We start from the raw sequence: 1,153,433 nt of genomic DNA, 5'->3' as shown, positions 1-1,153,433 counted from the left end.
TTTAGAGGAGTTGAAAGCTAAAGAAAAATATTTTCTTTGCAATAATAAATGGGATTCTTGCTATTTTAAATGGTAAAGTTAAAGAATTATTTTTGAGAATTTTGAAGTCAATCTTTTTTGTAATAATCTTAAATAAAAATCATGTCATTATTCCAACAACAATTATCCCTATTTTATTTGGGTAATTTTTTTTCTTGAAAGCATTTTCAAAAATATATTCATCTGTAATATTCTTATAAGGTCTCGTGATTTTGAAATGTGGCATATTATTCAGCTTTGGGTCTTTGATGTGTGTTTTCCACTCAATCCATGCTCCAACAATTCTGTCATACAGAGAACTGAAAATTAAGTTATTCTCACCAGCAATACTCCCCCACAAAGAATCTATCAAACCATAGATATAAACCTCAGAACAATTCCTGCCAGGTTTCTCATGCAAATGCTGCAGAAAAACTTACAAGAGCACTTTAAGATATTGAGAACCCTTCAATACAACCCAGTATAATAACTTTTACTTGCTAATTTCTATGGGTCAGTTGCAAAGGAATAGACCTGTCAATCAGTTTCAGATGTAGCAGAATTTGTCTGTCTACAAACAGGGATACTTTGTCGTTGCCATAGAGACTAATCCTCCACTTTCCTTCTGTTGACACAGCTAGTCACAGTCTAAACTACCTGATCACACTTTTAATAGGCAGCCGACTGGAGTACCATAAAATGCTCACATCAACTTTGCAACACTTGAGGCACACACTGTTGCTTTTTAAAAAAATATTATAATTTAAACCTTGTCATATATTGAGAGTCTTATTTGTTCCTTTACGTAGCCAGGATACAGAGAAATAGTTAACTATTGCTTTGCTAAATGTCAAATTAAATACTAAATTCCAACAAAATGCACCAGAAATAAATATGAACAAAATATAGCTCCTAAGGGTTAGAATACTTACTATTCTATCCTCACAGCTTAATAAGTAGGATAGATATCTTTGTTCTTCCATACTGTCCTTCAAATATATATTCATGTTATCTGGCTGTCCAACAATCTTAGACATTAAAATGAAGGAACAGAGTCTTTGAAATTATTATCAAGAATACGATCACATTTTAAAATTCAAAATTGACCAATTTTATTCAGTTTTTCAGATTTATATAAAACTATAACCATAGTGTATGCTTTCTTTTCAACTAATCTCACTATATTCTTCAGTCAATTTTATTAATACCAAAATATTTATTATTTTCTGTGAGTAAAAGGCTTTATTTTCAGAAACTGTAAACAGTTAATCGTTAGTTACTAGCCAAGCTGTAGCTGGATTCCTAAGTTATTTAAGACAGTTGTCCAAATCTCTATAAAATCTTCCCAGGCAATTTTAACATGTTGCTTATAACTCCGTTTCCTATGTTTGTTTCTTTGAAAGTTGTTACATTATAAAGTTCCACTCAAGATTTCCAAAGGTTATTGAAATACAACAGCATGCCCTTTCAACATATTTAATGAAAAGTTTGTAGTGACTCCTTCAATTAAGAAGGAAAATTGATGTGTATCATTAATTACGTCAGTAGAAATCATAAATCATCACTGAGTGCTGCAATTAATTATTTTTAAATCATGTGAAGAAAAATGACAGACACAAGATAAATCCATAGGCTCTTCAGAGGAGAGGGATGTGGGAGGAAAAATATGAAGAAGAAAGGATACTACAAATTAAAAGCAATTCATAAATAAATAGCCACCTTATTTTTTTTCTATCGATCAGTATGAAAAATGATATTGGGACTACTTGAAACATGAACATTATACATCTTTGTTAATCCAGTAACACTTGAGTTTCAAGAGTTGATTATTTATCCATTTTATTAATTCACATCACACTGGTACAAAGTAAAATAAAAATTCTCAGTCCAGATGCAATTTTTTTTTTTGGAATAACTGTAAGAAATGGTTAAGCATGTGTTTCATTTAGATTGAATAAATACTTTTTTTTCAGCAGTTTTTGTCCTTATTTAATTCAAAAACACACATTTTTTAAACATACACAACTTGTTGAAAAGTCAATTTTAAAATTAATAAATATAAAACTGCATTGCTAATTTTCAGAGTTACTTGTTTAACAAAGTAGCTAACTGGTTTTTACATTATATACACTTAATGGATTCCACCATAAATCCCTTTGATTTCCTGACTTTTGCATTGTCAAACACCTCTCCTGTAGGAGAGAGATATATAGGACATCATAAATTGCTCATCCTACAAATCTATATTTGTCTGTATTAGGATTAAAAAGACAGTATGTTGAGGTGGAAATTGCAGCTATAATACATCCAAACAATTACTGTTTTTAAAGTTTCATAAATAATTTAAAGAATTCATTTATATTTAACCTTAATGTTAAAGGGAATAATTGGAGGTAGTTCTTAGTACAGTATTCAAGACTCACCCACCCTCCTTCCATCACTTTCCCTCCCTCCTCCATCCCTTGCCCTCCCTCCCTGTCTCTCCCTTCCTCTCTCTCTCTCTCTTTCACACACACACACACACACACACACACACACACACACACACAGGCATGCACACCATTCTATTCTTTGGGCTCAATTATCACCTATAACATTTGACTCACACACATGTAGTTACAACACCAAGCTGTCTCCAGATTTCCCAGTCTCAATTTCCCACTTCCTCCTGGGCAAAATAACCTGGGAACTCTACCAGAACTCCAAAACTATCTTATGTCTGAAAAAAAGCTCATTGTCTTTCCAAGCTTATTTCTGTTTTTTATTTCTATCAAAAGGCCTGTATGTACTAAGACTTTCCTAGTAATAGACTCAAAACTCTAACTTACCAGAGACATCCCATTCCCTGTCTATGACATCCCATCCTTGCCAAGTTTGGTTGCATCCTTCACTTCGCCTGTACTCCTAAAATCTCTATTCTTTATCCAGTCCATTATTTTCTCTTGTCTGCTTTATTTCAGTTTCTTCCTAATTGGTCCCCACTCTCCTCCATTTCCATCCTAACATTTTACCTTTTCATTTTTGCCCAACAGATTTGTATATAGTACAGCTCTAGTCTCTATTCAGAGTTTAAAAAAAACTTTCAAAGACCCATGTTGACAACAGAATAAACCTCCAACTAACAAATGCTTTTTTGTAATTTCAACCTTTTATTTAAATTCTAATTACTTAACATACAGTGCAATATTAGTGTCAGGTGTAAAATTTAGTGATTCATCACTTAACATACAACACTAGGTGTTCATCATGAGTGCACTCCTTAATCCGCATCACCATTTTAGCCCATCCACCCACCCACCCACCTCCCTTCCAGCAACCCTCAGTGTGTTCTCTCTAGGTAAGAGTATGTTTTACGGTTTGCCTCTCTCTTTTTCCTTCCCCTATGTTTTCTTTCTTAAAGTCCACATAAGAGTGAAATCATATGATATTTCTCTTTCTCTGACTGACTTATTTCACTTAGCATAATACCCACTAGTTCCATCCACATCATTGCAAATGGCAAGATTTCATTCTTTTTATGGATGAGTAATATTCCATTGTGTGTATTATATATACATACCATATCTTCTTCATCCTATTCATCAATCAATTAACATATTTTTTAAGTGGTCAAACAGAAATAAACCAAAGACAAAAATTACTGAATGATGCCCCAACTCCTCAGCCTAATGTTTAAATCTGCCCACATTCTCAAATCTGGCTACAACATTATTTTCTAATAGGATTTTCATTCCCCTCTGCCTTCTCAAGGGAGTGTGATGTTGTACAAATAGCATGATGGAGCAATTTAAAAGTATTTTAAATGGAGCAAATACTACCAAATGTGGAAGGTGGGTTTTTACTATTAAGTGAAATTCACTTTTAAAAGGTTATTTTTTCACACATAATACATACTCAGTAGTTCATTCTTTTTCTCTTTTCCATTCCACTCATTCTTTTTTTTTATTTTAAATATTTTATTAGTTGACATTTTTTTCAAACTACAAACTTAATATGTACCTACTTATAACAAATAAAGCAGCACAACAAAAGATAAAAAAGACAAAGCTCATCATTCCCCCTTATTTGCCCTCAATCCTCACTCAACCACACAGATGCCCAAACCAATTTTAACAGGGTGGTGTGCATGTTTTCCTTCATTCATACAGACATATGCAAGCACACGTTCTCATATGAAGAAGACACTATGATTTGTTTTGTATTTACCTAAATGGAATCATACCATATAGCTTTGTTTCCATTTTCTTTTTTTTTTTTTTTTTTTCTGCATGGAGCACTGGGTGTTATGCACAAACAATGAATCATGGAACACTACATCTAAAACTAATGGTGTAATGTATGGGGATTAACATAAGAATAAAAAAATAAAAAAAAAAGAAATACAATAAAAAATACATACACCATTCCACTCATTCTTTAACTAAATTAAAATCTCCTCTAATATGTATACCTTTTGCTCATTCAGATGGCTCTGCCTGGCATACCCATTCTTCCTATTCTAGTGTAGCCAAATCCTACCTGCTCTTCAAGAATGAATTCAAATGACACCTCTTTTATACTTTTGTTCCCAATTCCTACTGGTCAATAATGACCTTCCTAGTGACACTCTGTCTACTCTGGGGCATTTACTTAATCTTCATCGTTATAGTCTAAGAGTAATGGCAAATTCATATCTGGCTCATTTTTTTTTAATTCTTATGTTAATCCCCATACATTACATCATTAGTTTTAGATGAAGTGTTCCATGATTCATTGTTTGTGCATAACACCCAGTGCTCCATGCAGAATGTGCCCTCCTCAATACCCACCACCAGGCTAACCCATCCTCTCATCTCCCTCCCCTCTAGAACCCTGTTTGTTTTTCAGAGTCCATCGTCTCTCATGGTTCGTCTACCCCTCCGATTTCCACCGCTTCATTCTTCCCCTCCGGCTACCTTCTTCTTCTTCTTTTTTTTTTTTTCTTAACATATATTGCATTATTTGTTTCAGAGGTACAGATCTGAGATTCAACAGTCTTGCACAATTCACAGCGCTTACCAGAGCACATAGCCTCCCCAGTGTCTATCACCCAGTCACCCCATCCCTCCCACCCCCCCCACTCCAGCAACCCTCAGTTTGTTTCCTGAGATTAAGAATTCCTCATATCAGTGAGATCATATGATACATGTCTTTCTCTGTTTGACTTATTTCACTCACATAATACCCTCCAGTTCCATCCACGTCGTTGCAAATGGCAAGATCTCATTCCTTTTGATGGCTGCATAATATTCCATTGTATATATATACCACTTCTTCTTTATCCATTCATCTGTCAATGGACATCTTGGCTCTTTCCACAGTTTGGCTATTGTGGACATTGATGCTATAAACATCGGGGTGCACGTACCCCTTCGGATCCCTACTTTTGTATCTTTGGGGTAAATACCCAGTAGTGCAATTGCTGGATCATAGGGTAGCTCTATTTTCAACTTTTTGAGGAACCTCCATACAGTTTTCCAGAGTGGCTGCACCAGCTTGCATTCCCACCAACAGTGTAGGAGGGTTCCCCTTTCTCCGCATCCCCGCCAACATCTGTCCTTTCCTGACTTGTTAATTTTAGTCTGGCTCATTTTTTAATGACTCCTTTTTCCCTAACATCTAACATGGTACCAAACACAAGAGTACTTAATAAGTAAATACAGGTTATCTGAACATAACTTATTGTTAGCCAAAAAATCAGAACCATAGAAATTATTGAAAAGTCACAAGTCCAAGAGTTAACATAGGGTGGCAACCGAACTTGAGCCCTGTTTTGCTGCATCCTAGGACCTTAGAACCTACATTATGCTAATTCTCATTATGAAGGGAGCATAGATTTTCCCATTTTCTTAGATTTGAAATATAGCCCCAGTTCCTAAGGCAAAATCTAAAAAGGCTGAAGGTTCTTTACTTTGGATATGTACTAGTTGTTTCTATAGTCCAAATAGAAGCAATTAAAAATAACATGCTTGAAAAAAATATATAGCAAGCTTGGACTCCCAAGTCAATGACTCTTTTGGACCCATCAAGGAACTAAAATTGTAGTGAAAACTGTCATTCCAAAATCCAGAAAGAGAGGAGAATCCAGCGAGTTATAAAAGATCTGCCTTCTTGTGACAGAACTACTAGAGTATAAACTGGTGAGGACACTCAAATGGTAATTTGGACAAAGTACTAGAGCCTGAGTGTGGACTAGCGTAAAAGTGAGAAACTCCTAGGGGGCCTCAGTCTGAAGGGAGCCCCCAGAGTCTCATGAATTTTGTGGACCCCACTAGGTTCTTATGGTGAAAATCCAAGAAAAATCTTCCCATAGTTGTGGCAGAGGGAGAGATGAGTAATTACTGTGAAATATGCCCAAAGCATTCTATATAACAACAATCTCCTTTCTAAGAGAAAAGACTTCGCTTGAGCTTATCTCAGCAGAGTGGAAGGATACTAGTCCCATTTCAGCCCCCTCTAGTGTTCCTGTCTCGCCTATAAAGGTAACAAAAAGCTATACTTCAAGATAAAAACCCTCAACAAACTAGGAAGAGAAGGGAATTTCTTCAACTTGTTAAAGAGCATCTATAATTAATCTACAGCTAACATCATACTTAATGGTGACAAATGAGATGTTTCCTTCTAAGGTCAGAAGAAAGGCAAGGATGCGACTACTACCACTCTATTTAATATTGTATTGGAAACAATATTATTAATATGTCAGTTCTTTCCAACTTGATATATAGGCTCAACACAATTCCAAGCAAAATCCAATAAAGGGATCCTGGGGTCCTTGAAAAAATGGCTATTTCTAGAACTGAGGCAAGAAATACACAAGATAAACCTAGAGTTCCCAGTGTCCAAGTTGGAACAATTTAAGCACCATAATAAGTAAAGATTGGATTATAAGACAAAGAATTTAAAAATACTCATATAAGTAAATGATTTAATTAATAAATAGGGGAGAATAGACAAAGCTCCAATGCAGAAAATTCCAAATTATTTACGTAGATACTTCACTATGAAAAAGGTGGGGCATAACTTTGCTATTTAAGTGTGGGTTGTGCATAGTAGCTTCTTTCTAAAGGAGAGGAAAGATAGTTTACAATGGAGAATTCTAACAATCACCACCTTAGCTGAGTGAGTGAAGTTAACTTCAACAATAACTCATATTTTAGTAGTATCAAGAACTCTTGATAAGATGTGATGAAAACAGATGATCTTCCTCCCCAAAATTCATACCAGTCTAATCATGAGAGAAACAGACAACTATCAGTTGTGGAGCACCTGGGTGTCTCAGTCAGTTAAACCTCTGACTCTTGATTTCGGCTCAGGTCATGATCTCTAGGTCCCAAGTCAGGCTCCACACTGGATATGGAGCCTGCTCAAGATTCTCTCTCTCCCTCTCCCTCTGACTCTGCCCCTCCCTGCTTGCTCACTTGTGCTCTCTTGCTCTCGAAAGAAAGAAAAAGAAAGAAAGAAGAAAGAAAGAAAGAAAGAAAGAAAGAAAGAAAGAAAGAAAGAAAGAAAGAAAGAAAAGAAAGAAAAAAGAAAACTATTAGTTGAGAGACATTCCACAAACTATCTAACTAGCACTCCTCAAAGCTGTCAAAATCATCAAGAACTAGGAAGAGAAACTATCCCAGCCAAGAAGAGAGGAGAGTAGGAAACATGGGAATTAAGGAGAGTGGTAATGTCCCAAATGAGATCCTGAAAACAAAGGAAATCTGAATGGAGTATGCACTTTAATTAATGATAATGTATCAAACTTAGCTTATTAACTATAACAAATGTAACATGCTCAAGTAAGAAGTTAATAGGGAAACTTGGGTACTGGTTATAGGAGGATTCTCTGCACTACTTTCATAATTTCTCAATGAATCTAAAACTGTCCAAAAATAAAAGGATTATTCAAAAGAATGGTAGGCTTAGAAATAGATAAGATTATGTCATAAACTTTGTCAAGCAGCACATTTCCTTAAGAGTGTCCTGTTGAACAATGGAAGCAAGGGCCTTGCCCCAGCATCCTATTGTTCCAACTGGCTTCAAGGTTGCGGCCCTTAATAGGAGAAAAGGTCAAGATTATCAGGTTTAAGATTCCATCTAGGCAAGATCTTTAGAGGTATATTTTCACAGGTAAAAACACCCTGAATTTCTACCACAGTTTGTCGGGAACCAAACTATTAAGCTAGCAGAGAACTGCCCGTCACCACGCACTCTGCAATGGAACCCCCAGCCTCCACAGGTGTGCCAGTGGGAGGAGCGGTGCGCAACTACCAATGGGACGCGCTCTCCAAAGCCCCGATCAGATGTGGCCGTCATGACGTGGGGATGATAGCTTCTCACAGAGAAAAAGCAACATCAGGAGCTTTTAGGACAGGAAGCCCCATTGCTGTCATTGAGCATGATTACTATAAAACATGTGAGACTCGGTCATTGCTATAAAACATGTGACTCAGTCATTGCTATAAAACATGTGACTGCCATAGGTTTCCCTTCTCCCCTTTCCAAATGAGACTTTTTCATTGTAGTAACTGTGAGCTGACCTGAACCAACAGGGTTATCCACAGTTATGAGATTCTTTTTCCTAAGGATTGGCTTCAAAAAGGTATAGGTAAATATAACCTAAATGTTCACTTCCTACAAACTTGCAAGACTGAAACCAAATTCTGCCACACGTGTCTTTTATTGTGTGACTATATAATGTTTTCTATAAATGCAATGAAGTTTCAGTTCCTGTTCCTTCTAGTCACTCTGACCATAGCATGCATGGAAGAATCACTGGAGACTAGCCACAGGATTCAGCTTATGGAGTTGGATTAACTCAAAGAGCCTCTCCATACATGTCCAAATACACACCTAGACAAAATCCTAGACCTAGAGTGCCATTCGCAGAGAAATGGAAACAAATAGAAAGGAAAGGCTATAGAAGTCACTAGATTCTCAGACCCTGTTCATGCAAGGGCAGAGATGAATGTGTAACATTTCTAGACAGTACATGTATCTTGAACATCACTTATTTCACGAATGAGTAATCATTTCTAAGGTCTATTATCTTAATTAATAAATCCTTTATTGGTGGTGAGATAAAGATAATTGAAGCTCTGGTCATAGCCGCAAGGGTGGGCTGAGCTCTAGCACATGCAGTACCAACTCAAGTGCTTCATATGTTAACCAATCACTCAAAAGGATATATAGACTAAAGCTCACACCCACACAAATATAGCACTGTTCTTTAAAGTATTTTCAATCAAATTTCAAATCTGCTTTTTCTCCATCCTTGTGCACTGGATATATAGGGAGCAGATAAGTTTTGGCTTTTAGTAGCTCAATCATGGAAAATCTTACAGTGATCAATGAAGAGAACTGCTCATCACCTGGAAATTTTAGACTTTCAGTTGGTTGCAGTAAGGAGATGATATTCAAGGATGGTCTCCCGTGGAGAAAAGGGGAGTTCTCTAGTCTCCTGGCATTATGCACTTCTTTAATAGGAAAATAAAACTATAGTCCAGATTCTGTCTTCCATCTCAATAATCTGCAGCCATCCAGTTGAATGACAAAGATGCTACTTTTCTCAAAAAAATTAACCAATTACCTCTAAATTCTCTGGGCATCAGTAAAAGGACAAAGGAGCCCAAAGAACACACACACACACACACACACACACAAAGTACAGTTAAAAAATTATTAGAATTGGGCTGACAGCAAGACACTTCAATACTGATATCAATAAACAGCTACATAATGCCAAGTAAACAACAGACCGCCTACACTGACTTATAAAATACATTTTACAGGACAAATCATTCTAAAATTTGATTTTCTAGCTAACCTCTTTCCTCTTTACTCAAATGACACCATCTCATTTAGGCCTTCCTTGGTTACCATATCTAAAACTGACCATCCTAAATATTTCCTCAGCCCCTTTCCTTCCTTATTTTCTTAGCTCTCTTTCTGTGTACCATACTATATGTTTTGCTTATCAGTATTACTTATGTCATATAAATTTTCTTGAGGGCAGGACTTCTTGTCTATTTGGGTCACGATTATATTGCCAGTGCCAGATCCATACCTAAAATATAGTAGTAACTGCTCAGTTGTTGAATTAATTAAAATTAATACTTTTTTCTTGTGGGTGAAATGACAGATCATCATTGTGATATGTTGCTTGTTTATTTAGGTGGTAAAATTAGAAGAAAATAATGTAACAATATTTTTTTAATTAAAAAAATCAGTACCTTGAAAATATATTTAAATAAACAAGGTCTAAGCAAGTATACTCAGGTTTAAAAGTACTAGTTTTCACTGTAGATCCATTACTTTTCCTACCTTTATCTTGAAAGCATATATCATTATTCAAACCAAATTAGTTCACTGGTATACATTATTATATTTAAAAAATCATTTTAAGTTTTTTTAAGAAAACCAAAATAAATGTCAAATTAACATATTAGCATTCTGTAATGAAATATCTCCCATTATTTGGAAGTACACTATCAAAAATCCACTAGTGATTATTCATTTAGCTACTTTCTAATAAGATACAGACTGAAAGCTGAGAGTGATACAGAGAAAACATTTCTAATAAAGAAAAGATAAACTGCAGTCATGACCAAAAGCCTAAGTAAGCAAACATGTTCCAAACTGAGAAATGGAAAAGTTCTTCAACCCTGTTTCCCAGTAACTTTTTCACTACTAGATGCAGAATTAGAAAACATAAAGCATAAACATAAACTCTTAGTATGAAATGAACATACATCTTGATCATACAAAGTGAAGAGAAGCCAGTATAGTGTGACTAAGGTTGTAATTTTTCTAGAATTCTATCCTGAGTTTCTCACTTATCAACTTTGGGTTCGTGGGAAAGTTGCTTAACATTTTTGAACTAGAGCCTTAGTTTGTCCCTCTACAAATGGAGTAAAGAGCATGGAGTTAATACTTTCCCCTCCAGGTTATTGTAAAAATGAATGGTATCATTTCCATTGAGTGTTTGACATATTGTCTGCATTGTGGCTTAACTTATCCGATCTGCAACTGGACCACAAATCCCTACATCAATGCATAGCCTTTGCTGTACTGAAGACATGGGTTAATTAGGAAGTACTAGAGTTGAGGTGCCTGGATGGCTCAGTCAGTTAAGCAGCTGCCTTCGGCTCAGGTCATGGTCCCAGGGTCCTGGGATCGAGTCCCACGTCAGGCTCCTTTGTCAGCGGGGAGTCTGCTTCTCCCTCTTACTCTGCCTGCTGCTCTGCCTACTTGTGTTCTTTATCTTTGTCAAATAAATAAAATCTTAAAAAAAAAGGAAGTACTAGAGTTATAGTCAAAAGACTCCCATATATTTTTATGAAATTATTTATGAAAACTTTTTTTAAGATTTCTAGAATGATCCGGGATATTCCATTAATAGCCAGTGGTACATTCTCAAGGGAAGAAAAATGTTCATTCTAAATAAGATATAAATGAAAACAGAGTGTAATAAAATATAAATTGCATAGGAAACAGATGATAAAATGTTAATACCATCATACAGAAATAGGCACACTTAACATGGGTCAAAGTACAAACACCAGGATAAAGTACTAGTGTAAATTCATTTTCTTAAAGGTAGATCCATATAAAGATGTCCTATAAGTTATCTGACGCTTCACATGCAATCTAGGTTTCTACATCAAATTTCTCATTTGTATTTTCTCACTCTGCTTTTCGAAATTAATATTAGACAGTATGCCTGATATTAGAATTTCATCCTAGAAGATTTAATCCCCAACTAAATAATCGACTTTGCAGGTGGAACCCCAAGGCAAATGATGTAATGATGTAATATAATGATGTTTGGTCATATAAGACTGAGTTCATTAAAAGAAAGTTTTCTTTTGTTTCAAAAGCTTTAAAATACAGAGCCCTGTCTACACTATTCTCCAAGTAGTAAACGTATAAAATAGGGATGCTTCTGCCTTTTTTTGTTTTCCAGCCTTTACTTACACAGCAAAATTGGCTGATTAGAGATCTACACCTCTCTAGCTCCAAATCCTTTATGTTCCTTCTTGCAGAGAGAAAAGTGTTTCTTGTGACAGTTATCACTTGCAAAAAGGAAAACAAGGGATTCTGAGATCAAAGGCTATTGATCACCATTCCAAAGTCAATGTCACATTTCTCATCCCATACACCAAAGAACACTGGTTAATCTGCAAGCAAGCAGACCAGACCCCAGGCCAAGCCATGACCACCATTGAAACTGGTGTCTAGCATCAACAATAATCCACCAAGGATCCATTACTACTGATGAACAATTAACTCACCCCAGCAAACACCAAGAATGCCTTAAGAAGTACAGCTTACTTTAAAACTGTATTTATGACAACAAATTCCACTAGAGCCACCTTCATTTTTAACCTATATTTTATTTTTTGTTAGTAGTAAGCTATTATTCCTACAGTGAGTATCTTTACAAAGAGACTTCACTTGACTAAGACTTAATATTGACTCTTGATAAAACTAGCTCAGAATGATGAAGGTATTTTAAAAAGAAAAAAAAAGTCTCAATGTCATAGCTGCACATTTAAAATAGGTTTAATGCTCTGGGGCTCCCTTTGTCTGGTTTGTTTGAAGTTTCATGGCCCCTTCAGAAATGCTGAGATATATACAAACATTCAGTTTCTGAGAATGGAATTCAAATATACTGATAAACCTACTCCTCCTTCCTCTCACAGAGTGAAAGCCTAGTGGGAGAGATGGAAATCAGTTAGAATCAAACATAGGGTTCCTCTCAGTGGATACAATAACAACTCAAGTGGATGAGAGTTCCATTTGAAAATGAGGTTAAAATTTCTATCCAACAAATGGACTGCCCAAACACATCTTAAAGGTGGTCTCTCACACAAAATCCCAGGATTTTTTTTTTCTACTTAAGGTTTTTTTGAACATGTTGTTAAGCATCAGATATTTCTTTGCATTGAGTATGTTGTGGTAATTTCTTTGCCAGGAACTGTTTCACATTCCTTATCACTTATACTCAGGACAATAATAAATCCCAGAAGTATTTTCTGGAATAGATACTATAAATTAGGAAGGACATTACACCACATTAATTCTAAATAGATAATGTTATTACCTAACTTAATAATATTTGGTAACCTGATTTGAGAATCATGACCATTCTAAAAAGTCATAAAAGAAATCTTTTTACTGAACCAGAAAATAAATGGAATCAAACAACATTAAATGGAATAGCTTGAACACTGGAGGAATAGAAGAATAGTTCTTTGCTATAGTCAGTCACAGGTTCTTTTAACAGGCAAGACTTTAAAAGTTCTCTTTTCATTCTCCTCTATCAGATGTCATTCCTTACATTATGGGATAAAACTTTTTCCCTTAATAAGAACTATAGTTGATTATTGTACAATCTGCTCTTTTAAAAAAAAATCCTATTAGAACCACTGTTTTGATTCCTGCATGATCAACTAACCTTACTAAACCCACCTGGAGATAATGGTGAAGATACTCATCAGTCTTTATTTGCAGCCAACTAGATCATTTTTATACCCAACCAGAAGGTATTTTTTATGACAACCCTTATAATAAAATTGGGAAAAAAAAAGAATCTAGAGAAAATGTGAAAGAAACCAAGATTTTTTACAAATATTTGCTTATTTAGCCACACTTTTTTATTATTGCTAATATCCTAATAGAATTAGGATAATATGTGAAAGGAGCCCATGATTGTAAACATTAATTCTTAAACAGAGCTATACTGTTGAATTAAAGCTGCTTGTGTGTGTGTGTATGTGTATATTTTCACATAAAAATGTGCACCGTGAAAAATGGCAAGTATTTCATAGTGTTGCCGGCTAGATAGATGTGCTAATAATCTGGGTCAGAACACATGCCCCTATTCTGCAGCTCTGGGTGCACTGTGATGATTAGGAATGCTATTTTGAAAGGTGGAGCAAGAGGTCTGCCCTTGCATACACAAAAGTACAGTCCTAAGCAACTAGATGATAATTACCCACTCCCATTACCATTCTTTATAAAAGAATAAGCTATTAGTTGTAGAAAAATTATATGCATGCATGGAATGTACTGGGAGAAATGACTGAGGACCATAAATATTACTAAATACTTAGACAACCCTAGTGTCATGAAATTACAAATGTATATAGTGAAAACTTAGCATCTGAAATCAACTCTTCCCACATAAGACACTTAAAATGGTTTATATTTTTATGTCTTTTGGTATCTTGCTACCTACGTGTTGTGTATAAAGCTTAACCTCATATATCAAGTCCACAGATCCTAAGTGACTTGGGAGGGGTTGGGATGGAGAGCAAGACTGATGACATCCTATACTAGATCTCATGCCCATATTCTCCTGGTGTTCTCCTTCTTTCTGCCGACCAGTTTTTCACATCCTGTGGCCCCTTGTTTTCTATCCCTGTGGTAGGTCTTCACCTATCGTAGTTCTGTATCTCAGGCAGGGAGCATCATCTGCCAGTTATCCAGGAAATTAATAAAGGGACTCTCAATTAACATGTGTGTAGCCTAAGTGAAAAACTGCATCAATGAATTAAAATCTACCCTTGTGAAATTGTTTTAAAAATAAATTTAGAGGAGCGCCTGGGTGGCTCAGTCAGTTAAGCCGCTGCCTTCGGCTCAGGTCATGATCCCGGGGTCCTGGGATCAAGCCCCGCATCGGGCTCCCTGCTTAGCGGGAAGCCTGCTTCTCCCTCTCCCTGCCTCTCTGCCTACTTGTTCTCTCTCTCTCTCTCTGTCAAATAAATGAATAAAATCTTTAAAAATCCTTTAAAAAAAATAAAAAATAAAATAAAAATAAAAATAAAAATAAATTTAGAATAAATGAATTTGGGGGGAGAAAAGAGAAAAGCCTTTTCAAGCTGTGGAGATGTTCTAAAAAGATTCCCTAAAGGTCATCATTGACAACAGAGTGCACACCGTCATTATTTTCTTTTATCTCGCTCTATAGTGGTTGAGGGGACACATTTTTCTTTTCTTCTTTTAAAGACATTTAAAAGCAGTATTCCAGTTTCACAGCCAGCATCTTCACACCATTCGAAAGATATACAGTCAATCATAAGCCCAAAGAGGAAGCAGAGGATTAGTTTTCACTTAAGTTTAGTGAAAAGCCAACAGATCAGTGTGATTATGGCTAGATCAATGATGCATAGTTCTGAAAGGTTTTACACAAGCAGCAGTCTTAGAATGCAGCTGTAAGGAGCAGGTAGGTCAGAAAAAACATAAACTCAATGCCCAGCACATGTACCTCCCTTTGGGTCCATAAAGAATCTGACCAGATTGTCTAACGGGAAGCCATTCTTACCACAGGGGCAGGGTTGAAGTGCTTCCCTTTCCGATGGCTGCATTTCAGCCTTGAGTATGTCAGGTAAGGTTTTCTGCTGGTCAAAGTCACAAAAATTCTGGTCGATATCTTTTATGAGGAATGACAAATGTAAAAAGATAAACTCAGCTATGTCAGATAAACTATATGGGCTTTTACTAGATCCCAAGCAAAGATTTAACAATGTGTAGTCAATTTCAAAGTCTTCTGCTAATTCAAGGAAACAAAAGACCCTCATTACAAAGATTTCAACCAGGCTGGAGACTATTATGTTCAGGCCATGGAAACCTTGAGCACTGTCCTTTTTAGATAGGAACTGTTGCAAAGAACTTTTTTTTTTTTTTTGAAAAGTTTCTTTTGACTGATCAGATAAATGGGAATCACGTCAAAGTTTTTCTTCAGAAGAGATCAATTTTGAATAATCTATCTGTGGCAGAATACTTTTGGAGTTCTACTACCTCAACTTTTCAAAAGCCCCCGCAGGGACTTCAGTTTTTAATGTAGAAACAATACATTTCACGAATGACCATCCTCAATCTCTCCTCTGTACAGTACAAAGATTCATTTTTCACTTTTACCTACATGTGTTCTAAACTATCTCTAGATTATCTCTAAAAACAGAGATGGGGGATTTCATCTGGTAGAAATTTTGAGAACCTACTTACTTTATTGAGCTTTAAAAAATTACAAACTCCTTACCCCTGTTAGCATAAGCACATGAGGTTCCTCTCTCATGTTTTTTAATCTGTAGGGCTGTGCTAGGAATGTTTTCCTCTTTTTCTTCTTCTCCTTCCTCTCCTTCTCTTTCTCCATCTCCCTTCTTCTTCCAATTCTAAATATGGAATTCCAGTATTTGTCATAATAAATTATAACTATTTATCATTTTATTCTATCTCACCAACCTCATTTAAAATAACTTCCATCTGGAAGTCGCATATAGACACCAAAAGATCACGAAAGGGCCGGCAGTACGTGCTGTGTGGATTCTAATCACAGCTCTGTCACCACCTGCCATGTGACCTTGGCACAGCCCCTGCTGATGGTGCCTAAAATGTCACAAAATTACCTTATTCACTAGCATGCACAGCAGAATTAAAAAAAATTTTTTTTTTTAAACTCTATTTGGTACTTCAAAGCAACAAATTCTAGTTCAATGTTTCATTCACTATAACTTTAAAAATGTCAGTATTTGTAAACAATTGCCTTTATACGCTTTGGCATGCACAAGACAAGTTGATACTGTATTATTACAGTCAACTAAATTGTACCTAGGTACCCCCAAGTGTCAAAGTAAATGCCAAGGTTCTTGTGTCCATATAGCATACCTGTGCTCCAGATCAGAGTGAAATAAAAGTGACTTCTATACGGATGTCCTTAGTAATAAAAAAAAAAAAAGGAATATATAATACATAACCAAAATAGTGTTTAAATTCAATGTTGTTCACATTTTTCCAAGCTTCAGTAGCTTTTAAAGAAAGAGTTCAGGGGCTACATATCCCATAGAAAGCATCAGATCAAAAGGATTGACCATTAAGTTGAGCAGCATGATTCATTTTATCAACTTCCTGCAGCCTTCTAATACTCCTTTTCAAAAATCGTGCAAACCGTGTGAGACTGTGCGTGTATTAAATTACACCATTATGTCCTTAGAGGAAGTATTTTCTATTATTCAGGCAAGGAAAGATCTTTGCTCAACCATGACAGGTTCACAACTAGCTGATCTAGAATTTCTGGTTGGTGCTCCACACAATCCAGTCAAACCCTTAGTAATGAAAACAATTATTCTAAGGAGTTTTACTGAGGCAATATCCTTGGTCCAAAATAATATGAAATCTTGGAGAGACCTTCTCTAAGGTAGTTGTTTATGTTGCTTCCTGCAATAAAATAATTCCAGTTATAGAAGCACACAACAACTATTTACATTTAAAATAAAAATGACTTTCTCATTTGTGGCTGAAATTTTTTGAATTTAATTGTAGTTACATGAGTTGAATTGATTTATCAGTCAGTAATGCATGTTCTCTTTCTGGATAAAGTAGATCTACTCAGGAGCTGTCCAACTGCTGTCAATAGATAGGCACAGGCAATGGTTCAAAAGACAACTAGCTTTAGACTCCGTACAAAATACCTTTCATTGTTCTCTTTATGCTCGTAGGTATTACTACACTCTCTTCCAAAGCTTTTGCTTTCACCTGAGAAATTTATTTAACTGTAAGATTTATCTTTCCCTAATAAAATAAATTATAAATCCAAAGGATGTCCTTTCATCACAATTTCTTCCAATGTGGAGGTCTAGAAAATTCAACATCTGCAAAAACAGTGATAAAGCCCAAGAATTTTAGAAAAATTGTGTATTTTACTAACACAGACAAATCAATTGCCTAAACAATGATTCCTAAGGCAAGAAATAAAATAAAACAAATTGCTCCTTCAAAAAGATATTGAAGTCAGGAAACAATTCATGCTTAGACCTGAAATATTAGTCACAGCACTGTGACCTCTCACCTTCAGTGATAAAATACACAGGTCAGAATTGACAATACATACTCATGGCTGATCATGGCTGCTAGTTATTGATCAAAGGAGAAAAAAAGTACTTTGCAGGAAAAACATTGCTCTGAATTACAAACATCCATTCTCTTGAGACTCAGCAACTCTCTGGGCTTCTCCCTTTGGAACTGGAAGCAAGAAGTGAGTTCAGCCAGTATTTAATATCAAGTGAATGTGGTGTTTAATCAATAGTCTTCTGCTTTGTTCCTCGATGTGGAAAGCAGTGTCTATTCATTCAGCAAAGGTTAATGCCAAGGGTCAAGTGATTTCACACTCTCAGTAGGATCCACAACATTGCAGTAGTTCAGATGCCCTAGACAATGATGACTCAGTTGGACTGATTTATTGCCACTCAAAGGCCCTGCTTAATACTAAAGTGCTCTCTTATGATAATACCTCAGAAAATAGCACTGATAAAAGAGGAGGCAATAATTACCTACATTTTGAGGTAATGTCTTCATTTCTAACATCCTATAAAGATGTAAGGTCCATTTTAAATGATCTGCTTCTAGTATTAGCAAGCCATTTAAATGGGATCTTATCAGCATCTTCTCTTTTATGAAATACACCACAGAAGAAATTCAGTAACCCTATGATACAAATGTAAATTTTAAGTAATACATGATTTAACATATGTTTTAGGTAATCCTTTTTAAATATTTACTTATTGTAATATTTTTCATATCAGATAAGAAGAAAGAAAAAATATTTGCTGATGGGAGGAAAAATATAACTGAATATAGTTAATTCCATTAAACAAGGGAGACACAGTTTGCAATTTGATTTCATTCTTTTTGACCAACTCTACCACACGACAGGCAGGCTAAAAAAGACCTTCCTGTATATTCTTTCTAAATGTGGTTCACTTAAAGCAGCATTAGTCGAGGTCACTGTTTTAAACCAGAACACATTTGACTATGTCAGGGGTCCAATCTTTAACATGTTAGCATCCATGATTATTATTCGGCAATGTCTCATTCCAGATGTGTTTTATATAATGAAAGAAGTTCAAATGTCACCAGGAAAACAGTGTGAGAAGAATTAATTGGAAAGCTTATCATAGGACAGTGATTTAGAACCCAGCTTTCACTAATATATCTCTGGATGATGAATATACCAATCAATTAGTAAAATAAAATAAATTCTGTAAAATTATCTAAAGACATCCTATCATTACAAGTGGAAGAACATTTGAAATAGTTTATTATATCCCATTCCAGATGATTAGTATGTAAAGCACTCTAATATAAATGTTCTGCCTTCTACTCCCTCTTTTCACAGGAAATATGGGATTTAAAACTCTAATCCAAACTACTTAAAACAATGATTAATTCAGAAATCCTACTTCAAACTATTTTAAACTATTTAAAAATATATGTGAAGTGTTATAGATGAGTTAAAAATACATGTTTTATTCATTTAATTCAAGAACACATTTTTAATTCTCAATGACAGTTTGCCTTAAAAACACACAAAATGGGTAACAGTCAGTACTTCTGATGTGAACAACAATTTCATTGTGTAGTGATTACTTATATGATGTCCAGAGGCCTAAATTTACCTTTTAATCGAGCTTATCCTCAAAGGATGATGAATTGTCTGTAATTCTTTCCCAATGAGAATGATTTTATAGGTCATATATTTCAAGACCTGTAATGGGGAAAGAAGGAAGAATAATTTAATAAAGCTTTTGAAAATAAGAAGAATAACGAAACAAACTAAATGCAGTGGGTTTTTCTTGGCAAAAATAGCATTTGTGACCTAAATACCCTATAGAAGAGACTGTGAGTCGACAAGATTGAATGTTTCAAGGATATTCCAAAAGTGTTTTTCCACAGTAACTTTCCCATACTCTAGGCTTCAGGCTAAAGATATTTAGTGGGAAATACAGTTCAGTTAATTCATATGGGAATAAAACAAGTAGCCTAAAAAGAATGTGCATGTCTAATTTTGCACTTCAAATACTACTAAATAAATTATAAATAATGTCATCATTTTGAATGGCAAATAAAATATTTGCATTCTTTGAGTTTTGCAGTTGTATCTACCATACATATAATGGCCAGAATAAAATGTGTTATGTAACTATTATGCCTGTAGTCACAATAAGTATGAAATATAAATAATTGTTCATGGTTCAGTGTGACTGAGAAAATACATTTTCAAGACTGCACTTTTTATTTCAGTAGTAATTATTTCTTCAAATCCTGCCAAAGTATTTTTTAAAAAATACATGTGGTCACTCTTTTGTATTCTTCTTTTGTGTCTTCATATGTGTAAAAAAAAAGATACATATGAATCTCTGTTAATGCAGCCCTTCTCTCAGAAATTTAAAATCTCAGTATAAACCAAACCAAACCAAAACTATTTAGAACTTTAAAAAAAAATATCTCCTTTCAGCCATGCACATTAATCAGCTGTAATTCAAAACCCTTTAATGCTGATTTCAGTACCTTATGTGGGAATTATCTTGAAGGCCATACTTCTCTCAATAAAAACATCACTTAGGTTAGGACAGCAGGCTTAATGGGCTGATGTTTTGACGTATATTGTACAACATATCTGTAGCTAAGTCACTTCAAAATACCAATTTCAAAATATTTAAGTAGGATAAAGCAAAAAACATCATTTCCCTTATGTTTTCTAAACCATGACTTAAAAGTTTTCATGAAAGCTTTATTTAAAGGTTCAAACTATTACTGTAATAAAGTTGTCAGATATTCTAATGAAATAAATTTTCTTTAACAATGTTCTCTGATAGGTCACAAAATAATAATAAAACAAACTACCTTTTACTCAATACAAAGACAACACACTGTTCATCTCACAAAATTAAGAAAATTCAGTACAGCATGGTGACTATAGTAAACAAGACTGTATTACATACCTGAATGTTATGAAGAGAATAGACCTTACATGTTCTCACCACAAAGCAGCGGTAATTATGTGAGGTTGTAGTATTAACTACCACTACTGTGATAATCATTTAGCAATATATGTGTATCAAATCATGTTGTACACCTTAAACTTATACAATATGTCTATTATATCTCAATAAAGCTGGAAAAATATTTTTAAATTAAAAAAAGGAAATTCAAGGGGGTGGAGCAAGATGGCGGAGGAGTAGGAGACCTGGATTTTGTCTCCTATCAGGAATTCAGCTGGATAGGGATCAAACCATTCTGAACACCTACAAACTCAACAGGAGATTGAAGAAAAGAATAGCAATAGCTCTCTGAACAGAAAAGCGACCACTTTCTGGAAGGTAGGACATGCGGAGAAGTGAATCAGAGGCGATATTCGGGAGGAGAGACGGTGGGGGAGGGGCCTCCGTCAGCCACTTCTGGCAAGTGATAGAGCCGCGAAGCACAAAATCGGAACTTTTAAAAGTCTGCTCCGCTGAGGGACGTCACTCTGGTGGCTAAGCAGGGGGTGGAACCCTCGCGGAACAGTGTGGTCTCAGGACCCTCGGGGTCACAGCAAGACCGGGGGTGCCTGAGTGTGGCAGAGCTCCCAGGTAACGGAGCAGGGAAGCCGGCTGCGGAGGCGGAGCCCAGGCGCGGGCTCTTAGCTCGGGGTTGTCATAAACCGTGATCCGCGGCACAGTTGGGCCACTGCTCCACCAGCAAGGACCCAACAAGCAGCAGATCCAGGGAGACTCACCTTCCTCCCCCGGAGGAGCCATGCGGGAGTGCACTGCAGGGATCTGCTGGGTTTGCAGACTCCACCTGGGGTGGGGTGCCAGAGATAGAAACGCGCGGTCACAGGCCAGGTGAGCACGGAGTGCAGCCGGAGACCGGGGAGCTGGGAGTGACTGACTGCTTTCCTCTGGGGGCTCACTGAGGAGCGGGGCCCCGAGTTCTTGGCTCCTCTGGGCTGGAGATTGGGAGGCTGCCATTTTCACTCTCCGCCTCCAAAGCTGTATGGAAAGCTCACAGGGAACAAAAGCTCTGGAGAGCAACCTGAGCAGATTACATAGCCCGGACCCCGGCAAGGGCGGGGCAATTCCGCCTCCAGCAAAGACATTTGGAAACCATGGCAACAGGCCCCGCCCCCAGAAGATCAGCAAGAACAGCCAGCCAAGACCAAGTTTACCAATCAATGAGAAAGGCAGAACTCCAGCACTAGGGGAATACTACACATAGAATTCATGGCTTTTTACCATGATTCTTTAGTCTTTCAAAGTTAATTTTTTTTTTAACTGTCTTTTTTTCTTTTTCTTTTTCTTTTTTTTTTTGAATTTTTCTTTTTCGCTTTTTCAACCAACATCTTATCAATCCCTTTTTTAAAAAACATTTTTATTTTTCATTTTTAGAGTCATATTCTATCCCTTCATAGTAGTTACCTGTATTTTTGGCATATATATAGAAGTTGTTCTCTCTTTAAAATTTTGAGATAGTTTCTTCTAACAGATCAAAATACACCCTAAATCTCTAGTATATGGTTTTTTTCTACTCCCCTGCCTGATCACATTCTCTCCCTTTTTTTTTTTCTTTTTTCTTTTTTTAAATCCTCTTCTTTCTTTTTTCAAACAACTTCTTATCAATTCCTTTATAAAATTTTTTATAATTTCCATCTTTACAGTCATATTCCATCCCTTCATCATATCAACCCTTATTTTTGTACATATATAAGTTTTTCTTTCTTTGAAATTTTGGGAGGCACTTTCTTCTAACAGACCAAAATACACCCAAAATCTAGTGTGTGGCACTGATCTATATAACAGCCTGATCATATTTGATCACATTCTGGTTTGTTGTTGTTGTTGTTCTGTTTTGCTCTGTTTTTGTTTGTTTTTATCTTTATCTTTTTCTTTTTTTTTTCTTTTTCTTTTTTCTCTCCCTTTCTTTTCCCACTGTTTCAGGGCTTTTCTGATTTGTTTAGAGTATATTTTCTGAGGACGTTGTTACTCTGCTAGCATTTTGTTCCCTCATTAATCTATTCTCCTCTGCACAAAATGACAAGACGGAAAAAATCACCTCAACAAAAAGAACAAGAGGTAGTACCGACTGCCAGGGACCTACTCAATACGGACATTAGTATGATGTCAGATCTAGAGTTCAGAATCATCACTTTAAAGATACTAGCTGGGCTTGAGAAAAGCATGGAAGTTATTAGAGAAACCCTTTCTGGAGAAGTAAAAGAACTAAAATCTAACCAAGTCAAAATCAAAAAGGCTATTAATGATGTGCAATCAAATATGGGGGCACTAACTGTTAGGATAAATGAGGCAGAAGATAGAATCAGTGATATAGAAGACCAAATGATGGAAAATAAAGAAGCTGAGAAAAAGAGAGATAAACAACTACTGGATCACAAGGGCAGAATTCAAGAGATAAGCGATACCATAAGACGAAACAAATTTAGAATAATTGGGATCCCAGAAGAAGAAGAAAGAGAGAGAGGGCAGAAGGTATAATGGAGCAAATGATAGCAGAGAACTTCCCTAATTTGGGGAAGAAAACAGGCATCAAAATCCAGGAAGCACAGAGAACCCCCCTCAAAATCAATAAAAATAGGTCAACACCCCAACATCTAATAGTAAAACTTACGAGTCTCATAGACAAAGAGAAAATCCTGAAAGCAGCTCGGGAGAAGAGATATGTAACCTACAATGGTAGAAACATTAGATTGGCAACAGACCGATCCACAGAGACCTGGCAGGCCAGAAAGGACTGGCAGGATATATTCAGAGCACTAAATGAGAAAAATATGCAGCCAAGAATACTATATCCAGCTAGGCTGTCATTGAAAATTGAAGGAGAGATAAAAAGCTTCCAGGACAAACAAAAACTAAAGGAATTTGCAAACACAAAACCAGCCCTACAGGAAATCTTGAAAGGGGTCCTCTAAGCAAAGAGAGAGCCTAAAAGCAACATAGACCAGAAAGAAACACAGACAATATACAGTAACAGTCACCTTACAGGCAATACAATGGCACTAAATTCCTATCTTTCAATAGTTACCCTGAATGTAAATGGGCTAAATGCCCCAATCAAAAGACACAGGCTATCAGACTGGATTAAAAAACAAGACCCATCGATATGCTGTCTGCAAGAGACTCATTTTAGAACCAAGACACCCCCAGACTGAAAGTGAGGGGGTGGAAAACCATTCACCATGCTAATGGACACCAAAAGAAAGCTGGGGTGGCAATCCTTATATCAGACAAATTAGATTTTAAACCAAAGACTGTACTAAGAGATGAGGAAGGACACTATATCCTACTTCAAGGGTCTATCCAACAAGAAGATCCAGCAATTATAAATATCTATGCCCCTAACATGGGAGCAGCCAATTATATAAGGCAATTAATAACAAAAGCAAAGAAACACATCAACAACAATACAATAATAGTGGGGGACTTTAACACCCCCCTCACTGAAATGGACAGATCATCTAAGCAAAAGATCAACAAGGAAATAAAGACTTTAAATGACACACTGGACCAAATGGACTTCACAGACATATTCAGAACATTCCATCCCAAAGCAACGGAATACACATTCTTCTCTAGTGCCCATGAAACATTCTGTAGAATAGATCACATCCTAGGTCATAAATCAGATTTCAACCGGTACCAAAAGATTGGGATCATTCCCTGTGTATTTTCGGACCACAATGCTTTGAAACTAGAACTCAATCACAGAGGAAAGTTGGAAATAACTCAAATACATGGAGGCTAAAGAGCATCCTACTGAAGAATGAATGGGTCAACCAGGAAATTAAAGAAGAATTTAAAAAATTCATGGAAACCAATGATAATGAAAACACAACTATTCAAAATCTTTGGGATGCAGCAAAGGCAGTCCTAAGAGGAAAGTATATAGCAATACAAGCCTTTCTCAAGAAACAAGAAAGGTCTCAAGTACACAACCTAACCCTACACCTAAAGGAGCTGGAGAAAGAACAGCAAATAAAGCCTAAACCCAGCAGGAGAAGAGAAATAATAAAGATCAGAGCAGAAATCAATGAAATAGAAACCAAAAGAACAGTAGAACAGATCAACGAAACTAGGAGCTGGTTCTTTGAAAGAATTAACAAGATTGATAAACCCCTGGCCAGACGTATCAAAAAGAAAAGAGAAATGACCCAAATCAACAAAATCATGAATGAAAGAGGAGAGATCACAACCAATACCAAAGAAATACAAACAATTATAAGAACATATTATGAGCAACTCTATGCCAGCAAATTAGAAAACTTGGAAGAAATGGATGCATTCCTAGAGATGTATCAACTACCAAAACTGAACCAGGAAGAAATAGAAAACCTGAACAGACCTATAACCACTAAGGAAATTGAAGCAGTCATCAAAAATCTCCCAAAAAACAAAAGCCCAGGGCCAGATGGCTTCCCAGGGGAATTCTACCAAACATTTCAAGAAGAATTAATACCTATTCTTCTGAAACTGTTCCAAAAAAAATAGAAATGGAAGGAAAACTTCCAAAGTCATTTTATGAGGCCAGCATTACCTTGATCCCAAAACCAGACAAAGACCCCATCAAAAAGGAGAACTACAAACCAATATCCCTGATGAACATGGATGCAAAAATTCTCACCAAAATACTAGTCAATAGGATCCAACAGTACATTAAAAGGATTATTCACCACGACCAAGTGGGATTTATCCCTGGGCTGCAAGGTTGGTTCAACATCCGCAAATCAATCAATGTGATACAACACATTAACAAAAGAAAGAACAAGAATCATATGATCCTCTCAATAGATGCAGAAAAAGCTTTTGATAAAGTACAGCATCCTTTCCTGATCAAAACTCTTCAGAGTATAGGCATAGAGGGTACATACCTCAATATCATAAAAGCCATCTATGAAAAACCTACAGCGAATATCATTCTCAATGGGGAAAAACTGAGAGCATTCCCCCTAAGGTCAGGAACATGGCAGGGATTTCCACTATCACCACTGCTATTCAACATAGTATTGGAAGTCCTAGCCACAGCAATCAGACAACAAAAAGAAATAAAAGGCATCCAAATCAGCAAAGAAGAAGTCAAACTCTCACTCTTTGCAGATGATATGATACTTTATGTGGAAAACCCCAAAGACTCCACCCCAAAACTGCTAGAATTCATACAGGAATTCAGTAAAGTGGCAGGATATAAAATCAATGCACAGAAATCAGTGGCATTCCTATACACCAACAACAAGACAGAAGAAAGAGAAATTAAGGAGTCGATCCCATTTACAATTGCACCCAAAACCATAAGATACCTAGGAATAAATCTAACCAGAGAGGCAAAGGATCTGTACTCAGAAAACTATAGAATACTCATGAAAGAAATTGAGGAAGACACAAAGAAATGGAAAAACATTCCATGCTCATGGATTGGAAGAACAAATATTGTGAAGATGTCAATGCTACCTAGAGCAATCTACACATTCAGTGCAATCCCCATCAAAATACCATCCACTTTTTTCAAAGAAATGGAACAAATAATCCTAAAATTTGTATGGAACCAGAAAAGACCCCGCGTAGCCAGAGGAATGTTGAAAAAGAAAAGCAAAGCTGGCGGCATCACAATTCCGGACTTCCAGCTCTATTACAAAGCTGTCATCATCAAGACAGTATGGTACTGGCACAAAAACAGATGCACAGATCAATGGAACAGAATAGAGAGCCCAGAAATGGACCCTCAACTCTATGTCAACTCATCTTCGACAAAGCAGGAAAGAATGTCCAATGGAACAAAGACAGTCTCTTCAACAAATGGTGTTGGGAAAATTGGCTAGCCACATGCAGAAGAATGAAACTGGACCATTTCCTTACACCACACACAAAAATAGACTCCAAATGGTTGAAAGACCTCAATGTGAGACAGGAGTCCATCAAAATCCTAAAGGAGAACACAGGCAGCAACCTCTTCGACCTCAGCCGAAGCAACTTCTTCCTAGAAACATCACCAAAGGCAAGGGAAGCAAGGGCAAAAATGAACTCTTGGGACTTCATCAAGATAAATAGCTTTTGCAAAGCAAAGGAAACAGTCAACAAAACCAAAAGACAACCGACAGAATGGGAGAAGATATTTGCAAATGACATAGCAGATAAAGGACTGGTATCCAAAATCTAAAAGAACTCATCAAACTCAACACCCAAAGAACAAAGAATCCAGTCAAGAAATGGGCAGAAGACATGAACAGACATTTTTCCAAAGAAGACCTCCAAATGGCCAACAGACACATGAAAAAGTGCTCAATATCGCTCGGCATCAGGAAAATCCAAATCAAAACCTCAATGAGATACCACCTCACACCAGTCAGAATGGCTAAAATTAACAAGTCAGGAAATGACAGATGTTGGCGGGGATGCGGAGAAAGGGGAACCCTCCTACACTGTTGGTGGGAATGCAAGCTGGTGCAGCCACTCTGGAAAACAGTATGGAGGCTCCTCAAAAAGTTGAAAATAGAGCTACCATATGATCCAGCAATTGCACTACTGGGTTGCTGAAGTGGGGGGTGGGGTGGGAGGGATGGGGTGACTGGGTGATAGACACTGGGGAGGCTATGTGCTCTGGTAAGCGCTGTGAAGTGTGCAAGACTGTTGAATCTCAGATCTCTACCTCTGAAACAAATAATGCAATATATGTTAAGAAAAAAAAAAGAAGAAGAAGAAGGTGGTAGCGGGAGGGGAAGAATGAAGCGGGGGAAATCGGAGGGGTAGACGAACCATGAGAGACGATGGACTCTGAAAAACAAACTGAGGGTTCTAGAGGGGAGGGGGGTGAGAGGATGGGTTAGCCTGGTGATGGGTATTGAGGAGGGCACATTCTGCATGGAGCACTGGGTGTTATGCACAAACAATGAATCATGGAACACTACATCTAAAATTAATGATGTAATGTATGGGGATTAACATAAGAATAAAAAAAGATTTAAAAAAAAGGAAATTCAAATAACAAAAAAATAAAATTAAAAAGATCTTTAGTCTCTCCTCCTATTTATTCATGCATCCAGTCTTTTGTACATGCATGTACACAGATATAGACATGCATATACTGTATGTATGCATATGTAAAAAGAAAACTAACATAAAATGTATTTATAATAGGATCAGAGTCATCCATACTATTTTTAACTTAATTTTTACTAGCAATATACTGCAAATACCTTTGCATATCTTCATGTATACTTTTGTATCATATTAATGATTATATCAAATTTCACTTACCACAATAATCTAATTAGTCATTTTTCCTTTTAAGCATTAAAATCATTTTCCTCTTATTTCTATTATAAATGAGGATGTACCAAATCTATTTTTAACAAAATTTATTTAGAAAAAATATCTTAAATAAAATCTTTATTAAAAAACAAAGGAAAAAAAGAGAAAATGTCTTAGAAAAAAATCAGAGACTCAAAGCATACAAAAAGTCATAAAACTTTGGGCAGGTTAGAAGAATAATCACTCAAAATATGGAAATGTCTTGTTAACTTTGTAGAGCAAATAGAGAACTGAAACATTTTTGACCATTTTAACCACATAACTTCCCAGATACTGTAATACACTTCATTGTAGGCTTTATATGTTCTAATACTTTTTTTTAAGTTAATAACTGTTAAGTTTCCACTCACTTTTCTGCTCAAAAAGTTATTTTTAATGGGCAATACTGTATATAACCATCCCAACCACCTAATGGGAATTTATGAGAGAGTCATCAGTTTTAAGAAGTTGAATATAGTATAACAAAGATGTAATCTTATAGAATGTTCTAGATTCTTAATTTGGTAGCCATTTTAAAGATATAGCTTGACTTTATTATTGAGATCATGGTTTATTCAGATGTACAATATAGAGTAATAAAATGAATAAGTACCAAACCACAAATCTTATTTAGATGTATTAAAGTCAGCCTGGTTAAAAAATTCAACATAAAAAAAACTCATTATTTCCAAATCTCAATATAAACCAAACTCCAATTAAAGGTTTTTTGCTATAATTTACTTTCCAAACAATTGTCCACTATGACATTTAAAGAACAGATTTAAGTATTTGCATATTGCCCTTTGCTTATTCAGTATTCATTAATTAAAAATTCACTCTAAATTTTTATTATTTTATATGTGCAGATTAATGTTGTCCTTTATTCCAAAGATATTTTAAAAAAAGAACTCAAATATTCTCACATGAGCCCATCAGTAGTTAGCTAACATTTATTATTCATTTCCTACATCTTTACAGATGACAGGTTTAAAAATAATTGTGTTAAACTGAGATTTAAAAATCAGAGCCCAGGGGCACCTGGGTGGCTCAGTCGTTAAGCGTCTGCCTTCGGCTCAGGTCATGATCCCGGAGTCCCGGGATCGAGTCCCACATCGGGCTCCCTGCTTGGCAGGCAGCCTGCTTCTCCCTCTCCCATTCCCCCTGCTTGTGTTCCTGCTCTCGCTCTCTCTCTCTCTGTCAAAAAAAAAAAAAAGATCAGAGCCCAAACCAAGAGACTAGTAGTTTTTAAATATTACTACTCCTGAAAATTTTTAATTAGAATTGTTAATATCAATAAATACTATATAATAAAAGTATGAAAAGGTTAAAGTCGACAGAATTTACCGTGAAGTAAATTTTATTTATATCTCAACATAATGTTGCTCATGAGTTGTATTTTTAGGGCCAAAACTGTTTTAAGATCAGTAATTATCCAAATTATCCAAGTATATCAAAAATTCTATTAAGTATACCAATGAAAAAAATGAGATTTGTCATTCTGTTCTTTGACCCAGTATTACAAATTAGACATGCCATTCACACAATTAGGTAAACCACAGTCTTGCTGGGGTTTAGGAAGAGTTATAAAGTTTTAAGGTACTCTTTTGTTGGTTAATTAAAAATAAAAAATTGTCACAGCATATGCTTAAATAAAAAATTTAAGCATAACTTAAATTTTAGTCTATAGGCTACTATTTTTATATATAAACTTAAAAATCATGAAAAATTGGGATACTCTACCAAATTTTGTTCTATGGAGCCAAAATGGCTTTGAATATATATTTTAAAAATGTTCCTTTCTCTTTGCTTACTTTTCAGGTATTGCATTCAAGAAGAAAACATATTTATAATAACTTACAGAGTAGGATAGGCAAGACTATTTAGTGGAAGTGAACAATACCCAACTATTAGTACCCAAATTGTCTTTCTAACTTACCACCTGGTCAACAGGTGGATAAGAGGTTCTATTTACTGTAGAAACCCAGGGACTCAGGTTGACAATTATCTCTACACAGGTTTCCATGGCCAGAGTGCCAGAGAGAAGACAATGTAACATATCACACACTTCTCACAAGCCATTTGCCAAATCTATACTTTATATACCTAACTTTAAGGAGGCAGAACTGAAAGTACTGGTGACTGGCTCTAATTCTAACACAAAAGCTTAACAAGTTTAGCAGGTGATGAAAATGCATTTTATTTGATAAATAAAGTCATTGAAAAAGCAGTGTATACCATAAAAAGGGAAATGGTTAAAAAAAAAAAACTTTCAATATATTTGTGTACTACTGAGTTATCGGCATAAAATAACCCTGATTAACTGTTGGAGAATTAATGAATGAGTGAATCAATGAATGAGTTAGTGAACAAATAATCACAAAACTTTCTCCCTGAGAAAAAGACAATGACATCATGAAGGTAGTTCTGTTACTGTTTGAGAAATTGGCCAGGCAGGAAATGTAATGGAAGATCCAAAATTATGTATTTACCAGCCCAATAAATTAATTTTTTGGCATTATGTGGATTGAGCATGAGGAAATATTTTCCTTACTTTCTTTTTAAGATAATTGACCATTCAATTAAACAAGTTTTCCCCTCAGTACCACACAAATGCACTATAGATTTTTTATTGTGCCAAAATAATAAAAAAATTAAAAGTATAATGCCATACTTAGACATGCCCCAGCATTAGAGGACTTTCAGTCAGGACAGGAGACAAGCATGGAAACATCTGACTATAATATAAGGCAGAATAAGGTAAGTGCAATAACACAGATCTGAACTGGCCCCAAAACATGAGTATTTTATGCCACAGACATTTTAATTCATCATTCTTCAGTACAAAATTTTCACAGCTCAAATATTTCTGCTAATTATATAAGAAAAAATAATCCCTAGTGGTATCCTTTAACAATAATACAGCCTTAATATTCCCTATGTAAACCTGTAGAAAGTTTTCTCAGTTTATAAGAAAAAAATCAGAAATGTTGACATAGTTTTATGATTATGTTCAGTGGTCTTTTTTAAGAGTCTTCAAGATACCTTTTCATATATATGTGTGTACACAAAAAGACACATATATACACAATTTCTTTGATAGTTAATAATTCATATAGGGAGTAACTTCACTAATTTAAATGTGATGGACACTGGCAAATACAGTAATTTTTCCATGTGGCAAATGACCCTCATCAACTGTTCAAACAAATTACCCCCTTTTTGAAGTCATTTCACATTCAGGTTTTTAGTTTTCCTGTCTGCATTAACTAAAAAAAAAAAAAAAAAAAATTTAATGTTATCATTTGTACACGTAAGATGTGATGATACTTACTCTAAAGAACGCATTTGTTAATCACCTCCCAACTATGAATAACCTGTTCACAAAACTGTGAATCATCCTTAATCATTTTTAGAAAAAAGATGAGGTTGGTGCTGTTTCAAACATCCAACGCTTTGCATGATACTCAGGCCGCAGATAAGACCATGTGCCCTTCTAGCCATCTTGGCAGGACAGCTGAAATCTCATTCTGTGGATTTCATAAGGCTCGTTCCTACTATGATTCCATGAACTATGCTGAATACGACCGCGAAGAAAAAGTTATTCTCCACCTTAGGCAATTGCAGGCAAGGATTATATCAAAAAGAAAGGAAGCAGAGAATGCTGTAAACACAATGCAATATTTAATTCTGGGGGAGGGGACTAGCTGGACTTTAAGACATATATAAGGAAACTCATTTCTGAGACCACACTGAAACATTCCGTTTAAATCCATATGCATGTTTGAATCAGGCTCAAATTCAGTAATGAAGCTATTATTGATTCTGTGGAACATGACTTCAAATCTGAGCAAATACTGAACAAACTACGAGGAGCTCCTAAACTCTGGACGTATGTACCTAGACATCTCAATTTAACAACCAGACATACATTAAACAGCATTAATAGCCAGGCACTTAATGGATCAATTCCCACTGTTTGTGTAATGTGGAAATAAAAAAGTCTTATTAAATGACAAGCTTTCCCTCGTTTGTGCTAATTAATTATACACTGCATCTGACTGCTAATTTAGTGGGAAAATGCAGCCCCAAACCACGGTTTCAGCTTGAACTTTGCCTCAGCATCACCCAGTTCAGCACAGAGTGCTGCAGCAGCCCGCCTCTGAACGACACCAGTATTAAATTAGAGCACAAGGCCATCAATTTAATAAGTGCTGTAGCAGGTAATTTGAATAAGGACATATTAGTATTCTACCAGTGCACAACTAAAAGCAGCTGACCTTTCAGACCAAAGAAGATCCTTGAACACATTCAGCTGAATCTGAGAACACAGTAATAATCTGACAGTGTAAGAGTGCCAAGAGAGACGTTTACGATCCTGGACCCATTACTATACATCAGGCTCTCTGTGGTATTATGCGAACAGTTTATATACCTCTGCCTCTCCTTTTGCTCTGGCTCCCTACCACGAAAGAAAAGAATCGGACTAGAGCTTGTAAAAAAAAAAAAAAATTCTTATTTTCAATGGCATGTTTTGGAACTCTTCTTATTTTTTGGATCTGTGGTACAAAGAACACAAAACTAATCGATGTACATGTAAATCAGAGCTAGAAGACACATAAGAAATCATCAATCTCCTAAGATATGAGGCAAACCTAACATTAACAAAAATAAACTTGCATCTATTAGAGAAACCACTGCTGTGAAAGCATGAGGAACCACAGCCCCCTGTGACAGGGATCAGAGTGTGGACCCGTGAGTCACAGGAGAACTGGGTTTGAATCCCTGGTCTGTCACACGCTCGCCATCAAACCTGCAGGAACTGAATTCAATGAATTCAGCTCAACAGATGTTTGTCGAGTCTATCACATACAGTGTTGTAAGCCCTAAGGTTATAAAGATGAAAAGACTTGGTCCCTGCTTTCAAGGAGATCAAAATCGAGCAACGGTGACGGAAACATGCACTGTTAATCACAATACAGATTGAGAAGCGCCTTGGAGCACAGAGAACAGTGATGAATTCTGCCCGGCTGTTTCCAGGAAAGGTTGGCAGACATAGCAATAGCGGTGCTGGGCATGGTGAACATGTCCCCAGCACAGAGGAAGGGACGCTATCTGAGGGGAAGTACTCATCACACAGAAAAACTATTGCATTGGACTAGGAAGAGACACTGGTTTAGGCTGAAGGTGCGAGTAGTTATAATCATAGGAGGCTGTGTGCTTGAAAACGGTTTCTGTGTATGTATAAATCTGATGTATTAGTGGATTTAAGAGCAAGATTTGGAGGGAGAGGCTAGAATACTTACTTTGTTGGCCTCACAAGAAGGCTGTAGGCCAAAAATACACCTGGGGTTCCACCCAGAGTAAGGGATACACAACTCAGCTGACAGTGTGTAATCACCACACTTTGGTAATGGGGTTGCCCTCCCGAGGCTCTCTTTCTCTGCTACTTAGATAGTACATTGTAGGGGAAGAGAATAGGAAAGATGTTATTACAGATCTTAAACCTACTTTATTTTTTTTAACTGTAAACTTTGACACTGGGTACCTACTATCACTTACAAAATACTTCTTTCACATTCTATGCCCAGCAAGGATACTTACATAATATGTACTGGTGCAGCCTTACTGCTTGTTTACAGCTGCATCTGTTTTAATTAGTTGTTGCCCTTGGCTTACAAGTTATTGAGTATTTTGAGTATCACCTACATTAGCCACAGTCCCAGCAGAAAACAGATGACCCACTCGAATAAGGTAACTGAAGGGAAGAACTATTTAGAAAGTGCAGGTGGGAGTAAAAGAAACCACTGAGGTATGGCACAGTGCCTTTTGGCTAGTAATTGTGGGGCTGCAACCACCCCTGTGGCCGAAGAGGCAGAAGAGGGGCCATAGGAGAGAAACAGCCAATACTTTGGCAATGTGGCAGGGCCAAATCTGATGAATAAAAACCTGACCTCACTGAGCTGTCACCTTTTGATCTTCTGCAGTATCTCTCATTGGCCATGCCCAACCAGAAGCTAAAGTCTAAGAAAATCCACTGATGCAGAACTAAAGGTGCTTTGTACGTATAGGGCACAAAGCAGAGAGTGGTGGAGAGTGGCTCTGGAAGGGTGAAGGAAACACATCTGACATCTATCTGGCTCCTGCTCATATTAACTGAGTTGTACACCAGCATGTTGAAACTCACAAGGAGAAAGTCCTCCTAGGTCCAAGTCAGTCTTCTAGGTTTCTAGGGTCCCAGACAGTGTATGCTCCAGCAATCCCATTTCTAATCTTGCCTCTGTCTGGAAATAGCCTATTGTCAACAGCTTTCTGAAAATCTGAGTTGCCTATTAAAACATGCTATTCCTCTAGACTACTTTCTTTGTAAATGATAGCTAAAGCTAAAAGTGGTTTTGTACCAATGGCTGCTGATATTCATGTGGGCTCTTTTCAGTTAACTTTTGAAAATTGCCTTCTTTGTGATGCAAAGCTAAACCAAAAGAAATATCAGTAACGAGTCTTTTTGAAACCTACAAAATCATGTAGCAGCCTTCTGTTGCAGCCAATAAAAGTAAAATGAGAAGCCATGCAGGCTCGGACTAGGATAGTGGCATGGAGAGGTGATGGAGAGGAGATGACATATTCACAAGATGAGACTTCATGACATGAATTTGGAGGATGAGCTAAAAGTCATGAATAAGTGGTTTGAGTGACTGATTCATTGCATAAAAATTCAATTAGTCAAGATGAAGAACAAAGGGAAATGTGTAGGCTTTATAAACTTCATGAACCAAGCTTATTTTTACTTATTTACTAAAATACAACAATAAGAAAACAATTAAATTTTCAATGATTTTTCAGTAGTGCATTTCAGCAGAATTGCAGGAGGGAAACAAGTAATATTTGGGAGTCTCTCGAGAAAATTCTACACTTTTTGAGTGATGTAAGACCAGAATAAATCTACCCCAAAATAAGTGACCTAAAGCCTCTTTACAACATTCTGAATATAAGGTTATCATAGTACGAACACTGAGAAATCTTAAATAACTGCCATTGTCATCCTTAGTGATATGTTATAAGGTGAGGAAGACAAAACCCTCACTTGAGTATTAATTTTTAGTAATACACAAGGCAATGAAGGACAAAACATAAACACAGTTGAAGTAGCATAGATAAATATATTCAACATCACACTCATATTTTTAAACCCATCTTAGTAACACTCATGTCATAAAGGTACTTAATTATAGACAGGGGAAAACAACTCTAAGCATAAAATAAAATTATTAAATCTGAAACTAATGATGTACTATAAGTTGGCTAACTGAATTCAAATTAAAAAAAGAAAAAAAATGATTAAAATAGCAGGTTTACCGGGTGATTGGGTATTAAGGAGGGCATGTGTTGTGATGAGCACTGGGTGTTATACACAACTAATGAATCGTTGAACACTACAACAGAAACTTATGATGTACTGTATGTTGGCTAACTGAATATAATGAAAAATAAAAAAAATTAAAAGTTTAAAAAAATAGCAAGTTATAGGGCATAGGATGGAAAGCTCTGCAAAAGCCTCCAGATACAACACTTACCCATTTGAAACAGGGAGTAAGAACTTGAGTCAGTGTTGCAGTTGGCAGTGAGAACTAGCCCCTAGGGAAGAAGCATTCCAATCATCCCTGCTCCTCTTCTTCAGTGCCAGCATTGGTCTCTATTAGCAGCAACCTTCAGCATGGACAGTAAAAGAAAATGTAGAAACTTGAGAAGAACATCACTTACATTCTAACAATAGCAAGACAGATTACCTATAAAATCACAGATGTTTTTATGTCCATTAGTGTGCTGAGAATGCATCAAGTCCAATGAGCTATAATCCAGAAAATACTGACCCTCCTTGACTGCTTGCATCTTTGGCGAAGATATGGGAGTAGGAGGGAAGCCCCACCTTAGACACAGGTGAGAAGAAAACAGCTGAAATTTTAACTAAACTTTAAACACCAAGTAGGGGATAGCATGAGACTTTAGAATCCCTGGGAGAACTAAACAAAAAGAATCTGCACCTTTTCCACAGATCTTCATCAAATGTCCATGAGTCCCATCTGGGAATAAATCCAAAGGAAACAGATACACAAACTTGAAAAGATACCAGCATGCCCATGTTCACTGCAGCATTATTTACAACAGCCAAGGTATGAAAAAAATCTAAGTGTCCACCAATAGATCAACAGATAAAGAAAATGTGGTGTGTATATATACAAGGTAATATTAGCTATAAAAAAATGAAGAAATCCTACCATTTGCAACAACATGGATTCTGAAAGGCATTATGCTAAGTGAAATAAGTTAGAGAAAGACAAGCACTTGGGTGGCTCAGATGGTTAGGCATCTGCCTTTGGCTCAGGTCATCATCTCCAGGTCCTGGGATCGAGCCCCATGTTGGTCTCCCAACTCAGCAGGAAGCCTGCTTCTCCCTCTGCCTCTCCCCCTGCTTGTGCTCTCTCTCTCTCTCAAATGAATAAATAAAATCTTTTTTAAAATAAAGAAAGACAAACACTGTATGACCTCACTTATAAATGGAATCTTTAAAAAAAATCATAGAAAAAGAGATCAGATTTGTGGAAGAAGTCAGAACAGTGGGGATTGGAGAAAAGTGATCAGAAGGTACACACTTCCAGTTATAAGATAAGTACATACTAGGGATGTAATGTACAACATGATAACTATAGCTAACAACTGCTATATGATATAGTGGAAAGTTGCTAAGAGAGTAAATACTAGGAGTTCTCAAGGAAAAAAATTGTTTTCTTTTCCTTTTCTTCTTTCTTTTTATCTATATGAGATGATGGATAACTATTGGGGTAATTATTCTACAACACATGTAAATCAAACCATCATACTTTATACCTTGGAATTATACAGTGATATATGTCAATTATTTCTTTTTTTGTAGTTTAATTCTTTTTTTTTAAAGATTTAATTTATTTATTTGACACAGAGAGAGAGAGAGAGAGGAATCACAAGTAGGCAGAGTGGCACGGAACGGCAGAGGGAGAAGCAGGCTCCCCGCTGAGCAAGGAGCCTGATGTGGGACTTGATCCCAGGACCCCAGGATCATGACCTGAGCTGAAGGCAGACGCTCAATGACTGAGCCACCCAGGTGCCCCTGTAGTTTAATTCTTAATAAAGGATGTGTAATGTATGGTGATTAACATAATAAAATAAAATTTAAAAAAAGAATATTTATAGCAACTATAGTCACAATAGCAAACAAATTGAAAAAACTCAAATATTATTCAAAGAAGAGTGGAAAAATTATAGTATATTCATACAAATATTACTTACACATTAAAGGAATGAACTACTGATACACATAATAATACAATGAATTTCATAACCATAATGCCCAACACAAACATATATATACTATATATAATCTCACTTATATGATATTCTAGAACAGGAAAACTACTCTAAAGTGGAATATATTAAAAGAGTGGTTACCTCTTAGCAGGTTGGGGATTGCTACAGAAGCCACCTGAAATAAATTTTTGGAGACACGAAAATGTTCTGTATCATGTAACTGTGGATTACGCTACAGCATTACAACAGTATTACAGTATTACATTTAACGACATAGATGAATGTCATAAATGTAATGTTGAATAAAATAAGTCAGGTAAAAATTATACTTAGTGCATGATTACATTTATATAAAGTTTAAAAACATGCAACTTTAAGTTATAGTATTTAGAAATATATGCTTAAGTGGAACAAGAAAGAAAAGCAAGAAATTGATCACCATCAAATCAGGGCAGTGGTTATATATGTAAGGAGGGCAGACACAGTGATTGGGATGAAGTATGAATAAGTGTTAAAGGGTGTTGGCAATATTCTATTTCTTGTTCTGGAAGTGGTTAAATGAGTGGTTTGCTTTGTAATAAAATACTGAGTTATAGGGGCGCCTGGGTGGCTCAGTTGGTTACGCGACTGCCTTCGGCTCAGGTCATGATCCTGGAGTCCCGGGATCGAGTCCCGCATCGGGCTCTCTGCTTGGCAGGGGGTCTGCTTCTCCCTCTGACCCTCCCCCCTCTCATGTGCTCTCTGTCTCTCATTCTCTCTCTCAAATAGATAAAATCTTTAAAAAAAAAAAAAATACTGAGTTATACAAAATAAAAAAATAAATAAAGGCTGTGTTTAAAAACTGCTTGCAAAATTCCTGAAAATTCAACAATTAGTTTGCAAAAGCTCATACAGCCATATATCATACCACTTATTTACTCCAACTGTCAATTATTTCTTAATAAAACTGGAAAAATTTGTTAATGAGGGATATTAGGAGAAAAGCAGAAGATATGAGACAGACCCACCTCACTCTGAGGCACAGGTGTACAGGGCCTGCAGAAGTCTGGGGGCATGGCAGAGGAGGAGAACTGAGAGAAATGCTCTAAGCACTCTGGGCCCCACATTCACCAATACTGGGAATTAAAGATGAGATATTACAGATTCTAGTGACATTAAAGAATAATAATGAGATATCATGAACAATCTTACACAAATAAATCTCATGACAGGTGAAATGAACAAATTCTTTGAAAAAATTACATAAGCTCACACAACAAATAAAAAAATGGAATAGCATTATACATACCCATTGAAGAAAATTAGTTCATAATTCAAAAATATCCTATAGGACCTCATTCCTGACCATGATAGAGTAACAGGGCCCAACCCTACCCCTCTCTACCTGCAGAAGAGTAGATAATTCTCTGAGACTGTACAGGTCTGGGAAATGTTTGTGTTCCCATCAGTCAGAGTAGAAAGACATCATAATTCTAGTAAGATAAATTAAAATCTTCAGAAGGGTATCTCCCAGAAATGAAACTAATTTAGGCCTGGACTAAACGATGCCCTGGACCAGAGATACAATGTATGGTATTGAGAATATATTGGTTAATAATATGTAACAACTTCATATGGTGACAGAAGCTAGATTTATGGTAGTGATCACATCATAATGCATATAAATGTTGTCACTATGCTGTACACCTGAAATTAATATAATGTATGTCAACTACACTTCAATTTAAAAAAAGAAAAAAAGAATATAGAGAAAAACATGGGCATAATGAGGAGAGACATAACAGATATTATCAAAATTAAACAAAAATAAATGAAACTCCTAGAGATGAAAACTACACTGTCCTAGATGAGATTAAAAATATACTAGATGAAGGGCGCCTGGGTGGCTCAGTCATTAAGCATCTGCCTTCAGCTCAGGTCATGATCCCAGCGTCCTGGGATCGAGCCCTGCATCGGGCTCCCTGCTCAGCAGGAGGCCTGCTTCTCCCTCTCCCACTCCCCCTGCTTGTATTCCCTCTCTTGCTGTCTCTCTGTCAGATAAATAAATAAAATCTTTTAAAAAAAAAATGCTAGATGAGATTAACAGATGATACAGTGAAGAAAAGATCTGTGAACCTGAAGACACAGCATGAGAAATTATTACATATGAAGCAAAGAAAGGAAAAGATAGCAAAGAAACAGAGATCAATGACTTGTGGGACAATAGCAAGTGGTCTAATAATTTGCAATCTCAGTCTCACAAAGAAGGGGAAAAGAAAGAACAGATTTAAAGAAAGAGTAACCACACATTTTCCAAATTTGATAAAAATTATAAAAGCAGGCCAAAGAGTGTCAATGTAGCCCAAAGTAATAAACAGAAAGAAATATATAACCAGGCACATCATAATTTAATTGCTAAAAACCTGTGATGAAGAGATGATCTTAAAAGCATTTAGGGATGGGGGAAGAACATGACCTAAAGAGTAACAAAAACAAGAATATTAAGCATATTTCTCATTAGAAACTCTCCAAGCTAGAAGTAAAGAGAGTAACATGTTTAAAATACTGAAAGAAAACTAGAATTCTATACCCAGTGACACTATCTTCCAAAATGAAGGTAAATTAATGAAGATGTGTAAACAAACAAAAGTTGGGAGACTCAATTGCCATTAGATCTGGACTATTAGAATTCTTGAAGGAAGTTATTCAGAAAGAAGGAAAGTGATGCTAGATGAAAATATGGAAACACAAAGGAATAAAGAGCACCAGATCTGTGACTATAGGGACAGATACACAGGCTATTTTTCTTGCTTTTTCAATCTCTTTAAAGAATAATTTACTCTTTAGAGAAAAAAATAACATATCATATAGAGTTCATAAAATGTTGAAATAAAATATATGACAAAAATTGCACAAAGGATAGAACCAAAGAAAATGTCCTATTATAAAGTTCTTTCACTATACATGAAGAGGTATAATATTATTTGAAGGTACTCCATTATACATTAAAGATTAATATTTTAAACCCTAGAGCAACCACTAAGATAACACAGAGACATAGAGCTTACAATCCAATAACACAGATGAAATTAGTTAACTTTTGAGTTAACTCAAAAAAATGTAGAAAAAAGAAAACATGGAACAAAGAATAAATAAAAAAGAGACCTTACACCTTCCACAAAAAATAACTCATCACGGATCATGGACCTAAATGCAAAACACAAAACTATAAAACTACTGAGGAAAACAGAAGAAAAACTAATGACTTTTTAAATATATGGCAATGACATTAAATAAAACATAAAAGGCACAAAGGCACAACCCCTGGAAGTAATAATAATTTGGACCTCATTAAATTTTAAAACTTCTGCTCTGCAAAAGACACAGTCAAGAGAACAAGAAGACAAGTTACAAACTGGGAGAAAATATTTGCAAAGACCTATCTGATAAAGGACTATTATCCAAAATATACAAACTTTTAAAACTCAACAGCAAACAAAAAATAGGTTCAAGACCTGAACAGACACCTCACCAAGGAAGATATACAGATAACAAACATATGAAAAGATGTTCCACATTATATGTCATGAGAGAAATACAAATTAAAACAACAGTGAGATATCACTGCACATCCATTAGAATGGCCAAAATCCAGAACACTGACAACACCAAATGCTAGCAAGGCTGTGGAGCAACAAGAATTCTCATTCACTGATGGTGAAAATGCAAAATTGCACAGTCCCTCTGGAAGACAGTTTGGCAGCTACTTACAAAACTAAACATACTCTTACCATATGATCCAGTCATCATGCATATTGGTATTTAGCCAAAGGAGCTGAAAACTTATGTCCGTACAAAAACCTGCACACTGATGTTTATAGTAGCTTTATTCATAATTGCCAAAACTTGGAAGCAACCAAGATGTCCTTCAGTAGGTGAACAGATAAGTAAACTGTGGTACATCCAGACAAAGGAATCTTATTCAGCACTAAAAAGAAATGAGCCAACAAGTCATGAAATGACATGGGGGAACCTTAAATAGATTTTACTAAGTGAAAAGGCTACATACTGTATGATTACAACTATTTGACATTCTGAAAAAAGCATAACTGTAGAGAGAGATGATGAGAGAATCAGTGGTTACCATGGAGTGGGAGAGAGGAAAAGATGAGTGTGCAGAGAAAAGAGGAGTTTTAGGGCAGTAAAACTATTCTATAATATACTGTAATAGTGGATATGTGTCATTGTACATTTGTCCAAGCCCATAAACTCTATAGCACCGGGAGTGACTCCAGTATAAACGATGGACTTTGGGTAATAATGATGTGTCAGGATAAGTTCATCAACTGTAGTAAACACACCATTCTGGTGTGGGATGTTGATAGTGGGGGAGGCTGGGGTGAAGATGCCAAAGGTATGTAGATTCTGTAGTTTCTGCTCCATTTTGTTAGGAATCTAAAACTGCTCTTAAAAAAAGTAAGTCTACGGGGTGCCTGGGTGGCTCAGATGGTTGGACATCTGCCTTCGGCTCAGGTCATGATCCCAGGGTCCTGGGATCAAGTCCCGCATCAGGCTCCCTTCTCCTTGGGGATCCTGCTTCTCCCTCTGCCTCTGCCTCTCTCTGTGTGTGTCTCTCATGACTAAATAAATAAAATATTAAAAAAAAAAAAAAAAAAGTAAGTCTACCTTGAAATTTAACAATACATTTCAATGTGATCATATAGAAAATTCTATTAAATACAAATGGCCTAAAAGCCTAAATTTAAAGGCAGAGTTGTCAAATTATATATATTTTTTTTTTAAGATTTATTTATCTGAGAGAGAGAGAGAGAGAACGTGTGGGGAGGGGCAGAGGGAGAGAATCTTCAAGCAGACTCCCCATTGAGTGCAGAGCCAAATGGGGGGCTCAATCCCACGACCCATGAGATCATGACCTGAGCAAAAACCAAGAGTCAGATGCTTAACCAACTGAGCCACCCAGGCACCCCTCAAATTATATGTTTTAAAAAGACAAACCAACTATATACTCCATACAAGAAATCCACTTTAAATATAATGACACAGATAAAATAACATGATGGAAACCAATCATAAGAAAGCTAGAGCTTATTTCCAAACAAAGTAGTTTTCAGAACAAGATATATTACCAGATATAAAGAAGAATATTTCATAATGGCAAAATGGTTAATTCACCAAGAGAACATGATAATCCTAAATACCTATGTACCTAAAAATGGAGTTTCAAAGTATATGAAGCAAAAGCTGGTTTAACTAAAAGTGGAAATAGAGAATTCTCAATTTCAGTTGGAAATGTCAACACTCCTCTCTTGGTAATTAACAAATAGAAAAGTCAGTAAGGATATATTCTACTTGATCTAATTGATCCTCCAGCTCAATAAAACAGAAAACACATTCTTTTCAAGTACACATGGAGCACTCAACAAGATCCACCATATTTCTGGCCATAAAACAAATCTCAAAAATTTTTAAGGATTGAAATCACCCAAAGTATGTTTTCTCAGTGTGACAGGCAGAACAATGGACCCGTAAAGATGTGTACTAACTCCCGAAGCCTGTAAATACATTAGGTTACATGGAAGATAGGAATTGGGGTCACCAATGAAATTAAGACTGCTAATTTAGTGACCTTAAAATACAGACAGTACCTGGATTTTTCAAATGAACCCAATGTTATCTACAAGGTCCTTAAAAGTCGGAGAAGATAGAAGAGGGAGAACCAGAAGGATAGCAACATGAGGACTCAACACAACATTGCTGATTCTGAAGATGGAGGAAGAGACCCATGAGCCAAGGATTATGGGGAGCCTCTAAAAGCTGGAAAGAGCAAGGAAATGGATTCTCCCCTAGAGACGCCAGAAAAAAATATAGCTTTACTGTCATCTTGATTTTTTTTTTTTTGAAACAACAGTGTGTATAATGCATCTTTCCAGTAATATTTCCTTTCATCAAGATATAAGTGTTGGTAAATTTATGTGTAGAAGCATATCGGACAAGCCATGAGCTTAACCACTTGAAACTACACTGTGTATAAACCATCCCTCAAGTAATATCTTCTTTAAGATGTAAGTGTTTTTAAACTTATATGTAGAAACATAGGGAAAAAGTCATGTGCCTCCCTCCCCACCAGCTGCCTTTCTAGTATGATGCCCTTTTTCATCCACATTTGTGTTTCAGGTGTAAAGAGAAGAGAGTGAAGAGGGAGCAGAGCTTTTGTCTATTGGTCTCCCTGGACTTAAGAGAGGGAAGATGCAAAGCCAAGAATGTTATGATTCTCAAAATGGTTTATTACCCAGAACTCTCTGGGTCAGTCAAGAACCATTTCCAAATAAGGAAATGGAGGGAAGGCTTCCTAAGGGAAGACTTCCTGTCCCCAAGGAAGTGAACCTCAAGAAGGGTGATGAGACTGAGGCTGATTCCCTGACTCCAGTTGGCAGCAATGAACTCCATTCCCCAGGCATCTGTCACCTCTACTCTTTTTAACTGTAACACCTCCATTTGTATTACATATGGTGTATGGGTATTGATGAGGTCATGGTATCATCTATGGGATTTTTTTCGGTGTAAATCAAGTATAAGAAGAAACTATGGGACTCTGAGCTTTGCTTTTGAGAATTTACAGTGGGCAAATAGGTATCATCAAACCAGTTTTTACTCTTTCTGACCCAGGTGAAAATGCTCAGAATTTTACACTATGAATTCACATTTATAACCCTTACAGGTGGGCCTTCAGGCCTGGTTCTTGACAACGATGTCTTCCACAACTCAAACTCCCTCTGCTCTCACATAAGTGGCCCACTCCTGCATTTTCACTCACACAGGTTCTTGCAGAAGCTGAAAACTGAGAGTCCCCATTCTTTTTTTCATTTAGATGTGACCAGCCTAGTAATTTATGTTCATCAATTGTCTGTATATCTGTATTTTATGAAAGCATCTGAGTAGGGATACAAATATTACACCTTTCCCAAAAATTAAGTTGGAAAAAATGTCTTTGTAATTTTTTTAAAAAAAGCAGAGCCCTCTTTTTCAGCAGTTTTGATCAGCAAGGTGTAGATTTTACATTTTTGTCCTTGCTCCCAATGAAATGGATAAACAAAAATAAAACCAGAGAATACCATCTACTCATGGATTGCTGTTGTGTTAGCCAGTCTGAAAGTTCACATCAATTTTTATGTAACTGTCTTTTAGCTCTTCCTTTGACAGAGCAGGCTTTGTTCTGCCCTGTTCCTCTTCTGACTGTTTCTTGTGCATTTTCCTCCTCCTCCCTCCTTTGTTAGAATAGGTATATCAGCTGTATAAGTAAAGGAAGAAAACAGTAAGTACTTCGAATCTTTGGCATTTATGTAGAGCTGCAGTCGAACACCACTGAAAATGCAGGCTTTTCTAAGAGTGTGATCTTTACTGATGCACTCACAAGTACCCAATTTATTTTAGCTATTTTAATAGTATTTGCTCAATAAATATGCAAGCTGTAAAAAAAAAAAAAAAGAAAAAAAGTCATGTGCTTAAGCTTGAAACTACACTGTGTATAAACCTTCTTTCAAGTAACATATTTCATCACAATATAAGTAGTTTGGCTTTTTTTTTATTTCTTTATTAATTTTTTATTTCAATCCCAGTGTAGTTAACATAAAGTGTAATATTACTTTCAGGTATACAATATAGTGATTCAACACTTCCATACATCACTCAGGGCTCATCACAAGGGCACTCCTTAATCCCCATCATCTATTTAAACTATCCCCCCACCCACCCACTTCCCCTCTGGTAGCCATCAGTTTATTCTCTATTGTTAAGAGTCTGTTTCTTGATTTGTCTTTTTTTTCCCCTCCTTTGCTCATTTGTTTTGCTTCCTAAATTATACATATGAATGAAATCATATAGTATTTGTCTTTCTCTGACTCATTTCACTTAGCATTATACTCTCTAGCTCCATGAAGGTCATTGCAAAGGCCAAGATTTCACTCTTTTTATGGATTAAAAATATTCATCCATGATATATATATATATATATATATATATATATATATATATATATATATATATATCACACCTTCATCCATGTATGGATAATATAATATAATATGATATAATATAATATAATATTCATCCATATATATTCATCCATAATATATATATTATATATATCTCACATCTTCATCCATTCATCCATTTTCACCCTGTGAGACCTATTTTATAATTCTCAAATACTGAACTGAAAGATAATAAACTTATGGTGTTTTCAGCCATTAAGTTTGTTTTAATTTATTACATAGCAACCATAGGAAACTAATACAACCATGATATAATTAAACCAAAAATAAGGAACAGAAATTTATCAGAAATAATCCCTAAATATTTTCAAATTAAGCAACACACTTCTAAATAACCCACAGGTCAAAGAAGAAAATTCCAGGAAAATTTAAAAATATCCAGGTTCAAATACACAGGTGAACTTTATCTCTCTGTAATACGCACATTGAAATCTAGAAAAATGCTATATATATTAATTTTTTCTTCAAGTTGAGAGTGAACACTAATATAAACTATAGTCTTTAGGTAATGATAATGTGTCAACACAGGTTCAGCAAAGGTAACAAATGCACCGCTCTGATGGGGGTTGTTGATAAAGGGGGAAGCTATGCATGTGTGGAAGCAGGGTATACATGGAAAATCTCTACACCCTCCCCTCAGTTTTTCTGTGAAACAAACCTTCTCTAAATAATAAAATCTATTTAGAATTAAAATTAAAAATTAACTTTTATTTTAAAATAAATAAAGGTGTTATATTAAAAAATAAAGCTGAATAAAGTTGTCATATTAAAATAAATTGAATGCTGCTTTCCCAGCATGGGAAGAGCTTAAAAATTTTACTATACAGATATAGACACCACCTAATATTGGAGCTTGCCCTTTTCATATTGTAGGTTCTTAAAAGATGCACATTACTTGATTTTTCTATAAAACTTGCATGCACTTCATGAAAAAGAAACATGAGTAGGGCATGACTTATTCATGAATGGCACCCTTAGCCTGATATGGGGCAGCAAGTATGCTGTCATAGGCATAACTTACTGCTACAAAGGGATAAAATTTCCTTTGCTGCAATTATTAAAATTTGTTCTTCTCTAACTTCCAAGTCAACTTGATTCCAAGCATTAAGAATTTTCCCAAATTTCAGCAAATATTTCATAATTAAAACATAAAATACATTTGCTAAAAAGATAAGTACAATTACAGTTTATTTTTAAAAGGCAGACAATTTCAGGAACTACTATTATTTAGAATATAAGCACCTAGTTTATAATATAGTACTACATGATGCTCTACCTGCCAATCCTGAATGAATAGAGTCAGAGACAGTAGGGACAGAATGCATGGTATCATTGAAGGCAAAAATACATACATATCAAACTCAAATATGTGAAATATCAATTTACAGTTACAGAATAAGAAAGATCCGTATTTTTACATAAAATGTGACACCTATTTAAGATGGAATAAGTTCTTCTTAATAAAAAGAAGCTTCCTGACACGCACTTATGTTCTTAAATCAGTAATATTTTAGGACCTTCTCCCTTTACTATATACTTTCTCTTTGCCATGTCAATCTTTCAACAACACTGACTTGCTCTTGGTAAGTTTACCAAAAAATTATTATTGAAATAAGTTAATTCAACTTTAGTGTAAAAATTTATGTATAAAATATATATATGTATGTGTATTTGTCATTATTTGCTTTATAGTAATAAGCAGATTTGAAATTTCCTTGTCAGAATTTCATTGCTTTTTAGATACTGTGGTAATTCAACATTCATCTTGTACCCTAAAGAGCACAATATGGGCCTGACAAGATCTAATGTGATCTCAAGGACTCAAAGCTAAGTATCTCTAAACTTCAAAAACCAGTAATAAAAACAGAAAGGTAATAATATACTTTGAACTAGAGTTCTACGATATCCGATGGACCCCATGGCAAAGTACAAACAAGAGAATTTTTTCCTCAGAACATCTGGATAGCAGGCTCAAGAAGAGAAAAGGTTTTAAGTTTCGTCCCTATTTCTTTTTACTTTCAATCCATGAAGTCACTATTTGTTTTTTTGTTTTTTGTTTTTTTGTGGTTTGGGGGGGGGTTGTTTTTTAAAGATTTTATTTATTTGACAGAGAGAGAGAGCACACAAGTAGGCAGAACAGCAGGGAGAGGGAGAGGAAGAAGCAGGCTCTCCACCGAGCAGGGAGCCCGACGTGGGGCTTGATCCCAGGACCCTGGGATCATGACCTGAGCCGAAGGCAGCCGCTTAACCAACTGAGCCACCCAGGCACCCCGAAGTCACTATTTGTTAATGGTTATTATATATGGCCCTGCACAAGCTATTATGATTGCTACAGAAGCTCCTCAAGAGAGAAACTTATTGTATCAATATGTACAACAACATGAAGCAACTGATGCTAAGAAATTAAGTTAATCTAGGGAGCCATTCCTGAGAACTGAGTCCGCTTCATAGTGCTACAAGCTGAGACACACTGCCATGTATTTTATTTTAGTATCTCTAAAAAAAATACGTAAGCTGATGTGGAAAATCATTACTACTTCCACTATTAACTTTGTTACTTGTATGGGAATACATCAATGCATTACAGTGAAATTTAACGTGTAATGTTTGGAAGGAAAAGGAAGGAAAGGGAAGGAGAGGAGACAAAGAAAAGAAAGACAGGGAAAAAAGTGAGCATTCTAGAGACATTATCTCCACTGACTCTTGTAAGACATGAGGAAGAGGGGTGCCTGGGTGGCTCAGTCATTAAGCATCTGCCTTCGGCTCAGGTCATGATCCCAGGATCCTGGGATCAAGCCCCACATCGGGCTCCCTGCTCTGCGGGAAGCCTGCTTCTCCCTCTCCCACTCCCCCTGCTTGTGTTCCCTCTCTCACTGTCTCTCTCTCTGTCAAATAAATAAATAAAATCTTTAAAAAAAAAAAAAAAGACATGAGGAAGAAATATATGAAAAAACCTAGCATGGAATTATTACCTTTCCCAAAGTAAATATATAACAAAACTAGTATTTAAACACAGGTCTTTGCTGAACCTAAAATCATGCTCTTTCCTCATTCCAGGATACCCTCTCCTGCCACCTACTTTTTGGTTTAAGAAATAATATCAACTCACGCTTGAAACCAAGTTCTGTCCAGTGGGGATGTGTACCCAACCATTCAACAAATATCTTTTCCTTCTCTGACCACAGTAAATGACAGGGAGATTTCTCATCTTCTAGTTAGTATCCATTAGCAAGCAACACTCTGGAAGCCTAGTCCTCAAAAAACCACAATGCAACAAATGTGTTGAAGATAATGCACAGCAGTACTGTAGAATGCCTCACCTCCTGCTTTTTTCTCCCTCTAGGTTTGTCACCCACCATTATTTATTATTTATATAGTATCATAAATGTACAACTCTGTTGATGGGAGGAAAGACTGTGCCAGAAAGGTCATAGATTTAGTTCACTTCCTGTTCTTTAAACAGTTCTTTGATATATTAGCTTTTAAAAAAAAAAATTTAATCAGTACATTTTTTTGAGTGCCTAACTGCAGGAAAACCCATCAACCTTTAATGACTTGTTGGAACATTTTCAAATGTGTAAGAAATATATAAACATAATTAATATTTTGCTAAAATAATAAACTTTAACATTTTTTAAAGATTTATTTATTTATTAGGAGGGACAGAGGGAGAGAGAGAATCTTAAGCAGACTCCCCACTGAGCACAGAGCCCAATGTGGGGCTTGATCTTACTGACCTGAGATCATGGCCTGAGCCAAAATCAAGAATCAGACACTTAACTGAGTGAGCCACCCAGCTGCTCCTAAACTTTCACACTTTCAATGAACTTTTGCCTAAAAAAGAGGTCAAGTCTCTTTTGAAAGATGAGTCACAAAGTGTCACTGAGTGTCACAAACCTCAACAGCAAAAGCAAAATTAAATTAATTGTTCCATATTTTGAGTTTGATCTGGATAAAACACATATTACTAAAAAAATAACACTATTACCTACCCCTAATTTGGGGCCCATAACCCAGACTGAAACTCTTTTCCTAGCAGACACACTAAAACATGGAGGTAAGTAGTTGTTGTAGTATCCAGGAGTGGAAAAGTGGGGATGGACCTGGGGTGCTATGTGCATTTAGTCGCAGGGGGTTGGGGGAGTGCACAATGATAACCATCTTGAAATATGTAGGACATTCTTTATAAGGAAGAATTGCCCACCAAAATGTCAACAGCACCCTATTAAAAACCCCACATGGGCTTTAAAAAATAAAAATAGAACAATCTTAGCCCAGTCTATAAAGCTTTATTCAACTGTCAGAGTGTTTTAAAATAAACTTCAATGGAGTATGTGTGCTCCAAGATGACAGACATAGCCATACTATCTTCTTCAACCTATCTTTGTGACTCAGTTGCCTGTCACCTAGAGACACTTAAAGAAAGCTGAAAACCTCTAAATCCTGAGCACTCTACACCCACATAAATGGGTGGCTCCATTCAGTTTAGGTAAATGGTACATTCTCTAAAATTCTTTTAGTTCTGGACATATATTTCAATCACAGATCCTGAAGTCTTGAACAGGCCTTTTTCTGCATTAGTACTCAGGAAGAGTAACAGATAGGTAATATATTCTTAAATAATATGAAAATTTAATAGTTTTTAAAAAATGAGTCTTTCTATAGATAATTTTGTGTTAGTTCAGTCTCCAAAGTCCATAGGCAAGAGATCTACAACTGTACTAGAAATGTTGGTATTGGCTTTCTCCTTGTGATATCTCAAGATGAAGTGAGCAGCCCCTAAGTCTCCCTCATTGGAGAGAGAGAGAACATGTATTCATTTTCTTCTGTGTCAATTCAGATTTACTATTTATACATATGAAACTATTTGTTTTCTTATTTAAACTTCTAATTTAAGAATCATTTGTTAGTGTCCAGTTTTATTGCAAATTCTCAATTACATGCTGTAATTCCTTATCAAGATTATAAAATAATTTCTCAAATCTATGATAATTGCTAAACTCTTTGGCTTAACCTTATTTTATCTTTTTAAATGGACATCAGATTTTACTTCTGACTCATGCACTCTGAGGCAAGCAAAATGATAAATACAAAAATGTTTGAAGACAAAGCTAAACAACATCCTGTTCCAACAATGCCCATTTCCCCATTAATTCCTTCATTCCCCCTTATCATAACAAGTGACTGGCACTAAGAGTGTGGCAACTTTCACAGACACACATAAATAGATAAGTACATATACCAGCATATACATGATGCTAGGAGTTTTGATTCCTTTTTGTTTTCATTATTTATACTAAAATAGAATCATTAAGTACCCCAAACATGCACGATTTCGTTCATAATATATCCTGAAGTCAGTAAATATAGATCTCCTACATATCCTACAAGTCAGTAAATATAGATCTCTTAATATATTTAATTGAAATGAATGGGAAGGAATGAAAATTATCAGACTTCTTGGATATTATGGGACAGAACCACAGAGCTGTTCAGCTGCAAATAGGCACAATTCTTCAAAACAAAGGAAGAATGACCCTGAAGGAGATTCAGAGATCAGGGCTGCCTCATCAGTTAGAAAAGCAAGGACCATCATCTCACTTTCCACAGGCCAAATGACCTCTGCCCAAAGCCATGAGGACAGGGCCCGACCCAAAGTAGTGGAGCAGAGCTGCTCAGCAGAGGCCAAGGAACCCTGCCTGAAGTATGCTGGGGCAGGACAGTCACCACAGCAGGCCCAAAAAGCAGGACTGCTACCCTAGTGGATCTTGAAGGCAAAGCATCAAGTCAAAGGGGATGATTCTCAGGAAAGGAAAAGATGGTGGAGGAGTAGGGGACCGTATTCCAACCAGTCCCCGGAATTGAGCTGGATATCTACAAGACCACTCTCAACACCCATGAAATCAGCCTGAGATGTAAGAAGATAGATCAGGATCTCTACAAACAAAATATCGCAGGCAGTTGGTTTCAAGGTGTGAATTGGGGAGCCATGATTCCGAGGACAGATATCAGAGGATAAACAGCAGGGGGAGGGAGCCTGGCCACTGGAATCCTACACCACAGGTAAGCGAAAGCCTCCCGTGCTAGGGATGGGGCACAGACTTGCAGACCGGTAACTGTGAAGAAAGGACTATGGGGCAGCCCCCCAGATGGAAACCCTGAGAGGAGGGGCCACATGTCCAAACTAGGGGGGCTGGCGGTTTTAGAAGCACAAAGGGCAGAGACGTGCCCTGACCTGGAGGTGAGGACTGGGAGTGCTGCTGAGGGGCGCACAACCCAGGACGCTGCAGTTTATAGCAGCACAGACAGAAACGGATATAATGTGGCTTGGAGAGCTCATTGAAGAACAGACTGTAATCTCTCTGCTCTGAGGCAAAAGGTTGGAAATGGTCTTTTCTCTTCTGACTCTTGGAAGAGACACAGAAAGCCACCAGGGAAAGCCCCAGAGAACAAAAGTCCCCAAAAATGGGTTTCACTGAGCCCATCCCCTGCCACAGGGGGCAGGGCAACTCTGCCCAAACAGGGTTGCCTGAGTAAGAGTGCGGCAGGCCCCTCCCCCAGAAGACAGGCTAGGAAAACAAGAGGCCAGCAACCTTAAGGTCCCTAGAAAACAGGTGCATCTTGCTTGGGTTGTGGTCAATAATTTTGACTCTATACATTCCCTCAACCACCCCTCAACAGAATGACTAGGAGGAGGAACCCCCAAAATAGGAAAGACTCAGAGACTGTGACTCCTTCTGCCACAGATTTACAAATGGACACAGATATAACCAAGATGTCAGAGATGGAATTCAGGGTAGCAATTGTGAAGGCAATACCTAGAATGGAGAAATCGATTAATAGCAACATGGAAGCTCTAAGGGCAGAAATGACAGTTAAATTGGCAGAACTTAAAAATGCTATCAATGAGATCCAATCTAATCTAGATAATCTAACACCTAGGGTAAACAAGGCAGAAGAGCGAATTAGTGATCTAGAAGACCAATTAATAGACAAGAAGGAAAAAGAGGAGGCCAGGGAAAAACAACTCAAAATCCATGAAAATAGAATCAGAGAAATAAGTGACACGATGAAACATTCCAATGTCAGAATTTTTGGAATCCCTGAGGGGGTGGAAAGAGAGAGAAGACTAGAAGATATATTTGAGCAAATTGTAGCTGAGAACTTCCCTAATCTGGGGAATGAAACAAACATTCGTGTCCTAGAGGCAGAGAGGACCCTTCCCAAGATCAAGGAAAACAGGCCACCACCCCAGCATGTAATAGTAAAACTCGCAAATCTTAGAACCAAGGAAAAGCATCTTAAGGGCAGTGAGGGGGAAGAGATTCATTACGTACAGAAAGAGGAACATCAGAATAATGTCAGACCTATCCACAGAGACCTGGCAAGCCAGAAAAGCCTGGCAAGATACATTCAGCGTACTAAATGAGAAGAACAGGCAGCCAAGAATACTCTAGCCAGGAAGGCGGTCATTTAGAATGGGTGGAGAGGGCGCCTGGGTGGCTCAGTTGGTTAAGCGACTGCCTTCGGCTCAGGTCATAACCCTGGAGTCCCGGGATCGAGTCCCGCATCGGGCTCCCTGCTCTGCAGGGAGTCTGCTTCTCCCTCTGACCCTCCTCCCTCTCATGCTCTCTGTCTCTCATTCTGTCTCAAATAAATAAAAATAAAAATCTTTAGAATGGGTGGAGAGATGCAGAGCTTCCAAGACCAGCATAAACTGAAAGAATATATGACCACTAAGCCAGCCCTACAAGAAATATTAAGGGGGATTCTATAAAAGGAGAAAGACCCCAAGAGCGATATAGAACAGAAATTTACAGGGACAAACTATTAAAAAAAGGTCTTCACAGGCAACATGATGACAATAAATTCATATCTTTCAATAATCACTCTCAACGTGAATGGCCTAAATGCTCCCATAAAACGGTACAAGGTTGCAGATTGGATCAAAAGACAGGACCCATCCATATGCTGTCTACAAGAGACTCATTTTGAACCTAAAGATACATCCAGACTGAAAGTGAAGGGATGGAGATCCATCTTCCATGCCAACGGACCTCAAAAGAAAGCTGGGGTAGCAATTCTTACACCAAACTAGACTTTAAGCTAAATACTGTAGTTAGAGACACAGAAGGACACTATATCATTCTTAAAGGATCTATCCAACAAGAAGATCTAACAATTGTAAATATCTATGCCCCCAACATGGGAGCAGCCATCTACCTAAGCCAACTGTTAACCAAAATAAAGAGTCATATTGACAGCAATACATTAATTGTAGGAGACCTCAATACTCCACTCTCAGCAATAGACAGATCACCTAAGCAGAAAATCAACAAAGAAACAAGAGCTTTGAATGACACACTGGACCAGATGGACCTCATAGAGATATACAGAGCATTCCACCCTAAAACAACAGAATACTCATTCTTCTTGAGCACACATGGAACTTTCTCCAGAATAGCCCACACCTGGTCACAAATCAGGTCTCAACCGATACCAAAAGATTGAGATTATTCCCTGCATATTCTCAGACCTTAATGCTTTAAAACCGGAACTCAATCACAAGAAAAAATTTGGAAACAATTCAAACACTTGGAAGCTAAAGACCACTCTGCTCAAGAATGTTTGGGTCAACCAGGAAATCAAGGAAGAACTTAAACAATTCATGGAAGCCAATGAGAACAAAAATACATCGGTCCAAAACCTACAGGCTACTGCAAAAGTAGTCCTAAGGGGGAAATACATAGCCATCCAAGACTCACTCAAAAAAATAGAAAAATCCCAAATTCACCAACTAACTGTACACCTTACAGAACTAGAGAAAAAGCAACAAATGGTGCCTAAGCCACGCATTAGAAGAGAAATAATTAAGATTAGAGCAGAGATCAATGAATTAGAAACCAGAAACACAGAAGATCAGATCAACAAAACTAGAAGCTGCTTCTTTGAAAGAATTAAAAAGATCGATAAACCATTGGCCAGATTTATCCAAAAGAAAAGAGTAAGGACACAAATTTAAAAAATTATGAATGAAAGGGGAGAGATCACGACTAACACCAAGGAAATAGAAACAATTATTAGAAATTATTATCAACAACTATATGCCAAATTGAGAAACCTGGAAGAAATTGATGCCTTCCTGGAAACCTATGAACTCCCAAGACTACCTTAATCCCAAGGAATACCTTAATTCCCAAACCAGGCAAAGACCCCATCAAAAAGGAGAATTTCAGACAGATATACCTGATGAATATGGATTCCAAAATTCTCAACAAAATCCTAACTAATAGTATCCAACAGTACATTAAAAGGATTCTCCAAGACCAAGTGGGATTTATCCCCAGGATGGTAGGGTGGTTCAACATTCCCAAATCAATCAATGTGATAGAACACATTAATAGGAGAGAGAAGAACCATATGGTCCTCTCAATTGATGCAGAAAAAGCATTTCACAAAATATAGCATCCTTTCCTGATTGAAACTCTTCAGAGTATAGGGATGGAGGGAACATTCCTCAAGTTCATAAAATCCGTCTGTGAAAAACCCACAGCAAATAACATCTTCAATGGAAAAAAGCTGAAAGCATTTCCCTTAAGATCCAAAACATGACAAGAATGCCTACTTTCGCCACTATTGTTCAACATAGTACTGGAAGTCCTAGCAACAGCAATCTGACAACAAAAAGAAATAAAATGTATTCAAACTGGTAAAGAAGAAGTCAAACTCTCTCTTTTCACAGACGACATGATACTTCATGTGGAAAACCCAAAAGACTCCACCCCCAAATTACTAGAACTCATATAGCAATTCAGTAATGTGGCAGGATACAAAATCACTGCACAGAAATCAGTTGCTTTCTTATACACTAACAATGCAACTGTAGAAAGAGAAATTAGAGAAACAATTCCATTTACAATAGCACCAAAAACCCTAAGATACCTCGGAATAAACCTAACCAAAGAGGTATAGGATCTATACTCGAGGAACTACAGAACACTCATGAAAGAAATTGAAGAGGACACAAAAAGATGGAAAAACATTCCATGCTCATGGATCAGAAGAAAACATTGTTAAAATGTCTATGCTACCCAGAGCAATCTACACCTTCAATGCCATCCTGATCAAAATTCCAATGACATTTTTCAAAGTGCTGGAACAAACAATCCTAAAATTGTATGGAATCAGAAATGACACTGAATCACAAGAAAATGTTGAAAAAGGAAAACAAAACTGGGGGCATCACGTTGCCTGATTTCAAGCTATATTACAAAGCAGTGATCACCAAAACAGCATGGAACTGGCACAAAAACAGAAATATAGACCAATGGAACAGAATACAGAGCCCAGATATGGACCCTCAACTCTATGGTCAAATAATCTTCGACAAAGCAGGAAATAATATTCAATGGAAAAAAGACAGACTCTTCAATAAATCGTGCTGGGAAAATTGGACAGCTAAATACAGAAGAATGAAACTGGACCATTCTCTAACACCATACACAAAGATAAACTCAAAATGGATGAAAGACCTCAATGTGAGACAGGAATCCATCAAAATCCTAGAGGAGAACATAGGCAGTAAGCTCTTTGACATCGCCACAGCAACTTCTTTTGTGATACATCTCCAGAGGCTAATGAAACAAAAGCAAAAATGAACTTTTGGGACTTCATCAAGAGAAAGAGCTTCTGAACAGCAAAGGAAACAGTCAACAAAACAAAGAGGCAACCAACAGAATGGGAGAAGATATTTGCAAATGACACTACAGATAAAGGGCTGGTATCCAAGATCTATAAAGAACTTCTCAAACTCAACACCCAGAAAACAAATAATCCAGTCAAAAAAATGGGCAGAAGACATGAACAGACACTTCTCTGAAGATGACATACAAATGGCTAACAGACACATGAAAAAATGTTCATCATCATTAGCCATCAGGGAAATTCAAATCAAAACCACCTGAGATACCACCTTACACCAGTTAGAATGGCCAAAATGGACAGGGAAAGAAACAACAAATGTTGGAGAGGTTGTTGAGAAAGGGGAACCCTCTTACACTGTTGGTGGGAATGCAAGTTGGTACAGCCACTTTGGAAAACAGTGTGGAGGTGCCTCAAAAATTAAAAATAGAGCTATCCTATGACCCAGCAATTACATTACTGGGTATTTACTCCAAAGACACAGATGTAGTGAAAAGAAGAGCCATATGCACCCCAATGTTCATAGCAGCAATGTCCGCAATAGCCAAACTGTGGAAAGAGCCGAGATGCCCTTCAACAGATGAATGGATAAAGAAGATGTGGTCCATATATACAATGGAATATTACTCATACATCAGAAAGGATGAATACTGAACTTCTTTTACAACATGGATGGGACTGGAGGAGCTTATGCTAAGTGAAATAAGTCAAGCAGAGAAAGTCAATTATCATATGATTTCACTTATTTCTGGAACATAAGGAACAGCATGGAGGACATTAGGAGAAAGAAGGGAAAAATGAAGGGGGGGGATCGGAGGGAGAGATGAACCATGAGAGACTATGGACTCTGAGAAACAAACTGAGGGTTTTAGAGGGGAGAGGGGTGGGAGGATGGGTCAGCCCAGTGATGGGTATTAAGGAGGGCATGTACTGCATGGAGCACTGGGTTCTATATGAAAACATATGAATCGTGGATCGTGGATCACAACATCAAAAACTAATGATGTATTGTATGGTGACTAACATAACATAATAAAATTAAATTAAATTTTAAAAAAACAAAGGTGATTATTCTCAAGCCTTAAAATCTCCTGGAGCTTGTTTTGTCAGCTTTGGGACTTGCTTGGGACCCATCACTCCTTCCTTCTTTCCTACTTCTCCTTCTTGGAATGGAATTGTCTATCCTATGCCTGGCCCACCACTGTGTTTGGAAGCATGTAACATGTTTGATTTCTCAGGTTCACTGCTGGAAAGCAATTTGCTTCAAGATGAATCATACCTCAAGTCTCATTCATATCTGATTTAGATATGTAAATGACTTTGGATATTACACTTTAGAGTTGATGCTGGTATGAGTTAAGATTTTGGAGCTGCTGGGATGGAATATGTGTATTTGGCACTGAGGACACAAATGAAGGAGGCACACAGGGGCAAAATGCAATGAGTTGAATACTGGTGTTCCCCCAAAATTCATATATTGCAACCCTAATCCCAATGCAATGGTACTTGAAAGTGGAATCTTTGAGATGTAATTATATCATGAAAGTGGAGTCCTTGGGGATTGGCACCCTTATAATAAGAGGCCAGAGAGCTAGCTAGGTCTCTTTCTACCATGTGAGGATACAACAAGATGGCTGTCTATAAACCAGCCTTATCCAAAACCCTAATCTACTGGCACCCTGATCCTAGACTTCCAGCCTCCAGAACCATGAGAAAGAAATGTTTGTTGTTTAAGCCACCCGGTTTATAGTATTTTGTTAGAGCAGCCCAAGCTAACTAAGACAGACTCATTCTCATCAGACTTTGGTCCCCATTCTATCCTCTAAAATTGTTCTCATCTAGGTTACCAAGGACATCCACATCATTACCTCAATAATCAATTCTCAGTCCCTAACCTACTTAACCTGTCAATGGCATTTAATCCTATTTATCAATTCCTTCTCCTTGTTAGATTTTCTTCATTTTTTTTCCCAAGTTTTCCTTCTTCTTCACTTGGTTTGGTTTTCCCTTCTACTTCACAGGTTGCTCTTATTCAGTCTCCTTTGCTGGTTCCTACACTTCTCCCCATATTCTCAATATCTGAGTACTCCAAGAGCAATTCCAGTAACCAGTTGTCCAGATGGTCTCACTCCACTGGCACCACTGTCCAGTCTCATGACTCATGTCATCTTTTACTCTGATGCTTAATGTATCTCCTAGTCCTCTCCTCTTTGTTCCTGACACAAAACCCATCAGAGATGTTTCTTCCTCAGGGCATTTGCTCTACTTGATCCCTCTGTCTGGAATATTTTTTGAACAATCCCTTCTGATTCTTTGTTAAAATGTCACCTTCTCAAATAGGCCATCATAAGATGCGAAATTGTCCACCTGCATCACTACTGTCTCATTTAATCATACTATACACCTACTTAAGTCACACTATAGGATTTCTTAGGTTTTTCTCCTCCATCCTATAATGTAAGCTCCACTCTCAACTGTTTGTACACTAACATATTCCAAGTATCTAAAGTAGTTCTTGGCACAGAGTTAGTGCTTAAGATTTATTGGATTATTTAAACTATTTTCCTATCAAAGGCATTCAACTTTTCTCTAGATTTTTGTCACTATAAATAATGCTATGCCAGTAGGTCCTTACATAATGAAGCTTTCATTTCTATGGGCTAGAGCATTGTAAATGGGGACTACTATTCAAAGGTATACATATTTTTCTTTTAATAGATTTCACATTGCTTTCAAGACATCTGTAACAATATCAATTTCCACCAGTATGGGAGATGACTATATACATTCTCATATTCCAGTCAGCAATAGATTTTGTTTTAAACAATTCCCTCAATTGTGAACATACAGTATCATCTTATAGTCAAAAGGGTTTGCATGTCTATAACTACTAACTGATTTGAATATCAGGAGACAATGTCTTGAAAGAAAGTCAGAAAGATTATTTAGGTTGACTTATTTAAGTTCCCTGTCCTCAAGTTCCTCATCTATGAAATTAGTATTTGAAATAAGATGACCCCTTCTGCAAATCTAAAAATATATGAATCAATTCAAGAAGATCTATTTTAGAATTTTATCACAAGACCAGAAATTGTACCTGGAACATCTTAGTATCTTCACATGAGCTAATTTATCATCTCAGTTACAGAGAGAAGGTTTCTGAGGAAGTAAAACCACAGGTAATTGGGGGAATGGGTTCAAAACATGGGTCACAAGTCTGGCTTATCTACACATTCAGTAGTTAGGACATTGGGCTCCTAGTTCCTAGAAAAGTGTAGAGGGAGGAGGGTGGAAATGAACCTGTTTCTCAATATTTCTAGGATTAACCCCAGTCTCTGGCATTTATTTTAATAAATCAAATACTATGATGTGGGAAAAGGAATAAGGGCAAGATCATCTTAATAATAAGCCTACTTGATTTCTGCAAGCTCTACTTACAAATACTTATTTCTTGTCAAATCAAATCAAAAGAATTATTTGGAAATTTATACACCCTCACTCTATCGGGCTTCACTGGCCCCCTTTAATAGAAATTTACCACTGTCTTTACAATTTACCACTGTCTTTACAATTATAGATCTTTTATGCCTTCCTCTTAGGGAAGACTCACATTAACACAAATTGAGAACTAAAATTCCCACTAGCATCATAAATATCTACACCAAATACAACATCCTAAACACAAAAAGAAATGAATACATGCTTTGTGATCAGAACAACAAAAAAATAACCATCTCCAGTGAATTTTTATGGAAAAATTCTGTCTCAACCAATCTGAATTTTAAATTAGTCTATATAACTCCTTCAAAATATCTTTTAATACCACTGAGTCATTTGTGCTGACAATTTTGGTAAATTGAAATAATACAATTATTAAAGCCATCATGAGTACATGGTATGTTTGAGGGAAGATTTACATTTATAATTAAATGTTTAAAAACCATTCATGATTACAGTAGAATATACTATCTTCTATTTGTGACATCTCAATAAAAAATATTTATCTCATCATTACTGTCTATCTTTTGCATTCTACCATGAATAGTATTATTCTTATCACTTTAAATTATAGTGATTAACCAGATTCCTCTTGTAAGCAGTGTAGTCAGATTTTTTGTGGGGACAGTCAGAGTGGGTGGGAATGGGGTGATTGTGATTGTTTTTCATTAACTAATAACTACATCTCTACTGTTCCTCATGGAATCACAGAATCTAAGAATTGGAAAGGACACCAAATGTCATATAGTCCAGCCTCTAATTAAGTAATAACTCTCTCCATAACATCACTCACTGCTAGTAATCTAAATAATGTCTTACTATTTCCAGCAGGGGCACTTAACCACCACACTGAGATTACTCCTCACAGTTTGATGCTTCTAATTTCAAGAAAAACTTCCTCATACTGGATCAAAATTATTCTACCTTAAACTTTCACCAATGTGTCTAATTACTTTTTCTTAGCAGAAGAAAAAATTAATGCCTCTTCTACATAACCTTCACAAAATATTTGAAAGTAGCTATTATGTACCCATTCATTCTCTCTTCTTCAGGCTGAACATTTTTACTTTCTCTGGTTTTCCCACTTAAGAGATGCTATCCTTTCTAATCAACCTTCTCTGGCTTCCACTTCCTTGTGCCTAACCTCTTGCACCCTTTCCACTCAAGTTTCCTGGTAGTTTACAGGGCTTTTTAAGCAGAGCATTGCAGCTTGCTCCTCAGCTTTACATTTCCAGATTTTTCTGGTACATGCCCTAAAGATAGGATCCACATGACATCTCCATAATCTTTACCTACACATCACCACAAGTAAACAAGTGTATGGAAAAAGTTCAACAAAAGCTGTAGGAGTGGGTTTCAGGATGTCCCACTGAACACGTAAAAGATCCAAACTGTGCCTGCTGTCTCTAGGTAAACAAAAAAGATGACATAGAGACTAAAGAGATGAGAATCCTTGACAGATTTCTGATGAGGAAGACAATTCTCATGTTAAGGTGCAAAGGAAAATAGGAGGAACAAATAAAAGGATTAGAAAATGTATGTGACTTTATAAATGGTTTATAATTCCTCTTTTCTAATAAAAAAAAAACTAGAAAATTCAAAGAAATTCATAACAGCATGCACAGCAAAGTAAAATGACCGCATCACAAATGTTGAAAAAAAAAAAATCTCAAAAAACAACAAAATAATGACACTTACAAGGGCATCACTTTCAATACTCGTGGAATCACTGGGTGTTATATGCAACTAATGAATCATTGAACACTGCAACAAAAATTAATGATGTACTATATGTTGGCTAACTGAAAATAAAAAATGCTTGTGAAATCTTTAAACCAGTTTTTTTAAATATATTCTATTTTTTTTAAGATTCTATTTATTTATTTATTTTCGAGAGAGAGAGCGTGCAAGCACAAGCAGGGGGGGAAGGGCAGAGGGAGAAGTAGACTCCCTGCTGAGCAGGGAGCCCCATGTAGGATTCCATCCCGGGATCCTGGGATCATGACCTGAGCCAAAGGCAGATGCTTAACTGACTGAGCTACCCAGGCGCCCTAAATCAACTTTGAATAAAAATACCAGGGTTATAAAGCAGTGATACCATAACACTGGATTGTTCTAAGTGAAGTTTAGTTTTACAGTCACCACTTGGATAAGTTCCAAATTTATTGTTTGCATTATTATTTAATCTAATTGATCATAGACCGTGGTTGGTGGCCCAGCTATTCAGAAATATTGACTTGTTTTTCAGAAGGAAGTGTATGTTCTGAGATACTGATAAGATTATAGTCACTCAGCTCAACATTGCTCGGCATCAGGGAAATCCAAATCAAAACCTCAGTGAGATATCACCTCACACCAGTCAGAATGGCTAAAATTAACAAGTTAGGAAACAACAGATGTTGGCGGGGATGCAGAGAAAGGGGAACCCTCCTACACTGTTGGTGGGAACGCAAGCTGTTGCAGCCACTCTGGAAAACTGTATGGAGGTTCCTCAAAAAGTTGAAAATAGAGCTACCATATGATCCAGCAATTGCACTACTGGGTATTTACCCCAAAGATACAAATGTAGGGATCCGAAGGGGTACGTGCACCCTGATGTTTATAGCAATAATGTCCACAATAGCCGAACTGTGGAAAGAGCCAAGATGTCCATCAACAGATGAATGGATAAAGAAGATGTGGTATATATATATGTATGTATATTCAATGGAATATTATGCAGCCATCAAAAGGAATGAGATCTTGCCATTTGCAACGACGTGGATAGAACTGGAGAGTGTTATGCTGAGTGAAATAAGTCAAACAGAGAAAGACATGTATCCTATGACCTCACTGATATGAGGAATTAACCTCAGGAAACAAACTGACAGTTGCTGGAGTGGTGGGGGGTGGGAGGGATGGGGCGGCTGGGTGATAGACATTGGGGAGGGTATGTGCTGTGGTGAGTGCTGTGAAGTGTGCAAGACTGTTGAATCACAAATCTGTACCTCTGAAACAAATAATACATTATATGTTTAAAAAAAGAAGAAGAAGAAGATAGGAGGGGAAGAATGAAGGGGGGGAAATCAGAGGGGGAGATGAACCATGAGAGACGATAGACTCTGAAAAACAAACTGAGGGTTCTAGAGGGGAGGGGGATGGGGGATGGGTTAGCCTGGTGATGGGTATTAAAGAGGACACGTTCTGCATGGAGCACTGAGTGTTATACGCAAATAATGAATCATGGAACACTACATCAAAAACTAATGATGTAATGTATGGTGATTAACATAACATAATAAAAAAAAAGATTACAGTCACTCAGGCAATTAACTGGAGTTTAAATGAAGTGTCACATACATATAGAAGGTACACTACTTACAAATAAAAACACTTATATTACCAGCACATATCAAGAAATAAAATATTAACAACACCCAGAAAGTCCCCTCATGCCCTTTATATCCACAGTCCCCCAGGAAAGATAATCACTATTCAGCCTTCTAACAGGGTATAAGTCAATTCTGCTCGTTTTGAACTTATAAAAAGGTATAATACAGCACATACTAATTTCAACCTGGATTCTTTTAATCAATACTGTGATATTGAGATTTCTCCGCATTGCCAGGAAATCAACTTTTAATCAATACTAAAGCAGTCCCATGTCCACTTGCATTATGATCATGCAAGGATGCTTCATTTTTTTAAAAGGCTGGGTCCCAGGCCCCACCCTAGACCTAAAGAATCTGAAGCTCTGGAAGGAGGGAGGAAACTAAGCCAAAATCTCAAATTTCTATAAACTCATTCAGTAATTATTTTGCCTACCAAAGCTTCAGACTCTACACTAAAAATTTCATGCCTCTATTCACTTGCTTAATTCTTACCAAAAGAACTTTTTAGAAGAGGCATGCTTTTTCTGGCATCATACCAATTTTAACAGTACTTCAGATCCTGAAACTGATTAGTTGCATTTTTAATAGTTTTAATAACCTCAAAAAATCTATTAACAATTCTTTCCTATTTCAGTATTTTAGCATCATGTATTCTATAAGAGTATCATTCTGTAGGCTTAGAAATTACAATATCAATTTTGGGTGTGTTTTTAATTTTTTCTAAAATCCCTTGCCTTTCATTATACAGTAACTAAGTGCTTGAAATCTAACAGAGCCAAATTAATTTTGATGGTTTTCCTAAACCCACATATAATGACAGTTTTACTATTTAAGGACCATCACTTCTAGTAAAATTAGGATCAAAAAACTGTGGGGAAATACACAATGAACCAGTGATGAACCCTATCTGGGGCTAATTGGTATGAATGTGTTTTCTTCTTCCTAAAAATAAGAGGAGTGGCAAGAGAAACTGTATTTCAAATGTCCCTTGATGATTCAAAAGATGTAGGAACTTGCTGATATATCATGGTCACTCACTTGTGACTCAGATTAGAATTGTTAAATCACTATTAGACTTAACACATATAATCAGGCTAGAGGAGTCTCTAATAACTTCCAATAAAAATGCTTTCTCAGTAAGATCTTGTACAAATACCTCTCTGATGACACCATAGTCATGCTGAGTATGAGTGAATTTCAGAAGCTAATAGCTGCTTCTTCAAGTTAACTAGTACTTGCTGAATGACATGAGCTTTTCAAAGAAATCTGTTTCTTTGTATAGATGCTTCCATTTTTTTTTTCCTTAAGGAGACTCTTCAACATATCTAAACCGAAATATGATTCTTTGAGAATATAAATATCAGCACTACTGTTGGGTAAAATGGTTTCTAGTTTACATTCAAAGGCCAATGGTTCTCGATTGGAGGAGTTCAAGAGTTTTAAATTTAAATACTGAAATAGGGTTGCTAACATTCAAAGAAAATAAAACAATTTTAGAAATTCTAGATTATTCAGACAGTACAAATTTTTCTCTCTTGGAAGCCACTTAAAATAGCAAAGATAATAAGCAATTACAGTGTTTATATTACACTTGTAAATCTCAACACAATATTGTACAATCTTAGCATCACTGGGCAGAAAAAATTCTCAAAGGATTCCCCAACTCATCCCTTTGCCTTGAGGCAGTATGAGGACTTTCCTATTTTTAAGGTCTTCAGGGACAAAAGCCCACAGTTCCTGGTTATAATATTTTTAAAGAGTCATTCCTTTCCCTCTAAGATTTATGTTTAAAGACATGCCATTCTGTATTCCATTTTCTAGATATGGAAGTTAAGTACTTGATTCTAGAATTTAGAGACATTGTTATGGTGAAGAACCCTTCTCTTTCCTCATGTCTTCACCTTGGATCTCAGAGAAGAGAATGCTATCCGGGTCTTCTACCCTCAAGGGAGGAAGCTTCTGTCCTTGTCTCTATCTTGCTACAGACTGAATGCTTGTAGTTCCCCTGCCCCACCTGTCCCAAAATTCATATGCTAAATCTTAACACCTAGTGTGATAGTATTTGAAGGTGAGAGTTTGGAAAGTGATTGGGTCTTGAAGGTGGAGCCCTCATGAATGGGATTAGTGCCCTTACAAAGAGACTCTCCAGAGAATATCCTTGCACTCTCCAAAATGTAAGGACATAGAGAGAATATGACATCTATGAACCAGGAATCAGGTCTTCACCAGACTCCAAGTAGGCCAGCATCTTGATCTTGGACTTCCCAGCCTCTATTGGAAACAAACAAATTTCTATTATTTATAAGCCACCTAGTTTATATTATTATGTCAAAACTGCTGAATAGGGTGCCTGGGTGGCTCAGCCTTTAAGCGTCTGCCTTTGGCTCAGGTCATGATCCCAGGGTCCTGGGATTGAGTCCCATACTGGGCTCCCTGCTTGGCAGGAAGCCTGCTTCTCCCTCTTCCACTCCTCCTGCTTGTGTTCCTGCTCTTGCTATCTCTCTCTCTCTGTCAAACAAATAAATAAAATCTTTAAAAAAAAAAAAAACTGCTGAAGAGATTAAAACACACCTCTTATCTCTTTTCACCAAGGAGAAAGTAGCTATGAAGCCTGGATGTCCTATTAGACATGTCCTATGAATTAGAGGTGAGGTTACTTAGTCTCAAGAGCAGGTTAACAAGTTCTATTATTTTGCCCTTTCTCTACTCAGCAATTTCACTAAGACCTTATGATTAAAAGGCCATGAAACAAATGACCTTGCTAGACCAGCCAAATCTCTGTCCTCACTCTTACAATATCTCTACCTGCCACTATGTTTGTAAGTCACTGGAATCTTCTGCAGAGGGGTTCATTGTCTTCAAAGTAGTAGGATGCCTTAAAAATGTTGACCTCAAGTCTTAGACTTCTTAATTACAAATATGGAGATAATAACTCCTCAGATAAGTTGTATAGAATAAATGAGATGATATAAAGTGCTATGGAAATAAAGCACTCTATGAATGCATGCCACCAAGTTTAATTTCCTTCATCTATACAATAATGGGGTTGCCCAGTGCCTCAAAATGTGACCTTATTTGGAAACAGGGTAACTGCAGATGTGATTAGGCAAGATGAGGTCATGCTAGAGTAGGGTGAGTCCTTAATCCAATATGACTGGTATCCTTATAAGAGGAGAGAGATGCAGACAGGGTTGTACCACATGAAAATATAAAAACACAAAGGGAGAGAAGAGCCATATAAAGACAGTGACAGAGACTGGAGTTTGCTGGTATAAGCCAAGGAATTCCTGAGGACACCAGAAGCTGGGAAAGGCAAAAAAGCCTACTTGTCTCCAGGTTTTAGAGGGAGCATGGCTCTGGTGACACCTGGATTTTAGACTTATAGCCTCCACAACTGTAAAATAATAAATTTCTTTTGCTTTAAGCCAAAAAACAAAAAATTAAAATGGGGATGGACAAAATATTTCTAAGGATCCATTAAATTCTAACATTATCTCCAGCCCAGGTCTATCTTCTGAATCTCAGAACCTTAATCCAACTGCCTAATTATGGACACACATTGGATAACTTGGCTATTTCATAGGTCCAAATTCAATATATCTAAAAATAAACTCATTATCTTTTCTCCAGTTTTTTGCCAGTGTTCCCTATTTTGGTGAAGTATCATGTCATCTACCCAATGACAAAACTCAAAAACCAGGAAATTATCTTTGACTCTTAATCTCACCCTCAAAAATACAATTAATCACAAGATGTTGATAATTCTTTCTCCTAAAGATCTTTGAAACTGGTCCTCAGGTCTCCATGTACACTGCCATCAGCCAGTACAAGTCCCTATCATCTCTCAGCCGGACTACCGACCTCACTTCCCAACTAGACTCCATGAGTTGTTCCCCTTCTCTAGATCCTTCACCTTACTGGAGACAGAGTGAGCACTTTAAATTATTAATCTCTTTCTGTCAATCTACTTAAAAGCACACAGTATCCTGTTACTGCTAATATACAGCTCAATTCCTCAACATACCTTAGGAAGCCTCTGCTTCATCCAATGCTTATCTCCTTCTGCAGCCTCTCCTTATACCCTCATAATGCATTATTTCTGTTCTATCTTCTACCTTCCTGATTCCTTGCATGTCCCATGTCCACTTCCTTTACTCACTTACCTTGATAGGCCATATTCATTCTTCAGTTCTCAACTGCCATGTTACTTTCTCATAGGAGACTTCTTTTGTTATCCCAACCCTCTTTTTTATCTGGAATCCCTCATACTATGTTCACTTAATACTATGTAATCCTATATAGTACATATCACATATAATCAGTCAATTATGGGGTTATTTTCTTAATGATAAACTCAGTCTCTGTAGGCAGAAAATGTGCTTGCCTCAAAATGGCTGTATCCCCATCATCCTGTGCTTGCCTGGCATACTTAAATGGAAGGAAAGAAATTTTGCACATACTGCTGAATATGAACAAAACATTACAATCCAAACACAACAACAACAATGAAGATACCAGCATGCTTCTCATGGTGTCTGAGATTTTTTTTGTTTTTTTTTCTCTTTAGGAGTCAATGTGTACAATAAAAATAAAGACTTATGACTTTTGTTTCTATACAATTTTAAAGTCCCATTACATATAAAGGATTTCCTGATTGTTATGGTCACCTACTAATAACAGAGTCCCTACTAATAATAACTGCTTGTGTCATTGCAATAAAGCCCTTCATACATTTTTTTAGAGAGAGACGGAGTGGCAGTGAGAGAGGGAGAGAGAGAATCTTAAGTGGGCCTCAGTCTATAAACCCTGAGATCATGACCTGAGCCAAAAGCAAGAGTTGGACGCCTAACTAACTGAGCCACCCAGACACCATAATTTTCTTTAAAAAAAATATAAGGATATCTTTTCAAGGCTATGTACAGTTTTGATGGATTAGAAATAGCATACTAAAAATTATGAAAGGATCATCAAGAAATTCTTTGTTTCCAGTTATATTAGTTAAGGTAATACCAGCTACAGTAACAAACTCAAAAATGCAGGATGGCTCAAACACAATAGTTTATTTCTTGTTCATATAAAGTCCAACTTTTTTTTTCCAAGCAGCAAGGATTTTCATCTAAACAGCAAAGCAGGGGGTTAGAATCCTTCCTTTCTGTGACTCCATATATCCAAAATGTGGTTTCCAAGGCCACTGGGCTGAGCTGTGCCAAGATGATGTAAGAAGAGGTTAGAGGACTGTGTCAGAGTTCTGCAAGTCAAACCTGGAAATGGAGCTTGTCACTTTTACTCTCATGACAATGGATAGATCTCCAATGCTCAGGCTATAGCTGAGTGCAACAGAAACTGGGAAATGGGGTTTAACTGTGTGGTCAAGAAGAGGAAGTATGGTTTGGTTAACAGCTCATCAGTCTCTACCATACTACTACCTCTCCAGTAAGAGTCCTCATTGATCTGCTCTCTACCCATTTCCTTTAATTCATTTTTCCTCAAAGGTTACTCTTATGAACTGACAATTCTGACCAATAATAGAAGATTTAAAGTATAATAACATAATTACTATGTACTGCATGCTATCTCAACATTACAATACTTGTATAGTAATTTTTCCCTTAACAATAATTTCATGCAAATGAATGCACATCCTTCCCATTGTTAACTCTCTACTTATAATTCTTCCTTTCTAAAAGATAGGAAAGGGAAATAATCTTCATAGGTATATTTATAAAGAAGTGTAAAAACAAAGTTAGCAAGAGAATGACTTTAGCTTAAGAACTATTCATTTTATAACAATTATATAAAGAAACTTGAACAACACAACTTAATTTATGCAAATGCTAAATCTGAATAATAAAGTTAACATTCAGTGACTGTCAGCTACACTTATCTGTATAGTAATATTCATTTGCATGAATTGAGAATCATTCTTCATTATTGATAGGAGAAAAAAGTAAAACAAAAAAAAAGAAGATAAAGAGATTAATAAGTGTGTCAGAGTGACTATAATGGAGGAAACACGGATATTCAAGAAAGGCTTGATGCATCCACCTTACTTTTAAGCCAACTCTGTATGTGAACACTGAAACTTGCTTCAAGGAAACTGTCAAACCATTGTTTTGACCCCTTTTTCACATGGCCTACACAAAACCCAGAAACACTTCCAAAGTCCTGAAATATTTGGAGGCACCTTGAAATGTGATGTTTATGATAGTGCATGAGGATAATGATAAAGTATTTCCCTATTCAAGAATTAGATCATAATCTGAAAGATATACTATTAAAATATTAAGTATTTACCTACAAACCTGTAAACCTACACTGTCACAAATGCACAGAGTAGAAATGGTTATTCAAATGCAAGAGTAAATCAAAATAATAACTCAGATGAGATACTGTCTGTGATATATGACTACAGAGTTTGGTACATAAACACAGCAATTAAGGCAGGCATGACACAAGCAAGACAAGTTGTGTCAACTTGAAGCATAACGAATTATACAGTAGTCTAAAAAAGACTGTGGAAATAGAATGTACAGAGGTGGTAAATTTTGAACCACAGGTAAAAGCAGCTTAAATACCAGAGACCGGTTTTTGAACAAGCATCACAGAGAGAGGGTGTCCTCAACCATTGATTTGTGCACTCGGCACAAATAGTGTCTTCTGATTATAGTTTCCCATGTAGCTCTGCCTAAAATAAGAGAATGTTTACTTGTGCCAACATGAACAGGTTAGTCCATTTGACAGTCATACTTCTCATTGTTCATTAACAATTTGGTCCTAGATCCTTGGTTAACATAACTCTGATCCTCAGAAATTAATGTACTCTCCATGTCCAAAAACAGTGCCTTTCTAATCCTAAAGAGCAAGTAAAAAAAAAAAACAAACCCAGATTGTGATTAATAAAAACACAGTAAATTCCATCTTGACATCCTCAGGACAGCCTGTCAGTCATGTGATCAATATCATTTCTCAAACACTGGATTTTCATGTAAATTCTAACAGTGTTTGGGACTTGTGAGGCAACACACCACTATACCCAAAGAGCGGTGTCCCCAAACACACAAACTCAACAATAATAAAAGTATAAAACTTCTAATCTACACCTCCACTTTGACAGAGTGAATCCAGATTAAACTTGTAATAACATTTATTTTCCAGGTTCTCCTTCCTGCCTTTTGATTAGTCCTTCTCTCTGGTCCCATATATATGCCTATTTTCAGTGGGGCCCTGAAACAAGTCTTTCTTTATACAATGACTTGTTGGTTTGTTTGTTTTAGAAAAAGCAAACAAGAGTGGGAAGAGGGGCAGAGATGAGGGAGGTTGGTTTGTTTGTTTTAGAAAAAGCAAACAAGAGTGGGAAGAGGGGCAGAGATGAGGGAGAGAGAGAATCCCAAGCAGACTCCACACTCAGCATGGAGCTCAATGTGAGGCTAGATCTCAGGACCCTTAGCCAAAATCAAGAGTTGCACACTTAACTGACTGAGCCACCCAGGTGCCCTGAAAATAGTTTTAATTTTATTTTGAGAAACTAACATGTTATAGGTACATCAGGTTATCTTAGCATCAGTGGTTCTTGATTTTCCTGTGTCTTTCCAACTGACTTTCTTTGCATCCTATGGCAACAAGCCCACAATTTAAACTTCAGGAGACTAGACAAAAAACCAGAACCATGAATGGCTTAGGAGCAAACTGTTAACTTACAGAAAATATAATGGGCATTCTGTCTCAGATCACTTAACCACAAAGAAGCAAATTTTGTACAATATAAGACAAAATGAAAATTAAGACTATTACTTTATATGCTGATTAAGAGAAATTGCTAATTAAACTAGGACACACTACTAATTGCAAGATGCATCTTCATTTCAAGGAATTAAAATATAAACTTAGAATGAATGAAATACAGTATTGGCTTTTATTGCTTTTTACTGAGTTCCAAACTCACTAAGGTTGACATTAAACCCAAGGCACCATTTCTTGAACAGAAGTGATGCAGGGAAAGGATTTCAACAAGCCACAATGAGTCTTACAAAGCTATCCCCGTGTCCTGCCCGGTGTTTTGTTTGTTTGGATCTAACTGCTACAAATTACATAAACTTTCACCCACCAACATTCTTGTCTGGAATTCTTTAACTTCTCTAGAACCAATTTTCTCTTCTAAAGTTTTATTTACATCAATCCCATCTACATGAGCAAACCTGTGAGGGTGATGGCTATGTTTGCTCCCTTGTTTTGGTGATGGCCCAATGGATATGTCTAAACTTATCAGATTGTACACTTTAAGTATATGCATTTTACTGTATGTCAGTTAATCTGTCAAAGCTGTTTTTATTTTGGGGGGGTGTTTTCCCCCCTCTTTTTTTATTATTAACATATAATGTATTATTTGTTTCAGGGGTACATGTTTGTGATTCATGAGTCTTACACAATTCATGTCACTCACCACAACACATACCCCCCCAGTGTCCATCACCCAGCCACCCCATCCCTCCCACCCCCCTCCACTCCAGCAACCCTCAGTTTGTCTCCTGAGATCAAGAGTCTCTTATTGTTTGTCTCCCTCTCTGATTTCGTCTTGTCTCATTTTTTCCTCTCTTCCCCTATGATCATCTGCCTTGTTTTTTTTTAATTCCACATATCAGTGAGATCATATAATTGTCTTTCTCTGACTGACTTATTCCGCTTAGCAAATACCCTCTAGTTCCATCCACGTCATTGCAAATGGCAAGATTTCAAATTTTTTGATGGCTGCATAATATCCCATTGTGTATATATACCACATCTTCTTTATTCATTCATCTGTTGATGGACATCTGGGCTCTTTCCATAGTTTGGCTATTGTAGACATTGCTGCTATAAACATTGGGGTGCAGGTGCCCCTTCAGATCACTATATTTGTATCTTTCAATAGTTACTCTGAATGTAAATGGGCTAAATGCCCCAATCAAAAGACAGAGTAAAAAAACAAGACCCACTGATATGCTGTCTGCAAGAGACTCATTTTAGACCCAAAGACACCTCCAGATTTAAAGCAAGGGGGTAGAAAACCACTTATCATGCTAATGGACATCAAAAGAAAGCTGTGGTGGCAATCCTTATATCAGACAAATTAGATTTTAAACCAAAGACAGTAATAAGAGATGAGGAAGGACACTATATCATATTTAAAGGCTCTATCCAACAAGATCTAACAATTATAAATATTTATGCCCCTACATGGGACCAGCCAATTATATAGGCCAATTAATAACAAAATCAAGGGAACACATTGACAATAATGCAGTAATAGTAGAGGACTTTAACACCCCCTCACTGCAATGGTCAGATCATCTAAGCAAAAGATCAACAAGGAAATAAGGGCTTTAAATAACACACTGGACCAGATGGACCTCACAGATATATTCCATCTGGTGTTTTGTTTGTTTGGATCTAACTGCTACAAATTCCATCCATTTGGGAACATTCCACCCCAAAGCAACAGAATACACATTCTTCTCTAGCGCATTTGGAACATTTTCCAGAATAGATCATACCCTGGGTCACAAATCAGGTCTCAACTGGCACCAAAAGATTGGGATCATTCTCTGCATATTTTTGGACCCCAATGCTTTGGAACTGGAACTCAGTCACAAGAGGGAAGTTGGAAAGAACTCAAATACATGGAGGCTAAAGAGCATCCTATCAAAGAATGAATGGGTCAACCAGGAAATTAAAGAAGAATTTAAAAATTCATGGAAACAAATGGAAATTAAAACACAACTGGTGTTTTGTTCATCCCAAAGGTTTTGAAGAAAATCCAAAGGTTTTGAAACAAGAAACAAGAAAGCGCTCAAATACACAACCTAACCTTATACCTAAAGGAGCTGGAGAAAGAATAGCAAATAAAGCCTAAACCCAGCAGGAGAAGAGAATTAATAAAGATTAGAGCAGAAATCAATGAAATAGAAACAAAAAAAAAAAAAACAGTAGAACAGATCAACGAAACTAGGAGCTGGTTCTTTGAATGAATTAATAAGATTGATAAGTCCCTGGCCATACTTAACAAAAAGAAAAGAGAAAGGACCCAAATAAATAAAATCATGAATGAAAGAGGAGAGTTCACAAACAACACCGAAGAAATACAAACAATTATAAGAACATATTATGAGCAACTATATGCCAACAAATTAGACAATCTGGAAGAAATGGGTGCATTCCTAGAGACGTATAAACTACCAAAACTGAACCAGGAAGAAATAGAAAACCTGAACAGACCCATACCAGCAAGGAAATTAAAGCAGTAATCAAAAAATCTCCCAACAAACAAGAGCCCAGGGCCAGATGGCTTCCCAGGGGAATTCTACCAAACATTTAAAGAATTAATATCCATTCTTCTGAAGCTGTTTCAAAAAACAGAAATGGAAGGAAAACTTCCAAATTATTTTTATGAGGCCACCATTACCTTGATCCCAAAACCAGACAAAGACCTCACCAAAAAGGAGAATTACAGACCAATATCCCTGGTGAACATGGATGTAAAAATTCTCACCAAAATACTAGCCAATAGGATCCAACAGTACACTAAAAGGTTTATTCACCACGACCAAGTAGGATTTATTCCTAGGCAGCAAGGGTGGTTCAACATCACAAATCAATCAATGTGATACACTACATTAATAAAAGAAAGGACAAGAACCATATGATCCTCTCAATAAATGCAGAAAAAGCATTTGACAAAGCATGGCATCCTTTCTTGATTAAAACTCTTCAGAGTGTAGGGATAGAGGGTACATACCTCAATATCATAAAGGCCATCTATGAAAAACCCACAGCAAATATCATTCTCAATAGGGAAAAACTGAGAGCTTTTCCCCTAAGGTCAGGAACATGGCAGGGATGTCCACTATCACCACTGCTATTCAACATAGTATTGGAAGTCCTAGCCTCAGCAATCAGACAACAAAAAGAAATAAAAGGCATCTGATCCAATTAGCAAAGAAGTCAAACTCTCACTCCTTGCATATGATAGGATACTTTATGTGGAAAACCCAAAGACTCCACCTCAAAACTGCTAGAACTCATATAGGAATTCAATAAAGTGGCAGGATATAAAATCAATGCACAGAAATCAGTTGCATTTCTATACACCAACAAGACAGAAGAAAGAGAAATTAAGGAGTCAATCCCATTTACAATTACACCCAAAACCATAAGATATCTAGGAATAAACCTAACCAAAGAGGCAAAGGAACTGTACTCAGAAAACTATAGAATACTCATGAAAGAAATTGAGGAAAACACAAAGAAATGGAAAAATGTTCCATGCTCATGGATTGGAAGAACAAATATTGTTAAAATGTCTATGCTACCTAGAGCAATCTACACATTCAATGCAATCCCTATCAAAATGCCATCAACTTTTTTCACACAGCTGGAACAAATAATCTTAAAATTTGTATGGAACCAGAAAAGATCCCAAATACCCAAAGGAATGTTGAAAAAGAAAAACAAAGATGGTGGCATCACAATGCCAGAATTGAAGCTCTATTACAAGGCTGTAATCATCAAGACAGTATGGTACTGATACAAAACAGACACATGGATTAAGGCAACAGAATAGAGAATTCAGAAATGGACCCTTGGACCCTCAACTCTATGGTCAACTAATCTTTGACAGAGCAGAAAAGAATACCCAATGGAAAAAAGACAGTCTCTTCAACAAATGGTGTTGGGGAAATTGGGCAGCCACATGCAGAAGAATGAAACTGGACCATTTCCTTACACCATACACAAAAATAGACTCAAAATGGATGAAAGACCTCAATGTGAGACAGGAATCCATCAAAATCCTAGAGGAGAACACAGGTAGCAACCTCTTTGACTTCAGCCACAGCAACTTCTTCCTAGAAACATCGCCAAAGGCAAGAGAAACAAAGGCAAAAATGAACTATTGGGACTTCATCAAGATAAAACCAAAAGACAACCAACAGAATGGGAGAAGATATTTGTAAATGTCTTACCAGATAAAGGACTAGTATCCAAAATCTATAAAGAACTTATCAAACTCAACACCCAAAGAACAAAGAATCCAATCAAGAAATGGGCAGGAGATATGAAGAGACATTTCTGCAAAAAAGACATCCAAATGGCCAATAGACACATGAAAAAGTGCTCAACATCACTCGGCATCAGGGAAATCCAAATCAAAACCACAATGAGATACCACCTCACACCAGTCAGAATGGCTAAAATTAACAAGTCAGGAAAGGACAGATGTTGGCAAGGATGCAGAGAAAGGGGAACCCTCTTACACTGTTGGTGGGAATGCAAGCTGGTGCAGCCACTCTGGAAAACAAGTTGGAGGTTGAAAAAGTTGAAAATAGAGCTACCCTATGACCCAGCAATTGCACTACTGGATATTTACCTCAAAGCTGTTTTTAAAGATAAAGAATGTTCAGTCCTGGGGAAAAAAAACACAACCCAGCTAGTCCAGTGAACTTTCGTAGGGGCTGATAGTCAAATAGAGAAGACAATCACATAAACACATGATTACACTACAAAAAGAAATTTGAAAAAGCACTAAGGAGCTTTTTCAGCTGAGGGACAGCTGAGGGACAAACATCTACACTTGGAATTCAAAGATAACATCCTGGAAGAAACAATGCCTCTGATAAGTCCTGAAGTGAGATGACAATTATCTCAAAACACCAAGCAGAAAAAAGGAAGAATGAGCTCTCTCACACTTAACTTTTGTTGGTTGGTTAGCTTGATAGTATCATTAAAAGAAAATTTTTAAAAGATGTTATTTAGGGTTCCTGGGTGGTTCAGCTGGTTGCGTGTCTTTCTTCAGCTCAAGCCATGATCCCAGAGTCCTATTCAAAAGAAATTTTTAATCATATCTGCTCCACAATAGTTTCTGCTTATAAGAAATGTTCAACTACATCTGTCCTATTCATATATATACTTCTTTCCTTTACTCTTTTCAGATTTCAGTTGTAAGTGTTTTTGCTTTATGGATAAAATATACATGATAATGCACAGGCTATATGAAAATAAAACAGAAAATTATTAGTATTTTGCGAACTTAGAAGCAGCAAATTAATAAGATGCATTTAGGCATACTTAGGGGAGACACCTGAGGCCACCTTTAGGGGTTACCTGATGATAATATATTTGGTAGAGATCCTTGGGGAAATTCTTTTGAATTAGGCCTTGGGTCCCTAAAAAAGTACTATTTTATAATAACACAATTCCTTAAATAGTGGAAAGTATATAAAATTTATACATAAACCTAGTAACTTGCTAGAATATTATAGTATGAATTTAGTCATCTATGCTGTATTTGGTATGTAAGTGCATTATTGTCTTATATCTATGTGTTCTAAAAGGACTAGGAGCTCCAACGTCTGTTTACGGGATCATTCCTGACATATCTGTGTATAAAATCATATTAGTTCCCAAGGGCTGCCATGATAAAGTACCACAAACTTGGGTGACTTAAAATAAGAAAAATTTATTCTTTCAAGGTTATGGAGTCTAAAAGTCTAAAATTAAAGTATCAGCAAGGCTAGGCTCCCTCTGAAGACACTAGGGAAGAATTCTTCTTTGCCTCTTCCTGCTTCTGGCAGTTTCCAGGAATCCTTGGCATTCCCTGGCTTACAGATGTTTCCCTCCAATCTCCACGTCCATCTTCACAGGATCTTCTTCTCTATGTGTGTATGTGTATCTATGTCTTTACATGGTCATTTTATAAGAATGCGTCATGGGACTTTGAGTCCATCCTAATTCAGTATGACCCCATCTGTAAAAACCCTATTTCCAAGTAAGATCATATTCTGAGATTCTGGGTGGACATGAATTTGGAGGGACACCATTCAACCCAATATAGGCCACCCCTAGTCCCCCCAAATTTATGTCTATCCTCTAAGCAAAATACACTTACCCCATCTCAACACCTCTAAAGTCTTAAACCATTCTATTATTAACTCTAAATCCAAAATCTCATCTAAATATCAAAACAAAGAACTCCACATCTGCTCATCTATATCATCTGAGTCAGTTACGGGTGAGACTCTGGGTATTGCACATCCTGAAGCAAAATTTCTCTCCATTTGTGAACTGTGAAATGTAAAAATCAAGCTATCCTCTTCCAAAATACAGTGGTGAAACAAACATAGGATAGATATTCCCATTTCAAAATGGAGAAACTGGAAGACACAAAGAGGTCACACCTCCCAAAGAAGTCCTAAATCCAGCAGAGAAAATTCTATTCAGCTTTAAGGCCTGAGAGTAATTCTCTGTTTTGATGCTATGTCCCCTGGACCCTCCAGGGAAACCCTGACCTTTTGATCATTAATTTGGAAATCATTTTTCAATCACAAAGATTAACAATTAGATAATAATTTAAAAATCTGAAAAATAGGACTTCATTTGCATAAAATAAGTATCTGATTTACCTGACCAAAATCAGATCAATGTAATAACCTTTATCTCTATAAAATTTTTGTTACTCAAAAAAAGAAAATTATAAAAACACTTGGGAGGTTGAATTTTCTACACTAATACATAGATTTCTTTTTTTTTTAGGACTGCAAAGAATTTAGAAAAGCCCAAGTGTTCTTAATCTAAGCATCTGGTATCTCTTTTCCAAACACACTTAATAAATTGCAAAAATGCAACAGAACCTTGCTGTCACCTTTCAATACCCTGGGGCTAGAAGTCTAATTCTATCACATAGCACTAAAATAGGAGAACCTTAGATTGTTAAAGGCAAATTTAATGAACTGCAGCATTAATATAAAATAGCACCTAAAATTATGGCATCAAATGAAATGGAAAATAACTTATTTATAGCTCTGCTTAGAGAAACTTGGGTCATAAATAAATAAACATTGATGTACTATATATATTCCCTATAAGGTATATATTAATAATAATATTAGTTGTATATACTTAAGATGGAGACATTAAATATAGTATTTGACTCATTGTTTAAAAGTTTTATACTGCAAAGAAATCAACTTGAGGACTGATGACACTGCACAACTAGAGGGATAGAAGAGGCCACATCGAGGAAGGTAAGAAGTGCAGAGATGTGGTTTGAGGGAGAAACGGTATCAAGAATGCTGGGGAGGGGGGCACCTGGGTGACTCAGTTGGTTAAACATCTGCCTTCAGCTCAAGTAACGATTTCAGGGTCCTGGGATCCAGCCCTCCATCAGGCTCCCTTCTCTCTCTCTCTCCTCTCTGTGCCCTTCCCCCTGCTCATTCTCTCTCTCTCTTCCTCTCTCTCTCTCTCTCATAAATGAATAAAATCTTTTTTAAAAAATGCTTCAGAGGGAGGGAGCCTTGGTTGTGGAGAAAGGCAAGAGAGAAAGAGGAGAGTACAGGGGATCATGCAAGAGCACTCCCCCAAAGCCATTGGCTGAGAAAACCAGAGTGGCTGATTTTCATGAATTTTTGCAACCAACAAGGCTTAAAGACTGAAGTTTTAGAGGTCCGTGGCATGGCTGGGATAGAGCCCTAAGGGTATTCCCCTGCTCCTAGAGAAGAGGTAGGCAAAGTAACCTGGGGGCCAGACAGTACAATCTAAGGATCACCTAACATTCACAAAGAGAGATTGTTCCCTCTTTTTGGAGTGCATCTGGGAGAAGTGGCATTGCCTCTCCAGGGCAAAAGAGCTGATGGGCACCATAACCCTCACCCTCTCACCCCCTCAGCACAGGTGCAGAGACACCTGCTGAGTGCAGCTAGCCAAGACACTGGTTATTTAACCTGCTTTGCTCCAAGCCCCATGCCCCTGCATTCTGACATGACTCCTCTTCTGGGTCAAACCTGCATCAGTCCCAGTGCATGGAGACACTCTCCCAGAAGACCAGCTCAGGTCCTTACCACACCATGTGCCTAAAGTTTGGAGTTTTAAAAGTCAGCCACCTTGGATGCGATAGAGCCTAACGTGTACTGTGCTGCTCCAGGCAGGCAAGCAAACCAAAGACAGACAGTATAAAAACAGTGACCTGAAAAATGCCTAGGATGCATGAGGGGAAATTATTCACTCCTCTGGAAGGGCTTCCCTGAGAGCAACAAGCACAGAATCCACTCTCCAGAGACAAAGGAGATGGCTGGCGCTATTTCCTTCCTCCTCCACTCAGCATAAACTAATTTCAGTAAACAACACAGTGCCAACATTGGCAGCCTAACCTGGCTACACCAAGTCCCACCCCTTGTGCTCTGCTTGTACCGCTTTTTTCAGGCAAGTGTGCATAAGGACCAGCACAGCAGGCCCCAAAAGACCAACACAAACCCCCATATGAGCCATGTCTACTGACCACAGGGTTCTGCAAAGCTTCAATTCTAGTGGAAATAACATCAGGTCTCTTTAAGCAAGCAGACCAAACCACACCCAGTTAAAACTCAACACACTCTGGCCAGAGTCCAAACACTCTCCACTACAGGCAAGGAGAAACTCTGCAGAGGACTGACTTGAGGAACAGAGCAGCCATAACATAGCAGCAGGGCACACACAGCATAGCAGAGACACTTCTTGAAGTGCCAGGTCCTGGACATTACATGACCTCTTCTTCATAAAGCCATTACTCTCAGGAGCAGGAAATACAACAGGCTTTCCTACCACACACACACACACACACACACACACAACAGAGACCTAGACAAAATGCCAAGATGGAGGAATTCTTCCCAAAAGAAAGAAAAAGAAAAGGTCATGGTCAGTATCTAATCAAAACAGATATAAGTAATATGCCTGATCCAGAATTTAAAGCAACAATCATAAGGAACTAGCTGGACTTGAGAAATGCATAGAAGACACCAAGGAGTCCCTTACCAGATAAAAGACCTAAACACCAATCAGGTTGAAATGAAAAATGTAATAACCAAGATTCAAAACCAGTTGGATGTAATAACCACAAGGATGGAAGAAGCAGAGGAACAAATAAGTGATATGCAAGACAGAATTATGGAAAATAAGCTGACAAAAGAGGAAAAGAAAAATCTTAGATCATGAAAATGGACATAGGGAACTCAATGACTCCATCAAGCATAATAACATTTGTATCATAGGAGTCCCAGAAGAGGACAGAAAGGGGTGCCAAAGGTTTATTTGAGGAAATTATAGCTGAAAATGTCCCTAATCTGGGGAAGGAAACAGACATCCAAATCCAGGAGGCACAGATAATTCCCATCAAAATAAAGGCAGGCCAACACCAAGACGTAATATAGTTAAATTTACAAAATACAGAGGTAAAGAAAAAAATCCTAAAAGCAGCAAGACAAAAAAAGTCCCTAAGCTATAAGGGAAGACCAGTAATGTTAGCAGCAGATCTCTCCACAGAAACTTGGCAAGCCAGCAGAAGTGGCATGATAAATTCAATGTGCTGAATGGGGAAAATCTGCAGCCAAGAATCCTCTATTCAGCAAAGCTATATTCAAAACAGAAGGAGAGATAGAGTTTCCCAGACAAACAAAAACTAAAGGAGTTCATAACCACTAAACCAAACCTGCAAGAAATATCAAAGGGGACTCCTTGAGTGGAAAAGACTAAAAGTGACAAAGACTGAAAGGAACAGAGGAAATCTCCAGAAATAATGACAAAACAAGCAACAAAATGGCACGAAATATGTATCAAAAATCACTTTGAATATAAATGGACTAAATGCTCCAATCTAAAGACACAGAGTGTCAAAATGGATTAAAAAACAAGACCCATCATTATGCTGCCTACAAGAAACTCATTTTAGACCTAGGGCACCTCCAGTTTGAAAGTGAGGGGATGGAGAACAACTTATGCTAATGGACATCAAAAGAAAGCTGGAGTAGCCATACTTATATTGGACAAACTAGATTTTAAACCAAAGACTGTAACAAGAGATGAAGAAGGACACTATGTCATAATGAAAGGGACTATCCAAAAAGAAGATGTAACAATTGTAAATATATATGCTTCCAACGTGGGAGCACCCCAATATATAAAACAATAAATAATAAACATAAAGAAACTCATTAATAATAATACAATACTCTATGGGACTTTAAAACCCTACTCACAGCAAAGGACAGATCATCTAAGCAGAAAATAAACAAAGAAACAATGGCTTTGAATGACACACTGGACCTGATGGACTTAACAGATATATTCAGAACATTTCATCCTAAAGCAGCAGAATACACATTCTTTTCAAGTGCACGCGGGATATTCTCCAGAATAGATCACATACTAGGTCACAAATCAGGCCTTAAAAAGTACAAAAAGACTGAGATCATACCATACATATTTTCTGACCACAACACTATGAACCTTGAAGTCAGCTGCAAAAAAAAGTTTGAAAAGACCACAAATACATGGAGGATAAAGAACATCCTACTAAAGAATAATGGGTCAACCAGGAAATTAAAGAAGAAATTTAAAAATACATGGAAACAAATGAAAACAAAAACACCACAGCCTAAAACCTTTGGGATGCAGCAACAGCAGTCCTATGAGGGAAGTATATAGCAATACAGGTCTACCTCAAGAAGCAAGAAAAATCTCAGGTAAGTAACCTAACTTTATACCTAAAGGAGCTAGAAAAAGAACAACAAATGAAGCCTAAAGCCAGCAGAAAGAAGGAAAATAACAGAGTAGAAATAAAAGATATAGAAACAAACAAAAACAAAACAAAACAAAAAAACAGAACAGATCAATGAAACCAGGAGCTGGTTCTTTGAAAAAATTAATAAAACTGATAAACCCTTAGCCAGATTTATGAAAAAGAAAGGATAAAGTACCCAAACTAATAAAGTCACATATGAGAGAGGAGAAATAACAACACCACAGAAATACAAACCATTATAAGAAAATATAATGAAAAATTATGTCAACAAATCAATTTGGAAGAAATGGATCAATTCCTAGAAATATATAAACAACCAAAACTGAAACAGGAAGAAATAGAAAACTTGAACAGACCAATAAACAAAGAATTTGAATCAGTAATCAAAAATCTCCCAAAAAAACAAAAGCCCAGAGCCAGATGGCTTCACAGGGAAATTCTACAAAACATTTATCTTTTTTAAGTAAACACTATAAAACATTTAAGGAAGAGTTAATACCTATTCTTCTCAAAGTATTGCAAAAAAATAGAAATGGAAGGAAAACTTCCAAACTCATTCTATGAGGCTGGCATTACCCTGATTTCAAAATCAGACAGACTCCACTAAAAAAGAGAACTATAGGCCAATATCCCTAAGGAACATGGATACAAAAATCCTCAATAAAATACTAACTAATCAAATCCAATAGTACATTAAAACAATCATTCACCACAATCAAGTAGAATTTATTCCTGGGTTGCAAGAATGATTCAATATTTGCAAATAAAACAATGTGATACACCACACTAATAAAAGAAAGGATAAGAGCCATCTGATCCTTTCAATAGATGCAGAAAATGCATTTGACAAAGTACAACATCCATCCTTGATAAAAACCATTAACAAAGTAGGAAGAGAGAAAACATACCTCAACATCATGAAGGCCATATACAAAAAGCCCACAGATAATATGCCCCTCAAAGGGGAAAAACTGTTAGCTTTTCCTCTATGGTGAGGAAAAAGACAGGGATATCCACTCTCACCACTTTTATCCAACACTACTGGAAGTCCTAGCCTCAGCAATCAGACAACAAAGAGAAATAAAAGGCATCTGAGTCAGCAAGGATGAAGTCAAACTTTCACTATTTGCTGACAACTTGATACTCTATACAGAAAACCCGAAACATTCCACCAAAAAATTTCTAGAACTGATACATAAATTCAGTAAAGTCACAGCATACAAAATCAACATACAGAAATCTGCTACATTTCACCAAATTTCACCAAAAATAATAAGATATATAATAATAAGAGGTATATATATATAAAGCTAACCAAACCAAACAGGTAAAAGATCTGTACTCTGGAAACTATAAAACACTGATGAAAGAAATTGAAGAGGACACAAAGAGTTGGAAAAACATTCCATGCTCATGGATCAAAAGAATATTGTTAAAATGCCTATACCACCCAAAGCAATCTACACATTTAATGGAATCCCTATCAAAACAGCACCAGCATTTTTCACAGAGCTAGAACAAACAATCCCAAAATTTGTATGGAAACACAAAAGACCCCAAATAGCCAAAGCAATCTTGAAAAAGAAAAGCAAAGTGCAGGCACCACAATTCCAGACTTCAAGTTATATTACAAAGCAGTAGTGATCAAGACAGTATGTTCTGGCACAAAAACAGACATATTGACCGATGAAACAGAACAGAAAACCCAAAAATGGACCCACAACTATATGACCAACTAATCTTTGATAAAGCAGGAAAGAACATCCAATGGAAAAAAGACAGTGTCTTCAAGAAATGGTGTTGGGAAAACTGGACAGCAGCATACAGAAGAATGAAACTGGAGGACTTTCTTACACCATGCACAAAAATAAAAGCAAGATAGATGAAAGACCTAAATGTGAGACAGGAAACCATCAAAATCCTGGAGGAAAACATAGGCAGCAACCTCTTTGACATTGGCTATAGCAACTTCCTACTAGATATGTTTCCTGAGGCAAGGGAAACAAAGGAAAAATAAACTATTGGAACTTCATCAATATCAAAAGCTTCTGCACAGTAAAGGAAACAATCAATAAAACTACCAGGCAATCTATGGAATGGGGGAAAATATTTGCAAATGACATATCCAATAAAGGGTTAGTATCCAAAATATATGAAGAACCCATAAAACTTCACACCCAAACAACAAATGATCCAGTTAAGAAATGGGCAGAAGACATGAACAGACATTTTCCAAAGAAGACATCCAGATGGCTAACAGACATGAAAACATGCTCAACATCACTCATTATCAGGGAACTAAAAATCAAAACTACAATCAGGTATCACCTCACACCTGTCAGAAGGGCTAAAATTAACAAATAGGAAACAACAGTTTTGATGTAGGCAAGGAGGCAGAGAAAGGGGAACCCTCTTACACTGTTCGTGGGAATGAAACTGGTGCAGCCACTATGGAAAACTCTGGAAAAAAGTATGGAGTTTCCTCAAAAAATTAAAAATAGAAATACCCTATGACCCAACAATTGCACTACTAGGTATTTGCCTAAGGGATACAAAAATACTGATTCAAAGGGACACATGCATCTTGATGTTTATAACAGCATTATCAACAATAGCCAAATTATAAAAAGAGCCAAAATGTCCATCAACTGAGGAATGAATAAAGAAGAGGTGGTATTTGTTGGGATGAGCACTGGGTGTTGTATGTAAGCGATGAATCACTGAACTCTACTCCAGAAACCAATATCGCATGGTATGTTAACTAAGTAAAATTTAAATTAAAAAAAGAAAGAAAAGGTGGTATACACACACACACACATATACATTCAAACACACATAGAGTGGAATATTACTCAGCCATAAAAAGAATGAAATCTTGACATTTGCAATGACGTGGATGCAGCTAGAGGGTATTATGCTAAGTGAAATAGGTCAGTCAGAGAAAGACAAATACCACATGATTTCATTCATATGTGGAATTTAAGAAATAAGACAGATGAGCATAGGGGGAAAACAAGGGAGGCAAACCATAAAACAGACTCTTAACTATAGAGAACACCCTGAGGGTTGATGGAGGGGAGGTAAATGGGGGCACAAGTCAGATGGGTGATGGGTATTAAGGAAGGCACTTGTGATAAGCACTGGGTGTATGAAAGTGATGAATCACTAAATTCGATACCTGAAACTAACATTATACTGTATGTTAACTAAAATTTAAATAGAAACTTGAAAAAGAAAAAAAAGTTTTATATTGCTTTTATTAGAATTGATTTATTTCATAAATTAACTTTACAGCTACAAAGGAATCATTGTAACTGAAATAGAATATTTTAATGCTTATTTTTTTCTCCAATGCTTTATATTGCTTTGGGAATGCAATATCCATAGCTCAGTACTTGAGTTCTATTCCTATCTATGAAAGTTGATTAGCAGAAGCTTAGAATTTCCTAACACTATGCTATACTACATTGCCATGTAAAGCAATCATTAACTAGTTAGTTCTAGTTATTCCTACCTGACTAGTACACTGGCTTAATAAATGTCATAACATAATGGTTAATTGTATGTGTCAATTTGACTGGGTCACAGGGTGCCCAGATATTTGGTCAAACATTATTCTGAGTGTTTCTATGAGGGTATTTTGGATGATATTAACCAAAGTAGACCTAGTAAATTAGATTGCTCTCCCTAGGGTGGGGGGCCTCATCCAGTCAGTTGAAGGTCGGAATATAAAAAGGGATTGATTTTATTCCCTAAGAAAGAAAGAGTTTTTCTTGCTTGGCTGCCTTCAAACTATGATATGGGCTTCTTCCAGCCTTAAAACTCAATCTGAAATATCAGCTGTTTCTGGGTTGTAAGCCTGCTGGACTTCAGACATCATCAGCTCTCTTGGTTATTGTGCCTTTGAATTCAAAATAGAACTACACCATCAGCTCCTCTGCATCTCCATTTTGCAGACTAATCCTGCAAATCTTGGGACTTGCCAACCCCTGTAATTGTGTGAGCCAACACAATATCATATATCATAATATATATATTATTATAATGGTGCACAAATATATATGAAATTGATTCACACAACACACACACACACACACACACACATCCCATTGGTTCTGCTTTTCTATTTCTGGTTCTGTTTCTCTGGAGAACCCTGACTAATACACATAGACTCCAGCTCATTTCCTCTTCACCTAACCTCTGACTGCAGTCTGATCTAGAGAAAACAAGACCATTGAGAGCTTTATTCATTTTGTGCTGACGGTGTCTACAACAGGTACTATGCTTTTCCCCCAGTGTCTGGATGATACAGGAATTTTCTATGATCATGGCAACTTGAGATATGGAAGTGTGGAAAAATTAAGAACCTTATGGGTAATCTACAACCAATGGAGAACAAGAGTTAATGGATAAATGCATTCACCTCTGGTCTGGAAAGTATTCTGTGTGCTTTCATGGAGGTCCTGGTACAGCCAAGCCTCCATTGCTCATAGCAGTGACATGATTAACACACCCTGGTATTGGCTTGTCCTCCTTCTCATCCTCATTCTTTCCGCTCCTTCACTTCTCCCTAGAATTACCTTCCAAATAAACTATCAGTATACAAGTCTTTATCTCATGCTCTTTCCAGTGAAACCCAAGCTAAAATAAACAGTTTTAATATGGAACACTGTAACAAAAGTAACAAAAGGTGAGGTGTTAAAATAATTCACCCTAAGTGTTCTAGTGACATCAGTAAAAAGAACAAGTATAGACCTCTGAAAAGTCCTCCATAAAGCAATAAAAACACTGGCAAAGATTATCAGATTTAACTTTTTGGGGACTCTGAAAATAACCAAAGGCTTGTAGCAATCTGTGGAGTATTTATTAAAAAATGAAAAGAAAAAGAAAAACAGCTGAATTGGTAAGAGCAGTGAGCTTTCTGACATTTTAACTTGCTTTGTTCTCATTACTTCCTCTGCAGATCCACAGTAGTCTTAAAAATCCAAAACCCACATTCACTGATGACAATTATCAGCCTAGCTGCCACTGCAAGGAGCAAAACATGGCTGGAATGTTATCTAAGTTCCATTCCTAGACAACCAAGAGTTCTAGATCTAATAGATCTATCATTCAAAAACGTGGGAGAAATTAAGACATTCCCAGATAAATAAAATTTGAGAGTATTTATTACCTGTCAACCTAACCTACAAGAAAAACAAAAGAGAGTCCTTCAGGCTGAAATTTAAGGACACAATACAGTAACTCAAATTTGCATGAAGAAATAAAAGACAATGGTAAAGGCAACTACGTAAATATTTTTTAAAAGACAGTATAAATGTATTTTTCATTTATAACTCTAGTTTTCTATATGATTTAAAAGCACAAAGCAATGATTATAAATCCATATCCCTGAGCATATAATTTTTGAAGATGAAATTTGTATGACAAAAACAGCACAAAGGAAGGAGAGGAAATGGAGACACATGGAGCAAATGTTTTATACCATTTTAATTAAATTGGTATTAATTTGAGTTAGATTGTAATAAGTGAAGTGTTAATGGTAAACCTTAGCTACTGAAAAAAAAAGAAAGAAAACTCACAAATACAGTAAAAGAAATAAGGATATTTAAATGATACAGTAGAAAATATCTATTTAATACAAAAACAAGGTAGAAATGGAGGAATAGAGGAACTAACAAAACCTAAGACATATAAAACAAATAGCAAAATGGCAAATGTAACCTAGTAATTACATTAAAGATAAATGGACTAAATTCTCCAATTAAAAGGCAGAGAAGGGCAGAATTAATTTTTAAAAATAATTCAACTAGATATTTTCTATACACCTCAGATTTACAAACACAAAGGCTGAAAATGAAAGGATAGAAAAAGATACACCAGGCAAACAATAACCAAAAAAGAACTAAGATGGCTACACTAATTTCAAACAAAATAGACTTTAACAGAAAAGTTGCTACTAGAGACAAAGAAGGACCTACTATAATGATAGAAGTATCAATGAATCAAGAAGTACACCAGTTAGGGGTGCCTGGGTGGCTCAGTCGTTAAGCGTCTACTTTTGGCTCAGGTCACGATCCGGGGGTCCTGGGATCGAGCCCCGCATCGGGCTCCCTGCTCTGCGGGAAGCCTGCTTCTCCCTCTCCCACTCCCCCTGCTTGTGTTCCCTCTCTCACTGTGTCTCTCTCTGTCAAATAAATAAATAAAATATTTTTTAAAAAAAGAAGTACACCAATTATAAACATGCATGCACCTAACAACAGAACAAGTACATGAAGCAAAAACTGATAGAATAATACCTAGCACACAGCTATACAACATGACACAAAACACAATAGACATGACACAAAATACAGAAACAGCACAAGCTTCAGAAAATTTAAAAGGATTAAAGGCAACAAAGTAGATTTCTCTGACAGTGTGAAATAAACTAAGAATTCAATAACAGATGGAAATTTGGGAAATCCATAAATATGTGGAAATGTTTTTGTTGTTGTTAGAGGGAGGGGCAGGGGGAGAGAGAGAGAGAATCTTAAGCAGGCTCCACGCCCATCATGGGGTTGGCTCTCACAACCCTGAGATCATGACATGAATTGAAATCAAGAGTCAGATGCCCAAGTGACTGAGCCACCCATGTTCCCCAGAAATTGTTTGTTTGTTTGTTTGTTTGTTTGTTTTTTAAGAAAGAGAGAGAGAGAGCACTTTCATGAGCAGTGGGGAAGGTGAGAGGGAGAGAATCTTAAGCAGGCTCCATGCTGGGCCTGGGTGTGGAGCCCAGTGTGGGTCTCTGTCTCACCGCCCTGAGATCATGACCTGAGCCAAAATCAAGAGTTGGAGGTTTAACTGATTGAACCACACAGGTGCCCCTAAAGATGTGGAAATTAAACAACACACTCCTATAGTAATCAAGGAGTCAAAGAAGAAATCATAAGAGAAATTAGAAAATACTTTGAGATGAATAAAAATGAAAACACATAAAAAATGGAAACACAATATACCAAACCTTATGCTATGAATAAGATAAAGCAGTGACTATAGAAGCATTTATGGCTCTATGCACTTATATTAATAAAAAAGAAAAGTCTCAAATCAATAACCAAAACTTCTACCATGAGAAACTAGAAAAAGAGCAAACTGAGCCCAGAGCAAATAATTTAAAAGATAATAACAATTAGAGAGGGAAATAAGTAGAGAATAGAAAAAAATAAGAGAGTCAACAAAACCTAAAGTTGGTTCTCTGAAAAGATTTAAAAAAAAATTGTTAGCTCTGTAGCTAGACTGACCAAGAAAAAATAGAGGTTTTAAATTATTAAAATTGGAATAAAAGATACAACTACCAAAACATACTCAAGAAGTAATGGAAAATCTGAATATACCTATGACAAGTAAAGAGATTGAATCAATCGATTTGTAATCAGAAAAAACTTCCCACCAAGAAAATCTCAGAACAAAATATTTTCATTGTGATTCTACCAAATGTTTAAATAAAAATTAACCAATAACCAATCCTTCACAAATTTTTCCAAAAAAATAAAAATTGAAAATATAAGAGAGAACACTTCTGAATTCATTCTATCAGGCCAAAATTACCCTGATATGAAAAACAGACAAAGACATTATAAGAAAAAAAAAGTATAGACCAATATCCTTCACAAATATAAGCACCAAAATCCTCAACAAAATACTAGCAAATCAAATCTGGCAACTTATAAAAAGGATTAAACAATATCATCAAGTAGGACCTATTTATTTTATATTTTTCAATACATGAAAATTAATATACTATACCATAGATATAGATTAAGGGACAAAAAGTGATCATTTCAGAAAAAGCATCTGACAAATCTAACACCTGTCAGGATAAAAACAGTCAAGAATCTAGGATTGGAATAGAAATTTCTCTATCATTATCTACAAAAAAAAAAAAATCTATAGGTAACATAATATTTCACAGTGAAAAAGTGAACACTTTTCTCCTAAGATCACAAACAAGACAAGGACTTAAGTCACTTTTATTCAACACTGTATGGAGGTTCTAACCAAGGTACCTAGGCAAAAGAAATAAATAAAAGACATTAAGAATGGACAAGAAAAAGATAAACTATATTTGCAGATAGTATGACTCATCATATAGAAAATCCTAACATATCCACTAAAAATCTACTAGAGGTAGTAACTTCAGCAATGTTTCAGGATACAAGGTCAGTACACCACAATCAACTAAATTTCTATATGCTAGCAATAAAGAATCTGAAAATTAAATTATGAAAACAATGCCATTTTACACAGCATAAAAGAACTTAGGAATAAATTTAACAAAAAGTGCATGATATGCACTAAAAACTACAAAACACTATGAAAAAATTAAAGATCTAAATAAATGGAAATATGTATTGTGTCTGTGTCATTCCCCAAATAGATCTACAGATTTAATGCAATCTCTATCAAATTCCCAGCTGGCTTTTTTATGGAAATTGACAAGCTGATCCTAAAGTTCATGTGGAAATGCAAAGGATTCAGTATAGGAGAAAAAAGGTAAATTAGACTTCATCAAAATTTAAGACTTTTATACATCAAAATATATTATCATGACAGCCCATAGAACGGGAGAAAATAAATGCAAACCACATATCTGGATTTAGTATCCAAAATATATAAAGAACTCTTTCAAAGCAACAATTAGTTGACAATTTTAAAATGGGCAAAGGACATGAATAAAAATTTCTCCAAAAAAAAAGATTACAAATAGCCAACATCCCCATGAAAAGATACTCAACATCATCAGTCATTAGAGACATGCAAATAAAAACCACAATGAGATACAACTTCATACACACTAAAATGGCTATAGTCAAAAAACAAGGGTGTGGAATGCCTGGGTGTCTCAGTTGGTTAAGCATCTGCCTTCAGCTCAGGTCATGATCCCAGGGTCCTGGAATCGAGTCCCATATCAGGCTCCTTGCTCAGCAGGGAGCTTGCTTCTCCCTCTGCCTGCCACTCCCCCTGCTTGTTCTCTCTGACAAATAAATAAATAAAATCTTAAAAAAAAAAAGTGTAGATGAAGATATGGAGAAACTAAAACCCTCACACATTGCTGGTAGGAATGTAAAATGGGGTAGCCAGGTTAGAAAACAGTTTGGCAGTTCCTCAAAAAAGCTGAACATACAGTTCCCACATGACCAAACAATTCCACTCTAGGTGAATACCAAAGATAATTAGAAATATTTGCCCACACAAGAACTCGTACAGGTATGTCTCTAATAGCCAATAGGTGAAAACAATCCTAATGTCTATCAACAGATGAATAGACAAAATGTGATATATCCATATAGTGGAATATTATTCAACCATAAAAAAAATCAAGTACTTATCCTTACTACAACATGGAAGAACACTGAAATCATTATGTGAAAGAAGGCAGACACAAAAGACCATATATTATATGGATATTTGTATGAAATGTCCAAAATAGCCACATTCATAAAAACAGAAGGCAGATTAAGGGTTGCCAAGGTTGGGGTGGAGGTGTAGAAAAACGAGAATGTCCACAATGGCATGATGAACACATTCTGGAATTAGATAATGGTGATGTTTGTACAACTTTGTGAATAATACTGAAAAATACTCAATTTTATACTTAAAAGGATAGATTTTATGGTGTGTAATTTTTATCTCAATAAAAGGAACTGAAAGCAAAAATTATGACTTATTGATGCACCAATCACTGTGCACTCTCCTGGTTTGTCTAGATTATCCAGGGGGTTCTCTGACCCAATCTGCAATTGTCCAAATTATATACCTTTCCTCAGTATATGTTTACCTTTTTGCCTTCAAAATCAGACACGAGTATGTTTTGAAAATTCAAGAATTGTTCACTAAACATCCTTGAAATCAGTAAATCAAACTTCTGCTAGCTCTTGGTAAAGTAGGTGTCTGCTAGCTCTTGATAGTCCGTACCAGTGTTCAAGGGTTTACAGTGCATCTCCCTGCAGGTGGTATGTGCACAATTCCTTTCTCCAAAGGTCCTTCAGCTGTTTTCCAACAACTAAGTACGCTTCCAAATCCCTAACCCTCGGAATCAGCACCATACCTGCTCCTGCCACATACGACCTTCTCAGGGCCCCCACATGCACTACTGCCTCTGCCTGGAACACTCTTCCCAATGATACCCCTAAGGCTAGCATCCTCACTTCAAACTGCTCAACTGTCAATCTCCAATTTCTTGACCATCCCTTTTGAAAACAGTACTCCCATTATACTCTGTCCCCTTTTGGTTTTGTTGTATTTTCCTAGCTCTTATCTAGTGACTGAGAACACATATATGTATACATATTTTTTTTTTACTTGCTTACTTTAAGTGATAGAGGGCAAAGTCCTAGTCCTTAGTCTTAGCATCTAGAACTGTACCTGGCATGTAACAAATGCTCAAAAAATATTTGTTGAATGAATGACTGAAAAGTTATCTTAACACAATAGAGAAAATCATTCGTATCACCTATCCATTAATATATTAAGAATTCTATTGATAGACTTCCTTATCCTTCTGAAAAGACATAAGCTAGTGATTAGTTTTAGACTTCCTATCTTTCAACCCTGAGCCCTCCCTTCCTTTAAATGAAGAGTTTGGGAGTTTTGTCTTCTAATAAAAACTTTCCTAATCAAATGATTAGAGGAAAAAACTTAGTAAAGCAACCCCAGGATTTCTAATATAGTGTTACCTACATATATTTATTTAAAAAGCACCAAACACAAGCACAAAGCTTGATAAGCCAAGACAGTATATCTTTGGAGGAAATATCATTTTCAGCAATCTTTCCAAATGTGTGTGTAAAAGATTGGTAAAGCAAACTACTAGTTTGGCTAACCACATGACAATATTCCTAAAAGTGCATCTCTAGAAAATGGAAGATGGACTTTCCTAAAAGAAACATGAGCATTTTACACTAGTATTTTAAACATGGATCTCCCCATATAAGATGAATTCTCAACTTATTAGGGAATTGGATACAAACACATACATTAGGGGAAGCAGAGTAAAATGCACCACTGTATATATAGATTTCCAATCAGAACAGAGGAGTCTCTTATCTCTCAGCAGGAAATGTGTGAGATGAATTTCTCACTTAGCCAATTAATTTACACTTTAGTCACCAGTGCTGGAAGGTAGTTTGGCCGACTTAGTGGTCTAAAACTAAAATGAGTAATAACAATTCACATTTATAAAGGGCTTCAGAATATTAATTATTTAATCCACACTATATTGCTACATGATAATTCAGAATTATTGCTTGTGCTTTTTAGGCTAGAGAAACTGATCTAAATCAATTAAAATCCATGCTAAAAGCAGAGTTCCTGGCCTTCAAGTTGGTGCTCAGTCCATTTTGTCTTGCCACTCAGCCCTTTGGACTCTGTGATGGGTTAATTAACCTCTCTTGCTTTGAATCTGTCCATAAAATGGTGATAATAAGGCTACCCATACAGTAGTATACTGTGCAAATTAATTGATTTTTGAAAAGCACTTCCAGATCTATGGAAGGAAAGTATTAGTTGTAAATATCTCAATTGATTTTAAATGATAAATGATCATTTTTCATATCATTTATCAACAGTGATAGTGACAGAGATATTGAATAATATATAAAATGATGAAAAATTCTTTCCATCACTCAAAGTAAGAGTGCTTGAAACTCCCACCTCTATTCAGCCAGCCATGACTCATTCATTGGGAGAGGCTATGATTCATTCCTTCCACGACTACCCAGGCTAACGTGCATTTTCCAGTACAATGAGAATATTGTCTGTTCCTGACAAAGTGGTTTCTCACTTATGGTTGTATTTTAAATATGTGTACAATATCCCAACTTGCTATGCACTTCTTTCCATGCAGTTTGGAGTGTAAGTTGTCTAAGAAAAGAACACAATTTATTTGATTTATATTTTATAGTGCCCTGACCAGAGCTACAAAACATTTGCACTAATATCTTATTAAGTGTTACTATAAACTAGCTTACTTGTAAACAATTTATGGTTTCAATGAAAATGCTATCAACATTATAGATTTCAAAGAAGAATTATTTTTGTTTTTACTTTCTTAAATGAGTTCTACATAATAATTCTATAAAAAGTATTGAACTTGATTTTGAAAAAAAGTACAGCTAAGTTATTTCATCTTAAAACTACAAATAAATAATTTAAGTACTTTTATTTCAGACATGAACCCAAAGTTGAAGCTCCATAGCCATATAACCTAGAATTATACGGTGATAAAATGTTGGTGCTTAGTACAAGAAATGAAATACTAAACCTTAAAATGTGTCTAACGGATGGTTTGTAGCCATCTTCAATCAAAACTCGATACCCATTGATTTTTTTTTCCCAAAACAGGAAGCCCAGTTCCCCTCTTAGTGGTCTCTCTAATGTAGAACTCTGTCCACACCTAGTCTACACATTTCCCCCAGCCAGAAGTATAGGCTTACAACAGCACAATCTTTAATAAGACAAAAATTCCATTCAAATCCTGGCTTGAAAATGAAAAAGCCATAATTAGAATGTGCCAGATTCTACCTGTCTGTTAGCCTAGCCTCAAAATACCAGTGCATCCTCAGTTGAAGACAAATCCTAAAATCCAAGGTCAACTAGAGTATCCCAGGTTTTGATACCTATGATGATCCCATTTAATCTACCCATATATCCTTTACAATAGCCTCCTGATTACAGAGGTGTGTGTGTGTGTGTGTGTCCTATTTCAACCTGCTTAGCCAACACACATCATCCTACCTGAATAACAACAGAAATGCCCTGAATTATAAGCTATAGTTTTTCATCTCTTACATGCATTTACAAAATTTATTGCTACCCTTATTTTGTACACTAAGATAAAACTACTTATCTGTTTAAGCTTTCACAAATGGTTAAACATCATTTATATGTGCTTTTTGGCATCACCTTGAAGTAAAGGAACTTTCCTATTCAGAGTCAAGGAGATTAACCCAACCACTACATATAATGTAATGATTCAAAAGAAGATTATTCTAAATTATCAACTTTCTAACAGTTTGCTTAAAATTAGTAAATAAAAAATTTTCATTTTCATATGATTACTCAAAGTATCTATTTAACTTAAAAATCTCAAGGTTAGCACCCATTAGAATGGTTATTATTTAAAAGGGGGGGACTGAAAGTGGAGGGAAGAAATATGTTGGCAAGGATGTGGAAAAATTAGAACCTTCATGCATTGCTAGTGGAAATATAAAATGGTGCAGCCACTGTGAAAAACAATTTGCTCCTCAAAAAGTTAAATATAGGATTAATATATGATCCAGCAGTTCTAATCTTAGCTATATACTTAAAAGAATTTCAAAGCAGGGTATCAGATATATGTGCACCAATGTTCACGGCAGCATTGTTCCCAGTGGCCAGAAAGTCTCAATGTCCATGCCAATATCCATCAATAGATGAATGGATAAACAAAATGTGGTATATACATACAATGAAGTATTATTCAGCTATAAAAGAGAATATAATTCTAATATATGGATGAAACCTAAAAACATTATGCTAAGTGAAAAGTTACACTAAATGAAATAAGCCAGACACAAAATGGCAAAAATTGTGTCATTCCACATATATGAGGGCTGTAGAACAGGCAAATTCATAGAGACAGAATGGAGTTATCAGGAGCTGGGCTAAGGGGGAATGTGAAATTATTATTTAATGGGTACAAGTTCTCTGCTTAGGAAGATGAAAGGGTTCTAGAAATAGTGATAATGGATGCACAACACTGTCAGTGTACTTAATGTCACTGAATTATACACTTAAAAATGGCTAAAACAAATTTTATGTTATGTCTATTTTACCACCCACAAAAAAAAAAAAAAAAACACTCAAAGCTGATTAGGAATCATTTTGGTATATTTGTTCAGAATTATTTGTTGTCGCTTGGCCAATTATGTTTTTCATAGAAATCAGGGGTCTTAGTTTGTCCCCAGGACACATAATATAAATGTGTGTGTGTGTGCCTATATAAAATAGCATTTCAGAAAGTGGAAAAAAGTATATGCAGCATTCTGATTTATGAGACAAGGGAGTAAACGTAAAATTTACCTTTGTAATTTTGCTGAAGTTTACAGCAAAATATCCTTCTTGAGGTTTATTAAACTCTAATCATTTTCTTGAAAGATTAGCAGCAATTATCATTAAGGTTTAAGCATTTAACTGTGACTACTGCAATAAATCTTATTAAAATAACTGAAACATACTTTTTTCGCATGTGGCAACCTGTCTCTGAATCACAACCATCTGTAAGTGGTGATTGCCTGGTGCACACAGATGGGAGTAAAACAACGATCAGGCTATACCATTCTTTCATCATCGCTTGGTACCAAACAAACTGAAATCTGAGTCAGACTATTTGCATTTGAAAGATTCTATGATCGCTGTAATTAACAAATACTCGTTGGCTTCCTGATAGAAAATGTGTGATAGGTACCTGACTGAAAATAACACTTGAACTGTGCAGCCTCTCTTTCTAATCTCTAACAGCCTATAAAAAAAATCAGACGTTAACAATAAAGGAACAGGTTTCAAGTTTTTATAGCACACAATTCCTTTACAGATTTAAGATGACAGAAGAAGGGAAGAGTCTAATTTATTCTTCCTGGCTTGTGGCAAAGAATCATGAAGGCTCATGGTCCATAACTTCAGGGCTACACTAAATTCCTGTCAGCCTGAATCAGTTACAAAGGTGAGTATCTGCCCCACCTTGCTTTTCCTTCAAGGCAGGAAAAGACAGACCCGTGTTATCACAAAGCCCGAATCATTCAATAAGAAAAAAAGGAAGCCAAAAATCAAGAAGTTTAATGTCTTTCTAGGTGTCCCGACATTTTGGCTAATAACAATGACTCCAAATGCATTAATAATAAGAAAAGGGAAAGAGATTTCAGTGTTGAGAAATGACACAGAGCAAAGAGTTTGGACTCTTTTGAACAAGCCCTGCCTTCAAGTGTGTGCTAATTATGAAACATTTACTTAGGCCAAATTACTTAAACTTTGATAGCCTCAGTTCCCTCATCAGTAAATTAGAGGAAATAATCTCTCTCTCTCTCTCTCTCTCTCTCTCTCTCTCTCTCTCTCTCTCTCTCTCTCACACACACACACACACACACAGAGTTCCCAGTGGCCAGAAAGGTTTGAGTGGGGAAATCTAAAAAGGTGCTTAGCACATTGGCATAGAAACACTCCACGCTTCTTTGTTAAATGAATAAATACTACGTCAAAGGGTGATGATAAGCCACCATGAGATCTAAGTGAGTAATTCTGTCAGTGAGGTCTTCTTCAATCTTAACTTCAGATTATTTCTTACTTTGCCAAGAGTCCATTTCATTATTAAAACCATGGACCTAGGTAGAGTCAGACTGTCGAGGCCCAAATCCTGCTTCTTCCACTTAACTGCATGACTTTGGCAAGTTACTTGATTTCTCTGTGCTTCACCTTACTCATCTATAAAATAGGTACAATAGTAATCCATTCAAAGTTGTGTTGGGAGGATTAAGTGGGTTAATATATTTAAGTAGTTTAGAACCAGGACAGGCATCTATCACTGTCAATAAATATCAGTTAGCCTCTATTCATATACGAGCAGGTCCCCAGATATATAATAAAGGACACACATAGTCCTTGACCTCATGGAACTTAGAGACTACTAGAAAGAGAGACATTTAAAAAATGCAAGGGTGCCTGGGTGGCTCAGTCGGTTCAGCCTTGGATTCTTGATTTTGGCTCAGGTCATGATCTCAGTGTCATGAGATTGAGCCCCATGTCCTGCTCCACAGTGGGCATGGAGCCTGCTTAAGATCCTCTCTCTCCCTCTCCCTCTGCCCCTCTCCCCTGCAAGTGCCCTTTCTCTCTCTCAAAAAATACATACATACATACATACATACATACATACATACAATACATAACTGCAAGTTGAAAGAAAGAAAGAGGATCTGAGTATGATTAAGGCAGATCTCATAATATTTGAGCTAATTATTTCACGACAGGTTCTTCATCTGAAAGATCTCAAACTGTTAACTACATGGTAGCTATTATAGGAAATACATAAGCATCGTAATGTAAAGGCCCTAATAAAAGGAAAACCTTGGTACATGTCAGTTTCTTTCTTCCCCTTTCTCTAGGATATCTGATCATTTAGATAAATACTTGCTTTTTTCACTGTTTGTCCAAAGATGATGATGATATTATTATTATTATTATTATTATTATTATTATTATTATTATTATTATTGCAAGGAAAAGTTTCTTAACCTCAAATGACCTCATTCTTTGAGACGCCAGATGCTGAAGAATATTAAAATTATATTTAAGACAGTGTTACATTCAAATTAAGATGTATTTTCTGCTAGATTACATTTTTAAAAGACAGTCATCACATATTATATACACTTAGATATCAAATGAGTGCATTTACATTTGAACCAAAATAAAAGATGAAAGTGGTTAATGAAGTTCTAATTCATTGCCTTGAATGTTTTTAGCCTACTACATCCAAATTATTTTTTTTAAATAACTACCACTAGAAAGGCTAATGCAGTGCAGATGACTCCCCAAATATTTGCAATAGGTCACGTGAACGCCGCTGCGGCATCTCAACAATTGACTATAATAGATTTAAGGGAGAATGATAGGCTGCCTTGACATTTAAATAGATAATATTTTCTATTAAATCTTTTTTAAAAAACCTTGATTAACACCAGAAATATTTCTCACTTTACCAAAAGAAACCCTCATTAAGGAAATTTTCACTGAGTTACATACAATATGCTCATCTGTGCACCATGAACTTGTTTTTACTCTATATTCAAAGCTGTATGTTTATTTCTCTGTTCTAGTTCAGTTCTAAAAGCCAAAAATATGAAACAGATGTGGTGACTTTCTGTGTACTGTGAAGCACAATTATGCCTCTTTGAATTGCTTAGGCTAAACAGTTGCCCTCCCTAGAGCATATCGAAACTGCTTGAGATTCTTTACAGCCAAGAATCCAGCTTGCTACCTGTCAGGAACTAGAATTGGCAGGCCACAGCTGGTTGCTTGCAGTGGATGCTCCCTTACTGTCCTCCCAACCAAAGTCTGTGAAACATAAAAAATATATAGGAAAACTGCAGCTAAATCGGTATGCTGTCTTATCCTTAAGAAAAGATGGAGCTGTCTGATAGTGCATACCAAGGTCCACTTTATGTGGACCATTTAACAGCCCTCAAAAAACAGTTTCGTTTGTCCTGCTTCTGAGTTCACAGACAGCATGGGCAATAGCCAGGAGCAAATAAAGAAAAATCTTCCCAATTATTTGTCACAGCCATGATGCCTTTAAACCTGAATCTGCTAGATTAGCCTATGCATCAAAAGTGCAAATGTTGATTTTTCTTTTGCTGAGAATAGTTTAAAAACATGTGGAAATTGCTATAATTGAAGAGAAAGCTTGAAACAAATGGTAATTTTGTTCTCAAAAAGGAAACTTTCTTCAGGCTGTGGGAGGTGAGGAAAGGAAGTCTCCTTTTCTTCTAAAATGAGTGAATGCTGAAAATAATGGCATTCATACAATCTTGCATTGATCTTGTCAGTGTATAACTTCAAAACGGTTTTAAAACAAAAGTTAGCAACAGACATATTCATATAGGAACATTTACAGAGTGCCATGCTCATGGGGATCATAAGTTTGATACAAATAAGCAGATCAGCAATCTTATAAAATGTATGTTTTTCATCACAGGGCACCGTGCATCCCCATTCACACATTCAGTGTTTCTTTATTCAATGGAGACCTGGGATTATGCTACATGCTAAGGATACTGAAATGCAGAGGATGTATGTACTCCAAGATGCTCCTATGGAGAAGGAGGAAAAACAGTTAAAAGACATGTAACAGCAACACCTAAGTGGCTCAGTGGGTTAAACCTCTGACTTTGGCTCAGGTCTTGATCTCAGGGTCCTAGGATAGGGCCCTGTTTGGGGCTCCATGCTCAGCGGGGAGTCTGCTTCTCCCTCTGCCCTTCCCCCCATGTGTGCTCTTGCATGTGCTCTCTCTCTCCCTCTCTCTCTCTGAAATAAATATTTTAAAAATGTTTTAAAAATACAAACAAAAACAAAAAAGTTTTAAAAATAAAAAATAATAATAAAAGACATGTAACAGATATGTAATATTTTTACTGCTAATGAGGACTCCTTTCCCCCTATAGTCAGGCCTCTGGATTTGGGGATAATAGAAATGAAGATATGGAAGGCAAAGATATTTGGCCTGCATCATCTTAGGAGATTTTATTATTGTCCGTACCTTGGAATCAAGCCAGTTTCAGACTAATTCTCAAATTACCATGACTTCTCTTACCAATTCCACCATATTCTGAACATACTGCTCATGTAAAGCCAAGAAAAGTGAGAGAGAACATCATCAGGAGGACTTGCCACCACTGCTCTTTATTCTGAGAATGACCTATCTGGTCATTTTCAGTTTCATTGACATCTTATGATTATTTTCATCCATCTAGAAAAACTGACGGAAAAAACAGTGTTTTTTCCCCCTCAACATCTTTGCTATGATCCAGCACTGTGCAAGCTATGAACCCTGTATCCTAGACTCACCATCCATTCTTGAGATTTTTAGTGTCCTGGGTCACTTACAAGAGGTCACGTGTCCATATTCACTCAAAGAGGGTCAAGCATCTCTCGAGAATAACAAACAGTAAGGCGCAATGCAGTGGTTGCCTCCCATAGCTGAGCAACACCTATCACAATGAGAAGGACAAGTGTCATAATTCCTGGGAACTGGTTTTATATGGCTGTAATTCAAGCAGAGTATGGATTCGTCTGAGTCTTGGCTCTGCACTGGCTCAGCAATTAGCTCTAGTGGGGCCGGGTGCTTTGGGTACAGCCCAGAAAGACCAATTCTGGAGCCTACCACCACTCATCTCACTTAGAATTTGTCTGTCTTAAATCTAAACCAAGGCTTTGACCTTAGCTACAGGTAATTTAATGCATGTGTCCTGTGGTTCTACATCAAGGGATAAAGTAGAATATTCTTGGATGCAAAGTCCTTGAGGTATATGTAAATCAACCGTTAAGTGGTCAATAGATCCAAATCAGTAAAACTGTAAATGTATACTTGTCTAACGTGAGGTTTTTATAAAAGAGTTCTAGTTTTGGAAGTATGCTTATTGCACAAAGTATTCTATTTCCACCAGTTGTAAGCAAAGAAACCATGACTCTTAAGCCAATACTACCCTGGCTTAACATTCAGCAAAATAAGGGTAGGCAAGGTTTGCCTCAGTTCTTAGTCCACTATGTTAATATTACATCTCAACAAATACAAATCCTATCATTGCTGTGATAATAGTGCATAAAACGTACGCCAGGATCCAAGAGGAAAAGATTACTTAGAGCAGTCAATAAAGTCCTTATCTAAGTTGCTACACTTCCATGGAGACTTGAGTCTGCCAGGGACAAAAGCAGGCAGGGAACACTGCAGATTGAGACAACAGCCTGTGCTAAAGCCCAGCAGTGGGAAAACACATGAGAGCATGGGACACGTGAGTAGGACTGGAAACAGGGAACGCCAGAGGTAAGGCATGTCAGCATGCAGGGGTACAGGGACTTAGCTCTCAGACCACGGAGTGGCATTTCCTAATTTTAAGCAGTGGTGTAACATGATCAGACAGTGAGCAGGGGTCGGAAGCATCATTTTCATTCACAAGTGTCACCACAAATACTGCTCTGTGTGTATAAATATATAATCCTGTATGTGCATAATTTGCATCACAAGCTGTTAGGTGCATTTCTCTCAGAGAAGTTTGGAAACAGTAACTCATCAATTGAACAGACAAGGTAGAGAGACCATGGAAATATGCTGAATAGTTTCTACAGAAATCTCCAATTACAATGAACTTTAATTATTCAGGAATAAAATATGTTATTTGAATTCCAGGGATCTGAACTGTAGAACTTTCAATGTCACTGCCACATAAGCTATAAAGGGTAGTGTTTTTAAAACAGAAAGGGAAAGAAGTCTTTCAAATTGTAAAAATGATAATTATTTTACATAATGTTTGCCACCCCCATAATAGTTTCTCCTAAAGTGTGTGGAATAATTTATATATAAATATGTAGATGTATACAAACTGAAATGCCAAACATTGAAAAGAAACTCAAATGAGTGGGTATTTACATATGGAATAGAGCTCATAAGAAACCGTGTTTTTGTGATAATGAGATGTTTTCCAAGTTCTCCTTCATTTCTGGAAATTTACTCAGAGACAAGCCCATATATTCATAAGACAACAAAGAAATTAAAAAGGCAGACTTAGAAGTCTGAAAAGATAAGATCTGACATAAGAAATGGCCATCGTGCCATCTTAAGTTCAGTGATGGTCAAAGAGGGAAATGAAAAGTCCCATGCCACAGAAGGGAGAAAATCCTTCAGCTAACCATCTCTGTAATGATGGAAGGCATAAGCTATTCCAAAGCCAGTGAAACTTTAAATGCATTTAATCACATTTCCCCTATTTGGGTACATTCTGCAAGGATCATTATCAATGTACAATCAGAGGAAATCAACAGAAAAAAAGTTTTCTCCCTAATATTTAGGAAATAGGTGCTGGGACCTATGACCCAAATAGAAAACAAGGTAATGAATTTGTCTTCAAATGTGTCTGAGAACTACTTTGTGTAAAAAATTCAACATGGTGTAATCAACTGCCTTGTTAGCAAGATAGTGTCTTCTCAGAGGGACATCATATTATGTAAGGAAGACAAGAAAAATGGCTTTAAAGCCATATGTTATTTCCAACAAGGAAAGTAAGCATATTAATTACAAAACTATTACACTTCTCATCTAAAAGTTATATTCAAATTACTGACTTAATTAGTCAAGTTTCTTTCAGTTACAGAGGATAAAAACCCAACTCAAACCAGCTTAAAACAAAAAGGGAATCTATTACCTAACATGACAAATGCATGTGGTAAATACAATTACTCTAATAAATGCATCAGAGCACTGTCTCTCTGTCTTCACTCCATCTCCCCCTACGTTGGCTTTATTGTCAAATATGCCTTTCCCAGGCAGCGGGTAAGAATAGCTGCTAACAGCTCCATGAGGACTTTCTATCAGTTTAGTAACCTAAATGGAAAGGGAGTGTCTCTCTTCCAATAGTTTCTGCTAAAGCCTCAAACTAACTTGGGTTGAACCTGAGTGACATGCCCACTTCTCAATTGTTTGTTCTATCCAAGTATGTGATACTGATTGGCAAGACTTGACCCTCTCCTAGAGCCATGGTGAGTTCAATCCTTCTGGTTATACTGACCAAGACTGAAGAATGAATAGTCTCACCAAAGACACACTGAGTGGAAAAAAGCATATTTTTCATTCCACAGATAAAATATCATCATGGATTTCTGAGTTGTTTTGTACATTTATTTTTAATGAAACATTTCATAGTTTCAGTAAATTGCACTATCTGTAAGGACAGCCACTGTACCATGTTTATGCCCTGGCTGATGCTCTAAAGCCAACGGGAAATATGGCAACTTTCATATTGCTGACAAAATCAGGAGCATTTCCTTTTTGGTCAGATCCTTGTCTGGGTTGGGGATCAAGGTAATGTTGGCCTCATAGAATGAGTTTGGAAGTTTTCCTTCCATTTCTATTTTTTGAGACAGCTTCAGAAGAATAAGCATTAATTCTTTAAATGTTTGGTAGAATTCTGCCGGGAGGCCAACTGGTCTTGGACTCTTGTTTGTTGGGAATTTTTGATTACTGCTTCCATTTCCTTGCTGATTATGTGTGTGCTCAGGTTTTCTATTTCGTCAGTTTTGGTACTTTATATGTTCCTAGGAATGCATCCATTTCTTCCAGATTGTGTAATTTGTTGGCATATAGTTGCTCATACTATGTTCTTATAATTCTGTTTCTTTGGTATTGGTTGTGATCACTTCTCTTTCATTCGATATTTTATTTATTTGGGTCCTTTCTCTTTTCTTTTTGATAATTCAGGCTAGGGTCTTACTAATTCTTTCAAAGAACCAGCTTCCAGTTTCATTGATCTAGTCTACTGTTCTTTTGGTTTCTATTTCATTGATTTCTGCTCTAATCTTTATTATTTCTCTTCTCTTATTGGATTTAGGTTTTATTTACTGTTCTTTCTCCAGTTCCTTTAGGTATAAGATTAGGTTGTGAGACTTTTCTTGTTTCTTGAAAAAGGCTTGTATTGCTATATACTTCCCTTTTAGGACTGCTTTTGCTGCATCCCAAAGGTTCAGTAGAGTTATGTTTTCATTTGTTTCCATGAATTTTTAAAATTCTTCTTTAATTTCCTGGTTGACCCATTCGTTCTTTAGACCATACACAAAAATAAACTCAAAATGGATGAAGGACCTAAATGTGAAACAAGAATCCATCAAAATCCTAGAAGAGAACACAGGCAGCAACTTCTTTGACCTCAGCCACAGCACCTTCTTGCTAAGCATGTCTCCAAAGGCAAGGGAAACAATGGCAAAAATGAACTATTGGGACTTCATCAGGATAAAAAGCTTCTACACAGCAAAGGAAACAGTTGACAAAACCAAAAGATAACCAACAGAATGGGAGAAGATATTTGCAAATGTCTTATCAGATAAAGGGCTAGTATCCCAAATCTATGATTTATCAAACTCAACAGCCAAAAACCAAATAATCCAGTCAAGAAATGGGCAGAAGACATGAACGGACATTTCTCCAAAGAAAACATACAAATGGTCAACAGACACATGAAAAAATGCTCAACATTACTCAGCATCAGGAAAATACAAATCAGGGCGCCTGGGTGGCTCAGTCAGTTGGGCATCTGCTTTCAGCTCAAGTCATGATCCCAGGGTCCTGGGATGGAGTCCCACATCAGGCTCCTTGCTCAGCAGGGAGCCTGCTTCTCCCTCTGCCTGCCACTCCTCCTGCTTATTCTCTCTCTCTTTCTTTCTCTCTCTGTCAAATAAATAAATAAAATCTTTGGGGAGGGGGCGGAGCAAGATGGCGGAGGAGTAGGAGACCTGGATTTCGTCTCCTCTCAGGAATTCAGCTGGATAGGGATCAAACCATTCTGAACACCTACAAACTCAACAGGAGATCGAAGAAAAGAATAGCAACAACTCTCTCATCAGAAAAGCGACCACTTTCTGGAAGGTAGGACGAGCGGAGAAGTGAACCTGAAGCGATATTCGGGAGGATAGACGGCGGGGGAGGGGCCTCCATCGGCCGCTTCTGGAAAGTGATAGAATCACGGAGCACAAAATCGGAACTTTTAAAAGTCTGCTCCGCTGAGGGACGTCACTCCGGTGGCTAAGCGGGGGGTGGAACCCTCCGGGACAGTGTGGTCTCAGGACCCCCGGGGTCACAGAAAGACCGGGGGTGCCTGAGTGCGGCAGAGCTCCCAGGTAATGGAGCAGGGAAACCGGCTGCAGAGGCGGAGCCCAGGCGCGGGCTCTCAGCTCGGGGTTGCCATAGACCGTGATTTGCGGCACAGTCGGGCCCCTGCTCCTCCAGCAGGGACCCAACAAGTGGCAGATCCGGGGAGACTCACCTTCCTCCCCCGGGAGGAGCGGTGAGGGAGTGCACTGCAGGGATCTGCTGGGTTTGGAGACTCCACCTGGGTCGGGTGCCAGAGATAGAAACGCACGGTCACAGGCCCGGCGAGCACGGAGTGCGGCCTGAGACCGGGGAGACGGGAGTGACTGACAGCTTTTCTCTGGGGGCTCACTGAGGAGCGGGGCCCCGAGTTCTCGGCTCCTCCCGGGCGGAGATTGGGAGGCCACCATTTTCACTCTCCGCCTAAAAGCTGTACGGAAAGTTCACAGGGAACAAAAGCTCCAGAGAGCAAACCTGAGCAGATTACTTAGCCGAGAGGGGGCAAGGGCGGGGCAAATCCACCTCTGGCAAAAAGACATTTGGAAACCACGGCAACAGGCCCCTCCCCAGAAGATCAGTGAGAACAGTCAGTCAAGACCAAGTTTACCGATCAATGAGAACGGCAGAACTCCAGTGCTAGGGGACTACTGCACATAGAATTCACGGCTTTTTTACCATGATTCTTTAGTCTTTTAAAGTTAATTTTTTTTAACTGTATTTTTTTTTCTTTGAATTTTTCTTTTTCCCTTTTTCAACCAACATCTTATCAATCCCTTTTTTTAAAAAAACATTTTTATTTTTCATTTTTAGAGTCATATTCTATCCCTTCATAGTAGTTACCCGTATTTTTGGCATATATATATAAGTTGTTCTCTCTTTAAAATTTTGAGATAGTTTCTTCTAACAGATTAAAATATACCCTAAATCTCTAGTATATGGTTTTTTCTACTTCCCTGCCTGATCACATTCTCTCCCTTTTTTTTTCTTTTTTCTTTTTTTAAATCCTCTTCTTTCTTTTTTCAAACAACTTCTTATCAATTCCTTTATAAAATTTTTTATAATTTCCATCTTTACAGTCATATTCCATCCCTTCATCATATCAACCCTTATTTTTGTACATATATAAGTTTTTCTTTCTTTAAAATTTTGGAAGGCACTTTCTTCTAAAAGACCAAAATACACCCAAAATCTAGTGTGTGGCACTGATCTATATACCAGCCTGATCATATTTGATCACATTCTGGTTTTTTTTGTTGTTGTTGTTTTGTTTTGTTTTGTTTGTTTTTGTATGTTTTTATCTTTATCTTTTTCTTTTTTTTTCTTTTTCTTTTTTCTCTCTTTCCGTTTCTTTTTCCACTGCTTCAGGTCTTTTCTGATTTGTTTAGAGTATATTTTCTGGGGACATGGTTACTCTGCTAGCATTTTGTTCCCTCATTAATCTATTCTCCTCTGCACAAAATGACAAGACGGAAAAAATCACCTCAACAAAAAGAACAAGAGGTAGTACCGACTGCCAGGGACCTACTCAATACAGACATTAGTACGATGTCAGATCTAGAGTTCAGAATCATCACTTTAAAGATACTAGCTGGGCTTGAAAAAAATATGGAAGTTATTAGAGAAACCCTTTCTGGGGAAGTAAAAGAGCTAAAATCTAACCAAGTAGAAATCAAAAAGGCTATTAATGAGGTGCCATCAAATATGGGGGCATTAACTGCTAGGATAAATGAGGCAGAACAGAGAATCAGTAATATAGAAGACCAAATGATGGAAAATAAAGAAGCTGAGAAAAAGAGAGATAAACAACTACTGGATCATGAGGGCAGAATTCGAGAGATAAGCGATACCATAAGACGAAACAACATTAGAATAATTGGGATCCCAGAACAAGAAGAAAGAGAGAGAGGCAGAAGGTATAATGGAGCAAATTATAGCAGAGAACTTCCCTAATTTGGGGAAGGAAACAGGCATCAAAATCCAGGAAGCACAGAGAACCCCCCTCAAAATCAATAAAAATAGGTCAACACCCCGACATCTAATAGTAAAACTTATGAGTCTCATAGACAAAGAGAAAATCCTGAGAGCAGCTCGGGAGAAGAGATATGTAACCTACAATGGTAGAAACATTAGATTGGCAACAGACCGATCCACAGAGACCTGGCAGGCCAGAAAGGACTGGCAGGGTATATTCAGAGCACTAAATGAGAAAAATATGCAGCCAAGAATACTATATCCAGCTAGGCTGTCATTGAAAATTGAAGGAGAGATAAAAAGCTTCCAGGACAAACAAAAACTAAAGGAATTTGCAAGCACAAAACCAACCCTACAAGAAATCTTGAAAGGGGTCCTCTAAGCAAAGAGAGAGCCTAAAAGCAACATAGACCAGAAAGAAACACAGACAATATACGGTAACAGTCACCTTACAGGCAATACAATGGCACTAAATTCCTATCTTTCAATAGTTACCCTGAATGTAAATGGGCTAAATGCCCCAATCAAAAGACACAGGCTATCAGACTGGATTAAAAAACAAGACCCATCGATATGCTGTCTGCAAGAGACTCATTTTAGACCCAAAGACACCCCCAGATTGAAAGTGAGGGGGTGGAAAACCATTTACCATGCTAATGGACACCAAAAGAAAGCTGGGGTGGCAATCCTTATATCAGACAAATTAGATTTTAAACCAAAGACTGTAATAAGAGATGAGGAAGGACACTATATCCTACTTCAAGGGTCTATCCAACAAGAAGATCTAACAATTGTAAATATCTATGCCCCTAACATGGGAGCAGCCAATTATATAAGGCAATTAATAACAAAAGCAAAGAAACACATCGACAACAATACAATAATAGTGGGGGACTTTAACACCCCCCTCACTGAAATGGACAGATCGTCTAAGCAAAAGATCAACAAGGAAATAAAGACTTTAAATGACACACTGGACCAAATGGACTTCACAGACATATTCAGAACATTCCACCCCAAAGCAACGGAATACACATTCTTCTCTAGTGCCCATGGAACATTCTCCAGAATAGATCACATCCTAGGTCATAAATCAGGTCTCAACAGTACCAAAAGATTGGGATCATTCCCTGTGTATTTTCAGACCACAATGCTTTGAAACTAGAACTCAATCACAAGAGGAAAGTCAGAAATAACTCAAATACATGGAGGCTAAAGAGCATCCTACTGAAGAATGAATGGGTCAACCAGGAAATTAAAGAAGAATTAAAAAAATACATGGAAACCAATGAAAATGAAAACACAACTGTTCAAAATCTTTGGGATGCAGCAAAGGCAGTCCTAAGAGGAAAGTATATAGCAATACAAGCCTTTCTCAAGAAACAAGAAAGGTCTCAAGTACACAACCTAACCCTCCACCTAAAGGAGCTGGAGAAAGAACAACAAATAAAGCCTAAACCCAGCAGGAGAAGAGAAATAATAAAGATCAGAGCAGAAATCAATGAAATAGAAACTAAAAGAACAGTAGAACAGATCAACAAAACTAGGAGCTGGTTCTTTGAAAGAATTAACAAGATTGATAAACCCCTGGCCAGACTTATCAAAAAGAGAAGAGAAATGACCCAAATCAACAAAATCATGAATGAAAGAGGAGAGATCACAACCAACACCAAAGAAATACAAACAATTATAAGAACATATTATGAGCAACTCTATGCCAGCAAATTAAATAACCTGGAAGAAATGGATGCATTCCTAGAGATGTATCAACTACCAAAACTGAACCAGGAAGAAATACAAAACCTGAACAGACCTATAACCACGAAGGAAATTGAAGCAGTCATCAAAAATCTCCCAAAAAACAAAAGCCCAGGGCCAGATGGCTTCCCAGAGGAATTCTACCAAACATTTCAAGAAGAATTAATACCTATTCTTCTGAAACTGTTCCAAAAAAAGAAATGGAAGGAAAACATCCAAACTCATTTTATGAAGCCAGCATTACCTTGATCCCCAAACCAGACAAAGACCCCATCAAAAAGGAGAATTACAGACCAATATCCCTGATGAACATGGATGCAAAAATTCTCACCAAAATATTAGCCAATAGGATCCAACAGTACATTAAAAGGATTATTCACCACGACCAAGTGGGATTTATCCCTGGGCTGCAAGGTTGGTTCAACATCCACAAATCAATCAATGTGATACAATACATTAACAAAAGAAAGAACAAGAATCATATGATCCTCTCAATAGATGCAGAAAAGCATTTGACAAAGTACAGCATCCTTTCTTGATCAAAACTCTTCAGAGTATAGGCATAGAGGGTACATACCTCAATATCATAAAAGCCATCTATGAAAAACCTACAGCAAATATCATTCTCAATGGGGAAAAACTGAGAGCTTTCCCCGTAAGGTCAGGAATGCGGCAGGGATGTCCACTATCACCACTGCTATTCAACATAGTACTAGAAGTCCTAGCCACAGCAATCAGACAACAAAAAGAAATAAAAGGCATCCAAATCGGCAAAGAAGAAGTCAAACTCTCACTGTTTGCAGATGATATGATACTTTATGTGGAAAACCCCAAAGACTCCACCCCAAAACTGCTAGAACTCATACAGGAATTCAGCAACGTAGCAGGATATAAAATCAATGCACAGAAATCAGTGGCATTCCTATACACCAACAACAAGACAGAAGAAAGAGAAATTAAGGAGTCGATCCCATTTACAATTGCACCCAAAACCATAAGATACCTAGGAATAAATCTAACCAGAGAGGCAAAGGATCTGTACTCAGAAAACTATAGAATACTCATGAAAGAAATTGAGGAAGACACAAAGAAATGGAAAAACGTTCCATGCTCATGGATTGGAAGAACAAATATTGTGAAGATGTCAATGCTACCTAGAGCAATCTACACATTCAATGCAATCCCCATCAAAATACCATCCACTTTTTTCAAAGAAATGGAACAAATAATCCTAAAATTTGTATGGAACCAGAAAAGACCCCGCGTAGCCAGAGGAATGTTGAAAAAGAAAAGTAAAGCTGATGGCATCACAATTCCAGCCTTCAAGCTCTATTAAAAGCTGTAGTCATCAAGACAGTATGGTACTGTCACAAAAACAGATGCACAGATCAATGGAACAGAATAGAGAGCCCAGAAATGGACCCTCAACTCTATGGTCAACTCATCTTCGACAAAGCAGGAAAGAATGTCCAATGGAAAAAAGACAGTCTCTTCAACAAATGGTGTTGGGAAAATTGGATAGCCACATGCAGAAGAAAGAAACTGGACCACTTCCTTACACCACACACAAAAATAGACTCCAAATGGTTGAAAGACCTCAATGTGAGACAGGAGTCCATCAAAATCCTAAAGGAGAACACAGGCAGCAACCTCTTCGACCTCAGCCGAAGCAACTTCTTCCTAGAAACATCAAAAATGAACTATTGGGACTTCATCAAGATAAAAAGCTTTTGCAAAGCAAAGGAAACAGTCAACAAAACCAAAAGACAACTGACAGAATGGGAGAAGATACTTGCAAATGACATATCAGATAAAGGGCTAGTATCCAAAATCTATAAAGAACTCATCAAACTCAACACCCAAAGAACAAAGAATCCAATCAAGAAATGGGCAGAAGACATGAACAGACATTTTTCCAAAGAAGACCTCCAAATGGCCAACAGACACATGAAAAGTGCTCAATATCGCTCAGCATCAGGGAAATCCAAATCAAAACCTCAATGAGATACCACCTCACACCAGTCAGAATGGCTAAAATTAACAAGTCAGGAAATGACAGATGTTGGCAGGGATGCAGAGAAAGGGGAACCCTCCTACACTGTTGGTGGGAATGCAAGCTGCTGCAGCCACTCTGGAAAACAGTATGGAGGCTCCTCAAAAAGTTGAAAATAGAGCTACCATATGATCCAGCAATTGCACTACTGGGTATTTACCCCAAAGATACAAAAGTAGGGATCTGAAAGGGTACATGCACCCCGATGTTTATAGCAGCAATGTCCACAATAGCCAAACTGTGGAAAGAGCCAAGATGTCCGTCGACAGATGAATGGATAAAGAAGATGTGGTATATATACACAATGGAATATTATGCAGCCATCAAAAGGAATGAGATCTTGCCATTTGCAACGACGTGGATGGAATTGCAGGGTATTATGTTGAGCGAAATAAGTCAAAAAGAGAAAAACATGTATCATATGACCTCACTGATATGAGGAATTCTTAATCGCAGGAAACAAACTGAGGGTTGCTGGAGTGGGGGGTGGGGTGGGAGGGATGGGGTGACTGGGTGATAGACACTGGGGAGGGTATGTGCTCTGGTAAGCGCTGTGAAGTGTGCAAGACTGTTGAATCTCAGATCTGTACCTCTGAAACAAATAATGCAATATATGTTAAGAAAAAAAAAGAAGAAGAAGGTAGCAGGAGGGGAAGAACGAAGCGGGGGAAATCGGAGAGGTAGACGAACCATGAGAGACGATGAACTCTGAAAAACAAACTGAGGGTTCTGGGGGGGTGGGGGGGGAGGATGGGTTGGCCTGGTGGTGGGTATTGAGGAGGGCACGTTCTGCATGGAGCACTGGGTGTTATGCACATACAATGAATCATGGAACACTACATCTAAAACTAATGATGTAATGTATGGGGATTAACATAAGAATAAAAAAAAATCTTTGGGGTGCCTGGGTGGCTCAGTCACTAAGCCTGCCTTCGGCTCAGGTCATGATCCCAGGATCCTGGAATTGAGCCCCGCATCGGGCTCCCTGCTCCACAGGAAGCTTGCTTCTCCCTCTCCCACACCCCCTGCTTGTGTTCCCTCTCTCGTTGTGTCTCTCTCTGTCAAATAAATAAATAAAATCTTTAAAAATAAATAAATAAAATCTCTAAAAATTTTTTTAAAAAGAAAATACAAATCAAAACCACAACAAGATACCACCTCACGCCTGTAAGAATGGCTAAAATTAACAAGTCAGGAAACAACAGATGTTGGCAAGGATGTGGAGAAAGGAGAACTTTCTTAGACTGCTAGTAGGAATGCAAGCTGGTGCAGCCACTCTGGAAAACAGTATGGAGGTTCCTCAAATACTTAAAAATATAGCTACCCTAAGACCCAGCAATTGCACTGCTAGGTATTTACCATAAGGATACAAACATAGTGATCCAAAGGGGCATCTACACCCCAATATTTATAGCAGCAATGTCCACAAAAGCCAGACTATAGAAAGAGCCCAGATGTCCACCAACAGATGAATGGATAAAGAAGATGTGCTATATATATACAATGGAATATTACTCAGCCATCAGAAAAAATGAAGTTTTACCATTTGCAATGATGTGGTTGGAACTAGAGAGTATTATGCTAAGTGAAATAAGTCAATCAGAGAAAGACAATTATCATATGATTTCACTCATATGTGGAATTTAAGAAACAAAACAGAGGATCATAGGGGAAGCGAGGGAAAATAAAATAAGATGAAATCAGAGAAGAAGACAAACCATAAGAGACTCTTAACTACAGGAAACAAACTGAAGTTTCCTGGAGGCAAGATGGGGTAACTGGGTGATAGGCATTAAGGAAGACACTTGATGTAATGAGCACTGGGTGTTATATGCAACTGATGAATCACTGAACTCTACCTCTGAAACTAATAATATACTATATGTTAATTAATTGAATTTAAATTTTTAAAAAATCAAGAGTGTTCTTGGCCCCAGAATGATTTCATGTACTTCCTTTCTTGCCTTTTATTTAGATCCAATTAGCTTAAAAAATTATTTTCAAGACAGTCTACTGCAGACGGTGTAGAGGGGAGTTATATACAGGTGACTACATAGAGGTATCCTGAAAATTTACACTTTCAGGATGGTCATAAGAGGTCAGGGATAAAGCCCAATAAGCAAAAAACTAAACTGATAACAAAAGTCCCAGGAGGTCAATAAAGTCAGGAAGGTAGGACCAGAGGAGAGGGTCTAGAATCTAGGAATTCAGAGGTTTAATAGGAACCACAGTAAGAAGGAAAAATTGTGGTTTTTAAGGAAGAGGATGTTTTTTGCAGTCTTTTAAAATGGCTGCTTAAAGCTGAATATTAAAAAACAAGTTCTCACCAACTAGAAGTATATTTCCATTCTGGAGTAACGAAAGGGTTCCCCATGTGTGTTTTCATCCTATTTCATCCTATTTTCGAAAAGGAAGAAGGTTAGGGCTTTGTAAGCTTCAAACAGATGAGACTAGGTGACCTTAAAAAATCAATCCTAACCATGAACAATCATGAGATCATTGCCTCAAATTAAAAAAAAAATCTTTTAATATATTCCTATTTCTAGTACACAGAAAGATGTGGCTGAAGGCCACATTGATTGATACTGCTTAAATCATAGGGAATGTAGCATGGTCAGGTTACTGGCAGACCCCCAATTGGCTCAGCTGTGGGTCTTCTCCTAATCACCCTTTCTAGGAGATCATGTGATGTGGGACTGAGTCATAGTTTTACTCTTTAGCACTAAATATTGTTCATTCATATATCATAAATTAGGTGGGGGGAAGTGAGCAAAGCTACAGTATTAAAAACAGAATTCTATTTAATTCTCTGTCTGGAAGCCTTGGGATAGCTATACAATAACTACTAATGATGAGTTCATGCAATGCCAATTTAAGCTGATTGATGAGTTTTGTAAAATTTCACTATCTGTAATGTCCCAGGTACTGTGCTAAATGTTAACATGATACACATTAATAAATAAATTTCCAAATAATGTGATCACTGCTATTCACAAATTCATGAAAAAGGTGACATGCTCATAGGAGAACATATGAGAAATTGTGCCACATTTGAACTAGATATAAGGACGTGTAGGCATTTGTCCACTTGAAAAGGTAAGAGAAGGGCATTGCTGGCAGAACAACATTCATAAAGACACAAAGACATAATATATTTGGTAAAGAGTTCAGTGTTACTAGAGCACAAGTATGAAGTAATAGGTGAGTTGCAATCTGACCTTTATCAGCATCTACAAGGAGCAATGTATACCAAAATAATTTTGTTTGAATTTTAAACTTAGTGAGTCATGAAGTCTTCTCTTTAAAAAAGTAAAGATGATCTCTTCATATTTAATTTTTGAGAACTGTTCCACCAGTGTAGAAGGACGACTGAGGTGAACGGGAGATAGGTAGGAAGCAACTGGCCACACAAGGAATAATGAGATAGCAGTAGAATGGAAAGAAACTGAATTAAAGAGAGAGAATTGGTGGAATTTGGTGACCAATTTCAAGTAATTGTGGAAGGAGTGAAAATAATTGATCATACATCCAATACTTCTAACTTTTGAAACTTAAAAAAAAAAAAGGCAAAACCATTAACTAAGCTTGAGTTTTTAAGAAGTAAAAAGTAGAGCACTGAGTCTGAGACTAGTAACTGTCCACCAAATCCATGCTTTCCTTCTACCTAGGCATGCCAGTGGACTACATTTCCCAAACCTTTTTGCAGTTAGCTGGATCCTAAAACAAGCAGATCTTTTTTGAAGTACCTCTCATATATTAAGGCAGTTAAATATAAAAATTTGGAGCTCAGGAAAAATGTCATGTTTGGAGACAGAACTGGGGATCATCAATATATGACTAATGCCATGAGAATGAGTGGAGAACTCCCTTTAGACCACCACACCAGAACTAACCCTTGACAAGTCACCAATTATAACTTATTTGATATTATCCCTATAACATTATATATAAGATTAAGAACCTTGAAAATATAACTGAATACATAATATTGAAAAACAACAGCAAGGAAAATATAATACTATTGTTTCTCTGTCATCTGTGATCAGATGCAGGAAATACAAATGGCTAGACAGGAAGTAGCTAATGTTATTTTATTCCACCCTATAATCATGTAGCACATATCTACAGCTGATTTTCCCCATTATCAGTACCTAATAAATATAAAGCTCAGATACTGTTATATTTATTTCTTTATATCCCACCACTTTGCAAAACAACTTGAGTCATCCCAAATACTATTTTCTGCAACATATGAAAATTTTACCCAACTGTTGAAGAGCTATATGTGTACCCATGTATAAACATAGGTTAATAGTACATAATTTACTATACTTTTATATTTAAAAATGTTTAGAATATACATTATTCTACTCCTTTGCTCATCTGAGACTTGTGAACAGAATAAGACAAAAATGGGAATATATCAAAATGCAATTTCTAGGGGAAAAATGCCATTTTATTAACATTTAGAAATGCTTTCATTAACTTCTAGGAGGAATTATTAATTATAGGAATTAAAAATTATTATCTTGGGTGCCCGGGTGGCTCAGTTGGTTAAGCGACTGCCTTCGGCTCAGGTCATGATCCTGGAGTCCCGAGATCGAGTCCCACATCAGGCTCCCTGCTCAGCAGGGAGTCTGCTTCTCCCTCTGACTCTCCTCCCTCTCATGTTCTCTGTCTCTCATTCTCTCTCCCTCAAATAAATAAAATCTTAAAAAAAAATTATTATCTTAAATAGTCTGTGTCTAAGCAGCATTATTTTGTAGTATTACTTTGCTCTAAGAACTGAAAAGCCCCACCTGAAAAACTACTACTTTCAGGAAACAGCATTAACACTATATCAGAAATTGCTCCACGAAAATTATAAGAATATAGGGGGGGAAATACAGATACTTTAGCCATCCCTTCCTTCATTCTTTTTTTTTTTTTAAGATTTTATTTATTTATTTATTTGAGAGAGAGAATGAGAGAGAGAGAGCAGGAGAGGGGGGAGGGTCAGAGGGAGAAGCAGACTCCCTGCCGAGCAGGGAGCCCGATGCGGGACTCGATCCTGAGACTCCAGGATCATGACCTGAGCTGAAGGCAGTCGCTTAACCAACTGAGCCACCCAGGCGCCCCCTTTCCTTCATTCTTTATTCGACTATTTCCCATTTAAGTACTGACCAAGTTTGCTTTCATTTAGTTTCAGAGAGCCAGCAGGCAAAAAGTTATAAGGTGTCCGAATTATTTTAAAACTTTAAAGGCATCTGAGGTGTCTCCTATATTTTATAGACTTTGAATGGATCAGTGTCAACTACTAGAAATGTAGGCTCAATGATCCTATAAGCCCAAATGGCCATTCTGTACCCAAATGAAAAATGTCACGTGAGCCCTTTGGCCTTGGAGAATCTAACCCAGAACTGGCTTATTTATGGGAATTATGTGCTTTATTCAATAATAAATCTTACAACCATAATCTATGAAGAAACAGATTTTCTTTATATTAAGTTATGGACGTCAGTGATGGCTGTGAGGTGAGCTGCTCAGAAAGTCTGTAAATCCAACTCTATTAGGTAAGCCTTTTAAGAACATTTTCCTCTTAGCAACAGAAGGAACGGTACTTCGGTTTAGATTTTATTTCCTTATGGAACATATTCTAGTGGTAAAAAATGACTGAATATTTTGTGACTCTGAAATGCATTAATTAAAACATAATCTGTTCCTTAAGAACTCTAAATGCTTCTAAATTTGAGATGTACAACTGGGATATCCCAAACTAAATTGAGACTGCTCAAAGAGTAACTCCAAACATTTCTGCAAAACTGATGCATGCACCTGCAGGATCTGTATGACATGTGAAAATAACCTGAACATAATACCTACCTGCAGGCTCAAACCATTTATATCTTAAAATTTAAAGTGCATTTTGGGGCGCCTGGGTGGCTCAGTTGGTTAAGCGACTGCCTTCAGCTCAGGTCATGATCCTGGAGTCCCTGGATCGAGTCCCGCATCGGGCTCCCTGCTCGGCAGGGAGTCTGCTTCTCCCTCTGACCCTCCCCCCTCTCATGTGCTCTCTCTCTCATTCTCTCTCTCTCAAATAAAAAAAAAAAATTAAAGTGCATTTAAACCCCCAAGAAAAGTCTTAACTTCATGGAAGATAACAATTCGTGTATTGACCTCTTTTTAAAAGTTCACGTTTCTAGTTCAAGATGGCAGACTGTATATATTCACTTCCCCACCTTCCTAGAATTACAACAATAGAAATGAACAAGAGGGACTAGGCTGAATAGTACAGAGACTGGGAGAAGAGCAATCAGGAAACCAGAGAATTTTCACAACTTAGAGGCAAAAATCAGATAAAATAGTGTAAGGCTGAAAAGCCACAGAAGACTGCAGCCGAGGTGGAAGGTACTGTTATGGCAGAGTCCCAGAGAGCTGCCAAATTTGGAATAAATAAGGACAGGAAGCAGCAGAATAGGTAGAGCTGTAATCAAGGAGATGAATGAAAGGACTTTGCATGGACCAGTCAAGTGAGCTCTTCTTTCAAGTCTTTTTCTTCCTTCTCATAAAGTATCAGGCAGCAGCATTTGCCCCAGGATAAAACCATAGAAATGCTATCTAAAGAAAGTGAAGGATCTTCTGGGGTGAGCTAAGACTCTGAGAAAGATATAGAGTAGAGATGGAGGTAAATCCAAACTCTACACCCAACACACATGGAGAGAAGCAACACATGTGAAGAGAAGCTAGACCTTTTGAAAGTAGAGAACTCCTTACTATTGACAGATTTTTAATGCCCATGGAGACTTTTTTGTAGGGTTCACTATTATTTGTGCTTTGTTTGGTGCTTAGCTTATTAAAAATCATCTCTCTAATGTAAAACACTTTGCAAGCCAATTTTTCTTGAGGATTTTGACACTGGATACAAATTTGATTAATTAAAAATACTTTACAAATTTAAACTGCTATTACAAATGTAATATGGCTAAATCTTTTAAACACTTCAAATCCCTTAAACAAAGACAAACTTGCATAAACGCAGTAATTATAAAACATACACCTTTACAATAAAAACAGTTAAAAAACGCTAATGCCATTGGATGTAACTGCTTTCCTCCCCTTATCCTTACACTTCTCTAGGTTTCACTGATTCTACACAATCTTGCTTATTTTGATTCCTAGGTTTTTAATCATTTTTAGACCAGCAGGTGTAGAAATACAATCTTACGAAAACCAAATTGTAGACCTAGGTTGTCAATAGTTGACACTGGAGGTGGAATATAGTGCCTGATGACACAGTTCAAAAAAGCATACCAAAGTCATTGATCACGTGTTTGAACGCCTTTTCCCCATGAAGTTTTTAAGACATTTTGCCTTTCCCAGAAATAAGATGTTCTTGAGGAGTGAAATAACTAACTATATCTGACCAATTTTCCTATAACTATGATCTATGGACTCTGGCTATTGATATTATTAAAAATGTCTGGATCTCTTATCAATATTTTATTATAATTAGCAGGGGCCATAAAAACTAAAAGCATTGTTTTCCAGAGGTAAGTTCTGCATATTTCCTCATTCCTAAGACATTCCTTTTTCTTCCCAACATTTAACACCTTTGAAATTTGGGTACATCTTACAATGAAGGGTATCATCTAGTCCTGGTCAACCAGGAGCAAGTGTGACAGTGTTGTCACTGCTTGCTCTTGCATTTACTTGGTTGTTATCCCAAGAAGTAAGGATACTTTGAGGAAGAAATATGAGACTGGGTTATTGACTGAAAATTTTCCATTGATACCTGCTGTTAAAAACACAAAAACATCAGTAACAAAACTTGTTGAAGGCATGTCATTGGTTTGGAAGAAAATCCCAGAATGAGTGTAGCATACTTCTAGAAAATGCTGTATCACCAAAGCTCTGAATACTAAAAAACGTGAAATTATGTAGAAAAACACAAACACTAATAATTTTGAGCCAATAAGTGGTTCAGAAGACTCAGAAATGTAAAAAAGTTTCACTTATACCTTAACCAATTATTTTGTTTATGTTTTCCTTTTTAGGCATGCACAATATAAAGATTATGTCTAACCAAGTCCAAATATTCTAAATATTAAGAAAGATCTTTGCTAGGGTATAACCGGCAGTGATTTTTTTTTCCTTAGTGGTATAAAAAATGATACATCTTATGCTCAAAGGCACCGTACACTTGGTGACATAGTGTTGCTGTCATTTCAAGAAAATTTAGCTGTTTTAATCATTCCTAAATCACAGTGTTGACTCTCTTTCCAATTGATTAACATGTTTGACATCTGTAATTAATAAACCAAGCTCCTGGTCTACACAGTTATTCTAAACTCTCCTAAACTCTTTGTTATGCTCCTGCTGCAGTCACGTTTCCCCCCATAATTGTGTGGCTCCCTCACCAATGTGATTATTTCCTGATTACAGATAGAAACAACTACATATGATGTTTTATAAACATATGCTTAAAAGAAAAACAAAACATCCATAATTTCCTACTTACTAAAATCCATAAAATTTAAACATAACTTAGTTTGTTCATCCTTCTCTTATATTTTACCTGATTTTACATTAATTGCATAGCCATCTAACCTTTTATTCCTAAATATGAATGGATAATAATATACCATTTCAGAAAAACTGACAGCAAAAAAGAGAAAGATCAAGTTGAACAAATGAGAAAAAGAAAATGACCCATGGTTGAATAGAGAGAACTCTAGAAGAGAAGACACATAACAAAAATTATAATTGGTTTTATCAGAAGATTTGAGGTAGTTACTGTATCCACAAAGCAAGAATAAGCTGGTGTGGGCAAAAGGAGCAATCAAAGAGCAAGAATCCTTATAAACTAAAAGATAAAAATGAAGATAAAATGAATTTAAAAAGAAGAAAATACAATTGATGAAATGAGAAATTGAATAAAATGGTTAAGTAATAGGCAACCTTGAAAAGCAAATGAATGATCTGGAAGAAAAGCTCAAAGAAAGTCTTTGAATATAGAAATAAAAAGTGAAAATAGAAAATATGAGAGAAAAGTTGAGATAGAATAAAAGCATAAAATCTAGTCTCCATCATAAGAATCTGAGAGAGAAACCAAAAAATCATAAGATAAATATATTCTCAAGAAGATATATTTGAGCTGAGGAAAGAAATGAATCTTTAGGCTGATAGACCCTGACAGGATGAATTTAAAATTTATATATAAATAAAATACAAAAACTTCATTCGGCATATGTCAGAGAAATTTCAGAACTTTAAGAAAAAAAAAAACAAAATTTACAGTTTTTCAAAGAAAAAAAGTTACCTAAAGCAAAACCAATATTGGAGTTACACTGTATTACTTTTTGGTTCTGAAAGCTAGGCTAAATGGAAAAAAAAAAAAAAAAGCTCTAAGATTCTGAGGGGAAAACAATGGTTTGAACCTCAGCTCCTTTACAAAACTAATCAAACAACTATGAAAATAGAGAGGAGACTTTTTCAGACATGCAAGGAGTCAAAAGATTAACTTCACATGCAGCCTCCTTAAAGAAACTGCTTAAAAGGTTAGCAAATACCATGAGATATACTGATCCACCATCCATTCTTTCTTTATTAACAGGTATCTATTTTGAGGGTGTCAATGCTGTAGCTAAAATTTAACACACTCACTTATAGTTAGAGGTCCAATGAAATGTTAACAGAGACATCAGATGACACTCCTGAGAAAGTTCCTTAAAAATGGAGAGGCTTAGCTAGCTATAAAGAGCCTTTTTGCCCCTCCCTCCTGTGACTTCGCCTGATCTAAAATGTGGACAGTATGGAGCTTCAGTAAACATCTTAGGGAGGAGACCTTGACAGCAAAAACCATGCCTTATGAATGGTGGAATATAAAGTTAGAATCTCTTTGTGTTCCTAATTATGATGGAGCTATCATATCAGAAATAATCTGCCTACATCTAATATTCATCTTTTAATTGTGAAATATATAGATAAGAAAATGTATGTAAAGTATATGCACAGTCTAATGAATAATAATGAAATGGAAATCCACGTGCCTACTCACCATCCAGTTTAAGAATTAGAAATTTACCATTAGGAATATCTGTATGATGCTCTCTGATCACAACATATTTTTTCCTCCACAGAAATATTCACCATTCTGAATTTATGTCAATTATTTAATTTTCCCTATGTCTTTATCACTTATGTATATCCTTAAAATATATTATCCAGTCTTGTCTTTTTTCACATCATATAGTATACATTCTCTTATGACTTACTTTCAACTGATTGACATATTCTTGAGACTCATTCATGTTGATACATGCAGATTGCAGGTAATTTATTTTTCACTACTTTATAGAATTCCATTGTATAATTCCATGCATTTAGCATTCCATCTTACCCATTTTCCTATTGATATAGACTTCGGTTGTGTCCAGTTGTTTTGTTATCATTGTTGTTGTTGCTGCCTGTTTTGCTATTACAAACGATAGTGCTTTGAATATTCTTGCACATTTATTCTGACGCTGATTTGTAAGATCTCCTTATATATACCTACAGGTGGAACTACTGAGTCATAGGAAATGCACATACTCCTATTAATAATGCTCTTTTCCAAACTGATTGTACTCATTTATACCCATGTCAGCAGTATATGAGAATACTTAGTGTTCTACATCCTCTTCAAAACTTGTATTCTCCAATTTTAATTTCCTTGTCTAGTGATTATAAAGTCATATTTCATTCTAGTTTTACTTTGCCTTTCCTTGATTTTTGTTAAATATTTCATATGTTCATGGTTTATTTCTCTTTTTGCCCCCTGGGAAATATATACTCATGTGTTTTGTCCATTTTTAATTAGGTTATCTGTTTTTTATTCTCCTACATTCTGAAAACTACTTTTGTCAGCGACATAGGTTTCAAATATCTTCTCACAATTTGTAGCCTCTCTTTTGACTCTATAATGTCTTTTGATGATGAAGTATCTTACTAATATAGTTGAATATAGCAACTCCAAGAAGTCAAGTAATCTTAAATTTAGTCTTGCAGGTAATTTTGTAGGGGAAATCATTAAAGTGTGAGAATGGAATGCATTTTTAGCTTGATTAATAATTTTTAAATATTTAAAAATACTACACATGGTCCTCAGTTCAAACTCTCACCTTAGGCCCCGCACATGATAGGAGTGTTTGCCTTCTAGGATGGACCTTTGTGCTCTTCCACCCTGCCTTGAGATTCTACCTCTTTTCCTCCTCAACCAGTGTTAGTAGCTGACAAAGCCATCATGTGGCTGGAAAATCTTAAAAAGGAGAGTTTCATATAGAATAGCTCCAGTATGAACCTGAGATTGTCCACCTTTCCAGAGTTTGTATTTACCCTCTGTGAGGTGCTTTCTATGTCAAGATTTCCAACCACTGTACAAAAGTAGACACACAGCAGCCAAACCAATTCTCTTAAACATAAGAGATGATGGAAATCTCTTGCTGAAAACTTTCCAATGGCTTCCTGTCACACCATACAAATCAAAAGTTCTCTCCCTGGCCTCTAAACCCCACTTGGTTTATCCCCTGATCACATTTCTGGTCTCTCACTTGAAATCCTACTATTCTCCCCTGGACTCACTCCACTCCCGAATGCTGGCCTTTGTGAAATTCCCCAAAAATACTATGTTTCTGCTGAAGGAACTTTGATTTGACATTTCCTCTGCCTGGAATGCTTTTCCTCCTGAAGGCTCAGTTACCAGTTTCATTTTGGTTTCTTTTCAAATTTATCTTTCTGATAAAGGCCTTCCCTGACACTCTAAAATACATCCTGCTGCATATTGTATTTTTATTGGATTTATTGGTATTTCACTCTTTATTATATATTTCTTCTTGTTTAATGACAATATGCCCTATTAAAATGTAAGCTAAATGAGCACAGGTACTTTGTTTAGTTCATATTTATATGTCCTACACCTAGAACATGCCTTTCTAAGGCTTCATGTAACAGGTGTTCTATAAATATTTGTTGAATGAACATTTTATCCACTTACTTCTTAGACACAGATGTGCCCTCAGAGAAGAAAGATCTGGGTAACCGTTTGTTATCTGCATCCATTACCATGGGCACATCTCCAGCTATGATTGTCAGGACCAGGAACATTCTATTGAAAAATCTCAGTATAAGGCTGAGGGTCAAATACCTTGACATCATAAGGCCTTATTGTTAGAGAATAGAGAATCTCTCTTGATTTAATCAAATTCAACTTCAATAAAATAAAAGGAATTCACTTCTGGAGTTGGGGTTGAGGGGGTAAAAAAAACACTTTAAAAAGTACCTCTTAGAATAAGATTAATTATGGCCAATTCAGAGGATGGTACCATTATGAACTACTTCAATTATTTCATCCATGTATATAAATCAACACTGAAACTTAAAAAATACAGTTTACCATAAGATAAAATGTTTTTAATAAACTCTGGGGGAAAAATGCATATTAAACTTGCTAAAACCTACTCCTGCCCCCCGAGTTCCCTCTTATGTGTAAAAGTAGTATCTTGTATCTTTGCCAAAAGGGTTCTAACTTCTGGAAATACCAGGGTTCATTTTTAGTTCACTAAATCTCCCAAGGAAGTTAAAGATTTCTTGTTATGTATCTTCCTTTCTTCTCACTGCAAAATCAAATACTATATATTTATGTACCTGCCTCTACTTTCACACTATGCCTTCATAGATTATCTAAGCAGAAAGTGTAAATGTATCTTCATTGTTAGCTACAATGAGAAAAATTTGAACTAATAATATCTTCCAAGCATCTGACATCTGATACCATGGAACACAAGATTAAAGATTTACCATTAATGAAGGGCTGCTACAAATTCACACTAGGTAATTAACCCAAAAGAAAACAGAATGAGTTAATAATGATTATGAAAATAAACATCTCTTCATGTGAGAGATTATTCATCCCAGTATTTTTAATAAATTTAGTTTTTTAAAAATACTTTATCCCATTTTTGCAAAAAAAGAAATAACATGCATGTGTGTGTTTACATGCAAATGAAGAGAAAGGATAGAAACAATGCTCATGAAATTGTTGACAGTGTTCCCCCTCAGGAGGAAAATGGAGGTAAGGGGAATAATAAAAGGAAGTTTCTACATCTTCCTGACTACAGTAGTATATATAGTTTTTAACAATGAGACATATTTATATTTTGTGTTACGCGTCTGTGTGTGTGTGTGTGTGTGTGTATGAAACCAATGACTAGTATTTTTAGAGGGTCTTAGAATCATTAAAATTAAAATTTCAGAAAAAAGTAAAAGAAATCATTTCAAGGCATTGAGAGCTTGGTATTTAGACAAATACCATTGAAAATATATTCAATATTTTAAAATGAGACATTTTGGGGTGCTGGGTGGCTCAGTCAAGTGTCTGCCTTCGGCTCAGGTCATGATCCCAGGGTCCTGGGATCAAGTCCGCATCAGACTCTGTGCTCAGCAGGAAGCCTGCTTCTCCCTCTCTCTCTACCTGCTGCTTGTGTTCCCTCTCTCACTGTCTCTCTCTGTCAAATAAATAAAATCTTTAAAAAAAATAAAAATAAAAAAATGAAACATTTCTTAAAATGAATTAACAATGGCACTGAGGAGAGCACGTGATATGATGAGCACGGGTACTATACACAACTGATGAATCATTGAACACTACAACTGAAACTAATGATGTACTATATGTTGGCTAATTGAATTTAAATTTAAAAAAAGAAAAAATGAATTAACAATCTTCTAATTTTTGTCTTTATGCCTATATTTCTATATTGATATAGGCTATCCTTAAAGTGTGGTACACCCCTATTCCATTATAAAAATGAACAAAACAAATCTAACTTCTATAATTTTATGGTATTACAATTCTTAATCTATACTCAGTCAAGGAAGTGGGTGGGTGTAGGAGGAGGTAAATAAATGTATGTACTTTTCACCTATTTCTAACATATTCATTTTTTAGGAAAAAGGGGTATTTCTTAATTATCTCTTTTACCTTTTTAAATGGTGGAGAACTTTAAGGAAAATGATAAAAGTGTGTGATTGGTTGCTTTCTTCCAAATCCATGACCTACTTCCTGAAACCCTGCTGATGGGCTCTCATGTGAAACATTTCCCATCAGCAGTTTAAATTACCTTTCAGAACCTCCAACATGTTTCAGAATCTTAGGATGAATAATTAATGCAACTGCACTCACAGACCTTTGTAATGAGCACATATTTTATACGTAAATAACGAATGTCCGATACCAAATGAATACCAATGGAATAGAGACTTCTGAGAAGCAGGCTGGGTGTTTTGTGTGAAACCTGAAGTTGACACTGATAGGCCCATATTCACAAACTTCCACTTCTATTAGTTGGTTTTTAGACCCATTTGCTCAGTATGTCAGCTTAATTCTCATATTGGCAAATGAATGTTGTTTGTGGCTCATGAAAGAGAATGGAATTAGCTAGATCATTTAACCACAGGAAGCCACAAATAATGTTAACTGATCAGCTGGCCATAAATTTATTCTTTTTAACTGTTGAATTATGCATTCAATTCTCTGCACCTGAAAGCAGTTTTCTTCTCCTTTCCTGTATTTCTGTCACTCTTTTCTACTTTGTGAATCATCTCCACATTCATAGATTATATTATGTGAATCAAAAGCTTGCATATATATATATATAATAGTTCAGCCTCATATGCCTGCATGACTTTGAAATATTTTTCCATTTAATATTTTCTTAAAAGCCAGGCTTTATAAAATCTAATTTAAAAGCCCTGCATTGCATTAGAGCACAGAACTAAAAGGTTATTTGTGGAATTGATCACTTTCCTGATAAATAACAAAAAACTATACTTCCCGAATTACATCTATTTTTACAAGTTTAGTTTTCCTGAATCCATAGACTTTTTTCAAGCAAAACTATTTCAAATGATTGTGAGGAGGTTAAAATTTTTTCTGGTCACTTAGGACAGAGTTATGTCTCATTTCCTGTTTGCTTTGAGGGAGTCTCAAGTGAAAAGAAGGAATTCTGACTTGTGTGATAATATTCTATAGTATTTTTATAGAAAATATTCATGAGGTGTATTGGCCTAAGGTGAAGGAAGGCTATTGATTAATGTGGAAATTCTACCAGAAGGACTAAAGTACCTAAACGTAGCATGTTGGGGCCAGCCAGGTCTGAGCTCAGACCTACATGGTTACTGGGACAGCATGGAGAAATAACTTGACTTCTCTGTAAGGCTTTTTCATGTATAATGGGAATAATTATTCTCTCTCTTAACAGTTGTTCTCACAACTAAACAATGCATTTCAAGTGCATGACAGTAAGGCTCAATAAACATCAGCTCCCTCTCCATGCCCTTGCCCTCTCCCTTGTCCAGTTACAACTATAACATCTAAAACTCCCAGGTACCATCTCTCAGAAAGGATTGGGATGAATTCTAGGGTACCAAATCTGATTAGGAAGGCAACCATGTTCCGGTCACCACGTTTTCATATCTGTCCCCTCTGCTAAGCTGTGACTCCATGAGGACCATGACCAACTGTCTTCCCTCACTGCAACCTCAGAACCAAAGCACAGGTACTAGTGTTTAATGTGTACTCACTGAATGAATGAAGGCCCTAGTCTTTTTCTCCAACAAAAACCGCCTTATACCTGAATCACGGATGGCCACTCCAGGCACATTTCATCATGGAAAACAATTAAAAATAAAATTTCCAAGACAATAAAAATCCCACATGAATTTTTACCAATACATAAAATAAAGTTGTACGTTTCCATGTATTCCAGATAGAATGTGTTCAAACGGCTTATTGCATTACATAATATTGTTGGTCACTTCTTTTTTTTTTTTTTTTTTTTTTTTTTTTTTAAAGATTTTTATTTATTTATTTTAGAGACAGAGCACAAGAGGGGGGAGCGGGAGAGGGAGAAGCAGACTCCCTGCCGAGCAGGGAGCCCGATGCGGGACTCGATCCCGGGACTCCAGGATCGTGACCTGAGCCGAAGGCAGTTGCTTAACCAACTGAGCCACCCAGGCGCCCTGTTGGTCACTTCTCAAAAATATACTGATTCTACTTCAATTATTCTACAGCTACTCATGTGTGTAGATTTTGCTGAAAATATCAATTGGCAATGATCTTTCTGTAAGAACATAAACATCACTCCTTAATTTGCTGCCAGAGCAGTAATTTGCAAAGCCGAAAGTTGCTTAAGACTTTATTTTAAACTCAAGTTTTACCTGAAACCTTTACTTTAAAAAAGGGGAAAAAACTTGCTTTCCATTCTGTGAGTTGTCTGCCATGGCCATAACCTAAATTAAACCAATTTTAATCCATTAAAAATAAATTATTTCAAAAATGATTAAGATTTTCTAAAAAAAAAAAAACAAAACAGGAAACAAGTAAAATGAATTTCACAGGGCCCACAGCAATGTGCATTTTATTTTTAATGCATTTTAAGCGGAAATTCTAAAACTGTGAAAGAAACCTTATACTGAGTTAGGTAAGGACAAAATGGCTTGGCAGACTTTGGATACACAGAAAGGAATGACATGGAAAGATGTTTACTGGAAAGCAATGGTGAAAAGTGTTCAGTAAAGGCAATTCACAGCAGCAAGGCTCGCCAGAACTAGACAAGGATGTGAGCACTTGTGATCGGTTTAATCTTAAATATTCCTTAAAGTCTTTTATTTATTAGGTATTTATATTGTGTCAGATACTTTGTTAAGCACTTTATTTTTTTTTCATTCTGTAATGTATGAATAATTATGCTTATTCCGTAGGTCAAGAAATGGAGACCCTGTCAACAAGTAAAATACCTGGAACCTTAAATGCATCTCCTTCCAAAATTTCTGGTTCTTAATCATTATGCTATGCTGACTATACAATCCTATGGGTTAAACAACCCCAAAGTGAAAAGCATTTCAATGGGAAAACAATTGCAAAAGTACAAGTTCAAAAACTTCTGCTTATAAATCAAGCAAATCTGTAATTTAAAAACTCAGCACAGGGAATCTGGCAATCTTAGCAAATCACCCTGACACATCTACTTTCTATGGTCTTACGGGGGTAACTCAATAACCCCTGCAAGTATGCTGGTAGAGACTAAGAGAGGCCTCTAAGTCCCAAGTTCTACTGGATCTCCAAGGAGACTATGACCAGGGCTTTTTTCTCCTAGAGGGAGATAAAAGCCAAAGGGAAGAAAATCACAAAGATAAAGAATGTCTTCTCTTCAAGGCCCAAGACAGAAGCTGAAAATTTTTTGGCTTTCCAAAGGGTTACAGTTAGCAAATGTAAATAGAGCCTATTGATTATTGAGCAGTAAGAGAGTTTCTCCTGGGCACTCGCTACATGGAATCCTTGGGCCAGCAGCACAATCCCACTTACCCCAATTATCTTGGAAGATATCTAGCCACATGAAAAAACTCAACGGCTCGCAGTCTCTGTAACAAGAAGACTGTTCTTGCACCTTAAAAATCTCAGAACAGAGGGGGCGCCTTGCTGGCACAGTCCGTTGAGCAACCGACTCTTCATTTCAGCTCAGGTCATGATCTCGGGGTCGTGGGATTGAGTCCTGTGCTGGGTTCCACACTCTGCAGAGAGTCTGCTTGAGATTCTCTCTCCCTCTCCCTCTGCCCCTCCTGCTTATTCTCTCTCTCTAAAATAAATAAATATATCTTTAAAAAATATCTTAGAGAGTCTTCTTCCTAGTAAATCAGAGGACTGAGAATTGGCCAATCCATTTATTAATAGCTTAGAAGAGTGGAAAGTGCTCCTACAGAATGCTAAAAGATAAAGAGCCAATATCAAACTGGGAGAACTTAGGAAGCACATCCGAATTGTGAACAAATGAAATCGTGTGTGCTCTCACCAATATTCAGGGAAATCAAAATTAAAACAAACATAAGATGCCAAATATTCCTAAAATCAGAAATCCCACTTTGGGAACTATATTTGACAGTAATAAAAGCATTAGAACAAAAACTGAAATCACTTTCAGTTTCATTCACAGGAAGATGATTAAACATACTATAGTATGTTCATCCTATGCAATATACACCATCCAGTGAGAAGAATGTTTTTCAGTAATCTGGAGGTCTATTTTAAAAAAGCAAATTCTAAATCATGTACAGTAATATTTTCTTATTCAAAAACCTGTTTCTGTGTATACATGTTTGATATCTTTATATGAACATGAAGAAAGTTATAGAATGTCATGGCCTGTGCTATAAAAGTGGTTGATTTCAGGAAAGTGAAAATAGGCATAAGGGAATCATTCACTTTTCCTTTACACATCTTTAGATTGTTACATCTGTACCAGTAAGATACTGTTTTAGAAATTCTTTTTTAAAAACTAAAAGGAAAAAAGCATTACATAAAATTACTGTCAATATAGCAAAGATCTGACCTTATGTGAATTTAAATAATTATTCAATGCTATATACCCAAAATGACTGAATTCATAAATACTGCATGCACCACTACAATATATTTCTATCAGGATGATAAAATAATCATGCCCATAGAAACATAATTTCTAGCCACACACTTTATTAAATAAATGCCAGTGTTTAAACTCTATTTTTTCATTGTCATTTTTAATCATCTCCATTTTTAAAAGTTCAATAGTTAAAAGCCAACTAAACAAACAGAAAATAAACCTATGTTAAAACCAGAAAATTTTTGTCTCCTCTAAATTCTCTTACACTGTTTTTCCTATCTTTAGGGGAAATTGAATTAACTATGAAAATAAAGTAGCCCTGCAATCCCTTTTTTACCAAAAGATTTTCTATTTTCTCCTGAACACTCTCTCTAAGAAAAAGCACAGGGTTTCAATTGTTGGAAAGAATTTTTGGATCAATGTTAAGCTTTTGGAGATAATACTGTTTTGAGTTATTTTGAAAAAGCTGAAATAGGAGAGAAATCCTGGAGTATCAAACCAGACACCAGGGTGGACCCTGCAGTTAGAGAACAGTAAGCTTTCTGCATCATGCAACCATTGTGCTTTCATGTATGCAAGTTTCCTGGGTCAGGGGACCTCAGAATATGTGCAAACACATATAAGGGGATCATATCCAATCACCCCCAGTAAGTCTAGAAAAATAAGAAGAGAAACATTCAACATATCTAAGGCTTCACTCATTCTACCCTCCCACCAGCTTCAATTTACTTTAACCTATTGACCCAATTTTCTTTATTTTACTAAGTTGTCTTAATTCCAGTACAGTTAATAGACAGTGTTACATTAGGTTCAGGTGTACAATTTAGTGATTCAACACTTCTATACATTATTCTGTATTCATCATAATTGTACTCTTTAATCCCATCACCTATTTCACCCATTCCCCCACCCACCTTCCCTTTATTAAACACCTATTTGTTCTCTGTAGTTAAGAGTCAGTTTCTTCATTTGTTTCTCATTTTTTCCATCAGCTTCTTTGTTTTGTTTCTTAAATTCCACATATGGTAGGTCTTTCTCTGACTTATTTCCCTTAGCATTATACTCTCTAGCTCTATCCAGGTCATTGCAAAAGGCAAGATTTCCTTCTTTATGGCTGAATAATATTCCTGTGTGTGTGTGTGTGTGTGTGTGTACACACATATATATATACCACCTCTTTATCCATTCATCTATCCACAGACACTTAGGCTGCTTCCATAATTTGGCTATTGTAGATAATGTTGTAATAAATATAAGGGTGCGTAAAGCCCTTCAAATTATTATTTCTATATTCTTTGGGTAAATACCCAGTAGTGCAATTACTAGATCATAGGGCAGTTCTATTTTTAACTTTTTAAGGGATCTCCATCTTGTTTTCAACAGTGGCTGCACAAGTTTGCATTCCCACCAACAGTGCCTGAGCGTTCCTTTTTCTCCACATGCTCACCAACATTTGTGTTTTCTGTGGGTTTTTTTTTTTTTTAATTTTAGCCCTTCTGTCAGGTGTGAAGTGATATCTCATTGTAGTTTTGATTTGCATGTCCCTGATGATGAGTAATGTTGAGCATCTTTCCCTGTGTCTGTTGGCGAATTTGGATGTCTTCTTTGGAGAAGTGTCTGCTCATGTCTTCTGCCCATTTTTAATTGGATTATTTGGTTTTTCAGTGTCATGTTGTAGTGGTTCTTTATATATTTTGGATACTAATCCTTTATCAGATACATCGTTTGCAAATATATTCTCCCATTCAGTAAGTTGTCTTTTAGTTTCATTGACCACTGACCCATTCTAAACAAAGTCTACCCCTTTCACTGTCAGGAAATTATTCCAAATTAGGCTTAAAAAAAATGATTTGTTCTCTGCAGAACAGATTTAAAAAAAAAAAAGCTTCATTTTTCTCCACTCCTAATTACATCTCTCCACCTATCAACTTAATGTTTGGTTCTTGATTTTGTTTTTCTGATAACAACTCCTCCATTCCCAATTGCCTCAGCACCTGTTTTGACACACTTTAACACTGATTCAGAAGCTGCACTCTATGTTGAAATACCAAAGTACAATGCCTCAGTATATTGCAGCTGTTCACACTATTTTACTTTTACATCATAATATACATATATTTCTATAATATTTCCTCACTCATATATGCTCCATTAGGGTAATCCTTCTTCACAAGGTAAATATTATTTCTTTGATATTATAAGCTCTTGGAGGGAAAAATAGTATTTACAGTATAATTCCCCAAATCTACCTGTACTTAAATAAATCTGATGAGGTGTACACACACACACATATTACCTTTTCTTTAAGATTTTATTTATTTATTTATTTGAAAGAGAGACATAGAGCATGGGAATAGGGGCAGGGAGGGGCAGTGGAAGAGGAGAGAAAAAACCCCAAGCAGACTCCTCACTGAGCACAGAGCCCAAAGCAGGCCCTATCCCATGACCCAGAGACCATGACCTGAGCCAAAATCGAGAGTCAGACACTTAACCTAGTGAGCCACCCGGGCACCCCTACATTACATTTTTAAGAATAAAAATGCTACCACTATGCTATAATTGTTGCTATTTCCATACTTTTGGTTTATTAAAACTTAATGATGCCAGAATAGCTATACTCTTAAGAAAGCCCTGTACTAAGCAGCATGTTTAGCCAAAAGAGACTAAATCAACTACCTAATAATCATCTCAAGAAGGTACTACCCATGGTTAGGAGGTTCTTTTTAAAAAGAAATTTGGACAACAGCAAACAGTTCTAATCTATCATTACTGTATATAAGCAGTTACATATGGCCTTTTCTTTGCAATCAAACCAATTATGAGTTCAAAAGTCTACTCTAGAGAACACAGAGGAAATTGCTGGTAAACCTCTCTCACCATTAGCTGTGTGATTTCTGAAAATTTCTCACTATGCTTTAAAGAGTACAGGACTCAATTTTCTCCTTCATAAAACAGAGCTAATAATAATACCTGGTCCAAAGAATTATTGTAAGAATTAAGCATTCAGTAATACCATTATCAGTGCCTGGCACCTAGTAAGTGTTCAATAAATGTTAGCTGTGTTATTATTTCAGTACTCTTGTCTTAAGGATTTCCTAGTACATAAAATGGTAAGAGAATGGAGGAAATAGAGAAGAAAATTCCTTGTCAAGGAACAAGTTATTTTTTTTATTTTATTTTATTATGTTATGTTAGTCACCATACAATACATCCTTAGCTTTTGATGTGGTGATCCACAATTCATTGTTTTTGTATAACATCCAGTGCTCCATGCAGTACATGCCCTCCTTAATACCATCACCAGGCTAACCCATCCCTCCACCCCCTCCCCTCTAAAATCCTGTTTGTTTTTCAGAGTCCATAGTCTCTCATGGTTCATCTCTCCCTCCAATTCCCCCCCCTTCATTTTTCCCTTCCTTTTCCTAATGTTCTCCATGCTATTCCTTATGTTCCAGAAATAAGTGAAACCGTATGATAATTGACTTTCTCTGCTTGACTTATTTCACTTAGCATAAGCTCCTCCAGTCCTATCCATGTTGATGTAAAAGTTGGATATTCATCCTTTCTGATGGCTGAGTAATATTCTATTGTATATACAGACCACATCTTCTTTATCCATTCATCTGTTGAAGGGCATCTCAGCTCTTTCCACAGTTTGGCTATTGTGGACATTGCTGCTATGAACATTGGGGTGCAAATGGCCCTTCTTTTCACTACATCTGTGTCTTTTAGGGTAAATACCCAGGAGTGCAATTGCTGTGTCATAGGATAGCTCTGTATTTAATTTTTTGAGGCACTTCCACACTGTTTTCCAAAGTGGCTGTACCAACTTGCATTCCCACCAACAGTGTAAGAGGGTTCCCCTTTGTCTGCAACCTCTCCAACATTTGTTGTTTCTTGCCCTGTCAATTTTTGCCATTCTAATGGTGTAAGGTGGTATCTCAGGTGGTTTTGATTTGAATTTCCCTGATGGCTAATGATGATGAACATTTTTTCATGTGTCTGTTAGCCATTTGTATGTCATCTTCAGAGAAGTGTCTGTTCATGTCTTCTGCCCATTTTTTTGACTGGATTATTTGTTTTCTGGGTGTTGAGTTTGAGAAGTTCATTATAGATCTTGGATACCAGCCCTTTATCTGTAGTGTCATTTGCAAATATCTTCTCCCATCCTGTGGGCTGCCTCTTTGTTTTGTTGACTGTTTCCTTTGCTGTGCAGAAGCTCTTTATCTTAATGAAGGCCCAAAAGTTCATTTGTGCTTTTTTTCACTAGCTTTTGGAGATGTATCTTGAAAGAAGTTGCTGTGGCCGATGTCAAAGAGGTTACTGCCTATGTTCTCCTCTAGGATTTTGATGGATTCCTGTCTCACATTGAGGTCTTTCATCCATTTTGAGTTTATCTTTGCATACGGTGTTAGAGAATATTCAAGTTTCATTCTTCTGCATGTGGCTGTCCAATTTTCCCAGCACCATTTATTGAAGAGACTGTCTTTTTTCCATTGCATATTATTTCCTGCTTTGTCAAAGATTATTTGACCATAGAGTTGAGGGTCCATATCTGGGCTCTGTATTCTATTCCATTGGTCTGTATGTCTGTTTTTGTGCCAGTTCCATGCTGTTTTGGTGATCACTGCTTTGTAATAATATAGCTTGAAATCAGGCAATGTGATGCCCTCAACTTTTTCTTTTTCAACATTTCCTTGGTGATTTGGGGTCTTTTCTTATTCCATACAAATTTTAGGATTGTTTGTTCCAGCACTTTGAAAAATGTCATTGGAATTTTGATCAGGATGGCATTGAAGGTATAGATTGCTCTGGGTAGCATAGACATTGTAACAATGTTTATTCTTCCGATCCATGAGCATGGAATATTTTTCTATCTTTTTGTGTCTTCTTCAATTTCTTTCATGAGTGTTCTGTAGTTCCTCGAGTATAGATCCTTTACCTCTTTGGTTAGGTTTATTCCGAGGTATCTTATGGGTTTTGGTACTATTGTAAAAGGAATTGTTTCTCTAATTTCTCCTTCTACAGTTGCATTGTTAGTGTATAAGAAAGCAACTGATTTCTGTGCATTGATTTTGTATCCTGCCACATTACTGAATTGCTGTATGAGTTCTAGTAATTTGGGGGTGGAGTCTTTTGGGTTTTCCACATAAAGTATCATGTCATCTGCGAAAAGAGAGAGTTTGACTTCTTTGCCAATTTGAATACATTTTCTTTTTGTTGTCTGATTGCTGTTGCTAGGACTTCCAGTACTATGTTGAACAATAATGGTGAGAGTGGGCATCCTTGACATGTTCCTGATCTTCAGGGAAAGGCTCTCAGCTATTCCCCATTGAGGATGATATTCGCTGTGGGTTTTTCATAGCTGGATTTTATGAACTTGAGGAATGTTCCCTCTATCCCTAAACTCTGAAGAGTTGTAATCAGGAAAGGATGCTGTATTTTGGTTCTTCTCTCTCCTCTTATTAATGTGTTCTATCACATTGATTGATTTGCAAATGTTGAACCACCTTTGCATCCTGGGGGTAAGTCCCACTTGGTCGTGGTGGATGATCCTTTTAATGTATTGTTGGATCCTATTAGCTAGGATTTTGTTGAGGATTTTGGAATCCATATTCATCAGGGATATTGGTCTGAAATTTTCCTTTTAATGGGGTTTTTGCCTGGTTTGGGGATTAAGGTAACGCTGGCCTCTTAGAATGAGTCTGGAAGCTTTCCTTCTGTTTCTATTTTTTGAAACAGCTTCAGGAGGATAGGTATTATTTCTTCTTTGAACGTTGGGTAGAATTCCCCATGGAATCCATCAGGCCCTGGACTCTTGTTTTTTGGGAGGTTTTTGATCACTGCTTCAATCTCGTTACTGGTTATTGGCCTATTCAGGTTGTCTATTTCTTCCTGTGTCAGTCTTGGGAGTTTATACTTTTCCAGGAAGGCATCCATTTCATCCAGATTGCTCAGTTTATTGGCATAGAGTTGTTGATAATACTTTCTAATAATTGTTTCTATTTCCTTGGTGTTAGTCATGATCTCTCCCCTTTCATTCAGAATTTTATTAATTTGGGTCCTTTCTCTCTTCTTTTGGGTAAGTCTGGCCAGTGGTTTGTCAGTCTTGTTAATTCTTTCAAAGAACCAGCTTCTAGTTTTGTTATACAGGGTCAGAAAGGAACATAGTGAAATTTGGTGTAAAAGAAAAATAGATAGTTGAATTTAATGTATCAAATTTGCAGTCTTGAGAAAGAAAAACATTATTGCCTTTTATTCCTATGCTGCTAATAAGAGAGCCATGTCAATTTACAAAATTAGTTATCTTTATAACTCTGGCCATAGACAGTTCCTGGCACATAGTCACCTAAAAATATTGATGCATGAACTGACAAATAAATGTATATATGTATGAACATAGAGCTCTTAAAAGTTTTTAAATATCATGTAGATACAATGAGATTTGCATTTTAAAAGGATAAAATGGTTGGCTTGTTGAAAATGGGCATTAACAAGAGAAAACTGGAATAAGAATAGCAAAGTCATCATTAATTCCGGTGAGAAGTAATGAAGACCTAAATCAAGGCAATACCAGTGGGCACAGAAATAAAAGAATAATGTGAAGGAGGCCCAGAAACTGGCAATCCTTTAATGTGGGTGATGAGAAAGAAGCAAGATCAACAATGACCTCCAAGTTTCTAGGCTATGGAATATGTGGAGATTCTAATAATTAAAATAGCAAAGGAGAGACAGCACATTTGGAAGAGATAAATATAGGAAGCAGAAATTGAACTTGGACTTATTGAGGTGTTGGGAAATAAACTTTGACACCATAAGCAACTAAGTGAGGGATGAAGTTATGGAAGAGAATGGGATTATCCAGGAAGAACACGAAGATTATGAATAAAGGAAAGACCCAATAAGGTAAGACTAAATTGATGATGAAGAAGGTGGTATCAGAAATGTACAAGTTTTACAAAAGAATGGACATGGAAAACCATGCAAGTAAAGAATATTTTTTAAAAGGCAGGGGATGGGGTAGAGGGAGAAGGTCAGCATTGTTAGATGCACAGATGTCAAAGAAAGCAGACAGAAAAATTGTCCATTGGCCCAAACAGTAAATGCATAGGTAGTCTGCATGGGGCTTGACACTTTCACATTCCTTCCAGCAATTTATAAGAATGCTGTCTTCCCCACAAACTTATCAACAGAGTGATACTATCAAGCTTTTGCATTTTTGCAATCTTAGGTGTGAGGAAAATTGCATCTCATTGTAGTTTTTATACTTAGTATGAATGAAGTTGAGTATTTTCATATATAAAGTCACTGCTCTACTTTTTTATAAATTGTTTGGGTATTTTTGCCAATATTTTCTATAAGATTTTTTAGTCCTTCATGACTTTTCAAATTCTTTAGGTTTTAGAAATATTAAAATTTTGACTTTGCTTAGTGTTATTTTTGATACAAAATTTTTCATTTTAGTCAAATTTATCCTTTTTTTTTAATTCTTCTGGATTTGGAATCATATTTAGAAATGCCTTCCCTGAATCCAGATTTTAGTAGGATTCACTGGTTTTCTTCTAGGTCTTATATGAGTTCATTCTTTTAGATTTACAATCCATTTTAAGTTTATTTTTGTTTACTGGTGTAAGTAATAATTTTATCTTTTTCCAGATAACTATTCAGTTGTCTCAACAACATTTACTAAATAATCCATCCTTTGTCCAGTGATATGACTTTCTTTATTTTTTATTTTTTTAGTAATCTCTACACCCAACATGGGCCTCGAACTCATGACCCCAAGATCGAGAGCTGCACTCTCTTCCAACTGAGCCAGCCAGGTGCCCCTCAACAACTTTTTCATATACTAAAATTCACATGTGCTTGGGACTATTTCTAGAATTTTTAATCCATCCACTGCTGTCATGCGCCAAACCCACACTATTTTAATTAGAGAGATTTTATAGGGTGTTTTAAAATATGATAGTACCACCCTCTTCATAGCTTCTATCTTGTCAGTGTCGTTCCAGCTATTCTTGCATGTTATTTTCTATATGAAATTTGCTATCAACTGAATTAACTCCACAAAAGGAAACTTGCTGTTATATTTATTAGGATCAAATTAAATCTATAAATCAACTTAGGGAGCACTGACATTTGATAAGGTTGAAACATCCTATCCAAGAGGGAGGGATGTCTTTCAATTTGTTTAAGTCAGGAATGTTATGTTGTTCCCTTCATGTAGATCTCGCACAATTATTATTGGACTTAATCCTAAGTAGTTTCCTTTTTTTTGTTGACAGAGTTTCTTCTAAGTGAAAATGTCTAATTTTTAAGTTTTTAGCAGAAATGGAGTTTCTGCCCAATGGAGTTCTCATTATATCTTCTAGCAGATTATTATTTGTGTATATTAGGGTCTCTCAACCTTGGCACTGCACAGACATTTGAGACCAGTAATTTTTTTTTTTTTTTTTGGGCTGGAGAGCCTATCTCATACATTTTAAGATATTTAGCAGATCTCTGATGTTTACCCACTAGCCACTAGGTGCTGGTATCACTACCAATCATGAAAACCCACAATGTCTCTAGACATTGTCATATGTCACATGGGGGAGGGGGGCAGCTCAGTTAAGAAACACTGCTGTATATGAAGACTGTTAATTTTTGCATGCAAATCATGTATCTCACAATCTCACTGAATTATTACAGTATCTGCCTGTGTCCTGAAATATTTTGGAAATAAGGCTGGAGTCCAAAATATCTTTACTATTAGTAAAATTATTGAGACAATGTGGCTCCTATTTACAGACCTGTGGGGCTTTCTAATGTTAAACCTTCAAATTAGACATACACTGCTTCCCATGTCCCACCATGTCACAGGTAGAAGAGATAAACCACAGGCTTGCCCAGGTAAGAGAGATCCTCTCCCTGCCTGACAGAGAGAAAAGCAGGATCTGTGCTGCTTGCAGCCAGGCTCTTTCCAAAGATAAAGGGGAGAGAGAGATGTTGGGCATTAATACCCAGTTTTTCCTTTAAAACTCTTCTAACAGATTAAGGGGGAAGAGACAGAGTGGGGGGGAATCAAGAGTAGGGAATAAATGTGCTCTTGAACATAATGGCATTACTCAAAATCTTCCCCAGTAATGTCTAAGAATCACTGAAAGTATCTTGTGGGTTCAGGAACAAGTCAATTCATTTCTGAGCCACCATCTCTGAAACTCACGCCCTCCTTAAGAATGCTCCTCTGTGGGGGCGCCTGGCTGGTTCAGTCCTTAAGTGTCTGCCTTCTGCTCAGGTCATGATCTCAGGGTCCTGGGATCAGCCCCCCATCGGGCTCCCTGCTCGGTGGGGAGTCTGCTTCTCCCTCCCCCACTCCCCCTGTTTGTGTTCCCTCTCTCACTGTCTCTCTTTCTGTCAAATAAATAAATAAAAACCTTTAAAAAAAACAAAAACAAAAAAAAGAATGCTCCTCTGTGGAGGAGAGCGGTCACAGTCATGGCAGCCCAGACCCTGTACTAACTTGCAGTCTAGAGCTCAGAAGTGTGTGGCACCTTGTTTCCCGGGCTCCAAATCAGCCTAACTTTTTCCCAAAGTATCATCACATCTTCATAACATCATTTCTCTTCCACTTCCCTCCATGGGACTCAAACCAGTTCCATAGAGAGTCAGAGAAGCAGGCTTCATTCCGTCACCTCCATTGTCCTCATCAACTTGGTCTCTTCTTAACAAGAATGCATGAACAGTAACACTCCTTTGTCCTCCTTTAATTACAAATCTACCTCCAAAAGCCCTATTAATTTTGCAAATAAACGACCCAAAGAATTATTATACCAATTCCACAGCCAGATTCTGAATCTTGTTTTTACTACTTATGAAACACAATTACTTTCAAAAGTGTGCACTATTTAAAATCTGTCCCTAGTAATTCAACAGTAGTTATGAAGCATTTACTACATGCAGGCATTACGCCAGAGCACTGATGGCAAGACTTACATTGACTTTTATTCCAGGGTGAAAGCCACTCTCTTGTTTATGTCATGACATACAGAAATGGAATGTTTTAGAATTCGTGTATCAAACCATGTGCTTACCCACAATCCTAGAACATGATATCAGTATGTCTGGCCACTTGGCAATTCAGACTCCTTTTTACAGGTCCTACCTCTGGGAAATTTTGAACTTAAATATCTTACTTGCTCAGTTTCAGGCAGACCAAATCACAGGAATAATAAGCAGAATTCTGGATAGTGCCCTATCATCAATTGCCTGAAGAATTAAAGCCAAGATGCCACTTTGAGTTCTGCCCATGGATACCTTTGAGGGATGATGACCTTCTCTTTCCAATCACTTTTAGAAATCATTAGCCAGAAAGCACTCACCAGAAGCTCTATTTGGTAGCTTATAAATGATTTTAATACCATTTCCTTAAAACATATGCCATGTCCATGTTTGTTAAATAATGTGAAACACGCAAATATTTGGCTAATAATGAAATATAAACACGAATTCACATAAAAGGAGAAGAGAATCCACCTTACTGCCAATTTAGGCCATGAGTTTCCTGGCAGTCGCGGAAATAAAAGGAAAGATGATGAATCACTTATCTCTTACTAACCTTGAGGAATTTTCCTGTAAATATTTATGTTAAGAACATTCAATTACATTAAGAATGTACTCGGTCAGTCAGAGCTCTGCGGCAGCATTGTGCCAGGGAGCGAGGAGCAGCAGCGGCCGTGGCGGGGCGGCTGGAGAGGGGAAAAAAACCCAAAATGTGCTCAAGAAACAGTTCTTACAAAAGATGCAGAAATGTTCTTTATAATGCCATTGCTTTAAATGATAAAAGTTAAGAGCTTTATTATTGTGTGTGTTTGATGTAGTCTTATTTTTAAATAATAATAGTGATTAGAGAACCAGAGAAAACAACAATTTAAATAGTCCTGTCTTTTTGAAGTATCCATCATTTCCCCTAGGCTTTTGGCAGGAGTTTGATGGCGATCATTTCAAGGCAGAGCTTTCAGCTTAATGCCCAATGAACAGATGTTCTAATTTAAATTAAAAATTATTACTACATATGGAAGGTATATTGGTGTATCTGGGTGTGTGAGAGATGGAGTGTGTGTGATGGAGACACATACGACTAGATAGAGATATCAGATATAAAATAGTCCCCCCGGATGGGACACAGGGACGGGGTAGATACTCTTTCTGAAATTAATGAGCCTGACTTGTGCTCTCAGCTGGGCAGAAGGGCATTAAAATTTCTGTGAAAGTGGGCCTAAAGGGTATCTATAAAAAGAGTTAAGGACCTTGAGGTAAGGAGATTATCTTGTATTATCCAGGTGGATCCAAAGTAATCACAAGGGGTCCTTTAGAATCAAAAAAAGCTGTGACCACAGAAGGTGAATGATAGAATTACTGGCTTTAAGGATGGAGGGAGAGGCCATGGGTAACAGCCTCAAGAAGCTGGAAAAGCCAAAGGATTCTCCCCTGGAACTTCCAAAAGGAACATAATCCCACATAACTTAATTTTAGCCCCATGAAACCTATTTGGACTTCTGACTTCTAGATTACACGATAATAAATTTGTCAGGCTTTTTTAACTACTAAGTTTGTGATGATTTGTTTGCAAGAGCCATAGGAAACTAATCTAGAATTAAATGGAAAAATACATGTGAGATGTTAGTACAATAGTGGACACATTGAAATACTCAGTAAATGTTGTTAGCATCATAATAGAGGACAATAATGTCTATTTTTCTTCTGATAGTAATTTCCAGAAATTTTGACTATTAGGTTGAATTGTGTGAAACTGCCAATATTTGGTCACTTCTGACCTCTAAAAATGATTGTTTCATATGGTCTAACCTAACATTTTTAAGCCTACTACTGATTCATAGCCTTAAAAAATACAATGCTTATCTCCTCATTCATTCCCTCTTCAATTACAGCAGCCTTGTGAGATTGTTATAAGGATTAAATGAAATAATGTATGTAAAGTAGTAACAAGAGTACTAACAGTAAGCCTAAATACACAGTAGACATTATTATGCTTTTTAAGCTCAGTTCCAAGAGAGCAGGGACTTTCTTTTATCCACTGCCATCACTTGGGCTCACACTAGTGTATTTTTATATAAACTGCCTATTAAAAAATTTTATGCAGTTTCTTGTAGTACCTGGCCATTATGCCTTTTTGTTAGCATGGTCATGCTTTTAAAAAGTTTTTGTGGGATTGAAAACTATTGCTTGGGTCTCACTTGGCCAAGTATTCCGTCTCTCTTTTGTATGACCATGTTTCTCCTTCTGCACGTCACACGTCATTTGTATTTTTTCATAGTGCCTAACCATAGCAGTTTAAGAAAAATTGTTTTCAATGTGTGACTGATACAAGTAACAAGGTATTTTAACAAAGTGGTCTTCTTTCTGCCTCCCTCCTGGATAAATAGAGTAACCCATATCAGCTTCATTCATGCCAAGCAGTGTGGAACTGAACCAGAAATTTAAAGGTACAAAAATATGGCAGGCATATTATTACCCACCTGTATACAGTGCTCCCTCACACTTCCCTGCCCCCGTTATTACATAAGGTCACATGACTCATGGCTATAGCCCATGGTCTATGGAAGGAAACGATATAGGCACCTCCTGGACCAAAGCTTTCCCAAGTCCACATGGGACCCTTCAAACTCTTAAACTTTGTCAAAGAAGCCCCATGCTTCAGATAGTGCAACTACAAGAAGCAGAGCCTCCTTTAGCCTATGATCCTTTGTGACTGTGAGGAGCAAAAGCCCACACACCCACGTTAGACTAGTAGCATAAGCGAGAAATAAGTTTCATGTGTGGTAACCCACTGAGATTTTAAAACTGTTTCTTACCATGGCTCAGCCACTCTTACCTGAATAAAAAGAAATATATGTATATATTTAACAATGGCATGATCCTGATTATAAATCAATTAGTAATTAGGCATCCTTAACCTTAGAAAAATAATAATTTTCAAAATAACTTTAAAGAAAGAAATTTGGAAAGAAGATCGAGGGCATACTGAAAGAGCAGGAAACAAAGCAGCATTGGATAGGATAAGTGAAATAACATCCAATCAAGATAAAGTCAGACAAAAATAGAAATTTATGCCACTGGTTCATAACACACATAGAAAAGCAATATTCTAGGTTTCGTAATACCAGAGAACATACACCCTTGTTCCACATTAATGACTACTGTGTATTATTATGTACTATGATTGTTTGTATTAGAATTCTAGACAGATGTTCACCAGCTGACAACATAACTTTTAAGAACGTCAAATAGAGAGGGACCATCAGATATTAGGCTGTGAAAATGGCAATCTTTATCAGTTGTTCTCAAACTTGAATGTGAGTAGGAATCACCTAGGGATTTGGTGAAAAAATACAGATTCCTAAACCCTGCCTCCAGCTAATTGTATACACTATGTCTAGAGAAATTCCACCCAAATGGCAATTTTAGTCAAAAATCCCAGGTGACTCTGATGTAAGTGGTCCATGTACCATAACTTTGAAAAGTATCATTTACTAGGAGCCCATCAGTAACTGGCTCCAACATAAATGTAAAACATACGCTCCACACATACTCCAATGCTTGCCCTTCCATTTAAATTTGTTTTATCAGAGTTAAATTTAATATTGGAGATTTTTCACTCTTTTTACATGTTAATATATGTTTTCTTAAACTCACACCTACATAATTCTTCCAGTAACTTGAATATTTATTTGATTGAAACAAAAATATTTTTCTAACAAGTATATATTTCTATGAGGATGGGTTTTCATTTTTACTATTAGTGACAGCATATTTTAAAGAGTTTTATTATCGTTCAATGAGAACAATCAATGAGGATTATTATAAGGAGTAAATGAGATATCATATTTAAAAGAATTAGAAGTATGTTTAGAAAATCCCAACCCTGAAGCCTGAATAATACTAGATACTATTATTCACTAGAATATAAGTTTCATGAGAGTAGAAACTTCCTATGTTTTATTCATTTCTTTAACTTCTGCTCCAAGACATAGAGGATACTTGATAAGTATCTGTTGGGTGGATGGATGGAGGGATGGATGAACAGGACTATAAAATTGTTATTATTATCACCTACTTGGGTGGACACCATTCAAAAGTTCAAGGGTTAAAACCTCACACCTGGTGATAGTTTTAGGTTGTTTCACCATCTGTATTCCCTTCCTGGCCCTCCTCACCCTCATCCTCACATTTTCAGCACCCCAGCCAAGACACATAGTACTTTTTGTCCACAGTTCTCACAGGATGGCTTTTCAGAGTTGCCCCCATCTAGACCTCCATGAAGTGGAAAGACTATTTCTTGAACCCAAGACATTGCAGGATCAATGCTCAGCATTGCAGGATCCACACACATGAGGTTAAGAACTAGGGAGGCCAATTCTGCAGCCTCAGGTGTGCTGGGAATCCGTGAGGCTGTCCAGCCCCTGCGTGGAATTAAACAGTCTCTGGTAGTGGACACACAATTGTAAACTTGTAAGTTGGGACACACAGGATGCTCCTTTGACCACGATCGCACAGCAACCTGGCAGAATGATGGGCTGCCACAGCCAAACCTGACATCAGAGAGTGTCATCATTATCTCTGTGTTGGTGAGGGAATAACAAAGTTGTGCAGAAGAGAAAACATTAGCTTAAATCTCTTCGTATCTTCTATAGACACCAGGCAGCTGGATTGAAAGAGATTTTGATTTAAAAAAATGTATAAGCCCTTCCCAAAAACCATATCAAATGCTTACTATCAAACACTGCAACACATCATCTAAAGAAATTCTGACTTGCAGCACAAGTTACAACACATCTGCTAGTAATTATTACAATGCTTTTATTCCCTAATTTTGAATAATGGCTGTGTTCCTACCTTTTAAACCACACAGATATACATTGTACATGACATTAATGTTACATTTGTTTCTCATTATACGTGTTTCTCATTAACAACTAATTAGTCTTGATTTTTCCCCTTAAATTATGTAGTATTAAAAGAAATAGACCTTAAAAAATGTCAACAGCAGTCAGAGTTAAGTCAATATTAAAGAAACAAAGAGTGCTGACCTATAGTTAACCTTGCAGGCAAGAGTAAAAATTCACCAAATTGCATGTTTAAATTAACCAAAAAAGAGTGTGAAAAAAAAAAAAGAAAAACATGTTTCACACTACATTTCCTTTGTGGAGGGAAAAAAAAAAGATTAAATCTGCTACATTTGGGATGAAGCTGGATTATATTAAATTTGGACCACCAAAATGTTTTTATCCCTCTTTCCTGACTTGAAGATCTGAACAGTGTATGTTTCTTTAAAAAAGTAAAAATAAAAATCGCTTTCAGTAAATTATGCCACATTAAAAAAAATTTAATACATAAAGTGTTATTTTAATTTATCTTTTTAATTCAAGTATAACAGTTTTATATTAGTTTCAGGTGTATAATATAATGATTCCATAATTCTATGCATTACTCTTTATGTTATGTTTTTAAAATGTTACTTTTTAAAAGATTTTATTTATTTGAGAGAGAGAGCACAAGGCAGGTAGGGGCAGAGGGAAAGGGAGAAGCAGACTCCCCCACTGAGCAGGGAGCCCAACACGGGGCTCCATTCCAGGACCGTGAGATCATGACCTGAGCCGAAGGCAGACACTTAACCAACTGAGCCACCCAGGTACCCCAGAAATGTTATTTTTTAAACTCTAAAATATCGACGGCCAAACTAAAACATCCTAATAAAGTTACACAATTCTAAGTAACATGTTGGTATAAAACTGGAGAAAAATTTTTTTTCTATTTTTCTGTTATGAATTCTAAAATGTTATGTGTCACCTGTTAAAAATAAAGGTTGTAATATTCATCCCATCTTTAACCCCTACGTCTGACTACACTAAACTTAAAAATATCAGGCGAGCCCAATGATGCCATGTCTAGCCCACTAATAATTTTAAATAAATTTTAAAATTGTCCTAATTATTTGACTAGAAGCAGAATAGCTCTAATTACTTACCCGGCCAACAACACGGCAGCATGGGAAGCAACGTCTATAGTTATATGGCTTCCTGCAGGGTGAGAAGGTACAAGTTCCACACATCCCAGGTTTACCCTCCCCGTCAAGGGTTTATAGTAAAATAGTCCTGACATTGACGTCTCAAAGACCCAACAGCTGAAACCACATTAACAAGGTATTAACACTACAACATGCTCCATAAACTGTTACCAGCTGGAACAGGGGGTGAGCGAGGTGAGGTCTAGGAGCGAGAGACTAAAAAAGAAGTCATTTCACAGGTGGAAGGGACAAGAAACACAATAAGAACTTAAAGAATATTGATTTAGTTGGGGGGAGTTGTATCATTGTTTTATTTGGAGAACGAAGTCTTATACAGAACGATGTTCAAGTAATATATTAGCTACTCAAACCACTTGGAGCTATTTTATATTTTCCCTTTTGATGAATCTCAGTTGGGAGTTGGGAAAAGTTAAAGTTGTGCTCTTTGTTGTTGTTGTTGTCTGAGGGTCTATTTCTCAAAGGGACCCCAGTGACCCTGAGGCTGCTGTTCTGTGGGCCACACTTTGAGCAACAATGACCTAGATTTCCCTGCATGTTGGCAGGAGTTTCTATCAGATGGATTCATTCAAACAAAAATGGGAATTGGTCTGTTTTGCTCTAAGGCACCTAAAGAAGACTTAATGACTGGCTTCATTTTGTGCCTTTTTAATTATTTCTCTTTAGTATACTTTCGGTCATATCCTTCATGTTTCCTAGCTGCATTCCACAGAACCGTGGAGTATTTGATTATTGCTTTCTTTATGTCCCGTATACTCTGCATATTGGTTATTTGATTATTGATAAACATTCAAAACCTATTGCCTACTGTAGAAGAAAGAAGGCAGTCTCAGGCTGAGTGACAGATAATCAGGTAGCAGCCTCACTAACAAGCCATCACTGGCCACACCTGAGAAAAGCAGGATGCCAGGCCAGATGACTTCTCCAGGACTGAGACAATGTATCCTTAGTGGCAGCAATCAGATTTGGGGTGCTGATTCTTGTTCCTGCTAAATAACTCCACAGTAAAAATACTGACAGCAACCAAATGCCAACATTCATTTACTGTGTCCTTAATAAAGAGAAGTTGCATAATTTGTATGTGTCATCTCGATAGAACTTTTGTATATAGAATATATGGAGGAAAGATTTTCAGTGTAGCCTTTCTGCACAAAGTGAAGTTTTCAAAAAAGAGGAAAGGAATTAACCTATATCTAGATCTCGGGTATATTGGTTTCCTCCTCTATCTGCTTGCACAATAGAAAATGCTATTTAATAGACTTGAAAAACAACCTTGAGTGGCAGCTGGGTGGCTCCGTGGGTTAAGTGGCCAACTCTTGGTTTTGCCTCAGGTCGTGATCTCAGGGTCCTGGGATCCAGCCCCGTGTAGGGCTCCAAGCTCAGTGTGGAATCTGCCTGATATTCTCTCTCTCGCTCTCCCTCTGACCCTCCCCCTGCTCTCTGTTCTCTCTAAAAAATGAATAAAATAAATCACTTTTTAAATTTTATCTATTTATTTGTCAGAGAGAGAGAGCACACAAGCAGAGGGAGCGGCAGGCAGAGGGAGAGGGAGAAGCAGTCTTCCTGCCGAGCAGGGAACCCGATGCAGGGCTGGATCCCAGGACCCTGGGATCATGACCTGAGCCGAAGGCAGATGCTTACCCAACTGAGCCACCCAGACGTCAGATATCCTATTCTCATGTCTTTGTGTAATCCCAAAGATTCAGAACTGTAAGGTAGAAACTCCCCTAAAAGCAGTAGGAAATAGCTGGATGAAACAACTAGTGGGTAGTAACAATGAAAAATTGGGAAACTGTGGAAAAATTCCAGTTCCACATGAATCTAAATATCTGGGCTTTTCATTGGGAATAAGTATCAATCCAAGTAAGTGTTTGATCAGAAGTTATAAAAACTAGCAACTGGTCATCTCAATTAATTTGTCAGCCAGTTATTTTGGGGTCACATAATCACAAACATGACATGAAAGCTAAACGGAGGAAATAAACTATTGCTATTTTTATCACTTCTTTATTGTCATCAAAGGTTAATGAAAGATGCTATGAAAGAAAACTGGTAAGAAAAGGATAAGACTACATGACAAACTAAATTTAGAAGAGTGAATAAGGAAAAGGAAGCGCTCACATTAGTGAGCATGGCGAGCCATGAATATAACCGGGAGGCCATTGTGATGGAATTGTTCAGCTAGACAGCCAGAGAGGTGAAAAGCAAAGAATGGCAGTCTAAGGAAGGAAGGAGAGAGCGGATTCATATGCCTGAGCAGGGATGAAACATTATAAAACCACTAACATGTAGGAAATGATGGCAGAAAATATTAACATTCTGAAATATTAAAAAGTGAAAATAGAAATCCAAAATATTGAATATTTTACCCTAAACAAAATCTATGTATTAGTGCAAGGACTACAACAAGGGAGGGGGAAAAAGGACGTTGTATTCCTTTTGAAAAATCATCATCACGTAATTTAGGCAAGGAAAGTCTATGAAATTTAACAAAGCAAGATACCTTTAAGTAAAATGGCATTCATAAAGGTAGCTCAGCTACCTTCAATTAACCTCACTGAGACTGTAGAATCAAAAGAACCTCTCACCAACACCTTATCACTGAAGATACACTGTTTTCATAAATATGGATAGCAGTAGTCACAGGACACTGTCTAACGTCTGCTTTCTTTTTATTAAAACCACAATTTAAAATACCATCAAAATGGACAACCCAAAGTCTAGGTCTAAAACTACAATCCCACTTTTGGGTGAATGAATACATTTTCAAACCAAAATTAATTTAAAATTTTAGCCCTAAGTAGGTACCTACCAGGAGTTACTTTACTTTTCTGTGATATAATGTTCTCCAAAAGTAATGTGGTAGAATAAAATATATATTTAGGATAAATTGTTCACTTTTTTAACAACCCCCCCCCCTTTTTAAATGTATCCCTTCTTAATACATTTTAATCCACTTATTCACTGAAAAATAAATGGGTGGAGGGTGCGGCAGGGGAGCGCCAAGTCAAGTCATTTAATTTTAGTCTTACAGTGACATCTAGTGGTCAACACTAGCTAATCTAGTCCAATTAAGTGTAAAAATAGAAATTGCTGTGTTGAAAATGAGGTTATTTCAATGAGAATTTCCCGTTTCTATGTAAAGGCACAAAGCCCTTACCTGACTCTGTTTCTACCACCTTGTGTGTTCTTTAAGAGACTTAATTTTGTACTGTGTTTAGCAGATTACTGGATCGTCTCTCTTGCCTACATGAGACCAAAAAAATACAAGCTTAAGCCTCGTGTTTGCTCTATTCATGTCCTTTACCCATACCTTATGTTATGAATGTACAATGAGGGTGATTCAAAATAAATATTCAATGTGTGGGCAAATTTTTTAAAACACACATGTGCACCAAACCTGCCTAATGGCAGTCTCTTTTTGCTTTCTCCCTCCTCGTGAGCAACTGAGCAAACCTAAAGACAGATTCCTTAGCCTGTCTCAACCCAGCCTTCCTATCCTTGGCTTCACCACACTGCAAAAGTTGAGAGCATGAAAATTGAAGTCAAGTAGATCTGCATTTTATTGCTAGGTCTTAAATATTATCTATGTGATCAGGAAACATTGCTTAACCTCTACAAGTTTCAACTTCTTCATTGAAGGAATGAGCTAGTCCCTACTGCACCGGGATTAAATTAAATGATATATGAAAAGCACTATAAAGTTTGGTTCATAGGAAGTGTTTAATATGTTTGGTAATTTGCTTTGCTAATTTCTTCCACTAGAATCACAACCAGTCAAATATCCTACCAGTTCCCAAACATTCTGTGCATATTCCAAGCTGTGTAACTTTATTCATGCTGTTCTCTTTGCCTGGAATCCTCTTTCAAGGGCTAACTCAAGTGTATCACCCCTCATGAAGACTCCCTCAGTACTGCCTCTTCTGCTCTAATTTCTCCTTTCTCTGGTTCAGAGCGGTGATTGAGTTCTTGACATGACTCACGCAGTTTCACAAATACCCCTCCCCACTGGATTTTTTTTTTAAGATTTTATTTATTTATTTGACAGAGAGAGACACAGTGAGAGAGGGAACACAAGCAGGGGGAGTGGGAGAGGGAGAAGCAGGCTTCCCGCAGAGCAGGGAGCCCGATGAGGGGCTCGATCCCAGGACCCTGGGATCATGACCTGAGCTGAAGGCAGACACCTAACGACTGAGCCACTCAGGCACCCGTCCCCACTGGATTTTTAAGATACTTTAGGAGAGGGGCGCCTGGGTGGCTCAGTCGTTAAGCGTCTGCCTTGGCTCAGGTCATGATCCCAGGACCCTGGGATCGAGCCCCACATCGGGCTCCCTGCTCCGCGGGGAAGCCTGCTTCTCCCTCTCCTACTCCCCCTGCTTGTGTTCCCTCTCTCGCTATGTCTCTGTCAAATAAATAAATAAAATCTTTAAAAAAAAAAAAAAAAGATACTTTAGGAGAAGGTCCATCCCAGAGTAAAAACACTGAACCATTTCGTATAATAGGCACTCAGTAGCCACTAGGCTTTTATAACCTTCATAATAGTTGGGAAGTGGATAACTTCAGATGTGTAGCATTTCTGGAAGCAAGAGTATAAACGCCAACCTTTACTCCAAAGTCAACCCACAGACCCAATTTTATTTGATGAAAATAGGATTTTCAAATGTTGTAAATAAGTGAAGAATAGATGCTTTCAAGTCATTATTAGTGGAAACTTTTCTCCCTGATTCCTTCTTGTTTTCAGGCAGAGACTCTGGTAGCCTGCCTCACCTCTTGCTCCATTTTCTTTCCACAAATTAGGAGTAACTGACTTGCTTGGTGGGTGGTGTTAATTTATGAAGTTCTATAAAGAATGAAGACCAAGGATTTTTCTTTCCTGATGCCCTGAACCAATGCAAACCAGGGATCCAGGCAAATGGAAATCCTCTAAACACCACAACTTCCCACCCTTGAAGTGTGCTATCCCAAGGGTTATAATCCAATGGGAGAGGGGCAGATGTGGAAAAGTGTCAATGAATCATTTCTAAACCACTTTCCCCAAAAGCTTTATCAGGGGGGCAAAAAAAAAGCAATGTTTTTAAATCTGTATCTACTTAACCAATGTTGAGCTCTCAACTAAATTCAGAAAGAGGAAAGGAGTATCAAATTAGCCTTTTTAAACCCTAACAAGTTGCATCTAGGAATTTTACAACTTCTATTTCCTCCTTGCCCCAGAGATTTTGAACAAAGTACCACAACTTTAAATAAAGACAGGATCTGACCCTGTACTCGTATGACCCTGCCTTGCTCTCCTCATCCTAATCCCAGCCTTTCTGAATTATAAGCCTTCTACACAGGGTGCTTCCTAATAATATGTAAGTGAAAGGCTCAAGGAAGCATGGGCCAGAACTGCCAAATTATAGCGCCCCATCACTCTGGCAAGAGAAGCGTTTTTTATGCCAGCATTTAAGCACAGGGTGTAAGGAAGACCAGAGTCCTTTTTTAGAGCTGGGCTGGCAGAGAGGGGTAGTTACTAAGCTGGGATTGTTAAATCTGGAAGGTAGGACTCTGGGGCAGCCAACAAGCGTCTTCTCCATGATTTGAAAAGGGTTTGCATGTAGAACAAAGCCTACCAGAGACAACAGAGATAAAAGCTCGCTAGAAAAAGAGAGTCCAGAGATACTAAGCCCCCTTCCAGGATGTGAGGTTCTAGTTCTTTTAGCAATTCCTCCTGGCATGTGAGCTATTCCAGCTATAAGAGCCATCACATTTCCTTTCCGCTCAAGGTAATTTGAATTGAACTTTTTTCACGTGTCCAAAAGAATCTTGATCAATTTTAGGATTTCATCATTAAAGGTTCTTTAAGGGGCGCCTGGGTGGCTCAGTAGGTTGTCTGCCTTCAGCTCAGGTCATGATCCCAGGGTCCTGCGAGGAGTTTGCTTCTCGCTCTTTTTCTCCTTCTCCTTCTCCCTCTGCCCCTTCCCCCACTCGTACTCTCTCTCTCTCTCTCTCTCTCAAAAAATAAATAAAATCTTAAAAAGAAATAAAGGTTCTTTAAGGTCTATTATTATCACCAAAAAAAAACCTTTTTCCTGAATTCTTTTAGCTGGTCTAATGCCTAGAACCTTCAGTTCCAGGATAGCATGTGCTCCTACATAGAGAGCTAATTATTGTCCCATGACAAATGGGAAAATATTTAATAGCTTGACATATGTCCTGTGATCCAAGACACCTGAGGAAGTGCTATAAACTATCACAAGTTTCCATATAAAAACAGTGCCAAGTGAAGTTAGGAACAAGATGAAGTTTGTCATTAATGTCCTAAAACTTCTTTCCAAATTCCTCTATGTACTTTTAACCAAGCCTCACAGACATTGTGTCTCCAAACATTCCTTAATATACCTGGTTTTAGGAGAAGCTGTGGAATAATAAAATGACTACAAGGCATCTAGAATTCTTCCCCCAAAGTGTCCAGGAAGCTTAATAAAGCCAGTAGGGGAGAAATCCTACTTTGTGTGAACCCTATCAAGAAAATTTGTCTTCATAAAATATCAGACACCTACTTTCTTCAGGGAAATTAGAACTCAGAGATAATGGGGTTATAGAGAAACTCTTCCTCCAAGGGTTCTTGGCCATGACTGGGTTCTCTTAGTAGCTGATTCTGTAGGCCTACACAGATAATGGGGCACTCAGCCTGGATGCATCACAGAAGAAGCCTCATTTATTTTTTAATTACCATAAAGTAAAATTGCTTGTAATGACTTTTACTTTTTAAAAAGTGAGAGAGAGAGTGCACAGTGGGGAGGGGCTAAGGAAGAGGGAGAAAGAAACCCAAGCAGACTCCCTACGGGGCTTGATCTCAAGACAGTGAGATCAGACCTGAGCCAAAACCAAAAGTGGGAGGGACACTTAACTGACTGCACCACCCAGGCACCCCCCAACTTTTTACTATAACAGTATTTCACACATGACTTGAAAAAAAATATTTTCAACATATGGTATTCTTTCTGTAAGTTATTTTGAAGTTTGGAGAATTTTATGTCACCTAAAAAGTGTTCTAATAATAAAAAGTGTTCTAATCTCTTTGGAAATATTCCACTCCTGATTAGCCTGAAAATTTGAGACTCAAATAGTCAATTAACATTTTAGTCATTCATTGAACCAATATTTAGTGAGCACTTACAATACACTAGGTTCCATGCTAGTTGCTACATGAGATTAAAGGGACATAAAATATCTTCTCCCTAACTATTTAGAAAATGTTGCTTGTAATGATTTTGTCATCTTACATAGCTAGAAATCTGTAAATTTTTATTTAAAAATGCTTAAATTTTGTTTAAAGAGAGGGTAGAGTTTTGCATTGCCACCCATAGATCTCAGCAGAACAGGGTCCAGAGGGTTTACTCTGTGCTCATTGCTAGAGTAGGCCCTAGGGAACTTCGTAAGACACAGATCTCCCTTTGGTAGCTCCGAGTATGGCACAAATAAAGGTTTAAGGGCTTTTAAAGGCTGGAAACGTGGGACTCAGTCTATAGAAACTACAAGTGACAAAGGAGGACTGCTGTGTGCAGGTTGTGCCCTGGTGAGGTGGTGCTGAAATCTGTCCTTTAATTTCTAACCGAACTGATGTCCTGGCACCACTTTCTAATTGTCCCACCCAGTGGAGGATCCCTTTCACAATTTGTCCAGGAAAAAACAGGATATACTAGATGATGCCCTAGAAAAATGACAGACCCGACAACACAAGCAAAGTTGCAGATGGAAGTCATTTACTCATCAGATGACCTTAGAATAGGGATTGTCTCCTGGATTATCACAAAGATCCTTTCAGAAGAGCCCTGGTGAAAAAGAATCCTATAGTTAAAAAGGCAAGCAGAAAAGAGGGAAATAACTTAGATAAGTATAATTAAGGTCATTAAAAACTTACATCTAGAAAATCCCAATTATGACATTTTTAATAAAAAGAAATTAGAAAAACATATGTATTTTCTAATTTGTAAAAACTTCATAGGCATCTGCCAGTTTTGAAGGCTTTTTCCTGTGTTTAAAATTATATATATACATATATTATATATATAATTATATATGATATATATATTAAATCTTACCATATATTAGCATATATATGTATATATCTCAAATCTTGACATATATTAGCCAATTTCTATGGTTAAGAAAAATGGCAAACTTATAAATTAAGTTTTGTTTTCACTGTTTATAAAGAACTAGCATATATTCAATGAAGCACAAAATATATGCTGAACCTGAGTAGTAGAAATCTAAGGTATACGACCTGAACTTAGAGAACTGTATGGATATTTTTCTACACATATAGCCACTAATGTCTTCAATAAGGCTTACAAATTTAGTGAAAACACTGACACCATTATACTACATTATGCTTAGCCTCTTCTAAAACATTTTGTGTCGGGGAGAGCTTAGTTTGTCAACTGTGTCATGGTAGTGTAATGCGGACACATTCCTACCTATCCTGAAGTGATTACAGTAATGCACTGAGGGCTCTGAATTCATTCAGAACAGTTGCTTCCTCCGCCCTTCCCCAGCTCAGCCCTGGCTTGCTATACTATGACGAAAATAATATTCCTATACCCATCTCAGGCCCTTACTTCAGAGAAGGACACCATGGTAGAGGAGAACTAAAAGACTGAAATCATTAAAGATGGGAGGGGCACCTTGGTGGCTCAGTCGGTTAGGTGTCTGACTCTTGGTTTCAGCTCAGGTCATAATCACCTGAGAATGAGCCCTGCATTGGGCTTCCTGCTCAGTGGGGAATCTACTTGAAGATTCTCTCCCTCTGCCCATCCCCCCACTCACACTCTCTCTTTTTCTCTCTCTCTCAAATAAATAAATCTTTTTAAAAATCATTAAAAATGGGAGTGTACAATGATACTTAGGAAAGTATCATTTCCTTTCACTTAGGAAAATGTTTATAAAACTAAACATGTACCTTTGCTACGACCAGCCATTCCACTCTAAAGTATATATGTAAGAGAAATGAAAACATATAGCCACACAAGGACTTGTAGTGATTTAACTCATAATGGTCAAAAGCTAGAAACAGGTGTCCATCAACAAAGGACAAACAAATTATAGTCATTACATTTGAGGTAATACTCAACAATGAAAATACATGAGCTACTGATAGAACAATATGGTATCATGCTCAAAAACATGCTCAGTGAAAATCTTACAAAGAGTGTAGATATGAACGATGCCATTTATAGGAAATTCTAGAAGAGTGCAGCTAATCCTGAAAAAAATCAGAACTGTGGGGTGCAAGTAGGGATTGACTGGGAAGGGGCACAAAGGAAATTTCTGGGTGATGGGAAGTGTTTTGAGTTACATAGGACTATGCATTTGCCAAAATCATCAACTTGAAAACTTCAGAAAAGAATTTAACTGTCTATAATTTTACCTCAAAAAATCAAATACTAAATTCTAGTGTCCATTTTGTTAAAGTGCTTAGTAGGTGAGGGGTGCTAATTGGTATCTGTACCAGAAAATTTATTTTTAAAATGCATCAAAAAATATAGGATGGAATGATGGATGGATACAGCCTCAATTTTTAAAAATCAACAATTAATGGATATCAAACATCCACAATGAAGTAACCAATCAAAGGAGCAATTTTTAGTTAGAATTTCAGGTATTCACCAGTCCTATTTGCCCTTGTACTGCTGATTGTTGGAACTGTGGCAGGTCTCAAATCACAGCCCACCTCTTGTGTGGATACCAACATCCACTCAAGGAGCTTTATACCACATGTAAGTCAGTCTGCCAACACTCAAGAATCACCCCAGGTCAAGGAGGATGAAAATTTTCTAGAGGGGAGGGTGGTGGGGGGATGGGTTAGCCTGGTGATGGGTACTAAAGAGGGCACGTATTGAATGGAGCACTGGGTGTTATACGCAAACAATGAATCATGGAACACTACATCAAAAACTAATGGTGATTAACATAACATAATAAAATTTAAAAAAAATTTACTCAGCTAATGCAGAATGAGAATTTATCAAACTAGAAAGAACCATTCTCAAATTCCAAACTTCTTTTAAGTTAGGATAAGAGAGTCCCCTGAGTCCTTTAGAACTGATTCTTAAAACAAAGGTCTTGCTCATCAAAAATTATGAGGATATTAAGATGATCTTATTTATCTCCTTGGGAGAGCTTAGGACTTCCCTCACAAATGCTAGCCATCCTGAGTACTGGGAGGACATTTTTAAGATCTCCTTTAGCATATACATCTCAACATTTGAAATGTTTTTTGTACTCAGCACATGATCCTAGTTATAGGATCTTCATCTAACCTTTTTTTTTTCTTTATTTCATTTCACACAAATAAGGACTGCAAACTTTTATGACTTTGCCTTCTTTAGGATTTATTTTATTCCAGAATTTAGAGAATGACTACTGTGTCATATAGAATCCAAACAACCCCATCTGGTACAATGAGTAAAATAATTTTATGAATGATTAGAATTTGCACTTGCATATATATGCCCTTCACCTGAAATATTTCCTGCTTCTTCGAGGTAGAGCAGTACGGAAATTGCTGGGGTTTTCTCTTTCAAAACCCAACTCCTTAATAATGTCTCATGAATCATCACAATTCTCAGCAGTCCTTTTGTAGGAGATAGAGACTATAAAATCTTCTTGTCAAAAGGAACCCAATCCTCCAATATAGACCACAATTCAGAATTTGTCCAAAACTAAGGATCTATTTTTATAACTCCTAAGATGAACCCAAGATGCAGATTAGAAATAGAATTATTTCTTTGCTATATGCTATTTTGAAGAATTATTTATTCTGGCTCTGAAGGATTTATCTCAAGGGCAAACAAAACTGAAAGTTAAAATAAATTAGCACAATGAAATACCACCTTACATCGGTCAGAAAGGCTAAAATTAACAACTTAGGAAACAAGAGATGTTGGCAAGGATGCAGAGAAGGGGGAACCCTCTCACATTGTTGGTGGGAATGCAAGCTGGTGCAGCCACTCTGGAAAACAGTATGGAGGTTACTCAAAAATATGAAAATAGAGCTACCCTATGACCCAGCAATTGCATTACTAGGTATTTATCCAAAGGACATAAAAACAGTGATTTGAAGGGGCACATGCACCCCAATGTTCATAGCAGCAATGTCCACAATAGCCAAAATGTGGAAAGAACCCAGATTTCTATCAACAGATGAATGAAGAAGATGTCATATATATATTCAAAGGTGAGACACACAAATGGTAAACTCAGAAGCACAGAGACTCACAAAAGGAAAACAATTAGTAGACTCCATAGGGTTGCCAAAGCCACTACATGCAAAAGCCAACTGTTGAAAGAGCAAAGTCACATGAGAGCAGTAGCCGGAGCAGTAGCTATTATGGAAGCTGAAATAGAAAGTAGTGGAACCATTAGGAAATTAAAACTTTACACACACACACACACACACACAATGGAATATTACTCAGCCATAAAAATAATGAAATCCTGCCATTTGCAGCGACATGGGTGGAACTTGAGGGAAATACGATATGCAAAATAAGTCAGAGAAAGACAAATACTGTATGAGTTCATTCATTTGTGGAATTTAAGAAACAAAACAGATGAACATAAGGGAAGGGAAGGAAAAATAAGATAAGATAAAAATAGAGGGTGGTAAACCATAAGAGACTCTTGACTACAGAGAACAAACTGAGGGTTGCTGGAGGGGAGGAGGGTGGGGGGATGGGGTAACTGTGTGATGGGCATTAAGGAGGGCACTTGATGTAATGAGCACTGGGTGTTACGTGCAATTGATGAATCACTAAATTCTACCCCTGAAACTAAAAATACACTATATGTTAGCTAAATTGAATTTAAATTAAAAAATTTTAAAACAACAACAAAGTGGCAGATAGAACTTTGATAGTTCTTACTGTTCTTTCAGAGGTGGCTAAAATTGAAGAAAGGTCCCTGAATTCAACTAGTTGTTCTCCTTCTATAAAACAGCCTGCTCAACAGATATGTAACATTTCCCAGAGACTTCTTTTAAGATTTGATTTATTCAAAATATGCTTTAGCCTTTGATATTCAAGAAAATGACACTGATACTGAAAGCTCCACGTAAATTATCAGAGGGTCAGAGAACCTAGCTTCATACTCACTTTCCTTATCCTTGAATCAGAAAATGTGCCAAACACAAAACCTTTTTCACTTTTAATCCATGAATCTAAGCAAATGTGCAGACTGAACTGTAAATTAGTTGGATGCTGTCAGTACCCCATTGGCCATGCAATTTTGAACCCCAAATGCTAGCCTTATGCAATGAATTTTCCAGGACCAATTTTGATGTTTTGATATAAAACCTCTTTATCAGCTTACAAGGCTAATAACTCCTTTATTTGAGCACAAGTATGAGAGTGTTATGTGTGGTGTACAGAAGAGAAAGTGTTAACAAAATAGATTAAGAAGAGTCAAATAAAAGTCTTACTTCTTTTTTTTTTTTTTTACCATATCCTTTAACTGTTTAGAATGAACCAACTCTGCAAGCAAATCTAAACTATCAAGTGGCATAAGACTTAGCTGACTCACTATTCAAAAAGCATTTATTGAGGTCCTGCTTTGTACCAGGGCTAGAAGAAACAACTACTGAAGATACGTTTGTAGCCCTAAGAAGTAATGATCACGGATCAGCTGGTAGAGCACAGCAAGGGACTTTGATATTTATCCTCTCTTGCACTGAAATTCTTCATGGTAAAAGTAAACAGGAAAACATTTTGGTCAGACATCTCTAAATTCTCTTGTAGAGCTGAAATTTTGTGGCCTTATAAAGTTATTATATTTTCTCTACTGTGATAGAATTTTTTGAAGTTGGAGGAAAAGTGAGAAGCCCAGTTTAATATAGTTGAAGTTAGTTTGCTGTATGAATTGAAGAATAACAAAAAAATAATCTCAACACCTTTACGGTAGCAACCCAGCCCACTCTTAGTCTTCTGAAATGTCAAGTTTTAATTTCCTAATGGCTCCACTACTTTCTATTTCAGCCTCCGTAATAGCTACTGTTCCGGCAACTGCTCTCACCTGACTCTGCTCTTCTTTCAACAGTTGGCTTTTGCATGTAGTGGCTTTGGCAACCCTATGGAGTCTACTAATTGCTTTCCTTTTGTGAGTCTCTGCTTCTGAGTTGTTTACCATTTATGTGTCTCACCTTTGAATGCTTTAAGGAGATCTAACCAGGTCCAGTCTCCTCTCTCTGCTGCAGAACATCCTGTTTCCTGAGGTTCTCATGCCATGACATGTCACCCACAGATCACTGGCCAGGGCAGTGCTGCCTTTCTCTGATGCAGGTGCTAATCCTCGGTCCAGTCACCTGTGCTCCCAAACAAGGTCTCCCCTATGGCCAGGGTAAGAAACCACTACGCCTGTGTCCTTCGGAAACAAAACATGGAGGTAGGTGGCATTAAAACAATTACCTAATATACCTGGAAACCATAAATTTTCTCAGACTATACCTAGACCATCAGCAACTTAAATCACATCTAGTACATCCATAAGGATAAAATTCAGAAAATTGGGTGGGCCATCTCTATAGCAATGGCAAAATAAGGAAGTCTTCATCTCTAAGTTAGAATACTACCTCGAAAATGTTACGTGTAAAAGCAGAAGTTAAAAGAAAAAAAATTTTTTTAACGCACATATTACCTTTTCAAATTATAAGCTCAAAGTTATTAAGATAATAAAAATATAGACAGAGTTTCTGATGGAAAATCTAAATGTTAAAAAAAATCTAGCCACAAAGATCAGAAACATTTATCAGAGGGGCTTATGTTTCTGATAAATATTAAATGTGTAAGGCAGAACCACTGAGAACAATAAATACTTTATAGCTGGCACTTTGTCAAACCTATAAGTGGCTCTGCCTTAGAATTTTACATCATCACTGAATTTACAGTCATTTGATAAGTGGAACAGGACAAGAATTACTTCTTTCTAAATCTAAACCAGGTAATAAATCTAACATCAGGATTCTTCTTATTGTCTGTTATCATCTGATGACAATGCCTTTTACCTTCATTGTCTTGGCAGAAATATGTTATGTAAAATTATAATGTCATATCACTCATAGTGATTTAACACTATCCAGCCCATACCATTTTAATCAATCAAAATTGTCGCTTTTTAGTGTAATGATTTTGTGGTGAATTCCCTGTGTTTAATATGATATATGGTCCTATCTGCCCATTGATTTACTATTCTCTTCCAAAGTCTAACAGCTCAGGAAGCTGTTCTTGCTTTTGGGCATCTTTGGAATTAGCAAACAAGAATAATTTGTGGTAATAAAAACGCTAATTTCCATGGCACAATGAAAGCTGGAAAAAATATCTTAAGTGATGGTAGCTGCAGCTACTTTTAAGTGCAAATAAAGGATGGTTTTGTGAATTAAAATCACAGAAGACCTACAGACTTCGGCTCTGTATCTACAGATGATCAAGTCATATGTAATACTACAACCACATACCTCAATACTTGATTTTTCCTTTATGCTACCAAGAAAACTCAAGAACATACAAAGTATTCCCCTTTATTAAATGCAGGTATACATTGCACAAATTTCTTTGTTCTTCCAAAAAATTGCAAGATAGTTTAAAGTGATTTTATTAATATTTATAAATCTTTTCAACTAGAGCTAAGCTAATAAAAATCAACCCCAGTTCCTATTCCTCAACTATATCATGCATTTAGGATTGGCTACAATGCAGTAACAATCAACCACCAAATCTCAGTGGCCAAAACTATAATTTCTGGCTCATACTATGTACCCCAAACAGATCCACAGTCATTTAGGGACTCAGTCGCTCAGGGACCCACGCTACAGACTCCACATAGGTCACCAGAGAGTCACTGAGGGAGCCCAGTTTACGCAGGCTCTACCATCTTAGGTCTGCACCATCTGGAATACATAGCCTTCTGAGACACCATAGAAGGGGATGAGAGAGCTGCGGGTCCCGAGCTAGTGATTACATGACTAAATTATAAGTCTCTCATGCTCATAGCTCACTGGCCAGAACTAGTTACATGGCTCTTCCCAAATGCAAGGTTGAGAGAAAACATAATCCTTCTGTGTGCCTGGAAGGAGAAAATAGGATAGGGATGAGCTTAAGAAATCTAAAACTTACATATTTTTAAAGAATGAAAAATTTCCAAGTTTATTATAGGCAACTCTCCTTGATTCTCCTTGTAGAATCTTGAATATCATGTACTTCCTCTGGAATTTATAATGTTATGCATTTACAGAGAAAGTTACCTGTATGACAATAAATAAATGAACAACTGATTCCATTATTTAAGCTGGCATATATATTTAAAAGAGAAAGCAAATATTCTGCCTATAGTTTAAGCTAATGAAAGTACTTATCTTTAAATTTTATAAACCTTACTCCAATTGGCAAAGCAATTAAAATAATTTGAAATAAAATTTTTCATTCTGATGCCCAATCATTCCAATTCTGGCTTGTTGAAGCATAAACACAGATTTTAAGCACAAAAATATTAATAAGAGATCTAACAGGATCTAATATTCCAACATATTAAATTCAATAGCAGCAGAGTGAGTTGAGCTTTTTCAAACTTGTTAAAGCTCCCTACTGTTACTGCTTCCCCCAGTCAGGCCAGGTGCTGTCGCTGCAGGTCCCAGTGGGCAGAATCAAGACCTCCTGGGTTAAGCTGGTTTTCTGAGGCCCACCCTATGCTGATGGGGAGAAGAATATGAGAGTTTATTCATTCATTCAGCAAAAAAAATTATTGAATACCTACGATGCACCAGGTATCTGCCATACTCTGAGAATACAGCAATAATTGAAATAAATCATACCCCCCCCCAAAAAAAACAATTCTTCTTTCTTGGACTTCACATACTAGTGAGAGAGGAGGACAAACAAGATTAAGGGGAGCCATAGAATAAAAAAGCAAATAAATGAGGAGGAAAATTCCAAGTAATGATAAATGCTATTAAAATAAAGTCAAAGGAAAGGATAAAGACAGGAGTGGAATTTGGAGCTACTTTGGAGTGGATGGCCAGAAAAGATCTCTGAGGATCTGACATTTGAGCTGAGAGAAGGAGGGTATGAAGGAGCCAGGACAGAGAACTTTGGGTTGGAAAAAACCTAAAGGCAAAGGTCCTAAGGCAGAAAAAAGCTTGGCATAAGACAGGAAAACTAGGGGCACCTGGGTGACTCAGTTGTTAAGCGTCTGCCTTCGGCTCAGGTCATGATCCCACAGTCCTGGGATCGAGCCCCACATCGGGCTCCCTGCTCAGCGGGAAGCCTGCTACTCCCTCTCCCACTCCCCCTGCTTGTGTTCCTGCTCTCGCTATCTCTCTCTCTCTGTCAAATAAATAAATAAAATCTTTTAAAAAAAACTTAAAAAAAAAAAAGACAGGAAAACTATCAGGGCCACAGGGGTAGGAAATGAAGAAAACTGGTAGATGGGCCAAATTAAGACAGAATCAGAGAAAAATAAGAAAACAATCCCCAGATTTTTCAAACCATTAATGTGGTGTAGAACAGAAAATTTCATGTGGTGATTAATAGTTGTTACTAAACAAGTTCAGTAGGACTGCTAGGACAACAGAGAACATAAAAACTCATCCTCCAATTCCAAAAAGCATTCTATAAGAGGTTTAGGTAGTTAAAATGACTGAGTGATCAGAATAAACTGAAGGGCTGTGAGGGGAGGAATAAGAGATTGAGTCTGTCTTGAGAAATTTACAAGACAATCTGCAAAAAGCAGAGGATATGTCACTTGAGAATGAATCAAGGACTTATAAAAAATTTTTAACTAAGTACAAATAAACATGAGACAAATTATATCTCAAGTACAAAGGAGAGAGTAAGAAACAAGTGAAATACTCAGGAAAAAGAGAGTGAATTTTAGAGTTTTCAAGTAGAGGCCAGATGTAAGATTTGCTTCTGGAATGCTAGAAAAGCATCAAGCAAGGCATTCCATGTGAAGGGAAAGAAGTGTGCTAAGTGTGCAAAAATGATTTGTGTTTTGCTACATAACAAATCATCATAAAATCTAATGGCTTAAGGCAATTTATTGTATTCTCTCACAGTTCTAAGGATTGACTGAGCTCTGCTGGGTGGTGCTTACTTGGGTTCTCCAATGCAGTTGGAGTAAGACAATGGCTAAGGCTCAGCTGAGCTGCTTATCCAAGATGGCAAGTGATGCTGGGTCTTGGAGGGAGCTCAGTTGGGAGCGTTTACCTGGAGTGCCTACAAGTGCCCTTTCCATGTTGCCTGGGCTTCTCCTAGCAGCAGCTCATTTCTAAGACAGGATGTCTCTTAAGGAAGTATTAACAATAGAACAAAGCAGAAGCAGTAAAGCTTATCACCTAGCCTCAGAAGTCCCATATAATCATTTTCACTGCATTCTATTAGTCAAGCAAGTCACTAAGATCAGCCCAGATTCAAAGGGAGGGAAATTAAACTCTATCCTTTGACATGAGTAGGAGCATGTATACTTGTGTAAAGAGGATCAGAATTCAGAAGGGCCATTTTTTACTACCTATTACGGTCTACTCTTGGGCCACCAAAATTCATGCCTCTCCCACTCACTCTCTTAACACTCCCAACATTTTTGTCCCACTGTATCATTGGGCTCCAAGATCTTGTCATTTCAGTCAGGTCCAGGTGCAGATGTGCTGTGTTTCCTTGGGTTTAGTTCCTCAAGTATGGTTTCTACCAATCTGAAGACTGTTAACTAAAGAGACAAATTATCTACCACATACACACCCCACACACTGATGAGAAAACTCAAAATAACCGAAATAGATACTGCCTTTCACAAAAAGACAAAATGGGAAGCACACAGCAGGTCCACAGCAGTTCCAAAATCCATTTGGGTGTGTGTTGCCCGTTTCTTGATAAAGGCATAGTCATGCTTCCTGGGAATGACTCACTGGAACTTTGGCTGCTCCTTCTAAGATGTTGGTTCTCCCTCTGAGTCATCCTTCCCCCATGAGAAAGAATAGACATCCCTGTAATAAGTACTTTTGTTCAGCCTGCCTTCTCCAGGTTAAGGGAACAAAATCTTTTCATTTTATACTATCCTATCTTTGCATACCAAGCTTACATAATTCCTTTAAAGTTCTGTGTGCTTCCTGTGTGCCAAATCATAATCCACTCCATTCAACAAAAGTTACACCCCTATTTTTTTCCAAAAAATTCTTGGCCTAAGCACCAAGGTTCCATGGGATAGTGACCTTAAGATAGGTTGGGCGCCTGGGTGGTTCGGTCGGGTAAGTGTCCAACTCTTGATTTCGGCTCAGGTCATGATCTCAGTGTTGTGAGATCAAGACCCACATCGGGCTCCACACCGGGTGTGGAGCCTGATTAAGATTCTCTCTCTCTCTCTCCCTCCCCCCCGCCCCTCTCCACCTCTAAAAATATATATATATTTTGAAGCCTTGTCTCATTGAAAATATCTAAGAGTCATACACTGAAGGTATGATCTTAAGTAAGATCATAGGGTAAGATCCTTCAGGGTCTTTATTTTCTAGCAGAGAAAGCATACCAGAATATTTTTAGAAGACCTGGTAAGCACACTGTTAAGTTTTCCTTCAGGTCACAACAAAGGGTCTCACAGGCATACTCTAGAAATCTGCATTTGTTACCATCATAGATTTGATCTTTGCTCAGATGTCACCACTGACTGAGAATCTTGTTGGGAGACACTGAAGGTGAGAAACTATTTTTTTTTAATACAGAAAACCGTGACTACTGTATATTTCCCCTAACTTTCCTTAAAAACCATTCCTTAAGTCTCTACAATCTATTCAAAACAATTTCTTCTTGAGTTCTTATCTCTCTTCTCATTTTGTTTTATCACCAGCAAACACACACACACACACACATACACAAAAACCTATTTGCCCATATCTAAATCTATTGAGCCAGATTCCTAAGTTCATTAGGTACATATATCAGAACATAATATCTGCTACTTCATTTTTGCCCCCAAATCTCATTTACATTTCTCTTTTGGCAACTTTATCCCAAAACCACACAGGGAAAAGAACAGTGGGAAAGAAACCAAGCTTAGTTAACACAGTACAAAACCATAATAGTTACAGAAGCACAAGCATTATTTTCCTCCTTTTGTTATAAGCTTGTCCCTCTTTTTCTACAAACACTGTGAAAATTAAAACTTCGTATTCCATAACAAATTCTGATTTTTTAACATGTCAATACTTTTAAGGAAGAAAAAACTATGAACATTTGCTGCAATATGTAGTCACTTAGTATCTTCCTGTGCACCTGTAAGACCCTTCTATTTCCCTCTTCTTATTTCTCAGGTCTGACTGCTCTCTAGTCAGAAATCCTTCAGTAGTTTTTCATCTGCTTATGTAATTATAAATGTTCTTTGTAAATGAATTTTAATCAATATAGAAAAGCAAAATGAAGCAAAAATCATTAGAAATTCTACAACACTTCAACATCCACTATTAATACTTTAGTGCCCATTGCCCATGGTTCTTTTAATGCACACACCCACACACACACACACACACTTTTACATCTTTCAGGGTAATTTTTATTGTGAACTTTTATTAACTCCTTCTTTCTTTACTTATGTGTTTGTTTTTCTTGTCTTCCCTCTACCTTTCTATAAATCATCATATCTCCATCAAGGTAATCAACATTAGAAACCTAGAATATAGTTTTCTGTGGCTTTCACTGTGTGTGTGTGTGTGTGTGTGTGCATGGTCAACCATGATTTATCTTTACTTTTTGAAAATCTCTCCAACTCAGTTCCTCAAAAAATTAAAAATAGAACTACCCTATGATCTAGCAATTGCACTACTAGGTATTTACCCAAAAAATACAAAAATACTAATTCAAAGGGATACATGCACCCCAATGTTTATAGCCACAATATCTACCACAGCCAAATTAAGGAAATAACCCAAGTGGCTATAGACTGATGAATAGATAAAGATGAGATATATATATACAATGGAATATTACTCAGCCATAAAAAAGAATGAAATCTTGCCATTTGCAATGACATGGATGGAGCTAGAAAGTATTATGCTAAGTGAAATAAGTCAATCAGAGAAAGACAAATACCATACGATTTCATTCATATGTGGAATTTAAGAAATGAAACAAAGGAGCAAAGGGGGGAAAAAAAGAGAGGGAGGCAAACCAAGAAGAGACTCTTAACTATAGAGAACAAACTGATGGTTACCAGAGGGGAAATGGGTGGGGGGATGGGTGAAATAGGTGATGGGATTAAGGAAGGCACTTGTTGTGATGAGCACAAGGTGATGTATGGAAGTGTTGAATCACTATATCGAAACTAATATTATACTGTATGTTAACTGGAATTTAAATAAAAACTTGAAAGAAAGAAGAAAAGGAAGGGAAAGAAAGAAAGAAGGAAGGAAGAAAAAGAAAGGAAGAAAGAGAAAGAAAGAAAAGAAAGAAAGAAAGAAAGAAAGAAAGAAAGAAAGAAAGAAAGAAAGAAAGAAAGAAAGAAAGAAAGAAGAAAGAAAGTCTCTCCAACTCAACAGGTAGAAGGTAGAGAGTTAACTTATTTCAATGAACTCATAATATATAAATCTTTATTCCTACTCGGTTTTGTATCTTGTATATGATAAAAGGAATAAAGAGCTCATTTTTACTTTCTTCCAAATGAATAGCCAATTGTATTCACACTGCTCATTACACGAAAAACTTGTTCCCATAAAATTTCCATATATTAAATCCCTTGTATACTAACTTGAACTCTCTATTTTATTTTTCCAGTTTATATTTCTGATACTATACCAATACCAGATTGTTTAATAATAGATTAATATTTTAATATCTAATAAGACCTATTTATTCCAACTGCTCATTTTTTCCTAACTTTTTTGGCTACCCTCTTTGATCATTCTTTTATATTCAAATGGTATCATTTTGTCCAAAGTGTTTTAAAAATATTGAGATTCTAGTTGGAGTTGTAGTAAATGTATGTATGAATCTGGTATTATTGACATTTTATATTATTTAGTCTTCCCAGCCAAAAGCATGGTGTCTTTCAGATTGGTTAATGGACTTCAGTAGATTTTATAGTTTTCTTCATATAGGTATAGTTTCCTTCTTCATAAGTTTATCTTTAACATTTCATAGTTTTCCTACTTAATGTGGTAGAGGAAAGCAAACAAGCCTAAGTCATAAACTTCATTTTTTAACTCTTTGATAACCAGTAGGAGCCATGACCAAGTTCTTAACCAGAATTATATTAAAGACCTGAGCTAGTGCAATCCCTGCATTAACAAAGACAAGATAATTGTCCCAGTTGTTGACCAGTTACAACATCAGGCCAGCAAAAATTATGAGTGAACCATAGCAAATCCATGGTCACTAATAGATACACAGATACAAAAAGAGCACAGTATTTACCCCATTAATTTGATTGGAACATTTTACAAGGAGCCATTTTATTTTAAAAATATATATTACTTTCATGGTTAAATGGTTTAAAATAAAATGCTGACTGGAGGCAAGGGCAGAAAAACCCAATCTGCAAATTTACAGATTTACATTTCACAAAAACTGTCTCTTCAGCAAACTGCCTCTGTCTTAATTAGAAATCACAAGTAACATTAGTAATGAAAGAAAATGTTGGTTCTCTACCTTGGATATCAAGTTCATAATTTTTAAAAATCTCATTCTGAAAAGTCAAAAATGCAATCATTTTCATTTGGAAGACTCTATAATCAAGGACTAACACTAATCTTTTGAGAGACAGTACAAATAGGAAGAACAGTGCATGAATTTTACTGTCTCTTCTTTCTGGTAATTGTAGCTACAACCATTGTGTCCTAATTTCAAGACACATACAAAAAACAGATCAATTGGTTAGCTGAATAGTTTCAATCAAGATGTTTTTGTGTACCCCTGAATACCAACTTATCTTTTGATATTTTATTATAGTACTCTAGGGTTGGGATGAACTTAAGAGTCCTGAATCTTAGATATTTAAGCTCCACTTGATTTTATTAGGTATCTTTCCAATAAAAACATGCCATCCAACCAAAGTTGTATTAAGGGGCAGATAGGCTGGACAGCCAGAATGCCAGGTTGTAATGGACACAAAAATTCTTTAAATAAATTGAAAACATGGTACTAGTCAATAGAAGTTTTATATATGACTCCTTACATAACTGTCAAATTATAAGTGAATCCTTCCGTTTAGTTCCTGGTTTTAAACACATATTTTTTTTTCTGGAATTATATATATTCAAAATATTGTTTCTGTATACATCAATTCAGAAAAATATATACATTATTCATAATCCCTACTGCCTTTTATGGAGAATGAAGCCTTTCAATTGACAGAACTTTCAGTAGCTCTGTTAAAAAAAAAAAAAAAGCTCACTCATTATAATGGCCTCTGACACACTTGAGGAAAATCTTACATGGTAGACAGAGGCCATGGTGAAATTCAAAATATTTACTAACCAGTATAGCAAAGATACCAGCTAACCAATACATCTTTCTCAGGGAAAAAAAAAAAAAAGTAAAGAACACTAACACATCCATCTATGCCTTTCTCTCTCTAGACTAAACATTCTTATGACTTTCAGAACTGACTTCATTATCATGGTTTCAAATCCTCTCCCAATGCTCATTATTCTCTCCCTCTCCCCAAAGACACAGCCCTGACTAGTGAAGACAATCATCCATATGTGCACCCACCAACAGGAAATACAGCAGCACCACCACCTCTCCTTTCTTAATACCATGATTTTTAAATAGTTAAAAATTATACTTCTTTTGGCAGCCTCATCATCCTGTGCCTTATGAGTTATCTTTCTATAAATAATCTTTTAATTTTATCTTATAACATTCACAGTTTGTGTCAAAAAACTTAATTAGAAAAACAGACACCTATCTGATGACTCGAAGAGGGAACCTGCCAAAGTCATTTGTCCTCTATCCCAAAATACATGAGTCAGAATACCCTTATATGTAATATATTTATTCTAACTGCTTAAATTAAAAATTGCTCAAAAGAAGTGTTTTTATACTTGCCAATTTAATTAACATTTCCATGACTGTGAGAAGCATCTTTTATACCAATGTTTAATTCACAGATCAGTAAGCACTAATGATAAGTGTATTACCATATCAACTTCTAGCAGTTAGGTATGTCAGTGACAGGCATCATAAAATTAAATAGATAACTAATATTCAAAGAGACTGCAATAAAAAAATATTGTGGTAATTACCAATGTTGAAAGTGAAGAGTTTTAATCAAATCATTTTTTTGGGTGACCATATTTTCATTAAAATATGACTTTGAGAAATCACAGAGACGGTTGCTGCTTTCAACACCAAATGCAAGTCTAATTAGTGCCTTTTTACTGCAATTAATAACTATTATATTCAGCATTCTTTAAATCAGCATAAATAAGTTCTCTCTGGCTTTTCTCTCTCCATCTCACTCTTTCCCCATTATGTTTCTCACTAAAGTTTGGTAACAGAGAAGAGTGTTGATTTCAGTTGAAAAAATAATTACCATTCCTACTGTCCCAGAGATTTCCTCATGACTAGGCAGAGTAGATATTTTGAAGAGACTTCCAATCCTTCTATTGCTTATGTTGTGGCTTTTAACAATTTCTGAAAGATGCCATCAGTTTTATATGATAGTATCTCCTAGTATAAGCTCATCAAAATCTTGCTTTCCATCAGTGCTCTGTTTATTTGAAAATATAAATTTTTTTTGTCCTCCTATTGAAATTGGATTTTCAGAAACAGTTTTCTTTAAATAGTACTTCATAATTTTCTGTCTACATTTATATCCTCTGGTATTTGCAAGAGGTGGTAATTATGAGCGTTAAATCAATATGTACTAATTCATTGTCTTAACCAAGATGATGAAGAAGAACTTTACTCATGTCCTGATACCATAAAATAGTATAATAAAAAGTATAATAGTAAAATAAAATAGCAATGGACTGGAAATGAGAAGACTTGAACTGGAATCTTGATGCCCCCACTTATTTTACTAGCTGTGGGATCATGTACACATTACTTAAACTCTCTAAGCCTCCTTTTCATTATTTACAAAATGGTGGTGAGTGTTAGAAAAACTGGATGTAGCATGTGAGAGAAAACAGGAGGTCAAGGATGATTAAACAAATTAAAGGATGATTTTGCTATTTACTGAGATAAGGAAGATGGTAGGAAAATAAGGAAAAAAATGGAGTTATTTTGATGTGTTCAATTTCAAATATCTATAATATATCCAAACCAAGATAGCAAGTAGGCAGTTGAATATACAAGTCTAGAGTTCAAGGAAAATATCTGAATTGAAGATACAAACATTACTCAGATATTAATAATAATTACTTCCACCCACTATGCACCAAACAATGCAACGGATGCTGGAGGTAAGTAATTTATTCCTCAAGACAAACTTTTGAGTTCATAATGAGTATTATTATCATTATTATTATTTTCTAACACTTAACACAGAGTCTGGTTATATAAACTACCAAAATTTTTGAGTGAATTTTCAGTTTAGAAACAAAGAAGTCAAGACTCAGAAAAGAAACTTAAACACATCTAGTAAGTAGTAGAACCAGAATTCAAAATTAAATTTGTCTTGGGGTGCCTGGGTGGCTCTCTCCGTTGAGCGTCTGCCTTCAGCTCATGTCATGATCCCAAGGTCCTAGGATCAAGCCCCACATCAGGCTCCCTGCTCAGCGGGGAGTCTGCTTCTCCCTCTCCCTCTGCCTCTCTCCTCAGCTTCTACCCTCTCTCTCTCTCTCAAATAAATAAATAAAATCTTTAAATAAATAAATAAATTTGTCTTGAGTAGAGAGTGGGATGGCCGGCTTGCGAGCAGGCACCTTCATTTCACCCACGATGAAAGAATGACTTAAAAATGGGCGATGTTGAGAAGGCAAGATTTTTGTTCAGACGTGTGCCCAGTGCCATACCATGGAAAAGGGAAATAAGCACAAGACGGGGCCAATTCTCCATGGTTTATTTAGGCAAAAGACAGGTCAGACCCCTGGATTTTCTTACACAGATGCCAACAAGAAAAAAGGCATCACCTGGAGAGAGGAGACATGGAGTATTTGGAGAATCCCAAGAAATACATCCTTGGAACAAAAGTGATCTTTGCTGGCATTAAGGCAGGGGAAAGGGGAGACTTGATAGCTTATCTCGAAAAAGCTAGGACCATAGGGGAAGGGAGGGAAAAATAAAATAAGCTGAAATCAGAGAGTGAGACAAACCATAAGAGATTCTTAACTACAGGAAATAAACTGAGTGTTGCTGGAGAGGTGGGTGGGGGTATGGGGTAACTGGGTGGTGTAATGAGCATTGGGTGATATATGCAACTAATGAATCACTAAACTCTATCTCTGAAACTAATAATATACTACATCTTAATTGAATTTAAATAAAATTGAATTTTTATTTATTTATTTTTAAAATAAGTTATTTTTTTTTTAAGATTTTATTTATTTATTTGACAGAGAGAGGCACAGCAAGAGAGGGAACACAGCAGGGGGAGTGGGAGAGGGAGAAGCAGGCTTCCTGCGGAACAGGGAGCCCAATGTGGGGCTCGATCCCAGGACCCTGGGATCATGACCTGAGCCAAAGGCAGACACTTAACGACTGAGCCACCCAGGCGCCCCAAAATTGAATTTTTAAAAAGGAGCTACTAAGGAGCTAAGGTTGGCCACTGCCTTATTTATTACAAAACAAAAGTATCTCATTACTTCTTTTGTGTGTATCATATTTAAATTGATTTCATACACCAGAATTCAGACCATGAAGGGCTGATAGACTATTTCTTTTGGACAGTCCTGATTTAAATAATATTGGCTTGTGGTGAAATGAATATGATCAGCTTTTGGAACTTTGAAAGTAATTCTGGATCAGCAAGTGCTGCCACTGTTTTCCCTTTCAAAAGACATGACTGGAATTGATTAGTAATGTTCAGCTTTTCACAGAAATGGCAAATGCCAGCTCTAAACCTGGAGGAGATTGGTTTTATATTTAAATTTATATATAACTTGTTATATTAATATACTTAAATACTGAGGAAATCCCTTCACTGTCCAGAGAACAGCAAGACTCCGCTGTGTTTCAAGTCATGTTCGTTAGCCTGTTAAAGGCAAGGGCTGATGATAAGCCGGAAATGTCCACTTTATCTTTTTGGTCTTAACTATGCAGATTTAATTAAAATTCCTTGCATCTAAAATATTGCCTTTTGCTTAATGAAGGACATTTTAGTTTGGTTTATATATAATATTAAATAAAGAATATTTAACACTTCTCACATTTTATAGATGATCTATAAGGTCAGATGCTTTCAAAAGTCAGTATGACAAGATATAGTAGCAAACTTAGTTAATGAATCCTTTACTAAGTCAGACTAAGTTATAATTCAGGATTGTCTTCCAAACAGCTATTCAAAAACACAACTGTAGAATTACCATATATGTATGATTGGTAATGGTGCTTTTGCCAACTCATTAGAAGGATTAAAGTAGAAGAGGTATATCATCAGCATAAATTTGTAAATTATGTGATAAGGCTTAAGATAATTAAAAACAAAATCACAGATCATTAAAAAAAATTTGATTTGAATTCCAAATGATTATTCTTACCTTTACTGCAGAGGTCACATCAGCTACAAAGCAACTTCATATCCATTAGTTTATTTAATCTACACAATAACCATCTCAGGTAGGAGCAGATGAGAGACTAACACTCAGAGAAGCTGAGTGGTTTGACATCATTATGCCATCTGTTCACTATGCCAGGACTCTCTATCATCCATAGCTAAAGATGATCACATGAGCTAACCATGCAAAACCTTCTCATGTAAAGATACTTTCATACACTAACTATAGAAAACCTTCTACAATGGACCTTTTTGAAGACTGGTTTTGCAGCTTTCCTAGACTATTGTCAATCAGACTTCAAAACATTTTTATCATGCATAATGTAACAAGATAATCTATTACAGTTATCATTTGTGTTTTCTTCTTGCTTCTTTGAAGACCCAAAAGAATGAAAGAGATGTTGTTCTCTTCCATCTACTAGACAGCAAATGTACCTTGGACTCCTAGAGGTCTGGAGACTCTTGCCAAAGGGGAAAGTTAACAGGTCTCCATTTGGAAATGCTTCTGCTTACAGAGGCTATAGACTCTGGTGAGGGGCCTAGGGTTGACAGCCCTATCTGAGAGCAAGAGGATAACTTCTCTGAGCCTTGAGGAAATAAAATGTGTTTGAGATGTATGAGGGTAGAGACTGCTTTCTTGTACACAGTGCCCTGGATGAGGGGGAAGGTTTTGGACTGGGCTTTGGGATGTAAGTTAGTGGCTCTTCACTCTACCTACAATATTATTCCCACAAATAGTCACATTTCATCCAAGACTCTAATCACATGTCATGAGCTTCTGAAAGCCTTCCAATCACTCAAAAATATCTACTTCTTACATCCCATCACCTTCTCTCTTCTTATTTTGTCTTTTATTACTTTCCAGTTCTGATCTCAACCTGAAATTGTATAACATATATATTATACCTATCTATTTATATATTTATTTATGTAGAGGTTTAGTGTTCTTCTCCCCCACCAAAATTTACTCCCTTTGAAGGCGGGGATTTTGGTTTTTTCAACATTACATAATACACAGTAAGGAAACAATAAATATTTGTTATGTAATAAGTTTCCCATATTGCTTGAAAGGACATGAAACATGCAAATGGAATTTAGGGACCCCCAAAGTTTAACTTTTTGGAATTTTCAAATTTTTTTAAATACTGTGTCTATGTGTATGTGTGTGTATATATATAACACAATATAGTTATCTAGTGTTTTGCTGTAGGATGTTCAAGTTGTCCCCAATTTTTTTGTTATTACAGACAACAGGGCTATGAAATGCTTGTACACATGTCCCAGCACACATGTTCAAGAGTTGCTCTAATCTATATGCCATAGAGATGAATTTGGAGGTCATGGGGAGTTTTTATATTGAACTTCATAAGACAACACCAAATTATTTTCCAAAGTGGGTGTATGCAGAGCTGGTACACACAGGTATAGATTTACCAGTTTTCAAAATATTGAAATAATTCCACATTTAAGAAATAGTGCTCCCCTGAGTCCCTTGAGGATCCCCGTATATTTTCTATGGCCCTAGGATGACTAAACTATCCTGGTTTGCCTGGAGCTAAGAGAGTTTCTGGGACAAAAGATGTTCAGTTTTAAACCAGAAAAGTTCCCAGCAAACAGGGACAAGTTGGTCACTCTACCCCACAGCCTCCTAGCCATCAAAGACCTTCCCGCAATTCAGAGTAACGTCTGACACTGATTAAATATGACTATTGTTCATTGTTGTACCTGCTTATACTCCCAGTGACAGATTATGTTTTTCATTTATCCCTCTCTTCACCATCACTTGTTATAGTCCTAATATTTCATTTTTATTATCCAGGGGTATAAAATGTATTTTCATTATAATATTTTCATTTTTCTCATGTGATTTATCATGTTTTCATAGGATAATTGGCCACATATGTGTCTTTATGAAAGTGTTTCACCAGGCCAGAGAATGACCAGGCTAAGTAAAATGGCTCCAGGCTATTCAAAAATTTCATTTTCCAATAGTCTTTTAAAAACCAAAGCTTTCGGGTGCCTGGGTGGCTCAGTTGGTTAAGCGACTGCCTTCGGCTCAGGTCATGATCCTGGAGTCCCGGGATCGAGTCCTGCATCGGGCTCCCTGCTCGGCAGGGAGTCTGCTTCTCCCTCTGACCCTCCTCCCTCTCATGCTCTCTGTCTCTCATTCTCTCTGTCTCAAATAAATAAATAAAATCTTTAAAAAATAAAAATAAAAAATAAATAAAAACCGAAGCTTTGGAAAAATTCTCTGTTCCAGCTTTACTTAGACTGAGTGGAGCTCTGCACCTCCAAATTGGCCATCAAAGTTTATACCATGAGCATCAATCACAATGGCAAAAAAAGTAAATTGATAACCAATAGCCCTCTCCTACTTTTTTCAGATTGTGTAGGCCACCTGAGCATCCTGTACCATAGCAAAAAAGAAGACAGTGACAAATGAATTATGACTAATATTGCATATCTAGCCAAACTAAGGTGGATAATTAATACATGGATTTTATTTTACTGAGAAACATATAGCAATATGATACTGTTGCACTTTCATCTTGTGGCCCATTTATACTCCCTGTGCTAGACTCCTCTGACCACCAAACTGAACACAGTATAATCTGCTCTAAATGTGTAATCCATACAAATTATTATATGTCCAAAATCAGGGTGATAATTAGTACAGCCTTGAAATAAAAAGCAAATCTAAAGGTAGTCAGAGACTGAAAATGAAGTGCCATGGTTGGTCCTCTTGTCTTTTAAAGTGTTTTAATTATATCGTGGAGAAAGAGGTAGGCTCAATGAAGGTAACTGAGGAAGGCTTCACATACTAATTGCTGCAACCCATGTGTGATCTCTAAAAACAGTGACATTTTCTGGTTCAAAAAGTTTTTGCCCTAGTTCCTTGGCTGAGAGGAATAAAGCATAATTTTAACCTTGCTAAACAATCTTTCTGTGGCTTTCATATTCGTGTATGATAACAAGTTTTTTGCTTGCTTCCATGATGTTATGTGTGAAAGAGAAAGAATTTCTTTTGCAATGTGTATGGTGCATTATTCACAGTACCATGGTATGCAGATAGTGAGTAAGAGAGTATGCAGAGCTGGAGTAAGAGAATAAGTGGCTCACAAAACTACTGAGAATAAGCTTACTCTTGAGGAACATAAATTAAGAGGTTTGGAAAAGAACCATCCAATCCCAAAATACCTCCGAACTCCTTGTTTCAATGCCCAGAATTCCCTCATCCGACCCTCATTATTAGGCCTTGAAATTTCTCAACAAGAGCACCCTACGTATTTCTTTTTAAAGGCAACTATTTTCAGATTATGTGACTCAAAAATAACATAGTGGATGAGAAGGAAATGGCAGCAAAAACTGCATCAACCAACACAGAAGTAAAGTTCTTATAATTCCTATAAATATTCCATATGCCCCTCCTCAACTGACTGAAGAAGCATGAAGGAAACAAAGGCAAGGCTTATCTTCTTTTTATAGCCCACCCTGATCAATACTACTAATGAGTCATTTCCGCCCCCCCAGCCCCTTTGCCACTTGTCATAGCCAAGTGATGATCTATTCTTCCCTCCTGCATCTTTAAAGATCCCCAGTGGAGCCCAACCAGCATCTGACCATTCATTTACCAAGCCATGAGGATGGAATATCTGGCCTGTTTGTTCTAGTTGGTAAGAAATCTTACACAGCTTCATTTACTAAATACTACAAATGGGTTTTTTTTAACATATTATTATTATTAAAATATAAATAATTTATCCACAAAAATGAAATATAAAGAAACAGTTAAGAATTAGAAAACTACTTTTTTGTTAAAACCTGAATTACTATTCATGCTGAACATCTAAGGAATTTTAATGACTACTATGTAGATCATGTATTATTCTGTCATTTTCATATGCCATATCTTTTCATTTAAAGAGCTAAATCCAAAGTCACTTGGAGCAATAAGAAAAATACAACAAATCTCTACAAACATGGAAACATGTAAACCTATGCCTGGAAATGAAACTCCTTTTCTCTTTAGATGGGCTGATATTTGGAGGTGGGGACTTTGGGAGGTAATTAAGTTTAGATGAGGTCATGAGGGTAGTGCTCTCATAATAGAATTAATGCTCAGGGGCGCCTGGGTGGCTCAGTCATTAAGCGTCTGCCTTTGGCTCGGGTCATGATCCCAGGGTCCTGGGATCGAGCCCCACGTTGGGCTCTCTGCTCAGCGGAAAGCCTGCTTCTCCCTCTCCCACTCCCCCTGCTTGTGTTCTCTCTCTCACTGTGTCTCTGTCTGTCAAAAAATAAATAAAATCTTTAAAAAAAAAATAGAATTAATGCTCATAGAAGAAGAAGAGCTCCCTCTGTGTGTCTTTCCATTTCCACCAAGGAAAGGCCACATAAGGACATTATCAGAAGACAGTCATCTGTAAATAGGAAAGAGGACTCTTACCAGACACTGCATCAGCTGGCACCTTGATCTTGGATTTCTCAGCCTCTAGAACTGTGAGAAATAATGCTTGTCATTTCAGTCATTCAGTCTATGATATCCTGTTACAGCAGCCCAAGGTGCCTAAGACATCATGTTATACAAAGGCAGGAAAAATGTGCAGTTACTAATATATATGGTTATACACACAGAGACACCTACACACACATAGGAAAATAAACATCCCCCCTATTTGAAAGGAAGAGAGAAGTCAAGCATTTTATTTTTTTTTTAATTGAATGAATCAACAAAATCGCATACATAGGATTAACACTGGCAAAAAAAATAAAGGATTTGGCATAAATCTAATTAGTCATATCAGCAGAGAGAGGTACAGGTTGGTCTTAGTAAACACAGGGTGGTTTTTGAGTGCAAAGTAAATAAGTGCACTGAAGTACAATACTAATCACATTTGTTCTAAGATTGACCTTACAATAATTAAAAATTGATGCTTGCAACATAATACAGCTGTGCAATCATATTTAAACCTAATCATTTCATAGAGAGAGGAAAGTTGTACAAAAAGGTCAAAAACACTTTAATTTCATGACAGTAAATTTACTCTTTATTCCCAAAGTGAAAATGTCTAATTTCTAAAAGAGCAAACCAATAATTACTTATTATAAAGCTATTTTAGTCAATACTTAATTTCTCTATATTGATTAGTGTTTAGACATTTAAAATGTACCCTACAGCAAGAATATGTGTTTACAATACTATTCTCTCTACTGATGTTTGTAAGTATTACAGGTATCGATTTAAGACATCTCAAAAATGCCAAACTTAATAGAATCATGTGAAACGGGGTTTGATTCTTTTAAAACTGGAATTTAATTTTTCAATGTTTGAATAATAGTGTCCTTAAAGGTCTCTGTATCATGATCACTATTTCTGCCATTACATATTTTAATGATGAGTGCTCGATTAAACAGTGCATTATAAATTCCGCCCCTCTCCCAAAAGTAATAGAGAAAAAAAATATAAAAATGATCAACTCTAGCACTCACAACTGGAACAAAATATTTTCTCTTTATGTACTTCTGATTATTATTCTCCCCCTTAACTTGCATTCTGTGTAACTTAGAGCTCTTTGCAATAAAACAAAATGATGCTTCATCAGGATGTTACTGGGAGTACCAAGGCAATTTACAAACTTTCTATCATTAAGTATGAGAACATCACTGTGAGGCAGGTATTAATATAACACTTCTCTCTTGAGGAGTTCAATGCACTTTACATAACTTTACTTTATTAACTCTTCCTTGAGCTGGGCAAAAAGGCTAAGTAAGATACTTCGCCAATGTACCTCATATCCAATGATGGCATAAAAATAAAAAAGACTCTATCCAGCCACAAACTTTAAGTTCATTTTTACTTCTAATCTGAAGTTATGACTAAAGACAAGGTCTCACTCAATATATTCGGCTTTTGTTAATACTGATTTTTTTAACAGGTTTCAATTTCATAAATGTGAAGTCAGAACTAAACACCTAAAAGAGTATTGATCCTATTAATTTTTTTTTTTAGGTATTTTATTCTTTTTTTTTCTTTTTTAAATTTTATTTTATTATGTTATGCTAATCACCATACATTACATCATTAGTTTTTGATGTGGTGTTCCATGATTCATTGTTTGCATATAACACCAGTGCCCCATTCAATACATGCCCTCTTTAATACCCATCACCAGGCTAACCCATCCCCCCACCCCCTCCCCTCTAGAGCCCTCAGTTTGTTTCTCAGAGTCCATAATCTCTCATGGTTCGTCTCCCCCTCCAATTTCCCCCCCTTCATTTTTCCCTTCCTACTATCTTCTTCTTTTTTTTTAACATATAAGGTATTATTTGTTTCAGATTCAACAGTCCTACACAATTCACAGTGCTCACCAAAGCACATTAATTCTTAAGCAGTAATTCTTTCTGAAGATGGAAGAAATTCAAGGGTAACAATCAACTTTTCTCTCTATTAAAATACATTAGAAATTATGAAAGCAGAATATGATCCTGCGGACAGGCATCGCAACGTCTTTAAGTAAATCTATGCCTTTCTTAGCAAAAGTGGGACAATGCACAAATGGATACAGCCAGATGAGAGATACAAAGTGAAGGGCATAGAAACACTAATAACATGTAACAGTGCTTACCAAGTGTCAGCCACTACTTTAAGGAACCCACATGTATTAACTCATTGCATTCTCATAACAACTCCCTAAGGCAGGTAATATTATCCCCACTTGATAGATAAGGCACTGAGGCTCAGAGAGCTGAGCCTGCCCCAGGTCACAAAGCTACTAAGTAGCAGAGCTGGGCTACAACCCAGAAAATATGATTCCAGAGTCCAGGTTCTTAGCCAATTTCCTAGAAAGGAAGAAAGCTGTTCCCAGAGGCCTCAATCCATGATATACCGTATCCTAGAGTTCCAAGTCCATAAGCTCTCTCCATCCAATTGCAACATTTCCTGCCTGGCGTCAATCTCACAATCAACAGAGAACAACTGTTCAAGTTTGTGTATTGTGATTTCAACATATGACACTAGTATTTAGAAGAGGGTCACAAGGAGGCAGTATAGTATAATCAGGAGTACGCTACTTTAACAGGCTGCCATTAGGCAAGTTACTTCCATCCAAGCTTCATAAGATAGAGATAACGGAACTTACTTCCTGATGCTGTAGTCAGAATTAAACCGGTTAATATTGTTTAACACAGGGCTCACGTGTAGTAAGCACTCAATAAGTGGTTGCTATTAAGTTAATATAAAGTAAGTTAATATAAAATTATGTGTGCCATTCTCAAAACTCTGAAATTCAGAATTAACAGTGAATTTAGCATATCACAATACTGGTGATAAACTAAATTTAATTGATTCTTTTACCAAATATATGTTCTAGGCATTATGCATGATTTTATTTAATCCTCAGAATAAACCTAGAATTGAAGTGTGGTTATGCCACTTTTAGATAGGAAAATAAGCTTAGAGACTTTACTTGCCCACTATTTTGCCAATAGCAAAATCATGTGATCAATTAACTAGATGTTTCCCACAAAGCAGAATGAAAACCTGTAAGCAGGGAGATTATTTGAAAAATTCTTCTCTCTCAAAATATAATGAACCTGAAAAAGTTCCTGGACTAAAGTTCACCTTGTTTAGCTTTGCTATAATTAGAGTAAAGCTGCACCCAGAGAGTAGTTAGAACAGAGATGATAAAGAGCAAAAATACTGCCCCGAAATATATCCCCCATGCCCAGCACATACCAGGTGCTTCTGCTCCTTCCATCAGAGCCACAAAGGAAAAGAGCAGGAGCCAACATTAGGTAGGAGCTTTCTGAGGGGACAGTGTTAGAGGGAGGCAGGCAAGAACTCTGCACTCAGGGGCTGAAGCCCCAGCCAAAGGGAAGTAAGACTGCGATACTGTAAAGCAGATTTGCCTTGAATCAGCTTCACCTGCACGCAAACATCCTGTAGAGGTCTGCTTTTGGTCTATTCATAGAAATCTGCAGAAAAAGAGAAAATACATTACATTAGTCTTTCTCTGACCTCCCTGAACCTTGACCTACCCCTATTCCCTAAATTGGAAATGTCTTAGTTATGCAAAACAAAAATACCTCCTGCTGAATTAGGACACTATTTCCTCTTTCTCTCTTAATGCAAATAAAAAGGTTTTGTCGTTTCCATGTCCACTGTATATACAAAGAAAATTACCTATCATTCTCCTTTAAAGAATATGATTCAGGACTGATTATAATATATACTTTATTTCTACAATGACTGAAAAAAAGCTTTAAGTGAAAGAATGGAATTTTCACTGGCTAACATACAAGCCAATACGGAGGATGAGGCAGATATAAAGTAATTACATATAAAAAGAGTCACAAGCACAATGATACAGAGTTCTTTCACACAGGTGTGGGAAAAAAGTGAAAAACAATCAACCCATATGTCAGCAAGAAATAGAACTGAAAAAGTATCCATATTATCTCAAGAACTCTAAGAGCTTGTGTTCCATTATCCATTATCAGGCAGCATGCAACCTAACCATTTCTTCCATGTTTAGAATATATGACCTCTCTTGATAACTCATTCAAACTTTTAATAATCATTATATGAAAGTAAACCTTTTCTTACCTAACTCCAATCATTCATATGACATGACTGAAACACCTAGCATGATGCTGACCACATACAAGGTACTCCATAAACCCTTGTTGATGGTATGGTGATTTCAACTATTTTCCTTTTCTCTGACCTCAGTGGAGACAGGAGAAAAGCTTAGACAGAAACAATGGCAAATGGTTAGATATAAGAGAAAGTTGATGAGGGACAAATGCAGAGTAGAAGTGAGGAAAACAATGTGGAATGACTCACTGTGCTCTAGTACAGTATGATCTATTTTGGAAGACAGAGCCAGCCACCAACAAAATATGCACTGCAAAACAAAACTTGCTAAAGCATACACTCAGAAAATTAACTGCTTCACTGCTTTCTCACTCAATTCCATGGAAATAATTCCCAAATTATCAATCTCTTTCTAACCCTGACCTCTCCCAGAATTCCTGTTCCACTGGGGTGGTAAGATGGGATATTCTTTCTCCATGATTCACTCTGTCTTTCCTCCTTGGCTTTGCTGCTAATATGGAAGGTGTCTTTGGTGAGAGAGTGAAGAGAACCATTGTGGGTTGCCATAGTGACCCACTGACATTTTAGTAGGAGTAGTAATCAAAATTAACAAGGAAAAATGTTTACTTGTCTTACAGTTTCTTCAGTCTCTTGAATCTAACAATGTATAGAAAAGACCTGACAACGCTCATGCTAGAAGTTAGAAATTCCTGAGGGAGGGAGTAGAGGCATCACTGGAAAAAGTAAAGTAAGCGATTGGTTAACAGTAGGACTCTGGTAATGGAATGGACTTGCCTGTTATCCCCTGCAATAAAAGATCCAACAAAGGGATTAAATTTGGATACCCTGGAAGCACCTCAAACTTAAAATTTCTAAAATTAAACTTCCCCAAGAACCAGTTTCTGCTGACTTCCTTGTTTGTTAAGGGTACACTTGTTCTCTCAGGCTCCAAATATGAGTCATCCTGTCTCATTCCTCACCCACCCCCACCATATCTAATTAAACACCAACTTGGGTCTGTTTTTCTCCTCAGCACTTTTTTGCAACTTTCTGCTGCTTTCTTTTCCCATTGCTTCATCTCGAATTTGGTTTTGGCCTCACACCTGGCTCCCTGACACTCTTGTTTTGGTGTCAGCTCAGATGCCCTCCATTCCCGTAAGTCTTGCTTCGCCTCCTCACAGATCCCCCATCAGAAGTTTTTCCTGCTATTCTAGAGCCTTCAGTTGTCTTCATTTTACAGGAAAACATACTGCTTCTTATCATACTTATTATATTTATTCAAGGATCTTACTTTCCCCACTGGGCTCTCTGCCCTTGCAAGAAAGAACCATGTCTTACTTGTCTTCTTATATCTCTTAGCGCATGGCATTCTGCCCCTCATATACTGAGCGTTCAGGAGCTATTTTATGTGAACAAATGCAGAAACAAAATGACTTTTCCAGATATTGTTTTCAAACAGTGCTTTTCAATCTTTAGAGTGCTACAGAAATACCTGTGATGTTTATTCAGATATTCTGATTCAAAAGATCTGACCTGAGAACCAAGAATGTATATTTTAAGTGATTCTTTTTTTAAAGATTTTATTTATTTATTTGACAGAGAGAGAGACACAGCGAGAGAGGGAACACAAGCAGGGGGAGTGGGAGAGGGAGAAGCAGGCCTCCCGCCGAGCAGGGAGCCCGATGTGGGACTCGATCCCAGGACCCTGGGATCATGACCTGAGCCGAAGGCAGACGCCCTACGACTGAGCCACCCAGGCGCCCCTATCTTAAGTGATTTTTAAACTAAAATTCCATTAGTTTCCATGGCAAAAAAGGTGCTACCTATGCAATTCATAGTCCGAGATGTTGAGATAGAGCCCACAATATTATTCTAAAAAAAAAAAAAGCTTTAAAAAACTGCACACCTCAAATTAGCAAAATACACAGATATCATTTGGAGTTAATTTATTTTTATTTTAAGGATCATTTACTAGGTCAAATAAATCAAGCAAGATAATATTTCAGTTGATAGTTTCTACTGAAAAAATTTCCATTCCAAGCAAAAAAATCGTTCCTAGAATGCACTAACGACAAGTGCACAAAAATAACAATCTCTTTCTCTACAGAAAGGGTTTTGGTTTGCGACAGAAAGTTTGTTGTTTCCCCAAAATTCAAAAAAAAAGTGACTTTAAGATTGCACAATGGTAAGGGCACCTGGGTAGCTCAGTCAGTTAAGCATCTGCCTTTGGCTCAGGTCATGATCGCAGGGTCCTGGGATCGAGCCCCACGTCTGGCCTCCCTGTTCAATGGGGAGCCTGTTTCTTCCTCTCACCCCAGCTCATGCTCTCTATTTCTCTCTCTCTTTCTCAAATAAATAAATAATATATTTTTAAAAAAAGATTGTACAATGGTAAATGGTAGAAAGTAAAAAAAAAAAATTATTTTCCCTCTCTTTATAATAGAACAGAACTTCTACTTTGTCTATCCATAGTCTGGCCTCATCTTGCTTTTTTGCAACCATTTCCCATCTGTGTCAAGTTTACTTGTACCTTGGAACCCCACCACAGAGTCTGTGTGCTTTAGCATAGTTTGAGTTCTTAGAGATACACAGGTTCTTAGGGAAGACACTTCCCATGCAAGGAGAGTAAGTAAACATAGGGGAAAATGGAATTTTTCCTTAAGAAGTCCATGAATTCAGAGAAAACTATCTTTCCTATAGAATTTGGAGATGGACAGTATAAATTATATCTAACTATAAATTCTAACAATTTACATTTTATTACAAAAATACTTTTACAACTAATATAAAAAAAGAATATTTTTTCTTTAAGGCATTAACTCTAATTCTAAAAAGATAGCCAGGGGGTGCCTGCTTGTCAGTCCGGTAAGTGTCTGCCTTCGGCTCAGGTCATGATCTTGGGGTCCTGGGATCAAGCCCTGTGGGACCGGGCTCCCTGCTCAGCAGGGAGTCGGCTTCCCCCTCTCCCTCTGTCTATCCCTCCCCCAACCTCTCTCTCAAATAAATAAAATCTTTAAAATACACTCACAGAGAAAGAGAGAGCCAAAATAAATAATCTTGCATATAAGAAAAATCTGTGTATAAGGTTTAGTTACATTATTTTTAACAGCAAAGTAACTATAAGTGTCCAAAAGTAAAAGACTGATTAAACATACTATAATTTATTAATAAATTGACATAGTATATAATCACTAAAATGCTGTATAAATCTGTTCAATAAAATAATATTTAAAAATTTTAAGAACCTGATTACAAAGGACTATACAAAATATTATAACATTTTACAAGACACATCAAATCATAGAAAATAAACACTAGAAAGACATTCACCAAAATGTCAATCATGGTTGTTTCTGGCTTTGGGGGTTACTGTTTTTTAATTCTGTTCTTAACATTTTATTTATTTTATACATTATAATAAATGTAATATTTTTGTAACCAGTGCACAAAGAAGGAAAAGTCTGGATTGTAGTGATACCTGGGTCACCTTGAGCAAATTGCTTAAGGTCACTCAACCAGTTAGTTACTTCATCTAAAAAGGTGGGCCAATAATTGTACCAACTTTACAGAGTTGTGTAATAATTAAAATAAATGATATAGGGGCACCTGGATGGCTCATTTGGTTAAGTGTTTGCCTGTGGCTCAGGTCATGATCCTGGGGTCCTGAGATCAAGCCCGGCATTGGACTCCCTGCTCAGCAGGGAGTCTGCTTCTCCCTCTCCCTTTGACCCTCCCCTGCTCATGCTCTCTTCCTCTGCCTCAAATAAATAAAATCTTTTAAAAATATAAAAAATAAAATAAAGGATATAATACATGTAAAATACTTAGCACTGGTACATGAATAAATAGGAGTTTGAAAAGACCAGCTAAAGGGGTTGTATTGGAATTTCAAGTTTCCCCTCTTTTTTATTCTCAATCATTTTAACCATCAAGCCAGTCTACCCTTCAGTTCAAACTCTTCTAAATCAAATAAATGTTTCACTAATATGTGGGGGTTTGTTGATTCAAAGAACGTAACTATGGCTGTGGCCCAAGTTGATATTTTCCACTAGCTGCACTGCACATTGGTGGTTTCGATAAATGGCCATAATAGCCAACAGGGGAAAGAAAAGAATTATCTTTCGAATCCATGCTCTTCAGGAATTCTATGAAGGAAACACGTAATTGCTAGAATTTGGCTGGTGTATTGTCACCTGCTTCTCCCTCTCCCACTCCCCCTGCTTGTGTTCCCTCTCTCACTTTTAAGAAAAGTCATGGGACTTCTAATGGTAGAAAATGGTCCAGACCTCAGGTTTGTATGTCATCAAATAAAAATAAATCCTTTAAGCAAAGTACTCTAATGAAGCCATGTTTTACTTCTGGGTACACTTTATTCATTTTAACTGGAAAAAATATATTGTTATTCGGTATAATTATTATACTTTCATTTTTCTTGGATGTATGTATCACTGTTAATCACGTAATAATCTGACTGAAAACATTCACAAGTTCAGGGATATACTCCTTCCTTCATTCACACAACAAATATTTTTTGGATACTTAGTATGTGCTATTCACAATGTAGACACTAAGGACACAAGGAAGTTCTCTTCTCATGGAGCAGAACATAGTGGGAAAAGATTAAACAAATAATCCCATGAAAAATATGTAATAATAATGTAATTGATGGTACAAAGGAGAGGCAATACAGTACCAGGTGAAGAGTACAGGGTGTTGAATTGGAAGCATCAAGCTGTTAAGATTCTGAGAATTCTCTACCATGTAAAGAGGTTTCTCTTTCACCCCTCCCCTCCATCTCCACCTCTCACTCTCAATCTATGTGTGTGTGCATAGGCGTTGCGTCCTCAATGTCCATCTTGGACTATCTGCACCCATGCTTTAACTCTGTAAGGTGAAAGTGTTAGGGGTGCATATTAGTTTGCTAGGGTTGTCATAGCAAAATACCACAGACTGGGCACCTTAAACACACATTTTGTTTTCACAGTTCCAGAATGCTAAAGTCTAAGATCAAGGTGCCAGCAGGACTGGTTTCCTCTGAGGGCTCTCTCCTTGGCTTGCAGATGGCCAGTCTCTTGCTGCCTCTTCACATGGTTTTCCCTCTGTGCTTGCCACCCCTCATGTCACTGCCACCCTTTATGGGGACACTGGTCAAGTTAGATTAGGGCTCCACCCAAACAGCCTCCTTTTAACTTGATCACCTCTTTAGAAACCTTGTTTCTAAATACCATTATATTCTCAGGTGCTAGGAGTTGGGATGTCAAAATATGAATTTTGCAGGGACATGATTCAGCCCATAGCAGGGTATTAGGGGACAGAGTTGCCACATACGGTAATGCCAATTACACAATGCACAGCTCCAGGATGTGTCGTCCACATCACAATTATCAATTTTTCTCAATTTTTATGGAAAATTTTCTTGCAGAAAGTTTTTTAATTAAAAACTTCCTGGAGAAAGATTTACCTTTTTCTGGCTTTCACAAAGGACCTCTTGGGCTAGCACTGTTGCTCTGTGGTAGGAAACCCTTCCCGGACCCCATTTGCCCTTCCCTCCACTCCTTCCTTGAAGAGTGATTTTGGATGATTGATACAGAAGGAGCTCCATGAAGGTCCTATGTCTACACTCCCATAATAAAGGCAATGTGGGGTAGGATTAAACAGACAACTTCTAGAGTAACATGACCTAGGCTTCAACTCCAGTCCTACCACCGTGTGACCCTAGGCCTTATTTAATGCATGTGTGCCTAAGAATCTTCATGCATAAAATAAATGTACCTACTTTTTAGGGTTAGTGTAAGAATCCAATAAGATTACACCTACTTATAAAATGCTTTGTTTAAATAAACATGCAATAAAAGCTGATGATGATCTGAATGTAGTTTCAAGAGGGCTGCAACTACACTCCAGTACATATCAAATACCTGACAGAACTGGCATGGAGAAGATATTCCAGACTCATTAAATGAATGAGCTTCCTAAAGGAATTAAGGCCAGACTGCAGAATTCCTATCTACAATGGAGAGTGGGGCTCTCCTAAGTCCATACATCCTCTAAACTGCCTAGTATGGGATCTTGTGTCCAAGAGGTTCCAAAATGTTTGCTAGGTTGTCATCAGGTTAAACAAACAGAAAATAGGGACACATGGGTGGCTCAGGTGGTTAAGCATCTGCCTTCGGCTCAGGTCATGATCCCACGGTCCTGGGATCGAGCCCCACATCAAGCCCCACATTAGGCTCCCAGCTCTGCAGGAAGCCTGCTTCTCCCTCTCCCACTCCCCCTGCTTGTGTTCCCTCTCTCACTGTGTCTCTCTGTCAAATAAATAAATAAAATCTTTTTTTTAATTTTTTTTAAAGATTTTATTTATTTATCAGAGAGAGAGAGAGCACAAGCAGGGGGAGTGGCAGAGGCAGAGGGAGAAGCAGATTCCCCACCGAGCAGGGAGCCCAATGTGGGGCTCGATCCCAGGACCCTGGGATCATGACCGGAGCCGAAGGCAGCCGCTTAACCAATTGAGCCACTCAGGTGCCCCAATAAAATCTTTTTAAAAAATAAATAAAAAGAAAATATAATAATATAATTTTTACCATTGGTCTTTTTCTGGGTGATTTTCCCTTACGAGACAAAGAGCTCCTTGATTTATGAGAAGAGCTATGTGATTACAAATGGCTGTGCTGGAGTTCTGGTAGCACAACAGTGTGACTAGTTAATGCCCCTGAACTGGACCCTTCAAAACCGGCCCGAATGGTAACTTTTATGTTATGTATATTTTACCACAACTTTTTTTTAACGTCCACTGTGATTGCATGATGAGAAAAAAGGGAAATTTTTCTACTGAAATATAACATTGTTTTGAGAATCAAGTAAGATACCACAGTGCCCGGCTCATGGCAGAAGCTTGATAAAAGTTAGTTCCCCTTAACTCTAGGAAACAAACTGAGGGTTGCTGGAGGGGAGGGGGGTGGGGGGATGAGGTAACTGGGGGATGGGCATTAAGGAGGGCACGTGGTGTGATGAGCACTGGGTGTTACACACAATTGATGAATTGTTGAATGCTACATCTGACACCAATGATGTACTCTATGTTGGCTAATTGATTTAAATTTAAAAAAAAAATTTGTTCCCCTTTCCATTAGTTCTAGATCACAACTGCCCTTGATGGTGACAGTCACCCAGAATGCCCACTGTAGTTCCTATTGCCAGATAAAAAGTCTCTGAGGGGAAAAAAATCTCCAGCCCTTGTAATGTTTCATGTCTTGATACTGTAGATGGTGGCAACTACCCCTCTGGAAGAAACCCTGCAGCTTGGTCTTTGTTACAGTCAACTTTAATACCATAAGTTGTAAAGTATCATAGGAAGTGCTTGACACTATTAAAAGAAGACATGCCATTTACTGTCCATTTTGGATAGGCATCTGTAACACTTGTTTCAAAGTAACACAGATTTTTTTCAATTACAGCTCTAGTGAATTTATGTGCCTCTTTCTAAAGTAATTCTGTAGGAGTTTAGGGATTAGAAAGTAGAGTCATTAACTCTTTCTTCCGAGAAAAACCACAAGAACCTACAAAGAAGGAATGAAAGATATAAATAAGAATTTCCTATTTAATGCACGGCCAACAGCTTATTTTAAAAGATATATTCCTATTCACCTATTATCATTCTCCTTGAATTTGACTATATTGTTAAAAAAAAAATCAACATATTCTTTCACAGACCTGTACCTCTGAAACAAATAATACATTATATGTTAAAAAAAAAGAAGAAGAAGAAGAAGAAGATAACAGGAGGGGAAGAATGAATGGGGGGAAATTGAGGGGGAGATGAACCATGAGAGACTATAGAAGTACTTTCTGGGCAGAGATGAGGGTTCTAGAGGGGAGGGGGGTGGGGGGTGGGTTAACCTGGTGATGGGTATTAAAGAGGGCACGTACTGCATGGAGCACTGGGTGTTATATGCAAACAGTGAATCATGGATCACTACATCAAAAACTAATGATGTAATGTATGGTGACTAACATAACATAAAAATTAAAAAAAATTAAATTAAATAAATAAAAATAAAATTTAAAAATTTAAAAAATCAACATATTCTTGATTGCCTGAGTTTAAATAAATCATGGCATGATCCTGAGAACTTGGCAAGAATATCAATGATTTTACATCTGGTATCACACACCAGCTGCATGTTGAGGGAATGAAAAGCTTTTCTATTTCTTTACCTTGCTTCATTAGTGAATATGTGGTGATGCATGCATTACCGCGTGTGTGCAGGCTCAGCTCCCCATATGGAGGGGCGTCCAGCAATGTCACAAAACTCATGCATCATTTGCTATGATGCTGAATTTTTGAAAATAATAAGATGATATTTTTACTGAAATCTTTTTATCTGTGAATGGACATATGTTTTTTGTTGATAAAGCTATATACTTAATGTATATTGACAGAACCTGTTGCAAAAATCTCTAATGGAGAAATAACTTTAGCTGTCACAGTTGAACATATGTACAGTATGGTACCCATCTTCAAATCATCATACAGTAAAAAACAATAATTTCCTTGCCAAATCTATGTCCAACACATTTTCTACTTAGTTCTTGACAACTATACTTCTTACTGGAAAAATATCTGCACTGCGAGCTTTGTGGTTATCTAATTAAAGAAATCTTTATCTGTCCTCACTCTCATCACAGTTACTTGCCTTATGTTTGCATATTGTAAGTTTAACAAACACCTCTTCTTATTAGTTATCTATTGCTGGGCAACAAATTACCCCAAAATTTAATGGCTTAAAACAACAACTTATTGTCTTGAGCTTTCTTTGGGTCAAGAAGTTAAGAGTGGCTTGGCTGGGCACTTACGGCTCAGAATTTCTCATGAGGTTGCCGTTTAGGTGCCAGAGCTGCATTTGTCTTAAGGTTTGACTGTGGCTGAAGGATCCACTTCCAAGATGGCTCACTCAGGTGACTGGCAAGTTGTTGTTGACTCTTGTGGCAAGAGACTATCTGTCCTTTTAATGTAGAACTCTCTAGAAAGCTCCTTAAATGTCCTTATTACATGACATCTGAATTTGTCCAGAGTGACTGATCCAAGAGAACAAGGCAGAAGGGGCACCTTCCTTTACAACGATGCCATGAAAATCATGTGCTGGCACTGCCACCGTAGTCTATTATTGGTCACACTACCAACTGGCACAATATAGAAGGGGACTGCATAAGGTCCTAAATATCACAGGTAAAAATCTTTGAGGGCCATCGTGAAGGCTGGCTACCATACTCCTAAATAGTTGTGGTTTTTTTTTCAAATTTATAAGTTTTTACCGTGCATACACTTCTATTTGGTTGAAATCTGATTTTGCACACGTTCCACTTTTCTGTCTTGGCAGAACATTAAAACATCAGCATGAAAGTAAAAATAGAGGTTCTCAACCATAATAACTTATCAATCTAAAAATTATAAGCCCATCCATATTTAAATAAAGAAAAGCATTTTTCTGATCTAACAGCAAAGCTCTTTGTAATCCACTGAAAGCACTTGCCTAATAATAAAACAAAAATCACTTTAAATCATTGGTTAAAATTATATAGATCAGGAAACTAATTACTGGAAGAGATTTCACTGTTTCATCTTATTCAATATTCTGAGGTAATACCGATCATTAATCTCAAAATAAAGTACTTTTTTTAAACAAAATAAAACTTCTGCATATTTCAAGTTTCAAAACTTCTGAAAGCCTTTAATTAATGATATCTTAAAAGAAGAAAATTATTTTTATGGGTTTTTAAAGCAATGAAAAGGAAATATTTATGCAGAACTTATCACTAAGCTATTTACAGAATCTTTAACTTGGTACCTGCTTTATTGATTCAACAAATATATCTCAGCACCTTTTGCTTTGAGATACTCTGGGGATATATCAAAATCTAAGCCAAGGCCATTGCCCTCAAGGAGTTACACCTTGTTAGGCTGACAAGACAGGTTAACACATACTTTAATGCTAAACATTGTACACTAAGTTTCATAAGAGAAGGGAAAAGTGCACTATGAGTTAGAAGAGGGAGAAATCAATTTTAATTGGCAAACCCAGCAAAGCATACGGAAAATAGTCATTTGAAGCAACTCTTGAAGAGTGAGTAGTAGAGTGGTTACTACAATGAAAGGAGCAGCAAAATCAAAGTGTAAGTGGAGGAAATCATGAAGTACATGATTCATACACCACGCCTTCCCCATTGTAGGCACATTCTCCAAATATTCTTCTATTCCACACTCCCACATTCTCCATATTTCAAGATGAGAGTCAAAGTAGATTCTGCTGCTCTGATGACTATGTCCTACTCCTCTTCCATCCTTCATCCAGTGCAACACTGTCATTACCTTCTACTGGCTTTTTGGTTCACATTTTCGGAGTCTGGTTTTCCTGACATTCCATCCATACTATAATTCACACACTATACTTTCAGTAAGTTCTTTTTTTTTTTTTTTTTGCTGTAATTAACCAGTGAGGGTTTCTATATAAGATTTAAAATTTTAACTATTCTGATAACAGCTACTGTGTCAGATTGCATTTTCCAAAATGACCACAAAAATAGCCTGAGCTGAGGTCTTAGCACTAGCCACCTTCTGACTGCCACCAAAAGACTGATCTCTAGTGAGAACTGCCTAGTCGAGCCCAGTCCACCCCAGAACCATCAGAGGTAATAATGAATGCGTTGTTGTTTTTTTAAGCCATAATGCCTTGGAGTGATTTGTTTCAGAACGGTAAATACTGAGGAGAGATTTTGATACCCAGAAGTGGGGCACTGCCATAACACAATCCTACCACAGGTAGCATTACCTATAGGACCAGGTTGCAAGCAGAAAGTGGGATGATATTAAGGAGATTGTTAGTGGAAACCTAAAGAGCCTCCATGAAAGTATTATGGAAGCCTAGAGGGCTTCAGGGGGGCTGTCAGCGAGGGCTCAGGCAAAATAAGGGAAATATCATGGGAAGCAGTAGGAAAGAGCTCCCTTGTTATGTAGAGGGGAAAGTATGGCAGCACTGTAGTCTGTGGTCATGTGGAAAATAGGAAATGTACCTAATGAACTCCAAGATCTAGCTAATGGAGCTTTTCAGGCAGAATACTGAAACTGCCACCTGGCTTCTTCTCAATGCCTATGATAAAATGCAAAAGACAAAGATAAGCTAAAGAATGAACTGTTGAACAGAGGAGCCAAGACTTGCTGGGCTTGAAAGTAAAACTATTTCATATTCTCAGCCTCTCTAAATGGCAAATGATTCTAAAATTAGAAGTACTTTCTGGGCAGAGATGAAATCCAGTACACTATCAGGAAAACAGGGTCGAAAAATGAAACTGAGGACTTGGTGGTAAGTTCTTTATTTAGATTTTTAGAAAGATCTAAGGTGGTACCTCGCAGAACCTTCTAATCAGACCAAAACCTTTTCAAGAACTGTGGGAGTGTTCTCTGCACATCTTCTCAGTAAAATATTGGGCCTTTAAGAATCTTAAAGTATATTGTCCCACAGCAGTGTCATCCTGAGCCCAAGGTAAAGAAGTGCTTAGCTTGAAGAAACAGAATTATAAAGTGATAGATACATTTAAACACACACAAACACACAATGTTTTGTTTTTTTTTTTTTTAAGATTTATTTATTCATTTGAGAGAGCGAGAATGAGAGAGAGTACATGAGAGGGGCGAGGGTCAGAGGGAGAAGCAGACCCCCCGCTGAGCAGGGAGCCCGATGCGGGACTCAATCCCGGGACTCCAGGATCATGACCTGAGCCGAAGGCAGTCGCTTAACCAACTGAGCCACCCAGGCGCCCCAAACACACAATGTTTTTAAGAGAATTATTCTGGTGGAACCACAGCCACGCTGGACTAGATAGGACAAACACTAAATATTAAGTAAAAAGAGGACTTTGAACCTGTACTATTTAGCAGGCAAGAAGCAGGCTGAAAAGGTTATTGCATTGCAAACTCAGGATTTCTTACCGGGAAAAAAAAAAAGGACGACTTTGAGGGCAGAACCAAAGGCCCAGAGGGTAGGACCAATAGCCATGACTAATACCTACCAGGCAAGTGGACGGAGCCCTAATCCAAGCTCTGGACACAGGCTAGTAATCAGTGACTGCTTTACCTCTCTTGTTTTTTGTTTTGTTTTTTTTAAAGATTTTATTTATTTATTCATGAGAGACAGAGAGAGAGAGGCAGAGGGAGAAGCAGGCTCCCAAGGAGCAGGGAGCCCAATGTGGGACTCGATCCCAGGACCCCGGGATCATGACCTGAGCCGAAAGCAGATGCTTAACCATCTGAGCCACCCAGGTGCCCTCTTGTTTTATCCTCAAGAAACTCTGCCACAGTTGTATGTTGGGGTGTGGGAGGAAGATAGGTCTCTTCAGTTCATAGGAGTTCAAATTGAGAGGAATGGGACACAAGAAAGTGTACCCCGACAACCACATTTAAGAAGCTTCACTTGCCCCTGGGCCTGATTTTGATGACAAGATCCTGGACTTTGAGCAAATACCATAATGGAATGAGACTCAATGGAAGGGGAAGGGATAGACCCTCAGATATCATTCATTGGCGAGAGTATATGTCTCCTCCTCCTTGAATCTGGGCAGGCCTATGGTTGCAGCAGAAATGATGTGACTTCAAAAAGATAAGTTATAAGAGGTAATACAGTTTCCACCAGAGCCCCTCGGGACACTTCCTCTTGGAATCAGTCACCATATCCCAAGGAAGAGGGAAGACCTCATTGAGAACCACATGAAGGTGTTCTAGCCAACATCCCCAGCTGAGGTCACAGCCGAGAGCCAGCATCAACCTCCAGACAAGTGAGCGAGTGAGCCTGGGGATGATCCAGCCCCAGCCACTATCTGATTATACCACTGAATATTGATCCCAGGTACAAATTACCTAGCTGAATCCAATTAACCACAGAATCATAAGAAACAAATATAAAATAAGTCCTGTTGCTTTAAGCCACTAAGTTTTAGGACAATTCATTATGTAGTAATAGATAATTAGAACAGTTATCTATTAAAGAAATTATTTATTTTAATCCTTAACAATGCCAAAAGGATTGACAATATTATAAACTAGGTTTTGTTTCTACAAGTATTTTTTAAAGTAATGTTTTTCTCTTATATAAAAGTTTCTTTTAAGGTGATGTCTTTCTTCTTTTATATAAAAGTATGTGAAGTCTCGGGGGCGCTTGGGTGGCTGTCAGTTAAGCGTCCACCTTTGGCTCAGGTCATGATCTTGGGGTCCTGGGATCTAGTCCCACATCGGGCTCCCTGCTCAGCAAGGAGTCTGCTTCTCCCTCTACCCCTCCCCCCTGCTCTCTCTCTCTCTCTCAAATAAATAAAATCTTTAAAAAAAAGAACAGCCTCTTTAAAAAAAAAAAAAAAAAGAAGTATGTGAAGTCCCTTGTAGCTAATGTATGTTATTCTTTGTCTGCACACCCTATCCTCCAGTTCAGATTGGTCCATGAGTGGTTCCCATTATTCAGGGAATACCATTTGGCCCACCATAGTGAGACAATCTATCCATAGAATGAACTAGTTAGGTATAAGGTAAATTGCTATAACAAAGACTCTCCAAAATATAGTTAGAGAGGCTAAGAAGATTATTCACTCTCATTTAACAGTCCAGAAGTGAGCATTTCAGGGCCAGCAAAGGGGCTCTGCTTACAAGTTTACCCAGGGAGGCAGTCTTTTCATGCTGTTCATCTTCCAGAGACCTCCTAGGATTATTTATCTTCATCTGCAGGGTCAACACCACTCCCTAGCACCACATTTACATTGCCATTGGCAGTAAGGAGGAGACAGAGCAGAATGGATGACAAAAAAACTTCTTTATTAAAATAGATTCCAGAACTTCCACCCCCATTATTTCTGCTGTCCTCCCATTGGCCAAAATTTAGAGTCACCCTTAGCTGTAAGGAAGGCTAGGAAATATAAACTGTAGTTGAGCAGCTATCTACTTAGTTTTGGTACAAAGATTCTAAAGAAAGCCCTATGATCCCTGCTTCTTGGTATTCACACCCTTGTATAATCCCCTCCCCTCGAGTGTGAATAGGACCTGTGACTTGCTTCTAACCAGTAGAATATGGTAAAGGTAATGGGATGTACATAATTACATTGCTTAAGACTGTAGTGTCCATTTTAATAGAAGATGCTTTCCCTTGCTGCCTTCCAAGATGCAAGCTGCCATGTTGTAGGTCACATATAGAGAGGGCCATATAGAGAAGGCCACACAACAAGGAAGTGAGGGCAGTGCCTGTCCAACAACCAGCATGGAAGTGAATGCTACCAAAGACCACAAAATCTAATAGGTCAGAAGACAGAGTGGTTCCACCCTTCAACAAGAGAGCAACAACAACATTGGTACCAGAGGGCAAACTTAAGGCATTTAGTGAGAGAGAACAATGACAGGGAACTAACCACTTAGTCAGCCTGGTCAGCCCAAGTCAAAGGTCAAATTTCAATTAGTAGGTGCACCTGCAATCATAAAAAAATTATAGTATAAATCAGATGCTAAAGAATGCCACCGTAACTTACTGTAATGTGACTATTGCACAGTAGGGACAGACAAATCCACAAATCTGACTCCCCAGAACAATGACTGGATAAACAATGTTAACATTTTTTTCCAGTGACTCTCTATTTGTGGAGTAAGCTGACCGACCCCTTTTGATTGGCACATTCTTTTCTATATGTTCTTGCAATCTGAATGTGCCAGGTTAAGGCCACAGTGCAATTATACAGATTGGATGGATTATACAGTGTAGAGTGACTACATATAACTTGACAACATTGACTTTCATGTGGATTTCACATATTTGTATATTTATTATGAAATTTATCTGACCAGATGGAAGTCATGTGTTTTGAGGAAAGGGTACCTTTTAGTAGTAATTCCATAGAACTCTACAGATGGTTTGAGCAGTTGACTGAGGAGAACATTTTCTAAAATGCATTCAAAATTTACTAAATAGACATACTCTATCTGACAAAAAGAAAGGCAAAAAAAAAAGTGTACTTATGACATTAAGAGAGGGGAGTGAGGAAATGCCTTTTGGGAGGTGACCCACTTGGATATTATCTTATTTTATTTCAATCATTTACTTTCTTATGAACCCTCAGCCTCAACTTAGGACCCCACTCTGGTCCAGAGTCTCAGATCCCCTCCTGAAGATTTTCCACCTATCCCCAAATATGAGAAGTCCCATACCACTGTCCTTTCCTGTGCCTTGTGAACTTTGATGCCTCCAGTTTCAGCCTGATTTTAATGCTTTTTTTCTCTGCTCCAGCTTCTGCCTTCCCTGAAAAAGAAGAGTGGTGGACTTTGATCCCATGAGCACAAGGAAGAAAGTAGGTGACACAATTCCATATCAATCTTTCTACAAATAATGGCTGCAATACATTTCCTCCTGAATTATCTAAAGGCAAACACACCACCTCCAACGCCAAGTGTGTTAGTTCCCTAGGGTTTCCATGACAAATTACCACAAACTTGGATGGCTTAAAACAACAGAAATTTATTGTCTCACCTTTCTGGAGGCTAAAAGAAATTAAAATGTCAGCACAACCATGCTCCCTCTGAAAGTTCTAGGGGAGGATCCTTCCTTGCCTCTTCCTAGAGCTCACTCGGATTTCTGCCTCCATAATCACAAGGCATTCTTCTGAGTCTGTGTTCTAGTTCCCTACTTGTCATAAGGACTTTGGTCATTTGATTAGGGCCCACTCTGAGTAGTCTGCCCATAGGTGTTTATTTAGAGGATCAATAGTGCTATAGATTAGAGAGTGCACAGCAACCAGCATATAGTAAGTACTCAATAGCTGAAGCAATGATAGAGAGAAGGTTCATTTGAGACCTCATCCATCGGTTGGTTAAGCGGCTGCCTTCAGCTCAGGTCCTGATCCCAGGGTCCTGGGATCGAGTCCCACATAGGTAGAAAAAAATAATAATACTATTACTACCAACAATAGCTGCCAACCAATTGAAAACTAGTATTTCTAAGGTTTTATACTAAGTGCCTTACTGTTGTCTCAAGTAAATATACCTCTATGAGGTAACTATTATCATTCCCAATTTATAAGTGAGGAAATGGAAGGCTCAGCCAGGTTACTTGATATATGCAAGGTCATACAGCTAATAAAATACAAAACCAAGATTCAATCCAAATCTGTCTGGCTCTAAAGTCGTATTTACCACTCATTACATTATTTCAAAATAGATGATGACACTTCAGAGACATAATACCAAATGGATAATAATTTTCAAGTAAGGTAGAGACACAGATGTCCTCAAGGATAGATATTTACATTTTTCACTTAAATCAAGGAGATACTATTGCTCTTCCTTGATGAGGTCTCATGAAAGAAAGACACCACATGGTTAGATCAGAAGAATATTTGACTTTTGCTGAGCTCCATCCTTGGGAACAAAACCCAAGAAATAAGCGCACTGAGGCTTCCATCCACCACTTTAAAGAGAATTTGAAACTATGGACTAGACATAACTGCTAGGAGAATTTGCAAACTTTGGAACTTTCTCCAGTATATATATTTCATTAAACTCTTTTTTTTTTCCCCAAAATGATTACCTGAAACTCATAAAGAGAAAAGGACTTGGGTGCTTATCTTCATGTATAATAAAGAAAAGAGAGCTACTTTTTTTTTTTAACCAACCACGCCACATGGAGAAAATAGCCAAAGTTAAGTGGCTAAGCTTTGTAGCAAAATAGAAAGAATTTGGGTGACCTGGAGCTGGTTGGAGCCTGTTTCAGCAAACAAAACATTTCACTGTCTCCCCTGGGACACAAAGATGACTGACCAAGGGACAGGCACTCAGAGTTGCACGGTAGGAGTGGTTCTCAAAATGTGGCTCCCAGGCCAAAACTTTACCGTCACCTGGGAACTCATGTGATACACAAATGGTGCAGCCCCATTCCTGACCTACTGAATCAAAACCTCTGGGGATGAGGCCCAACCATCTGTATTTTAACAAGCCTCCAGATGATTCTGATAGACACTAAAGTTTGCAAGCCATTGCACTAGGGAAGAAGATTTGGCTCATTATAGAATTTGACCTCAGGAGGTACTGTTCTCCTGATGCAAGGTAAAAACAAAAACAAGTTGATTAGAAAGTAGCTGTGCTGTGAAAGCTAGAGAAAATGATTCATTTCTTCAATATTCACCAATAGAAAGTATCACCAAAGAAGCAAGGCAAATAATCCATTGAATGATCATGAGTCATCACTCTCCATAGCATCTACCTTCCATGAATATGGCTACACAATCCACATTTGTTTGCTGACAATTTTACTTGCTAACCAAAACCAAGAATAGTTACTATAAATGATATAAAAATAGGACTTAAAATTAGTAAAACTTACCATATCAGTTAGCAATGAATTTGGCTGAAAACAACATATGCCTAAGATAAACACATATTATTCATTCCAGTCAGGCACATTAAAGAGAAAAAAATGAAAATTTAAAAAAAAATCCAGGGCGCCTGGGTGGCTCAGTTGGTTAAGCGACTGCCTTCGGCTCAGGTCATGATCCTGGAGTCCTGGGATCGAGTCCTGCATCAGGCTCCCTGCTCGGCAGGGAGTCTGCTTCTCCCTCTGACCCTCCTCCCTCTCATGCTCTCTGTCTCTCATTCTCTCTGTCTCAAATAAATAAATAAAATCTAAAAAAAAAAAAAAAAAAAATCCAGACTCTAGTTATCAGTGGAATATCAGGCACTGATGTCCTAAAAGGAAAGGTTCATTATTCATATATACTCATGAACTTGTTTAAAATGTGACAAATCCTACTGCTCAATACACTGGGAAATGTTTGTACATTCTAATGAGTTGGAAAAATGAAGAAAAAACAGTATACAAGATCACACCCAAACCCATCTGAAACCATGATGTTTTGCTTCCCAGATTTCAATACATGAATTTTTAAATTTACATTTCTCATAACAAATAACCAATGTCCTTATCATTGTATCATATAGAACCCATTTTCAAACTTTTTCTTCAGAGATTGAGTACATCAAAAAAGGAAGAAATATTTTAAAATAAACCTTTTTATTGAAGAAAAAGAAATGCAAGACCTCTTACCATGAAGATAAATCCCATGAGGCTGCATAAAGAAAGGTAGCTAAGCCATAGATAAAAGCAAATTCCCAGCTGCAAAACATTACACAAATGTCAATGATGCTGGACTGATGCCAAAACTCCTCAGTGAGAGGAACTGAGAACAGGAGTCACATAGGTTTACGCAGTGAGGGAAGGGGAAGCCGTCCAGGAATTCTATCTGCCATAACTATAGTAGGTAACAGCAGACAATCCTTATCTTCAAGTGCTTAAAATTTTTCTCTACTCCAACAATGATAACCCAGAGAAGATACTGATGTTGATGGGGAAGGCAGGAGACGACACGAGAGCAGCAAATTTTTTCAGTTTAGTTCATACAGTTCTCCTTCCAACCTTGCTGTATTCAGAGACACCTAATTAAATTACCATATGTTTTGAAAAGAACATTTTTTCACTGCATCTAAAACAAACATATGGTGAAATATTTTTTTCAGTGTTATCTTTTAAATAAAGTGAAGAAGAATTGACATAGTATATAATACTTCTAATATATAAGAAGTTTGAAGACCTTTGAGATCTAACATCAGAATAGATGGATTAATAATTTTCTTGACATATTTTTGCATGTTTGATTAATTAATTGGTGTCTTGAGACTATGTCATTTTATATCAAGATTTGAATGTACATGGGTTAATTTAGTAATAGATATCATTTTAATTGGATTCAAAATTGGAGTATATGTCTCTGAGGATCTTAACTGGTCAGGGTAGTCAAAAGTATTAATTAATGCACTTCAGAATATTAACTTATTTTCTGAACGCCTTATGGTCCTCCTGAGCTCATAAAGTTTTCCTCTCAACACAAACTCATGCCCATACATTTGGGTGTTATAAAAGATTAGTCAAATGTAAAATTACAAAAGCAAAGCAAAAAAAAAAAAAATTATCATAGGCCTTCTGTTACTGATTTTTAAATTAGTTTACCAAAAATGCACTTGCAGTATCTAGAAAAAATTCCACTGTGTGTTTCTTGGATGCCCACATCTACTTTCTATCAAATAGCAATGCATCAGCCAGTGTTATCAAATTAAGCCATTGAAGCAATGACTTCTGTCAATCTTTTTGGAAATATATGTGTCACAATAACATGGCAAGTAGTTTGGTGGTCAGAAAACATGAGATTAGTTGTGGCTCTTTCAATCACTATTTTTGCAACCCTGACCGAGTTACCTTGTCTTTCTGTATCCAGTGCCCTTATTTGTAAAATGCTGCTCACTCTCACACTGCCATGGCTCATTAGAGTCTGGATCTTTGAAGCCTGCAGAGAGAACAGATTGGACCTATTTGCTAACGCTGTCATGCTCACTGCCCACCAATCACTTACGGACACCAAATGGCAGGTATTGCACGTCCCACCATTTGCAGATGTGAGATTTAGAAAAACTTAGTATTAAAATTCCACCCAAAATAGCAATTTTTTTAGCTGAAGAAAGAAAAGCTTGAAAACAATATTTACAGTTCTGTTTCTGTCCCCAAATTCTTTGCATGTTCTTACATGATTATGGGAATAATATTTTAAAAGGTCAAAAAGGATGCAAACCAAATTCTAACCATGCTTGCCATTCAAGGGGAGAATGGGATGGAGAAAGTTAGAGGGGGGAAAATGTGAAGAGAGATGTTGACTTTTTCCTCTGAATAGTTGTGTATATTGTTAAATTTTTACAATGGGCATATATTCATATATCATGTGCAAGTGTTTTAAAAGATAAGGTTTATAGTTTTTAATACACAGAACACTAACTTGTTGAATGTCAGAAATCTAAGAAACAAATCTCATACACAAAGGATTTCCTTAAGCAATTGTATGGTCTTATCTAAAACACAACCTCCCCAACCACACCCACACCCACCCAAAAAAAAAACTTCAAGAACTATGATAATTTGTTTTTAAAAAGTCACTAAAAAGTAATAAAAGATATAACACAAAATAATTCCTATTTTAAGTTTTACTCTTGGTTTGCTTGACTTGCTGTCGCCTCTGGCTGGGCCTCTCCTGGAACTACAGTATCAAACAATAGCTCTTTCGAGTGATAGATGAAGCATTATGAATTCTCTAAGAACAAAAGAGAGGCTATAATTTGCCAAAGCAAAAAACGATGTTTGTCTTCTGAAGTAAGGGCATATCAGCACCAAGTTCTACGGGGTATATATATATATCCCTAGACATATAGCACGCAAAAATACATATGTATATTAATACAATTTGCACAAGATAATAACCTGACACCTTGGCATCAACACAAATGTTCTAAACTAGGTAAGAATATTTAGCTACCATTGATTGAAGACTATGCTGGCCACTTAAATACATTGTCATTTACCCTAAAACTTAGTAGGTAGGTATTATGGCCTGAACTATAATCCACCCGAAATTTATATGTTGAAGTCCCAACCCCCAGTACCTCAGAATGTGACTCTATTTGAATCTAGGGTCTAAAGTGGTAATTAAGGTAAAAGTGAGTGGGTGGTCCCTAATCCAATATGACTAATGTCCTTATAAAGAGAGGAGATTTAGGACACAGACACATAGAAGCAACAGCTTGTGAAGAATTTGGAGGACAACCATCTAAAAGCCAAGGAGAAAGCCTTAACTTGGATTTCCAAACTCTAGAATTGTGAGGAAAATCAATTCCTGTTCTTTAAGCACCCAGTCTGTGATAGTTTGTTATGGCAGCTTTAGCAAACTAATACAGCAGGTTAGTTAGTTTATCCTACTACCTGATTCTTTTGAGATTTATTCAAGTCCAGGTAGTGTGCCCCAAAGAACTTGTAATGGATATCTGTTTTGGTAACAGTACCCTATTCTTTCTAAGGGTTTCTATTCCATGGAGTTCTGATGGGTCTACAGTAAGGGGTGAGCACATGATAAAGACTATGACATCCTAAGATTCCTTCCCACTGCCACTGGCCCAGGGGGATCTTCTGGCCCATTTTCAATCAGCCTTTCTCTCTCAGGATCTAAAACTTGAGTAGAGTCACACAGGATAGAAGGAATTTTAGGCATAGTGCCCTAAACAGACTCTCCATGAGTTTTTACCATAGAGATCCCTGGGGCCACCCTGGTTGTTGACCTTCCCAAGGCCTTACATTTTCAACCCTTTCTCTGCTGCTGAGTCAATTCATTTCTTTTGCCCTAAGCTCACTAGAGATAGTCTTTGTTCCTTGAAGCTAAAAACACCTCAGTGATACACATATTATTTTGTACAACCAAGTCTCTCACATGGTAGTCTCTTAATAAATGAGTTAATTGTATAGTCCTGGGTCCCTTAAGGAAAAATATTTGAAAATGTCTTGCAAAATAGAACTCTTCATCACACCTATCCAATGTGGGTAGGTGGCAATGCCATTTCACGGGTGAAAAGGGTCAAAGAACAGATAGTAACATACAAACAGACCTTTGCAACATATCAAACAGAACTTACTAAGAAAATTAGGGGCAAGAAGAAAGAGTACATGGAATTCTGCATTGAACTGCAGAAGTATAGAATTTGCTCAACAACCAGGTTGGAATTTGTACCTGTAGCACACTATGACACAGCTAACCAGGAGCTGGAGAGTGAATGAGTGCCAGAGTTTTGCAATGGTAACTTTGCCCTACTGAACCCTCACCCACCAAAATCTGATGGTTTCCACAGAGAATCTACTTCGTTACCAATGTGACTTAATATCGTGATTTGGTAATACAAATTTAAAATCACTTTCAATAGTTGTGTTTCCTGATAACCCTACACAAGTGATATGCAAAAAAATTCTATTTGCCAAAACAATGATTTACCGCAGGGGAAACTCCTTATTCTGCACATATTATTTATATCATTTGCATTTTGTTGGCATAAAGTTGATAAAAAATATATACTCTCCCAATCCCCTATCATTTATAATTTTAAAATTGCCTAGATCCAGATAATACAATTAAATCCCTGAATTAACATAACCCTTTTCTGCTTAAATTTTAAAACATCAATATAGCTTTCATTTACCTTTCCATCCTCCTTCAATATTAGAAATTAAATTTCATTAACTGGCTTTTTTTAAAATACCTGGGAGATTTTTACTTGAGGTCTCTGCTTTTCCTTACCCAAAGAACTACTGCAATAGTTTTCAAAAGCTTTATAAGCCACGATTTAAACTGATTTGATCATTCATGAAACTGGTATCATGCGCACTGCCAGCTCGCTACCTTAGTTAGTATTAGGATGACCTTTTACATTCCAGTGAAGTAAATCACCTCCTGAGGTAGGTTAACAAATGGAATCAGCAGTAGTCTTATCATATCCTACACCTAAGGAAGTTTGTAGATGTCCCCATTAGTAGCCACAGAGCTAATATTTATTTGCCCAACTACAAATCTACAAATCAAAATCTCTCCTTTCCTCTCCCTTCCTGCATCCTTCCCCCCTCTCTCCCCTCTCATAACCGCTCCCCTGCTTTAGTTTCTGAATGTTTCATTTCAATATTCTGGACCAGTCAATCCCAATTTAGCTTCCAAAGAGAGACAAACACAGGAAGAGAAAACAGTTATGACTTACGAGGTGCTAAAAGCCTCCATGGTGCTTTTTCCTTTATGTAACAGTTAACATCGTCCCCAAGTTCCCACACTAATAACCACAGGAGAAGTTCAAGGCCTGGTCTCTCCAGATCAATGCTGTTAAAATATACACAACTGCAGTGCTAAATTAGCACATGAATAGCCATTAACATGGTAGGGGGTCATGTGCTAGGGAAGAATACCCAAACAGTAAGTAGTAATAGACCCAGACATTTAAGCCCTGACACGATCCAGTCAGCAGAAGAACCACAGATTTAAAGACAGGAGTTGGGGTGCCACTGTGGCTCAGTCCTTTAAGTGCCTGCCTTCGGATCCGGTCATGATCCCAGGGTCCTGGGATGGAGCGTAGGGACTCCTGATTCAGCAGGGAGTCTGCTTCTTCCTTTCCCTCAACCCCTCCCCCTCTTCTTGTGCTCTCTCTCTGCCCCCCCCCCCCGTTCTCATGTACTCTCTCTCTCTCAAATAAATAAAATCTTAAAAAAAAAAAAAAGGAGGAGTGAAGAAATTAAATGGTATGATCTGTAAGGAGATAAGGAAGTCAGCACACTATAGTAAACTGTCTCAATGAGATCGATAGGGGCAGATTCACATCTGTGTGGTCTATGGAGTTACAAATTTTTTAAAAATAGGACAAAAGTGAGTATTTAGAATGAGAGAAGAAATAACAATTTACTCAGTTTTAAAAGCTGACAAATATGCAGACTTTTAATACTGTTTTTCAACATTTTTAACCTGCGTACTCATTGACCACTTCTTCAAATGACAACAGTTGGGTCATATTTTCTATAAGGAGAATAGAAAAGTAATTCAATCTTCTAGTATGGGTGGCAGATTTTTTTTTTTTTTAATTAATGATAGATTCTAAAAGTTTCTTTTAATTTCACAATACCTGCTTCTTTTCAATTCAACAAAGCCTCTCATCAAGTCTTTTTCATATATGATTAGTTTCTGGTTCTATACATTTCAAACATTGTTTCTCATCACTGCCTACATACTTTCAGTGCCAAGAACACGTTCACATGGCAACATGCTCCCGGATCTTGCACCTTCAGATCCAGCTGCCACTGTCAGAGGCAAGTTTCTACAAGGGGACAGCGGCTTTGTTTATGAACCCACACTTTCAACGTAGAACACACATCAACAGACTTTGTTACAAAATTTCTCTGCAACCAAGTCATGAGATAAGGAAGCATTTAGAGTATCAGGCAAATCTACACCCACTTTTAATTGTATGTTAAATGGAGTAAATCACATGAATTTGCCGATAATTTCCTCCTCACCAGAGCAGTTGCTTCTTGTGTGATATGGCTTTCTTCCAGCCTTTTTAGATAGCAATGCTGACCAAATTATCCTGTTATTCAGAAAACTCAATGAAACATTAGATCATATTTATTTTCAATAATTAAATTCATACCCAGCTGCTGAACAAGAAAAGCATTCTTTCTAATGCAAACCAAAATCAGTTTTAAAAAGACATTGCTCACAAAGAGTGCATATAATGAACCAGAATATCCTAAATCTACAGCTACACATAGCCATGTAGACAACTATGGATGCATTAATTTGCAGGCAGTAAGGGGAAGTCCTATTCACATTATTTCATTCTTATAAAATGCAATGTTCTACCATAAGCTAAACAGTTTACTAAAGATTTGATAATCATTCCCAAAATGCCTAATATAAAAGCTAGAAACAGTATTTCCATAGATTTAATTGAAAGCATCTATTCACACTATTCTTAGGATGGCTGTGAAATTTCTGATTTGTGTCACAATGACTTTATAAAATTAAAAAGCTATACAGTTTTTTTACTCTGAATTTAATAATTTGCTAAAACATGGAAATCTAACAAAATTTCCTTATCACTCATTTGGTCCTCTAGGAAATTCCCACAGAAAATAAAGGTGAGAAGTCCAAAACAAAATAAATAGGTTTTAAAACTTGCTTTAATTATTAACAACAGTAAAATGTTATTTAAAGGCAACTGTTGTCAATCGTGGATGCATATTAGAATCACCCGGGGAGCTTTTAAAACTCCTGTCCAGATCACACCCCAGATAAATTAGAAATTTCTGTATATAAGATGCAGGCAGCAGTAGTTTTAAAAGTGCCAAGTGATTCTGGTGTGTATTATAAGTTAAGAACAATTGCTTTATAGTATATTCATAATCAGCTGGCAGGCAAGAACAGACAAGAACACATTTAAGGATATTTGCTATGATTTAATTCAGAGGGAAAAGCTGTACAAAGTACCAAAGTCATTTGGTACCCAGCCTTTCCAGACGGCAAGCGATCCTCAAAGCAGGAATAAGAAGGGTAAAGATTACTTCAGTGTGGCCATAAGGCTTTTTGTTAAGACTTCAGAAAAATTACCCCTGTCCACTAGACAAGCAACCTTCCAGGACTAATATGTGCTTTGTCTCACACACCTTGACAGACAGCCAAACAGACAGAGTGCACTGTCTTGTAGAGATCTGTGGGTGTGGCTTTTACCTAATGGAGTGAACCTCAAAAAGATTTACAGAAACTTTTAGGAAAATTGTACTAACAAAAGCCCCACCGGCTTAAACGAAAGGGGACAAAGCAGAAGAGGCCCAAGTGCCACCACTGTTCTACAGAGGGTAGGAAGGCGGCTTAATCTGGCCACTTGGGACATGGACGAGGAGGGATGACACAGAGGACAGAACCAGAGAGTTTGTGCCCAGATAGAATTCAGAATTGCTATTGGTCAGAGGACTTGTCCGACTACTGGTCAGAGGACTCATTTCCTAGCACTACCATAAAAAACTACCACAAATTTGGTGAATAAACACAAATTTATGATCTTACAGTTCTCTAGATCAGAAACCTAGTATGAGCTTTACCAAAAAAAAACAAAAAAACAAAAAACAAGGTTTTGGCAGGGCTTGAAGAGAGAATCTGTTTCCTGCGCATTCTGGTTATTGGCAGAATTCAGTACCCTAAGATTATAAGAACGAATTCCCTATTTTCTTGCTGGTTGTAAATGGAAGGCAGTTTCCAACTTCTAAAGATCATCATATTCCTTGGCTCATGACCTCATTCTCCATCTTAAAAGCCAGCAGCAAACTCTGTCTGGCTCACTTTTTGCCTTCCTCTTCCACTTTTAAGGACTCAGGTGACTAGATTAGGTCCACCTGGACAATCCAGAACAATCTTCCCATCTCAAGGCCTTAACCTTAACACATCTGCAGAGTCCCTTTTGCCATGTAAAGTAACAAGCTCACACATTCTGGTATTTAGGATGGGATCGTTGGGGGTCCTTTTTCCTGCGTACATTGATCACCAAGGGCTATAAGCCTTCTGTTCTCCTGCTTTTTAATGGAAATGTCTACTCTGGTGATCCTATCTCTATCCTACCAGTGTACATGTTAAGGGTGGAGACAGGGAGGGCTGACAGCAGCAAAGAGGGACAGATAACCACTCTTTTTAATTCACAAGTCTTCAGAGCAACTGGATCTGAACTCAAGGAGCTGTACCTAAGCAGCCACACATGAGGAACCTCAGCCACATCTGGATCTGATTCAGATGAAGAGCTCTTTAATTTTGAGCTGATGCTGTAGCAGAATGACATTTTGTAGGACCTTGGAACATTTTGCATGGGAGAGGTATATAAATAATGTGCAACCAGAAGGCAGCCTGTGGTAGACTGAAGACGACATGCTACCGCTCCATCGAGAGGAGGAGGCTGCATCCCCTCCCCTTGAATCTTGTGACTGCTTTGACCATTAGAGTATGACAGAAGTGATGCAGTATGACTTCCTCAGCCCATTATTGTGCCTGTCAATAAAAAGGCTCAAAAAACATGTGTCGAGTGAGTGGATAAATAAAAAGCCTACCCTTTGTAAAAGTCAGGGAAGAAGATTCCCTTAAATACTAACAATTGTGTACAGTCACATAACCACTTATTGGAGACTTACTGTGCGCCAGGCTGTATGCTATGTGCTTTAATCCACGTATTATAATTGTATTACCTGCACTTTATAGATGAGAGTGGAGAGATTAAGCAATATGAATATAATCATATGGTTAGGAAATGACGTCACAGATTTCACACCTGGGTCCCTCTAATGCCAATAGCCTTCTTCCTTTCTTTCTTCCTTCTTTCTTTTCTTTCTAAGTTCCTTTTAAGTTATTCACATAAATGGCAAAAACAAAACCACAAACAGTGCAATAGAGTGTATAGTTGAAAATATGTCTCCCTCTCACCACTGATCCTAGTCTCTGTTCCCCTCCACAAAGAAAAGCACCACTACTGGTTTCCTGTGTATCATCCTAAATATATCCTAGGCATGTTTTTTACACAAATAGTAGTATTTTAAACATGGTAATTCAACTTTTTTCATATAACCATGTCTCAAAGTCCTTAAACTATATACTACATACACACACACACACACACAAACACACACACACAAACTGGGAAATCTCAAAGTAATTTGAGGCAGTCTATTTGTTTAAACTATAAAATAGTTATTTGACCCAAACAAATCAAATATTTTATTCCTCCAGTTTTTTTTTTCAATTAAATCTCTTAAATATCTATTCCATACTTTATAATAGTTTAGGGGCATCAACTATTATGTTCATTAAGCAAATGAAAAAAACGTGATGTAATTAAAGTAGTAATATTAAAGTTTTATTCAAGATATAGACACCTATAGAATCCTGAACAAAGGAAAAATGGAAGAGATTTAGGTCTGACACTACTGATTTTTACTAACCACCAGGGAAATAATATGAGACATATACAAGGAAAACATATGGGCATTTTCCACAGAGTTATGAAATATTTATTCTTAAACATTCTGAGCCTATAGCTAATTATCATATGGAAAAAAATTCTCTTGGCTACCTCTTATGCTGTGTTTGTTTCCATCTATTATTGATGCAAAATAAAATTTGAGTGGAAGTTTTCTAAAGACATAGCAAAAAAGTTTTATTAGTAAAAAAAAGAAAATATAAATTTCACAAAGGAGGAAAGGAAGATTTTACAATATGAAAAATTAATTCAATACTTCAAGAATAACTCTCCTGGAATAGGCATTTGTGTTCAAAAATATGAGAAAATTATCAAACTGCATCTTTCAGGATAAATTTGGCCAATAAATGTCACACAGAATAATACTATCAATTAATAAAACCTGTCTTTCCTTTAGTAGTAAGAAAAAAAAATGGCCCAAATGTTTGGTTATAAATTTTTCATCACACCTGGGTAGCTTATACATCAAAGTGACACCCTACATAATATATATACACAAATAATTCACATTTGTCTCAGTATGGATTTCCCCCAGAAGCATACTCTGCAACAAGGATTCTAGTACAAGCAGCTCATTTGAGAGGAGGTCCCAGGAAAAAATGGTGGGGTGGGAAGTCAGAGAGGGGTGTTTTGTCAAGACAGGTAGCACTATGGGCAACCAGACTTGATACCCCATTTATTTTTTTTTTAAAGATTTTATTTATTTATTTGACAGAGACAGAGATAGCGAGAGCAGGAACACAAGCAGCGGGAGTGGGAGAGGGAGAAGCAGGCTTCCCCTCGAGGAGGGAGCCCGATGTGGGACTCGATCCCAGGACCCTGGGATCATGACCTGAGCCGAAGGCAGACACTTAATGACTGAGCCACCCAGGCACCCGATACCCCATTTAAAAAAAAAAAAATCTGTTGGCCTTGAACATGCCTGATCTACGGGTATTTATCTGCTATCACTGATTGAGGGCTGTTGATTTGTGGACAACTTTGACCTGCTGAGAACACAGGCAAGGGTGCTCAGACACAGAGAAAGCCCTCAGACAGTGACAAGGCATTTGCAATACAGGCGTGGAACCTGAGGGAATATGGGCAGTCTTGGCTATAGTATTTTAAACCAGGGGTAGGCAAATGTTTTCTGTAAAGGTCCAGAAAGTAAATATTTCGGCTTTGCAGGCCATTTGCAGCTGCTCAACTGTGCAGCTGTAGCAAAAAGAAACCATAGGTAACACACAAATGAAGGAGCACGGCTGTGTCTCAAGAAAACTTGATTTATAAGCACTGAAATGTTAATTTCATATCATTTTTCATGTTACAAAATGTCATTTTTTAAATTTTTTTCAACCACTTAAAAATACAAAAACTATTCTTAGTTTGCAGCCATACAAAACAGGTGGTAGGCTATATTTGGCCCACTGGCCATAGTTTGCCAACTCCTGTTTCAGACTACAAAGATATTTACTAAACATTTATAAAATCCCAGGGGAGATAACATTCAGTTTGCAAGAATATCATAAAATAATATTTAATAACCAACCTAATACAAAAACTGCCCTAACGTTTTGAAAATAGTTTATTTCCATTTTAGTTTACTGAACCATGCTGAAGTTACTAATGAGTTATTAAATAAAGTGAACATGTATGTGAAAATCCAAGTGACTTAAATTATCTTAGATTTTTTAAAAGCTGATAGAATTTAATCTCATTCTTTTAAATCAGAATAATCTTATATCTGATGACTGCAAATATATATATATATGAACTACTAGATCACAGAGAGTTTTTCATCAGTCTTAAGTGCACTGTGCTAATCTGCATATTTAAATTAACTGTGAAGTATACATAACATAATCCAAGTAAGCAAGTACAGAATGTCATTTTATAGAAGGAACTTGGGTGAACTGCTTGGAAGGCAGGGCTAATCTTGGGCTATGTTTGTATACAAAGCATGTTACTTTTCTTTAGGTCATAAATTTATTTGGGATTGATTTATAGGATAGAAGGAAGAAACAGTGTAGATTACAGAAGGCTATAAAATCTCCTCCTGAAAGTGGCCCTTTATGTCAACACTACAGCAGGCAAAAGAGTCAGAAAACCTAAGTGCAAACCTTCCACACAAGACACATTTCCTTGAGGAACCCATCTGACCTCTCTGATCATCACTTATTTTGAAAATAGTCATTAAACACCAACTACAATGCAAAAAGCACCTTGCTTGATGCTGGAGTTGGTCAGCAAGGGTATGATAAGGAATCAGACTGAGAGACATATCTGGGTTAAAGTTGGTTGGACTTCACTGATTAGATGTGGGATGAAACAGCAATAGTCTGTGAGGTCTCAAATTGCTAGCAGATTTGGTGGACTAGGTGAATTGCGTTGACACCGATCTAGATATATTATACAGAGAGAAAAGAAATTTGTGGAGAAAATCACAGTTTGGCTTTGAAAAAAGTGTTTCAGTTGCCTGCATTATGCCCAGAATACTCACAGTAATCAAAGCCTAAAATTAAAAGACATGTCTGAGCAAAAGGGTTAGATTTAGGAGTCTCTAATCCATGGAGAGCTGAAAGAGAAAATAGAAGAGGCTGAAGACAAAATTCTGATAGACACAAAAAAGTCCTTGTTTGTAAAATGGATATAATTATGGGCCTCAGAACAAGCTCCTGAAGGCACAGGTATACTTTAAGAGGTTCTGCTGAACATTATCTGTGGACTCAGCCAGTATCTATCATATATCTTCTAGGTACCAAGCCCAGTGCCCAGTCATCACAGATTTGCAGCAACGAACCAGACAGACAAATTCTATGAGTCATGGAACTTAGTCTATGTGAAGACACACTTAACAAGTAAACAAAGAAGTAAAATAAGTCCAGACTGTTCCAAGTAGTAGGAAGAAAATGAACAGAGTACTATGATACAGAGAAGAACAAGGAACCTACTTAGAATTATTTTTTTAATTATGGTTTGTCAAGACCAAATTTCTCTGAGGAGGTTTCATTTAAGCTGAGACCTGAGGGAAACAATGGAGTAAGCATTCTAGGAAGATGGTATCAAGTACAAAATCCTTTTGTAAGAAAGAGTTTGATCTGTTCTCAAAACTGCCAGAATGCCTACATGACTAGCAAATGGGAAGCAAGATAGGTAGAGATGGCGACAGGGCATGGGTCTTATAAGGTCAGGTAAAGCATGAAGCTAAGATTTGAGAGTTAAAAAATAAAACAAAGAAAGGAGGTAAAGATGACTCCCAGTTTTCTGATTTTATTAGCTATATGGATAGTTGTGTAATTTTCAGAGAAAGTAAAGACCCAGAAAAAGACACATTTGGGGCTAAAATCTAGAATTTTATTTGTACATATTAGGTTGAAGTATGTACAGGCTGCCAAGTGGGAATGTCAAAAAGGCATGTGGGTATACAAGTCTAGAGTTCTGAGGAGAGGTTTTGACTGAAGAAATACTTTGGAGCTACGTGTAGCTCCATATTGTAAGGTATGAGAAGAGATGAGATTCTCTGAGAAGAGTGATACATCAGTTAGTAAATGTTTGCTAAATGAGTGACTGAATAAACCATTAAAAATATGTCTTGTAAGACAGACAGATACAGATCTAAATCTTGACTGTGCCACTTGTGAGTTGTGTGACATTGGATAAAAAATTTAACCATGCTGAACACAATTTTCTCATCTGTAAAAATGGAAACAATAATAAAGGGCTCATTTGATAGGCTTTAGGACTAATGAAGTTACAGGTGTAAAGTGCCTAACAATGCATGTCATATAGCAAATTCTGATAAATGTTAACTCTCCACCATCCCACTTCCTCAACACTCCAATGTCATAGGTAGGTGAAACTTACTCTATCTTTACCAAAGCTTTTTATGTGCCAAGCAGCAAATTATCTCTTGTCCCTTCCCACCTTCTTCCCTTTTTTTTCCTTCCTTCTCTCTCCCTCTTTCTGTCCCCTTTTTTCTCTTTTCATTCTTTCTGTTAAAACCCATTGAGCGGGGGCACCTGTGTGGCTCAGTCGTTAAGCGTCTGCCTTCGGCTCAGGTCATGATCCCAGGGTCCTGGGATCGAGTCCCATATCGGGCTCCCTGCTCCGCGGGAAGCCTGCTTCTCCCTCTCCTACTCCCCCTGCTTGTGTTCCTGCTCTCACTATGTCTCTCTCTGTCAAATAAATAAATAAAATCTTTAAAAAAAAAAAAAAAAAACAAAACCATTGAGTGCCTACTGATATTTAGTGCTTCATTTGGTTACTGAAGAGACAGCAATAAACAAAAGTGTAGTAGAAAGAAAACAACTCTGTGTCTTTCATTATCCCCAAAATAGAATTAAATCAAATACCTAATATTCTAACAATGATAAAAACCAGTCACTACAAAAGAAAAAGACTGGAAAAAACCTGTTAAAACAGTTTTCTGGGATAGCTTAATAAATGAGCAATTGCAATCATTCTATTAAAATAAACTTGATTTTCTCCCAAAACATTCACATTTGTGTCCTTAACCTCTTAGTCTTAATTCTTTAACAGTAAAATTGAGTTCACACTACCTAATATGAAGGGTGGTTGTGGGCCTAAGGGAGACCATCTACTTAAAAGATCCTGCACAATGCTGAGTACAAAGCAGACAATTAACAAAGTTATTTCCAGCTCCCCTCCCCTTCTTCTTGCATTTAAAATATAATTTCTAATATTAAACACACACACATGCACACCCCTACCTCAATCTTCTCTAGAAATATGAAAAATTAAATTTTAATGAACATAGACAAATCTGACTTTTTTGGAAATTATCTTTTATATTAAGAAAAAGGTGGCAGTTTTAACTGTGTAAGGCTCTCAAAAATAAATCAAGTATAAATATAAAATACTCAGATTGAAACTCTGTCATATAACTATAGTTTATACTGTACAGAAATATGTCTTTGTTCTTAAAAGTTATTGAAATTGGCATTTGAAATATTTTTACTTTTTATTAGAAAGTGTAAAGTAATTCACAATATCTCTTGAAAAAAAGGTCACAAAGGGAATCTGAAAAGCTGGTATTTGGCCAGCAGATGGCACCAAGATCCCAAATATCTTTGTGCTGGGCAAACAAAAGAGCATTCAAAAGTTAATTTAGAGCTGTAAGATTAGTCAATTGCTTCTGTTGTGCTTTTGTGGTATATGCACAACCATCTTGAAGAATCACGGGAAATTATTTCCTATGGATCAAGACTCCTTTATGGGATCCTATCAGATTCCTGCTTTAGCTGCTCAAATTTTAATCTGTACAGTTTTCAAGATACTTTTCACTGCCAGATCTTTACCACATAAACTCAGTGAAGAATTTATTCATTTAATGTTAGGCCGTTAATGAAGAAAAAATCATAAGTAAAATTACCTACAGATGTCAAATTTTAGTTATTTTAAATCCAAAGTAACATGGTAGAAACTAATTCAAATCAGCTTTCTCAAGATCATTAAGATTTATAGTAGGAGGTGGAATTTCAGGTGTATTAATGAAACTTGGAAATTCCATTCTTGAGGACTACATAGCTGCTTCTCTTCAAAGGAGTTTAACCTTCATATGTGTTTTAGTTTTCAACTTGCCAATTTCAATATTAGGTGTGTTTTTCAAATCTGTCCTACATGTTTCTGCATGTTGCTATGAGCCTTTGAGTCTTTATTGTTGGTCTCACTAAAAAGATTCAGGTTTGGTTTTTAATTCCACTATAATTAACATACAGTGTTATATTCACTTCAGGTGTACAATATAGTAATTCAACAACTCTATATATTATTCAGTGCTCACCAAGATAAGTGTACTCTTAATCCCCTTTACCTATTTCACCCATCCAGCCCCACCTCCCTTCTATTAACCATCTGTTTGTTCTCTACAGTTGGGAATCTGTTTTTTCGGTCTGCCTTTTTTTTTCTTTGTCCATTTGTTTTGTTTCTTAAATTCCACATATGAATGAAATCATACACTATTTGTCTTTCTCTTACTTCGCTTAGCGTTATACTCTCTAGTTCCATCTATGTTGTTGCAAATGGCAAGATTCCATTCTTTTTATGACTGCATAATATTCCATTGCTACACACACACACACACACACACACACACCACCTCTTCTTTATCCATTGATCTATCAATGGACACTTGGCTGCTTCCATAATTTGGCTAATGTAAATAATGCTGCAATTAACATAGGGATGTATGTATCCCTTTGAATTAGTGTTTTTGTATTCTTTGGGTAAATACCCAGTGGAGCAATTCCTGGATCATAGGGTAGCTCTATTTTTAATTTTTTGAGGACCCTCCATGTTGTTTTCCACAGTAGCTGCACCAATTTGCATTCCCACCAACAGTGCACAAAAGTTCCTATTTCTCCACATCCTTGCCAACGCTTGTTTCTTGTGTTTTTGATTTTAGACATTCTGACACGTGTGAGGTGATATCTCATTGTAGCTTTGATTTGCATTTCCCTGATGATGAGTGATGTTGAGCATCTTTTCACGTGTCTGTTGGCCGTCTGGATTTCTTCTTTGGAAAAATGTCTGTTTGTATTTTCTGCCCATTTTCTGATTGTATTATTTGTTTTTTGGGTGTTGAGTTGTATAAGTTTCTTTATATATTTTGGATACTAACTCTTTATCAGATAGGTCATTTGCAAATATCTTCTCACATTCAGTAGGTTTTTTAGTCTTGTTGCTTGTTTACCTTGCTGTGCAGAAGCTTTTCATTTTGATGTAATCCCAACAGTTTATTTTTGCTTTTGTTTCCCTTGACTCAGGAGACATATCTAGAAAGATACTGTTATGGCTGATGTCAGAGAAGTAACTGCCTGTGCTCTCTTCTAGGCTTTTAATGGTTTCAGGCCTCACATTTAGATCTTTAATCCATTTTGAGTTCATTTTTGTGTATGGTGTAAGAAAGTGGTCCAAGTCCATTCTTTTACATGTAGCTGTCCAGTTTTCACAACACTATCTGTTGAAGAGACTGCTGTTTTCCCATCACAGATTCTTGCCTCCTTTATCAAAGATTAACTGACTATATAATTGTGAGTTTGTTTCTGGGCTTTCTATTATGTTCCATTGATCTTTTTGTCTATTTTTGTGCCAGTACCATACTGCTTTGATTACTACATCTTGAAATCTGGGATTGTGATACCTCCAGTTTAGTTCTTCTTCTTCAATATTGCTTTGGCTACTCAGGGTCTTTCATGGTTCCATAGAAATTTTAGAATTGTTCTAGTTCTGTGAAAAATGCTATAGGGATTGGCCAAAACCAGTCACATGCATGTACCTAACACCAGAGATCCGGAAAGCAGAAAGCTGGAAATATGTAGTGAAGAGTCACTATAATTCATAAATATTCAATCATTATACCCATATATATAACATATTCAGGATTACTATAAAATAAAACACTATATATGAATTTTATATCCTTACCACCAAATCCTCTATTAAGGAAATGCAAAAAGTTCTTTCTTTTACAGGCATTAAGACTAGCTAGAGAGAGAGAAAAAAAAAAAACATATTTGAAAAACAAAATTCTTATGCAACTAATGCCAGAGGTTTTAATAAATATTCTCATAAGTGCAAAGGAAGATGGGCAAGGAGGTACAGGTGTTAGATAAAGAAGACTGACTAAAAGAGAGGAGATTTGATCTTGGCATTACAGGAAATGTAGAATTTGTACTAAAGTAGCAGGAGGACATTACACACAACAGGAATGACTATGAGAAAAGACAGAGAAGTGGGGAAAAATATGATTGTTGACTATGAATTATGTAAAACAACTGAAATCATTAAGTTTTCCTGACCTTCAAAAATGTTAAGAGAGAGTGTGTGTGTGTGTGTGTGTGTTTCTACAGTGGGGAGAAGTGGGAGGGGTAGGGAAGTAGGAAGAAGGCAGCCATAAAAGCTACCAACTTGAACTTTTCCCAAGAAAAATCTGTTTTAAAATTCTACCATCAACTATTACTATTTTATGAAGAAAAAAAAATATCAGGAAAAAAATGCTGGCTAACGGAATTTAAATTAAAAAAAAAAACAGAAAAAGCAGAAAAAAAATCTAAAAAGTTTACATTTGAATAACTTTAGCTGTACACAATTCTAACCACATTACCCATATTTTTATCATTTTACTGTGGGCTGGTGAAAACTGTCACAAACCAGATTCTGTGAATACTGGCCTAAAAAATGGAGAGTCCAAATTGAGATTAATGAGAAAGTCAGAAGACCTTCAAAATAAAACTGAGTAATTTCATCTGGTTGGCAAAACTAAAAGGCAGCCTATAGAAAGGGAGAAGATATTTGCAGATGACATATCTGATAAAGGGTTAGTATCCAAAATTTATCAAACTCAATACCAAAACAAATAATCCAGTTAAAAATGGGCAGAAGACATGAATAAACATTTTCCCAAAGAAGACATCCAGATGGCTAATAGGCATATAAAAAGATGCTCTACATCACTCATCAAGGAAATACAAATCAAAACCACAATGAGATACTACCTCACACCTGTCAGAATGGATAAAATTAACAACACAGGAAACAACAGATGTTGGTGAGGGTGAGGAGAAAGGGGAGCCCTGCTACACTGTTGGTGGGAATGCAAACTGGTGCAGCTACTCTGGAAAACAGTAGGGAGGTTCCTCAGAAAGTTAAAAATAGAACTACCCTATGATCCAGCAATCACACTACTAGTTATTTACCCCAAAAATACAGATTTGGGAGGGGGGTACATATACCCTGATGTGTATAGCAGCATTATCAACAATAGCCAAACTGTGGAAAGAGCCCACATGTCCATCAAATGATGAATGGATAAAGAAGATATGGAATATATATACAATGGAATATTACTCAGCCATAAAAAAGAATGAAATCTTGCCATTTGCAATGACATGGATGGAACTAGAGGGTATTATGCTAAGTGAAATAAGTCAGTCAGAGAAAGACAAATACCATATGATTTTACTCATATGTGGAATTTAAGAAACAAAACAGATGAACATAAGGGAAGAAAAAAAAGAGAGGGAAACAAACTAAGAGACTCTTAATGACAGAGAACAAACTTAGGGTTGATGGAGGGAGATGGGTAAAGGATGGGCTAAGTGGGTGGTGGGTATTAAGGGGGGGGCCCTCATTATGACTGACGGTCACTGGGTGTTATATGTAAGTGATGAATCACTAAATTCTACTCCTGAAACCAGTATTACACTATATGTTAACTAACTAGAATTTAAATAAAATTTTTAAAAAATTTCATCTGGTTGGAAAACAATAACTACTATTTGTCTTTAAGTAGAGCACCAACTAAAATTGAGGAGTGGAGTTGGAAAGGGGAGCCTAGAAGACAGAACTTCCAAAATGATCTGCAGTATCCCATAAAGTTACAGGGACCTGGATTAGGATGCAAACAAGGGAAAAGAGGAGGCAATGTTGGGGCGCCTGGGTGGCTCAGTCATTAAGCGTCTGCCTTCGGCTCAGGTCATGATCCCAGGGTTCTGGGATCGAGCCCCACATCGGGCTCCCTACTCAGCGGGAGGCCTGATTCTCCCTCTCCCTCTCCCACTCCCCCATGTGTGTTCCCTCTCTCGCTGTCTCTCTCTCTGTCAAATAAATAAATCTTTAAAAAAAAAAAAAAAAGAAGAAGAAGAGGCAATGTAAATGAGAAACCAAGAAAAAGTCCTAAAAATAAGCTTATTCCCCTAAACCACCACACCCAGAAAAGTTTCATTTTGGGTTTTTTTTTTAATGATTTGTGTAACAGAGTCAAATGTCTAATATGTCAAAATGTTCCATAGATCTTTAAAAAAATGCTATATAAACAAAACTATAACCATGAGAAAGAAGAGTATTTCAACATCCTCCACTGGTGGCGCCTATCACTTAAACCTTCATCTAGCAAACAGTCCCAAGGGAATGCAGCCAACTAATCTTGTTTATGTAATGCTCCTCTCACTTTGCTTTTACTTTCATTGTGAACAATTCAACCACACTGTTATATGAAATGATAATACTTAAGCACTAAATGGTTATTTGTACTTGTCTAACTCAGAAGAAAGAAAGCATTAGACTACAAGTATTTATCAAAAGTTATTGAAACTGAAAGCACATTTTTGTCTTCATGAAGTTTTAACCTAAGTCTAAATCACAGTGTTTTCCTTTGAAGTAAAATAATATTTCATTATTTTTCGGGGGGGGGAGGCTTTTTTGTGTTAACTTTTTTTTTTTAAGATTTATTTATTTGAGAGAGAGAGAAAGCAGGGAGAGGGGCAGAGGGACAGGGAGAAAGAATCCTCAAGCTGACTCCCCACTGAGCCCAAGGCTTCATCCCAGAACCCTGAAATCACAACCCAAGCCAAAATCAAGAGTCAGATGCCCAACCGACTGAGCCACCCAGGCTGCCCCTTGCATTAACTTTTAAAAAAACATATTTCTTTATACAGGACATTCTTCTCCACTCAAATATATCAAAAGATGGCTTAATTTTGTTATTTTGTTTTTATTGGAGTATAGTTGACATACAATGTTACATTAGTTTTAGGTGTGCAACATAGTGGTTAGGCATTTCTATACATTATGCAATGCTTACCCCAATAACAGATGGCTTAATTTTTTAAGATGAATAAAAATCCAACATTCAATCAAATTCATTATAAAACTTGGAAATTCTATAATTTCCTATATATAAAATATATTACATTATGAAATTTGGGGAAATGCCTACTGTCACATGTTTTTAAAAAATAACAATAGTTGGGGCACCTGGGTGGTCAGTCAGTTGAGCATCAGATTCTTGATTTTGGCTCAGGTCATGGTCTCAGGGTCATGGGACTGAGCATTATGTAGGGCTCCACGCTCAGTTCAGAGTCGGCTTGTCCCTCTCCCTTCCCCCTCCCTTGTGCTCTCTCTCTCTAAAATAAATAAAACCTTGTAAAAAAATAAATAACAATAGTGTGGGGCCCCTAACTAGCTCAGTCAGTGGTGCATGCAACCCCCTTTTTTTTTTTTTAAGATTTTATGTATTTATTTGACAGAGAGTGAGCATAAGTAGAGGGAGAAGGAGAAATAGGCTCCCTGTTGAGGAGGGAGCCCGATGCAGGGCTCGAACCCAGGACCCTGAGGTCATGACCTGAGCCAAAGGCAGACACTCAACTAACTGAGCCACCCAGGCACCCCTTGTACATGCAACTCTTGATCTTGGGGTTGTAAGTTCAAGCCCTAAATTGGGTGTAGAGATTACTTAAAAACTAAAATCTTAAAAAAATAACAGTAAATTATTTGTTTTAATTGTAGAATATTTCAGGCCTATTAAAACATACAGAAAGTAACAGCAGAAATACCTAAGTACCCCCCTCCATGAGCTTAAAACATAAAACAAAATTTGTTGTGTACCTCCACATATGCTAATTCCATCCTTTTTCCCATCCCAGAAATAAACACTATCTCAATTTGATGTTTCTCATATGATACTACACAGTTGCTTTATCTTTATTACATATGTAAGCATCTACAATGTACAATATTGTTTAGTACATTTAAAAACTTTTATTTTTAAAGATTTTATTTATTTATTTATTTATTTATTTATTTATTTGACAGAGAGCGAGAGAGCACACAAGCAGGGGGAATAGCAGAGGGAAAGGGAGAAGTAGGCTCCCTGAGGAGTCAACTGAGCCACCCAGGTACCCCCATTTAAAAACTTTATATACATGGTATTCTATTGTACATATCCTTCCCCATTTTGTTACTCAGATTCATGTTGAGATTCAGCCACAGGTTGAAACAAATAACTCTAGGTCATTCATATTCTCCACCACATACTGTTTGCTTGTTCATTCTATTGTTGGACAATTAGATATTTTTCCATACTTCTATTATGAACAATGCTGCCAACAGTCTTCTTTCCCCAATCCTCTCGCATACATATGACCTTCTCTAACCTCCGCATCTTGATGTATACCCTCTCACCAGTAATAGTTCTTTTACCTTCTCCCTCTTAACAAAACTTTTCATGAAATTTTCTGATTTATGCCAATCTGATGGGTGTGAAATGGTGTTGCACTGAGGTTTTAATTTCCTTTTTCCTGATTACAAATAAGATTAAGCATCTTTTTGTGTTACTGGACATCCAGTTTTTCTCATTTGTGAAATGCCTCATTGGAGCTTTGCCTGTTTCTCTACTAGGTTGTTGATCTCTTTATTATTGTGTAAGATTCTTTGTATATTTGGAATATCATTTGAAAGTCAGTAATAAGCATTACAAATATCTTTTCAATTTATAGCTCATATTTTTACTTTTTAATGTTTTCTAATGCACATAAATATTAGGAATATCTACCATGCAGTTTCATCTCTTTTGCTTTATGGTTGTGTTTTTTTATACCTTGCTTTATATCTTTTGTTTGTTGTGTTTTTTATATCTTGTGTCTTGTTTAAAATAACAATCACTAGGGGCACCTGCGTGGCTCAGCCATTAAGTGTCTGCCTTCGGCTCAGGTCATGATCCCAGGGTCCTGGGATCGAGCCCCACATCGGGCTCCCTGCTTGGTGGGAAGCCTGCTTCTCCCTCTCACACTCCCCTTGCTTGTGTTCCTTCTCTCACTGTCTCTCTGTCAAATAAATAAATATCTTTTAAAAAAAATAAATGAAATAACAATCACTATTCTGAAGGCATAAAGATATTTCCTTATGTTTTCTTCTAGAAATTTTAAAGACTTTCTTTCACATTAAAGACTTTAATGCATCTAAATATATTTTCAAATATGATGTTAGGCATGAATCTAATTTTATTTTTCCACATGAGTGAAGAATTGCCTTGGCATTATTTATTGAATAGTGTATCCTTTTCTCCTTGATTTTTTAAATATCTCTGTCATATATTAAGTTTCTATATATGTAAAGATATGTTTCTGAGCTTTCTATTATTTTTAAGCAGCAGGGAACTTTCAAAGAGCAAAGCTTTATCTAATTCCCTACCATCTACTATCTGAATTTTTTTCCATAGATGAATACAAATTATAAGACACTTTACAACTATGTCTTCAAATAGGTTGAGAAATCACCTTTATAAAAGAAGTCTGTATCTTCACAAACTTAGCAGCACAAATTTTAATCTAAGACTGATTCTCTAAGAAATATTTCACATTGTTATAATCATTTCAAGTCAAAACAATCAAGATCTTCCCCTTCCCCTTTCACCTGGGTGGCAGTCAACACAATGAACCATTGTCAACAACGGTACAATTTGCTGAGAAAGAGAGAAGAAAGGAGGGAAGGAGAGGGAAAATAAGGGAGAGGTTGGGGAGGAAAAGCTCTCACACACACACACACACACACACACACACACACACAACACAGTTCAGTACTCACCTTGTTCCTTCTTTCTCTGGTTCATCTGTTGTTTTACTTAGACTCTTTCCCACATGTCTTCTCAAATACAATATCCCATTTGAGACTTAACTGGTGTGATGATAAAAGTGTGGTGCCTCTGTAGCCAGACCACTTTTGCTGAGTCCTGGCTCTGTCACTTTCTAGATATGAGACCTTGGGCTTATGATTTAAGTTCTGTGTATCCCAGTTTCCTCTCTGGTAAAATGTAGCTAAAAATGATTCCTACCTTATAGGGTTGTTGTAAAGAATAAAGGCATATAATTAATATTTCTAAGTCACTTAAGAAGTATCATAAGTACCATTTTTCCTCCTTGTAGGATTTGTTCTTTCTGCCTAAAGTCTTCTACCATTTTCTATTAATGATTACAGTTCAGGGACTTTATCATGACATTCTAACTATGTTTTCCCTCATCTCCCAAACCTAGAACTTGGTGAGATCTTAGAATCTGCAAGCTAATTTCTTTCTTCTGTGAATAGAAAGTAACTTCCATATTTGTTTAATTACTGCCTGACATTTTCCTTCTTCTAGAACTACCATTACTCACATGTTAGACCTCTAGACATAGTTCCTAAGTATCTAACTGCTTCCCTCGGATTCCCATGTCTTTATATTTTCACTCTATCTTTAAGATATGTCTTGGCGTTGATTTCTAGTTGACTACTGCAAATTTCAACAGTGAGCATCCTCTTTCCAAATTCCCCTAATAAATTATTTATTTGAACTTTTTTTGGCCACAGAAAGCCTCTTTTACGGTGCATTTTTATTTCCTTGGGTGCTCTTATTTTTGAGTTCAGGATTTCCTTTCACTCCTCCCAAAAGCTCTATTGCACTGATTATTCTGCCTGGTCGTTCCCTCTCTGGTTTCTGGCCCCCTTTACATAAGATGTTATTTTTCTTTTGGCTTAAAGGGACTCAATTTTACTTGTTAGAGAATGCTGCATGGCAACATCCTGCAGGGTGAAAGGCTAAGTTCTCTCCTAGGCCGAGAAGCAGGCAGATGGCAGTGCCCTACTTGAGACACCTCAAGGAAGCTTCCCTATTATCTGTCCCTGCCAAATCAGCTAGCCTCAAGGTCAGGGAAGACCCAGTTAGCCCATAAAACTCCTTGACTTTTTGGAAGCCAAGGAAACTGAGTTTCTTCCTGCTGAGCCTGTGATGACCCCATCCCCATGGGTCCAAAATCTCCTCTGAATTCACTGCTTTCTGTTCTTAAGCTTCCTGTTCTTCCACTGGGCCTCACTCCTTACCTGCACTCCTCTCTCTGAATCTGGTTAAGAAGCCCATAGACAGGAATTGAGAGTGGAAGTGAAAGAAAAGGTGTTCTGGTCACCATCTTCTTATGCAATTTATAAAAACTAAAAGGAAAAAGGCTAGAAAAAAACACATCACAGAAGTATGCAAGATACAGTTTTTATGGATGGGCCTATTATTTCTATAATTTCCAAATATTGTAAAACAAATATATGTCATTTAATAAGCAAGAAAGTATTATTCATTTTAAAGCCAACTATTGGCCACTCTTATGCCATTTTAGAAGTCTAAGCTTATTATTGACCAAAATGTGTCACATGCTTTAAATGATAAATAAGTTACTATTATGATTTATTTTCACTTGGAGTATATTTCTTTTTTTAATTTTTTAAAGATTTGTTTATTTGTTTATTTTTATTATGTTCAGTTAGTCACTGTATAGTACATCATTAGTCTTCGATGTAGTGTTCAATGATTCATTAGTTGCATATAACACACAGTGCTCATCACAACATGCACCCTCTAATCCAAATTACTGAATTAAAGACTAGGATTACAATGAGATCCAACAAATATTTCACCATAATATGATCCCATAAATTATTACATATCATGATTGACTACATACAACTTTATACAGATGTCACTGTTCAGTCATATATATTAGAATTGCTAAGGATCATTGTTAGCAATAGCTTACTTTCTTTTCTTTTTTTAAATTTTTATTTAAATTCCAGTTAGGGGGCACCTGGCTGGCTCAGTCAGCAGAGTATGTGACTCTTTTTCTCAGCGTTGTAAGTTCAAGCCCCACATTTAGGTCACTAAAAAAATAAATAATAATAATAATAGTAATAATAAAACAATAACAAATTCCAGCTAGTTAACACAGTGTAATATTAGTTTCAGGAATACAATACAGTGATTCAACACTTTCATACATCACCCAGTGCTCATCACAACAAATGCCCTTCTTAATCCCCATCACCTATTTCAACCGTCCCTCTACTCATCTCTCCTCTGGAAACCATCAGTTTGTTCTCTATAATTAAGAGTGTGCCTCTCGATTTGTCTTTTTCCCTTTGCTCATTTGTTTTGTTTCTTAAATTCCATATATAAGTAAGATCATATGGTATTTTCTCTGACTTATTTCACTTAGCATAATACCCTCTAGGTCCATCTACGTCACTGCAAATGGCAAGATCTCATGCTTTTTTTTTTAGCTGAATAATATTCCATAGTGTGTTTGTGTGTGTGTGTGTGTGTGTGTGTATCTCACATCTTCTTTATCCATCTATTGATGGACACTTAGGCTGGTTCCATAATTTGGCTACTGTAAGCAATTGCTCACTTTCATAATTTGCCAATGAAAATTTTCTATTTCAATAGGTGAAATAATATATTGAAAAAAATGTCCAACCAAAGAGATATTAACTTCTATATATCCTTAACTTTGAATTTGTTCTTCTCAATTAAAAACCCCAGATGCATGATGGAAAAATTTAAACAGTACAAAAAGACACACAGTGAAAATTAGACTCATGTCACACCCAGAAGCCCCCATCTCCCTCCCAAGTATTAACAGTTTGAGTGTCACTCCCAAAAAATGTATATACTGATACAGGCATATATGCACTTAAATATCCTTTTAAAAAAGGCAAATGTACAGTACACATGGTCCTGCACCTTATTTTTTTTCAAGCAACAATATATCTTGGAGATCATTCCATATTTTTGATTTTCCATACCATGTCTCATTTAAATGTGTTTTGCATGTCATTGATCACCCATAAAGGTAACTGTTTTTTTTTAAATAACAAGAGTTAAGGGGCACCTGGGTGGCAAGGTCAGTTAAGCGTCCAACTCTTGGTTTAAGTTCAGACCATGATCCCCAGGGTTATGAGATCAAGCCCCCACACTGGGCATAGAGATTGCTTACGATTCTCTCTCTCTCTCCCTCTGCCTTTACCCCCCTCCCTCTCTAAAAAAATAATAAAAAATAAAAATAAGTAACAAGAGTTAATACTTGTATAATACTATCAAACACCTTCTATAAAATACGGATTATTATCTCCATTTATTAGGAACTGGGGTTCAAGTTTCACAGAGGGAAGAGTCAGGATTCAGAAAAGATTTTATATATTAAAATTTTCAATTTTGTACTTCAAGATGCATTTTCTTAAAGATTTATTTATTTTAGAGAGAGTGCACACAAGCAGGGGGAGGGGCAGAGGGAAAGAGAGAGTGAGAGAAGCAGACTCCCCGCTAAGCATACAGCCCAACACATGGCTCCATCCCACCACCCTGAGATCATGACCTGAGCCAAAATCAAGATGCTCAACCAACTGAGCTACCCAGGCACCTCGCAAAATATATTTAATCATTATTATGCTCCTGTGTGGAAAAAAATACCACAAAATGGTTCTTTCTATTTCACCAACTACTACTATTTCTGGCATGATTTAGATTCCGAATGCAGAACTCTCTTCCAATTGCACATGTCCTATCTTGCCTGATCTGTAAACAGCAGGGCACCGGTACTGCCCAAAGAGGGTTGGACTGTGGAAGCTGAGCCTCATAGTCTTCCATCTCCCACGCCATCTCCTCACATGAAATCTTCATTTCCTTTTCTCCAGCTCCAGAAACTCTTTTCCATCTCTTTCCTTTTAACGTAAGGTTAAAACACGAAGGTCTTCTTATAGGGTAGTAGGTACTAGATGAAGTTATTTGACTATAGGTCAAAGCAGATTTGAGTGGCCCGCATCTCTAGGTCCTGTTTTCATTGTGTTCTGCAGCTGCCTTGAGGAGGGAGCAGCAGAGCTATTCCAGTTGGTGGCCTGACAGTGGCTCTAGGGCCAGTGTAGCCTCAGGCAAAACGAAAGCCACCACTCCTTGATCCCCTTCCCAAAGCATACATCACTCATTGATCCCTGCACTTGATGCTGCTGAGACCTATTCAGGATTCACCATCTTTCTCAATACAGCGTTCTAGGCAGGGAGAGTCTGACCATGGGCAACAGTGGAAAGAGCTGGGCTTTGGAATTCATCACTGCTCAGTGTCTTACTAGCTAAGACAAGTTATTAATCCTTAAGTACTTCAGTTTCCTCATCTGTAAGATGGAACTAATATCCCCGAACTTGCAAGGATGAGGTCATAAAGATTAGAAATAGGTTAAAAAAAACTTAAGACAAAACTTTATCGGTTACTTACGAAGTTGTCGTTTCTGATGTCTTTGTTAGAAATGAAGCTGCAAAGACAGTATTTCACAGGCCTGCCTCTCAGAAGTGGCCCCAGCGTTAATTAGCAAGAGGTCTATAGGGAATGGCGGCTCTCCTCTCTAGTTTGGATCCCTGACTCAGGCTCTCAGTCCCAGCAATTGGCTTGTTCCTTCCACGGAGAGACAGGTCTCCCCAGATGCTGACCCTTGGAATGTATACACCAAATATTTCTTTCCATTCTAACCCCCATGTGTCCACTAAGGCTTCCCTGCTGCTCCAGCACCTTCAAGTGCAAATGCTGTCTCTGTACTTTATTCTCTTTGTAGATTTTTCACTACTGAGATTACATTCTAAGCATCTTAGCTAAATTGCTCATTATTTGACCCCACCATTAAAAATACAACTTCCACGAGGGAAGGCAATTTGTCTCTTTCTTCTTACCACTAGATTCTAGATCCTTACCACCAGTGCCTAAAACAGTGGTTGGAACATACAGTGAAGTCAATAAATAGTGTGAAATGAATAAATTATTTAAATAATATTCACTCTGTACAGCTGAACATAAAACTCAGCTCTGATTCAAGAACTACTAAATAATTCACTCACAAAAAAATATTATTGGGCAATGGTGATTTTACTGAAGATTTTGTATGTATGGGAAATGAAGAAAGGATTTATATTGGCACTCTTCATTAAAATTGCTCAACCTCCCTCATAACAACAGCAACAACAAAAATGCAAATTAAAACTTCACCAAGAAGCCTGACTTGTTAGAGCCTATGAAGAGTGAAGAGAACATCTGTAGGAAATGGAGGGAGGGAGGAGGAGAAAGGAAGGTATCTGGCACAAAGCCCAAGAAGATTGAGGAAAGTATTAATGTGGGAGAAGGGCAGTGAAGGGAGATGTGTTACATATAGGGGGAATCATTAAATAAGTAAATATTTAAGGACAATGTGAAATAAGTTTCTCACTGTCACAGAAGGGAATGAAAAATATGGAAAGGGAGGTAACTAAAATGAATCATGGGGTATTAGATAAGAATTGAAGTTAGAGTATCAACCCATAGCTTTTAATAGAGAGAAAGAGAAAAAGGAAGGAAGGAAGGAAGGAAGGAAGGAAGGAAGGAAGGAAGGAAGGAAGGAAGGGAAGGAGGAAGAAAAGAGTGTTTGTTTATTAAGACAGTCCAGGAATAGAGACACCCCAATAACAAGGAACACACCTAGCATCCATATCTTGGCTCCTAAATATCACACTCCACTAAAAGTTTCCTTGAAGAAATGGATGACTCCAGGTCTAGGACAAGCAAAGTACAACATGAGCCTGGAACATTTCTTTGGATCATAAAGCAAGAAGTGCTCACAGATGATGGATAAGTCAAAAGGACAGAGGAGCCAGCTTGAAGGAACACCCTCTGACCACATCTAGGACAACCTGACCATGAAAATAAATAATGATAGTAACAGATTATGACCTATTAAATATAATAGAAACCATGAGTCCACAGTGATATTACTAAAGGAAACAAACTGATACACTGAATCTTAACACTGAAGCTATATACATAGTTTCCAAGTACTTTATAAAACACTTAATCATTACAAAAGGAAAAGACTACATTTACAGTGGAGAATTTTGGCAGCCAACAATTTAATGAAATGATCATAATAAACATCATCAGTAATACAACAAATCAAAATTGTGAGTCATCTGATAGGTTGCAACAAGAAGAACACAACATTATTTCTGCCATATTCCTGCCAAATATGTATAATCTGAATTGAGTCCCAAAACAATGTCAGACAAACCCAAATTAAGAAATATTTTACAAAATCTCTGTCCTATAATCTTCAAAAGTATCCAGATTATAAAAGTGAAAGAAGAGGAAGGAACCATTTCAAATCGATTTCAATCGCTAAAGAGGCCCAGCAGCTAAGCACAATACATGATTCTTGACTATATACTTTTGCTGTAAAGGACATACTAGGGATAATGGGCAAAACATGAATGGAATCTGAGAATTAGATGATATTAATATATCAAAACTAATGCTCTGATATCGATGGTTTTATTTTGGTTATGCAGAAGAATGTCCTTGCTTGTAACATATACACCCTACAGTATTAGGGGTATACAGACATGATGTTGCCAACCTATTCTTAAGTAGTTCAGGGAAGAAAACATTCTCTATACTTGCAACTTTTTCCTACATTTGAGATAGTCTGTATATTTTTTAAAAATTGAATTTAAACAACAACAAAAACTAGGACCAAGATGCCATTTGTCTCCTCTCAGGTTTGTGGAAATGTAAAAGTTTGACAAAACACTGTAGGGGCAAAGCTTTGAGAAAAGGGGTACTTCTCTCTGTTGGGAGTATAAAATAGTACAACTACTTAGGAGGGAAATGTAGTAATGTTTATCAAAATAACAACTGCATATATCTTGTCCAACAATACCACTACTGGAAATTTATTCTGTGAGTATGCATACACTAATGCAAAATAAGGTCTATATGAGTTTACGTGTTGCAATATTATTGTAAATGAAAACAATCAGAAATAACCCAATGTCCATGGATAGGTTAAATTAATTATTGTCCTATACCTTAATTTTTTTTTTCTCTGTACTACATATTTTGGATATCTTTCCTATCACTACATAGGGAGCTTTCTAAATCTTTTTCATTGTTCCACCGAATTCCATTTTATCTATGTACCATAATTAACTTAACATATTTATGGACATTGGGCCCCACAGAATAAGTTCTCAGTAATGGTATTGTTGGATAAGATACATGCAGTTGTTAAAAAAAAAAAAAAAAGATATGTGCAGTTGTAATATTTTTTTTCTTTTTTTAAAAAAAGATTTTATTTATTTATTTGAGAAAGAGCTAGCATACAAGTAGGTGCAAGGGTCAAAGTGGGGAGGGGCAGAGGGAGAGGGAGAAGGAGACCCCCCATTGATCAGGAAGCCGAGATGTGGGGCTCGATTTCAAGATCCTGAGATCATAGCTTGAGCTAAAGGCAGACACTTAACCAACTAAGCTGCCCAGGTGCCCCTCTTTTCTTTTTTTTAAGTTTTATTTTAATTCCAGTTTGTTAACATACAGTGTTGTATTAGTTTCAGGTGTACAATATAGTCATTAAATATTTCCATACATCACCATGTGCTTATCACAAGTGCATTCATTATGCTCTTATTTTTTTCCCTTTGCTCATTTGTTTCTCAAATTCCACGTATGAGTGAGATCATGTGGTATTTGTTTTTCTCTGATTTATTTCGCTTAGCATTATACTCTCTAGCTCCATCCATATCATTGCAAATGGCAAGATTTCATTCTTTTTATGTATATATGTATATATCTATATATACTTTATTCACCAAATGATAGATACTTGGGCTGCTTCCATATCTTGGCTATTGTAAATAATGCTGCTTTAAACATAGGGGTTCATGTATCCCTATGAATTAAGAGTTGTTTATTTAGTTGTTTATTGTTTATGTAAATACCCAATAATGTAATCACTGGATCATAGGGCAGTTCTATTCTTAACTTTCTGAGGAACCTCCATACTGTTTTCCAGAGTGGCTGCACCAGTTTGCATTCCCACTAACAGTGTAAGATGGTTCCTTTTTCTCCACATCCTTGCCAACACCTGTTGTTTCTTGTGTTGTTGATTTTAGCTATTCTGACAGGTGTGATGTGATACCTCATTGTAGTTTTGATTTGCATTTCCCTGATGATAAGTGATGATGAGCATCTTTTCATATGTCTGCTGGCCATCTGGATGTCTTTTTGGATATGCAACTGTAATTCTGATAAACATTCCTACATTTCCCTCCTAAGGAGTTGTATCAATTTATACTCCAAACAGAAATAAATGAAAGTCCCTATTTTCTCAAAGCTTTACCAACACAGTGTATTGTCAAACTACCCCCAAGTAGTTTATCAAAGTATCGTTTCTACATATATACATTCTTTGCCCAAGAGGAACTCTAATGAATGGGATTACTTCCACCTCATGAGGTACTCATTTACTTATTAGTGGTGCCCCTCTGTTCACACACGTACCATTATCTACCCTTGTGACCTTCTCCTGCTCTTTATTTTGGTGGGTCCTGATATGCATGGGCCTCCATCCGTGTTATCTAATGCTGAACTAAGCAGCATCTATCTCTAAATAGGCAAAAGGCTCTGCCCAAATTTGGAGAAACATTTAAAACTAGTCAAAACTGAGGATTTTTGGCTCAAAGTCAAGATGAGAAGAATAAACAAACCCTGCCCAAATGGAATGTAGTTCTGATATATTTTCCTGCCTTTCTAATTAAAGCCAAATGTTCGAATATTTCCTAAATTACCTCTGAAATTCACTGAATTATTTTGCCTTTTAAAAGCAGATAAACTTATATTTACATTAATAAGCTTATTTTAACACATGCTCATTTTTCAGTTTGTCATGGGGTATCATGAATCTCCACTGTGGCCAGCCTGATAAGCTCTATTCTTCGATGGACTGATTGATAAATCTGCTGCCTGGGCCACACATTTACCAAAGAATTATGGGAGCCACAAGTGGTCAGAATACCCTCTCACACAACTTTTTGCCATTATTTTGCTCCCTGACAATGATACAAGGGAGCCAGGGAAAAGGATCCAGGATATTCATCATCAGTTAACATTAAGAGTACAAAAAGTGAAATCTTCTGACTTGACCATATTTCAAAATAATACAATCCCAAACATTTCAGTAGTGTATTTCAGAATCCACTATAGGTATTATTCCATTTGATTTCTATAATTTGAGATGAATATAACTATTCCCATTCTTTAAGTCAGGAAATGAAAACTCAGAGATAATAACTGAATTTCCCCAGATCACACAGCTAGGAAGAAACAAGCCTATAAGGTACCTGAATTAGTCTAATCTTCAGTGATCTCAGAGTAAATCTCCATGATTATTAAGTTTAATAATTCTATCAGTAATGGATATTTCTAAATTCAAATGAGTTTAAAATTTTATGAGGCTATCTAATGCCTCGAGAACAGTGTCTACGAAGGTTGGGAATTCCAGAAAATAGGAGCTAAAAAGGTTAATTTATTCTGACAGAAGGATGATTAATACAAGGTAAGATTACCTATCTCTAATTAACCTAGTCCATTATTGAGTTCTTAACAAGAAGGATATGGATAGCAGAAATGTCACTCAGAAAGAATTCAGCTGAGAAAGTTTGAAGACAGTACTGCTCTGGGAATGATAATCATTATTATTTGTTTGCCATTGGGAATGCTTAAAATCATCTTCATATTTAAGCCAGAACCTAAAATACTTCTATATTCAAATCTCTGTTAAGGGGACTATGAGGCATAAGATTAACAAGTACATTTTAACATCCATTTAAATTTTTTAAAAATCTTTCAAAGGTTTTCTTAAAGGGAAATATGTTTATTGTTTTTAAATCAATGCCAATCCTGCTTATTATATTCAAAGCCTACTAATAAAAACAGTTAAACATTATTACTGAGTTATATTCTTGACTGACCAATGATTTAATAATAGGCCTAACTCCTCTCCCTCACTCTGACACCCATCTTATACCTGCCGTATTCCAACAGGAAATCAGACAAAACAACTATAATATTATTCACTAATAGTACTTCTGATGACCTTGGAAAATCAATGCTGCTCTAAACATACCTAACTTAAAATCTTAGGCACTGAAAAAATTTGGTTCGCCATATCCTGTGGGTTACTTTGTATTTTTTTTTCTTTTCATTACATAAGGCAAAGTCAAGTAAGAATGAAGGGTATCATTTACTTTAGTTTTGTGCTCTAATAATAGAATATTGAATGGGATTTCTCTCTTTGTCTTAGAATTGGTTATTCTGGCTGAAAAATGATGATAAAATAGTATAAGGATTCCATACTTTTAAAGGCCTCTCTAGGCACCTGGGTGGCTCAGTTGGTTAAGCGTCTGCCTTCGGCTCAGGTCATGATCCCAGTGTCCTGGGATCAGCCTGCATCCGGCTTCCTGCTCAGTGGGGAGCCTGCTTCTCCCCCTCCCTCTGCCTGCCGCTCCTCCCTGCTTGTGCTTGCTCGTGCTCTCTCAAATAAATAAAATCTAAAAAAATAAATAAATAAATAAATATAGGCCTCTCCAACCACTGGGGCCAAAAGCCTTCCTGGGGACTTATTCACAGGCAAAGGAACCACCTCTATTCCCAACCAACATGTCAGCCCTAAGTGGGCAGAAAAGTTCATCCCCTCAACCCACCCGAAGCCAAGTGAAGAGGGAGTTCCAGTGAAATACAGAATGTGAGTTCTCGCAAGGCAGACAGACTGACAGCCTACTACTTAGCTAAATATTTACAGTCAGGGACCAAGAGACCAGCTTGAAGCTACCTTCAAAGTGCAGGGAGCCCCATGAGGGACTCTGACAGAGAACCTGACCTATGTCTTTTCTGGAGATTTTGAAGGAGAAGGACATGCTGGCTGAGCCCAGGAGAGAGGGACAAAACGAGACCATGTTATAGGGAATTTAAGAAAAACATGGAGGAAACTTCCAACTTGTTCCCAGTTTCCTGATCTATCAGAAGGTGCAGCGGAGGACCTCTGTGTTTGACTCAATACAAAGGAATATAGAGGACAGAGGGGAAAGTCCAACCCCTAGGGTTATCTGAAAGCTTGCTTCCTATGGGAGGTGGAATGTGGACCAAAGGCAGGACTAAAGGAAGACATGGGTGCCTCCTCTGCCATATCCTCAGAGAGGTACCATATCCTCCAAGGTGAAGCTACACAGTGCTAAAAACTGCAGAAAGTTATGAGGAGACTACCACATCCTCAGTGACCACCAGCCGCAACAGAGTCATGCACTTTCTTATGGGCAGCAGTACTTCCTCCTCTCCAATAAGCAACCCCTGCCATTTCTCATATTCCTCCTCCCCAACAAAGGAGTTAGATGCTAGTAGAGGGAACTGAAAGGATTGTATTTCAATCAGATTTGAGACTGGATTTTTACAATGGAGTGAAATTAGTTTGGTTTTGCTTCTTTTTTTTTTTTTTTAACAACTGAAAGTGATGAGAAAGACATGGAATATGCCCAAGAAATTGTCTTGGGAGATTTCTACAAAGCACTACTGAGAATTGTGACTGGAGAAAAATGAAAGCATTATTGTGTTAATATTTACCAAGTAGAGTCTACTCAATAAAACTGTTTACACTAAAATGCTGACTTTCTAAAGCAGGCTGGGAGGGGCTTGGGGGGATAAAAGGATAAAAATTGCCTCAAAAATAGTGGACAATGAAAAGAACAACAATAACAAAAAAAAAAGCCCATTCTTAAATGTAGGAATTAAGAAAGGAAATTTTAAAAGACTAAAAAAAATTCATATTTGACTTTATTATATAAGTTGAAGACACATACTTATTTACCTGTCTTTGTTAAAAGGAGACATTTTTAGGGGTACCTGGGTGGCTCAGTCAGTTGAGCGTCTGACTCGGTTTTGGCTTCGGTCGTGATCTCTGGGTCCCGATCTGGGGATTGTGGGATCAAGCCCAGGGTGCAACAGTGCTTGGCGTGAAGTCTGCTTGAGATTATTTCCCATTCCCTCTCCTTCTGCTCCTCCCTCCCACCCCCCCCACCCCCGTAAATAAATACATAAATAAAATCCTTAAAAAAGAGAGACATTTTTAGTAAAACAAATCTTGGATTTGTATTAAGACCTTCAAGTTTTCAATGTACTGTTTTGAATTTTACCTTACAAGCAAAAGACCAAATTCTCTTTATTCACTTTCATATCCACAGTGTACACGACAGATCTGAACCATAGAAAATGTTCGTATCATGACTTTCAAATCGTTCTGATTAAGGACAGCTGGAAGAAAGACAGGCAAGGACAAAGGCCCCGCCCTAAGAGGAAACCACCCTTAGGAGGATTTTACACCCACCCTGGACGGAGCCCTCCACCCTTTCCCACCTGATAGATGGATGACAAAAACCTGATTGGATGACAGGCTCCTGGAGAGTTAATCAGATTAAAACAGCCCGCCAACCAGCCCATAAAAACCCCAAGACTTAGAAATTCCAGTGGCAACCCTCTCAGGTCCCCTCCATTTTCAGAAGATTTTTGTGCTATCACTTTTTTTTTTTTAAGATTTTATTTATTTATTTGAGAGAGAGAATGAGAGAGAGAGAGCAGGAGAGGGGGGAGGGTCAGAGGGAGAAGCAGACTCCCTGCCGAGCAGGGAGCCCGATGCGGGACTTGATCCCGGGACTCCAGGATCATGACCTGAGCCGAAGGCAGTCGCTTAACCGACTGAGCCACCCAGGCGCCCTGTGCTATCACTTTACTATCGTTCAATAAGCTTTGCTTTGTTGCTCACCTCTCTGTCTGGTCTACCTCTTCATTCCTCAAAGCAGTGTGACTAAGAACTGTGGGCACCGAAGGAAAAGAAATACTGTAATAATTCGATCACCCACCCACTTCTCCCTTTTGCTGTCTTATTATCACATTCATTGAAGATATGGGGGAGGGGAATAGTTTTAATTATTTTTACATCCTGTAACAATTCTATCACCCACCCACTTCTCCCTTTTGCTGTCTTATTATCACATTCATTGAAGATATGGGGGAGGGGAATAGTTTTAATTATTTTTACAAGGTACATGTATTATTTTTGTAAAAAAAATAAAAGTAAAAAAATGATTAGCATTCTATTCACCTTTCTCTCCATATGAAATTAAGCTTTATCCTACATAAATTTAATACCATACATGCAATCTACCAATGCTGAACATCTCCTGTTTTTGGCACCAAAAGCATCCATTCTTCTCTTAACAGTACGCTTGTTTTCCTTTAGGAATTACTTCTAACCCATTTCATGCCTTCTTGGTAGAACCCTAATCTCCTGGCCAAGGAGGTGAACACAAGACCCAAGCCATTTAAACTAAGTTTTCTTCTTGGTATCTGAATCCTGAGCAGTAACACAAGAACAGATGATAGTAGAGCTTGAACTGATTCATTCCAGTACTGGTCACCTGAAGAGGTTTCCTAATACCCACAACATCAAAGCCACATGCTTCCTGTATTTCTAAGACATGATTGTTCAGCCTGACTTAATTCTGTGAGCTACTCAATATACTCATAACAAATCCTTCCCCTCCCTACCCCTATACAAATACCCTTAAATTAGAGTGGGTTTCTGATTGCTTGGGACCAAGTCACACAAGGACTTCGAGATAGGCCATTGACCCACTTACTATCTTTCTTCCAGACCCCTCCTCTCTTCCTTTCTTTTCTTAATAACTATTCATTTCAGGCACTTGGGTGGCTCAGTCGTTAAGCATCTGCCTTCGGCTCAGGCCATGATCCCAGGGTCCTGGGATCCAGCCCCGCATCGGGTTCCCTACTCTATGGGAAGCCTGCTTCTCCCTCTCCCACTCCCCCTGCTTGTGTTCCTGCTCTTGCTGTCTCTCTCTGTCAAATAAATAAATAAAATCTTTAAAACAAAAATAATAACTACTCATTTCAATATTCAACATTCATTTCCTTCGCATCAACCTCTCTCTACCCAGTATCTTCAGCTTACTTGTGCCATTTAACTGCCTGATAGAAACTGCCTTCTCCACTCCTAGCACTGGTGCTTGCTGGAGAAAACACTGCAACCATTCAGGTGGGAGTCTCAACTCATTCTCAGTTTCAATTCTCAGATCTTCCATAATACTCAGAAATTTGTGTTTGTTCTGTTTTTGCTCATTTCACTTTCACATTCTCTACAGTGATTCAAAACCCTCTCTACTTTCCTCAAACCTCCAACTAAATCACTCCTTCTCAGCAATCTCTGCACAGAGAAACTAAAAGCCGTAAGATAGAAAGTCATTCCTCTTCCAGCCAGGAAATTCTCAAACTAACCTGTATTGAAGCCATTCCTCCTCCCATTCTATTGAAGTGGGAAGTTGGACTTTTCTCACACTTAAAATTAATCCTATCTCTTCTATATCTTTAAATTTGCCCTCAGATTGGCATCTGATCAAAAAAAGTCTTTCCTGAATGAGTGACCTTTTAGCTACCACCCTTTTTTTTCATTCACAACTAAACTGAAATAATCGCATATCTACCCTGCTGTGGAAGGAGTTAGAAGTGGGGAGCCTACCTGATACCGCCTGGGTAGAAATGTCTCCACACAAAGGTCAGTACAGTGGCCAAGCCTGAGTAGGGTGAGGATTTGTTCACACAGAAGAGCAGTCTCGTATGGATGACACAGCCTGTACAGGGCGATAGTGCACCTACAGAGGAGAGAGGATAGCAGTGGAAAGGAGAGGCTGATTACACACAGAAAGATTTGGAAAATAAGTAACCCAATTAGGCCAATGGGAGACAGTTTTTCAGCAGCAAGGAAGGGGGCTACTTATATGGAAAGGGAGAAAATTAGAATAAACCCTGAGGTGCTAGATTAAAACTCATACTATCAGTATACATTCATGGTTTAATAGATGGATAGATGAAATGCAAATATCTGGACATTCATATATACAGGCATATATATCTTAGCTCTCTCCACTGAAAAACTTCAAAGCACCACACTCCAAAAGCAAAGAACACATCTAGTGCCCAGACTTTGTCTTCTAAATGTTATTCTCCATTAAATGTTATTCTCCATTAAATGTTACTCAGGGCTAAAATGGCTAATTCCAGGGCTAGGGTAGAGAAAGTACAAGATGACCTTGTTCATATCTTATGCCAGAAAGAAACAAATAAAAAAGTAATGGGGGGCACCTGAGTGGCTAAGTGGGTTATGCATCTGCCTTAGGCTCGGGTCATGATCCCAGGGTCCTAGAATCGAGCCCCATATCAGGCTCTCAGCAGGGAGCCTGCTTCTCCCTGCTACCCATGCTTGTGCTCTCTGTCAAATAAATAAATAAAATCTTAAAAAAAAAAAAAAGTAATGGAGACGTGTCAAGAGAAAACATAAACCATCTGCAAAGATCTTCCACTAGCTAAATCAGGAACAATCTGAATACCAAGATAAATGACAGTAAAGAATTAAGACCCATATTAATCACTATTACTATAAATAAATAAATGAGTAAATTGGAAGTTTAATGAGAAATGGGCTATTTACAAAGTCTTAGAGAACTTCCCTACAAAATACTTACTAATTACCAACAGAGAACAAAAAAACTAAATAGTTGAGAATCCTAAGAGACACATCCTTAATCAAGTGAGCATTAGTAATGGGACAAATCAAAACTCTGTGTTATCTGATAGGATTCAATGAGGAGAAAACAGCATCACTTTTGAGGTATTCCTCTCAAACTCTATTAATTCAGTCTTTTTCAAATGAACGAAAGAACACAGTGACCATTTTTGCAACTCTCTCAAGAATAGTACATAATTAAAACCATTCCAGGTGTATTGAAAGAAGTTAATTTTTTCATACAACAGATGCCCTAAGATGTTAGAGTCTAACTCTCTGTAGTTGGAAAAGGCCCAGAGGTACATTCTAGAAAATAACTGGTCTGTAATCTTCAAAATGTCAAGGTCACTGAAGACTAGAAAAAAGTTTATTGCTGCCTCCTACTGAAAGAGACTAAAGAGGTATTACAACTATATGCAACAAGTGACTCTTAACTATATCCTTCTGTTTTAAAGGACAGGACTGAGGTAAGTGGCAAACTTGATTGGGATTTGAGAATCAGATAGAAGTAATGTATAACATCATTGATTTTTATGGTTGTATTATAGTTAAGCAGGCAAAATGTCCCTACTGATAGGACATACATAGTAAAGTATTTGGGAGTGGTGGAGCATCATACTGGCAAGTTACTTTCAAATGGTTTTGGAAAAAAAATGGTCTGTGTACTGTGCCTGCAAATTTTCTATACATTTTTTATTGTTTCAAAATTTTAAAAATCAATAAAATTAAAAATGAACAAATATAAAACTGAACAAAAGTAAATTCATCATCATCCTCACTCCTCCCCATATTCTTCATCTCAGTGAATGGCTCCACCATTCACTCAAGTTGTTAATCCAGAAATCCAGTGTCATCCTTGACTTCCCTTCCCTCCACTACAATATACATCCAATTAATATGTCTCCCTCTGTACCCATATCCAATTACACACCAAGTTCTAATGATTCTACATCCTAAATATCACTTGAACTTAAGCCATTTCCCTTTAGTCTAATACTATCCAATTCTGGCCACCATCATCACTATCCGGTGTTACTGAAACAGCCTCTTAAAATAATCTACAGGTTTCCTCCAACCATTTTTCACTATCAGTCTCAGTATTCCAAAACATAAACCTGTTCATGTTATTCCTTATAAAATCCTTCAGTGTTCTTGAAGGCTTCTAGAATGAAGACCAAACTCCTTATACTGCCACACATTCTGGTTTGCCCAGGATGGTTGTTTATTTCTGTTGTACAAACATGGTTATTATTGGCCTCCCTTTCAGGCTCAGTAGTGTCCCAACTAGGACAATGAATCTTATGTTCTGTTTACTTCACTAGATTGATCCTGACTTCCCTCTCATTTCTAGTGAATCTTAACTCTTCTGGGAAGGGTCTGCCTGAGCACTGGATCAGGATTTAATACCTTTGCTAGATGCTTCCTAACACTATGCTAGTCCTATTAGTAACATATATCTATTGCACACATGTCTTCATTGTAACTATTTGCTTATATTCCCCCTTAAACAGTAAACTCTGTAAAAGTAACTTTGCCACTTGGGGTGTGACCTTGAGGAAGCTACAAGACCTAAGCCTCAATTTCCCCATCTTAAGAGAAGATAATTGCTTTATTGTTATGATCAAATGATATAAAGCAAGTAAAGACTTAGCCCACCATATTCATCATTTTATGTTTTAAGAATTTTGTAAATAGTTGAAAGCATTTTTTTTCCTCTAGAGCTCCTTAAAATTGTCTTCTTTTCATAGCCAATCTTCTGATTTTTTTTTTATGTACCCTACTTATCAGAGATAAAGACTGTCTCTTCTTAACACAAATATCACAAGTCTCTTCACAATAATTGTTTTTCATTTTATTTATTTGCTTTTTTAAAAACAAACATGTTCTAACAGAAAGTTATCTTCTGAGAAATGAGATAATACCAGAAACTACTAGCACTGCTCAGGTATGGAATATTTCTTTCCTCTCTGTCCTAGCGAGTAAACATGTATCAGTCCCCACAGCAAATTCTACATATATACTGTATGATAATATAGTATATTTATAAGAAAATATGCTTTTAAAATACTATAAAACAATGAGCGCCAAATACATAAATTTGTGGAAAACAATGTTTCTATCATTTAAATAGTTGTTTATTAATAACTAAACATTGCTTGGGGGAAAAAAAACCCTATTGTAAAAAAGAAAAACAATTTAATTAATGGGCCCTACAATGACAGATTGGACACTGTATACAATACACTTAAAGTTCTTCTGAGCCCCATAATTGTGAAGAAACATATGTGGGTATTTTCCAGCTCTCTTAAAAATTGTCTTTCTTTTCTAAATTTTAAACTAAAAATTCTGGCTGCCAGATGTAAAAATTTAGAATTACGTGATTGTACATTTCTACTCACTGACCACACACTGTCTCTAAATTTAACTATCATATTTTACCTTTGTTAATTGTATTATTTTATCATTGAGCTCCTTTATTTAGTAAAATATCTAAGATAAGACATTAAATACATCCCTAGGAGGAAAATTAATTTACCAGTTGAGAAGTTAAATTTATACAAACAAATTTAATCCACAGCAACTTAAAAAATAAAACAAACAAGCAAAGCGGAAAAAAAAAAAGAGAGAGAGAGAGACAAACCAAGAAACAGACTCTTAACTATAGAGAACAAACTGAGGGTTACCAGAGGGAAGGTGGGGGGATGGGTGAGATAGGTGATGGGGACTAAGGAGTGCACTTCTCATGAGGAGCACCCAGTGATGTATGGAAGTGATGAATCACTATATTGTACATCTGAAACGAATGTATGTTAACCAACAGGAATTTAAATAAAAACTTTAAAAAAATGTAATCCACAGCTTTCTGCTTTCTTGCAAGAATCCAGAACATTTAATCACATTTTCATTCATAAATCCACAAAATTTTGTTTCTCCACAGCAAATATTATAGTATTTTCCATCTAATTATTTTGCTGTTTTTAAAAACAAAAGTATATTTGAAAATATATCCAAATCATTTTTAAATAATATAGATTTTTAGTGACCAGGTTTTCACATACCCAACTGTCAAATTTACCAAATTTATGAATGAAAAAGTGTTTGTCTTCAGAAAATCTTTTAGTGATTTTAATTTCTTTTTTTTAAAGATTTTATTTGTTTATTTGACAGAGAGAGACACAGCAAGAGAGGGAACACAAGTGGAGGAGTGGGAGAGGGAGAAGCAGGCTTCCCGTTGAGCAGGGAGCCCGATGCGGGTCTCCATCCCAGGACCCTGAGATCATGACCTGAGCTGAAGGCAGACGCTTAATGACTCAGCCACCCAGGTGCCCCTAGTGACTTTAATTTCTAAGACAGACATCACCTACATATAATCTCCATATATATACAGCAAATAAAATATTACAAAATCAAGATCTTTGAAAGAAACCTTTCTATGACCTATTTGCAAATCTGTTCAGAATAATTTTATTAAATGTCAGCTGTGTTGGGGCGCCTGGGTGCACCGCTCAGGTGGATCAAGCCCCGCATCCAGAAGGGAGCCTGCTTCTTCCTCTCCCTCTGCCACTCCCCCTGCTTGTGCTCTCTCTCTCTGTCAAATAAATAAATAAAATCTTAAAAATAAATAAATAAATGTCAGCTGTGGAACTATGTTAACAATATAGAAAGCAATATTGCAAGATTCATTTAACTTCCCCAAATTCTTACAGTCAGGTATTTTGCTCTCTGCTATGGGGTACAATAGCATGTTTCCTAAGCAATCAAAATTCGTTCATTAGTTGTAAATAATGTACCAAGTATAAGTACAAAAATGCTGAAAGGGGATATATCTATTTTTAATATGATTATTACTTTAAAACCATAAAACTTTACTTTAGCAAATGCAGTAATCTCTATTTAGTTCAACGGGGATTGGACAATACAGCCTGATGATGACCTTGAGGCAATCAGCACACATTTATAAAATGATGGTTTGAACTTTTATTTTTAATTCATCAGTCTCATGTGCTTTCATGTGGGTATCTGGAAAAATTTCCCATAAGATTCTACAATCTTATAACGGAAAATTGTTTAAAGATCATATTCCTTTATCAATTCATCACATATCAATAAACATTTACTGAGTGTGTATTATGTGCCAGGCACTATGCTAAGTATTGGAGATATAACAATTATTAACACTTGAGCCCTAGATAAGACATAAAGAATACCCCTGAGAGGTTTGGAATATTATGGAAGAGACAGTAAAACAAACCAAATAACATATTGTTAAGAAATAGGGTTTTCAAAAGGTGCTCCGAACAAGGAAGAGAAGCATTTAATCCAAACTAGGGGAGGGAAGCATGGTTACAGAAGCCTTCTTGGAGGCTTATTGATAAATAAGCCTACTGCCTTGCTTTCAGCATGGCCTACTGATTAAGAGCATAGGTTCAAATCCCAGTATCATCTGTTACTAGCTGTATGAGTTTGGGCAAGTTACTTCATCATTCCAAGCTTGTTTCCTTGTTTATAAAATGGATATGACAGCATTTACCTCACAGTGCTGTGAAGAGGACCAAATAAGATAATGAGTAGAAAGCACAATGGCTGCCATAAAATATGCTAGTATTCTGGTTGTTAGAAAGATGACCTCTTTTTCTCTCTCACACACACACACCCCACTTAGCATACAAGCTGGAGGTTTCTGGATTTCTTGGCCAATGTATGTATGTCCTATATACCTGTAAAAGAAACACCTTCTCCATCTCACCAACCCTGCCCCCCCCCCATTTTCTGTTATCAGCCAGGCTTTCTGACCCCCTGAAAAGTCTCCTTGACTAGCTTTTCATTATCAGACATGCCTGTGCCATGTCCACTCTCTGAACATGAGCCTGACCACTGGGAAATCTCTGGACTGCCTACCATAACTCTCCTGTCATCCTTCTCTGCCCCCATATCCATCAGGAGACAGAGCTCTTGCCCTTCACCCTCACACTGCTCTCTGATGGGTCTTTCTTACCAATATTTTGGTGATTTTTCCATAGTTCACTTAACCAGCTTTGTCCTCTAATGACTGGCCACCACTGTCTCCAAGCCAGCAGCCAACACTTCCTTTCATTTCATTTCCTTTGGAGTGAACATCACTGCAGAGACAGACTGAAAAAAACAATGTGATTAGAACACAAAATCATTGAGGTTCATGAAGATGAGAAAGGGTAGCACTAGAAACAAAAAGAGTATGGTCTTGTGTTCTTTCCCACATTATCCTCTTTAGGATCATGACTCTATTTTACAATCCTTCTTTCCCTTCAACAATCTCCCACTGGCCACTTATCTATCAAGTGACTCTCTCTAAAAGGTTCTTCTCTCCTTCCTCTTCATTTCCAGAAAGACCTAAGAGAGGGGGCCAGGCTCAGTTCAATTTCTTCTTATACATTCACCTTTCTGAGGACTTCGACCAGGTTTCACCAAAACAGATCCAAATGAGAGCAAAAGATGAGAATAAATGTAAAATTAAAGTTAAAAGGATTCCCCCTATTCAAGGGGGGGCTCTCTGGTAGAAATAAGGTGTTCCCTTGTATAAGAGCATAAAAGTTTTGATTTAAATATTAAAATTATTATATAAAATGCAATCTACTCTGGCTTCCAAATTTTGCCTTTAACCCATACCTTACAAAATTATTTTGGCTTTATCAAAGCATTATTCCTACTTTCTAAAGACCAAGACAGACTATATTATTTCAATTTGTAAATTATTCATGATTTAATTCTGTTCCTTACTTCAGACACTTGGCTTTGTGCATCTTTATAACAGCATGTGTACCTCATGTCTACAAAATGCTTCATATGTTTCAAAGTCTAAAATATTAAAGCAGTCATACTCTCCACAGCAAAATAATTTCAAATCCATACATGACTACAAAAATCAATTATCAATGGATTATATCAATTACATATCAATTTGGGGCAGAAAATTTCAGTTGCCTCATGTTTCCACTGAAATGTATTGATTTAAGTAGTTTATGCATGAACTAAAAAAAAAATGTTCATGTTGCAAAAACAAAAAATATAAAACCAATTGTAGATTAGCCGCATGTGAATTTACTAAGTCACAGATTAAATGTGTGATTTCAAAGTTTAGCTATCATCTAACCTGTTTCCTGACCCTGAAACAAAAGGTCATTTGAAACTCAGAATTGTGGAGGCAGTGAGTCTCCAGCAAAATTTTAAACTTAAATTGCCTCTCCTTCTTACAGATTTTCCCAACAAACCCTTCTCTCATCATAGCTACTTCTTCAAGCGGTAGCAAGTAAAATTCCTCAACAACAGGAAAAATAGTAACATGAAAACTGAGCTGCTTCAGATGAATGACAAGCAATAATTCTCTTTTACAGTTTTTAAGTTATGATAGCATAAGTATAATAATTAACAACAATAAATAAAACTAACTTTACATAGCAGACCCTTGGAAAATGCTTCCATTAAACAGTATTGAAAAAATAGTGACAGTAAACAACAAGTTTGGGTTTTTTTTGTTTGTTTGCTTTTTAGGGAGAGAGAAGTGGGGCAGAGGGGCAGAGAGAGGGAGACAGAGAATCTTAAACAGGCTCCACACCCAGCACGGAGCCAGATGCTGGGCTCAAACTCACGACCCTCAGATCATGACCTTAGCCAAAATCAAGAGTCAGACACTTAACCGACTGAGCCACCCAGGCACCCCAAGTTTTGGGTTTTATTTTTATTTATTTATTTATTTATTTATTTATTTATTTACCCAAAAAGGCTTTATTACATGGCGGAGGGGGGGGTGGTTCAGTCCTTCTTGGCTGCCGCTTTCCTCATGGCGGCCAGGACATTGCTCAGCTCCTCTCTCTTCCTCTTGGCGCGGATGTGTGTCCCCACCCTTTTCTTGATGAACTTGAGGGCACGCTTGTCCTTGGAGACCTTGAGCAGCTCCATGGCCCGCCGCTTGTAGGGGGCGAAGCCGCACACCTCTCGGATCATGTCCCGCACGAACTTGGTGTGCTTGGTGAGGCGCCCGCGGCGGCGGCTGTGCCTTGGCTTGCTCACGTTCTTAGTCACCTTGCGGCCATTGTTGAGGCCCACGGCCATAGAGTAGCGCAGAGCCATGGCTGCTGCTCCTCAATGGCTCCCGCGGAGGAAAGTATTTATTTTTTTTTTAAATTTTATTATGTTATGTTAGTCACCATACATCATTGGTTTTTGATGTGGTGATCCACGATCCATTGTTTTCGTATAACACCCATTGCTCCATGCAGTATGTGCCCTCCTTAATACCCATCACCGGGCTAACCAATCCCCCCTCCCCCCTGCCCCCTCCCCTCTAAAACCCTCAGTTTGTTTCTCAGAGTCCATAGTCTCTCATGATTCATCTCTCCCTCCAATTCCCTCCTCCCCATTTTTCCCTTCCTTCTCCTAATGTCCCCCATGCTATTCCTTATGTTCCACAAATAAGTGAAACCATATGATAATTGACTTTCTCTGCTTGACTTATTTCACTTAGCATAATCTCCTCCAGTCCCATCCATGTTGATGTAAAAGTTGGATATTCATCCTTTCTGATGGCTGAGTAATATTCCATGTATATATGGACCACATCTTCTTTATCCATTCATCTGTTGAAGGGCATCTCGGCTCTTTCCACAGTTTGGCTATTGCGGACATTGCTGCTATGAACATTGGGGTGCATATGGCCCTTCTTTTCACTACATCTGTGTCTTTGGGGTAAATACCCAGGAGTGCAATTGCTGGGTCATAGGGTAGCTCTATTTTTAAATTTTTGAGGAACCTCCACACTGTTTTCCAAAGTGGCTGTCCCAACTTGCATTCCCACCAACAGTGTAAGAGGGTTCCCCTTTCTCCACAACCTCTCCAACATTTGTTGTTTCTTTCCCTGTCCATTTTGGCCATTCTAACTGGTGTAAGGTGGTATCTCAGTGTGGTTTTGATTTGGATTTCCCTGATGGCTAATGATGATGAACATTTTTTCATGTGTCTGTTAGCCATTTGTATGTCTTCTTCAGAGAAGTGTCTGTTCATCTCTTCTGCCCACTTTTTGACTTATTTGTTTTTTGGGTGTTGAGTTTGAGAAGTTCTTTATAGATCTTGGATACCAGCCCTTTATCTGTAGTGTCATTTACAAATATCTTCTCCCATCCTGTGGGTTGCCTCTTTGTTTTCTTGACTGTTTCCTTTGCTGTGCAGAGGTTTTTATCTTGATGAAGTCCCAAAAGTTCATTTTTGCTTTTGTTTCACTAGCTTTTGGAGATGTATCTTGAAAGTAGTTGCTGGGGGCGATCTCAAAGAGGTTACTGCCTATGTTCTCCTCTAGGATTTTGATGGATTCCTGTCTCACATTGAAGTCTTTCATCCACTTTGAGTTTATCTTTGTGAAGGGCGTTAGAGAATGGTCGAGTTTCATTCTTCTGCATGTGGCTGTCCAATTTTCCCAGCACCATTTATTGAAGAGACTGTCTTTTTTCCTGCTTTGTCAAAGATTATTTGACCACAGAGTTGAGGGTCCATATCTGGGTTCTCTATTCTGTTCCATTGGTCTATATGTCTGTTTTTGTGCCAGTACCATGGTGTCTTGGTGATCACAGCTTTGTAACATAGCTTGAAATCGGGCAACGTGATGCCCCCAGCTTTGTTTTCCTTTTTCAACATTTCCTTGGCGATTCGGGGTCTTTTCTGATTCCATACAAATTTTAGGATTGTTTGTTCCAGCACTTTGAAAAATGTCATTGGAATTTTGATTGGGATGGCACTGAAGGTATAGATTGCTCTGGGTAGCAGAGATTTTAACAATGTTTATTCTTCTGATCCATGAGCATGGAATGTTTTTCCATCTTTTTGTGTCTTCTTCAATTTCTCTCATGAGTGTTTTGTAATTCCTAGAGTATAGATCCTTTACCTCTTTGGTTAGGTTTATTCCGAGGTATCTTGTGGTTTTTGTGCTATTGTAAATGGAATCGTTTCTCTAATTTCTCTTTCTACAGTTGCATTGTTAGTGTATAAGAAAGCAACTGATTTCTGTGCATTGATTTTGTATCCTGCCACTTTACTGAATTGCTGGATGAGTTCTAATAATTTGGGGTGGAGTCTTTTGGGTTTTCCACATAAAGTATCATGTCGTCTGCAAAAAGAGAGAGTTTGACTTCTTCTTTGCCAATTTGAATACCTTTTATTTCTTTTTGTTGTCTGATTGCTGTTGCTAGGACTTCTATTACTATGTTGAACAATAGTGGCGAGAGTGGGCATCCTTGATGTGTTCCTGATCTTAAGAGAAAGGCTCTCAGCTTTTCCCCATTGAGGATGATATTCGCTGTGGGTTTTTCATAGCTGGATTTTGTGAACTTGAGGAATGTTCCCTCTATCCCTATACTCTGAAGAGTTTTAATCAGGAAAGAATGTTGTATTTTGTCAAATGCTTTTCCTGCATCAGTTGAGAGGACCATATGGTTCTTCTCCCTCCTCTTATTAATGTGTTCTATCACATTGATTGATTTGCAAATGTTGAACCACCCTTGCATCCTGGGGATAAATCCCACTTGGACGTGGTGGATGATTCTTTTAATGTATTGTTGGATCCTATTAGCTAGGATTTTGTTTAGGATTTTGGAATCCATATTCATCAGGATATCGGTCTGAAATTCTCCTTTTTGATGGGGTCTATGCCTGGTTTGGGGATTAAGGTAATGCTGGCCTCATAGAATGAGTTTGGAAGTTTTCCTTCTGTTTCTATTTTTTGAAACAGCTTCAGTAGAATAGGTATTATTTCTTCTTTGAATGTTTGGTAGAATTCCCGAGGGAGGACGCCTGGGTGGCTCAGTCGGTTAAGCATCTGCCTTCAGCTCAGGTCATGATCCCAGGGTCCTGGGATCGAGTCCCGCATCGGGCTCCCTGCTCTGTGGGGAGCCTGCTTCTCCCTCTGCCTCTGTCTCTCTCTCTGTCTCTCATGAATAAATAAATAAAACCTTAAAAAAAAAAAAAAAGAAGAATTCCCCAGGGAATCCATCAGGCCCTGGACTCTTGTTTTTTGGGAGGTTTTTGATCACTGCTTCAATCTCTTTACTGGTTATTGGCCTATTCAGGTTGTCAGTTTCTTCCTGTTTCAGTCTTGGCAGCTTACAGGTTTCCAGGAAGGCCTCCATTTCATCCAGATTGCTCAGTTTATTGGCATATAGTTGTTGATAATAATTTCTAATAATTGTTTCTATTTCCTTGGTGTTAGTCGTGATCTCTCCCCTTTCATTCATAATTTTATTAATTTGGGTCCTTTCTCTCTTCTTTTGGATAAGTCTGGCCAGTGGTTTATCAATCTTATTAATTCTTTCAAAGAACCAACTTCTAGTTTCATTGATCTGATCTACTGTGTTTCTGGTTTCTAATTCATTGATTTCTGCTCTAATTTTAATTATTTCTCTTCTAATGCGTGGCTTAGGCGTCGTTTGTTGCTTTTTCTCTAGTTCTTTAAGGTGTAGAGTTAGTTGGTGAATTTGGGATTTTTCTATTTTTTTGAGTGAGGCTTGGATGGCTATGTATTTCCCACTTTGGACTGCCTTTGCAGTATCCCATAGGTTTTGGACCGATGTGTTTTCATTCTCATTGATTTCCATGAATTGTTTAAGTTCTTCTTTGATTTCCTGGTTGACCCAAACATTCTTGAGCAGAGTGGTCTTTAGCTTCCAAGTGTTTGAATTTCTTCCAAATTTTTTCTTGTGATTGAGTTCCAGTTTTAGAGCATTGTGGTCTGAGAATATGCAGAGAATAATCTCAGTTTTTCGGTATCGGTTGAGACCTGATTTGTGACCCAGTGTGTGGTCTATTCTGGAGAAAGTTCCATGTGCATTCGAGAAGAATGAGTATTCTGTTGTTTTAGGGTGGAATGTTCTGTAAATATCTATGAGGTCCATCTGGTCCAATGTATCATTCAAAGCTCTTGTTTCCTTGTTGATTTTCTGCTTAGATGATCTGTCCATTGCTGAGAGTGGAGTATTGAGGTCTCCTACAATTAATGTGTTGTTATCAATATGACTCTTTATTTTGGTTAACAGTTGGCTTATGTAGATGGCTGCTCCCATGTTGGGGGCATAGATATTTACAATTGTTAGATCTTCTTGTTGGATAGATCCTTTAAGAATGATATAGTGTCTTTCTTGTGTATCTAATTACAGACTTTAGTTTAAAATCTAATTTGTCTGATATAAGAATTGCTATCCCAGCTTTCTTTTGAGGTCCGCTGGCATGGAAGATGGATCTCCATCCCTTCACTTTCAGTCTGGATGTATCTTTAGGTTCAAAATGAGTCTCTTGTAGACAGCATATGGATGGGTCCTGTCTTTTTATTCAATCTGCAACCCTGTGCTGTTTTATGGGAGCATTTAGGCCATTCACGTTGAGAGTGATTATTGAAAGATATGCATTAATTGTCATCATGTTGCCTGTGAAGACGTTGTTTTTATAGATTGTCCCTGTAAATTTCTGTTGTAGATCACTCTTGGGGTCTTTCTCCTTTTATAGAACCCCCCCTTAATATTTCTTGCAGGGCCGGCTTAGCAGTCACATATTCTTTCAGTTTCTGCTGGTCGTGGAAGCTCTGCATCTCTCCATCCATTCTAAATGAAAGCCTTGCTGGATAAAGTATTCTTGGCTGCATGTTCTTCTCATTTAGTACCCTGAATATGTCTTGCCAGGCCTTTCTGGTTTGCCAGGTCTCTGTGGATAGGTCTGACGTTATTCTGATGTTCCTCCCTCTGTACGTAAGGAATCTCTTCCCCCTAACTGTCCTTAAGATGGCTTCCTTGGTTCTAAGATTTGCGAGTTTTACTATTACATGCCAGGGTCTTGGCCTGTTTTCCTTGATCTTGGGAGGGGTCCTCTCTGCCTCTAGGATGCGAATGTTTGTTTTATACCCCACATTAGGGAAGTTCTCAGCTATGATTTGCTCAAATACATCTTCTAGTCCTCTCTCTCTCTCCACTCCCTCCGGGATTCCAATTATTCTGACATTGGAACGCCTCATGGTGTCACTTATTTCTCTGATTCTATTTTCATGGATTCTGAGTTGTTTTTCCCTGGCCTCCTCTTTTCCCTTTTTATCTATTATATTGTCCTCCAGGTTGCTTATTGTCTCTTCTGTCTCAGTTACCCTAGCTGTTAGATCATCTAGATTGGATTGGATCTCATTGATAGCATTTTTAAGTTCTGCCAATTCAGCTTTCATTTCTGCCCTTAGAGACTCTATGTTGCCATTAATTGATTTCTCCATTCTAGCCATTGTCTTCACAATTGCTAGCCTGAATTCCATCTCCGACATCTTGGTTATAACTGCATCCATTTGTAAATCTGCAGCATAAGTCATAATCTCTGAGTCTTTTCTGTTTTGGGGGCTCCTCCTCCTAATCATTCTGTTGATGGGTGTTTGAGGGAATGTATAGAGTCCAAATTATTGACCAGAACCCAGGCAAGATGCACCTGTTTTCTTGGGACCTTAGGGTTGCTGGCCTCTTGTTTTCCCAGCCTGTCTTCTGCGGGAGGGGTCTGCCCCGCTGTTACTCAGGCAACCCTGTTTGGGCGGAGTTGCCCTGCCCCCCTGTGGCGGGGGATGGGCTCAGTGGGAATCAGTCTTTGGGGCTTTTGTTCTCTGGCGGCTTTCCCTGGCACCTTCCCGCGTCTCTTCCATGAGTCAGAGCAGAAGAGACCGTTTCCAACCCTCTGCTTCAGAGCAGAGAGACCTCAGTCTGTTCTTCAGTGAGCTCTCCGGGTCACACTGTCTCCGATTCTGTCCGTGCTGCTATAAACTGCAGCGTCCTGGGTTGTGCGCCGCTCCACAGCGCCCCCAGTCATGCCTCCAGGTTGGAGCACATCTCTGCCCTTTGTGCTTCTAAAACCGCCAGCCGCTCCCAGTTCACCCGCGCGACCCTGCCGCTCCGGGTTTCCGCCCCGGGGGCTGCCCTAAAGTCCTTTCCCACCACTACCGGTCTGCGAGTCTGTGCCCAGTCCCCAGCGGGCGAGGCTGTCGCTCACCAGCAGTGTAGATCCCCACGGCCAGGCACCCTCCCGCTGCCGTTTATCCTCCGATATCTGCCCGCAGGATCACGGCTCTCCGCTTCGTACCTCAAAACCAACTGCCTGCGATATTCTGTTTGTAGAGATCAGATCTTCTTACATCTCAGGCTGGTTTCGTGGGTGCTCAGAGCGGTCTGGTAGCTATCCAGCTCAATTCCGGGGACCAGTTGAAATAGGGTCCTCTACTCCTCTGCCATCTTTCCCCCCTCCGAACTGGAATCTGTATTTTCAATCAAGTTTTGGGTTTTAAAAATCACCAATAATAATGATCCTCTTCATCAACAGGAAAAATGTAGATGACCAGAAAAGCAACATTCTCTAAGTAAGATATCAAATATGAAATTCCAGTTAGCAAAATATGAATATGAGGTAAAAAAAAAAAAAAACTGAGAACTGATTGCATTCAATTATACTTTGCCACTAAAACTCAATATCCATCAGAAAATGTTTGTTATTATAATTAGAATTTTTTTTTACCCTCATTACATTGTTGTGCTTGTTCAAAAGTCATAAATAGTTCAGAAAAGAAACTTAGCATTGGGGCACCTTGGTGGCTCAGTCAGTTAAACATCTGCCTTCGGCTTAGGTCATGATCCCAAAATCCTGGGATCAAGCCCCACCTTGGGCTCCCTGCTCAGTGGGGAGTCTGCTTCTCCCACTGTCCCTCCCTGCTGTTTGGGCGCTCTCTCACTCTCTAATAAATAAATAAAATCTTATAAAAAAAAAAAAAAAGGAACTTAGTATTTCCGATCCTTCCCATAGGCCCAATGCCACTCATGGTGGGATGAATAAACTTTATCAAGTTATCTAACTTAGCAGGACCTACGTGTTACAAATTCATTCAAGAGATTTTCCCTTGAAGCCATTAATCAAATCTGTTGTCAAAAATGTTCTAATGATAGGGCGCCTGGGTGGCTCAGTCGGTTAAGCGACTGCCTTCGGCTCAGGTCATGATCCTGGAGTCCCGGGATCGAGTCCCGCATCGGGCTCCCTGCTCGGCGGGGAGTCTGCTTCTCCCTCTGACCCTCCCCCCTCTCAAGTGCTCTCTCTCATTCTCTCTCTCAAATAAATAAATAAAATCTTTTAAAAAAAAAAATGTTCTAATGATATGAAGCATTGTTTTTGCTTCACAGGCAATGCTTTTCTTTACTAGTTGTACACCAAATGCAAATGTAATAAAATGTTAACAGTGGTATCTCTGGGTGGATAGAATTATGGATGACTTTATTTTAATCAAGAAATCAAAAATAAAAGATTAACCAGTGTTCACATAATACATATCATACTATATCTTAATGTGGGAGAACAGAAACAGAAATTTGGCATTGAATTTTATAATGAAATTCACAACACATTTAAATATCCATTAGGTATAAAAAATATAACAAACATAGCATATAATTATCAAATATAAAAAACCTCACTCACTTTACTTATAGCAAATCTTGCCTCCAGTCTCCACACTGAAGTCATTGCTGCATTTTGAAGATATTAGAGTTAAGTCAGAGGTGCCTGAGTGGCTCAGTCCATGAAGCGTCTATCTTCGGCTTCGGTCGTGATCTCCGAGTCCTGAGATCAGGCCCCATGTCGGGCTCCTCACTCAGCAGGAAGCCTGCTTCTCCCTCTCCTTCTCCCCCTGCTCGTGTTCTCTCTCTCAAATAAATTAAAAAAAAAAAAATCTGAAAGAAAAGAGTTAAGTCAGTTACAAAATCTTGAAATACAAAATTAAGACCAAAAAAAACAAAAACAATGCCCCTAGTTCTACAGTATTTAAGCCTATCAAGTGTTAGCTGAAATTAAGATTAACCATGGATTTCATATATTTTTTAAAAGATTGCTGATACGGTTTTTCTTACAACCATACACCAAAATTTTCAGTTGAGATGGCTTGCCTTTTTCTTCTCAATAATAATATTGAGTATTTTGATATGTGAAAAACTCCAGACTTGGCAGTAATTTTTACATACCACATCAATATTAAATATCTTGATAGTGATGATCATTTGTCAGTTTTAGACAGAGTTCTTGAGAATGAGTTTAATCCTTTGTACAATAAGGTGCAACAGCCATTGAATATAAAATCCAAGAAACAAATACCGTAAAGACAGATTTCTATTTGAGCTCTGACAAAACTATAAAAAGGGAAGGGGGAGCTAGTTACTCTGTCTACTTGGAATTTTATTCAGTTGTGCCAACTGAGTCTAGTAGAGGGGTTAGGAAAAGGGAAAGGAGATAACAGCAGTGGGATGTTGTTCTGGGCACAAAAAGCAGCATGTAACTTCACATTGGCAACAGCGAGACAGACTAACAAAGGGGACAGAAGATGTACTTGACAGGAGTACAGAGAGTTAGCAGATGAGCAGGAGGAGATGGCATATGAGACGTAGGCTAGGGTGCAGTAGGAGAGAGCCTTGGTGGTAAAGATGAATAGCTTAAACTTAATGCAAAATACAGTGAGGGCCTAGTGAGACAAGTTCAGAAGACCAAGATAGCAGCTACAGTACATTTCAACTTATCTAAAAGACAGATTTTTAGACATGGAATTTTAAAAAGGGAGGTTACAAAAGTCAGGTGAAAGAAAACATTTAGTCCAAAATTTAGTCCAAGTGGTTTTTTTGTTTGTTTGGTTTTTGTTTTTTCTTTTAGACAGGAAAGCATAGGGGCACTTGGCTGGCTCAGTCAGAAGGGCATGTGACTCTTGATTTCAGGATTGTGAGTTTAAACCCCACGTTGGGTGTAGAGATTACTTAAATAAATAAACTTAAAAAAAAATAAAACATAAACAGGAATTTAAAGGTGCCAGCGTTGTTTGTTTGTTGTTTGTTGTTTCTGGTGTTTCCATAGTTGGAATAAATAGGAGGTAAACAAAAGGAAGCAAGTAGACTCAAGTTTAGACACTTAAAAAATAGTTATGTGACTAAAACCAAAGTGAAGAAAGGTGATAATTAGGATAAGTGAGTATGATCTAAAGTAAAAATGACAGGGGATAAAAATTTCCTGGCAACTTGTCAGTTACCAAAGTGTTTAGGAAGTCATAGTAAAAAGAAAATGAAGAGAAATAGCAAAGTAAATAATAAAGGCAATAACTTATAATATCCTAAAAGCTTCAAAGAGAAGGAATAATGCACTATAATCACAGGAATGAATCATTTAATATGGTAAAACAACTTTCCAAACTACAAGTAAATCTCTTAGGGTTCTTTCTGGTTAAATGCAATTCTAGTTTATTTAAACAGCTGATTCTTAATTTCTCAGAAATAAGTTATGTTCCAACTAGAAAAATTTTACTAAAAATTCTGAAGAATTCAGCTATTGTTCACTAGCCCTTAAGAATTTAAAACAAATTTATTAATGAACACCTAATTGTCTACTGCACTTTTATATCCACTTCTTGTCCAACGTCATTTGAATGCTTAATAAATATTATTTAACCTTAAGGCTGAGAAGAGGACATTTTAGCAAATTCACCATTTTACCACTAGGTGGCGAAAAAACCCAAGCAGTATCTGTTACCAAAGCTAGTACAAGATCCCAAGCACTTGAACAACAAGAATTTCCACCAGGTGTCAACCAAGAGGAGAGAAAAAAAAAAAGACTATTTTTCCCACTCAAATACATAAATTCATAGTTTTAAACATAACCATCTAAACTCTGTTAGAGATAAATGGCCTGCCCATTAACTCTCCAAATACTTCGAATATTTATATATAATGCTGAGTCCAAGATAAATGCCTTGTCAACTAAAATCCAACTAAATAAAATTGTTTCTTCCCCCAAAAGCAAGAAAACAGCAAGACCAATGAGTACAGTCAAAAAATCTTCCAAAGTGTATTTGTTTATGAATATATAGTTCCAGATTCATATTTTTCCTTCTACATTTCCCTCTTAGAAACAGTTCTGCTGATTGCAAAAATCTAGATTTTTTTGCCATTTGTTACCAAAATGTTCACAATAAAGAGATAAATGTACTTGTCTTTAAGATGTATTAGGAGAATTACTATGTTGAACAGTCTCAGGCTATTGGCTTTGTAAAAATTATTAGAACTTTACAAAACATAGCTCTATTATATACCAAATCATGCTTTAAAAAAAAAAAAAAAATCTTCCAGGCTTCACTAATTTCTAACAAAGATTTTTCTATTATGTTGTGAACGTGATGTCAACTAAAACACTGTGTCATGCTGCTTCTTTTAAGGTGGTACTTTTTTAGGCCGAACTCCATTTTTAATCCTCTGGACACAGGAGTTGTAATCATGTCATACACTGCACATCTAGCTGTAGGTGGTGTCTTTAAAAAGTCTCTTTTCTTCCTTCTAGGAAGTGGTCAGGCCTTTTTCCCCCTGGTGTCATCATGCAAACAACTTGGTTGCTTTTCGTTTCTAATTAAGAGATGGAAGAAAAAAACAGTTGAGAAAGCGAAGCCTACTGATTTAAAAAACAAAACAAAACAAAACAAAACTTATATAGTTGCTTCTCTTTCTTGCTCCTTATAGTATTCTCTTGTAAGGTTCCTTTGGCCTCGCCTGAGTTCATCTCCACACTGCCTACAACGCACTGCTCTTTTTAAAAATCCAAGTCAAGAATGCTCTTGTCTATGATCATTATTTCTTGTCTGGTTTTTATTACGTTTTCTTTTGAAATTCGGTAGATTATGCTCAGCAACCCCAGTCGCTTGCTCAACCGGTTTCTTTCACCCCTTTCCCCATCTCTCTTCACACATCACTTATTCCACCTTCCATCCAAGCAGTGGGCAAAACCCTGCAGTGCCGGTAACGCACGCTTCGGCCGGTCACTCAGCAGTTTATCCTCACTTGGCTTTGCAAACACCTTCCCACCCCACTCTTTCATTATCTATTAGAGTGTGCTCGGTAAGGGGCACCAGATAGCACGTCGAGGGTTTACGGTAGCCTGCCTACCAATAGGAGCCCACAATGAAGAGAAGTCAGGTTCAACCTCCCGACAGCCCCACTGTCTTCTTCCCTTAGCCGTACACCTACTGTACCCGCGAGCGAGCGAGCGAGCGAGCGAGGGAGCGAGCCGGGCGCGAGAGGGGACGCGCAGAGAGGGCGGACAGCAGCCGCGGCGTGCGCATGCGCACTGGGGTTGTTTTTCACAAAGCTGCTCTTAAAGTGAGCTGGCAGCCTCCAGCCGCCCGTCTTTGTAAGGAGACCACTGAGACTTGCAGGATCGTGGAGGAGCAGCCTCCCTGCTGCCCTGACTTTTTAAGAAATCTCAATGAACTATTTGTAAAGAATCACTGATCTTGCCTGCAAGCTTTTTGCACGGCAAAGACATCGATCAGTGTTAGGTGAAGATCACATTTTATATGTGATCTTGACTTTTTTGTCTTACATTATATTTTTATAGATTTTGTTATAAACATGGTGCTGGGAAAGGTGAAGAGTTTGACAATAAGCTTTGACTGTCTTAATGACAGCAATGTCCCTGTGTATTCAAGTGGGGATACAGTCTCAGGAAGGGTGAATTTAGAAGTTACTGGGGAAATCAGAGTAAAATCTCTTAAAATTCATGCAAGAGGACATGCGAAAGTACGCTGGACGGAATCAAGAAACGCCGGCTCCAATACTGCCTATACACAGAATTACACTGAAGAAGTAGAATATTTCAACCATAAAGACATCTTAATTGGGCACGAAAGAGGTAAGTTTTTATATATTATTCAGAAGTAACTAGACCTGTTTTTCTTTGGGAAAGTACCTTTTCAATTTGTCTGAATTAATGTAATTCTACTCCTGGCATAACACATAGCAGTTAGATAAAGATTAGCAAAGTTGGAAGATTTGGGTTCTCCTTGACATTCATCGTGGGTTAAGCCGTAATGCATGCAGGCATCTGCAAAGTGACTGCAAACTGCACTTATTCAACTACCTCTATACCCGGCTTGGTCTGTGCCATACGCACTTGCAATACCTTTCTACCTTACTTGTAAATTCTACTTAAATCCCATTCAGTTATTTTACTAATGAATTGCCAAAATCTGCAGTGCAATATTCGATTTTTTCCTTGCACTTTGCAACCCTAGATCTTAGAAGAAATGGAATAACATTTTTAAGTGGGTTAATAGGTGGTTTTCATTTTTAATACTGACACGCAAAATACTTTAAGGAATTCATCATTGTTCTTTGATAAAGGATTTCTGTGGCTTATTTTGACATATGGTATCGACACCCCACGTGTTTTTTCCCTGTTCTCTCCAGATCCTTTATAAATTTACATCAAGCATTCTCTCTCTTAAAGGACAGTATCTATCATTATGATGGGTTTCAAATCAGTCTTAGAAACCATTTCGGGTCAGTCCTCTTCTTTTCCGAGTATGATGCCTAACTTTGGAACGTGCATTCAATGAAACCCGTGCCAGTCAAATGGAATTGAAAAGTATTCGGCACATTGGATTTGATTTTTGGTTAGAAAAGGGAGATAAAGGGTTGTCAAGGGGAGAAGGGGTCCTGAGATTTCCAATCTATTGTTTAAATGGTTACATTGTGGAAATATAGGAGACTCTAAGCTTGTTTTTCCAAGTTTCCACCCTTTGTTAGAAGCGGTTCAATCCTGTTTCGGACCAGTTCTGGGGGGTGGTGAGGAGGGGCGCTTGTTCTGCTCTCAGCAGATTGGTTACACGCGTCAGGTGGTGGCGATGACTTAATTCCTAGCCCAAGAAGAATATAATGTTAAAACTGGTTATGTAATTTTATGCTTCTCCTTTTTAATGCAGTATTTAGTTCAAATGTTGACGATTTTTCAGTTAGTACAGCACATCTTTAACCTTTTTTTATGTTAAAAAATACACATCCCTGAGGAAGTGCTAATTGAACTAAGACAAGTGTCGAAATGAAGGATGCTATGAGTTACGGCATGTAATTCCCTTTTTTTTTTTTTTAAGTATTAAGATGAAATCAGTTCTTTAGTTGGCTTTTCACAATTACACGTAGGTAATCTGCATCCTGAAATAATTTTTAGTTAATCTTTCCAAGCAGTAACACTGGTAAGAAATGTAAATGCCGAATGACAGCCTTGGTATTTGTTGAAAAGCAAACACATATGAGTTTGTGTTTGAACCTTTCTGGACATTGCAGGTTTTTTTATAAAACGGGTAAGAAACAAAGGTTTTGAGGGAGTTGAGGCTTGCAATGGGATAAAAGTAGAATAACGACTTACGGTGACAAACACAATTTCATTAGTTCCTCCATGATTTCATGGTAAAGGAAAACTATGTACCCCGTACCCCACGAGATGCCCCTCAACCCCTGCAAAGCGTGGACGAGCTCTTGGCTGGAATAGTTTCAATGACTTGAAAGTGGGACCTCTCAAACTAGCCTGGTAACTGAGACCCCGCCCCGGGCGCCCGGCGATAGGCGGAGCCGCGTTTGTTAGCCTGTTGCTAAGGCGATGCCAGGCTCTGATTGGATTGGGCGCGGGCGGGTGGGGAGAGTGGGCTCGCGCCGGTTGGGGCGAGGCTTGGAACCGGCGTGCGCCGGTAAAGGTCCCTCCAGAGCGGCTGCCCCCGCCCCTATTCGCGTCCCTCCCGGAGCTTCTGGGGGCGCCGTGACTCGTGTCACAGAATGTTGTCGCCCCTCACCTCGGCCTGCGCTTGGGGCCCCGGAAAGAAGGGATCTGGGGTTTCAGCAGAGTAGATGGGGAGAAGCTCCTGCTGGCCTTACAGGTGCCGAAGGGCCCCTGGGCGTAACTTTAGCTGACAAACCTGGCAGAAGGAACTTGGGTAGGCAGGGTTAGCAGGACCCCATTTTCCTGTTTTTCGGCTGGAAGATGTCAGGTGGTTTCTATAAACGATCATTTCCTCTTAGCTGAAACAAAGCGTGTTCCCCGACCTATGCAGTCACCAGAGCGGCTACCTTGATTGACCTGAGGGGACAGACTACACGTAAAGGCTGTCCAGGAGGGGAAGGAAAAGTGAACATCGAAAGCTGGATGGGGGCCTCGGCGAGTATCCTCTGACCCCTCCCCATTGTTTCCCAGAGACCGTGCAGCCCTGCCCCCACGCACCCCCCGCCCCGTTTCCCTCACCACACTGTAAAGGTGTCAGGGTGGCCCGAGCCAGATCGAACCGGTCACCGGCTGGGGCGTGTATAGCGGAAGCGCCGCGGTGCCGTCGACCCGCCCCCAGTCCAGCAGGCTAGGTTGCGCGAGCGCGAGCGCGAGCGCCGCGCGACGTATGCCGTATGTATAGCGGAGCGCGCGGGCGGCGGCGGCGGCGCGCGGGCGGGCCGGCTGGGATCTGCTCGCGCCGGTTTAGGCCGGTCCTCTCCTGCTCCGGTCTAGTTCTTGATTGACAGCCCGGCACTTGTTTACCACGGCGCGGCCGCCGCCGCTCGCCTCAATGAGACTGCTGAGCTGGCACAAAAAGGGAGCGAGAAGGGAAGAAAAGGAGAGGGAGGCAAACTTTGGGCGCCTTCGAGGGGAGCGAATTTAAATGGCCCCCAACTCACCAGTCAGTTTTCGGTGCTGAAATTCGTTCAGAGGATTTGCAGAAGGGGCGAGGGAAATAGTACTGAGATTAAAGAGAATCATTGTGATTTCTGAATAAAAGTATGCGCATATAGACGCTTTTTCCCCCTTTTCTCTTTTGATGTAAGGGAAGCATCACGTTCTGTAGCTTCAGTACTTTGGTGTGGAAAAGTTAAATGACAATACCAATTTCATCTACTTTCATGGTTAATGTTGGCTTCTACGCTGAAAAACTATATCACTAAGACATTTATCTAATTATACTATCTACTCAGAAGGCTAAAAAAAGAATCCAGAATCCCCTCCCACATTTTCGTTAAATATATATATTTTGGAGAAATTTTAAAAATACTTGGCCTAAAGAAAATGGGTTATAAAATGAAGGCAGTTAGAAACAACTTAGTGTTCATTTTTCAAGGATGTGGAACAGTGTTTCCCGGTAAGCAGGCACCTTTTAAATCTTAAGATATATTTTTTATATATGCAAATTTCTAGCTGTTGCTAGGACAGACTTAGTGTGATCATTTTAGGTTCAATAAAGAATTTTTATTTTTAGCTCTGAAACTGACATTAAAGTCAGTGTTCCTTTTTTCTTTTTAACGTCAACATTTGATGAAGTTTTCTAATGGTTTTAGAATTGTAACATTCATGTCATCTGCATCAAAACTGACAGACCTTAAAGGTTTGCACAATTTTTATTTTATATATAGTCTTAGGATAAATATTTAAGTAAACCATTGGAGACAAAGATAACCCTTAAGTGAGAGATTTGAGCTCTGACTCTTGTTGAACATACACTGTATTAGATACAGATGCTTTACAGTTTGGGTCATTTACCATTAAAAAACTGCCTTTAAGGGTATAAGTATTGATTATCCCCACCTTACAGATGAGGCAACAGAAGAGTTGGGATTTGTAGTTCAAACAGAGGAAGTGACAAAAGTTAGAATTAAGATCTCTCAGACTCCAAAGCTTGTGGCCTTAATTATTATAGGAGTACCTTTAAGTATTGGCACCGGGAGGAGTGTGCAAAGGTTTAATATCGAGTCTTTTGTTTTCTTTTTCTGTTTGTCTTAGATGATGATAATTCAGAAGAAGGCTTCAACACTATTCATTCAGGAAGGCATGAATATGCATTCAGCTTCGAGCTTCCACAGACGTAAGTATTATGAGTAACAGGCATTTTTCATAAACCTCCATTCTTTTAAAGTTAAAATTATTCTAAATTTAAATATTTTTAGTTTAAAAAAAAAAACCCTTTTCATCACTGAATGTTGCTAGAGGAAAACAATACACTACAAAAAGAAGCTGCTTTTTAATGTAGCCTGGCAAAATTATAAAAGGAGAGCTCAATTCTTATTAGTACTCTGTCTCCAAATCTATGAGGTCTTTAAAACTTAAACAGTATTTCCTGTACCCTGAGTATTGGAAGGTGCTAGTCTGAATGTAAGCACTTTCTATTTTATTGTCAGTTGAAATTAGCAGAAGCATAGAACTTACAAGTCTCTTATTCAGTAATTTATAAAAATCCAGTGTTTTATCTTTTCTGCTAATGCTAACCAACAGCAGTAAGGTAAAAAGATAAACATAATTAGGAATATCCTAACTTTAAAAGTGATGTTCTTTTGATACGAATTCAGTAGCTTCTGTGCGAAGAGCTATTGAAAAAGTCACAAACAAGAGTGATACTATGACCTGGACTTAAAAGGAAACACCCATCAGATAACTGAATATGAGGCATGGAATATAGTATGGAAAAAGGAAGGTGGTTTATTCTTAATGTAAAAATAGATCATCAGAAGAGATTATACCCCCCCAATTTTCTTAATAATCTTTGTTAATTCTAGTACTTGAGTTGTTATATGCGGATAGAACTCATAAATGGTATTTTTCAGAGTATTCTATTTACCATATTTACCTAACATCATTCTAAATGTAATGCCCTACTTTTAAGAGAAATACTGTAAGTCTGTGAATATAATGCTTATATTGGGTCTGAATAATTTCTCTATAACCCAAAGTCATTTAAAATAGACTTTGGAAGACTAACATAAATACTGCATTTTACTTTTCTGTGCTATACACGTTAATGTAGAAGTCCAAAATGCAAAAAAAAATTCTGTAAAAACCACTACTTCTCATGTTAATCTAAGTTAGTAAATAACTGGACACTAGGCATTTTTCTAATGAAATTATGAAAAAGAGACTAAACTTAATTGAAATAAAACCTTCCACAATTAATAAAATCTGGGAGAGTTGAAAACCAGTTCCGATTCTTTTGATACATATTAATAGAAATGTTTCTTTCTCTTATTAAGCCTATAAAGTTAGAAAACATGGCCAAAAAGAGAACATGAGAAAACTAGAAATGGAAAAGCAGCTTTTTAGATTTTTAGTAGACTTTATAAAAGGTGAAATTTTTGAAATTAATAACAGCTGTTCCAGGCATTTTCTAGACCTTCTTAGTTACTATAAAAAGAGAGAAAATTCCTAGTCAGTCTGTAGAATTTCTCAGTAGAAATACTAAAACCATTCTTAACTTTGTTTTTAAATTTTCAATCTTTAAAGAATTGATTTCCAAACTTTCATAATTTTGCCACCAGCTTTAAAAGTAGCCTCTTCTTAGTTTAAAGGAATTGTATTCTTCTGGCTTTTTAAAGCAAAATTTCTTTAATACTTTAGTGTTAGCTATTGTTTTTTGGAAAACAGGTTTTTTTTTTTCCCCAATGACTTATCCCTTTGGAAATTAAAAAAATTCTGTTTGATACCTCATTGGTACATAAACAGTGCAATATAGTAACACTTCTATGCTGACCTACTGTATAATTATTAAAAAGAGGTATAAAATTAATATATTGAACTTTATATTCTGCACAGACCACTTGCTACCTCATTCGAAGGCCGACATGGCAGTGTGCGCTATTGGGTGAAAGCCGAATTGCACAGGCCTTGGCTTCTACCAGTAAAATTAAAGAAGGAATTTACAGTCTTTGAGCATATAGATATCAACACTCCTTCATTACTGGTAAGAATTGACTGAATTCTTCATTCTTTGTTTTTGGCATATAAATACTAAAGAATAATCACCTAAACTATGCAATCTGTATAATTTTAAAATAGTGATTTTAAATTCCATAAATATTAATTTATTTTTAAAAATACAGTCAAGAGCACACAAATTAGTGAAGAAAATGCTCATATTTTCTGACATTGTAATAACTTTAAGAAAATTTTAAAAGTAAAAACAGCATATGGTATGAAATAACTCTCACTCGGAAGTTAAAAGAATAACAAAAAATAGATCTATTCCCTGGATAATTTTAGTAGAGGAGGAACGGTAGTATCAATTATTATAAGACAATATCACTTACTATGAAAATATCATAATCTAAAATTTGAACTGCATTGCATATTCCAATATAGGGATAGTTGTCAAATGATGGGGAGATTGTCACTTTCGTGAAAAAAAAGAATTCTATTTTAAAAGAAATCCTTTTTAATTGCATTTTTTCATGAGATCAAATTTGACTTTAAAAACTTTATTTGGTTTAAACAAGTGATAACATCTTTAAGCAAATAAGAATCTTAAAAATGAGAGTTTTCCTTTTTTCACATAATGATTTTTACATTCTCGAAGAAAGATGTTAACATTTGGGATTATAACCAAGTTGCTTTCCAAGCTGCCTTTTTTTTTTTTTTTTTTAAGGCAGTTGAAGTGGAATGTGGAAAGGGTTTTTTTGTTTGATAGGTTGTTTTTAATTACTGTATATGTAAATAATGTGAGCTAAAACTATGTTTATGGCATATGATGTTAAGCCCTTGGATGGAGATTTATATAAAGACAAAAATTATTGTATAATTCAGAAGCCATTGATTAGTTTTTTAAAAAAGTATATTTGAATACACTTGGAAAAAAGCTACATTGCTTGTAATTTTAATTCTCCAAGAATTTAGGGTTTTATTTTAAAACGTTCTGTCACACTGTCCTAATTTGTGCATTGACCTTTTTCTCTAAATTTATTTCTTACAGTCACCCCAAGCAGGCACAAAAGAAAAGACTCTCTGTTGCTGGTTCTGTACCTCAGGCCCAATATCCTTAAGTGCCAAAATTGAAAGGAAGGGCTATACCCCAGGTATGTATGAGATGGATTCCCAATGAAAATGATCTTTCTTCACTTAGCTTTTGTGTATAAATGTATAGTATTTTTACTAAATGCAAACATAATACAGTATCCTTTGGTAAAATAACCCAGTTTTCTTTCATAAATGGGAATGTAGTGTCCATTTTTAAATAGCTACTAGAAATGAATAGTTCATTTTTATAATTCTAAGTTACCTGCCACTTTTGGGACTGTTTTTCATCCATGTAGTCCATTGAACGTTCAGACTTTGGCTTAACAATCTACATTTCTGGAGTTTTGGTTGTTTTTGCTTAACAGTAGATTCATATTCTTTTCCCTCTAGGTGAATCAATTCAGATATTTGCTGAGATTGAGAACTGCTCTTCCCGAATGGTAGTGCCAAAGGCAGCCATTTACCAAACACAGGCCTTCTATGCCAAAGGGAAAATGAAGGAAGTAAAACAGCTTGTGGCTAACTTGCGTGGGGAATCCTTATCATCTGGAAAGACGGATACGTGGAATGGAAAGTTGCTGAAAATTCCACCAGTTTCTCCCTCTATCCTCGACTGTAGCATAATTCGTGTGGAATATTCACTAATGGTAGGTATAGATTTAAGGGTTTGTTGTTTAGTATTAAAGTCATGAGGATATCATTTTTTCTTATTCCAGGATTTGGTTTTTATATTCTATATCTGATATACACAAGTATATGTAAATCTGTGAGTTACAATTACTAATTTATGTCACATGTAAATGTGCCACACAGTATTACATGTAGTGGAGGAATTTTTCTTGTATGTTCTATGTATATATAAGTAAATGAAGGCCTAAGATAACATTAAAATTGGGTTACTAGTTTTTAAAAAAAGAAATAATGCTTGTAATTTTAAACCTACCATCTCCTTTCAATGTTTAGGTATATGTGGATATTCCTGGAGCTATGGATTTATTTCTTAATTTGCCCCTTGTCATTGGTACCATTCCTCTACACCCGTTTGGTAGCAGAACCTCAAGTGTAAGCAGTCAGTGTAGCATGAATATGAACTGGCTTGGTTTATCCCTACGTGAAAGACCTGAAGGTAATTTGATAATGCGTATTTAAGCCTAATTTCTTTATTACTATTTTCAAGAACATAATTTTGCTAATAATATTTTATGACTAGATAAACTTTTGTCTGTATCTGTAGGAAGTAGATGTGTCCCTAATGTCAGATTTAAAACCCATATCCCCCTAGTTTTAATCACAAAACAATTACTATTTTTACCTTGACATTCCTTTTTAATATCTACTATTCTGTGTATTTTGACATGCATAAGAACATGCTGTTCGAATTGCGTGTATCTTTTTCCTTCAGCACCACCCAGCTATGCAGAAGTGGTAACGGAGGAACAAAGGCGTAACAATCTTGCACCAGTGAGTGCTTGTGATGACTTTGAGAGAGCGCTTCAAGGACCACTGTTTGCATATATCCAGGAGTTCCGGTTCTTGCCTCCACCTCTTTATTCAGAAGTAAGCACAACTCCTCAAGTCTGAAATGGGCTGACTCTCCTGGGAAATATAGCATTACAGACTTCTTAAAAAATACATTTAGGTTTTGATTAACATCATATTTAATAGAGAAACATAACCTAGAGCAACAGGATTAAACATTAAATTTAATAAGTAGGATTCTTATATTATTGGGGAAATAGGGAATAATTAATATGTTAAAGCATCAATAGGAGTGGCATTTTGCAATCATGAACTAATTAAGTAGCTAGAATTTATCTTATCATCCTTTTCCAATTTAATTCTTGCACATTTTTACATTCCCAGTCATAGGGAAAAATAACATTTGCAAAAAATATGTTAGACAAACATTTCTACACCATTTATTTTTATTCATCTCATATTGACCACTAAGCATTTACGTGAGTAAAACATGACTCTTACTTGGGAGAAGCTCACAGACTGATGAGAACAAATTTAGAAGCAAAATATTCCGTAACAATGGGATAGGAATGCACACAGTTCATTTGAAGAGCAGTTCATTAGGCCTTGGAAATCAGGAAGGCTTCCCTGGGAAGGTGATTGTTAAGTCGAATCTTCAGAATACATCTTAATATATGTTGTGCAGGGCTTTAAAGTTGGCCTTGATACCTACCCATAATAATGCCAAGTAATTTTGTAAATACACTAGAATCGACCTTATCCTTTTGGTTATCACAGTTTAGCTATTTAACAATGAAATATTAATTCCCAAATAAGACCCGAATGGGATTGCTTCACTCTGCAAGAAATTGCTGCTTTCCCCCCCTTAATATCATGACTAGAAGAGTCCATTTTCCTCCAGAGGTGGTTAATAGAAGATCCACTTTATTCCTTGATTATAGGATATTTAGAATTTGTTCTTGCAAATAATTCATTAGCCATAATTTTTCTATCCCACAATTCCATTTCACAAAGTTTTCCCTTACATGCTAAAAATGTTCTCCCACTTAGTACAGATTTCATTACTACATTTTTATGCCAATGTTGCTATCTTAAGTCAGTAATTCCTGATTTGATCTGAGACTTTCTGGCTGTACAACAGGCATTTTAAAAGAATGGCAATCTCAGTATCCACTTTTAAGCAATTTGTGGCAAAATTCTACTACCTTAAAGTGAACTAAAGATAAGAGAATTAAAAACTTTTAAAATCCTAAATTGATTCAGAATGTGATTCAGTTAATAGTTACATAGAAGGGGGGAAGTTCCAGATTGTATTAAAGTGTTTTTCTCTTAAGTCATTAAAAGTTACTTGCTTTTTTTCCTTCAAAAATATGTTTTACCTAAAGTTTTGTGAGTCACTTTGGATTGTGCCACATTTAAATGCAAATAAAAATGGGTCTTGTCCAAAAGATGTTTCAGTAAAAGAAATGTATTAAAGCCAACTAGTTGCCTTCCTGTGCCCATTCTCTCTGTACCTGAGAAGCAACTGAAATATATTCATTTTGCTTAAATGTATGTGCATATGAAAGTCTCTCTAGTCATAGAGAAGGTGGGCAGACTCTAGAGCATTTTGGGTTCAGCACTGCTATTTCTTGATACAGTTTTCCTAGGCCCTCTCTGGGGTTTTACATTCACAGGTTATTACTTCAAATAAGCTCCAAGAACATTGTTTACACAACTGCATTCTTCCCAAAGCCTAGAAAAGAGATGAATTGACTTTTTTGTAAAAGGATGAAAGGGATACTTTACAAAAGGAGATCATTACTATGAAAATGTTCTCCACTGTGTATTTGAATCTTAAGTACTACTAAATGCTGAGTGAAACACCGTTCCCTGGTAAAATTTTACCATTAGCTTTTGGGAAAGAAAACTATTTGGGCATACCTTTATAAATTTTATTTATCTAGTAATTAAATATCAGACACTTTATAGATAATACTAGTATTCTTTTCTCCCTTCCCCTACATGCTGTGTATGTTCTTTCTGATTCAATTCCTCAGTAATACTTAACAATGTTCGTCATTGCTGCATTTTTACTAGACTTTATCAAATCACTTTGTAATTTTTTTTCACTTTTTTTTTTTAGATTGATCCAAATCCTGATCAGTCAGCAGATGATAGACCATCCTGCCCCTCTCGTTGAAGGAACACTTGGTTAAATCAAGTTGATGTGGGTTCTGAACTGTATCTCTTCCCAGCTGAGGACAGAGAAGTATCTTGGAGACACGTTTTCAGAGGAAGTGGAATTGCTTTTGCCCAGAAAAATGGCAAATACATGAAACAGCCAGTGATCATGCTTTAGAAGCCTACAGCAACATTCTGGGACTGCTCCAACATGCTTGAAGATCTAAGCTTTTCTCCTTTAAAACAGGCACATACTAAGAGCAGTCTTCTTAGCCTATGGTCATACGTGTCAAGACACCACGTTGTAAAGAGGGATGATTTCCTTCTTTTTATTTGAAAATTTGCACATGCTCAATGCTTACATTGTGCAGTTCCGATGTCACTACAGCTTTTTTTTTTTTTCCATTTATGCCAGACTCTTGATACTCTTTAAAAACTTGTTTGTGGTCAGCACAACAAGGAACAAAAGAAAGCTTTGAAAAAACTTTAACATGAAAAAAACGCACTGACTTTTTTTTTTTAATTTAATATAGCCTGGACTTTACCTGCGTATGCACATGCTCAGAAATGTCCTACTAGGCTGACCATGTATCACCTCTTCAGCTTGGATCCTATTGTGGATTTATTTACAAACATCAAATGCCTTCAAGCCAATCCTTCTTGCTGTATGTTTTGCAGCCTACTGTAGTAGATACGCAACAGATATGTGGGAAAAGAGATAAGAGGAGGAAGCTAATAAGAGACTTTGTCAAGATTGTATACCTTCTTGGTTTCTTTTAAGAATTTGTTGCCTTTCTACTATTACAGCAAAGCAGCATTTTGTTACTGACTGCCTAAAATCACTTAATCTCAGGTGAACGCATCACTTGCCAAACTGTTGGAATGCTATTTGTGTTTTGTTGCACTGTTATTTTGTTTGTTTGGTTGGTTGGCTTTTTGGAGAGGGAAATTTGGAAAAGGGACATACACAAAAGTGATACCCCACCCACATTCCCTTTTTATCATTACATGAAGAAACTAGCAGAGCTAAGAATGGAGTAAAGATAGGCAGTATGGCAGGCACCAGCAAAGAGTTAAGGGCTTGTTGCTCTTAAAAATTATTGTTATTTTTATTATTTTAAGAGTATGGAAATTTTCCAGTCACTGGAGAGGAGGAGAAAGTGCATTTATTTTTATAACAGAGTTACTTAATTACCTCCAAAACACATATGTTGGAAATCATTTTTGCTGGTGCAGAGTGTTTTAATGAGCAGGAATATATATATATATTCAGGTTACGATTAGAGAGCTTAATTTATACATTTCCTATCCTGCTCAAGCTTCTCAGAGCTTGAAAACCCAAGTTTATTCTAAAACTGTATAACTTCAAAATTATAAATACTAGAACGTGTGCTGGAATGAGAACTGTTTTCTATTTTTGTGGTTTTTCTAGTGAAAGTATTTTTTCCATTACCTAAAGAACATTTTGCTAAACATGAGAAACCACTCACTTTGAGTATATATAGATAAGAGCAACCACATCAGTAAATTATAGTTTATATTAAAGATAATTTACAGTTGGCTCATAACAAATATACCAGCATTCATGATGACACTTAAAAACCATTTTCCAAGGTACCAAGTGTACTGATGGTCTTATTTTAGAAGGAATTCAGCTCTGATGTTTTTAATGAAAATCAGCATCTGTGATGTTGCAACATACGTGTGAAATGGGTGTTACATCTATCCTGCCATTTAACCCCACAGTTAATAAAGTGGCTGAAAATAGTAACTCTGGCTTGGTGCTTGACCTGGTTAAATACTGTCTTAAAGCTTCATACAAAACAAATAGGCTTTTCCATAAGTGGCCTTTAAGAAAACATGGAAGACAATTCATGTTTGAAAAATGCTGACAGGGTGAAGAAAGCCCAGCGTAAAAACGAATCGCGTTTTAAGTGATTCAGTAAAGGGTTTGGGCTCCCGTAGCAAACTAATACTAGATAATAAGGAAATGGGGGTGAAATATTTTTTTATTGTTGTTAAATCATTTTGTGAATGTCCCCCTCAAAAGAAGCTAATGGAATATTTGGCATAAAGGGCATTTGGTGGTTTTATTTTTGTTTGGGGGGGATTGTCTGAAAATCCCTTTTCTCTCTTATGTCTGACTAGGGAACAATTGTTGATATGCATAGCATTGGAATACTTATCACCATATACTCTTATAAATAACACATGAAGCAAGAATGACCAATATTCTGATAATTGGCACTGGGTCACAAAATAAAATGTGATTAAATTTTAAATATATAAAACTTTATCAAATAAAGTTTTATTTACCCCATTAAAGTATTTCTTTACTTTCTTATTTAGAGGCATTACTTTACTCTTTTCTAAATATTGGTCAATTCCTGACATAAGATGTGAGGTTCACAGTTGTATTCCAGTATTCAAGATAGATTCCTGATTTTGCAATGAGGAAAAGTAAAATCCAAAACATTAGCAAAACAAAGTGCAATATTAAATGTTTGCTTTATAGATTATATTCTATGGCTGTTTGTAATTTCTCTTTTTTTTCCTGTTTTATTTGGTGCTGAATATGTCCTTGTAGGCTCTGTTTTAAGAAAACAATATGTGGGAAATGATTTAATTTTTCCTATTGCTCTTCCTTGTGGAAAATAAAGTGTTTTGTTTTTTTCTTTTTTGTAAAATTGTTTGGAGAGTTATTTGAATCTTGATCATGTCAGTAACTCATCACACATGCAAACACTATTTGGACTACAATTAAACTCTATTGTAAGCCAATCTGGATAAGAATTGGTTCAAGCCACCAAAGAGAATTACTGAAGCCTTAAAGGAATTTTTAATACTAATTTATCAGTGTTTGGCTTAATAATTCATCAAATTATGGATGCTTTTTTTAATAAAACCTATAAGTTCATTATATAAATTCCAGTCCTCTATATGAACCAAACTTAACCAGGTAAAATAGTTTCACTTTCAGGCACCAATTCCCTCTTGCTGTGATATGTCCAAGTTTCTAGTACTTCAAGAGCACATAAATTTAAAAGTTAAATTAACTAATCTTACAAAAATGTTTTTTTCTGAATTTTTAAACAACAGTACTTTTTCTCAATGTGTGGATTTGACAGTGATTTGTAACCAGAAGTACTTTTGGATCACATTTAGAAAATAACATTATTTCAGTGTTTATATATTTATAGATCAGCTATCAAGTTGTACATGTGCCTTACTATATGATTCTCCCATATTCTGAAATGTGTATACACATATAAAGTGTGTTAACAAAAATGTTTAGACAATATAATCAATTTTATGGAAATAAGAGCAATCTACACAATGTCTTTATACAATAAGGAATAAATGACTCAGGAAAGAATTACAGCATGAGAAGGGGAGACATAGGTTTTGGGTTCTGTAACTTCAGATGTAGCCTTAAACAAGATGTGTGAATTTTGATGTCTTCATCTACAAAGTGGAAAAGTAGGTATCCAAAGTCCCCTTCATCAAGAAGGCAGATTATTATACATCTTTAGGTAAATAATTCTCTTAAGTCAATTGTAACATTGGGAATGAACCACATTGCTTCTAAATTTGTATTAGAATATTTCTAGGTCAGTACGTTTCAAGTTATATACGACTCTATACTTACCAAAATCTTTATCACCAGTTAGGATTTAATGAATGGCCAAGCTTAGTATATTTTTCAGGATTAAATGTAACAGAGGGAGAAACTCAGACTAGCTTAAGTAAAAAACTGTATTAACCAGTAATTCCAAGGATGAATTATATTAAGTACATTCAGATCCAGAAATCCAAACAATGCTCTGAGGACACACTCTTGTCTCTCATCTCTGTTCACTTACCCTTTTTCAAATTAGCCTTATTCTTTGATATTAGATGGGCCAGGAAAGATAACCCCAACTTCTACAGCTCCTGGAAGAAAAATCATCTTGACTCTCCAAATCACTTGTTAGGGGAGATTCTGATTGGCCAATATCTAGGTCATGTCTCATGCCACATAGAATGGGTTTCCCAATAGAAATCTATTTCCAGAAGAAGAGAGAAGAAAGGTTACTATATATTCTTGCTATTTCAAGTGTTGTCCAAACCAGCAACAATGGCATCACTTAAGAAGTGCATTAGAAAAGCAGAATATCAAGGTCTATCCCAGAATACTGACCCAATACCTGTTTACATGATTCCCAGGTAATGTATAAGTACAGTAAAATTTAAGAAGCTCTGTAGCACACCAAAGAAAATTAAGAGATGAAGACACAACAGGCAACTTTGTCTTCATGAGTCCCAAACTAACTGAGCTGAGGATTTGGGGTACTTAATAAGTGAAAAATAATCATGCCTATTTTTTTTGAGATTTTATTATTCATTTGAGAGTGTGTGTGTGTGCACGCGCAGGAGCAGGGGGGAGGGGCAGAGGGAGACGGAGAAGCAGGCCTTCCACTGGGAGCCCTACACAGGACTGGATCCCAAGACCCGGGGACCATGACCTGAGCCAAAGGTAGCTGCTTAACCGACTAAGCCCCCCAGGTGCCCCAATCATGCCACTTTAAATCCCAAAACCTGTATATGGCTTGATATTTTTGATATACAACTTTGTAACTACTATAATAATAAATATTATACCTTCAGAATTCCTATAACAACAATCAGCATTTCTCAAAACATGCATGACTGAATGATGAAATATTCTGCCTTTTATTTCTTGATTTCAAAATCAATAGGAGATGCATTTTTCAATTCATGTGAGAAAAATTTATTGACATAAGAAAATTAATTTGACTTTTGAGGAATATAGTCTGCAATTTTTTTAGAAAAAAATTTAGGAAAATGTGGGAAATACATGAATATGGAAATCCAACACATGAATATGTCAAGTTCAAGACAACCAGTAGTTTAAAAATCCAAACGCACAAGCCCAACTGGAAATAGAATCAGTATCACTGTCTTCGTTGAACAGCACGAAGTTAAACATACAAGTAAAAACATATATTTTTTCAAACCAGCTTTACAGACACCAACTTAGGTAAATGAAGTCACGGTATTATAGAGCCAAAAAGAAAAAAAAGTGGCTTTAGAATAGGTCTAGTATTTATATGTATATAAATAGTTATATGTGCGTAAAAGAGTATATAGCCTAATGTGATTAAAGAAAACAAGTGTTTATGACATTAGGAACTTCTGATACATTATAGTTAATTCTAACTGGAAATGGATTTTTGCTACTTCTAAATTGAAGACTTATATAAGTTCTCAACATCGATTTCCAATCTAAACAAAAGGATTATTACCTCTGGCACTGATAGGTCTCTGGGAACATTAATAAAGTTAAAATACTGAGTTAAAACATCTTTGTATAATTTAGAGATCTATTTACTAGTTATACAAAACAGTCTTACCAGTGAACAGAAGGATGTGAAAGACTATATAAACATATTGTCCTAACATAAGTCTGACAGTGTCAATACAATGGATGAAAGCAAATTATTGCACTTTAGATGACATGAATTTTTGCCAAAAGGAGAAGCTATCTGATCCTTACTGAATATAGGAATTTGTACTTATTAGATAATTTTTCTCTAATGAATTAATAGTTTAAATAATGATAGAAATGCAAAAAAAAAAAACTGCTAGAATAAGCAGCCAGTTTCTGCTTTGTTTTTTTTAAGGAAATCAACATTTCTACCTTCAAATGTAAGACACACTTTTATAATCTACACCTCTTGACAGATCTGAATCCCAAAATGTAGTACTCAAGATGTTTAGGACAACAGGAAAATAACAGGAAACTAAGAGACAGCATACGCATCATGTAAACAAGGATGCTGGCAGCCTATAAAAGCATACCTGGAACCCAAACAACAAAATCACACACACATTCTCTTCCAAAACTGTTAATTCCCAAATTACAAAAGCAGAGGAGAAAATACTCTCTCCCCTTACTTTTCCTCCTTCTATTTGCAGAGTCAACTTTAGGAAACCCTTGTGAAGAAAGAGCCATAGGAGTGCATGCTGTGTAAGGGAAGCAGTGGACAAATGCCTCGGGCTGGTGAGTTTCTTTGAGTGCCTTCAGCAGACTGATCAGGAAAAGCCCAATAAATTCCCTCATTACATTGTCCTTGGTATCAGTTTCCTACTGGCTGCCTTAACAAAATACTTCAAACCAGGAGACTTAAAACAACTGAGATTTATTCTCTCACAGTTCTGGGGGCTAGAAGTACAAAATTATGGCATGTTCCTTCTGAAGTCTGTTGAAGCCGACCTTTCCTTGCCTCTTCTTGCTTCTGGTGGCAGCTGGCAACCTTCGGCAGTGCTTGACTTGTGCATCACTGGAATCTCTCCCTTATTTATCTAATGGCCATCTTCTCCCAGTATTATCCATCTCTTCCTATGTATTTTTCCTCTGAGTCTCTCCTCATCTTCTACAGACATAGTCATGCTGGATTAAGGGCCCACCCTACTCCAGGATGACTTTATATTAACTAATTACATCTGCAATGACCCTGTTCCAAATAAAGTCATATTCTGAGATATTGGGGATTAGAGTTTCATTAGACCAAAGAGGTCATTAGACCTCTTTGCTGATTCGGATGCCTTTTATTTCTTTTTGTTGTCTGATTGCTGAGGCTAGGACTTCTAGACACAATTCAACCCATAACAACTTCCTTTCCTCCAAAAAACTAAACAGGGTAACAATGTAGTGCCTATAAGGAAAAGCTACCTACTTAGAGGAAATACGGTTAGCTATTCCTCACTTTATAGAGCAGATTTAGTCCTGAACTGTAAAATCACTATAGATCAGAGGAAACATTCCCTCCCCACCACCCTCTTTTTTCCTGATGAGATACTGTGGGAGGTGAGCACTCATCTGGGAAATAAGAAACCTAAATTCTGGTCCACAGACACTAAGTGGCTGAATGAACTTGAACAAGTCATCTGACTTTTCTGATGTTCCATTTCCTGCTTCCTTTTTTTAAATTGCCTTTGGAGACGTGTCTAGCAAGGAATTGCTGTGGCCAAGGTCACAGACGTTGCTGCCTGTGTTCTCCTCTAGGATTTTGATGGATTCCTGTCTTACATTTAGGTCTTTCATCCATTCTGAGTCTATTTTTGTGTATGGTGTTAGGAAATGATCCAGTTTCATTCCTCTGCATGTGGCTGTCCAATTTTCCCAATACCATTTGTTGAAGAGACTGTCTTTTTTCCATTGGATATTCTTTCCTGCTTTGTCAAAGATTAGTTGACCAAAGAGTTGTGGGTCCATTTCTGGGTTTTCTGTTCCATTGATCTGTGTGTCTGTTTTTGTGCCAGTACCATACTGTCTTGATGATTACAGCTTTGTAATCCAGCTTGAAGTCCGGAATTGTGATGCCACTGGTTTTGTTTTTCTTTTTCAACATTCCCCTGGCCCATTCAGGGTCTTTTCTGGTTCCATACAAATATTAGGATTATTTGTTCCAGCTCTGTGAAAAAAGTTGATGGTATTTTGATAGGGATTGCACTGAATGTGTGGATTGCTCTAGGTAGCATAGACATTTTAACAGTATTTGTTCTTTCAATCCATGAGCATGGAACGTTTTTCCATTTCTTTGTGTCTTCCTCAATTTCATTCATGAGTGTTCTACAGTTTTCTGAGTACAGATCCTTTGCCTCTTTGGTTAGGTTTATTCCTAGGTATCTTATGGTTTTTGGTGCAATTGTAAATGGGATCAACTCCTTAATTTCTCTTTCTTTTGTCTCATTGTTAGCATATAGAAATGCAACTGATTTCTGTGCATTGATTTTATATCCTGCTACGTTGCTGAATTCCTGTATGAGTTCTAGCAATTTTGGGGTGGAGTCTTGGGTTTTCCACATAAAGTATCATGTCATCTGCGAAGAGTGAGTTTGACCTCTTTGCTGATTCGGATGCCTTTTATTTCTTTTTGTTGTCTGATTGCTGAGGCTAGGACTTCTAGTACTATGCTGAACAACAGTGGTGATAGTGGACATCCCTGTCATGTTCCTGACTTTAGGGGAAAAGCTCTCAGTTTTTCCCCATTGAGAATGATATTCACTGTGGGCTTTTCATAGATGGCTTTTATGATATTGAGGTATGTACTCTCTATCCCTACACTGTGAAGAATTTTAATCAAGAAAGGATGCTTACTGGGGCGCCTGGGTGGCTCAGTCGTTAAGCGTCTGCCTTCGGCTCAGGTCATGATCCCAGGGTCCTGGGATCAAGCCCCGCATCGGGCTCCCTGCTTGGCGGGAAGCCTGCTTCTCCCTCTTCCATTCCCCCCTGCTTGTGTTCCGTCTCTCGCTGTCTCTCTCTGTGTCAAAATAAATAAATAAAATCTTTAAAAAAAAAAAAAAGGATGCTTACTTTGTCAGATGCTTTTTCAGCATCAGTTGAGAGGATCATATGGTTCCTGTCCTTTCTTTTATTAATGTAGTGTATCACAGTGATTGATTTGCAGATGTTGAACCGCCTTTGCAGACCAGGAATAAGTTCCACTTGGTCATGGTAAATGATCCTTTCAATGTACTGTTGGATCTTATTGACTAGTATCTTGGTGAGAATTTTTTTACATCCATGTTCATCAGGGATATTGGTCTGTGATTCTCCTTTTTGGTGGGGTCTTTGTCTGGTTTTGGGATCAAGGTAATGCTGGCCTCATAGAAAGAGTTTGGAAGTTTTCTTTCCATTTCTATTTTTTGAAACAGCTTCAGAAGAATAGATATTAATTCTTCTTTAAATGTTTGGTAGAATTCCCCTGGGATGCCATCTGGCCCTGGGCCCTTGTTTGTTGGGAGATATTTGATTACTGCTTCAATTCCCTTCCTGGTTATGGGTCTGTTCAGGTTTTCTATTTCTTCCTATTTCAGTTTTGGTAGTTTATACATCTCTAGGAATGTATCCATTTCTTCCAGATTGCCTAATTTATTGGCATATAGTTGCTCATAATATGTTCTTATAATTGTATTTCTTCAGTGTTGGTTGTGATCTCTTTCATTCATGATTTTATTTATTTATTTATTTTAAAGATTCCATTTATTTATTTGATAGAGACAGCGAGAGAGAGAACACAAGCAGGGGTAAGCGGGAGAGGGAGAAGCAGGCTTCCCACAGAGCAGGGAGCCCAATGGGGGGCTTGATCCCAGGACTCTGGGATCACGACCTGAGCCGAAGGCAGATGCTTAACCGACTGAGCCACCCAGGCGCCCCCATGATTTTATTTATTTGGGGCCTTTCTCTTTTCTTTTTGATAAGTCTGGCCAGGGGTTTATCAATCTATTCTTTCAAAGAACCAGCTCCTAGTTTCGCCAATCTGTTCTACTGTTTTTTTGGTTTCTATTTCATTGATTTCTGCTCTGATCTTTATTATTTTTCCTCTCCTGCTGGGTTTAGGCTTTATTTGCTGTTCTTTCTCCAGGTCCTTTATGTGTAAGGTTAGGTTGTGTATTTAAGACCCTTCTTGTTTCTTGAGAAAGGCTTGTATTGCTATATACGTCCCTCTTAGGACTGCCTTTGCTGCATCGCAAAGGTTTTGAACAGTTTTCATTTTACTTCCATGAATTTTTTAAAATCTTCTTTAATTTCCTGGTTGACCCATTCATTCTTTAGTAGGATGCTCTTTAGCCTCAATGTATTTGAGTTCTTTCCAAATTTCCTCTTGTGATTGAGTTCCAGTTTCCCCAAAGCATTGTGGTCTGAAAATATGCAGGGAATGATCCCAATCTTTTGGTACCAGATGAGACCTGATTTGTGACCCAGTATGTGGTCTATTCTGGAGAATGTCCCATGTGCACTTGAGAAGAATGTGTATTCTGTTGCTCATTTCCTGCTTCCTAATCTACGAGACTCCTTGGGCACCCAGCTGGTCAGTAGGTGGGCCATGCGACTCTTGACCTTGAGGTTGTGAGTTCAAGCCCCACGTTGGGTGTAGAAATTACTTATAAAAAAGTAAAAACCTTTAAAAAAAATGAAACTCCTCTGCCAGCAATACCTTTCTATTCAGAGTAGCAGACATAATTGAATTAAAATACCACAGCCTTGTTTCAGGCTCTGGACTTCAAGATTTTATATTGTTGTAAAATTTATAATTTCCTTATACTTAAACCAATACTACAGCCTAAAACTTACACAATTGAATTTCACTCTAGAAAATAGTATATGGTATTATGTAGGCCACTACTTTATTTGAAAACAGTAAAAGCTCACCATGTTCTTCTATTTTTTAAATTTTTTTTCATCATGTTCTTTTAAAGCTAGCCATGATATCATCCAATAACCATGATATTTTAGAAAGCACACTGTGTCAGGAATCAAGAATCCTTGATCCCAGTCTTCCTCTAGCTAGCTGGTCCCAGTGTAACTACTAGTGAACTCTCTGGACCTCAGTTTCTTCATTCTTAATCAAGAAAAATGAGACTTTCCCACGACTTCTGCAATTTCTTCTAGCCAAATAGTCAACCAGCCCATCTCTTATTCAACAGGGATGAAATTCAGGTGAGACCTTGCTTTCAGAATGCCACATAAACAAGCTATAGGCATACCTTGGAGATCTTGCAAGTCCAGTTACAGACCATTTCAATAAGGTGAATATTGCAATAAAGCTAGTCAAATAAATGTTGTGGTATATAGTGCATATAAAAGTGCATATAGTGCATATAAAAGTTATGTTTACACTATACTGTAATCTATTAAGTGCATTGTGTCTAAAAAAACAATGTGTATATCTTTTTTTTTTTTTTAAAGACTTAATTATTTTAGAGAGAGAAAGCCTGAGCAGCGGGGGTGGAGGTGAGGGGCAGAGGGAGAGAGAGAGAATCTTAAAAGGCTCCATGGCCAGCACAGAGACTGACAAGGGGGCTAGATCTCACGAACCTGAGATTACAACCCAAGCCGAAGTCAGAGTCAGACGTGCCCCAGGCACCCCAACAACATGTATATCTTAATGAAACAATACTTTATTGCCAGAAAAGGTTAACCACCATGTGAGCTTTCAGCAAGTTGTAATCTTTTGACTGGTGGGGGGCTGATGGCTGCTGATCAGGGTTGTGGTTGCTGAGGATTGGGGTGGTTGTTGTAATTTCTTTTTTTTTTTCTTTTAATGTAAACTCTGTGTCCAAAGTGGGGCTCAAACTCACAACCCCAAGATCAAGAGTCACATGCTCTACCAACTGAGCAGCCAGGCACCCTTGGTTGTGGTAATTTCTTAAAATAAGACAACAATGAAGTTTGCCACATCAATTGACTCTTCCTTTCACAAATGATTTCTCTGTAGCATGTGAGGCTGTCTGATAGCATTTTATCTATGGTAGAACTATCAAAATTGAAATCAATCCTCTCAAACCCTGCTGCTATCTTATAAACTCACAAAAGTCACATAATATTCTAAAACTCTTACTGTCATTTCAACAGTCTTCACAGCATCTTCACCAGGAGCAGACTGTATCTCAAGAAACTACTTTCTTTGCTCATCCATAAGAAGCAACTCTTCATCTGTTCAACTTCTATCATGAGGTTGCAGCAATTCAGTCACATCTTCAGGCTCCACTTCTAATTCTAATTCTCTTGCTCTTTCCACCACATCTGCAGTTCCTTCCTCCACTGGAGTTTAAACCCCTCAATGTCATCTATGAGGGATGGAGTAACTTCTTCCAAACTCCTATTCATGTTGATACTTTTACCTCTTTTCATGAATCACAGATGTTCTTAATGGCATCTAAAATGATGAATTCTTTCCAGAAGGTTTTCAACTGACTGTCCAGATCCATCAGAGGAATCACTATCTATGGCAGCTATAGTCTTACAAAATATATTTCTTCCAGGCTTTGTAGTTCCATTTATAGAGCACAGGCAGAATAGATTTAGCATAACTCTTTGGATCCCTGGGATTTTCAGAACGGTAAATGGTAAATGAGCATTGGTGTCAACTTAAAGTCACCAGCTGTATTAGCCCCTAATAAGAGAGTCAGCCTATCCTGTGAAGCTTTGAGGCAAGGCATTGACTTCTCCTCTCCATCTATGAAAGTCCTAGAAGGCCTCTTCTTCCAGTATAAAGCTGTTTCATCTACAATGAAAATCTGTTGTTTAGTGTAGCCACTTTCATTCAGTATCTTAGCTAAACCTTCTAGATAACTTGCTGCCACTTCTCCATCAGCACTTGCTGCTACACCTTGCACTTTTATTGTTGTGGAGATGGCTTCTTTCCCTAAACCTCATGCACCAAACTGCTAGCTTCAAACTTTTCTTCTGCAGTTTCCTTACCTCTCTCAGCCTTCATAGAATTAAAGGATTAGGTTTTGACTTAGAGGAATGTTGTGGCTAATATGGTCTTATATTTAACCACTAAAAATTTCTCCATATTAACAATAGGCTATTTTACTTTCTTATCATTCACATGTTCACTGGAATGGCACTTTTAATTTCCCTCCAGAACTTTTTCTTTGCACTCGTAACTTGGATAACTGTTTAGCACGAGAGGCCAATCTTTTGGCCTATCTCAGCTTTTGACGTGCCTTCCTCACTAAGCTTATTTATTTCCAGCTTTTGATTTAAAATGAGAGACATGTGACTCTTCCTTGAACACTAAGGGCCACTGTAGGGTTACTAATTGGCCTCCTTTCAATATTGTTGTGTCTCAGGGAATAGGGAGGCCCAAGGAGAGAGGGAGAGAGATGGGGAATGGCCCATCAGTGAAGCAGTCGGAACACACACATTTATCATTTAAACTCATGGTCTTACAGGGGTGTGGTTCATGCTGTCTCAAAACAATTTTAATAGCAACATCAAAAATCACTGATCAGGGCGCCTGGGTGGCTCAGTCGGTTAAGCGACTGCCTTCGGCTCAGGTCATGATCCCGGAGTCCCTGGATCGAGTCCCGCATCGGGCTCCCTGCTCGGCGGGGAGCCTGCTTCTCCCTCTGACCCTCCCCCCTCTCATGTGCTCTCTCATTCTCTCTCTCTCAAATAAATAAATAAAATCTTTAAAAAAAAAATCACTGATCAGAGATCACCATAACAAATATAATAATAATGAAAAAGTTTGAAATATGGGGAGAATTACCAAAATGTGACACAGGGACACAAAGTGAGCAAATGCTGTTAGGAAAATGGCCCAGAAAGACTTGCTTGACACAAGATTGCCACCAGCCTTCAATCTGTAAAAAAAAAAAACAAAGTATCCACAAAGTGCAATAAAGCACAGTGCAATAAAATGAAGTGTGCCTAGATGCGATTTGGGATTGGTTTGGTTATTTAGGTAAAAGTCTCTTTCTTGCTTAAGGTAATTAGAATCTTCCCAATTCTAGGGGCGCCTGGGTGGCTCAGTCGTTAAGCCTCTGCCTTTGGCTCAGGTCATGATCCCGGGGTCCTGGGATCGAGCCCCACATTGAGCCCCACATCGAGCCCCACATTGGGCTCTCTGCTCGGCGGGAGGCCTGCTCCTCCCTTTCCCACCCGCCCTGCTTGTGTTCCCTCTCTCGCTGCATCTCTCTCTGTCATATTGGGTGAATAAAATCTGAAAAAAAAAGAATCTTCCCAATTCTAGCACAAAGATGTGTATTTTCACCTATAGCAGTGAACAATTTTAATATATACTCCTAATGCTAAGATATAGATCCAAAACATTTCAGGATGTGACTAGTAAATAAGGAATATATCTGGTTTCTTAAACTTAGGACAACAAACATTAATTCATAGAGTAGTTGAGCCTTGGTTGGTTGGAGTCAGAAGAGAATAAAACTTCTAAAAAGATCTGGCTCTTACTCAAGAGCAGCTGTGAAGTCACCTGCCTGCTTATTTATGGGAAAGATACCACTGACTCTGGCTTACATAAATGGAGGGAGGAAGATGATAGGCAAGTCAAAATGTTCCTTCGAAGGGAAGCTGAATATTTCTCTGTTCGCCTTAATGTTGTTCACTTTAAAGATAATCTCCAATTTAGTGTTAACACTAGATTCTCTCAAGAGTAAAAAGTGAACCTGGGATATTTCCATTTGGGGCAACGCTACTAAGGTACACAATAGAAAAACCTGGAGAAAAACACAGTACAAAATTCAGGCAAATATCCCCTCTTATTACACAGTGAAATTTCTTTCCAAAATACCTTTGGCTTAGTTCTAACGGAATACAACATAATAGAGTTCTGTTACCTCAGGGTATTATCTCCACCATTCTATGCTTCTTTGACAGTTAGCTTTCTTGATTCAATAAAGGAGAAGAAAATTGCTCCAATTTAAGGAAAATCTATTAACTTGTTTAGTTCTCTAAGGTATGATTCTTCAGTACATTGAAGCACTAGCTAACAAAACAACATCATAGAAATCGAAAAGCTCTGACCAGGTAGAACCTGGAGTATATATTCCTACATTAGGGGAAAGATTGTATGTCTGTCTGCCTTAACCTTCTTCTTCATAAGCCCATGCAGGGTGATTTGTGAAGTGGAGCAATGGCACACGTGTATTTTGCTTTGGCCCGTCACACAAAATACCATCCTGTGAAGCTCCTGTGATATGCCAGGTACTGTGCAAGGTCTCTTTATGTTCATCTACCTTGTTTATCCTTACAGCCACTTTCAAAGACAGATGTCACACTTACCTTTAGTTGGGAAAACTGTTGTCAAGAAGGGTAAGCAGCTGTCCCAAATCAGACACCTGTCAAATTAAAGCCTAATGATTCACATCCAAGACTGTCTGGATTTAAAGTCCTAGAATTTTATTATAACACTACACATATTATTAATTAACTCCTCATCTGAACTGAGGTTTTGTCTTCAGAAAGCCCCAAGGTAGAGTAAAATTCATTCTTCCACACCGGGACTCCACAAGAACTAGACACTAGAATGGCAAATACTGCTAGAAGAGAAGAGGTTCGAGGATCTAAAATATCGGGTTCGGTTGGGAGCAGCTCTGAGCTCCAAAGGAAGGAGTAGGAAATTCAAAGGCAGACCACTACGCGTCGTCTTCACAAAGGTAAACCCGGCCATCAGCAGCAGCGGCTCATACAGGGAGAAAGGTCCATGAGAGCAGAACTGCCAAGGGAAGGCTGAGGTAGGCCCAGGAGAAAGGACCTGGTTCCAAGGGGGAAGACGAGGTCACAGCACAGTGCTCTTCCAGGATCCCAGCCCACTGGGAGTGCCTCAGTGAATGTACTTGGACTAGTATGACAGTTGGATGACGCCTCTGAACACCAAGCTAATTAACCCCTTCGTGGGATGGGAGAAACATTTTAGCTCATCCTTTCTTCAGCTTGTAAGTCATAAATAATGATCACAATAATCAATTAAATGGAAGTGGGGAAGCTGCCTGACCTTAAAACAGCTCTGGTGCACAGTAGGCATTTTGGATTTTAAACTTCTAACATTCATCTATTCAGTCATCAAACTGACAAACAAATGTTCATTTTATATAACACTAAGTGCTGTGTATACCCTGAGAGAATCAGAACTAAATCCATTAAATTTTCAATAGTCATACACCATTACGCCATGTGCTATTGCTAGATCCTTCAGGGTCATGATGATTATTAGCTCTTTTCTTTCCATACGTCTCTCTACATACTTTCTCAAAGAGATCATTCATTTCCTTAGCTTCAATTAGCAACCCTATGATAATGATTCAAATATCTATTATCTCCAGTCCTACTTTTTCTCATCTCCTTGCCCTTATGCTCAATGACATCACAGATATTTTACTTAGTAAGTTCTCCAGCTTTTAAAAGCTGTTATTTCTAGGGGCGCCTGGGTGGCTCAGATGGTTGAGCGTCTGCCTTCGGCTCAGGTCATGATCCCGGGGTCCTGGGATCGAGTCCCGCATCGGGCTCCCTGCTCCTTGGGAGCCTGCTTCTCCCTCTGCCTCTCTCTCTCTCTGTCTCTCATGAATAAATAAATAAAATCTTTAAAAAAAAAAAAAAGTAAAAGCTGTTATTTCTAAAAAGAACTCCTCATCTTTCCCCATGTACCTCACCCCACTCCCCATACCTTCCTTCCTTCTGGAATTTCTGATCTCTGTTGAAAGAACCACTCTCCTCACCCATTCATTCCTTGCCTCAGTTATGAAGTCTTCTCCATGCCAGTCAGTTATAAAGTTTTCTCACTCTGTTCTGTAAGACCCTTCTGGTACCTGACCCTTTCCCTCCATCCCCATTGCTACCCTCCTAGTCTGGATTTTTATCCTGTCACATAGTTCTTACTTTCTTTCACCGATTCCAAAATCCTAGCTTAGGCCTCAACTCCTCCATAAAGCTGTTGAGCCATTCTACTCTTCATTGATCCCTGCCACTCTGGAGTTCCCTCAGCATTTGTTCTATCTCATGGTGTCTGTTCTAGTTTATGATTGCCTCCTTGGTATTTCATCCCATCCCACTGCACTCCCAATGATCACAATGCCTGGTCCAACCTGGGTACGAATAGATTCTCAAAAAATACTTGGGCATGGTGACTAACATAACATAATAAAATTTAAATAAATAAATAAATAAAGAGCAGATGATTAAAATAAAAAAAAATACTTGGGCAGTGATTAACATTTGGGCACTGCTATATACTCAGTCTGTCCCCCCTCTAATTAATATGGTGAAGCCCTAATACCCAATGTGACTATCCAAAGTACAGGATCTCTAGAAGTGAATTTAGGGTAAAGAGGTCAAAAGCGTAGTGCCCTAATCTGGTAGGATTAGGGCCTTAGAAGAAGAGGATGGGCGATTTCTCCCTCTGTCTCTCTCTTTCTCTCTCTCTCTGCCATGTGAGGACATAGCAAAAAGCTGGCCATCTGCAAGCCACCAGAACCCAACCACTGGCCTCCTACTCTTGGACTTGCCAGCCCCCAGAACTGTGAGAAAATAAATATCTACAGTTCAAGCTTCCCCGTCTACAGCATTTTGCTATGGCGGCCTGTCAGTATAACCAGTACTTATCCTTTATGATCAATGCTTCATCCTCATGAAAGAAAAGAAAGGCTACCATACAAAGTATTTGTTTTCTATATGTGAGGTAGCAACTGAGAGGATGGTCATAATTAATGAAGCTTCCTCCTGGCTATGGAACTTCTAAAGAAGGTGTCTGTGTCCAGCTTTCTGGACACTGGACTAGTTTTCCCTACTCCACCCACTCAGCCATGAAGTATGGATGAGCTAATAAAGAATAAGCCCCTGGTCAGCTCTGACTGGTTACGTTGGCTACCCTGAATCATTCAAGGATAGGCAAATGACCCAGTGCCGACCAGGGATGGATGTAAGATTTTTGTGAGGATTTCTGGGAAATTTCCTCGTTCTTAGCACCAAGTTACCTATTTATTTACTATATAGGAAGCAAGGCTAAAAATGAAGCAGATACCGAGAGGGGCAGAGTTGACAGACTCAAAAGAGAAGTAGAACTGGAGCCTTGATCTGATTATGCCTGAAACTTGATCTCCCACTGCACTTTTTGACTCTGTGAGCCAGTAAATTTCCTTCATTGCCAATTTGAATCTGGTCTTCAATTACACACAACCAGAAACATCTTTCTTATAGAAGGGAGAGCTAAGCTAAACCCATTACAATGAGGAAATTATTATTCACAGGAGGGAATTCAGAACTTTTCATTCTTTGTGTCTCACTCTGACCCAATTCATACCCCAAATGCTTTTTAAGGACATTTGTAACTACTCTCCAATACTGTATCTCTGTCAATGCTAGTCCATTCCACAGCCTGAGGCACTCTGAGTACACTAAATTGACATTACATTAATTTGTCCTCTCAGAACAACAAACTCGTCTCTGATCAAATAAATAAAACAAGGGGATGAACAGGCAAGGCAGTTATAAAGTTTTCTCACTCTGAATAGGCAAGGCAATGGCACATATTTAGGAAGACCAAAACCCCATTAAGAAGAATTAAGGAATAATCATAAGACAAAAAGTCTGGGTCCCACTGTCTTAGAAGCAGACTCAGAGTCAGCAGTATAAAAACCGAGGAAGACAATTAAGCAGCAGGAGATCCAGAGCCATATATTTTTATCATGGTTGAGATAATAACACTTATACTAAATTCTGTTGCTGGTGCAGAGCCTTTTTTTTTTTTTTTAAATCATTCTCAGTAGGAAAGTCCAAAGAAGATCTAATGACCACAGATTAAGATCCATGAAGAAAAATTTAAAATCAGGATAATATATCTCAGGGATCACAAAATCGAGTGCTCTCAGTGAGCAGGCAAGTACTATGTATGAGCAGACTGTGCAGGGGAGTGGCGAGGACTGAGGCTCGGTGCTCTGTCCACAGGGCATGGACTGTACCCAGCTCCAGGTGATTGCCGCCCTATAGAAATGTTAGCCTCGTGTTGTCAGATTTTCCAGTTTTTTTTCAAGAGAAACTGGAAATGTGTGCATATAGAGTATGTGTGTGTAAAATCAGCTAATCAGAAAAAAAAAAAAATCACCGTTCAGTCCCAAAAAAGGAAAAGAAGAAAAAAAGAAAGTCAGGGAGCTATTTCTCTGAGTTTTTCTGTAGGGAAGTCAACTTAAAGGAACCTGGGGAGCAGATCATTTGAGCATTGTTTTCCAACTACATTCACTTCTCCTCTCCCCCCACATCTTGAGAATACTCTGTGCAGGGCACGTGTAATTAGTCAGAACACAACCAGCATTAGAGCAGGGCTTCTTTACCTTCAGTGAATATACAAGAAATACCTGGGTCTCTTGTTACAATGCAGATTCCCAGGCAGCAGGTCCTAGGGTGGAGCCGGAGTGTATGTTTCTAAGGGGCTCCCAGAGATTGTGATGCTGCTTATTCACTCTTCGAGTAGCAAGATTTTATAGTAGGTTTTTCTAGCTTTTTCTGACCACAACCTAAAATTAAAAATACATTTTACTTGGCAACCTAGAACAAATACACAAAATAAACATATAATTGAAATGGAGACAAAAGTTACTATAAGGGTTATGCTTGATATTTTTTATTTTATTCCATTGCTTTATCTTATCCTATTGTATTATATTTTATCTTTTTAAATGCTGGTTGTGACTCATTAAATAGATTTTATGACCCACTAATAGGCTATGACATAAAGTTCGAAAAACACTTCTATTCCATTTTTATTCCAACCCCTTCTATACATTTTTTTTAAGATTTTATTTATTTATTTGAGAGAGAATGAGATAGAGAGAGAGTATGAGAGGGGGGAGGGTCAGAGGGAGAAGCAGGCTCCCCGCTGAGCAGGGAGCCCGATGCGGGACTCAATCCCAGGACCCTGGGATCATGACCTGAGCCGAAGGCAGTCACTTAACCAACTGAGCCACCCAGGCGCCCTATACATTTTTTAAATGTATCTTTCCGTCTCTTCAAAGAACAAAACAAGAAGACAAAAATCTGTAAATGTTGCCTGAGGAACGTAGGTCAGCACAGATGACAGTCATAGCTCATTGGGGTTGAACACTTACTATTTACCAGGAGCGTGGTTAAGCCCATGTGCTCTGGACCACAAAGCAGGATTCTAATCCCAGCATAGGCACCTACAAGCTGTGAAACCTTAGGCAAGTTACTTAACCACTCTGTGCCCAGTTTCTGCATATGTAAAAAGGAGATAACAATTACACAAATGCCTCATGAGGCTTTTGTGATGATTACTGTATATTTACAGCTCTACATGGATAGGACAATGTAGTGCACACAGCAAGTATCATAGAAGTATTTGCCATTGCGATATTATTACTAAGTACTTCACAGAATTTCTATCACTTAGCTTTCCAATAATCCTAAGGAAGAGTATAACAGAACTGTTCAGTGGGTCAGCGTACAGCTGTTCCCACGTACTTCTCTGTTGACAGAATTGCTCTTTATTCAGGGCATCCATCCCTCACAGGTGACTAAGGAGAGAATCCTAGTTGATAAGTGATGACAATAAACCCTCTCCACTTGCCAGTGATGGGTTAAGAAAGATCATGTGAATTAATTCTAGCCAATGAACCACAAGGCATCTGGGAAATATTTCCTCTCCCTTAAAGGAAAACGGAAGGAAAAAACATCCTATCTTCTTCCACTGAATGCTGTTATGTCTAGAAGTGATACCAGAAACGGCAGCATGCATTCAGCAACGACAAGGGTGGCCGGTAGAGGACAAAGTGAAAGGAATGCTCACTTATACAAGTGACCATGGTTACCACCCCCATTGTGGATGGGGAAGGTGAGGGATAAAACATGGATAGGAAGTTCTCAAAAATCACACTCAGCAAGTCGCCCGTTCTTTATCCACTATGCTACAATAGCCCCATTTTAAAGAACATAATTATTTTTTTAAACACCCTGATGACATGACTTGATAGATATCCAAAGTATTTCCAGAATCAGCCGTCCATTTCAAGACCTTTAAGGCAGTTAACATGGTCATTTGCTGGGGTTAGGTAGGTTGTGATCCTGGTAACATGTACAGCATTGATATATTTTCATTTATGCCATACTCTGCCACTTTGTGCATGTTTATCACTTTGCAACTATTCTCTTCTCATTACATGTCTATAGATTAGTTTCTAACTAGGCTGTCAATTCCAAAATTATTCTGATAAACAACCTTAAGCCAAGGTGTTATTGACTAATAATAGATTAACACACCCCTGTTTCTAGACTGTCTTTGTTTTTAACATGCATCTTCCCTAAAAGAATTTAAATACTCTGGAATTTCAGAGACTCTGGCAGGGATGTAAGACATAGTAGGGAGGAAAGGTGACCACTTTGACCTCTAACAATAACACCCCTTAAGGAGCTGCCTTGGCCTCTGAGTTTTTCTTCAAAAACCTAGCAGATGTAATATTCTCCATGGCAACCTCTCTTATTATTCCAGTGAACACAGGAATACCGAAATTAAAAAGTCTTACACAGGCATGATGTTTAAAATGTACTAAGTCATTTTACAAAGTCACAACAACCTCATTTGTTTTTGTGAATCAATACTTTGATTCTAAGAAACACACTTTGATTTCACATTTTCAAATCTCTGAACTGTTAGTTAGTAGTACCTTGCTATCCTTGTCGGCCAGGCAGGAATCACGATGCACTTGCTGTTGTCGGTGCACAAACTTTTCGTTCTTTCTGGTGGCAACACTGAAAACTCGAAACCCATGTCATTTCAGGACCAGTTGAGTCGCAGCTCTTGTCCAGAAGCCTTCTGATGACACCTTTTGATAAGATTTTTAAAAAGCCACAGCATCAAGACTTGTAAATAGTGTTAGAAGCTTGGCGGGGAGGAATGCATAGTACTTACAGTAAAGCTGTCTTTTTTGAAAATGCTGCATTAACATCCAATATCCAAACACATTGATAAATGTGATTCAAAAGTAAATCTAAAAAGCTGGGCTCCAAGGAAAATTTCAGAATACCTTAACTGATTATTTGGTTTCTATTTTCCTTTTTCGATATACAAGAGTAAAGTGCTGGGGCGCCTGGGTGGTGCAGTCAGTTAACCATCTGACTCTTGGTTTCAGCTCAGGTCGTGATCTCAGGGTAGTCAGATCAAGCCCCATGTAGGGCTCCACGCTGAGCGCAGAGTCTGCTTGAGTTTCTCTCTTCCTCTCCCTCTGCGCCTTCTAACCCTCCTTTCTCTCTCTAAAATAAAAAGAAAATTTTAAAAAGAGTAAAGTATGACAAAAATTTATATCTAACTCTAAAAGAACTTTTTCAAATATTAAAAGCAGAGCTCAGGGTCATGAGTTTAAGTCCCATGTTGGGCGTAGAGCTTACTTAAAAAAAAAAAAAAAAAAAGCTAACTTTAAAAAACCACAAATATCAAAAGTAAGCAATAATTCTAAGTGATAAAAAGAATTATGTCATACTTTAATTGGCATCATTTTTTCCTTTTTTTTTTTTTTTTTTTTAGGTGAGGGTCATGTTTCTTTTTTCCATGTAGATATCCACATCTTCCAAGACCATTTATTTAAAAAAAAAAAAAAAAAAGCTATCCTGCATTGAATTACTTTCTTATCTTTGTAAATAAACAAACAAAAAAATCAATTGATGTTTTGAATGTGGGTCTATTTCTGGACCCTTAATCTTGTCCATTGACCTAGATGTCCACACCTGGTTTTTTTTTAGTTTTTATTTTAATCACCCAGTGCTTATCACGACAAGTGCACTCCTTAATCCCCATTGCCTATTTCACCCATCCCCTCACCCATCATTTTTCTTTCTTAATGATACCTAAAATAATGGTGCATCTTCAAGTCAAAGACATCTTGAAGTGTATGAATATGATGTTATTCACAGAAGAGCTAACAGGATCAGAAAGGCGAAATGACTTACGCACACATGCAAGCACACACACAATTTCCACAGGACTAGAAGACAGGTCTTTTCTACGCACTGCAATATTCTGCCTCTCTTTTGATGAGTATCTGGGCATGAACCAGTTTCCTAAGGCTCCCTCTAATCCAAAAATTCAATTTGGGGACAGTATTTGCCACCCATAGCCTGCTATGTATATTGTTTCTCTAAGACATAGGGCATATGAAATGGAAAATGACAGGGCAGGGGTACTGTTTTCTCTTAAGATAAATCACTATGAGAGAAGAACTTGATTGTCCAGATTGTAGGCCGGGACTGCGATCTGTGAGACACAGATTGTCTATGTTAGAGAAAAAGCCACATGGTGCACACGTGCTCGGTCTACTGTGACACGTATGCTCCATCGGGGCCTCTCGGCCCTTGCAGAAAGTTGTGTGCTTTTGCTAGGCTGACGTGCAAAACACAGAGTGCAAAACGTTCTGATGATCTGACGATTATGTTTCAGAGTTTAGTTTCAGTGATCAATTGTGTAAAGGAAAGATCAAAATCTTCCAAGATTTAAAATGTGAAAGTGCCTAAAGGGAATTCTAGTGTGATCCCACAGTGTTTGTTAGCTCAGATTCTTATAAGCTCCTGCTGGACTTGCAAGTGAACATTTCTCTGAAAGAAAAAATATCCTGGGGGAAAAGCTGGAAACAATATTAAGGGCTCCTGGACTATGTGATGGTGCTGAAGTGCTTGGAGTTTAAGAAATGGGCCTAGCAAAGATTGTATTTTGTAGTCTACATTCAGAATGTATGCTTTAAATTAAAAACAATAAATCTTTCTACACTCCAGTTTTCTGCCAATAATGATTTGGAAACTGAAGCACAGATCACTCAGTTGAACAGATCTATGAAAGGGTAAGGACAAACAAAATCCAAGGGAATTTTTCGTGCCATGAAGCCTTTGAGAGCAGTCTGCCAAAAGGACAGTTTATGGTTATCCTGACTTAGGGAAGCGGGGAGGTCTTGAGGAAGTGGGGGCAGGGACAAGGGAAAGCCTTATGTACTACCAAAAGACTAAAAGATCCACTCTTAATCAGACCAGTAACATTAAAATGCTTATTTTAATTTGACTTTACCTTCTTTAAAGCAAGTTATGAACTATTTAACAAACTTATTTAGGGCTAGATTTTTTGTCCACCTGTGAGCGCCAACAGCTAGTTAAATTTAGGGATTTTTTTTTTTTTTAAGATTTATTTTTAAGTAATCTCTACACTTGATATGGGGCTCAAACCCACAACCCCAAGATCAAGAGTCACATGCTTCACTGACTGAGTCAGCCAGGCAACCCAAATTTAGAGATATTTTTTTTTTTATTTTGTTCTTTTTTCAAATTTAGAGATATTTAGATGGTAATTTACTGAACGCAATTTTTTGCCAGTCCTCAATTATAAAGCATTTAGTGGACTCTTCTAATAGCCTTAAACATGAATTATTTTTTGTGTGAATCTAAAATATCCAGGCCCTGTACCAAAACATCAACTCAAGTTCTTTCATTTGTACTCTTCCTTCAAATAATTTGGTAACTTCCCCAAAATAAATAAAATTTTAAAACAATAAAATAATATAATTCAGGCCCTATGTTCAAGAAGAGGAAAAAATAATCATCAGCCAAAATGCTTCTAAGTTATTGTCAGTATTTGTTTGCAATCTGCCTCCTTCCTCTTAAGGAAATGTTGTGTAAATAATCAGGAGCATATCTCACTTGTTCTGGGAGATTGTGTCAGAGTTAAAAGAAGAAAGCCTTGAGAAATATCTTTTTAAAAAGTTTAGGCAAAAAAGGTTTTCTGGGGGGCGCCTGGCTGTACAGCATGCTACTCTGGACCTCAGAGTTGTGGGCTCAAGCCCCATGTTAGGTGTAGAGATGACTTAAAAATAAGATCTTTAAAATTAAAAAAAAAAGGGGGGGGGTTGTTGTATTTTTCTTTCCTACAGTGATAGAAGGTTTTTAGAAAACTTAGTTTAAAATAATGAAACATAAGATTTGACAACAGACAAAACCCCTTTTCCAAATCAGTGTCCTTTTTTCCTCATTACCCACAAAACTTGAAATTTCAATGGTCCAAAAACATTCAGTTTTGTTGTGCTTTGCATCTCAATTATTTTCAGAGAAGCCAGTCTGGAAATTTTGAACATTCCTCAGATAATTTCAAACAAATGAATATCTATGTTTCATATAGACCAGTTTTCAACAGGGGCGATTTTGCATCTCCCCTACCCTTGCCAAACTCCAGGGGACATTTGGCAATGTCTGGACACAATTTTGGTTGTCATAACCCAGGGAGAAGGGAAGATGCTATGGGCATCTAGTGGGTAGAGATCAGGGAGGCTGAGCCTCCTATAGGATTATAGCCATCCTATAAAACACAGCACAGCCCCTCTAACAAAGAATTGTCCCATCCAAAATGTTCATAGCGCTGAGGTTGAGCAACCTGGAAACAGACATATCTTTGCTTCTCTTTATTTGAAGAATAGGATGTACCACAGGTCCTGTGGGGTGCAATTTAGCACACACAGAGAGAGAACAATGTGACACACACTTTTCCTGCCATGTGCACTGCTGGCCCCCTAGACTATTCCACCATAAATTCTTGCTTGGACTACTCCAACAGCTTCCTCGCTGGCCTCCTGTTTCTACTTCTGCTCTTTCTATTCCCTTCCCTCCTGGAGCAGCCAGGGTGGCTTAAGTGACAGGTATTTTCCCTTGCTATAGACCACATTAAGGTCAATATCATCTGAGACCCTGCAGATCCACCTTCTGCCTCGCTCTCCTCTAAGCCACACTGGTCTCTTAGTTGTTCATTTTGCTCCCTTTATCCCTTCCTATCATTCAGATCTAATCTCAGTTCCAGGAAGCCTTCTTTATCCATCTGCACTAGATGAGCTCAATCTGCTAGAAACCCTCACAGCTCCCTATACTTTTCTCTTAATATTCTTCATAATTTGCAGTATATGTTTGGGTAAATTTTTTTTAAATATCATCTTTCTATGCCAGTTGACCCTAAGTGTGCGAGTACAGAGTCAACTACCTAATTTGCTTCTTGTTACCTCAACAAGGCCCAGCCCAGTACCTGATACAGAGCTCAATTAATGTTATCGAATGAATAAATCCCAGGTTTCGCCTTCTAGAATAGATGGCTGACACAACTGATGCAGTTGGAATGAATGTCTCCTATGTTTACCAATATACCAATATAATGCTTGCTAAGGAAGGGGAAACACTGAAAGACATAGTTTACAAGGCAAAAGTTGAGCTCGAGTTTAAACTGCTTTGCAAGGCAAAAGAAGAATTTACAAGGCTTGGAGACATGGATGACTTGGGAGAGAAGAGAACTGTGGTGTCAAAAATATAACTAGAAGCAATATGTTTGGGAGACCATGGAAACTCTCTATGATAGGAATTAACTGCTAGATTGTAGGAGAGTGACAGTAAGGATTTTGAAGTTGTTTCCTGTACTGTGCAGCTCTGTAACCCTTTACTGTTAATACAAATTCCAATTCTAATAAAGCCTTTGTGCACTTGACCTTGTATCAGTGATGTTTCGTGAAATGGGAGTAAACCAGGCTGTGTCCAATGCTGGGAATAGGATGGGAAAAAAGACACCAGAGAGGGGCAGAGCCTGAGATCTCAAGAGAGAACGGCAAATTGGTAAAGAATGAAGAGAAATGTAAGTAAGCCCCTCAAGGATGACTGAAGATATTGAGATCGATGCTGAGTTTCCCCCATTATTTATAAAAAGGGCTTGAGTTGTTCTTCTGTCGATTTGAAAGGTCTAGTCGCTCCTGAGCAGGCACTACCTGGACACTGTCGTCTGGGTTACATAACAGTGTGGAATGAAGAAAGACTGGGTTAAACTAGATGATATCTAAGGGCTCTTTTTTGAACATTTCCCCTCTTTATTCTAACATAATTAAAGGCTGAAGCATAAATCTGAGAATAATTGCTTTTAATGTTAATATGTGAATATGTGTGTGTTTCCTCCGGCATGTCCCAAGTATTATTTCTTTTGTCCCTCTAACATGCATCCGACAAACAGGCAAAAGAAAATCATACTTAACCTTTATTCTGAAGTTCCCAGAAAGGTTTACAACTTCCTAACTAAAAGTCAGCATGACTCATTATGGCAAGAAATGGGAAAAAGAGTCAAAACTTCTTCACATCTAGCATTTATATAGTACTGTTAGCTAACACATACACGCCTGATTCTGTTTTTCAGTGCTTTCATATATGAATTCACTACATCTTATCAACTCTACAAGGTATCCCTATTTCACAGAAAAAAAGAATTTTTCGACACAGAGAAGTTAAGTAACTTAAAGTCACACAGCTACTAAGTGGAGAGTCAAGATTAGAACCTAGGCAGTCAACCTCTGGAGGCTACACACTTAACCAATGTGTACTATGCCTCAGTGTGATTAACTTCATACTGATTGGCTTTTTTTTTGAGAGATTTATTTATTTGTCATAAAGAGAGAGAGAGAAATAGCAAATGCGCACAAGCAAGGGGGAGCAGCAGGAGAGGGAGAAGCAGGGTCCCTGCCGAGCAGGGAGCCCGATGCGGGGCTCGATCCCAGGACCCTGAGATCATGATCTGAGCCGCAGGCAGATGCTTAACCGACTGAGCCACCCAGGTGTCCCCCGACTGGCTTTTGAAAGTGGCACAGTGCTAGGTGAAACACAAGATGACATCTCAGTTAATGCCATCTCTGTCCTTCATTTGCTCAATCCAGAGACACATCCTTGAATTCTTTCTTACATCCCACATCTAATTTATTAGGAAATTTCTGTGGCTCTGCATTCAGAATATATCCAGACTGCAACTGCTTCTCATCCTCTTCACTGCTACTGACTGCTGTGGTCTACCTAAACTTCGGGACCTCCTCGCTATATTACTGTGCTGACCTCCCAAACATTTTCTCTGCTTCCAGCCTTGCCCTCTAGTAAGCTACTCTCAACACGACAGCTAGAGTGATCTTTCAGAAACAAAAGTGAGATCGAATCACTTCTCTGCTCAAGCCCAGTTAATGGTTCCCTATTTCGTTCATAGTGAAAGCCAAAATTGTTAGAGTGGTGTATGAGGCTTCTTACTCTCAAAACCTCATCGTTCATCATGGTGACTTCCTTCTCCCCGACCTGAGCCATCTGGCCGCACTTCATTGATCATTTGCTCTTCCTCTCCTTGAATATTCCACGCAGGCTCTCTGCCTTTGGGCTTCTGCCCTTGCAAGTCCCTCTGCCTGGAATTCTGCATGGTCATTTGCCTCATTTTCTGAAAGTCTTCATCCAAATGGCAGGCCTACCGTGAAACCCTATGTAAAATTATAAATAGCTACTGCCCTGGGCCTGTGGAATCCTATCTCTCACTCTCTGTATATTTTCCCATGTGTATTTTCCCGTGGGACCTAACAATTTTTGATATAATACATAATGTACTCTTTAATTATTGTACTTGCTGTTTATCTGTCTTCTCTACTGGAACGTAAGCTTATCGGCACTAAATGCACATTAAGTGCCATACAGATTTGTCAATGAAACAAATTTGATGATGAATGAATGAAAAGGTGGTCATAGTTAGTAACCCCAAGGAATGAGTGCAGCTAGTTTTTAACCTCAGGAAGTTGTCCATGGAAGTATATGAAATGTATTACGATTGGGCACATCTGTTTTTTGGCATGTAGATATAAGTATTTAAAATTTTAGGAAGCTAAATTTGCCTTCCCATAAATCACCAGCATTAAAACATAAATTGGAAAGCAATGAGTATTACCACTTTTATTGTGGAATTCTCATGCCAGCACAATACCCACACATCCTTTCTCTTTTGGCCTTCAAGGCCCCCAAAAGGAACAGTATAGAAAAATTATATACAGGCAAATTTTGTTTTCAGAACGCTTCATCCTCCCTGTCTGCTCAGCACATCCTTGAAAATTTTCTTCTCCCAGAGGATCACTCCACCGAAGCCTTGTAACCTTGGGATAACTCAGAGAAATGCATTGAGGTGAGTGGTAGGAAGGACTCTTCCACGGGGGCTGTGCACACCATCAGCACCTAAACTGTTGTCCACGACACCTGCATCAGGATTCCTGGGACTCTAGCCATTCCTAGAATCCCTGGATGTTTGTATTTTAGCTTGTTTCTGGTATGTTTCTTAAATCGCTCTGATTTAAGAACCACTGTTTTAGTTTAGACTTTTCCTGATCTTTCTCCCAGGTTCAAATTTGCCCTTCCCAATTCTCACTTCCTTGTGCCTGATGCTCTGCCAAGGCTAATCTTCTGAGAGATGTTTAGGCAATAATTATGGATAGTATTTTAATGTGTTAACTCCCAAGATCCCCTGTCCATAATTGCATTCAAAACCTTTCCACAAACGTGAAAACTCGCTAACTTGGTAGCCAACTCGAGGGACTGTCTGTCCTCCAGCAGCCTCACAGGGGAGAGGATTTGTGAAAGCTCTCTCCCACTCAAGGCAATTCTTGTTCTTTAATGTCCTGCTCTGGGTGTGAGGCTGAGGGGAAGGATGCTTCTCTCTGTGGGAAATAGTTCTTCTTTCCAGTGTCTTCTCATTTAAGTCATGTATTTAGAAATAAAAACCATGTTCTTGTATATCCTGTTTATATTTTATTTTACCACCTTCCAGTTTGATTGAGACAAAACCAGGAGAACCTTAGTTAGAGCAGCATAAATTAAATTTGAACTTGATCCTTAATATTTGCTGGGTTACATCATATACTGACATGGGTAGGTACTTCTGGTATTTATTAGAATAAAGTGATTCTGAGAATTCCAATAGTCTTATTTATGTAGCATTCCACTAAATACCAGGTGTTTTTAAAGCAAGGCTCCAATATAAATATAGACGATTCTCATTATTCAGGGTAGCTATGTTCTATAAAGTTGCCGTGAACACTGAATTAGTCAACAGTGAAGCATTGCTTCTAGGGAAAATACAAAGTTAGGTTCGGGCAAGCCTTCGGTCACAGTGTTTTCGTCAGCTGATCAATACATTACCTTATTTACATATTTTTCTGTTTAAAGACAACTTATTCAATAATGTCATGGCCGCCCACACTATAATTAATGCCTCCTTGATATATAACACAGAAGACACATCACAGCTTTCCTGCACTTGGGACCAGCACTTGAGAACTATGCTTGGGGGCTGTTTTAAACAGTGAAATTGGGGAAAAAAAAGGCACAAAATGAGAAAAACATGGCACATAACACTTTTCTGAGGATATTTGAAGGATCATTATAATCATAGCAGAACATAAGCTTTACAATTTAGCACTTTTACTGTATCAAAATATTAGATAACATATATGGTTAGTGAAATAGCAAATTAAAAGTTTCACTAATTCCTCTCTGTCACTCCCATAGCACTTTGCACCAATCTCCATTTTACAATATACTACGTGGGACCGTAATGATATGCTCACATGTCCTACTGTCCCACCACAATAGGAGTGCCTCAATGGCTAGGACCCCATGGTACTCACTTTTGCATTGTCTAGTACAGTGCCTGACTCATAGGAGGTACTCAGTGCAAGCTGAATGGATTTGTAAATGAATGGCTGGATAAATGGATTAATGACTGAATGAGGTTTGTCTACCATTATATATATATATATGAGGTCTTAAAGAGTGAGAGTGGGTTGAATGTTTCTTATTTGTACTGTTTGTATATTTAACACGTATCTCTTGAGTAACTGCTCTGAGCCAGCCATTGCACTAGGCAGAGGAGGTAACAAAGTGCAAAAAATTTTAAAAAGTACCTGTCATGGGGCGCCTGGGTGGCTCAGTCGTTAAGCATCTGCCTTCAGCTCAGGTCATGATCTTGGGGTCCTGGGATCGAGCCCTGCATGGGGCTCCCTGCTCCGTGGGAGGCCTGCTTCTTCCTCTCCCACTCCCCCTGCTTGTGCTCCCTCTCTCGCTGTGTCTCTCTCTGTCAAATAAATAAATAAAATCTTTAAAAAAAAAAAGTACCTGTCATATGAAAATTAGTATTTTAATATCTTCAGTGGAGGAGAGGACGCTAAATAACACATAAATGACTTCAAATAGTAAATAGTGTAATGGAGGAAAAAAACCCAACAAGGTCATGTGGGCAGCGTGACTGGGCTGGGGTGAGGGGGTTCCCTGAGTGGGACATTCGAACCAAGACCTGAATCGTGATAGAGAATCTGTCTTGCAAAAATCAGAAGGTCCATTGCCTCAGCCCAGAACTAACAGACCTCACTTACGCTCACACTTCCCGGCTAGTACTGGACACATGGCCTCAACTGACTACAAAGGTGCTAGGTAGTAGTAGAGTCTCCTTTGTGCCCAAGAACAATGGGAAGTCAGGTCACGGTGAACCAGCAATGTCTATCCAGCGGCTCAAAGAAAAGGGAATGGCTAAACAATGGCTTTACTGTCGGAAAAGACAATCAATATTGAGTATTTAGTATGGCTAAAGGAACATTGGTCTAAACAGAGGGATCACAAGTGGTTGCACGTTAAAGGGACAGAAAAGGCTGGTGCATGGCTGGGACATGATGACTGAAATGCAGTGCGGTACGATATGGGAAGCTAGACGATAAAAAGCACAATGTGGGCCAAGCCAGGGAGTATGGATTTTACTCTAAATGCAGTGGGATGCTTTTATCGTTTTAGGTTTTAGGAAGGGGAGACAGGTAATCTGATTAAAATTTTTAAAGTATCTCTTTGGCTGTTGTGTGCAGAATAGATTTTAAAGGGGAGAAGCATAAAGGTGGGAAGACAGTCAGGGGGTTCTGCACTAGGCTAGATGACAGAGGGTGGTTACTAGGCCTTGGAGAGGGCATCAAAGAGGATGAAAGATAGTTAGCTAATGTGGAACAGAGGATGAAAGATAGTTAGCTAATGTGGAACAGATAGAACTTTGTGGTAAACTGGATGTGAGCGGTTAGATATAGATAGTGCTCATTCATAGACAGAGTTGGCCCCTTGCTTTTCTTCCCATTCTTTTTTTCATCCATAAAGATGCCAGAATATATGCAATACTATGCTCTTCATGGCAAAAGTTTTATGAATTGTATGAAATAAAGTAGATGAGACATGATGAGGCAGTAGCAAAGAATTTTAAGCTTGAAAGTGAAATAGTTTGCTAGTCCTGGCCAAGCCAACTGTTATCTTTAAAAAATACAGCATATTCTTGAGTTGGGATTTAAAAATATACCTTGTGATTCAGAGTACACAACTGCAGAGGATGAGTTGGTATTGAAAGTTTTCTAGAAATTAGTTTATGATCGCCTGATGTAGTCCAAGTATTAGAGTAGCAATTAAATTTTATAAATCTCTGCATTCATTGTCAATGCCAATTACATGCTACAAATGCAATTTCCTCGTTCACTACAATCACTGGTGGCTTTGTAATTACATTTTAAGAGCAACGTTCTTAACCTTATTTTTAGAAATGTTAACTGCAGTCTTCTATCCTTTTACATTTTGTACAGAAACATCGAGGTTATTTTTACATAACATTTTTTAAATGTTCAAAGCTTTTAGTGAATGGAGATGTTGGCAAAAATGAAATGTAAGCATTGGCGTTTGAGATATAACGAGGTTTGCATTTGTGTTACGTTCTAGGCAAGAATGAAGCACAACAGAACGGGCTATTTGGCGTCTGAGCCACAAATATTCAAGACTAGACTGAAGTTGAGCTACTGAAATATCTATTCTGTTGTACAATGTGACTGGACATGTTTAATGAGCAAAAGCAGCTGAGTCACGTCTTCCATGAGGTCGAGCACCAGAGCAAAGCAGCTGTATGGTGTGATCACAAGGCAAGGCTCACAAGAAGTGGCAGCTTGTGATATTTTATCTATTTTTCCACATTTTATTTTTTTATTTTTATTTTTTAAAGATATTATTTATTTATTTGAGAGAGAGAGAATGAGAGACAGAGAGCACAAGAGGGAAGAGGGCAGAGGGAGAAGCAGACCCCCTGCTGAGCAGGGAGCCCGATGTGGGACTCGATCCCAGGACTCCAGGATCATGACCTGAGCTGAAGGCAGTCGCTTAACCAACTGAGCCACCCAGGCGCCCTTTCCATATTTTAAACAAGGATTCCTCCAGTTCTAGATCTTTCTATATACATTTTCCTGATGCATATGATGCACAATTTGCAGAAACCACTCCAGGAACATAGAGATGGTCCCAGACTGATCCAGAGACCCACTAACCTGTCTTGCTCTTTGCTTGTGAGACCTGGCTCATTCTTCAAGTGAGCAGGAATCATTCCAGTAAAGGGACATGTTACTGCCCTAGCTGCCTCGCTGGTACTGGTGAGCCTAGGCTGCCTTCAGTAACACTGCCAGTGGGAGAAAAATTTTTTTTTGGGTGGGGGGGAGGATATAGTGAGGATCTAAAGGGATTTACCAAGATAAAAGATACAGTGGCTAGAGAAATGGAATGCCAACAATGAAGAGGAAAAGAAAATTAGGGAAAGGGGACGTTCCAAGTTCGGAGGATTTTGTCTTGGTTCTTTTGAGAAATGATTTTGCAGCTTTGGGTGGGAGATTTTATATCTTGCTCTTTTTTAGATTTGGAATGTGTCTCTCTGTGAGGTAAGGACTTACTGTAAATGCATACATCGATTTCTCCTCTTTTTGCTAAGAAAATTGCCATTAAACGTGCTGTTGCTGGTCCCTTATTTTGAGCCAAGTAAATGTTTAAATATTTTTAAAATAAACACGTTTCAGCTGACTGCTGGATGAGATTCATTCCAGCCAGGAGGAACTCAGTGGGACTGTTCAAGGAGATCTGGTTACTATCCCCATGATTTATGCTTGTGGTGGAAATTGCACTATTTACACGAAGGGCATGGTTTGGGGGGCAACGGCAAGGCCCGACTGAAGTGGGAATTTGCACAGTCAATGCCCACTAATGAAAATAGCTACAGTTCAGTGCCCTTTCCAAAAGCATAATTAGGCCCTTCAAATGACATGTTATTTTCACATTTTTACTCTTACACTGCAAACTTTTTCTTGCCGTCCAATGTCTGCATTATTACTTTGCAAAAATAATTAAGCAACATAACACTAAGCTACTAGGTAACTTCTGAAAAAATGTATCTTGGTTTTTCTTTTGTAAGCTTTACCAATGGGGGAAAATCATATTTTCTTGATAAGTTATATATATATATATATATATATTTTTTTTTTTTAAATGGTCTGTGAGTTATCTGTATAGTGTCTGAGTAACATTGTAGAACCGCCATTTCTTGGTATTCTAAACACTTGAATGATTTCCATGTGGGTGGAGGAGAAAGGACAGACCAAAAATTACACTGAAAATACAGCAGTGTGAAGGTCCTTGTGGGTGTCCTCATCTAAGTGATGAGTGATCCAGTGGGAAATCTCTGACCCTGGGTTTGCTAGGTTTCTACTTGTTCTTTGTTCTTGCCCTCCAAGTTCAAAAGTTCTCTAATTTGTTTGGGAAGCAGAACATCCTGGAAGTCAAGGTACTCTTCATGTCACATGATAAAACACAGATATATTTATTCCAATCCAAAAAACTGATTTAGCACAAATAGACTTATGTATCTGTATCTAGATACAGATAACCAAAGAGAGATATGAATATTTATGTGTTGATTTTATGTATTTTTCAAGAATATGCAGTGTTGGTGTTGTAAGTCACACTCCCTGGATCTTTTACTTATAAATAAAACAAAGCTGCTTCCTGGTTTCCAGTTAGGGCTGTTTCCATCTTTTCCTGTTAGTATTTGTTTGCTACTTGTTTGCTCACTTCTGTCCTAGCAGATAAGATGCAAATGCTGATGTTTTAAGAGAAAGTCATGAGAGAAAAATCCAAAATTTCAAAGATTCTATCCACTTATTTGAGATTTTTCTGAGAGCTGAGAAAATTCCATTATTTGATATTAGCAGTGAAGACACTGGTCCAGCTCAGAGTCCAGCAAAAATAGATTGGAGCATAGCTTGAGAACTGTTCTCCTAATTTGACGTTGAAAACCCACTACAATATCTAACTGCTGCTCAGAAGATGGAGGGTATTATCACAGGCCACGGTTAACTGGAAGGCAGCTTCCTTTTTCAAAAAATCTTTGTGAGTTCTATGTGCCAGGCACTGAATGAAGCCCTTTGCTCGTATTATTTTTAATTTTCAAAACTCTAAGAAGCAGATAATATCATGTATTCATTTATTAATACTTTTATACCAGGCACTATGCTATGCCCTGGGGATAGAACACGAACAAAACAAAGTCCCCGCTCTTGTACCAAGGCATGATTCTTTTTTTTTTTTAAGATTTTATTTATTTGTCAGAGAGAGAGAGCACAAGCTGGGGGAGCGGCAGGCAAAGTGAGAAGCAGGATCCCTGCTGACAGGGGTACAATTCTATGTTTAAATCTCTGCTCACACTTTTACAAGTTCTGTGACCTTGGGCAGATTACATAACTTCTGTGCCACAGCCTCTTTATCTGTAAAGTGCAGATGATAACAGTTCCCACTTTAGGAGGTTGATATGAAGTGATATGATATGAAACTAATGACTTATTAGTTGTAAAGCTCTTAGAACAGTGCCTGGCAGATAGTAAGCATGATGTCGTGCATGTTCATTGTCAGGATCATTGTCGTTGTAAAATGCTTCCTCTGTGTCAGTCACTTTTTAAAACATGCAACACATACATGTAATGGTAATAAATGATATGAAGAAAAACTAGGTAAAAGAAATAGAGAAAGACTAAAAACATTTTTTACAGGTGGATGGAAGAAGCCTCATGGTGACAGTGACATTTGAACAGATACCTGACAGAAGTGAGAGACTAGATCATGGGGACCATGGAGGGAAGGAGTGGTCTGGGTGCAGGGAACTGCATGCACAAAGGACAGAGGTGGGAGTGTGTATCATGCGTTCAAAGAACAGCAAGGAAGGAGCACCAGGGTGGCTCAGTCAGTTAAGCATCTGCCTTCAGCTCAGGTCAAGATCTCAGGGTCTTGGGATCGAGTCCCACATTGGGCTCCCTGCTCAGCAGGCAGTCTGCTTCCACCACCCCACTCCCCACACCCCCGCTTCATCCACCCTCCACCCTGCTCTTTCTCTCTCTCTCAAATAAATAAATAAAATCTTAAAAAAAAAAAAAAACTAGCAAAGAAGCCAACAAAAGGGAGAAAAAAAGAGCGTGATGAGAGATGAGGACAGAAAGAGCAAGGATCATATTGTCACCAGCAAGACCCTCTACACTCAGGTCTAACTATCAGTTTTATTTCTTAGAAACTAACTAATGAATTTCTGGAACAGGAAAAGAAACAAACTCCACCTGGCCTAGATAAATTAAGAGCTTGACCACCAGGGCGATGCTTGCGAAGCTGAGCTATAAAGTGCCCGACTATTACCTCAACTTCATTATAATGTTAAGATCCCTGCCCTGGGAGAGGCATGAGCTTCATTTACATAACATACAGTGTGTGCATAGGCAGGTTGTCTAGGTGCACCTGCGCAAACCTCTGCCCGCCTTTTACATGCAATGACAAAACTCTCCCTCTGAATATTTATCACAAACCCCAAATAAAAGGAACCCCTTTATCCCTGCTCAGGGAAGCACGGCTTTGGAAATTACTCCCCATGATCTCCTTATTTGCTGTAAATAAAGTTGCCTTTGTGTAACAGCTCCATCTGGTGTAGTCCATATCTGCGGCTAAAAAGCGAGCTCACATTAGCTTCGTCACAGTATCAGGAAGAGCCTCGTATGAGACCTGTTTTAATCAGAACTTGACTCTAAATCAAGCTACAAGCCTCGGAACAGACCCCCCAATAACTTGTACCCATCTTCCCGACCAGGTTTTAAATAGCTGGGTGAGATAAAGCAAGACATTTTTATCTGTTTTTTCCTTTCTCCCTCTCTCATGAATCCCAAGCAGGGATAGAGCATTCTCTCAAAACACATGTAATGAATGAATAAAGGAAGAAACTCTGCTCTAAAGTAAAGACGGAAGCCAACACACCAGCTTTATTACCTATTGAGGCAGTTGTTAGATGCTGCTCTGGGTTCTTCAACCCAGTGGACCAGCTAATGTTGAACCCCCGGAGCAGGCAGAAAGAAGCAGTGATCAGTGCATCCATTGGCAGGGCCAAGGCAGCCTGAGGAAGACGGACATGATGGCAGAGCAGGACAGAGCGCCTGCGTTCTGTCGGCTGTCACTCCCAGGGGGCAAAGGGCCGCACCTCGTATTCTGTCCCACACTTATCAACCAGAGAAGTCAATCCATCTTCCCAGGAGCAGAGTATCTAGAGACAGAGAGAAGGTCGGAATGTATTTAGGAATTACTCCCTCCATACAGAAACCAAGAGGAGAAAAAGTCTATCCCACTAATGAATGAGACAGGCATACATTCATTCCAGGATCTGGAGCGGGGTAGGACATTCTCTGATTTACATTTTTTTGTTTGTTTGTTTATTTGTGCTACTATTTGAGCCTTTATTCATTTGGAAGCACATCTTCCCCCTGCCTAAAGGCTTCAGAGGCTCCCACTGCCCTCAAGATAAAGTCCAAACCCTACTGGGTCCTGCATGATCTGTCCCCTGCCTACCTCACTGTCCCCACGAGGATCCCACGCAGGCAGAGCACAGAGGCCCATGAGGGCAGCCGCAGGTGGTCAGGCAGACTGGGCGATGTAGAGCTCCAGTGGATGTCATCATCCCACTCTGATTTACATTTTTAAAGGATTCCTTTGATTTGCCCCTCCAGATCCGCTCTTTACCCTCCTCTGGCTCAGTGCTCCTAGTGAACAGGACTGGACAGAAAGGAGGGCATCAAAGAGCTCACATGGGGTGAAGTCTGGACATCCCCCTTTCTGGACTCTGGTAACTACTTCTCTGCTCTGAGACAGCACATCATTCCTTTTTGATTTCCCTCAAGCCTGTCCTTATCTTTGTAACTTGCTCCTTTATTAAACTCTTCAAATTACCTACTTTGTGTATGCCCTCTGTTTTCTGCCTTGGTTCTGTTATAGAAATACTGTTGCCCTGGCCGTTCTGGGGGAAAGGTCTTATGGGGTTACAGAGTTGGAGTGAGAGGAGGAGGAGGAAAGTTTAAAAGCAGACCAGGAAGAAGGAGTCTGCTGTTTTCACAGGTAGATGGTGGTACTGTGCGCCTGGGGCCGACGACAGAGGTAGTGAGAGATGGCTGGAGTCAGGATGCAATGTGACGGTAAAGCCAACAGGACTTGCTGATGCACTGGGTATGGGCTCTAAGAGAAAAAAGTGTCAGAAAAGACTCCTTATTTTACAACTGCGGAGCAGAATGGTGCTGTTTAGAGGCTGCAATGTTTTCAGAGGTGGGAGGATATGCTCCAAGAATTTGCAAGACTGCATTAGCAAGTTTTTTCCTATTGGTATTTTAATCTCAAAACTGTGATTGCTAGAGCCTGTCCTGTGGCCTTCTGTGGCTTCTCCAAAGATCTCTAGCCCATTGCAGATTTTTCTGCCATAGGGAATGAATTTTTACCCACTTTAATGAAAAAAGCAAACCTGTATATACACCATGCAGCCTTTTTAAGAAAAAGAGGGAAAGGAAATATTTTAAACCAAATTGCCAGTTGTTGTTGCAATTGCAAAACTCTTGATAACTGCTGTCCCACAGAATAAAACCCTAAGTTTCTGAGCACTGAATCTTCTCACTGGACCCACTGGTCATACAAACTTCTGACTACTAGTGCCTTCATATGCTGAGCAAACATGTATAGTGTACTCAGCAATATCTTAATAATACATAGGTGCACGTGCATGTTTATGTGTGTGTGTGATGAAACCGAAACCAAAAAGATAGGAACCAAATTGCTAGAACTGTAGGTAACTTCTTATTTTCTCTTTGTACTTGTCCACATTCAGAGTTTTCTAAAATAATCAAGTCTTAGTTTAAGAAACATTTTCTGTTTTGATATTGAATCTTTATACCGGGCTTTACCTGACCATCTGTCTAAACAGTTTACTCCACCTTACTTTCACACAAATGCATTCACACACTGCTTTACTCTTCTTCACAGCATATATCCCAGTCTGAAATGATATTAATGATATTATCTGCTTGTAGTTCAATTCCATCAAAAAATTTAAGCTGAGAAGGTCTTCGCGTACCTCGTTCACTCTTTCAGTACCCAGATCAGTGCATGGCACTTAGGGCAATGATCAATAAATGTTCGTTAATTCACAGACAGACACACACACGTTTATTTTAAAGGTATTTTGCAGCAGGGATTGTCATGGTGATTCTAAAAAAAAAATCTACACCACTTGTAGGAGTATAAACTGATACAAATTTTTTGAGGAAAATTGTAGCACATAGTAAAAAAAAAAGAAACCTAAGAAAAATCATGACCTCGATTCAGAAACTCTACTTGTAGGACTTAACAGGAGATTCAGACAAATATTTATTTACAAAAGTGTCTTTGGAGCATTTGCATAACAGTGAGAAAAATAAGGAAGCTTAAATGTATTATGAAAAAACCATAAAATAATAAATCATTATAGCAATTAAACTGGTGTAGAAAGAGGTACATCAACTATTATTAAATTTTGAAAATAGATAACAAAGTAACATGTTCAGAATTCCTTAGAGGTGGAAAAACTTGGGAACTCTAGAATATTAATGGTGGTTATTTCTGGGTTGGGAGACTGTAGATGTTGCAGAGTTTCTTCTGTGTGCTTATCTATACATTTTTAAACATCTATAATAAACTCATGAAATGTTTTATTTCATTTTTCAATAATGTTAAAAATCATAAGCAATCCAAAATGGATTTCCTAAGGACTCGTAACTATAGCATAGCTCAAAGTGGAAAAAGTAAAATTTGCAAGTGAATTAGAATCACAAGTATTTCTGAATATTTCCTCCATTTGTTACCCATTTATCTCAAGTAGAACAACATTTCTCTGGGTTCAAAAGGGGACTTCAAGAGTTACCACCGTCTGCCAACAGAAATTATTATTGTAAATAATAATTAGGTTGACAATGAAAACGCTGGGGGGTAAATACGAAGCCACAATTCTCCATTATTCTTGAGTACAAGCTACAGAGGATGGAAGAAAGTGGTGAGGTCCTCTTTCAAATTCAAATTGAATGAATAGTAATAAGCACCACTACCTGTCCTGGGCCCACTGAACTAAGTTCTGAGGAAACAGAATGTGTGATCACATCGCTCACCAGGAACTGTATGTACTGATGCAGCTGAGAGAATTCTCAATGGACAAGCTGTCTGGAGTGCGGGCGTAAGGTGGCAACAAAGGTGAAGCGTGGTGGTGTGGACGGTGTGGGTTACTTCCTTCATCTGAGCCGTGGGTTGCAAAAATGGGATCTGAAGGTTGATAGCAGTCCCGCAGACATGTAAACACCTAGAGTGCTTAAGAATAAAAGTTTTAAATCTTACTTTGTTCTTCTTAGGCAAAACACTTTGCAGCTGGTCCAATTCACAATTTCATTCACGGGCTCCTGCAATTTTTGATCCGTGTATCTGAGCTATTCTTGGATCCCTACTTGAAAGGTGATCAGCATTTGTCAAACAAAAAAATCCAGAGAACACTGCTAGTTCATGAGCAATATACCGTTAAATTTTAATAATGGTAACTTCCCGCAATTCTCAGGAAATAGGCACTAGATAGGATTTCCTCCTAGGCCTCTTTCTTAAAGCTTTGTCCTGCCGCTGTATATCTGCCGGGGATGAAAACAAAGAAACAAAAAGTAGCAAGCCAGTGTTAGGGGAAAACGAGAAACAAAGCATAGTTAGGGTCTATGGTGCCAGGAGAGCAGGTGTAGATCAGTTTCTGCAGGACTTCAGCTGCCAGGATATCAAAATTTGACTTTATCCTGACGAAAATCAGAAGTCCTTGATGGAGAGATAGAATAAAAATTTAAAAGCAGCCTCTAAATTTCAGAAACGCAATCCACGGATAAGAGTCCATTGTCAAGAGTAATCTCCAGGCTTGGGCATGAGATCATGCCTGTCAAACCATTTCTGTCAGTCTCCTGATTAGTGATGGGTGACTTGGCACCCTGGCTGATGAGCTGGCAAGACAGGAGCTATCGTGTGTCATATCAGAGACCGCCACAGACACCCAGGGCAATATGACTTGTCACTTAAAGGAGGAGACAGCCTGAGAGCACCCCATCCTCCGGCTGCTGAGTCATCCTACTCCAGTAGTTATTTAAGCAGAAGCCTCCAGCACACACGCGATCAACACTCCACTCAGACAATGGCCAGACCTCCAGAAGTCATGTCTAGCTTGGACTGCCCACAAGTGCAATTTTCAAAAAACGGTTTCTGTCTTCTTTTCCCTATATTCTCACACTGGGGTTCTGACTTCTGGCTCTTTTCCTCAAAACTGGCCTATCCAGCCAGTCCTCCTATGAGACCTCGGCCCCAGAGGCCATCAACTCCTGTTGAAGTTTTCCCGTGGTCCTTCCGACTTTATTTCTTGTATTTCTTTTATGTCAACAAACACTGGTTGAGCATCTGTTATGGGTTAGGGACTGTGCTCCAGGTAAGGGTTGGTTCAAAAACAAGTAAGACACATTGCTTGCCTTTTAGGAGCTCCCAGTCCAGGGGAAGAGACAGTCAGGGAACCAGGAAACCAGGCACCCACCATATACAAAGTGATGGCTCTAAGGCAGGTGAGTACAAAATGATCTTTCGGACCTTAATTCTGGGGGTGGGGGGGGGGTACAACTCCTCTTCTCCAAAAGCCATCACCCTCTCCGTAGGGCTATGCGGGAGGAATTGAAGGGATGTGGACGGATGGATGTTTTAGAAGGGCATTTCAAATCCACCAGTGTATTCGCATTTCCACCTGTCTACCAGCCTGTTTGACCCGGGCCTGGCGGCTGCTCTGTCTGGCTATGAGTGCTGCCCCCGGTTCTTCTTCCTGCCCATCCTCTAGGTGCTCTCTTCCACGTGTCAGATGAGGACTCCCTTCACATTTGGCTGCCATCTATCAGCCACAACTGTCCTGTCCAGAAGAGCTGGCTTTGGCTTTAAAGCCTGCTTCCTGGCTGGGCATCTCTACCACTCCATTAAGGATACCATTTGATATGACATATGCTGCAGGTGCTGTTGATGAAAGTGCTGAAGGAGCTGGATGGGACTGACGTCTTTGGGGAAGGGTAAGACTCAGCGTGCGCATGCAGCTGTTCTGTCCAAACGCTCTTCTGACCTCCCAATGGAAAGGTATTGTAAATAAAGAGAAAGGGCACTAGCTTATTTTAAACACCAAATATGAGCTAGGAGCTGTTCTCGGCACTAAGTAAAAGCTTTATTTAGTTCTCACAGTAATATTGTTCTTATGCTAGAGTCCCATTTTATAGATGAAGGAAATTATGGCTCAGAGAGGTTAAGAGACTTACCTAAGGTCACAGAGCTGTGCAATTTTTTGTTGAGCTTGAATCTGAACACAGTCTATGTGATTTTGAATGTTGTATTCTTCAAACCACTGGAATAGTTCACAGAAGCAGCTGCAGAATACGAACACGGCAATAATGTTTCCTTTTTTTTTTTTAAGATTTTATTTATTTATTTTATAGAGACAGAGAGTGTGTGGGTGCACACGAGCAGAGTAGAGGAAGCGGGAGAGAGAGAGAATCCCAAACAGACTCTGTGCAGAACGTGGAGTGCAGAGCCCAATGCAGGGCTTGATCTCACGAACCTGAGATCATGACCTGAGCCGGAACCGAGTGGGTTGCTTAACCAATGGCGCCACCCAGGAGCCCCCATGGCAGTAAGATTTTTGATTCCAGTCTGATTATCAGTCTTTGAAGAGTGATATAAATACAGGACATACAGCATGAGTTTCTGAATCTTTGTTTTGAGACACGCAGCCAAACAGAAGGAACTGGGGTAGAAGGAAGCAACAAAGATATAATAAAACCAAGTTTATCAGATGAAAGTATGGATAAAAATGTTTACATTCCCAGAACTATAAATATTGAAAAATTAAAGACACACTGAGAAAATATGTCTGTTTTTATGACTTGTTGATATCCAGGGGGTTTTTCCTTAAGCCTCCAAACAATTTACAGCATTGCCAGCAGCATTCAGTACATTCAGAACAGGATCATTTCACCCACAGCTGAACGAGGGCCATGCTTGGGACAGCACCAGGAGGGCCTTCCAGCAGACAGGCCAGGGAGGAAGCCAGGGTCAGTGAGGGAAGAGCAGAGCAGAGCCATTTAAAGCAACACGGTTTATGTAAGTGTGATCTAATTGCTTCCACTGGAAATGGGTCAGATTCCAGTCGAGAGAACCAGGGGCCTTGATGACCCCAGTGAAATCAGATTGTGGCTTTTCTTTCAATCTCCTTGGAGAATATGGTCCTCTGGTGAAAGAATGATGCTTGGATTCATTTCCATCTGCTGTGTTTCCCAGTCTCTTCTTGCCTCCTCGTAGTTGATTTGCATTTTTTTTCTTTTCTGGTGAAACACGTTAAACTAAACAGGATATGTCATATGACAGACTGTGATAAATTTACTATTGGGAATAGGGAAAAAGTATGGGATAAAGAAATAGGTCTTTTTTGTCTCTCACGACCATGATTCAGTTCTGACTCAAAAGGAAGTGTGCCACCTACTGAATCACGGAAACCACTTCCTGTAGCTGTTTGGCTTATTCTGGAGGGGCATTCGGCCAAGTCCTGCCCTGCCCTGACCCCGACTGGCTCTTCAGAGCCAAAGCGTTCACAACTTGAGGTGGTTTGGCCTCGTACTCTGAGAACATTACATATTAAATTACAACTGTTTCTTTTCCTAGCAAAGAGTCTTTAGCAACATGAAAACGAACATGTGTTATTTGCAAACGGAGTGTCTCATTACTCAACCTGAACATCCATACTTTTTCATAAGGTATGTATCCCAGATGACCACTCTCAGGATCAGAATTCACGCTGCTTCTGTTTTTCCGGAGGGCAGTTTGGGCAGTCTGTAGGGTGGCATTAACCAGATGAGGTTTCAAGTGCACCCTTTCATTAGTGAAGCAATACTAGCCTTGTATTCATTCATGCAACGTATTTTTTGAGCACATGCTTACTGCCACGTCCTGTGCAAGGTGGGGGTAGAGGATATAGTGGCAAATGAGACATGGCTCCTGACCTCATGATGCTTATGATCCACACTGAATGGAAATTAGGTTCTCCTCTCCAGAAGCAAAGATTGTGCTTTGCACACAATTAAAAGGAACATCAACTAAAGGAAAATTTGTTTCCTCTTTGCCCACAGGATATTTCTGACACCAGATGCGTGGGTTTCTCCACACCAAGGAATTCTCCAATTCTCAGCAGCCACTGACTATCCTACAATTTAACTAAATTCTGACAGTAATTGGCCAGAATTAGCACATGACCTCAATTTAAGGGCTCAGTCCCACAAGATTGCACTTCAGACGTCAATCCTAAGACCCAGGTTGTCATCTGCACTTCTGATCAATGGGATGTAAATTGAGCTTTTCCACCATCTCTTCTTTGGGTTTGATAATTAGCCAGAAGGGCTCAAAGAATTCAGAAAAATACTTCATTGACATTTACCGGTTTATTATAAAGGCTAGAACTCTGGAACAGCCAGAGGGAAGAGATACTTAAGGTAAGGTGTGGGTGGAGGGGGGCGTGCAGCTCCCATCCCCATCCCTGGATGTGCCACCCTCCCAGCACCTGGATGTGTTCACTGATGTAGAAGCTCTTAGAACTCCATAACTTAGGGTTTTTATGGAGATTCCATTGACATGATTGATTAAGTCCTTGGCCATTGGTGATTAAGTCATTCTCCAGCCCCTCTCCTCCCTGGAGGTCAAAGGGTGGGACTGAAATCACCTGATTGGATCCTCTGGCAACCAGCCTCCACCTTCTAAGAGTCATCTCATTACCATAAACTCAAGTATGGTTGAAAGGGGCTTATTATGAATAACAAAAGATGCTCCTGTCCCCAGTATTACTCAAGGAATTCCAAGGGTTTTCTGTGCCAGGAACCTGGGAGGAAGACCAAAATATGTATTTCTTATTATACCACCATCATGCAGCCGCAGCGTCTAGCATTGGGCCTTGCAGAAAGGAACCGCTCAATACTTGTTTGAGTAGATACGTGAAAGAAAGAACAAAAGACAAAGAAGAAAGGAAAGAAGGAAGGAGATAGGAAAAGGAGGGAGGAAAAGAAGTCACCTCACAATCATTTCTTACTGTATTTGCAAGGGAAGACGAAAATATCCAGCTATTTGTTTTCTTTCATTGTGTCAATTCCAAATGGACTAAAGGTTTGTGGCCCTAGGTGCATCTGGAGTCTCTAGTGCTTCAGGATACATATGGGCTCTGCATCAGGGAAGTTTGAGAAACAAGGAAGCCCATTCTGATACCAGGTCAACATTAGAAGTTTTGAGAACCCTCTCTGAGAGTAAAAGCCTCTTTATTGTCCACCACAGAATAGGCCAGAATCCTTAATGATAGATGTTTTATTTCCCTGGTGGTCCATGCCCAAAAGATATGTCAAAGAATGGTTACAAATCTGTATAACACTGAGCAAGTAATTTACCCACCTCATAGAACAGTAGTGAGAATTCAATCAGACAAGGGGCACCTGGGTCTTGATGACGGCTCAGGTGTTGATCTCAGGGTCATGAGTTCTAGCCCCACGTTGGACTCCACGATGGACGTGGAGCCTACTTAAAAGAAAAAAAAAAACAACAACAGAATTCAATGAGACAATGTCTAGAATGGTCCTTGGCACACAGGAGGCTCCTTATAAATAGAAGCTTTCAGGACTAACTTCTCTTAATCTCATTACCATTACTACTTCGACTACTGTTACTTAGGTTATATCCCGTAATGCCAGCAGTGTTTCCAGGATCTGACCAGTGGCTTTATGTTTAATAATGGAATTCTACAGTTCGGTGTCACAGCCTTTCTAAACCCATGCTCTCCTTTTGACAATCTTAAACATTTTAAATTGACCTCCAGTTGAAACTCCCTGTCAAGAAGAGATTGTCTAGGGGCGCCTGGGTGGCTCAGTTAAGCGTCTGCCTTCGGCTCAGGTCATGATCCCGGGGTCCTGGGATCGAGCCCCACATCGGGCTCCCTGCTCCGCAGGAAGCCTGCTTCTCCCTCTCCCACTCCCCCTGCTTGCGTTCCCTCTCTTGTTGTGTGTCTGTCAAATAAATAAATAAAATCTTAAAAAAAAAAAAAAAAAGGAAGAGATTGTCTAGATTACTTATGTCTAATATATGAGAGCAATTTTTCCCCAAATGTAAAATTATATAATGTAGAAGAATGTTTTAAAAAATCATATGTAAACCAAATATAACTAGTGTTATAAGATAAATAGAGGCATATTACAAATTTTAGGAGTTTATTTGAGCAACAATTGTACCAAATTGGGCAGCACCAGACCAGAAGTGGTCAGGAGTGCTCCACCAACAGGAGCTAAGAGAAAGACTTCTAGAAACGAGGCAGAAGCAAAGCAAGAGAACTATTTGATTGTCTATAGCTTAAGTGCTTGCCTTATTTGGGGAAAGCCTAACTGACTGTGATTGGTTGTCCTTTGTTTCAATTTTTAACCTTGAGGAATTAGAGGCTTAGGTTTGGGTTTGCTTATGTAGGCTGCTAAGGCATTGGAACCACCTCAGTCTAATGGCCTCCATTCTTTAATTTGACACTAGGTTTTTTTGCCTCTGACCTAAGGGTATTCTCTAGACATTTGACTTACCAGAGGAAGAAGCAAAAAAAAAAGAAAAAGAGGAAGAGAAGTAGGAAGAGACACAAAGAAGGGAAAAAGCCCCACCAGAAATACTGAAGAGAGATGGAGGTTTTCCTGAAGTTTCCTTAAGTACTGCTGAGGTGTTTGTAGGGTACCCCACACCACAAAGATAACCAATATGTCGTTCAAACCTTGACCAGTTTCCCTCAGAGTTCCCCTTCATATAGAAATCCAACATCTCCCTTCACAATAGCTTCTTCCTTACTCAGATGACACTTTTCTTCTCTGTTTCCTCCAAATTATCCCAGAGTCTGCTCCCTATTTAACCTCCTCTGAGCTTCCCTAGTTCCCTCCCCTATCATATCATTTGGCTCAACAAAGAATGGGAAGTTAGACCCTAACTGAAGTTTTCAAAATCAAGGCATTGTAAAAAGCTCTTTAGCCAAGAATCATGATAACAATTACAGCAAACAAATAAATTAGCTCACAAGTCTCAGAAGCCCAACAATATTTTAAACCCTCATCTCTACGTACGGTTATGTTCACGTTTTTGGTCTGTTCATTGATACATCCCAAGTGGTTGTAACAGTACCTGGCAAAAATATTTATTGAATAAATAAATTAGCTTAAGAATTAACATTCCAAATAAAACAAAATGCCATTAGATTATCCTTTCTGCTTTTTCCTCTTAAATATTCTGTGTGAGACCAATAGTCACACATGCATCCATACGAAAGAATACAATTTTCTGACATTAATTTTTTTATTATGTCACTTAAGGTCAAATGTCACAAAAAATTATATTGAACTCTTGACCAATCTATCTATTTTTTCCATTGGAATATTGGCCCAACTAAAAAATAACATCAAGGAAAAATTATTTGTTGGCAGAAAAATATCCTCTCCAAATTCTTGTGTGTTTTGTTTTGATTTTTCCTTAGTGACTAGAGGTCAGTTTCAATCCACTGAAGCACAGATTCCAAATTCTCAATCTGGTTTTCTTGAGTACTGACAGAATGCCAAGAATGAGGCAATGACACAAAATCACTACCAAGACACACACACACACACACACACACACGAGTCTAGGGCATGTTCTGGTGACTTGCAAGCTTCTTCCCCTCTAAAATGTACCCTCAAATTCTTATGAATTTTTTTTTTTTAAATCTAATACACTGGTCAGGGTATTCTAGATCCTAAAAGATATAATAGAATCATCTACTGACCAAAGATTATGTGTCCTCTACTTATCCTTCCTTGTTTCCTTTTTTCTTTTTAAAGATTTATGTATTTGAGAGAGAGAGAGGAAGATTTAGAGAGAGATCACGAGCACGGGCGAGGCAGAAGGAGAAGCAGGCTCCCCATTGAGCAGGGAGCCTGATGCGGGGCTCGATGCCAGGACCCCCCGGGATCATGACCTGAGCTGAAGGCAGACGCCCAACCGACTGAGCCACCCAGGTGCCCCTAAAATTCAAATTTTAAAAGGAAACAAGGGGGGTGCCTGGGTGGCTTAGCTGGTTAAGCAGCTGCCTTCGGCTCAGGTCATGATCCTGGGGTCCTGGGATAAAGTCCTGTGTCGGGCTCCCTGCTTGGTCAATGACTATAAATGTAATTATTGAAAAAGCAATAATTTTGTGTTAGCCTAGTAATAACGGAAACTACATGTTATTTGGCAGCCTTAAAGGAATCACATGTTTGATGTAGTACAGGGACAGTGCCTTAAAAGAAAGGGTGGCATGCTGGACAGCCAAGAGAACAAACATCCACTACAAGTAATACGAGCACCGGGTTTGGATGCAATCCATCTCTGTATGAGACTGGCTGCAATTCACTCCATCTGAGCCGTTTTTTCCAGCTATGACTAGAGATATCAACACCTATCTCCTTATTTCGTGAATCTCTTTACTAAAATTAATCGTAAGCTGTTGTTCTGTGATTCTATAAATCTCAGAATAATCTTTCCCTGTTACAGCCAACTTCTTTATCATGGTCAGAGATACTCACCTGGTTATTTTGGCTTCTCTAATCCTGCTGGTGAAAACACCTCGAAGGGTGCTTTTGGTCAGGAGCTGACAATGGCATTTAAGGTCACTTGTCTTTTGATAAAGAAGGAGAATTTGCAAGGAGACCAATAATATATATATGTATTTTTTTTACTTGGATCTAGTAACTTCCCTGATAAGGATATTTAATTCATACTTGTTACATCCTAATTAATGCCAAGCCCTTTTTATGCATTATGTCATTTAATTCTCACAGGAATCCTTTGAGATAGGTTATCAGCTAGGGGAAAAAAAAATCTCCAACTGACTAAAACAATACAGGGCACTTGTTGGCTCACCTAACTGGTAGTCTAGAGAGAGAGCAGCTTCAGGATTGATGAATCTAGGGGCTTCATTCTGTCACCAGGTTCCTAGATCCTACTGCTGTCCTTACATCCAGCCCTAGTTTCCTCCAAACACCAGTTTTCCTTTGTAGCATGGCCATCAGTAGAAAACCCGCTTCCTTACGGAGATCTAGCAAAGGTGAGAGAGTACTCCACCAACAATGAAAAAAGTGAAAAAATTGCCTTCTCCTTATGATCCACCTTTAGTCTGATGCTTATCTCTTAAATAGTAGCTATTGGGTGTAGAGTTGGGGGGAGGAGAAATACTATGGTATGATTAACTCATCTCGTGATCCAGAGGATTATGATTATCTTGACTGATTTGGATGAATTATAATTTACTCCTGGTGCTGGAGCAATTCTCTGCACCACAATGACTACTACATAGTGAAAAAAGAATAGATCAAATTTGGGAGAGCCAACTATAATGTGCACTACAGGTAAATACTGCTAATTCCCAATTTACAGATGAGAAAACTGACACACAGGGGAAAAGGGTAAGTTAATTTGCTCACGATGATAATTGAACCTGGGCGGTTTATCTCCATTCTAATAGCAATTATCTCCTGCATGCATTTCTTTCTTTTTTTTTTTTTTAAAGATTTTATTTTACTTTTTATTTTAAGTAATCTCTACACCCAACCTGGGGCTCGAATTCACAGCCCTGAGATCAAGAGTTGTATGCTCCACCGACTGAGCCAGTCAGGTGCCCCTCCTGCATGCATTTCTTAAAGCTTATGATGTATACAAGGAATTCCAAGATAAAGAGAAGGTGTGTAAAGGAAAGACCACAGTACTAGGCGTCAAGAGATGAGGTTCCAGTCTTGCCTCTCCCACTTACTAGCTGTGTGACTTCTTGAAAATGAGAATAATAAAACCTACTTACTGGAATAGTAGCAAATACTCAAATAGGAACCCTGCAGAAGAGTGGCATCATTTGGGAACTTGCTTGAAATGGAAATTCTTCACCTCACCCCAGACTCACTTAATCAGAAGGGGGGGGGGGGCAGGTAGCAATAAATACTTTAATAAGCATTCCAACTATTTCTGATGCTTGCTAAAATCTGAGAACGGCTGGCCTCACACATCGCCTGGTGCACAAACTTAGGTTTGTTCTTATGTCCTAAAGACAATGAGCATGTTGACTTCTATCTCCAAGAGCTCACAAGCTAAGGAAACAAAAAGTTCCATATTAAATTCTTTAATACAGGACCATACTGAGTGATAAATGATCAAAAACAAGCTTAATGTGCTTTGAAAGTTTTTAAGGGGTTGAATTTATTTCTAACAAGGCGAATCTCAGAAGGCTTTATAGATAAAAAATAGAAAGGGGTAAAATAGCTATAAACTGTAAAGTAACACAGATAATCAAACTTCCAGAGGTTACTGCAAAGTTGTATCTAGAAAGTTAACTTAATATATATCAGTACAGGGGCACCTGGGTGCCTCAGTTGGTTAAGCATTGGACTCTTAATCTCAGCTCAGGTCTTGAACTCTCATGCGTTCAAGTCCCAAGTTAAAAAATAATAATAATTATATATGTGTGTATATACAAATTAACAGATTAGATACCTCATATTATATGTGAATAAAAGCCCATCCAAAGTCAGAAGAGGAAAATTTTAGTCCTGATATTACATTACCAGCTGTCCCTCAATGTCCTATTTCATAAAAAAAGAAGTTGGTCTGGAACCCTGGTTCTTAATCAAGGGAAAATAAGGTGGGCCCAAGGCATGTGTAGACTTAAAGCTTCCACAGGGGAGTGTGGGCACAGCCTGGTTAAAAAGCACTGTACTAAATTATCTAATCTCTGACTGTAGATTATCAAATGTAAAGTTAAAGCATTAAGGAAGTATGTAAACATTTAAAATCTGTAAGCCAATCTCTGCTTTTTCTTTTTTCCTTTTTTCTTTTTCTTTGCTTAACATCTCTGAAAGTGCTCTAGTACCTGAACACCCAATTAATCAAAGGGAAACATCTGTAATATGTAGCAACTAAAAATCACCTTCACTGTGTAGATCACAAAGTCCTTGGCAATGACTTCCATACCAGACTAGTGAGTATTGTTGTTCTCATTTTCCAGATGGATAAACAGAGGATAAAGGCCTTGTTCAGTGTTACACATTTCTGTCACCAACTGAGACACAATGGATGTCAGTCTTCTCATTCCTTCAACGATAAAGAGCTTTCAAGCTCTTACAGTCAACAAGAACTTCTGGAAAGATTACACTGGCTGAAAGGCATATACATGGATGACATCCACAAATAGGAGGAAATTAACTTGAAGCTGAGTGTCTAACTTCACTGACTCTCAGTGGTAGAGACAGAAGAATAATAAAGTTTTAGCAAAGAAGGGTCTGAAAAGAAAATAAATATAGCTAATTATCGAGTACTGTTTTTACACAGTAAAACAAGTGAAAATTACTCTTCTTTAGGTGGTAATTCCTATCTCTTAACGGAGTCATCCATTCATTCAATAAATACTTACTGATTGCCTTTTATGTGCCAAGCCCTCATTTCTGTACTGGAAATGTAACAATGAGCAGAGCAGATAATAATAGTAATAACGATAATAGCTATTATAGCAGGGACCAATATATTAATAAATAATAACTGTCTGTTGAATAAAATGTCAAAACTCAGTGTGCACTAGCATTCTCTTTGGGGCTGTATCCACTGACTATAACACGGCTAATCTACTTTGAAATTCTCCAGCTTTCAGGCTCTCTATCAAAAAAGCTGTTTTTGAACTTGCCTCTTATGGATGCATCCACCATGAGCATGGACTTACCACTCACTGGCCTGGGAAAGGCAACCAGAATTGAGAGCATTATGATTTCTTCACTGTGAGTTTTAAATTACTAGAACCAGCTCTTCTAACTCTACTTCTTGGTTTCCTACGACTCAAATACTGAAAGAGATCACAAAATATATGCCATCGTAGGGCCACCTTGGTGGCTTAGTCGGTTAAGCGTCTTCCATCATGATCTCAGGGTCCTGGGATTGAGCCCCGCATCAGGCTCCCTGCTTGGTGGGGAGTCTGCTTCTCCCTCCCCCTCCTCCCCTCGCCCTGGCTTGTGCGCTGTCTCAAAATGAATAAATAAACAAATAAATAAACCAACAAATTCGAACTCTCAAATTACTTGGCTTTAAAAAAATGCCATCTTAATACTGTTTTAACACAAAACAAGTGTTCCTTTCAGTTTTGCTTGCAGTGGAATAAAACACAAGCATATTTGAGATTAATTTTCAGTGGTCAATTCATTGCATATATGGTTTGTAAGAGTAAATGCTTTGGGGGGGCTCTAAAAAACATCTCTTCATCTTTTTAAATGTCAGTGTACTCACAGTGATGGTGCTCTCAGTTGTTAGGAAATTTTTTGAGACAAGTGGGAGGGGAATGTGGGGGGGGAAGGGGTAGAGTGATGCAATATTTCTGAGTGTCATGTGATTTCACAATTTGTTTTTCAATCTGTTTGGTTGGACTTCCAAAAAGAAAGACTCTCATATATCAACAAGCATATAAACTGAAGCTTAAAACACTAAAAACAACCACAGAGTTTCAAATATACAACATGTATATATTCCTATTATTTGATGGGATGCTCCTGAGAAATGTGAATTTTTCTCTGACAGATTTACTAACTTGCTTCATCTGAACACATGAACCATAAACAATACCTAATGAGAAAACTTTCTGTGTTCTCCAAGGTCAAAGTTGGAACAAGTGTCGGGAATTTAGTTTTCCTTACTCGACAGTATTCATCATTCTTGTACTCAGTATGCTCATGAAAAATGCAAGCCTCTTACAGTTAGCACAAAGACACAGCAAACTTTCAGGGATAAAATATAAACTGACGAAACTGGGAGGATATAAAAATATAGCTATTAACCTCTTACAGTCCCAGATTTAAAGTTGAAATTCTATGCTCTTCATTGTGAAGAAAACGTCAGTCAATGTAATTGTAAACAAGAAAACCAATCCTTGTTTTCCCCTGTTCCACTAATTTGAGCACCTGTGAGAACTTTTGCTGTTACTTAGCCATTAACCTACTCAGGCCTTCCAAGTTTCTGTGTGTTTTTCCACTTTCTGTTGAGCGTTTCTGGTACAGTATAGATTGCTCAGCGATAATAGGTACATGAGGAGGAAAAAAAAAATTCAAGTTCCAAAATGGGATTAAGAATAGCAGCAATAGGGGCGGCTGGGTGGCTCAGTCGTTAAGCATCTGCCTTCGGCTCAGGTCATGATCCCAGAGTTCTGGGATGGAGCCCCACATCAGGCTTCCTGCTCGGCGGGAAGCCTGCTTCTCCCTCTCCCACTCCCCCTGCTTGTGTTCCCTCTCTCGCTGTGTCTCTCTCTGTCAAATAAATAAATAAAATCTTTAATAAAAAAAAATAGCAGCAATAAAACATAACTGTCTGGAAAGGACAGCCTTGGAGGCAGGTGGGTCAAATAAAATACACACATGGTTTGGATCTGGAAATGTTTCAAATTTGTCTCTATTAAGCATTTATTTGGTAAATAATAAGCCAGTTAACTTTTCTGTGATTCTTGATTTTTAAAAAAGGTTAAAAGCAAATGAAGACATGAGTTTGTTTGTTTACTTATTTATTTTTGTAATCTCTACACCCAACATGGGACTTATACCCATGAGCATGCTCATCCAACTGAGCCAGCCCAGTGCCCCGACATGAGTTTATTTTTTAAAGGAAATTTGACAATTAAATATAAAGTGGCATCAATAGATTATATGGCAATAAAATGTAAATTGTTTTGTTGCCAGATCCAGAAGCCTGAGACAATCTTCACTATCATAACTGTAGAGTGTCTCACTATGTACTCTTCCAATATTCTCAGATTTTTCTCACCTTTACTATACCACATTGTATTCATGGGTACCACAACATGTTTATTTCATTCAAGTCCTAGTCAACTTTTCCATATAGATTAAGAATTATTCTCCTGTAGAGCTGTGGCCTTCTCATAGCATTTTAAGTCCTATGCATTTAACACTTCTGTGTAGAAAAAGAACACACCACACTAGAATTGTGATGATGATATGATGAATCACATGTCAGCAGCAAGTTATTATATAAAGTTCAAAGCTTGTTAGAGCAGAAATGGTACTAAAAATAAAATCCCCCCACCCAAAAAACTCTTCTAAGTCCCAGGGCCATCATTTTAAAATAAATCTTGCATGTATTTCTTCCATATCTTGCTAGTATAAGAGTATTAATATTTACAAAGTGCGCAATTCATTACCAGGTAGTAACTCAAGCAAAGGAAGAAATCTGGCTGGATCAGTGATTTGTCAGCAAGGCCTGAATCACGGGAGGTTGGTCTCTGGTGTATCCTCCTGGTCCAAAAAGTAGGAGGTGGTGGTCCACCGAGCCAGGAATTGCCTGGCAGGAGCAACACCCTGGCTGTTGCGCAGGGTAGGTTGCATTTTTTGGCTTTTGCTCCTGAACCAAAAGTTCAAGTGTGAAAACCAGGACTGAAGCCTCTTCTCGGCTGGAACCAGGACACCCCCAGTTCAGCCAGAAGTTAGTTTGAGGGTGTAGTGGCCCAGCATTCCAGGAGTGGCACACGGCAGCAGGAGGGGTGCCAGGGCTGGGTCCCAGCTGCAGAGCAAGACTGGCCGCACATCCTTCACTTCATTAACATCCTGGATTTCTGGGCACCTGAGCAGACACACTGTTGGGACAGAATCAAGATGTGACTTCCGTGCTGAGTCTATTATCTCCACTGGGGTAGGCATGGATTTGAGAAGAGTCAGACAGTGGCCTGTGGATTGCAGACCTCCTTCTCCACAGTGCACTGGATCCTTTCTCCTTTACACGTCGTTTCATCTTTCTTAAGAGTAAAGAGCTCATGTTTCTCCCTTGCTCCTTTTGCATAACTGAACGCTTCTCCAACAGTGGTTTCCAAAGCTGACTGCATCAGAAGGAAGAAGCACCTTCAGATGTGTGCTTCTGACAGAACCTGTCCCCTCAGAAGGCTAGCTTTGAGGTTTACCTCCATGCAAATCACATTTTTTAAATTACAGTGTAGACAATACTTAAGGGAAAAAAAAAAACCAGGACAGGACAGAGTTGCATAAATTGAAGGAAGAAGTCCACCTCATCACCCTCTGCTAACCCAACTCTCTGAAGGTAATTTCTGTTAACAATTCGATGTGCTTTGGTGGACCTTTCTCTAAACACATGCCAACATATATGTATGTAAGTGTTTCCAAGAGTTTGTGCTTTCTTGGTTTTGTTTTGTTTTTACAAAAATGGTCTCTCGATATTCTCTTTATTCATTAAAAATGTGTGTGCACATGGCAGTTGGAGGGGGTGTAAATGAAACGTGCCTTTCTCTTCTCCCTCCCAGCCTCACTCAGTGAGCTGACTCTGTGTGATCTCATGACGGGAGAGAGCTTTCTGGTGTGGCATCCAGGACCTGGGCCATGCTGCAGAGGCGTGGACCACTGACACACACAACATCTGTCTGGTGTTCAGATAGAAGTCATGCGGCCAACACTCAGGTACTTGTGTTTCGGAACCTAACACAGTCCAGGATCAGACTGATTTTAACCAGCTAGGAGGAAATATGTGAATGAGTTTGTGATACATGATTTAGCTGAAAATGTCAGTGATTTGAATGCAACGAAACTGGTACGAAACTTGCCAGTGGCTAAAATTTTGTGGTTCACTTCTGCCCTGCTTTTAGCACAAAAAACAATTATGATATATGTGCAAAATGGCAGCCTGACCAGTTGTGTTCGCGCGTGCGCGCACACGCACACACACACACACAAGATACAGTGCTTTTCACACATCTTAATTACTTCTCTGTTAAGGAAGGTGTAACTGCAAATCCTCAAAGTGTAGTATCCCCTTACGTGATAGTTCCATTTCATTACCAGGTAATATATATAATGAATACTGTTGAGAAGTGACTAAGACCTATTTATAGGGAAAGTTAAGGTTAAGACACCACTTTCATGGAAGACAATTACAAAGACTTACAGTTCCTACTCCTATATCTCTGTACAGAAATGAGTTACTATTTTAAGATAATGACTGATGTTTTTCTTTCTTGCATTTCTCGTTTGCCCATATCAACCTGTCGGTTAGAGGAAGGGAATGCCTCTGAGTAGGAAGGCTAGAGACTAAAGAAGTAAACTGAAGTACTCAATAACTTTTCAGAAGGCTAAGGTAGGCAGAATTGTCTTGAAAGCCAATATTACAAGAGAAGAAAGCCTGTTTTAAATTTCTTAAGACTTAGAGCCTGAAGGAACCAGAGGATCAGAAAGTTTCTATTTTAAGCCACAGAGTGGGTAAAATGGCTAGTGTTTCTCCAGCTTGAAGAAGGGAGAGATTCAAAGGGAGACCTGGTCAGGGCGTACGTGCTGTCCCTGAGTGAGGGTAAGAGAAACCTCATAAAATTTAGCAAGACTGGAGGTGGAGACTGTGGGGAGTTCTGCCTCTATTCTCAGAGGATAGCCTGAGGAGACTCTAAGCCTTTCAGAGGTTGCATCCAGTATAGCAGACCAGGGAGGAGCTGGGTGCATGGACCCGAGGGGAGCCTCCCCCCACCGTGGAGGGAAGGAGGGTTCCCACTGTTCTGATCTCACAGTTCTCAAGAGGAGCACTGGGGTAGCTGAGAATAGCCAGGGGGTGCAAAGGAGCCTGGGGTAGGACGAGGAGGATAAAGAATGTGAGCATGACATCTACAGATTATGAACTGTGGGCATCAGCAGCAGGGGCCAGCAGATTGGGTTCTACTTCGAGGCCAACAAGGATAGAGGATGACAGAAGACCAAGTGTACCATTCCCACCTGATGTCAGGGTGATACATAGGCCCCACTCTCCTCCTCCTTTGGTTAGCTCATCACTAAAAGAGAGGAGGAGGGGAGAAGACAAAGAGCAATCCTGTGTTAAGTGAGAATTACTAAAAAATAAAATGAGTTTTGAATTAGCAAAGTGCAGTTTTTCATGGGCAGTGGAAACAGGGCTCTTGAGATAGGCTAAGATCAGAGATAGAGAAACAAAGCTACATATGTGCATATCTGAGTCCGTGTCTGGAATTTTCATGCCCACTATCTATACACAGGGCATATAGGCATGACTAAACAAGTATTTGTGTCTGTCTTTTTTTATAGTAGACCTGGGCTTGAATCTCGTATTATCCACTTAGTAGCTGGATGACTTTGAACAAATTTCTTGATCCAAGATTTTGCTTCAGGAAACTAGGAATAATAGTGTCTTATAGGTTTGTTTTAAGGATTAAATGAGATACAAAGGTTACCCTAAGACCTGGCATATGGTAAGCCCTTAATAAATGCTATTTACCATGACCATGATAACAATAATAATTATTATGCATGTGCTCATTTTGACTATAAATCTGAACTTCTGCTTGGCAAGATTTAATTACCTGTTGTATATACAAAGCATAGCACATCCAGCTACTGATACTATAAATGCTTAGAGGCTAAGGGGACATTCATGTACAGGCCTTTAATGGCAGTTTTTAAGGTTAACCCCCTTTTATAGGTTTATTTCTGTTTATTTAATTTTGACTTTGTTCTCAGGGAAGGATGTATGTCTCTAGATTTGAGGAAATCTGAAGTAAATTATTTTTGAGCCGAGACAGAAGTCTAAACCCCCCACCCCTCTCCCCCCTCACTCAGGGGGAAGTAAGTACGGTGGCCCACCCCCTCCCCCTTCACTCAGGGGGAACGGCGGCCCAAAGGTTCAACATCTGTGAGGTGGTAGCAGTATCTTCAGCACCATCTCTGGGGCTTCCCTCTGTTCTGAGAGATTTCACTAGACAAAGCAGCCAAGATGCCTCACCACACCTCTGGCCTAAGCATCCCTACACCTCTTATTCATGGGCGAGTGGGCAACCCTAATTCTACCCAGTAAAGCTGTCAAAGTGCAAAGCCCGCAGAAAACCCTGTCCCTGGTAATAAAGCGACACATGTAATAAAAGAGCACAGCCATACAGGGGCTAGCAGCCCGTGCTGTATTTGGCAGAAGAGGCATAATAAAGTCTTGGCTTGTTTTCTGGGTAGCCTCAAATAAAGCATCTAATCTCTTGACTCAGTCAACTTATCTTTAAGAGGGGGATGATGATACTGTGCCAGTTTGCCTCAAAGGGGTGTTATCTAAAGCTAAAGATTGCACCGTTGCAGCACCAAGTACTATGCGAATGCTGTGATTATCAGTAACCAGCACTGCTTTTATTCATATGGTGAATCCGTTTGTTTACTGTCACCATGATCTGCATTAATACAAACAGTGGATAGCAGCATGTTCACTGTGGGCCTCTAGATTTTAAGACAGACCTATCATTCATTCGCTTTGGTCTCTGAGTTTTTGTCCTAGATCCTGAAACAAACCTTTTCCCGTAGAGAGGAGGTTCTATCCTACCAAGTGTGTAGTTTAGAGGCACAGGCCTGGCCAGGTAAAAGCAGGCAAATACAAGTTGGCCAGACGTCAGCTGAATTTTGGGGCCTCCCCCCACCCACAGATGTTTTACTTCATCTAATTTTATTGTGGAAGAGTCGTATGTATATCAACATTTGGCAAACACTTCATTAGCAGAACTGTGGTTTCTTCTTATTATTAATAAGAATAAATGTCCCTGGGCATATGCACACATTATCAAAGTATCCAGAAGTTCCTGTATTCTTTGGAGCTCAACTAGAAATGTTGAGGACTCATTCTCCAGTCACACTTAGAAAAACACGCGTTGTGTACGCTTGTGGAATAAACACATACAAAGTTGCAAACTGTCACTTCTAACTCTAAAGGCAACTCACTGACATTTGAAGAGACAGGAGAGATTGTTTTTTGCCTATTCCTCAAGTTTCCTCGGGGTCCATTGCTGAGGAGACTTCAAAGCAAGCCCTCGTCTACTGGGACGAGGGCCAGCTTCTGGCTCTGGTCTGGCTGTGGAAAATCCCAGAGTAGATCTAGGAATATCCTGGTTTGGGGAGGGTGTTGAGATCATCACCATCATCATCCTTTTGTGTAGATCCTGCCCTTCATTATCGTTCTTTTCTCACTGAGGACTCTCGGGACGGCCTTCATCATGTTAATGCTGGCCTCACCGAATTCAGACCTGGGAGATAAGAAGGCTGAGTGGGGTCCACGAGTGGCCTCAGAACGCACCCAGCAATATCATTTCATGGGGCGTATTCAAGGGACAGAGCATAGTCAAGGATAGTCAAAGTAAGCCCTAGAATTCCTCTCCTGACTTTGTGTCCTAAAGTACATTGCAAACTCCTTCAAGTGGGGGTCCATGGCTATTCCTTTATGTATTTTGTGGGCTATGCCTTTAGAGATTCTCCTTGCCTGAAGAAAAGCGGGTTGGCTCTGGGATGATTCAAATCACAATATGAATTAGGGCAGGGTGTCATGTTAATTTTTTGGAACTAGAAATGAAGTGAACTGTGTCATTTTTCCACATTGTCAGTCTGATTAAGAAGGAATATACTTTATATTCTTCTACTTTTCCCAGTAAACTGCCTACAAAGACTGGTTCATATAGTCTAACAACTGCCACCTCTCATACCCAGGTGTATTTCCACAATTATGTTACTGGAATCTTTATCAGGTACTTGCCCTCCACCGCTTTTTTTTTTTTTTTTGCCATTTGATTGTTAAACTAATTGTGGTCTCCTAAACTGTAGGTTATTGGTCTTAAATATTGACAGAGTTCAGGACACTCTATCCCAAAATAGGACACCGAGGCATCTTGAATTTCAGAAACAGCACAGATAGAAAGGACTCTCTGACCTTCCCCTAAGGCAGGTCATAAAACCCTTATGTGAGGGATGACCTCCTCATCCCCAGAGGAAAGATGCATCCTTATCTCCAAGATGCTGAGAGGAATTCGAATGAACAGGTCTTGCTGTTTCCCCCAATTCACCACACAAAGCTCATACCCCTTTTTGTCCTATCCCATTTTCCCATGACCTTCCACCCTTTGTCAAACCTAATCTAAAATCACCCAGGTCTAACATCTTCAGGTCTTCATTTCCTTACGAAGGCTCCCAAGTCACATGAAACTTACAATAAATAAATGAGTATGATTTTCTCTTCATCACTCTTTTGTTACAGGAACCCCAGTCAAGAATTTAGAAGTGTAGAAGAAAGAGCTACTTTTCCTCCTTACATCAACAAAGTGGTAAGCAGGTAACAAGCTGTTAACAGTAGCCAAGAATGGGGTAATTTCTAGAGGAGAACAGTAGTCACTCTGGGTTAAGTATTAATTGTCAAGGAGAAGAGTTCGTAGCAGAGAGAGGAGCGGTCCTACTCTCAGAAGTAACCTCTCCCATCTCAGAAGTCTCCCAGCAGTTGCTATTATGCATCAGAATTGGCCCCATGGTGTTTTTTGTTTCTCCTAGGTACGCAAGACCAATATATGTGGAGGTTTTAGAGCACTGTAGCTACAAAGTTTTTAATAACCACTGAGTAATAAGCAAGCTTTAATGAAGCCTTGTATGGGGCACCTGAGGGGCTCAGCTGTTAAGCGTCTGCCTTCGGCTCAGGTCATGATCCCGGGGTCCTGGGATCGAGCCCCGCATCGGGCTCCCTGCTCAGCGAGAAGCCTGCTTCTCCCTCTCCCGCTCCCCCTGCTTGTGTTCCCTCTCTTGCTGTGTCTCTCTCTGTCAAATACATAAATAAAATCTTTAAAAAAAAAAAAAATGAAGCCTTGTATCATCACATTACTGAACACAATGGCAAAGGTTTTCATGCTCTTGTTAGGTTTAATCTTTCTGTATTCAACTTCTAAAGATGCCTACTTTTTTGAAACAGGAAAATTTTTCAAGGTCTGTTACTCTGTGGATTATCACAGATCTCTAAATCAAAGAACTATCTATTAGGAAATGTTCTCTCTCTCCCCACATTCATGGGTAATCTCGCGCTAATTGTTGGCATGGTAAAATAAGGAAGCCATCTGTGGTGTATATGTTGTTGCTGTTGTTGTTTTAGAGATAAGTTGACATATAGTGAGTGTTATATTAGTTTCAGGTGTACAGTATAATGTTTCTACATTTGTTGGTACCTGCCTTTTCACTGACTTCTGCTTAGAACTGATGAAGCACAGAGGTACTTTGCAAAACCTTTCTAAACAAAAAGATAAACTCATTTCCTTTATTCAGGAAACACAACTGACTATATTCATTACTGAATTCTTTCCAGTACCAGTATACTCATTGAAATATGCCAGAACAACCCCATCCTGAATATTCTTTGATAAAAAAGGCACTTACAGCATATCATAAGGAAAAGAGAGCTGGTGTTGGAATCTAGACCTACCTCTACCAATTCCTAGACATCAAGTTCTGGGTAAAATACCTAACTTTTCTCATTCAAGTCCTCTGTACAAATGAAGGGTATAGAAATGTAGCAGGATAGCGATGTGATTAAGATCTCAGGCTTTGCAATGGAACAGGCCTACATTCCAATCCAATTCTATTCTGCCGCTTGTTAGTTGAGTACCCTTGGGCAAGTTACTTAAACTTCTTATATCTTAGTTTCCTTATCTATGAAAAGAGGAATAACACTACCTCATCTCATGAAGTTGTTGTTAGAAAAATTAAATAAAAGGGTATCAACAGTGCTTACTTAGTTCAGTATCTGGTTCTTAACAATATTCAGTAACTCTGGTTTTAAAAAGAAATCCTACAAGAACTTTTGGGATCATGAGGCATAAACTTCTTCATTTTTACATGAGAAATGGAAACCCAGACATTAAGGATCTTGTCCAAGGTCACTGAACCCACATGCGTGTGATGCATATTCCCAAAGCTTTTATGAGTTCTGTGATCTGGTCAGAGTACTATCTCTTTGTGACCTAATCTCCTATTTACTATATATATGGACTATTAAACTAGGTGATCAAGTTACTGTCCGTGTGAAAACGCGAGTAATTACACTGCTGTTTGTCGAGGCCCTTCTATGTTCAGGGCATGCTGCCAGATAGTGTGAGTGTTACAATGGGCATATGAGAATCTGTCTCTGGTCTCAAAAGGGTTTACAGCTGAGTTGGAGAGACATTTATGAGAAATGTAAACTATTGGGATAGCCACATGACATGGCCAAGGTTGAAGTGTTCTAAGAATTAGACATGGGCCATGAATGTATGTTATAAGGTCCTACAGAAAGTGAGCTCCATTTGACCTGGCTGTCGATGGTGGCTTCACAGAGAAAATGGGACTTTTCCTGTGCATTAAGATTAAACTGGATTAGAATACACAGAGAGGAGAGGGAAGGACATTATATGTTCCTTGCAATAGCCTGTATAAAAGTACAGAGGTAGAAAAGAGCACCATTAAGTGTGGGACATTCAACGAAAAGCACTCACTCAATCATTTCTTATATTGACCTTAGTCCTCTCAGCATGTTCTATTTTCACAAGTGGCAGTGGGTGTTTTCACAAGTGTGTGTGTGTGTGTACATATGTTCACACATGAGTTTGAACTCCTGACTTTAAATATTGGCCAGGAAAGCACCGAGTGCTTACGACTCCCCAAAGTTCAAGACCCAGAAAAGTAGAGGTCATCTTTGAGCTCACTGGCTCTTGACTCTCACTCTAATCTAGCAGCTCATTCTGGCTCTTCTACCACCAGCATACTTCTCAGATTCCTCCCCTTCTCTTTCTTTCCACTGCTAGTTACCCGTCCCAAGATCAGCCTACATTACCCATTGTTATACCTATGCTACAGGCAACCCCATTCCATCCCTGTCCCCTGCGAGGCATTCCCCACGCAGCAATCATCTAGCAATGCAAATCTTATCATGGAACCCCTGCTGAAAACCTTTCAATGACTGCCAATTTTACTAAGCATATAATCCAAACTGTTTGTTACTGCCTTCAAGGCTCTGCAGGATGTGGCTTCCTTACCTCTCAGACCTGACGTCATGTTACCCATCCCCTCCCTCGCTTGCTGTTCTTTGAACCAACCAAGGTGCTTCCCAACTCAAGGTCTCTGTGCTTGCTGTGCCCTCTACTTGAAACATTACTCCCCCCGCTTTGTGCAACCTGCTTACCTTTCAAACTTCAGCTTAAATGTTACCTACTCGAGAGAGGCTTTCTTTGATCTAACTATGTAAACAAATTCCCTCTGCTATTCTCTAAGATTGCACCTTATGAATTTTCCTTTCTAGCACTTACCAGTTTCTTTAGAATTGTTGATTCTTAGTGAAATTTGTTCGTTGCTTAACTTTTTAAACATTTGTTTTCCCTACCAGAACATAACCTTTATGATCAGGCCTTGTCTGCCTGGTACATTTTTCAGTTTCCAGAATCTAGTACTGAAAATTTCAGAGATTAGTGAATGGATTTATAAAAGGAAATAAATGGAAAGCCATTATAGCAAATAAGTCTCATAGAAGGCAGCTGCTTTAGTGATGGCATTCACCCTCGATTCTGTAAATAGGAGACTGCAGGTGTTTACAAAGCAGTTGCTGTATTTGGGGGGTAATTCTTTTTTTTTTATTATTGTTATGTTAATCCCCATACATTACATCATTAGTTTTTGATGTAGTGTTCCATGATTCGTTGTTTGTGCATAACACCCAGTGCTCCATGCAGAACGTGCCCTCCTTAATACCCATCACCAGGCTAACCCATCCTCCCACCCCTCTCCCCTCCAGAACCCTCAGTTTGTTTTTCAGAGTCCATCGTCTCTCATGGTTCGTCTACCCCTCCGATTTCCCCCCCTTCATTCTTCTTGGGGGGGTAATTCTAAAAGAAATATTTCATTATTGCCAAAGACTGTTACCTCTTACGAGTAGGGGACTCAGAGCTGCTTGGAGAGGCTGATGGGAGACTAGTCACTAACCTCCATTAGTAGCTAAGCTCATTGGCTTTACATCTGGAAAGACAAATTTCTGTCTCCAAAAACTAACGAATTACTACATGGCAAGGGAACTGTTCTATAATTTAAAGGACAAATATTATATTCTGTCTAGTGACTGCTATCCTCTTGTCAAGTTGCTCTGAGGACAGAAGAAAAGGGCTCTTGCCTGGCTCCTTTACATCACTTACCACTTATCTGGCCAATTGATGATTATAGGCATTCCCTTGATTTCAACTTCCCTTATTTCTCTCCAGCTTTCCTCTCATAATCAAAGGCCATTATATATATACTTGCCCAGAAGTTTTACGGTCTTACCCAAGGATCTTGCCCAAGGTCAGTGAACCAATGTGTCTGTAATATTTATTCTCAAAGCTTTTATTAGTGCTGTGATCTGGACAAAATACTATATCCTTGTGACCTAATCAATCAATCAATCAAGTTCAGTAACAGTGACAACAGGATACAAAATTTCATTTACTGAGGGATTTTTTTCAAATGTGCCTGGCATTATGCTAAACCTTTTATAGGCATCATCTCTTCTAATCCTGCCTCCAAGCCCATGAAATAGTAATTATAATCTCCTTTTCACAGAGGAGGAAACTGAGGCCTAGTGAAGTTAAGAAACTAGCCCAAGTTCACACTGTTGTAAAGTAACTTGGGTTTCAAACTCAACTTTGAACCTGTTAAGTGCCAAAGCAGTATCAATATGGATCAGCTAATAAAGCGAATCAGAATCAAGCACATTTTTTTCAACATCAAATGATGCATACAATTAGTTAAGCTTTTAAATATTTTATACAGGAATAATTTGACATGTCCTTTTTTTTAAAGGGTTGTACATAACTATGCACATTAAGTATGTTTCTGGTTATCAACAGTTCGAGTATATTAGATTCTGTTTCTGGTCCATATAAATTTTCCTTTTCTGGCCTCTCAGCATCTATTTTCATGTTTCCTTATTTTATATTTGATTGGCAGCTTTTCCCTTCTTATAAAAAATTGGGCAGCCATGCTTCTCTGTATTGGTGGGTCAGTGTAACCTCTAATTACTTCAGTCTCCTCCTCTGCAAGAAAAGCTGTCAAAATACAAGAACTCTCGAATGTCTTGTTCAACTCTCTCACACACACACACACACACACAGGGATGAAGAGGGCTAGAATTCTCCCGAAGAAGCAGAACAACTGGCAACAGTTGGCACAACAACTTCTAAAGACCCCGTCTGACTCCGTCTTGAAAGTCAGCCTCAAAATCAGAATTACCCCGCCCATACCAGGACTATCTCACTAGCTAGGCTTCATGACATAATACCTGCTATCACCTTTCAGCAAAGATGTGATCCTTACCATTCATATTTTGTAAGACCAACAAAGCATCCTTTGTACCTCAGGACAACTGGGTATTGGTTAAGGTACAAGGCCCACAAAGACATGGCTCCCCCATTCTTTGGTAACCCACACCACATGATTATCAAACACGTTTCCAGTCTTTAGAATAATCTAGTTATTAGAAAAGGTGATTGGACACAACAGCAAAAATCTAGAGGTTTTGTATTGTTATTAACAACAGGCAATCAGAACAGAGTTAATACGTCTTCCCCCCCCCCCCCCCGTTACCCAGCATTCAAAGCTACAACTGGAGCCACATTATAATAACTTTAGACCCCAAATCAGTGTGACGATTTGATGCATAATTTCCAACACATGTTTTATTAATCCATTCTTCCTGTGCTTCATTTAAAGCACTGGAAACTATAAAAAGATCTGCGTGTCACTCCCCTGCCAGGAAAAAAGAGGAAAGAAAGAAAGAAAAGAAAAGAAAAGAAAGAAAGAAAGAAAGAAAGAAAGAAAGGAGAAAGAAAGAAAAGAAGAAAAAGAAAGAGAAAGAAAAGAAAGAAAAAGAAAAAAGAAAGAAAAGAAGAAAGAAAGAAAAGAAAAGAAAGAAAGAAAGAAAAGAAAGAAAGAAAAGAAGAAAAGAAAGAAAGAAAGAGAAAGAAAAGAAAGAAAAAGAAAAAAGAAAGAAAAGAAGCAAGAAAGAAAAAGAAAAGCCTAACAAACACGAAAAAAAAAAAAAAAAAAAAAAAAGCCAGAGCAACTGGAATCTCAGTTTTGAGGAAACACATGGGATTGAAGCATCCGCCGCAACTCTGCAACGACTGCCACATGTGACCCCTCCTCCCCCCTCTCCCCTGCGCGGAATCCTGGATGTCACCGGGCTGGGCGGAGGAGGCCGTGCTCGCAGGCAAGTGTGCGGCAGCGGGGGCCCTGCGGGGCGGGGCAGCTGACGCCGCTCGCGGCGCGGGGAGGGTCTTCCAGGAAGCCGCGGGCTCGGCTGAGGACGCGGCTGCGGGTCGCGGCCGGGGCCGCGCCGCCCGGACCGGCACGTAGCGCCCAGCGTGACTCAGCGCTGACTCACCGCGCTCGCTGCCAGGGGACTTCCCCGTCAGCCGCTGCCGCTCGCCGGTCCTCGCCGCCGCCTGCTCCGCGAGCCCTTTCCTGCACGCCAGACCAGTCCCGGCGCTTTCAGCAGAGCGGGGCCGACTTTACAGCCTTGGAATCCCGACCGAAGCGGGGAAGTGACCGGCTTTGTTTTCTTGGATTTGAAGAGCTCAATGGCCCACTAATCAAATTCTTTCATCAAAGGCTTGTTGGAACAAATCCCTAACATCGTCCTTCCACGGTGACTTGTAGGTGACCTCCGCTCAGAGTTTGCTTCTGTCGTCCTAGGCCTGCATCTTATTTTTATCCCGCATTTTCTTGGGTTATCTTTTCAATATGTTTGGTAACTAGTCTTGGCACAAACCCACAAGGGCAGTGACGCAAATCAGGTTGGAACTTGGCATGATGTGCGGGCCTGGGTGACTTACTGTAAAAACGGTTCATAAAGACGTTACTATCTGCCATCTCGGTTGCTGATTAGATGCCCTGCTCATTTTCAGTCTGTCACTACCCTCTGAAAGGTCCCGGGACAGAATGTTAAAATGCAGATTCTTGAGCAGTCGTACTTACTTCTTCGTCTCCAGGATTCTACATGGAGAACAATAATACAGCACGGTTTCTCCAACTGCAGCTCACGGACCATTCACTGCATGGAGAGTGGCTGGGGGGATGTGGTCACAGCGCAGGTTCTTAGACCCCGCTCCAAGCCATAGACGCAGAATGTCTTGCGGTGGGGCCTGGAAATCCTTTTTTTTTTTTGGAAGATTTTATTTATGTATTTGTCAGAGAGAGAGACAGAACACAAGCAGGGGGAGAGGAAGGCAGAGGGAGAAGCAGGCGCCCCACTGAGCAAGGAGCCTGATATGGGACTGGGTCCCAGGACCCTGGGATCATGACCTGAGGCAGTCGCTTCACCAACTGAGGCACCCAGGCATCCCTGGAAATGCATCTTAATGAGCGGCCCATCAGAGATGCCTATGTACACTAAAGTTCAAAAACTACTAGCCAGAGGATGACGGTCTTTCTGTGAAGACGCTAGGAAACATTCTCACGATGGAGAACACTTTGTTCTAAAACTGATTTTGAAGTTCTGATAGCAGGCAACCCGATTTCTAAAACTGGTTATATATACAATTTTGTTCAACTGTATATTAATATAGACACATTATTTTTCTTTTTAATTAGACATTCGGCTATGAAGTAAAATGTAGTACGTATAGAGTAAATTTTATTTCAGACCTGTTATTTCCTAAACCTGACTTTGCATCAGAATTAGCTACAGAGCCTTTTAACACTAATTCCTGGACCAGACCTCCCGCCTAAAGAAACATTATCTCTGAAGATGAAACCTAAGAACAGGCAATCCGAAAAGCTCTGAAAGTTAGTCTCTGGACCTTTGCAAATGATCACTCTTCCCAAGTACAAGAGAAACTTCACTAACTTCAAGGTAGTTGGCTTGTAGCATTCTACTATGGTGCCCACTCATCTCTGCATCACAATTGCAATTGTGATGAAATCACAATTGAAAAAATAAAATGAAAAGTGACCACATAAGATACCAACTTAGGGGCGCCTGGGTGGCTCAGTTGGTTAAGCGACTGCCTTCGGCTCAGGTCATGATCCTGGAGTCCCTGGATCGAGCCCTGCAACGGGCTCCCTGCTCAGCAGGGAGTCTGCTTCTCCCTCTGATCCTTCCCCCTCTCATGCTCTCTCTGTCTCATTCTCTCTCTCAAATAAATAAATAAAATCTTTAAAAAAAAAAAAAGATACCAACTTAGTATTATATTGATAAATGTATGTCTTTAGAAAGCAAATTTGAAATCTTTTTTTTTTTTTTTTTTTTTTTTTTTTAGAGGAGCTATTGGGAGAGGTTGGGAGATTGGAGAATAATCTCAGAGTCTATTTTGAAATTTTTTCTATTCTTCCCTGGGATATTTTATTTGTTTACTCATTTTCTTTTCATCTCGCTGGGTAAATTTCCCCCACTTTATCCCTGTTAGCATTGTGGCAAAAAGCCTGGATCTGACACATATCTGACAAGAGAGCTCTCCTTGCTGACTCTTCTCTAAGTGTGGTCTTTGGACCAGCAGCATGGACATCACCTGGAAATCTGTAAGAAATGCAGACTCTCAGGCTCGACCAGAACTACCATATCAGAATCAACACTTTAGCAAGATCTCCAGGTGATTTGTGTGTATAATAAAATATTGGAAGTACTGGTTTGTAGTAATGGTAATAATCTAAGGCCAATGGAATAAAAAAAGAGGAAGTAGGAGGTGGGCGTGAATTAGTTTCCTGGGGCTGCCATAGCAGAGTACCACAAACTGGTTGACTTAAAACAACAGAAATTTATTCTTCCACAGTTCCAGAGGCTAGTAGTCCAAAATCAAGGTATCAGCAGGGACTTGTTCTATCTATGGTATTGGAGAAGACAAAATCCTACCACGAAATTAGTTTGACCATAAAAGTAAGCCCTAAAATAAAGAAAAAAATAATTATAGCTAAAACTATAACCACATTGAGAGGCAAACTGGAAATATCTTAGGATCAGGGCAAGAAAATGAAGGGAATCCTTATAACAGCAGGAAAAGGTAAGAGTAGGAGCACAGGCAGCTCCAAGATAGTAATGTCTTTTTAAAAGCTCTTGACCATTTGTAGTAGGCATCTGTTTCTGTTGGCCCAGCATTGGTTCTCCCTCTTTCCTCTAACTAAGAAAATTCTCATCATCCTCACTAACATTTCAGTGCAAGACATCAACCGGTTTCCCTCCCCCCTTCCTCCCAAGGGTGAAACACATGACTCTTTAATTTCTGTCCTGCACATCTAAATCTGGGTGAGTCCCAAAAATGCAGAGTGGCGAAGCAGAGTCATTTCAGTCGTCATGCTGGAAGACACTAACCAGATGTGTCAGTCTGTCCACTGAGAATACCACAGTAACCCTAGCTGCTGTCCTCCCCAAGTCCCAGTTGTTTAACTTCTTTTGTTCTAAGAGCTACCCAGTGTCTTTCCAAATGTTTTGCATTTGTTTTAACGTCTAACATGTTTAATGTTTATTTTTAACTTATTATTTTAGACTATTTCTTATTATTTTATTATAATTTATCGTTAATTATTTTAATAGGGCCAGGATTTTGCCCCAGTTGGTTTCTATTGCTTACAACAAATGAGCCTAACTAACTGTTATGAAATTATTGGTGGGTAGAACACATATTGCCCACAGCCACCCCACAAAAACAACCTGACTGTAGTCTGCATCCATGACAAATAGGACTCTTGAAATATAAGAAAGATCTTCCCAGTTTTGTTTTGTTTTTTTCCAACTGATTTTACCAGCTATCATTACTGCCCTGTATTTCAAGCTGAGTCATTCTTCCCTTCTGAGCCACCCAAATTGCCAGGGGGCACAAAAGAGAGAATCACTCTTGTTACGCTGCTTGTAGACACCAATAATCTTCTTTATGTTGCCTCCAGTTTCTCATTGTGGTTTTCATGATATTTGCAATATTAAGGAGATTAAAGAAAAGTACTCCAAAGTTTCTAATTAGAACTATTTTCAAAAGAGAATCCCTATTGTGCCAGACTAAATGTGATCTTTTCTTTTCAAGCAAAGATTAGCCTAAAGACTTCATCCTGGCCAACACTAAAATGTGTGTCTTTTGAACTCTACTGATAAAATTTAATTTGATCAAGGTGTATCAGCTTCTCCAAATCCATACTCCTTATTCTCCTCAATCTCCCTTCACATTAATTTCCTTAATTTTATCTTCTGACAGTGGTTGCATGGTGGATATAGTTTCATTTGGCTGGAGTAGGGAGCATATAAGAGTAAACCCCAAAATGTAGCTGTTTTGAAATTATAGTGAATCATGAATGTCATAGTGAGGACTTTGTACTTAAATGGGTTTTTTTTTTTTTTTTTTTTTTTTTTAAGATTTACTTATTTATTTGAGAGAGAAAGAGCGGACCTGCCCAAGCAGACTCCTGGCTAAATGCAGAACGAGAAGGAGGGCTCCATCCCATGACCATGAGATCATGACCTGAGCCGAAATCAAGAGTCTGATGCTTAACTGACTGGGACACCCAGGCGACCCTTAAATGTACTTCTTTAATGTTCTTTTTAAAGATTTATTTATCTGGGAGAGAGAGCTTTGCCCACGTGAGCACAGGGAGGGGATTGTGGGAAGGGGCAGAGGGAGAGGCAGATAAAAGTCTTAAGTAGACTCCATGCTGAGCTGGAGCCTTACTCAGGACTCAGTCTCATGACCCTGAGATCAGAACCTGAGCCAAAACCAAGAGTCCGACGCTCCACCAACTGCACCACCCAGGTGCCCCTCTTTAATGTTTCTGATCAAGATAAAGAAGTGACATTTATCGGGGCGCCTGGGTGGCTCAGTTGGTTAAGCGACTGCCTTCGGCTCAGGTCATGATCCTGGAGTCCCAGGATCGAGTCCCGCATCGGGCTCCCTACTCAGCAGGGAGTCTGCTTCTCCCTCTCCCACTCCCCGTTTGTGTTCCCTCTCTCGCTGTGTCTTTCTCTGTCAAATAAATAAATAAAATCTTTAAAAAAAAAAAAAAAGGAAGTGACATTTATCAACTGCATATTATATGCCTGGAACTATATTATCCATTGATTTCCTGCTTATGATAGGTGAAGATTCAACTCTCTTAAATCCACCTAAGACTTTAAGTAAAATATTTAAGCCTCGGAAGATTTAAGATCAGTGACAGTATGAATATCTACTTTGTTAAAAGGGGATATATGCTCCTTCCCATTCTCCTTGACTTTCTTTCTCTTTGTAGCTATTAAATTCTGTCATAGGAATGTTTCCCTTTTTACCTTATTGCGATTGATAACATTTTTATATATATGTATATATATATTGTTATCTCAACTGTTCTGGGGTTTGTCTAAAGGTTTAACACTGAAATAAAAAAAAAAAACATTGGTATTACTAAGACTATGTGAATATTCTTCATGGCAGCGAATGTAGTATAGTCGTGATTACATGTTTTTTCTGTACTCTTACTGTTTTTCATAAAGTTTTTAATTGTCTTTGTTCCTAACATACTCCCTCCACTCTCCAGTATCTTTTAAAGAGAGAGGACCTGGGAAATAAATGCACTAATTCTTACATTCCTGAAAATGTTTTCATTCTGCTTTTACATTTAATTGATATTTAAGCTGGGTATAGAATTCTTGGTTGAAAATCACTTTCTCGCAAAAGGTTTGACAGCATTCCTCCATTGTCTTCTACCGGTACTGAAGATGAAAAATCAGATAAAAGCCTGAATCTTAATCCTTTATTTCCTTTTCACGCACCTTAAATTTCTTCTCTCTATTCTAAGCTTTCTATACTTTCAGTGTTGTTTCTAGTTGTAGGCATTTTTTTCATTTACTCTATCACTTAGCAGAAACTTTACATCTGAGAACTCAAGGCTTCCTTTAGCTCTCTATATATTTCCTTTCTCCATTTTCTCTGACCTCTCCTTCTGGAAGTGCGATTAATTAGATCCTGGATTTATAGGACAACTCTTTTTCTTATAGCTCTTCTTCTATCTTGTTTTTTTGATTCTTTGCACTATATTTTCAGCAATTTCCTTAATTTTATCTTCTTATCCTTCTATTTATATTTTCATATTGGGAAGTATGTATTCAGCTTCCCAGGATGCTTACTTAGTGTCTGATTATTCTTTCATTATAACATCTTATCTGCTTGAATTTCTCTGATAAACTTATTAGGACTTTTTGTTTAAGAATTCTTTGTTCCCTAAATTATTTGTATTTCCTTATGCCATGCTTATATGTATTTCCTGATACATTTATTTTATTTTGCAGGTTTTCTTCAAATGTCTAGGGATGTTGGTTGTGTTTTTATATTTAGAAAGAGGCATCAGAAAGGCATCTGTTTAGGAGACATAAGCTTCTGAGTCCTTACATTCCAGAATAATTTTGTGTTAGGGCATCAGCAACCCACTGTGCTAGTAGGTTGCCAGTGTTTCCCCCAGGCAGTGTTTTCAGTGCCTCTGGGTAAATATCTTGTTTGTGCTTTTGTTTTGGATTGGGATAAAAGCCTAGCTGTCAGATGTTTTGAACTAGGGGGCCAGAAGGGGGGAAAGAGGAAACATGGCCCACTGTGGCTCGGTATTCTCTGGAGGACCTGGATTTCTTAGCTCCACTTCTCACATTACCCTTCCTTAATCTCTCAGTTTTTTGAGAACAGATGTTATCTAGGTACTGCAATTAGGCAGCTTTCTGCATTTTCCTAGGAAGCTGAAAAAAAATAGGGGACTCAAGTCATTAAGCGTCTGCCTTTGGCTTAGGTCACGATCCCACGGTCCTGGAGCAGGGAGCCTGCTTCCCCCTCTGCCTCTCCCCCCACTTGTGCTCTCTCTCTCAAATAAATAAAATCTTAAAAAAAAAAAAAAAAAGTACAGATCCCTGGATTCTACTTAGGGATTCTGATTCAGCACCTCTAGACTGGGCCTAGATATCAATATTTCTCTTTCTAATACCTTCCTGGCTTATGTACACAACCAGTTTGGAGCACCACCAAGTTACTAATGACTTGGGGAAGAGGTAACTTTATAAGACAAGCAGAGGTAGGAGCCTCATGACCTGGCAAATGCCTGGGTGTGGGGAGAAGGAAGAAGACGGAATCAAAAACAACTACCAGGTTTCAATCCTGAGTGACTCCAAAAGTGATAGTAAAATTAGCATAAATAGGAAAGTGAGGAGTACTTCCTTCTTGATTTCTTCTTCCAGATACTGTACCAAATGCCACCCCTATGAATATTACCAAAGAGCTCCTTACGTAGAAAAATTACTAATAAGGATGTTAGATTACAATAAAATAATGAACAAATAGATGTGTGAATATATTCTCAGGCTGGAGAACTAGTATTTATATGCACAAGCTAAACAATCTATCCACTTTTGACCATTTATGAAGGTATATTAAAAAAATACGCATAGAGCATTCCAAAACTGAATGTTAATAATCTATTAGTAGAGAATTCCTGGCTTTCTTTCAATCAACTGTCTTAATTTCTCAAATGTAAAAGAGCAAAATTCAAATATACAATACCTCTTACGCTTAATATACCTGAACATAAAAGTGCAAAAAAACTCACAATATCTACAACTCTTCATAAGGCTTATATTCTTACTAAAATATTGCTGTTCACACAGTTCAATTTCTATTAACAGTACAGCCTGATGACTCATTTTGTACATTTAGAGTCTAATGAGGATTTTTAGATCTGCAATACCTGTAATGACAAATGGCTCCTTCACATTAAAACACCTATTTTGGACAAACCATGAGAGACGATGGACTCTGAAAAACAAACAGGGTTCTAGAGGGGAGGGGAGTGGGAGGATGGGTTAGCCTGGTGGTGGGTATTGAGGAGGGCACATTCTGCATGGAGCACTGGGTGTTATGCACAAACAATGAATCATGGAACACTTCATCTAAAACTAATGATGTAATAATGTATGGGGATTAACATAAGAATAAAAAAGAACAAACAAAACACAATGGATTATGCAGACTCCTGACAGAACTAAAAAAAAATAAAAATAAAAAAAAATAAAACACCTATTTTGGGGGGAAATAGTTCTATAAAAATACTCAATTTTTAATTTTTTTAAAATTAAGGTATAATTTGGGGTGCCTGGGTGCCTCAGTCATTAAGTGTCTGCCTTCGGCTCAGGTCATGATCCCAGGGTCCTGGGATCGAGCCCCGCATCGGGCTCCCTGCTCGGCCGGAAGTCTGCTTCTCTCACTCCCACTCCCCCTGCTTGTGTTCCCTCTCCTATGTCTCTCTCTCTCTCTCTGTCAAATAAATAAAATCTTTAAAAATAAATAAAATTAAGGTATAATTTATATGCAGTAATTTTTAGTCTTGCCAGTGCAAAATTCTGTAAATTTTGACAAACATATAGTCATATAACCACAATCAAATAAAAGAAATTTCATCACTCCTCAAGTTCCCCACAAACTCATTTGAAGTCAGATCCTAGCTAATAGAAGGACAACTGTTGTCCTTCAGGATCAGTGCCAATGGAAAAAAGTGCCCTGAAATACAGATCTCAGGCCTGACATGATGAAAATCTAATGCCACAGCTGTTGTCTCTCACAACTGTCACTCATCATGGGTTTTTTTTTTTAATGTTTTTTAATTGAAGTACAATGGACATATACACCATTGTATTAATTTCAGGGGTATAGCATAATGGTTCAATATTTGTATATATTATAAAATGATCCCTACAATAGGTCTAGTTACCATCTGTCACCATAGTTACATGGTTTTTTTTTATGATGAGAACCTTCTAGATCTATTCAGCAACTTTCAAGTATGCAATACATTACTGACTACAGTCACAATGCTGTACATTACGTCCCCATGACTTATTAACTAGAAGTTGGTACCTCATGATCTCCTTACCCATTTCGCTCATACCCGTCCCAATCTGTTCTCTGTATCTATGAAGTTTGTTTTTTTGCTTTATTATGTTCCACATGTAAGTGAAATCATATGGTACTGGTCTTTCTCTGACTTATTTCACTTGGCATGATACACTCAAGGTCCATCCATGTTGTCACAAATGGCAAAATTTCATTCTTTTTTATGACTGGGTAGTATTCTACTATATATATATATATATATATATATATACCACATCCTCTTTTATCCATTCATCCACTGACAGACACTTGGGTTGTTTCTATATATTGGCTATTGCAAATAATGCTACAATGAACAGAGGGGTGCAGATATTTTATTGAACTGGTGTTTTTGTTTTTTTTGGATAAATACCCAGAAGTGGAATTACTTGATCATATGGTAGTTCTATTTTTAGTATTTCAAGGAACCTCCATATTGTATTCTATAGCAAATGCAACACTTTACATTTCCATCAAGAGTGCACAAGGGTTCCCTTTTCTCTACATCCTTGCCAACACTTGTTATTTCTTGTCTTTTTAATAATAGCCATTCTGACAGGTGTAATGTATATCTCATTATGGTTCTGATTTGCATTTCTCTGATCAAGAGTGATGTTAAGCATCTTTTCATATGCTTGTCAGCCATCTGTATGTCTTCTTTGGAAAAATGTCTACTCAGATCCTCTACCCATTTTTTAATCAGCCTGTTTGTTTTTTGGTAAGGATATTAACCCTGTATCAGATATATAATTTGCAGATATCTTCCCTCACTTAGGAGGTATCCTTTTCATTTTGTTGATAGTTCCCCTTGCTGTGCAGAAGCTTTTTAGTTTGATGTAGTGCCATTTGTTTATTTTTGCTTTTGTTTCTTTTGCCTTTGGAGTCAGGTCCCAAAAATCATCACCAAGACCAATGTCAAGGAACTTACCCCCTATATTTCTTCTAGGAGTCTCATGGTTTCAGGTCTCACATTTAAGTCTTTGATCTATTTTGAGTTAATTTTTGTGTATGGTGTTAGTGATGTAGTTTTATTCTTTTGCATGTGGTTGTCCAGTTTTCCCAACGCCATTTGTTGAAGAAACTGTCCTCTCCCATGGAACATTTTTGCCTCCTTTGTTATAAACTAATTGACCACATATGCATGGGTTTATTTTGGGGCTCTTTATTCTGTTCCACTGGTTCATGTGTCTATTTTTATGCCAATACCATGCTGTTTTGATTACTACAGCTTTATAACATAATTTGAAATCAGAGTGCATGATGCCTCTTTGTTATTTTTGTCATGATTGCTTTGACTATTTGCAATACTTTGTGTTTCCATACACATTTTAGAATTTAGGGGTTTTTTGTTCTGGTTCTGTGAAAAATGTTGGTATTTTGATAGGGATTTTGTTTAAACTGCAGATTGCTTTGAGTAATATGGACATTTTAACAATATTAATTCTTCCAATCCATGAGCATGGAGTATATTTCCATTTATTTCTCTTTTTTAATTTCTTTCAATGTTTTAGTATACAGTGTACAGGTCTTTCACCTCCTTGATTAAATTTATTCCTAGGTATTTTATTCTTTTTTAATGCAATTATAAATGGGATTATTTTCTTAGCTTCTTTTTTAAAAACTTTATTTTTATTTAAATTCAATTAACATATGATGAATTATTGGTTTCAGAGGTAGAGGTCAGTGATTCATCAGTCTTATATAACACCCAGTGCTTATTACATCACGCGCCCTCCTTAATGCCCATCACCCAGTTACCCCAACCCCCCACCCCTCTCCCCTCCAGCAACCCTCAGTTTGTTTCCTATGCTTAAGAGTCTCTTATGGGGGACGCCTGGGTGGCTCCGTCGGTTAAGCGTCTGCCTTCGGCTCAGGTCATGATCCCAGGGTCCTGGTATCGAGTCCCGCATCAGGCTCCCTGCTCCGCGGGAAGCCTCCTTCTCCCTCTCCCTCTGCCTGCTGCTCCCCCTGCTTGTGTTCTCTCTCTCTCTCTGACAAATAAAAATCTTAAAAAAAAAAAAAAAGCCTCTTATGGTTTGTCTCCCTCCCTGATTTCGTCGTTTTATTTTTTCCTCTCCTCCCCTATGATCCTCTGTTTTGTTTCTTAAATCCCACATATCAGCAAGACTTAATTTCTCTGATAGTTTTAGTATATAAAAATGCAAGAGGTTTTGTATATTGATTTTGTACCCTGAACTTAACTGAATTGATTTATTACTTTTAACCAGAGTTTTGGTGGAGTCTGTAAGGTTTTCAACATATAAAATTGTGTTGCTCATGAATAATGACAGTTTTACTTTTTCCTTTCCAATTTGGATCTTTTATTTCTCTTCCTGCTTAACTGCTCTGGTTAGGACTTCCAGTACTATGTTGAATAAAAGTGGTAACAGTACATATCCCTGTCTTGTTCCTGATCTTAAAAGGTTTTAGGGGCGCCATGGTGGCTCAGTTGGTTAAGCTTCTGACTCCTGATTTTGGCTCAGGTCATGATCTTGGGGTCCTGGGATTGAGCCCCACATTGGGCTCCGCCATGAGCGCAGAGTCTGCTTGTCCTCCCTCCCCCAACTTGTGCTCTAAAATAAATAAATAACATCTTAAAAGAAAAGCTTTTAGCTTTCCACTATTGAGCACAGTGTTAGCTGTGGTCTCCTCATATATGGCCTCTACTGTGCTGAGGTATGTCCCATCTATACCCACTTTGTGAACAGTTTTTTTTTTTAATCTACAAGTATGCTGAATTTTGTCAACGACTTTTTCTGCATCTCTTAAGATCATTTTTATTCCTTCACATTTTTAATGTGGTGTATCATAGTTATTGATTTGCAAATTGTGAACCATCCTAGCATCCCTGGAATAAATCACTCAATCATGGTGAATGATTCTTTCAATGTATTGTTGAATTCAGTTTGCTTGTATTTTGTTGAGGATTTTTTCATCTATGTTCATCAGGAACACTGGTCTGTGGTTTTCTTTTCTGTATTGTCTTTGACGGGTTTTGGCATGAGGGTAATGCTGGCCTTGTAAAATGAGTTCAGAAGTATTCCTTCCTCTTCAAGTTTTTGGAAGAGTTTGAGAAGAATTGGTATTAAAATTTTGGAATGTTTGGTGTCATGAGTGGAGCTGTCTCTTCCTGGATTTCTGTTTGTTGGGATGTTTTTAATTACTGATTCAATCTTGTGGCTGTTTTGTAATTCTTCTTTGTTCCTTTCTTCCCTTGTGCCTTGATGACTTTATATAATATGCTCAGATTCCTTGATCTTTTATGTGTCTACTGTAGGTTTTCTCTTTGTGGCATCATGAAGCTCACATGTAACAGCCTGTTTGTATAGCCATCTATTTTAAGATGATAGCAAGTTAAGTCTGAACACATTTTAAAACTCTGCATTTTTACTGCCCCCACCAATTTTATGTGTTTGATGTCACAGTTTACATTTTTATTCTGTATATCCCTTTATTTATTGTAGTTATAGTTTTTACTATTTTAACCTTCATACTAGCTTTTTAAATGATTAATCCACTATCTCTTCTATATATTTACATTTATCAGTGAGATTTTTACTTTCATATGTCTTCTTATTGCAAATTAGTGCCCTTTCCTTCCAGCTTAAACAATTCCCTTTAACATTTGTTGTAAGGCTGGCTTAGTGGTGACGAACTCCTTTAGCTTTTGCTTGGCTGGGAAACTCTTATCTCTCCTTCAGTTCTGAATGATAACCTTGCTGGGTAAAGTATTCTTGGTTGGAATTTTTTCCTTTCAGCACCTGAATATATCATGCCACTCCCTTTGGACCTTAAAAAGTTTCTGCTGAGAAATTTGCTGATAGCCTTATGAGGAGGGAAGAGGTTCCTTTGTATATAACAAGTTGTTTTTCTCTTGCTGCTTTTAATCACTCATCATGTTTTAATTTCATAGTTTTGATTTAATCTTTTCTAAATACAGCACTGGATAAATACAGAACCAGATAACAAGAGTCCCCAGCAAAGGAGCGAGACTGGTATTAGCACCACCCCCCTTTCACCACCTCCCCAGCCCTTTGGGTTTTATTTTTTGGGGATGATGGCATCTCTAGGACACTACTTTATGTTCATGAAGACCAGAGCTTCTGCACTAGCTCATAAGCTTTACAGAAATCACAGAGTTTTTACTTCATGGTGCCTTCTTAACCTTTCTTATCATACTAACCAGGATGCTTTTACCAGACATTTTGAGTTGTAACACATAGTAGAGTTGGGTCTAAAGAAAACCATCAGATTTTTCAATGGTGTGCCCTAAGATTTCACCCTTCTCTAAGATTTTTCATTTAAAAAACTATTTTCAGGCATGGGTTACATTCTTTTTCTTAAGAAGCCACCTTTTAAAAAACTCTAGGGGTACCTGGGTGGCTCAGTTGGTTGAGTGTCCTACTCTTGGTTTCAACTCAGGTCATGATCTCAGGGTCATGGGATAGAGCCCCACGTCAGGCTCAGCACAGAGTCTGCCTTATATTCTCTCCCTCTCCCTCTGCCCCTTCCTCTGCTCATGGTCTCTAAAATAAATAAATAAAATCTTTGAAAAACCCTATATTCAATTATAGCTTTATACGTAATAAAATGTGCCCATTCTAAGTGTACAATCTTAACAAATGTATAAACTTAGTGAGTATCCCAACACACTCCCCCCAACCAAATCCTCCCCCTAATGCCCTTTTTTAGTCAGTTCTTCCTCTACTCCCAACTTCAGGCAACTGCTCTGCTTTCTATCATGATAGATTAGTTTTACTTTTTCCAGAATATTCTGTAAACAGTATGTATTCTTTTGGGGTCTTTTTTATTTAGTATAAACCTTTTGAGGTTCATCAGTGTTGTATGTATCTATAACTAGTTCTTTCTTTCCTCCTGAGTAGTATTCCATTTTATGGATATAATACCATTTGTTGATCCATTTGCCTGTTGATGGACATTTGGATAGTGTCCATATAGGGGTTGTTATGAGTAAAGCTGCCATGGATATTTCTGAATACATTTCTGTGCAGTATTCATTTCTCCTAGGAAAATATCTAAAGGCAAATGCCTGGGTTGTATAATAAAGTATGTGTTTAGCTTTTAAGAAACTACAAGCTACTTTCCAGAATGGTTGTATCATTTTGAATTCCCACTAGTAATACAGCTGACCCTTGAACAATGTGGGCTTAAAGGCCCCAACCCCAAATGCAGTTGAAAATCTGAGTATAACTTTGACCCCCTCCCGAAACTTAACTACTAATAATAGCCTATGGTTGACCAGATTCCTTACCAATAACATAAACAGTCAACTAATACATATTTTATATGGGTTACATACTATATTCTTTTAATAAACTAGAGAAAAGATTAAGAAAATCATAAGAGAAAATATATTTATAGTACTATATTATACTTACAAAAAAAAAATCCATGTATGAGTGGACTCGCATAGTTTAAACCCATGTTGTTCAACGGTCAACTGTATAATATATTCATTGAACATAAGTGCTACCGAGAAAAGTAATAAAAAAATAAAATAAAAAGGCAAGTAGGTGTTGTTATTTACAGAAGATGGTAAGAAAAGGTTTCCTAAAAAGAAGACATCTGAGCCTGAAGGAAGCCTGAAGGAAGTAAGGGAGAATGACGTGAAAATATCTGGGAGAACAACATTCAGAAGGCAAAAAGAACAGCACGTGCAAAAGGGTATTCCTTGGTGAGTTTGAGGAATTTCAGAGGCCAAGGGATCTGCAATAGAATGAGAGAGAGGGAAAACAGGAAAAGGGGTCAGAAAGGTAGGGAGTTCAGCTCATGTAGGGCCTTATAGGCCAATGAACTTTGTAAGGAATGAAATAGGAAATCACTGGAGGATTTTGAGCATTAAAGGGACACAATTTATCTTATTATTTTAGAAGAACCACTTTGATGTGGGAAACAGACTATAGGAAGCAAGCATGAAAGTAGGTAGACCAGTTAGAACATTATTATAATAGCCCAGATAGAAGACTAGACCAGTATGGTGGCAGTGAAGCTGAGCTGGCAATGTGGCCAATGGACGGAAAGAGTCCTAGTGAAAGAGGAGTCAAACCTAATTAGGTCAATCTAATTACAAATCCATACTTCCTTTTAAGCACAAGAAAAAGAAGAAAAAGGGAGAAAAAAAGAATACAGTTTGTGTGGTTAAAAACTGGCAAGAAACTAAGTTGAAACTCATGGTACTGGCAAAGCCAAACTGTTTTAATCACCCAAAATAGCCTCAATCTAAATAGCTCAATGTGTCTGCCTGAAATAAATTTAATGTTATGGAAAAAAATGTAATATACCGATTATAATGCCAATTATGAACACTTCAGAATTTGGGGCATATAAAAATACTTCTCTCAAGGTTTGGAAAATAACAGTAAAGTAAAACAAGAACCACAGCAATCCTATGAAATGAGATGAACAACTATTAATCCTTCTATTCCATAGGTTATAAATTTTAAGTCCAGATAAAGATATGGCCCCTTTGGGCCAAATCTAATGCACTGGGGACTAGGATCAGTCTGCTGATTCTAAGTCTGGCCCAGATACACTCTTTGATCAATTGCTGATGCTTACTCAGGACTGCCAATCTTTTCTGCCTATTTTAATTAAAGATATCAAATACCAGTACCTTTAATACTCAAGATGTACATCCTAAAACACCTGTAGACGACTCTAAGATATCCTACAAGGTGTTAGCAGTTTTCATAGGCCCACCAAATGATAGCTCAACAAAGCAGAAAGAACTTAGAAGAACCAATTTCTAAGAAAACTTGATGATCTTTATAGGCTACCCTAAATATTTTGAAATATCTCATGCTGCTTTAGCTGTGTGGATTTCCTTTCCCTATATTTTTCTTTTTTATTTTTTTTCCAAAGATTTTATTTATCCATTTCACAGAGAGAGACAGTGAGAGAGGGAATACAAGCAGGGGGAGCGGGAGAGGGAGAAGCAGGTTTCCCACTGAGCTGCGAGCCCGACGCGGGGCTCGATCCCAGTACCCCGGGATCATGAGCTGAGCCAAAGGCAGAGGCTTAACAACTGAGCCACCCAGGTGCCCCTCCATGTATTTTTCAATAGCAAAATCTGTTCAAATATATGTGTGTGTTGCAGGTACGGGGTTGAAAGGGATGGTTTCCAAATTCACAAAGAAAGAATATCTGTAAACACATTTAAACAAAGCAGGTTTGGGAACTGTAATTTTTACTTCTCTGATGCTGACCATATGATAATTACATTTCCCCTAAAATAAAAAATAAAAATAAAAGAGAGGGCTATAGAATTTAACTCTACCAAACATTTGGGCTGTGTGGATTCTTTTATTACACTGTAAATATTTTGCATATGTCTGGAGCAAGCACCAGTAATTAGGCCATAATGGTAACTTGTCACTCTTAAACACAACAGCTGTGTGTATTTGGAAAGATTAAGAACTAGATTGTTCAGTAATTCTGGGAGCCCTGTTTACCAAGCTAAGATGGCTAGCAAGACTCTTACTGTTTACTTGATATGATGTACTTGTTATTTTATTAAATATTTAAGACTGCATAGTTTAAAATTTTATACAGAAAGCTTTTTACCTAATTTTGAAGAGACTTAAAGGAGTATTTCTAAGGCTATAATTTTAATTTAATTCTTTATAGTGCCCAATAACATGCCACATACAACTTGGTGCGTGACATTTCTTTTTGTAATCAATCATGACCCATTACACCTATACACACACATATTTTAGTATTAAAATTTATTTTCTTGGTTATTCCCTGTAATTGTTCAGGAAGTAGTATTTCTGTTTTATAGACAAAGGTATAAATATTCAAGTATGCTGCACAAGCTAAAAATCACATGAGAGTAGAATGAGTAGCAGAACATGATTAATTTTGTATTTACAGATCAGTGAGCCTCAAACATCTTTGTTTCTGGGCTGTTTTTCTGGTGAGATGTTTGCTGTGTTTCCTGATGGAGAGACTCCAAATGCACATTTTATACTAATATAAGTTGAGAGCAGAATAAATTGTTAGTGAGAATGATCACCTCTTCCAAATAAAATCCAGGATTCAAAAACAAACATAACTGAGATTCATTTAATTCTGGAACATCAGGACAGAGTAAACTGATAAAATAATAAGCAAAATAAAGTTTGTTAGTGACTTTTCTGATTTTTGTGGTTCACTGTACGTCATGTTCATTTTGCTAAACAACTTTGGAAAACTTACCAGCAGAAATGTAAAGTACAGATCGTACTCACTGAAGTAACATAAATTAACATTACCCAGATAGTAAATTTTAATAAAACCCATTTTAAATTGGAACAGATAAGCCCATTTGGAAGGTGCTATCAATTACTCAACCAGCAAGGGCACTGAACATCTATTTTATGTTCATCAGTGGTCTAGGCTGATGAAGAGATATGAGAGAGAAAATGAAATGTTCTTTGCTTTCAAAGGATTTATAATCTAGTTCTTAGTGACAATTTTGTTTCACGATGGTGGATAAAAGCTTTAGATGTTCCTGGATATCCTTCTTAAGAGAACCAAAATCTGTCAGAATCACATGACTTTTTGTGAAATACCATGTGTATACTGAAAATATTTGCTGTAAACGGCATCCTTACTGTATTGTATTCAGTGAGTGAAGATTCCATATACCTGTTTGAAACACCTCAGTGTGGAAGAAGCCTTGACCAACTATGTGAGAACTTCTTCACCCTCAGAAAAGAAAAATAATATTGGTTCTGCCTCCTGGTGCTGGCAAGGAACACAAGATAATGAATATGCAAGTGCACACCGAAGATTTCCAGGCCATTTCTAAACAGATTTCCAAACCATCAAAGAGCCAAGCATTTAAATGAAGCAATTAAGCTTTAGGAAAACAACATAAAAATAAAATTTGACTAAAAAAATAAAATTTGAGTAACTATTCAACCTTATTGGGCATTCTACCCAATCATCTTCCTATTTTCTACCCAGTCTAAACTGCTTTCTCTTGATGTTTTGGTTTTATTTTTTTAAGATTTTATTTTTAAGTAATCTCTACACCCAATGAGCCCAAGGCAGACGTTAACTGACTAAGCCACCCCAGGTGTCCCTTAGCAGAGATAATTTCATAAATTCTATAAAGTTGAATTTATATTGTTGTGATGTACTTGAAAGTTGCACTTTTGAATTAGTAATTATCAAGGTAAATAAACTAATATTTTTATCATTGAAAACAGGATACGATCTGTAAGGAAAATACAGTTTTTAGAGCTTGCTCATTGTTTATATGCCATGAAAAAGCAATTTACTAAACACAGAGAAGAAGATCTTGGTGAAAGATATAAAAATAAAGTAGCCTACATTAGTGAAACAATCTTCTATTGAATTCAATATATGGAGAAATTATGTGCAGAATAATTCCATTTTAGGACCTAGAAAATGGGAGGAGAGCTTTTTCTGAGTCAGTTTAAAAACTGCATAAACTGCTATAAAAGTTAATAACAGGTGAGTAAAATAATGAGGGCCAAACAGGAGTTTCCGTAGTTTGCCTAAATCTGCTCAATCTTAACCATTTTAAAAGATATCTATCTTCAGGGGCGCCTGGGTGGCTCAGTCGTTAAGCGTCTGCCTTCGGCTCAGGTCATGATCTCAGGGTCCTGGGATCGAGCCTACATCGGGCTCCCTGCTCAGCGGGAAGCCTGCTTCTCCCCCTCCCGCTCCCCCTGCTTGTGTTCCCTCTTTTGCTGTGTCTCTCTCTGTCAAATAAATAAATAAAATCTTAAAATAAAAAAAAGATAGAGTTTCTACATTAAAAGGGTCTGCCAAGTGCCCAGAGCAAAGATTTCCAAATATTTCAGTGTTTTTTTGGGGGGGGGGCTGGGCGGAAGGATAATTTCGGGCCACATTTTTGGATAATATATTTATATTACTGCTTTTTGAGTCTGCAGAATTAGGCATTATCTACTGACTTCCTAACATGGCAGATTTAGATTCAGTACTGCTTCACCATTACCCCTTCATATCTACCACTCTTCTCATCCTCACATCCACCTTGTATAATTATATTACAATTTTGGTTAAATCAATATTCAATATTTACATTGTTATGACAATGTAAAAACTATTCACAGCTGAACTATGTAATATTTTATAATTTTTTCTTTCCTGCATAACCTTTTGTTTTCCTTAATCTTTCTTTACTTGCAAAATTGCGAAGTTCATGAAAGAGAGATTCAAACAGTCATTAAGAAACAGTCCCCTCCTCTGATCTGCTATCCTTGCTTCTGAGTTACCCTCATTCTCAGCCAAGCACCCCGAGCAAGCAGACTCTAAGCAGCTCTACCTCAAACTAGCAGTGTAGAAAAACCTCAGCAGATAAAGGGAATCTTTTTCTCAACAGCTGCAGTAAGAGAATCAATCTCTTACTCAAGAGGATGTGCTACCCTTTCTGTTCTCCTGAGTCATCATCACTTTAGCTAGGCGTGGAGTCAAGTTTTATCTGAGCCTCAAGGCTTGAGAATAAGGCAAAGAGTCTCAGCAAATAAAGAAAACAGGCTGAGAAAAATTTTATTTTACCTTTACATCTGTAACAAAAGCATAGTTCAAACTCAACAGTTAGTCCTAGAATTTTACAGGCTAGAAAGAACAAGAATAAGTGATTGCCTCTGGGTTGAGGAAACATTATATAAACCAACTTTTCAAAGTTTAAAATTGTCCAGGAGATAATAGCATTATGATTTTAGAGCTAATTGAGGGATTTTGTACTGATACTCAAAAAGCAGAAATGACTATATTAATCAAAATTAAGGCAAAATGAATTTATGGCATCTTTTAATATCACAAACATGTTTTATTTTTGTTTTTAAGTAGGCTCCATGCCCAGTGTGGAGCCCAGTGCAGGGCCTGAACTCACGACCCTGAGATCAAGACCTGGGGTGAGATCAAGAGTCGGATGCTTATCCGACTGAGCCATCCAGGTGCCCCACAAACATGCTTTTATTCAGTTCAGCTGATCTTTTAAATGTTGCATTTAATATTATTTTTGATGACTATTGTGACCTACACAACCTATTCAGTGAGGCAACCAGTGACGTTATGTATTAGTACTTAGGCTACTCTACCACTGTGTGAGACTTTAGCCAAACAATTTTGGTCAATCTCTCTCTCTCTCTCTTTTTTTTTTTCTTTTAGGGGCAGAGGGAGACGGAGAGAGAGAATCTTAAGCAGAGCCTGACCTGGGCTCACTCTCACGACCCTGAGAGCATGACCTGAGCCGAAATCAAAGAGTTGGACGCTCAACTGACTGAGCCATCCACGTGCCCCACAAACAATTTTGGTTCCTAAGGAGGCAAGGCCATCTTTATTTTCCCTTCTTTTTTGGTAATATGTATCTTTTAGCAAATTAAAAGTCCTTAGCTGTACGTCAAATTTTTTGCACTGTAATAGGATCAAGAGGGTTAACTGAAAAAAAAAAAAAAAGTACCAGCAGAATTTCAAAAGTAATGAACAGGTGCTTGCTTCAGCAGCAGATACTAAAATTGGAACAATACAGAGAAGATTAGCATGGCCCCTGCACAAGGATGATACACAAATTCATGAAATGTTCTCTGTATAAATAAAAATAAATAAAATGAATAGATCCATAGTTCAGATATCCTCTTAGTAGTGCCTTCCACCAATCCTTAGTGTTGCCATATTTATATTTGTTTTATGATTCTTTTATTAGTCTCTCTGAGGTATGGCTATATTTATATCTAAGCTTACAACTAAAAATGTTCATTATGCATTTATTTATCAGTGTTAAGAGGACTATGATGACCACTTTTAGTTTATGACAATATGACCTTGCCATTTGCAAATAATGATAATAACAACAGTTAACAGTAATTCTCACAAAAGCTCTACGAGTTAGATACTATCATTATTCCCAGTGTACTGATGAGGACACTGAAAAAGAAGACAGAAACTTACTCAAGGCAATACTACTAGATAGTAAGAGCCCACCTGGTCTGAACCCAAAGCCTACACAAGGTAATAAACTGTAAGACAGCATCCATGGGGATGTGATAGCCTACCTACTTCTAATAATACCTGAAAAAGAAAGACACCAAGATGCATTTGGTACAGCATACGTAACAAGCCAAGAGGTCTATAACTTGACCAAAAAGGTCACGTTGTGATGGTTTGTAAGTGGAAGAGACTACTCCTTGAGTCCATCTGCTTAGTACTGTAAGTATAAAAATGGTAAAATAAGTTGGTAGGAATAAGAGCCCCCCGCCGTGGAGAACACTTCTTACAAATCTGGAGGAAGAGAATGTTCTATTAGTGTGTTGTCACTCATTCTCTTCCGCCATACCACATTCCCTCCCAACCTTTACTCTTTAAAAAGTTTTCTTAAAGTATTTTGTCATAATATGCATGAAGTACACAAAAGGTACAGAGAATAACAGAACATGCATGTACCCATCGTTCAACTCCTAAATTCTAACATTTTGCCCTACTGGCTACTTTTTGGGGTTGTTTAAATTCTGTGATAGGTTAGAGTTTAAATAGTATATAGAACATACCTGTATGGCTTAAAGAATAATAAAATGCATACTTAGATAATCTCCAGCAAACCTGAAAAATAAAGCATTACTCCTACCTTAATAGCCCCTCTGTGTTTGCCTCGCTAATGTTGACAGTTTGACTGAATACAGAGTTCTAAGTTGAAATAACTTTGCCGCAGAATTTTGAAGGCACTGTTCCATTCCTGTTTGGCGTCTAGGATTGCTGTTCAGACATCTGATGCCATTCTGCTTCTCTAGCCTTTGTGTGTTAACCTGCTTTTCACCCTCTATGGAAGCTCTTTGCCCCTGGTGTTTTGAAATTTTACAATGATGCATCTTGTTGTGGGTTTATTTTTATCTGTGTGTTGAGCACTCTGTGAGCCTTTCCAATCTGGAAATTCCTGAACTTCTGCTCTATGAAATACTATTATATTACTTTTTTTGCTGTTTGTCTACATTCCCTACTTGAATTTTGGATATGATGGGATGGTGTCTTAACTTTCTTTTATTTTCTCTTATTTTTTTATCTCTTCGCCTTTTTGCTCTACTTTCTGGGAGATTTTCTTATCTCTGCTTTAAGTTTCTCTAATTTATGTTATGTTTATAATTTTCAGTGGCTCCTGTGAGATAATATATTGGTCTCTGCTCCTGGTTCCTGGCACAGAAGTGCTTAGGAAACTTAGAAGAGCACCAGGAACATCTTTTGTTCTAATGAGGTGACTCTAGGGGGGTTGCTGGATGGGGGTTGGTCGCCAGAGAGACCAAGCCATGATTAGAAGCTTGGAATTTTCAGCCCCACTCCCACTTTCCTAGAGATGGGAGGGAAGCTGAAAATGGAATAACTGATCATGCCTACATGAGGAAGCCTCCATAAAATCCCAATAACATGGGGGTTCAGAGCACTTCCCCGTTGGTGAATACATCCACACCAGGAGGGTGACATACCCCAAAATTACACAGGGACAGAAGCTCTTGCCCTCAAAACCTTCTCAGAACTCCTCCTACGTATCTCTTCATCTATATCCTTTATCATATCCTTTAATAAACTGGTAAACGTAATAAGTGTTTCCCTGAGTTCCAGAAGCTGCTCTAGCAAATTAATCAAACTTGAGGGGAAGTCATGGGAACCTCTGATTTGTAGCCAAATCTGACCAAAATTGTGGGTAACTTGGGAACCCCTATTTGTGATTAGCATCTGAAGTGGGGATCTGTCTTGTGGGCCTGAGCCTGTATCCTGTTGGATCTGATACTCTCTCCAGGTAGATAGTGTCAGAATGGAGTTAAATTGCAGAACACCCAACTGGTGTCGTGGAGAATTGTTCGGTTTGGGGAAAATTCGGCACACATCTAGTGACCAGAAGTCTCAGAAGTGACACAGAGAAGTGCTCTGTGTGAGTAGTCCAGGAGAAAGGCTCAGGAGGGGGAAACTAGTGGTTTTTCTTACACAGCTCCTTTTTCCTGTCCTTTTAATAAAGCATCTTATTTTTTTTTTTTTACAGCTGCACTATGTTATTTATCGCTCTGAATATATAAAATAACTTAAACACGTATTTTTCTCTCCTTTGTGTGGTTTGTTTTCTTAAGAATGCTTTTTTATGTTTCTTTGTTTTAGGTCTGCTTCTGATATTCCTCAATACCTCATAGTGTTCCCTGGCTGCTAGCTGTCATTTAAGAACGGGGTGTTAAAAAAACGTTTGGAGCTCCACGTCCACGCAGGGGGCTTACTGACCACAAGTTTGCTTCCAGGTGTTTTGGTTAAACCATTTCACTGGGGAACGGCTGGCATCTGTGCCTATGGGTGCTTGCGAGGACCCCAGGACAGATTCTTCCTTTCTCCTTCCTTGCCAGGCAAACCTGATTGCTAATGTTTCAGAGCCAAGAGGCGGGTGGAGGAATGGTGGTATCCGCATAGCTACAATGTAAACATTTCATTCAATTGGTTAGGTTTTCATGGTTAGGTTTTCATTGCTCAGCTATGCCCCGAGACCTCCAGTCGAGAAACACTGTGTTCTCTCCTCTGGGGGAGACACCTCCAGTGCTCTGCTGAAGAAGAAAAATAGCAGTCCCCTGGCTCTATGAGTTACAAGGCTTTGGGTATCTTACTAATTCTTCAACATTGAGTAAATCCTCCTTTTTGAGGCCCAACTTTATTCCCACTTCCAAAATTATCAGATACTGCCAGTGCCGGGCTGTTTGTGGGTTTTGAGGTATATGCTGGGTTGCTTTTTCTACTTTCTCTACTGTCATTTTAGAGTAGGAAGCATCTTGAGTTCTGCTAAGTCCATCTAGTTTCAGATTCCTAGTCAGACTTCTCATTCTTTTTGTTCTTGTTTAAAAAAACCTTTATTTTTATTCTTGATGTTCTGCAGTTGATCTGTGACAAGTTTAGGGATGGATTTCACTTCTCTTGCTTGGAGTTCCTTATGTACCTCCACGTGAAGATCTGTATCTTTTACAGTACTAGCATACTTTCAGCTACACTTAAATATATTTGTATCTCCTACTAGCAGTTCTAATGTACGTATCATTGTGCAGAATTCTGGAAAATTTTTTTAATCATCTAGCTTACTTATTCACTCTTCTGTGTCTATAAACTGCTTTTAAATTGTTATGTAGAGATTCCTTTTTTTTTTTTTTTTTTTTTAAGATTTATTTATCTGACAGAGAAAGACAGCGAGAGAGGGAACACATGCAGGGGGAGTGGGAGAGGGAGAAGCAGGCTTTTTGCGGAACTGGATCCCAGGACCCTGGGATCATGACCTGAGCCAAAGGCAGACGCTTACCATCTGAGCCACCCAGGTGCCCCGTATGCAGAGTTTCTAATTTTAATTATTATGTATCTTATTCCTAGAATTTCTATTTAGTTCTTTAAAAATAATTTCTTTAAACATGTTAAACATGCTTGTTATCATATACTCCATAGCCTATAATTTCAACATTTGGCCTTTCATTTTTGTTGCGATGATACTCCGTTTTCTTGTTTTTGTTTCTCCTACTTGTAGTGGCTTGTTCTGTACTATGTTCTGAGATTTTTCATTCTTTACTCCTGTTTCTTGGAAATGTATTTATGAGAACTCTTTGAGACTTGGATTTAAAACATCTGCATTTTTCCATACATTCTACCAGGAACACTGCCAATCCAGGACCACATTAATGTAAATTTTTAGTTTGGGCATTTTGAGCCATATACAGAGTATCAATTCTGACCCTAAACTCGTGTTGACAGCTACCCTGAGGTTAAATATTATCAGGACTTCCTACCCTCATCCGGAGTTAGTGCAAAGGGAGCCAAGTTTCTTTACTATTTCCTTTTTTCTTAGTTATCCCACTGAGAGGTTTTTGCTGTTGTTGAGAAAAGGTCTTAAGTAAGAATTTCTGTACCAAATGGGTCCTCAAGTTTATCTGTTATCACTTATATTAAGCCATTAAATCTGAACCTGTAGACCCTCTAGAATTAGATCATGGTCTGCCATGCACTTCCCCCCTTGAGTGGAGGAAATTAACCAACACCTTGTTCTGCAACATGGCCCTCTTCCGTAGTTCACATTATGGTGAATCAGATCACATGAGTTGTAAGCAAACCAGGGATTATCTCTAACCTTAACAAGCTCTATCTCAAAAAGACATATAAAACATCTAAACACCCACAAAAATACACAAAAAATTACATTTAAGTTTAAATGTATGAATACTTATTAAGCATAAAGGAGAGAAAGATGGAACTGACTTGTGGGAAAGGAATCCTATAGCATGAGGTGAACATACACAGGCAACTATGGCAGTGAACCCAGCCTGGCTGTCCTCATTTAACCCTCAGCTGCACGCTGACGAAACATTCACTTCCCGTTTGGCAGCTGGAACATTTTTAGCAGCCATGGAGTCCAGACATGCACACATTTAGCTCCTCAATGCTGCTCCTGATTGACAGTCCCTAAAATGGAATCTCTGGAAATTTGGTCATTTAGAGTCTAAAGCAAAGTGTATTGTTCCTTTTTCCAGCCAATGTTATTCAACTGCATTCCTCATACAGCCTTAAAATTGCATGGTGCTAAGCATGGATTTTTCCACCGAATGAGGAAATCCTGACTTTAATGTTAGTCTCTTTCTCAATGACCCCAAGTGGTAGGGAACAGGATCACCATCTTTGGAGACATAGTACTGTAGTTAGCTGCCACAGAAAACAACCTTACAGAGAAGTTGAGCTTATTAGAGGAAAAAGGAAATTAGAGGTCAAAAGACCTCAATTTTTTGTTTTTCTTCCCTTTGCCTGATACAACTTAGCAGAGAAACACAAATTTGTAGGTGTGGATCTCTTGGCCACTGTGCTTGACACATACCCCACAAAATCACCCAAACTCTCTTCCTCTTCTCCTTCCCTAGCACACTTTTCTACCTCCCATTCCAATTCTAGTGTGTTTGTGTGTACAACTTGATAAGGTATCATTTACATGAAAATGCAAAAGGCCATTGTAAGACACCGAGAAAAGGTAAGAGTTCTACTAGAAATCAAATATAATGTAAGAAGTGGGAACCTTCAAAACATCAATATTTATGAACAAGATAAAAAAAGAAGAACATTAATGGACATTTCATATTATATGCTAAATTTTGGGAAAGGCTCTAGAAAATAAGATATGAAATATATGCAGTTTTCCAGCAAGTGCTTACAAAATGCTTTGAATTTATAGTGTAAAAAAAAAATCTGCATTTCAGTTCTAACTAGTCACATGTCCCAAGGTTACTTTCTTTCCCTGTGTAAAATGGGGATAATTCTAATAATCCTAGAATCACTAAACATCTTTAAAATGAAAGGTGTCATTATTACTATTAAGCTCAGATCCTTTGAGATAAGACCAATAAGAGTTTTAAACTAGTGACTTTGATGAAAAATTCTGGGTAATCTGTTAGAAAATCATCTAAAAATTTGGGGGGTGATGGGCCAATATAATTAAATGAAGAACTTTTTTCCATTTTTCAGATAATTTTACAGGGGACGTATAGATGGAAATAATATATTAAAGCCTACCTAAAAATGTGATGGAACACTAGATACTGGGTTTTGGTTTACCTCTGATTCATAGTTCAAATACTTAATAGTTTTAAGGAAAACATCTTGTATATTTCTGATAAGTGTGATAATGGCTTAACAAATATTTTCTGAATAGTTTCTTCATTGCCAGCTCAGCACATGCGACACGCTGCTATCAGTGATGCTTACTCAAAGCCCACAATCAAGCATTTCTTCTCTCCCATGCATGTACAGGGGCTACAATTTGAAGGTCATGCATATCTGTGCAATGACAAAAAATTGTGTGATTTCATGTGTAATTTACAAGCATGAAATGGAACTTTAATGTATTATGTAATATTTTGGAAGTTTAAAATGTTACTATTTCTGCTAACACTTGTTACTGGTGATTTTGTATTAATTTCAAAATAGCTCAGTTTGAGTTATCTTCAAGACAAACACACTTTTTCCTTCAACAATGAAAACAACCAATGTCATTATAATTAAATATTGCTATGTTTATAATACTTTTTATGTTAATCATGTGCTGGCCAGCTGATAGTCAACTGGCTAGTATATACATGCAGGGAGGCCAAAAACAAAATTTCATAAAGCCTTTACCTCTCAGTGAAAAATAATAGGGTTTTTGTTTGTTTGTTTGTTTTATCAATTAAGAATGGATGGGGGAGTAGAATTTAAACACCAGGAATCTTTAATTCAAATAAATCTTTAGTTCTTTCCTTTGAGGTATAAAATTATCATTAATAATCATTACTGTTGACACTAAGGAAGACTGCATCTTGGCAGTTGTCTTGTTTATAAACTAGATTCCAGACTCACATATCTTATGTCCAATATTCTCAACTATAACCCAAAAAGCTGCCTGAAACAGTTAAACAAGAGTTTTAACAGGTCAAATTCTATGTGCCTTCCAGTGGATAAAGAGGTATGTTTTGTCAGTGGATGCTAGAGAGCTGGCATAACCCGACTCATGAGAACCAACCATGAGCATGTCTTCGTAACTCCATTTTTTTTTTTTAAAGATTTATTTCTTCATTTGACAGAGAGAGACACAGCGTGAGAGGGAACAGAAGCAGGGGGAGTAGGAGAAGGAGAAGCAGGCTTCCTGCGGAACAGGGAGCCCATTGTGGGGCTCGATCCCAGGACCCTGGGATCATGACCTGAGCTGAAGGCAGACGCTTAACGACTGAGCCACCCAGGCGCCCCCATAACTCCACTTTCAATGATGTCATATTGATAGTTCAAAATCAGCTATGGTAGGAGTACTTATACCACAGAAATGGGAATACACTGTAAGTCGGGTCTTTTTACCCAGAAGGGCCAATTATTAAACCTTTTCCAGCATATCACTATTTAGGGCGGAGGGGAGGAAACACGGATTGTAGAAAGGCAATGGAATTTGGAAATGGAGTTCAGAGTTTGCTAGTCAAATTTAGAATTGGAAAATATTATTCAAAATGTCATGTATTTGAAGAGTATTTTCATCTTTTGTGAGATCAATTAGTTTTGGAAAATTTGGCAGCAGCCTACTAGGAATTTTAAGTTACGGAAGTTCTGAGGAATCTAGTGTATTTATAAAAGGGATATGAAATATAATCAAATGAGTATCTAATCAAGTACCCTGGTTCCAGTCGGCTCCAGGTTATCCTAATTTGAAACAAAAAGAGTCTTCCTTAGAACCTCAGCCAAACTTGATATGAAGGGTCAAAAGACCTTCAAATGTAGGATGTGAGTTGGAAAGTAAATGCATATACACAGGCAAGGACCCGGTTATTATATTCTCTACTTTGTACAGCCAATTTAAGCCAGTTTCCACTACAGAGCAATGGAAACAAAGTTCTAAGATGTTATAATTTGACCCAGTTGAGTTCCACAGTGGAACTTTACAAAGAAAAACTCATTGTTATTATAGCTCATCTTCAATATGTAATTTGATTGATAGGCAAAATATAGAACCAGTTATTTTGAATATTATATGAACCCATAGGGCATCCTACCTATTATAATCATTTACAAGTAATAAACAGATATATATTCAAATATGTGAAGCCACTATGATATCCAGATGATAAGGGGGCCTATTTTTTTTTTTAAAGATTTTATTTATTTATTTGAGACAGAGAGAATGAGAGAGAGAGAGAGAGAGCACATGAGAGGGGGGAGGGTCAGAGGGAGAAGCAGACTCCCTGCCGAGCAGAGAGCCCGATGCGGGACTCGATCCAGGGACTCCAGGATCATGACCTGAGCCGAAGGCAGTCGCTTAACCAACTGAGCCACCCAGGCGCCCAAGGGGGCCTATTCTTACAACTGTCATTTTGTTATTAATCAATATGCCATGTATCACCTTCCTTGGGTTATTTTTTCTCCATGTACTCTATGTCACATGATGTATTTTTCTCACTGTTCTTATACATCTATATCCATCCACTGTGATGTGCAGGCCTATGAGGGCAAGGGCCATTCTGTTTGTTCATGACTTTATCTCCACTGCTATGGCCTATGTCTGTCCTGCACATGAAAGATAATGAATATTTGCTGAATAAATGAATGAACTGATTGGTAGAGAAGATCCAATGATTGAAAGTTTTCAGGATTCACTTGAGATTTTACAGTAACCATTAAAATCGGAAACAGAGACAAGGCACATACAAACCTGGCATTAAAAAAAAGTGTACCTCATTTAATAAGCATTAAAAGTGTTTCAGGTATAACTTAATATAAATAATTAAGAAAATATCTTGCTAGCAGTTTAGCTAATAAGAAATGGTAACTTCCCTCAGAGTGAAATGAGGTTGCCATTAATGAACCTGATTTTAAGGAGTAAACTCAGTCATGCCTAAAAGTTCCAGAGAAGACAACTTTCAACAGTGCAATGAATTAAGATGGTTTTCCTTCCCTGTTCTGGAGATCCACATTTTTACTGAGAATTTCTTTTAAAATATTTAAAAGTGGTCACAGGGAATTTATATTCCCATATAGGTATACTTTTATTTTCAACAACTTCTCATGTTTATTTATTTTTATGGTTACTATATTATAAAAGGAATGTAAGAAATTTTATTTTTTTAATTTATTTTAAAGATTTATTTATTTGAGAGAGAGGGAGAGTGCAAGCTGGGAGACAGGGAGAGGGAGAGAGAGAATCCCAAGCAGACTCCCTGCTGAGTGCGAAGCCCAACGTGGGGCTCAATCCCAGGACCCTAAGATCATGACCTGAACCCAAATCAAGAGTTTGATGCCCAATGACTGAGCCACCCAGGCGCCCCAAGAAATCATTTTAGAGCCACTGTAGAAACAGCTTAAGAGAAAATTCGTACCTATTTAGCAGATATGGGCTGGACAGTAGGAAGATAGCCAACTCAGATGAATTCAATAATCCAGATTCACAGTATACAGTATTAAAAGTCATTAGAAAATAGTCTAGGTTTTTTCATTTGGCTTCAATTATATAAAGACAGTAGTAAATAAAGCTATACTTTTCTTTCTCATATGATATTTTAAAAATTTTGTTATCTTGGGGGGGGCGGTAAATTGCTTTATTATTAACAAAAAGTCTCTATCTGATAGCCTGATAGTGAGTTCCTAGGAGGGCAATGGCTTTGTCATCTGTAACATCTAGCATGAATCTGAGATCATAATCAGTTCTCAATAAATATTTATGGAATGAACATTGCATAACTGATTTAATAATGAAACGTCTTTGCAACTAAGGCTATAAGCTTTGAATTCAGAGTAGACTAGATATTTTGGTCCCTAAAATTCATTTTCTTCATTATCTCCCTTTATTCTTTGTTAGCTCTGAGAGAAATTCCGTATCTGGAGCCAACAAAGGAAATATAAATGTACAAAATAGTATTTTTAATACATAAGTCCATGTGACCTTTAAGAAGAGTCCAAACTCAATTGGCTGAAAAGTTTTCTGTGGGCAAAGCGTTTTTCCAAGGTCAGAAGAGTTCAAAGAACACAGCAAACTTTAAGGAACATGCCAGTGAATTTTGTGAAAGTTGTTTTTGTGTGTGTGCAAAGACACAAGGTTTGGCTGGTCATTCTGGTCTCCAGATGGTCACAGGATGCAGCCAGTAATGACCATGGAACATCCTGAAACAGATTGTTAGTTTAATCAAGCAACATAGTCTCATCTGTCTGCTAGTGAGAGAGAATTGGTTAAAAATGTTGAATGTTCTCTCTCATTTCTATTACCATCCCAGGCTAAGTGACTATTATTTTTCAGCTGAATTACTGTAATGACTTTCTAACTAGCTGCCTCTTTAATAATCTTGCTTCCCTAAAATCTATTTATACTGCAGCCTTAGAGATGACTTTAAAACCTAATTTGGATCTTGCCACTTCCAGCCTTAGAGAAATTCTTGGCTTCCCATGGTAGTTAGGATACAGTGCAAACATTTTTACCATAGCCCTCAAGGCCCTGCCTGATTAAGATTTCACCTTCTTCAATTGTTTTTTATGCCACCATCCCTATGACTTAGTGCTCCGCTACACTGAGCCTTCATGGTCCCTCAAAAGCCCCATGTTCCTTCTTATCTTAGGGCTTTCTTCCCCTGTGTTCTTCCCGCTCCCTACAACATGCTTCTTCACAGTTCAGTACTACACGTACTATTCTAGACATCTCTTTAAGTGTTAGGCAGCAGCCCTCAGTGGTCATGTTTTCTAGGCCAGGCTGGTAATGCTTCACGACCGAGGCAATTCTCAAATTTGAAGATGGGTAAGTATTCCTAGGCAGACAAGTACGACAAAAGTGTAATCTCAAGAGAGGAAAGACAATAGATAAAAAGAGGCAAGAAACCATTTGGCATAGAAACAGCAGTTGACATTTGTTAAAATAAGGAAAAAGAGACTGGGGATGAAGTTTTGAGAGAAGGGATCTCTGCTCAGGACATGTTGAGCTTGCTTGACCTGTGGCTGCAGGATGGAGAGCGTGAAGAGGCAACTGGCTACGTGGTGAAGAATACGGGTACATATATAAGGGAACGGGCCTAGGTGTTATGCATGCATACTCTTTCCTAGGAAAATATTGGAGAGTAATAAAAAAAATAAATAAATACCAGCATTTAAATAGCAGGCACCCACGGGGCGCCTGGGTGGCTCAGTTGGTTAAGCGACTGCCTTCAGCTCAGGTCATGATCCCAGGGTCCTGGGATCGAGTCCCGCATCGGGCTCCCTGCTCTGCGGGGAGCCTGCTTCTCCCTCTCCCACTCCCCCTGCTTGTGTTCCCTCTCTCGCTGTGTCTCTCTCTGTCAAATAAATAAATAAAATCTTTAAAAAAATAAATAAATAAATAAAATAAATAAATAGCAGGCACCCGTAAAGAAGATAAAGAAAGAGTGGTCAGAGAAATTTTCTGGCAACAAGGGAGGTGACAGTGAAGATGGAAGTGTCCATGGCAGAAGCACAACAGATAATTTAAGTAAGGTGAGAACTAAAAAGACCAAGGGATTTGGAAATAGGAAAAGTCTTTGATAAGTTTTACCAGAGAAGTGTGAGAGACTGAGCTAAAAGGAAAGAAGAGAAAATGGGATATAAAGAAAAGTAACCAGAGATTGAAACCCATTCCTTCATGGAGCTCAGCTATGAACAAGAGGGAGGGGTAGAGAAACAGGGCAGCCAGCTGGGAAGGGAGTGTGGAGTTGAGGAAAAGTATTTTAATTGTATTTTTTATAGTAGTGAGATAAAATGTGTTTTATAGGGGGAAGAAAGGTTATACTGAAAGGTAGTTTTCTAAGGAAACAATCGATGACACAAAATATTATTAGAGAGAATAGGGGACCCACTTTTGAACCAAAGAATATAACTTTCAGTGAAGGGGCAAACTCTTGAGATAAGAAAAATGAACCATGAGCTGGCTAAACACCTATTTACTGCAATTATCTGTGAGGTAGGAGACACGGTCACTGCTAAGAGGCCAGGGGATGTGAAAAGTAGCAACTTAATCTCAGTCACTTTACTGGTGTATCTGATGGTGCGAAACCATAGTGGTTTTATATGTCAAGGGTTCCCAGTTAGGAGGACTTGCTCCACACATAAAATACTACGACATTTCTGCAGTTAAGTGCACGTGGTCTGGTCTAGTCTCTCCTGGACCAGAAATAGGGCTGCAAGACGAGAGGAGGAGGTTTGAAAGTCAAGGATGTGAAAGGAGAGGGGACAGCAGGTGAAATCGTCTGGGACAGGAGAGGCCCTCAGAGTGATGGCTCCTTTTTTGATGTGGGCCTTGGCACTGCCTTCTTTTTGCCAGTAGAGTGCATTTTCGGAATCACTAGAATTCTAGGCACCATCTGGTAATGCTTGACTGGACCTCACATTTGAACTTTTAAGCATTTCAAATAACTGTTTAATTTCGAAAAGAGAACTTTTAGGGGAGGGGTGATATACAGAACTTAGTATCATGAAGCAGCCATGCCATCCCTATAGTTCTCACTGGGAAATAACAGTTACAAGTTTTAAAAAATACTATTTATCCAGTATCTTCAGCATACATGATAGACACATCTGGTTTTTTTTTTTTTTTTAAGATTTATTTATTTATTTGAGAGAGCGAGAATGAGAGAGAGTACATGAGAGCGGGGAGGGTCAGAGGGAGAAGCAGACTCCCTGCCAAGCAGGGAGCCCGATGCGGGACTCGATCCCGGGACTCCAGGATCATGACCTGAGCCGAAGGCAGTCGCTTAACCAACTGAGCCACCCAGGCGCCCGACACATCTGGTTTAAATCAATACATTAGAGCTGTACATGATTCCTTACCCATATATCTGTAAACCTTATCTCCTACTTTCAATGGTACGCAAACTTTCTTCAATGCAATAAATTTCTTAAACCTCACTTTTTGTTATTGTGCCTTTTTTTCCCCTTGCCTCTGCCTCTGCTATCCTGCCGAGTTAAGAGTGTTCTGGACACAAAGTCAGCACTGGATAAATATGTGCTGACTGACCCAAATCCCACGGCAAGATGCTTCAGTCATGGGGTCAAACCAGGAAAATGACGTTGCCAATTTAAACCTGTCTCCTGGCTGCTTGAAGTCACCCCCTCTCGACTAAACTGTGTGTGAGCAAAGTGCCTCGTTGCATTGCTCACAGCAGCTATGCCAGCTGGGAGGGGTGTAGAGGGAGAGTTTACTAAAGTACAGGAATCTCTAGCTGCGCTTTGCTTGGTCTCCAGCTGCTAATCCTAATCACACTGTCAACCTAAAGGCATTATAGGTGCACACCGTTTCTTTTCTTTACAAATGCTGCATTACGGCAACAAAAATTCCTGGGACGAGGCCAAAGGGTTAAAGCTAACGACAGGATAAGTTGGTCAAGGCAACTATATTTAAACATCTAGTTTTTTTTTTTTTATAGTCCATTAAGAAGAGTTTTTTAGGTGTTTCTATCATAAATAGTAAGCTGCGGGCTTTCCCTTTCTATGTATTTCTGGCAAAGTCATGCTATGTATTACTCAGCAGTGTTGTATTTTTAGCAAACCGTTTGACTTTAAACGTTACTGATTTTTCCTAGACGGTTATTTCGTTTAATATATAGTTTTTATAACTTTGCCTGTTGCTTCATGTGCAAACTTTTTTTTTTCCCCCAAACTGTTTTGGCCTTTTTAAAACAACATTTGGGGGGCGCCTGGGTGGCTCAGTCGGTTTAGCGTCTGTCTTCGGCTCAGGTCATGATCCCAGGGTCCTGGGATCGAGCCCCACATCTGGCTCCCTACTCAGGAGAGAGCCTGCTTCTCCCTCTCCCACTCCCCCTGCTCCTGCTCTCTCTCACTTTCTCTCTGACATAAATAAATAAAATCTTAAAAAAAAAAAAAAAAAAGGAAGACTAGACTTTTCAATAAGAACATGTCTAGAACACAATGGTACACAAGACAGATTATATTCTTTTTTTTTTTATTATTTATTTACTTGACAGAGAGAGACACAGCGAGACAGGGAACACAAGCAGGGGGAGTGGGAGAGGGAGAAGCAGGCTTCCCGCTGAGCAGGGAGCCTGATGCAGGTCTCGATCCCAGGACCCTGGGATCATGACCCGAGCCGAAGGCAGACACTCAACAACTGAGCCACCCAGGCGCCCCCAGACTATATTCTTGCCCACATGGAGTTCATCTATCAATGGGGAAGATATTTTAAGATTTTATTTATTTATTTATTTATTTGACACAGGGAGGTAGAGAGAAAGGCAGAGAGAGCAAGCACAAGCAGGGGGAGCGGCAGAGGGAGAGGGAGAAGCAGGTTCTCCGCTGAGCAGGGAGCCCGATGCCGGGCTTGATCCCGACCCTGGGATCATGACCTGAGCTGAAGGCAGACCAACTGAGCCACCCAAGTGCCCTTGGGGGGGGGGGGGTAGAGAAGATATTTTAGAAAAACAAGTAAAATAATATGTAATTTTCGATGGGGATAAGCATTATGAAGAAAGCTGTATGATAATGTGATGGAGCATGAGTGGGAGGTACCGAGAGGGTGCTAGAGATCAGAATGAAGCAGGGTGCTGGGCCATGAGGCCTGGGGAAGCTGACTCAAGCAGAAGGAAAGCAAGCGCACAGCCCTTGAAATGGGAAGGCACTGTGCACAGAGTGTTTACAGAACACCAAGAGAGCCAGGGCACCTGGTGCTGAGTGAGTGCGGGAGAAGCTGGTGGCAGGCCAGTTAGGACAAGGTTGGGCTTTTGAAGTAATAGCGCAAACTGCAGTTTGTTCTACATGTCTAAGTGGGGAGCTGTATTAGTCAGCTCAGGCTCCCCTAACAAAATACTACGACCGTATGGCTTCAACAACAGAAATGTAGTTTCTCACAGTTCTGAAGCCTGGCAGTTCCAAGTCAGGATGCTGGCACGGGCATTTTCCGGGGAGGACCCTCTTCCAGGCTTGCAGACAGCTACCTTCCCATTACGTTGTCACAGAGCTTTTCATCAGTTTGTGCTTGCAAACAGGGCAAAGCGAGAGAGCAGGCAAGTGCCAGTACCTTTTTTTTTTCCAGCTTTGAGAATATAATGGACATATGATACTGTGTGAGTTTAAGGTATACAACATGATGATTTGATATACTTACATACTGCAAAATTATTACCAAAATAGGGTTAATTAACACCTCCATTACTTCACATAATTACCACTTATGTGAGTGTGGTGAGAACATTTAAGATCTACTCCCATAGTAATTTTGAAATATGTAATACAGTGTTGTTATCTACAGTCTCTATGCTATACATTAGATCCCCAGAACTTATCTGTCTTCTAACTAGTAGTTTGTACCCTTTGACTGACATCTTCCCATTCTTCACACACCCCGGCCCCTGGAAACTACCATTCTACTCTCTGGTTCTATGCATTCAGTTTTTTTAGATTCCACATATAAATGAGATCACACAGTATTTGTCTTTCTCTGTCTGGTTTATCTCACTTAGCATAACGCCCTCAAGATCCATCCACGTTGTTGCAAACAGCAGGATTTCCTTCCTTCCTGTGGCTGAATAATATCCCATAGTGCACGCGTCTGCGTCTGTGTGCGTGCGTGCACACCCATACCACATCTCTGTCCAATCACCCACAGACAGACACTTAGGTTATTCCTGTATCTCGGCTAATGTGAATGAATAATGCTGCCATGAACATGGGGTTGCAGACATCTCTCTGAGATCCTATTTTCATATCCTCTGGATATATACTCAGAAGTGGAATTACTGGATCACATGATAGTTCTATTTTTAATCTTTGAGGAACCTCCATACTGTTTTCCAGTGGCTGTACAAATTTACATTCCCACCAACAGTGTAGAGGGGTTCCTTTTTCTCTACAACCTCACCAACACTTATTTCTTTTTAACAACAGCTATTCTAAAGGTGTGAGGCAATATCTCATTGTTTTTGATTTGCATTTCCCTGATGATCAGTGATGTTGAATACCTTTTCATATACCTCTTGGCCATTTGTATGTCGTCTTTAGAAAAACATCTATATTCAGATCTTCTATTCATTTTTTATTTGGATTGTTTTTTTTGTTTTTGGTTTTTTGGTGTTTTTGCTGTTGCATTATATGAGTTCCTTATATTCTTTGGATATTAACCCCTTATCAAATTTATGATTTACAAATATTTTCTCTCATTCTGTAGGTTGCCTTTTCACTTCATGATTTCTTTTGCTGTGCAGAAGCTTTTTAGTTTGATGTAGTCCCACTTGTTGATTTTTGCTTTTGTTATCATATCCAAAAAATCATTGCCAAGACAATGTAAAGAAGCTTTTTCCCTGGGTGCCTGGCTGGCTCAGTTGGTTAAGCATCTGCCTTAAGCTCAGGTCATGATTCCAGGGTCCTGGGATCAAGCCCCGCATCTGGCTCTGCTTCTCCCTCTGAGTCTGCTTCTCCCTCTCCCTCTGCCCCTCCCCCCTGCTTGTGCTCTCTTGTGCTCTCTTCAAATAAATAAAATCTTAAAAGAAAAAAAAGATGCCTTTTCCATGTTTTTTTTTTTCTATGAGTTTTCAGTTTCAGGTCTTATAGTTAAGTCTTTAATGCATTTTAAGATAATTTTTGTGACTGATGTAACAGGAGGTTTTATTTCATTCTTTCAAAGTGATTATCCAGTTTTCCAAACACCAGTTTATTGAAGAGACTATCTTCTCCCCATTGAGTATTCTTGGTTCCCTTGTGAAATATTTATTGACTATATATGCAAGGGTTTATTTCTTGGTTCTTGATCCTGTTACATTGGTCTGTGTATCTGTTTTTATGACAGTACCATATTGTTTTGATTACTACAGCTTTCTAATATACTTTGGGATCAGAAAGTATGATGTCTCCAGCTTTGTTCTTTTGCAGGACTGCTTTGGCTATTTTGGGTCTTTTGTGGTTCCATATGGATTTCAGAATTTTCTATTTCTGTGAAAAGTGCCATTGGAATTTTGATAGGGATTGCATTAAATCTATAGGTGGCTTTAGGTAGTATGGACATTTTAACAATATTGTTTCAATTCATGAACACAGGATAGCTTTTCATTTGTGTCCTCTTCAATTTCTTCCATTAAAATCTTAAAGAGTTTTTAGTGCACAGATCTTCCATCCCCTAGGTTAAACTTTTTCCTAATTATTATTTTTGATGCTATTTTAAATGGGATTGTTTTCTCTTTTAGGTATTTTGTTGTTAATGGTATCTTTTTTTTATAAAAATACTAATCACATCAGATCATGGCCCCATCTCGAAAACTTCATTTAAACTTAATTACTCCTCAGAGGCCCATCTTCAGATATAGCCATATGGGATTTTAGAACTTGAACACAGAAATTTTGGGGTGGGGGGGGCGGGGAGGACACAAACATTCAGTCCATAACAGGAATGGTATGGTCTGACTTAAATTTTTTAAACATCACTTTGGCAGCTGTGTGCTGAATAGACCATATGGGAAAAGAGTGAAAAACAGAGAAACTAGTTATAAGTCTAAGGCAATGGTCCAGGTAAGAGATGATGAAGGCTCTGATGAGGTGGAAATTGGGGTGATATGTGGATTCATATCAAATTTTGAAAGCAAGGCTGGAAGGAAGGACTTGCTAGATGTGGGTCTATAAATGATGAGAGAAAGTAAGGAAGTGAAGACCATGGTTTTGGGTCTGAGCAACAGGGAGCATGGTGGCATCATAAACTAACAAAGATGGGGAGGAAAGGTGGAAAATCAAGAGTTATATTTTGGACATGTTAAGAGTCAGATGCCTATCAGATAGCTATTTGGTGCTGGAGTAAGCAATTAGATGAATATTCAATTTGTGGAATGTTGATTCATAACCACCTTACATAAAAGCATCTATTTCAAGGTTACTTATTATTTAGTTATAAGCACTTAAAATACTACTAATTGAAGTAGACAGTACATAGCATATAGGGTAAGTCACTGAATCATTGGGAGAGCTGAAGAACCAGAATTCAGCTTAAGTAACCAAGGAAATCTTCCCAAAACACCCAAACCAGAACTGGCTCTGAGAAACAAAACAAAACAAAACAACAACAACAAAAACACTAAATACATTTTAGGATGATATTGCCCCCTGCTAGACTTGAACTAGCAACATTTAAATTTCCATACTGTCTGGAGACCAGCCAGCCTCCTGGTGGCCTATTGATTATATTGGACTCCTTCTATAATGGAGAGTGCAATTATTTGGGGATAATAATGATTATTAATTATTAATTATTCTGTATTTGTGTTTGCCCACCATGCTTCTGCCAGAATCACCATTTGTAGATCTACCAAATATATTCTCTATATGAAGTATGAAACGATGTAACTTTTTTTAAAGATTTGTTTATTTATTTGAGGGCGAGAAGGAACATGCCGCGAGGGCGAGAAGGAACATGCCGCGTGGGGAAAGAGGCAGAGGGAGAGGGTCTCAAGCAGACTCTGTGCTGAGCGCAGAGCCCGAAGTGGGGCTCAATCTCACGACCTTGAGATCATGACCTGAGCCAAACTAGGAGTCAGACACTTAACTGACTGCACCACCCAGGTGACACAACACAACATACCTTCTGATCAAGAAACGTTTTTATGGTGGAAGAAGAAAATGGATTAATGTTTATGGAATCACTGGCTTTACCATACATTCCCATGATCCAGCAGCAGTTGACCTTACAAAATTTTGGAATGTCAGTTTGGAGACAATAGTCCGTGAAGTTGGGGTGCTAATCTAAGATATGGTGTGTGCTCTGAACCACCACAGTTCAGAGCACAGTTCATTTATGGTACTGACAATTCCATAGCTAGAATGTGTGAATCTGGTAAGCAAGGGGCAGAATTGGGAGTGATACATTAAATAAATTCAACTGATGCCTCACTTACAAAAATGTTGCACCCTACTCCAGTCCTTTCAGGCTTCACTAGTATGGGGCTCTACTTGATTCACAGGGCATCAAGACCGGTTTAATTGCAGGGCACCTGGGTGGCTCAGTTGGTTAGGCGACTGCCTTCGGCTCAGGTCATGATCCTGGAGTCCCGGGATCGAGTCCCGCATCGGGCTCCCTGCTCGGCAGTGAGTCTGTTTCTCCCTCTGACCCTCCTCCCTCTCATGCTCTCTCTCATTCTGTCTGTCTCAAATAAATAAATAAAATCTTAAAAAAAAAAAAAAAGACTGGTTTAATTGAACTGAAAGTTGAGACTGCCACTTCTTCATTTCCAATTCTGAAGCCACAGATCAGCAGTCAAAAAGAGGTTATGGTATGACAGGAATGACTGATGCTAGCTATAACGGGAAAATAGTGTTGCTATTACACCGTGAGATTAAAAAAATGTTAATGGAAGTCCAGTGGTCTTCTGAGGTACTCTAACTACTGCCATTTCCAGTGTTAAAAGTTAAAGGAGGGCGCCTGGGTGGCTCAGTTGGTTAAGCGACTGCCTTCGGCTCAGGTCATGATCCGGGAGTCCCTGGATCGAGTCCCGCATCGGGCTCCCTGCTCAGCAGGGGGTCTGCTTCTCCCTCTGCCCTCTTCCCTCTCGTGCTCTCATTCTCTCTCAAATAAATAAATAAAATCTTTAAAAAAAAAAATAAATAAAAAAATAAAAGTTAAAGGAAATCCACAACCACACAATACAGGAAATATGGGCAAGGTGTCAGCTTTCTCAGGGATGAAGGTATAGGTAAACCTCGGCTGAGGGCGAAAGAGGAGGCAAGTCAACAACACAAATAGAACACAAAGATGAGCTGCAAAAATATGAACTGTAGCATCTATCCATATTTTCTTTCACATGTGTATTTATATATTCTATCAAGTTTTCCTATATTCTCCTCCATTACTCCAAGGATTTATGTAGGCTATTTTAGTGGTGGTTAACTTTTAAATATTAGTGCATAGTTCATAGAATATTGAGACAAGACCATGGAACAACTCCAGGAGAACTGGACATCTTCCAGAAAGCCTGGATTGCAATCTGGAAAAGACTTCGGCTCATTCCGTTTATATGGGGAAGAAAAGTTACTTTAGGTTAAGAGCAAGCATTGTTTTTCTGGAACTTTAAGTATGAAGAGAAGCTTGTAAGTTGATGTTGATCTGCCAAAGACTTGGCTTATAGTGGACATCTGTGATTCATTCTGGCTACATAGCAACCAAGCCCCTTTCTATATTTGGGAAATTCTCCACTTAGAAGTCTTGATGTGGGGCAGAGAGCCTATTGTTACAGAGACTGAAAACACTAGGTACTTAGCAGCTTCCCTGGAAGACAACAATTTCATCAGACTTAGGTTCAGAGCTAGACTTTTGACCAAGGAGTTAGTGATGCAAGAAACTGAGAAAAGGAGTCGTGTGTGTGTGTGTGTGTGTGTGTGTGTGTGTGTGTGTGTGTGAGAGAGAGAGAGAGAGAGACCAACTGTCCATGACAGTGACAGCAATTAGTTTCTTGTGAAAACCAAGGCTAAGCCTTAGTCTGGAGCTTTTCCTTTGGATTCTTAGCCTGAAACTGGGCTCTCCAGCCCTCCCAGTGTGTCTGTAAACTATCCAATATCCTTTTAATAAACTCCCTTTCTCTTTAACTCTAGCTAGGGTTGTTAGAAAGTCAAGAATCCCACCTAATACAGCATCTTGTGAGCTAGTTCCTGATATTTTGCCAATGTTGTGAATCTTTTTTAAAAAATACTTTTCAAACAATCCCTTTTTAAAAACTCTATTTTTAAAAGCCAGTCATGGACCTCTATTAACTACATAACTATTATGTATATATAAAATATATATTAACTACATGTAACTATTAAATTATTTTAATATTAAGCAAATATTAAGCAAAATGTAATTATTAAGTCTGTACAACTTTAACTCAGGTGAAGTTATACTACTCATCAATTTTAAAACACTGAAAATAATACATGCCTTCATCAATAGTTTGAGGAGCTCCAGGTTGAAGCTCACCAAGTTGAGATAAAGTATACATTGTGGAACAAAACCGCTGAATTCAATAAAAGGTACAGCAAAGGGAATATAGTCAATGGTACTGTAATAGTGTTGCATGGTAGCAGATGGTAGCTACACTTGTGGTGAGCATAGGGTAAGGTATAGACTTGTCAAATCACTATGTTGTACACCTGGAACTAATGTAACATTGTGTGTCAACTACACTTCAATTAAAAAAGCCTCATCAATTCATATGAAATAGGAAAAACAACTGTCTAAATCAATGTAAAATACAATTTTTAAAGCATTGGTTTTATAATTTCCAAGTACGTATAGTAACTAACTATATCTAAACCAACAAAGCATTACTAGAAATGCTAGGAAACTACTAGAAATTACTAGAAATTTGCCAAGCTAGATTTATGAGTACATGATCATGCACTCAAGTTTTATTGGAACAGACCTATATCATTCAGGATTCTTTCTGTTTCAAGTAACAGAAACTCAATTCAACCGACTTAAATTTTAAAAAGGGAATGTGCTGGGCGCCTGGGTGGCTCAGTCGTTAAGCGTCTGCCTTCGGCTCAGGTCATGATCCCAGGGTCCTGGGATCGAGTCCCACATCGGGCTCCCTGCTCAGCAGGAAGCCTGCTTCTCGCTCTCCCACTCTCCCTGCTGTGTTCCTGCTCTCGCTATCTCTCTCTCTCTGTCAAATAAATAAATAAAATAAATAAATAAATAAAAATAAATAAATAAAAAGGGAATGTGCTGGCACACAGAATTGAAAAATGCAGTTAGTCTGGCTTTAGGCATTACTAGATGTAGGGGCCCAAAAAGCACCAGGACCCAATCTCCCTTTCTCCATTCTTGGCTCTATTTTCCCCTGCACTGGTTCCATTCTCAGGCAAGCCCTCCCCTACTGCTGGCAAGATTGCTCCCACAAGTTCTGGGCCATCTTACCCTTCAGCAATCCTGTCAAAAAAAAGAATTGTTCCCAACAGTTTCTAAAAAACTATTAGGACTGGGGGCGCCTGAATGGCTCAGTCGGTTAAGTGTCTGACTCTTGATCTCAGCTCAGGTCTTGATCTCAGGGTCATGAGTTCAAGCCCCATGTTGGGCTCCATGCTGGGTGTGGAGCCTACTTTAAAAAACAAAACACAAACAAACAAAAAACCCTATTGGGACCAATTAAGATTTGCCTAGCATGACCCACGTGACATTCTCGGCCAAGAACTGAATGTCTATATCAGAACTGCATTCTCCTTGCCAGAGCCTGAGGACGAGGTTAGCGCTATCAAACTTCAAACCTCAGAGGTGGAAAAGAAGCAGTTCAACAAAGAACGTTGGCAGGCTGTTACCAAAATGAGGAATGGGAAGCTGGCCAGGGAGAAATAACAGCCACTTCACCAGAGGACCTTGCATTCAGGTCCTCTCCGACCCCACTGACCTACCCAACTTTGACATGCACACTGCTTGTGTCAATATGTTTCCTTTCTCATCTTCCCTGAATTAAAATTTGCTTCCTTGGATTTTAGAAAACATGAATCTGTCTATGCTCCGCTCTCTGGAGTACAGCATTTGCCCCCTCCTACTTAAAAATGATGCTCTTTCAAGTATTTGGGGTCGGATATCATGCAAATCATGCTTCCCATCCAGTATTCTGGTTTCCTCAGCCATTTGTCAAATGACACATTTTCCATGACCTTCACTGTCTTGGACGCTTCCTTAAGACATTTTCTCACTCATCTTTGTTTTGTATTTTTGGTTTTGTTTTTTTTTACTAGCATATCATAAAAATACGCTTCTATAAAAGATTGTTTGGGGGGGAGTAAATAAAACAAGGAAACACAATTATACCATGTGATATAGCCTATCATTTTGTTAACTGTGACCATCTTTAAAAAAAAAAAAAATTTACTCATTTGAGAGAGAGAGCACACACAAGTGGGGGTAGGGGCAGAGGGAAAGAAGCTGATTCCCCACTGGGTGGGAAGCCTGACACATGGTTCAGTCCCACGACCCTGAGATCACAAGCCAAGCCGAAACCAAGAGTCAGACACTTAAGCGACTGAGCCACCCAGGTGCCCCAACCGTGATCCTTCTTTCTATAAGCAGTCCAATTTGGTTAGAATACCAATCTTTGGATAGGGAGGTAACTGGATGCAATAAGCCAGTTTATATTTTGTCCTGAACAGAGTGACCACAGACTGCATTGCCTAGGATAGTCCCAAATTATATGCCTTTTGGGCTAGTGTAATTATTAATGATGTCCCTTTTCACTTTCAAAATCTCATGTGGTCACTCTAGTCTTGAACTTCTACCTATGGTACAGGTGTGCTAAGCTGTGAACTACCTGAGAGACTATGTTTTGTTTGACTTGGTATTCTGAGAACACTCAGTTCCAGGTACATAGTGGATATTTAATACACACTTACTGAATAAGGGGATGAATAAATCCAATCATTTTGTTCTAAGCTTAAACACAAAACTTTGCATTTGTCATCAGAAAGTACACCTGTAACTGGCAGATGCATGCTTTCAAACAAGTGATGTTTAGGTTCTTAAAATAGCTCTCTATGGGGCGCCTGGGTAGCTCAGTCTGTTAAGCATCAGACTCTTGACGTTGGCTCAGGTCATGATCTCAGGATCATGAGAGCGAGCTACACGTTGGGATCTGTGCTGGGCGTCTTAGCCTGCTTGAGATTCTCTCTCTCCCTCTCCCTCTCCCCCCCCCCCCACCCTGTGTATTTTCCAAAATAGCCCTAATATTTCATAATGCCACAGTGAAGAGCCAAATAAATGAAATGTAACTATAAAACTTTAACAGAGCATCCACATGGATACATAGTTTTATAGATGGTAAATATTAAATATTGGTAGAATGAAGACTATCTTAAAAATATTTAATTATCAATGTAGAGATTATGATGATAGCATAGATACTGAATAAAGTAAATTCAACAGATTTGGTCTTACGTATTAATGAGCTTAGCTTAATACGGAGAGTGCAAGTATATAATCAGCAAAATGTTGGTTAAATAAAATGCTTAGAGGAAGTACAATCTAAAATCACAGAACTGCCACTCAAAAGGATGACAGAGACTGCTTAGCTCAATCCACTCTTTTTTTTGCAAAGGAGAAAACTTGGATCAGGAGAGACTTTGTTCAAGGCTGCAGGGTTGGGTACTAGCAGAAAGAGCTATGAACACAGGTCTTAAAGCAGAAAGTGCAGTGACTTTTGTTTAATAGGATTTTCTATGTTTACGGAGTTAATCAGATAAACACGTTAGCAATCTTTCTTATTTTGCTTTTACAGAAGAAAGGCTGATCAACTGATATCTCAATGACTTTATTTTCCTAAACAGATACAGGAGGGTTCTAAATATAAAGGGATCCCATTCCAATCCTGAGGTTCCCCTGTAGTAGTTTAGAGGGAGCTCTATGTAGGGTGGCCAGATGATTTCTCACCCAACCTGAAACATTTTTGAGAAAGAGGGTTCTCTTAATAATTATGCTGGAGGGGCGCCTAGGTGGCTCGGTCGTTAAGCTTCTGCCTTTGGCTCAGGTCATGGTCCCAGGGTCCTAGGATTGGGCTCCCTGCTCGGCAGGCAGCCTGCTTCTCCCTCTCCCACTCTCCCTGCTTGTGTTCCCTCTCTCGTTGTTTCTCTGTCAAGTAAATAAATAAAATCTTAAAAAAATAATAATAATTATGCTGGAACAACAGGAGTAAACCAGGATTGTTCTGGGCAAACCAGGATTTATTGTCACCCTAGACAACTGTGTACCTGTTTTGTAGTTTAATTGTGTTCTATTAGGAAACTGTGGACAAGCATCCTGATAATGGAAGTTGAGGGCAGGGGCTTTGTTGTATTTGCTGTATTTAGGATGTACCTTAAATAGTAAATGAGTTACAGGATTTGGGTTTAGTCCAAACAAACTGCACATCTAGAATTAACACATCCAAAAATTATACATAAGCTATATCATTCAGGGGCATCAGGGTTAGTAACTGTAACATGAATCAGGTCTCAGATAGGTTGGGAAAAGTACAAGTTGTTTTGAGACACCTCAAATCCTCTCCAATCCCATTACTAATCATGAAAGCAATGCAAATGTTTTTGTTTTCTTCTTGACTGGGGTCACATTCCATTGTGGGATGATGTAAGAGTTTTAACCAAGCATAGAATAGTAATGAGCAATTTGGGAGATCCAGTTCTAAAACCTTGCCTTTGGTCACACATAACTAGCACTTAGAATCTAAGAACACAGAACCATTTGATTTGCAAAGTTAATTGTACACCTGTTTACTTTTGGCATATTTTCTAAGAGGTTACACTGGAAAAGTAAAGAGTAGGTTATGGTCCACTTGTCCAAGAAAAAGTCTACAGGCCAACAGTCTTCTAGTATTTTTCCTATTATGTTGCAATATGGAAGCTTGGCCACCACAGCTGTCCCCTGCAAACAGCTGATGCCTCTTGACCTTTGTATGTAGCCAGTAGTTTTCAGCTCGGCAACACATTAGAATTACTTAGAAGGTGTTTTAGAAATCCGATGCATAGGCCATACCGCAGATCAATTTAATTATCACTGTCTGGTGGTGGAACCCAGGCGTCAGTATTTTTGACACTACAAAGATAATCCCGAGGTGCAGGTAGCATTGAGAACCACTAGTATAGACTCCACTCCATCCCCAGCTCTGGAATCATCTATGGGCTGAGAAGAGGAAATACTAGTCCAGGGCTCAGAGGAGTCAAAATCAAGTTACAAAGCTAGAATGACTTACTAGTTCCAGTAACTGATCTTCTAGACTTGTAGACCAAAGTTAAGAAAAAGAAGAATTAGTTTTGGACTTAAGTAGGGTCTGTTTTAAGTAGACTCCATACCCAGTGTGGAGCCCCACACGGGGCTTGAACTCACAACCCCGAGATCAAGACCTGAGCTGAGATCAATAGTCTGCTGCTTAAGTGACTGAGCCACCCAGGCAACCCAGGTAGAGTTTATTTTTAAACCCGGATTGGGGACTTACAGTAGCTCTATGACCTTGGGCATTTTATTCTCACTAAGCCTCATCTTGTTCATCGTAAAATGGACGAAGTACACGTGTTGCAGAGCTGCTCCTATTGCATGCTTTGTTAATGAAACCGAACCTTCTCTCCCATGTACCCTAGCTTTGGAAGCTTCTATTTTTAGAAATATCTAAAGTCCTATCTTGATAACCTTATATTCTAGAGCTTGGCCTCTGTGTTATTCATGTGGATGCCTTCTCAATACAATAATCTTTCCTCGACACCAGCCCAATGTAGGTGTTCTGCTACTCGCTGATAGACTGTCCTGATCTTATTTTTCTCTGTACATAGACTGTGTGCTGCCCCTTGTAGATTTCTTGTTTCTCGGCCTCTGCCACCTGACCGTTGGCATGTTCCAGAACTTCTTCCTGCACATCACTGATAGCTGTCACCTCTAAGTACACATATTGGGCACCAAGTTCCATCGACCTGACTAGACTTCCTCTTAGTACCTCTAAATGGGCTATCACCCCAAATTCCATCTCAAGCCTAAGGAATGTACTGGGTTTATTCATTAGACCAATATCTGTGGGGCATTTATCAAATCCAAGCACTTTGACTCTGCGCTCGCAGGCTTTCTAAAGAATAGTGGGGGAAAATGGACAACAAAAGGTATAAGAAAAGGGACAATTCTAGGCCTTGACCATCCCTATATCCTCTTTTCTCATCAGAGCCAAACACCATTATATATATATTTGTCATAAAACAGGGTCACTGTTAAAATTTTTTGATTTGGGGGGGAGGGGATGGCGAGGAAAATGGTTATTGGCTATATAAGTTATGTTGGATTCTCATGTTTTGCTCTACATACTGGATTTGGATTATTAATTTGTTCTCCTAATTTTTCAAAGTTCATTTCCTATGCCTTGGCATAACGCAGGCGCACATTCAGTTCTAGTTTGGGATCATCTCTGTGAATCTCAAGTGAACTCCACACTTAGAAACAATTAATTGAGTATGCTGTATGGATAAGGTATCCTCTGACTCTCTAAAAACTAATCTGGCTTCATCTGTCAATTTCTACGAAGACCTTACGCGTATGTGAGCAAACAAGTCTCAAAGAGAGAAGAAATTTGGCGGCCTTTCTAGCAATCTACCTTATGGAGCCATCAGTGAGGATGTTATCTAAAACTGCCCCCGTGACTGCTCATCAGTCCTGATTCCCCTCTGTGCCTTTCTAACCATCTTTATGTTTCCTGTGGCTTCCAGCAACCTCCTGTTACCTACAAGAGGAATGAAAATGACTGATTCTACTAGAGGCAACTGAGAAGTTACATACGGCCCACAGGAGTGGTGATGATGATGACGATGAAGACTGTTGCTGTTTCAGCACTTTACAGAATCCAGAAGTAATTTGCTGCCCCCAACCAGTCCACTTAGGACCAGCTAACCTTGAAGTTGTCTGATTTGCTCTGTGGTGATCAGGGCTACCCTAGAAAAATTATGAGAGAGAAAAAGTTAGGTTTAGTAAATCTGTCTCCACTATTACGTATCTAGTCTCCTTGTGCTGGTTTCCTAGGGTGCCCTCTGCTGGGCTCCAACCAGGCCTGCTGATTCTGGGCAATAGCCCATGTAACCCATGCCTCAACTCTCATTAAAAATATATCATTTTATGTCATTATGTCAACAGAATCCCAGTACTTGTTTTCCAAGCTGACAATTAATCCAAGTAAATTAACCTACATCAATGAGTAAATGCATCTTCTTGTATAAATGGGGGGAAAATGCCCCTCCCAGATCACTTAAGTGTACATTTTCACAGTGACTTCACAGAGATAACTGTTCTACTTAGTGTCTAATTCATGGGTGACAAATGGTGGGAATGGAGGACAGGCATATGGGGAAGGCTATATTCTGAGAAATCAAAGAGGAAAGTATTTTTCAACAGTCAGAACCTTATGGCTTCCCTCAAATTAAACTGTGTGGGCAGCTGTCTCCTCTAGCTATCTATATGGTCAACCCCACAGAGGTAATTTTCATTCTGCCAGCAGGAAAAGAATGAACAACATTGTTTACTTTTAAGTTTTTATGTAGAATACCTTGTGCTCTTTGGAGGGTATTATCTAAATCCTGGTAACAAGTATGTGGCATTGTTTAGTGGATTAGTCTGTTCATAAAGATGTGGACAGGGTATATATTCACTGGCATGACCTCTATTGCCCTATGTACTTTCTTGTCTACTGAAATCAGTTAGGCAATTCCTGTCTGTAAGCACATTTCCCAAGAACTGGTTAGAGCCAGTCTTCATAAGAGGAACCTATTATGAAACCAGCTCCAGAGGATATTTACTTTGTTCAAGTTCTACTGAAAGATACACTTACTTGAAAATGAAAATGCTTTCTTTTGGCTCCCACCTAGCCCCCCTGAAAACCAGAGACCCTTGGGGCTCAGTAAGAATTAGAGAGGGGAGATGACAGTTGGAACTGATCTGCATTTTTCTGTAAGCTTTCTCACTGTTTAAGCTGGTATTTTCATAGCTGTTGAATGTATGTGTTTCAAGATCAGCTAAATTAATAAAATACTATCATGATAAATATGTGCCCCCAATTTTTTGAAGGCTCACCTTTGTTCTTAAAATTTAACATGATTTGTTTTTTATCTTTTTCTGTAACATATCCATGTTTAAGACAAAAATAATATTTTAGCTTGTTTTCCAGTCAAGTTATTAAACCTTCAGTTAAATAAATGTTTCAGTAAGAAGCATTACCTTTATCTTATGGCTTCTGATCTAAAATGGTGTATCTCCAGGGATATACATATTCAAATTTGAAAAACACAAGTTCACAGGAACAGGGAGGGAGAGGATCTAGTCTAAGAATGTGTATTAATGATCAGTCAGTCAGTAAGAAGGATTAGCCCAAGTTTTGTCGTGGATGACTTTCACAGGGGAACAGTGGCATTCAATGAACAGATCTACTGCATAGTTGTAATGAGATAGGGATGTTAGGAGTATCTGGATAGCACTGGAGCTGAAGAGAAAATAAGCTCAAAATACAGAATCATCAAGATGGATGTGGAAGAGGCAGAAATGTGACTGAGCTAATGCAGATTTCCTGGGTTCCTTAAAGACCTACTGTTATGTGGATGCACTTAGTAAACAGTATGGCAAATAAAGAAGAAAATTCTGCATATTAATTTTTGTAAGATAGTATCTTCTCCTTCCTTTCTGAAATTTTAAAGTGAATATCCTTTAAATGTTCAAAGTGGTATATATTTTTTATCACTAGTGTTTTACATTTATTATTTGCAGTGTACTTATTCCAGAAGTGAATGTGTCTACGTATTATTTGAAATACATAGCATGTTTTTCAAGAGAAAGCGTCTTATTAGCAGTGAGTTTTTCCTGCCCACTTCCAAAGTATATTTGACACACAAGGTATCTGGAATGGGTAAGGGATAAGGGGTAAGAGCCTATCTGCATTTTTTTTTTAAGATTTTATTTATTTATTTGACAGAGAGAGATAGTGAGAGAGGGAACACAAGCAGGGGGAGTGGGAGAGGGAGAAGCAGGCTTCCCGCTGAGCAGGGAGCCTGATGCGGGGCTCGATTCCAGGACCCTGGGATCATGACCTGAGCCAAAGGCAGATGCTTAACTGACTGAGCCACCCAGGCGCCCCTGCATTTTTTTTGTTAACACATTTGATGCAAATGATCCAAACAATACTGTGAGAAATTCTATTATAAGAGGTTGAAGACTCTTGTGATTAAAGCAAGAGACTGAGGACACTGGCTGAAAGCTCAGGACCAGGTTACAAGGGGGTATATACATATATTAAGCTGGCTGTCTAGCACACAATTCTTCCTCTCTACCACCTGGTAGCTCATCACACAGCCAACAAGAGTAGTTACTTTGGCAATTATGCCCAAACTGATGGAACCATGGAAGGACAATTGACCTAAGATAGGCCAACCAGATATTTTACCTTGGGAGTTTGCAACTGGGGACAGAGGGAATTATCTGAAATGAAGAGATTTCCAGGGGTTCCGGAGAACCAGTCATGTCAAGAGAATGTGCAAGCAGAGGGCCTGCATGCACAGAAAAAGAATGAAGAACCCAGAGAGAAGAGATGAGGAACTATGTACTGGGGTTAGGAGGGAGAGCCAGGAAAAGTAAGAGGGAGAGAGAGGTAGCAAAACAAGAAAACCAGAGGACAGAATTTTCCTTGGAGCCTGTCAATTTGCTACTGTAGATGCTGGTCCTTCCTGTGATCTCAGATATTTTTTGTGTTCTTCCAATAAATCCCTGTTTTTCACTTAAGCTAATTTGAATGTGTTTCTAAGTGAGAAGACAACCAAGATTTGGGGAAAAGAAAAGTCATAATGAGATGTATCTTATTCTCTCTGCAGCCTCCGGCTTCCCATCTCCATCCATTCTCCCCTTCCTCTTTCTCCAACTCCTTGATCCTTTAGATGCTTTTCCTTTTTTCATTTTTAACACATTTTTGTCTTCCCTTCTAAAGAGGAAAAGGACTCCCCTTCCTTTTCCCACCTCTGTTCCTGTCCAAGTCTTGATGATTTCTGCCCTAAGTAGAGATGCCCAGCAGCACGCTGAGGCAGAGCAAAAGGCATTCCTTGGGCCCAGACAGGAAAGTAATTACTGATACTAAATACAATATGGAGAGTTTATTTATTTAAAGTGGCCCATTTGTTAAACACACTAAATTTTAAGCAGCAGCTTCAAGCTGGCTGGACAGTATTTACACGTAACATAAAAATGCTTATTATGCTCTTATGTAGTATTTGACTTGATGAAACACTTCTGTGGTGCGATCAGCTTCAGTTGCACTATAACTTGGCCTTGAAAAATTAGATGCTATTCACTGAACTGAGAAAGCACTGCAGATGAGGAATAAAGGTCTAGATCTGTTATGAACTTAAAATAATAGACCATACATAAGAGTTACAACTTTCTATCATCAAAGTCCTCACTACACTATGAGGGCTGAGCGAAAAATGCTCCTACTTAGGTTGGGGTGATTTTTATGAAGCCATGGGCTGAGTCCTTGTAAGCTCACCTGACCAAGGCAGACAATGTATTTGCCTTAAAAGGAAGTTGGCAGGTTTCCCCTCCCTGCTACTGTATGAGAATAGGAGAGATGTAACTTAATATGAACTGACAGAGAAAACAACTTTGATTCTACCTCTGCTCTGCTGCTCGATGGCTAGCTACAAGAATCTGAGTAGTCACCCTTTTCTCACATTTAGAAAATGTGAAATCCTTTCTTCAAACAAAGCCACAAAAAGGAGAAGACTTTTAAGTACACGCCTGGCCTAAGCGCTCTAAAAACAAAAACAGTAGTGGAGTATAATAAATATCCTTTAGAATCCATAGCCTATTTCATAGGAAAATAAGAGAAATTTCCAGGATTCAGAAGGAACCTGTGAGTCCATCCACTGTTTTCTATGGCCCCTGCATGCCCCTGTCAAGCCTCCACCATTGTTCACTATGGACCAGTGTAAAAGGGCTTGTCTCCCCAGCAACTTGCCCCTCCAAACCATTCTCCCAGATACAAACAGCTTGGGCAAAGATTTTAAAATACAAGCACAATCAACTTCCCCATTTAAATCCCTTCTATGATCAGCCATTGCTATTAGGATAAAAGCCCTAAATCTTTTCATGGACCCTGCCTATACCTCTCATAGCCTGTTTCCAACTATACCAGTTGTATCTGGGTCTCTGAACAAAGAAATTCCTCTGCTGGACACATACCTCACTTTGCTCCCCGCCCCAGCCCCAACTTTCTCTTAGCTAATTCCAACTCATTCTTTAGAGCACTGCTCAATGGCATTTCATTGAAAGATGTTCCCTGATGCCCCCAAACCAAGACAGTCTCCCTTGATTGTACTCTTATCAGTTTTCTGTACTTCTTCCTAGCATTTGTCACAATTCCAACTACACAAGGACCTAGTTGTTTCATATAGGTCTCTCCTGCTACAATTTAAGTTCCATGAAGGGAGGGACTGTACCTACCTTGTTCTCTCTGATATAAAAACATTCCATAAATATCCTGCATTATAGTCAATATAACATAATATAATCCCTGTACCAAGCATGCTATCTTCCATACGTGATTGAAAATATATTGAGTGTACATGAGGCTAGAATTGATATTAATTTCTCTCCATCTCACCCTTTATATTCTGCCCACTACTTTATTATAAGGTAAGAATTTCTTTAAACATTTTAAGAGTAACACTAGACTGTTACAAGATTTTTTTTTTTAGTCTTTCTTATGATACATATATAAAGAAGCTTTACACCGTATTCCCTGACAAACTTTTATCACTCTTCTGCAATCTGAAGTTAATATCCAGGGCAATATACTTCATATACTTCCAATCGTTATTTTAAACTCTTATTGTAAAATATTATGATTGAGTATCAGTTGAAATATATAAATAAATTTAATTATTTAGGTTTTTCTCTGGCTAGTGGCTGTGGTTGATAAAAGTGACTTTACCTTATACCTGAAGTGTTTGGTTATAATTGAAATATTTAATTTTTGCATTATTAGCAAATCACATGTTTGTGAACAGCTCCCCAATCTAGCATAGCCTGATTTACTAAGGATTTTCCTTGCCAATAATCCTCTTATTTTATCAATTCAGATATAAGATTTGAGATCTTTAACAGAAGAAATTTCTGAATGTGTGTAAAGTTAGCTTAGGACAAAATAAGTCATTCTCATGTTTAGCCATTTTCTCAATATAATAGTTTTATCTTTTCTTTATGAAAGTAGAATCAAGTCTTCTGTGTTGTGTAAAGTATGTATGCTACACCATGTTCCTGAGGTTGTTCAAAAGTTCAGTATTCATGGGGATTATTTGTTTCACGATAAACCATTTGCCCACAAAGTAGCATTGGCAACTAGATGAATGCAGAATTTTTTTATGCACATACAATAACCTTAGGTGTATAAAACAGTCAACAAGGGCCAGGCCCTGGCTAAAAGCTTTTTTATCAATTATCTCATCTTACTCTCAAACTAACCATTTGCAGCCCAAGGGTCATTTCATTATATTATCCTCATTTCCGAAAGCTTAGAGAGATCAAGTAACTTTCCCAATATCACACATTCAGTATGTTAGGGTCACAAAACAAACTCAAGTTCATCTGATTCCGCAGCCCCACTTTTTTTTTTTTTTAAAGATTTTATTTATTTATTTGAGACAGAGAGAATGAGATACAGAGAGCATGAGAGGGAGGAGGGTCAGAGGGAGAAGCAGACTCCCTGCCGAGCAGGGAGCCCGATGTGGGACTCGATCCAGGGACTCCAGGATCATGACCTGAGCCGAAGGCAGTCGCTTAACCAACTGAGCCACCCAGGCGCCCCCGCAGCCCCACTTTTAACCACTCTGCTCTAGTGCTCAATATAAAATTCCTGCATCGCCTCATCTTCAGGTACATAGGATATATAACCATGATACTTTTAGATTTAGTTTTATATTTGTTAGGATGACATTGCTTGTGCCAGGACTGGGAGGACCCAGGTGTCCTGATTCCCATCCCAATGTTCTTCCCAGTATCCTCCATACTATGTTACTTCCAATTATACAGCTTATCCACATACATTTTACTTGCAACATAAACTAAAGCAGGATTACTGGGCTTTACGTTTAAAGAAGGAAATACATACCAGAAATTTCAAAAATAATTTCTGAATTAAAGCTCAAGATCTTTCTCTTATATATTTAATTATCGTTAACATGAGGCTGATTTTTTAAAGTGCTTCTTTCTAAAACCCTGACCATCACCTTAAAAGAAGACATTTTCTGGGACTAAAACTCCTCAGACTCTTCGACCAACCAAGATATCAAGCACTCTTCTCATTTTTTTTTCTCTAACTCTAGCCTGAGAGCGAACTACTAGCAAGAATCACATGGAAAGTCTACCCTAGTTCATTATGCCAAACTTTTCTCATCTTTTATTGCACATAGTAAAAGTAAAAAGTAATCATTATATAGCATCATGAGGGTAAGTTCCTATTTCAGATTTTATTTTTTAATCTGAAAAGTTAACTTTTTTTCTACAATTAAAACAAAATAAAGATAAATATCTCCCTACCTGGTATTTCCAAAGATCCAAAAACAAGGTGCTTCTTAAGATTTACATATCATGGGGCACTTGGGTGGAGCAGTCTGTTAAACATTCGACTCTTGGTTTTGCCTCAGGTCATGATTTCAGGGTTTGTGAGATGGAGCCCCACATTGGGCTCCAAGCCCTGCACTCAGCGCAGTCTCCTTAGGACCCTCTCTCCCTCTCCCTCTCCCCCAAATAAATAAATATATAAATCTTTTTAAAAAATAGATTTACAGGGGCGCCTAGGTGGCTCAGTCCTTAAGCGTCTGCCTTCGCCTCAGGTCATGATCCCAGGGTCCTGGGATCGAGCCCCGCATCGGGCTCCCTGCTCGGCGGGAAGCCTGCCTCTCCCTCTCCCACTCCCCCTGCTTGTGTTCCCTCTTGCGTTTAAAGAAGGAAATATCCTTTTAATATTTATTTAAAAATAAATAAATATTTTAAAAAATAGATTTACATATCACAAGTGATGTTACTTTAGCAATATCATTTAGCAAATTTCATACAACCTACAAATTTTTTAAAAAATCACTATAGGCACAGTTTCTCGTTAGGAACCCTAGTTATACACCCCCCCCCCAAACCCTTTAGTAACCAACCAACAAAGCTTGGTGGTGGAATAAGCATAATATCTGAAGTACTTTCATTAGACTTTGATAACTTATAAAAAATTATGATTTTTTTTCTTAGGCTCTTTTATTTCATTAAGAACAATCCAGCACTTTCCATTGTTCCACAGAGACCTCATTTCCGATTCCTTAAGAATCTCCTGTGGTCCTGTGAATCTCTCTAGATTCCCTCGGGGCCATTTTATGGATTATTGGAATAGTCTGCTCAAATGCTGAGAATTTTAAGACCTATTATCTTTCATTTACACATTCATTCAACAATGACGGGTCAGGACTGTGATCAGCACTGGGAACAGAGCAAAAGCAGTGTCCAACTCTAGCAGAGACTGGATGACTGCTCACCAAGTCATTCGTTCTTCTTCCTAGGCACACAGCTCGAATACTTTTCCCAGTCTCTCTATTTAGGAGTGGCCGCGTGTCTGACCCCAATGGCTTACGGGTGTTAAATCGTGTGTGACAGCAGCAGGCCCGGCCCACAAGACTTCCTTCCCCTTTTTTCAAAGTAAACACGTATTGAAACTGGCTGAGCCACCAGAATGAACTTGAGACCCCAACTCGTACTCAGGGTGGAGTCACCTGACAATTAGAAAGTCTCTTCTGGACTTCTTTGGGAAAAAAAATAAACCTCTACTGCATTTAGCTACTTAGATGTAGGAGTTTATCTCCTACAATAGCTAGTAGTGCCCTAGTTAATACATTGCAGTAAAAATCAAATAGAAACTACATTTAATATTCTTTCTGTGGGGGTGGGTGGTGTGAGTGAAAGCAGATCCAGAAGAGGGGTTCAGGGGAGGTGGGAGGAGGGGACTGGAAGGCCTCAGAGGCCTAGGGGTTCCCAGATGTCTCTGAGAAACTCCAATGTCCCCCTAGAACAGCATGGCCCTGGCCTCCACCCAGCTGCCACCCAGTCTGTTCTCCTCCCTTCCGGCTGCCCTGGCTCTCCGTTCCCCCAGACTGCACTCCGCAACTACTCATCTTCCGAAATGCCCGCCTCTTCCGCAGCCACGACAGCACCTCCCGCCCTGGAGCCGCTGGGCCTGGCAAGGGCCATGGTGTGGCCACCCCCGCCATCTTGGCAGGAACCAGTAAGGGACTGAACTCCCTGTGCTGCCCAGAGCCTCCCGAGGGTCTGCCCGGTGCCCCTTCCACCGGCCCTTCCCTCACCCACAGCACCCCCTAATGCCCTGGGGGAGGTGGCCAAGGAGAGTGGCCCCTCACCATTCCCAGGAAGATAAGGGACAGAGACGTCCTGTCAAGGAGGGGATCGCTGGAGAAAAGGCTCTGGAAGACATTGGAATTTATATCCCAGATTTGTCAAACCTCAAAAGGGTTACAAAACACACACCCCCAGTCCTCTCTTCATATTCCTCTCCCTCAGTATTACCTTCTACCTTCCTTTCCCCAACCCCAGGCCCAGAGTCCTCTCTTTTGGGGTACACTGTTGCCACCACTCATTTGGAATTTAGAATGGACCACCTCCCAGTGCTCTGATAGTGGTAAAATATGCTATCATCCAAGCTCAGAGGATGGCTTGGCAGTCAGGCATAGAGGAGGTGACATACGAACTGAATTCTGAAGACTAAGTGTCAGGCAGACTAAGCAGGGAAAGAGTATTCAAGGCAGAATTGCATGTACAGGGATGCCTGGGTGGCTCAGTCAGTTAAGTGTCTGCCTGCAGCTCAGGTCAGGATCCCTGGGATCGAGTCCTGCATTGGGCTCCTTGCTCAGCAGGGAGCCTGCTTCTCCCTCTGCCTGCCACTCCCCCTGGTTGTGCTCTCTCTTTCGGTCTCTGACAAATAAATAAAATCTTAAAAAAAAAAAAAAAAAAAAAGAATTGCATGTACAAAAGCCAACAAGCAGGAAAGAGTAATTGCAAAGGATTAGAAGAAGTTTGGGAAGGTCTCACTTTAAAGAGAATGTTGGAGACACGAGCCTAGAGAGGTAGAGCGGAGCGAATTAATGAGGAACAGACATCTGACAGGCAAAGAACAGGTGGGCAGAAGGCATTCTGGGCAGGAAAATAGAACGTACAAAGCACAGAGTTATTAAAGAGCATAGTGATCTCTGGAAGTTAAACACAAATCGGCAGAAAAATAAGATAGGTGGGAAGATGAGAAAGGAGTAGAAGGTAAGACCCTTGTTCTCCTTAACCTTGGGTCTGAAGACAATATAGCACTAAGGAGTCTTAAGCAGGGAAGTAATGGAACATATTTTCACTTTACAAATATTCCTCTGGCCAGAAGACATGTGGGAAACAGATTAGGTTTTATGTAGTCTTTTTTATTTAATTTTTATTTTTAAATTTAAATTCAACTAATTAACATATACATATTATTGGTTTCAGAGGCAGAGGTCAGTGATTCATTAGTCTTATAGAATACCCAATGCTCATTACATCATGTGCCTTTCTTAATGTCCATCACCCAGTTACCCCATCCCCCCACCCCCTTCCCTGTTTTATGTAGTCTTCTAATCCAACAGTATTAGGGGGGTTTTTTCCTACCAAAAATGTTATTGCAATGAGTTTTCCCATTGCATTCTACCTTAACATTTGATGAGAGATAATAGTTTTAATGCTTATGGATCATCATAAGGATGTACTGGGTTAGGAAGGATTGGAAGCAGGGGGACACATTAGGAGGCTCTCAGTTGTCCAGGAGGCTGATGATGAGAGTCTGAGCCAGCGTGGAGTCAGAGGAGAGAAAGAAGAGGGCAAGAATTTGAGAAACAGATTAAATAACTTAAAGAGGGGCCTTAAGGAGAAGCAGAGATGACTTACCTTGGGTGAACAGGGAAATGGTAACAGTAGTCACCCAAGAGGGGCAAGACATAGAAGAAAAATTGGGACAAAGGAAAAATTTGGTTTTGGGAATGCTGATCCTGAGGTGACCAAGGCACATCCAAGTGGAAATGGTGAGCCTTCATTTGGAAAGAAATACAGGCTCTGGCTAGCAAATATCAGAAAAGTGGGAATAAATTGCCGAGCATCATCAGTATATAGAGGTCCCAGTAGAAGCTTGAATGAAAGCAACAGAGACTGGGGCACTGGGGTGGCGCAGGTGTTTAAGCATCTGACTCTTGATTTCAGCTCCAGTCATGATCTCAGGGTCGTGGGATCCAGCCCCACACCCGGCTCCAAGCTCAGCGCAGATTCTGCTTATCCCTCTTCCTCTGATCCCCTTTCCCCAGCTCATGAACGCTCTCTTCTCAAATATTTTTTTAAAGAAAAGGAAAGTAACAGACTGCAGGGTGAGCAGAGAGGAGGGCCAGATATGGAAGCTTAGGGACCATTTACATTTCAGCACCCAACCAACTGAATGGGGTGCCTGGGTGGCACAGTTGACTGACCCTCCGACTCTTGGTTTCGGTTCAGGTCATGATCTCAAGGTCTCAAGATCGAGCCCACATCGGGCTCTAGGATCAGCACAGAGTCTGCTTGAGAGTCTCTCTCTCTCTCTCTACCCCCTCTGGCCCTGCCCACCATGCTCTCTCTCTCTCTCTAAAATAGAAACTTCTAAAACAAAAATAAAAATTTAAAAAAGGGACTGAAGGAGTAGGAGGAAAGCACTTCTGAGCAAGGTCCCAAGTCCAGAACGGTACAATCATAGCATGCAACCAAGCATGTTAAATGCTGCAAAAGTAAGACCCAGAGGCTTCCATACTTGCTGATACACAAGTCTTTGGAGACCTCTTGAGGAAAAGTTTAGTGGAATGGAGGCAAGAATGAAAGCCAGATTATGGTGAAGAAGAGGAAAGCAGAGATGCAAAACCATCAAATGTCACTTTCCTTTTTAGAATTTCTGTCAAATGGCTGGAGACTGAAAGAAATGTAGGATAGAGCAAAGATTCTCTTGGGACAAAGATTTGAAAATGTCCATAAGGATTGGGGATGGTTCCAACAAAGGGAAAGGCACTGAAGATGAATAAGCCTAGGGAGAATAATGATAGCTATGCTGGTGGTGAGCATGATGTGGCCCAGAGACCTCGGGTCAAATCACTATGCTGTATGCCTGAAACTGATGGAACACCACGTATCAACTATACTTCAAAAGAAATTCAATCCTGGGATGGGACGGAGCCCGAGAATAAGGGGCAAACTCTTATATGAGCAATGAGGTACATGGGAGGCCTCTTTTTCCATTGTTCAGAATCACTGTGGCAGCTTCTAGTACTTTGGCTCTGAAATGAAACCATTTCTAACTAAGGGTTCCACCAAGAAAGTTCCTTCTGCACTAACTTCTGTGATCTTCAGAACCAATAGGATCCCTCGTATAAAAAGAGGGGAAAACACCAGAAAGAGAGATGTAAATAAACACAACAGAGGTATTAAGCACTGATACTGGGTACATCTGACTTATCTGAAAACCAGCACAATTTTAGACCATCTGTGGATACATGTTATTTTGGTCCTACTTCCCAACCAGTTCTCTTAAGAACTTCGTTATAATTCATAATTTAAATGAAATATTTTGTATTTCAATGCCACTAACTTTGTGTCATTTCAGTCAAGTCAATTAAAAAAAACAAAACTTTTTCTATTTTCTCTACTTGTCTATATTTAAAATAGGTTATCTGCTTTGCTCAAGTAGACACTTTATAGGATGGCATTCGTCTAGTTTTGAGCATTTCCTAAAACAAGAATGACAAGGGATCTAGAGTCAGAAAATACTAGTTGGAGTCCCAGCTTTATCTTACAGTAAATGTAAAGAGGTTCACTATTTGCATCATAAGAATAATAAACGTCCTTATTGGACTATTTTAAGATATCTGTGGAAAAAGCTCTCTACAAATACAGACTTCCACGTTCTAAAGAAAAGTGATGTGATAACACCCTTAATGAACGAAGTAACCTCATTTCTAGAGATAATATATATTTCATTCAGTAAACCACAAAAATCAACCTGCTGAGCTAAGTGAGTTTCAAAAAAACTTTGAAGTTCTTCAAGGGCATTACTGATTTCTGAGAACATATAAGAAAAGTATGATTTGGACGATTAGCCTCTATCCATCAGAGTGAAATACTGACAATAAGGACTTAAAATATAAAGATTAAGAAACGGACACATTACTCCAAAGAAATTAAGCATCTTGTGGCTTGGCATTTTATTTTTTTTTTTACATAAAGAAAAATTAAACTTCCAGATTGCCTTTATTCCTTATTTTAGTGCCCATATAAACCTGATACCTGACTCTATTACATCCACTGCCCTAGCGCTCATTTAAGCTTTGATCTTTAAACAGTGTATATGCTTATAATCTATTATTATCTGTTTCTTCTTTCACTGCCTGGAATCTGCTTTTATTTTCTCATATAGCAAGGCAACATCTGTGTCCTAAGTAGTTTCATATGTATTATAGATCCTTAACAAACACTTTTTGATCAATTTCACTTGCTCTGTTAGAAATGTTCACATTTATGACTCAATGATTCTGATTATTATTATATAAAATTAGAACAGTACATAGGGCATCTCTCCAGGTTTCTATCTTTAGGGACAATCTTTTCTTAAACTTAAATGAGCTCAGGGGCGCCTGGGTGGCTCAGTTGGTTAAGCGACCGCCTTCAGCTCAGGTCGTGATCCTGGAGTCCCAGGATCGAGTCCCGCATCGGGCTCCCTGCTCAGCAGGGCGTCTGCTTCTCCCTCTGACCCTCCTCCCTCTCATGCTCTCTCTCTCTCAATAAATAAATAAAAATCTTAAAAAAAAAAAAAAAAAACTTAAATGAGCTCATACTGACACACACTTCCAATATCAGGCTTTCCTACACTTATTCTAGGATATATTTTTTTTTTCCTTAAAGATTTTATTTATTTATTTGACAGAGAGAGACACAGAGAGAGAGGGAACACAAGCAGGAGGAGTGGGAGAGGGAGAAGCAGGCTTCCTGCTGAGCAGGGAGCCCGATGCGGGGCTCGATCCCAGGACCCTGGGATCATGACCTGAGCCGAAGGCAGATGCATAACAACTGAGCCACGCAGGCGCCCCTCTTTTTTCTTTTTAAACATAGATCTTTACCTATTCTAAAAATTTGCTCAAGTTTCCCAGGAAGATATCTGTTGATTTTTATTAAAGCAATAATTAGTGTACATCATCTTTTCTAATCCACATTATACATTATAGTCATATTCATCTTCTTGAATTGGCCTGTTACCTTTTCCAGAAGGGTTCCTCATATTTTTTTTTCCAATTTACTGTAAGTATTTTGCTCTTCTTGATTAACCCTTATTATATGCTGTATGCTGTTTGTATATTATCTTTGAGAAGTTGTGGCATAAAGTAAGGATTTTTTAAATTTTTTTTTAGTAATCTCCACACCCAATGTGGGGCTCGAACTTACAACCCTGAGGTCAAGAGTTGCATACTCTTCCAACTAAACTATCCAGATGCCCCTAAAATAAGGATTTTTGATGAGAGGGTAGGCTCTTGATTTTTAAAAGAATTATAATCCATTTGTAAGGCCTGATGATATATGGAGACAATGAGCCCTGTGTTTATCACCTTTGAAGTGTTAGCACCCTATGTGAGCAGATCCCAAGAGAAAAATTTTCTTTAGAATCACTTAACCATTTACTGTTTTTGTTTTTTTTTATCAAGGCTATGCCTTTGACTACACCTAAAGATTCTTCAGGTAAGTCCAGCCCACTCTCGTCTTCCTATATTTTGAATTTCTTTGTAAGAACCACGGTTACTTACTGTTTCACCTATTAACCGTTTACCCTTGACTCTCACATAATCCCCTTTAAATGTCACCTACACTTTTTTGGTGTTTCCCATCATTTTCAGCCCACTGCTCTGTATGTATAGTCAATAAAAAATAATGCACTTAACTGCAAGCATTTAACTGAGTTTTCCTGCCCATTAGTCCTAGCCTGAACACTACTAGTACTTGAATAGGCTCAGACTACTACTTGATCAGTTTGGCCCAACGCCAAGGTACAAAGTCTGAATACAATTCAAGAGGCAGCAAGACAACCGCCTACAGCAGTCAGGATTACCAATGCTGCTAAATACGTCACACAGACTCCAAAAGTGTCAGTGCTTTAATATAACAAAGATCCGTATTTCTCCCTTATGCCCTGGTCTGATACAGACCTGGTAGTTTCTACCATCTGGTCGTTATACAATTGTATGTGCCTCCAACAAGGAAAGCAGAGGAGAGCTGGAGAGGTGGGGTTTCTTAAGGAGCCAGGCCTGGAAGTGACCAAACTCCTCTGTCCTCACCCTATGTGCAGAGCTAATCATATGGCCCAGATGTGTCATGGAGGCTGGGAAATGTGCAAAGTACACAGACATTTGTTAAGCACTATCGTCTCTGGTCATCTAGTCTAAACCTCACCTTTTTTTTTTTAAATATAACTGAGAAAAACTTCAGCGCCTTTCTCACTGTCATTCCTTTAAGGCTGAGCAGCCTTCAGAAAGTTCCCTTGCCATCTTAGTGGGTTCCTTGAGCAAACAATGTGGGAAGTAACAAGAGATACAGTAACGTGGGGGTACAATCTTGACTTCACGACAGTGTGGACTGCACGCGGGGCCCCGCATTTTAGGGCTCCTTCGGGTTTTGTGGAGATTTCAGGAGGAAAGCAAAGGCAGGAGTAGAATCCTATATTTGGGGCTACTTGTCAGCTTCTCAGCTATCCCCAATCATGATCCCCAGGGTCAGGTGCCAACAAATATATGCTGCAGGTTTGATAATTTCTCACTCTCCGGGTCAAAAAAGCCGCCTGGACTCAGCCCTGGGAAAGTAATTAGAAATTGGTTGTGATTCACTCAATATGGCAGAGGTAGGGCGCTTTTCTTCAGTGATCCAGGGTGAGAAATAAAACCAGACGGGTTCAAACATCCAACAAAAAAATGAGGTTTTTTTCAGGCCTCTGCATTCCTCAGAAGCAAAAACAGACACTGACCACACTGCTGTGAAACAGGTATCCTAAGAAGAGTCTGGAATAGTAACCTATCTGAACACACTGCAGCCTGTTCCCCAAAGTATGAGATGGTCAGAAAACTCAACAGGACAAATCAGCCTACTTGCAATTTTACTTCATCGGGACATTTAAATAATTTAAAGTTAACTGGTTTGATTTTCAGTTTGATTTAGACCCACTGTGTTACACAGTCCAGCACAGGGACAGGCAGCGGGCACCTGTCTGTGCGATCCATCCCTCTCCAGATAGTAACTGTCAAAGTGTTACTTTTCACTCACAGCAGGTATCTCCGAGGAGCTCCAGCGCCAGAATTCTGTTTGACGGGTAGAAACACAGCCCTTTCATGTGCTCAATGCAGTGAGAAACAATTGCAACATAACCCTGATGACGGGTGCGCGTTTTACAACACTGCGCTACGGCTGCAGTGATATATCGTTGGCTACCACTCATCAAGAGATTTTTCTGGCTCGGAGTGGTCTTTTTTAAGATTTTATTTATTCGCCAGAGAGAGAGAGAGAAAGAGAGCACACGCAGGGGAAGCGGCAAGCAGAGGGAGAGGGAGAAGCAGGCTCCCCGCGGAGCAGGGAGCCCAATGCGGGGCTCGGTCCCAGGACCCTGGGATCATGACCTGAGCCCAAGGCAGACGCTTAACCGGCCGAACCACTCAGGCTAGGAATGATCTAATAAAGAGTGGCAGATGGAGTTGTGAGTGTCCTTGGAGAACCGACTAATCCTACAACCTGTGAACGTGCTCTGTTTACATTGATGGCTTGTCCTTCGTCGGAGACAGAAAATGAATCCGATAAGGAACCTGGCAGAAGGGTAACAAGCTGCCAGAATTTAGAAGCTGTTCTCCTGTCTGCACCGTTCCAGAGCTGCGTCTTAGTCAAAGCCATGGTAATTCCTTGCTCTTGCCTGGCAAACTCACCACTTTTGTTCAGAACCCTGCCCAGATTAGCTAGCTAAGCAAGGGATCGGCCCTACCAGGCTCCGCAGATCATTTTTTGCTTTCTGACCCTATGAGCCTACTCAGGTTGCCATAACAAATACCACAGACTTGTCGGCCTAGAGAGCATGAATTTATTTTCTCGCAGTTCTAGAGGCTGGAAGTCTGAGATCAGATTGCCAGTATGATCAGGTTTTTGGTGAGGACCCTGTTCCTGGCTTGCAGATGGCTGTGTTCGGGCTGTGTCCTCACGTAACAGAGGGAGACAAAGAGCAAACTCTTTGGTGTTCGTTCTTGAAAGGGCACTAAATCCTAATTCTTTTAAGTGCCCCACCCCCATGACCTCATCCGAACCTAACTATTCCACAAACTCCCATCTCCAAAGTGCATCACAATGGGGGCTAGGGCTTCACCACAGGAATTTTGGGTAGGACATAATTTAGCCCATAGCACTAAAATATGAAGAGGAAGATTCTAGTACTTTCTTGATGGATCTCCCTGTTCCTCACCATATGATCTAGTCTCAACAGAGGTTTTTGAAAAAGAGAAATCAGATAATGTCCCTCCCTGTTCAAAATCCCCTAATGACCTCCCATCACACTAAAAGAGAAACTATTCCATGGACTCTACTGTTCCATATGATTCAGACTCCTAGTTCCTTCTTTGTTGACTTCACTCCTGCCATACCAAGTCTCTCAATATTCCTCAGGCATATCCCGCTCACTTCTCCTTCAGGGACTTGGCAGTCGCTGTCTCCTTGGCTGGGAGCACACTCTTCCAGATCTTTGAATGGCTTGTTCTCAGTCTTCATTTTCACCTCCTAACTGTTACCTTCTTGGGGCACTCCACTTCCTCCAGTTCTCTCAAACTGTATGTTCTGGTTAATGTAAGTACCGTATCTTCTTCAAAGGACTTCATATATGAAACTTCACCTTGTTTCTCTTTATAGTCTCAGTGACTAGAGCAGTGCAGTAATACAGTAGGCAGTAAATTAGCATTTATCACAAAAAATAATCACGACACACAAGCCAACAACTTCCACATATATACTGTCATCCTAATCAGCCCCGTATACCTAACTGCCTCCTTGGTGTCCCACCTTAACAATTTCATAGACATCTCAAATTAAAAGTTTTCAAAATTGATTAATCTATCCACTGAAACCTATGTATTCTACCATGTTCCTCTTCATATAGTGATTCCTGCAAAAGCTAGGAGTCATCTTTAATTTTTCCCTCCTCTCCTCCTTATATCCAGCCAATAACTGATCCTATTATTCTATCTCTAAAACACATCACAACTCTTGTCCTCTTTGTTCCATCTCTACCACTGCCACTCTTGTTCAAAATGCTACCATCTCTTGCTGGGAGCACAGCATCTTCCAACGGGTCTTCCCACTTTCATTCTTGGCATCCCTCTTCCCCTATTTTCTAAGGAGTAGCCAGAGTGACGCTGGGTATTTAATAGCAATAGTTTGGGGCACCTGGGTGGCTCAGTCAGTTGAGCATCCAACTCTTGATTTTGGCTCAAGTCATGATCTCGGGGCTGTGGGATCCAGCCCCGTGTCAGACTCTGCACTACACGTGAAGCCTGCTTGGGATTCTCCCTCTCCCTCTGCCCCCCACCTCCACTCAAGAAAAAAAAAAAAAAAACAGTAAGAATAGTTAGTATTCTACTATGTGCTAGTCTGTTGGCATTTGAAGACAAAACAAACCAAACATGAGTTTGGGCCCTCCTGAAGATTAAAAAATGCACATCTGTTCACATAACTACTCTATATAAAAACCTTAAAAGTCTGTTCTCATTAACCTCAGAATAAAAGCCAGCGTCCTCACCCGGCCACGAGTACCTGTGTGATCTGGCCCTGTCTACTTCTCTGCCCTCAGCTTGTGCAGCTCTCTACTTCTCTCAGTTCTGGCTGCAGTGGCCTCACTGCCCTCTGAAGCTGTCCCCTGCTTTTCCCCTTCAGAATTTTCACACATGATCTTACCCACATGGGACGCTATCTCCCCCACTCTTGTCCTGAGTAACCTCTGCTTCTCGCAGGCCTCAACTGAAATGTCTCCCCTCAGTGATGCCTCCAGTGAAACACCAAATCAAAATGGAGTCCCTCCTGTTAAATTCTCTTCACAGCTCTTACATTTGGTTTTAACATAGTTGGTAATTACAGATTGATCTGTAACTGCCCAACAGCTGCTTCTGCCATTAGATTGGGAATTCCAGGAGTTCAGAAGTCATGGTCTGTTTTCTGAACTGCAACATCTTCAAAGGCTGAGCTTAAGGCCAGGTATGCAGTGAGCATTTAGTATTTATTACTGTCGCCAAAATAAGTGGAACACTCTCTCCCACCCCAAAAAGTACCCAATGACCTTTTATCTCTGGCCCCTTGAGTGGCCTAAAATAAAATGCACCAACAGGTTACTACACCGTACAACATGTCAAGTAACTGAGAAAAAGAAGTAGTGTCTTAACATGGCTTTCATCAAAATTTTTAGTTTTCTGTTCAAGAACAAAAGTTTTCTATAAATAGTACAAAAGAATCATGTAATCATGTTTCTTCTGGTAAGGAACTTACTTACATTTGGTAATTATTTGTCTCCAATTGTTTTTTTAAGGCATACCTTTAAATCTGTTTTTTATGATTAACTGCCAATTTACTAATCGAAGTGTTGGGATTTCATTATCCAAGTGAAATTCTGCTACACAAAAAAATGTGAAGAGACGTGTTCTATCCAGTGACTCGGTTATTCTTAGCTAAAATTACTTTGCCATATTTAACATAGAGCTTGACATAGATTTTTTTTTTCTCAAGTTTTATTTAAGTAATCTCTACACCCAACATGAGGTTCTAACTCACAACTCCGAGATCAAGAGTCACATGCTCTTGTGAGTGACCCAGTGAGGGGCCTCATTGACATAGATTTTTAAAGCCCCAAATATTATTTTGTTTTCACAGTAACAATTATTATTATTAACAACCACAAAAGGCCTCCTCTCTAAATACAGGTGTTTTTAATGAAAATACAAAGAATGAAGTAGCCAATCATAATAGGAGATTATTTTGGGATCAAGCCTGAAGCAATTGGTTATTAATGATTAAATCAGGTTGAGGGCCAAAACCAAGATATCTCAGTCAAGGCTGGCAATCTAGACAGGGCCCATGGACTAAGAAAGACTTGATGTATTTAAATGGTTCAAAAGTAACCAGTAGAAAATATTTCATGAAGTCTAAAAACTGAATTAAATACAAAGTTCACACAACCAGGCTTACTCCTTTTACATCGTGTCTGTCTCGGTCTACTTTCACACTGTGATGGCAGAGTTTGGTAGTTGTAACACAGACTTCACCTTTTTTTTTTTTACTGTAATCTCAGTAATCTATTTTACACTGAGAGCTGTATATCTACACAGATACAGAGCCAAAAAGTTTCACAAAACAATATTCACACAATGACAATGTGCTCTACTGTGTTCTGTTCAATTCTATTTCATTTAAACCATACTTATAATGTTATTTCTGATTCTGACCCACCAATGATTGCTACTCACAGTTTAAAAAAATTAATTTGGATGGGTTTTCTCAATCCTGGTTACATAGTAAGTCACTTAGGAAGCTCTTGAAAAAACACTAGGCTCCACTCCAGACCAGTAAAATCAAAATCTCTGGGCACCTGGGTATTACTCTCAAAAATAGCAAGCAAACGGCCACTCCAGGTGATCTTATTGAAGAGCCTGGCCCGAGAACTAATCCCCTTGCTTTTTTTTTTTTTTAAGATTTTATTTATTTATTCATGAGAGACAGAAACAGAGGGAGAAGCAGGCTCCCAAGGAGCAGGAAGCCCGATGCGACTCGATCCCAGGACCCTGGGATCATGACCTGAGCCGAAGGCAGACGCTTAACCATCTGAGCCACCCAGGCGCCCCCCTTGCTTTTTAAAGCAGGGGTCTTCACTTGGGAGTCTGTTAGAAATGTAGAATCTCAGGCCCCAACCCAGAACCACTGAATCAGATTCTGCTATTTAACAAAGACCCCCGGGTAATTCACATGCCTGTTAAAGTATGAGAAGCACAGATCTAAACCAAGAAAACAGTTTGATTCAGCACCACAGCATTGGGTTATGCTCTCCTCTTTGGGAAAGGAAAATTAACATATTTGCCTCCGGTTAGTATTGAATTTGGACCTGCAAGGGCAAAACGTAAAATGGCAAAAATAAAGCACATCCAAAGAGAAAAGTTATTGCCTGTGTGGGAGTTTCTACCTGTAGGAGGCATCCCACTCCAAAAAAGGGGAGTGGAGCTGGAATCCAAGACCACAGCATGAGTGACTTTGACATGCCAAACCCAACTAGACATCTAAGCAGGGTCCCAGCTGATTGCAACCCTGCCCTCCCCCTCTCCTGTGGCTGCAGTCAGACCCATGACACAGCTTTCTCTCACCCAACCTCTGCACCTGGGCCAGAACCAGACCGGCTTCTAGGAACCAGAGTACAGGCTCTGCTACTGTCCATTTGATCAGCAACATCCGTGTTTCAGAAACCAAAGCTCTCTGGTGCATTTCATCCCAGTGGGATCAAAGGCAGAGTTTCTGAGTTTCCTCCGGCAGCTGAATCTGAGGCTTCCCAGGGACACAGTGAGTCACAGAGGAGCCACGACGGGGTGAGGTCTCCAGCAACCTACACAAACTCCTTGGCAACTGGAACCTTGGACGGAAAGTTTTCCCTCTGTAATTTCCTCAGGCCTCTTCTACAGTTTAAACTATTTGTGTTCTCATAGCATTTCCAAATACTGGTTTTACCCTTCACTGACCTGAGCAACTCTATTTGGCACTATTAACCTTTTAAGTGCTGGTAAGAGACCGCAACATTTAGTTTAGATTTTGCTCTGTTCTGGTTTTGGTGGAGAGGACGCAAAGCGGAGGTACTAGATTTAGAAGCATGTATCGATAGAAATTTAATCAAATAACACGAGGTCAGACATGAGTTTCAGAAGCCATCTCTTTCTTCACAGCTCCCTTCCAAAACAAATACAAACAGTAAGGAAACAAACCAAAACAGACCTGATTTAAGTTGACCACATGTTCACCTCTCTAGAGAAGCTGTCACAACTTCTCTTGGATGTTACTGCTCTCAGTCCCTTGTGAGAGAAAACTCTTCCTAGGGTAGTGGTTCTCAAAGTGTGGTACCAGGAGAACCCACTTCACTTGATAAAAATGCATATTCTTGGGCCTCACCCCCAACCAAACCTAGTAAACCGAAAGCTCTGGGGCTGGGGCCCAGCCCTCCATGTGGTTCTGAGGCATGCTAAAATTTGAGGACCTCTGTTCGAGGTAATAACTAAATTCACAGCAGCTATAATTTAAACTGGTCTCAAAGACATACTGACCATGTTTCAGAAAACAGCTAGTTCTAACCCATACTATCTTTAAAAAAAGTTGAGTTTATGAAATAGGATTCTGAGCATAGACAGATTAAGATGGACTTTTTATGGCCACCATAGCACTTTTCCAGTAAGTGCTTAAAAAGCTGTATAAACATTACCAAGCCTCGTTAGTCTCAGTTACCTTATGGGTGGGTCATCTTTTGTTGACCATGTACTCCAATGGACATGAATCTGTCAGAAAGAAGAGAACACATTGCTCTCGTTTTGCCATTCAGTTAGAACTTCCAGTCAATAAACTAGATAAATTAATGTCTACATGGAAAGAATTAAAATGCCTCCAAACAAAGCAAAGTTGACTTACCACGATTCTCTTAGCAAGAACAAACCTCTGTTCCCACAACTAGGTGCTTTAAAAGCTAAAAGGTAAGTTAACATACATACAAATATAAAGACACATGCAATGTCTAAGAGGTTTGCCCAATGAACCATAAACTATGGTTTACCAGGGATTTTTGAACAAAGTGCAGACTGAAAGTCACCGCCCAATCCTCTCGGATAGCTGTAGTGCCTAGAGGAGCTCAAGCCCAACATCTATAAAGGCTCAAAGTAGAAGTATCTTGAGATCACACTCATGGATATTAAAGGTTGCTAAATAACAACAACAAAGGATTAGAGGCAAATTTTTCATTTACAAAGTTAAAAAGGAAAAAGGATAAATTTGGGGTAATATTTTAAAACAACCCACATGGTTTATTGGAAAGGCAGAAAAAGAAAATTCCAGGTGGAAAGAATTTCTTTCTGCTTGAAATTTACATATCATGCATTTATTCATTCATTTGTCTGTTACCTGGTCTTCCTTCTCTCCTCTTCACACTTTGAGCTCTCCTTGCCTAAGGGATCGGAAGTCATCCATTGGTGATGAGTATTCTGACTTACAATTATTGATCACCAAGGAAACATAGAAATTCTGGTTATGTACAAGCTGTGTGATTTTGAGCAAATTATTTAAGCTCTCAAGAGCGGGTTATTTCTGCAACAAAATTTTAATACTTTTTATATGGTTCTTGATAGGAGATATCCTATACATTCTACCAACACGATTCCCTCTTAATAAGGGGGAACATAGTGGAGAAACGCAGCAGATATTAATTTGGGTATTTTATTTTGCTTTGCGAACTAAGTATCAACATGCCAAATTTCTTTATCTTAGATGTCCTTTCACCTCAAAATGTCCAAAGAGAATTTACTCCCCCAGGCAACAGAGTCTCTCTTTTTTAATCAGTGTTTACCAGCCATATTATTCCTATTAATCAAGCTAATCACATCTATTACCTTCTTTATAATCTGACAAATCCAAAGAACATCACAGAACTACCGTCTCTTCCTTTGTAACATCTCCCTAACCCTCCATTTCCCCTTGCCTCATCCTCTTGTGTCTGGACTATTACAATAATGTTATGTAGTTTTCCAGCTTGCAGTGTCTCTTTCTAGTCAGTCTTAGGAGTGTAGTGGATGATTAGACAACCCTCAGTACTATACTGCATGGGTTTGACTCCTAGCTCCACCCTTTCATAGTTATATGAACTCATGCAACTTATTTCAACACAAATAGCTCCCATTTTTTCACCTGGAGAATGGAGATCATAAAATTATCTTACTTTTTTGAAAATTAAGTGATACAATCAATATAAAATACAGTACTCCGTTCAGAGTAAGCACTATATAAATGTTAGCTTATTCTTTTATTCATTGACCAATTAATCTTACTAAATCAGATTTGATGTCATTGCCCGCTCAGAAAAAATCCAGAATAACTTCCCAATGCCAGTAAGTTAGATTCTAGGAGTGCCTGTCACAGTCAGTAGAACATGTCTTGGGGTTTTAAGTTCAAGCCCCACCCTGGGTGTAGGGACTACTTAAAAATAAAAATCTTAAAAAAAAGTTAGATACTAGAGCAGAATATTCATAAATGACTGATAATTATCTTGGAGAACAAGTATTCTACATATTCCTTAAAGTAATGCCCTTTCCTCAAGCAACCATGTCAACTAACACAGAAAGGAAAGCTAGTATTTGGTTGCCAATACAGGGGATGATTTACCTATTTCACTGGTAACACCTCATAATCCAATTTGGAGGACCCATGTGCAAGATAGCCTCTCCATTTCTGATAGGTGCTGTCATCTTTTCCCCTAATCCTCTACTGCTTCAACTTCTGAATGTCTCAGTTCTTAACACCCTAGTTTCTTCCCCCATCACAACCTTATAGGTGGTTGGATTTCATGTAGTTCCAAAGAATCTGAGAACACTTAGAAAAATGTTTATGGGGGGGGGAGTGTTTACAGTAGGAGAAAAAAAATTACATAATACCCTGTTAAATAAAATTTAAATTTTAAAATGTAGCCAAATGACCCCTCTTAAGATCTGGAGTACTCAAACCAATTTTCCCCATAAGTGTTTGAGTTAGGCCCAATAAAATGCATCTATCTACCTACCTACATATATATATATTGTCTCTTTATTTCTACATCTATTTATCTGTAAATTAGGCAGGCAAAACTGACACATAGGGTGGAGGCTGGAGTTGTTAGTTCATGACATCTGATAACGAACAGTAAATTAATGATATGTTCAGATACTCAAAGTTCTTCTAAAAGGCGAATCCATTGCATTACTAAAAATTGAAGAATTGGGGGAGAAAAGCTGACACTTTACCTGCAAAATAAACTTTGAGGTTATTCAAAATAAAACTAAATGTCTTTTGAATAAACGTTGAAATAGTGGGAAAGACTGCAGCTATTTTAAAACAATCTCCGGGGGGAGGGGGAGTGGTTCAGAGAAATGCAGGGATGTGGAAAACCTACATCTCAGTTCTACAGAAATAAAATACAGGATGAGGCTCAAAACAGATTAGCCGAGACTTAGAAGGCAGAATTATTTTTCCAGAAAGTGGAACAAATTTACTCCTCAGTGTAAAAAAGAAAGTGAACAATATCCTTGCCACAATCTGATGTAATGAAAATATTATGAGGAACAGAGAAAAACTGTTTCAAATGTTCACTTAGGGGGGAGTTGACCACATGTCCCGTTTTGCACTAGGCAGCCCAGGTTTATTCTCTGTTGCCCTGGTGCGATTGTCAGTAGCGCCCCCTTTACCTCTTAAAAGTGTCTTGGTTTAGATAAGTTTTAGGTTCACCCTATATGTATACAATTAGATGAACAACATTTTACATGTTGACTGATTAAAATGCTTATTTGCCTGATTTGCAAAAGTAGAGCTCTAACTCCAAATACATGCTTCAGAAGGAAACAAACCAATGTAACTTTCTAAACAGGTGTTGCTTCTAGGATGTGAGGGCTTCTCAATTTCATTTTACATATTATGGCAATAATTCTTGTGTGGATTTGTAAATTCTAGTGTCTGGTAGGAATTACCATTTAGTTCTTTCTGATAAGCCACCTGTCCAAGGCTGCTGGGAAGGGCATGGACTGCTGTGAACATGAGGCTAGACCCAAGTCCCCCTGAGGGAGGGATTAAGGGGACTGTATTAATCTCATACAAGGTCCCTTTACAAATCCTAGAAAGATCAATATATTCATAGGTCGCATGACAAGTGTAAAGATTAATTAAACCCTTAGGTTAATTTTCCTGATCCAATTCCCCCAATTTTCCACAAAAATGTCCTTCTAAGTCCTTGTAACTTTATGATCTTTCCCATTCATGACTTGTCTAGAAAAGCACAAGATACTTCTAGGTTACAGGGAGAGGTCTTACAGGGAGAGCCAAAAGAGTCTAATATTTCACTGGAAAATTGCCAGTTTGCATATACTGAAGGAACCTACCCATGGCTTTTTAGACAGATGTCTCTAGAGATAGCTCTAGTTTGTGCCAAGTCCTTTCTGTTTCATGAAATCCTATTAGAAAACCATTAAAGTGTACAATAAAGATAAGATTCTTTTAAACCATGGTCTCAAGCTAATTTAGAGAAACACCATCTTCACTTTCTCTCAAACTTCATATACCCTTTAATGAATAATGTACTTGATTACAGGAGATGACATGTGAGAACATTCTTTGTAAAGAGGTTGTACAAATGGAAGGCATTATAATGGTTAAAATTTCACATGTCTGAATCCTCCAGATTTCTTAGGGCGCTTGGCCCCACGATTGTACAGTGCTGAGAGCTGAACTGAAACTAGATCAGTAGGGGCGCCCGGGTGGCTCAGTCGTTGGGCGTCTGCCTTCAGCTGGGGTCGTGATCCCAGGACCCTGGGATCGAGTCCCGCATCTCCCTCTCCCACTCCCCCTGCTTGTGTTCCCTCTCTCCATGTCTCTTTGTCAAATAAATAAATAAAATCTTTAAAAAAAAGAAACTAGATCAGTAGAGTTGATGTGTGCCATCCTGTTCTCCTTGTCAGTGGGTAGGAGGTGTGGCAAATGCTGTTGCGAGGCTAGTGTGTTCATTCTCCCCCCTCAAACTTGTTTTGGCAGTCAGCTGAGCTAGCCAACTTCTTCTGAAGACCGTACGGTTGGGGGGAAGGGCTGGGGTAGGAGTAAATGCTTGTCCTATTGACCTGGCTTTTTCCCCTCTTGGCACAGCTTTTTCACACTGACTAGGGGGTGTACTTGTCTCTTCTTAATGTGCAACATTTATGCTTCAAAGATTCTGAACTTCTGGCTTCTGAAGCCCAGAGAGGCAAATGAAAGGGAAATCAAAAAGAGAAAAACAAAGAAGAGAGAGAGAGAAATGAAGGTGGAACAGAAAGAAAGCTAGAAAAGCAAAAGAATAGAGAAGAAGAGATTGAGGTGGAAATTTCTATTGGGTAAAGACCCTCTTTGTTCTGGGTTTCAGTTTCCTCTTCTGTAACACACGGATAATCAAGTAAATACCTTTTAGGTAAGTTGGGAGGATTCTATAAGATAAAGTATATAAAGGACATGAAGCAGTGCCTGGCATATTGCTGGCGACCAAGAATTATTATTGTGTTAGTATAACAAGAGATTGGTAGTGTAAGGAGTAATGTGTAAAAGTCATATTTGCATCAATGTATGTTTAGCCAAAGATGATTTTTTTTTTTTTTTTTTTTTTTAAGAAACAGTAATCCCTCCCCTTCCTGAAATGTATGGTAGAGGTGATCTGATCCTTGCCTCTGGTCACCATTCTTGGTGCCCATGACCCAAGTATGCAGGGACTATGTACAGATCTGCTTCCTCTGGACCCTAATTATGAACCTATGACTCTTGTGTGTGTGGCCATAGTTCTTTTAACACCCTTGGTTTACGTTTCAATAAAAATGACATGATTCATCAAATAACTCAGGGCCTTTTGCAATGGAAATAATTAGAAAGTAGCCAGAGATGCCTCATGAGTTGCGCCTGAGCTCACTGAAGAGTCATGCCCTGAGTCCCAAGGGTGATTTGCTGCCAAGCCTGAACAGCGGCCACCTGGGTTCTGGAGTCAGCTGGTTTGACTTTGGATGGTGTAAGAGGCAATAGAAAAAGATCGTAAAAGGCCTTCAGAAATCCTTTTCAATTATAGGTGTGGTGTTTTCAACATTACCCTGTTTTCAGTGAGCTCAGCTCCACCCAAAGGAGAGAAGTCTATATGTAGCCAGCCAAAGAGAAATGACTTTGTTAAAGCTCTGCATATAAAAATACAGAAGGAAGGTGGGGAAGGAAGCTGAGGCCTCTAGCTTTACCCTCTGGTGTCATGTTTATATGAAGCAGGAATCATCTAGTTATAAGCTCAGCCAGCAAACTCCAAGAAAGGTATCTACAGCATACCGGGTCCTGCGTTGTGGCCAACCTGAGACATCTTCCGTGGTCTCTTGAATTCCTGCTCCTAGCCCAGCTGAGAGAAATTCTATGCCTCATTTAGTTATAATCTTAGTCATAATCTAGCAACTGAAATAGATTCAAGCGGTATTCAGGGCATTCTGCCGAAGCAAAGAATTAGCAATTGAGAATATAATTTTCATATAGCCAAATATCTAAAAACACACTATGTGCGGGAAGTCGAGAACACCTCATCTTTTTTGTACTGTCTTTTGGAAGTCCTTGGGTTCTCTATAGGTCCATGCTTGCACAGGTCTGGCATGAGGGAAGGGCTATAATGCCACAAGACTATTACAGAAGAGAATAAATCACAGAAACCTGGAACTGAAAACGACATCCACAATTATCTAGTTCAGTGTTTCTTGTTGCCAGCCGTACATTAGAATCACCTGAGGAATTATGCGCACTATCAATACCAAGCCCTACTCTCCAAGAAATTCTGGTTTAATTGTTCTGGGTTGAGATCTAGGCTTAAAAAATCTGGTTATCAAAGAAAAGGATAAATGTGTTAATAAATGCATAATTAAAACGCTGTATTAATTAATGCATTAATAAGCTATAAACATAAACACTTTTCTAGAAAAGCTGGAAACAAAAGCAAATATTTGGAGGTAGGTTCTGGATTTGCTCCTTTTGGTGTTCCGAGCACCCGGTTTCCGACGTGTGGGGGGGCGCTCTTCACACCACCAATTATCTGAGGACACCAGCCGAGTGTCTTACTAACCAACTCAGTTCTGACACTGTGCCCACAAGTAGGGCTGGATTCCACAGATCAAGGATTCAGTTCCACAGGGCCCAGGTCCCTCTCCAACCCCACTTCCAACCCCAGTAGCAAGCCCAGGTAGTTACCTGTGCTTCTGACTGAACAGCCGTAAAGCAGAGGTTCCCACAGCCCTCTTCCTTGGGTTCAGTTCATTGGTTAGAGCGGCTCACAGAACTCAGAGAAACGTTTTACTTACTGTTAACAGGATACATCTCAGGAACAGCCACATGGAAGAGACACAGCATGGCAGGAGGAAAGGGTGGAGAGCTCCCATGTCCCCTCCAGGGGTGCTACTTTCCCCGACTCTCCACCTGTTCGCCCACCCGAAAGCTCTCTGAACCCCGTCTTTTTCGGATTTCTACAGGGACTTCTACATAGATGGGACGGACTAAATCACAGGCCTCTGGCCTCTCACTCAACCCCCAGCCCTCTCTCTTCCCGGGAGGTTCAGGGGAGGGACCGAACATGCTGACCCTCGCAACACGTGATTCCTTCTCCTAGCAACCAGCCCCCATTTTTAGGTGTGGTCAAAAAGTCACCTCATTAACATAACAAGAGACACCTTTGTCGCTTTTATCAGGAAGTTCCACGGGTTTTAGGAGCTCCGAGCCAGAAACAGGAAGACCGAATGTGTATTTCTGATTAAAAATCGCAACATCACATTTCTATACCTCACTTTGGTGAATTGTACATGCAACCAAAAAAAAGTAAAAATTGAGTACTGGCTCAAAGGTAAACTCCGAAGCTGCCATTAAAAAAAATTAACGGTGGTTTTAGAAACGTATCCCCCGAGGGGCCTGGCTGGCTCAGTCAGTAGAGCATGCGACTCTAGATACCGGAGTTGTAAATTCATGCCCCATGTTGGGTGTAGAGATTACTTAAAAATAAAACCTTTAAAAAATAAATAAAAATTAAAATATGTTCCCCAACTTTTTTTATATTCCTACCTTCAAGAAGTAGAGATTTCTGCCGCGGCAGGATCGCAGCCAATGAGGTTTATGCGAGACACAATGATCGCTAAATGAGGTAGAGCCTAATTTCCCTCCCCTTGAGTGTGGGCTGGATTTAGTGACTTGTTTCTAACCAATAAAACGAAGCAGAAGTTGTTGTGTGACTTCAGAGACTACGTAGTAAAAAGGCACTGTTGCCCTTTTTCTCTCATCACCTGCTCTAGGAAAAACAGCTGACGTGCCAAGAGGACTCTGAGCGGCCCAGTGAGGCCCACATGGTGATGAACCACGGCCTCCTGCCTCGAGCAATCTCCGCGAGCCATCTAGGAAGTGGCTCCTCTAGCTCTGGTCAAGCAATCAGATGACTTCTCGTGAGGTTGCAGCCCCGGCTGACGGCTGGCGGCTTGACGGCAACCTCCTGAGATCCCTTAATCTAGAAGCTCGGAGCTAACCCGCCTCCTAAATTCCCGAACCTCAGAAACTGTGAGGTGATGTGTGTTGTTTCAAGACAATACAGCAATAGAGAACTAATACAGTAATACATGATCCTTGGCTACCACAAGTGTGCATCCAGCTGAAGAAGTAGGCTTACAGCTCTGAAAACATGATGCACTGTGAAAGGCCTTGGAGGTTCTGCCATATGAAGAGGGTTCTGTGTAGTGGAACTCCAAAGGAAGATACCCGCATCTTGGTCTTTGTGAATTGAACGCACTGAAGCTTAGCAATTCGGAGGCTGTGTGGCAGTATACATTAGATAGATAGGTATGGAGATAGGGAGACAGACTGACAGACGGACGGGCAGAATATTATGCTTTGGGAATCCTCAGAGTTGTGAGATGCCTGAGGAAGACAGTCATGGAACTAGTACATCAACCTCGACCTTTAAGTAGCTTAATGAGATTGCACATAACATGCTACTAAAGCAGACAATCAGATTAATAAGAAAATTTCAAGTAAGAGAGTTGACTAATCATTGTGCCCCCTTACTTTTCCGGGTGTTAATTCTAACTCTGTTCTTGCCATTGTTGATTGCTGTATGTATCTTGTGTTTTTCTTAAATTACCAGCGTTGTACCCTTAATCTCCATATCTATGAAATGACTCAGCTCCTGACAAAGTTGATTGGATTAGAGGTTGACAACCTGATTCAAACCCAAACCTGAGATACATTTGAAAGAATTAAGAACTGAGACTTGGTTGAGGTACTCTCTTACATGGAGGATATGTTGGTATCCGCTGTCAACCCAAGAAGCATAGAAACCTACTCTGGAGAGAGAGAAAGAGAAACAAATAGAGAAGAGGCTTCTCCAGCATAACCTGTAATTTTATAATAATTATCAATTTCCCCTTATCACTGAAACTGGTTACAAGTGGAGCTTTCCAGCAACCAAAAGATTGCAGCTCTCATGCTATTCATATTCTACAGTTTAGACTATGAACATTAAAAATGATTTGAACTTTGTCTATTGCATATTGTAATAAGGTCCCAATGGCAAGGCATCTTTTTCTTTTGCACTTTAAATGATTTTCTTTTTTCTAAATTGAAAAACTTCCCAGAGAAATGGTACAAGTAAAAGAATTTATAAACAACATCTGTCTAGCTCATGTTATTGGTTATTTGTGTAAAAATTTGACTTATTACTCACACAAGGGTTTTTTTTTCCCTCCCCCCTCCCCCCCCCCCGCTTTGGAAAAGAATAATCTATGATTTCCTGTAAGTGGAAGAGCCAGGGATTTTTTTTTTTTTTAATTCTGATCTAAGTTGTTTCTTCACTTTTAATTATAATACCTACTATGGCCCCATTCAGCCAAGAAAAATCCGACCTGGTGTGAAGCTTTAGAATAATTTTGATTAAAAAAAAAAGTTTCAGGGGTGCCTGGGTGGCTCAATCGGTTAAGTGTCTGCCTTCGGCTCAGGTCATGATCCCAGAGTCCTGGGATTGAGTCCCACATTGGGCTCCCTGCTTCTCCCTCTGCCTGCCTGTCTGCCTACTTGTGATCTCTCTGTCAAATAAATAAATAAAATCTTTAAAAAAAAATAAGTTTCAATAGCAACAATAGGTCAATTTAAGTCAAAAGAACAATCATGCTCCCATGAATCACTGAAGACATACAAAGAAAAAAAAATGTTTGAAAAACATTACATGCCCTTTTAAAAAAAAGTATCATTATTATCATAATTCAGCCAAATAGGAACATCTTTATTTTACTGTATATGATTAATTAGATGGATAACAAAGACTAAGAAATGCAGCAATACCTCCATTTCTTTTTCCAACAGTATTTGGATGATTTTTGAATTCCAGAAGAACAGTGAGGTCTTTTCATCATGGGCTTTTTTTCCTTTTGTTTCTGGGGAAGAAAAATATCTGGTTTAGTAGTGACGTCTAGTGTAAGAGATTGTTTTTCAGAATATTTCAACTCTTCTTTGGGGCATTGACCTCAGGTCTGAAAATTGCAAGATGTTTCCTCATGCAGCTTGTTCTTTGGAGGACTCTTTCATAATTCTGGTATCTACCCCAAGGCTATCTGTTCTGGCACAGAGGATTTATCTTTTTATCTCAGGGAATTTTTAAGGATTGTAAACATGTATGAGAGTATCAAAATTTCTGTGTTAGTTTTCTGAAAAACTGTAAGTTCTTATTTCAGCTTCTATCTTTTCCAGAATTCTCATCATAGCCATTTTTACTGGTTCTTACACTTGGTATTGATGCTTCCTTATGGTAGCTGGTGTTGACTCTGTTCGCTTATTTCTCCCTCATTTTTTATTCCTTATATTGGTTGAAGGAACCAACAAAATCTGAAGCAAGAATATTAGCTCTGAAAGCGTTTGATTCCCACCTGGAACCTGAGGTAGAGTGTGGTAAGTGTTGGCATGAAGTAATGTACTGGGATTGTGGGAGGAATAGCTGTGGGTGAGTTAAAATGATAATGCCGGAAAGGTAAAACAGAAAGGGCAACAGGGTGGCTTGGATGGGAAGAATGGTATGTGCATGACAACCTGCCCTAGGTAAGGGCTGGTCATCTGAGATGATGTGACTGTGGAACCACTCTCCATGTGGTAGAGGCAGTTGCCGTCCACCTGTATCTGCTCCTTCATGGTGCATAGTTCGACACATTGCCTAGGTAGGGCCACCTGACTGAGTTCTGGCTAATGAACTTCTAGTTCTAATCACACTGTGTTCCGTGAAAGCATCTGCTCTCTCTTTCCCAGGCCACCTGCTAAGAATGAAGGATTCCCAGCGTCTAAAAGATGCTGCTACCACAAGACAGAAGGAGCTAGGACTCCTGAGTCATTGCTTGGAGGAGAGTTATATTGGACTTTGCATCACAAGAAATAAAACTATGTTAAGCCACTGAAAGTTGATGTTTGTTTATTACAGTAGCTGGTACTAATTATCCTTGTATAATATCTCTTTGGTTCTGAGGTTGGGTTTGATATTGTCACAGTAAGACAATAAAGAAAAGAATAAATAGGCAGGAAAATATTACTCAGAGAAGGACGTTGGGTTGGGGAGCGGTGAAGGGCAGGAGAAAACGGATGACATTGGGCCTAAAGGGCCTCCTGAGATAGAAAACATTTCGTAGATGTACTGATCTAATTTTAGAACTGAGCAGGTCACCTCTAAACGGGTCTCCATTTGTGTAAAAGTAAACGGACATATTCTGACAACTACGTTTTAAAGAATATATATATTATGTGACTGTAAATGAAGCACAATAAATTAAGTTTACTTGAAAACATTAAGTAGGAAAAATCAGAGATCAAATATCAAGTTCTTAAATAAAAAAAAAAAAATGGTTTTCAAAATGAGGTAGGCTACATGTACTTCAAAATGCCAGGGGGAGAGATAGAGAGGCCGAAAGCCCTGAGCTTGCTGAGTGGAGGGTGCTGTGAGGAAGGGCATGAGTGGGGAGAATGTTTGGACTGTCTGCAATTAAATGTGAAGCCTGCTGGGCCTGGAAGTCAGAGAAAGTGGCAAGAAAGGACGAGTTTTCCCTTTGCTTTTTAATACTTAAATACAGTGGTTTAAAAGTCAGTTTCTATGCAACAAAAGAAATATTTAGTGATCAAATCTGGAACAGCTATTTGAAATTTCCAAACATCTGAAGGGTAAAAATTTAAAGCTAACATTTCCTTTGAAATATAGCATAGTTTGGGGGCTTTTTCTGAAACATGGAATAAGTCCAAAAGTCTGAAATAACACCCCTAATATTCATTCTTCAGTGAATAATTCACTTTGACCATCAAATATATGTCATTATCTTTAAAAATATGCTAACAGTGTGGTACCCATTGATTGGGATAAAAGCACTCCTTTGTTCCTTCTATAAACTGCCAGTGACAGACCTTTCCTGGGACTTGGGGCTTCCTTTCTTCCCCCTTCTTTTCCAAGCCCCCAAATTAGAGATTTCCTTAGGCTGGGAGGGAAGTCTAAGAGTTTATGATTAGAGATCCCACAGGCATTAGCACCCACAGCTCCAGTGGTCCAGAGGTTCACAGTGGCCACTGTGAGTCAATCATTGCTGTCACCTAATATCATCTGTGAGGCAGATTATAAAAGCGCATCAAAGAGCATCAGACACGTCCGTCAGAAACAGAATGCCTGAGGTTCTCAGACTGAGAATCTCATAGCCAGGGGTAGGGGAAAGATAATCAGGCAGAGCACAAAGGATTTTTAGGGCAGTGAAAATACTCTGTATGGTTTTATAATGATGGATTATGTCATTATAGATTTGTCCAAACCCATAGAATTTACAACACCGAGAGTGAACCCTAAGGTACCTTTGAATGTTGGGTTATTATGAGGTGTCAATGTAGGTTCATCAATTGTAAAAAATGTACCACTCTGGTGAGTGATGGTGATAATAGTGATGTTAATAATGTTGATAATAATAATAAGGCTACGTGTGTGTGGAGGCAGAGGGTATGTGGGAAATCTCTACCTTGCTCTCAGTTTTGCTGTAAACCTAATATTGCTCTAAAAAATATGTTGTAAAAAAATTCTCAACAGCTATAATTGTTTCACTAGAAGTTGACTGAACAACAACAACAAAAAAGGTGTCTTAAACACCACCTGTGCTAAATGCAGAGCTTAAATAATTTCCACTGAGGTATTTTTTTCTGATTTCAAAGATTACACATGTTCTTTGTAGAAAACTTGAAAAATACAGAAAAGCCAAAGAAAAAATTGAGAACCTCTGAACACTTATTAATGATTTGTTATGTACATGTATGTGTGTGATGCATATTTGTGTGAAGATAAGTGTGTATAAATACATGTTTATATAATAAATATAATTTTAATGGATATGCTATATATATGCACACAGTATACAAATATATGCTTTTTGAATTTATATTGCATATGTACATATATATATAAATATGTAGAATTTTATTATACATATTTTTGTTAGCTATAAACTTTGGGTTATATTATAAAAGTTGTTTTGGGGCGCCTGGGTGGCTCAGTTGGTTAAGCATCTGCCTTCAGCTCAGGTCGTGGTCTCTGGGTCCTGGGATGGGCCTACATTGGGCTCCCTCCTTGGAGGGGGCCTGCCTCTCCCTCTGCCCCTCTCCCCATGCTCTCTATTTCTCTCTCTCAAATAAATAAATAAAATCTTTTTTTTAAAAAAGTCTCATTTATTCATTAATTTTTTTTTTAAGTAGGCCCCACACTCAGTGCGGGGCTTGAACTCACAACCCCGAGATCAAGAGTCACATGTTCTACTGACTGAGCCAGTCAGGTGCCCCTATTCATTAATATTTTTAACACACTCTAAAAATAGTCTCTCTCAAATGACTTCACAAGAACTTTCTTCCTACATTTATTTCATTCTCCAAAAAATGTGTACCATAGAAGAGCATGTATACTGTATAAACCTCTACCGTTACCTTGTTTTTAAAGTAGGTTCCACACCCAACATGGGACTTGAACTCATGACCCCAGGATCAAGAGGCCCATGCATGCTATACCAACTGAGCTAGGCAGGCACCCCATGTTTTTCTTAAAAACAAATATACTCTCATCTTTGAACTGAAGCTTTAGAGTTATTAGGTGGATCTGTGAACTATAACATCATCAGCATTAAGTCTTTTATCATGTGTATTTTGCAGGTCATGAACACACATACTGTCATGTGGGGGTCATTGCAGAAGCTACATTTTTAAAAGTCTACCTATTTGGTAATGACTTTAAGAGTTTGGGCCATCATGTACGATTCCTTTACAGTCAGGAAGGCTCAGTTATTGCCTTAGGGGAATCAGTGGTCTCTTTTTTTCCCACAATGAAAATGATAAACCATTTTAATGGTTTCCTATTTCATTGGAAACCTTGGCACCCTCAAAATCTATTTATAAAGAAGGTTCTCATAAGTCACTTGTAAGTATGTGATATGCTGAGCTTAATTTTTACTTTGCCTTGAAGCAGGCAGAGTGTGAGCAAGTCCCCTTTCTGCTCTATGTTATGGTTTAGTCCTAAAACAGAAAGCAACTATTGTTTATTTCAAGAGCCATACAGAGCCTTGGGTTCTGCCAATTATTCCACATGACAACCGAAATCAAGCTGATGAAACGCATGAAATTTATTATATTTCCAAAGGGCACTTTCTACTCCGAAGGTCTAAGTCTTCAGCATCCAGGCTTAGGAGGTGTAGATGCAAAGAGAAGTACAAATCACTGAAGTTAAAAGGCTTGTCATCTTTACAGAGTTTCTAATTTGTGGCTGCAGTGTTATTTATTACAATCTCAATCCTGTGAAGAATGGCTGTTCTCCAAGAAGAACACAACTTTCAAATAGTTTAAATTCTGGAAAGTGAAGGAATCTTATAATTCCAAATGGATAGCCTTGTATTCTAGAGATAGTATTTGAGCAAAATACAAAATCCACTGAACTTTGCCTATAGATTTCCATTGATTAGATGAGATAGAAGCCTTTATAATCTCAAGTATAGTACCAATAAACCAAGAAAAGTATGTAGTTGCAGGTGTTAATAGAAAATATAAGCTACTCACCTTGTGGCAATGAAGCAGCATTTGAGTTTACTTATATGGAATCATAGGATGCTAAATCGAATGGAGTTTTAGAAAATGTTGGATTTTTGCAAAGGAAGTTTTCCAGAGTAATAATTTATTTATTTATTTTTTCTTTTTCAGAGTAATAATTTAGTGAATAATTCTGCTTCTTAGTAAGATCAGCTTTAAGTAAAATAAGTCCTGACCCTAGATTTTATTTTTCCAATCTCTTAGTGAATCTTTTGTGTTCCAAATTTCTCAAGTACTTTAAAGTGCTTGTGTCCTTTACTCCTTGATTTAGATACTTGTATTACAAAAGAAATCCAATTCATCTGTTTTTTTGGGGGGGGGGGCAGAGGGAGAGGGAGAATATTAGGCTCCACCTCCAGCAGGGAGCCCCAGGGGGGGCTCTATCTCACAATCCTGAGATCACTACCTGAGCCAAAATCGAGTCAGACGCTTAACAGACTGAGCCACCCAGGAGCCCCCAGTTCATCTGCTTTTAAGGTGTATTCAATTCCTACTTTGTTTCAAAAAACTCCATCTACTTGTGACCCTTCAAAAAAGAATTACTCCATCTGACTGGAATTCATTCTTTTTTTTTTTTTTTTTGAGAGAGAGAGAGAGAGACAGCAAGCAAGGAAGGGTATGGGCAGAGGGAAAGGAAGAGAGAATTTTAAGCAGGCTCCACGCCTGACGTGGGGCTTGATCTCACAACCCTGAGGTCATGACCTGAGCGAAAATCAAGAATCAGACACTTAATTGACTCAGCCACCCAGTCGCCCATAGAATTCATTCATTTTATTTGCTCTTAATATTAAGCCTATTATGAAAATCCCGTGTGTGTTCTATACATTTTTCTTTAGTTGTAGAGTCCAGAATTGGTCATATTTATTTGTGTAAGTTCCTTTGTTTTATATCCAGGAAAGTAATTTCCTTTATAGGGTTTCCTAGCTATCAGCAGGCAGAATCTGAATGTCAAAGGGAACTGATCACTGTGCAAATAAAATAAATTATCCTGGAATCTACCAGGGATAATTGTTTGAACTTTAAGTTGTTAACCCCTAACAACTACTTCAGGCTACTTACAGTTTTTAGGTTTTGTGTTTATTCCAAAGAGGGAGAGGAAGTAGAGGAGCAAGAGGGAGAGGGAGAGAGTAAAACACAAAATCCTCCTGAGTTGAGGAGAGAGGAAAAAGGTTCATTCCATCTTGCTTCCGTCCCCTATCTTATATCGAAATAATTCACCCACATACAGAACAAACTTTTCCCTGCCTTTGCCACAGATACAAACTGCATTGAGAAGCTTGAGTGATGAGTGCCTTTCTGCCTCCTCCATGTAGAAATGTATTTACGTTGTCGGTGAAGGCAGAAAATACAACTGCTCTCTACTTCCTTTGAAGGCATGAACGGAGCTAGTATTTATTCAATGATTTTCTGAAAATCAAGTATTGAATATATAATCAAAGGAGACAGGTGGGAATCGTGTGAGGAAAAAATTATGTAGTATTTTCAGCTACAAAGTGGAAAGAATGTGTGTAAAAAACACCTCGGTAAGGTGAGAAGACTAGCCGGCTGTTTTGGTACTTTACTGAAGTTCCGACCAGGATCAGCACCCACAAGCAGGGCTTCCCCTGCTCCGGAATATCCCCAAGCGCTGGATGCACAGCGGCAGGTGCAGCCTGGGCGTGGGGCTGAAGCTGGCACAGGACAGATCCTCCTTCCGCGCGACATCTTTCCACACCCCGTTCGCTGGGGACCGAAGACCTTCCTCTCCAGGAATAATTTAGTGCGACTGAATACTCTAACAGCCCCTCCACTCCGGTGGCTATTCCAATCTCCGTGTCAACACCTCTGGGGTAAGGAGTAACTAAAACATTTTAGAGCTGCTATCAATCTTAAACAAACTCTGGTAATAAGATAAAAACACAAAAAGGAACACATTTTTCATCGCTCCGCTTGCCCCGGCTGGCTCTGTGTAGCCTCTAATCCATGCCTTTGCCCGTCAGTCTACACATCCATCTCCAGCAGCTAAATCATTATCAGGTGATGACTTAGGCCCCGAGGAGAACTGACAAAACCACCCATCTTTATTTTTTTGATGGCGCTTTTTTCCTTTTGATGAGCAGACAGATGCACTTTCTCTTATAAGCTAATCTTTTATAAGCATTCCTTATTTGTAATCAGATTTTCTCACAGAGTAAAAAAAAGTGATCTGCTTTCTTTAAACATATGATTTTCATGTGATTCTAAAAGAAATTCTTTCTTATATAAAATAAGTATGGCTTGTATGAGGAAAAGGGGAAAGGGTAAATAGGAAGACAAAGGGTAAAGATCCAAAACATTCTGTATTATGTGAGCAGCCTTACATAGTAAGACAAAGATTTTGTAGGATTAAGCAAATACATTTTTTCTTTCTCTCAAAATAGTCTATACTGTTCTAGTTTATAGCATTTTAAAATACCTGGACCAAACATAAATTCAAATAAAATCTGTTCATCTTTTTGTTCATTTTCCATTCACAATTCTGTTGTATGTGTGTACATTGCCAAATTGTGATTTGGAGCAATTTATCAAAATTCTTTTTTTTTTTTTTGCTGACTTTAAAATGTTTATCCCTTAAAAAGTGTTACTTCCTCAGATGTATTTTTTTTTTTTTGTCCTTTACCAGAAAGAAAGTCTACTTTCCACAGTTAAGTCTTTATCTTGGAAATTGCTTGGAAAAGCAGTGACTTTTGATTCACAGTCCTTTGGGCTGTCTTGAGAGATCACATTGTAGCTGGATGTGAAGTCTTGACTCTTATCAATAATTAGTTCCTAACAGCATGGAATAGAGGCGTTGCTCTGTTATGAAGATGATAGTGTGTTCTTTGGAATCTTGGACACTTACAATTAATCTGGTAGACATTGAATTCTTAGCTTCGGCGTACAATTAGTCTTATTCTCTTGGCTCACCAAGATTAGAAATTACATGTTATCTATGTTTGAGTGTTACAGTGCAGACTGTTATTTCAAATGTATTTAGTACAGGCATAATGAATCAACCATGAGTGGCACAATATGCACTTCTTTGACTTCCTACTGTGGAACTAGATAAGTATGAGAGAGGCTGCAGATTATAACCCTTTGGTTACAAAATATTCGTGCATATCTAATTTTCCACACAAAACCCTTATGACTAACAGGTCATGGATAATAATGAGATATGAAGAGTAAATATTGCCTCTTGTCTATTTACTCGGTTTGGCCTCCCCTCTGCCCCCACCAAGGAATGAAAAACTATCCTACTTCAAAACTTATTAAATAGAATACTGCCAAATGAAATTAGGTTTTCCAGAAGATTTCAGTGGTTTTCAAGACTCCTTGGATAACTACGCAGCAGAATGAATTAGTTACAATTCAGCAAATTACAGCTTTGAAAATGAATGCTGTTTGGTAACAGGAAGATGATACGGCATCTAATTTGTTCAATAATTGCTATCCATTTGGATTTTTTTTTTTAAGATTTTATTTATTTTTTAGAGAGCGAGCGAGAGAGAAACAGCATGAGAGGGGAGAGGGTCAGAGGGAGAAGCAGGCTCCCCGCCGAGCCAGAAGCCCGATGTGGGACTCGATCCTGGGACTCCAGGACCATGACCCGAGCCGAAGGCAGACGCTTAACCATCTGAGCCACCCAGGCACCCTGGATTTTTTTTTTTTAAGAAATTTATTTGTTTATTTGACACACACAGAGCGAGCACAAGTAGGCAGAGCGGCAGGCAGAGGGAGATGGAGAAGCAGGCTCTCCGCGGAGCAGGGAGCCCAATGCAGGGCTCGATCCCAGGACCCTGGGATCGTGACCTGAGCCGAAGGCAGTTGCTTAACCGACTGAGCCACCCAGGTGCCCCTCCATTTGGATTTTTAAAGACAAAACATCTGTAGGGACACCTGGGTGGCTCAGTCGGTTAAGCGTCTGCCTTCGGCTCAGGTCACGATCCCAGGGTCCTGGGATCGAGTCCCGCATCGGGCTCCCTGCTCTGCAGGGAGCCTGCTTCTCCCTCTGCCTCTGTCTCTCTCTCTGTCTCTCATGAATAAATAAATAAAATCTTAAAAAAAAAAAAAAGACAAAACATCTGTAACTAAATATGTAAAAGATCAAGAAAAATTATGCTCTCATTTAGTTATTGGGATAAAAATGATTTTTTGTTTAGTTCAACGTGTATTTATTGGGCATCAATTTTGTTCCAGGCATTGGACTAGGTGCTTGAGACACCAAAATAAATAAGGTGGAGGTCTCACTCTGCATGAGCTTACAATTTACTGTGGGTTTCTCAATTAGGGTTCTGTAGATGTCATTAGGGATTCTGTGAGGGGTTACTGAGAGTTCCAGAAGGGATTAAAAAACTTTTTTTTTTTTTTTTTTTAAAGATTTTTATTTATTTATTCATGAGAGACAGAGAGAGAGAGGCAGAGGGAGAAGCAGGCTCCCAAGGTGCAGAGAGCCCGATGTGGGACTCGATCCCAGGACCCTGGGATCATGACCTGAGCCGAAGGCAGTCGCTTAACCAACTGAGCCACCCAGTCGCCCCGGGATTAAAAAACTTTTAAAAAATTGTTTGAACTTCCTTCTCTATGAAATGCCAGCACAGTGATTAAGCAGCCCTGTTAGCAAATTAAAAAAACAAAACAAAAAAGCACCTTTTATTTTATTGTGGTAAGAACACTTACCAGATCTACCCTCTTAACTAAATTTTAAGTGTACTGTAACGTATTGTTGACTACAGGTACAATATTTTACAGTTCTCTAGAGCTTATTCACCTTGTTTAATTAAACTTTATGCCAATTGGTTAGTAACTCCCCATTTCGCCCTTCCCTCAGCCCCAGGAAACCACCATTCTATTCTTTGATTCTATGAATTTGACTATTTTAGATGGCTTATATAAGTTCAATCATGTAGTAGTTGTCTTTCTGTCACTGGCTTATTTCATTATCAAAAGAATGAAAAGGCAACCTACAGAATGGAAGAAAATATTTACAAACCATATATTTGAGAAGAGGTTAATCTCCAAAATATAAGGAACTCCTACAACTCAATAGCAAAAAAACCCCTAATGATGCAATTAACAAATGGGCAGGAATAGGCATTTCTCCAAAGAAGATGTACAAATGGCCAACAGACATATGAAAAAATGCTCAACGTCACTAGTCCCCAGAAAAATTGCAAATCAAAATCACAAGATACCACCTCACACCTGTCGGGATGGCGATTATAAAACAACAACAACAACAACAACAAAAGACCAGTGTTGGTGAGGATGTGAAGAAGTTGGAAACTCTGCACACTGTTGGTGGGAATAGAAAACAGCACAGCCACAGTGGCAAACAGTATGGAGATTCCTCAAAAAAATTAAAAATAGAACTCTCATATGATCCAGCAATCTCTCTTCTTGGTATTTATCCAAAAGAACTGAGGTCAGTATCTTGAAGACATTCCATGTTCATTGCAGTGTTATTCACAATAGCCAAGATATGGAAACAATCCAAATGTCCATCTATAGATGAACAGCTGAAGAACATGTGGCATATACATACAATGGAATACTATCCAGACTTTTAAAAAAGAAGGAAATTCTGCAATATGTGACCATACGGATGAACCTGGAGAATAAAGATCTTTTTTTTTTTTTTAGATTTTATTTATTTATTTGACAGAGAGAGAGATAGCGAGAGCAGGAACACAAGCAGGGGGAGTAGGAGAGGGAGAAGCAGGCTTCCCGCCGAGCAAGGAGCCCGACATGGGACTCGATCCCAGGACCCTGGGACCATGACCTGAGCCGAAGGCAGACGCTTAATGACTAAACCACCCAGGCGCCCCTAAAGATCATCTTTTAAAAGAAGGAACAAACCATTTACTACATAATACCTGTGCATTATTTGATGGAATATTCCAGAAAGGAACCATAATGCTCATGATAGCTCCTGAGTACTTTTCTAATCTGTTTTAGTGTTCTCATCTACTCTTTCCTGTATTTTTTTTTTTTTTTTTTTTTACTACTTCCAGGGCACCTGGGTGGCTCAGTTGGTTAAGGGTCTGACTCTTGATTTCGGCTCAGGTCATGATCTCAGGGTGGTGAGATCAAGTCCTGGCATCGGGCTCCATGCTGAGTGTGGAGTCTGCTTAACATTCTCTCTCGCTTACTCTCTCTGCCCTTCTCCCCACCCCAACCCCGCACGCACACACTCTAAAATAATAAATAAAAACAAAATAAATGATTACTACATCCTCCCTGTAATGTGGCAAAAATCTTCAAAATGATTTTTTTTTTTTAAGATTTTATTTATTTGCGAGAGAGAGAATGAGACAGAGAGCATGAGAGGGAGGAGGGTCAGAGGGAGAAGCAGACCCCCCCGCCGAGCAGGGAGCCCGATGTGGGACTCGATCCCGGGATCCTATAGTGTTGAAATTATTATTATTATTATTTTTTAAAGATTTTATTTATTTATTTGAGAGAGAGAATGAGAGACAGCATGACAGGGAGGAGGGTCAGAGGGAGAAGCAGACTCCCTGCCGAGCAGGGAGCCCGATGCGGGACTTGATCCCAGGACTCCAGGATCATGACCTGAGCCGAAGGCAGTCGCTTAACCAACTGAGCCACCCAGGCGCCCCAGTGTTGAAATTATTTTTATGAGATAAAAATGTGGGTAGCTGAGAGGCACCTGGCTGGCTCAGTTGGAAGAGCAACTCCTTGATCTTGATCCTTGATCCTTGATCTCGGGGTCATGAGTTTGAGCCTCAGGTTGGTTGTAGAGATAACATATAAATAAATAAACCTAAAAAAATTTTTGGGTAAGTGAGATGTATTGGGTAAGAATAACATCAGTGTACCAACTACATCTTATCAGTAAGAATATCACTCATCTGTCATACTTATTTCATTAGTCAAAAAGACTAGAAGAGATTCAAGAGAACAGAAGAGTTCCTAGATTTAGTCACTTGGTTCATTCTTTATATTTCACGTATGAATGTGGTTCTTTCACTTACGTCCTGCCAGAGAAGCACTGGGGAGACTAGGTCCATGCCATCATCGATTAAAAGGCCATATGAAACATACGAATGTCCTGTTGTTTTCTTGGTTCCTGCCAAGATCAGGCTGTCTAGAGGAAATCCACGCTGGCATCCAGCTGCTCTGAGAAGGTCCACACCACTTACCTGATTGAGACCTACCCTCAAACAGATCTATCCAGAGGCCTTAAGGCTAAACTCAAGGAGCATCTTAAGTGCTGGTAAACCCAAGGTGAAATTGCTGGGGAACTATGTTCCTGAATAGCATTTTCTTTTTCCAGTCTTACCCCAGTTATGTGTTTCAACTTCTCTGATCAGATTTGGGAGACATGGCAATATTGATTAAACCCTAAGACACCACGGGGGCACTTGGCTGGCTCAGTCAGTGGAGTGTGCGACTCTTGATCTTGGGGTAGTGAATCTGAGCCCCATGTTGGGTGTAGAGATTACTTAAAAAAAAAATAAAATCTTAAAAACAAAGCAAAACAAAACAAAACAAAACCCCTGACACCTCAAGAAATTGACCACCAACTCAAAGCTAAAGTTCCAGAATGAGGGCTCCTGGGTGGCTCAGTCGGTTAAGCGTCTGCCTTCGGCTTGGGTCATGATCCCAGGGTCCTGGGATCGAGCCCCTCGTCACGGTCCCAGCTCAGCAAGGAGCCTACTTCTCCCTCTCCTTCTGCTGCTCCCCTTGCGTGTGCTCTCTCGCTCTCTCTCTCTGTCAAATAAATAAATAACATCTTAAAAAAAGAAAAGGAAAAAACCTAAAACAAAAATAAAAATGATTTAAAAGTCACAAAAATACAGAAGCAGAGATATTTCCCAAGGAAATGTTAGTTGTCTATTGAGAGAGGACAGAAAATATGGAAATGAGAAATACGGAGTTTCTGTCTGGGGTGGTGAAAAATGTTTTGAAAATAAAGCGGATGGTTGCATAGCATTGTAAATGTAATTAAGGCCACTGAATATAAAAATCACATTTAAAAATGGTTAAAATGGCAAATTTTGTTACATATATTTTACAATTAAAAAACCCTAATAATCTAATACACCAAATACTACTGAATTGCACACTTTAAGTGGGTGAGTTCTATGGAATGTGAATCATATCTTGATAAAGCTCCTTTAAAAATGTCATGAAGAAAAAGAGGATCAAACCCCCCTGAAAGAAAAAGACCACAATGTGTAACAGTCCCAGCCTTTTAGTTTTCATTTTTAGGAATTTGATTTGATTTGCTTCTTCCTACATAGTACTATACTTCCCTGGCAAGTGTCCCATTTTAATCTACATTGGGAGGAAACAGGATGGCAAAATATTGCTGCTGTTGGAATATGAAGCTTATTTATTTTAGCACTGTGGCTTCTAGAAATCTTATTTTTTTCCTTCCAATATTTAAAAGGATCATGCTGAACACTAGCAGGTGGTCCTTTTGATTCCTTTATCAAGATGGCATTTTGGATAGCAATAGAAATCCAGTCATCTGATGAAAAAAGGTATCCCTGATTTGTCATGTTTTGGGCCAGATTTTCCCCAAATTCTGACAACATGTAAAATTGAAAGTAGCTATTGGCAATTGCCTTTGTTAGAGAATTCCTCATTGGTGAAGTCATAGTCTTTTTAGGAACTTTAAAAATGGTGGTCATAAGACTGAATTTGAATTTATCTTAGGTGACAAATAAGAATCTAGTTATGTGGGGAAAAGATGACTCATGGATTCTACACAATGACATCTCACATTTCTATGATCATTACCTAAGCCCCCAATTCATTAAAATCTATTAACAATTTTAGTATGTTTACCGATTTCAAAATTTTCCTTGTAAATGTTATATATTATAACCAATTTCATCAGTTGCTTCTACCCTATCATGAAACAGATTGCATACAGAGCAATGCTGTCGGGTGAGACAACTAACTTATTTGTCACTTAAGGTAAATGCAATCTTTTTACCACCATTTCTAAAGTTCATAAAAAGAATTAAAACTCCACCAAGGATGGAGCTTTGTTTGTCAGGCTGTTTGATTTTGCTGTGCAGCTTTTGTTTTCTACCTACAATGACAATCCACCCATGAACACTCAATATAAGAGAGAGGCGACAGGAGTGGGGGAGGACTAAGAGGAAGAGAAGAGTCATTTAATAATTTATCAAGATAAATAATGCTGCTCAGGTTTTGTAAAAAATAAAGCCAGGCTTAACAGTGAGTATAGGGCACTTGAATGTTTTAATTATGGCTCTAAAGGAAATTATTAACAGAAAAAATTTTTGCCTTAGATAATTATTTTTTATTTAATTTTTTTCTTGAGATGTTACTGACTCTCTTGAAAATACTGAGGAATTCAAAAACAGAAGGTCACAAAGGCTTCCCTAGGACAGAAGTGTTCTGTTCCTAATGATTCTTCTGGAACCATAGTCAATAAAATCATCCCGAACACAATAGTGTTTGTTCTGGGATAGACTTTCTGATTTCTCATTCTGAGATAAAGACTGAAAAATCGAAACCAAGAAATGTTTCTCCTAAACAAACTGCACTGTTTGAATGCTCCTCTTCTTAGCTGTGCTGAAGTGCTTGATGTAGTGGTTATTTTTAACTGGGAACAGAACATTTATTTTGGAAAATGTTCAGATCCCTAATTTCATAATGAGCAGAAATACATACTTTTGATGAAAGACTATGAAACTGCAGTATCCCCATCAACACGTAGGTGCAGAATCTTCAACAGACAATAAATTGTATGGTTTTTAGGAATGAAAGTCCTCTAGAAGCTTGTGAAGTCTTAAATCTGGATGACCTGTATCAATACTGGAAGAAACAGGGTGCTTGATCTCATCGAGATATAGCGTGTTTCTTTGCTCATACACAACATTTCCTTGTAAATAATGAGCTTGTGTGATGTCAAATGGGTTCTATTGTTTTTATTGATTATTACTTTTATTAAACAATGTTAGCCATGTCAGATGATTAAAAAACAACTACTATTCTTGGAATATGTGCATCCTATATAACTGATACAAACTTTCATCATAGCAGTGAATTTTCAGGTTGCACAAAGATAAGTAGTTCAAATTCCAAACACAACAATCACTTCTGGGTTAATCATCCAGCACAAGTCATAGGTTCCTATTATATAGCTGTGTGTTTAAAACTTACAGAGTTTAGCACAAAGCCAATACAAACAGGAAAGTATCATTCTAATTGTTACTGAAGCGCTAGAGGTGGGTGTCGGCGATGGGTATCCTCCTGAGTTCTACGATCTGGGAGTCAGTTAAGGTGCCTCCCTCCTGGCTGCCTTGACCAGATTCATTATCACTGACACTGAGACCAGCACCTGTAATAGAAAAAGAATAAACACAAAACACCCAACCATTAGTGCAGTGAATTAAGGGTCACGTTACATCAAGCTGACACGTGTTTATTTCTATTGTATTGGTGAATAGTGAGCTATACATTTCGAAAAAATATCATCATTATTTTTTTAAGTGGGCTCCACACCCAAAGAGGGGCTTGAACTCACTATCCTGAGATCAATAGTTGCATGCTCTCCGGACTGAGCCAGCCAGGCGCCCCTTGACTAAATATTATTAATACCTAACAATTATAAGCCTGTGTTAAAATTCCCTTTGGTAGTTTTTGAAGTGAAAAGTAATTTCTAAAGACACAAATTTGGGTTCTCAACCTTTTCTGTTTCTACCTGGTTGACATGTGTAACGTACTCCCAAGAACAGCATTTCTCAATTGGGAGCTTATTAAAGTAAAAAAGATCAGGCAGGTTATGAGAATTTTTCAGCAGGAGGGTAGCGTTTGCTGTTAGAAACCTGAGTCTCCAACCCTACGTGTACGGAATCTAGTAGGTCCTTCAGCTGAGACTCCCTGTGGGCAGCGATCTGAGAAGAAAGACATGCACTGACAACACTTGCTGTCGTATCAGCGCCCAGAAGACCCCGGCTCGGAACGACTCTGATCTGATCCTGAGATAAAAATAATGGCGTAACACAGTACCAAAACAGATCCATACACAAATCCCACAAGGCTGGCTGTTAATTACAGATAGCGCCCAGAATCTCTGTTTTGAGGAAGCTCCACTATTCACTACTCTTCTTACAGCTCAGAATAATTCAGAGAATTTAACACTGTGCCAGAGTAATACCGAGTTCTTTTCTTCTCTAGTGAGCAGAGGACCACAGACTCTCATGTTCTCTCTCTCTCTCTCTCTCTCTCACACACACACACACACAGAATGGGGATGTGGTCATAGGGTGTGCTGCTGGGTTGAATCACCAGAGATTACGCTCCCACTCCTCCCCCTCTGCAGGGCACAAGACTCTGCAAACAAGAAGGCAAATGAAAAACCAGTTGCTGGGTGGCTGAGACTTCCCTTTCTGTTTGAGAAAGGCAGGGCTGCTGAGTCGGTAGCTGTGGGAAGATGGCAAATTAGACTCTTAACCTATTTGGGGATGGGAGCAGGAGCCCACTACTGCCTTCTTCCAGCCAAGCCCTCCCTCTTCTGGGTCCCTCTTTCCCAACCTCTCTGTGAAAGGCTGCTGTTGAAACCCCATCTCCACCCTTTGCTTCTGGGACACTGCACTTGCCCATCTCATCCTCTGATCTGCTGGCTTTTTCCAGAGAGCTCTCGTGCTTCCTCCCGAATCTCTTCCTCCCAGGTCACCCCTGGAGGCCTTGTCTTCAGCCCTGCTTCTAGGCCCATACCATCCGGCTGACCCCTGCTGGTTTCTGGCCTGACAGCTATTTCCACCTTTGCCTGACATGCTCATCTTAACCCCCTGCCTCCTTAATCTGGTCACCCCCATTCCTCCTGTCAATATCACCTCAGCTGTTACCTCTGCTACCCAGAGAAACATGACGATTTTCTTTGGAAACATCTGACTGCCTCATTGCATTATGTCCCTCATACCTTTACATCATCTAGCTCATAGGACAGTGCTCAGCACACTGTGGGTGTTCAGTAAATGTTTGCTGAGTGTATTAATAAACTATGCTCTGCATTCTAGCTCTTACCAAAGTCTCCTCCAAGCCTTACTGCCTGTTCTGTTCCTCGGATCCATTCCGCATTCCACATCCTCTCCTGCTCAAGACCAAACAGTTCCTATGGCCAATTGCATCAAGTCTGGAACCCTCTGCACTGGCTTTCAGCAAACTTCCTAATCTGACTCTACCCCACCAAATAGACAGATTTCAACCCGGGCCTGTTGGAGAGCTTCCTCCAAGTGATCAGCTCTCTTATCTGGTTAATTCCAGCCTGAGCGTCTTCCTGCCCATCCCTCGAGGCCCATTTTCACACCCTTCCACAGATCGTTCTTTCACCTTCCTTCAAAACAGGGAGGTGGGGGACGCAGTATGTGAAAAGAAAAGTCCTAGTTTATACCTGAAAAACATGTGTATCACATCCCCTTTATTCTCTTAAACTGTCCTGGTTTAGATGATAAATTATATGGTATCTCCCCAGATAATGTATATGTGTCACGGAGCAAAATGTGTGACAAACACCCATGGGCTCTCTCCTTAGGTTAAGAACTAGAATATTGCCAATGACAATATTTTTAAAAATTTAGTTAGTTGCCAAAATTAAGACATTTAACATAAAAAAAAAATCAGATTCTCTTGAAAAGGCAGAGGGCAACACTAGGCCTGCATTTTCTGGATTGAAAAAAAAAAAAGGCCAAAAACATGGAACTGGCACTACTGTTTGCTCCTGTATTCATCCAGCCCTCTTGAATCACTCATGGTATTTGCTTGGCCCCTGTAGGTAACTATGTCTCAGAAGGACAAAAGGCCCATGCTTCTCTGCCCCAGGAACAGGGGAACTGTCCCACTTGGAAGAACCTCAGTGGATTGGAAAGACACTGGCCACTCTATAAGGAGAAGGTAACTGGGGCCCTGAAGCCAGCAGCAGCTTAATCCAGCTGAGGAGGAACAAAAGGGCTACATAATAAAGTTGCTCAATATGGGATCAACTACAGAGAAGCAGGGAGGACACCACGATTACCATCAGGGCAGAGTGGGCTTAATGAGTGAATGAGCATCATCAGCTCCCACTGACTTCATGTCTGCCCACTCCAAATTTCATTAGGAAGACAGACGTGTTTGCCTGCCATCTTGACAAAGCATGCTGGAAAGAAGTTCTGTGCTGGAAGCCTGCTGAGCAGACAGCAAGGGACAGACTGAACTGGGCTGGAAGGTTTAACATAGGGTGCAGCTTTACAAGTAAGGGGTGTTACCAGCTTGTTTAGTAGCTTAGAGCCCTGTGAAATGTCAGGAAGTTCTAGATACAGCCTCCCCTGGAATTACCACATCTACATGACCCAGCTCCTCTTCCTTCTCAGTTTCTGCCCAGCTGAAATAAATGCATATTACTCAAATCTTAATCCCTCATTGAGACTCAGAAAAGACCTATATTACACATGGTAATAACAAGACAGACTGGGAGCAAAGCCCCAGGTTTCTTGCTCTTGGTTTTTTTTGCTTGTTTGTTTTGGTGTTTTTGGGGGGGGGGGGGGTTGTTGGTGGTGTTGTTTTAAAGATTTTATTTATTTATTTGAGAGACAGAGAGAGCAAGAACGTGTGCGAGAGAGCACAAGCAGTGGAGAGGGAGTAGTAGGCTGCCTGTTGAGTAGGGAACCTGACGCAGGGCTTGATAACAGGACCCTGAGATCATGACCTGAGCCCAAGGCAGACACTTAACTGACTGAGCCACCCAGGCACCCCTCTCGTCTCTTTGTAATGCATAAATGGTCTGGGAGGATGTTTTGCAGTGAGTAACCTGATTTTTTTTAAAGGTATTTTTTCTGCTTAAATTTTAAGCCAAAAATTCAAGAAAAATCCAGTAACTGTAGTAATAGTTACTTTTCCCTATAACAGACAGAAAGGTAACAGCAAAGGAACTAGAAGTGACATTTTACATTCGTCTAGTGCCTCTCCTTTCTTCAACATTTTAACACGCTTTAGTTAGGAAAGGGAGGATTATTAGTCTTGTTTTACAGATGCAGGGATTGCCTGGGAATCAGACGTGTTCATTGAGTTGCTAGGTCACACAGCAGGGAAGTCACAGAATGCAGATATCCAATGGTCTTCTGACCCCAAATGTAAGATGTTTTCTTCTACACCATACTGCCTCTTGTGGCGGTTCTAATTGTGTTACTTCCTTGTGCCCTAGGCTTTGAGTATCCAACTTTGTCTGTAGAATACATTGCAAACCTACTTGGCTCATATTCCAGCCCCTACACCCCCACCCCCATTTCTACTTCACTTACTAGTCATGGTGCAGTGAACACCAGGTGTTTCAGAATACATTACGAACATTTAAAATAGTTTTTAAGTTGGGTGCCTGAGTGGCTCAGTTGGTTAAGAGTCTGCCTTTGGCTCAGGTCATGATCCCAGGGTCCTGGGACAGAGCCCCGCATTGGGCTCCCTGCTCAGTGGGGAGTCTGCTTCTCCCTTTACCCTTCCCCCCGCCCCCCTCCCCGGCTTGTGATTTCTCTCTCTTACTGTCTCTCTCAAATAAATAAATAGAATCTTTTTTTTTTTTTAAAGATTTTATTTATTTGACAGAGAGAGACACAGCGAGAGAGGGAACACAAGCAGGGGGAGTGGGAGAGGGAGAAGCAGGCTTCCCGCAGAGCAGGGAGCCCTATGCGGAGCTCGATCCCAGGACCCTGGGATCCGGACCTGAGCCGAAGGCAGACGCTTAACGACTGAGCCACCCAGGCGCCCCAATAAATAGACTCTTTAAAAAAAATAGTTTTTAAGCATAACAATAAGCTGAACCCAACAAATAATATATACAATGAGCTACTGAACTTCAACTCTGTCAGATACTGATAGATTCTTTACATTAACAATCTCTAACCTCCATGAAAACTTAACAAGCTTTTTTAAAGATTTTATTTATTTATTTGAGAGAGAGAGTGAGAGAAAGAGAGAGAACACAAGCCAGGGGGAGAGGCAGGGGGAGAGGCAGAGAGAGAAGCAGACTCCCCACTTAGCAGGGAGCCCAATGCAGGACTCCATCCCAGGACTCTAGGATTCTGACCCAAGCCGAAGGCAGACACTTAGCTGACTGAGGCACCCAGGCGCCCCTAATTATAATAACTCTTATTTGCTAAGTGAGGAAACTGAAACCTTGAGTCCCTTGCTAAAAATCAAACAGATAGTAGACTGCAGAACTAGGATGCCAACACAGGGCTCTCTGATCCCAAGGCCCATTCCTGTTTTCTACAGATTTTTTCAAATGTGATAGTGATACAAAGATCATTCTCCTTCAATCTTTTTCGGGAGGAAAAAAAAAAATCTTTCCAAATTTTACTCTTCCACTTTGATGCCCATTTAATTTTGTTTAGCATACTGGTCTCTAGAAGTTTTTGAAGTTAAATAAGTCATTGTGGTTTTATGTGATCTATCTGAAAGAGAAATTTATTAATGAGTTCTTAGAGGAGTTTGAGTATTTGGGCCTTGACTCTGAATGTTTTCATTTCTATTCAAGGACTTGTCATTTATTTTCTTCTGACTGAAAAAGAAATCATTTGAAGTTTCTGATAAAGAAATGTTTGCATTGACATTTGTTTCCTTGGCCTGAGGTAAAAACAGGAAGCTAAGGGATGACAGGGAATCAGATTAGTCTTTCTGGGAGAAGCCTTCTGTGAAGAAAATCCTGTTTCTAAGCCCAATATGCTCCAACCTTGACATATTCTAGAATCTTGTCAGCTTTTGATCAACATAAAAATCTAGCCACTGAGCTGGCCATCCCATCTCATAATCTAATACTACACAATGCTCCAGGTCAGTGCCTCTGAACTCTTTTATAAAGCGTCTGAAGCAATGGGATTCCTTTAGCTTCTGGTACATGAAGGTTTTTCAAAGGGTCTAGGGTGGTATGAGGACAACTTTAAGAAAATGTATTCCTAGATCTTTAACTTCTATGTGTGCTTTTTTTTAAAAAAAAAAGTTTATTTATTTATTTAAGTCATCTTTACACCCAACATGGGGGTTGAACTCATGACCTCAAGGTCAAGAGTCACATGCTTCTCTGGCTGAGCCAGACAAGCACCTGCATGTGCACTCTTGTGGTGAGTTTTTGATAATTACTTAGCAAAACATTTAATATTTTATTTTATTTTTTTTAAAAGATTTATTTATTTTAGAGAGAGAGCTTGCAAGAGCACTCAGGGTTGGGTGGGGTAGGAGAGACAGAAGGAAAGGGAGAGAGAGAGAGAAAGAGAAAATCTCAGACTCCCCACTGAGTGTGGAGCCCCATGTAGGGCTCGATCTCATGACCTGAGCAGAAATCAAGAGTCGGATGCTCAACCGACTGAGCCACCCAGGAGCTCCTCAAAACATTTAATATTTTAAAAATTAATGTTGATTTATTCAATTGTAGACTAATAATTATAATGATAATAATAAAAAAAATTTTTAACACTTTATATATAGCCTTATGGTCACAGGAAAACTTTAAGTTTCAATTTATATACATGTTTTGTTGGAGAGAAGTTGTTTTGAGTGAGTGAAGACTGAATGAATTTCAAGCATAAAATATATTACATTAGGATAAAATTCTGTGGTGGAGTGGAATGGAAATGTAAGTTCAAGGAGAAAAGACAATGATGTAGAATTTCCAATTGTAAGAGAAAAGTCTGCTCCATATGTATTTTAAAAGTGAAATGAATATGGGGCGCCTGGGTGGCTCAGTTGGTTGGGCGTCTGACTCTTGATTTTGGCTCAGGTCATCGTCCCAAGGTTGCAGGATCCAGCCCCGAGTCAGGCTCCATGCTGAGCTCAGAGTCTGCTAGAAATTCTCTCTCTCTCTCTCCCTCTCCCTCTTCCCCTTCCCCTGCTCTCTCTCTCTCAAATAAATAAAATATAAAAAAAAGAGAAATTAATAATAATGGATATCAAATTGCTATGATATTTAGACTCCTTTGAATTAGTTTAAAAGAATAATGTAAAATTTTCATTTTTAAACACTAAAATTTATAATACAGAAGTTATCTTATTTGATACTATTTCAATTTATGATGAAAATCTTTAGATGTTTATTAAATATATGCAAAAGGTTACATAGCTTTTCAAAGTTGTCTAAGGGTTTAAATGAAAAGACTTAGAAGACCCACGGTTCCCAGTACCAGACTTGAAGTGGCCAATGGTTAAAATGGACCTGTGATAGATCAAGGTTTGCAAACCCGAATGTCACGGAGGCCAGGTCGGCTAGCACAGACCAGCGACACAGGTCTGGTGAGCACTGGACAACAAAGAGCTCATGCTCTGTCCGGAGGGGTAGCCATTACTCAACTCCAATCAAGGAGATTTTAAGATTGTGCTAGATTTTAAGCACTCTGTTGCTAGATTTTTTTTTAAAGAAATTCTGGGTTTTGGGTGCCTGGGTGGCTCAGTCATTAAGCCTCTGCCTTCGGCTCAGGTCCGGATCCCAGAGTCCTGGCATCAAGCCCCACATCGGGCTCCCTGCTCGGCGGGAAGCCTGCTTCTCCCTCTCCCACTCCCCCTGCTTGTGTTCTTACTCTCGCCATCTCTTTCTCTGTCAAACAAATAAATAAAATCTTAAAAAAAAAAAAAAAAAAAGAAATTCTGGGTTTTTATGGGATAGCTCTAAAATTTTTTTAAGTTTTTTTTTGTTTGTTTGTTTGGTTTTTTTTTAAGTAATCTGTACACCCAACGTAGGGCTGTAACTCACAAGCCTGAGATCAAGTGTCACATGCTCTACTACTGAGACTGTGAGGTGCCCTGGGATATCTCTGAAATTTGGGCTTAAAAAACATTAAAATGCTATGAGAATCAAACAAAATCCTCTGTTGGGCCAAATCTGGGCCTATATATCAACTGTAAATTCAGCTGTAGATGGAATGGCATGTGAACTCCTTTAATTTGACCATATTCTATGATGAAGTGTCTTGGGGGTGGTGCTTGGTTATTATAGTACCTTTTCTAAAAATAGAGGGAACCAATGTTAGAGACTATTATTTCGGTCTTTTTAAGTATTTATTTCCTAATGAGTTTAGTGAGTTCCAAGGAATGCTAAACTCATCTATAAGTAAGCAAGTCATTCCATACATTCCTGAACTGAATGCATTTAATACTTGTTACAAATATAGGACCCACATCTAATTTAATTGTGCTGCAAGAATTCATTTTATGTTTCCAGTGTCCCAACATCAACAACTGACCACTTTGTAGTGCTGGGGACATAATCTTCCCTGGGAATCATTAGTAATCTGAAAGCCCCTTTTTAGTCCTAACACTAGTGAGCATTTTAGGAAATTGTTCATTTCCTCCTTCATGAAACCTCCTCTCTCTTTATTCTTTCTCACCATGCTGCAGTTTCCTCCATGGGACCCTCTTCTATTCACTCTTTAAAATATATATATATATATATATATATATATATTTATTTATTTTCCAGGGGTGGGGGGGAGAGAGCAAGCATGGAGAGTGGGGGAGAGGAAGGGCCAGAGGGAGAGGGAAAGGGAGAATCTCAAGCAGACTCTGTGCTGAGTGCGGAGACCAATACTGGGCTCAATCGCAAAACCCTGAGATCATGACCTGAGCTGAAATCAAGAGTTGGATGCTTAACCGACTGAGCCACCCAGGCACCCCTATTCATTCTTTAAAGGAGATATTATCCAGGATGCTCTTCTTATTGCCCTTTCTCTGTCTCCCCTCCCTTCCTCACCTCTTTCCTTTACTTCTTTTCTCTCTCCTTCACTCTCCCAGGATCAAACTCATCCATCCCCACAGCTTCGAAAAGAGTCTCTGCCTTGACGCATGTCAAACCAATACCTCCAATCCTGAACCCTCAGCTAAGATCCTTCAACCCTGAATATTTAAGAGCCCCCAGGCCTAATTACAATACTTCCAAATCTGAACTCATCAGTTTCCCCCGAAACACATGAATGAACAAATGCTCTTGATACAATTCCTCAGCCACCGAAGTGAGAAGCAGGAGCCTTTGCTGACTGTCCTCTTAGTGCAACTTCAGCTTTCCTCTTGTGTTCATCTTCTCTTTCTTATTTCTGCTCCCCGAATCTGAGGCCCAAACCTCATTCCCTTGGACAATTGTAATAATCTCCCAGCCTTTCTGGTTTTGCTTCTAAATTTATTCTTCATGCTTTTGTAAGAGTTATTTTGCCTCAAAAACCAGTGGGAACATGCCATTCCTCTCCTCAAAAACCTCCATGGCTCACTAGGTTCTATAAAAATCCCACTCCTTAGCATGGCTTCTGAATAGCATTTTAACGTTATGTAAAATACCAGCAAGTGTTCTGCTCCCACAAAATGAATCTATTACTAAATGTGTTCCGGAAACACCAGGTTAAATTAAGTGAAGTGGGTTTCTTTACTCTAGGACTTTTTAGAGCTGCTAAATGCTAATGTGAATTGTGAATCTTTGCAGTTTCCCAAATATACTCAGTCAGAGGATCCTCCCATTGAGGATGACTATAAATATCACAAGGAGGTTGTTCACTGAAACCCAGTTGGGGAACTACAGTAAATTATTAACAATGCAGGTAAATTACCTTGCAGGCCTTTCTCCAGCTGCCTGGCTCACACTCCCCATCTACCCCAGCCACACTGCAGTGCGGCTTCTCTCCAAGTGCCTGTAAGCCATGCACCTGTAAGCTAAGGGCTTTGGCTGATTCTACTCCCTCAGTCTGCAATGCCTTTCCTCCACTCTTTAACTATTTAAAACCACATATTTTTCAAGAATCAACTAAGAGGGTTCAAAAAAATTTCCTTGATCTCTTCAATAATTAATAACTCTTTTCATTACTTACTTACTCTTTCTTATGTCATGTTTGTGTGAATGTCTATTCCTCCAAGTAAACTCTAAGTTTCATTATTCATCATTCATTCATTCATTCATTCAATTATCCAACAATATCTACAAGTTTTCCCAAGTGCCAACCACTATTCTTAATATAGGTATATACAGTAAAATGCATTTTGAATAATTATCTTAATAGGTTTATCTGAGTATAGACATATCTTCTTGCTTGCTTGTACATCTAGGAATGAAAAGTTCACTAAAAGTTTTACAACAGTGGCAGTTTGAGATTTTTCTGAGTAAAAAATAAAAGAAAAAAACTGCAGGGGCGCCTGGCTGGCTCAGTTGGTAGAGCATGTGACTTTTGATCTCAGTGTTGTAAGTTCAAGCCCCACACTGGAGGGTAGAGTTTACTTAATTAAAAAAAAAAAATTAAGAGAAAAGAAAAGAACTCTGCATATTTGATTTGAAAACAGCCATCCATTAGAGTCACAGGATGAGTGGGGTTGAACATGTAGGAGAAGCCAGTAAAATAGGATATATGATGGTGCTTAGAAAACAGTAGAACTACATGTGGCCCATTATTTTGCCTTTGACATTTTTTGCTTCAGTGCCAGGTCTCTTTGGCAGGTCAGAGGCGAAACTCTCTGAGAGAGATCCCTACTAGATCGTCTTAAAATACTGAACTTGTCTCAATGGTATCTTGGTGTTATATCAAGATCCCAGGACAGAGATATTTACATTTAGTTAGAGTATGCCTTTTTCTTAACAGCAAATTGTAAATTATTTTTAGGTTGTGTTATATTTGGTGCCAAGAACAAAATATCCTAAAGTTTGGCTGGGATTAGGAATGGGTCATGAGAATCAGGATGTGCTGAGGGGGACTGACTGTACTTCTTTTGCAACTTCATGGGAAGAAGATATAAGTTGCCACATAGCAAGAGTGCCTACCTCTAATGTGGTTTGTGGGTTCATACATACCAGTTTTTAATGCAAATATCAAGTCATCAAACTCCTGGGACTCTTCATCGGCTATTAGTGACCCTTGGCCATATCCTCCGGAGGAAGGGAACGTGGCGCCATTTTGAGGACTTGGCTTCAAGTCAGGGCTGGCCTGACTGGCTTGTTGGAAGGATGCTCTCTCCCAGTCAGCAGGCACCTTTTTGGGGTAGGGTGGGGAGCAACAGAAACAATAATATCAATACATACATATTTACTCTGATATCTACTTTATCACCACATTCTCATTACAGAGACCACCTGAAGTTACTGTTGAACTGTTTAGAATTAAGACCTTTAATTTTACCTTTGGTCCTCAGAGGCAACTCAGTCTGGTGATTCTAAACAATTTCTCTATTAGAATTACTTGTAGATTTCGATGCTGTCATGTGTGGGGAAAGAAAATTATTTTTTTTTAACCCAAACAACACTTTTTTTTTTTTTTGTAGGTTGTATGGAAGAAAACTGTTAAGAATTTAAGAACCAGAGGGGAGGGGGGTGGGGTGGTGGATAAAATAGGGTAGGTGAAGTAAAACTTCCAGTTATAAAATAAAGATTCACATAATCATTGGATTAAATGATTTAAAAGATGGTTCTAACCTGAAATAATTAAATATATTCATGTCCTTCTTGGTCACTGATAACCAGTCCCTTAGCCCTTCCTTTCCTCATGCCTTCCCTTCTCTGCAGGGCTTCCTAGAATGTCTCTGATAGTCCCTCATCGACAGACAGCTGGATCAAGGCCAATTCCAAGCCTCTGAGGAATGCAGAGCACACTTAAGGGTCCGCCATTGTGCAACACCCCACATGAACATTCAAGGAGTGGCTCAGGCCCAGCTGCCCTCCCAACACAAGGTTTTCTGGGAGACTGCAGAGATGCCTTGTATTGAGAAAAGTGACCTGAGGACTGTGGAGATCATTTGAGAGAAGATTAAACCTTAAAATATTTCATTAAGAAGTTGAATATCTAGACCAGCACTGCCCAACAACTCTTTCTGTGATGATACAAATATTTTATATCCACATTCTCCATTATGGCAGCTACCGATATCACAGGTAGCTACTGAGCACCTGAATGTGGCCAGGGTAAGTGATGAACTGAATTTTAAATGTTATTTAATTTTACTTAGTTTGAATGTAAATAACCACACATGGCTAATGGCTATCGTATAGCTCAGATCTAGACAAATGCTAGATTGGGTAAACAATCAAAAAGACAAAAAAATTTTAAGATTCACTCCTGAATTGCTAGTTCTAAAAATAACCACTTCTACTGATATCAACTATGATGTGAAAGTAATTCTGTTTTAAGAACTTTGGGGATATAGAAATGGTATTAGATTTCTAAACATTTAGGGGTACCAAAATTCTTAAAATTCTTAAATATTGGACTTGACTTGTGATCACCTACTTACCTTAATTTTAACCTGACATGAATAAATTCCTTTCTACATTAACATGGAGGACAAAAAATATCACTGAGCAGGTAAGATGATCTCTCTACCTACCTATTTACCTATTTAACTATCTATAAACCATTACCTTTTTAGACAGATGCATTTTGATTTCCTGACATTTTTCAGGATGCAAACACAAATACTGTTCCCCTTGGCTCTTTATTTTTTTATTTCTTATTTTTTTGGAGGGTGGGGGAAGAGGCAGAGGGAGAGAAAGAATCTTAAGCAGGTTCCATGCTCAGCGGGGAGCCCTATGCAGGGCCAGATCTCACAACCCTGAGACCATGACCTGAGTGGAAATCAAGAGGGGGAAGCTTAACCCACTGAGCCACGCTGGCACTGCTCCCCTTGGCTCTTCAGTACAGAGAGGGCAATATGAGCTAAGTAAGGAATGGTAAGCAAGCACACCTCAGGCAGTACAGAACTGGTCAGGGACCTGCATACCATCTCTTCCTGGACAAATGTTTTCAGGTAGTTTTAAAAATCTGAGCGGTGTCCCAATACTATAGGTAGCATTACCGACAGGTTGGTGGCACTGTGATTTAGACACAGGAAAGCGAAACGACGGGGGATGGGAGGTGGATCTCACAGAGGACATCCTAGACAGATTTTCTAGTAGTGCTGCTGAAGCCCTCTTCCAAGCTTCTGTCCTAAAATATTTTCCGGTATTTAAATTAAAAAGAGTTTTAGTGTATTTTCTTTTCACTGAGTGTTTGTTGGGATCGAAGTAATGAATTGGGATGGGTGAAGAAAGAGAGCCAAGGAAGTATTTTTAGGAAGAGCACAGCATTTAAAAAAACCATTTCCGAAGCAGATTCAGTCAGTGCCATGTTAAATTCGGATGATTCTGAAGAAAGCGGTGACAAATTATGCACTGACTTCCCAGTACAAACTGCTGGTTAGTATAGCTCACAGCACAGGGAAGAAAAAGAATTAGATAACAGGCAGGATACCACAGTAAGCCAATCAAATACCACAGATCAGAGGCTGTTGGTAGGAAAGGGATTTAAAAGTCACATGGTACCTTTTAACTTTCACTCTTTCTTGAGGCGGGTGGGGAAGGAGGGAGAGGGCGGGGGAGGAAGGGGGAGAGCTTGAGCAAGTGCAAGAGCAAGGGCAAGGGCAGGCACCTCCTCCATAGCACTGATAAGATTCTGCGTGGACTTGCTGATTTCCCCTCCAGCAGGAGGCATGCCACTCCCTGGTGTGAAGAAGGCTGTGCTGGGTCCTGGGTGTCCATTCATTTCCACTGTGTAGCTGGCCTTCATAGGGCAACACGTCTGGTTGTGTAGAACGAAATAAACCACAAAAACATAAAGTCCCTGCAAAAGAAAATAACATTAGCTTGTTAAAGGAAATCTGGCTACCGAGCTGAAAAATAAACGTGGTTATAAGCACAGCCGATTTTCTACAAGCCGTCTCCAAATTCTACCCAAAGCAGGGAAATACAGAACACATTACAAGTCTACCAAGAGGCCACTGTAAATTTCTGAATGTCACAAAAAAGTTATTCAACGTTATTTGGGAAAACTGCCCTCTCACTAAAAAATCATTTTTTTCTTTGATTAAAACCCAAGTGACTCTGAAATCTAGCCCTACTAATACATGAAAACAGAACTTCAGAAGTATATCTGATTAGCCGTGTACCTTTTTAGAAAGCAAACCTCTCGCCTTCCAAAAAACTACTCTTTTCCCATTGATCTCACTTATTCTCATTTTTTTTCGTAGCAAAATGGTTAAGTGAGGTACTAATGCTCCAACCACCTTGTGGACTCCCAGAAGGGCAGCCCTAATTGAGCCTTCCGATTTTGTTTATCTGGCTCACTGACTATTTCATCTGAAAACACAATCACTGGGTAGGGATTCGGGGGAATTCTGTGGATTGCTTAATATTTAGCGTGCCTTGCTTCTCAGTGAATGTTACGGGAGACAACAAAGCTGTCTTGTTAAGTTCTTAAAAGATCTGCTGGCCCTTTAAATTCTTTCGCAACCCAGTCCAACTCTTGACAATTGCTCTGCTTCCATCACAGAGAGCAACTTGAATTTTGTATTTGTGTTCCAGACGTTGCCTACACTGGCTGTCCTTCATGATTTCTACAAGGGTTCTACTGTATACTTCTAATGGTGCTTCTATAATGCTTGGTAATTTTGACCTTTATACTCAGTCAATAAAATATGTTAAATTGTGGCTTTTGTGTCTATTAATCCTGGTGTTTAAGTTCTGGAAGCAAGTAAGAATCTCCTTAGTTATTAAAATTCTTAAACGAATCCACAAAAATGAAAGCAAGACATTCAGTTTATTAAAGAAGAAAAGGAGTTAATGTTAACATTTTTCATAAGACACAACTATCTTCATTTGGTGACGTTTGCATTCTCCCATGGTTCGTGACATTTCTAGGAGTATGGAAGAAATAAAGCAAATAATATGCTCGTGGGCTTGAAACTTTTATCTGCTGGTATAAATAGCAAAAAAATCTACTAGAAAATATTCAAGGCATAAGAATTACAACAGATTTTTAATGTAAAATGAAATTAAAGAACAGTCTGCAAGATGAGCATGCTAATATGTGAGCTCTGTTGCCATTTCTAGAATACTGCCATAAATTAGGTCTTTCTTCCCTTTTTGTTAGAATGAGCCCTTCCAGAGTTGGCATCCAATCTATATAACTAACAAATATGTTTTAAAATCAGTGGCTTTTCTGCTAAAAATATTGCTAAATATAATTACTCTAACCACAATATAAAATAAGTAATAGAAACATTTGTTTCCTTTTGAATTAGGGTTTTTTTTTTTACTCAACATTAATATTTTAAATTATGTAGGGTAAGTGAATTAGTTTCTCATGCAAAGGATGATGTAAACATTAGCAGAAACAAATCTTCCTGAAAACACACATACACATCCAAAATTTTTCTTGTACAAGTAATTTTTCACATGGGTATGACCTAATTACATTGGCTGAAGCAATAGACAAAACAGGAAAAAAATTAAACTGTCAGCCTTAAAACTGTGAGAATGTCACAGATTTATTTCAGGATTTCTCTAGGTGTTACAAAGTGATAGGGTAAAAGCTAGATCAGGAAACAAAACCACGCTTTAAAATCCATCTCTAAGGACCCATTTGTTAAAACAGCACATTCTCTCTTGTTTGTTTTTATATCTAGCCTTTTGTGCTGCAGGAAAGGAACTGCCTGCTGAAAATAACTTGCATGTGAAAATTACATGTGGTTTTTTTTTTCTTAAAAGAATATTTACATATACAGTAAATACTTGGAATCTTTCAGATGTACCCCAGGAAACATAAACACTGTTAAAATGGAAAGAAAAGAATGTTTAAATGCAGATAATGTGACATTTACTTGTGTCCAGCCCAGGCTGGGCAAATATAGAAAAGGGACCTTCATTATCCAAAATACTGAGCTGTGGAGATTTCTGATCTCACAGTAAAAACAAGTTCCTTTTCCAAACACTGCATGTTAAATCTCAGGCTCTCCCTTCTATGCTGGTCTGTGAAATAATTTAAGAGAGAATCTGGAATCTCAAGTGTTCAATCCAATATGCTGACCACCCACTCTGTGCATGGCCAGGCACCGAGATGCAAAGAGAAAACATCTGATTCCTACTCTCAAGCTGCTCACAAAGACAACAATCTCTTATAAAATAATGGGTTAACTCTTTTATTTTTTTTTTTTATTTTTTTTTTTTTTTTAAAGATTTTATTTATTTGACAGAGCACAAGCAGAGGGAGAGAGAGGGAGAAGCAGGTTCCCTACTGAGCAAGGAGCCCGACATGGGACTCGATCCCAGGACCCTGGGATCATGACCTGGGCCGAAGGCAGCCGCTTAACCGACTGAGCCACCCAGGCGTCCCGGGTTAACTCTTTTAGAGGCAGGACCTATATAATCCACCTGTTGTTCCTATTCTTTACTTAGGGAAGGCTGACTGAAGGAAATTCTGTGCACTGCTGTTTTGATTATTTTGTTGGATCTCCTACTACAAAGATGAAAAATGCTTTCAAAGTCTTTAGTTAGATTATAACTGGATGAACCATACCCAGCATGGCCAATTTTTAATTTTTTGATTTAGGAATTTAAACTTATTAGCAAACACCAGTGAGATACAAATGAGATCATAATGTCTAAAGGAGTTAATAGATGCCCTTAACATCATCAAAGAGCAAAATAAGTATAGGAGATTTTGGCTGCTTATCTCACTAATTTTTTTTTTTAAGATTTATTTATTTACTAGAGAGAGAGCGAGTGCGTACGTGTGTGAGCTGGAGGAGGAGCAGAGGGAAAGAATCTCAAGCAGACTCCTTGGGGGAGCTCCAGCGGAGGTGGGGCTTGATCTCAGGACACTGAGGTTCTGACCTGAGCGGAAATCACTAGTTGGTCTCTTGACAGACTGAGCCACCCAGACACCCCTCAATAATTTCTATCAGTTTCATGTGAGGTGGGAAAGAATCAACACTGCCATTAAACAGATTTGACAGAGGAGAACTAGGTAAAACAGGAAGTTGATTAAGCAGCCTGCCCGGGAAGTGAAGTCTTGGGGCTTCACACTGATTTGGAGAACTCATCTTCACTCTGAGAGTGTCTTCCTCTGAGGACCATGATACAGCCCTCAAACAGGAGCAGTTAGCCTTTGCAGGACTTGTAAAAAGATCTCAGAAGAGGGCAGAATCCAGGTATTCAAACTATAACTGCACGCAAGCTGTTAGAGTCAGCAATCCTCTTTGTCTCTGCTTCTCCCATCCCATAATTCTTTCAGGTTACAAAAAAGTGGTTAACATATTAAATGCATTCAATGAACCCATTTAACAGCTGCCCAGGCCCATTCCTTTAATTTTAAATTTGTCTCTAATTAAAGTGAAACATCTTTCCCACATTCTGAACACTATCCTGCACTCACAGCGAATTGAAGCTCGTGTGACAGACTTCACACTGCATCCCTCACCAGTGAGCACTAGCACACCCACCCAACAAGAGCTCTCAGCAATCCTGAGCTAAATGTGTTGAGCAATCTGACAAACTGACTCTGCATGACTTCTGTATCTAATATTTATTTCAGTTTCAGCAAAGAGTTTTGGCCAATCATACATGATAGAAATATTCAGGTGATAACGCCTAGCCTGCCATTAAAACACAAAGAATTAAATCAGTCTAGATACTAAAATGTAAAGTGTATAGTGGGGCCAGCACTTAAACATTTGAGCGATAAAAAGCTAGAGTTTTTTGGCAATGAGGAATTGGTCTTACAGACCCTACACATCTCACTGTATGCCACAAAAGTTGAACCACTGGGCTGTCAGTAGCTGGAACTAACTATGGATGAGGCAGATCATGATTCAGAGAACTTGAAAATAAAAGAGATTTTGCTAATATATAATTCCAGTGAAGAAAGATGAAAAAGACAGAGATTAAAGAAATTAAAGAAGCTGACAGGTAAGAAAAAAAATACTCAAGAGTTGTTCATTGATATCCTTGAAATAAGGAATCCAATGAATGTAACTGAAGATGAATAAAAAACCATATTGTTAATATAAGAACAGTTTCCTGAAAAAGAAAAAAAAACACAACTGAATCTGCAGCTTGTAAGTATATATAATACAGTGTACCAGGGAAATTTTGGTATAGATTCCTTAATACCAAACTGTAGCCTTACTAAGTTTTAAACTTTAAGATATTCAAGTAGAAAAAAAAGCCAATCTCTCAGTAAGTGGTAAATTTTAGTCTGGCTTCAGACTTCTTTACATTGACTACTAGTGTTAAAAGACAATGGAATAATATCTATTAAGTTCTGAGGGAAAAAGTGGTCCAAGAATATTATACCCAGCCAATATAGCATTTGACATCATCAAACATAAAGAAAAATTCAGGCAATGCAGCATCCATGTATCTTCTTGGGTGGGGGAAACCCAAACTATATGACAATAAAATATGACCAATAAAGAGATGAATTGCCCATACTGAGGAAAAAACAGAATTCAATACAAAGGTGGCAAAAGAATCATGTAAAAAAAACCTGTATCTATACATTTAGATACAAAACCTTTATTGAAAAAAATTATGAGAATTACAGAGGGTCAAATGAAAGTTAAATCTAGACAACTTAAAAAGCATAACATTAACTAAAAAAATTCCTAAGTTTGAGAGAGAGGAGATGGGAGATCTGAGTGTTGATGGTTCTATCATCTTTTATAGCATATAGTCAACCAATACTATAAAATTGAAATACTTAGGTAATAAAAAACAGTGATTCTAATCCTTTAGTGTGTTTATAATATATTTTCTTTTCTTTTTCTTTTTTAAGTATGCTCTATGCCCAACGTGGGGCTTGAACTCACAAACCCTAGATTAAGAGTCACATGCTCTTCCAACTGAGCCAGCCAGGTGCCACCAGAATATCTTTTGTGGTGTAGAAAAATTTTTTGCAATTCCACAATTATTCCTCTTCCATTTTAATTTTTCTTGTGACAAATTCAAGTAAATTGAAATTAGGTTTTGTACATTATAGCAACTCTAATATGGTCACATATTTAAAATTTATTTACAACTAGATATCCAATATTTAGTTTGCCTAGAAAGGTGTCTAGAATGATGTTCACTTGATGTTACTTTTATTTTTAAACAGCCAATGGTATTTAAAGAGACTTAATTATACAGATATGTATATAATAGGAATGATTTTTAAAATGATCCTTTGTATTTAATGCCTTATTTGCTCTTTCTGGTGCTCTTGATTCCTTTCTATGGAAGTGGATTTTTCTTATATCACTTCCCTTACCCTTCAGCCTGCAGAACTTCTTTTTAGCATTTCTTGTAGTTCAGATTTGTTAGAAATAAATTCTTTCAAGTTTCATCTGCTTGAAAATGTCTTTATTCAGTCTTCATTTTAGAAAGATATTTTCACCAGATACAGAATTCTAGGTTAGCAGGTTTTCTGTTTGTTTGTTTGTTTGTCTGGGGACTTTAAAGATATTACTTTTTTTTTTTTAAGATTTTATTTTTAAGTAATCTCTACACACACGGGTTGAACGCACAACACCGAGATCAAGAGTCAATGCTCTTCTGACTGAGCCAGCAAGGAGCCCCAAGATATCATTATATTGTCTTCTCGTTTCCAAAATTTCTAGTGAGAATAGAGTTAACTTTTATCATTATTTTCTTGTATGCAGTGTTCCATTCACTTCCCCAAGGTGCCCCCATGATTTCCTATTTAGATTTTCAAGAGTCTGACTATGCTATATGTAGGTATAATTTTCTTTGATGAGGGTTCTCTAAGCTTTTTGGATCTGTGGTTTTTGCTATCGAATTTGGAAAATTCCTGCCCATCATTGTTTCCATTATGGTCACCTAATGTTAATGAGGATTATTTATGAGTGAAGTTTGAAAGTGATTTTAAAAATCTCTAACCTTGGAGTGCCTGGGTGGCTCAGTCAGTAGAACATATGACTCTTGAAATTGGGGTCATGAATTCGAGCCCCACGTTGGGTGTAGAGATTACTTTTAAAAAAGTTTTTAGTCTTTACACTTTTATTCTTTTTCCAATTCTTTTTTTTTTAAAGATTTTATTTATTTTTTAGAGAGCGAGAGAGAAACAGCATGAGAGAGGCAAGGGTCAGAGGGAGAAGCAGGCTCCCCGCTGAGCCGGGAGCCTGATGTGGGACTCGATCCCAGGACCCCGGGATCATGACCTGAGCTGAAGGCAGACGCCCAACCATCTGAGCCACCCAGGCGCCCTCTTTTTCCAATTCTTTGTAATAAATATTTATCCTTTTTTCCAAGTAGTGATTTTTTTTTAAACTATAAGCAAATTTGTCAGTATATTAAATAATGATCAATTCTATATAATGGGAAGATGGACATGTAGACCATTTATTGTTTTTCTTTTCCATATTTTTAAAACTTTGAAACAAAAAGATATTAAAATAATAGGGATAATATTTTTGGAGCCATAGGGAAAATGTGCAATTTCAAAATCTCCAGATAAATGTTAATTCTGTTACAAAAAACAGTTAAGAAATAGTGGAATCATGCAAACGGCCCAAACAAAACCACCTATCTTTTAGAGAGTCTAAGAAAGTGCACAGAACAACGCAGGATAAGGAAAACAGAGAAATGAAGTCTTCAATTAAAATTCGTTTCTTTTCCAACTCAAAAAAAAAAAAAATCACCAATTTGGGATTAAAAAAGGAGTATCTTCCATTAAGCTGTACCATCCTAGAGAGCAAGAGGCTATGTCCAGTTCACCGTTGTCTTTTAAAATTCGTAGCGTGGCCCTGGCGCACAAAAGGAGCTTAAGAAATATTTGCGAAATAAGAGGTTACGGTTTTTAAATTTTAGCAGTGGGAGAGAGTAGGATGGGGGTTGGAGACAGGTGGGTCTGAGGCATGTGTTACTTCTAGCCCTCCGTTTCTCTCACCATAGTTAGGTAGTCCCGTAGCTGCTCAATACAAGTTTTGGTTTGGTCTTTCCAGGTCACATGTTCCACTGCCAGGGCTGTCTCGTGGGAGAACCAAGCATCTGCTTCGGGCTGGTCTCTGCTTGGCTGGGTGGCGCGCCGCTGGTGGGAGGCTTGCTGGCGCTGAGCAACAGCCCCCCCCCACGGGACCTCCTGGCCGTCTCGGGCTTCTCTGCGGGGGCTGGGTTTGTGTATCGCTGCTACTGCTTCTTGCGGCTGCTGCTCAAGAGTTTCACGGCTTCCCGCTTTTACTCTTCCCTTGGCGCACAACCCTGAGAAGTCTCTGTGATCCCCTGTTTCTGGCTTTGCATGCTTTTGGGCTGCTGACCTACTGCGGTTTTGTATCGCTAGTGACTTAGCAGCAAAGACCATGGATTTCATGCCAATGACAAAACTGAAAAGAGAAATCCAGTATTGGTGCGTTTACATATTTTTTCGGGTGTGAGATGGGTAGGAATTTCATCGTTCTTTGCTTCTTATTTAACTCTTCTTAGCTTTCAGTTTTAGTCACTTTTGTTGATGTTCTTATTTATAATAAGAATCCACAATCTTGGGGCGCCTGGGTGGCTCCGTTGGTTAAGCGACTGCCTTCGGCTCAGGTCATGATCCCAGGGTCCTGGGATCGAGCCCCACACCGGGCTCCCTGCTCAGCGGGGAGCCTGCTTCTCCCTCTGACCCTCCCCCCTTCATGTACTCTCTCTCTCTCAAATAAATAAGTCTTAAAAAAAAAAAAAAAAGAATCCACAATCTAATGTATGTATTAAATATACCACAGAGAGGAAACAAGAGAGTTTATCTTGATGGCTGTTGGTTAGTCAGCATAACTGAAATACTTAGAAATCTATGGGAACAATTATTACCTGAATGTTTTTACAGATTATTTGGATAGGATAGGCAATAACCCAGTGTTCACCATGGGTATGTCAAGTTCTTCTAAAATTTCTTACTATTCTAAGGGACACTATTCAGAACTACTAGAGTCCATAAAGTTTCAGTTGGCTTAGTGTGCTGAGTTCACACATGTCTAGGACTAAAATAACGCAGGCCTTTACTTTCAAGGTTTGGGCTTAGAAAGACGTTTTTTCTAAATTTTGTAATCAGTAGGAATGATAATTTTATGTTTTTATCACATATATCTAGAGTATAGAGAAGATTTTTTTTTTTCCATACAAAGATTCTATATGCAATTTAAGGACATATTTCCCTGCATGTCACTTATGGACACAAGAAACATTTGGTCAGTCTTCTTTGTGATAAATATTCATGAGACAAAAGACAATTATTAGGTCATGCGTGAGCAATCTCATCTCCAGATATGATCCCTTCAGCCTACTGCGGTTTTGTATCACTGTTCCTTTAGCCTTTCTCTTGAACATTCTGTAGAGGTCTACAGAAGAAGGTTCATCTCTGACACTCTCATTGTTCATCATGCTTCTATTAAGTTTCAAAGCATGGAACACTAATCAGTCATGATATTACTTATCAGGAGCCAGACTATTTCTGCCAAGACAGAAGGAACTGAAAATTATGTTGTGCGTGTGTTTTTTTAATGTTATAAGAACATAAATCCCTGATCCCACCAACCCCCTGCTTTGAGAGTCCCTATATTAGAAAAATTTCAGAAGTATAAATTGAATTAGGTGGTAGGGTTGAGGGACAGAGAAGACGGGAGGTGGTCATAATAGTAGTGAGATGGAACTAAATAAGTAGAAGAAGTTTGGAATCCGAGAATAAGTTTTTCTGGTTTTAATAAGCAGTGAAGAGAATCAAGTTGGAATAAGCTTCAAATGTGAAACATATTTTTTTAATTAAAATTATAAAAGTACCAAACTGTATCATGATTATTTATTTAAATCTTGTTATATCTCTAAGTATTTCTTAAAAATATAATTTGAAACCATTTTTGGTTTATTCTGGGAAACCTCTGCCACAGGCACTGGAAATACCCAAAGTGTGTACACTGTCATAATAGTAATAACAACAACAGTAACAAACAGGTTAAATTGTCTTCATGTTCTCTGGTTGGTTTTCCATGCAGAGAAGATTATTCAAAAGTTTGCTTTTAGTTTCGTCTAACAGTAAAAAGTTTACAAGGTGTCCAGCAGACTATGGCCATGAGTCAAACTGGCCCACTGCTGATGTGGATCCTTATATCAAATCACCACGATACACATTTGAAATATCTCATAATTTTATCTGTCAATTATACCTCAATAAAGCTGGAAAAAACCCATAACAACCAAAAGAACCAGCTACTGATACACATAACAACATCAGTGAATCCCAAAATCAATATGCTGGATAAAAAACACCAGACACAAAGAGTACTTACTGTATGAATCTATTGACACAAAATTCTAGAACATACAAATCCATATACAGAGACAGAAAACAGACCAGTGGTTGCCCGGTTCTGGGAGCGGAGGGAGAGATGTTCTATAGGGGAGCCTGGGAATTTTGGGGGTGATGGAAATTATTGTGGTTTCATGGGTGTGTAACCATCTTGTTTTGTTCTTTTTTTTAAAGATTTTATTTATTTATTTGAGAGAGACAGAGAGAAAGTATGAGCGGAGAGAGGAAGAAGCAGACTCCCTGCTGAGCAGGGAGCCCGACGTAGGGCTCCATCCCAGGACCCTGAGATCATGACCTGAGCCCAAGGCAGACACTTAACTGACTGAGCCACCCAGGTACCCCAACCATCTTGCTTTTTAAAAGCTTGAGGACAAACTAGAGTTTTGAATTTTTGTTGTAACACATTGGACACTGATCTTTTAAACCAGGGGTGAGCAAACTTTTTCTGAAAAGAGTCGCATAGTAAACATTTCAGACTTAGCAGAACATAATGGTCTTTGTTGAACTATCCTGAAAATTTAATTTCATGCAATTTTCACATGTCACAAAATATTACTCTCCTATTTCCCCCCAATATTTATAAATGCAAAAACCATTAACTCTACTAGTACTTTTAAACATTGTTCCTGTCAACATCCTTTAAAATGCCTTTTTGAAAACCACGCCTTAAAACTTTAGCATTCAGAGATCTGTTAACCATTCCATGGATGAAGCTCAATTGTTTGGACAATGGTAAACGACCAAAGAACAGTGCTGATGCCGATGAAAAGGGGAAAACTGGATGACCAAGTGCCAATAAAAACAGGAGAAAGAATCACTTTGCTGTGGAAACCAAATTAAAGATCATACAAGCAGAAGTGAAAACACGGCAGATTATTTTAAGTACTAGCCTGGAGACCAGGAGAGAAGGGAAGGTTAGAGGCTAAGTGTGGAAATGGCTGTGTAGTGGTAAAAACAGAAGCCACATTATTATACGATTATTTTAAGGAAGACACGACAAAGAGAAACAGTCTGAGTTGTCCGGATTAAATACAGCTGGAGGACATGAACAGGAAGAGGAACCCTTGGAGTAAACACTGAACAACTGACCAGTCAGGCAGGTCAGAGAGGGGGTTCAGCCACGACTAACTATACCAGGGGAAGCGCAAAGAAGATTCCATTCCAGAAGAATGAGGTAGTCCACATTGTCAAAAACACCATGACAAAAGAAGAGTAGTGAGAATAGACTGAAATATATAATATATAGTGCTGTCCAGAAAAAGGTTCCCTGAGGTGAGGGAATCACTTGATTCATGAAAGGAGATCTGCTAGTTCGATAACTATGTGTTAACACCGGATGGGAGTGTTTTCTTCCTTCCACCGCACCTACTTCACTCATTAGTATTCTTATTCAGAGCAAAAGACTATATAGCACAGAGTTCAATTCCTTTAAATTGCAAACTGAATTAGGTGTTCCATGTGAAGTTGAATACTTTACATTTTCTACAGTGATGGATTCATGTGGGTGTGCCTTCCTGTCAACATCCTCCCCAACACCAAGGTCCCTTCTGAAGATGCCCAATTTTTGTGTTCCTGACTTATTCCTGTCCCACAAGTTGCTGAAAGCAGTTAGCCAGACACATGACTGCTGGGCTTCTAAATCTTTTATATTGCTTTTTTTTTTTTTTTCTACAAAAACCTTTTTTCCATTTGGTGCACAGCTTGGGCAAGGGTTCCGAGGTGGTTAAAAAGCTGCCTAGTGGCTGCAGGGAGAGGCTCAGGCCAAAGGCCGGGCTTCAGGGGTTTGCGAGAGGGGCCCCTCAAAGGCTGCTGGGCTCCGGAGGCTCCTAAGTTGTTATATTGCTTTTAAAAGGGGGAAAAAGAAAACACCCTAGTAAACTTTTAAGAAATTCTTCATCACAAAGTAGTTAATCAAACATCAAAGACAATCTAAATGGCCTTGTTTTAGAAACATTCTCAGGTGAGTAATTTTCAAAATAATGACATAGTTTGTGTCGACTTTTATAGAAATGTGGAACTCAATATCCTATGTTCTGGCTTTACTCAAACACGCAGGTATAAATCATGGCCTGAGGAGGCACGAATAGGTTTCTCATAATTGGCAAAATTGGTAAATTCTGCAATATCTCATCAGCAGATAAAAATTCTTTGAGATGTCACACTTCTAGAAATCTTCGCATTCATATATTTAAGATAATATAGCATCTAAACAGAAATCAGTAATAATTCCAGATATTAAGAACAAGAATATATATTGTCAATTTTTCTTTTATTATTTTCAAATACTCTATTCTGCTGATTAATGAGCTACTTAGTAGGGACAAATCATTTAATATCTTTTTGTTAGTAATTTTATTTTTTTTTAAAGTAGGCTCCATGCCTAGCATGGAGCCCATTGCGGGGCTTGAATTCACGACCCTGAGATCAAGACCTAAGGGGAGAGGGGCACCTGGGTGGCTCAGTCATTAAGTGTCTGCGTTCGGCTCAGGTCATGATCCCAGGGTCCTGGGATCAAGCTCCGCGTCGGGCTCCCTGCTCGGCAGGAAGCCCGCTTCTCCCTCTCCCACTCCCCCTCCTTGTGTTCCTTCTCTTGCTGCGTCCCTCTCTGTCAAATAAAAAAATAAAATCTTAAAAAAAAAAAAAGACCTGAGAGGAGATCAAGAGTCAAAAGCTTAACCGACTGAGCCACCCAGGTGCCCCTCTGTTGTAATTTTTCTAATCAGAGAAACAAGGACACTAAGATTTCTCTGGGAATGCTCCATGAAATACTTGATTTACTGACAAAACTCTAAAAAAACAAACCTAAGGATATTTTAATTTTAAAAGGCAAAAATATAAAGCAGTCCTAGTTCACTGTTAATATTTATTGCAAAGGAGAAAAAAAAGAAAGAAAAAAAACACAGAAGCCAAAAAAACCTCCAAAATTTACACCAAATCTTAGAATTACACCAAATCTCAGAAATAACCACTTTATCTTGGATACGAACTTTCTTAAAACTAGTTTCTAGAGAGGGTTTATTTTCTCCAACCCGTTAATTATGTAAGGACACGTTTTCATATGTAAGCACTTTTTTGGAAAAAGAGCTGAAGATTGGATTTATAGCTGGGCGACTGCTAGGGTAACCTCAGATCCTGGTTTGCTGGGACAATCCTGATTTGCTTGGGATTCTTGGTTTAGCCTGTTGTCTCAGCATTTTTATTAACATCAGCATTTTATTAACAATATTAACATTTTAATTAACATTAACATAATAATAAAAGTGATGTTAATAAAGTTGACATCACTCAAGTGTCAAAGACTGTGCATTACCAAGGCAGTTTAGTAAGGTTAGCTAGGGCTCAGCATTGTGAAAGCTATCCTGTGTGACACAGCAGAGCTATTGGGTATCCCTAACAAAAACTCAGATTCCAACCAGCCTTCTTGACATGAGGATGGTCTGCGATTTAAATTCTCTCTTGAGCATCTTTGGTTCATTCACTGAGTTAATACAGAAGAGCTGAGTGTCCACTTAGTAGTGCCCTGTAGGTTCCCGCGTAGGCAGTGAACACAAAGTCTCAGTCCTCTCACTTCCACTCACGCGGTTCAATGTTCAGAGCTCCCGGAATCTCAGATCACTGACTCAAGGGGAAATGAGTCAAGTGGAAGATGGGTCCAGTGACTGGCTTTATTGAAAGCTGGGGATGCTCTTCCAAATATTTTATCTTTCTTCAACACAATAACGTTGTATAGAATGCTTTTTTGACTATCCAGTGCATGGGGAATTCTGTGATTCATATAAATAATGTAAAAGATGTAGTACCTGCTTCAAAAAACTTAACACTAGAGTTAAAAATATGAGGTGTGCAAATAAAATTAAGTCCTGTAGCCTATAATGCCTGAGACCATGTAGGTCCACATTCTCCAACTTGTTTCTCAGAATTTTCAACTTTGCAATATTGCAGTGTGGGCATGTATTAACTCTCGTGAGGAAACTTTAAGGGAAAAAAAGATTTCATGTATTTATCCCATAGCCAATTCTTCAGAACACAAATTTTATACATATTATACTAGTAATGAAAGAAATTTTCTACTAGCGCTTCTTTTAATTACTATGATCTCAAGTCAATAAATTATTTTCCTTTTATTTTTTAAAAAAGAATATTTTAAATAGAATATTTCTTTTCCTTAGACCAAAACAAACACAAAAATTAGCAAACAGGTATTATATTGTTTTATATTTGGAGTCCCAAGGACATTATTCATTATCTTCTACTCTTTAAGGAATTAGAGTGTTCAATTCTTGTGATTAATAATTTAACAAAAAAAATCTAACCAAGGATTTTGGTATATTCCTAAATTTAATTTTCTTTGCTGCTTATGACCAGTCTCTTCTAGGGATTTAGGAAGGCCTGGATGGCTCAATTGATTAAGCCTCCAACTCTTGATTTCAGGTCATATTTTCAGGGTTGTGGGATGAGGTTCCATGCTCAGCGGGGAGTCTGCTTGAGATTCTCTCTCTCCCTCTCTCTCTCTCTACCCCTCCCCCCCACTCACGTGCCCACATGAGCATGAGCACTCTCTCTCTCTCTCAAATAAATAAATAAATAAATATCTTAAAAAAAAGAATGGGATTTAAAGAAACATATCTAGGGATTGAATCTCAAGTAATATTAATATAGTAAGTATAATTACATAATAATTAGTATAATAAGTAGTTGTGTTCCTTGCTAAATACTGTTATATTGAGCTATACTTTATTTATATAAACCTTAGTTTTCCATCTGTAAAATGGGAATATCAACATCAGTTACCTCAAAGGACTATTATGAAGCTCAAATAAAATAAATATAAAAAATATATTTTTAAGCTGTAAATCTGCTTTTTAAAGATAAGGTGGTATTATTTTTATTGCCAAAAGGATTTTCCCAAAGTTAGTCTCATTCTTAACCTGGTTGATTTATTTCTTTGTATAGTACATTCCTACCATTTGAGGTGGCCCACCACAAGGTTGCGTTCAGAAAAATAATGTAACATTGTAAGGCCAGGCAGGATCTTCGTGGTTGAATATTTTACATGGCTAAGAACCACTTCTTTCCCAGAACTGGTAAAGAATACAAACCAAGGTGCTGTTCTGCCTTAAGTGCGATTATAAATACAATTCTTGACTATCTTTCTTAAGGCATGGGTATCAGTTTCTTCACTGTTATGACTTATTCCTTTATTTAGTCATTTCACCAAGTGGGGAGGGAGGGAGGTGCTAATACTTCAGTGGTTCCCAAGACCTTCGGAGTAGAGCATACAATTTCATAACTTGGCTAATAAAGTCTTCTGTGTTTTGAGCCTTGCCTGTCACCACTCCCTGCCTGGGACTCCACACTCCAGGCATACTGAACCACCAGGCACTTTCAGTTCCTCCAAATGTGCTGTGCTTTCTCTCAGGTTTGCCTTGTTTTTCTCTCTGTTACTCTTCCTTTCCTAGCCTGGCTAGCTCTCCTCATTAGTTAAGTACTGGCTTCCTCCAGGACACGGACTTTCTTCTTTGGTCATCCCACCAGCCCATTGGGTAACCCAACACTATCCTTGCACTCTGTGCAACTGCTTTACAGCACTTGTTACGCTCTATCCTGCTGGTTTTCTAGCTGGTTTCCTATGTCACACCATAGCCTGCAAACTTCTGAAAGCAAGACAACGGGATTTCTTCACTACCGTGAGCCCAGTACAACACCCTACAAAGAGCAAGTTCTTCATAAATATTTATTGAGCAGATGAGTGAATATATGAAGTCCAAAAAAGCCTGGGGCCTAGAAAAATAAGGACAAGAAAAATCAGGATACCTTTATGAACAGCTTCTACACCAAAGGGCTTACTCTTATCTAAGAAATGAGTGAAATTGTACTATCTATGCTATTTCCTCATCATATCTTCCCAGAGATTCTGGAAGACTTAAATTGGGGTGCTCTTTTTGGCAGCTGTTCCATGACTCATCCTGCATAAATAAATGTATGAGGGTGTGTAATCACAAATTTTTTATACGCTAAGTTGCAACAACCACCACCTGTAGTGGGAGGGGATGAAAGGCATGTTACGGGAAAGACAATAAAAGCTGAACTCTGTGTGTGTGTGTGCAAAGCTTTTGGGAGTATATGTAAAAGCATGACACATTTTACTACTGTATTGGTTTAAAAATAGTTTTGATTTAAGCATATTAGTCAATAGCTGTATCTAAAAAGAAAATTTGCTAAAATTAAGGAACTAAACCCCAAACCCTAAATTTTGGTTTCCTTTATGTAGTTTTGCACATAGTGGTTTGTACTTTCCCTTTAAATTTTACCACCCTTATGAGAATACACATTTTACAACATTATTTTAACCAAGGCTGTAATTTTTGTAACAAATAAAAATGTAGGATTTATAAGACAAAGAAACAAAATCACATATTCTCTGCAAAAAGTAATCTTAAGAATATAAGGAAACATTCTAGAATTGTACGAGGAAATGTTTGTACAGTTAATAAAAACAACTTAGTAATATTAATTTACGTTATTGGTGAAAAACAGTGAGTCTGTGTATTCTACCACATGGCAAAAGGATGATCGTGATCCTTTATGTGATTTGTCAATAATTACAAAGTCTGGACCCAGAAACAGCAGGTCATTCCTTTAAGACATGTTGTGTAGAGTACAACAGTTTCTGTATGCTTGCCTACTTTTTTCCCTGAAGAATTATGGACACTTATCTCTATAGTTCATATATTGTTTCCTCTTTCCTACATATTTTATGTCTATGTGTGAAATTAATAGGTTTGAGATATTGGTAGTTGGATTTTCTTCATTTTATTAAATCTTTAATATACAAAGTTGAAGTCAGTGGCATGGTGAGCATTTACCTTTCTTTTTTAATAGTTGCTACATTTTAGGAAAGGGGTACCCTCTCTGTCCTACAAACAGAGGGACTGCCTGTGATATTGTGAATTATAATAAGAAATATAGATTTGGTTTTCCATCTGGTTTCTGGTTTCCCGATGCTGGGACCAAGCCCTGCATCGGGCTCCCTGCTCAGAGGGGAGTCCGCTTCTCCCTCTCTCTTTCCCTCTGCCGTTCCCCCTGCTGTGCGCGCTCTCTCTCTCTCTGCCAAATAATAGATAAATAAAATCTTTAAAAAAAAATTAATTCTCTGTAACAGAATATGCCACTTCCCTGCTTATAACCCTTTAATGCTTGCTCCTCTTCTAAGATAAAGGCCCCAATCCTAAAATGTCTCATAAGCCTCTACAAGACCTGGATTCTACCCACTTTTTCAAGCTCTTCACTGCCACCCCACTTGCATTTTCCACATCCAGCTACACTAGTCTAATTTCAAGTCCTCCACCACAAGGGCCTTGCATATTCATTTTCCCAGTTATTCCAGGACTGTGTATTACACAGGTCGGATGGCCAGGCGCAGTCCTAAGGGCTGTTCCCTCACACGCAGCTCTCATTGGCTGGAGAACGCATAACTTCCTTTGGGACTGGCCCCACTTAGCCTTCTGATCTCACTTCATCAGGAATGCCCCAAATTAGATGACTTTCTCCTGTTTATGCTTTCCTCGCACCCTATACTGTTTTCTTGTAGAACTTACCATAGTTTTTAGCAATGTTTGTGTGATTATTTTATTAAAATCTGCCTCCCACAGTAGAAGCAGCTTCTGCGATTTTGTGAGCTCTGTTTGGGACCATTCCTGTTTTGTTCTCAGTTTACTCTCTGAACCTGATGTGGTGACTGACTTAACAAATACTTTTGAATGAATAAGTGATGAGAGAGGCTATGTGTTGAAATCTTTGCAGAAATAACCTAAATAGGATTTGTAAATATATTACTGATGAAGGTAATAACAAAACTCAAATTTATTGGAAAATCCAAAGGGACTTCTAATTAAAGACCCCTTGATTGATTTACAATGTAAATAGTTAAAATAAATCTAACAATTTGTTGTATAAAGACAACACATTCAGGAAACCAATGACAAATGATCTAAATATTTAGGTAGTGAATGAGTCAAGAATCTGTCAGAGATTCTTCATTATGAACCAGTGACCCTGATGCTTTATTTCTTGGTGTCCTTTTCCATTTTTATTATTATTATTTTTTAGAATTAAGAAAAAATTATTTATTTGAGAGAGCGAGAGAAAGAGAACGAGAGAGAAAGTATGAATGGAGAGAGGGGGTGGGAGAAGAAGACTCCCCGCTAAGCAGGGAGCCTAATGCAGGGCTCGATCCCAGGACACCTGGATCATGACCTGAGCGGAAGGCAGACGCTTAACTGACTGAGCCACCTAAGCACCTCTCCTCTTCCATTTATAAATTTAGAAATTTACCAGTGTCCCCCAACTAAAGCACAGATAAAGGTGCTTTATCACATAAGCTTCATAAAAATTTTCCTTTTAAGCTTTTTTTTCCTGTTTAATTTTATAGTCACTTAAGAATTTGGGCCATTTTTTTAAGATTTTATTTTTGGGGGTGCCTGGGTGACTCAGTTGGTTAAATGTCGCACTCTTGACCTCAGCTCAGGTCTTGATCTCAGGGTCGTGAATTCAAGCCTAGTGTTGAGCTCCATGGAGTCTACTTAAAAATTTTTTTTTTCATTTTATTTTAAAGATTTTTAAATTTATTTTGGAGAGAGAGAGAGAGTACAAGCAGGAGGAGCAGAGGGAGAGGGAGAGAGAATCTCAAGCAGACTCCATGCAGAGCGTGGAGCCTGATGCTGGGCTCGATCTCACAATCCTGAGATCACAATCTGAGCCACTACCAAGTCAGAGGCTTAACCGACTGTCACCCAGGCATCCCAAGGCTTTAGTTTTTTAAGTAATTTCTACACCCAATGTGGGGCTTGAACTTATAACCCCAAGACCATAAGTTGCATGTTCTACCAACTGAGCCAGTCAGGCGCCCCTGGATCATCTTTAGTTTCAACTTCTGACTACCCATCTCACTCCAAAATCAGGGAGGCAGCAAGGGGTTGTGAGAAGTACACAGATCTCTATCTGGGAGTCTTAGGTTCTAGTCTCAGCTCTGTCATTAAATAGCTGTGAAAACCCAGGGTCCCAATTTCTTATCTGCAAAATCAAGGTTGCAGACTGGATTATATGAATCTTTCTAGAATTAAAGTTTAATTTTTTAAATTGTTGCAGAACACAACATAGTTGCAAATATTTTGTCTCCTCTTGGGGCTTATCACAAAGAACGTTAAATTTATTAATTTACTGGGTTGCCTGAGTGGCTCAGTCGCCTAAGCGTCTGCCTTCGGCTCAGGTCATGATCTCAGGGTCCTGGGATGGAACCCTGTGTCGGGCTCCCTGCTCAGCGGGGAGTCTGCTTCTCCCTCTGCCTCTGCCCCTCCCTGCTGCTCATGCTCATGCTCTGTCTCTCTCAAATAAATAAATAAAAATCTTAAAAAAAAATGTATGAATTTACTTTCTATAGACAACTGGTCCCTTTCCCCAGCCACACACAAATCTCATTGTAAATTAATACATCATGAATACTTGAGTAGTGAATCAGCTTTTGGAGCCTTGTCAAATTCAAGTTTTTGAGGCTGCAAAGTTAAGGATCAAACTTTGATCTATGGCGTCCCCAAAGATAAAGACAGCCTCTAAAATATACTTGAGAGAAAACAAACAATACCACATCCTCTAAACATTAAAATACTGGTGTATCCAATCACGAGAAGTGATTATAGAATTCATAGGAAGGGGAAAATTCTACCTTCTTTCCAAAGTGCCTTCTAAGTTAGCCTGGATCATGGCCTACATGACTGAGAATGGTAGTAGGGAAATTTAAAAAATAGATCTTTAATAGTGATTTTTGCTCTTCTTGCTACATAGATCACAATTATATGTGGTAGGGAAGAAAGAGCGCCTCTAGTAAATGTCAACCATCTTTGTTTATAAAGAAAGGAAATGAGTTTCGGAGCTAGTTCTAACCCATACCTACAATAGCAAAACATTCTATATATATCTGTCTAAATAATTTTGATCTTAAAATACCCACAACAGTCTGCATCAATTTCTTAGTTCAGAGAAAATTAAATATTTGAAACCCAGGCTTTTCCCATTTTAAGCTGATTACTGCTTTTTCTCATCTATACCATAGCTTTTGGTTTTAATTACAGAAGTCTTGTTTTATTTTTTCCAACATGAAAGAATCTTTGTCTCACTGTTTTTATAATAATCCTCTAGGAACTTAAGAGAACATTTATTTCCCAATGAATCCTGTCCTTTCAGATTTGCCTAGGACTGAACAATGATGATGATTCAAATGCTAAGTACTGGGAACCAGAGATAGACCATTCTGGAAGTAGTGTGGTCATTATCAGTTTACTGCAAATACGGCAGATTGGGCCTTCATATCTTTACTATTTTGCCCCAGTATGTGTGCATGTGGAGGAGGATTGTGGTGGTCAAGAGTCATTTAAATTTAAGATACACCAATATAAGTAAACATATTGGAGAAGCACAATAAACCTTTCATTAATCTTGGCATTCATTCAACTATTTATTCATTCATGGGTTCATTCATTCATTCAACACTCCTGAGCATAAGAATGCTGTGATAAGGAAAAAAAATAATTTTGCAGGAGGTCCAAGGGAATACACAGAAAAGTGGCTGGGACTAAGCAGAGAAGACTCCTTGCAAGATTTGACTTCTAAGTGAGTTTTACAAAGACGTATAGGAAACCAGCTAGCAGGGAAGAAGAAGCAAGAAAGGGTAGCATATAGAAGAAAGCTTTCAAGAAGACCAGACATGTCCCCGCTTGAGTAACCATTGGAGAAGAGCAGTGAAGCTTCTGATACCAGACCAAATAAAATCTTCATGTAGCATGTTATTTTCAGTGTACAACTAAAGGGAATCACAGATGTTTACTTAAATGGGCCATATGGTTCCCAATGAGTACATTACAAACCCAAAATGAATCCTGTCGATTGTTCAAAATTATAATACTGAGAAGTGTGATTAGATTTTAAACTATATTGTAGAGTGTTGCTTGAGGGGGCATAAGGAACTCTGAAGAACTGTAAAGCTGGTATACTTCTAGTGAGTTCTAACATCAAAGTGACTTCATTTAATTTATTTAAGATTTTATTTATTTGAGAGAGAGAGAAAGAGAGAGAACATGCACAAGCGGAGGGAGGGGCAGAGGGACAGAGGGAGAGGAAGAAGCAGATTCCCCGCTGAGCAGGAAGCTGGATGCGGGGCTTGATTTCAGGACCCCGGGATCATGACCGGAGCCAAAGGCAAACGCTTAAATGACTGAGCCACCCAGGCGCCCCAGAGTGACTTCATTTAAAAAAGGGTTAACAAAGTTGTTGAGGTTGTGAATCAATAGCGTGTCAGTCTGTTGATTTCAAAGACCCAGATTTGTATTATGAAAACAGAAAAGACTTAAAATGGTTCAGGCTAAGTACTGGTGTCCCCTATGAAGTTCGCTTCCTAATTTCTTACCCAGGATTATAGCTGTCAATAAGATCTTGCTTTTGCTTTGTCTACTGTGTGATTACATGGACTATTTATCCAGCTGAAAAGATATTTTTCTATCACATTAACTCTCTCTTTTTTTTAAGATTTTATTTATGAGAGAGAGAGTGCATGCAGGGGAAAGGGGAGAGGGGGAGAGAAAGGGAGAGAGAGAATCCCAAGCCAAATCTGTGCTGAGTGCAGAGCCCTACTCGGGGCTTGATCCCATGACCCATGAGATCATGACCTGAGCCAAAACCAACAGTCTGATGCTCCACCGATGGAGTCACCCAGGTGCACCGACATGAACTCTTTAGTAGTTCCTATAGTAATAACTCAAATCCCTAATAAGATTACTATTAGTTGGGGCACCTGGGTGGCTCAGTCGGTTAAGTGATCGACTCTGTTTGGGACTCTTTCTCCCTTTCCCTCTGCCCCTCCCCTCCTGCCCTCCATCTCTCTCTAAAATAAATAAATAAATCTTTTATTTATGTATTTTTTTAAAGATTTTATTTATTTATTTGCCAGAGAGAGAGAGAGAGGGAGAGCACAAGCAGGGAGAGCAGCAGGCAGAGGGAGAGGCAGGCTCCCCGCTGAGCAAGGAGACCTATGAGGGACTCAATCCCAGGACCCTGGGATCATGATCTGAGCCGAAGGCAGACGCCCAACCAATCTAGCCACCCAGGTGTCCTTAAATAAATCTTTTTAAAAAAAGATTACGTTAGTTAACAAGCATAAATTCTCAAATGCTTTATAGGATATCTGCAGAGTAAATTCAAGGGTTAATAACAGATAGCCCCAACTGGTGATAGGCATCCCTACCAGTAATGGCTAATTCATCTCTGACCTGAGGGAGTTGATACAAAGAGTCAAACCACAGCACCTACGGGAAAGCACAAAGGTGTTCTTTGTGCAGGTTATGGGAAAGTCCACTGAGGTAATCTTACGTACTACCTGGTTGCTGTAATTCTGGAAACAAGTGTCTATGATCTGCAAGACGGATACCTCCTGTTCTGCAAGGGTGGATGCAGGCTGTCAGATGTTAGAAAATCAAGAACTTTATGAGCATGTTGCTTGTTGGCATTCAAACGCCAGGCATTTCTCCTGTTGCTTCCTTCCACACACCCTCCCTACAGAAGTGGCCCATAAATGACAGACCCAAGTCACAGAACAGATCCTGTCTCTAGTTCAATGCTGCAAACATAGATTAAGTCATATCTTGGAATTCTTCCATCGAGAAAACTTACAAGAAGCAAAGCAACTTTTCAAAGCATAACAAAATAAACATTTACTCCATGACTTACTGAACTTGGCACATGGAAAATATTCACTTCCAGTAAAGTTAGTGAGTTAATGAAGACACCAACTTCACCTTCCTGGTTGCCCAAGGCCATCAGAATGCTCTGGGAGGCTAACCTTGCTTGTATTCCTAATCCCACCGCTAAATCTATTATTAGAGGCAAAGTGTGTAACCTTCAGCGCTTCAGCAGGACAATGCTGCTGGCTATCACCACATTTCTTAGGATAAATATTTGATAATTAAATATGCCCTTTTAATATAAACACTGTTTTGATAGTACACACTGGAAAACTATGAAGCATGTAAATAAATTGAAAATGTCAGTTTGGGATGAGGTGTGAAAACTTGTGAGTCATTTCAAGAGATTTCCCTAAATTGAGGAGATTTGTGGGAGGGGACTGTGGGCATTGGAAATTTCAAATAAGAGATTTAATTCAACAGGAATTTACTGAGGACCTGGTGCCAGCCCTGTAATTAAACTTTCCCAGCTGTACTAAAGGAGCAGGAGCTTGGGTCTTCAGGGAAATGGTTGGGGAACAGCCCCAGGTGGTGTAGGATGTGCCAAATAAGTGAAAATACAGAATACAATGTGGGGGCTGGCCTCAGAAGGGATTCTGCTAAACTAGGGAGACACAGAAGGTTTCCAGGAAGTGGCACATTTAAAGCTGGATCCTTAAGAAAGGTAAGGTCTGGGAAAATTTTATTTTATTTTTATTAAGATTTTATTTATTTGACAGAGACACAGCGAGAGAGGGAACACAAGCAGGGGGAGTGGGAGAGGGAGAAGCAGGCTTCCCGCGGAGCAGGGAGCCCGATGCGGGGCTCGATCCCAGGACTCTGGGATCATGACCTGAGCCGAAGGCAGACGCTTTAACAACTGAGCCACCCAGGCACGCCAGGTCTGGGAAAATTTTAAAGAGGAGAATAGAATTACACATGAACATAAAAGCACGGTTTAAGGCAAGAAGATGGGAATGCAATAAGATCCCTCTGTATAGTGTCTGACCATAATCACAGCATTTGTTCTTTCCAGCCAATATGCCCTCACAATAATACTTTCCATGCTCTGCTGATCTGGTTACCACAAAAGGCTCTAGCACAAAATGCATTTATTCAAAATAAATATGGAGAATTATTTAAGGCCATGCAGCTTTTCTCTACCTCTCTCTTTTTTTTTCTTTCTTTTTTTTTTTTTTTAAAGTAGTAAAACTACCCTTTACTGAGTATTTCCTTATATGCCAAGCAATGGAGTTAAGCACTTTATGTGTGTTATTTCATTTAATGGGACTTCGGCACGGCACTTTACCTAGAATTCAAACTTAAGCCTGTCTGATTCCAGGCCCTTCACTCTGTGCTGTCATTTACCAAGACTCATGTTGCCTGGACTCTCTCTGGGGTTTTCAAAGCATTCTTATGGGTCCAGTGATTCACCCTAATGATTCTGAGATGTGATGTTTCAGAGGACAGCTTTCACTGTATCTTCTAACTGCATTTCCGATCTGTTCAGAGAAGCATCATTTGGGCAAATTATATTACATGGCCCACTCAGAGTGAACAATTTAAAGACCAGTGTTTACATATCAGCAGCACGTAGTTGAAAGGATTATCTCGACAAGTCGAGGGAGCATCAGTGGTAGCAACGTTCCTCTACTTTCATAAATTTAGGGGAGGTAAGACCTGAGGGCTGAGAACACCTGACATGAGAGGTAGAGCAAAAAGTAGCATGTGACCTTTCCTCTGGCCACTCTGTTGCTTTTATTCTAGATAGTTCTGTTGCCTGGGACTGAGCCCGGCCTCTCTGAGGTCGGCACTGGCCCCTGACAAAGCTGCTGAGACCCCAAGTGTCAGAGGGGCTGCCTCTAGCTCTCCCTCTTTCTCTGTCTCTCCCAAACGTAGACTATACAGTTCTAGAGACTTTTAAACCTCAGCTTTAATATTAAAAAATATTGATCTTTAGAAATTAATTATAAAAACACACAAACTCAAACGTAAGACAGCATTACGGAAAACCTTAGAGTCACATATTTTCAGGTGATTTTCTGAACTAAACCAATCAATCTGAAGTTTTCTTCCTGACTCTAAAATGAAAACGCTGAAGTCTGCTACGAACAGATTTTTTTAAAGAAAACTACATTTTGCCATGATTGCTTTGTCCCACTTGTCATCTTTTCAGTCCTTCATTATGTTAACTTCAGGGGTCGGCACTAGGACTCAAGTTTTCCCCACAGCCATGTTAAAATCACCACTGCAACTCTTCAATCTCCAGACCAAGTATTTTTTGTCCTAGTTTTGCTCCCGTTACACCTGCTTTGGTACATGATGTTCAGCAAGTAAGTTTTAACTTCCTTTTGATCAGCTATACTAGATGAGCCTCAAGTGAAAATGGAAACTTACACAACGAACCTAATACTAACCACATTTAACTGTGAGAGAAAAACAAGACAAACATTTTTAAAAATTAATTCTGATGAGCTTTTGGATAGATGAGTTCAAAATATACTGGAAACTAAATGCAATAGGAAATTTTAGGATAAAAGCCAAAACCCCAGTCTAATAGACATTCGCTTTGTGAAACTAATAATGTAATGGAACTCACTGATGGCTACTCAGAAATAATAACAAACAAAAAAGTCTATTCAGGAAAAAAAATTAAAATAAATATGTGAATCAGAGAAGCAACTGAAAATGGACTCTTAGACCTTCCCTTGTTGCCTTCTTTTTTTTTTTTTTATAGAGAGAGATCGTGAGAGCGAGTGTTGGGGGGCAGAGAGAGAATCTCAAGCAGACTCCGCGCTCAGCGTGGAGCCTAATGCAGGGCTGGATCTCACGACCCTGAGATCATGACCTGAGCCGAAATCACGAGTCAGACGCTTACCTGACGGAGCCACCCAGGTGGCATTTTTAAAAGGGACTTCCATTCAGTAGGTGGCCTCTTCATTTTGTGGTTTCCTTTGGTTGTGTCAATATAACATTGTATGTCAACTATACTTCAATATTAAAAATTTTAAATTCGAACAAAAGGGGGGCTCCCAGTCTCTCTCTTGTTTCTCCTACTCCTGGAGAGAAAGTAAATGTGGTAAAACCCATTTGCCTTAGTAATCCACTTTCTGAGGGTCATGAGATCCAGCCCTGAGTTGGGCTCCACGCCGAGTGTGGAGGCTGCTTTAGAGTCTCTCTGCCCCTCCCGCGCCCCACTCACTCTCACTCACTCTCTCTGCTTCTCTACCCGCTCGAGCGTTCTCTCTCAAAATAAATAAATAAAATATTTTTTAAAAAAGCCAATATCGTGGCAAGAGGCACACCTGAAACTAGCACTGTGGGACTGTCGACAGGGGGTTAATGGACCGTAAGCCACACTCAGCAAAAGAGCACAGATTAGGCGGTAGTGGGCAGGGGCCAAGAGAAGGAAAAAGACTTGGGAAGCTGAGTGGGGAGCTACAAAAAGACCCACTTTTATGTTAACTATTTTTTAAAAAGATGAACATTTGCATATTTCGAATATGTCACTAGTATGTGTTCTGTCAGTGAAAGCAAAAATTTTCTGACCTGCATTTTGCCAGACTACTCTCAGCCTTTGCAGCAGGATTAGAAGACGCAGTCCAAGGGGCCTGGGTGGCTCCGTCAGTTAAGTGTCTGCCTTCGGCTCAGGTCGTGATCCCAGGGGCCTGGGATTGAGTCCCACATCGGGCTCCCTGCTCTGCGGGGAGCCTGCTTCTCCCTCCCTCTCTGCCCCTGCTCGTGTGCTCTGTCTCTCTCAGATAAATAAAATCTTAAAAAAAAAAAAAAAAGACGTAATTCAAGTTTATGGTTTTGCACTGTTAAATAGTGCTGTTTCATTATTTTTACTTTTTTTTTCCCCCAGAAAGGGATATGAGGTAGTAGTGCCTCATGACCAGATCAAATGGTGGTAATACATAACAGTGGTTATTTGGAAATAACCTAGAACAAAGAGTGCTTTCTCCTTTTCTAGCCGTGTGTGTGTGTGTGTGTGTGTGTATGTGTATGGTTGTTCATCATTGCTTTTAAAAAGGAGACAACTTCTCTGAGAAGCAAGTCCCTGCTTACCATTAGTAAATGCCACCCTAAAACGTATTTACCAAAAGAATTTTATTTCCCCAGCTATATTCTGTTCAAGAACATCAAAGGGCAGAAAGCATAAGGAAAAAATTATGACACCCCATCCATACAACGGAAGATATATTCCACATATATGTATATACAGACTAATCATAAATAACTTCTGCCATCTAACTCGTTTTCTCCTTTTTGTTTTTCACTGAAAGGCCCAGAAAGAAGAGGAAAGTAACACAAAGTCATTAACTTTATTGCAATCTAGTCTTTCTTGTTTCAGAGCCACCACAACATTTTTAGATTTAATTTTACTGGTAAATAAAACACTTCTAAAGTTCAATAACAAGTTAATGGTCCAAGTTTGGTTTTTCCCCCTCTTTCTCTTTAAGCCATATTGACCTTTATAGAAGCAAAAGAACAACATTTGACATTTCGCGGAAAATAAAGAAACATAATTTAGCAATTTTTAACCAATCGCCTCACGTTACAGCTTTAGAGTTGCTCAACTCTTTCCAGACACAAATGTCTCACAAGTATGCTTCATATTCTTTTAAAATCACAAGTAAATAAACAAAATTTTAATTAGATGAGCCTGTATCGCATATTTGGCTTACGTCATCCTCTCCTCTCTGGGAAAAAAAAAATCCATTGAAACAAAAAAAAGAAACACAAGACGCAGATGACACTGGGCAAGAAAGCCTTGCTTTTGTCTCAAATCCTGTGCTGCATTTCTGACCCGCAGCTCAAGAAAGCCTGAACTGCAGGTCCTGACTTGGTGAGACAGATTTCTGGCCCAATCTCACACCATGAGGAAGAAACACACCCATGAGCTTGGGGGCTGACATTTCTTTTGACCTGCCCTATGTTTTCATCTGCCTACGTGGCCTATTCCTCCACTTGGAATAAAAATAGTCTGTTGCCTCCATCTCAGCCATTGGCACCACTTCTATTTTGGGCAAAGATTTCCAATAGCCGGGTAGATGGCTGGGCACGTTCAAGGAGCAAGTCAGGAAGGAGCACTGCGCATTCCCATGGTCTGGTTCTTCAGCCAGACCAGCTTGCCAAGGACAGCGGAGGAGCTCTGGCCCATCTGACACCCACCATGTGCCTTTTCCCCACCTATCAAGAGTAACTGGATTTGTGTCTGCTCTGGGGCTACAGAGCTGAGCCAGGGGAACTGAGGTGCTTTGCACTCATCCAGAACAGGCTCAGAATGGCCAGCATCTCCCTCTTCCCCCTCTCGGACCAGCCACGGACTGGAGGTCACTTGAGGGGATGCATCACCCTGAGGCCACACTGGAAGCTGGGGTCTGTTCCAGATTATGTTCAGAAAAGAGGTCCAAGAATTCTTAAAACTCTGATTTTTTAAAAACGTGCGGTAGAAAGAATTCGTAAAAGAGCCGGAAACGTTCCTTTTCCCTGATCCCCATGGACGATGAGGGAAGGCTCTAGCTGATGATAAAGCCTTCAGGGTGTGCCTACTAGGTAAGCCAGAAGTCCAACGCTGGCAGCCCCAGCGCTGCCGCCGACAGGTTTTGACTGGCGCGCGCAGTATTTAGAGGTTGTCTTTAAATTGTTGCCAACATTAACAAATTAGGAGCTTTCACATAAATATCTGGTTTCTGGCTTCTCTAGAAAATCAGAAGATCTGGCTGACACTGGATCTGCTTCCTGTCTAGCGAATGCTTAAATGAAGCCAGGTAGCTGCTGCCCCTTTAGACAAGGCATTCTGGCTCTTGACCACGGGGGCCAGCCTGGTCTGCGTTTAGCCCCCTGGCGACATGGGAGTGGACATCTTCTGGTGTAAGCATTCTAAGGACCTGAGTGAGAACCTGGTATAAGTAGGATGTTCTTTGCATAGATATTTGGCAGGATTCGGCTCATGCTCTTCTCTCACTATTTTCCAACCCCTTTCTACTTGCCTCTGAGCTGCCCCACTGTGCTGCAGAGACACGGGTGGGCCAAGCAAAGGCAAGATGCCACCACTCTTTGATGTCCTTGTGTCTGGGACTTCAGTTGCTGCTTTGGCTGGAAAAGGCTTGTTAGTGAGGAAGATCTATAACTCACATCATTGAGCCAACTCTGCATCCATAAAAAGATACAGTTACGCCAAGGGAGAGAGTTTCTAAGGGCCAAAGGAGGAGTGTGCATGATTTTATTTTATTTCTTAACACGGGCCCAAAATTGGGCTGCAGAGTTGATAAACAGAAGGCATGATGTCTGAAGTCAAGATAACGAGAGCTCTAAAACATTTCTTTGTTTCAGCCTGACACAACGGAGCTTGCGTTTCGACTGCACATTCAGGACGGTTGCCAGCTCTCTGCTAGCTGTTGGTGACCCGCAGCAGGAAAAGTGCCGCGGGGCTAGGTGCGAAGTTGGTAACACGGAGGCAAAAGACAACGAGGGGCAGTTTTCAAAGTGCTCCAGGGCCTCCAGCGGCGAGGCACCTGTGGACTGCACAGCAGTGGTGCAGCTCTGAAAACACACGCAATCCACTCTTGGCTGGCTTCAGGAATCCAGCTACCCATCTGGGATTCCTCCCAGCACCTGCCATTATTCACTGCTACTGGGAATGTGCACCGGCTTTCTGAAACAGCCCAGGTCTGGACGTTGCATTGTTTCTTTTCACCCTTTCTGAATTGGGAAATTCACATGTCTCCTAACACAGAAAAAGCCCCCGCCAAACAGTCTTAGGTGGGTTTTTTGGTTTTGTTTGTTGTTTTCAGTGCAGAGCTGGGTCCTGGTGTGGGGAAGGCTTGCTCTCTCAGGGGATAAACCATTAGCTAGTCAATTTTAGGATTACTGACAGAGCCCCAGATCTGTGAGAATGATCAAGAAGGACAAACAATGAGGAGAACAGTGGGAGACAATAGAAAACAGATGTTGAATAGGAAAGAAGGGCGATAAGCCATTACACTGATGAAAGAGAGATGGTGATGGGAAGGGAAAGAAGGGAACTGCCAGGGATTTCGGAGGGGTCCGAACAGTGCTGGGTTCAGGGCTCCCTCTGAGGTACCTCCTCCAGGCCCTTAGGATTAGATAAGCTTCTTCTGCTTCAGCGTGCAGTGTCCTAAACCCCAGAGTGCCTGGAATTCAACTCAGTAGGCCGTCCGCGCTGAAAGAGAGGCTACTACGTGGGGCACGTGGGAAGGTCACGTCGGGGCCCCTGGTCTCAAGAAGACTACACTCTGGATTACAATTTTATTCAGTACATTTATGGTCAATTCCTTTCAGGCTGCTCGGGGCTCACAGTGTCAGCCAGTGACAGTGGACGGGGCAGGAGCACCCATGATTAGGTTCTTGTTCCAGCAAAAGAAACTCCCTGGTGGCTGTCTTTGAACTTGTCTTTATGGATGGAACACAAGAGGCCAGCAGTCAAATTTGTGATGGTTATGGTATCTACAACAGGATGATTTTTTGAAGAAGTTTTTTAAAAAGTTCTTTAGGGCGCCTGGGTGGCTCAGTTGGTTAAGCGACTGCCTTCGGCTCAGGTCATGATCCTGGAGTCCCGGGATCGAGTCCCGCATCTGGATCCCTGCTCAGCAGGGAGTCTGCTTCTCTCTCTGACCCTCCCCCCTCTCATGTGCTCTCTCTCTCTCATTCTCTCTCTCAAATAAATAAATAAAAAATCTTTAAAAAGTTCTTTAAATTGTTTTAATAGATCCCATAATAATGTGGCACAAAGGCTTTGCTCCTGTCACCTCTCCCCAACCCCACCCTTACCCCAGGGCCTTCTCAGTGCTGTTTCCTTTTATTCTCCCACATAAACTTCATTCTATCTAGACAAAGGTAACCATGCTCTCTCCCATCTTGTTCCTCTGCCCATCCTTTTATCTGAAGAACTTGAAAAGACTTCCCTGGCCTCCAAACTCATCCAAATTTGGTATATTCTGCAGCCCAACTCTAGGACCACATCTTTCACAAGGCCATCTCTGGCTTTTCTAGACCTTTCTATGCACTTCTTCAATTATTATTATTATTGCAAGAATTATTGCAAATAATACTAGACAACAACCACCACCATCACAATAAGAGCAGCTAATATTTTCTGAGCATTTTTTCAGCTCCATACACTTGGCCATGCTTCACGTATATTATGTTATTCATTTTACTCAATCCTCCCAAGAGTGCTAAGGTAGGTATTACTTTTATCCACATTTTTCAGAAAGAGAGAAACTGAGGCTTGAGAAAAATTAAGTAAGTTTCCCAATGATATCCGGTAAGTGATAGGGAATTCTTGTTAGTATCGTCAATTTATTTATTTATTTTTAAATATTTTATTTATTTGAGAGAGAGAGAGAGACAGAGGGGAGGGGGAGAGAGAAGGGGGGGAGGGGCAGAGGGAGAGGAAGACTCTCCACCAAGCTGGGAGCCTGACATGGGACTAAATCCCAGGACCCTGGGATCATGATCTGAGCCGAAGGCAGACAGTTAACTGACTGAGCCACCCAGGCGCCCCAGTATCATCAATATGGCATGTAATTATGAAGTAATCATTTACATCCTTTGCTATTTATTGCACAGTTATTCAAATATTTTAAATGTACTGATTAGGAAAGGGGTTTTAGTAAAAAGCAAAATTAGAGTTTCAATTATAAAAAAAAAAATGTGTTCTTCAGTTACTCCTGTGATTGTTATTTCAGGGTCTGACAAACTCCTGAGATATCTGAGATGGAACAGAGAGAAGCTTGGTGTGCACCTATCAATGAAGAAAAAAGAGTGATGTCCCAGAAGACCACTGGGATATTACCTGGGACCAGTGGTTGTTTGTTGGAAATCCAGGTTTAGTTCCCTTAATGGCCTGCTACTCTAGAGCTCATCTCACTCTCTCAGGCCACCCTTTTCAATTTGAAACAAAAGAATAGCAGAATAGGACACGTGTACTGGTAAAAGTTATAAAAAGAATGAATGGCAAAAGCGATGTCTCTTAAAACTTTCTGGTTTCTCTACATAGAGCATTATTCAGTTTTACAAAGCTTTGTAATAGAATCATAAATTTCCAGAGTTAGGCAAGATGCTGTCTGATTCCATTCATTTACAGATGAAGAAATTCCATCCTCCTGATTTGGTCAAAGTCACACAATTATTTAGTGACATTTTTGTGCTTCCTAATTCCTAGTTCAAAGCTTTGTTTATGGGTCATCATGACCCATATATACAACTCATTTCACAGGCAAATCCATACATGTCTGTTTATATCTGGGCTATAGAGTCATAAACTTCTTGTTTATTTCTTTTTTGTGATGGTGATCTTCAAAGACAGTCTTATCGCAAATGAAAAGAAAAAAGAAAAGTAGAAAAATTCGTCACTCAGCCAGTCAACTGCTCAACCCTAGATTCCTTCTCCGATAAGATGAAGTAGTTGATTCAAGGTCACTAAGTCAGCGAGAATGTGATAGTATGATAAAAATACTTTCAGTGCCCATGAATTACCCAAGTTGTAGGAAAAGGGGCAAAAAAAGGCGTCATGGAAGATAGTAATCCAGAGGAGCAGGAAACAAAGAAGGTTAGGCAGGGGCTGCTGAATGTTATGAATGGAAGAAGGGAATTATAAGGAGTATAACTGGGTACCAGTAGAGAGAAATACAGGATCTCTCAGAATTCTGGATGTCAAGAATGAGAGACCCTTCCCCTAGGTCTTCAGAAGAAGTTAAATGTAAAAGAAAGAACAGAATTGGAATGAGTCCTATGGATAGGAGGGGTAGTAGTAGCAGCCAGGGAGGATTCTTGGAAAATTCAGAGGGATGAGCATAGTAGTAAGTACAGAGTGACAGTACTAGCCTCTTTCTCTCAGGTCTACAAAGGGAGATAGGAGATAATAACAGTGTTAGTGAGCAGATCAGGGATATATACATGATTTTGCTAATTTACACTGATTAATGAACCCATTTGGTGATTCAAATAGAGCCAGACTTCAACCAGATTTTATATTTGGTTGCTATTCACTTTTGCATTAAAAATGTGTGTTCCGTGTTGGAGGAGAAGAGAACAGATGAAATTAAGTATCAAAGACTAGAGAAATGTGGTTTTGTTTGGTAGAGATGACCTTTCTGTTTCTCTGACTCTACTTTTCCTAATAAAATATTTGATTTACATGGTTTAGAGGCATTAAAAAAAAAAACAAACCATGTGGACTCTGTCCAAAGAATAAAGTACTAAATTATAGTGTACTAAGAGAAACCTACCAGTTGCAAAACACTGTGGCTTTTATCATTTATATATGAATAACAACATATTGAAGCACTGGAAAAAAAGATAAAATGAGGATTTTACAAGCACATCTTGTAGAACACATAAAAATTTGGTGATAAATACAGCAAGTCCAGAAAATTTGCAGCAAGGAGGCACCCATTCTTCAAGATATCTCTTGTACTTGCAGATCACATCTATATTATGCTCTTCTAACATTTTTCTGATTACTTATTTAATAATTTATTTTTGAAGTGGAGCTCATGGGTAAAGAACAGAATGGAGAAGGGGTTCTAGTAGATAATCCACAGTCAACTATTATAGTCAACAGGAACTTATCAATATTCATTTACTTGTAGCATATTACTGAAGATTGCATACATATAAAATCATATTGGCACTTACGAGAGACATCCAAATTGGCACTTATGAGAGACACCCAAACACTTTATCTTAGGCCAGTATGTTTTTGGAAATAAAACATAATTCTCAAAAGTATCTCATAGGAATACAATATGATACTGAAAACTTCCATAGGGATGACTACTTAAATTTGTTTGAAGAATAAACATTTCTAAAAGATGCTGAGAAATGTAAGCGTATTATTGTTAAGATTACAAAAATTATTATGAATTAACTTATTACTAATGCAGTATTGTTAAAATAGAATAACAAAGAAGCAGATTACTCATGGGCTCAGCAATGCCAGACCAAATTTTCATACTTGGGATGAGCACTGAAAAGAGAGGTATCCCTGTACAACCTCCCTTTTATTTTTACAGCGATTCTTCATGAAAGTGGATAACTTAAAAACACATCATCTGTAATTCAGTAACATTTACAACTCTTATAAAATCTATTTAGTTAGATTATAGCCCCTCCAACTCATTGTAATAGCTCGGGTTACCCCCTGAACTGTTCTTCTCCTAGGCTTTGAAGGGGAAAAGTACTTGAGGGCTTTTTTAGGTATATTTATTCAATAGGCTGCCTATGAATATTCATTCAAAAAAGAAAAAAATTCCTTTGAAAAACTTCCTTTTAGCAAATGACCAGGTCACTAATGCAGCTGTAGTAATCAGATTACACGGTTCTAGTAAGCTTTTTTTCTGCACTCTACCACTGGAGATTCTCTAACTCTTGCTAGTGATAAAGATGGGAGGTGGATATTCAAGGATTAAATAACAAATCTTCATTACAAAATGCTGCAACCACATCAACCAACAAGAGGCTGCATATATACTCGAAAAGGACAGAAAACAGAGAAGCAAAAGGGAGACAATGACTTCTCAAGCACCGATGTCTTTACTTCATTTTAGGAGACCTGGCACATTTGGGACAATTCCTGGATTGCACATAGCCAATGAATCCAAAGTTCCTGTTCTCTCTCTTTTTTTTTTTTGCAATTCCATCATTTCCGATGGCCTACCTAGCCCGGGTTAGTGCTAAGTTTATTATGTTTTTGTCTTCACACAGGAACAATCAATTAAGTGGAGAAAAATAAAGCTAGAGACCCCAAGTGTTCTCCTAGAAAAATGTCAGGTGTACTGTGTGCTTGCTGCCCCATTTGCACTCAGCTGATATTCCCTGAAAGGTGATGTGTGTTACAGACTTCAGAGAACGGTGCAGTTCACAGGTGAGAGTATTACCAGAGGCTTGGGAAACTCACTCTATCTGGCCTATTCAGCTCAATGCATATGGCTTCTGGGTCTCCTGGAACAGCCATCCTCCTAGATGCTTAGAGCCTGCACCATGCAATCCAGTGTTTAATTTCTTCCAGCCCTGTCTTAGTCTCTAAGTGTGTCTCCTACATAAGTTTTCTTCCGTCCAAAGAGGTCTCTACAATATTTAAAAAGACAGACTAGGCAACTGATCCAGGTGGAAGGCAGGTCAGTTACAGCAGGAGTTGAAAGCCTGGGCTGTGGAGGGGACAGTGAGTGGCAGGGAGAGAAGGCAAGAGGATGGATATAAGGGAGCCATAGACACAACACAAACTCCACACTTTTTTTTTTTTTTAGAGCTTTTCCTGCCTTTGGGGGTAGGAGTCACATTTTTTAGTTTCCATTTCTGTTGTCTCAGTGCTTACAAATGTCCTCAGGAAGTAACAGGAACCTAACTGGCTAACTTGACTTGATGCTTAAAGTCACTTCTATTAACACTGGCCTAATTAGAGCACTAGGGAAATGAAGGATATAAGAACCTGTGGGAGAATATTCACTGTGGAATCCTTGGTCTCATCTGGAGCCTGCTATGTGATGCTGCTGCCCTCCAGCTCCTCAATAAAGATCTTCAGGGGCGCCTGGGTGGCTGAGCTGGTGAAGCGACGGCCTTCGGCTCAGGTCATGATCCTGGAGTCCCAGGATCAAGTCCCGCATCGGGCTCCCTGCTCAGCGGTGAGCCTGCTTCTGCCTCTGACCCTCCCCTTCTCGTGCTCATGCTCTCTCTCTCTCTCTCTCTCATTCTCTCTCTCAAATAACTAAATAAAATCTTTAAAAAAAAAAAAAAGATCTTCAATTAAGCCAAAGAGAGACTGTTCTCTGGGAGAATGCGACTTTATAATGGCCTTCAATGCTAAAGTAGATGAACATTTACTGAAACGCCTTAATTTTTATAAGTGAAAGGTAACCAAACAAGAATTCCTGTTAATTATACTTATTTATGCATTTTAATTCATTTTGCTTTTTGATGCATTTTAATTTTGCAAAATTTTTAAGTCAATAAGCATTTGTTGAATAGGTACTTACATAAAACAGCCATCTGCTAAGGTACTCTGGGATAAGTAAACAATAAGAGGTTCTATGGTCTTCCAGCAATGCAAAGTCCAGTGGGGGAACTGATCATAGTACACAGAATCCCAGCTCATGAATTACTGGGTGTGTGATCTTGCCTAAGTCACTTAATTTCTCTAAGCCTCCGTTTCTCCATATGAAAAATGGCAAGAATAATAGTCCCTCCTTTGCAGGATTATTGTAAAAATTCAATGATATAAGTACAACTCCACATAATATGCACTTAATAATTACCAGTTGTTATTGCTGGGATTTTTATTATCATATATATTGAGCATAGAGGCATGCGGATGTGTGGTTTAACATATACATATATGAATACATTTTAGATAGATGAATGCAATTCAATGAATGAAGACAAGATTTCCAGTGTTATGATACTGGTTCAAACAATAAGGTAAAACATATATGTAATCTACCATATCACCCCTTGATGATAAGAGTTCCCAAGACTGACAGAGAGCCTGAAGTATTGCCCCAAAATGTTCCAAAATGTTATAGAACAAAGGACAAAACATAACGAATAGATTTGATGTGTACATCATACTTATATAATACCTATACACTGCGGGCTTGCAGCCAAATAAGATCATTGAGATGGTAGCTCAGTGAGTGTGGCCTGTGACACTCACTGCCAGGGTTCTGAACTGACTGAATGATCAGCGATTAGAGCAACACTGCTAAACTGATTTCAGACACATGCTATGAAGACCTGGAGCTCAGGGTTTCTGTTTGTGGGAAAATAATCTTCAGCTAAATGCATATGCAATTATGGTATCACATTAGGGACAGGAGAAAAGCAGCTAACGTCACTAAACACCTATTACATGCTAGAAACTTAAAATATATTTTGGTTGATTTCCACAGATGCTGTAGTATAAAGTACTATATAAAGTAAGTCATAGTACCCCCTTTTCAGAGAAATTAAAGAACTTGCCTAAAATCTCAAAACTAAGAATTTGTATTCCTAAGTATTTTAAACTATTTCATGTGATTTCTCAAGCTGAAGAGAATGCTACTTAAAACATGTGCAGAGGAAAACAGTGACAGAGAATTGATTTATTCGGAAGGATAAAGAGAGAACTTCCTGGATCCATCTATCTAAAAACATCTTTTTTTTTTTTTTAAGATTTTATTTATTTATTTGACAGAGAGAGAGATAGCGAGAGAGGGAACACAAGCAGGGGGAGTGGGAGAGGGAGAAACAGGCTTCCCGCAGAGCAGGGAGCCTGATGCGGGGCTCAATCCCAGGACCCTGGGATCATGACCTGAGCCAAAGGCAGACTCTTAATGACTAAGCCACCCAGGAGCCCTAAAAACATCTTTTTAAAAACTTCTATTTATATTTGAATTCATGCCATTTAAAACTTTTCATTAGGATTTTAGTCGGCCTTTTTTAAATCTACATTTTGAGAAGGTAGACCTATTTCCTAGAGCAGTAACCTTTTGGAACATGCAAGCTTTAGTTGCTCTTTGGTGTGGATTATCTGTTTTCCTCATTGGTTTATTTCAGTTTTGTGAAATAGGTATGAAAATCTTACTTGTTGTGTGTGTGTGTGAGAGAGAGAGAGAGAGATACAAGACATAAAGTGCACCTCATCAGTTGACCTTAAGAAGTTCCAGGCACAGGGGTACCTGGCTGGCTCAGCTGGATGAGCATTTAACTCTTGATCTCAGGGTCCTGAAATCTAGCCACGTTGGATATAGAAATTACTAAAAACAAACAAACAAACAAACAAACATCTTAAAAACAGAAAGTTCCAGGCACAGACTTCCTCATCAATGTTCCCAGAGCACCACCACAGTGCATATGTCTTAAGTTATCCACTCCATATCTGATGACTTGCAGTAGCTCTAAATATCTTCATTTATCAACATGCATTCAGATTGTGTTAAACATTTATTAGATATTTGTTGAAATAAATTTATTGAGACTTTTGCTCCTGGCTCTGATGGAATTTATATCAGATCAACCCTCACTGAGTGCAATTCTGCAAGCAGGAGACACACATAGACAATAAGAAAACAACACAAGCAGTAACAAAATAGCAGATGAAAGCCATCCAAACAGCCAGTACTTGAGGGGCCAAGATCCTGTACGGAAGCAAAACCCATCAAGCAGGGAGCACTATATTCACTGCCTTTTTTTTTTTTTTTTCCCTCTAAGGAATTTTCCAGTTCAAAGTGATGTGCCTTGAGGCAGAACAGAAAGTTGCAGCCTGGGAGTTGCAGCAATCTGACTAGGCTGGGGACACAAAAAAATAGGGTTCAAATCGACTAAGGCAACCAGGACTTGAGGGGCCAAGATTCTGAAGCAAAAGGGAACTATAAAGGTAACTGCCACTTCCAAAGCTGCCTATGTGTGGGTTGAAAGGCTAAGAAGCTACTCGAATACAGCTGCTCCAGAGTCTCAAAAGCTAAGCAGAGAATGCAGCAGTCTTACAGCAGTGGAGAATGAAGAAACAGAGTCCAAAGACTGCCCCAGAGGAGGACTTCCAGTTAACACAGGAGGTTTTCAGTTGGGTCACTTGGATCCCCCAAGCAAACTTTTGCTTTGCCTCAAGAGAGGGGGCAAACCATAAATAGACTGACCATCACAAGGCCTGAAAGCCAGGTTCTACTGTATCCAGGGGAATTTCCCCTGGAAAAGCTTTTGTTTGGCCCACCCGTTTGTTTTTTTCATTTACATGCTTTTAGGAGGGTCTGTACTTCCCAGTTCTGTCCTCCCTACCAAACCCTACAGTCTCAGAGGAAGCTTACATCACCCACAAAGGTACCTGCTTGAACCTGAAGGCATTTGCTACACACTTAAAAGCAGATGAGTGACTACAGTGGATCCACTGTTGTAACATGAACGTTGTGATGGTAGACACAGGGGAGCTATGGCACCTGCATGAAGGGAATACCTAGGAGTGAGTGGATGAGATCATTCATGGGGAGAATCAGTGGCTTAAGAGAGGATTTAAAGGCTAAGCTTACAAATCTCCTCTCTTGGCCTCTCATTTGTCTTTATATAGTTCCTGAGATAACCATTTCTTCTTTGTCCATTTATTCTTTTACAGTATTTTGTATTTATAAAACATTATGTAGTTTACAAATTATATACATATATATATATATTTTTTTTTTTTTTGAGAGAGAGAAAGAGAGCACAAAAGCAGGGAGGGGCAGAGGAAGAGAGAGAGAGAGAGAATCTCAAGCTGCCTCCACGCTGGGCTGGATCTCAGGGCCTGGATATCAGCATCCTGAGATCTTGACCTGAGCTGAAGTCAAAAGTTGGAGACTTAACTAAGTCACCTGGGCACTCCGCAAATTATATTTTTATACATAGATTTTTACATAATCCTTAGGACAAAATTTAGGGCATTTTTGGATTTTACCTTCATTTGGAAAGTAGGTAACTAAAACTCAGAGGTGTCAAGTCATTTGGTAGAACACAGGTTTCGTGACACTTAACTGCATGCTCAATCCACTGCATCCAGAAGCTCAACATTGAATTTTACCATAAAATATACATATAAAATGTATTTACAAAAAAATGTATTGTTCCCACCCCAATATTTCAGTAATATAAGAGATAAGAATAAAATTTTAGACCCTGGAAAAATTATGAATTAACACTAAGGCAAAGAATCCGGGGTGCCTGGGTGGCTCAGTCGGTTAAATGACTACCTTTGGTTCAGGTCATGATCCCAGGGTCCTGGAATTGAGCCCCGCATAGAGCCCGCATGGGGCTCCCTGCTCAGTGGGGAGCCTGCTTCTCCCTTGCTCTCTGCCTGCCGCTCCCCCTGCTTGTGCTCTCTCTGTGTCCAATAAATAAAGTCTTAAAAAATGGCCCCAAATGTTAACTGTTTGCTTTGTTTTCCCAAAACTGTTTTAACAAAAAGAGGTATATGGCTTGTTTACTCTAATTCTTGTGCGATTGCTACTTCAAGGATTAGAGTGTGCTAGATCTTTTCCCAGATAAGGTAAGGGCCCACAGAGTCCAGGAAGGCATGCTACATGGTTGAAATGCAAAAAAAAAAAAAAAAAGAAAAAAAAGAAAAAGAAAAAAGAAAAAAATTGTGGTCATGGAGGGCACAGAGAAAACTCTGAAATGGAAGCACTGGGGCAGGAGAAATGGAGGCACCTATTGCGTGGCAAGGATAAAGCCAGGTGTCAAAATGTAGGCTATGCAATCCCCTCCTTACAAAAACTGTATTCATGGAAGACATCCCCTGGCTGATCAGACCCCGACACTTTTATTTACAGAATCTAGTACAAACAAAAGTAAAAATCCTGCGGTCTGTCCAAAGAGCCCTGCCTGGTCAATCAACGGGGTAAGGAGGAGGCGATGTTAGACACTGTCACTCACTGTCAAATGGAGTCAGGAGGTTTATTACAGGAAAACACAAAGCTGTTTCACAAGCCCAGATGTTACTGAACATTAGACAGTGGCATGACCTAATCAAGACAATTTAAATACACCTCCTTGTCTTAGCTTCTGTATATTTATTTGTAAAGTTATAGAAATGTTCTGGGATGTTTTGAAGAGCACACCAGGCATTCATTAGTCTCTGCATCTCACGCTACAAAATGAGTGTAGCCATTTTTTTTTTTTTTCCTCACTGAACTTGACATGGCTCTGGGACAAATCAATGAGAGTCCCAACCTCCCCTGGCTTCATCATGTTTATTCCAGGGTTTTCTGGGAAGATTGCTTTTCCACTCTTCATGAATAGTTCATGTGCTCGTCTCCAGTGGAAACAAAGTGACATTTCTTATTACTGTTGGCTGTTGGAAAGCAATTGCAAAGGGAGTGCCTTGAAACAATTAGTCCTCTGTAACTGATTATTTAACAATGTGTATTTCCCAAGAGCTGTTTATCCTCAAAAGAAAGCAGCCAAGACTAAATATGTACTGTATCTAAGCAGACACCTGCACTGAACCCCTCTGGATGCTAAATAGGAATTCTCACAGAAAAACATTAAAGGTGGATTATTAATTTTCTATTCCAATTGCAATGAACTTTGTATGTTTTTGTGAGCAAAGAAACAGGTCCCATGTCTTATGGTAACTCAAGAACTATTTTCATTTGGGAAAATTTCTGCATTAAAGAAGGCTGTAGTTTCAGGACGCCTGGGTGGCTCAGTTGGTTAAGTGTCTGACTTTGGCTCAGGTCATGATCTTAGGGTTTTGGGATTGAGCCCGCATGGAGCTCAGCATTGGACTCTACGCTCAGCATGGAGTCTGCTTGTCCCTCTCGTTCTCTCTCTGCCCCTCCCTCCACTCATACTCTCTCTCTCAGATAAATAAATCAAATCTTTTAAAAAAGGCTTTAGTTTTAAAACTGAAATTCAACATGTAAAACAAGAGATATATGGAAAGCAAGGAAGGAAGAAAGGAAAGAAGTAAGAAAGAAGGAAAGAGGGAGGGAAAGAAAGAGGGGGAAGAAAAGAAACACTATTTTTCTGTATTAAAAGATGTGTTATATGTTCAAAGCACTCCAGTGGCCACCAAAAAACAATAAAAATGTAGAAGAAACTGTTTCCACCTTTGAGTTACTTACTTCCCAGCCACTTAGCTGTTTGAAGACATGCGGCTAGGAATAAAAATGATTTTAACCAGCTGATCTTAAATTTGAACACAGGCTATATATTTTTAGCTACAGATTCCATGTTGTGACTCCCTTCTGTGAAATAGCAAGTGGTTCAAAAACTGCCAGGAAACATCTCAGGAACATCTCGAGACCAGATGCTTGTATAAACGAACATGTAAAAGCCAGTTACAGAGAGACAGTCAAACAGGACTCCGAACAATGTGGTCTCATAACTCACATACTGAGAAGTGTCATATCTCAATACTATGTAAAGTTCTGCTCCCTTGCCAGCTTACGCATTCCAAGAATGCATTTCAGTTTTTGGAAAGGTTCTTCTATGTATGTGAATCTTCTCCAAAAACTTGTTTTCCAGCATCTTTAAGAAGCTCATTCCTGATATTGCTGGCTACCCTTATTATCCTATATGGGATTCCCTACACATGTGAAAAAATTGTTAGTCAGTGAGAAAGCCCTAGAAGAAAATCTGCAATAAATGCTGTATTTAAGTCTGAATCTGACTCGTTCAGGTTAAAAATGGAAAATACTTTAGAATGTAATTAAGCTATGCGTGATATGCAAAATGTTTAATGAGTGTGGCACAGACATTGACCAATTAGAATGGCTGTAGGTCTAGAGCTGGAGTTAGGTTCCTGGAGGCTCCCTGTCTGGCCAAGCATTAGTCTTTCAGCTGCTGGGAGTCTGGGGATGCTCCTAGCTTACGTGGCTAGAAGCTGGACACAGAGTTAAAACACAGAGTTAAAACACCAGCTGTTTCAATACTTTCACAACTGATAGGGTTGGAGCAGTGCCTATCGGCTGATAATCAAGCCTGGTGATTACTCCCATTATCGTTACACAGTTAGGATATACCTTGGACTGAACAGTCTAAGAAAGCTGTGAGCTATAAATTAGCACAAATCTTAGAAATAACAAACTTGGGGCACCTGGGTGGCTCAGTCGTTAAACGTCTGCCTTCAGCTCAGGTCATGATCCCAGGATCCTGGGATCGAGCCCCACACTGGGCTCCCTGCTCAGCAGGAGGCCTGCTTCTCCCTCACCCACTCCCCCTGCTTGTGTTCCCTCTCTTGCTGTGTCTCTCTCTGTCAAATAAATAAATATCTTTAAAAAAAGAAAAAAATAACAAACTCAATTAACTTTTTAAAAAATAAAGGATATTGGATTAATGGATCAGGGAATTAGAAAAATATTAAACATATTAAGTGTGGTTCCTTATGAATTTCTTGTAGAATATACAGAGATATTTGGTTAGATAATAGATACCAAGGATATTGATAATAAACTGAGGCTACACAGATGAAGTATCCCAGTGTTTTGACAACAGCGGTCTTTGGCCTTGCCCAAACTTACATGAATGAACAAGAAAATTTAGAAAATATATATACTGGATGTCTGTTACATTAGCCTACCTACCACTGCTGCACCCCTTTTATTGATAAAAGCATCCTTTCCTCCGATGGGAATTCCACTCTATGTGGTTTTTGTGAGCTCAGTCAGATCAATTCAACTCCTTCTACCAATGGAGTCTGCTCACGACCCAGGCCTGGCCAGAGTAACTGTCACCATATGACCAGTTTCTGCATTGTCTGTGATCCAGCGTGAGGGTAATTTAAGTCCTACGTAGGATTTTCCTATTGGGGAATAAGCTCCTTCAGCGCTAGAGCCAGAAACCTGGTAGGAGGTAAGTCTTGCACTGGTGGTGGCCACCATGGTCAATAAGATTATTAAAGCAATAAAAATAGCAAACATATTTAGAAAGATAATTTTTCTAATCTCACTTTGTATTTGTATCCATCAAGCATTACAAAGTACTACGTATACATTTTCTTAAATGCTCAAATGTATTAGATGCTTGGTAGCTCAAATTTGAAACTTCAGAGAGTGATAAGAAATTCCTGATAATATTTCAAGTGATTAGGATTCTCTTTTTTAAACTACAAATAAATTACTGGGACTAAATATAAAAAAAAAAGCTTTTGCATAGCGAAGGAAACCATCAACAAAACAAAACAAAAAAACAATCTACTGAATGGGAGAAGATATTTGCAAATGATATATCAAATAAGGGGTTAATATCCAAAATATATAAAGAACTTATACAACTCAACACCCCCCCCAAAAAAACTACAATCCGATTAAAAAATGGGCAGAGCAAGATGTCCTTCAACAGACGAATGGATAAAGAAGATGTGGTTCATATATACAATGGAATATTACTCAGCCATCAAAAAGGATGAATACCTACCATTTGCATCGACATGGATGGAACTGGAGGGGATTATGCTAAGTGAAATAAGTCAAGCAGAGAAAGACAATTATCATATGGTTTCACTCATATATGGAATGTAAGGAATAGCGCAGAGGACCATAGGTGAAGGGAGGGAAAACTGAATGGGAAGAAATCAGAGAGGGAGACAAACCATGAGAGACTCTGGACTCCGGGAAACAAACTGAGGGTTACAGAAGGGAGGGGGGTGGAGGGATAGGGTAATCGGGTGATGGGTATTAAGGAGGGCATGTGATGTGATGAGCACTGGGTGTTATGCGCAACTAATGAATCACTGAACACTATATCAAAAACTAATGATGTACTGTATGTTGGCTAATTGAACTTAATTTAAAAAAATGGGCAGAGGACTTGAATAGATATTTTTTCAAAGAAGACATACAGATGACCAATAGACATATGAGAAGATACGTAACATCACTAATCATCAGGAAAATGCAAATCAAAACCATGGTAAGATATCACAGTAACAACTGTTGGAGAAGATGTGTAGGAAAAGGAACCATCATATGCTGTTGGTGGGATGTAAATTGGTACAGACACTGTGGCAAACACTAAGGAGGTTCCTCAAAAAATTAAAAATAGAAATAACAGGGGCGCCTGGGTGGCTCAGTCATTAAGGGTCTGCCTTTGGCTCAGGTCATGATCCCAGGGTCCTGGGATCGAGCCCCGCATTGGGCTCCCTGTTCGGTGGGAGGCCTGCTTCTCCCTCTCCCACTCCCCTTGCTTATGTTCCTGCTCTCGCTATCTCTCTCTGTCAAATAAATAAATAAAATCTTTTTAAAAAAATAGAAATAACATATGACCCAATAAATCCACTTTGGGTATTTACCCAAAGAAAACAAAAACACTAATTTGAAAGATATATGCACCTCTATGCTTACTGCAGTGTTACTTACAATAGCCAAGACATGGAAGACCCACGTGCCCACTGATGGACAAATGGATAATGAAGGTGTAGTATCTATATACAGTGAAATATTTTGCAGCCTTAAAAAAGGATGAGATTATGCCATTTGTGACAACATGGATGGACCTAGACAGTATTATGCAAAGTAGAATAAGGCAGATTATGAAAGACAAATGCCATATGATTTCACTTAAATGTGGAATCTAAAAAAACAAATGAATAAACAAACAAAAAGCAGAATCAGACCTATGAATAGAGAGAACAAATTGATGTTTGCCAGAGATGAGAGGGGCAGGAGGATGGGCAAAATGGGTTAAAGTGAGTGGGAGATACAGGCTTCCAGTTACAGAATGAAGAAGGCACGGCATAGAGAACACAGTCAGTGATACTATAATAGCATTGTATGCTGATAAGAGCTGTACTTGTGAGCACAGCATAACGTATAGAGATGGCGAATCACTATGTGCACATCTGAAACTAACGTAATGTTGTGTGTCCACTGTACCCAAGTAAAAAAAAAAAACATTTAAAAAAGATTCCCTTTTTGGGGTACCTGGCTGGCTTAATTACTAAAATATATGACTCTCGAACTCGGGTCATGAGTTTGAGCCTCACATTGTGGGTAGAGTTTACTTGAAAAAAGAAAAAAAGATTCCCTTTTAAAAATTGCATTAAATAATAAATATTTAAAAATTCAGAATATTATAAAAAGATACCTTTTATCGGGCGCCTGGGTGGCTCAGTTGGTTAAGCGACTGCCTTCGGCTCAGGTCATGATCCTGGAGTCCCGGGATCGAGTCCCGCATCCGGCTCCCTGCTCGGCAGGGAGTCTGCTTCTCCCTCTGACCCTCCCCCCTCTCATGCTCTCTCTCTCTCTCAAATAAATAAATAAAATCTTTAAAAAAAAAAAGATACCTTTTATCTATTAGTCTTTGAGCATGTATCACATATTAATAATCTGGGTGAAAAAAAGAGACAGTAATCTCCTTTGGGTAAAATACAGTAGCCAAGCATAAGATGTATACTTTTGTGGTTGCAGATATTGATAAAAGCCAGTTAAAAAAATACAAAGGCCAGTTTTTAAAAAAAAAAAAAGATAATAATAACCATTAAGGCTTCATGGAACATACTTGGAAGATCTTACTACTATATAGTCATATTCCATGAAAATGTCCTAGTTGAAGACATGAGGCAGTTTATAAACCAAATGAACCCCAATAAATGCTAGTGAAATCATATTTTTAAGTGTTTCTTGACAGGCATTCTTTTTAAGAATGATTCACTGAGCACTGGTGCCAGGAATGTACTAATGTGCCAGAGTGATACAGAAATTCATCACCTCAATAGTGTCACATAGATAGAATGAAGCTCATTATATATGGGTTTGAAACGTTTTTAGTTTTTATACTTAGCTTTAAGTTCCTCTAAGAAACAGACCAGAACGACTTCTTTTATATCTCCCCATGAAACATCGTTGAATGCCCAACAGTTCTCCCTCTCTCTTTTTTAAGATTTTATTTGTCAGAGAGAGAAAGAGAGAGAGCACAGCAGGGGGAGTGGTAGGCAGAGGGAGAAGCAGGATCCCGCTGAGCAGGGAGCCCAATGCAGGACTCAATCCCAGGACCCTGGAATCATGACCTGAGCTTAAGGCAGACGCTTAACCGACTGAGTCACCCAGGTGTACCGCAGCAGTTCTCTTTTACTAATAAATCTCCATAAGAGCTCAACAGACTTTTTCGTGTGTACGTGGTTGGATAGGTTACACTGGCTACCATTTTAACCTTAAGGTTTACATTTCTTTAACTGCTGCTGAGAGGTTCCGTCACTGATTTCAAGTGTCTAATCTCCACTGAATCCCACGGGTTTCTCTCTAAGCAGTCCGTTTCTTTTTTTTTTTTTTTTAAGATTTATTTATTTATTTGACAGAGAGAGACAGCGAGAGAGGGAACACAAGCAGGGGGAGTGGGAGAGGGAGAAGCAGGCTTCCTGCTGAGCAGGGAGCCCGATGCGGGGCTCGATCCCAGGACCCTGGGATCATGACCTGAGCTGAAGGCAGACGCTTAACGACTGAGCCACCCGGGCGCCCCTGCAGTCCGTTTCTTGACCATCTTCCAACCTACCATAGTTTGCTATTTACTTTCTGCCTAGAAACTGCTGCGTACCTTTTACTGTTTTTAGCTCAAGCTTTCAACCCGTTTTTCTCAGCAAATGTCCTTGCTTCCTGAATTTCAGAGAAAAGAGAGGGCATTAGATACAAATTCCAACTTTCCACACTTCCAGCTTTAAAATGGTTTTTCCATGTTTACCTTTTCTTCCCTCCTTCCCTAGCCTCAGAGAGAGAAACATCTCTCCTCACCCTCTATCACTTCTGTTCTTCCTGCCCTGTCTGATCTGGCCACAGCAGAGTCTTTCCTCCACTTGTCAGTTTCTCCTTCTTTGTTGGTTCTTTTCACAAGTAAAGAAAACAAAACAAAACAAAATCTCCTTTGAACCAACCAGTCAAATGTCCTTCCTAAGCTATTCCTTTCTCTCTATTCTCCATTAAATTCTTGAATAAAAATAACTATTCCTTACACGTGTGAAGTACTGTACAATTGCTTTATATTTGTTATGCCACTTAATTAAATCACACCATGATCCTAAGTGGTATTTATTCCCATTTTGCAGATGAAGTAGAAAGTAGAAAAAAATTTGTATTCATGACTCAGCTGAAGTCAACCAGATAAGATGGGTTGGTGGAGTTAGGATCATGCTCTACTACACAAGCAGTTCTCAAACTGTGGTCCCTAGACCGGCTGAATCAGCATCATCCGGGCACTTGCTAGAAAAGCAAACTCTCAGGTGTGCCCAGATCTACTGTATCAGAAAGGCTGTGTTTCAGTCCACGTGATTCTGATGCAAACCACAGATGGGGAGCACTGTACTAAACCACACTGCCCTCAGCTCTCATGCTATTTATCTTTGCTACCCTTGACAGAGTTAGTATTGTTTCTTTTTGAAACTTTCTTTTCTACCAACAACTCCAAACTGTTCTAAACTGGTTCCCTTCCATTAATAATCTTTCACTAGCCCTCTCCAATACCTAGTTACTAAAATACTGGTAGTCTTTTCTTTTCAAGATTTTATTTATTTATTTGACAGAGAGAGAGACAGCTAGAGAGGGAACACAAGCAGGGGGAGAGGGATAGAGAGAAGCAGGCTTCCCGCGGAGCAGGGAGCCCAATGTGGGGCTCGATCCGAGGACCCCGGAATCATGACCTGAGCCGAAGGCAGATGCTTAACCAACTGAGCCACCCAGGCACCCCTAAAATATTGGTAGCTTTACTAATGTCTCCCACATCTTACCAACTCACTGACCTTACTGCATTATTTCCCAGAACCCTGTGCTGAATGTGATCTTCATGTTGACTAAAGGTGTGGGTACCCAGCCATTTGCCTGAGCCAAGCATTTGTTTGTTGTTTTTTTTCTTTTTTCTTTCTTTCTTTCTTTCTTTTTCTTTCTCTTTCTGATTTTATTTATTTATTTGAGAAAGAGAGAGGGAGGGGGAGGGAGAGTGCGTGAGCAGGGGTGGAACGGGGGGGGGAAAGGAGGGGGGAAGAATCTCAAGCGGACTCTGGGCTCAGCATCAAGCCCAATCCCATGACTCTGAGATCCTGACCTGAGTCGAAATCAAGAGCCAGACGCTTAACCGACTGAGCCACCCAGGCACCCCGAACCAGGCATTTCTAAATGATGTTGTTCTTTCATACTCCCATTCCTACATTTTATTGGCTAACCAAATTTCATTCGTAGTTACCTTTACAATTCTCAAACCTGTCACCTACTCTCTATTCCCAGGTATGCTGCCAGAGCATTATAGGCTGGAATATGATAGTAGCCCACCTAACTGGAGCTGTTCCACATTTCAGAACCCTCCTGTTTCCAGTACAAGCAGTACAAGCATGTCATTCCTAATCAAAATTTAAAAAAATCTAAAAACTCACAAAATATAAAAAACAAATCAGAACAAAACAAACAAAAACTCCAACTTTGATGGCTTCCCACTGCTTAAAAGCTGAAGTTTAACAGCCCATCCCAAGCATGGTAGCATGGCATGGAGGCCAACCTACCCTTGTCTGCCTCTGCTCCCAGAGTTACCTTCCTAACTGCAAAGCTTTTCTTCTTCCCACCCCCACCCCGGCTCTTTGCTAAATCTCGGCAAGATGGATCACTTTTCCTTTGCACTGCCCTGGCTAACACTGTTTCTCTGCCTGAAATACCCATCTCTAACCTTACACTCTTCACTTAGTTAATCAACATTAAAGGTGTCACAAACTCACAGGCAGGTGAAATGAATGAATGAAGTCTATCACGTGTCATAAGGTCACATGCCCCATCTAAAGGGGGCAGCATCTACTTAGGACTGGAGAATTGCTGCCAAGCAGGTACTGCCATTAAAGAAAAGCCAGAAGTTCAAATTTTTATGTGGAATTTCTCAATTTACAAAGTTTGCAGCAAATTAAACCATTTAAAACACTGTTCTGTGTACTCTTGTATATCCACCAAATAAAATCCATCTGCAGGCTGTCAGTGTGGACCTTGGTGCTAGTTCCACTAGGCCCTGGGGATTTAAAGGTGACCAGACAGGGCCTCTGACCTGAATGGCTCACTTCTGGGGCTCATCTCAAATGCCAGCACAGGCAGGAGTAAACAGGCCCTTCACTCAGCTCTTACAACATTTTGTTTGCATGGCACCTGCCACAGTGTACTCTCACCAGTGATTGTTTACTCTCTTGAATCATCACATTCTCCAGGAGCAGGCCTGTCACCTTCATCCTGGTACTGGTAACACTAACACAATGTGCTAGCACTAGGCACTTGATTCTCACTATGGCTATAAAGAGATGTCTAAGTATCTACTTGTATCGACTTGATGTCAAACTTCCAAGTTACTTTGTATTTTTGCTCTTCCTAAACCCATATGATGATTTGATTAGGCACCCTGCTGGAAGATAAGGTGTCACTAAATAAATCATCTCCTTAAAATTAAACCGAATTATGCTTTGAGTCTTGTTTTAGTTGTATGCTATCATCCTAATGGGTTTTTCTACACATGTTCCTTGCACGATGGTGGTCAAAATAAGGACTGTTTAGAGATATCTTTGGTAAATTCAAGAAATTATTTTGGTCCAGGACAGACCTTTTCACTTTAGAAAATAAGGCAAATGAGTTCATTTGTTAATTTCAGGGTGCAACTTTTTCCATTTTAACAAAAGCACTAAAAAAGTCAGCTTTAATTTTTGCTACAGTTATATAATTTCTAGTTTTGCTATCCAAGCACGCTCACAAAACTAATTTAAGCTGGGTATTGCCAGACTTAGAGGATGTCAATCATTTTTTAGTGAACCAAAACACTCTCATTTTACTAAGCACCAGACTTAAGAGTGGACTGCTTGAACACTGGTATCTATTTCATTCCTCAATTGATCTAACATCTAGATACAGCCACTGTCCAAATATGTGCATATGTTCATGGCTACCATCTGCAAAATTTATAAACATCAATCCTGCTGGAAGAGAAATATGTTTTTGTAGTTACTTAGATGTCTCTAAATAAAGGAGGGTAAATATTTTATGTCTTCCCTATCTGTATAATCAGTAAGTTAGAAGCCCAACCATATTTCAGTTATTAAAGATTTAGCCCCCCCATCACTTTATTCTACAACTCTGTATGATGTTGTGTTTAAGAATTCATCTATGAGTAGACACTTGATTCCTTGACGTTGAAACTCCATGCCCTGTGTTCACTGTGTGCCATCAATAACGAAATTGTAAACTTACCTGTAGACTGTTGAAAATGACAAAGAGGACCAACATCCAGAAGTGTCTGTAAGCCATGTGCAGGCCTCCCCAAAGCCATGTCACAGAAATCAGGCCAAAGAGATATAAAACCAATGGAATTTCTAGAAATAAAAAAAAATTTTTTTGAGCTTTGGTATACTGAATAGTCACGCATACACACAGATGCATATCAGCTCTTTTCTTGTATACTCTGTATGCCGAAGTACCCATTTTGAAAGAACAACCTTGGAAATCCCATTCTTATGCCAGAGAAGAGAAGGCACATTGCTGAGTCTACATTCTTTCTGTTTTGCTGGTAGGCAAGGGGGTGGGGAAGAATGAGAACTGTTCCTCTCCTAGACTACCACCTGCTGGACTGTTCAGGAAGTGCCATGAACTACAGAGATGCAATCCCATTTCAACCCCAGGTAAATAATCCCCTTGAAGAGCTCTCCACCAGAAAACGGCAGGCAGTGGTGTGCTCCCGAAATGAGTGTAGTCTAACCTGACATTTTATTTATTTATTTATTTTAAAGATTTTATTTATTTACTTGACGGAGAGGGAGAGTGCACACGCGAGCACAAGTAGGCCGAGTGGCAGGCAGAAGGAGAGGGAGAAGCAGGCTCCCTGCTGAGCAGAAAGCCCGATGCGGGGCTCCATCCCAGGACCCAGGGATCATGACCTGAGCCGAAGGCAGACGCTTAACGACTGAGCCACCCAGGCGCCCCTAACCCGACATTTTAAAACAGAAATGCTACAAATACTAGTTTGTGTATCATAGAAAAGGATATACTCATCTCCTTTTTTCTAACAGAAAAGACACCAAACTTTATAGCTAACATTAGAGCAAAGATGAAGTGATGGGTTTGCTATTGTCAACACTAAGTTTACTCTATCCTTGTTTCTCATGTAATTTATTTCAGTAGTTTTCAGGACAGATTTCTTCAGGGCCCAGGACTTCATTACCCTTTTCATTCGTCTTTGATATGTGCATTACAGAATAATAACCTTAAAAAGGGGATTTTAACATTGAAATGACAAGCTATATAAGATTTGGAAAGTGAATCAGATCACAGCAGCTGCAAATAAGCACATTTCAAGCTGTTGTCATCAGGATGGACCACACCACTGACAACTCTTAGAGGACAGGCCTCAATCAAGGTCCATATATACCCACCATTATCACTTACTGCCTGGAATCTACATGCACTCTGGAAATCGGAAGAATTAAATAATCCAACTTTAGCAATTTAAAAATTTTATTTTGAAACATTCTTGAACTTACAGAAGAGCTACCAGTACAGTCTGACAACCAGGGTTTTTTTTCTTACTGAGCCACTTAAAAGTTTCCAACTGAATCCTGCATCACCCTCTGAATGCTATGTTTTTAAATATATTTTTATTTTTATTTATTTATTTTTTAAGATTTTATTTATTCATTTGAGAGAGAGAATGAGATAGAGAGAGCATGAGAGGGGGGAGGGTCAGAGGGAGAAGCAGACTCCCTGCCGAGCAGGGAGCCCGATGCGGGACTCGATCCCGGGACTCCGGGATCATGACCTGAGCCGAAGGCAGTCGCTTAACCGACTGAGCCACCCAGGCGCCCCTTTAAATATATTTTTAAAGTAACATTTTTAAGTTTATTATTTTTTTCTTAATCTCTACACCCAATATGGGGCTTGAACCCAGATCAAGAGTTGCATGCTTTTCTGACTGAGTCAGCCAGGTGCCCCCATACTTTACTTCCTTTTTGTTTGATTTTTCCTATCCAAATACTTAAAAAAAAAAAAAAAGATTTATTTATTTATTTGAGAGAGGAAGGGAGAGAGAGAGAAACTCAAGCGGACTCTGCACTGAGCCTGGAGCCCAACGTGGAGCTCGATCTCATGACCCTGAGATCGTGACTGATGTCAAAACCAAGGGTCAGGTGCTTAACTGACTGAGCCACCCAGGCGCCCCTCCTCTCTAAATACACTAATGTATATTTTCTATAAAGATATTCTCCTACATAAACACCAGGGGACCATCAAATCAGGAAATTAATGCTGATCTATTACTGCCATCCTCAGATCCCATTCAAGATTTGTCCATTGTTCCCATTATCCCCTTTGTAGCAGAAAGGTCCGGTTGACATGCTTCTGCAATCTCCTTTAATCCCCAACACCGCATCTGTGTGGACTTGGCTTTCAAGACTGACACTTTTGAAGATTACCAGCCAGTTTTTCCTGTAGAGTGTCCTTAAATTTGAGTTCATCTGATGTTTTCCTGTGATTCAGATTATAAAGTCTGGCAGAAATCACAGAAGGGAGGCTGGGCCCTTTTTATAGCATTCTGTTGGGTAGCACAAAAATTCAATTTGTCCCATTACTTGGGCTGCTCATTCAGGTCACTTGATTAAGGTAGTGGCTCCATACGTTCTCCACCGTGAAGTTAGTCTGTTTTCCTTTGTGATTACTAAGTATTTGTGTGGGATGACCTTGAAACTGGATAAACACCCATTCCCTTATCGAATGTTTGATTTACTCATTTATTTATTTTTAAAATATGGACTCATAGATTCTCAATTTATTTAATGGGTTATTGTCCATTATTTTCATGTTGATGCCCCAAATTATCCTAAATTTTGCAAGATGACTTCTGTGCCTTTTGTTATGTCCTCATCATTCTGTTAAGCACTTCCTTGGTTTTTGGTCCAACAAGATGTTTTAAACTCATCTTGTACTTTCCCTGATCCAGTTCTGGTTGGGGGGGGAGGGGGCGGAAATGGCACTTAAAAACAAAGACTGGGTACTAGGTATGCTCACGATTATTGGGGTGTTTCTACCCCTAGGCCCTCTCAGTAGACAGAGCTAGAGAATATATGGAGGTACACATATGAACGCACACACACATTTACATCTGGATCACTGGATCTGTCTCTATATAATGAACATCATTAGGTCACACCCATACTTCTAATTTCAATCCAACACCACAGGGTTAATTCTAATTTTCTTCCTTTTAATTTTTGTAAATCTCTTCTCTGTTGTTAAGAAATCTATTTCTCATTGTTCTTAATATATTTACCTATTTGATCAACCGCCCTATTTGATTGTAACCAGTCTCCCGATGCTATCATCCCTTCCCTTGCACACGTGGGTTCTGACACCTCCTGTGGGGCTGTACCCCACCCCTCACACAAATGCCCCCCTCACAATGAACAGGGCTCCCATACTCCATACTTCAACACCTCTCTCTGGATGGTAACTGTGAGTAGGGCGTTAGGATGAGATTCTTGGGCAAGGGAAGAGAAAGGAAAAACACTAGAAGAGAAAGGAAGGAAAGGGAATGGGGGAGGGGAGAAGGAATAGGGAACCTGAGCAGTCCTTTTTTTGAGGAGAAAGGCACTATGCTGGTATCTTCCCAAATAGACCCTTCATAAGAAATATAAAATTGTCTGAGTTATTATTATAACTTCACAGAGAAAACAAGAATAATATAAAACATAGTTTGGGGTGCCTGGGTGGCTCAGTCGGTTAAGTGTCTCAGGTTATGATCCCAGGGTCCTGGGATTGAGCCCTGCATCTGGCTCCCTGCTCCACGGGGAACCTGCTTCTCCCTCTCCCTCTGCCTGCCACTCCCCCTGCCTGTGCTTGCTCTCCTTCTCTCTCTGTCAAATAAATAAATAAAATCTTTAAAAAAAAGGACACAGTTTATACAGATGAATAATTCCTTTGTCATTAATGCCTTACAGCAGGCCAGGAGAAAATGTATTAAGATTTATTTAAATTTTATAAAAATTTATTTTTGTTTAATGAAATCATACAATTTGATAAAGGGCCAGGGGCTCATTTTTACTTATGACAAGATACCCTAATATTTAGGAAACTTCCTATGCTATGCTCATTAAATTTTTTAAAGATTAGATATCAAGTTTGGCAATTGCATTCTTTGTTCCCACTGTGTAAGTACAAAATTCTATTTATGGCTCTGTGCAGAGTACAAAAGGACATGCGTATTTTGCATGAACAACTAGGAACCCAATTTTCAAAATTTGGCCTGCATGTTCCTCTAAAGTGCCTACAGCCAAACAAGTGCTGTGTGCTGACAAAGCTCAGTGGGAGAGCCAAGAGAGCATACTGGGATTGACTAGAAACACCCATGGCCTAGGTTTCTCTGGAACTCTGCAGAAAAGTGTGGTAGCTTGGCACCCCAGACCAGAAACTCTGCAAGGAAGAAAGCCAGTCATAAATAACTCAGTGTATTGAATAATAGACCCAGGCTGGTTTTCCAGCAGTACAACGATGAGTAAACGATTTCAGATGGAAGAAACATATCCAGAGGCACATCCAGATTTTGTGGGCCTGAAGTTTATAAAACTTGCAGAGCCTTCTTTAAAAAATAAGAATTGCCAAAGCAAAAATACGTATCGAATCCTGGAAGGGACCTATGCAAGGGAGGGGCCCTAAAACTTAAACTTCATCAGCCTTATGGCTAATCCATCTCTAAGCAGGTACCTTCATCCTCTTTGGGGTGTAGAGTAACTGACTGCAGAAGGGCTGTTGGGAGTGGGTGGTAGTGATGAAGGGGGAGGGGCGTGTTGTTGTTTAACAGCTGCGGTGAATTCCATTTGGCAAACTGAAAATTAATGCTGCACTTAATGAAAATCATATCAGTTTCTTATTTCACAAGCTGATATTTCACATTTGGTGAACCACTAGTTTTTTGTTGTCTGTGTAAGTCAATGCTTACGGAAGCAGGCATTTATAACTGGCAACATTAGAAACTTATATTTAGGGGTGAATTAGAAAACAGAATTTCAATGGTTCTAGGTACTTTCACCATAAACATCTTTGCTGCAAGCATTTTTGGGGCAAACATTTTAGACACATAACTGACTGGCCATAAAGCAATTTTGCCATAACAAAAATAAAAGAGATGCCTGGTTGATGGTTTGGTTCATTTCTCCATTGACACAGTACTCCCATTTTCTACAAATCTTAGCCCTCAGAATGGTCTATACACTGGCAGAGTTTTGAACCCACATTTTCCACAGAACTTTGGAACATCTGTCAACGAACATGTGACAATATGCCAAGAACAATCAACAGTGTAGAAGGTTTTCATAATGCACTTCAAAGCTCAGTTACAAATATGCATCCTAGTATTTAGAAACCGATAACTCTGTTAATGAAGGAAGAAATTTTAGTAAAACAAGAAAAAGTGTGATGCTGAACTAGGAGATGCATCAACAAACAAACCAACAAAAGCATAATACTATGAATGAAAGACTTGGAAGACAAATGCTTAGGTGCAATTCACAAAATAAAACCAGTTATCTGTGCAGTGAATCTACACACATTTAAATGTATTCAAGGGCGCCTGGCTGGCCCAGTCAGTACAGCATGCAGCTCCTGATGTAGGGGTCGTAAGTTCAAGCCCTACGTTGGGCATGGAGCCTACTTAAAAATAAATAAATAAATAAATAAATAAATAAATAAATAAATAAATAAATAAATAAATAAAATGTATCCAAATATTTTGTATTTCACAATAAAGTCTTTTTAATTTTGTCATTCATTTTTCATATTTGATTATGTTCTTTTTAATGAATTCCCTCTTTTATTTTTCGTGACTTTATCTCTTATGACCAAATTGCCTTTTGGCCTATTAGTTATGTGGTGAAAATGTCTGCAGTGGAAATGCTTGCTATTGTATATACCTGTGATGGAATATTACTCAGCCTCAAAAAGGAATGAAATTCTGACATGTGCTACAACATAGATGAATGCTGAAAACATTATGTTAGATAAAGTGAGCCAGACACAAAAGGACAAATATTGTATGATTCCACTTTTACGAGGTGCCTCGAGTAGGCAAATGCATCTAGACAGAAAGTAGAAGAGAGGTCAGCAGGGGTTAGGAGAAATGGGGAATAGGAAGTTCTGTTTATTAGGCACAGAGTTTACATTTGAGTTGATGAAAAACTTCTGGCAATGGACAGTGGTGATGGTTGCACAACGTTGTGAATGTACTTTTTGCCACTGGAGTGTAAACTTGAAAATGGTTAAAATGGTAAATTTTGTGTTACGTATATTTTACTACAATTTTTTTTTTAAAGGCCATGCTAAAAAAGGCAGGCTTATGTTAAGATGAAGTTCTATGACAGGGAGAAAAAAAAATCAAATCCTCAAAGTACTTAATTTATTTTATTTTTTTTAAAGATTTTATTTTTTCATTTGAGACACAGAGATACAGAGAGAGAGAGAGAGAGAGCATGAGCAGTGGGAGAGGCAGAGGGAGAGGAAGAAGCAGACTCCCCACTGAGTCAGGAGCCCGATGTGGGACTCGATCCCAGGACCCTGGGATCATGACCTGAGCCCAAGGCAGACGCTTAACCATCTGAGCCACCCAGGCGCCCCTCAAGTACTTAATTTAAGTACTTAAATAAGCAAGGAGTCATTAATGTGAAAAACAAAGTAGTCTGAAAGGTTTTAGTAAAAGAAATTACTTGTGGAAAGGAAAAAAAAAATCAGCAAGTGGATGTGTCATTTAGTACTACTACCATTAAGGAAGTCTACTTATGGGCTTTTGTAGATTCCATTGAAGATACATAAAATCTCTTTATTTTTTAATGGAAAATATTATTTCAATGAATTTAATTGCCATTTTTAAAGAAAGTGTGGTGCTATATTATTTCTTCTCTTCATAATTGCAGCCCTGGCTTTATTGCCAGGCACCAGTGACAACAATCATGGCTTTATTATGGAAATCACACCTCATTTACATGAGGCTGAAATTTATTCTGTGTTTACAATCTCCTAAAGTACTTGTTTTAATTTTACCTCACTGACCTTCTGATTCTAACAATTTGGATGGGCTACTAAAACAAACTCATCAATGTAAAACAAGGAACACAGCTGTGAAATAATGTGTAGATTTAAGATATTTATGGGGCTATTCCAACAACAGGAATGCATTATTTTTAAATGAGAAAAAAACGGTAATTGAAAAAAAGATATCAAAAGGCCTTATTTCTAAATTATGGGCCTTTATTCCGAAATTAACAGATACTTGGAGGCAAAGAGGTTTCACGGATCTGACCCATTTCTTGGTAAGAACATATTAACCGTGTTCTTAAGCTTCCTTAACAAGGGTTAACACTAACTCCGTGATGCATAGTCACCCACTAGTGTTCTTAGCGAATAAACTGAAAGTCATAGAAGAACACAACAGGACACAGATTTCACAGAACTGCCAAATCAGCATTAGGATACTATGGGTGGAAGAGATAATGAATCTACAAACATTTACAAATGTATCTGGAGGTAGGAGCCACAGGACTCAGAATAGTTTCCGTGTTCCCCAGATGGGTTTTAAGAGCTCTCAAATGTTTGTTGCAGCAAGCTAGATTTTGTACATCTCTGCTCTCCACTGTGTACCATCCTTACTAAATTCATAATCTCCATAGTCACTTTCTTTCAATGAGCACTTTAGGGACAATAATTTCCAAATGTGCACCTCCATTCTCTCCTGAGCTCTAGAACTCCAGGCCTGGAGGTCCCCAAAACATACCAGGCTCAGTTCATCCAAAGCTGAATTTACTATCCTTCCTCTTAAACTCTCTTCCTTCCGAGTCCTACTAGTACCACCGTTCCCATAGATTGACCCCATGCCTCCCTGCTGCACCACATGGGGAGAGAAACCATACCCAGAAAGCAGTCGGCACAGAGCCTGGCACAAAGCACATGCTCAATAAGCTTTACCACTATTACCCTCATTCTCATGACCATCATGACTTTAGTCAAGTTCAGGAAATAGCGCATGGCTATACATAGTGCCTTCTTGCGTATTTGGAGAGCCCAACAATCACATAATAAAAAAACATGTTGAACTTTTTTTGTACCTGAATTTCCCAAACCCATTTAGCTATAGGACCCTTCTGTTTACCTGACGGAGTCTGAAGATCACTCTTGGAGGAGGGTTGCTTTCAGACGGCAGACTGTAAATTCCACCACATCCAAACCATCACTGAAATCTTCCTGACCAGTGTATTTAAACTGGACCTCTCAGTGTCTTCTATCCACCCCCCCCTTCCTCCCCCACTTTTCTATTCAATTCTAACCCATCCCATCCCACTTAAAAATGCTGGCAATGAGTCTCCCCAATGCATTGTGACTCACAACTGTAAACTTCTACTCTGAAAGGTAATTTAAATAGCCCAAGAACCTCTGAGACATAAAGTGGGTACAGTAAACATCACCGATAGTGGAGGCCTACGCTACCACCTTCTGGCATGGATTTACCCTCACCCTTACTGAGATATGAAGGAAGCAAGCCTAATTTGGAAGGATCTGCACAGGTGAAAACTCAGATCTGCAGGCAAGAGAAGAGAGCCACTCAATATTGGCCTAGAGTATATTTTCCAGGGGTAAAGAGGAGGAACGTGAGCAAATTTTCAGAGGAGTCTCAAGGTCTGCTGAGAACCTAAACAGCGGCACTCCGTCAACAGCTGACTTAGGGCTTTCCTGGATGCTAAAGGACAGTCCAGTGTCAGGCCTGCTTTGAGTGTGATTTATTGGGAATGAAAAAAAAAAAAAATAGTACAAGCCTAGAATTATGGTCTCGCCTTGCAAAAGCTATATATAATTTTCAATTTGCAGACTATAATTTTGAATCTAAGGAGAATAATCAAGTTAGATGAGACATACCCACATGGACCTTGCACAAACTGTTATTAGAGTAATTCCATTTGAACCATGTACTTCAAAGTTGCTAGATAATATCCTACTGAGGGGAGTCAAATAGGTCTGTGATACTTAAGGAAAAGGTTAAATGGCCTGTTTTCTTCTTGTGAGGAAAATGTGTTGGAACTATGGGAAGAATTATCATTTGGGTTCACAGCCAACATAGTAATTTTTAACACACTTCATAAATATTTTACAAAATGACATTATGACAAAGTTTTTAGGAGATCTTAAGCAAGCATGAGGCCAGCCAGCTAACAACTGAGGACTGGCTTTACCTAGTTTTCTAACTACATTACCAGTTACTCAGCCGTTAAAGAGTTCAAAACACTCATCTTCAGGCATGCTCAGGCACCTAACAGCAATTTCCAACACACTTAGCTTTTATAATACTATGAAAAGATACAATGCATCTTTCAACCTACCTACATCTATATTTTGAATCTTACTATAGGCCTCATAATTTTTGGAAATTAGGTTACTATGTATTTGGCCATGAATAGCCAGTTATGTTTTATAGATGGTTTGATAGGACATCACATGGCAGTCATTAAGATTTAACAGGCTCAAATTCAACGCTGAAGTCTTGAGTCAATTCTGACACAATGTCTCATAAAAATTAATACTAAAGATGTGTTCAAGAAAATATTTTTACAGTGTGTTAAATATGTCAGTTCTAGAACTGTTTTCTGGTAGACCCTCAATCTGGATAAATGCCAGCTGACCTCACACTTATTTCCTTTAATTCGGTTCTCTAGCTATCATATTGCAAAACTGGAACACAACTTTAAAATTTTATTTTATTTTTATTTCTTTTGCCATGTCTCTATTCCAAAAAGTCTACTTGAGTTAAACCCTTTGGATCTTCTCTGTCAATGTGATTAATTGCATCTTTCCTCCCTATAGCTATAAGATTATCAGGGCACTGTCTGGTCTTAGAAATAATGTAATATATTTCTCAAAAGCTTTGGGGATATTATTTACTCTGATGCTAAAGAGCTATAACTGTAAACCGAGAAAACGAACACCAAACCCACATACAGAGCTGTTTTCGGGAATACACAATAATAACAGACCATAAAGTGGTATGATATCTGTGTTGTACACAGGCTTATCATTGTTCATTTAAGCAATGGCACAGTACCCAGGTGTGGCTGGGAGTTTTAGCTATATGGAAGTAAACTAATATCTTATTGCTCATTCTTACTAATCAGGCTTGGACCAAGCCCTTACAGAGAAAAAAAGAGGAACTATTGTGTTAAGAAAGAAAGGCAATTCCCAGATTAAATGCCATGTGTATCATTTACAAAGAAGGAGGCTGTCTGAAAAAACAGTAACATCTATACTGACAATATTTATATATTAGTGATCAAAGTAATTTGATCAAAGTGATTTGAACCCAATGATATACCATTAAAATCTCTGTATATTTATCTGTCAATGTCGTATGTAGACCTTAAAATTTGTGAGATCTTAATTCCAGCTTTTTTTCTCTTTTTCTCCTTTCATCTGGAATTCAAATCGTTAATGGTTAGATTGGTTCACAGGTGTCTAATATTAGTAGTTAGATACTACCACTTAATTTTGTCCCAGGCTTAAAACTATATGTTTCCATTTCTTTTTTCTAAGAGTGAGATCATTGGATAAAGAAGATGTGGGGTGTGTATATATCCACACCCACATACATACACACAATGGAATATTACATAGCCATAAAAAGGATGAGATCTTGCCATCTGCAACAACACAGATGGACCTAGAGGGTAGTATGCTAAGTGAAATAAGGCTGAGAAAGACATATGATTTAATTTATATGTGGAATCTAAAAAACAAATCCAATGAATAAGCATACAAACAAAAAGCAGAATCAGACCTATAGATACTGAGAACTGATGGTTGCCAGAGGGGACGGGGGTGGGAGGATGGGCAGAATAGGTGAAGGGAAGTGGGAGGTACAGGCTTTCAGTTATGGGATGAGTAAATCATGGGAATAAAAGGGACAGCGTAGAGAATATAGTCAATGATACTGTAATATTGCTGAATGGCAGCTATGCTTGTGGTGAGCACAGAAGGATGTATAGAGATGCCGAATCACTATGTTGTGCACCTGAAACTAATGTAACCTTGTGTGTCAACTATACTCAAATAAAAAATTTAAAAAAAATTAAATTTATCTTCCTCAGGGGAAAAAGAAGAGTGAGAGCATTGGAATTTTATTTAACTTTAGGTACCACAGTTTTGGCATTAAGAGATCAGACTAATGAGCAGCCATATCGTTTTTTTAGGTCACTGTGCTTCCCAAGCCCCCAGAAGGAGCCATTTTTACTATTTGCTTCCATCTTTTTAAAAAAATTTGTTTGGTTCCATCTTTAATAGGCTAGACAGATCCTTCTACATTTTTTATTTGTTTCTATCCATTTTTTTTTTAAACCAGGTGGATTTATCCTGTTACAGTGTTTGTGAAGCACATTTGTAAAAAACAATTTTTTCCCTGGTTGGTAAAGCAGCTTTAATATAACCACAGATCGAATGTTTATTTGCAAATACTTTGACATTAGGGAGGAAACTGATGAAGAGAGAAACCACCGCACTTCTTAGAAATTGTATACTTAAATGAGCGTTAAGGATCAAAATTGTTCATTTCTATTACTTGTTGATTTATAACCACACTGACTTACCCTATCTTTATAGAACTGTACAATAGGGCTTTAAACAGCTCTTCAACACCCCTAGTCTTTCCTATAATCCAATTTCGACTTCTTTTTGGAAGTTGATGTATCCTAGTTATAAATCACATCATTTGCTTTCCTGAAGGTTATTGATAATAAATTTTATAATTTGCTTCTATCAAACTCAATTAAAAGAAAAAGATCTGTTTTGAATATGGGCCTTTGGCAAATCACATTTTTTTAAAAAAAGCATGCCCTGAGGTTGACTGAGTGGGATTTATTCATACAAACAAGGCAGACTTGCAGCTCTGAGCATGGACTCTGGAGTCAGATTACTTGAAGGCCACTTAACTAGCTGTGTGACCTTGGTAAGTTACATCACTGCTCCTCAAGTTCCTCATCTGTAAAATGACAGTAATATTAGTACCTCCCAAATAAGGTTCTGTGTATCCGGTGAGGATTTAATGGTTGAAATGCAGAACACTTAGAATAGTTTTATGTAATTTTGACTATTGCTTGTTATTCAAGAATTATGTTTTAGCAAGCATCAAAAATGTATGAGATAAAATGTGACAGGTAAGAGGACGAATTACATATGGATATTCTTTCAAATACTATAGACACACACACACACACACACCCTATAATAAAAGGTAGAAGGTAAGTATTAGAAGAGAGAGACAAAGTTAAATAAAAACCCAGGGAAAGCAGCAGTTACCCCTTTGATAGCATCACTGAAGCCTTTGAGAGGGAGAAGGAATTTCAGCTGGGACGTGAAGCTGAGCTCTATTTGAGCATGTAAATATTGAGATTAAGGTAGTGGGTGTAGCCAAAAGGAAGGTAAAAAAAGGCAAATGCATAAATTAGTGTAAATGAGTCTTTTTGATTGGAATTAAAGGTTCATGAAAGTGCTTGATGAAAAGAATGTTTGTAGCACTAGGTCATAATGGCATCCTGTGGGCTAGATTCAGCAAAACAGTTTTTTTTTTTTTTTTTTTTTTTTTAATATTTTATTTATTTATTTGACAGAGAGAGAGTGAGAGCACAGGCCAGGAGACAGAGGGAGAAGCAGGTTCCTCGCCGAGTGGGGAGCCCAACATGGGACTTGATCCCAGGACTCTGGGATCATGACCCGAGCCGAAGGGAGCCGCTTAACCAACTGAGCCACTCAGGCGCCCCCAAACAGTTGTTTTATAGGAAATGAAAGCCATTTCACATTTCTGAGCAAGAGGTGTGGCCTTTTCAACACCAAGCTTCATCTCCTAGGACAGCAAAGAGATTGGCAGAGAGAATGCTACCAGCAAGGGCACGGGTTTGGCCCCTACTGCCGTGGTCAGGGTGGGAGATAAGGAGGGCCTGAGGCAAGGGAAGGGCAGCCAAGAGGCCCCCCAAGGGCAGAATGGGATGCACACAAAATATTACAGACATAGAATCTACAGTAGTACCCTCAATCAGAAAACAATGAGAAGCCTCAAAATTATACAGATATTAGGACTTGATCACTGAAGACTCTGATTCAGTAAGTCTGCAGGGAGACTCATTAAACCATATATATTTTTTTAAAAGATTCATTTATTTGAGGGGGGGGGAAGGGGAGGGAGGGGCAGAGGGAGGGAATTTCCAGCAGACTCCCCGCTGGGCATGGAGCCTGATGTGGGGTTTGATCCCACGACCTTGAGATCATGACTTGAGCCGAAATCAGTGGTCAGACGGTCAACTGACTGAGCCACCCAGGCGCCCCTCATTAAGCCATAATTTTTGAAATCTGATTTTTTTTTTTTTAAGTTGGCCTATCCCCAGTGAGGGGCTCGAACTCCCAATTCCAAGCTCAAGAGTCACAAGCTCTACCAACTGAGCCAGCCAGGCGCCTCTCTGAGAGCCTGATTTTGGATGATCAGTCAGTTTTGACAACTACTGACTTAAAAGTCTATGACTGTGGAGTTAAAGAAATTACACCAGCTTCCGGTTAGGAAAATCAGAAGAGAATTAAAAGGAAGGAGAAAAGGAAGGAGGAGAAAGAATAATAGAGAGATCAGAGGAGTTGGGGCAGGCAGAGGAGCAAAGCTGATGAAAATGTTTGTACTTCTTGAGGACAAGATATCATTTTCAGGGAGAGGACAGACAGGGAAGAAATTGGGAAGAGAAATTGGGCTCAAGCTGATAGATTTGAAAATTACCACTATGATCATGAAAAAGGCAAGGGCAATCCCTGGAAAACATATATACTCCAGAGTTCTGAGTCACAAGAAGAATGAAGCATGGCCTGGGATTTACCAGGAAAAAAGAAAAAAGAAGGTATCCTAAAAACCAAGGGAGATGGCACTATTTAGTGAAGGGTAGTTATCAGTACTATCTATGCAGAAGAGTGTAAGGATAAGGACATTAAAAGAGAGGTCAGTAGATTTGGTGTCCAAGGTTAAAGGTGATGAATGAAAGAGAATAAGCAAGATACTGTCGAGGCTTAGCAGTGAACAGAAGGTGAAGTGGACAGGTAGTACTCTTCAAGAAGTTGGTCAGTGGGGTGCCTGGATGGCTCAGTCAGGTAAGTGTCTGACTCTCAATTTTATCTCAGGTCATGATCTCAGGGTTGGGAGATCGAGTCGTGCGTCTGCTCCACACTGGGTGTCCAGGAGCCTGCTCGAGATTCTCTGCCCCTTCCCGCCTCTAAAAAAAAAGGCATAAAAAGAAAAATTAAAAAAGAAAAAATAAAGAAAAAAAACCAAAAAAAACAAAAAACAAAACAAAACAAAACAAAAAGGGGCGCCTGGGTGGCTCAGTTGGTTAAGCGACTGCCTTCGGCTCAGGTCATGATCCTGGAGTCCCAGGATCGAGTCCCGCATCGGGCTTCCTGCTCAGCGGGGAGTCTGCTTCTCTCTCTGACCCTCCCCCCTCTCATGTGCTCTCTCTCTCTCTCATTCTCTCTCTCAAATAAATAAATAAAATCTTAAAAAAAAAAAAAGAAGTTGGTTGGTAAAGGAGAGAGGCAGGGAAGTAACTTGATAAGGCATTATGAGTAAGCTCTTTTGAGACAGTGAAAAGTAATGCTTGTTTTTAGATGAAAAGGGAAGACCCAGAGGAGGGAGAGAGAAAGAGAGAGAGAGAGAGAGTTAAGACGTAAGGCAATTGTGGAAAATTTAATGAAGCAAGTTCCAAGAAAAGGGAAAACAGATGAAGGTGCAATTGGGATGGTTGTCTTTGGTGAAAGTGAGTTATTTACTCTTATCTAAAATGGTAGGAAAGTAGGGGCGCTTGGGTGGCTCAGTCGGTTGAGCGTCTGCCTTTGGCTCGGGTCGTGGTCCCAGGGTCTTGGGATTGAGCCCCGCATCAGGCTCCCTGTTCAGCGGGGAGCCTGCTTCTCCCTCTCCCTCTGCAGCTCTCCCTGCTTATGCTCTCTTTCTGTTGAATAAACAATAAAATCTTAAAAAAAAAAAAAAACGGCAGGAAAGTGGCAAAGAAGAGAGACAAAGATAAAAATGATCAGGTAAAAAATAAGGACAGGTGAGTGAGACAACATCATGTTGTTTTCATACTTTGAAGAGTGAGACTAGAAGGTAATAAGCACAAAATTTAAGGGCAGTGAAATCTGTTTCAAAGATTACCTAAGAATCATTGAAAGATAATCCAAAGGATTTTTGAGAAGCAGATGTGGCTCAGTTAAGGTTACTTAGAATAAACTAGTGTATCCATTACAGTATAGCACTAATTCATTAATAAAAGGAAGAGAATTGTGTGGAACAGACTAAACTGGTGACTGGCAAAGTCACTTAAGGAGGGAGCCAAGTTGGTGAAGAAATCAAAAGAGCTAGTGAAAATATTCTTGGACCGTCCCATCACAGGGTCAAGGGAAAGGAGGTCAGAGTGAGAATAAAGAACAAGGAGGAGTGAGGAACTGGGTTAGAGAGACAGAGATTGTGTTCAGAGAGAGATGTGGAGAGGGAAACTGATCTAGGAAGGGCAGCTAGCCTGAGAAATGGGAACCATAGGAACGTGAATAGGGAAAGGGTGGTGTAAGCAAGAAGCACAGATTTAAAAATAGGAAAAATCGTTACCCAGGGACATAGTAACCTTACGGAAGGGAGCACAAATATTTTTGAAATCCTATTAATTGGAAGGAGTGACCTCTTGGAACTGGTTGTAAGGAAAGTGATCTTTTTTTTTTTTAAAGATTTTATTTATTTATTCATGAGAGACAGAGAGAGATAGGCAGAGGGAGAAGCAGGCTCCCAAGGAGCAGGGAGCCCGATGTGGGACTCGATCCCAGGACCCTGGGATCATGACCTGAGCCGAAGGCAGACGCTTAACCTTCTGAGCCACCCAGGTGCCCAGGAAAGTGATCTTTTATGAGGCAGGCCATTTCACTTATGATAAGGTAACTGGAAGAGGACTTTTGTGAAACGATCAGACCAAGTTTGTTACTGCCTTCTGGCCCAATGAAACTCAAATTTCACTTTTGATATGGTGATGGTATACTTTCCTTCAGAAAGGAAACAACTTACAAAGATGTCATTTTCAACTTCCTGGGTTTTATAATACGTAACTATTAAGTATGGCATTATGATCCAGACATTGTGCCAATTATATATTTTTAAATAAATTTATGATGCATTTCCTAATTCCCCAGATTACCCATCGCCACTTCCTATTTCCTTAATTCTAGCAACCCCGTTTTCCTTTATTTCTGCATCTTCTCTTTAATATTGTAGCAGTTGATTATGTGTGATCAAGCAGTTACTTTGTAACTATATATATTTTAAAGAACTGTGTAGGTACTGAATCATAAATTGGAACTCTCTCTAAATAATGAGAATGGCAATAAATAGTACATGGAAAAGTTGCAAATCGAGAATGGAATTTCTACCGAAGAATTTGGGATTTGGCTGACTCGAGAGAGTCATGGTATATTACAAGATCACTACAATGACACCAAATGAGGTGGCTTATAGAGCATAAGGTTTTCGATGCCATAAATATTCCAAGATAAAACAGCCTTGAAAAACTGATTTTTACACTCTCTAGTAGAGTTTGACAGCGGTCTGGATACAAATTTGAGAGAGACACATTAAAAAAAAATCAGAAATTTTATTTTCATCAGCCAACAGTTGACTTCAGTCATCCATTTAAAAAAGAAATGAGGGCGCCTGGGTGGCTCAGTCGTTAAGCGTCTGCCTTCGGCTCAGGACCCTGGGATCAAGGCCCGCATCGGGCTCCCTGCTCAGCAGGGAGCCTGCTTCTCCCTCTCCCACTCCCCCTGCTTGTGTTCCCTCTCTCACTGTCTCTCTCTGTCAAATAAATAAATAAAATCTTAAAATAAAATAAAATAAAAAATAAATGAATGTGCTCTTAGATCAAAGCAATAAACATGAATAACTTTTATGTAGCTTTCAAAGGGGAAGGAAGAAATGCCTCATTGGTAATTTTCCAGGATAAATAAAGAAGGATGGGGGGGGGGGGAAAGTGTCCTTTAAAAGAATGGAGAATGCCAGGAAAATTAAAATTTAAACTTTTTATTACTTTGCAGAAAAACTGCCAAAGAAATATATGGGAAATTCAGCCTATGTACAAAAATTATAAACAACTGGGCAAGTTTCACTGATTCTCTGGGTCAGACTGAGGCAAGGCAATGGTACATAATACACATCAGATGCATGTACACAAAGAGTACACAACACACCTAAGCAACAATGCCACTGTGATGCTTTTATTTTTTTAATTTTTTAAAAAAGATTTTATTTATTTATTTGAGAGAGAGAATGAGATAGAGAGAGCATGAGAGGGGGGAGGGTCAGAGGGAGAAGCAGACTCCCCGCCGAGCAGGGAGTCCGATGCGGGACTCGATCCCGGGACTCCAGGATCATGACCTGAGCCGAAGGCAGTCGCTTAACCAACTGAGCCACCCAGGCGCCCCACTGTGATGCTTTTAGACACTGACCATAAGTTACCACACTGATCATATCTTCCACTAACACCCAACTGACACCTATTCATGACATGTATCAAGATGGAAATTAATTTGCACTCCATTCCCTCTCCTCCCTGACCACCGTAATTGATGAACTCAGCAAGTGAGAGTGAACTCAGCACTTGTAGGCAACAACACAAGTACATTATGGCTGCAATACATAGAGAGTTTCTGTGGGTAAGTAGTGGCATTTTCCTTTCCTCCTACAGTCTAGAGGTTGCTATTGAATGATTTTAATGATGTGATCAGTTTCACTTTTTAGGTGGTTCAGTGTGGAATGGAGACAGACAAGTATTGAGAATATCAAGACAGTTGCAATTGTCTAGGTCTAAGATGATGGGGGATATGACTCAGGCACTACAGACTGAACTGTGTCCCTCCAAAAGTCGTATGTTGAAGCCCTATCCCTCAATGTAATAGTATTTGGAGATAGGGACTTAAAGCGTAATAAGTCATGAGGGTGGAACCCTTGTGATGGGATTAGTGTGCTTATAAAAGAGACAGGAGAGAACTCTTTCCATGTGAGGACACAGCAAGAAGATGGCCATACCAAGCCAGGAAGAGAGCTTTTGTCAGGAGCTGAACTGGCCAGCACCCAGACTGTGGGACTTTTCAGACTCTCGAACTATGAGGAATAAATTTCCATTGTTTAAGCCATCCAGTCTATGGTATTTTTTTATGGCAGCCCAAGCTGACTAATACACCTGGCATAATCACAAAGTAAAAAAAAAAAAGGAAGGCATATTTGAGACATATTTAGGAAACATACAGGACAAAGGAGTTACATATCTGACTGTATTCCACATCAATTACATATTGAAAGAGTTGTTATGCTAATAAAAATACCAACACACACTGAGTGCTTAGTATGTTTCAGAGAGTGTACTAAAGACTTTATATGAATTAACACTGAATCCTTCTGAAAGTTCTATAAAGTTTATTATTATGTCTGCACTACATGAGAATAGTGAAGACAATTAGGTGTATTTTAGTACCAGAGAGAGAGAGGGCAGTTTTTCTTGGAAGTTAGAAATTGAAGGAATAATTTACCAGACCAGATCACTTCAAATTTTGGGAAATGGAGTCTAATAATTACTTTTTTTTTTTTTTTAAGATTTTATTTATGTATTTGACAGAGAGACACAGTGAGAGAGGGAACACAAGCAGGGGGAGTGGGAGAGGGAGAAGCAGGCTTCCCGCTGAGCAGGGAGCCTAATGTGGGGCTCAATCCCAGGACCCTGAGATCAGGACCCGAGCTGAAGGCAGACGCTTAACAACTGAGCCACCCAGGTGCCCCTCTAATAATTACTTTTATGGAATTTGTGTTTTCTAGGTTTAATTTAATGTTTACATGTTAGTCTTCTCAATGAATTTTTTTTTTAAAGATTTTATTTATTTGACAGAGAGAGCACAAGCAGAGGGAGAGGGAGAAGCAGGCTCCCCACTGAGCAGGGAGCCCGACGAGGGACTCGATCCCAGGACCCTGGGATCATGACCTGAGCCGAAGGCAGCCGCTTAACCGACTGAGCCACACAGGCGTCCTGAAATTTTTTTTAAGATTTTATTTTTTTATTTGAGAGAGAGAACACGAAAGAGAGTGAGCGAGTAAGCACGAGGTGGGGCCGTGAGGGCAGAAGGAGAGGGAGAAGCAGACTCCCCGCTGAGCAGGGAGCACCATGCGGAGCTCGATCCCAGGACCTCAGGATCACGACCTGAGCCAAAGGAAGACGCTTAACTAACTGAGCCACCCAGGTGCCCCTCAGTGAAACTTTTTTTAGAAGAAATCTCTACACCCAACTTGTGGCTGGAACCCACGACCCCAAGATCGAGGGTCACATGCTCTACCAACTGAGCCAGTCAGGCACCCATCAATGAAACTTTTGATAACAAAATGGAGGAGGGACGCCTGGGTGGCTCAGTCAGTTAAGCGTCTGCCTTTGGCTCAGGTCATGATCCCAGGGTCCTGGGATGGAGCCCTGCATCAGGCTCCTTGCTCGGAGGGGAGCCTGCTTCTCCCTCTGCCTGCCGCCCTCGCCCCGATTGTTCCCTCTCTCTGACAAATAAATACGATCTTTAAAAAAAACCAAAACAACAAAATGGGAAGGGATGAAGTACTGGTGTTAGCAATAATGGCAGTTCTGGAGAGCGTGAGACTCACCTGTGGCTCTAATCCCAGCTGCTCAATTTAACAGCTTTAAAACACGGACACTTTTCTAAGCCTCTCACTTCCTTGATTTTCTTGTCTGATTACCGGAATAATGATACCTGCTTCAGAGGATTCTTGTAAAGACTGAGATAATATATACAAAATGCTTAGCTCAGGGGCTAGCATATGGTGAGGCTTAACTGTCAGTGGTGCTGAGGATCATGACTATGACCACCAGGACATAGGTCACACCTGCCACTTATATGTAGGTCAGCCATTTACTCTTTCTTCCAACCGTATCTTATCCGTACTCATTGCTGTCTGCCCACCTACAAAACAAATGTAAATTGAATTTAACAGTTTCATACTGAACTAGCCTCAATAGAGAACTACCCCTGTCCTGGTCAGTATCCAACGAGACTAGGTAAAAGACGGGTCAATGAGGTAAAGATATTCAGCAAACGTGAATTCTAGAAAGACTCCGCTTTGCTACAAATGATCAGTCCCTTTTCTTCTTTGGTTATATGTATAAATCAGGAGTTGAAACAGAAATTTAAGCTTTCGCTCAATTCTATTATTTTTTCTTTTTATTTGGATGTCCTAGGCCTTAGGAAACTGCCTCCTGATGTTATTGTTCTAAGTTTTTAAATGCTGCAGAAAGCAAACATTCAGGGACTACACATCACCTTTCAGGTTCAAAGATTTCTAATTTGAATCTTTGAAGACTGAGGTCCAAGATAAAAATCTAAGCCGAGGATGAGCATCTATAAAGTTTCTTTAAATGTTCTGGATTTTCCCTACCACCACTGGCAAAATGTGGGAAGACTGAACTGTGTTCACAAAGCTTTTTCAAGCTCAAGTGGAAGAGATTGTTCATTGTCTAGGGAGAAGCTCTGGGGTTTTCCTTAGGTCCCTAGGCATTGTTTTTTTATTTTATTTTCAGCAATGGAACTGGGAATAGACTGCAAACAAGCAGCTTACTGCTAAGGACATGTGAAACCTATTATATTGGTTGTTCTGGATCCTATTCAAGCACATACTGTTACTAGGTAAGATCACTTTTACTCTGCTGTAGTGGCAATGTCGACTTTGCTTTAGGAAACAAAAATCCTAAATTTTCTCCCCATTTTTATTTATAAACCATGTCTGTTTCTGCAGGCAATAAAATTTGAAGGGACAATGACATACTTAGAATTCTGATGTGAGAATAATAAGGATTCTAGAACCAGAGTGTTTCAGCTATTGATTGCTACATAATAAGCCACTACAAAACCTAGTGGCTTACGATAAGTTATGACTTCTCACAGTCCTATAGTCTGGGCTGGGCAGTTTTTCTGCTCTGTGTGGTGTCTCCTCAGGCTGTAACCTACAAGAAGGCTTCTTCATTCACATGTCTGGAATCAGAGCTGGGATGCCTGAAACAACTTGCCAAGCATGTCTATTCACATGGCCACTCCGCACGACTAGCTTGGGGTTCCTAACACCATGGTGGTCCCAGAGTAATTGGATTTCTGGTGGCTGACTTCCAAGAGAAAGGAAGCTGAAAGTGCTAGTCCTCTTAAAGGCTAGGCCCACTATGGGACAGCCTCACTCCAATCACGTTATACGCGTCTGAGCAAGTCCAAAACCAGCCCAGATTTCAAGGGAGGGGAAAAAAGACTCCACCGCTTTCTATGAGGAGAAGCACACATGCAAAGGGAGGGGCCATCTCTGGAGAACACAGCACAGAGTGTACTGCATTTGCTAGGAGCTCTTTCTTTTTCCTCTTTTTCCTTTGGATTTCACCAAGTTTCTTGAAACTCTTTTTGAAATTTTCAAAATGTCCAGAGAGAAAAAAGTCACTCAACTTTAGGGTATAAGGGATGATACATTATATATTCATTAACAAGTTTTCAATGATTTTCATAATTTTGATGCAATCTTTATTTTACTATTGTTATTCACTCTAAAAATGAGTAAATGGAGCCTCAGAAAAAATGGAAGCATTCATCCTCAAATATGCTCCTAAGTAGAGAAGAGGTCATTATAGCACCAGAGATTCCTCAGATTAATGCTATCCATATAAGTAGCTGGATCAAGCCACCATCACCTTTTTATATGACATATTGAAACATATGTGTGGGATTTTATAAGAAAGGGATTTATAATCAGCTACTTCCTCTTTTTATTCAAATTAATTTTCCTTCCCTGATCCATGAATCATTCCTCACATAGGAATTGGATGATGATTCAGAAAGAACCAGTAAATTCTAATGAGCCTAAAAGGAGAGACAAGCTTATCATTGCCAGAGATCAAAACCAACCCCCCAAATTATAGGCTTTGTTTAAAATGCTGTTTCAGACATTGAAATCTAGTCCAGGGAACATACCTTTTTCCTGACTCATCCTCACGGCACACTCACCCCACTGAAGGGAGGAGGAGGCCAGTGAGTCTCATTAGGAGCCACTGACCTTCAAAAATGTGGTTCACAGCAGTCTGGCAGCTAAAGGGCCACAGATTGCCAAGCCGTAGTCACTGCCCCAGACCACACTCAGAAAAGGAAGGGATTGACAGTGGCCATCTTTGGGAGACCACAGCCCAAGAGTGTATTTTATTTACTGTCAGCTCCTTCCCTGTCTCCCTCTTTCCCTTAGATTTCACTGAGTTGATCTGAACTCTAAAACTAAAGGCTGCAGGACCAAAAAAGTCACTCAAAATACAGAGGGTTATGGGACTGGTACTTAGCAGTCATAACACAGCAGTGTTGATATAAAATTGCTCCTGTTGTCAGGCACATCTAATCTGCATAAGAGTGATTCGTATGGAGAACAGTTCTATAGAAATATGGAAGATTTCAGGCCTAACAAAATGATTGATGCAAGCTCTTTCGTTATTCAAAGAGGTCTGATCCTGGAGTTGACTAATCACATCTGTTTACCAAACCTAAAACTCAAAGGTAAATAAATAATCATAATCATCCCAGTTACCTAAACACAAAACACAGCTTGGCTATAAGGAAACTACGAATTGACCTTTCCTTCTTCTCCTTTATTTTTTTAAAAGCTCTTATTTATTTGACAGAGAGAGACACAGCGAGAGAGGGAACACAAGTAGGTGGAGTGGGAGAGGGAGAAGCAGGCTTCCGGCGGAGCAGGGAGCCCGATGCGGGGCTCGATCCCAGGACCCTGGGATCATGACCTGAGCCAAAGGCAGACGCTTAACGACTGAGCCACCCAGGCGCCCCTGACCTTTCCTTCTCAGAATGCACCTGACTCATTGTTAAAAGTGATTTATAAACAAACAAAAAATGGTTGGCTATGTATGACCCCAAATACTCAAAATTTAAGCATCATTTGTAAAACTAGGAAGCTGTGCTTTTATAAGAAAAGGAAACTTACTTTCAGCTGTTGATTCATTCTTATGATACTATCTATCTTAAAACGCTCCTCCAGTTAAAAAAAAAATGCAGGGCAAAATATAACTAAATTATAAACGATCTAAGTTGCCTTAGGAAAAAAAGGCTGCTTTTGTATATGCTTGGAACTGCAGAACCAAGTGGGAGAAACTAATTAGAACCACCTTCTTTCTCAGGTATTAAGTGTACATGGGGTGGGGAAAAGGGCAGATTTCTCAGAGTAAAGCAGAAAAGAGCCTGGGCACCAGTCTGCGTGTTGCCTTTGAAGCTGAGTTTTGCGGAGAGCTTGGTGGCATGCGCTTACATCATGGTATCTGAACTCCGGAGTGAGGTTGGTACCACTTCTAACAATATAGAATATTAGAAGCAAAGAAAAGGTGCTCATTCTCCAGTTTTTCAAAAATACAGACATAGGAACTTTCAAAATGTGCTTTATATTTTGCTAATATACTGGACTTTTCAGCATTCTCTTACCCCCCCTTTTTACAATGTAGATATTTATTTTATTGTAATTGTGTTAATTTTTTTTCAATTCTGAAAAATTCTCAACCATTACATTTTCAAATCTTCTTTTTCTCCATTCCTTATATTCTTTTCTTTTGGCCATCTGTTCTCATACCTCCTACCTTAGTTTTCATATTTTCTCTTTTTTGTATGTTACCTTGGTGAATTCCTCAGTCCTAGCATCAGATTCTAATTCATTCCTCGTCCCTGCTTCTCACCTGGGGTTTATCTCAAATATTAAGATATTTCAAAATTTCAAAGAGTATATTTTTCAGTGCCAAGATTTCTGAAATTATTTCATTTTCATATTTGCCTGTTTTTATATTGTTTATATCTATTTTTGTTTTTTATGTTTCAATGTTTTTAGTGGATAAATATTTTTTTATATCAGGGTCAGTTGTTAAACTTTTTCTGTAAATGGCCAGATATTAAATACGTTTGGTCTTGTAGGCCACATGGTCCTAGTTGCAACAACATAGACTTAACTCTGCATTGTAAGAGCAGCCATAGAATATATGTAAGCAAATGGGTGTGGCTCAGTTCCAAGAAAAATTTACTTACAAAAACAGGTCACTGCAACCACTTTGGAAAACAGTGTGGCAGTGCCTCAAAATATTAAACACAGAGCTGCCATATGACCCAGCAATTCCACTTCTAGGTATATACCCCAGAGAAATGAAAACCTATGTTAATACAAAAACTTGTACACGAATGTCCATGGCAGTGTTCTTCACAATATCCAAAAGGTGAAAGGACCCAAATGTCCATCAACTGATGAACAGATAAGCAAAATGTAGTGTGTGTATACAGTGGAATATTATTTGTCAGTTAAAACAACAACAACAAAGTTCTGATACCTGCTATAATACACACAAACTTTGAAAACATTATGCTAAGTGAAGGAAGCCAGACACAAAAGACCACATATTCTATGATCCAATTATAGGAAATGTCCAGAATAGACATATCTATAGAGATAGAAATTTGATTAATTGTTACCTAGGGCCTAGGGAAGTATAGGATGGGGAATGCCTGCTAATAGGCGTGGGGTTTCTTTTTGAGGTGATGAAAATGTTCTCAACTAGCTTATGGTGACGGTCACACGATTATATAAATATACTAAAAACCACTGACCGCACAATTTAAGCAGATGACCTTTGCATGTAAATTACATCTCAAGGAAGCTGTTAACGAAGAGATGAAATGGGCAAACAGGTAAGGGGCCAGGAGGGCCACAGTCTGAGAATTCCTGCTCCATATTTTCAAGGATCCTAACATACTTATCAAAGTTATTCATAGTTTGTTCTCTTTTTAAAATTTTTTCTGGCTTAAATTCATCTTTTTGATTGTTGATTTTAAGGGCTATCTGTTGGTTTTCCTCCAATGTTTGAAACTTCTAAACAGCAGCTAATCTTGAGTAGAAAGCATTTGTCTCACTGCTTGTTCTCTTTGTCTGCCTACCCTTTTCTGTCTAATGGTATTATGGGCACCTCCACTCAGCTCTCCTGTTCCAAAGGAACTAGTTCGATGTCTTGGGCTTCCTGTCCCCATGGTGACATGTAGATATGATAGCTATTCAGTCTGCAAACTCTAGAGAACTGGGCCCAGGTACTTGATGAGATGCTTTGTCTGCCTTCTCCTTGGACTTGTGGAAGTCCTATAAGCCAAAGCGCAGGCTACTGTAGCAGGGCTTTTTAGGGCTCCCTTCATGCAGATGCTATTGCCCCAGTCCATCTGCCTTGGGTCAAATCTTTTAGGTCCTAATTCACCCCCACAGCAGTTGAGCCACTCCTGCATCCACTGGCTTATGGATGCAGAAAACATTGGGTCCATGGTTTTGGTCCAGTTTACTACTTTGTGTTCCTGCTCTATTTCTGAGCCACAGAGATGTTCACTTTAAAAAATATTTTCTCTTGTTATATCCTGCCTTTAACTCCTATGTAAGGGCTCCTATGGAGCAGGGCAGAGGGCAATCCATGAATTTACAGTGCCATCCTGACTGGACGCTTTCAATACAATGGAATTTTAGCAAAAAGATTCAAAAAGAGTATCAAATGCTCCTTGGTAGAGTAGACATGTTTTGTTTTGTTTTTTTCTTCTGGAAATCTTGAATTTGAAATAAGTGGAGGATATTCAAATGGAAGTGTGTTATAGTAGGTTGCAAATAAAATATAAAAGATTAGGCTAGCAGTCAGAGCTGAACACATATTTTTGGGAATCACAGAAGTCAAGAAAACAATTATAGCCCCAATGATAATAACGTTCAAAGGGAGGGATGCCTGGGTGGCTCAGCTGGTTAAGCGGCTGCCTTCGGCTAAGGTCATGATTCTGGAGTCCCAGGATCCAGTCCTGCATCGGGCTCCCTGCTCAGCGGGGAGCCTGCTTCTCCCTCTCCCACTACCCCCTCTTGTGCTCTCTCTCTCTCTCTCTCATTCTCTCAAATAAATAAATCTAAAAAAAAAAAGTTCAAAGATCAATGAGATAAATCCTCTAATTTTTACTTTTGATGATATAACAGATTCTTCTCCTTTTTAATGCTATATTTAGCTTACGGATCAGAACCTATAAGATTTTATGGTGCATTTATGATTATCAATTTATTCATTTATTATATTAACTATTAACAATAGTTAATTAATATTAACAAATATTAACTATGCTCCTGCTATCCACTGAGCACTCTACAAGGCCATGTGATACAGAGATGAATCATAAATGGCCCTTGCCCTCCAAGAATTCCTAATTTATTAAGGAAATTAACCACATATACCGAAAGAAGTCACCACTTCAGTCTAAGATAAGTGCCGTAATGGCTGTAAGGACAAAATGCCTCAAAGGCACAGATAAGGAAATGAGCAATTTTTACCTGGTGTGGTTCTGTGAAGAGGCAACTGCAATTCAGAGAAGAGGTAGCATGTTGGGAACTTCCAGAATTTCTATAAAAGACTGAGTAGTACCTTGTTGGAAAGGGGAATTAACTTCTGCTTATCCAGCAAACCATTTTTACTTAGATTATGGGTTTATTTTGGACAGCTGTGGGGAGTGAATGAAGATTATGGAAAGGTAATAAACCCCATTCCACCTCTCTCTCGTCCACATTACTTACTAAACACATGGGTTTTATCAACTAATGATGAAGTGTTCACAGTAGAGGTCTCCTTAGATGAGCAAAGATGACGGGATCAGATAATTTTAGGAAAGAGTAAATAAATACGTGGCAAGGTCAGAATGCAGGATAAATAGTAATGGACTTGGGGATGAAAAGATGGCCTGGGGGTGGGTGGACTGTAGGGACTCCTGTATTGCAGGCCAAAGAAACTGGATTTTTCTCAGGCAATGAGAGAGAACCTGAATGGCTGTAATGCTGGAGTGAGGGAATCCACTTTACATTGGTGAAATGTAGACATCTGAGAAAATGAGATGGAGAAGAAAAAGACTTAGAACTAGTGACCACTCAGGAAAATACTGTAAGAGTCCAAGTGTGAAATAATGACTATTAGACCAAATTATCATGGCAATAGGGGAATTTGAAATATAATAATTTTTTTATTTGAAAAGCTACAATAGAACAATGCTCCTATTAATATTTCATGGCAAGAGGTTTCCCTCATTGAGAAACAAGTGCTGAAGCTTTTAGCATTATGTTTAATGCTTGAGGGCTATGTTTTTCAGATAATTAGAGTATTATTATCTACTATATCTATGATGGAGTATATCCAAAAGGTGATTTAGCCATGAGGAAGGATTAACTCATCAGGTTAGGCCCTTATGTTATCACTTTTGAAAACATGCAAACACTGGCACTTTTATATCATACAGAAAACCGAGGAAATCTTATCATTTGGGGAAAGAAACAAACCTCCTGTTTAAAAAAGAATACGTATTTTAGTAAAATGAATCCCAAGTTGAATAAAAGCACAGCTTTTATAAATTCTATGTCCCATGAAAAAGTAAGATTTCTACAGTGAATATTGCTTCTTTTATTGAAGAATCTAAGATTAATTATAACCTTAAGTAATATTTCTGCCCACACAATGACTGCATGCTTAAATGGGAAAGAAGAGAGAAGAGCTGGCTAGTTACAGCTATCCTAACAAACTACCACAAACTAATATCAAAAAGTCCCTTCTTTTTACATCATGAGGAAAATCTTTTCAAAGATTTTCAAGGAAAATCTGTTCCCTGATCCACTTCAGGAACTAGAAGGCTCTTCATACATTAGAGGGTCTACTTTTCTCATCCTGTGATAGTATCTACTGAGCTGCTAATAATGTATTAGACACTATTCAAGGGACTTCATATATGGTATCTTGCTTAAACTTTGAAAAGCTCTTAAAATGTGAAAATTCCTCTCACATTTGGCTTTAGAAAAGAGACTTCTTCATTGGCCCAAGAGGGATCCCCTAGCCCCAGCTCACAAGATTCTAATGTCCCCGTCACTCACACCATTTTAGAGGGAATTTTCTCTATGTAGGTGTGTGGTTATTGTTCCTAGTTAAGAAAATTCCTAAGAGACTCTAATCTAACAACAACAACAACAAAGAATCAGCTCATAAAAACCTGTGTTAAGTATGATTCAAAGGGAAAAAATGAGCTGCAGTGAAAGCCAATTTGAGCTGGAAAGACTTGCACTCTTAAGTAACCAGACGTGTAGCCAGTTATGAAGCTGTCCGATCACATATGTTTTTAAACATCTGTCAGCACAATCAGAACTCCACATGCAAACCATGGCACTCATGAGCGTTAGGGAAAGATGTCTGTGATGAAGTCTCTGAAGCTGAGAGAAACGAATAGATTTCACAGGCGAACACAGGTTGTTACTGCTTCACTTGAAGAAAGCCTCGGGAAGCAGCTCCCAAGGCTGTGAGGCATTTACTTGAACATTAATATCTTAAGGACAAAACCAGAACTGGCAATAAAACCTATGGAGCCCTGAAGAAAGAGACATGTCAGGAAGTGCCAAGAAGCAGGAGAAATTAGGGAGCCATAGCTTAACTTAGGGCTTCAGAGCTTCAGAGATGAAAGCTGAGTCTAACTTCTCTCCTTCCCTTCCTTCCCCTCTTCCCCCCCTCCCTTCCTTCCTTCTTTCTTTTTGTAAAAATTATTCAGTGACATTTTACCACCATTAAAAAGTTCCCATCTCCAAAGTACAAATAGGGTTCCTTCCAAACCTGCAGCATTTGTTCTTCCTCTGAAGACATCGTCATATGCTTTCCACTGTGGCTTCACCTGGTAGGCATGGATGAACACCACAAACACCACCACAAGGCACATTAAAGGAACAAGGGCCGCCGTGAACAGAGCTGCATAGATGTTTGGGATGAAACATCTGGAAGAGAGAAGAGGCGATGAGATAACTCAGACAACTTCGATATAAACGTTTCTGTATTTGGAATGTGTGACGTCATCACTTTATACTAACGCTTTGTATTGAAATTTTGGCAAAAGCAAATTTTTGGTTTGCCAGATTGAAGCTTTGTTTGAGTAGAGGCTACACGATTAAATCTAACCCACTGCTTCACAAAGTCGGTTCCAATGGAACATGTACATCCTGAGGTGCTCAGAAAACTTTAACAGAGGTTATGGCAAAATAAATTTGAGAAGTGCACATTCACTTTTCCAGCTCTATCTTGTTGGCCTACTAGACGAAGGTCCCAATGAGCACTGCATAAAAGGTGGCATTGTTTAAAGGCAAATTTGAGGATTCCTCGGGCTCATTCTGTTGTTTCCACAAGCTTGTTTTTTGAGTGAAAGACAGTTTTGTCGTTTCTAAGTTATACATCTTCTTTTTTATTTTTTTAAGATTTTATTTATTTGACAGATAAAGAGTAAGAGAAGGAACAGGGGAAGGGGCAGAGGGAGAGGGAGAAGCAGACTCCCCGCTGAGCAGGGAGCCCAACTCGGGGCTCGATCCCAGGACTCTGGGATCATGACCCAAGCTGAAGGCAAACGCCCAACCGACTGAGCCACCCAGCTGCCCCTAAGTTATACATTTTCCCAAGAACCATTAATTCTCTTGAAAATGATGACAACTTTCCCTTTGGAAGTTCTGTTACACAACTGTATCTATGATTACTGGAGTTTATTTAGATCAGTGAGGTCCAAGGTAAACTCACATTATTTATGTTGGTAACACTGAAATTCAATGGAAAATGGTTTCAGCGGTGTAACTGGAGATTTTTACTCATTGGCCATAAAAAATCCTCTTGTTCTTTACATAAGAAATGTCAAAAATGTCAAAATGGGGGAGTGTTAATAGGTTCTCAATATCTAAAACTGTGCTTCTGAAGTATTATAAAGAACACACCTCCTACAACTTATGACACTATAATACTTTTAATTACAAGAAATCTTAATAGTAGGGAGTGACTTCTTTCAAATATATTTTCCTGACTTTTCCATTTTTAGTATCTATAAACCTAGATTACAATATAGCCGAAAGTAATGGATTTCTGAAGAAAACTCAAGGAAAAAGTATAAACTATTTAGAAGGAAACCTCAAAATCCAAAATATAGGTAATCAGGAGAAACAGCCATTCCAGCAACTGGGAAAAACAGTGCCTCGATTTCACATTTAAAAAGAGATACATTATTAAAGACCTTACTCAGGTATTATTTCTAATTAACATGACCTGGTAAATGTATTCCTCAAGTAAACAAGACACATTTCAAGAGATATTTCAATACACATTCTGCATCTGCAAAGAGATGTCAGAATGATGAATATCCTGGCTTTTAGAATTTAATTTGGACAGCACAAAGCCTGAATCATTCCCTGTACACTCATCTGTATGCCAGGAGACCTGTATCTTCCAGGTAAAAGGCATATGATTAAATAAGACAGGCAAACATTAATGGCTTTGATCTTGAATGTATTTCTGCACTAAAAATAGCAGTCACGTTGGCCACTCATTTTCTGCACACTGGCTTTAAACAGTTGTTGACATCTGAATTATGGATTCACTGCCCGAGACTGGACAAAAGTTGCTTAGACCAATATGGACACTGACAAAGGAACTCACACGCAGGCTTCGGTGCTTTATTTTTACCTTGAAAAGTGTCATCACAATTCAACTTCAGTCTGTAAAATGGGGTTACTGAATCTATTGTGATCTGCTTGGGGAGTAGTAAACATTTCATACCGAGCGCTGTGAAACAGGTTTGACCCGTCAACATCTACATTTCCCAAGGGCTGACCACGTTTGGTTCTCATGTCTCTATTTGAAGCGCTTTCCTAAAAACTTTCCTTTAGAAGATAACTTTCGAAAGCAGAACCCCAACCAATGGCACACTATCCTGTTTAAAAAGAAATAGAAGAGGCAAAGTGAACCCCTAGGAAGTGAGACGTGACCAGCGGCTCTTGGGAAGAGAAGGGAATCCTCTAAGTGCTACAGCTCTTAAAGATCTCCTTTGCAATTCTCCCTGCTTGTACGATGACTTGGTCATGCTGGCCCATTCTTTCAGAGAAGGAAAGGAAAATTACCCAATTCAGAGGTGACCCACTTTCTCCTGTTTCTTCAGAGCTGCACAAGTCAGGGCCTCTCACAAGTACGGGGCTGCTGAGAGTGCCCAAAGTTTGTCCTCCACATGGTCAACTTGGGGCCAGATCACTGATGGGGAGAGGTTTGGCTCCACAGCCCGCCTGGGCCTGGCGGCAGCACCTCCTGCCTCCTTGGCCACCTCAGCACTGCTGTCCCGCGCGGCCCTGCACTCGCCCGCTTCTGCGTAGCTGAGACTCCATGCCTGTCTTCCTCCAACAAAAAGCGATCTGCCTTACGCATATATGTACTACCTCTCTTAGGGGCGAGGGAGCCAGACAGCTCTTCTACACCACTGTCAAATGAGGCAGCTGGCAAATGAGACAGGCTAAAAGGGTAACCCACCAGAGCAGATACAGTCAGGGCCCCCACACTCCCATGACCCCATCCATGGAGAGCAGGTGGAGAGGCGATGTCATTCTGCATCCTCCAATTATATTTCGTACAGGAACCCCTCCTTTTAAATTCTCCTCATTCAGCTTTTCCTTTAAAGCTAATAGGTATTACTTGAATTTTCTGATCAGTATTGTCTGAACGTTATTTCTACTGGTACAGAATAAAACGTCTGACACAGGTTTAAAAGTGCCCAAGATACATGAAGTATATTCTATCCTTAAAAGAGAAGAACAAAGAACAACAACGATGAAGACGACGACAACAAAAGATAACAAGCCTCACCAACCAGAATTTCTTTCAGTCCAATCGAATAAGATATGTGGTACATCCAGGCAGTCTGAGGATTAGATCTTATGAATGTGATGTGTGGAGTTGGGAAATTGTGAATATCACGTTAGAAATGGTTTCTGAAAAAAAGGTTGGGAACAAGTTCTCGGAGAGACTGACTGTAATGTAAGCATCGAGGAGACCGAGTGCTCTGCACACACAAGAGCTGCGGCACTTTGTGCTTCAAGAACAGATCTGGCAGGCACCAGAGAAACGAGACAGAGGCCACGTGAGTTGGCTTTCTTAAGAAAGGGTGAGGAGATGCGTTCCTTGGAATTACCAGCTCACCCAGCTTCAAAGAATTCTGGTGACCCTTCTCTCTCTGGGTATTGAGTACTCTTCTGGATTCTCGCAATCCCACGACTAACTTCTGCTGTTCCCTTTTAAACTTTAATGGGTAGGGCGCCTGGGTGGCTCAGTCGGTTGAGCGGCTGCCTTCGGCTCAGGTCATGATCCTGGAGTCCCGGGATCGAGTCCCGCATCGGGCTCCCTGCTCGGCGGGGAGTCTGCTTCTCCCTCTGACCCTCCTCCCTCTCATGCTCTCTGTCTCTCATTCTCTCTCTCAAATAAATAAATAAAATCTTAAAAAAATAAAAAAACTCTGCCTCTCTCTCTCTCTCTCTCTCAAAAAAATAAATAAATCTTTAAAAAAAAAAACTTTAATGGGTAAATTTCCTTTCTTATTATAACCCACGGACAACCTAATTTATTTCAAAATCTTGTCAGGACTCCATCCTTTTCTCTATTTTCGGCCAGAAGAGACAAGAAGGTGCTGTTTCATTATCTTCCATGTTCCCCCTGTCCAGTCTACTCTTAGAGCATTCACAATGCTTTATGTCACTTTCTAATTTAGTAAGATTATTACCTCCCCTAGATAGCACTTTATACTTACTGAAGTGTTTTCACTTACATTACCTAAACTCGGCGTTAAAAAAAAAAAAAAAAATTATGTGGGTGGCATGGGGTATTTCAATTTCTTTTTCCCTGTATGAAGTCAGCATAAGAAGGAACTCGGGAGCAAAGGTATCCAAGAGAGATATAAGATCCACTTACAACTGCTGAAAATACTGGGAGGGATGCTGGGAACTCCTTGTATGTGAGACTGTGATCTGAGTCCATCTAAATTATATTTTAAAGAACAAGTCGACCCTGGTAAACTGGAGGACTTGAAGAAATCCAGGGTCACATCCGGATTACATAGCTTTCGAAAAAAGAACTAGCTAATGAAAAAATAATACAGATGACCCTTGAGCAATGCAGGGGTTAGAGGTGCTCACCCCCTGTTCTAGTAAAAAATCCACATCTGGGGACGCCTGGCTGGCTCAATCAGTAGTGCCTGTGACTCTTGATGCCAAGGTCGTGAGTTCAAGCACCACTTTAGGTATGGAGCCTACTTAATTAAAAATTGTTTTAAAGGGGCGCCTGGGTGGCTCAGTCATTAAGTGACTGCCTTCGGCTCAGGTCCTGATCCCAGGGTCCTCTCAGTGGGAAGCCTGCTTCTCCCTACTCAGTGGGAAGCCTGCTTCTCCCTCTCCCACTCCCCCGCTTGTGTTCCTTCTCTCTCTGTGTCTCTCTCTGTCAAATAAATAAATAAAATCTTTAAAAAAAAATTGTTTTAAAAAAAATCCATGTATAACTTTTGGCTCCTCCAAAATTTAACTACTGATAGCCTATTGGAAGCCTTACTGATAAACATAAATGGTTGATTAACATATTTTGTATGTGATAAGTATTCTACACTCTACAGTTAGCATAAAGTAAGCTAGAGAAAAGAAAATGTTATTAAGAAAATCGTAAGGAAAATACATTTACAGTATGTACTGTTATTTATTTAAAAAAAAAAAAAAGGCGGTATATAAGGGGACCCACACATTTCAAACCATGTGGTTCAAGGGTCAACTGTAAATGTTTGTTTCCAAGGTCTTCTTTGTAAGTACTTCTCCTCAATAAGACAAAGTTAACAGTTATGACTTCCAGGCCCATGTGCCAACCTCCCACAAGGTAAGTCTCCTTAGGATTTCTTGAATGAGGGGCGCCTGGATGGCTTAGTCGTTAAGCATCTGCCTTCGGCTCAGGTCATGATCCCAGGGTCCTGGGATCGAGTCTCGCATCGGGCTCCCTGCTCCACAGCAGGCCTGCTTCTCCCTCTCCCACTCCCCCTGCTTGTGTTCCTTCTCTTGCTGTGTCTCTCTCTGTCAAATAAATAAATAAAATCTTTAAAAAAAAAAAAAAGATTTCTTGAATGATGGCACCTACATCAACAGCTACATTTGTTGCTTCAACCAACTTTTTCTTTCTGGAAACTGTAGATATAGTAGAAGATCACTGCCATGTCTACCAGTTTTAGAGCTCATGCTACACCATGCTTAGTGTTGCTTTCTAACTTGATACATTGACTACCTCCTTTGAAGAAGCCAAAGGACCAAAGAATAAGAATCAGTCTCACCTTTTCCTACTTAAAATGTATCTCTCTGCTTATATTACCTGAAAAGATTGAGCAAAGAATAACATGGACATCTCGGAGCAATACTGTTTCACATACTTCAAAGAGAGCAGATATTTTAACTCGTCAAGTATTAAACTAAAATTTCCAGTCAGATATATACACCCCAAAATAGCCTTTTACTATATATAATTAGCTCTTGCTGAATGAGACAGTTGCCCACATCCCTAGCTCATTAAAAAGGTAAAATATATTTATACATAAATTCCACAGATGAATAGTAGACTCCAAGTTATCAACAAAGGTTAGAGATGGTGAAAAACATTCTGAAAATCATGATTCTGCAAATGACCTTGTCTTTTTTCTTTTTCCAAGAAACTCAAGTCCGAGCAGTCTGTTCCCTGAACAACTTGGTGATACTGTTGAAATCTGCCTACTGGCCAGTGCTTGCTAACTTTGCTCCAGGTATTTTCCAGTGAATCAAGCCCTTTCAGAATTTAATCAGAATGAGGTCAGGCTGACTTGTTATTGTTTGCATGTACTAATGTTCTGTTCTCATAAAATCGCTTGGTACTGGAAAATGCCATTGTCCTAGCACATTTGAAGGTGTCCTGCCCTTACCTATTACTCACCAAGCCTCTGAATGGCTGGCTAAAAAGGTTTTTTTTCTGACTAATCACATCCTTCTTGTATCTGAAGATAGTAAAATTGTAAGTTTTTCTACATTTATTAAAAAATAGATCTATAGAGGTGAACATGGGGGGATACAAGATTAATGTCCAAAAATTTTTTGTGTTTTTGTGCTTCCCAACCTCCATTTTACTTCATGTTTGCTCCGTGGACAGAGAGCCTTAGCGTGTAAGCTTTAGCAGGAAAGCAGCTTCAGGTGAGGCTGCTCCCTCATCACAGGCAGGAAGCAGTACTTTCCATCTTAGGTTAATATTGCAAATGCAGTTTTCAGTTTTTTGTGCTTTAAATCTGAGATTTCAATAAACTCAAAACAGTATAATAGCTTAGAAGAGATTAGGGGTCGTGTGTCATGTTATCATAAGTATTACTTCCTTTTCCTGATGAAGACTTTGTAGGCCTTCATGTGTTCCTTCCCCAAATACTCTTAGAAAACATCTGTATATGTTTCATTAGAGCCCATGAAAAATATGAGAAAGGTAGAAATGTAGGCCTATGTTGGCAAGAGTGTAGCTACTCTAGCGATGATACGGATATTTTAAGGGTTAACAAATTCTGACAGCAATGGTGATGGTTTCCCCAAAAGGCAAAAATCACTTGGTAGAAGGCTAATCCAACTTTTATTTTATTTTTTAAAAAGATTTTATTTATTTATTTTAGAGAAGGAGAGAGAGTGGGGCTCAGTCATTAAGCGTCTGCCTTCGGCTTGGGTCATGATCCCAGGGTCCTGGGATCGAGCTCTGCGTCGGGCTCCCTGCTCAGCGGGGAGTCTGCTTCTCCCTCTCCCACTCCCCCTGCTTGTGTTCCCGCTCTTGCTATCTTTCTCTCTGTCAAATAAATAAATAAAATCTTTAAAAAAAAAAAAAAGAAAGGAGAGAGAGTGTGTGCGGGTACGAGAGTATGAGCGCGGCGGTGGGGGGGCGTGCAGAGGGAGAGAGAGAAGCAGACTCCCCGCTGAGTGCAGACCCTGATTTCACGACCTGAGCACAAATCAAGAGTTGGATGTCCAACCGACTGAGCCACCCAGGTGCCCCAATAATCCGACTTTTAGTTGACCACAGTTTACTGATCAGGAACCACATTATATTGTCCCAGAAATGAGGTCCACAGATTCCTCCGACTTTATGGGAAAGTTGCAAATTCTCCAAGAGAAAATTTCTAGACCATTCCCTGCAGACATGAGTGCTCAATCCTACCTACGCCTTGTATTAACTATAGTCACATCAACATTTACAGCACACTGCAATAAGAGATGCTCCTAAATGCTGACGTCAAATCATTAAGACACTATTAAGTGAATTCAGTCATACTGTTGAAAATATACTATACACTTCCTTGTGCTATCAGTAAAATTTTAATCTTAAAATCCTGAAAATAGCAGGGGTAACTTTTAACTATTGAGAAAACAGGGAAATGTGACTAGTTGAGGTGATATGCCAAGCATTTTAAGGTCATTATCTCAGGTTGTACATAACATAGTTATGTCTTATCTCCAACACTCCACTCTCTTGCTGACCCCAATTCAATTCCGATATCCTGAATTTTTTACTGAACAAATATTTATGGATGTCGATCTTCAAAGTAATGGGTTAGCAAATCAAAGATGTGTTTTAGCAATCTAACCTGTAATATGTTCATACCAGGTGGTTGCTAGAGCTAATCTATGACATTACTATTAATTAGTATTTGTTGAGTGTTTTTATATGTCCTGCAATGTGACAGTTAACAATAAGAAATTATTATAAAATCCCATAATGCACTACCAGCATTTGAGGGATACCTAATAAATGTTTAAAAGGGTAAGAAATATGGGCCAAGATACCTGGGGAAAATGAGATAGAGTTCAGGGATTAATTTCAGAAAAGGAAAGTAAAACTGGAAGTAAAGGATATGGAGGCCAAAATTCCATCTACTCTATGGGAAATCTCCGGTTTTGACGGGGAAATGACACATTTCACTTTCCTAGAAGCTTTGATATCTGAAGGATTAGATTACACAGCTGTAGAAGAACATTGAAAAGTCCCAAGTTGGAAAGCCCTGAACTTGACAACAGATGGATATAAAGTGATCTCCTTTATGAATTATGTAAAGAAGTTTTTTCTCAAAAGACAATAAATGATGTTGCTATTGAAGGTCTAAGTGTGGGAGGAAGAAGAGAATAGGTGGAAACCTCTTATTGGATTATGGTAATACTGCCTACAAAAAAAGAGTGTACTTTTTGGGGGTTCTGGAAAGCCCAAAAAGAAGGCTCTGGAATCAGACTATTTGAGCCAATCCTAGGTACACCTTTTATTGACTGTGACTTGGGTCAATATTGAGCTGCTCCTTACTTCAGTTTCCTAACAAGTAAAATGGAGAGAATCACAGCAACTTCTTCATAGGAAGAACTCATTGAGTGAGAACTCAATGAGTTAATACATGTAAATACCTTGGATCAAAGCCTGGCATGCTGTAAGGTGCACAATAAAATATATTTCTCATTATTATTATTATCATCATTTACTACTAAGCCCCAAATACACACACACACACACACACACAAGACTTAACTTGCACTTGAAGAAAAAGAAGGTTTCAAATAGTAGAGAGGTAAGTGTAACATCTATCACCTTTATGTGTTGGGGAAAAGTGCTGAACACTATGAGTTCAATGTTAGGAAAGTCTTTTACTGGGATAGTCAGGGAAGACTTCATGGAAGAGATGGGATTTGATATCAGTTATTTCCCTTTCTAATTCCTTACCAATCAGCAGATATTTAGTGATTCAGTTATGCAAATAAGATCTGCCTGTGTCCACCATGGCCCTGCAAGAGTAGAAGGAGGAAAACTTTCCCTTTGCAGCTTTTCCCCATGACTCATGTGTGTTTCTGCAAGACCAGTTGTTGAAACTTGGTTCTAACTTGAAAAGTCAAGGTAATTAGGGGTCATTCAAAAAGAGGCAGGTAATAGAGAGGGCCGTCCCACATAATGTGATGGCACCACCACAGTCTGACAAGTGGGCCTGGCCCAGAAGTGTCTGCAGAAGCAGACAGAGCTGATGATTCAGGGGTTTCTCCAGGGATTAGAACTGCTGCTCTCTTACCTGCTGTACCCCTGTCCCTCAAAGCCTTCAAGGAGAAGGCAAAGGATGTGAGACGGGAAAAGCCAATTAGCTGATGGTTTTCTAGAGGAGAGAGAATTTCTAGCCTCTTGGAAGCCTGCACTCTGGATAAGGTGGCTGCTGGAGGATTCTCAGTGTTAACTGTTAGAAAGCATGCATTGTGAATGTCCCCATCAACCTGCACGGCTCACCAGATGGATAAAACTATCCTTCCTCCTTTCATTTAAGAAAGTGCGTCTTCACAGAATCCTAGAACTAGAAGGGATAGTAAAGGCCACCTGTACTCCCTCCAGCTTTATGAGTGAAGAAACTAAGGTGCAAGAACTTCTGAGGCTTGCCCAGCACCCGACTGAACTAAGTCAGTGCCTTATTATTATTTTTTAAGATTTATTTATTTGAGAGAGAGACCACACGTGTGACAGAGCGTGAGCACTGTGAGAGGGGCAGGGGGAGAGAATCTCAAGCAGACCCCCCAGTGAGCACGGACCTACATGCCTGCACCCGATTTCACGACCAGTGAGTTCATGACCTGAGCTGAAACCAAGAGTCAGATATTTAACTGACTGAGCCACCCAGGCACCCACTAAGTCAGTGCTTTAAATGAGGCATAGGTGGGACTCTAGAGAAAAATAGCCTAAAATGTTTGCAAGGGTCACATTCTGCTAAAAATCTAAAAATCCCTTTCTTAGGAAGTGTCTTCAGTGTTTTATTTTACTTTGCATATGAAGTCCCAGGAGCTAGGGGATTACTGAATAAATCATAGAATAAAATGATAAGCATGCATATTTCTGAATATAAACTCAACAGTCATGAGCCAGGTAACTTGGACAATACTTACTGCTCCCATGAAAGTTGTTTTTTTTCCTTCCATGAAAGTTTTTAATGACACTACATATTAAAATTTTTGCAAAATGTAAAAATTCTTACAAAAGAATAAATCCCACTTAGTTGGAGATATAACAAAGATATGAGGGAAGGGCAACAAATCCAAAATCGTAATCTGTCATTCATAAGCCCCTCTCCCACTGAGGTCCTTCCATCCCCTATAAAACAAACAAACAAAAAAATAAAAAAACAACCCCAAAACAAAACAAAACAAAAAAACAAAACAAAACAAAAACCTGGCTTCAGGTGAACGAGTATTTTATCATAAGAAATTTATTTTTGACAACAGGATGTTCCTGTTATTTTCATGTCTTGCAATTTCAACAACAGGATTTCAGGGCAGTGAAATGAAATGGGAACAGCAGAGTGACATTAATTTCTGAGCATAATCATGAATGTGTGAGAAAAATCCAAATAGCTTAAAACCTGCCTTAAAAAATGTAAGACTATCTCCTTCATGAGCTTTCTGAATTTCTTTTAATTAAAAAAAAGTCATGATCTAAAATGCATTAAAGATTTCTGGCTGAGGTTCTTAACTTTTTAATGGTAGCAAAACTTCTTAATTGTAGACCTGGGCCATAAAAACTTCCTTTTGATGGTTTGTTTATTCTTTTTCTTATTTCTTTTCCTCTCTTTAAATAAAAGTTCCATGTGCCATGAAATGGAAACAATTTTTTTTAAAGATTTTATTTATTTATTTGACAGAGAGCACAAACAGGGGGAGTGGCAGGCAGAGGGAGAGGGAGAAGCAGGCTCCCCGCTGAGCAGGGAGTCCAATGCGGGCTCGATCCCAGGACCCTGGGATCATGACCTGAGCTGAAGGCAGACACTTAAATGACTGAGTCACCCAGGCACCCCTGGAAATAATTTTTAAAATACGCTTAAAATTCAAGAGTGTGATATATATACCATCTGGGGTGGTATCATGTACTTTTAAATGATAAAATAGTATCGAATATCAAGTCTGTTCTTCATAACTCATTTGGAAGCCTATTACTCAGGTGTGTGGAAGAGACTTAGGAGATACCACCTCTTCTAAATCACTCACCTGAAGATTCTGCTGTCTGCTATCACCAAAAACAGAGACTAACCTAACTGGGTTTGATTATGAGTGAAAATGTATCAAAACCTACTACTATCCGGGACATTCTAAATTGGAACAGGAAGAATAGGATAATTTCACAAAACAGAGTGAGAGAGCCAAGTGCTTATCCATGTGGACTCTGAACAGACAGGTCTGGCTTTGAACCTCGGCACTGCTATTCAATAGCTGTGTGACTATGGGTGAGTGAAATTACCTCTCTGAGCCTCAGAATCTTCACTTGTAAAATATGAATAAAATCTATTTTTTTAAATAAATGTGCTGTGAGAATTAATGAGATTAATTTGATTAAGGTGCTTAAGCACCTTAAGAACTCAATAGGTGGACCTAGCATGTGATAAGAACTCAATAAAGGCTGGCCCTTATTATTTACTTTAGTATGTGAACTGGCCTCATTCTTTGCTGGAACACTGTTATGCTTACTCATGTATAGAAATTATAAGTGGCATTTAACTGTATTTATAATCCATTTCATACGATACCCAAATATTTGGTTAATGCCACTGATTTTTTTGCAAAGGCAAGTTTATCCACAAAATCATCAACAGCTCTAACGTAGCGTCTGACACCATTTCTCAGAAGAGCAGGTACTTCCTTGAACACCCACAGCAATGACTAAAACGTCAGAGCCCTGGGTCGATGTTCAGTCATTCGAAAGCAAGAAGGACATACAATCTTTAAAATATATGTGTTTAAATCTCCATTTGGTTCTGCCAAGATAACCCAAAATTGTGCACACAAAATCCTAGGTTTAAAATCACAGAAAGGTGAGGTGGGATTAAATCTTTATGTTGGGATGGAGATTACTTAACTACTCAGGGAATCTCTACAGTTGCAGTTTTGAAGGGTAAGGGAGCACACACCATCACAGTGGCCTCCCCTACTTAGACTAAGCTGTTATTTTCACAGCGATGTTACTATACTTGGAAGATATTTTGTCAGTTGAGGCAGCTTTGTTAAAGGTCCCTATCATGTAATTTCAATATCTGAGTAACAGCAAAGATCATTCTCATGATGTTTTTTCCCCCCTACATTCCCTCTCAGCAAAGATGTACCAGACCTTCATTATGCTTCTTTATTATTTCTATAAAATACTCAAGTTTAGCTAACGTTCCTAAAAAGGTTTTATTTTTTAAAGATTTATTTATTGGGGTGCCTGGGTGGCTCAGTTGGTTAAGTGTCTGCCTTTGGCTCAGGTCATGATCCTGGAGTCCCAGAATCGAGCCCCACATTGGGCTCTGCCCCTCACCCTGCTCGTGCTCTCTCTCTCAAATAAATAAATAAAATATTTTAATTATTTATTTGAGAGAGAGAGAGAGAGCACACACTCAAGTGGAGGGAATGGGCAGAGGGAGAGAATCTTCAAGCAGACTCCCTGCTGAGTGTGGAGCCTGCCACGAGGCTCCATCTCACAACCCTGAGATCATGACCCAAGCCAAAACCAAGAGTTGGACGCTTAACTGACTGAGCCACCCAGGCGCCCCCATAAAAGGGTTTTAAGTAGCTTATACAATATACTCTATATAAGCTAAAATAAAAATGAGAGAAATGAGGCAAATAAAAAATAAACCAAGATTAAATCAGGAATGGGATATCAAAGTGCCATTTACTATAAATGGGCTATACATTTATTCCAGTGTGCTCTCTAGTAGGTGTTTCAGAGGTGCATGTACATGCATGCACACACACGTGCACCCACACAATAGTTCAAGAGAAGACAACTGTTTCCAATATGGAGGAACATGGTTACTGTATCTTATAATGGACAATGTTGTTGATCTTAATCACGGAAAATCCAGTATTGACTTTCACATGACTGCCATTCATTCATTCATTCATTCATTCTTTAAGCAACAACTATATGCATACTATTTGCTAAACTCTCTGCATATAGCGATGACTCCTACATGCCTCCTGACCTGGAGAAGATCAGAACCTAGCATGGAGGAGAGGCTCGTGCCAAATCTTTTTTTTTTTTTTTTTAAACATTTTATTTATTTATTTGACAGAGAGAGACACAGCGAGAGGGGGAACACAAGCAGGGGGAGTGGGAGAGGGAGAAGCAGGCTTCCTGCCGAGCGGGGAGCCCGATGCGGGGCTCGATCCCAGGACCCTGGGATCATGACCTGAGCCGAAGGCAGACGCGTAACGACTGAGCCACCCAGGCGCCCCGTCTCATGCCAAATCTTAATGCAATGTGTTAAGTGTGACAGCACAGCCACCTGGAGCATGGCAGGAGCTCAAAGGAAGGAGTGAGTTACTGTGTACAGGGGAGTTGGATGGTGAAATCGTATTTGCCAAGAAAGAAATGAGACTTGAGAAGGACATTTGTTACGTAAATGACCTGAGAAGAAAATCATTTGGACAGTCTTGGGAAAGCCATGCTCTCTTTTTCAGACAATGGCAAAGAAAAGGCAATGCTCAAAGATTTCTCAGCTTTGCTTCCTGTTGGTTCAGGAATCATCTGGGCTCTTAAAAAAGGGAAGCATGGCTTGAGATTTTCAGGAAGATAACATAATTATGATTAATCTTTGTTCCTCTGGGGCTATAAAACTTTCAAGGCTAAGGATTTGTGTAAATGCCCTGATTTGGGGGGGCAGGGACCTGAATTAAGAACCACATAAAATTAAAACACAGGCTTCACTGGTCCAAAGATACACGGACTACGTATTTTACTAATTTTACAAAAAAGGCCTGAAGTGAGAGGGAGACACATCATTTCACAAACCCTCTAATACAGTCTGTGTAAAAGGATAATTATGGAGGAAAGCTCAAGAGCTGCCATGTAGGAATTTCAAAAGTGCCTCAAACAATCCAGAAATCACAGCTGCATCAGGAAGGAAGCGGTTACTGAACCAAATGCTCTCTTCTCAGGACCCTTCAACCCAGGGAAAATGTCAAGGTATGACCCGGAAGATCAAAGCTGAGTGGAGGGGCTTGGGAAGCGGAGTAGAGGTAGAATTCAGTGCCCCTCGCAAAATTCCACTCTCCTTTAGTGGCCTGAAGCTAATCAAAACTTAACAGCTGAAGAGGATATTCATACTGGATAAAAGTAGCAAACTGATGAACACTGAAGCAGCAATATTTCTGAAGAGAGAAGAGGGCTCTTGATATTGATACTACTTTTCTTTCTTTCTCTTAAATGTAAATTTGTCCTTTACTGATAAATAAAAATTTTCCTGAACTGTAACTGGAATCTGACACAGACATCTTTAACTAGACATAAGTTATTTAAAACACCAAGTCTAAAGCTAGACTCTCCTGAGAGCCCACTAGCAGGACGGCTGTCAGCATGCAGATACCTTGCAAAGAAACACAGCAGAGCTGAGCTTCTCCTGTATTTCAACGCTACCAAGAAAACAGAGTACAAAACACTACAATCTATCCCATAAATGCCACACTATGCAATTTTGTAAAGTTAGATCCTCAGAGGCATCTTTTTCAGGGGAAAATTTCAAGAAAATGGAGAGGCTATCAGGCTATCCCACATGCTAAAATTAGATGTCTTATTCTTTGTAATTCCCTTTCTTTAATCCTCATTAAAAACTCACTGCAGGGTGCCTGGGTGGCTCAGTTGGTTAAGCGACTGCCTTCGGCTCAGGTCATGATCCTGGAATCCCAGGATCGAGTCCCGCATCGGGCTCCCTGCTCGGCAGGGAGTCTGCTTCTCCCTCTGACCCTCCTCCCTCTCATGCTCTCTGTCTCTCGTTCTCGCTCTCTCAAGTAAATAAATAAAATCTTTAAAAAAACAAAACAAAACAAAACAAAAACTCACTGCAAGGACCCTGATGTTAACATTTGCATTTGCTTGGAGTTCCAAGTGGAACACTATCTCTGGTCTTTCTTGAGATTTATTTAAAAAAAGAAAAGGAACGCCAGAAAGTTCATTTTATAGTTTAAGTATAGTTATTATTACCAAATAAATAGCACCAAGATACTGATCAAATAAAGTCACTGGCGATGCTCAGTCTATGACTGAGTCTATGATTAGGCTTCCATCTTTTATACGAAAGGTTTTATAAGCCAAACATAAGGCCAACTGCCAATGAAATCATGATGAAGTTACTCATCATTGTAAAAAAAAAAAAAACACTCATTAGGAAAACAAGGATGCTGAATATAATTTTCAAAAGTCAAATATATTTAAAACATGCATTTAATCAATATCTCCCAGTTCATGGATTGAAGTTCATACATTTAAAAGTCAGGGTGCCATACGGGCCCCTTTAGGGCTTTTGGATTCCATATCCCATACTAGGTGTTATGCTAAGTACTTTTACGCACAATCTTTAGTTTAATTCTCATGACAAATCCATAAGACAAGCACTGTTATCTCCATTCTTTAATTTATTGAAAATTTACTGAGCACTTATTAGATCTGTGAGACTGTTCTAGGCTCCAGGGTTAGAGCAAGGACTCTTTGCTAAATGAGTTATTCCACTAATCACCACAACAAATGTCCTTGCCCTCCTGGAGATTACACTCTAGAGGATACTGCTTCTCCTTTTTTTTTTTTTAAAGATTTTATTTATTTATTTGGACAGATTGAGAGAGAGAGAGAATCTCAGGCAGGATCCATGCTTAATGTGGAACCAGACACAGGGCTTGATCTCACAACCCTGAGATCGTGACCTGAACTGAAACCAAGAGTCAGACAGACATGCTTAACCAACTGAGCCACCCAGCTGCCCTGATACTGCTTCTTCTTAATTCTTTTAAATCCAACGTTGTCCTGAGTTACTAGAAAGAAATTTAAAAGTAAAAACCTTCCCTTAGACCACAGCTGGAATCTGACATAGATACCTGAGAGACAGAAAAATACGAAAAAAACACACAATAAATACACCACATCTGATGGTGATAAAGCCATGACAGAAGATGAAATAGGATAAGGTCACTATAAAGTGACCTTCATTGGGGTGCCTGGGTGGCTCAGTAGGTTGAGCCATCTGCCTTTGGCTCAGGTCATGATCCCAGGGTCCTGGGATTGAGTCTTGCATTGGGGTCCTTGCTCATTGGGGAGCCTGCTTCTCTCTCTGCCTCTCCCCCTGCTCGTGTGCTTTCTCTCATTTTTTCTCTCAAATAAACAAAACCTTTTAAAAAAGTGACCTTTATTGCTAATATTATGTGAGAGGGTCAGAGAGACAGTCTCCCAATAAGAAGCAAAACTGAGATATGAGAGTTTTCTATGACCAAATCAGTGAAGTAGATCACAGATGTCTCCATCTGAGGAACAGGAATAGACAGTAATATTCCAGTGGTATTAACAGCATGCTATTGTCCCCAACAAATTAATGCTAGTCTTGAAATGGTAGGATATCAGTGACTGCTTCACTTCATTGGGAAAAAGTCTTATCACCTTATTTCTAAAACATAAAAATTCTCATTGTCACCATATGTACCCAAATAGGTAAGTTTATTTTTCTAATTCTTTATTGGCAGGATCTGGAGGAGGAGATTGAGAATTTTATTTTTGACCAAAAGACTCCTAGCTAAATATGAGTAGAAATATACTGTGTTTTTTTTTTAAGAGTTAAATACTGTACTTGCTAACTTACTAAAACCCTTGCCTCGTATTCATTGAAAAACTTGAATGCACAGGTATAGGGATCCAGTTGGAGAGGGTGATAATTACATTTATAAGGTATTAATAAACTAGTAAAATATGTTTCGGCCATTGGATGATCCTGGATTTAAACGGTTTGCTCTGGCCTTTCAGCCATGTTAATTTGCTCATTCTTATCTTTGCTCAGGCTAGCCTGAAATTCACCTTTGGAATGTTCTCCCCTCCTTCCAAACTACCTAGTAAAATGCTTTTCATCCTTTAATGCCTGGCTAAAACATCACCCTCTCCTCAAGTTTTCTTTGATCATATCTACTCACAATGATGTTTCCTTCACTTGAATTTCCATATTATTAATGATTTACTGATCTGTTATGATCTCTTACTGTTTTTATGTCTTATTGTTCCAAATAGACGATAAGCTTTTCAAAAACAGAGCTATGGTTGGCTTTCTGTATCCCACTCAATGCTGAACATAATGGCACATGATAAAGATTCGAGAAACAAAAATATTCATTCTTCTATGTTTATGGCCCTGCCAGTCTGTACTTAAATAAGATTTCAAAAAGCAAAGTCAATTTATTTTTTATTTGAAAATACTGAAATAACAATATCAAAGCAAGTGCAATTCTGGTGTGGGTTAGGAGGTCTTTCATTTTTCTGACATCTCCATTTTTACTTAACCTGCTTAGATTAAAGAACCTTTGGCTATTTTACCCCAAGGTGCGTTCCAAAGCAAAGCAGCCTTAACAACAATTCTTTGTTGACTAGTTCGAAATTGAAAATGAGAAAGTACTTTCAACAGTAACACTGAAAAAAATGTATACTAAGTGATTATTACTTAAAAAACTCTTTCTTTACCAGGGATAGAAAGCATTGCCATCTTTGTGTGTGAGGAGATGTCTTAAATCTTTAAGTTTGTATCATTTTTTTTTTGTTGTTTCAAATGTTATGTTAAACTTCATATATCATGAAAACAAAACTGGCTTTGAGAAGTCAAACTGAAAGATCAGGCTTATGCTGGAAATTACTACAGGCACTCCTCAGTGTTGGGTTTAAGCACAGTGTTAACACATAATTGTTGTTTACTAAGTGCTAGGCACTCTTCTGGGGTAGCTAGAATGAGTGGAATAACTCATTTAGCCCTCACAATAATTTTAAGAGGGAATTACTAGTATTATGATTCCCATTTTACAAATAGGGGAATCAAAGCACAAAGAGGTTATATAAGTTGTTCAAGGCTGAACTCAAGGAGGAAGCAGAACAACCAGATTTTGAACCCAAGCAATCAGTCTGGCTCTAGATTCCCTTCTCTAACCACCATACCACACTGCGTCTCTAAACAAGGAGGGTCTTAGGACTGGGCACTGAGCAGTGTCTCTTTACAAAACATGTAGCAAAGTGGCTCAGTCGGTACAGCATGTGACTTGATCTCAGGGTCACGAGTTCAAGCCCCATGTTGAATGTGGAGCCTACTTAAAATAAAAAAAAAAAAAGCTAGAAAAAAACACAAAACTTGTGGCAAAAACTTCTAGAGCTTCAAAAAGTACCTCCATCAAGACATCTTTAAAAAAAAGATTTATCAGTTTGAACCAATATATGTATTATGTATATTGCATGTATATGTGAATGTATGTAAAATATATAAATGATGATATATACTATATATATAAACAATATCATACTAATAGGACTATATCTGGAATAGACATTCCTCTGGAAGGAATATAAACACAGATGGATTTGTGTCCAGGCTTTAGACAGCTCTACTGTATTATAGCCAAGAACATACCATAGGTTTCTTTCTTTGATTACATCTGAAATAATGAAGTAGAGATGGAATTTTGGTGCTTCCTCTCAAAAAAAAATTACATGTGCTTTTCCCACATGCTGAACAGGAGACTGCCAATACACGCCGGACTGTGGATAAAGCAACCACACAACGCTCTGGCTGTTGCTGAGCACACATTAATAAAAAATGCTTGGTGTTACTATTGGCTCAAACTATAGCTTGTTTGTTCTCTTGGGAAGGAAAAAAAAAAAAGCCAGAAATCAGGTTTTGAGGATTTCAATAAAGAGTTGGAGCAAACAGTGAACCCTTTCAGTACTTGAAATCACATGTGACACCATCATGGAGACTGCTTCCTAGGGTACCTCCCATTATGGGTTTACAAGCACATGTTTGTTAAAGCCCTGACATACGTAACTTTAGAACTGCATAAAGGAAACAGGACAGAGATTGTCTGCTAATGTGTAGAGTGTTATTTTTTTAAAGACTGCTGTATTTTCTAATACTGAAATTTTATACAGATTAAATTATCCTCATTTAGTATTTAAAGATGGCTCTCTGTGATGTGATTGGCTAAAACCCAAAATGTATGATGCTGAAGCACTGAAACATTTATTTATTTATTTATTTTTAAAGATTTTATTTATTTATTTGACAGAGAGAGACACAGCGAGAGAGGGAACACAAGCAGGGCGAATGGGGGAGGGGGAAGCCGGCTTCCCGCTGAGCAGGGAGCCTGATGCGGGACTCGATCCCAGGACCCTGGGATCATGACCTGAGCCGAAGGCAGTCGCTTAACCGACTGAGCCACCCAGGCGCCCTGAAACATTTATTTTAATATCCAAGGAGGAAGACATGTCTTGTGAGGTCCAAATGGGCAGCTTTGGCCCAAATGTGAATGAAATAAAACAGTTTACTTTGTGGCTGTAAGAAATGTGCCTGTGTGTGCGTGTGCGTACAACAACTGTCCTGTGATACTTATTATAATTCATTATCGTTTATGGTGACTCCCAACAGTATGACTACTGGATTTTTTAATTATTCAAAAAAAAACTAGTAACACACACTTCTTCATAATGCATTAATTACTCAACTGATTCCAGAGAAGTTTAGGCAGAACTTGGAGAGCATCTCTGAGCTGAGTGAGCATGTCTTCCTGGGCCAATGGTGTATGTACTAGAGTAATTACATCTTAGGTAAATCAGTAGAACCAAACAATGAGCCTCAAGCTTCAAACCTCTGTGAAGCAGTTAAATAACTTCTAGATTTCTTCATCCTGAAAACTATTTCCTGATGGAAAGCTAATTTTAATTATACCACCTAAGTTCTCCTCAAATCAAGATGCTCCCTAGGGTGTTCCTTATATATAAGGAAAGGGAAAACAAACATAATAAGCATGTGTTTAGCTGCACACGTTAAACGTGTTTTCAGAGCATCATGAAAAAAACTGCAAGTCAGTGAAGTCTCCTGCTAGTATTAAGGTATTAAGAGATTATACTAACCAACTAAAATTAAAATTTCTATTAAGTTACGCCTCTGAAAACTTTCCTCTGACTTCAGGAAATTTCTGCATTTTAAGTGATTCAAGTACAGGTTCTGCCCTAAAGAGGTTATTTGAGATGGGGCAAGTCACTCAACTTAGCGGGGCCTCAGTCTCATCATCACTTAAATAATGAGATGTCAAAGGAAGGAGAGGTGAAGTAGAAGATGGGCCTTCCGTTTCTTTACTAAACCTAGATTCTATCACTCAAATCCATTTTGACATGGATTCAGTATTGAATCTATTCATCAAGGTGCAATGACCATGTGTTTTTTATTCAGTATAACCCATGATGTTAATAAACTCCATCCTTCATAATTAGTGCTAAAATAAACTCTTAGCTGATGATAATAATAGATGGAGACAATGGACCAGGTGATCCAAAATTGAAGATAATTGGAAATTATATCAGTATGACATTGTCATTAATCTTTTACTTGGATTAATAGCAAATCTCACTTCTATTCACCAAAAACACAGTAGCTAGAAAGTTGGCAGTCAGGAGTCTGCTATGCGTGATGACAACACCAGCATAACTATAATATTTGTTTGGGAGATCCACAAAACAGATTCCATACGCAGATAATTAAGAATTGAGTGTATATACAAATCAGCATCAACACACTGACTCAGCAAACACTTTAGAGTCTATTATGCTCTAGCTCCTAAGATGCAAATTTGCATAACATGTGATTCCTGCCCTCATGCAGCCAATACTCCTTGAACTCTTGCTCTGACTCTGAGCAGCACGGGGCCTCCACCAATCTAACAGGGGAGAAGGGACCCTATTTTAAAAGATTCCAGAGAAGACTCCTAATTCATATGAACGCTTAATGACTTCCAGTTAAAAATGTCCCTATTTCTTTAATCTAAATGTTTTATGCTTCTGCTGAAACTTCTTTTATTCTGTTTTATCTTGAGTACAGATGCAGAGAGGAAAATGGTCATTTTTTAAATGAATTGGAACATATAGACAAAAGTATTACATTTTTCTCTTACTATGACAATAATTTCACATCTTTTATCCTCCTTGAAAAGCCTTATTTTGCATAGACAAAGCACTACATACCTACTTACTGGTTTTTAATATCATTTTCTACCTAGTACTCATCTTTGTAGAACGCTTCTGAATCCTTTCCAATTTGTCTTCAGTCTTTTTTTTTTTTTCCCTAGTTGAAGGGCCCCAGCTTAGAGACAAGCATCTGATTTAAGGGTGGTAAAATCGTAAAACTGAATCATTCCCCTACTCTGTACATAGTTTTTAATGTATCTTTCTGTTTCTTGCTTTCAAAACTTTGGCATCTACTGATTCACAAGCAACACACTATACAGTCTTTTCATCTTCTATTGTATTACCGCACCATTGCCTATTCTTCATTCACCCCTATGTACCTCGGTTTTCATCTTTCAGGGCGATTCTATATCTGCCCTTACTGAAATCATTCTGTGATGATTCAGCACTTTCCCAGTTTCCCTAACTGAAATGGGCATCTGCTGTTTGTTTGTTAGTTTCTGTTCCCTGGCGTCATCTTTTCCCCATGTTCTGGGATCTATCCCCCTCTTCTTACAGAGAACAGATGACATACAGTTCTGGTTAAACTAGCCAAAGCAAACAGGTGACCCTCGTTGGGTAGTCATTGCTTCATCCTCGGGCCATACTGATTGGTTAAGAGACGGGAAATGACTCCAACAGTGTCTTCCCAGTTTTCATGGTGGAAAAGTGTATTGCTTTTCCAGAAGGATCACATAGGCCAGGAGCTGCCGGTGGCCTCTTTTCCGGCCTCATAGAGAAAAACTGTCAACAATGAACGTAACAAAGGAACCCACAGGTGAGTCATGGAGTGAGACAATGCTAATGACATCTTCTGTATTCAGAGTGGCCTGAATCCTACCCTGCTGTGAAGGTTTCTATATACATGAGCTATGTGTTTTCCTAGAATAGTTTGAGTTAGATTTTTGTCAAATGCATTTTTAAATACTCCAAGAAGATGCTTTTAGGACTTCCTAAATCCCCCCAAATAACTTGCACATTGTGAACATCAGGCTCAATACATACTTGATATGGTTACATATCTCCTATATATTCAGAATGTCCATGGGCAATAAGACAATATGAGAAAATGAACACATTGAGAATTCAGGGAGAGTTAATGACGGCATTATACACTAACTTGAATTGTGCTATTTGGAAGGGATCATACTGGCAGGAAAATTTGAGGTGTAAGTTGTTCTTTTTTTTTTAAGATTTTATTTATTTATTTGACAGAGAGAGACCCAGTGAGAGAGGGAACACAAACAGGGATTGGGAGAGGGAGAAGCAGGCTTCCCGCCGAGCAGGGAGCCCAATGCCATGCGGGGCTCGATCCCAGGACCCTGGGATCATGACCTGAGCCGAAGGCAGATGACTGAGCCACCCAGGCGCACCCCCTTTTATTAACCAACTGATAACCCAGGCACCCTCCCCCTTTTTTTTAACCAACTGATAACATAAGGGTATTCTTTATTCAATGAATTCAAGCAAAACAGAGTTCTATACTGAGGTTAGGAGGTGTATGTGACATCTCAATCCCCTACAGCTCATCTTTCATCTGTACCAGAGTTCATTCTTCGAGCTTTGGAGAGAATCAGGTTCCTACGTGTATATATCTAAAATGCTCGCTCTCACTGCAATAGAAGTGAATTTATGCAATGAATCCCCAAGAGGCTAGTTAATTCTCTCTAGGCACTCTGCCTGTGCAGTTGCCCATGCCAGAAATCTGAGAATTGTCCATGACTTTTTCTCCCTCTAAATCGAATCAATCACCCAGGACTGACAACTGTATTTTATAAATATTTTTGAATCCATTCATTTCTTTTCACCTACGATGCTACTATCTATACACAGGTCACTATCACCTCTTGGCTGGCTTATGTAAATAATATTGCTTTCAACTCCACTGTCTGTATTCATTGATTTCCCTACAACCTCTTCCTCATCAACAATAATGGTGGTGGTGGGAGCGACTTTTACAATGCAAATATAATAAGGGTGTGTTCTCTCTCTTAACCTTGCAGTGACTGCATTGTTATCCGTCCAAAATCCAATCTGGCCTCTGTTTATTTTATTCTCATCTGATAATCCTGGCCTTTGAGTAGTTCCTCTAGTAATCCAGGCTTCCTTCCTCCAGTAGGATCTTCCTTCTACTCTTAACCCAAGGATTGCTACTACTCTGATGGCCTTGTTTTCAAATGTTATTTCTCAGGGACACCTCCTTTGACATCATCAACTAGATCAAGTCCCCCCAATGTACAATTTCATAAATTCATTTAATTTCCTCTGGCGGAACTTATCTAAATGGCAAAAACTTTTTTTAAAAATTCAATTAGCCAACATATAGTACATCATTAGTTTTTGATGTAAATGGCAATAACTTTTAAGGCTTATTTGTTTAAAGCCTGTAAGCTTCCCAAAGGCAATCACTACGTATACCTTGTCCCTTTCATATTCCTATTACTGTGAAGAGATCATTGATTATCTATCCATTTAACTAACTTTACTCCCCCTCCCCCAACTAAAATATGACAATATTCTTTCCCTGACCCATGGTAGGACACATGTTGGGACACACTTCTGTTTCTGCATGACTTGCAAGCAGAAGCCCTGACAGCTTTTGTTCTGGACTATCTTTTCAAGAATGTAGGGATAGCCTTGGAAAATGGAGTAGTACTTTCCTCTGGAGCAGAGAGCAGACTTATTTGCTGTCCAGTATAATAAAGATGTGTCCTTCCAGGGTAAAGATCAGACAGATTTGCCTGCAGCCCATGGTCAAAACCGGGGGTTTCCTAGGCTTGAGAATCCTCAGGTGTGATGCAAGTCCACCATGTGTACAGCATCCACCCAGGCTGCCTTACCCTGCCCCCTGTGTCTTGCGGGGATAACAGGACCTGACGTGAACATGAGCAGTCTGCTTGCTGTGTCATGAATTGCTTTATCTCTGACCTAGAATTCTCATTTCTGACAGTATTCATGCACTGTGGAAGGCTCATTTGTTAGCTGGCAAGGAGGGTAAAATTTCAGATGTATCAGAGTTCCTAAGTCCAAGTGGGTCATCTATATCTTGTAATTCTTAACATTAAAAACAGTTAAAAAAAAAAAACCTTTTTTTGCATCTGATTTCCTACCAGAGACTTTTTACAAAAGATTTATTTATTTACTTGAGAGAGAGAATGAGCAGGGGGATGGGCAGAGGGAGAGGGAGAAGCAGGCTCCCCGCTGAGCAGGGAGCCCCACACGGGGCTCCATTCCAGGACCCCGAGATCATGACCTGAGCCTAACCTACTGAGCCACCCAGGTGCCCCCCTACCAGAGACTCTTAAGCCATGAATTCTTAACCTGGGGTATCAGCATGGGCTTCACGAGAACTATGAGTCCAATATGTAAGCACTATTGTTTTAACACAGTTCTTGAAACAAGCAATTGCTTTTATCAGAGTTTCTAAGGAGCCGGAAAAAAATATTAAAAAAAAAAATGTAAGGGTGAATGCCTTGCCTCCTTATGAATATTTTAGATTTATTTGGCATATATTAGAATTAAGTTGAAAGATAGCGATTTCTTCATTGAGTATATTTTAAATGTCAGGTATCTGTGACAGTTAATGTAAAATCTCTAATCTGTCAGCCTCCTTCTTTATGACATACTTTTGTTCTCAAGTCCTTGAGATAATATATGTGGTGTGAGTATGTAAATCTTAGCTAGCAAGGTGCAGGCACTGTACTAAGAGCTTTGCATGTATTAACTCAATTATTATTTGTAACATCTATATGAAGTAGGCATTATTATCAATATTAATATTAAATGTTACAGATGAGAAAATTGAAGAGCAGAAAGGTTAAATCACTTGTTCAAGGTCACACAGATAGTAAGTGATGGAAGAAGATTTGAAACTAGACAGGTAGATGTACGAATTTATCTATGATCTTGATGCCCAAGCTATACTGGCTTTTCACTTTGATTAAAAAGCCAAGATCTTCTTGTTTTCCTTTTGTGTTATATATTGGTCTACATGTACTACTTGATTTGACCTCATTAAATTGGGCTAGTTAATAACATAAATACAAAATAATAATAGTTTACCAACCACATTCTTGAAAATTACATTCTTAATATTTTTTGTATTTAACGAAATCAGAATTAGTAAAAGCATTTCAGAAAATTGGGGTTAAGCAAAAGTTGTAAAATGGATCTGAAACATGTTGGGGAAGAAAAATATATTATTTCAAAATCTAATAAACAGAATTCTTCTTAGGGATATAATATTGTTAGCAAAACTCCTTAAAAAGCCATTGGGAAGTAAATGCATGGGCCTCAAGAGAAAGGAAAGGTGAGATCAAGGAAAAGTTGACTTGCTCTTCAAAAAAAAGTGAGAAAATATGGTTCCTTTCCAGGGGCAGCCCAAGAGGGAGGCAGTGAGAGTTGAGGACATAAAAGGGGATAGAGGACAGAGAACACAGGACAGACTGCATGATGTAAGGACAGGGCTGGAATAAGAAATAGTCACTGAGGAAGTCTCTTAGTTGCAGATGACAGGAGAATCTTTAAAAATAAGGATGCCAAGCAAAATGCTTACTATTCTGTTTTGTCTTCTCTTTACCCTCACTTAAACTTGGAGAATTTGGCAAGACAGAAAAAAGCAAAAAGATTCTGTTTCACGTCTGTGTTGATTACAGACAGAGAAGAAAACTGTAGAAAAAGCTAGTTGCAGAAATCCAAAACACAAGTGTTCATGGAGAAATGGGTGAAGACACTATACTCCTCACCTTTCCCGTGACAGGGAATCAGGTCAGGCTCTCAAAACCATTATATGGAAGGGTGACCTGTGAAGACAGAGTGCTTGATAAACAAAAGTTCTAGAAGGATCCTTTTTCTAAAATAAAACTGATTAATTGATGTTACTAATCTACCACGTCACGTCACCCTTCTTGAATCTCTTTTCAAATGTTTAGAAACCCTTGTTACAACGCTGTCACGACTGAGGCAGATTCTTCCATGAGTTTTCTGTTATTCAGATTTTTTAACCCACTCAAAAAGTTTACAGACCAGATCTCATTGGATTGAAATATAATGTGTTTTGTATTTAGACTGACTCTGACTGTTTTTCACAAGCCTCAGAAAAATGTTTGGGTAACCTCCTGGCCTATCTTGGACTTGGTCTTCCAGCTTCGCTTGGAAGATTTAGAGAAAGCAATTACTGTTTGTATGTTCACAGGAATACTAAACCAAATGTTAAAAATAGTTTAAAAATTTCTTAATTTTGGTATTCATATATAAAATAAAGTTATCACAAAACCACAGTTGGTTAAGAATTTCTACACATTAAACTTTATGACTCTTATACAAAGGAATTGAAATATTTGGTGATCCCAAACAAGAAAAACAGGAATTTTAAATAAACACTGTCTTTGAGTAAGGCAGCATCAGAAATATAAAACAATACCACTAAGAATGTAGAAGGCGTGCCTGGGTGGCTCCGTCAGTTAAGCGTCTGCCTTCGGCTCAGGTCATGATCTCAGGGTCCTTGGGATGGAGCCCCATGTCGGGCTCTCTGCTCTGCAGGGAGCCTACTTCTCCCTTTCCCTCTGCCCCTCCCCACTGCTGCTCATGCACTCTCTCTCTCTCTAAAATAAATAAAATCTTAAAAAAAAATAAGTAAAAATGTGGAAAATGGACTTCAAGTCAATATGGTTGACCGTACTGACATGTAAGAACATCCCTCCGCTCCAAACAAATAAATTGCTTAAAAAATAAATAAGAGGGGCACCTGGCTGGCTCAGTTGGCAGAGCATGTGACTTTTGATCTCATTGGACACAGAACTCACTTAAAACAAAAAAACCCCCACAAGAATAATAAATAGTTAAATATATAGTCTAATTCAACAAATAAAACCACAAATCCTCATGTGTCTAAAATAAAGTCACACATTTGTCAATGTGGGGTACAGTCCTATGGCTGGCAGAGCAAATCAGAACCAGGGAAGCCTAGGTTCAATGCCTGTGTGGAGGTGGCAGGACCCTGAAAGAGTTAATGCAGAATTCTAGAGACCATGAATGGCTGGTAAGATCATGAAAGGGGAATTAGAAGAGCCTTTGCTGACTGCCATGAGGAGGTGGAAAATAGTTGTTAGCCAAAGATTTGAACTCCAATTCCTGGCCCCATATAGATGTTGCATTCAAATTTACATCGTTCATACAGATAAGAAACATCGAGCTGAGAAATTAAGATAAAACTGGTCTGGAACCTATGAATTGTGCATGATCCCATTAAAGGGCACATATATTCCTATATAAAATTACCCTTGTCTAGATGGACTTTCTTTTTTTCTTTCTTTTTAATATTTTATTTATTTATTTTGACAGAGAGAGAGAGAGAGCACAAGCAGCGAGGAGCAGGAGAGGGAGAAGCAGGCTCCCTGCTGTGCAGGGTGCCCAATATGGGGCCCCATCCCAGGACCCTGGGATCATGACCTGAGCCAAAGGCAGACACTTAACTGACTGAGCCACCCAGGCACCCCTAGCTGGACTTTCAATAAAAAAAAATTATAAACCTCACAAGGAAATACACGTTCTTGCATCACTCAAGAAAATTAACTTTAAAATTTCTGCTAAGTATATATATTTTAGTTTAAAAACCATATAAACTTGACACAAAATCAATATACAGAAATGTGTTGCATTTCTATACACTAATGATGAAGTAGCAGAAAGAGAAATTAAAGAAACAGTCCTAGGAGCACCTGGGTGGCTCAGTTGGTTAAACATCTGACTCTCTTATTTCAGCTCAGGTCATGATCTCAAGGTCCTCAGATTGAGCCCCGCCTCAGGCTCTGTGCTAGGTGAGGAGCATGCTTAAGATTCTTTCTCTTTTTCTCCCTTTACCCCCTGCACCTCCTCCCTGCTTGCGCTCTTTCTCTCTCTCTTTCAAAACAAACAAATAATCTTGTTTAGAGTTGCACCAAAAATAATAAAATACCTAGGAATAAACTTAATAAAAGAGGTGAAAGACTGGGCGCCTGGGTGGCTCAGTTGGTTAAGCGACTGCCTTCGGCTCAGGTCATGATCCTGGAGTCCCTGGATCGAGTCCCACATCGGGCTCCCTGCTCTGCAGGGAGTCTGCTTCTCCCTCTGACCCTCCCCCCTCTCATGTGCTCTCTCTCATTCTCTCTCTCTCAAATAAATAAATAAAATCTTAAAAAAAAAAAAAAAAGTGAAAGACCTGTCCTCTGAAAACTATAAAATACTGATGGCAGAAATTGAAGATGACACAAACAAACAGAGATATTCCATGCTCATGGATTGGGAGAACAAATATTGTTAAAATGTCCATACTACTCAAAGCAATCTACAGACTTAATACAGTCCCTATTAAAATACCAACACAATTTTTTACAAAACTAGAACAAATAATCCTAAAATTTGTATGGAACCACAAAAGACCCCCAGTAGCTAAAGCAATCTTGAAGATTTCTTCAAAGCTCAAAGCAATTCCAGATTTCAAGATAAACTACAAAGCTGTAGTAATCAAAACAATATGTACTGGCACAAAAATAGACAAGGGAATAGAATACAGAGCCCAGAAATAAGCCCATAATTACATGGTCAATTAATCTACAACAAAGGAAACAAGAATATACAATGGGAAAAAGATAGTCTCTTCAATAAATGGTGTTGGGAAAACTGGACAGCTACATGCAAAAGAATGAACCTGAACTACTTTTTTGTATCATACACAAAAATAAACTAAAAAAGGATTAAAGACCTAAGTATGATACCTGAAACCATAAAATACCTAGAAGAAAACATAGGCAATAATCTCTTTGACATCAGCCTAGAAACACTTTTCTAGTTATGTCTCCTTTGGCAAGGGAAACAAAAGCAAAATTAAACTAGTGGGACTACACCAAAATAAAAAGCTTTGCATAGCAAAAGAAACTATTAACAAAACAAAAGGACAACCCACCAGATAAGATATTTGCAAATGATGCATCCAATAAGGAGTTAATATCCAAAATATATGAAGAATTTATACAACTCAATACCAAAACCCCCAAATAATCCAATTAGAAAAGGGGCAGAAGACACGAATAGACATTTTTCCTAAAGACAACATACATATGGCCAACAGATATGAAAAGGTGCTCAATAACTCTAATTAGCAGGGAAATGCAAATCAAAACCACAGTGAAATATCACCTTATACCTGTTGGAATGGTGGGAATGCAAGCTGGTGGAGCCACTATGGAAAACAGTATGGAGGTTCCTCAAAAAAATTAAAAATAGAATTAGCATATGATCCAATAATTCCACTACTGGGTATTTGTCCAAAGAAAATGAAAACACTAATTCAAAAAGATATATGCACCTGATTTTTATTGCATGTTGTTATAATAACAATATTGCATATTTTTATTATTCACAATAGCCAAGTTATGGAAGCAACCCAAGTGTCCATCCACAGATAATTGGGTAAAGAAAGGGTGTGTGTGTGTGTGTGTGTTGTGTCACGTACATTGGAATATTAGCCATAAAAAGGAATGAAATATTGCCATTTGCAACAACATGGAAGGATCTAGATGGTATGATGCTAAGTGAAATAAGTCAGTCAGAGAAAGACAAATACATATGACTTCACTCATATGTCGAATTTAAAAAACAAAACAAGCAAGGGGTGCCTGGGTGGCTCAGTCAGTTAAGCGTCTGACTCTTGATTTCAGCTCAGGTCATGATCTCAGGGTCATGAGATCAAGCCCTTTGACAGCCTCCATACTCAGCGGAGAATCTGCTTAAGATTCTCTTGATTTCCCTCTCCCTCTGCCCCCTCCCCCCACTCTCTCTCTCTCAAATAAACAAATATTAAACAAAATAAAACGAGTGAACTAAGAAAAAAGGAGATATAAAAAAAAAAAACAGATTTTTAAATACAGAGAACAAACTGGTGGTTGCCAGAGGGGAGGTGGATGGGGACATGGGTGAAATAGGTGACAGGGATTAAGAGTATACTTATCATGATGAGCACCAAGTAATGTATAGAATTGTTGAATCATATTGTACACCTGAAACTAACATAACACTGTATGTTACTTATACTTGAATAATAATAAAAAAAAAACTACACAAACTTGTAAACAAAAAGTGGGTGTTTAAACAAACCAAAGAAAGGACAGCAGGGGTGCCTGGGTGGCTCAGTTGGTAAGCGTCTGCCTTCGGCTCAGGTCATGATCCCGGGGTCCTGGGATCGAGCCCCACATCGGGCTCCCTGCTCAGCGGGAAGCCTGCTTCTCCCTCTGCCTCTCCCCCTGCTTGTGCTTTCTCGCTCACTGTCTCTCCTGCTCTCTGTCAAATAAATAAATAAACTCTTAAAAAAAAAAAAAAAAGGACAGCAAAAGAAAGCTACCAAAAAGCTTGATTTATAGAAAATACATAACGAGTTAGTAGAAATAACTCAAAGCTTACCAACAACTGCAATAAATAAAAATGTATTAAACCCATTAGCTAATAGGCTGTAGATCTGATTTACACAAATCCAGATATATGCCATAGGAGATTTACCTAAAAATAACGATCCACAGAGTTTATAAAGTAAAGGGTTAGGAAATGCCACAGCAAAACAGAAAACTGGGATAGCAGTACTAATACAAAACCAAGTATAAGGCAAGCCGTATAAGCATTCACAGAGACAAAAGTATATATTACTTAGTGATAAAGAACAATTTCCCCTGGAAGATATCATAATGTGGAACCTACATGTACCTAATAAGATAGTCTCAAAATACATTAATGCAAACCCCTATATAAGATAAAATCAACATGTTCACAATCATATTGTAAGATCTCATTAATTTCAGAAACTGATAGATCAAGTTGACAAAAACAAAAAATTAGAAAAACAACAAAAGAATAAACCATATAATTAAGAGCTCTGGCCAAATTCTCATTTAATTACAATTAATTGAATAAAATAGATAAGAAAAGATGGTTAATCATTCAACCAAATAAACTAATGTAACACTGTGTGTCAATTATGCTTCAGTTAAAAAAAAAAGGAAGTAGGGCGCCTGGGTGGCTCAGTTGGTTAAGCAACTGCCTTTGGCTCAGGTCATGATCCTGGAGTCCCAGGATTGAGTCCCACATCGGGCTCCCTGCTCAGCGAGGAGCCTGCTTCTCCCTCTGACCCTCCCCCCGTCATGTACTCTCTCTCATTCTCACTCTCTCAAATAAATAAATAAATCTTTAAAAAAAAAAAAAAGGAAGTAGAAGGAAGACAATAATAAAGAGAAAAGCCAACACGGGTGAAATAGAAACAAGCAAAACCAGCCCAGATAGATGATGCCTCTCCAATGCTACCACCTTGGGCCACATGACCAGTATCTCTTGAATCTATTACTGCAGTAGCCTCCTAACTTCTCTACCCTGCTTCCCTTTACATTTCAAACTGTAACTTGGATCCTATCTTTCCTCCCACAGCCCTCCCAGTGTAAGTAAGCCCAGAGGGATTACACTTACCTATTTCCCTATATTCTCCTCTCCTCTGACTCTCACTCACTCTACTTGGGCCATACTGGCCTCTTTGCAATCTTCAGCCATCTCAGGCATGCTTCTGCCTTAGGACCTTTGCACTGGCTACTTCCTCTGCCAGAAATATTCTTTCCCAGATACCCACATGACTAACTTCCTTGCCTCCTTTAAATCTTTGCTCAAATATCGTCTTCTCAATGACACCTCTCCTGTCCTTAAAAACCTCCTTTAAAATTGCAGCTCACATGTCCTTTCAGCGCTTCTGATCCTGCTCACTCTGTCCCATTTTTCCCACAGCATTTCTGATCTTATAGTATCCCGTATAATTAATTATATTGGATGTTTTGTTTCTGTTTTTTGTCTCTGCCTCGTAAACTCCACAAGAGCAGGGATCTAGGATCTATTTATTTTTCACTGTTTTCTCCCCCCACCTCCATCACTTAGAGCAGAGTACGGCATACAGCAGTTACTCAATGAAATTTATTGATCACATGAATGAAGTAATAGATTAAAAAGCTACTTCTTTGAAAAGATACTGTCATTGGCATAATTGATCATTAAAAAGAAATAAGGCACAAAAACAATGTTAAGGATAAAAAGAGGGATATAACTTTAGATATAAGAAAATAATATGAAACATTTTATATTTAATATATTTAAATTTATATATAGATTTATATAAAAATTTTGAAATTTAGATGAAATCAATGATTTTCTAGAAAAAAAATTCAAAAGTGACTCAACATAAATAGAAAACATGAATAGGCCAAAAACTATTAAAGAAATTAGAGTCAAAACTCATCCTATATTTTTAGGTCAATAAGGGTTTCCAGGTGAGTGTTAAACCTTTACAAAAAAGATAACTCCATCTTATACAAATTGTATCATAAAATAGAAAGTTCCCAACCTCATTTTTGATGATATCATTATTTGGATACCAAAAGACCAGAAATGTATGAAAAGAATCATTATAAACCAACCTTGCTTATACATATACATGGAAAGAAAATGAAATTAAATATTAGTAATTTACATTCAAGAGTGGACTAAAACAAAGTATGGTTTATCCAAGTATTTCAAAGATGGCTTTACATAAGGATATCTATCAATAGAATCTCATCATTAATAGCTTAAAGGAGAAATATAGCAATTAAACGAGTATGGTCTTAGCATAGGGATAAGCAAATGGAAAAGAAGAAAAAGCCTACCCATGTGTGAATGAGAATTTTAGTATATGATACATAGATAGGGGAAGAATAAATTACTTGACAGATGGTATTGAGACAATTGGTTATCACCAAAAAAAAAAAAAAAAAAAAAAAAAAATCCCTTCTTGACACTGAACTCACAAAAATACATTTCAGATGAACAAAATATCTAAACAGAAAAAGTAAAATTTCAAATATTTTAGAAGACCAGGTAAGAGATTATTATGTTAGGACAGATTTTTTTTTCCTCAGGCAAGGTACAAAAATGTCAGTGTGAGAGGAAAATATTGGTTAATATAACTGCAGCAACTTGAACACTTCATTTGATATACAGAATTCAAAAGACAGGACAGGCTAGAAGCTTCTATCTGCAACACATCTAACTAACAAATTGTCACTATCATGAAAAAAGTTATGTAAAACTCCTAAAATCAATAAGAAAAAAGACAATCTATTAGAACAATGGGCAATAATCTGCAAGGACAAGGCACCAAGTGTTGGTGGCCACTGGGATATGCTCCTACACAGTCTGGTGGAGTATAAATTGTTGGAACCACTTTCAAGAGCAGTTTGTCAATATCTACTGTTTACGATGTGCCTACCTGAAGTCCAGCAATTTCACTTCCAGTTATATGTTCCAGAGAAATTTCTGTACACATGCATATGCAAATACATTCACTGAACCACTGTTTATAACAAGAAGAATGAAGGAAAATCTACATGTTTATCTATTGATAGCTAATAAATTAGAGAAATAAATTATATTGTATTCATACCTGTGCATACAGAAGAACAGTTTAAATAAGTGAACTAAAGGTATGTGTATCATGTTGGGATAACCTCTAAAACATGCTGATTAAACAAACAAATTGCAGAAGGAAAGGTACATTTACAGAAATTAATACTCTTTGTAGTCTATGAAGGGTATAAAAACATGGGTGGAAAGGATATGCACTAACCTTCATCATATGAAAGAGTAGAAAGGGCAGTTGCACTGTGCCTTCAGTATATTTCTTTTAAAATAAGGGAGAAAAAATAATGTTTTCACTTGTTGGACTTTGGCTCAGTCATGTTTGGTGACATGGTTTAAGTCTAGAACAGGTTGTGCTTAAAGAAGCTGGTCCTTGATGACAGAGAGGTCTTAATACTGGGGCAAGGCAAGGTATCACCAGATGATTAGGATCCATCTGATGTGTTAGTTAAGTCTGGGCATGTATACAGAGGCCGTATTACTAGGAGGATAAGCTTAGGGTCGGGATGTGGACTGGGTCAGACGAACAAAGTGAAAAATAAAAGGATACCAAAACCAACTTTAAGGATATCGAAGTCAACTTAAAATCTTTGGGAAATATAGCCACAAGTCAATAAGCAATCAGTCAAGAAGGGATGGCGAAGCAGATCTCAGTAAATACCTCTTCTTGCACAACCAGGGCTGTAATGCAGGCCACGCTTGGCTCTGCTTAGACCTCTAGCTTCTACGGGGTAGATCCTCTATCTAAGTTTCTGTAGATAACTAGCTACATGGGGGAGGAGGAACAGTGGGGTTGTTCATAGTTTCAAGGATTGGGGTAGGAATTCTTTCCCACACCAAGATGCAGACAGCCTCAAAACAGATTGACGCATGGATGTGTAATTCTGTTCTTTACTCATAAATCTGTCTTTCTACTTCTTTTTACAAGAAACAAAAGCAGAGAAAAGTTGAAATGCAGCCATTTGCTGGCTTAGAGAATTCAAAACAAAACAAACTAAAACAGAACAAAACACTGGACCTGAGTAGCAAGTGGGTCTCTCATGTCTTCCAGCACACAGACTGTTATTTAAGAAATTCTGATCGGTGGGGCGCCTGGGTTGCTCAGTTGGTTAAGCGTCTGACTCTTGGTTTCAGCTCCAGTTATGATCTTGGGGTCATGAGACCCAGCCCCAGGTCGGGATCTGCACTAGGCATGGAGCCTGCTTAAGATTCTCTCTCCCTCTCCCTCTGCCCCTCCCCACCCCTCTAAAAAAAAAAAAAAAAAAAAAAATCCTGCTTTAGGAAACAAATTCCATTAATGACAAAAGAAAGTCTGCTGCCCTGCTAGAAACCAGCAGGTTCTTTGAAAACTTCATTGTAAGATTCAGTATTTACCATAGCAACAATATTGTCAATAAATTATACTTACTATTGTATAACAGAGGAAAAAGCAGTGTTCCTTGTTTATCTTTGGCTGCTGTTTACTTTTAGCTCTGCTGTGGGAAAGAGAACCCAAACAATGCTAAGCTTTTCCTTAATGAGATCCTGATTAGAGGGTCTGTACCAATGCATAAAGCACAGTATACTAGAAGAGGAGAGCAAAATTAAAATCTTTGTGCCCCCTCTCCTGCAAGTCACTCCATCTGTCCTCAGCACAGAGCAGAGCCTTCTCACTTCAACGACCTCCCTCTTTCCACCGAGTGCCAATAACTTTCCTGACCCCCTTTCTCACGGTGGTTCCATATCTTTCCGTATTCTGGGCTGGCCTTGCCTTGCTCCCGAACAAGCAAATACACCCACCGTATCTCAACTTCCCAGAATTACAAATTAACAGAATCACCAAAGGAGGCACTGTAAAGAATGTGAGATTTAATCTATTTTTTAAACCTAGGTTCTATGATGAGGCTCAAGAACTTCACTTAATTTATGCCTGCACATTTCTCGAGAGAGTGAGCTCTGAGCTTTTATTAGATTATCAAAGAGGTTAGCAACCATTACTTAGTCCATTAATTATTTTATGGATTGGAAAATGAAGAACTGAGAGATTGTTCCTTTCCTCTAGTTAGACAGCTCATTAATGGCAGAGAGAGGAATGGTTTCTAGTCCATGGACTTTTGGTTCTACCCTTATACTAGAAAAGCTGAGGTTAACTTGTCTTTATGAAAACATTTATAGATAGATTAGGCATTTTAACCAAGGCCTTCAGTGTTCCCACGCCCTGCCCACCCCCACCCCCCATCCCCACCTACCAGGTGTGTCTGGCACGCTCCGAAAATCCACTCACAGCACAGATGGCTGTGCTGCCTCTGAGGTCAGGAATGTTCATGTTCAAAGTGCTATTAAACCTCCCTAAGAGCTTCATTCCCTCTATTAACTGAAATCCAAGGAGGCACCAATCCAAAGTGTATACTTTATACTAATAGTGTATACTTATTTCCTTCTACTTCTCAATATCAAGCACAGAGGTTTAATCTTGAACTTCTCCATTTTCTAGGACTTGTGTTGGATTACAGGGAAAGGGAGTTATACCAAGAGAGAAAGCAAAATTATTTAATAATTAAATTACAGAATTTAAAAATAGTAGTTTGGTTAATATTTACAAAGCACCCACGTAGTCAAATGATCTCTGACTGCTTTAATTTTTTAAAGGGCATTGTTTTACACCCTGCTCCAATAAATTACATTTCATTTCACTTGTTGGTATCATACCTACTCTGCTGTAAAGCGTTTGCAAACATTTGGTCTTGTTTGTACGGCACGGAAGTTTCCTGAAGGTTAGCAGAACTGTAGGCCGTGGCTTAAAACACTGGCCTTGAAGCAGGTGCCCATCCCAGCTGGGCCGTCTGCTCGCTGTGTGACTCATACGAGTTTTCTGTAGGTACTTTGTGCCTCTGCTTTGTCATTTCTGAAAGGGGGATGATAACAGTGGGGTGTACTTCAGAGCAGCACTCTGTAGTAGGCAGGTGATAATTATTATTATTAGATGGCATTTCTTTAGTTACTATCTCATCAGTACACCGTGCCCAATTCTTCAAGTTCGTCACCTCTGCCTTGTTGAGAATTGAGTTGCTTTTGTGCTGAAGCTAGCCTGCCAAGCTTTTTTATGTCCTATGCCTTATTTTTTGACAGTACATCCAGAGTTCCTGTACCAATCGCAGTGGAACAACACCACTAAACCAGTTTTGTTTCAAGTCCCCACCCAGGCGATCAGTGGAGATAACTGGAATACATGCAATGAGCCATCGTGGAAATGAGAATTTGGGGTTTACGTGCTTGCTGACTGGTGGGGGCTCTGGTTTGCAGGCTGCCAATCTGAACGTGCAGCCGAAAGGTGGGGGAAAGAGTGCACGACTGGCTTTCTTCTGCCCATGGCAGTCCGTTAGACATCAGCTAGAACAAACCATCTTATTTGAGAGCACGCCTTTCCTTGATGTCTCCCTCTCTCTCTTTTTTTTAAAGATTTTATTTATATATTCATGAGGGAGGCAGAGGTAGAGGGAGAAGCAGGCTCCCCGCGGAGCAGGGAGCCCGATGTGGGACTCGATTCTAGGACCCTGGGACCATGACCTGCGCTGAATGAAGGCAGACGCTTAACTGATGGAGCCACCCAGGTACGCTCCTTGATGTCTCTTGCAATAGAAGAAAGACCGTACATGTTCAAAAGTAATCATATCTGCTGATCCAACTATATGTCCACAAAGGTCATACACTAAATCAATTATACTACATTTTAAATTCTAACTCAATCCCAAGTTCTTTTAAAGGTATTTATGTACCCCTTTTGATAACTGGTATTAAAAGGCTTAATTGGGCGCCTGGGTGGCTCAGTTGGTTAAGCGTCTGCCTTCAGCTCAGGTCATGATCCCAGGGTCCCGGGATCGAGTCCCGCATCGGGCTCCCTGCTCTGCGGGGAGCCTGCTTCTACCTCTCCCACTCCCCCTGCTTGTGTTCCCTCTCTCGCTGTGTCTCTCTCTGTCAAATAAGTAAATAAAATCTTTAAAAAAAAAAAAGGCTTAATTATCGACTAGGGTAAGATATGGACTCAAAAATCATCCTTGTGCCCCCAGGCAACTCTGTTTTTGCAACATGCTGGCTCCTGATTTTGTCCCTGACTAACTGTGATTTTTAAGCAAGTTAGTTAAGAGTCTGCATGCATGGGGAAGGAGGTGAGGAACTGTGCACAGGAGAAGGAGCAAATGGAAAAACAGGACAGCAAGGGAATGCTAGAGAGAAGAGAGGGAGAATGACGCAGAATAAAAGGGATACTATAATTGAATGCGTAGCAGGTCTACTCTGACGGATCAGGAATGGTCTCAAGTTTGCCAGGGCTGGTCAGAAGCGCTTGCTAGAGGCAATCACCTTTCCTAGTCTCATAAGAACTCAAAAAGCTGCAGTTTATAATTCAGAAGCAGCAATGGAAACTTTAAAGCCATTTATCTTGGCACAATTCCCAGGGAAGTCGATGTGAAGACCCACTGGCTATGCACACCATTCTGTGCAATTTGACGCTTTCCATTTGGTAGAATTTTGTTGCCAAGGCTACTGCATCAAGTTTTTGAAATTTTAGTGGATGCAAATTGTCTCATCTGTCACTTAGCCTGGCAAGAAATTTAAAGGGCATGCTTTCTGTTGAAAAGAAAGACTCAACCTCTTTAGCCCGTTATGCAATAAGCAGCAATCTAAACACCACAGAAATGCTCACACTGTAGTTTGTGTCTTTGAGAAGAAATTGACTTTTTTTTTTAACCAACAAGGAAAAGTTTTAGTGGAACCTAGTTCCTCTCATCATGAAATACACACACATTCAGAGGCATTTTCTAGGGATTAAGAATTTTATTTTCTATCTTTTTGTCATTTTGCATAGTTGTTCAGTTTTTTAAAAATATGTGTGTAACTGAGCACTGCTTTTTGTTATATCTCAGGAGGGAAACAAATCAATGCCTATTTATAAAGGAGGTAGGCAAAATAATGTTCTCAAACTCTAAGTGTTGGCATAGTAAGGACAGTAGTTAATAGGGCATTAGCTTAAGGCTTAATGATCTCACTAAAATAATTCAGGGAATACAGAGATTGCTTCACTTTCTAAAATAGGATTTATTAACATGAACTTCCTTTCTTCAACTAGACTGAAAACGCTCAAACCTTCAGTTTCATTGCCATTCCTCTGTCTCAAAATCATCACACACTAGACAAGGCTACTAGTACAATGGAAGAAATGGCTAAGATCACCAAGAGACTAAACAGCTAAGAGAAAGTGATGCTACAGGCTTAAGTGTCTAGAGAAGAGGAATTCTCTGGCTGCACATTAGAATCAGCTGGGGAGTTTTTAGAACCTGCTTGTGCCTGGGCCCTCGGTCCTAGGTGCGGAAACTAGTTTAGGATTGGGCCTATGCATCGGTACAGCAGTCCACCCTTATCCCCGGGAGATATGGCCCAAGACCCCAGTGGGTGCCTAAAACCATGGACAGTAGCGAACCCTACGTAGACTCTGTTTGCTCCTACACATACATATCTAGGACAAAGCTGAATTTACAAATTTGGGACAGTGTAAGATTAACAACAATAACTAAGAACAAAATAGAACAATTATAACAATACACTGTAATAAAAGTTATGTGAATGTGATCACTCTCTTTCTCAAAATCTCCTATTGTACTCGACTCACCCTTCTCGTGGTGATGTGAGATGATGAAATGCCTACGTCTGACATGGAGTGAGGTCAGTGACGGAGGCATTGTGATCTAGGGTTAGGCTACTACTGATCTGATGATATGTCAGAAGGAGGAGCCTGTGCTTCTGGACCAGGGCGGACAATTGTGGACTAAAACCATAGAAAGGGAAACCGTGCAGGGTGGGGAGGGGGGAACTGTACAAAGGAACCTTTTTAGGTTTCCATTGGTATATGTGCTTGCCTGAGGGGCCAGTGGGGTGAAGTTACCCTCTGCAGGATTATGATTGAATGCCTCTAATTCCGAATCCTTCCTAGGCAGCAGGATAGCGAAGCCCTTGGTTGGCCTCATATAGCGGGTCCCCCACCAGCCTCACTGTTGAACAAGGGTCCAGTGTGGAGACCTCTCATCCCAGGAAACAGGACACAGCTGGAAAGGGGACTGCCCACTTGCCCACAATACAAGGCACATTTGTGGAGAACCCGGTGCTACATCTTTTGATGACCTGCTTCTGGGTCAGGAATTTGTACCTAAAAGAATAGTTCCCTCACTGCAATCTACTGAAAGTCAGTGCTTAAAAAACAAACAAACAAACAAACAAACAGTCAGTGCTCAACATATAGAGCTAAACAAAATAAACAAAAATAAAGTGAATAATAGAAAAATAAAAATAAAAAGCTTTCCTGGAGATTCTAATGTGTAGTCAAGGCTGAGAGCTACTGGCCTATAACATCAAGGTATAAGCTTTAATTTGCAAAGTTCTATTATGGGTAGTTACTAGCTTCTGTATATTATTACATTTAGGTTCCAAAAATAAACAAAAATAATATTTTTTAAAGCATTTTAGAAATACTCTCTCTTTTTTTAAATCCCATCTTCATCAGTATAAAAAACTTACATTTTGAAAAAAGGAAACGTAGCTCTAATATTAGTCTTGCTCAGGGCTGCAGGGGGAATCATTGCTAGGACTCTGGGTCTCCTGCCCACCAAGCCATTCTTGGAGCTTGGGGGTGGCTCGGGATCCTTTTGGGATTAAGAGGTAGAAACCATGGGTAGGAATATGATTTGTATTTCTAAATCCAATGCCAGAAAGCATTTCCAAGTATCATTCACTTACTATTCTGGCAACTAAACCTGAACCAGTCCAGAAACATGAACCCTAACTCAGAAAGATGAGGAGAGGAAACATATTTAAACACTGGCTTATTAACTGCAAAACTGTAACAGGTAAGTCAGCTTATAAATAAGGGTTTCTGTTTAAGCATCAGTCCAATCCCCCTCTAAAATCACTAGGTCTTAAGTTTATCTGCAGGATATTCAATAGGGAAAAAGAAATCATTTCTATTTTAATTCACACAAAAAGTAAGACCTGAGACAACAGGGAGCTTAAAAGTTACAGAAATATCCATAGCATCTCAAATTTCCTTTCAAAAGTCCTAGGATTCCACACCTAAATTTAGTAATTTTTAGCTCTTTTGTCTCCTTTAAATGTAACGCCTTAAAATAGCAACACAGAAAGCTGCCTGCTAAAACTATAGCTTGTAAACCTGCTGGAACAAGTTCCGTCCTCACATTAAGGGAAACTGAATTACTATATTCATCTACCCCCAAAATTCTCCCTACAAGTAATCAAGCTTATCTGTGATCCCATTCTAGTTACTCATAAGTGGGGTGGGGTTCCATAAACCCACACAGTGGAAACACTTGAAGGATTTATGAACCTATAAATGGATGTTAGCCATTTCAAGAAAACACAGGCCAAGCCAACTCTTAGCTATCTGTATTTAGCCGTGATTATAGGGGTTACACAAATAAAAACCCAAATGTATCCAGGACTTAGAAAATTGTTAGAGGCTTTCCTTTCCCTAAATGTGAAAGTACACAGGTACTCTCTATTGAGCCTATCCTGAATCAAATCTTTCAGTCAAAATTTTTTTTCTGTCCTATTTTCATGGAAAGAGAGAAAAAGAGAGAGAGAGGAAAGTTCTTAAGAGCCATTGAAATTTTTTGTAGCTCAACTATTCCACTCTCCCAGATGGTAATTTTAGTAGTTCTTCCCACCTGGGTTCCCTGGACATTAAATAAGCAGCTGAAAGTACCTAAGCCTAAGTCTAGTTTTATAGAAATATTATGCTTAACTTGGCTATAAGTTCTACTCATAAAGATCTGTTATTGGAGAGTCTAGATTGCATGATATATACAACAGATAGCATCTGCCTTGGTTGAATTAGGCAGATAAGGCTAGAAGAAAGATGATCATACCATTTTAACTTGTTCAAAATGGAATTGTTCTGAGGGTTGTGATTACTGTATGAGCCATGCCATTTTTTTTTTTTTTTTGGCCAATTTCAAAATATTTTGAATTGCAAGCTGTATCAAATGCTTGCATGATTTTAGAATACTTATCACAATATTCCTACCTTCAGTTGCCATCTTTGCTGACTAAGGAGTACACTAATCATGGTGCTGACCTGCCCCACTCTCATGAGTAGGCAATCATTTGAAAAATAATCTTCACTGGCTTTTCCCTGGGTATACGGTATCTTTGATCACATGAAGCATCTAGATTTGAATTCCCAGTGTTTGAGCTGCCCCAGGTGCTGACGATAGCATGCCTTCTACCAAACACTACCCTTATTTTAAATGTAAATTCAGAAGTGCCTTGGTCTTTTCCAAAATGCCAGGACAAAGGTGACCATGAATCTGTGCTACACAGATGTAATGATCTGGGGGTGCAACTGCCCTATATTTACTTGCTGCCATCCTTTGAGGAGAGCCATGTGATTTAATGCTTTCCCCTGTTTTGCATTTCCTTTGTAAAAATTCGTATGAAAGCTGATGAGATAGGACTATTTCATATACGAAATGTGGAGGATAAGCAGTCTCTGACCTGGTTCTCTTGTGAGCCTAATTAGGTCTCTGACTCTTTAACGGGCACAGAAATTGTTAATCTTAGCTTTGATTTCCCCACCTAATATAAATAAAGCTGAGTTCATTAAACCATCTGATCTGCTTCTAAACACTCCAATTGGATTTTATGTACTTAACTTTGTAAATACAACATGGCGAGGAAACTCAGAGCAAAATAATACCACCAAGAGAAAGACAGAAGGCTTCCAGTTAGAATTCAAGTCATATCTTACGTACTGATGAATGAAACTGACAAACTTATGCCATTTTGCATGATAGCCCTTCAAAAATATCAGTTGTGACAGTTGTAATTGACATTCTTAAAACAAAACAAAAATTACATTGGATAAAATATTTTCCTTTTGCAATTCAAAGTCCCAACAGCAGTTAAAGGACTTCAAATAATTGCCCTTAGGGATCCAAACCATTGATTCCTGTCTCTTTCTGTAGGGAAACATTTGCTTTAAATTTACATTACAACTTTGAAAATATATAAAAAGCACTTAAGTGATAAAGCAAATTCTCATTTACATGTTAGGAAACTGAAGATAAATAAGCTTGAAAAAATTCAAAGTTAAGTATTATGTATTCCAAATTAAGTGACATTTAGTGAAAAGATTTCTTTCATTTGAATTGTGATACAGGTAGTACAAGAACTAACTTGTCCCCAAAGTCAGTGGCTCTTAAATAATATCTCAGAGATTTAGATGTCTGGGCAATAGCATTCAGGAGGTTTAAGTGTCCTTTAAAATATCTCCTACTGGTTCATTCTTCTTCCCTGATACCTTCTTCAGTGTCTCAATTCCTGTCAAGCCCCTATGCCTTCCAATTGAAATGCCTGCACATTCCTCAGCCCTGCAGCCTTCCTGAGTGACATGCACAGTGGCAGTCGGTCTTTCACACATGCCTAGCTCTGTTTCGCAGTCTGCAAAGGCCAGAGTGGGTCCCAGGCAATGGCATGATGGAAAGAACACAGACTCAGTCCAGAGTCAAAGCCCTGACTCTGTCATTTTCTAATTATGTAACTTGGCAGAGGTCATTAACGGTCTTTAAGCTCTAGCCTTTACCTGAAAACTTGGGATACTGATACCTCGTCTATTTGAGAATCAAGTGGGATAATGTACACGAAAGTTACCAAAATGGAAAGTCACATACAAATGGAAGCTATCGAGCAAGTTCTTTTCTCTGCAGCCAGCTGATTAGGTCATGCAGGCCAGTAAATATGTCAGTACTAATAAAGTCACATAGTTTAGAGGGTTGAGAATGGAACTGGACACATGTTGGATTCCTAGTCCCAATCCTTGGGATCGAGGCCAGCTTACAAAAGCACACACCCATGGCAGCCTGACAAGAATGATTACTGGAACCTGCCCAGAAATAACATAAACCAGCTAACATTACACAGATAGTAGCATCATATGCAATCCAGGAGGAAGAAATCAGCCATCCTGCTGTAACTGTAAGCCATAAAATAATTATAGTTAGAAACTAGCATATTTTCTCTTAGTTTTTCTTAAACATGACCTATTTTGATCACCACGGCTTAGTTAGCTGGGCCCAATTATTGAAAAGAATTTTAAAGTTCCACCTGCTCAAATGGTAAATTCTGACAGAAAAGAATTAGATTTCTTTCCATACGTATTTAAATAGGCAAATCTGAAGAGTTAAAATGTGAAGAACTAAAAACATTTACCTTTTAAAGGCCATGTGCTCGGATGACAGCATTTTCACCAACAACCATTTTATTTGGGTGACATCTATCACTGAGAATCCCAGGAGTTTTACAATTAAAAAAAATAAAGCAGTTTCCTAATCATCAGATTCCTATGCAGAAAGTGGGAACTTAATGGCATCACTTCTAATCTCCCTCCAGAGAAAGAGAAATAACCCAAGTAGATTAATGGCACACCAACGCTCAAGCCTCCATATCTATTACCATTAGCCACGGGTACAAAAGAGCCATCTTAAAGTTGGTTTCATTTACACACTAAAGTGTGACATATTTATCAAAGAGTTTAAGGCAAGAAGAGATGATTAAAAGTGTTCTAGCTAAGAATGGTCATCCATTCTTGACCAGATCAAAGTAGATAGCAATCATAAGGGTGGATGTCAAAATATCTCTACTACTTCCCTTACATTTCCTAATCCTAGGGCTGCATTCATGTAGATTTTTACATACTACTTACTTATTATGATGAACCTATGTTAATAAAATAGATGCTAGTTGCCTGTCGAGCTTTTATTCCTTCTTCTTCTGGTAACAGCACTTCAGAATTTCTTTTGAGATCCACGTGATCTGGCCATAGCTGACCTCGCTCTTCACAGCTCTAAGGATGGGCCCATGATCTGGGCAATCAATGCTAATCTGCTCCATCCATACTGATAAGCTCAGGGCTGTCCCATCAACTCCCTGAGGCCAATGAGACTCTCATTTAGGATTTTTTGGGGGACTCTTGAAAAGAGAAAATTGTTTTCATCTGGAATGCTAGGCTGAAAGGATGACAGCCTGAAGCCATGAGCCGTCATGCTGCCACCCTGTAGGAAGCACCTTGCCATGATGCAATGATTAAAAGACAATTGTTGTGACACTGGCTCCATCCCTAGATGGTGAAAGTCAGTATGCTGTGACATCTTGAACCCCTGGATCCAGCAGTGCCTGAAGCCACTCATTCACTGACAATTAGATAATCTTTAAGGCTTATGCCATGCCAGCTTGCATTGGGGTTCTGCCATTTGTCTCGGCATGAATTCTGAGTAATATAATTTTGCTTCATAAAATGTGGGAATTTTTACTGAATTGGTATCAGTGTGCTTTAGGACACAGTTTTTGAAAGGAATCTCAATGTGACTATTTCATAAAAGGATTTAAAACTCACTTCTTAATTTATTTGTATGAATGTACAGTACATCTTTTCTTTTAGATGATTTAAGATGGAATATAAGAGTGCCTGCTACTTTTTAGAAGGGCAGTTCACACCTACAAACCCAAAGCTAACACTAGTTGAGGTCAAGATATTGAGTAACATAAATCTCAACTTTTCTTTCAACACCTCTCTTGTAGAGACTCTGCCAAAAACTTCATCCTACTATGCTGCTATGTAAATCTCCCATATCCAGTTTACTGATGGCACCTCCCATGGAATCTCTGTCCAGGGACAGCAAAGGGAACTGTTCGAGAAACTCCGCTGGCTATCCCAGCTGTCTGGAGCTTCAATTAGCAAGTATTTAAGGACAGGAAGACCTGGCAGAGTATGAAATTGCATCCCAGGAAGCCCACCTGGGACTTCCTGCAGGACATCAGGCTCTCAAAACAGACAAGGTCAGAAGGCAAAGGAGACAGTCCTGCAGAAAAGGCTTTCCTTTCCCTTCAGCTCCAGGTTCTTTACTAGGTTTCTGTATGTTGCTTTCTTTTTCTTAGTAAATATGGAAAACCCAGGATGTATTTGGTAAAAACTGGGTAGAGCTGACTATGAATACTTGAATAAAATAAATTTGTTTTACACTGTCGCTCAGTGTATGATATATATTTCGTACTTCTGAACATGTAATCATTATAGTTTTATTTCTATTAACAATTTAGTTATATTGACTGATAGAGATTCTTTTCCTTCTAAGTTCATAGCTTTCACACTTCAATTTGCGTTAGAATTCTCCAAGGACTTGTTCAGAGTACTGACCTTCACGCCTCACCCCAGACCCTGAGGAGTCAGAATCTCCGTAGGCAGAGCCTAGGAATCAGAATTTTCAGGTGAAGCAAATCATCTGAGAACCACACACTGAGAGACATTATCCTGGGGGTAAAGTCACATCCAAGGGCACACATTGATTTGTACCTTGTAAATCTAATTGCCAGCAATTCACATCACTGCTGCCATGTCCACAATTTGATGCTTTTATCATAAAATATTACTTATCAAGAGCCACTGAGTTAAAAGGAGTATGTAATATTGCTCTGACTGGTTATTATTATTTTTTTTTTCCTGACTGGTTATTTTGTCTGCGATCACCCCCTGTATCTTTGCCACAGGAGGATAAAGTGTTCCTGGCTCATCGCTGAAGTGGCAGCACAATATAAACAGCTTCAGCTTTCCTACAGGTGACAAAGCAAAGCTCACAGACCCCCAGGGATCCACTGATACAGTTTAACTTAAAAAGTTAATATAGTTTTGGTGCTTATTTTCTACTCTAATTTTTACCACAGAATTACAGGAAGAACCTGATGTATTACACTTTCTTCATGCTAGAACACATTCTGCCAATTGTGGTCTAAATTTAGTTCACATGGTTTGGTAGTTGGTCAACATCGCATGAGAGAACAACATCTCTTATGAAAAACATATATAGACAAAATTGAAAGTTTGGCAACAGAATGTAGAAAGAGGTTCCTCATGAGTCATAGGTACCCATTTTGAAAGCCAAGCTTATCATAAGTCATGCTTGAAATACATATTAATTCTTACAGACTGCTGGGTAGCACTGAATGTAATGGGAAAATGGTTTCATAAATGGTTCTCCCATTGGAACTCCTCAAATTATATCTTAGACACCCCTAGGTTTTACAATCATATGACAGTCTTAGGGGTGCCTGGCTGGCTCAGTCAGTAGGGCATGTGACTCTTGATGTCAGGGGCATGAGTTCAAGCCCCACATAGAGTTTACTTAAAAAAATAATAATAAAATCTCTTCTTTAAAAAATAAAAAAAATAAAAAAAGATAAAAACATATGACAGTCTTGAATAACATCAAAGTCCTCTTCTCTGCTCCTCCCTCTTTATCTTTCTCTTTCCAACTCTGTACCTTCTCTCTCTTTTTACTATCACTGGGAATAATGTCACAGACCATTTTTATTACTATACTTCCAATAACTCCTGAAGTGGTTTGGCACATAAAAGGTGCTTAATGAATACTTATTGAATGAATGAACAAACAAATGAATAAATGAATCAAACAGCTTTCTCTGCTTTTGTCACATTATCTTTCATTTCACTGAGCTTTATTCAGTCTATCTACTCAAGCTGGAGTGGGTGAGAGTAATCGCTCATTCTCACCATTGGCCATAGGATATCTAAAGTTCATCAACCTGGCCCTTTGGCATGCTTATGGGATTGATGTCTGCTTCCTCAACGGATGATTCTGGACAATAGAGAATGGTTTTTATAAAATATTGATCAGCATTTCCCCTCCCCACAAAGTCCTGAGGTTTTCCCTTCTTTAATCAATAATAAGCTTAAAGAGGGGCACCTGGGTGGCTCAGTCAGTTAAGCGTCTTACTCTTGATTTTGGCTCAGGTCATGATCTCAGGGTCCTGGGATGGAGCCCCCTGTCAGGCTCTCCACTCAGTGGGGACTCCGCTTGTCTCCCTCTCTCTCTGCCCCTCCCTCTGCTCAAGCTCTTTCTAATAAATAAATCTTAAAAAAAAAAAAAATAGGCAGGGCACCTGGGTGGCTCAGTTGGTTAAGCATCTGCTTCTGGCTCAGGTCACGATCCCAGGGTCCTGGGATCAAGCCCTGTGTCAGGCTCCCTGCTTCTCCCTCTCCCTCTGCACACACGCTCTCTGCCCCCCACCCGCCCCCCTTGCCCCACCCAGCTTGTGCTCTCTCTCTCAAATAAATGACATCTTAGAAATAATAATAATGGGCTTAAAGAAATTCAGATAGAAAAAGAGGCCAAGAAAGAGGCCTGGGTCACAAGTCTGGATCCATGTATGGGGGAATTTGTCTCTGCATTTTTGTGCACATGTGTGTGTCTGAGAAGTGTGCAGGGGTGGTTCCTAGACCGGAACAAAGTGTGCAGCTGGTGGCTGTAAGAGGGAGTACCCTCCAGGGTCTGGTCATTTCTTTTCTTTTCTTTTTATTTAAGATTTTTATCTTTAAGTAATCTCTACACCCAACGTGGGGCTCAAACTTAACAACCCTGAGATCAAGAGTCGTATGCTCTACCAACTAAGCTGCCCAGGCACTCCCAGGATCTGTAATTTCTGAAGAACTTTCCACCATTCAGTGTCTAGAACCAAAGAGAGGACGCTCTGTTGGATGAATAAAAGATCTTCTGTTGTTGTTGTAAAGGCAAAGTATGGGTCGAATCAGTCAATTAAAGGGTGGACTAGAAATTATAAAGAGACGTATATTTGAGCCATCTCAATTTTATTTTTATTATTTTTTTAAGATTTTATTTATTTGACAGAGAGAGACACAGCGAGAGAGGGAACACAAGCAGGGGGAGTGGGAGAGGGAGAAGCAGGCTTCCCGCTGAGCAGGGAGCCCGATGTGGGGCTCGATCCCAGGACCCTGGGACCATGACCTGAGCCGAAGGCAGACGCTTAATGACTGAGCCACCCAGGCGCCCCTTGAGCCATCTCAATTTTAAACATTTATGAATCTACTTATCACTGCTCCTGTCTCAGGCCGGAAAGAACTGCTTTTTGTTTTCCATTATTCCTTCAGCATCTGCTCAAGACTTGACACACAGTAGGTGAGTAAAGTAACAGGGAGAGAAAGCTCCATAAATGATACAAGGAATTCTGTAGGTGCCATCAGAGTGTTTAAATAAATAGAAAGCTATTCATAGAAGAGCAAGCCTGCCTATAATGAAAATGAAGCAAGGCTTCTAGAAGGTCATGGAATTAAACCCCAAGGTGTACGTAAGATTTTAACCGACAGAGAGGTAGGAAAGGAAGACTGAAGGCAATTTATTAAAACAAATGGCATAAGCAAATGGTTAGAGAAAGGAAGGAATAAGTTGTTGCAAGGGGAATAAATAGCAAGCATTCCAACTAGACTGGAACAAATGAAATGTCTCACAGTTACAGACCAAGCTGAAAAGGTGTCCAGGGACAGTGAAAGTTAGGTTAAGGGAAATCAAATTTTATTTAGGACTAAGTAGGAAACTGGTCACCAGGAGAATAGCAACAAGGGAAGGCAGACCAACCTGGCCCAATTAGAGAAAAGCTGGGGAGCCAGCAAGGTTTTGGATTTGCTTTTATTTCAGTATTTCAGGTCGTAGATTGAAGTGCTGGTAGTGGGAATGGAAAGAAAAGGTCAAATGTGAGATGTGCTTGAAAGAAAGAACCAAAAAGAAGGGGGCATTTTATTACACGTGAAGAGTGGAGGGTGGGGAATAGAGTCAAGGTAAGTTCAGAAAGCTGGGAAAACCCTCAGAATTGAAGGAGATTATGGCTCATTTCCCAGGGAGGAAAGTGTTTTCGTTTGAATGGATAGATCAGTTCACTGCTATTACTATCAACAGAATGAGACTTGAAGCTAATAAAGTAGCTTTATTAAGTGCGAAACCATGTCTAAAGCAGCACTTTTTTATTCCTTGCCTTACCAAGTTTTGATAGAAAAAGGCTTTGTGGAAGGAAAACCTAAGCCATGTCGTAGAGACAAACTGGTAATAATGAGTGCAGTGAGTAATTTAACATTCATCATCTTCTAGTTAGATGGGGAATGCTGGATACGTACACAAGTCACTACTAATATACTAATACACGTAAAGAGTTCACAAAAGTAAAAATTCTGACCATAACAGTGTTTTAAAGGAATGAGGAAAAATGTGGAGTGAACTCTCCTAGGATCTGGGCAGCTGTGTTTTTTTGCCACTCATTCTGGTGCTCATGACTAACCAAGGAAACTATGGAAGAAAGGGAAGTGGACACAGAACTATGAAGAGAAATCTAATCCAAGAAATCAGAAAAGAACCAGAAATGACATGTTGTTGATTACAAAAATGTTCAAGTTTTTCTTCCTTTGAAAACAAAATAATGGTAACAAAATTTAGAGAAGACTTCAACAGACATGTAACAAGGAGTTAGATATTTGCCAAGTTTTCCTATCTCTAAAGCTTTCAGGTGCCACATGTTTTTGGCCTTAAACATTTTTATTATTAAAGTAGTGAAGCAAGTTTGTGATAAACACAATCAGAAGAATCCAAAGCAGAAAGTAAAGGGCTTCTGATACCCCCTCCCCATTCCATTCCCTAGAGAAAACCACTGTTAGCGGTTTGATGAATATTATTATGGATTTGTTCTATGTATATTAACATTGGTAATATGAATTGAATTTAATAAAAATGTTGCTCTTTCTAAGAAATCATTCATTTATCAAATATGGAGTAATTTGGGTACTATGCTGAAAATCCAAAGTCAAATAATGCCTGGATTTTCTTTTCAGGGAATTTACAGTCTAGTGGGAAAGAGAGAGACGTATGTCAACTGTTACAATACAGAACTTAGTACTATAAAAATCCTTACTTTGTCTAATACTTATTAAATATTTCAAAAGTTTCAGAAAATGCTCAGAAATTAAGATTAATATACTTCAGCTGAATAAAAGGTGATTTTTAGGATACAAATATAGACTGATTAATAGAAGATTTTTAGGTTTCAAATGCAAGTAGTACAACAGTTAGCCAGGAATTTTCAGATGTCAGACAAAGTCTCTTTATATTGATGAAGTGACCATCACTTAAACTGTTCATTTTCCAGTGGTTTTAATATCTGAAAATATCTTTGACTAAAACTTTTTATTTTGTTTTTGACCCATCAAAAATCTATCTGAGCAGGGGTGCCTGGCTGGATCAGTCAGTAGAGCATGTGACTCTTGATCTCGGGGTCATGAGTTCGAGCCCCACACTGGGCATAGAACTCACTAAAACAAAACTATCTGAACAAATGTGAATGCTGATTTTTCTATTTCCAAATACTCTGTGACTCAGAGAAAAACTAAACTTGACTGACAATCTTGAACTATGTCCAGACAGGACAAATAAGAGTCAATGAAAAGTACATCAAAGGTCATCTGATCTCTGAGAACAAGGCTGGTGTTTTAACACAGCCTTTGTGTTCACTCAAGAATTTCCCCTTCTTTTAGGAGATGGACAAATGTGTGCTCATATTTAGGTGGTTCTTTTGATCTGCCCTAGGAACTGTGTATGAAACTACTGCTTCTCAGAAATGCCAAGTGAGATCATTTTTCAATACATCCACATTCATTTTGTTCCTCTACTAACATCTATTTCTTAACCCAGCTAGTTTCCAGTAACTCACATTTAAAGACTATTTTGTTTGTGACCCACAACAGGCACATTTTTATGAATGAGATGTCAAGATGGTGACAGTATTACTAGGGTGACCCTGATCAAGTCAATCCCTTCGTTTCTGTAATGCCTTAATGGAACTCAGAATATGAAGCAACTTGCAGTGTTTAGAAACACATGGAATATATATTTATGTATCATTTAGTGCCATAGGCACTAAAACGCAACTTAATCACTTGGTATATAACTTTCTTTCATGACATGACTGACTTGCCTCTCTTTTGCCAAAACAGAAAAAGAAAACTTACTTGGGATTCTTTTATTAAAATCATATTTAAAAGCTACAACTTTACCAAAAGAAAATTTTTAATTATTTCCCAATTTTGGGCTCTAATTAGCTGTCACAGAAAGGTATTTATTATATGACCAAACAAATATCAGAGGGCTGAACATTTGGAATAAAAAATAAAATTCATTCTGAAATCTACCAGGAATATCTTATTTCACGTCAAGGAAAGTCGGCAGTAAGTCATTCTTGGGACATGCCAGAACTAGTTGATTCACCTTGTCTCATTGCAGTTCTCTCCAACGGGACCAGCAGGTACAATCCAAGGACCTGTGGCCTGATGGCAACAATGGGCTAGCAAAAACCTTATGAGAGGAAGTACTGACAGTTCTGGGTACCATATTTGCTCCCTTCATCATTTCGTTGATGAACGATCATTTTGCAGAGATTCTAAGAGCAGAAGGTATTCTGCTTCCTTTCACCTCATATCTGTCTGAGAGAAAAAGTTACACTTGGAGGGAACTTAGGAAAAATGGTCAATAGTCTTTGTGGTACCCTGTGATTTGCCCCTATGGGCAATACATTTTGAAGATTCTTATGAAATGAAGTCACCCACAAATGCAACAGATTATCTGAAGATAACATCAGTATCAACTTGAGGGAAGTATTTGTGTTCCTACTCTACTACCAAGACAATTTTTTTTTCTAGAATCCTTTGAAAATGATTGTTAGGATTTGTTAACCTTTACTTCTAAGGAGTCACAAACTGTGCTGTGCTGAGCCTGCCTTGCATAAGAGCTCATGAGAATTGACTGTTAAATTTTTAAGAATTTTATGAACCAGTTGTTAAATACAGCCATTATTAAAAATGAAATTATATACACTTGTAATTAAGTTAATTCTATTAAAAGCAAAGTTAATACTTAAAACTCACCACTTTCTTATTACTTGAAATTACCCAGCCATGGCAACTAACTAAAGCTACAAATCAGTTGTCCCCTGCCCCCATAAGCCACTTGTTAAACATTTACCAGAAGAAGACTGGCACGGTAGGTTCCAGGATTACAAAGAAGAATAAGACTTTGCCTTCATGTGAATTATGACCTAACTGGGAGGTAGGTAAATACTTAACTGTAAGACATCTTATCATTGATAACAGGGGTTAAAGGTATTATAGGAAAAGAAAGACGTAATTTTGTTTAAGGTGTTCTGAGAAGGTCTCATAAAATAAAAAACCTTTGACTAGACCTTAAAAGTTGAGTAAAAATTCATTTAGCAGAGAAGATGGGAAATTGTCTTCCAAAAAAGAAGAGTGAAGTATGAAGGGCCTTGGCATGTTCTAGAAAGGGCTAATAATTGAATATGTCTAGAACAGTGTTGCTTAGACTTTCCCATTTAGAACTATTAATGGCGGGGCGCCTGGGTGGCTCAGATGGTTGGGCGTCTGCCTTCGGCTCAGGTCATGATCCCAGGGTCCTGGGATCGAGCCCCACGTTGGGCTCCCTGATCAGTGGGGAGCCTGCTTCTCCCTCTGCCTCTGCCTGCCGCTCCCCCTGCTTATGCTCTCTGTCTCTCTGTCAAATAAATAAATAAAATCTTTAAAAAAAAAAAAAGAACTATTAATGGCAAAAAATGAACGGATAATTCTGGTGATCTTAAGCTGTAGCTTGAAAAGGGCCCACTGGTAAGAGAAATTTCTTTAGTTTTAATCTATTTCACTTTAAAAATTTGTGGAGATTTTCCATTGTCCCTCTTACATATTTTCACTTGGATAGGGTTCCATCCTCTTCACCTTCTTTTTTTCATCTTAACCTTTCCACTGGGGGGGGGGCGGTGGAAAGATCTTTGAGCACATTAAAATATTTAAAGGTATGAGGGAAAATCAGTATTATCAAGAAAAACGTTAGTATTCCTCACATATGCTCTGATCTGAGGATGTTAGGATCCACCAATAAGCTCCCAGAATGGAGAGGAATGAGCAGAGACGCAGGAGCAGGATGGAGAAGGACCAAGGGGATAGCAAAGAAAACAGAGAAATTAAGGGAAGAAACTTCTTGGAATGACTCTAAGCGCTGAAAGCCACACCATGGGCATAAGTTTTCTACTATTCCATAGGCTCCAAATATATTTAATGATCAGGTATCAGTAGAATATGCTTGGTCTTTCTTATATTGAACTCGAGAAGGATATATCATGAAGCTAATGAGGCTTATGTTTCAGGGCTACTCACTTGCACAGGCCATTTTGAGACCCAGGGAGAGACCTTAGCAGTATGCTTCTGGTCACAAGTTTCTGCAAAATTTACAAAACTGAGATATTTTAACTGCAATTAGTTTAGACCACTGTCTTTTCAATCCCACCTTCCATCTCTCATCACTGCCTCTTGTGTTGGGTGGTACTGGAATGACTGCTAATTTGGGATGTGGCTAAGGGGAAGAACAGAGGGGGACAAATTTTGCTAAAGTGTTTGGGATAGAATATATCCCGAGTCACATCCATTTATCACAAAGTTATTGGTAGCCAGCACCCATTGTACCACCTCCCTCGGTATCAGTGAAAAGGACGTGCAGGGTCAGAGGTTACATAGAAATGTGAAAATACCTGGCTGAGTCTACTAGGCACAGAAGAACATGGAGAACAAATAAGGTTTAGAATGCATATACTCAGAAACTGGTCTGTGGAAAATGTTTCCAATTATTATTAGACCCCTATTTTCCTTCTGTCAGAAATATATGCAATGCATAAAATTATAAATGCTCCATATCTTTATTTTTTACTAAGACTTTATATTTTTAGAGAAGTTTTAGGTTCGCAGCAAAATTGGGGGGATGGTATAGAGATCTCCCATATACTCCCTGACCCCATACATGCATAGCCTCCTGCATTTTCAACATGTCCCCATCAGAAAGGTATGCTTGTTATAATTGATGAACCTACACGGACACATCATAATCACCCAAAGTCCATAGTTTACATTACAGTTCACTCTCGGTGTTGTGCATTCTATACATACATCTCATATACATACACACACATCTGATTTCACTGTCTTAAAAATCCTCTGTGCTCCGCCTATTCATCCCTCCTTTCCCCCAATCTCTGGTAACCAGCTATATTTTACTCTCTCTGTAGTTCGCATGGAATCTAGATCTACCCCTATAAGGCCCTGTTCATGTATTCCCACTCAAATTCCAAAGGACATAATATTATGCGTCTAGTACAAAAATAATATTTTAATATATTTACCAGCTAAACTACCTTTATTTAAATAAAATTAAACTTCAGGAAGATAAGCCATGTCTATCCTGAGGCTTTATGACTCTGGGGTACTGTTGTAAGTACCTTAGTTTGAAACTTGGTCCTTACTTATTCTGTAAGTACCTTAGATCCAGGGCTGAGCATGCATGAGCTGCTATGAAGGGCTGGAAAAATACAGGTTGGGGCCAGAGCAGCAAGGGCATTGCCTGCTGTGTATAGAAGTTCAGATTTTTTTTTTTCCCCCAGAGAATTCCTGAAGGTTTTAAGAAGATCTTGTTTTAGAATGAACTTCGGTGAGTATAGGGGAAGGATTAAAATGAGGAGTAAATAATATGATTACTGACTTTGAGACTATTGCAATAGACTTGGTTCAAGATCACAAGGACTTGAATTAGGCCTATGAAATAGAAAAGGACAGGAGGGAACAGGTTTTAAGTGTTATCAAAAGGATCAATAGCCCTGTGACTAATAGTATGTGGAAAGTGAAAATGCCAAAAATGACTCCAAAATTAATAGCTTGAGCACCTAGCTGATGATAAAGTTGGAGAATGCAGCATAAGCAGATTTTTCACAACATAAATAGTAATGGCAAACAAATTATAATTGTTGGCTTAAATTTTTTTGATACATTTTAAAAATATATTTCAAAATACTGTTAAATTTCTTCTTGTGTGAATATCTTGGGATGTCTTTTTCCCTTAGGAGAAGTCAATTTTTGGGTGATATTATATAGCAACAACTAGAATCTTAGAGCAAATTGGTCAACCAAATTTATTTACTGAATATTTATTGAGCGCTTACTCTAAAACATAGATAAGCTATAAAGTTTAAAATGAATTCTAAAAAATTATACAAAATGCACTTTTTTAGTGTAGAACTGAATGTAGTATGCTATTTTTAAAAGCAATTTTAAAAAAAATCAATATTTCAGATTTATAAAAGAGAATCAAATTATAAAACATTGAGGGGAAAGGAACTTTAGAGGTCATTTAATTAACTTCTAATCAATGTTTGATTCTCCCAGTTGACTCTTCTGGTCTCTGTTTTTGTTATCAGTTCTTCACACATTTGAAGAAAGCTGCGTTCTGTTCTTTGTTCTAGAGATAAGGCCCTGCTTCTACCCATGAACCTATGGATAGGTTCCATGAACCATCTATGTGATGTCATGTGACATCCTCCTAACCATCATGGTCATTCTCCTCCTGACATGCCATTGTTTCCCAGCAATTTCTCTTTACCTTGAGAATTCAAAATGAATTAGTAAATCAATCAATACTCTTTAGGTATACTTATTTAAACAAGCATAAAACAACTCAACTATATCCAGTCTACCATTTACCACTGTGTCATTAAGAAAACTATGGAAAAATATGCCATAGATTACAATGCCTATAGCATTCTCCTGATTATACTGGTATGCCCCTTATAAAGGAAATTGGTCCAACACTACACGTTATCTTTTATTTTTTTTAAAGATTTTGTCTATTTATTTGAGAGAGAGAGAGCATGAGCAGGGGAGAAGGGCAGAGAGAGAGAAGCAGACTCCCCACTGAGCAGGGAGCCCAATGTGGGGCTCCATCCCAGGACCCTGAGATCACAACCCCAGCTGAAGGCAGATGTCCAACCGACTGAGCCACCCAGGTGTCCCTACATGTTATCTTTTCATTTATCACCACTTTTTTCTCCCTAAGTGTTCTTAAGGAATCAATTTAATAAGATATTGGGAGTTTTTTCCAGGACCAGGCAGATTGAGAATCCAAATTATGAAACTGGAGACAATATTTTCCCATTTTCCATTTGTTTTCTATTACCAAACTGTCCTGCGTTCCACATTCCTCAATGTTGGTTCATCAAATTCTCTCATATTTGAATATTATCATTCATGCAGGAAGACAAATGTAAAGTGATTTAGAACACCTACGTACTTTCATAATTAGCTCACTTCTCTGAGAGTTCAAGTCTTTTACTGGTAGCCCTTTTCTTCCCCCTCTTGAGATTCTTTCTACCTGACAGAGATAATGAAAGCAAAATCTAACTTAATCATTTTTTCTTTTCCTAATATTAAATGCCTCCCTATAGAAGTTCTTTCCACTGTTGAGTGTATTTTTAATCTGAACAAAAACTTTCAATGACCTCTCCTTTCTTCCCAGTTGTCATTTTATCATTTTTAAGAAGTCTCACTTCATTTAAGTTTCCCTTTTCCTACATTAGCCATTCTTTTTCTCTATGATACATTCATACTTTCTTTCATTATACCTGCCCTTGTTCATCTGAGCCCCCCACCAGAACGAGAATACACATACCCATATTGATTCTGATGACTTCCCATTTTTCCCCTCTTTAAAATTATTTTCAATCATTCCATTTCAAGTTCATTCCTTAAAACTTTCATTCTTCTGCTACTTCCAGAGTCTCTGGTCACAAAAAGTTCTCCAATTTTTATCTGTTTCAAAACTGATCTTCCTAAATTTTAGTGTGCACACATATCTAATTATGTTCAGGATTTCCCTCCCTGTTTATCAAGAGCTCCATTTGGCAAGGGTTGTTTTCTGCTGGATCTTATCATTTCTATTTCTAGAATTAAAAAGAATTATGTCAAGCTGTTTGCCTTACTGCCTCCTCTATCTTCTGAAGAACTGTCAGATATTCAAATAAAATCTATCACTTACTCTGTTTCCAGCAGAATAGGATTCCCAGTATGTGTGTGTGGGAGCAGCCCTGGATCTACAGAGAAATCAAACACACTGGTTGACCTCTGGCTGTGCTACCTATAATTGTTCTGGATTTGCCCCTCTTTGTACCCGAACTTCCTGTGAAGAAATGTTACCTAGTGGTTTACATGGGATTCATTCAGCTATAAAGGGCTAGGAGCTTTATCAACTAGGAAGCTGGGTAGCTCACAGGAATTTCTTGGAGAGACAGCCAGAGTTCCTTTCCTTCTGCCAGCACGGCCCCCTCCAATTGGTACTAATGATCTTTATCCGTTATTTCCAAGGCTGCAGTTCACCAAATCCACAGGAGCAGTAGGAGTAAAGGGGACTGTGTGAGGCCAGGGCTCTCTGGGAGGTATGGTTCTTGGGAAAGATCTATTACAGAGGCAAAGAGACAGGAAAAACCTGGCAGCAATGTCTTTCAGGGGCTCACATTTTTTATGTATTAAGAAGTGTCAGACAACTAGGCTATGTGGGTAGATGAAAACAGCCCTTCCATCCTATAGACCTACAGCAGATACATGCTATTAATTACTGTTAACTGCCCTGTGAACACAAAGCTTGCTATGTACATTACTATGTACACGAACCTTAAATCAACCTTGATATTTAAAGAAATTCCAACTAAGAACAAAGGTGAGCCAAACCAAAAATCAAAGCATTGTGTATCGAACAACACAAGGCTCCATGGAGATCTCATTCTAGAATGAGTAAATGATTTAAAAAAATAATCAACATGGGATACGTGAAAAGTTGAAACCCCCAAATTTCAGGAAAAAAAATGATTTGAAAATGATTATGGGGACCAGAAAAATATTTAGAAAATGGCTTAGGACTCTAAATATAATACAAAAAGACAAAGTCTAAGGAAAGAAGTAAAATAAGGTAAGGCCCAGATCAAAGCAATCTGAGGGAGGTATCAAGAGGGCAAAAGGGACAGGGAAGTATGCAGTAACGACAAAAAGCAATTGGATGCAATAATGAACAGCATGACAATGCAGAAACCCAACTGACTGACTTGGGCAGACAAACCCAAGCAGCTGTGGCAGGACACATGGGAAAAAGCCAAAGACTTGAAAAATGATCCAAAAAAGAAAGAAAAAAGGTGTGATTATTATAATCATAGAAGATAAAGTATAGTGATAAGCACTCAAAATACTTTGGTAGCTCTGATTTTAGAACAATGGGAAAATAGCAAATAAAATGTCTAAGACTAGAAAATTCAATTGGGCAGAATACAACATGTTGTGGACTTAAGGGGCCAGCAAGTACCAGACAAATTTAAGAAAAAATAGCTACATCTATATGTTCCAACCAAACTTTTACATTACAGAAATAAAATTTTAAAGATCTATAAGCATCCAAGAAGGTGAAGAATAAATTTACCTAAATGGAAAAATAATTTCAAGCTACTCTCTGAATACAAAATGCTAGACCATAATAATATAATATTCCCTGAACTCTGATGTGAAAAATAACATCAAGCACAAATAATAAGTTATTTAAGAGCATAAGGAATAAAATAAATACTGCTTGCAACTGAATTAGCACAATGTAGGAAATGTTTTCCACAAAGAGGAAAGAAATTAGGGAGAATATAATGTACACGCAAAAGATACAAAGATTCAATAAGTTAACTGGTATCCAGGGAACAAAGAACTGCCCCAAATGGAAAGGAATAAAGAGGCCTTTAAAGATGTAAATTAAAGAAAAATTTTCTGAAATTAAGGCCAAAAAAAATTTTTATACTGAAAGAACACAAGACTTTTCTAAGTATACAAATAATATATAAGAAAAATTTAGGAAAAGATGGATAGATTTTACTACAATTAAAAAATTTAAATCACAAATTGTGGCAAATATTTAATCAACTACTACAAAGGGAGATATCTTTAATAGAAACAAAGTTCTCATAAATCAATAATAAAAATAGAAAAACAAAGAATACAAACTATTTATTTATTAAAAAGATTCTACTTCTTTATTTGAAAGAGAGAGAGTGAGCATGAGCAGGGGGAAGGGAGAGGGAGAAGGAGAAGCAGAAGCAGATTCCCTGCTGAGCAGGGAGCCCAACCCAGGGCTCGATCCCAGACCCTGAGATCATGATTTGAGCTGAAGGCAGACGCTTAACTGACTGAGCCACCCAGGTGCCCCAGAATACGAACAATTTATAAGAGAGGTACAAACAGCCAATAAACATACAAAAGTGTATTCCAACTCCCTGGTTTCATTAAAGAAATAGCAACAAAAATAATATTTCATTGCATATGTTGTCTATATGTCAACTTGACTGGGCCATGGGATACCCAGATATTCAGTCAAACATTCTGGATGTGTCTGTTAAGGTGCTTTTGAATGAAGCTAACACTTACATCAGTAGATAACCTGAGTAGAGCAGACTGCTCTCCTTAATGTGGGTGGGCCTCATCCAATAAGTTGAAGGCCTGGATAGAACAAAAAAACCTGATGCTCCCCTGAATAAAAGGAAATTCTTCCTGCCTGATGGCCTTTGAACTGGACACTGGCTTTATTCCTGCCTCAGACACCAACTGAAACACTAGCTGTTCCTGGGTGTCAAGCCTGCTGGCCTTTGACTGGAACTACACTTATCTGTTCTCTTATGTGTCCAGTTTGCTGACTTTCCTTGCAGACTGTGGTAATTGCTGGCCTCCACTGTCTCATAAACCAATTCCTTATCATAAATTTATATCTATCTATTTGTCTATCTACCCATCTATCTCTCATCTATCTATACCCTATTGGTTCTATTTCTCTGAAAAACCCTAATATATCATATTTACCCATCAAAATCATAGGTAATCACAATCAAGACTATCACTGGTGTTGGGAGACTGGGACTCTCAAGAAATATCATTAAGACTGTATTTTCAACCTTTCTGGATGATGGTTTTGTAATTTCAGTATTTCTAAAAACTTCTTTAGTAATTTCATTTCAAGGAATCTGTGATGTAGAAACGTGATATAACACATTTGTTGCAGATTTTTAAATATTAAAAATGGTGACAGGGAAGAACTTAAATGTTCAATGCTGGGGAATGGTAAACACATTATGATAAATTCTATCATGAGAAAGATACTGTGATGCCACTAAAATAATGGTGAGGTACACTTAATGCTATGGGAAATTCTAATGATACAACTAAGTGAAATGGGGAGATAAAACTGTGTAATCCCAATTTTGTATTATGAAAGCAAAAATATATAAATCAGGACATTAAACAGAAACTATCAACAATTAGAAGAGCTAATATTAGAAAGATGGAGATATATCTGATTTTTATTTTTAAAACATATTTCTAAGTTTTCCATATTTCTAAAACATTGATTAATTTTATAATAAGAAAAGAAAATTACATTAAGAAAAAGAAATAGCAGGCAGAAATATCCTTCCTCTGAGAAGATATGAAGTAAAAAATACAACCCAAAAATCAACTGTCAGAAAATCCTTTTAAGCCAGGCACAGCTTTCTTAAGTTGTACTAAGTATCCTGTTTGACACACTGTTTATGTTTGTGGGCATTTCCTTTTTCTTTTTTTTAGGTTTTTTAAATTTATTTGACAGAGAGAGACATAGCCAGAGAGGGAACACAAGCAGGGGGAGTGGGAGAGGGAGAAGCAGGCTTCCCGCTGAGCAGGGAGCCCGATGCGGGGGCTCGATCCCAGGACCCTGGGATCATGACCTGAGCTGAAGGCAGATGCTTAACGACTGAGCCACCCAGGCGCCCCTGGGCATTTCCTTTTTCATTAGAATTATCTTCAACAGAACTTCCTCTATAAATAACTAGTTTCCTGAACTAATACAAACTTGACCGTTTGTGGTTGTATAAGCTTTTTCAGTTTTTCAAACGAGAATTTTTGAGATATTGCAAAATACCCTATAATAAAGAACATCTGAAAATGAGGCTGACCAACTTTTGCATTTGATCCCTAAAATTTTTAAAGGAAATAAGCAAGATAAAATGCAATTTCACAAGCATCTCTATCAGTATTATTCCACCTCCTACAGTTTTACAATTACTTCTTTATTAATGCTTTATTTGGCTTGATATTTCAAATGCCTAAGTTCTTAGCACTCTGTATTAAAAAGTAATCATTAGTCTTCCTGATTCTGCCTCTAGTTAATAAATTAAGATGAATACAGGCTGAGGTTCTTGTGGCAACACATTTTCACCATTTTGACCCTGTGTAAATCACTTTAAATGTTCTCAACATGTTAACTGTACTATTATTATACTTGGAAAATTTAATTAGCACACAAAATACTTAAAATAATTCCCTGAAATGATCTGATATCACACAAAAACCCATCTCATACATTAAAATGTAAAATTTCCTTAAAAATGGATAGAAGAATGATGTGTTAATAGAGAAATAAAAATTCAAGGGAGACAAAAGTAATAGCCCTAATATAGCCAACCTCACCTTTAAAAAAAGAAAAAGAGAAACAAACACTCTTCAAATTATTAGAAAACATGAACAATCAGAAAAATTAATGCGGAGAGATGAACAAGCAACTGACAAAAGAAAAATGCTAAATAAAGCTATGCAAAGATATATAAATGAGACCATGTACTTAGTATAATGTCTAGTACAGAATAAATGAAGCTATTAAAACATACTAATTATTACAGAAATGAAAATTAAAAAAATATTTTTTATAAAATCTCACATTGGCAAACACTGAAAAAAAACTTATGATGGCCAGAATTGGCAAGAATGTGGGGGAACAGGTTATTACACTTTGGTAACATATTGTAAAGTAAAAAATTATAAATGTATCCTTTAAATGAGCCATTCCTTAGCTCAAAATTCATCCTATGGAAAATATTAACACAAATATAGCAAACATACCTTTACAGGGATATTCATTACAACAGTGTTATTAAAAAAAAAACAAAAAAACTAGACATAGCCCAGAAGTCTGCCAATAGAGGGTTGGTGAAATAAACATAATAGAACATTATAGGACAGAATGTGATTAATATATATAGATTAATATAGAAAACTGTCTCATAAATAAAAAATTGCAAAATAGTACATATAGTATTCTGCTTTTGTTGTGAATGTGCGTGCATATGTGTATGAGTGTATGCATATGCAGGGAAAAAAGGCAAAAAAAATATACCAAATTATCTCTGGGATGAAGTTATAGGTGAACCTCTACATTAAAATACCATTGTTATTATAGTAAGTATTAAGACTTGGAAAGATCTATTACTGATACAAATGAAGTCATCATAAAAAAAATATTTATATGACACGACTGAGAATAATTTTAGAATAAACCTGGTTGTTTCTGGATATAGAAGCTTATCTTTTAACAAAAATGAGACTAAAGTTCTACTATTTTTCACAACTTGTAGCCTCACCAGAAATGACTCCTTGGAACTAAATGGATACTTAATCATTTACTTCAGATTATATTCACATTTAGATAAACTATAAAAATACCTGCCATGTAATGAATGTTCTGTCTGTCATAAAATTCACATCTAAAACCCTAACTCTCAATGTGATGTATTTGGAGGTGGGGCCTTTGAGAAGGAATTATTGTAGATTAGGTCAGGAGGGTGGGGCCTCATGATAGGATTAATGCTCTGATAAAAATAGGAAACACAGGATCTCTCTTTCTGTGCATGCCCCCAGGAAGGCCATGCAAGGACATAATCAGTGAGAGGGCTCTCACTAAGAACCTGACCATGCTGGCTCTCAGATCTGGACCCCCAGCTTCCAGAACTACGAAAAATAAATGTTTGTTGTTAAAGTCACCCAGTGTATGGTATTCCATTACATCGGTCAAAACTAAATGAGGGAGTATCATAAAAGATGGAAAGCTTTAGAGGTATTTTTTCCCTCATTTATCACAAAAACAAAAAACTTCAAAGTTAGGCTGATAAAAGCTTCTAAGTTTCAAAAATATTAAAGAGTGTATTGTTGGCAATCTTAATGTCAAAAAAAAGGATAGAAATAATTTAAATAATAGTATCAGAATACCTGGAGGTAATAAAATGATAAGCAATTCTTTAAGAATTTATAGGGTCAATAATATTTAGGCAGGCTTATCTGATAGGTTACACGTAATTACTTACTTTGTATGAGCCACACATTCCCAGAGCGGTAAATGAGGCTTTCATGAACTGACCCCTCCGGTGTGCCAGGCACTGCCCACGCACATTGCTGTTTTACGCATGCATCATTTCAGTCCACACCACAGTTCTAGGACACAGGTTTTGTTATTCCTACTCCACAGATGGGGAACTTTAAACTCGCAGAGGGAAAAAGAATATGGTAAAGCCAGTATTTGACTCCTTGTCTATCTACTTCCAAAGCTTCTGTTCTTTTCACTGCACTCCAGTCAAAGAAAATCTTATAGCCACATCTCCAGACATATTGAGTATAGAGTGTTTGCTAAACTATACCTTTTTTAGGTCCCTGCATTTTAGTACCTGGCTGTTCTAAAGTCAAGCATATCTACTTAATAGCTGAATGCTTGTGTACTAGAATCAAGACTCAAAAACTGATTCTTAGTAAGAACAGCAAGCTTCAAGGCAGTTTAACATGTTCTAGTTTCATACCCTGGTCTCTAGTTTCTTGTAGCCTTGAAAAATAACAGCTCACATGCCCAGCACAATCTGGTAGCCAAGAGGGAAGAAACCTGAGTGGGAAGAAGAATGCAGCTGTAGTTCTCTCAAAGCTTCATTTCTAATGAAAGCCCCAACTTGTAAGGATCTCGGTATTTGACCTGTCTCAGAGTCCAGTCAGTGCAGAAATTCTGCTCCTTGGTTAGGTGGTAAGAATTAAGGGGTGAAGGGAGGGGATTGTTTATTAAAAACAATGTAAGGCGAGTGATTTAACTTCATGGCTGCTTGAGTTAATGGATAACAACAACTGGGGCAAGCAGGCAAACCAAAAAGCTTTTAAGAAAAGCTGGGGTGGTGCAGTCAGTTGGGTGCTTGACTCTTAGTTTTGGCTCAGGTCATAATCTCAGTATCATGGGATCGAGCCCTGTGTTGGGCTCCATGCTCAGTCTGGAGTCTGCTTGGGACTCTCTCTCTCTCTCAAATAAATAAATAAACAAACAAATCTTTGGGGGGGGGGGGGAGAAAGAAATAAGAAAGAGAACCTGGAGTATGAGATGCCCACAGCGGTTTTGAAAAGCTCCAATATGCTCCTGAGAATTTAGAAATCCACATGCATACCTAGGGCTGTGCTTATGCTCAGGAAAGACCTGAGAAGGCCCCAGGCTATCTTATCACTGGTTGACCTTGAATGTCTACATAAGCGGAAGGGAAGGCTAAGTTGTCAATGCCTGGTGGAGTGTTGAAGTCATGTTCTAACATGCAAACAAAGCCCCTTGGCAAAGAGTGGGAGATTTCTCGGTTGTGGGCATTTAAGGAAATATCTGTCAATCATTAACTAACCACTAAGTTAACAGAACATAGATCAGTGGTCACATATCACAAAGAATATTTATAGAATTTAGTTTTACACATTTTTAGAATTAGTTCATAAAACTCAATAAATGAACTACTACTACTGTAATGAGCAAAACAACAAACCCTGAGGAAAAGGGAGAATATAATTTTTAGATTTTCCACATTATAATACTTAGAATATCCAGTTTTATATAAAAATTATAAGATATGCAAAGAAACAAGAAAGTATGGCCCATACACAGGAAAATAAAAGCAAGCAATAGTTATTATCACTAAGGAAAACCAGATGTTAAACTTCCTGGATAAAGACTTTAAATCAGCTATTTAAGATATGTTCAAAATAATAAAGGAAACCGTGTCTAAAATGTATAAGAATGATGTTTCACCAAAGAGAATGCCAAAAAAAAAGAAATTGCTAAAAAAACCAAAACAAAACAAAACCACAACAACAGAAATTCTAGAGTTAAAAAGTATAATAACTGAAATAAAAATTTCACTACAAGGACTCAACAGCAGTTTTGAGCAGGTAGAAGTAAGAATCAGTAAATAGGAAGATAGGTCAGTTGAGATTATCAAGTTTGAGAAACAGAAAGAAAAACAATGAAGAAAAATCAACAGAATCTTAGAGCTCTTGGGAGACACCATCAAGCTTATCAACAAATGCATATTAAGGGTCCCAAAAAAGGAGAGAAAGAGACAGAAAGAATATCTGGAGAAATAATGGCCCAAAACTTCTCAAATCCGATGAAAAACATTAATCTACATATCCAAGAAGCTCAACAAACTCTAATTAGGATAAGCCAGAGAGAACCGTATCTAGTCATGTCATAATTAAACTGCTTAAAGACAAAGAGAGAATTTTGAAAGCAACAAGTTAAATCATATGACCCAACAATTCCACTCTTAGGTATATATCCAAGAGAACTGAAAACATGTGGACACACAAAAAAACTTGTACTTTTATGTTGTGTGACATGTTTGCAAAAAATGCCTAACTTCTGTCTAATCATGGGAAAAGATTAAATAAAACCAGGTTTGGAGACATTCATAAAATAACTGACCAGTATTCATCAAAAGCAAAAAACAAGGGAAGACAGAGGAACTACCAGATTGGAGGAGACAATGAGGCACAATGACATGTGGAATCCTGCATTAGATTTTGGAACAGAAAAAGGACACTGCAGAGAAAACTGCTGAAATCTGAGCAAGGTCTGTCATTTAGTTAATGCTTCTTTATCACAGTTACTCTCCTGGTTTTGATCATAGCATTATGGCTACGTAAATATGTATGTGTGTACCCAGGGTGAAGGGTATATGTGAATGCTGACAATTTCTGCAACTTTTCTGTGTTTAAAATTTAAAAAATAAAATGTAAGAAGAAAAAAAGATTGATATCGAAAGAACAAGTGGAGGAGAACTACTAAGAGAAAAGATGCAAAAGTATGCCTTATGAGGACATATTTGAACAAATCAGAAATGTTTACCTTGGGGAAAAAAAAAGAACTGTGACAAACTGAAGGCTTATCAAGTTGAAAATAGGAGGTTATTTTTTGTTTCTTGTTTGTTTTTTGGTATGAACTCAGCAAATAAACACGGAGCCAGAATCTACAAGATTTCTACTGTATGTGAAAAAGCCCTGGGAGGAAATAAATTATTTCTCACAGATGAGTTCAACCGTAAAGTAAATGAACATTTGTCTGCAATGATGTCAAGATTACTCCAGGAGTGCATGGGGACTGGCTTCAATGCTTTATAAAGTTCTCCTTTTGTCCAGGTTCTGCCTTGCCTGAAAAGAGAAGGATCTAGGGATTGGAAGCCATGAGGGATGTAACTCAATGCACCAGACAGAATTTTTCTCAGAGAGATAAAGCAGTAGTCACAAAAGCTAAGGTTATTACTAGGAGAGATAAAGCTAACACAAGATAAGAGAATGAGATAAGATAACTGAAATGAGTTGTTAATCAGTACCCACTAAAAAGTCAAATAAACTGAATATTTGGAATAAGAAGTTCAAGATACTTTGAACAGGGTTTGAATCATGATGTTTTTGAGGACTTTATTAAGGCAAGCTAGATATTTTCCAGCCCTTCGACACTGTTATTCTAAGACCTTGAAGGAAAGCATACTTACAATACCTCTTTATTTTGGAGCTCTGAATGAATGGAAAATGCTAGTCTAAAGCTGCTATCTCTATGTTCATACACATATATATATACTGTGTGTGTGTGTACAACCATGTACAATAATACACCCCACACCTATGCAAATCTATGAATAGATCTTGACAATACTCCTCCTCCATAGATTTATGGCAATTTTCTCTAATCCTCAGACAGTGTGTAAACAGTCTCCCTATATTTATTAACATTTTTTCATGATTCTTTTAAGTAATTTAATAAAAATAAAGACTCTCACATGATACCATACTTTCCATAGAGTGCTATTACTTCTACTTAGTTCTAATTTAGAAAACACAGATTTTTCCTCTATATTAACAAAATTTCTCCTAATACAGCTAGCAAAATTAGATTGTTTTCAGAGGATTGAGTCATTTATAAAATGGGTAATTCAGTTCAGGATCAGGATAATCAGAAGAGGTTATAATTAAGATTTGTTAAAACTATCAAGAGTAAAACATGATGCTAAAATACTAAAACTGAAATACTACAAAATTTAAAAACTGTAATCACTATTAAAATTAAGTTACTGATTTTTTCATTACGAGTTAACAAATTCTTAAGCTTAAATGGAAGAGAATTCACTTAGGCCTTTGCCCATAATACTTATTCTTAAGTATAAGCTGATTTTTTTTAAGTTTGCATTCATATGAATTAGCAAGAAAGAGAAAAAAGCAAGTATTTTATTTTATTTATTTTTTATTAACATATAATGTACTATTGGTTTCAGAGGAACAGGTCTGTTATTCATCAGTACAGGTCTGTGATTCATCACCCAGTGCTCATTACATCACATGCCCTCCTTAATGTCCATCACCCAGTTACCCCACCCCTCCACCCCCCTCCCCTCTGGCAACCAAAAGCAAGTATTTTAGAAGTACAAACCAACCTATCATCATTATTATGTCAGTTTTACTGTTACTGACATTTATTAATGTGTCAGGGTTTTGCAGCTGAAAGGTAGGAATATTGAGAGAAGTAAAGTCTTCACTGTCCTCTCCTCTGTAGGTCATGACTTTGACACTCATTCTCAATCACTCTATCCTTCCATAGCCACAGAGTTGTGGGCCCAAATTAATGGCTTTTCATCTCTTCAGGGACAATTCTTGGGGCTACATTCCTTTTGCTTCCACCCCAGCTCTTGACTCAGTTCTATATTCTCTTCCCTCTGCACTTTGCATGATCAGACTAGGGATTTCTCTTTAGCTTGTTTCTTTTTCCTAAAGTAGCCAAGAAGCGAATCCAAGAAAAATAGATGAATAATTCCAAAGACACTCTATAAACTACTCAAGTAGAGACTAACCCTGGGTATTCTCAATAGAATTATTTCTGGAAACCAAGGGAAATCAATCAAGGCCAGATTTCCTTTACTTTGACTTTATTTTAGTTAAGCACTGTTCCAATTATAAGATAAAAAGAAAGTTGGAAGAATTTCTAGAATTAATTTCAAAAAGTGATGAAAATTTCATTAAGAACACATTAAAGGTATAAGAAGCCTTCTTTTGTTAACTCTGAGTATAGTATGATTCCTCATACAGTCATAAGATCATCTGGCTCAGTGACAAAGAAGCAATAACAAGTCTATACTGGATTTTCTACTTTACAGACAAAAACAAATTTTAAATTTTATAATTTCTGTAGGACTTTCTCCAGATCATGTTGTGTGACTTAAATCTAGATTAAGAAATCCATTAAGGTAAATTAGAATTTGATCTTTTATGTATATATATATATATATAAGAAAAAAATGTTTTCTTATGAGGTATGACAGTCCTCATGCAGTATCTAGAGTGTTGAGATATTCAGTATTATTTGGTGACCTCCAAGTATTTTAGATACACTTTGATAATCATATTATCATGTAAAATTATAATATAAATATGTTACTGCATAGAGAAACCATGAAAGTTATCTCTAATCCCTCATTTTTATATACTTCCTTGGGTTGTTAAGGCTTTCCTTTTTCCAGTTCAGATATTTATATTAAAGAGTACATTAAGCTCTGCACCCTTCGAAAATTTAGTAACTTTTACCATATGTTACCAGTTACTAATTACTGATCTGCAGTCTGAATTTCAATCAATATAGCTGATGTAATTATCTAATATTCATAATATTTGTGAATATTTCAGATATTCACAATATAGTATGATTGGTACAATTATAGGATTTCTGAAAGGTTCTGAGTCTAAGGAGGCTATATATGAGGTAGTATTTAATCTGAAACTAGATATTCCACAGAGTTGATATTTTAGAGGAAGAAAATAGGTATTTTCTAGGCAGACAAAAGGAAAGAAAACCATTTGAGACATAAAAGATATATTCAAAGGTATAGGCACAAGAAACCATGGGAAATATAAAATGATTCAGTTACAAAGGGTAACTGGGGAGGATGGTGTGAGGGATGTTCAACAGGTTAGTGTCAACCTTGGATGACCTAACAATCCAGGATCTTAAAGGTAATGAAAAACAACTGCTGGATTTTAAGCATCAGAGTGATATGATCATTTCCATGTTTCAGAATTTAGTAGATGAATTGAAAAAGAAAGAAATTAGAGATAAGAACACAAGTCAGGGGGCAACCCAACAGACCAGACAAAGATGACAGAAATGAACTGAAGAGACAATGATGAAATAAGAGATGAAGATGAAAACGAGAAAGTGAATTAGGAAGACATTTAAGAGTTAGGCTAGAAAATAACTTGTGATTAATAGCATGTGAAGTATAAGAAAAAAGAAGTAGAAAAACAAGTTCACAGTGTGGGTACCTGGGTGGATGGTCTATCTTTCCTAGGAAATGTAGGTCAAAGCACACATTTAGAAGATCAATTTTAAACAGGCTAAATATAAGATAGCTGTGTGTCATTCTGATAAAGATGTTTATTGGACTTCTGCATATAAAAGTCCCTAAACAAACTCAACTTTTCCAAAACACATTACAATAAAAGTATGAAAATTCAAAGACAAAGAGAATCTTAAAAGCAGAGGCAGGAAATAAGCTTGTAACTTACAAGGGAAGCCCCCTAATGCTATCAGTGGATTTCTCAGCTTAAACCTTATAGGCCAGGAAAGGGTGGGATGATACATAGGCCAGGAAAGAGTGAGATGATATATTCAAAGTGCTGAAAGGAAAAAAAATGTGCTAATCAAGAATAGCCTGTCAGGCAAAATTATTCTTCAGAAATGAAGGAGAAATTAAGATTTCCCCAGAAAAATAAAAGCTGAAGGACTTCATCACCACTAGACCTGCCTTATGAAAAAAGGTGAGAGGAGTTCTTCAGGCTGAAATGAAAGGATGCTAATTGGTTACCTGAAAATACATGAAAATATACAGTATGCTGGTAAATAACAATATGGTCAAATTCAGAATTCTCAATACTGTATTATCATGGTATGTTAATCACATAACTCTAGCATAAAGGTGAAGAAAAAAAGGATTGAAAATAACTACAACGTCACAAATTTTTAAATGAATACTCAGTGTAAAAAGAGGTAAGTTGCAAAAGGAGGGGTAAAATGATAGGGTAGAGTTTGTGCATGTGATTAAAGTTAAGTTTTAGTTAGCATAAAATAGTTACATCTAGATGTTGTTTTATGTAAGCCTCATGGTAACCACAAAACAAAAACCCACAGTAGACACACAAAAGATAAAAAGAAGGGAGTGAAAATATACCACTAAGGAAAACCATCAATTAATAAAAGAAGACAGCAAGGAATGTAGAAAGGAATATGAAAACTACAAAACAGTCAGAAGACAATAAGATGACATTAGTAAGTTTTTACATATCAATATATACTCTAAATATAAATTAACTCAGTTCTCTAATTAAAAGGCAAAGTGGCTGAATGGATAAAAAAAAAAAGATCTAATTATATGCTGCCTACAAGAGAGTCACTTCAGCTTCAGGGACATACATGGGCTCAAAGTAAAAAAGTGAAAAAGATATTCCATTAAGTGGAAACCAGAAGTTAGTCGGGGTGGGGGGGTTATACCTTTATCAAACAAAATAAACTTCAACTCAAAAGGTGTAACAAGTGATAAAGAAAGCCATGATATAATAATGATAAAGGGTCAATGCTCAAGCAGGTATATAGCAATCATAAATACATCTGTACCCAGTGTCAGAGCACCCAAATATATTAACGGAATACTAACAGATTGAAGGGAGAAATAAACAACAATACAATAATAGTAAGGAACTTCAATATTCCATTTTTAACAATGGATTTATCATCCAGTAAGAAAGTTGATATGAAAATGTTGGACTTGAACTATAGTTATATTAAATGGACCTACAGATATATACAGAACATTCAATCCAATAGTAGCAGGATATACATTCTTCTAATGTGCACACAGAACATTCTCCAGAACAGATCATATATTAGGCTACAAGGCAAGTCTTAACAAATTTAAGAAGACTGAAATCATACCAAATATCTTTTCCAACCACAATGGTATGAAACTAGAAATCAGTAATAGGAAGAAAACTAAAAAATTCACAAACATGTGGAAATTAAACAATATACTCCTGAATAACTAATGGGTAAAAGAAATCAAAAGGGAAATAAAAAAGTATCCTGAAACAAACAAAAATGGAGACTATACCAGAACATGGGATGCAGAAAAAACAGTTCTAAGATGACTTTATAGCAATAAACACTTACATTAGAAAAAAAGAAAGATGTCAAATTAACAACTTAACAAATTAACAACACCTCAAGGAACTAGAAAAAAAGAACAAACTCAGCCCACACAGTTAGCAGAAGACAGGAAATAATAAAGATCACAGAATGGTGGTGGGAACGTAAACCGGCACAGCCACTAGAGAAAACAGTATGGGGTTCCTTAGAAAATTAAAAATAGAACTATCAGATGATCCAGAGATCTTACCTCTGCCTATATATCAAAAGGAAATGAAATCAGGATCTTTTGTTTTTTAAGATTTCCTTAATTATTTGAGAGAGAGAGAGAGAGAGAGAGAGTGAGAGAGCGCACACTCAAACAAGCACACAAAAGCCCCGCTCCAGGGAGTCGGACGCTTAACCGACTGAGCCACCCAGGCACCACGAGCATGCAACTCTTAATCTTGGGATCATGAGTTCAAGCCCCATGTTGGGCACAGAGCTTATTTTAAAGAAAATACTAAGGAAGAAATAACACCAAACTTGAAAACCTTCCCAGCTAATAGGAGAAGAGAGATCACTTCCTACCTGTTTTCATGAAATTATCATAATCTTGGTTCCAAAATTTGACAAAAACATTTTTAAAAAAGCAACTTGTACATATCGATGCATTAGAGATCTATTTAGAGAAAATTCTTAAATCAAAAGAAATTATTACTATGAAGTAACCACTGCACAACAAACGAGCTATTTCACACCATCACAAATCCTATCATTACTCCGAGAGAAAAGGTATGTTTTTAAATGATCTAGGTATACAAGATTTTACATAAATAATATAGTAATTTGTATCCTTATATTGAGATTAAAGTGATAGTAAAAATACAGAATTAAAAAAAATTTTTTTTAAAGATTTTATTTATTTATTTGACAGAGAGAGACACAGCGAGAGAGGGAACACAGGCAGGGGGAGTGGGAGAGGGAGAAGCAGGCTCCCCGCCGAGCAGGGAGCCCGATGCGGGGCTCGATCCCAGGACCCTGGGATCATGACCTGAGCCGAAAGCAGACGCTTAACGACTGAGCCACCCAGGCGCCCCCAGAATTAAAAATTTTTTAAAAAACTATAATAAATTTACATAGAGATGATTTAGGAATTCTTTGTGAATGGAGGACACAAGTAACCTATAATACTTACAAAACTCAGTCATTTTTGGTCTAATCCCTCTCATATTAAAACCAGGTAGAGGTTAATGTATTTTGCATTTCACTTATTCTAACTGAGCTGATAATAAAAAAAACTTTTTCCAAAAGCCTCAGAAGGCAAATATTTTAACCATCAGTCGATTTGGACATTCTTGTATAATAATTTCCCTCCTTTTTTTTTTTTTTAAAGATTTTATTTATTCATTTATTTGAGAGAGTGAGAGAGAGAGAGAGCACATGAGAGGGGGGAAGGTCAGAGGGAGAAGCAGACTCCCTGCTGAGCAGGGAGCCCGACGCAGGACTCGATCCCAGGACTCCAGGATCATGACCTGAGCCGAAGGCAGTCGCTTAACCAACTGAGCCACCCAGGCGCCCTAATAATTTCCCTCCTTAAAAATCCCTTTACAAGCACCAAAAGAGTTCCTTTTATTTTATTTATTTATATATATTTTAAGATTTTATTTATTTGAGAGAGAGAATGAGAGAGAGAGAGCACAAGAGGGGGGAACGGGAGAGGGAGAAGCAGACACCCCGAGCAGGGAGCCTGATGCGGGACTCGATCCCGGGACTCCAGGATTAGGACCCGAGCCGAAGGCAGTCGCCCAACCAATGGAGCCACCCAGGCGCCCAAAAGAGTTCCTTTTAATTAATATCACTTTCATCAGGTCCCATTTATCAAGGCTGGGTGGGTACACATGTAATGCTAAAACTGCTGCCAAATAAGTCTTATCTTGCCAGGAAGCTCATGAAAGGGATGGGCAGCTGGCCACCAGGGTTTGTCTCATAGTTACTTGGTATTTGACAAAGAATGATGCCAAACTTTCTGAAATTAATCCTGGCTGCCCAAGATTTAAATTAATGCCAGGGGTAACAAAATGTCATAACATAATTTTTAAAATAATTTAATAAACAGTAATTCCCTTCTAGAAGATTAGGCTTTTAGAATTTTATATGCACAAAATACATTACAATGCTATAATCAGTATGAGGGAATCTTAATGAATCTCATATTACATAGCTAGTTTCCTTGGTTGAACATAGTGTGGGATATGTGTGTGTGACTGCCCATTTGTGAAATACATTTGCATACATCAATAACAATAATTTATTAAGAATAATGGACAATTATAACTGATCAGAAGCAATAAGGAAATTGAAATGACTTCTGCTTATATAGTACTTTTACTTTCAAAGATTTTTCACATCAATTAACTGATTTTTATCTTCACAATAACCTGTGAGATAATTAGGTAATATTGTCATCATAAGATTGTGAATAGGTTATTCTTTCTTATTTAGAAATGTTACTTTCCCCCTCTAATCCTCATTACACCAAGGGAGATGATTAAACTTTATTATTATAAAGGCTTTTTTTTCCCTCTGCATGTGGAATCAATAAAAGGGGTTGAGTAGTCCTCAAAGCTGTAAGATACCAGATTCAGGATTAAAACATGTATATATATTAAGACATGTGTGTATATAAAGATTTGTTACATTTTAAGACTATTAGTGTACTTCAGTAAGAACATATAAGAAGGTCTCAGTTGACCTTGTCTCCTTCCTCCTTCCTGTGTCCTTTTGCAGATACTCTCCATTCCCTCTGGTACAGTCTTTCGGTATTTAAGGATGTTATAGATGACAGGGACTGCCATCCTCTCCTCCCATCCTCCCCCAAAATATCAGACTCCTTAGATAATATGCCACACTCCATATTTTTCACTGATTCTGTTCTTTATCAAAACTTTCATAGTTCCCTGATTTTACTAGGTATTTTTGTCTTAATCTAATAAACTTAATAATGTTAAGGTACAAATTACTGTGAATTATCTAATACATCAACTCACCTGAGAAAATTGTATCCAACAGAGGAACCAGAAAGGCAACGGTTTCTTACTCAAAGGGATAATTAGAAGAGGTAGAGATTCAGTTAGTCTGGTGGGAAAGCAGAGGTCAGCCTGGTGTTTCTTGTTTGGTCATACTGCTTAGTCAACTGCTTCACCATCTACTAATAAAGCTATCTGGGTACACGAAGGCTAAGGAGGCAATGAGTTCTGCCTGGATGTACTTACAGGTCACCGTGGATGAGTCCATAGATCTGTGGCATGCTCTGATGATAGATTCCTCTCAAAATAACTATGAGGAGAATCACCACAAAGGCCGGAACTCCCCAACTCAGAAGGAAAAACAGCAGATATCTCCTCTCTGTGTGTTCATCGTTCATCACCAGTACATACCAGAAATTCACAGACTAAGGAAGGAAAGAGAACATGAAATGAACAAGTTCTGGTCTAATGATGCCATGCTCACCTGGCTTGGGCATGTAGCGTTACGGACCAACCAAGGGCTAGCATTACTTAATAATTGTTTTTTTTTTTTTTTGACAGAGAGAGACACAGCGAGAGAGGGAACACAAGCAGGGGGAGTGAGGGAGGGAGAAGCAGGCTTCCCGTTGAGCAGGGAGCCCGATGCGGGGCTCGATCCCAGGACCCTGGGATCATGACCTGAGGCGAAGGCAGACGCTTAACCATCTGAGCCACCCAGGCGCCCCTGTTTTTTGTTTTTGTTTGTTCTTTAGTTCATATATTCATTCTTTCATACACCCAAGAAACTCAGGATACCTCAAAAAACTTGAAACACTGAAAAATATTTATTGTACTTTTTACTTTCCTTTGATTTATTTTCAGCCATAGTCATCTGTGATTGTTCTGTGCATATTGAAGAAACATACACTGATATTCAAACCTACTTCCCATGTGAACAGCTTCATGATGATAATGAAGTGAGCAGCCCTTTGTTCCAGACTTTTCGACAACTTTTTTTTTTTTGAAAGATTTTATTTATTTATTTGACAGAGAGAGACACAGCGAGAGAGGGAACACAAGCAGGGAGAGTGGGAGAGGGAGAAGCAGGCTTCCCGCTGAGCAGGGAGCCCGAGGTGGGGCTCAATCCCAGGACCCCATGACCTGAATCGAAGGCAGACACTTAACGACTGAACCACCCAGGCACCCTTGACAACTTTTTAAAAGGTTTTTATTTATATTTTTTAGAGAGCGCGAGAGAGAACACATCGGGGGGAAGCGGCAGAGTGAAAGGGAGAGAGAGAATCTCAAGCCGACTCCCGAGTGAGCACGGAGCCCGACACAGGGCTCAATCTCACTCTGAGATCATGAGTTCAACTGAAATCAAGAGTCAGTTGCTTAACTGACTGAGCCAGCCAGGCGCCTATGACAGGGCTAGACACTTTTTCAGGGAATGGGTATATAATTGTGAAGATATCCCCATGCCAGTTCCCAGCAGGAGACATATATGAGTAAACAGAAAATGACTTCACAGAGGAAAAAAAAATACTGTAAGGGGTAGGCTTTGTACCTGTTTTTCTTTCTGTTTATGTGCTCTTTTTTTCATTCATTTACCTGACAATTATTTATTGAGTGCTTATTAAATTTCAGGGACCAGCCCAAGCATGGGGGATATAAAAGTGAAAGAGATAGGGGAGGTATTTGCTTTCCTTTATGTTAGTTTCCAAACAAGTGGGAAAGAAATCATTAAGGAAAATATTTATTTTATATTTATAGCATATTTAATATCCATTATTTTTTATTAAAATAAAAATATAAAAAGGAGGGGCACCTGGGTGGCTCCGCTGGTTAAGCATCTGCCTTTGGCTCAGGTCATGACCCCACGGTCTTGGGATAGAGCCCCACATCGGGCTCCCTGCTCGGAGGGGAGTCTGCTTTCCCCTCTCCCTTCGCCTGCCACTCTGCCTATTTGTGTTCTCTCTCTCTCAAATAAATAAATAAATAAATAAATAAATAAATAAAATCTTTAAAAATATATAAAAAGGATAGTATATAGAGGGGGATAAGAGGACACATTAGATAAACAGAATAAGAAAACAAAATGTTCTTATTGGCCCCAAATCCTGCACTTAGCTCCTACACTTAAGCCAAATCTAGAACGTATGTTTTCTTGTGTTCTTTTTCCATTAGAGCACTTACATTTAATTATCATTTAGTACAGAAACAACACTGAATGTCATATGTATTTTACACAAAGATACTTCTTCACTAGATAAATCCCCCTTCTCAGTTTCTTATGGTGGAAAAAGTGTGAGTATAGATAAATTACATATATACACATACATACATATATATGTATTCATATATACATCAGAGGGATAATCAGTAGCAAGCAACAACAATCCCATAGCTTCAGTTTCCTCATGTATACAATGAGGTTACTATAAAGATTAAATGAGATATTATGTATAAAGTGCTGAGCACTTCTTAGAACTTCACCATTGGGAAATGTTGCCACCTCCCTTAAATCTCCTATTAGGATGTCAGTGTGAAAGACAAAAGATAAATAGTTTAGGACCAAAAGTAAGCTGGCATACAATGGAAGCTCTTTCTATGTGATAAATAAACATGGCTTATGTTCATGGGAAGGCTTTCAGGTGCTGTTTATGGAGGCTTCTAAGTTAAGACTCTATCTGAACCAAATCAGCCTTGAGGGATCAGTATTGATTGGGCTAAACCAGGAAAAAATAAAAATGTTTGGCTACTTGGAGATTTTTGTCTCTGAATTTTATTTCCTGTCAGCACTCCATATCTTTATGTACATCTGCATATATCTGTAATTATGAAGCATGTTTTGAGTTGTTGCTTATGTAAATTTGTTCTAACTTCTTTTTCAAATCATTAAATCCAACAGGGTTTTTCCCCTTCTTTCCATAATTAGTACAGGGACATGCACCCAAGTAAGTGGGACTGTATCAGGTATCCTGACACCGAGGTGATCAAACTGCCTGTTAGAGAATGAAAATTCAGGCAAAGGAAAGATGATGAGCCCATCTCCAAAATAAAAATGCTATTTATTTTAAATAGATGTTTGTGTGTACCCATATAAGATGGTAACTCAGGGGTGTTGTTGGTGGAAGAATCAGAAAGGAGAGCATGGTAAATGACTTCTAAGTTGATTCATCATGATAGAGATTGGGATATTTCCAACATGTCTGCTTTTATGAAAATGGACATTAGTTCCATCAGTTAGAATCACCCAACCTTTCAGCAATTGTCTGACCTTTACCAGAGACTCAGATAAGACTGAGACAAGTAGAACTGTTAGATTTGTACACTCATGGCTTCTGCTCCAAAGAGCTCAAGGCGCAGTGTTGCTGTACAGTCAATTAAGCAAAACAAGTTCCTATAGTGACAAGCTTTTGTTAACTTAAAAAAAAAAAATCCCTTTTCTTCCCAAAAGAATCAACCACTGAGGTGTACCCTAAGGACAACATTTCCCATTGTATAGGGTTTTTTTCTTTTTTTCCTTTTTGCTATAGAATTGAAATACTATGGGGGCACCTGGGTGGCTTAGTTGTTAAGCGTCTGCCTTCGGCTCAGGTCATGATTCCAGGTCCTGGGATCGAGCCCCGCATTGGGCTCCCCGCTCCACGGGAAGCCTGCTTCTCCCTCTCCCACTCCCACTGCTGTGTTCCCTCTCTCGCTGTATCTCTTTCTGTCAAATAAATAAAATCTTAAAAAAAAAAAAAAAAGAATTGAAATACTATGTAATTAAATGATGTTTAATTATTTTAGAAATACCATATGGCCCAAACTAAGATTTGTTTTGACTAGCTAACTTCAAGTTTTACTTGAATTTTAAGATATTTTAATATAGTGTGGTAGGTACTTTTTGGGATATGCCTAGGTCATGAGTTCTCTTTCTTAGAACCCTATCTCATCCCACATATGCAGAGTGGGTTCATGACCCTGCTCCTCCATCCATAGCTGATTTGATCTGGGGTAGAAGTCGGTCCCAGGCTGGGCTAATCATGAATCATTGAATTCCTTGAAATTCAGTGACAGTCTAAGCTGGTCAGCTGGAAAAAGAGGACATACGAACTTTGGTGGGGATAGGCAAAAGCACAGTGGAGAGAGTGTGTTTTTATAGAATAGATAAAAGTTCTTATAGTTCTTGGGTTCAGTAAGTTATCCTATATGCTTATTATTTCTTTTATGATTTAAATGTTTGCTTAAATTAGCTCAATTTGGTTTTTCTTTGTTGTTATAAGAAAAAAAGAAATTGAGGTATATATTGCTATTCAAAAGCAGTGGAATTAAAACCCCCTGTTACTACCATTCTCTAAACAGAGAAAACAGCGGAGCATTGACTACATTCTTTTCCTTGTAATCATGGTTCCTCTTTTGTAATTTAAGAGTATTTAAAGACTATTTATTATGTTTGCATAATAATTTTATGTTGATAGACACATAGCATATGTGATCTGTGTGCTTTGGTGTCTGGGTGATTATTCAGTGTTGGAACTAATGAAATTTTGAAAACTCAATACAAGTTAAAGGGTGTCACTCTCACCCAAACATGATTCAAGTGGACTGGGCATGGCTTACTATTCACTGCCCATAAGATGTTTTTCCTGCCAAACACTAACCACTAACTGTGAACTGAAAATGTTAATAATTAGGTCTCTATTTATATTTCTATCTCTAAGCTTTAAAAATTTTGTTAGAACCATCTTATGGGCCATCTCAAGACATCATCACTATGTAGTCATGTTACATTTTTAGCCAGAATATTATCCCCGGGTTGCCTGAGTGGCTCAGTCAGTTAAGCATCTGACTCTTGATTTCAGCTCAGGTTGTGACCTCAGGTTTGTGGGATCCAGCCCTATGCTGGTCATGGAGTCTGCTTACGGTTCTCTCTGCCCCTCCCCACTCTACCCCCTCTCCCTCTCTAAAAACAAACAAAAACCCCCCAAAACCCCCAACCCCCCCCAAAAGTTATCCCCCAATTTAACCAACTACATTAATCCAACTTGACTATACTTCATACACACAGATATATATTCCTAGCATTAACGTAATGAAGGCTGAAGGCAAGCCCTAAAAGATTCAAAATATTTTCAGCTTTAGTAACCAAATTAGACACTTCAAAAGAGACAACTGAATAAAATGTTTTGCAGTGTTTAAAATTTGATGATGTTACCACAGTCACATCTCTAATGTCACTTCTAAACACTGGTCCATTTGAATTATCACCTTCTTATTTCTGTCAATGCTCACCAGTGAAGGATGATGTATTTTATTTGCACACTTATCACAATTACCAGCATTTCAAGATTACATAAGTGAAAAGAGGCAAGGATCTGTACTCAGAAAACTACAGAACACTCATGAAAGAAATTGAGGAAGACACAAAGAAATGGAAAAACGTTCCATGCTCATGGATTGGAAGAACAAATGTTGTTAAAATGTCTATGCCACCTAGAGCAATCTATACATTCAAAGCAATCCCTATAAAAAATACCATCAACTTTTTTCACAGAGCTGGAACAAATAATCCTCAAATTTGTACGGAACCAGAAAAAAACCCAAATAGCCGAAGGAATGTTGAAAAAGAAAACCAAAGCTGGTGGCATCACAATTCTGGACTTCAAGCTATATTACAAAGCTGTAACCATCAAAACAGTATGGAACTGGCACAAAAACAGACACACGGATCAAGGAAACAGAACAGAGAACCCAGAAATGGACCGTCAACTTTATGGTCAACTAATCTTCAACAAAGCAGGAAAGAATGTCCAATAGAAAAAAGATAGTCTCTTCAACAAACAGTGTTGGGAAAATTGGATAGCCACATGCAGAAGAATGAAACTGGACCATTTCCTTACACCATACACAAAAATAGACTCAAAATGGATGAAAGACCTAAATGTGAGACAGGAATCCATCAAAATCCTAGAGGAGAATACAAGCAGCAGCCTGTTTGATTTCAGCTGCAGCAACTTCTTGGTAGACACATCTTCAAAGGCAAGAGAAACAAGGGCAAAAATGAACGATTGGGACTTCACCAAGATAAAAAGCTTCTGCACAGCAAAGGAAACCATCAACAAAACCAAATGACAAACCGACATTTGCAAATGTCTTATCAGATAAAGGGCTAGTATCCAAAAATCTTACAAAGATTCAACTCCCAAAGAACAAAAACTCCCAAAAAACTCAACACCCAAAGAACAAATAATCCAATCAAGAAATGGCCAGAAGACATGAACAGACATTTCTCCAAAGAAGACATACAAATGGCCAAAAGACACATGAAAAAGTGCTCAACATCACTCGGCATCAGGGAAATCCAAATCAAAACCACAATGAGATACCACCTCACACCAGACAGAATGGCTAAAATTAACAAGTCAGGAAATGACAGATATTAGTGAGGATGTGGAGAAAGGAGAACCCTCTTACACTGTTGGTGGGAATGCAAGCTGGTGCGGCCACTCTGGAAAACAGATTGGAGGTTCCTCAAAAAGTTGAAAATAGAGTTACTCTATGACATAGCAATTGCACTACTGGGTATTTATCCCCAAAATACAAATGTAGTGGTCAGAAGGGGCACCTGCACCCCAATGTTTATAGCAGCAATGTCCACAATAGCCAAACTGTGGAAAGAGCCCAGATGTCCATTGACAGATGAATAAAGATGTGATACAGGGGCGCCTGGGTGGCTCAGTTGGTTAAGCATCTGCCTTTGGCTCAGGTCATGATTCCAGAGTCTTGGGACTGAGCCCCACATCTGGTTGCCTGTTCAGCAGGGAGTCTGCTTCTCCCTCTCCCTCTGCCCCTCCCCACCCCACTGCTCGTGCTCTGTCTCTCTCTTCTCTCAAATAAATAAATAAAGCCTTAAAAAAAAAAAAGATGTGGTGTGTGTATATATACACACACACACATATATATACAGATTTTATTTTTATTTTTTAAAAGATTTTATTTATTTGACAGAGATAGAGTGAGAGCAAGAGCAAGAGAGAGAGAGAGAGAGAGTGCACAAGCAGGGGGATCTGCAGGCAGAGGGAGAAGCAGGCTCCCTGCTGAGCAAGGAGCCCAACGCTCGACTGGATCCCAGGAGCCTGGGATCATGACCTGAGCTGAAGGCAGACGCTTACCCAACTGAGCCACCCAGGTGTCCCATTTGGTGCAAATTTTAAAATGTTAAATGGAATAGTTTATGAGAGGAAGAATGGAACCAATATTTACTAATTGGGTAGTAAATGTAGACCCCATATTAAACTATATCTCATTTAATCAAGACAACTGTTTTCCTAACTTTCATCATAGTTTTTTTTTTCCTTACACACAAAAGGAAGCTGAGGATGGAAGTATATTTCCCAAAACTAGTAACTGAAGCTGTCAGAATTTAAACTCATTCTGATTAAGATGAAATCCAACCAAAATGCCCAGATACAATTTAGGTCAAATATAGATAGGAATAAACTAAAAGAATGTGTGTTTGTAAACATGTTTACTTACACTTTTTTTTAAAATTTAATTTATTTCAGAGAGAGTGTGCACGAGCATGAGTCGGGGGCAGGGGCAGAGGGAGAAGCAGACTCCCCACTGAGCAGGAATCCCAGGAGGGACCCTGGGATCCTGACCTGAGCCGAAGGCAAACGCTTAACCAACTGAGTCACCCAGGTGCCCCTGCTTACATTCTTACATAGACATGTCTATTTATTTTTACAAAACATTTTCAGTGACTACTGCTACTATTTTCCAATGCCACATGGGAAAAAATGAAGACTTACCTTGTTAATTAATTATCATAGGTCATAATTATGCTTTCATATCCTCCATAAATACAAATTCATTAGTTTACTCATATCATAATATAATGTATATTAGTATATTTAGAAAATATAAAGATGAAATGTTGTTTTTTTTTTAAGTTAAAAACAGGCTGCTTGGACCCCATACATTTTTATGCTGTATGGGTAAGATTGGTATCTAGCCTGTTATTTAATATTTGGTTATTAATCGTGTCACCCGAAACCTTGGATTGATTTATAGTATCAAGTTTAGTCAGAGATCATGGATGCTATTAATCCTGTCATTATCATACGTTCTTAGTCATTTATTTCAGAGAAGAGAATAAGAAATGTTACCATGTCCTTGTTCTAGCTATCCTCTCTTTCTTAGTAATTTTTGCATGAAATAAATTGCAAGGCCTTTTGAGGACTAGAGAATTCTGTATTTCCTGGGTATGTCATTTTTTTCTTGGTAATTACCAGTCTGTTGTCCTTAATACCTTTGATGTCCCACCCTGCACTCCCCCTAACCCCGGATGCCCAATTGAATCAGTGACAAGAAAAACATGGCTAGTTTTAGCATTTCCCTTCTTCTTGCTATGCCTGGCACTAAGTAGCCTTTCTGCCAAGGAATAAAATGTATATTTGCCTCTTCATAGCCTGATCTTACAGAAAAATTAAGGCACAAGAAATAAATGGTCAAGTATAATTGTAGAATGATTTCTAACTTTATTCCACCATTTAAAAAATATGTTCATCAAGTAAGCTTTAGTTTCAAAATAAAACATTATACTGTTTCCCTAAGCATGAAATCAACAAACTGCTGCAGCAATCTAAGGTTTGGATATTGTTCATAATTGAAGCAGATTGCTATACGATTTAGTGACAGGAAATGATTATAGAACTGGGCCAAATGAATATACAGAAAAATTAAGTTTCTATTTACCTATATAATATACTGATACCTCAAATAATTTACTTGTGATTTATCCCTTCATAGGTTAACTCATGGTCTGGCAGTCCATCTCATAGTGTATTTCATGTAAATGTTAATAGTAAAGGCATAGATTCTAGGAATTTATTCTAAGAATACTCCATAAGTAAATAAATATTCAGAATGCAAGGATGTTCAAGGAAACATTGTTTATAATAGCAAAAATAACTGGAAGTAACTAGCATTTCATTAATAAGAGAATAGAAAAATAAACTATTGAATAGCCATATTATGGAATGGAAAAAAGTATATCTGTACTTGGTAAATGTATATATATACAAAAACTTATATGCACTATACATAAGTAAATATATATATACACACACAAGAACAAATACATATGTGCTTTTTATATATTTATAAACATTTGTATATTTGTGGAATATTTCTGGAAAGATACACAGGAAACCATTAACAGTGTTTACCTTTGGGAGTAGGGTTGAGGGTAAAGCAGAGAGTGGAGAGTGTGTGAAATAGGGAGAAATAGATGTACTTTTCATTTTATATTACTCTTCAGTGTTTGATTATGTTTTGTACCATTAGCATATGCTATTTCTAAGATGAAAGCAAAGCAAAACAGAAAAAGGAAATGAAAATAGAACAATAAAAACTAGGAAAATAGGGCGCCTGGGTGGCTCAGTTGGTTAAGCGACTGCCTTCGGCTCAGGTCATGATCCCAGGGTCCTGGGATCGAGTCCCGCATCGGGCTCCCTGCTCTGCGGGGAGCCTGCTTCTCCCTCTCCCCCTCCCCCTGCTTGTGTTCCCTCTCTCGCTGTGTCTCTCTCTGTCAAATAAATAAATAAAATCTTAAAAAAAAAAAATTAGGAAAATAGAGTAAACATATTACAAGAGTTTCAATTCTCACTGTCAATCCTTCTCAAAGTAGACAAGACCTGCTGTTTTAAGGAAGTGGGAAATTATTTCAGTAATTTCACAGAATGATTTTACATGATGAGCAAACAGAAGGATAAGTCAAGTTCCATGGCCTCAAAGGGAATTTGTGAGTTGTTGGCTTAAAAAAAAGAAGCAAAATAATTTGTTACTATATTCCCATCATTGGTGGTGTAACTTCCTTGTCAGAAAAAAGGGGAGGCCTCGGGTGCCTGGGTGGCTCAGTCGTTAAGCCTCTGCCTTCGGCTCAGGTCGTGGTCCTGGGGTCCTGGGATCGAGCCCCTGCATTGGGCTCCCTGCTCAGTGGGGAGTCTGCTTCTCCCTCTCACACTCACCTTGCTTGTGTTCCCTTTCTCTCTGTCAAATAAAAAAATAAAATCTTTTAAAAAATAAAAGAAAAAGGGGGAGCCCAAAAGAAACAGAGTGAAGGTCACCAGTTATAGGTCCTGCGATGAGCCACGCAGGGACTTTAGTAAGAGGTTAGAGGTTATTTATATAGCTTGCTGAAGCTTTATAGCTAGATGGTATCTGCCTCACTCTAAGTCTCTCCCACTATGATCAAGTAAATTCTCTTTTGGAAAAAAAATGTAAATTATACTGGAAAAGCAGAGTTTTCAACATGTTTCAAAATCTATGAAATACTGGCCACACATATTTGTTTAGCCAGTAACATTGGGTAAATCTGTATGGAGTGCACGGTCTGTGCCAGGTACAATTCCAAGCTCTTTTCATGTCCGAATTCATTTTGTCTCTCCACAGTCCTCAAAGACAGCTACTGTTATTACAAATCTGATTACTCAGATAAAAATCTAGGCTCAGAAAACTTAAGAACCAGTTTACCAATAAAATCTTTCTTTAGCTACTCTAAAGTATAATCCAATTTTACTCTAATGTATTAAAAGTATATGACAGAGAAGTAAAAGTTCAAGATAAAGTCATTTAAATGCATTTTTTTCTAAGATTGAAGATATGATGCAGATCAAAATAAACAGGAATTCTGATAGGCTAAATCCAATTTTTAAAAGTTAATGGTTGGGCGCCTGGGTGGCTCAGCTGGTTAAGCGACTGCCTTCGGCTCAGGTCATGATCCCGGAGTCCTGGGATGGAGTCCCACATCGGGCTCCCGGCTCGGCGGGGAGCCTGCTTCTCCCTCTGACCCTATCCCTTCTCATGCTGTTTCTCTCTCTCTCTCACTCTCTCAAATAAATAAATAAAATCTTAAAAAAAAAAAAGTTAATGGTTAACTTTTTGTCATAAGCTATGCACACACATACATTTATCAAATTCTTTCCTACACTGTTAAAAATATGAAGTAGAGGGGCGCCTGGGTGGCTCAGTTGGTTGAGCATCTGTCTTTGGCTCAGGTCCTGGGATCGAGCCCCACATCGGGGGGGGGGTCCCTGCTCAGCGGGTAGTCCGCTTCTTCTTCTCCTCTGCCCCTCCCTCCCAGCCAATGAGCTCTCTCACCTCTCTCTCTGTCAAATAAACAAAATCTTTTAAAAAATATGAAGTAGGATTACTAAAATGTTAATTTTTTCCCCCAAAAGTTTTAACCCTAATTGACTAGCAGGATTGAATTAACAGGAGCCTGATCTTTTACACAAGTTTTAAAAATAGATTATAGGTTTTTTTTTTAAAGATTTAGTAGACAGTATTTTACAAATAGGAAAACACAGGTTGGTAAAGGGACAACCTCTTCCCACAAAATAACTCATTAGAAGTAACCTACCTAGAATCAAAAGTTATTGAATTTTTCCCTTGTGGTCACACCACAAACCATGAAAAATGTGCGGTGTACCATCTGAAATACATTAAACTTCACTGGTACTTTAAATAGTTTTCCTAACCATCAGCCATACAGAAATCTAATTAGCTTACTAAATGTTCATCAGCCACAATTTTATTGACTTAAGACTGGAAAAAGAGATATAGAAAACACCATATCTATTAAGTTGGGTGAAATCTTATATGTGATCCCATCTAATGCTCCCCCAAAGCAGGAAAACGTTTTGAAAGTTGGTCATTTCCCCCTGTTTGAATACACTTCACCAACTGGATGCTTTCTGCTCGAAGGAACAGACTCTTCAATTTTGACAGTTTTACTGGCTATCAAAGTTCTTAACTGAATCAAAATTTGCTTCTCTAATTTTTGACCCATTTGTTCAATCCTTCCAAATGGACCTGCAGTCCATTCCTTCTTTCCTATAGCAGCCCTTCCAGTGTTTGTAGATAGCCATCACATCACTCTCAATTCTTTGCAGGTTAGCTATCTCCAGCTGACTCAAAGTTTCTTACAGGACTATTTCCAACTTCTCATTGGCTGGTTAATGCTCCTGGTGAAACATGATTCATGAACGTGGTTACAGGGTCCCAAGCTTGCCTTGAACATTTGTAGATTACAATGTAACCACAATGCCCTCACCTGCCTCTATGCTGTTACTAAAGTAACCTAGGTCTGTGTTGTTTTTTTAGTGTTTTAAGCAATCTGGTCACACATTTGATTGCTACTAACTTTGTGTTAAATTAAATATTTCAAGTTCTTTAGACCTTAACCCCCATCCGATTATGTCTCTTTCACTCTAGTTTTCAATCTGTCACAGGACTTTCTCTATATTGATTCTAACCCAGGCAGCTTGCTGTTTTAGCTGTCTTTTCAGCTCCATATCATCTGCATACCTGATAAAAGTTTCCTGTGTCTTCATCCAAGTCATTCATCAAAAACTGAGTAGGTCACATGGACAAAGACCTTCTGCACAACACTGGGGACCTCAGTCCAAGCAGACAAATAACAACATACACATGATGCACATAGAAAGTTCAGCTTTGATAAACTCCTAAAAAAATTTTGCAATCAGAGAATCTAGCAAGTATTATTTTAATTTCAGCAAATATTAAGTTTTACGTTATATGCTTTAGATTTAGCTTTACTTTTTTTTATTTTGGGGCGATTTTAAGAACACCATAAACTTTCCATAATTAGAGCTGCTTAAGACCTATGGAATAATAATTCTATGAGGAAGGAATTATTACCTTCACATGCAGATTTAGAAACAAAACTTGGGAAGAGTCAGTAACTTGATTACAAAGATAGTGGCAAAACCAGAATTCAAACCCAGATTCAGGGCTCTAATTATTGCAACTGGTTCTATTAACTAAATAATTCAGTTCAGTTCTCCCTACAGCTGTAATATTGTACCTGGGAAAATATCCCTTCCATGAGTCTGTATGGTAGTCTCACATGCTTTCATTACTGCAGTACAGTGGAAACCCCACATCAACAAGAAACAAGAATATGCAAATGATTGAATGCATCTGTTTACATAAAATACTTCACAAGCATACTAAAAAAAAAAAATACATGTGAAACTATTTCTATCATACAAAAGATTTAACAATACTATTATGCAGAAAGCATTACCAAAGGTAACATTTCATTTAGTTGAGCCATTTAATTGATGACATTAATACTACTGAATTGGATCCAACTTTCATATCTGCCTTTTTTTATCAAGCAAATCAGCGTAGGATAATAAAGGGAATTTGGGATTTTAGTCAGAAAAGGAAGAGTTCAAGTCTCTTCCCAACATTTACTAGTTCCTCAGAAGAGTATACTAGGACTCTTTGGGTCTCGCCCCCATACTTTCTCCCAAAGTGATCTCTTCCAAAGCAATGGATTCATTTTCCAACTGTAAGTCAACAATTTTCTAAAGTATTTATATAGCATGGGCCTCTGTTCTGAGATTTAGTCCTATGTATCCTCCTCCTCTCAGAGTCCCCACTGGAGGTCTCACACTGGAGGAACTTCACACTCCATATGTCCTAAAATTCGCATCAGCCTTCCTGCAATTGCCAGGGGTAAGTTCAAGGTACCACCATCCATCCAGCCACTCACACCAGAAACTTGGGAAACATCTTTGGTTCCACCTTCTGCATTCTTCTTAACCAATCTCTACATTCTATTGTTGTACTTAAAAAAGAAAAGAAAGAAAAAAGAAAAGAAAAGAAAGAGAGAAAGAAAGAAAGAAAGAAAGAAAGAAAGAAAGAAAGAAAGAAAGAAAGAAAGAAAGAAAGAAAGAAAGAAATCTCAAAACTGTCCTATTCCCCTGGCTGCTTCTGCCACTCCCAGGTTCACACTGCCTTGTTCTCTCACCTGGATACAGCTAACGGTACTTAACTAGCGCCCATGCCAACTCTTCTGTCACCAGTTCACTACCAACAGGGAGATATTTCTAAAATACAAATGTTACCACGTCACTTGTTTAATTCTATGATTTCCCCTAGAAAAAGGTTCAAATTTCCTACTGTGCTTTACACAGGTCCCACATCACAAGCCTCATCTCCTACCATTCCCTAATTTCTACCCCTACTATGTTTCTTCTCATTTCCCCAAATTCACTATACTTTCTAATGTTGTACAGCTTATGCTGTACAGCTTAAAACTTATAAAGTTTTCTTTCTGGGGTGCCTGGGTGGCTCAGTCGGTTGGGCGTCTGCCTTCGGCTCGGGTCACAACCCCAGCGCCCTGGGATCAAGCCCCGCATTGGGCTCCCTGCTCAGCGGGAAGCCTGCTTCTCCCTCTCCCTCTGCGTGTCGCTCTGCCTACTTGTGCTCTCTCTCTGTCAAATAAATAAATAAAATCTTTTTTTAAAAAAAGTTTTCTTTCCATTGATCTCCTGGGAATGTGGTAATGGATATACGGAATCATTTCCATTTCAGTATAAAGAATAGCAGGTAGGAAGAACACTCCATGCAGATTCATTGGAAGGTAGAAGGGGGTGGGACGAGGAAATGAGGTACCAACCTGAATGAGCATCCAGCTGAACTGGCAAAGATACAGATAATGTGTGATGGCAGCCACAGCCGAACAGCTCTCATCTGTGAGTTGGGGACTTGTATATGCAGACACCAGAAACACAATCTGTAAGAAACAATACCTGTATTTTTAAATCATGCTAAAATTAATCAAGAATATTAAGAAAACAAACTGTTTTCTCATCAGAATCTAGAATTCAATGACTCAAAGGACAATGAGTTGATTTGTTGCTCAAACTGAGATGACAGTCATTCTAAAAATGGCGATACATAGATTTTTATGTTTATTCCATTTATTTATTTGAATATAGTTGACACACAGCTTTGCGCAGCGGCAGTACCATGGCCAGTGAGGTTTACACAAGGCATGATCATTGCTACTTGAATATAGTTTACACAATGTTACATTAGTTTCAGGTGTACAACTTAGTGATTTGACAAGTTTATACATTATGCTGTGCTCACCACAAGTGTGGCTGCCATCTGTCCCGTTACATCACCACTAATAGCGTCAACTATTTTCCTCATGCTGTGCGTTTTCTGGATTTTTACATTTCTAAGATACAACGAATTATATGAAATTATGCTACATATTGCTCTGGTCTGTCAAGAAAGAGGTGATTTTCGGGCGCCTGGGTGGCTCAGTTGGTTAAGAAAGAGGTGATTTTCAAAGTAAACCCTGTTCTTATCATGAATGGACAAGAATCCCATGAAATACATTTATTTTGGCTAAGTAGTAAAGAGAAAATAGACATTCATTTAAGTCAAAGCTAGTAAGAGGGAAAAGAAAGAAGAGCAAAAACTCTGATTTTACCATCATCTGCATCTTCTTGTTGGGAAGTAACATATGTAACAAAATAGACTTCAATTTAAAATTATAAATCTTAGGATAAACTTACTCCTTGGATTTTTATTTTTATTTCAACTGCCCCCAAGACTTTGGTCAAGAGAAAGCTTCACAATGAGGCCTTTCTTGACCACACTGTTTAAAATTATACCTTCCTTTCTTCTCTCCTTCCCACACACGTGATACCCCTACCCTTATCTCTTTATTTTTTATTTTTTCTTAACACTTATCACCTTCTAACATGCTCTGTAATTTGTTTATTTACTATGTTTCTTGGTTATTGTTCATCTCATCTACTAGAATGTCATCCTTACGAAGGTAGGATCATTGAATGCTTTAGTCACTGATGTATCCCAATCACACAGCCCAGTGTCTGGCACATAGTAGATAGTCAATAAATACTTGTTGAATAAGTGAATAAATAAAGGAAGTGAAACACTCTTGTGGGTTCTATTTTGTATTTTCTACATTATATGATTACTGTGTTAAATTTTGTAATGACAAGTGCAGATGGCAAGGGAAAATTTGGAGCAATGATAGTATACCATAACTTCTCAAGGAATAACCTCCCTTTTTAGGACAGTGACCAGGTCTTTCTGATTTTATATTTTAATAAGCTACCACTATGTCTGGAATATACAAATGTCCAATAAATAATTGTTTAAGGAAAGAATGATTGATTCTAAAAAGACGGTTGTGACAAGGAGAAAACTGACTTATGCCTCAAAACCCAACCTCTTTTTTTTTTTTAAGATTTTATTTATATGAGAGAGAGAGAGCCCAAGAGGGGGTAGGGTTAGAGGGAGAAGCAGACTCCCTGCTGAGCAGGGAGCCCGATGTGGGACTCGATCCTGGGACTCCAGGATCATGACCTGAGCCGAAGGCAGTCACTTAACCAACTGAGCCACACAGGCGCCCTCAAAACCCAACTTCTAAGAAAGAAACATAAATACCTTTACATCTGTTTGAATTTTTAAGAATAAATAATGTGCTCAAAAACATATTAGAACAATGTGACCAAGTACTGTTTTTATTTTCAAATGAAATATATGTCTCCCCAATCCTTTTGTTCTAAAGGTTGTGTCCATTAAATCTCCTTGAAAATTTCTACCCAGTGGTGGTCCTAGGGTAGCATCACTTGGGTGAATTTGTCAGGATCTGGGGTGAGGCCTTACATGCTCTCAACATCTCCACTTTGCAAGGCAAGACTCACCATAACCAGCCTAGTCAATTAACGAAGAACTGAAATGCTAATTAATAAATTTAAAATAATATGTAAATCTCATGCCATGCTGAAGTGACTCTTCGCTCTTGGAAATTATTGAGTACTTCCTGTACCAAGTATAGAAGAAAAAAAAAACCTTTTTCTTTCTTTTTTTTTTTTAAGCTATAGACACTAAACTCAGTGTCAGGAAAGAAGAAAGGAAGGAAGGGAGGGAGGGAGGGAGGGAGGGAGGGAGGGAGAATTTTAACCTTTTATATTCTTTCCTTTTACAAAGTGGCATCTATTTCAATAAAGATTTTATAAGCATACCTAAAATAAATTTGAGCGTCTCTAATTCATATTTTATAATATGGATTGCATTGAAGTTTATTTGGTAGTTTTGTTCTAATCAACCTGAACAGTTTGCTACGTGAGACAATGGTGTAATCCAAATTGTAATTGAATATGCTTAGTTTTAAGCATTCTATGAGACTATTTATAAATGGTATGCTAATTTGAATAATTCTTTTTCTCTTAAAAATTTCTTTTTTTGAAACAAATTAGTACAGATTATTGTTTAAACTGCATTTACTTTCAGAATACAGTTTTTTTTTTTAAGATTTTACTTATTTATTTGATGAGAGAGAGAGCACAAGCAGGGGGAGTGGCAGGCAGAGGCAGAGGGAGAAGCAGGCTTCCCGCTGAGCAGGGAGCCCGATGTGGGACTCGATCCCAGGACCCCGGGATCATGACCTGAGTCAAAGACAGTCGCCTAACCAAATGAGCCACCCAGGTGCCCCACAGAATACAGTTTTAACACCCAAAATTCTCTTAAGATATGACTTCTTCATATTTTATTATGTTTTAATCTTCTTTTCGAAGTCATAAAAATAGCAGTTACAAATCTACTTTTGTAAATTATGAACATTCTTCCAGAATGATCTTTAAATTACGAGAAATACTTCCATCTGTACGGGAGTAGGTTAGTCAGCAAGAGAAGGCTGACCTGTCACAATGCACATTGCTACAACAGGGATGGGCTAAGAATACTTCAGTGAACCAGCTATTACATGTAACCAGGCCTATCTAAAATTAAATTAAATTGAGTTAAAATACAAATTAAATGGTAAAGTAAAATAAAATGCCACCTCTTAGCATATTTAGCACACATATCTTTAAGGCACATAGCGTAAGAAGAAATGAACTTTTACCATTGTTCTTTTACTCAAACACACAGAGATGACCAGGAAAAAGATTATTTTCACAGTCAATTCTCTGGATGCATTAAACACCAAAACAGAAAAAAAAAATGTTTTTTTCAAAGGTTCTCAGTCACTCATGTATTGCTTCATTCAGTACGTAGGTGAGTACCTACTATTCCCAAAGCCTTATGCTATCTATGTGAGATGGACAATGTGGTGGCATGGCAGCAAAGTGCTACATGTCTTCCCTTGTTTTCTTGTGTAACCCATATATTAATGACATGAAGTCATTACTGTTTTTATACCAAGTTAATAAATGATGAAAGAGGATCTGATATGGGAATTAACTTTTTAGAGGTCATTAAACATATTCTAAAGTTAAAGTGGGATTCAAATCCTGGTGTTCTGTTTTATATAGTGTTCTTTGCAGAACACCATGCTGCAACCTACAGGGCTAAATCAAGCACAAATCCCACCTCAAAGTGCTGAAATTCTAGTTCACTCTTTCTCAATCCTTTTGTTTTTAAAGATTTTGTTTACTTATTATTTATTTATTTATTTATTTATTTATTTATTTATTTATTTGAGAGAGAGAGCATGTGCATACGTGGAGGGAGGGGCAGAGAGAGAGAGAGAAAATATCTCAAGCAGCCTCCAAGCTGAGCACAGAGCCTGACATAGGGCTCCATCTCACGACCCTTAGATCATGACCTGAGCTGAAATCAAGAGTTGGACACCTAACAGCCTGAGTCCCTCAGGTGCCCCTCTCAATCCTTTTTAACCAGTGGTGCATAACCCACCAAAGGTTCATAATGACAACAGAATACAATGCCAATAGCAAATATACTACTACTCTTAATTCTATATTTATATAACATATATATATCTTAACTAAAGAGAAAAGAAAAATATATTTCTGCAGACAGAGTATCTGATATATTCTGTTAGTAACTTATAAAATTCTTTGCTTCTTGTGGTTGATGAGAGCTCTACTGTACCCATGTATTGTTTTCACATTAAATATGGAGCATGTGTCTTTGTTTGCTTGGGCTAAATAATAACCAATAATAAAAGTTGGTTTTCCTGTAAACATCAATTCTCAGTACTCCTTATATACCCCTCCCCCTGTTTACTATGGATATTTTCACTCTGCTCTATGAAATGCCCTCTCTCTACTCCCTATCTCATCCAAAATCTACTCAGTTTTTCCAAGACCAGTTCAAATTTCACCTGCCTACTGAGATCATGATAAGCTCCCAGACTTTTCTATTTTTTAAAGTGGGAAAGCACTTGTTATTGAGCATTTATAATGAGCCAAATGTCATCCTTTCTAATAGGAGAGTGCCTAAGGGTAAAGCCAAACACAAGATGCAATAAAATATGACAGGTGTTATCATAGGGTATGGAGTAAAATACCAGGGAAATACAGTCAAGATTGATTAGTTCCACTTGTGGGAGTCAAAGAAATATTTAAAGAGGAAACAGAATTGTCTTGGTTTGGCCTCTAAGTCCCATCTGCTCCACCTACTCTTCCTAAGCTTATCTTCCACAAGGCTTTTCCAAACATTCTACTCTAACTGTATTGATAGCTCTTCTTAAAACATGTTCCATCATCTCTCAACTCTTTGCCTTTGTTCTTCCTCTTCTTCCTACCTAGAATTTCTATTTCCCATTTTCCTCTGCTGACATCATGTCTATTTTTCAAGGTACCGTGGAAATGTCAACTCTATCATGAATATACGGCTCTTTCTTTCAACCATAAACTTTTCCTCCTCTGAATTTCTAAAATAGGATTCTATTAACATAAGTGTTGGTTTTCCTATAAACCTCAATTCTCCCAGTTTTTAGATAAAATCAGCCTTAATCTCTCAGAAAACTGTCAACTCCTTAAAGGCAACAATTTGATTTTATTCTCTATTATAATTATTTTGAAGTACATTTTTTTAAAAAAGAAAACATAGCAAGTATTCATTATCTTGTACAGATCCTATCATGGGTTTGAGCATATCGTTTGTTGAAAACAGCTTTATTAAAATATGATTGACAACAAATGGTACATGTTAAAAGTGTGTATGACTTAACAACTTTTGACACATATCCACCCGTGAAAACATCTTCACAATCAAGATAATTAACATATACATTCTTCCCGAAAGTTTCCTCATGACCTTCATAGTACCTCCCTGGTAGTGTTTTAATTACGTATTCGTTCACCTATTGACGGATATTTGGGTTGTTTCTAGTTTTTGATTTTTACAAATAAAGCAGCTATGAATGTATGAGTCTTTGTATAGACATATGCTTCCTATTTATCTTGAATAAATATCTAAGAGGGGAATAGTTGGATATGGCACCTGTGCATTTGATATTCTTAAAATTTGTATTTTCCAAAGTGCTTATAACATTTCCCACTCTCACCAGCGATGTGTTAAGTGTCCAGCTGTTCCACAGTCTAAAACTTGTTCTGATTAGTCAAAAAAAATTTCTTAGCCTTTCTTATCTAATAGGTACGTGTAGTTCCCCATTGTGGTTTAAATTTGCATTTTCCTAATCAGTAATGATGATAATTTTTTCATGTGCCTAACTGCAATTCATACCTCTTCTTCGAAGAAATGCCTGTTAAGCTTTTTTGCCTACTTTTAAACTCAGATTGTTTTCTTACTATTGAGTTTTATGAGTTCTTTTTATATTCATGATACAAGTCTTTCATCAGATATTTGATTTGCAAATATTTCCTTCTACTGTGGCTTGTTTTCAAAAATTCTCTTAACAGTGTCATTGGAAGAACAAAGTTTTTAACATTGGTGAAGCCCAATTACGGATTGAATCATACTTTTTTTGACCTTTTATAGATCATACTTCTGATGTTACATCTAAGAAAACTTTGCCTAATGCAAATTCATGTAGGTCTTCCCATATATCTTTCTAGAAATTTTATAGTTCTAGGTTTTAAAATTAGGTCTTTAATCAATTTTGAATTATTTTGAATATAAGGCAAAGTACAGTCCAAAGTTTTTTGTTCTGCATGTGGATATCCAATTTTCCAGTATAATTTTTTTTTTGAAAGACTATCCTTTCTTTACTGAATTACCTTTGCATTTTTGCCCATATACACGGGAGTCTGCTTCAGGACTCTCCAATCTGTCCCACCAATTTGTCTCTGTTTACACCAATACCACATCATTTGATGACTGTCACTATAATTCTTGAAAACAGGTAGTGTTAGGCTCTAATTTGTTCTTCTTTGTCAAAGTAATTCTGGTTATTCCAAGTTGTCTGCATTTCCATATGAATTCTAGAACCAGAGAGTAGATTTTTACAAAAAGTAAAAGCCTGCTGAGGTTTCGATTTGAAGTGTGTTAAATCTGAGGAGAACTGACATTATTAACAGTATCAGCTCTTCTGTCTCGTGAACACAGGGGACCTTTCCCCATATTTAGGTCTTCTCTGATTTCTCTCAGGAGTGTTACAATTTGTAATTGTCCATGTACAGGTCCTTCACACAATTTTTAAAAGATTTATCATCTCTAAGTATTTTATATTTTTGCCATTATCATAATCGATATTTCATTAAATTTCAATTTCTGATATTCATTGCTAGCATACAGAAATGCAATTGACTTTTGTATATTGATCTTCCATCCTGCAAACTTACAGAACATATTGACCAGTTTGAATAGCTCTTTTGTAGAAAATATTGTATTTTCTACATAAAGGATTATGTCATCTCTGCATCAATGGAATTTTACTTATGTTCTAATCAGAATGGCTTTAATTTCTTTTCCTTGCCTAACTGTACTTATTGACAATAGATATAAATATAAAGTATGCACACACACATACAATATTGAAAAGAGGTGGCAAAAATGAACACCCTTGTTTTGTTTCTGATGTTAGGGTAAAAACACTGGGTTTTTCACCATTATTTCTATATGCTGAATTGTGTCCCCCCCAATTCATACATTGAAGTCCTAACCTCCAGGGACTCAGAATATAACTGTATATGAAAATAAGGTCATTAAAGAGGTAATTAAATTAAAATGGTGGGCCTTTATACAATATGGCTAGTTTCCTTATAAGAAGAGGAAATTTTGGATACACACAAGCTCATGTACAGAGGAAAAACCATGTGTATACAAAGGGAGAAGACAGACATCTATACAGAAAGGAGAGAGGACTCAATACAAAATCCACCCTGTCACCACCTAGATCTCAGACTTCTAGCTTTTAGAACTGTGAGAAAATAAATGTCTTATTTAAGCCATCCAGTCTGTGGTGTTTTGTTATGGCCGCCCTAGCAATTTAATGCAAGTATGAGGCTAGTTACATAATTATTTTTTTGTAGATGCCATTATCAAGTTGAGAAAACTCCCCTCTACTCCTACTTGGTTGGGAGTTTTTACCAGGAATGTATATTGAATTTTGGCAAACGCTATTTCTCTATTGAGGTTACAAAACATGTTATTCCAGTTTTGCTTGCTAATATGATGCATTATTTTGATCGATACTTGAATATTAAACCAACTTTGCATTACTGGGATACTTATCACTTTGTTGTGATGTATTGTCCTTTTGATTTGCTAAAACTATATTAAGAATGTATGCATCAATGCTCATGAGGAACACTAGTTGGTAGTTTTCTTGTAATGTCTGTGTCTTATTTTGGTATCAGGGTAATGCTGGTTTCAGTGAGTTGGGAAATATTTCCTCCTTTTCAGTTTTCTGGAAGAATTTGTACAGAATTCACATTCTTAAGTGTTTGATAAAATTCATCAATAAAACCCATATTAGGACTACAGTTTCCTTAGTGGCACAATTTTTAAATATAAATTCAATTTCTTTAATACAAAACAGAACTATTCAGATAACCAAATTCTCCCTGAATGAGTTTCGGTAATATGTTTCTTTTTAAGGAATTTGTCTATTTAACCAAAATTGGAAAATCTGTTGGTATAAAGTTATATATAATATTCCCTTATTATCCTTGGGCGCCTGGGTGGCTCAGTTGGTTAAGCGACTGCCTTCGGCTCAGGTCATGATCCTGGAGTCCCTGGATCGAGTCCCACATCGGGCTCCCTGCTCAGCAGGGGGTCTGCTTCTCCCTCTGCCCTCTTCCCTCTCATGCTCTCTGTCTCTCATTCTCTCTCTCTCAAATAAATAAATAAAATCTTTTAAAAAAAAATTCCCTTATTATCGTTTTAAGATCTTTAGAATCTGTAGTGATGCCATTTTTCTCTTCCTTCAAATTGGTAATACAGATCTCTTCTCCTTTTTTTTCTTGATCATCTGGCTCAAGGTTGATCATGTTATTGATCTTCTTAAAGAACTGACTCTTGGTTTCACGGATTTTCTCTATTGTTTTACTGTTTCCTATTTCAGTAATTTCTGTTCTGTTATTATTTATTTCTTCTACTTATTATTAATTTAAAAAATTGTTTTTCTTTTTTTGTGGTCATGCTTTTGAAAGCTTACTTCTTTTTCTAATATAGGCATTTAGTTCTATAAACTTTCTCCTAATATTACTTTAGCAAGATCCCTCAAATTTTGATATAGTTTCATTTTCATTCAGTTCAAAATACTTTGAAATTTACCTACTAATTTCTTTTCTGTGGTCAGAGGACATACTCTTTCTCTTTATGACTTTAATCATTTTGAATTTACCAGTCTATGTTCTGTGTGTACTTGATAAAAATGTGTATTCTACTATTGTTGGTTTGAGTGCTTTATAAATCTCAGTAGGTCAGGTTGGATGATAATTATTTTAAAATACTCTATATTCTAACCCCCCCAAATCTATGTTGTTAGAGCTTTTCTGTTTTAAAAATCTCTATCAATTATTGAAAGAGAGGTCTTCAAATTCCTAACTATAATTGTAGATTTGTCAAGTTTTCCTTGTAGTTCAATAAATTTTTTGCATTATATATATATTTTTTAATAAAAAAGTATTTTATAAAAAAAGTATATTTTAAAGTAGGCATGGAGCCCCAATGCGGGGCTTGAACTCACAGCCCTGAGATCAAGACCTGAGCTGAGATCAAGGATCAGATGCTTAACCGACTGAGCCACCCAGGAGGCCCTGCATGACATATTTGGAAGCTTGGTTATTAAGTACCTGAATATTTAGGGTAATTATATCCTCTCAATAAACTGACCCCTTTATCGTTATGGAATGATCCTTCTTTTTTTCTGGTATTACCTTGCTCTAAAATCTACTTTGATGTTAATATAGTCAATACAATTTTATCCCCATCTTTTTACTTTCAACCTATAGCTGTCTTTATACTTGAAGTGTGTTTCTTGTAGGCAGTGTATAATTGTGTCTTGCTTTTTTATTCAATTTGAAAATCTCCTTCTAAATGGTATAGACTATATGCATTTAATCTGATTTTGTGTGCTGAAGTTTAAGTCCAGAATCTTGCTGTTTAATTTTTATTTATTACATTTGTGAGAATTATCTGGTGATAATTTCTTTCAGCTACTGTACATTTGAAGACATCTTATTCAACCTTTATTCCTTTCTTTTTAGAGATTTATTTATTTATTCTAGAGTGGGGGAAGGGCAGACGGACAGGAAGAGCGAGAATCTCAAGCAGACTCTCCACTGAGCACAGAGTCTGACTCAGGACTCCATCTCAAGACCTTGAGATCATGACCTGAGCCGAAACCAACAGTCAGACACTCAACCAACTGAGCCACCCAGGTGCCCCAACCTTTATTTTAAAAAATACTTCGGTTGACAGGTTTTTTCTCCTTTAGTACTTAAACATGTTGCTCTACTATCTCCTCATTTGTTTATTTCCAACAAGAAATTTGCTGTAATGCTTATGTTTCTTCCTCTGTACGGAACTCTTTAATTTTTGTTGCTTTAAAGATTTTTCTTTTTATGTTGCTTTTGCTCAATTGGATTATGATATGCTTTTGTATAGTTTCTTCATGTTCCTTCTGTTTGGGGTTTATTACGCTTCTTGAATATGTGTTTATAGTTTTTAAGAAATTTAGAAATTTTTAATTATTACTTTTCAAAATGCTTTTTCCCAACCACTAAGTGCTCTTTCACTTCTCTTTCTGGCACCTCAAGTACACATATGAGATGCTTAATTTCCCCCCCACAGCTCACTGGTGCCCTGTTGACTTATTCTGACTCCCTCTTCTCTTTTTTTCATTTTAGAATAATTGACACTGCTATTTTCAGATTTACTTCTTTTTTTCTTCCGCTATTTCTAATCTGCTATTAATCCCAACCAGGGTACTTTTCATCTCACGCATTGCAGTTTTCATTTCTAAAAGTTTCATTTAGTTCATTTTTAGTATCTCCCATTTCTCTGCTTAATCTTTTGAATGCACAGAGTCAGCCATAATAAATGTATTGGTGTCCTAGTCTGCCAATTCTAACATCTGCAAAACTTCTGTATTAGTTGATTTATTGACTTAATCTCTTAATTATGTGTCATATTTTCTTGCCTTTCATCATGTCTTATAGTTTTTTTTAATTGAATATCAAACATTGCGATTTCACCTCTTTGGGTATTGGATATTTGTATTCCTATTTTTTTGAACTTTGTCCTAGGATGCACGAGGAAGCAGTTTGGTCTTTTCAGTTCTTGCTGTTAAGATGTTTTGGGCAGGGCCTGGTGCTCAGGCCAATCATTCTACAAGGCTAAGGCAAGACCCTTCAGTGTACTCTAACCCAAGCATTTGTGCATCTTGAGTTTTTTTTAGTTTAATAGTGAGAAAAGACACTATTCATGGCTCTGTGTAAGCACCTCCCATTATTCACTTTTGCCTTTTGGGAGACTCTTTCTCTAGCCTTGGATAGTTTCTTCACATACACGGGCTAGTCAGTACTCAGCTGAACACTAAGAACTCTTCGCAAATCTCCAGGGTTCTTTCCCTTCTAACACTTCGACCTGCAAACTTCAGCCACCTTGGTTTTCTCAGACTCTCATCTTGTCTCCTTAGTCCTGTGACTCTCCAGACTCCACTTGGGTTCCTCCTCTTTGTGCCAAAGCCTAGAAAATTTTATAAGGCAGTATTCCAGGGCAACTATTAATCTCACCCTCTTTGTTTCTTACACTTCCGGGACCCTTATCCTTCACTGCCTGAGGTCTAGCCTATTGAAATTGTTGTTTTGTACATTGTTCCATTTTTTCATCTGTTTCAAATCTGAGGGTAAATCTGGTCCCTATTATTTCATCTTGGCTTGAAGCAGAATCTTGCCGGTATTAATACCTTTTAGATCCTATTAATTTCCTTTTCTCCTGAAATTAAAATATTTACTATTATTATCGTGCTCTGTCTTGAGCTTAACAAAGTAGCACTTGAATCTAAATTATCCACTTACTCTATTTTGTGAATATTTATAGCTCACATTTTCTAATCCACTTAGCATCTCCTGATCAAAAAAGTTTTTTACTCTCTACTTCCCAAGTTAATTGATGAGTAAGCTATTTTAAACAATCATTTCAATGACAAAAGATATTTTAAGTTAAAAAAAATCACAAAATGCTGAGCTCTAAATTATTTCTGCTACTTGTAAATCATTTATGTCTGCAAAATCCCTTTCATTAGAAAATTGTGTGTAACATTAATCCGATGCTAAAGACAAAGAGACCTTTGCATGCTGCTGATGCACTGGCTGTTGCCAATGCGGCAATGCCAATGATAATGGAATTCACAAAGTATAATGACATTTCCAGGACTAACGCATTCTGTGGTGGCAGCCTCTCCCTGTTTAACTTTTAATCAACATTATCTGTGTAACTTTTAAAATTATTTGAAGAAACATTTAAAGCTATTTGAAAAACTTTAACAAAGTATTAAACATAAAACATCAACAGAACTTAGTGATAATAGTTCATTCCTTATGCAATAAGGTAGACACCAGAAATGGAAAAGTAACACTAAGGAAAGGTTATCATTTTTTTTTAATTGGTATGCTCAATAGAAACTGCCTGTAGCATGTCCCTATAAACAAAGCAGTTGGAATAATGCCATATTTAATTTCTTTTTTCATTACCTTGCGATCACATAGTATGTTTATTATTACCCCCCCCAGCCCACCCCCACCCCCTGCCCCACGCTGGGCTAACATCTTTTTCATTGATATTTCTACTTCAGCCTTTAAGGGAATGTTTAAATATCAGAAATATTCTGTGAATACCAAATCTGAATTTTCACTGTTATTAAAAGCATTATACTTAACATTATAACTATTTTCACTGATTTCACACAGCTATTCCTTTTTTTCCACATTGACTAGAACACTAAATATTTTTGGATGCCCTTCCTATGGTCTTCAAGTCCCAGAACATGAAATCTATTATGCTCACATTCACAGCTATCTTCCTTTTTCCTTCCTTCCTCCCTCCCTCCCTCTCTTCTCATACAAATCCCAATTCTCTGTATTTTATACTTTCTTTGTTATATAAATGTATGGAATCAAAGACCCTTGAATACTAAATTAAATATGGCTCTGAATGTCTTGGGTGTGTCAGGAGATGTTTTATGCAATGCAATAGTTTCTGGCAACTCCTGAATGTCAGAAACCGGTCTGAACAAGTTTTTATAATTATTACTTTTTTTATAGTTGCCATAGTAAAAATACAGTACCAAAATCAATCAACATTTACAGTTTTCTAATGGCACATTTTGTATATGCCCTGTCTTTAGTATATCCTTGTGCCTGCTGCTGGAAATAACATAGGACTGGCAGACCATGAAGCATATTGTTTTCTTATCACATCTAATAATTAAAATATACAAACACATACCTTTAAGTAAATCAGTAGCTATTACTCAGAGTCTGAGTAGATGGAGATTGGGAGTATCCACTTAGATTGTATATGCACATAGGTTAAGTTATTTGTTTTACTATAAGACTTAAGTCAGTCAATCAAATGTCGGCAATTATCACTAAAAAACCCCAAACCTTATTCACATCACAATTTTTGTCATAAAATTTTTGGTAAAGTCGACTGCTTGGGATATCTGTCCTCACAGATAAAGATATTTTAAAAGGCCATTCTGCAAGAAACAATGGTAGAATTTGCCAAAAAACAAACGAAACAAGACAAACAAAAAAACCAACTCAGCCCCCATTTCAGAATTTTTTAGAGGTATTTTATTGTGCTTTTATTTCTTCTTTTCTTCAAAAAGTAATTTTCTTTCTGAGAAAGAGATCTTTATGAGTGAGGCATTACCACAAAGACTAGTCTTTTTCATCTGGTATAGAGCCAAAAAAAGCACTAACTTATTTATATCAGTAATAATAACAATAATAATAATAATTACCATTTAATGAATGGTTATTATGTGCCAGGTACTATACTAAATGCCCTACAAGACATTATTTCATCTTATCCCTAAATAACCCATGCAATTTAGAGATCACTGCCTCCATTTTATAGAGGAGGAAACTGAAGCTTAATAAAAGTAAAAAAAAAAAAGGCTTAGAAAAGAAGTCCTGTATTTTCCATGGGGTTTTTACACAACACGTGGGTATCTAATATATTCCGTTATCATTAAAAATCAACTTTGGCTTAACATTTAGTTACCTCAATATTTGTTTAAATATAAGACGTACTTTTAATTACTATTTATAATTATTTGATCAGTGCATTGACATAGCTAAAATTAAATAAGCATAGCAGAAACTTGATTCACAATTAGACAAACCAAACACATTTCTAGAGGCCTTTAAACTTTTTTATTCTCTAGATTTTATTTATTTATTTGTGTGAGAAAGAGAGAGTGCACAAGCAGGGAGAGAGAGCATAAGCGGCAAGCAGAGGGAGAAGCAGGTTCCCCACTGAGCAGAGAGCCCAACGCGGGGCTTGATCCCAGGACTCTAGGACCATGACCTGAGCCAAAGGCAGATGCTTAACCAACTGAGCCACGCAGGTGCCCCTAAATTTTTGTTTTAATTCTAGTATAATTAACATACAGTGTTATATTAGTTTCAGGTGTATAATGTAATGATTCAACAATTTTATACAATACCTGGTGCTCATCACAATAAGTGTACTCTTTAATCCCCATCAACTATTTCACCCATTTCCCCATCCATTTCTCCTCTAGCAACCAGCAGTTGTCTTGGTTTGTCTTTTTTTTCCCTTTGTTTGTTTATTTTGTTTCTTAAATTCCACATATGAGTGAAATCATACGGTATTTGTCTTTCTCTGATTCACTTAGATCCATCCATCTTGTTGCAAAGGGCAGGGCTCATGTCTTGTTTATTGAAGTATGCCTAACAGTACATTGGCTAAGATCTAGTGAGAGTCTAATAAATATATGTTGAATATTAATTATTGAATTTAAAGAAATACCATTTATTTAAATTAATAATTTATTACTTATGAATAATACATTTATAAATATTATTTCTTAGTTTAAATAAATATTTTGAATTTATTACTTGCAGGATACCAACTCATTTGGACATGTTCACAGATCTGGGATTTAGAAACTAAATTTGAATTGGAGACCTTTTCATTTGATTGCTTGCACCATTAAAAGTTACTTTTTTTTTATAGTTATGTGTCAAATACAACCATGGTTTCTAATAAAACAAATTACATTAACTTAAGCAAAATGCTCTTTTTTATGAGTAAATAGTGGCAAAAATGATATTTGTTACTAGGCTCTATATGAGATAAGTAATGATCAGATGATATTAAATTTAAAACTTGAACAAGACTGATTATGATTATGTGACTTAATCAGAGATACAAACTCAGGTATAACCATTCCCTCCAAGACTCTAGATGGAACTTTGCTCCTCTCCACCAAAAGTACTTCCAGTGTTCTCTGTTCAGTAACCTATCCAGTTACTCAAGCCCTTGACTTCTTTTTTTTTCATCCTGTGCAATTAGTTCTCAAATTCTATCAACTATGCTTTTAAATACCTCTTGAATATGTCAATCCCTCCTCCCTTTCTATGATTATCTCTCACCTGGACTACTACTTCTCCACAGAGAACAGTATGGTGTAATTACCTTAATATGCAGCAATACACTACATTTTCCACTGAAGTGACTACCATACTTCATTGAATATATTCTCCAACATTCATGTACAAACATTCAATTGTTAAGATGCTGATAGCAATCATGGATCAACCATTGTACAAAGTTGGTATTTAACAATGTTTTATTCTGGAAATGGTTGATCAAACATGAATAAAAGAATCTCTTCTTAGTCCAAGAAAGTCCATCAGAGCACCATGTACTCTACAAAGTCACTTCCAAATAGTCAATGCAACACAATCCATTTTAAAATCAGAGGGTAGGGCTTGGTGAAAGCTAATGTACCTTACTATACTGCTCTAAAATACAATGATTTTTCAGCTTCCTTCTGACTTATCATTCAAAATCATCTCAGAATACTTGGGTGGACCTCTAAACCAAGTCCACCCATTATGTGCAAGGGTACCCTATTATGCAGAGAGCCTCCAAAGTTTCCCAGTGACAGGGAAAGCCATGTCCCCTCTCTTTCTTCCCCTGTGCTCATGACCAAAGTCCTCTTCTTGGTTGGGAAGATGGGAAATAAAAGGGCATGGCTCACACTCTGCCATCTTCCCAGTCCTTGGGGGTTCAATTTTCCTCTCTTCCTACTACAGGGATAGTTTAGAATACTAAAAAAAAGAAAAATTTGTCTTTGGAATAGGAGAAAATTCAGTTCATTGGCCAGGAAGTGCCTTGTACTATTTTGCTTTTTATCTTCAGCATATACACAGGGCCTGGATTAAAATGTATCTATTGAATTGAACTGAAGTCATCTGATTTATTTTTATTTTTTAAGGTTTTATTTATTTATTTGACAGAGAGAGAAAGAGAGAGAGAGAGAACGTGAGAGAGAGAACTCTAGCGGGGCGAAAGAGGGACAGAGGGAAAGGGAGAAGCAGGCTCCCTGCTGAGGAGGGAGCCCAACTCGGAGCTCAATCCCAGTACCCTGGCATCATGAAGTAATCTGATTTTTTAAAAAAGCTTTAACTTAAGTATAGTTATGACATATGATTTCGACACCAAAACTATGACTGACTATTTTGGTGATATTTCTAGCAAAATAAAAAATACTTACGAACAGCTTTTTTATTCACTAATAGCAACAGCCTAAAAAATATTAATATAGTCAGTTATTTACCATTTTTATCACAAAGTTATGTTCCTTTTTAATTATAAGTGCTCAGGAATTTTAGAACTGCATTTTTTTAGAACTGCATTTTTAAAAATAAACATTCTAAAGGTTAATGCAAACAAAATCATGTTTTAATTTTTTTTAAAAGCCCATTTTTTCAGTAGTAGAATTAAATGGACTTTTTTCCTGATGGAATTTGAAGTTCCCAAACAGTATGTTTCAGCAACACTGAAGTGTTAAGTGTCAAGACTGATGACTAATTTCCAATTGTTGTCCAGTTAAATAATTCAAACTGATAAATGAACTTCCATGAGAAATAATTATCCCACATCTTTTTAAATTAAAAATAAACGAATTATATTATACTCCTATGAAATAAAATTGTTTGAAGTTTAAAAGGTCTTTTGTGGCATCAATCACTCTGAAGGTAAAAGTGAACACTGCTTGAAGTACATTTAGATTTCGGGTCTAGTTTTCATAATATCCAGTGTATGTACGATATAACCCAGAATGAATGTTCCCTACACTTAAAACACAGAGTATCGAATTTGGTTGTCCCTTTTACAATTCTCTCTCTCTCTTTTTTTTTTTTAAGATTTTATTTATTTATTTGACAGAGAGAGAGAGAGACAGTGAGAGAGGGAACACAAGCAGGGGGAGGGTCAGAGGGAGAAGCAGGCTTCCCGCGGAGCAGGGAGCCCAATGCGGGGCTTGATCCCAGGACCCTGAGATCATGACCTGAGCTGAAGGCAGTTGCTTAACCAACTGAGCCACTGAGGCGCCCTTACAATTCTCTCTTTAATATCAGGCAAACAACTTGTTATTTCAGGGTCATGTGTTTATTTTTTTTTCCATTCCCTTCAAGTAGAACCTTAAATAAAAGACATACTGCAATCATAAGTTTTAAAAAATCTCGTGCAAGCAAATGCCTACTGCACTGATGTGCGGACCAAACTGGTATCACTCAGCATCTAGAGAAAGGCCAGAATCACATATTATTTGCACTGTGAAATACCTCAAGGACCAGCAGTTCCAACCCCATCTTTTTACCAATGGAGAAAATTTGCCCCATAAATATAAATATTTATGATTCGCTTTTAGAGATCAATAATGACCCAGGCACAAACAGTAGGTAGAAACAAATAAAACAGACTTGAAGCCTGCCCTTACAGCATTTCCATGTCAGGAAGATAAACCAACAAATGAACATATAACTACAAATACGGTCAGGACAATGGAGGAGAGTCAAACAGAGGTCTTGTAATGGTTTGAATAGTGTCACCCCAAAATTCATGTCCACCTGGAACCTCAGAAGTTGACCTATTTGGAAACAGGGTCTTTGCAGGTGTCATCAATTTAGATGAGGTCACACCAGCTTAGGGTGGGCCCTGAATCCCATGACTGGTGTTTTTCTAAGAATTCCACAAAGACACAAACACACACACAAGGCCAGAGGCCATGGTGATGACAGAGGCAGAGATTAGGGTAATGTAGCTGCCATCCAAGGAATACCACGGACTGCTGGCACCCACCAAAACTATGAAGGAGCAAGGGAGGACTCTTCTCTAGAGCCTGTAGAGGGAGCATGGCTCCACTGACATCTTGATTTCAGACATCTAGCTTCTAGAACTGTGAGGGAATAGATTTCTGTTGTTTTAAGTGTGGTACTTTGTTACACCAGCCCTAGGCTTCATTTAGAGGGGAAGATCATAGGAGGCCTCTCTGAAAAAGTGACATTTTAGCTGTCATCTTAAGGACAAGGAAGTGACAGCAAATGGGAGAAAAAAAGTTTTGCAGGCCAAAGGAACATAGCATGTGCCGTGGCCCCAGAATGGGAAAGAGTTTACCAGGTTCAAGAAGCTGTATGATTTGTCCAAGGTCCTAAGGCTGGGAAGTAGCAGAATGGTTCTAGGTCTTCTAACTTGAAAACAAGGGATTAAACCACATCTAGATCTCAGGAGATCCTCACAACCAACCAACCAACCAGCCAACCAACCAACTCACCCACCCACCCATCCCTCACTGTTCTTGGCGATTAAAAGTGAAGCGTGGCTACAGGCAGGCCATGCAGATACTGCTGACAAAGGACATTTTTTTTTTTTTTTTAAGATTTTCATTTATTTTTTGACAGAGAGAGAGATAGCAAGAGCAGGAACACAAGCGGGGGAGTGGGAGAGGGAGAAGCAGGCTTACCGCCGAGCAGGGAGCCCAATGCGGGGCTTGATCCCAGGACCCTGGGACCATGACCTGAGCCGAAGGCAGATGCTTAACGACTGAGCCACCCACGTGCCCCGACAAAGGACATTTTTATGAGCGACAGGAGAAGGCCAGTTCTGAAGAGTTACTCTACAATTTTCCCTCCTACCCAAAGCACCCTAAAGAAGCACGTGAGGACCAGCTTAGTCAGTCTTCATGTCTTGGGGACTATTTATAGCTCCTAGTTGGAGAAGGTTCAAAAAAGGCTTCCTTGACGTTGTAGCTATTGCCCATTCAAAATCACCTATGGGCAACAACTGTGACAACCTTCCTAAAATATCATCATATCTGCAGCCTGACGAACAGGCTGCAAGGCTCACTATTTTCCTACACAAATATGGCTACTGTGTCGCAGCCTCCAGATAGGTTTTGTTATGTCTGCTTACTGCCTTAAAAATCCAGGTATGTCACACAATACTTCATGTATTTGATTTTTCTTAAAAAGATGTCCTTGCCATAGGGAATAGCTAGTCAGAGTTGGATAGTGGCTTCTGCTTAGAAAGGATACACATTTAATTTACCTGGCAGTCCCTTGAACCTCACTTAAATAGCTTGTCTGGCCTCTTGGGGGCGTTTGGGTTTGTGAGCCTTGATCTATAAGGAATAGCTTTACAATCTCTAACCCGACCCCACTTTATCTGTACACTTAAACCTTTCACCAGTCTCAAACTCAGAACCTACCATTAACTCTGAAAAACTCCTCAATCTTCTGTAAATATCTCACGTTCATTTCCCCTCACATCTCTTCTACTCAGTTCTACCACTCCTCCGACGAACAACCCAAGTTACAGCCCTTTCTCCAAATACACCTGGCCCTCTATTTTTCCAGAACTAACTCCTTATTGTGTTTGCTACTTAGACTTTTCTTAATTGAATGCTGCCTCACCTTGTTACAGTTAATTGTCGAGTACATATGTTTAGCTAAAGATTATAGTACTGTCAGGAACTTCCTTGCTATCATCTTACCACTTAGAGCTACAATACACAAGGTTGGCTTTCATAATGTGTTTCATAACATAGTAAGTGAATGGTATCAATGAGTCATCACCAAAGAAAGGGTGGCTAGTTCATAATTCTAATTATTTTCCTTTGGATTAGCTTAGCTAGCCTTTTTGCTACACCCTGTTATTTCGAGAGTTCCTTACTCAATATCTACCAAAGAGGAGGATAATAAAGAAGGGTATGGTTTTCTTGTAAATTACTCTTATATAAGGCTTTGTGAAAAGAAAGATTGAAATCAATGGCTAAAATAAGATTATTAGATTACCCAGGCGTTCTGTGATCACATCACCATGGAAAATTTAAAATCAACCACATCATCATATTTTGACTTCCAAAATCATTAAATATTTATGAGTTAAAACCTAGATGGTTTCTATAAATGAAATGTCAAAATACAATATTAAGTTAGCTATGGGTTTTATTTCATATGCATTTCAATTTAGACTGTCTCTATTCTGCACAAGAGTCTGCTCTGAAGTTGAGTCTTTAAACTCCTTAGGATACCTGTATGGCTGAGACTCTGGGTTAGACAGTTCTCCCAGTTCTGTCTCCAACCCCTGTATTTTCAGTTGGGGGACAGAGTTGGCAGTGACTCTTACAGTGGAAACCATCTAGCAAGTTTTAAATGATTTTGGATTGCTGCCCAGTAGTAGTAAAACCCAAAATTAATGAGACAGAACTGATTTGAGAATCATGAGTTTGAAACATACCAGAAGCCCCACATCCACCCTCCTGCCCATTCAATTTAACTCATTCCTCAAACTCATTCTTATTTTTTTAATCGCTATTTGCATTATAAATTTTCAAAAGGCTGATCATTTAATATTAACCAATTTCATTTCCTTTTACCTAAGAAAATCTTTAGTGACTTTAATCCTCACAAGGGTTATAAGTGATTTCCATTGATTTAGAGCAAACATATGTCCCTAATGCGTATTCTACAATATTGTAATTAGACATCATTTTGAAGTATAGTTTTATTTGCTTTTCTGGTGATATCTGTTTCCAATATTTAAAAGAAGTTCTTTTATTTGGTATGAATTTATTAGGAATTTTCTAGAAACATGTTTTGTTTATACTTTGTTTTTATTTTTTTCTTAAGAAAGTTTCAAAACGAAGAATGCTACTTTACCAGGATTCACATTCTTCTCTGAAAAGGAGGGGGGAGAAAGGCAAATCCCAGGAGAAAACAATGAGAAATCTCTGTTGTAGTACAAACAGCTATTTCTGTGTTTCCTTCACAGAAGAATAAGAAGTTGGTGAGAACATTATGCCCATAACCACGCATTCAAATGAGAGTCTCTAAACAGCCTTACAGTGAACCTCTGAAATGAGGAATTGGCTGAACATAATTCCCCTTCCCAGTGCTCCTCTCTGCTGGTCCCACCTCTCCTCTCCGGTCCGTTCTAATGAGCTCCAGTTCAAACTGGCTGGCTCCAGTGTTTACAGCATCCTTCCTCTCTTTCTCTAGGCTTTTGTTCCAATTACAACAGAGCATGGCTTTTTGCTTCCACATAGCCTGTCCAATTAACCCACAGACTGAAAAACATCACGGAGTATCATTCAATAACCTATTAATGATGTAACTGTCTGAAAAGATCCTATTAACCTGAAGCAAATATAATTGCATGTGTACTATTTATCATCATTTATATTTGTATTTCGCCTATTCTCCTGGTTCTGTTAGTTCAATAGCTTTTATCCATTGGTTCATCATAAGTCCTTCTGTACAATTGTTCTGTTTGCTCTTTATGAAGTCCTACAGAAATATTTAAATAAAGAATTTGAAAAGAATCCAAGGAAAGTTCATTCAAATATCCTAACTTTTCCTATTTTCCCACTGGACAGACAGGAAGAGTAAACAGAAAGTCCTGAGTCACCCAACAAAGGGAAAACCGGAAAATCTCTGAGGCAGTGGCATTATTTTAAGCAATGCACTGCTTTTAAAATCAATTATTTTAAGTACTGAATATATCCCTTCTGTAACAGTACCTTTGGGAAGGAAAACTATTCCAAAGCAACTTTTGTTTTCAGAATAAGTATATGTCATTACCAAAATTCAAAGGAAATAAAAGTTAACTGAAAGCACAAAAATATTATATATTCTGATGAAATAAAAATGAACATTACTTAGTTACACCAAACAGCTACCACACCCCATATTATGTACAGTTTCCCTGCTTGGGTTGAGGACTAATATACCAACCTGTTCTGAGTGGAGTGTTGGCCTCAGGCTTCCATATTTCCAGGCCTGTGCATGACCAGGTATGTGTGCATGCATGCATGTACATGTACTGTGGGGGGAGTAAGAGTAACAGAGAAAAGATGAGGCCAAGGGGATAGGGTCAGCGATGCTTTGACTCTTTCACTCAAGGCTTTAGAACCCGCTTAGATGCTAACATACGCTTGACAAATCTAATGTGACCCACCAAAGTAGACCAGCCAAGAGACCTGAAGTTGGCCTAACAGCAGGCATCACACACTGGAAAGTGAACTTTTGTCTCCACATGTGTTTTCTTTGGCCAGTTCAGTACTTTTGATAATTTGAATGAGAAAGCTCCTAGGCAGGTCATGTACCCCTTATGTCCCATCTGTCACCATTCCACGTTGCTTTATACTTGTTTTCATTCATACATTTTGGTGTGACTGGCCCCTGAAGACCTTTGAGTTTGTGATGTAACCCCTGAAGCTGAGTACTAAAACTTGACATCTCCACTGGCCACCTTCTAAAGCCTTCCTCCAAGCTCTTGACACAGGTTTCCCTCTCTATCTTAGGAATTCTGACTCGGAAGCACATTCACTATGGCAACAGACTTGGCAGAGTATACACATCCCAGTCTGTCTGTCCCCAGAGTATATGTTTACAATTCAACAGAGCATTGTACTAAAATTCAGCCAACTCACCTGGGTATCATCCCTTTGCCAGTAATGGACAAACTTGGAGTAAGAAGGAACATCATCAAAATCATGCATGACTTGTAAATTCAGAGTAAATGCCAAATACACTGTGCCTTTTGAGAAAACTAAAAAACGACATAGATGATGTATCTTCCTTTTGTGATATATCACATACAGATACACACACACACACTGAGTGTGCACCTAAAGCAACTCATATTTTGGAGAAGACAGAATCAAATTTACACCCAAGTCCTTAAAAGACAGTCAGTGGAGAGTGGAAGATTCTGATCCTATTCACATTGCTTCTGTGAAATAAATGCAGATCTTTTGCTTTTCTACTAGTCTTCAGTAACTGCTAGGAGCTAGTTACAGGAACAGTTCTTAAGGAGAAAAGAAGTCAACAATGCCATTTTGAAGGCCTAAAGTAAATAAAAATACTAAGCTGTATGTTTGGGAAATAAGTTATTTTTGATCTGTATGAAGTAAGGTAAGAATGACAGGATCTCTTGTCTGCATGGTGAACTCTAAAACAGCATCAGTGTTGAAGGGTAAAATAAATATGTTCAATCTCTCTTAAGCTCTCTGAGAAAACATGATTTTCTGCTTTTCATGAAGCCACACAGAAATGGTCTAACTTACTGGACTTTTTTAAGGATCACATGAGATTCCAATGAGAAAGTGCTTTAAAAAACCTGGAAATCACTATTCAAATGTTAGATATGATATTTTAAAACCAAGTGAAAAGAAATGCTATTCTGCAGAGCACAGGATCTAAATTTCCAAGGAAAAGTTGCTTATCAATTCTAAGTATTATTACCAGGTGAAATAGAGAGATTTTTTTTTTCTCTAAGTTATTGTCGTTTCTCTCCACATGTACTTTCATAGTACTTTATATCCTTTATATATATGCTTCAGCTAAACAGCCGCTCCTGAGGGTGGAAGCATTTTGTTGTGTGCGTGCGTGAGAGCACTGCAAGGGAGTCCCAAACCTAATTCCAAGGGAGCCTCAGGCCTCTGCAGAAGGCAGCACACGACTCCCACTTGGTTCATCAAGCTAGCACTGAGGCCCCACTTTCGCATGGAAGTCTAATCGCTAGCTTTCTAACAGGAAGAAACAACACAGTAGAGAAACCGTGCTTTAGCTACCATCCACCTCTCTGAGGGAGGAAACAGTTTCCAGGCTACCATGGGTGAGAGCCTGGGGAATGGGTTCCTCCGTGAAACCGAGGGATAAGAAGTCCGGGACAGAAGGCACCTCTCGACTCAGCTCTTGTTACCTGGAGCTAACAAGAAGGCAGCACACGACTCCCACTTCCTGAAGAAAGACCAGAACTATTTCTGCCTGTTGTTGCCCACATTAGTGTCTTATGGAGCTGTAGGACTGGGTAAAACACCAATATATTCTCCTGATGAGAAAATGAGCCATGTCATCATTTGGCTCCAAGACTAGATTAACCATATACCCAGTATTATTTCATTATTGTAAATCTGAATTCCAGAATGGGGCTCTAAGTTTTAGGTGGAAGCTACTGAAATACTAGTAAATATGAAGACGTGATGAAGAAAGGAAAGGAGAGGAGAAGGGAGAAAAGGAGAAGGGAGAAAACAAAACAAAACAAAAAATCTGCCACTCAAAAGTGAGTCTGCCAAGCAATATTTCAGAACATAAGAATAAATCAAATGCAAATGAAAGGTAATCAATAAAATCAATAATTTGTACATAAATACACTCCAGATGAAATTAATTTCATAAAACAATCTGACAAAGATCTTAAAAGAGTATGTTAACAATGACCAGAAATTAATGAAGACAAAGTTATCAGTAAAAATAGCAAGAGGCTATAAAATATACACAGTCAGAAATGAAATAAGAATAGGTAAATTCTTATACAATCCTTGAAATTTAAAAGAAATAGTTATTGAAATTAAATAGATGCAATAAATGTGATAACTTTAGGCTGGGATCAAGAATGAATTAATGAAAATATAGTGAATACTGAAGAACTCACCCAGAATACAGCACAGAAAGACATGGTTAAACATTATGAAAGAATATTTAAGGTATAGGAAAGTATCCTAACATATCCTCCAGAAAAAGAGAACAGAGGAAATTGTAAAGAAATATATGAGGCAATTGATGAAAAATTTTTCAGAATTGGGGCATCTGGGTGGCTCAGTTGGTTAAGTGTCTGACTGGCTCAGGTCATGATCTCAGGGTCCTGGGATAGAGCCCCACATTGGGCTCTGGGCTCAGCAGGGCGTCTGCTTCCCCCTCTCTATGTCCCCTGCCCCACTCCCCTGCTCCTGCTCTCTCTCTCAAATAAATAAATAAAATCTTTAAAATTTTTTTTCAGAATTATGGAAAAACATGTTATTAGTTGAAGTGTACCCCAAGTACTCTATAAATAAGTATAAATCTAGACCTAAGTATACTGTAATAAAACTGCAGAGCTTCAAAAACTACCGGAGGAGGGCACCTGGGTGGCTCAGTCGTTAAGCGTCTGCCTTCGGCTCAGGTCATGATCCCAGGGTCCTGGGATCGAGTCCCACATCGGGCTCCCTGCTCAGCGGGAAGCCTGCTTCTCCCTCTCCCACTCCCCCTGCTTGTGTTCCTGCTCTCGCTATCTCTCTCTCTGTCAAATAAATAAATAAAATCTTTAAAAAAAAAAAAAAAAACTACCAGAGGAGGGGGGGGGATACAAATTATCTACATTAGAATGACAGGCTGACAATACACTTCTCACTGGCTACAACAGATGACAAGAAAGAATGAGGTGATATTTTCAAGATGACAAAGAAATATAGCTCTTAACCTAGAGTTTTATACCTGGCTAAACTATTATTCAAGACTGAGCGCAAAATAAAGATATTTAGACTTTATGAAAAGACTAAGATACTTGGCACCAGTGTACTTGCCAAAAGACTCATTAAAGAAAATTAAACTCACCAGGAAAGTGTAATATATGAGAAACAACAGTACACACAGCAAGTAACATATGCATCAAAACTTTTATCTGTTTACGAAAAGAATGATAAATGATAATTTTTGTTAAAAAATCTGCAAACAAAAATTGACAAGATTCTTGTTACAGTTAGAAAGAAGACAAAAATAATAACTATAAGCATTGCTACATTTTTACAATTAAATATGTTAAAATTTATGAGTAACCAATGCAATCCACAATTTCCAAATTATCAGAAATATAAAAGGCTAAAGAAAACATTATTGATTAAACAGAAAATAGGGAAGGAGAAAACTGAAAGAGAAAAAAAGATGATAAACAGAAAACAAGAAATAATGTAGAATTCCATCCAATATATCAGTAATCACAATAAACAGACATGGATTAAACTCATTTATTAAGAAAGACAGACTACCTGATTTAATTTAAAAAAAATCAAGCTATTAACTGCTTACAAGAAATTATATCTAGAATAAAAACACAGAAGAGGCTGAAAATAAAGTATGAAAAAGATATACCATACAAATACACTAAAAACAGCAACAAGAAGATATCTTAGCACTAAAAAAATCAGACAAAATATGATTTAAAAGAAAAACACATTAAAGGATATAAAAGGATACCTAAAATAGAAAATAAAACTGTCAAAAATATGTGAAAAATATAATGTAATTGTAAAACATATCTGGCAAAATCTGACAGAATTAAAAGGGGATAATGAGGGGCGCCTGGGTGGCTCATTCATTAAGCGTCTGCCTTTGGCTCAGGTCATGATCCCAGAGTCCTGGGATCGAGCCTCACATCGGGCTCCCTGCTCCATGGGAAGCCTGCTTCTCCCTCTCCCATTCCCCCTGCTTGTGTTCCCTCTGTCGCTGTGTCTGTCAAATAAATAAATAAAATCTTTAAAAAAAAATAAAGAAAAAATAAAAGGGGATAATGAGAAATACCCAATCAAAATAAAAGATTTAAGGGGAGCCTGGCTGGCTCAGTCAGAAGGGCATGCGACTTCTGACCTCAGGGTCTTGAGTTTGAGCCCCACATTGGGCGTAGAAATTATTTAAATAAATACAGTTTAAAAAAAAGATTTAAAACACTTCTATCAGATACTGATAAATCACACAGAAAAAAATAGTAAGGATAAAAAAAAGTTTAAACAAACAAAAATTCTAACAAGGTAAGAGGAAATATTTATAGAAATTGACTAGGTAATAGATTCCCCCTAAAATCTCAACATTTTAAAAATGGTGTCATATATACTACATTTTGACCCAATATTATTAAATTAGAAATCAGCAATAAAAAACTAGTAAAAAAATAAAACCATATTAAAAAAATTTTAAATGTGCTCCCAGATTAATTCAATAAATTAAAATGGAGATCACAAAATGTTTAGAAATGACAACAAAAGTACCAAACTTTATTGGAAAGCTGCTATAATGATACTTAAGGGTAAATTATAGATTTAATTTTATTTACTTACAAAACAAAACTAAAAAGTCATTAATTCAAAAACTAAATAACGAAAGTAGTAAATTAGAAGAAAATAAATAATAAAGAAGGGGTAAACTGTTGGAAAAAATAGAGACAGTAAGCAAAACCATAAGCTTGTTCTTTGAAAATGTCACTAAAATAGATAAACCTTGAGAAATCAAGAAAAGAGGCACAAATAAACAATACTGGGTATGAAAAAAGGAAGATTTTTACAGGTACATCTGATGTCACTTTAAAAAAACATCACGGAGATACAAAATATTCATATTAATAAATTTGAAAGTTATAGAAGTAGGTATAGGTTTATATACAGATAGAATGGGTGTGTGCATGTGAGAAAGAACACCAAGACTAATGCTAGAAATAAACAGAAATTTAAAAAAATTAATAATCGAGTAATAATTAACTAAATTTGATCCATAATCTAAAATATCTAAGCCTAGAAGAAATCAAAAAGGTTGTTTGGGAGAACACTGCAGAACATGGTCATTGTCTTTTTCCACTACTTACAGTGATGATTCACAAAGTCTAGGGTATAAAAGAAACATCTTGGAAATTATTACAAATGCCAACTATCAAGCTTCATCATGGGAGATTCTAATGCAAAATTTTAGAATAACTTATTATTTTTTAAATATTTTATTTATTTGTTTATTTGACAGAGAGCCAGAGAGCACAAGCAGAGGGAATGGCAGAGGGAGACAGAGAAGCAGGCTCCCTGCAGAGCCCCCCCGATGCAGGACTCGATCCCACCTGGGATCATGACTTGACTTAACCATCTGAGCCATCCAGGCGTCCCTAGAATAATTTATTTTTAACAGGCATTCCAGATAACTCTGATAGAGTTGGTTCTCAAGCCACATTCTCAGAAATACTGTTTCAAGACACAAGACATTTGAATATCTACCTATAAAAGCTCAATACATCTTCCTAACTGTGGTGAACACATACCTTATGTGTGTGTATAAGGGTAAAGGTAGATTCTGTGGTACCCACAGAGTTAACAGTTAAAACCAACAACAAAAGAATTATTAGAAAATCACATGCCTTTTTTTCAGACTTTTTTTTTTCTGTTGTACATATGGACTATGAATTTCCGTAAGTTTCAAGAGCATAATCAATTTCTTGTCTCTATATTAGAGAGCAAAACTTGCCCAAATATGTTAGAGCTATTCTGTTCACTCCACTGCTACCAGTCAGAGCCCAAGGAGTACACACATTGGAATGAGTATTGTAGGGAGACACAAAGCCCCAGAACCCTGAGTAAAACTACTCACTCTCAGGGAGAAGTGAAGACCTTAGCCCCTCTTATGGAGCAGCGGACTGGCCCACATCCCGGGGATGCCAGTCAGAGTGGAACTGCCAATGAATGATCACAGAGGACTAGATTGAGGACGCCCTTGCCTTCTTCCCTCAGATGGCTTATTATTATAAAAGTCTTCAAGAACCTAAGTACAGCCACAGGAAAAGGCCAAGGGAGCCCAGAATTGCAGATTAAGTTTCCCCCACCCAGCAGAATGAGGCCCAGTTCAGCTAGGATCAAATGGAGTTATATTCCTCAGGTATCTGGGTGGGTGGACTGAGATTAATACCCTTGCCATCCCAGGCAGGAAACCTAAAGAAAGCAAAAGAGGATTGGAGAGCAGGGCATTTACAGGAAATGGTGAGCAGTCTGATGCTGCATATAGTAGGTGAATGAAGCTCAATACCGAAGGTTTTCAAACATGAAATCCAGAAGTTCTGACTTTAAGCTAAGGTTACAGGGAGCCATCACAGTTCTGTGAATTGGGGGTGGGGTATATAGTCAAAGAAACATACTTGTGTTGAGAAATACAATTAATGTGAAAAATGTATTTGACGGAGAAGACAAAAGACTGGGAGAACACTAAGCACACTGACTCTTGAAATAATCAAAGGTACGATTTTGATTGTGTGTGTGTGTGTGTGTATAAAACTCTAAAGATGATCTTCTGAATGAATCAGCTCCACAATGTCTTGGCTAAATGGACCCTGGAGGTTCTATCATTTAATCCTCCAAACAAGTTGATACATAGGTTTCATTATCCCCACATTAACATGAGGAAACACCCTCAACAAAGTGGAGGAACTTCCTCAAGTTCATGCAGACCCATCATCTCTTGCTTAGACAACTGCAAAATGACTTGTGTTCCTACTTTCATCCCAGTCCCGTGTATAGTGTAGATTCACCTCAGAAGTTAGTGACCCTCTGCAAAGTTAGTCAGGTGAGTCCACCCTTCTGCACAAAACCCGCCAGTGGCTTCCTGTGCCCTTTGGAAGAAGACTCTACTAGGCCCTCTCACATCTTCCTGACTTCTTCTGCGACCACTCCCCCCTACGTTCCATGCTCTTATGAACTGTTCCTCATATAAACCTCAGCACAGCCTTGCTTTTTGCTTTTCCTTTCATCTGGAATGCTCTTCCCCAGTTACATGCATGGCTTCCATCTTCATTTCCATCAGATCTCTGCTCAAATGATACCTTCTCAGAGAGGCCCCTTCCTTGACCTCTCGATATAAAGTAGCTCAGCTTCTACTACTCTCAGTCCTTTTGCATTGCTTTATCCTTTTTCATTGCACTTCATCCCAACCTGGTATGTACCCTTGCCCCCTGCCACCATTACCAACTATAAACACCACAAGTAAAGGAATTTTGTCTGTATGTTTGCAGCTCTAAACAAAGTTAGGAACAGGACCTGACAGAGTATGCATTCAATAAATGAATCAGTCAATGGAGCCAGGTCTCTAATCTTGATATAACAAATTTGAAAAATCATGCTTTTTAAGTACACCAACTGATTTCAATAGGAAGTACATTTTAAATGTTCACTTATAATCTCTGGTAACAGAAATTTGAAAGTACCTAAATATTTAATAGCTGTATTAGTTACTACCTCTGAAATGCAAGGTGTGATTATTTCTGACATAACTAAAAACTCTCGTTTAATTTTATGTAATCATTATTCCACCTGTGTATATCAGTTGTATGACCAGCAATGACGAGACTGACTTTCATGTGTTACTATGAAAATGTTCTCTATAGTCTGGTCATTCTCATCTGTATGTATGTATATGTATATACACCACACACCAATCTTACAGTCTGATTATATTTTCTGAATCTGAAAGTTCTTCCCAACACAAATCACTATTTACTTTTTGTACCATTGCATTCTATTGTGACTTAATATCCGCAACAGCTCATAACTAAGATACACTTAGGGATCTCTATGTTTCTACCTAAGAGAAAAAAAGTATTGATGAGAGAATCACTACTTTAAAGGTATCATTAAAAGTTTTAAGAAATATTTGATATCTTAGAGATTGTGTTTTTCTAACAAATTAAATAGCTCTCTCCACAAAACAGTACCTAGAAAAATAGGTACTAATCAAAACATTTGGAAGTGCTTTTTTTCTTTCTTTATTTTTTAACAACCAAGAAAGCCCATCTCCACTAGCAAAAAGAGACTGAGTGCAAAAACCTTTAGCTTAGAAACAAAACCAGAAAAGATGAATAAATACCCAGAGCTTATTGGAGAAACGTCTTCTGGGCGCTCTGAAAATGAGAGTTTGGAAAGAGTGCCTCCTAGTGGTCGACATACTCATTGTAGGAGTGATGAGACGGAAAAGTACCTTTTACGTAAAAATGAAATGGGATATTTGGGAAATCATACCCCTAACGACAAAAAATTCACAGCCTTGCAAACTCATTTCCTAGCAAGTCACCACTTCCTTGAATTCTCTCACCTGCTAAAATGATTACATACAGATTTGTTCACGAGGAAAATAAACTAAACTGGCCAGCAAAGCTTGAGAAATCCTTTCTAGCAAGTGGAAAATTTGTAATAATTTACATGGGGAAGGAAAAGAAAACAAAGTGAGTAAAGTAAAAACGTAAAGCCAAAGTTCATGGTTCTCCTTGCTGTTCCAACTTTGTCCCTCTATTCCTATGGATCATTTATTTTATGACCACTAAATATTCAATTAAATTTTAAGATACCAGGTGTCCAAACTTAGATCAAAAATAAATTGCCAATGATTTTCTCTGAGTCAATACATGATAGAGTATTTTCAATGAAAGCATATGCCTGTCCCAAAATTGTTATTTCATATCTTCCATTAACTAGAAAAAATACCTAATTGTGAACTATCAAAGAAGTTGGAATGGACAATTATTAATATATTTCCCTTTAGAAATTGTGTTGTTAATGTAATTGCATGTTTGTTAAATCATATTCTAATTTCTATACTTGAATTTAATCATTTATATAAAGTTTAGCACAAAAGCATTCGTAACAGCAAAAAGTTATTTTTTCTTAGATTTTGGGATTTTAAAAGATTTACTAATTAGAATTGTATTACTCTTAGGAAAGCAAACATTTTTGGTCTAGTGAAATTTATCCATTGGGGCAGCAATACAAAACCTGAACCAAGAAATCTGTTTTATGGAAGCTACTTAAGTGAGCTGGTTCATTCTTGAATGAAGAACTAATTGATCCCTTTCATATCATTCTCTAAATCTTCACTATCTCTTCATCAGAGGTAAAATTACAAGCTTCTCTGATACCTGACCTTTGATGATTAGTTCTTACCTACCAGTCTAGCCTCATCTTGCACTTCTGCCCTATTTTGATTTACACTCCAGTCACCCTAAACTGCTGTTTGATCCTTTCTCCATCAACACATGACACTCTGGCAGTATTACCTGTTTTTACCAATGCCACTCGTTCCACCTGGACACATTCCACGAAGCATCCCTCCTACCCCTCCTCCTTTGCTTCATCTATCAAAAGTCTACTAATCTTTCAGTACTCACCTTGATGTCATCTACCAAGTCATCTTGTGAAGAGCAAAGTGGCCCCTTCTTGGAACTCTCATGGTGCATGTTCATAAGTCTTATCTTAGCACTGACATCCTGTACTAAAATGATCTGTTTCTCCTTCTCGAGGCACCTGGGTGGCTCAGTCGGTTAAGTGTCTGACTTTGGCTCAGGTCATGATCCCAGGGTCCTGGGATTGAGCCCCATGTCAGGCTCCCTCCTCAGTGGAGGGCCTGCTGGTCCCTCCCCTCCCAGCTTGTGCTCTCCCTCTCTCTCTCTCTCAAATAAATAAATAAAATCCTTAAAAAAAGTTTCTCTTTCGCAAAGTCAGCACCGTTCATCCCTAGTCCCCAGCACCATGCACCACCATAGTGGACATGCTGCAAGTGTTCACTGAGTTGAATAGTCTACATTATATAGGTTCTTACACTGTAAGAGAGATGTTTGACACCTGGGTAAAATTAGTAGACTTGAAATCCCAGTATTTCCTCATTTTCACTAAATGAAGTAATTTATAAAACTGGAAGAACAAGTTGATTAGGGCAGTAAAAACTTTTCATGTAAGCAAAGAAGAATTATAGTTTCCACTCAGAAAAGTGGATTCATGTAAATCTAGAAATAATTCTCTAATATTTAAAAAGTAAGAGTTCGGCTAACACCAACTTTTGGCCACTTTTTATTTGGTTAAAAAAAAACCACAAACACACAACAAAACAATACTATAACATTTACACAAACTCATACATTAAATACTGGGTTATAACAATGTATGCACAAAACCACTAGAACAATGAAAGGATATTACCACTTGGTCATTATAAATTTGGAAGATTGTGTAGAAAGGTTCCTCGACAATGAAGTCCACAATAAAGACAATTTTTTATAAAGTTGGCTTTCTCATTCACTATATCTGTTTTTTATTCATAGTTTGCCAAAGGACCTATCACCTGCCTCTAGCAACATATTCATTTTGTTAGACCAACACTGAGAGTAAATATTGGCATCAATGTTTCTAATGAGAAAGTTGTTCATCTGACCCCGCAGCTCAGGAAGCTGTTGCATCAAGAATCACACCATGATCTCTCCTTAAAATAGTACTGATAAGAAACATGTTTCTTTGCCAAAGAGTTTTAAACAAACCATATTAAAGAGAAAAGAAAAACAAACAACAAAAAGCATATGCATATATAGATTTAGAGTCACATATATATATGACTCTAAATCCTGTGCACCAGCAGTATCAGATCGTATGCGAGCTAGTTACAAATGCACATGCTGGTTCAGCAGGTCAGGCTGGGCCAGATACTCTGCATTTCTAACAAATTTCCAAATGATACCAGTGCTATTGGTCTGAAGATCTTATTCGGAGTAGTGAAGATTTAAATACTTGGCAACACAGGTAAAGGAGCAATGAACTCCACTTCAGGGGAAGGTTATCTCTAGGAAAGCCACTGGTAGGTGATGACAATTGTACAGAATAAAGGGACAAAGAGCTCTAGTCACAGGAAATTTCAAAAATAAAGATAATATAGCTATGAAAATACATAACATGATTAAGTCACAGTAAGCCAGCACAAGCATTACAAGTATGGAATATGTGGAAAGAGTCTCAAGCATCATGGAGTTCATTCCATATGCGCTGAAGAGACCCTGTAGGGATACTGGACTTTAAACATATTGTTTTAATTGAATATATTTGATATATATTATATATATATATATATATATATATGTATGTATTTTGATATATAACACAGTATAAATTTAAAGTGTATAGCATAATAATATGATACATTTATATATTATAATATGATTGCTATTGTAGAGATCTTTAGCACTTTTACCATATTATATAATTATCCTTTCTTTTTAGTAATAGGGATAAGTTTTAGTCTCTTAGAAATTTTGATGATTGCAGTATATTGTTGTCTATACTCATTATATTATGTATTAGCTTTTTTTATTTTCCTTAAGAAAAACAATAGAATGCCAATATTTTAGAAAAAGAATTTTGACATTAGCATGGGGGATGGATTGGAAGAAATAAACATAACCAGGCAAAAAGTTACTTGAAATAGTTTAAGCAAGAGATGTTGAAGCTTTGGACTATAGCAGTGGCATTTAAATGAGGTGAGGAAGGAAAGCCTCTGAAAGACATGCTATGAATCTATGTGTGGCACAGATATGAGACCACCCACCACAATCCATTCTCCCATGTTTTCATGGTATATAGTTGTGGCCAGGGGGTGGCTGCCCACTTAAGAGAACAAGAGAACCCTTGTAGCCAGCAGAATGTGAATGAAAGTGATGTGAACTTAGGCCTTGCTTAAGAGTCAATTGTTGACCCTAGTCTCCCTCTATCCCCTCTCCTACTAGCTAGAACAATAACCCTGGAGGTCATATGTTAATGACAGAAAACTTGCTGTAGTCAGTCTCTGAAGAGTTACGTGGATGTGAGCTGCCCATTGACTTGGGCACCCATCTCAGACCATTGTATAAGGAAAAAACAAAATAAAGCAATGTTCACTGGCTTAAGTCTTAGTTATTATGTGTATGTATTATTATTCTGTGTCTTGTTCCAGCAGCTTAGTGTTTGCCTTTTACCTCTAGAGGATTTAGCGAAGAGTAAAGAATACTAGGGGTTTCAGAATACCTAAATGTAACCAGGGGTTTCAGAATATCTAAATGTAACAGTACAAATCGCAGAGTTGATAGTGTATCCTTATTCAAATTAAAGAAAAGCAGAAGGAATTGCAGGTCTAGGGAAAAAATGAACTCACTTTTTGAAGATGAAAGTGAGGGTACTTGCAGGATTCCTGTTGCAGATATCCAGCAGGTTTTCAGAAAAACAGCCTTGGATCTCAGGAGAATACAAGAGCTTTGAAGAAGTCAAGTAAGGCAGGGAATGCAAAGGTAAAGGCTGTCGGTTACAGGACCCTGGGAACAAAACTGATCAAGGAGTAGGGACCAACCAAAGCAGATGAAGAGGGCAAATATGGGTGAGAGCAAATAGAAAGTAGTGTCACAGATTTTTTTTTTAAGGACAAATTGCAAAAAAACAATGTCAAGTGAAAAATACAAAAACAAGTGCTAAAGAGAAACACTTTATATATCATTTATATAAAGGTTAAAAACATACCAAAATATGACATGACGTATTGTCTAGGAGTACACACATCTATAGTAAAAGTATAAAAAACACAGGAGAATGTTCTATATCAAATTATGGATAATGGTTACACTTCTGTTTGGGCAGGGAGGAAATTACAAGCAGGGAGGAACACACAGGGAGGTTGAATCATTGATACTGTTTTATTTATTACACTGGGAGGAAGCATATGAGTGCTCACATTTTTAATAGTTTATATATGTTTCATAATAAAATTCTGAAACTAATTAAAATGTTAAAAAGAGTTGCACAAAGGAGGATGTGGTAAATAATATCAAAAGAAGATGAGAAATGAAAAACAACAATTAGATTTGGTGATGACATTTATTATAAGAGGGATTTTTCGGGACGCCTGGGTGGCTCAGTTGGTTAAGCGACTGCCTTCGGCTCGGGTCATGATCCTGGAGTCCCGGGATCGAGTCCCACATTGGGCTCTCTGCTCAGCAGGGAGTCTGCTTCTCCCTCTGACCCTCCCCCCTCTCATGCTCTCTCTATCTCATTCTCTCTCTCAAATAAATAAATAAAATCTTTAAAAAAAAATAAGAGGGATTTTTCTAAGTACAGAGAAACTTGGGTTCAATTTCTAAAACTTAAAGAAGTAAAATTCCCTCTTTACATTTTAAATATTAACTATACCATTTCTGTTGAGTTATTCACTTTATAAGAAACTTATAACTGCTTCTAAATGTTTTATAATGAGAAAAATAGTTTTCTGCAATAATTAGAGGAAAAGATACTAATGAGATTATATAACTTCTCTAATTCATCTAACAAAACATAAATTTCTTTTTTTTTTTTTAAAGATTTTATTTATTTGACAGAGAGAGACACAGCAAGAGAGGGAACACAGCAGGGGGGTGGGAGAGGGAGAAGCAGGCTTCCCGCTGAGCAGGGAACCCGATGTGGGGCTCGATCCCAAGACCCTGAGATCATGACCTGAGCCGAAGGCAGACACTTAACGACTAAGCCACCCAGGTGCCCCAAAACATAAATTTCTTGATTAGCTTAGCTCATTATAGAAATAAACTATAAAATGTTCATCATTCCTCATTAGCATATTAAAAATAAGTGATATCTGATAAAATTATGTAAATTCTAGGGAGCAGCTGAATTTAGAATGATGGAAAGTAAAAACTGACTCTGAAAGGAAAAAGGATTTTTAAAGAAGATTTATTTATTTATCTTAGGGAGAGAGGGAGAGAATCAGATTCCCCACTGAGTATGGATCGTGACCTGAGGCTCGATCTCACCACCCCGAGATCATGACCTGAGCCTAAATCAAGAGTCTGAGGTTTACCCAACTAAGCTACCCGGGTGCCCTAAAAAGGATCTTTTTTTTTTTTTTAAGATTTTATTTATTTATTTGAGAGAGAGAGAGTGAGAGAGAGAGAGAGAGCACAAGCAGGGCCATGGATGGGGAGAAGCAGGCTCCCTGCCAAGCAGGGAGCCCGTTGTGGGACTCAATTCCAGGACCCCGGGATCATGACTTGAGCCGAAGGCAGATGCTTAACCGACTGAGCCACCCAGGCGCCCCTAAAAAGGATCTTTTTATTCAAGAAGCCAATAAACTATTTTCAAAAGATACAAAAAATATTCTTTTAAAATATTTTTTTCTGTTTGTTCTATCAAGCTATAGTCTCTATTTCCTTTAAGGGAACTATACTCAAAGCTTAAACTAAACCTCACCTTAATCACATAAATACATCAAATATTTGTAGTACATTATGGCAAGGAAGAGTACTTTGAGGAAGAACTTTCATTTTTCAAATTCTAGTTGTTCCTCATTTAATCTTCGTAACAATACTGGAAACTTGTTACTGTTTTTCACCTGGGGTGCACACAAGGTCGCCTGCAGAGTTTCCCAAAAATTCAAATGCCCAGGCTCCACCACAAAGAGACCTAATCAATTTATCTATTGGAGGTGGGATGGTTGAAAATTTACATTTCCTCTAATCTTATTTAGTGTAATGATGTTATCAATTTCAAAATACCTTCTTTTTTTAAAAAAAAGATTTATTTGAGAGAGAGAGCTTGCAAGCAGGGGGAGGGACAGAGGAAGAGGGAGAGAGACTCAAGCCGACTCCCCACTGAGTGTGAAGTCCCAGGTGGGGCTCAATCCCATGACCCTGAGATCATGACCCAAACCGAAACCAAGAGTGGGATGCTCAACCAACTGTGCCACCTAGGTACCCTGAAAACACCTTCATATTTTTAATGTTATTAAATGACATAGTTATTAAAGTACCACAGCAAATGAAATGAAAAATTATTACATTAAATCCATGTTTTTAAAAATTGTCATTGCCTTGTTAAATGTAATCATTACTTTCAATTAACTCACTGGAATGGGCTTCTAAAAGAAATCCCATAAAAATATAATAAAGTGGCTACACTGAATACTCATTGGGAGGCCAAAGGTGCAAACTGCATCCAAACACCCCCTGCACATCTCCAACTCTCCAAGCCCTGGTGCTGGTCCACACCCTAAGTAAATATCTTGGAAATGCTATGAAGAGATCAAAAGTCCCTGCCCATACCCATCTAAACGACGACCTGTCACCCCAAATATAAGAGGATCAAAAATGTTTAAGGGCTTCAAAATATCAACAAATAATGCGAAGTATGGCCAAAAGCCTTATCATTACAGTCTAAATGTTTACACACATGAATTATGAAATTCTGAACTATTAGTTATGTGTATAATTATGGTAAAATAAACCAATCTGCTCTTTTTTGGAAGTTAATTTTGGTGATTTTTCTAAGGATGAAGCATAACCATGTAGTACATTATATAAGGGCAAAGCCTGTGACCAGGAGGCTGGGATCCTCCTCCTCGGGGCATCTCAATGGAGGTGGGGGAGAGTCCTTCCAACCACAGGACAGCCAGCAGCCCCCCGTGGGCAGGGCATTGATAACAGTGGCTAATTTTAGAACTCCATGTGTATTTTTTTACTTTGTTCCCACCCCCTTCTCTACCAATCTCACAGTCAATGTTCATTTTTGCAGAGTGCTTTCGCGTTCCTAAAAGAGTTTAGCCTTCAGACACAATGGAAAAACTAACAAACAAGGTCATGGACCTCATCATGCCCAGTTCATGTGGTTCTTCCCCAGATTTCAGAGCAAAGGCCACAGAGATTAATATGTAATACTAAAGTCAGGGGAACTAAACAACCTCTGAATTCTTAAGCCAAACTCCATAGCCACTCAATACAACAAACTTCAAAGTAATTATTTTAACATCAAGGTGCTTTTAAATCAGAATACTGATTATTTTTAATTTGTATTTGTTAAAATGATAAATAAAACCCTATAACAAATAATTAAAAATCAGTTAGCTTAAACTACATCTGAATATATTACCTTTTCTAAGATTACTTTTTTTTTTAAAGATTTTATTTATTTATTTGACAGAGAGAGACCAGTGAGAGAGGGAACACAAGCAGGGGGAGGGGGAGAGGGAGAAGCAGGCTGCCTGCAGAGCAGGGAGCCCGATGCGGGGCTCGATCCCAGGACCCTGGGATCATGACCTGAGCCGAAGGCAGACGCTTAACTACTGAGCCACTCAGGCGCCCCTCTAAGATTACTTTAAGAGTGCTGTCTTGATAAGTTAGTATTTTCTAGGTAATAATTCCCACAAATTAATAATAATGAATATTTAAAAGAATTATGTTGAATTATGTTGAATTATATTTAAGTTTCTCAAAGTTAAAGACAAAGAAAAAAATTTAATTAAGTTTCTCAAAGTTAAAAAAAAAGAAAACAATTACAAACATTACAATTTATCCAGTTTTAAGGAAAGCACACAGGCAGAGACCATAATAAAATCTCTTTCTTCACAAATGTTCCAATAGTCACTTAGAGAACTTGTCTCTTACGAGATCTTAAAGGTAATTAAAACATCGTAATCACATGACTACTGTTAATTAGAAAAGGTTTCTTGAAAAAACAGGCTGTTTTTGTTTTTGTTATCGTTAATAAATAAACTTAGATGGTAGATTTTAAAGGTCTGTTTAAAGATTATTAACCACTTGACCTATAAACTTAATGAAAAGGATCTGGTAGCAGCTGGTAAGTGAAAATCAATAAGAAACAGGAGAAATACATCTTTTATTAAAGGTTAATTATTAGATAAAGTAACCATATTTACAAAATTTTTATTTACATAATTTTTAGTAATATACTTGTAATAATTATACTTCACTGAGCATAATATCCACATTCTTTCGTCCAGAATTAAGGTCAAGCAATTTATCACCACTTAATATTTGGTGACCTTAGACAAGCTAAATAAACTCTCTGAGCCTCAGGTTTATCATTTTTAAAACAGGGACAGTAAGAGGAGCTCACTAACAGATCTGTTGTGAGGATTAAATGAGACAGTCTTCATGAAGGGTTTAGCACAGTGGCTGGCCAAGTAAAGCCACATTTAAGGTTAGTGTTATTCAACTAAACCCGGATCCATTAAAATAGTCCCATCCTCTACTGCACATACTGAACAAAGGATTAGATTTTCACTGTTAAAGTAATCATGCTAAGAGGGTCTTACTAAATCTTCAAAATTCATGCCACAATGACAAAACACTATAGCATGATATTCAGCTATAAAGATTTATGATGTTGAGGCATGACAAAAGTATCATGTATCTGTGAACCACTGATTTTAAATATCTTCAGATAAAATGAACACATGTATCTTGAAAATGTCTTTTGGTTGTTTGGTTTTTCTGTGGACACTTACATGGAACTCATTTCAGAATGAGGTTTATAGAAAGGAAGCTCTCTTTTCGTGATTATATTTAGAAAACTCCTCTGCCATGGGAAGAGATGCATGAATTGCAATAAATGTGGCTTAGAAGGCACAGAAGTAAACAACTCTGAATGGAGGATATCTAGGTTTCCTCATCAAATTTCAATTTCCTGCAATCGAGGAAAAATAAAATTTGAAGACATTTCTTAAAATTTTATTATAATCTTAATACTACTGAGGGCATTTTATAATTTCATGTGTATATAAATCACTATCTCTAAAATTATTTTTACGCTACCACTTTCCAAAGTCAAACTTCTTTTAGACCTAAGTGCTTGGATAACTTCCACCAAGTCATAAAAATAAGAATTCTAAGAAAATGGTAAATATTGATATGACAGGATAATGTAATAAAAAAAAGCCTACAAATTTAGGTTTATGCTTTGGGCTAGGAGTGAAATTCACAAGAGCACTGATTCTCTGATTCCTGCTGTAATTGCTGCTTCTGTGACCTGAATAAATCCAGAGGTTACTATTTCAGTAATAACTGATTACTGAGAAGGCACTGGCCCTTTATTTCTGCGGTCTATAATGCACATACCTTGCCTGGGGCCCAATCACCTACACGAAAACACAAACCCCTGATTAAGTGTGGCACAGCATTTTGACACTGAGCCTTCTAATCACCAGAAATACATGTGGAACACAGAATTAACATAGAATGGGGTTAAGAGTGTGAACAGGACACAAGTTTAGGCATGAGCTCTGGAGCAGAACTAGCTACCTGCTAAGTGGTTTAAATAGATGTTTGACCTCAGGAAAGTTACATTTTTGGTGCCTCAAGGTCTTCCTCTGTAAAATGGCAATAACAACTTACTCAGAGGGTCATTGTGAGGATTAAACTCCCAATATGTGTTTCTAAAAATATATTTATGAATATTCCAATTCTCTTCACCAAATATAGGGATGTCCTTCTTGCAGTGTTAGGGTTTGCTCTGAACAATTTTTCTCATTTCATTCAATACAGAAAGTAGTTTCTTCAAGACTTAATATATTTGTCTAGTCTTGTTTTTCATATAGTATAATCCTGAAAGGTTATGGGGAATGAAAATATGTTTCAAATGGCAACATCAAAGTCCTAAATTTCTACTATATAAAAACAAATGTGGACAATATAGGTCTGAGAACTGGACTTAAGTAACCTGGAGCAGCAGACAATGTTGGCCGCTGGTCAAGAGAAATGCTTGGTACTGTGACTTAACATCATAAAGGCCACTCAGGCCTCAAGTTGACTCAGATCCTCCTATTCAGCTGCTTCCCTTCTTCCTTTCCTTCCCCCTTCCCTCATTATAAAAGGACCTGGTATCAGCACTACCTACAAAAGGCTTGCTGCTTTTTACCAATAGTCTTGAGAGGTTAATTATCTCTTTAAACACGCCTGTTACACAAGGTTCTCTCTTCTCCATAATCATAATGACAAAATAATAGTTTTTATTTATGAAGTACTTACCACGTTTCAGGCACCTCATTAGGGCATTTATATGCTTTTTTGCATTTTATGCTCGTAACAACTCCCTGAGACTGGCTCAGTGAGTCCACTACCGCCATCATGGAGCTCAGAATTGACACAGCCAAGATGTGAAGCTGGGCAGGTGTGAAGCACTGCAGACTCAGCATTCTGACCATGATGGGGTCACTCAACAGGACGCTTTGAACTGTCCTCTTATGCGTAGGGGTTCTCAACCTAAGCTACTGGAAGACACTTTTTGGGGGAGATTTGGAAAAGTTTCCATTTTAATTAACTTCCTGACAAGACAAGGGGGAAAAAGTCTATGACATTGTTTCTGATTCCAAAAAATGTACACTCTTCTGGATCCAAGCTAAGAAGATCGAGGCCAAAATAAATACATAAATAAAGGGGGTAGGCATTATATATTTAGTGTGTAATATCAAAATCACTAATATAACATATGACAAGTTTCAAAGTCAGCTTTTGAGTGATTCATTTTATATTGTTTATAATAATAAAAATTACCATAAGCTAAAATAAACGTTATTCTCCCAGGTAAACCGTATGTAAAATGATATGGTTGACCAATTATTTAGTTTCTATGGAAATATTAAGAAAATGAATCCAAATCATACCTTTTAAAAGATTTTGAGTAAACAAAGTTAACTGATCATGGATTCAGCACGAGTCCTAGATGGGAATGTTTGGATCAAGAGACAAACTGGTGCTTCCTAATGTTTACAGAATACGAAAGAGTTCAAAAGTTAAATGCCTAGCTGTCACTAAAAGAGTCACACCGTTGTCAATACATGAAAGAACTGATGTAAATTAAAAACAGAATTCTCATTATGCTACCTACCCCTTTTCCTGAAGAACTTAACTTAAAAATAAAGCTACTCCAATTTTATAGAATTTTACTTTCCTTGGTAAACCCACAGAATGTGTTTAAGATGTTACAGTTCTCTATTACAAATCCTTTATCAGGTTTATTTGTGGAATGGACAGAAAACACATACAGTGGAACTTTATTTTTCAATATTAAATAATATATGGCCAGTACTCAGCAACCTCTCTGACCTTGGCCTCAACAACTTTTTGCTAGACACATCTCCAAAGGCAACGGAAACAAAAGCAAAAAGAATTATCAGGACTTCATCAGGATAAAGAGCTTTTGCACAGCAAAGGAAACAATCCACAAAACTAAAAGACAACAACCTATGGAATGGGAGAAGATGTTAGCAAATGATATATCAGATATAGGGCTAGTATCCAAAATCTATAAAGAACTTATCAAACTCAACACCCAAGAAACAAAAAAATCCAGTAAAAAAATGGGCAAAAAGACATGAACAGACATTTCTCCAAAGAAGATACACAAATGGCCAAAGGACACGAAAAAATGCTCAATATCACTAGGCATCAGGGAAATACAAATCAAAACCACAATGAGATACAACCTCACACTGGTCAGAATGGTTAAAATGAACAACTCAGGAAACAACAGAAGCTGGTGAGGATGTGGAGAAAGGGGAACCTTCTTACATTGTTGGTGGGAATGCAAGCTGGTGCAGCCACTCTGGAAAAGAGTATGGAGGTTCCTCAAAAAGTTAAAAACAGAACTACCCTATGATTCAGCCATTGCACTAGTAGGTATTTATCCAAAGTATACAAAAATAGTGATTCGAAGGGGCACATAAACACCCCAGTGTTTATAGCAGCAATGTCTACAATAGCCAAACTAAGGAAAGAGCCCAAATGTCCATCAACAGATGAATGGATAAAGATGAGGTATATACATACAATGGAATATTACTCAGCCACCACGAAGAATGAAGTTTTGCCACTTGCAATGACATGGATGGAACTAGCAGGTATTATGCTAAACGAAATAAGTCAGTCAGAGAAAGACAAATACCATATGATTTCACTCACATGTGGAATTTAAGAAACAAAACAGATGAACATCGGGAAGAAAAGGAAAAATAAAATAAGATAAAAACAGAGAGGGGCACAAACCATAAGAGACTCTTAACTATAGGAAACAAACTGAGGGTTACTGGAGGGGAGGTGGCTGGGGATGGGGTAATTAGGTGATGGGCATTAAGGAGAGCACTTGTTGTAATGAGCACTGGGTCCTATATACAAATGATGAATCACTAAATTCTACCCCTGAAACTAGTAATACACTATATGTTAACAAAATTGAATTTAAATTAAAAAAAATTTAAGGTAATAGTACAAAGATAATTACTAGAATAAAGATAGAAATCTCCCTCAATGCCCAAAGAAACAATAGTAAAGGCAATAGAGCACATAGTTGAAAACATGCACTGAATGTAGCATCATATACAATAAATATAATAAGAACAAGCATAGAGTCAAATTAATAAAGGACTCATCTATTAAAAAAAAAGTTCAAAAATGAGCAAAAGGAAAAAAAGAGAGGCAAGCCAAGAAAAGATTTTTTTTTTTTTTAAGTAGGCTCCACACCCAGCATGGAGCCCAACATGAGGCTTGAACTCATGACCTTGAGATCAGGACCTGAACTGAGATCAAGAATCAGACCCTTGGGGCACTGGGTGGCTCAGTTGTTAAGCTTCTGCCTTCAGCTCAGGTCATGATCCCAGGGTCCTGGGATTGAGCCCCGCATCGGGCTCCCTGCTCTGCTGGAAGCCTGCTTCTCCCTCTCCCACCCCTTGCTTGTGTTGCCTCTCTTGCTGTCAAATAAATAAATAAAAAATCTTAAAAAAAAACAACAGACCCTTAACCGACTGAGCCACCTAGGTGTCCCAAGAAACAGACTCTATTTTAAAAAGATTTTTATTTATTTATTTATTTGAGACAGAGAGAATGAGAGAGAGAGAGCACATGAGAGGGGGGAGGGTCAGAGGCAGAAGCAGGCTCCCTGCCGAGCAGGGAGCCCGATGCGGGACTAGATCCAGGGACTCCAGGATCATGACCTGAGCCGAAGGCAGTCGCTTAACCAACTGAGCCACCCAGGTGCCCCCAAGAAACAGACTCTTAACTATAGAGAACAAACCGATGGTTAGCAGAGGGAAGGTGGGTAGGGCGATGGGTGAAAAAAAGCGATGGGGATTAAGGAGTGCACTTGTGATGAGTACAGGGTGTTGTATGGAAGTGTTGAATCACTATACTGTACACCTGAAATGAATATTACACTGTATGTTAACTAACTGGAATTTAAATAAAAACTTTAAAAAAGATATGGCTAGTACTCAGTTAATATAAGGACCATCTCATACTAGGTTAACGTCATTCTATTTCTTACAAGTTGTGAACTTCAAATACCTGACAAGAATTGTAACAGGACTGACAAAAGAACTTGCCATCACTTTGCTATCAAAAGATATATTCCCAGGGCACTTGGGTGGCTCAGTTGATTAAGTGTTGGTTAATCAAACTCTTGATTTTGGCTCAGGTCATGATCTCAGGGTTGTGAGATGGAGCCCTGTGTTGGGTGCTCTGCTGGGCATGGAACCTGCTTGGTATTGTGTCTCTCCCTCTGTCCCTTCCTTGTTCTCTCCCTCTCTCTAAAAAAAAAAAAAAAAAAATATATATATATATATATATATATATATATATATATATATATACACACACACACACATTTAAATATATTAAAATATTTTAAAATTATTTAAAATTAAAATTAAATTATTTTAAAATTAAAATAAATATATTTTAAATATATATATATTCCCATAAAAATTAGATTTTTAGTCAAAAGTCAGTTTCTTGATATTAAATATAAAAACTGTGAAAAGTATGTGTCTCTGTGTATATATAAACACACACACACATATATATATATACATATACAAATTTCTCCTGCTATCCAAAAGTAGAGGATTTCTAGTAAACCTTTCATAAACTAAAATGGTATAAAGCAAAGAGGCAGTTACCATTTTATAAAAGCTAAATCCTCTTCAGATTTCTTTCAGTTAGTGCAAACAGCTACTAATGTAGGTCTTTTGTAAAAGCAACGTGGCATAAAGTAAATTTTCAGACAGCAAGGAAAACATGAATACATACATCTTTAAAAAGATTCTTGCCAAGAACTTGCAGATTGAAAGTACCCCTCATGGGGGCGAAATCGGAGGGGGAGACGAACCATGAGAGACTATGGACTCTGAGAAACAAACTGAGGGTTCTAGAGGGGAGGGGGGTGAGGGGGTGGGTTAGCCTGGTGATGGGTATTAAAGAGGGCACGTTCTGCATGGAGCACTGGGTGTTACACACAAACAATGAATCATGGAACACTACATCAAAAACTAATGATGTAATGTATGGTGATTAACATAACAATAAAAAAGACTGGAAAAAAAAAAGTACCCCTCATGTCAAAGGTGATACTTATACTCTGAATACAAACTTGTTCTTAACTACACTTAGAGCAAAATTCAATGGTGTATATATGTATAAGTGTCTGTGTGTATATACATACATATCTCCTCTTCCTCAAAAATTAGTTTATATACACCTATGCGGAGTATTCAGGGAAATGGTACACAACTCAATTTCCCAACAGAAGTGAATTCTTTCCTAAAAATTTCTTTTGGGTTGTGATTTCAAATGAGAACCTAATGATATAATAAATTAGGTTAATAATAATAATAAATTAGTATTCCATATTCAACCTCTTTAGAATAAACTTCAGAAAGGTCTAAATTCATCTAATCACTCCCACATTGAAACCAGCCCCCACTGGGAATACCTGTGATTTCCAAACATTTTCAATCAGATGAGCACTGAACAACCCCAATCACCAAAAAAATTTTTGATCATGTACTCAAAATTTGAATATTATTTATGTGTAAAATACATACATCTATTCTCAGAATTAAATATATATAACTAAACATGAGCAAAAATGGAAATTTTAAAGGTTAAGTATAAAAGTGAAATAAACACTATTTTTAAATGATACCATGCTCACTATGCTTATTATCTCAAAGTAGAATATACACATAGGGTGAGGTTCTTCATCAGAGATATTTGTAGGTATCTGCCTTTCAAATAGTCTTTTTGGAAATTACCAATATTTGTTGCTGGAATTTCTGTTATAACTGATCAAAATCCTATTAATTTTTGCTCTAAGTGTAGTTAGAGTTTGTATTAGGAGTACAGGCCTTGTGTTCCTGGCTCTCAGATGCATAAAATCTGTACATGTGGTTGTTGATCACTTGATCAACTTTTTGAGTGCTATTCTGGTTAAAGCTAAAAACACAATCTGTAAATCCAGGCACACAAATATGCAATTCCTCAAATATGCTGAAAGTGAATAAACAGGTAAGGTCCCCACTGTCAACTCTTACAAGACGTGGAGTTCAGACACCTCCTTCCAGAAACCTGTTGCCACACTTGATGTATGAGCATTCTGGCATACAGAGTAACTTAGGTCAATCTATAATTTAAATATTTGTATAATTTATTTATTTTTATTTTAAATATTTATATTTTTCATTTCTTTTGTATTTTAAATAACTGTATTTCTTTTTAAAATTTAAGATAAAAACTGTCATTAAAATAATTTCTTTTCACACTCCAGTGGATCACCCTGTGTATTTTTGAAGTGCAAACCCCCCATTTCAAAAACCGCTGACATAAAAACTTCAACCTATCTAGGAAATCCCTTTACAGATTTATCCTATTTTTTCAGTATTCCCATAAATGAATCACTCATGGCAAGTGAGCTGATTGTTATGATAGAACAAGATGCACGGCAGGAAACGGAGACTACAATATTTTCTGGTTGGAAATGCAGTCTATGCAAATAGAGAGTAAGCCAACTATACTAAAAACTAGAGGGTCAGCAACTTAATAGATGGTAAGCCAGCTACACTAACAAGCAAAGATCTGAGTGAGAATAGCAAGTCAGGAACCTCAGCTAGGCAGAAATCAGAACATACAGGTCCACAGGAGCTCAGAGACCAAAAGTGAAAAAAAAAAAAAAATCAAGCAGGCAGATGAGAACCCCAAGGCACAATGGCAAGGCTCCTGAAATGGTAACAAGGTCAAGAAGGCAGGAATCAGGAGATCCACTTTAACCAGCATAGGGGTTGGTGAAAGGACAAGGAAACAGATGTGAAGCCCAAGCAACAAAGCAGTCTAATACTGAAGCAATTTTCTGTCATGGCCAGGAAGTTTCTTGCATGTTTCCTACTGGATCCTTTCCCAGAACTTGGCTAGTGTGATCTTGTGCATAGCAGCAGGCAAACTGGAGTGTCTGGAGAAAAGGTAAAGTAAGGAAGGGTGATCAAGGAAATATTCTCCAGAGCCTGTACTTCTGCTATGATGCCCCCAAATTCCTGCAGTATTCTGCCCCCCATTTATCCTTAAAATCACACTCATATGCTACCTCCTTCCTTAATCCTTCTTTATCCATCTCAACACATCACTCTCTGAATTTTATAGCAATTATTTTTATCCTCTGAGCATTTTAACACAACTGTGTACAGCCCTGCATTTTTTTTCTCATTTCATTCGTCAGCTTCCCTGAAGAGATTCCAAAAACCCAAAGAGCTATGGATTCATGTTATATTTTGATTTTTAGTAGAATATTTCTTAAATGTTTCTGAGAACTCCCTGAATACTGTGATATCACTCTTTACCCAAACAAATGCACAGAAGGGCAAATGCATGCAATATTTATTATATAATTGTGTGAGATCAAGTAACTTATCTAAGATAATTATAATAAGATTCTGCCACTGAATTCAAGGTAAAGGTAAGCAAATAAAAATACGGTTCATGTACCAAAATACAATAGGCCTAGATTTATTCACTTGTGTGAAATATGAAGAACCAGAATAGAAAACACTGGATACTAGTCATTAAAGTGTTGATTAGTAGCCACCCATGGATGGATTACTATAGCATTCATTCATTAACTTACTGACAAAATCCATAAACACATTCAATATCCCTGCTATCAAATATTTAGCAGACAGTGGGGCAGGTACTAAATGAAGAGAGGGATACAGAAATGAAAAAGCATCATCTCAGCCTTAGAAAAACCCAGAGAATATAAAATATTTCAGGGCCACCTAGTCGAGCCCAGAAAAACTGCTCAGCCATTTGATGCTGGGTATGGAGAATGAGTAGTAATCCACCAGGCAAAGAAAGAGAAGAAGTTGCAGGTGGCAGCAGGATCTACAGCAGTAAAGACATGAGACCACTGGAATATGGGTGAGGGGTAGGGGGGAGATCGGAGAAAGAGAAGGGACAGAAGGGGAGACTGAGCATGGCTTGCTGTTGAAGCATTTGCTGTGCTAAGGAGTTTAGATGTCATCTTGGAAACACTGAGGAGCCATGGCCAATTTTTCAGTAGTAAATTAGTAGGTTTTTATCAGGTTTGGTGGAAAAAAGTAATATTTATTAATTTAGATGATTAATTGCAGACTGTTATTAAGATAATATGCAAATCCAATTTAACTGACACATAACATTCAGGCTTATTCTTTTGTTTCTCAAGTTAGTTAGTTTGTTTTTTTAAGCCAGCAGATTTTCAAACTATCTTTGAGAATAATTCCAAACACACAGACCATTAGGATGAAAGAGAAATGTCCACAGTAGCCCCGCTTAATGTATTAAATAATGACCTACCTAATAACTAATTTGCTGATTGATTGAATTTACACTATTTCCTAGTGGTATTTTCTAGATGGATCTTAGTTAAGTTTGAACAAATAAAGTCCTGGCTGGACACCATGTGGGAATCATGGACAGACCACCCAGCAATAGTCACTAGTTGAGGTCTGGCAGCTCTGCATGTGCATCTCTATACTCTCTGAGAATATGGACTACCACTTTATTGAGTTATCCATATCCCAATGGATCATTAGTCTATCAATTCCACCTTTTTTATATTAAGAAACAGAAAGCCAAAAAAGAAAACAAACCCTGATCTGCTTCCCTCTTGGTTTAGGGTACATTCTAATTTCTTCGTAAAGTATATCTGACAAATGACACATAGTCCACTCTGTGTTCCAAATAAAATAGCACTATTCCAAAATTATAGTGCAAGTTACTCAAGTACAAGAAAATACTGTTTTTATTTAAACTTGTAGAGAGCTAGTATGATTGTCTCATTTGAAAGAGATAAATATTGCTCAATATTTTTAAAAAAAACTTTGGTGTGTATTGTAAAACAAACATAAGAAATTTATCTTTATCTGAAATCATGCACGATATAATTTCATGGAAATATTTTGGGGGTGATGACTTTCAAATGGATACAGGAAGAATGTTATTAAAAAGAACAAAGATTAGGAAATACACTGTAGCACATAATCCTGCAGTGGGGAAGGGAACAGTCTCTTATGATCTAATAGGATTTTTCCATTCTTAACTTGGTTAATCTTAGACACAAAGCAAATAAATCATTCTTGGTTTCTAAAGTCCATGGTGATACTCAAAGGAAATTAATTCCTGTCTAAACATGGTTCATAAAAACATATTATTAAAGTCAGCTCAATGAAAATTCTAGATTTATTACCAGTAAATGGGATGTCACTTTTCCCCTAAAATAAAGGATTTTCCCATCCCTTTCCAAAGAGTTTCTAACACAAAAGTGGCTTTCCATTATTGGGAAATAGATGTCACATGTGGTAGAATGACAAAGGTATGATACTGGCATAATGGAGAGCTTGGTAAACTCAGTGTGGTTTACTGAGTTTTCAAAGGCCAGTCCTTGAAAACTGAAAGCAGAGTGCTTCCTTCAGAAAAATCCAGGTACGCCATCACTTTAAAATGTGAGGAGAAAAGAGCCTGATTACTAGTCAAAGTGTGATTAAAATTCTTACCAAACAAGCCACTAGCTACTACAGTGGAACTGAAATGTTCTCATCACTTAAAAAATATTTATTTAGGAACGAGTTGTATCCCTCTAAGTGTTCAAAATCAAAGACAGGCACTTACATGAATGCACATATATTAAAACATGGATTAAACATGCAGGGCAAATACATAATGGAAAATGAGGCATTAGTATTTCTCAGTTAAAAGGTAGAGCACTGTAGCCAGGATGCAACATATGTACCTGGATTGAGGACAGAACAGCTATGGAAACTCTTGCTCCCAACTGAATAAACTATGTGGAAAGAGTGTGGTCTTTGGTCAATCAGAAGAGTTTGATGAAAGATCAAGGATTTCAAAATCTGTTAGAAAGTTCACAAAACAGGTATAATCTGTAAGTTTCCAGAGGTGGGTGGTTAGAGAAGAGATGAGAAGCAAGGAATGGAGTAGGGCTCAAAGTTCTGGAAGGAAGAAATGACTTGGATAACTGGTGTGTTGAAGGGAAGGGATCAGTAAAGACTGAGTGACTCAAACCAGGGGTCTGCCTAGACTCCTCTTTTTCTCTCACAGGAAACATCCAGCCCAGCAGCAAATCCTGTTGGCTTTACCTTCAAGATATAGCACAAACCTGAAACCTCTTCTCCCCACTACTAATCCCCTAGTTTAAGCCATCCCTATCTTTCCCCTGGACGCTTGCAAAGACATCTTCACTGTTCTCTTTGTTTTCACTGTTCCCCACCATCTACTTTTCACCGCAGCCCATCCTCCACCCAGCAGCCAAAACTTTAAAATGACTTCTTATCACACTTAGAATGAAACAAAAACTGTTTATCATAAGCAATTGGACATTACATTATCAGGCCCCTACTTCTCCCCCCATCCCCTCCGTTCCCCCATCTGGCTAAACCGAATTTCCTGCTGGTTTTCAAAACAAAATCCCAGTCACCTGCTAGTTCATGCAACACTGAAATTGGGCTATGTACAGACACTGTTTACTCTTCTGTCCTCTCTTAGGGGAATTTGCTCTTAAAATTGAATTACAGAAATGTATATTTGGGAATAAAAACAGCAGTGATTTAGTCAATTACAGACAAACAAAGGAGTCTAATACATTGATTTACCTGATTATAAACAAACAAAGGAGTCTAATACAGGCATTTTCAAATTCATCTTTAAGATAAGAACAATAAGCGTTTGCTACAGAAAGACAAACAGAAATGGCTTATTGCTGTAAGTGAATATACTCCTTCTGAAGTAGGAGATATGTTCACCAATACTGTACTCATGGGAATGAACAGAAGAGAAATGGTAAAAAAAAAAAAAAAAAAGAGAGAGAGAGAAATAGGGTTGCGGGTGCCAAAATGTGCCAAATATACCTAATGGAGCTGGGAAAAGTGGAGGAGAGAGGGCTCTAGCCTGAGGTGTAAGGTGTGAACAACAGAAACACAAGAGTCTGCAGGTATCTATCAGCACAAATGACTGTCACATACACCACCCTCAGGGTTTGTGGCTAAGTAAGAAAGTTGGATTCCTAGCATCCTTGCATCCTTTCCCAATATGTGTATCACAGAGTGTGTTTTCCCACAGAAACCATGCTATGACATAGTGAGGCTTCCTGAATAGACCACAGAATTCTATCTAATCCATGATATTGCTGGGATAATGCATATTTTTAATAAGGAAGATACTGACATCAACTAAACACTAATTAAATACCAAAGTGTTGAGCTCTATACTTTATCTCATTGAAAAATTTATTTTATATCCTTATACATTTATTTGTATATCACAGCCATACTACGGATTAAATTATCTCTTGGGAGAAAGCAAAAGACTCTAAATCCTAATTTAAAAAATTATTTGCATCCTAAACCCCTGAGTATGGTCAAACTGCTAAAATGCACAGCACCCGCAAATCAGAAGTTGAGAATTATGTAAGTAGTCTGAGCAAAAGTCAAATGGGTTCACACTCCTTCCCAAGGGGAGAGCTCTTTGGTACAAAGGTTTGAAGGCAATGGAGGTGTGGCTAGAAATATCACACCACGTGAGAAAGGCAGCTGGATTTCTCAACTTTGGTCTAGATGAATACTTGACTGTATTCACTTACTTCCTTTGGCCTGAAGCTGGCCAGAATCTGAAAAATATACCTTCCTAAATGGGTAAAGTCAGAACTAAGATGAATCTAACTGCCTTGAAATGTTCCACATTTATGAATACTCACAAATTAACCTGTTAAAAGTACTTAAAACTGTGCCTTTGTCCTATTTAAACCACTATGAAATCAACTGACAACCATGTTTTCTACTTGGGCCCAGTGGTCAAAAAAAATCCTTAACCAGGAACCAGTAAAGTCCCCAATTTGGAGAAAGCCTAACACCCTAGTCACAAAGTGACTAGACTTTGCAAACCTGAAATAATTACATCTCCCAAGGAAAAATGTAGCAAAATCTTTAAGAATGGGGGAAGCTTGCTGAGGGAGAAATTAACTCCTGCACATCCTAATAAAATTCTATAGTGGGAAATCCTTGAAAGCAAATTTCCCAAAACTTAACAGAAACTTATTCTGGGTGGTGGTAATACGAGACTGTTATTTTATTCTTTGTAATTTTTTCGGTATGTTTTAATTTTCCAAAAGAAAATGTTGCTATGTAAGAATCTATGCCTTATTCTCTTCGGTTCCAACCATTCTTCTCCTTTTAGGACAAAGGTCACAAATGCAAATGCCTATAAGGCCCAACAGCTAATATAAGTGAGGGAGGCCTGCAGGACAGGAATTACGTCAAACCAACAAGCACATACCCGTGTCGAGAGTCAGCTGTTCCTTGGAGCCAGCTCATAGCTACTGCAAGTAGTGATGCTGTCAGATTTAAAGTTTTTTTGAACTAAAAATCTGGATTTCTGCTGAAATTTCCTGATTTTAAAATCTTGGTAAATGATTTAAATTAAAAAAAAAAAATTCAGTTGAAGGGCCAAACAAAAGGGATTTTCAAAGGTGATTTTGCCCATAAAGTTCAAGGTATGCAGTGGTCTGTTTTGTATACAAACCCATATTCACATTAATGTCTGAGAAGCTTGGTTTTAGATTAAAGAAAAAAATGGCAGTAGTCTGTGTGCAGGAGTCTGGGCATCCAAGCAAAGCCTTTCAGAGAACTATTAAATACTCATCTAAATGGACACATCCCTATTTAAGAGCAGATAAAGTATTACTTTCTGCTAGTAAAATTTATTCCATTCTATTTATCATTAACTCTCCACCCCCATGTTAATAGATTAAACAAGATTAGTGGAGTGATGACATCTAAAACAGGGGCTAGGTGATATAACTTTACTCAAATAAAGTTTGAAAAAAAAAAAACTCAAATAAATAAAAGAAGTATGTGTGTTTTTCTTATATTGTCTATCCAACATGAAATTTGTGGTGAGAAAAAGTGCAAGGAATCGTCAGTCAAAGGGAAACCAGAGGGATCAATAGGCACAAAGCCATACTCTCTTCCTTTTTTTTTTTTAAGTAGGCTCCATACCCAGCGTGGACCCCAACGTGGGGCTCGAACTTACGACCCTGAGATCAAGACCTAAGCTGAGATCAAGACCTGAGCTAAAATCAAGAGTCGGACGCTTAACCAGTTGAGCCACCCAGGCGCCTCAGCCATACTTTCTTTTAAAGAACTGATGGCATCACCCCAGGTAGACAGACAGGTTGGTGAGATCCATTAGATGATGGGCAAGGTTAGCTTGCCCAAACTCCAGCAGGCTAAGATGCAAGAAGCTCATTCTTGAGACCAGACTGCTCAGTGAGGTAGATAAGATTGGGGAAGTGGCAGGGGGAGGGGAAGGAATGGACAGTGAAAGTCTGGACGGTGCAGGAGGTGGGCACACCATGCCTGGAGAAACCTAAAAGTACAGTCAAAGAAAGGAGAAAAACCAAAAGTATCTGCAGTGTAAAAATTAGGGTGCAAAGAAAGAGAATGAAATGAGGCAGAGAGAAGAAAGCCAAATTCTTATGTTAGAGAGGTGCTGAGGTCACAGCCAGCAGAGAACAGGGCCCAAAGTCAGACCCTGGGAAAAAGGCAAGAACGTAGGCTTTTGGTATGGGAAGAGGCAGACTAATAACAGGTTTCCAGATGCAGCTTGGTTTTCTCAACTTTGTTGCTTTTGGCCATGTAGGGGAGGTTTACCTATTGAGGGCCAGATAGAATAGAGAACATAGCCTCAGATAGGTATGGAGAGTGATCTATTCCTTAAGTAAACTCCAGGCCAGAAAACAGCATCTCAAAGGTCTTGGGATTGACCTTGGACAGAGCAGCGTATCTTCAACTGAAGGTGAAAAATACTGTGATTCATCTGCCATTAAGTTTGCTATCTGATATATTTCTGCTAAAACCCAGCATCCAGGAAGTTCAACTGTTTCGTTTACTTTGCAAACAGGGTACAATCAGGAAACTATTTAAAGAAAGAGTTAAAAAAAGTTTTGCAGAAGCTAAACACTTTTTTTTTTCTATGTCATGTGTGACCCTTGAACTTTATGTTTACATAAAAAAGACAGGCAGCGGCTTAACCCTAACTAATTTCCAAGAATCTGTGATACCATCCCCAGTTCCTTTGGTTCAGTTACTTTTAACCAGTTACCAGCATTTAAACTTATTCAAGCATGCTAAAAATCAGACACAATGAAAATGCTAACCTACATGAAGTTGTGAAACTTTTGATTTGGAGGAAAGTGTTTCAGCAAATCCCAAATCCCAGCGATGACATCTGCTGTGAAGGTGAGAATACAGTAATGACTCAACACTGACTAAGGGAATTAAACTGTGGAATCTGCTGGCTTATCAGGCTTTAAAAAAAAATTTCTATGACCAACTTGAAAGTAGGAGGTAAATTAAAATATGTTAAGCACATAAGGCAATGAAATGACCACTGAGGACCCAACAAAAGTGAATCGCTGAGATCCTCCACTTGCTGGCCCAAGCACAGTGATTAAAGTCATTGGAGGCTCTTAAGTTCTGGTTCTAGACAGAACCTGTTATCCATTCTCTTTGCCTGCAAAGGATCTTCAGCATCAAATAGTCACACCTGACAGAAGGAAATCAACTTGAAATTCACATTAATGCTTTGAAGTGTTTTCAGGGATTAAGGCATATAAATGTACCTACGTGACAATGGAACTGGACGCACTTGGAAAAGTAATGCTGCACCCACTTACACAAGAGCATTTCTTAGGGTACTTGCCAAGCAATTGTGTTCACCTGAAATTCTCTCTCTTACTTTTAAGATCCTACTGGGGCCTGGAAGGAACTGGACAAAGGCAAAGGCAATCAACTCCAGGAAAGTCAGATTCAGATCAGCAGGGGCTGGGTAGACAGGGCATGCCACCCTCTGACCTCATCCATCACTACTGTTACAGGCTTTAGTAAGTCACACCAAGTCCCCAAAGCTGTGCTTCCCTCTCCTATGGTGTTAAGCTACATGAGCACCCCATCCCATCTATACATTCTCTAAAGGAAAGGCAAGTTGGAAAAAGTTTCTTACCCTCTCACTAAGCAAACACAAGCCAAAGGAAGCCTCAGAGACAAAATAATAGCCCTCAAAGAAGGAATATCTGTGTGTTCAGATGAATAAAGCCAGTAAATGGAGAGGCATATAAGTTCTCATCATCTGGGATCCCCTAAAAAAGGAAAATAAATGTATTTCTCTCCTCGCCCCACTTCTTTTTCTTTTCCTGATTGCTAACCGCACATAGGTAAAAAGTTATTTTCGAGGTAATTCAGTCCTGATATAATATTAAGATACTAGAATGCAAAATGTCCAAGTTACCTTTTGGGGGTACAAAAAAGGGAAAACCTGGCTGTTAAGGAGAGTTAATAATATATCGAGTGCTGATGTTTTGTGAAGCACTGTGCTAAGCCTGCAGTACTTCATGGACACCTCATATAATGAATTTAATTCTAAAGTATAGTGAATTATATACACATATATGTACATCCACACTTTACTATTCCAAACACTTAACAGTATATTATGCACATTTAATAGCTGATCAAACAGGCACAAAATTAACAAATAACAAGTAAGGGTATAAGATCCAGATCTCCTGAATTCCGTATCAACACTGACAGTGAATCATATTTGTATGCTGTCTTTCCTTCTATAGGTTAATTTTCATTTGTCTGAACTAAATTAATTTACAAAATTAAATTTCAATTTATATTATAAATGTTTATATTTATACAAAATATATATTAAATGTGCTAAAACTTTCTGCTGGCTCAGTGGCATTCTGGATTCAATACTATAGCTCTAAGGTAAGACATTTTCCTTTCTAAAACACGTGTACAAACAACAAAACAGGAGGGAGTCTTAATGAGAAGTAGCTATTTTGGAAGCAAATACATATAAAAGAAAACATTCTGTAAAGGCAAGACTCAAATTTCATAATTTGTCCAAACTTGAGGTTTGTGCTTCCTGGGCCTTCATAGTCTACACCCTGTGTTGGTCAGCTTGCCAACAAGATTATACCATAAGGGACACTTCATCTAGCCCTGGCAGTCCCCTCCTTGAGTATTTAACACTGTTTTGTGCTGGTGTGGTAACAAGAAGTTCATGACAAGGTTTATATTTTAGTTTTTTTCTTGAGAAATCACAGTGCTTATTTTTTCACTCACATGGGATATTTATTTTACTATGTTAGTTTCACTTCTAATACATATATATTGAAACCATAAAGATAAAAACACAGCAGTCAAGAACCAAATACATTGAGTGGTTGTCACTTGTCTCAATTCTGAAGAATGAGCCCCAATGCTTAGACACTGAGTAGCAGCAAGTAATTCACTGTAACATCAGATTTATTTGTTTTTAAATTTGATCACTTTGGGTGAAATTTATAAGTCCAAGAAACATAAAGAGATAAATTTCTTTCCTTAGACTTTGAAATATCTCAGAAAGAAATGTCAGATCTACTGCATTTAAACTAATTTATGATAGTTTAAAAAAGTATATAGTCCTTGGGGCACCTGGGTGGCTCAGTTGGTTAAGTGTCTGCCTTCGGCTCAGGTCATGATCCTGGGGGTCCTGGGAGAGTGGGGAGCCTGCTTCTCACTCTCCCTCTGTCCTCCCCCCACTCATGTGCGTGTTCTCTCTCTCACTCTCTCTCTCATCTCTCTCAAAAACAAACAAAATCTTAAAAAAAAAAAGTATATAGTCCAACAATTTACATTTTCAACCACAGTAAATCCACTTAGTTTGACTGATAGTCAACCATATCAGAAGCTGGGGTTCAAGGACTTATCTGCACCCCTATTAGCACATCTCATTCTAGTGAAGGGCACAAATCTATAGACAAAACAACTTCCAATTCAACTATTTGCACAAAATTAATAGATAAATGCAGTATTCAATTAAAGCAAAGTGTGGATACTATCCTCTCGATGTGCTACTCCTAACTGCTTGCTTACATATGTCTTACATGATCTTGGCTGTAAGCTCCATGTTACTTATACATTTCCCAAACAGGAGACATCATCAGCAAATTAAGTTATTTCAAAATTAAGTAGCGAAAATAATGACATTCGCATCAGCTAGTCCTTTAACTTGAAATTTACTCTGTTACGAAGAGGCAGATGGTCTATGCATTTTACTAAACTGAGAAAAAAGAAAATAAATTTAAAATTTTAAAGACATGCTATGCCAAGACCCTGCCCACCTCTTGGCCCCATTTTCTAAGACTTCCTGTCTTGTGCACTAAGTGATAGCTATCCTGTCCTTTCTGTTGCTCAAGCATGTCAAGCTTGTTCTAGCCTCTGGGCCTTCCTTCGCTCTTGCTATTTTCTCTGCCTCAAATGTTCCTGCCTCAATTTTTGCATTTCCTCTCAGTTCACATGTCATCTCCACAGTGATGCCTTCTCTGACAGCATATCACTCCAACTGATTTTGACCAAAACACTCACCACTACCTGAAGTGTGTTTATTTACCCCTTTATGTCAGTCTCAGATGTTAAGGTATTTATGCCCAGAGTAGAAGCCCTGCCCCTTTTTGTTCACCATTGTGAACATGGTTGCTCGGCCTTTATTAGAAATTCAATAAATATTGATTAATGTAATGAATGGTTAAAATTAATCTAATGAAAGCACTCTGATTAAAGGACCAAATTTAGGAAACAAGACCTTGCCTCTTAATACCGATATTCCTAATTTAATGAAAATTTATCTTGAAGAAATTCAAGGTAAATAATAAATTAGGTTCCACATTCATTCTTGGGACTAGATACCCATGCAATGCCCATACCTGCGTGCTATGCCGGTTACACTCAGGGAGCCCGATGGAATCTGAGAAGCCAACGCGCCCTGCACCGTCAGTGACTGATGCACTCTTAACAAAGTCATGAAATATTGGGGAAATAAAGAGTTATCTTGGAAACAGAACAGTCAAAGTTTATTAGTCTACTCAGTTTTGTCAGCCAGCCAACATACAGTGCTCCCCACTACCCTCAGTAAGTCTTCAACTCACTAAGCAAAGCAAGCTAGTTTCACCTACTCACTTTATATCCTGCTGTGTTTGGGGTGCAGTTAAAATTACATCAACTTGTGCAGGTATTCCTGATGTTTTATAAAGTGATCAGCAAGAGCAGATGGGGCAGGCAGGAGTATGAAAAGAATAGTGAAATTGAATACAGATCTGGGAGTTTGAAAGAGGTCTGAGAACGATGAGAACCTTTGCCAAACCTTAAGCTTTAGAACGTATTGCTTCTTCCTTGAGAACAGCATGTGCTACAGGGTGGGGCAAAGTGATTTTACTGCCAGATTTTTGATGCTGTGCTCAATTTAGTTTTCATTGTTTGTACTGGGGGCTTATTTTGGTATTCCTGGTAATATAGGAGAATATCTATTAATATTTTGAGTCTTTATTAGAGTTTAAGTATAAGCTATAATTTAGCTTTAGATAATCTTTTAAAAGTATGCTGAATTTCTAAGTGGGATTTATTTTTACATTCAGATCCTTCTCTTTATGTCTCCCCATACCAGTTTTCAAAGCAACACTGGTGAAGAATTTTAAAAATGTATCTACACCTAAAATACTGGAAATGCATTGAAAAGTGTGAATAATACAATCACAATCTTCATATGAACAACTTTTTGTTACAGTAGAACTTGTGAAAAATAAATATTGAATTAGCGAATCTTTCTTAATTTAATGCTTATTCTTTCTTTTTTTTTTTTTTTAGAGACCACATGCATGCGCACGAGCAATGCGGAGGGGCAGAGGGAGAGAGAGAATCTTAAGCAGACTCCATGCCCAGTGCTGAGCCCAACTGGGGCTCGATCCCTGAGACCATGTTCTGAGTCGAAATCAAGGGTTGGATGCCTAACCAACTGAGCCACCCAGGCACCCCTTATTATTAATTCTTGAGAATAAAACTATATATAATGGATTCAGATTCTTTTATAACATGCTGAAAATTTAACTGATACAGATGGTTCTCTTTGGTTCTGAAACTCTCATAAATACTTACATACTAAAAAAAACACAGAGGGATGATATCTACTAGATTTAACAAAAAGTTCTTAAAATATAGAGAATATTTATTTATTTATCACAGATTTTATTTTTAAGTAATCTTTATCCCCAACATGGAGCTCAAACCCACCACCCCAAGATCAAGAGTCACATGCTTTACCGGCTGAGCCAGCTAGGCACCCCAACACAGAGGACATTTAAAAGAAATGCAGTATTGTTACTTTCAAATGCTGGTAATGAAGTGTTAACGTTAAATACGTGCTTTTAAAATTATTATTATTATTATTTTTTAAGATTTTATTTATTTATTTGTGAGAGAGACAATGAGAGACAGAGAGCATGAGAGGGAGGAGGGTCAGAGGGAGAAGCAGACTCCCCGCCGAGCAGGGAGCCCGATGCGGGACTCAATCCTGGGACGCCAGGATCATGACCTGAGCTGAAGGCAGTTGCTTAACCAACTGAGCCACCCAGGTGCCCCTAAAATTATTATTTTAATATAATTATATTAATTTATATAAATTGTAAGACTGTTATGTAATCAGCCCGTAAATTATAGGCAAACAGATATGGCTAATATGGGTTTATGGGCTGACTACATGAGTCTTAAAACTTGTTGAACAGTTTGATTTTAAATAGCCTAAACATATTGTGGTACCTAGCCTTCAAGAAGGCCTCAATGACATCCAGCTCCTACAGTGAATCAAGTGTGTAGTCCCCTCCCATAGTGAACCAGGGGTGTTCTGGGTGACCAGTAGAATATGGGAGAAGAGATGGTATATGACTTCCAACATAATTCAGCTTTCATTTTGGTCATGCTCATTCTCCCTCTTGTAACATTCTCTCTGTAGGAAGCCCAACATTATGTTGAACAATCCTATAAAATGTCCAGAATATGAGGGTCTGATGCCTTCTAACTGCAGGAGTAGGCAGTGAAGAATTTGGCCTTTGGCCAATGGGCAGATGAGTAAGCCATCTTGGGAAGGGAATTTCTGGTGAAGTCAAGCATTTGGATAACTGCAGCCCTCACCAATAGTGTGACTGCAACATCATGAAACAGCCTCGGCCAAAATCACCCAACAAAGCTACTCCTGGATTTCTGACCTTCAGAATTAAATGTCTGTCATTTAAACTGCTAAGTTTTGGTATAATTTGTTATGTAGCAATAGGTAACTAATATACACACTATTGCAACTTATCTGCCTTCTCATCCACCTTGGCCAAAAGCCAAAATCAACTGGATAAGTTTTGATTGAAGATTATAGTTAGAAATAAGCTGTATTTTAGACATTTCTTAAGGAATGAATGAGTATGTAAAAATTATTTATAAAAGTATCTAATACTTATATATCCTGGTTTGGAATTTACCTGTGCAGTATTTTTTTCTTTAAAGATTATATTTATTTATTTATTTGAGAGAGAGAGAGAGCACAAGCAGGGGGAGCAGCAGAGGGAGAGGGAGAAGCAGGCTCCCTGCTGAGCACAATGCGGGGCTCAATCCCAGGACCCTTAGATCATGACCTGAGCCGAAGGCAGACGCTTAACCAACTGAGCCACCCAGGTGCCCCTTACCTGTGCAGTATTAATGAATAGTGTTAACACAAAAAAAAATATATGTAAAAGTCTAGAAAATACAAACTCATATTTTGTGACAGGAAATAGATCAGTGGTTGGCTGGAAATGAAAGAGTGGGGTGAAGAATTACCAAGAGGTCAGAGGAAATTTTGGGGGGTGATGGGTATGTCACAATCTTGACTGTATTCACAGTCTTGACTGTATTGATGATTTTATAGGTATATACATATATATACGTCAAAACTTAACAAATTGTACACTTTAAATGTGTATACTTCATTTTTCAAAAATGTTCAATATAGCTGTTTTTCCTTTTTTAATTTTTAAAATTTTTGTAAAGATTTAGTTATTTATTTAAGACAGTGGTGGGGGAGGGGCAGAGGGAGAATATCTTCAAGCAAATGCCCCATTGAGTGAGGACCCATGAGATCATGACTTGAGCTGAACCCAAGAGTTAGACACTTAACATATTGAGCCACCCAGGTGCCCTAATACAGCTGTTTTTAAATACCTGCCCACTATATCCACAATTTACCTAATTTTCAAATTTCCAGGTCTGAAAGTTATTAGACTTTGTTACTTTGGGATCTAGAAAATTAAGAGATTGGTAGTTTTATTATATATTATTCTATCCTTATATCACTGAAGCATTTTATAAGCTATTATAATCTGTGTTGGAAAATCTGATTCAGAGTACTAGTATAATCAAATCAAAACATCTTCTTAAAATAAGAGAAATTCATTATGGGAAACATGTTGAAAAATATGAAGACAGGTGATTTCATGTTCACATGTAGTCTTATAGTATTGAGAATAGTGGGAACTTCAAAGCACAGGAATTGAACAAATCTATAATGATTTTTTAAGGCCACAAAAGATTACCTGATACTTTCCTCAAAAGTTCATTTAGAGTTCTAGTCAACACTGTCCAGGAAAATTGACCCTTTAGCCTTTAAATCCTAATGGGTAAAATTTAAGTTGCATTTTTTGCTCTGAACACATAACTTTTCAACATAGATTAAAAAAACTATCAAGGTGATGTAATCATATATGTCACTTACCCATGTTAAAATCAAAGTTTCCACATTAATTAAATTAAGTAATTATTACAAAGATAGCACTGCATGCCAAATTAAAAATATATATACATAGATAAACAATGATAGCAGATGGGTTTATGTCATTTGCCTCCTTACATTGACAATAACATCACATTTAACCTATTTTAATGATATCTAAAATAGAAATCATTCTGGGGCCCCCGGGTGGCTCAGTCAGTTGAGCATCTGCCTTCAGCTTAGGTCATAATTCCGGGGTCCTGGGATAGGCCCAGCGTTGGGCTCTCTGCTCAGTGGGGAGCCTGCTTCTCCTTCTGCCTCTGCCTGCCGCTCTGCCTACTTGTGCTCTATCTCTCTGTCAAATAAATAAAATCTTAAAAAAAAGAAAAACAACAGAAATTATTCTAAGATTAAGAAAAATGGTACTTTCATACAATATCTAAGTAAAATTTTATGGACATCATTAATTTTGGTAACATATTCAGTAAAACATTTAAAATACAATATTCTGTAGGGTATTTTATTATTTTATCATGCCACAATCATCCTCTATTGTCAGGAAGCTGGAGAATTTTCTCTCCAAATATACTTTCCATATATTTTTAAAAATATTTTTTATTAAATATTTTTATTTATTTACTTGATAGAGAGAGAGAGAGAGAGAGAGAGCACAAGCAGGAGGAGGGCCAGAGGGAGAGGGAGAAGCAGGCTTCCCGCAGAGCAGGGAGCCTGACGTGGGGCTCAATCCCTGGATCCAGGGATCATGACCTGAGCCAAAGGCAGACTCTTAACAGGCTGAGCCACCCAGGTACCCCTATTTTCTATATTTTTAAAATAAATGAAATGCTATCATTATCTTAATTCTATTTACACTTTTAAGATTAAAATGTTACTGAAAGTATTTGGTTTTCTTTTAGTAACACATACATACTAATTTAATTTTATTAATCAATGATATTTAAAATATTGTTATCACTTTTTAATTGCTGAATTCCAAACATGATTCCCTGGCTTGATAATGAAACCCAAATTGATTTTTTTAAATTATGAAATATTGAAAACATTATGAAAATGAGAAGAATATAAAATATCACCAGCTCCTCATCACCCAGATATAATAACATTTTTCAAATTTTCTTCAAATTTTTGGTGTTTAAACAAATAAAATATTACAGGTCAGAGCATCTCCTGTGCCGCCCAGGGGAGCAAGCTCTGGGCATCTCGCGGTGTGGCCACTCCTCAGGGCCAAGAGTAGGGAAGCCGAGTTAGAGAAACCCCCAGACCTGAGCGCAGCCTCTTCCCACCACCCGAACCACTATAACCCTCTTCAACAAGGGCCTTTATTACAGTCTCTTAGCGGAGGTCAAGAACAAGATCGCTTCCAAGTATGATCATCAGGCAGGGGAAGATCTTCAAAATTAGACAGAAGAGGTGACAAGCATTCACACTGGCATCAACTTTCTGCTGGGCTTCAAAGATGGCATCATCTTCTGCGAGCTCATAAACTACAGCCAGGGCTCAGGGAAGGTTAATGAGTTCTTGTTAAACTGGCCTCAGTTGGAGAATATTGGCAACTTTATTAATGCTACTCAGGCTTATGAAGCCATAGGACATATTTGAAGCAAATAGGACAAATTTGAAGCAAATGACCTTTTTGAGAATGGAAACACGACCCAGGTTCAGACTACACAGTTGGCTCTGGCAGATCTGGCTAAAACAAAAGGATTCCATACGACATTAGGGTTACGTATGCCAGAAAACAAACAAGAACGTTTTGAAGAAGGAAAATTAAAAGCTGGCCAACGTGTAAATGGTTTGCAACAAATGCGCCAGCCAGGCAGGTAGGACAGTATGGGACCCGGAGGCAGCTTTATGATCCCCAAATGCAAACTGACAAACCTTTAGAGCAGACCACAATTAGTCTGCATCTGGGCACCAACAAAGGAGCCAGCCAGGCGGGGATGTTAGCACCAGGTTCCAGAAGAGATATCTATGATCAGAAGCTGACCTTACAACCACCAGACAATTCAACAATTTCTCTACAGATGGGAACCAACAAAGTTGCTTCCCAGAATGGAATGAGTGTGTTTGGGCTTTGGGGGACAAGTATATGATCCCAAATACTGCGCCGCTCCCACAGAACCTGTCATTCACAATGGAAGCCAAGGAAAAGGAGCAAATGGGTCTGAAATTAGTGATAGTGATTATCAGGCAGAACACCCAGATGAATATCATGGAAAGTACCAAGATGACTACCCGAGAGATTATCAATAGGGCGACCAAGGCACTGATTATTAGACTGACACAGAGGAGCTCAGTATTTAGCCCATTGTTTTTATTCAGTGAGAACCAAGCCAGCCTTGAGTAACTTTTATCTTGTCTTCCTAAAACACTATTATGCTTTTTGTACCTAAAGGAAATACTGCCTTTCATACATTCCCTTTTCCTTTTTCTGCCTCTTCCCTAAACAGTTGCCTTTTAGTGCTGTAAGAGTTCAATCCTACAGCAGAAGCAATAACTCGCATATGAAGTAAAAAGGAATACTATGGAAGGGGAGTACTCTTGTACAGCCAATTCTCTTATTAAAGACCTATGCATTTTTACAATCTACTTAATAAACTGAGATTTTCAAACAGTAGGAAGCTTTTTTTTTTTTTTTTTACAGTTTAGTATCTTGTTTCTATGTGGAGGACTAAACTCATAGCTAAATGTGGTCTTTGGCTAACTAAATTTAAGATGCAGCATTTTAGAAATTTACATATCAATGTCTCTACATTATTGTTCACTAATGTTTAAGTAAAATCTGGATCAGTGTGAAAAAAAATAAAGAAATAAAATGTTACAGATGCAGCTAAGTCCTATTCTTCTGCCCCTTCCTCCTAGAGGTAAAAAGTGAGTTTCCTTATATTTTAATTTCATATGCTTGAATACAGTATTATATATTTTGTTTTAAGCAAAGAATATTAATGGCAATGCCCAGAAAGGCCAATAAGAAAAGATTTTCAACTTTACTCTTTATCAGGGAATGCAAATTAAAATAACAGAGAGCTACTCTGTCACCTGTCAGACTGAAAAAAATTAGAAGTCTGACAACAGACTTGAAGTAGAAGGTAAAAAGGAACTTATGCACCACGGGTATAAGTTGGTACAATATTTTTAAAGAAATATTTAACAATTTTTTAGTAAAACTGAAGAAAGATATTCCATTGCTATGGCCCAGAAATTACCCTTCTAGGTATCTACCAGAGAGAAAGTGTCACACTTAAACACTTCAGGAGGCATGTAGAAGGACTGTGTTAATACATGTAATAGCTAACGCTTGCACCATGCTTCCTATGCGTCAGGCACTGTTGCAAGTCCTTCCTGTGCTTTTACCCTATTATGCTCATAACATACCTACCCTATAGAAAATATACCGCATTTTACAGATGAGTAAACTGAGGCACAGCAGTTCATAACTTGCCAAGTCGCATAACTCGGTGGACCCACAAACACATGCAATCTAGTTCTGAGTCTTTTAACCACTACACTGGAGGGGTCACAGAAGTACTGTATGGAAGAACAAAAGAGTGGAAATCATCCAAGAGTCCACCAAGAAAGGAAGGAACAAACAGGCAACAGTACATTCAAGCAGAGCAGAACAACACAGCCAGTAAGATGCATAAGCCAGACTGCACACAGGAGCTTGCATACATTTCAAAAACCTAACATAGGGAGAACAGGCAAGGTGCAAGATGATTTGTACTGTATGATACCTAAAGCTATCTTTATGATTTATTTCAAATAGCTATGATGTAATGTATGGTGATTAACATAACATAATAAAAAAATAGCTAAAATAGCTAAAGCAATCTTAGGATCTATTAATGAAATTAAAGAATCAAGAGCAAAAAAAAAAAAAATGGGAGACACTTCTTTCCCCTTGGGGTTAAGAATCTTGAATAATGTGTCAGTTCCAGGAATCACAAGATTGATCAACTAGACTGGATTTTAAAGTAAGCAGCCAGAATGATGAAGGATTTTGCCGCAGTTTGGAGTATGCATACAAAGTCTCTCAAATGAGGGAATAAGGCTGCTTATGTGCAAGAAAGGACAATATTCTCCATCATCCCCCTCTTTCCTCATAGACTTCCCATCAAATGTGTGGGTACGCACTTATGATAGGACTTATCTTTTTGACTTAGGGCAATTCTCTTCATACAAAAACATTAATAAATACTACAACAACTCTGCTTAACTTTATATACATTAGATAGGGTTTTCTCAAATACACAGAAGGATGTTAGATCCCAACTTGTGCACAAAAAATAGTCACAGAAAATTACATAATAGTAAAAAAATATGGCTACTTTTACACAAACAGAAAAGGTTAACAAATGACAAAAAAAATACATTTTAATTCTTTTTATATTGTAAAGTCTTAGAAAATAGGTCTACCAAGGAATTTCCCCCTCCTACTGAAATAGACTATCAACAAAAAAGTACTCTTAGGAGGAGATATACTTACTTGGGAGGAGATTTCAGCACTGAAAGCAATGATCTGTACAAGGTCATAGAATTAAGCTCTTTTTCCTCACTACCCACATGAGCCTCCTCTGCATAATAAACAATGGAGGCCTGTAAAGAGCCCACAATGTTGACGTCAGTTCATCTAGACCATCAGCCTCCACAGAGCAAGATTACTTTTTTTTTTGCAAGATTACACTTTATAGAAAAGCAGTCAATCTAAAACAAAGATCTCTGCTAAGAAAAGACCATTCTAATAAAGACAAATCTTTGAAAGATAAAGAAGTTAACATGAGTGCTGACACACATGGCTAAAATGTTAATTTTCATGGAAACTTAATGGACATATAAGTGGGGTATATTAAATGTTAATTACTCTTAATCTTAGCTGTTGAAAAAAATGCTTTAGGTTTGGGTGTGGCAACTCCTTTTGAAAAACTTGCTGGCACTCCAGTGTAGACCTTGCTATGATTTCTTTCCAACATTGGACACACCTTGTTCAAAAGACAAATGACTCATAAGAGGCCACAATCCAAAATGTGATATTCAGCATTTAACTTGCTAATGATACCCCAGAAGTAGCCACAGCTCCTGCTGTGAGAAAAATAGCAGACAGGGGATTAAAAATGATGGCTTCTCTATTTCACTAGAATCAGTTGTGCAAGAATAGTAAAAATACAGTTTAAAGAGTGTCAGATAAGGTAATGAGGAGAAAGGCCACAGGCGGGTTGTGAAAGTGTGCCAACGTCAATACATGTTACTCAATGTTTGCACCACTTAACAAAAATAAGCCAAGCATAGAAGGTAAAAATGGTTAGATGAGAAAGGAGAAAACACACCTGAAACGAGTGTAACATTGTGTGCCAACTACACTTCAATTAGAAAGAAAGACAGAAAGACAGAAAGACAGAAAGAAAGAAAGAAAGAAAGAAAGAAAGAAAGAAAGAAAGAAAGAAAAGAAAGGAAGGAAGGAAGAACACAAAGGACCTAATGTAAGAACTGAAAAGCAAATTTGTACTGCAATGATTAAAAACACCAAGTGTGACACTTGGTATCCAGTATCAAATACCTATGTATTATCAATGAAAAAAGGCCAGCTAGGACTTATTTCTTCCTCCAAAGTCCATAAGCATATTTATGCATGTTTTAACATCATTTCAATTGTTGTACAGAATTTTTTATTTTAAATACTGGCACTAGCCACAAAAAGTTGCTAATATATATTTGGTTTACCTATTCATTCTTTCAATACAATTTTGTGAATTCTATGATGTCATGTCCTAATGATGGACCCCTTTTTTGCTCTTATGAGCTCACAGCATAGTAATGGGCAGAAACCTACATAAATATTTCTGTTTAACAATAAAATTATGCTATCATAGAGTTATATGGGGATCAGTTTTCTATTAAAGCTCACTCTTACTCCTAGAAGAACAAAATTATTTTATTGCTATCCAGTTCTACTAGGATAAAAGTGATGCACTAGATCTCACGTACATTGAACTCTGATAATGTAATGACCCTTTCATGTACATATGATTTTAACAGAACCCCAAGGAGAAGACAATATTCAAAATGGTGAAATTTCAGGAACAACAATCAAGAGTTAATGAATACCTTTTAGTTGTTTTTGCTTTTATAACCTCCCTCAATTCAGAGTGTGTAGGCAAATGGCCATTTTACACCTGTATCTAAGGTCAACCTTGTGTTTGTTCTTTTTCCACATAAATTTCTGGAATGCTGAATTTTTAAAAATTGTGGTACAAAATCTTACTGTGAATTACACAAGTAAAGGAAGTTAAGGGTTGGCTAGTTAATGTTGTTAAATATTTATGTTAAACCATATAAAAGGATGACAGATGAAATACTAGGTAGAGTTGAATTATTACAACTCCAAGTTAGGTTTTAGTTTGTAGGTTTCCACTTTCAATATGAAATCAGTTATTATTAAAAGTCTCACCCCATCTAATATTTATTGGCCCTACATTAAGGACAAACAAACTAAATCTAAACCTTAATTAATTCATTTAATAAATATGCATTGAGTGGTTTTTACTGGCTCAGCACTGTTCTAGGTGATGAGTATACAGTAGTAATGAAAGCAGCCATGGTTCTCACCCTCCCATAGCATACGGTCTCATGAGGAAAATAGCAATGAATGAATAAATAACCACAACATGCCAAGTACTATAGAGGAAAGGAAAAATGAACTGGGAGAATACTGTGTGCTGAGGATGAGGGAGGTCTGAATAAAGTAAATGATGAGGAAGGTCTCCCTAAGAACATGACACTTAACATGATCCCTGACTTGAGTGAAGGGATCTGCAATGTGGGGAGCCAAGGACAAGGGAAAAATGTATTCTAGGAAGAGGCCACTGTACCCACAAATGTTTCAAGACAGGGGACCCTCAGGGAACCAAGGCAAAGTCATTGTGGCTGGAGCATAGTGAGTGAGGGGCCGAGTGCTGGGGGTGGGGGCAGACTGATGAGGCCCACCACACTGGCTACACACTGTCATAGAAGCCACACTAAGATGTGTGAACTGAATTTAAAGAGGAGTGGGAAGCCATTAAAGGGTTTCAACAGAGGACATACATGACATTTTTAAAAGATGACACGGATTTCTCAATACAGATTAAGTTGGAAGCAAACTAAAGGTGAAGCAGGGAGACCAACTAGAAGCCAATTTCAGTAGTCACATAAGGCACATGGTGGGCTAGAAAAAAGGTAGTGGATGGGTTTGGAAAAAAAGTATATGAAGCCATGGCATAATCTGGAGGTAGGATCAACAGAACTTGCTGATAGGTTGGATACTGTGGGTAATGTGCAGGAAGGAATGAATAATGCTGAAGAAACTCTGGGAAAGATGGTCCCAATTATTGAGATATGGAAAAATGTGGGAGGAACAAGTTCTGAGGGAATATTAAACATTTTGTTTGGACATGTTAAATTGGAGATACCTATGAAACATCCAAGAGGATAAGTGAGGGGCAACAAAGTATATAAGACCAGAGCTTCAAAGAGTGGTTTGTAGTGGAGATATAAATTTGCAAGTAATGAAACAAACAAATGGTACTTAAAGCTATAGCTAATGATGAGATCACTGCTGGAGAGCGGGGAGGAGTGTATCTACAATTTCAGCATGCAGAAAAATTTCCTGGGGCAATTCTGATTCAGTAGGTTAGGGGTGGGGACTTTGATTCTGCATTTGTATTAAACTCTATAGGTGGGTCTCATCCTACTACCATTCTGTTAAATACTGTCATAGAAACAGAAAGTAAGTGAGCCCAGCAGTGAACTAAGACACTCCAGCAATTGGTATCTGGCCAGAAGAGGAGTTTGAGGAGCTAAAGCCATAGACCTACTAGGAGAGAGTGGTCCATGCAATCTATACCATCTTCAAAGGGAAACGAAAGGTATCTGTCTATTAGGTACTACTAGCAAGACTCTGGTCAGGGTTCCCTTGAGGAAGTTCCTATAAAAAACAGTGCCAAGAACAGGCCTCCAGAACAATAGGTTGGCTCAAGTGCTCAGTAAATTTGTGCTTTGTCATTGTAAGAAGAAAACACAGACAATATCAGCAACTGGATTGGGCAGATGCCTTCTAAGTATGACTACTGCTATCCTAAAATCAGGAGAGGGCATCATGGGATTGGTACTGGCCATGCTGGAGTTAATGAGCTCTTGGCCAACCCACTTCAATATTACCAAGGGTAGGGAATAAGTAACACCACTATCTTTTCTTCTTTTCTTTTCTGTAGCATGCTACTAGCCTAAAGACCCTGGTATTTATTAACTCCTTAAAACAACAGGTTAAGACAAGTAGGCCCAGACAAATTATGAGGCAGATTCATTTCTTTTTCTCAATTTATATTCTCTTAGCCAATCCCTTCCTAGCACTCCACATCTCCATACTGCTCTGTTTGGAACGGTCACAACCAAGTCCTTACCTGCGTCAGACAAACCAACTTCATAACCCTTCCTTTGATCACTTCTCAAAGCTCATCCCATTTTATGTAGGCTTGTGTAATAAGTTGATCGTACAATTTTTATATGCTGATGGGTTTGCTATCACCCACACATTTGCATTTTAAAGGGAGATTTGTGGATACAAACTTTAATTTGAAGGAATTGAGCTAGTATTGGAATATTCCTATGTAATTATGGAGGAGTTATACTAAGATATACTTTTTTTTTTTAAGATTTTATTTATTTATTTGACAGAGAGAGAGACAGCGAGAGCAGGAACACAAGCAGGGGGAGTGGGAGAGGGAGAAGCAGGCTTCCCGCTGAGCAGGGAGCCTGATGTGGGGCTCGATCCCAGGATCATGACTTGAGCCGAAGGCAGATTAACAACTGAGCCACCCAGGCGCCCCTGGAGAAGATAATTTTAATAATCCTTAATCAACATCACACAGATTGCTATTTCACCTGTAAAGTCTCCACAGTTTAAAAAGTCTTCGAGTTAATTGCCTGGGAGCAAGCAACCATTTTAAAAGCAATGCCAAGAGATTGTAAATTACTTCATAAAGCTGATTTCTTGTTATGGGATAGCTGAAAGAAATTTTTTTTTTTTTGAGATTTTATTTATTTATTTAGTAGCACGCAAGTGGAGGGGGCGCAGAGAGAGGAAGAGAGAGAATCTCCAGCAGACTCCACACTGAGCTGAGCCCGAGATCATGACCTGAGTCGAAATCAAGAGTCGGATGCTCAGCTGACTGAACCACCCAGGTGCCCCTTGAAAGAGACCTTGAACAACAAATATATCTATGAGTTTGTCTTATTAAAAATCTAAAGAAAACCAAAGATTTTCTTTACCAAATAATAAAGTGGGAAGCAGTCCTTATATGAAGGGTTGCAAATCAAAGACCATCAGGTACAAGGCAATCAACACAAATGTGTAGAGGAACCAGATATAAAATAACACGGGGCCAGGAGGTCCATGGTAAACATTCAAACTCAGTTTTTGGAAAACACTGTGAGACTACACATACCACACCTATAGGCCCACCTCATTCCCAGGACCTCAGTGTTCCTGCACTAAATACCCCATTCCACTGCACAACAGAAATTAAAGTAGGGCTAAGATGCTCTGATTGAAAGGGAAATAAAAGGAATATCAAGTAGGATTTGAACTATCCTGGATTTCTCACAACTAAAGGGTTTACCAGAATGCGGAGCTTTCAGTGCAAATACCAGGACAGTCAAAAGGCTTGCTCCATGTTTTGGGACTATGGGAACAAAACAATGATAATGTGGGGTCTACTTTCCACAAAAAGTTGAAATTGGTAGCTTGGTTTGAAAAAAATCGTCAGGTAGCACATCAGAAGGCAGAGTAATCACCAAGATATTCTTCAAACAGTAGCTAGACTGATAAGGCAATCAACTATCACAGGCACCCAGTATATGTGTCACTGAAATTATCTTTTCACGATCGCACACAAAAACAACACTGTGAACCTGTATTAGCAGCTCTCGAAGAGACCATGATATGAAACAAAAAGAATCAGAGGCAATGAAATGCCCAGTAGTGTCAAAACCAACATCCTGAAGTCAAATGAGATCATTGTTCTGTAATTTAAAAACAACAGGATAATTTCATAGAACGTGTAGAAAGAAATGATGAAAGGAATTAGACTAGTTGTCTAGGGTAGTGGCCCTCAAATGGGGGTGATTCTGGTCCCCAGGAAGCATATGATTACACCTGAAGACACTTTTTGATGTAACAACTAGGGAAATGGGCGCTACTGGCATTTAGTGAGTAGGGGCCAGGGACGGTGCTAAACATCCTACAGAACAGTCTCTCACAACAAATTTTCTGCCCCAAAATGTCAATTGTGCTAAGATTGAGAAATCCTACTTATGGCTGTAAAACTTGTAAGAAAAAAAAAAAACACTTGGTTAATGTCAATAAGGTTAAAGTATATGAGAAGTACTTTTACTTTATGAGTGTGATCCCTCAGTTGACGAGGGACAAAAACGAGAGAGGAGAAAAGCAACGAGGAATAAGTAATGCTAAGGATGATGAATTAAATAGGAGCCACACAAGGAAGAGAAGGGGTCTCATGTACCACACCATACCCATTCTGTTCATATGACTCCCCATCTGCAAATCAACACCAACAGAACCTATCACTCTTTCCCCTCAAGAGTGTGCAGTGCTAGTTACTAAAACTCACCTCTTCATGTCACAGTTCTGTTAATAAAAGGATGAAGAGCATGCGGGCACATCTGACAGTCACCAAGGGCAGGGTAAGAATGATGGCCTTAAGGGGGTGGGTTAGGAAAAGGGGGTGTGAGAAGATGAAATGCAAAAGAAGTAAAAAAAACTAGAGAAGTGGCAGTTAGAAAGAGGTATATTCTGCACATATGCAAATAAATTTCCGGCCGGCGGGGCAAGCTGGCATTGTACCGATACTGCTTCCAGTTAAATATGGAAGCTGCGACCGGAAGCCATGTATCACAAGAGTGACCAGTTCATGATTTAAAATAAAAACGTTCCAAGTACTAAGGAGGGATCTGAAGATCAGCACTTCGACATCAGATTTTATATCTATTGAAATAATAGAAAAAGAGAAAAAAACAGGTAAGTGTTTAGGAATGAATATATACTTGCTGCCTCTCTAGTATGGCATCCTCTTCAAGGCCTGAAATACCACGTAGCTATTCTAGAAAACAGAAGCAAGATATGGCCTTCCCTCTGGTTACCAAAGATGAACATGTAATATTTAGTATAATATCACTATCACTAAAGATCTGTGTAGGGTTTATCTGAAAATATTTTAGAAAGAATCACAATTCTTCACAATCATATCTTTGGACAAACAAAATCAATTCAGAGATAACTGATGCTAGTAGTTTTAGGCATAGACCCACTAAGATTATGTTCAAAGCCTGAACTTTCAAGGTAGAGACAGAATTGTTTTTCCCTACGGAACTGCCATTTTGATGAAAATATTACTGTCAAAAACATCTACCTTAATTTAAAGATCTTGAGTTATTAATAGCATAATATATAATATGGCCACAGACATTTTTTAAAGTGAGGATTTTTAATTTAACATGATTTTGAGGACATTTATTGATACAATTTTTAGAGTTTTGAAAATACAATTTGATTCATGTTAAAAATCATTTATAAATATTTAATTCTGTACTTATTCATTGATTAAAAACATCTGTGTACTTTTGGATATTGTTGCTCATCTTCCATGAGAGATATGATCAGTATATGCTACTGATCACCATATGATCCAGTCATTCCCCTACTAGGTATTCACCCAAAGAAAACAAAAACACTATTTCATAAAAAGATATATGCACCCCTATGTTTATTGCAGCATTACTTACAATAGGCAAGATATGGAAGCAACCCAAGTGTTCATAGATAGATGAATGGATCAAGAAGATGTGGTACACACACACACACACACACGAATATTACTCAGCCATAAAAAAGAATGAGATCTTGCCATTTGCAACAACATGAATAGACCTAGAGGGTACAATGCTCAGTGAAGCAAGTCAGACAGAGAAGGACAAATACCATATGATTTCACTCAAGCGGAATTTCAGAAACAAAACAAACAAAGAAAAAAAGAGACAAACAAAAAAAGACTCAAATACAGAGAACAAAATTGATGGTTGCCAGAGGGGAGGTAGGTGGGGGATGGGTAAAATAGATAAAAAGGATTGAGAGCGCACTTATGGCAATGAGTACTGAGTAATGTATAGAATTGTTGAAATCTTATATCGTAAACCTGAAGCTAACATAACACTGTATGTTAATTACACTTCAATAAGATTTTTTTTTAAAGGAGTTCATTTTCTATATGTAAAATGCCAACACAGAGAGCAATTTATCATGTCTAAGCAGGTAATCAGTGAGTGCATCCAAAGGCCTGTCTGGGCACAGGTGGAGCTTTCTCATGCAGAACAAAGCTTTCCTGGAAATTTTAAATGGAAAATATCACAGAGAGGAGTTTTTAAAAGATTGTTATGAAAAATATATGTGTAGTAAAAAGAAAACTGTAATATAAGTTTTAAGATGTAAGTTTTATTTACAACTTCATCAGTTACTAGGCAAGAGACCAGGGGTAAGTTCATTTGTCTCCATATCTGTAAGATGGAGATTTAAAACAGGTACGATATGTGATTCTCAACAGAGTATTCAGTACTGTTATTTCCTATCGGCCCCTCTAAAATGAGTGAGAAAGACACATGAAGAAGCATTGCAGAGCTTTGTAATGGTTTCAGAAGTGAGAAAAATCTTTGTTTTAAAATAATTATACTTAATCAAAATATCAAATTAAAATTAAAAAAAGATTAAATTAAAATTTAAAATCTAGAAACAGCTTTCTATGTGGAGGCAAACATATTAATGGAAAAGGTCACTGCTCTAAAACCTTTGAGAAAATCTGTAATTTTCTCCCATACATGAATTTTAGAACTTCTTCCAATGGCTTAATCCTTAGTAAAAGTTAGCTTATATTCAAAAGTTAAATATAAGTTTACCCCATATTTTATTCTTCATGCCTCTTTTTTCCAATCCTTACAATTTTCCAGATTTGTCTTCCACAATTTGCAGCAATACTATAAAAACAGCAAAGAAATATTACAAATTCTGAGCATCATTCACACACCCAATCTTCACTCTTTACTGTGAACCACTGGCCAAAGTCCACCTCTCTTCAGTTATCCAATGAGATGAATTTTATGGAAAAATACAAGATTAAAAAAAAACACCTTTCTAAGACTTTTAATGAAGGTTTGTGATCAGAAAAGTCTATTAAATGGTAGCACATTTAATGAGTACTTAAATTATATTGTTAACAGCCCAATAATTAATTAGACCCTTGGCCACACACACACACACACACACACGTGTCAAAGTAACAGGGGCATAACTTCCAGCAACACTGGTTACAGGGCCTCTGGTCTTAGCTACTTTTTGTTCTTTCCCATTAATTTGATTAAGCCAGAAATAATGAGCAAATGTGAACCCTTCCTGGAGTGCATCATTTAATTTCTTTTCAAAAATTGCACAGGTGAAATCCAGCAGTTTCTTGGCAATGTACTAAGTAGAATCCAAGAAATACAAAATATTCCATCAATTATCAACTAAGGATGGGTGCATAACAAAGTATGTACATGTGATATACATACACATATGCACATTTATAGACATTTGTGGGTAGTTTCGTGGATAAAAGATTCAGACACATACATGGGTACAAATCTTAGTCCTGCTTCATAGTTATGGCTTCTTGGGCAGATTTAATTATATTCTGTGAGTCTCAGATTACAGAGCTATAAAATAAAGACAATAATGGCCACTGATAGCAGTACTGTGAAAATAAAATGAAGAAGCATATTTAAAGTCTCTGGATCACACCAGAAGCTCAAAGAGATTATTATTTATTCATTTATTTATTTTTTAGGGAGAGGAAGTGGGGGAGGGGCAGAGAGAGAATCTTAAGCAGACTCCACACCCAGCGCAAAGCCTGATGTGGGCTTAATCTCATGACCCTGAGATCATGACCTGAGCTAAATCAAGAGTTGGATGCTCAACTGACTGAGCCATCCAGGTGCCCCTCAAAGAGAGTATTATTAACAATACTATTACCCTCTAAGAATTATATAAATGAAATGAAAAAGAAAACCCACCTGAAAATGCCTTCTTAAAATAAGTTAGTTTAATTGAATTAAAACTTTAAACTTTACTTCCATTTGGGAAAATGAAGGGAAAAAATCAAATCAAAGAAGCACAATAAAAAAAATTAAATTTCAAGAAACAAGGCTAAATCTTGTTTAGGAGTGGGAGAAAAGCCATTCTTCCTTTGATGAGGGGAATCAGTGCTTCCATAATCAAAATAACTATATGTCACACATTTTAAAAGTAAAAAAAATTTTGTTTAAACTTTAACAAAATATCTTAACTGTATTACTCTCATGTCATGCCTTACTTATTTTTCTAAATGAAAATTGCTTTTTCTTTTCTTTTCAAATCTCCTTTCAAATTTATAGCCGATTTTATTTACTGATACTTTTTTTGTTTTCAAAATGTGCACACAGACTGCTCTTCAAATGCATATGTTAAGTGGGTTTACTTCTGAATATAAGGGTCTATCCTTTCTGTGGATCTCAAAACAATTTTTGGAAAGACAGTGGGGGTGGGAATCTTAGGTTCTACTCCTAGAAGTGAGGTTGGAGTCCTCACCCTGCTTTTGCTGGTGGATGCTTCCTTCCCTTCTGCAAATCTGCTTGCACATTGGGAGAACAGGAATAAAAACCTTGTTTCAAACATGTCTGAGTCTGTGACCTTCGTTCTACAACACCTTCCCCAAGCCATTCTCCACTTAAAAGCTAAAGTGGGCTTATCCTGGGGAAAGAATTACTCACAGGCAGCTGGTCAATGGTTTCTTTCCCATTTGTTCCAGCTTGTCCACAGAAGGAGATCTAACAAACAAATGTGGTTAGAGTCCTTACCCTCAAGTAAATTATAATCTGTAAAGTGGGAAAAAGTGTAAATGTACAACAAAAAATGGATGACAAGTCTATCACATTTATGTAGCCAATTTCAAACTCTTGTTTTCTCTTGTTTCATATACCTATAAATATACCCAGCTCTCCTTAATTATGATCTTCTGGAGAACACGACTGTGATGACTTTGGGGTTTGTTAGTCAGATTATTTGTCTCATGTCACACAGAATTTATACACGACTGTAAACGTAAGAGGTATTTATTAAATGTATGTCTTTGGCTTTTCATATTTACCTCCAAGGAAGTGGTAAGAAGGTGCCCTTCAGAATGAGATCCTAATTAACATTTAGGACTAGATGTTCAGTAACTCTCGGAATCACTGTGCCTTTTAAATGTATACAAAGCAGCATTCCAGTGGTGTTCTAAACCACTTACTTCAGCCGTCTGATTCCACGTTAAACTCAAGTGGTAAACAATCTTTTCCTCAAGTTGTTTCCTCTCTCATGGCCACCACTGACGCAGACATCAGCTGGAAGAGAGGCCTCCAAGGATTAGGCAGCCTGCGTGATACGTAACTTGGCAGCCTCTTGTAAACTCCAAAGAGAGTAAAGCAAGTATCAGTGACCGATTGTGAAGCTGAATTGCTTCCTCTTTTCTAGTTTCTCACAAAACTGTTTGAATTCAGCTTCCCCTCTCCCTAACATCAGCCACTTCTGACGGAAGTCTGTTCTCTCAGACTTGCTTCTATTTAGGAGAAATTGCTTATATTGTTGTTCTCAGGCCTATTAATAACTTAGAAAAGAGGTACACATGCTGAACTTTCAACAATGACACAAATATTTTCCTGTGGCATTTTCACTGTATTTCTCTATGTTCTGAATTCTATCTTTACCTTACAAACATGAATTCAATAGTAGATTCACAAAAGGTAATATTATGGAAAATATGCACAGGATATATTTCCTACAGTTAAACATTGAAGTTACCACAACTCCACTGTTGTGTTTTTCTGAAATTTGTCCTTGGGGCTTATGTAAAAGGCATATAAAATATAGTGTTGTATTAATATTTTTATGCAAGTTTAAATACTGTAATATGTAAAACTATACTTGTATGGGCCTTTAACATGACCGCAGTAGATTGCATTTGAAGTAACACTGAAAACCACACTTTATACCCGATTAGCTTTTTCCTGTTTCTTCGCTTGAGCTAATAACACAGAGCTCATTGGAGTTGTTTGGAGGAATTGTTCTTTAAAATATGAAATAGCTTTTTATCTTAATGCATGATGAATGCTTCACTTTTAAAGAGGTATTATCTTGTGCATTATTAAAAGACAAAAACCCTACAGAATCACCTGACACCTTACAGAACAGAGACTTCTGATTTTTTTTTTTTTTTTTGAGCAGTAGTATAGAACTGGATACAGTGGCCTTTTCAGATTAGACTATTTAACACATTTCTAAGAAAACTGCTCATGAGACATGAAAATGTATCTGTGGTACCCAAATTCTTATCCTTGAAAAACCTATAAGAAATTCTGATTTCCAGGGCACCTGGGTGGCTCAGTTAAGCGTCTGCCTTTGGCTCAGGCCATGATCCCAGGGTCCTGGGATTGAGTCCCACATCGGGTTCCTTGCTCAGTGTGGAGCCTGCCTCTCCCTACCCCTCTGACTGCCGCTCCCCCTGTTTGTGCTCTCTCTCTCACTATCTCTCTCTCTCTGTCAAATAAATAAATAAAATCTTAAAAAAGAAAAAAAAAGTAATTCTCATTTCCTCAAATATCAGTTCAGCTCATGTCTGGAGACTACTCCCCATCTCTTCCAAATCTGCCAGGGAAGTAATTCTCCCTTCCTCCCCAGCAGACCTTAACCAGTTGAACCATCCCTGAAGCCTTGCAAAATAAACAGAATATACTCTAATATAGAGCAATCCTTTTGCATCACTAATCCCACCAGACACAGCCCATTCCTCTGCCTTTACTAATGTCTGTATTTTAATTATATGTAGATTCTACCTGGTAAAGATTTCTCATCTTTCAAGACAGTTTAAGCATTCTCATCTCTATAAAAGATTTTTCTGACCCCACCCCTCACCCTGGATAGAATTAATAACTCCCTTTTTTGTTCTTTTTCTTTGTTCCCACTGTATGCTGTACAGGTCGCCATTATAGGCCTCTAATAGTTTATTGCATTCATTTATTTACATGTTTATTCCCTTCCTAGTAGACTGTAAATTGCTTGAGGATACATCTTATTTATCTGTATGTCTGTGGTTCCTAGCAAAAAACCTGACATATTACATACAACACTAAATATTTGTGGAATGGGAACAATGAATAGCTGTTACATACAAAGAGATAAATTTAAATTGGGCTTCTACAAAAATTTCAATAAAGATTCTCTTCTTTTTGTTACCTAGAGAATAAATAGATTTTTCTGCTGCTCTGATTAAGACTCAAATAGGAGATAGACAGACTTGCTTGCCCTCATCTGACTTTTCTATATTCACACAAGAGTCTTCAATAATCAACCCTAACAAACACTTTCAAAAGAATAGTCCCAAACTTAGAGTGAAAGGTTGTTCACATGTGGACTGTTTGTATAATATAGGTCATTTTTTATGTGGTCTCACAAGTATGTAATAAATAAACAGTAATGATGACCATGACCTGAGTTAAAACAGTGGCAATCCAGCTATTCTGACTTCCTGAGGTTAATCTCTTAGATTCCTCTGGCCTTTGTACCTCTGTGGAGTGAAGAAACAGTGTAAGCCATACCTACAAGCCTCTATTTATATAATTTAACATGCTTATATTGCCCTACTAAAACAAATATTTATTGAACACTTCTCTACAGATTCAAGAAAGCAAAGAAAATTAACTAACTCACTTTTTATCTGAAGGTTTCCAAGGTATAAAACCACATTCCTTAGTGCAAAGACTTCAACTTTTAAAAATATTTTTTGGGGGAGGGAACAAGGTTTTATGATTATTATGTCTCATCAGCTCATTTGTTTGCAAAATACCAAGCGTTATAACAAATGCTCTCAGCTACTCATAGGTTAAAAGGCTTTGAGAGTGTGGTATCCAATAGAATAAACTCAGAAACACTCAGTAGTTTCATCGTAATTATAAACGTGACCTAAACACGGCAGGATTGTTCATTATGTCTAGACATATTACAGTATGTTGGGATATTTCATCTCATCCCTAATTCCAACATACTATCAATATGATAACCTTGTAGCTTAAGTCCTTATTTTAATGGCCCACATTATCTACTTTGGCACTATAGACATTTACAAGTTAATTACTTATTAAAATTAGCTATTACAGTTAGTTATTATCTATCCTGAGTGTCTACACTCAATCTTTTTTTTTATTATGTTCAGTTAGCCAGCGCATCATAAGTTTTGTTGTAGCACTCAACGATTCATTAGTTGTGTATAACACCCAGTGCTCACTCAATTGAACACAAAATGTTATTCTTCTGGAATACAGAGAGATCTTATTTAAGAAAACTCTTCTGTATACTCCAATGGTTGTTCTTTCATCTTTAATTTTGTTTCTCAATAAGAAGTTTTAAAAAGCCGCTTTAAGAAACAAATTCCTGTCCTCGTACTACTGTCCACAAGATTCAGAAACCTTCACATCTGCCATCCAAGGCACTTGCAGAAACACCTCCCTGAACTCAGGAAGCAAGTTTCCAGAAGTCTGCCTCTCACTTCTAATTCCCCATCACCTGCCTCCAATTCCCCTCCCGAGGCTGGGCCTCTGTGGTCTGCTTCTTCGGGCTTCTGAAGAAAGGACAGGCTGTCAGAGTAGTAAGGGTTTTCTTGAAGTTCCCAATCAGACATCAGAATGTGTTTTAACATGAAGAAAAATTACTAAGTACAATTAGGATCCATAACAGCTGGATTAAGAGTTGAATAGGCTTGGGTGGCTGGCTTGGGATCTTAACTTTTCATTATAACTATTTTTCTGGAAAAACTAATTCTGAATTGAGTGCACTTAAATTATAAACCAAGAGTTATAATGCACTTCGTAAGCTGTAGATCCTACAACATTACAGTTCTTTAGTGATATGAATAATCTTTTTAATTCTGATTTTTCTTTAAGGAATTGAGCTTATTTTCATGAGAAAATGGTAATAACTTAGTTTTAAATTGCTGAAGAATTTTTTTTTAAAGGAGCAAGCCTACAATTTCCTTGCACCTGATTATTTTTCTTATTATAAACTAGTTCTTACTGAAAATCTAGTATGCGCCAAAAAACTTTTTGTGGGTGCTGGAAACATAGCAACGAACAAGACAGGCAATTCCTGACCAAATGGAATTTCTATTCCAGGAGGTGAGAAGCAGGAACTGAAGAAGGGGACAGAAGATAATAAATAAACAAGAGAGCCCAGATACTGATTTATGATATAAAATAAATAGTGATGTGATATTGTGGGGCAGGGGGCTACTCAGGGTGGCTGTTCTAAGGTGATAAAAGTAAGAGCTGAGTGTGAAGGATGGACAGATGAATAAATTTATGAATAAGTAAACACTGGTGCAGAACTTCCAAGGCTTGGGAGTTAACTAGAACCCAGAACCCAGGACAAGGAGGTGGTATGTTTAAGAAACTGAAATGTGTCCACTGTGGCTGGTGTTGGATGAATGGGTAGAGACTGTAGGAGGTGAGATCAGAGTAGGCAGGAATGATCCTCAATGGTCTGCTGGACAAAGGTCAAAAGTTCCTCTTTTTATAGGAAGTGACTGAGGGATTTTAGGTGGGAGAATAACTTGGGTGGATTAAGTCTTTGAAAGGACTACTCTGGCCCCGAGAAGAGAACAGATTATAAAGACCAGGGCCAGAGTAAAACCATGGGGGATAGTTTCAAGGCTACTGTAGAAGAGAGATGGTTTACAGGAACATGATAACAATTGGGATAAACTCTGGAAACATCAACATAAAATACATTTAATTCTCAAATACAGTTAACTCTACGCATATTTTTTAAAAGGGAAATCTGTATTGAAAAAATTTTTTAAATATAAAAAAATTGAGAATATGAACTCAGAGTATCACACTTTCATTTAACTTTGATTTCTGTATTTCTAAAGGGGCGAGAGCATAAAACGAATTGGAGTGGGACTTAGAGGTGGGGTCTAGGGTTGCTATGGAATTTTTCCGTTTCCACGCCTAGCCCCATAAGATCACTTACACATGCCATCTTCTGCAGATGAAATTTGGCCATGAAATGCACTTGGCTGTTGATATGTAACATGTAAATGTTTCAATTTGGCAATAACATTCACCCTTACAACCAAAACATAGTGCCTGAAACCAAGTTCCTCCCATCCCTGGCAGAACACAAGGGCTTACGTACTTGGGAGATTAGATCCAAATGGGGCTTTGCTAGAAAGGTGGTTCTAGACGCCACACAACTAACAAACCTATAGGAAAAGCTGCTTTACTTTTATAACTATTGTCATTTTGGCCCTCTTGTTTATCATTTGGTATAGCATATGATACTAAAAAAAAGAATAGTCTTTTTGCTCAGGACCTTAAAGCTTAGCTAGGCAGATGGGAAACCAAATGTAAGACACTCTGTCAGTAGAGCAAGCTGCTAAAGCTCCAAGACATGACTTCCTAGGACTTACAGATATACTTGTAAATTTAAGAACCAATTTTGTAAGGGCCCATCATTGAAAAGATTTACAAAAGGAAGCAAGATGTCAGAGAACTAAAAACGAGACTTAAGAGAGACCCACTAACATGATTAGTATAGTAGTAAATGTTAGCTATACCTCAATAAAGCTAGAAAAAATAAATAAAATTGATGATGGTGATGGATGCAAAACTCTGCATGTATACTAAAAGTCAATGAATTATACACTTTAAATGGGTGAACTGTACAGTCTATGAATTGTATCTCAACAAAGCTGTTTTAAAAAACGTCTCCAAGAGACCATGCTGTTCCGTTCCATGGAAGGGGAGGAAAAGGCACCATGGAGTTCTCTGGCGTCCTTCGCAGAGGGGTGGGGAGGGAGAGCAGGGCTTTGGAGCTGACAGACCTAGCTGATGTGGGGTGGCGGAAGGGGGCAAATAACGTAATCTTTTGGGGTCTCCTTTTTCTCATGTGTAATGCAGAGGTAATAAAAATAATACTGACTACCTCACAGTGTTGTAAGGATTACATGGAATTTATGCATATCAGTGTTTATAGCAGGTAGTACTTAGCAGTACACCAAGTGTTTCATCACAGAGTATTTCTGTTTTTGAAATATAAGCCTATTTCAATTTCCAAAAGTATACACACACACACACACATGCACAAGCTTATATGACACACACTGTATATGTAAATATATATTATGTATTTTATGTTTTTCATATATAAAGGCATATGTATTTTTAAAAAGACATTTATATGCCTATTTAAACATATATATATATATATATAAAAGCATACATATATATATAAGAAAGACATATATCTCCAGTTCTTAAGGTTTCAACAACTCACCACAAGCAATAAAGACACAAGCACTTAGAAAATACTTAAGATTGGGGGGGAAAAAACTCTCATTTTAAAAATACGAACAAAGCAATGAACTATTGGGACTTCATCAGGATAAAAAGCTTTTGCACAGCAAAAGAAACAGTCAACAAAACCAAAAGACAACCAACAGAATGGGAGAAGATATTTGCAAATGACATGTCAGATAAAGGGCTAGTATCCAAAATCTATAAAAAACTTATCAAACTCAACATCCAAAGAACAAAGAATCCAATCAAGAAATGGGCAGAAGACATGAACAGACATTTTTCCAAAGAAGACATCCAAATGGCCAACAGACACATGAAAAAGTGCTCAACATCGCTCGGCATCAGGGAAATCCAAATCAAAACCTCAATGAGATACCACCTCACACCAGTCAGAATGGCTAAAATTAACAAGTCAGGAAACGACAGATGTTGGAGGGGATGCGGAGAAAGGGGAATCCTCCTACACTGTTGGTGGGAATGCAAGCTGGTGTAGCCACTCTGGAAAAGAGTATGGAGGTTCCTCAAAAAGTTGAAAATAGAGCTACCATACGATCCAGCAATTGCACTACTGGGTATTTACTCCAAAGATACAAATGTAGGGATCCGAAGGGGTACGTGCACCCCGATGTTTATAGCAGCAATGTCCACAATAGCCAAACTGTGGAAAGAGCCAAGATGTCCATCAACAGATGAATGGATAAAGAAGATGTGGTATATATATACAATGGAATATTATGCAGCCATCAAAAGGAATGAGATCTTGCCATTTGCAATGACGTGGATGGAACTGGAGGGTATTATGCTGAGCGAAATAAGTCAAACAGAGAAAGACATGTATCATATGATCTCACTGATATGAGGAATTCTTAATCTCAGGAAACAAACTGAGGGTTGCTAGAGTGGGGGGTGGGGAGGGAGGGATGGGGTGACTGGGTGATAGACACTGGGGAGGGTATGTCCTCTGGTAAGCGCTGTGAATTGTGCAAGACTGTTGAATCTCAGATCTGTACCTCTGAAACAAATAATGCAAAATATGTTAAGAAAAAAAAAAAAGAAGAAGATAGCAGGAGGGGAAGAATGAAGGGGGAGAAATCGGAGGGGGAGATGAACCATGAGAGACAATGGACTCTGAAAAACAAACTGAGGGTTCTAGAGGGGAGGGGGGTGAGAGGATGGGTTAGCCTGGTGATGGGCATTAAAGAGGGCACATACTGAATGGAGCACTGGGTGTTATACACAAACAATGAATCATAGAACACTACATCTAAAACGAATGATGTAATGTATGGTGATTAACATAACAATAAAAAAAATTAAAAAAAAAATACGAACAAAGCAAGGGCGCCTGGGTGGCTCAGTCGGTTAAACGTTTGACTCTTGATTTCAGCTCGGGTCATGATCTCAAGGTCATGGGATCAAGCCCCATGTGTAGCCCCAAGTCCAGCTCTGCGCTCAGCAGGGAGTCTGCTTGAGATTCTCTCTCTCCTTCTTCCTCTGCCCTCCACCCGCATCCCCCCCCCCCCCCGGCACTCACACACTTGCTCTTTCTCTCTCTCTAAGATAAATAAGTAAATCTTTAAAAATATATATACAAACAAAGCAAAATTAATACAGTGTCTACAGATAATGCAGACCAATAGAAAAGCCTTTCTGGGACAGTACAATGAGAAGGTGGCAACAGGCAAGATAGAGCTGACTGTTTTAAAAGGTGGGGCTGAACAAAACTGTCACCTCCCTCGCAGTTGACTTAAGAAAACCTCAAGAACACCAAACCAGGCTCAGTGCTCCAGAAGTCATTCGGAAGTGTTTGAGCAGAACCCAAAGGGCCTCTTCAATGCTGTGTGGCAGCAGGAATTGACCTCACTTTCCTCCTCTGCTCCCTTGTTTTCCAGGTCTTGTTTCAAGTTTTTTGAACACCATCTATTATCCTTTTAGTAACTCCGCAAGGCAGGCATTATTTTTCCAAAGACTTTTCTGATATGGCTCAGGGATATTACTCCCTTCGTCCTTTTAATTCCAGAACAGGGTCTCTTCCTCCTACACTCCATATTTGTTAAAGTTCTTTAGAGCTATCATTAAATATTCATAAAAACAATTTTTCTCAGAGGCTGATTTTCCTTAGTTAGGGACATCAAAACTAGTCTTTTAAAAGTCAAGGATAGTTTATGCTTCTGAGGCTGTAATAGAAGATTCCAAACTGGTATTTTCTGGTAAAGTCTGGATTTGCCTCACAAATTTTCCTAGTAACAAAAGCCATGTTGCAAACATGATAATGTCACTGTAGCCTCATTCAGAATATTACTCACTCTTTCTGTTGTTTGGCTACTTCAGCACTTGGGAAAGTTTGAATTTCCCAGTAGCGTGACCACAATACTATTTTTGTATCTTCAGCGTCCACTTATTTTCAATTTAGTGAGAACGGTTTATGGTTGAGCTAAATTTTGAAAGCATGCTGAAAAAAAGCTGGATTTCTTTAACAAAATATTTAAGAATGAAAAATTTGGTATATAAAGGAAATGTGTACTCAAGAAGAAAGCATAAATAAAATACATTATTTCTCCTGAAATTCAATACTTGGATTAATATTCAAGTTTCAGTCTATCTGAATACCAATATCATTTTAACCTCTCAAAGCACATACTTGTGAATAACATAATATTTTTGGCTGTGGAAAAGACTATAAAATTATTTGATAATCACTAGTTACAAATTTACTTCATAACTGACTGCAGATTCACATATAAAGTCATCAAAGAAATTTGGATTCAAGAAATGGGGGAGGGGGAGCTCAAACTATAGCTCTAATCTTCTAGATAGATGTAACAAGATTAGGCTAGGCACGCTAGCAGAGTGTCACTTGCCTGCATAAAACATTTCCATGCAATCAAAAAGTATAAATAAAAACAGGAACCAAAGAGAAATGCACTAAATCTTATTACCCTTTCATCAATTTTCTATAAAAAGCTCTCTTTCAAAAGAGGAAAATACCAATGAGGAGGGGATGGGGGGAGATGGGGAAACCTGCCCTTTTGGCTGCTGGTAGCTGGTAGCCCCAGGGTCCACATTCCCTTCAGCAAGCTTTTTATGATCAGAGACACCTGAGTTGCGCCCCTTCCCAGGCTGATCCGGGCTGACTGTCCCCTTCCTTCACTGTCAAACTTCTCTCAGGTGTGGTCTGAATCAGCCTCTCCCACGTCTTCCCTACCCCTTTCCTCCCTAACCCTGTATGTCTCATTTTCATCATCTCTCTCCAAATTTCCAGGGACCTTGTTCTTGCCAAATTTGAGGACTAATCTCCCACTGATGCTCAGTCCTTCCATTAGAAACCCCTTTCCCTTCCTTGGCTTCAGAAACTTTAACTGTGCTTTAATTATCTGCATCTAATGATCCTTCTCATTCCACATGGCACAGTGTTTTAAACACACAGGTTTTAGAGCCAGACTGCCTCGAGTTTGAATCTTTCTTCCGGCTGCCACATTCTACTAGTGAAGGTTAAGACAGGTAATGGAACTTCGTCCCATTTTTCCATCTGTAAAATAGGAAAGATGGCAGGTCCCGGCTCATCTGGTTGTTGTAACAATAAGGCAATACATGTAAATCACTGAGTTCAGTACCACAAATGACATTAGCTATGTGCATTCTATAATCACAGGTTCACTACACAGCCTGTCTCAAAGAACCTATTTCACAGTGTCAAGACCTCCATGTTTATGTAGGTAACATCTAAACCACTGGCTTACATGTGCTATGGAAACTTTAAACCCCTAAGGCTGCAAACTATTAAATCTTTCTGCATTTTCTATTTGAGGCAAATGAAACCACCAGTTTCACAGGCACCTGAGAATCACTGACCTCCTTTGGTGATAGAGTAAATCTCATTAATTCCTGATTTATGTGGCAGTATGCAGAGTGGTTAAAGGCAAGGACTGGAGCCTGACTGCTCATGCTCAGTAACTGCTTCTGTCGCTTACAACCATGTGACCTCGGGCAAGGAACTTACATTCTTTGTGCCCTGACTGCCTCATCCATAAAACAGGGGTGATATCAGTACCTATACGATACTTAGTATTGTATTAGCATTTATTATATTAGCATTTATTAAATAAAATGTGCAATGTGGTCTTTTTATTGGTTTAAAGACAGAAGTGAAATTCCAAAGCTTTCATAAAGCAAAACAGGTGGTTTTTTTTATTAGTTCTTATTTCTTCCTTTGGATTCTCATTACCCCTACCATTGTCCAAGCTCACAACCCATCCTAACCAGATAAGGGTTAGGATGCCCTAACCCAGCTTCTCCAAACTCATCTCCCTAAATTCCAGCCTCTCATCTACTTTAATCTATTTTTCATTTAATCCCTAATTGCTAGATCAATCCTTAAAAACACCCCTTTCATACTGCACCTTTTTGGACTGACTCCATCGGTTCTCAGGCAAAATGAAACTGCCTAATCTGTGGTCGCCAGATCTATTTCTTTATGCACAGGGGCAGGCCTCACAGAAATGGAATTCCCCAGGTCCATCATAACCTCCATGCCTTGATTTTTGCTGTTTTCCCTTCCCAGAATGTGTCACATTCTAAGGCCTCACATCTTACACATCCTTCAACAACCAGGTCAATTCCATTTGCTCCGTGGAGACTTTCCAGCCGAGTCCCCCCCACCCCAAGTCCACAGCTTATGGAGTACTATAGAGTATACAAGAGAAGAAGAGATCTACGTACATACTTGGTTCTTACAATGAGGTTACTGTTTTACACTGTTATTTACATACTTCCTGTGTGCATATCTTGCCTGGAATTGCCCATTGCACAACTCAAAACTGTGCATATGGTAGATGAGTTCAAAGTGGTTGAGTTTATGGATAAATGATGATCCTCACCTGGGATAAGCAGGGTTTGTTGAGATTTTTGTTTTAATTTCACTACTGGACAACTTAATGGGCACCAGTCATGAATGTGACATTATATTTGCATTAAGACTCAAAGAGATTAATCAATTCTACTTAAGTGTATATTCATATCTGTGTGAATGCTTTTCATTCATGTTCACCAAATTAATCCCTACATGAAGAAAAGGCACAACCAAATACAGAATTTTTTTGTATGAAAAATAAAAATAGAAGCCTTACATACTTAATACCATTTAAGTGGGGGCACTTACAAGCTCTTTAGAGGAAAGAAGGAATTGGGGAGGGGCTGGCTACACTTTCTTTCTAGTGGTTTATTTTATGTCCAAAAACAACATTGAGAAGCTCTGCCAAGTATGAAATGCTATGAGAAAGACCAAAATAAAAGCCTAGGCTGTACTCTGAGTCGTCCATTAGTTTACTTGTCTAAGTACCTTTCCTTTTCCTAGTAACCCAGGGTTGGGGGACAGGAGGGAGGATAAAACAAGAAAAAAAAACAGCAGCAGAAGTCTTTCCTTCAAGAAAAAAAGACAAATGTCTGTAAGTAGTTTCAAAGGCAGTGACACTTTAAATGAAAGTAAAAATTTAATTAATGGCATTTCTTAATTTTTCATAGTAAGGAAAACAGGTTGACAGTGTGGGTTTAGTAATAACAACAGCAACAGCAGGATTGGCAGCAACAGCAACAACCAGATGTCCTTAGGTCATAACATGGTTAACCTGACCTCCTAACAAGCCCCGTCCAGAAACCCGCCCCAGACTTACTGGTTCAGTGTCCGAATTTTACTAAGATGCCAACACGAAGTGTAAGAAACACTTTTCTAACCTACTTATGTTTGCACTAACAAATAATCATAAATGTTCTACTGAATAATGACCCTTTGTGTTTCTCAAGTACCCAACTGCCAAAGCAAGATCCAATTTTGATCCTTGTACTTAAATTGTTAAACACTTTCCTTTTGTAATGAAAGCAGAAATAACATAGGATACCCTGGTTACCAAGTGATGAACCCAAACTTCCAACCAATGTTCTGATTAGTTGACACTTGACAATTTCTGTCACACTCTGCTTCAACTGATAAAAATATACTTGTGAGATACATGTTTTCAGACTCTACACACACGATGGCTTTCCTGAGCTGGCGGTCTCAACAAAATAGTGCCAAGCTGCAGGGAGAGAACCCGGGCCCTGTGGTAGCCAGAAGGAGCCTGTCTTTGATATGTTACACATGGCTTCTGGCTTCATTCACATGTAGTCAATGATTCTCAGAGTCCCAAAATGCTAGAGATTCAAAGCTAAAATGACACAGGCTGTAGATTAAATCAGAATCTGCTGGCAGGAATATCTGAGCGGCATTCTACCTGGGAAACAAAACGACACTGCAAAATGACGCCCCAAATGTTACAGAATGGGAATATCGGGCAAACAACGAGAGCCCAACCTCAGCTAACTACCAGAGAACAATCCTCTGCATTTTAAGGCAATTCCTTTGCCCTTTATTGAGGAGAAGGCCTGTGTAGTTAAAACCCCTGCATATCCAATGGCCACCAAAAACTTTAAGTATTTGAAATTCTCAGACATTTAGTGTCGTCTGAATTCAGATAATGTATAGACTGGCTGGTAAATTTAATCATTTATATATATATTTTTTTCTAGACAAATTTATTCTTCAGTTTCAAAATATGTGCTTAAGCCATATAAACAAAAAACAGAGGGAAAAAGCCCCAAATATTTCCCTCTGTTAAGTTTACCAACCAGAGTAAATGTAGTTCTATCTTATCATCATGTTTTCTATGAGAAAATTTCTGTTCTTTTTTTAGATTTGGAGAATTGCTTTTCCTGACAGAACCCCCAGAACTAAGAACCCTGAACTGCAAACTTGTCCTTTGTCCTAGTTGTTTACCAGCCTTATCAGGGCACACATGGGTTGGCAATGCGATTCTAAGATAAAAATTCCAAAGATATAATTAGATGTTTTTCCGAGAAACATCACCCAATACCATGAAAATTTGTTTGCTGCTTTTCACTACATACTTGAAGTGAATGGTCTCACAGTTTCTTGCTATTTAGTAATTTTCTTCTAGGTAAGTGAGAAATATTAACTTGGCACTGAAGAAAAATGCATACTTTTTAAAATAAACAATACTGAAAATACAGATCTTATCTCAAAAACTTCTACCTGCGACATTTCAATGAACACATATTTCAGTATAAATAACACACTTATTAAAAGTTATTCACAGCAAAAATACAATGATGAAAACAATCTTATGCCCCTGAATTTAACTGTAAGTGATAAAGCACAGAAAGATATATTCTAAGCTAGTGATGTACAAGCTTTCTTATAGCACCCTACATGTTTATTTAGTGTAATTCCAAACAAAATGGAAAAAAAAAATAAGCTACAAATGTACATTTACTATGTTGCAGAAGAATACTCTCTAGCCCAAAGAAGTGCTATCTATAAAAACATTTCTCAAGTTTTTCTACTGAACTCCATTTTTGCTTGAGACTGAAAAACCATTTTAAAAAAAATCTTCTACTGCCACCTGCTGGTAATTTATAGTCAATGATTCTCAAAGATGCTAGAATGACAAACCACAGATTAAAGCAGAATCTCTTGACTTTTAAAACAGCAATAATCTTTGGATTCTTGTTTACCTTCCTCCCATTTATAGATTATATATAATACATTTTATAATAAATTATGAATATATAAGTATACATTTTTACATATGTTTCTAGTAGAGAAGTAGAGCCAGAATCACATTTTCTTGACTCCTGACTGCCTTGCTCATTGATTGACCCCCTGTACTCTGAAAGGAAGCCACAGATTATCACATTTCCATTCTTCCCTTTCCCACAAACGCCATTCAACCTAGTTAAGGTAAGCAATAAATATTTAAAACTGAATGCTTTTGGCTGACCTGTATTTGCAACTCAAACACTCCAGGCCAGCTAGAGAAGTTTCATTCTTGGAGCCAAAGAAGGACAAGCCAGAAGTCTATTTCTGAAGACTTCTCAAGAGGAAACTCAGACTCTAAGGATGTCAACATAACGTTGATGGAGGATTTTAAATGAGAGATCCGAGGTTGGAACTGGAATACCCCCACTGGCAAGATTCTGTAACTGGAGATATAAACATAATTTTAAAATTCAGAAAGGGCAGGCCCAAGTTCCTGTAGTCAGCTTCATTTCTTTTTTTGGAGAGTCTGAGAATTTTAAAAAAGCTTTTGCTAAAAGATTTTCAGGGAAACAACTATTCTCTTTCATTTAGAGGGTATTTTAAAAAATCAAAGTAGATAGGTAAACCATTTTGAGGAAACTACTTTCTCTATCAACAATATACCAATTCTTCCTACCAAAATAAACTCTGGAAATTATTTTTTTAGTGATTTCATGTCACAAGCCACACATTATAGAATACTTCATGCCACATGGCTTCATCTATTCTAAAAATAAACTGAAAAACATGGATTTGACTAACCTTCTTCTCTAAAATTAATGGTAAGTACAATGTGAATCAGAAGGCAATGTCCCAACATATAAATCCTGGGTCCTTCTTTCACATCCCTAGACATGAGCAAATTTGTCTGCTAGGACACTGAAGAGTTGTCTGTAATTCTACAGTGCTATAATTAAGACTTGTACAAATTCTGCTGCCAAAAAATCAGCAGAGTGGGTGGTGAAAGCAGCCAAGTAAACTCTAATTATGGAAGGCGGGTTTTCTAAGATCTTACATACAAGAAGCAAAGACAAGATCAGACAGCTAAGATAGGTTACCAAGGCAATATAAATAGCTTTGTCAAATTCAATGCAAGCCCCCTTTCGGTAACAGCTGTTACCTCCCATAGCTCATAGGTACTTTAAAAAACGCAACCTGGAATCCTCTGCTTGGAATATGGCACTTGATTGTTCCCCCCAAAATAAAGTTATGAAATTTACACGTTGCCGTTTTCACTCCTGGGACAAAAAAATTCAGCAGGAGTCCAGTATCTCAGAGAATTTTCCATTTTATATTTCAGCTCCTCCACTAGTATTATTTTAAAAACTTCTGTTCAGAGTTCAATGAAATGCTTTTAGCATTCTGAAAGACGTATGCAAATCCTAAGTGTACAGCACAATAAATTTACATAAAGTGAACATATGCATATAACCAGCAGCACCCAATCAAGAAATAGTATTTTTTGTACTCCAGAAGGGTCCCAACTACTTAGAAAAGGGGAAATTTTACTTTATAAAATAAATACAAAGTTCTCTCAATAATAATATTATATAATGTATTCTTGCTGTCTGGATCTGTAATTACAGCCTTTAAGTAGAAGTGATTATGCTTTTTCCCCTTTGCTTATATAAACATCTGTGCCCACCTTTCCCCTAATCAACAAACTGCATGAAATTCTCATTCAAGTCCTAGCTAAGACATCACCTCCTCTATGAAAACCTCCTGGACCTTCACAGAAAAATAAATTAAGTCATCATCTACATTCACAGAATGTTTTGCAAATAGTCTGTGTTCACAATCATTACACACACACACACACACACACATATACTGTCCATGTACCTCATAGACAGAAAAGGCATCCAATTTCATCTTTTGATCTGTCGTCTGTTTTTAAACTGTGCTTTAAACTTCATGCTAATGAATGACTACATGTTTCTCATGTTATTATCTTATGCAATTGACACCCGAGTAATTTTTCAGAAAAGAATGTTCTACCAAACCGTATTCTTAAATATTAAACAAAACAAAATACAGGTGACTCTTGAACAACATGGGTTTGAACTGTGCAGATCCACTTACATGTGGATTTTTTTCGGTAAGTACAGAAGAATACTGTAAATGTCTTTTCCTTATGATTTTTTAAATATTTTCTTTTCTCTAGCTTGCTTTAACATAAGAATGTGGCATTTAATATATATAACATACAAAATATATGATAATCAACTGTTTATATGACCTGTAAGACTCAACAGTAGACTATTAGTAGTTAAGTTTTGGGGGAGTCAAAAGTTACATGCAGATTTTTGACTGTATGGGGAGTCAGTGCCCCAACTCCCGTGGTTCAAGGGTCAACTGCATATTATCCAGATATTTTAAATATATGTCATCTTAATGCCCTCCATATAAAAGGATTTGTAACAGAGCATATTTTATTCAAACAGATTAAAAACTATGCTAATTTTAATACATATACATTTTAGTCATATATTTAGCACACATAAGTTGAGAATATAATGCTTCATGATAAGAAGCAGCTATTTTCTTGTAAGGGATGATATTACGGTACTTCTCTGGAGAAAAATATTCACAAAACACACTTTTGGCCTGAAACTCTCATTTCCTCTTACCGTGCTCCTTCTCCATCCTCTGCTACAAAACTAAACAAGCTTACTTCAACTAAGTTGAAATTAAACTCTACTTATACATTCTGTTCAAGGATCATAGAAGAAATATGAACGTCTCATGAAAGGTAGAAATTCCCGAGTTCTCCTACCTGTGTACCTAAGCTGGCTGCCATCATGTGAGTCAGAAGTTTAGCTGCAAACATGGAGCACCTGGCACAGAAGATATGGGAAAGAACAGCCAGGCAAAGACCTGTAGGAACAAAAAAGTCCACGTGTGGTTTTACAATCCATGAACAAATAGTTGCACAGCAAAAATCTTCGGAAGGCCTGTAGTCGGCCTAGGCCGCATAGCATAGTATCTCCGGCCACAATGATATTGCAATTTTAATCTACTCTATTTTACATGACATAAAATCTGCACACTTACCAACTAAGGCCAAAGGACAACTTTAATTTTCAAATAGCCACATGTTCACTTCCTTAGTCAAAAGACTGCACAAATATAGCAGATATATAATTTCATTAAGCTTCTGGTTTTCTTTGTTTCCATTGGACAAGTTTCACCATTTGAGAAAAGGATCAAATTCTAATCTAATTTCCTAAGAATAGGTGGCTTGGCTAAATACAGATATCTAGGGAGGTGAAGAAGATTTTTTAGGCATAAAACTGTGAATGGTACGACCAAAACTCAGGCTCAATAATTACCCCTTTTTATCTAGTAGGAATAGTTATGTAATTACAACAGTGGTAATTATGAATTTTAAGAGTTACCTTACACTACTGGGTGCCAAAACCAGGAACAAAATGTGTTTTTCCTCCTGAGATTACTTTTAACCTAAACATCCACATTTTTAAGTGGAGTAAAGAAAACTATTCTTATTTTCTTTAAGAAAGAATTCACCTCTTCATACTACTTCAAGGCAATGATTAGAAACTCAACACTAACACACAAATCTTTTATCTTGCAATTCATATAAATTTCTTTTAATACCATGTTTTAAGTACAGAGCGTATACACATATTTTTTTTTAAGATTTATTTATTTGAGAGAGACAGCAAGAGAGGGAGAGAGAATCTCAAGCAGACTCTGCACTGAGGGCAGAGCCCGATGCAGGGATTGAACCCACCACCCTGAGATCATGACCTGAGCTGAAACCAAGAGTGGGCCGCTTAACTGACTATGCCACCCAGGGGCCCCGAGTATATACATATTTTCCAAGTATTTCCTGTTCTAAAATTTAAATGTGCTGCAAATGGTAATCCATTTGCTTTTTCACGTAAGCCTTTAATCCCTCTCGTCCTTAATAGCCTTATTTTGTCTAAGAATTATCAAAACATAACAACTGGCATGTATATGCTGCTTTGCTATGTACTTTGCACGTATTACCTCATTTATCAATGCCTCCTTGACAAACAGGAGACACTGCATTTATTCAACATTTGCTCTCTCATTAGCTTCTCTGAAGCTATGGACCTAACTGCCTATTGGCATAAGTGGATTGGGCATCTGCAAAGTGCCCACATGGGGTCTATCACTAATATTCCTTACGCAATGCCTCTCATAACTCCTTTTGGGAAAGTCTTTCCATATGTTTAGATTTTAATAAATCAGACAAAGTCCCACACAGGAAGTGACTCTGCATTAGTCAAGGCTTTTAGCCTAGGAATTTGGCCAAGAAATCTAAAGTAATCCATTTTTAGGATGGCTGCTCTAGGGTGATCTGGGACAGGTGTGCAGGTTTTGGGGCTGCCTCCCAAATCCACCCACACAGGTACACAGTATATCCAGAAACTGCAGAGTCATGCCTGACTTTGCACCTTCACTTAGGTAGTCTATAGACTACTGAAGCTGATGCTCTGAACTCACCAAGGTACACTTTGAATTTCCTGTGATGATCAAAGCTAGTTTAAACTCAAGGTTTGGCGGGGCCGGGGGGCGGGGGTATGTGTGTAATATACGGATTCAAAAGCAGGCCTTGCAAATTTTTGTCAATATAGGCCACATGATCACAAATATGTGCTTAACTCTACATTTATTGTGGTAGATGGTAACAATGTGAGGCAAGGGGATTAGTGCTGGACAAAGGAGAAATATAAATGACTCAACCGTTTTTTTTCTAGTTCACAAGAAGAGCTTATTCAAAGCCTTTTCCCTTAACTTGCTAATTCTCCATTATACTCATGTTTCATGAGATAAATTTAGTACAGTTAAACTTGACCAGCTCAATAATATTTAATTAAGTATCTAAGCTTCAATTAAAATGCTAGCATGACACCTGGTGGTGGTCCTGGATTCAAAGCCAGTGGTGGGAAAATGGGCTAGATTCTATTAGCCTATAACTATAATGCATGATAGTGATCTGGATGCATTTTTTATTTAGGGGAGAAGGTGCTAAAAAACTCAAGCGGGCTGTTCCCTAGCGTCAGCTGGCCTTGGGAAAGATCCTGAATACCTTAGATTTAAGAAATAAATACTTCAGTTTCCAAGTTCTTAAAGCATTATATGCTCAGTACTTCCCTTTTATTTTCTTACCTGATAGAGAATAGCTGCATTTAGCATACATGATTTAAATCTACAAGTCCGTTTTTTTAAGTTGTAATAATTTTTTGATTTAAATTCCTTTAATATAAATATGTAAATCACAAGGTACAAAATGTTGTTAACTATAAATAGAACTTTTTAAAAAAAAATAAAGTATAACAATTCTAGGTATTACTTAAAGGTGTACTCTCAAGTTTTTAAAAAATTGACCCCTTGACAATTATGTAGAAACAACAAGCAGCTGGGTGCCTGGGTGGCTCAGTCTTAAGCGTCTGCCTTCGTCTAAGGTCATGATCCCAGGGTCCTGGGATCGAGTCCTGCATCTGGCTCCCTGCTCAGCGGGGAGCCTGCTTCTCCTTCTGCCTGCCCCTCCCCCTGCTTGTGCTCTCTCAAATAAATAAAAAAAACTTTTTTTAAGATTTTATTTATTTACTTGTCAGAAGAGAGACCGCAAGAGCAGGAACACAAGCAGGGGGAGAGGGAGAGGGAGAAGCAGACTCCCACTGAGCAGGGAGCCCGATGTGGGGCTTGATCCCAGCACCCTGGGATCATGACCTGAGCCAAAGGCAGACGCTTAACGACTGAGCCACCCAGGTACCCCTCAAATAAATAAAATCTTTGAAAAAAAGAAAAGAAAAGAAACAACAAGCAGCTAACTGAATAATTTTCCTTTCCTTTTAAAGTAGGTTCCACACCCAGCGTGGAGCCCAATGTGGGGCCCAAACTCATGACCCTGAGATCAAGACCTGAGCCAAGATCAAGAGTCAGACACTAACCCAACTGAGCCACCCAGGTGCCCCTTTATTTTTTTTCCTAGCACAGTGTAGGTTACATACTCAGAAAAGAAAATTAATAAGTTCACTAACACAAATGATTTTTCTATATCATTAGAAAGTGAGGGGGAAGATAAACTACGCTTAACAAAACAACATTGGCAATCTTTGATTTAGATAAGAAAAACTCTAAAGAACTGCTAGATTCTTTTGCTATCATCAAACTGGACCAAAGATCTTATCTATCCACACAATATTTAAATGTCTGTATGTGTATAAACATATGTAATGTTTGTATATGAATATGCATACCCAGCAAAATTATCTATCGACATCCCTTAAGAATAGGATATACTGGGGGGAGGGGGAAAGATGACGGAGGAGTAGGGGACCCTATTTCAACTGGTCCCCGGAATTAAGCTGGATATCTACCAGACCGCTCTGAGCACCCACGAAACCAGCCTGAGATGTAAGAAGATCTGGATCTCTACAAACAGAATATCGCAGGTGGTTGGTTTTGAGGTACGAAGCGGGGAGCCGTGATACCGCGGGCAGATATCGGAGGATAAACAGCAGCGGGAGGGTGCCTGGCCATGGGGATTCTATACCTCTGGTGAGTGACAGCCTCGCACGCTGGGGACGGGGCACAGACTCGAAGACCGGTAGCGTCGGGAAAGGACTTTAGGGCAGCCCCAGGGGTGGAAAACCAGACCGGCGGAGTCGCGCGCGCACAAACTGGGAACGGCTGGCGGTTTTAGAAGCACAAAGGGCAGAGACTTGGCCCAACCTGGAGGCAGGACTGGGAGCACTGCGGAGGGGCGCACAACCCAGGACGCTGCACTTTATAGCAGCATGGACAGAAATAGAGATAGTGTGGCCTGGAGAGCTCACTGAAGAACAGGCTGAGGTCTCTCTGCTCTGAGGCAGAGAGTTGGAAACCGTCTCTTCTGCTCTGACTCGCAGAAGAGGCGCGGAAAGCAGCCAGGGAAAGGCGCCAGAGAACAAAAGCCCCAAAGACTGATTCCCACTGAGCCCATCCCCCACCACAGGGGCGCAGGGCAACTCCGCCCAAACAGGGTTGCCTGAGTAACAGCGCGGCATACCCCTCCTGCAGAAGACAGGCTGGGAAAACAAGAGGCCAGCAACCCTAAGGTCCCAAGAAAACAGGTGCATCTTGCTTGGGTTCCGGTCAATAATTTGGACTCTATACATTCCCTCAAACACCCATCAACAGAATGACTAGGAGGAGGAGCCCCCAAAACAGAAAAGACTCAGAGATTATGACTTATGCTGCAGATTTACAAATGGATGCAGATATAACCAAGATGTCGGAGATGGAATTCAGGCTAGCAATTGTGAAGACAATGGCTAGAATGGAGAAATCAATTAATGGCAATATAGAGTCTCTAAGGGCAGAAATGAAAGCTGAATTGGCAGAACTTAAAAATGCTATCAATGAGATCCAATCCAATCTAGATGATCTAACAGCTAGGGTAACTGAGACAGAAGAGACAATAAGCGACCTGGAGGACAATATAATAGATAAAAAAGGAAAAGAGGAGGCCAGGGAAAAACAACTCAGAATCCATGAAAATAGGATCAGAGAAATAAGTGACACATGAGGCGTTCCAATGTCAGAATAATTGGAATTCCAGAGGGAGTGGAGAGAGAGAGAGGACTAGAAGATGTATTTGAGCAAATTGTAGCTGAGAACTTCCCTAATCTGGGGAATGAAACAAACACTCGAGTCCTAGAGGCAGAGAGGACCCCTCCTAAGATCAAGGAAAACAGGCCAACACCCTGGCATGTAATAGTAAAACTTGCAAATCTTAGAACCAAGGAAACCATCTTAAGGGCAGTTAGGGAGAAGAGATTCCTTACGTACACAGGGAGGAACATCAGAATAACGTCAGACCTATCCACAGAGACCTGGCAAGCCAGAAAGGCCTGGCAAGACATATTCAGGGTACTAAATGAGAAGAACATGCAGCCAAGAATACTTTATCCGGCAAGGCTTTCATTTAGAATGGATGGAGAGATGCAGAGCTTCCACGACCGGCAGAAGTTGAAAGAATATGTGACCACTAAGCCGGCCCTCCAAGAAATATTAAGGGGGGGGTTCTATAAAAGGAGAAAGACCCCAAGAGTGATCTACAATAGAAATTTACAGGGACAATCTATAAAAACAATGTCTTCACAGGCAACATGATGACAATTAATTCATACCTTTCAATAATCACTCTCAACATGAATGGCCTAAATGCTCCCATAAAACGGCACAGGGTTGCAGATTGGATAAAAAGACAGGACCCATCCATATGCTACCTACAAGAGACTCATTTTGAACCTAAAGATACAGACAGACTGAAAGTGAAGGGATGCAGATCTATCTTCCATGCCAGCGGACCTCAAAAGAAAGCTGGGGTAGCAATTCTTATATCAGACGAATTAGATTTTAAAGTCTGTAATAAGAGACACAGAAGGACACTATATCATTCTTAAAGGGTCTATCCAACAAGAAGATCTAACAATTGTAAAGATCTATGCCCCCAACATGGGAGCAGCCATCTACATAAGCCAACTGTTAGCCAAAATAAAGAGTCATATTGATAACAATACGTTAATTGTAGGAGATCCTGATACTCCACTCTCAGCAATGGACAGATCATCTAAGCAGAAAATCAACAAGGAGACAAGAGCTTTGAATGATACAGTGGACCAGATGGACCTCATAGATATTTATAGAACATTCCACCCTAAAACAACAGAATACTCATTCTTCTCAAGCGCACATGGAACTTTCTCCAGAATAGACATATACTGGGTCACAAATCAGGTCTCAACCGGTACCAAAAGATTGAGATGATTCCCTACATATTCTCAGACCACAATGCTCTAAAACTGGAACTCAATCACAGAAAAAATTTGTCAGAAATTCAAACACTTGGAAGCTAAAGACCACTCTGCTCAAGAATGTTTGGGTCAACCAAGAAATCAAAGAAGAACTTAAACAATTCATGGAAATCAATGAGAATGAAAACACATCGGTCCAAAACCTATGGGATACTGCAAAGGTGGTCCTAAGGGGGAAATACATAGCCATCCAAGTCTCACTCAAAAAAATAGAAAAATCCCGAATTCACCAACTAACTCTACACCTTAAAGAACTAGAGAAAAAACAACAAACAACGACTAAGCCACACATTAGAAGAGAAATAATTAAAATTAGATCAGAAATCAATGAATTAGAAACCAGAAACACAGTAGATCAGATCAATGAAACTAGAAGTTGGTTCTTTGAAAGAATTAATAAGATTGATAAACCACTGGCCAGACTTACCCAAAAGAAAAGAAAAGGACCCAAATTAATAAAATTATGAATGAAAGGGGAGAGATCACGACTAACACCAAGGAAATAGGAACAATTATTAGAAATTATTATCAACAACTATATGCCAATAAACTGAGCAATCTGGATGAAATGGATGCCTTCCTGGAAGCCTATAAGCTGCCAAGACTGAAACAGGAAGAAACCGACAACCTGAATAGGCCAATAACCAGTAACGAGATGGAAGCAGTGATCAAAAACCTCCCAAAAAACAAGAGTCCACGGCCTGATGGATTCCCTGGGGAATTCTAACAAACATTCAAAGAAGAGATAATACCTATTCTACTGAAGCTGTTTCAAAAAATAGAAACAGAAGGAAAACTTCCAAACTCATTTTATGAGGCCAGCATTACCTTAATCCCCAAACCAGGCAAAGACCCCATCAAAAAAGAGAATTTCAGACCGATATCCCTGATGAATATGGATTCCAAAATCCTCAACAAAATCCTAGCTAATAGGATCCAACAATACATTAAAAGGATCATCCACCATGACCAAGTGGGATTTATCTCCGGATGCAAGGGTGGTTCAACATTTGCAAATCAATCAATGTGATAGAACACATTAATAAGAAGAGGGAGAAGAACCATATGGTCCTCTCAATTGATGCAGGAAAAGCATTTGACAAAATACAACATCCTTTCCTGATTAAAATTCTTCAGAGTATAGGGATAGAGGAAACATTCCTCAAGTTCATAAAATCCAGCTATGAAAAACCCACAGCGAATATCATCCTCAATGGGGAAAAGCTGAGAGCCTTTCCCTTAAGATCAGGAACACGTCAAGGATGCCCACTCTCGCCACTATTGTTCAACATAGTAATAGAAGTCCTAGCAACGGCAATCAGACAACAAAAAGAAATAAAAGGTATTCAAATTGGCAAAGAAGAAGTCAAACTCTCGCTTTTCGCAGATGACATGATACTTTATGTGGAAAACCCAAAAGACTCCACCCCCAAAGTACTAGAACTCATCCAGCAATTCAGTAAAGTGGCAGGATACAAAATCAATGCACAGAAATCAGTTGCTTTCTTATACACTAACAACGCAACTGTAGAAAGAGAAATTAGAGAAACGATTCCATTTATTACAATAGCACCAAAAACCATAAGATACCTTGGAATAAACCTAACCAAAGAGATAAAGGATCTATACTCTAGGAACTACGAAACACTCATGAGAGAAATTGAAGAAGACACAAAAAGATGGAAAAATATTCCATGCTCATGGATCGGAAGAATAAACATTGTTAAAATGTCTATGCTACCCAGAGCAATCTATACCTTCAATGCCATCCCGATCAAAATTCCAATAACATTTTTCAAAGTGCTGGAACAAACAATCCTAAAATTTGTATGAAATCAGAAAAGACCCCGAATCGCCAAGGAGATGTTGAAAAAGAAAAACAAAGCTGGGGGCATCACGTTGCCCGATTTCAAGCTATATTACAAATCAGTGATCACCAAGACAGCATGCTACTGGCACAAAAACAGACATACAGACCAATGGAACAGAATAGAGAACCCAGATATGGACCCTCAACTCCATGGTCAAATAATCTTGGACAAAGCAGGAAAAAACATGCAATGGAAAAAAGTCTCTTCAATAAATGGTGCTGGGAAAATTGGACAGCCACATGCAGAAGAATGAAACTCGACCATTCTCTAACACCATTCACAAAGATAAACTCAAAGTGGATGAAAGACCTCAATGTGAGACAGGAATCCATCAAAATCCTAGAGGAGAACATAGGCAGTAACCTCTTTGACATCGGCCACAGCAACTTCTTTCAAGATACATCTCCAAAAGGTAGTGAAACAAAAGCAAAAATGAACTTTTGGGACTTCATCAAGATAAAAAGCTTCTGCAACAGCAAAGGAAACAGTCAACAAAACAAAGAGGCAACCCACAGGATGGGAGAAGATATTTGCAAATGACACTACAGATAAAGGGCTGGTATCCAAAATCTATAAAGAACTTCTCAAACTCAACACCCAAAAAACAAATAATCAAGTCAAAAAGTGGGCAGAAGAGATGAACAGACACTTCTCTGAAGAAGACATACAAATGGCTAACAGACACATGAAAAAATGTTCCTCATCATTAGCCATCAGAGAAATCCAAATCAAAACCACACTGAGATACCACCTTACACCAGTTAGAATGGCAAAAATGGACAGGGAAAGAAACAACAAATGTTGGAGAGGTTGTGGAGAAAGGGGAACCCTCTTACACTGTTGTTGGGAATGCAAGTTGGTACTTGCAACAGTGTGGAGGTTCCTCAAAAATTTAAAAATAGAGCTACCCTATGACCCAGCAATTGCACTCCTGGGTATTTACCCCAAAGACACAGATGTAGTGAAAAGAAGGGCCATATGCACCCCAATGTTCATAGCAGCAATGTCCGCAATAGCCAAACTGTGGAAAGAGCCGAGATGTCCTTCAACAGATGAATGGATAAAGAAGATGTGGTCCATATATACAATGGAATATTACTCAGCCATCAGAAAAGATGAATACCCAACTTTTACATCAACATGGATGGGACTGGAGGAGATTATGCTAAGTGAAATAAGCAGAGAAAGTCAATTATCATATGGTTTCACTTATTTGTGGAACATAAGGAATAACTTGGAGGACATTAGGAGAAGGAAGGGAAAAATGGGCGGGGGGAATTGAAAGGAGAGATGAATCATGAGAGACTATGGACCTGAGAAACAAACAGGGTTTTAGAGGGGAGGGGGGAGGGGGGATTGGTTAGCCCGGTGATGGGTATTAAGGAGGGCACGTACTGCATGGAGCACTGGGTGTTATACGAAAACAATGGATCGTGGATCACTACATCAAAACCTAATGATGTACTGTATGGTGACTAACATAACATAATAAAATTAAAAAAAAAAAAAGAATAGGATATACATTCCAAATTACTGGTTTGTTTCTCCACTAGCCAAATATTAATACTTTTTGCCATGAAATCTCTGAAAAATGTTCATAACTTTTATATCTACGTGTCTGTCTCTGTCTTCTCTACAGATAAATCTCAACAAAACCAAATGTTCACTACACATTAATTAAATCAGTTATTAGGTTGTTAAGCTTCCTTTTTTTCTATTTTCCCACCTAATGCTAACTGCAACTGTTACTTTTTTTTTTACTTTTTGTTGCTCATCTCTATTGATTCCCACACTGCTGTCCCTCTCCTCTCAGCATGATGCCTCCTGGTTATTGCTACTAATAAGCTAAAGGCAGGAAAACAAAATTGTCAAGCCCGAAAAGTTTTCTCTGTTGAACAAAAGTCAATATGAATCACCTCACAGAACACAAGGTCTGTGTACTGGGGGAAAGAATTTCTTCCAGAGGGATGCGGTTGCCAGGAGACCAGCCTCCAGAAAATCAGAGTGTTAACCCTGAGAGGTTCAATAGTCACACGTGGCTATCTACATTTTATTTAATTAAAATTAAACAGAATGAAAAATTCAGCTCCTCACTTGTTCCAGTCCTATTTCAGAGGCTCAATAACCAGAGATGTGGCTAGTGGCTACGTTACTGGACAGGGCAGAACATTTCGATCATCGCAGCAAGATCTATTGGAGAGTGCTGTGTTAAACTGTCCTGAGTCAAAGCAAAAAAAGAGTATGCTGTATTTCAGAATAATTTTTATTAAAAATGCTAAAATGAGATGGTTTGGGAATTCAAAGTACGATGTTGACTTACATAGTCACAAGAACACCTAATTATTGGAGGATGTCAGATCAACAATGTATATTCATTTATTTATTAATGTAACAACTAGTTACTGAGAAACTACCATACATCAGTGGCTGTGTTGAGCAATGGAGACACAGTGTTCAAAAAGGTAGTTACTTACTACCCTTCTGCCCTTGTGTCTATATTTCTAGCTGTATATTCTCCCAGACACAGACTGGTTTATGAAAGGTCAGAGGACATAATTCTGGGCAGAGATGTGCAGGAAAACATTCTGGGTGGTTTTCAGGAAAGTGTTCATTGCTCTTAAAACATGATCCAAATAAGTGCCTTTCCTTTGGCAAGCCTAGATGTTGTGTGATGCAGAGAGCTGCAGCTAGCTCAAGACCATGTAGGGGCAAGACTAAGAAAACAAAATCTTTGAGGAGAGCAAGACAGAAAAATGAGAAGGGGGTGGGGTCCTGAGGACACCACTGAGGTACTGAATTCATCAACCTTGAACTAAATTTGTTTATTTAAGAAATGTGAGCTGTCTTCTGTTACTTGCAGCCAACTTCATCCTAAATAATACACCTATATGTACAGAGAAACCCAACATTTTTATGCCATGTCAGAATTAAAACTAAGCTCTCTGACTTACTACCCCGCAGTTATCTCTTCAAATGGCTTTAAAAAAAATTCTTATACATTTTTTTTCTATTCTTCATGCTAATAACTACTCTCCCATTTGATAGAATGAAGCTGTTTTGATATACCTTCCCCCATAATCATAATGGTTATTTTAGGACAGTGATTACAGTGAATATAAACTTGATATTTTTGGAAGAAGGTGACACAAAATTTGAGAAGAATCTCTTACTTTAAAAAATAGTTTGAAATGAATAGGTGACATCTGGTAAAAGTATTTTTTTTTCTGGAAAAACTATCAGATTCTCAGCTTGTAAAACATAAAAGGTAAAACTAGAATAGTCTTGCAGTTTAATAAACCTTGGACAAAAGATTAAGCATGCCTCAGAGGACTTTGGATTATATTGATTTATTTATCCTGTAAAAGTCTTACTATTTAGCAATTTATGGGCAATTATTTTCTGTTACTTAACTGTAAAACTGACATTGTGTTGACATGTATACACTTAGTAATCCATCAAGTAAATAAAGCCATTAGCCATTTATAAAAGGGAAAGCTTTAGTTCAACTAATGTGTTAAAAGATTTCTCTACCATGAAAGAAGAAAAAAAGGACAAATGACATAAATGTGAGGTCTCTGGTCCATCTCTAATCTCAGCTTAAAAGCCCTCCAAACAAGGAGACTCAGCCGCAAGTGCATCACATAAGACCTAGTTCACATATTGATATTAAAACTGAAATGGATTATGGAATGCTACATGGTCTTGTTCAGATCACAAGGCCACAGGAATTGTATTTAAAGTCAAAATGGCAATGATTCCAATCCAATAGTCTATATTAGTACAGCATCAACAGCTCCAGGAAGCAAGGTAGGCTTCTTTGACATTATCCTCCAGATAGTCCTGTCTACCTCAAACCATGCTCGGGTTCCTTAATAATTACACTATAAAATTATGGCATTATCGCATTATCATCAAAGGTTATTTTAAGTTGTACTTCTTCCAAATCACCTCTGAAAGTGAGTTTCACAGTGTTACACCAAGTGCACGGTTATGGTTCACTTGTCCTCTCTTTTTAGCTTCAAAAGATAACCTTTGCTTAATTTCTTGGAATTTGGTAAGCCGGTTTACAACTTTAAAAGCCACAGGTATATACCTTCATCTTTCATTTTTCTAGGCTGAGAATTACTAAACTCTTTGGCCTGTATGCCCATTTCACCCACTTTGATCATTTTTGTTGTTCCGCTCTCGTACAATAACCAGACCTGTAAACTAGAACTGGAACAGATACACACTGTGATCTATCCTGATTTAAATAAAAAGGTTTACTTCCTAATTATGTTGCCATGTTTCATGAAAAAAGCTGGTCAGATTGCTTCCAAATTCAGATGGATATTTGGTGTGGTCTGACATAAATTATAAAATGTGTATGTAAGGGGCACCGGGCTGGCTAAGTCAGTAGAGCATGCAGCTGTTGGTCTCAGGGTCGTGAGCTCAAGCCCCACACTGAAATAAAGAAATATAAAATAAATAAATAAAATGAAATGTGTACGTAAGATACATAAAATTCTCATTCCTAGTTCCTGGGGTCCATCAGAGGGATGGACAATCATCCTCCATGACAGTGGAAACTGAGATACTAACACAGTACTTTATGTCTCCTACTAATCTACAGAACATGCAATATACACTACAATATGCCATGGACAGAGAGGAATAAACCTAATAATTTCAAATATGACTCTAAATTAAAAGAATAAAAGTAGATACTGATATTTAGGTGTTGATTTTGCAAAAAAAAAAGATATATTAATTAGCAATTCTTCCAGGAAATATGTTATAGTCCTGCTAGTTTTCTATAGAATCAGGATAACATTCTCTCTTTAGTTTTCAAAACTCTGTATTGATGTATTTAGAACAAGCAAGGGATTTTTGTGGGTCACAGCAGCACTTGGTTTTATGTCTCAATGGAAATATATAAAATTACATCTAGATTTTACTGTAGCATTTTACCTTTTGGCTTTATTTTATATCTATGAAATTTTTGTAAATATATTAGCAATGAAATAAAATAGGATGTCTCCATCTGATTTGGGAACTATGTGGACCTAGAAGAATCTATCAAGCAAAAAATGTTATCCTTATAAAAGATGTTATTAAGAATAAGAAATTATTAACTTTTGCTATTGAATCTGTTAGGTTTAAAATTAAGATAAATTAAGGGAAATGTATAATCTTATAAAATGAAATTATACTGGAAAGATTATAAATAACCAGGACAAAGAATAATAATTAATTACTTGTGTCTACCTCCACAAAAGTTTCATAATAAAGATTATTAGAGGGATTGTTTGCACATCAAATAAAAAAGACACAAATGCAGTGATAATCACATTTACAGACAAAACATTATTAAAGTAGGATATCGAAATGTCTGAGTTAGTATGTTTACCATCCTTTTATAGTAATACAATTTAAAATCATTTATTATGGGTGGAGAAACTGAGATATAGAGAAACTAAGTAATTTGCCCCAGGTCCCACACCTAGCCCCGGCAGAACAAGGATTTGAACCTAGGCAATCTGGCTCCAGAGTCACCCTATACGCAATTCTCTGTATAGGGCATTGTTCATAGAAGCAGCAAGGGGCTGTCAAGGATGACCTAGAGCATGGAATGAGTGAGTGTAGGGAATAGAAAATATAGTTGAAGGAATTCTCAGACTCCCACCTACATAATCAATACAGCAAACGAGAATAGTCCTATAGTTCTCAAAAATTAAGGTGTAGGTAAATAATTTGACAGACGTTAATACAATTGAGGTTCCTATTCTTGCCAAAAATGGGGTCTAGATGTAAAAGGTGAAAGACAATTTATTTTTTAACACAGTGGTTGAGTATATTTAGAGCTCCTAGGTTGTATGTTTGGTTTTTTAAATGAAAATACAAAATGCTTTGTATATATTATCTCAGACAATCCTGACATTATATTGGAGAACCTGCCTTCTATCTCACCACACTAAGAACTCTATCCTTCCCTGTTATCTAGCTTCCGTCTCACACTATATTTTATATTCCTTATGAGTTGGAACTGTCTTGTTCTTTATTATACCTTATTATGGAATTATATTGTATCCTTTATTATATCCTCATTACTCATTATATCAGTATAAACATCCATTGTATGAAGTAATGAATAAGACAATGTTAAAGTTTATTTTCTCCTAGTACGGATGAATTACAGTATGTTTGCATCTTGCAAACATGGGAAAAACAGACTTTCATTCTTATAGTCAAAATTATTGAGTCAAAAATACCACAACTAACCTGAGACACATATAAATCCAGAAGAGAAAAGAGCTTCATTGTATGAAGACAAGTTGTTGGTCTGGGCGTAGACTGCATACACAGACATGTATGAACAGGCACATTCCACGTAGTCTGAAGTGTCCTCGGCCACTTTGCAAAACTGACTGTCAGACAACCAGCTAGGGCAAAAACATAATGGTCACTACCGCTCTTTTATCAACACTTCAGGTATTTGAGATGGCTTTTCAAGTAGAAATAACTTAGTGAACTTAAGTGTTCTTTACTCAAGCATTAAGCAGACCAATTTTCAAGAAAAGACACTGGAGGGAACATCTTGTCTTAGACATGATACAACAGGTTGCACAAGATGCCTTAAGAAGCAGCCTCAATACTCACTAAACCTGCAAACGCATTCCTGACACCAAAGAAGCTGGTCCTCTCAACAGAGCAGTGCTCGTGCCTAATCTGAAGCAAACGCACCCCAGGCTTTTATCAGAAGGCACGCCTCGCTTGCACTGGAAAACCCCAGGAGAGGGACAGAGACACTGCATGTGCACTCTTCACCCTTCCTCATTTCACAGTTCCTTCTATTTCGAACCACGTAAGTTCCTTAAAAGATTTTCCACGTTTCTTTCTTCATCTTTTTTTTTCTCCTTTGAAGCCAGTTATATTACCTAAATGCTTCCCAGGGTTCTTTCAAATGTTTCTGCTATAAGATCTGGCTTTTAACACAAAACCTTTGTCATGGGGCGCCTGGGTGGCTCAGTTGGTTAAGCGACTGCTTTCAGCTCAGGTCATGATCCTGGAGTCCCTGGATCGAGTCCCGCATCGGGCTCCCTGCTCGGCAGGGAGCCTGCTTCTCCCTCTGACCCTCCCCCCTCTCATGTGCTCTCTCTCTCTCATTCTCTCTGTCTCAAATAAATAAAATCTAAAAAAAAAACAAAAAACAAAAAACCTTTGTCATGATTACAGCAAATGTAGTGTCCCATGCCAAGCCTTCTGAGCACTCCTCATGGACCACTACTTGGGGCCTCCTCCCTTTTAGTGCCTCTTGAATCCTTTACTTTTCTAAGGACATAAAACTTAACCATGACCGTAGATGCAGGTTTGAAACATTCACTAGGAGTTATGTATTAAGGATGGCACAGTACCTATGTATTAAGTTTAAGATCTGTCACCAGGCAGGGCGCCTGGGTGGCTCAGTTGGTTAAGGGACTGCCTTCAGCTCAGGTCATGATCCCAGGGTCCTGGGATCAAATCCCACATCGGGCTCCCGGCTCAGCGGGGAGCCTGCTTCTCCCTCTGACCCTCTCCCCTCTCATGCTGTTTCTCTCCTGCTCACTCTCTAATAAATAAATAAATAAATAAATAATCTTTAAAAAAAAAAAAAAAAGACCTGTCACCAGGCATTTGAAATTTCAACTGAAAATTATTTTTTCACAAAGAAAAAGACTAACCAGAATTTTGCTGTTTGGAGGACAGGTGGTTATCCAACAAAGCTGTTAAATGTATTTATAATTTTAGTCTGTGCAGCTAAAAGTCAGAAATAAAGAGAACCAAGTGACCGATTTGGACCCTAAACCTTCTGGGCCAGCAAAGTCTGACCCTCCAGCATTGACTGAGCTCTGGGTAATAGAACAGCTCAGAAACTTGAGGCCAGGTTAAGCCAAGGAGATTCGACAGAAGAATCATTCTCTTCTTCCCATTCCTGTGTATGGTTTAATTCCAAAATGTACTCCAAGCCATATGTGGACTAGAATTATAAATCCCTGCTAATCCCTCTAAACACAGAGCATCAGATCCAGAACCATAAACCAGATGGAAGGGGCAAAGATGATTTCCTCTGCTGCCCAGTAATTTAACCAATAACCACAGAAAGGTCATGTGAATTGAGCAGAAGTCACACTAGGTCCAATGGAAGCAGTAATAATAAAGAAGTAAACAGTGTGCTAAACACATATTTAGTTGTTGCGCTGCACCTGCTACCTGTGCAATACTAGACCACTTTCTACGCTGCTTTGTTGTTTTTATGGCAGAGATTTTTCTCTACTCTGAAGTCTCACCTGAGGCCACCCTCCACGTTCAGTACAGAAACTGCGCTCCATGGCAGTAGAAAGGGGAAGGACTGAATTTTGATTTTAAAGAATTATTAAGTACCTTGCAGCAGCCTGATTCCAAAGGAGACACAGAGACGTCTGGGGAATAATCCTAGGTTCAGCAGCATAAATCCTGTAGAGAACCTCGTTGTTGTCTGTCAGGGGTTGTGAACTCTGACCTTTCACACTCAAAGACAGTACCTGCAGTGCCACAAAGAACAGAGAAATGGATGATATTTTAAAATCAATGTCATGACTGAATTCTGAACTTCGATTCATTTTCCTAGTTACTCTAGTTGCTTGGTTAATGCCACTATTTAAATAATTAGCTGACTTATGAATGTGGGGAATCTGACTGGTTTTGCATTGCAAACATTCTACCTCCCCTTCAGTTCCTGAGCAGTCTTCAGCTGACAATGCTCACTTTAACTGTCCAACTTCATCAGGAGTGGAGAATATAATATTATATAATATTAGTGAAGGCTACATTTTTCACTTTCCCCACTGTATATATTTGACTCAATAAAACATGACGGCAATATTTCCAACTCTATTTGAGACTACACATTCTACAAATAGTTCATAAAGATGGGACATGTTTCATAATTAGCTCACCATGTGTAGTCCTTACCACAAATCTGATCAAGTGAATGCATTCTGAGGAGTGTGTCTGCTAAGGAAAAATCTGATTCCAACCACATAATTCTTTAAATGATATATTACCTTATTTTTCAGGGCATGAAGATTGTTTCCAGTTATAAACCACTGCTGGCTACTATACTCTGTAAACTGGACTAATTCACATGTACTTTTTCCAGCCATTATTTCTGCATCTGGAACCTCCAATAATCTCTCTGGAACTCGAATATAATCACCTTCTTTTCCTTCAAACTTGTGCCCATTGATTTGCTGAGGATACCAGTGAAGAGCCAGTATGGACAAATATGGGCAACTGTCAAAGATGGTTTTGCTTCTGTAACAGAAAAGCAATGGCTATGCTAAAATGGCATGCATTTATATACACATATCCACTTATATTTGTTAAAATGCATTACATAGGGGCTCTGTTCTTTATGCAAAACCATGACATTACCAGCCCAGAGATAGCAAAGTTCTTTTGTGGTTAATTGTCATGATATTTTGCACAGCACTTACTGCATCCCTTTGCCTGATTCCCCCTTGTAATCTAAAACATGGGTTTTAGAAAGCTGTTTCACGGATATCAGATACAATCTGTGGCTATAAAATGTACTTTTTTGTGTTAGTCACATCAGCATTGGTGGAATAGGTTGAGGAAAGGGCACACCACTAAACTGAAACCTCTGCTTTATTTAAGAATACCATCTTATACACCTACAGCATGTTTTCATCAAGAGTTTACCTACATCAGAGCATTTCGAATCTAACCATGTGATTTGTAAGAGAAAACAGCCTAGAGCTAGGATCTTCACCTTTTCGACAGCTCTGTTTCAAACACTGTAGGCATAAGATCCTGTGCTCAGTGAAAGTGCTTCCAAACCTCAGTGTGTGTTGAAATCACTTGGAAGTGTGTTTAAAAATACAGATTTCTAGATCACACCCCAGACTTACTAAATCAGAATCCTTGGCTGGAGAGGAGGCTAGGAGTTCTACAAGTCTTATTTTTTTAACTAGTCCCCCAAGGAATCTGATAAATCTTGTCTTGAACCCATCATGTTTATGAACAATGAAGATATACAAAGATAAATCAGATCTGAAACATGCCTGAAAAAGTTTGGAGAATATTAGGATGTTAGGATAAAAATTATGCATTAAATGTTAAAAGTTATATAGGCCACAACAGACAGGGAGTATTATAATTAAATCATGAATCTAAATGATACCTTGTCAAAATCCCTAATCTGGGAAATGGAGCAGAGAATTTTAAATGGAAAATCTGAGGAAGAAAAGGAAAGGGGAAGGGCTTTTTCCTCTAGTTAAATCCTCTCTCTAAAAAAAAAAAAAAAATCTTCCATGGGGCACCTGGGTCGCTCAGTCAGTTGAGGTTCTGACTCTTGGTTTGGGCTCAGGTCATGATCTCAGGGTTGTGAGACTGAGCAGCGGGTCAGGCTCTCACTCAGCATGGAGTCAACTTGAGATTCCTTCCCCCTTCCCTCTCCTTCTCCCTCTGTTCCTTCCCCCACTCTCTCTCTCTCCCTCTCTGTTTCTCAAACAAATAAATAAAATATTTTTTAAAAATCTTCCATAACTTTACCACATTTGAATCAGTGCCTTCAAACATCTATCTTTAATCCAGCCATTCACCCAGGCTCTAGACCCTTGCTGTCCAAGATTCCTCCTAAAACACCTCAATCCGTAGAAGCCACCCACACCTTCACAATAGCTCACAAAAAACTCATCCCTTAATCTCCCCGTCCAGCCTCCCACATCTTCACTGGTGACTCTCAGCTCAAAGCTGCCACTCCAGCACACCTTGACCAGGTTCAATGTGAGTGAGACCAGTGAAGCTCAGCCACATGGCTGCATACCCTTCTCCGCACTCTCCCTGGAATCTACTGAGACTTAGCCCATCAGTGCCATCCCGGACTCCAGTACCTTGGCAGACTGAGACCAATCTAACATGCATGGTGACTCTACCCAGCCTTGACATAGTGGGCCAAATTCCTGGCCCCTCTCACTGGCAAATGACTACACTCTCCCTGACACTGTAAGCCCCTATGTATCCACCATGCCCTTCCATCACACTCACTTTGATCAATCCCACAATGTGCTTTACATCCTGGCTGAAGTGAGGGGGAAAACCCCACATGAATATGCAGACTGGTATCACTACAGATCCAGTGACCGACTACGGCTGTGCCCTCAGTGCCACTTGACATGACACTGTTTTTACTTGGCTTTCAAGTAATCGTTCTAGATGTCATCATTCTCCTCAACATCCCTGCTCAATTCCCAAATCTTTCACTCTCAGCAGCTGCCCCTGAATACTGCTTAAGATAATATATAAATAACACATATCAGAATGGCCACCAACTTTAGAGTTTTCCAAGTTGAAAAAAAAACAACTGCTGATTGCTCTCTTATTTTCTATGTTTGTCTCCTATATGATAATTCTACCACTTAACTGTTTTCAAGCTACCATCCTCCCCAAGTTCATGCCTCAGTTTCAGCCCTCATGTTACCTGAACAATTATTCCCTGTGTAGTCTCCCTATTTCTAGATTTATTCTATTCTTTAACCTTTAACACTGTCCTCAACATGATGCCTCTAAAATCCTGAGTCTGATTCTCTCTCACACATATGAATCCTACCTGGCTTATTCTATGTTCAATCTTTAAAAGCTGATGATCTCCCCAAATACACCATACTATTCTTGGCTGACTGCCATTGCACGTGCAGTTTCCTTTCCCTGGAAAACTCAGAAGGAAAGGTAAGTCTATGGAGAAGAAACACATGGCAGAAACATATTGATCCATTTACTTATTTTATTCACTCATTATACCATAACCACTGAGAATCTACCACATACCAGATAGCATTCTAGGACTGGGAATATATTAGGCAACGAGGCAGAAAAGGTAACTCCTTTTGTGCATCTTATACTCTTCTGAGTTCTCACTATGCCTTTGAGGGCACAAATATGAGGGCACAAATATGGAAACCAACATTCACAGCAGGGTAGGTCGTTCACATCTAAAACAACCTCAATATTCTAGTGATATTGTACAAATATGGGGAAAAAAGGGAAAGGATTGGGACTATGGGGAATTATAAAGCTATGAACTATTTTACTTCACTAGACAACATAACCGAACACAGTTCAAGAGAGAAAAACAATAAAAGATATTTTTTAACCACACACACACATTGTGGCCTCATTACAAACTTACCTGAAGTAAAGAAATTATACATTTCAGAGGTTTTGAAGACACTGGAGACACGTATAAAAGGCACTGAGTAGCCAAATTACTGGTCACTGGTCTGAGAGAGACATTTAGGACCAGTGGTGAGGGATGGAGAAGGGGCCTCCTAAAAGGGCACGTAGAGCTTTGCTGACACATCCCATTAAGAAAATATTAATGCTCAGGACTCACTCATAGGAGTTAAAAGAAGAGTATAGTGTAAAAGGATGCTGGTTTTGTACCTTAACCTCAGTTCATACCCCAACACTAACCTGGGATGAAAGGGTGGGGGCACTTTATAGCCACAGGGCTGGAAGTGGAGATTTTGTTATAAAGTAAGTGGTTACAGTCTCTTCTGACCACAAAGCATGGTGGTCAGCAGGGGATGTGGAGTCAGGCAGGCCTGGGATTGAAGTCTCACCACAACTAATCATGTGACCCTTGACAAGCTCTATCTATATCTGCAGATGGGAATAGTAAAAGCTCTAGCCCTACCTTTAACCAGCTGCTTAAAATGATCTTTTATAAGACTAAAATATGTATAATTTTTAGTAAGGATTATGTTGAACCATATGAAATTTCCAGTATATTATACACTATTTTACCCACAAAAAAAGGCAACTTCATATTGTTCAATCTAATACAGTATCAGGACTAGAGGAGAGGTACAGTTAATATCAGTTCTTCTTATTTTGTTCCTTGAGCTCTTTTTTAAGTCTTTTATATCTGGATTGACTATCTCTTTGAACTTCATGTGTCTTGTGATCTAAGAACTGAAGTTAAAAGTTTTACATATCCAACAGATATTTTAATTAACCTGTCAAAGTTCATAAATGGCCCTAAATGGGTGACTTAAATTATTATACCAGATTTTTATTTATTTTATTGTTTATTTTTTTCTCTTATACCAGATTTTTAAAACATAGTCTTCAAAATATCCTTGAATTTCAATGTGACTTAAAAATGCTGATGATAGCCTTCATCAGCAAATAAATAATAAATGCTATAAAGAATTATATAAAGCACTTTTAATCAGACATGTCCCATTAAATAATAGTCATTGCTTTTTAAAGATTTATTTACTTATTTTAGAGAGAGAGAGTGGGAGAGAGCGCATGTGTGCCTGGCGGTGGGAGGGGCAAAGGGAGAGAATCTCAAGTAGGCTCTCTGCTGAGCAAGGAGCCCTCCGTGGGGCTGAGGCAGGGCTCAATGTCAGGACCCATGAGATCATGACCTGAGCCCAAACCAAGCCAGTTGCTTAACTGACTGAGCCACCCAGGTGCCCCAAGAGTCACTGCTTTTTAAATAACCTGTATTACTCTGTGAGAATTGGAAGGAAATCTCAATTTCTAAACAACTTCTATTATCTGCCATTTTTATGTTAACTCAAATAGAAATTAAAAATTTTTTAACGTCTTTGTACCACAGTGATTCAATTTACCTTCTGAATGCAATTTGAAACACCATGACTTCTGAAGAATATTAACATAGTTACAAAATTAATCATAGAGTTGACAATGAACACAAGCCACATTTTATTTTTTCCTTTTTCTCTTGCTTGCTTTCTGCCATGGAACTCCAACCATGAAACAACTACTCCTAAGTTCAACAACACTGGGAGAACTGCTTCCAAATGGATGAAACTGTACCGGAATTCCACTGCAACAGGACATCAAAACATGTCTAAAAGTTGGAATCATCTCCCTTTATTTCTATTCAGCATGTGTCTTCTACTGTCATAAGAGTAAGCAATAAGCCATTTTTTAAATTCCTAACAGACCCTTCAAAACAAGAGGAACGTATCGTTGACAGAATAATTTCCTTTTTCTTGACATAGTTACTGTGTTTTCTTCAAATAACTTCATTTGCCCATTAGATACAATGCACTGGGGCACAGGGCGCCTGGGTGGCTCAGTTGGTTAAGCGACTGCCTTCGGCTCAGGTCATGATCCTGGAGTCCCGGGATCGAGTCCCGCATCGGGCTCCCTGCTCGGCAGGGAGTCTGCTTCTCCCTCTGACCCTCCTCCCTCTCATGCTCTCTGTCTCTCATTCTCTCTCTCTCAAATAAATAAATAAAATCTTTAAAAAAAAAAAAACAAAACAATGCACTGGGGCACATAAGTGGCTCAGTCAGTTGGGCATCTGACCCTTGGTTTGGCTCAGGTCCTGATCTCAGCGTCTTAGGATCCAGTCCTGCATGGGGTTCTGCATGGGGAGCAGTCTGCTCACTCCCTCCCGCTCTGCCCCTCCCTTCTCTCTCTCTCTCTCACACACACATGAATGAATAAATAAAATCTTTAAAAGAAAAAAGATACAATGCATTGACTATATAATCCTTATATATTGATATTATATATATATATTATATATTGACATCTAAATGTCAATTTGCATTGCAGATTACTTTGTAAACTGTAAAGGAATACACATGAGGTATTATTATTAAAAAAATACTTACTTTTCACCAGGAGAGCCACAGGTAACATCAGTCAGCAGAGAAAAGGCAAAATTCTCAGTCACTTCAGTGAAGTGACTGAATCCCCTAGTGTCTTTGCGCTTTGGGTTAATAAGAGCACAGAGAATCTCATAAAAAAGATTTCGATTTTCAATACTGAATGCTGGGCTTTTTCCTTCAACAGTTATCTAGAAAAAAAATTCCAGTATGAAAAAATATCTTCAAAAATAAAACCGCTTTAATGATATGTATGGTACAATATATGTTCTTTATTAACAGTTATTAAAATTAGCAAAATAAGGAAGAACCTATGAAGAATTTAAGAAAAATTGGTATCAAAATTATATTTCAAATATACTTGCACTTTAAAAAAGCGTAATTATTTATAAAGAAGAGTCATGATAAGCAAAATATTTTTTATTTAATAACTAGATAAAGCCCCAAATGGCTGCATGGATCACTTATTTTTAACTACAATAATTAACATCATGAATTAAAAGTAATCTCACTTTTATATCTACCCCAAGAATTCTTTTTCTCTTTTCAACAACTGAGGAAATAAATATAAGAATACTTGCCAACAATAGAAGCAAGATTATTCTTGACTACCTGTCTTTCCATGAACAGAAGCCACAATCCACCACTAAATTTCTAAAACATCAAATGAAAAAATCCTTTTCTAATCAAGAGTAGTCAGCAGCTCCTGGCACTCTTGCCTTTATCAGGAAGTATGAGCCTTCCTTCCTTAAAGAACTAGGTTATTTTTTGTTTGAGGGACAAGGAGAGTAAGAGGAAAATCGCCTTCATGATTTATTTTGTTTTTCCTTGCCAGAATGACAGAGACCACATCTTTATTGTCTGACCAAGCATGGGTGCAAAGCCATTGATTTGATATTCCACTTTTCTATATCTGAGAAGTCCCTATAAATCCTTCAAAATCCAAATTAGTCATCACTTTCTCTGTGATTTATACACTGTGCCCACTTGCCAATATTCATAATCACTCCCTTTGTAACTTGCACATACCTTTATTAATGAATCTTTGACAACACTGAAATGATTTGTCTGTTGCTCCTACCAGTTGAGCTCATTGAGGAAGTTGCCTATGCTCCACATATTATTTTTAAAGCTTTGCAATTTACACAGTGTCAAGCTGATAGCTGAACTCAAGATCTAAGTTTATAAGAATATCCATCTCAAAGATAATAAGGAAGAATGGAGAATACTCCACAAAGAAAAGATGACAAGAGATACAAAGTAAATCTATTTACCTATCTGGCAATGAAACAAAGTAAAAATTTAACAAAGTAAAAATTGAGCAAATAAAAACTACAATGAAGGAAGCAAACAACCCACTGACTCCTGAAACAATCAAACTGAATATGTTAAATGGAAAAAAAGCTCAGGAAATGCTCCCAGAACTCAGAGAAAATATAACAGATAAATAAAACAAATCTATAACTTACAACAAGCATATAAAAGGGCTTCTTCTGAACATAAATAAGTAGTCATTTCTGATGAGTATAATAATAATACCTAAGATTTATTGAGTTCATCATATAAAAAAATGTATACATCGTAGACAGCAGATTCTATTTTTAAGAAGTTAGAATCTGGGGGAAAATAAAACTTACAAATATGAAACAATTTCACTCAAAATACAAGACCTTATAGAATGAAGTTCAATCTAGTACTTGTAAGTCTTATTCTATACTCTTGAATTTGAGGATACCTTAGAGGTATATATGGATTAAGTACATATGGGATATAAAAATGCTTGCCAGGTAAAGCAGAGGTGACTCTGAATATCAGATAAACAACCAATAATTGTTTGAGACAAGTATATCCTAAATATTTCATGCAAATATTTATTTTGTCATTTGTGATATACTGAAAAATGTATTGTTTACCTGAAATTCAAAGTTTAACAGGGCATCCTGTGTTTTAATGTTGAAATTTCAACCTCACTATATGTGATTATCTACATTTTCAGGACCTGTTTCATTACTGTCTTATTTGCATTACTATAAATGTCTAAAATATAATTTCTTTTTTTTTTTTTGTATGTTAGGAATACACAAGGCCCCTCTTAATGGCTATTATTTTTTCCAACTTTTGTTATTGTAATGTTGAAATAAACATTCTATTACACATGTATTTGCACAAATGTTTCCGACATCCATTAGTTGTCTTTTTTCTTACTCCCCCTCACCACCCAAGTTTTATTGAGATATAATTGACACAGAACATTAGTTGTCTTTTGACTTTCCTTGTGGTATATGAAGAGTGAAATTTTGTTTAAATGTTATACAGTCAAGTTTCATAAACTCATTTCCTTTATGGCTTCTGGGCTTTGTTTTATGCTTTAGAATGAACTTCCCCACATCAAACTTACATATTAAAAACGATTCATCCATGTTTTCTGCTAATACTTTTATGGTTTCAGTTTTACAATCTCTGATTTGTCTGAGATTTATTTTGGAGTAGGGTTTAGGATACAGATCCAGCTCTGTTTTACTTTCAAATGATTAAGTCACCTGTGTCAATAACATTTACGAAATAAGAATTTTTGACCCATTAATATGAAATGCCACTTTCAACAGGTGTGAAATTTTCATATGTGCTTGCGTTTATTTCTGCACTTTCTGTTCTATTCCATTCATGTCAATGTCTATGCCCATACCAACGTCACCTGTTTTCATCTCTGTAAGTTCATAATATATTTTTCATATTTAGTGTGGTGAGGTCCCTACCATTTTTTTTCTTTTTCATAAAATTTCTGCCCATTCTCACATGTATATTCTTCCAGGTAAATAATGGCATCATTTTGTCCAGGTTAAAAAAAAAAATAACTTACTGCTACTTTGATAGGGATTATGTTGCCTTTATATGGTAATTTACAGAAAACAGTTGTCTTTTTGATACTGAGTCGACCTCTTGTGGGACAAGGCATAGATTTCTATTTATTCAAGTGTTTCATATTACTCAGAATTTTTCAGTTTTCTTTATATATTATTACATAGAACATTATATAAAATATATTATAAAACGTATTAAGTTATTGCATAAGTCAGTTACTCAAATCACTGGAATTCAGTAATGACATACATGTAAAAATTGAATTTGAGAAAACAATATACCACAATATTAAAAAAATTTTAGTAACAATAATATGATTTTAAAATAATCATGTTTGTGGGGCGCCTGGGTGGCTCAGTCGGTTAAACGGCTGCCTTCGGCTCAGGTCATGATCCCAGGGTCCTGGGATTGAGCCCCATGTCAGGCTCCCTGCTCGGTAGGAAGCCTGCTTCTCCCTCTCCCACTCCCCCTGCTTGTGTTCCCTCTCTCGCTGTCTCTCTTTCTGTCAAATAAATAAATAAAATCTTAAAAAAATAAATAAGTAAATAAAAATAATCATGTTTGCTAATGGTTACTCAAAAAAATTAATTACACTTCTCCGTAGGAGTTTCTTTCATAATTCAGTTTCATTATTCATGAAAACCAATCAAGATATACTACTGGAAAACATTAAAGAAATGCTGATTCTAGACCAGTAATATGTATGTATAATATGTAGCTCTCTTATATAACTCATTGAGGAAAAAAAAGGAGTGGAATGTCCTTATCTTCTCTAAATCATATGAAAAAAGGTTCTCTTTTCTAAAATGTAGCCACTGTGCATTCTTTCCCTCTTCTTGGCCAAAATCAACTTGTTACTGTCCTATGCCATTTCATCATTAGTAAGTTAAAATAACAATATGTCCCATAGTGAATTCTTATCTCCAGAACTTTCTCTGCATGAAATAGCAGTCACTTCTCTTTGTTTTACAAGTTATTTGGTAGGGCTTCCTCTTCTTGCCTGTGTGCTTTATAATTTTCTTCTCTATCTTTCAGGCATCGTATTTTAAGAGACACCAGGAGAAGTAAAATAGGCATGATAGTCTAAAACTCCATTGTTAGCATTTTAAGTATTTAAAATACTTGTAAAAATACAGTATTTATAAATTCACATACAGGTATTCAAGGTTTTTCATGCTTGTATATAAATATATTGATAAGAAATATCTTAAGAAAGCCCCAAATAAATCCCCGTAAGAGTCTTTTCCTTTAATAATAATTCTTTGCAGATCTCTTCTTTCATTTACATTTTTAGGTTACATCTCCATTTAATTTCATCATTTGCAGAAGTGTAAATAAATAAATGGGTTAAAAAGAAAACCAGATTGATCTAAGGCCACACCATTTGAACGCCTGAAATCATCTGGTCATTTCTTATTTCTCCTTCTCTGAGGGAGTGATCAGGGCCCAGGAGGAGCAGGGAACAAGCAGAGGGCAAGAGCTCCTGTTCCATGAAAGAACTATGTAACCTCTCTTGTTATGGACTCAAAAAACTGAGATGCAATCTCAAAAGAGATTCATCCAGTTTCTAAAGAATCAGAAAGAGCTTTTAGCTTCTGACATCTGACGCCCCCTTTCAGACACTGGGCTGTCCTTACTGCTGCAGTAGATTACTGATCATTCTCCAAGTTTAAGACTGAGATTTCCAGACAGACATCAGTCACATCCAAACACAAGTACAGTGTCAGTTATGATCAATTCCACTCTTATGTTCAGAAACCTAACCCTATCATAATTTCATGATGACTGACATGATAACTGTTTTATTTTTTTTAATTTATGAAGTTTTACTAGCCCAACTGCTACTGCTTACAAGGGCTTCTTACCTTATCTAATAAATCCATCACGGCGCTGAGCTGTTCATCTGTGCTCTCCGTGGCCACTTTCATGCTGATGCTGTGGAGTACTCTGTTGAGAATGTCACCATCCAGGGGCCGCTGTAACTGATCCGCGAGTCCCCAGAAAGACTGTGAATCCGCATCAGAGACGAGAGTGATGTTAGCAGTCCCATACATTTGATCAATTCTGGCCCCACCTTTTGGGTCAAAAAGCACGATCTGAAAGCGTTTAGGAAATGGATTTAAAGAACCAGTCTCTGGCGTTAGGATGACATCCAATATGGTGTTTCTCTGGCCCGGTTCAAAGACCAGAGTGCCTTCAGTTCTCACAAAATCCTTTCCGGAAAGAGCTGGAGAGATGAGAGTACGGCCAACTGTTTCAGCACTCCTCAACTCCTAGAAATTAAACACCATCACTGAAGTGAAACCGTAACACTTTTGATTTTGTCCTGAACAAATTCTTACTTCTTAAACACATCCTATTTCTCTTAAACAAACTGATGGGCCATAACACCATGAATACTAAAACATGGGGCTTTATACTTCTTCTAATCTCCTAAGATAAATTAGAGAGATAAATACACATCACAGTGATGATGTTAGGAAAGACAGATGCCTTAGGATAGACTGAGGATGAGGATTAGAAAAGAAATGGCATTACTGCCTCACGGAGGTTCTGCACCTGCGGAAAACTGCTCTAAACAACACAGGCTGCATAACGGCAGGGAATATGGAGGGAAAGAAGGAGTATTTATGTTTTCATTCTCACCTACAAAGTTTGGGAAGATGGAGTTTGGAGGAGTAAAAAGAAGGAAGAGGAGAGGCAGGAGGAAGCAGAAGAAATTGGTCTCCTGTTGGTTACACTTTAGTTGTGAAAATACCCTAAAGAATAAGGTCCTGGCCATATAGACTTCTGAATTTGCTCAAACCGTGGTTATTAAAGGTTTGTTTGGTTTTTTTTAAGTGATGCATGGGAATTTAGTCAAGAAAGAACAAAAGAGGGGCTCCTGGGTGGCCCAGTGGAGCATCTGACTCTTGGTTTCAGCCCAGGTTGTGATCTTGGGGTGGTGGGATGGAGCCCTGTGACAGGCTCTATGCTCAGGCCACAGTCTGCTTGGGACTCTCTCTCCCTCTCCCTCCAGCCCTCCCACCAAGTGTGCGTGTGTGCTCTCTCTCTAAAATAAATAAATCTTTTTAAAAAAAGAACAAAAGTAATGTACATTTATTTACTACTGAGCTGACAGATATTAAATTCCTCGTATGTGCCAGGTGGAATACTGTGGCCGTAGATATGAACACCAGAATACCTGCATTCATGGAACCTATTCTAGCAGAAGACACAGGCAGTGCAAAAGTTATAGAATTAACAATGTAATTTTACATGAAGATGAATTTTTGAAGAAAAATAAGGCTACATAAGGTAATACAGGGTGATGGTAAAGGTACTATTTTAATACTGCTGGTCATAGAAGCTCCTGATGTGATATATGAGCAGAGACCTTAGTGGTGGAAACGGACCATATAGGATCTGGAGAGAAATATTCTAGGCAGAGGAATAGCAATTACAGAAACCCTGAGATGGGAACCATCCTAGAATGTTAGAGGAAGAACCAGATGGCCAGTGTGATTAGAAGAAGAATGAAAGTATCAGAAGCTGATGTCAGAGAGGCAGGCAGGGCGAGACCATATACATCCATTATATAAAGAGAGGCAGGAAGACACTGGAGAATTCCAGCAGGAGAATGACACATTTTATTTCAGATCTTCATGAGTACTCTGGCTCTTGTGCCCAGGCTAGAGCAGGGGATGAGCATGGAGGCAGGGAGAAGAAATAGGACATTTCTGCACTACTTCATGCAAAACACAATGGTAACCTGGAATAAGGTTGTATGAGTAGAGGAAGTGAGAGGTGCTCCAAGTGGAAGTATATTATGAATGTAGAGTCAGTAGAACTTTCTGGTTAATTCAATGCTGGGTGGAGAGGAAGAGGAGAATAGGGATAGCTGTTTGCCTAAATGAATAATGGGAAACGGGGAAACACTGTTACAGGAGAAATCAGGAGTTCTTTATTATACACAGTAAGCCTGGGATGCCTTTTAGACATTCAAATGAAGATGTGACGTATAAGCAATCAGATGTAAGTCCAGATCAGGGGTGGTGAACAGGCTAGAAATAAAAATTGCAGGAGTTCTCATTTTATAGACCATATTTAAAGAAAACAGGTTTAGGTGGCCTAGCCTGCAGAATGAGTCTTGGTGGCCCCCAATGTTTACTGATCAGGAAGACTAACACAGACTACAGGAAGGAGCTGGCAGGGAGGGAAGGGTTAAGAGTAGGAAAAAGTGGTGTTCCAGAAGCCCAAAGGAGAAGAGCATGCTTCTGGAAGGAAGTGACCATTTTTGTCAAAAAATGAAAAGTGGGTGGAGATAAGTGTTTTCAAGAGCATCTGCAGCACAGTGGTAGGAAAATAAAACAAAACAAAACAAAACAAACTTCCCTGAAAGAAACAACACAAAAGCCTATGGACTTCAGAATGGATACAGTATCCACTGGAAAACCATATAACAGAAAAAGTGAAAGAGTTACACACATGAACATGGGTATTGCTCAAAAACATGGTGAGCAAAAGAAGCACACCATAAAACAACATAATTGGAAGAATCTCATTTGCATAGTTTCCTAAAGAGGTAAACCTGAACAGCACATGGTAGGTGACAAAACTAAAAATAAAAGCAAGGGAATAATTCAATATGAAATTCAGGGTGGAGGTTATCTTCAAGAAGCAGAGAGGTTATCTTACAAGAAAAAAGCAGAACGGTATCACAGAAGGGTTCACCGTGGCTAGTTCTAGGATTCCGGTAAAGTTGGATTTCTTAAACAGGATGGTGGTGATCTTATGACTATAAACTGCATATAAACATTCTGTCCACTGTTTTCTCATAAAATTTATTTCATAATTCAGACTTTTAAAGGAAATGGAACAATCAAAATGTTCTTGTGTTCATAATATACATGTAACAAACACAAACAAGAAGGATTATGCGATTTAAAAGCAATGACGAAAATCAAGATAGCAATATCCTTTGAATAGCATAGGCAATGGGAGAAGAAGAAGAAAAGTCATGCTCTTTCTTGAACTTGTGTGCTTTGGGCTATAGTACATGCATATATAAATAAAAATATTTGGAACTGGCTTTCAAATACAGCTTAGCTATAGGCTAATTTAAAGATAACTGCAATCAGTGATATTTTTACTATCTCAAATCTTTATATCCCTTAACTTTATGTCACAAATAGGTAGATATAAGGGAACTTATGTTAAGACTATAGTATTTATGTACTGGGAATGCTGACCTTCCAAAGGGTATGTATGCTACAGTTCCTGTTTTAACTATATTATTATAATCTATTTAAAGCAAAATGAAAATTGATATCTTTGTAACAGAATAGTAACTTAGTCCATAATTATATTCTCATTCCCGCCAGCTACTAGAAAAGAGAATTATATGTCTTTGTCTTCTAGTAATGTGCCCAGGATTCAGAGAGACAAAATGCACTGGTAAAGAAGGAACAGGAAAATAAAATAATACCAGAGAGGTGAGACTTTTATTTCTATTTTTAATTAATTTTTTTAAACTTTGAGATAATTATAGATTCACATGCAGTTATAAGACATAATAGAGAGTGATCTCCTGCACCCTTTATTCAATATCAGTCCTTGGTAACATCTTACAGAACTATAATACATCATAACAGGGATATTGACATTGATAGAGTCAACATACAGAACACTTTCATCACCACAGGGATCCTTCATGTTGATTCTTAGAGTGTTATAAAAATGCTATGAGTTACATGCTAGTGACAGCATGTGTTTTTCAAGGAATCATTTATGACAAATCTAGAAAGAATATAAGTGAATCTGATAGAGATACAGGTATTCAGATTCTTATTTTGGCAACTTGCATCTCACTCTCATTTGAGTGCATGAACTAGTTTATAATGTGCCTCAAATCTCTTTATCATCTGTTCTTCATTTCCAGTACCCCTTCTTCCACTCTACAAAATATATATGATGATATATATTTCACAGGAAAAGAAGAAGAATGAAGCACATATTTTAACCCATTTCTCTTCCTATCTTCAATGCTCGAAAGAAAAAATACTAAAATCTGCCCACTATGAATCAAAATACCTCTGTGGGGGCACCTGGGTGGCTCAGTCGGTTAAGCGGCTGCCTTCGGCTCGGGTCATGATCCCAGGGTCCTGGGATCGAGCCCCGCATCGGGCTCCCTGCTCAGCGGGGAGCCTGCTTCTCCCTCTCTCTCTGCCTGCCTCTCTGCATACTTGTTCTCTCTATCTCCCTGTCAAATAAATAAATAAAAAATCTTAAAAAAAAAACAAAAACAAAAACAAAATACCTCTGTGTTCACATCACTCACTTCAAGGCTATTTAGAATGGAGTTTATCTCTAGAGTCTCATATGAGAGAGAGTTTTGTCTTCTTATTTGCCAAGCTGTGGACTGTCACAAAGACCAGCTTTTCTGTCTGGCAAGCTTCCAGACAGCTCACTACGTACAGGTTCGAATCTTTCATCCCTGACCCGCTGCAATTGCTACAGAAACTGGCTGCACATAAGTTGTACTTTATGCACAGCATGTTCTACATGTTTGAGCCCCGCAACAGTGACACAACCAAGTACATACTATGTAGCACTTTGGAAACAACAGTACAAGAGCAACCACATTTGAAACCTTGAGGCCTAGGGCGCCTGGGTGGCTCAGTTGGTTGAGCGACTGCCTTCGGCTCAGGTCATGGTCCTGGAGTCCCTGGATCGAGTCCCGCATCGGGCTCCCTGCTCGGCGGGGAGTCTGCTTCTCCCTCTGACCCTCCCCCCTCTCATGTGCTCTCTGTCTCTCTCATTCTCTCTCTCTCTCTCAAATAAATAAATAAAATCTTAAAAAAAAAAAAAAAAAAAAAAAAAAAGTATTTGAAACCTTGAGGCCTAAAAAGTCACCAGGTTTGGAATCTTTAAATTTAGAGGCGAAATGGCAGCATTGACCAGAATGGTGGTTTCCAAACTGTGGATTCCTTTGAGTTAGATGAGTCAAGGAAAAAAAAGGAGGGGGAGAGCTAAGGTGGGCAAGCTCTGATCCCCACATAGGTGCTTCAAGCAGAGTAGATACATACTTTTGTGTTAATATATTAGAGTTTGGCTACTAGAACGAAGTTTAAAGAATAATGCTGGAAAGGTCTATGGTGCTATTTGGACTAATTCCAGGGTCTGGTCACTTAGTGTTACACAGCATTGCCTTTCTGAGTCCCTGGTTACCCACCTACTCCCTCCCTTCCCCCTGAGGTCACCTAACAGGAGGGATGTGAAAAGTGGCAGGGAGACCTCATGAACTCAGGGATTTAAAGAAACCTAAAAATCAATTAGCGTGTGATGTTCTGGAGAAGGAGATTTTCCAATTAGTTCAGATACAGAACACAAGAAAGACTCTTACTTTTTGTTTCTGGTCTTTCACAATTACATCCTGGAAAAATTTTAGCTCCCTAGAGATTTTATAGAACAGATTTATGTAAAACACTCTGCATTGTATTATCACCTTTTTTCAAAAAAAAAAAAAAAAAAGAAATATAAGACTATCACTTTAAAACATGACCTAAGTGAAACAACTGAACTGTTTCAAGAAGAAAGCTTAGTGTAATAAACATAGGGTGAATTATGACGGGTATCATGAGAAAATAGTGTTACCAACTACTCTTTTTCATTACCTAAGCTACAGGTAAAGAATAAAACCCTAATGTGGGTTAATCTATATATTCCATGCTCACCTGGGTACTGAAGTTAACAGACATCATCAGTCCTGTCCCGGAATCTCTGGCCACCTGCAAACTGATGAAAGTGGCCTTCTTATGAGCCACTGGCAGCCGAGAACCCACAGAAAAGTACACGAGGCTGTGAGGTGCGTCAGTCTGTAAGAACGTAATTGGTGCAAATCTGGCACTATTGTTTATCGCTGCTCCGGCACTTACTTCATACAGTTCCACAAAGAAAGGCATTTCAATGTGAGGTGTCTGACAATTAGAAAATGAACAAAGAAGGATGATTACCAATATGTTTCTATTTTTAGCTAATCCTGGCATTAAGAAATAGCTTTATTTATATACATAATTATAAAAATAAATACATATCTGGAGACACATTCCGTATAATCTCAGGATTAAGTGCTTAGGTTAGATTACCACAGGGCTTATTTTTTCGGATTTTAAGAAACACCTTTACTCTGTCTGGGTGAGCTCCTTCCTAGAAAATCGGTGTCAGGAGACAAGCTTTGTGTACTTCAATATGCAAAAGGATAAATGAAACATTCATACAATGAAATGCTGTTTGGTACTTAAAAGGAATGAACCGTTTCAGTGTTTTTCACCATGGATGGATCTGAAAACATGTTAATGAGTAAAAAGCATCAAGTTGCATAATTATATAGCACAATACAATAATGTAAAGTTTAAAATTAGATAAAGCTTACTACACAATGAACAATTTATGGGATTAAAAGGCACAGCACAGGGAATACAGTCAATGGTACCGTGATAGTGTTGTGTGGTAACAGCTGGTAGCTACACTTGTGAGCACTGCGAAATGTATGGAAACATTGAATCATTATGTTGTACACTTGAAATTAATGTAACATTGTGTGTCAACTATACTCAAATAAAAAAATTAAAATAAATAAAATAACAATTGACAAAAATACTTATATATCAAATAAAAAATAACCTCCCAGGGGCACCTGGGTGGCTCAGTCGTTAAGCATCTGCCTTTGGCTCAGGTCATGATCCCAGGGTCCTGGGATCGAGCCCCACATCGGGCTCCCTGCTCAGCAGGAAGCCTGCTTCTCCCTCTCCCACTCCCCCTGCTTGTGTTCCCTCTCTTGCTGCGTCTTTCTCTGTCAAATAAATAAATAAAATCTTAAAAAAAAAATAACCTCCCCAAATATCACTGTGATAGCAGTTGGTTCAGGTAGAGGGATTGCCTTGGGGATAGGGCAGGGTGTGGAGCTGGAGAATGACACTAGGAATAGGGGAGAAAGAGAGCTCCAACTTTGTCTGTAAGGTTTTATTTTTAAAAGATTATACAGAAATATGAACAAATACTGGTAACAGTAAATTCTGTAATTTTATGTATTTTTCAAAATTTCCCCAAATTAAGTATCAAATAAGTCTAAATTTAGTCTGCTGGTTATAGTTTGTCATGTTTCATCTCAGTTCCTTCTTAACAATCTCAAAAAATTAGAATTCTCTAAAGCCTGAATTCAATTCGTAACATACTGTTACCTGTTTTTTACTTATTCACTCTTACACAATAATCTAAAAATCTTAGCAGTACTGTTAGCTTTCTGGAATAACTCAAAGAAGCTGATATGTTTTTCAACTGCATGTGTCATTGTCTAATTTGATATAATGCATTATTTTTACCTATTAGGGGCCTTATTCATTATTTGTTTTTTGATCATTTTAAGGAGAATCATTATGTCATGAAACAATACAACAAACTTTAATAAAATCCAAGAGTAAGTCAAATCTTAGTCACACAGTAAACAAACTTAATCTCATTTTATTATCTGAAGAAATATATTTAGCTTCTCCATGGAACATATCATTCTTTACTTTTCCTGATCAACTGTCAGCAATATTGAAATGTGGAGATAATAGTACTCTTCAATAGTAATACTGAAATGTGAAAAATAGTACACTTCCCAAACCAAATTTGGCAAATACAATAAACTAAAACACTAAGAAAATATGGGTAACTTATTCAAGAATTATTATTCCCTAATAAGCTTGAATTCACAATAATTTCATGTAACTAAGGATGTCAGCCATAGTACGTTCCAACACAGACTCTTGCCTTTTTTTTCCCCGTGAAATATTTCTTTGCTTTGTGATGATGATTAGAATGTTACTTATAACAACTTAGAGTCAAAAGAACATGTTATAATCAAAGTAAAGAACTACTGAAAACTGAATAGCATACAGATGGGTGCCAACACATAATCAGACTAGAGACAAATGAATCCTACAGTCTTATAACAAATTATTCAAACAAGATGCCTGAATTATATTGGGAAACCAAAACTCACAGATCATATCTGCACCTCCCTAAACTTAAACATGACTTGGAGACCTCATAAGAACCCATTTCATGCGTAACTGCCGTAAGTTCCTTTCCTGGTTAGGTCACAAGCATTCTAGGGTGAGCTTTTGCTCAACTAGTATAAAATTATTTCTCACGGGCCCAGATCTGCTCAGAAGCAGACAAAGAAAGTAATAATAAAATAATATCTTACTTACTTAAGTATTTTTTAAAATATTTGCAACAAATGTTTAAATAATCTGTTTACTTTAAACAGATTTTGTGGGTTAAGAGATGCCTCCTAAGTTAATTCACTCTCACCTTTACACATTTTGCTGATACAGAACCAATCAATAAATCAGCAGGGAAAGGAGAAATGGTCTGGAATTCAAAAGACAAGTTTTAATCTTGGCCAAGTAACTTACTAGGGAAAGTTACCTAAATTCTTCATAACTTCAAAATGAAAATAGTGAATAACTGTAGAACTGATGATTAGAGATATGACAGAGTAGAAAAACTTCATGTTGAGGGTTGGGAGACTGGACTGAAATTAGAAGAAACCACCATTAATCAGTGATGTTACTCTACGGATGAAGGCGTCGTGTCTGCTGTGTTGTAATAACTCCCTAACCACCAGTGTTAATGTAGCTACTACTCAAGCCACTGGATTGTCTTGGGCTTCATTCCCATCCACTCTAAATAACAGTAATACAACCCTCTCTTATGAAGGGGCAACTCCCTCCAAGAACTGTGCAAGGAACTTCTCTCATGCATTACACCTCATTTAATCTAACAATGCTGTCATTAACTCCATCAAACACAGGAGGATCAGGGAGGCGAAGCAACTTGTCCCATGTCACTCAGCTCATTAGTAGACGAGCTAAGATTTGAACCAAGTCTTCTACCATCAGAGTCCAAGCTCTTACCACTTTCCTGAATAAGTTCAGTATCCTTGAAGCCCTTCCTTTATGTAAACATGTAGAGATGGTTCTTGGGTCTGCTGGGACCTCCAAATAATCTCTCAAAGCCTACTGTGGAAGAATATGGCCACTGAACCAGTCTCATTTACATCTCTAAGTATCAGTTAACCAGACATAAAAAGAAGAACTCAAACTAGATAAAGTCATGTTTCCTTCTGGTCACAAAATGTGAGATGTTAAAGTGCCTATTAGAAGCTCACAGTACATTTTTGAAAAATATTTTTTCATTCTTTTAAGAATATAACCTTCTTCCTTCTTTTTAAATTTCCTCTTACTGCAACTGGAATGTGAATTACTCTTACCTATACTTTCCCTTTTAACAGCTGGGAAGACAGAGCAAAATGCTTTGAAAATTAGCTGCTTCTCAGGATGCAGAAGAAAACTCAACTCTATGATTTGACATTATATTAGGAAGAGAAATAAGAGGTGAAACTGAATTCTTTCTCTTACGTAACTGAAACTACTTAGATATAGGTTTAGTAGCATTTCCCTAGTTAGGAAAAAGGATATACACAGCATCCTATGTACTGTCCACAACAATCTCTTAATCCATAATTATATCTTAAGTATCTAGGGCTTCCCTTGATATCTCCTACAGTAGGGCAAACTCAGAGGAAGCAATCTCTTCTTCTACCTACAACTCTACCCAGCCTATTTCCCTTCCTTTCAGCTTCTCCAAGACTACCACTGTTTATCTCTTCTTTTCCCCCTTCTTTCCTGCAGGTAGAGATCCCTTCAAATAAGATTAAAGCACAACTTCTCTATCTCTCAGGATCTTTACCCACTGTACCTGCCTGCTGTCACCAATAAGATATTTCAACTCCATGAAAATCATTTTTCTCTCTAAATACAAACCAGTCTCACTTTACAAGAACCAAGTCAGCAAAAGACTGATAAAGACATTTATCTAAACAGTATTATAGGATTGAACTGACTTTGATCTCAAAAGTTTTTTTCTTACAATTATAAGGTTGACATCTGTGTATGAGATAGATATTTTGAATCTAGTGAGATCCATCCAAGACTCTAATTCATCAAAAATCCTATTTGAGATAAAATGCACAATAGAATTGTCAATAACTCCTATATGCAACATTTATTTACAGAAGATGATGGGAGGAATGTAAAGAGGAATAAAACCATGTTCTAATTTTCAAGCAGGTAAGAGTCCAATAGTCAAGATAAAATATGCATAATAAGTTTTAACCCTACATATAGCTGGTAACTTCCATAAAAAAAGGTACAAAGTCTTTGTAAATTTAGACAAATAAGAGTTCTAAATGGAGGGGAGCCTAGGTGGCTCAGTCGGTTAAGTGTTTGGCTCTTGATTTTGCCTCAGGTCATGATCTCAGGATCCTGAGATCAAGCCCCACATCAGGCTCTATGCTGAGCATGGATCCTGCTTAAGATTCACTCTCTCGGGCGCCTGGGTGGCTCAGTTGGTTAAGCGACTGCCTTCGGCTCAGGTCATGATCCTGGAGTCCCGGGATCGGGTCCCGCATCGGGCTCCCTGCTCGGCAGGGAGTCTGCTTCTCCCTCTGACCCTCCCCCCTCTCATGCTCTCTCTATCTCATTCTCTCTCTCAAATAAATAAATAAAATCTTTAAAAAAAAAAAAGATTCGCTCTCTCCCTCTGTCTCTCCCCCTGCTCAGGTTCTCTCTCTCTCTGTCTAAAAAAAAAAAATTTTAACTAGAGAAATCAGGGGAGGCATCATGAAGGAAGTGGTATTTTGATTAGTCCCTAAGGGAGAGTTAGGAAACATAAGTCTGTGGGGGTTGAAGTCACAAAATTATTTGAAAATGCCTAGAAAAGGACTTAAATGTTTTCAAGTAGAATAACATCATCAAATGTTTTGACTATTGAAATTTCAGCAGAACAGAAAGTATTAGCAGCTAATGAAACTCCTTCTCAAGAAAAGTAAAATGTGATAAAATGGTATGTTAAATTAGAAAAAATCAGTGGGAATTTAATATTTTACAAATTTATTTCCTAACTCTATCACTACCAAGGTGACCCACAGCAGCAGCACCTTTGCCAACCATCAATTCCCATGCATATCTAGAATATATATTTAGATTTCTAAAACTCTTTCTGGTGAAAGAAATCAATTCCTTGGACAGCAGCTGACTGGATGTCTTAGATTAGGAAAAATCAGGATGGCTATGGAACATATGTTATTGCTATAAAGCAAAAATACTTCCAGAGAGTTTTAAAGTAATATGAAAAGACAAAAGATCACCTTAATAGGGCTTCTAAGGGCCATGCCATGGCTATTTGAGTAGCAAAAAGAAAGCCATTCAATAAGTAATTAAAATTAATTGATAGAACTAGAGGGTATTATGCTAAGAGAAGTAAGTCAGAGAAAGACAAATACCATATGATTTCATCACTTGTATGTGGAATCTAAAAAACAAAACAAATGAACAAACAAAAAAACAGAAACAGACCCAAAAATACAGAGAACAACCCAGTGGTTGCCAGAGAGGGAGGGGGATGGGCAAAATTGGTGAAGGGGAGTGGGAGATACAGGCTTCTGGTTATGGAATGAATAAGTCACAGGGATGAATGATTCAGCATAAGGAATATAGTCAGTGATACTGTAATAGCATTATATGATGACTAATGGTAGCTATACTTGCAGTGAGCATAGTATAACATACAGACTTGTTGAATCACTATGTTGTACTTGAAACTAATGTAGAATTGTGTCAATAAAAAAATAAAGATTTTTTAATTGAAAAAAATTAGTTGAATTTGAGCCTATAAGGGTACTTAAAGGAGAAAAGTTACTGTAGTGTATAAAAAAGTGGTTATAATGGAAAATAAGTGTGAATATAATAGTATGTACTTAATATTTTATTAATTTTAATTTGAAGAAGAGTGTTAACATACCTGGACATTTATATCTTTGATTAAGTATGTATTCATTTATTAATATTTATTAAAGAATGATAATCATTCTTTCTATGTAAGTAGGAAGGAGTTAACAAAAAAATTGTGAATAAAATAATCCTTCCTAGAAAAAGTAAGAATTGTACCAAGAATAGCAGTAAAGTATTAGGACCTATGAAACACATATAAATGAAGATGAAAACAAGTCAGAAGTGAAAGAATGCTGGTAGTTGCACACAAGTTGAGAGATTACACAACTGTGTGTTTCACTGTCACAGAAGAGATGAGCTAAAAGAGATGTACTAAGAACACAGATTCGTTATCCCATCTCTTATGAGATTAAAGCCTCTAGGTTGCCCTTCTAAATATAACAAGATACTAACAAGGCAGGCATATATTTCTAACATCTCTAACTGACCAGGTCCATATTCAAGAGCAATAGGGCAGGGGCGCCTAGGTGACTCAGTCAGTTAAGCAGCTGCCTTAGGATCAGGTCATGATCCCAGGGTCCTGGGATGGAGCCCTGTGGCTGCTCAGTGGGGAGTCTGCTTCTCCATCTCCTTCTGCCCCTCCACCCCCCTGCTCATGCTCTCTCTCTCTCAAATAAATAAATAAAGTCTTTAAAAAAAAAAAAGAGAGAGAGTAATAGGGCAATAGTTAATGTAAAGCTGATGCTGCGAAGTTCAAAGAACAAATCACTCTGGAGAAAACACATGGTGTTAAGAAAAATCAACCTGTAAGGCATGAACTTAAAAATATACATATAATGATCTAACAAGTGAAGTCCTAAAATAGATCCCAACCAGATGACCAGCAATCCTCATTTGAAACAACTTTAGACAAGAACCAGGACCCATAATCCCAACAAAGAACAAAGCGGTGATAACCAAGAATATGTAACCTTCTGAAGTAAGTATTATTTCTTTTTTGGAACCAGTAAAATTATTACAATTCCAGGAAGGTATGAAAATAAGTATTACTGTAACCTTAGAGAAGATCAATATAATTGGTAGAGTAATCCTCAGAAAGTGAAAAAATAAGTAGAAAAAATGAAAAAATCTACAATATTGTTATTTAGAATGGATTTAAGTATAGTTATATGTTTTGAAACAATTGTATTCGTGCATGCTTTTTCTGCGGTTTAAAGTGTTTGGCATAGACAAAGAAACCACGATACTTTTGAACATTCACAATATTATTTCTAGTTTTTGTATTAAATATTTGAGTTTAATAAACTAAGTAGTAGACAAAGAAAAAATACTATTGAGTGCTCCTTAGGCATTAAATTATCACATTAAAAAAAAAAAAGGTCACACACATTTACTAAATGACTTAAGCTCTGGTAAGTCGGCAGTGACTAATACCATATGAATAATGCAGATTCCTATGGAATGACAAGGGCATGCTTGTCTCCTAAGTGCCATGTGCAACATGAATGCATAGAAATTTATCCAAATGCTCATCAAGCATGGCCTCAGTGCTTCTTTAGTAGATCAAAACTGAACTCTCTATATATGAATAAAGAATGAGAAAACTTTCATTCTATGGATGAAATCTATGGATATAATATGATTTGGCCAAAACTACAAGTATGATAAGAGCATAACATTAAACATTCAGAGTAATCAGAGATTTTTTTTTTCCCAGAGAAATTAATCTGACTGAAAATGACTCAAGAGACCATTCACACAATGAGCACTTGGTCCAGGAAGAATCTTGGAAATGACAAAAAACAGAAATGGAGAAAACTGATGAGCTTTTTTAATTATTGAGATATTATTGACATAGAACATTGTATCAGTTTTAGGTGCACAACTGACGAGCTTACTAAAAAATTCATAATGTAATAATTTGTAAGTCCTAAGTCTATTACCCAGAAAAGAGATTTAGATATTATGGCTAGGCGAGACACAAAGGATCTCTACATAACCAATGTGTAAGTTTCAATAAAGTGACTTTAAAATTACTAATTCTAAAGAAATGTAATTAGAAGTTGAAAATACAGCTCTCCTCATCATTTCTTACCTTCCCTGGTTTGAGCTCAATGGTGATCATGCACTTTGTTTGACCCACTGTACAGGTCGTGGTCCCTGACACAGAAAGAAGTTCATCCATCAGGTTCACACCATCTTTCTTGAGCGTGGCGGCTGTTTTGTTAAGTGTGACTCGCCAAAAGACCTTGACATCTTCAAAGGCCCTAGGAACAAAGCAAAACCTATGCAAGTGTGTCTAATGCAGAACGTGTCATCACCGTGCTTAAGTGTACCTCTTCACCCAAAGCACAGCACTTCCCTGACCACTGATAATGCTGAAAATAACCAGTTCTCCTCATTACAATTAAGAAATTAAGGTCAGAGTTTATGTGGCATTCTTCCACCACACTCTATTCAATACTAAGTATTTCTTAAACTACTATGTACCAAGAATGTGGAAACAAATAATACTTTTCTGCATACTCTGCCTATTGCGTACCAGAAATATGAGAATAAAAATTATAGAGTACCCCTGCCTTCAAGTAAATGTTCTTCATTTGTCAAGAATTCTTCTAAAGGAAACACATTACTGCTAAAAATGGTTGTTATTATAAAAATAAGGGGCAAGAGATGACCTACATTTCCAGAGAATTTACACCCCAAATGGAAAAGGTCATTTATATCCATGTACGTGGGTGCATACCACATGCACGTCTGTAATGAGCATTTGGAAGTTGGGTACTGTAGAGTATTAAGTTGCAAGCAAAATTTTGGTACTCCAGGTTTCCCTAACATTTAACAGTTACATAGAGCAATCAGAGAATAGTAGATATGCTATAATGATGACTTACATAAGCTGACATCTGTATGGTATTTTATGAAGTACAAAATATTCAAGGTGGCCCTAAGTTATACTCATTAACCAACTATGTTAAATCATAGATTAAGAACGAGAGCAAAAAAACCCAAAAAACCAAAAAAAGACGAGAGCATCTGAACAATGACATACCAAATTCCACACTACCTTCTATTAGCATTTCATCCTGTCTTTACCATTTTATGAATCCAAACTAAATACTGTATAGACACAAAGGATGTTACATCTTCTAAATATATATCAACATACCTGTTCGGTTGCCTTGTGACAGTGAGATGCAATCTGCTCTTATCAGCCCCTTCACCCAGCTCCAGTCCACTCTGGGACTCCTCACTGAATCCTACAATGCCATTGTGAAGATCACTCCCTGAGAAGAAAAATGGAGGGTTATAATATACTTCAGACTTTAAAAGATCTCCAGTGCTTCACTCATCTTTCCAGCTCAGATGGTATAAAAATGAGAAATTACAAGTGAGTAGGGGAAGTTACAATTTTTAAAGATCTTTACTAAAAATAGAGTAGAACCGAAATTATAATATCAAGGTAGCTAACACTTTGAGAACATTAGACTAGAAGAAAGAAAACATCAAATCCTGTATCCCCGCACTGACATACATGCTCATGTCTCTCTGATGAGATTATTTTATATTTGATAGCCCTTTACATTTTACATATGTTGACTGTTTAAAGTTACTATATCCTAATGGAGTAGCAATGCTTTTATTTACTGCTGTATCCTCACTATCAAGAGCAGTGCCCAGCATATTTTAAGTGTTTAAAGAATATATACTGAATAATGAACTCCATTTAACTGATTTACCTTCCTATAAGAGCATTTATGTTATGCATTTGTTTATTTGCCCCAGAGAAAAACAGAACTATTAATGAGCTCCTAAGTATCTCTGAGTAAAAGAAACACCTCTGAGCAACATTTCAGGTTACATGCACTATCATACTACAAATTGTGTTTAAAATGGAACAAGCCTAGGGTCCACACCACACTGAAATGGTCACTCCAAATCTTTGCCAGCTCATAAACTGGCTTTTCAGACGAGAGAGATGCCAGTAAACAGTTCCTGCTGCTATCGATTTCCCAACGCCAGTTTTGCAAAGTGATCCTAAAAGCAATGACCCCGAAGCAATAAGCTTCAAAAACCACTTGTACCCATCATTGCGAAACCTGACTGCTGAAGTTCCAAGGAGACAGAACCTCTGAAGTTAGGGGTCAGGATAAGGAAATAGAAAACCGCCTAATGGTCTCACTCGGGGAGAGACAGTAGCCACCAGCCCTTATTCTGCAGGTTTCAAGTTTGAGTAAATGTGGAACCTATTAATTAGGGACCATTTTGTCCTGGTGTCTCATGTGGGCATTGTTTCCACTAGACTGCCAATCATCATCCTCACCCGTTAATCACTACGATCACTTCTTAGCCCTGCATCAGAACATGCCATCAACTTTTTTCTTCAGCAGCACTGGTTTCCTTGTCATTTTGGTGGGAATTTGGTCTCTCCAAATGGATTACAAACTTCTCACAAGCACAAGTGTTTTCTTTTCCAGTGCGATAGCATTTAGCATGGTTTCTATTGAACCTAATGCTTCCTTTACCACAACTACAATGACTAATTTGATGTCAAGTTTCTAATTAGATGAATCAAGACTTCTAATGTGCTAATGATCAAACCCAAAACTAAATAAGCTATTTTCTCCTGATATTATTTTGAAAATTTGTTCTAAAATCTAAATGTGAGGGGCGCCTGGGTGGCTCAGTCGGTAAGCGTCTGCCTTCGGCTCGGGTCATGATCCCAGGGTCCTGGGATCAAGCCCCGCATCGGGCTCCCTGCTCAGCGGGAGGCCTGCTTCTCCTTCTCCCACTCCCCCTGCTTGTGTTCCCTCTTTCACTGTGTCTCTCTCTGTCATTAAATAAATAAAATCTTTAAAAAAAAATAAAAAAATAAAATAAAATCTAAATGTGAAAAGACTATGAAGATTAGCTAAAGATAAGAGGAATAGGAAAAATTAATGATGTGGTTAAAAGGGAAATACTATGTTAAAAAGCCAGGAGAGGAGAAGACAAATAAGGAAATGTGGGGTATATGACCATGCAAATGTACTGCAGACGTTGTCAGGTAAATTACATCACATGACAGTAAGAAGTAGGTATGGAGTTGATTATTTATCATCTGTGTGTCATCAATATACCTTATGTAGGGAAGGTAAGCGTTTAGAGTACCTACCTCATCAAGGTTCAACTGAGTGCCTGGAGAGTTAGACTGGGATATCCTTGGGATAGGAAGGAGCCTCCAGTAACCATTTTGACAGGTCTGTGCCTCTGCCAAACTAGTGGCTAAACATTTTGACTGTCATTCCAATAACTATAATTAAATATCTATGTCATGGAATGGGGGAGGAGGTTGTCGAGTCTCAAAATAATTTTAATAGAAAAATATAGATGGCATTAAGCTAATGTGAATCAAAATCAGTAAATAATTTGGTCAATAGAATTAGAATTTACAATACTCAATAAACTGGAGGAACAGGAATAAATAACAATTCTGACTGGTGTAAATTTGTTGGGTAACATAAATGGGATGGTGCTGGGTATAAAAGGAAGTTATGCAATTGCAAAATTATGACTAAATTATTACTGAATGGCTAACATACAATAAAAATTCTAGGAGGAGGCATCAAATCCTAAAAGTGGATCATAAAGATGTTTATTCTAAAATTTTCTTTTTATAAAAGAGAAACATAAAGAGTAGACACTAAATGATTTCATTGGGTTTCCCAATTGATGGTTGATCTGGGCCATAAATATAGGCTTCGTGATATTTAGTTTTCTTTCCACTACATTATTTTATCATGGTGTCATCTGAAACTGTAAAGCACTATATATAATTCATAAATGCTTATAAAAAAGAGCAGAGTAGGTAAGAATCATAAGATGGCCTTGTCAATACTCTAATTAGTGTAAGGTACTGACAAGCTGAGCTAAACCACATTAAGAAATACAGTATGATTTCAACCGAAAACTACAAACTATCACTGAAACCTTTTATAAGAGGTATGAGGAACTCTAAAAAAAATCATTGAATTTTTAAGCTATTATAATATATACACCCAATGGTAAAAAAAAAAAAAAAGTTATATAAACTGCATTGGTTCAAGAGGAGAACAAAAGAAAATATTTTTAATCTATTTCCCAACATAAAGGAAGAACTTCCTGATAATGAGACTTAGATTTTGGGGATGGATTATTGAAAGTGGTTTAGAAATTCAGAATGAGGTTTCATAACAGCATAGGCAATCATGTGTTTGGATAATTAAATTAAATATTTTCCAGAGGAAGAACATGGACTTATGCATTTTTAAGGTTTTCCCTATATTGTGATAATATAAATTTTATAGATTGTTTAACTGGCTCAGAGCTAAGTGACATTTATAGTCCATTAAATTCTAGCTTGGCGCCTCAGAACAACATCGTGAGTTCATGTTATGGGTCTATGCCACAAGAAAACAACGTTTTAATAATAACTATGAGTGATTCAAGTAATTCACCCTCTCAAATTAAATTTAAGACAGAATAATATTATTATAAATTCTGTAGCACAAGCACATTTTTATGTCCATTACTCCAGAGATATACCTGTAATAATGATACTGGCAAAAGCTGCAAATCCACTGTCATCCTTCCCCTTCACGAGCTGTGCTCCCCCTTGGGGGTCTGTAAGAAACACGTAGAAGAATTCTTGCCCCTCAGGCTCGTCGTCATCCAAAATCTGAACCAATACTTTACGTTCTCTTTCTCCATCTACAAAGGTAAGGATAAGAGTTTGTTCTTCAAAATCTTCTTCTTCAGTGGCCCACGTTAGGTTGGAAATCCCATAGATATCATGAAAGGGCAATGCATTTTGTTCCTTCTGAGCAGATCTTTCACCGAAAGTTTTAACTGTTATAGTGACATTGCCAGTAGACCCACCAGTTCTTCGAATAAGAATTTCTGCAGCATTAAATGTGCCATTTCCCACCTCTTCTTCAACATAAACAGTAGGTGGCCCAAGACTAAATATTCCATGGACGGAAACATCTGCAGTCACGGTGGCCACATCAGGTGTCTCAGACAAGGCGGATGTATCAGGAATGGTGACAAGCTTCTCAGGGATGGCAGATGCACCAGCCACCTCAGTAATGTCAACCATTTTGGTGGGCTGTGGAACAGCCATTATCTTGGTCGTGTCAGGGTATGTGGCCAAGAAGTCAGTTTCTACAGGAATGAGAGCTGTGTCAACTGCGACAGCCACAGTTGTCTTAGGGAAAGAAACATCCATTCCTGCTGGGTCATCATTATCCAATATTGTAATCAGTGCCACGCTAAAACCTAGATTCAGGCGTGGTCTCCAATGGGCATCAAACTTTTGTAATCCTTTCATTTCTACTGAAGTTAGATTAATGTAAAAAATTTCTTCTTCCTCGGGAAGCTGATCATTAATGATGATTATTTCAAAATCCACCTCAGGTTGGAATTTTTGAAAAAGCAGTTCCCCATTCTTAACAGGCTCAAAGTCTTCCACGGGCTTTGCACTTCCTGCAGCTGTCTGATAGGAAACTTTAACAAGATCACCATGGAACCCAAACAGTCTTTGGACATATAATCTGATCATCTGTGTATCCTCTGACACCATGACATTTCTAGAACTAGGGGAAAATTGAAAGACTCCCATTGGTTCAATTTCAGCAAAGGTGAAACCTGATCTGGAAAAAAAAAAAAACATGAAAGAACTGATAAAAAGTAGGAATGCCATTGTAGAGGTTCATTTTTCAAATATTTAAGGTGCTTCTCATGAGGGCATCTTAAGGATGGCATGCCCTTTCAAATTCCCTAAAACCCTACTCACTTATTGATGAATATACCAGAACACACGAAATGTAAGAACAGAAGCTGCAATTGTGGGGGACAAGCCTGACAAGTTGGAGCCCAGTGAAGAGCTTATAGGTCTCTGGTCTGTTTCTCCAGTTTATCCCAGAGAAGCTCTCTGAAGAATCTGAAATATCAGGCTCTCTCTTAAGATCAGTACACAAGCAGCCAAAAACTCAAGATCCTGGGATATCAGCCAGATTTCTTATCTACCAAATAGAAATAGTTGTCCCCATTAGATGCAAAATCCTTGCTTCTTCCAGGTGGCCAGTAATGGAACTATTCTCTCACACAATTGTTGCTAAAATTTTACATATGAATTTGAAGAAACATCCATGATGGAGTGATTTATCCTTAGCTTTTCCCTGTGGAGTTTTGTTGGGAGTTAATAGCTTTACCAGAGCTAACACAGGTGGCCCATCAACAGAATTCAGGACACAGACATATTTTCTTTCACAGTTTTTTTTTTTTTTAATCAGTTCTTTTAATCCTTTAGGAAGGACACCCCAGAGTCCATCACTCTCTAGTGTCAAGCACCCATCACTCAACACATAGCACAGTGGTTAAAAGCTCAGACAGTAGAAGGCAACCTGGGTTCAAATCATGGTCCCAACCTTATTAGCTGTGTGATGCTGGGTCTGTTACATATCTGTGAGTCCTTTCTCCATCTAAAGGGACTAATAATAGTATCCATGTCATATGGGTGTTGTGAAGAGTAATAGTAAACATATATATACATATAAAATATATATAACACATTTATTTCATATATATACATATGAATTATATATATATATATATGTGTGTATGTATATATAAAATATTTTAAAGCAATGCCTGGTCTAGGGTAAGCACTATAAAACTGTTAACTATTGCTGTTGTTAAAGGCACTTAAATTTGTTACCCAGCAATACGTTCTGTGCCCATTTTTTAAACGGCATATGTATAATCTAAAACCATATTTGATTTTGCCAACCAATATCGCCTACACCTAAACATGTATACAAACATACTTGAACACACACTGGTGTTGTCTGCACTTTTCCCCCATTTTCCAAGTAAGTCAACGACAGAAAGATCAAGTAACATTCCCAAAGTCACACAGCAAGTAAGTGGCAGAGCCAGGACTAAATCCATGAATCTGTCTCTAAGGTCTGTCCTCTGCTGTTTTGATCAAGCCCACCCCAGGTATGAGAAAAGTAAATTGCTTCTGGTTGGGACATATCTATCTGCAAACATACTGATTTAAATTAAACTCAAATGAGCTACTGGTACAAGTCACATTATAGCCGATTCTTATTCTTAATCCCTTAGGAAAATGAGGTATGTTTCAGCAGATGCTCAGAAGACAGACTTCTTTAATAATAGTTGACTTTGCCATCATGGTTCTTAGTGGAGATGTTCCTCCGGACCAACACTGCTGAGTGAGAGCTCAGAGAGAACGCTCTTCAAAGCCAGCAGTGGGGGGTGGCTCTATGAAAGTCGGCCTCCCTCCGTGGCATCTTTGGCATGCAGGCCACGCGTGGCTCTACACTAAAACCGTTTCCGCATCTGCTCCAGGGAAAGCGATCCTTGTGTCTTCTTCTGTTTCAACTGATAAATCCCAGATTATTCCTCAGAGACTGTGCTGGGTGAGAATCAAACTGATCTTACCGAAGCTGAGCCCCACCAGGGGCGCTGCTCTGTACTCCCGAGAGGTGAAGAACAAAGGCCTCCGGCCGACCAGGACTGGCAAATGTCCACAGCAAGACTCCTTTCCTTTGTTCTCCATGGGAAAATGAAAGGCTCCCTGAACGGGAATAGGAGAAGGGAAGCAGGTTATTATTTTTGAGTTCTTACACTGGGATTCAACTCTTAAAGTGTAGTAAAATAGAGTCTTTTCCAGAATTCTATGACCATCTACAAGAGGTAATACACTAAAAAAGTTGGGGAGAAGGGTACGTGAACTGAAAGAAAGGTCCCTACACCAAAATTTTGCCCTCATTCCCTGTCTGCTCTGCAGAGTAGAGGTCAGGTCATCTAATGCATACAGCTCACTGACCCTCCCAGAGCTAACGGGAGAATAAAAACACAAAGGAGATGAAGCCACAGCTGCTCTATTATCAGAAATATTCCGGTGAACACATAAATGAATACAAAGGTGTGCCTTTTGTTGTTGTTGTTGTTACTGTACAAGCCACATTAGGTTTTTAGAACTAGTTTTAACAAACTCCTAATATATCCACAGAGTTGGCTGCTTAGTGACCACTATTTCCAGGTGCCATATGAAGTTTTTAATTTGACTGAATAAAGCTTCTCGTTTTTACCAAGTAGACTGGGCAACTCTGATCACTAAAATATGGGAGCACTGTATTAGAAAACAAATAGTTCATTATCCAAAGTAAGGAAATGAGCCAAGAAAATTAGTGGCCAATCACACATCTATCTCTATGTTCTACGGGGCAGATCTTAGCAAAGCGACAACTCACCTAGTTTTGGGGTCATGTTGCCAACAACAATGAATTCGGGGATTTCTACCCCAGGAGCATATCCAGCCCCCCAGGCAACCATGAGCGAGCCATACGTGCCTCTCCTAGAAATCACAACTTGGCTGGTTCCTGCAGCGACGTCCATGAGTGGAAAAGAGGTAGATTCAAATCCAACCTGAGGAAAAACATGCTTAGAATATTTTATTTCTCCCTAAAGGTTCCCATTTTCTGAAGAGTGGATTAAAAGTCAACTTTCTTTTTGTTTACACAACATATTTTCTTGTTTTAAAATATATTCAATTAAAGAGTAATGTTTAAGAAATGACATCTGAGACTTGGAAATTTATTCTATTTTATAATTCTGATTATAGTTTATACCTTTATTTTTTTTATCAAAATGGAATCCTATGAATTTATAATATTCAAGAAAGATAAATGTAATTATGGTTATATGAAAGCAAAAGATTAAAAATGGCATTTTAATATGACTTGTTTGTGGGTTTTTATAGAACCCGGTTTATTTAGAACTGAAATCGGACATCTTTCTAAGATATAACAACAAATTCTTCACTTATAAAATGAGCACCATGAACTAGATTTTCTATCAAGATTCTTCTCAGCTCTTTGATTCAATTCAATTTTTTTTTGAGGATCAGAAACATACAAAGATTTTTTAAAAATAATCATCTTTTTCATCCATATCAAGTAAGATTTTGTTTTAATGGTAAACTTCTCAGGGAACCCTGGGATTTAAAAGTGACTTCTAGATGAAATAAGTTCTAGTCAATCAGTAAAAATAAAACTAGATTCCTAGCTTCACATTGTGATTTGGATAACTCAGTTTACCTCTTTTGGTCCTAAATTCTATAAATTGGGATACCATATGATTGACAGTTCTATATTAAGACTCATTCTCCCCATTTTTTTAAACTTTTTTTTTTTTTTGAGAGGCAGAGAAAAAAAAGAGAGAGGGGAGGGAAGAGGGAGAGAGAGAATCTTAAGCAGGCTCCATGCCCAGCACAGAGCCCGACACGGAGTTAGATTCCATGACCCGGAGATCATGACCTGAGCTGAAATCAAGAGTTGGATGCTTAACTGACTGAGTCCCCCAGATGCCCCTTATGCTCCCCATTTTAAACTGGAATGGAAAGTAACAGAAAAGTATGAGAAGGTACCCCAGGATAGCTTCTGGGGTAGAAAGAAAAAGAAAATAAAAACAAAAATGAAACTTCAACCTGACACTAGCCTAGATTCCCTATTACAGTGAGGCTTTTGCTTAGGAATTGTCAAAACCTTTGGTATATCTATGATAATGCATGCTACATGGCTAGGGTTGTTTGAAAGTGTCCTAGCCACCTAGCGCATGCACTTGCATGCACATGCACACACACACACACATATACTGGTAAGGAGTACAGAGGATACACCAAGGACAGGAATACATCCTAACTGGCCCCAATCTTGCCCTTTGAAGTGATAAATGTTGTAACCATGTGCGTGAACAAGGAGTAGGAAATATTTTGCTATGCCAAATGAATGATTCATGTTGAAAGGAATTCTTTTTTATAACAACCTGTGAGCAAAAAGAAGACAACTATTCAAAGTATTATTAAGTTCTATTCCTCCATTCTCTCATGAACAGATGAGGTACAGGAGAAAGAAAACTCACTATTCTTCTGTTATTTTTTTATTTTTTTTAAAGATTTTATTTATTTATTTGAGAGAGAGAGAATGAGAGACAGAAAGCAGGAGAGGGAGGAGGGTCAGAGGGAGAAGCAGACTCCCCGCCGAGCAGGGAGCCCGATGCGGGACTCGATCCAGGGACTCCAGGATCATGACCTGAGCCTAAGGCAGTCGCTTAACCAACTGAGCCACCCAGGCACCCCTCAGTTATTTTTAATGCTGATGGATTCCATTTAGGGGACAAAGCAAATTCATTCTCTATGGAGAAGAAGCCCAGGAGGGAGTTCCTGAAGAGCATGCCCTTAATGGTCAGAGACCCCGTTACACAAGCTTCTGGCGAGACCTGGCTATCATTTGTGTAGACTACACGTCCACATACTGGACTAGGCCTGCCTTAACCAAGCTGAAGGACCTCCCATCTGAAGGAACAGGATGCAATGTTATTTCATCATGGTCTCAAAAATACACACATTACCATGAGCCAAAGACAACAGCCCTGTCTTGCTCCTATATTGACAGAACCAGCCTACATACAAAGTAAAGCCCTCAAGATATTCTTTGTTCTCCTGTAAACTTATGAAGTGATCAGGAAACAATCTTTCCACATTGAACTCCAGTGGAAGATTCAAATATTTAGGGGCAACCATGTCACAGGATCTCATCTTTAGCATTTATCTCCATCAGCACAAACTTGTCATGATAAAAAGAGCTCCAAAAATGAAAGACAAATAATCACAATATTAGTAAATGAAAAAGTCTGGAATATTAACTGATGTTTTATTTTAATTTTAATTATTTAGCATAAAATACCTCAATATTAAATATTCTATTAAAAACAACCTTAAAAAACCTGGAAATTTTCATTCTAAGTGACCATAATCTAAAAAATTTTTATATTCAAATTCTATGGGACGGAAACTTTCTAAATATCCAAAAAGGAAAATGTTGAAACTTGGCAAATTATTTTCATATAATGTATCCATGTCTACTTTGATACTGATTTAATAAAATAGTAATTTTGAGAAATTTTATGTCTAAGAATCTTTTTAATCCTTCCTATGAATGCTGCCCTCTAGTGGTTCCTGCCTGGTTCCACACCCAGGACCAATTACCTGAGAATTGGCAGCTTTCTCAGGGACAGGAAGGATAACGGATTTCGCTTCCTGGAGAATTTTTGGCATGCCGTAGAAACGTCCACTGACAAGCATTGCCGTCACTAGTTGCAAGGTGAAATTAGAGCCCAGGGATAGGAAGACCTATAAACAAACAAGATCAATGACTTTTTTAGTAGCAAAAAATAATTTCCAGAGAAAAATACTGACATTTGACATGAGTCATTAGCACACTGCCACAGGGTCCTTTTGTACAGTTTCATCAATATATGCCTTTCCCTCCAGGTTATAAAACAAATCACCAGTATGAAGACCATAGGTGATGAGTGATAGAGTGTAAAAAGCACAAATTTGCAAATTCTCCATGTGTGCCCAAATGGCCTCAAGAATGATGTACAGAAGTAGTGTTAGTAATAGAATGAATCATGTACCACAGGAAAGAAAGAGCTCACTGGGGAACAGAATCAGCTCCTAAAAGCAAAACTCTCTTTCTTCCTCTTCATTAAGGGATAAATAATACTCCAATGAAATTTACTCAAAATGGATAATGATTTAGGTATACTGATTACCTGAATATTTTGGATAAATAAAAATTACTAATGAAATGTATTAGATTACCAATTTTTAAAGTTTTCAAATCTAGGGGTGCCTGGGTGGCTCAGTCAGTTAAGCATCTGCTTTTGGCTCAGGTCACGATCCCAGGGTCCTGGGATCGAGTCCCGCATCGTGCTCCCTGCTCAGTGTGAAGCCTGCTTCTCTCTCTCCCTCTGCTCCTTCCCCCCATTCCTTCTCTCTCTCTCTCTCAAGTAAATAAAAAAAAATAAAGTTTTCAAATCTAATAAATAAGGGAAACTCTGAATTTAAAAATTAATGTTACCCTAAATTTTTTTTTTTTTTTTGAAATTTACAAAACATTTTCCCAAGAGAAATATTGTTATTGATAATGGATAAGCCCCCAAGTTATCCCATAACCTAGAATATTATTAAAAACTCTGTACATCTTTATTGAACATAAAAATAACTATTTTTGTGGAGTCTGTTCTTCTTTTAAATATAACTTATTTAAACATACACCACAGCCCTCCAAATATACACAATATGTACCCTAGTAGTTTCAATGTTATGTAACTTGAGGATAACAGATGTTTCATTCATTCCATCAATCTTCATTTTTTCAAAGTGACATTCACTGAACATGACTCACAGATCAAGTGCTAAGGAAACAGAAATAAATCAGTGTCCTTACTTTAAGCCTGTGTCTCCCACCTCTCCTCTAGGGGCATTCCCTTCCCCCACGCAGTTCACTGGCTGGGCTGCTCAGGTGTGACATGGGCATAAATCAAGGGTAGGATTTTTTCAGTGGTTCCCTTTTCCCCTCATGCTCTGGATATAATGCATTGTTCTTTGAAATGTTAGAAGGAGAAAATATGCATATAACTTTTGTGTCCCCCAAAACTTAACTACTAATAGCCTACTGTTGACCAGAAGCCTTACTGATATGCACAATTAACACATATTTTATAAGTTTTTATATATTACTATTGTATTCTTGCAATAAAGTAAGCCAGAGAAAAGAAAGTGTTATTAAGAAAATCATAAGGAAGGGAAAAGACATTTACAGTGCCATACTGCATTTGCTGACACAAATCTGCATATAAGTGAATCTGCACAGTTCAACCCTTGTTGCTCAAAGGTCAACTGTATACCATTCAGCTTTTGCAGGGAAATGAAGAGGACTAACGTCCCTCAAAATGTACCAAGTACCACCCACTACAAGACACAGTCTACGAGTTAGGCAGATCAAGGGTTTTAGTCCATGTAATATACATCACATATTTTGGTTTTCCTATACATAGTGTGAGAATAGTTTTATACTATCCACATTGCTTAGTAAAATAACAGAATAATCAGATCTTCACTGTAGCATGTCTTACTGTCAAATGAAATCTCACTATAGAATAATACAAAGCTCTTCCTAGAAAAGCTAAGGAATGTCCTCTGGTGTTCATTAACAGAGATTAAAACCTGAATGCATTCAGAAGGTAATGTTACATAGATATGTATGGGAAAATGTTTCAAGGTAGATAATTCAAGCACACTGTATTTTTTAAAAAACTCTTCTAACTTGTAAATGAGACTTGATATAATCATATTCTGGTTAAGTTAATCTACCTCTCATTTCCCCAGTTTTGCAGTCTTTATTCCAGTATTGAAAATTTTCGGAAATAGGAAATGGGGGTTAGAAATTAATCAACAGGGTCGGGGCACTGAGTCAATTTCCCAAAGAATACAGGGATGTAAGAGTAAGTCCTACATAAGTGCCTGCTACTGTTTAGACAAAAATATGTTATCTCCAAATGGGAATATACCTAATTCATTTATGATCTGCAAATGTATCATCCAATTATTATTATGCATTTCTATGATTACATTTAAATATCTCAGTAAGATTGTAAGCTGATCATGAGATGAGCCAGTGCTCTTCTGAAGGAGTTACATTGGAATGATCGGGAAACTGAAGAAATGCTACAAACCTGACTCCTCACTGGTACCATGTCCACTTTATATCTGGCACCATCTTTGACCACCAGTTGCCTCTCTACATTTTCAGTAAAAACTGGCCGCTCCTTTTGGTCAGATGAGATGCGAAATCCAACAGCAACATCTCCAAATGTTCCTGCAAGCCGGGTTACATTAATTTGGATGAATCTACTAAGGTTCTGCCCAATAAAGAGTGACTGATAATCTGAATACAGAGCAAATACTCCATGTGGGTCATCATTTGCAGAAACAGAGAACCGTGTGATGCATTTTTCTGGATCCAGTTCTGCTCCTCCCTCTACAGAAACAAGCTGGATCACATAATCTTCTTCTATCTCAGGTATATCATCTGGGAGCAAATGAATATCAAAGCTCACTTCACTCTCTCCATCAGCAATAGTGAAAAATCCTTTTGTAGAAAGAAAGTCTCCTGTAATATCAAACTCACTGCTTATTTCCCAGTAAACCTAAAAGCAAAAAAATCCAACAAAGTCACATAATTCAGTATACTGAATCAAAATCCTTTATGTTTTCCTCTATAATATATAAAAAAAAATTTTAATTGTGCATCATTATATTCAAAGCCAGATGCCCCAAATAATCAGTTTAGAAAGTATGGACGAATGATACTAGCACCGTGAAAGTATATGAACTCTTTTGGGCTAATGTATGCAATTTGCACTACAAAGTTACAAAATCTCATTTCACCTACTTCTAAAATAATAATACGATTTGAAGAGATAAAGCAAAGCAAAGTTAACTTGAGAATGGCAGTCCCACAAATACATTCAAAAGGTCTGAATATATATTTAACAGGCATTTGAACCAGACAATACTTGAAGGTAGAAAGTGAGTAGATAGTCTGTTGCTTTATATTGGAATTTGTTTTTGTTTGCTTTTAACAAGATTTCAAGAATTAAAAATTATTTTCCTAGAATTTTTGGACTCCGAACCATAAAGCTTCCACCGAAGAAGTACCAGTTAATTTCCAATACAGGAAAAGAGTTAAATCCATAAAGAAAAATTTCGAAGTATGTTCTGCTAGCAAACAAATAACCTTGGTCTGTTAGATAGATATCACAATGACTTACAAGAATATCCCCAAACATTCTATGTCAATATACACACAAATTCAACCTCTTAAAAATCAGTTGATAAATGAAAAAACTATATGGAGAGATAAAGTCCTGAAGAATATATTAAGCAATTTACAAAAATCATTGAGGGACTTAAGTAGGAGAAGTTAAACGTTATAGCAAACAAGAAAATACAAAATAGTTCAGTCATACTCTTCATGATTAAGTGTGAGGAAGATCGTTTCACTCTAAGTGTAGCTGGATTTAGAAAGACAGCTAGAGAGGTTCATGTTGACTACAGAACCCAAAGGTGCTGAAATGAACCTTCTCAGTTTCTCTGAAACTCATGTCACTTCCAAAACTTATACCAGAACACATAGTTTCTCTGTTCTTCACAACCACATTTGTTAGGCAAATTGTTACATTACTTAAAAATCAAATGAAAAATGATACCATAATTTCTCCAAAAATGCCCTTGACTCTTTTGACAAAGAAAGTAATGATCAGGGGCCCTTCCAGAGCCAACGGCTCTGAATAGATCTTCTCAGATAAAGACTCAGGAGCAAACTGAACAACCCCATTTGGATCACCAAACTTTTGTATCTAAAAATAGAAAGAGACAATAGAGTGAATGCCATATTTAACAACTATAAATGAAATTACAGTATCCAACATATCAATATACAAATAAGCTGAAAAAATGAAAGAAAAACAGGAATAATACTTGAATACAATCTGCCTAGCTACCTGATTTTTCAAAAGCTTCTTTAGTATACTGTCATCTAAACAAGTAGGTTCTTATTCTCCAAGGACAATGGAAGGGTCTGGAAAACTTTAATTTGTAGGGTCTCAAAAGGATATTACTTCAGTGCCTGAATTTGGCTGGATTTGCCTCATGTTTGCTTTACTTAACCAGGCCTAATTGTTTGGCAGACAATAGTCTACATGTTGTTGTAGATTGTAAATGTCTACATGTATTTTGTAGATGTAATTACTATTTACAATCAGTTGACTTTAAGTCAAAGAGCTTACCCTTGATATTGTGAGTGGGCCTCATCCAATCAATTGAAAGCCTTAAGAGCAAACAATAAGGTTTCCCAGAGAAAAAGGAATTCTGCCTCAAGACTGCAATTTAGGAATCCTGCTTGAGTTTCCAGTCTCCCAGCCTATTCCACAAAATTCAGACTCATGATCACAACCACAAGTCCTTCCTGAGCTTCCTGCCTACTAGCCTGCTCTATGAATTTTGCAACCTTCACAAACACGTGGGTCAATTTTTTAAAATCAAATTTTCTTTCTCTTTCTCTCCCTCTCACTCTGTTTTTCTGGAGAAATCTGACCGAGACCCCAGACTAGAGTATTTTCCAAACTTAAAAAAAAGAGCACCTCTCTACATTGTTTTCATAGCCCTAGTTCTCAGCATTTTTTACCCTTGATGGACTGAATCGTTCATTTATATCAAATACGCTCAACTCAGATTTGATCCAACACATCATTATGCTAATTAAACAAATACAATTCTTCCTTCCAACAATCTGACTGGTGACTGAGTTAATAACTTTTATATACTTTCAGGGCAAAGATATCCAACGTTTAGGATGATATAACAAATAGCTTCTATCTGAAAGTGCAAAAATATTCCCAAAACACCAAATTTTCTCAGAGCAGAAAATAAGTATTTATCACTATATGAGAGCCCTTTAAAAAGTAATCACCAATAATCAAGCTATATAATAAACTAGTATAATAACCAGAAAGTCTGGCCCATAGGAATTATTATGACTTCATTTGGTTTTATAACTTTCAATTCATCATAAGCGCCCATGGAGTTTCAACAAATGTAAAATGCATTTTCTGATAAATCCATTACTCCAAAATTTTGTGGGAAAAATAAAGTTAGACTTACTGTTAATATAATATCTTTAGCTCTGGAGTCCAATTTAGCTTCTCCTTTCACAAGTTCAAGTTTAATAATGAAAATCTCTTCAACTTCAATGTCTTCATGAGGATAGACTGTCAGAGTGATGGTTCTCACACCACCTTCTCCCTCTCCAAAACAGAAGGATCCACTCACTGGGTCTGCAATGTCTCTGTTCTGTGGTGGTAAGGCTTCCTGAGAATTGGGTCCTAATATCACCCAGTTCACCTGCAGGGTGTTTGTATTTTTAGTGGAGATGATCAATTTTATTTTATTTTTATCGATCTGTTTATTTAATATTTTTTTAAAGTAATCTCAACACCCAACATTGGGGTCAAATTCACAACCCCAAGATCAAGAGTTGCATGCTTTACTGACTAAGCCAGCCGGGTACCCCAGAGATAATCAATTTTAAACAAAGAATTACTTTGCAGGATATGTAGTATTAGGGAAAAAAAAATATATATATATATATGAAAATTATTCTAGGATATCTCTAGGGAATTCCTCATGTCTTTTTAAAAATACTAATATTTGCAAATATAAACTACATACTTACAGAATATCAGTTTTCATGGATAATAAGTAAAGAAAAATATGAATACCTGGTCATTTGTCATCACCACAGGAAAATAAAAATGTAAAAGCACACATTTTAAATATACATGTATTAGAGAAATATAAACTTAAAGAAATGAGTACAACACTGTCTTGCTGTATGTACAGGCTTTGTCAATCAAAACCTATTTGAGTAAGACAATAACACCACATGAAAAATCTGCTGGGTGTGCAATTTCTTCTATATATACTTAAATAAATTCCTAGTGTAAAATGAACATAAATTTTCATAAATTGTTATAAGAAAAAAATTGTATAATAAATGCATTTTTAAATATTTCTAGAATATAAAATTATATACTTTTTGTATCTACAAGGAAAGAAAATTGGGACTTTCTCTTTGCTTCTTTTATCTTTTGTCAGCACCAGGCATAGCTGATCACTTCCTCTTTCCTGAAACACAGCATCCTGTCTTTCATGGCCTCCATGATACATACATTCCCTTTTGCCTTTACATCTCAATTTTCTTTGCTGGCTCTCCTTCGTCAGATAGTTCGATGCTGGCAGCCTGGACTTCTGGCTGTATCCTTCACATCCCTATCTACACTCCTTTGGCCACATGGTTTCAAATGCCTCCCCATGTGTCAGCAGCCTCTGACCTCCCCACAGCCCGTACTCACACATCCCCTGCCTGCCCGACCCTCCACGGGGATGGCCAGTAGCAATCTCAAATGAACAAGACCAAAACAGAACTCCTGATTCCCCACCCCCCCAAGCTTCTGCATATCTCAGTAAACAACACTACAATTTAACCAGGTGCTCAACTAAAATTTTAGCAGTTATTCTTGATTCCTCTTTGCCTCGCCCTCCACTGCCCAGCGAATTTTTCCTCTAAAAGATGCTCAATGTCTATTCACTTCTCACCATCCCACCTGCACCTGTCTGAGCCACGGTCAGCTCTGCCCTGGACGACAGAGGGCAAAAGCTTCCTAACTGCCCTCTCTGGTTCTGCTCTGGCTTCTTGACATTCCATCACCCGCCCTGCCCCCCGCCCCGAAGTCATTGGGAGCTAGTTAAAATGGCAACCTGGGGACATCAACACCATTCCCCTGCTTCAGACTCCCTAATGGCATCCTATTTGCACTGAGAATGACCTTTAATCTGGCTTAGGAGGGTCTCAGTGATCAAACACCTTCTGACCTCTCTGATGGATCTTGTGCTGCCACCCACTCCCCTCCAAATCCTCTACTGCATGCGACCCTCCAGACCTCAAACACGCCAGGCTTGTAGATACACACTGGCTATTCCTTCTGCCAAGAGGCTCAGCCCTCTAACAATTACATGACCATCTCTCAGTATCTAGCTTTCAGCTTAAATATCACAATGTCACCACCTGGAGTAGTCAACAGGTCACTCACGATTGTGTTTCTCAATTTGACATCCCTGCAGAGCACTTCAGTGTTATCACATTTTTTTTAATTTATCTGCTTATTGTTCTGAAAACTCTAAGAGAACAGAGATAAGGTCTGTCTCATTCACCGGTGCATTCACAGTGCCCAGAAGAGGGTCTGGCACATGGAAAGCACACAACAAATACATGAACTAATGCATTTTATCAGAAGTCTTCATTTCATTTCTAACTTGCTCTCAAGAGTTCCCGATGACGGCTATGTCTCATATATTTTTATGTAATTCATAGGACTTGGAAGCCACTTTATACCCAGTGGGTAATTAATAAATATTGTTGATTGTAAATAAATAAATGGATATATTTGAAGAATAAGAAAATCCAACTCCAAACTCAGGCTATAAAAATTATTTTTAAAACCATGGGAAGAACAATTCTACCTGAATCTCTCCTAAGAATCCTCCAGTCCGCTCCAGCAGCAAGGATAAAATCATTGTGGAATTGGGATTAGGAACAGAAATTTTGCTTCGATTAAGAAACCTTACAACGCCAAAGGGAGAGTCACTCTTGGCAATTGTGATTCTGCTCACTAGGTGGCGCCCAAGGACCGCTCCGCCAGTAGCTCCAACAAGCAAAATTTCAATGGGCTCTGCAAATTCACTGCATAGCAAGAAGGAGCAATTCTGTGAGTCTAAACATATTAAAATGCTTCTAAGATCCAAATAACTAGTCATTTTCCAAATTGGTCATACATATTCAAGGCACAGCAGTCATACACCAAGTGGTAAGAAGAGGGTGCTCAGCTAAAAGCATGAATGATCAACTTCAATACTATATAACCTGCAAGAGTTATTCGACTTTCTTCCTTTCTTTTGAATTGCTTAATGCATTAAGCAAGTGAGTTGCAGGATGTTTCTACATTCTGACTAGACTTTTCAAATATAAAGGAGCAAAAATTATCATTTCCCTCTATGCGAAAAAGTGACACATAAAATCCCAATGGTCTCCCAATCCCTTCTTTCCTACCCCAGAACCCCCAAAAGTTTCTCACTTGTTTCTCAATGGGCATATGTATAATGTAAAATTCTATTATCAGTGCAAACATAAGTAAGAATTGGAACACAGTAATCATGCTTTACATATGCCTATAGTATTTCCAACATTATTAAATAGTATTACCTTTCACTGTCATCAATGATGGAGACATTTATAAAACTTAAGTTCTGCCCATGCTGAAAGGTGACTGAGCTGCCATGCAGCATATAATCAACACCACCAGGAACTGCAGAGGAGCTCTGAGAGATGAAATCAGCAGTCACACGGCCGTAAGTTCCATGCAGCCTCACCACCGGAATCATGATCATTCCAACATCTTCCTCCACTGTGGCAGGAATGTGCATTTAATTGGTACGCCAGACAAAGTAACTAGCTTTTATAAGATTCAGTTAAATTAATAGCAATTAAATATAACAGTACAATGCAAGCCCTCATTTTTTCCATAGTTCATTTATCACTTTAAAAAATATTAGGGGGCGCCTGGGTGGCTCAGTTGGTTAAGCGTCTGACTCCTGATTTTGACTCAGGTCATGATCTCAGAGTGGTGAGATTGATCCCTGTGTCAGGCTCCCTGCTCAGTGGGGAGTGTGCTTGAGATTCCCTCTCTCTCCCCCTAGGGCACACAGACTCTCTCTCTCTCTCACTCTCTCTCAAATAAATCTTTTTAAATATTAGTGAAAATTTAAACTTACTTTTTATGAGAAATATAGTTTGTCATAAGTTGAAAAGTATAGTGAACAGCATAAGTTAGAACTGAAATAACTTATTTATTTATTTATTTATTTATTTATATTTATTAACATATAATGCATTATTTGTTTCAGGAGTACAGGTCTGTGATTCATCAGTCTTACACAATTCACAGCACTCACTATAGCACATTGAAATAACCTATTTAATCATTAGCATAGCTATTCTTCCTCTGTGTGTTACATAGAAATAAATGATCCATGCTTTCCAAGGCAATGCTAGATGTACATGAAAAATATTTAAAATATGCGTACTCAAAGGAAAGTATTGTGGATTGCTTCTACATTTAGTTGAAACATACGAAGTAGAAATAATTGAAGTTCATGTTAATTATATCATATGAATGTTTTTTGAAAGTCCAGATAAAAATATAATTTTATTACATTTTCAGTTCCTTTGAAATCTATTTGAGAATCTGAAAATGTATCCTCAATGTTTAATTTCAACTTAAAAATTCTTTTCAAAAATTTATTTTGCTCTTAAGCTATGTTAACCTCTGTAAATTAAAATATCATTTAATAGAATTTAATTAGCTATGCTTATATTCGCCAACAGTTCATATTAGCTATGGCTAAATAATACTGAATTTACATTATAATTATAAATATGCATTGCTCCAAATCCCCCCAAAGACAATGAATCAAACAGAAATCAGTGCACAGAAAAAAAATTCTCAGTCCTTTATTTATTACTTGGAATAAAAAATGCAGCATGACTTTCACTAGCTGTAGACTGAGGTTCACAAAATGGTATCTTCCATGACTTTACCCATAAGGTCAATATTAATCAATTCCAAAGTGATTTCTTTGTTTTTAAAGATTTTATTTATTTATTTGAGAGGGAGAGAGAGTGAGCAAGATAGAGAGAACACACGAGCAGGGGCAGAGGGAGAGGGAAAAGCAGACTCTCCAGCTAAGCAGGGAGCCCGATGCGGGGCTCGATCCCAGGGCCCTGAGCTGAAGGCAGACGCTTAATCAACTGAACCACCCAGGTGCCCCTCCAAAGTGATTTCTGATGAACTTTAAAAATGGCTAGATAACCAATGAATCTGATAGCAGAAATGAGGTCAATAAATTAATTGCAGCAAGAAGATGACATGTTTATTTTGAAAGGCATATGCTTTTGTATAAAATCCAAAAAGCAGCCACCTCTTTTTCCCCAGGAGGGAATATGGGCACAGATTCTGCATTCTGCTTCTACAGGAGGGGAGAACAAAGAACAGTGGGTAGCTGCTATTAGGGACTGTCACAGAAAGTCTGAGTAGCTGCCCAGACACCCCCTGCATCTGCAGCCCAGTAAAAGACTAATTTCAGAGGTGATTATTCATTAGAAAGTGAATATTCACTGATTTATAGTCACAAAGGAAATTATTTCATAAATTAGAAAGAGATTCATAAAGATGTCTGAAATATAAACATTTCACTAATCCTAAGGTTAAACAGTTTTTCTAAAGCCTTGTTCCTTACCATTCAGCTTTGCCATACACAAGTGGGATTCAATACTGCCCAAAGGTAACTCAAAATAAATTTAAAAAAAAATATAAATATATAAAGGCATATGTAAATACACATGAAGGTGTACATGTATGTGCATACACATGCATACATGCACACACATGGGTGCACACACACAGAGCAAACTAAGAACATTTACACGTGGAAATTCAAACTGACAGTGTCATACTCGGGTACTCTGTAACTCAGAAAGTAGTAGTAAATTTGTAAGATTGCTGAACTTACCTTCAAAGGCAGTATACCTTGGATCAAATTCAATGACTCCATCTGCATTATCATTTTTCATTATTACGATTCGGACAATGGAGATGTTTCCTATTTCAGGAGGTTGATCTAACTGAAGACCATTTTCTCGGATGGTAAAATCATACCCTCTTGCAAAGTCATGAAAAAATAATAAGAAAAGAAAAGAAAATGAGTATATTAATTGGTCAGCATGAACTGAAGGGTCCTCTTAGCTCCTATAACTTAGTCCTATTAAGCATTTTAATACTTTTAAAGATCCCCAACACTAAAATACTCTTTTTTTTTTCTGAAATGATGTCTGAAATAGACTTTGTGCTGCTCCCAATTATCACTGCCTGCATGAAACCAAAACCAATACAAAGTTATTAAACTTAGGCAATGGGAAGATAATATGACTATCAGGAGATTGGGGAATAGTTGTAAAATGAACCTCTGAGCTAGAGATAAACTCATCTGACGGTGACAGGCTGAGGCAGGGGATGCATGCGGAACTGCAGTGTATTCAGGGACAGGCTGAAAGGGTTACTTTGAAGAAAAAAAAGGGTGTCATGTCACTACTGATATTTCAAGCTACAAGAAAATGTTTCTGTGGACACTGATTACAATCAATGCCTCTAATGTTTAATATAGATGGTGGTTTACTTGGCTAATGACATCTTTCTGCTAAAGAAGTCACTTTTTTTTATCGGTATTTTATCATTTTGTCTTCCACAGTTTCATATCACTTTAATTTCTGAAGCTAAAAAATGGCTGTAAACCATTTTAATCTTTTTTTCAATTCTCAAATTCTATTTACTTGGTATTTTTATGCTACATAGTTTCAAAAGGTTGAAAACTAGTTAATCAGGTTATATGGAAGGCAAAATTAGAAAACTAGGGATTAAAATATTAAATGATAAGAGTAAATGTTAAAGGTTGTCTGAGATGGACTGTAGATTAGCTGATTACCTTAACACCCAAGCAGTGAATTTCCTAGCAACTAGGCAAATCAAAGGAAACCTAGAAATTTACCTAGAAGGAAACCTTCTACCTTTCCTTTTTCAAATCAAAGGAAACCTAGAAATTTACCTAGAAGGAAAACCTTGTTTTCTCAGAATTAAACTTCTGTAGGAATTGCTTTTTTTTTTTTTTTTTTTAAAGGGTAGCACAGAGGGCAAAATCTCCAAGTCCTAGTTAGTCAATAACACAGATGTTATCTCACACTTAATGGGCTAATAACTAAATTTCACTTCATTAAAATAGTCCATGACCAGCTCAAATTTTAACACATCTAATATAAGTTCAAATTCATTCCCACTGCCAGTTTTCCTTTTCCCAGGTAGCTGGGAAGATGGCACACATTCAGACTGAGTGAGCCTACCAAAAACGGCCAGCCACCTTTCAAAATAAGAAGAGGGTCCTGCTTGGAGAAGTTGGAAGGAGACGCTCTATGATACTACAAAAACATTAGTCTGGGCTTCAAGATGCCCAAGGAGGCCACTGAGGGCATCTCTATCTACAAGAAATGCCCCTTCACTAGTAATGTCTCCATCTGAGGGTGGATTCCGTCTGGTGTGGTGACCAAGAGGAAGATGCAGAGGACCACCATCATCCACTGAGAACTACCTCCACTACATCCAAAAGTACAACTGCCTTGAGAAACGCCACAAGAACATGTCTGTGCACCTGTCCCCCTGCTTCAGGGATGTCCAGATGAGTGACATTGTCACAGTGGGCGAGTGCTGGCCCCTGAGCAAGACTGTGAGCTTCAGTGTGCTCAAAGCCATGAAGGCCGCTGGCCCCAACAAGCAATTCCAGAAGTTCTGAGATTAGTTAGACATCTGCGCACACTACTGAAGAAAATAGTTATTTTCCCAGTTAAAAAAAAAAAAATCATTCCAATTGCCAGAAACGGAATCATTTTCTGAGAAATTTAAGATTTGAAGCGTACACAAATTCACAGTATTTTTTCCACGTGGAATGATATATATTCTACCTAAGTCACTCAGTGAAATATTTTGGTTAGAAAAAGCTTTAAAAGCATGACATTCATATAACAGATGCAAAATCATTTTCATGCACAAGAAAAATTCTTTTAAGACTTATATAAATGCAAATATTATTCTAGTTGAGGGTTTTGTGTCATCTGTCAGAGCAGAGGGGTTCCTTTGGCTACTCAATTTGTGGGTATTTCAGCATGCTTCAGGTATTTCCCACCCTTGTTAATCAAGTCTGCTCCCACTAAATCAGGGAATGAGACAGCCTCAATATGGTTAATTCTTGATCTTCAATAAAAACATGGTGCACGGTAACAACTGACTATCTTTGACTCATATTATTCCCCACTTGAAAACTCCATCTCATTCCCCCACAGAAGACAATATGGCCTTCAGAGATACCAAGGAAAGAAATTTCTCACTCAGTCTCAGGTATAGAGATAGAGGGAAGGGAAAGTAAATTCCATCACACCAGCTGACCTTTGACCTCCGTTTCCTTACCTAATTATTACAAGCCATACCATGTTCAATTCTCTAACTACCCAGAGTGAATTCTCACAATAAAAACAACATACTTTCAACTTTCAGGAAAAACTGATATTTTAGAACGCTGCATAATTAACAGTTAGTCTTTGTCATAATTTCCCTACTATGCCCTGTCCCACTCTCACATAAATCTGAAAAAGAGCAAGTTCAGTATTAATCCCTATACAACATATTCTCTCTCTCTCTCTCTATTTCATTTTGCCTAATTTTCTTTTTTAACTTTACCTTCCCAGGAGTTCCACCTTTGTAATTACTAGAGAAAATTCCTCTGGGCCTTCAGGAAGACCATCATCAAATATTTCAATGTGCACACTTTTCGCCATCTCCCCTGCTTCAAAGAGGAGCTCCCCCGCCGCAGGGATAAAATCCAAGCCTGCCTCTGCTGTCCCACTCACGGTCTCATACCAGAGTCTCACAGGGCCAAATGATCCACCTGAACGGATGACTGTGATGTCCACCTATGTAAGAAGCAGTTTTTATCTGATTTGGATGTTTAATCTACCAGCTCATACTTAATTTTTATGGTTTCTAACTAAAGATTCTATGTTTAGCAGGGTTATGTTTATGTAGAAATCTATAAAATTTTATAAAGTATATGTTAAAATAATGGTATTAGTAGCAAATTAATCAATTTGTGAAAACTCTGGAATATGAACAAGGAAATTGAAACACTTTTTAAAGATCACTCACAATATATCCTGCTACATGAAGTCTTAATATTTAAATTAAAGCTTCACCCAGCTTTACAAATAAAGATCACTCACAAAATAAAAACCAAAAATGATATTTAGGATTTTAAGCATTTTACACTGTACCCTTTGGGCTTCTTCCGACACTCGAAGTTGCTCCTGTGAAAAGGAAAATTGGCCGTAGGGAAAGTCACTGGCCACCAGGGTGATGTTAGCAGTGCTGCTGGGTCCACTCAGGGCACCCCCCTCACTGAACCCAGTAAGCTGAAACTCATAGGAGCTCTTCTCCTCAGGAATGTCATCATTCAAAGCCTAGAGAAGGACAAACAGAGCCATCAACAGTAGGATCTATACCATTTAAAGAAAAATATCTATCATGTCCACCACAACAACAAACTCAGGGGTACCAACCACCTCCGACAACCCCCCCATACTCCCCCCACACATGCAAGGGGCATAATGGAAGCCAGTCATATTGATACCTGTATTATTACAACTGCTGCAGACTGTCCATCTTGCATCGTCAGTTTTCCTGATATTTCAGCAAATTCTCCCACAGAAGGAGGGAATATCCTCCAGGACACCATGACCTCCCCCCAGATTGCTGGGCCACGAATGAGGCTACAATACACAAATGTATAATCAGTACATTTTTGTTGAAGTAATCTTTCCTAAATATTTTCTGTGTCTTTCATCAACAGTTTTCATTTTTTTTCAAGAACATTATACATTATATAGCCTTATCGATCAACTATAAACCAAAAAAAAGTTTTATGACTCCAGAATAGTAACACTCAAAGTCCTGACCATATGTAAATTTAATTGACAACAGTAGTAAAACCTACATGTTAAAAGGGGAAGGTTTAAAGGGATTTAAAAGAAAGTATTTATAGACTTTTCATTTAATACACAAGGTGCAAAATATGAATAGCCTAACAGAGTTCTCTAAAAAACAGCACTTCATACATGCAACACTAAAGGAAAACTACCAAAAAGAAAATATTAACTCAAATTCAGATACTTCACTGGCAGTTGTCCCACTCCTCATGAGAAAATTTGTATTAAACAAAATTGCCTATGATCATACAACGCAGTTATACAGTAGTCCCTAAGTTTAGAACACTTAGAATCATAAAATGTTTGATCCAGAGGATTTTCAAAGGAATGATTCTGTAGCTATGACACAAGCTTACAGAGATGAAGCAACTCTCTTATTTTACATAGTTAGTGACAGAACGGAGCCAAAAGCATCAGCTCTCCTGGCGTTAACTCAAGGTGTTTTTCTCGTCATGGGTTGTGCAAATCATCCAAGAAGCAGTCACGATCTAACGTCAAGAGAGGTCAAGACACAACTGTGTGACCAACATGTTTTTGTTGAAGGAACTTTTCCAAAATATTCTTCATGATTTAACTTCAAGACAGGTCAGGATATGGCTTCAATTGTTGCCAAAAGTTTTTTCTACTTTTCACAGGATGTTACTAATACATAAAATGACAATGCTTGCAAAATATGTATGTAATGAGAACTATGCACTTACGGCATAAAATGCTAATGATTTAAATAAAACTTCAAAATCTCCACCTAAGCAAAAAAAAATCACGAAGCCCTTACCTGATGATAGCAGTACCATTATACTTTCCTGAGGGTTCTCCAATGAGGACATGCCTAGATGATGGAGCTATCCCAACTTCTCCTGATGTTCCCTTAGCTCCCCGAATGATTACTGATGCGCTACCTAAGTTGAAGTTGATATATAACATGTATGTAGCAAACACATGTATTCACTTAATATATGTGTGACAAAATTCTCATCACTTCACGTATTCTAATCTTATGTGTTAATTGCCATGACAATCATATAAATTAGGTACTAACATTATCTTCATTTTACCAATGAAATTATTTAAGCATACTAAGGCACCCAAGACATTGAGGCAAATAACTTGCCCAAGATCATATTTTAATGAAAGGGGTCAGGAGAAAGTGGGTACTAATTCCACTATTGCTCCCATGATAAGTGAGTACTCTTCTACCATTTGCATTAATTCACTTCTGCAATAACAATTCTGCATGCAGTTCACTGCAAATGGCTATGTGGCAAAAGCAAGAATTCCAGGGTACTTTTTAATTTTCTGACTCCACTATTACTTATAAGCATTTATAAAAATGTGCCAAATATTAATAGAAAGAAAAACCATACTAAGTAATGTTGAGTATTCATATTATAATTTAGCAGTAACTTAAAGAAAATTGTTTCCAGAAGCTCATATTAGGGTTTCATGAAACAAGGGATTGAAATTACCATACTCTCACTTTCTTTGGCAATGGATTAATAAAACCAAGAGTGGTTTGTCATGTCTAAGTATGTCACAGTTTGAAATATATTATGAATTTTTTATATTAATATATGATTCACCCTGAACCACTGGTATATTCCTATTCTTATGTCTAGTTAGTCTGTATGTCATCAATCCTGACATTTAATGGGGTGTTGATAACTGAGTTAATGTAAGATGTATGGAAGAATATGGTACAATCATATGATTCCCTCACAGGTTTGTTGTAAAGTACTCTATATAAAAATGCAAAAAAATAACTACCTTAGGTATGTACAGTGATATTCTCTACAATTTTGACAATCTTTTTGGCCATGGAATTCTGCTTTTTTGGCCACAGATTCTCACATAGGATGGAGTCCTTGATGGTGAAGAAGGGCATGTAACAGTCACTAAGCTATCATATCAAAGCTGCCGGGCCATTTTTTATGGTTATTATTATGTGTACCACAATGCAACCACTTTAGAAACATTAGTCCTTTCTCTCCAGATCTAAGAGACAAATTTTCATATGGAACATAGGCAAATGAGAATTACAATGCCTATTTCTGAAATGTCAAAACACTGAAGTAATCACTTTCAGATGAAAATAGACATAGTAGGCTGAGACGTAATATGCTAGGTTTTAAAATAATATCTTATTGGGGTGCCTGGGTGGCTCAGTCGTTAAGCGTCTGCCATCAGCTCAGGTCATGATCCTAGGATCCTGGGATCGAGCCCCTCATCAGGCTCCTTGCTCAGCAGGGCGCCTGCTTCTCCCTCTCCCTCTGCCTGTCGCTCTGCCTACTTGTCAAGCACTCTCTCTCTGTTAAATACATAAATAAACAAATAATCTTAAAAAAATAAAAAATAAATAAAATAAAATAATATTTTATTGTAAAAGTAATATGTGACCATTATAAATATGTGTAGAAAATATAGGTAATTAAAACCCACTATCAACATTTCAAGTAAATAATTCCACACACATTTATAACATGCACATGACAAAAATGGGATAACTTTGAACACATTATAAAGTCTGCTTTAACACAATAGTTACCCATATAATTGTTTTTAAGTTTTAATGTAATTAAGGCTTTTTCTGCTATATCCTTTTGAATACTTACATGGTATTCTGTCATATTTAACAGGTCTCCTATTGATAGACCATTTAGGAAGCTTCCATGTTTTATTTTATAAACATAACTACAATACACATCTTTTTAAAAAATCACACAGCTAAGTTTTATGAAATCTTTGACATATGACTTTACCAATATCAGGTATCAGAATTTTAGTTTTAAAAATTCTTTGGCGGGGCGCCTGGGTGGCTCAGTTGGTTAAGCGACTGCCTTTGGCTCAGGTCATGATCCTGGAGTCCCGGGATCGAGTCCCGCATCGGGCTCCCTGCTCGGCGGGGAGTCTGCTTCTCCCTCTGACCCTCCTCCCTCTCCTGCTTTCTGTCTCTCATTCTCTCTGTCTCAAATAAATAAATAAAATCTTAAAAAAAAAAAATTCTTTGGCTACAGTACACAGGTGTGAAATGACATCTTTATGTTTTAGCAGACATTTTAGGAATTATAAAACCTAACTTTGTAACTATCGATTATTTGGTTATATTTTTCTGAGTATCTACTTTTTAAGTTCCAAAAATGTGAATTTCTCTTACCTTTCATTGGAGATATTTCTACCTCATCAATTGATATTAACTGAATGGTGAAATGCCTGTCCTCCTCCAACACGGTATCATGAAGTGTGTGCAATACAATAGTCTTCTGAGACTCTGTCTACATCAAATGAGAGGAATAATAAATTTTCCAGATTGAACCAAATTTTGGGTGTTCTCATTAGTGGAATAATGTTTATGTCCATAAGCATTTTTAAAGTGTGTCCTTTTTATACCTTAGAATTACAAGCTGCTTCTAGAGCAAATTACTATATAAAAATTAGTTCTGACCATAAATCCCATTTAAGTTTTTAATAGGAAAGAAGGGGGGAAATTAACATAACCTCTAAATTGTCTGATATTTGACCAGACCTAGTGATCAAATACATGCAAGTGTTACAGGGTAGGTGGAAATGGGATGACACCCAGATGTCCAGCTTGGCTGACTGGTTTTGTCCTCAATCAGGAGAGGAAATGTTGAGAGAAGAATAGTTCTCATGGTGAGATGGAGGTAATGTTTGAATTAAATTTGATTTCAGACATCTAGGTGTGTGTGTGTGTATGTGTGAGATTGTCCTCAAAATTGCATATGATTTAAAAAAAATTCCAGATACATATGAATTCATAAGCAATACTATGGGGGAAAAAAACAAACACAAGTTCGAGTAAAACTATAGGAGTCCAGATGCTGACTATACCTCCTCAAAAAGAAGCGTCCCATTCAAGGGCCTGAGATCATCTTTAGCTGTCTCATCTATGGTCCACTGAAGTTGAACAGCTCCTTTTCCTCCTGGGGACCGGACAACTGTCAATGTCACATATGAATCAGGGTCATCAGACAAAAGAGATTCATCAACCATTACCTAAAAGAAAGACAATCCAGTTAAGTGGAAAAGAAAGGAGCAGGAAAAACAATCTTATTACTATTTACAATGACCAACTTTTCAGTTTAGAACTCTGTTCATGGTACAGTCATGTGACAGAAAAAAATGTTTCACCAAACCCTCTTTCCTTTTTGTCCTCGACACTCTGCTACTTGGCATTTCCTGGGCTCTCTTGCAATTAGGTAGAGCATGTGACTGAATTCTGGCCAACAGAGCATATGGGAAACAAAGTATGCTCCTCACAGTCTGGCCATCAACTTCCAACAAAACATTTCACATTCCTTTTTTCCCATTTGCTGGGTGACTAATGAGGACTCCAGGACCTAGAGAAGGACAGAACTGGAAAAGGAAAGAGTCTGGTACCTGAGACACCAGTTGGAGAAGAGGAACCAGGAACACAGATGTAGGACTCTTGCATGAAGAAGAAATAAACTCTTATTATGTTAAGGAAGCAGGATTTAGGGGTTCTTTGTTAATGGTAGTCAGGCTTACCACATAATAGAGACCACAAGCGCCCTCCTAATTATCTGCACTTGGCCAATAAATCCAAATTTAAAAGAGGTTCTATTAACCTGACATAAACAGAGAAGGAAATTCAGTATGTTGATTTACCTGTACCATTTATTTTTTACACATGATCCTTATTAAGAGACTTGGTTCAACTGAATTGCATATACTGACTCTGAAGCAAAGTCCAAACTGAGCCTATAATATCTGCCTGTTATGCAAATATAAAAATATAACACAATGCTTTCCATTTTTAAGACAGACCGACAGACACTTAAATGTCTAATACAAAGTTGCTGGGTTTTTTCATAAGATTTTGTACTGGTGCCTAGGGCAGAGATTAGAGCCAACTAATATTTATTGAGCTTCTATTATATGTCAGTTCTGGCATAATCTCTATCTCAGTTAAGCCTCACAGAAACTCTAAGAAATCTGGGGGCTAGATCTATGCACATTATTTGGAGAAGAGGAGCCTCCTCTGTGCTTCCGATGTCCTGACTTCACATCCAGTAGTATTCATACCACTCCTCAGAGAAGAAAAATAGTAAATAAGAAGCAAACTAAGTGAGAAAGGAAAAACCCACTATAAACTTGCAATCCGTAGATAAGTCCTTTTTGCTTCCATAGATAACATTTGAGTTGAGGTGTCACAAGCAGATTTCTTGAGCCTCTGCTATGGCCAGTACTTTGGTAGACTTACCATATTGCCCAGGGAGCAGCTTATTCGTTTGACAGATTTACACTAACAACCTTCCCTCGATATTCTTCAGTTCTAAATCTAACATTTCATCAGATAATGCTAACAAAATATTCACTGTATGCACAATACTGTGTTCTCAGATACATGTTAAAAGACAAATTCTGTGTTATCAAGAGCCTTTGGCTGTAAGAAACATAGAATATAAAAGAAGGAGCCATAATGGGCTGGGCAACAAGCTGCTCCTGATACTACAATGATTAAAAGTAGCGACAGACACCTACTGAGTGTACAGCTCAGTTATAAGTGCTTTACGTATAGCAACTCATTTCCTCGTCACAAGGCTTATGAGAAATAACACAAGGATTGGGTGGCCTCATCCTTACTTTGGCATTGCAAGACAAATTGGAAATTTGAAGTTATTACAAGAAGATATCAGTTCCTAGACCAAGAGTGCACTAAAGTTGATGACAGCAGTTCAGATAAAATGAGTAAACAAAAATTATTTATGAATAGAAATGTAACTCTTCATTTTCCCTGACAGCAAAGGAAGCTTGTAAACATACAGTCTAATGCCTGAGTCCAAAAGCGTGATCAAGTTAAAAGTAACAATATTAGTTTAAGGTTTTCCCACTGAAAATTTAACTGAAACCCTGAACCTTTTATCTAACCTCAGAAGCTAATAGAGACACATTATAAAAATTAAATTACATATTTATATGGATTAAAATACTTCTTTTCATATATGCAAAGAAAAAAGCACTGTTGGAAATACAACAAAATATTAATGATGTCCATATCTCAGGTTAACAATATCATGGATACTTTTTACTCTTCTTTATATTAATAGTTTTATGTTTCCCAGACTTTCCATTTTGCTGAACAAACATTCACAGCCACTCTCTTGTGAATCTACCACTCCTTACAAACACCTCTGCTTATTCCTTCCCCAAGAAAGTCTCACTAGGCTATAGCGGAAGTGTGTCCTGTCCCTCTTATGGTTCCCATTCTCTTAGGAAACTGAAATTTCAATAATCAAGTCACTAGGCAATTATTAGTGCTTATTTTAATTCTGGAGCATCTGGGAAGCCTAGCCCTAATGGGCAAGCTGTAGGTCTAGCCTGGTATCCACAGAAAATGATCTATGATGAATTACTGATTCCCTGTAAGTGATCAAATACAGAGAATGGTGACCTACAGAGCCAGAAAAGTTGTGTATATTAGAATTATCTACATATATTTATGATTATTTCATCTTGGAATTTCCTTTGAAAGATAAAGTCTTAAAAATTACGATATAAGATCATGTATAATTATGATATAGTTTTAACAATTAATTTTATATTTAAGATGTAAGGGTCATTTAGTACAAACCACCAAATCTGGCTGCATAAATGATTTGTTAAGCTTTTTTTCTTCCTCTGCAGTTGAAGTGATAATAATTGGCTTCTCTCTTGCAAGTCTTGGAAGGAGACAGCCAGTGGGAAGTAAGAGGGAAGAAAGAAGAAATACAAACACTTGTGCTGGGGTGACTGTGGTGTTTTGTTCAATATAAGTCAAGAAAGTACCAGAAGGGTGGGCAAAATAAATTCTGCCCCCCTCGCCCCCAGCTAAATGTATCCTAGCATGTAACACTTAGATCCATGACAGAATCTTGCCTTGTGACCAGGATAGGGGTCTGGCAGCAAGGCAGGCTGAGAACAGAACGTATGGACAAAAAGCAGATCTTGGTCTATGTTACCCAATAAAAAATAATTTGTTCCCCCTTGTAAATACCTGATGTAAGAGTACTCATTATTGTCAAACACAGATGAGAGGACCGCACTTAATTCAATAGCCAGCTCTAAGTACTCTTGAGCAGAGAATCGTAAGTGAGGGGTAATAGTTTTTTTAAAAAATGAAAGGCATCTTTCTTCTAACAATTACAAAAAAAAATTTAGCCTAGGGGAAGGCACCCTCCTCCCCATATATATAACTTACAGTCTTTTCTTCAAATCCAAATACTCCAAATGGAGAATCATTTTGTGGAATAATAACAGTTAGCACAACATCATCACCAAGCCTGCCACCTCCAGCCACCCTGATTAAGGAAATATTGAATGTCTCCATGAGTTCAAGTTCAGCATCATCAATTATGGTAATTTCTATCATTGCAGTAGCCTACAAAAGAAAGAAGGAAGAAAGAAGGAAAAAGGGGAGAGAGAGAAGAAGAAGGGAAGGAGGGAGGGTAAGAGGCAAGGAGGATATAATGTAATAGCAATTTTCGATCATATATAAATAAACTTTTAGCTGACAGAACATAGTACAAAAAAGTATTTTTTGTCCTATTATGTTTAAAATACTATTTTAAAGTTATATATATATTATAAAGTATTTCAAAGTCAGAAATTTATAGTCTATTATTTTCAAGATAAAGGAAATTACATATGTAATAAAATATACTGTTATTTATGTATACAAAAACCAGCAAAGCCTGATTCTTGAACAAAAATATTTAAAATGCCATACAGGCTGTAATAAGCATTGCACAAACATAAACCAAAGAAATTATCATTGTTTTTGGCAGTTAGAATAAATCGCTTTGGTTTCAAATATCACTCTTATAATGTAAAAGAAAGGTAGGAAGAAAACCCAAATCTGCTGTTCTTTCATGTTTATGATCAGAACGTCATTCATTTGTCTGGTCCATATTAAACATTTTTATAACTTATAAATAAGTAAAACTTGGTCCAGCTTGTGATTTCACTATTGGTCATAAAAATATTCCAGTTGTGGGTCGCCTGGTGGCTCAGTCGCTTGAGCTCTGCTTTCAGGTCAGGTCATGATTGCAGTGTACTGGGATCAAGCTCCACATCAGGCTCCCTGCTCATTGTGGAGTCAGCTTGTCTCGCTCTTTCTCTGCCCCTCTCCTGCTTGTGCTCGCATCTCTCTCTCTATTAAATAAATAAATCTTTAAAAAAATATTCCAGTTGTATCTCCAAACTTAAAATCTTTTCTACATCTTGGAGGGAAATTCCAGTATTTTGACAAAGATGTTTACCAGAAAATGAAGTTTTTCTACCTAAATCTACCTAAAACCTTTAATAAAAGAGCAAAGTGAGAAATCTGGATTTACACTCAAGGGCAGAAACCTGAACAAAATCAAATGTTGAAATGGAAGCTTATTAAAATGTCTGCACCTCAACTCTGTACTGTAAAAAACAGAATACCTACCCTAGAGAATGTTAACTTTAAGAATGATGATGATCTTAAGACACTGTTAAATAACAGGACTTCAACCTCATACACAAAATAAAATGCTGGTAATATAAGTAAAGGTGGAAGGCTATTTCAATGAAAAAATCAATGTATTTATTTCTACTTTGAGTGTAAAAATCTATATTTCGCCTCTTAGTAAGAAATGTTTTAAAGTTCTAAATTTGTTAAAAACTCATGATTTCAAATATTAACAACAAAGACCATTTTGTGTAGGAAAGTCTAGATCTATATGTTTATTTTTCAGCAGCAACTAATAAGTTGATGCGTACTGTACAAATTTGTCTCGGCAAAATCAGACTTTGTGTGAGTGGATACTGCTATTTGAGGCTATTAACATTTTCATCGTTGTTCACACACTTTTTCCATTTATTGATTTAAAATTTTATGAAAAGGTTTATACTTACATATTACAAAATGCTCAATTTGTAAAACATAACTCTTAGAGAATACTTTAGCCCAAATCTAAAACAACATTTTTCAATTTTTCTAGCTTTAATTATTTTGTCTCTTTTCTATCATTTTAAAAAGTCTTGTTTTTATTATAACAAAAAATTGGGGTTATTAAAAGTAATAAATGTGCATACCTGTAGTGCAAAACCAAGTAAATAAATATCTATACTGATAAGAAATAAATAGATAGGGACGCCTGGGTGGCTCAGTCAGTTAAGCATCTGCCTTTGGCTCAGGTTATGATCCCAGGGCCCTGGGATGGAGTCCAGCATCGGGCTCCTTGCTCAGTGGGGAGTCTGCTTCTCCCTCTGCCTGCCGCTTCCCCTGCTTGTGCTCTCCTCTCTCTCCCACTCTCTCACAAATAAATAAATAAAATCTTTTATAGAAAAAAGAAATAAATAGAATGTATTAACCTAAAATTCATAAGGAATAGTGAAGTTCACCAGGCACTTTTTAAAATACATTCTTAGGCACTTCTAAGTCATTTATTATCCTCATTTAACTTCTGCTTAAAATAGAATCAGGTGGGGGACTTCAGAAAAGGGTAAGACTCTTGCCTCTTCATGTTCTCTTTCTATGTCTGTTAATAAATTATAACATGTTAACTCATAATAATTCTGTTTGGCTTGATATACAAAGTATAATACATTTAGCAGTCACTAATGCACATTCATTTGGTGGATATCTATAAAATGTTTGAAGTACAACCAAAAATTGCTAATATGTTCGTGATTAGCATACTTGTTTATCTGCAAATTCAAGAATCCCATGAGATGGCTTAAAGTCTTCTAGGCCAGCAGTGTCCACTGTTGCTTTCCAATAAACATTGACAGCCCCAAAGCTTCCAGCCAGCCGGACTACAGGAACCTGAAGAACATTCAGGGGCGGAGGCACCTCATAGGCAGTAATAACTCCACCAATATCCTTTAGGTAAAGAATATAAGTTAAAATACCAGACAAAATTCTTATATGTCATCACTTTCTAAATTTATTATTTCTTCTTCTATTTCACCCTTTAAAGTAGAAATCAATAATCGGATATAAATATACATAATAGGTATTCAGAATTCTTACATTTTTTTAAAGTTTTTAAACTTATTTATTCATTTAAGCAATCTCTACACCCAACATGGGGCTTGAACTCACGACCTTGAGATCAAGAGTTGCATGCTCTTCTGACTGAGCCAGCCAGGCACTTCTAGAACTCTTAGGCTTAAATTTAATGAAAATAAACTTGCTTAATCCTTTGGTCTAACACAAAGAGAACTAAGAATTAGCCTATAAGACAAATTTTAAGATAGGTATTTAATAAATATCTAGAAGCAAAGCCAATTATTTTGCAGAAAATATATGACATTGGCCAAATCAGCAGGTAGAAGCTTCTGTATTACTATAAATATATTAAAGTTTATCTTACTCTGGTAACATGAAACTTAAAAATTCCTCTGGGATCATCATTTTCTTCAATCATTATCTCAACTATTTCTATCCCAGGCCTCCGCACACTTGGCTGTCCTGCAGAGAAGTCAGAATTCACCAGGTACACATCAGTGATGTTGACAATAAATCCTTCCTCCAACTCGGGAGCATTATCCTGGGGTGGGGGAGAACAGGAGAGAGATTATGTTCTATTTTTAAAAATACACTGAATTTGCATTGAAAACCTGATACTTCTCAGTGAGAAATAAATGAAGGCCACAGGAATGGGTAGCTCTTTCACACATACAGAAAAGATTCCTTTTTATATTTTAATACATTCCCACTGACAACTTCAGAATCTTAGGAGATATTCAATCTTCTTAGTGAGTTTTTAACTGAAGCCTAATACTCATTAGCAAGTAAAATAATTTTTAAAAACCCATCACACAATTTTGACCATATCCTATCCAATATGTTTTATGTATATAATAGTGCCCCCCAAATTTAGAAGAAATGGTAAATGCTACATACATCTTAAAAATGAAAGCTCTAGACTTATAAATCTAGGCATTATCCAATATTTTAATTAACTTTTTAAAAACTGTTACTTTATTTCTTGATAGGTAACAAAAAATTTCAAAAGTAAAAAGAATACATAGTGAAGAGGAAAAGAAACTTCTATTTTGTCACGTCCCTTATAGTCTTTCCCGAATGTCCTTTCCGGAAGCCACTATTATCTACTATCACTAATACTGCTATTAGTAACGCTAATGTTACTATGCAACATTATTTTAATAACATATATTTGTTTTTAATATTGTTATATACTATTGTAATAGTATTGTAGTTACAATACTATTGTAATATACACAATATTTAGTTATTATGTAATATTATAAATAACACTATTAACTATTCTCAGTTTCTTGTGAATCATTACAGATACACACTTTTCTCTTTATATACATGAGAGAGCACTAAAACCAGATCTAAACCCTCTGAAGAACAATCTTGGGTTTGAGTAATTGTATCATGACGTGAAAATACTGCCCTATCAAACCAACAATAAAAATAATCAGATTAATTTGGGCATTTTATTCATTCGCTCATTAGTTTAAAACTAACCAACCAAGAAAATAGTGGATCCAGACATATAACTAAATTCCATTTCAATGCTTCAAAGGTCATTCAAACAATATTCCAGTTAGAGTACTCACAATTTTACACTGAAAAGCAATCTTTTCAAAGATTTTTATCTTTAAGAGCATCACATTTTTCTTTTTTTTAAATCACATTTTTATCTTTAAGAGCATTTCCTTTATTTTACATCATATTCATTGCAGCCTAAACTTACCGGCAAAATGGCAACTTTGATGTAAGTTTCTCTTACGTTTTCTTTCATTATTATTATTGTTTCTTGTAGCACATAATCTTCATTCTCAGTAGCTTGATTATCGACGTGCAATAAGAAATTGGGTTTAGCTATCAAATGAATGGCAATGGCCCCAAACAGTCCTTTATTTCGAACAATCGGTAACTGAAGAATGGTGATGTTCTCTGTGAGAAAGACATGCCTCAAGTAAACAAGATTTCTATTTGTAGTCGATACCACCACTTCAGGTGGAATATTCTGCACTATCCTGAGATATACTCCCCCAAGGAGTATTTTGTGCTTTTGTCCCCCTTGTCCCCAAAGTTGTGCTGACAATCATCGTACATTATATCCCAGTTCTAAATCCTCACTTCAGGTTCTCTAATGCACCCTCCTACATTGCACATGAGCTTTAACAAAAATTGCTGAAAATCTTAAGAAAGTACTTATGTGCAGATTGACAGCTAATTATAAATGCTAAGAAGATTTCAAAAATGAAAAATTATGGGGCGCCTGGGTAGCTCAGTTGGTTAAGCGTCTGACTCTGGGTTTCAGCACAGGTCATTATCTCAGGGTTGTGGGATCAAGCCCTGCATCCGGCTCTGCGCTCACTACCAGGCTTGTCCCTCTGCCCCGCCCCCTCTCTCTCAAATAAATAAATACATAAAATCTTTAAAAAAATGAAAAATCAAATACACAAAGTCATCACTTAATAACTTAATCATTAGAAGAAGAAGAATTTTGTTCTTATAGTGAGGTATCTGTCACAAGGATCAAAGTATTTCACAGCATCAATTTTTTTATTTCATTTTTTAGATTTTTAAAATTAATTTGCTATATAAATGGACAAAAAATGCTCGTCAGTCTTCCCCACTGGTCTGTGAGGTTCTAATAACCTAAGACTGTGTCTTTGGTTCCAGAACACACAGCACAATTTGTGGCACTTACTAGGTGCTTCAAAATGTTTGTTGAATTAATAAATGAACGTATTTTAAGTCTACTGCTTCTGTTCCCATATATACAGACATATAAAGGCCCAGGTGCATAATTATATGTCATTTCCTCCATCAACTATTTACATGAAAGGTCTTTGAAAGATGTCCATGTTTCTGTCTGAAACTTTTAGAGGCTTCACATTGCATATTCTAAATAAATACATATATGTTGAAATATATTTGTTCAAATAAGTCAACTGGTCTTTATTTACAAAAGTCTATTGATCCTACAGCTGATATGAATAGTTATTTAGGCAAAGATCTCAGCACTAAGCTTAAAGGAAATAGGGACTAATTACTTACACTTCACAGAAAAATTATTCTAATTACAGCTTTGGGTTTAACAGTTAATACCCTGAGTACCAAATGTATCTCATTGTGTTGCTTATTGTTCCCTATAACTACATAAAGGAATCTGAGAAGGGAAGAGAACATAAAAATGATGAAGAGAAAGTAAAATAAAAACCTGTCACCTTTACTGTAATGACTTACTAAAATATTAATATTTCTATTATGACAGTAACACCTCAAAAGAGTACAAGCATTTCTTATAGCACTATTGCTGAGGATGTACATGATCATAAAATTTAATAAACAAAAAGTAAAACGGATTGAGTATGATCTGTCAAACTAAAAAAATATATAAATATATAAAAGGGATTTATATTCCTAGTAAACATTACAATTAAATTACCCAATAAAACTTATTAGAACTTAAAAAATATTAAGAACATTTACCTTTAGGCTCTACTACTCTAACGAAGAGAAACTCAGAGTGCCAACCCACCAAGCCATGAGGTGAGTCATTGGGCAGAGTCGTTATCACAGATTTGTTTCTTTTCTCATCAATGGTAGCACCTTTTGATGGGTCCTCTACCCCTTCTGTGGTAATCCGAATAAGTGTTATGCTCACAATCTCTGATAGCTCTGGTACATCATCAGCAAGAACAGTCAGAGTGATTGTAGACAGTGCCTGGCCTTCAGAAAATGAAATCTAAAATTTTAAAGAAAGAAGATTTTATTTATTTTGTAATTGTCACTGTGCAGTAAGAATATCAAAACATTAAATTTTCTTTCAATACTGACCACAACTTAAGTAACAAGAGGAATTTAAGCAACACAATATAATTCTACAAATCAATTAACTGTTTCTCATGTTAAAAACTGGAAGATTGTTAGGAAAAAAGAAAAAAAGTAAACCATTACAGAAACTTAACCTGATAAAGCATGTAACCAAATTGTCATATCCTGAAGCCTACGGTCTATTAAAATATAGAGTATATAGTCTCACTGGGAGTCTAAGTCCTGGATACCATACTTTTAAAAATCTATAAAGATAAAAGAAGGTGGCATACTAGTTTAAACATTTTTCTCTACAAAAATTTTGCCAGGGGCTCCTGGGTGGCTCAGTCGTTAAGCGTCTGCCTTCGGCTCAGGTCATGATCCCAGGGTCCTGGGATCCAGCCCCGCATCGGGCTCCCTCCTCAGCGGGAAGCCTGCTTCTCCCTCTCCCACTCCCCCTGCTTGTGTTCCTACTCTCGCTATGTCTCTCTCTGTCAAATAAATAAATAAAAAATCTTAAAAAAAAAAAATTTTTGCCAGGATTGTTATTTCCTTTGGTTAAACGCTGAATAGATGTGAAATTTAAGAATGAATCAATCAAAATAGGGTAGAGAGAGAAAGATAAAAAAGAGACACAAATCAAAGCATCTCTCTCCTCCTGTTGTGCCTCTATTGTCTAGAGTAAAATCCACATTTGCTAAAAGGCATCTGAAAGTCTTTCTGATAGGGCTTCTGCCTGCTCCTTGAATGTCACTTCCAATTGCTCTCTGCCTTATACCCTATTCTCTAGCAACATGACTACAAACTACAATCAAACTAGCATTCCAGGCCCATTTTGTTGACACTCATCTCCACCTAAAGAAGGCACTTGAGGATATAAACTTAAGAGCTTTATTAATAAAATCAGGGGTCAGAAAATCTTTTTCATCAAGTTTTACTGAAATACATCCCAGTTCATTTGATTATATACTGTCCAACACCTTATTGTGCTACAAAGGCAAAGTTCAGTATCTAGGAAAGAGCCATAAGAGTGCATAAGTCTAAAATATTCACTATCTGGCTATTTACAGAAAAAGTTTACTGACTCTTGAATAAAATAATTAAATCTTCCAAATATAGTCTACACTTAAGATACTATTATGCATTTAAATAGAAATCATTTTAATCATGTTTATATAAGAATATTAATTGGGAAAATATAATTCAGAACATACAGAACCTGATAGATACAACTTACATAGTTGAATATATAGTTTTGGTAACTTGTGTAAAGTAAATATTCAATGCAATAAAATTTGCCATAACACTTTTAAGATACCAAAGCTCTAATCTCCTTTCAAATGATACAGAAACCTAGAAATGGTGGACCAAAACATTCATCTGTCTTTTTTTGAGATAATTTCATGAGAGGTCTTTTAAAGGAACTCTTCAGAGAAGCATTTGGGGAAAATACATGGATAAATCTATAAAACCTGAGACAAGTCTAGAAGACCACCCATCTTCCAATTAGGAACTAAAGGTTCTTTAAACTCTCTCTTTGTGAGTCATTTACTTCTCTGACCCAATCTGATTCCACTCTTCAACCTGTGTCCCAATTTTATACTATCTTCCAATAGTAGATAAAATGATCCTCTGCCCAGATCCCTTCTTGGGACTGATGCACCCATCCCCCAGCTGGTAGGAATAACAGCTTTTTTCTTTCTCACTGGGAACTGCCTTCAGCGGCAGTAAACTTTCACTCAAGGTTATGCCCCACTCAGAAGGTGGTATGAGGTCCAGGATGGCTAAAATGGGGATGCAAAATCTCAGCCTCCTTGCTCCAACTGGAAACAACTCCAAAGGACTAGCTCAGTTCCAGAACTTCCTCACAGACTCAATCCCAGGCATAACTACCCAGGGATCAATGTCCCCCTCTGCACATTCCTACCTTCCTTGTTCCCTTATAGGTGTGTCTCCCCAGGAATCCACCCACAACTCTCAATCTCAGAGTCTGTCTACAGGAAACTCAACCTACATCACTCAACAATTCTGATCTGCTTTTTCATATGTATGACTATCCTACATAGATTTGTTCCCTACTTACTGCTTCCATTTTAGCCAAATCTTGAAATCACATTTCCATCTCCAGTTTGATTGGTTTTATCTTTCTGACAACGTAATGCATTCATAATTTGGCCAACTGATATACTGAACCTAAAAAGGGATTTTTTTTTCAGATAATTTTGGAACTATAGGAAAAAAGAACAATAATCACAACATTAAAACTAACCTTAAATTGTTTCCCTCTCTATGGTGATTAGTAGGAATCCAGTGCTGACATGGTCAAATTCAAACACTTCATCCATAAGGCAGGGTTTGGTCCCATGCATCAATAGTAACCATAATTTAAAAGTAACTCTCCTATAATTTTCTAAATTACATACCACTCCTGAGGTAGGAAATATATCACTAATACTTCCGTCAGCTTTCCACACTATGGTTATACGACCATATGTTCCTTTTAAGCGCTCAACATTCAAGGTTACAAGGCTATCTTGTTCCATTTCTTCCACTTGCTTATATAATGAATTCTGAAAAACACACAGGAAGTCACAAGGGATTAGCTGAAATTACCTAAGTAGACTTTTATTCATGCTGTTGTGCATGTGCAAACTTCACAGTACTAAGCAACATGATACAACTTGATACAACATGAAAACAACACGATATGAGTGAAAAACATAGTTTAAAAACCAGCAATATATGATGACCACGATTTTAATTTGAAAACACACATGTTTGAATAACTAGTTTTTTTTTAAAGATTTTATTCACTTATTTGACACACAGAGAGAGAGAGAGAGAGAGAGAGAGACAGAGAGTGCAAGCAGGGGGAGTAGCAGACGGGGAGGGAAAAGCAGGCCTCTCCACTGAGCAGGGAGCCCGATGCGGGGCTCAATCCCAGGACCCTGGGATCATGACCTGAGCCAAAGGCAGACGCTTAACTGACTGACCCACCCAGGCACCCCATGTTTGAATAACTAAAAGACTAAGTTAAAGTAAATTAAAATGTTAATCATTATAGGATTATTTTTACTTTGTCTTCTTGTTTCTGTAAATTTCAAATTTCTTCAATGAACATCTTATTTCCACATTCAGAAAGCATACACTTTTTGGAAAGCATTACACATAGTATGTCAAGTTTGTAGAAATGAAAGGACATAGAGTCAGGAGATGGGGGAAGTCTTCTTCCCCGGCATAACTTCTGGCAATCCCTCTAGGTCTTGTTTCCTACTTGTAAAATAAGTTTTTGATCTACATGGCCTCTAGAGTCCCACTCAAATGTAAAGACATGATGAGAATGAGGGCACTCTTTCTGATCACTTATAAATGTCTCCTATCCTTAAATTCATATCCTCTGAAATGTTCTGCAGGCTGTGCGGTTTCCATGATGGTGTTTCATCCTTAGCTCCTGGTCCTTACGACTATTTTTCTTGCCAAAAATATCCCCTGCCCCTCTTTTCACCTAGACTCCGTGGCCTCTTTCCTCTGTTCCAGACTGATTTCCACCTCCGCGTGACTGAACTCCTCCTCTAACAGTTGCAGCATCTCTTGAGAGCCGCTGAATGAAATTTTGCTCAAAATTAATACTCCAAAGAATTCCTTCTTACAAGACCCCTAGTTTATCCATAAGCAATAACGACAGACTATGGAGTATAAAGATTTTAAAAAATCTTCCCAGTAATAGTTTTCTTTTTCTTGTCTTTTTACTGTGGTAATCTGAAAAGAAATTCCTCCATGAATTTCTTACAGCTTCTAAAAGCTTCTATTTAGAATGCGAATTTGAGTAGATAGCCTATCCTATGGCAGTGTTTTACATTGCATTTTAACATAGTGTTACAAATGTCACATAGTAATAAAATCTTGCTCAAAGCATTCAAATATTCCTACAGAAAATATCTTGATTTAAAAATATGCATATGGGGCACCTGACTGGCTCAGTCAGTAGAGCATATGACTCAACCTTGGGGATTGTAAATTCACACCCCACACTGGGTATAGAGACTTCTTAAAAATAAAAACTTTAAGGAAATAAAATAAAATATTCATATAATTTGTTCACAAACAACAATGCCTTTTCAAAGAAAAGCCTCTCTGGCTCTATGTCCTCTATTGATAAGGGTTATTAAAATAAGAATTTAATACAGCCAGAAAATTGTCAAGAAACTCTCTTTATATGGGCACCTGGGTGGCTCAGTTGTTAAGCGTCTGCCTTTGGCTCAGGTCATGATCCCGGGGTCCTGGGATCGAGCCCTGCATTGGGCTCCCAGCTCAGCGGGAAGCCTGCTTCCCACTCCCCCTGCTTGTGTTCCCTCTCTCTCCATGTGTTTCTCTGTCAAATAAATAAAATCTTAAAAAAAAAAAAAAATTCTCTTTATCTACTAAATCTTATCTTAGAACAAGGATGTCCAAACACAAGAGGCCTGTATGGAGGAATTCTACTGAATGGACTGAAAGAACCCAGGATACTATCTATTGGGAAGGATTAAACCACAGTACTTTAATGTCTCTAGAGTAATCTTAGACCAAGCTTCAGAAGGAGAAATCTATCATAGAATGTGCTCCCCATCTGCAGCAAGGCTTGTGAGAGGATGAGACCATGCAGCAGGGCACGTTGGTTCTTGTCCCAGGCATCCCAGCTCTGCCCTATGTATTTGTACAACACCAAGAAAGCTCTGTGAGTGTTCTGTTCCCCCCCCACCACCAAGAATAATGAGAGGGTCACACTAAGCACCTCCTGTGTGCCAGGCACTTTTCTGGAATAAAGCTGTGAACAAAGCAGTACCTCAGCTCTCACAGCCTTGCATTCTGGTAAAAGAAACTGACAATAGACAAGGCCATTATAAGTTTCATAAAGAAGAACAAGGCAGGATAAAAAGGTACAGAATGGTGGTGGGGAGCTACAATTTTCAGTCAGAGGAGGCCTTTCTGGTAAGTTGTCATTTGAAGAAAGTGAGGCAACAAGTCATGTCAGTACGTGCTGGGGACAGAGACGGTCTTCCTTCTTCCTAATCTTCCCCACTATAGCTCATGCCTTAGAGCTGCACCTACATGGTAGCCACTGGCCACACGTGGCTACTGAGCACCTGAAACGTGACTGGTCTCTAAGTATAAAATGCACACTGCAGTTTGAAGACAAAGTATGAAAGAAAGGATATAAAAAAGGATACAAAATATTTCATCAATCATTTTTATGTTGGTTCATATATTGGATTAAACAAAATAAAATATTAAAAATAATTTCACTTCTTTCTATTTTTTTTATGTGGCTAAAAAACTTAGTTATATACGTGGCTCACATTATAACTCTACTGGGCAGAGCTGTTTCAGAGGAAGCTGACCTGCCTTTATCTCCAGAGACGGGCCAGACTGGATAACAGGGTGATCCTACAACACTTGCAAGCAATTGGCTCAGGACATTAGCACATCCAAAACTCCTCATCTCATCCCTCAAACCTGCTCCTTTTACAGTCATCCATATCTCGTGAAAGGCAAGTGCCTGCTTCCTGTCGCTCTGTGGTTTATTGCTGAATTCCCACACTAGTTTCCTCTCTATTTCTGTCCTCGCCCACTTACTATCTAGTCTATTCTATGGCCAGAATGGTTTTTTTCAAACGTGGGTCAGATCAAGTTGCTCTTCCACTCCAACCCTTTCCCTCGGGGACGAACTTCATGATGGTACTCAGGGGCTCGTGCAGCCGTGAATTCACATAGTAGCCTCCCTGCTAGCCTTGGAAGGCCTGCTCTAAAGTTGGCCCTCACCTGATGTCTGGGACGTTGGGTTCCGGGAGGATTCCCACCATTCCTGGAACTCACACTGGCTCCCTGTGCCTGAACTGTGCACACAATGTGGTTTATACTGAACACCTATTTTCATTCTGGCAGTCTGGAATTTTGGCATTTGTCGGGCTGAGAGTGCCTGCATCATCAGTCGCCAGTTAAGACCCCAGGCCCTGGGGTGCCTGGGTGGCTCAGTCGTTAAGCGTCTGCCTTCAGCTCGGGTCATGATCCCAGGGTCCTGGGATCGAGCCCCGCATCGGGCTCCCTGCTCCGCGGGAAGCCTGCTTCTCCCTCTCCCACTCCCGCTGCTTGTGTTCCCTCTCTCGCTGTCAAATAAATAAAATCTTTAAAAAAAAAAAAAAAGACCCCAGGCCCTGAGTCTCCAAGGAGCTTCCCTGGTTGGCAACACCTCTCACATGCTGTCAGAGTTCAACTCAATGCTGGGGGAATTAAGTGCGTGCTGCATGGCTCCCCTGGGAGAGAGCTCTTGGAAGCTTGCCACGGTTTCCTCTGCACCTCTACTCCACATGCCGTTTCCTTGATGATTTTGCTTTGTATCCCCTTCACTGTAATAAATCACAGTATGAGTATGACTAAACCCTGAGTCCTCTGAGTCCTCCTAGCAAGTCATAAACCTGTGGGTGCTGCTGAGGAAGCCGGAAACAGAGCCCTGGCCCTTCACCTCTTGGGCCTCCACTTTCCCTCGTACACTGACTTCAGCCACAGTGGCCTCCTTGCTGCACCATGTGGGTGAGGCCTCACTTCAGGGCCTTTCCTCTTGATGATTCCCCCTGCCTTGAATGTTCTTCCCCTGTCTCCTCCAGGCCTTCGCCCTCAGGTCACTTCCTCAGTGCCACCCTCCCTGATAGCCTATGTTTTATTTCTCTGCACACAACCTCCACCCCCACCTCACAATCTCCATCTGTCCTCCCTGCCTAACGTTCCTCCAGGGCACTTATTACCATCACACAGAGCACCGGTGTCTCGCACGTCTTCGTCTACTGTCTGTCTCCCTTTGCCTCCTCCGCAATTCAGAGAAAGGAGGATATGAGATTTTTTACTATTTTATTTCTTGATATATCTCTAGCATCTGCAAACAGTACCTGGTACACAGTAGGTGTTTGTTAAATAACTGCTACATGAATGAATACATTAATGAACAGATGAATGAATGGCTTTGTTAGTTCTGGCCAATGAGACATAAGAAACGTTTTCTAGAGGCTTTTGGAGAATCTCTTCCTTGCCCCAAGTGCCACATTTCTTTCTCCCCAACGGGACATAAACAAGAAAGCAGTGGCCCTAACAATAACATCAGCTTTCAAACAACCAAATGAAGAATCAACTTTATGTTGGCAAAGTGGAGAAATGGAAAGAATCTGAGCCATGGTGACACAGTAAAGTATCCAACCGTGAAGCCCATCTTCTCTGTGGACATGTTTTTGGTGTCTAAACCACTTTTAGCTGAGTTTTCCTTACTTGCAGAATATTTCAGAGAACAATGCATGATAGCTGCAGCTGTAATTCGAGTTAAGAAATCAAGACAGAGTTGGCAAATAGGGCTAAATGATGCAATATAGATGGGTGCCCTTTTGCTAAGGAATATGAAGTCCAAGCATGGAAGTCGACCTGGTAAGATCTGCATAGTTCTCTTTCCTCAGGGGAAACCACCCCCATGTGTACAATGCATGTACAGTTACAAACTTAACCCCCCACTCTCTCTCTCTCTTTCTCCTTCAATACACAAAGGACAGTAATACATTTGTAGGTGATGCATGTGACAAAACACAGTATATAGTCTATTTGGAATGTGCTTCATCATTACCCCCTAGAGATAAGGCTAACACTGGAGCCAAACTCCAGGACTAAGGCCAACTAGTAACATTTCAAATTCAATCTTGTAAGAGGAATCACTACATTAAAAAGTTTAGGACAAGTCAATTCAGAGGTTTCAGTGTGTAGGAATAGAAATTATAAGACATTAGTAAAGTTCACGATAAAATGCAGAGTGGGGCAGAGGATGAAATGGGGAAAGAGAAAGGAGAAAGGCTGAAGATATTCAAAGTAGGACAGAGTGCTGACAACATCTAATATATAAATACAATGAAGAGGAGCATCTGGGTGGCTCAGTTGGTTAAGTGTCTGACTCTTGATTTCAGCTCAGGTCAAGATCTCAGGGTCAAGAGATCGAACCCCGCATCAGGCTCTGTGCTTGGCACAGAGTCTGCTCGAGATTCTCCCTCCTCCTCCCTCTCTCTGCCCTTCCCCCCATTCCCATGCTCTCCCTCCCTCTCTAAATAAATAAATAAATACATAAATACATAAATAAATAAAAGCTTTAAAATAAATAAATAAATACAATGAATAAATCATTTTGATTTCTAAGTGTGGGATCTTTACCTGAGCAAATCCAACGACTCCATAGGCATCATCATTAGACAGAATAGTTATTTTTACATAACTGTTAATACCAATCTCTGCTCCTCCTTTGGGATTTTTAAGCTGAACTCTAAAGGATTCTTCTTCTTCTGGAATTGTTTCATCAAGGATGTTTACCGCTATTACAGCTTCTCTGTCACCAGGTTCAAATATCAGTTCACCTGAACTAGCATAAGAAGTATATCAAGTAAATCAGCTGCAACAAATCTCAGGCATATACATATACAAACCCATAAAACTCTCAAAACACTGATTAATATTAAACATTTGGAAAAATCATATTTCATAAATAAAATTATAATATAAAATGTTCATAATACTGATTAACTTCATAAAGTAGATATAAGAACTATGGAATACAACCAAATTTCTAGATTATAAATTACTTTTATATTTTGTATATTTCCAGTCACTAAATAAACACTTAGAAATTAGGTGCCATATAAAACTATGGTGAACATAAAGAGACTTTGCATAAAATGCTGAACCTACCTAGGAATAAAGTCAGACTGACTCGAGATGAAGGCCAGCTCATATATGTGTGAGTGGACAGCTCCCACTAGAGCAATTAAACTCTTGCTTGAATTAAAGGACTTTACTGTAACAGAAGCTGCATCATGAGCAGAAGGGGCTTCCAGAATAAAAGAGAATTGATTCAGCTCTGAATTCCAGCAGTAAAGAGCAGACGTAGCTTGGCCAATAAAAAGGATGTGGACTGTGGGAAGGAAAGAAAAGGCAACTACAGTGAAACGTGAATGTCACCGCACAGCCTGCCCATCAGGGTACCAAAGCAAAACTTTTCTACACTCAAAGTTCCATTTTGATTTCTGGATTAACTAAATATGATCTGATTTCTGAAAATCAAAATATTATTTAAAATAACTGAATGTAAATAGTAATTTTTTAAATGCTGTGGAGTGACCAAACCAGCCTAACAGTAAACCCACAATCCACTTAATAAATAAGAAACCACTGGATAGTAAAGCCCAAATGGATTGTGGACTCTTTTATTCATCTCGGTATTTATTTGTTGGATAGCATGGTAGGATATTTTTTAAAGTGAAAAATATGCATAATCCCACAACTCAATGTTTCATTTTTATATTTTCCATTCCAGTCACCATCCATAAGAATTCATGATGAGCATAATTATAAACAGACTAAATACAAAAAAATTCTTAAATGAAATGCTTAATCCTATATTTATATGGCACTTCTTAGGTGTTGCTACAAAGCATTCAAATTTATGATTTTAATGCACAATCTCTAGAGTTGATCTTTAAAATATACTTAATTTCTCTACACTGTTTATTTGTTTATTTTTCAATATTAACTAGAGACAGTTACTAATTCTTTTCACTTGATAAATTCCTTTTTTTTTTTTTTTAAGTAGGCTCCACACCCAGCATGAAGCCCAGTGTGGGGCTTGAATTCACAACCCTGAGATCAAGACCTGAGCTGAGATCAAGAGTCGGATGCTTAACCGACTGAGCCACACAGGTGCCCCTTCACTTTATAAATTCTTAAAGGTGGTAATTAGGCCAAAGGATCTGAACAAATTTATGATCTCAGAGTATATGCTGCCAATGCTTTTTGAAATGTTGGTAGGAAAACGTGCTCTAAATGATTCAACACAATGGCAAACATTAGCGAATATGGAGGGGAAAGGAGCTTAGTACATTGTATAGAAAGGGAAATTTGGAGTCAGGGAGCTTACTACACTGTACATGCCACTAAGTAATCTTCAGACTTAAAACTAGGGAGAACCATGAGAAACCAACCAGAAACATGCACAAATTCCAGTACCTGAAGAAACACATCAGAGCATAAAGATATCAACTAAGATGGGTTTGGTTATTAAAACAGCACATAGAACTAGAAACTATGAAAATTTTAGCCTATAAGGTTACAATGGAAGATCCATATTCCTACTCTTAAATACCAAGAATTACTCATTATGTTTATTTATGGTAATTATTTAAGTACTATTGCAGGTTAGTAAATGTTGCATAAAAAGTAAAAATTAAGAAAAATGTTATTAATGAACTTGCTTTTTAAAAATGATCATATATTTTTCATACAGCTCTGTAAAACTGAAGATATTCAGTAAAGAGCAAATTCTTCAGAGGGATCTCAACATCTCCTAAGTTTAAATGATTCTACAGTCTCAATCAATCAATCAATCTACAGGCTCAACCAAAATCATAAAGTGTTCTGAGCATCACTGATTATGTATCTTAATCCTCAGAGGTATACCCTATTCACTTCCTCCCAATCTGATAAGTATGAGAAGGCAGCAAATAGATAATGAGACATTCAGAGTAGGAAATGTACGGGGCTCAAATCTGCATTTTTGTATGCAGAGAGCGTTTTCTCAGAAAACAGCCATTTGTACTGTTCAAGTTCACAGAACTGGGTCAGGAGTTTCTAAGGATAAAAAACCCTTAAGTCCCTACTCTGGGGAACAGAATTTTAACTGGTACTGATTACAGAATTCCCTTCCAGTTAGCAAAACTATAAACAAACAAAAGTATCGCAAAGGAAGGCAACTGGCTGAGATTATTTAAGGAGTGAGTGAACATAGAGAAGTCCCAGGACGGAGTGCGAGAGTGAGCATTCCTAGCACTTAGAGATCTGGGAGAAGAAACCAGTAACACATAGGACAGCCAGAGAGGGCTGTGTGGGAAGCAGCGTCCTCAGGACAGGGCGGGATTCCAGTGCAAGGACATGAGGGGCATTCTGATGAGAAAAGTTCCAGAGCGTAACTGTTCTGGGGGACACTGTGGAAGGGTTTGGGGAGTTGGGGGAGGAGAGAGTTGAGTCCCTAGTCTGGAAATTAGGACTTATGTGGTCCAGAGCATGCACAGACCAGATGGGATGAGTCGCTTTCTCCCAAGGGGGCCTGGGCTTCTTATGGTGACCACACAGGGATGATGAATTCATCCAAATGATTTCCACAGATGATGATTTTCAAAGGTGATCGTTTTGGTGAAGAGGAGAGTGTTGGGAAAAGAAGGAGAAGGGTAGGAGTGAGTGTCTTTCCAGCAGATTTATTAAATGGCTCTTCCTTACAGAAGCTTTCTAAGCATCCCTTAGACCTGGTCAAGTTTTCTCCATTTTGTGGTAGTAGAGCACTTTATCCTCTGATAGCAGGTATCTGTTTGTAGTTAGAAACTTATTTGTGTTATTTGTGTCTCCCTTCCCTATTGCATGTTAAAACTTCTTCAGAGCAGGGGGTATAAAAGATTTTGTTTACCCTCGTTTCCTCAGGGCCTACCACTATGCCTGGTACATACGTGGCATTTTAAAAATCTATTAAATAACGAAGGAGAGAAGGAAGAAGGGAAAGATAAGTTTATATGTCCTTGCAGCCTTTGTCATATTCATTCTTCCTTTTCCATTTAAAGAATTAAGTTTCTACCCAATAATCTCTGTCAAGTCATTAAGCAGAATAAATATGTAATCCTCACAGTAATGGCTCCAATCTAATATTTGACATATTCAAAATAAGAAAGTCCTTGAATATTATTTAATGCATAATTTCAGCTTTCAGGGGATCTATAATAAGCCATTCTAAATAATTACTTATAATCTTTTCATACTTCTACCACCTCAAGTCACAGAAACAAAAGAAATAAAAAGACCTCACAATGGGTCCCTTAACAAGCCTCTGGCAGAATTTTTCATAAATTCTTTTAGAAAGTGTGCCTATTCTATTTCTTTAAAAATCTTTAAAGGGAATTCTATAACTTCAATTAACAGCCCATTCAGGCAGCACTTGTCATCCTTAAAAACATTCATTAGGAAACTATTTTGAATTATAATAAGTGACTCAAGTAGATACAGTTAGTCCACTTGAAAACTTGAGGTACAAGAAAAGCAAAAATAATAAAGCCACAGAATTAAAGGACAAGTAGACACAAACTAAACAAATACATGATGAAAGATACATAATTTATGTAGTAAATCAATTGTTGAGTAAATGCTAAGAAAGCCCCAGAGCTGTACTTCACAGGATAACATCACAGCTTCATGGCCTGTCAGAGTCTGACAAATAAAGAGAAGTTATTTACGGAGAGGACATTCAGAACAGAGGCAGACACAGGACTCTGACAGCAGAGTGAATCTGGAGTGGAGGGCAGACAATGATGTAACAGTCCAGATGCACAGAGACCAGAGTCTGGGAGAACGTGGTGTGGACACAGGGCTGAGGAGGGGTAGGGCATATGGAAAGAAAGCACAATGAGATAGATAACCCGTAAAAGGTGAGAGATAAATAAGATCTGAGTCCTGGTCAGCAGTGCAGGCGACTTCAGGAGACAGTGTCTAAGGATTACAGTGCCTGATACAGAAAGCTACAGCCAGGCACCTAGGAGAAAACCAACAAGAGCAGACTCCTGGATTTGTGCTAAATCCTCTATTCTTCTCAATATCATTTACTTTATAGATATTAGCTTTTATGAGTCCAACTACCTGAACGTATTGATGTCTCCAAAATCTAAATCTCTAACTGATTTCTTCAAGTGCCACATCTCTAGCCACCCACAGAGGCTTCTATATCAACTCTTGCCTGAGCAGTTGCAAACTATTGCATCCAGCATAGTCTGTACACCAAAGCTAGGTGGAGTTATTAAACATGCCTTTGATCATCACTTGCCTTTGAAAGGCCTTCAAGGATTTCTCTACCCCAATAATGCTCAGAGCGTAGTCCCTGAACCTTTCATGGTCATTGAGACACTTCAGGAGCGTCTGTGAAGTCAAAACTATTTTTGTAGTAATACTAAGATGTCATTTGTCTACAACATTCTCATTCTTTCATGAGCGTATGTGGGATTTTCTAGAGGCCATATGACCGATAATATTACAGTAAGTAGAATACAGATGCAGACATGAGAATCCAGATAAAACATGCTATTTTCATTCACATGTAATGAGTTCACTGCTATCATTTTCAATTGAATTATTAAGTATCTTTAAAATTTCTCCTCTATAATTTCTAATACAATAAATATCAGTAGATAGAATCCACATGAAATCTTTAAATTTTTAAGAGGGTGAAAAGTTCCTAAGACAAAAATATGTGGGAACCACTGAACCATCAAACACAGATCAAATCCTAAGCCTGACATGCCAGACCTTCTTGTATAGACGATAGTGTATGTTTCCAACCTTACCACCACTACACTCTGAGTCAAATCCTCTGTCCCCAGCACTCTAGTCTGCTCATTGTGCCCGCAACGTCATATATACTTCTACCTTTCTCTTTTGCTCACACCTTTCCCTCTACCCACAACATTTCCTACCAGCCTATCCAGGCCTAGTTCAAGCTCCCCTCTGAGACCCCTTCAATTCTACCATTCACAGAGCAAATGGGACTGGAATTCTATCTTGAATTAATGTCTTAATATTTTTCTTGCTTCTCCAACCAGACATTAAACCTCTGAAGGCAAGGAATTCTTCATAACTTTAAACAATGACTTACATATAATGTCTAATCAATAAATGGTACTGTTTAATTCATACAAAATTGCTATGTCTCAGTTTAAAAGCGGGACTTTGAATCATCCAGACTCAGGCTGAGTCACTTGGTTTGGCTGCTGAGTTTCTCTGGACACCTCAACAGAAAACATGCTGACTCACTGAGCGTGCCCCCTGCATTCTTCACCCCTGCTCTGGGAGGCAGTCCCACAGGCTCACCATGCCAACTGGTGTTGCCTTCTGAGCCTTATTACCATGGGCCCACCCACCTGATTCTTCACCAACTCTGAAATGGTCCTGTGGCCTCCAAACAACATTCACCCCTTGGTTTCTCACTAACAGACTTTGTTTTGGAAATCACTCCAAATAAAATTATTGCTTATGTTTCTGATTAAAAACATGTGGATTAAAGAACAGAAAACCAAGAAAGGATCAGACTGGAAGAAGGATGGGAGAGTGAACAAGGACTGCAGAGTTCTTATAATCATTTTCTGACTTTTAAAAAACACTTCAATGCAGACACCTGTTATCCTCTTATATTTTCATATTTAAAACATATTACTATATGTAATGTCACTCTTCATTTTTCTCTAGACAGAATATATTATCTTACTATATCCTTCACTAATATTTTCTGCCATATTTCAGTTATTCTGATTCTTCTCAAGCACAATCCCCATTTTAAAAGTAGTAGTCCTTTTGAATTTCTAGGATTTCCAGAAATATTTCTGTTAAGATCTTGATTTTACATCCTTATTAAAATACCTAGTGTCTGGCAATGTGATACCATCTCTAATTCAATACAATTAAAATTATTCTAGCTTTCCACACTGCATTTCAGATTAATTAGCAGTTTAAAAACCCTTACCTATTCCTGAAGCTGGTGTAAAGGAGTAGATCCTATTAACAGTAGCAAAATCCAGGGATTGAAAATATCTGAAAGAGGGCTGTCCTGTCTCCCAGATGAAAATATCAATTGAATTCTGATTTCCTACAATAATGGAATAAAAGTCAAATCTGAAGGCAAAAGTTACAGGAAAAAAATGACAAAATTACACAGTAAAAAAATAATAAAAATATCAAATTTAATTTAAAAAACAAATTTAGTCGATATTCCTCCAAATTAGTTTTGTTAAACAAAAATATGGCCTACTAGGAAACACTTCAAAAGTCTTTTTACATTTACCACATGAAGTACATAAATGGCTGGCCACTGATTAATCAGGATCTGATATAAAAGAAAGAACAGTGACACATTTTCTGTTTTTTAGGAATGTTGAAATTTTACCCATGAAAGTTCCACTAAGCAGAAGAGAGCATATTTATATTCAGAGAATGTTTTCAAATAGTCTTATCAAAAGTTGCTGAGCACTAATTATTACTGCTATAAATTACCCATGGCTCCTCAAGGATAGTCACATAAAATGTCACTGCACTTTGGATATAAGATCTTCAGATATCTTTTCATAGATCTTTTCACTTTACATGCCCATCCCCAATTTTATTTTAATATAACTTTAAAGCAGTAGCTCATAATCTACAGATTATACACATATCACTTAAATGTGGTCTTTTTTTCCCAAAATCCACTTGCAGCTGACAGTCAATACACTATCCATCAAGAAATGGATTAGCAAAAAATTATTCCAAGAGCTACATATTTTCATAAAGAACATATTACATGAATGCTAGATAATTTTGACAACTATGTATGCATTACAAACACTATTATCTTCTCACCTAGAAAGACAGTTTTGGCAAAAATTAAATAAATATCATCGCCTGAAGTCAAGGCCTCAACTTGTGTTGTCCCATTGATTGGCACTTCTTGAAAGTTAATAAACTCACTGCCAGACCATCTGAATAAAAGGGAATTTGGCCTGGCATTAATCTGGGAAATGGCTAAGAACACAGAGCCTCCTCTGGTGAACAAGGCTATGCTCTGCACACCTCGGACAGGGAGTGTCTGATGTAACATGAAGCTTCCTCCGCTCCATCTGAAGACCTGTGGGAAATGTTCAAATACAAAACCCTTCGTGACTAGGAATTTAGCATTTGTGTGAATTTAAGCAATATCATATATTCAGTCTCCTAGCCCCCCCCTTTATTACTAGGAGGATACTTTCATAAAACAGAAAATATCAGAACTGATGCTCTCTCACTGCTCTTTTTATGTGTGTGTATGTGTGTGTGTAAGCACACACAGAGAAGTAAGTGAAAAAGAAGTTACGTGAAAATAAATCAATCTCAAATATACATCTGGGTAAGGGTTGGTCACAGCAAGAGAAAGGGGAAGCCAAAACTAGGAGGAAAGTCATTTAAGTATGAAAAATTCAGATCTGGATAAGAAATTTTCTAATCTATAATATCATTCCTTACCCATTGTTTAAGCAATAGGATATAAAAAGAAACACCAAAACTCTTTAGTCCTGAAGGTGGCAATGTACACAAGGTTTTAAGGTGAGTGTTCATATATTTAAAATTAAAAGAAAATCCTGAATCCACCTGGTTTCTTACATAATCTGGTCAACTGCACAAAGAATTATATTTATTCAGTCAACAATTGGGAACCTATGTGGGCCTGGCATTATGCTAAGAGTTACGGACAGAGTGGCCTCTCCCCTTATAGATCTTATTAACTGATAGGAAAAGGCCAATGATAAATACATCAATGATTAAATAAATGTATGATTATTCAGTTGAGACAAATGCTGAAGATAACAATTGAGATATGATAAAGAATTATGGGTGTTACTAGGGAAATAAAGTTACAAAGAATGACATGACAAAGTTTCTAAGGCAGAAAATGTTTGTCATAAGCTGAATGAAGACTGGTCCAACTAGAAGGAAGTTGACCGTCCTGAGACAGTAAGAATGGAGAGGTAAGATCATGAGGTATCTTTTGTTAGGATGACTATATAATGTATAACGGGGATCCTTTACAGAGCAAAAGGGACAACACTGACAATTACCTCAGGACAACAGACATAATCCAGTCCTGTGCTGGGTAGATAAATAACTAAGGTTATGCTACTTTTAGTCCATGTTAAATAACTTAGAATGTATTCTATGTATAATTGGAAATCATTGAATCGTTTTAAAATGAGGAAAAATGTGAAATAATTAATATTTTTAAAAGACTACTCCAGCTCCTGGATGGAGAATGGATGTGAGGAGTCAGGGAAGAAGTTCAGAGACCAGCTAGGCAGCAACTCCAACAGTGTGGGTGAGAAATGATGGAAGCTGGACTAGGGAGAGAGAAAAAGAGGTGGAAAGAAATCTCTGTCTTCAAAACATTACTGGGAGATATAATCAAAAACAGTAATAAATTATGTGGTGTATATATACAATGGAATATTATGCAGCCATCAAAAGGAATGAGATCTTGCCATTTGCAACGACGTGGATGGAACTGGAGGGTATTATGTTGAGTGAAATAAGTCAAACAGAGAAAGACATGTATCATATGATCTCACTGATATGAGGAATTCTTAATCGCAGGAAACAAACTGAGTGTTGTTGGAGTGGGGGGTGGGGTGGGAGGGATGGGGTGACTGGGTGATAGACACTGGGGAGGGTATGTGCTCTGGTAAGCGCTGTGAATTGTGCAAGACTGTTGAATCTCAGATCTGTACCTCTGAAACAAATAATGCAATATATGTTAAGAAAAGAAGAAGAAGAAGGTAGCGGGAGGGGAAGAATGAAGCGGGGGAAATTGGAAACCATGAGAGACGATGGACTCTGAAAAACAAACAGGGTTCTAGAGGGGAGGGGGGTGGGAGGATGGGTTAGCCTGTTGGTGGGTATTGAGGAGGGCACATTCTGCATGGAGCACTGGGTGTTGTGCACAAACAATGAATCATGGAACACTTCATCTAGAACTAATGATGTAATGTATGGGGATTAACATAAGAATAAAAAAAATTAGATGTGAATGAATAAAAATGAATAATCAAGGGAGATGTGTGCGAGCATTTTGTTTTGTGCAATTGCATTTATGAGGCTGCCATTTCCTGAGATGAAAGCAAGCACTGCAACAAGTTTCACAGAGAAAATCAAAGTTCAGTTTGGGATATGTTAAATTTTAGATACTTAAAACATAGGTATGTGGAGATGCCAATAGGAAGTTAGATATGTAAGTCTAGAAATTAGAGAAAAGGCTACCAAGAAAAGTGTAAGACAGCCTACAGCTGATACCTAAAGACAGAGGATTGATAGAAGTACCTAGAGTGAGTGAAGGAAATTTGAACTAAAACTAAACCTGGACAACTCCAAGACATCTGAGTTCAGAAAAGGGAAGAGGAAGTAGCAGTGGAGACTGGGAAGGGCGGCACAGAGACAGGAGGAGAACGTGTGGTATCATAGAAATGAAGAGGAGAAGTGGCTGAAATTTGAGGATGAGGTGACTGTCACATGCTCACAAGAAGCAGCCTAAGACAAAGACAGAAAAACATCCAGTGAATTTGCGACCCAGTTGTCATCAGTGACCACAAGGTAAGACAAAGCAGGTAGACAATTCCTTCAAGGTTTCTTACCACAGAGGGGAGGAAAGGAAGAAAACAAAGTAGAAGGGGGTGAAATGAGGACAGAAATTCCTTTTGAAGCTTGGAGATGTGCATTTATGCGGACTAGTATAATCCAATAGAGATGCTAGATGTCACACACAGAAGGAGTAACCAAACCTTCTGATGGCCAGAGGAGCCTGGCTTCTATAGAAGGAAAGCTTCCTCCATGACAGGATGGAAGAATAAAACTATGCTGCAAGGAGGTTTCTGAATTTGGTCTTGGCAAGATGACTAAGCTCCTTCCAGAAAGCAGTTTAGTCATCAAAGTCGTTAGCAAAAATGAGGAGATGAGAAGCAGGTACAGGAGTCTGAGCAGTGAGAAAATTATCAAACAAGCATTATTAGGATTATGAGATGTCGTTTACTTGAGAAATGTGGAATTTCTGGCGTGATGTTAAGTGCCCATCTGGCAATGTTAATCATGAAGTTTTAGTTATACCATCTGTCCAGTTATGTGATTTTTCTCCGTAACATTTTTCAATGCCATTAAATTCTAATTAAATGTTCATGCTTATTACTACACTTGCTCTAGCTCTTGAAAACAATATTTACAATTCTATTGTTTAAAAATTAACTGTGACTAATTAACATCTACACTCTACTTTGCTACTTTACCACAGCCAAATTATGGGGGTTTTTTTTATACTAAACTTACAGACTACATCTTTGATGAGTTTCAAATATAGCATTTTTTTTAAATTCACTTTAAAACAATCAAACCTGAGTTAACTCAGAATCATCTCTTTGACTTGCGACAATTAAATAATCTTGATTGTCTGAACTAAAATATTTTACTTGAGAAGTTTCCGAAATAATGACTGTTTGTACCTGCAAGGAAGACAAAACCATGGGAATAAATATTTAAAGGAGAATTTTACTAGGAAAGGTTGTGAATACAGTAATAGTATGAGTTAGTATTTAAAGTTCAAAACTTGAAAAATCATTCTGAGCACTAGGTATGCATAACTAGGTATCATTTCAAGACAAACAAAAATATCCCTGAATTAAGACACTCTGTTAAAATGTGTATCAACTTGCAAAAAAAAAAAAAAACCTTTCACATTAATATAGAACATATATTATCCTCCATTTAGATCAATCTTACAAATCTGATTTTTCCTTTAAATAAAGCAACCTACAAAAAATGAAGATATTTTTTACCAAGAATAATTTGAATCCAGATGTGAATGTATAGACACTGTTAACAGAAGGCTTTTTGTCACTTCTTTCTTCATGAGTAATCACAAAGTAAGGGGAAAGACCAATATTAAAGGCCTCACAAGTTTTAGGATTTTCTATATTTAAATCCTAGGAAATAAGAAATAACAGTAATTCAAGAGACATCCAAAATTCACATGTACATTTTATTTTATGTACTATAAAATGACTGATGTTTACCTCAAGTGGAATAAAAATCCCTTGCCATCGATAAATAGTAGAAGACAATTTTCTTAACATTACACCATATACTGAATCTTCCAAAGTAAAGAAACACCAACCAGAAGCCGATGCCTCCAAAAAACTCTGAACTATGGAAAACACAGCATCCATTCCCCCTGAAATACGTAAATCATGATTTGTTAATGTACAAAACCTTCAAAACTTTATCTATGCCAAGTTTACTGCTTAAACAGCAAGACCAGTGAGTTTGTTACCAGAAATAAAGATCCTTCTATGATGTGTGTGTGTCTGTCAGACAGAGAAAATATAAGCTAGAGAACTTAGAAATAACTAAAAGTAACAATTTTTTTTTTAAAACCTAAACTCTACTCTAAACCCATGTAGATTTTTCCAAAGTGTATTTAAAATACTAAATGTGGGATGCCTGGGTGGCTCAGTGAGTTAAGCCTCTGCCTTTAGCTCAGGTCATGATCCCAGGGTCCTGGGATTGAGTCCAGTATTGGGCTCCTTGCTCAGCAGGGAGCTTGCTTCTCCCTCTCCCTCCCCCTGCTCATTTCTCTCTCTCTTCTCTCTTTCTGACAAATAAATAAAATCTTTTAAAAAATAAATAATAAAATAAGTAAAATAAAATACTAAATGTATACTTTAAAGGGAAATATGCTCAAAATGATTTTTATTAACTTTCACAAAGATGAAAATATAATTGAGAAATGTTTAAAATAATATACAGTTTTATAGAAACATGCTAAATGTTGGGTTTTAAAAACTTACACTATTAATTTGAAACTATGCCCATCCAATGATTGCTCACTTTACAGGTTATATATTTAAGAATGCCAAAGCAGACTCACCTGTTTTAAATGGCTGTCAAGTTTTTAATCAACATGCTATCACAGGTACATGTCCTAAAATTTTGTACTACATTTAAACAGAGAAAAGCAAAACATCCCTATCCCATGAAGAGTAATTTTTAAAAAGCTCTTATGTTTTATGATAGCAGTTTCCTGAAGAAAGTTCTTTTAAAACTTCAGCTAATGGTGTGAACAGCAAGAACAAATGTCAAGGTTGAAATCTAGGCCCCTTATAAATTACTGGTCATTTTCAGATTACCAGTTCAAGCAATCATGTCAATGCCTCATATGTAGTACCTACTAGCGATTTCCTTTCCTAGAAAACCAGTATTTTTCATTCCTATTTTGTCATCTTTTAAAGGTACACCGCAGTTTTTGCATTGAGTCTGAAGGTCTGACATTAAGGCCTGACCATCTGGCCAAATGCTTCCCTACCATAATTCAGGAAGATGGTGAATGAAAAATAAACAATGTTGACATTTAAGAATCTCCAACATATACTCTCACAAGTACTTCCAAAAATGCATGCAGATCCCAAACAATAATGAGATAATTCTGAAGTAGAAATCATAATCTTTCTTTTTTGGATTCCACCTCCTGCCTTTTAGACAATCATACCGCTATTAACTATCCCTTTCTGTTCTAAATATTTGATCTCTCTCTACTTACTAGGTCTTTTCCATCAACATGTAAATATGCTTAGGTCTCTCCCAACTAAACAAATGAACAAAGAAACCCCCTTGAATCCTACACCACATCACCGCCTTTGCTCGGTCCTACATTCTCAGTCAAAACTCCTGAAAAGTTGCATACATTGGAGGGCTCCATTCCCTTACCTCCACTCAAAATGTTATTCAGTTCCTATCCCTCTATACAAACAGCTCTTGCTATTTTATTCCTTCTCTATTGCTAACTACAAGGGATATATTTTTGGTTCTCATCTTACTGGGGGCTTCTACACCAGCAACTGACACAGTTACCACTCCTTCCTTTTTCAAACACTCCTGTGCGGCTGCCTGCAATCCCATATCCCCCCCAGGTTTCTCACCAGGGCTACTCCATCTTCTTTGCTACATCCTCCTCCTCTCTTTAGTAACTCAGTTTGAGCCTACTCAGCCCAGTCTGGATCCTCTTCCCTTCTCTACCTACAGTCCCTCTTTCCAGGTTTTTACACCAATTTCCATGACTTTAAATACAATATACATGCTGAAGATTTCCAAATCTCTGCAACAGAGACTTTCCTTTGAGTCTGGAGAAACGTCTTCTCAAAAGTATCTCAAATTCAAAATGTGTTAAATCACACACATTTTACTCTCCCTCACCAAAGTAATACCTAGTCCTCATTCAGTACTCCCTTTCTTATTGAAGAGCATGACTCTCCATCTAACCATAGAAGCTAGAAATCTAGGAATCATCTCTGGTATCTCCTTCATACCCAATCAATAGATGCTAGTCCTCGCTAGCATGTGGGCTGACCTTTTGTTTGCCTCCCTTTATCCTCTCTTTTCTTCTGTGCCAATTCATTCTTTGAATGGTACCAAGAATGGTATCTCTGAAATACAAATGTGATCCTACCACCCCACAAATATACATGGCAACCCTCCTGCTGGCCTAAATCACATTAACCCTAGAATAAAGACTAATGTGCATAACATATTCTTCAAGCTCTCGAACTATCGGGTCTTACCTAGCTCTCCAACCTCAACACTTCCCCTTATTTCTAACCCCAATGTCCACTTGGCGGTTCTTCACTTATACGCTCTTTTATGCCTCTAGACTTGTGTGCCTGAATAGCTTCTCACTTTCCTTCCAGTGACCCTCCAACTCAGGTCTTTGTAGAATCAATCCCTATACATCATGCAGTCCTAGTTCAAACACTGATACTCCTGGGAAGCATTCCCTTATGTTCTCACAACACTTAGAATTACTCCTTTAAAACATTTATTCTAATTTTAAACTACACAGTGGTTTTAACTTATTTGGTTTATTTCTGTCTCCTCCTATATTCTTTTTATTTTTTATTTTTTTTATTTATTTATTTGAGAGAGAGAATGAGAGAGAGAGAGCACATGAGAGGGGGGAGGGTCAGAGGGAGAAGCGGACTCCCTGCTGAGCAGGGAGCCCGATGCGGGACTCGATCCAGGGACTCCAGGATCATGACCTGAGCCGAAGGCAGTCGCTCAACCAACTGAGCCACCCAGGTGCCCTCCTCCTATATTCTAAACACTGTAAGTTCAGTATCATGCCTGGCACATGATAGGCTCTTAATAAAATATTTGTGGCTGTGATAAAAGAATTAGATATCTGTTCTCCATTTTCAACAGGTCCATAAGATACATGGGGTGGGGGGAATATACATCTGATACATGCAATCTTTCTTGGTTACAGAATTTTGTTCTTACAAGAAACCAAACGTACTCATGCCAAAGGCTGTTTCAGATATTGTCTCCCATTCCACACTCACAGCTAAATCAATGCCATTAGTGCGTGAAACGTTTAAATACACAGTCCTGTTGGCTTCTTCAATGTCTATAGAGGTGGCTCTAAAAAAAATGGATTGCAGAAAGCAGAAAAAGAATATAATTTCTACATATTAAATATAAATGCCACATTGCTAGCATATATTTAATATACTTCTAAATATATAAGCCGAGGTGAGATCCATCCACAAACATCACATGACTGGAAAATTAGACTCTACAGCTCAAAATATTCATTTATGAGGATTAAAAAAGCACTACAATCTGATACTATGATCTTAAGAAAATACTCAGAGTCAGTAATAACATACTATATATTCTAAAAAATAAATAAACCTTTGTCACTCCTAAGTTTCTTCTCATATAAACTAAAAACATATCACAAGAAAAAAAATGAATCCAGAAATTCTTAGCTTATTACTAAAATTAGATCTGCTGGAGTCTTTCTAAGAAATAAAAAAACAAATACGTGGTCGCTTCCAGAGGAATTTTCAAACTACAACCATGTTAATATATGCTTGAAGAGTCATTCATTTGGTTTAAACAGCTAAATATTTTTATATTATTTCTTGCTTTTTACTATTATTGAAAATACAAAATTGTGCAAGCCTTTACCTGAAAGTGTGAATTCTGAAGAAATAAGAATTCTAATAATACCATTATACAGGACATGATTAGGTTTTTAATGCTCCTTGTTACAGGAGGGCATAACGCCTCTCGGATCTATCTGCCAGAGCTCATTTTAAAAGTCCTCTTTAAAATAGTCAGAGATCAATTTCCCTCTCCATTTTCTTTACGTCAAAAGATATTTCCTACCTAGCTTCAGAAGTGACAATTTCCTTATGAATAAACTGTACCTATTTGCAACTGCAGAGATACTGAATAACCCCAGAGGGGCCTGATTTTGCAAAACTGTTATCAGGGTTTGAACATGTGCCCCAAGTCTAGCACCTCCAGTCGGATTAAACAAGGTACAAACAAAATGCTCATCCATCTCTGGTTCGGTGTCCAATACGGTGGAAATGTGTAGGGCCTGAAAACAAAATCAAAAGATAAAGTTACTAGACTACAGTATTTCTGCAACATACATACAAAGAGATCTGCTAAACCTTTTTTGACAACAAAATAATATGTTTGGAAAACATCACTTCTTTTTTATTTTAATACTGATCCCCATAATATGTAATAGTTACAACTGTTTCAAGTTACCACTTTCAAGATTTTCAACACTGTGATATATTGCACTAAGTGTTTAAAAATAAATTTTATGACATTTAAAAATAACATTAAGATTAAAAAAACAAATTTAGGTCTTGATTTTTGTTAACTCTTAATCCTGCCCTAGCTGCATAACTGCATTAATCTCATTCTGGTATAGGATTCACTGTAAAAAAGCAGTTATAGCCATAGTAGGTACAAATTAGAAACAACTCACATGTTTATTGACAGAAAAATGGATAAACAAATAGTGGTCTATTCAATGCAGTGCTACTCAGCAATAAAGAAGAGCCAACTACTGATGTGTGCAACCAAACAGATCTCAAAAATTATGGTGACCAAAAAAATCCAGACACAAAAGAGTACACACTATATGATTTTATTTATATGAAGTTCAAGAATCAGCAAAATGAGTCTTCAGTGACAGAAACCAGAAAGTAGTTTCCTCTGGCGAGGGCAAAAACAATAAGGAAACTTCTGGGAGAGGTAATGCTCAATATACTAATCTGAGTGGTGTGGTCACATCAGTGTATATTTATTTTTAAGGTCATTGACCCATGCATTTGAGATTTTTGGACTTTACTATTTATATCTAAAAATAAAAACATGGGGAAAAAGACTGTTATGTAGATGAAAGAAAAATCTAATCTAATTTGCTCTAACATTTAATTTGCCTAATGAACAGAAAGATCTTTAAACACACTGTGAAAAAAGTCTTTTAAGAAAAAAAGCATAATATAATAAAATTAAAATATACAAAAAATTAAATAAATAAAATTTAAAACATTTTTAAAAAGAAGAAAAAGCCTAAGGATGTAAAGCAGTGGAAAATTCATCAAATACTTTATTTTTTTTAAAGATTTATTTATTTGACAGAGAGATAGAGAGAGCACAAGTAGGCAGAGTGGCAGGCAGAGGGAGAGGGAGAAGCAGGCCCCCGGTCGAGCAGGGAGCCTGACGTGGGACTCAATCCCAGGACCCTGGAATCACGACCTGAGCCGAAGGCAGATGCTTAACCAACTGAGCCACCCAGGCACCCCCATCAAATACTTTAAATTTGAATTCTTTTATATCTATATCAAGATGTAAATATTCTTAAATCAAAGGTTCAAATTTCCTAAAACATGAAAAAATTGGACATGAAAATAAATATGAATTCAGAATGTGTTGAAGTGTATACAAACTGATCACAAAGAAGGTTAATTACTGGGTAGACTGTTTTTAGATGAAATAATTTTAAATATATTACTTTACAATTATTATACTTTATATGTCAGGCTTGAAAAATATCTTAAGCTAATGCAATTAGCTATTTTAAACTTCAACTGTGTTTTAAAAAATAAGATTTAGTTGCAGGAACAGAGAATTATCAATATACAAAAAAAAGGAGCTTCAGAAGGTAAACTTCTGTAAGTATAAATCACTTATAATTAACCCTAAATCCAGCATTTTTTCCCCAATAAGCTATTCCTCTTCACCTAGGATACTTGCCTCTCACATAAGCAGGCTAAAGTAAGCAATTATATTTTGTTAACTGAAAATGTGGCCAAAAGAATGACTGGCTAGGGTGGTGACCACATTAAATGGCTCAGAGTTTCCTTTAGTTTATGTTTTAAGAATAATATAAAGTGAAGTATGCTACCTAAATAGTTAACATTTAGGACAGCACTATGTACATTTTCCTTATTATCTGCAGATTCCACTACCTTGTTAACAGAGCAAATTTCCCTAGCAGCGCTCTATGCAGACTAGATAGCACTGTTAACACTTTCACACGGTAATCTAATCATCCTGTCATCTAAGCTGGGAGTACATAGTTTTTTCTTTCTAGGACCTAGGGTGCTCTTCTAAGAAAAAATTATTCATAAACATTATTCATTCTCATTAAAGCCTCATACTATACCTTGAGGCGAACACCTTCTTCTAAAACAATGTAGCCTTTGGAAGGGGTCAGATCTTTAGACTCCACTGAGGAATTTACTTCTGTCACAATGAACTGAACTGTCACAGTTCCAAACAGTCCTTGTGCAGGCTCCCGAACAATGTACAATACTGCAACACTCTCCTGGATATAGAGAGCTGTTGGTTCTCTCAGGAAAAAGTGCTCACTGTTGTTAAATGATAAGATTCCTGGGCCATCATCATTAGCAAGGATAGTAATTAAGGCTGGTGAAATAAAAATTTTAAGCAATAAATGAAAATAGAGTGGGTTATAAGTTAAAAGTAGATGTTTCATTATAAACTAGACCAACTCTTCTCTAGACCACCTTCAAAACAAGGGAAATTCTAAAAGGCATTTAATAAAATTCCTTATTTATTCATGATATAAAAATAACCAGTCATCTTGGAATAAAAGGCAGCTTGCTCCTCCACCTCGGAAGCCAGTAACAAATACCTAACTCAATGTTGAAACATCAGAAGGGTCACCACTAATAACAGAAACAAGACAATAATGCCTGCTGTAATTACTGCTACTATTCAGCATTGTCCTGGAGCTATAAACCAGGTAACAGGTACAAGAGCAATGAAAAGAAAGAGTCCGAAATAACACTATTTTCTAGACAACATGACTGTCTTCTTAGAAAACCAGGAGAAAAAAATTATTAAACTATTGTAAGAATTCAAAATATAAGCTCTTACTCAACAGATGATCTTGATTGCTAACATATACAAAGATTTACATATAAGAATATTTACTGAAACTTTATGGAAGTTTGGAAATAGTCTGAAGGCTGATTAATGGGGCATAGTTTCAAGTTAAAACCCACTGTCAAAGCACATACTCTTCGAATTTGAAACAATGGCCGCAGACTCAAGAAAAATTCTAAAGACTTAGAAATATCAATTTGTTTCATTAATATGGCAATAAAAATGAAAACTAGTTTTTGGGTTATTCAAGGTTGTTTCATTTTTTTTTACTATAAACTACAATGTTTTTTACTATTACAGATTTTTTTCACATAAAGGCCAATAATTTAGGAATACAAAGGTTAATTAGATTAAGGGAATCCCGAAGAACTATCAGCCACTAGCTAAAATAAGAGGTTGAAGAGTCAGTCAACCCCTGGTCTTCTTAAATCCACCTGATTTATGTATCACCACAGGAACTAAATTAAGTAACTTTTAAAGAGCCCTTCCAATCCTGTAGTTTTGGATTTCCATGAAGTCTCCTCTCTTTTTTAACCTTTTCTAAGCAGTCAGTATGATATTTAACAAGCAGTAAACTAGGATGAGTTTCCATAACAAGGTCCAACTGTTCCAACCAAAGAATTATGGCTCTCATAATGTCTTAGGTATCAATATACTTCAACTCTATGTGGAAATACTATAGCAATGAGATTACATTAAAGCCTTGTTAATCCCTCTATTGTTAAATAGGAAACCAGAGCAGAAATCAAATTCCAAATGAAAAACAGTCATTTAAAAATTAAATAAAACCTATAATAGCTGCAGAAATGATTTAATATTATCCTTTCTACCAACCTACTTTTTTGTTTTATACACACACACACACGCACATACACACACACAAAACCACAGACTGGAAGCATTATTATGCTGACACAGGAATTCCAAAATGTCTAGCTTAAAATATTTTTAATTCTAAGCACAGAAGGCCATCAAGACTCTCTAATCCCTTTACATCTGCCTCCATATCAGGAAAACTGCATGAGTGAGAGTGAACTGTGTAAGAAATTATCAAATACCTGTTGTTTTTTCCCCCAGCTCGAGTCCAGGAGAAGGATTTGTTAAAATCAGCTGAAATGTTTCATCTCCTTCTGAAATGTCATCATCAAGAATCATGATGTCAATATTTTTATATCTTTCTCCATCAACAAAATGAAGAATCTGGTCAAGAAAGTAAAAGTAGACAGTATTATATTTAAATACACTGTTGAGTTTTTATAGAATATTTGGCAAGAAATACAATATGGCTGGCAATGTGAAATTAAGCTATTTTAATAAAAATAAGGGATTTTCCCCTTATTTTTGATCTCTTTTTATTTAAATTGACAACATTAAGTTTAAAAAGTAAAATCTGTGGAGAAGAGAAGAAACTAAACATTTGACTAAGGAATAAAAGGCATCAAGAGACAAAAAGCATTTGAAAACACTAATGATGTTTCAGTAAATTAAAACAAAGAAATAAAAGACTTAAAATTTTCAAGAAGGACAAGAAACACTCTGGAACACTCTGATATAAATATAATGACAAAAATTCTTTGACACAATAACTTGTGTTCTCCATTATCAAGTATTGCAATAAGGTAGTGAATAAAATAGTATCAAATATTAAAACAAAATGATGAATGAAATAAAATACAGAATAATCTTTAGAACTAAAAATTCAATTTACATATTTTACTAAAATAGTGAAGGAAGCTATTCCACAATGTAGAAGTCTTCTGCCCTAATTTATTATGGAATATATAATAGTTTATTACTTTAAGATTAATTTACTTATACAAGACCCAAATCACTATAATTCTCAAGGATTTCACCATTGGGGTGAAGCTGTAATCCAGCCCCAGCTGTGCTTCCAAATTCTGGGCATACACAAACAAGAAAACGCGGCCAAGAGTCCCTTTGCTCCTCTGGGCTACCAATGTTAAACTTCCTTCGGTTTCATTGACTTCGAACCTAAAATAAACAGAATACATTAGTTTTTTCCTTATAAGCTTTTATTCAGTAGATAAAGAATCTGAAACTCAGAAAAGGACTCTCACACAGCCTTGGTCTTACATGCTATGTTGCCATTCAATTATGCCTCGAGCACCATCATTGGCATCAATAATAATTTGTGCAGTCAAGCCCTCCAAATCTGAAAAAAACACAGAAGTATATTTTTAAATTAAAAAAAATGATTAAGAAGAGAATTACTTGACATAGAGATTACATAATTTCTAATATAGGGATATTGTCAACATTACTCAAAAGATGTTTAAGAAAGTAAAGATATAAATGTTTATAATACTTGATTAAGGAAACTTTTTGCTAACAAGAGTACTGACTTATAGAAATCTAATGAACTGAGAACAGTATAAAATAAGCACCTGAGATTATGGCTTTACTTCTATAATTTTAATAGAAAGAGGAAAGGAAAACAGACCACTGGAAGGAGTAGAAAGCAAGAAAAGAGAAAGAAATGGGAAGAGACAAGCAGAAAGTGCTGCAGAGAAAAATACAGGTCTAAGAAGGAGATGCAGGGAGAGACAGGGATACAAGTTGAGACAGGAAGGAAAGATGGGGAAAAGGTGAAGGGGGACAGAGCTTGAGACTGAAGTAAATTTCTCTTAACCCTTTTTATCTTGTACTCTGTCTACCAAGTTCAGTATGTTACCAACATTCATTACTCAGTCTTGAAAACCAACCCTGTTCCTGTTTAGTTTTTTAATATTTTTGTCCTTTCCCTTTTAAAATCCAGATGCTCTACCTTACTCTTAGGATACTTATGGCAGCTGCCTAGGCAGGGAAAGGATAGGGAGAGTGTAATTCTCTGAGTGAAGTCAGCATTGTCAAAAAAAAAAAAAAAAAAGAATACAAAATCAAAATCTTTGCCCATCAGACTAGAGGCTACAAAGCACAAGCCCAGCTCCAGCATCTCCTAGCTGTGTGACTCTGGGCATGTAATTAAGCTTCTCGAAGCCTCAGCTCCCTCATCTGTAAAATGCAAAAGTAGAAGGAATGATGGTACTAACATATAAAGCACTTGAAACAAGGGCATTAGAAAGCACTAAACAAAAGTTAAACTATTTAAATTACCTCTAATATGAGTTTAAAGAAATATGAAGTATCTGTTAGCTTTCTTAGCATAAATATCTTGTAATAAATGCCTGATATCAACAGCCTAGTCCCAGGAGTCATATATTTCTTTTGCAAAAAACCAGAAACTTTTCGAATAATAATATGTTAAAAACTGATTATTCCCTTCCATTATTTTCAAAGTTGTCCAACTGAGCCTCAAAAGTGAATGAGGAACCCCTACTCCTTAGCTCACTCCTCTTGGCCATGCTTCTCCTCCCTTAACCCAGACTAATTTCCCGCCCTGTCCAGACCACCTTCGAACCAAGGTATGGGGAAGAGGCTACCACAGTGCTATTCATCACCACCACTTCCTGGGCTATCATACCTACAAATTTCACATAAAATCCCCAATATTAAATATCTAAACTGCAAAAAGAGTTTGCGTTTTAAAATAAGAATACATCTTTTTAATCTACATAAATTTATACTGAGGTTCAAGTTTTACCTTTCAGTCTGTAATGAATTAACTGAGTCTTTTCTAAAGCATGAAAAGAAAGAGGTAAAAGGTCAAAAAAGAAGCAGAGAACACAACAAACAAAAGTTCTGCTTAACCTAAAGGAAAATAAAATCATCTGATAGTTTGGAGGTCTAATGAAAACAGCAAATGAATCTTTAAAAGGAAAAATGCCTCCCTAAGAACTAATTCTATTTTGAAGATTACAAATTTGGTTATAAATAGTTGTAAAATTTAAAAAGCATCATACAATAAATAATTCTTAAATGTGTTTATAATCTACAATATATAAAACTGCCATAGATGATAGTGTCTAAATTAAAATAAATCTAAAAGCTCACCAAATTTTCTTCTATAGTGAGATTAACAAGTATTACAGTTATCACTTTTGATTAAAAAATAAATAACTTTAATTTGTTTTAAGTGAATAAACAAAAACAAACAAACAAATATCATACCTAGTCTAGGAGGAAATGAAGTTAAAGGAGCCATGATAAGGTCAACGTAAGTTAAATTCACAAGGAAATATTCTTCTAGCTCTGGTATGTCATCCTGCAAAAATTATATCCATTAAATCTCCTATTGTTATGCTCTCAAAGTAATGACCTCTCACAAGCAGTTTTTTAAAATTATCTGATAAATATATATGCTTAAATAGTATATAGCAAGTATAAAAATGTAAACCTAGAATAAAAAGATTTAAAATTTTAAAAATAAACATGTCTTGGCTATGATTTTTTTTTTTTCAGATTTGACACCAAAAGCAAAAGCAACAAAAGCAAAAATAGTTTTGGAACGCCTGGGTGGCTCGGTTCATTAAGCAACTGCCTTCAGCTCAGGTCATAATCCTGGAGTCCCGGGATTGAGTCCCGCATCAGGCTTCCTGCTCAGTGGGGAGTCTGCTTCTCCCTCTGACCCTCTCCCCTCTCGTGTTCTCTCTCTATCATTCTCTCTCTCCCTCAAATAAAAAAATAAAAATCTTTAAAAAAAAAGGCAAAAATAAACAAGTGGGACTATATCAAACTAAAAAGCTTCTGCAAAGGAAAACATCAACAAAATGAAAAGGCAACCAATGGAATGGAATAAAGTATTTGCAAATGACATATCTGATAAAGCGTTAATGTTTAAAATACATAAAGAACTCATACAACTCTGCAGAAAAAAAAAAAAGAAAGCACCACAAATAATCTGATTTAAAAATGTACAAAGAACTGAATAGACATTTTTCCAAGGAAGATGTATACAAGTGGCCAATACCTACATGAAAAGTCCTCAACATCACTGATCATCAGGGAAATGCAAATTAAAACCCGAATGAGACATCACCTCACACCTGTCAGAATGACTATTATCAAAAAGACAAGAGATAAGTATTGGTGAGAATGTGGAGAAAAGGGAACATTTGTGCACTGTTGGTGGGAAGGCAAACTGGTGCAGTCACTATGCAAAACAATATGGAGGTTCCTCCAAAAATTAAAAACAGAACTACCATATAATCCAGCAATCCCACACCATATTTGCGGAATTATTCACAATAGCCAAGATATGGAAACAACTTAAGTGTCCATCAATGAGTGAATAGATGAAGATGTGGTATATATAAACACAATGGAATATTATGCAGCCACATGGAAATTGGAAATCCTGCCATTTGCAACAACATGGATCAACTTAGAGGACATTATACTAAGTGAAATAAGTCAGAGAGAGAAAGACAAATACTGCATGGTATCATGCACTATCAGTGGAGTGTGAAAAAGAAAGAAAGAAAGAGAAAAAGAAAGAAAGAAAAGAAAGAAAGAAAGAAAGAAAGAAAGAAAGAAAGAAAGAAAGAAAGAAAGAAAGAAAGAAAGAAAGAAAGAAAGAAAGAAAAGTAAGTTAGTTAAAACTCATAGAAACAGAGTAGAAAACTTGTTGCCAGGGCCAGGGACTGGGGGGAGGGGGAACAAGGAAGGGTTGGTAAAAGAGTGCAAATTCAGCTATAAGATAAATAAGGTCTGAGGATCTCATGTAAAACATAGTGACAAGAGTTGACAGCACTGTATTATATAATTGAAATTTGCTAGGAGAATAGAACTTAAATATTTTCACACACACAAAAAGATACATATGTGAGGTGATGAATGTGTCAATTAAACAGACAGGGGGAATCCCTTTCACAATGTATACATATATCAAATCACCACCACAATATACATTTTAAATATCTTACCATTTTATGTATTTTTTAGATTCTACATACAAGTGACACCATGCAGTATTTGTTAATTATACTTCAATAAATCTGACATTAAAAGTATAAACTTATACCTGGCTGTATGATAAGTTATTAGGTTGAACCACATAAAACTGCTAATATATCATTTTTTCCTAGACTAACACAGTATATAAACCAATCACATAAACATACTAATCTATTTTAAATATAAAGGGAGCAAAAGATTTTAAATTACCTTACTATCCAGTGATTGGAATGTGGAATAGAATACCATGAAAAAAATACAGGCTTTGCAGTCAAGAAGACCTAACACCAAATTTTGTAACTTTAAGTGAGTTACTTCAACTTAAAGGCCTCACTTCCCCCATCTTTATAATGGAGGAAATAATAGCTACTTTGGGAATTATAATAATGATTAAAAATAATAAGTATGCAGCACCTGGCCTAGAAAGAGTCCTTAAAAAGGATAGCTAGGGGCACCTGGGTGGCTCAGTTGGTGGAGCGTCTGCCTTCAGCTTGGTCATGATCTCAGCGTCCTGGGATAGAGCCCTGTGGCAGGCCTCCCGCTCAGCAGGGGAAGTTGCTTATCCCTCTCCCTCTGCCCTTCCCCCTGATTGTTCTCTCTCTCTCTCTCTCTCATTCTCTCTCTCAAATAAATAAATAAAATCTTTTTAAAAAAGTGATAGCTATTTGTGATGGTTAATTTTAATACACAATTACTATTAATCACTAGGGCCCATAACAGCACTGAAAATAAGGCAGGTGTTCAAAACTTGAGGACTAGCAAAACCCATGTCAACTGTGACCAGACAGCCAACAATATTTACATAAAAACCCAATGTCTGTGTGTGTGTGTATATGCATGTGTGTATAATATCAGTACATACATTTTATTTTATTCATTTTATTTTATTTTATTTTTTAAAGATTTTATTTCTTTATTTGAAAGAGAGAGAGAGAGAGAGAACAAGGAGGGGGAGTGGGAGAGGGAGAAGCAGGCTTCCCGCCAAGCAGGGAGCCCGACTCAGGGCTCGATCCCAAGACCCTGAGATCATGACCTGAGCCAAAGGCAGATGCTTAACCGACTGAGCCACCCAGGTGCCCCTTTATTCATTTTATTTAATGGAGATTTATTTCCACGTGAAAAAATAGGAAACAGTCTCTAAACTATCTTCTATAATATATACACCAAAGGAAGTTACAGAATCAGGGATGTAAAAGGGACAGTCCCCCACCCATCCCCACTGCTCCTCACTCTCATGCAACAACCCCCCTATCACTGACCACCGCCCCCCCTCCCCTGCCGCCAACCCAGGCCTCGCTGATTTCTGTATATATAGGCCTGCAGTCTCTTAATCTCATGCTACTCAAGGAACAGAAAAGGCTACAAAGACCTAAGGAGAAAAAAAGGGAAAGTGGAAACCCTGTGTTCATAAAACTAGACTCTGGAAAGAAAAGAAGGGTTGGCTACATAGTTTCTGTTTTAAAAACTATCATATCTAAGTAATAATCCATTTATTTCATTCAGGTATATTAATAGATCATATATTTGAAAGAAGACTTGGTTTAAAGTTTTATTTATCAAATCGTGTGTTCTATGTCATATGCTAAATATTACCTCTTACAGGCTCTGGAGTTCTCATACCATTGTATTAGGTCATCATGCAATGGTAATCAAAAAAATAAGAGTTACTAATATGGTGGATGGTTTGCACTACTTATAATTTTGTAAAAGTAAAAAGCCTCTGAGAAAATAAAAGCTTTTCAAAAATAGAACCCCCCAAATACACAGTAATTGACCATTTTTCTAAAGCAATATTTATTCTCTTCCCTCCCACCCACCACATACACCATTTCCTACCCTCTCTATACATACCATTTTCATAAACCTCTTGGAAACGTATTCAGGTAGCAGAAACACTGAGTCCCGAAACAGCATGAGGTTTCACAATATGAAAAATCATTTAAAATGCAATTTCAGCCACCAATGATAACTTTAAGTTTGGCCGTAATCACATTTTATGCCAACTGCCTCTAGTGGGTTTCTCACTGTCTCTAATTTAACCAGTCCTAACAACTAAAATGCTGACCTACATGGATTTGCTGGCCCAATGAATCCTTTGGAATAATCAAAATGCTCCCCCGGAATCTCTCAGGCCAATGCCTATCTTAAAGGGGACTACCCTAAGGAAATTCTCTTTATCATAAGATGTTTCTTTTTTTTTTAATTTTAGTATGTTATGTTAGTCACCATACAATACATCATTGGTTTTTGATGTTGTGATCCATGATCCACTGTTTTCGTATAACACCCAGTGCTCCACATAGTCCGTGCCCTCCTTAATACCCATCACCAGGCTAACCCATCCCCCTACCTCCCCTCTAAAACCCTGTTTGTTTCTCAGAGTCCATAGTTGCTCATGGTTCATCTCTCCCTCTGATTTCCTTCCCTTCATTTTTCCCTTCTTTCTCCTAATGTCCTCCATGCTATTCCTTATGTTCCACAAATAAGTGAAACCATATGATAATTGACTTTCTCTGCTTGACTTATTTCACTTAGCATAATTTCCTCCAGTCCCATCCATGTTGATGTAAAAGTTGGGTATTCATCCTTTCTGATGGCTGAGTAATATTCCATTGTTTCTATAATAAAATACACAACAGCAGACCAGCCTATTCAGACAAGAACAGAAACCCCTGTGTGGTTTTAAAAAAAATCACCAAAAGAAATAAGCTGATTTAAAGGCACCAGAATATTCCATCAATTTCTACCTTCTTTGTGGCTATTCAGGTTTAATATAATAATAGCAAAATAAAGAGTTTTACCTCAAGTATAGTAATGTTGATGGCGGCTGCTGTTTCCCCTTCTTCTAAAATCAGAAACCCAACTACCGAGACAAAGTCAACACCTGGCTCAGCTAGGTTTCCTTCTGTTTGGTTCTGTAGACTCAGCATTCCAGGAACTGTGCTATATGTAACATTAATGGCTCCTAATTGAATTGGATGATAAAAGATTTTATAATTATTTAAACTTTTAAAATGATTATCACAGCATTAGCCTTTTTACTTTCCTAACTCCTGCAGTAGCTTTGTACTGTTGGCCCCAATTCCTTACTTCTTCCTATATCCTTGGCCTTTACCATGTAGTGGCTCAGTGATGTCCCACTCTGGGCAAGGTATATGCACTGCCTCTTGACTTGGAGTGTGGCTGTGACTTGTTTTGGCTGTGAGTACAGAGTAAAAGTGATTATGTGTTAGTTTTAAGCCTGGACCTCAAGAGGCCTGGCATGCTTTTGCTCACTTTCTTTGGCCTCCAATGATCCCAGGAGAAGAATGAGAGACATCTGGAGTAGGGCCACCCTTGGCCAAACCCAACATATGGTAGCAGACCCAGAGCCAGCCTATTATACACTGCTGAAACTTTATGATTGTTACACAGCATTTCTGTGGGGATAATTACTTCAATCTTTCAGAAATAAAGAAGTTAGGGGCACCTGGCTGGCTCTATCAGAAGAGCTTGGGACTCTTGATCTCGGGATTGTGGGTCTGAGCCTCACACTGGGTGGAGATTACTAAAATAAATAAATAAATAAACTTCAAAAATAAAGAAGTTATAAAGTCCTGTTCTGAATTAACAAATATTAAATTTCTTTTCCTGTCTCTGATTTGTGTTAGCAATGGCTTTCATTCACACAAGTAGAATATTAAAAAAGAACCTGCCTAGAAATCCCATTCACTCTAGAGTAACACAAACCTAGAGATCCGAATTCTCTGTTGATGAAAAGCTGAATTGTTATGTTGGCCTCTTGCAGCAAAACAAATCTTGATGAAAGAGCAAAACTTAAAACTCCATGTGGCTCATCACTGGCTTCCACAGTCAGGACAGCTGCATATCCTTGAGCATCAAGCAGAGCAATTCCTGCTGGTGGGACTCCTAAAAACACCAGGGATCACAAGAAATCTAACAGCGATTTGGCATTAACTTCTAGATCCACTCTCTGAAACATACTGAAGTACCCATACAGTGTTCTATTTCATTCACTCTAACAGAAATCTTCAGGTTGACAAACAGAACCTACATATTAGTTTTCTTTTTCTAGATAGTAAATTATAAAATTTTTCACTTGACATATTATCTTTATTATTTACTATAATGGTCTTCTGAATTGTAGACATTGAGGAGACACTGAAGAAAATACCCAGATAATTTGCTCAAAGTGATTAGATTTGAATTATCTATATAAATGGTCCAAATCCAAATTAGTCTGCTAATATAAATTAATCACAGAAAAATTCCTCCCTTGGAAATGTATTTTATTCCATAAGAAAATATTAAAATTTTTAAAGGTTTTTCCTGAGTCCACAAAGAGAAGTGTTCCCATTTGGAGCTGATTATTTTTAGATCTAACATTTTTATGGGACAGACAATATTTAAAGTTACACTTTAAAAAAAGTAAAGTAGGGGTGCTGGGTGGCTCAGTAGTTAAGCGTCTGCCTTCGGCTCAGGTCATGATCCCGGGGTCCTGGGATCGAGCCCCGCATCGGGCTCCCTGCTCTGCGGGAAGCCTGCTTCTCCCTCTCCCACTCCCCCTGCTTGTGTTCCCTCTCTCACTTTGTCTCTCTCTGTCAAATAAATAAATAAAATCTTTAAAAAAAAAAAGTAAAGTAATACTTTTTATTTTTTTTTAAAGATTTTATTTATTTATTTGAGAGAGAGAGAATGAGATAGAGCACGAGAGGGGGGAGGGTCAGAGGGAGAAGCAGACTCCCCGCCGAGCAGGGAGCCCGATGCGGGACTCGATCCCGGGACTCCAGGATCATGACCTGAGCCGAAGGCAGTCGCTTAACCAACTGAGCCACCCAGGCGCCCCAGTAATACTTTTTAATTAGTATGCATCTAGTTGTTAAATATAGAGATGGCAAGAATTATTTTTTTCCAAAAAGAATAATACACTAGAAAAAAATATAAATTGAATTTTGAATTACCTTGTGTCCTGACATCATACAGAATGACTTGGTATACTTCCTTCTCCTCAGGAATGTTATCATCCAACAAATGCACAAATACTGTCTTATTCAATGACCCCTATGAGAAACAGAAAGAAATTCATCCTTCTATTGTCACCGAATACGAAATACTTCCTGCTTTTATTAGATTTATAAATTGTGCATCCAAATACATTTACATTTAAGCAAGCATCCTGTGGCTTAAAAAATAAAAAATAAAAAATAAAAACCACTGACTCGGGCGCCTGGGTGGCTCAGATGGTCAAGCGTCTGCCTTCAGCTCAGGTCATGATCCCGGGGTCCTGGGATCAAGCCCCACATTGGGCTCCTGGCTCAGCGAGGAGCCTGCTTCTCCCTCTCCCTCTGCCTCTCTCCCTGCTCGTGCTTTCTCTCTCTCTCTCTCTCTGTATCTCTGTGTCTCAAATGAATAAATAAAATCTTTAAAAAAAAAAAACAAACCACTGACTCATGGGAAACTAGGCATAAAGTAGACAGGGGCTAATTGTGGAGGATCTTGAATGCTGAGCTAATGAATGTAGATCTTATCCAATATACGATGTAGCACTACTGAAAATTTAAGACAAGGCAATACATTGGGGGGATTTCTACGGCAGTGGTGAAAAAGAAGGCCGTGTTGCAGAAAAGCAGGTACGAGGAGGCCGTGTAGTTACTCAAGGCAGAAAGTCATGGGGGTTAGCTTAATATTAAGGGAGTGGAAATGAGAAGGAAAAAGAATATGGAATGCATTATCAAACAAGAATTCATATTGAGTGAGTGTGGAAAGGGGATGAAGATGGATTAAATGGTGCTGATTTCCTACCCAAGAAATGCTTTTATTAAGTTATTTCCCACCAATTGCCTTCTTTCAAACTATCAGAAAGAGCTTCTAAATGGCACCTCAAAAATATAGTGTGAACAGGACATAAAAAGATATTTGTTTTTAGAGCTGTATTTGCTATCCTCTTGCATGTAAAGTTTCAAGACAGTGAGGAGTTAAGAGAGAAGGACAAGCACTACCCATCATGTTTGTAACGACACAGTGGACACCAAAAGTGGGAGGCCAGGAGAGGAGCAAGAGAACTTGGCTCAAATACAAAGTTGACATTTGCTGTTTCCTTCAAGGAGATCTGCCATGTACATAAGAAAAAAAAACCCCACTTTTTAAGTCTTAGAACTTCTCTGAGTAATGTTCTTCCTCTAGCTTTCTAAGCAAGCTCTCCCATCACTCTCTGTTAAATGTTGTTTTACACAGAGTTTTCCCATTTTCTTCAAAATATACTGTCTTCTCTACATATGTGTGTTAAATCTTTTCTTTGTGGTATTACCTCAGGAAAAAAGAGTTGTCCAGTAGAGTTAGCAAAATTGAGTTCTAGATTTTGCCCAATAATTTTCCAGCTAACAGAAACATTTCCTCGACCAGGGGGTGTTCTTACCACATGGAATTGCAAAATTTCTCCTGCAAATGAAATGTACAGATTGATAAATGTTTAATGGAAAATAAACAACATTTGAATTCAACAAAACCCAAATCCCAAACATGCAACTATTACAGCACCTTTTCCAAGAACATTACAAGGCTGTTCTGTTTTGGACTTTCCAGAAGCTTTATACATGCTTATTGTTTATTAACACAGGGATCCCACTTTTAAATACTTTCATTTAGTAGAACTTCAGGAAGTTCAATATGTAAAATTTACCAAAAGCACATGCTAAAATGGGAAACACAAACTTTTATACACTCCAAAACATGCATCAGAACATAAATGTTCTGTAAATTAAAGAAAATTATAAAGTCCTTATGGTCAAAACTAGTAATAACACAAGTAAATTCTTCTTTCACTTCTCAAAAGGACACAAATTCCTTACACTGATATGCAATGTGATTTTACACAATGCATGCATAAAAATGCTTGCAAATACCTGAAAATCACATTTCTTTAAATTGTAACTTACATATACCATCAATGATTTTGTTTTATAAAAAGAAATACAAAGGAAAGTTGTCAAATTTGTACATGAGCCTCTGTAACTTCACCAAAGTTACAGTTTTCCTTCCTGGGTAATTGAGGTATTTTAGACACTTTATACTTTTCATTCCTGGTTTTTCTCCTCACATAATACTTTGTAAAATTGAAGAAAATCATGACAATCATTTCTTTTAAACCGCTGAAAGTGGAAAGTAAGTTCCTAGGGAGTATTGCTGATGGCCACGTAGCTTGCTGAAAATACGCTCAATTCAAAAGTCTTACACGATGCCAAGTAGTGCCAACACACTAAAATTTTCATACTAAATTTTAGCACATGTTAACTTTAGTGCAATGAATTATTTTGGGAGTGGAAAACATAAGAAGGCAAAGCATCAGAAAGACTTTTAAATAACATTTCCTCAGACACTTCAATGTATACATTTTTTTTAAGTGTTTCATTACAAAAAAAATTAATTGCCATTACAGTAGTAGACTATGTCTTGGATTTTTTTTTTTTTTTTTTTTTTACCATATAGGGACTGCTAGTTAGAAATCAGATTGTCCCAGGGTGACTAAAAGCCTGTACAATCAGCCATAATTGCCAAAATTTGTGTTACTTGTATAATTCACATGAACAAACAGAGGCACGACTATGAAATCCTAGAGTTCCTCTATTGTACACCTTGCAGAATTTCTCATAGGGCAGCTTTGTATTAAACAAAGAGTTTATTCCTGAGAGACATAAAGAGAGCCTTGGGGGATTTAAGCACTTTCACCTACAGTGTGGTCTGGTGACAGAGGTTTAAAAAGGTTTAAAGAGTCATGGTTTTTCAAATTTTTTTAAGTCACAAAACTTAGTAATACTTCAAGAAGAAAATTACAGAAGTTTGATCAAGTGCTAAAAATGCATTATGAACGCAAGTGGCAAGAAAACAAATCAAAGGTCAGTAAAGATCCATGTTGAAGGGGAACCTATAACCATAATAATAAAAAATGGTTGCAAGATTGTACATGGAGATTTGGGAATAATATACAATTAAAAGGTGAAAATAAAAATGAAATGCTAAGGAGAGAAAAAAAGTAAAATCCTCCTACAAACTTACTACATGTAAAATCCTCAAAGTCTAATACCTCAAAGTCAATATCATCTTTAAAAATGTAACAAGTTACCATGCAAGTAACCTGCAAGAAAATATTGCAAGAAACACAATTTGAAATAGAACGTACACACACACACAAATGCACACATAAATAAAAGGTAAAGAAAGTATTCCTTAAATACAATCTTGTAAGCCAAGCCTATTGCAAATCATGTGAAAAAAGCATGAACAGTGTGAAAATTTTCCTAATAAATAACCAAAATGGAGGTAGTGACTTTCCTCGTTAAGGCAGACTCTCAGGAACCAGATCCATTTAAAATGTCTCCTGGGAAAAATTACCAGAAAGTTACCTGGATGAGGAGTCAAAAAACAGTTGTAGAAAAGGAGAAGCTGAGAAAAAGGAAAAAGGAAAACTGAGAAACAAGTGCTTAGTCTTTTAAATATAAAGGAAAGGATAAAAGGAACGTCCTACACAGGGTAGGTTATAATTTTCACATAAATATTTTACTAGGTGCTACACTATCTTCTTGCGTTTGCCCAGGATGAAAGCCTAAATAGGGCCCTTACCTACAGAAGAGTCTGACAACATACCCGGAAGACCATCTTCATATAAAATCCAGAGTCCACCAAAAGTTGGACTTTTACTCTAAAACAGATGATCTATCATATAGCATCTAGGCCTAGCCTAATGCAGATTAAGAAATATAAACATAAAATGTATTTTAATAACCCTGAGTATTTTGTCTCCTTGTTCCCAAAATAAACCAAGAGTTTTTCTAAAAGACAAACATCAACTACACTGTGTGTAATAATAATGGAAAATTAAAACACAGGAAATATATTTTAGTAGATACATGTATGCATGCTATACATACGCCATCCAAATTAACTGCCCTCTACAATAGACAGAAAATGATTTAAACTAATTATAGGGATATGAATAGTGTGCAACACAAACTATCAATATAAACAATTAAGAAAAAAGTTGAGTGTTTCTAATATAGCAGCTCTGTATTTTTAAAAAGAAATGCATTTCTTGTTCAAGTTTTTGCCTAAAAAGGATTCAAATTGTCTCTGTTAAAAGGGCAGATTTTTAAATCCATTGACTATGGCATCATGATTATGATGTTGCTGAGGTGGATGACTGAGTGAAACATCTAACATGGATTTATAAAGGGCACATTTATACATAGTTTTCAACCACAGTAAAAATCTATTGTCCCAAGAATGAAGCGGGGGAAATCGGAGGGGTAGACGAACCATGAGAGACGATGGACTCTGAAAAACAAACTGAGGGTTCTAGAGGGGAGGGGGGTGGGAGGATGGGTTGGCCTGGTGGTGGGTATTGAGGAGGGCACGTTCTGCATGGAGCACTGGGTGTTATGCACAAACAATGAATCATGGAACACTTCATCTAGAACTAATGATGTAATGTATGGGGATTAACATAAGAATAAAAAAAATCTACTGTCCCATATTTTTAAATTTTCCCATTCCATTTGAAAGAAAGTAATATTTACCACTGGGCATCTGTCCAATTGTTTTAGCACAAAAAAGAGAAATAGAATTCTACAGAATTCAGTACATTGTTAAACACTAAGGCAATTCCTCCCCATGAACTGAAAATGTATTCTAGAGCCAGAAGTTCAGCATGGTCCACATTTTAAATCTAACCACATAAATGAAACACCAACACTAGGCCAAAAGCAGTGTTAACATTGTTTAAGACTACATGGCATGATTTTTTTTTACCATGTTTGTTTAGCAGTTATCTTGAAGAATCACCATGAAGTTTTCATTAATTCACTTTGGTAAACAAATATGCTTGGTACATATTTCTCTGTGCAAGCTTGTGGTAACATAAAAAATACACACAAAATTCTGAATCGTTGAGGTTCAACATAATGCTTTTGAAAAAAGAAAATTTAGACTTTAGGAAAAAACTTAGGAATAAAGGTACAGGAAAGTAAGAAAAGGAATAAAAATTCACCCCAATTTTTATTTATAAAATATGAAAAATCTAGGGAGCACACATGCAAGCAATAAAAGCAATTCAGTGTTTTATTTCTGGTACCAAACCCATGCTCATAGAGTAATAAGATAATGCACATTTTTTTTTTACCAATAACACATTTAGGCCATTTACTTTAATTACTAATCTTTTTCCTCTTTGCAAAAAAAAAAAAAAAATACAAACAAATTATAAGCCCATAAACAATGTTTCTGAATATCAGCAAAATAAAAATGTTATAAAAGTTTCTAGAAAGGCTTATTTGAACGTCTAAACTAATCTTGGCACAAATCGGTAGCAAACACTCTGTGGATGGGCAATGACTTGAGGACCCTACTTTGAGGAGCACTGCCCAAAGACCTCTACATTCTTAGATACTTGCTTCCCATCCCAAATTCTTTAAAATCCTCTATAGTTACCACTGTCTCCTCCAGCCCATTTGGGAATCTAATCTCACTGGTTGCTCATGTTAGCATGAGACACAGTGATTACTTTCTTTCCAATAATTAATGAAAACACACTCTTATCTTGGTCTCTTCCCACCTCTGGCAGAGCCTTCTCTCTCTCCAAAAAGGTCTTTTTCCTTTCCCAGCACCTTAGCCTTATGTTCCACACAGCTCCATCTTTGACACCTTGCTTTTCTTCCTCTATCCACAAAGATCCTATTAATTCTCCTGAGTTCAACTATTATCTCTAAAAACCTAATTTCCACCTCTAACATGAGATGGAGTCAGGTTTTCTCATTAGTTTGCTTCTCTCATACAAACATTGTTACTCAAAAGTCATTATTCTTCCAACTCAAGTCACTTGAAATATTTGCCAAAAGTTCCTGCAATGTCGAGTTCTACAGCAGATTAAGTTCAAGCAAAACATAATTTCTTCTCACAAATTTCCTTATATTATGGACTTTGGACATAGTGGGCTTTGGTTAAGCTCCACTATGAACAACGGTGTGCTACTTAATTTCTCAGAAATTCACTCTCCTTATGAGAATATGAGATGTATACCATTATACCCACTTTATAGGACTGTTGTTCAAATTAAGTGTAATAATGGATGTGAAATGTCTGGCATACGGAAAACACTCAACAAATGTTATTGTTGTCATTATTATTATTAACATTAACTTCTACAGTGACTTCTACTTATATTACAAATAATTTTTTTAAAGTTGCTGATCTGTCTTTAGATTGGACTTAGAGCAACGTGTTAGTCGTTTTTACTCAATATTGCTGTGACAACATGAGATTCTGGACCACTGATAAAAAGAAAGAGTGTTGAAAAATAGCCCAGACATTTGCATTGGTAAGTTAAAAAAACTCACAAGTTGGGAGTACAGTGAAGTACAAGGTAATGCACACTAAAACATATTTAGCTTCAAGCACAGCAACTAACGAGCTGGATGACCTTGTCAAGTCACCTAATCTCTCTGTGTATAGAATTCTATGGAATTCTATTTCTCTTTTTTGTGCTAAACACAGTTTTCTCATCTGTGAAATAGAAGTCCAAATACATGATCTATATCCTTTCTGTTTCTTCTCTTTCTGAGGTATGGTTATTTATTCTTATTTCTAAACACAGACTATAGTGAAACACAGGCTACTAAATACCAGTTTTATCTCAAACAGACTTATTCAAAGACAAAAAAACACTGCTAAAATGTTTGAAGCAAAAATTAACCTGTACATGCAAAATCCTACATATGATGTAAAATGTTAAGATTCAAGAAAATTTTTATTTTTTAAGAAAAAAATGGACTTTTCTAATTTTTTTCTAGTTTGGCACTTCATTCATAAAACATATCCACACAATATAAAATCCAGGGTAAAATATTCTCTAACTACAAACTACTACTTGTTTTGAACAAGAAGCCAATGTTCTATTGTTTAATATCAACAACTACCACTAAGTACATATAAACTTGCTAGGAACTGTGATAAGCACTTTACATTCATTAACTCATTAATCCTCACTAAGAAATCTATGAAGTAAGTAATATTGCTTGTCATTTAACAAATGAGAAAGCTGAGCATCCCAAATTTGACTAAGTTCCTAAAACCACACCAATGGAGGAAGCAAGCTGGAATCTGCAAGGCTCCTAAGTACTTAAACAGTTCATGACAGACCCCTTTCCCAGCTAAGTTCCAGGCATACTAACACACACAGCTCTACACAATAATAAAAGTATATATATAAAAAAACACTGGAAACTTTAAAAGAATAAGCAAAAAATGACCTCTATAGAAAAGAGAATGAATATGCTGAACAAAAAAAGGAACCCACCTTCGTGACCTATGACAGATCTGGAAGCTGTCTGAAAGCTAACAATTCCCGCCACATTGTCATTGGCCAAAATGTTCACTCTAACGGTGTCGGAACTGGGCAAAATTCTACTTCCCCCTTCGGTGTACACCAGACTAACTATGATGCTTTCATCATCCTCTGGCTCGGAATCATCCAAAATGGCTAAGATAGCTGTCTTTTTGGTTTCACCTATAAAAAAAAAAAATTAATGGAATAAAAACCAAAGTAACAAAATCACCAACATAGAGAATCCACAAAGGCCCAAAATTACTTCCACTTTGAAAAGTTAAGTAAAGGGGCGCATGGGTGGCTCAGTTGTTAAGCGTCTGCCTTCAGCTCAGGTCACGATTCCAGGGTCCTGGGATCAAGCCCCACATCAGGCTCCCTGCTCAGCGGAGGGCCTGCTTCTCCCTCTCCCACTCCCTCTGCTTGTGTTCCCTCTCTCACTGTGTCTCCCTCTGTCAAATAAATAAATAAAATCTTAAAAAAAAATAAAAATAATAAAAAGTTAAGTGAAAATATGTAAATGAATATCATGAGCAATATTAGTGTAACTACAAGCAAATGCTATATGTTAATCTGTATATCCTTTCACATATAAAACATTGTAAATTTTATAATATGGACAGATTGTGAAGAAGGGCATTTTGAATTATGCAAAAATTTAAAGGGTAGAATTATTGAAAAGAATCATAGTTTTATTCCTGGTCTTTAGCCTAGAAAAATGACACAGCTAAGGAAAGGACTTCTAAGGTACGTTTGGATGAGAAACAGCTCTCTCTCTTGGTGAATGGAGTCTCATTCTCATTCTGGCATTCCTGTGAATAATTTTTTTCAGGTAATCAAGCCAATACCTCCCTGAAAGACCAGGAACACTTAGGGGATGGTGGTCAAAATGGCAAACAGGAAAGGAATGGCAAATTCTGAGTGAAAAAACCGGCCTGAATGAGTCTTTAGACAACTAGATGAATCAAATACCAGTTTCCAGGATGTGGGCAAATGAAGGAAGGAGGCAGAAGAGGAATTCAAAGGGATGAGCGACAGTGACAAGGCTCAAGCATTCTACTTTTTAATTTGGTCTAGGACCCCACTAGTACATAGAACAGCAGTGAACACCCCTAAACCCAACAGGGCTTCTGCAGTTCAGCCTATTAGCCTCCACCTAATTCTTTGCCACTTTTTGGAAAGAGGACAAAAGGGTGAGATGAGAAAAAGTGGGAAAAAGGAGAAAGGGGATATGAATGCATGTTCTCTCATGACCCTGCTGCATTTCATCAATTCATAGTATCAAGACTGTCTCAAGAGACTATAGATATCTAAGAATCTAGGTTATCTATTAAATATAATCTATTTTTGTGATGCTAAAGTTACAATTTAAGGTAATACTAATTTTTATAATGGTATTACTTTATATGAAAACTTTCTTTGTAGTTACTAAAGCTGCTGGAAAATCTAACTTTAAATTTTCATCTCCAGTCATCCTCATTAAATTTTCATTATTTCCTTTGAAATAAGGAGAAATGTTACCAAATACCAACCTGTACCGCCAGCTCCACCAAGTATATCATATTCCATCATTACCAAAATCATTTACTAGGAAATAACCATTATAGAAATGTGATATACTATTTTTAAAATTTACTCTAAAACATAATGCTTATTAGATATTTCAAAAAGTATACTACACACGAATCATGATCATGACCCCCAATTACTATTTCTCAAAATAGTATACGCTAAAAAAGTTGAACAAAAAAAGATGTGAATAACACTCACTTCCTTCATTTTTGGGGATATCATGAAGTTTTTATAAGTATACATTTTTTTTCATAAGAAAAACACTATGCTAAAAACCATATGGAATCCATAATTGCCCAAATCAGGATTTGAGCAATGATCTTAATAAAGATAACTTTCCCCCACCCAAAGATAATTATTTTAAACAAATGAACTTTCCAAACTTCCAAATATTAGATGATTCAACCAGTCCTGAAAAAGAATCAGTGAATCTGACCCTAATTTTAATCTGTGGGCCAAGTTATCTATGACTATATTATTCATGAAAATTTACAGGAGTTATCCCATTCAAGCCCAAGAACATTATTATAAATCGATCTATCCCTAGACTTCATTTAATATGAATGAAATCATCAAACTTCATACTACTTATACTTACAAATTATTTTCATTGAAGATTCTCATGGGTAAGACATATCAGTATTAACTGGGAAGCTTTTTTACATATACTAGACAAATGAGGATAAATCTTCAATGAAAATAATTTGTAAGTATAAATAGTATGAACTTGGGTAACTTCCCTTACAAAATTAAAATTTGCCTTGAGTTGCCTCTGTTTCCTTATAGGCATTGCCAACACTATAAAGGAATAAAACCCACACATTGCCTGAAAACCTTCTCTTTTTAATAAATTAAAAAAGATACACATCAGCCTATGTATGTCAAGCATCAACAATTAACAAGCTAACTAACTTCTTTTTTAAACCATACTGCACTTGTATATATTAGCAAGAATCTAGGGGCGCCTGGGTGGCTCAGTCGGTTAAGCGTCTGCCTTCAACTCAGGTCATGATCCCAGGATCCTGGGATCGAGCCCTGCATAGGGCTCCCTGCTCAGCAGGAAGCCTGATTCTCCCTCTCCTACTCCCCCTACTTGTGTTCCCTCTCTCGCTGTGTCTCTGTCAAATAAATAAATAAAATACTAAAAAAAAAAAAAGAATCTACACAGTAAGAATTCTTATGAACATTATCATAAAAATTAACTATGATGACTTTGCCAGGGGAAACTAAAATCCATTTAGAACCATCACTTACCTTCAGCAAAAGTCAGAATATCTCCAGCACCTATAAAATCTAAACCTTCAGTAGCAGTTCCACCAACAACACGCCATTCGACTGCCACCTGACCTAAGCTGCCCCCCGTCCTGTGGATCATCAGCTCCACTGTGGTTTGGGGCTGCTCCTGAACTTCAACATATAAGCCATCTTCAGAGGTATTGGGACTAATGCTATAGATCACGAACACTCCAAAGGCATCACCATTTAATGCTATGACAACTGTAGAAGTATTTGGCTGTCCTATGGTTGGTTGGTTTTTAAAACTGGCTGTGATGTTCATGAGGTGAACTTCAAGGAGAGAAATTAGAAAACTCTCATCCATCTCTGGGAAATCATCGGGAAGAATAGAAACTGTGAGATTTGCAAATTCATCACCCTCCAGCATTATGGCCCACTGCCTTGTCACAGGCTCATAGTCACTCTCAGCCACAGCCTGACCACTAAACAGAGACGCTACCCTGGTCATGTTTTTCCTGTAGGTCCAGGAGTCCGAGTTGTTAGCCATTGGACTGATCCACGATGTCATCCAAAAACACTGAGGGCCCTCAGAAGCACTGAAAAAAGAGAACGCTGAGCATGCGTGTTCTCTGAGACACAAAGTGGCACAGGTATACTGGGGTTCCTTCGTGGCAGAGACATTCACCCAAGTTCTCCACAGAGGGTCAGGCACCCCTTGAATTGGCGATTCATAGTAGGACAGTAAATCTTGACCTTCCCCGACTGCAAGAGCCACTCCATCAATATCAGAAGTACTGTAGAACAACAACAGCCGACCAAAGTGCCCTCCGCTAAAACGTGGAGTGACAATTAAAAGACAGGTTAAGCACTCAAAGCAATCTGTGGGTTACATAGAAAAGGAAAATACTGACTGCAGTGTTCACTTTTTTTTAAGTATATAAAGTAATAGTACAAACACAACCATGTTTCTTAATTATATTTGTCTTTCAACATTTTATTTTCTCATGCAAGGGAATCTTGCTAGTTTTCAATTAAGCAATAGTTATTCTAAACAAAGCTATAAAGATACCCTGCAAGATATGCAAATTATATCCATTTCACAATTATCAAACAGGATTAGAAAATGAATTTTCATTGCCAGATTTCACTGAAACAAGGTAATAATGATAATAGCATGAGTGCATTTTAAGAAAATGTAATTACTTGCCACAAATTCCCAAGACCCCTTATTTTCTATTTCTGAAGGAGTTCAGTGAACTTTACACTGCCTCACACACTCACGGAGAAAAAACAACCTGAAAACCTCCCACATCATACAGCATCTGAATATTCTTTAATTTGGAAGCTAGTTGTATTTAAGTTCTAATTCAAACAAATCATAGACTAAAGCAATAATTTTCTGCGGTTAGAAAGCCCGATGATGTATAATGTATTTAATCTATTTCACTAATAATATGTATGATAAATATATTGGGCTCTTCATATTAATAGGCATAATTCAATTAACAAATTACCAAACCTACAAAAGAATTTACATTATATAACAACCACCAAACCTAAATTATTTAATTGCACTAGAGGTCATTTCCCACTACCCACAATACCCATCCCCCCACAGATGCAAGCCATTATTTCATATACCTTCGCCTAACAGTTATGTTAGCACAGGAACTTCGCTCCAGAGGCTCTTGAACGCGATAAACCGACTGAACAAAGGCTACTGTACCATAAGGATTATCATTGGCAGGAATAACAATATTTGCCACTCGATCTAACCCAATAGTACCTCCACCAGAGGCATCAGTTAGTTGTACTTGGATAACCTAAAAATGGAGTGAAAATTTCCTTAACAAAATCCCAGTTCTGAAATTAAAATAACAATGATGCAGGTGGGGGACAATCAAACATATAATCCATACAAAGACAAGGACAAAATATAATGTAGTATGAATGGACTCAAAGGAACTCCCCCATTACATTTACAAATCCAACATGTAACGGAATAATACATTACTGACTTTTAATAGTGAAGCACAATTATACATAACAAACAAGCCATTTAAATTCCTTAATATTTAGGTATATAATCTTATAAAATCTATTTTAAGATCCTTGTTTATAGTTACCATTTCAATGATACATTTTTATGTCCATTCTATACATTTTTTTATTTAGGGAAAATATTGCATGTACGTTTCCTAAGTAGCTAATCTATTATGCTTTATTTCCCACATTATCTTAAATGGAAATTCTCTGACAAAATTTAAAACAAAAGACATCATATCATAATGCCACCTAAATTTAGAGAGAAGGAAAGAGAAATGTTTTATATATATTAACTAATATCTAATATTTTAGAACTGAAAAACACAATTAACATTCAAATGAAATGTTCTGGACTTCCCTTCTATGAAAACCTGATATTATTAAAGCATAAATGCTATTAAAAGTAACTTAATGACACCTAGGTTTTCATAATACTTGAATTTCATAATGTAAAATTATCTTCAGTTAATATATGTTAGTAATGAATCAACTTTCCTGTTGAGACTATTTTTATTTGCCACCTAGCTTCTTCACCATGAAAAATAAGTATCAGGCAGATGTGTCTAGCATGGTATTTGTCATATAGTAAATTTTCAAAACTACTGAAGAATAAGTAAGTGAATAAGTAGAAAATCAAAATCTAAATTTAATTAAGATCGACTGGCCCACACTCAAGCTAAGAGGGAGTCTGGATACAAACAAATGAAGAGTTTATATGGAAAAATGTATAAATATACATGTTAAATATCTAAAAATATAGATTTAATCATTTAACGAAAATGTGGGAAAATACAACGTAACTATACAAAAAATTAACACTCGTGAACTGCGATATGAACCAGACCTTTTTCTAGAATATTCTTGTTTTTGTTTATCTGTAAAAATCACTTTTACACTACCATATTTTGAAAATTCTTGCAGAAATAATTAACTTGACATTCTCTATAAATGCCACAACAACAGCCATCTGTTCTAGTCACTATAAGACAAGGTATGATCTACAGTGTCATTCTATACTAGGCCATTCCTCTCACCTCTTCAATCTCCGGAACGTCGTCAGCCAGGACCTCTAACAACAAGGTTTGAATGGTTTCCCCAGGGGCAAAGGTCACATTACCTGAGACAACTCGCAGGTCACCAGTAGCAAGCTGTCCATTAATGGTGGCGACCCACTGAACAGTAACATTGCCGAGTGTCCCAGAATTTCGAATTACTGGCAGGTTTACCTTCACTGAGTTAAACTCAGGTTCCTCTACAATAAGTTTAGTAATCTGAAAACCTGAAGGGCAGAACAAAGTTAATTTCAAATACAAAATAGCGGATTGTTTTTTCCCTTATGCAGTCTAAATATAAATAGCTAAGTCCCCCAAAATCAGAGTAACGTGCTGTGATAAACGGTCAGGCCTGCCAAAATTTCCACATTATTATTCATTATGACAGAAGCAGAAATCACAAACTGAGAATCAGGCATTCTATATTCTACAGCAGTCAGGCATGTAGCAGTCATGGGAGAAGTAGGTCTAGTGAGTTCTGTAGCTAACTGCACAGTGCAAGCCTGGTCCAAAGAGTCTGCTGCTATCTTGCTCCCACGACTGATGCTATGCAGGTTCAATGTTCCCAGATTTCCTGCTAATCAAGAAAGCCCAGAAATCCAGATTTTTGTGTAAATTGATGTAAACTAATTTTTGAAAGAATTGTCTAAGATTCACAAAACACATCTAGAAGCCAGATCTGACTTACAAACCTAAAAGTTTGTCCCCTCCGTATTTATGCTAAGACGTTGATTTCTTTTTTTAATAACCACTAACCACTGCTAGGGAGGGTGCATAGATATCCCATATATTGGTAACAGCGGTTAAAAAGCGAAACATGATCAAATTAATTCTAAGTCTCTAAAAATGAAGAAATGTATGATCTATATCGACAAGTTAAAGACACAAACTAGTTTGGTTACCAAATAATCCATAGGGGTCATCAGAGGCCTCAATAATGATGATCGCCTCTGTTAATGCCCCTAGTCTGGCTCCTCCCGTTGTTTCATTCAGCAACTGCACAAGAAAAGATTCTTCCAGTTCAGGGTAGATGTCATTAATGATATATATTGGCACAGATTTACTGGTTTCCCCTTCTAGCAAGACCACATCTGATGAAGCTATGCTATAATCTTCACCTATAAAGATAAAAATCAAAATGCTAAAACTTATTTCCAAATATGATAATAAACATGCCATACACTAGTAAAATACTGTGATCTATCAAATTCCATAGATATACTTGTAAAGCTTTTGTGAGGATACTGACTACATATATTCTAAACAAAAAGATTTTACCTCTCTGCTCAGAAAAAATAGGTTTGAGATCAAAAAATAATGAAACAGACCTCCAAAGGGTGTTCAAGTTTATCCTTTCATTTTTAGAAAGATGTACACATAATATCTTCTATTTGTCATGTACAGACATAGATGATATAGCTATGATATAGATATGGACATACACAAAAATATAGAGTCATCCATTACCACAAGATAACCCCTTATCTACAAAAGAGAAAGAAAATGTGCACAATCTTTTAAAACAAAGAACAGAAGTAAAATCCTACCTCACTAGAAAGATATGTTATACTGTTGTACAGATATAGGCATGTCAGCATCATCAATGTTATTGCTGGAAACTATGGGCTTTCCTAAAAAATTGGATTAAAAGCTGCTCCTGCATACTGCCCAGGTTAGCAGCAGCTTTGTTTCTGGTCAAACAGTGGGAAGGGAAAGGAGAGAGTCTTCTTATGATGCCTAAGGGCTTATTTCTGAGAACACTGATTCATCCCCACTGTTAGGCAATGTGTAGGGCCCCCTGCAGACAGTCAGACATTCCTCTAGGCTACCCACCCTGCATGCATGCACGCACACACGTACACCAACCCCTCCCCCCCCAACTAAGGGAACAGGTGAGCCTGGTTTATTATCTTTTCAAACAAATATCATTTATTTCAAAATATCAAGCGTGTTATCCTATCCATTCACACTCATTTTCCTTCAAGTGCATGCTAGAAAGATTCTAATTGAATAGCTCTCGGGCAGATCTCCCTCTAGATGCTGTAACTGCACCAATAAAAAAGGCAGTCTCCTAATGTTTGCATTTGGCAGTGAAATCATTTTGCTTACATAGAATAGTTAATGCTAGCCATTGCCTCATCCACATTCTTCATAAATAAATAAACAAGCAAGATAAATGGGTTGAGAGGCAAGACTGTTGCCAAGCACTGCAACCATGTGGCTGCACATTTTATCCTGCATTCCTTGGGATCATTTACACATGAATCCCTTTCAAATAACTAAAAAGTACACACAAAGAAAGCCTAACAATACTTTCCCTAGTTTACTTTTCATTGGTTTGTGCATATTTTGGTCATTTTAACTTTAAAATTGATATACAGTTTTGCTAACATTTTTCAAAAACTACAAAATCAGTGTCATAAATACATGATAAAAGCTCTACATTTATGCCTTTTAAAAGATGCAAGAGAATTATTGCTTTCTGGTAGATATTTCTAGCTGTATCTGTAAGTGGCTTTTGTTAATTAAGGATGTAATTTCCCTCCAAAACACTTCACTGCCCCTTGGATGTCTTTTCTCACCCGCAACTGCAGTTATTGGCACGGCTTTAAACTTCACAGAAACATCTGCGAATGATCCTCCTGCTCTAGTCACATTGATAATGGGTCCAACATGATTTTCTGCTACTCGAACAATTGGTGCTGAGAGCTGAAGAGTTCCAAATGCATCATCATTGGCAATGATGATTAGGTGAGCAATAGTTTCTACCTTAGGCCCGAGGCGTGGAGAATTTGAAACTGAAAGACAAGAAAAGCTAATGTATCAAAATTCTACCAACCGGCCAAAAGTCATCAGGAAACCTCAGCAAGATTCCATCAGCCAAATGGGATCCTCATTTGGTGTTTTTTTCTACTATCTCTATCAAAAAACATGTACTGACTACTATGGACCAGCACTAATCTAGACACGGAGGAAACAAAAACAAATTAAACAGAAGTCCCTACTCTCTTGTAGCTTTACATTCTAGAGAGATTGTTATTATAGAATCTTTAGCAAAGGAATAGTTATCCTACAGGAATATTTTAATAAGTACTGGAAATTTGTTAAAAGGCAAAAAATGATTACGGTGTAAATAATCATCACTTTACATAATATTACATAGATAATGATGACACCTACAGGATTATGCTCTTCTAATTAGTTACCAGCATGACATAAAATTTTTAAAAAACAGCATTTCAGTTACAAAATTGAGTAGGAAAGTCATTAAGCTTTGTGTCCTCAAAGACCAGCAGCAAATCATTATACTGTAATTAAATTACTGCCTCTCTGTTTCCCTGTCCTTGCTCACAAACCCATTCCTTTTTCCCATCTTAGTTAACAGTCATTCAACTGCCTTGTCCAGAATGTAAAGCCAGCCTCAATGCTACCCCAATGCTGATACTTAACCAACTGAGCCACCCAGGCGCCCCATCCCCAATGCTGATACAATAAAGTGTGCTCAATACTTTCAAGGCTCTCTTCTCACTTTCCACTGATTTTAGAGACAGCAAAGCTTGTTTTGAAGGCATTTAGGACCTTCCACAAACTCTCCCTAAATTATTTTCTAGGTTCAATTCCAACCAGCACCCTTGTGAAAACAACATAAAAAGTGACCTTTTTTTATTATGTTATGTTAGTCACCATACATTACATCATTAGTTTTTGATTTGTGTTCCATGATTCATTGTTCGCGTGTAACACCCAGGGCTCCATTCAATACGTGCCCTCCTTAATACCCGTCACCAGGCTAACCCATTCCCCCACCCCCTCCCCTCTAGAACCCTCAGTTTGTTTCTCAGAGTCCATAGTCTCTCACGGTTCGTCTTCCCCCTCCGATCTCCGCCCCCTTCATTTTTCCCTTCCTGCTATCTCCTTTTTTTTTTTTTTTTAACATATAATGTATTATTTGTTTCAGAGGTACAGGTCTGTGATTCAACAGTCTTACACAATTCACAGCACTCACCATAGCACATACCCTCCCCAATGTCTATTACCAGCCACCCCATCCTTCCCACCCCCCACCACTCCAGCAACCCTCAGTTTGTTTCCTGAGATTAAGAATTCCTCTATCAGTGAGGTCATATGATACATGTCTTTCTCTGACTACTTATTTCGCTCAGCATAATACCCTCCAGTTCCATCCACGTCGTTGCAAATGGCAAGATTTCATTCCTTTTGATGGCTGCGTAATATTCCTCTGTGTGTGTGTGTGTGTGTGTGTGTGTGTGTGTGTATACACACACACATATCTTCTTTATCCATTCATCTGTCGATGGACATCTTGGCTCTTTCCATAGTTTGGCTATTGTGGACATTGCTTCTATAAACATCGGGGTGCACGTACCCCTTCAGATCCCTACATTTGTATCTTTGGGGTAAATACCCAGTAGTGACCTTTTAACACAGATGAAGCATCAACAAACTCTTATTAGCAGTAAACAATTTTGAGTTGATATTTAGAATATCTCTAACAATTGTTGTATTTGGAAATATGTGATAATAAAATTTAACATTTTCTGACAATTTAATCTAAAAACAATAACACCATTTAATTTCAATTAATGAGACACACAGACTATGCTAAATTAAATCAGTTAAAATAAAAAAATTATAAATCAATATGATATAATTAAATTCAACTAGATTAGAAAAGAATTTGCCAGACATTATTCTAAGTACTTTTCTTGTATCAAGTCATTTAATCCCTATACCATCTCTATGGGGCAGGTAACATTGTCCACATTTTACCAATGACTAACCAGAGGCACAAAGATGGTGAGGAAATCACATAAGGTATCATGCTAGTACCTGGTAGACATATCAAGAGGCATTCTGTAAGAGTTTGTCTAATCTCTTGCTCCCTACATACAATTCCTCATCAAACCAGGTATAAAACCTTCAATTATCCAAACGTTCATTCTGTGCTATGCTCTTACCCAGGTGCTGATCATCAGTCTTCTCATACTGCTTTCCTCAAAGTTAATGATTATACTCGGAGTACAGTAACAGAGACCTTACCAGGTCCTACACTGATTTTGCCTATTAAAATTTAGTCAGTATCACAGAGATTTGCATTTAATTATTCCCTAGGGGTGCCTGGGTGGCTCAGATGGTTAAGTGTCTGCCTTCGGCTCAGGTCATGATCCTGGGGTCCTGGGATCGAGCCCCACGTCGGGCTCCCTGCTCAGTGGGGAGCCTGCTTCTCCCTCTCCCTCTGCCTGCCGCTCCCCCTGCTTGTGCTCTCTCTCTGTCAAATAAATAAATAAAATCTTTAAAAAAAAATTGTTCTTTAATTATTTCACATTATACCTTATGCCTATTTTGAACTGCCCCAAGCATGCTGCATGGTTCCAGGAACATAACAAGCATAAAATACATGTCAATTGTTTCTCCTATCCCATAGCACATTGATATTCTGCATATGCCATGTTATTAACAATAATTGTGCGTATTTACTGAATGCTTACCATGTGCCAGATATTCCATTAATTTTCACATATATTATTATATTTAAGCCCCATGATATTTCTGTATAATAGATAAGGAAATTGGGGCCAAAAAAGATTATGTTCAAAACTTTACTATATATTGGAACATAAGTTATCTTACACCACCACCCACAGCTCCTAGCTACTGCTGTATGCGATACTCCCTTCTGGTTTTATTTCTATCTCACTCAATAAACTGTGAGTTCCTTGAAAACTAGTCTTTATTTTATAATTCTTACTCAGTAAGACTAATTACTGGATTTTATTACAATTCATTTGCTATTAGAATTGATCCTAAATCTTGTTAAGAAAAAAAAGGATGGGTATCGTGTGAGAATTTTAACCTTGACTATAATCTGAATTTAATATTAAAGTAAATTTCCTTCTATAATCCTGAACCATAATTACTTACATTGTGGACAAGAATGTTGCTCACTATATAGTATATCCATCCAGGGTATTATGGTAAGGTGAAGAAATTTATTTATGAGAAACCTTATTCTATAATGTCAAAACAGAGTCAACATGTGGCTCTTAGAATCTTACTTTTGGAATATGTAATTCCAGTTTCCTTAAGAACATTTTATTTGTTTTCTTATAAATATTGCCCTAAAACTGATGTTAAATTGATATCAAATTAATATCACTAATCTTTCTTCTTTTATTTGTTCCCTTACTCCAGGAAATCTAGATTCTTCCCTTTATTTGTTCTCTTAGAGAGATGTGACTAATGACCAAGCTGTAACACAATAACTGCTCTCAGCTCTGCAAGCACAAGGCATGCTCTCTACCAGGAGCCACCCGACTCTCTACAAAGGCCCTGAGCCACAACCCCAGGGCAAGTGGCTGCTACTTTTCAAAAGAAGTTGCTGCACCAGATAGTCTGCCCAACATGGGTCACTCCTCATTCTTATCCCCAACCAGTCCTTCTCAACTCTCAATGACTCACAAATTTACAGGATTTCTTACTGCTACACACTCCTGTCCCCCTTCCCTCATGCAGTTGCTAGACCCACATGCTCATCGCCAAAGAGGCTCTGTGGATCAGGGAATCTTCCAGAGTGGATCAAGGTGAGAGAGGCTCAGGATCCTGCTACCAGGACTATCCCTGGAATCCCCAGGTTGACTTCAGGATGATTTGGAAGCTACCAAGCATGTAACAATTTAGTTTGGAAACATAAGGGACTTTTAAAACAAAATTTTGTGTTTTCAAGTGTCCCACTTCCATTTGTCTTATAGATAAACTTCTGTGAGGTGATGCTTTCAAAGTTAGAGCTCACTATTTTTATAGAATTTTCTACTATACCTTAATTTCTTTTTTTTTAAGATTTTATTTATTTATTTGAGAGAGAGAGAATGAGAGACAGAGAGCATGAGAGGGGGGATGGTCAGAGGGAGAAGCAGACCCCCCGCTGAGCAGGGAGCCCGATGCGGGGCTCGATCCCGGGACTCCAGGATCATGACCTGAGCCGAAGGCAGTCGCTTAACCAACTGAGCCACCCAGGCGCCCCTATACCTTAATTTCTTAATTTATTTTTTTTAGGATTCTTACCTCCCATAATAATAATAACACACTAATGGTTACTTACTTGGGCGATTCTGTACTTTCTCTATTAGAGTAGAGTTGAGTAGCTCAATAAACACAGACTCCGATCTTTCTGGTTCATCATCATCCAAAATTGAAATAGTTATGGTTGCCTCACTCTGATTGGCTCTGAAAAGGGCAAATCCAGAAGCTGGTATATAGTCTCTTCCTTGAGTTGCTCTGGCTACACTACGTGGAAAATAAGGTGGTTTTTCCATATCATCCAGTGTTGCATATGTGACTAGGACTTTTCCCATGAGGCCTTTTAACCTTATCACTGACAGCGTGATATTCTGGGTTGCTTCCTCAACTTTGATAGGTCTATTTTTCTCAGAAAAGATGAAGACCCCACAAGGATCGTCACTAGCCAAAACTGTTAATGTGGCATTAGTATGAACTCCCAAGGAGCCACTGGAGACACTGAGGATTGACACAGAGAAGGCCTTATCCAGTTCTGGATCTTCATCTGGAAGTATTTCCACTGTGATGTTGGCACTCTTCTGCCCAATCTCAAATGTGACATTGCCAGAGGTGAAGGCAAGATCACCATCAGGATCGGAGGCTATGCTCCAAAGCAAAGTCACTTGAGACAGAGCTCCATGGCTTCTCATAATCTGTAAAATATTTAATAGCAAAATGTATTAAGAGAGGGATTAAAATCATTGATTTAGAGGTTTGTAAATATAGAATGATAGCAGGATATTAAATTTTTATTTTCTACAAGTTTTTCTCAAGAATATAAGATTCTTGATGGCAGGGACCAAGTACTACCCACCTTTGAAGACCCTCACAGTACTTAAAAAGTGATTGTTGCATGAAGCTACACATTGAACATTTTTAGCTTCTAACTAAACTATAACTGTATCTTTTCTGCAATCATATATTAGTAATAAAGCAAATATAATTAATAATTTCTTTTACATGCCCATGAAAATTTCTGCTTTTACTACAAAGATGGTATATACTTCATTGTAAGGAAGAAATGAGTGATATTTTCTGAAAAATTAGCCATAAAACTCATTTTTTAAAACAAATCATATTTCCTTTAACATGTTTCTCCCAAAGTTGGATAAAATATACTTAAGAAGAAATACTTTTGCCAAAAATATATTAAGAAGAATAAACAGCTTTAAATATGAATGTTAACTCAAAATAACATTCAAGACAAAAATTTTATAAAGCTTCATCTTTTCCCTTAATTCTTTTTTTCTTTTTTTGAATAATTAGTTATCCTTTCTAAAGTTGTTCAGATTACTCCACAAAAATTTACTGAAGATCTACCATTGAGTGGTCTTTCTTCATTATTTATATAAAATCTGAGGGAGCCGAGCAAGCTTCTAGCTCCTCCCAGTTGTTTAACAATAGAATCAACTTAATTCCTAACTGGAAAAAGCAGAGGAAGAAGTAGACACACACACACACACCATATAGAGTTGTCATTATTATTGCTGTTCACAAATGTTTTGGATTTTCTTTCCTTTTGGGAGAGAGGTCAGATAAGATTGCATTTTTCTACCCATTAGTGTTATGCATGGCCATGTGACTTGCTTTGACCAAAAAAGACTAAGCGGAAATGTTACGAATCCCTTCCAGAAAGAAACTATAAGAGCCAGGATGCATTTCTCCACATCTACATTTTCCCCTCTGTGAAGACAGAAGCACCTGCCAAGATGTTGCCACTGTGATCCTTGATCCCTTGATAACTGGTGACAGCCAAGTTAAGCTGGAGATACACCATGAGTGGAAAAACAAATCCTTGTCATATTAAGCCACTGAGCTTTAAGAGATGTTTGTTCCCACAGCCTAAGTGAATTAATACAAAATCCATATAAAATAATACTTGTACAGCTCCACTATATTCCTGAAAGAGTCAGGATTCCTCAAAATCATAAGACAAACTTAGATGCAAAACTACATACAAAAACGAATGTCAAATCACTATTCAATTATCAGTTTGTATTGCGTGTACCACTAGGCTCGTTCCCCTCTATCCAAAAAGGAAAAAAAAAAAAAAAAACCATAAAGGACACCTTCATAATACAATAAAACAGTTTTAAAAGAACAGAAAGTGTTTAAGAGTGGAGGGAAAACTGTACTCACATTTAATGGAACAATGCTGTACCCATCTTCCGGTTCAGTTCCGCTGACGAAGAGTGACTCAGGGCTAAATTCAAATATACCATGAGCATGGTCAGAGGCTGCAATTGTCACCAGAATTTGCGAGGCCACTCCTAGACCGGCTGCATGAATAAGTTCCAACAAATAGCAAGAAAATGTTAATAAGTAATTTACAAACCAAAGGAAAAGCCACGGAACAACTTTTTGAAAAGAGTTGTACCATTCACTGACTACGTTCTAATTTGTTTTAGAAAGAAAGGCAGACACAAATGGTTGCCACACATATTCACGGTTTTATGACCTTTCTCTATTTTGGCGCCAATGTGATATACAAGTGCTGTATAAGCACTTGGAGATGAATAAGGAAAACTTGTTTTTCTTTTTCTGCCCTATGAAAGAGAACATTCTTCCACACAGAGTATATGAGGAAAGTCTCCCACGACCTTTGCTGACCTCAGAAGAACATGAGCCAAAATGACTCTTACCTTTATGAAACAGTTTCCCTATGATTTTCATCAATCTGACTGAACAGATTCTTGGTTAATGTGCATTAGTTCTAGGCCTATTTTTTCATCACATTATGATATTATAGATCTACCTTCCCTGGACCCAAACACTCCAATCTTGTAACTAAAGAGGTGCCAATATCTACAGAAGTATTGAATTTTTTCCTAAGAAGTATGTTTAACTTTTATGTTGTATTAATATATGCAGACAAGAAAATGAACAATTCCAAAAGTAACTGAGTAATTAAATACAGTGGTTACATGAGGCATTGATGAAACTTAGGAATGAGGGGTAGGAACATGAGTTCTAGCCTTAAAACATAAAACCTGAAATTGTGATAAAGGAACATTTGAGGATTAGAAAAAGTTCTCCCTTGAGAAATAATTTTCTCTCAATAGAAAAAAAAAGTATTTGAGGTAAAAAGCTGAATCATGCTTGCATAGGAATCTACTTCAAATGCATTCTCTTTTCAGTATTCCCTCCCACTGACTGGCAACTTATTCTCGCCATTGATTGCCTTTTTAATTTCTTTTTTCCCATCTGCTTTGCTTAAATGTTACATATAAGGACTGCTGGCTCTTTTTATAAATAAAATAAGCATGATGCATTTAACAGAAAAATATAAATGTTCTATTTCTCTTTTTTTAGGTATTCAAAGCTATATAAAAATATTTTTCAAAAATCATTTTATGAATGATATTCAAGCAAAATTTCTATTACAACTAGAATCAGGAAACTGTATTGGGTTCATACAGAGGAAAGTCTGGGCTTTGGAGGCAGGCAAAGACTTGATTCTGGCTTGATCACTTCCTAGCTGGGTAACTGTAACACGGAGCAAATAATACTTTATAAAGTTGCTGCTATGGTTACTGAGGTAAAATATGTAAAGAACCTGCACATAGTAGGTGTAAATAACTGGTTAGTATTGTTGTCTCTAAAAAGAAGAGTTAAAATAAAATGCAGACTAGTAAAGGGCCTTGGAACAGCTGCTTACCATGCTTGTGAATAGTTGGAAGGAAGAATTCCATGTCCCCGTCACCACTACCACTGCCATCAACCCTAAAGAATTCAGTCACTTCACAAGGAGACACAGAGACACACCCACACAACACACATTGACACAATGAGAAAATGGAGAGCTCTTAAAACATATCCAGAAAAGAGGAAAATGTAGTAATATTCACCCAATGACATGCATTCTTCCATAGAAAATAAATTATTTGAAGTGATAAAAGTATAACATTCATCAAGCTACCAATTTATTAAAAATTCATCCATAACTTTAGGGAATACTCCATGTAAGTTGTAATTGGTATCTCCCATTTCTGTCAACTTAACCAGTTGTCTTTTTAAATCACTTATTTAAAATAATGTAAATTGTTTCTAACATTTTAAATATTTTTAAAATATTTGTGCTTGTGTACAGTTAGGCCTGTATGATTATGACTATGACAGAGTCACCTGGCCGCTCACCACAATCAACTCAAAACTTAGGGAAATGCACCTAACATTTCCTTCCAGCCATACGTTCAAATTCCTACTTTATTTACCATTCTCAGACTTGATCACCCTTTTGCCACTGACATGGTAGTAAGAAACCTAGACAAGCAGTCTACAACAATCTGTTTCAGGCCTGGTTGTGAAAGATACCCACTATAAAATCTTCGGTAAGTCATTAAAACTCTTGGTCCCTCAGTTTCCTTGCCTAAAAAATGTGCTGCCTTTTACAGAACTGCTCTAAAGACCAAGTAAATAATGTAAAAAATAAAGTACTTGGCAATGTATAAGAACTATGATAAAGAGAAAGTGGTTTACCTTCACTTCCAGTACATCTTAAACCCTGCCCATTAATTTACCAAAAGTTTGCAAAGATGACAGGAAGCATAGTGATGGCAGCAATGGAAAAGAAGAAGAGTAAGAGAAGCAAGTCCACATCCAGCCCTCTGTGCTTCTACTAGTGTCCCTGATTGACACGCTAGTTTAAGATCTGCTCTGCTCTTCTGTTCTTCCCCACAACAGGACTGGGATACACCAGACATGAGAATTTATGGCACCCCAAATCTGAAATCACCTTAGAGACTTAAGATGCAAAATGAATTTTAAGGAATATCCAGTGTATCCCCCATATTATCTACAAGTCATGAGAGAGGATAGTTCAACACCAATGCATTCTGGCTAACACAAAACATCTATGCAGGTGGCTATCTTATGTAGAGTAGGTTTTAGAGACAAAACAATATGGAATAACGGTTGCTCCCTTGCCTCTCATAAGAATTTAGCTCCTCGCAATACTGCACATCTTAGACAGTCCTTAGCTATGACTTGGGGAATAGAAGCCAGTGTCTAGATTCCTTTACCTCCAATTCCAACTCACTGAGGGGAAAATGAGATTCTCTGCCACTAACTATTGCTTACTCAGAGTCTGCAAGATTGGTTTTCAACTGAATACTCATGCACAATTAATACCTAACAATTCATATTCTACAGATAAGGGAAGAAGTTTCTACATAAGACACCAAGTATCACTATGATCAGAAATATTACTTCTGAAGAATACTTAATGTTCCTTATTAATCAATAATGATCGCTAACATTTTCTCTATTATGTAAGTATTGTTAACTACAAGTGATACAAAGAACAGCTTTTCAAATGTTTTATAGTGACCCCTAATTCATGAAGTCGTGTCATGAAAATATGATTTGGAGATGTGAGGACTTGTCTCTGGAGGACAAACAAAGCTGGTATTTTTACATGCCATCCTCCAAACAGGCCATCCAGAATATTTTTACTGCTTTATGCAGTCAACCAAGCTGTGGCACTGTTTTATCATTTCCCTGGTTTGACCTCTTTTGCTTTCACTTGGGCTCTGGGAACACAGGGAAGGGAAATTTGTGGAAACTTTCCATACTTACTCCAAAGTCTCATTACATAGTAAAAGACAATTTTATATTTCTGTTTTACTCAATCTCTCCCTTTGGATGGCTTATATAGTATTATAACCTTCTTCATTAAAACACGAAGATAATAATAAGACAATAATACCAGGTTTTGGAAGGAAGAGACCGTCCTGCTGATACCATAGCAACTCTCAATATCTTACATTTATATAAAGGGACTATGGTACATATCACATGCACTGTATAACACCCCCAGCAGCACCTAAAAATCAAACACAATAATACTTCTGCAAAGAAACCTATATAAATAGTTCATCCAAATGAGATAAATACTGTAAGTAGCATCTCTTCAGTGCAGATGAGTTTTGCCATGAAATGAATTCTGACTCCAAAAATCTTTGAAAATTGGAGATTTTGAATATCAGAATTGAGGATAAAGTACTAATTGACTTGTTTTATTGACTCATAATAAATTATCTAAAATGGCTAGTTTTCACCTGGGCTACACCTGGAGACAGCTCTAAAGGAGCTACCATGAAAACTGAAAGAGGAAGAAAGGAAAGACACGATTTTAGGGGCACCTACTATGAATGACAACTATAATTTGGTGATTCAGGGGGTGCCTGGGTGGCTCAGTCAGTTGGGCATCCAACTCTTGATTTCGGCTCAGGTAGTGATCTCAGGGTCATGGGATCAGGCCCACATGGGGCTCTGGGCTCAGCAGGGAGTCTGCTTGGGATTCTCTCCCTCTCCTCTCCCTCTGTCCTTCCCCTTGCTCACACAATCTCGCTCTCTCTCTCTCTTAAATAAATAAATCTTAAAGTTTTAAAAAATAATAATAATTTAGTGCTTCAGAACAATTATACTATTTCATTCTAAAAGCACATCTACTTCTGGGGTTGTTTTATATGTATGTAAAGCAATATTTTGTGCTACATAGAAACATAATAATAAATATATTTCTAAATTTAAAAAAATAAAATAAAATAAAAGCACTCTACTTGGAAAAGACCAATGGGTAGTAAAAGGGGAAAAAACAGCACAGTAGGTGGTGTCCTTATAATAAACATTAGAAATATTAACTTAGAATTAACCAAACCTCACAGCAAAAGTTTATGTAAATAAAACTATGAGTTGAATATTAATTTCTAAAACTAATATTCTAAATTTATGTAGAGAGATGGAAATCTTTTTACCAAGAAAAAAGTGACTATCCATCAAAAACTTTCTACCATATATATCTTAAGTAATTATTAACCTTCGGGGTGCTTTTTCCAAAGACTGGTAATTCACTCATTTAAAAAAAATGGTAACATTGATTCAAAGGATCATATTTCCTTAATAGAATCAACTATCCTCAAGATGGATGAACAAGCAAATATTTGATACTTCTGAGTCACCAGCTTACCTCCTCCCTCCAAGTTCAATAACTCAACTTTAAAAGATTTTTCCAATTCAGGGACAGAATTATCAGTGATGTTAACAGAAATGTATTTGTATCTTTCTCCTGGTTGAAATTCTAAGGTACCAGCAACACTCTGAAATACAAATAAAAGATTTGTCCATTAGATTATAATTATTCTGTATATTAATGTGCAAGATGAGAATGTCTTCTATGTCCCAAATTATTATAAATACTGAAACAGAAGAACATAAGTAAAATATAAACCTGAAAACACTTAAGTGGATATGAATAGTGTTTGATATAAATTCTAAATAAATATTCTCCAACTAAGTAAAGCAGGTGGATTTTTATCTCTCTTGTTTACCTATTCATCAAAAAAAGTAAAGACAAATGAGAAATCTGAACAAGTGATGTCCACAAATTCTTAAATTAATTCAATGAGATACACAAAACTCTTGACCACATATATTTAGAACTGTTCAAATTGTATCACTGAATAATGTAAATACTCAGTGCATAACAATGGCATTTTCATATTTTCATTCTGAGGACTTCTCCAAACAATAATAAATATCAGTCTACTGAGCATTAACGTTTTCTTGATTATACTTGCAACTACAATTCATAATATAGATCTCTCATCAGAAAAGTTCACATACTAGAGGAAAAACAAAAAGTTATTTAAGTTCAAAGTTTTAAGACCTTTTTTTCCTCCCAACCTCATTATCTCTTACATAAACTTTGTCTCCTCAAGTCATGAGAACATATTTTAAAGTTGTTTAAATTTTTCTAGGTTAGCTTGTGTGGACAAACTATATTTCATTCTCAAGAGCTATTAATGATCTTAGAGCTAAATTGAGAAACCTAAGTACCGATTTACCTAATCACTCATTTATTTATTTTTTAATATTTATCAAATGCACGTCATGTACATAGTACCATTTTAGATGTTTGGGATTCAAAAACAGCCAAGACAAATCTCTAGCTAGCTGGAGACCATTCTACAAGGAGTATTAACCATGTAATATAATAATTTGAATAGAATAACAACTGCTGTAAAGGGCATATAGTAAGCTCAAGAAGGAAGTAATTAACTTTGCCTAGAGGACAGTCATCAATGGAGTAATTCTACAAGTCTTAACAACAGAAATAATATTTGACTATCTTAGGAAACCATCTTAACTTGACCTTAGCAATATCCTATACAATGAGCCATTTCCTCTTCCAGAAAAATATTCTCTGGTATGCCATGATATCACACTCTCCATTTTTTGTTACCTTTCTAGCTCATCCTTTTTAGTGTTCTTTATTGATTTTAACAGTCTCCTTACAACCTCTAGAAACTACTGTTCATCAGACTCCCTCTAGACTCTTTGACAAGCACACACACCATTTCCAAAGGATTAAGGGATTTACCTGGTAGTCCTCAGGACTGAATGCTGTCAGTGGCACTGTTCTAAATTCCGCCAGAACCCTCCCTAGGTGTCCTTGTGCCCGGACAACCAATAGCCTCACTTCTCCATCTTCCTCCTTCACAGTGACGTGTGGAATACTACTTGCAGGAAGGGTCATCGTGTCCTCAGGCTGAGGGGGCAGCCCTGTGGAGAACTGAAGCAACCCTGCAGGACACAAAGAGAGGCAGGGCGTTCTGGCCCCAATTATCCATGGAAGAACTTCTTATTCATTCGAAACAATCTTGTGCAATGATTTTGATCACCAGAATAAAATTCTGAGGGCTTTCATTGAGAAAAGACTTTAGTGAAGATTTGATTTACATGCTTTTGACACAGACTATGTCAGTAAGTTTTCAAAATGTTAAAAGTTAAAATGATAATCCTCCTTGTCTCTACCCAAAGAATCTCATATTTGAATCTCTAGAATTCACCCTTGGACTTAGAGCAGAACATGATTAATGCCACCTTAAAGGATTTGCAACATATTTAAGAAAAATTTAACTAAGAAAATTAGAGTTGAAGAGCCTCTCAGGTTTCCTACACAGACCTTTAAATAGTTGCTCTTGCTTTATTCCTACAAAAGAACTATTAATTTTCAATATAGAGAAACAGTCTCTATTAGGACAGACATCTGTAATAATTCCCCAATTAAGAAAATTATCACTTTGCAGCTCAGACAAAAAGAAATTAATATAAACAGACAGTGATAACTCCACTTCTTGAAGCTTAATAAAATATAAATTAGAAAGTACTTCAATTAGTTAGGGGGTAACATATCACAACAGGATAATTTTTTAAATAAAAAAAATTTTGAAAGCCATGAATAGAGATACTTTTTTTTCATTTTAAATAATCCTGTATGTACTTTTAAAAATATATTTTTAAACTTCAGAAAACAATATCCCTCAAAACAGCAGCTTAGAATTTCAAGAGCCTAGAAAAAGTTCTATTTCAATCATTTGCAAAAGTCCCTTAAGAAGTTCTTAACTAGACCAAGTACATCCAGAGAAGAGAGGACTATTTTTGCAAAAGGACTTGGTTACCGTATGGATGATCACTAGCTTTGATCGTGATATCTGTTGTTTCCTTTTCAGGATCTATGCTTGCACCACTGGTGGGAGTTGAACCTAGCTTCCCATCCCCAGGAACTGCAGAAACCAGCGTCACACGGAAATACTCATTAAGCTCAGGAATATCATCATCAAGAACATATATATTCAGGACCTATAAACATAAAAATCCAGAGGCATGAAGCAATGAGGCATACAGAAATTACTTACCACTTACCAGAAGAAAATAAAATAGCCAATTAAGTTATATTTAACTGAAGTTACTATTTAACATGATCCATTTCTTAAACATTAAAACACAGAGAGAGAGAGAGAGAAAGACCAAAGAAATTAATTATTTAAACAATAATGGGCATTGAGCAGTAACATTTTCAGTCTATAAATATCATATGCATTTATTAATATCATACCATATATGATATATTGGTGTATCAATGTAATATCATATATTGCTTGTACCAAAGACAGTGGTATTACCAACCTCAGGGTATAGAGTTCCTAAATAAGGAACTGCATGTTATCTGATGGGATGTGGTGGGGCAGTAGGAAAGGGCAACCTATACATGTCTAGTTCCTGCCTAGGGAATGCCTAACATACTCAGTAATAGCATTTTAGAAAACAGATTCACAACGGACCTTTAAAGTCTGGCACAAGCAATCCTTACAAAAATAAGCAATAACTCAGCCATGCTCCACAAAATTTAGGTCAAAATTTGAAGTAAAAAAACAATTCCCCCTTCCTTTATTAACTGAACAAGCATTTTTTGACACCTGACACCTACGATGTGTCAGGGTTAGAAATGGCTCCAGTCCCTAAGAGGCTCACAGTCTACTGTAGGAGAGAGATCTATGAAGAAAACATTTAAAATGCAATGTAAAATGCTAGTTAGTAGGTTTGTTGTCTAGTTCTGAATCACAAAATACAGTTATAGTGTTTAAATAATATATTGCACATATTAAAAATGTTATAAGATTTAAAATAAATAGATGTAAAATGTCATGACAGAGTTATGTACAAAATAAACAGACAAAAAAACAACAACTCTACCTACAAAAGATTTTACAACAGGCACATTTTAAGCAAGTCTTAATGTATTAGTTGCAATTGTAAATAATAATGGGAAGGGCATTCCAATTAAAAGAAACAACACTTGTAAAGCCACAGTGCATGAAAGAATAAGGCATACAGGGAACTGCAATTAGACTGCCACGGTTGGAGCAGGAGATAAGGCTAGATAGATAATCAGGAGTCAGGTCACAGGGAATGTTTATGCTATCATTAAAAAAAAAAAAAAATTGACTCTTCTCAGGCCCATGGTGCCAGGAGGATGGGCAAGTGTTACAATCTTCATACAGCCAAGAAATTCCATAGCCACTGACGAGATCAGAAGTGCCATGATAAAGAGTACAAGAAAGCCCATTTGGGCATAGTCCTGAATGCTTTTAGAGTGCTTCCCATGCAAAGGGAATTATGCTGGAAAAAGGGTGGAAGCCAAAACAGCCAAATTGTGCCATCAGGAATTGTGTCAGGGTCCAGCTGATCAAGAATGGCACAAAAATCACAGCCTTTGTCCCCAATGATGTTTGTTTGAATTTTATTGGTGTGTTTTAGTCTATTGTAGTTTCTGTTCATGAAAGAGTTTCTCCCAGTTTTTTATATGATGAACAGGTATTTTTAGTGATTGCCGCTGACACCAGGAGTAAATTGTTGATTTTATTCCAGAAAAATGATGGAGTTCTGATTGCTGTATTTGGTCACAAAGATTATGCTGTTGGTGACCTTCCTGGAGTTTGTCAAAGTAGCCAATGTCTCTCTTTTGGCCTTATACAAAGGCAAGAAGGAAAGACCACAATCGTAAATTTTGATGGTGAAAACATAACAGTCATAAATTTTCATATGCCAAAAAAGTTGGACTTTATTCCATAGGCAGTGGGGCAAAACTGAAGAATCATAAGCAGGAAATTGACAAAATGAGAATAAGTACCATGGCAGAATGTAAACAGAGTGGACAGGGCAGGAAAGAATGCTAGAAGTTGAGCTAGGAGGTGACTGACCAGAAATAATGAGATTCTGAACTAACGCAGTGACAGTGGAGATGAAGAAAAAGAGATGGATTTGAGATTTGTTCTGGAGATAGAAGACCAAAACCCTGATGACTCAGTAACTATATCAAGTGAGAGACAGAAAGGAATGAAGGGTGACTTCCGGTTTCTCCCAGAAATGAGAATGACAACAAACTCTAGCTCCAAATGCAATGCAATCTCCAAAGTACTAGTCATTGGGCCTAAAAGCATTTGGAGAACTTTTTTTTTTTTATTGAAGTTTTTCTAGAGTTTGATTTAGTAGGTCTGAGGTAGAATCTGAATTTAGTTTTAATGTTCATTTTTATCAAGGTTTTAAATAAGAAAGTAATATATGGCACAGCCAATATACTCAGAGGAGAAGTGCAAAAAAGACACCTACTACCCAAATCATGTCACTGTTCTTGAACAAAAGGGAACAATATTTATTCTGAAGATTTAAAATGTCTTATGCCTAGAAAGCAAGCTAACAAACGTTGCTCTGAAAAGTAACACCAAAACATCAAGATGTACGTTAAAAATAAAGCAGTAAATATTCTTAAAGGGTTGAAGCATACTAAAGTACTCATTCATTTTAGTGAAATGAAAACCCTATCAAGGTATAAGTAAATGTATTTTACCTGGTAACTCAGTAAACAACAAAAAAATATTTACCTTTACTTTATGTTACTATATGTTACATGCTCTGCTATTTTCTATTCTATTTTTAAACTCTACACCATAACTTGCTTAATTGATTGCATAACAGGCCATTTAAAGTAAACTTGAAAAACACATTTCCAATGTTCTTTTCTGTACTTCAGAGAAACAAACACACACACACATACACCCCACACACTTTCCAGACTCCCTTGCAGCTAGGTTTTCAGATACGACTTAAGTCTGTTCAGTTAGTCGCACTCCCCAGATATCTGGGAGGCAGCAGCAGAGCGGAGGCTACCTTATTGCTGTGTGTGCTAGAAAGCACAATCATGGAGCACCAGAGGCACCTCAGCACCCCGTCACTGGCTTGGTAAGATGGAGAGGCTGGTGTAGATCTAGCAGATGTGGTGTTACAAGCCAACCCCACTGTTCAATGTTATTATTTTGCTTTTAAAGTCAGTTATTTTTTAAAGAAATTAAAAATGCAAAGATAGAAGGAAATATTTTAAATAAATCTTGACAAGAGTACATATAACTATTTTTCTGACCAAAATGTGTATGAATCCACTTTATAAAACAATGGTTTCAAGTTCTATTTTCATTTCATAGTTGGTAAATTTCCCAAGGGAAAATGTGTGGGATCAGCCCTGTTTTCTAAATAGAAACAATAAAGAGAACCAAATACTATCATTATAACTTGATTTTAAAAAAAAAGAAAAAGAACACTTTAAATCCAGAAGAGCAGTAAAAAAGAAAGCATCAGATTAAAATACAGTCCTTTAAATTTAATAATTTTAGCCTTATGAAAACTTGCTAGTGGTCCTAATTTTCCTCATTTTACCAAAGACCAGTAAAATATTTATCATGGATCTGCAGCCTGCTATTGGAGAAGTTTTGTTACAAACTTTTTAGTCTCCTTCTTCCCCCAAATTTTAGAGATTTGATCATTCTTCTTTTGTATTAACTCTTCAAATCTGTCTTCTCTCAATTTTATCTTTTTCATCCAATGAACTCCTAAATCCCTTAGAAATTTTCTCAAAGATTATATTTGTATGCATTAAGCTATTTTACTACTTATCACTGACGACATATAAGCTATTTATTTATATTTTTAATGAAAAATTATACTGATGTGAATACTCTAATATGATAGACTAAAAGAATGTTTAAAAAAATTCTGATAGAGGACACAGTCTCATCCTAATTTCACTTGCAAGAAGTGCCACTTATTTCTGGAGCACCTATTCAGAAATGGGATGATGTTTCACAGAAAGTTTTGATAAAATTGGAGATCACTCATACTTTCAAAACAAAGAAAAATTACTTCATTTTTCCACGTTTAAAAATAAAGTTGAGATTACAGTTACAAGAATTTCTCAGTGGCTGATTAAAAAGCAGAGTACCATTAAGAATTCTGCAGTTTCCCATTGTATCAGTAATAACAAAAAACCCACAATGACAAACCTTCAAGCCATACCATTTTTATTATATTGGGATTAAAGAACAGATAAAACTGTAACACACATCATTCAAAAATCCTGCTTTCTTTTTACATAAATAAATACAAAAACAGGGGCACCTGGGTGGCTCAGTTAGTCAAGCATCTACCTTCGGCTCAGGTCATGATCTTGGGGTCCTGGGATCAAGCCCCGCATCAGGCTCCTTGCTCAGTGGGGAATCTGCTTCTCCCTCTCCTTCTGTCCCTACCCCCCATCCCTAGCATGCTCCCTCTCTCTAAAATAAATAAAATCTTTAATAAATACAAAAACATTTTAAACCATGGTATTTACCTAATGATCTAAATACTTTAAATTGCTTAAGTAGCAAGATTCTGCAAACAAATTACAGAACCAACAGGTAAAGAAAAGCCTTCTAGGAGACTTTCCAGGAAACAAAGAAGGTAGCGTTTACCTCAGATCTCTGCCAAGGAAGGAATGTGATAGTTCCACTGACATTAGCAAAATCGTCAACAAGGTAATTAATGCTGTCAGATTCGATCTGTGAGATGGTGTAAAACACATGCACATAATCCAGAGCTCCTCTGGTTCGCTCCACCACACATGAAATGGTGGATCCTTCGTCTGCAATCTGAAATTGAATGTCAATTATTTATAAGTATATACTGATTCAAATCAGTGATAAAACTGTAATACTTTCATGGAGTCCTTTTACCATAAACTTAATTCTGTAACTTGCTAACACTCTAAGCAGACCTCTACATTCTTGTCTCACTCTTACAGATTTTACAAAAATACAAAATACAGAAATTATGCAAGTAATTATTATAATCAGTTCACTGTACATGCAGTTCATTCATTGAATTCATCCAGCCATAGTGCTGGACACTATGATACAAAAGATTACCCAAAAAAGCACAGTGCATCCTCTGGATAAATCTAAAGAGGAAGATAAACTCGAAGTTCTATGATAAATTGAGCACAGACAAACCAAATGGGGGGCTGAAGTGAGGGGTAGAGGGTAGAACATGACATCAGGGAGAACATTCTAGGCATGGATAAGAAGTAATAGAGTGGATTTCATGAAACAATTTTGAGGATAGCATAAAGTGACAAGTGGCGAAAGCCTTGAGAAATGTCTGGTAGGGAGATAAGAGGTCAGTGAGGGCATTTATGTTATGCTTAATATTTTTTGATAGTTTTGTCATATATACGTAAGTATATACATGTCTATAGGTATTTTTCACATGGAAAATATTTTTATCTGAACACTTAACACTTAAAAATTATATGAAGCAAGAAGTTGGAAGAGCTTGTATTTATTTATTTATTTAGAGAGCATATGAGCAGGGGTGGGGCAGAGGAAGAGAGAATTCCAAGCAGACTCCATGCCCAGTACAGAGCTCAACATGGGATTCAGTCTCATGACCCTGAGATCATGACCTAAGCCGAAATCAAGAGTCAGACGCCTAAACAACTGAGCCACCCAGGCGCCCTGAAAGGTCTTTTAGAATAAAGTCTTCAAGCTCTTAAATTCTCAGTCTTTTAATGCAATTTTATTTTTATGTTAGTAATCATATATGTAATTCATAGAAAAAAGAACTGAAACTGAATATATAGAGCTCAAAATACAAATCCTAACTTAGATAATGTCATTCTATTTCTCATATCAATCATAAGCACCTCTGTCAGCATTAGATAGAGCCATTCTGGAGTCAACATTGGTACTGGAAAGAACAGATTTGAAATTTATCCACAAATAGGCAATAGTCAAAACAGTTATCAATGAGCATGGAGGCACCAGATGTTCCAGTAAATGCAGAGTTTCACCAACCATCAACGCCCCTACTTCAAAGAGTAATAGCAACCTTAGGTTGCTATGCCCCGTAGTAAACAAGACCAAACACTCCTGGAACAATACTGTAACTCTTCTATTTGCCTGCAGGTCCTGGCATGAGAAGCCCAAAATGACCGGTGGTTGTTCAGGAGAGGCCCCAGTGTGTCTCCTGGTAGACACCCCTTGACCCAGATAGAATCAGAACTTCTAATCCAGTGAGAGTGGGAAACACAAATTCTGGCAGTTGGTCACTAGGAGTGATGGAGATAGGGTCACTCTTACTGCTACCTCTTGCCTCCTGAGCCCAGGTAGCTTAGGTACTGGGAACACTGAACAGGTATCAGCCACCAGATACATACTGGATCATGGCAGACAAGATCCCCACCCTACAAGATGTGGTCCCTGAGCTGGCACCTTAGCTGAGTCATTAACAGGCCATCCCATTATGGTAGTAAGCCAGCTGCTTCAGGTGATGTGGTATAGAGGAAGGGCAGGCAATTCTATGGCTGTGTGCCCATTGTTACACCTCCTTCACATAAAATAAGCCCCTTTGAGGCAGGCTTCCCAGCGGAAACAGCAGGCATTCTTTTAGCCTTCAGATGATGGTCTGGCAGACTACTAAGAACACAAACTCATTAGATAAAGTAAGTATTAATTCCAATAATAATGAGTTTCTGCCCTCTCTGGAGTAAAACAGCCCTACACTTAGTGCCCACTTCCATCCACCTATTCACGTGACTCTTCCCCAAACTTCCTTGTCTCTAGTCTTGGTGATCCCAAGCCCCTGCCAGACCACGATGTCATTAGCACTGCTCAAACTGTATCTTCATAACTTCAGACCATTTCTCCCCTCACATAAGATGAATGGCTAAGTGGGCTGTTCATTGCTCTGCCCTCGTCCTTAAGAGCCACTCCTGAAATGGAGCGGTAGAGTGGTGGTGGCCCACTTTCAGCAAGCGCCAATACATCAAGTCAAGTCAGGCTGGGGTGAAGCAGGCCGAATTTTTCCTCCTCCATCAGTTAGTGACAGGTTTTAGGGTAAAGGTCAAAGAGTTGACTTGTAAATATGTCCAGTATGAAATGTCTACTAAATATCCAAGAGATGTGTCAAGTGGGCAGCTAGAGAAATGAGTGTGGAACTTTGGAGAGAGGCCATGATTGACATGATAAATTTGGGAGGCATCAATATACAAGTGATATTTAAGGCCACATACAAATGGTGTATAAATATATTATTATATAAATACTATTTAAAGACTGGATGGGATGACAAGAGAAGTAACTATAGATGGAAAAAAATGGATCAAGTATAATCAGTTATGCCATAACACTGGTTTTGAAATCATAAAATTGTCCCAATGTAACTGATATATCTGAGAGCATAACAAGGATAATCCATAATCCATAATCTGTAATGTGGATTTCACATTTGTTTATGTGATTTCATCTAGAAGAAACATGGTGAACACAGAAAACTGCACCAACCTGAAGCAAGCTACAAGGGAACACACAAACACACCTGAAACATCTACCAGCTACCTCTGTGCAACACGTATGTTGCTAGCCACACTTCACTCCATCTAATGTGACAATCTTCCCTCTGATGTCAGATAACCCTCCTCTCATCATTTCACAAGAATATACAACCTGCAATTCCTCTGATGCATGCTTTTGCAAGCAAACTTAAGGTTTTTTTCCCTAGGTATACACCATATTTCTTGTTGTATATAAGTATTAAACATTTATTGTGTAAATCTGCTTATTAGGTCCCTATCTTTCTTTTTACATGTCACTGACCAAGTTTTTGAGTAGTGGTCTCCTAATCCATTTTTCCCTTATGTTCTGTGTTTTCTTTATCTAATTTGGCATAGTGTAGTGATCTTTAGGAGCCCCTCTATCACATGATGGCAGAACTGAGTGCTCTGAAGTTGAGGCCCTCCAACCCTGAGGCTCCAGAGAAGGCGAAGCAGCACAGAAAGCCAAGTGCTCAATAAGCATGTAAGTGAATTCCCACTTTCTACCTAGGCATCTACAGCAGCATTTTCATCACAGCTGCCAGTACATAAAAGTGTGATGGAAAGAGCATGGCTTTAAGCTTAAACCAGTCCTGAAGTTTCTTCGCTCTACCACTTATCACGTGATTTCTTCTTAAAATGAAGATCATGTCTCATGGATTTGGGTGGAGATAAAACAAGTATCTTATATGATACCTACAGTAATATATTAAGTACTGAAAAATTTTTATATTTCTTCTCCTTAACAAACATACAGACACATACACAATTGCAAAAAATAATGCTACATTCCCTCATTTTATCGAGAAATATGTATGCTCACGTATTGAAAAAAAACAAATTTCCAACCATTTTGTTCCCTATCACAATGGGAACACATTTGCCCCATTATCCCACCCCCAATTTTAACCAGAATGAACATTTTTAATGAGTTATATTAATAAGCCATTAATCCCAGTATGTGACTATTCAGCCTTTCCCTCTTTTTAGCAAGAGGCATGGATGAAACAGATCCAAAGATATATTCAGGAGTCTTTATGTCTCCTTACAACTTCTTACCAAGTCAATGAGCATTACCATACAGCACCCAAGACTAAGAAAAGAACTTTTTACTTGCAGGAATCACACGGGGGAAAAGCTATTTAACCATGCTTTCGTTTAATAAAGCCCTAATCAAAATGTATCAGCTACTATTTTCAACTTTAAAAAAAAAAGAAAAACAAAGGCTATCTATATCCAATACAACTGTGCACAAATATGTGCTTATATAAAAGTTACACAGAAAATTTAATGAATTAATAATTTAAACAATAAAGGAAATTACAAATCAGCAATCAGGAAGAAGCTTCAAATGTCAAAGGTCCATAAAAATCCACTTTTCATACTTAAGAATTTACAGAGAAATGACATAGTGTCTGAGATTTGCTTTAAAAATTACTTCAGCCAAAAAAAAAGAAAGAGAGAAAATTGGCAAAAGGCTGATAAATGTTGAAGCTTAGCTGGTGGGTCATTGGGGTTCATTATCCTATCTTCTCTAGTTTTATATATACATATATGAAATTTTCCACTTAAAAAAGTTTTTTTTTTTTTAATTCAGCTTTTTGATTGCCATTTCATCTCCCTGACAGAGATTCTGATTCACAAATGGAGTCCTCAATCAGGAATGGTGTTCTGGAATATACATGAGCTATTTCTTTTTTTTTTTTTAAGATTTTATTTATTTGAGAGAGATAATGAGAGAGAGCACATGAGAGGGGGGAGGGTCAGAGGGAGAAGCAGGCTCCCCGCTGAGCAGGGAGCCCGATGCGGGACTCGATCCAGGGACTCCGGGATCATGACCTGAGCCGAAGGCAGTCGCTTAACCAACTGAGCCACCCAGGCACCCATACATGAGCTATTTCTGATTAAGGTCATCATGCACAATACTTTGGGAAATACTAAACCAGATGATGGAATTATCAATACTACAAAATAATTAAGACAGAAAATAAAGAGTTAAAATATTTTCTTCTGTTAAAATGTACATCTAATTGCCTTTGGAATCATGATACAAGCAAAGGTTTAGGCCAGTATATGAGAAGCATAACATGAAGAAATAATCATCAAAACCACCATCATTCAGTTTTTCACAAGAAACAACAATAGCCGCTGCTGTTTTCTTTTGAGTCAAAAATTCCCTCAATCTTCAGATCTGCAGGAGAGTAATTATGAAGCTTAACCATCAGAAAAGTTTCTGAAACATATTTTCCCAGAAAAAATAATGCACTGAGCCCTAAGTTGGCTTTCTGTATTAGAAGAGAAGATTAAAGCTAATGCCTAATAATTACACATCAAATTAATTTTTTATTTTGTTTCACACTTGGGTAAAGATCTGTGATATCAGATTATATCAGTATCACTTATATCTAAAGGAATCCATTCACATAACATATGGCAGGCACTTAAAAACACAGTCCAAGCTAAATAATATTCTCATTTTTATAAAGATTCTCTCAAAATGTCTCTAAATTATTCTTAAGCTGTGAGTTTATATACATAAAATGCAATCCAAGTATTACTTATAAAATAAATGAGACCAGCAAGTTTTATGAATCATTATGAAAAGCAATCTCATTACTTTATAATTATTTGGCATACAAGACTATAGGACATACGAAAATAGCGCTAAAATAAGGTGGAGAGAAAGTAACATTAAATATTACACAGAAGAACAAAATACGGGAGGAAAACATGAGAATGTGGTTGCTATGCTACAGAACCAACTAAACTCAGTCATCTGTCCAATATAGATACCACCTGGAATCCAGAGGCCTCGTTGGCACGGCCCCATCAGGGTTCTCAACTACATACAGGTTTGTTCATTCTTTCAATTATAATTTATTAAGCACCTGCTATTTAGAAGAATACGGTATACCTGGTTAAGATGGAACAAATCACAAAATAATTATCAACTCTTTCAATATGGCATATTCCGCATATTCTCATTATTTAAGGTGTGATTGTGCTTTCATTTTAACCTTCATATTATTTTATTTCATGAATCTAGGAAAATGTAAAAGCATAACCTGACTCAGAGAGAAGTCTTTAAATATCTCTATTACCTTCAGCATTTTTGAAGGGATAAGAAAAAAAACTAACTTTTCACTGTCACTGCAACAAGACAATGAAGAATCTATGGAAGCGATAGTGGTTTTTATTTCTAAAAATCAAGCAAACAACTATAAAATTTAAGCCCTGCAGACAATTCCAAGCATAGAGTAAACCAGCAATTCTCACATACTTTAGTTTCAGGACCCCTGAACACTCATAAAAATTATTAAGAACCCCAAGGAGGTTTTTGCTTATGTTGGTGAAATCTGATGATATTTATCATTTTACTAAAGAAAATTGAAAAGAATTTAAATGTTGATACATTAACTCATTTTAAAATAACAATAATAAACTCATTACATGCTAACATAAGCAACATGTTTTATGTGAATAACTATATTTTCTAAAAAAAAAATTAGTGACAAAGGGGCATTGTTTTACATTTTTTAATATCTCTTTTAATGTCTAGCTTAATAGAAGACAGCTAGATTCTCCTATCTCCTTTCACAATCAATTTCTCTGCTGCTACTTTTTATTTTGGTCAAAATATATTAAAAATATGCAGCCTCACAGAGATATCTAACTGGAAAAGGAGGATTTAAATAGTCTTGGCAGATAGTTATGGATATTCTTCCTCCACATTATACCTATTTGACAAGTAATAGTTTCTTAGAATTTAGTTGCAATGTGAAATCAGACTCTAATACATTAAAACCCATTGGTCTACCTTGCACTTCAAATCACGACTTCAGTAAGCAATCAATCAATATTACTGATGATGATGATAATAGAAATATTTCATATTAATATCACTCCTGTCTTCAAATCACACCAAGATGGAAGTAAGAGTTCTATACTTATACTCTTAATATTTTCAGGAATGAAAATCCTAAAATATTCCTGACAAATTCCAATGTTGGATCTTTAGGCTCAACAACACTTTCTTATATTAACTGTCTAAATTTTACTCTTTCCAATATAGATATATTCTATTTCCCTCTCATTTGGGCTTGGACAATAACCAGTCATGTTTTCTCTTCCTTTCCAGCAGTTCTAAGAGTACAGCTGCTGTGGCCTAAATAGCAAAATTCTCTCTTCTACCATTAAAGACTTGACTGGCCCTGTTAAAATTCCAAGACTTCTGGACACAGGCAAAGCTACAAACCTACATGGAGGTAAACCAACACCAACACAATCTATCAGTGGAACTCGTGAGGCAAGCCAGCATTGAAAACTCACTATAATGGCCCACAAAGCCAGAGAAACACTAAAAAATTATTCCTCATTTTGGGCAGGGTTTTAACATTTATGGTTTGGGTTTTTGGTTTTTTTTTTTTCAGTTTGGTTGTTTATGCAGCTAACTGAATCTAAATGTGTTTGTGGTTTCAACTAGGAGCCTTCTCATGTCTTACTATTAGAATACATTCACAAGTTCAACTAGGATTTATTGAATGCCTATTATGTTCCATTCTAGGTATTGGAGATACAATAATGAACAATAAGTCCTTCTTACACTCAGAGTTCTTTTATCTCTGTGGTTGGAAGGGATGGCCAATAAATAAGTAGACTTATAAGTAACAAAGGGAATTTAAGAGTACAATCAATGTTACAGAAAAAAGTAAAACTCGGTGAAGGGATGGAGAACAACCAGTTGGGAGAAGGGAGGGGAGGATTACTTAAAACAAGCAAGTCTTCACTGAGGAGATGTCTTTAGAACTGAGACTTGAATGACTGATTCTGAGATTGACAAATAGAGAGGCTAGGAAGCCCTGATGCCCTGAGACTGGAACTGAAACATGCAAGTCTGACGGAAACATCCTGACCAAAGAGGAGTCTGACCAAGAGGAAGCCAGAGCCATTGGCAGATGCCAGGTCATAAAGGGAATTAAAGGGAAGTTCATTTTACATGGCACCCTAATGGTTCTCACAACTTGATGGAAGACACCTGTCTTTTTAAAAATAGACATGATGAGGGGCGTCTGGGTGGCTCAGATGGTCAAGCGTCTGCCTTTGGCTCGGGTCATGATCTCAGGGTCCTGGGATCGAGTCCCACATCAGGCTCCTGGGATCGAGTCCCAAGGAGCCTGCTTCTCCCTCTGCCTGCCACTCCCCCTGCTTATACTCTCCCTCTCTCTCTCTCTGGCAAATAAATAAATAAAATCTTTTAAAAAATTAAAATAAAATAAAAATAGAGATGATGATACTAAAAATATAGGGGGAAAGACAAAATTAGAAGTCACAAGAAATAGGTTCAAATTCCAGTTCTTCCCACTGTACCTTAGGAGAAAAAAAAGTAAAATTAATATTTATTTAGTGCTGATAACTGCCAAGCTTTGAATCAGGCATTTGATCCAGTCTTATTTAATTCAAGTTGGGTTATTTTTTCAGGTCTCTAAGCTTCTAACCTTATTAAGTGGAGAGAATCATAAGTAATATTTGTTGCAACTGTATTATGGATTGTCAGGTATATAAAAAATTCACCAGGTAAAATTCTTTAATGACTAAATATTTAAAAGTATTAACATTACAGATAAACATTTCTTTTTTAAGTTACCAATTTGTATGACATTTGTCCTCCCTAGTGTAGGATATTCTAGTATTTCTGGTATAGAAAAAGCCCATTATTTGAAGATCTCTTATGATTATCACCAAACCAAAGAGCTAAGAAGGGCAATAAGACATTCCAGAGAGCGAGCTCCCCAATTTGAGCTAGGTCAGGCCTATGACCAAGATACTTTTTCTCACTCTCTACTGATTCATGGTATTCTTAATTGTTTCAATTTACAAAAATGCCCTCCTAAATCTACAAGAATCAACTTGCAAAGGGAAGGACTCTTGTTCCCTGGCATCCTTTCATGGAGATGCTGTCACACTCAACACCTGGGAAGTGGTGTCATGAGATCTCACATTACCGGACAGGAAACCAAGATGATTACGAATCTTTGAAAACCTGGAAAGAACTGATAAGGACGGTAAAAGAGCCTAATGAATGAAGCTGGCCAAGAAAGGTGATAAGGAAGGCATTATACCCAACACATGCAACATGGAAGAACATTGTAACTACTTAAGTACATTTCACAAAAAAAAAAAAAAAAAAAACCCTCAAAAAATCACATTTCAATAAAGTTTCAATTACTATTATCCATAGAAGCTTTCAACATATACTATTTCATTTACTTATGCAGTATCCAAAGAGTAGCCAAAGTAAATGACACATGGAATATTCTGTGCATTCTGTGAAGTGCATTAACTTTAAAAATAACTGCCAAGGGGCGCCTGGGTGGCTCAGTCGGTTAAGCGTCTGCCTTTGGCTCAGGTCATGATCCCAGGGTCCTGGGATCGAGTCCCGCATCGGGCTCCCTGCTCAGCAGGGGAGCCTGCTTCTCCCTCTCCCTCTGCCTGTCACTCCCCCTGCTTGTACGCTCTTTCTCTGTCAAATAAATAAATAAAATCTTTAAAAAAAAATAACTGCCAAAGTTTCATTTGCTAACTCCTTATTACTTCTATCAGTTGATTAAGCCTCTGATTCAAACTGTGAACTTATAAGAGCAAAGACGTTATAATTTACTTTTGCAATCACTGGCTCTAGCATACTTCTGGGCTTAGCGCAGATACTTAAGCATGTTTCCCAAATGAAAGAAAGCCCACTCCCAAACTTCCAAACAAATCCACCTACAATGAATTTTTTAACTCCAAAATTACCCCAGCTCACTACTTACCTCTGGTATACAAGCTCCTGTGAAACCAAACAAGCCATTGGCATTGTCACTTTTTTGTATTATTAATCTTGCTGTAGTATTCTCTTCAGAAATGTGAGCTCCTCCACATACAGAGACTAGTTTAAGAATGAATAATTCTTCTCCCTCCTCTTCATTATCATCTCTTGCAGAAATAATGAATGATTTGTTAGTTTCTCCCTGTCTGAACTCCAGATAGCCAGACACGGGGTGTAAATCACTCTTTGCTGGCATAGCATGAAGTTCATAAATTTCTTCCAGGGTCAGTTTCCGCTCATAGGACCTCACATCCTGCATCAAACCTGTAAATCTGTCATTGCCATTCGATCCTGCCCCAATTCTCAGTGTTCCAGGACCTGAAATTAGAAATGGGTTTAATTGCTACAATATCCACAAGTATCCTGTCCCGCATTACAAGTGTAATTCTTTCAGAAAGTGAAGCAATTTTGTTGAGAGGTTTTATTAGATAAGTAAAACACATAACAAGAATACAATCAAATAAAGGCTATTTTCAGTTATGATGAAAAATGAATCTGTAATTGCTGGGATTTAAGACATTTTGTACTTAAGGATATTCTGTACATGTGTATATATGTGTGTATATGTATATACATGTATGTATGAGTGTATATTTAGATAGACATTTCTTCCAGGAAATTTTAAAATTTCTTTGTGCATCTAAGAATGGAATGATTCAATTCAGTCACAATTTTTTAAACTCTTGTATTACTATTCTTCCAGAACATCAAGGCTTAATCTGTTAGAAATGCATCTTGAGTTAAATAAAGCTGTGAGAATTCAACAAAAGTTTTCATGGACCAAATATAACTCTTTACCCAAACAATTAATGCAATGGATGTAGAAAAAGAAGTATTCCTCCCCGGGAACAGTATCATAAGCAAGTCTTACAGACTTTTTCATAGTAATCACAACATACAACCCAATTATATTACTCTTTATCAGTAACAACCTTTTCAAAAATTTACCAGTTCTTATTTCTTTACTTATTCCCTCTCCAATAACTCAAGCAAGACATTTACATAAGATGAGAGCTTGGCAGTGCTTTGGGAAAAAAGTACAAGCAATATTTTTTATCAAAATCATCCACCAAAGCAGCGCTTACAAGTCACACTACCCACTACCCAGGTGGTTTTTTCAGGGTAGTCAGAAGTATCCTGCACATTATTATCACAGTGGCCCCCACACATTCTCTAGTGGTTCTGGGCTGACTATTTAGTAGTAAGAGGAATACACCTACAACAGGCAAAAATATGGATAAACATTATCAACAATACTGAGCAAAAGAGGCCAGGCACTCAAGTATACACACTGCTCAATTCTATTTACACAAAGTAAAAAACAGGAGAAGCTAATCTTATGCTCTTAGAAATGGCAATAGGAGATGGGCAGGGTGGTGAGTCAGTGACTGGAGAAGAGCCAGGGGGATTCTGGAATGCTGTTTCGTGATCTGGGGCTGGCTACCCAGGTGCTGAAACTGATGAATTTAAAGTTTTAAAAACTGATCTACCTGTATACCTGAGATCTACCTGTATACTTGCAATATGTACACTTTCATATATTTTACACTATATAACATATATTTCATCAATAAATTTTAAATACATATATACTTTAAATTTTTTCTTTCCAAGGTACAAATTACAAAAACAATCTAAGTTCCTTGCAGTAAGCTAAACAGAGAAAAGAAACACCCAGCTCTCACTTTCCCCAATCTTTCCAACTCTCATTCTACCAACATGCCATCACCAAACGAATCAACATATTCACACAATCAAAAGGTGATTAATTTAATGCTACAGAGTGCTATAAACATAATCCTTGCAGTTGAAATCAGTAGTGTGTGCATGTTGTTTCCTTTGCCCATCTTTTTTTTCTACTAGGAACAAAAAATAACAACCAGACATCCAGTCCAGGAGGTTCAGAAGAAAAATATTCTATTAAGCTATAACCATAAAAGCTGTGCTCTACTTTCTTACTAAGCAAAAAATAATCACGTCCTAGGATGGAGGGGCTGGGAAGGAATTGGTGATTATAACAAAGATAACCAATATCTGTGTTTAAATACGCACAAAGATGTATTTCTCAAAGAAACAGCATGTAATTCAGCTAAAAGACAACAAAGATTATTTCTTCAAAGCTCTCCATAGGATTCACCACTTTACCTACTGATACTATAAACCCCCGTAATTGCTGGGCTTTTAAGAGTAATTTTTCTTTTTTGATTCCTCTTTAACCTTATGCCCACCACCCTTCACCTCCAACAAGCATCAGTTCCCCAAATACAATATGCTCTTTCACATTTCTACATCTCTGCTCTTTTTTCTACATGGAATTATCATGCCCCATCCCTCCTCCTACCAGTGGAAGGATAAATATTCCTCCTTCATAATCTTTTTCTTTCTTCCTACAACACACTGAAGTGATCTCTTTGCATATCTCTCTCCCAGAACCTATTTTAAGTACCTCAAGGGCAGACACTGCCTGATTCATTTCTGCAACACTCAGTACAGAACTTATGGTCTTGGTAGGCGTAAGTTTTATTTAAAGAAATTAAACCAATACACAAGCAGATTTTTAAATATCTGTTAGCCTTTTTAAGAAATCAAAATTTTTAAAAATTCAAAATTCAGTATCCTATTTATAAAGACAACACTCACCATCAGTTATGGCTTCTCCTTTCAGACTCTTGATTCCTCTGGGCATTGCATTTCCATCAAGGTAGAATTCAATTATACCATCATCCAGGATAATTAGAAGATGAAGCCAAACATTTTCTTCTAAATACTTCGTGACTGTTGCCTTGGCAATATATGTAGCATTGGAACCCAAAGTTTTGTAATGAAGAGAAAGGGTCACATAGGATTCATTTGTCTGAATTTTTACCCCATAGTAGATGCTTCCATTACCATCATCCTTTGCTATAACAAATCCATTTGTATTGGCATTGGGCATTACCCAAGCCGAAAATGTAAAGTTGGCAACTGAGTTGTTCCTGGAAGGATGGTATTTTGGATTAACAGTTCCAAATGCACCCTCTAGTCCACTGAAGTACAAAGCATCTGTTCCACTGTGGTGATGCCGCATGTGTGGTTGTAAATGCACAGTGCTGGGGAAAATTCCAACCAGCAAAAAATCTGTCATTGGAGGCAAACCATCAGTGAAGTCACTGGACAGTATTTCCCAGCCTACTCGTACATCACCAAACACACCCTGCTGCCTCAAAATGGTAAAGTTGGTAATATAAGACATATCATCTTCTGAGAGGACATCTTCTGCAACTTCTCTCTCTAAGCACTCTGGATCCAAGATGAACACTCCAAAGGGATCATCATTGAATGGAATCATTACGGTCACCTGGAGGTTGGTTCCTGCTAGTTGGCCCCCAGGACCTGGGGATCCACCTGTAATAAGATGATTTATAATGAATAAGAAATCAGAATTTGAAGTAGTTTATCGTTTTATAAAGTGAAGACAAAAGGAATTTGACTAGCAAACTTCTGGTTAAATAATATATTCATTGATCAGTGGAACAACTGTTTTGCCATATGGTTTTCACCATATCTTCAGGGGTATTTTGATTCAGAATAATTTCATTAATAACCAATCAAGCCTGAAAAGAGGATATTAACTAGAGAGTTTTATTTCCTGTGCTTAAAACCAAAAGTGATGGGAAAATTGATTGTTTAAATTTTAAATGGCACAAAGACCAAGCTTTCAGCTTTCAGCTTTCATGAAACTGTACTTTCTAACTTCCATTAATATTTTGTTGGAGATATTCTACTTGGTGTGGAGAAAAATCTATTTACAAGTTTGAGGATGAATGTAAGTCTCCATCCATAAAACTTAACCAAGCTAAAACCACAAAATGAATGTTAAAAATAACACTTCTGTCAAAAAGGGTGTTTTTGACATTTAAAGTTGGATAATCAAGATATACTTACTTCTTTATTAATTGCATTTTCTATACAGCTCTAATTATTTACTTGTGAAACATTAAATCTCAGTAGTGAAATAAAAAAGATGGAAAAACACAGCACCTGATATGTTTACAAGCTTTAAAATATAAAATTCATTGAATTCAGGAATTTTATCTGGAAAAGCACGGAGAATTATTGGTTTGGCTTCTTCTCCATCCATAAAGTTAACAATCCCTGAAGTTTCATAGAACTCTTGTCCAGGCTGCAAAGCAGAATCATTCTGAAACAGTTGCCAAGCCACAGAAACATTGCCAAAGTGTCCTCGATGCCTCAAAATCCTACATAACAAATTAAATTAATTTTTATGAAAAATGTATAAGAAGTGAATTTTACTCTAATGACAGCTTTCAGTGTTACCTCAGAAATATTCTTTTACTATTTATTCTCTTTAATATAAACCAGCCAGCCAGTCTTTACTGAGCAACCGTGATGAATCTCATGGTAAGAGAATGAGGTAGAACTTTAAATAACAAAGAGAAGCAGTCTTAAAAGGCCAAACTGAAGGGTAAATTCCAAACCCAACTGAAAAATATTTAGATGAGAACTGGCAAAAGTTTTTCAAAAGCAAAGGACAGGTTGAGGATAGTCACATATCATTTGAAATAAGAGTTACAGAAGACCTCAGATAACTCAAGTCTCTCCGTCCTGACAGATGACAGAATTTGGGGTGAAGAGAACAGCAATGATCATTTCTGTTTACCACCTAAAATGGTTGTTTTTTTTAAGATTTTATTTATTTATTTATTTGAGAGAGAGAGAGCAAGAGAGAGCAGAAGCGGGTGAAGGGCAGAGGGAGAAGCAGACCCCCCGCTGAGTAGGGAGCCTGATGCGGGACTCCATCCTGGGACTCTGGGATCATGACCTGAGTGGAAGGCAGACGCCCAACCAACTGAGCCACCCAGACGCCCCTAAAGTATTTTTTTTAACAAGTGGCAACAGCATAAACAAAGTTTACCATTCATTTGTACTACCAACTTTGAAATTACTCAATTCTTTTTTTTTATGTTATGTTAATCACCATACATTACATCATTAGTTTTTGTAGTGTTCCATGATTCATTGTTTGCGTATAACACCCAGTGCTCCATGCAGAACGTGCCCTCTTTAATACCCATCACCAGGGTAACCCATCCCCCCACCCCCCCCAGAACCCTCAGTTTGTTTCTCAGAGTCCATAGTCTCTCATGGTTCGTCTCCCCCTCTGATTTCCCTCCCTTCATTCTTCCCTTCCTGCTTTCTTCTCCTTTTTTTTTTTTAACGTATAATGTATTGTTTCAGAGGTACAGGTCTGTGATTCAACAGTCTTACACTATTCACAGCCCTCACCACAGCACATACCCTCTCTAGTGAAATTACTCAATTCTTAACCAATTCTAAGTTTTTGAAATATTAACGATATTTCAAATTTGTGCATACTGAAGGTTTTATTTTATTTTATCCAATTTTGAATTTACCTTATCCAAATACACTTACCAAAATGCATTAGTCTTTCCTTCTTCTACTGCTTTGTCTATGGGCTCCAAAGAAAAAATGCCATTTGGGTCATCATTAGCTTCAATGATCACTGTAGCTATTCTGTATTGATATACTACTGTGTCACCTAGATTAAAAGTCAAAATAACAAAGAATAGTTAAGTTGCTGTTAACTTCATATTTTAAATTAAGAAAAAGTTTATAATGAAGTTCAAATTTCAGCAAGTATTTCCTCACTGAAGGTCATAAATAAAGGAGAGAGAAGCCTAAATAAGTTTAATGTGACTTGTCTTTGTGGAAATGTTTAATTATAGAAGACGTACTTCATTGAAAAACATACATGATACTTTTCTTCACAATAGGAATATTGCTTCAATGTTTAATTAGAAATCAAAAACATAGTTTTATCTAATTTCAAAGTTTTGAGGTAGATTCATTTCATAAAAATAATGAAAGGATTATCCTATAACATAAAAACACTCCTGTTGATATTAATTGGAATGACTGGCTTGACCATTTCCCTTTAAATCTCTGTCTTCACGCAGCAGTTTGATCCAGTCAGGCACAGAACAAAGCAATCTTTATGGTGCTGAAATGGATTCCTCTACTCGAATTCCAACCAGAGTGTGTTACTACCAAAACATCAGGTCTCTACTCATCACTTCCCTGAGGTCCACAGCTCTTCCTCTTTGCTCCTCCTGTTCCCAATGCAAGCAGAATTCCTCCTCATCTTTATTCAACACTTGTTAGTCCTCAGGACCAGCTCAAGCAACATATCTTCCTGGAATTCTTCCTTGAATTCCAAAGTTAAGGTAAGAACATCTCCACTGAATTCCTATAGCACTTCCCACTTTGTCAGTCTATCATAAATTTTATCACATTAATTTAGTACACACACACACACACACACAAACACTACTGTAAGGTCCTTGGACAAATCCTTCTTAATCAATTCTATGCCCTAGCAGAGTAGAGCTCCATAATTGGTACACAAAAGTTATTTATGAATGTTAGCTGAACTGAAAGAATAAAACTTTCAAAATTAGATGAGGGCAACGCCTAAAACTAAAACTATAGAATCAGAAATTATATGTAGCAAACCAGCGTATTAAAAATAATTTATGTAAATATACAACAGTGTACTCAAACGTACTTGATAATTAGCCAATGAAAAGAGGGGGGAAAAACATAAAAAAAGGACAGTAAATCATTGTGTAGAAAATGCTGACAATATAGAATAATAAAAAACTGAAAATATATCATAAAATCAAAAAAACAAAAATAACAAAATCTAATTTTATCAGGGTTCTATCATGTGCATTTGTCATGCAATATATCACAGGTGGTACTAAAAGCTCATTCTGTCTCTCCACAGGGAGAATGGACAATATTTAACAAGGACTCTGAGGATGGCCACATCTTTTGATCCAATAATTCAATCTGAGGACATACACTGTGGACAGTAACTATCAGGCACAGATATCCACTGCCAGCACAAGGTCATGTTGGAGATGTTGCTCGTCCAGCCCTGCCACCATTGATCCCCTCAGGCCCTCGATGTTTTGACATCATGAAAGAGGAGAGAAAAGTGGAAGAGAAAGAACAAAGAAGGGATGTAAAAGCACAAATTATGTCATCCAAGTCTTCATAGCTAAAGTCATTAGATCCTCAGATGTCACCACATTTGGAAAAATACTGAAGACAAATGCAGTGGCAGTATACCTCAGGCCAGCTATCCAGTGACACCTCTCTCCATCCCTCTCTCTTCCAATATCAAATATATATTTCCCCAATGATGCATTTTACACAATAAATGCCAAACTTCCCCTTGCACAGTGATTTTCCATTCTCTTTATAAGAGATTTGGATGTTCCGATCCACTATTTTAATCATAGTGACATTTTGTTCCTGATAAGAGTTTAAGCCCAGTGACATTTTGACCTCAGAGATGTTTGGGACACAATAATTATCCCCAGAATGACATCAAAGTAATAAATGGAATCAAGAACTTATTCCTACAGTAAACTGTATTAAGACAATGGCATTTCTTCATCCAGTTTCTATACATGAAAGAAAAACTTTCTGTTTTTCACTTTTACATCACCAAAACTATTTTTACCTGTAGCAATTTCTTTCATTTAATTTTAGGACAATGACTGAATTCATCAAAATGTTTTTCATCTAAGTAAGGCCTGACTAGTTGTGGGTTTTTCTGCAACTGCAAAATTTCTTTTGTGGACATTATTATACAAAGTTAAATTTTTCCTCATAATAGTTTTCAGTTTTTACTTTTTTAATTTTCTTACTAAGTCTTATGAGAAATGAGAAAGAGAAGAAGGAAATAGGAAGAGAGAGACAACTGAAGAGAGATAAAGATAGGGAAAATGGTGGAGAAACACAGCACAAACAAAAATTAAGTGATCTCTTACTTTTCCTCTTCCTCTTTCTGAATATTTCAGTCCCCAAGGTACAAGGTAAAGCACAAGGCAGGCATTCATAGTGAGGATGGACTGCTGTGGCACGACAGTGACCCAGCACAAGGTGGGGTAAGGAGGGCATCTCCAAAGGAGAAAACCTTAGCGTAGGATGTTGGAGTCCAAGTGGAATGGGAAGGCATCCACATGGAGGTGGGGAGATCCTAAAGCAGGAAGCCAGAACCCTAGTGGGGTAAGAAAGGCAACTCCATTGTGGAAGGAGGGTAAAAGATGCAATGGGAAAGTGGGTCCAGGTGGAATCAGTCAAAGAAGTAAATATATTAAAATAAGAGGGGTGGTGCCTGGGTGGCTCAGTCGTTAAGCATCTGCCTTCGGCTCAGGTCATGATCTCAGGGTCCTGGGATCAAGCCCCACATCGGGCTCCCTGCTAGGCGGGAGGCCTTCTTCTCCCTCTCCCACTCCCCCTGCTTGTGTTCCCTCTCTCACTGTCTCTCTATCAAATAAATAAATAAAATCTCTAAAAAATAAAAATAAGAGGGGCTGAATTTCACACACTTCGAAAACAGAGGGACAAACATGGAAAAAAAGAAAACTAGAACAAACTCTGTAATAACAGGCAGAAATGGAAATACTGTTGTGAATTAAGGGTTTTCAATATATATAGTTGGATACAGAACTGCAGATGTAAAAGTGAATGTGTATGTATACGGAAATACATACCTGCATAAAAATATTCCCAATCTCTGTATATTAAAAAGGCCTAGAAGGAGCATAAGCTCAGAAACAATAAGCCCACCTAGTGCCCAGATTCTGGTTTCTAAATAACATTCTTCATTAAAAGGAACCAGAGCTTCTTGGGAAAATGACCACTTTCAGGGTTGTGACAGGAAAAGTGTGAGTTTGGAACAGCTTGCTGTGCCAGAAGTAAGAAAATGCTCACAGAATAATAGAGACATGTCAAAAAGATAGAATAGTCATCTCAAACAGGCTACCACTAGCCAAATTTGGGAAAATTTGACCACCAAAACCAATGATGATAATGAAATACAACCCCCTGCATTAAATAGAAACCACGAGTCCATACTGATAAAGGGTGAAAGTTTGATGAGTTACAGGATATTTACATAATGCATCTCCCCCACAAAATATTTATTCATTTAAAAAAAAAAAGTACAGTGGAGAAGGCTGGCAATCACCACCTAAATTGTGGTCAAAGTAAACATTGCTGTAAAGGGACAAAACAAAATCACGTGTCAACTGAAGAGATGGTAAGAAGAGAAAATCGCTTCTATGAAATTCCCGTCAACAATGCAAAACCTGAAACTAATAATAACAGGGAAATATCAAAGAGACCCAAAATGGGGAATGTTTTACAAAATAACTAGCCTGTGATTTCTGTATTATTATAAAGGTCATAAGGAAAGACTGGGGAACTACTCCAAATTGAAGAGATTAAAGAGACATGACAACTAAATCCAAGCATGATTTTGCTAGAAAGGACATTATTGGGACAACAGGAGCAATCTGAAGGGGGGTCTCAAGCAGTGACTATATTAATGTTAACTTCCTGATATTAACAATTATACTGTGGTTATGTAAGAGAATGTCTCTGTAGGGAAAAGGCACTAACGTATTCAGAGGTGATGGGGTATTCTGTCTTCAACTTATTCTTAAAAGGTTCAGAAAAAAATAGCTCCTTGTACACTTAAGAGAATAAATATAAAAACAAGTTAAGCCCCTCCAATTTGCTAAAAGTTGGGTCAAAATAGTCTCAGAACCCAAATACTGGGATCCAAACATCCTACTTCATTTATAGTACAGAGAAGAAGGAAGAGCCTATCTTTTCCTCCTTGCAAATTATCATGCATCATGGCTACGGCTCCAGAGAATTATCAAACAGCCGGCTGTGTTCAGCCATTTCCAGAACGCAGCTTCCCAGCCAGTATGCCCAGTACCACGCTAGAAGAGTAAGGGCTTACAAAATACTGATACTCTAAGCTCTTGAATTACTAAACAAGGCTCAGGGTAGCTTTAGTTAGAAGATTTCTATTCCTTATGTAATATCATACTTTTTGCCATGTACTACATTGTGAAAAAAAGATTAAAAATAATGCCACAGATTATACCAGGTACATGAAGATTCAGCATACATATTCTTCACTCTTTCCCTCAAGAAAGCAATAAAATAAGCAATTCTGCTCTTGAACAGTCATCAATCACAGTTAAACACTTATGGTCATCTTGATAAAAGCACTGAAACAAGTCTGCCATAAAAATATAATTTTTTTACCTGTTGAATTAAAGAGGATTATATAAAAGGGCTCATCTGTTTCTGGGATATCATCTTCATTAATGAATACAGATATCCTCTGCTTTCGACTTCCAACCGCAAAAACAAGTGCTTCTCCTTTTTCAATGGGAACAAAGTCTCCATCTCTTGCAGTAGCCTTCCCGTCCATGGTAGCATATTGGACGGTGCAGGCAACATCAACAGATCCATTTCTGAGAACTGTGAAGTTAGCAGTTTCACCTTCCTGAACTCTCACCACATGAGGTTCTGAAATATTGATGAAGAAAAGAAGGAACATGTGAGCTTTTCTGATTCCATCTACATATTTTCACACCACTTTATATTTCTTCCTGCCCACACAAGAAATACCCTCCATTGTGTCTCTGCTTAAAGATTCAGCTCTGGTGCCAACTCCTACATGAAGACTCCTCTGATGATTTCTAGTCAATAACCTTCCCCTTGTCTTAATTCCTACAGAATCCATTGTCTTCAACTCCTAATATGTCAGTAAATTAGATACTATCTGAAATCCTTGGTCTACTGTTTCATATACCTCATTTCCAAATTTAGTTTGTAACTTCCTTGAGAATAAGCCCAGAAACCTTATATTTTATTTTTCCACAGCAGTTAGAAGGCTGAACACAGGACTAATTCATTACGTATATGTTAACTGAAGGTAAAGAATATGAATCTATAAAATTCAAGAGCTTTAAAAGATTCCTGCAATTATAAATTGAACAGCTTGTAAAAAGGGCTTAATAAAGAATTAGACACTGGGGCACCTGGGTGGCTCAGTCAGTTAAGCATCTGTCCTCAGCTCAGGTCATGATCCCAGGGTCCTGGGATCGAGCCCCTCACTGGGCTCCCTGCTCAGCGGGGAGCCTGCTCCCCCCTGCTTGTGCTCACTCTCTCTCCCTCTCTGTCAAATAAAGAAGTAAATAAAATCTTTTAAAAAAAGAAAGAATTAGATACCAATTAAGCTTACAAATAAAACTAAAAAAATGTCACCTAGAGAGAACAAACTGATGGTTAGCAGAGGGGAAGTGAGGGGAGGGGGATGGGTGAAATAGGTAAGGGTATTAAGGAGTGCACCGGGTGATATATGGAAGTGTTGAATCATTAAATTGTATACCAGAAACTAATATAACACTGTATACTAACTATAGTGGAATTAAAATAAAGTAAAAACTAAGAAATGTCTCAGGTGGCAAAAGGGAGTTATAAAGAGAGAATTAAAATGCAGAAATGGGGAAGCCTTAATTTACATGTTCAATAAAGATGAGTTATTAAGTTAATGAGCATCCGTTAGGTATGGTACCCAAACCCTGAACTGGCTACGTCATGTACTGGAAGAAATTTTGTGGAAGCGTATCCCTTCTTGCACAAACGCAAAAGAAATACCTTGGAATTTGAAGGCAGAGGGAGAACAAAGCTAACAAAACAGTACTTGTTTTATTTTCTTTTTCCTTCAGAAGACTTTTGGAAACATTTCTTAAAACATCAAACAGATTGAATAATGATCGTCCAAACAAATCACGAAATCAAATTTAAACAAGCTTCAATTGTGCTTTATTGAAAATGTTCAGTTATAAAAGTTATTGAAAACATACCTATCTACTCTTTAAAAAGATGTAAACTCACTCAAAAAAGATAGGAATACCACCTGCAAAATAAATGGGGTCATCATTTCTTCTAATCCTCAGAGTTGCAGTAGTTTTATTTCCTAGTTTAACTCCTCCAGTGGCATTAAGCAGAGTAACGGTAAATTCCTCCATTTCCTCTGGAATCTTTTGGAAAATGTGACACATGTTTTATGTTAGGTGATTTGTATAAATAATTCCATTAGATATACCTAAATTATTTTTTATCTTTTTAAAAAGTAGCTCTATTAATGACAGGACTAATGTTCATCACGATTTCTGATTCAAGTAGGACTCAGACCCCAAAAAACATTATAATGTGCATGTCATCCAAAAAGCCACTTCATTCTGACTCATAAAATTTAATGAAAATAGAGATATTTTGCCTTATGTAAGCTAAAAATATAAATACTACATAGGTCACATTATTTTTGTTAAGAAGATGGGATATATGTTGTTTACAAGAAAAAAAAAAAACAGAAAAATAACTTTTTGATCCATTTAGACCAGAGGACATAATAGCAACAAAAGCTCAGCTAGCTCTCAAAGGCCTCTTACAACCCTTACGGAAGGTTTCACCCATAAAGACCTCAATCCCATGTCCTACCAAGATGAGATTCCCCACTATCTCTGAGCCTCTATAAATCTCTAGGTGGACACTGTTTCTCTTTCATTCCATCCATGTAAGCTGGTATTCTCCATATCCTAAAATGGAAGAGTGCTGGAATTTTTATCTCAAGGAACAAGCCCAAGGGAAAGGAGACAGGCTTCTGGGAGCATTTAAACACAGCTCCTCTCAGAAAGGTCCACTCCCATTGTTCCTAGTTCTTTCTCTTCATCACCAATAAGATGAGCACCACCCTGGATCCATGATCCATCTGGTGATTGTCCTAATTCTGAGAATGCACCAATAGCATACTTGGTAGATGGTACCATTGGCTTCAAAGGGCCAAAGTTCTAGCTGAGGACTTAACCTCAACTTGAATCCCTGATACTTAACACCTACGCAGTGTCACTGGCAACTGTGAGTTATAAGAGTTGAAGATGGCTCCAGGGAAACCAAAAATATTCCTCTCTTGGCTTCTATTCAAACATTATCATACCTGCATTCTTTATCACATATTTTCATGACAAAATATACTGCCAGATGTTTAATTATTAAATAAAAAAGTTATTAAGCAATGACAACAAATAAAGAGTTATATATGCAACATTTACCTCATCTGGAAGGGAGTAAATGGTGATATTTTTTGAAAATTCCTGATCTCCAAAGAAAATAGTCCCTTGGACAGGAAATACATCTTGTGTAAAGTCAGGACTAACCACCCATGATACACTAACATCACCAAAGGTGCCTCGATTTCTTATTACATCATAAATAGCTGTGAAATACAAATGTGTATAATATGTATGAATATACATTTAACAATTTTAAAACAATGAGTAAAGAAACTGCTCAAAAAAACGAAAGTAAAAATAAGACCTCTTTTTAATAAAAGTCAATCATTTGCTTAGATAGCCTCAAGGTATGTATCTAAATGTAATCTAGTGTTCTTTCTGTAGGTATAAAATTTATAAAATAAATGGACTTGATCTTTTCTATCAGTTTGGGGTTTTAAAAATCATTCCGCAGAGGGAACAGAATGGTGATTAATTAGACACACTTATGACAAAGTTCTACAAGGATTTTTGCTGAAACCAGCTAGAGGAAGTTGCACACTCAAAAGTAATTTTCTTACCTAGACAGACACTGTTCTAAAAATAAGCTCCTTCTCATTTCAGGCCACTGCAATAGCTCCCTAGCAGTAATTCTCATTTTTTAAGTCTTTCCTATTTGACTCATCTCATTCTTCAGTGTTTGAATTCTACCACATATGGTTAATTGAAATCAAAATATAACTGAAATTATCAGTTATCACCACAATACCGATGTAAGAAATAAAAATAGCAATCTTAAATATGATTTTTTAAATACTAATATCTGTACTATATGTAATTTTTAAGGCAGATGGACAACTAAAAATAACAATTTGTTAAAGAAATAAACTAAAAAATGATTAATTTCCTCTTCAGTAAACAGTACTAGAATATAAGAAGCAGAATAAATTACCACTATAGGTATCGTCTCCTTTACTTTCATTTATCATAACAATTAGATCATCAGAGACAAATTCTATAATCCCATGAGGATCATCATTTTTTAGAATCGTTATGTTGACAACCGTAGCACTTCCCAACTTGCTTTCCCGTTCACCATGGCTGCTGAGGACCACCCAATAGTGTTCATCCAACTAAAATGAACATGTCAAATTAGGAAAAATATAGTTGAAATTTCAAAGCAAATAAAAATATATCTATTGAAGAATATTAATACTATTTTCCAGAAACATCCCACTCACTGAAAAAAACAAAAGAGCTGATATTATTCCTAAAAAATTGTTTAACACTCTCCTACCAATTAAGGGAAACATCATATATGAAAGTATACATTATCCAAAAAAGGAAAAGATAAATCATGATACTATACTAACATAGCAAGAAAACCGGACCTTACCACTGATGATCTAGCCATTTAAACTAATAAGAGTAAATAAAATAAAATTAATTGAAAAACTACCTATGTATTGGTGTGCAAACACAATGGAACAATATGTGGTTCCACTAATACAAAACTTAAATTTATTTTTTTTTAAAAGTGATTTTACAGAAAAACTTCAGTTCAAACCCATATCATTAAAAGTTCAAACAGGTGACATAAAATAAAGTTAAACATAAACAAAGCTTAAAGAAGATGAAAACTGATCACACACATTTCAGATAGTTTGGCATTTCTTTCTGTAGGACAAACATGTAATTCAAAGTTGAATGAATCTTACTTTGTTTTTTAAACTTGTGGTTTTTTTTTTCTTTTGCAAACGTAAGTAGCCTCTCAGTCCTTTCTTGCTCACTTCTGCTCCTGTATCTCCTTGTCAATGTTCAAAATATCTACATTCATAATATACTAGATACTATCAGCTTTCCACAAAAGCACAAGAAAGAAAGAAAATCCCGTACCTCTGGTATCCCATCCAATCTTGTTAGCAATGTGATTACAATCTCTCGCTCCCCAGGTTTAAATTCTAGCACCCCTGTGTTTCCGTAGAACTCATTGCTATCTCTCGGCTCTATTCGGTAGTGTAGAAACTGCTTCACCAGAGCACCCCTGGATCGGGTGATGTGGAGCTCTACAGAGTCCCCTTCCTTAAAAAAAAAAAAAAAAAAAAATCCATGAAAGTTCAAATCCTTCAAGATTGTTCTTCTGAAGTTGTGAGTACAGAATAGATTGAAGTTTCTTTCATACTTACTTTTATAACATAGGGTCCTCTGGATGTAGGAGAAAATTCAAAAATTCCCCCAGGATCATCATTTTCCAAAATAATTAGGTCACGGCTAGTATATCCAGATTTTAGCACTTGATTTTCTACATTGACCCTGGAGAAGTCAGAAGGAAGAAAAGGGACCTGCCACCTATAATCTTAACACTGAATTTTGCAGCCTTATTTACAATATTTACAACACTTCCAGATAATGAATATGAAGGTTATTATCAGTTAAAACTTAAACTGAATTTAAGTGTACTAAAATTATTTAAGATCAAAATACTTTTACTCATAGTATCTATGGAAGAACTTCTATTTCTGAATTCATGATATCTTTCATATTTGACTGAAATTAAATATTGCCTAAGTACTCCAAAAATACACCAAAAATATTGTCTAAGTACACCATAAAATAAGTAACCAAAGGCTGTAAATATATTTTTATAAAGTATAAAATCTACAGATTTTTTTATAGTTTTAGGAAAATTTAATTTTAACATGTAGTTAGAAAATATATTTAAATAAATTTGTTTTACCTTTATGTGCACTTGAATTAAAAAAAAATCATGACATAAGATTACACTAACTAAATAAAAGTTGGATAACTGCATGGACTAAAGCAAGCCACAGTGATCAAAAATAAACGAAATTATGATTAGATTTTAGAAATATTTTGTGACCATATGATTCTATTCACCTCAGTTTTAATTTATTTTTTGTTATTAAAAGAAAATATAGAACAAACACAAAAAATCATGGAACAGAATGGATCTGAGATGCATTACTTGTTAAGCACTTTCTATACATCTCTCAAAAGAACATATTTAAAACAAGATTTTTTTTTATATTTCTGGTTTTTATGCTCAGTGTATAATTAGAATGATCAAAGGGACTGGGACACAGGGCTCTGGGAGTTTAAAAGCCAGCATTCTCTTTGAGAATTCTCAATCCTGCAATCTGCTCTAAACCTTCCCAAATTCGACTTTCTGTTGAATCAAACAGTATTCATGATCAGACCTCAAAATTACAATGAAGCCACAATTAATATGTAGAAAAGACAGCTCACTTCCTATGTAATAGAAAATCAGAATTATCATCCTTCTCTAGCTTTTGGAAATCTGACAACCAAAACCTAGCATTCTTGTGTCTGCAGAAGAGACAGCCCAAATAATAGGACAGTTATTTGTGATACTGTTAATGCGGTCATGTGATTTTCATAGTAGATACATCCATATTTCATACACACTCCCCTTACCATTAGAAAATGAAACTACACACAAAGCATGCACAGCCATCAAGCAAAATTTCTCAAGACCTGTGGTCATGCAGAAATGCAGCCTGTCCAAAATAACAGCTTGGAAAGCAAAAGGTTGAATAACCAAAAACAAGGCATTGTTTTGTACACTTACCCAAAATACACGACAAACCTTTCGGTTTCTACCCTGTCAACACAGAAAGAAGTGTGGGAGGGGGGGAAAAGGAGACAGAGACACCGTTTGCCAAAATCTCACTCATACTGCTAGAAATTTGAACGACAGAGCAAAAATAAAGTGAAAGAAAGCTTTTCATTTTTTCCCCCACAAGCTAGTAATGTTCACTTCTGCACAGTGGATTCTCTGCTATTGATGAATGCTAGCAAGAGGTTCAGCAGTTTCCACTTAGGGAAGACGACCCCATGGCCAGCCAGCATGTCAACACGCATTGAAGACATTCCTTTCCAGGCCTGCTCCAAGGAGCCGGGGCCTGCCAAGCACTGTGCATGCTCACAAGCCACAGCAGCTGAGCAAATCTCAGGCAGCTTGAGTTATAATTACTTAGTAGCTTTAATGAGGTTTTTAATAAAACAAAAATTTTCATCCTCAGATCTAAAGCCAGTTATTCTTTGAAAAAATAAAAAACTTTAGAAGCAAAGAAATACATACCTTTCATCATTTGCATAGAAATATAATCAAAGAAGCCATAAGATAGCATTTTATCTTTTAACTTTGACAAATATTACTTACATAGAACTTCATAACAGGAAATCTAAATACTTTTCCAAATCCCCAATGTAATGTATTTTCAAACAATCTTGAAAAACACATGTCAACATGCATGACCCTAGGGCTTCATTTTTTATTTTATTTTATTTTATTGTGTTATGTTAATCACATACATTACATCATTAGTTTTTGATGTATGTTCCATGATTCATTGTTTGCGTATAACACCCAGTGCTCCATTCAATACGTGCCCTCTTTAGTACCCATCACCAGGCTAACCCATCCTCCCACCTCTATCCCCTCTAGAACTCTCAGTTTGTTTCTCAGAGTCCATAGTCTCTCATGGTTCGTCTTGCCCTCCGATATCCCCCCCTTCATTTTTCCCTTCCTACTATCATCTTTTTTTAACATATAATGTATGATTTGTTTCAGAGGTACAGGTCTGCGATTCAACAGTCTTACACAATTCACAGCGCTCACCATAGGGCTTCATTTTTAAGGTCAAATGACACTATAAATATGGGGTTATACACCACATATATGGTAATTTTTCTGAAATTAACTGGCATAGTGAAATTTTTTCTGATTTGGGGAAAACTAAACAGTAAAATATTTTTAACTGGTATGATACTGAAAGCATCATAAACTGTTTAACTCTAGAGCAACTCTTATCTGTACTAAATACAGAGAATTTGAATTTGAATTTGACTTTAGAGAAACTATAATGTACCACAATAAAGTGTTAATTATTTTTGTTGCATTATATCATAACATTGTAATAACACTACCATTCATTCTTTCATTTTAGTTTTGTTAAAAATTTGCAAAATTGAGAGGAGGTTTAGATAAAATATGTAATTTTAAATCGTAGATGTTATTCTCACATTTATTTAATTAAATATGTCTTAGAACACTCAAATGTTATTTGCTCATTCTTACTCATGCACAATTTAGATAATATAAGTAAACACTATTACTAATTGAATTAGATATAAGTATAACATAAATATAAAATTGAATGAATTTCCTGTATTTGAAAAGAGAGTAACCAATAATTTTTGAAATACTCTAGCCCATGATTTGTACTTCCTTGTGTACTGTCTTTGCCCATAGGAGAGAGAGAGAAATAAATACCTAAAAATCATATTTAATTAATTTAAATGTTTATATGATCAAGTTAAAAAATGACTGTTTTGAAAGAATATAAAAAATATTTAGTAAACTTTCAAAGGTGAAATTTAAGCCATTCTTTAAACACTTAGCCAAAGCAGAAACTCAGCTAAGAGTTTCTATGAATTGCTTTATCTTCGGTTTATAAATGTTGTTCATTTTCTTTCTTTCTTTCTTTCTTTCTTTCTTTCTTTCTTTCTTTCTTTCTTTCTTTCTTTTTTTTTGAAGACTGCCCATTGATTTAATAAGTACTCAAACCTAACTAAAAGAAAAAAGGACATAAGTGAAAAAATGATAATTTTCAATTTTCATTTACATTACATTTCACTGACTTTTTAAAATAATTTGAAATACCTTTCCTTAAGATTTAATGTGAAATACATATTAAAAGCATAAGTCATTTTTTCCCTACATTCTGTATTTTTCCTTGACATAAAAATAAAGAACAGCTACTCATCAGGTTTCCAGAAGGTGTTTATACAAAATACCTACAAAGAAAAACCTAATGGTAAAATATAGAGAGGATAAGGGGTTCCATAAAATAATTATTGCTATTTCAGTCCTGATTAATATAGTATAATATAATGCCAATTGAATTTATCTGTGATTTTTATTGTTTATAAAATATGAATTTTGCAAAGCCCCCCAGCCACACTAACCTTCTCTAATATGTATCAATTTTAATATAGAAAACTGTAGCAGATAAGCTTGGTTTTGATTTTTTTTTTTTTAATTAACTGACATCAGTTAAACAAAGAACTTTGTTTCACTTTTGGTGATTTTCTGAATTACTGAAAAAAAATCTCTCTGAGAGACTGTAATATTTTCCTAATATAAATTATCCACTGAGAAATGTTAAGTAAATCCTTATTATTACTGAAAAAGACCTCTTAAATTTGTATTTTTGATTCTCTGAAAAATATGTATTATTTAGTGTTCAAATTCTATGTTAAAAAGAGAATTCATTATATGAAGATTAATGCTTTCTTTTTACTCACTCAAAAAAAGCTCTAATCCTCTCCCCTGTTGAAAATGAAGCAGGCAGAGCTGTTTGCTTAACCTAACATTTTAGATTTGTTGCTGCCTACTTTTTTAACATAGCAATTTATTAGCTATGCTTAATGTTATATCTGATACCTTCCAATAATTCTCTGTGTAATGTTTCCTCATAATGAATAGCAGGGTAAAATTTCACTATGTCACAATATTCAGTCTAACCAAAGCTATCAACAAAAAACAGAAAAATCAGAAGCCCAGCAAAATGTTATCTATTTAGTTTTTTCTCTTTACTTTATATGGAGGAAGGAATTAAAACAAAAAACAAAATTATTTCAGAGAACTCAAACATATATAAATGCTATTAAATAAACATAACCTAAATGGGTTATTACCTGTCTAGAGAAAGTGTTACTGTCTCATTCATTTCCGGTGTGTCATCAGCTTTGACTGTAATGTTGATTGTTGTGTCACTTTGCCCAGATAAAAACACAACAGAGCCATTAAAGGGACCTATATCGTCCAGGGTCACTGATTTTGAATTAAAGCCAGAAGGCTTCAAACTCCAATAGACAGTAGCCTGGCCATCGGTTCCATCCCGATGTAAGGGAATATATACCTTATAAAAAAAAAAAAAATTTCTCCTGAAATACATGCTAATAAATTATGTAAGCTTTTCAGTTAGTGGATGCACTTGTTATTATATGAATATATGTATTCTGCATAGAGAAGCCAACTATTAAATGACATTAAAACAGAAGACTGAACATGTCTTCTCATTAAGCATAAAAATAATTTTAAATATAACTATTTTTTATTAGTTTTTGCTAATCAAATTTATCTGCAAAACTGTTCCCACCCCAAAATATCCCTAACCTATGATTTGTCTTAATAAAAGGATATTTTAAAAGCCAAAGAATAGTGAAAAACATAGAACATGCTGGCTAAATACTAACTTTCCATCAGAGTTTCTCCAAAAAAAGGAATTAATGAAATATCACAATATAAACTGAAAGATAAGCTTTTATAATTAAAACTAGAAAATTACGAAAAATTCATCCTAAAGTGATGGAGGCAAAAATAAGAAAATAATAATATAAATAAGAACAAGAAATGTTTCTAACCAATACGATATATGCAGTAGAAATAAAATGAGATACTCAAATCATAGTTCTGGGTGACCTTGGGCAAGTTACTTAACCTCTCTGACCTCAATTTCCTCAAGTGAAATGAAGCTAGGGCTTCCATATTTTGCAAGTTTGTGGAGAGGATTAGTGTCTCTCCATTGTATGAGCTAAATAAATGGCTGCTATTATAATAATTCTGAAACAAATTATATTTGGTAGTTTTACTTAAGTGCAGTACATTTCAAATATAGAAAATAAAAGGATCATTGTAGATAATGATAAAGTTTTTTTCAAATAAAGAATATAAGTGAATACTTAATGGTAGATACGCTGTTCTTTTTAAGCCCCTAAAAAGGTATTTTCTTTGTTCTTTGCTTTTTAACACAACTCATTTTGAAAAATGGAAGATATTTTCCTCACTAGCCATTCTGCTAATTTGACTAGCAATGGTCAGGGTTGACGACTAGTGAGCAAAATAGGATACTTAAGGAAGACAAATTAAGAGTCACCCTGAGGGAGTGGGTGTAGTCTGGGCTATGGATGGGACAAAGAGAAAGAGAGCTGAGGGAAATTTCCATCCTTTCTGTTTCCCAGAGGGGAAGAATGCAGGTTCACAGAGCCCAAAACTTTCCCTCAAAACTAATTTCCCTCAAGGGAAAAATATGAAATGGTAAATTGACAGCAAATAATGAATAAAAGCAATCCACTCTCTAAACATTTTTAGTTTTTCAGTTTTTAGAAAGAAACAGTGTACTAATAAAAAAAATACAAAAAATCAGAACCATCTTGAAAAATGAGCTGCTCTGCCAATTTATAGAATCAAATATATAAACAAAGGAAGTTGCGAATACCATATTTTGACATGAGACTTCGATAACAAAAACAATTCTCCACTTTTCTGATCTGAACCCCAACCCACTTTAAATCAAATCTAAGTTATGAGAGTCTTAGAGAAGGTTTCAGGGATAGACCAGAACCCAGGTAATGGTAAACCTGAAAGTCAGAGCCATCCCTAGATAGATGGTAGGAAAATTCAATCAGGGTAGGGGTCAGGTAGGGGTGCTATATATGTGAGTGTGCTTTTGTGTGTGTGTGTGTGTGTGCACCCACAAAAATGTACCCATATATATAACATAAAATTCCTCAGATTTGGCATTCCACAACTTTACCACCACCAAGTGGAATGGCAATCCAAGTGGATCACTTCCACAGCCAAGCACAGAACCCAACGCAGCCACCCTAGTCCTTCCCAAGGCAAGCATGAGGAATGCTAATAATGGAATAGGTCAAGGATACCTGCAATACATGTGACTTAGCCAATAAAAAAAGAAAAATTATGTTTGGCTATCACTCTGGCAAATGTCATAGCACTATCTAAAAGCATCCACATCAAAATATCCAATTCTGGCCATGAGCAATTAATTCTAATTTTATTCTAACAAATATGGCAAAAGATGATGGAAAAATCACATATTAATCAGTTACTTAAATGACATATTGAAGACTTCCTGTAAATGGTGAAGCTTTTCAACATCTGTTAATTCCGTGTCTATGCCTTATCTCAGACTCATTAGGCCCCATCAATAAGAAAAAGCTTACTTACCACTTCAGCAGCAGAATCTTCTGGTTCATGTAAAATGATTGAAAGATTGCTAATGAAGCCAATTTCTCCATTTGCAATGTCTGGAGTAACCACTAAAGAAATATTCTGGACTTTCCCAAATCTAGGACTTACAGGTGGGATTGGGGGAATTACGTCCACCAACTCCACAGTTTCCAACTATAATAAACAAACAAACACAGTGAAAAATTTAAAAGAACAGACATTTTTAAATTAAAAAAAGTCTTAATAGCATGAGGCAACAAATGTAAAGGTCACAAACTTGGCAACTTCATCTCCTCTTACAGTCACCATCTTATTTCAATCTCCTGCACTGGCTTCTTGAGCTTTTTTTTTTTTTTTGCTCTTCAGTTATAATTCCCCAGGGTTCTTTCTAAGCCCTTTATCTTATTATGTCATACCCTCTCCCTAATAATCTCTGGATCTCTCCTTCAAATTCCAAATCTTTGTAACCAACTGCCCATGGACATCATAAAAATGTCACACAGACACCTTACAGTTAGAATGTCCAAAATAGAAATCATTATCTCTGTTCCATGTCCCCTCACTACTAACATCACCAGCACTACCATCTGCTTTTCCTCTTTATTACCTGTACCCAACTACCTTGACCTTAAAGCTAAACTGAGAGTTGCCCACATCTCGTTCTTCTCTTTCACTGACCCATGCCTCCAATCAATCACCCACTCCCCTTCTATGCCAGAGAAAATTCACTATCAGAACATCATTCAGAACACCAAATGTAACCTGTCTCTCCGTTTAAAGAAAAACAGCGTATGTATAACACACAATATCCCCGTGTTTAATGAACATGACCACTAGAGTAACTTCCATAGTGCTCTCATCTAGAATGGCCTCCCTTCATTATCTCACAAGGCCAAAATGTAGCCATTCTTAAAGTCCAGTTACATCTCCCTCTTTCATGAAGATTTCCTGGTATCTCCAGCCCTTTTTATTCTAACTTTCTGAATTTTGATAACTACCCTCCCTAAACTTAGAACGTTATCGTAAATTTCACATGTTGATTGCTTATCATCATTTTGTGTATTCCAGACTTTTACTTCCTAACAAAGCCTTTGTGAGTCTGTGTTCTTCTCAGCATTTTCCCAGGCCATGACACAGAACCAAAACTGCAGCTGAGACACAGTAAATGTTTGTCAACTCATCCCTCCAACACAAAATGAGCTCTATAGGAATCCTGGTATATCACAAACCTTCAACATCTTAATATTCTAACTTTCCAAAATTCAACTGATCAATCCATACAGTGTTCACTTGAGGAGTATAGGAATAGATAATCATTACAGGACTGCAAAAACAACAAATATTTTAAGATGAAAAGCAATTCTGAACTTAATAAGACATTATGGATCTCCCATTCTTTAGGGCCCTCTGTTAGGCTTTGTAATGTGGAAACAATGCCAATAAGTAACCACCAGAAGAGACTTGTGATTTAAGTTGATTTTCCACAAATGAACAGGAGTAGTTCTGATCCCACACACAGTGTCACATTTTATGATAAACGATATATATTTTAAAGGCAAAAGTAAATGCCCTTTTAAAATGTCACACATTTTGCTTTAAAAATCACATACAGGAGGGGCGCCTGGGTGGTTCAGTTGGTTAAGAGTCTGACTCTTGATTTCAGCTCAGGTCATGATCTCAGGGTTATGAGATGGGGCTCTGTGCTGGGGATGGAACCTGCTTAAGATTCTCTGTCTCCCTCCCTCTACCCCTTGCCACCCCAGTCTTTCACGCCTCTTTAATAAATAAATAAATAGGGCGCCTGCATGGCTCAGTTGGTTAAGCGACTGCTTTTGGCTCAGGTCATGATCCTGGAGTCCCTGGATCGAGTCCCGCATCGGGCTCCCTGCTCGGCAGGGAGCCTGCTTCTCCCTCTGACCCTCCCCACTCTCATGTGCTCTCTCTCTCTCATTCTCTCTGTCTCAAATAAATAAATAAAATCTTTAAAAAAAATAAAATAAAATAAAAAATAAATAAATAAATAAATAAATAAAATATTTTAAAATTTTTTTTAAATCTAAAAATCACATACAGGAGAAAGATAGGAAAAACTCCATATTTGGTAAATAGTCATTTGAGTAAAAGAAAAAAACGAAATTAGAATGACACATTTTGCCAAATATGGTATGTAGACCAAGTCAAGTAAAATAAGACGTGTAATTCTTTAGTATACTGCATTTACTTTATAAAATAAATACAGTGTAAAGATAAATAGTAAAAACCACATACCTGTCATTCTTTCTAGATAAAAGAAATATATATACATGTAAATTTCTACTTATCTTAAAAAATATTACAAAGAATAAACAAATACAATATATATAAATGTATATAAAATATATTTAATTTATATATATATTTAAATGCATATATTAAATGTATATAAATATAAGGTGTACATTGTTTGGAGGCAGAGATGTTTCTAAAATACTTGGTCATGTATGAGTAAGCACGTGGTTGTTAATGAACACTCCCATTCCCATACATTTGCAAAGAGCTAAACTGCAATACTATTTAAAACATCAATATATTTTTACTTCAAAACTTTCTAAAAAGAAAGTAGGAAAATAAATAAGTCGTATCTTACATTTATCAAAAAAAGCTATAGAATTAATTCTAAATATAGAATTTTTGAAAAATACAAAGAAATGAACCGATCAAAAGGAAAATGCTAATTTTCCATGGCTTATTTCCTAGTCTCTAAGCCTTTTTGTCTGGGTTCCTTAAGCATCTGCTAAATCAAACTGCCCCATTCATAAAGAGTCGTTCTTTGCTTTCAGACAGTTTGCAACTGGGACAGCACATTAGCAAACCCAAGCCTGCCAAAAGTTGTATCTCAGACTAATGTATTTAGCGGAGAGGGTTAGTGAAGAATGAGGAGTTTATGTCTCAGATTCTCCTTTCTTCAGTTTCATTCAACTTTCCATGCAGAATCCGATGCCTCCTATTCTTGTGTTGCTTATCCATTACGTACTATACAAACTACACAACCTTCTAATTTCAAGGAGCTTTCCAGAACCTACAGCTGTTTTGAACCTCGAGGAATTGTGTCAGTGACTAATAATGTCTTTTTTTTTCTAAACTGTTAAATGAACTATCTGCACTGTAAGACCTTTTGTTTTTTAACTGAATACAGAGAGATAAAGAATGGAGTCTGGAATTAGTGGTACAAACACATTTCTAAACCGGCATCACCAAAATTCAAACACTACATACTTCTTCAAGTTTTCCCTTACTTTTCAAGTGGCATCAGGAAAAAATTCTATCATGTTCATATACAATGCTGAAAATAGCTCGGATAATATCTGATCCATAGATGGTCCTTAATAAGGTTTTGTTTACAAAGAGATTCTCTGCAGCTACTTGGATAGAGATACAAGATATTTTCAAAAGACTAAGAGCTTAATAGAAAGGTCACTAATATTCACACAGATACCGGGGGGTCTGTAGCCACAGTAAAAACTGGTCTTGAGGCAGCCTAAGAAAAGAAATCAGAAAGCTAAAATGGGAACAGAAAAGTTATCCACAACTCAGAATCAACATTACTGCATCATCAGCCCTTAAACTCACCTCACATCACTACAACGACTACAAGAATTCCAGGATGCCCAGGCCTCCATGAAAGCAAAAACAGCTGTGTAAAATCTTTGCTTTATTTCACTTGGGTTAATAATTTGTTTCTCATATCACTTGTGCCCTACAAGGGAGAACTGAAAACTGACATACCTTAAACATACATTATGAATTTAAATGTTTGTGCTCCCCCAGAATTCACCTACTGAAAACCTAATCCCCAGGGTGATGGCATGTGGAAATGGGACCTTTGGGAAATAATTGGGTCATAAGGGGGGGACCCCCATGATGAGATTAGTGCCTTAAATGAAGAGATGCCAAAGAGCTTGTTTCCTGTCTCTCTCCACTATGTGAGGACACAGCAATAAGACATCAGTCTGCAAACCAGGAAGAGGGCTCTCACCAGTCACTCTCCATGCCGGCACCCTGATCTTGGACTTCCCAGCCTCTGGCACTGTGAGAAATAAATGTCTGTTGTTTAAGCCACCAGTCTATGGTATTCTTTATAGCAGCCAGAACTAAGACAATGTATATCAATGAGAGTGCTTTGAATCCAGAGGATACTGACAGCAGAAAAGGCAAAGGACAGAGCTGACACCAAAAATAAAAACAAAAACTCCATCAAATTCTGAAACTCCTCTTGACAAGTTATTATCTCCCAGGTACTCTTGAAAACTGCCAAGTTTGGGAAATGCTACCCTAAGTGCAAACTGATGAAATTAGTTATGCACTTTCATGTATTATTAGGACCAATCTTAAAAAATGTTGTGACACTAAATAAGGCCAAATGTATAGCTTTTTAAAAATTTTCTAAATATATCTCCAAATGTGTTCCGGTAGCAGTGCTCCAGTCCCTTTAACTTCTTGTTCAACATGGCCAAGGCCAGGGGCTCCACCATATGCTCAATTCCACTTCACAGATGCAGATGCCCCATCTGGCCACTCATGTCACAAGAGCATCCCACAAGCCACAGGGGAAGCAGACACAACTGTGTACAAGGCCATGTTCTCTTCACCCATCACTTCAAGAGAAATTCAGGGGTCCTCCAAGAATGGGTTTTCCTCATAGACAGAAGTATGCATCACATCATAAGTTCCCGATTTTGAGGGGACACAAAATACCAATGATAATAATAACAAAAGAGGGAGAGCAGAATCTCCCACCACTAGTGGCAAAACCTTTGGAAACAAAATGGCAAAAGTTCTCCCTCTGGGTGCATGAATTACAAAAAGGCATCCTCTACATACGATAAATCATATATCCCCATAACAGGTCACCGACTAGACCCCTCCACCAGGACTCCTCAAGAAATACACAAATGGTGCAAGCTTGAGCAGTGGCCCAGCTGAAAACAAACAAACAAACAAACAAACAAAGACAAGTGTCTTCAGAATAAAAGGGCCTACCCTATCAAATGCTAAGCAAAGTGGGACACAGTCCTGTGGACTTCAGAACACCAAGAAGATTTAAAAAAAAAAGCTTTAGAGTTAACAAACAAGTTACCTAAAACAGTAAATAATGTCTTGACCCTCAATTTCTTATCAGCAACTGTGCTATAAAACAATACCTTCCAAGTTCTGAGAAAAGAAATATTTATTTTTATTTTTATTTTTAGAGAGGGGGAGAGAGAGAGAGAGAGAAGGAGGGAGGAGCAGAGGGAAAGGGAGAGAGAGAATCTCAAGCAGGCTCCACACCCAGTGTGGAGCCCAATGCAGGGCTCAGTCTCACGATCCTGAGATCATGACCTAAGCTGAAATTGAGAGTCGGATGTTTAACCAACTGAGCCATCCAGGCACCCTGAAAAAATCATTTTAATCTAAAAATTTCTACCAAGCCAAACTATTAGTGTAAGTTTGAAGTTTTGTTTTTAGCTTCTCAAAGACTCAAAAAGTTTACTTTGCATATTCCTTTTCTGTACATGTATTTGAGGAAGATATACTACAACAAAACCCAAACACGATCCAAGAAGGAAAAAGCAAGAGATCAAGAAAATTCAGGAGCTCAGTAAAAACCATCCCAAGTAGCAGGTGTGAAGCAAGCATAGAAAGCAGTTAGTACGGCTAAACTCACCATCCAACATATATAAGACAACTGGAAGCTATAAAGTGGTGAAGATGGTACATATAAAGGGAGCAGTTAGAAATACTAGAGAAAGCAGCAATAAACCATAAAACAAAGTCTAGGCAAAAATATGAGACCAATTTAAATGTACATGCTTCAAAAAAATTAATGGAATATGAAACTTCATTTGATACATATTTCGGTTAGCAAAGTATGTAGTGATATAGGATTATAAACTCTTTATCAACCCATTCATACTATTTGAATCTCTATTAAATTTATTTACATAACCAAAATTTGATAAGCATCCTTTATTGCTTTCTAATTTTCAGAATCAACCAATGCCAAATGCATGGAAAACATAACCACACTATCAAAAGTGAGTGCAGATTTTTTTTTAATTTTGGCAATAAAAATAATGTTTTCTTTAATAAAAGTTAAGAAATAAAAAAAGACAAAGTGGAAGAATATGCTATGGGTCCCTAACTTCTTTTTATTAAGTAGATGAGAATCCAGAGATTCTAACTATAGTTAATAGACAAAGAAACAGATTTTTTTTAGTATGTTAATTAAAAATATCTACACAATTTTTCTCATATTGCTTTTTTATTTCTGAAATGCCTCCCCTGCACTATCCATCATGAAAAACTGTATTTATCCTACAAATCCCATTCCTATGTCATATTTTCCCAAATCAACTCAAAAGAATGGCAGATCTCTTTCTCCTTCTTCTCTCAATCTCCCCCCTCCCCACCCTCCTCCATTAACAATTTGTGTGACTACATTACATCATCCATTATTTTCTGACCTGCATTTCAAGTTGGTATACTTTTATTATCACCTGATTAAAATATTAATGTTAGTAGGACCCTTGTTTTATTCTTCCTTATATGGCTTAAGAGCAGACACATTCTCTCCTTGGACTCCCTCAACAAATTGTAGTAACCAATGGTAGCATCCAAACCATCAATGTGGGCAAGATAATGGTTAGTTAACTCTTTCACACAGACAAATACATGTGCAGTTGAACCAAAGTTGAAACTGTTCTAATCATTATAGTACCTTTACTAGAAAGTGGGCCCCATTTTGAAGGAATGCATCATTTCTTATTGGTAGTTTTGTGGTGACTTGGATTTTTTGTTCTGGAAAAATGAGGTTATTTCTCCTGGACATATTTAAGATGCCGTCTTTTGCTTGCAAAGGGTCCACAGCTCCAGCAGGAATATAAAGGGCAGAATAAAACATCTTCACATCTCCTTTAGTTCCTCCTAGTCTTGTAAAACTCAGGGATAAATATCGTTCACCTGGGCTGCTTTCAATCTTTTGGTTTTCCATAGGAAAAAATGTTATTAGGCCATAAACATCATCACTATCCTGAATGTAGAACAAAAGCTGCAGATAAAGAAATAAAATATTAAAGTGTAGAATTCTCACATCTGAGAATACCGAACTGTTGACTTACGAGGCTATTCCGATTTTTAATATTTATTTACATATCATGTCTAAACATGATCACGTTTTACATGTACACCAGAGTAAAAGATGAATCAAAAACAGATTTGGCAAGTTTCCTAATTTATTGTTTGCGGAATTTTTTTGAAGAGTAAATTTTTTATTTACAGAACAGAGCATCTTGAGCAACGGAAACATATATCATTTCTAAAACCAGTGTTCTTCCCGTTGCATCCAACTAGACATAAAAGTGATTTGTGTGATCAAATTCTTTGGCTCTTTTGGAACACGGAAATATTCACACAAGTAAAGCATAACAAATGATCTACCTCTGCTGGTTCGCTCACTTCTGCACCTCCTCGTACTGTATGAGGCAGAATCTGAAGTAAATAAGCTTCTGCCTCTTCTGGAAGATCATCATTAACAACAGTAAGAGAAACTGATGCCAACATCTGCCCTTGTGCAAAATGGAGAACTCCAGAACTTGGTCTGATATCTGCCGTTACTGGTGAGGGATCACTGCTATTCCGTGTCAGTTCCCAGTTCACAGAAATATTCCCGTGGGTGCCACCATTTCTAACCACTGTAATTTCTTCAAATCTAGAATTTTAAAAGAAGTATATATGGTCACATATTATACTGTGTTTCCCTTAGCTGGGCTTTTTCAATGTCAAACTGGCCATGAGATTTTGGTAAAAGCAGAATCCGTATCATAGAGAACGAATGGCTATTTTAATATGAAGGGGGAGTTACATAGATGTGTCCTGGGAACCTATCATAATACGAATTCACTTGCATATTTAAATCACTCTGAAAATAAGAAAGAAAACAGCAAAACCATGGTGGAAGAAGTGACACAGTTCGACACTATGTCCAACAGCACAAATACTAAATCTCAGAATAATATATTAAAATAACTGCAGTAACAGGTTTAAAATAAACCATACCTTGATGTTGTATCTTCATCAATTACAACTGTCCTTTCAAACAAGATACTGTTGAATGACAGGACTCCATAAGGTTTGTCATTTGGCTTAATGGTGATTTGCACAATAGAAGGGGCTAAAAGCACAGCATCTCCCTGCAAGGTATCTTTTAGTAATACAACATGAAATGATTCCGCAATCTCTGGAATGGTGTCATCAACTATCTGAAATTTTAGGTGTGACTCATGAATAAAAGATGGAAAAACAATAGTTGGGGTTGGCTGAAGATCAATGAAGTCTAAATTTTGCTGGGCATGTGCTGTTGAATTCCCAGTTACAATAACATAACTGATTGAAACTTCATATTCATCTGATCCAATCAGATGCCCATTGTCATCTTTTCCACGAACCACTGGAATTAGGAGTATGTGGTCTTCCTCAGGAACCAAATAAACATTCTGAATAAATCTCACGGGACTATCATTTTTCTTAATGATTATCTCAACTGAGCTCCTAGAGGTGTTGATCTCAGCTCCTCCTTCAACATTTTTCAGTTGAATCAAAAATATTTCATCATTTTCTGGTACCTGTCAAATAAATATAAACAGTAGCAAAAATACCAATAGCCAAAACATCTGCAAAGAAACCAAAGTATATAAAGTTGCTATGTTTCAGTACAAAGAAACAAAAAAATTTTAACTGAAGGGAGTAGAGAGGCTTGTTTAATATCTACATATTAAAATATTTTCCAAAGCTACATAATATATTTTAGATAGGGAAGGAAAAGTTCATAAAGCAATGGTATGGACAGGTATTAAAGTATAGGTATAATGTCTTTCAAACCTGATCAATCTTTAGGTAACGCTAATGATTTGACAGTAAATCTGGGCATAAAATTTTACTACTTTTATCAGAAGTAGCATGATAGTAATCTAATAATAATATATAAGATTATCTAAGAATCTGGAATAATATTATCATAGATAAAGAATATCTAAGAATCTGGAAAACTAACACATTACGCATCACATGCAAATTGTTAGTTTTCAACATGTGAATTATTCTTGCTTTTCTCTAAATGATTTCTAATTCGAGAGGTAAACATATACCAATCATATGATTTCCAAAATACACATCATGCCTCTGGAGAACAAGCTGTAAGAGTCACTATCAGGCAAATGTTGACATTGTTAGAGTGAAACTTTTTTTTTTTTTTTTGCAACTACACAGAAATCCTAGGGATAATCTTCACTATGCTGTTTAAATAAATTCTGTTTTATGAATGAAAGGGAAAAAACAAATCTTTTTACCTCTATCAACAGCGATATAAAAGGTAAGGCTATTTATCTAAAAAAAAATGCTGTGATTTGATTGATCTTTTTATTGCCCAATTTTACTGAGGAATAATTGACAAATATAATTATAATATATTTTAAATGTACACATGATGGTTTGATGTACATATACATTTTGGAATAACTGCAGAGATCCAGAGAACTAACACACTCATCACCTCACACAGTTGATTCTTTTTGTGAGTGACTCAACACTTACGATCTACTCTCAGCAACTTTCAAGTATACAACACTGTATTATTAACTGCAGGCACCATGCTGTACATTAGATCCTCAGAAGATGATCTTTTAAGTTTCTAGTTAAAATGTATAATTAATCATTGCCCCAAATTATAACCTTCTCAAGGATCTAAAAACAAAAGGTTTTTACTAGCTTAAAGAACCAGATGAACTAGAGTTATCAATGTTACCTAATATTTCATTTTTTCAAGAGAAACAATTTCTAATAATGTCTTCTAAATTGTTTGTTTCTCTTCTCTTGGGATTTGTTGTGATTTGATTTCACGATTTTTTTGTAGTAAGGTTGAGGGATGGTTAAAAATTCCCAGCTATTTTATTCTCTCTTTTTTTCTGACAATATTAAGATTATTTTATTAAAAGTTATGTTTTCTCTCATTTCTCTCATTATCTCATTTACAAGAGATACCCTTGCACATTATTGTTCAAATCCATTCCCTTCTTAGTTAAGTTAGCTGTGTCATCTCAATCCTTGGTAACTTCAATGTGAAATGTAAAAACAACTAAAGCCTTCCCTTGACTGTGAACATTTAAAATATCCAAACAAAAGAGTATCAATTACAATAGAATTTTCTTTGCTTTCTTAGTAAAATACTTATGCTGGGTAGGTAGTACTGTATACCTGCTCAAAACGGAAACCACTAACAAAAATCAATCATCAGGGTTTACAAAATGCTTAAGTTTTTGTACTACGTGTGGCTGCCAGTTATTTTCAGGTTCATCAGCTTTTAGATATATAATTTTATGTAATAGCAGGAAGGGAAGAATGAAGGGGGGGAAATCAGATGGGGAGACGAACCATGAGAGACTATGGACTCTGAGAAACAAACTGAGGGTTCTAGAGGGGAGAGGTATAGGGGGATGGGTTAGCCTGGTGATGGGTATTAAGGAGGGCACGTTCTGCATGGAGCACCGGGTGTTATACGCAAACAATGAATCATGGAACACTACATCAAAAACTAATGATGTATGGTGACTAACATAACATAATAATAATAAAAAAAATGTTTTTTGAAAAAAATAAAAATAAAGTCAATATCTCCTATCAAAAAAATAGATATATAATTTTATCTGAAATAAATTAGGTAAATATTAATCAGATATATTCCAAAATGGCTCTTTATAGCTAAAGTATACAATAACTAGTTAGTACAGTACACTAACCTACATAGGACTATGTTCTTGAATAATTTCAAATACTGCACACAGTTTCATGCTTGACATAATGTTCTCCAACATGTCTGTACTGCAGGCAGAGTCCCTGTCCCACTGAAGCATTTACCATTATCTTACCTCATCATCAAGTACTGTCAAGTTGTAGACTACTGTTGCTCTGCCAGGGGGAAAGGTAATATTTCCTTGAACTGGGCTCAAATCTTCCTCAGGTGGATTTGGGCCACCCTCTACCTGCAAAGAAACACACAGTGCCATCAATAAACACAAAATATTTCACAAGAGTAAGAAAGCATTACTGTGATTTTGACTGACAAAAATCTGAAATTCACTTAAAAATGTTTTGAGAGAAGAATTAAAACTATACGTAAGTCTGTCCTTCTAATTAATAGTCAAGGCCTGTAATATAGATCTTGACTATAATCACATTAAACTACATGGTTTCTAAGCGCTTTCTCTTTTTTTCCTCAGCCATTATATTAAATCTGAGAAAAAAACATATTTTCTTGAGAAGAAGGTATTCAAAATTGGTAAATTCTCTTAAGTAACGGAATCAAATGGCGGTACCACCACTGACTGTGTAACGTTGGGCAAGACATTAAACAACCCCAAGGGACGCCTGGGTGGCTCAGTCGGTTAAGCGTCTGCCTTCGGCTCAGGTCATGCTCCCAGGGTCCCTGGATCGAGTCCCGTGTCAGGCTCCTTGCTCAGTGGGGTGTCTGCTTCTCCCTCTCCCTCTGCCTGCTGCTCCCCCTGCTCGTGCCCTTTCACAAATAAAATCTTTTTTAAAAAATAAAGAAACAATCCCGAGGAACATTTTCCTCATCTTTAAAATAGGCATAATAATATCCACTTCACAGGCTAGGTGTGAAGACGTAAATAAGATCATTCCTTTTAAAAAGTACTTATTAAGTACTTTGTGCCTGATCTCTTTTACATGTTAAGGATATAGTTGTGAACAGGCAAACTCCCTACCCATAAGAACCTCACATTTAATGAAAGGGAAAAATGATAAATAAATGTGTATTTTTCAGATGATGATAAGTATTATGGAGAAGAAAATAAGAAGGGCATGTGGGAGACAAAATTCTGGGAAGAGATGCTGGTTTTTATATGAGGGAGAATCAGTGTAAAGCACTTAGAACACTAAATGGCGTAATTAAGTTCTCAGCAAACGTTAGTTGTAATTATTTCAACAAAACAAAGGCTCAAGACTCAAGAAAGTAACTTCAGACATCCAGAAAGTAACATTCAAAATTTGCTATTTTACCTTATCTTTCCCCAGCCAATTTTTTCCCCACATTTGTTATTAGATACATTTTCAAAAATGTACTATCTAAGCACATATTCTCAAGTACATGAAACATTCTTTAAGACTTCCTGTGTAGAACTTGCAAGACTACCACATATTTAATTACTGTTACTATGTTTTTCATGCATTATTCTCTTATGCCATTTTATTTTTTTATGCAGTTAACATAACCATCATATGATGTAGGTCTCCATGAGCACAAGAACTCTTCTATGCTTCAGAATTATGTTATATAAATCCAACTATCCATTTAATTGATATTGCTATTAATAATTAAGATAGAAACTGGTAAGATAGAAATTAATGCTCCAATATTTGAAAACAGCATATGAACATGTTCTAGATATTATAAAACACAAAAATTAGTTGAAGATTTGACTATGTATCTCATAAAATAGCAATATGGTGACACATTGGTGTGCATGTGGTTGTTAAGCAATCAAATGGAATGGTGACAGCTAGCACCCTAAGAAATGTGCCTCACCCACAGCCTATCTTATTCATGTCAAATGCTGTAACACATATGGACCTCCATGATGGAGTGTGACTGCTCTTAACAGCATCCATTAAGAGTTTTTTTTTTTAATGGGGAATGTAAATGAGAGAAGACTAGATATCAAATAATTTTACATAAGCCTAAGTAACCCATGGGCATTTTAAAAATTCATATCCTTGAAAAGGTTTATCATAAAGGTTTGATGGATTTTATAGAATTAACATTATTATTTTATTTTGTGGTTTATTATTACCACCCCTGTATATAAAATGATACATTGTGCTTCATGATAGCATAGTATATGCAAGCAGCAAGAAAAACATTTTTTATTAACTATGAAATTTATCAGAAATAAATAAAAATAAAAGTATTGACTTTCATTTCATTTTTATTAAGGGTCATGCTTATTATACAAAGGACTTTGATTTTTTAATTTATAGCCACCTGATGTGAACTCTGAATTGTTACCATTTAAAGTGATTTCAGAGTAAACTTACCTCAAAAGTCACAGTAACCATTCCATAAGTTCCTTTTTCTCTGATGAGAGTAAGAGGCACAGATTCATTTCTGCCCCTGGGCTCACTCACTGCGATTGAAAAAGGCTATTGGGAACAGCAAAGATAATCAGGCACTCATCAGCCAGAGGTAGAGGTGGTGCAAACTGTTATCTTGAAATACTAAATTTACATAGATAAATTAATCCACATCATACCCTAAGAATGTGGTACATCCTAGCATTAATTAGCGGTAGCTAATAAAAAGGCTTGAAAGGTTAAAAATAATAGTGTAAAGGGAACATAAAACTTAGTCAGGCAAAAGATGCAAGTTCTTGTCCTGATTCTACTACCATCAGCTGGCTATTTTGCTGAAGGATCTTAAAGGTTATCTAGTTGAAAGATGAGAAACTCAAATGCTCACAGGGACCCGGATGTCACAAAATCAAGCTGTACCTCCACACCAGAGAAGCTCATTGGGACCACCCACTGGGAGCTCCGCCAACAGGCCTTTCTCCCAACCACTATGACCTTCTCATTGGTCAGCCTGCCAATGAAAAGCAGAGAACTGCCAACAATTTTCAGGACATGATCACTGGGGGAAAGAAGCCAGGGCTTCAATGCTGAAACATGCTGGCTTCGCTGCCTGAAACCAGGCCTAGAAGAGGAGGAAGAGGGAAACAGCCAGGTGCATGCTAGCTAGGGCAGAAGTGCCCATCTCTCCTGGTGACCCTAAGCCTCAGTGTCCTATCCATAAATGGGGATCAGAATACCTTTCCCAAAGACATCAGACATCATCAATGCTATCTTCATCATCAACATGACCATCTTCCAGACAAGGAACTGAAGCCAGCCTATTTAGCAACTACTGTGAGCTCAACAGTTAACTTTGTTTCATTTTAACCACAGGGGCAAGTGCCCAGTCAGGGGCTGCCTGGCAGCACTGCAACCACAACAGTTGGGGACCTGGGACCAATGCTAGAGACTATAGGATTCATTCCCAGAGGCTAAGAGGTACTATGTCAAAAGAAGGAAAGGAAAGGGAAAGGGAAAGGGAACGGGAAAGGGAAAGGAAAGGAAAGGGAAAGGGAAAGGAAAGGGAAAGGAAAGGAAAGGGAAAAGGAAAGGAAAGGGAAAGGAAAGGGAAAGGAAAGGGAAGGGAAAGGAAAGGGAAAGGAAAGGGAAAGGGAAGGGAAAGGAAAGGAAAGGGAAAGGGAAGGGAAAGGAAAGGGAAAGGAAAGGGAAAGGGAAAGGAAAGGAAAGGGAAAGGAAAGGAAAGGGAAAGGGAAAGGAAAGGAAAGGGAAAGGAAAGGAAAGGGAAAGGGAAGGGAAAGGGAAAGGAAAGGAAAGGGAAAGGAAAGGAAAGGAAAGAAAAAGAAAGGAAGGAGGGTGGGAGGGAGGGAGGGAGGGAAAGGAAAGGAAAGGAAAGGAAAGGAAAAGAAAGGAAGGAGGGTGGGGGGAAGGGAGGGAGGGAGGAAGGAAGGAAGGAAGGCAGGCAGGCAGGCAGGCAGAAAACTTTAAAGAAGTCAGTATGAGGTTAGGGGTGATAAGCTAGGAGTGAATATAGAAAAAAGACAGTAAGGAGAAAAATTAAGCAATTAAGAGAGCCTGCTTTATAATTAACTAGTAATTCCCTATCATTTAAATAGAATTGACTGATTAATTAATTTAATAAATTTTGTAAATGACAATATAATGGAGGTCACAATGTCTACTATATTGACATTATCCACATCTTTTTTAATAAAGATGCTGCAATTAAAAGATCATATTTATCTATAGCTTGCCTTGTTTCAGAGATAATTTAAGGTAAGAAAATGACATACAATGCACCAATTTAGCAGCAATCTAAATTGGAAAATAAATAAAAAGCTGGAGAGTATCATATCATCTTTTAGTAATGATAATTAGTAACATGATTCAAAAAGACTCAGTATCAGGAAGGTTATTGTAGTCTAAAACTTAGTGGCAAAATCCAATTGTATCCAAGATAAATTTTGTTTTAAGAGCTGGAAACAATCTCTCTCAAGGGGGAACCTGTCTTGTGTATTTGTTTCTAAAGATAAAACTCTCTGAACATAGGACTTGCCAAGGACACAGGAATTCGGTGATCGGGGGAAAAAAATGAACTGCTGAGTAAAACTGAGGGGGATGACAAGGAGTTTTAACCTTTAAGAAATATTAATAAGTGGGAAAATCTCAGGGAAGGGATTGACTACAGAATTTTTAAGAACTGTAATGTCTTCATTCCATTCAATTTTGAGTTTACTATAAGTTTTTCCAGTACTCTTCCAGTAAGTTTTTCTCATCTCCCAAGTTCCCAAGGAGGCTGACAAACAGTATTTTCTTCAAGTGGCAACTGAGGAAATCGAGCAAAAGGAACTAGACTACAACATCTGCTACAGACTGTTTGTTCTATTCCCAAAGTCATGTTCGAATCGAGTCATGTTCGGAGGTGGGGCCTTTCCGGAGGTGACCGGGTAATGAGGGCAAAGCTCTCATGAATGGGATTAGTGCCTTTATCAGAGAGACCTCAGACAGCTCCTCTGCCCCTCCTGCCCTATGAAAGCACAAGAAGATGTCCGGGAAGCAGGTCTTTACCAGACACCAAATCTGCTGGCACCTTGACCTTGGACTTCTCAGCCTCCAGAACTGTGAGAAATACATTTCTGCTGTTTTACAGTTACAGGAGAATTCTGTTACAGCAGATGGAACAGACTTAGACAACATCCAAGTTAGAGACCAGCAAAGGAGGTAATGAATGAGTCAGGTGGAATATCAGCAGATTAGGACAAGAGATGGCCACGATCACATAGGCCTCCTGCAGCTGAAGAAATCTTAGGTAGAACAAATGAACAGTCTACAAAATGTGGGACATGGATGAAGTTCGAGTGAATTTTATTTAAATATCAAGTGGCAGGATGATGCCAGGTAACATCATGAAAAATAACAAAAAAATTTAGTAACTATTACCCAGCAACCACAAGAGGAATCAAATTGCAACCATACCATATTAAATGAAATAATTCCAAATGCATTGTCATTTGATAATATTGTCACAGTCACAGTCCTTGGCCATCCAAGCTTCACATTTGCTGAAGGTTTCTAAATAAAAGCCGTAAGTTAATAAAATTAATAAGTTAATAAAATTAAAAATAAGAGACACAGAATCATTTTAATAGAGTTTGTCTTTATGTAATTGTTCAGAATATGAATAAAAATACAAGTACACTTTTAATGCTGATTAAGAAAATATATTCAAACTAAGTCAACATGGTAAAGCAGTCCCAAATAGAAACTTTTTAAAAAGTTTAAAAAACCATTAATCACTGGCTATTAAAATATAAATCAATATAATGGTAAGTATCACTGGCTAGTAATGCTATATTATAATTACTCTAGTGTCATTACTAATATAACAGAGAATTAAGTAAGCAGTATGAAATTCTATTCAAATATGATCTCTTTTCTTACACTACAGAAGGTGCCAAAGCTTAAGAATTATTTATTCTATAAATCATAGAGCCAAATTAAAGATAAAATATTAAAACATCTTTTCTAATCAATAAGGGAAGAGTGTTCTTCAACATTTCTATTGATACTCAACAGCAGCATAAAGGAATATGCAAAAAAGGAATATACAAAAGCAAAACAGGACTATTTCAAGTATCATTTGCACAAAAATTTTACTCATACTGACCTAAACATTCTAAAAAAAATTCTCAATGCCCCTCAGAAAAATTAACTAGAACAGTGTTAACAGTCATTACCTCAACCTAACAGATCAAGCCATAAAGGATAATTAAACCTTGGGCTATTCAAGCATTTTTCCCAGAGGCAGTCCAAAATGATTCTAAGGCAGAGGGACCTCCCACTTCCACGCTTGCTTTTTGTATCCCTCTCCTTTGAACTCAGAAGTCTTGGTCATTCTTTGTGCATCTGGTAGCAGGGGAGGGATAAAAGAGAAAGGGGCCAAATGGAAGACAGGTTTTCTTGAGCATCTGTCACGGCAATTCCTAAATAAGCTGAATGGATCCAAAAACCAACTGCAGAATCTTCTAAACAAGATTGTCTGAGGAATAATAACCAGACCGTGGAATTGCCAAAAAGGCTGTCAGTTCTGAGTTCTACGAAAACCACCTCCAGTCTCTAGATGGGCTTATCTCTAGAGAAACAGATTTTTAAGCACTGTAAGGTTTCTCTGAGTTTCAGGTGGGTGGCAGGGTCAAGAAGGAATTACCTGTAATGTTAAGTGAAAAATAAAAGTTTCATCAGGCTCTGGTAAGTCATCATCACATACGGCTATGTACACTGTCCGATTTGTTTCTCCAACAGGTATAAACGCTGCAGCATATGTGTCAAAAAAGTCACCGGTGTCATGTCCATAGAGCTACCAAATGCAAAATACAGAGAGTTCTTACAACACTGTTAGGACAAGCAAAACTGACGCTAATTGGAGCAATCAACAGAAAAAACAGGAATCATCAACTCACACTGCTGTTTACAGACAGGATGTACAAAAACAAAACAAGTATTTAACAACCGACAAAAATCACCTTCAAAAACATTATTAAAAATGATTCTAAACAAAAACATTTGTTTATGCTCTGGAAGGTAAAGGAATCATTACACAGAAAAGTAATAATTATAGGGCGCCTGGGTGGCTCAGTTTGTTGGGCTACTGCCTTCGGCTCAGGTCATGATCCTGGAGTCCCTGGATCGAGTCCCGCATCGGGCTCCCTGCTCGGCAGGGAGTCTGCTTCTCCCTCTGACCCTCCCCCTCCCATGTGCTCTCTCTCTCTCTCTCATTCTCTCTGTCTCAAATAAATAAATAAAATCTTAAAAAAAAAAAAAAAGAAAAGTAATAATTATGTAGGAAAGTAAGGATGTGAATTTTTTTCTCTCTGCCTCTTAACTGATCTGAATTGGATTACAGCAAACCTGACAAGAAAACTAACTGTAGCTAAAACTCTCCCAAAGAAGAGGTGGAAATAGCCTGCCAAAATGTATCAGGAAAATCAGTTATTTACCCTATGGGTTTCAAAGAAATGCTTTTTCCAAAAATTTCAACTGAAGTTTTATTTATATTCTCCCCCACAACTCCAATAAAGATCCAATTCCTTTAGCATTCCAAATTATTAGTCATTGTAAACTTTTCCTTAACTGTCGAAGACTTCATTCTGTAACTTCAGCATTGCTAATAAGATTTTCGAGGGAGCAGTAATTATGAAATTATAAAGGGCAACTTCTTATGCAAAGCTAAATGAGATTTCTTTTGCCAAAGATCTCACAATGAACAATTTAGCTACTGGAAAAAAACTATGATTTAGTACACATAAAAAATGAAGAACATGTATAGGAAAATTATAGTCAATTTCTAGTTTTCTTTTATAAGAATAAAGTTTAAATACTTGAGATACCCAATTAAGCTGTTAAGGGTATTGAAAAACTTGTACTCCTTAACATAAAAAATGGCACAGTCTTTTAGAAAGCATTAGCTATCAAGAGCCACTGAAACAAAGAGAAAAACACAGTAATCCAGCCCCCCCCAAAAATCACTTAACAACCCAAAATATGTAAAAATTGATACATATGTAAACATTTTCATCAAAGCAGCATTTACAGCAGCAAAAATTGGAAGCAACCTCAATGACAAACAGGTGAAAAATGATTGAGAAATGATGATGCCACCATTGTGAGAAACTGTGAAAATGACAAGGCAATCCCAAAACCTCTCTATGATACAACTGAAATTATGCATCAAAGATTACCAAGTATAATGTATACTCAAGTTCACATGAATTCAGTAAATATGTTCACATGTCATAAATTAAAAACTCAAAGCAATGCACAAAATTATAAAACTGGGTTTCTTTCGTAGGTAGTCTTTCTTATCTCTTTTTACAATGTTTCACAATGTGGTAATTTAACCTCCTGCTTCAAAACTTTTTCTTGAAAAAAAAATTTCAAGTACTTTGGGCCTCAAATATAGCAATACCTTAGTGGTCATATGACATTACTTTCTGGTTAAACATAGACATAAATATATGCACACATAATCCATCCAATAACTGTGTGCAAGATAGCCTGATAGTTAAACAAATCCTGCCTAACTTCTACTTAAGTTAATGTACTTCCTTTCTCCCAAGCTCTCTGACGAAAGTCATTTTTAATTTGCCATTTTTCTGCTTTTAAATATTTATGTATCTTCCCTAAACCACATGAAATAATCTGAGCCGAGATAACATGGATCCAAATTACTCAAAGTAAAATTTTCTTTTACTTAGAAATACTTATTCATGTCTTTGGTTTTTATTTGTTTTAAAATAAATATATGAACATTTTAAAATAATCAGTCTATACTGTTATAATACTATTATTGCCGAGTGCATATGCTACCTTGGAGCATTATATAAACTATAAGAAGTATGAATGGAATAGTGTAACTGCAAGTCATCTATCATAATGAAACTACTCAGAATCTCAAACAGTTAAAAAAATTCTTGTCACTAAAACGAAGAAATTTCATACCATCTATTTCAGTAATAGAACCACATCATTTCTTACCGATACAATTGCAGTGACATTTGCCGGCTCTCCTATCCTTTCGATGACAAGACGAATAACTGTTGTACTTGTTTCATTAACTACAAATTTTGTTTGTCCGGCAAACCTTATTTCTGTTCCTCCAAACACAAAAGTGATGAATAAAGCTGAGAGGAGATTTACTAGTAAAGATGCAGAGGGCATCCCTATAAGAAAAAAAAAAAAAAAAAAAAAAGCTTTGTTCACAAAACATATCTAATGTATTTTCATTAGATTGTGTTTACCTACAGGTATAAACACAGAGTGGAGAGCTAGACAATAAGCAACTAAGACAAAAATACATCAAATATTAAGCACCCAACTTAAATATGTGATCAAAGAAGCAAGTTAAAAATCACAATCTCTTCTGTGGTTCTTTTTTACAATTCATAACTACTTTTTGTTCTTTAACTTATATATCAAGATCATAGTTATTAGTAGCCTTAAACTTATTCATTAAATTAGGATTTTTAAAATTTTTGACCCTAAAATTTGTTCTAAGAAAAACACAAAACAGTACCTTGGAAATGGAATTAAAGCCCATATTCCCCCCAAATTAAACTGTAAAATGCAAGCTAAAACTAAAAAATTATCAAATGGATCAATAATCTTAATGGGGCTTCTTCATCTTTTTATTTGATGATCACACAAATATGAGAGAACGTTTAAAAGTGGTATGTAAAAGCAGTTGAAGCTAAAACTTTATTATAAGTTGATTTCTTGGTTGTGTCTACCTTTTCCTGAAATTTATCTCATTTGAGAATGTTTTAAAAAGAATTTTCAGTTAGTGCAAGGAAATGCTAATGTTTTCAACATAAATTTTCAGGACTTCAATTTCTCCCATTTTACTAGCTAAAATCTTAATATCATTTCTTAGAAAATGTCTATGTTGCTTTAAAAACAAGCAACATAGACAAAAATTTGACAAAGTGTGTATTTCCTTCTTTTCCATAAGTTCTATTGTTTTTTTCTTAGTAGAATGTGTGTGTTTATGAGTCATCAGTAGTGTTCCTGCTTTCAGCACTGTGTGATTCAAGTGTTTTCAAAAGCACAACAGTGCAGTGGCCTCTTGAAAGCACTGTTGTTTTGTAATGTAGATGTACCTCTAAAAATGTGAACAATTGATCTCACGGATCATTAAGATTCCAATGGATTATGTGATCAGTCACACGAACAAAACAAGTTCATGTGTTTTAAAGGAGAGTTGCATTATGCACTCTATGAGCCAAAATGCTTCCTATTAATCTTTACCTTGGTCAAGAAGTAATAAAACTTTCATGTATGTGGTATTTCCACATGGCTACACATGGTTTTGTATTTAGAAACCACCAAACACACAAGTTCTTGATACATTTTAATTTAAATGCAATTTTCTCAGTCAAGCATATTCAAACAATGCAATCTGAGATGGTTTAATGATGTCTCACATATTTATGGCTGCAAAATCCACAGACAAGGATGCAGAGGTCAGACGGAGGCCAGGAAGGAGACACAGGCCAACAGGGACAGAGATTCCGGAGGACTAAGGCAATCTGTACACCTGCGCCTTCTCTCTAAGAATGTTCACCTGTCATGGTAATAAGGGACTTGGGAGAAGAAATAAAACAGCTCTCTCTTCCCTGACTTCTAAGGCAGAAACCTTAACCAAAAGAAAGTTAATTTAAAAAATGAGAGAAAGAGAAGGAAAAAGGCAAAGCCTGGGGTGAGGCAGGGGAGTAGGAGCAGCTCTGGGGCCACCAAAGACAACTGAAGATCTTCTGTGGAATTCTAAAGCCAGAATGATTTCACACCTCACTTATGACAAATAGTGGGAAAGAAATGAACTAGGAATGAGAAAGAGAATACAGAATGGAGGGGTGAGGAGGCAGTGAGCTTGGCTTTGGATGTGTAAGAAAAAGATCAACTTTGGTCTATTGTGATTTTGGAAGAAAAAATTCCTTGAACGTAAGATGTGACAGAACTTTGAGCTGAGAGAAATAAGAAGACACCTGAAGTTCTAAGTGAGAAAGAGTGAAAGTGAATTATAGCATGACAAAGGGGAATCATGAATGGCGGAGGAACTAAGTTCTCAAAATTTGTTCTGCATCAGAATCAATTCAAATGTTTGTTAAAAATGTTAACTCACTCAAAATTTCTGATCCAGGGAATTTAGGTTGAGGCCCGGGAATCTACATTCAACAGGCAGCCCTGTTGATTCTAATGTAACTGATCCTTGAGATACACTTGACATACACTGTCCTAGACTGTGAGGAAGAGTGTGAGGAGTGTGTTCTGGAGTGGACGTACAATAGACCACATTTGCAGGTTTGAGTTAATTATTGAATTTTTCAATGCAGTATGCTTGAACTTACTGCAGACTTCCTTATACATGTTTTTCTATATGTTACTATATTATATTCTAAGATTCCATATATCCTGAGGAAAAACTGCAAAGACCTATAGGAAGTGATCAGAACAGCTAATGTTTATGTACTGTTGTTGCAGAAACTTTATATAATAATAACACAATGAACCTTCACAACATCCCTGTGAAGAAGGTACTAGTAGCATTAATCCCATTTATAGCTGAGGAAACTAAGGCACAGAGAAGTTAGTTAACACATGTGGTGCTACTTAACTAAGTGCTACTTAAGTGACCAGGCAGGATTTGAACCCAGCAGTCCACTTGCAGACTTTACCCCATAACCATACTATATTGCCTCTTACATTCTATTCCCACAAATCATGTCTCCATCTTGAAAAATTTGGTAGATTTGCTTATGCTACCTGTTTCCAAACATTCAAATATTTTAAACTCATGCACAATAACCAAAACTTCCATAAATCTGTATAATTACAAGTCTCCTAAAAGTGTGCACATTATTATTCTAATAAACATTATATTTATTTAACAGAAACTACAGTTCTCCTGACTATTTTAAATATTTAATAGCATCTTTTAATGTCAGGACCAATGAGCTCAAGTGGTACATTCTTGCTATTTCCCAGGCAATTAGAGCTCCAAGATCTTGTGGTTAAGTCAGTAAATTCATTTTAAATTGGTGCACATCAATGAATTTTGAGATTATGTGAAATGAACAAACAAGCATGATTGGAAATGCCTCAAATTCTGTGACATCATTGATAATTGACTCTCCCCTGCTTTCATCTTTTCAACTTGTAAGAAAAGTTGTTGAGGCAAAGTTGGCATTCAAAAGAAACTAAAAGATGAAGAAACAGCTTTGAAAATGAAGTTCCCATTAAAAGACAGGCATAATTACACAAATACTGAAGTTTCTTTTTTAGAGTAACTAGGTACATTTTCCTCTATCGTACTAAAAATCTAGTCTTTGGAACTCCCTTTATTAAACTCAGAAGACTAGGCATTAACAACTGACACAACACATAAGTATTATATTATTTCAGGTAACTTTTCTCTTACTAGATCTAAGAAAAGTTTTACATGACTCATCAGACCACCTATTTTAAACTTCTCTGTAACATGAATTCCAAACAACATGTGCTTAAAGATGTCCATAATTCATATTCTGTCATAACTGTAAAAGAATAATTTTAGCATTCTTAAGTCATTCCTCTGCTCTGCAGTGGCATGATGTTCCAATATTCAAATCCTCTCCTTTTCAACTATCATCATGTTCTCCTCACACCTTGCTCAGTATGATTCAAAGGAAATGAAAGCTGTTCCTGTCAATAGATCTCTTATCTCTGAATAGATTTCTAATCATGTTAAAACAATATGAGATTTATGTTACTTTCTTGCTTCTTATTTCCTGAATTTTACTATGAAGCTTTGACAGAGTCCTGATAACATATAGGCACAAAGTGTTTGGTTTTTAGATTCCAGTAATCACATTCAGCCTATACAAAAAGCCATCTAATTCTGCAAAAAACATTTCAAAATTAAAAATCAGGAACGTATTAGAATAGTACCTACAATGCAAATTGGTTGCTTTCAGAAGAGCAGATTAAAACATGGCTATATCGGGCACCTGCTCCTGCACATTGTGCAGCACCCTGGGCTCATTACTGAGGATATAAACATCCATAAGATAACGGTTCTTGGCTCCATGATTCTCGCGGCAATGGGCAAATGACTCAGATCAGGCCAACCCAAACCAAAAGGACAATTCTGAGATTCCTGCTTAAGCATAAAGATGCAGATTCCCTCTACTGCTGGATTTGGGATCATTTTGATTGGGGACAGTTTCCTCCAAAGCCTGGAAATGAAGCCAAAACATTTTGCCAGAGACAGAGCCAAGAGGTGGAGAGGAGCCAAGTCTTGATAATCAAGCTCAGCTTCCTGAATCCAGCTTTACCCTGGCCTTTTCAGTTACTGAGGCAATAAATTACATTTTTTTTTTGATAGCCAGCTTAGGCTGGAATTTCTGTCACTTTCAACACTGATATTTATCCATTAACGTCCAATCTGTGACACTATGAACCCATGTCAGGATATACCAAGTGGAAGTTTCCTTCTCTTTCACTCCAACATTCAACAGTCTTAGTCTTTCTAAACTTCTGTGAAAGAATACCACACTAGCTATCTTTCCTGTTCCCATGCAGTTATTACCACCATCTATAATATTTTCTCCTTCCACCTCAAAACTGACAATGACTAGTAAGGAAATTTAGGACATGCAAACCAAAGATGCCTTCACAATAAAACGAAGTGGGACAGGAGTACACCACATTGACTCAGTGTTCTGGAAAAGTTGATGCATTCTGATTGTCCCAAGGAACCCCAATATTACGCTTCTTTAAATCAGCATAGCATTAATTCCTTTCTCTTGCTTTTTTCCTGAATCCCTAGCTCTTAACTTTCTCTTTGGAAAACCTACTGGTATTCACTAACTTTATTTTCCACTTGGATTACTCAGCACACAACATATTAAACATCATTTATAATACTCTCCAACACAATATGTCATACTAACCACAGAAGTCTAAATCCTGCTTATCTTCCTCCTATCTCACCTCTAATTACCAGTACCTTAGGAAAGATAGTAAGTATAGTATATCCTAAGTAAATGGGAATAGCCCTCTATTTGAAGTTTCAGTAAGTTTGTAGGAACAGAATAGAATAAAGTAATAAATGAGAATCAGCACCCAATAGATGACAACATAAAGAAAAACATATATAAAAAATTGATTTTGCTGAGTTTGCAGTAATCAGCTTTCATACAAAACCTTTGGTCACTTCAAAAGTTAACTTTGTTGGGGCACCTAGGTGGCCAGGTGGGTTAAGCCTCTGACTCTTGATTTGGGCTCAGGCCACGATCTCAGGGTTGTGAGATGGAGCCCTGCCTTGGGCCCTGCGCTGGGGGTGGAGCCTGCTTAAGATTCTCTCTCTCTCTCCCTCCCTGCCCCCGCTCCTTCATCCCTCACCCACTTAATAAATAAATAAATAAATAAAAGATAAAAGTTAACTTTGTCTTTTTAAGTTTCAGAATAAACAACTGTACAACCCATGTGAGTGACTGGACACGGTGAAATGACAAACATTATTAGTGCAGAATTGAAGGGATGCATTGACCTTTTGTTTCAGTTGTTGCCTTGTCAATGCCGTAGCAAGTATCTTCCCACAGTGTGACCACCAGGTAACTGATACTGAAAATATGATCCTAATGGAGAAAGGTTTTCTAGTTTAGAATTACTTCAATTCTATTACATTTACTAACGGGCATTCTAAAGCTATAGAGTTACTCCTTCAGAACAAGAGAAGTTTCATCACTCATATCATAAATTATTCAGCCTCTAAGAATTCTTAACCTGTGTTATTTATATTTGGGTGAGTACTACAAAAAATTGATGTTTTCCTTCTTCCATACCAAAACAGAATTTAAATTTGCAACTTTCAATAAAATGTAAGCTGATGATACAAATAGAGGAAAAGCTAGATATTTTAGATAAAAGAAGGGGGTAGCCTCTTATAATTATTTGGACTATACCTAAAGTTTACTACCTTTGTTTTTTAATTTATTTAAAATTTTTAAGGAATATACTATATTTTATTCATCTTTAAATAAAATACATACACGCTGGCACAATAGTAACAGGTAAGTGTCCCTCACAACAGCCCCCACCAGCCATATGCCCCTCCTACCCAGAGTCAATTACAATTATCAACTTTATCTATCTCTCACAAGAGAGAATCTATGTACATATTAAGATGTCCATCTATAGGAGAAAATTTCTGTGACAGATTTTGTTTTCTTCTGCATACAGACCTCAGGAATCAGCACATCTTCTCAAGATGGTAGTTGATAGAGAAATGGATACGATGGTTTGATGTTGACATTCATGATGGGAACACACATAATTGTCTCAACTACATTCCACCACCATTGCAGATCTCATTGATTAAATGATTGTGTCCACGGACTTTCACTACACCCGTCAAATCATCCTCTAGGGAAACAGACACAAATCTGGCAACTTGCACTTTCCTAGACCCCATATTGTCAAGCCTACATTCATTGGGACTTCTTGACCTCTACACGTGGAACACAATGATCCTGGGATTACCCTTGATTTTTTTTTTTTAAGATTTTATTTATTTATTTGACAGATAGAGAGCACAAGTAGGCAGAGAGGCAGGCAGAGGGAGAGGGAGAAGCAGACTTCCCGCTGAGCAGGGAGCCCGACGCGGGGCTCGATCCCAGGACTCCAGGATCATGACCTGAGCCGAAGGCAGCTGCTTAACCAACTGAGCCACCCAGGCGCCCCCCCCTTGATTCTTTCTCTTTGATCTGTTTGCTGATTCCATGTTTTCTTCTTTCTTGGTTTACTTGGTTTATTCCCTTGTTTTGAAGGAGAACATTCTCCAGTAACTTCCTAAGAAAGGGTGTGTAGAAATAAACCTTTTAAATCTTGCACATTAGGAATTATTGTGTATTAATCTTCCACTCAACAACATTTTCATTGGGTATAGAATTTCACGTGAAAATAATTTTCATTATTTTGAAAGCCCTGTTCCATTATTTTCAAACTTCCAGTGTTGCTGTTAAGAAATCCAAAATCATTTTGATTATGAAATATTGTATGTTTATTTGCTTTGTTCTCCCTCTGGAAGGTTCTTCTCTTTGTCCACAGTGTTATAAAATTTTACAGGATTTTTCTTGGAATGGGTTTATTTTTGTTCATTTGAGCACTCAGTCAGCCCCCTTCAGTCTCACACTCAACCTTCACATCTGGAAAACTTTATCTTACACTGATTTCTCCCCCTTCCATTTTCACTATTGTTTTTCATCCTAAAACTCTTATTATTTGATCTTGGTATTCTGGAATTGATCCTCTCATTTTCTTATCCTTTATTCTCTCTAATTTCCAAATCTTTGATCTTTGCCTGAGAATTTAACTCATCATTAAATTTCAATTCTCCTACTATTTTTTTAAATTTATGCTATTGTGCTTTCAATTTCCAAGAATTTATGGTATCCTGTTCTTTTTCCATAAATCAAATAACTTCTTTTATCTCTCAGAAAGTACTAATTTTTTTTAAGTTTTCTCTTTATAGTCTTTGATACCTCTAAATTGCTTTGTTATTTAATCTGGGGTCTATCTTCTACATAAGATTTCTTCAAATATCTAGTAATTCCTGATTATCTGTATATGTTTAAAAGTAAGAGACTAAAAGGATGATTGCATGTGCTGAATATATGGATCTGTTTATCTGAACATGATTAAGAATCAGAGACCAAAATGAAAAATTTGAAGTTTTGAACATATGTGAGTGTAGCTTGTCAACACTGGGTGAAAGGAGTTAACTTTTTATTAGGAAGCCTCAATTTTAGTACCTTTAGAAAAGACTTTACTCTCAGGTTGATCAGGTTCCCCAAAGAGGAATTTTCCATTCTACTATCTACAAGATACAGATATAACTACGAAGACTTCAGGGACCAAGGGCAGGAAAGTGACTGGAACCTCAGCAATCAGTAATCATATGGTCATCTAATCTCCTGTTTTCTTTAGGGATCTTCCCCCTTCAAATATGCTTCAGATCCCCAATCAAGAAACTACGTTTAACGGTATCCAGAGAAAAAATAGTAGAGCTGCAGGGAAGAGGGGTCAGCAACAGTATAGAACAGATGCTAATTACAGCAATACAATGACTCCTGAGACAGCTTTAATCCCATCTAGTTGTTTACGCAGCCCACCCACCCCCATAGTTACAGAGGTACTTGGCACTATCACTCCCTGTATTTTTTTGAGAATTCTGTGCAAATTTAGCTATTCCTTGGCCTGCTAGCTTATAGAGTTAAGCTGCTGTCAGTCTGCTAAGCCAATTATTACTCATCTGTCTGCCTTCTGGCTCAAAAACCACATTGCTATTGTCTCTTCTCCTCTTCTATCCTCTCCTCTCCTCTCTTCTTCTATCCTTGTCGGTTTATACAAATTAAAAAAAAAAAAACACTTTACCATAAACTTTTAGGTAGTTTAGGAAGACCCAATATTAAAATTGTATATCTAAAGTTCCTCTATTCTCCAATTTTCTTAAATATTCAAGTATAATTTTAAATCCTGTCATGGCTCTAACAAAACATTTTGGCATCTCCCATTAACTGCTTCCAACAGATTATTTTCATCACCCTCATATTTTCAACTAATTTTTTTTTTTTTTTTTTTTTTTTTTGCCTTTCACCTACTTTTGTATTAATCATGCATTGGGAGCCAAAATACCTAGGATCTAGTTCCAAACTGGGTGATGGGTTCATGGAGATTCACTATCTCTTCTACTTTTGTGAATGTTTAAAATTTTCCATAATAAAAAGGCCTCTATAAGAAAAATCTTTGAAGGCTCCTAACTGTACTTAAAGTGCAGACTCCTTACCATGGACTACAAGACCTGGTATAAACAGACCCTATCTATTGGGTCTTGTATCAAGTACCACTCTCACTCACAGCCACACTGGTGGTGTTCCAGATCCTTGGATGAGTCAAGCCCTTTCTCACTTCTGTGCTATAGCTGGTTGCTCCCAGGCTAGGACTCTCTTCCCTCCCACCTTTCCCATCTTTTATGTTTTTGCTTAAATGTCATCTTCTCAGAGTGACCTTTCTATTCTCTGTATGTAAAGACATTTGTCCTCTGATGGTCTCCTCTCAGCTTTTTGTTTCTTTCATTAATCACAACGTGCACTTATTCTGTCTCTCCCCTTAGAAGAAAAGCATAGGACAGTGATCTCACCCATCTTGGATACCTTTTGCATTCTCAACACCTAGCATGAGTACAGAGGTTAGGCTCAACAATATTGATACTTTTTAAGAAAAAGTATCCAAAACTTGGATATAAAGCAAAAAAGCATCGGCATGTAATTTCAATATCAGATAGGGCACAGACCCATCCAAGATTTAAAGAAATGCACTTTGTTCAACTCAATGACTCTTTACTATTGATAAAAGGTTTCAGACTTAGTGAAGTTACATGTAAATTTGGAAATTTTCATGCAGTAAAGGTGCAAATAATTTTTGTCCAGTGAAACAGATAATCCAGAGGTCACAGCTTCATTGCTTGGAGGACAATAACCAGTTTTATAACTAACCTAGGAATCTTATCTCAACATTCCTTTATTAATTTTCTCATACATACTTAGTCCCTCAAAAGGTCTTTGAAGCAGTATTAACACTCTCTTGGTTTCCTCACTAATGGGTTGAATAATATCTTGGACATGTGCTCATCTTACATTTTTATGAGTCATATTTACCAACTTTGGCAAAGTGTGCTTTAACACAATCTCCCTTTTTTTCTTTCTTTTTCTTTTCTTTTTTTTTTTCAGAGGAGTAACCATGATAGAACAAATCACCCTGGCACATGCATACGACTCTGGTTCCACAAAACCATTTCAGTAAACAACCGTACAGTTTGAACCAAAACTTCCAAGAAAAGTAACACGTTACTAAACACAAATGAGGTAAGTAAATGCTTGAGACATAAAATCTTTTAAATAACGTATGTGCACTTCAGATTTCTATTGTATTTCCAAAATATTTAAGGTTGACATTTCCCATGAAACCACACAGTACCAAATGCTTGAGTCATCAACTAGATCACAAAAGCCATTCAAGCTGCTCATATTTGAATTACAAATGCTCACCAGGAAAACAGGAAGAACAATGTGCAGAAGCTTCAGCTCTAGAGTATGTGGGGCACTAGGAGATTATGGATTTCAACTGCGCTCTCTCTATCCCACTTTGGCAAAGCACAAAATGAAGGATTCACAACACTAAATTCTTTGAGGCAAATTTAGAAGCAATAAAGTCAGTCAAGATGTGTGCACACAGATTCCCAGTATGAGTGTGCTAAAGGTATCTCTTGTCAAGAAGTAAGACACACTTGCCTTTTTGCTCCTTTGAAATATAAGGATCATGTGTTTAAACAAAGATTTCTTTTTTTTTTTTTTTTAAGATTTTATTTATTTATTTGAGAGAGAGAGAATGAGAGAGAGAGAACACATGAGAGGGGATAGGGTCAGAGGATGAAGCAGACGCCCTGCCGAGCAGGGAGCCCGATGCGGGACTCGATCCAGGGACTCCAGGATCATGACCTGAGCCGAAGGCAGTCGCTTAACCAACTGAGCCACCCAGGCGCCCCTAAACAAAGATTTCTTGAACCACCATTAGGTGGCACCCCTCCATCTCACTGAACACTGCTATAATTAGTTCGTCTTTCATTCCTCTGAGATTCAGTTATTGCCTTAAAAAAAAAGTTCTTTTAGCCACTTTTTCTGATTTTCTTTCTGTTTTGTACCTATTTATAGAATATCATTTGTTTTCAATGAAGAATCTAGGCACTGTCATTTCTAAAGGAATTATATGCACTCATGGCAGGTAAGGGAAAGAACAAAGTAAAGAGTTTCATGTCTCATGTTGAAACTGGAGGTTCTGCCCCGAGAGGTCTAGAGACATGTTTTTTAGGCCAAACCGTGTCTACAAAATACTACTAAAAGAATTTTTTCCAAGATTTAAAATTTGAGGATGTCACATTTTAAAAAATGGATTTCTAGGTTATTTTGAAAAAACTGAGTCCACATTTCTACATGACATCAGTTGGCCCCAGCTGAATAGCAACTGTTAATTGTAAAGAGAACTTGAATTCCAGGACCACGCCAATGTCTCCTCTAACTGGGATCAAAGAAGAAAGTAAAATACTTCTTATATTCATGCCATTCAAAGGTAGAAAAACACGTACAAGTGTATGTCCACACATACCCCTGCACACACATACCCCCCTGTAGGGTCCCAGGAATTTGATTTTACAGGGTAAACGGAGAGTAGTCCTAGTAGTACCTACTTGGGGATCCTGCAATAGAAGCTATGAAGCCTCTAGCTGGACACTGCCAATACCCCTGAGGATGCTGCGTCCCCGATCACCTCTAGTCTCTGCCATCTTTCCATCTTTGCCATCAATGGACAAGTTAAGCCACTTCTCTGGGCCCCACGTTCCCTCAACTGTTAAAGGAAGGAAAAACGAATAGCTACAGCACTAGGGTATTTGTGAGGCACTTAGAAATTCATTCCAGTACACCAGGAGGTACCAGATTCCAGGCTCTGGACCTTCAATGTCCAGTGGCCAAGAAACCAAAGGAAATAAGACTGGGCATCCTAGACTGTCCTGTGTGAGGCTCTCTTTCCACCCACCCTCCCATCTAATGTAGCAACATTAGAGGAAAGGAGGATGTCTGAGGTAAGATGGAAACATCCAGAACCTAGGAAAGTTTGCAAAGCACAATGAAAAACCAAGATGCCACTGCAAGGTCTGAAGGGAATGAACTGCAACACTGTATTTGAAGAACAAAATGGTGAGACTCCTAATGTTTCTGGAATGCCTGCAAAACTCAAACCAGAGAATCAGCTACCTCTACACACTGTAACTGGCGTGGAAAGCACAGGTAGAAGAGAGATCTGGGAACTTTGGAAATGCCTACCTACCTGGTCGCACCTGTCACTCCAGAGAGGGAGAACAGTACTTCTCAGAGTTAGAAAAATTAGTCTGTATTCTATCTATAATAACTTGAGGTTCCTCCAGAGGAACAAAAGAGTACAAAAGAAAACAAAAGATAGACCAAGAGGGCCTGAAGTTGTTTTGAGGTCAAAACTACTGTCACAATCGTGCTGTAGCCAAGGATCATCTTCAGGCTTTAACACAACAAACCTTTTATTTATTTTTTCCATTGAAGTATACTTGACATACAATATTAGTTTCAGGCATATAACATAGTGATTCAACAGTTACATACATTTTGAAATGCTCACCACGATAAGCATAGTCACTATCTATCACCACAAAAAATTATCACAATATTATTGATTATATTCCTTATGCTATACTTTCACTCCCCGTGACTTATTTATTTTATAACTGAAGTCTGTATCTCGTTATCCCCTTCACTTAGTTTGCCTATCTTGCCACCCTTCTCCCCTTTGACAACCACTAGTTTGGCCTATATTCATGAGTCTGTTTCTCTTTGTTATTTGTTTGTTCATTTGTTTTATTCCAGCTAAGTACAATCGTATGGTATTTATCTTTCTCTATCTGACTTATCTAACTTAGCATAATACTGTCTAGGTCCATCCATGCTGTTGTGAATAGCAAGACTTCATTCTTTTTCATAGCTAAGTAATATTCCATTGTATATATATATACACCACATCTTCATTTCCCATTCATCTAACGATGGATCCTTAGGTTGCTTCCCTGCCTTGGTTATTGTAATAATGCTGCAATAAACATAAGGGTGTATATATCTTTTCGAGTGTTTTTGTTTTCCTTGGGTAAATACCCATCAATTAAATTACTGGATCATATGGTACTTCTATGTTTTTTTAGTTTTTTGAGGACCATCCTATACTGTTTTCCATGGTGACTATACCTCCATTCCCACCAACAGTGCATGAGGGTTCCCTTTTCTCCACATCCTCACCAACACTTGTTACTTCCTGTCTTTTTGATATTAACCATTCTGACTGATGTGAGGTAATAGCTCATGGTAGTTTTGATATGCATTTCCCTGATGAATAGTGATGCTGAACACCTTTTCATATGTCTGTTGGCCATCTGTGTGTCCTCCTTGGAAAAATGTCTACTCATTTAATTGAATAATTTTTATTTTTTTTAAAGATTTTATTTATCTGAGAGAGAGCACAAGCTGTGTGGGAGGGGCAGAGGGAGAAGCAGACCCCTCTGAGCAGGGAGACTGATACGGGGCTCAATCCTAGGACCCCAGGATCATGACCTGAGCTGAAGGCATATGCTTAACTGACTGAGCCACCCAGACACCCCAAATTTGTTGTTTTTTTTTTCCCTTTTGGAGTTTTATGGTTCCACATCTTACATTTAGGTCTTAATCTATTTTGAATTTATTTTTGTGTATGGTGTAAGCAAGTGGTCTATTTTAATTCTTTTGCATGTAGCTACCCAATTTTCCCAACACAATTTATCAAAAACACTATATTTTCCCCCATTATATATTCTTGCCTTCTTTGTCACAGATTAATTGACCATATAAACATGGATTTATTTCTGGGTTCTCTATTCCATTCAGTTGATCCATGTGTTTATTTCTGTGCCAGTACCATACTGTTTTGATGACTACAGCTTTGCAGTAGGTCTTGAAATCTGAGATTTCAAGTTTTGTTTCTCCAGTTCTATTCCTTCTCAAGATTGTTGCAAATAGTGAGTTTTACTTCTTCCTTACCAATTTGGAGGACTTTTACATCTTTTTCTTATGTGATTGTTATCGCTAGAATTTCCAGTACTATGTTAAATAAAAGTAGTGAGAGTGGGCATCTTGTCTTGTTCCTGATCTTAGCAGAAAAGTTTTCAGCTTTCCACCATTGAATACAATGTTATCTGTGGGTTTATCATATACAGCCTTTAGTATGTTGAGGTATGTTCTCTCTATAACCACTTTGTTGAGAGTTTTTAATCATGAATAAATGTTGAATTTCATCAAATGCTTTTTCTACCTCTATTGAGATCATATGATTTTTATCTTTCATTCCGTTAATGTGGCATATCACATTAATTTGTAGATATCAAACCATCCTTGCATGAATGATCCTTCTAATGTATTGTTGAATTCAGTTTGCTAATATTTTGTTGAGGAGTTTTGCGTCTATGTTCATCAGAAATACTGGTCTGTAATGTTCTTTTTTTGTAGTGTCTTTTCAGGCCTCAGTATCATGGTAAAGCTGGTCTCATAGAATGAATCTGGAAACATTCCTTTCTCTAAAACTTTCTGGAATAGTTTGAAAAGGTTAGGTATTAACTGTTCTTTAAATGTTTGGTAGAATTCACCTGTGAAGCCATCTGGTCTTGTACTTTTGTTTCTTGGGGTTTTTTTGATTACCAATTCAATTTTGTTACTAGTTATTAGTCCGTTCAGATATCTATTTCTTCCTGATTCAGTCTGGGAAGATCATGTGTTGTTTTTTTTTAAAACTCATTTCTTTTAGAGAGAGAGAAAGAGCACTAATGAGAAGGGCAAATGGAGAGGGAGAGAGAACCTCAAGCAGACTCTGCCAAGCATGGAGCCCAACTCGAGGCTCAGTCTCATGATCCTGAGATCACAACCTGAGCCAAAACCAAGAGTCTGATGCTCAATCTCCTGCACCACCCAGGCGCCCCTGGGAAGATCATATGTTTATTCATTTCTTCTAGGATGTCCAATTTGTTGGCATATAATTTTATTGTAATAATCTCCTAATTTTTTGTATTTCTGTAGTGTCAGTTGTAACTTCTCCTCCTTCATTTCTGATTTTGAGTCCTCTCTCTTACATTCTTGATTAGTCTGGCTAAAGGTTTATCATTTTTGTTTATCTTTTCAAAGAACCAGCTCTTAGTCTCATTGATCTTTTCTATTGTTTTTTATTTTTTATTTTTTTAAAGATTTTATTTATTTATTTGAGAGAGAGAGTGAGAGAGAAAGAGCACAAGCAGGGTGAAGGGCAGATGGAGAAGCAGACTCCCCACTGAGCAGGGGGCCCAATACAGGGCTTGATCCCGGGACTCCAGGATCATGACCTGAGCTGAAAGCTGACGCTTAACTGACTGAGCCACCCAGGAGCCCCCTTTCTATTGTTTTTTAGTCTCTATTTTATTTCCACTCTGATCTTTATCATTCCCTTCTTTGTACTAACTTTGGGCTTTGTTCTTTTTCTAAATCTTTTAGGTGTACACAAACCTTTTAACATCCAGGTTCTACTGAGCCACCACTATGCTTTTATATCATGATTTTTTAAAATAAATGATTATTTTCACAGTGAAATGAGAAAACCACGTAACACAGTTTGGCTAATTAAAGTCAAAACATTATTCAGATTTTCTTACTTTTTACCTAATGTTCTTTTTCTGTTCCAGGACTTCATCCAGGATACCACATTCCATTTAGTTGTCATGTTTTCTTAGGCTCCTCGTGGCTGTGACAGTTTCTCAGATTTTTCTTATTCTTGATAACCTTATCAGTTTTGAAGAGTTTTAGCCAGGTTTTTGCAGAATGTTCCTCAACTGAGATTTGTCTGATGATTTGTCTCATAATTAGACTGGGGTTATGGGTTTTGCAGGAAGGCCACAGAAGTAGAGTGACATTCTCATTACATCACATAAGGATACATGCTATCAACATGATTTACTACACCTGGCTAAGACAGTATTTGTTAGGGTTCTCCCCTGCAAAGTTACTTTCTTCTCCCCACCCCTTTCCATACCATACTCTTTAGAAGAAAGTCACTATGTGCAGCCAACCCCCACATTTTTTTAAATAATCATATTGATTTCCTTTAAATCAAATAAGCTCAACTTCCTTCCATCCATCTGTCCACTTATTAAAAACTGTACCAACTACCAAAGAATTATGTACATTTTGTATTATAAATCTATAATGTAGCAGTGGAACCTCATCAAAAGATGCAGGGGATACCTATGGCAGTCTAATAGCATTAATGGAATACTGAGTCATTGCACCATGAGTTTACGAAGAAGTGTTGCCAAACAGTAATCAATTTTAGATTCTGCTCCTCAATTTCTCTGAAGTCATATGTACATAAGCGCATTATTTCTTCTGTTAATAAAACTCTTGGTTTTATTGTCCCAGGTTGTAGTAATGCTTATGTGCCCTTCTTATTGCTCAAGGCTCCAGCAATCTCCAAGTGACAGCTGATTTTACCATATTTATTCAACTAGTTACTTGAAGCAATTGTAACATCTCCAGCAATATCACTTGTAAGCCATTTTCTAGCCACTTAAGGTCTACACTGTTCACCAGAATTCAGACTAATTCAGACTAATTAAATTCAGATTAATATGCCAATCTCCATATTAAAGAAAATGCATTGGGGCCTATCAGCTGTGTCTTTAGAGTACTCTGCCACTTACTAGCTGGGCACCTTTAGTCAGTCATTTAACCTTGTGAGTTTACTTCCTCGTCTGTAAAATGAAGTAATAAGACTACTGATTTTGGCTATTTTGACCTTGGATTTATTTACCAAGTCCACGAATTTTCTGTTTTCTAATTCACTATTTCTTCTTTAATCTTTATCAATTTCTCTAAGCTGATTGGTTTATTATAGTATTTTTTTTTAAGATTCGTAAATTGAAAATTGGTTTTCATTATTCCTGCCCCAAAGCTATGAGTGTAACTTTGGCTGTATCTCATAGCTTTTGCTCCAACTGTAGCTTTGGCTCTATCTCATAGGGTTTGATAAGCTGAGTTCTTGCTGTTATATTCTAAAAAGTTTGTTACTGCAGATATTAGTTACTGAAGATATTAGTAACACAAAGATTACTTAGAAGTGTTGGGGTCTCCCTTGTTTCCAAGTAGAAAGGAGATTTTTTTAAGTTATTTGTTTGAACAAAAAATAAGTTTCCACTTAATTTTGTTCATAACATTCTGTTTTCTGGTGAACACTTTCATTTACTTTGACACAAAATAGAATTATGTGAGCTTAACAATGATACATGAAAAAAAATTGTTCTTTGGTCTTACCTGAATTTTATTAAGGTAAAGTAGTTCTTAAAGTGACCACACTGGTGGGGCACCTGGGTGGCTCAGTAGGTTAAGTGTCTGACTCTTAATTTCAGCTCAGAGCATGATCTCAGGGTCATGAGATCAAACCCTGCATCAGGCTCCACACTGGGCATGGAGCCTGCTTAAGATTTTCTCTCTCCCTTTCCCTCTGCCCCAACTGCCCCCTCACTCATGCTCTCTCCCTCAAAAAAAAAAAAAAAAAAAAGTGACCACACTGGCTAAATAGATGATGTTCACATGAATTAGGTAAAGTGCTAGACAATCATTTCTGGTCCAGCTAAGTATTTCCCCTTCCATATTTGTAAAGTACTTATGTGTCATATAATCTATTGTCACTGCAAGGAGCCATTTTCCTAATTAAAAAAAAGAATACCTGTTATTCTTTTATTTATTTAAATATTTATTTAAGTAATCTCTACCCCCAATGTGGGTTTGAACTCACAGTCCCAAGATCAGGAGTCACATGCTCTTCCAACTAAGCTAGCCAGGCGCCACTAAACAAAATACTTTTTAGATACTCAATCCCTTTATTGAACAATTTTCAAATTTTCCACAGGGCCTCAAAAACTGTACAAAATTCTAATATTAAAATAAAAGCCTTAATTTGAAGCCAAAATATCTGAACACCCACTACTTTTCCCCCAACTTCTATAATACTCAATGACTTTGAAACCTATAAAACCAAAGCATGGATTATAAACATTTCCATCCCAGGAAGTTGGAAGCCAATGACTTTACAATATTAATTTCTCTACTTGCCTCATACACACTGAAATTGTGAGAAAGATATTTAATGTTATTTCAGTATACTATAATGTTTTGTCAATATACTTGTACCCCTAAGAAAAATCACTTGAGATTGAGCTTCTCTTTCTGTCCAATTACATAAGTAGTTTAGAGATAAAAATCAAGAAAAAGCCTAAAATCCATTTTTTTTATAAATCTCTACAATGCTTGGTAAGATTACAAAAGTACTTCTACCAAGCAGGTCAAAATTTCCAAACACTAAAACTCTTCATTGAATCCATTAAAAACTGTTGAGCGCCCTCTTAAAGTGCCACTAACTCCAGAGTAAATTCATTTCAGGCTGGTTTTTTAAGTGATAAAAATGTTAAAAACATCTATTAGAACATTCAAAAATTCTAAGTCAAAGTTTGAAATCTTTCCAGTTCAGGGAAAACCTAGGAGTTTATCAGTAACAAATCACTGGAACGGGTCTGAGCTGTATAAAACATTTTGCAAGATCTTCTGATTTTTCATTTTATTTTTTCTTCTGATTTTTCATTTTAAATAAGGTATTTGTTAAGTTTGATTTAAATTCATCTTTACAGAGAAGCAAATGCCTAATAATATATTGACTGTTCTCTTTCTTACTTTCTTCAACAAGTTTTGTAACTATATCTGTGCTTTTCTCAAGACATCATTCTAGGGGTGCCTGGGTGGCTCAGTCAGTTAAGCTTTTGACTCTTGGTTTTGGCTCAGGTCATGGTCTCAGGTCGTGAGATCAAGTCTCATGTCAGTCTCCATTGCTCAGCACCAAGACTGCTTGAAATTCTTTCCCTCTCCCTCCCTGTGAGCCCCTCCATCTGCTAGAGCGCTTTCTCTCTCTCTCTAAAATAAATAAATAAAATCTTTTTTTTTTTTTTTAAGATTTTATTTATTTATTTTGACACAGAGAGAGAGATAGCGGGAGCAGGCACACAAGCAGGGAGAGTGGGAGAGGGAAAAGCAGGCTTCCTGCTGAGGAGGGAGCCTGATGTGGGGCTCGATCCCAGGACCCTGGGACCATGACCTGAGCCAAAGGCAGACGATTAACAACTGAGCCACCCAGGTGCCCCAATAAATAAATAAAATCTTAAAGAAAAAAACATTCACTCTAAATCATCTCCTTTTTTTTTTAAATTTCTTACCTTAAATTTCCATTCTTTTGGGTCTTTCATGGTCATGATCTACCACCTACACATATTAAAAAGTTAAATGTTTTTCTTCTTCCTTTTAAAAGATATAGTGCTTATTTCTGTTGTTTTAAATGTAGCCCAAACTCTGTTTCACTACTATGCTGGGGGATGACACGATTAAATTTGATTAGAATTTTCTTACAGCTGTGATGTAATTAAAAATATTAATTCCTTGGAATCATTAATATGTAACAAGTATGAACTAGTCCACAACACTCATGGTACAAATATGTCACCATGACATTATTTCTCCAAATTAAATCCTACTCCAAATACCATGAGTTGTGCTGGAAGGAAAACCAGCTTTACCCCTTGGAAGTCCCCTACTTGTTTTTCCAAGTATTCCAGTGGCCTATGCACTCCTAAAGGATGTATGGTGTCTCCCTGTCTACAGTGATCCAGCTGCCACTGAGCCTCAGGACGCACTGCCCTGTCTGAACCTGGTCCTTCTCCATCCACCTAGGCTTGCTGTTTTAGTCTGTGGCCCTCATGACACACTGGCCGCAGCTCCTGGAATAGGTCAACACTATCTTTCAGAGAAGGGCCACACAACTGCCTACACCACTTCCTTAGTGCTATCTTCAGTCCACAGTATTCCTAACCAGTTCCCTCCAGCTATTGTTTAGTGCAAAGTCCTTCAGGAGCTTAGTCTTTTTGTTCATGCACACAACTTTTAAAGAGCCTAAAGGAGGGGCACCTGGGTGGTTCAGTGGTTAAGTGGCTGCCTTTGGCTTGGGTCACGATCCCGGGGTCCTGGGATCAAGCCCTCATGGGGCTCCCTGCTCAGCGAGGAGCCTGTTTCTCCCTCTCCCTCTGCTGCTCCCCCCACAGCTTGGGCTCTCTCTCTCTCAAATAAACAAATAAATAAAATCTAAAAAAAAAAAAGAGCTTAAAGGAATGTGGACCCTACTGATGGTCTTACCTGTGGCTCTATCTAACATTCATTCATCATTTGGCAACATCCAAAAAATACCCAGAGTCTCTACAATGTGCCAGGGATTGTCTTAAGGCCTGGTATGCAGCAGTAAATACGAGCAAAATCGAGACATGAAAATAGAATTTCATCTTGAATACGTTTTTTCCTAGGGAAAAATAAATAAATAAAATAAAGGCAAATCCTCTCTAGATCAGTTTTTATCTCCCAACTGCACCCTCCACACTGATATGTGAACAGTTACTGGGAAATTGTACACCTTTACACATTAGAAATTACAGTAATGTTTAGTCTTCTTTGCTTTCATTGCTGTATCAGAATTCCCATCAATATTAACTGCCTACCTCTGAACGTTTATATTTCAGAATTTCCCTTCCCTCAGAATTCTCTCTTCCTCCACCTCCACAGTACATCCTACAGAACCAGACTCATATTGTCAAGTACCTAGACACTTCCATGTAGCTACCCCACAGTATCTAGCAAACGATCTTGACTATAGTAGGCAATTATACTTGTTAAATAAAGCCCCAATCCTACATGTTGACCTCAAGACACTTTCGCCTAACTGCTGGGTATGTCCATACACATGTCCGACCAGTCCCTCAAACATGTCTCAAACCAAAACAAAATGCTACAGACCTCCCAACACACCCTCCTCCTCTATTCCCTAACTCTACATCCTTGTAGTTAAGATGAGTTGAGTACCTCTCTTATAAATGACTTATAAAATCATTTTTTGACTTACAATTGCATCCATCATCCAGTATACTTTGGTCTCCTTAAGAAGGGATGTTATGCTTTATCTATCTTTGCATCCCCCTCTGCACCAAGCCTAGTCTTAGTCCAAATCATTAAGACTTTTTTTTTTTAATTTTAAAAGAGAATCTGTATTATAGGAAATTATAAACACTTGTTTTGGGGTCATACTGCTAGGTCAAATCCATGCCCTGTCCCTACCAGATGGGACATCTGTGTTAGGTTGGCAAGTGGCTTAGTGTCTCTAAAACTCAGATGTATCTATAAACCTCAGATTTCTCATGAAAATGTGGGTTTAAATCATCTACCTCAAAGGGTAGTCATGAGGATTACAAGAAGTGAAATATGTGGCACTCTTAGCACACTGCCTAACATATAGCAACCACTCATAACTCACCCAATTCATATTAACAAAACCGAAGTTTCCACAAGCATATATCAAGAAGTAAGATCCCAGGTTGAAATTATTTTTAGCAACTTGCTCCAGCAATGCTTGCCCCAGAAGAAGCCAACCACAATGTAGGACATCTGACTACTTTGAGACCACCATGCTTTGAGGAAGTCCAAGCTGGCCACATGGAGAACCTGCATGGAAAGAAAGATACCTGGACAACTTCTAGTTGTCCATACATGTTATGTCCAGATATGACATCACAACACAGACATGGGAGTGATTGTCAGATGATTTCATCCTTAGTGACTCTCTGTCTCTAATTCTATGGTGGACTCCAAGCAAGAAGCGTCCAGAGAAGCCCTTTAAACCCCAGAGCTATGAGAGATCATCATAAATTAATTTCAGCCACTAAATGTTGGGGTGGTTTATTGATACAGCAAATAGATAACTTGAACATTTCTGTTCACTATTCTGCCATTTTAAAATACATTATTTTCCCAAATCAAATATAATGTGTCACTTTAATTATTACATATTTAAAATAATGAAGAACATATAAATTATGGATATAAGCCCTCAAAGCTTAAAACCTAATGATTACAATCTTAGAATTATATGAATATATTCTCAATCCATTATCAAAACAGGGAACTTCTGATATGTTTAGTACCCAAGTGTTTTTATAAAGTGAAAAAGGCAGAAATATTAATCAAAACAAAAATACAGACAAATCTCTCATCTTTTACTTTTCCTAAGCTGTTTTCCTCCTTATCTTCCATTCCTCAATTTCTTCTTTCAGCTGCAATGCATTCCTTGAAGAGAGAACACATTCCCCATCCACCCACCCACCCATACAAATATTCACATCCTTCTAAGAAATTCTCTATACCTAAAACTTACCTTTGAAGAAAATTCACAAGTGAAAAGGAAGCCTTTAACAGAATTCATTGTGTGCATCACTACGATATCTTTCATCTCTTGACTTTGCCTTAGGTGATCTGGTGTCATAAATTGAAATAAGGGAGTCTTTTTCTAATAATGCAATGACTCCCCCAGACTTGCCTCTTTCATTATTTTTCTTTTGATGAATATGTCCAGGGCACAAAATACTTTGAAGTTATACCACCCACTGTGTCCTCACTTTCTATCACAGTAATCGTCCCTTCCTTCAATCATAAAATTTAGGCTAATCAACTGGCTTTAAAAAAAGATACCTATATCATTTTACTCTATATTTTTTTACAGTTCATGAAAGACAATTTTTTTGTTTATTCTTATTCCTCCAACTTTAAATTTTAACTGAATCCTATTTTAAATCCAGAGTTCCACTTAAGTTTAGCAAAGTCAACTGTGAGGGTTGAGGGTATCAGAAGGTAGGCAGACTAAGAGTGAAAATTTTACAAGAACTTGCTTACTTGAATGACTCTTCTAAGTTGGACATGCTTTCCCATTATCAGAGCACATTCTCTCCCCCCCTAAATATCTCCCATTTCCCCAACTCCCGCTGTGTCCTATAACTTTAAATATTCACTTGGGGTTTAGGATATACTGTAAGGATGGTAATAGGAAAAATGACTGAAAGGACAGATGGTCACTTCCTTCTTAGGTCACTTTCTCATGAGGCTTCCTGATGCCACATCCATCTGGTTTTCCTTCTAAATCCTTCAGCCTCCTTTGCTCGATCCTTGTCTTCTTCCTGACCTCTGCATGATAAACTATTCTAGTTCTCAAACCCAGACCTCTTCTCCATCCACACTCACTCTCACTGTGATCTCATTCACCTCACTACTATAAACATAATCTTCCAAATTTACATCTCCAGCCAAATGTCTTCCCCAAATTCTAGATTCACACATCCAACAGACTGTTTCACATCTTCTGATGTTGATAATTTTTTAACCTAATTTTTATTTTGGAATATATAACACATTTACATAAATCCAAACTTAAGCCTATATAACAAGGTATATTCAGAGAATTCTCACTTCCATCCAGCTATTCCTTTCCTTTCCCTATAAATAACAATTTTTACCAGCCCTTGAATTATGTTGCCAATGTTTCTTTGCAAAAATAACTATATATAGACAAACTGAAATAAATAAAGCAACTGTATATCAAGTGATGTTCTAATTACACAGACAAAATAATTATTTCTAGTGACTTTAGAAAATAGTGTTTTGACTGTCTGACCACAGTAGAATAAATTCTAATGACAAATATAGCTGCAAAGAAAGCTTATATACTTCATTCAGTATTCTTGTTGTCAGTAGTCAGTATTATTATGTTTAAATTATATTTTTATATTGTAGGATACACATTTTGGAACCACATTTTATATGTTGTAGAACATATATTTTGAAACTATACATGTTTATAAGATACGGCAAATAATAAGTCATTACATAAGAAAAAATAGAAATGACAATAAAACCAAAGAAATTATATAAAGTATCTGGAAGGTTAAATTTAAATTGGAAATACCAGTATCACCTCATGCCTTTTATTGTTTGTAAACTACATATTTCTGACTTTGTCTATTAAAAAGGCTTAGAAGTAATGACAACTCAGTAACAATAAGCCTCAGTAGTGCTCAGATTTTTGTCTCTAAACACCATTCCCCAGTAAAATCAGGGTTTCTTATAGGAATAACTGATGTCTGGGGAGGGAAATATGCAAAATGAACCTGAGTATCTTGTACCACCAAGGAAGCTATTAAAGATTAGTGAGGTTACATCGATGGGGTAGAGGAACATGAAAGGGCTCCCATTAGCCAAAGACTAAATTGTTAGAGGTATTATCTCTCTTTGCATTCTCTTGCTTTCAATCATTCTAAGTTCTTTTGCCTAATGTGTGTCCCTTGTAAACAACATGTAATTGATTTCTATAATGTTTGGTCTTCACTGATAATCTCTGTGCTCTTACTGAGTTTAATTTATAGTCACTTACTATAATTAGTCTTACAATCCTTTTCTGTTATTTGTGCTTTCTGCCCTGCTCTTATGCAGTTTTATTTTTTCTTCTCTTGCTTCCTTTCACTGTGCTTGTGGGTTGATAGGTTTGTTCTTTGAAAGATACCATTTTTGTCCTGTAAATTTTTAAAAGTTTAAAGTTAAATATCTTCACCTTATTACTGAACAATGAAAGAATCTTAGAATATTCAAAGCCAATCCTCTTTCACACAAACCCTACTAACATGCTAATTTTATGATATAAGCTCTATCTTATTTTGCTTAACTCTCAATGTGTAGCAACAGAATTATAGAATTTAATCATTAATATTCTTTGTTTATCCAAATGTTTATTCTTGACTTCAGTCAACATTCTTTACATCTTAGACCTTTCTGGGATCATTTCCTTCTTTCTGAAGTTCATGAGGTAACAGGCAAATCCTACCGAAATGTTATTGGTGTCTGTGACAGACAAAATAGACTTCAAGGCAAAAAGCATATAAAGACAATCACTATATAATAACAAAAATATCACCTTACCAGGAGATAAGCTAAAACAGAGTTTCAAAATATATGCAAAAAACCCTGCTAGAATACCAAAGAGAAGTGAGGGATTTTAATATTCTCTCTCTCTCCTTTTCTGTATTTAATATATCAAGTACATAAAAATTAGGAAGGATATGGAAGATATGAACCACAGAGTTATTAAGCTTGATCTGAGGGGCATAAAGAATATACCCCCAACAATCAGAGAATACAATGTTATTTTGAGCACAGAAGAAAGGTTTATAAAAACTGACAACAAATTCCAAAAATTGGGTAGCATCTAGTGCTTGTATTCTGATTACAATAAAATTCATTTATAAATTAACAATACCAAAAAACAAAAATAAAGCAGCATCACTTGTAAATTTCTTTAAAAGGCCCTAGACAGAGGGATACCTGGGTGGCTCAGTTGGTTAAGCGTCCAACTCTTGGTTTTGGCTCACGTCATGATCTCAGGATTCTGAGATCAAGCCCCGAATCAGGCTCTGCCCTTAGCATGGAGTCCTCTTGTCTCTCTCCCTTCCCCCACTTGCTCTGATTCTCTCTCTCAAATAAATAAATAAAATCTTTAAAAAATAATAAAATAAAAGGCCCTAGAAAGACTCATCAGTCAAAGCAGCAATTATTATAGAAATCAGAACCTGAATGATGTAAAACCTAATTGGAGGGTTTAGGGAGACTTCCTTAAGGAAGTACCTATATTAGAAAATAAAAAGGCCACAAGATTAATGTGCTAAGGATCCAAAAGAAGTCTATAAAAGTAAGAAAGGAAAAGAAATGTTAGGGGCTGACACTTGAGCTCTAGTAGCTTCAAGGTAAATTTAAATCCTCTTCAGGAATCTAGAGGAGGCCAAAGGAGCAAAGGAAGAGGGTATCCTTCATGCACCCTAATCATCAAAAATTTGGGTTTCACTTGTGACAATATTAGCTAATAGCAGCTAAAATCTAGGCTATTCTAATGCCTTTACATGTGTTAACTTCTTTGATCCTCATAGCAACCATTTAAAATATAAGATAAGTACTATTATTATGCTTATTTTCTGATGAGGAACCTGACATATAGATTAAATATATTTGTCAAGATTAGACCTCAGAAATCCAAAGCCAAGATACAAACCTAAGCTCTCAAGGTCCAGATTCCATGTTTTTAACTAAAATACTAGATTAATATTCTCTATTAACAAAGGAATCTTGCTAGGAAAGATCCTGTAGGAAAGATAATTTTAAAAGCCACTGTATCTATATGTCCTATCATATAAAAATGTCATTAAATGAAAAATGCACATCTTTATTTTCTTCTATAATCAAACCTAGCCTCTTATTGGCAGCATAGCCTACTCACTAGCACAGTCTACTGAAGAAACCAGCCCTATACCTAATGCTTAATGATGTTACAAGAACGGTCATATTATGTAGAATTTCACACTCACAGTGATTTTCCATTTGCAAGGTAATTAGTTGTCGGCGTAGATTTTATTTGTGGATAACACGGTACTTTAATAAGAGTAGAAGCAATGAAAGAAGGCAAATAGGCAGCCCTAATTCTCTCCATGCTTACATTCATCTCCTGGGGAGGGAGGGAAAAGGAGTTAGCTGTCTACAAGAGTAGGGTTAAGATTTCTAAACAGAGTGCCAATGAAATCATTAGGATTTTAAAATGTTAAAAATCACTATAAAATCTGAATTGTGAGGTCAGTAGCTAAAATAAAATGTAAAACTAGAACTCACCCACTCAGCATGTTTTTCAAGTCCATGTTAGAGCGCTTCAGCAAACACTGATTGAATGAATGGCCAACCCCCAATATAAAGATTTTATTTATTTATTTATTTGAGAGAGAGAGAATGAGAGACAGAGAGCATGAGAGGGAGGAGGGTCAGAGGGAAAAGCAGACTCCCCGCCGAGCAGGGAGCCCGATGCGGGACTGGATCCCAGGACTCCAGGATCATGACCTGAGCCGAAGGCAGTCGCTTAACCAACTGAGCCACCCAGGCGCCCCCAACCCCCAATATAACAGCACTCATGAATATTAGTGAGAAATAAAAGGAAGATGAAGTAAAATCCCCTAAGCCAAAACAGCTTCTGGAAATTCTATTAATTATATCATTTCAAGTTCTCAAGTAGTAGGTATAGCACTGACTTATAAAAACTAGGGCATTCTAGTCACCTAAAAACAAGAACAATTTCCTGAGTTTGCTAACTTTCTCCAAGAAAGATACTTAAATATTATGTAAAACTGCCACTCAGGATCAAATTGCTTTGTAATGGTATTCAAAGATTATCTCTAATTATTTATAATTTTGGTAACAAATGTTCAAAAAAAGTGAAGTCCTGATTAAAGTTTGGAAATATTTTTATTATAGTGAGATTTTCAATGTAATGCTACCTGGTAAAACAGATCTACTTATATTAGGAAATTTAAGATAAGAAGTCAATTTATTTTAATATTAATAGAAATGTTTTTTGTGAGACACCAAAAAATAATAGATTATGATCATTACTGTGATCATTACGGAGTGGATAACTTTTGGACATTAAATTGAAGATCTGAGTTTGGTGCTGTTTTTAATTTTGTTCACTTTTATAAATCTTCATTTCATCTATAAAGTAAAACAGTTAATAACTTTCAATCATGTGGTTAAGGTTACATGAATTAATTCATGTGAACCTATGTTGTAAATCACAAAGTACTAAGCAAATATATTTTTTAGGTTTTTTCAAAAACCTTAAAATATTTTGCCTCCACCAAAATTAGACAAATTTGTTCAAATTTATTTGTTCAAATTTGTTCATCTTATAAAGTACACCAGACCCTTTCAGGAAATTAGTTAAGGTTTCAGGTAAACAAACGCATAAATGCACACACACACAAACACACACACCAGAATTACTGATATCTGATAAGACTATACATTAGTGAACCGGACTTGTCTTTTACCTAAAGCCCAATTCTCAATCAAGTGATTTATTGAATTGCCCTCCTTAACGAAACATTTTAAACCCTCTGTAATTTGTCTTAGAAGCAAAAATATTTTTTTTTCTCATTTTGGTAGTTCAACCCGTATCATTTAGCTGGATCCCTACTGAAAACACAGAAGTCATTAGAGAATTGAATTCAGTGAGCATCAAATAACAACCAATCACATTTCTGACGTTAGCATATCCTAGACAGGTCAATTATTGTGCCAGCCTGCACCATACTTGTTTCTTAAGAAAAACCACAGCCAGGGGTGAGGGAGAAGTCATTGGCTCCAAGTTCTTCCTTTATGTTGTTTTCTCACAATCTGGCCCTGTCTTAAATGTCTTAGTTAATTGGCAGAAGTCTATGCAAGGAAAGTTCCAAGCGACAAACCTTCAAGCCACACCTGATACATCTGCCCCATAACATGACCCTGAGCTTGAAAGGAGGCATAAAAGAAAAGGGATACGTTTCTCCTGAATGCATCCTGGTATTTTATCCACCCTCCCAAGCTACTCCTAGATATATAACCAACAGAACTGAAAACATACGTTCACACAAAAACTTATATATAAATGTCCATAATATAATAGTCAAAAAGTAGAAACAACCCAAATGTCCATCAATTGGTGAATGGATAAAGGCAGTATATTCATGTAAACATACAAAGAAATATTGTTCAGCCATAAAAAAGAATAAAGTAGTGATACATGCTACAGCCTGATAACTCTGAAAACAGCACCGTGAGTGACAGAAGGCAGACACATAAGGCCACATACTATAAGATTCCAGTCACATGAAATGTCCAGAAAAGCCACATCTGTAGAGTCACAGATTGGTTGCCAGGGACTTGGGGGTGGGAGAGGATGGGGTGGGAAAGCTAAAGGGTACCGAATTTCTTTTTGAGGTGATAAAAATGTTCTGGAACAGAGAGTGGTTATAGTTGTCCAACTCTGTAAATATATTAAAAACCACTGAATTACTCTTTTTAAAAAATCCAACCAACCCTGCACTTCCAACCATCTCTTTCTCTTCTTTCAACAGCTGCAGTCAAGTTGATCTAATGTGTATCTGGGACAAGACACCTGGATCACTCCTCCCTCTGCACCCCTGATCCAAGCTATTCCCTGGGCCCTTCTCTCTACCTCTCTCCACTCCCTCTTCTTCTCCACCATTCTTCAAAGTCCAGATCAGGTCCCACTTTTTCCACAACACTTTCCATCCCTTGCTGACTAGTCTGCCAAAGGACAGGTAAGCCTTCTTTATTTCATGCCTGCTCACCAACACTGCTAAATTTAGTTGAATAATATACAAATGACTCTAATTATAGGTGCAGATAGGGCTTTCTCTTTATATCAGAGGTTGGAAATATAAAAGATAGTGCATTCTTTCACATACGTTCTCAAATTATATTGCTCACTTGCCAGGCTTATATCTGAAACACTTCTCTTATGCCTTTTCAGTGAAACATTATTTGAAAAATGAGAAATGTATTATTTTATTTCCAAATAATTACATAAGTACAACTTGGCAAAAACAGTGTTGCATAAAAAGATGAGCTAAATTGAATTACTGCCCCATGACACGGATTAAAGGATAGTTTCATTCCAATTATCTTAACAAAGGGATTATCAAAACATACAGTAGTACCTTAAGAAGAATATGATATGTGCACGAAGTATATTAATAGTACCTAATTATCAGAATTCATGACTAAAGAAGCTAACAAAATCTTATCTTCAATTAGGACACAAATACAAACCCTTGAATTATGTCCACAGTATGCTTCAGAGCACTTGCTCACTTGTTATAATGCTTAAAAAAATTCTTTTCTTTTATACATATTCCCCAAAGAATTCTTTCTTGCAGAAAGAGTGCAAAGTCAATATAAATAATTAAGAATTTCTTCTTGTTAATTTTGAGTCATCTCACTTAATTCCCTCTATATAACATACATACCTTCTGTTCACTCTGCCCAATGCATGCAGAAATAAACTATTAAGAGGGCCACACAATGCCTTTTTTGAAGTTGTAGTTTGAAGCTATTCTATTTGAAGCTATTCTGTATCTTTCAACCTGTGCCACAATTTCAATAATGACTATTTAATAATTACAATCATCGCCTTATTAGCGTGGCATTTCATTTTCCTTGCCTTATGGCACCCCGCAGTTGAAGGCAAGGAAAACTCTCTGTTGATTAGTTATTTAAGAGCAGCAACAATAACTATGCTGGAGAGAAGGCTACTTGGAAAGGATTACACGGGAGCTGGAGCTCAACTGCCTCAGACAGAGAGCAGCAAATTATAAGCCCAAGTACTTCATTGCATGTAACCAAATTGGCTAGTTGAAATGCTAATTGCCTTTCAGCAAAACTAAAGACAGACAGGGGACCTTGTGCTTCAGAGAATGAAATGCATTTTTACTCCACTACTGCACTATTGTCTTGCTGAGAATCATTTGAAATCTATTCATAAAGGTAGCTCTTTCCCTAACCTTTAAAATGTGGGAAATTTATTTAGCCCCTACCAGCACCTCCAAAGCACTGATGTGCCAAGATGTGAACAGATGGTTGGATTTAAGCCACATTAAGCCCCTAATAAAGTAAGGCATGAAAGAATTCTATGTTCAAATATATAGCACAAATCAAGAAAATGTGCCTAGGAAAAGGGAATTTTGAATAACAAATACATTTATGAATTAAAGTAATCAAATAACATCATCTTTAAAACATTAATATTTTCAATGTAATTATATTCAAATGCATATGGAACGGGCTATCATTGCCTATCTCATAGAGACCCCCAGCCTCCCTTTATACCTGATAATTTTGTATTAGTTCAAAACTCATTTATGGAGAATTATTCCAACAGCCAGTTTTCCCCCTTTATATGAAAAAGAGTCCATTCGGGGTTTTCAGAATCCTGAATAAATGAATGAGAAATGCCCTATCAGCATCCTGCCCTCATTCTGAGGTATAGCCAGCCTTACGCCTGACTGCACCAGAAAGGGCCCCATGACCACCTGCCCAGCAGCTGGGGGAGGGACTTGGTCTGGTACATTTTAAAGTGTATAGTGTGTCACAGTAGAATCAGAAAACACAGCCTTTGTATTACCACAGCCTCCCATGTCCCAGCTCCACCCTTCTCCTCCTCTTCCACACCTCCATCGGGGCAACAGAGCTCGGGTGCTGTGGCCTCTTGTGTGGCCTGACATCCTGACACATTGGGGAACCCTCCATACATGCAAAGATGCCTCCTGTCCACCCCCCATCCTGCTTTGTGAAGGGAGAAAAACGGGCATGCATGCACGGGGAAATCAACTTTCTGTAGTACTTCATTCTGTATGAGAGTTTTTATCTTCTTTTCTCAACAAGTACCATTATTTATGTAAAGTTTGAGCTTCCTGAGAGTGATAGAATACTAAGTCTAAGTAGAGCTTTAAATTGTAAACAGTTCCAATAAGTTATTCAGCTCTCACCCTGATTCAGAAGGAGTTATGGGGAAAAAAGACATCTCTCTGGCTAGATGTTCACCAAAATCTTTGGACAGTGGAGTTCCGGGTGATTTTTCTTTCTCCTGTACTGTTTGAATTTCCTACATGATTTTGTATTATCTTTATAATCAGAAAAAAAGTTACTTCCAAGTCAAAGAGAGAGACAGATGTACACTCAACTGCATGTAATACTAAGCTGTTTGGCTTTTCCCACAAAATCAGGGAAATGCCCATTCAAATCTCTCCCTGGTCACACTACATTGTATAATCAAGTTAAGCAATCATCATCTAAGGAGCTCAATATGCTTTAAAAGCATCCATAAATTATCTGGTTGCCCTCTATGTGAAGTAAAAGTAATGACAGCACAGTGCTTGCATGGTGCAGATTTTTGGACCCAGTGCATAAAATAATGACTTATCAGAGGTAAGTACAAAGCCTATAACAAATTCAATATATTAACAACTTTGCTCAACGCTAGAGATACTAGAGAAACATATAGTCCCTGGCCTCAAAGATTTAGTATCCTAATTGGGCAACCTTGAAATTTGCAGTAACAGTAGGACAGAAATATTAAAAAAGAGCACAAGGCAGTGCTTGGTTGAGTGTCAATAAATCAAACATGTAATGACCAAGTTAATCAGTTATCATGCTTCTCACTTATTAGTTTATGGAAATATCCAGGTGACTCAAGTCATAAATGCAAAAAGAGAATCTGTGACTTTAAGTCTCTCAAATTTTCTATGTTTCAGTTTCCCCAAGTAGTTTTGAAATAAAGGGGTTGATCTAGTTTGGCTCCAAATTTCCTCCCAGTGCTTAAGGAGTGTAACGGTGTATTCACAGCCTATGACTTTCTGAACATTAAAGGATCACACACCCAATCTAAGGCAAAATGTATTTTCTTTGGGGGTCCTCCCAGGTCACAGATCTTTCTGCCTCAGTTTTTTTACCTGCAAATCAGGATATTAGTATTTGATGATAGATACAAAGTTACTCTTTTTAAAGGGCCTAGAATTCCTAACATACAGTAGGCATTCAGTAAATGTAGCATACTATTATCATTCACTGTGGGGGCATGAACAAAAGGGTTTAGTCACAGCTAATTCTGTTGTGAACACTCTTTTTCTTTGGGTAGAACATGGGCAAGGGCACCTGCAAGTAGAAAGATCTATGAAATACTTTGCCTCACACTAGCCTCTGCCTTACTGTATTATTTCTAATCGTTATTTTTATTACCATCAAAGTATTTGTGTTCTAAATATCTCACATTATCCTTTTCCAACAATGAATACAATTGGCATTCAATATTTGATATGTATACAGCATAAAACTATAACTGCTGTTATTAAATATAATAAATGTTGACTGATACATGATTTCTATTTCTGATATCAAGACTCAATGTTGTTCCGTAATTTATCTGCACCTCATTATGTATTTACATTTTAGTCTAAGATTATTTTTAGTTGACGTTTATAGGTGGTTTCAGCTTTTAATCATCACATTCAGTATAGAGTAGAGCTAAGAGCACTCAGGAAGGATCCTTGATCAGCTTTTACTAACTGGGGAACTTTTCCAAGGAGCTTAAACTTTCCATGCCTCAATATCATTATCTGTAAATTGGAATAACACTAATCTATGGTCTTGTGGTAAGTGTTAAATAATCTATATAAAGGGCTTCTCAGAATTCATTACATAAGAGACATTCAGTATGGGGTGGCGGCTACTGTGACTCATCATGGAAAAAACATGGAGATAGGATTTGATCATACTTATTTTTAGTGTACACATATTGGCTACTTCTTTTAAAAAGTTATAAGGAAGCTTATCATTTCTACCTGAAATAAGTCTTTTCAGTCACCTGGTTCCATCCCTTTATTTTGTAAATGAGGAAAAATCAGGTGCAGAAGGATGGATGAATGTCCAAAGTCACAGTAAGTTAACGGCAAGCCAAGACATATCTAATTGCATATATTTAAAAGATTTTATTATATCACAGTTCATACTGTATCTGGCACTCCCTATAGTAAATCACCCCCCCCCAAATTGTTGGTGTTCCTTTGTATCTCGACTAGAACATCTTTTTTAATAACTTTTTTTTTTGTTCTATCTAGCTGTTTTGATAAATGACACACAAAGGGGAGGAAAAAGCACTTTAGTAATGTAAGGTAATAACTTCAGAATTTTTAAATAATGCTGTATTAGCTAAGGTATATTTTTTTAGCTTTATCCTAATGGTTGGTAATTATGCATTCTCATGATTTGATATGAGTAATTTCTAAAAGTTACATATAAACACATTACACACATTTTTAAAGGTAGTGGATTTCATGAAATGTTAAAAGTCGGTTTAAAATAAAAGTTACGAGTAAGTTAGTATTGCACCTTAAAATGAGTTTCTTCCCCCCATGAACACTAGCACAGTTTCTTAGTTTTAATTTTAAGAAAAAAAATCAATTTTAAAATAGCTGAAGACGTTAAAAATGTCTAAGGTTTTAAAAAAAACATATTATTCTGCGGCTCCAGGCTAATCCCAAACTCCCTGAGATCAACATATTTCACTGAAAATTCTTCGACACAGCAGTTATTTGTGAACATAAGACTCCTTAAGTTTATTTCCACGTTCCCATTATTAATTATTACCTGTGGCGCGCCGTTCTTGGTCGGTTATTTTCCAAGCAGACGTTTTGAAATTAAAGCTAGGGTTCGGGTTTCAAACAGGCAGAATGAGAGGAGAGGAAAGTTTTCCCTCCGCTCATTCCCACTTCGCACCTTCCTATAGAGATCAAGCTGCTTTTGAAAGGGCGGCGGGCAGAAACGGAGCGCTCACCGCCCCGCCGCAGCCCTGGGCAGAGCGGACGCTGACATCTCCGCGGTATTAGCTGCAGCCCGGAGCGCGGGGTGCACGCCCTGCCTCCGGCGCCCACGCCTCCACCTCCAGCAACAGGTGCGGGAGCAGCCCCCACCTCACCGCCCCCCCCGCGCGCGCGCGCGCAGCGCGTACGGCGCCGCTCCCTTGTAGCACCGGGATGCTCGCAGCACCATCCCCCAGCCATGGCCTACCTAGCCCTGGGGACACCGACATCCGCGCGCGCCCTGCGGTCCCCGCCGGTCCCTTTCGCACGCCGCCGTTCTCCTCTCGCTCGCGTCCCCAGGCTTCGCCGGGGCTACTGGTCCTCTCTCCCGCTGTCGGGCCCAGAAGGTGGCTCCGTTCTCCTCCCCTCTCGCTCCTCCCCCTCCATCCTCCGTCTGCTCCAATAGGACTCACGGCTCCCCGGGCTACGCTCACCTGACCAGCGGAGCGGGGGTGGCTGCCCAAGGCAGCGCGCCCCCGTCTGCGCAGCGGGCAGCCAGGTCTGCGCTCCGGCGTCGGGAACACCCTGCAGTGGCCATCCCTAATGGACTATTCCGGCAGCGAGGCGCTAAGTTGACCCGCCTGCGCGCCGGACCCTCGGAGTCTGAACTCGGCCGGCACAGGACAGGCGAAGTACGCGCTTTGCGCTTTCTAGTACTGTACTCTTTGACTAAACTTTCTAGTTTGTCCCTTTAGGCACAAGGACACCACCCACCCCCCTCCGCCCCCCGACTGGCGGGCACTCCGCCCTGGGTACTCCACTGTAAGCAATTCCCGGTGTTCTTTCTGAGGAGAAAAGCCGTTTACTGATTTTTGTTCCTTTCCGAAGGACATTTATTTTAATTTTGACTGAAGCACCCCTCCAGATGTTCACAATGAGAATTTGCGAACAAATTGATGAAATATTAGAAATGAGGACCCTACCCCTACATGTACTTATAAACGGAGACTAAGGTCAATTTATAGGTGAATTATGTCTCCTTTATAAACGAAGGTTAATTCCTACATCATACGGGTTGTTAGAAGGATTAGATGAATGAGATCGTGTGTGAATTGCAACGCTACATCTGACACGTGGTAAGCCCCAACAGATGTTGGCAATTATTCCCAGGGCTTAAAAAAGTAAAGCGCCCAAGGTCAGATCATATCATCCGCAACGTGCAAATGCCCATCTGCGCCAGAGAAAAGCACATGCAGCATTCTTAGAAGTTTCAAACCGGGGAGGAGATTAAAGATTAGCAATTGGCAGTCCAACACCACCTCACTGCTGATCTTATGGACGAAAAATTTAAAATAAATGCTGATTGAATGGCTTATAGTCAGAAACAAGAGTGGATCTTATGTCTCCTGATTCCAAACACAGGACATAGGGTACCCTTTTGTAATGAATCTCAATTGGAATAACTAGAAAGATAATTACTTTGAGTTGCAACAGATAGTTACTTTGAGTTGCAAACTGCTCTCAAGCAGTACTAATTTAGCATTATTATGGGCTGTTGCTGAACATTTCATCTCACAGTTGCAACAGTCAACAAACAGCTGGGCACTTCAGGCAAAAGGGTTCTGGTACAGAAACTGCGTAGGAATGCAAATGCTGCACTTTAAAGCATAAGAACAGGTAATGAGAAGAGCAACCTAAATGATCAAGGACATTAAATAGCTTTCCTGTGATGCACAACTACAAAGGCAGACCTGGGTCTAGAAACTGTAAATCCTTGTGGCATAGTGAAAGAGTAGACACAGATGTACTTACTATAACCTACACTAAGGAAACTGAAACATGGAGACAATTTATAGTCAAGACAGTGAATCAATTATTCATGCGGTGATAACGTGAAACAGAAAAATATAATATTAGAAAAATGTTTTCTTCACATTGTTATAAATGTGTGTTCGCTGTTAATATGCCCCATAGATTAACAGCTTTAGATTATTCAATATTCTGTATTCAACCCATGGTTTTATTATATTATTTGTAAAAAGGCTTTATTTGCAGCTAAATATTACTTTAGTTCATTCAGACCCTGACAAGGTCAGTGTCTATCAAACTGTTCTGGCTTAAACATTGTTTCACCAAGTCCTGTGATTAAAAACATTCTCCACAACTGGACTTCCTCAGCATGCATTTTCACTATGGGTAGGATACCACCTTAGGCACTGTGATGAATTGAAATGAAACCTTAAACCCACTCTCCTTCTTAAAGTTACCTCAGGGAACTAAGTAATTCATTAACAGTTTCTCCTGAGTATTTAGGAAGAAGACACTGCGGGGGGTGGGGGGGGTGGGAGGATGGGTTAGCCTGGTGGTCGGTATTTTGGAGGGCACATTCTGCATGGAGCACTGGGTGTTATGCACAAACAATGAATCATGGAACGCTACATCTAAAACTAATGATGTAATGTATGGGGATTAACATAAGAATAATAATAAAAAAAAAAGACACTGGAAGGCACTGTGTGAAAAACAGTGATCCCTAAAACACAACCCTAAGTGCACCGAGCTTGCACTCTCTAGGGTGAAAGTTTAATAAGCTGCAAAAGCCAAAGATGACAAGCAAAAAATGAGCATCCCAGAGAGGGCTAGAGATGTCCCAAGAGGAAGAAATTATGTGGAATGGTGAAAACCTCTCCAGAGAGCTGATGATCTTTGCCTTGAAAAATAAAACACCAGGAAACAGAAAAGCTGGTACTTTTAGCACAAGTATGTGACAGGGTGGTGTAGATGCTATCAAATGCTGAAAGTATTCACTGGATGCCCAACACACTTAAATCCTAACTCTTCACATGGACTAAAAGGACCATATGATTCTGCCCCCACTTTCCTCTCTAGCCTCATCTTATAGCATTCTTCCTCCTTTCACTGTATTCCTATCACACTGATCTTCTTTCTGTGGTTCAAACACATCAAAACCATTCCTGCCTCAAAACCTATGCACAAACTTTCCCCCCTGCATGGCACACTGTTGACGGAGATCTTCATATGGCTGGCTTCTCTATCTCCTTCATTTAAGGGGTAGCTCAACTATCCCTTCCTCGCAGGCATCTGCCCTGATAACTTCCACAGGCACTCTTAACCATTACCTTGTTGTATTTTCTGTATATCATTTATCCTAATAAATACCTTATTTGCTTATTTAGGTGTTTTTGTCTACCCGTAAGAATAAAAGCTCCATGAGGGGTAGGTCCTACGTCTCTCTCATTCACTACTCCATACCTAGTAGCTAAAATAGGCTCTAGGATATGGTAGTAGAAATTCAACATATCTGGAGGAGAAGGAGGGAGGGCAGGCAGGCCTATATAATAGAAAAGGGTTCTGTGAAGAACCTGGAAGGCTATCATATAAAAATGATTCCCAAAGCCTATGTCTTGGTGCTTTACAATTCAACATTAGAAAACATGACTTGATCCCATAATAAAATACAAATACACCTGAAACAGATATTCTAAACTTCTTTCTTCATTTACAGCACCAAGAGATTTTGTTCTTCAAGTCATGCTTTGATAAGAAAAACAGAAAGGAAGTGGATTCCTGGGCATGGGATGTTGAAAGGAAAGTTAAAATTTGAGAAGCCAAAGGTGGCCAAATTCCTAATTCTGCCTCAATGAGGCACTGATGGAGTCTAAGTCTGTTTTCCTATAATAATCATCAAATCACTTTTCGGTAACTGAATTTCACACAGTCAAAAGTAATTTGTTTGCTTAAACCCTATAAGAAAAGTACTGATGTCACACAATTTTTCTTCCTTCTTCAATTTAGTTAGCCTTGCGTACTAAGTAACACTTATAAATCTTCTCCAAAGATTTTTGTAGTTCCTTGAAAAAGCTATTTCTCATATTTGACACTCTGAGTTCAGATATCTAAGTGTAGGCACACATAAGGGAATTTTATCCAAGGAACAAAACCAAGCTTAGGGAGTCTCCACTTTGCCCAACCTCCTACAAGCAGGATGTTACTTCAAGAGGGTCCAAATCTGGGGCACCTGGGTGGCTCAGTTGGTTAGATGTCTGCCATGGGCTCGGGTCATGATCCCAGGGTCCTGGGATCAAGCCCCACCTCAGGATCTCTCTCTCTCTCTGTCAAATAAATAAATAAAATCTTAAAACCAAAAACAAAATAAAAGAGTGTCCAAATCTGTCTGCCAGAGGCTTCTTCCATTTAAGCCCTAGGTCCCAGACAGGAAACAAATTTAGACTTGTCAGGAGCTTGCCAGACTTGGACTCCTCTTTCTCTCCACACTCCCATCAGACCCACCAGGCTACTAGTCCCCCATGTCTCCTCCCTTGCACACCAATACGTAGTAAAGTTCTCAATAACATGTAGCGTTTGTCATCTTAGCACTCCATAATGGAAAAACAGAGCTTAAACCCGCGTTCTCAAAAAGCCTGGGGACATAGTAGTAGCTCATTAAATATTTGTTGGATGAATGATGTCACTAGACAGATAAGTAAGGAGGAAGCCCCACTGTCAGACCCAGAATTAGAATTTGTGAGCCAAAGGCAATTATTCCTGCCACAAAGGGATCAGAGAATCCATTTAATAACTGAGCATACTTGAAGCTGAGATTCTGTTCCCAGATCAGAAAAAAGTATTCTCTGGAAATAAAAAGCCTCAAAAAATCTGAGCGATTCCTTACCAGTCCCTCACACAGAGCTAATCCTTGGTGTTACCAATTACGTGAACACTACTCCACACAGATTTTCATTAAACTGTATCTCTTGCTTGCTAATACGTAAAATCCTACAGCCTCTGAGCTGCCAGACCTTGCTTTTCCTCTTTTTCAGATGCTACCATAATCCTGCTAGCTGCAACACATATTTTAAATGAGTACCTATTTAACCAGAAGTATTGCTAGACACTCCCAATATGAACATGGACAAAATGCAGTCTCTGCCCTCCTGTAGCCTGATTTGAGTGGGGGAAAGAAGATTCAAAATTGTGATCATTCGAAGTACAATGTGACCAGTGCTGTCAGAGAGATACAAAGGTTCAAATGGTTCAAAGAAGGGAGAGATGAAATTACAAGATTGCATCAAGATACCTTTGCTCTTAACTCTGATAGATCTGTCACCCCCGCCCTGCTTTGGTTCCCAGGACTTGCTGTTATCTTGCCTCACAGAACAGACAGGTGCTCCCAATTACCTCTGGACCTGAGTGAGCCATGCTGTGATTAAATCACGCTGAACAGAGAACATATACAAAAATAGTTTTAAACCTCTATGGCAGGTGTCAGAAAACTTTTTCAATAAAAGGCCAGACAGTAAATATTTTAGACTTGCGAGCCATGCAGTCTCTGTCACAACTGTTCAAGTCTGTTGCTGTAGTGTGAAAGCACCCAAGGCCAATATGTAAACAGATGGGCATGGCTCTGTTCCAATGAAACTGATTCACAAAAGCAGGCAATGGCCAGAAATGGGGGAAGGGCCATAATTTGCTGACCCCCGCTCTATGCAGAAGCAAAAGTTACTTTAGTTATCAAGTTCTGTTTTGATACTTGTATTCTAAATTGATTAATTCACTCAACAATCATTTACTGAGCACCAGTGATATATGATGCTTTGCACATGTAAAGATGAATTGGCATATGGTCCCAGTCCTCAAGAAGCTTTCTTAGCTGAATTTGCTGTCCTGTTTCACAAGGACATATTTTATATATTCTAGTCCTGATTCTTTGCAAGAAATCTGGAATATTCCCTGTCCTAGGTCCTCATTTTTGTAATCTGCTGTTTCTTTTTTTTCTCTGCCTAGTTTCTGATCAATATTTTCTTTTTCTTTTTTTTTTTTAAGCTTTTATTTATTTATTTGACAGAGAGGGACAGCAAGAGAGGGAACACAAGCAGGGGGAGTGGGAGAGGGAGAAGCAGGCTTCCTCCATCCCAGGGTCCTGGGATCATAACCTGAGCTGAAGGCAGATGCTTAACGACTGAGCCACCCAGGCGCCCCTCTGATCAATATTTTCATCTGAGCTTCACAACATCTATATATTCAGATTCTCGCTGAACTCTTGCTTGCTCTAATCTAAAATTCTTACCCTTAATTGTCTTGCCTAGAGTTCTTCATTCTTTTTTTTTTTTTTTAAGATTTTATTTATTTGAGAGAGAGAATGAGATAGAGAGAGAGCATGAGAGGGGGAGGGTCAGAGGGAGAAGCAGACTCCCTGCTGAGCAGGGAGCCCGATGCAGGACTCCATCCTGGGACTCCAGGATCATGACCTGAGCCGAAGGCAGTCGCTTAACCAACTGAGCCACCCAGGCGCCCCAAGAGTTCTTCATTCTTGCCCTCTTTGAAAACAACAACAGCAACAGCAAAAAGGAAAGGAAAGAAAAAAAGAAACAAAAAGAAGCAGCTAACAGGTGTTATCACCATATGTACCAACTGGGGCTTCCTGTTCACTTGCTGTGAACATTGTACAGTATTATAAGTCAATGTACTGAATAGGCCATTTTCATCTCCCCTAGAACAGGGGATTTAGCCCAAGCCAGGACCAAAGAAACAAGTCCCCAACTTCTAAAGAAAGCTACCAAATGCTGACACCAGATTCTGCTTCCAGCGCTTTTTAAGAGGTAAAATGACAATATAGAACAATCACCTATCTCCTCACCCCAGGGGAAAGAATTAGCCATGAGGGGAGGGAGGGTCTGGCTTTTTTCTCTCCTCCTCTCTGGAGAGGAAGGACTGGCAACTTCTCCTGCTATTGATTATTGCCTCAGGCCAATAGATTTGTTGATCTGCCTGGCCACTAAAAGGAAAGAGAGCTGGGTAAGAAAGATGGTAGGAGAGAGAGAAAGAGTGCAAGTCAGCAGATTCACTCTCATCTTTGTACAAGAACGTGTAGATCTCCTGTAGATTGTGGTAGCACGGAAGCTGCGGTATGGCGTAATCTTGCCAACACCTGACCCTACAGGATGGATAGCCTACACAGTGAGAGGATCCCAGGAACAAGAGGATGTGTACTTCCAGGGACTAGCTGAAGAAGATGGTTAAGAGAGAACCCACTTCAAGGAACCACGCAAAGGGGAGGGCTCACAGAATGCACCGAACTTATCCATATGCCTTTGAGAAAGTCAGCATGCCAGTCACACAGGGTTTAGCTCCTCGGTGTTTTCTGGAGAACAGGCAGATCCATAAAAAGGGGCACTATGCCCATAAGCAGTCAAAGAGATAGTTATCCTCCTAGTCTCCCTCTCAACTCTCAGTATTAGAAGAGTTAAACCTTGAGAGAGTGCCAAATCCTAACCACTAGATAACCAGGGAGTCTCAGAAGAGTGAAGCCTTGAAATGGAATAGGTAGAAAAGAGAGATAATTCTAAAATCAGAATCAACATACACACACATATATGCTCTATACATGTTAATAACTCACCATGCTTCAACCCCATTTCAGGTAATGAGCAGGAGGAAGCTTTGGATCTGATCTGAGATTGCCATGTAATGAGGTTGTGGAATATCCCCCAAGAGAGTAGAAAAGAATTACTTGACATGGAACAGATAAAAAAGGGACTGGAGACAATAATACTTTCATGTTCATGTTTGACCCCCACTGAATTAAAACTCTCCAGTAAACTAGTTAGGTAGGCATTTCTGAAAGTGTGTACTGTGGATTTCAGTTCCCCAAGCTTGCAAAGGGCAAAAGCCTCAGTAATTAAACCACAAATGTGGGAAACATCCTTAGAAAATCATGAAGCATGATAAAATCATAAAAGATCTGAGTATTATCATAAATAAACCAATTTAAATTTGTTTAACTTACTGTTTTATTTGATCACAGAACTTTATTTTTTCCATGTGATTTCCATTAGTATTCCTCAGAATTCATTTTTGGCAATTCTGTTCTAAAGAAGAATGAAAGCCTGGTTATGGATGCAAAATCAAAGTCAGATAAATGCCAACTGGGCTGTTAGTGGAAAGGAACTTGTTTCTTTGGTGTTTGGGATCCTTTTGGTTTGGGGCCATGCCTATCTGTGTCATTCCCTCCAGGGCTGCAGGAGTTGTGCATTTCTTGAGATGCCCCCAGAGTTGTTCCCACCAATGAGGACCCCATGAAAAAACACGTACATTATTAAGGGATTGAAAAGCAGAAGGTCTTGGCAAATTGAGAGGAGTGAGTCCTTCTAGCAGGTATAAGTCTTGTATCAGAAAGGAGCTTAAAGTTGGAAGCATGGAAGAGCTGGGAGGTTTTAATCCCATGGCTCCTGAGAAGCATTTTTTCACATCTTTCCTATCCCATGCAAGACTTCCAGGATCAAACTTCCGCGGACTGAAAATGAAACAAAACTGATACCAAAGGTGACGTATGTACAGTTGTGTGAGGGGGGAAGCCAGGACAAAGGAGAATGGCAGAAAAGGCTCACACACAGTTTCAGTGGGAGATGGCTCCACATCTTCCCAAGGAAAGAGGAATGTTTCAAGCCCTGGTTGGTCCTGGTGTGGCAAGTGGGGTCCGCTGACCGCAGCTGTCCAGAAGACTCTACACTAAGCCAACTGGAAGAGGTTGAACAGCTCACAGGAGTCATGGTCTCCATATTTTACTGTCTTGCCAAAGCCTTTGATTACCCTGGATCTTTTCTAGACTACCTTATGGGTTACCTAGAGGTGACCAATTTGTCATGATGGATCATGATTATTTTGAAATCTCTAATCTTCTGTGTCACAGGTTTCTCTGTAAAGCATTTGGTCTTTACATAGATGGAGTGTAAAAAGAGTAGTTCCTGCTTAAGACCGAGGTTTTGACAAGGTAGCAGTCAACCCAGACCATCACAGACAACAGAAGTTGAGGTGGCATTTTAGAATTTTAAACCAGATATATGATGACAACAACAACAAAAAAGCCCAATAACAACATCAAATCCTTTTTATCTCTTGCTTTTTGTATTTCACATAAAAATATTAATTTTTTGTTCTTATTTATATCTCCCTTTTTAAAATTTCTATACTCTCAATATTTAATTTTTCTAATATTAATGAGTAAAGAGTGAAGGATGAATTAAGTATGATTTTTATATTCTATTGCAAAGTTTTTAAATCTTCATCTTCCTAGGTTAAAAATGTTTTTCCTCATGAAGTCTATTTACAGAACATACCTGAGACTTTGTAAAATCAGGAGCACAGTTTCTATTTCTAAAGGTACAGAAGAGCAAAAATGAAAGCATTCTCTTATGGTTAGGCCCAGATGATGCAAAGAGACAATATAGTGTAGATAAGTTGAGCAAACTTAGATAAATTTATTATTCTTTCACACTTTAGTTTCCTCATCTGCAAAATGAAAATTCTTATGAAACCTACTACACAGAATTGTGTATAGGTTGAATGAGATAATGAAGTCTGGTATATAGTAAGGTTTCAATAACTGGCTGAAAAACATTGAAATAAAATAAAAACAATTATTTCCTTCAGCTGTATTACAGATGCAGTTGAGAAAGTTTTTCTTCTGAGTTAACCAATCCAGTACACCACAGCGGTAATTATATATAAATAAATTTACAAATTCATAATTATGTATTTTAAAGAATTTTCCCATTAAAAATTTTTAAATAGTTTCTTTTCATTGCTATAATGTGATTATACCTGTTTTTAATATAACTGGATATCTTTTATACTAATAAGGAAGCGAATATATATGTAATTGCTAATAGCTCCACCAAATGAATATTAAGATCAAGTAAAAGACAAGTGTACATATTGCTTTGTAACAAATAGTCTCATCTCTTTACAAATTTTAAACATATACAGTAGTATTTGATTACAGGTATGTATTTTATTTATATTATGGCCATATGCAATACTTTATTACATAATTTAACAAAGAATAAATTAAGTACTATTTTATGTCCTGTGGGAAATATTTTAATTCTTTATCTTCCCTAGTTAAAAATATTTTTTCCTCAAGAAATTTATTTATAAAACATTGAAGAAAATGCTGAGACTTTTTTAGATTAATAATGGTTTCTATGTCTGAACAAGAAACATGTCTCAGAACAGCTTTTCTCATATTTTAAAAGGAATTTCCCCATAAATCAGATATGAATGTATATGGAATCTTTATCCTTTAAGAACAGCTAATTAAATCTTTTTTCCCTAGTTGCCTCTGGTATAGGCCCGCTGTGTGTGGTACTTCCCAGGGTTTGTCATTTTGTTTTACTGGCGGGGGGAGGAAACCAGCAAAGCTCAGTAACCACACTGCATATCAAAATGTCACCATGGCAGCATTTGTCCACTTGTCAGAGTCCTTCTGAAATGACTCAGCCATTCATTTTGTTGAATCAATATTGAAGCTTTTGAGATTTATTACTTGAGGTTTGGGAGCAGGCAAAGCAAACAAATCCTTCATTCCTAACATTGAGTTCTAGTTGGGCTGAGATTATTTCTGTCTGCACTTTATTTATGAGGACAGATTATAAGGTTTCCACCCCTTGCATAATTATCTTGTAATAAGCTTGTATTTACATGCCTGATAGTACAGTGGAAAAGAATTTAAAGTTTCCAAAAACATTCTGTGGGCTGTGGTGAACTTACCAAATACTGGATTTAGATAGCTAATTCCCTGGGAGGTGTCAGGGAGGAGAGATGTAATGCCTTTGATATAAAATCTTTAAATCTTTGATTTAAGATTCTTTAAATTCCACTTATATATATCCCATCTTTTTTCTTTTTCTTTTTTTTTTTTTTTTTTTGAGAGAGAGGGAGAGGGAAAGGAACAGAGGGAAAGGAGCAGAGAGGCCAACTCGGGGCTCAATCCCAGGATCCCAGGATCATGACCTGAGCCAAAGGCAGACACTTAACCAACTGAGCCACCCAGGCACCCCTATATATCGCATCTTGAAGCAAAATGAACAAGAACCAGGATAAGCATGTTATCTATTAAATCTTTCTATTTAATAATGTCCATTTACTGATACTTTCCCCATTCAACAAATATAAAATTCTAAAACTATTTAAAAAGACTGAGATTTCTTCAAAGACAGTTTTATAATTACATAGGTTTCTAGTGGACTGGGTCACAAAATGAATCTGATTTGTCAGTCGAAGCACTCACTGTATGTATTTCCAGTTATCACTGAACTAAATTCAGTGCAGAGGTCAGTGTCCAAAGATGAAATTATGAGAACTTTTCAGAAGTATAGATCTGTCTGACAAGATCCTGAAGGGTCATTAAAGCTTCATTGACATATCAGGCCAAGCAAAAGTGAGACTGGGCAAGCTTCTCATCAGAATTCCTCCTTTAGATCTCTTCCCAGAGCTGAGTAGTCTTTCCTTTAACATCCTGTGACCCAGACTGGTCCTATTGGGATTGGCATAGGATGCCACAATGCAATTATCCTCAATGGGGTGAGTCAAAACCAGACAACATGATGAAGTAATCTGTGTTGGGTTATAGAATCTTCTCTCCCCGGACCCCCAAATTCTACCAAGGACTTGTACAATCTGAGGTAGTGTTTATTTTACCAATGGCTACAAGCAAACAAAGCCACTGCAAACAAAGCTCCCACTGTCTATTTCCCACATGGGCGAGAAAATCAAGCCCAGTGGGAAGACAGGTTTGACTGATGGTATGTTTGGGTATCATGCAGGGCCTTGCAAACTTTACATAGGTAGGGGTGCCTGGTCCACTTAATGCAGACATCTCTGCCAGCAGCATAAGACTTAAATTTGGAGTATTCTACCTTTCAAATGTCCAGTAAGCTTTACTTAAACAATTCCATGCAACCACAGGAATTTCAACTCATATTGAAAGACTTGTAAGAGTACATTCTGTAGCTTCTGTTTTCAGTGATGAAAACATTTTGGAAGTAGGTCATGGTTGTACAACACTCTGAATGTAACAAGGGCTACTGAATTGTACAATTAAAATGGTTAAAAAAAATGGGGTGGCTCAGTCGTTAAGCGTCTGCCTTCGGCTCAGGTCATGATCCCAGAGTCCTGGGATGGAGCCCTGCATCAGGCTCCCTGCTCAGTGGGGAGCCTGCTTCTCCCTCTCCCACTCCCCCTGCTTGTGTTCCCTCTCTCGCTGTCTCTCTCTCTGTCAGGTAAATAAATAAAATCTTAAAAAAAATAAAATGGTTAAAATGGCAAATTTTATGTTATGTTTATTTTACTACAATTTATTAAAAAATTCATTTTGTTAAATATAAAAAAAAAACAAACGGCACATTTCAAATGAGTGAATCGTGTGCTATGCAGATTAAGTCTCAAGAAAGTAGCTAAAAAGAAAAAAAAGAGTATTCTGCAGAAAGCTTTAATGCTTTTCCTGTAGCATTTCCTGTAGTATGTAAGTCAGTTCGTATGAGAAAACTTACACTGGAATTGTCTCACCTTTCAGAAAATCAAAATTCTTTTTGAGTTTTCTTCTTTGTAGGGTTCTGAGAAAGTAAAAAGGTTTTTAAGACTGTGCTTGAAAGAGTACCACACAGACAAATACAGCTTTAGCATTCCATTAGAGCAATCATACATGGAATACTCCCAAACAAAGTGGAGTTCTCTAATACTTTTTAGTTTTTCTTTTCTGTATTCTTTTCTCTCTTATTTTTCTTCAAAAAGCAAGGAAATGAATTGTGAATATTTCCTACAAGAAATGCTGAGCTGTTTAATTTCCGATAATTATAAAATCACGGGTGGTCAGCAGTTCAAAGAAAATCTTTCCCCAACAAAACCAATTATGAGCAGAGACTTTAACTGTGTCCCTTTATCCACTGCCAAAATGCCGTGTCAATAGAACAGAATGTGAAAGCTTCAGCTTTGATATGAAAGGTACTGAAAGTATTCATCTTCCGGTAGTTGTTCTGCCACCATATGGAATGGAATAAAAGGAAAAAGAATTATGCAGCATCAACTTGAATTATGCAATCAGAGAAAAGGAAAAGCAAATCATAACCAGATGCGTCAATGCATATATTTTATTATAAAAATTTTCTTTGATATCACCAGGCACCCAATGCACTCTACTGGTGGTATGAAGTAATTGAAAATGATATAAAAAAAGGACTTGGACTAACATATATTATCATTCAAATAGAAAAGCATTTACAGCAGAGAACTAGTATCAAAGATGTCTTTAAAACATCAGTATTAGACTGAAACACATGAAACTGATGTTTTCTTATATTAAAATGGTCAAACAAGGGCAAAATGGTTGAAAAACAGCAATTTCATGTGATTCAACCTAATACATCATTTTCCTCCTAATTTCAAATAGCGTGTTCTCTTCATCATCATCACTCGATGGAATGAAAGACATTTATTTAATTTTTATTCAGTTTCAGGTAGTTTATTTAATTTTGTTTTTAGCCACCTCATATGGAGTGAATCCATAAACACGAGTCAATTAATGTTCCTTTTCTCCCCTTAATTAAGAAATTTTTTTAAGTTGGATATACCAAAATTTCTCATTCATCAGTCTTTTGGGGCCTACTCTCAGCATCAGGAGGCACGTCAAGGGAAGCCCTCAGATGATAAGAGGAGGATGCTCTTCCCCACACTAACTCTGCTTCTATATCCTTTGTACAAGCTAAATGCCAGGCCTCCTCCCTCTGGGTACCTTGAAGGTCCCAGGGATAGGTACCATGGGAATATTGAGATATTGAAGGATCTGAGAGGTAAGTCTAGGGCTGATGGAGTGGAATTGAGTGAAGCTTGATACTAATAAAACTTGAGGCCAGCGGCAAATCCTACTTGTGAATGACCATCCTATCTACAATCAGAAACACTGAGTCTCCTGTAAGGTCTAAAGAGAAAGCCTCCTGCTGGAAATAGAAGGTACGACAAAAAAGAATAGAAGCTAGTTCATCTTGGGCCAGTGTTGAAAGAAGAGGAGAAGAGAGGGAGGCAGAATAAGACTGAGTTGAAAGAGAAAAAGAACTATGCCACTCAGAACTATGCCTGTACAATCTAGATTAAATATATAGCACAGGAGGGGTGCCTGGGTGGCTCAGTCAGTTAAACATCTGCCTTTGGCTCAGGCCATGATCCCAGGGTCCTCTGATTGAGCCCCACCTTGGGATCCCTGCTCAGCGGGAAGTCTGCTTCTCCCTCTCCTGCTGCCCTTCCCCCCTGCTTGTGCTCTCTCCCTCTCTTTCTCTTTCCTTCTTTCTCTCTCTCAAATAAATAAAATCTTTAAAAAAAAGAAATTTGTAAAATGGTAAATGATGCCACTGATCTCACCAAATATTTTTGTTTTGGGAAATACAGTTTTCATAAAAATATATTATTGATGTTAACCTGAAATGGGTTTACTTTTAATTAAATTAATAAATTCATATTTTGAATCATTCTTAGTTTTAATTTTTAGTATTGCAAATACTGGCAGCTATTACTACCATAATTAAAAGTTTGAGTCCTCAACTTTTAAGAGATTAAAGGAGTCCTGACTTTTCAAACTTCTAGATAACCACTAAGCTGTGCTGTAAGGTAAAGCTTCAAAGTTATTTAAGCCAATTTACTGTGTGAGTTTTAAGGTACAAAGATTTTCTAATATAAGTCAATTGTGAATCTAAGTGTTACACATTAAAGCATAACTTGAAAAAATATCCTTCTGATGATATTAGTTACTAGAGTGTAGAGTAGAAGGTTGGAAACTGTCTTATTAGTGAGAGACATGGTTTGAAAGAAGGAATGGAGGGGCGCCTGGGTGGCTCAGTTGGTTAAGCGACTGCCTTCGGCTCAGGTCATGATCCTGGAGTCCCGGGATCGAGTCCCACATCGGGCTCCCTGCTCAGCAGGGAGTCTGCTTCTCCCTCTGACCCTCCTCCCTCTCATGCTCTCTGTCTCTCATTGTCTCTCTCGCAAATTAAAATCTTAAGAAAAAAAAAATTAAAAAAATAAAAAAAAAAGAAAGAAGGAATGGAGAAGTTAAAGAAAGACAGGTATTGGGGGTTGGGAAAGGTGAGAGGCATGTGAAGAGGGTGTTAGGAAACTCATGATTCAGTACATTAACTCAATTTGATAAATGTATAATAATTTTAAATGAGATTTTTCCTTTTGTCTAGGTATCTGTGCTAATAATCCATAATTTACACTTACAGAATTGTTTATTATGTGCCAGGTATTGTTCTAAGAGATTTATTATGTGTATGACACAATTATTTTTATTTGTAAGATAATAATCTGGGGATAATTTGAGAATAAGTTACAGATATCGTGAAACTTCACCCCTAAATACCTCAGCACATGTCTCCTAAGTACAAAGACATTCTTCTACAAAACCACAACATAACCATCACTCAAGTATAATACTGATAAAATCTTATTCTCTAATATTCAGTCTATATTTAAATATCCAAGATTGCCCTGATTGTGTTCTTTATCTGGTTTTCTTTTTGTGTTTACTTACTTATTTTAAAATAAGATCCAGAATTTTTTTTTAAAAGATTTTATTTATTTATTTATTTATTTATTTATTTATTTGAGAGAGAGAGAAACAGCATGAGAGGGGAGAGGGTCAGAGGGAGAAGCAGGCTCCCCACTGAGCCGGGAGCCCAATACGGGACTCAATCCCAGGACTCCGGGATCATGACCTGAGCCGAAGGCAGTTGCTTAACCAACTGAGCCACCCAGGCACTCGAGATCCAGAATTTAATTAAAGTTTGTGGATTGCATTTAGTTGTCATGCCTCTTTAGTTTCTTTTATTCCAGAAAGTTTCCAAGCTCCCCTCCCCCATTGTACTTTTTTGGTCTTATATGACTGATATTTTTGAAAAATCTAGACTGCATTGCTCTGCATAGTGTACCTCAATTTGGATTTGTTTGATCATTTCCTCATGATTACATTCAGGTTAAATGTTTTTTTGGCAAGAATCCTACATTGGTGATGTTGGGTACTTCTCAGTGCATCAGATCAAAAGGCACACTTGTCAGTTTGCTTCATTACTGGTGACCAGGCACCTAAGTACTTAATGTATTTAATTTTAAAACAACCTAGGCTGTAGCTATTGCTTTTATTTCTTATAGATTTCAATACTTTGTGCATAAGGACATTGAGACATTAAGTATCTTGCCTAAAGTCACATAGTTGGCAATAGTGGAGCAGAGTTCTGAACTCAGATAGTTGTTCCAGAATCTGCAAGATTAACCACACTACTCACTACATTGTAAAGAGACTGGTAACCAACTTTGAGACTCTTAATTCATCACCTTCAGGGTAGGTAAGTGGAGGCTAGGAGATTGGTCTTGAGGCCTGTAGTGAGAATTTTTTTGAAGAGATCTGTCATTGTGTTGTGCTTTCTATCTCCCCCACCTTTAGGCAAAAGTGGTGGAGAAGCAGAGAATCACTTGGAGAGCTTGACCTGGAGTTTAAGGGACAGAGGAACTGGTACCTGACTCATCCTGAAAAAGTCAAAAGGTGAGTTTGACACTGCCCTGCAGTCAGCATAGTGGCCAGGGAAAGATGTGGTGTTCTGAGGGTCAGTTGTGTACACAACAGAAGGGTCTTAATTGTCTAAAGAGACCACACCAAGAGACCTATCCGGAAGGATGAAATGACCCCATGTGACTACCAGAAGGTAGAGACTGGAAGGTTAATTACAAGTGGGCTGCCCAGGGAAACATAACCCATGTCAGGTATCCCCATAGATGAGAGTTTCCCAAAGAACTCATTTAGGAAATAAACTCTTTTTTTTTTTTTTTTTCCACCTCTATATGTCTCCTTCTCTGCTTCTCAACACTGAATGAGCCATTAAAGAGCATTTGTGAAAAGTAGAGGAGTTGGGAGGGATAGAGAAAAATGAGTGATCATGTCCTCCTTCCTCACTGCAGGCTTTGTAACCTGGTTCAGGCCCAAGCAAGAGAAGAACTTATAAAACTTCAATGGGAAGTTAAGCTTTGCTTCCCACTATCTGAGAATGAGACTCTGTTAATAATTGAAAATGAATGTGAAACATGGGGCCCACCCACAATGTCATCCTGGAGACACAAAAGAATTTTGAACAGTGCAGGTTTTTGTTTTTGTTTTTTTAAAGATTTATTTATTTATTTGAGAGAGAGAAAGAGGGAGAGAGAGAAACAGAGCATGCACATGCACAGGATGCAGGGGCAGAGGGAGAGAGAGAATCCCAAGCACCCTCTACACTGAGAGAGGAGCCCCATGTGGGACTCTTTGTGGGCTTGATATGGGGCTCGATCTCACAACTCTGAGATCATGACCTGAGCCAAAGGCAGACGCTTAACCGACTGAACCACCCAGGCATCCCATGTGTATTTTTTTTTTTTTTACAATTGTGGTAACATACCTAACATAAAATTTACCATTTTTACCATTTTATTTATTTATTTATCTATCTATCTATCTATCTATCTATCTATCTATCTATCTATCTATCTATTTATTTATTTATTTATTTATTTTTAAAGATTTTATTTATTTATTTGAGAGAGAGAGAGAATGAGAAACAGAGAGCATGAGAGGGAGGAGGGTCAGAGGGAGAAGCAGACTCCGTGCCGAGCAGGGAGCCCGATGCGGGACTCGATCCCGGGACTCCAGGATCATGACCTGAGCCGAAGGCAGTTGCTTAACCAACTGAGCCACCCAGGCGCCCCCCATTTTTACCATTTTAAAGTATACAATTCAGTGGCATTTAGTACATTCACAGTGTTATGCAACCCTCACAATCACCAGAACATTTTCAGTACTCCAACAGGAAAACCTGGAGCCCTTAAGGAGTCACTTCCTATTCCTCCCCTCCCACAGCCCCTGGCAAAAACTGACCTGCTTTCTGTCTCTATGGATTTGCCTATTCTGGATATTACATATAAATGGAATCAGACGGTATGTGGCCTTTCATGTCTGGTTTCTTTCACTTAGCATAATGTTTTCAAGGTTCATCCATGTTGTAGCATATAGCAGTAGTTCATTTCTTCTTATGGCTGAGTAATATTAAATTTTATGTATATACCACATCCTGTTTGAAGTGTAGGTACAATACATTTTGTTTGGTATGAAGTGGCACTTCATTATGGTTTTGATTTGCATTTCCCTGATGACTAATCCTGTTGAACATCTTTTCTTATGTTTGTTGACCATTTGTACATCTTCTTTGGAGGAATATCTATTTAGGTCCTTGGCCAATTTTTCTGAGAGTTTGTCTTTTTGTTACTGAGTTATGAGTTCTTCATATATTCTGTATACGAGACAAGATGTGTGATTTATAAGTATTTTCTCCTATTCTGTCGGGTTATCTTTTCAGTCTCTTGATAGTGTTCTTGATGCCCCCAAATTTTTAGTTTTAGTGAAGTCCAATGTATCTATTTTTCTTTTGTTGATTGTGCTTTTGTGTCGTATCTTTAGAAACCATTGCCAAGTCACAGATCATGAAGGTTTATTATGCCTATGCCTTTTTCTAAGGTTTTTATAGTTTTAGCTCTTTTTTTAAAAAATATTTATTTATTTGACAGAGAGAGAGCACAAGCAGGGAGACCGGGAGAGGGAGAAGCAGACTTCCCACTTAGCAGGGAGCTCAATGTGGGACTTGATCCCAGGACCCTGGGATCATGACCTGAGCCAAAGGCAGATGCTTAACTGACTGAGCCACCCAGGAGCCCCAGTTTTAGCTCTTTTATTAGGTCTTTGATCTATTTTGAGGTTTTTTGTTTTTGTGTGTGTGTGTGGTGTGAGGTAGGGATCCAACTTCATTCTTTTGTGTATGGATAGCCAGTTGTCCTATCACCATTTGTTGAAGACATTCTTTCTCTACAGAATGGTCTTGGCACCTTTGTCAAAAATCAACAGATGTACAGATTTATTTCTAAGCTCTCATTTCTATTCAATTGACATAGGTCTTTCCTCATGCCAGTACCACACTATTTTGATTAGTGCAGTTTTGGAGTAAGTTTTGAAATAGGGAAGTGTGAACTCTCCAACTTTGCCTCTCTTTTTCAAGATTATTTTGACTAGTTGGAAACCTTTGCCCTTTGTTATGTATTTTAGGATCAGCTTTTCCATTTTCTACAGAAAAGTCTGTTAGGATTTTCACAGGGATTGCATTGAAACTATAAATTGCTTTGGGGAGTACTGTTATCTTAACAGTATTAAGTCTTCTAATCCATGGACACAGGATGTCTTTCCATTTATTGATATTCTTTCATTTCTTTCAGCATCGTTTTGTAGTTTTCTGTGAGCAAGTCTTGCATCTTCTTGGTTCAATATATTCTTAAGAATTTATTCTTTTTTGGTGCTATTGTAAATGGAATTATTTTCTAAATTTTCTTTTCAGGTGTTCACTGCTAGTGTATAGAAGTATCAGAGATTTTTATGTGTTGATCTTGTATCCTGTAACTTAGTATCCTGAATTTATTAACTATAATGACAGGTGGATTCTTATATTTGCTTTGCATTCAATGTGTTTCTGTATATAATTTTGGTTGAAGTATTTATTTATTTATTTATTTTTGAAGTATTTAAAAAAATTCAGACCCTCATAAATATTTTGTTAAGATATGGAGAAGGATTTTCAATGGTTTTTCAGATAATTGTGGCTATTCATCCTTGATACTATATCAAGGCTCAATAAGTGATAGTTTCTTAAAGGTTCATTGCAATGTAGCATCTGAATCATATCAAGCATTTTTTACTTAGTCACGTTAAAATCCTTTGGCCTTACACTTCAAATGGGTCTTTTTTCTGTGCATGATTTTATAACACTGTACATTGGGAAAATATTTGGTTCTCAGAGTAATGCAGATTTTCCAAGTGTTGACACTTTTCATTTGATGATATTTGAAAAACCACTTTATTATCACCATCAATTTTTATGACACAATTCTTTCAGTTTTAGGGAGGCTATAGAAAGAGTAGTTTTCTAAAATCTAATTTTTGCTTGAGATAAAACTTGAGTTTATCAATGATAGCAAATTCTGTCTTGTTTTCCTTGAAGTAACTAACTTACTCTGTTCATTTTCAAGAAAATGACTACCATATATCTAAGTTTTATTGACCATTGTTTTTCTGCCAGTCATTCTTTCTATTAAAAGTTGTGCCCTGTGATAAAAATGGATTGTTCAGTTCCCAAATCAAACAAGGGCACAATAGTTTTTCCTCCAGATAATTGTTGTATTTTAATATGCAGTAAAAGAGCTTTATGCATATTTCCCATTTCATCAGAAGGCATAATAAAATAAATGTAGTCAAGGGTTGAGATTTAATAATCAACAAACATTCTCAAGAAAACTTTTTTTTTTTTTTAAATGAGAATATAGCATCGGGCCATAAAATGACTACTGATACATTTTGGTGCTTCTGCCTTGATTTATGCTACAGATCCAGTATGAGTGCAAATAATAACACAGTGAAGAAATAACTTCTTAGAATTAGCACAAAAATACTTTTAACCTTCAGGACTCTTTGAAGGACTCTCAGGAATTGGCAAGACCACAGTTGGACAACAGCTGGTAAAGCTATTGAAATGTCAGTTTTACAGACTGCCTCAACTTCAGAAATGTTGAAAGAAGTGGATGTTACTATTCTTATCATAATCTCCTTGATGAAATTTTTCAGTCCCTTAGCAATGCATTTGGATGTGCTCATTACACACACCCAACCAGGAACAGCAGTCCCTATGTTCAGTTCTTATGAAACTAGAATTTTAATGGCTAAAGGGCAGATACTTAGAGAGAGGTGGATATAGTTCATGGAAGGTAGGACGAGGCAGGAAGAAACAGTAATTTACTGTAAACCTTTTTGTGTATTCACATCACATTCACCTCCAGACTCTATCCCATCCAGTTGCTAAGACCAAATAAAGTAGAAGGGCTAGCATATCTATTTTACAAGACTAGTTTATGTAACAGTTTTATGGATTTTGCCTTATGAGTAACAATATTATTTTTACATGAAGAATCATTCCTTCTCAAGCTAATGCCTTCTTTTGTGTCAGCATTAATTATAAGGCCTATATAAATTGTTTTTCACAAAGCCAAGAATAACACACAAGGAATTTTCTTTTGAGGACTGGTGTAGTAAAATATTTGTCTTTCAATGAAATGAGTGAAACTATAAGGTAGAGAAATCTGTACAAGTCAAGTATTCATTTACATTATGATATGCTATAGATAACCACATCTCTAATACAACTTTAAGGACAAAGTAACAAAAGGGAAGTTAATCTAGTTCCTGTTAATACAGATTGATTCTCCTACAAAATAACAGATTAGATTTAGAATTGAAAAGTACTCTGAAGGAAAATAAGTCCTTTTCAAAACAGCACATAAAAAATGTTTCAATGTGTTTCTTCTTAACAGACTGCTCACTGATCAACATATATCACTGCCAAACACACTATTCTGCATAGAAAGGAAGAAAGATTTCACTACTCTTGCTCCATAGCCCACCAAGTAAATCCAAGTGTGAAATACTCTTTGAAGTCAGCAGGCATTTTTTGCTTCAAATAATTCAGAAGGGATTTAGAAGCCAGATAAGATTAAAGTTTGGAAAAAAAAAAAGGGTGGGGGGAACAATCTTAACTGTAAATAAAAGAAAACATAGTGAGGAGGGAGAAGGAAAATTTTACTTAGATCCAGTGATTGCTGAAGTGGTAAATCTCGCTTATTCAGAATTAATGGGGGAAAAGACAGACTCACTAATCAAAGTATACAAGAAGAAACCAGTGGAAAATATCTTTAAAGCCAAAATTGTGCAACCTCATAAATTTAGGTTCTTTGAGAAAATATTTTTAAACCAAGTATTTTTAATCCAAATCAGTTGGACAAATTAGACATTCTCTCTGATTCAAGGCAACCTCCCTCCTGCCTGAGTTACTGCAGTAGCTTACTCATCTCCCTGCTTCCACCCTAGCCGTCCTAAGTGATCCTTTTCAAAGGTAGATAATGTTCTCCTCTGCTCAAAACCCTCCCATGCATGGTTTCCCATCTTGTTCGGACTAAAACTGAGTCCTGGTAATGGCCTACACAGTCTCATCCAATTTAGCTCCTTCTAACTTCATCTCCTGCTGCTCTCCCACATTGTGCAATCCGCGGGAGCCCTGCTGGTCTTCTTGCTATTTCTCCAGTACACTAGGCACACTTCCTCTCGGGGACCTGGCACTTGGTTGTTCCTTCTGCCTAGCAAGTTCTCCTCCCAGGTCTCAACATGGCTCATATACTTTCTTCAGGCCTGTGTCAGTCTATCACCTTTTCAATCAGGCATCTTACTTTTTTTTTAATAAAGATATTTATTTATTTATTTGGAGAGGGAGAGAGAGTGAACACAAGCAGGCAGAGGGTCAGAGGAAGAGGGAGAAAGAGACTCACTGCTGAGCAGGGAGCCCGATGTGGGACTCAATCCCAGGACCCTGGAATCATGACCTGAGCTGAAGGCAGACGCTTAACCAACTGAGCCACCCAGGCACCCCCAACCAGGCCTTTTCCTACCCACCTTATCACAAATGCAAATCCCCCCACCCCAAACACTCCAACCTCCTTCTGTACTTAATTTTTCTCCATTCATTTATCACCATCTAGCATACTAATGTTTCATTTATTCATTTTATTTTTCTCTCTTCCACCATGAGAATGTAAGCTCCATGAGAGCATGATATGGGCCTGTTTGTTTGGGGCACATATCCCCAGTGCTAAAAATAGGGCCTTAAACACAGTCGTGTTTAACTAATTATTTGTCAATTGAATAGATGTAATTTCTGTCTATACTTTGTCAGATAAGCCCTACTTCAGTTTAGGCATATACAGCTCACTGTTCTATGATTCTTTATATGGGCATAGAAGTTTTGCTTTTGAACTTCTAGCTTGGTTTTTCAGATACTGTTGGTCAAGCTGAGGATTATCACAGAAGTGGTCTCTAAGAGGCACAGGCTAGAATGAAAAGACATTGTTACCTCTTCCATTCTCCCTTTATGCTTCCCCACCCCCTAATCTTCCTGACTCCATGAGCACAGTATTTATTTTTTATTAAGATTTTATTTATTTATTAGAGAGAGAGTGACAGAGGCAGGCAGAGGGAGAAGCAGGCTCCTCGCTGAGCAAGGAGCCCGATGTAAGACTTGATCCCAGGACTCTGGGATCATGACCTGAGCCGAAGGCAGACGCTTAACCGACTGAGCCACCCAGGTGTCCCTCCATGAGCACACTATTGAACACCTAAAAAATCTAACAGATGTCCACTATCTGGACTCTATTTTGACTTACTCTCCACTTTCAGATAATCACCTTCTGCTCGCACCCAATTCTATAGAGTGGGTCATTCTTTTAATGTTTTCTTTTGGTGAACTGAATTCTGTCTGACCATGCAGGTCTTTGGAGAAGAAGGCACAATAACAAGCAGGTTATAGCTTCTCGGGCATTCACCTGCACCAATTTACTTACGTGACCATAGTGATGGTAAAGATTATGGTAAACAAAGCATTTAAGTTACAGTCTACTTAATCCTAAACATGCAACTATTCATTTTTATATGTACCAACTACCTAGCTAATGAATTTAGGAACAGTATTTGTGAGACTAGTTTTTATCTAGCAATGTCTGTATGGATGGAGGCATTGGAATGCTTATTCTCAAATCATATTTAATATCCCTGAATTATTTACTAGCATTTATAAGCAATTCTGGAGTCTTAAAGTACCCTTGGTTTTTCTTTTATCCACATAATGGCAGAGCTGTGATTATGATAATCACTGTGTTTAAAATCACAGGGTAAATGGCAACTAGGGAGGTCATCTCGTTCATCTCCAGGAAAACATATCTAAATCATGCAGTCTTTTTTTTTTCCCTCCAGGACTCTTCGAGAAGAGACACAATAATTTTCTCTCTATATAGATTCTCTCTATATAGGTTCAATCATGAAGATGACAGAAGAGGGGAGTTTTTTTTGGTTTCATCCCATAATACAATTTTAAATTCATTTGAGTTGAAGTATTTCCTTAGTGTACAACAGTCTTTTCCAGTTTTGCTTCTAGAAAGTAGAATTAGAAAGCAAGGTCGATAAAAGGATATAGGAAGGAGCAAAGAGTAAAAGATCAGGGATGAAGAAATCTAGCAGAGGGAAATCAAGAAAAAATGTAAAAAGAATTCAGTGTTCTGTTACCCTTTCATTTTTGATTTCCAAGGGACTTGATCTGGTTCTTTTCTCCAGGTACTCACTACTTGAATATAAAAGTACAGACTCATGAGTGATTAAGAAGAGATGGATGGTTGACTATTGGTTAAATGTAGATAAAACAAGTCCAGTTATTTAATAATGAAATGTGTGCAGTCTTAATATTGTTTAATAAAATAAAATCATGTGGTAATAAAATTTCAACCTATATAGAGAGGTCTAAGAAGAAAAGGCAGTCTTCTGCTTATTTCCCTGATACATCTCGTACTTTTCAACCACTGTTCAAAATTTCTTTAGTAATATTCCCGAAAGAAAAATTAAATGTATCTCCCTGCATAGATACATGAATGTGTAGGGGTGGGGATAGGGGATATACATTTAAAATTTTATTCCAAAGGAATAACATCATACCTCTTATATGTAACTTGCTGTTTTTTCTTTAAAACACACTTTGGAGATTTTTCCATGTGACTAGTCATGGACGCTCTATGAGGAAGGAAACTCTTTTTAAGCAGTGTATCCCCAACGCTTTGAATAAAGGTCTTGCATATACTTTTCCTCTAAAGAAAATCTGTTAGGTAAATGAATAAATAAATCAGAAAATATAGACTAACTTCATTCTTTTGAAGTTAAACATTAAAAACCTAACATTACTTTATTTAAATGTACAAGAAGTTTCTAGTCTGCTACTGATGAACATTTAGAATATTTTCAGATTTTTGGCTATTACTGTAGGAATGCTTACATTCCTGAACACATCAAATTTTATACATATGTAGCTCTGAGTGAATCCAAGGTAATTACTTAACCATTTAATAATTCAACTGCATATTTAACTTTGATAGATATTGCCAAATAACACTCCTAGCCAGTTGCATCAATTTATACTTTCATTACAAAACTGTTTTTATTCTGGAGCAAATCACAAAACCTGAAAGTCAGTGACAGAAACACACATTCCTAGAAACTACATATTCTTTCATCTACGGCCTTTAAATGAAAACTGTGTCAGATGCGATCTCAAACTGAAAATCCTTTTGGCTTTGCTGAGCTCTGGGGACATCCTTTTTCTCAAAGACAAAGTACTTGTTCCTACTGGTCTGCTTTTTGGAACTTGGCCAAAATTCATGGCTAAATGATTCCTTTGTATATTTTAATAATAAAATATAGTTCTGTTATTGTCTTTTTATAAAAAGTTCAATAACTGCACCTTTGTTAAACATAAATAATTCAAGAACATGCAGGTATTACTGAAAAAAATATTTATAGAAAGGAACCAGTTAGCAGTGTTGTAGAAGTGCTTGAAATTCTATCACTCAGGCTCTCACATGGATTCCACCGCCTATTTATATTAAAATAAGAAAAGTAACCTACATGCAGAAAGAAGGTTGTATTCACATTAACATTCATGAAGGCTGAGCAGCTGAAGCCCTACATATCAAGTAGGGAATATATCTTTTGTCTACTGATGAGAAAATGTCTCAGTGATAAATGGTTACAGACGGGTGTCACAAGGGCAACAGCACACAGAACAGCGACAACAAACTTAAAAAAAAAAAAAAGTCTTCTCCTGCAGTTCTTTTTGTAGCATTGTGGACTGCAGTGCCTATCTCCTTAAATAAAAGAAAAAACTTGCGGTGCAGGATTCCTAACCTTTACTGAAGCACTTCCCAGCAAACAAAAACACACTCTTTGAAAGTAATTTAAAACAGAGCTTCAAGGTCTTCATGATGCATAAATATTCAGATATTCTGAAAAGTGCTCTTGCACTCTGCATCCCAGCTGTTTGGGTCTAACATGTATATCATCATAAGACAGCACAGTCATCAAAGTGCGAAGTCTCCGGACGTCAACACCGGAGAAACATTAAGTACATCATTAAAACGCTTTACATCATTTACATAAATTCAAACACATGATCAACCTCATTTAGTAACTTTGAGAAAAATAATATATGAAGTCATGAGTTTATCTAACAAACTTATCTCACAGCCCCTAACAGTGACTACCAGGGACTTTCAGTTAATTTTCAAAACCAAGTGAGTTAGTGCAGCATTGGTGGTATAGTGGTGAGCATAGCTGCCTTCCAAAACCAAGTGAGTTAATTTGTAGACAGCCTCGTCTCCTTGGGAATAGGAAGCCTGAGAACCAAAGCCCAAGGGCAAACATTTCCCAGGGCCTGACTCTAGGTGGCTCACTTTCCCCACCTATAAACACAAAGACAAGCAACCGTACCCCGCCAGCCAAAGACTTCTTTCCAGTATTTTGCCTCTTCTGCAAGTCTAGAAGCTTCAGCAGGAAAACTAGTAAGCACAGCATAATTTGCTAAAACATGGACGTCAACACTGAGCTTCCGGCGTCCTTCTCCACCCTACAGAAACCTCCAGATGCAGAGCAAGAAGAAATGTACAACAGCTCCCGTCAGAAAGAACCTCCCTCCTCCCGACCCCCCACCGCCGCGTAGTTTCTAGACAGTCGGCCAGCACTGTGTGGACGAAGGACAAAGGCTCAGCGCTCCAGGCGCTCTGGAGCGCGGGGTTAGACCCCGGACCTCGTCCTCCGAGCTATTTCCCGGCGGATGAAGGGGTGGGGCAGAGGGGGAGGAGACAGGGGCGGGGCTGTAACTCGGACCCCCGCCAGCGGGCCCTGAGGCATCCCTGCGCCTGCGCGCCCGGAGCGGGCCAGTGGTTGGGAAGCTCCCGGGTCTGGTCTCCACCTCGCGTCCCCGCCCTCTGCCTCCTTCCCCGCCCCTTCCCACCTCCGCCCTCCTCCTCCTCCCCCTCTCCTTCCCACCTCCGCCCACTTGACGCGATGACGCACGGCAGGTTTGCGGACGTGGCGGCGGCGCACGGCCCAGAAGGCGGAGACGTTGGCTGCGGTGGCGGCAGAGGTCGGGGGCTGCCAAAACCGGAGGGTTGGTCATGAATTTGCCCGGGACAGGAGCCGCGGCGGCGGACCTGACGGCCGGCTCCTTGTTGCGTCCCCGCTGCTAACAGAACAGGTAAAGATGGCGGCGAGAGATGGGGGGTGTCCCTGTCCGGGCCGGCGGGATCGGGCCCCAGCCGCGCCCTCGCTGGAGGTGGCTGGGAGCCCTCGGCCGCAGGTGTAGCCGGGGCGGCCGGGCAGGGCTCGGATCCCGGCCTGCATGGAGGAGACCCCGAGGCGGGGAAGACCTTCGCGACCAAGCCCACTGAAGCCCCTCGTTACAGTCTCGGGGAAACTGAGCCTCAGAGGAAGGACTCCTACCTGCCAGATTCCCAGATCAGCGCATTTACAACCTAAGCACTATGTTTTCCCCACAACTTATTGTTTGTGTTGAATAAATGCTGACGGCTTCTCGTCAGCACTGTCCACCATGTGATGGTGTAACATAAAAACCCGAGATCTTTGCAGGGAGTAAACAGGGAAATGAAAAAAACTAGGTGTGTGGAATAGAGAGGGAGAGAATTTAAGTTTTTAAAAACTGAATTGGCCCTGGCGGATACAGTCCCTGTGAGACTGTCTCAGTGCTGAACTAGCTTGTGCCCTATGGCCCTTTTATTGCTCTTGCTTAAGGAAAGGCAAAGCGAAACACCCAACAACTGTTCCTACAAATTATGAAGGTGTTTGGGAAACCATTTTCAGTTTCAGTTTTCAGTCATCATCAGAGTGAGCTGATGAACGCCTTAACAACGTATCCATTGGTAATTTTTGCGACTCTTTGTAATCTAGATAGCATGCAAGCTTTTTTCAGTTTTCTTAAGAGGGGATTCATGCTTTTTTTCCTACTCTAAGAATTAAGATAGGTTGAAGAAAATTGAGCCAGATGACTTGAATACAATGTACTTTCTAATCTGTATGGTTGGCTTAGATAATAATTATCTGCTTGAGTCTAGCTTTCCACTTTGACTGGAGGCACAACCAATTCTTGATTATTCAAAAACAATATCCAGCTTGTGGTATTCTTCTGCCTCCATTTCATTACACAGGAGAGTGAAAAGATAGTGAGATGAAGTTCTAGTCTTTTAAGTATTATTTAGCAATGTACCATGGAGAAGGTTTGACATAAATACGTGAAATGGCTTTGGGCATTGATCAGTGAATTTCAGCTGTTCTAAGCCAGTTTGGGATTCTAAGAACAAATTATTAGAATAGGGAAAAAAGTCTAAATGGGTCAGTATAGCCACATGTAAATTGCTGTATATTGAGTGGTTCTTAACTTTTAAAAACCTGGACCCCTTCTGAGAACAGGAAAACAAATACCCCCCCCCCCAGAAAAATGTACATAAGTATAAAATTTTGCCCACAACTCCACAGGATTCACAGACATTTCCTACACTAAAAACACAAGATAGAAAAGACTTGGTTAAGTAAGTGGAAATAAAACTGTTACCTATTTTAGGTGAAGGTGAGATACTTTTTCAACTTTTTGAGAATTAAAAATAAAGCATCTTTAATTTATTATGGTATTAAAACAAGATTAGCCTTTAAACTTGTTAGAGTTGTCACTTGGTTAGAACTCCATGAAGGAATAGGTGTGACCAGGACTTCAAAACTGCTTTAGAGATGAAAAATGTGAAGGGGCCCCTGCGTGGTTCAGTCGGTTAAGCGTCTGCCTTCGGCTCAGGTCATGATCACAGGGTCCTGGGATCGAGCCCCGCATCGGGCTCCGTGCTGGGCAGGGAGCCTGCTTCTTCCTCTCCCTCTGCCTGACTGCCTACTTGTGATCTCTCTCTCTGTCAAATAAATAAAATCTTTAGAGATGAAAAATGTGGATAGCTTTCTTTAGTTTGGTGGCTGTGAATTGAGGAATCACAGTTCATGGTAATAAATAGTAGCACCATAGGGGGTGGGGATGGGCGAAATAGTCTGCTTAATATATAGTTATTAGTTATCTATGTTATCCTAATAGAAAAACCCTTGAGTTTTTAAAGCATTGCAAGTGTTGCTGTAGAGCAGGGTCAGAAACTGGTTTTCAGGGGTTGGATTCAATGATATGAAATAGTCCATAAATTATATACGTATGTGCCTACACGCAGAACGTAATCTGTTGTCATCCATATTACAAATTCAGACTTTTGGGGGGTTTATGTTTGTTTTCTCTTTTTCACTCTTTTCAGTTGTAAATGTATTTGTAGCATTTACAACTGAACTAAGTCCTTCTTTAAGACACCATTTGAGGGACGCCTGGGTGGGTGGTTCAGTCAGTTAAGCAGACTGCCTTCGGCTCAGGTCATGATCCCAGGGTCCTGGGATCGAGTCCTGCATTGGGCTCCTTGTTGAGTGGAGAGCTTGCTTCTCCCTCTGCCTGCTGCTCCCCCTGCTTGTGCGCTCTCTCTCTGACAAATAAAATCTTAAAAAAAAAGATGCCATTTGGGCTTGTCTTCCATTACACAGTGTTTTGATGGTTTCTTCCTCTTCTGTATATCTCTTTCTAGCTTCTTTGCAGGCTGATTTTCCTTCACTCAGATACCAAATGTAGCAGTTCTTCAAGGCTCAGTCTTGGCCCCTTATTCTGTACTTTCTTTAGGTAATCTCATCTATACCAACACAGTTTGTTTCTACCTATGCACGTGAACCATGAAATTATATTTCTAACCCTTTCTGAATTTGACTATATAACCCATTTGGCTATTTGACATTCTTTGGGGCTCTCTTAGAGGAATTTATAATCATAGTCCAGCACCCCTCCCCCCGCTTTTCTTCCAGTGTTCCATATTTTAGAGAATGGCATCACCATTTACTCAGTGATGCAAATCAGAAATCTTGACATGATCCTTAACTTCCTACCTCTCTTCATATCTAAGTCACAGTATGAAGTCTTATCTCCAGAATGCCTTTTAGTACTTGTCTACTTCTTTCCATCTTTCTCAATAACTGAAAGCAATCTACTATCCTTTCTTATGTAAACAATTAATATGAAGCTAGCACTGGGAATGTGGAATTAGTTTTTATATGTTTTTGTTTTGTTTGTTTTTAATGAGAACAGGTCAACTTGAAGGTGAGTGGAGAGTGCATAAGTAAACAAAAAGTATTCATTGATGTATGCTTTTAACTTAAGTCAGTGTTCAGTCTTAGAGTGTCTTTTCTAAAGTAGAAATGAATGTAGTGACCTAAAATCTCTTAAGTCTTTATGGACCATAAATTGAGTTGGATGAGGACTTTGATAAAGGTTAGTGAAAAGCATCTAAGGAATAAGAATCCCTGGTTGAGGGCAAAATTATGACCTACATAGAAGGCACATACTGTACTAAATATAAATACTGAGGTAAAAAAAAATAAGTCAGTGTGATGCAGGGAGGTAGAGAGGTAGTACAAAAGATATTTTAATCCCACATGCACTTAAAATGCAGAACAAGCCAGAATATTTGGATTCATTAAAGTGCTGTGTTTGTACATATAAAACATATACTTTGAGTCCATTAGAACTATAAATTGTACATATACAATCACAGGTTTTTAATACATAATACAAAAATATTTCCTAATTTTATTCATATACTCAGGATAAGTGGAGCTTAGTTTTTTGACCTTAAAAAAAATAGCAATTTACTTTTGTGAAAATGTTTATCACCTCCACGTTTTGTGATATATGGTCTATAAGAATGGATTTCCTCTTCCTCCTGTCCCATTGTCTCTGCCACCAGATACATTAATTGTACTTTAACATCTGTAAAACTTTAACCTAAATTTTTAAATAACTAAAATCTTTTTTTTTTTTTTTTTAAGTGTCCTGAATATAAGATTCGTGTAACTCAGGTAAATGGATCAGGTACATTCCAAAGTTTTCTTCTTTCCTCCTCAGATTTTGACATGGCAGGGAGACATCAGAATCGTAGTTTTCCTCTTCCAGGAGTTCATTCAAGTGGTCAAGTACATGCGTTTGGAAATTGTACAGACAGTGATGTGTTGGAGGAGGATGCTGAAGTGTATGAGCTTCGATCCAGAGGAAAAGAGAAAATCCGAAGAAGTACATCAAGAGATAGACTTGATGACATTATAGTATTAACAAAAGATATACAGGAAGGAGATACTTTAAATGCAATAGCCCTTCAGTACTGTTGTACGGTAAGTTTTCACTTGATTTTGCATAATGCTGTCCAAAATAATTTGTTCATTAGCACAAACTGAAATAAGTTCTGTGCTCTTTTATCTTCTTTTTCCTTTTCTTTCCATAGAAATCTGTGTTATGTTGGTAGCTGTTAACTTTTTACACTTTTAAGTGAATACTTGAATTTCTGTTTATTTCTAAATCCATGATTCTGTTTTTAGTATTGAAAAGATGCAAATGTGTTATCTTTCTCCTTACTCAAGTTGTAAGAGAATATAGAAATACATAAAGAAAATTTTTCTCTGCCTCAACTTCCTGAAATAACACACTTTGGTGTGTTTCTTTCCATACCTTTTTGGTGCTTATAAAAACACTGTACATATGGGGTGCCTGGGGGGCTCAGTCAGTTAAGCATCTGCCTTTGGCTTTGGTCATGATCTCAGAGTCCTGGGACTGGGACTACCCTGCAACGGGCTCCCTGCTCGGGGGAGTCTGCTTCTCCCTCCCCCTTTGCCTCTCCCCCTGCCTGTGCTCTCTCATGCTCTCTCTCTCTGTCAAATAAATAAAATCTTTAAAAAAAATATATACATATGATACATAAATATATATTATATATAAAATACTTGGGGTGTTGGTGATTTTGTTATCTTTTTTAAAAGATTTTATTTATTTGAGAGAGAGACAGAGCATGAGCAGGGGGCAGGAGGCAGAGGGAGAACCGACTGAGCCACCCAGGCACCCCTGGTGATTTTGTTTTTAAAAATTGGTTTAGGGGCTTCTGGGTGGCTCAGATGATTGAGCATCTGCCTTCAGCTCAGGTCATGATCTCCAGATCCTGGGATTGAGCCCCGTATGCTCCCTGCTCAGCGGGGGAGTCTGCTTCTCTCTCTCCCTCTGCCTCTCCCCCTGCTTGTGCTCTCTCTCTCTCTCAGATGAATAGATAAAATCTTAAAAAAAATGAAAAAAACAAAATAAAAATTTGTTTATACTATGCCTATTATGCTTCAAGTTGCCTTTTTCATTTTCTTAGCATATCATGGACATCCCTCATTGTCTTACAGATCTAACTCATTTTATATAGCTATCTAGTATTGCATAGTATGGATGTGCCATAATTATTAAGCGGTTCTCCTATCACATAGTCAGGATTTTCTCCCACGTTTTGAAGTGTGTGGTGAATATCATCACAACTATATCTTTAAATGGTGGTACCTTTATTTCTGTGGAATAGATTCCCAAAAGCAGGACTGATAGATAAAAGGAAAGGTATATTTTTTATTTTAATAATATTAAACTCTGTTTAAACCCGTTTTATATCTGTATCACTATGTCTGTCTTGCCTCCTTAGCATGGAATCTTTTCATGTGAACACATTGATCTGGAAACTGTTAGAACATTTTTTCAAACTTTTTGTTCTCATACTTCCAATCGAATTTTGAAATGTATGTATTGTGTATCTCCTTGCACATTTTAAAGTGAGCTTAAATACTTCCTAATGACTTAAAGGATATAATTTCCAGAACGTTGTCAATATTGATATTTAAAAATATGACTGTTAGAATACTCTTTCTATGCACTAAAAAAAAAAAAAAATTTATTTATTTTAGAGCACACGAGTGGGGGGAGGGGCGGTGGAGGAGGCTACAGGGAGAACCTTCAGCCTTGCCTCTGAATGGAGCCCAGAGCCTGAAGCTGGACATGGGGCTCTATCTCATGACCCATGAGATCATGACCTGCGCCAAAAGCAAGAGTCAGATGTTCAACTGACTGAGCCACCCAGGTGCCCCATATGCGCTTTTTTAAGAGTGTGAAATTTTTATCTTTCCTTTTTCTCTTTGATTAATATTTTCATCCTCCCCCACAGTCTTTTATGTTTTTGTACTTGAAAACCTTTTATTGGTTACCTATTATAGTTCTCTGGAATAGAAACATATATATTTATAAATTTATTTATACAAATATGTGTAAATTTAAATTGAATTTTAAAAAATTTCCTGTGACCATGAAGTTCTGTGTATTATTTCTCTCTGAATAATTACTGCACTTCAGTTGATCAAAACAGATAACGACAAATTTTTATTTAAAAATTTAATTAAGTATTTTATTGAAACACATTTCTTGATGAGGTAAGAAGAGCTGGATTTGAGGTTTTTTTTTTTTTTTGCAACTTGTTCAAGTATGGCAACACTATTATTAGGTCATAATGTGTAATAACCACGCGTGTAAATAGCCATGTGAATACATGTTGGTAGAGACGTTACAGAATGTGCTTTAGAAAGTAGAGAAATAAGTTACAGAATGTGCTTTAGAAAGTTGATAGAAAGTAATCAAGATTTAAAAATTAGGGGGAAAGCTAAAATTATTAAGGTGGAGGTCCAAGAGAAGAGTGTGGTCAAGTAGCTTTGTTAGAGAAAGACATGGGTTTTCCTTAAAGAACCTGATACATTGTCTTAGAAAAAGAGAAATTTGAAATGCCATCTGAATGATTAAAAATAGGTCATATTTCCAATGAGGTGAAAAGGAAAAAGTATATGACTGTATGAGTATATGAGGAGAAAGGTATACGACAGTGATGTGGAAGGAGAAAATAAGGGGAACAACAGACGAAATTTAATAGGTGTTCCACAAATGAGTGGCATAGACTAATGGGAAGAAGCACATTGAGATAACTGAGGAGAAGTTTGATCTATATAGTAAGAACACCATTATAAAGTTTTAAGGAGTGCTACAAAATGGTAGGGAAACCTGCTGGTGAGTTGGAGGGGACCCAATAAAGAAGTTAGTGGAATAATTCAAGTGAAGATGATCAGGGTTTAGACTAAAATATGTGTAGTAAGGCTAGAGAAGTTTACAGAAAATCATTTGGGGGTATTCACAAAATGTATCAGCTGATACCTCATTTAAAATGAAGAATGATGAAAGGGCGGTTAGCTTAGCATTAGAGGAAAGAAAGTATTGTCCACAGTAGGGAAAATTGATAGAATAGAGTTAGGGAGTTAAGCAGTGCTCCCTTTTGCCAGGAGCTCAACCAGCAAAAAGGATGATCCTTACAAAAGGATTTATCACTTTAAAAATCGAGTACTTAGTGCTGTTTTCTTCTTATAAATACTTAGTTTTAAAAATTATTAAAAATATGCCTGTCATAAAACAGTGACAAGAGGATAGAAGGTCCAAGGTTGGAATCCCAAATGCAACCAAGGAAGTTAGTATAAAAGAAAATATAGGGATATTCAGAGTGAGAACCGAGGTAGACTACTAAAACTTGGAAGCCTGGTTCAGAAAGAGTATGGAGTAGTTATTAGTCAGAATAGACAATACCAAACAAATGAACATTTGAAGAGAATAGGGTCAGACTTTGGGGTTTGTCAATGACTCTTCATTTGCCTTAAGAAAAAAACAGTCTTGAGGTTGTAAAACTTGAAAGCACCCTTTTTCTTTACTGTCTCATCTAGTTACTCCTTAGCCCTCTCTCCATCCCTCTCCCACACATACACTTCCAGGGAACTGATTTTTCCAGGAATTCTCATTCTTCAGTGGACTTGATCAGAAATCTGCAGTTGATCAGTTCACCACTCCTAAAAACCCTCTTTGTTTGATCTCCTTGATTTTGCATCTTTCTGATTTTTCTGCTAGTAATATTTAATTATACCAAATATATTAAATATAAATATTAAATATTAAATGTTATAGCTTTTATAACACTGTATATCGCTATTCTAAGTGTTCATGTGTTTTAATTTATTAATCTTTGCAAAATCCTATATGATAGGTAGTGTTACTACTGTCATTTTACATATGTGAAAATTGAATTGCAGAGAGGTTAAATAACTTGCCCCAAATCATATAGCTTGAAAATTGTCAGAGTTGTCCTTCAAACCCAGATAGTCCATACTTTTAACCACCATCATATACTGCTTTCTTGGCCACTCTTTTTTTTTCTTTTTCCTTTTTTAATTTTATTTTAAAGTAATCTCTATACCCAACATGGGGCTCGAACTCACTTTCCTGATTAAACCAGCCAAGCGCCCCTTAGCCACTCTTTCTTAATTTCTTTTGTAGATTCTCTTATTCAATATACCCCTCAAATGTTGGCATTTCTCAGAGATCTTTCATATGTCACCTTTTTCTCCCAGCCTTTTTTAGAGAATCTGTCTACTCTTGTGACTTCAATTACCATTTTTGCTGGTAATCCACAAATCTATATTTCTACCTGAGATCATTCTTCCAAATTTCAGACATACCTGTTAACTGTCTGTTGGATAGCTTCCACTTAGATATTTCAGTCACCTCAAAGTCAACATGTATAAAATCTGTGTTTATTTTCTTTTCTCCCTCCAGAGTGTTCCATATCTTAAGAAATGATATCATTATCCATTGAGTTGACCAAGCCAGAAAAGTTTTATCCTTAGACTCACTTTGCCTCTCTGACATCAATCAGGTGATAAATGATCAGGGCTTAGGTTAAAGCATTGATAGAAATCAAGAATGGGACTGATTACTTAAAGATGGTGGGAGAGCTTATCATTATAATTGGTAATCTGAGGAACACTCCCATGCTCTCCCTCTTGACAGTGGCAGATGGATAGGATACACAGACAGGTTGAGGACCGTATAATCTATAGGGAAAGCTTATAAATAATGACCGATCTTGGGAGTAATTGAACAGTGCATGAACAGAGAAGTTCGGAAAAAATATCATCAGAAGGCAAATGAGGGAGATAAATTATGTTACCAATTCTAAGGTGCATGTTTTTTTTTCACACATTTTAACATCTTTGAAATTGGAGTGGTGGTATTCTCAATATTTGGTGTTTTTGGTTTTTTTTTTCCCCCCTTAATGATATGTAAAATAATGGCACATCTTAGAATTGATGGCATCTGAGTTTTGATAAAATACGGTAGGTTTAGTTGGGTAAGTTGACATTTGCCTACACTTTAATTGCCAGACTGGAAGAAAGAACATAAATATTTGTAATCGTTCCTTCTTCCCAAATTGTTTACAAACAACAGAAAGCGTGATATTTGTGCATGATGTACAAAGAGAAATATCAGAGGATCCCAGAATCTACTTAAATACCTAACATTAGTGTTAATAATACATGGGTGATAGTAAAAAGTAATTAGTGATTTCTCAAGACTGGTAGATCAAAAAGTGATGTAGAACTGTCATCCACAAAATAAAATCTCTCTGGGTGTGATAACTTATACTGCTAATAACTAAGCTCAACTTTTTTTCCCCCTTCCAAAAGTAACTGGGATGAGTGACTATTACCTCTGTTTTGATGGAGAATTCAGTTGAATGTTGCTTTATTTTTTTTTTTTTAACAGGTAGCAGATATCAAGAGGGTTAACAATCTCATCAGCGACCAAGACTTTTTTGCCCTTAGGTCTATCAAAATTCCAGTTAAAAAGTTTAGTTCATTGACTGAAACACTTTATCCTCCAAAAGGAAGACAGGCTTCACGTCCTTCATCAGTTCAGTATGTTCCAGAACAACAGGAAATTTTGCCAGCTAATGATTCTCTTTCTTCCACTGAGTCAGCTGATAACTTTTTAAAAGAAGTAGATCGAGACATAGAACAAATAGTAAAATGTACAGACACCAAAAGAGAGAACCTTAATGAGGTGGTATCTGCTTTAACAGCACAACAAATACGTTTTGAACCTGATAACAAAAACATTCAACGTAAGGATCCTTATTATGGAGCAGACTGGGGAATAGGGTGGTGGACAGCTGTAGTGATAATGTTGATAGTAGGTATAATAACGCCAGTATTTTATTTGCTGTATTATGAAATTTTAGCTAAAGTGGATGTTAGTCACCATTCAACAATGGATTCTTCACATTTGCATTCAGAAGTGACACCCCCATCACAACAGAGAGAAGTGGAAAATGGAATTGGTCCAACTAAAGGAATACCCTTTGGCCAACATGATCATAAACTATATCGTCAAGATTCTCAGTCACCTGCTGCTCAACACAAAACATAGCAGTTAGCTCATAATTACAGTGTTAATGATCATGTGTATCTGGAGTGTGGTGAATCAGTTACATTCAATAACCACTTTAAAGGCAGAAGTTAGGGAGACTGAAGATGCTCTTGTTTTTCACCCTTCTTTTTGGAGCCAGTTGCAAATAGATTGAGTGTAAATTCCTACAGTTGCTAGTTGTTGATATTGAGAGTTGTAAATCCATATCTTGTATCAGTGCTTAAAGCAAAAATGAATTTAAATATGGGTCTAGGAAGTTCTTAACTTGGAAAATGCATCATTTTTCTTACTCAAGCCTGGTTATGTTTAAATTTTATTTTTCAAGTAATTATTTTTTGGTTTAAGGTTATTGTTAAATATATTAAGCAAAATAAAATTTATAAGCCCCCAAAATAATGTGTTATGGTTAGGAAGTTGCCATTTGGTCACTAGAACACTGGATTAGGTCAAGACCTAAAAGTAATCTTTGTCTCTTAAAGCTCGCTGCCTCTGCTTCTGTTTTTTAAGTGATTATATTTGCCTCTTATTTGAAAGCACCTTTGTAATTCTTTAATGAAAAGTGTTATATGAATTGCATTATTTAGGAAATAAATCCCTACATACTGTGATAATTTGTTGCTGTGTTACATGCAGTAACATGCCTTAATTACATTTAATGCCTTACAATACTACTTTATGTAAGCTAATACAATTTTTAGAATTAAAATTAAGGATTATTTCAGATGGTCCAATTTATATGGCCTAGGCCATATAAATTCGTCTCCACCTTCACTATCAAGTAAAACTTCATAGGGTTAAAACAGATTTTTGGCTGCCTCAGGTCTATTGGAGAAAGTGGTTCATTAAGCAAAAGCAAAGGTACAAGAGACCTTTTGTATTAACACTAACAGACAAATTATTTATTGATCCGTTAACCTATATTTTTCAAAGAGAAAATGTCCAACTTAGACCTTTTTTTCCCCTCTGAACTATAGCATCAGATTGGGGAACAGAGCCACAGGTGTGTGGATCAGCCAAAAGGGCTTGATAGTGCTACTTCCTAAGATTTGCTGGGGATCAGACAGTCTGGCTAAATAAGCATCATTTGCATACTGATTTCCATCATTTAATTTCTTCAAGTATGTGTTTTAAAAATGTAACCAAATGATTCATTAGAAGAAAGATTTGGTAGAGTCTGGATTGCCTGTTTGTGTATAATAAAGTATGTACCTTAAGTTATATAATATCACCTCATTTTCTGGGCATTATTTCCTAATTTTTAATGTTTCAGGTTTTGATCAGTCATTTTGTATTTCCAACTCCAATATTGATTTAATAAAAAGGGGGGGGATGAATAAGTACATATGGTAAATGAGGTTTCATGTATACTTTCAGGAGCAAAGTATAAGAAACAGGACAAAGAAGTCAAACATTAAAGCCCTTGCATGTATCAGAGGACCTTAGACAATTAATGAAAAGTGTTAATATGGAAGTTGTAGCAAAATCATATTTTGAGTAACTCTTTTAGTTTGGAATTCTAAAAATTGTTTTAATGTGCCTTGGCATGTTGGAAAAAAGGTATGATCATTCTAATTTACACTCAGTGTTAACTTGGTCAGTTTACATTGTATTTATTATGCCTGCTGAAAAATCAAGTTTTAGGGAAGGAAAATGATTGGATTATTTTAGGGTAGAATGAAGAACTTTGTTTACATCAAATTGATGAAATTACAGTCAGTGATTCCTTTTTGCTAGTGCTACTTTGAAATTGTGATAGGTCTGATTTCCAAAATAAGTAACTTAAAGTAGTGAAGTGTACTATGTATTTGATTAAAAACCATTTTTGTCTTGCAGTGCGTCCTCTTTTGCAAAGGAAATATAACATATCCTTATGACACAATCAGGCAGTTTCCTTTTTCTATATATTTGAATTCTATATATATGTCATATATATAGAATTTTAGATTCTAATCTTTAATGGTCATTTAAAAAAAATTTTCCTAAGCATTTAATAGATCTAGAATAATTTTACCTTTTAAAAAGTACTAATATACATCAAAATTTGTAGCAAATAATTACTTTGTAAAACTTAATAATATTGAGTTATTATTTGATATTGTGCATTTTAAATATGTTGAAACCCTTATTTGAATTTACTTGGATGCTTTACATTAGAAGGTATATATGTTATATATATGCTAACAATTGTGAATCATTGCATTTGGTTCACTTAAAAACGTGGCTTTGTAAGTGAAGAAAAATTTGCTATTTTTAGGGCAGATTATTTTTTTTAACGATGGGTACAAATGGTTAAGGTTGTTTTGAACTATTGAATGCCATTTAAAGTTTTTGCCATCCTACTCCTAGAAAATTATGGGATTCATCTCTTCAAAAGATAGGGTAAAATGGATTATATAGTCTGCTGACCACATTAGAATTAGAAAGAAGACTAATGTTAAATGAACTTTTCCAAAGGACTTTGTGTTTTTTAAAGCTTTTCTTTTTCTGAACTCGCTTGTTCAGCAAAAATTCTTTAAATGACCCACTACTTACTAATTAGTTCTTTTTAAGGTATCTATTTCTAAAATTACCTAGTTGGGAATATGAAGGATGTTTCAGAAATATCATGAAGCAAGGATCCAGTCAAAGCGTTACAGGGTAAAGGTAGAGTTTTTAGAAGTCTGTTATTTAAATGGTGCGTTATGATCAGTATCATTCTTATTTTGAATTACAACAGCGTTGCTCAGGAAATCAGTATTTTTCTTCTAAGTATGTGCATATTGCACTGTTATATCATAGAAATATCTGAATGCTTTATTTAATTCTTTTTATGTATGCAGATACTATAAATCTTTTGTATAATGTATTTTATACAAAGGCAAAATGGAATTGTAGAACATTGTTAGCATGTACATCTGTAAAACTGGTTTTTAAAACTTTCTGCCCTTATTTTTCGTATTTTAAAAGATATGCAAAATGTAATAAAGTTTCTATTTTATTATTCAGTCTAAAATGAAAGCTGGTGAATTTAATTGAATAAAAGCAAAACTGTTTCCTCTTTTAAACTATTTGATGTAGAGATACTATGTAAGGTAGATAGAATTGCCAAAGGTCTACCAATTCATATTTCTCACTTGTTATACAGAAAATCCACTGGATTATTTATAGGACATAAATGAAAACAAATTTCAGATGGATGTTCTTTGGATGTTCTTTGATATCAGGGAAGAAGACTTTAAAAGGCATGGTCCATGGCTGCTTAGCAAGTTGTGGGTCACATATTTAGCAAAATGCTCTATATGTAAATTTTATCATGAAACCACCTTTCCACTTCAAGGATATTTTTCAAAATTACTGGTAGCAAAAAGAATTGAAAAAGTTGTTTGAAGTTTTTATTTATTTAATGGAGGAATTGTGATACAATTTTTTTTCCTTAAAATTGTATTTAAACTCATTTTTTAAATAATAAGTTGTATTTTTTTTTTAAGATTTTATTTATTTCTTTATTTGAGAGAGAGATACAGCGAGAGAAGGAACACAAGCAGGGGGAGAGGGAGAGGGAGAAAGAAGCAGGCTTCCCGCTGAGCACGGAGCCTGATGTGGGGCTTGATCCCAGGATCCCGGGATCATGACCTGAGCCACCCAGACGTCCCTAATAATAAGTTTTTACTAACTCCAGAGCCTTTAAGCATATGGAGGCAAAGCCATTGACACTGTACATTTGAATGTGGTGGGGATGGAAAGGTTAACAAGACCTTCCAAATTTCTTAGCATTCTCTTGTATCCACTGTAAGTCAGTTCCCGATACCAGTGATCATACTAATATTACACTGTCTGCCAAATCTCTTAATTTGTTAACATGACTTTAATCATCTAGAGTTTTCTTTTGTGGGTGGTTTATTGAAGAATATTTGGTAACTGTCATACTTGCTCAGTAAATAAAGTTATTTTACTATGTAAAATCTGTATTAACAAATCTGTTTTCTCAAACATATTTAAGTAGGTTCAAAATAAACCATGTTTATATAAAACAAAAGGACACAACTTTGTTTTGTAAGAATTTAATGTGTAAACAGGAAAATAAGCATATAGCAACAAAACAGTTTGGCCTGTTAATACAGCAATTGTAAAGACACTTCAAGTACTTTTTTATATACAGGAGGCTATCTCTGCATTAAAGTTTACTTTCTTATGGAATAAGTAACTTCACAGTCTCCGAGATTTTAAGCCAGAAAGACAAGATTCATGCTGGTAAAGCAACCTGTAAATACTCCCTGTCCTCAACAGTTAGTCTACTTTAAACTTATAAAAAGATCTTCCAAAGGGGGAAGACAGTGCACTTAAGGCAGATGGCTGGGGCCTCCTGTAGCAAATCCCTGCCCAAAGGGGCTGTCTTACCATCTGCTGGACTAAAACTGGAGGCAAAATTGAAAGCTAGGAAAATAAATATCTGTATCTTCAGTGCATCTGACCAATTCACAGGGTTATCTGCAGATTTATATCTAAGCAAGTAAATAGAACTATTGAGATCAGATTTCTATAAATTAAATGGTATTTGGCTAAGGTACTAAGGAGGTGAGAGAATAAAACATCAATGTTTTAACAATCCCAAGTGACTTTATTTGCCCATTACAATTAGAAACTTTATGTGAGTTTCTACTTTAAGTCCAGTAGATTGCTGTTTTAACGTGGACTTTTTTTGTTTTCCATTTAGAATGTTTAAAGTTTCCCAGAAGCTAATTTCAACTAATAATTCACATATGATTGACACACTGAACTAACAATGGTCCTTCACACCCACCTTGAATAATCTGAGGAGGTACTGAAAGTGATGTTTTTCCTGAGAAAGTCATGTTGCAAAATGGCACAAGACAAATTTTCTCCAGTCCTTCCCTCCAGAATACAAGATGGGAAAATCAGGTTATAATATAGTGTGTGAGGAAAACATGCTTGTTTTTCAAAACTTTGTTTTCAATCACTTACGAAGTTACCATTTTTTAGAGGGTGAGAACCAAATTTAAATTAAGTGATCATTTCTATAAGGTATGAATGAATACACATGGCAAATTTTGGTTGGTATGTAAGCAATTTTTATAGAAAATAGTTTACAGGTGGAGAAACTAAGGCACAGAAAACTTAACCAAGCTCATTTTCAAGGTTGAGTCTATAGTAAAGGTAGAAACAGAATCTAGGGCTTTGATTCTCAGGGTTAGAAGGTAATGGGTAATATCTTCCCCAAAGGGAAAAATTATCGTCTTTATTCTTTTTGGTAGGGAATATTAAGAAATCATTTAAAAATATACAATACGAATTCCCTTAAAAATCTTTGGCATTTGTGTGTCTTTGGGGTTTTAGGTATTTTCCTGCCAAAATATAAAACGGCATGGGAGCTAGTTTTTAATCAAAACAAAAAAGATTACTCTTAATTTTAAAATGACCTGAGTTTTATTCTGCATTGTTATATAAATCAATTGGATAACTATGAGTCCTGTGAAATTTAACAATGGCCACTACACCAAACAGATTTCATACACATGCATTCTGCAGTGAGATTTATGACTAGAACTTTCTTTACACTTTCGTAAAGTACAAAATTAGATATCTAATTTTTCATAAGCCCAACTATTCAAAGATATCAAACTTAACTACAGTGAGATGATTATATGTTAAGTGGCATTGAGTTGGCTCCAAATTCAAGTATTTTTAGTATTCATCCCAGGTTTTTGTACAGCCTAAGATGTGAGCTGGGAAATTCATACAGTTCAGAATGGGGCATTTTTCCCTGGATGTTTTTGATCACAAAACTTCCAATCTCATAAAATATGCAATTGTAAGAGCTCAGGTAGGTTTTTGCAGTCATTCATAATGCAGCACAGAACATACCATGCGAAAATAAAAGATAAAATTATTTTCAAGTTTGTTTCTAAAGTGCTCTTTGTGCAGTATTATTATATCAACTTTCAGATTACAGAAATCCACTATAATGACTAGTAATAGTTTTACAACAGATCGAGTTCAACAAGAGTAATTTGTTCAAGTATGAATACATAGATTAAAAATGCAAAAACTCTAGGCACATTGAAATCCAAATGATACAAGAAAAATCCACTTGAATACATAAGACAGATGACAGGGGTGTTGAAAAGGAATGTCAGAGTATCAGAGACTGATTGGTAAGGTAACTAGTATGTAAACTCAAAGTGGTTCTGAATATTTTGACAGCAAGTATTTGTCCAACAAAACAGGAACAAAAATATAATATTCCTTATCAGAAATAGAAAACAAGTCTGTCCAAGTGTTCAGAAGTGGTATCATAAAGATACTTTGGGAGAAATTTCATAGCTAATAGGTTGCTTCATCCATGTTGTCGTCACTATCTGCACCAAAATCATCTCCATCTTCAAAGTATGAATTAATGTAGTCATTTTCCTAAGTGAAATGATATATTCCTCAGTAAATATTAAAATGAATGAGTAGTAAGATCATTATTAAAAAATATAATCTAGGCTGTCCCTTTAAGTGTATAAATATCAAGTAATAAGAAAACATAGCAGGCTTTTGAAAAGTCTCTATTTCATCTGATTAAAAAATACATTGGTTTTCATTCCCATCTACCTGTGCTGCTTTCCACAAGGCCATCACCTCCTACTATTTTCAGGCACCAACTCGTTAAGAGAAAATGAAGGAATGTCCATGACACCTTAGTAAAATGATCCATCGAATTCATTACACCTTAGTAGGATGATACATGGTCTAGTGAGCTAAACCACTAAACACTCCAAACAAATGTACAGACACTCAAGAAACAAAGCCAATTTACATTAACATTCATTAAACTACACCAGAACTGAGGTTTTCAGTCACGATGTGTAACTGAGCAGAAGTAGAGGGATTTTTGCTTCCTGTCAAAAAACAGGCCTCAAGATACCAAATCTCCTTGAGGTTAAGAGGAATTAAGCTCCTGGGAACATTTCAATTATCAAGACTGGGGAAGATTTATCCATGTAAATAATTCCTGATATTTCTGTGCTTTCTATCAAAAATTCAAAAATCCATTTTGGATATGGAATAAAGGAATTTATGCACATTATTAACTAATTGCAGTGTATGGGCTGTATTTGAATTTTGATTGGAATGAACAGTAAAATTTTGAGACAATTAAAAATATTTGAATATTGGCTTAATATTTAATATTAAGAAATTATATTTCATTATGTTAGGTGTAATAATAATATTGTGATATTAAAGAGCCCTTATTTTTTAGTACATACTGAAATATTTATGGATGAAATGATACAATGCCTGGGGTTTGCTTTATAATAATCCAAGGCGGATGGGAAATGGAAGTGGGGGGATAGGAATGGATTGGGTGAATAAATGAGTGGTTGAAAGATTGGCTATAAATTGATGATTGTTAAAACTGGGTGATAAGTTCATGGGTGTTTATTTTACTTGTCACTAGATTTTTGTACTTCATTGAAATCCACCATAAAAAAATTAATCTCTACATCTCCACTCTCTATAGCAGGAGTTACGACAGAGTAAGAAGTAGAGACTGTTCTCAAAAGAAGGTCACCTGGATATCAGCTTTTTTAGTATCTTTTTTTTTTTTAAAGATTTTATTTATTTGACAGAGAGAGACAGCGAGAGAGGGAACACAAGCAGGAGGAGTGGGAGAAGGAGAAGCAGGCTTCCTGCGGAGCAGGGAGCCCGATGCGGGGCTCGATCCCAGGACCCTGGGATCATGACCTGAGCCGAAGGCAGCCGCTTAACGACTGAGCCACCCAGGCGCCCCACTTTTTTAGTATCTTAATGGCGGGATTTTTTTTTAACATATAAATTTATACAAATAATGCAAGATAACTTGTATTGTTCAGGTATAGATTTCTTTACTTTGTCTTCCCTAACACTGTAAGTTTTTGTATCCAGTAAGTTTCCATAGCATCCCCAGGAAGATGGCCTGGTTTCTCTGGTGCCAAGAAATCCAGTAACGTCTGGAAGCCTGGCTGAAGCCTCGGGGCTAGTGTACAGGGGAGGGGTGCATGGGTGAGAGTTCAAATGAGACCACCTTGTAAAAGAGTTGGAAGGGATACTTCACTATTCCAAATCAAAACATCTGCAACTTATGCTTTGCTTTAGACACGAACACTTCCAAGTACATTCAGTGATTCACCTTAGGTAATTTTGTGATGTTAATAATCTTGATACACGTACAAAGTGAGAACTTGTTGAAACTGATGGCTTAAATGGTTCTTGGCTTTCACTTGTTTTTTCTTTAATTACAATATTCAAAAGACCGAAGGAAGAAAAAGTCTGCGTTTCTTTAATTTTACAAAGAGGTGCTACCTAGATAATTTGCTCCATTTATTCTTCAAAAATAATGCTTATCAAATCCTCAATAGGTCAAGTTAATTAACAGGATTTTTTCATTAATTAATTGCTAAAAAGAGCCAAGAGTATGACTTTAAATCTAGAAAGTCTTTAACTGAGTTCCCCTCTTCATCCCTCACCCAGACTCATACTCAAAACATGTATCCTTTCTCTACTAAAGTGAAAAGTTGTTGTTTTTTTTTTACTGTATTTATATAAACTGTGTTTAGTACTCTGCTAAAGCCTCACAAAGAATTCTGAAATTATTAGAATCCTGATGTTTGTCATTCTTACTAGGGATGATCGTAATTTCAACAGAGCTCACCTCAAGCAGATTTTATAAAGAGAGCATTCCAAAAGCTAATCTTGTCTAGAAAACAGGCCACTACCCACTCAAAGATAATAGCACGCTACAATCCCCAAGACCAGTTGTGACAACCAAAAATGTCTCCAGATATTAGCAAATATAACTTGGAGGGCAAAATCATCACTGGCTGAAAAACACTGGTTCATAGCAACAAGCTTTCAAACATGATTTAACCATGGTTCCTTCCAATCCAAGCAACTGAGCTTTCTAAAATACAAATATGTTAAAACTACTCCACTGCTTTAACCCTTCAAAGGCTACCCGCAGCACTCAGGAAAAAGTAATATTGCTCAGCCTGGTATTTAAGACCCTATATATTTGTCTCTTCAGCTTCATCTCTCCACGTACCCCCCCATTACACTCTGATCCAGCCATATTGACTTGTCAATTACACTATTAAGCTACACTCTCATCATGTGCAAGCCTTCTCCACCCTCTTTCCTCTATCTCCAAGTCCCCTCCAGTCCATTGCTCATCTTGATCTGATTAAGTCTTCAGATTGTCTTCTTTGAGATACCTTCTTTCACATCACTAAAATGGAGTTTGGTGCCCCCCTTACGTACCCCTATGGCATTCTGTACTATATTACACCATAGCATTATTCAGTGTATTGCAATTGTCTCCCCTCTTGTGTGTTTCCCCACTACACCAATATCCTTGATGAGAGAACTGTATCTTCTCTTGATACTCCCCTTGCCTAGTACAATTCCAAGCATATGCATGGTGTACAATTACTATACAGTGAATGAAAAAAAAAGTAAGGAGTAAAAGGTATTTCTAGGGCAACTAAAATTTTGGATAGGGATGCAGTCAGGGAGATTGTAGAGAGAAAAGGAAATCCAAGGGAAGAAATCTGAAGAATACTGACATTTAAATATTAGAAAGAAGAGAACTCAAAAGAGACCATGAAAAGCTATCAGAAATAGGAGAAAAACAAGAAGGGTTGTGTCACAAAAACCAAGAAAAGCAACATTTGCCTATGTCCTGGCATATAGTTGATGCCATAATTGCCTTAAGTTGTTGAATTTATTTTATTTATTATTTTTTTTTATTTTTTAAAGATTTTATTTATTTATTTGAGAGAGAGAGAATGGGAGACAGAGAGCATGAGAGGGGGAAGGTCAGAGGGAGAAGCAGACTCCCTGCCAAGCAGGGAGGCTGATGCGGGACTTGATCCAGGGACTGCAGGATCATGACCTGAGCCGAAGGCAGTCGCTTAACCCACTGAGCCACCCAGGCGCCCAAGTTGCTGAATTTAAATAAAGGAAATATTTTAACAATGAAGCTGTGAGCAGTGTTAAATGTTGCAGAAAAGTGAAATAAGGCCTCAAATTAATCTATTGGTGAACGTGGTGGCAATAGTTTCAATTGCACATAGGTGGCAATCAGATGAAAAGAACTAAAGGGTGGAGGGGGGCGGAGGGGGGGGTGGCGTGTGAAGCAAAGCCGGCTAAACAGCTTTCCAGGAGACAGCTGGACACTTCGAAGGGATGTGGGGAGCATACTTTACAATGAGAGATGAACATGTTTTAATGCATGAGTGGAACAGAAGAGTAGGAAAAGAGATTGAAAATATGAAAAGGGAAAGGACATAAGGATTACAGACCCCCCAAAGGCAGGACAATTAGCCCCAAATACAGTGAAGCCTATTTCTTCCACTGGAAAAAAAAAAAAAAGGAGGAGGAGGAAAGACATTTCGTTTGAAGGCAGAGGACATGAAATTAAGGGAGTTTCTTCTTGATGGCTTCATTTTCTGTATGAAGGGGTTATCATCTGCTAAGAGTAAAAGGAAAGGGAGTCAAGGAGAGGGACTAAGAAGAAAAGAGATGACTTAAAATAATTGTTGTGGACAGAGGACATGGTAAGGAGGAACACAGAGACCACGTTGCCAGCAAAAAGGGGCTGGTGACTGTTGCTTCAGTGGCATCAGTTTCTGAAAAGCTCAACAGGTGGCTTGGAGGGAAAAGGGGAGAGAGTGGAACTGATTGAAGGTTACCTTGATCTCAAATGTGTGCGGGGAGGACAAGGGACAAGGGCAATGGCAAGAAAGCAGTCAAAGGGTGAGCAAGGGTCTAGGCCCCTTAGGGAAGGAGATTAAGACAGGGAACCAGTAAAGGAGAAATAGAGAATCAGGGGTTTGGCAGTCTCAATCACGTCAGAGTGCAGGGATAAAAAAAGTGAATGATCTGGAAAGAAAGTTGGACACAACGTGGTATTTTTAATTTTAAAATGTTTAAAAGTTATCTGGAAGAATAAAGAATACTCAGGAAAATCCTTCCCTAGAAATAACAAATAATCAGAAGCTTCTATTAACAGGAACAGCAGAGTGATGGTTCAAAACCAGGTCCCAGAAATACATCTAAGTAGAAGTGGAAATCTAATAGCTGATACAGGGGAATTGCAAATCAATGAAGAAAGCAAATTATTTAATAAACGAGGTTAGCAGCTGGCTAACCATTTGGAAATAGATAAAAACGGATCCATACCTCTCTCTTTACACCAATATAAATTCCAAAGCAATCCAAAATTTAATGTAAACGAGTTAAAGCATATAATAAAGACTTCATAGTTATACCAGTTTCAGGTAAAGAAAAGATTCAGCATCCTGTGGGAAGCTGAACTGGAGTGAAGACAAAGTTTACTTCCATGGAGAAGAAACTCCCAGCATAGGGTTACTGCATGAGGTGTCTACTAAGTCCCAAAGATGCTGTGACCAACAAAGTTACCCTGCTCAAAAACACCCTGATTGGCTCTAGCTTATTTTGAAAGGCACCATGTTTCTAGAAGTTAGAAATCCCAAGTTCAAACCACTAAGTCCTAACTCAGTCAGATACTGGAGGTTAGATCCTAACTGTTCTCTGGCAGTGTCCACATGCACTTTGGGATTTGATGATGGTATGGCAGGGATTTCCTCTTCAGACCCTAAATGACTAAGTCCTTAATTACAGTAATGGCAGATTTAAAATTTTATGTAGATAAATCTTAAACTAATCTGATCAATTTGCTTCACTTGTGGACTTCCACTTACAAAGTTGTCTATCAAGTTACTCTTACCTCCTAGATTCAGTTTGGTATCATCTCAATGCTATAATAATTCTCCTGACACTAAGGAACTGATACCGGTGATAATGATATATCCCAACTTGGTTTTGGTTTGTTATTTTAATTATATAGCATATATCTGATTACTTATTAGATAATCCTTAAACTTAGTAACTTTATTACCTCTTCTTGCTCTTCTTCATCATATTCCTCTTGTTCTGCAGCATCATCGTCCTCCTCCTCATCGCCTTCTTTACTTTTCTCTTTGCTTCCTTCTTTCTCTTCATTTTCCTCATCTGATTTTTCACCATCACCTCTCTTTTCCAATTCCTGGTATAAATGAACTTCATTAATTTAAATGGAAACCACTAGACTTTGACCTCCCTGCTTAGCTTCAAGAAAACACAATTACCATTCACCTTATTCTAATCCTCCAGGCCACTACCTAGGAAACTGTGAGTTCACTCAACAAAGGAGGAACTCTCTGTCCTGTCATTATACTAGTATTTTCATTGATTTTGTTACTTCATAACTGGGTCTCAGGGATGGCTTAGTATCAGCTCTAAGCACAATGCTTTATTTTTATGGTTTGTATCCTACCTCCTTCCTAAAATACTGAGTTGATTCAGTTCATAGACGGAAACTTTCAGAATGCTATTTTGTTATCTCTCCAACATAAAAGGAGAAAAAAGAATGTAATGGTAACATTTCAAAAATGTCTATGTTGTATTTATTTATTTATTTTTAAAGTAAGCTCTATGCCCAATATGGGACTTGAACTCACCACCCTGACTTCATGAGTCGCATGCTCTACCAACTGAGCCAGCCAGGTATCCCTATGTTAATACTCATAATTAAAGCACAGGATCACTTTAGCTAAGATATGATTTTTTTTTTTTAAAGATTTTATTTATTTATTTGACAGAGAAAGACACAGCGAGAGAGGGAACACAAGCAGGGGGCAGTGGGAGAGGGAGAAGCAGGCTCCCCGCCAAGCAGGGAGCCCGATGTGGGGCTCGATCCAGGGACTCCAGGATCATGACCTGAGCCAAAGGCAGTTGCTTAACCGACTGAGCCACCCAGGCGCCCTAGCTAAGATATGATTATTCTTAAACGATACTCAGAACATTAATTCATATGGCTGCAAATGCTCCATCCTATTATATTTGCTTTGTAGATTACATATAGAGAGAAAACATTTTGTATTTGGAGTGACTACAATTTAGCTATTCCTTTACTGGCTCTTAAGTATTTATTTTTATTTATTTTTTCCCCCATTTTTTTTAATGTTATGTTAATCACCATACATTACATCATTAGTTTTTGATGTAGTGTTCCATGATTCATTGTTTGCGTATAACACCCAGTGCTCCATTCAATACATGCCCTCTTTAATACCCATCACCAGGCTAACCCAACCCCCGACCCCCTCCCCTCTAGAACCCTCAGTTTGTTTCTCAGAGCCCATAGTCTCTCATGGTTCGTCTCCCCCTCCGATTAAAATCCCTTTAATTATATTCAAGTTTGAATTTAAGGAAATCAAAGGCAATAAAAACACTACATCAGATTCAATTTCTAATCAAAATTCAAATTCTGGGGTGCCTGGGTGGCTCAGTCGGTTAAGCGTCTGCCTTCGGCTCAGATCATGATCCCAGAGTCTTGGGATTGAGCCCTGCATTGGGCTCCCTGCTCAGCAGGAAGCCTGCTTCTCCCTCTCCCTCCACAGCTCCCCCTGCTTGTGCTCTCTTTCTGTCAAATAAACAAATAAAATCTTAAAAAGAAATTCAAATTCCACCTTTTTTTTTACCTCATCCCACTGAGGCAGAACAAATAAAACCAAGGTAATAGACATAAGATGATTTATCCTCACACTGACCCATGTTGCCTTATATGAGTTATTACTATAATATAACGAGTGCAAATTTTTCCAATTGACAATCCCTTTGGAAAACTGCAAGTAAACAAAATAGTGTTTATCAATCTTCTGAAGTGTCTATAAACACACAGACACACACACCCCCATATATAATGATGCTATGTTGACATTAACATGGAGTTTTTTCTTTTCTACTTTAATCAAATTGCAGTAAAGAGGCTTACAACCCATAAATTTTGTGTAGTTAAAAGGGAATTGCAGTGCTATACTTACTAAACTCTGTGCAGGGTATATACTATATCTGAAAAATCCTGCTATTAGCTATTATTTCATAATTAGCAATAAACATATTTAAACCAACTATGGAACATGTTTTCAAAATATAAAAACCATTCACTGCTCTGTAGGACTAGGAAAGTCTTTATATCCATTACTGTAACCTTGAATATTTTTAAAAAAGTAATAACTTTATTTGTATCACATAGACCTAAATCAAGCCCATAAAATACTTAAATCGGTTACCTATAGTAGATTTATGCAATTAAAAAAAATGATCACAGAGCCACACACATTGTCTCATTACTTTTTTCTTTTTGCGCTAAGCTACTAGTTTTGGTTTGTCTACTTACTAGTCTCCATTTTCTCCTCTGTGAGATTTAACTATTTACTACTACCTTACAGATTTGTTTTAAGAATAATGTGATTAACACGATGTGAAAACACTTTGCAAACAGTTAACTTATAGAGAGGGAATAGTTCTTCCAGTTTAAATAATATGCAGCTAACCTATAGAAAGAGCTTCCTGTAAGTCAAGCAGACATAGGCTCAAATATTAGTTTACTGCTGTCTGATTATTCACACATTAATCATGATATTTGACTGTTACTTCCTCTCCATCCACAGAAGTTTTATTATAATAAAACTTACAACTACTTTTGGTGAAGAAATGAACAATAATAGAGACATCCAGAAGCTAATTTTGCTCTTTAACTGAGAGATAATAAAGCAAACTCATTTAGAGTTCCAGATTTAAAACTTCAATTTTAACAATGTGCAAAATGAAAAAGGTGTTTAAATGTAGAAAATCGGGAAACACAATTTGTTCTGATGAGAAACCACATATTCTGATCAATCTTCCTTATAGCATATGTCATCTTAGCAACCTCTTTCCAGGAAGCTTTAAGAAGAGTCAGAATCTGTGTTCAATCAATACAAGTTGGCTAGTTCTGCAACCCCATCCATCATCCCACCACAGTTAAACTGACAGTTATCACTATTCCTTCAATATCCTCCTGGCATTATTTTCAGATATGTTATCTCCAGCTCAAGTACTGGCCAAAAAATAAAATAACAAAAATATGAGTTTCTGTTATCACATGGCAATGCCAACTTGACCAGGCAAGTAAAAATTTTAAAGCCTTGACCTCCTTATCTGTAAGTAAGGAAAAATATTACCCATCTCTCTTTGCTGTTATGAAGTCTTCAGGACATAATGTATGTAAATAGCTTTCATCGAAGAGCCTGGTACATAGTAAGTTCTCAATAAGTGCTAGCTGTTATCATTATCATCGTTATCATTACCATCAAGGCAAGGTAACATATGCATGGACAGTGGGAATAAATTGGCATAACTTCCGTGGAGAGTGATCTGTCAATATCTATCCATATTATCTAATACACATAACAACTGACCCAAGAAATCCACTTCAAGAAATCTACTCCAAAGGTGTAAAATGGCATACTTAATATGAATTCACTCCAGCACTGTTTATAATAGCAAAATTCTAGATGAAACATTAGGTCCATCAATAGGGTACTGGTTAAATAAATTATGGTTCATTCTTAAAGTGCAGCCAAAAAAGGAAAAAAAGAAAAAAAAAAGAATGAGGCAAACTCTATAGACTGACATAGAGCCATCTCCATTGATTATAAGTGATAAAATGAAAATGCAGAAGAATGTAATATGCTAGTTTTTGTCTTTAAAAAGAAAAAAAACCTGTTATTTGTTATGCATAAAATATTTCTGAAAGATCTAGCTATAAGAAACTGGTAATACTGGTTGTCTACAAGAGGGAAACTGGATGGTTAGGGAGAGGGATGGGAGGGCAAATTTTTAGTTTATTAACATTTTGGATTTTTTATCTTTCTATTTTTGAAATATTAAAAACAATGAAGGTATAAAAGTAGTTCTGTAAGATGTGCTTTTTTCTCAATAGAATCTTCTACACATACCATGAGACAGAAAAAAAAGCACTAAAAAAGCACATGTATAATAATAGGAAAAAAATGAGAGGTTTTTTAAAAGAAATACATTTTTGGTATGTAACTCTTTCGTGTTTCTTTCCCATACATAATTCCAATGTAAGGGGAAAGTAGCGATACATGGAAAAGGAAGTAGCTGACAGAGGGTAAGGTAAGTTGACAGGTAAGTGGTGAAGAAGGACAGGATGGAGGTTCTTTATCTCCCAGCCAACAATGTTCAAATCTTTCCAGGTACCCTGTGTGCTGGGCTTGGTTCTGCCAAATCCACATATTATTAAAAGTGAGAGAAGGTGGAAAGACTGAAGAAGGTGAAAGGAGGCATGACGCTTTTTCAGCTTGCTCGTATAGCAAGAAGAAAACCTTACCTCGATTTTTTTCAACACATCTGCAGTATTAGTGAGTGAAGCGCCTTTGCCCGTATCTTTCACCTTTTCGGGTTTGGGGCCTGCTGAAGTAAAACCACTGTTAACACATATTTCTGTAACAGCAACTGTGTATTACATCTTTGCCTTTTCATATGCTGTCTAGTATAGTGATATGTCGTAGCGGGCACTCACATAATTTGCAGACCGAATTGATTTTCTTAAAGAATAACAAAGTAAGTCAGCACGCCTCACCAATTTTCCATGATGAGGAGTAAATGATAATCACTTAATAGGATGTTTTCTAACATTGTAACCAGATATCTTACCAATACTGAAAATCTGTACTGGCAAGTCATGTTATTAAGGCCTAAACTACTAAAATGTTACATCAGGTAGAAGCATCAGAGGACCAGTGGAAGACTCTCACCAATATATCATCTGCATTGGCTTCCTGTTCACTGATCAGTGTACTTTATTTTAACTAGGGCAATTTGACCAGGTTTGGAAAATAAAAAACAAGTGCAGAATAAATATGCATTTGTCACTGGTTAAAGAAATGAGAAAGGAATTATACTCCTGCAACATAAGCCTCGTCTTTGGAATGAAGATTAAAATGGTTCAACTAATCACACCCATTATATGAATCTGAAAACTCAAAGCAATATAAATAAAATGTTTTAATGGCTTTGGGATTTTTTTTTAAGCCATATATAAAATAATGCATTTGAGGCTATTCTATAACTGCAGGGAATGGAGAATTATTTCACATATAGATCCAGCCAGTCAGTTACCAAGGCACTATGATATGCTACAAAATTGCCCCATTGTGATCAAAAAGTACAATAGTCCTTTCCCAAAATCAAACTAAATACCTAGAAATTACTTGGTAACAGAGGAAAATATGACTCAGAAAGATGTAATTTTGTTAAAGATTAACATTTAACCTACAGAAGAGGAAATTTCTAGATTGTGGTGGATGACCCATAACTGACAGAATTACAATTTACTGTGTTATACCAAATTGCCCCCCAGGGAGTCACTGAGCTCAGAACCCCAACATATATATTTGTGAAGTTTTGCTCAGGAAAAAAGTAACATTTAATAATGGGTAACTTTCTCTGCTCCCCTTGAGGGTAAAGACTGTTTAATTTGAACTGTAGCACATAAAATGTAGTATCATATATCAACTAGATCTCAATATATATTATAATATGGATGCCAGAAAACATCAGCTAAGAATGTAATTTACTCACACATGAAGTCTTTTTCTCTAAGAATCTTTTGTTGAATTACTTAAGTTTCCTAACACAAAAGTCTGTTAAATGGGTATTATAGAACATGGTCAGGTAAATAAACTTATTAGAAACTACTCATCTCTTGGGGTGCCTGGGTGGCTCAGTTGGTTGAGCAGCTAACTTGATTTCAGCTCAGATCATGATTTCAGGGTCCTGGGATTGAGCCCCATGTCAGACTCCACACTCAGCAGGAAGTCGGCTTCAGGATTCTCTCTTTTCCTCTGCCCCTCACCCCAGCTTGCTCTCTCTCTCGCTCTCAAATAAATAAACCTTAAAAATAAAAAAAATAATGGGGCACCTGGGTGGCTCAATTGTTAAGCGTCTGCCTTCGGCTCAGGTCATGATCCCAGGGTCCTGGGATGGAGCCCCGCATTGGGCTCCCTGCTCCGTGGGAAGCCTGCTTCTCCCTCTCCCACTCCCCCTGCTTGTGTTCCCTCTCTCGCTGTGTCTCTCTGTCAAATAAATAAATAAAATCTTTAAAAAAAAAAAATTAAAAATTAAAAAATTAAAAAAATAAAAATAAAAAGCTACTGATCTTTTAACTAAGAAAGTCAGTTGCCAAAAGGCCCCTAAGCATCTTTTGCAACTTATCAATCTGGTTTTACATAATCACAAATTCTATTATGTGTAACTGGGAGAGAAGTGTCAAATTACCAGAATTTGTTGGGATGCTTGGGTGGCTCAGTCGGTTGAGTGTCCGACTCTTGGTTTTGACCTGGTTGTGAGACAGAGCCCAGAGTTGGGTTCCACGCTCAGCGGGAAGTCTGCTTAAAATACTCTCCCTCTCCTTCTCCGTCTGTCTCTCCGCCCACTCACCAGGTCTCTTACTCTCTCTCTAAAAAAAAAAAATCTTCAAAAAAAATTACCAAAATTTGTTAATACTGTTTTAACCCCAAAACATGCATTATCTTCCCCATCTTTGGCCAAATACATACATATATTTGAAAAATTTTTTGGTTTCTTTCAATACCTGCCAATAGCTGGTTCTTCAAAAAGCAAACTTTTTCAGCCTTTGGCTCTTTGGGTACTGTTTACTTTCATGTAAATCAGTGGAGATCATTTTAATAAAAGAGAGAGTATAAGTTTATCAGGAATAAAACACAAAAATTATACAATATGCAAAAAAAAAAAAAAGCTCGGAGTGGAAACAGAAAGTTTTGTGGTGGTTGTTTTATTTTTTAACAAATGGAAATTCTGACACATTGGACGTTCTTACTAATAATCAATGTGTATATATAGTCCCAGGGATGAGCAGTCAGTGGGACGTATTTGAAAATAATAATTTTTCCAAATCAGATACATTCTTTTTGGCTCTTTAAAGTCTGCTACAAATCTGTGATCCACCAGGACATGACCAGTATCATTAATGCACATTATTATACTGTAAAAATAATATATTTGCCCGATAAAAGCCAAAGGTATAAAGACAGCAGATAAACTATTATATCTCAACATACAATATTTTGGGTTTTTTAAAATATAATATTTTGTACTCAAGCAAGCTAAATATTCTTATAAATTGTAGTTCTGAGATGAAACAAAATAAAAATATTAATTTATATATATGTTAGAACTTACCAAATTATATATTCATATATACAAGTTAGGACATGTATATTTATATATGTCAAATATATGCATTTTATTATATGTCAAAGTTAACTCAATAAAGCTATTAAAAAGGGGAGGGGATCTCTTTCAGAAAACAGGAGATGAAGCAATACTTCCTAACTCATTCTACGAGGCCAACATTACCCTCACCAAAACCCGACAAATATTACAAGAAAGGAAACAGAAAACCAATATCTCTCATGAACATATAAGCAAAAATCTTCAACAAAGTATTTCCAAATCCAATCCCACAATGTATAGAAAGAATAATAAATACATCACGACTAAGTAGGACTTAGCACAGGTATATAAGGATGGTTCAACCTTCCAAAATCAAACACCCATTCATGACTAAAAACTCTTAGTAAACAAGGAGCAGAGGGGAATTTCCTAAACTTGATAAAGAATAGCTATAAAAAAAAACTCCATAGCTACATCATACTTAAGGGTGAAAAGTCTGACACTAAGATTAGGAACAAGGCAAGAAAGTTCTCTCTTACCACTGCTTTCAACAGATTGGGAAGGAAGAAATAAAACTGTCTTCATTCACAGATGACATGATCATCTATGCAGAAAATCTGAAAGAATGAGCCAAAAATTCTGGAAACTAATGAGCGATTATAGAAGGGTTGCAGGATACAAAGTTAATACACAAAGGTCAATTTTTGGCTGAAAGAATGAGCCCAAAACTCTGGAAGCTAATAAGTGATTATAGAAGGGTTGAGGATACAAGGTTAATACACAAAAGTCAACATATATTTCTTATATGCCAACAATGTACAGGTGGAATTTGAAATTAAAAATCTAATACTATTTACATTAGCACCCCCCAAAATAAAATACTTAGATATAAATCTAACAAAGTATGTATACAGTCTATATGAAGAAAACCACAAAACTCTGAAGAATGAAGTCAAAGGACTAAATAAATGGAGAGATAATCCATGTTCATGGATAGTAAGACTCAGTATTGTCAAGATGATAGTTCTTCCCAACTTCATCTATGGATTCAATGCAATCTCAATCAAAATCCTAGTAAGTTATTTTTCAGTATCAACAAACTGTTTCTAATATTTGTTTGGAGAGGCAAAAGATCCAGAAGAGCCAACACAATATTGAAGGAAAGAACAAAGTTGGAGGACTGACAATACTGGACTTTAAAAACATACTTTAAAGCTATAGTAATCAAGACTGTGTGATAAAGGGGAAAGAATTAACATAGGTCAGTGGAACAGAATAGAGAACCCAGAAATAGACCCACATAAATATAGAAAAAGAAGCAAAGGCAGTGCAATGGAGAAAAGATAGTCTTTTCAACAAATGGTGATGGAACAACTAAACTTCCACATGCATAAAATGAATCTGGGTAGACCTTACACCCTTCACCAAAATTAACTCAAAATGGATCACATTTTGAGTTATGCAAAACACAAAACTAAAAACTATAAAACTATAAAACTCTTAAAAGATAACGTAGGAGAAAATCTAGATTACCTCGAGTTTGGTGATGACTTCTTAGATTCAACACCAAAGCTATGATCTATGAAAGACATAACTAATAAGTCAGACTTCATTAAAATTTAAAAATTCTGCCTTGCAAAAGATAATGTCAAGAGACTGAGAAAACAAACCACAGACTGGGAGAAAATATTTGCAAAAGATATATCTGATAAAGGACTGTGTGAAATAATGGGAAAAAATATATATTGGTTTCAGTTTCTGGTTCCTGGCACAGAACTCCTAAAACTCTTATAATATCCTAAGTAATAAGAACACTAGGAGCATGTTTTGTTCTAATATTTAGTCTTTGAAGCTGGTTCCTGACAGAGTTCCTAATCACTTGGAATTTACTGGGTGATAGAAGTGTCTTTTGTTCTAGGGAGGCAACTCTTGGTGGGCTCCTGGATAGCTTCAAGATGGAGGGTGGTCACAAGACAGAACAAACCGTGATTAAAAGACTGGAATTTTCAGCTCCATTCCCCATTCCCTGGGAAAGGGGAGAGGGACTGGAGATTGAGTTAATGAGTGATCATACCTATATGATGAAGTCTCTATAAAAATCCCCAAAGTATGGGGATTTGAGGAGTTTCCAGGTTGGTAAGCACATCCACATACTGGGAAGGTGGTACACCCCAGGTCCACAGGGACAGAAGTTCCTGTGCTGGGAACCCTTCTAGACTTTGCCCTACCTATCTCTTCATCTGATTGGAATACACACATACACAAAAAACATTAAAAAGTGGGCCAAAGACCTTAACAGACATCTTGCCAAACAAGATACACAAATGGCAAGTAAGCATATACAAAGATGCTTCATATCATATGTCACCATGGAAATGCAAATTAAAACAGTAGTGAGATACTACCACACACCTATTAGAATGGCCAAAATCCAGAACACTGACAATACCAAATGCTAGCCAGGATGTGTAAAAACAGGGACTCTCACTGGTTGTTAGTGAGAATGCAAAATGGTGGAGGAACTTTGGAAGACAGTCTGGTGGTTTCTTAACAAAACTAAACATATTCTTACCATATAGTCCAGCAATCAGACTCCTTGGTATTTACTCAAAGGAGTTGAAAACTTATGTCCACACAACAATGGATGTTTATAGCAACTTTATTCATAATTTCCAAATCTTGGAAGCAATCAAGATGTCCTTCAGTAGGTAAATAGATAAATAAACTGTGGCACAACCAGACAATGGAATATTATTTAGCACTAACAAAAAATGAGCTGTCAAGCCATGAAAAGTCATGGAGGAAACTGAAATGCATATAATTAAGTAAAAGAAGCCAATCTGAAAAGGCTACATGCTGTATGCTTCCAACTATATGGCATTTTGGAAAAGGCAAAGCTATGGAGACAGTCAAAAGATCAGTGGTTGCCAGGGGTAAGGAGGAGGAAGGGATGAAAAGGCAGAGCACAGAGAATTTTTAAAGCAGTGAAAGTACTCTCTATGATAATACAATGGTGGACACATGTCATGTGCATTTGCCAAAACCCACAGATGTACAATAAGAGTGAGTCCTAAAGTAAACTATGGACTCTGTATAACAGTGATATGTCAAGGTAGGATCATTTATTATAACAAATGTACCACTATGGTAGGGGATGTTAATAATGGGGGAGACTATGCATGTGTAGTAGCAGAGAGCATATGAGAAATCTGTACTCATCTGCTCAATTTTCCTGTGACTCTAAAACTGCTCTAAAAATGAAGTCTATTAAAAAGCAAAATGCAAAATACCCATCCCTATAAAAAGAGAGGGGCAACGGGTGGGGGAATTTCTTCTCTCCTCTTAGTTTCTAACCTCATTGTTATTAACCTCTCTAGCTACTTCCCTTTTTTTTAAATTTAAGTAATTAATTCATTTATTTTACAGAGAGTACAAGCAGGGGGAGTGGCAGAGGGAGAGGGAGAAGCAGGGATGCAGGGCTGGGTAACAGGACCCTGGGATCATGACCTGAGCTGAAGACAGATGCCCAACCGACTGAGCGACCCACACACCTCTGGCTACTTCCCTTTTTCTCTCTTTATTCTTTATATCCAAATTCCCCAAACACTCATTTATGCTAGCTGTCCCCTTTTCCGAAATTCTCATTTACTGTTTAACCTATTCCAATCTGAATTCCACCCTTACAAATCTTTTAGAAAGCTCTCGCTGAGGGGTGACTGGGTGGCTCAGTCAGTTAAGCATCCGACTTTTGATTTCAGCTCAAGTCGTGATCTCAGGGTTGTGAGATTGAGCCCTACATCAGCTCAGGGTCTGCTTGAGTTTCGCTTTCTCCCTCTCCCTCTGCCCCCCGCCACATGCTCTAAATAAATAAATAAATGAAATCTTTAAAAAAAGAAAAAAGCTCTCACTGAGGTCAACGATGATCAACATGTCAAAAATTAGTTTGCATTTTCCAATCTTTATCTTACTTGACCTCACAGCAACTTTGTTTAACCTCTTTTAACACTGTTGATCACCTTTTGAAATAGTCTCTTCTTTTTTGTTTTTAAAATTTTATTTACTTATTTGACAGAGAGAGAGAGAGAGAAAGCACAAGCAGGGGGAGGAGCAGAAGAAGATGGAGAAGCAGACTCCCCACTGAGCAGGGAGCCTGATATGGAGCTTAATCCCAAGACCCCAGGATCATGACCTGAGCCCATGGCAGACACTTAACTGACTAAGCCACCCAGGTGCCAGGAAATAGTCTCTACTTCTTGCATTCTCGCTTCTGTAACTCTACCCTCTTGGGTTCTCCTCTCTCCCACCCCTCTCTCTTTCTCTCCATCTCCTTTCTTTGCTGATTAAATCTCCTCTACCAGCCTATTAAATTTTGGCATTCCTCCAAGCTTAGGCTTTCATTTTTTCTAATTCTCTAATTTCTCCCTAGACAATTTCATCCTTCCCTCCTCATAGTTTCAATTATAGTGTCTATGCTGATCACTATCTATTTTGAGGTCCACCCCCCTGTATGCAACAACATGCTTAACATTTCTACTGGTATATTTCAAAGGAACCTTAAAGACCACCTTTAAATTGAACTCATGACTTTCCCCTCACAAACCTGGTCTTTCTCCAATGTTCTTCCCTTGACCAAATCTTAGTAAACTCCTACTCATCTTGCAATCTTGACTTCCAGTTCCATGTCCTCAAAGGAACTCCCCTGACCTCCCAATGAGGACACTGTGCTTTTGTTTAATGTTTTTACTCCATTTGACTGTAAGCCCCATTAGGGCAAGGATTATTCCCACTTTGCTCACTGTTTTATTCCTTTTAGCACAGTGTCTGGCAATAGCAGATGCTCAACAACTTTTTACTCAGTGGAATTATGAAAGAACAACACATTGGAAACTTTCACTTTGGTATTTTATGTACAACATAAAGTTCTAATTTAACAGTTCCCAAATTTTACCAGTTCCAAATGTTTTAGTTAAAAACTTAAAATATATGCACAGCAAAGGAAACAGTCGACAAAGCCAAAAGACAACCAATAGAATGGGAGAAGATATTTGCAAATGACATATCAGATAATGGGCTAGTATCCAAAATTTACAAAGAACTTATCAAACTCAACACCAGAAGAACAAATAATCCAATCAAAGAAATGGGCAGAAGTCATGAACAGACATTTCTCCAAAGAAGACATCCAAATGGCCAACAGACACATGAAAAAATGCTCAACATCACTCATCATCAGGGAAATACAAATCAAGACCACAATGTAGTACCACCTCACACCAGTCAGAATGGCTAAAATGAACAAGTCAGGAAATGACAGATGTTGGCGGGGCTGCAGAGAAAGGGGAACCCTCTTACACTGTTGGTGGGAATGCAAGCTGGTACAGCCACTCTGGAAAACAGAATGGAGGTTCCTCAAAAAGTTGAAAAAAGAGCTACCCTATGACCCAGCCATTGCACTACTGGGTATTTACTCCAAAGATAAAAATGTAGGGATCTGAAGGGGCACCTGCACACCAATGTTTATAGCAGCAATGTCCACAATAGCCAAACTATGGAAATAGCTCAGATGTCTGTCGACAGATGAATGGATAAAGATGTGGTGTGTGTGTGTATATATATATATGGAATATTATGAAGCCATCAAAAAATGAACAGTTGCCATTTGCAACAACATGGATGGAACTAGAAGGTATAATGCTAAGCAAAATAAGTCAATCAGAGAAAAGCAATTATCATGTGGTCTCACTGATATGTGGAATTTAAGAAACAAAACAGAGAATCATAGGGGAAGAGAGGAAAGATAAAACAAGATGAAATCAGAGAGGGAGACAAACCATAAGAGACTCTTAATCACAGGAAACCGAGGGTTGCTGGAGGAGAGGAGGTTGGGGGATGGGGTAACTGGATGATAGACATTAAGGAGGACACATGATGTAATGAGCACTGGGTATTATGTAAGACTGATGAATCGCTGACCTCTACCTCTGAAACTAATAATACATTATATGTTAATTAATTGAAAAAAAATGTTAAAATATAGATAGTATAACCATTAAAAAAGTTTCAGATATGCTCAATTTCAAATAAAAAAATGTCTATATACTTAAAAAGTCTTTCTTGGCACATCAAAATTCCATAATTAAAGAAAAGAAAAACAACTAAACAAAAACAAAACAAAAATCAACAACAAAAAGTTTTAACAAAATAACCAAATGCCAAACACATTTTAAGAAAAAGCATTCAGTACACTGAGTGTAACTTCAGATTGATAATTTCATAATTTGAGCAATAACCTTTTTTAATCTGGATTATTACATTAGTCAATGTACCTTTTTTGCACTTCTTCCTTGGCATCATCTCTCTTGGAAGTCTTCTCCAATCTGCATGTACAAAAGAGAAAAAAAATAGAAAAATTGAAATTTACTCTAGGGATTAGTGGCACTCGACTATTTAAAGAACATGACAGGGGGCGCCTGGGTGTCTCAGTCAGTGAAGCATCTGACTTAGGTCATGATGTCAGGGTTCTGGGATAGAACCCTGAGTTGGGCTCCCTGCTCAGCAGGGAGTCTGTTGGTCCCTCTCCCTCTGCTCCTCCCCTTACTCGTATTCTTTCTCTCTCTCTCTCTCAAATAAATAAATACAATTAAAAAAAATAAATAAAGGACATGACAGGGGCACCTGGGTGGCACAGTAGGTTAAACATCCAACTCTTGGTTTCAGCTTATGTCATGATCTGAGGGTCATGAGATTGAGCCCCAGATCAGGGCTTAAGATTCTCTCTTCCTCTCCCTCTATCCACCCCCTCTCAAATAAAAAAAATAAATCTTTAAAAAAAATAAATAAAGGACATCACAGTTGCTTCTGCAATGAAAATAATTTCTTAATATCTAACTGTATAGATTAAACCTGGGAATCAAAATATAATTGTAATATGTTTTCTCCTATGAAAAAGAGAAAGTTCATTAAAAAAACTTTGGGGGCGTCTGGCTGGCTCAGTCAGTAAAGCATGTGACGCTGATCTTGGGGTTGTGAGTTCGAGCCCCACATTGAATGCAGAGATTATTTAAAAAAAAAACTTAAAAAAAAAACCTTTGAAGTAGTGCTATAAAATTTCTACAACATTCTTTCAACAGCTACACAGTATTTATCTAATCAATTTTAAATACAGAAATTTTCATCACAAGAAAAATAATGTAAGAAAATTTTTATGAAGAGTTATTCATGATACATTGATAAAAAAAGTTTCTAAAATAATATGTATATAATCCCATTAAAAAATAAACCTAACATATAAATATCTTTATATATTTAATATTTGTGCAGAGAAACCTCTAGGTTGGGAACAAAATATTATAATAATTCTTTGTGGGTGTTAGGATTAAGTTTTCTATAGTTGATATTTTTCTTTTTTTTTTTTAAAGATTTTATTTATTTATTTGAGACAGAGAGAATGAAAGACAGAGAGCATGAGAGGGAGGAGGGTCAGAGGGAGAAGCAGACTCCCTGCTGAGCAGGGAGCCCGATGTGGGACTCGATCCCGGGACTCCAGGATCATGACCTGAGCCGAAGGCAGTCGCTTAACCAACTGAGCCACCCAGGCGCCCTATAGTTGATATTTTTCAAAAGTTAAAATATGTGACCATAATCCCAACACATGCAAAATTAAATAAACAATTCTAATAATTATCCAAAAACTTTATAATTAAAAATATAAATAGCTAAGGAAAAGTAAATTCTCTTTAATAAATAATTTTGCCTGGGGGTATCTGGGTAGCTCAGTCACTTGAGTCTCAGACTCTTGGTTTTGGCTCAGGTCATGATCCCAGAGTTGTGAGATCGAGCCCTGTGGGGAGTCTGCTTGAGATTCTCTCTCTCCTTCTCCCCTGGCCCCACCCCCTGCATTCTCTTTCAAATAAATAAGTAAATATTTAATTTGCCACTTACTTTTAGTTTTCTTAAAGAATTATTTATTTATTTTAGAGAGAGAGCGTACACATGAGCGGAAGGGATTCCTCGCTGAGTGTGGAGCCCTATGCAGGGCTTGATCCCACCCCTGAGATCATGACCTCAGTCAAAACCAAGAGTCGGATGCTCAACTGACTGAGCCACTCAGGGATCCCACTTTCTTTTCTTTTTAAGCACAGAATTAATCAGAAAAATGAAGCAACATGAGAATGGATTAAAAAATACTGCCTACTAATAAAAACTCAGTATATTTTGTAGAAAGCATTTGTATCTCAAGCTATTTTACCTGAACTAATAAATCTGGCTTTGACTATATTTCTGCTTTTATAAGTGATTCATAGATGATCATGAAAAAGTATGTAAAGAGAATCATTCAGGAGATAAATATTTATGATGTGGCAGATATGAAAGATCTGAGATAGGAGAGGGTTGAAGGAAAATCCAACTTTATCAATGATCCACACTGAAAAGACCACTATAACCCATGCAAGCAATAATGTTATAAATGCCATTTATGCTCTTACATAAAGGCAGTTTCCATGAAACACCAAGGACAGAGAAGTCAAAGGGAAGTGAGTTAAAATGAGAAGACCTGGGTTCTAGTAGTACTGTCCAAGTCACCCTGATAAATCACTCCATTTCTATGGCAACATTTCTTTAACTGCAAAATGAAAGAGCTGGATGAAATCTCTCTAGCCTCTTCCATCTTGCCTCTGTCTAAGGAAAATTTGTGAACTTTGAAAAAAACTCTCTTAGATATGTTTCTATTGAAAAGGCATCTTAACAAATAAAAGTAGTCTATGTCTGCTTGAAAGAAAGGAAGATCCATGATTTTGGCTTAAAATATCCTTTAACTAGACTTGTTTTCTCCTCAAAAGCTTAAAATCACTCACAAACACGGAAGTATTATTGGTACTGTAGATTAAAATTGTGATTGTGGCAAATGGAAATGGAAACCCCAAATGGGTTTGGCAAGTCCTATTTTATAAAAAAGTATTTTAAGAACTTCAAAAACACTTTAACTCTTCCTTGTTACAGTATAAAAGTCTTTTTATTCTAGTTTTCAAAGGATATACATTACTAATTAATTATAGGAAAGGAGCCAGCCTATTTTCCTACAGTGAAAATTCCTATGGTGAAAATAGAAAATTTTCCCTAAAAAAATATGGGGTAGGGAGATAAACTTTAAAAATTATTTTAATATTTTCAGTTTTATAATTACCTGGTATCCACTCCTCTTTGTACACCTTCATGTATCTTTTACTATATCTTTCAATATCTAGAAAAAAAAGAAGTGTTCATTAGAGAAGTCAAGAATAAGCCTGAACGTAAGTCATTCCTTAAGCCGTAACTGAAAACAGCAGATAACATCTTTTATTTCAGGGCGCCTGGGTGGCTCAGTCAGTTAAGTGTCTGCCTTCAGCTCAGGTCATGATCCCAGAGTCCTGGGATCAAGTCCCATGTCGGGCTCCTTGCTCAGTGGGGAGTCTGCTTCTCCCTCTTCCTCCCCCTGCTTGTGCTCTGTCAAATAAATAAATAAAATCTTTAAAAACAAAACAAAACAACTCCCCCAAACATCTTTTATTTCACACATAGGGAATTTCCTATATTTGTACATAATGTGTTCCTGAACACCTATTGAAAAGTTCAATAAATATTACAAGTTTAAGGAAGTGGCAAGAAACTGGGTATGAATGGCTGGGGGTGAGCAGAGACCTAAACCCTGATCATGGTTTTTAGAATCAGACAACCTGACTCATCTCTGAGAATATTCGCTAAAGCCCAAAGCCAGGTCAGGAAGCCACTTACATATACGGGCAAGTAAGCCTTCTTGTGACACTAGCCTCCAGCTCCCATACTTTAAATCTTATGTAATTGGGATGTATTAACTACCTAAGTGGAGATGGAAAGCTGTATGCTCACCTCCAGTGCTTGATACACACATTAATACACAGGCTTCTCAGTGAGCTACTCTTCACAACCCATTGAGGAGGAGAATGGGGAAAAGGGTAGGAGTAGCTAGGTTTGGACTTGATGGGGTATGAATGAGCAAGCTGCAAGTCTTCCACATGAACTACTGACAACTCTCCAGGGACCTTCTGTGCTTGCCCAAAATGGGAGTGGCTCTTACTTCTCCTTCGCCAACTCTGCCACAAGAAACTCCCTTAATAAGGGCCCAAACCCTTTCCTAGCAACTTAAGTTAGCAAGGAACACCATCATGCCATAGCCTGAAACCATGGTTCATCATAACATGTGGTTTAGGAGTATAGCCATGAAATAGGGAAGTTAATACAACAGATGCAAACATAAAAAACAAGACCCAAATATGTACTGATTTCTCTTCCATGTTAAGAACATGATTCCAAATAATACTAAGACCATAGTGTTAAACAAAAATAACTAAAATAAAGAGTAGATCAGTGAGACCAAGAAATCAAGCTTTTCTAGGTATTTAACTTTTTTGACTTCAATCTTGCTCTCAAGCTTTTCATCTGTAAAGAGAAGTCAACACAGATGACAGATTTGCATTTAAAAATTTTCTCCACAACAGATTGCATATTTTGGAAAAATTTAACCTTTAGTAGTAAACTTTAGAAGAATAAGCAATATTGAAAACTACTGAGATCCAGTTAGAAAGAAACAAAGGATTTGAATAGACATTTCTCCAAAGAAGATATGCATGGAAAAAAGCATGTAAGATGTTCAACATCATAGTTATTTTGGAAACTCAAATCAAAACCACAATGAGATACCACTTGATACCCAAAAAGATGGCTATAACCAAAAAGGCAAGGGTGTGGAGAAACTAGAACCAACAAGTTTTGGGAAGGGTGTGGAGAAACTAGAACCCTCATATATTGTTGGTACTGTAAAGTGGTGCAAGCACTTTGGAAAACAGTTTGGCAGTTCCTCAAAATGTTAAATATAGAGTTACCATATGACCCTAGATAAATACCCAATAGAAATACCATATGTCCACTCAAAAACGTGTACATAAATGTTCAAAGCAACATTACTCATGATAGCTCCAAAGTGGAACTGACCCAAATGTCCATCAACTGGTGAATGGACAAACAAAATGTGGCATATACAAACAACAGAATACTATTCAGCCATAAAAAGGAATGAAGCATGTTGTACCATCAGTGAACCCCGAAAACATTATGCTAAGTTAAAGAAGCCAGTCACAAAAGGACACATTTTATGATTCCCTTTTTTAAAAGATTTCATTTTTCATTTTTAAGTAATCTCTACACCCAACGTTGGGCTTGAACTTACAACCCCGAGATCTGAGCCAGCCAAGCATCCCTATGATTCTACTTATATGAACTGTCCAGAAGAAACAAATCACTACAGACAAAGCAGATTAGTGGTTGCCATGGCTAAAGACAGGGGAGAATGAAGGGTCATACTAATAGGTACAGGATTTCTTTTCAGGTTGATGAAAAGGTTCCAAACATCAGAGAGTAGTGTTGGTTGCACAATTCTGTAACTACATCAAAAGCCACTGAATTGAATACTTTAAGAAGTGTATTTTAGGGGCGCCTGCGTGGCTCAGTTGGTTAAGTGACTGCCTCGGCTCAGGTCATGATCCTGGAGTCCCGGGATTGAGTCCCGCATCGGGCTCCCTGCTCGGCAGGGAGCCCGCTTCTCCCTCTGACCCTCCCCCCTCTCATGCTCTCTGTCTCTATCTCATTCTCTCTCTCAAATAAATAAATAAATAAATAAATAAAAGAAGTGTATTTTATATATGTGAATTTTATCTCAATAAAGCTATTATTTAAAAAGAAAGTTATTAGAAATTATAATAATAATTATTATTATTATAAGAACTTAAGTATACTAAACTCAAATTTATGTTCCATTATTTTCCTGGTTTTGAATGTCTATTTACCCAAAATGGGCAATGTCTTTTGAATGCAGTTAACTGTGCATCAACTGTGCATTCTAGGAATGCATGTACAGTTGTCATGCACAAATTCTGAATATATACATTTCATATATCCTGATTCCAGATTTCAAATATATCTTTATTAATAAATTCTAACTTGTTACTTCTGGTTCTTCTCACACTTGCACCATCAAAATGATTCTAGATTAGAAATACATTTCTAATAGGTTCCATCTTACCATTATTTCCAATTCTTCATCTTATACTCGCATTGCCAAATGTAATACTTTAAAAGCTTTGATGGGACGCCTGGCTGGTTCAGTCAGTTAAGCATCTGCTTTTGGCTCAGGTCATGATCCCGGAGTCCTGGGCCCAGCATTGGACTCCCTGCTCAACGAGGAGCCTGCTTCTCCCTCTCCCTTTGCCACTCCCTCTGCGTGCTCTCTCTCTCTCAGACAAATAAATAAATAAAATCTTAAAAAAAAAAAAAGCTTTGATGGCTCACATTTGTGTTGAAGTGAGGATGGCCCAGCCATCTTCTTTGGTCTATAATTGTAAAACATTTTCATTATTAAATTTATAATTACCAATTAACATGATCAATCCAACAAACTGTTTCATTTCTACATAACCTATTTCCTTTTGATCATCTTTGTCCTTGCCTTTAGCATTTGTCCAGTTACAAACTACATCAAATAACTTTTGGTACATAAACACATAAAAAAAAAAATATGGTCACATGTCATTTCAACAAACAGGATGTTCCCGGTTCTTATTACAAAATATTATGTGATGAGGAGCTTTTCAAGGACTAATGGTATGAGAATACTGTATTTCCTTTTTCTTTTTAGATATATATTGTTTACCCATTGACTCTTGAGTTTGAGAAAATTCATCTAGAATACTCTCATCTGAAGACTCAGAGATTTCACTTATACAATCAATTTCACGATCATTGTTAGTGCCCAAAGAACTGCTGCATCTACATTCATCTTCTGATTTGTCTAGTGCAACACCTTCCTCTGTCAGTTTTCTTCTCTTTGCCATTATGGGCTGAAAATGAACAATTCTGGATTCTCAATTGTACTCTATGAAAACAAAAACAAAACCAAACAAAACAACTATAAAGACAAGTCTCTCTAGACTTCTTTTATAGCTTCCTAAAAATTAATGTAATACTTTGGGCAACACAAAAGAAACACTAAAGGATAATGTAATAGTGATTTATTTCAATACTGCACCATGCTTCAAGGCAACTTCATCATTCTTCCTTTTTTTTTAAAATTATTTCAGTCTTTTATTTTCCAGGATGGGGGGGATAATTCACAAGTAATGATAAAATAGTATCTATGCTGATGAAATAGCAAGATGTTTAAAGATGAAGGAAAAATAAGATCACTAAGATTCCAGAATGTATTTAGATTTATAAAAGGATACAACAGGCCGATATGGTAATGCTAAGATAAAATGAGTTTTCTTCCTTTATTTTTTCATTTAAAAAAGAAATTATTTAAAGACTTTATTTATTTATTTAACAGGGGGAAGGGTAGAAGGACAGGGAGAGAGAGAATCTCAAGCAGACTCCAGGCTGAGTGCAGAGCCCGATGTGGGGCTGGATCTCACAACCCTCAGATCATGAGCCTAAATCAAGAGTCAGACGCTTAACTGATTGAGCCACCCAGGTGCCCCCTTTCTATTTTTAAAATAAATTCTCTTTGTTCTTTGGAAGATCTCTATTAAAAAAATAAAAGTTATGAATATCAATCACTGCTCAAAAATAAACTCAAAAATCAAAATCGGGTCTCATGGACCCTGATGGTACATTGACAGTTAATAAAAACCAAACTCTATTTATTCAATAACAGATCTTGTGGCCATACTGCAGGTAAATGTGTAATTCCTATTAAGCTTCTGAAATTCTAAAAATGGCTTACAGAACCATCACAACTATCATGCCTGTTTTTACCTCATTGGACCCTAGTGGTTCAGGAACCTGAGCTGGGAACCATTGGATCAGATGCTCTCCATATGCCCTTGCAGCTATAACCCATTAAAGTAATAATATTTATTGGTGTTTTTCTTTTATTACAAAGATAACAAATTTCATGTAAAGAAAATAACAATCATTTCTATAATTCTATCCAAGAACATTATAAACAAATTGTGAAGATATCACAAGAAATATTTTCATTCTATGCCCTTAGTTCTTTGTGATCTCAATACCCTGAGCCACTAGCCACTTAATTATCAGGAAACCTTGACACCTCTTACCCTTATTTATTTACATGAGTCCCTAAGTCTCTCTTTTCTAAAGCATATAGGTGGTGAGTGATAGGCGAAGGCTGCTGAAGGTACAGTGATATAATACTACCCAGAACAAGCTCCCTCTGACAGTTGCATACTTCTGTTCAGCCTGGCCAATTTTTTCTCATTTGTGGTGTGCATAGTACATAAACACTTTATATATATGAATACACACACACACATATATAAGCATATATATATATAGTAAATACTATATTAACCAATACACATGCGTATGTGTATTTTTTTTTAAAAAAACTTCATTTTCAACCATAGTTTTCTAAAAACACATTACATCAGAAAAGAAAAGTAAGGGTATTTACCCCAAAGATACAAAAGTAGGGATCCGAAGGGCTACGTGCACCCCGATGTTTATAGCAGCAATGTCCACAATAGCCAAACTGTGGAAAGAGCCAAGATATCCATCGACAGATGAATGGATAAAGAAGATGTGGTATAGATACACAATGGAATATTATGCAGCCATCAAAAGGAATGAGATCTTGCCATTTGCAATGACGTGGATGGAACTGGAGGGTATTATGTTGAGTGAAATAAGTCAAACAGAGAAAGACATGTATCATATGATCTCACTGATATGAGGAATTCTTAATCGCAGGAAACAAACTGAGTGTTGTTGGAGTGGGGGGTGGGGTGGGAGGGATGGGGTGACTGGGTGATGGACACTGGGGAGCGTGTGTGCTCTGGTAAGTGCTGTGAACTGTGCAAGACTGTTGAATCTCAGATCTGTGCCTCTGAAACAAATAATGCAATATATGTTAAGAAAAAAAAAAAAAGAAGAAGAAGAAGGTAGCGGGAGGGGAAGAATGAAGCGGGGGAAATCGGAGGGGTAGATGAACCATGAGAGACGATAGACTCTGAAAAACAAACTGAGGGTTCTAGAGGGGAGGGGGGTGGGAGGATGGGTTAGCCTGGTGGTGGGTATTGAGGAGGGCACATTCTGCATGGAGCACTGGGTGTTGTTGTGCACAAACAATGAATCATGGAACACTTCATCTAAAACTAATGATGTAATGTATGGGGATTAACATAAGAATAAAAAAAAAAAGGAAAAGAAAAGTAAACATGAAGATTTTGAAGGAGAATGTACTTGTATCAATTTGGAAAATTTTATACAAGCATTTTCTCCAGAAAGAAAAAGAAACAAAGATTCCTTGTATTTTTAAATACTTTGTGCAATTATCAAAGATAAAGAGCCTCTTAATCCAGGTACAAGCCAACCACTCCCAGAAACCAGCAAGAAAATTATGTTCCTAATGTCCCTATTTAAAAGACTCACAGATATGCTTTAATAAAATGATATACTTGTAAATTAGACCTGTGCTTTAATAACGACCACATTTAGTTAAGTAAATCTGTTCCATGGTCTAGAGAAAACACTAATTTTAAAAAGATTAAAGTATACCCTACACTATTATTTTTTCCACTAAGAATGAATGTTTATTAGTTCATTTAATCTTACTTTTTTAAATCTTTAAAATGAGAGCTTTAATTTCATTTTTGAATCAAATAGATAAAAGCATGCCACATAATCATGAAAGTAAAAAAAATTCAGTATTTTTGAGATAAAAATGTCTTATGAAACCATTATATCAACTTTAAGCAGCTATGTTTGAAAAATTCAATGAACTTGTCTAAAATGCTTCTTATAATTATGAGCACATATATTACTACATAAGACTTTCTTTTTGACTCTTAGCCAGTTCTAAGTCTTTTACAGAGAGTGAAAATGGAATGCATTTTTAATACTAATGGAATGAGAGGATACTATATGAATTTCTCATGCTTTAATGATGTTGTTTTGGGAACTCAAGGATGATATCGATCTCTCTAATTTCAACATTCAAGGGCAGAAACTGAAAATCAATATAGATCTACTGTGCTAAATAACTACCCAGGAATGGGTTCTCTTCCTCTAAAACCACTTCCCACTCCCTGAGACTGTCAAGCTTCTCCAACTGTAATTTCTCCTCTCTGTCCTTGGCATAACCAATGAGTACATGCTTTATGCTTCCTATTATGTCTGATATACAAATAATAAGCCAAAATACAGTCAAGGCTTTTAAAAATTTTAACCAAAATATTAAATAATCAGAGACTTACATAGGATTTATGGATAAGGATAGTAATCATTGCATTATATACATATATGAGCAAAAAACCACTTTAAATCTAACAGCAGGCAACTACTCACAATAAATAATGTTATATACACACAATGAAATACCACATAGTCATTAAAAATCATATTTTCCAAGAATACTAAGGTTATGTGAAAAGGCTAATAACATGCTATTGGGTAAAAAAGGAAGATACAAAGACTATGAATCCAATTTTATAAAAAGAATACACATATAAAAGAAAAAAATCCAGAATATGCAATAAAATATTAACAGATCTCTAGATGTAAGCATTATAGGTGACTTTTATTTTTTAATATTTTTCATAATTTTCACCAAACACATAAAACATCTCTTGAAAGGTAATTTTAGAAATAAAATATCAAAAAGTTTAAAATACATTTTTCTGTTAAATCAACATTAAGTATGCTTTTTCAAGGTAGTGGATAATTTCTGATTGAACTAAATCAAGCAATCATTAAGTGCATTAAATGACTATATATTTTATATAGAAACACTGTTTCATCTGTATACATTCAGCCACATAATCAAAGATTCCACTACCCACCTTGTTTTTCTTCAGGTGTTTCTATGTAATAAGGCATTCTTTTCATAGTTTCTCTCAACTCCTGTTTCAAGGCCAGCATATAATCTTCACCCTCTCCTGCTTTCAGTGGCACTGGTTTATAATCTGTATCCTTTTTAAGAGACAATTTTTTTAATAAGTTAAGTTTTTAAATATCCCTTTTGTCTATAATCTGGAAAATGTCAGTTTTATTGAAAAACTACATTTTATAGATACTAAGTTTTACAATCAACTGAAAAGATGTTGAGCTTTTGTAATCTATTTAACCTTTTAGCCCATTTCCTACTTTGCTCTTATTTTACAGGTAGGAAAGAAAGATGCTTAATTTTCCTACTGACCACACCAACAATTATTTTGTTACATAGTCTGTTGACCGTGATTACATAGTTTAGAACTCAAAGCACCAGAATGAGAGCAACTGCTTTGGTTTCTTATTAACCTCAGTTAGTAGTGGTGGTATTAGTGGGAGCAGTAGCTAAAAAAAAAAAAGAATAGAAGTAGCAGCTATTATTTAGCAAGTGGTTACTCTGACCCAGATGTCCTCAATATTCAACATCCATGATCCCATTTAAACTATCATCAATATTTTCCCTTTGACAGTAAATAAACTGACAAGTGAACAATCTATAAACTCACACGACATGTAAATGACAAAGCAGGAGTTTGAACCTGCATCTTCAATTTTTTTTTTTTTTAGACAGAGAGAGAGTGTGCATGTGCATGTGTGTGTGGTGGGGGGTGGGGCACAGAGGGAAAAGGAGAGAGAATCCCAAGCAGGCTCCACACTCAGTGCTGAGCCTGACCCAGCGCTTAATCCCAAGAGCCTGAGATCATGACCTGAGCCGAAATGAAGAGCTGAATGCCCAACCAACTGAGCCACTCAGGTGCCTCTTGACGTCTTCAATTTTAACGAACTACACACATGCACACATATGTATATTATGTATATATATTCATAAAATATATGTATTTATTAAAAAGTGGGACCTCAGGTTATGTAGTAAAGACATTTCTTAAAAAAAAGACATTTCTAGTATCAGAGCAAAGTATAGGGTACATTTTCAAAATTTCACTCTGAATTTGTTCATTCATTCTACAACTATTTATTAAGTGCTTACTACAAGCCAGACACGGTTAGACAACAAGAGACACCATGATGAACTAATCAAACTTCCTGCCCTTATGGAACTTACATTCTAGGGGAGAAAAACACAAGATGTAAGTAAACAACGAGGAAATACACAATTTCAGGTAGTGATAAGTGGCATGAAAATGAAGCTGGGCAGAGGAAAGAGTGACGGACAGAGTACATGGAGGCTGGAGGTATTGGTCTAGACAAGGGTGAGCACACGTGACCTCTAAGGAAGTCACATTTGAGCAGAGCTCTGGATAAAATTAGGAAGCCATCATGGAAAGACTTGAAAACAGATGGCTCCAGCCAGGGAAACCAACACAGGAAAACGTCTGCGAGAACAAGGAGGCCATGATGGCTAAGGAGAGAGAAGGTCAGTGACAGGAAAAGTTAGACAGACATCAGCAAGGCCCTATCAAATAGAGCCAATTTGCCAGCAGTAAGGAATTACAATTTTATTCCAAGTATAAGACAACATGTCCTAATATTCCCAGTGTTTAGAAGTATCCTCACACATGGAGAAGAGCTTGTTTTAAAAGAAATCAATGTATAAAGTGACATTATGCCTACACATGAGATGTGTATTGTTGTTTCAGGCTATTTACTAAATATCAAAAAGGCAAAATACCAAGAGCAAAAAGTAGAGACTCCCTGTGGAAGACACCTAGATCCCTAGATACATTTGTTCAGGGTCCTCTACTTACATACATCTTTTGACAAGGGACTTTTCCCTTTGAAATAGAGGAAAGATTCCTAGATTGAGGGGTATGTGGTTATTTACGATTTTTTCATTTTTTTATATCATAGCACATACACACCTGGAAATGTAAGCTTAGATTTTAAACTAAATGTAAAGTGAAAGCATTCAATATTATGCCAATTGAGTTTACAGCATACTCATTAAATTTAAAAGCAACACTAAATGTAGTAGGAACGCTTAGATGTTGAGAAACATCAACAAAATTCAAATTGACTTTTTTAAAAATAGAGAAATAAGCAAAAAAAAAAAAAGAAGTTGAGTAGGGACTAAAAGACCAAATGGTATACTAGGGAGCAAAATCAAATCCTATAGATACAAGATGAGAGGAAAATCATTAAGTGAAAGTCTGGTAGAGTGAGGACCATTGGGGACCACTGTAAAATCTGACCTGACTTTCAAAAATATTATTTTGATGTTGGAATACATCAAAAACACAACAGAAGGTGCAGGAATTGAAAAACAAAATCTTTCTTAGTTCACATAGTACTGAGTATATTCAAAGAAAGGTGACTACAGTTTTTTCTGTCTTTTAGGAAAGCAGTGTTAAAAATCAGAAAGAGGGGCGCCTGGGTGGCTCAGTTGGTTAAGCGACTGCCTTCGGCTCAGGTCATGATCCTGGAGTCCCGGGATCGAGTCCCGCATTGGGCTCCCTGCTCAGCGGGAAGCCTGCTTCTCCCTCTGACCCTCCCCCCTCTCCTGCTCTCTCTCTCTCATTCTCTCTCTCAAATAAATAAATAAAATCTTTAAAAAAAAAAAATCAGAAAGAGGTTCAGGGAAGCACACCGCAGCGAAGCACACCCTCTTTTACTTTCTTACATTTAAGATTTTATAATGATATCCTCTATTCAGTCCTATATAGAATTTTAATTTTCTTTGAAACATGAAAAAACAAACCGTGAGAAATCCACTTTTACTGTACTTACGGGAAATAGTGGAGGGGGTTTCAAAACTACATCAGGTAACTTTTCACCTCTGCCAAATCCAACTGCCTCAATATTAAAGGTGTAAGCTGCACGTCCGCGTCCTTTACTCCCAGCCATCAGAATTAGTTATACCAGAAAAGTGGGCAAATTCTGAAAGACATCATGTAAAAAAGGAAACCAACATAATTTTAAAGCAAAATATAAAACTCTGCCTGTTAAGTAGCATGGCCAATTTAAAATACTTCTGGAAAGTCCAACTTGTAAAGAAAGAACCACATGATAGAGTGATTTCTGGACCCCTCACACCTAGTCATGCCTGGGGGTGATAAGAGGATGGCCTCAACTATCTCATCTCGGCCCTGGGTGAACAGCTGACCCTGGGTCTCCTCTAAGATGCCACCCAGACCACTGCATAGCCAGCTGACGCACTTCTCTCCACCCCTCTGTGATCTAGCCTCAAGATCTTGGACATTTGTGAAAAGTGTGGACAAGGAAAGGTCTGGCTGAGGAAGACAGGCTGCCTTGCTTTTTCATTCAACTTGAAGACTATCATTAGTCACGTATAATATCACTAGTCATATACACTTGAGATTTTTAAATGAATTATTTATCCTAGAATTTGAGTGTTGGAAAGAATCCTTGAGGTCTAATCCAATGTCCTTTTAGAAATGGGAACGGGCTCAGTAAGACTCTGAAGTATGTCCAAGCAAAAACAAAATTGTTAAAGTTCAGAGAAAAACATCTGAAATAGTTAAAGGTACGATAAACCTGTCCTCTTTTCAACTTTGGGGACAACAGTGATGTCACCTACTCAAGTTCTGCACTGAATTTCTGAATTGTCTGAAACATGATTATACTATAGTGTGAGAACTGCTGGCAGAATATTAACAGGGATCCCTACACCAAGGCTCTTTCATTACAAGTCTGCATTTGACTGCCGTGATGATTTAACACACATCCTCTAAATCTCTTTTCCCATTGATAATACGGTGTATCCTTCAATCCTGCAAGCCTAACAAAGCAGTGATATATCCTCCCATATCACTCAACAGTTCCCCTTTCTTTCTTTCCTTACCATTATTTGAAAACATGAGGTCATTTCCTGGACAACGCTTCTCCAAATTTAAGGCACATGAGAATTACCTAGGAATCTTGTTAAAATGCAGTCTTTCATTTGGTCGAGAATCTGCATTTCTAATAAGCTCTCTGGGGATATCAATGCAGCTGGTGTGCAGTCCACAGTTTGAAAGTAGCAAGGCTGTACATTCTCCCATTTCTAAATCTGAGGAACTGAATCCATGAGAATGTGGTTTAATGCATTCCTCTAGTCCCTGTATTTTCTAAGTAGAGGTGTACTCAAATTTGAGTTAAATTTTTTGAAGAACACTTAAAAGAGATGCTCTGTTTTTCCTACTGCATCACATGAGGATGCACATGAAGTCTCTCTCGGTGATGTTCTCTGGTCAGTGGGTCAGGTGCTATCAGTCTGTTTCATCTAGTATAAACTTCCCCATCAGTTTCTACCTAATGATTTTAGTAGCCATTGATGATTGTAGTCTAGATTCATTATTCCATTATGGACTGTAATTCTATTCTTTCTATATCTACTAATTGGAATTCTATCAGGAATCAATTCCCCTCATTCACTATTTAGTTACAATGAAGCACAAGTTATATAGGAAAGGTACTTATTTTAATAATCAAGCTCATTCCATCTGTCCACCATAAAAGAGAGGGAGAATATCCAAATGGCTGTGTTTCATTTGCTGAGTCACTCAAGCATATGCTTGCACACAAAGTAAGTTTCCCAAGTATGAAAACTGCTGAGCAGAAAGACACGCCTACACTCTAAGAAATGAATTGTGGGAGCCCAGTAGGCATGGTTGAGACCACTGGGCTTAATTCTAATCTGGGATTTGCTACTAAATAAAATTAAGAACAATTCCAGGTAACATTTCCCAAAATGCCTGATCATGAGAATTACCTGGAAAACTTGTTAAATATACCGAATCTCATGTGATCCTCAAGTATTCAAACCTACACCAGAATCTTTGGAGGTGGGCTCTAAGAAACAGTTGGGAAAACTCACCCTAAAAAGAGAGTATATCAGCTACCATTGCTTGATGGAATATCCCTTGAGAAATATCAAACTCTGCTGCCTCTAAACTTCCATATTTACCAAGCACCTCTGGGTGTATAAATTGATATCATTAGTGAATATACTGCCCTTGGCAGAAAAATCAATCCTAGCTCTTGAGCCACCCTTAATGATTACACAGCATTCTGGTCTACAGATTCATCTCTTTTTAGTTTGGCTATTATGAGTCAGTAGTCCCGTACCTAGAGAAATTGACAAATTCATTTTCTTCTCTTGCAGAGATGAGAAGTATTTCTTGGACTCCAGTAACTGTCTCATAGGGAACATGGCTCACAAGTGAGGCCTAAGCCTCAATCTTTGGAATTCTTTGAGTCAACCACTCCCTTGTTCTTTTTTCACCCTCCCAAACTTCTTGAATGACAGGCTTTTTTTTTTTTTTAAGATTTTATTTATTTATTTGACAGAGAGAGAGAGAGAGAGAGAGACAGTGAGAGACGGAACACAAGCAGGGGGAGTGGGAGAAGCAGGCTTCCCATGGAGCAGAGAGCCCGATGCAGGGCTCAATCCCAGGACCCTTAGATCATGACCTAAGCCGAAGGCAGCCACTTAACGACTGAGCCACCCAGGCGCCCGACAGGCTTTTTTTAAACCAACATCCCCCATTTTCTCATTATCTAAATCTTCTCCTACTTCCTATAGACGAATTTCACTGAGTCATTCATTCAACCAATATTGAGCATTCCAGGCACTGTGGCAGGACCCAGAAAGCTTTGAATAAAACCTTGTCCCTGTCCTAAGAGCTTGTATTTCAGCAGCTGAAAGAACACAAACGTGTAAACAAATAAGTGTGTAATATAATGTATGTATTCTTGTTGTGGGTTGAATTATACCCCCCTTCCCCCCCACCAAATATGCTGGAACTCCTAATCCCCAGTACCTGTGAATGTGACCTTCCTTAATTGGAAATAAAGTCTTTGCAGATGCAATCACATTAAGATGAGGTCAAGCCCTCTTCCAATGACAGGTGTCCTTCTAAGAGGGAAATTCGAGAAGAGAGACACGCACAGAGGGAAAACACCATGTAAGATGAAGGCAGAGATTGGAATGCTGCAGTTAAAAGCCAGGAATGGCAGACAGTGCCAGGATGCACTAAAGCTAGGAGAGGCAGGGAGCAAGTTTTTCCTTAGAGACTCCAGAAAGAACAAACCCTGCCCACACCTTGATTTCAGACTTCGGGCCTCCAGAACTGTGAGAGAATAAATTTCTGTTGTTGTAAGCTGCCCAATTTGTGGTAAAATGTGATAGCAGCCCTAGGAAATCATCAATACAGTTCTGAAGAAAAAGAAATCATGGTAAGGGGATAGAGAATAACAAGGGGTATGGTAGTGGCTTTTCACACAAGGAAGGGCTTTCTGTGGAAGATAAATCTGAGCAGCATGCTGGAGAAGGCCTGTGAGCCACACGAGGGCGGGACAAGGCAGAGATGGCTACAGAGAGAAGGAGAGCAAGTGCAGAGGAAGAAGTCACATGCTGGGAGTGTCTGAGGAACAAGAAAGCCATGTTGTTGGTGAGGAGTTAGGAGCAAGGAGAGGCGGGTGGAGGCCAGGTTTTGTGGAAACCTGTGTGAGCTGTGGTAAGGGGTTCAGCTTTTACCTCACTTGTGATGGGCACTACACTCACAAAGAGGCTGAAGTGCGAAGGACCCAGTGGTCCCCGGTGGCAAAATCCACTGGCCTTTTGTCATGCTCTTGGCCTTCCAAAGCACACAGCTCACTGTTGCCTCCTCCCTTTTGGAACTCTCTCTTTCCTAGGCTTTATTAAAACTCCAGGTTTTGGGGCGCCTGGGTGGCTCAGTCGGTTAAGCATCTGACTCCTGATCTCAGCACAGTTCTTGATTTCAGGGTCGTGAGTTCAAGCCCAGTGATGGGCTCCATGCTGGGTGTGGAGCCTACTTAAAAACAACAACAACAACAACAAAAACACCTCAAAACAAAAACAACAAACAACAAAAAGCCCTCCAGGCGTTTCTACCCCACTGACTTTTTTTTTGGTCTACTTCTCTTCTTAAACTTCCTAAGTATGGATTTCCTTAAGGTCCAGTCTTTGGCCTTCTGCTCTTTTTGGTCTTGGTCTTCAGAAAACACATCCATATTCAGTGTTAGATGACCTGTCCCATACTATTATCTACAGCACTGACTTTTGTCTTGAGTTTCAGCCCATGTTCTCACTATCAAAAGAATATTTGGAAAGCACTTTAAACTTAAAATACTGAGATCATCTTCCCCCTACACCAACTAGCTTGCCTTTCAGGTATTACATCTCTATTTCTATCCATGGTACATTATTTTCCCAGTCACTGACATTTGATGATGTGAAGGACATCAGTATTGATTACTCACTCTGTTCCACCCTTCCTATCAAATCAATCAGCTAATTCTTCCTTCAAAACATCCCTTCCTTTTCATCTCCTCTACCATAATCCTGTGTAGCCCCTTTCTACGTCACTTTGGACTGACTGCAAGTTTTGTGGTATCCCTTGTTCTTCCCATTTATTTTAATTTATTCTTCTACATAATTCATCCTAAGGCATAGTTTTGATTATGCTACTCTTCTCATTTCCCTCTTGGCTACAGAATTAAATTCAAACTCCCTACCCAAGTGTTCAGGGCCCTTTTAAGATGGCTGCACCTATCCTCCTGACTCCTTCTATCATCATGTCTTGTTTACCATTCTCTCCACTGTAATCTACTCCCTCCTTCCCCTGCCTGACTGGGTCCCCGTTCACCTGAAGATCCAGTTTAAGTCCCTCAAAATCCACAACAGTCATATCACCCCACCTTGCTCTTAGGGAGAGCCTCCTGTTAAACAGATTTTTAAAAATTGAGGTGTTACATATTCCTGCTCTTTAATTCTGGAAGAAATAGAGACAATGCTCTTTTTAGGAAATGGGCCTTTTCCAAAGGGAAGAAGTTTCACTTATGTTTCCTGTTTATTTCTTCGGCTGTAGTAACAGTAGAGATTTTACATCCCTCACTGTCTAGCATGGTGCTCTCTATACAGCAACAGTTCCACAATTAATGTTAAGCTCCTTCTTTCTTTCTTTCTCTCTTTCTGTCATATGATTTCATGAGCAAATCTACCCAAATCAGTCAGCCTACCATTAACATTGTTGTTGCTGTTTTTAAACTTCCAGAACTTTAAAGTTGGGAGACCTGGATGTACACTGGAATCATCAGAATTTAAAAACAAACAGAACAAAACAAAACTCAAGCTTCCCCCCAGAACAACGAAATCACAATTTCTGGAGATGGGATAGGCCTTAGGACTTTTTAAAGCCTTCCTAGAGATTACAATGTGTAGCCCAAATTAAGAACCACTGCTTCAGATTAAACTTCACATTTTGTAAAAGAGGAAAGCGAAGCCCTGAGAGGTTAGCTAGCTGACTGCCTAAAGACACAGTTAATTCCTAACAAAGACAGAACTGAGTTAGAGCCTCAGGTACCTTTCCATTGTCCATTGATCTACATTATGCTACCTGAAACATACTTCCAGGCTAGTTGAAGACTTCTTTAATCCCACAGATGTCTTTAATCTTTACAAAGAAGTGAATTAGTAATGGCAAAACCGACTGAATTTAAAAGAGTAAAATCAGAAGCATCATCTTCCATTTTGGAATGACTCCTGAAAATTCCTATTCAGAACTGTTCTGAGATAGTTTGATGGGTGTAGTCCAAGCATCCAAGAGTTGAAATGCAAAACCCATTCTAATCAATTATAAAGACAACTTGCAGCAGAGGCTGAGCTAATCTCTAAAATTCCTCATAGTACTGACATTTTATGAGCTATGTTATGGCCCAAATGTATTGTCATCCACATCTCACACTGTCCCTTGCACATATTAGCTAGGTGAATAAATGTACAAACAGATGTAAGCAGGCATGGAAGCTGGGGGGAGACACTGAAAGCCAGGTCACAGTATCCTTCCTGACGAATGACACCTAAATTGCGCCAATCAGAACCAGATAGGCATACTGACCTCTTTTCCATCTCCCTCAATCCCCTCATCAACAGAAGAATGTTAGCTGTATCCTCTCTTACATGTTGACCTCCCTTCACCTCTGCCTTTGTTCAGGCCTTTACCATTTCTCACCTGGATCTCTAACACAGAAAAAATAAATTCCCAGAAAATGCCAGAATCTCCCTTTCAATTCACTCTCCAGTCTTCTCCAGTCTTCTTTCTAGAACATAAACCTTGATGTGTCACTCTCCTTAACTAACAAAGCTTTGAGTCTAACTTTCTGCCTCTTGCCCCCTGCATGCCATACTCTAGCCACTCTCAACTCTACTACACCAACTCTTGCATGTAGCATTCCTTCTGCCTGGAGTGCCTTCCTCCCACATCTACCTGAGCAAGCCCCAGCATCATTTAAGATGCTGTGTAAATGATACTTTTTCTCCACCCAACATGGAGGTAGGTCTCTCCCTTCTCTGTTTCCGAAGTACTACACTGCTTTTATTACCCTTTTAAAAATCATGCTGTAATTGTCAGTTCTTGTCTGTGTTTCCAGTAAGCTCTTCAATTATCCATTCATCAAGTATTTATTAAGCACCCTCTGTGTCAGACCACTTCTCCGTACTGGGAATATAGTAGAGAACAAAACGAAGCTTCTGCTCTCATGGAGCTCATAGTCTAGCACAGGAAATGGAAAGGCCAACTAAGAAAGGACAGACACCCAGGGGAAAGTGTGATGCAAGCAGAAGGATCTATAATTATGAAGGCCTCCTTGAAGACTTATTCACATTTTCATGCTCTGCCACTAATCCGAACCTAGCAAAAGTCCAATAAACACTGGGTGAATTATTGCTGAGCTCACCGCCTAGTAAGGATATCCCTCCATTTCTCCTACAGTAGTTTCCCTCTGCCTACAGGAAAAATACCCAAACTACAGAAAGCTCTGTACTTCCCATGCTCTCCTAACAAACAGTGGTCCTTTAAGTCCTCATATACCACTGTTCAACAATCCTTTCCATTTGTATCCTTACAACACCTAGTTTTTACTTCCACTGCGGTATATATCCCATATTGCTTTACACTGCAATATGGGATATATCTCATGGGTATCTTTATAATTTTTCCTGGCTGAGTAGGGAGGTTAGTCAAGTTCTCAAAGGAATTTTTGAAGCCTAACGATGTTTCCATAGCTGGGAGGTGCTAGGTGGGAACAGGGACCTGGTGTTAATAGTAGGGGTGATTTATGTGGCTGGCTGGGCCACACCCAGGCACTATCCAAGTTTCTTGTTCTCACGAGGTGCGATTGCCTCCACCTTTACTTAGTTGAGCCTTTCTATAAACTTTCTTTGCTCTCTTCCAAGAGCAGACAAACTAACCAAAAAAAAAAAAAAAAAAAAAAGGAGCGTAGGGGAAAGAATACAGAATTTCATTTTTCAGAAGATCAGAAAAATCCTCTCCCCCACGATACAGGGTAAAGTGCCAAGAGTTAGGAAAACATACTGAATATTCGGTCATTAAGCAGCAAGTCTGCGGCAATGACTCGTGCCTGAGCCAATCATAGTCACCAGATTTGAAAATCTACCATCAGTTAGGGAGCATAAATCCCCTTCTAACTCACTGCAAACAGTCTCAGGAAGTGGAGACTAGGTTAAAATCTGGAAGGGACGGTTTTCCAAAGATTTTGAAGGGTTAGAAGAAGAAAAGGTAAAGCTATCTCCCAACGCCCCTCAATCCAGAAGCGCTTTAGTGAACCGCCACCCTTGACTTCCCCCACCTTCTCCATGTGCCCCTTTAACTTCTCTTTACCCTCTCCATCTCCTCCCAGCCCCTCAGGTGCTCCCTCTGTTACCTGCTCACTAAGACTCGAGGCTTGGGTAAAACTGTGCAGCCGAAGTGCCGGCCGGCAAGGAAGGGGTGCAAAGCAGAAGGCGCGGGCGCTCGGATACACGTTCCACCTCTGGAGAAGCGCGCTCCGCCCTCCACGCGGCCTCAGAGCCTCGTTCCGATCCCAGCCAGTTAGCCCCACCCACTCCCTAGTTGGGCCCCGCCCGCTGGGCCAAGAGCTTTTTAGCCCTTGGCAGGCGCCGTACTCCTCCATCCGGCTTGGCCTGACTCTTTCCGCGCCGGCTGGAAGTGCGCTTCCCAGCGCGCAGTGGGTGGGAGCACCCGGCACCTCCCCTGCCTTGCTTCTTGCCTCTGCAGTCAGATCCCCGGGGTGAAGAAAGTGTCTCCTTCTGGGTCGCCAGTGTGCTGCGGTGCCCCTGCGTTAACGCCCCCTTGTGCTGCAGCTACTGAAGCTGCGACTACTCCAGCGCCTAGGTGCGGGTAGAGCAACCTCTGCTCTTTGCGGACCTGGCTGGAGGGTGCGGACAGACTCTCCAGGCCGCGTCTCGGCGCGTCCTTCCTCCTAGTTCTCCCCCCCCGCCCTCGCGTCTCCCGGATCCCCCGCCCTCTCCTCGCTCTGCGCCTCCTCCCTGGCTGCGGGCTGACCGCTCCACACCGCCGCAGCGCCTAGCGTCTGGACTGCCTGCCGGAGGCACACACGCCTACACCCACTCCGCTCGACCGCACCTCTGCCCAGCATGTCCGCGCTCGAGTGGTACGCCCACAAGTCCCTGGGCGACGGCATCTTCTGGATTCAGGAACGCTTCTATGAGTCGGGCAACCGCGCCAACATATGGCTGGTGCGCGGTTCCGAGCAAGATGTGGTGATAGATACCGGCCTGGGGCTGCGCAGCCTCCCAGAGTACCTGTACTCCTCCGGTCTCTTGCAGGATCACGGGGCCAAAGAGGACGCGGCGTGCCGGCCACTGCTGGCCGTGGCCACCCACGTGCACTTCGACCACTCCGGAGGCCTCTACCAGTTCGACCGGGTGGCCGTGCATCATGCCGAGGCCGAGGCACTGGCTCGCGGGGACAACTTTGAGACCGTGACCTGGCTGTCTGACAGCGAGGTGGTGCGGGCGCCCAGCCCCGGCTGGAGGGCCAGGCAGTTCCGAGTGCAGGCGGTACAGCCCACCCTCATCCTGCAGGATGGTAATGGGCCCTCACGGGCACGCGCTCTGTCATTAAGGGAGGGGATTGGGAAAAACTGTTCGAGGGATGCATGTTGCAGACGTGCGTGGCTATAAGCTGGCCTGTTTTGTCACATCGCAGAAACACCACTACTGTTTCTCCCTTCCCCGAGTAGAAGCCCACTCGATCGGAGCCAAGGCCAGTTCTGGCACCATGTGGCAACGCCAAGTACTGGAATTAAAGCCGGCCCCACCTCCTAGTCAGTTTCCTGTGTAGGATACAGTAGTAACACTACAGAGGCTTGTGACTAGGGATTCCCCATTCTTTTCCCGAACACCTGTCTGATTTCCAGACGCTTCTCTAGCGAAAAGACTTTTAAGGAATGACTCCTCACAGAGAGTTCATGACATGCTCTGTGCTTTTGAGGCCGGCTGACTTCATCCGCTATGTCAGTGGTCACTGCTGGGTATGAGCAGTTCCCACCTGTAGGTTTAGAAAGCCATTAGAGAGCAGTGGTTCCAATCTGCTCGTGCATCCTAATCTCCATATAGGTTTCTGTTCTTGATGTAGCCTCATTAGAGAAAAGCTTGATGGCGAACATAAAAAGTAGAGTATGTGAGTCTTACATTATGACAATATACGGTCTGGCTTAAAGCAAGGCCTGAAAAAAATTAATAAGGAGGTTATTTCCGGTGATGGTGAAGTACGTGGACTAATGCATGGATAGCCTTGGGCCTGTGCCTTTGTAAAAGACAGGATGGGGATCAGAGAGAAACTAATGGAATAAAATAAAATAGACGTGGGCCCCAGCCCTCGCAACCCCAGCAGGCACTTAAATAATTGAGCTAATTAGCCACAATAGCAATATTTGTATATTAATTTCCTTTTCTTTTTTAGAATACTTTTGTTGATTTCATTTTATCTTCACAACACGTTTGAAGCGAGGTGGCTGACCACAAAGCAAGATAATGACAAAAGCTAGGATTTGAACCAAGACAAAATAGATCAAAGCATGCAGATCATAAATCCTACCCCATAAATATATTATGGTAATTCTGAGTAAGATATGAAACCCCCTTCTCATATTTTTATCTTGAAACCATTTCAATTGCCAATTTTATTTATTAAAACGTTACTCCAAGAGGTAGAAATATCCTGTTGCACAATAAGGCTACTTTATGACTGACCAATATGACAAATAATGAAATATTTCACAATCATCAGTTTATCATACAGATGAGATCTTGATCACTTGAAATAGAAAAAAAAATAGAAAGCAAGATTCTGTACCTCACACCCCACTGAAAAAGTCTTTTAATTAAAATTTTAAATCTAAAGATTAAAGACTGGTTAGGTGGGAGTCATTATTTGACAATTTGAAATGAAAGAAAAGTACATTTACAGTATTTCTTGTATTTCTTGGTAAAATTGATACTTTTTAGAGGTAGGATTTCCATGCAGTTGATGGGTATTCAGAGTAAATTCACTGTAGCACTGAGACCAAAAAATGTTTACATTAGTATTTAAAATGTATTAATTTGTCTGAATGAATAAATTACTTCTGATTTATTTACTTTTGCTCCTGTGCCAGCAATAGGAAATCAATGGTGAAAGAATGATAAGAATTACTGTTTTATAGGTGAAGAGTCCAAGCAGGCCTGAATATCATGCCTGAGGTCACATATCCTGTTTGGAAAAGAGCTAGGACTAGAATCCAGGTTTCCTAAATCTCAGTTGATGGTAGTAACATTATAGCATTTTGGAACTGCAGGGGGCCTGTAAGCCTTTGAAAGTGTGGGGGAAAAAAGCTTAATATTTACCAAACACTTAAAACTGAGAATAGGGTGTTAAATAAAAAGGTGTTTTTCATTAGGAGCAGAATGCCTCACCTCTCAAGTAGTATCTAATTTCCTCTTTTCTCAGGAATATTAATTTCCTTTCTCTTCTGAATGGTGTGGCCTGCTAACTTGCTGTTATCATAATCCAGATGCCTGGAAGGAGATACAAAATACTTATATGAAAAATTCATACACAGTTACACACACACACACACACACACAAACAGCACATATCCAAACAGCATGAGGTCATTGTTTTAGTTAGAGCATAAGGAGACTAAAGTCATTAGTTTATTACATTTCATTTAGTGAACTGATGATCACTTGTCATGAGGAAGCATAAATCTGGGCACGGTATAACTAACCCAAAAGCTGACTTGTAAATGAGGGACAAGGAGAGATCATCATCCAGTGTATCATCTTAGATGGAAAAACAACTCCCCCTACTAATAGTAACATAGTATCCTCCTATAAAAAGATAGATAAACCTTAGGTTAATATACTACCTTCTTGATGGGGCATACGTCTCTTTGTTTTTCACAATATTCAAATGATACGAAGTGCAGGCATTTTGTCCCCTGTTATAGATGTTTAAACAATTTGCCTAGAGTCACCAAAATAATCACAGTTATGACAGGTAGACTTAAATCATTTGGGGAGGTTAAAAAGAAAAAATAGAACCCAGAAAGGTAGCAGGTTGAAAAACACATCTAACTTGACTCCATCCCAAACCTGACTAAGACTACTATAAAGGGACCGTGGTTTGTCTGTTTAACTGTAAATCCATATTGAACTATTTCAGATGCTGCAGAGTAAATGTGATAACTGAGTCAGCGTTTTATCTTCTGGCAGCAATGGGAAATCAAGAGCCAATCCAGTCTGCACTGCAGGAACCTTAAAAGGCTCAGGAATTAGCAGTAGCTGGTACCTTAGTGGCGGCGAAGGAAAGAATACTAAAATAAGTAGAACTGGTTGAAAGCCATTTAAGAGGTTATTGAAACTCTGGAATGCCTATCTGGTTAGTGTGTCCTCTGGGGGTGGGTAAAGCAGAGGAGTTTCTTGATTGAAAGATGCTAAGTACTATTGAGCTCAGGATTCAGTATGGAAAATAGAAGTGTGTGTGTGTGTGTGTGTGTGTGTGTGAGAGAGAGAGAGAGAGAGAGAGAGAGAGAGAGAGAGAGAGAGTGTATGTTCCCTACAAGTTTCCAAGAAGGATAGACCCAGGTCTTTACCCGCCAAGTAGCAAATTGGAAGAATCTTACCTGGGAAATGCATCCAGCCCTGGAGGAAAGACTAAGATGCTGATCTCTAATCAATCTTTGGCTTGATCTCTCCACAGTGAAGCCTTGGTCACTAGTTCCATGCATGTGCTTCAAGCAGCCTTTTCACCCCCCATTCTTAAACAGGCAACCAAGCATTATGAAGAATCTGAGAAAATCATCTAACATGAGATCAAATACTAAAACAAATAACATAAGGCAATTTGAGGGTTGACGATTATCATTAATAGTATTAGGGGATGACAGAAGCTATTGTATTCAAGATATCCAAGAGACAATAGGATGCTTTAAAAATAAGGAACAGAACAGTATATGCGCACGCGTGTGCACACACACACACACACACGAGTCTTGGAATTTAAAATGGCAGAAGTTTTTTTTTTAAAGATTTATTTATTTCAGAGAGAGAGAGAGAGTGCATGTGCAACAGGGGGAGGGGCAGAGGGTGAGGGAAAGAGAGAGAGAGAAGCAGACACATGCCTGCCCCATATGGCGGTCAACGTGGGGTTCAACATGGGGCTTGACCCCATCACCCTTAGAAGATGACCTGAGCTAAAATAGTCACTTAACTGACTGAGCCACCCAGGGACCCCTAAAATGGTAGAAGTTTCTTAGTAGAACTGAAAGATAAAGTTGAAAAAAGAAAGAGCAGATAGGCAAAATGAAAACTAGGAGAGAACCAATAGAACCAGTTTGGAAAATTCAACACTGGAATAAAAGAAGCACAGATAGAATAGAGAAAATGGAGGAAAAGAAAGCATAATAGAGATAATTCATGAAAATATCCCATAATTAAGGGATGTAAATTTTTAGACTGAGAGAGCCCACAGAGTTCCTAGCATGAATAAAAACCCACCCAACCAAATGCACATTATTGTAAAATTTCAGAATATTAGAATCAAGCTTCCAGAAATTTAAATTAAAAAGTCATCTATACAGGGGCACCTGGGTGGCTCTGTTAGTCAAGCGTCTGACTGTTGGTTTCAGCTCAGGTCATGATCTCAGGGTCCTGGGATCAGCTCTAGGTAGGGCTCTGAGCTCAGTGGGGAGTCTGCTTGTGGATTCTCTCTCCCTTTCTCTCTGCCATTCCCCCCTACCCCCGTCTTAAATAAATAAATAAATCTTTTTAAAAAAGTCATCTATACAGATCATAATGGCTTTGGAGCCAGAAAAGAAGAACTATGTCTTATTTGAATACAATTCACTTTCAATTTAGAATTCTACATCCATTTCACTAACAGTGAAGTTCTCAAAAAGGTATTTCCCAAATGCTATTACTTAGAAACTTACTAAGATGCAATTTTATCCTGTTTACTCCCTTCAAAATAAGGAAGTAAAGCAAGAAGAAGACTTGGAATACAGGAAACATGAGATACAAGAAAAAGTTGAAAGGAAGCATCAGGATGATGGCAAAGATGGTACTCCAACAATGACATTATGCCAGATGTAAAGAGCTCCACACTGGAGCAGTTAAGTCATTAATCTTTTGGAGGATGAGAAGATGAGAAATATATACATGTGTAGTGCCAGTAGGAGAAGAGTGAAGAGTAAAGAGAGCTAAAAATTCTTATATTTCATCATGGAAGTCGACCAGTATCATCTAAAATTTAAAAACCAAGAAATGGTAATACATGAATGAAATCAGTACAGTATATCGAATTTGTAAATCAATAAATGAAATATAAAAATTTAGAGACGGGTATATCTAGTAGAGGCAGCTACCAGAAGAAAAATTGTTAAAAAATGGTTGATTCTTGGGAGCAGGATTGGAGATAGAGTCAGAATGGGGCAAATAACTTTTTCATACATTTTAAGCCCTTTTGGAATATTTTATTTGAAATATATACATATATTTCTTTAATTAAAAATGAAATTAAAAAATGGGGTATACCAAGATGGGAAAGGATATTTAGAAGCCAAGAGAAGTTTAGTATGGCTGGAATCTGATGACAACTGGGTCAGGGTGACGGCTTGGAAGGATATTGTGGGTAAGTGTGTGTGTGATTATATATTTATATATATGATATTTTTTTTATATATGGATACATTTCATAGGCAATTCTGATTCTTGTAAGAGAAGTTTTGATGAAATTATATATGTGAGCATTATAAGCATATGGGAGGCACATATAAAGCCATAGGGTAATGGTAGACCTAATGATATTTAGCCATATGGCCTTATCAACTGCTTACAGTTGGTATCTATTTGATAGGTGGGCACTTTTGACTTATCTGTTGCTAAATATTTTGAATATCACTTGGATATAACCAATGATCTATAAGATTCTATCCCTGCATTGGCAATTATCCACAGATTTCTTTTTGATTCAACTTCCCTCCCCTCCTTTCTATACACTTATGAAAACATCAGTCTCTGACAGCTCCATTATTACACCAACCTAGCTATAATTTCTTTACCTTACCTGCCAACCATACATAAATGACATAAATGGGGTTTGTGATCCCCAGAGGCTCTTTAAATCTGGAACAATTATCTTGTAAAGGAGTCTGGCCCCTTATAACTATCCTTGGTAGATACCTAGGAATGGAATCCCTGGATCTTATGGTAAGTAGATGTTAATTTTTTAAGACAGTGCCTGTTTTCCAAAGTAGTTATACCGCTTTACACTCCTACATGCAATGGGTAAGAGTTCCTGTTTCTCCACATCTTTGTCAACACTTGTTTTTGTCCATCTCTTTTTATTTTAGCCATTCTCATGAGTGTGTAGTGGTATTTCATTGTGGTTTTATTTGCATCTCCCTGATAATTAATGATGTTGAGCATATTTTCAGGTACTTATCTGCTATTCAAATATCTTTGTTAAAGGTTCTATTAAAATCTCTCCTCCTTTCTAAAAATTTTTATTTTTGTTTTCTTATTATTGAGTTGTGAGTAATCTTTATATATACTGAATTTACATTTCTGGGATAAACCTCATTTGGTCATTATCCTATTTATAAATTGCTGTACTTAATTTGCCAATATTTTGATAATGATTTTGAGACAACTATCATTAGGAATTTTGGTTTGTAATTTTCTTTTTTTACATTGTCTTTGTCTACAATTGAATTTGAAAGCTTTCCCTCCTCATCTATATTTTGAAAGTCTAGATTCTTTCCCTATCTTGAGTGACTAACAGAATTGACCAATGAAGCCATCTTTGCGCCTGGACTTTTCCTTGTGGGGAGATTTAAATTATTAACCAATTTCTTTGCTTGATATAGGTCTATTTAGATTTTCTATTTCTTCTTCAATCACTTTAGGTAATTTGTCTCTTCCTAAGAATTTGTCTTTTTCAATTAAGTTGTCAAATTTGTTTACTTAAAGTTATTCATAATATTCCCTTATACTCCTTTTAATTTCCTTAGGGTCTGTAGTGATTTCCCTTCTTTCATTCCTGATTTTTGCAATTTGTGTTTTCTGTAACTTTTTTCTTTGTCTAGCCAGTGGCATATCAATTTTGTTGCTCTTTTCAGTGAACCAACTATTGATTTCTTTGATTTTTTTCCTAATGATATTTGTTTCTTATTTATTCCTGTGCTGGCCTTTATTATTTATTCCTTAACACTTACTTATATTTGATTTGCTCCTTTTCCTAACTTCTTAAGATCAAAACTTTGGTTAGAAACTTTGGTTTTAAACAGTTAACCCTTTATAAATAAGCATTTAAAGCAATAAATTTTTTTCTAAGCACTGCATGAGCTGCATCCCATAGATTTTGGTATATTTTATTTTTATTTTCATTCAGTTCAAGAGATTTTCTAGTCTCCTTTGTGATTTCATCTTTGACCCATAAGTTATGTAGAACTGTGATGCTTACTTTGTGTATATTTGGATATTTCCCATATTTATTTTTGTTATTAATTTCTAATTATGTTGTAGTCAAGGAACATATTTTTATGATTTTATTTCTTTCACATTTACTGAGACTTGCTTTATGTATAGCCTGATGAATATTCCAAGTGCAATTAAAAAGAATGTATGCTGTTTTAAGATAAAGCATATTATATATGTCACTTAGGTCAAACTGGTTGATAGTATTGTTCACATCTTCTGTATTCTTACTGATTTTCTATCTACTTGTTTTACAAATTATTCAGAGAGGAATATTTAAATCTCTAAGCATAATTGTTTAACTGTTTATTCTTTTTTAAAAAATATTTATTTGAGAGAAAGCATGAATGAGCGCGGGGGAGGGGCAGAGGGAGAGGGAAAAAGAGTGTTAAGCAGACTCCACGCTGAGGATGGAGCCTGTCATGGGGCTCAATCCCACGACCCTAAGATCATGACCTGAGGCGATATCAAGAGTCCAGCGCTTAACCAACTGTGCCAACCAGGCGCCCCTGAACTGTTTATTCTTATTTCAGTTTTGTCAGTTTTTACTTCATGAATTTTTAGTCTCTTTTTTAGGTACAAGCACATTTATAATTTTTTAGTGTGTTGACTTAATGTATATCCTAATAAAATGTACCTCTTTTCCCTTCACCAATAGTCCTTATTTTGTCTAATATTAATATAGCCACTCTAGTTCTCTTATTAATCTCTATATGGTATAACTTTTTCAACCTCTTTTTGTCTTTGACCTTACAGTTCCTCTCTGATAGACTGCATATATACCTTGCTTTTTATTATTATTATTATTATTTTTAAAGAGGTTATTTATTTGAGAGAGAGAGAGCATGCGTGCACGAGTTGGGGGAGGAAAGGGGGAGGGAGATGGAGCATCAGACTCCCCACTGAGCAGGGAGCCTGACATAGGGCTCGATCCCAGGATCCTGAGATCATGACCTGAGCTGAATTCAGACGCTTAACCAACTGAGCCACCCAGGCATCCCTGTACCTTGCTTTTTAAATCTATTTTGACAATCTCTGCCTTTGATTAGAATGTTTATCCCATTAACATTTAATGTAATTATTGATGTAGTTGAATTTAGGTCTGCCATTTTGTTATTTGTTTCTATGTCTGTTTCTTATTTATCCCTCTTTTCTGCTTTCATTGTCTTTTAGGTTTAACAAATTATGATTATTACACTGTTTTAATTCCCCTATTAACTTTTTAACTATATGTCTTTAATTTTTTACTCTGTGTGTGTTTTCACTAAAGATAACAATATGGGACTTTTAAATTATGATGATTTACTTAAGTTAGTACTGGTTTAAATCCAGTGAAACAGCAATTTTGCACTCATACCTCAAAGAGCAGCATTCATGAATTGTGTCATTGTACCATGGGTGTACTGAAATATAAAAGTTTTGTGGTCAAATAAGTTTGAGAAATGGTACAACCATATCTCCCTTGTGTATATTTATACTGTAGATTAGCATAGTAAAAAGCTCTCAGAAGCCCTGTAGAAAAAAAGCTGCTTCATTTTCTTTGAAGAAAGGGTTTCCAATACTATTTGACTACAGAATCTTCCTTTTCTTTTATGTATCACAACAACCTACAGAAATAGCATTCCACATAACTCACTTTGACAAACACTGGTCAAGCAAACAATAGAAATGAAATACAGGCAACTTATTTTTAATTCATCATTAAGAAGTATTGTGTTTTTGAAATAAAATTGAAAGAAGTGTCATCCTTCCAGACCTCTTTAAAACCAACTAATGTTCTTTTATTCTTTAAATGATTGAAGTCAAGTATACAACATGTTTATCTGTAAGCTCTGTTTCCATTTGTAGGGGATGTGATCAACCTTGGTGACAGACAGCTCACTGTTATGCACATGCCTGGTCACTCCAGGGGCAGTATTTGCTTACATGACAAAGACCGGAAGATTCTCTTCAGTGGAGATGTCGTGTATGATGGATCACTGATTGACTGGCTCCCATACAGCAGGATAAGTGACTATGTTGGAACCTGTGAACGTCTGATAGAATTAGTGGACAGAGGTCTGGTAGAGAAGGTGCTTCCTGGGCACTTCAATACCTTTGGTGCTGAAAGGCTTTTTCGATTGGCTTCTAACTATATTTCAAAAGCTGGGATATGTCACAAAGTTTCCACTTTTGCCATGCGATCTCTTGCAAGTTTAGCCTTACGTGTAACAAATTCTAGGACCTCACCCTAGTATCTATACTGATAACCTATTGTGATTAGTTCTATAAATTAATCCAATTCATTTTGTGTTGTTTAAAGTGATTAATAGTGAGCATTTCAAGGAGTGCTTTATTAGAGAAAAAAAGATTGAGAGTAAGCCAAAAAAGGAGGTTCTTTGTTTAAATTTCTTTCTTCCAAATAAGAAATCAATAAAATAAGCTTATAATTTGCCAAGCTGTCATCTTATAATATTTGTCACCTTGTAACATCCAGAAATGACATAGAACTATACGCAAAAGCAAGGAGGCATTTTGCAGTAACAGAAAGAACTGTCCCTGCTCCCATTTGGCTTATTTTATTTCCTAGATGACCTAGAAAAAGAGGCATAAAGTTTTATGTTTATACTCCAAACTTGATATTTTTAGTATTTTATTTAAAGGTAAAGGTTCTTGAGTTTAAAATACATTAGTAGTCAATACAAACATATAAATTAACATTTAAAATAACAGCTAAAACAGTCCATTGTTATGGCACAGAATTTTTATGCTTCGTTTATTTATTCTTAATGTAATTATAGCGTACATTATATGTTGTGTAATTTTACTTACAAAGAGTACAATGAATTTTGTTTATTGCAAAGCTTTAAATATAACTTGCAGAGTGCTTCAGTAAAAAGCTACTAATAGCATTGTCTGTTATGTGCGTGTAATATTTTCAATCATAAAAGTGAAATTCAAATGTCTGTAATCTAATTACAAATTGTCAGATTTCTCAAAAGGACACTGTCAGGCAAATTTGAAAATATACACATTGAAAATAATTTTTTATTATATCCTATTTTAATATTAACAGCTATTATAAACAAACCTTTTCTTGTTAAATAGCAGCTTCAGTATGTGTCATATTTTATAGTATCAGAACAACTATAGAGATCTATGAATCCTGATAGAAATCATTCTTTTACTTACCATAACATATGTATGTACCACAGAAGGCTTTTCAGATTAATTGCAAAATATGCATTAGATATTGACTTAGAGTGAATTGCCTTTTTTTATCCTGATTCACAACACCTATTCCTGTTCAGTATTCTTTGTCTTGAATGAAAAAAAGTCTACATTTATAAAGTTATAGGAAAGGTTTGCTCACTATTTAGTAAAACATTTTGGTTTGGTGCTCTTTATAATTTATTAAAAAGCCTTTTGGAGTATTTCATAAAGGTTTTTTAAACAGTTTTTTCACTGCCTTTTTATTATTGACATGTCCAAAACCAAACTGAGATAGCTTTGGAAACCAGATTTTTTTAGTATTAAGAAGGTTTAGCAACTTTGATTTCTGAAAAATTGTGAAATGTTCCCACCCTCCACCCACCCAGGTTCTTTAGTCTTTTATTCATTCAACACATGCACACCCACACATACCACATGGATACACACAGTCACATACATATATACATGCACAGTATGTGCTAAACACTGTGGAAGCTTAAAAAGTCAAAGAGACTACATCTTAGCTGGAAGTAGAAGGCAAAACATGAATAATAATATATGCAGGTTGAAGCTAATACAAATTACACAATAGTATCAGGGACATAAGTGGAGGGATGTGGAGTTTGGTTAGGAAAAGATTCCTGAAGGAGGGGTTTTTCAGTCAGATCAGAAAGACGATTTGTTAGGTTTAGGGGATAGGGGTTTAGGGATGTCAGGATAGGGGACAAAAGATCCAAGAATAGGGATGGAAGCACTGCTGTCTAAAGTAGTGACAATTTAAATTTAATTTTCAGGAATCTTAGATCTTCCAAACACCAAGTATTTAGCATGAGAAAGGTGGGTTTGTGATTGTGTATGTAAGAATCATCCTCAATGACAGACAAGCTACACTGCCACATGCCACCAAATAAATCTCATTCAAGGCAGTTGGTCTGTTTCAATTGATAGTACAACATCAAGAATTTAGATTTGGTTCAGGGCAACTACAATCACTTAATGAGCCTTAAATATAGCCATTATTTTTATATCAGTAGCACAAAAAAGAAAAAACACAAAACCAAAAGTCCTTAACCATTGACCATTTTATCATACTTTAGGACTTAAAAAAAAAATCAGGGTATAGTAGGCACTAAGTTTTATTGAGAAATATTTAAACCTGATGAAGGCTTTCTTTATTTCTTAAAAGTATAATTTTTCAAAACATGTTAATTTTATTTTTAAATTCCCCAATTTTTTTTCCAGTTTTTCAAGTTGTACAAAATCATAAGACTGTGATATTTTGCTTTTGTTTCAGTGTGAATAAATTGGGGAAAGGATCTATCATTCATTTAGTGCCCATGCTATGCATTTTAAAATATGCATTATTTAGTTTAATCCTGGCCCCAGTGCCAAGAAGTAATTGACCAGCTTCACACAACATAACTTTGAACAAAGCTGGTAACTGAACACAGGTCTGTCTGCCTCCCAAACTGTGCTCTTTCTCTTGTACCTGCACAATAACATAAAATTGGCAAAATGTATTTTTACTTTCCCAGATGCCACATGTGCCAAGAATAAATCAAGTGATGTTAAGCATAATAATAGCATATTTTAAAAGAAGCTTTAAAAAAATATATTTTCACCCTGACAGTGACCCGTGTTATAATTTATGGTTTTTGGAACTAAGAGTATGTAAGTATTATTCAATATCGTCAAAATGTAAGACATTTAGAAATAATTTTTATTTGTATTGTTAAGATCTTAATCTTTGGAAATTCATTATCCTTATTTGGTGTTTCCTTTTAACTAAGAAGTCTAAAACAAACAAAAACCTTGTGTGTTATCCTGATATAGTTGAATAAATGATTATGTGTAGTTCTTATATGAATAGTAATGATTGTGACATGCACAAATTGTCTTCTTATAATTTTCAGTAAGTGTAAGTAAACAATTGTGTGATAAATATTAAAGTGAACATTTTATTTCAATCTCTAGTTGGTATTTTTTTCTAATATTAGCAAATTCCCATTTAATTTCTTAGAAGTATATTTCTTAGTGAAGTGCAGTTTTAAAAATGTGTAATAAGTAAGATACCAAATCTGTGGGCAAGAATAGGGAATCCAGAAACTGAAAATGCCCATATAAACTTTTAGTAGTTAATAAATATGGCATTTTAAATCAGTGGGTGAAAAATGAACTATTCAGTATGTATCCCAATTGTTGATGTTGGAAAAAAGGCCCTTGACAACATAAAAATAAATTACCAAATGGATTAAAGACCTAAATTTGAAAAATGGAACTATATTTTTAAAAATATTTTTATTGTTATGTTAATCACCATACATTACATCATTAGTTTTAGATGTAGTGTTCCATGATTCATTGTTTGTGCATAACACCCAGTGCTCCATGCAGAACGTGCCCTCTTTAATACCCATCACCAGGCTAACGCATCCTCCCACCCCCCTCCCCTCTAGAACCCTCAGTTTGTTTTTCAGAGTCCATGGTCTCTCATGGTTCGTCTCCCCCTCCGATTTCCCCCCCTCCGTTCTTCCCCTCCTGCTATCTTCTTTTTTTTTTTTTCTTAACATATATTGCATTATTTGTTTCAGAGGTACAGATCTGAGATTCAACAGTCTTGCACAATTCACAGTGCTTACCAGAGCACATACCCTCCCCAGTGTCTATCACCCAGTCACCCCATCCCTCCCACCCCACCCCCCACTCCAGCAACCCTCAGTTTGTTTCCTGAGATTAAGAATTCCTCATATCAGTGAGGTCATATGATACATGTCTTTCTCTGTATTTATATTAAAAGAAAATTTAAATCATATTTAAGACATTAGGATAGGGAAGATCTTTATATAGAAACAAAAAGCAAGATTATATCAAAATTTAAAATGTCCTAGAACTCGGATGCCAGAAAGTGAGAAAGATAAATTAGAAGAAAATATTCACAAATTGTATAACAGCAATTTTTGTTTTAACAAGAATGCCTACAAATCAGTGAAAAAAAAAGGTAAGCTACTGTAAGGGAGGGAAGACCTTTCTTCTACCCTCAGGTTCTGTGGCTGGACCCAAGGATTAAATTTTAAAAAACTTAAAAAAGAAAACAGGAACAAAGCATACAACTTTTATTTGATGTTAACATTTTTATGTGTACGGTGAGGCTTTTATATATAAGAAATGAAAACCCAAAGAAGTGGATAGGATTGAGAGTTTACATACCATTTGAATAAAGAACAATAAATTATGGAGACTGACGAGACAGGAAAAGAGGGTTTGGACTAGGTTTGGTAAAATGTAGGAAAATGACTAAGAAATAGATGAGGGAAACTAATGAAAGACAAGGGTTTTTCTAGAAGGTTTGTTGATATAAATTAATCTCGGTGTCAACTCCCTGTCTCCAGTGATAAGAATGTTCTCTTCTTCCTGATACCAGGGACGGCACCTTCCTCATGGGAAATTGTATGCCCTGTTTTAGGTAGAAAGGGAAAGGCCAAAGAGCCCTTCCTGTATCTGTTTTTTCTCACTTGCCTTCAGGTCAATCAATATGCCAAAGTGGCATATTTTGGGGTGGCATGTTCTTTTCCCCTTTACAACCTATTACAAAAATGGGTAAATTATATGAACAGGTCATTCACAGAAGAGGCAACACGATGGCCAATAAACATACAGAATTATGCTGAACCTCAGCAGTAATCAGGGAAATGCAAATTTAAATAATAAGAAAGTTTACTCTAACCAGATTGGGAAATTTTGAGAATATGGAGTATTGGCAAGGGTAAGGGTAAGTGGATATTTTCATGCTGTGCTGCTAAAAGTGTAAAATGCTTCCAGCCATTTGGGGAGGGGGCAATTTTGGAGCATGATTTGGCACATTCTGATTTTGGGTTGAGAATTGTAGATTGAGCATACACCTTTACCTCTGCTCCTTTCTGAAACTTAGTAAAATGACAGGAAAATCATTTTTTTATTGACCAAAACTCAAGAACATCAAGAATGGTAAAGGAGGGGTGCATGCGTGGCTCAGTCATTAAGCTTCTGCCTTTGGCTCAGGTCATGATCCCATGATTGGGATCCCATAATTGTGGTGCATCTAAATGATGGAATGAGCTATCAAGTCATGAAAAGATATGGAGGAAACATAAATGCCTATTACTAAGTTAAAAATGCCAATCTGTAAAGACTACATGCTGTATGATTCTAATTATAGGACATTCTGGAAAAGGCAAACCTTAGAGATAGTAAAAAGACCTGTGGTGGGGGGCCCGGGTAGCTCAATCGCTTAAGCTTCCGACTCTTGATTTTGGCTCAGGTCACCATGTCAGGGTCTTGAGATCAAGCCTGGAGTCAGGCTCCATGCTCAGCAGGGAGTCTGCTTGGAATTCTCTCTCTCTCTCCCCCTCTCCCCCACTGCACTTCGGTGTGCGCGCACTCTCTCTAAAATAATAAATAAAGTAAATCTTTAGAAAAAAAAAAAGACCTGTGGTTGCTAGGTGCTGGGGTTGGGGGAAGGGATGAATAGGTAGAATACATAATGATGGTTGCAAGTCATTATGCATTTGTGGAGCGCATAGAGTGTACACCAAGAGTAAACCTTAAGGTAGACTGTGAACTTTGGATGATTATGATGTGTCAGTGTAGACATACCAATTGTAACAAATGTTCTATTCTTAATGGGGAAGTTGATGATGAAGGAGGCTATCCATGTGGGGGCAGGGAGCCTTGGGAAATCCCTACCCCTGCTCAATTTTGAACATAAAACTGCTCTAAAAAAATAAAGTCTTTAAAAAATCTACAGTCTGGGGGCACCTGGGTGGCTCAGTTGATTAGGCGTCTGCCTTCGACTCAGGTCATGATCTCAGGGTCCTGGGATCGAGCCCCACATTGGGCTCCCTGCTCAGCCAGGGAGTCTGCTTCTCCCTCTCTCTCCACTCATGCTCTCTCTCTCTCTCTCTCAAATAAATAAATAAAATCTTTAAAAAAATCTATAGTCTTTATTTATACAAACAAAAATGAGTTCAAAGATATAATTTTTAATAATAATAAGTACTTAGAATAATTTTTAAATACCTAGACATACATCTAAAATACGTAAGGAAACATTTATAAACTTAAATAAGAAATATATATGAACACTTGTATTTTAATTTATATATATTCAAAACATAGAGAAGGAAAACTATGTTTTAAAAACTACTATGTACTGGGATAGAAACAGTGGGAAACAATTCTCCATAGGTCTCTCATGCTTCTCCATAGGTCTCATGACAGAGGCACTGACTGCCTTAGCTCCATACTATCTTTTTTTAAAAAAAGGTTTATTATTAAGATAAAATTTACATACCATAAAATTCACCCTGTTAAAGTATACAATTCAGTGGTTTTAAGTATATTCATTAAAATGTGCAACCAACACCACACTTTAATTCCAGAACATTTTTATCACCCCTAAAAGACACTCCGTACCTATTGGCAATCCCTGCATTTTCTCTCCCTGCCAGGCCCAGGTAACCACTAATCTGCTTTTTGTCTTTAGGGATTTGCCTATTCCAGACATTTCAGATAAATGGAATGACACAGCATGTGTCTTTTGAGTCTGACTTCTTTCATTCAGCATAATGTTTTCAGGGCTCACCCATTTTGTAGCATGTATCACTATTTCATTTCTTTTCATTGCCAAATAATATTTGATCATATATACAACATTTTGATTATTCATTTATTCATTGATAGACATTTGGGTTGTTTCTACTTTTTGACTATTATGAAAAATGCTGCTACGAACTCAAGAAATATTTGTTATGTGGTTGGGGACATGAGAGACTAAATGGAACAGAGGGTAGCCAAGGCAGCAGAGACAAGCTCAGGCTCATTTGATATGTTACTTGTGATGAGTTGCACGAGAAGAGTTGTCCAATCAGAAAAGACACTTTGCTTTCCCGAGGCTAAATTTTTTTTTTAAAGATTTTATTTATTTATTTGAGAGAGAGTGCTAGCGCAAGCAGGGGGAGCAGCAGGCAGAGGGAGAAGTAGGCTCCCCGCTGAGCAGGGAGCCTGATGCAGGGCTCTATCCCAGGACTCGGAGATCAGGACCTGAGCGTAAGGCAGATGCGTAACCGATTGAGCCACCCAGGTGCCCCATTGAGGTTAAATTTTTATATACTTCATGGGATGTTCCTGGGATTTGCCATTGCCTTGTTTCCCATTATGAGTTTTAACTTTAGACACTGATCAAAATGATTAAAATAGAATTCTATTAACTTTTTCTATATTTGTGAGGGGCCTGGCTGTATGCTGCCCTAGTGAAAGAAGGCAACACTACATTATTAGTCATAATTTCAGTTATGTTTTTAAATGCTTCTTGTCAAAATCTTACTTTATAATTTGAATCTAGTATCATAGGGCCAGTTGTTTCAACCTGGTATGTATATAAACCTTATCCATGGAGTTTTATATTAATAAATATAGATGTCCAGGACCTATACCAGACATACTGAATCCGGTCACTTAATATTCTTGGTATATTTTTGGTATACTATGTATATTATATTATTTCTCAGGATTATATGTTATAGTTCAGTATTTTTTTCCCTTTCAAAACTATGATCATCTATTTTTTATGGATTAGGTGAAACACACACTGACCTCTTTTTTTTTTTTTTTAAGATTTTATTTATTTATTAGAGAGAAAGAGGGCACCATAGAGACAGCACGAGCTGTGTGGAGGGGCAGAGGGAGAGGGAGAAGCAGACCCCCCGCTGAGCAGGGAGCCTGATGTGGGGCTCGATCCCAGGATGCTGGGATCATGACCTGAGCCGAAGGCAGATGCTTAACCAACTGAGCAGCCCAGGCGCCCCTCACTGACCTCTTTGAAAACAGGCTTAATTATTGTCCTTAAAGACATTTTGTCATTTTTTTTTTTTTGAAATGGCTTTATTTGGTTTACACGCCACAGAAACAACCAATTTCTTTGTCAGTTACATTAATCTTATTATGAACTCTCATTAGATCTTTTAAATTTGAAAATTATTAGTAATAAATTAGTCATAGCCATTTTAAGTCTCTCTCGTCTATGGACAGTTTTGTTTTATTCTTATGCTTGCCTGAAGCAATCTACAATCAGCTACAGGTCTGAGTGTGTGTATTTAACAAAGAAGAATCATTTCAGAGCCCAGTGGAAAAGGAATGTGCCAGCTACTTCAAACTATTGACACTTCAAAGAACAGGCTCTTGGGTATAAGCTTTTCATGGTATCATTTAGACAACTTTCAGACCATACTGGGGGCTGGCGTCAGGATTCTAGAACCCTTTAGTTGAGAAGCAGATGGCTTCACAAGACTGCCATCTCAAGATCTAGTGAAAAAGAATTTCTTACATAGTACTGAATAAACTGATAAGGGAAATTTTTATTGTGGTTATTTGTTTAAAATATTGTTGATATTGTCTTTTTTTTTTAAGTACTTTTTTGGGTCCTTTTATTTATTTATTTATTTATTTATTTATTTATTTAGTTTTAAGATTTTATTTATTTATTTGTCAGAGAGAGAGAGCACAAGCAGGGGGAGTGGCAGGCAGAGGGAGAAGAAGCATGCTCAAGGAGCCTGATGTGGGACTGGATCCCAGGACCCTGGGATCATGACCCGAGCCAAAGGCAGACACTTAACCAACCGAGCCACCCAGGCATCCTGTTGATACTGTCTTAATGTTCTATTTTCTAGATATATAAAGAAGCCCTTGCCTTTCCTTCTTAAGCTATCTGTAGTCCACAGCAATTCAATAAACTTTTTGTAAACTGAAAACATTTAAAAAAGGTGTCAGCTTCTCATTGACCAGCCCCAGGCTCAACATTCAGACACTTTTAATGATATACTTATTTTGCAAGGTACTATAGTTATTTGCATGGTTTCAGTGAGAATCTGTCCCCCTTTTTGCTAGGCTATAATTGGAAAAATCATTAATAGAAGCAAGGCTGTGCCTACAATGTCATATTTAAGAATGGTACTCATTTAACCAGATATTATAGGCTACTTTTCGGGAATTAAAAACTGATCTTACTTATGCACCCACTGCCTACTGAGTCCATTCTGGAAAGCTGGCCGTTGCCTGACTTACAGAGTCTCTGCTATAGACTGAACTTTGTGTCCCCCAAAATTTATATGTTGAAACGTAATCCCTAACATGCTGGTATTTGGAGATGGAAACCTTGGGAGGTGATTAGGTCATGAGGGCAGAATCTATATGAAAGGGATTAATGCCCATACAAAAGAGGTCCCAGAGAGTTCCCTCATCCCTTTGGCCATGCAAGGATGCAGTGAAAAGGCAATTGTCTATGAATCAGGAAGCAGGTCTTCACCAGACATGGAATCTGTCTTGATCTTGGACTTCACAGCCTCCAGAATTATAATACATTTCTGCTGTTTATAAGCCACCTAGTCTATGGTATTTTTGTAACAGTAGCCTGGACGGACCAAGACAGTTCCAGACTTACAAGTGGGAAGAAGTTTGCTTCCTGGCAGACCAAAAACATTAGGATATTTTGGATACTTCAAGAATGAGGGATTTTCCCAAATTAATAGGTACTGTTTATTGAAACACCATTCAGAGAGTTTCTTGGGTTTGGTTTCCTTGCCTTGGAAGAGTAAATAGCAATGCATGAAATTCTTGTCTATAGACATGCAAATAAATTCCTTCTGGTAGAAGGAGAATAGGAACCCTTTCATGACAAAAAGCAAATTTTATGTCCCTCTACATATTCATTTCAATATTTTTGGTCTACAGATATCTCTGTTCTTTGACTTTTCCTTTTAACCAGTTGTGACATTTTCCTGGTTCTCTTATTAAGAATAAGTTAAACAGGGGTGCTTGGCTGGCTCAGTTGGAAGAGCATGCAACTCTTGATCTCTTGGTCAGGAGTTCAAGCCCCACATTGGGTGTAGAGATTACTTAAATAAATAAACTTAAAAAAAAAGAATAAGTTAAATAGAATCTTTGACACATCTTCATTTTATATCTATATCAGAGCCATGATTTCTAACCATCTCTGAAAATCATCCTTTAATATGACTTATTCTCATATTGGCCTGCTTTACAACACTTTTTATATGCCTAACACTGTTTTGATTCACTTACATTATTTGTTCCTCACAACAACGTACTATAAAGCAGGTGCAATTAATAGTTTGCCTCCCTCCACACCTTTGTTAGCAGATATCTATAAACAGAGTTTATAGATAAATGAACTAGGATTAAAATCTAGGCAGTTTGGTTCCAAAATCCACACTCTTAACCATTATTGTATACTCCCTCAAAACAGAGAAAACTTTAACTTTGATGACTAATTTTGAGTCTCAGTTACACAGATTTCTCAAGATAAATCTATAAATTTGTTTCTAATTTTCATTTGGCTTCCCTTGGAGCTTGAAAATTAGGAAAAATGTGCTAGTTTTCATAACACCAATATTTCCAGTGATATTGAAAAATGTGGGAGAGTCATAATTACAAATTTGGAATTCTTGCACCATCTCTCCCCACCAATAAACATCTTATAAGTTTAATCCTGTGTGATCACGGCTCTGGGCCATGTTAAAAACAAGACAACAGGTTGAAAATGGAGTCACTTATGCTAAGCCCCATGTCAACAAACTGAGACTTAACCTAATTACAGTTTTGGTTTTCCCAGAAATGTTATCTTAAACCAGTCAATCAGGAATTGCTTGATCAGTACTAGTTGGGTAATTTCCCTGAGAGACCACTGCCATCCACTAAAGAAAAGTAATTTTGGAATAACGAATCTGTTTTTTTGTCTAGTATAACTTCCTTGTTCCCACACCCTTCTGGTTATAAAAGTGTTTCATTATGGCTCCTCAAAGCTCCTTTCTATCTACTAGATTGGATGCTGCTTTACTGGAATTGATTTTTGCTCAAATAAACTCTTAAAAATTTTAATATGCCTCACTTTATCTTTTAACAGCCATGATTAGAGTAAGTCTGGGCCCTCAAGTTAGAAAGTCAAGTTCTATTGACCTTGGATAATCTATCTCACTTCACCATTTCCAGCTTCCACTACAATTGACGGATTGCTCTATAATAGTTGATAATGATAAAGACTCTATATTATCAAGAAAAGATTAAATTATATTCAAGAAATTTCTTAGGAAAACAGCAAATATATAACACAATTTACAACTATTTACAACCCAAATGGTTAAAGTAGGTTTTGAAGCTTAAAGGAAAGATCATCCAGTTATCCAGAAAGCTGCCACCCAGAATCCTTTTATTTCCCAGGGTCCAGTTAGCTGAACTTTTATTGCATCAGTTAGTGGCTTTCCCTGCACTGCATGAAAGTCCATTCACCGTTATTAAATAAGTCCTGCTGCTGTTCACCCTGGAGCACGCTATGCTGCATAAGGCTTCTTTAAAATCATGTGAATCAGGGGTGCTGCGTGGCTCAGTCAATTAAGCCACTGCCTTTGACTGGGGCCTGATCTCAGGGTCCTGGGATCCAGCCCCACATTGGGCTCCCTGCTCAAGGGGAGTCTGCCTTTCCCTCTGCCTCTCACCTCTGCTTGTGTTCTCTCTCTCAAATAAATAAATAAAATATTAAAAAAGAAAAAGAAAAATAAAACCATGTGAATCAGCTCAACACATACTCATTTCTGCAGTTGTTCTGCAAGTGACTGCCTATCTTTCTTAGGTAATCCCAGGGCTCACCAAAAGTGAATTACAAGTCTGCCATTAACTCAAGTTTAAGTAAGATGATCCCAGACCTAACATCCAACTTAAAAACAAAACAAAACAATGAACAACAAACAACAAAAAACAATCCAGAGGTATTTGGGTGGTAGGGAAAAAAGTAGATTGATATTTTAATTTCTTTATATAGAAGAGAAATAAAAATTCTCAGCCTTGACTGAACATTTGACTCACGTAGGAGTTTTTAAAAATATGAATGCCTGGGATGTACATAAACCAATTAAACAGTATATCTGGGGATCTGTGATTTTAAAAGCCTGGTTATCTCAGTGCTTAAAAGTTTCATTGGTTAATGTGATGCTTGGAGGATGGATTAAGAACTGCTGCTAGAAATATTATTATATTTATATTTTGAGTGTCAACTTAGGTAACTTTAAGTAATACATTTGTTAACCCATATTATTTCCCCCACCCTTTCCAAGATAATCAGGGTCTTTTGGATTGGAGTAATCAACATATTTTAAATTAAAAAAATCCAGTTGCAACAAATGACAAGTTGGTCAGTCTCTCCTCTTCCATTTTTTTCTTAAAGATTTATTTATTTATTTTAAATAGAGAAAGAGAGAGAAAGAACGCACAAATTGGGGGAGGGGTTGCAGGCCAGAGAGAGAGGGAGGAGAGAAGCAGACTCCCCACTAAGCACAGAGCCCGATCTCACCACCCTGGGATCCTGACCTCAGGCGAAATCAAGAGTAGGACGCTAAACCCACTGAGCCACCAGGTGCCCCACTCCTCTTCTGTATTTAGACGTAGTCCAAACCAGTTCTCCAACCGAGCTTCATAACTGCTAGGGGCAGTCACTTTGGCTGGTTTAGAGGATGAAGAGTTGCCTATGTTTGATTGATGGAAGGGTAGCTGATGAATGCAACTTTAGAACAGCCAGCTGCATCCCTGATGATACAATCTCTCAAGATCCTCTATTTCTTTCTCTTTTTTTTTTTTTAATTCTTATCTGCCACCAGCCTCTTTGTCTTACTACCCAAGTTCTTTTTTAACTTTATTTCTTGCTGTCATCCAACCACCATAGACAGAATTGTCTCAGGACTTGGAATTTCTCTTAAGGGCCTTTTCTGACAAACAAGGGAGTTGAATTTCTTTGTTTTGAATTATAGTAAATACAGTGAATACAGTAAAGCAGTATTATTCTAGAGTCCATCAAGTCACAATATGTGGTTATTCAGGTACCTGTGTGGCTTATGTGGAATAATTCTACATGTTATGTTAAATGTATGTTATTTGATGGGAACTAAGACTTTTTGTGGGAGCCAAAACTTGCAATTTTACCACCTCACTCCTGATTCCAGGACCATTCACTCCATTTTATCATGGCTTCGTTTTCTCCAGCAGACAAAGTACAATGTGAAGACTGATCTAAGGTTCCAAATCAAATAAAAATCAAATAAAAAGCTTGTTCACAGAACCACCTATATAATTTGTGGGGCTTCCTGTTCAGAAATTATGAAGAATTGCAAGATGGCAATGGCAGAGCATTAAACCAAGTGTAGAGCTCTTCTAAATGTGGGCCTTCCACATGCGTGTGTGTGGTGCATACGAATGTAGACACACACATACACATATGCTTTTAGGTATCCAATTGGATTTTTAAGAAAAAATCTCAAATATATATGCTTTTATACACACATACACACATAGAGCTATTCTCTTTCTTAAAAATCTTGCCCCTCTTAAAACTTGCGCTATTACTTCCAGGAAGATGATTGCACTTGTATCTCTATCGTGTTCACTCAACAAATACTCATTGCATGCAAGAATTCTGCTGTAGGCACTTAAAATGGATACAATGACTGCAGGCCCCAAAGCCATCTTGTACCACAGATGGAACTTGGGAACTGAAAAACACATGGTGGAGCAACAAGACAGAAGGATCCTGGGTATTGACACTATGGGACCATCATGCCAACTCTGGATTGTCTGTGTCAGGCTTTTATGTGTTTATGTTATTTAAGCCACTGGTGGTTTGGATTTTTCTATTAGTTTTACTGAATCCAAATCTATCTAATAACATAGACATCTCAAATTCAGCATATCCAAAAATGAACTCCGAATTTTTTTCTCTCAAACCTCAATAATTGCATCTATGTCCTTCCAGTCGCACAGACTGAAATCTTTTGAAAAGTGTCCTTATCTTTGGATTAATGAAGGTTCAAGGGATCAAGGAGTCTATAAACTTGAATGGGAAATTTATACTTATCATGCCACTAATGTATAACTGATATTATTTCCTTTGATTATTATTACAGGCAATAAACCACAATAGTGTTAGTAGTATCTGTTACTTTGTCACCAACAAAAATCACAGATATTTTTATATTACATGATAGTTGTTGCAGAGATCTCAAAATATCTTTAATATTTATCACTGCTCTGAGTTACAGGAACAACTATAAAGAAGCACATATATTTATCACCAATATTTTATTATTTTGATAATGGTATTTCAATATAATTGATTTCCTTTGTAATCTTATTATTTCACTTCATACACTTAAAACTGTTCTGAGGGGGCAGGTCATAAGCTTCATTGGAGAGCTAAAGGGGCCCTGGCATAGAAAGGATAAAAGTCTTTTCCTTCTGGTCAACCTTGACCTTTCAATTTATCTCATATCCATATGGCAGAGGGTGCTAGTTAGCACCAGTATCCATTCTTCCAATTTTCCTTAGTAACAGAACAGCAGGGTTTTTGGGTGGCAGTAATAATGTTCTCACCTGAAAGACTACATTTCCCATACATTCCTTGTAGGGAAGTGTGGCCTTGTGACTAAATTCTAGCTAAAAAGTTGTAAGTCAAAATGTTGTGTAGTACTTCTGGAAAGGTTGCTTAAAAGGTTCAGCTTAGCTGAGAAGAAGACATTTTTGGCTTCTCCTCCTTTCTCTTTTCTCCAGTCATGAAAAAGGACCTAATGAATGGATTTCTCAGTAACCTATGCCCTTGAAAAAGAAAACTACGGTGTAGCAATGGTAAAGCAGAAAATGAGAAGGAACTTGAGTTCCTTATAACTGTAGAGAGCTACCATTTCATCATGCATGGCTTACTTCTGGAATGATTTTACATTAAAAAATAAACACTTTAGGTATATTTCTGTTCTTAATCACCAAACACAATTCCTAACTGATATAGCCCACTTTTGACATGTCCTATCAGTTCTGCCTTCAAAAATCTAACTTAAATTAACAATTTGAGTATTTCTCACTATCTCCACTACTATTACCCTGGCCCCAGCTCCTATCAAATGTCATCTGAATTATTGCAATAACCAAATTCTTACTGGTCTCTCTTCTCCTCCCTTGGCTCCCCACAGTGTATTCTCAGCAAGGATCTCAAGTGACCTTTTAATATTCATAAGGTGGATCATATCACTCCTCTGCCCAAAACCTTCAACATATTTTTTCCCCTCATCCCAAATAAAAGTTAAATCCTGATGATGACCTATATCGTTTTATAAGATGTTACCAATCTACCTGCTTACCACTCCAATCTTTTACTACTCTATCCCAGTTCACTCAATTCCTGTCCCTTTGCTCCCTTGTTGCTCTTTGGATATGACAAATATGTTCAAGGTAGGTTCTCAGTAATCCATCAAATGAATAACTGAGGAATCCACCAGAAGGCTATTTCAGGCCAATCTTTGGGTAGGCTAGAATTATTCAAGGTGGTAAGCCTAATTATTCCAAATGATTGGAGTCTATGTGTACTGTTGATATTAATAACCAATCCTGAGCACTACCATTAGAATAATTTCCCTAAAACACTGGTTTCAATAGTACTTTCCAGCTCAATATCATTTAATACTTATACATTTTACTGATAGTTAAAACTAATGTCCAGTGAAGCTTGTTACTAGAGGTAGAGAAGCTGAAGAGTTTATTTGTTCTTATTGCTGTACACAGCAAAATAATATAATATATATAATATATAATAATATAATTAAATTTAATTATGTATAACATAATTGTCCACATAGTTGGCATAGTTAGATATAATTATAAAGCTACTTGCTAGTAAAAGATTTGAAAAAATGTTATAAAAAACTGTTTTAGGGGTGCCCAGCTGGCTCAGTTGGAAGAGTATATGACTCTGGATCTCAGGGTGATGAGTTTAAACCCCACATGAGGTGTAGATATTACTTAAATAAATAAAACTTAGAAAAAAAACTGTTTTGGGCTTATGTATGCATCCTTTATCATTCATTTTAATTCTTATTTATTTAATACCTACAAGATACCTCATACTAAGCTAAATACTGTGAGAATAAACAAATGAATACACAAATAAAAAATATTGGAAATGTGTTCTATATTATCAACTCAGAGAGTATGGTAAGCTATTGTAAAAAAAATGAGATACAATGAGGAAAAGAACAAAAAAGTAACTGAATCATTGATCAAGGAATCAAGGAGAACACATTTAGATTGAGGTGATTTGTTTCCATTGAGCTATATAGGCTATTTAAAGCTTTTAAAATGCCTGACTATTAAGTAGACGGTAAAATGGACTAATTTTTAAAAAATAAAATGATGTTTCTTATAGCTAAAACTGTAAAAATTACAACCTTGAAATGTAGGCCTAGCAGTCACCAAGAGCTTGATATTTTTAATAGAAATAATGTATGTTGAGAGAATTACATAGGACATGCCAATGCCAAGGAAAACTCAATTTGACTCTTGAGGTTCTATTTCATTTTTTTAGCAACATTTTAATTTAACCTTCAGAGCTGTAGATAAAAAGCACTGGGGAATCTGCTCTAAGAATCACCATGGAGACCACACTGTGTTCTCAGGTCACATTAACAAGGTCTCTCCAGTCTGCCAAGGATGAGTTTCCTGCATCTGGTGGTACCACAACTAGTAGACAGAGATTATGAATTGTGTGGTTGTAACAAATACACACTCAAATTAGCATCAGTAAAGACAGGTTTATCTAAAGGAGAAAACTGGCCATTTCAAAAACCCAACTTTTCCTTTCATCTGGCTTCTGCTTCTCTCTGTGCTTCTGGGTTTACTTGTGGCATCTCTGCTCCCCCCATAAATTACTTTTTTTTTTTTTTAAGATTTTATTTATTTATTTGAGACAGAGAGAATGAGAGACAGAGAGCATGAGAGGGAGGAGGGTCAGAGGGAGAAGCAGACTCCCTGCCGAGCAGGGAGCCCGATGCGGGACTCGATCCCGGGACTCCAGGATCATGACCTGAGCCGAAGGCAGTCGCTTAACCAACTGAGCCACCCAGGCGCCCCCCGCATAAATTACCTTGAGCTTAGCTTTGATTTGCTGTTCTTTGTAGGTCTTTCCCTGACCTTTCAGTTAAGTATTTATTTAGCAGCTTCTTACTCACTGGCTCAGTATCTGTATTCAAAAGTCTCAAGAAAAAGAATCTGATTGGTTCAGTTTAGGTCAGGTGTCTCCAGGTGGACCAATAGGCTATGGTGGTGGTGGATACCTAGTATAAGTCCTTACAGAGGCCATGGCCAGTTAAAATACACATTATTGGGGCGCCTGGGTGGCTCCGTCGTTAAGCGTCTGCCTTCGGCTCAGGTCATGATCCCGGGGTCCTGGGATCGAGCCCCATATCGGGCTCCCTGCTCAGCAGGAGGCCTGCTTCTCCCTCTCCCACTCCCCCTGCTTTTGTTCCCTCTCTTGCTGTCAAATAAATAAATGAAATCTTGAAAAAAAAAATACACATTATTTACAGTTTTGTGACATCCTTAGGGGATAAAGGAGTAAAGCATGCTGTGGTGATAATATATCCCCAGTTCCGTTCTGGAATCTACTAAAAATTCATTCACACCTTCCCTTCCCCACTGATTTTAAGGAATTAAGACAGTGTGTACACACACACACACAGAATATGAGTTACAAAAAAAGTTGAGAAAAAATTAATGTTGTTATATTGATCCTTACACTTGACTTGTTATCTGAATGACAACTCAATCAGCAAATATTTATAGATTACGTTCAATGAACTCAGCACTGCAGCAGTGGGGCTGGAAGAAGTGATATAACTGATCTTTGATGCTCAAGTTACTCCTAAGTTATGAGAAGTCCAAGCCCCCAAAGGAACCCATTTCCATTGTCTCCCAGTTGGCTCACAGGTATGCAGTTTACACATATTTATTGTTTACCTGCATATCACTGCAGTTCAATTCTTGCCACTACTTCTCCAATCACACTCTTACTTCTCAGAACTTGCCCCTTCAACAGACTTCAAATGGGAGAGAGATTCTAGAAAATTCTCTTAGGGAAAGTTTTTGGGGGGAGGAAGAAAAAACACATCATGTTTATTTATGTATGAGTGTATTTGCTTACTTATATATTTGTGGGTTAAGTGGTCAGCATCTAAAAAAACCCAGGAGAATCCATATAACAATTTGGCTTTCTTGTTTCTCTTCAAAAAGCTGAAAATCTGCCTTTTGGGATCTGTATTTCCATATAGCACCAATTATTGGACCCCAATCGTAGTCTCTCTTTAGATTTTGCACGAGCTTCCCAATCTGTCATAGTTCCCCTACTGTTGGCTGTTTTATATCCCCCCTCCACTTTACTCATTTTTATCTGCCTTGTCCTTATAGGCATTTGTGTTTGCAAACCTAATCTTTTTTACTTTGTTCATTAGATGTACTGTATTCTCTTACTTTTTTCCAAATCTAATGTCTGGAGGAATTGGGACACATTTCCACAGTTGAGAATATTTTGTGGCACCACATCACACTTAAAATAGTGAGCCAAGTCAGAAATAAGTGATTTCTGTTCTCCTTTAATTTAGGAACAATTCTTTGCTCTCTTCCTCTGACATCTACTTCTAGAATTAAGGAAACCCATCGTCTGCTAATGGGTTTATTCCAAATCTTAATGACAGCATTCCTAATTTAATCATTGGTCCTTGTAACCATTTGTGCAGGAAATCTAGTGCCAAAAAACAAAACAAAAACAAAAACCTCCTTGTGGTTTGCCCTAATATTTCAGCACATGGAATATTATGGCTCTTTCTTTAATTATATTGCTCATCCCACAACATAACTATTTTTAAAAATGGTAATGTTAGGAAAAATTGTTGATTACTTGGAAAGGAACAGAAGAGATTACTGAGTTTTGCAGATCTTCTGGAGATTAAAGTTTCATATCTTCGATCATTTTCTACTGATGAGGTTATTTTACATTTCAATACAGTAGAAATTCACTTATATAAAACTAACAGTAATTCAGGTAATTCTTGCAAATGGCAATGCAAATAAAAAAATTTATTTTGTCTTATAAATATAAAATTTATTTCTTCTTGTAGAAAAGATTACAAGTATTAAATTTTATTGCCCTATAGCTTATTAACCAGTTTCTCTCTCTCTCTCTAAAATAAATAAATAAATCTTAAAAAAAAATCTTTCACATGTGTTGATTTTATATTTACATGGACTAAAAAGTATTTGTTTCTTTTTGAACATTACACCTTAGCAGTTAAATACCCAACACTTTGATTATATTTCAATAGTTCCAAATAAAAAAGAAACTCAGACAGGTTATTAAATATGTAAACTTAAATTACACAAAAATTAGTGGTAATAATCTTAAGATAAAAAGAATATTTTGAGTATAATGACTATAGTTTTTGCATGCAGTATGTAAAATTATCTCTGGTAAAGTAATCTCCCCCAGAAGGTTTATCTGCCCTCACACCCTTCCTTCCACCCTTGGCTGTGTTTTTTAATACACAAAGAAGAAAAAGATTTTAGAGATGGTGAAAGTAGGTAAGAAATGAAAAAAAAGTAGTGGAAAGTAATGAAGATAGATTCGAGAGTGCTGTTTCAGCGGTGTCTTTCTGTACCTGGTCTCCTTACAAGCCTAGAATCTTGAAAGTTCGTTGGTTCCAAAGTGAAGCCGATCCTTTACCACCTGAGTGACTCAGGGACTTCTTTGGTTATTAGGGAAGGATGTTAATTTACTACAACCCAAATACAATAAAGTACTCTTTAACTGGACTGGGGTTTTCTCCTCTGTAGTTTTCCTTCTTTAAAATTTAGGAACAGCAATTTGGTAGCTGAGGTCAGAGCTTTAAAACATACGCTAGTGTTTTTTTCAAGAACCCTGTGTCTAGGGGAATCACAAAGAAACAAAGATATTGCCATCTAGTGGTTTAATTGAAGAAATTCAGTAAAACAATTTTTCTCATAAAGTTTCCACTAATACTTTATGTGGTGCTAAATAGAAAAGCATTCATTTTTAGAAAGCAATTATTAATACATTTTTTCAAATTAAGGTTTCAGACTTGGCCACTCTTTTTTTCTTTTCAGGTTATATTCCCTATTTATTAAGCTCAGTAGGATATGAATTAGAACAGGCAAAGATGTCATAATTGGAGAAAATATATGTAAAAGACAATGTTTCACTGAAGAAATTGTTAAACAGCCTAAACCAAATCATAAAATCAAGTGATCACATTAATAGTTCATGTCAATTTTTTTAAAGTACAACATAAATGGGTATATATTACACATGGTCTAAAGCTAGGGTCCTATACCAAAATCCTTTGCTTTTATTAAAGAGCTCCATTACAGCAAAACTAGCTTTGAAAAAATTCTATTAAATAAAATATTATTTTATAATTGACTTTGATTATAAAATAACAAATGTATTTCTATAAAACTCTCTAATCCAAAAAACTTTGACATTTAAATGTGTAAGAACTATACTTAAAAATCCATCAGAATTTTATTCACAATATAGATAAACAGAAAATCCACAGATATTATCTATTTTCTGTATTGGTATATTTCTACAGTCTGTAAAACAGGATTGCTCTTCTGTATTATAGAACTATTTCATTTCTAATAACAGCATGAGAGACTATAGTTCACAAAGGTATTCTGACTCCATCTGGCTGTGACAGGGATTCTCCCAGGTTCCCCTTGGATTTTCAGATCATCATGTACCCAGGTATCATCAAAAACAAACTTTAAAAAGATTCTGAGTATTCTGACTCCACTTTTAAAGCATTTTTGCACTCTGAGGACCATAATGGCTTATGCTGAATTTAGCAGAGTAGCGCTCCTTTCTCATCGTTGGTCAAGACAGTGACATTTGTCCCAGCCTGGGACAAATAAGATAAAGGACGTCTTTTCATGGCATCTTTTGGGGTAGATATAAAAGTCGAGAGGGGAGACAATAAACAAGACAGAGGGACAGATAGACTCAGCTAATGATCCTTGTATTAAATGATAAATCTTCTATTCTGAAAATGGTTCCATGGCTATGATCACCATGCCACTCCTGGGCAGTGTACGAGAGATAAGGAGAAGGAAGATGTATTACTGTGCTTTCTCATCCTCATCCTAAAGCACCCTCTCCCCCAGTTGTTATCATGGGTTCAGGTTACTACAGATCCTGGTGTGGTTGTTATGGAAAATAAGAATAGATTCAAAGTTTAGAGTAAGATTTGATTTTGTCATCTAGTAAGAAGGTTGTGCACAGGAAGAGTGTCATGTGGGCACACACGAGCCAAACTGTATGATCACACTCCGAATTCCTTGGCTAACTTTGATGAGTTTTCAATCTATCTTTATATCTACCAAGAGCGAAAGAAGAAAAGTAGACATTGGATTTCCCTTTAAGTACATTAAGTTACTGGACAAGCCAATCAAGGCAAAATACAGCAATGTTAAACTTCAAGAGCTATTTGTAAAGTGTGCTGGTAATTTCTTTCAAAACAGACCACAGTATTTCTTTAGAGGAAATAAAACAAGTGTCTACCAGTTTGTAGAAATGTCAACCTTTTCTATATTTATAGAATATGTAGATCTATTTTTATAGGGGTAATTTTCTAAGATCTTATTAAAAATAGAGACCCTTGCCTTTCCTCTCTTAAATACTGAATTAGAATCTATGCAATTGGGGTTCAGTCATCTCTATTTTTAACAAGTTCTCCAGGTCTTTCCGGTATATTTAAGTTTGAGAATCATTCTTCTATACTTGTTAACAAAACCAATAAGACTAAATACTTCTCATAGAAAAGGTTTAAAGGCCATCAAGGGTGAAAAAATAGAACAACGGTCAGATTTAATAGTCACTTAGCTGGAGAACTGGCAGATCACCAAGGAGATTTCCAATTTCCAATACCAGTGGCACAGGGAATAATTTTTAAATGAGTCTTATTACCATAGGTGGCAACCTGATAAAATCTCTTTGAAAGGGTAGAAATACTCAAAACTTAAACACTTGTATTAATTCAAGAGTTACTTATTGAGGCACGCCTGGGTGACCCAGTCGGTTAAGTGTCTGGTTAGGCTCAGGTCATGATCCCAGGGTCCTGGAATTGAGTCCTTGCATCGGGCTCCCTGCTCTCCCTTACTGAGTATGGTAGTTGTGTATTGAACCACGCTTGCATTCCAGGAATAAATCCCACTTGATCATGGTGAATGATTTTTTAAAAATATATTGTTATATGCAGCTGGTTAATGTTTTGTCGAGGATCTTTGCATCTATGTTCATCAGAGATACTGGTCTGTAGTTTTCTTTTTTTCTTTTTTTTTTTTTTTTAAGATTTTATTTATTTGCGAGAGAGAGAATGAGAGACAGAGAGCATGAGAGGGAGGAGGGTCAGAGGGAGAAGCTGACTCCCTGCTGAGCAGGGAGCCCGACGCGGGACTCGATCCCGGGACTCCAGGATCATGACCTGAGCCGAAGGCAGTCGCCCAACCAACTGAGCCACCCAGGCGCCCCTGTAGTTTTCTTTTTTGTAGTGACTTTATCTGCTTTTGGTATCAGGGTAATGCTGGCTCATAGAGCCTGCTTCTCCCTCTGCTGGCCTCTCTCTCTCTTTCTGACAGATAAATAAAATCTTAAAAAAAAAGTTACTTATTGAATACCAACTACATGTTAGGTGCTATGTTAGGCACTAGAATTACAGAGAAAAAGTGTTTCCCCTTAGGAAGCTCTTATTATAATAAAATGATTTTTAGACTTCAGTGGGAACATTAATTATCTTGGGTACTTGTTAAGAATGCAGATGGCCAAGGGGCACCTGGGTAGCTCAGTCGTTAAGCGTCTGCCTTTGGCTCAGGTCATGATCCCAGGGTCCTGGGATCGAGCCCCCAGCTCCCTGCAGTGGGAAGCCTGCTTCTCCCTTTCCCAATCCTCCTGCTTGTGTTCCCACTCTCACTGTCTCTCTCTCTGTCAAATAAATAAATAAAATCTTTATAAAAAAAAAAAGGAATGCAGATGGTCAGCATCTGATTATGAAGAATACTAGTCTAATTTGTAAGACAGAAAGCAAATTTATAATTTATTGCATTTATAATGCAAGTGGTAAGTTTTTGTTTTTGTTTTTAGAGAGAGAGAGTGTGTGCGTATTGAGGGGGAGGGGCAGAGGGAGAGAGAGAATCTTAAGCAAGCTCAGACTCACACGGGGCTCGATTCAGGGCTCCATCTCATGACCCTGAGATAATGACCCGAGCAGAAATCAAAAGTTGGATGCTTAACCAACTGAGCCACCCAGGTGCCCCACAAGTGCTAAGGTTTTTTGTTTGTTTGTTTTTTAGAGTTTATTTATTTATTTTAGAGAGAGAGGGAGACAGAGAGAGAGGAAGACAGAGAGTGAGCAGGTAGAGGTGCAGAGAGAGAGGGAGAGGGAGATAATCTCCAGTAGACTCTGTGCTGAGTGCAGAGCCCGAGGTGGGGCTCAATCCCACGACTCTGAGATCACGACCTGAGCTGAAACCAAGGGCTGGATGCTTAACTGACTGAGCCAACCAGGCGCCCCACAAGTGGTAAGTTTTAAGAGATATACAGATATGTTATTTGATCACTGATGCGAATCAATAGTGAAAGGTAAATATCTTTGAATTCCTGAATGAAAACTAGTAGTTCTAGATAATGAAAGGTAGGGAAGAGCATAGAAAATGGCACTGAACAGTGAGGAAGTGTGTATATACGAGGCACCAAAGAAAGTTTCTTAGACAGTGGAGCTGAGAGTGAGGCAGACAGAGGGATGGAGAAGTAGACAGTGGAGCTGAGAGTGAGGCAGACAGAGGGATGGAGAAGTAGACAGTGGAGCTGAGAGTGAGGCAGACAGAGGGATGGAGAAGTAGACAGTGGAGCTGAGAGTAAGGCAGACAGAGGGATGGAGAAGTAGACAGGGCTAGATCGTGAAGAACCTTTAGTTTTAATTTTACCTAGAAATAAATGGTGAATCACTGAAGTATATGAAGTAGTGAAGTAAGGGATGATTGCATCACATTTGGGTTTTAGAAAAAGCATTCTGAGAGTACCTAATGAATGGGTTGAGTGGGAGTCAGGGTGAAACAAGAAAGTAAGACTGGCAGGAAGGCCAGTTAGGAGACTGCCATGATAATTCAAGCAAGAAATGTGAAATGCCTCCTTTCAGGTAGTGTTGCTGGGATGGAGAAGAGAGAAGGAAAAGATGGTTAAATTAAATTGATGAGAGAGGGAGAAAAGGTGGGGGATGGGAGGAAGAGGGTAATGTGAAAGATGACTCCAGGTTTCTGATTTGATTCTACTCATCTCATCTCCTTGGAAATACTGTTTCCTCTTTTTAATTGGGAAGACTTTTCACTTGCTACTATGACAAACACATTATCTCACTATAGATGCTGCTGCTAATGCCAAGCCCATACTCCCTCAGCGCCCTCCAGAAATCACCTAGAGCCAGAGGTAGTCAGTCTGTCAAGCTCTTTTAGACAACATTGAGACCATTATTTTCAGATTCCAATCTTTATTATTATAAAGGCTGAGCCTGAGACTTGCCTGCCAGAACACGTTTCCTCTCCCTTACTGAGCATGGTAGTTGCATATAATTTAGAAGTTGGGCAGATCACTCTTGAATGAGATCAAATGTAAGGACATAAGGGCAGAAAGTGGTATGATAGATCAACTACTCTTTTTTTTAAAGATTTTATTTTGGGGGCACCAGGGTGGCTCAGTCTGTTGAGCGTCCAACTCTTGATTTCAGCTCAGGTCATGATCTCAGGGTTGTGGGATTGAGCCCCAAGTCAGGCTCTGTGCTCCACAGGGAGTCTGCTTGAAATTCTCTCCCTCTGCCCCTTCCCCTGCTAACATTCTCTCTAACAAATCTAAAAAAAAAAAAGAAAGAAAGAAAGAAAAGAAAGAAAGAGAGAGAGAGAAAGAAAGAAAGAAAGAAAGAAAGAAAGAAAGAAAGAAAGAAAGAAAGAAAGAAAGGAAGAAAGAAAAAGATTTGGGGTGCCTGGGTGGCTCAGTCTGTTGTGTCTGACTCTTGATTTTAGCTCAGGTTATGGTCTCAGGGTGGTGGGATCGAGCCCTGCATGGGACTCTGCACTCAGTGAGGAGTCTCCTTGAGATTCTCTCCCCTCTCCCTTTCCCTAGGCCCCTTCCCCCCACTTGCACTCTCTCTCTCTAAAATAAATAAATGAATCTTAAAAAAAAAAAGATTTTATTTTTAAGTAATCTCTACACCCAATGTGAGGCTCAAACTTACAACCTGAGACCAAGAGTCACCAACTACCAACTCCACCCACTGAGACAGCTGGATGCCCCTAGATCAACTACTCTTAACCCTTTGCTCTACTTGTCAAGTTCCCTGAGCACTTTTATGGGTTTAACTCCTGGTTGAGAATTTGAAGTGTGAGTGAGTGATGAAAGGAAAAGGGAAACTGCCACCTGAGGTCATTAAAATAATATATCCAGAACTCAGCTGCAGCTCATATTTTCCTCTCATTCTCTATAATGTAAATAACCCATATTGAAGGAAAACATGAAGGAAGAACATTAGAAATCAGAAGATCTAGTCTCAATTCCTTCACCAATTAGCTATGTGCCATTAAGCAAATCACCCAACTTCTCAAAACCTCGGTTGTTGTCTATGAGAAAAAAGGTTTTAAGTAATTTGATCTGCAAGTTCTTTTCTAGTTTTAGCATTTCTGTGATTCTATGTAATCCTGAGTTAGAGTTTCTTAGATGAAGGAGTGTAAGCTTCACATATACTAGTCTGCTTTCCCACTCCTTGTACATATTTTGTACTTTCCTCAGTTCATGCCTTTTTCCTTTGATGTTTTTCTCATCTGGAATGATTTTCCTTCTCTTATAAAATTTTGACCCGCCTTTTAAAAGATTCTTTGTCTTAATGACTGCAGAAACGATTGTGCCCTCCTCTGAATTCCTGAGCATTTATTATCACACCACTCATTCATATGGCACTTAGCACTTACAGCACAAGAAAACTCTGCACGAGACATTACAATAGGCATAGAATATAGAATTAATTGCCACAGAAGTGGTTTGGACCGTAGTTCTCAACATGTGGTGGACAAATTACATGGAGTTCTATGACTATGTCTTTCTCTCTCACTGATCAGACTCACACTAGTGTGTCATAACACTCCAGGTTGAATATAATTAGTATATAAATGAACTCAAATACTTATATAGGCCATAATTCACAAAATGAAGCAGTGCATTTGCAATAAAATAATGAGTCTCTTTGAAGAGGACTCTAGCAAAAAACGAGAGCTCAAGTCTCACAGAAAGGGGGCAGCAATGCCTTTGTTGTGAAGGGGTGCAGCATCTGTGATGCTAAATGTTGGCTTCTTTAAGGAAAGCAAAAAGCAAAAGTTTTTGTTCTTTGTTCATGGTTTTTAAATCTTAGTAACAAAATTAAACATTTAAGTATACCTCCTGGAGGTCTTATTTAGCTGGTAGGAGGTCTCTGGTCTCTGGCCATCTCTTTCTCAGCCCACTGCAGGCTGGCTTTTTCAGTGAGATTACTCTCCCAAAAGGTTCCCATTATCAGCTTTGCGACCCACGACAAGTAACTTAACTTGTTCCAGAACAGTTTTTTGCCTATGGTTCTCACCTCACAGAATATATGAACAGTAAATGAGAAAACACCTATAAGACATAGCACACAGAAAGAGGCACAAAGAACTCCACGCCTGTTTGTTCCTGCTCTGCTCGAACCATGCTGCAATCCGGCTTCCTCCATTAGTAATGGTACAGTTTTAAACACCTGTGTGCCATCTTGCCCTCTGCCAACACACACTCTTCTCCTCTCTAACTCTTTGAATAGAGTGCCTTCTCAAGTTGTGTGTAAGCTTCTTGATGGTAAGAACTATCCTAGTTTTCTCTCCACATTTAAAAATATTTTTATTCTAGAAAATTTCAATCATATACAAATAAAGAATACTGGGTACTCATCCATCCCTAGCAATTTTCAACTCATCCACACCCTCACCAAATCCCTGTCCTCCCTCCAGCACTCCATTGATTCTAGAATTCTCTCTGTTCCTAGATTATGTCAAGCCTGTTCCTATTTCAGATCTTTTGCATTTACTCTTCCTCTTCTCTCCTTCAGTTTTGCACAAGACTGGCTTCTGATTCCAGCTCAAGCGTCAGAGGTTTTTCCTGACCACCCTAACCAACTAGCTTTACTTAATTCAGCTACCTTCTATCCCTTTGTTCTTTATTTTCTTCATAGAACTATCAGTTCTGAAAAAGCAAAGTATGTACCTATGTATGTATTTACTTGTTTGAATGGATGATTCCCACTTACGGCAAAAAAATTGAAACAGTGCAAAAATATATCCAGGGGATTTCCACTTTCAGGAAGATGGAGTAGATAGATGTACTTTTCCAGTTTATATCTAAGAACATCAGTCTCCAATAAACAACATGGTGATGAGTTCTCTGGATTTTCTTTTTGCTGAACATGTACCAGATGGGGGCTGGAGAAGCCAGCAGGCCTGGAAATACCAATGGGCACCTATAGAAAAAGGCCCAGCAAAAGCTGCTTCCTTGAGCCAAAGCACCAGGAAAAAGGAAGCCTAGTAAGACAGAAAACTTTTAGAAAATAACCAATCTACCTTAGAAGAAACTATGGCCCCACCCCACCCATGCCAGCAAAGACCAGGTGGGGAGCCTAGACTTCATGTAATTATAGCTTTATCTTCCTATAGGTTGCCCTCCCTATAGATAAAGTTTGTTAAGATTCCCAATCATATAGTTGCCCCCACTTCCTTGGGCCCCTCAAAAATCACCCAACCAAAGCGAAGTCCTTTCTCACACTCTCTTTCTAAGAGAGTTCCCTCATGATATTTGAAGGTGGGAGGAAACCCCAAAATAAAAAACTCAACTTGTTCAACTACAGGTATTTCTGGTAGTTCTTGGCCAAAGAGGATAGACATTGTGAAGTGGCTATAATATCTATTATTATTATTTAAACTCAAATTGATAGTATGCTATCTATACTGGTCTGAACTTTCTTTTATCTCACTTAATGATATATTCCAAAAATATTACATATTAGTATCTACAGATCTTATTCTTTTTAACAGGTTTATAATAATTCCATGCTATGGATATAAATTAGTATATTTAACCTGTCTTCTGTTCATGGATAGTTAGTATTTTTCCAACCTTTTTCTTCTTTTCTTTCTTTTTTTTTTTTTGAAAGAGAACTTTTTATTACTTTTATGTACAGAAAATTCAACAGTATACACTTAGCCCAGTTTGGTGGCCTGTTCTTTTTTTTTTTTAAGATTTTATTTATTTATTTGACAGACAGAGAGAGACAGCAAGAGAGGGAACACAAGCAGGGGAAGTGGGAGAGGGAGAAGCAGGCTTCCCGCGCAGCAGGGTCCCCGACGCGGGGCTCGATGCGGGTCTCGATGCGGGTCTCGATCCCAGAACCCCGGGATCATGCCCTGAGCCGAAGGCAGATACTTAACGACTGAGCCACCCAGGCGCCCCTGGTGGCCTGTTCTTTAGCCTTTGCCTCCTCCAACTTGGCAATGCAAACCACTGACTTTGGACCCAGGATGCTGCCTCCCCAGTGACGATGGATCTCATTATATCTGTCATTGGAATTGGTTCTGATAGCTTCCACCATCTTAGCCAGAGCTCTTTTGTCTTCTGAGTTAACCCGTGTGAAGGTGATAGTTGTGCAGGTCTTGTTGTGGACCAGACGCCCCAGCCTGGCCTTCCCCTTGATAATGAAGTAGGGAATCCCCACCTTATAACAGGGCAGGCAGGAAGACAACCAACTCAATGGGATACACATCATGTGCAGTTACTACCTGCTGAGCTTTCTTGCTTTCCACCAAGGTGGTGACAGCATTAACCCCTAGAACACACAACCAGTTTGCATGAGCACTCTCTGAGAGCTGCTCAGTTCACAAAAGCAGCTCTACTATGGGCCAGCTGTGACTGAGGGTTACAAAGCTCAAATTTTACTTTTCACAGTGATTCCATGTGAACCAATCTTTTTCTTTCATAAGCTGTAATGAATAGCTTTGCACATACTTTATGTACAAGTATATCTACAGAATAATTTCTGGGAAGTGTAAGTGCTGGTTCAAAGTGTATTTTAAATTTTGATACATCTGATCTCCAAGGCTCTCCAAAAAGGTTGCCCTAAATTACCTAACTAGAAACAATGTTTAAGGAAGACTTTTCCTGCTAATTCTCTATAGTAGGTTTGTAATTCCAAACTTAGATCTTTGCAAATCCAGCAAGTGAAGACTGGTATCTCACTAAAGTTTATTTTAGTATTTTCCTTACTTTTTAAAGAAGTTGAACAAGTCATATGTTTACAAACTATTTGTAGATCTTTTTATGTGAGCTGTTTTCTCATATACAGTTGATGCTTGAACAACATGGGAGTTAGGGGCAGTGCCATCCTTCCCACAGCTGTGCAGCTGAAAATCAACATAGAACTTTTGACTCCCACAAAACTTTACTAATAGTTAAATTGACCTTCTGTTGACCCAAAGCCTTACTAACATAAATAATCTATTAAAACATATTTTATATGTTATATGTATTATATACTGTATTCTTACAATAAAGTAAGCTAGAGAAAAGAAAATGTTATTAAAAAACCATAAGGAAGAGAAAATACATTTATGGTATTTATTTTTAAAAAACCCACATATATATAAGTGGACCTCCACGGTTCAAACCTGTGTTATTCAAGGGTAAACTGTATTTTAGGTTCTGTTATAATACAGAAACATATTATATATTATAATATGTAACATATAATACATTAATATTACAATATATAACATAATATATGACATGTAATCTTTAACTTTCTTATTGTACATAGTATTTTATACTCTACCAAATTTTCACTTGAAGTTTATTATATAATTTAGAAACAAGCAGCTCTTTCCTCACCCTATCCTATAAAAGCTACTGTTGTGATTCTTAGTTTCTTTTATTTACATTCACAAAGTTTACCTTTACTTTAACGTTCAGATATTGACTGGTTTAAGCCCTAAATATAACTTTTTCAGTGTTCCCTTTCTCTTCTAGTCAGCAGTTCCCACAATTTGCTCTTTAGTCAAAACACTTTTTTTCTTTTTAATAGCCTAATTTATTCTCCCTCCCTCCCAGTCTCCTTCCCCCCTCCTCTCTCTCTTTCTCTTTTTTTCCCTCTTTTTCTCTTCATATCTAAGCTGTTGCCACAGTAATCACTTTATATAATTAGATGCCCCAATTTTGGGAGGGAGGAGAATTTTTCAGGAACATTATGATTTATTAAACTAAAAGAACCATTATTTCCCCCTTGCTCTTGATGTTGTCTGCCTGTAGTATGTAGATGGTAGCTAAAAATAACCCTATTAATTTTCACCTCTATATTGTATTCAGGAGGATGTTTAGTGCCTTATTACTGATGAGAATTCATCAAAAAAATATAAAATCCTTTGTTTTTGACTGTTGTGATAAGAACACCATTTGGGGGGCGCCTGGGTGGCTCAGTCGTTAAGCATCTGCCTTCGGCTCAGGTCATGATCCCAGGGTCCTGGGATCGAGGCCCACATCGGGCTCCCTGCTCAGTGGGAAGTCTGCTTCTCCCTCTCCCTCTGCTCGTGCTCTTTCTCTCTCAAATAAATAAACCTTAAAAAAAAAAAAAAAAAGAACACCATTTGGATTCAAAGACATCCTATGAATCTACAAATATGAATATCTAAATACAACTTCTTTGGTTTTAAGAAATGTAAAGCCAGACAAAGAGGTTACAAAATTTCATCTTTAACAAAAGCTCACAAAAGCTGGTTACCAGACCCTGGCTGGCTACCAAATATTTTGATTTGAAGAATAGATCTGAGAGTAATAAATCATTTTCAGTTTTATGCAATGCTTCATAGGAAAGCTTTCAATCCATCAAAATAATTCAAATGCTAAATGGCTTACTTATTAAGTGGAAAGCAGCCTCTTAAGAAGGACTTGTAGATTCTACTTCATTTTCATTATATTTTCCAGCATATTTTTATCTTGAATATTTTGCTCTTTCCAGTCAACAGTATTGCAGTCTACCTGTATTCACTGCTGAAAGCAGGAAGTATGCATAATCTTACACCTAAATGTGACTCACTATAAGGTCTTTAGTTATGGGCACAAGAGGCCTCTGCTGAGAGCCCCATGCTTTGGAACCCATTTTGGTCTTTCTATGCTGCATTCCACATGAGGTGAAGAGTCCCAGGCACCTCAGGAGATATATCTACCTGAAGGGTAGCAAAATATTCTACCTCAAAATATGACTCCTTGAAATAAAAAGTATTTTGAGCTGAATGCAAGGACAATGCCATTGGAGAGCACAACCCAAGCATAATGGTGGCAAAATGGCTGCTATTTGCCGAAGGTGAGAATGGAGTTTGGATTTTCAGGCTGGAATATCCACCCACATACACTGGAGGCCCCTCCTAGTGTGGGATAGAATTGGAAGAAGAAAGAAAAGGCCGACTTGGTCTGACTCTTCCCACATTACCAGGATTCAGTGTGGAACACCAAGGAATCAGAATTCTAATTTTAAACCTAGACTTCAGGTCATTATGAAGCTGTATTTGTCAGAGTAGGAGGATAGAACGTATTTTATTTAAAAATGCTTGATGTATAGCTTTAAAATATTTATACATAAGGCATATGAGGCCTCATTTGCACTAGCCCCCACAGACGTTAAGGAAGTGCCTAGGTTCCTTATCCTCCACTGGGTCTTTTATTCTGACTCCAGATTATTCTACTTTCCAAGCTATTTGTGGAGGATAATTTTCAGCAAGTCTAGTCCCTTTTAAAGGGGAAATAGCATTCATCAACTGTCTTATGTGAATACTGTATATACATTAGCTTATTTAATCTTCATAGCAACTCTGTAAGGTGAGTGGAATCCCCATCACAGGGATGAGGAAACTCAAGAAGTAATGTAAGTTGCCCAGATTTCAAAGCTAATGAAACAGTTAATTGGCTTCATCAAGCCCTCTATTCTACCTCCTGTCATCCTTTGCCCCCAGCTCCTGACTTTTAGTAGATATCCTCACTTTATATTTTCCTAAAGAGACGGAGACAAGGTCTGTGAAAATCCTTAAATTATCTTCTATTTTACAGTCCTTTAGTTTTTTCACCCTACTTGTCTTTCTTTGCTTTATCTTCCTTCTCTTTATTTAGATAATTCCCCATTTTTTTTTAAAGATTTTATTTATTTATTTGAGACAGAGAGAATGAGAGACAGAGAGCATGAGAGGGAGGAGCGTCAGAGGGAGAAGCAGACCCCCCGCCGAGCAGGGAGCCCGATGCGGGACTCGATCCCGGGACTCCAGGATCATGACCTGAGCCGAAGGCAGTCGCTCAACCAACTGAGCCACCCAGGCGCCCAGATAATTCCCCATTTTTTACTCCAAGATATCTAGTCTTATCAACTTTCTCTTCTCCTCCCTCACTCCCATCTTCTACCTGTACCTCTCCACTGGCTTCTTCTCCCCTAATAAAGCATTACCTATTCTAAAATAATTTTAAAGACAACCTTCTTTTACTTGTTGATATCTTTATTAATTCCTTAATTTTATGCTTCTCTTCACAAATTTCTTCAAAGTGAAGTTAAATCTCACTGCTTCATCACCCCTTAACCTTTTACAATCTAGACTATTTTCCTTAACACTGCAAAAATTGCAACCAAAGGCCTTGTGAGAAACTAATATTTTTGATGGATAACCTACCTAGTAAAACGCATAAAGTGTATTGATCTTAAGTACACAGTTAGACGATTTTTACGTGTCCATAAACCCTTGAAAGCACCACGCAGATCAAGATACAGAGCATTTCTAACACCCTCTAAAGTTCTTTTATGCTCCTTTTCAGTATAAACCACCACTGCTACCCCATCCCTGCCTACCCAGAAGTAACCCCTATTCTGAAAACTATAAACATTGATTAGATCTGCCAACTGTTGAACTTTATATAAATGGAATCACGTACAACATACTCATTTGCATGTACTCTTTTGTCTCTGACTTATTTCACTAAAAAAATAGCCATGAATATCAATCTTATTGTTGATGTTACCATTAGTTTTGTGTGGTTTTTTTCTTTATCACTGGTAGTATTCTTTTATATGAGTGTATCTCTATTTGTTTGTCCTTTTACATGTTAATGGAAATTTGGGGTGTTTCCAGTATGGGGTTATGAATAAAGCTGCAACAGACATTCTTGTGAAAAATTTTCTGGGGGAACATACCACTACTCTTGGATATACACCTAGGAGTGAAATTGCTGTGTCATAAGGTAAGTGAATGTTTTAACATTAGTAGAGACAGACAATCTTACAAAGTGGATCTATTATTTTACATTCCACTATCAGCAGTCTTTGAGAGTTGGTCCACATCCTTTGTCACAATTTGATATTATTAGTCTTTAAAAAATTTTTAAATTTATTTTAATATTAGCCATTTTGGTGTGTATGTGATAATACTCACTGTGGTTTTAACTTGTATTTTCCTGATAACTAATGATATTGAACATCTTTTCATATGCTTATTGGCCTTTAGATATCCACTTTTGCAAACTGCTTATTCGAATCTTTTATCCAATGTTCTTATTGGGCTTTCAGTCTTTTTATAATTGATTTGTAATGTTTTATCAGATATACATATTGTAAATGTTTTCTTCCACTCCATGGCTTGTCTTTTTACTTTTGAATGGGGTCTTTGATGAACAGAAATTTTTAATTTTGAAGATGTCAATTTATCCATTTTTATTTTTGTGATTAATGCTTTTTAAGTCCTGCTTAAGAAATCTTATCTGCCTCAAAGTCATGGAGATAGTATACTACATTTTCTTTTAGAAACTTTGTAAGTTTTTCTTTCACATAGAAGTCTATTACCCATCTCAAGTTAATTTTTGTGTTGGTGAGAGATAAGAATCATGTACATTTCTTTTTTGTGTGATGTCTGGTTGCTACAGCATCATTTATTGCAAGGTCTTTTTCCATTGACTTGTATTGGTGTTTTTATAATGAATTTACTGACTGTAGGAGTAGGTCTACTCTACTGATATATTTTTCTATCCTTTCTCCAATGTCATACTGTCTTAATTATTGTGATTTACTAAATTTGAAAACCAGAAGCCTTTTCTCAAACCTTACTCCTGCTTATTTTCTGTGCACTACTTGAATTTGCCTACCATTTACATTTTTCATAGGGAAAAACAGGCATAGGAATCAGGCAGATTTGTCTTTAAAAGATAGCTCCATCACCACATGATGGTGATGTGGGATCATATAAAAGTTTAAGAAAAACTATCCAAAACTTGGCTATAATGCCAAAGGATGGCTGTATGTTATTCTGGAATATAGCTTAATAGTTCTACCCAATAAGAATTTAATTCTCTAGGAGGTTTACCTTTGTTTGTTAGTTGTTACTGATCAGAGCGAAGACTGTGTAAAATGTTTACTTGTAGATTTTTGCCCTCTAGAGATACAAAACCTTTTTGTCTGGTAGAGAATGCAACTCTAAAGGCTACAGTTTGTTTTGACTTGTAGGACATTAACTTGTATGACATTGTTAATTTAGCCAACTTATTTCAGCATGCCTCTTGTGACTGCCTAGGTAAAAATAGTTTTTCTATTTTTTCTGTGAACCAGCTTTATCATCTTGCTGGTTTCCTCATTAAAAAGTTAAACAGAACTTAGGGTGCTTGGGTGGCTGAGTCAGTTAAGTGCCCAACTCTTTTTTTTTTTTTTAAGATTTTATTTATTTGAGAGAGAGAGAGAATGAGAGCAAAGCAGGGGGAGCAGGAGAGGGAGAAGCAGGCTCCCTGATTATCAGGGAGCCTGATGTGGGGCTAGATCCCAGGACCCTGGGACATGACCTGAGCCAAAGTCAGACGCTTAACCGACTGAGCCACCCAGGTGCCCCATGTGCCCAACTCTTGATTTCGGCTCAGGTCATGATCTCAAGATGTTAGATCGAGGCCCATGTTGGGCTATGTGCTGGGTATGAAGCCTGCTTAAGATTCTCTCTCTCCCTCTGCCACTCCCCCCACCTCACTTCCTCTCAAAAAAAAAATGTTAAATAGATTATAAAAACATATTCATTCTATATTTGTATAACAATCATATATTTAAATTTTGAAAATTATGCTTTGACAATAATGATGAGTTTAATATTATTCCAAGGAGTTACACAAACTGGGTGACTGGTGATGCCATTATCTAGGATGGAGAATACATAAGTATTTTAGAAGAAGATAATTATTTTTGTTTTGATATATTCTTTTCCATTATGATAGAAATGCATGACATAAGTGAAAATTTAGGTTTGAAGACTGCGAGTAGAGGGTTAGCAGAAAAAATTTTGAGTAATTTTGGAGTTATCACTATATAGGTGATTGTTGAAATTTAGGAGGTGAGAGTGCTTAGGAATAGTATGAAGCTATTAAGAACATCATTCTGAAAACATGGAAACAAACAATTGGGGAGTGGATAAAGAAAAGCCATCGAAGGAAACTATGAAGTAGTAAAAAACAGCCATGGGAGCAATTTTAAGGCGTGGTCAACACACAGATGCAACCCAAGGCACAACAGGATGAGAACTGAAGAGAAGCAATTGAACTGAGCAATTAAGAAGTCTTTGGTGACCTAGTAAAAGCACTTCCAGTAGAGAGGTGAATGTAAGTCAGATTTGCTGTGGGTTGAGAGAAAATTAGATATGAGGAAATGGATGTTGTGAATATAGATTAATGTTTCAGGAAGTTTGGTTCTAAAACCTAAATCAGATCACAATAATTCATTGCTTAAAACCTGCTGATGGATTTCCATTATACTTGAAATAAAATTTATCCCTCATCATGAACTCCTAGACTCTATGTAATTAGGACTCTACTTATCAATCTGACTTCTTGGACCATTCTGCCACTCTCATTATACTTCAAACTTATTCTTTCTTTTCCTTGATTATGCCAACCTTGTTCCAAACTCAGGGCCTTTGCCTTTGTCATTTCCTCTTTCTGGTATACTCTCCCTTCAGACTTTTGCAAGGCTTGTGCAACAATAAGGCAAGTATACTGGTCAGATCTCCCTCTGTGAGGAGTATAGTTAATGCCTTTCAGCTGCCATATTTTCAGATCTACTCACACTGAGGCTACTTTTAACCTGGGCTGAGTCTAGCTGACAACTGAGTACAGAACAGATACTAGAGCTTGGCTATTCCTGCCTAATGCAGGACTCTTCACAATAGGGCCATTTTTGCTCTGGGTCTCCTCACTGGCCTAAGATTTTCTCGTAGCTGCATTGTACTCTGAAGCTCTTCCTACCCAGTCCTCCTTCCTTTCCTTTCCCAGGTGTCAGGACAGTATTGTAGTTTGAAGACTCACCTGTCTTCTGCTTACTACACCTTTATCCTTCACAGATGTTTCTTAGGCTCCAATTCAGAGGACCTAAACTGACATAGTTGCAATCATTTAATATCACAGCTCAAAAGTCACTTTATCATAGACCTTCTCAATGCTACAGTACTCAACCCATGGTCAGCTGCTATCTCATTGCCCTGTCTTCTTTTCTACATAGAATTTATCATTGTACCTTTTAAGTTTTTAAACTGATTTTTATATGCTGACTAAAGTAAATTATAGACATTTTGAACATTTCACCTCAAACACTTCAGTTTGCATCTCTAAAAAGAACATTTTCATAAATGGACAAAATGTTATTAAAATGCCTGATGAAATAGTAATTTCTTTGTAACATCTAATTCCCTGTCCATATTCAAATTTCTTCAATTTGAATGGAGACATTCAAATTGTTAATGTCTCCGTAATGCCTTTTATAGCTACTTTTTCCAAACCATGCCTTAATCCAGGACAAGGCATTCTATCTGGGTGTAATGTCTTTTAAGTCCCTTTTAATCCAGGTCAATCCCTTTTCTCATGCACTGACTTGTTGAAGAGAATGGTCAGTTGTCCTATAGAATGTGTTACTTTCTGGATTTGTCTAATTGTTTCTCCATAGTGTCTTTTTAAATTTTTTTTGAAAGTGGTTTCCCTATCTCCTACATTTCCTATACATGTGAAATTAGATATTAAGATTTAATTAAATTCAAGTTAAACATTCTTGGCTAAAAGATCTAAGAGGTTCAGCTGAGTACTTCATATTGAATTACATAAGCAGACATATACTATCTGGTAATACTCCAATTGGTGATGATAACTTAGACCATTAGATTAGACTGGTGACACCCTGTGGCAAAATTACATTTTCTCCCTTGGGATCAGATAATGTGTGCTTTGTGGTATTACTTCGGAAATATATGGAAGATAGAGTTCTCCATCACAATCAATGATTCTACCAGTTTTAATACTGTTATCTTAACTCAAACTCCATGCTTCTGTTTGCATATTTACTTTGCTTAATGTAGTCTTTTGCCATAGAGAAATGTTTCACTGTCATACAGTAAAATCTGTCAATCTTTACTTATTGTATTAGTCTTCTAGGGCTGCCGTAACAAAATACCATAGACTTGGTGGGTAAACAACAGGAATTTGTTTTCTCACAGTTTTGGAGGCTGGAAGTTCAAAAACAAGGTGCCACCTGGGTTTCTCTAGAGGCCTCTCCTTGGCTTGGGGATAGCTGCGTTCTTCCTCTGTCCTCATATAGCCTTTATTCTGTGGGTGCACATCCTTTGGTGTTTCTACTTCTTATAAAGATATCACTCCTGTTGGATTAGAGCCCCACTCTTATGATTTCATTTAACCTTAACTATTTCTTTTTTTTTTTTTAAGATTTTATTCATTTATTTGAGGGAGAGAGAGAGAAAGAGAGAAGAGGGAGCATGAGTGAGGGGAGGGGCAGAGGCAGAGGGAGAAGCAGACTTCCCGCTCACTTAGCGGGGAGCAGGCTTGGGGCTCCATCCCAGGACCCTGAGACCATGACCTGAGCCAAAGTCAGAAGCTTAACTGACTGAGCCATCCAGGTGCCCCAAGATTGGACATTTTAATACCAGAAAGAAAATCATAACTATAGAAATGGGACTTATTCCTATAATCGACATGAAAGAAATCATGAAAATGACTGCAAAGAAAGCTGTAAGATATCCTAAACATAAAGCAACAGGAAAGAGAAATCTGATGATATATACTTGAAAGCAGTGACTTGAGAAAAAGGAATGAGCTTCTTTCCATTTGGAACAGGTCAAGGTCTGACTGCACAATAAACAGGTTTGTTATATTATGAAAAATAATAATCCCTTGTCCTCCAAGAATTTTGCAAATATTTTTCCTACTTCGTATTTGCCTTCATTTTTTTAAAAAAATTTATTTATTTATTTGGGGGGGTGGGCAGAGGGAGAGAATCTCAAGCCAACTCCCTGCTGAGCCCAGAGCCTGATGCAGGGCTCAATCCCACAACCCTAAGATCATGACCTGAACTGAAATCAAGAGTCGGATGCTCAACTGACTGAGCCATCCAGGTGCCCCTGTGTTTATTTTTTTTCTAGCTTTGACATTTTTGTTCTTCATTGGTTTTATTATCATATTTGTTTTCATTGTGAGGGTTTTTCTTTTTAATTGTGGTAAATACATGTATACATCATACTCTTAAAATTATATATATATATAAGGGCGCCTGGGTGGCTCAGTTGGTTGCGCGACTGCCTTTGGCTCAGGTCATGATCCTGGAGTCCTGGGATTGAGTCCCGCATCGGGCTCCCTGCTCAGCAGGGAGTCTGCTTCTCCCTCTGACTCTCTTCCCTCTCGTGCTCTCTATCTCTTTCTCTCTCAAATAAATAAATAAAATCTTTAAAAAAAATTATATATATAAATTATCTATTATGCTCTATATAATCTTATATTTTTATATTATACTTACTTATATAAAAATAAGAGTGAAATACAATATTGGAGTACCCCTGGATTATGCAATCTAGAGGACAACTCTAAGTATATATAATGACTGACCTTTCTGAAATCCTTATTATGTTCTCACACTTGGTTTTTGTCTTGAAAAGGAATGGAATTCTAAGTTCAAAATAATGTCCCCTTACAATTTTGAAGTTATTATCTTCTGGAGTCTAATATTTTCGATGAGAAATCTGATGCTAGTTCAATTATTATTCTTTTATAGGAGAGCAGATTGTCCCTGGAAGCTAACCTTTTTATTTTTGATGTTCTGAAATGTCTTATTGGTATGTGGTTCCTTTTACCATTTTAGTTTGCTCAGTGCTAGGTATGTCCTACCAATCTGAGAACTTGTACTGATCTTTAGTTCCCTGAAATTTTTCTTCAATTATGTATTTGATATTTCTCTGCCTTTCCTCCATTTGTTGCTGTTTCTGGAATTCCTATTAGTCATATGATGGATCTATTGGTTTAATCCTCCATGTTTTTTCAATTTTTCCATGTTTTTGTCTGAATGCTCTAAGTTCTGGAGTATTTCAATTAAATCATCTCATCATTTTTTATTTTATCATATGTTATTTTCAATAGTCTTTCCTTATTCTCAGAATGTTACTCTTTCAGAGTATGCTGTTCTCTTAAACAGTATTTTCTTGACTACCTCTTAGGAAGCTTAATATTATTAGCTTATTATGAGTTTGTTTTGCTTCCTAAGCTGACTCTGAGTCTTCCTAGATAGTTGTTTTCCTTAGTTTATCATTTATGCTGTTGATTTTCTTCTTATCTCTGACAGTTTTTGATTCTTCATTCATTTTTAAGAATGGGGTTCTAGATAGATGTGAAGAAAGACAATATTGGGGAGGGGAATCTGAAAAAATTCAAGTGCAGTGGTTTCCTAAAGAGTTTTTAAATTTTGTATTCACCCTTCTTCTCATTTCTACCCTCTACTCTGCCAGACAGCTCCAAGCCTAGGGTCTCTCTGGGACTCCGTCAGGCAGATCAACTCTCTCTGAAGCCTTAGTCACCTGCAAATTCTAAGGACACTTTTTTTTAAGATTATTTATTTATTTATTTTTGTGAGCGAGAGAGAGAGAGAAAGAGAGAGAGAGAGCATGAGCAGGGGAAGGGGCAGATTGAGAAACAGACTCTACACTGAGCAGGGAGCCTGATGTGGGACTCGATCTCAGGACCCAGGGATCACATGGGATCATGACCTGAGCCGAAGGCAGACGCTTAACCAACTGAGCCACCCAGGTGCCTCAAGGAGTTGACACTTTCGTGATCTGTCTCATTTGTCAACAGGCTTCCATGTCTCTTTTGATCTTTCAGATATTTTTTTAAATACCTCTCTGTTTACAGTAGCTTTCCAAATCACTTTAGTATTAGAAATTGTTGCTCAACTATTGTTTTATTAAGGATTCAGGAGGAAGACTAAACAAATACTAATACTACTATCTTCTTAAACCACAAGTTCTATCTACTTTTGGCTCTGGCTCTGGATTTACTATTTTGATTATAATAGTAGCAAATACATTTTAATATCCTATAGAGCAATTTTTATATTACTATTCTTTTTCACCATTTTGTAACTTATTTTATGCAGTTATTCTTAAAATGATCGTTAGAACAATTTTTATTACATTCAAGAAAAAAATGGGGGGTGCCTGGGTGCTCAGTCTATTAAGCGTCTGCCTTTGGCTCAGGTCATTATCTCAAGATCCTGGGATCAAGCCCTGAGTTGGGCTCCCTGCTTAGAGGGGAGTGTGCTTCTCCCTTTCCCTCTTCCCTCACCCCCACCACTCATATACACATGCTTGCTCTCTCAAATAAAATCTTAAAAAATTTTTTTAAAAAAGGAGAATTTTCATTTTGATTATATTAAATTTACAGATAAATCTAGGGTATAGTCAGCATTTTTACAATACTGAATCTTCCCATCTAGGAGAATAGCTTGTCAATTTATTCAAATCTCATGTCCTTTAGTAAAATGTGATTTTCTACGTTCTGATCCTACACATTTCTTTTTTTTTTTTTAAAGATTTTATTTATTTATTTGACAGAGACACAGTGAGAGAGGGAACACAAGCAGGGAGAGTGGGAGAGGGAGAAGCAGGCTTCCCGCTGAGCAGGGAGCCCGATGCGGGTCTCGATCCCAGGACCCCGGGATCATGACCTGAGCCGAAGGCAGACGCTTAACGACTGAGCCACCCAGGCGCCCCTTACACATTTCAAGTTTACTTGTAGGAATTTCATATTGCTGTTATTATTTTAGCTTATGATTGCTTGATTTTGCAAATTTTTCCAAAAATCAGCCACTTTACTGAATTCTTTTTTCAGTTTTTTTTTTAAAGATTTTATTTATTTATTTATTTGACAGAGAGAGACCCAGCGAGAGAGGGAACACAAGCTGGGGGAGGGGGAGAGGGAGAATCAGGCTCCCTGCAGAGCAGGGAGCCTGATGCGGGGCTGGATCCCAGGACGCTGGGCTCATGACCTGAGCTGAAGGCAGACGCTTAACGACTGCTTAACGACTTTCAGTTCTAATAGTCTAATACTCTCGGATTTTTCCAGGTAATCATATTATCCACACATAATGTTAATTTTATATATCACCTCTTTTTCTTGTTTTAGTACATCATTGATTAGAATTTCAGAGACAGTGCTGATAACTATTTTAATGGTATTTGTGGCAGAGCTGCAAATCCCCTATCTTATCTTTAGTAATAGATGATCTGACCCCAACTTTTAGCAGGGCAGTTTTTCAGCTAGAGATTTGTTTTTCCAGCCTCCCTCGTAGCAAGGAGTGGACAAGTCACTAATTTTCACTACTATGCAGAAATGATACATAAACTTTCCTGTCATTCCTTTAGCAGGATATCCTGCTGAAAACATTTTAAACATTTAAAAATCTATTTTTCCCAAATTATTTGCCCACCAAACCCATTCTTCAAGAAATGACCATAAACATCCCACAAAATTCTAGTGTTGCAGGTACCAGGTTTAAGAAACACTAGCACTTTTTTCTTTTTTTTTTTAAGGGAGGTTTCTTTTTTCTTTTTTTTAAAGATTTTATTTTTTTTATTTATTTGACAGAGAGACAGACAGAGAGAGAGCACAAGCAGGGGGAGCAGTAGAGGGAGAGGGAGAAGCAGGCTCGCCACTGGTCAGGGAGCCCAATGCGGGGCTCGATCCCAGGACCCTGGGATCACGACCTGAGCAGAAGGCACTTAATGACTGAGCCACCCAGGTGCCCCAACACTAGCATTTTTCAAATATGCTGTTCAAGTTAAAAATGTACCTTCTACATCTGGTTTATTAATATACATTTTATTAGAAATGGACTTTGAATATTTTCCAGTGCCTTTTCAGATACTGAGCTTATCTCCTTAACCCAGAATTATGATTAATACAGATTTGTATTTTGAACTATCTTTGGATTTTAAAAATAAACTCTATTTGGTTTCAGTGAAATGTTCAATACCAAATTGATTTTGCCAACATCTAAAATGTCTGCACATATATTCACTAATGAACATCAAATACGAGCCAAGCACATAGAATGGTGAGTAACATGCACACTCTCCTCATGAAGCATACAGTGATTTTAAATGTTTTTTTAGGATTTTAAATGCTTTTAATGTTTTCTGTGCTAGCTTCACATTAGCTAGAACGTTTAAAAAGTTCTCCATCATGCTTTGAGTTTAAAGAATTAGCTCCTCAGAAATTTTTATGAATTCAAAGTTGTTTTTTCTTTTTTCTTTTAGTAATCTCCACAGCCAACGTGGGGCTTGAACCCATGACCCCAAGATCAAGAGTTGCCTGCTCCTAATGAATTTTTAACTCACCCATAACTCTGAGTGGGCTGGATGCCTTTTTATTTTATGGCATGGAATTCTGGCACCATCCTACTGTTCAGTCCTATCTATAGTTACTGACCTAATTCAGTTTTCTATCTTCTTTCAGTCATCTGTTTCCTTTGGAAAGTGATTATTTCATTTTGATATTAATATTTATTAGCAGCATGGAGTTGTATGAAGTATTTTAGTAATTTGTAAAGCTCCCTCTTATTTTTTTTGTAATTTTTAAAATTAAGTTCTATGCCCAATGTGGGGCTTGAACTCATAATCCAGAGATCAAGAGTTGCATGCTCTACAGACTGAGCCAGCCAGACACCCCAACCTCTCTTTTAAACTACCAAAAACCTTATTAGTGGCAATATTCCCTTTTCCTTTTTGACTTAAAGGAGATTTATAAAGTACTTTAAAAGGGTAAGTTTTCTAATTTTGTTTTTTGGGGGGCTATCCTTGAACTTCTAACTTTTAGACTTACACCATCATAGTAGTTTTACTTGTCCAAATTTTGCTCATCCTTCTAGGCCTAACATATAGGCCAAATCCTTTAAGAAGACTTTCTTCTGTCCTTTTGTGTTCTATCCCTTCCTTAAACTTATTATGTGTGTGTGTGTTATGTGTATGCATCTCCTTTATACATACACAATAGTGTTTGTTTATCGTCCCCCTTTCCCTGCCCGACACCCACATTCAGGCTATTTTATTCCTTTATAAGATTTACAGCTTAGTTCAGTGCTTTGTGGGTTTTCACAGCAAGATTCCATTCAATGCAACAAATATTTATTGAGCACCTATGCATCAGGCATTGTATTAGGCACTAGGAACAGCGTTAAATGAAAGATAAAATCCTACACCTCAAGAAAGCCTAGTAGAAATGATAAACAAGTAAACAATTTAATTACCCAAATGAGCTTCAAGAACTTAGTTTGCAACTTCAGACAACATAATGTGTGTAAGCAGCTCACAACACTGGAAAATAAAGGACATAAGAGAACAAATCCATTCAAGGAGGAAGAGGGGAGATATAGGCCGGTTAAGTACCGCTTCACCGTAAATAGCCTAGTAATTCAACCCCCTAATTATACAAATATAATCTACAGCCCCTGCCTTAGAATCACCTGGACAGTTTGTAAGGAAAAAAAGAGTGCGGATTCATACCTACTAAAATCAGAATGGGAGAAAGATACATTTAAATCTGCGTTTTAAACAAACTCCCTATGTACTCAGGCCATCCAAGGTTTTAGGATATAGCGAAGTAGGTGGCATGCCTTAACTGTATGCGTGTTGACACGCCCGAGGACCTCTTCCATCCTTGTCAAGGGGAGTGCTAACCTTCTTTCCTTTCATACAACAGAGCGAAGCCAAATTTGGCAGGCCTCATTCCCCAGCTACTCCCTCCTTCTAGCTGAGGAGGCTAACCCCGCAGCCATGCCTCTTCTCCCTTCCTTCCTTTCCCTTGGAGTTGTCCGTCTCGTCTCCGGTCACTCGCCTCAGGCTACAGGCCTCCTTGCGTGAGGCGAGATCCGACCACCTACCGCCCAATCTATCACGCAAACACCCAGACCCTCGCTCCGCAAAGGATTCGTGGAAACCGCGACAGGCCAATCTAAAGGGCGGGAGGAGGGGCAGCAGAAGCACAGGGAAGAGCGGTTTCTTTGATTGACGCGAAATATGCCCAATGAGAGCAGAGGACTAGTGACGTTTCCGTCTCAATGGCCAGGACGTTAGCAATGTTAACCAATCCGGCTCAGAAGTGTCTACCTTGTGGGAGGTCCTTGAGGCCGCTGAGGTCGTGAGTGTCTGTTGAACGGCTTGTGGAAGTCGTGCTGCCTTGGGTAGGGCGTTAAAGTCGTTCTTGAGAGGAACGTCTCTGTCCGAAGAGAAAATGAGTTTAGCTCTGAGGTCGGTAATGAGGAGGCCGCAAAGCTCTCCACACCCCGCAGCGGGCCCTAGGGCGGGTGTGTGTAGAAGGGAGGTAGTTGGGGCCGAGGCGAGGAAGGGGATGCAGTTTGGGACGAGGGAGAGGAGCCTCGGCCAACCTTCCCGGGCCCAGACCCCTCACCCTGGGGGCCGTGGTGTCTCGAAGGAGATGAGTCCCGTGCATTTCTGCTGAGGTGGTTAGGTTTAGCAGTGCGTTGGGCTTTGCACCACCAAAAAGACGGGTTATTTTAGATGCGAGGACGGAGTGAAATATCGCGATGTTTCTTCTCGCGGTGTTTCTGCGAGAAATCAGGCCAAGGAGCATACCTCCTTTCATTCAGCTCCGCCTTCCTGGTCCACGGCACCCCCTTAGCTGCTCTAATGCCATCATACTTAACTATAAATTTTGGAAATAACGTAAAACCCCTCCTTGATTTTATCCTGGGGCCCTGTTTTAAGGTATAACCCAAATGACTTTAACTGGTAATCTCTCTCTTAGGTTTTTCAAGTTTTTTGAGTTTCTTTACCTTTAATTCAATTCTAGTCTCTAACCCCCTGTCTGTTGCCCCAGCGCCATGTAGACGTTTTACCTTAAAAATAAGTAGTTATACCTCTCCAAACAGCTGCCTCGTTCGGCTAAGAGATTCCTTGCGTGGAATCAGTTGTAGGTCTGTGGTGGACTTCGCCGTCCAGAGAAAATGACCCCGGGAATGTCCAAGCTTGTGTGAAGTCAGGTCTCTTGTGAAAGAAAGATTTTCCTCAGCTTTATTTATTATACCTTTTCTGATCACTTTCTAATCATCTCTTTCCTTTGTTGTAGATTTTTAGAGAGCAAAACACGAGCAAATAGATAACGTTTTATTAAAATCAACCAAGCTTTCTTTACATTTTGAAGTTTTATGAAACTGTTTCAAAACGGAGTGTTTTTATACAGATGTTGCAGCCCCATTTGAAATTTTGGAACACTAAGATCAGTATCTCTTAAGACATTTCTGGCTTTGTAAATAGGATTTCCTTTAAAAAAATACCCGGGGTTTATGAGAAACTAAATCTAAATTTACAAGTGAGATTTACAAAACCATTGACTCTTCACTTTATATTATAGAAAATTAGCACAAATATACTTTTTTGGCATTTAATTTTTATGGTTTAGTCTATATTTAGACTTCAGTATTTTGGTTGATTTGTTAATATCAATGGAAGAAATTATAAATAAAGTGCCAAACTTAGAAATATGTAATCTAAATCACTTTTAACCTACAATGCCAAAAACTTTGTAAGTTGTTAAATTATATGCTTTATGGGTAGTAATTTTGATAACTTATAAATGCTATCAAAAGTAAACCAAATATATATATATATAAAAAAAAGTAAACCAAATATATAGTGATCATCAATTATGAATTTTCCTCTGATTTTTTTTAACACTATGTTGTAGAGTAATGTGAATAGTTATGTATGAGTGCCTTGGTTTTTTGTTGGGATTTCTGTCATGAAAGTAATGTTTTTTTATTCACAGTTCTTATTTCTTCCACATTAATATCATTGAGAATAAATACAAAGTCAGAAGGAAAGAAAGTTAGGTCCTCATTTCTTCTAATAACCTGTAACACTTTTCAGTTTTGGAAAGTGCAGATTTATAGCAGCTTAGACTATGGAGTGATCAAAGCTTTGACTCATGTAAGGAAAATTCATTTTTCTCCCAAATACTTCCTTTGTAGAAATTTTAAAAAGTATTCATTGGTTAATTTTTTTGTTGCATTTTGGAATCTTATTTTAATCATCTAGATGCACAGGAGAATAGGATTAAAGTAGACTGAATAGACATTTTTTCTTTTCATAGAAATGAGCTTGTAGTAGACAAAACAAAGAGGAAAAAAAGAAGAGAACTCTCTGAAGAACAGAAACAAGAAATTAAAGATGCTTTTGAACTATTTGACACAGACAAAGATGAAGCAATAGATTATCATGAATTAAAGGTAATAGGGTACTTCAAAATGTATATTTTTCTGTTAAAATTATTTGCATTTTTGATAGTTGGTTGCAGTACATTTCTAAAGTATTTTAACTAAACTGGTTGTGGAAATATGAAACCATTTTAGATGTTCACAGTTAAACGCTATAATAAAATTGAATAATACTCCTAATATCTTTTTACTTTCCTTTCACATTGTAAAGTGAATAGTATTTTAAATATAAAAATACATTACTATGGAGGGCCTTATTTTTCATTCACATAATAAAAGTAATTCATATTATAGGATTTAAACAGTTCTTACTGTATTCTTCCCACTGTTGGGTTTTTTTTTGTTTTTTTTTTGGATTTTTTGTTTTTTTTTGTTTTTGGTTTTGTTTTTTTTTTGGTGACTCATTCTTTTTTCACATTGTGAGAGTGTTATTTCTCTTTTAATTTGGACATGTTAGTAATACATTCTTCACATACTTTCTCTGGTGCAAACGATGTAAGTGATGTCTGATGTCGACACATGCTAATGGGGGAAAACTGTCAATCCTAGGACCTAGAATTATTTATAAAGATGCAAGAGTTTGTTTAGGGTAGTACAGATCTCACACTCAGCACAATAAGAAAGGCAACATTTTGGTAGCTCTTTAGCTCTCTTTTTTCCCACTGTTTTTTTTTTTTTTTCATTTATCCAGTTTTGATCAGTTCTTCCTCTATAATGTCTCTTCCATTTGTTAACCATTGTTATTATCTTGGTTTAGGATCTTATTTCATACCTGGATCTTCCGAAATGGTTTCTCCATTTCTAGTTCACTCTATATACTACCATTAGATTCATCTTTCTAAGATTCTTTCCTCATATTGTTCATTGTTCGTAAACCTTTAGTGGCTCCTCATTGTACACTGCATAAAGTTCAGATTCCTTTGGTTTTTATTGACTGCTCCCCACACTTTTACTACTACCTACTTTTCTCATTTGCTAACTGCTTGTTTCCATCTGAGCTCTTCCTGTTTCAGGTAAGGTAAGCTGCTCTGTTCACTGTCCTCAAGCCTATATATTATGGTATCTGTTTTAAAGCCAGTCATCCTTTTCTCAGTGCTCTTCTACTTTATTTTGTCCATACATCAGAGAACAAATGGAACCTTTCCAAGTAAGACTTCTTTAATCAGTATCATGTCTCTCCGTTTTTGTTAATAGTAACAAGATTTCTTCTTTCTTTAAACTCAGGGGCCTGGACTATTTATACTTAATAACTAATCATGTAGAGTCTCAGGATAACTCTTACTTTAATTCTTTTATCTCTTCTGTTGTATAAATTTTTAATATTTATGCTATGACTTTTTTTCATTTTGGTGGTTAATCGTTTGAGAACAAATAACTTGTTAAGATGATCTGTATAGTAAGTCAGTCCATTGTATAGTGTATTTTATAAACAACTGGTTGGTTCTATAAAAAAGGATATATAAATGAAAAAATTGCTGTTTAATTTCAGTAGTAGAGAAAAACTATCACTTTGATTTTTTTAGAGACATAAAACATGCAAAAGAATTAAATATTTTACTAATGTGCTGATATCCCTAAGTTGTAAAAATTTATTTAAGAATTGGAAGTCACTTCTTTCGAAAGAGTGGTTTATAATTTGCTTTTCCCTTTTAATCCAAAAGGTGGCAATGAGAGCTTTGGGGTTTGATGTAAAAAAAGCTGATGTACTGAAGATTCTTAAAGATTATGACAGAGAAGCCACAGGGAAAATCACCTTTGAAGATTTTAATGAAGTTGGTGTGTATTTTAATAAAGGTCTTTGTAATTAGCACTTGTTAGGAAATTATCCGTTAATATTAGTATTTTTTTAATTCTCTGGAATTTTGTTATTGAACATTGCTGTATAAGGTAGATATTATAATGGGGGTTTGGGGGCACTCTTTTCCCTTATTTTAAAGAAAAATAAGATTTACAGCCTCATTATGGGATTTATCATTTTGGCTTTTGTCCTGAAGATTCTAATCAAGGAACTATTATGTAGCTTTTTGTGGAAAGATGTCTTCCTAAGTAACCTGTGTTTATATTATGTGATAAAACTAAAAGGGTGATCAAAAAATTATTTTCTTAGAGTAAAACAGAAAATTCGGTATCCTTTTGTTTGGAAAATATTTCCTAAGACCATTCTGGTGTATGATTTTTGTTGGCAGAGTGGGAGAAGAGAAAACCTGTAGCATTTGGTATCTTTGACTGTAGAGGAAGTGCTTGCCTTTAGGTTGACAAAGCTTATGAGGGGCTACATATTCTGTATGACTTGATCTCAGTGAATAAAGTCATCTGTTTAAAGTTGAGGGTCAGGAGAGGATTGTAGTAAAGGAGGCATTTGGCAAACTCAAGCAGGAGAAAACATTTTAGAACAACCAACTAAGCATACTGTGTCGTGAGCTTAATATGATTGAATTTTCATATAGTTGATTATAGTGAATTAGTTATAGCATATGTCAGGCTTTTTTAGAATAGAAGATTCTGGAAGGCAAGGACTTTGCTATTATGATTTAAATATATTGCATAGGATATTATACACAGAATGTACATATATTCATAAAGTGCTTTTTTTAATTAAATTTTCTAAAGCAGTAATACCACCTTATATATGTCATGATATAAGCATATCAGAGTTATTTTTAGATATTTAAAAAATTTAGGAACAAATCCAGTTACACACACAAAACCTTTGTGTAAATATTCAGAAAGAAGCAATATAGAAAGCAAAAAGAAAGGGCAGTTTGGAAAAGATAGATTCATATCATTAAATCATTGGTTTTATTTTTTTAATCTGAAAACTCAAAATCAAGGTGAGGAAGAGGGAAATTAAAGGATAAACGTAAAAGAGAAAGCACGACACAGAAGATTCCCACCTTGTAAACTAGGAAATCACTGTTTAGAAAGGCAGCTCAACCCCTTTGGGGAGCATATTGTGTTGTTTTCTTCTAATCTGTAGGTTTATTTACTTGAGAGAGGGAGGGAGCCATCTTTATTCTTTTAGTCTTTCAGTATTGAAGCTCTTCTGTAGTTTATGATAAGTTGGACTAATCCAAGTTCTTATTTAGATTGTTGATTTATAGAAACGGGTGTTAAGGATATAGTGGTAATGGTACTGTTAGGAAAGAGCTACAATTCAGGCACATTTGGTACAATGTAGTGGTTTAGCATGGACATTTTGGAACCAGAATGCCTGGGTTCATATCTTGGTTTTGCCACTTACTAGCTGTTTAACTTGGTCATTTTACTTGTCTGTGTCTCATTTGCAGATATAAAATGGGGATAGTTGTACTGTCTTGTGGGTTCTTGGGAGGAATAAATAAGTTAATATGTAAAATGCTTACTAGAAGGGGGCCTAGCTATAGAAAGTACTATTAAGTATTTGTTATTATTACTTTAAAAAATTGTCTTTGTTTCACTTTGTTTTAATGCCTAGTAATGATTGTGTATGCATCACTGGAACATAAAATGTACAGTTTTCTGATTACTTTTTTTTCATAGTGGCAGGCTATTTTAGGCATTATATCATCCTTAATAATTTTATGCAACACATTATTTCACCTTAAGTAAATACAATTTTAAAATTGCGATTTTATTAGCAGTTGAAGCCAGAGTCCCATGTCATCTTCATCTTTTCCTGATCCTCCATCTTTTCTATGTTATTAACAGAGCACTTATACTGGGTTCTTTACAGAATAAACGGCCATGACTAAACTTCTGCTCTGACTTTCAAAGATCAAACTTTTGACCAGCTTAGCATACTTCAGCTATCCTCAGTACCAGTAGTCAAAAATGTATTACTGTTTAGAAATCAGTCAAGAACTATGTATTCTCTCCATTTGTTGATTATTTTTCAATAATAACTGAGCACAGATGAATGTATATTTTATACTTTGGAAAAAATAACTCCAAACCAGAACATTTGAGTCTTAGTTTTATGTATTATCTATTACTGTTGAAGGATATTGTTCTGCAGATATTTCTGGATGAAGTCTAACACTGAACCAGAATTTTCCCAATGTTAGAAAAAAATATTAAAATATATTTAATGTAAGTTAAGAATCTAGACAGCTTGAGGTTAGTGAGTAGTAACAAAGATGTTTTAGGAATTGCTCCTTTAAAGTAAGACCAAGATAAGTCAGATGTTTGTACTCCCTCTTTTATTGGCACAAATGAATTATTCCATTGCCTATTTAGAATAGAATATTCTATTACTGTTTTTGCTTTGCTTATTTAACAAACATTCCCTGAATTTTTTGGCATTAGGTACTTTGCGTTGAGGGAGGGGAATTAAAAGTTGCTAAAAGGTTCTTTCAAGGAGCTTACCATTTAAATGTAGGTAATAACAAGCTATAGTGTTCTGTGGTAAATTATAATTTTGTTTGGAGCAGAAGTTGGCAAACTACAGCCCTTAGGCTAAATTCAGCTGTTGCTTCCACACTGCCTCATCTTTTATGCTGCCTTTGTGCTGTCATGGCAGAGGAAGTAGTTTAGTCAGAGACCTTATACCCTCCACAAAGCCAAAAATATTTACTGTCTGGCCTTTAACAAAAACAAAGAGAATTGTCAATTCCTGGTCTAGAGCAATTGAAGAAGACTTTGCAGAGGGGATTTTTAATTTAGACCTTTTGGGATGTGAATAGGATTTCCTCCTAAAGAGAAGATTGTGGGAACGAGTAGAGAAAGACATTGCAGGCAGAGAAAACAGCAACAACAAAGAGTGGTATAGTAGAAGTATAGTATGTTTGGGAAACCAGGTAGTCTCCTGTTGTGGAGGTTAGGGAAATGCAAAGATAGGATTGGGCCAAATACATAGTCTTGCATCATGTGTAGTGCTTGGACTTCAGTTAGCAGGTGATCATTTTCAGTTTCTGAGGAAGAGAAGATGATATATTTTAGAAAGGTAACTCTATTGAGAGTATTAAAGATGGGTTGGAGGGAAGAGAGACTGCAGACAGGAAAAAAAACAGACTTCTATTATGCTGAGGGTGGTGAGAATGAAAAGAGATACATTTAAGAGTAAAAAAGGTAGTGTCCTCAGTACTCTGGGAATTAATCACTGGTTAGGTTTATGGGATTTAAAATGTTTAGACTTCAAATAGGGGAGATATCTGTTAATGGTGCTGTTATCTTTTTTGAGGTGGGGCATCAGCCACTATCTTGGTGATAGTAGGAGGAGTTTGGGTTCCACAATGTTGAGTTTAAAGTAACTTTTTTTTTTTTAAAGATTTTATTTATTTATTTGAGAGAGAGAGAGAGAGAAACCGCATGAGAGGGGAGAGGGTCAGAGGGGAGAAGCAGGCTCCCCGCTGAGCCGGGAGCCCGATGTGGGACTCGATCCCAGGACTCTGGGATCATGACCTGAGCTGAAGGCAGTCGCTTAACCAACTGAGCCACCCAGGCGCCCTAAAGTAACTTTTATTTTTGGATAGAAACCCCCAAAAGACAATGAGAAATACGGTTGAAGCTATATTTCTAGCAGTACTTTTAATGATTTTTGATAAACTTTTAATGTGATGTTTTTTAATGGGCTGTGTTCTTAACTGATTTTTATAATGTGTAAGGTCTAACTATTTTGAGGAAGTATATTTCTGGTAGTATGATTTTTTGAAAATAGAGTTACATGGACAGAAATTGAACCCACCTTAACTGTATGTTAGTTGACTTATTTTCATTGGGAAAAAAGTGTATTCCTTATAATTAAATTCTACTTTGTGGAATAGGATTAGAGCATGAAGGCATGGAGGAGAGTCACCATAAAGTTACAATGTTTTAGTTGTCCAAAATGATGGGTATTTATAATTCCCAAGAAAAGTTGTATTCTAAGGCAAAGTATTGATAAAAGATTATATATACACATAAGTCTGAAGTAACTAACACAATTAAAGCACTAGTGGGATAAGAATTTATACATCTTGGAGCCCCATCTGTTCCCCACATCACCCTGTTGCTTCTTTAAGTACATTAATACTCAGCAAGCTGCTTTTTTGGTTCACCTGTCATGTAAATTATTTAATTGGTGAAGAAAATTTCTTAACACTTTTTTTTTCCTTGTCCTGCTTTTTTGTTGGGACTAAATTCAAAATAAGTTGAGTATGAGCCATAGAGTTAAGCATGGTATTTTATTTTGGTGTTATGGCTGTATATATGCCAACTCCTTTTGATTGAATATTTATGAGCTTTGGTGATTTGCATACTTATAGTAATATACTTCAATTAGTTACTTGAAAGACTTTTTGGGTACAATTAATGGTTAATAGAAAACTACTAAATATGTATGTAGATGTTTTAACATTAGCTTAAATAGGTGCTTATCCTAAAAGCTTACTCAAACCAAACATGATGACATTACAGCACAACAATAATAATTTTTTGTGGGCTTGAACTGTATTTCTCTTTTTGGGTGCATTAAACATTCCAGTACTTTCCATCTACAAACATTTGTGCAAGTTTTTAAGATTCTGTAAACCTCACCAGGACTGAGTTATTTTTAATGGCACAGTGAAAGTCATAAATAATTTTTGTTGTAGTGGTAGACTAGCATGTGGAATTACTTCAGAGATGTTTACTTAGTTATTTTCAGAATTTGATCTAGTAACTTAAAAAAATTTATACCACAGATTTTTACTTTAATTTATGTTATTGTGGCTATTGAATAAAGACTGCAAATATTGAAAATATTGTTTACTATTGTTATATATTATTACATTTAGCCTATTAAAATATATAATTTATATTGAGGTCTGGTATTTCTCACTTTTAGTTGTCTGAGAGTTATTATCTTGCTGAACAAAATGGGCATGACTTTAGAGAGATCTTTCCAGAACTTTTCTTTTTTTGGGGGGGGGTGGGTATGGAAGCTTTCTTACTGTAATCATGTTCAGTCCTTTTGGTAACTGCTTTTCATATTTTGGAAAACCAAGAGTTTCCTCAAATCATGAAGATATCAGCAGAATTTTCATCTGTGTGACATTGTGTCTTTATCAATGATGGCAGTGCATTTTATTAATTTGTCATGATTTTTGTGTCTTTAAATTAGATTTAACTTGAGGAACAATAATGTTACTATTAAGTTTAGACATCAGACATCTTTTATCTAATTAGTCTTAATTGCTTTTTTGGTATATCATATCTACAACTAAGTTACAAACTCCTAGACTTCTGTGTTTACTGTCAGTGGAGCATAGTGCAATTCTTAACAATAGTAGACCTTAAATAAATATGGTATATAATCCTTTTTATTTTGCCTCTGTGTGAGATAGTTTTGCATACTCTTATAATGGGATGAATTGTTGATAACAAAGATTAAATTTTAAAATACGGATTTGATTTTTGTAATTTCAGGTTTATCATTTTGGGTTTTGGGGCTCTGATTTGGCAGTATTATGAAACTAAATGTTGAAAGATTCACAACTTTAATTCTCATCTAACACTTGTTGATTTCACAGATGGATGCATTTGTGATTTTTATAAAGTGTTTTTAAAATTTTTAAACTTTCTTTTAACTATAGTGACAGACTGGATATTGGAAAGAGATCCACATGAAGAAATATTAAAGGCATTTAAACTATTTGATGATGATGATTCAGGTAAAATAAGCTTGAGGAATTTGCGACGTGTTGCCAGAGAATTGGGTGAAAACATGAGTGATGAAGAACTTCGGGCTATGATAGAAGAATTTGATAAAGATGGTGATGGAGAAAGTAAGTTTTGAGTAAAACACATATTCCAGGTATTAGCCCTAATGTATGCATACAGTAAATTTTTCTAAAATCAAATGATTTTCAAGACCCATTGCAGACTCTCTCTGTTTGGTATAATTGTTGTTCATCCTGTCATGGGCTTTTTGCCTAAACATTTCACGTAATTTAATTCAGAATGATGCAGATCTTTTAAAACCAACTATACTGTTTGTAACGTGACGTTCCACACTTCCAAGAAGGTACTTTACTTTTCTTTGAGGAGGAAGAATCACCAAAATTTCAGCTACTCAGTAAAATATCAGCTTTTATTGCTTTCTTCCTTAACCTACATGTACTTCTAAACTGTAACTAAGTTCTATTGGTTCTACCCTTTAAATGTTTTGAATCTTTTTTTTATATCTTTATTTACTGCTGCTGCCCTAGTTCAGGCCCTAATTTCTTTGTAGGAATGTTATCATAGCCTCATTCATTATTTCCTTGAATGCCTGCTGGATACCGTGCCTTGTGTGCTAACTGGTGCTACACAATGAAGAAGGCAGATGTGGTCTCTTTAGCTTCCTCATTGCCCTCTATGCCTATGAGCCTCTACCCTCTAATTTAGTCTGTTGATAATTCTTTTCCTAAAGTACAAGTTTTATGATGTCATTCCCCTCTTCAAATGCTGAATGATTCTTCAGTGCCTACAGAGTAAATATCAAAGCTTTCTAAGATATGTTCTGCTCTAACTATCTTCCACTTTTCTGTTTTAACTTTCACCTCCCATACATACATACCTTGTCCAAATACACTATCCTGAAAACACTTTTTTATGCTGTGCCTTTTTCATCATGCCATTCCTTAAAGTTCTAGAATGTTCTAATTGCCAGTTTCTGTCTGCTAATATGTTAGTCTTTCTCTCTGGTACAGTTTTTTTTTTTTTTTTTTTTTTTAAGATTTTATTTATTTGTGAGAGAATGAGAGCAGAAGCAGGGAGGGGGGAGAGGGAGAGGGAGAGGGAGAAGCAGACTCCCCTGCTGAGCAGGGAGCCTGATGTGGGGCTCAATCCCAGGACCACAGGATCATGACTTGAGTTGAAGGCAGATGCTTATCCAGTCGAGCCACCCAGTTGTCCCTCTCTGGTACATTTTAAACTCCCATCTTTTTCTCAGAAGCCTTCCCTAGTGGTCTCTGATGAATTATGAGATCTCCATTTAGAGGAACAAAATACTTTGACATTTTTATACAATGCCTTCTGTTAGTTACATACATGTGTATCTCTCCAGTATATTTTAAGTCCGTTAAGAGCAGTATGGAATCATAGCATGAAAGGCCTAAGGCTTTGGAATCCTACAGATCTGGATTTGAATTGAATCTCTACCACTTACGTAGTTGCTGTGTAATCTTGTGCAAGTTTTCAATGTTTTCTGAGTCTTGGTTTCCCATTTATTAAAATGAGAAGGGAGATACCTTCCAGGATGGTTGTAAGTATTAAAGGAAGATATTTGAAGGTGCTTAGCATTAAATGGAAGCTTGTTTTCCTTTTTTTGTATCTTATCTTTATATTCCCCTGCATTTTCTTGAACATGAGTGCTCTGATGTTTATTGACTTAAAGCCCTAAGCAGGAGTGTGTGTTACAGTAGATATATGTTGATACAGTATCAACTATACATATGTACATAAATATATACATAATATATATATTACCGGAAATATTGGAAGTACTGGTATGCTTTAATAAGGAGGTAAGACAGTAGCAACTAGCTATTAGTTCAGGTTTGTAGATTGTCCTTTAAATTGTGCATTGTTATACTTTCTCATTATATTTATGTAAATATTATTTGAACATTATGAACTTTTTAATACTAGTTCTTTGAAGGGATTTATTTATATTTTAAAACAAAGATGATTAAAACTTGAGGAAATTTAAATGATTTCTTGAGCTCACACTCTAATATTTGGATTTAGTATCTACTGCCTTCATATTTTAAAAATTTTTGTGTCTTCCCCAGCTATTGGCTGTTACCCCAAACTAGCTTTAAAGCAGCTCCGTTCTGTAAGGGTACTATCTTCAATGGCATAGAGAATCTTGATATATCTATTTTTTAAATCTTTAGTAATGGCTACTACATGTGTCAAAAGATAGTTATTTTCTTTCCTGTCCTAGGCACATGCAAGTTAGATTTTGGTTATTAGCTTCATTTGACACTAGAAGAAAATATCAATTAGGAAGCTGCCTCTTAAATTCAAACTTGATGTAAAACTTTGCCTAGAAAATGTGTCCATTTCTTGATCCCTTGTTAGTCTGCTCTGTTTGCTGCTTTTTAATCTCAGAGTTCATACCTGTGCTCTATTGCTTGAAGATTTTAGTGCATCCTTAAAACATTTCTTTGGTTCTTAATGCTTGCTTTACTTTAAGTCACCATACAACTGTTGCTTGAGCATCCTACTGTCATTTATTCAAATGACTAGTTAGGTAAGTAATATTTTTTCTATTTTTTCTAAGTGATTGATTACAAATAAAATACAGTGATACATAGTCTTTTATTGTTAAGATTTGTCTTTTTTGTTGGGGGGGAAGGGTTTGTTCTTATATTAAATTCATCTAATCTGGTAGTTTCCAATTTGAGATGTGAGTTTCTGGGAGCGGGGGGCCTTCTGAAGTATTGCATGCAGTCTGGGTATATGCATCAAATATTGTCTATAGACCATATGAATAATAGTATTGCACATGCATACATATACTGCTCTTACTTATATCTCTAAATGCTCTTGCAATTGATAAAAATACTTATTATTCAGAATTCATAGTAGCTCTTTGACATTAATTTATTTCTCAAACAAGGCATGCTAAGTATGACTCTTACTATGCCAAGTCCAGAAATTATTGTTGAAAGGCATTTTCATATTCAGAAACAATGAGAACTATAATACATTTAGTCTGGCTTTGGGTACTGCGTTTACTTATATGGGTCTCTGCAGCTGTATGAAAAACTGCCCATTTTTGAGAAAATATAAGTTACATTTTATAATAATTTGTTTATTTGGATTCTTTTGGCTGCAGTTTTGTTTGATGTAACCTGTTTTCTTTGTATATGTTAAACTAGTAAAGATCATAATACTTGCTGTCTTTTATGTGGACTTTAGTAATTCTGTTCTTTATGAATTTTTCACACTTTAGTATTTAGGAGCAATGAAAAAAAATTTTTTTTAAAGATTTTGTCAGAGAGAGAGAGCACAAGCAGGGGGATCAGAAGGCAGAGGGAGAAGCAGGCTCCCCACTGAGCAAGGAGCCTGATGCAGGACTTGATCCCAGGACCCTGGGATCATGACCTGAGCCAAAGGCAGTCGCCCAACCGATTGAGCCACCCAGGCATCCCTGAAAAAAAAAAAGTTTTTTAATTGTGTATATAGAATAATAAATATGGTAAAGGAGGAGTTAAAGAAAAAAGATATAATGCAAAATATAACTAGAGCTGTGGTAATGATATCAAAAGAATCCCTTCCCCATTATTGCTCCCAAGATATATACAACACAGTAAATCTTTTTAGAAAAATAAAAGCAACATTTAAAAACCCAAAGTGTAAATAAAATCTTTAAAAAAGGTGGGGGGGCGCCTGGGGGGCTCAGTCAGTTAAGCATCTGCCTTTAGCTCAGGTCATGATCCCAGGGTCCTGGGATTGAGCCCTGCATCGGGCTCCCTGGGAGTCTGCTGCTCCCTCTCCATCTGCCCCCCAACCACCTGTGTGTGCCCACACGCACACGCTCTCTCTCTCTCTAGCAAATAAAGCTTTAAAAAAAATAAAAACCCAAAGGGGAACATCTTTAAATAATGATGAGTATTAACACTTATTTAGTAGTTATAGTAGTTAATATGTTAGATTCTGGCTTAGCATGTTACATTGTGTATTATGTTATTTAATTTTTCATAATAGCTTTTGTGAAGTAACAGTATTATCTCTATTAATGCACAGAATAGGTGCATCTATGTAAGTGAGGAAACTAAAGCTCAGAGATTAATAACCTGTCCCTACTTTTATCCCACTGTTTTGCCTTTTAGGCTAGAAAGTAAAATATTAATTAGGTTTCTATGTTTATGGAGTTTTAAAAATTACATGCTATTATAATATAAAATATTCAATACTCAGTTTTCAATAAAATAGTCAATTGTCTCTTCAGATGCTAAAATTTGTTTCCCCCCCCCACCAAAGCCAGATGGTCTCTAAGGTATTTAATCTACCTAATTTCTCTACATTCTTATTTTTTCCCTTAATTTTATTTATTTATTTGAGAGAATGTGAGCCATGAGTGGTAGGGAGGGGCAGAGGGAGAGGGAGAAGCAGACTCCCCCTGAGCAGGGAGCCTGACTCGGGACTTAATCCCAGGACCCTGAGATATGACCTGAGCCGAAGGCAGATGCTTAATGACTGAGCCACCCACGCGCCTCAATTTCTCTAAATTCTTTATTTAAAAGACATGTAATAAAATTTACCCTATGAAATGATTGATTTATGAAAATTTTGTTTAAAAAGGCAGTGTAGAGGAGAATGAAATGTTGTATTTCTTTGATTCAATAAATATTTTATCAGATGCTTATTTAAAGGTAGGCATTGTGCTACATTTATTAGATATAGAAACTTGATAGAAGATATTGATAGAGAAGGAAATGTACAAAGGCATCAGATTTTCTTAATTTTCTGAAAGGCTCACTGGTACTAGAGGAGCTAATTTACTTTCCTTAGCCACTTTCTTCCCTTTAGCTTTCCACTTTTTTGGACTTAAGTATTCTGTTTTTAGGCTACGGAAATTATGGAATAGTTTAAAATATATTTAAATGCTATAATACTTTAAAGTGTTCATATGTAAATATAACAAAAATTAACTCCTGTGGTTTTAAAAACTATATATGAAACTTAATTTTGAAATTTGAGTGTTGAAATTTTACAGATTGAGAGAAAAAGTTCTAGATCTTTAAGGAACAAATCATACAAATCATATTTTACAGATTTCGAGTAATTTAATCATAGCTCTGTTATGCTATTAAAATAATTTATAGTCAAATTATTCTAAGGTTGCTTTCATTATGTTGTTTTTCTTAAAAACATACTCTTATTTCTTGTTTTGGTCTAGACACCTCAGTCTAGATTGATTGAGTCAGAGGTTCTTAAATTTAAGTGTATAATGATGAAATTGTTTAGACTTAACGTATTTTTTCTTTTTTAAGCTGGGAGAGAGAGGGGTCATAGCTCTCGTAACATGTTGAAACATGTTTTTAAGTGCAAGAATTAAAGATCACTACTACAATTTGTAGTATTTCAAGTAATACAGGCTATATATTCTGTTCTACACTGTCATAGTGTCTTGTAGATGTTTAATATTGAAATGTGTGGATTCATGGTTCATTATCAGCTCTGGACATCTCATTCTTCTTAACTCCTTAGAGCTTACTTTCACACTTTTTTTTTTTAAACTATATTGCTGATGGTCTCCTACCTTAACTTTCTTTCCACCTCTTGTTAAACCAAATCCTATGTTTTTATTTTAAAGCCCAAGTCAAGATTTATTCTTAGCTAAATTTTTCTCAGAAGTAAGGATTTTTCCCATTAAGATGGAATGTTTTTCAACACAGATAGGTGGTTTTATTTTAATAATAGATAATTTTTTGTGTTATACAGCAATTATTCTGTTTCATTTATGAAACATGACTTACATAATTTATTGAAACAGATTTTCTGTGTGGTTTCTAAAACCAGTATACTTTTTTCATTCCTGATGTACATATTCTATCTTAGTGTTTTTTAATTGGTTAATTTTTGTCTAACTTTTCATTATGAATCTTCTCATAGAGGAGAAATGTTAGTTTAGTACAATGAACACCTTTATACCTTCTCTAGATTCAGTAATTAACATTTTACTTTTTGCTTTGTCTATAGTGTATATTTTTATTCTGGATCATTTGAAAAATATATCATGAACTTGACTTCCCTAACATCTTAGTATGCATCTGCTAAGAATAAGGATATTATCTTTCATAATTGTGATACTATTGTCAATGCTAAGAAAACTAAAAATAATTTTATAATATGACCTAATATCTTCACTTAAGTTTCAAGATACTATAGAATAGGAACCCTGGTGTCTGTTTATTACCAGGTAGAAGCAATCTAAAAGATCATATCGTAGTTCAGTATTTTCAGATGAAGAAATTGAGACACAGAACTGTTCTGTACCAGAACGATGACTGGAATCCAGGTCTCTTTTTTCCTCATTACAGTGTTCTTGTTTTCATTATCAAAATGATCATTCATAACTTGTGCTTTGTTAAGTTATGTATTGAGTTTTGGAGCCCATGAAGTGACCTGTTTTACAAAGAGGAAGCATTTTTTTCTGAACATTTCTATTGATAATTTGTGTGTATTTGTGTGTATTGATTTTAAAAATTATATTTAATAAGATTATTACCTATTTATTTTTAGGTTGCTTTCCTAAAAATTGTATTTTATAAACTGGAAGTCTTACTGAATTTTATTTATGGTTTTGGTGAACTAACAATTTGTCTTTATGAGTAATTCTTTCTACATTTACATCTATATATTATAACTGCTGTATTACCTTGCTAATTAAGATTAAATTTGTATCTTTTAAAATTATTATTTCTCTTGATATTTTTGAGGTCTTGTAACCTGGTTTCAACTTTTTGTTTTTGTTTTTTTTAATTAGGCTTTTAAATATATAAAAGTTCAAAAAACAACAATTTGACTTTTTGAAGAATTCTAGCATATTTTCCTTTAGAATCCTAATATATATGCATGATAGATTTAATAAGCTTATTTATAAGGAAGGGTTTACCAAATGAACTAGTAGAATAAAGATTATAAAGAGGATTTAACCATTTAAGAAATTAAAAATGTGAAGCTTTAAAACTATTTGTGGGGGCGCCTGGGTGGCTCAGTCAGCTGGGCGTCTGCCTTCAGCTCAGGTCATGATCCCAGGGTCCTGGGATCAAGCCCCACGTCGGGCTCCCTGCTCAGTGGGGGGCCTGCTTCTCCCTCTTCCTCTGCCCACCCCGGCTTGTGCTCTCTCTCTCTGTCTCAAATAATAAATAAATTCTTTAAAAAAATAAAAATAAAAAAAAGAAAACTATTTGTGCAAGTGTATATAAATATTACGATTATGATGGATTTTTGTGGAACTTAATGTCTTTCCAGTAATTAATATTCTAGAATACTAATTTATGTTGTTTATCACATGTTATGTATTTTTATATTCATGAGGTTCTACTTAATAAACGTGATCAACTTCCTGTCAAAAAAGTAAAAGAAAAACACTATGTCTTGGTTTATTAATGATTTTGTATAATATAAAATTTAAAGATACTTAGTATAAAATACTAGTATTGTTCTGTGAAAAAATTTATATTTCTGACTTACATTTTCTTTCTTACCACAGTAAATCAAGAGGAGTTCATTGCTATTATGACTGGTGACATTTAAAGAATTACAAGGATAAACACTAAGAATGTTGCAGTTATCATCTTATATTCTATTTTTGTGCCTGGAGCCATGTTAAAAAAACAAAAACAAAAACTTAGTTCTTTTTTTCCAAAAGGACCAAAAATAAGTATCTTATGTATTCATATTTTACTACTGTCAAGTTTCTTTGTATAAACAGCATTGTTAGCACTCTAATAGTTTAGCTTTGTATTTATAATATAGCTTTTATATATATATATAAAGTTTAAAAAATTAAATCATGTGGTACACATTCTCTGAAAGTTTTTTATTCGGCATCAGTAGTCACTTTTGTTTTGATGCACATGTTATATAGATATGCACATGTCATTAATAAAATGTTTATTTTAGTAGTATTTTAAAGTATGGTAAATTTTCTGTTTTATAATTCCAAGTATCTGTAAATACTCAATTGTATTTTTCTTAAATCTTTTCTTTTTATACTACTAGTTTCAGAAACAAAAATTGAAATACAAATAGCAATAGAATAGCACATTTTTCCCTTACAAGTTTGACATTTTATGTTTCAGTACAAGATGATGACTCAATACAGGCGTAATTCCTTTTTTAGGAGTCATGTCTTTCAGTTTGGAAGGAAAAAGTGTTGTGCATATAGACCCATTTATCCTCATGTATTATGTTCTATAGCATTTCTGGTGTCTTAACGTAAGTTATGACAGTTAAATTTGGATATTTCCCTCTTAAACTAATTGAGTACAGTTTGAATCATCTGATTTCTTGACAAAGTTAAAGATTTAAGTTTTGGAATTTTGATCTGTTAGGATAATTATCACTCAATTAAACGTCACAATGATGAAAATAGAAAACTAAGCCACAGAAATCATTTAAGATTGTTTTACCTATATAAAGGAATATTCTGTGATTCGCTAAGAAACAGTAGAGACCGACTTTCCAGGTATTTGGTGGGCTCTTCTGCCTTATAGCAATGTATGTTAGTGGGGAGACAAGTGGTTTTGTGAGATAGATTATAGAGAATTGGTACCTATGCTGATCCTTCACCAATAATCTGGTTCCTGGTGGTATGGGCTCTCTGGAAGAAAGTTGTCTATTTCAGTGATCTTTCTTTAGATTTCTTGTTTTAAATTTAAAGTACAGTAATAATTTGAGGCACTTGAAATGTGAGCTTCTAGAGTATCACATAAAGAGTTACTAGCAATTAAACAAATCAGTAGGGAATAATATAACAGTGGTGACATTTCAAATAGTTAACTAGAAAGTAAGTTAATTGCTCATCATACTAAAATTTAATTTTTTTAAATTTTATTTTATTGTGTTAATCTAAAATTTAATTTTGAATATGAAATCAGTGCTCACAGGAGTAGTAATATCCAGGGCAACAAATATTCTTTGAAATTAAAAAATTTTTTTCACCCTTACTGATGAATTGCTTTCTATGTCTTGATCACAAAATATGTTGATTTCCAGGAAATTAAAGAGTAAAGTGAAGAATAAAACAGATAAAAATAAATTTAGGCTTGCTCGTCTTCTACCACTTTATTGGAATAAAATCCAAGCTACTTTTGTCACTTAACAGTGATAACTTCTTTTTATTCTTAATATAAATACTTACTCTTTGGGATACCACCAATTTTGTTTCTTCTCTTCTACTGTGGGCTGAGGGAAGAGTGCTCAACTCATTTCTTCATATTTATGGAAGCTTTTGCCTTCAGAAGGGTATGAATAATTTTTTTCAGTGTTAATAATCAGTATCTGTAGAGTTGAAAAGTCAATAAAATAGCTAGTAGAGGTGGCATTAAGAAAAGAGCGAATGCTTTAACAGAAGGAAGTGGAGGTGGGTATCAGTTTTATTTATCATTAGAGTCATATTTCATGCAATGGCATTTCATGATCTAAGAAAAATATTTTTTTGTAAAATTGCCTAGTTTATTGCTGTTCTGGTGTCCTGGTAAGCTTTGATAGTTTGGGATTTGTCAGCTAAGATCTTTTCCTTTGTTACAAGTCAACAAAGCCTACTCTCTAAAGAACCTATGTGCCTATTATGGAAGACTTTCAAATTTAGTTGATGTGCCCATGTTAATGGCCTTACATCAGCAAACATCATAAATAGATTATCCAATTGAGTGGCAAATGGCCTCAACTTCATAAGCCATCTCTCTGATGCTAGTCCCCGGAAGTAAATTTTCTTGGGGATTTACTAGTGATGTGTTCTTGACAAAGATTATTTATAGTGTTCTGAACACCATTGTGAAGAAGGCAAAATAATTTTTTAAATCACTTTAAATAAATTTAAATTGAATAAGTAATACATAAAGATCTTATATAAAATAAAGGCCAAAACATTTTTTTAAACCCCTATCCTGTTGCCACCCCTCTCTGAGTAATATCAATGTCAGATTTCAGACAGGAGGAGGAATACAGCTAGATGTTTTAATAGGTTAATCTGATACTGGAGAACAAAAAAGTCAGAGAGGGAACACTGAGATAGTTAACTATAGGAAGCAAGTACCACACCTAGAGCTGAGGGAACAGAAGATAGAGGTTACCAGAAATTAAAAGCTTTGAAGAAAGGTCCTTTAGAGCAGGGACTTGGGGACATTTGAGGAGAGGGTCCTGCTAGCTAGTATTGGTGGAGAATGATAAGCTGGAGACTGGAACCAAGTGCTGCCTGTGGAATGAAGAATTTTTGCCCTGGGGAAGTTGACGAGAACAATAAGCAAACCGGAAATAGCAAGATTCCTCTTCTGTCTTTCTGTTTCACTTTTCTAGTCCTCCCATTAGTGGAGCCTAACAAAAATTCAGCTAACAAAGGAGAACTGTAGTTTACACAGTTCTAACCCCCATATTATGCAGTTGAGTATAGACTAGTGGTTAAGAGCTATGGGAAAAAAGATAGCTTAATAACCAGCACAGCTGGCCATATATCATTGGAACAGATTATGGAAGAGTGTAGGGGGTTGGAGGAGACTATTATTAATGTTGGGGTAACAGGTGTTCAGAACTGTCCTAGGCAAAGTGGGAGATACGGTTACCTGATCTCTGAGAACAGTTACCATTGTTATTTTAAAGATTATTTCTACCTGTTTTTCCTTTGCACTTAGATGAAGTATAAAGATTTTTTTTCACATAACTATTGTATGCTGTGTAGCTAAGCTTTATAAAGGAAATGTCTTTTTAAAAATTTAGTAACATTAAGTGCTGCTGTGTTCCAGGTGCACACATAGGTATATACATATATTATAAATTTTAATCTTTTTTTTTAAATGTTTTATTTATTTATTCATGAGAGTCAGAGAGGGAGAGAGAGAGTCAGAGGGGGAAGCAGGCTCCCTGCCTAGCAGGGAGCCCCATGCGGGACTCGATCCTAGGACCCTAGGATCATGACCTGAGCTGAAGGCAGATGCTTAACCATCTGAGCCACCCAGGCACTCCTATAAATTTTAATCTTAATAACCTTCTGGAGTGGATACTGTTGGATTGACTTTTTTTTTTACACACAAGAAAACCAAAAGCTTAGAGGGTTTAGGTTACTTGTTCTAGTTAACAGGAATTGGAATTGGCATTTGATCCTAAGCTTTCTGACTCCAGATCCTACTCATAACCACTACATTATACTGTCTCCTTACAGTGACTTTTATAGACTATCTCAAGGTGTAAAGGATCAGACCTTTGAAAGATAGAATCTGGAATTCAGAAGCTCAGCAGCAAAAGCATTGATTAAACATTTATGCTTAATCTAGCATGGCATTCATGTGTTATGCCACGTGAGTTAGTGTTTGGTGCCAGACCTCTGGAAGCTAATAATCTTAGTCTATAGTTATGGGGGCAGCACATTGAAAAAACCAAATGTTTGGGGAAGAAATATATTAAATGAAAATACAATATCAAGCAAATACTGAGAAAGTACATGTTGAGTAGTGAAGATTCAAAAGATTGTTATTTTGAGAGTAAAATTTAGGAAAACCTTTTTTCTGATTTACCCTTGTGGAGAAATTTTTTTTTTTTTTTTGCGGGGGTGGGGATTGCTTCAATGAAGAGAAAACTTAAATTCTTAGTAGGAAATGGAAGGAAGCTTGGTTTTAGGAGTATGGTAAGAGGATGTGTGGGAGGGTCTTTGAGGCATTAAACTGGAGAGGATGAGGGTTTATGGATCTGGAACCAATATAAAGCAAAGCTCTTTTAGGTCTTTGTGGAAGTGTATTGACTAGAGAAGGTGTCAGTAAATGTTATTTTCATAGTAGAATGATGAAATGTTCAGGATTTGGGTTGCAAGCAGGTATTCTTGGAATGAAATATGGCAGTCATCTGGATGACAGTTTAGGTCTTGGAGATCTTGGATAATTAAGCATTCTAGGTTCGCCCATATTCAGTTGAAATAGGTAATTTGTTTACATTTGCTAATTCTGTGTTCAGTCATCTGTCGTCCTGTATGTAGTTAAAGCATTCATTGAAAGCTTCCTCCAAGACTGAAATATAGAACTAGTTAAGTTTATATATATGAAACTAAATATAAAACTAGTGAAATCAGGTCTTTGGTTTATCTGAGATAATGTATTTATTTTAGAGTTACCTCTCTGAGGTGTACTCTAAATATTAAGTGAATTATTAATATCTAATTGCCTACAAAAATCCAAATTATCCTTTACTTCAGAACTCTGGAAACCTGGATGTCTTGTGCTAATCTGAGAATATGTAGGATATTTTTTCATTATATGATAATTTTAGGAAGATTACTGACATTTTATAGAATCAAAGATCAGCAGGGTTACTTCCATTTTATACTTAATTAAAAATATTTTCAAGTGGGTTTTTATTCTATAATGAAAGAAATAAGGATACTTAATGGAATCCCTGGAGTCCGACATTTCTACTTTTAATATGCTTGTAACATTTGTCCAACACACCACTGTGTTCTCTGAAAGGAGTGATCATTTTCACTGTATGGCATTACGATAGACCGTATATCCCCAAGGTCTTCCAAAAGGTCCATGTAAGCCTGACAGCTAGAAAATGTGTACTGTTGTAGAACATAAATTCCGGCGACTTACTGATGCAGGCCTACCCCTGATGGATGGCTCTTTAGAATAAAAATCACTCAACATACTCAGCTAAATGCTAAGTGATAAAAATATTTCCAAATCATATTTCCTATCACTGAGGACCTCCTTAAATTTAACAGCAGGTTAAAGATTTGGGGTTGGCCTACTGAGGAGCAATCTTTCATTAGAAAATATGCCTTTGCTTGTCTTGAAAGTTCATGCATTTAAAGTCCCTGCCAAGCAGGTAGACTTAACCATACTTTAAGCAAGATCTACATTTACCTTTTTCATTTTCCATTAAGATAAAAATGTTCAATTAAATCTGAAATAGCTGGCCCCAAACTAAACTTTCCAGGGGGCCTTTTCTATACCGGTCTTGCTGAGAGATAATTTTTGTTAATCTAAGTCCTAAGGGATGGTGGGACATTATTCAACATTAGCAATAAAAACAAAATAACTCCCTCAAAGGAAAAAAAGCAAAATTTGGGTTCTAAAATTTTTCTTTATGAAAGAAAACTTCAAAGAAAACAACCAAATCGGTTGGTTTCACTGCTATCACAAAGATTAAAAGATAAAAACTAGGAAAGATGTAAAGAAATTAGAAAATTTAGGGGCGCCTGGGTGGCTCAGTCATTAAGTGTCTACCTTCGGCTCAGGTCATGATCCCGGGGTCCTGGGATCAAGCCCCCGCATCGGGCTCCCTGCTCAGCGGGAAGCCTGCTTATCCCACTCCCCCTGTTTGTGTTCCCTCTCTTGCTGTCTCTCTCTCTGTCAAATAAAATCTTAAAAAAAAAAAAAAATTAGAAAATTTAATATCCTATTTATTTGGTTTTGGGAAAAAATAGATTATACATGTGAAAATGTTTTTTGAATTGCAAAATTAAAATATAAATTGTTGTAATCAGGCTTGTCCTATATTTGGAATTACTGGTCTGTTGGCCCAAGTGACATATAGTCCTGTAATCTTACCCTGGAAATTCTGTAATCTGCAAGTCCTCTCAGGGACTCTTGGGTATACCCAGACCCAAGTAGCTAGGATATGCTTGGAAGTAAATTCTAAACCCACATTAGTTTCTGGAGTATTCATAAGCAGATAAACAAGCCAAGTCTGTTTGAAGGAAATACATGCTTAGAGAACCTGGGGTATCTCAAAGTGGAGAATTAGATAAGTCATATACTGTTAACTTGGGTCAAAATAATACTTAGCTATTTCCATTTGGTCAAAATAAGCTTAAAAATCATTTATATTTCTACTAAGTTATTACAGTCAAAAGATTTTTTTTAATTATCTTAAAACTAATCTTGATTTTTATCAGCTATTAGGGTCTTCACTTCTAAAAGCTAATTTATGTGAAAAAGAGACAGAAAAGGCAAATCTTTTCTGAAGAGTTCTTTGTTTATATTATTCAAAATTTGTATCTCATCTTTTTCCAAAGAAGGATCTATAGCAAACTTCCTTAGACAAATACAATAAGGTTATTAAGTTAGAAACTGTAGATCACAAACCAGATGGAAGGAAGAAGAGACAAATTAGAGTCAACTTCAGTTATTTGGGGTTAATTTGAACCCTGAAATTAACTGGCTAATACATAGCAGAGACCTTGGACAAGACTTCTATTTCCATCACAAGCTGCCTTTACCGCTTATGCTCTCACCTTCTTCCCTTGTCTCCCTGGGATTAGAGAAGTGGTGCTGAGTTAACTGAGAAGTATCTCATTGAAGTGGGGGTCAAAACCTACGGCAGCCCCTCCTCATTCTTCAGCCCCTTCTAACCCCCCCCCACCATAGGGAAGGGGAAATGCTAGTCCCTTGCTATGCCTTGGTGGTGTTAATCTAGTTAAACTGTTCCTACATAACCAAGAAACCTGTCTCAGGAATCCAGACTGAGGTTAAAGATGAGTGAGGGCTGAAAGGTAAAAGAGCTTGACTTAGAATATGACTTAATGGCATCGATGTAGAAGTTTCTGAAATGCCAGTTCACATACTCATTATTTGCCTAATGACATACTCCATATTCTGTTTTCTAAAGAAAACCTAAAAACATGAAATTAAAGGAAACTAGAATTGCTATATTGTGTGACCTTGTATTTTAAAACATGGCTTAGGATTCTAATGAATTAAGCATAGGGGAATACACTACATCAAAAGCTGCTTAGTGGTTCCTAGGCCTCAAGGAAGCCAGAAATGTAGGGGTGCTGTGGGAAAACTGGGCAGAAGTCGGAATGTTCAGTGACAGGGAGACACTGATGGCAAAGACTACTGATTAGTTAACAGTTTGTGTGTTCAGTGATTTATAGATTTACAGTCTGATCTTGGATGTTCTGGGGTCTCCAGGACCTTTAGGGTGTGGGGAACAGCTAAATTTCAGTTTTTGCCCTGTTACTGACTCTGCTTGACCTCAGTTTTCAAAAGGGCACAGAATGAAATCGGAGTTCCATACTGTTCTAAGGTGATTGTGGGTGGCATCTACCGATGGAATTGAATGGGAACACTTAGTTCTAGTTTCGCTTCAAGACCTGTTTCATTCCTGCGTCTGATTGTGCTTTAGAGCCTAAGGACCCATTTGCCCTGTATGCATTAATAGATATAGGCCAATAAGAGGAATCATTAACTAGATTTGTGTAATCTATGAGTCTAATTTTTTAAAAAGATTTATATATTCATTTTAGAGAGAGAGAGAGTGCAAGTGGCAGGGAGAGGGAGAGAATCCCAAGCAGACTCCCCACTGAGGACGAGCCCCCGCATCGGGCTCAATTTCATGACCCCGAGGTCAAGACCTGAGCGGAAACCCAAGAGTCAGATGCTTAACTGACTGAGCCACCCAGGCGCTCCTCTATGAATCTAATTTTTTAAAACATTATTGTGTTGCATATTCAGTTTTGTTAATCTATTAACTAAATCTTTGTTTTGAGGGTGTTCTCTTTCAGGGGAGGGGTTTTGATTCTGGTAATTATGAATGTATTTACAGACATACATGTAGAACAGATAACAGTCAAACCGGAGGCCCTCTAACCTCCATCTTTAATCAGCCAATTCTTCTCTTAAACCTTTCCCTATGCATTTTTTTTCAAGGAAGAATGTACTTAATCTGTTCAAATTATGATAGTGATTTGGAGAGAAAAATAGGACAAAATACATTTTCAACCTCCACCAGGGGGACCTATTGCTGCAACTAAAAAATTAAATCTGAGGAAGAACATGCATTTCACATGCCAGTTACATGACAGTAATTTTTATTTTTTTAGAAGTATACATACATTTGAAAAAATGCTATTCTACATAATGGTATTTCACATGTTATAATTTTTTTACATTATATATAAAAATTAAAATATAAAAACATATAAGACATGAGGGTTTTTTTTGTTAACCTTTTTTTAGTAGACTGACTATAAAATGAAAATATAAACTCAGTCTTTATCTGAGAATCACTTATTTAAAATATCTATACGATAACCTACATAAAAGCAGAAAAAATCTTTTTCACAAAACACATTTCTAAATTTTGCCAATTCAGTTTATTTTATTCTCTATTCCACTGGCTTTTGTCTGGGACTTAAAGGCTTACAGTTTTTATGAAATGTTTTCATTCATATGGTATATGAATACTATAAGATTCATAAGCACAAAATTGGTAAGTTTTATAGTCACAAAATTGGGAAATCCATATTTTTGCTTCACTTCTATGAATGAGGACATTATATTTTATGCTTTCAGATTATACATGTTTTCTTAGCATCAGTTCCTATCCTATTTTATTCATACCAGTATTTCTTAATACCCCTTAAGATTTTTTATGGTTTAAGTAATTCCATTTTTGGGTGCCTGGGTGGCTCAGTTGGTTAAGCGGCTGCCTTCAGCTCAGGTCATGAGCCCAGGGTCCTGGGATCGAGTCCCGCATCAGGCTCCCTGCTCAGCAGAGAGCCTGCTTCTCCCTCTCCCTCTGCCTGCCTCTCTGCCTACTTGTGCTGTCTCTCTCTCTCTGTCAAATAAATAAATAAAATCTTTAAAAAAAAAAGTAATTCCATTTCTATATTCTGGCAATTTTTACCTGATTCATAAACTACCTTTTTTATTTTATTGATTAGAAGTAATTTACAATAATGGTTTTCAGTGATGAGTAGAGTTTACAAATTCTGTGGGGCAGATAATACTATACCCATTTTTTAGATCAGGAAATTGAGGCCGAGAGTGATTACATTACTTGAGTAATGTCTTATCCTCTGCCTTCTGATTCTCAGCTCCAGTATTCTTCCCACAATACCATAGCTGATTTTAACAATCCCAGATAATGGACTAACCATTGTTCCAAGCATATTTCCCCAACCTAGACTAGTGAACTCATAATTTGATTGAGTTAGTGTGCCTTCTAACCAGACATGTTTTTCGGTAAGAGAAATACCTTGCTCTAGATAGCCCTTTGGGTAATTTCTATTGTCCTTAGTAAATATCAACACATGGTATTTTAGATATAGTAAGAGATATTTTTTTGTAGTACTGTAATACTACACTTGGCTCCATAATGTTGTAATGATGCCTTTGAGTTTCTGCTTAAACACACACACACAAACACACACATCATTTTTCTTCCCAAAGAAAAGTTTTAACTCTACATTATGAAGAATGGAATGCAGCTTAAGCAAAATGAAATGAAAGTATGTCCTAGACATATGAAGTTTTACTTGTACTAAGAGAAATGCATGGTAAAGTGCACTGATATACAATTTCATCTGTTCAGTTATTTTTGTAATAAACTCTGTTAAATGCTGGGATTTGGGGTTAGTAAATAAACCAGACATTTCCCCACAGTTGGGATTAAAAATTGGTACAACCACCACAGAGGGCAATTGATGACATTTATCAACACTATAAATGCTAGATAGCACTTGGCTCAGCAACATGTTCTTTGAACTTTAGCCTGTGGATATACTTGTACACACACAAAATTATGTTTAAGATTATTCATAGGTTTATTATAGCAAAAATTGGAAGCAAATGTCCCTTGATAGGAAGTTGATTAAATAGAATACTATACAGCTGTTAAAAAGAATGAGAAAGCTCTATACTGATATGCAAAGAGCTTCAAGCAACATTAAATGACAACTGCAAAGTACAGAATAGTCTTAAGTTACCTTTTGTGTAAAAAGGGAAGAATAAGAATATATTCATTTTTCCATGTACATACATAAACTCTTGAAGGATATACAAAGGATTGATAAAAGTGATTACCGGGCGCCTGGGTGGCTCAGTTGTTCAGCGTCTGCCTTCAGCTCAGGTCATGATCCCAGGGTCCTGGGATTGAGTCCCACATCGGGTTCCCTCCTCGGCGGGAAGCCTGCTCTCCCTCTCCCACTCCCGCTGCTTGTGTTCCTGCTCTCGCTATCTCTGTCTCTGTCAAATAAATAAATAAAATCTTAAAAAAAAAAAAGTGATTACCTGCTTGAGATTGAAGGCAAAAGAGGCAACTGGATAGCTGAGGAACAGGTAGAAGAGACACATTTTCTTTTGAACCATGAGAATATTTTACCTATTTTTAAAATATATGTGAGACAGAGAATATATAAGCCAGAGATTAAATAGACACACTTTTGCTCCCTAAAATGACAATAAAGCTTTTTTTTTTTTTTTTTTAAAAAGGCATAACACTTGCAAGGACAGAGAATGGAAGAGGAAGAAATAGCAAATTTGGGGAAGCTGTAAAGCAGGTGAATGAATGGTACTGACTCAGCAGACCTACAAAGCCAAATTCTTTGCTGACAGTGGGAAAAGCTGAAAAGCTTTCACACTGCAGATTCTCCAAAATGTTCAGGAATTGGCTTTACCAGGTATCTCTGGAAATGAGATTGAAGGTGGGGCTAAAAATAGGAGGATTGGTTGACAGTCTCTTTAAGAAGCAGTTAAATCCCCAATTGCACAGCCAGGCAAATTCTCTTCCCCAGTATTCAGGTTTAGCCTCTGGAATGGGGGGAACAACACAACAAAAAACTAAACAAAACACCCCACAAAACTCTCTCTATTGAGATGTACTGGGAAGCGGGGGAGGGGGCAGTAACTTGCTGATAACAGTGATTAATTGAGCATTTGCATGCTGAATACCAAGACCCTCTCCCTTGTCTCTCTTTTCCCACTTGGTGCCCAGATTAACAATCCAGTCTAGGCTGAAGATGCTTCATTATGAAATCTGACCAGTCAAGAGAAAAGATATCTGGGGAACCCAGTGAAATGACCACCCAAAACACCCTACACTAAATCTCACAGTTGACAAGTGCTAGCATGAACTAAGAGCTTTTTAACAACTTTTTAGTACCTCCACTTTTAAATATGAAAAACCAAGATTACTAAGGAACTGAGGAGAGTTTTAACAATGAAAGATAAAGACTATAGTGGATGCTGTGTTGCATTGCTCAGCTCTGCCATTCAAGAACTGAGGCATTCTTTCCTCCAGCTGCTGTTAATATTGACTTGAGGGCTCAGAGCTGAGTGGCTTTATAGTGTCACTTTACCACAGGCTTACATCTCTTCCCCAGAGCAGACTACATCCAGTCTGGTTGAGATAAGGGGTTTGAGCTGTGGGCACAAAGATATGTTTCCTTTGCCTCATTTAGGAGCACTTCTAAAGGGCCATCCCATCTCCAGAGCTCCCTATGGGATTGGCTGTTGCAAGTGCATCACAATTCAGTTTCTTAGTTGCTTAAAGGTATTGCTCTTGAAGGCACTCCCCAATTAACCATCTGCCCCTAAATCTCAGTCTCAGGAAACCCTGCCCACAGCAGAATCCAGATCAAATAAGTAGAAAAAAAGTGAGAAGAAAAAGATTAATAACTTAGGGTAGATAAGAGAAGATACTACATCCATGAGATAAAAAATGCAAGACACCACAGAAGAAACCTTGAAAGAACATAAAAGAGCTTCTGGGAATTAAAGAAAATATATGATGGCAGACATGAAAAAAACTGAATACATAAGTTGGAAGATTAAATTGAAAAAATCTCTGAAAGAAGAAAAAGACAAAGAAAAAAAGATGTTTTCAAGGTCATTCTAATTATCTGGCATCTGAATAAAAGAAGTTTCAGAACAGAGAACTGGGTGTCATGGGGAGGATATAGGGAAAGCAGTCATCAGTAAAATAATCGAGTAATATTTCTCAGAAATTAAGAATTCGCTTCCAGGTTGAGTGCTTGGCCCAATTATGTATATTAGGGCACCTCATAGGGAAACTTCAGAATACTGAGGGGCAAAAAGAAGATTCTATAAGCTTCCAGAGAGAATAGATAGGACACATAAAAAGTATTACGAATCAGAATGACTTCTTAACAGCACGCTGGAAGCTTGAAGACTATATATAGATCAATAGGATCAAAATGGTGAAGAAAAATTACTTCCTAGCTAATACTTTATACCTAGCTAAACTATTAATGAAGTATGAGGTAGAATAAAAACATTTGCAGACCTACAAGTTCTCAAAATATTTACCTCTCCACTTGTCTTTTCTGGAAACTCCTGGAAGATATACTTGCCTAAAAGGAGGAAGTATAATAGGAAACTTAAAGATGTGATGTCCATGAAAGAGCCATCAACACAGAAGCAAAGCAGAATCTCTTATGATGTGGGTTAAGAGCAATACTAAGATGCTAGCTGAGCTCTTAGGCTTAGAGAGTGACCAGTTCAGACTGGAGCAGGTCAGAAGGGTTCTGGCAGAAATTATTCAAGAAGATGAAATTACTAAAATACCTAAGTGAATAAAAAATTGAGAAGAGATTTAACAATTTTCAGAGAATTTGGAGTTAAATAAGCAAAAGTAAAAGCAAGACCATTATTAACTCCAGTGAAATGAAAATTGATGCAAAGAAAAAGTAGTAATAATGTTCTTTATCACTTGACTCCAAAAAAACACATCATAAAAGGTAGACATTGAATATTGATCTAACCAAAATTTATGAAATAATATTGGGAGGATGAGGGAAGTGTGTGTTGTATACATGTGTGTCTATGCTCATGCATGCATATTTGCTGGAGTTAGAAAGAGAAATAAATGTTCATCTTCTATAGATAGAACTAGTAATGTAAGCATGGAGCATACTTGAGTGTTAAGAACATAAACTGAGTCCAGACTACCTAGGTTTGAATTGTAGCTCTGTTACTTTCCAGTAGTATGATCTTGGGCAAACTACTTCTCTGTGCATCAGTGCTTATATGTAAGAAGGAGATAATAATAATAATACATACCACACAAGGTTATTGTGAGGATAATATAAATGTGAGCTTAGAACATCACCATACTGTTATATAGTAACTACTATATAAATATTTTCAATTTATGTTATCTGTTATGGACTGAACTGTGTCCCCCACAAATTCATATGTTGAAGCCCTAACCTCCCAGTACCTTACAGCGTGACTGTATGTGAAGATTTCCCCCACATGCCTTGAAAGAGATTATTATGTTAAAATGAGATTCTTAGGGTGGGCCCCAATGTAATCTGACTGGTGTCTTTATGAGAAGGGATTAAGACATACAGAGAGAGACACAGGGATGCATGGACACAGAAAAAAGACAATGCATGGACACAGTATTTCCTTCTCACAGATGGCACACAGAGAAGGTAGACATCTGCAAGCCAAGGAGAAATGCTTTAGGAGAAACCAAACCTGCTGACACTTTGATTTTGGGTCTTCTAGCCTCTAGAACTGTGAGAAAATAAATTTATTACTTAAGCCACCCAGGCTATGATACTTTGTTATAGCAGTCTTAGCAAACAAATACATTGTCCTATTATTGAAAGATTGGGTTGAATACCATAAGATTCAATTTAAAGAACTGAGAGTGTTTGCCTCTGGGAAGCAGGATATGACAGTGGGGAAGAGAGATTGCTTTGTTGTTTTTTTAAATGAAAACTTTGTAGAACTCATCAGCTCCTTAAACTATGTATATTTATAACTTTGATAAAAGTACAAACAAAAAAATGGAGGGCAGTGTCTGAAAAAATCAGTTACCTCTTGCCTTTTTTCATCTGAGTGATTAAGAACTCTCTGGAGTTCTCTTTCAAGCACTGTGGACATCTGGGGTTCTATCAAAGATGCCATCAAATGGGGATTAATGGCACTTTGGGCACTCTTTATTAATGCCCGCTAAATTTAGTCTAGCCTCAGTACTGTCCAAGTAGCTAATTAGGACTCATTGCTCCTGGGTAGGAACCTGACTTCACCAATAACTCTTTTGTAGCTGAGCCCCTTCAGAGAGATTGTGAAATTCTCACAGCTCTTGATAAGAGATGTTATATATTTGTTATGGGGATAATATAATATTTTATGGGGATAATAATAGTCTAGTTCAATGGCTCAATGACATTATTAAGGACCAGGGTTTCTTATCCTTATTCTGGGCTGCAACTTGTAGCATTCTGGCTACTCTCTTCGTAGGTATAAGATAACTGACAGCAACAGTTCCAGACCTCATGCCCTCAGAAACATTATCCAAAGGCTGCATAGGAGAAGACATCCATATTCATATCCCTCTTTAAGAAAGGAACCTTTTGCCAGAAGCCCCCAGCACAGTTCTCTACATCTCAATGACCATAATTGCATAGCATGTCATTCCTAAACTAAGTAGCCAGAGTAATGGAATTACCAGTGTTCCCTTAATCCAAATAATACTCTGAAGATGGAGAGAGTCTCAGGCTCCCCTGAAACACACCTCTGACCCATACTTGAATAAAGTCAGGATTATTTTAGCAAGGAATAAGAGAGGAGAAGGGCAAATGTTATGAAATAGGAAGAAGATATATATTGTTTTAGCAATAGTTCTGGTGTGATAGGAAGGGGAAGTAGAAAATTCTTTCACTGGGAAGGGGAGAGAGAGGAAGGTGGTAGATCAGAGATGAATGTTCTGGCTCCCTACCTTGAGGTTTAAATTTAGGGAAGGGTATCGTGGGCAGAAATTAAGGGTGATAGAAACACCCAGAGTCCTGGTGAAGGGACACTTAGTCCTGGCTTCTCAAGACAGCCTAGGAAATTCTAAGTTTTTTAGGGAATCCTGAAACTGGGATGAAGCCACAGCCAATGGGTCACTGTGTAAGAGATTAGATGGCTGAAAAATGAGGCTAGGTGAAGGCTCTGATATTGTGTACAAATTCCATATAATCTGAAGTTTTTGCAGAAGGTGGATTTTAGGGGCACCTGGATGGTGCAGTTGTTAAGCGTCAGCTCAGGTCATGATCCCAGGATCCTGGGATCAAGCCCTGCATCAGGCTCCCTGCTCGGTGGGAAGCCTGCTTCTTCCCCTCCCACTCCCCCTGCTTGTGTTCCCTCTCACTGTCTCTCTCTGTCAAATAAATAAAATCTTAAAAAAAAAAAAAAAAGGTGGATTTTATGCCTAGAGACTTTGGTTGAAGCCAAGGTCTTTCCAGACTACATCCAAAAGAATTGACAAAACCTGCAGCACTACAGGGGAGTTCCCTTAAGCTGCAGCCTGAGAAAATGAAAGCTGCACTCTGCTTTTACTCTTCTCAGGAAGGTGAAAGGGGAAGGAAGGGGACTGAAGGAAGGTGAAAAACAATCCTGACAGGGACTTTGAACTTTTCCTGGACTGAATATTCACAGCTCAAGATGCAGATAGACAGAATTACATTTAAATGGCAAGTTGCTCTTGTCCAAAGGAAAATGGCTCCAGAATAAGAGATCAGTTATGGTGAATAATTATCATTTTTCTTCACCTCAAAGTTATGAATTTAAGCTTTGCTATATTTTATATTTTTCAGGATTGTCTTCCTTTTTTTACCTTTTGGGGAAACATTGTGGGAAAGTGGAAAATGAAAAAAAAAATGTGAGGATGGAGATGTATAGGATCCTCTTGAGAAAGGGCTAATGCTACATTTACATGAACATTAATTAGGATTACATAACAATGATGTAAAATTATTTAACTGGCCACTTTAAGAAGTTAATATGGTTAATCAAATATTTTTAGTGTAAGTAAACCAAATATGATTTGGGCTTTTTTAAAAAAATGCATGCATTAAAATGTTTTTTAATATGAAAAGATAGCCATGATTCAGTACAGAAATAAGCAACCAGGTTACTTATATTTATTTTGTTTGCATTATGTTTTCTTTTTACTACATATGTTTAACCAGGTGGAAAACAACAGAAAATTTTCATTTTTAAGAACAAATATAACCTGGTCAGGAATTGAATTTACATTCTAATTGCATTATAATAAATCAGGAATGTTTATGGTCCCATCTAGCACCTAGTTAAAACTCAACACATGTATAACAATAATAAGAAAATTTGTTGGCCAAAATGTTGTAATAGCTACTCAAAATACATGAGTAAATTTTATATTCAGAAAAGAAATAACAGACATAGAAAGTGTATTTGAGGCACATGTATCATTTGAACAAGTGCCAGAGTTATGTAGCTAAAGATTAAAGTGTGATTTAGAGATATATTCCACACCGTATGCACGTGCATCCCCTCCATTAGCATTAATAGAATTTACATGCACACAGAGGAGAGAACTGAAATTGTTGAAAGGCAAAGGAGGAATGATTTTAACTCTGCCTATAATTCTAGAAGCATGGGACTATATTATTAAAAGGTCTGTGAAAGGCCTTAATTTAGGAACTGAGATATAGAAGCTCAATATCAAACTGCTACATGTATACTTCGTTTGTATTATTAGAGAAAAGTGAGGCAGGCAGGCTAAAGAATTTGTCAAAGACTGTTCTGGGATCATAGTATTTTGTGGGAAACAATATATGCATTTTGGATGTGGAATAATTTGAGGAATATGAACAATTTCTAATCTGAGACAAAATGTAATTGATGTTATTGTAGCCATTAGCAGGCACACACAGAATTATATTACTTATATTCACCTATAAGCACCTGTTCCCTACCCAGGCTTTAGAAAAATATAAATACTTTACACCTATTGAGTATATATTTTTTTCTTGCTGCAAGATTATCAAAAAATTGTTGAATCCTAAGGTAATTTGGGGGGGAATTGGAGGGAAAAGTAAATTTGTATCCTTCTCCCATGTACTGCTTACCTGGAAATGACTCTCATTAAATATACCCATTACTAAGTATTAGGAAGAAATAAATTAGCTAAATAATTAATCAGACCAAGATGGTGACAAGTGATAGACTTAACTTTCTGTGGGAATAGTTATATTTGAAAGTACGGTTTATTTGGAAAGCCCCTTGGCAATATATTCATTCATTCATTTGGCACATTCTTAGTGAATGTCTACTATGTGCCAGTCACTTTTCTGGTCTGCTGACCCAGAGGCAAATAAGTTAAAGTTCCTGACCTCATGGACTTTACAAGTGAGCAATATGCATTAAGGACTTTAAAAAATTTCTATACTTTTTGGTTGTTAATATATCTGTATTAATCCAGTCTCATAAATACTTACAGATTTGCACAAAGATGGATGTATATGAATTCCCATTGCATCATTATTAAATGTTTAGATACTTTTGCATATGTTTTGAAATTCTCTATAATAAGAAATGGATATTTCTATCTAGTAAAAAGGAATACTTTAATTGTCTTGATTTTTTTTCTGCCCTTTTTGAAATTTCTGAGCATACATTGCTTTTTTAATTATAAATGTTTTTAAAGGCCCTTTTAGTGTAAAGATGCAAAACTGATGAACTTTTGGGGTAGAAGATATTTGTAAAGAGCAAACCCTCATGATTTTCCTTGCTTATACACATTGTCTTCCCCTGATTTTTGAAAGATTGCTACTGCTTGTGCCAGAATCCTGTAGTAGATTCTTCTGTATCATAAGAAGCTAGCTCAGAAAGGTTTGAGGTGCTGGGTATGAGTAGAAATATTTGGGCTGGAATTGAGCTTTAAGTGAGAAGAAACTGTAGAAGGAGCCTGGGTGTTTTTCCTACTTCTTACTAAGAAATGTGAATTGTCAGGTGCTCAAATGCAAAATATGTCATCATGTATTTCCAAGTATTCCATTCTACTTCCAGGCAATGGAAGGATTGAAATCTCACCCCCTGTGAAGTTAGGTGGACTGTCACATGTTTTGGCTAATGAAATCTGAGCAGAAGTGCTATGTGTCAAACAGAGGTGGGAATGGTAAGAGCCTGTCTGTACTCTATGGGGTTCCCTTGCTGTGATGATCATGAGGCTCTGTGTTAAGATGGAGCTTCTACAGCCTGGGTTTCTTAGTGACTTAGTGATAGGATTGAAATCTCCTGTGTTTCTCCTTTGATATTTAGTGTGGAAATAATTAAAGGGTTGTGTTAAGTTACTACATTTTAGAAGTTGTTTATTATCACATCACAGTCCAGCCCCATTGAACTAATAAAAAAGGTAAAGAAAAATTATGATATTTAGATAACAACACAGATTTCCATCCACAGATCACTCACTGAATAGTTTGTCTTTCAAATAAATCATTTGATTTTTTTTTTTAACCCAAATGGTTATCATACACTAATGAGTCAGGAAGAGTTGAAATCTCAGACATCAAGTCATTTATTTATACTTTTAATATCCACCCCTTCTGGGGCAAAGAATGTCTCTAGGTTTTAACTTTAGCTTTCTCTGTGGGTCATATCAGTCACAAGCAGTTCATAAGATGGTGGGAGTTGTTCCGGCATGGCTCTAAAATAATAAAAAAAATATATATTGATCTCCACCCCCCACCCCCATTCCTGACATAGAGCTCTTGAAACAACTTGTAAATAGGGGTGCTAGGAGAATCTTTTTGTCCTAATATTTATCTTTGACCCCAATTTCTGACACAGAGCTCTTAAGACCTTTGTAATCTCCAGAGTAATAGGAATGTCCAACACAGAGCTCCTAAATTCCTTGGAATTTCCTGGGTGATAGGAATGTCTTGTTCTAATGAGTTGACTCTAGGTGGGCTCCTGGGTGGGGCTGGTCACCAAAAAGACCAAGTCATGATTCGAAGTTTGAGACTTTCAGCATCACCCTTCATTCTCTAGAGATAGGAGAGAGGCTGGAAACAGTTAATATTCCATCATACCTATGTAATGAAGCCTCTATAAAAGCCCCCATAGGACAGGGTTCATGGAGATTCTGGATTGGCAAACACACTTATGCTGGAAGGTGGTATGTCTTTATGGAGACTGAATCTCCTGTGCTTGGGACCTTCCCAGATCTTATCCTATGTATCTCTTTATCTGACGGTTCATCTGTATCCTTTTATCACATCCTTTATTATATTATAAACTGGTAGACCTATATGTTTCTGTGAGTTCTGTGAGCTATTCTAGCAAATGATTGAATCTGAGGAGGGGCGTCACGGGAACCTCTACTTTGTAGCTAAGTTAGAAGTTGTGGGCAACCTGGAAACCTACTACTTACAATTGGCATCTAAAATTGGGGGCAGTATTGAGGACTGACCCCTTAACCTGCGGGGTCTGCACTAATTCTAGTTAGTGTCAGAATTGAATTGAATTGTGGGACACCCAGCTGGTGTCACAGAAAACTGCTTAGTGTGAGGGAAAAAAAAAAAAAGAAACTCCACACATCTGGTGTCAGAAGTATTGTAAGTGTGGTAGCAGTGTGAGAGTAAAGGAGAAACACACAGAAGTGAGTTTTTCCTTACAAAAGGCCCATTACGTATAATCAAATCTGCCCATAGAGGGTCAGAGAGCAGTGTGTGAGTTCTTTTGTGGCTCAGCCACAAAAGCCATCTACAAAAATAGGACCATTGCTTTAGATGTGGGTAAAGGATCTTTGAAACCTTGACCTTGGAGAATGGAGAATGCTTAGTATTTTTGTTTACTTATTTTTATTTATGTTAAACTAGAAGTTTCTAAGTATGATTCTGTGACTCACAGTTTGCCTACTACTTTGTAACCATACTGTTATATTTGAAGTAAGTTGTGACAAACTGAAGGGACTTTTCTTTGTTAACTCTGCAAAGTCTCTGTTATAAACAAGTAGCATGCTTTTATAAAATAGGTAATTATGAAGCACCTAAGATCATACACACTTTCCTTGGTGTGTATGTTTTATTGGTTTTCTCTGCAGATAGATTTTTTTTTTTCATCCAGTCACCCCAAAGTTCCCAAATTTATATCAAGTCAGTTTTTACCACCAGCAGAGACAAATTAGAATGGTTTAATCCTAAATACAACTTCCTGGAAAGAGACTCTGATTGGACAAACTTTAGTGTAGTATCCAAATCTGGCCCAATTAATTGTGGCCTATGGCAGTGGGTTACTGAGTTACACATTGGTTCCATGACTCATCTCTGGATGGGGTAGAATATTTGCTCTCAGAGAAGGAGGCTGACAACCTACAATGTGTAGGCTGCAGATAAAAGTTGAAACACAGTACAGTTGGAAATCATTGCCCTAGTGTATTATTAGTACAATTAAATTAGTAGTATACCCTCAAAGTATTTAATGATCACAACCATTTTATAAAATTGTTCCTTTGAGCTGTTAGCTGTTAAAATATTTCTATATGGTTTTTAGTTAAATTAATAATATAAAGAGAAAACATGTGATTTAGGGCATGTCATTTTAACAACCAAGCTGTACTTTAAAAAAATGACTTAGTATTCAATCTTGATATCAATGAATATATAATAACATATGAAGATGAGAATGGATTTTGAGTAAAGTTTATAGAAAGTATATGAAATAGTGATTTGAATGATTTAAATATCACTAGAAGAGATATTTTATAAATCGAACAATATATTTCAAATTCCAAACTCAAGGAAGTAAAGAAATTGTTAAAGATTTACATTAGGGCAGTGTTTTCTAAAGTATTAGTTTTACAAACTGCTCCTCCAAAAGGTTCTTTGCTGTATGTAGGAGAACTGCTCACTACATTCACCTCTTCAAAATTCACATTTCATATTAGTATATCAGAAGCTCTGATAAGTCCTATAGGAGTGAAAGTTGATTAACTTTGTAACCCAAGATTGATTATGACTTTTTTTTTTCATTTAGCTAAATAAAAATGCTGCAGAATTAGTGTTATGAACTCAGCAAGTTGTCTTACTTTGAGGGCTTCATATCACTCACTACCTGTTAGTTTTTATATACTCCTATAGTCAATTGGAGTTACTATATTCTAATAATACATGTTTTAGAAAAGAATGATAAGAACAAATGTCAAGCAAATGTTGGCATTTCCCAGGTTCCTCAAATCCTCTTTTGGTATTCAAACAGCCCCTAATAAGGACCATATCACATATCAGGACCCTGGGATCATGACCTGAGCTGAAAGCAGACACTTAATGACTGAGCCACCCAGGCGTCCCTAGGCTTAGTCAATTTAATCTAAACTTTTATATACTGCAAGCATCTCGTCTCCATGGATACCGTTACAAACAGATGTTCTTAGCTGAAGTCACTTTGAAAGAGTTCAAGGGATGATAAATGGAAAAGTTAAAAAGATAAGACTTCACTTTACTCTTTACCAAGCAAGTTATATATTTAGTCATTCATACATTTATCCAACTAATATTTATTGAACATTTACTATGTGCTGGGCACAATGTAGAGATAGGCAGTCCCGCCCTTTCAGAATTGACATTTTGTCATGAGAAAGAGGCTTGTCTACTACAATCTCATGCTAAAATATTATACTATAGAAAACTTCAGTTCCTGGTACGCTTGAGTTCCTCAGATCTCCTAGACCTTCAGGCGTCAGTGCTTCCTCAGTGAGTGTTGGAGGAGCGAGATGGTGGAGGAGTAGGAGACCTAAATTTTGTCTGGTCCCAGGAATTCAGCTAGATAGGTCAAACCATTCTGAACACCTACAAATTCAACAGGAGGTCAAAGAAAAGAATAGCAGCAATCCTATGAACAGAAAAGCAACCACTTTCTGGACGGTAGGACTTGCGGAGAAGTGAATCCGAGGCGATATTCAGGAGGTTAGACAGTGGGGGAGGGGGCCTCCGTAGGCTGCTTCTGGCAAGTGATAGAGCCCCGGAACACAAAATCGGAAATTTTAGAAGTCGGCTCTGCTGAGGGACATCGCTGCAGTGGCTAAGCGGGGAGTGGAACCCTCCCTGAGACAGTGGGGTCTCAGGATCCTCGGGGTCACAGAAAGACCAGGGTTGCCTGAGTGCAGCAGAGCTTCCAGGTATCGGAGTGGGGAAGCTAGCTGCAGAGACGGAGCTGAGGAGTGGGCTCTCAGCTCGGGGATGCCATAAACCTTGATCCACAGCACAGTCGGGCCACTGCTCCTCCAGCAGGGACCCAACAAGCGGCAGATCTGGGGAGACTCCCCTTCCTCCCCCAGGAGGAGCGGTGCGGGAGCGCACCGCAGGGATCTGCTGGATTTGGAGACTCCACACCCAGTCGGGTGCCAGAGATAGAAATGCTCAGTCACAGGCGGGTGAGCACAGAGTGCGGCTGGAGACCGGGGAGGCTGGAGTGATTGACTGCTTTTCTCTGGAGGTGCACTGCGGAGTGGGGCCTGAGCTCTCGGCTCCTTCGGGCGGAGATTGGGAGGCCACCATTTTCACTCTTGTCCTCCAAAGCTGTATGGAAAGCTTGCAGGGAACAACAGCTCCTGAGAGCAAACCCGAGCAGATTACTTAGCCTGCACCGCCACCCCGCAAGGGTGGGGCAATTCTGCCTCCCGTAAAGACATTTGAGAACCACGGCAACAGGCCCCTCTCCCAGAAGATCACGCAAGAGCAGCCCCCAAGACCAAGTTTACCGATCAATGAGAACGGCAAACCTCCAGTGCTAGGGGAATACAGCACATAGAATTCATGGCTTTTTTCCCCATGATTCTTTAGTCTTTCAAAGTTAATTTTTAAAATTTTCTTTATTTTTTTCTTTTTCTATTTCTTTTTTTTTCTTTTTTTTGAATTTTTCTTCTTTCCTTTTTCAACCAACATCTTACCTTATCAATTCCTTTTAAAAAATATTTTTAATTTTCTGGGGCGCCTGGGTGGCTCAGATGGTTGAGCGACTGCCTTCGGCTGAGGTCATGATCCTGGAGTCCCTGGATCGAGTCCCGCATCCGGCTTCCTGCTCGGCAGGGAGTCTGCTTCTCCGTCTGACCCTCCCCCTTCTCATGTGCTCTCTCATTCTCTCTTTCTCAAATAAATAAATAAAACCTTTAAAAATATATTTTTAATTTTCATTTTTACAGTCATATTCTATCCTTTCATTGTATTTAACCTTATTTTTTGTATATATGTAAGTTTTTCTTTCTTTAAAATTTTGGGATAGTTTCTTCTAACAGACCAAAATATTCCCTAAATCTAGTGTATAGCTTTGTTCTAGTCTCCTGCCTGATCACATTCTCACCTTTTTATTTTTTTTAATTTTATTCTTACTTTTTTCAACCAACTTCTTTTTTTTTTTATTCTTATGTTAATCCGCATACATTACATCATTAGTTTTAGATGAAGTGTTCCATGATTCATTGTTTGTGCATAACACCCAGTGCTCCATGCAGAATGTGCCCTCCTCAATACCCACCACCAGGCTAACCCATCCTCCCACCCCCCTCCCCTCTAGAACCCTGTTAGTTTTTCAGAGTCCATCGTCTTTCATGGTTCGTCTACCCCTCCGATTTCCCCCGCTTCATTCTTCCCCTCCCTCTACCTTCTTCTTCTTCTTTTTTTTTTTCTTAACATATATTGCATTATTTGTTTCAGAGGTACAGATCTGAGATTCAACAGTCTTGCACAATTCACAGTGCTTACCAGAGCACATACTCTCCCCAGTGTCTATCACCCAGTCACCCCATCCCTCCCACCCCACCCCCCACTCCAGCAACCCTCAGTTTGTTTCCTGAGATTAAGAATTCCTCATATCAGTGAGATCATATGATACATGTCTTTCTCTTTCAACCAACTTCTTATTAATTCCTTTTTTAAAATCTTTTTTAATTTTCATCTTTACAGTCATATTCCATCCCTTCATTGTATTTACCCTTATTTCTCATACATATATAAGTTTTTCTTTCTTTAAAATTTTGGGAGGCAGTTTCTTCTAACTGACCAAAACACACCCAAAATCTAGTGTGTGGCTCTGTTCTATTCACCAGCCTGATCATATTCTTTTTTTTTTTCTTTCTTTTCCCCCCAGTTTCGGGTCTCTTCTGATTTGTTTAGTGTATATTTTTCTGGAGTCATTATTACCCTTTTAGCATTTTGTTCTCTCATTCATCTGTTCTTCTCTGGACAAAATGACAAGACAGAAAAACTCACCTCAAAAAAAAGAACAAGAGGCAGTACCAACTGCCAGGGACCTAATCAATATAGACATTAGTAAGATGTTAGAACGAGCTCAGAATGACGATTATAAAGGTACAAGCTGGGCTTGAAAAAAGCATAGAAGATACTAGAGAATCCCTTTCTGGAGAAATAAAAGAACTAAAATCTAACCAAGTCAAAATCAAAAAGGCTATTAATGAGGTGCAATAAAAAATGGAGGCTCTAACTGCTAGGATAAATGAGGCAGAAGAGAGAATTAGTGATATAGACCAAATGATGCAGAATAAAGAAGCTGAGAAAAAGAGAGATAAACAACTACTGGATCACAAAGGGAGAATTTGAGAGATAAGTGATACCATAAGATGAAACAATATTAGAATAATTGGGATCCCAGAAGAAGAAAGAGAGAGGGAGCAGAAGGTATTGGAACTAATTATAGCAGAGAACTTTCCTAATTTGAGGAAGGAAACAGGCATCAAAATCCAGGAGGGACAGAGAACCCCTCTCAAAATCAATAAAAATAGGTCAACACCCTGACATCTAATAGTAAAACTTACAAGTCTCAGAGACAAAGAGAAAATCCTGAAAGCAGCTTGGGAGAAGAGGTCTGTAACCTACAATGGTAGAAATATTAGACTGACAGCAGACCTATCCACAGAGACCTGGCAGGCCAGAAAGGACTGGCATGATATATTCAGGGCACTAAATGAGAAAAATATGCAGCCAAGAATACTATATCCAGCTAGGCTCTCGCTGAAAATAGAAGGAGAGATAAAAAGCTTCCAGGCCAAACAAAAAATAAAAGAATTTGCAAACACCAAACCAGCCCTACAAGAAATACTGAAAGGGGTCCTCTAAGCAAAGAGAGAGCCTAAAAGTAACCTAGACCAGAAAGGAACAGAGACAATATACAGTAACAGTCACCTTACAGGCACTACAATGGCACTAAATTCATATCTTTCAATAGTTACCCTGAATGTAAATGGGCTAAATGCCCCAATCAAAAGACACAGGGTATCAGATTGGATAAAACAACAAGACCCATCGATATGCTGTCTGCACGAGACTCATTTTAGACCCAAAGACACCTCCAGATTTAAAGTGAGGGGGTGGAAAACCATTTACCATGCTAATGGACATCAAAAGAAAGCTGGGGTGGCAATCCTTATATCAGACAAATTAGATTTTAAACCCAAGACTATAATAAGAGATGAGGAAGGACACTATATCCTACTTAAAGGATCTATCCAACAAGAAGATCTAACAATTTTAAATATCTATGCCCCTAACATGGGAAAGCCAATTATATAAACCAATTAATAACAAAATCAAAGAAACACATCGACAAAAATACAATAATATTAGGGGACTTTAACACCCACCCTCACTGAAATGGACAGATCATCTAAGCAAAAGATCAACAAGGAAATAAAGGCTTTAAATGACACACTGGACCAGATGGACTTCACAGATATTTTCAGACCATTCCATCCCAAAGCAACAGAATACTCATTCTTCTCTAGTGCACATTGAACAGTCTCCAGAATAGATTACATCCTGGGTCACAAATCAGGTCTCAACCAGTACCAAAAGATTGGGATCATTCCCTGCATATTTTAGGACCACAATGCTTTGAAACTAGAACTCAATCACAAGAAGAAAGTTGGAAAGAACTCAAATACATGGAGGCTAAAGAGCATCCTACTAAAGAATGAATGGGTCAACCAGGAAATTAAAGAATTAAAAAAATTCATGGAAACAAATGAAAATGAAAAAAAAAACTGTTCAAAATCTTTGAGATGCAGCAAAGGCGGTCCTAAGAGGAAAGTATATAGCAATATAAGCCTTTCTCAAGAGACAAGAAAGGTCTCATATACACAACCTAACCCTACACCTAAAGGAGCTGAAGAAAGAACAGCAAATAAGGCCTAAACCCAGCAGGAGAAAGAGAAATAATAAAGATCAGAGCAGAAATCAATGAAATAGAAACCGAAAGAACAGTAGAACAGATCAACGAAACTGGGAACTGGTTCTTTGAAAGAATTAACAAGATTGATAAGCTCCTGGCCAGACTTATCAAAAAGAAAAGAGAAAGAACCCAAATAAATAAAATCATGCTGAAAGAGGAGAGATCACAACCACCACCAAAGCAATACAAACAATTATAAGAACATACTATGAGCATCTATATGCCATTTGCAAATTAGACAATCTGGAAGACATGGATGCATTCCTAGAGACGTATAAACTACCAAAACTGAACCAGAAAGAAATGGAAAACCTGAACAGACCCATAACCAGTAAGGAAATTGAAGCAGTAATCAAAAATCTCCCAACAAACAAGAGCCCAGGGCCAGATGGCTTCCTAGAGGAATTCTACCAAACATTTAAAGAAGAATACCTATTCTTCTGAAACTGTTCCAAAAAATAGAAATGGAAGGAAAACTTCCAAACTCATTTTATGAGGCCAGCATTACCTTGATCCCCAAATCAGTCAAAGACCCCATCAAAAAGGAAAACTACAGACCAATATCCCTGATGAACAGGGATGCAAAAATTCTCACCAAAATACTAGCCAATAGGACCCAATAGTACATTAAAAGGATTATTCACCATGACAAAGTGGGATTTATTCCTGGGCTGCAAAGTTGATTTGACATCCACAAATCAATTAATGTGATACAATATATTAATAAAAGAAAGAACAAGAACCATATGATCCTCTCAATAGATGCAGAAAAAGCATTTGAGAAAGTAGAACATCCTTTCTTGATCAAAACTCTTCAGAGTATAGGGATAGAAGGTACATACCTCAATATCATAAAAGCCATCTATGAAAAACCCACAGCAAATATCATTCTCAGTGGGGAAAAACTGAGAGCTTTCCCTGGCAGGGATGTCCACCATCACCACTGCTATTCAACATAGTACTAGAAGTCCTAGCCTCAGCAATCAGACAACAAAAAGAAATAAAAGACATCGTAGCAGCAAAGAAGAAGTGAAATTCTCACTCTTTGCAGATGATATGATACTTTATGTGGAAAACCTAAAAGACTCCACCCCAAAACTGCTAGAACTCATACAGGAATTCAGTAACGTGGCAGGATATAAAATCAATGCACAGAAATCCATGGCATTTCTATTCAACAATGAGACAGAAGAAAGAGAATTTAAGGAGTCGATCCCATTTACAACCATACCCAAAACCATAAGATACCTAGGAATAAATCTAACCAAAGAGGCAAAGAATCTGTACTCAGAAAACTATAGAATACTCATGAAAGAAATTGAGGAAGACACAAAGAAATGGAAAAACGTTCCATGCGCATGGATTGGAAGAACAAATATTGTGAAAATGTCTATGCTACCTAGAGCAATCTACACATTTAATGCAATCCCTATCAAAATGACATCCACTTTTTTCAAAGAAATGGAACAAATAATCCTAAAATTTATATGGAATCAAAAAAGACCCCGAATAGCAAGAGGAATGTTGAAAAAGAAAAGCAAAGCTGGTGGCATCGCAATTCCAGACTTCAAGCTCTATTACAAAGCTGTCATCATCAAGACAGTATGGTAATGGCACAAAAACAGACACATAGATCAATGGAACAGAATAGAGAGCCCAGAAATGGACCCCCAACTTACGGTCAACTAATCTTCAACAAAGCAGGAAAGAATGTCCAGTGGAACAAAGACAGTCTCTTCAACAAATGGTGTTGGGTAAATTGGACAGCTACATGCAGAAGAATGAAACTGGACCATTTCCTTACACCACACACAAAAATAGACTCAAAATGGATGAAAGACCTAAATGTGAGAGAGGAATTCATCAAAATTCTTGAGGAGAACACAGGCAGCAACCTCTTTGACCTCAGCTGCAGCAACTTCTTCCTCGAAACATTGCCAAAGACAAGGGAAACAAGGGCAAAAATGAACTATTGGGACTTCATCAAGATAAAAAGATTTTGCACAGCAACCGAAACAGTCAACAAAGCCAAAAGACAACCAACAGAATGGGAGAAGATATTTGCAAATGACATATCAGATAAAGGGCTAGTATTCAAAATCTATAAAGAACTCACCAAACTCAACACCCAGAGAACAAATCATCCAATAGAGAAATGAGCAGAAGACATGAACAGACATTTCTGTAAAGAAGACATCCACATGGCCAACAGACACATGAAAAAGTGCTCAACATTACTAGAACTCATACAGCAATTCAGTAATGTGGTAGGATACAAAATCAATGCACAGAAATCAGTTGCTTTCTTATACACTATCAATGCAACTGTAGAAAGAGAAATTAGAGAAACGATTCCATTTACAATAGCACCAAAAACCATAAGATACCTTGGAATAAACCCAACCAAAGAGGTAAGGGATCTATACTCTAGGAACTACAAAACACTCATGAAAGAAATTGAAGAAGACACAAAAAGATGGAAAAATATTCCATGCTTATGGATCAGAAGAATAAACATTGTTAAAATGTCTATGCTACCCAGAGCAATCTATACCTTCAATGCCATCCCAGTCAAAATTCCAATGACATTTTTCAAAGTGCTGGAACAAACAATCCTAAAATTTGTATGGAATCAGAAAAGACCCCGAATCGCCAAGGAAATGTTGAAAAAGAGAAACAAAGCTGGGGGCATCATGTTGCCGGATTTCAAGCTATATTACAAATCAGTGATCACCAAGACAGCATGGTACTGGCACAAAAACAGACATACAGACCAATGGAACAGAATAGAGAACCCATATATGGACCCTCAACTCTATGGTCAAATAATCTTTGACAAAGCAGGAAAAAACATGCAATGGAAAAAAGAGTCTCTTCAATAAATGGTGCTGGGAAAACTGGACAGCCACATGCAGAAGAATGAAACTCGACCATTCTCTAGCACCACTCACAAAGATAAACTCAAAGTGGATGAATGACCTCAATGTGAGACAGGAATCCATCAAAATCCTAGAGGAGAACATAGGCAGTAACCTCTTTGACATCGCCCACAGCAACTTCTTTCAAGATACATCTCCAAAAGCTAGTGAAACAAAAGCAAAAATGAACTTTTGAGACTTCATCAAGATAAAAAGCTTCTGCACAGAAAAGGAAACAGTCAACAAAACAAAGAGGCAACCCACAGAATGGGAGAAGATATTTGCAAATGACACTACAGATAAAGGGCTGGTATCCAAGATCTATAAAGAACTTCTCAAACTCAACACCCAAAAAACAATCAAGTCAAAAAGTGGGCAGAAGATATGAAAAGACACTTCTCTGAAGAAGACATACAAATGGCTAACAGACACATGAAAAAATGTTCATCATCATTAGCCATCAGGGAAATCCAAATCAAAACCACACTGAGATACCACCTTACACCAGTTAGAATGGCAAAAATGGACAGGGAAAGAAACAACAAATGTTGGAGAGGTTGTGGAGAAAGGGGAACCCTCTTACACTGTTGTTGGGAATGCAAGTTGGGACAGCCACTTTGGAAAACAGTGTGGAGGTTCCTCAAAAATTTAAAAACAGAGCTACCCTATGACCCAGCAATTGCACTCCTGGGTATTTACCCCAAAGACACAGATGTAGTGAAAAGAAGGGCCATATGCACCCCAATGTTCATAGCAGCAATGTCCGCAATAGCCAAACTGTGGAAAGAGCCGAGATGCCCTTTAACAGATGAATGGATAAAGAAGATGTGGTCCATGTATACAATGGAATATTACTCAGCCGTCAGAAAGGATGAATACCCAACTTTTACATCAACATGGATGGAACTGGAGGAGATTATGCTAAGTGAAATAAGTCAAGCAGAGAAAGTCAATTATCATATGGTTTCACTTATTTGTGGAACATAAGGAATAGCATGGAGGACATTAGGAGAAGGAAGGGAAAAGTGGGGGGGGGGAATTGGAGGGAGAGATGAGCCATGAGAGACTATGGACCTGAGAAACAAACAGGGTTTTAGAGGGGAGGGGGGAGGGGGAATTGGTTAGCCCGGTGATGGGTATTAAGGAGGGCACGTACTGCATGGAGCACTGGGTGTTATATGAAAACAATGGATCGTGGATCACTACATCAAAACATAATGATGTATTGTATGGTGACTAACATAACATAATAAAATTTAAAAAAAAAGAAAAAGAAAAAGTGCTCACTTGGCATCAAGGAAATCCAATTCAATACCTCGATGAGATATCACCTCACACCAGTCAGAGTGGCTAAAATGAACAAGTCAGGAAACGACAGATGTTGGCGAGGATGCAGAGAAAGGGGAACCCTCTTACACTGTTGGGAATGCAAGCTGTTGCAGCCACTCTGGAAAACAGTATGGAGGGTTCTCAAAAAGTTGAAAATAGAGCTACCCTATGACCCAGCAATTGCCCTACTGGGTATTTCCCCAAAGATACAAATGTAATGATCCATAGGGGTAGGTGCACCCCATTGTTCATAGCAGCAAAGTCCACGATAGCCAAACTATGGAAAGAGCCTAGATGTCCATCAACAGATGAATGGATAAAGAAGAGGTGGTATATATATACAATGGAATATTATGCAGTCATCAAAAATCCCGAAATCTTGCCATTTGCAACGACATGGATGGAACTAAAGGGTATTATGCTAAGCGAAGTAAGTCAATCAGAGAAAGACAAGTATCATATGATCTCACTGATATGAGGAATTTGAGAAACAAGACAGAGGATCATACGGGAAGGGAGGGAAAAATGAAACAAGACGAAACCAGAGAGGGAGACAAACCATAAGAGACTCTTAATCTCAGGAAACAAACTGAGGGTTGCTGGAGTGGAGGGGGATGGGAGGGATAGGGTGACTGGGTGATGGACATTGGGGAGGGTATGTGCTATGGTGAGCTCTGTGAATTGTGTAAGATTGATGAATCACAGACCTGTACCCCTGAAACAATACATTATATGTTAATAAAAAAATATACTACATTCCAAGAATAAATACAGATTTCTTGGGAGGTAGGCATTGGGGCTAGTATTAAGGAGGTTTGAAGTTAACTGTTGGCCAATTACTAAAGATTTAGCATAATGGTTCTCAAACTTTAGTGTGAGTATGCATTAGAATCATCTAGAGGGCTTGTTAAAACAGAAATTGCTGCCCCTCAACCCCAGAGTTCCTAATTCAATAAGTCTAGTGTGGAGACTGAGAATTTGCATTTCTAACCAGTACCTAGGAAATGCTGATGCTGCTGGTCTTGGGACCACACTTTGATAATCACTGACATAGGGAGTGTGTTAGTTAACTATTGGCTAGTATAACAAATTATCCAAAACTTAGATGACTTAAAACAATGAATATTTACTATTTTATATAGTTTTTCTGGGCCCAGGAACCTGAGAGTGCCTTAGCTGTGTGGTTTTGTCCTGAAGTCTCTCATTGGGTTGCAGTTAAGACATTGGTTAGAGGGAGCCTAGGTGGCTCAGTCATTAAGCGTCTGCCTTCGGCTCAGGTCATGATCCCAGGGTCCTGGGATCCAGCTCCACATTGGGCTCCCTGCTTGGCGGGAGGCCTGCTTCTCCCTCTCTCACTCTCCCTGCTTGTGTTCCTGCTCTCGCTATCTCTCTGTGAAATAAATAAATAAAATCTTAAAAAACAAAACAAAACAAAAAAAGACATTGGTTAGAGCTGCAGTCATCTGAAGGCTTCACTGGGACTGGAAGATCCACTTCCTAGGTGGTGGATCCACACATGACTATTGGCAGGAAGCCCCAGTTCCTCACTGGCTGTTGGCAGAGGATTCAGTTCCTTATCACAGCCAAACCTTCCTTATCGCTTCATAGGGCTGTTTGACTACCCTTAGGTCATGATAGCAGGCTTCCCCCGAGCAAGTGATCCAAGATCAAGAACAGGAGGAACCTGCAAATACTTTTATGAAAGTCATACATGATTACTTCAACCACATTAAAAGTGAGTCACTAAGTCCAGGCCCACTTAAGGGGAGGGGAATTAGCATCCACCTTTTGGAGGGAGGAGTATCAAGAAACTTGTGGATGTATTTTAAAACCAGTATAGAGATTATACTCTAGTACTTCACTAATAATTAATTGTTACTTAATTATTAGTAAATTAATCAGTGACTAACTCTTCCAGGATGGTAGTATGATAGAAGTAGAAATGCTGAATGGTGGGAATTCAATAGCCTTAATTGATTATTACTATACTTTTACTTTCCATGACTTCAAAATACTTTGAAAATGATAGTAGTATAACAATATTACCCATATTTTGAATATTACTCATATTTTGACTATTCCTATTTTGTTTAAATAAAGAGACTAGGATGTCTGTATTTCATGTGTGTATCTATGGATGGATGAACCTATGTAGCTCTGAGTGTAAGTTTGAACTAGTAAAGGTTAAGAACATGAGATCTGACGTTTGAATCCTAGCTCCATCCCTTACTAGCTGTGTCATCTTAGGTAAGTTATTTAGCCTCTCTAGAATTCAGTCAGCTTCCTCATCTGTAAAATGGGTTTAATAATAATACCTACTTTATAGAATTGTTCTAAAGATTAAATGAGACACTAAATGTTAAAGAGCTTAGAAAGTACTTGAATATTTTTGTTTCATTATTTATGGATATATATGTATACATTAAAAATAGAACAATTCAGAAGGGATTAAAATGAAAAAATATAAGTTTAATTTAGAGCATAGCAGACTTTACTGAATGTTTGGAGAGATAAGAAAATTTATATCTCAGTCACACAGCTTTAAATTGTATTAAACTCTACTCTGTTTAAAGGAAAACAAACCAATTCAGCTATTTCTTGTAACTTGCACTCTAGCCCTTGCTATATGGTTCTCCATTCTTCCTCCACTCTTAAGGAACACCCCCTTCCTCAAATTTCTTGCATTTTATTATTTATTTATTAAATATTTTATTTATTTGACAGAGAGAGACACAGCGAGAGATTGAACACAAGCAGGGGGAGTGGGAGAGGGAGAAGCAGGCTTCCCACAGAGCAGGGAGCCCGATGCTGGGCTCGGTCCTAGGACCCTGGGATCATGACCTGAGCTGAAGGCAGACGCTTAATGACTGAGCCACCCAGGCACCCCAAATTTCTTGCATTTTAATGCAGAGAAATATAGTCCTCCCTTTCTTTTTTTTTTCCTTCTCACCTGAATTTTTCTGTTCAAATGGGTCAGCAGTATATTTTCCTATACAAATATCATTCTTTCTCTCTCTAAGAAGAATTCTAGTGCCAGCTATTTAATATATATTTTAAATTCTGCCATTATAGATTAATTCTTAAAATATCTATTAGCAACCACGGCTATTGATTATGCACTGTTTGTTGTAACCATGAATGAGCCTATGATCTACTCAAATAGAAAGATGGGAAATAGTGGGTCTGGTGCATACCATGTGTAATGCTTGCATATCTTCTTGATAAGTCCTGAGGAATGATGTATCATGAGCATTGTTTTTAGTAATCCCAATTGTCACTTTGTATTCCATGTCACATAATTCTGACTGATGAAAATTTTAAAACCTCAATTTCCCAGAAGGCAACTAACCTCAATTTGAAGTTTTAAAATACACTTTCTTTAGAGGACAAAGGTAAAAGCCAGGGTTATTGGCTCTTAGATTCTGGCCAAGGATTCTGTGTTTTTAACATCAGAGGTGTAGAAAAAATGATTAGTGGTCAGGATGATGGCTGAGGTGTTGTCAAGTCTTGTCATCAAAAAAGGCTTTTTTATGTTGTGTGTCCTTTACTTAATGCTTCTCAGTTTTGTCTTGATTGGAATCAGAATCACCCCAGAGTTACATACATGAATACCAAACTCAAGTGGAGTCTTTTAAGGGGGAGCCCCAGCATCTGCACTGTAGCAAGTTCTCCACTAATTCTTCTGTACTGCAAAATTTGCTCTGCTTAATAAAACAGTTTTAGAAAGATGTCCAATAGCAAACTTGAATCTACAAAAAGGATTTTCTCATTCATGATTAGTTAGCCAAAGATTATATTAAACAATCTAATTGTTCTTGCTAATTGAAATTTTATTATAATATGGTGAGTTGATCAATTTTGTTTTAAAGATTCCATTTGTACCCTTTAGTTAGTCAGTGTAACAATGAATATTTCATGATTGGTTTTAATGAGACAGGTATTAGAAGAGTGGAGAGGTATAGCATGAGAAAAAGTTAAGAACCCAGGTCTCCTTACTTCTAGTCCAGTGCTATTTGTGTTGCTTTTATTTTTCTATGGTTGTTTTTTGCCTCTCATGCTTTTAGTTTTAACAAAATTAAAACTTCACTCAATTATTTTGATTTTATCTTTTTCAGGTTTCATTAAGGATTTGTGTGTGTGTGTGTGTGTGTGTGTGTGTGTGTGTGTGGTATAGTTAGAAAGATCATAGGCTTTGAAATCAAACTGAATTGTGAATTCCAGTTCTGCCACTTACTATATGAGTGACTGTGAGCAAATTTAATAAGTTCTGTGAGTCTCAGTCTGTTAATGGGATAATTCCTACATTATAAGGTTATTGTAAGGATGAAACAAATAGATGCTTACATTCGTTTCCTTTACTTTTTCCTTAAGAGAAATTCTGGCCAATATTAAAAAAAATATTTAGATTAATTTAACTCGACTAATGGTATTTATCATTTTCAAATTATCAAATTATTTGTGTTTACTTTTTCCTAATAGGCAGTTTGAAGATGAGTAAGGGTGTTTTTCTGATTAATTAGTTGTTCTTTTGATTCACAGTATGTAATTTTGATCTATCTTCTTTGTAAGGAAAGCATGTATCAAAGTTGCAAGGTACCGAGCAGTCTCTTACTCAAACTGTATCTTCTTTAAGCAAGTATCAGGATCCATGCTTTAGGAGGTGCAAAGGAGAGAATTTTAAATGATATGTGCCCTCGGGTGTCTTGGATTCACTGATAAAGAGACACAATAAACAGATGGAAAGGTAAATAAAAATAGAACACTTAAATAACATTTAAAGCAACTTTAGAAGAGCTGACTCACCTCGGCAGTGACTAATTGTCATAATGGCCACCATTAACATGAATACGTGCTAATGCAATTCTCTGAAGAATAGTCAACTTTTACATAACATAAAAGCATCCACCTGAAGCTGATATTGGGCAACCAGAATTACATTCTCAACCCTCCTATCTCCAGGACAACCCAGGGAGGGCACAAAGGAATGCTGTCCTTAGTTATTTGCCAATCTCTATTGTAAGTTCATAAGACATAAAACTGGACCTTACTTTTTAGTGTTAGAAATTATTCATGAGAATAATTTTAAAGTATGTAGTATTTAATCTTTCTTTGTAATGATCATAATAGGCAAAGAGAAGAAGGACTAAAATGATCAAGCAGATGGAATGTTTCCTTTGTCCTGCTTATGGTATTAGAGTGCATGATATAAATAACGGCTTATACTTTGATTTTAAACACCCTTTAATGAGTGAGTGGGGAAGCTGGATCTGTATACCTAGACAAAGTAAAATTAAAAAATCAAACAGTTTAAATTAATTAATTTTAGGCACCTAATTTGAATATTTCAGGTATTTATTTTTCTCCATACTTTCCCTTGCCATCAGCGATTTTTTTAGGATTTATTTTATTTTTTAAAAGTTTTTTTAAATTTATTCATTTGAGATACAGAGATACAGAGAGAGAAAGAGAGAATATGAGCAGGGGGAGAAGTAGAGGGAAGGGGAGAAGCAGGCCCCCCGCTGAGCAGGGAGCCTGATGCGGGGCTCGATCCCAGGACCCTGGGATCCTGACCTGAGCCGAAGGCAGACGCTTAACCATCTGAGCCACCCAGGTGCCCCCGGATTTATTTTATTTTTAAGTAATCTCTACACCCAACGTGGGGCTTGAATTCACAAACCCGAGGTTGAGAGTTGTGCGCTCCACTGACTGAGTCAGCCAGGCGCCCCTCACCAGTGATTTTTTTTAAAAATTTCATATATTTTCCTCCTTTATTTCATTTAGGTTTTGTAGGATTTGTATGAGTGTTACCTATATGAACACTTCCTTATTTTCTGGTTCCATTAGGTGTTCCATGCCCATACTGAACTTTTCTGCTCTAGCCCTGGAATCAGCCATTTCTCCAAAGAGTCCTGGTTCCTTTTATTTATGTCTTTAGAAACCAAGATCTGAAGTGTGTTCATTACTACTCAGGTGTCATTGCTTCTAGACCGTATTAGTGGACATAAAAAAGAAACACATTCTCCCTCTCTCCATCTCTCTGTATATAAAAACTGTGATTCATACCAATATCTTCCAATTCTAGTCCAATACCACTGGATACATTCTAGCCTTCCCCCTTTAATTATTTGTAAAATAGATACCTGGCTTTCATTTCCAGAATATATTTATTTGTTCAGTCCTAGAATATAGTTTCAGAATAATTTATTAGTTAGGATATAGTACTTCTGTACAGTTTCTTTTGTCTTTAGACTTAAAATATATATTAAAAATATTTTTATCTGAAGTTACTTAGGTTAGTTCTTTTTTCCTTTGTCCCCTTAAGTAGGGTTATGTTATTCATGTCTAATATAGTTAGGCTCATTTGTTGCCATTTATATTCCATTCTGGGTTTTCTCCAAGTCCTGGTTGATTTTAAAAATTTATTTGTATTTTGTGTGTGTGAAATAATGTCATTGTTCTAAAAATCAGAATTGTATAAAAAGATATATTTAGAGATAATCCCACTTATCCATTCTACCTGCTCCTTTTCCTCCATTCCTCCCATTCTGTTCCTAACCCTTGTAGCTACCCAATTTCATTCATTTCTGGTTTATCCTTTTTATGTGTCTTTTTGCTAAAACTAGAAGATACATGTGTATTTCCTTATATTTCCCTTTACTTTTTCTTACATGAATGGCAGAATACCATAGATACTCTTTTGCATTTTGCTGCTTTCTCTTATCATGAAAATCACTCCGTATCAGCTTATAAAAATCTTCCTTATTCCTTTTTTATAGCAGCATAATTCTGTTTGTGGATGTAGCTTGGTTTATTCATCACCATACTATTTAGGGGCATTTAGGTTATTTCTAATATTTCAGAATTATAAATAATGCTGCAGTGAATAACCATGTACATATGTATTTCTCTGTTGTTGTAAGTGTATCTTCAGGGTAAATTCCTAGAAGTGAAATAGCTGGGTCAAAATGTAAATGCATATATAGTTTTGTTAGATATAGTCAAATTCCCCTCCAAAAGGGTTTACCAGTAATGTATGAAAGTGCATGCCTTTCCACAGCCTCACAACAGAATGCATTCTCATACTTCAAAATTTTTATTAACCTGTTTTGTGCAAACTTGAATTTTAATTCTCTTAAATTTTACTGTTGATTTGGAACTAATACTTTGAGAATTACTCTTCATTTTTTAAGATCTATCAGATGATTATTTTGAGATCCTGTCATTTTATCATTTTTTTTTCATAAGGTTTGGTCCATCCATTCAATGACTACCTATTGAAAAAATATCTTGTGTGGCCTCTATTTCCCAGACAATATGCTAAGACACAATTCTTGCTCTCAGTTGCTTACTGACAGAGAAGAACAGGTTAGCAAATAAATGGACAATTACGAGATAGACACAGTTCTCCATGGACAACACCTTCCAGTGAGGGAAGAGAAAGCCAGACATACTCTGAAATTGTAAGTAATTTAATGCAATTGCCATATAGAATTCATGTATGTACTCCTAGATGTGGTGAAATGAGAGAGAAATACAGTTCAAGAGGCATGTTGAGAAGTTTAGATGTCATCTAGAGGACAAAGAAGACTTACTAAAAAGTTTTAAGCAAAATAAAGATATGATCAAGATTTTTATTATGGCCATGACAATGAGGCGTTTCCAAAGAACTTGAGGTTTATCCTCAAGTGTTAAACTATATTGTATACATAGAAGTAGGTATGTTAGGTCATGTAAAAGAAAGGAATAACCCCTAAGGCAAGAATTGACTGTGACCTTATAGAAGGCAATAACTTCTTTAAGAAAAAATGGATTAATTTGAAGGGGGTCTGCAATGAAACAAGCAAGGTAAAGGGAGGTGTTATCTGAGAGGAAGCCTTTGCCTGCTTTTGTGGTTTAAAGTGGGTCTTTTATTAAAAAAAGGAGCTGCTCTTGGTGTCTGGGGTTTTCCAGTAGAATTTAGACTAACACTAGTCGTTATAGGTATTGAAAAACCAAGACCATCTATACCTGGAACAGCGTATGGCTTACATTAACATGACTTTACTATTCAGATGCTTCATTAAGATGACTTTATTATTCCGGTCTTTTCATCAACCTGATTTTACTGTTTCAGAAAGTTCTTGCCTGGGAAGATCAAGTTGCTAATAATTTTATTGTTCATTTCAGAAAGTTCCTGAAAATCCCCCCCCCCTTTTTTTTTAAAAGATTTATTTATTTTTAGAGAGAGAGAGAGAGAGAATGTGCACACTAGCGGGGGCGTTGGGGGGGAGGTGCAGAGGGAGAGGGAGAGAGAATCTCCAGCAGACCTTGAGCTGAGCTCAGAGCCCAAAGCGGGTTTCAATATCATGACCCTGAGGTCACGACCTGAGCAGAAACCAAGAGTCGGATGCCCAGGGACGCCTGGGTGGCTCAGTCGTTAAGCTTCTGCCTTCGGCTTGGGTCATGATCCCAGGGTCCTGGGATTGAGCCCCTCATTGGGCTCCCTGCTCAGCAGGAAGCCTGCTTCTCCCTCTCCCACTCCCCCTGCTTGTGTTCCCTCTCTCGCTGTGTCTCTGTCAAATTAAAAAAAAAAAAAAGAGTCGGACACCCAACAGACTAAACCACCCAGGTGCCCCCTGAAAATCTTTTTAAACTGATATTAGACTACTCAAACTAAAGCAACATCAAACAGCTGTTTACTTTTCAAGAATTGCTTTGAAACCCTTTATTTTGAAAACCTTCCCCCTTCCATGTCTACCAATCCTAAACTACCAGATCACAGATTTGCCTAATCATAATCAAGCCCCTTTTCTCACACCAAAAGATCCATCTTAAACCAAACTCCCCAAATCTTAAACATACCTGATTTTTGTTTTTCCTCTTCTGAAACACCACCAAGATTCTTGTCAAAGTAGTGGCCTCACTTACTGTGGCAAGCAACAAACTCAAGTTTGGTTTATGAACAGGTTATTTTGGTGGTGTTTTCAGGGAATAAAGTACATGCAGGATTCATTTCTTATTCCATCTACAAATGATGTTTTTGCATAAATGGTGACCAGTAGTTTGGAACCGTGGGCCTAAATTAACAGTCCAAGAATATCTGAGTTAACTTTCTAATTTTTTGTATTTCTTTCAACCTGGCACATGCCATTTACAGTCAGAGCAACATCAAGGAATGTCATCGTGCCTCACTCATAATTATTGTTTTTCAAATTAGTGAATTTGGAAATGTATAATAGGTTCAGGAAAAAGTGAGTGACCTATGTATCCTAGCCAATCGGCCTACATCAACCAAGAAAGACTTTTGAGAAAAGAGCTGTATGGATTTTATGTAAATTTGGTATTTATGAGTACCAAACTTTTAGCACTGACATCTGCCTGAGAAGAAACTTCATTTACAGCAGCAGCAGAAATGAAGTTCACTGTGAACTAGTTTTGGATACCATATGCTTTAACATGCAGAAGAGGAGGGGAGAAGAGGCCTTTTAAAAGCAGATTTCTCTTGCTCTCACGGTCTATGATGTTGCGTGACAACACTGTGACATCATAACTTAGGCTATTTTATTTGCTGTTGCACCAACCAGCCCCGAGGCGTGCAACAGCACCTCGGGGGTGTGTGGTGCTTTCCCTTCGTGGAACTTCAGGCACTTCACAGGCATTTTCTTTCTAAACCTCGCAACATCTCTCAAAGGTATTGCCAAACTGGAGGCAAATTTCACAGTTTAATCATGTGGAACACATTGGTAAATATAGATGTGCCTTTTAGAAAGTTGCTTCAAAGTGTATTTTGCAGCTCACGCGACGTTTCTCAGGGTGTAAACCAGTGGTGTAATGTAAAGCTTTTGGCCCGCCCCCATGCGAGCTGGGAGGAGAGCTGGGTTTGGCAGCGCATAGTGGTGCAGGAGGAAAGGAGGATCGTGCGGAACAGGCAGGCGGACTGTTTTGTTACACATCCTGCCCTTCTCTTCCTGTCTTGCCCACACAGGGGTGCCTCCTTTTGCTCCATCTCGTTCTTTTCTTTGCAGCATCAAAAAAGAGAACTGAGTTCTAAAGTTTAACTTGTAATTAACAGTTTGGTTAGATTTTCAAGGCACAACACAAAAGCCCATTTAATTCACAAGGCCTGTTAATTATAATCCTGGCAAATATTCTTTCCTTCTTTCTTTCTTTCTTTCTTTCTTTCTTTCTTTCTTTCTTTCTTTCTTTCTTTCTTTCTTTCTTTCTTTCTTTCTTTCTTTCTTTCTTTCTTTCTTTCCTTTCTTTCTTTCTTTCCTTTCTTTCTTTCTTTTCTTTCTTTCTTTCTTTTCTTTCTTTCTTTTCTTTCTTTCTTTCTCCCTCTCTCCCTCCCTTCCTCCCTTCCTCCCTTCTTCCTTTATATATGTACTGCTGAAGCAAGCATTATAATCCTGGCAATCTAACCAGTACTTATAAAGTAGTTTTATGGGAAAAAGAGTTCTTATGAAATGAGAATGTGGCAACATTGCAGACATATCTGTTTCTTGCTTTAATCTCTTCAAATCCAATATGAAGAGGAATGGGCTTTTTCTCTGAATATTTCTGCCTCCCAAACCACATCCTTTTCCTTCCCTCACCCCCACACCCACTGATCCCTTAGAAAAGATCCCTTCGTGTGAAGCAGAGACCTGGACGTGAATCCTAGTTGTGTCCCATAATAACTATATAAACCCTGAGTTGTTAAACCTCCCTGAGCCTGTTTCCCCATTTGTAATTTTTACATACCACTAAGTCACAGGAATGTTGCGAAGATTAAATAAAATAATAGGTACGGAAGAGCTGAAGAGATGAAGAGCTGAAAATAATATGTATGGAAAAATGTAGCCAGTGAGAAACATCTTCAACCATCTGGTTTTCTGGGGATGATTTGCTCCACCCTTTTGGGTATCATCCAAGCCAGGACATCTTCAAGAGTGGAAAAGGGAGCTTCAGGACAACAACACACATAAACTGGGACTGTCCCAAGCAAACCAGGATGTGTGATCAATCTCTATAGAGAGAATTTTCAGATGGCAAGTGCCTGTGCCTAATTGCACACATTATTGTGGATAGGGATGATTGCATTCTATGAATGAGAATACCATTTATTGCCCACATACAAGCTGAACTTCTACCACTTCTCTCTTATTTTCAAACTCTTTGTATAGCTTGTATTTCCCCAAATGTGCTACATGGACAAAAGGTGGCACATGAGACTATTTCAAGTGGTATACAGCAAGCACTATTTTTTTTTAAACTGTCTTCTGATTTCTGGTCCCAGTCCTTTCTACTTTTTTTTAAAACAGATCTATAATTTTGGCAGTATAATTTTTTTTAATACGTCTGTTTAGACCAACATTTGAATTGATTTAAAGAAAATGGTTAAGTAAATCAAAGTAAAATGAGATTATAGTTATAGGAAGGTTTACCTGGAATGACTAACAGGTGGGAGGCCCTGCTTGTTTGGATGCAGCCAGTAGAACGAAAGAACAAGCTACTCAGTATTTGGATAAACAGTATTATAATATACCACCTTTCATTCCAGGACAAGTGCTTTGTAAGAGTTGGAGTTAAGATAAATACCCAGTTGTGACGCAGATAAGGAGAACAGAAATGGAGCAATTGCAGTTGAAGATTAGCCTTGGATACATTTTCTGGTAAGTCTTCGGCTTCCCCACCATTTTTATACATTATTAATGTAAACTATGCATGAAGAACTGAAACACTTGGCAAAATTTAATACATACACTGATTTAAACTTTGTAGGGACATTTTACTCATATTTGCTTTTTGAGAGATATGATTTAGGATGGAAACTTAGTTTGTCTTGTCTTGAGAATTCTAGGAATAAAGACTCCTCAAACTGTTTGGATAGCTCATTTAATTCCCTGGTAATCAAAAAGGTCTTTCTGATTTCTGGTCCCAGTCCTTTCTACTTTAACTGCAGTCTCCAAAGAAACAGAAACATTGGGAAGGTGTTGCCGTTCTACCTCTCAATATTTGTTACAGAGACCACTGAAAGCAGTGGACTTTCTAATCCTCACCTTTGTTTCTTCTCTGTTTTCTTTTTGTTTGTGATTTTCTCATCAGGAATGAATGCTTCTTATTCTTTCTGTTTGTTTGCTTAAAATAGAGACAATTTAGATAACATACCAAGACACGTGAGTATGAATGATTAGCGGTCAGCCCTTAGCAATTATACTTTTGCTAAAACACATCAAAATATTTGATAGATGGTCTTTCACAGATATCAGTGTGCACTTGAGTTTAGGGTTTATAAAGGTTTACAAGTATTTATGTATGATTTTGTGTGTATTTTCAGAGTTTTTTTTTTTTTTTTTTCTTGTGGAACTTTGAAAAATGAAGAGAATTAAGTTGTTTCTAAAAAGCCAAAGCAGCCTGCCATCTCTTTTTCTTTTCTGGGCTACGGTCCAATTTGCACAGCAGTTGCAAAGAAAAAGCAAACGCATCACTAGATTCAGCGAGAAATATTGTAACAGTATGTAATCTCTGTCAAGATAAAATTGCTTTGTGATTTACATTACAATAAATCCTGACCTTTAAGTGCTGCAGACTAAGCTAATCTGTGAAGTACTTTATTCCAACACTGAATCAGCGAGTGAAGCTCAACCAAATTGACTGTATTTGTCCCACCGTGGTGTGGTTAAAGAGCCTATATATATCGAAGCAGATTACAGAGCATTGTTCTATGTGTACTATAATAAGTAGAATAATTGAAATATTCAATCTGTTTCATCCTTGTGAAATAATAGAATTATTTTAACCTCCCTTCTGTTTGCCTATTATGGGAATTACAAGTAACTTCATTTAAATATCATTAGGGCCTGATTTAGATCGATGAGAACAAGGAAATTCAGAATTAAGGCTAAAATACCACATGACATTTCAACCTTAATTCACTTCTTATGGCTGTTAATTATTTTCTTTTTCTTTCTCTTTTTTTGGTAAAATAGTTAAGACATTGTGTTGAATTTATTAGTACTAGCTTTGAATTTTTTGCTTTTTGACTCCCCAAGTCAAGTGCTAGGTTTATCAATCATTGGAGAATAGAATTTTCTCAGACATGGTATGAATTTTAAAAATAAGTTGAATTTACCAACTTTGGGAGATTTTTAGCCATTATTTCTTCAAGTATCTTTCTCTCTTCTGTACTCTTGGCTTTCCTCTAGATTTTGATCACACACATATTAGACAACTTTATATTATCTCGGAGGTCAGTGGTAGGTACCCCACCGCCACCCCCCCCACCAAGTTTTTCAACTTCTGTCCCTTCAGCTGAGCAAGACCACAGGGCTCAGCTTAGGTTTCCTTCTCTTATCCGAGAAAAGGAAACTGCCTTCAGGGAGTAAGTTGGAACAACAGTAGAACTCACAGTTTCCCTTTTCTTAGGGGCCACACTCCTGTGCTGCCTGTTGTTCAATGTCTGAAAACAATTCTTTCCTATATTTTTGTTATATTTTCTCATTGTGTAAGGTGGGAAACTCCTGTTACTCTACTGTGGCCAGAAGCAGATGTCTCACATAACTAGAGTTTACAAGGTTGTTTAAGACTTTTATTTAGCTGTTCATCAGTTCTTGCCAAAATACAGTTCTGGAGTCCTCAAAGTAAGTGATAAGAAGGATATTAAAACAAATTCTGGACACAGTAAACTGTAACATTGTTAATGCTCATGTCTAACCACAATGCAGTATAATGATTGCAAAGGACATAGGGCACCATAATCTCTTCAGCAACCTAAAATTAGAATTTTTAAAATTTCTTTCCAAGGTATATACAAGAAAGCAGTGCTAGAGTGCTTCTTTCTAACAAAAGTCATCTTCCCACTAAAATGGAATTTCCTAATAAAATAGTGCTAGAGGCCTCTTCCATTGTTTCTTACGGTTAACTGTTGCTGTGCTCTATTTTAAAGTTACATTGAGTTAAGGGGAGCAGTCTTCATTTTAGTAAGACAAACTTTTTTGTTATTTTGTGTTTTTTTATTTTAGATTTTATAATAAATTTATAGGGTGCCTTGAGGGCAGCCCAATTTGCATCATAGGGGGCCACCTAAGAAACTCACCTGGGACAGACCACTCTGTTCTGCCTTGGAGCACTATTGTCTAGAACCAGAATTGTTCACGAGATACCCCACATTATAAATAGAGACATCCTCGGGGCACCATATCAATGTATACTTGATGGTCTTCTCATGCATTTTTGAGAGGAAAATAGTTTTGATATCAGCAAGATGCGAGCAAGTATTCCTGATGCTAAAAGGATACCTGAGCACTTACCGGAAACATTAGTATTTTTAAAGGTAAATTTCATAGTTCCAAACAATTTTAAAATTAAAATATAGTGATTTTCTAGAATCATTTGCTTTAGTGTCAGAAGAGTACAAAACTAATAGTTTGAAGGAAAGATTATATAAAAATATTGATACATTGATCTAGATAATGTTAACCCCCCCCCCCAGTCTTTCAGGCTGCTATTTATTTTCTTAGCAATTTTTAAAAACTGCCAAAGAATGGACTGGTATAACCTGATGATTTGCGAATATTCAGATTTCCTGTGACCTACTCTACAGACTAGAGTATATGAATCTTCTGTGATATCAATTAAATCAACATCTACCTCTAAAACAACAATTTTATTTTTGTTAGGAAAAAGCCTTAATCTTGACCTGCAACACTTTCCAGTGATTTGGGGGTTTTGCTGTCCTCAAGTCTGTCAAGATAGCCCTCTGCCTTCTCACACAGAAGTGTCGACTCCACACTGATTGTGTAGTTGTTGTTGTTTTGTTGCCAACTATTTGATTTGAGGGTTCAGTAGAATATCTTATCACCTATTTTGTTTTAGATGTTGGTCTGCAAGTTTTTGGTTTTGTTGTCACAACCGTTTTTCTGTTTTTATGACAGAATTTGGGGTGATTTAAAACTACCCTACTGTCATCACCCACCACCATCTTCCCAGAATTTCCCTCTACCTTGACTTCTTAAGCTTTTGTTTCTTCACCTGTTAAAGAGAATGAAATGATCTCCTAATATCCCTTCCAACTCTGAGATCTGTGACTGTATAAGATAACCCTGTTTGGACCTGAAATTGTGGAAGAAGGAGTACATGATGTATTGCCTCACTCTCATGTTTTCAGACCCTGCATGTCTAAGATTAAGTTGCTATGTGTTATATTTTGTCCTCTGAGTCAACACTTGTCCTTACATCAATCCATGTATCTATCCATCCATCCTAACAACAAGCACTGAGCCTCTGCTATGTACTAGCTTTGTTTCTCCAGGTACTTACCAGGTTTGCTTGTGCTATTGGAAGCTATAAATAGCTACGCTATAAATGTCATTTCTCAGATTTATGATCACCTAAGCAGACTTGATTGTTACTTGGAGGTGAAATGTGAATGTTACAGATTTTGTTGTTGTTGTTGTTGTTTGGTGAGGGTAAGGGGAAAGATAAACTATCCCAGCTTTTTAACATAGAGGATTTCTTGCCTGCCACCACAATCTGGACCACTTAGCATGATCAAATCAGGGCTTGAAGTTTCTCCAGGATTTAGTAATCAAAGGAAGAAAGCCAATTGACCTCACCATTTGGTTAGTAGCCAGCCTCTATGATCTTGGATGAATTGAAAAATCTAGGCCTATGGCAGTTCATATTATTAGTTTATAGGCATGTGACAATTTAGTGTTATCAAATAGCCTTATGTAGGCAGCTGCTTACTCTCTCTGCTCTGAGGCAGGACAGTCCTGCTGAATAGTTATCAGGAGAGATTCTAGCAAATGGGGCAGAAGATGTATTCAGGGAATATACAAGAGCATAATTTCAGGCAATGCTTTATTCCTCCAGAAGAATCCTGAGCTCAGCAAATGTAGATTACTTACCTTTTACCACATTCTCTGAGGTCGTACAATTTATATAATAAATATTTGTGGAATACCTACTATACACCAGTCATTTTATTAGGTACTTTCTTTATCTTTTATCTTAATGTAATTTTTATCATAATCTTTTTCTTTTTTAAAATTTTTAAAAGATTTTATTCATTTATTTTAAAGAGAGATAGAGAGTGGAAGCAGGGGGAAGGGCAGAGGGAGAGGGAGAGAGAATCATAAGCAGACTCATGCTGAGTGTGGAGCCCAACCTGGAGTTTGATCTCATGACCCTGAAATCATGACCTGAGTGGAAATCAAGAGTCAGACACACTTGACCCCAATATTTTCTTTTTAAAGTCATACTTGCAGGGACACCTGGGTGGCTCAGTCGGTTAAGCATCTGCCTTTGGCTTGGTCATGATCTCAGGGTCCTGGGATCGAGCTTCCCATCAGGCTCCCTGTTCAGCAGGGAGTCTGCTTCTCCCTCTCCCGCTGCCCCCTACTTGTGCTCTCTCTCTCTGTCAAATAAATAAATAATATCTTTAAAAAACTATGTTTTATTTAAGTCAACATTTGTTTACATTGTTATGATCATATAAAATAGTGTGCATAGTGAACCATAGTGAAACATATATTATACTATATTTCATTTTCTTTCTGATATATCATGTTTTCTCTGAAATAAAAAAATTTCCTTTTCTTTTTTAAATTTTCTATGCAAATTTCACTAATTCATTACCAATTCTCTGACAGAACTGAAATTCTAATACTTCGGGTGAACATTGTATTCACTATCTCTTCTAGAGATCTCTGTTCTGCTCAAATACATACTGGTTGCTATATAGATAGATTATTATTAGATATATCTATATATCTGCTATATAGAGAGATTATTATTATTATAGATAGATTATTGGATCTATCTCTATATATTTATAGATAGATTTCCACTTATATGCCTGTTACACCTTTTTATTGGGCCCCGCTTAACTCTAATGCTTTTTCTGAATTTCTGCTCTTTCATTCTCTTTATGTTTCAGTTGGATTGTTTTTTTTCTAACAAATTATTTCCTAATTCATTAATCCTTTCTTTTGTTTGTCTAATCTGTTGTTATGCCCATGTACTGATTTCTTAATCTGAGTTATTTTATTTTTTAATTCTAAATTTTCATTGGATTCTTTCTAACATAGTCAATTCTGATGAAATTCTTCATCTTGCCATTTATTTTCTTGAATGTTATTATAGCTATTTTGAAGTCCATGTTGATAACTGTAATACCTAGACTACCTGTGGGTCTGTTTCTGTTTTCTTTTTTTTTTCCCTTTGTTTTTAGTCATTTTTGTCTTCCTTGCATGCCTGGTGATTTTTGACTTAATGCTGTACATTGTAAATTAAAACTTATAGAGGTTCTGGATGATTTTCATCTTTTTCCATAGAGAATTTTCTCTTCTTTAGCAGGCAGTTAGAGGAGGGATAAATCACCTTGGTACATTTGCAGATAGTCTATTTCCAGTTTGTTCTTGCTCCTAGAGGATTTCCTTTTGGGGATCTTGGTTGAAAATCTGGAAGTGTTTATCAAGACTTCTTATCCTTGGGTGGGCTTTGAACTCCAATTTTTGTCTTCTTGACACTGTGGTCAGGTAGAGATTTTTCTTCATTTTCAGCTTTTAACTGCAGATTTCTGCTTGGTTTCTTAGCTTCTGATCCTGCAAAATTAAAGAATCTGCAAATACCTTGAGGGAAAAAAGTTCCAGGAATGTCAAGTTTACTTCCTCCTGTGGTCCTCTTTTCTTTAAGATATTGGGTCCTCAAATTTTGGAAGCCTGGGTATCCCTGAACTTGAATTTGAGTCTCCCAAAACCATTGAAACTGACAAATTCTAGACCAACCCTTTTTGTTCAGTTTCAAAGCCCCACAATACAAATCAACAAATGCTCTGAGGACCATCAGTGAATATAAAACCCACTTCAATGCATTTCCCTTTCTCTGTAATCTTGGCTCTTCAAATCCTGGCTGCCTTAGTTGTTTTCAATGCCTTAAAAGAACTGTTTTGGGGCACCTGGGTGACTCGGTTAAGTGTCTTACTCTTTATTTTGGCTCAGGTCGTGATCTCAGAGTTGTGAGATTGAGCCCTGCATTGGGCTCCGCACTTAGTGGGAAGTCTGCTTGAGATTCTCTCTCTCCCTCTCCCTCTGCTCCCCTGCCCTGCCCCCTCCCTCCCTCCCTCATAAATAAATAAATAAATAAATAAATAAATAAATAAATAAATAAAATCTTTGTTAAAAAAAAAAGGAACTGTTTTCACCCAGATTTTAATTTGGAAGTCCTGACTTTCAGGATTTGAAATTTTTTTGCATTAATTCTGTAATAATTTATCTCTTTCCAGTTTAGTTTTCTTCTTTCAGCAATTCCTGATATTTTGATATTGAATCTCTTTGATGGATCCCTTAATGTTTAACTTCTTTCTCTCACGTTTCTATTTCTATATCTTTTCCCTTGGGCCAATTCAGAAAATCTTTAATCTTATGTCTTGGGGTATGGAGTAGGTATGGTTGCCTCTGTTCTGAGAGCCAAGTAGATGATGGGATTGAGGGAAAAGGTTGTTTCGTTGCTAATGTAAACTTCCATTCAGTGCCCCTCTTTTCAACTTAATACCTTTCCTATTCCTTCAGCTGTAACTTGTCCCTGGATTCAAAACTTCCCTAGTTTATCCTCTCCATAGAGTAAGCTTCAGTTTTCAGAACAAATGGATGAGAGAGATTTGTCTATAATTTTGTTTGCAGTCCCACTGTATACCCAGCTTCCGAAATACTTGGTGCTGCTAGTTCTTGAGGCTTTCCAAGCTCTGTGGCACAATTAGATTATAGACTTAGTTTTCAGCTTTCTCTCATATTTGAAACACTTACCTTTCATCCATTTGTTTTTCAGCTTCTAAAATTATCTTGTCATCTCTTGTGTCCTACATTCTTCTCTCTCATTTTTGTTGTCCTTACAGATTTAGACTTAAAATTACTAATACTACATTCTGGAGAAATTATTTTCTTTTTCTTTTTTAAAGATTTTATTTATTTATTCATCAGAGAGAGAGAGAGAGAGAGCACAGCAGGGGAAGCTGCAGGCAGAGGGAGAAGCAGGCTCCCTACTGAGCCAGGAACTCGTTGTGGGACTCAACCCCAGGACCTTGGGATCATGACCTGAGCCAAAGGCAGATGCTTAACAGACTGAGCCACCCATGTGTCCCTGGAGAAGTTATTTTCTAATTGAGACTTTCCTAAATCAAGATTATTCTCCCCAATAGACAATCTCCATTTTCTTTCATGGAGAATAAAATTTCTTATGTAACCATCATGTTATGTTTTTACCTAAAGCCTTAAAATTTCTGGAAAGTTTCTTACTTTGTTTTCTTTTGGGCTGTTCCAGAATTCCCTTTTGCTTCCTCTCAGTGTATCTTTGACCCTGGCGACGCTTAGTAAAAATTTCCCTCTGTATTCACCACATAATTAATGATTTACTTTTTTTTAAAATTGGAAGCAAGTAAGATCTTTTTCAGAAGACTATTTAAACATTTTGTAACAAATGTAACATATAATCTGTATTACAGAAACTCTGCCTAAACATGCCAGCTTCACTTTCATATTCTACTAAAGAATGGAGAAGGCCCTGCCTATGGGGCAATTTCACATGAGGAAATGGAGTTATGATGGGCTGCTATCACTTCTAAACATTTTTATTCCATGCGAGTTATAAAGGAACATATTTCCCTTTCAAAGTTGTCACCTACTTTCAGGCAAAACCTTTGTCTGCACTTCCTTCCCTATTTTCAAGAGGTAGGGCAGTTATATCTGCTAAACATTTGCAGGAAAAATATCCAGATAATCAGAGAACTGAAACCAACGTGAAAGCATCTGATGTTATATACTATTATTTGAATTGAGAATAAAATGGGTCTCAAACGATTTCATTGGTCTCTGTCTCTTGGCACTCTGAAGCCTCCACTTTATTGCCTGTTTTGAAAGAAATCAAAATTACTTTCTTTTGTTAAATGCCTAACAGATTTTTAAACTTATTTTTAAAAATTTCTACTCCCTGGGAACTCTCTTTCCCTGTTAGCTCAGAAACAGTCACTTGCTTGGTATCTCCTTTGAGTGATTTGTATATTCATTTTCTTCAAATTTGCACTTCACTTTTTTTTTTTGAGGTGATCCCTAAACTGTTCCATGATGTTTTTTTCTCTCCCAACTGGATTACAAGCTCTTACAGTTAACAAAGGAGTGCCATGCTGAGACATAAAAATATGCTCAGTAAATATGGTTCCCCTACATACAGGAAATATATATGCTTGTGTTTTAATTCTGGAGTGTGTGTTCTTTAGTGAAGGAACTGATGAGAGCTCTCCATTTCCACATGGGATCCTGGGTGGTCTGCTAGGTGCAAAGAAACAGCAGGTGGCTCTGACACAGGAGTCTTTCTAAACAAGGATAGTGATATTTAGGATATTCTCCTTGATATCCTACTGGCATACACAGACCAGAGGAAGATAAAAATTAAATAAATAAAAGGAAACAGTTTTAAAGTAAAGTAGTAAAATTCTAGCTGAGTAAGTGATCAATTAGCAGTTAGAGGCAGATTGTAGAATTTTCCAAAACAAGTCAGCAAAGGGAAATCTAGAAACCACAAAAGAAGATATATCTGGATCTATTATAAGTCATGGTGACCTCTTCTCTAACAAGGGCAGTTTCCAAAAGGCAACTCTGGGTAAGAATTTAAAAACTAGTGTTAGAGCCAAGGAGAAAAAAATAAAAGCATAAGCAAGAACAGCTTAAAATGACTTTGTTTCAAAGCCTTTTAATGATAACAAAATAGTAGCAAAGAGGAATAAATCCCTGAAGGAAGAAAGGTACAAGTAGGTATTAAAATTACAAATGTTAGAAAAAAAAATCACAAATTAATGATGTAATTTCCCCCCAAGAACAGCAGAAAAAGAGATTTAAATCATTTTGAGGAACTGACTCTCTCTGATGTTGAAATTACTTTTCTCTCTCTCTTTTAACATTTTATTTAATTATTTGAGAGAGAGAGCGCGACAGAGATAGCGAGAGAGCACAAGCGGGGAGAAGAGGAAGAAGCAGGCTCCTTGTTGAGTGGGGAGCCCCATGCAGCCTCGATCCCAGGACCCTGGGATCATGACCTGAGCCAAAGGCAGATGCTTAACCTATTGAGCCACCCAGGTACTCTTACTTTTCTCTTTTAATACATAACCCATGCGAAATATAAGTTCTTGGTTCAAACTTGGGTTCTCTCTGCCTAGAATTATGTCTGTCTTCCTTATATCCTTTTATTTGGTCTTTTAGGAAGAAAGTTTGTGTGACTCTGTGCTGATATGCATGTGAGGTCTTGCTGATGTTTTAGCCCAGACGGGAGGGTGAAACATTAAAGACTATAGGGAACATAGAAAAAATTGAGGAATAGTAGCTAGTAACTCAGATGATTAGAATAAGGGATGAGAGATATGGTAGAAGCAGATTGTTACCAGTATCTCCCACATAGCAGGGTCCAATACATATTTGAAGTAAAAATGACAAAAATAAATACTGTTATTGACATTGGACAAAATTGTCTCACACCAAAACAGATAATAAAAATAGCTACAATTTATCAAATGCTTCACACATGCCACACACTCTTCTAAATATTTTTGTCTTAGTTTAATTTGTAAAACACCTTTAGAAGCTAAATATTATCCTCAGTGTACCACTGAGGAAACCAAGGCTCAGAGATGTCAAGTGTCTAGCACAAGATCTCTCACCCAGGAGTCATTGGAGCCAAGACTGGTTTCAAGTCCATTTAAATGTAGAGCTTGAACTCCCAGATATTGTGATGATTCCTCTTCCTGAACAAAATGGGTAAGCTCAGGATGTCCCCAGTGTTGTTTGTAAGATGAACTAGGTTCCAATATAGCCTGGTATAGAGTTTTTGTTTTTGTTTGAACACTAAAATTGCCTGGTAGACATCTTCATCTGGGTGTTCTATAGGCGAGTCAACTACCAAAGGGCCTTAAATAGAACTCATTGTCTTCCAAGCAAGCTTCTTCCTTCTTCTTTCTCCTTATTATAGTTAATGGCACTATGCTATCCAGGAACCTGTGAAGAGTTCTGCTTTTGTGGCCTCCACAGCCAATTTAGTCACTAAGTCCCAGGCTTTCACCTTTACAATATCTGTGCAGTCTGAACCCCTCTTTTTATTCCACTGCTGATGCCTTTGTCAGGCCCTCATTTCTTTCTCTTGGATTATGTCAAGAAGATTTTGATTTGTTTTACTGTCTCCCATCATGGTCATTTCCAACTCAAACTCAGAAATGCAGCTGGAGTCATGGCTCCTGGTTAAAAACTGCTGCCCTAGAAAAAGAAATCTCTTTGCTCCCATGACTGCATTCATGATCTATATGCTGATAAATCACAAATTTATATCTCTAGGCCAAATTTTACTTCATAGCATCCATACTAATGTTTCCAGTTCAATAAACAATCCACCCAGTGCCTTTGACTTTTTCACTCTAATACTCAGCAGTTACAAGTTCTCACAGCTCTACTTCCTGAATAGCTTTCCTTCTTTCATTTTTCTCCAACCTAACTGGCACTATTATGGTCCAGTCTTACACTTCTGCAATAGCCTGAGTCACTGAAGCAGCCATGATAATACCCGTCTAACTAGTTGTTCTGTACCCATAGTTTCCCACTTTTAATCCATTCTTTACACATTATATTTCATTAACTGCAATACATACTTTTTTTTTTTTTTTACATTTGGGCTTCTTTTAAATCAGGATAAGTCTTACAATTGCTTTTGTATATGTAGTTTAATTAGTAGCATTTGTTTTTTTTTTTTTTAAAGATTTTATTTATTTATTTGACAGAGAGAGAGATAGCTAGAGCAGGAACACAAGCAGGGGGAGTGGGAGAGGGAGAGGCAGGCTTCCTGCTGAGCAGGGAGCCCGATGTGGGACTTGATCCCAGGACCCCAGGATCATGACCTGAGCCGAAGGCAGACGCTTAACGACTGAGCCACCCAGGCGCCCAGTAGCGTTTGTTTTTTTAAATAAGTCATATATAAAATGATACATTGTATATTCAGTGACATCTTAGAGTTGATGAAATATAATAATATTTCTGGATATGCTACTTTCTGGATATCCATCTTTCAGGATATGCTACTACCCTGTACAGGACCTTCTATGATTTCCCATTTTAGGATAAAATTAAACATTCTTCTTCTTTTTTTTTTTTATAGATTTTATATTTTTATTTGACACACAGAGAGAGCATGCACAAGTAGGCAGAGCGGCAGGCAGAGGGAGAGAGAGAGAAACAGGCTTCCCCACTGAGCAGGGAGCCCGATGTGGGGCTCGATCCCAGAACCCTGAGATCATGACCCAAGCCAAAGGCAGACTCTTAACTGACTGAACCACCCAGGCACCCCTTCTTCTTCTTTTTTTTTTAAGTAGGCTCCACACCCAGTGCGGAGACCAATGTGGGGCTTGAGCCCAGGACTTGGAGATCAAGACCTAAGCCAAAATCAAGAGTCAGATGCCTAACTTACTGAGCCACCCAAGTGCCCCCGAATTAAACATTCTTAACATTTCTATGAGGTCCTGCATGTCTGGCCCTTATTTACCTCTACAGAATCATTTTGTGCTGATCTTCTCTAGTTATCTATCCTTCAACCAAATATTATTTAGCAAATATTAATTGACTGACTACTATGTGCTAGGCACTAGAATGATATATCAATGAACCAGAAAAACAACATGGCCACTGCCTGTATGGTGCTGACTATGCTTTTGAAGACTCCTGGCTTATCCTGATTTGTCATGCTATTTCTTGCCTCAGAATCCTTAGCCCCTCTCTCAGGAAGGGCCCTTCCTCCTCCCCTTACTCTTTATCTTTCTACTTTGCTAAGCCCTACCTCTTACTCATCCTTCATGGCTTATGTTACACAGCTCTGCCCCACAGCCATCCTGTTCAGTACTCTCATGGCTCCTGCACTTCTATTCATGGCTCTCACAGCACTTGCTTTCTTGGGATCTGTCTTTCCTTCTGGACTGTTAGGTCCATGAAGGCAATGACGTCATCTATCTAACTCATGGCTTTCTCCCCAGCCCTTAGTCCAGTGCCAGGTCTCTTTAAATATTTATTGAATGAATAAGCAATGGAATTGGAAACATGAATTCAATTTCAAACCATCCTAAGATACTCTGAATTTCTACTACTTGAATATGTTATTAAAACAAAACAACAACAAAAATAGAATCATCTACATGTGGGCTTACATGAGAAGTTTTAGGCTGACAGGCAAGACAAGAAGAAAATATACTATCAGTTTCAATCTGAGAGGCACAGAAGTTGATATTAAATATCATAAATACTTTCTTCCTTAAAGTGCTATAATACTCTAGCCTCATTATTTTCATTACACATGAATGTACTTAGAACATTTGTACAGTAGTTTTTGTGTCTTGACAGATTAGATCATATTCTTCCTCTGCTAGTCTTAAAAGCTTTCTTCTCTTTGGTCTACTCTTTGTATTAAAGATGAGCTGCCTTTTTGCATCATGGATTAGCTCAGTGGATTATGCTTATGAGCTAGCTGTACATTTAATTCCAAGTGGTGAATTAGCCTAACACTCTAGACATAGTCTGCTGTTTTGCAAACATGGGTCCAGTTATATTCCCAAGAAAGCAATTAAAAAAGAAGCTCACTAGTGTCATCTTACTTTTAAATATAGCATGTTTTCATTAGTGTTCAAAGCAATTTTTAACTGCTTATTTTTTCTTTGCTTTAGATATAAATTTTTCTTCAATTATATATATTCTAGTTCATTATGTATGTTTCTTATAATTGTCTCTACATTTATATTAGCATAATCTTCCTCAGTGTTACCAAAGAAAAATTTGAAAAATAGTAAAAAAAAAATCTTACTTTTTTATAAGAAAAAATGTTCCACAATAAGTAGAGAAAGAACCACAACTTTAAGTTTTCTAGTTATTGAATTTTAGCGCTCCTATTTTTAGCAACATCTCCCAAATCCTTGGATGAAAAGGCTATAAAATGTGAAGTATTACCATAACCTGTAGCAACAAACTACCTCAACATAGGTATAATCAAAAGGAAAATTCTTATAACCACATTCATATTCAAAGATCGTGTGATATAAGCCAACCCCTGTGGGGGTATTATTTTCAAACATAACAGGTTGACATTATATAATTACACACTGCTGGATATTGAAATATCAAAAAAAGAAAAAGTGCTTATAGTAGTACTCACAGCACACTCTTATGAGTATTCACATTTATCCACAAATCTTTAGAAAATTATTTCTAGTTACATATTATAGACTTTAGCAAAGATTTAGTGATTTATTTAATATCAATATTAGGTTTTGACATTAATGTCTTAGCAAGCATAGGGAGATGTAATCCTAAGACTGACTTCCACTCAATAAAGGGGCCCCAACGTGAACCTCTTCTCTATTGTTCTGCATTCAGTTTGTTAAATAGACATTTCATATATGTATGCATAAGTAAATATTCAAAATCCCATTCAATTATTTTTATAATTTGTATTCCCATTTTACTTAATTTTTCCCATTATTAACTTTTCCACTTTTGATGATAACATTGTTATTTTCTAAGATGAATAATGTTTTTGGTCCCACTTTACTATCTACTTTTCCTTTATGCACACTGTAGATGTGATGGGGAATTGTCCGCAGCATTTCTGATTTCTCAGATTTCTTTCACTCTTCTCAGTGCCACCTTCCTCCCATTTAATCTCTGGATTGTAACCACCTTGTACCTTTCTCCCTTTCATATGTCAGGTTTCTAATATTTCCAGTTCTCTTCACTTAACATGAGCTTTTTGGCCTGTGTGGTGCACTGTGAAATGTAGTCTCACAAATATTTAGGCTCCAAATACTGTCATACTTGGAACTTTACCTAGTCTCTCTCTCAAGTTGGTCAGCTTGATAGTCTTATCTCTTCTTTCTACTCTGTTAAGTAGGTACAATCTATTGGTTGCTTTTGGATTTCTCTCATATCTAGTCTTCTTTTCTAAAACAGGATGCATATAATTGTAGGGTGTATAATTTCATGTTTAATATTCTTAGCTATTTATTTTCAAAAGTGACTTACCAATAGAAGAGTAGAATTGGAGAAGAGAAGTGAGATAGAGAGCTAAAGCACGAGACTGAGACACAAATACAATATATTTAGAGGTACTATTAATGCAACATACAAGAACAGTCACTACCTAAGAGTAAATACTAGTAAAGCAACAAACTAGTAATACAAATAGTAGTCTAGGGAATAGTATATTTCCTTCCTCAGCAGCAAAAATCAGCCAGTCAACCAACCATGTAATAACAGAATAGCCTGTCCCAATTAACAAACTCAGATTTAAGTGGCTACATGCTCAATAAAAGTCAACCAAGACCCTTTCTGTGGTTATAAGAGACCCAAAGGGCTTTGGCCTTTACTAAGCTAGCTTCCATCACTGACTCTGTCCTCTGTCCTTACATCTCTTGCTCTTTCTTTCTATTGGTGCAAGGCAAGGATCTAGATGCTAAGATGCAAGATGAAAGTCTTTTAAATACCACTTCTTCAACTCCCTACCCCTCACCCATGCAGGAGCTGAGTAATAACTACAATAGGTTTTCAGGAAATATTTATGGATAGAAATGACAACTTACAAAAGAACTTCAGTTAATCTAGTTTGTTTGCTCACTTTTAATAAATTATACCTAGAGAATCCATATTAAGGGCACCTTAAAACTTCTGTAGGTGTCATCTTGAGGTGTGCAACTAAGATCATTATCTTTCAACAGAAATAAAATTGGAAAATCTTGTTATCGCTATAAAATTAGACATAAGTATAAATAGGCATCAAATAAAAACCAAATGCAAATACTCTGGAGATAACAGTATTACTATTCTGCTTTATCTTCCATAAAATCTGCTCTTACACCCTTTATGGCCTCTTTGGGGTATTGCTGTTTATGAATAAAAATATTACTTTAAAAACAAAACAAATTTATTTGCTCTAATTAGA

At 37.6% G+C, this 1,153,433-nt stretch overlaps 8 protein-coding genes, 3 long non-coding RNA genes, 2 other non-coding genes and 5 pseudogenes across 27 annotated transcripts; 12 read left to right on the top strand and 6 right to left on the bottom strand.

Moving 5' to 3' along the window:
* The first annotated feature begins 43,755 nt into the window (after nucleotides 1-43,755).
* On the top strand, nucleotides 43,756-43,958 carry LOC123852812 (neuronal regeneration-related protein-like; annotated as a pseudogene).
* A 126,361-nt stretch (nucleotides 43,959-170,319) lies between these two features.
* On the top strand, nucleotides 170,320-170,644 carry LOC123835276 (cytochrome c-like; annotated as a pseudogene).
* A 7,646-nt stretch (nucleotides 170,645-178,290) lies between these two features.
* LOC123859987 (uncharacterized) lies at nucleotides 178,291-255,289 on the bottom strand. Of its 6 annotated transcripts, none has more exons than XM_064596368.1 (9): nucleotides 255,173-255,289; nucleotides 251,685-251,935; nucleotides 250,305-250,574; nucleotides 242,185-242,321; nucleotides 236,145-236,277; nucleotides 199,987-200,074; nucleotides 195,894-195,984; nucleotides 195,104-195,160; nucleotides 178,291-180,045 (listed from the first exon to the last, which is right to left on the bottom strand). In XM_064596368.1, exons 4-8 carry the CDS (start codon nucleotides 242,205-242,207, stop codon nucleotides 195,148-195,150), a joined length of 348 nt encoding a protein of 115 aa, XP_064452438.1. In that variant the 5' UTR covers nucleotides 242,208-242,321; nucleotides 250,305-250,574; nucleotides 251,685-251,935; nucleotides 255,173-255,289; the 3' UTR covers nucleotides 178,291-180,045; nucleotides 195,104-195,147. The 6 variants fall into 6 exon arrangements, 4 of the variants coding, with proteins under 4 accessions (XP_064452438.1, XP_064452437.1, XP_064452439.1 ...); XM_064596367.1 differs by having other exon boundaries at nucleotides 251,685-254,635; nucleotides 255,173-255,253; XM_064596369.1 differs by lacking the exon at nucleotides 255,173-255,289 and having other exon boundaries at nucleotides 250,305-250,476; nucleotides 251,685-255,138.
* LOC123859998 (large ribosomal subunit protein eL36-like) lies at nucleotides 243,940-244,376 on the bottom strand. The gene has a single exon (XM_045898522.3). The coding sequence runs from the start codon at nucleotides 244,293-244,295 to the stop codon at nucleotides 243,978-243,980; it is 318 nt and encodes a 105-aa protein (XP_045754478.1). The 5' UTR covers nucleotides 244,296-244,376; the 3' UTR covers nucleotides 243,940-243,977.
* A 59-nt stretch (nucleotides 255,290-255,348) lies between the features above and the next one.
* ARRDC3 (arrestin domain containing 3) lies at nucleotides 255,349-269,143 on the top strand. 4 transcript variants are annotated; one of them, XM_045898473.3, is made up of 8 exons: nucleotides 255,349-255,917; nucleotides 259,818-259,899; nucleotides 261,618-261,765; nucleotides 262,771-262,873; nucleotides 263,205-263,461; nucleotides 263,778-263,940; nucleotides 264,217-264,371; nucleotides 266,419-269,143. In XM_045898473.3, exons 1-8 carry the CDS (start codon nucleotides 255,638-255,640, stop codon nucleotides 266,473-266,475), a joined length of 1,245 nt encoding a protein of 414 aa, XP_045754429.1. In that variant the 5' UTR covers nucleotides 255,349-255,637; the 3' UTR covers nucleotides 266,476-269,143. The 4 variants fall into 4 exon arrangements, 3 of the variants coding, with proteins under 3 accessions (XP_045754429.1, XP_064452436.1, XP_064452435.1); XR_010413135.1 differs by having other exon boundaries at nucleotides 255,401-255,917; nucleotides 264,179-264,371; XM_064596366.1 differs by lacking the exon at nucleotides 261,618-261,765 and adding an exon at nucleotides 258,080-258,215 and having other exon boundaries at nucleotides 255,790-255,917.
* A 33,583-nt stretch (nucleotides 269,144-302,726) lies between these two features.
* Nucleotides 302,727-311,416, bottom strand: LOC129046459 (uncharacterized). Its single transcript, XR_008507833.2, has 4 exons — nucleotides 311,293-311,416; nucleotides 308,127-308,234; nucleotides 305,934-306,129; nucleotides 302,727-303,019 (listed from the first exon to the last, which is right to left on the bottom strand). It is a non-coding gene; the product is annotated as an uncharacterized LOC129046459 (long non-coding RNA).
* Nucleotides 311,417-317,513: 6,097 nt separating this feature from the next.
* LOC129046460 (uncharacterized) lies at nucleotides 317,514-337,307 on the top strand. Its single transcript, XR_010413134.1, has 5 exons — nucleotides 317,514-317,681; nucleotides 321,209-321,362; nucleotides 325,951-326,017; nucleotides 331,440-334,318; nucleotides 336,067-337,307. It is a non-coding gene; the product is annotated as an uncharacterized LOC129046460 (long non-coding RNA).
* A 14,771-nt stretch (nucleotides 337,308-352,078) lies between these two features.
* On the top strand, nucleotides 352,079-352,181 carry LOC123836338 (U6 spliceosomal RNA). Its single transcript, XR_006788943.1, has one exon. It is a non-coding gene; the product is annotated as a U6 spliceosomal RNA (small nuclear RNA).
* A 58,880-nt stretch (nucleotides 352,182-411,061) lies between these two features.
* On the top strand, nucleotides 411,062-413,886 carry LOC129046183 (uncharacterized). The gene is made up of 3 exons (XR_008507017.2): nucleotides 411,062-411,197; nucleotides 411,353-411,428; nucleotides 411,780-413,886. It is a non-coding gene; the product is annotated as an uncharacterized LOC129046183 (long non-coding RNA).
* Nucleotides 413,887-424,841: 10,955 nt separating this feature from the next.
* On the bottom strand, nucleotides 424,842-940,416 carry ADGRV1 (adhesion G protein-coupled receptor V1). Its single transcript, XM_064596364.1, has 90 exons — nucleotides 940,264-940,416; nucleotides 906,179-906,363; nucleotides 903,852-904,001; nucleotides 902,621-902,716; nucleotides 899,615-899,719; nucleotides 897,430-897,543; nucleotides 894,566-895,131; nucleotides 893,948-894,218; nucleotides 893,229-893,558; nucleotides 886,490-886,666; nucleotides 884,155-884,378; nucleotides 879,597-879,723; nucleotides 879,307-879,492; nucleotides 878,363-878,543; nucleotides 877,471-877,634; nucleotides 876,276-876,399; nucleotides 874,613-874,879; nucleotides 869,888-870,014; nucleotides 868,475-868,692; nucleotides 867,095-867,838; nucleotides 864,399-864,772; nucleotides 854,693-854,869; nucleotides 850,031-850,211; nucleotides 848,950-849,152; nucleotides 847,537-847,666; nucleotides 844,225-844,305; nucleotides 842,706-842,845; nucleotides 840,610-841,219; nucleotides 836,072-836,287; nucleotides 834,392-834,607; nucleotides 833,472-833,716; nucleotides 832,033-832,214; nucleotides 830,410-831,221; nucleotides 827,557-827,766; nucleotides 821,521-821,651; nucleotides 820,175-820,274; nucleotides 818,943-819,122; nucleotides 818,015-818,178; nucleotides 813,429-813,522; nucleotides 811,455-811,533; nucleotides 811,214-811,352; nucleotides 810,419-810,560; nucleotides 808,615-808,877; nucleotides 806,351-806,526; nucleotides 805,432-805,556; nucleotides 802,160-802,317; nucleotides 801,923-802,069; nucleotides 801,482-801,589; nucleotides 797,937-798,201; nucleotides 797,065-797,187; nucleotides 791,211-791,433; nucleotides 790,680-790,884; nucleotides 784,886-785,032; nucleotides 782,139-782,394; nucleotides 780,388-780,590; nucleotides 779,032-779,208; nucleotides 778,356-778,538; nucleotides 775,887-776,066; nucleotides 772,517-772,681; nucleotides 771,822-771,939; nucleotides 769,446-769,569; nucleotides 768,316-768,454; nucleotides 767,960-768,145; nucleotides 767,370-767,602; nucleotides 764,602-764,750; nucleotides 762,236-762,437; nucleotides 761,497-761,716; nucleotides 759,079-759,318; nucleotides 757,626-757,775; nucleotides 756,090-756,563; nucleotides 753,556-753,699; nucleotides 750,761-750,935; nucleotides 749,946-750,081; nucleotides 747,024-748,129; nucleotides 743,629-743,746; nucleotides 742,555-742,726; nucleotides 734,352-734,594; nucleotides 728,502-728,909; nucleotides 723,781-723,965; nucleotides 718,165-718,414; nucleotides 717,503-717,642; nucleotides 715,364-715,524; nucleotides 701,153-701,253; nucleotides 606,991-607,107; nucleotides 592,773-592,951; nucleotides 517,691-517,848; nucleotides 489,120-489,241; nucleotides 439,004-439,195; nucleotides 436,399-436,576; nucleotides 424,842-425,955 (listed from the first exon to the last, which is right to left on the bottom strand). Exons 1-90 carry the CDS (start codon nucleotides 940,283-940,285, stop codon nucleotides 425,837-425,839), a joined length of 18,927 nt encoding a protein of 6,308 aa, XP_064452434.1. The 5' UTR covers nucleotides 940,286-940,416; the 3' UTR covers nucleotides 424,842-425,836.
* On the top strand, nucleotides 637,529-671,859 carry LOC135365278 (calponin-3-like; annotated as a pseudogene).
* On the top strand, nucleotides 765,941-766,428 carry LOC123859965 (small ribosomal subunit protein uS17-like; annotated as a pseudogene).
* LOC123859958 (small ribosomal subunit protein uS12-like) lies at nucleotides 851,386-851,916 on the top strand (annotated as a pseudogene).
* A 24,058-nt stretch (nucleotides 940,417-964,474) lies between the features above and the next one.
* Nucleotides 964,475-1,024,044, bottom strand: POLR3G (RNA polymerase III subunit G). Of its 4 annotated transcripts, none has more exons than XM_064596360.1 (8): nucleotides 1,023,887-1,024,044; nucleotides 1,015,928-1,016,077; nucleotides 1,013,095-1,013,224; nucleotides 1,005,411-1,005,467; nucleotides 1,002,553-1,002,603; nucleotides 993,360-993,439; nucleotides 989,040-989,186; nucleotides 964,475-964,648 (listed from the first exon to the last, which is right to left on the bottom strand). In XM_064596360.1, exons 2-8 carry the CDS (start codon nucleotides 1,016,042-1,016,044, stop codon nucleotides 964,553-964,555), a joined length of 678 nt encoding a protein of 225 aa, XP_064452430.1. In that variant the 5' UTR covers nucleotides 1,016,045-1,016,077; nucleotides 1,023,887-1,024,044; the 3' UTR covers nucleotides 964,475-964,552. The 4 variants fall into 4 exon arrangements, with proteins under 4 accessions (XP_064452430.1, XP_064452429.1, XP_064452431.1 ...); XM_064596359.1 differs by having other exon boundaries at nucleotides 964,494-964,648; nucleotides 993,360-993,442; XM_064596361.1 differs by lacking the exon at nucleotides 964,475-964,648 and adding an exon at nucleotides 979,899-983,506 and having other exon boundaries at nucleotides 993,360-993,442.
* On the top strand, nucleotides 966,885-978,638 carry LYSMD3 (LysM domain containing 3). The gene is made up of 3 exons (XM_045898372.3): nucleotides 966,885-967,078; nucleotides 970,862-971,124; nucleotides 976,436-978,638. Exons 2-3 carry the CDS (start codon nucleotides 970,870-970,872, stop codon nucleotides 977,096-977,098), a joined length of 918 nt encoding a protein of 305 aa, XP_045754328.1. The 5' UTR covers nucleotides 966,885-967,078; nucleotides 970,862-970,869; the 3' UTR covers nucleotides 977,099-978,638.
* Nucleotides 1,024,045-1,024,215: 171 nt separating the features above from the next.
* MBLAC2 (metallo-beta-lactamase domain containing 2) lies at nucleotides 1,024,216-1,037,164 on the top strand. 2 transcript variants are annotated; one of them, XM_045898394.3, is made up of 3 exons: nucleotides 1,024,216-1,024,721; nucleotides 1,024,812-1,025,073; nucleotides 1,033,854-1,037,164. In XM_045898394.3, exons 1-3 carry the CDS (start codon nucleotides 1,024,620-1,024,622, stop codon nucleotides 1,034,237-1,034,239), a joined length of 750 nt encoding a protein of 249 aa, XP_045754350.1. In that variant the 5' UTR covers nucleotides 1,024,216-1,024,619; the 3' UTR covers nucleotides 1,034,240-1,037,164. The 2 variants fall into 2 exon arrangements, with proteins under 2 accessions (XP_045754350.1, XP_045754342.1); XM_045898386.3 differs by having other exon boundaries at nucleotides 1,024,217-1,025,073.
* A 41,008-nt stretch (nucleotides 1,037,165-1,078,172) lies between these two features.
* Nucleotides 1,078,173-1,078,293, bottom strand: LOC123836813 (U6atac minor spliceosomal RNA). Its single transcript, XR_006789077.1, has one exon. It is a non-coding gene; the product is annotated as a U6atac minor spliceosomal RNA (small nuclear RNA).
* A 409-nt stretch (nucleotides 1,078,294-1,078,702) lies between these two features.
* On the top strand, nucleotides 1,078,703-1,139,197 carry CETN3 (centrin 3). Of its 3 annotated transcripts, XR_006794628.3 has the most exons (7): nucleotides 1,078,703-1,078,841; nucleotides 1,080,703-1,080,838; nucleotides 1,082,488-1,082,602; nucleotides 1,088,356-1,088,547; nucleotides 1,109,642-1,109,744; nucleotides 1,114,048-1,114,156; nucleotides 1,137,988-1,139,197. XR_006794628.3 is itself a non-coding variant. In XM_064596363.1 (5 exons), the coding sequence occupies exons 1-5, from the start codon at nucleotides 1,078,825-1,078,827 to the stop codon at nucleotides 1,138,014-1,138,016; spliced, it is 489 nt and encodes a 162-aa protein (XP_064452433.1). In that variant the 5' UTR covers nucleotides 1,078,703-1,078,824; the 3' UTR covers nucleotides 1,138,017-1,138,031. The 3 variants fall into 3 exon arrangements, 2 of the variants coding, with proteins under 2 accessions (XP_064452433.1, XP_045754381.1); XM_064596363.1 differs by lacking the exons at nucleotides 1,109,642-1,109,744; nucleotides 1,114,048-1,114,156 and having other exon boundaries at nucleotides 1,137,988-1,138,031; XM_045898425.3 differs by lacking the exons at nucleotides 1,109,642-1,109,744; nucleotides 1,114,048-1,114,156; nucleotides 1,137,988-1,139,197 and adding an exon at nucleotides 1,095,975-1,096,392.
* The last annotated feature ends 14,236 nt before the right edge of the window (nucleotides 1,139,198-1,153,433 follow it).

Source organism: Mirounga angustirostris, unplaced genomic scaffold (assembly GCF_029215605.1).
Source record: "Mirounga angustirostris isolate CCGP_5_RB_7025 unplaced genomic scaffold, mMirAng1.0.hap1 SCAF_7, whole genome shotgun sequence".
NCBI classification, from domain to species: Eukaryota; Metazoa; Chordata; class Mammalia; order Carnivora; family Phocidae; genus Mirounga; species Mirounga angustirostris.
This window is presented reverse-complemented; position numbering and strand designations above follow the sequence as displayed.

Bases quoted from the DNA above. Each gene is read 5' to 3' on its own strand.
- POLR3G (XM_064596359.1), bottom strand. From the start codon at position 1,016,044: ATGGCTGGGAGTAAAGGACGCGGACGTGCAGCTTACACCTTTAATATT. The intron at 1,002,604-1,005,410 runs GTAATTATAAAA...TTGTACATGCAG, and splicing joins CAAAGAGGAGTGGATACCAG to ATTGGAGAAGACTTCCAAGA. The intron at 989,187-993,359 runs GTAAGGTTTTCT...CATTTATACCAG, and splicing joins ATGTGTTGAAAAAAATCGAG to GAATTGGAAAAGAGAGGTGA.
- LOC123859987 (XM_064596368.1), bottom strand. From the start codon at position 242,207: ATGGAAAAATCACCAAAATATTG. The intron at 236,278-242,184 runs GTAAGAAAGACC...TCTCCTCTGTAG, and splicing joins GAAAAATCACCAAAATATTG to GTGCACTATCGCCCTGTACA. The intron at 195,985-199,986 runs GTAACTCGGTCA...CTTCTTTTTCAG, and splicing joins ACTGGATACAGAAAGACAAG to GGAAGGCAGAAGCTGGAGCA.
- ARRDC3 (XM_045898473.3), top strand. From the start codon at position 255,638: ATGGTGCTGGGAAAGGTGAAGAGTTTGACAATAAGCTTTGACTGTCTT. The intron at 263,941-264,216 runs GTAATTTGATAA...TTTTTCCTTCAG, and splicing joins CCTACGTGAAAGACCTGAAG to CACCACCCAGCTATGCAGAA. The intron at 264,372-266,418 runs GTAAGCACAACT...TTTTTTTTTTAG, and splicing joins CTCCACCTCTTTATTCAGAA to ATTGATCCAAATCCTGATCA.
- MBLAC2 (XM_045898386.3), top strand. From the start codon at position 1,024,620: ATGTCCGCGCTCGAGTGGTACGCCCACAAGTCCCTGGGCGACGGCATC. The intron at 1,025,074-1,033,853 runs GTAATGGGCCCT...TTCCATTTGTAG, and splicing joins CACCCTCATCCTGCAGGATG to GGGATGTGATCAACCTTGGT.
- CETN3 (XM_045898425.3), top strand. The intron at 1,082,603-1,088,355 runs GTGTGTATTTTA...TTTTAACTATAG, and splicing joins TGAAGATTTTAATGAAGTTG to TGACAGACTGGATATTGGAA. The intron at 1,088,548-1,095,974 runs GTAAGTTTTGAG...TTCTTACCACAG, and splicing joins TAAAGATGGTGATGGAGAAA to TAAATCAAGAGGAGTTCATT.
- LOC123859998 (XM_045898522.3), bottom strand. From the start codon at position 244,295: ATGGCTCTGCGCTACTCTATGGCCGTGGGCCTCAACAATGGCCGCAAG.
- LYSMD3 (XM_045898372.3), top strand. From the start codon at position 970,870: ATGGCAGGGAGACATCAGAATCGTAGTTTTCCTCTTCCAGGAGTTCAT. The intron at 971,125-976,435 runs GTAAGTTTTCAC...TTTTTTTAACAG, and splicing joins CCCTTCAGTACTGTTGTACG to GTAGCAGATATCAAGAGGGT.
- ADGRV1 (XM_064596364.1), bottom strand. From the start codon at position 940,285: ATGTCGGTGTCCCCAGGGCTAG. The intron at 902,717-903,851 runs GTAATTCCTTCT...GCTTTTATTTAG, and splicing joins TTTTTCACTTAACATTACAG to AAACCTTCAGCAAATGTGAA. The intron at 802,070-802,159 runs GTAAACATCAGT...CTTATTTCCTAG, and splicing joins GGATTTTTATTCCACTTGAG to GATTTAAATATAGAAAATCC.